This window comes from Diabrotica virgifera, chromosome 4 (genome assembly GCF_917563875.1).
Source record: "Diabrotica virgifera virgifera chromosome 4, PGI_DIABVI_V3a".
NCBI lineage: Eukaryota > Metazoa > Arthropoda > Insecta > Coleoptera > Chrysomelidae > Diabrotica > Diabrotica virgifera.
This window is the reverse complement of record NC_065446.1, coordinates 27,337,202-28,379,661: the sequence shown is the minus strand read 5'-3', so window position 1 is coordinate 28,379,661 and position 1,042,460 is coordinate 27,337,202. Positions and strand designations below refer to the sequence as shown.

The window sequence follows — 1,042,460 nt, the reverse complement described above, 5'->3', positions numbered from 1 at the left end:
TTCAACCGAACTATTTTTGACCCCAAAATGTGTGGTATAATTTATGACCATCTTTTCGGGTATATTCGAAATGTGTGTTGCATCAGGTGGACTTCAATTCGAACATCTAATATAAATAATATTAATAATTAGTTAATTGGTATTTTGATTTATTTTTTCATGTAATTTTTATTACGGCTATTTTTTTTTGTTTCTTGTAAGCTTTAAGGCTTTGTTGATCAATTTAATAAAAATAAAAAATAAACTGATATTTTCTTGATTACTTACGAACAAATTTTATTTTTAAAAAACTTGTTGAATAGACGATGGAAGACCACATCGAAAATTACAAAAAAATGTACAGGGTGGTGTTAAAAATTTCAATTTAGGGTTTGTAACTGAGGGATGAATATTCAGGATATGATTTTTTAGGCCATGTTAAAGTGTATTAGAAATGGAATAGATCAGTTTTTGTCCCATTAGAAAACCTTTATTCGTTTAAGAGATATAGCGTGGATAAATTAGTCTGGGACACCCTGTATAGACCGGCAGATGTTCGACGAAGTTCAAACACGATTTTATTTCTTATGCCTTTCAGAGTATTGAAAAATAAAATCAAGGAAAGTAAAATATGTGAGAAGTGTGGGGTTTCCTAGGAAAATTGAATTTTCTTTTGTAAAGAAAAACGCAAAAGTGTGCTGCGACGATTTGCATAAAGTCTACTGGTGCCCCAAAGGTGTTAATTATATCCATATAACGTTAATAGGGCTTTTCATGGATTGTCATGTGTTTCGAGCTTCTGTCATGTGTCGTCTTATAATAATATATCTACGTCATACGTTATTGGTATATTATAGCAATGATACAAACCAAAGACGTATGACGTAGATATATTAATATTAGACGACACATGACAGAAGCTCGAAACAAATTACTGTAAATGAAAAGTCCTATAGATCTGTGTCCGTGATTTTCTTGTTCATTTCACTTGAAAGTTTGTCAGTTTTCACGATACGGAACCTGCAAAAGAAAGACAAAACGACAGGTCGTGAAAACGAAAAATATTACAAAATAAAAATGATTTTATTTTTATTTTTATTTTTATTCAGTTGCAATGCGAAGGCAAAACAATCTTACTTTTCAGTTAGAATACGGAGCACAGTCCAGTCCTCTGAATCGCGATTTTCGGCTCTTATTGGAGCCTCATCGGAGAGAACGTAGGCACTGTTCTCCATATCCTAAATGACCAGCACCGAGAGTTTTTCCCACCCATTGCAACCGAAGTGAAGGTATTAGGTGACTAGCGTCATCTGGCAATTGAAAGATGAAGTAGTTTTCAATCCTAATAGCAAAATTAATAATATTGAAAATATTAAAAACATTACTAAAAGATTTTTAAATTGAAAACTTATTGGTACACTTTCCTGGTGACACCTCCAAGACTTCTACAATTTGCAAGCGCATTGATGCAGCAGTGAAGACAAAGGGAAGGATTTCTGCATTATGCAATTCACATCCTCCGTCTGCAGCTTGGTATAGTTCCAACGGAAAATGCACCTGGTTACTCTACGGAGTAATACGACTATAAAATAAAAATGTATACCATTTTTATTCAGTTGCAATGCGAAGGCAAAACAATCTTACTTTTCAATTAGAATACGGAGCGCAGTCCAGTCCTCTGAATCGCGATTTTCGGCTCTTATTGGAGCCTCCTCGGAGAGAACGTAGGCATTGTTCTCCATATCCTAAATTACCAGCACCGAGAGTTTTTCCCACCCATTGCGACCGAAGTGAAGGTATTAGGTGACTAGCGTCATCTGGCAATTGAAAGATGAAGTAGTTTTCAATCCTAATAGCAAAATTAATAATATTGAAAATATTAAAAACATTACTAAAGATTTTTAAATTGAAAACTTATTGGTACACTTTCCTGGTGACACCTCCAAGGCTTCTACAATTTGCAAGCACTGCAGCATCCATGTGCTTGCAAATTGTAGAAGCCTTGGAGGTGTCACCAGGAAAGTGTACCAATAAGTTTTCAATTTAAAAATCTTTTAGTAATGTTTTTAATATTTTCAATATTATTAATTTTGCTATTAGGATTGAAAACTACTTCATCTTCAAAAATATTACCTTGGAAACGTTTCGGAAAATAAGGAAGATTCGATTTCCAGGAATACACACATTGGTTCAACTCTAAATTTCCTTTTTTTGTTGGCATATGACATTTTCAGTACACAAAAAGGCATGGTTGAACTTCGTATTGACATCCGACGATCTAATAGTACCCAACGATTTGAAATGAAGACATTGGAATTGTGTCCAAAAAATATGGGATGGTGCAGTTGAAGTAGAATATATCTTTATTCTTCTTCATGCGCCCTCTCCTCTAAGAAAGTTAGCAACCATCGTGGCAATTCGCACTTTCGATGCAGCTGCTCTAAAAAATTCGGCAGAAGTGAAGTTAAAACAAGCTTCTTCCAAGACTCTTACCCTGTATTCTTCCTTGGATTACGTGAGGATAAATCTCTTTTCTTAAAGACAAAGCAACAGTTTACATGAGAGTAAATAAACAAGTATTTGTTATTGAAGATATGGTCATTGGGTACTGACAAATTAAGATTTATTGGGTACTGACAAATTACGTTTATTTTATATTCACATTTATCTTTTAAAAGGATTTGCCAGTGGCACTGTCTCTTAGCATCTCAGACAAGCTTGAATTAACCTTCACATTAAATATAATTGCGATATCCATTCGAATCGTCGCACTCGAATTAGAAATAGACAGTGCTTAAGACATTCACCGACAGCTGCTTCATGAACAAGTAATTTATAGATTGTTCCGATAATATATTTTTTTTAAGTGTGAAACTATAAACCGAGAGGCAGACTAGAAATTAGAAAAGAAGAAAACTTTAAATAGAGATTCTAATAACGAATGCATTTGAACAAAAATCTAATTTAAAAATGCGCTGAGTAATTTTGTTTTCTGTTATTTCTTTATTATCTCTTTTTCTTTTGGATTGCAATACATATATATTATCAAATTTATTCAATTCGATCCTAAATCTTATTTGTCTAGATCAGGGGTTCCCAAACTGTGGGGCGTGAGGATATGTCGGGAGAGGGGGGGGGTAGGGGGCGCGAGACAAGTTGAATATTAAATTAAATTTAGGTACCTAGTTTTTCTAAAATTCTAAATTAACTATGATGTTTAGAAAATTAAAACAAACCGTAACATCTGACTTGACTACATAAACTTGATATCGAAGTAGACCTTCAAGATGAAGCAATCACTTTCTTGGAACATCAAAAGCAAAATGAACTAAGCGTGGCCTTCAAAAAACATTATACCCAAGTAATATTCGATTATTTTTCAGACATCTTTGACTCGTTGAACAGCCTTAACCTAAAACTGCAGGGTGGAGACTCAAATATAGTTACCCCTCGTGATGCGATCAAGATGTATATTGAGAAATTACAACTTTGGAGGCGTAAAAGCAAACCCCTGCAATTATTCAAATTTCCCTAAAGTAGGTCCAATCTCAGAAGAAACACGCTTCAAGGACATTTATAAAGGATCCAAAAAATCCAAATATCAAACCATTTGGAAAGCCTAATTGAAGAGTTCCAGAAATACTTCCCAAACACTTGTGACGATAATATTTACAGAATGTCAACTGACCCATTCCATGTCAACATAGACTCCCTATCTGAATCACTTCAAGAAGATGCTTTGTAAATAAAACATTCATTTTGGTTAAAATAGTTCAAAGTATATCCTAGTGTATCACGGGAAGCTCTTCATTTATATTTGCCTTTTTCAAGCACCTTTGTGCGAAAAAGCATTTTCAACACTTGTTGCAATCAAAACAAAGTATCGGAATCACCAGCGCCCATACAAAAATTTTCAGGGGGGGGGGCAGACGTGAAGATGTTGCACATTATATTCTGTATACTTTGGATAACCATATATAGCTTACAGCACCCGAAAAGCTAGTGTGGGCCACGGCCCCCCCTGCCCATGGGTATGGGCGCCCATGATCGGAATAAACTTGACGTTGTTATAGCGACTTGCGTTGTGCACTTACTAAAACTAAATACTATTGACTGTAATACATACAACTCTTGACATTTCCCATTACAATTAAGGAAGCAAACAATATAGCGCCATCTAGTGGTGTGCGGTGATAACCAGAGCAATCTAACCTTACATTTATAAAATTGCTTTATTATTGTTTTTGTATAAGCGTTTGAACTATTTTTATTTTAATTTAATTTAGCAAAATTAACTCGTTATTCAAAAATTTATAAAATTAAATTCGAATGTTTACGTCAAATTTTACATTTTCAAAACGTAGTTTCACTTCAAGCTGACAGTGGCGCTAGCGCGCTAGTGGCAACGTGCTTCCAGATTTCTGTGGGAGTTGGATGTATTACAGTCAATAATATTTGCTAAAACTCAGCCACAAATAGGCATACTAGTAAAGAAAATGCAAGCCCATCCATTTTACTAACCAACCTAATCTATTTTTATTTTATTAATAATTTTTGTATTTTACGAAAACTGATATTTTTGTATCTTATGGCAGTATAAATAAGTGATACAAAAAAAGTTTGGGAATCTCTGGTGTAAATGGAGCTTTCAACTCCACTCACTGGAGTCATTTTCAGAGCTCTCAGGGTTCTTTTAGGATGAGAAATCCAGAATAAAGTAAATTTTAACATACTGAAGAAAAGTTGAGAAAACTACTTCTTGTTTAGAAGAAATACTCAGTGCAATATACTAATCTGAATTAAAATCTGCTTAACAAAATGTATTCGTTTAACCAGTTATCTCTAGACCTGCAACTGATAAAATCTGCCACTTCTGCTTTATTTTACATATAGCTTATTTATAGTTAACTTAAAAGAGTTAAGTTAGGAAGGTATATACAAAAAATAATATTTTTAGCGCAGTAAAATCCAGATAAGTCATGATATCAATGCCTTGTTATATTACGGATGTGTTGTTTCCTAAACAATGTACAGTAAAAATATTTAAAAATTATGTGTTTTTGATTTAAAATGATTCGTAGAGATTGACTGAACTATATAAAATGAAGTATAGTATATCTTGTACAAAACTATTTATTTTTAATTACAACGGCCTATAAGCTCAATTTTTTAGATAATTTCGAATGTTCAAAAATGGATTAGTAACAATACATTTATTTACTTCTTCTACACATCGTTCTATTGCTTGTAAGTATTACAGGAGAACGAATTGTCAGCCTTTGAGTTTTAAATTAGAAACAGAACCGCAGTATGGATTTCGAACTCATTAGTTCTCATGAGCTACGTATATCTGAATACAACCATTTTCGGAAAAGTACCCTGCACAAACCTTATGGAAATTAGGTCCCAGTGGATTTACTTTGTACTTTGGAAAATACTCTTTGAAGCATCCTGATGAAAAGTTCTCATGGGCAGATCTCAATCTGAAGGAGGGTTTTTAAGATATAGAGGCACAAACTCGGAAAATTATAAGTTTTACCGGGTATACCAATTCCCGGAGTTACTGGTTATCTGGCAACATGTAGAGGTTTGGACGCGATCACGCCTAGGTGGATGAAGTCACTAGTATGATATATATGTCAAAAAATCATAATTTAAAAATAAAAATCGACCTGTTTCGGGATCTTTCCTATAAATCAAATTTATTCCTTTCATTTGCACCATACTGTATAAAAAAATTGAAAATTCTGTTGAAAATTGGATGCTGTAATAATGATAATCTATTCTGCTGCATTTGCTTTCAAAAATTCAAGAATTTTTTCAAAAGAAAATGTGTTTCCAAGCAAAATATACCCAGAAATTATCTAAATAATTGTCGTTAAAAAACTATTTTAACTGTTTTCTACGTTCTTAACATAATATCGTACTTTATCAATAAATTCTGTTTGTTCTAACATGCTGCCAAGAACGAAAGTGCACAAATTTGTATTCAAATATTGAGTAGTTCTGTCAGCATTTTTCGAAATATGTTTTAATTGTTATACAGATGTTCAAGGTATACTATCATACACAGTATATTTTTGTTACTACCTTCCCAGACTACATTAACTGTATTGGTAAATTATTGAGTTATCCTTGATATTACCTATATAGATTCTTTTGACAGGTGGATACTTATTGATACTACATTGTTTGTGAACTTTGTGAAAAACATTATGTGTCATATCAGTAATTTTGACATTAACCCGTAACGGTTGAAGGATTTCAAAAGTATGTTGTTATACGGTTTCAAAATCTCGGTATCTATCGCTTTTTTTTTAACTATGTTGTATACTGTTCTGTATCTTGTCTTCTTCTTCCAACAGAGCTGCAGCTAAAGCTGAAATAGTAACAAGAGATTTTGTACCTCTTATATCGCTTCACGATGCCTCTTTTTCGTAGCCTACTTTTTAATCATTTTATACAGGATTTTATTACATCCTAGAGCTCTTCTTCGTTAACATAACAACAAAGATAATCAAATGAACAAAAAGTGGACAAACAAACAAAATACAAAATTAAGCAGGCGAAAGAACAATGGTTAAAAGAACAATGCGCAGAAATAGAAGAATACCAGAAAGGACATGATAGCTTTAACACACATAAAAAAATTAAATAATTAACGCACAACAATAGAAAAAGAAAACCGGGAATACTGAAAGATACAAATAGGAAACTTAACAAAGATAATAGAACAGAGCAGATGGAAGTAGAAGTAGATGGCATGGCTTTAAAGATATTAAAAGAGGAAATTAAAATGACATTAAAAAACAGCAACAAAGGTAAAGCTGTAGATCCAAACCAAATCCCGGTAGAAAGCTTAAAATGTATAAATGATGAAACCCTTGACATTATAGTAGACTTGTTTAACACAGTGTACAAAACAGGAAACATACTGAAACAATAGGGAACTTGCACATTTTTTTATTACATAATAATGTTCCGTTTCGTTTAAAAATAAGATTTCCAAAATTTCACGCCTTAAAACCTCATAATAACTTGAGAAGTAGGTACAAATTTAAAATGTTCTGTGTATTTAAATCATTTAAAAGGATCAAAAATACTTATGACGTCACATCATTGTATTTTCTACTGGCGTTTATAATGTCTCATTTAAAATTATATACAATTTTGTTTACTTTGTTGGTGCAGAATGTAAACATTAACCTTATGACGTCACGACGCGTTTTGGGCTGGCTGCTATAATTTGAATTTAGAATCATCTTCAGGGACCAAACGAAAGACAAAACCAACTTCATTTTCTTTGGATATATATTATTGTGTTTTCAATTTTATCAATCAAAGGCAAAATAAAAATTAAATTAAATTTTTTTTAAATAACGCGGGCACATAAATTTGATACACCCTGTATATTGATCTGTAAATATTTATTAGAATTTAGTGGATGTAAGTGGATTTCTTTTTTTATGAGCTTTCCGATGAACCATTAAAGACTTTTGTGAATAATTAAAGTGAAAAGAACGATGTATTTAGGTTTAAAATGGAAAAAGATTGTTTATTACGGGAACTATAGAATCCACAGGTAGAGGTAATTATCATTTTCTAGAAAAATGGTTTAAAAGAAAGTTTGGAATTTTAATATCTTTGTTTCACCCCGAGTAAATGTTGTACAGTTCTCCGAAAGTAATTAGGATGGTCGGAATAATTTTGAAAGAATGACTGTTTGTTTATCGAATGGAAAAGAGAAATGTTTCTGATTCTTGGCAATTTGGAAGGGGAAAAGTGGTTGGAATGTTTGAGTGAGTTTGAAAAAGAAGTCATTATGTTATTGGCATCGCTGAGGAGCAGTTCGACGTTTTCGTGGATAGATAGTTAGCAAGTACCAGTGGTTGTTTGATAGTGGAGAATAGTGCTGAAAAGTGAAACGAGAAACAGATCAAATTGAGACGAAATACCTCTTTGATTCTGTATTATTGTGAGAAGGAGAGCAGAGAATTGTTGGAGTTTTGTTTGAATCGAGTACTGGTCAAAAGAGGCCTGGCTTGTTGGAGAATTGGTGCTGGTATGCTGATAGTTTTGAAGCTGGAGAACGGAGAGGGCTTTGATGAGTAGCCTTTAACATAGTCAACGAGGGAGAGCTGTTTTGGGTCACGAGAAGACATCAGAGTAAGTGAAGCAAAAGGTCAGTCAACTTATGTGAAAGATATTTTTATGTTCGGAAACTAAAATTTTGAGTAAAAAGCGTAGGAATTAAAATTCCAATATTTCAGAAAGTAAATAGGGAGTATAGCTAATCTTGCGAATACATAATTTGGTTTTGTTTATTTTGTTGTACCAAAGTCATCGGGAACAAACCGATAAATTATTTTTTTTTAACTAGAATAAATTTAAATGGTAGAAATTTCATTCGGACATCTGTGTCCACAGGTTTTAGATTTGATAGATTTTTAGAGTATCGATTTTGATAAATAAAAGACAATTCTGTATGTTTATTTTATATTTTGCTTTATTTCTTTTCCCTATTTTATCCCGATTAGGATCAACTAAGAGATACTGAACCCACGAGAGAAGATAAGTATAACGTAAGATAATTTAGACATTTTCTTGATATTATAAAAAGGCACCCTGAGATTTTTTTTATTCATTTTTTATGTATGATTTGCGACAATTAAATAATTAATCAAATAAATAATAATTAATATAAAATTAATAAGAAGCAGATCATAACAATATTTTAAATTATGTTCTGTTGTGATTTATAACATTTTTTTCGAATTTAAAATTTTATGTAAGTTCCCTATAGTTACTATGTACCTTTTGTGCTATCCCTAAAAATACAAACGCTAAAGACTACAGTGAATACAGAACAATATAATTAGTAAATCATGTTCTCAAATTATTCTTGAAAATAATAGATGGTCGTATAAATAAAAAACTGGAAGAAGTAATAGATGATAGTCAATTTGGGTTCAGCAACGGATTAAGAACCAGAGAGGCGTTATTTGCTTTTAATGTGGTAGTTCAAAGATACATGGATATGAATGTGAACGTGCATGTTTGCTACGTTGATTTTGAAAAAGTTTTTGACAAAATAATACAAGAAATGTCCAAATCCTAAAGACAAAAAACATAGACAAAAGTGACTTACGAATAAAATCAAACCTTTACTGGAATCAAAGAGCATAAATTGTAAAAGTTAACGAACCAAATCCAGAAATTGAAATCAGGAGAGGAGTCAGGCAGGGATGTATTATGTCTCCATTACTCTTCAATATATGTAGTGATATACATTGAATGAATGAACGAGAAACATCAAACGAATTGCTGGTCATATTTGAACGCAAAAAAATAGAAATCAATGGATACCCCTAAGGCACATCAAAGAAACATGAAACGTAAATCACGTTTCATGGAAATAAAACACTGCTAAATAAATAAACGTCCGGCCATTTATGAAACTCTCCGAAAATAAAAATGTTTTATGAGCATGAATCACACTCGTTTCATTGGTAGGCGGACTTCAAGATTTGTTTAGCCGTGTTCTATTTTCATGAAACGTGTTTTACGTTTCATGTTTCGTTGGTGTGCGGCTTGCCTAAGGAAGGCTTACATACGACAATGGTTGGAATAGTAGCAATTGATAAATCCTAATGTCGAATATAAAGTCACTGAATATCTGTACTATTGGGACCGTGCAAGTACGGAAAAGCGACACCTGGTTTCTTCGCTCTGCACTTTTATTCGCACTTTTAATTATATTGGCCAATCATATGGTCCTGGTTGCTGGATAATTGTCAAGGCCATAGTCCAAAAAAATAATAAGAAGAAAAAATAAGCTTCAGGTTATGTTATTAAAACGTAAACAATTCTATGTAGTAAATAAAATTAGTTATTAAAATGCAGTAATGCAAGCAAAATACAATTAATTACATTTACCTTTATATAATAATTGCATATCATATCAATATTGTGGAGCAATATATAATTTTTCTTCTTCATTGGCAGTAGGTATGAAATATACGTCAATTTGACAATTTCAATTGACAATATGAATTATTTAAGAAAGTTGCAATATTTCTCCGCTATTCTCGCACGATCGTTTCTCGTATCGCCTCCAAGTACTTGCACACCGCGAATAGATGATGGTCCAAAAACTCCCTAAGGACACTTTAAACTTTCAATATTAGAATTCATTCATTATTATTCTAAATATGGCTGTCAATTTTGGGGCTCCAAAAAAGATAAAAAAAAGTTTATCACTCCTACCCCCGGGCTTCCCCCTAAAACCCCCGTAGGAGGGGGGATAGGAACGGAAAATATCGATTTACCAAGAAACTGTTCGCCGTACAAAAAAAATGTTTAAACAATAAATGTAGCTGAGATCATTTCGAACAAAAACGTTTATTAGCACTTTTTGTGTAGAATGGACCATTCTCCCATAAATAACGCTTGAAGCGAACGTTGATTTTGAATGTCAGTTACACGCGCGATATCAATTTTTTAAATAAAATTTATATTAACTCGGCGGTAACAATAAACAATTCGATATCTTCTTTTGGTCACAATTTTGCCACAAAGTAAGTCAGTTTCTACAAAGCTGTTAAACAAATAAACGTTGAGTTTTGATAACAAATATGAATCATTTGAAATATGCAGGCACGTAGCCAGGAAATGTGCTTGAGGGGGGTCCAAACACAACTCAAATTTTGGCGCTCTCTGAACTAACTAAATGCTCTCTGAAATGATTATTTATTATTTTTATTAGTTCTTCTCCTATTCTGAGTATTGGGAACTAATCTTTGTTTGAAATTTTGCCGTGCTGGACAGGCGGGTAGTGAGATGCAACTTATAGATCTCCCACTTTACTCCGGCGATTCGTTGGCTTGCAAATTTTAGAAACCACGAATGGTGTAACCAGAAGATTAGTTCTGATAAAGTTTTATTTTTAAACTTTCGTTTGTCTTTAGCAGATGCCACCACGGCATCCATATTATCATAATCTTTCGTGTGTGGGTAGAGGCTGACTGCCAGAATTTTAGTGGCTCAGAGAGAATCAAATATGTGTTCCCTGAAGAGACTCTAACAAGAGTCGAAACTAGTTAGAGCACTTTTGGCGCTCTCTGAACTAACTAAAATAAGACTGCTCTTGTTTCGATTCACAACGAAATGATTATTTATTACAACTCAAATTTTGTGTTAGATTAGACGGTAAAATTTTTCAAATTTCACCTAATTTCACCATTGTATCTTTAATATCATTTTAGCGTCTCTGATGATGTTAGTTATCACATATAACAGGGTTAAAGTGGAGATTTGCGGGTCACAATGCGAGACAGGAAGATAAAGGATCAAATGCTACAATACAAAACTGGAAGCCGTGATAAAAAGAAGAGGAAGACCTCAAATGCGATGAAAGGACGATATTGTATAAGCTACAGGAGCCCACTGGAAAAGCGCAGCCAAGGACAATTTATATGGAAAGATTTGGGGAAGACCTATGTCCAAAGCTGGATAGAAATGGGCTAAAGAAAAAGAAGATGATGATGTTAGAGACTACTATGTATAACGAAATATAGGATTCCATAGAAAAGAGTACATCTGGTCTTCTATTCAATTGTCGACCCAGTAATTCTTGGTTATTTGATAAAAAATGTACTTGGCTTTAACTCAACATTCCAATGAACTGACCAAAGAGCCAATAAAATGAGTCTTTCGCTTTCGTTTCCCATCTTGTTTCCGGGTGAAGTTTTTACTCGATTCTTTGTTGAGAACGAACGTTTTACACTGGCCGTTGTGACAGGGATAGTTGCCAAAATTGTAAGGAATTTGTAAATTTTTGGAAAAAAATCTTTACTACAATGTTCATTATGCGGAGACTTTCGGTATTTGGTTCCAAAGATGATATTGTGTTACAGTTATGCCATAACATATAATATTCAGCTTTTATTGCTGTAATAGAAATGTCCTGGGAGTAATAGGCAGACAAATTTTCTAGCAATTTTGCTTTTTCTGTAGAGGCAAATCCAGGTAAAAGAATTTAAAATGTTGATAGAATACTTTTCCTCGTGGTAAATCTGATTTTTAAACTGGGACTGGATATATGCTGAAACGTACACTGAAAAAAAAACAAATAATCCTAGTAAAAAATAATAATAATTTCGTTTACTTCTTCAAAAATAATAATAATAACTTGGGGATAAACTTACTGCTTTGGTACCAAAGCCGAGACAGTTTTGGGAGGGGTCCGGACCCCCCCCTTTGGCTACGTGCCTGGAAATATGGCTAAAAAACGCTGAATTTAAACTTTCGCATTAAAAACGATCTAAAACGTTAAAGCAGCTTATTTTCGACGGCAAGTATGTTTTTCAACTACAAAACTTCAGCTACAAAATTACATCTAATATCGTCTTCGTGAAAGCCATGACGTGAGATTGTTTGTAATGTGAAAGTTTAAATTCAGCGTTTTTATGCATATTTCAAATGCCTCATATTTGTTGCTAAAACTCAAAATCAAAATTTCATGTTAATAGGTTTAATTTTTGAAGAGATCGGTTTTTTTGGGGAAAGTCCGAGGGTAGGAGTGGCAAAGTTTTATTGTATCTTTGTTGGGGTCCCAAAATTGATATTCTCAACAAAATTACTTGTTCGTATGATTTTTAGAGATGAAATATCTGATGTCTGGACTATTTAAGAAGTGTACGAATTATGTCTAAAACTACGTGTCAGAGTTGCACTTTATGTTATTAAAATCATATTATATCTTCTTTGTTAAAATTACTGATATCGCTAAAAAACAATCAATATTCAAAATTTCGGCGGTACATATGAAAAAAATTAATTATTATTATTACTATTGCTCAAATACGAAAAGTATTAAATGTATAACCCCTTAAGGGGCTATCCTAGTGTAAAAGTACGAAATTCGTATACGTTTTTTTGGGAATTTCTAAAATAAAAAGTACTGTACCAATTATTTTGAAAAATTGCATGAGCATTTATTATAACAAGAAGTATATGTAAAACAATTTTCATAAAAAAATATTGAAAATTAAACGATTTATGCGCCATCTACTGGCACCGTGAAAATACAAACATAGTACTGCTTCAGTGATTCGGACTAATAAGAGATCATGAAACATAAATTTTCAAAGTAATTATTGAAATATAAGTTATTTCCTATGCCATCAACTAGAATTTTTGAAAAATATTAAAATTTGGAAAAAGGACGAAGTGTTGAATTTTTTAAAGTTATACTTCTTTAGGCGCGATTGAGAGTAAAATTTCACAATACTGCGCGCATGCGCACACAGACAGTATGGCATTTAGTTGCTGAATATTTCAAGTTATGTAGAAATATATCAGTGCAAGAAAAGATGAGAAAAGAATATATTAGTGTTTTTAGTAAATATATTTATTATAATTGAATCGATTATTTCAGAAAGTGGAAAGTGAAAGAACCGTTTTTGGTGGAGTTTTTTAATTTAAACGTAAATACAGCTTTTGTTGCAGAAAGGAATCAATTGCTGCCATTGGTGTTGCCTTGGCAGCGCAGAGAAATTAGCGTTTAGTGCAGAAAGGAGCCATGCAACAACGCAACGCATGACTCCTTGCTTAAAAATTTTGTAACCACCAACTTTATTTCAGAAAGATGCCAAGTGCAAAAAATTATTTATTTTTCTCTTAAACAAATTAACAAGATAAATTTTTGAAAAATATAATACTTTTTGACAAACATTAGAGGTTATTAGTGAGAATTTTTATTTTATACAGGGTGTTTCATTAATAATTGTCCATATAGTAACTGGAGAAACCTTAGCACAAAATACGAAGATTTAACCTAAAACACTTAAATAAAATGTGGTTCCTTACTGAGTTACAGGGTGTTTTATCTAAAAATTTTAAAACTATTTTTGCTCAGAATTTTAAAACTATTCGACGTATCTTTTTTATACTTGGCAGAAAGTGCGACTACTAGACACCCTACTAAATTATAATAAACAAACGTTTCTAGCTACTACCAGAGGCGTACGACAGGGGATGGTGAATGGTTGACCCTTCTCAAATTTTACGCCACTGGAGGAATTACTATTTTAGTGCCATTTTTAGATTCTCCAATATTTTCTACGTAAATAATATACTCTTCATTGGTAACGATAAAGTCATTAGTTTTCGAGATATTTGAAGTTAAATATGAAACGGCACAGTTATTTTGATTAATTTATATGATTCATATGATTAAAATTTAAAAATTATTTGTACCCAGTTCTTTAAAACTATTTGGCGTATCCTTGTCATACTTGGCAAAAAGTGTAGGTACTGTACACCCTACTAAATTAAGATAAATAAACGTTTCTAGCTACTACCAGAGGCGTACAACAGGGGATAGTGGCTGGTTGACCCTTTCCAAATTCTACGCCACTGACGAAATTGCCATTTTAGTGTAATTTTTTGATTTTGCAATACTTTTTATGAAAATAATATACTCTTCATTCGTAACGATAAAATGATTAGTTTTCGAGATATTTGAAATTAAAAATAAAGCGACACAATACATTAATCAAAATAACCGTGTCGTTTCATTTTTAACTTCAAAGATCTCGAAAACTAACCACTTTATCGTTACAAATGAAGAGTATATTATTTTCATAAAAAGTTTTGGAGAATCTAAAAATTGAACTAAAATAGTAATTTCGCCAGTGGCGTAGAATTTGGAAAGGGTCAACCATTCACTTTCCCCCGTCGTACGCCTCTGGTAATAGCCAGAAACGTTTGTTTAACATAATTTATTAGTTTGTACAGTACCTATACTTCCTGCCAAGTATGAAAAGGATACGTTGAATATTTTTAAAATGCTGAGCAAAAATAGTTTTTAAATTTTTAGATAAAACACCCTGTAACTCAGTAAGGAACCACATTTTATTTAAGTGTTTTAGGTTAAATCTTCGTATTTTGTGCTAAGGTTTCTCCAGTTACTATATGAACAATTATTAATGAAACACCCTGTATAATAAATAAAATTTTTGTTGAATGTAAACACCAACTTTGTTTCAGAAAGGGGTCAAGTGCAACAAATTATTTATTTTTTTCTTAAACAAATTAACAAGATAAATTTTTGAAAAATACGATACTTTTTGACAACCACTACAGGTTATTAGTGAGAATTTTTATTTTATATACTTAAATAAAAATTTTGTTGGATGTAAACACGTTTTTTTTTGTTTTTCTCAAAAGCAGGTTTTTGTCACTTGACCCCTTTCTGAAATAAACGATTCAATTTTTGTGTCTTTGGATTTGTCTTCCTCAGGAGTAAGATGAGTATTATTAAAACATTTTATTGTATATTTATTATACTTCACCTTGTCTGTTTGTTACCGTGAATTGTCATTAGGTACGTCCGAACCGATACAGACACAGTCCTCGTAGCGTATTTGGTATAGCATTCGGCCGGAGCAATCCTATACTTTTTTTTTATTTTTTTGAAAGCGGTAAGCACAAAATTAATTTGGTGTTTAAAAAAATTAAACTGTTTAGAGTATATTTATTTTTAAGAAATCATATAATAGAAGTATAACTTCTTACGTGCGTACAAAGTGCACACACATTCATTTTTTTTAAATCAGCTAAAACATTTTCAGTTTCAAAAACCGCCAAATTGACATTTTTTATCCGATCAAAAAACCCCTAGTTGATGGTATAGAACAGGAGTCACCTAGTCACCAAATGGCGGACCACGGTCCGCATTCGGACCGTGGGTTAGTTTTGTGCGGACCGCCATTAAATTCAGAATAATAGTGTTTGGCAATTTTGAGAATCCTTGTCAATGAAATTGTGTACTATATTTGGCTTCACTTACGTGTGCGACGCCGTTTTTTCAAGAATTAACTTTATAAAGATCGGTACAGATCTCAACTAACAGAAGAAAATTTATCAACTCCCCAATTAGTTGCACTAAACTCACTCCAAACTTCAGACAGGTTGTACAAAATAAAAAATGTCATTTTTATCACTGGTAATTAATTTTGTAAAAAGTTTTTGCCTTATTGTTATGTAAAATTTTTATATGCGTTTTTTATATTCACTTCCGCTCTACATGTTAAGTGGGGGGGGGGGGGGGTACTTTTCAGCTATAAATTTAAATTAAATAGTTTTCAGATTTTTAAAAATTTCCAACAACCATCTTATATTTATATAATAATAAAATTATTATTTTGTGATATGATTATTTATTTTAAATTTCTGTTTCAATAACTGCATTTAAAAAAAGTTAATAGCTATAGGTATACAAAAACTAAAGATGTCTAAAAATTTGAGAGAGACGTCATTGACATTCAAAATATAAATTCCTAACTTTTAAAATATTCTACGTAAATTTACAGTAACGCTGTGTTCAAAATATAGTGATAATATACTGATACTAAAAAAAACAGAAACAGATAAATATCATTAAATCCGGACCCCGCAAGTGTCGTAGGTTTTCGAAACGGACCCTCAGGGAATATAATTGGTGACCCCTGGTATAGGAAATAACATATTTCAATAATAACTTTAAAATTTTATGTTTCAGGATCTCTATTAGTCTCAATTACTGCAGCAGTGAAGCTATGTTTTTATTTTCACGGTGCCAGTAGATGGCGCATAAATCGTTTAATTTTCAATATTTTTTATGAAAATTGATCTACATGTACTTTTTTTTATAATTAATGCTCATGCAAATTTTCAAAACAATTGGTATAGTACTTTTTATTTTAGAAATTCGCAAAAAAAGTATATGAATTTCGTACTTTTACACTAGGATAGCCCCTTAACCACCTTTTAATTTTATTCGATAAACCTTATTCCTAATAATAAATGGGAATTGGTTCGATACATAAGTAAGTTGTCTTTGCTTTCTGGCTTCTGCCACATCACTAGAATTTTGTTTGTACGCACTTTCATTTTAGAGCAAAGGAGACTATCAAGGTATGTTTTAAATAAAAGGTGTTTCATATCCCATGTACAATACCTAATGTAGTTATACAGTATAGTTTACTTATACAGGGTGTTTCATTGGGAAACGGAAATACTTGAATGGTGAATAGGGGTCCATGAGGCGGTTCTAGATATACTACATTTATTGCCTCACCCATTTGTATAACAGAGTTACAGGGGGTTTTATCGAGTTTGCCCATTTCGTTCTGGACCCATAACTTTAGAACCACCGTGTATATTTTTTTGATATTTGATACATACATGTCTCACTTAGAACCCAAACCACCCGACTAAAAAGAATTATAATTTCAAAATCAAAGTCATTAAATTGTCTGGGCAAAAAATTGAAGAGAACTATTAAAATAAGTTTTTTTTGCTCTTTTCAAATATTCAAACGGATTTTGAAAATTTCAATATACAGGGTGTTGTTTCAAGGTCACGATGAATTTTTAATTTTTTTTAGTCCGGTAATGGATTTTTTTGTGATTAGTAGTTGGGTGGTTTGGGTTCTAAATGAGACATATATGTACCAAATATCAGAAAAATATACAAGGTGGTTCTAAAGTTATGGGTCCAGAAAAAATGGGCAAAATCGATAAAACACCCTGTAACTCGGTTATAAAAATCGGTGAAGCAATAAATGTAGTATATCTAGAACCGCCTCAGTGACCCCTAATCACCATTCAAGTATTTCCGTTTTCCAATAAAACACCCTGTATAAGATTTGTGTAAGTACAGATGACATTCATTGATTCAAGAGTGATTTTTGAACCGGAAATATGAAATACTATTATGATATTTTGAACAATTTATAGGCACAAGCCACAGAAATTAAGGCGAGAATAGAACGAGCTAGAGCAGCATTTAACATTATGAAAAAGCTCCTCATCTTACTATATGGTGTGGAGGCTTGGACGCTGACAGAGACGCTCATGAAAATACTAAAAGCATTCGAAATGTACGTGTACCGACGAATTCTTTGTACATCCTAGATCGAACGTGTCACCAACATAGAAGTAATCCACAGAACAGTGGCGGATCCAGGGAGGGGTGATCCCCCCTCTCAAACCAAGTGATTTAATTTTTTTTTAATTATATATAAAGATTACAAAAACATTCATTTATTTTTATAGAAATTTAGTCAATCGGCCCCCCTCTTAACGCTGCTGGGTCCGCCACTGTCACAGAATCGAAAAAGAGAAAGAAATCATGAGCACCATTAAACAAAGAAAACTTGAACATATATGCCACATATTGAGACACGATGAGTACCGTCTACTGCAATTGATTGTCCAAGGGAAAATAGGCAGTAAGCGATGGCCACGCTGGAAAAGACGGGTTATATTACCCGTATACACGTCAATGGCGAATATAAAATTCTTAAAACCTACCAAATTTCATTTGCATATCTCAACCGGTTTTAGAGCAATAAATAAATCATCAGTTTGTAAAAAAAATTGAACATCCCGTATCTCGGAAACGAAGCATTTGCGGACTTATGTTTATAAAGCAAACTGTCATTATTTTTTCATGCAGAATTGTCCCTTAAAGTTTGTCGCACTTTACGTCCCGTATTGATGAAGAACATAGCTAATTGTTAAAGTATCTAACTTTTTTATTATCCAACATAAGCGAATGAACCGAAGAACAGAATGTTAAGAAAACCTGAGGCTTTAGTTGGGTTTTAATTTCAATATTTTATAAATGCTAGAATATTCCACAAGGTACAAGGTGTGATGAACTTTGAGAAAAAAAAAACACAGTTTGATCGGTACATCCGGTATACAATGACAATTTACCTCTCTAGCAACAGTATTATTATTATTACAGCGATATTGTTAAAGCATAAAGAAATGAACAGATTGCTGCGATTTAATCGGTGCATCGACGAGACGATTTATCTCTCAATATAAGCGACAGCGTTTTTTCATGTCATAAGCACAATGGGTCTATTGAATAAAAAGAAGTATTTGCTTTTACTTACAAGTATTTAGGGGAAGACCGCTATGAAGTGGACAATTTATTACATATCGTTAAATTAATATATTATGGATAATAAAATGATGTAAAAACTACAATAATAGAAAGATCCGACTATCTACTTATAAAATAAACTGTTGAAGAAATTTTAAAAATTTTGTTATTTTAGTAATATTGTAATTAAAAAAAAAGTTACATGTGTCCATTTCATAACATCGATGCATTGAAAAGGACAGCGGGGGTTTTGGAGAGGACAGTAGTGGTTGTGAAGAAGACATTTAAATTAAAAGACAATGATTGCTTCAAAATAAACTTTATTTGGATTGGAACCGTTTAGGAACAGTTATTACAATAAAAGTTTCGAACACCCTTCAAGCCACAAGTTTCGTGTGCCCATAACGAGCATATAAAACACTTTAACCAATCTGTCTTGCTGCACTGATATGGCCTCTTGCAATAAACACAATCATTATTGTGTTTCACTTCTTTATCGTCGTCCCTGGTTTTAGCGTTCATTTCGTTGGTATTCTTTGATGCAATTGGCTTTTTTCCTTGTTGAGTTTTAATCTGAAATTGGTTAGAAGAAATATTGGTTTAGAGGAATGTCATCACTAGACAGCTCACTATCACTAGGATTCTTTCTGGGGCAGTATTCCTGTAATGGTAAATCGTCCTCACTTGAATCATGTAGGGATAATTCGTGTGACTCATCTGAACTTGGAAGATTCTTTAGTAAGGGGATGTATTCTCTTTTTTGTAGCCGCGGATCCTTTTGGCTTCTTCTTTCTTGCTGCTTCTTCCAAGAGTTTCTCTTTTTCGGGAGTATCAGTTATCACTGTCGATTTTCCCTTACGAGGTCCTCGCTGGATGCTTTTTTTGGGAGGTGCCTTAGGATACGGTCTCAGTTGTTAAGGAGTTATAGTAATTTTCGAGGTGGACGGCTTAAGAGATGAGGTGGATGGCTGCGGAGATGAGGTGGATGGCTTCGGAAATGAAGTCGATGAACATTCTAAAAATTGTTCGGTTGAACAAGTAGAATGAGCACTTGCTGGCTGAGCAGTAGTTTCGACTCCTTGTAAAATATTTGGATCCGGCCTATCTGACACATATGAAGAGAGGAAATCATCATCAGAAAAGATATTCCGATTGCATGGGTGAATGCCGGTTGCCGAAAATGCATTTGTTATGATTGCTGGTGAAAATGCATGAAGGAAAGCTTCGTTAGCAAATGAGGCTACCTCGTAAATTGTTACGGTTTTTCCTGGATTAGACAACATCCAAGAATTCATTGTCGATCTATATCTAGCTTTAAAAGGTTCTTGCACATAAACGTCTAATGGCTGTAGCCGATGACTACAGTGTGGCGGAAATGTTAGAATTATGATACGGTTTTCCTTCGCTAACATTACAACTTCAATTTTTGTATGCGATTTATGGTTATCCATTAAAATCAGGCATGGGTTTTCTGCAGTTGGCTTTACAAATTTTATAAAGTGCTTCATTGCCTCTAAGAACGCTACTTCTGTCATCCAACCACTAGGATTTGCAAGCCCTAATGCACCAGCGGGCCCGTTTTTCAACATTATTTCTTTAAAATGCACTCTGGGAAAAATAAACGTTGATGGAATCGTTCCACCAGAGGCATTAATAAATCCAAGCATAGTAACTAAATTTCTCCTTTCAGCCGAGGTCACTTGCCCGACTTGTTTTGAACCTCTTGTTGCTAGCACCTTTGGAGGATTTGTGACGGTTGGACAACCGGTTTCATGTAAATTCCATATCATGTGTGGCTTGAATTTATATTTTTCGAGAACTCTCTCCAAGTTGTCATTAAACTTATTAACATTTGTTGGATTGAAAGAAGTAGCTCTAGAAAGCGAGGTATTTTCTGGTTTTCTTAAACTCAATGTCGCATTTCTTTTCATAAAACCACGCAACCAGTCTTTTGATGCTATCTGTCTTTCATTCCAAGATGTCGGTACAATTCCATGTGCTCTAGCGTACTTATAGGCCAATTGCCTGACTTGCACGGTTGTAAGCCCGTAACACATCTTTGACGATGTTTTCAAATACTCAACCAGCAGTTTTTCCTGATCGAGGGAGAAAATACGTTTGTTGCCTATATCAGGTTGATGGCGATAACCTTCTTTCTGGCTTTTAGCTCTTTTACAAATAGAAGCTAGGTAAGACTTGGAAATATTATGTGCCGCCGCCACTGATCGAATCGATTGATTTCTATCACAAACTTCTCTTACGGCAGTTTCGATTGCTTCACTGGATGGACGTATCCTTTTTTTAGGTTTAGATAACATTTTGTTAATCTGAAAAGAGAGAAAATGTATTAAAATTCGATTTCACAATTTATTTTGAAACATCAAATATAGGTACGGAACGTCAAATTTAAACAAAGCCGTTTAAAAACTAATATTTATTGACGAATTTGTCATGGCGCTTTGAAACGGACAAGAAGTAGTAATGAAAAGGACGTCCTTTTCTACACACCTTGTTGTGTCCACTTCAACACCATAACCAGTTAACCTCAAAATATCAAGAAAAAATCCGAGTCAAACAGCATTTTAAAAGTTCTACCGCAATTATTATCTTCCTTAGTAAACTAGTTTTAAAACCCATAATCCCAAATGTATTAAATTTCAATAGCTTACCTGTGACATAGTTCGATATTCTCACAAATAATTTACTTTTGAAGTGAATAATAATAAAACGTTTGCCGCGGACAAACTAGTAACTACATTGAAGCGCAATTTCGGTGGTAGCGTGGGCTTAGCACAGTGTTGCCAGTTGCCAAATGTTACTGTAAATTTCTTTGTCGTTCAATCACTTAGGACATACGGAAACTGTCCGTTTCATAGCGGTTCTCCCCTACTTAATACTTTCAGTCTACTTAATACTTTAAAGTCATTTCTTTAATGCTTAGTTCAATTACTATTAAGTAAATACTTAAATACGAGGAAATAAAAGCAAAGACTTCTTTTTATTCAATAGACCCATTATTTATTTATTATTATTATTGCTGCGATAGTCGCTGTGACGACGACGTGTTTTGTCTAATTGATCACATTGAACCGACGACTAGGTACAGCAAATCTGAAATGGGTTCTTCAGAATCGGAGGAAGATTTGATCTTGTTAGTTGTTTTAGTGTAATAAATAATAATAAAATAATTCAAGTGAATAAAAATTATAAATTAAAATACTTGGTAAAATACGAGATTCTTTTATCTCTTGGCCTAAGTCATCCCAATTTATCATTCTTTCTGATGTTTTTATAATCCTGGTGTGCCAATTCATAAAGAATTGGATAATTTTTAACCAATTATATTAATTTCTTTGTTAGAAGCATTGTAAAGTCGCAACGACAACGACAGAAAACGCAGCCGGCTGCGTTAACAAAATAGCAGTAATACTAGGGATACGGCTCTACGGGCGACAAATTTACGCTAGCAGTAGCCGTAAAACGAACTTAAGGTTCCGCGGAACGGAATAGGAATAGCCGAACTGAACCGACTACAGGACTTGTGCGTAAGTGCGACTAAATTGGTCGCCCGTGGAGCCGTAGCCTAACGCTATAGCTGCGAGATATCGTCGCACCGATGTGTTGGTTCTCGTTAATCGCCGTGGCCGTTCTTCTCGCGAAAATTTCGTATTGCGATGTTATCGTCAACGCACCGATTAGTCGCAGCAATCTGTTCATTCCTTAGGCTATAACATTAAAAAAATCACTTAAAGTGGACAACAGGTTTAGGAAATTCTAGACATAAAAAATGATCCATTTTGTGGGTGGCCCGTTTTCTCTGGCGCGCAGTGTACTTATATAAAAAAAAAGAAAAGAGGCAACCATATGAAGAAAAAGAGAGCAAGATCATGTAGATGAGATGTGGCTTGTTAGATTGATAGGAGAAATACAAATAATTGAAAACCTTAAAAAAAAAAGAAAAGAAACATCAGTTATGCAACCTTTAGAGGAGTCTGTTTCTGTTAAACTGATTAAATTCTAGTCTTGGTAATAAATTTTATACTGATGTAAAGTAGTAGGTTACAGATTTTCTTTTCAAATAATGTTTTGGGCGTTCTATATTAACAGGGACCTATGTAATCAGAGATAAATCTTTGATTACATAACTTTCTCCGGATTTGCTCTAAATGAAACTTTTGTATTGATCAACTCCCATGTTTTCACTTATACCTAAGCTTTTTAAATATGGTTAAAAAACGTTGTATACCTACCTGCTAAGATTTATTGATAAACTGTATTGTTAGTTATGTTACCTATCAAAAAATGGATTTGTGAAGTCTTATAAAACATATCTGTCAAATAAAAAATTACGCATTTCTTTTAGTTTTATTTCTGCATAAAAGAGAGAAAACGATATTAAACCGTTCTCGTTGATGGCCATCAAAGTAGGTGGTACTTTTGTAGCTAACCACTTGAAGTTGGAAATAGCAGGAGACATTCGCTGACCGTTACGTGGTGAGTTTGTATCAGCCCGAGTAATCCGGTCAATTTAAGACATAAAATTAGTGGTCAAACAACAAAAATTACCGGAAAGCCAAACATTGGTGGAGGTTTACCATTAAAAATCCCCACAGATCGTATGTGTGCTATAAAAGTTATCCAGGGTCAAAGGTCAAAATTTGAGGTTTTTTGGATTTTTCTCGAAAACTCAATTAACACCGATACTTTTGTAAAAAATAACGCGAAACAAGAAACAACTATTGTCTTCCTCCAACATCGGCATCTGCTATTCAACACTTGTATCGAGTATAATATCAAGAACATGGCTAGGCAATCAACTGAATCCAGAAGACTGGGGTTGGAAATTGATAGATAATACTCTGGAACCGATTAAAACTTTACTCCCACATGCTCCAAAAAAACTCAAAACTATTTTTTTGCATAAATTGCAAAAAAGTTTTAGTGCCAAATGTAAAAAAGTCTGGTTGCTGTGTTCTCCAGCGTATACCAATTGCCAAGGTCATTCGTACTCAAATGTCCAGTTGAGTAGAATGGAGGAAGATTCCTGTGATTTTAATGAAGAGACCAATGACACATTTGAACAATTTATGAACATCCAGCAAGAGGAAGAAATCGAAGAAGACTTGAAAGTAGACTTTCAAGAGTATGAATATGATTAAAATATCTAAAGAAATCAAAATAACAGTTAACCCAATAATCAATAGCAATACCAATAAGGTAATATCTAGAACTTGACGGGTATTGTTCCATTAAATTTCCTAAAATTGTCATGACAGTTAGTGGAGTAGGCCTACAGGGAAAACCACGGTAAAAAAACCACGAGATTTGTCAAGAATAGATCTGGCTAGGGATATGCTAAACAATGCATTGGGGTGTAACGTAGATATCAAGTACGGTGGTCTAGCTATCTTTGTCTGTCGTGCGAGTGTATCTACCAAGAGGTGGGAGTAATGGAACGACAGTTACACAGAGGCGGCAGCCATCATATGCTAGAGAGAGAAAGCTAAGCGCCAGTAGAGAGAGATAGATAGACCACCGACCCGAACTGCTCCGCGTTACGCTATTTTTCGGAGTTGGCCAAATCTATGTGTATAACATCTTTGAAAAAAACACGCCGAGTACACTACTTCACAGGTGGCGTGGAAATGTGTGCATATCATGTATAATGTGACTTTTAGAATCGCGATATCTCAGGAAAAAATCATGAAGACCATGTTCGTACAGAATTTTAAGGTCTACAACTTTGGTTTAAGGTTTTCTTTATAAAACTTACCGTTTTCGAGAAAAATCCAAAAAAAACCTCAAATTTTGACCTTTGACCTCGAATAACTTTTGTAGCACACATACGATCGATGGGGATTTTTAAAACTTTATTTGTAATAGTAAACCCTAGCTCTCCAACAATATTTGACTTTCCGGAAATTTTTGTTATTTTAAATGTCTATATATTGACCGGAGCAGACTAGGTATCTGACGAAACGACACAGGGATGCAGAAATAACGTTATATACTGTACTGACGAATTGCGATCCATGTGCCATTTGGCTTTCAATACATAAATGCATGCATAAATTTGTAAATATGATAAATTCTTCAATATGTATCAAATGCATCAGTTAGTTTGTATCACAGAATAAATAACAATTGTATAATGTCGTAATGGCGAATGTGATAAATATCTTGACAGATTGAGCCAGTAGAATATGTATTGCATAGTTTTTTGAGTTACTGGTCAGAATGATAGTTTTTCTTTGAAAACTATGATACGAGAGGCTGCGAATAACAATATACCTATTTAAATAAGGGCCTGACATGTATTGTGAAGACCTCAGTAGAAATTTTATTATTAGAACTCATATTAGCTCTCTATCTCCATCTAAACGAAAGTTGTTTCACTACCAATAATAATTATCGGTCAAGATGAAAAAATGATATATATGAATCCATTCCAAACAAAAATGTTTCGCGGAGATTCTCTTCAATTCATCAGTTCTGCACGAATGACTACATAAGGCTCAAAAGGGGTAACTTTGTGTAGGACTGCGATTTGTTTTCTTCTTCTTTAGGTGACGCGTCGTGTCCGTATTAGGGATGGCGGTTTTTGACAAAACACCGGTTTTTTTTACTTACGGTTTAACCTGGCTGATATAACCGTCCAAAAAAACCAGTTGTTCCAAAAACCGGTTTTCGGTTTTTAAATCAATATACTCATTAGGTTAAAAATTTTCATTTTAGATTACGATACTCCATTCAAATCGATATATTAATCATATCGATACTATTGAAAGAATATATCGATATCAAGATAATCAATCGATATATAAACGGCGTTTGCGTTAGGATCGAACAAAATTGGGATGGAAAATAGAACCCAGTCATCAGTGTTGTCAAATCGATTTCGGTCAGCTTAAAATTTACTCATCGCCCGCTCGGGGGCGAAAAATTTCCCCATTTTTTCTCTGAATGAATTATTTTTTTCAGAGGTAGTAACTTATCCGGTTTTTCACCGGTTATTACTGTAAAAAAAAACCTGTTATAACTAGGACAAAAAAATAACCGGAAAAACAGACTATTGCAGAGAAAAAAACCGGTTTTCGGTTATAACCGGTAGGTTTTTCCCACCCCTAGTCCGTATTCAGACGTTGGCCGTTATCATGTTTACGAGTTGTTGAAACATTTCTCTTTCAGCTGCTGCGCGAAATAATTCTTCTACTGGGGAATCACACCATTGTCTAATATTACGCAACCATGAAAGTTTCTTTCCACTAATCCATCTCTTTCCCTCCACTTTTCCTTGTATTTTATGGTGAAGTAGATGGTATTTAGGTCCTCTAATTATATGGCCGAAGTATTCTGTTTTTCTCCTCTTTATGTTTATGAGCATACGTTCCGAATTTTTCATTTGAAGAACATCTTCATTGGAAGTGTGCGAAACCCATGATATCTTTTGGATACATCGATAGCAGCACAATTCGAATGCTTGTAATTTGTTTAGCATTGTGGTTTTTAACAGCAATGTCTCACCATACAATAATATAGACAACTTATAACATTTCAGGAACTTCTTGTGAATATTCATCGACAGATTTCTGTTACACAGAACTGGTTTCCAGGTCATAAAAGAAATTGATATTTCGATCCTGGTTATTGTTTCTTTCGCAGTCAGCATTTACATTTAACCAGCTGCCAAGGTGCATATTATTTAAAATGGTTTACCCGTTCTATCTCCTCTCCATTAAAAGAAAGTAGACCTTGATATATATCAATCTTTCCAACTGCCATCCACTTGTGTCTTTGAAATATTGATTTTAAGGCCTCTCCGATAACTTACTTCTTCTTCTTCTACAACACTACAGCCCAAGTTGAGGCTTGGCCTCCTCCCTTGCTTGTCTGTGGCTGCTCTTCTCCTCCATACACGGACTCCTAAAAGAGCTTGTGCGTAGCTGTTTACTGTGTCTTCCCAGCGCTTTCTTGGCTTTCCAACCGGTCTCTTTCCCTGCATTCTAGCATTCAGTGCTCTTTTTGGTAGCCTATCCTCTCCCATTCTTATCACATGTCCGGCCCAATGCAATCTTTGTATTCTAATTAAGTCTGACAGGGGTGTTTCCTTATAAAGTTGATAAAGTTCGTTGTTGTATCGACTTCTGAAGATTCCGTTTTCCCCTCACAGGTCCTAGTATTCTCCTCAGTACTTTCCTTTCGAATGTGTCGAGTTTGTTTTTGGAAGTTTCTTTCAGGACTCAGGCTTCACTTCCATAGCATATTATTGGTCGAATTAAAGTTTTATAGATTCTCATCTTTGTATTTCGGTGGACACTTTAAGACCGAAATATATGGGAAACGGCAAAATAAGCTCTCGTTTGCCTGCGTTATTCTCTTCCGTATTTCTCCATCTTCTGATCCGTCGGCATATATTTCTACTCCCAGGTATGTAAACTTTCCAACCGTTTCAATGTCATATTCATGTATAATGTTTTGTGGGACTATATTTCTTCTCGTCTGAGTCATTGTTTTTGTTTTTTCTGTGTTAATTTCCAGACCTAGCATTTTTGTTTGCGTTTTTAACTCTGCGTATGTTTCCTGTGCTCCTGTTGATGTTCTACTCATAATATTAATAAGCGGCCAGTTGAACTGTTCGGTTGGTCAGTCGGTTTCCTCGTTTGCATTTACCTAACAGCATACTCCAGTGCCAGGTTAAACAATGTTGGGGCCAGCCCATCTGCCTGCTTTAGTCCCTGCGAAATTTTGAAAGTCTGTCGTCCGGTGGTTTTGTATTCGTACACATGCCCGAATTCCATCCATTGTGGCTTTAATGAGTCTTATTAGCTTGTGTGGTATTGCCCATTCAGCCAATATATAGGACAGTTAGTTCCTTTTGACTGAGTCGTATGCCTGTTTGAAGTCGTACTGTACAAACACGTTGTGAACATCAATATCGTGTTCAACATGATTTGCTCAAGATCTGTTTGACTGTAAATATTTGATCCAGTGTCGATCTTCCCCGTTGGAAGCCCGTCTGATACTCTCCAATAATATTTTCTGCTAGTGGTTGGAGCCGCTGGTTTATAATATACGTGAGGACATTATATGCTGTACATAGTAGAGAGATTCCACGGTAGTTTTTGCACTGGAGTTTGTGGTAAATTGGAGGTACGTAGTTGAGTAACTGTTGAAGATTTGAATATTTAGCTTGCTTAATGAGCGGCCTTCTGTCAATCAGTACTGGCAAGAGATCTGGCAGAAGGGTAGAATTTTTGTCAGCTCGAGTGAGTTTCAGGATAGCTCACTAAACTCTTCTATGCTACCTCCAGCTGTTTTCTCGTAAAACAGGGTTAAAGGTTTGTCCTGCTGAAAATGTAACGATTGCATATTTTGTATTCCACTTACGCTCTTCTTGAAGTATGTCGCAAGTATTTGAAACTCTAAAAATCTTCATTTTCCATCTGCACTGTGAAGAACTTTCTACTTGTAGAAGTTACCAGCTCCATCCAATGTTAAAGTACAGTTACGATCATTGAATAGTTTACAGGCTTACGTATCTAGGAGCCGACTTTTTTAAATTTTACCTCGTTTAAACGCACCTTTTACGTCAAAGTGACGTTACCAGTGGTGTACCTAGAATAGGTTGATTAAAATTAAAAAATCAAAACAATATAAATATATTTTACAAAATTTAACAAAAATGTTAAGGGCCATTAGTTGCCGAGGCATTAAGCTAAATAAAAAAAATAACAAAATGGGAAGTATACAAAGAAGTTTTTTGGAGGAGTTTGATATCGTTTTATTTTTCAACACGCGAAATTTTTGACAAGTATTGACTTTTTGACTTTGACATTTATCAGATCCGTACGGCACTGCAATTTTACAGTATTAGAATATAAAAATTAAGGTGTAAACTATTCAGTGATCGTAACTGTACATACAGGTCCTTTTTGGTTCTTTCCTTTTCTAACTCCATCACACCAAAATCTTGGTCATACTCATTATGAGAGTGGCCACTTATAAAAAAGCGATGACCTACTGTTTGAATATTAGTGTTTCTAACAATGTAGAGCCAAAATTTGACTGTCAGATGACTCTTATAGTGGCCTCCACAATTGTCGCTAAATGCGACTTTGTGTCGCATTGATCGAGTTATGTGTTTCACAGATGGGGTAAGGCTTATGAGACAATGTGATATTTCCTGATATCCACTTGGCGCCTGACCTTCGTGCCATATAAAGAAAACGTAAAACACTGCAGTTTACAATAAAGTATTACTTTAACAACAAAGTAATATTGCTTTAGAGGAGCTATACCACTACCGGCACTATCCATCCAAAATGATAACAAACTCAACTAACAGTCTGACACAGTGGAACAGGTGAACAAGCGCACTTGTATTTCTTCTCTTCCAAGCTCTACTCATAGTTGGCTCGGAGGTTAAGTAACTTGGCGCTAGAAAGCAGCACCTGTTAAGACTTATAGCTTAGATCTCTTTACCACCAAATAGAATGAAATATTTCCAGTTCAGTGGTGCAGTTACCTCAATATTTACAAAAATGTCACTTATACCCCTTTACTTCTAGGGTTCTCAAATAATGTTCGTCGTTCCCGTGTTCTGCTTGTTATGTACATTTTGTGTGCTTCATTTCTTTCCTCTATTGCTTGTCTGCACTCGTCATCAAACCATGCTCCTCTTCTCTCCTTTTTATTGTTTCCCAGGGTGGACGCTGCTGCTGTCAGTACTGCTGTTTTGGTATTACTCCATTTGCCCTCTATGGAGTGCAGTTCTAGCGTCCTTAACTCATTTGTGACTTCCTGTCCGAACTTCGCTTTACATTCCTGGATCTTCAGTTTTTCCAGGTCCAGTTTGTTTGTTCTTTGTTGTCTTTCGTTTCTTTCCCTGTTAACTCTGCACCTAAATTTGGTTTGTAGTAAAAGATGGTCTGATCCACAGCATGTTCCTCGTCGTGTTCTCACATCGGAGATACTACTGGCTGCCCTTTTGTCTAACAGCACGTGGTCAATTTGATGGTTGTGGTTCCATCTGGTGAAATCTTATAACTTACTTCACTGACTGATAACTTACTTCACTGACTACGTTTACTAATGTCTAAAAATCTTATACATTTTCTGCTAGAATGGCTGTATCGTCAGTGTATCTGATATTGTTGATTACTTCTCCACCTAGTCTTACTCCCTCTTATCTGTCATGCAAAGCATCTCCAAAAGATATCTTGAAACTGATTTTTCAGCCACAACAAATAACACCAATTTTCCCAATAAAGTTAACTTTATTGACAAATACATGTACAATAAAAAAAGTCTTAATATTTTTTTATTAAATATAACCATCTAACAAAATAATCTATGTACAGACGTTAAATTATTAGCATACTATATAAAATTAGACATACATAGTTTAAATAAAGCTAATTTTCTATAACAAACTTGCAGATAGTGTTATAATTATTACCAATTTTGTTTAAATATAAATCGATGTGTACTTTTAAGTTAAGTTATCTAGTGATTCTACTTGTCTTGTATAATTTGCAAATTATATACATAAACACCATTTAATCACTACAGTTCCAAGTCAAAAGTAGTATTTTTTTGTTTTTTTTTTAATTTTGAAATCAGTGGCTATGTAACCAAGCGTAAGTGTAAATTTTATTTTTTAACTTCTTTGAAGTAAAAATTTCTTATATTTTTTATTTTAGACCCATTAAATTTTATTTTACATTGTAAACTCAAAAATAATATCCGAGTTTTTATAATTAGGCCAGGAATAAATATAATTAGTAGGTAAATATAATATATTATTTTTGTCTCTGCTAAACTTACCAGCTCTTGGACTGCAAATAATATCTAATAACTATTAATATGACCAAATAAGGTAAGTGTGATTATTCCTTGTTTGAACACTTTAGGAAGATATTTCATCTATTTGAAGGGTACAGGGGAAGAACGGCAATAGTCCATTTGGATTTTTCTCGAGCAAGTTTAAAGTTATTATAAAGTCAAATTTAAAGAATAATAATAAAATAATAATAACGATACAAAATATTATTGAACTTTAAAAAATTTTATAGTTGGACTTTCAATTTAATTAAATTTCTTGACTTGGTCCAAAATGCACAATCTTTTCCTTACTTGTTACCATTGACACAGACTTACTCAGGTACTATTTCTTTTTTTCAGCAACTCCAAGGCACAAAAATACTCAATTTATTATAAAATGACTTTATGTACTTTTACTGATTGGAAACAAGTGTCAACCAGGCAGTGATTATGATGATAAATTCAAATACTGCCCTGAAGGTAACAAGTCCACTTATTTCCTTTTGCACAAATTAAATTTTTCATATTTAACTTGTTACATTCTACACGTAAAAAATGTAGCCTTTCAGTGATAGTGGACTTGTTTCTTTTTGCACAGAGCTAGACATTGGTAAACCAATAATAAAAATATCACATGATAAAAAAAATCCGAAAAATGACTTGTTACCTTTTGCACTGAGGCCGTCCATTACTAAGGACAAAAAGAATGGTAGAAACAGCAGATATGAAAACCCTTCGAAAAATCGATGGTAAGACACTATTGGGACCGTGCAAGTTCGGCAAAGCGACCCCTATTTCTACGCTCTATACTAAAATTCGCACTTTTAATTATATTGGCCAATGTATTAGTCCTGGTTACTGGATAATTGTCAAGGCCATAGTCCAAAAAAATAATAAGAAGAAAAAATAAGATTCAGGTTATGTTATGAAAACGTCAACAATTGTATGTAGTAAATAAAATTAGTTATTAAAATGCAGTACTGCAAGCAAAATAAAATTAATTAAATTTACCTTTATATAATAATTGCATATCATATCAATATTGTGGAGCAATATATAATTTTTCTGCTTCATTGACAGAAGGTATGAAATATACGTCAATTTGACAATTTCAATTGACAATATGAATTATTTAAGATAGTTGCAATATTTCCCCGCGACTCGCGCAGGGTCGTTTCTCGTTTCCCCTTCCAAGTACTTGCACACCGCGATTAGGATAGAACTAGAACTACAGATATACGACGAAGATGCAAGGAAGACATTATTAACTGAGTAAAAAACAGAAAAGTAGAATAGAACGACCACATAAGCCGAATGACAACAAATAGAGTAGTAAGGACGGCGAAAGACGGTTCCCCAAAGGAAGACGATCAGTGGGAAGACCAAGAAACCGATAGAATGACAACTTACTGGAGGCACATTGAAAAACAGACAGTCATGTCTACACAAAAAAAAAAAGAAAAGATTATACATAGTTTTGGACATAACGTGTTGACTACCCCCTTATCCTTCATTGTAATTTCAATCGCATTAAACATTTTTGGGGAATATGCAAACTATGATAACTATATTGAACATAACGGTTACAGAGACAGGGCAGTTTTGGAAACATGGCAAGAGGCATTAATACTGCCACACTAATGAAAATACCGACGTTAGTGATTATGAGTATGGATCTAATTCTTGATTACACTGTAGGATAATATTTTTCATTTTCTCATTACTAAAAATTTGGAGTAAATACTTACCACTACAATTTAGACACAATAGTCATTTTCTTGTATTTTTGGACTAAGAATTATATTTCTCTAAATGAATGTAATGTAGAATACATTATTAGTTAAAATCATATTTTTGCTTATTCTCGACAGTGCTTCAAATATTGGGAGAATTTGCTATTAACTTTGTCAGCACAACGGACCGTTTAAGGGGATAGGCGCAAACTTTCGGCTCCAATGCTATTTTGAGAAAATTGAGTGATTTTTAATTTCAAAATAACTCATTCAAAAGAACCTTTTTATTTATTCTAAGGGACTTTCTACCCTCAGCAATGATGTAATCTTTCATTCTGCGTTTCAATTTTTCAAAAATATTTATTACTTTTTCCAGGATTCGAAAAAATGAACACCATGTCCGTGGTGATATGTTCCAAATCGAACATTCGCTATCTTTGTCATACAACGCACTGAGTCAAATAGAATGTGGCGATCAGACAGTGACAAACAAGGCTACTAAATATTTGACACGGCTTCAGGAATATTTTGAGTTGTTTATTAAATAATATTGATAGTGTATTTGATAAATAAAATTGATTTAAGACGTGAAATTAATAAAAAGTTATTTATTGTTTATTAGTTATGGAAGATCCGAGCAGAGAATACACCAAGATATATTCTGTGATCCAAGTATTTTGTTGTTAGAAATGTTCAAAATGTATCTAAGCGTTCCGTAGTAAAAATATATTATTAAAAAATCACTTTATCACTTTTCCTCTTTTCTCAATTAAGTATTAGTTTTTATTGTATAGTATACAAATTACTGCAATCACTGAATACATAGTTAGGGGAAAAAATCAGTAGTAATTACACGCGAGTTCTAAAATTATCGATTTGTATCCCGAGTGACACTTGTGACAGTTTTAATTTCACGACCCGAAGGGGAGTGAAATTATGCCAGTGTCACGAGGGCAAAACAAATCGATAATTTTTAAGAGCTCGAGAATAATTCGTTAAGATTATTTCATGAATAAAACTCTTTTTAAATCATTATCCTCAAATATTTGCTAAACCTGTTTATGGTAAATCTCTTTGACAAGTTATAAAACATTAATTGTCATTGGGCGCGTTCATCAGACCAGTGCGCTGTTTCAGCGCTTTGAAACTGCCAAATCCTGCACTGCAGTAACAGCACCAAAAATTATTTCTTGTTCATTATCAAACAAAAATAAAGGTAGTACATTATCCATTTTTTGATTAAATTTGTTTAAGACACGTCCAAGTTATCGTTGAACGATAGCACGATAGTTATAATTTGTTATAAACAAAAACAATGAATCTCGTTTTAGGTTAAGTTCATAGAACAGGTGAGAATACAAAATAAAACCAACTATCAAAGTGTCAAACGGAAAAGTACTATTCACTAGACTGAAACGTAGTTTTAAAGCGCTGAAACACAGCTGTTCAGTCGAAACGTAAACCGATTATTTCTGGTGAACGCGGCCATTAATGTCACTGAATGTTCACTTTTACGTATGATTTGTTTGTAATTGGTCCAACCGCAGGCAATTTTTTTTTATATATTTTATTCTGGCCTTGGTTCAGAACCTTTAGCCACGTAACTACATATACAATTATTATTCGTTCATAAGTATAAAATTGTCCAGTATACTCAGGCAAATTTACTCCACCGTTATAAAATTTTGACACTAATGACATTTATCAAATTTTGACACTTTTGGAATTTCATAGGTTAATTAAGTTATATGCTTTTTCTCATGAGCATCTTTCAGTGCGTCACAGTTTTTCTCATTCTAACGCATTAAATTGTATGTGGCAGAAAAAAACGCACGTCGGTGATTACATTTATAACATTTATTCTAGTTGTCAATAGATGGCGCTATAATCGAAAAAAAAAAATTATTTACGAATTACATAATATATACAGGGTGATTGATTAGTAGGGTAAAGCTCAATAGCTCCGCTATAGTAATAGATAGCAATAAAAGTTAATAACAAAAATTTTAGCCACCTTTGAGCTTCACATTACAAAATTAATTAGAATGTTACAGGGTGTTCGATAACACAGTGGCAGACCTAACATATGTTTTTTTAAATGGAACACCCTATATTTTATTTTATATTCGAAATCCTGTTAACTCCTCCATCACAAAAATATAAAGGTTTGTAATGTTATACAGGGTATTTACAAAGTTATAACCAATTTTGTATGAAAATCGTAACAAGGTCAACTCCCTGTATAAATAAAAATAAGCACAACAGCAATGGTTTATTAATGCCATATTTTTTTATTTATTGTCAAAATTTTTAAGAATTATTGATATTGCTAATTTTCTTTATGTCAAATACAGGGTGAGCCAAAACGCAAGTACATTATTTTCTCAGTAATGTTAAATGGAACACCTTGTATTTTATATCATTATTGAAAAGTAACATTAACGTACTTTAATTTTTATATAACATTCCCTATGCCCAAATTTATTAGTTTTCGAGATATTTTCATTTTTCAGATCAAATTATTTTAGGTGTTTAAATTTATCTAAATTTTAAGTAAGTCATGACTGAATTGGCAATTGAAGATTACCGATTATCAATCCGGTAATCAATGTAACACTGTAGCAAATAAAGAAATAAAAATAATTTATTAGTAATACATTTTACAAACAAAAACACAACCACTACATGTAACATTTTTGAAACAATTAAAAACTATCTTTTTATGTAAATGCAACAAATAAACAAAGAAAATTATAATAAATTTTACAAAAAAACACACAAACACAAAATACAATATTTTGTGAAGACAATTAAACACTACTTTTGTATGTAAATGTAACAATGTAACAAATAAAGAACGAAACATAATTTATCAGTAATACATTTTGCAAAAAAACATGTTTGAAAAAATTAGAAGCTACTTTTAATAAAATATTTTTAATATTTAATTACATAACAAAATTATCTCCTAACACATTTATGTACGCCTAAAAACGATCATTGAATGAGCTACTTACTCTACGGAGCATTTGTAAATTAACACATCGAAATACACTTTGTATTCTATTTTTCATCTCATCCCTTGTTGTTGGAGGTATTTTATAAACTTCATTATTAACGTAACCCCAAAAAAATCAGTCCAGTTTATTAAATTTTGGTGATTTGGGTGGTCACGCTACTGGTCCATTGAAAAATGAAAATATCTCGAAAACTAATAAATTTAGACATAGGGAATGTCATCTAAAAATTAAAGTACGGTAATGGTACTTTTCAACAGTGATATAAAATACAGGGTGTTCCATTTAAAATTACTGAGAAAATAATGTACTTGCGTTTTGACTCACCCTGTATTTGATATAAAGAAAATTAGCAATATCGACCATTCTTGAAAATGTTGACAATACGTTAAGAATATGGCATTAATGAACCATTGTTGTTTTGCTTATTTTTATTTATACAGGGAGTTGAACTTGTTATGATTTTCATATAAAATTGGTTATAACGTTGTAAATACCCTGTATAACATAACAAACCTTTATATTTTTGTGATGGAGAAGTTAACAGGATTTCGAATTTAAAATAAAATATAGGGTGTTCCATTTAAAAAAACATAAGTTTGGTCTGCCACTGTGTTATCGAACAACATTCTAACTAATTTTGTAATGTGAAGCTCAAAGGTGGCTAAAATTTTTGTTATTAACTTTTATTGCTATCTATTACTATAGCGGAACTATTGAGCTTTACCCTACTAATCAATCACCCTGTATACGAATATAACCTGTAAAATTTATAAGACTATACAAATCAAAGAAAATACCATTTTATAAATGCAATAAACACAATTGATTTGTTTTTATGCCAAATTTCAAATAAAATCTGACAACTGTCAGATTTAACTAAAATGTCACGTTACTAAAATGTATATTATCACGGACTTACCTTTTTTTCTATCATTTGTGACGCACTGAAAAATGCTCATGAAAAGAAGTCTATGTGCGATTTTTGTGTTATTCCCTTAATTTTTAGGTTTTTAGTCTGCTTTTATATAAAAAGCAGTTGTTTTTTGAACTCTTTAGCGACATATTAATATAATATAATATTTATAAATTACCGTTTAGGGCAGAAATATTAGCAACGAAGGGCATCTGACGTCATACTTGACGACGGGAAATTATCGAAAAAAATTACCGCTGTGATTTTTATTTTTATAGGTTTCTATTGGTCAGAATCTCTACGAATGAAACAATCATATTAATTAACTGAATTAATAATATAAGCGATTATACAAGTAACGGTTATCCAAGAACATTCCAAAGACATCTCTAAGTTGATGACAATGGCATTGTCAACTATATCAACCACATCTCCATACCAGTGAGACTTTTACTACACGTAATTTGCCGCGTAAAGAAAGAAAAAGTAGGGATAGCCGTAAAATATTTGCACCTACGCTCTGAAGTGAGATACTAAGAGTATAAAAATTCAAGTGATTATAGAGGATGGACAGAGATAGACAGTGTTTACGGAAGCCCTATGGGAATATAACATGGAACGATATTTGTGTTACTTTTAGTGTATAGCCTCTGAAATTATCAAAATTTAAAATAAAATAAAATAAAAAGTTGTCTTTTTTTAATTCTCGAAAATACACATTATGTATAGTATTTTAAAATAAAATTGTTCAGAAGTTTCTAAGTACCGTTATCTAATCAATTTACCATCAAAATAAATACTAAGCGTGAACATTATAAACAATTGAAAGACAAAAGTGAGATTTATAAGAACAAAATAAAATAACAGATACTGATCTAAGTAATTAGTACCTAATAGATTCTATTTTCTAATATATTACATAAAGAGTATGTGACGAGATTACCATCAATATTTCTATGTTAATAACAAAAATGTTATGTATCCTACTTAGGTGATCATATGGTATTTACAAAGGCAAGTGTATCTGAAACAAAAATTTTTGTATTAATATACAAAGTTAAAACGTTTATACATTAATCTCAACACAAAATACAACATAGTTGTCAGTGATATAATCACTTGAAAGAGTACTAGAGATTTAACATATCGAAAAAAAAAACGGGAACAATTGGGAAAAAACAGGTTTTTTCCGTTTTTTTCCAGACCATTAAAAAAATTGGAAAAAATGGGAAAATTTAAATATTTTTTCATTGAGGCTTGAAACGTGAAAAAATACCAATTTTAAACTCGTTTAAATATATTTTGTAAAAATAATACTATCTAAGATATAAGTACAAACATGTATATAGGGTCAAAAATTATAATTATTATCTAATATGTAATTCAAAGTATCAAAACCGAAACTTCAAACGTAGAAAGCACATTATTTAACCAAAGCGCTCAGTGATATATTTTCATATGAGTCTGAATCTTCAGACCAAGCATCTGATTCAGACTCGAACTCCGCCTCATTATCATGGACGGATAAAACAACATGATTTTTGTCCGTCTCTTCTAAAAGTGGATTTGGTCTAGCATCGTAAAGGAATATCTGTTTTTCCTTTATATCTAAATTTAAATGAATAGCAACAACTTCTGAATTTTATCCTGTGATAATATATTTCGTTTGCTTGTATGTATGAGGCCGTGTAAAGACCAGTTTCATTCTGAAGAGGCGGAAGATGGAGATCCATTTAAAATTCGGGAGGCAATTGGCATAAGTGGTTGCGATGTACACAAACCTTGCCACCATATAACGGGATGAGTACTATTCGCACTATCCCATAAAGAATTTCGACCCAAATATCTCATCGAGTATCCCATAAATTGGGCCAGATTTGCCACCACCTTCCCTACATCTAGATTTAGTGAATGAACCATTTCAGAAATAAAGGTATATAGCTTCCATTAGTTGGTCTTCATTCAACTGTTCTCCTTTAAAGCGAACACCATAAGAAGATTGGCTGCAAAGTGAATCTACTTAGAACAAAATTCGTAGCGTTCTTCAACATATTTTAGCAAGCTTTTGATAAGAGAACTAGTCTGGTCAACTTGTTGGGGAATATTTAATATTGTGCCTTTTATAATTAAAGACAAGAGGCACTTCTGATAATATAGATCTATCCAATTCTACTAAATTTATCGATTTTGATACGGGATGCAGAATTTGTTTAGTATATTGTAACAAATTTCAATTTTTCCGTATTTTTCCTGTTTTTTCCGAAAAAAGAACAGGTTTTTCCTGCACCCAATTTTTACCGAAATTTTAAATCTCTAAAGAATACCCCCGTTAATATAGGGAAAATGCTGTAGATGGCAACCTAATACAATTTGTAATTTTTAGCATGTTAAGTAACAAATGTGTGTCTGCATGTTTCATAGATTTCGAGAAGGCATTTGATAAAGTCACACATGAAAAACTAATCGATATCCTAAAAACATCAGGACTCGATGGTAAGGATGTAAGACTGGTCTCAAACTTATATCTCCAACAAAAAGCAATAGTTCGATTCGAAAATGAACTGTCTGAAATCTTCACAGTCGGAAAAGGAGTTAGACAGGGTTGCATACGGTTACCAGCATTAGTTAACATATACTCTGAAAACATCTTTAGAGAGGCCTTGGACGAATCAGAAAATGGTATTGCAGGCAGATAGTGCGCAGGGGCTCCAAAGGATGATGGATAATGTTGTAGAAGCATGTAACAAATACGGCCGAAAACTAAATTGTAAGAAGACAAAAATAATGATTGTTAGTAAGAACACCAACATAAACGCCCAAATTACCGTACGCAATACACCTCTAGAAAAGGTACAGAAAATATGCTATCTGGGCTGCAACATTAAGGATACTTGGGATCATAGCTACGAAATAAAAACGCGCATTGAAAAAGCCAGAAGCTCTTTTAACACTCTTAACAAGATTCTCTGCAACTCATCTTTAAGTATCATTATGCGCATAAGAATTCTTAGATGTTACATCTTTAGTGTCCTCCTCTATGGAGTAGAAAACTGGAGTCTTACAGAAGATGCCATAAAACGATTAGAGGCGTTTGAAATGTGGTGCTACCCACGTATGGTGATGGTCTCATATATACACCACACAACTAACATAACTATTTTCCAGAGGCTAAGAAAAGACAAACAAATAATTAACACCGCAAAGAACAGAAAGTTGGTTTACTTCGGCCACATCATGCGTAATATTAAATACTGACTTCTACAGTTGATTCTATTAGAAATAGAAGATAATAAAAGGTACAAATAAAAGTAAACAAACTATTTATTTTAACCAAACCGTATTATAACGATAATATACAAACAAGGAAATTAAGATGTTTCTTCTACAAAATATTCTTACAGACTAAAATACCAAACCGAACTAAAACACATTTCTCGCATTCACATCCCTTGTAACATGATACTTTTATGCAATCTTTACGTAAGAGGGTATCAAACTGACCTATATGCATTCAGAGAAATGGGCCACCCATGAAGGCTATTCTAACACTTAACAAAAATAATAAAGTTGAGTATTAAGTAAATTCCAACAGATTCTGCAAGGCAAGATTGAGAGCAAGAGAGGCCCTGGACGTGGTATTATATCCTGGCTGGCCATTCTTAGGAAGTGGACTGGTCTAACGTCAACTGATCTATTTCGAGGTGCTGTGAATATAATAAGATGGGTCAATGTGGTCGCCAACATCTCCAGAAGATAGACACCTTTAGAAGAAGAAGTTAAGTAACATTTCCGGAAACGTGAGGATGAACATCAAAGTTTATTGTTCGAAACCGATCATCCAAGGTTCAGTAAATATAATGTGAAAAATCTAACATTAATTTCTCTAACCTTGTTCTAATAGGAAAAATTTCATAATTATTTTAGTCTACTCACCTAGTACTGTACATCCTCTATTTTTTCTCTTGTTAAATGATGCAGCTGCGCAACGGCCAACTGCGCATGGAGGGCATTGGCATGGAGAGCATTGGCGTGTAGAGCATTTGCATGTAAAGCATTCGCATGTAAGGCGTTGAACATGACATTATCAGGAATTACTGGCTTCGGTAAAGGAATTGTTATAGGTGGAGGTTCATCGGGATTTTCTTGCTTGTGAACAGGTTGCAACCTTCGTATGTTACTAACAACATTCAAACCTAAAAAATTTATGGAATGTAATCTCAGATTAAAGGGTGTCAATTCGGAAAACAATTTATTATTAAAAATATTAAATTTTACTGTTTAAGCGCAATACAAAAGAGTTTTTACATCGTTTTATGACCGTTGACGAAACAATCCACTGGTATCCACCAGAGACTAAGGAACAGTCAAAACAGTGGACTTCATATGGTGAATGTGCTCCACAGAAGGTGAATGTGCTTCGAAGAAGGTAAAGAATGTCCTATTGGCCAGAAAAGTGATGGCTACCGTTTTCTGGGAATCACAAGATCTACATCGACTACCTGGAGAAGGACAAAACAGTCAACGAGCTCTATTATGCCGAATTGCAGAAAAACGGTACTATTTGGCGAACAAAGAATAATTATGGTTCTATAACAACACACCGACTCACATTTCCGCCGTCGCCACGGCTATTTCTCCGTTATTCGCGCACGATCGTTTCTCAATTCCCTTCCAAGTACTTGCACACCGCGAATACATATATTTTTATATTACTGTAACAAGTAGCTTGGAAATCTCAATATTTAATTTTGTTTTATAATCTCTTGGTACATATTCAAATTTTGGGTACCTGAATGTAGTAACCAATAAAAGAGCGGCTTATTATAATATGTACACAGTTTTGTCAGGTTTTGGTTACAAAGGTTCCAAAATCAGCCAGTTTATATCTCTAGGTAAAAAATTTTATTTTGACGGCCCATTTCGCTTTTGTTGTAAAATAAGCCGTGAATCCGTGTCTTCGTAATTGTGAATAATTACTGTGCTTTGAAAATACCGCAAATAGACAGTTCAGTGTCGTGGTGTCATTCATAAAATCAAACTATAGTTTTGTTCAGAAAACTATTACTCAATTAGAATCCTCCAAATAATTATCATTGTTAGACAGTACATTTTAAATAAAAGAATTTGAATCATTGTTTCAAAACGTTAAAAGTAATACATATTGGATAGGAAATTTTTCAAAAATTTAAAGCAACCATGAAAAAAAAACAGTGGTTATTACCAGATTCTACTGGGACATTTTTCGAAGCACTTAATTTAGAACCAACTATTATCGTAAATTTGAACAATGCCCCAATTACATCAGTTAATATCGAAAGAAGTTTTTCCTTGTAATCAGATAGAAGCCATAAGTATTTGTTAGAAAATTTTGAACAGCATTTGATAAATATTTATTGTTACCACAATTCGAAATAATATCAATTATTTATTTGTTAAAATACTTAAATATTTAATTAATTAGCTTAGTTAGTAAAATATATACATGTTAATTAATACACCATATGAAGATATTGTATATATGTTTGTAAATAAAAAAATACTGTAAATTTTTTTTTAATTACATGCATATTTTTTAGGTAAACGTGCATATTTTTCGGTAAAATACTGCATATTTATGCGCACATTTCATACCTTTTTATGTGCATATTTGCCTAAGTCTAGTTATCAGAATTGAAATAACTGAAAATAATGTTAGTTATCCATAATTTTTCAAAAAAAAAATTTTCAATTAGAAGGATTTAATTTTCATAATAGCAATTTCCAATATTGTGAAAAATAAAGATACTTTACTCTTGAGTGAAATTGAAACTTTTTGACATACCTCGTATAACATTCATAAAATTTGATATCTGATGGTTGAATCTTGGGTTTTGGACCATGCAGAACTTTTTATAAAGAATAAATTTTTTTCGTAAAATTAATAATAAAAAGTTTTCCATATGGATACAACTTACAGGGACATATTGTATATATACTTATTAAAACTTACCGTGAACAGTTCTCTTATGTTGTGTCAATAAATAGCCCATAAGGAAACTCTCCGTGCATAATTCGCATTGGAATCTTTCTCCTGTGTGACGTCTAACGTGGGCTTTAAGATCGTTACCTTGTGCAAAAGCAGCATCGCAATATGTGCACTGATATGGTTTTTCACCAGTATGCGTTCTCATGTGAACGGTGAGATTATAAGCCCTATAATGAAAAATAAGGCAATGTAACAAATGTTTTTTACTACGACAGTTTAATAACATGCTCATTATTCACTATTTTTGAATAGATAATAACACCCATTACTTTACCCGTGAATAATACGGGTGATTACTCACAGGCTAAAGTTAGGTTCAAGTGGCAAATGTCACTTTAAATATTAGTCTTATATAAACTGCAAATAAAATTACTTAAACCAGACCACTTTACTAACTCTGGTTTTTTGTTATTTGTAGCATTTAATTTTACCTTTACCGTGACCTGAAGATGCTGTGAATATTGTAGACAGCGAAACCGGTCGTCAGTTGTAAAATAAATTGTTTGTGAGAACGTCTCTCTTTTTTCTTTACTACAATAGTATGGACTCACACATGCAACCCATTCATTATTTAAAATTACTTAAATTTGTTTATTTAACACAATAAATATTGTAATTTATATCAATAATTAACTTCGAAATTTTTTTTAAGGATTTTTAACTGTAACAATGGGTCAGTATATTTTTTTTACTTTTATACCTTGTTTACTATTATGAATTTTGACATTTGCCATTTTCAATGACAGTGACATTAGCGTATTTGCTGTGTTTATTGGAATTTAAAACTTATATAATATATGTAGATGAGGACACACCATTAAACTTGATAAAAATAATAAACTTAAAATTAAAATTCATGGTGACGTTTCAATTATTACTTTAATCATAGTCAGAATAATAAGTTTCTTGAGCGGATGCTTTAAAATAATTTTAAAGGAACAAACAATAATTAATGAAAACGTAAAATGACATTGACAATCATTGGGTTAAGTCAATAATTTCAAACACGCCATGTCTTGTTGCGTGTTTAAGGGTGGCTTCAAAAGAAATATGGATAATGCCTCCTTGATGCTGAGTTCCGTTGGAGAACTTGCATGACCAATGATTGAGAAGTCCTTACGACTAATAGGGTGGTCAGAATCAGTCATATGTTGGAATATCGCTGAATTTGGAATTGTTCTTGATCGTCTTCCTAAGTGAGGAGTGACACCTAAGTGTTCGCAACATTAATTCCCTTCTTAGGAATCAACATCTTCAGATCACCTTCAGGTTTTTCCACTTCAATATATAGAAAACCAACCTTCACCGGCCTGTATATAAACGCAGATAGCTTCATTCCCAACAAATACAAAACAAGTTTAATCAATATACTTGTTCACCGCGCTTTCACTATCTGTTCAACCTGGCAATTCCTACATGAAGAGTTAGAAAACATAAAGGTGATCTTAAGTAAAAATGGTTTTTCGTTGAACTTCTTAGAAAGATACATCAGACGTTTTTTCAATAACAAATTCCAACCAAACAGCAAAGTAGAAGAAATCAAAGAAAAGATCTATATCAAACTTCCATATACTGGTTACCACAGCTTACAAATCCGACGCAACATCCGTAGAACAATTAAAAAAGCATTTCCCTCTATAGAATTAAGATTTGCTTTCACGACTTTGGAAAGAATAGGATCTCGTTTCCATGTGAAAGACATGATTCCTAGTGATCTCGCATCTAACATTATATACCAATTCAAATGTAGTAGCTGTGCAGCTACGTACGTCGGGAAGACTCGACGTCACTTTAATGTCAGATGTTGCGAACACTTAGGTGTCACTCCTCACTTAGGAAGACGATCAAGAACAATTCCAAATTCAGCGGTATTCCAACATATGACTGATTCTGACCACCCTATTAGTCGTAAGGACTTCTGAATCATTGGTCATGCAAGTTCTCCAACGGAACTCAGCATCAAGGAGGCATTATCCATATTTCTTTTGAAGCCACCCTTAAACACGCAACAAGACATGGCGTGTTTGAAATTATTGACTTAACCCAATGATTGTCAATGTCATTTTACGTTTTCATTAATTATTGTTTGTTTCTTTAAAATTATTTTAAAGCATCCGCTCAAGAAACTTATTATTCTGACGATGATTAAAGTAATAATTGAAACATCACCATGAATTTTAATTTAGTTATGGGTTTTATCTTTAAGTTTATTACTTATATAATAGCCATTTCCTATTTATTACAATGACTGTAGGTACAAATGTATACTTATAATTTTTCGGAAATGAATATAACTTGAATTGACTATTTCTTGTTGGGTTTTTCACAATGCATAATTAAGGCAGCACTGCTAATGGTACGCAACCAATTATTCAGCCGTGTACTATTGGTAAACAAAATTTATTTTTGTAAATTATAATTTTAATCTGAAGTAGTTGATAAATTATATTTTTTTACTCTAATTAAATAAAAAAAAGGTCGTAGAAAAAGTATAGTATTCTACTTGCATGTAATGGCTATTACTCACTCTGATTAATTACGACACTCGCCTACGGCTCGTAGGCCAAATTTTGAAAATTATTAAAATCATTAAACAAAATTTTTGAAGCAAAAAATTGAGATTTTTTAAATTTTAAAGAATTTAAATATGTGGTGTTATTATAGAAAAAATATTAACAATTTAGTAATAAGCAGACATAAGATTTCATTAAGCCACATATAGTAATAAAGCGCTACATTCTATAAAAAGTACCTATTCACTTCTGTCGATACTCCCCAAGTGCTACTTTTACCTATTAGTTTAAATAAAAAATGTATTTAATTAGTTGGCACTGACAAACCACTACTTTGTAATAATGTAAAGATATTTTGTTGTTTTCGGATCTTAATCATTGCATACCTTCCAAATCCTCTTCCACATATTGTACACAAATGAGTCTTCTCTCCAGTGTGATATCTCTCGTGCACTGTCAAATCTGTCGTTCTTGGAAAACCTAAGTAAAAACAAAAACGAACTAAATTAACAAGTTCAAAATACTTTGTAAAAATTATAATATGGACATTGTAAAATAGATGTAAGAATTTAAGTTTACTATACAGCTTGTTTTGGTAATCGAAAAATATCAGAATTAGAGTGTGAAATAAATATTAATAATAAAAGATTAGAAATAAGAAAATTGAAGAACCCTGGTAAAAGAGAGAATCTCCAAAAAAACATATAAACCCCCTCTTAGGCGTGGGGGGAAATGCCATCGATTTGCCAGGAATTTGTATTAGCACAATCAGAGAACAATCTGACCAAAAAAAAATAAAGGAAAGATGAAAATTTGAGAATAGGTAGTTGAAATTGTCTATTATTATATAAGAAAAAGTTTACAATTCTACATCCCCTCCATTTTACAAAAATTTGGAAATACTCCCTTCTCGGGGGTGAAAAAATATAAGTTCAAAATAAGTCCGGAATTGGATAAGATGACTAATTCTAAGCAAATTTTGTTCTATAGAGTTTCTTCACTAAGTCAATACTTTTCGAGTTATTTGCGAGTGAATATGTTCATTTTTAACAAAAAAGAAACATGTTTTTGGACGGTTTTTCGCAAATAATTCAAAAAGTATTTTATCGAAAAAAAAATCTTAGCAAAAATATAGCTTATAGTGAAAAAAGTAGCTCAAATTACAAATCGAATATTTCAACGTAAAATAAACAAAAAACGGAGCTCTTTTCGGGGAAAACTCATTACAACTTTTTTAAAGTGTTTAAAAAAAAGGTTTCTTTTTTTTTAAACTTAAACAACATTAAAAGTAAGCGAGTTACGCTCAAAATATTGTTGGTTCCTTTTATTTTTTTTGTAAAAAGATTCCCGACGCCTAATTAGCATCCCAAATAAAATTAATCGTTACCACTTTACAAGTTACTTTACTTATGTATTCTCTATATGATTTGTAAGTTTAATTGGTTCAATTGCCAATTAGTTGGCAGGAGTAGGGGGTAAGTCTTTATCCTCAAACTGCATTTTGTTTATACAAAATAAAGATTTATTTTATTACTTAATATTTTATTACAAATTGTGTAACCCAAAAATGTGACAACAACAAAAAAGAAACAAATAATCCATTTAATAGAAAATCTTGATTCAAACTTTACACAGTGCTAGTCAAAAGTCCGTACCCCCCTTCGTATCTTTTGAATGGTTATACCTATAATAATGAAATTTGGAGGGAGGAAATAAACGGACGTAAGCTTCTTAACTAGTCATGACAGGTGACGTAATAGTGACAGATGACGTTACAGAGCCACTGTGATCGATAATAATTTTAAATGGGACCTTATGGCAAGTGACACCTCATTTGAAAGGTATTCAAAATACCTATTCAGTCATAATAATTTTTTTGGGTTTTAGTTGATTTTGATTTTGGTGAATAAATTAAATAAATACACTAAGCACCAAAATTAACGCACCACCTTAAAAATGGGACATTTTTGATGTCTTGTATTTCCTAAACCTGTTGTCCGATTTTAGTGATTTTTTTAATATGTTATAGCTTTATTCTTCAAGAATATCGATGTAATAATATTGTTGCTAAGCGGATAAGTGTCATTGTATACCGGGTGTAACAATGATAGTGTGTTTTTTCCTCAAAGTTTGGAACACCCTGTGGAATATTCTGGCGTATCTAAAATATTGAAATTAAAACTCAACTGTAGCCTTATGCTTTCTTAACATTATGCTTTTTGATTCATTCAGCCCTATTCTGTAACTTTTTACAAATCGAATAGAAATGACCAAGTCGAATCGTAATTACCCAAAATCGGAATGTTTGATATCTATCGCGTCATTTTTGTGTTTGGATTGGTATTCTGTAACTCATATCGTAATCGAAACCTCTGACTTCTATTTCACGCGGTTCTGAGGTGGTGGCAACCCCGTATTAACCAGAGAAATTATTGTTCTGTGACTGGATCTAAATTTAAAATTTGACACCGTTGCCATATCCTCAATGTTTTCATACTTTCTTCATACTATCCTCAAGTTTTGAAAAGTAAATAAAGTATTAGTGTAAATACTGGATGCAAAAAGCTCAAAAGAGGATAAATGGTTTTAAATTAAAGTTAATTAAAATTGATATAAAAAAAAGATAAACTTATAAATAAAAAAGATAAGTGAAGATAAGAAGTATAAATGGTTTTAAATCAAAGATATTTAAATTGATGTTATTAATTCATTATTATTAATCTATAATTTAAAATCGATATTACTAATAATATGCAATATTTAAGATTCGATTAGAGCTGAAATAACTGCTAAACAACTTTTCCCAAAAATGGCATCTTTTCTATAATTTGTTCAGACTATGAGCGTTGACTGATAAATATACAAGTATACTGGCATTGTTTAAGAAAGGTGTCTAGTTATACAATGATACTGGTATAATATATTTATCCATCAACGCATCAGAAGTCTATCGTATGCTATTCTTGTACATTATACCGTTGATTGAAATTGTACAAGAAATAACTAACAAAATTATGGCAACACTGCGAGGGGCAAACGTTCATTCATGTGCCAAGCCAAATAGCAAATAAATAAGGTTAGGTCCAAGGTCCAATTCATACTCCTACAACATGTCTAAATTAAATATATAATTACAAATAACACAACAGACTAAAAATTAAGCAGCTAAAAAAGGTACAAACACTATAAATAATTATAAAATAAGTAGTAATCAATTATTTTTATATATAAAATATAAACGTCAAAACAAAACAAAATGCGCTTGCGTCAACCACAATTCCGATAATCGAAATCTCATTTCGACAGGGTAAATTCTGTCGAAGTGATTTCTATTCACTATTACGATTGTAGAGATTCCGAAGTAGTTATGGAATACGGATTTGGACTATTTCTATTCGACTTGGCCACTTCTATTCGATTTTACTGACTTCTATCATCGAAATGAGTTACAGAATAGGCGTGATTAGCTTGTGTTGGATAATAAAAAAGTTAGGTACTTTAACAACTAGCAACGTTCTTCATCAATACAGGGTGTTTTTAAATAAGTGCGACAAACTTTAAGGAGTAATTCTGCATGAAAAAATAATGACCGTTTGCTTTATAAACATATGTCCGCAAATGCTTCGTGAATATAAAATTATTAATTGTATGCCAAAAAATGCGCAATAACTACATACCTCTTAAAACCTACCAAATTTCATTTGCATATCTCATCCGGTTTTAGAGCAATAAATAAATCGTCAGTTTGTAAGAAAAAATTCAACATCCCGTATCTCGGAAACGAAGCATTTGTGGACATATGTTTATAAAGCTAACAATCATTATTTTTTCATGCAGAATTACCCCTTAAAGTTTGTCGCACTTATTTTAGAAACACCATGTATTGATGAATAATCTGGCTAGTTGTTAAAGTACCTAACTTTTTTATTATCCAACATAAGCTAATGAATCAAAAAGCATGATATTAAGAAAGCATAAGGCTACAGTTGAGTTTTAATTTCAATATTTTATATACGCCAGAATATTTCACAGGGTGTTCCAAACTTTGAGGAAAAAACACACTATCATTGTTTCACCCGGTATACAATGACACTTATCTGTTTAGCAACAATATTATTACATCGATATTCTTGAAGAATAAAGCTATTAGGTCTGGATCCCGCGTATGAAAAAAAAAAGTTGATTAATAGCAAGCTGAAAATTTGTTAATAGCTAAAGGGTGTCTAGTCGGATAAACTTTGATATATGGGAACACTGGAACAGGGGAAGTTTTAATTGTGGAACAGGTTAAAAATTTGGAACGGTCAGACTACGAAAACGGCACATTTATTTTGTCCGACAGAATAGACTTAAACTCTCCGAACAGAGATTAAACTTTCATGCAAAAATCAGACTGCTATTTATGACCTGCCATAATTTCTGTCATTTGACATATTCTACATGTTCCACTCATTAAAACGCCCATTTGGTGATAAATAGCAGTCTGATTTTTGCATGAGAGTTTAATTTCTGTTCGGAGAGTTTAAGTCTGTTCTGTCGGACAAAATACATGTGCTGTTTTCCTGGTCTGACCGTTCCAAATTTTTAACCTGTTCCACAATTAAAACTTCCCCTGTTCCAGTGTTCCCATATCTCAAAGTTTGTCCGACTAGACACTCTAAAGCTATTAACAAATTTTCAGCTTGCTATTAATCAATTTTTTTTTCATACGCGGGATCCAGATCTACATAACATATTAAAAAAATCACTAAAATCGGACAACAGGTTTAGGAAATACAAGACATCAAAAATGTCCCATTTTTAAGGTGGTGCGTTAATTTTGGTGTTTAGTGTATAATATTGTAGTTTCGCATTTAATTAATAAAAATTCAAATGTCCGCCTATGGTTTTTTTGTCAAAAAGGTGACGTTTTTCAATTCTCTAGTAGTACGTCAACTCAACCTTTTCGACAAGTGATCATATGCGGAATTTTGAATTTTTATTAATTAAATGCGAAACTACAATTTTATATTTATTTCGTTTATTCATCAAAATAATTAGCTTAAAGTCAAACAAAATTAGTATGACTGAATAGGTATTTTCAATACCTTTCAAACGAGGTATCACTTGCCATAAGGTCCCATTTCAAATTATCTGTCACAGTGGCGCTGTAAAGTCATCTGTCATAATTACGTCACCTGTCATGTTTAGTTAAGAATCTTACGTCCGTTTATTTCCTCCCTCCAAATTTCACTATTATAGGTATAACCGTTCAAAAGATACGAGGGGGGTTACGGGCTTTTGACTAGCACTGTATAAAACTACAACAAAATTATTGCTGTTAAAGTGGTAAAAATGAAAATTTGAATGACATGTAATAATCAAGTGATATTTTGGCGAACATAGGTATAAAAGAGTCCTCAAATGCGACGAAGAGAGAGTAAAAGAAGATTAATGACAATACCACTGGATGAATAACGAAACATGGATAGATACATGCGGTGATGGACCTTTTTAACTCACCTTTTCCGCAATATTTGCATTTGAATGGCTTCTCTCCTCTATGCCGCCTCATATGAATAACCAAATAGTCATTTCTAATAAAGCGCTGTCCGCACTCAGAACAAAGGAACTTCTTGGAATGTTCATTGTGGAATTTCATATGTTCTGTCAGGTGAGATTTAGATAAGAATGTCTTTTCACATACTCTACATGAGTATTCTTTAGTGCCGTTGTGACCTGCCACATGAACATCTCGGTATTTCTCTGTTGTGAAGAATTTGTGACATAGAGGACATTCAAATTTCTTCTCGCCCATTACCTAAAACAATAATTTACTAGTTTTAGGGGTAAATGTTAAGACTATTGAATTATAAACACTATAGATTGTTAAAATTAATAAGATTTATACTTATTAGCTTCTACAACTAAAAATGTTTTTTAAAGGATGATTTTGTTGTAGGCAGATCATATACACATAACGTGTTAGTATTGTAACCATTAGTAGAAAAATTCTAGCAGTAAGTTCTTGAATCTTTAACCTAGAAAAGGCGTACAGTAATATACCTGGAACTAAATTGTTTGCTTGGTATAAACATACACTCTCAATTATTCAATAACTATATCATGATAATAAAACATTTAAGATGGGCAAAGCGCCTCTAGAATCTACAGCATAACCCTCCACGTCCTTCTTCAATCTGCATATGCCGACTTTTTAAGAATTTGCTACATAAATAAGTTGTAGAAACAGATTAATACCGGTAGAACACTATACCATATTTCAGATATGAGATTCAGTGTACGAAGGATACCCCCAATACAAACTAAATGAGAATGTTCTTGACAACGTTGCCAATCTTCACTGCATCGGCCGTAAAAGGTAGTATTAGGCAGGTACTTGTAGAGGATTATCGCTGTTAACTGCTGTGGAATACTGAAGGAGGATTTATTTATGATAATTCACAGAATGGCAAACCCGCTTGCAATATACAACCGTACTGATTCTAATGTTTGAAACGAAGAATATTTTCAATTATTATTAGACAGAAGTTATATCAAATTTTACACAGCTTTAATGTCCCACAAAATATATCCGACTAGTAAAAGCAACAATGGACTCGTCAACAGCAACTGTCAGAATACAAAATGAGCTACCGAGAACTTTTCAATAGTCAAAGCATTAAAGCACGGAAACGGGCTGTCACCGACACTATTCAACCTGAATATAAGAGAGTTAAATATAGAAAGAGCTAATCTAACAAGTAAATCAATACATATTGCCACCTATGCCGACGACATCAGCCGTATGTCTAGCAGAACGGAAGAGACGGCAGAAATAAATTCGGAACTGAAAATGGTGGCAGAAGAGAACGGATTATAAATAAATATTCAAAAGACAAAAAACTAACACAAGCCAAAGCTTATGGAACAAGACGCACAGTTGAATTATAGGACGATATTGAAATTGTAGAAAGTTACTATAGGATAACATTCCATGGTGCTTAATGATGTAGTATTAGTAGGAAATAGTGAAAGAGACTTAGAACAAAAACTGGAACACTGGAGACAAGCTCTGGAGGAAAAAGGTTAAAAACTTCGTAGGACAAAAGCAGAGTAATTTTAATGTTCATTTAAAGATGGAGTTACTACAAATAAAATGGTATCTTTGGATGGTGAAATGATTGTGAAAAGCAATAGTTTTAAGTATAGGATCGGTATTACAGAGTAATGGAGAAATAGATGGAGATGCATGCAGTAGAATTAGGGCTGGATGGATGAAGTGGAAGGCAGCAAGTGGTTTGTTGTGTGACAGAAAAATTCCAGAGAAGCTGAAAAGAAAATTCTGTGAAACAGACATAAGACCGGCTATGATGTACGGAACTGAATGTTGGGCAGTGAAAAAGAAAGAGGAACAACGAATGCATGTGGCGGAAATGAGAATGGTTAGATGGATGAGTGGAGTTACAAAAAAGGATAAAATTAAAAATGAGTATATTAGGGGAAGTCTAGGTATGGCACCAATTGATACCAAAATGAGAGAGCATAGGTTAAGATGGTTTGGTCATGTTCAATGACCCAATACGAAGAATTGCTGAAGTGCAGATTCCTGGAAAGAGTAGGAGAGGAAGACCAAGAAGGACCTGGGGGGGAGACGATTAGGCAAGACGGGTTGGTAAAGGGGATTAATATTAATATGACCCATATGCAGTTGTGTAGAGAAATGCAATTAGGAAAGCCGATCCCGCATAGGGATAAAGCAAAGAGAATGATGAATGATGATTGACATTTGTAGAAAGTTTCACATATTTGGGAGTTGCATTAAACACGAATGGAATGGAAGAAACAAGTAGTAAAACAGCTCACAATACCTGGGTGTTCAGATAACTGAGGACAGCAGCGAGGAGGAGGAAATATGGAACCGGATAATGCTTGCTAACGAAGCATACTTCTCTCTGTCGCAGGTGTTGAATGTATGGATGTCCAAAGACATCCATAGGGAAGTAAAGTTTAGAATATATAAAACCAGCATACGGCCAATAGCAACATATGGCGTAGAAACATGGATCATGACAGAAAAGACAATAAACCTTATTAATACTTTTGAAAGAAAGATATTAAGGAGGATATTGGGACCCATTTGATACAATGGTATATGGAGGATAAGGTTCAACCACGAGTTATGCCAATATTACAAAGAACCCTCTATAGCAAATTAGGCAAAAATACAAAGATTGCGCTGGGCAAATGGACAATGACATAGCATCTAGTAGAACGTTTAGCGGAATATTGTTGGAACGTCGGCCATTAGGAAGACCAAGGAAGAGGTGGATATACGAAGTGAGACCCGATGCTAAAGAGATATTGAGGGTGGATAACTGGAGGAGAGCAGCCAGGGACAAAGATACTTGACGGCGGATGCTGGGGGAGGCCAGGGCAAATAGAAGGGTAGCGCCATAGGAAAGAGAGGGGGGACGGAAGAAATAGAAATTCAGTAAAGGGAAACAAAGCTTAGTTTTGTCTCAGGCATGTGATCTGCTCTAAAAAAACACTGGAGATCGAAAATCGGGGTCTACAAAACTATTATCAGACCAATAGTATGTTATTGGCGGTTTAACATGTGCACAGATAGCCAAGTAGCCATTGGGGCTCTTATAAACCCTAAGGTGAAGTCTAGGCTGGTGTGGGAATGTCGACAAGAACTTGACAGACTGGCACAACATAACAGTGTTATGTATACTGGTATGGGTTCCAGGTCATCGGGGCATATACGGCAATGAAAGATACAAAATACCTGGGTCCAGAGCCGGCCGTGGGAGTGCCAAAAAGCACTGTCCGCGAACGAAAAAAAGCCTGGATCCGAAGCCAACACAACTCACACTGGAAGAGTGTACCCGGTCAAACACATGGCAAGATGTATATTGGACGGACATGTGCTAGTAGGGCTGAGTTACTGCTGAAAACAAGCAGGAATCAGCTCAGAGTCATAACAGCTTTCCTCACTGGACATGCGCCACAGGGTCACCTGCATACAATGGGGCTGTTTCATGGAGACTTGAAACCTGCAACAGTCAACCATATTTTGCATGACTGAGGCATTGGATCGGATGCGGCAAACACTTTTCGGGGACATCGAAGTGACTCCAAATATATATGGCACCCACCCACTAGACTTGTACAAGCTGGTACAGGGTTCCAGAATTCTGGAATGGGTTTCATAAACGAATGGAAGATGTACAATAAGCCAAGTGGCCGCAGTACAACCGGTTCACAACAGACGGCTTCCAGGAAAACAAAAAAAAATAGTATGTTACGGATGCGAGACATGAGCGATGACAGAAAACACAAAAAGAAAGCTGAATGTCTTTGAAAGAAAAATCCTAAGGAAGATATTTGGACTTACTACAGCCCTTTATAGTAAAATGCAGGGCGAAAGATCAAAAGGAAAGTCACGGAAAAGGTGGTGGAAGATGAAGTGGCAGCAAACGAGCAAAATTTGCCAGACGTGAGACCTGGTAAAGCTCAGACCGGTATGCCTTTAAAGTATTGTGAAACCCTAAGCTTGAAAAGGAAGAAGGGATCGAAAAGAAGTATTATGAATGTAAAAAATGGAATATAGTGTATTATATTTTAATCGTCAATGCCTTGAAAGCAACTTAAACAATATTGATTTGATAATCTGAATAATAAATAATGTTTACTTACACATATTCTCTCTCCTATGCCATGTTTCGAAGCCTTGTGTTTAGCGAGGTGATCGGCCCTTGAAAATGGTTTTTGACATATTTCACATTCGTAATCATTAGTTCTCTCATGCAACTTTTGATGTTGATTGAGATGATCGCGTCTGTTAAAGCTTTTGGTACATACTGTACAACGGAAAGGTTTAATAGTCGAATGTGATGTAATATGTCTCTTCAAGTGATTTACGCGTGAGAAGGCTTTGCTGCACACATTACATTTGTGAATCTAAAAATATAAATTATTCAGAATGAGAAACTACTGACAATATAATATCTATACAAAAATATTCCATTTTATAACATATTTGGACAACGGAAAAGGTTCACCAAGGTTTAAAAACATTTATTATGTAAGGATACTGCATGTCCAACTTCAACAATAATCCGACACGAGTAGAACATGCTCGCAAATCAATGATAAAACTATGAATCCATCTTAGGTTTTGTCAACAGCAGTAACCAGAGCAAAAAGTATATGATACAGATAAAAAATGGAAATCAAATGACCAATTATATTTTACTAAAGTCTGTTTTTAAACCAAGAGGAGTAATTCAAATTTCCCGCGCCGTAAAGCTTGTTTGTAATTGGTCCAACCGCAGGTAAAGTTTACTCCACTGCTATCAAATTTTGACACTAATGACATTTATAAAATTTTGAACTTGCTGTCATTTTATAGGTTAATTAAGTTATATTACCGATTTTTTGTATTTTCTACGTTATTCCTTTAATTTTTAGATTTTTAATCTGTTTTTATATAAATCACAGTTGTTTTTAGAACTATTAGTATAATATAATATTTATGGATTACCGTAAAAGGCCGATATGATCAACCAAAAAAGAAGATGTATTTGGTGATATTTCTAGTGACTTTCTTGGGTGTAAATCTGTCTTTTTAGGTTACTCCTCTTGGTTTAAAAACAAAACTTAGATTCCTCAGACCGGCGAAACGACCGGAAGCGCAGCACTAACTCAGTGGCGTACCAAAAGTTTGGGCGACGAAAATTTATAATTTTCGCTTGCTATTTTAGTGCTGTTTCAAAATTGTTTCCTTGAGGCATTTTGTATGTGATTAACTTTATTGTTGGGAATTTGCCATAATTAAATTAAATAACTATCTTGTTTTGTAACTTGACTACCAAACAAATTAATTCTTTCACAGGTAACAACGGAGAACCAGAAAGATCTCCACCATAAACGGCTAATTCATGGAACATATACTGGAAAAACTTGAGTGGTTAAAAAAAGTGAAATCAAACAAGAAAATTCAACAACCCTACATGACAAATAAAAGAGTCCAAACAAAGAGACCAAGTCCGGATATTCCAGTTAAATGTCATGTCTGTTCTACTCTATGGATGTGAAACCTCGAAAGTGGTAAAAAACCTTACAGTCAAACTGTAGGTCTTTTTTAACAAATATCTACGAAGAATCTATCTATCATCAGAAACATCTACTACACCTGACCAAACAAAAGAAGGTAAAAAATGAAGTGAAGACCAGAAAGTGGGGTTGGATCGGTCGCACACTCCGAAATATAGTTCCAGTATTGCGAAGACTGCTCTAGAGTGGAATCCCCAAGGACAAAGAAAAAGAGGTCGCCCAGCACAAACTTGGAGAAGCTCCAAGAGAGACGAGATAAGAGGTCAATGAAAGTCTTGGTATAAGGTGAAGGCCTTAGGGCAAAATAGAACCCGATGGCGCGTTTTCACTGAATCTCTATGCTCCACTTTAGAGTTCAAGAACTTGATATATAAACAGAAAGACCAAAAAGCAGCACCTTATAAGAACAAGAAACGATACACCTCAAGACCCCTTCAAAACAAGAAGTAGGGATGAAGTAAAGCAACTAAAAAAAAACAAATAAAATAACAGCATACCTGCAGAAGTATTTAAACGTGGAGATTCACTGATAGTCTAAGATCCGAATAGGAGGTCAAAATGTACCCATCTGCGTGCCGGATGAAACATTTTTTTTTCAGAGCATCATTACAAGCAACAAACATCAGAGCTTCATTACAGTTGCTTTCCTGATGAGAACAAAAGAGTTCGAAATGGTCCATAGAAAGATGGTAATGATCTCTGAATCGAAATTAAATACAGTGCTAGTCAAAAGTCCGTACCCCCCCTCGTATCTTTTGAACGGTTATACCTATAATAGTGAAATTTGGAGGAAGGAAATAAACGGACGTAAGCTTCTTAACTAGTTATGACAGGTGACGTAATAGTGACAGATGACGTTACAGAGCCACTGTGACCGATAATTTTAAATAGGACCTTATGGTAAGTGATACATCGTTTGAAAGGTATTTAGAATACCTATTCAGTCATACTAATTTTTTTGACTTTAGGTTGATTTTGATTTTGGTGAATAAATATAATATGGTAGTTTCGAATTTAATTAATAAAAATTCAAATGTCCGCCTATGAATTTTTTGGCAAAAAAGTTGACGTTTTTTAATTCTCTAGTAGTTTTTACGTCAACGTCAACCTGTTTGACAAGTAATCATAGGCGGAATTTTGAATTTTTATTAATTAAATGCGAAACTACGATCTTATATTTATTTCATTTGTTCATCAAAATCAGCTTTAACTCAAACAAAATTAGTATGACTGAATAGGTATTTTCAATACCTTTCAAACGAGGTATCACTTGCCATAAGGTCCCATTTAAAATTATCGGTCACAGTGGCTCTGTAACGTCATCTGTCACTATTACGTCACCTGTCATGACTAGTTAAGAAGCTTACGTCCGTTTATTTTCTTCCTCCAAATTTCACTATTATAGGTATAACCGTTCAAAAGATACGAGGGGGGGTACGGACTTTTGACTAGCACTGTATAATGCCTTTTATCTACCTACGGTTTTACTCACGTATCGAGTACTAGGAAGCAGATTTGTTGATCTTTACCTCGGTGAATTGATATGTTGTGGAGTGCAACTATGTAGACTCCCCATGTCTAGACATTGAACAACCTTTATTCCTTGCAATTTTTAGAAGGATGGGAATAGGTATAAGAGAGAATCTGTTTCCGAATTAAGAAATCCAAAGATTTTATTATTTTTAAACATTCATTTGTTTGAAAATGGAGTCTTTTGGGATTCGACATTTTGTAAACATTTTTTTTATTAAATTTCATACATAGACAAACGCGATCAGCATGGGTTGCCTATCAAAATCGTGTCATAGCTATCCTTAAAGGGGGGCCGAAGGGGTTGAAATCAATATTCCAAACACATTTTTTTTAAGTATGGTAGAATTATTTTATTTTTAAATTAAATGGACATATTCAGTACAATTTATAGATTACTCAAGAAAAAATACTGAAAAATAAGCTAGCGGTGGCAAATTTTTAAAACACACCTCAAAATATAATGAATTTTGCGGTGGACATCACAACTTATCATTGAATCGTGGTAAGCAAAAAAATTCAAAAATATTTTATTAGCTTATGAGTTTCTCGAGGTAACACTGTCAAGTTTTTTAGTTTTATCCAATTTTGACTTTTTGATACCACTCAGAAGTCAAAACAATGAATTTTTTTGTAAAAAAGGGTGAACATTAACATATTTATTATTGTTAAACAAAAAATAAGCACACAACAAAAAATATCTCGATAGCTTTATCTCAAGGAATGTCTAAAGAAAATATATACAAAATTCCAGGTGCGTCGGTCAAGTAGTTTTTGAGTTACAACGTCTACAGCCTTTGAAAAAAGGAGTTTTGAAGAAAACGCGTTTAAAGTATTGTCAACTTTTATTTTCAATTTCTTTTTTGTCTTTCAAATCGTAAAATGATGCCCGCCGGAATATCTTTTTGAATCGCGGAGTAATTTACAAAAGAAAATAAAAACAGCTGTTGACCATTATTCACTACGTTCAAGCGTGCTGGCGCGAACCTGCTGCAGATCGAGTCGAAGCTAGGGCTATTTAACACATCTCCCTACCTACCTATCTTCGACTCGTTTTATAGCAAGTTCGTGCCAACGCGCTTGAGCGTAGTGAGAAACGGTCAACAGCTGTTCTTATTTCTTTTGTAAATTACTCCGCGATTTAAAAACATATTTCGGTGTGCATCACTTTACCATTTGACAGACAAAAAAAAAATGAAAAAAAAAGTTGACAATACTTTAAACGCGTTTTTCTCAAAACTGCTTTTTCCAGGCTGTAGACATTGTAACTCAAAAACTACTTGACCAACTCACCTGGAATTTTGGATATATTTTCTTTAGACATTCCTTGAGGTAATGCTGTCAAGATATTTTTGTTATATGCTTATTTTTTGTTTAACAATAACAAATATGTTGATTTTCACCCTTTTTTCCAAAAAAATACTCTTTCGTTTAGATTTATGAGTGGTATCAAAAAGTCAAAATTAGATAAAACTAAAAAACCTGACAGGGTTACCTCGAGAAACTCACAAGCTAATAAAATCTTTTTGAATTTTTTGTTTACTATGATTCAATGATAAGTTCTGATGTCCACCGCAAAATTTATATTTTGAGGTGTCTTTTAAAAATTTGCCACCGTTGGCTTATTTTTCAGTATTTTTCCTTGAGTAATCTATGAATTGTACTGAATATGCCTATTTAATTTAAAAATAAAATAATTCTACCATACTTTCGAAAAAAAAAAAAAATGTGTTTGGAATATTGATTTCAACCCCTTCGCCCCCCCCCCCTTAAGGATAGCTATGACACGATTTTGATAGGCCACCATGCTAGAAATATTTATCTGTGTATGAAATTTAATAAAAAACAATATTTCATCCGGCAAGCAGATGGGTACATTTTCACCTCATATTCGGATCTCGTACTATGAATGACCAAATATGGGTCATTCTCAAAAAATAACGAAAACTGAGTACATATTACATTGGAAAGTTTACAAATAAATTACTTTTATAATTTATTTTGGTGCAAATATACAAATTATATTAAAATTACATAGTTTAAAAAAATTATGTAGTACCCCTCATATTTAAAAAAAAAAATTAAAAAATGACACGGTAATGAGATTTGTCAAACACGGTAATGTCCAAAGATAATAAAATTTGGAAATGTGCGATTTTTTGCCCTTTAAGAACTGATTTTTGTTTCAATATTATTAGCAGTAAGTATTTTTTCACTAAGTCACAAAAACTACAAACATCAAAAAAAGTGTGCTGTTTATTTATACAAAAAACTAAAAATCATAGTTCAATCAAATACGGAACAACAAAGAGTCGGGTGGAGCGTTCTCAATATCAGGTTAACTTTCTTCTTTTTTCTCTGTATGTGTTACTATGATGTATCCATGTTTTTCGTTTTTTTCTTTTATCTCTGTCACTTAAATCGCAAATAAGTTTAATTTTGCCTTCGCTTTTCTTTTTTTGGTAACGCTCCTTTTGTTTCTGTCTTTGCTTTTCATATTCTTCCGGATTGTTCTTAATTTTCTGTCTTCTTGCACGTTCTCTTTCTTTTTTCTTACTCAACATATCTTTCCTAGATTGTTCTGCGGTTTGCTTGGCCATCTGAAATAAATAAAATGTCTATACCCACATTTCCATAAAGATGAGCTAATTACAGTATCGCAATCAGAAAGAAATATTTCATATTGTAGTAAAGAAATCTAAGTTAGTAAGTTACATATTCACTTAGATCTCTTCACTGCAATATGAAATCTTTCTTTTTGATTGCGATACTGCAGTTAGTTCATCTTTATGCAAATGTGGGTTAGCTCTCTTCACATCCACGACGATGATTTAGTCGTTATAATGACTACCTTAAACATTACCATGTCATTTAAAAGACATGGTAATGTCCACAGCACACCCCCACCTAGCAATGTAACAGGGATATTCAAGGTCAACGCACGTTTGCTAGTTTGCGCCCTTGCACGGGATGGCACTACTAGTCTCATTTCTGTAGGTTTCTGCACGCCGTTCGTTCTGTATTCTGTCACTTTCTTTGTCAGTTTTCATTTCCTTGAGAAAAATTCGCCATATTTATTTGTTTTATTTTTTCATAAATCGTTTAAATAGTGCATCCAGCAACAAAAAGTGTAAAGTGAATTACAGCAGTTGTGTTTTATTCCAAATGTATACAATTTTGGTGTGATTTAAACTCATGAATAAATAATAATATTGTGTAAATATATGTGTAATAAGGTAGTTGTGTTGTAAGTTTTTACACTGATAATTGATAACAAACATATTTTATGAACATACATATAAACATTTTTATAAATCAAGATTGTAATCTATGTTTATTCTTTAATTTTTTAATCACTTTGGCATTTTAATGTAATGGAAAATAAATATAACCTCAAAATAACACAAGAAAATCCAAATAGTATACGAATTATAAACGTTGATTGATAAATACATACAGATATATTTTTATCAATCAACGATATAATAAGTATTATCGTATAGGATAAGGATTTTGTTTTCTTTTGTTATTTTAAGGTTATATTGATTTTCCTTTACATTAAAATGAGTTCTCAATCCCAGTTAATTTTACAGGCCTTTTGAATTTACCGCCATATGGCATATAGTTACGCGCCCTACCACTGGCTAATGCGACAATCGTTTCACTCGTTAACAAGGAACTTGACAAGGATCTACCGACCGAGCTAGTCCTATAAATTCCACGGCTTCGCGCCATGCTTCACGCAACCGTACTTACTTACTTGTGTTTCGAGTTGTGTGGTCGTGGGCTGGTCGAGTGGAGTTTTTGTGGAGAATTTGTCAAATTTAAGTAAATAATCGTTTCTACTGATACATAGTAACTAGGTATCTAATATAATTATTAATAAAAAATATACGTTAAAAAACAATGTTTAAAACTTTAATAATTATATTATATTATATTATAATAATAATTATTATAATATAATATACAGCTTTTAATATTGTTAATACATATTATTAAAGTTTTTAACATTGTTTTTTATTATTTACATTAAGTATGTACATACAAAGTCACCTAGGGCTCGATAACATGGAAAGAGTCCCACCAGAGCTCAATCCTTTTAATACCTTAGGTAGCTGGGATGAGTCAATTTTCCCCTTAGAAGGAGTGTGAGTCGTATGGCTAAATCTGGATTAGCAATATTATAAACTTTAATATATTATACATATTATATTATATTATATTATAATTATTATATTATACCGCAGTTTTTTTTATATGAAAATGCAAAGGAAAATATATACAATTTGCAGAGTAAATTTGTTTTTTTTTTAATAAAATAATACAAATTGTATGTAGAGTACCTAAGCGTTGGGTAGTAGCAAAAGTAGCTACGCCACATGAGACACGAAAATGATGAAATTAATTCTATTTTTTTTCATGGAGATTTTTTTAAAATAGGTAATTACAAAATATTTTGTTATTAATACAAGTAATTGTTTGTTATTATTTACTGAGCCTTTATAATTTTGACTAAGCCATTTTATAAGCTATTTGGAAAATAGCATTTAAGAAAATACTGTATTTTTTATGTAAGTATAATACAAAATATTATTATTCATTTTCTACTTAGGTACAGCAAAAAAACTTTGAAAATAAAACAGGAGTTTAAATTATAAACACAAAACTAAATAAATAATTTCCCACAACGGTCAAAAACCACACTTAAAAGTTTTAAAAATTCACACCACAGAATCAAATTACAATATTCAAAATCAAATACCAATATTCAAACAGAATCAACAACCAAACACCTGACGCAGTCGCAAGTACGATTGCGCGAAGCCGTGGAATTTACAAAGCTTGCTCGGTCTGTAGATCTAAGTCGGAACTTACATTGCTAGGTGGGGGTGTGCTGTGGTAATGTCAAGCATTTCTGACATGGTAATGAGCAAAATACCAAATATTGATTAAGTATTGTACAATAATATAGAAGTCAAATTAATCCTACCTTGCAGTAAAATTGCTCCAAATAATCCAAGGTATTTACAAAACTTCGTTTGCAACAGCACAAAAATATCTGAGGGTCACGGTAATGTCGTCAAACCGGTTACACTTCATCAAATAGTCGAACGACTCACCTATTTCGCATCTAATTAGCAACTGCTTGGAGAATTTTGTTTTCTGGGTTCATAAGTCTTCGTGGGGGAATAGTTCCACCCGATGAAGGTTAACCAAAGAAAAAATGAATAACCATTTTCAATTTCGTTGTAAAACGAAAATACAGCCGCATCACATTCTAGTCCAATCAGAGAGTGCAGCAAGCACCTCTACCGGTTTCGAAACTTATTAGTCTCTCATCAGGAGGCACATATGCTGCTCTCTCTGCTCCAACCAAAACAAACACCGGCGTGCAGTCACGGATTCCAACGAACGAAATGGCATAGATGCCCTAGCGGCAACTGCTAGCAAAAGACTAAGTTTTCAATATAATGGCATATAAAACAACATAATGTTACTCTACATCCCACCAGACTGAAAGCAATGGAAACCTTCTCTGGTTACACCTCCGCGGCTTCTACAATTTGCAAGCCATAACGGATGCTGAGACTAAGGAAGATGAGAGAGCAGCATATGTGCCTCCTGATGAGAGACTAATAAGTTTCGAAACCGGTAGAGGTGCTTGCTGCACTCTCTGATCGGACTAGAATGTGATGCGAAATCGAAAATGGTTATTCATTTTTTATTTACATGTTTACTCTGATTGGAGTACGGAGGGAACCATTCTCGTTGGAACTTTACCGCGCTGAGCAGATGGGACGTGAATTATAAATTGTAAAATTCCCTCATCTTCCTTAGTCTCAGCATCCGTTATGGCTTGCAAATTGTAGAAGCCTCGGAGGTGTAACCGGAGAAGGTTCCCATTGTTTTCAGTCTGGTGGGATGTAGAGTAACATTATGTTGTTTTATATGCCATTAGATTGAAAACTTAGTCTTTTGTTAACCAAATACTTTTAGATATTGCCAGATTATAATAAAATGTTGGTGACACGGTAATGAGCATATCTCTTGGTTACAATTTAAAACTAAATATAAAATGAGAAGAACAAAAGTTTGAATGATGTTAAATGTCAAAAAAGGTTGTTCTATGTATAAAAACATTGAACTATACTAATTGTTTATTAAAATAAAACTTAATCATGCTGTATCAGCTGTTTACTACAAATCTATCACACGACCGGGACATGGTAATGTTTTTTCTCTTTATTTTTTCTAAAAATTTTATGATATTTATTTTGCAAATTGTAGTTTGTACATTTAGATTAATGATAAATACATAGTTTAAAAATAAATATAAACATAACATTAAAAAAAAACTAATTACAGGCATAAAATTGTAGGTTTTCATCTTTTTTTGAAATTGACCCATAAAAAATAACAGTCAGAGCTTGGAATGGCGAACAAATCCCGGAAGAGTGATGTACTAAGTAAAGGATTAGAATGTTAGAGGTGCATTTAACGAAAACAATGTATTAACATTGTGTTCTGTTCTTTGTTCTTAAGTTTACATATTCTAGCAAAAGCTTGCTGTCGCTTTGATGCATCTAAGGGAGTATATCGAGCACCACTACCAGTTTAGAGGTTTAGAGTTAAAGGGCGGTTGTGTATGTGACGATAATATGATTTTATCGTCTAGAGTATGCCAAAGTATTAAGCAAAATGTGTTTTCATACCGTCTCGGACAGTATAAAAGACGAAATTTGAAAACCATTTGGGTATTCTCGGTGTGTTTAACGAAGAATAATCAACAAGGGTATACTTAACTCACCTATTATACCTTGTTGATTATTCTCCGTTCAACACACCGAGAATACCCAAATTATTTGCTGTTTCGTCTTTTATACTGTCCGATATCCCAGAGAATGGCAGTTCTCCCAGTGGCCCACAAACCCCCTACACGCGACACTATATATACACACACACACACACACACGAAATTTTCGATTGTCTAAATCTGACTGAATTGAAAATTGGGCCAACTCCCATCTTAAAGTTCAGGAAAAGACTCACCCATCCATATGTCAACCATCCATTTTGGTCCAAGGGAGTGGATTTTACGGCACTTCCTATTTAGGGTCTGTTTTTCGTTCTCGTCCCCAAAACTCTCGAAAATTTAAGTCCGACCTTTGCGGCTTATGATAGTACTGAGCATTACCTTTCCAACGCATGTCTAATTTTGAAAATCGGTTATAACATTCAAAAGTTACCGAGCTCAGAAATATGACTCAATTTCTATTTCAAAAAGGGAAAATGTTCGTGGATATGTATGTATGTATGCGTGTGGAAAAGTTAAACCAATCTGAATGTTTTTTCTGTGTTTGAAGAGGGGGTCAGGGCCGATTCAGAAGCGGTGTAGTTTGTGACTTTTAACCACCCATAAGCCAGCTATAGGACTTAGTAGGTACAAAACGGCTTATATTTTGGGGGTATATATCTTCGGTTCAAGAAGAGACTGGAGAACCGTAAATACACCAAATCAATAGTTTTCAGTTAAGCTTTCAAATGGTGTGTAAGCCGTCAGGATCAGGCATACACACGGCTCAGTATAGCCGAAAAACTGAAAAACTAAACTTTAAAAATTTTGGTTTTTCGACAATTACTCAAAATTTCAACCTACGAATTGCGTCAATAACTGAGCGTTTGTGGAAGGACTCTAGACGAATCTAACGGTGTATACCTCATATCCGGGAAAATTCGAATTTTTAAGTTATAGGATTCATAAATATGATCAAATCTACTTCCTATGGGAAAAAACGGTTTTTCAAGCTCAATAATTGCTGTAATACCTTCAGTTATCATACTTGACCTTAGATGCATCAGATAATACTTGTCAATACGTTTCAAACTCATGTTTAGTGATCAACATCGGTTAAGCCGTTTAGAAGTTATTAAGCTACAAAAGTATAATCCAATTAACCATTATTCCCGAAATTGTTTATGTAGTTGTAGTGATTACGACGCTAAATTTGATCTGGCAACGGGCAATCCGAGTTCATTAACCGGCCATCCCCATATTTTTTTTCAATCTATTTCGAATAGAAAAAAAAACTAGTGTACATTCGATGGACACTACATCATTTGGGAGATAATGCGACAAAGGCGACCATTTATAAAGCTTAACGTGTAATCGAGAAAAATTGCATTCAACTTCATACATTTAATTTATAAATAACTTTGAAAAACTCCTGATACAAGAATAGAAAAACAGCTAAACGCCGTAAAAATGAGTGGCGCATACAATAGTCCAGCTTTAAAAGATCTGATATGAATATTACGTGGAGCGAAAATGTATTTTCATTTTGATGCAAAGTAAAATTCTAGTTTTTTTAAAAAGATTTTACCATAATATTTGATAAATTTGAAGTAAACGCGACACAAAAGAGCTTCAAAATTCAAACTGTATTACTCTTTTGTGACGCGTTTTACTTTTAAAAAATCTTTTAAAACAAAACTAGAATTTTGTTTTGCATCAAAATGAAAATAAATTTTCGCGCAACGTAATATTTATATCAGCTCTGGATATTGCATGCGCCACTCATTTTTACGGCGTTTGGATGTTTTTTATTCTTGTACGATATACGGTATAAAAACACGTTTTGCTTAATACATTGACGTACCCTAGACGATAAAAATCAATTAAATATGAAATATTTGTTATAATTATGATAATAAATAGGGAGCGGATTTATATGCCAGGAATTTTGGTGAAATATGCAGTAAAAAATTACGAAATATGCGCAAGATATGCACAATAATTTCAAAAAATACGCATTTTGAGAACCCACATATTTATCTACAATAAAATAAATGTAACGATTTTCCACTATCGTCTTGATTTTTTATGGTGTCGTAAATTTGCGTACGTAATTCTTGCTCAATATACACTTTTTTGGAATATATTTCCAAAAAAAATTTAAACATAGGATTTTCCAGTTTTTTCAATGGTATATTTGCACAAATCATCGCCTCGCATAAATCCGAATTAAATTTATATTATTCATTGAATGAATTCATTAAAGGCCTACTGCCAATGGGTAACTGATCAACTTTCGACTCGCTCATCTTCTTGCATTTTGATTTATGTAGGTCTGTCCCTACGTGTTGTGTAAGCGAAAATTTTCGTTGAGATGGTATCTACGACAATAACACATACTTCTTCAAACTGTTTAAACTTAAAATGTTAAAGAAAAAAGAGGAAGAAAGCAATCTTAAACTCACCATTTTACTACATGTTTTGCAGAATAATTTTCCATTGGTGTAAAGAAGTTGGGGATAGGTTCTGATCCGGGAATAAACCAGGCAAGAATATTTCGGCATATTGCACTATTCACAAACAGAAGTACTTTTTCACAATAACTAAACATTTGCATTTACCGACTAAAGGTGACTAATTTTACTAATTTAGGGGATCTAATTTAAATCATATTTAAATTTCCGTTAGAGAATCGTAAAACGATGTTGAGAGGTATAAATATTCTCTTAATAATAAGGTATTTAATATCCTTCAATCATTTTATGACGGCGTGTAGGTACTATATACGCACTTTGTGGGTAAAGATCGGGTGTTTTCTAAGAAAACCGAAAAGGTTTGCACCGACTTTATGAGCCGACTTACAAGTAGTTCTCGAAAATATATGACAGCATTTTGTGTCGAATTAAAAAATTTTGGAATTTTTTCGTTTGGACAAAAATGTTTTTAAATAGACACATAATATGCACGTTTTTTTTAAATATGCAAAATATAATAAAAATTCTTAAATATGCGAAATGTGCAAGCTATATGCATTTAGCATAAAATCCGCCTAATAATAAAAGAACAAATAGAAAATGATATAAAAACCTTAAAAATAAAAAACTGGAGAAAAAAAGCACGAAACAGATCAGAATGGAAAGAATCCTGGAACAGGCCAAGACCCAGAAAGGGCTGTCGAGCCAGTGATGATGATGATGATAATAAAAGTATATACATACAGAAAAATAAAAATTACCTTGGCTCCTTCATGTTTGTATTTCGCGTGTCTATCCAGTTTACTCATCGTATTAAACATCTCGTTGCAAACAGGACAAGGATAATCTCCATAATCATCATCCTTTTCTTTTTTGATCTCTCTATCAATTTTGTTTTTATTTTTAGAGCCCGGCTTACGGCCTCTCTTGCCGGTTCCCGGTTTCTTCGGTGGTTTGGGGGGCGCATCCGCATTTTTACGAGGTCTGCCTCGACCACGTTTCACTGGTGGTGATTTCTTTACTGGCATATAATCTGAGTCGTTACTTTCTTTATCTGAGTCATCGTCGTCTGAAACTGAAAAAAATAGTGGTGAGAACATCAATAACATGTTAAAGAAATGGAGTCAAAATTCACATTAAAGACAAATATCCTAATGTATACAGTCCCTGCTCAATTTATTAGACTCACCCCAGATATATCTGTTTTTTTAATTTGAAACACCTTAAGAGGAAACAGTAGCGATCAACAGGTAGCCAAAACGCGTTCCAAGATTGAGGCTATAATTTTGAATATTTTTTCGAGATATTTGGCACACGTATTCGTAATATAATAAAGAATGGCGCTACAGAGCCCAATTTGAAAAATATATTTATATGTGGAAATTACTCTGTAATTAAATACAATATTAAAAAAACAAGTCTGTACCGCCATTAAGAAGAACAAAAAAATACACTTTCTTCAAATAAACTTTTTTATCCGATGCCTAGATTTTGTGTCATTTTGGAACTACTAATGAAATAAAAAATTTTAGTAGTTCCAAAATGACACAAAATTTAGGCATCGGATAATAAAGTTTATTTGAAGGAAGTGTATTTTCTTGTTCTTCTTAATGGCGGTACAGGCTCGTTTTTTTAATATTGTATTTAATTAGAGAGTAATTTCCACATATTAATATATTTTTTAAATTGGGCTCTGTACCGCCATTCTTTATTATATTGCGAATACGTGTGCCAAATATCTCGAAAAAATATTCAAAATTATAGCCGCAAACTTGGAACGCGTTTTGGCTACCTGTTGATCGCTACTGTATCACCTTAAAAGTATGTTCAAAGTCATACAGAACTGGTGAATGGGTTAAATAACAATTACTTATTAAGTTAAAAATAGTGAAACTTTTGATTGAATTGTGAAAAATTGACAGATGGCAATAGAATGGGGTAAAAGTGTGCAACGACTCGACTTTTTCAACATTAGCTTTTTAGCTAAATTAGTTATTGGTGATCAATTTTTTGTAAAACTTGCAGTGGTGAGTATTAATATTGCTCTATTTTAATGTTAGTTTTTAATTTGTTTAATTTATTTTAAGATATTAATGGAAATATGTTAATTTCTAAAAGATGAATATCTTCGATTGAAATTTTTTCATATGGGTGATTATAAAGATTTTTCTTTTGAGCAAATCTCTTCTGTTGCTGCTCTATTAGAAAATATCCAATGTTGTCAAAGAGAAATACCAAAAAAATGTGATGGATCTTACTCGTCAGTTCAAAGGTTGGGTCAAAAACCTAAAGAAAAACAACCTGTTACATCAATTTGAAATGGTCGATATACCAGAAAGATTTTAGTCACCTCCAGAGGGCAATGAATTTTAAAGAATTCAGTTGTAAAATACAGAAGAGTCATCCATAGCGATGTAAGGAATACATTGGAAGAAGCTGAGTGTTCAGTATCGGAGTCCACTGTACGCCCAAATTGGTACAGTATCGGATTAAAATGGCATAGGCTAGTTAAGGAACCAAAACCAAAAGTGAATAGGGTTCGTGTGCTACCTCATTTAAAAGGTTATTCAATTCTCTATCCAGTAATATTAACATTGACATAATTATTTATACAGGGTGTCCAAGAAAAATTATTCTGAACTAAATTAAATGACACAAAAAGAAGAATGTATGCAATTTATTTAACTCAAAATACATTCTACTACTGGCAGAAAACAGAAAATGTTTATTTGACAAATAAATATTGTTTTTCGCTTAAATTCAATATACAACCTACAACTTTCAAGGCAGATGGTTGGCAGCTTGAACATTGAAATTAAGCGAAAAGCACTGTTTATTTATCAAAAAACATTTTTTTGTGTTTTGTGACAGCAGTATATTGTATTTTGAATTAAATAAATTACATACATTCTTCTTTTTGTGTCAATTAATTTAATTATAAAAATTTTCTTGGACACCCTATATACATAATTATGTGAATGTTTATATTACTGAATAGAGAATTGAATAACCTTTTAAAGGAGCTAGCACACGATCTCTAATCCCTATTTAAAAATAAGGGTGGGGAAGTGGAAGGGAGGGGGTTGACAAATGACAAATGTTTGTACCGCAAAAATGTGTCCCCCTTAAATCAAAAATCGACCTGTTTCGTAATTTCCTTAAAATCCAATAAATACTGCCAAATATCGAGGTGGAGTGTTTTCTTTGGCCCACTCTGTATACAAACATTCGTCTTCCTCATCAGCTTTAGCAAGCTCATCTGGCTCCGAAGTGTCTGATCTGTTTGATATATTCTTCCTGGTACCGATTTGGAATAACATTATTTTTAATTAAATTCTGTAGATTCTCGTATTTTTTAGATTATTATTATTGTTGTTCTGAAGCTATTTCTTTGTGGCATTTTTGTAATTAACTATTTTCAATGGGAAATAAGACACAATTTTACCAAAAAAATGATTTTATTAACGTTTCGAAGCCCAAATCGGGTTTCGTTGTCAAAATACAAAATACTACTAGATTTTGTATTTTGACATATATAGTAGTATTTTGTATTTTGACAAGGAAACCGGATTTGGGCTTCAAAACGTTAATAAAACCATTTTTTTTTTGGTAAAATTGTGGCTTATTTCCCATTGAAAATAGTTGATTATTATTATTATCCCGGTTATTTATAGCGTTCTTCGCTGTATTAATGCTTCGTTGTATAGCGGTGCCAGTGAAGGTGAAGTAATGGTTGATCGCCTTGTCTTGTGCCCTTTCACACAAATTCTTATTTCTTCACTTTCCAGATCTAATGATCAGGTGATGCCAAGGAAAAGTTAGGCTTACGCCAAATGTTGGGATGAAATTGTGAAACCGCCAAATGTACATAATGACATTATTCTGATATTCTATAGGTTTATAGTAATATGTGGGGTACCTTTTTCCGGGAGGTGTATTTATACGTTTATATCGATAATTTCTACCTCTACTAGTTTCATCTCTTTTTACCTCACAATGTATTATATTTTCCATCTTTTGCGTTATTTCGCCGGTTTTTTTTTTCTTTGGAGTTGTATGACTACGGGCCCTTCAAGGCTCATTCGCCGATCCTACTTATTCTACATACTTTATAAGGAATGACCACTGGTCAGTGGGAATACCACATCAGGCAAAAACACAGGTTTACTTATATATTATAATAGATTTTAATTTCGGTCTTTACGTTAGTTAGTTTATAATTTGATTTTTATATTTTTAATATGTTCTATAAATAATTGCATTAATTCTGTATTATTAATTTGTGATAATATATATGTTAAATTTATTGGGTGTGTTATATTTTTTACAACTGTATAATTTACTTATAAACATATTTATATTTATTTGTATTAGAGGGCAATTTAAAATCATATGTTCAGCATCACCTATTTCTCCACATTGACAATATGGATTGTCTCTTAAACGAATTTTATGTAGATATGTTGGAATCAATGCATTTCGCCGGTTATGATATTTCGCCGGTTATAAGCGCTCATCAATGTATAATATGGCCTACATAATAATTCAAAAATATGCTTTTTCTTTAAAAAGGGTACCCATTAAAGGTAAAATGCACTCACTCCCAGAACTCAAAATTTTTATTTTTTACGTTCTATGTGAATAAATAATAAGATTCGGCGCAATTTTAACCCTCCACCACCTTTCTCCCACCCCTACCACCAAAAACGTCATTTTTCCGTTTTAATTTTTTATTTGGGTGGGATGTAATCAATTAAATAATTTTAAAAGATTCACACGCATAGTTAAAGCTTCTACAAAACTTGTCAATTTTTTATAAACCCATAGATTGAGTGTACATACTCTCGTACTCAAAATACATTTTTTTTTCGAGAAAAATGTATAACTTTATTTTTGGAGCTTGCATTGTGACCTATATTTCTTAAGACATATGTTCTATTTTTTTAGAATATTTCAGTACGCTGCGCTACCAGAAAAACTGATTTTTTAGGGGTTTTTCCCCATGACTTTAAAATAGATAAAATTTATATAATTTGAAGTAACTGCGTCTTTAGTTCGACCTTTCCACTAAGTTACTTCAAATTATATAATATAACCTACAAAAAATCTTGATTTGATGTATTTTGAAGAAATTATTCCTCAATTAATGGCACGTTTACACGTATCCAGTAACAGCCAGCGCTGTCTCGAATAGAAAGGTGGTCTATTTTTCATGCCACTGACATTCCAGTGAAACTGGCGTCAGTTACTGGATACGTGTAAGTAAATGTTACTTAAACTTGCCATTATCCTATAAATTGAGGAGAATCTCCAAAAACCCTTAAAAACCAGTCTTTCTGGTTTTTGAAGGCGGCGCACCTAACAAAAAAAAACGTTACACGCTTTTTTCGAAAAGAAAAATTCATTTTGAGGTTATGTGCACTCAACCTACGGGTCTATAAAAAATAGAAGATATATTTTGTAAAAGCCTCAACAATGAGTGAATTTTTTGAAATTTTTAAATTGATTGCATCCCACATAAAATAAATAAAAACCCAAAAATTACGATTTTGATGGAAAGGAATTGCGCTTATTTTTAATCATATAGAACGTAAAAAAAAAATGAAAAAAATTTAATTCTGTGGGACGGAATTTTGTCTGTCTTAACGGGGAGTACCCTTAAAAGCAATTTTTAAGCAATATTTCTCAAAATACATACCACTTATTATATTGTGTATTTTGAGAACGATTTCCGAAGTGGAAATCGAACAAAAACCGCTATTTTTACACATTTAGGATATGATATCTCAGAAACCAGAGCCAATTTGGAGCTCAAATTCTGAGTCCGAATATTGGTCAAATTTTGTCAGCCTGTATAATTAAAAAAAGATTTGTAGTTTACCTGTTTACATTCACAACTAAATAAATATCCTATAAACAAATGAATGAATTACCTTCACCTTCCACTTCAGCAATAACATTTTTAAGCATCTGCTCATCTATATCAATTTCCGGTTTTTCATCTTCAAGTTTAACTGATTTCTGATCTTCGTTTTCTTCATCATCGATACCTGTTAAATCTTTTGGTCCTTTTTCCATACTAGTGTCAGCATCATTATCTTCTTTATCCTCGTCGAAGTCTTCCTCCTCATCGGACTCATTATCATTATCTATGTCAACGCCGATATCACCACCACCAATAGAACCATCACTGTGGATACTTTTATCATCCTGGTTTTCTTCTTCTTGTTGAGTTGAAATTTCTTCAGCAACCTTTTTAAAAGATGATATTATCTTAATTTTTATAATGTTTAAATTGAGTACAGTCGAAAAAATGAAAGAATATGTACCCATGAACGATCACATCAATCACTTATTTTGTATTTGCTGTCTTTTTCTATAGCAAACATTTGTTATTTATAGAAAAAGACATATATACAAAATAAGTGATTGATATGATCGTTCATGGGTATTCTTTCATTTTTCCGACTGTATATAATATAAAAATATTTGCGAAATATATTAATACACGTTCCATACATAATACTTAAGACACATTTATTGAGAAAATAACATGGAAAAATACTTCAATTTCTTTCCGCGGTGGACGTCACGTCAGCTATTATACGTTTCTATGCGTTATACCTGAATTTTAATGCTAATCGTCCTAGTAATCATATGCGACAGTATTCCCTTGACAAAGTACCCCGCAGAAACCTTATGGAAATTAGGTCCCAGTGGATTTCGTTCATACTTTGGGAAAATACTCTTTGAAGCATCCTGATAAAAAGTTCTCATGGGCACAACTCAATCGTATGAAGGATTTTCAAGGTATAGAGGCACAAACTCGGAAAATTGTAAGATTTACTGGGTGTTCCAATTCCCTGAGTTACTGGTTATCTGGCAACATGTAGAAGTTTGAATCAAGGAAAAGTACTAGTAGTCTAGGATTTTTTCCTGACTATCCAATGGCGACCTTTACTTTGTCTTGACCTTCAACGGATGTCATCTTCTAGAGTTTCGAGGGTTTTCGGCATTAAATTGATATAAACAGATTACTCATGGGTTTTTGGGATCGCTAAACACGAATATGCCATCAGAATTGAACTCCGTAGGACGTGGTGGCCAGGGCCACTGCAAGGGACGTCATCTTCTAGAGTTTCGATGGTTTTCGGAATTTAATTGATGCAAATGAATTACTGGAGGGTTTTTTGAGGTCGCCAAACACGAATATGCCACCAGAACCGACTCCCGGAGCACCTGATTTCCAAGGTCAATGAAAGGCGCTCCTGGAGTTTGGAGGGTCTTTGGTACTACAGTAATGCAAACGGATTAGTTATAGGTTTTTGGGGTTGCTGAACACGAATATGTGATCAGCACAGACACAGGAGCACCTGGTGCCTAGGATAGGTTAACTTCTGGAGTTAAAAACCTAAGAGTAATCCATTTGATTCCTCCGAAACTGTTGATTTTTTTGCTCGCAAGTGTAGTAGTTGTGAACTTGGCGAGTGGCAGTTATTTTCGGTACTTAATGAAATCACATGGCTGAAATGCTTGTAAAATTATCTTTTCCTTATTTAAATTGTATTGATGATAGTACTGGTGGAGCAGGAAGGAAGGTATGACAGTTAAGAGTATATCGGAACTGTCTTACATGCAGTAAAACTCATGACAGTTTTCTTATTTTTTTCACAAATAATGCGTCTTAAAGGTATTTGATATTTTTTTATTTTTGGCACATGCTGTATATTATATACTACTACTAGTTGGATTATACTAACCTTCAGTTTGTCATCATCTTCAATTGTTTCTGTCACTTCAACTTGAGGTTCAAAGTAATCATCAACATCAGAAAGATGTTCATGATCAGAAAAGTCCATAGATGGGTCTTGATCGATCTGGTAATAATGATCTTCAATATTATCCAAGTTTTCAATTGTCGGTAATTTCGGAGTAGTTGAGTCATGCATTTTTCTATGAACTTCGAGACTGTCTTCGCGGTTGAAGGCTTTATTGCAAATATCGCATGGGTAGACCGTATCACCTACATAAAAATAACAATTTAGAATGATACTCTTAATAGCTTTGGATCTGTTTTATTCAAAAAAGTCCATATGTTACTGCGATTATACAATCATCAAAAAAACTTATTAGAGTAGACCATTCTTTTTCTTTCAAATTGTAGCATAATTGGAGATAATTCCCATTCAAGTTAACAACACGCTCTGATCCATGCTTTGTCATTAAAATGGTTTTAAAATTGACTTTGCCATTGCTTTTTAAATGACATTTTCAGTTTAGGAAGCAAATAAATTGCACAGTATTACTAAAACCTATCTTAAAGATACAAACATAGAGTGGAAAAATCTATACGATAAGAGCTATAACTGTTTTGGAAGAACTGAACATAATATTTTTTCTTACCTTTACATCTAGGAGCATGATTATGTAAATGTTCAATTCTGTTGAATCCTCTGTTACACGTTTTGCAGGAAAATGGTTTTTCTCTTAAATGTGTCACCAAGTGTCTTTTCAGATGTTCCATTCTTGTCAAAGTTTTACTGCAAATTCTACAAACATGGACTTTTCTTCTATTGTGAGATTGTTCATGGCGTTGCAGGTGATTAAGTCTTGTATATTCTTTGTCGCATTGTTTGCATTTGTACATACCTCCAGTGTGTATGCGTTTGTGACAACGTAAACCCTATATTAAAGAAATAAGACAATTGAATAAAAGAACAAAAGTAGTATATGTTATACTTATGGCAATCAAACATTATTGGGGAATATCAGTCATAAATATTTACTAATACTTTACCTCTAATGTAGTGAACATTTTTGCACATTCACGACATGTGAGAAGCATTTGATTGTTGTCCATAAACTGTATGTAATCTGTTTCAAATTTCTGGGGAGGTAATGTTTCCCCAATAGTAGTAGTTGGGTCTTTAGCTGAGTCATTGAGAATACTGTCAAGTGTGTTAAGAGATTCTAAAATAAATAAAAATGTAAAAATTAATTAAGTTATGTATTTAACACAAGTCTTGAAATAAAAATGTAAAAAATCTTAACATTTACGTAAATATATCTACAGTGGATTCATTTTAGAATTAGATATTTTTGCTCATATCTTTTCTTGAATAAAATGTCTAAATATCTTAAAGAACCTCAGTTCATCTTGGCATAAGAAACAGCCCTGATGAATTTCAGGTCAACAAGTGTTGTTCTTCTCATATTCTGATGTCTTTTCTTTTTCTTGAATTAAAACTCTTAGGTCTCGCAACTTAGTACATATCGCCGCTTCGCAAGAACGTAGGCTTAAGTAAAAAAAGACGATTTTAGAGGAGAGGCATTTTAAAATTTTATATGAGCAGAATGATTATGAGCAGAACTCAGAATAAGTTGTTACTTTAAAGAAATTACCTATACAATTTTGTTAGAAATATATCTAAATACAAACTGTGATAACTAGATAAATTTATAAGGTGTTAAATTTTATCATTTTGTTACCCCTATTAGAGTTGAGTCTTTTTTCCTGAGAAATATTTACTTCAACTTTGTTAAAACGCTGACCTAACTACAAAAAGGGTCCTTATTTGAAGAGTACAGGGGAAAAACAAGAAATGTCACATTTTATACATATGTATTGAGATAAACACCAATAAAGGTTCAATTCTTATGATATCTAAAAACTACTTAGGAGATTCTTAGCAAAATTCTAGCAATTCTTATTCTATAATCTTAATATACCTAAACAAACGAGTAGAAAGCCGGAAGCACTCCTTTAGAGCTTCCACATAAATAATACAAATATGTAATTCCAAAAAAGTGAGATGGCGAATGGACATTGACTCCGAAGCCAATAATGCTCAAACACACACACAGACAAAGACACACACACATAATCTTAATATAATATGAATCTATATTAAGTTAGTAATTTATTAATGCACTAAAAAACTGCTAACATTCCTTATTTTTGTTCAGTGGCGTGCGGACAATCCTGGTCTTTCGCCTGGATACAAATTCTTAGAAAATTTATATAGGCTGATCTTTCTGTTTATTGTCCTGGATCGAAAGCCTAGTCGATAGTACTCAGTTTTTACTACCACATGATGAGAAAAATAAAAAATAATGAAAAAGTGACATTCCTTGTTTTTCCCCTGCACTCTTTATTTTAGAGAGAATTTTCACAAAAAATAATCGTAAGTATTGTCCTTTTCATGAGCATTTTTCAGTGCGTAACAAATGATAGGAAAAGGGTAAGTCCGTGATAATACACATTTATGACATTTATTCTAACATGACATTTTAGTTAAATCTGACAGTTGTCACATTTTATTTTCAATTTGGAATAAAAACAAATCAAATGTGTTTCTTGCATTTATAAAATGGTATTTTCTTTGATTTGTATAGTCTTATAAATTATACAGATTATATTTGTAATATTATTATCTAATTAAAAAAAAATATTTTTTTTATAATGGCGCCATCTATCGACAACTAGAATAACTAGAATAAATTTTGTAAATGTCTGTAATCACGGACGTGCCTTTTTTTCTGTCACATACAATTTAATGCGTTAGAAAGAAATCGAAAAACTGTGACGCACTGAAATATGATCATGAGAAAAAGAATATAAGAACAGTCGTCCTTGACGAGAAGTAAACACACAAATTACTCCATATTCCGCGGCGTAACTAACTTGGGTCTGTATTCATACGAAAATGTTAAGTATTTAACTACTTTCGCGCCAAACAAATATAGACACTTGGTGCCATCCCTTAACCCGGCATTGGTCGCTAGGTAGATTATTACGCGAGTGGTCGCGCGTGAGATTTTCTCTCACATATCCAAATTTTGCCATTTTTGCAAAATAAAATTTTTAAAACAGATTTTAAACTTTTTTTATTAACTAATAATAAGAATATAATAATATAACATAACATAATATAGATAATAATATGATAAAATACAAAAAATAATCGGAATTAAACCAATATTAATCAATCTCTGTATCTTCACAATTTACGGCACAGCACACAAGTATAACAAGAATCCTCTGGACAAATTGGTTGATGACAATAATTACATTTTTTTTTACTTTATTTATTTCAACTTTATTTAAACTTTATTTCAGGTTTTAAGTGAGAAAATAAAGTTAATTTTTATACACAGTTGGTGGCGCCGCTGGTCGCTCGATGAGAGAATCTTTCACATGAAGCGCATTGACTCAGCAATCTGGTGATACTACGTCAACTGAGTCACTGTCTGAGCGGACGAGTCTATTAGATTGTCGAGAAAGGATAGATGGGAGACAAGAAGGAACCTCAGCAAGTAGAATTTCCCAGAAAAAAAGTTGTGCGCAATTTTCTGAAACCGTGAGAGAAAATCTCATATAGCGACCACTGCCGGGTTAACGACTATTATTATTAACGTCATATGTCTTTATTCACGCGATAGATATTTTTATTTTTAGTAGATCTGCATTAAAAAGTCAATTTCGTCAAATTTTGATTTAAGCCTACGTTAGTTAATTAAGTTAATTTTTTACTTGACACAAATAAAAAGACAGGTTTGACGTTTGAAATGTACCTATAGTGTAAGACTCTCATCTAGGGATTCATCAATTTATCAGTGAAACTATTTTTAAATAAACAATCAAAACATTAAACTCATTATTTTGCTCATAACTTAAAAACTTGACTATTTAAAGATTTTATGTCAACATACCTGTTCAGAAAAAAGATACACAAAATGAGATATGCTAAATTAAAATCGGTTAATAAACAAAAAAGTTATTGCAAATTTAACAACAAAATCGCTGTTTTTGAATATTATTAATAACTTTTTTATTGTTTATTAAAATTTGTTTATATGTATATGATCGGGATCCGGACAAATAATCCCCGGACAAAAAATCCCCAAAAATTATCCCTGGACAAAAATCCCCGGACAAAAAATCCTCAGACAAATAATCTCCGGACAATTACTCCATAGAATGTAAAGTTCAAATTAAATGGAAATAAAATATTCAGAAACCTGGTTAATAAACATAACGTTAAAAAAAGATCATAAGATCCTTAGGAGCCAAAATAGCCCTTTTTTAAATCACTGTTATTTTATTGACAACATTTACAGCTGAAATTAACCAATCTTTTTAAGAAAAGTCAAAATTTTTAACAAAACTTTTAGCAAACAAAATGATTAAAATTTTTTTAAACATTAGTGTTGTAAACAAAGAGTACTTTACATACCGACTAGAGTAAAAGAAGTGGGGGTAGCTGACTGAAGGACCAGCCACACTGTTCAAAAAGTTGAGGAGATAGTTTCACAATAGAGCGCTCGGAAAAAATGACATATTTTGGGTTCTACTGGACCAAATTTGATCTTTTTTTTTTAACTGAGACTCAATGTTACAATAACAACATTTATCGTATTTTCACTGCAAAATTATTCAAAACAAAGCAGCTACTGACTATGGAATGTACAAACCTTTTCTTAAGTCACTATTTTATTGGTATTTTTTTATGTATTTAAAATATAATTATATTAAATAAATGTTATTTATAAACATTATTAAATTATTATTTATAAACAATTTTTCCGAATATTCTTATAGTCTATTGAAAATTTACATTTAGGATGGCATTTTTGAGAAGATGCAATTTTATTTTTTTGGTGTGTAGTGTGTAGGGGGGTTTAGCATAAACACAAGTTCAAGTTTGTGGGATCTTCGTCCTTGTCTCCAGGCAGCTATCTCGGAAAAAAGTGGTGCAAAGAGTGTTTGTTTGGTATTTCGTAAACTAGAAACCCTACAGAAAATTTTATACGACATTATTTGTAACAAATTATATTTTCTATAACTTCATTTCTATTAGTTTTTATTGTAAAATGGGAAATAAAAAACTTATAAACAATTAAAGTAAAAATTTTTGCACAAGTTTTCTTTTGGGCCTTATAACTTTTTTTCTGTTGACATTTTACAATTTTCAGTTATATCTGTTTACAACTTCTTTTATTTTCCTTTTTATGATAAAAAGTAGTAAGAATAAAATTGTAGACAGTTCAATTTGATACAAACAATGTCTTATAAATTTTTCTGTAGGGATGCCAGGTTACGACATACAGGCTGAAAAGCTTTTGCACCCCTTTTTTCAAGATGGTGGCCAGGGGACAAGGATGCCGACCCCACAAACTTATTGAACTTAAGTTTATGCTAAATCCCCCTACACACCTAAAAAATAAAATTGCATCCTCTCAAAAATGCGACCCTAAATGTAAATTTTCAATAGACTATAAGAATATATGAAAAAATTGTTTATAAATAACAATTTAATAATGATTATAAAATAAAATTTAATTAAAATAATTATATCTAAAATAAATAAGAAAAATAACAATAAAAATGATTTAAGAAAAGGTTTGTACAGGGTTATTCACTATATTTTGACCCCCCTGTAAACTCCCTTATTTACAGAATTAGAAAAAAATGTAAAATACAAAAGTTATTCTATTTTTAAAATATGATTTTTTGACATATATAACATACTAGTGACGTCATCCATCTGGGCGTGATGACGTAATCGACTATTTTTTTAAATGAGAATAGGGGTCGTGTGCTAGCTCATTTGAAAGGTAATTCAATAAATATTAAGATAATTATTTATACAGGGTGTCCAAAATTTTTTTTAAATTAATTGACACAAAAAGAAGAATGTATGTAATTTATTTAATTTAAAATACATTTTACTGCTGTTATAAAACAGAAATAAAAGTTTATTGCACAAATAAACATTGATTTTTGCTTAAATTCAATGTTCAAACTTCAATAGAATGTATTTTGAAGTAAATAAATTACATACGTTCTTCTTTTTGTGTCAATTAATTTAATTTAAAAAAATTTTTGGACACCCTGTATAATTAATCATGTTAATGTTTATATTACTGAATAGGAAATTGGATAACCTTTTAAATGAGCTAGCACTCGACCCCTATTCCCATTTAAAAAAATAGTTGATTACGTCATCACGCCCAAATGGATGACGTCACTAGTACAGTATATATGTCAAAAAATCATATTTACAAATCGAATAACTTTTGTATTTTACATTTTTTTTCTAATTCTGTAAATAAAGCAGTTTACAGGGGGGGTCTAAATATAGTGAATAACCCTGTACATCCCATAGTCACTAGTTGCTTTATTTTGGATAATTTTTTCCTTCTATTTTCCTTTATTGCCATTTAATTTGAACTAAATTCTATGGAGTCATTGTAAATGTTTATAAGCTTAAAAGGTGCTATTTATTTTTAAATAATTTTGTGTACATAAATGTAATTTTTTTAAACTTTTTTCCGGAAGTTATTGATATACATCTTGACGAAGAAAATAAGTCCCTGATTATTATATAAAAAATCTTATAAACAAATTAAATTTCACAAAAACTATTCAACTGATCTGGCCCATCTTTTGCACTGAATTCAAACACGATGAGACGATAATTTGTTGTTCTTTTTGCAATAACTTTTTTCTTATTTTTGCCCTAACATTTTGTATATCTTGTTTTTTTCCGAAAAAGTTGTCTCTTGACATCAAATCTCTAAATAGATAACTTTTAAGAAATGAGCTAAATAATGAGTTTGGTCTTTTGATTTTTTATTTAAAAATACTTACGTTCCACCAAAAAATTGATGAATTCCTAGATGAGTCTTTTTGAAACATCTCATACTGTCAAACCCCTCTATACAGTTGTGAAAAGGCTTATTTTTTACTAACTTTATTGGCCTAATAATACACAAGAATGATATGAATTTTATCTTCTGGATATAAAAACAGGTCACATTTGTAAAATAAGGGGCTAGAGTATGCATCTGATACACAGACCAAATTACTGAATGAAAGCATTGGAAATAATGGAAAATCTCCTCTACTCGACAGAGGAAAAGTACAAGTAATAGTATTATCCTGAAGATAAATTACTTAAATAAAGAGAAGAATAAGATTGGCCTGGACATCATTCGGAAAACTGTCTTATATTCTAAAGAACGGAAAATACCTCAATACCTAAAAACAGGAGTATTCAACCAATGTATACTCCCTGTCCTCATATATTGCTCTCAGGCATGGACGTTTGCAAAGGAAAATATGGAAAAAATAGCAAAGACAGAAAGATCCATGGAAAGACAAATGCTGAACATTAAACTATCAAACAGGAAAAGAAACGAATGGATCCGTAACAAAACATAAGTGAAATATGTCTCAACCCAAGTAGCAAAGCTTAAATGGAAATTCACTGGACATTCCCTAAGGCAGAACGATGACAGATAGACTAAGATACATTGGAGATTGTGGGACCAAAAACGAAAAAGAGGAAGGCCACAAATGCGATGGTCAGATATCCTAAAGAAACACGCCGGGTCAAAATGGATGCCAACTGCCCAAGATAGAGAGACATGGAAGAAGAGGTGGCTCATATCCAAGGATGGACGTTTAGGGCCGATTAGATAGAAATTAGAAATAGAAATATCTTTAAAAGATTAGAATGGGAAGAAAAAGGTATAAAAATTTGTGGACAACGCTTGAACCACCTAAGGTATGCTGATGACATCGTATTGATAACCGATAAAAAAGAAGAATTGTTTGAAATGATGAAAGAATTGGACATAAAAGCCGGAAAGATAGGCCTTAATATGAATTACAGCAAGACCAAAATCATAACAAATACAGATGAGGACATCACAATGAGGATCGGACAAGATGAAATAGAACAAGTGCACGATTATATACAGTATGTCCCTGTAAGTTGTATCCATATGGAAAACTTTTTTATTATTAATTTTACAAAAAAAAGTTATTCTTCATAAAAAGCTCTGCATAGTCCAAAACCTAAGATTTAACCATCAATTATCAAATTTTTTGAATATTATACAAGGTATGTCAAAAAGTTTGAATTTCACTCAAGAGTAAAGTATGTAGCTTTATTTTTCACAATATTGAAAATTGCTATTATGAAAAGTTGTTTGGAATTAAAAACTATATTCTAGTATGCAATTACATCCTTCTAATTGAATTTTTTTTTTTGAAAAATTATGGATAATTTAACATTATTTTCAGTTATTTCAATTCAGATAATTCTTTTATTATTAATTTTACGAAAAAAAAATGATTCTTAATAAAAAGTTCTGCATGGTCTAAAACCTTAAATACAACCATCCTGTGTCAAATTTTATCAATTTTATACGAGGTATGTCAAAAATATGAATTTCGCTCAAGAATAAAATATGTTTATTTTTCACAATATCGAAAATTGTTATTATGAAAAGTTTTTTAGAATTAAAACTATGTTTCAGTATGTAATTACATCCTTCTAATTGAAATATTCTGAACTATAAAGGTACTTCACTTTTGATCTAAATTTATCTTTTTTGACATACCTCGTATAAAATTGATAAAATTTTTGGTTTTAGACCATCCAGAACTTTTTATTAAGAATCACTTTTTTTCGTAAAATTAATAATAAAAGTTATCAGAATTTAAACACAGTAGAGCGTCGATAATCCAAACTAATTGGTACAGGAGTAGTTCGGATTATCAAAATGTTCGGATTATCGAACATATATGTTCAAAATATATACAAAGCTCATAAACATAGTACATATTATGTAATACATAATATTCTTTTAGTTACAAGGAATAAAACACCTGCATAACAAACAAATATATATTCTATATATTTCTGCCTAAACAAAATAAAAATCGCGGTCATATTTTGCCCATATTATCATATTAAATCCAAAAATTCGGTCCGTGATCATATTTTTTAATTTTATAATTTTTTTTGCGTTCGAATTAGCGATCGTTCGGATTACCAGGGTTCGGATTATCGACGTTCTACTGTAACTGAAAATGTTAGTTATCCATAATTTTTCAAAAAAAATTTTTTTCAATTAGAAGGGTGTAATTGCATATTAGAATATAGTTTTTAATTCCAAACAACTTTTCATAATAGCAATTTTCAATATTGTGAAAAATAAAGCTACTTTACTCTTGAGTGAAATTCAAACTTTTTGACATACCTTGTATAACATTCATAAAATTTCATATCTGATGGTTGAATCTTGGGTTTTGGACTATGCAGAGCTTTTTATGAAGAATAACTTTTTTTCGTAAAATTAATAATAAAAAAGTTTTCCATATGGATGCAACTTACAGGGACATACTGTATATATCTTCGCCTCAAAGCAACAGTAGGATATGTACATATCCTACTGTTGCACGAGTGTACCGATCAACCAGTTAAGTCATATTGGACCGATGCAATGTGTATGTATATACGTATATACAGTGCACTCATGCAACAGTAGGATATGTACATATCCTACTGGTGACGATATCTGGGTCAAATTATAAAATTTAACGAGGAAGACTAAACAGCAGAGATCAAAAGACGAGTTCGACTGGCATGGGCGGCATTTGGAAAACTAAGCTACATCCTTAAAAACAAAAGATATCCACAACATCTTAAGGCCAATGTATACAATCAATGCATACTCCCTGTTCTCACTTACGGTTCCCAAACAATGGACGTTTACAAAAGCAAACATGGACAAGATCATAAAAACACAAAGAGCAATGGAAAGGAAAATGTTGCACATAAGACTATTGGATAAAAAGGGAAACGAGTGGATAAGAGAGAAAACCAAAGTTAGGGATGTTAGACAAGAAGTTGCAAAGTTGAAATGGAAATTTGCCGGACACACTATAAGACAAAAAGAAGACTGATGGAACAAAATTCTCATAAATTGGAGACTGTGGGAATATAAACGAAGCAGAGGAAGGCCACAAATGAGATGGGCAGATGATGTCAAGAAGCATGTGAGCTCTAGGTGGATAACTGTAGCGGCAGACAAAGAAGAAGGCTAATTAGATAGAGATAGATACAGTATTATGCGAATTAATGTGAACAAACAGAATTAATTTGTAAATATGATTTATTTAGGCCAAAGGTAAATTTAGGTACGCTTACATGAGATTTTTTCATTAATTAAAGTCCATTTATCTTACATATTCCCAACTGTAAACAAATGCGCATGGATGCTAAACAGGGTCCTGAAGTGTATCTTAAAAATCAACACGCTACCTACAATTTGAATTTGCAGACTGACCAATTTGGACCTATAAAATGAGAATCTGCCTCGTTTAGGGCAATAAATTACTTTAACAGCCTCTTGACGAATGAGACAGCGAATAGTAACTCGTGCATTTGTTTATAGTTGGGAATTTGCTATTTGAACGTGGTTTAGTATTTAATATGTCCCCCTTTTACTTTTATGACTTCCTGGAGTCTTCTAGGCATGGAATCCACAAGTTTTTTGCAATTGTTTGTGATTGCTTCATCTCTGAACCACACCTTAATAACTGCTTCCACCAGTTTTGTTTTTGTCGTACAGTCAAATTTTTGCAGTTTAGCCTTACATATTGCCCACAAATTTTCAATAGGATTAAGGTCAGGTGAATTCCCAGGCGAATCAAGAAGGGTAATATTATCCTTGAAGTATTTCATCATAACCTTCGATACATGGCACGGAGCTGAATCTTGTTGAAAAATTACAGTCCCTTTGGCCTGTACTTTGTCAAGCTCTATAGCTAAGCGTTGCCCTAGCATGGCTTTGTACTTTTCACTGTTCATCATACCTTCAATAGGAATAAGAGTGCCAGTTCCTGAGTATGAAAAACAGTCCCAGAACATTTTTTTGGTGGGATGTTTAACTGTTTGGTTAATATGGCTAGCTTAAAGTGACTCATTGGCTGCCTTTCGTACGAATTTTGATCGCTGGCCCTGCACTAGGAAGTGGGTCTCATCAGAAAATAACACTTTTCTCCAATCTTCTGCACTCCAATGAGCATATTTTTTTGCCCAATTTAGTCTTTTTTCATCATAGGCGCTGTCAGTTGTTTCTTATGCGGTCTCACGGCTCTTCTCCCTCCTAAGAGACGTCTGCGTACCGTTGAGTTGTGAATTTTTATTCCAGTCTTTTCTAAATCTTGCTGAAGGTCATAACTTGTTTTTCTGGCATGAAGTTTGCTATCGCGCAAAAGAAAGGTTTCATCTCGAGGAGTAGTCTTCCGTTTTCTTGAAAAACTTAATTTCTCTGTTCACATTAGTTCGCACAATACTGTAGATAGATAGAAATTACTTTTCAACTGAAGGTAGCAGTCATTTATACATAAACTTTAAATGTAAATAAACGGTACAATGCTCTATACAACAACTTATACACAAGACATTTTAAATAATAAAATAAGTTTAAAATAATAATAAAAACAAAAGGATTATCTGTTATTATTTTAGCAATATAATATTTAATGGTATGTTTTAAAGTAGCTGATTTTTTATTAAAAACAATGGACACTCTTACCCATGAATTCCGAGTTTTGTAATTCTTGTTTGATTTCGTTTACTTTGAGGTTTTTTGCGTACTCTCGTAGACCAACATCTACTCTTTCTGCTTGTTTTTTGAATAGGAAAGCATTTTTCAATTGTTCCACACATACTTGGCAAATTAAAGTCGGCAAACCGTCTCCACATATTACCTAACAAGAACAAATCACCGAATTTTAATTTGTAAATATTTTCATTGTAGGCGTTTTATCATTTACCTGAACTGAAGCACAGGCCATTAGCATCTCGTCAATACGGGGATTCTGATGAGGATTTTCATAACCTTCGAACAGCGACCGCATCTGTGGACTAACACATTTGCAAGTCCTGCAAATCTGATTAAGATTCACGCTCTCCATTTCTATCACCGTTATCTGGAAAATTAGGATTATCCCATGAAAATCACTTCATTATATTTTCGACGAAACCCAAGCCAACTCAGTCGACAGCACTGGCAAAATTGACATATCCCGTTTCCTTTTTCTTTCTGTGAAATTAACACTAAATGACGCGCCAAATTCAAATTTCCGATTTTTATTTTTGATTTACTACAGTTTTTTATAAAATATTGCGTGTTTAATAAAATTCTAACTTAACAATTGTTTGTTTGCTCTATTTATTACCAAAACGTGTAAGCAATGCGGAATAGATATAAAAAATTTAAAATCAGTGTCGGCACCTGTAAACGGTGAGTGGGGGTTTTAGGGTCCCTAGACGGAATGTGTGCTTATTCAATTAGTTCAATATAAACACTAATTTACAATACATTTACTTTTAACAACTTTATAAAATTATTAATATATTTTAGAATATAAATTTAATTATAACATAACGGAATTTAATAATATCTTATTTATAATCTAATGGCAAGTTCGTTAAATCAATTTGATGGACGTTAATGCCATCTATTTTAAACAAGCAGTGACAGCGTGTACAGGGCCGGCGTAACGGAATATTAACTTTATTTTATCTTATGTATAAGGTGAAAATAAAAATCTAGGATTAAATCTAACGAATTCACTCATTTAAAACAGTTTCAATAAATCTGATAACATATTGCAAACTTTTTTAAAATAAAATAAAAATGTACCTATACTTACCATTTTTATTCAGTTTGCAATGCGAAGGCAAAACAATCTTATATTTTTCACTTAGAACAGGGAGCGCAGTCCAGCACTCTGAATCGACGATTTTCGACTCTTATTCTAAGTGAAAAATAAGATTGTCTTGACAACTGAATAAAAATGGTATACATTTTTATTTTATTGAAGTTATACTTCTTTAGGCGCGATTGAGAGTAACATTTCATAATTCTGCGCGCATGCGCACACAGACAGTATGGCGTTTATAGTTGCTAAAATTTTTCTAGTTATGTATAAATATATCAGTGCAAGAAAAGGTGTGAAAGAATATATTAGTGTTTTTAGTAAATATATTTATTATAATTTTTTTGTCTTTGGATTTGTCTTCCTCAGAAGTAAGATGAGTATTATTAAAACATTTTATTGTATATTTATTCACCTTGTCTGTTTGTTACCGTGAATATTAGGTACGTCCGAACCGATACAGACACAGTCCTCGTAGCGTATTTGGTATAGCATTTAGTCGAGGCATTGAAGGATTGAAGTGTCGATTTTTCGAATGTTTTGTATAAATGTACCTATTTACAAATGATTCTTCTAAAATTTAGGAATATATTAATTTTATAATACATTTAAGTATGTAGTAATTTTCTTTACAATTTTTACTTACCTATTTGTTATTGTTTATACCTAATATCGCCCGTGTCTGCGTAGACTAGCGGTATGTGTATCTAGTTACGGACGTGTTAGTACTTGGTTCGATTCCCCATAAGGAAAATTTTTTTGTTTATTATTAATGGTTATTGACATCTTAGACTATTATATGGACTTAAAAATGATTAAAAATAATTAAAATAATTAATCGGGATGTTGCCCAACTATTTACCGAGTTGTAAATTTATAATAATTGCCTATTTCAAAATGCACTTTTGAAATGCATTTTTCTTATGCACAAATGCAATTTCAGATTTCTTATTCATTACATTAGTTCACAAAATTTCCTGACATTCTCACGAATCCAACGCACCAAACTGCATTAAAATCCGTCTTACTGCGCCAAAAATCGACAGTAAAGCCTTTTTTTGTGCTTCAATGCCTCGACTAATTCGGCCAGAGATCGAAAGGTCTTGAGTTCGAATCCAGTTCCTATACTTTTTTTTATTTTTTTGAAAGCGTTAAGCACAAAATTAGTTTGGTGTTTAAAAAAATTAAAACAAACTGTTTAAAGTATATTTATTTTTAAGAAATCATATAATAGAAGTATAACTTCTTACGTGCGTACAAAGTACACACACATTCTTTTTTTATATTAGTATTACTCCTATAGAGTAACTAGGTCCATTTTCCGTTGGAACTTTACCAAGCGCTGCAGACAGGGGTTGTGAATTGCAACTTTTTAGAATTCCCTCTTTTTGTCTTCACTGCGGCATCCAACTGGCTTGCAAATTTTAGAAGCCTTGGGAGGTGTTACCAGGAAAATGGACCAATAAGTTTTCAATTTAAAAATCTTTTAGTAATATTTTTAATATTTTTCAATATTATTAATGTTGCTATTAGGATTGAAAACTTTACCTTTTTACCTTTTTTAAAATAAGTGACTTTTTTAAATACTGTAATCTATGTTCTGTTTCTCAAAATAATGTTTTAATAAATTAGGCGCTTAGACAAATAGGTATTATCTAATATATAGTTTTTGATAAAATAACGAAATTCGTATCTGAAATTGTTGCAATTCCTAAGAGTAATTGTAAGAATTCCTACGCTTTACGAGCCTTATTAATAATTCTTTCCTGGACATTACACTCTGTTATTCTACCCAGATATACAAGTTGGACTGCTCGCTTTCTCAATTCCCGGTTTGTTGATCACAGTAGGCTGGTCTGGTACCTACTCCAGTCGGTTAGACGAATAACAGGACTAACCTTGCATTTGCACTAACTGCCCCAAATTTTATTTTTCTAATCTTTAGAAGAAGGATATAATATACAGTAGAACCCCGTAAATCCGAACCCCGCGAATCCGAACTTTCGGCAAATCCGAACCAACGGAAAGTGAAAAAAATTTAAAAATTCAAGACAAAAACTTAAAAACATGTTTATTATACAGAGTAAAGCCAGAAAATTTAGGTTTTTTTATATATAGGTTTATAAGCCTTTAATATATAGGTTTATAAAGTGTTTATAAAGGTTAAACACAAACTTACTTTGGTTCTCTCGTAGTCAACTTGAGTCCAAAAATATTGTCCACACTCTTGCGAGAACGTTTGGCTACTCAAAATCACAATGAAAGCTTTGAACTACTATATAGTTAAGGCTAACTTTCGGATAATCCGAACTTTTCGGAATCCGAACAGGCTGTCCCCCCAATTAGTTCGGATTTGCGGGGTTCTACTGTAGTAGCGTAAATTTACAATTGCGACTGAATTATCCGCCTTTGCGTTAGACGCCAACTCGATTAAAGAAGAACTGTTTTTATTCAATATATCTGCCATTTTCAACTTTTCTACAAAAAGTGTTAGCACTGAAATTATTGAAAATGCGATTTTCTATTATTTCTTTTATTACAATTTTATTCGTGCGGTTGATATTTTCGAGCTAATGGGGTAAAATAGTGATAGTTTTGGCATAATTATTGAATTATCTCGTTTATTATTAGTTTATAACGGTCGAGGAATTGTTTCATATATAGTTGCCGACCGAGAAACATTTCATCAGCTTGTTAATACGACGATAGTCAACGCTTGAAAACAAGCACAGCACACAAAGACGAAGAAGCGCCAGGTCCTTCATCTCTTTTTATCAGTCTACATTATATTCGTTATAAGTTTTTTTTTTATTTTTAGGTTTTTTTTTATTTAGCGTATGGCTTAAGTACATCACAGTTTTTTTTATATTCGATTGACCCTTCGGTTGCCATTACAAGGTCTATAGGGTCGCCTGTGTATGCTCTGCGTGGGCAGTCCTGAACAATGCGACTGATCGTCTGTCTTGCAGCGCCGCAGTCACAAGAAGGCGAGGGAAGTTTACCCCATCTGTAGAGGGAGTCGGCGCATCTTCCACAGTTTGTTCTAATTCGATTAAGGGCTGCCCAAATCTTACGGGGACGTTCAAATTCGCTAGGTTTTCCTATGATGTCCGGTAGACTATGGTAATGCGGATCTGTCTTACTTTCCCAATCTTCTCTCCATCGGGTATTTATGTCAAAGTTGGATTGCTACAGCGCTTGAGCAGATTGTAGAGGAGGTAACCTGGATCGGAGACGGTTTCCAATAATATCGAGGATGTCGTTGTGGACTAGAAGCTGGCGACTGTCTATTATTTTGTTATATTCTTTAACCAATGCATGTTCGCGGCGTAGGTTGGGTGGTGCTATATTACTATAAGGGTAGGTAGCCACATTGTAGGAGTGGGCTTAATTGTGCCTGTTATCATACGCATAGCACGGTTTAGTTGGGTGTCGACCAGGTGGGTATTCCTGCTATTTAGCCACACTGGTGCACAGTATTCTGCCACCGGATATATCAGGCCAAGAGCAGAGGGTCTTAAAGTTGATGCTGTGGACCCCCATGTAGTGCCGCAGAGTTTCTGTATTATATTGTTGCGTGTTTTCAATTTTGCTGCTGTTTTCGTCAGGTGTTCTCTGAATGTGAGCGTTCTGTCTAGAGAAACCCCAAGGTATTTCGGGTATTTATTGTGTTTCAACAGCTTGTTATTAAAATACACTCGCAATTCTCTGTTTGCCAGCTTGTTGTTGAGATGAAAAGCTGATACTTCAGTTCTTGTAGTACTTGGTTGTAGTCTCCATTTCTTAAGGTATTCGCTGAGGATGAACAAGTCATTCGTGAGAGTGATTTCTGTAGTTTCTAAAGATTGGTGGCTTGTTGCAAGGGTCCAGTCGTCAGCATATCCAAATTTTTAGGTAATAGTCTGTCTTCCAATTGGTTACTGTTTCTATTCCCTTCGCCATCTATTATTAGTTTGTTAAACATTATTTAAACTTTGTTTACCTTTATTTCTTCTCTAGTTAATTGTTTTAAGTTTCCCTGTATATGCAATTCGACTTTTCTAGTCATTTATGGGTTGTATTATTGTTAGTGCTTCGTTGAATTCTCAGGTATGCCAAAGTTTATGTATTGGTTTAATTATAGATGTTATTACATAATAAAGATTGCTACTAAAAATATATGTTTATTTAAAAAATACTGTTACAAAAAATACATGCATCTAACATCATATAAAATATTAAATTGTGCGTTCGTAAAATCAGATCGATACTGGTATAACTCAATAAGGTATGAAAGTTAAAAATATAAATATTAAGATCTTATTTATCGATGGCTTAGTGTGAAAACCTCGTATCTCATTAAATTACAATTTTACACGAGAGGCAAAAAACTTATTTTCTGAATAATATAATCTAAAAACAAAAACTACTGTTACGTATTTTAATTTGAACACATTGAGACAAATATCTGATTTTGGCCCAGAGCTGAAAGTGTTAAATGTTGCTATTAAATTGAAAATACAAATATTAACTATGAAAAAAACGTAAATAGCCTTGCAGTATATAGAGCCTTTGCCCAAGTAAGTATGATAACCTCGTATATCTTGATATACGTGTTTTTCATCTAAAATGAGGTTGTGTTTATGATTATTTACGAGGTTTTCATTTTTCATATGCCGGACTACCTTTTGTTGTTCACAAAAAAACATTTCTCCAAGTCAAATTTCTTAAACAAACACTTCAAATTAAGTACCAAATTCTTTGTTATAAATATACGTGGTATTCACACTAAATGAAGAGAGCAATTGATATACGTGGTTTCTTTTTTCGGCTGTAGAAAATAGTCTGGTGTATTTGGATTTTTTCTAACAGTTGTAAATCGTGAGATACAAGGTTTTCAAACTAAAACCACCAAAATGTCATTTTCGAAAAAAAAAAAATGAGATACGAGGTTTTCACACTAAGCCATCGTTATATCATTTTTTTTATTCATTCTTCTTCTTTTCAGGCATGCAATAAAAAAAAAGTTAATAAGTATTATACTTTAGCTATCATACTTTATCATTATATCCCAAGGCTAAATCAATTTCTTAAATATTACGTTTAAAAAATAATACATTATCTAAATATGTAATAATAAAGTATTCAATTGTAATTAGATGTATCACTATTTTTAATATTAAGTTTCTATTTCATAAAATAATATCAATACGAGGTATACATATAAATAAAGTACGTGGTATACAGATCAAAATTAAAATAAATACTGAAGCATTAGTACCCTTTCAGATTAACCGGCTGGTGTCCCGACATTGGTGTCCGCCACTGGTGGTTCTTCAGCTGCGCAAACGAAACACCGGTGGGTGACACTGACACCGACCACATGTTAAAATAGCTCAGTAAAATAATATTAGCGACAAGTGTATTGTTTATACTTCGACGTAGACGCAGGATGAGAAGACCAGTTAGTCCAGAAAGCCACTGCGCATCCGCTAGGAAAAATATTCTAATTCGGATTTTTTGCAAAATCTTACTCAAAAAGGACTCCTTTTAACAAATTTGTATGTTGCCAGGACCAAAAGGTGGTCAAAAATTTTTTAAACGTTTTTTTTTTTGTTTTTTTCCTAAAATTATTTTTTTTTGCATGGAAAAAAGTTTTTTTAGGTTTTTTGGATCATTCCAAACAGAAAAGGTCTTTAGTGACTTTTCTTTAAAAATGATAGTTTTTGACATATAAGCGATTAAAAATTGAAAAATTGCAAAATGGGCCATTTTTAACCCTCAAAAACTATGTGAAAAACTGAAAATTCGAATGTTACCAAGGTAGGCAGATATTGTTTAAACATCGATTGATGAAATCCCAAAGAGTTTTTTGCAATACAATATTAAAAACTCCTTTGTTTTTTAATTGCTAATCAAGCGTGCGCGACACTATTTTCCACCGACAGTATGGTGCAAATGAAAGGAATAAATTCGTTATTTCCTAAACCGGCGATTTTAAGGAAAAATCCCGAAACAGGTCGATTTTTATTTTTAAGTTATGATATTGTGGCATATATGGTATACTAGTGACATCATCCATCTGGGCGTGATGACATAATCGATGATTTTTTTAAATGAGAATAGGGGTCGTGTGCTAGCTCATTTGAAAGGTTATTCAATTATCTATTAAGTAGTATAAACATTTACATAATTATTTATACAGGGTGTCCAAAAAATTTTTATTAAATTAAATTATTTGACAAAAAAAGAAGTAGAAGGACACCCTGTCTAAATAATTATGTAAATGTTTACATTAATGAATAGAAAATTGAAGAACCTTTCAAATGAGCTACCACACGACCCCTATTCTTATTTAAAAAAATCATAGATTACGTCATCACGCCCAGACGGATGACGTCACTAGTATACCATATATGCCACAATATCATAACTTAAAAATAAAAATCGACCTGTTTCGGGATTTTTCCTTAAAATCGCCGGTTTAGGAAATAACGAATTTATTCCTTTCATTTGCACCATACTGTCGGATGGAAAATAGTGCCGCGCACGCTTGATTAGCAATTAAAAAACAAAGGAGTTTTGAATATTGTATTGCAAAAAACCCTTCTGGATTTTATCAATCGATGTTTAAAGAATATGTACCAACCTTGGCAATATTCAAATTTTCAGTTTTTCACATAGTTTTTGAGGGTTAAAAATGGCCGATTTCGCAATTTTTCAATTTTTAATCGTTTATATGTCAAAAACTATCATTTTTAGAGAAAAGTCACTAAAGACCTTTTCTGTTTGGAATGATCCAAAATACCTAAAAAAACTTTTTTCCATGCAAAAAAAAAATAATTTTAGGAAAAAAACAAAAAAAAACGTTTAAAAAATTTTTGACCACCTTTTGGTCCTGGCAACATGCAAATTTGTTAAAAGGAGTCCTTTTTGAGTAAGATTTTGCAAAAAATCCGAATAAGAATATTTTTCCTAGCGGATGCGCAGTGGCTTTCTGGACTAAGTAATGAAAAGGTAGTATCAAAATTTGAAAAATCTTTTTCAAATTTTGTTAAACAATAGTTATTTATGAAACAGTTCGTAAAGTATGCTTTTTGCGAAAGCACGCGATTTTTAGAGTACGAGCGACAGCGGAGCGAGTGCTATACATCGCGTAAGTTCGCAAAAAGTAGTTCACGCACAGTTTCATACAATATTTTATCAACGATAAGCAAATAAAAAAACTGTTAATAAAAAATATTAAATTTTTTTATCTAAATTACTTAACATCGTATACTGCTTAAGTAATAATTTAAATTAACTTTTAGGTCTAATCCCACTTTTATTAAGCTGTCGTCTAAACTTTCAATTGTACGTATATTCATATTACAGATTCGTTAATTTTTTTTTGCTCAACTTATATAATTCAGTGTTTTATTGTAAGATGAATTAAATTTCCATTGAGTAATGGTCAAATCCACCAACAATTTATAATTTATTTCTAAAATTATGTAAAAAGTCAAAAATATATCTGGACCTCGGAGGTAAACTATGTCGATTTGTTATTTTGAATCAGTTCCTCTAATACACTTATTTTATTAGTTGGATTATACAAATTGGTTATATAATATGGTTATATTATCTTTCAACCAATTATGGGATATATTAGATTTTTATTAACATCCTAAGTGCTCTAAACTTTGTTGCAAAGACACGTTAAACACAGTTGCTCAAAATGACATAGTGTATCTAGTTTAACTTCGAGGTCCAGATATGTATATTCTACACAAAAGCACCACATTTTCGTCTGTTTAAGTTTAAAATAAAGAATAACGGTCGAGAAGTATAAAATATAATGGCTTAGAAGTGAACATGAGTAAGGTATAGGTATATAAGTGAATATGTGGATCATAGCAAATGATGAATTTAGAAAATTATGAAAAACACATGAATTAAAAAAAGAAAAAAAAATAGGAAAGTGTGATTTCCAGTTATTGAAGACAACAGCGACCCGGTACGGGTGCCAAACGGAAGACAACAATCAGAGAAGATAACATTTGCACTATTGTTAGATTGTAAGACCAGACACAAACCAGTGGCGGCTCGTGACCTCAGTATCCGGGTAGGCGACACATATAGTGTATAATAATATGTAAATACCTGTATAGGTACAGGGTGTTTGGTAAAGAATGGGCCATAGCTTAACCTTACATTCCTGAGCTTAAAATTGGTCGATTTAAGCTAACTTACCTTAGTACCAAAGTTGATAATAACCGAAATACAGGGTGTCAAAGTTAAACTTTTATTTTATTTATTCTTGAATATTTCCTGACAGACATGGGATAACAACACGAAATTTGGTAGGTAAGCGGGGTTTTTTGGGATTAGAAATCTAAATTTACCACCAAAAATGAGCTATTACCCAGAGAGCGCTACATACGTCTTTCAGCGCTCATTTAATAAGTTCAATTTTTTTTATCTCCCACTCCACGTAGTTTTTGAATCAACATTTTTAATCTCTTAATATTTTTACTTTAAAAAGGTATATCTACTACATTCATCTCGCTAAGCTCGACTGTTTTCGAGATAAACGCATTTTAAGTCTGCGATACAACATAATTTTTGCATATCATTGTAGTTAGACCTGAAAAATAAACTTGAAACCATAATAATTGTGCCAGTTCTCATATTTATGTCATTGCATTGCAAATTCCATTTGAAGAAATTTGAGATACATTTTTGTAAATTTTTATGATTTTAAGTTATTTTTCGGGTGTAACTGTAACTACAATGATATGCAAAAAATTATGTTGCCTTGCAGATTTAAAATGCGTTTCGTTGAGTTTAGCGAGATGAATGTAGTATCTATACCTTTTTTAGGTAAAAATATTAACAAAATAAAAATTTTTATTTAGAAAGTATATAGAGTGGGTAATAAAAAAATTGAACCTATTAAATGAGAGCTGAAAGGCGTATGTGGCGCCCTCTGGATAATACGTCATTTTTGGTGGCTAATTTAGATTTCTCGTCTCAAAAAATCCCCGCTTACCAAATTTTGTGTTATTATGCCATGTCTGTTAGGAAATATTCAAGAATAAATAAAATAAAAGTTTTAACTTTGACACCCTGTATTTCGGTTATTATCAACTTTCGTACTAAGGTAAGGTAGCTCAAATCGACATATTTTAACCTCAGGAATCTAGTGTTAAGCTATAGCCCATTCTTTACCAAACACCCTGTATACAGTGTGTCGCATTTAAGATGAAGACACCCCTATATTTCGGCTATCAAAATAAATACAGATTTGAAATTTTACAGTCATTCATTTTGATGGTTTACACTTTTTAAGATAGTCAACTGAAATTTAAATTTTAAACGCGGCCTACTGCGAATTCACAAATACGACGAATTTTCAATATTTTGTTTCGCGTTAGAGATATCGCAAAAAGTTATTTGGAAAAATTGTTAGAAATATTATTCTAACCCCACATACCAAATTTCATGACAAAATTCGAACTTTTCGTTTTTTTCAGAATTGGTAGTCAAGATGCAAAATCCTAAAACATGCAATTGGCAGTTCCGAGATGCAACTCCGCACAACCAATGTCAAAGGCTCAAAAAAATCTAGCCTACCTATAGCCCGAAAATACACGGCCAGGCAAGTGACAATACAGCCCCTGTGCTTAGCGTAAAGAGTGAGACAAATGCGAATTCTGTTCGGCTACTTTTTAGAGAGCCTGCCCTAGGGTAAAGCCGTCGTAGTAATGCTACGCTACGGGGACCGTACAATAATTATTACAACTTCAGAGATGAATTAAAAAGTAGTTTTGTTTTATTGTAGATTTTTAGATACTTAGGTACTGTATCAAAATTTATAAATTACAGTTTTGAAATAAGTAATTTATATTAATAAATAATTTATTATTGTACATTTGAAGAGGTTAGGCGGCGCCTACCTTGCCTACCCTGACGGGCCGCCCCTGACACAAACTGCTAGAATGCTCCAAAGTCATATTCAGCAAGCCCAAGGAACAGTAATCAACGTTTCTACTATTTAATGAAGGTTGAGAAGACAGAATTTGACATCTTGCAATCCAGCAATGGGGTCATTACTTATTGCTGCTCGCAAAAGATGGAAACTTGCATGTCAGGACAGTGAACATTGGACATAGATGATTGGAAAAAATATTGTTTATGGATGAGTGTAGAATATCAATTTGGTCAAAGACGGTCAAAATAAGGTCTGCAGAAGGAAGAAATTATGCTGTCTGCACTCAATCGCACTTTGGTGGTGGCACAGTAATGTTTTGGGCAGGGATTTCTGTGAGGCACACACGGAATTTCATCTTGTTTGAAACAGGCACATTAACAGCACATAAATACATAATGGATAGCCTACAACATCATGTGATGCCATATGCTGGGTGTATTGTCAATGGTTTTCTGATAATGCAAGATAAAGTGAGACCACACAAGGCAAGGGTTGTTTGAATTTGTTTGATTGTTTGAATATCGCACCCTCAGTGCAAGACTGCAGTAACTCAAAATTTTATGAAAATGAAGTAATTATGGAATTCGATTGTAAAACCCTTTAAAACTTTAGCAACTTTCAATGCTTAATGGGCTAAATATTACAACAACAACAGTTTAACTATTTTGCGTTTTTGAACATAAGTTCCGTGCAAAACTGTTGTAACTCTAATGTAACAGTTACAACAGTTTTGCACGGAACATTGCAACGGATTCGATAACAAGTAATAACAAGCAATGAAAAAAGTAAGATATTTGTTATTTTAATATCTCTATATATGTGGTGTTTAATTTTAATATACAGCGCGTCTACGTAATCCATTAACGGCTGAGACAATAAACAAAGATTTTCGAGACCAATCTATTCATGTAAATTGTATGTCCTTTGTGTGATATTATATTTATTTTCCATAAGATGTGTGCGATGTCGTTTGACCATTTATTTGTTAGAATGGATTAAAACCACATAAATTAAGACTAATTTAAGCGTTCGGACGAATAACGGTCTATGTTACAAGTTGACATTTTCGAGAAAAGATGAGTTTAAACATGTTGCTTATTTCTTAAAAGTTTGTGACCGAAAATGTAACATAGACCGTTATTCCACAAATAAAGTAAAAAATCGTTTTTGAAATAATTTTATTAACACAAATTATTACATTTATATGTATTAATATAACATGTGATATAAAATTAAATTGTATTATAATTATTATGTGATTCTATAAGTAGGTATTTTTGAAATAAACGAAAAAACAGAAAACTATTATGAAAAACAAACAGAAGTCAGTGTTCAGGTAGGGATCTATAAAAGTCTGCAAATTTATTATCCATATATGGAATCATTTTTATTAAATCTTTTTTTTTATTTTGCGTAATTGGTAGTAGTGTATTGTAGGCTGTTTGTAAATCTTCAGGCTCTGTTGTAGCTTCCCAATTTTCTTTGAAAATCTTGAATGACTCCCAGGGTTTTACGACGTTATGACTGGCTCGACCGTAAATAGTGTAGGGATCATCTAGGTCATATTTCATCCAGAGGTACTTTGTCACTTGTAATTTTGAAGAACTTCTATTTTTTGGCAGGTGTTTTTCAATAACAGTTAGGTCTTTAAAGTCATTTTGGCTCATTTCTATGACATCAAATGGTTCATTTACTTTAGCGTCAGCAATAACATATTTCCAGTCCGAGGGTACATGCACCTTTGCACTTTTCTTTGCTTTCTCGATTAATGCAAAATCTCGATCATAAGGCAAAAAACTGTGACCCGAGGAGAGAAACTTTTGGTTAATCTCAGTAAAATATCCACATTTTGCAAGATAACAGTAAGTGTTTAATATCCTCCAGTTGTTATTTTGCCCTACGCAACGATCGGACCAAACGATTAATTTGCGCTCTTCTCCATCTATTAATTTCTTATAGTTGATTGTGACGTACTTTATTATGCAAGATGCTATTTCTGTAGAGCCTCTTCCTGCGATGCATTCGTACCATAAGTTCATTACCGCTTTGTTAGTTCCCATATTATGTATAGCAAAGTTGTAGCAGCTAAGTTGCCGTTGGTAGAAGATATCTGAGTGGGATAATGACGGACAAAATAGAACCTGCTGCATATCAACACAAAGGACGACAGTAGATGAGTTATTTGCTTTAGATTTACCTATGTCCGCTTTAAGTTCTTGATATCCCAAAGAGGCTTTAGTTTGATGTAAGTCACTTTCCAGCTGTATTTTCTTCCTATCATCCTCTGATTTTGCAGAACTTAGTTGTATATAGAATTCATCGCATATTTTACACGTATCTGATCTAGGAGCACCAAAACGCAAATTCATTTGTTTGAAAACTGTATCATAAAAGGTTTTACTTACATCAACATTAGGATTTTCAGTTTGGAAACATCGATACATTTTTGACAAATTTAGATCAGGACTCAAGTATTCTTTCTGTGTTTTACCTCGAGAATAGTGTGACTCTTGCCTTGGAAATTTGTTGATATGTTCCATAACCAAGTTCCTACGCTCGTGCAGAATCGCCTTTGGCCTATTATGATGCTTACCTCTCTGATCTATAGGAATATGAACACCGAGTTTGAGTTTGTCTTGTATAGTTTGAATTCGTCTATGGGTGATTTTGAAAACGTCGAGTAACATAGTTTTGCATACTTTCTTCTTTCTTGTTATTAATGAAGTATGCGAAAGAACACAACTTTAACGAAGTCCCATCTGTTTTTCCAGCTCTTCTTCTTTTTGGTTCCTCCATTCTGATACATTTTGTTAAAAACGCTGACTGCTCATCGTACGAATGTGAATAGAAGAACTTGAAGAGATCCTTTCTCATAGGAAGGGTAAAATGTGAACACATTTGCTTACACGATTTGCGGCATACGTTTACCTTAAACAAATAACATAAAATTAATAAATCTATATAGAGACGAATGGAAAATAGTGTCTTTTTAATAATCATTTCGAAGTAAAACGAAAAAAACAGTAAAGTTTAATTTTTAATATTATTTTAATTTTATGAAAGTAAAACTTCCGCTTGTATTATTTTTTCTTATTTATACTTACATCGGTAGGAGCCTTCTTAGCAGGAACTAAGATTTTTGTCTTCCTTGTTGTGTATGCCAGACCCGAATCTCTGCGATTTTTTCTAGAGACATCCTTCCAAGTTTCTATATTTATCTGCCTGGTATGTCTTTTTGATTTATTTAGTCTACGAATATCAGTCGGTGAAAACCGAACATTCTTGGTTTGTTCTATATCGTTTTCGTTCATAATGTAATAAAACTGCACAAACTACAACCAAAACAATACTACAATGTAAACAAACGATAACTATTCGCACGGTACCACAAAACAGAATGATTTGGTTCGGTACAGTCGAAGCACGCTTGACGTCGATGTCACATAGACCGTTGTTCCAACTTAAAAATTTGTTTTCACACACTCCATATTGGTATACTCGCCCCATCTGTTGGTATATTAACAAACTATAATATTTAGTGGAATCTACACACTTCATAGACCGTTATTCATACCAAAATTCGATTTTTGATAATTTGTAACATAGACCGTTATTCCTCCGAACGCTTCAATTATTTACGACCAAAAAGTATTTTTTCTCGCGAAAGGAAAAACAGTTATCTTAAAACTTGTGTATTGACAATACTGAGAGGTCAAAAATATCTATTCTCAGAAAACTTGCCAAAGAACAGCCAAAAATTCAAATGGCCAAAAAGAAAGATTTGGTATACTTATGCCATTCGGGTATGATACCAGAAGCCCACCATAGTTTTTATAAAAATATTTTGGCACAAGATGATGTACGAGAAGAGGACAACAACTACGGTAAAACCTGTCAGCAACGGCCACTAAAAATGAAAGAACTATTGGCCGATATAGAAAGGTGGCCGGTATTGCCAGTTTTTGTAGTCTAGATATACATAATTGGTTTGGGGAATTTTTAAACTGGCCGTTAGTACAGGTGGCCGATGTTGGCAGGTGGCCGGTAACACAGGTTTTACTGTAAAAGTAAATGTGTCTACACTTTTTACAATTTTCTCCGTGCAAAACTGTTGTAACTTTGAAATTCTAATACTAAATGTGTAGTGATTAACAATTTTTTCCATGTAAAAGTGTTGTAACTTTGAAAATCCTAATTTTTTTTGCATTAATATTATTTTATTTAAATTTCTATTTTTGGTTAATGTAATATAGGCTGAAAAGCATGCAAAATTATAATTAAATGTTAATTTTTCTTAAAACTTGGGTCTTATTTCACCGATATTAGCACGAAAATAAACAAAATCGTCTTTATCTCGAAACTTACTTATTTTGATTTACTTCACTCTTGCACTGAGGGTGCGATATGTTTGTATTCAAAAATGGACTGGCCTGCTCAAAGTCCAGACCTTAACCTTATTGAGCACATATGAGGCCTTCTTAAAACGTGTGTAAGACATCATATCCTGCTTCAATGTCGTGTTACTTGCTCCAACAACATGTGAGGAGCTTCGAATGGCTAGTTTCATGAGCGTCATCTAGGACCATGGTGGCAACACACATTATACTGAAACGAATGAAACTTGCCTTTTCTTCTATAATTCAATTATAACTGCAACTATCAGGGTACATTGAAATCTTTCATAGATTTACTATTTTCTCAAATTTTTCATGTTTTTCCTCAAATTTAATTTGATATAAATTAAAAAAATTAAAAGATAATAAAGGTCACCACACACATTACGATAATTCCTGGTCATTATGATTGGTCTCAAAATTACGATAATTTCAGATCATTGCGCCAACTCTGAATTATTAGTATTAACGGCATAAATTGTAATTAAAGTGTAGCGAAATCACAAGTCCATAAAACTGTCATTCATAAATAATATTAGTCCGGTGGCTATTCACAAGGGTTTACTCTCCCGTGAGCTAGCGGATTAGAAGAACTATTAACTTTTGTACGCCTGATCAAATTATACCAACTTTATTGTCTATAAGCCTCTGCCTCAAATATTATTTATAAAGTGACAATTCCGAAAATTATTTTTCTTTCTTTGATTTATTTAAATTCCCATTTGATTTTAGATTTATGTATATCAATTTACACCATTATGAAATTATTGAAATTTCGAAACCAATCTATTCATGTAAATTATATTTCATTTGAGTGACATATTTTCCGTAACATGTGTGCAGTGTCCTTTACTGGTAGTACAGTTTAGTTAATTTACTATTAATTATTTGTTGTTTATGTCTTTTACTTTTATTCCAAGTAATTCATTTTGTTTTTTGTTCTATTGGAATTCCAAGGTACAAGAAATACTATTCACAAGATTTAGTGCAATTTATACAAAAATAAAGCAAGAAACTAATGAATAATTTGGTGAGCTACCTTGATTTTAACCTTAACATTTAAAAAATCAATCTAACCATCATCTAAACTTGTTTTAAGTACTTTCATCATTTCAATTTTTATTTGAATCTTTTTATCTACATCTTTAACCCGTTTTAAATACTTGGCAATCATTTTACCAAAAAATGTATCTTCATCTTCCTCATCCATCATAGTCGCTACAGGAACATGTATGTCTTCCTCACTATTGTTATCTTTCAAATAATCCATGCTATCACTAATAGATAAACTTGGGGTTGTTTCTATTTCTTCTGGAGGATCTTTAAAATTAAGTTCAAAATCTTCTGATTCTTCTTTTATTTCAGAATTGAAACTGTAATCTGATTCACTCTTCATCTGGGATTGAAAATTACTGGGTTTGTAACCACTGAGCAGCATAGTTCTTGTCCTAAAATAAAAATTAGTGTGTTTACAAAATAACAGAAATATTTTTTTAATCCCATCTTGATTGAGACGGGCACATTATGGGAGCATGTGATTGCCTATGGGACCGTTCAAGTATTACGTAACGCAGGTGGGAGGGGGGTCAAAAATCTTCAAAAATCGCCTTACGTAATACTTGAATGCTCCCTATGCTGGGAGTATTGGCAATGGTGCAAGACTACACACAGCAAGGATTGTAATACAGCATTCTGAAGATAATGATATTCCAAAAATGGACTGGCCTGCTCAAAGTCCAGACCTTAATCATATTGAGCATCTATGGAGTCTTCTCAAAAGGTGTGTCAGACGGCATATACAGTCAGAAAAATGAAAGAATACCCATGAACGATCACATCAATCACATATTTTGTATTTGCTGTTTTCTTTTTTCATAAATAACAAATGAGAGAGATAGATTATTAATAATCTGAATAATATGTGATCATGATACTATGACAGGAAGATATGCACACTTGCAATTCTAAATTCAATCGACTGGCGCATGACGTCACTGCGAGACTAAACCAGGGAACATTACGATAAATGAATAACTTGAAACTTGAACTGTTAACAGTGAGTGGCCCTTGATGCCATATGTTGCACTAAGAATTCATAACTAGTTACTTTATGTGAATATGTGGTTTGAAAATGCATAATTAATTTGTAAAATTAATCATAGTAATATATGAATCTACGATTTGATTGTGTACATACATTACAAACAATATAAATAAAGCTATAAGACATAAATTAAATATTATAAAAAGCCGCTAAAACGTAATTAATTTGAAAAATAAACAAAAAGCGTGTCATACTTCAGACTTTATGAGTATTATTTATTATTATTTATTTATTTATGATATTATTTGACAATTTTTATGATTTTTCTCTTGCGGATATTATAATTATCTTAAATATTTTTATTTAGCATCCTTATTTTAAAATACATTTTACGTCTAAAAAAAGTAATTTTACGTTGTCACTGAGATTTACTTGTTTTGCGGCTTCTAATAGGTTTTTCAGATAATGTTTACTAATTTTTAATGTACTGCGATTATAAGTACGAAAAATATGTTCCAGTTCACTACATTTAGTTACAAATTCCAGGGTTGGTTTTAGTAAACCACCCTCAGAAACGTGGTTTACCCAAGTAAACGATTTATCGTTAGCATCCAGAATCCAATCGTCTTAACGTTCCTACAGCTGGAAGGGGGTAGCCTCTTTTTCTTAATAAACGATCGGACCTTGCCCCTGCAGCGTGCAAAAAAATTATATATATATAGTTTAGCTCTCCAGGCCTAGAAGGCCCATGGCTTGGTTTACTATTCCTTTCCAATCTCTCCTATTTGCTGCTTTATTTTTCCAATTTGTGATTTTCAGTTCTTCTATGTCTTTTTCAACATCTTTCTTCCATCTGGTTTTCGGTCTACCTTTCTTCTTCTTTCCTCCTATTCCTCCCGTTAGTATTTTTTTGGGAAGTCTCGTGTTTGGCATCCTTTGGATATGTCCCAACCATCTCAGTCTTTGTGATTTTACGATCCCTACTATGTTTGGTTCACCATACATCCTCTCCAATTCCACATTTGGTCTTCTTATCCACATTCCATTCCATATCTTTCCGCCAAATATTTTTCTTAGGACTTTTCTTTCCCATACTTTAAGCATGACTTGCTCGGATTTGTTCATCGTCCATGTTTCACTGGCATACAAGACTATAGGTCTTATCACTGTCTTGTATATTCTTATCTTAGCCCCTCTAGATATGTTCTTATTTCTCAATAAGTTGTTTAGAGCAAAGATACAACGATTACCAGCCATAATTCTCGCTTGGATTTCTTCTTTTATATTTGGTCTCCTAGTGAATGTCGCTCCTAGATATTGGAATCTCTCTACTTCCTCGAATTTATATATTTTTGCCTCTGTGTTTATTGTCAGGTATTGTCCTTGTGTGTATTCTCGTTTTGTCCATTCCATATATTTAGTCTTTTCTTCGTTTATGTATATCCCTTTCTTTCTTCCTATCGCCTCTAGTCTTTTTAGTATTTCTTGTAATTCTTGTTTGCTTCTGGCTATCATTACTATGTCATCAGCGAATGCCAAGCATTGGTGTTTTCGTTGGTATACAAGTCCTGTCCTGTTAATTTCGGCTTCTCTGATGACTATTTCAAGAAGGATACTAAACAACAGTGATGACAGTGGGTCTCCTTGTCGTACCCCTTCACCGACCCTAAACTTATCTGTTTCCTTTCCATTTATTTTAACCCTGTTCTCTGTTTCTCTGAGTGTAACTTTTACCATCTTTATTAATTTTTTACTAATTCCAATTTCACATAGTGCTTTGTATATTTCTTTTCGCTTAACTCTGTCAAAAGCTTGTTTAAAGTCAATGAATAGGGCCATTGTAGATTTTCCGTATTCGTAGCTTTCCGCTTGTATCTCACGCAGCAGGAAAATTTGATCCACCGTGCTGCGTCCTCTTCTGAATCCACATTGATATTCTCCTATGTCATTATCTATCTTTTGTGTTATCTTGTCTTTTATATGTACTGCAAGTATTTTATATGCAACGTTTAGTAGGGCTACTCCCCTGTAATTATGGCATAAACTTTTGTCGCCTTTTTTGTGAATTGGACACAGTGTGGCTTCAGTCCATTCTTTTGGTATGTGTTCTTGTTCCCAAATTTCTTTTATCAGCTTTTCCAAATGCTTAATTAGTACTGGTCCTCCATATTTAAACATTTCAGCTGTTATTTCATCCTTACCTGGGCTCTTGTTTTTCTTTAGTTTTTCTATTATTTCTTTTATTTCTTTTTCATTAGGCGGTCTTTCCTGCATTTCTTCTTGATCAATATTTTCATTCGGTCCTTCTTCTTCTTCTTCTGCATATTCTGTTGTGGGAATTTCATTTAGAAGCTCTTCGAAGTATTCTCTCCATCTGCTCAGTATTTCTTCGTCGCTTACTAAATTCCTTCCATTTTTGCTTTTGTAGTGTACAGGTTTTCTTTGGAACCCCTTTTTCTCATTTTTTACTCCTTGATATAAGTTCCTGACTTCTCCATTTTTATAGTTTTCTTCTATGCATTTCAATTTATCTTCGTTGTACTTTCTTTTCTTTACTCTTATGATTCTTTTAGTTCGTTTTCTTTGTTCGTTGTATTGTATCTCCATCTCTGGTGTTTTCACTTGCATCATTTTGAGTCTTAACTTATTTCTTTCATCCAGTTCTATTTTACATTCTTCATCAAACCATTCTTTGAATCCATCTTTTATATTTCTATTACTGACTTGCGCTGCTTTGGTCATACATACTTTTATTTGCGTCCATTTTTGTTCGATGTTTTCATTTTCTGCAATATTTTCCAGTTCTCTAGTGACTAGTCTTTCATATTTACTTTGTTCTTCTTCTGACAGTAGTCTAATAGGTTTAGTTACTTTGTACCTTTTTTTCTGTTGATTTCTAAGAACTGGTATAACCTGTTTAAGTTGTATTCCGACTATAAAGTGATCTGTGTCTGCATCCGGTCCTCTATATGTTCTTATGTTCTTTATACATTTTTCCATGTCTTTTTCGATGAGCACATGATCTATTTGATTTATGGTTTTTCCATCTGGTGATCTCCATGTTCCTTGATATATTCTTTTGTGTTGAAAGTACGTGCTCATAACGATCATGTTTTTTTCTTTTGCAAAATCTATTAAGAGGTGACCATTTTCATTCGTTGTTTCATGCAGACTATATTTTCCTATGGTGGGTGTGTATATTTCTTCTTTTCCTATTTTGGCATTAGCATCACCTAGTACTATTTTTATATCGTATTTGGGAATATTTTCGAATACTGTATCTATTTGACTGTAGAAGTCTTCCTTTATCTCTATGTTTTTCTCTTCAGTCGGTGCATGTATGTTTATAAATGTTATTTTTTGGTATTTTCCTCTTATTCTTAGTATGCATATTCTCTCTGAAATTGGTTTAAAGTCAACGATTAGATCTTTCAGCTTTTTGTTTACTACAAATCCTGTGCCTAACATTCTATTTTCGCCTCCGCTATTGAAAAATAAATAGTCATTTATTTCCATTGAGTTTTGGCCTAGTTGTTTCGTTTCTTGTAGTGCTACTATTTCGAATTTATATTTTTTACATTCATCTACTAGGTGTTTCAGTTTTCCTTCTTCGTATGTTCCTCTTACATTCCATGTTCCTACTAATATATGTTCTTTTATGGGCTGCTTTTCATTAATAATCTGTACATTTTGTCTATTTCGTGTACCTGTACTTTGCCATGTCATCTCCGTTATTTCAGTCTGCTTTCGTTGTATTGCTAGTTTTTTGGTTGTATATTTTTCTCTTTTATGAGTTGTTGTTGGTTGTTATTCCATGTCCATATTTCACCATTAATGATTAGCTTCTGGTATCCTATTTTTACATTTTTTCCATTATGCCTCTCTACCATAGCCTTGCTTCTAATTTCTTTCTGAATAATTCTTTCTTCTTTTGACATATCATCATTAATATAGATTCTTTCGTCCTTTTTGGTTTTTAATTTACTTTTATTTTTCATTACTTCTATTTTGTTTTTCACGCTGTTGAGTTCCACTATGACAGTATTTTCTCCTATTTTCCTTGCTCCATTTACATCTACTGAAACTTGTAGTTCTTTTTCCATAAAATTCTCCATAGCCCCTCGTAAAACTTTCTGATCATTTGTATCAATTTTTATTCCTTGTATTATTACATTTTTTCTCTTTCTTTCTCTTTCCAATTTCTCTATTTTTTCATTTGCTATACTAATTTCTTTTTCTAATTGACCTATTTGTTTTATAGCTTTTTCGTTTGTTTCTCGCAGCTTTTTTATTTCATCTTTGTAGCCGCTTTGTTGATCTTTCAGTTCTTTAATTTCATTCTTTAGTTGTGTGATTTCGTCTCCAGATCTATATTGTTCTTTTTTTATGTCTTTTATATCCATTGCTAATTCCCTCATCATTTTCATCATTTGTTCCATTCCACTTATGTTATCTTCATCTGTTTTTTGTGATGTTCTAGCTGTTATTTTTGATTTTTTGCTGGGATGTTCCTCCTCTTCCCTTCTCCTTTTCATTTCATCATCTAATTCGCTATCTGAACTCATTGTTCTTAATTCCTAGTTATTTTTCGTGCTAGAGTTATTAGTCAATGCGTCACGGGTGAAGTTTCGTGGAGAACTCTACTCACAGTTCAAATTCCCACCCGCACCCGCGCTAGCCGTTACTAATTTTCCAGCACTTTTATTCCTAGGTAAAAATCAAAATCAAAATCCGGCCCTGGTTATCTGTTTATAATAAAATTAATTATATTATAATAAAGTTTTCTACTTACAGCTGATTCTGTTTATTAATATGCTTTATTTTCCTGTAGAAATACACCATTCACAATATTGTTTTGTTTCCACCTACTGCAAAAACCTGCTTTGTTTATATTCGATATCACACAAGTTTTTATCACTTTACACAAGAATTTAATTCCTTATCGTTGGAATTACTTTTTTCCGATTTTTTCACTGTATAATTAGTTAACTAATTAGGTTGTTTATTTATGTACCTACATATATTAGTTTATAGTTACACTGCACTTTTGTATAACACAATTGTTTTATTGCTATATCTGCCCGAGAATCGAGTTAAGATACGAGCTAAACACGTGTGTTCTATTCGCTGGTCAGCGACCGAATCCCCCAGCTGGAAGGGGGTAGCCTCTTTTTCTTAATAAACGATCGGACCTTGCCCCTGCAGCGTGCAAAAAAATTGCTGAAGCAAAATCTTCAATTGACCACTTAATTTGTTTTTTAGTTTTTAATTTTTTTAACTGCCCTTTAGTAAAAATTCTTTCAACTGTACTTTTTTCATCCTTCTCTCTACTAAAAAGTTCCTTCAATTTTTTACTTTCAGTTTGCAAATTCTTTATTTGTTCCATGTCGTTTTCACTGAAATTAAATAATTTTTAGGTAGATCATAACAAATATGTATTATGTAAATTTGTAGATTTTAAAAATAGGTTTTTTCTCTTAGATTACAGTTTGAGTAGCGATATCCTTAAATTTTGTGTCGCAAGTTTCTTCTACTGCTTGTTTTGCAATCTTATCTAACACATTTGACATTTCAGGTTGTAGTTCATTTGTCTTTTCTCTGTAATAAAAGTTAAATATATAAAGAACAGATTTCATTGCCATATTCGTAGTAAAAAATACATTCAAAATGAGTTATTTATAGAACTATCAAAAATAAAGTGTTACTTCGAATTCAGAGTTCTATTAAAATTGCCATTAGTATCTATAGAAACACTTTGTCATTAAATTGTGTATAAAATCAAAATACTTATACATGTTTTTAATACATTTCTTATCTCTATTCTTCTTTTGCGTGTATTTTCAATCGATGTTTTAGCACTTGGGGTCTTTATATTAAATGAAGAAAAGGTATTGCATCATTTCTTTACTTCCACTTGTTGTCAGGTAATCCCAATAGTTTTTCTTTTAAACAGTTAGCTTCTGTAAAATGTTTTGAGCATATTATTCTTGCAGAATCTACATTAAATTTGTCTCGCTGAAAACACTTGGAGACCCACACTTTACGTATGTGTTTGTCTCTAGGAAACACAAAAAACGACACTTCGAAAAAGTTTTACTTTTTTTATTGTTATTGTTTAAACAGCCCACCACTGCACAATGCATGGTAAACAAACATTAGTCTTCTTTATAAAGTAGGTACAGATAGCTGAAAGCAATTTGCGTTCGATAAACAAATTAGGTGATATTAACACAGTAAACTGAAAGTTTTCACCACAAAATTTATATAACTATATAATATAAAAGTTTTTACTGCATAAACGAATAAACAAAAATCTCATTCAATACATTTTGAAGCAACACGTGAGAGATAACTATTGTATTAACACGAATGAACATGAACACAAATAAAGAATTCAACTTGGCGCCAGAAAAGTTGTCTCTGGTTTACGTCACAGTGAGCGATAGGGATGCAAGACCATCATGCGCATTGATTTATCTTCTTGTCATAGTATCATATGTGATTGATGTGATCGTTCATGGGTATTCTTTCATTTTTCCGACTATACATGCTCCAACAATGTGTGAAGAGCTTCAAATGACTTTCACTAAGGAATGGGCAACTTTTCCCCAAAGGGACATCCAAAACGTGATCAGTTCTATGCCAAATCGTATGATGAGTGTCTTCCAGAACCATGAGTAGTGATACTTGCCTAGTCCTAGTAGTAGTAGATGCTGATAATAATTGTTATTTCAATAATTGAACTATAGAGTCAAGAAAAAGTCAATAATTGCAATAATGTGTGTTGCCATCACGGTTCTGGAAGATCATTCGATTTGGCATAGAACTGATCACTGTAATTGTAATGGTATATGGAATTATTCAATACACCTATAATTTTCTTAAATTTTTCCTTGTTTTCCATTGTATACTAATGATAATGTCGGGTTACATCCTTATATGCTACAAGAGTCACTGAATCAGTGCGCAATAGATTTAACTTTGACAAGAAGTTTATAATATTGTAAGCTCCGACTTTATTCGAATGAATCCTACACAAAGACAACTTTCTAAAAACTAAAGATATACATACTTTCTTGGATAAATAAATTTGGACAAAAATCTCATATGTTGGAAGAGAGGCCATGGACGTCTTGGTACAGCTGAAGGATCTGCAGTTCGTATATGCCTCAGTTCAAGACAAAATCTATTCCTTAACAGACACCACCTGGATTCACAAAGTTCAGCTAAAATAGAATGTTAGGAATATAATGTATATAGGTATTTTTGTATACAATGTCTAATAATAACTTACCTGAAGAATTAAGAGTGGCAGCTATTTGTTTGAAGGCTTCAAATTTGGCAAACTTATTTTTATGCTGGCCATGATTTTTGTCGTATATAACATTACACCTTTTCACTAGGTCTACGAGTTTATAATCATCTATGTCCATTTTAAATTAATGTTTTACCTTTTGTGCATTTTGTATAAATACTTTTAGCAGTATTAGGTTAAGTTCTCTTTCTTTTTTCTTTATAATAAATAAATAAAATTGTACCAACCTTAGCTACTTTCGAAATATTTGTAAAAGATCAACATTTGACATTTGATATGAAACGAAAGATGAATGTATCTATCCGACAAAAGTAAGATAAGGACAGAAAATCATGAGAAAAATTAATGAGCTCAGTTACGTTTTCTTCCGAGTTATTCCGATGAATGATATACCCCAAAAGTTTATTATTAGGGGATCCTATTTCGAGTAAATTTTTTAAATTATACATTTTTTATTATTATAATGATCTAATTTAGTGGCCAGTTTCCTATATGCAAATAAAACCGTAAAATCTATAGCTTATTTATTACAAATAACTTATCCTAATAGAATAATTACGTTTATATACCAATATTTTACTAAATATTTTCTTCCCTTAAAAAAAGTCACCCAAAAAATATATTAAATGATTATCCGCTTTTGTACTGCATTTTTGAATTCAATTTATCTAAAATTTAGATAAAACTAATGTTATAATTAACTTTTTGTAACAAATTTTAGCAGAAATAAAATTAAATACAGAAACCCTTCAGTTCAAGCACAGCGCCTATGATATTCTGTCGTGCATTAGGAAGAACTATTTTTAATTTTTATGTTGGTGCCACTTCTAATTTCTGTTCTAGTTCTAACTTCAAACCAAAATGGAATGTCAAAATTATTAAAATCAACATTGATGTCAAGTTTCCGACATATTTCTAATTTTACAGAAAAAACTAATTTTGTAAATTTATAAACACAATTATTTATATGAAAATATGGAAAATGAAGACGAAACTACCAGTGCAAATAAAAGTGATACATTTGAAGACCTCAATTTAATCCTTACGAATACATTTCGAACAGAGGATTTTGATGCCACTGAGGAATTTTTATCAAAATGTCGTTCGGTTCATGCTTGTAGAGTTTGTGATGAAGTTTTCAGATCCAGATATGATTTAAAGAAACATATGACTCAAAGTTATGACTGTAGAATTAAAAAAATTTTCAGATGCACAGAATGCCAACAAACTTTTCCTAATGTAGGAAAATTCCAACTTCATTTAGTATCTCATTCACAGGAAAATGAATCAGAAGGGGAGCAAGCAAGTGAAGATGTTCCTTCTGCTGTGTGTGAGTTGTGTGGTAAAGGTATAATATATTTTTATTTTTTATTAACCCCTAACTGCACTGACAGACTGTACCATAAACATATTCTAAAGATTATTGTGAAGAACTTCACCCATCGGCATCAGACTTCATAGCCATACACCAGTTCCAATTTCCAATGTTCCAAAGTGTAACGAGTCAAAAATCATTATGGTTTGTTTTTAAACCAAGAGGAGTAAACCATAAAGACAGATTCACACCCAAGAAAGTCACCAAATACACCCATACCTCGCTATACGGCCGCTCTGTATATGGCATTTTGCTATAACAGCCCTGTTCAATTACTGCACGGTTTCGATTTATGGCCTAAAATGTTTCGCTATAACGGCCCCATGTCGTCATTTTCGAGCAAACGCAATCTCGATGCCCACTCTTTTCTATTTCCACTTGTTTATGCATAATTTGAAAATAAAATGAGATGAGGCCGCATCCCAGGCAACCAAACGACGTTTTTATAACGTAGATAACACGTCATAAAAATGACCAATTGACGTGTTTCTATGACGTAGTACTGACGTTGAAAATCACGTGTATTTGTCTCATCGATTTGACGTCATATCTGTGACGATTTTAAAACGTAATCGTATCTACGTTTTTTTTCACGTCGGTAAAACCACGTCTTTAATACTTTCAAAAAGTGACCTCTTTCAGATGTTTCAAAATAGTATAAAAAATAGGTACATAACATAAAATTCCACAGAAAAAATTTAGAACATCCAGCTATCCCTCTTTCTTCTCTAGGGAATTAAGAGAATTGATATCACTAAAAAAGAGTAAACATAAAAAATATAAGCTGTCTTATAGTGAAAGGGACTATCATGAATTTAGTATGTTGAGAGCACAATGTAAACGATTGAGTCAAGAGTGTCACAAAAATTATCTGACATCTGTAAATAGGGATTTGATTAGTAATCCAAAGAATTTTTGGAAATTCATTAGTGGTAGGAGAACATCAAGTAATATTCCGAAAAACATGGTTCTAAATAATTCAGTTGCTACCAATGGTCAACAAATTGTTGACTTATTTGCTAATCACTTTTCTACAGTCTTCTCAAATGCAAAGGCAATGTCTCCTGAAAAATTTTATAGCCAAATTAACATAGATTGTCCTGTGATATGTGTATCTGAGGTTTTCGAAAAGTTAGGGACTCTTCCTAATAAGCTAATGATTGGGGCTGATGGCATTCCAAATCTTGTTTTAAAACAGTGCAAATATTCATTATCTCAGCCATTGTGTAAACTGTTTAATTTGTCTCTATCTACTGGAATTTTTCCCCATATCTGGAAAGAAAGTTATATCTCGCCTATATTTAAAACAGGCTCCAGAAATGATGTAAAAAACTATCGTAGTGTATCCATACAATCATCTATCCCAAAATTATTTGATAGTCTCATGTATAATTATTTGAACTGGCATTGCAAACACATCATTATTGATGAACAGCATGGTTTTAGAGGAGGTCATTCCACAATGACCAACTTGCTTCTATACCATGGTAGGTTGTTGGATGCCTTGGAGAGGGGGTATCAAGTTGATGCTGTGTATACTGACTTCTCCAAGGCATTTGATAAGGTCAATCACTTGTTATTGGTTGAGAAGCTGAGAAATATAGGTTTCTCTGATAGATTGGTGGAATGGTTGCGTAGTTTTTTGTGCGATAGAAGGCTAGTAGTTAAAATCGGTAACTTTATATCTAGAGTGATTGAGGTATGTTCAGGGGTTCCTCAGGGGGGACACTGCTCTCCTTTGTTATTTAACCTGTTTGTTAATGACCTCAAAAAGGTCTTGAAGTATTGTGACTTTCTCATGTTTGCTGATGATCTCAAATTATTTTTAACTATACGTAATGATCTTGACATTAGTTTACTACAAAAAGATTTGGATAGTCTTTCTCAGTGGTGTGAACATAATCTCTTAGACCTTAATATTGATAAATGCTTTCAGATTTCATTTCATAGGAAAAAAAATAGAATACCATCATTCTATTCTATAAATGGGCAAAATCTTAAAATAAATGAGGTAGCTAAAGACTTGGGTATACTATTTGACTCCAAACTGAATTTTAGTGATCATATAGATAAACTAGCAGTAAAAGCGAACAGGATGTTAGGTTTTACACTAAGAAATTGTAAAGGGTTATCTTTGGAGGCAGTGAAGACAGTATATGTTGGGTTGGTCAGATCACAGCTTGAATATGGGTCAATTATCTGGTCTCCTCAGTATAATGTCTATAAGTCGTTACTGGAGAGTGTGCAACATAAATTCCTACGATATTATAATTATATGTTCAATCTGAATATGATTCCTGACCACAACTATTCTCATATTTTAAGGTATCTTAAACTGGATACATTAGAGAAGAGAAGAACCATGTTTGATATTTGCTTTGTTTTCAAACTATTGAATGGAAATATATCATGTTCAGAAATTCTTTCACAAATCAAATTTGCTGTTCCACAGAGAATGCTTCGACAAAATAACTTATTTTTTATTGGCTTTCATGCAACAAATTATGGTAGACACTCATTCATGAATCGATCCCTAGAGTTTATGAATAGAGAAGATAGATTGGATGTGTTTAATAACTCTTTTCAGTCATTTAAGAGAACTCTTTTGGAAATATGTTAATGTTATATTGCTATTACATATGTGCCAGTTTATTAGTGATAACTTATGTACCTAATGGATTTATTATTTAAATAACTTTTTGTTCATTCTGTATGTGATATATTTGTACCTATATGTATCTTTTAAGCTTTTTTTAATAGGATGCTATTTAGATTAGTTTTGATATAGCCTTTAATCAAAAATGTACTATTTTTTTTTTGTAATGGGGGTTTCCCGTCTAATAATAAATAAATAAATAAAACCTATAGGCCTACGTCCCATGTGTCGAAGATATAAGTACTACCACTTGTTTAAGATCGCTTGTGCGCTAGGCTTGAAGCATCATTGATTCTGCCTGATTGTACCAGCCCTCACATTATAGAATTTTCACTAGTTATATACCTACTTACTGTGTCAAAACTGAAACAACATATATATGAAACTAATAAATAATTTATTAACAAATTATCTAGCATACTAATATCTTAATTTAACGCTGTCTTAATATCTTTATTTAACGCTTAATTATAAACAAATACACATAACCTCAAATAGTTGTCAAGAAGAATTACTGCATTAAACTAACTCACTGAGCAAAAACACATAAAAATCTCTTAATTTACACGTTTCTTCAACTAAATATCTAAATGAAAAGTCTTATTTTATCACACAAGACACAAACCACGTAAACAATAAATGAGAAATTTCTTATGAACATTTAGCGTTATCTATACCTAAACGAAATTGTTTAGAGTCAATACAAACAAGCAAGCTCCTCCCAATTTTGTGACGTCAGACTTAGGCTGTCTGAAATTAAAACGTTTTTTAAACGTAATTTTAACGTCATTAATCTTACGTATTCACACATACCTACAAAAGACGTCTATATCACGTAATGTTCAAACACGTGTTATATTTAACCAAAAACTGACGTTTCCTCAACGTTATATGACGTCACTTGGTTGCCTGGGATCTAAGCAATATCTTAACATTTTAAAGGGAATTATAGAAAAAGGTGGTTATAAACTTGAACAAGCGTTTAACATAGACAAATAGGACTTGTTGGAAGCAAATGCCTGATCGCACGTACATTTCAAAAACTGAAAAATCTGCGCCTGGTTATAAATCGTCGCCTTAATACTATAACTTGATAACTCAAAATTAGTAGTTTTGAGATTTTAAAGATATTTGTGCTGCTACCATGATGTTGATAAATACGGAATTCACTCTGCAGCTATAAAATACCTATATCACCACCTATAAAACACTACCATAATGTTAACATCTGGTAATGTCACATGTAGTGCCAAGTTGCATCTAAGTGAACTTTTTAACAAAACTAATATTTTAATCATTATTTTGGTGAAAATTAGCCCTCTGCCATAGAGGTTGCCAGAACTGCTCACAATTCTCGAATTTTTGACTTAACATGAACCGAATCAACAGATAGTAACTACTTGGTAGGCTCAATGGTTTCAGAAAAACATGTGCTACAACTAGATAACTAAAGTTAGCTAGTTGTAGCATTCAGTGTATGTCGCATTCACGATTATCTCGATTAAACAATACCTTGATAACTAATCTTGTCAAGTTTTAGCACTGAATATCAGGGGCATTTGAGTTTTATCAACTTTCGTCAATCATAGATAAATACTTAAACTATTTGGACCCAGTTATCAATTTTTTTCACAAAATGGAGGCAAACATCATACATCTTGTGAAATAGTTATCTCAAAAACGTCAATTTTGGAGTTATCAAGTTATAGTACTAAGGCGACGAAATGGTCTAAAGAACGATTAACTTTGCTACTTGGTGCAAATGCCACTGGTGATTTTAAGCTAAAACCACTTCTAATTTGTCCAAAAATCCAGATCTATTACAGGACTAAATAAAAATCATTTACCCGTTATATGGAGATACAACAAGAAAACTTGGAGTTTATAGATTATTTTTGGTTTGTGGAATCTATTATTATTTTATATACCAGTGTATGTGCTTTTTTTATCTATGTATTTTTGATTTAAATAAAATAAACAGATAAAACTCATTTTTAACGGCAAACCATGTAATTTAACATATTTGGAACCGATCCCATTAAATTTTTATGAATTTGTATTAGAATAATTGATTCCTTATACAGCATTTCGCTTTGCGGCCATGTTTCGTGGAACATATCTAGGCCGTAAAGCGAGGTATGGGTGTACATCTTTTTTGGTTGATCATATCACCTTCGGCGGTAATCCATACATATTATAATACGTTGTTAAAGAGTTCTAAAAACAACTGTTTTCTATACAGGGTGGTAAATTGGAAAACGAGCCATACGAAACTCAATGTAAAATTCTAAACTGTTCAATTCCTGCTTCCCTAATTATTCTACATCAAAAGACATGAGAAACTATTTGTAGAGGATTGAAATCTTTATTGAAAACAATTGTTAAAATTGTTCTACGAATTAAACACATTCCAAAATTTTGTAAAATATAATAAATTTTATCAAAGTATTTGCCAAATTTAGGCCACACACAGTGCAAGAATGTGTATAAGGTTGCCTTTGGTCACAATGAAATTATTATACTAACAATATTTTGAACTGTCAGTATGTATTTTTATTTTATCGTTTTTATTGTTTAAAAAACAATAAAGTCGAAAAGATGTCCTCTGTTGAGGAGAAAGTAGTAATAATAAAGATGTTTTATTCAGTCAATAGTTTGCGTACTGTCAGAAATAGTAACGTGTGGCCTTACTTTTACGCTCTTACTTAGGTATGGCAAATGTATTCTATTTTTCTATGCAGCAATTCGTTCATCCCTTGAAGCAATTAATTGGGATGGTGCACTTCAAGGAAAAGAGCTCTCTGACATGGTTTCTGTATTTTACGACATTTTTTATTCCATCATTGATCATTTTGTTCCGCTAAAAAAAATCTGTGATAAGAAATATCCATGCTGGTACTCCTCTGAGCTGAAGAAGTTGCTTCACGAGAAGAAATCAGCGCACAAGATATATAAGAGCACAAGGTGTCCAGAAAGTTATGCAGCATTTAGTAACTTAAGAACTAGATGTAAATTTTTATCAAGACAGTGTTATGCTGATTACATTCAACGTACCGAATATTCTATTGTTAATAACGTTAAATCCTTTTGGAAATTTGTAAGTAGTAAAAGGGAAAATAACGCTATACCTAATACAATGACTCTTGGAGATCGTACTGCCTTCAATGGAACTGATATTGCTAATCTTTTTGCTAACCAATTCTCTTCCGTCTATACTAACCAATCCTTACATCCGCATGTAACCCAGATTTCACCTTTGGTTAATGTGTCTAATTATCACATTGAAATTTCAAAAATCTACGAAAAACTGTCTGAACTCAATACCAACAAAGGTCCTGGTCCTGATGGAATTCCCCCCACTTTCCTTAAAACATTCAGCTTCATTCTATCGCGCCCACTTTTTTATATATTTAATAAGTCTATATCAACAGGGGAATTTCCAGACTACTGGAAAAACTCTTATGTCACTCCAATATATAAATCAGGTCGAAAATCGGATATAGGTAACTATCGTCCCATTTGTATTCTTAGTGATATTCCTAAAGTTTTTGAGAGCATTATTTCTGATTATTTAAGTTATGACTTCTCGCCAATTATAGGGGCCCAACAATTTGGATTTACATCCAAAAAATCAGCAGAATTGGGTCTCATAACATATGTTGATTTTTTGACAGATGCTCTTGAGAGGGGTTTACAAGTTGACTCTGTGTATACTGACTTTTCCAAAGCTTTCGACAAAGTTAATCATGAGCTCTTGATTCATAAACTTTATTTATACGGAGTTGATGGCCTTATATTGAAGTGGCTCAAGAGCTATCTTACGCAAAGATCGCAAATTGTCAGGGTTAATCATCACTATTCTCATACCATCTCTGTTACCTCAGGTGTACCACAAGGATCACACTTGGGACCTCTGTTGTTTAATATATTTATCAATGATCTAATACCCTGTTTCCAAGTAAGTGAAACTTTGTTATTCGCTGATGATTTAAAATGTTTTAAAATAATCACATGTGAGGCTGATTCACTTAGTCTACAAGGTGATATTGATCGCCTATCTAACTGGTGTGTGCAAAATGGTATGTGTTTGAATGCATCCAAATGCCATATTCTTCGTTTCCACCGAACTCATCATCCAATCATCTTCGAATATAGTATAAATAATCTGACCTTACATTCTGCCTCTGAAACTAGGGATCTAGGTGTGATCCTTGACTCCGCCCTTAGCTATAAATCACACATTTCCAGTACAATACAGAAGTCTATGAAGATGCTTGGCTTTATAAAAAGAACCACTAGAGACTTTACAAACATCTCAGCTATTAAATCTCTTTATTTCTCCCTGGTTAGATCTCATTTCGATTACTGTTCCACAATTTGGTCCCCCTATTACTTTACTCATAAACTGAAAATTGAGGCTATCCAACACAATTTTCTGAGATATACTGCCACTAAGATGCATGTATACTATGACTATTCTGTATTAGAGCGCATACTGAACTTACCTCCTCTTGAGGTACGCAGAAAACAAAGAGACTTAATTATTTTATTTAAAATTATCAACGGGCTGTGTAACTGCCCCGAACTTCTCTCCAAAATATCTCTATTTGTCCCCAGTCGTTCGACTAGGCAGGTGCAAACCTTTTATGTCTCTTTTCATAGATTCAATTATTCTTACAACACATTTATTCCTAGAACTCTTCGATTAGCTAACTCATTAAATAACCTCGAAATTTTTAATATATCAGTTTCCCGCTTTAAAAACCTAATTTCTTCCCTAACTTTTTAACTTTTTAATATTTTCGGCCAGAGCTTTTGTATTGTGATTAGTGTTACATGACCTGTATGTATTAGATAACTTAAAACCGTTATACCTTGAAACATTTCCGAATTGGTTTAGGTGATATCTTTTGTTTGTAATTGTACTGACCTAATGTTATCTTATTCTTTTTTGTAACTGTATTACTCATAGAATTATTTTTCCTCAAACCACTTTGTTATGTTATATTACGATAATTTATGTTATATAATTGGTTAACATTAATGTTATATAATTGTATAATTATGTTATATAATTTAGAACACTGTAAAATTTATATCTGAATAGGGCTTGCCCGTGAATAAATAAATAAATTTTTCAAAATTTTGGACTCTGTTTAAATCGTAGAACAATTTTAACTTTTGTTTTTAATACAGATTTTAATCCTCTACAAATAGTTTCTCATGACTTTTGATGTAAAATAATTAGGGAAGCAGGAATTCAACAATTTAGAATTTTACTCCTATTATATTGCTATATAAAAATTGCTGATTGCTGATATGTATAACTTAATTAACCTATGAAATGTTATTAGTGTCAAAATTTATAAATGTCATTAATGTCAAAATTTCATAACAGTGGAGTAAACTTGCCTGAGGTTGGACCCACGGTTATTAGACTTTATTACGGTTGCCTTGACCGACAGTGGTGGGGAGACTTATATTTTTGACTTTACATCACAAGAGTACACATTCCCATATTTTTAAATGATTTTCGATCATTGAATGTGTGTTATTGTGTATATATGTGTATTATTTGTGTTATTATGAAATAATAAGACAAATAGTACACATTTTATCTTATACCGGGTGGTGAATCGTAAAAAGGGCCATATGAAACTCAATGTAAAATTCTAAATTGTTGAATTCCTGCGTCCCTAATTATTTTACATCAAAAGTCATGAGAGAATACTTGTAGAGAATTAAAATCTGTATTAAAATCAAAAGTTAAAATTGTTCTACGATTTAAATGCATTCCACAATTTAAAAAAATATGATACATTTGCCACAATAGGTATGCGTGTAAAAGTTAGGCCACACGTTACTATTTAACTGACAGTGCTCACACCATTGACTGAATAAAAAATCTTTATTATTAATACTTTCTCCGCAACTGAGGGTATCTTATCAACTGTATTGTTTTTAAACAATATACTTCATCTAATTTACTAACCGTTGCACGTCATCCGCGTCATAACCTGTGACGTCACATGGTACCAACACGAAATATTTAGGCGGTAGGTGTGTTCTTTTTTAGAATCACGTTGCCGAATACACTGGAATTACAGCCACTAGACATATTTTATTATATACGCGTAGAAATAATATTTGAAGATTTCTATTAATGTTAACCTAAAGAAACACACAATAATATGTTTCATTTAATTTGTATAAATGGATTATAAAGCGTTTTTATGAACCACATTTACTCGAATCACACTGTAACTGTAATCGAACGAAGGTGACATTTTAGAATAAATTGGTAACATTTATTTGACAGTTGCGGTGATGACACTTCATATTTGTTTATATTCTTTACTATAGGTATCTGTTTTATTATATTTACTGTTTTTATTATTTACTTTACTATAAAAACATCCTCTACTATAAAAATATAAATTTCATCTAATTGTATCACGACTTGGAATAATCGAGGTATCTGACAACTTTTTAGTTGTTATTGTAATGGTTATTGTAGACACATACAAAGGAATTTACCGGCTTCATGCCAAGAGTTCGGAGCCGTTTTTTAATTATTAACAATGCAGTGCAAAAACGCTTGCACTGCAAATCTTAAAAGATTATAACTTAATTCTTGTTCTCCATTTCTTAAGTTTTTACTTATTTACATTGAATATTAATTTGTTTTGTTGTATAATCCACGTTTACAATAATTACGTCATCTATATGATATTTGATTTAAAATGGATTCAGGATTTTTTATACTTTGGCAACTATGTCAACTTAGATCTCTGGCGTAGATAATGACGTGCAACGGTAAGTAAATTAGACGGACTGTAGATGATAAAATAAAAATATTGACAGTTCAAAAATGTGAACATTATTGCATTGTGTGTGGCCTAAATTTGGGCTGAAAACTAAAATGTATTACATTTTTACAAAATTTTGGAATATGTTTAATTACGTAGACCAATTTTAACAGTTGTTTTCAATACAGATTTCAATCCTCTACAAATAGTTTCTAATGTCTTTTGATGTAAAATAATTAGGGAAGCTGGAATTCAACAGCTCAATTGAGTTAATGCAAAATTTTGATGCATGTCAAAATTCTCAATGTGTTTTAATTGTATTCATTTTTTTCGAATACTGAGAAAACTAATAAATATTTTTGAAAAATTTAAACTCAGAATGAAAGACTACATTATTACCGAGGGCCGAAAGTCCCTGAAAACTTCTATAATGTTTATTTTAATAAGTTACAGGGCTGAAAATAAAAGAGAAGTGTGATATTTAATTTCAAATATTTCATTCAATAGAAACTGCTTGTTTATTCTAAGGGGCTTTCCGCCCTCGGTAACAATGTAATCTTTCAACCTGCGTTTAAATTTTTCTAAAATACTTGGTTTTCTCAGGATTCGAAAAAAATCATATTACGATTCAAATGACAGTACACTCTCGTGACGTAATCGCACCCTTAATGTTCATTGGTTAGTCGATCTAGGTAACCGAAGTAATGTCTAAGAACGGTGGTTTGGACCAATTACAAATAAAGCAAACAAGCTGACATTTTTGACAGACTCAACATGTTGAAAATGGTTCTTCAGGGGGCACACACAACACCCATCAAAGCAAATGAGAAAATAAACTCCTTCAAGAAAAAGTTGGTTCTTTTTTGTTCTCAAAGGCAACGGAAAATGACTCTGCATTTTCTACGCTCTCCTCATTTTTTGAAGAAAATGAGATATCTCCAATACCAGCTGTGGTTGCTGATATAATTCTTCACTTATAATCTCTTCAAGAAAGTTTTAGTACATATTTTAGGACACCTAGTAAAATTTTAGTTGGATGCGTGCTATGATGGGCAGTATTCTTTTTTTTTTTCGGAAGATGGAAGACTGCAAATCAGTTCAGCTGGCTAAAGGCTTTTTATGAGATTTAAATGATTTTGAGTTTACATTTTTAGCAGTTTTTATCGGCATTTTTCATATTATAACATATTTTATATGACTTTCTTAAAAAAAAGTCCCTAGATATTCATTTTTGTTTAAACTAGATAAAAAGGACTCGTCAATTAATACGTGATAAAAGAAGCGAATAATTTTTTAATTCTGTTTTTGACAAAGCAAGCACAATGACCGTTATTATATATATTCATTTTTGTTTAAACTAGATAAAAAGGACTCGTCAATTAATACGTGATAAAAGAAGCGAATAATTTTTTAATTCTGTTTTTGACAAAGCAAACACAATGACCGTTATTAATACTTTGAAAAGATCTATAGGTGTGATGATGGTATGAGCACGAATGCAAATTCTACCCAATTTTTCTATTTAATATATATATTTTAATGGAAATGGATGTACATTTTCAGGATTGTGATGAATTAAAATTCTTTGTGAATTGTGATTGTGATGAATAAGCTTAGCAGATACAACAAAGTTTGGGTCATACAGTTTGATCATTCCTTCCGACGCTTTTCAAAATTTATTTTGAGTTTTTGGCAAATATTTACTAAAATTCAAAGACTCAAAAGAGAGCTCTGCCTTTTTTATGCTGACGGAAATTTAAAAAATGGTAATTTGCAAGAAATGGTTATAAAATTACAACCAATTAAATACATTGTTACAGAAGCCTATAATTTGTTTTGTTTAATTCAGACAATTCCATCGAATACCGTATCTGTAGAAAGAGAAGTTTTTCGTGCTTAAAAAGGCTAAAAACTTTTAGTTTGACTGTTATCGCACTCATAGAGAACTATTATATAAACTTTGCACAAGCATCCTTTCTACGAAGATATATCATTGATAGATTTGCTTCCATAAACGATCAAAGACTCGACTTGAAGTTAGTTTTATTAATCTATCTAATACATACTGCTTTTTTGTTTAAGTATCTCTTCATCCTCGTCTCTAATATAAGTGCCATAAAAAAATTTTCAAGTTGTTAGGGCCCTAAACTCTAAACATTTTTTAAAGCATTTTTAATGAGATTTGGGCGCGTCATAGGTATAAGTATACCGAAATTTCTTTTGGGTCCGGCAGACTTTCCTCATCTTCACCACTTTTTTAGGCCACGAGCCGCCGCTGGTTTTTGTACAGGTTTGAGTAATAAATTTATATCTGTATATATTGTTCATCCGACGCGACGCCCTGAAGGGCACTAAGGATTATCAGAAAGTAGAAGAAGTATATATTTTTAAATGAAAATTAGAAATCAAATTGATTCTGATAGTAAACATGTTTCTAAAAAAATTAGGATCGTGAGGTGGACTTCCTTTCATTCCATGCCCCCAGGTGTTTGGTGGTACGCCAAAATCTTCAAAATATTTCAAGTGGTACGCAGTTGCTAGAAAGTTGGGAACCCCTGGTCTAGATCAGTAGCTTTTTCATTTTTCTGAGCTATTATTGCATGAATAACTTTTTTGGTTATTTCTGGACCTTTCATTCCATTATCATTAGATATACTAATACTTACCCTTATAATTCCTCAAAATTCTTAGCAATTTGTGCTGAACTAATTTGTTTAAGATGACTGTTTGATTAAATGTCTATTTATTATAAACAATTATTTATTTTGGAAATGACTTATTTAAATGTATTTATATTTTTAGATTTTGAAAGCAATTCCCTAAGAAAGAAGCATATAGATTCCCACTTTGAACAACGTGGTTCAGTCCTCTGTCCACAGTGTGGGAAATGTATATCCTCTAAAGAAATGTATATGAGACATCGTTATGTGCATGGTAAAGCAAAGGAGAAGATTGAATGCAAAATATGTAACAGATATTTTACTTCAGCTATGGCATTAAAGAATCATCTCTATACACACACCAAGGAAAAAACTTTTGAGTGTTGCTTTTGTAAAAAACTTTTTGCATCTAAAAATTCCTTAAGATCGCACATAAAGCTTAAACATTTCAAACCTGACGATCGAGCTCTTCAGGTTAAGGAAGAAACAGTTACTTAGTTTTTATGAATAGGTAACAGTTTATAGCTATACTTTTTTTGTGGTACTAATTGGATTGGGTCGTTTTGTCTATATTTTGTTTAATTAATTACTTTCAACATTAGTTTTAGGTTCAACTTTTGACTGGACAAATAATTCTAGATCCTTGAACCATGTTGAACTATCTCATGATGAGCAATGGTTAATGAAATAGGAATATTTGACTGGTATACTTGATACTTAAAGTCACCAAATAGTCTAAGAGCTGGGAGCGGATTTTGTGCGTGATAAGTAATATGGAAAAACTATACGGGGATATGTTGAATTAGTTGTGTACATGACTTTCACCAACGGCCGGAAACCAGAGTGGGGGCCGAGGGTAGTTATAAGGGGTCAAAGTCGCGGTTTTTATTATTTTTTTTATGCCGCTCATGATCGAGATAGTGCACCAAAATTTGGGAATAAGTAGGTCATGACGTATCTAAGTAGAATCTCTAGAGGCGCAACGCTGCGTGGCCGACAAAGGGGTGGGGGTAGGGGTGAATACGAAAAATATAAAGGGTTTTTTGCGACGTTGGTGATTGAGATAGTGCACCAAAATTTGGGTATAAGTAGGCCATGACATAAATAAGTAAAATCCTCAAAGCCGGAAACCAGAGTGGGGAGGAAGGTAGTTATAAGGGATCAAAGTTCCGTTTTTTATAATTTTTTTTTTGTGACGCTAATGATCGAGATAGTGCACCAAAATTTGGGAATAAGTAGGTCATGACGTAACTAAGTAAAATTTCCAGGAGTGGAACACTGCGTGGCCGACAAAGGGGTGGGGCAGGGGTGAATATAAAAAAATGTTAGGGGTTTTTTGTGACGTTCTTGGTTGAGATAGTGCACCAAAATTTGGGAATAAGTAGACCATGACATAACTAAGTAATATCCCAAGAGGCGGAAACCAGAGTGGCGGACGAGGGTAGTTATAAGGGGTAAAAGTAGCGGTTTTTATTATTTTTTTTTGTGGCGCTCATGATGGAGATAGTGCACCAATATTTGGGAGTAAGTGAGTCATGAGATAACTAAGTAAAATCCCCAGGGGCGGAACGCTGCTTGGGGTATAAAGGAGTGGTAGGCAGGGATGAGTATAAAAATATATTGGGGTATTTTTGCCGTTCGTGATCGAGATAGTGCACCAAAATTTGGGAATAAGTAGATCATGACATTACTAAGTAAAATCCCCAGGGCGTAACGCTGCGTGGGGGACAAATGTTGTGCCGGGTCACAAAAAAAAATAATACACACTGCGACTTTGACCCCTTAAAACTTCCCTCATCCCCAACTCTGGTTTCCGGCTCTGAGGATTTTACTTAGCTAAGTCATGGTCTACTTATTCCCAAATTTTGGTGCACTATCTCAATCTAGCACGTCGCAAAAAACCCCTTATATTTTTTATAGTCACACCTACCCCCACCCCTTTATCGGCCACGCAGCGTTCCACCCCTGGAGATTGTACTTAGTTACCTCATGACCTACTTATTCCCAAATTTTGGTGCAGTATCTCTATCATGAGCGTCACAAAAAAAATAATAAAAACGGCGACTTTGACCCCTTATAACTACCCTCGTCCCCCACCTCGGGTTTCCGGCTCTGAGGATTTTACTTAGTTATGTTATGGTCTACTTTTTCCCAAATTTTGGTGCACTCTCTCAATCACGAACGTCGCAAAAAAACCCTTATATTTTTTGTATTCACCCCTGCCCCACCCCTTTGTCGGCCACGCAGCGTGCCACCCCTGGAGATTTTACTTAGTTATGTCATGACCTACTTATTCCCAAATTTTGGTGCACTATCTCGATCATGAGCGTCACAAAAAAAATAATAAAAACGGCGACTTTGACCCTTATAACTACCCTCGTCCCCCACTCTGGTTTCCGGCTCTGGGTATTTTACTTAGTAATGTCATGGTCTACTTATTCCCAAATTTTGGTCCACTATCTCAATCACGAACGTCGCAAAAAACCCTTTATATTTTTTATATTCACCCCTACCCCCACTCCTTTGTCGTCCACGCAGCGTTCCGCCCCTAGAGATTTTACTTAGGTACGTCATGACCTACTTATTCCCAATTTTTGGTGCAATATCTCGATCATGAGCGTCATAAAAAATAATAAAAACTGCGACTTTGACCCCTTATAACTACCCTCGGCCCCCACTCTGGTTTCCGGCCGTTTGTGAAAGTCATGTACACAACTAATTCAACATATCCCCGTATAGTTTTTCCATATTACCTATCACGCGCAAAATCCGCTTCTATCTCTCCTACTAAAATCCTTATAGGGAGAACCTATCTCATTCGGTCAATAGGCCTATACAAAATAATGCAAAATTTTTATCTTTATTGTGAAAAATTGATAAAAATTTGATTCCAATGAGTTACCAAATTTTGATATCATCCACATCCTTTAAATCTTTGTTGAAATAAAACAATCTTGATAAATTAATTTTATCGGGAACAGTTTGACCACAATGTTGATTCATAGGTAAAAATTGTAATTATCTATTTTTATATTTGCATGTAAGAATGACTTTTTAGTTATAAAATAAATAGTATTGTTCTTATGGTTTAATCATTTTGGAGTAGCCAACTAATTTTAATGTCCAAAAAGATTGTAAATTGTTATCATTTATTGTAATAATAATAATTTATTAATATTAGTAAACAAGTATTTACTTAAGAATAATATTTTGCTTTTTTTGTAACCTCGCATGTTAATCAAGTTAAATTGTTACAATTTGTGTCCAAAAGAATATCATTAAACCGCAAAAACCATAAAAAAACTAAACTAAAACAACTACAGTTGAACCCCCTTATTAGCATACCAGTTATAGGAATAACCTACTTTAAGGAATAAAAATTTGAGACACTGAAACGTTTCTACTAGCCACTAATAATCAGTTACATATTAGAATATTCCAGTCACAGGAATACTTTTGCTTGGCACAAAGGCTATTCCAATAAGCGGATTCTACTGTACTAAGAAGCTGAAAACCTATATAAACTCAGTGACAGCTTCATTCTCCACAAGGAAACGTAAAGAAATTGCTGTTACTTTGGTACCTTCAACAAAAAACAAGTCACTGGTGTACATAATGACCAAGATGGAGTAATAAGGAACCCTCTCCGTATAATTAATACTTGAAAAATGTACACAGCTATAGTTGATTTTTTAACCAAGAGGAGTAAACTAAGAAGACAGATCCACACCCAAGAAAGTTACTAGAAAAGTCACCAAATTCATCTTCTTTTTTCGTTGATCATATCATCTTTCGATGATAATCCATACATATACTAACACATCGCTAAAGAGTTCTAAAAACAAACGTTTTTATATAAAAGTAGACTAAAAATCTAAAAATTAAAGGAATAATACAGAAAACACAAAAAATCGCCGATATACTTAATTACCCTATAAAATGACAGAAGTGTAAAAATTTCATAAATGTCATTAGTGACAACTTTTAATAACAGTGGAGTAAACTTGCCTGCGGTTGGACCAATTAGAAACAAGCATTACGGCGCGGTAAATTTTTTGAATCACTCCTCTTGTTTAAAAAACAAACAATAGTTTGTTCAACCATCAAAGAACACAAAAGCCACCATCTGTGGTGATAACTGTCAAAGTATTTTGAAACCTGAGGTTGTAATAGTCTAAGAGCTAGTGAACCCTCCGACTAACGGTCTTCCTGTAAGGCTAGAAATTTGTATAGTGATAATTCATAGCACACCAAGGCTAAAAACCATGACCTGGCAGGCATCAGCCCTGCACGTGTATCTACCAGGTGAATCGAAAAGTGCATAGTTTAGGGGTCAAATAAACTTTCTCCTGTAAGGTTTAAATTTAAGTATGTGTTTGAGTAAGTTATTTAGAATTAGAAGAAATGTGTACAATGACGGGCGATTCTGAACAGTATGACAGCCCTGGGCACTAAGGCTATCTTCTCCCGGTGAGGGTGGTTATCCCTTATCCGAGGGGTGGAATAATTGATACGCTTACTTGTTGAGTTGGTTTATTTACACTCGCATTAGTATAAGCTGGTAGCACCGCACCCAAAGAACATCTCGTGTAGAAAGAGACACTATCTTTAATGTGGAAATATTACGTCTGATCACCAAAATAGAATGACGAATGTCTCATATAGTAATAAAGAATTCCCTTGTTATAGTTTAACTGTTTATATATTTAGAACTGCCTATTCAGCATCGACCATGAAAAGTGTTTATAATTGACTCTGCAATTATTAGTGAATCGTGATCTTGGCTAACAATATTTATATAATCGAATGAAGGTTGTAATGTTGTTTTGATGACATAAATAACTGAAAGTAATTATCGTAGATAATTACAGGGTGTTTTTAAGATATATCTACTGAGTACAAATGAATTCTTGTACACCTTCCCTTTTTAGGAATTTTCCGACTACGGGGAGGGAAATTTGCAAGTCGTACTACCAACCCATACTGTGTTGTAATCAATACAAAAAATTTATTTTATATACAAACTTCCTAAGCCTACGCAAATACATAAATAATATATAATGTTCGTTTAACAACATTGTTTCGTAACACTTGTCACTCACTGTGTTTTCGGATTGTAAGCATATAATCTATTCTTATGTATTTCCTTGATTTTATTGTTTTCTATTCTGATTTTACAATTAACGTTATTTACTTCTGTTATTGTGAAAGGACCTACATAAAGACTATCAAACTTACCATTCTCTTCCCTTTTTACAAGGACTAGGTCTCCTATTTTAAAGTGTTGTGGTGTCGCTTTGAGCCTATTCTTTTCTTGCCGCTCTTTTTTGTGTTTTAATAAGAAGGTTCTGGCTCTCTCGTGTGCGCTTTGTAGTTTGTATCGTAACTCATTGTAGTAGGCATCTATATTGTAACATGGTTGAATCTCCTGTGTAAGGTCTTCCGGTAGGTTAACCTTCCTGCCATATAACAGTTCGAACGGTGTGTATCCATGATACGCGTTAGGGGTTGTATTGTAGCAGTATGTGAACATTCTGCAACACACATCCCAATTTTCTCTGTCTTCGTCTATGAATGCTCTTACGTACTCGTTCAACGTTCTGTGTAGTTTTTCGCAACTTCCAATGGACTGTGGGTGGTATGCCGTTGAAAAGTTGTGTTCTATTTTTAATAGCTTTGTTAATTCCTGCATTACTTCGTTCTTATACTCTGTGCCTTGGTCTGTTCTTATTTGCTTCATGAGTCCGTATGTTGGTATGAAATGATCAAAGATTCCTCTTGCTATTGTCTCTGCTTCTTTATTGCACACTGGTATGCTGACCGCGTATTTTGTCAGTTCGCACAACATTGTGATACAGTATTTATTACCTTCATTACTTCTCGTGAATGGACCTATTGTATCTATGTATACTATGTCCCATGGTTTGGAAGATGTGTCCGATATCACGAACTCTTCGACATGTGTTCTTTTCGGTTTGTTAATTTGACATTTGTGGCATTGTTTTACGTATTTTCTTACGTCTTTTTCCAAATTTTTCCATCGGAATCTTGCCTTTAGCTTCTTAATTAGTCTGTTATTCCCTACGTGTCCTCCGAACATCGGGTGATTATGGTATTCTTCTATTAATCTGTGTTTTTCTTTGTCATCTTTTATTGTTTCTGGTACTTCACATATGTATATTTCTATATTCTTCAATTTTTTATTTCCTTCTTTAATAAATTCATCAATTGTGCACATTTTAAAAATAATATCATTTACGTATATTTTTACTTTACGTACTGCATTCTCTACCGCCAGCTTATCAAGCTGTACCAACGCTTGGTTTAAATCGAAACGATTCAATCCTGTGGCTATGCTTTTGCTGCATTTTATTTTGTTTTTGGCCCTAATGCTCAGTCTTGGTGAGATTAGTTCTGCTCCAAAGGACAAAATTGGTAGTCTATGCGCCTCTAAATTATTTAGTACCTTCCTTACTGTCTGTTTGGTGGCTTCTGGCTGTAGTGCGAGTTCACTTTCAGCCTTTGTTTGTCTTGCTTCTTTCTCCTTTTCTTTTGCTTGAGCTCTTGTTATGGCTAGTATATGGGCGTTGTCTATGTATAGGTTTTTTAGTTGATGCAATGTTATTCTTGAAAGGCTGTCTGCGTAGTTACTTTTCCCTGTTATATACTCTATTTCGAAGTCATATTCTTCTAGGTCTAATCTGATCCTCGTGAGTTTTGAGGTTGGTTCTTTCATTGCAAATAGGTGTGTCAAAGGTTTATGGTCTGTTTTTACTTTGAATGTTGGTGCTCCATATAGATAACATTTAAAATAATTAATTCCCCAATGAATCGCTAGTAATTCCTTAACGATTATAGGTTTATTACATTCTCCTTTACTAAAACTTCTTGATGCATATGCTATAGGTAGGTCAATTCCGTTGTAATCTTGACTTAGGATTGCTGAACAACTCTCATTGGATGCGTCTGTTGTTAAGATAAACTGTTTGTTGAAATCGGGATATTTTAAAATTGGTGGTTTCGTCAGAGATGCTTTAAGCTTTTTGAATGCTTTTTCACACTCCTCGGTCCACGAAAATTCTACTCCTTTCCTCGATAATTTGTTGAGTGGTCTGCATATTTCCGCAAAATTTTTAATAAAACGTCTGTAATAGTTGCAAAATGCTACAAATCTCTTTGTTTCTTCCGCTGTCTTAGGTGTCGGATATTGTTCAATTACTGCATACTTCGCTTTGTCTGGTGATACTCCCTCTTGAGAAAGATCATGTCCTAAATATGTTACTTCCCTTCTAAAGAATTGACATTTTCCTGGGTTAAGTTTCAAATTGAATTTCCGACATGTCTCGAATGTCTTTTTCAGGTTGTCTAAGTGATGCTTTTCGGATATTCCAATTACTACGATATCGTCCATGTAAAGAAATGCTTTGTCTGGTGTTAATCCTGAAAATGCTATTGACATCATTCTTGAAAAGCTATTTGGGCTTACATTTAATCCAAAAGGTAATCTGGTAAATTGAAATGCTCCATTTTCTGTGCTGAACGATGTGTATTTTCTCGATGATTTTTCTAATGGTATCTGGTGAAAGCCTGACATTAAGTCTATAACTGAAAACCATTTTGCTCTTCCTAGTTGATCTAATATCGAATCTATTCTTGGTAATGGAAATTTGTCTGTAACTATCTTCTTGTTCAGTTGTCTAAAATCTATGCATAATCTCCATGCTTTTCCTCCATCTATAGCTTTTTTCGGTACCAGTACTACTGGACTGTTGTACTCGGATGTAGATGGTTCTATGATTCCTTGGTCTCTTAGGTTTTGTACTTGTCGATTTAATTCCTCTGTTTGCGCATGAGGTGTCCTATAATTCTTGATATATACCGGAGTTTGGTCTTTAACTCTTAGTTTTTGTTCGTAGAAATTGTTACAGGTTAACATATCATGCCTTAGGGCGAATATGTCCGAATATTCCTCGCATAACGATACTAAGTTGTCTCGTATGTATTCTGGTATGTCTAATTTCAGTGATTCTCGTAATTCTTTTTTTCTGTCTTTGCTGTCGTTGACTAGCCTATATATATTGAATAGTTTAATATCCAACGTCCTGATTGTGCTTGCGTCTACATTTACTGTTTCGTACGTTGTGTTCAAAATTTTGATGTATGGATTATTACTTGAAATAATTGCTCTTGCTATGAATATTCCTGGTTGTATTTCTTGCTGTTCCACTATCCTGTCTTTCTTTAACGTTTGAAAAATTTTTACGATTCTGTAAATTTCACATCTAGGCGGTATTATTATGGTGTCATTGTCTATATTATCCAGAATTTTCGTACTAATGTAACAATCGTTGTCCTCTTTAATGTGCATTTTAAGGTTTGCGTAATCTAGTATACATTGAAAGTTAGAAATAAAGTCTCTCCCAATGATTCCGTCTGTTGGAATTGGAAAGTTAGGTTCTACCAATTGAAAGATGTGTTCGAATCGAGTTCCTTTTACTTCGAGTGTTGTCTCAACTTCTCCCATTGTTTGCAACTCTCCTTTAGTGACTCCTTTTATTTTCGCCTTTGTGTTTGGTTTCACCTGTTCCTTCATAAAATCTTGTGAACATTTTAGTATTGAAATGTCAGCTCCTGTGTCTATGATAAAAGTGCTTGTGTTTTCAAGAATTCCTGTTTTCATTCGTACAAAGTTCGTTAGGTTTAGGTCGAAGTTGTAAATGTTATATTTTATTTCTGCCTGTGTGCTTCCAACTTCTTGTTCATTCAAAACCCCAACTGCTGGTTTTCTTGCTCTTCTTGACTGTCCTCTATTTCTAGTAACCTTACGTTCCTGTTACGTCCGCCTCTCTGGTTTCCTCTGTATGTTTGATTGTTAAATTGTCTGTATCCTCTGTTCGAATAATTTCGTTGATTGTCCGTTGCTTCTCCTTCGTTCCGTTGTCCGAAGTTATTTCTTCTTCCTCTGTCATATTTGTTATGATATCCTCTTCTGTATTGCTGCTGTCCTCTCCTATTCTCGTAGTTTGTCCTATAATTTAAGACTCTTCCTTGTGCATTTTCTTCAGTCGTATCGATCGACAAAAATTTAGATACTACTTCCTGCGGTGATGTAAAGTTACCTGCTTCCAGTATTAGCTTAGCTTTCTCTGCATTAGCGTTTCGTTTCATTGTTGTTACTACAGCTTCGGTCGTATATTTCTTTGCTAAGTCAAGTGGCATTCCTTCCGCTATGTATGCTACTTTTAATTGTTCTGCTAACTCTTCCACTTCAGATGCGTACACTGCTGCATCTCTATGCCCTTGCCTTTTTTTGGCTAATTTGGCTATTAAATTCTTCGGATTATCACCCTTTAATTCTTTCTTTAGTACTTCAGCTATCCGTGGAATTGTATCTTCTGTGGTTATTAGGTTCCTAGCCTTATTGGTGAGTCGCGTTTTTATTAGCGTTACAGCTGTGTCTTCATGACCTTCTGCCAATTTTCCAAGTAGTTCTAATGCGTCTAAAAATGGTTGTAATTTCCCTGCGCTTCCATCGAACTCGTTGGGCAATATCTTGCTTGCGATATTCAAAAATTCATTGATTGTCAAAGCCATGTTTAATATTGTTATATCTTGTTTTATGTCACCTTTTTTCTCTTTTATTTCGTCGTTAATTATTTCTTTATGTCCTTAGATTTCGGAACTTTTTCCTTTAAGACTCTTCTGCTTTGCCTGTCTATTTCTTGTGCAATTTCCTCAACTATTTTAACAAAATCTTCCCAAGTAACTTTGTTGCTACTCATTTATACATAATTTTTTTTCAGCTCCTGCACTTCTTAGCGAAAATATAAATTCGATAGTCTTACGGTGTATATAGATATGTAGTATATAGATATATAGTAAAAAAAATATAGAGATAAAATAATACGTCAATATATGGTAAAAATATGTAAAAATTGCAGTAGTAATAAAAATTCAAAAATAAATAACGTTATATTAACCCTTGTAAATAAGTAGTTAGAATAATAATTTAAATGTATTATGCATATAGCGTATATTTGTTATATCGTATATTTATTTTGATAGGTATATTTACGATAGCAAATATTAAAATCATAAAAATTGCAAAAATGTACTAAAAATCAGTAGTCAAATAATAAATGAATAAAAGTCATCAAGGATAAGGTATACGTTGATAAATATGTAAAAAATCATATAAAATTGTATCATTGCGTCCTATAATAACTTAATATGAGGGTAAAAAAAAATCTTTGTATATTGATAAATATTGGTAATAGAATAGAATAATTAAGTAAAAATAGGTAAACTTGAAACATATATTAATGTAATTAAGGTAGCACATAATGTTTATACTTTATATTAATCAGGAAATACCATAAAAATAGCTAATATGGACTTACCACTTTTACGCGTCTTTGTTCGTATCACAAGTCCTCGCTGCACGTTCCATAGCATTGTCCATTTTCCATTGTCCCACGATGTTCCATCTCCATCCTATTCCATTTTCAGCTCCGCGTCGGCCTGATGTCTCCATCCATTTTACATATACCACACTGTTGTCTAAGGTGGTCTAGGTGCCTGAACATTGACGTGTTTCTTCATACCTGTCCTGTTCACCAGTCCTGAGTTCTTCCCTGGTTCTGGATCGCCATATGACAGCCCTGGGCACTAAGGCTATCTTCTCCCGGTGAGGGTGGTTATCCCTTATCCGAGGGGTGGAATAATTGATACGCTTACTTGTTGAGTTGGTTTATTTACACTCGCATTAGTATAAGCTGGTAGCACCGCACCCAAAGAACATCTCGTGTAGAAAGAGACACTATCTTTAATGTGGAAATATTACGTCTGATCACCAAAATAGAATGACGAATGTCTCATATAGTAATAAAGAATTCCCTTGTTATAGTTTAACTGTTTATATATTTAGAACTGCCTATTCAGCATCGACCATGAAAAGTGTTTATAATTGACTCTGCAATTATTAGTGAATCGTGATCTTGGCTAACAATATTTATATAATCGAATGAAGGTTGTAATGTTGTTTTGATGACATAAATAACTGAAAGTAATTATCGTAGATAATTACAGGGTGTTTTTAAGATATATCTACTGAGTACAAATGAATTCTTGTACAACAGCATAAGACCTTACTAGCCGAGGGGAGAAATTAGGGTTTTTCCTAAAATATTTTTTTTTGCATCGAATAAATTTTTTTTAGGTTTTTTGAATCATTCCAAACAGAAAAGGTCTTTAGTGACTTTTCTCTTAGGTTAATAGTTTTTGACATATAAGCGATTAAAAAATTTAAAAATTGCGAAATCAGCCATTTTTAACCCTGAATCGGACATTTAACTGAAAATTTCAATGTTGCCAAGGTAGGACGATATTCTTTAAACATCGATTGATGAAATCCCAAAGAGTTTTTTGCACTACAATATCGAAAGCCCCTTAGTTTTTTAATTGCTAATCAAGCGGCGCTTGAGATTACCCACTGGAAGAACAAAGCAAGGAACAGAACAGAATGGCGGAAAATCCTAGAACAAGCCAGGACTCAAAAAGGGTTGTCGAGCTACTGATGATGATGAATCAAGCGGGCGCGACACTGTAGTATAAGTGAGGAAGTTTGAGTTTGCATAAATTCATTCTCTCGAGAATGGGCGAATTCGAAGAAAAATCGTCAGACAGGTCGATTTTTATTTTTAAATTACTTTTTGGTATTATGTATGGTTTACGACTTTTTGGCATATATGTAATACTAGTGACGTCATCCATCTGGGCGTGATGACGTAATCGATGATTTTTTAAATGAGAGTAGGGGTTGTGTGATAGCTCATTTGAAAGGATATTTAATTCTCTACTCAGTAATATAAACATTAACATAAACTAGAGAAGAATACAGAGAATTGAGAAAAATCATGAAAAGAAAATGTAGAAGCAAAAAGAGAAAATACAACGAGAACAAACTGAAAGAAATAGAAGAAAAATTTCAAAAAAAAAAGAAATAAGATCATTCTACCAGGAAGCAAAAAAAATGGAAAGAGGATATCAAAAAAACAACCCATATATGAGAGATGATAAAGGGATGTTGCTAAATGAGCCTGAAAAAATAATGGAAAACTGGTGTTATGTTCTTCTTGTGGGCTTATTGTTAGAATTATAGAATTGACGACAGTTTCTTATTTAGTATTTATTGAATACAAACTCATTTATTACATTCGGATTATATCTGAGGAGCCCCCTCGACCTCTCTGTCTCCTGTCCCTCTCCGTTGCCATCTTCACTTCACACTTCACACCATGTCACTAATGTTAAGGCAGGTTTACAAATATAAAGGTCAGTTTACAACTTAACACTACATAACATGCCCCTTTTTTTTTAACAAAAAAACTAAACTATCCATTCAAATTAAATATACTTGCAATATTACATTGCCACATTACTATTCTGAAAATGAAAACCTTTTTGGTCTATTTACTATTCGACCACTCCTGGTACAAAATTGATTATTTACATTTTGTCTGTGTGTCCTATCTACGTTAACATTCGAATTGTTATAACTTTGAGTTGAAATTGTTGTATTGTTGTTCATATTTGGAATCTCATGCAAAGTGGAACTAGCTGCTGTACTATTTTCATGCTTAACTAACACTTCACTATCATGTCTACTAATTGTACTGGCAGGCTTTAATATGTGTTGTCTGTTCCTACGATAATGTACACCTTCAGGTGTTCTGACGACATATGATCTTGGAAAAGGACCTATTTCTATCACAGTAGCAGGTAACCACGGTGATGATGGAACCTTTTTATAAAATACATTTTCCCCAACAAACAGATTTGGTAGGTTTCTTGCTGACCGATCGTGATATTCTTTTACTTTCCTTTCTTTTTCCTTCATGAATTTGCTATATTCATCTCTATCTATTGTTTTTGGTATGAGTATACTTTCACTAACTGGTAATTTCATTCTTAAATTACGTGACATTAATAACTGAGCTGGAGAATAACCACATTCTAATGTCGTATTTCTGTATTGCAATATTCCCTGATAAGGATCAGAGCCTGACTCTATACACTTATTAAAAATATTCTTTACAGTCTGAACTGTTCTTTCTACCAAACCATTAAATATTGGATAATAAGGACTAGAACTTTGATATGAAATATCCCAATCTGCTAAAAATGACTGAAATTCTTTTGATGAGAATGGAGGACCATTATCAGACATTAAGATCAATGGTATTCCATGTCTCGCAAATATAGACTTCATTGTACTAATTACCTCTTTTGCTGAAGTATTATTTAAAGGTGCTATTTCAAAGTATTTGGAATAGTAATCTACTAATAATATATATGTGACTTTACTATAATAAAAAAAATCGACACCAATTTTCTGCCAAGGCAAAGTTGGTATTTCATGTAGTAATAGTTGTTCTGGACTATTTGATTTATGATATTTAATACATGCTGGACACTGTTCAACTTTATTCTTTATATCCATTGTCATGCCTGGCCAAAAAACCACTGTACGTGCTTGTCGAACACATTTTTCATATCCTAAATGACCTTCATGAATTATTTCTAATATGACTTGACGCAATGACTCAGGAATTACTATTTGGTTTCCTTTGAAGACTAGACCATCTACAACATGTATTTCATGACTAAAATTGTAATATGGTTTAATTTCTGTTTCCAGTTTATTTTTAGAACTTGGCCAACCTTCATTATAATATGTTATTAATGATTGTAAAACTCCATCAGTTTTGGTTGCTGCCTGTATTTCCATTAATTTCTTTGAAGACACAGCTAAATTGTTAACTAATAGACTTCCATGTATACGTAACTCTTCATCTCCACTATCAGTATTATCTGGACCTTCTACTGGTGCCCTACTTAATGTATCTGCGATGAAAAGAAATTTTCCTGGAGTATAACTAACTTCCAAATCATAAAGCTGTAAGTTTAGCATCATCCTTTGCAAACGTGCTGGAACCTCAGATAATGGTTTCTTAAAAAGACTGACTAATGGTTTGTGATCTGTTTCAACTTGTACTTTTCTACCATATATATATTGTTTAAATCTAGTACATCCGAACTGGATTGCATACAACTCTTTCTCTATTTGTGCGTAATTTGACTGAGACTGTGACAAAGATTTAGATGCATATGCTATAGGTTTTTTGTTTTGTAAAATTACTGCACCAACTGCAAACTTTGAACTATCAACTGATAATGTTAAAGGTAGATTGTTATCAAAATATGCTAGTACAGGCGTTTGACTAATAGTTTCTTTAAGCGACTCAAATTCTCTTCCATGCTCTTCTGTCCAATGAAAACTAATATTTTTTTTCAATAACAACCTTAAATTCTTTGTACGCTCTGCTAAATTATCTATGTACTCACCTAAATAATTAATCATTCCCAAAAATCTTCTAATATCAGCTACACAGTTAGGAATAGCCATTTGACAAATTGCACTCACCTTACTAGAATCTGGATATATGCCTTCTGCATTAAAAATGTGACCCAAATATTTAATATCTGACAATAGAAATTTACATTTATCCATATTGAATCTTAAATTGAATTGTTTTGCCCTCTCTAGTACTAGTTCTAGTATTTTATTGTGACCTTCCAAAGTTTCACTATAAATTAGAATATCATCTATATACAAACAGACTCCTTGTATGTCTCCGACTATTTCATTCATTACTTTATGAAAAATCTCAGGAGCGCAGCTTATACCATAAGGTAATCTTGTAAATCTAAACCTTCCAAAGGGTGTATTAAATGTGCATAGCTTAGAACTCTCTAAATCTAATTGTATCATCCAAAACCCTGATTGTGCATCTAACGTTGAAAAATATTTTGCTTTTGCTAATTTTGACCTAATCTCATTAAATGTTGGTATGGGATAATGACATCTTTTTAAAGCCTTGTTTAAATTACGAGGATCCAGACAAACTCTCAAACTTTTATTATTTTTTTCGACTAAGACTATTGAATTTACCCATTCACTCGCTTCATTGACTTTTTCTATAACCCTCGTAGACAACATTCTGTTTAATTCTTCTTTTAATTTATCATGTAAAGAAAAAGGTATTCTTCTTGGCGGTTCTATTATAGGTTTAATATTTTTATCAACTTCTAAGTGACATATATTAGGTAGACAACCTAGACCAGTAAAAACTTCTTTATTTTTCTCTATGATAGACTCATGACTTACTAGACTAACTCTTTTAATTAATTTTAACTTTTGACAAGTATCTAGACCCAAAATTGTTTGACACTCCAAATTCACAACAATGAACTCAATACTTTCTAACCTATTCTCAATTTCACATAACAAATTTACTTTTCCTGCTACAGGTATCACATCGTTTGAAAAAGACTTTAAATTTATACATGTAGGTACTAGTTCTAACTTTTCTACATTAACCTCATTAAAAATTTTTATTGACATAACATTAGCTTGTGCACCTGTATCTAAATAACATAATACATTTATTTTATTGATTCTGACTACAATTGACCAATTCTGATTAATACTGTTCTGACTAATTGTTTTAATAACAAAAGATGAATCATTTCCATTATTAGATGGTTGTTCTGTATTTTCTCTTAAATTTATATTATTTACTCTTTTAGTTAAACAACATCTTGCATAATGACCTTGTTTATTACAAAAATAACAAATAGCTACTAGTGCTGGACATTTATTTCTATGGTTTTCACCACATCTTTGACAAACCTTTCTTACCACTTGGTTATTTTCATTATTCCTATCCTGATTTGCATATAAATTATTTCTTGATCTAAAATTAAAGTTCTGACTCGTTACCTGACTTTGATTGTTTGTACCATCTACGTTATACTGTTGATTATCATTTCTCCAACTTGGACCTGGGACTTCATTCCTATACCTCGAACGATTTGAATTGTGACTCTTGTAACCGTTATTTTGGTAATCATTTGGACCTGGATCATCTTTATTCTTCTCGACTTTGTATACCACTGCTTCTGAATTTTTATTTAACTGCTGTACTTGCATTTGAGTTGTTATTATATTTTGAGCAATTTGTAATACCTTTTCTGTCTTCAGATCTGCTTCTTGCAATAGTTTTTGCTTAATTGAGTGGTGTTTAGGATTTAAACCAATAATGAACATGTCACATACCAAACTTTCTTTCAAATCTCCTAATTCACATGTTAAACTCAAATTTTTTAAACTTGTCATGAAATCTTCAATGGTTTCACCATCTTTCTGTACTCTAGTAAGAAAATAATGTCTTTCTACTGTTAAATTCTTCTTCGGGTTACAATATTTTTCAAATTTTTCTACTACTTCTTTAAATGTTACTGTATCCATGTTAACCTCAAATGACTTATAAATATTTCTTGCCTCTATACCAATGTAATGTAATAATAGAGCTACCTTTCTCGCATCATTTTCTTCCTCTAAACCTGTAGCCCTCAAAAATATTTTAAAATTCATGCACCATTGTTCCCAGTTGAAAGCTAAATTTCCATCCATCGACAAAGGTTGAATTTCATTGCCTACTATGTTACTTTTTATTTTTACAAGGACAGGTTGGTTCTGCTCTGCTGCATCTTGTTCTGCCATGGTTAATCTTTTTCTCTTTGACTGCTTTTTATTAAATTTCTTAACACTGGCCACGTGTTGTTAGGTTATGTTACGACTTTTTCTTTTGACTCTTGTAACGACTCTTCGATATTTTACTTAACTTTTTACTTCTGACACCATGTTATGTTCTTCTTGTGGGCTTATTGTTAGAATTATAGAATTGACGACAGTTTCTTATTTAGTATTTATTGAATACAAACTCATTTATTACATTCGGATTATATCTGAGGAGCCCCCTCGACCTCTCTGTCTCCTGTCCCTCTCCGTTGCCATCTTCACTTCACACTTCACACCATGTCACTAATGTTAAGGCAGGTTTACAAATATAAAGGTCAGTTTACAACTTAACACTACATAACAACTGGCAAAACTATTTCACAGAACTGCTAAATAAGAGCGAAGTACAAAAGGAAACAAACCATGAAATTGAAGATGATCAGATAGCAATAGAAATACCCACAGAACAAGAAATAAAGAACGAAATAAAGAGCTTGAAAAATAACAAAAGCCCAGGAATAACAGAAATATCGGCCGAAATGATAAAATCAGGAGGGAAAAGACTACAGAAAGAGATATATGATCTGATAAAAAGAATATGGGAAGTAGAAAAAATGCCAGAAGAGTGGACCATAGCAAGAATATGCCCTATACATAAAAAAGGTGATAGAATGCTATGCGAAAACTACAGAGGCATCGCACTATTAGAAATAGTTTACAAAATCTTGGCACAAAGTATAAGTAAAAGGCTAAGTCATTATTCGGAAAAAATACTGGGGGAATACCAGGCAGGTTTTAGAAACAACAGATCAACGACTGACCAAATATTTGCCTTAAAAGAAATACAGACTACCTGTTACGAACATAAAACAGTACTATATGCTTTGTTCATAGACTTCAAGCAGGCTTACGACACAGTAAATAGACAGCAGATGTACGAACTGATGAAAGAATTGGGGATACCAAGTAAAATTGTCAGGATGATAAGATGACGATGGAAAACACAACAAACGAAATAGCTTGGAAAGGGTATACATCCAAAAAGTTTGAAACCAAGGAAGGATTACGACAAGGAGACCCACTATCAACAATGGCATTCAATCTAACATTGGAAGGAATAATCAGGAAAAGCAGAATAAACATGCAAGAAACGATATTTAAAAACGGCCACCAATGCATAGCATTTGCAGATGATCTGACGCTATTAGCAACAAGCAAAAAAGAACTACAAAAGTTAATGAAAAACATAATAACAGAAGCCAAAAAATTCGGACTTAAAATAAATGAAGAAAAGACAAAGTATATGATAATGGGAGAGATCCAAAAAGAAAAAGAGAATAACATCATAGTACAAATAGATGGAGAAAAAACATACTCGTTTAAAAGAGCCAAAGAAATTATTTACCTGGGAGCCAAAATAGATGAAAATGGTCATGAAGAAGGGGAGATAAAGGCAAGAATAGCTAAAGGAAATAAAAAATATGGAGCATTACGCACATTATTGAAATCCAAATACGTATCAAGAAAAACAAAAATAAGAATTTACAAGACTGTTATCAGACCTACAGTAACATACGCAAGCGAAACATGGGTGCTCAAAAAGTCAGAAACAGACCTGTTAGAAAGATGGGAGAGAAAAATGCAAAGAGCAATATATGGAGGTGTGAAAATAGAAGGTCAGTGGAGAAGAAGAACCAATAAAGAATTGGAAGAACTATATCAAGAGCCAACGATTACGACGACGATCAAAGCACAGAGAATACGATACTTGGGGCACATAGAGAGAATGGGAAGTAAACGAATGCCAAAAATGGTACTTTCACGAAGACCAATACAAAAGAGGAGGAAAGGCAGGCCAAGGAAAAGATGGAAGGACAGTGTATATGAAGACTTGAAGAAAAGTAACATTGAGAGATGGAAAGAACTAGCATTGGACAGAAGGAGATGGAGAGAGGTTGTGAAGGAGTGTATAAAAAGACTGAAGTGTATTTAAATAAAATTTATAAGTTATGTAAGTTATATTAAGTTATTTACTATATTATTTATGTAATCAGAAATGTAAACATTTTAGCCCTAGGCCTACAAGGCCTGTTGCGCTTAATAAATAAATATGTGTTTGAGTAAGTTATTTAGAATTAGAAGAAATGTGTACAATGACGGGCGATTCTGAACAGCATAAGACCTTACTAGCCGAGGGGAAAAATTAGGGTTTTTCCTAAAATATTTTTTTTTGCATCGAATAAATTTTTTTTAGGTTTTTTGAATCATTCCAAACAGAAAAGGTCTTTAGTGACTTTTCTCTTAGGTTAATAGTTTTTGACATATAAGCGATTAAAAAATTTAAAAATTGCGAAATCAGCCATTTTAACCCTGAATCGGACATTTAACTGAAAATTTCAATGTTGCCAAGGTAGGAAGATATTCTTTAAACATCGATTGATGAAATCCCAAAGAGTTTTTTGCACTACAATATCGAAAGCCCCTTAGTTTTTTAATTGCTAATCAAGCGGCGCTTGAGATTACCCACTGGAAGAACAAAGCAAGGAACAGAACAGAATGGCGGAAAATCCTAGAACAAGCCAGCAGGACTCAAAAAGGGTTGTCGAGCTACTGATGATGATGAATCAAGCGGGCGCGACACTGTAGTATAAGTGAGGAAGTTTGAGTTTGCATAAATTCATTCTCTCGAGAATGGGCGAATTCGAAGAAAAATCGTCAGACAGGTCGATTTTTATTTTTAAATTACTTTTTGGTATATATGTTTGGTATTATGTATGGTTTACGACTTTTTGGCATATATGTAATACTAGTGACGTCATCCATCTGGGCGTGATGACGTAATCGATGATTTTTTAAATGAGAGTAGGGGTTGTGTGATAGCTCACTTGAAAGGATATTTAATTCTCTACTCAGTAATATAAACATTAACATAATTATTTATACAGTGTGTACAAAAAAAAATTTATTAAATTAATTTACACAAAAAAAAAGAAAAATTTTTTGCACATCCTGTATAAATAATTATGTTAACTGTTATATTACTGAATAGAGAATTAAATAACCTTGCAAATGAGCTATCACACGACCCCTACTCTCATTCAAAAAAATCATTGATTACGTCATCACGCCCAGATGGATGACGTCACTAGTATTATATACATAATATGCCAAAAAGTCCTAATTTAAGAATAAAAATCGACCTGTCTGAGGATTTCTCTTCAAACTTGCCCATTCTCGAGATAATGAATTTATGCAAACTCAAATGTCCTCACTTATACTACAGTGTCGTGCCCGCTTGATTAGCAATTAAAAAACAAAGGTGTTTTCGATATTGTATTGGAAAAAATTTTTCGGGATTTCATCAATCAATGTTTAAAGAATATCTACCTACCTTGGCAACATTGAAATTTTCATTTAAATGTCCGATTTAGGGTTAAAAATGGCTGATTTCGCAATTTTCAAAATTTTTAATCGCTTATATAACAAAAACTATTAACCTAAGAGAAAAATCACTAAAGACCTTTTATGTTTGGAATGATTCAAAAAACCTAAAAAAACTTTGTTCGATGCAAAAATAATAATTTTAGGAAAAACCCCCAATCTTTCCCCTCGCCTGGCAAGGTCTTATGCTCTTCAGAATCGCCTGTCATTGTACACATTTCTTCTAAATGACTTACTTAAACACATACTTAAATTTAAACTTTACAGAAGTAAGTTTATTTTTCCCCTAAACTATGCACTTTTCGATTCACCTGGTAGATACACGTGCAGGGCTGATGCCTGACAGGTCTTGGTTTTTAGCCGTGGTGTGCTATGAATTATCACTATACAAATTTCTAGCCTTACAGGAAGACCGTTAGTCGGAGGGTTCACTAGCTCTTAGACTATAAACACAATCAACTATTAAAAAGTAACAAAGTTCCAGGATCATTCCATGTATGCAGAAACAATCAAACCTCTTTAATGATATCTACGATACAGGCGAGATTCGAAAAGATTGGCTTCACTCTACATTTATCGCCCTACCAAAACCACCACATGTGAAATTCTGCATGGACCACTGGTTAACTTGGCACTAGAGATGCGATCTTTAGTATGTGAAATTATTACAGAATTGTTTAGATCCAAGAAAGAATGTTCTTTTTCTGTTACATCGATTGTGATAAAATAATGTAATAATAAAATAACTAAAGATACAATAACTATAAGAGTTGGGATTGGATGCCATGAAAATGAGTTATCGCCAATCTGTATTGGAACCAGACAGCAACAATACGTCTTCAAAATTTCAACAAAATGGAAGATTTATAAATAAAAAAGGAAGTAAGGCAAGGTTGTATACTTTCTCCAATGTAGTTTAACTTAGCTAGAAAAGCCTTCGAAGATGCTGTGGCAAACTTTAATAAGGGTATGCAGATAACATTGAATATCTTTAATGCTTTTTAAATAATAACTCTTGCAAGTGAAGCTTTAGGTTTGAAAATAAATATCAAGAAGGCAGACACAAACATTTTAAGTAAAAATAATTACCCAAACAAAGATATCTGTAGCTGGAAAAAATCCAACAAGTCAGTCAGTTTAAATGCTTGGGTTGTCTGCTAAACAAGAGGTATGACCCCGATACTGAAAAAAAAGGCAGAGTAGAATAAATGCTTTTTTGAAACTTGGTAAATAAATTTCTGACTGATTGCAACTGCAAGTTGGATTTCAATCTGAAATACAAGTATAATTTGCTATTAAAAGATGCCGTTAAAGGTGGTTTGTGTATGTGTATAACTAGTGAATAGTAAAAATAGAAAAACACCCTGGTTTACTTGTTTTACAAGAAGTAAACCAATGCATTTATTTTTTTTTCTTTCTTATTGGCTTTGGATTACTTGATCCATTCAGCCACGATAGATAATAAATTACTGTTTGCTACAATATTCCAAATATAATACATTGCATTACATAATACATTAGGTACATATGCGCACATATAATACTTATGCACGCACATACATACATACATATGTAGAAGTGGAAACATTTAATTGACCAGTAGGTATACTCCTCATTCATGGCCCTAACCAACTTAAATTAATTTACAAATAATTAAATCGACAAAAAAAACTACATGCTAATACTAAATACTAAATGCTAATAAATATATGTTTTTTTTACACAGCGATAAGGCTTCAACCCGGATCAACCCCGCGGAGGTTTACACCCTCTTTGTGTTTTTAATTTTTTTTTCTCTTTTTTATTTTTTTATAATTTATTATAGTTTTTTTTTTTATAATAAGATTTAATTTTTTTTTTGTATACATATTTTTTTGTATATTTTTTTTTTTTTTTTTATAATTTTTTCAATATAAACTTTTATACAATTCTATTCTTATTACCTCCCTGCAAAATCTACTTAATGAACTTTCACAGGGAGACAATATTACATAATAAGGATAAACATAAAAAACAATAATTATTGCTAAACACATTCAACCGGACTCATTCAGTGCAAGTTAAATTTTCCTCTTAGTCCTTTTTAAAAACTCCCAGATTTGTTTAATTTTAGAATTTCTACGAGACAAATATAAAAGAGAAGCATTATTTTGTGGGAAAGGTATTTCTTCTTGAACCAGATTGTGCATCAAAAACTTAATTAGTAAAATTAAAATTAAAAATTAATAAACAATTGCATTTATGTGTTTACATTTTTGTTCTTGTTGTTGACTAACTAAACTGTCACTGTCCATAAATACTGTGACTGTCATGTAGTCATGTCATAACAATACATTTAACATAACCTCAATTAATATTAGGCAATCCAAACCACGTGACCTCTGGTTGGCACACAAACTAACGAAGAGGTTATGTTTGTATCTATTTTTCAATGATTTTTCATTGTTTATCGTCGTATTTTGTCTATTTTCAATTCATTTGGATTTCGTTTCCTGTTTTTGTGAACTTTATAAACTTTACCACAATGCAAACTGATTATTTAAGGAAATTATTATTGGAAACTCCAGATGTTGCGAGAAAGGTAGGCGAAACAATGTTTATTTACTGTTCATTTTGCCCCGATATTTATCAATAATGATGAATTTTGCAAGCAATAACATTATTTCTTTTATTGTTTTAGATATTTATTGAAGCTGAAAATAATTGGGGATTTAGATCCATACGGAATTCAGTCAGAATTGGATTTTACAGTAAAGTGCAGTCCATCAAGTTACTATTATAGATATTTATACAGATCTGGTGGAGTCTCACAGTTGCTACTCTAAGCAGCAGATGAAAGCATACAAAAGCCTTCAGGCACATAAATATTTTACAGCTGGATTTGTTTTGAATGGAGTAAAAATTGTTAATGATTTCCTGATTTCCATATTATTGTTGGAAAGGTATGCCTTTATTTTATTTATTCACCATTAAGAAATATATGGATAACAGTATTAGTGTCTTTTGGATAAATTGGTTCTAAATATTAGATTTATTTACGTTTATATATCTGTATGAAACCAGACATATCGTTGTCCTAATATGTAAACTGCGAACTCCATAATTCTCTGAAAATGATTTATTACTGCCATCGATTTGAATTACTGTCATGATTGTTCTAAAATTATATTATATGAATGTCTGATTTTAAATAAAATATTCTCAATCATTGTAAAGAACGCAAATACTCTAATAAAAATAAATTTTTGTAGTTGAAGAATTTCCAAAAAAAATAAAATATTTTTTTTAGGTGAAGCATTTCCAAAAAGCTAATGCTAAACGACTAAATGCTTGGGTGGGGTGATAGCCAGTTCTGATGACATAGCAAATGCACATTGTATGCGTATGGCTGGTAATAGTGAAGTCTGCAGCAATCCTATTTTTAGCTGAGTATGCCCAGAGCAAGACAGACGAAGAAGAACCCAATGCATGTACATATGTTACAGCTACATGGTTTGGAGATAGCAACATATGCATTCTCTGATGAAAAACTAATGAGTTTTGAAACTGTTCGGTCAGAGTGCTTGTTGCGCTCACTAAACGAACTGAAATATAAGATGGCTTTGGCATTGTGTTGCAGCGATATGAAAATGGTTATTCATTTTTAATTATAATGTACTTCTTCATCATGAGTAATTATGTATTGGTCTTTTAGATGTGTATTTATTTTTGTAATTAGTATCAACTTGTAATGATAATATACATTTATTGTTTAAGGTACGACTATGTTTTGACTCTAAAATAAATGTTTTAAAAATCAAATCCTGCCTCTTTCTGTTAGTAACTACCCATGGATATCACAAATTGTGCTTACTGATAGGTTTGTTCGTAGAACGATCAGCAACTCTTGCCAACCATCAGACACATGCGCATTCGTAGTCTATGAATGCTAACTATTAACTGCACAACACTAACTGTTAACTGCTCATGCATCTGATGGTTGACAGCAGTTGCTAATCGTTTGTGTCGTACTACGAACAAACCTATTAGGTCTGGATCCTGTGTACCAAAAAAATTGATTAATAGCAAGCTGAAAATTTGTTAATAGCTTAACGGTGTCCAGTTGGACAAACTTTGATGTATTGTGACACTGGAACAGGGGTAGTTTTAATTGTGAAACAGTTGGGAAACTCAGATTTGGAACATCAGATTACAAAAACATCCCATATATTTTGTCGGACAGAACATCCAATTGATCTGTTACCCTTTCATTAAATTGTCATGCAAAAATCAGACTGCTATTACTAACCAACATGATTCCTGTAGTTTGACATGGTCTTCGTGTTCTACTCATTAAAATGCCCAGTTGATGATTTTTTCACCAATCTGGTTTTTGCATGAGGGTTTTATTGAATTGGTAGCAAATCAATTGGAAGTTTTATCTGACAAATTACATAAACATTTTCGTAGTTTGACGTTCCAAATTTTTAACCTGTTCCACAGTTAAAACTTCTAGTGTTCCCATACATCAAAGTTTGTCGGACTAGACACTGTTAAGCTATTAATAAATTTTCAGCTTGCTATTAATCAACTTTTTTTGGTACGCGGGATCCAGGTCTATATGGAATAAATAAATAACAAAACAAATTCCCTGTCAAAACTGCATTTATTTTGAATAGAATGAAAAACAAAATAATATTGTTTTAACAAAATAGGGGATAAATGTTAAAATTTAGTATTAATAAAGTTTGTCACATTAGCCTAATATTAATGTCACTAGTTACGTTAGTGTCACATATAAATAATTGTAATAATATTAATAAAAACCATAATTCCTAGCATGAGTGCGTCCTGTTTTTTGATAATTTAGTTAGGCGAGGAAACATAAATGAGTTTCTAATAGGGCTTTTCATCGATTGTCATTTGTTTCGAGCTTCTGTTAGATGTTGTATAATTCGTGTATAATATTACTTAACACGGATTATAGGACATATGACAGAAGCTCAAAACAAATGACTGTGAATGAAAAGCCCTATAGAGGGAAGACGAAAAAAATTAACATTATCCGATCAGCTCGACTTTCACAGTTCACTACTATACAAGTTACAGGCATGTTTTCAGCACTTAAAATCACCAAAAACGAAAAGTTTATAAAATAATCAATCTAATGAATGTCTTTAAATACTATATTAAGCTCAAAATCACGATAAAAAACAAATTAAAATTAACATTATTCTGATCAGTTGACTTCCACAGTTCACTACTATACAAGTCACAGGCATGTTGTCAGCACTCAAAATCACCAAAAACGTAAAGTTTATAAAATAATTAATCCAATGAATGTCTTTAAATACTATGTATATTAAGCTCAAAATCACGACAAAAAACAAATTGAAATTAACATTATTCTGATCAGTTGGACTTCCACAGTTCACTACTATACAGGTCACAGGCATGTTGTCAGCACTCAAAATCACCAAAAACGTAAAGTTTATAAAATAATTAATCCAATGAATGTCTTTAAATACTATATTAAGCTCAAAATCACGACAAAAAACAAATTAAAATTAACATTATCCCGATCAGTTGGACTTCCGCAGTTCACTACTATACAAGTCACAGGCATGTTGTCAGCACTCAAAATCACCAAAAACGTAAAGTTTATAAACTAATTAATCTAATGAATGTCTTTTAATACTAAATTAGCTAAAAAATCACGACGAAAAACAAATACGAAAAATCCAAAATTATATTGAGTTTAGGTTAAAAACGGTTTTGTGTGCCAACCAAAGATCACGTGATTTAACTTTGACAGGTCGATGGATTCCCTAATACACGTGCATTTTGAAATGTCGAGAAAGTTAGCTTAAAATAGAAAATTTAACTGCAAAAATGAATAACGGCAAGGATATAAACCACCACAATCTATGTGATAGTGAACTATTTGTTGAGTGTAATTGTTTAAGTGAAGTACAAGTAACCACTGACTATATATTTAATATTGATGCTACAAAGTATGTATTACCAGAATGTTCTCTGATATTCTATTACATTCAAATAATTATGTTGTCCCTTTAATTATTTAATATATTTTTTTAGAGACAACAATCCCAACATTGCTGTAACCACAGCAAATAAAAGTTGTTTGGTATACAGTCTAGACAATAACCAACTAGCGAATATTTGGGAAAGTAAAAAAGATAAAAGCAAATTAATTGGTTGCAAATACAGTAGTAGAGAGAAAGAAGTGTTGTATATTGGTAATAGTGACGGTGTTATAAAAACAATAGATTTAAGGACACCAGATAAAGTTGCAGTTCAATTTAAAGGTATGTTTTGATTATATGCACCTTTTAACTAACGTGATCATACTGATTGTTGTGAGCATTATTTTTGGCCTCTTTACTACTCTAAGGCCTGGTACTTTATGTCTCCGTTAACAGCCGGTTAGTTAACCGGGGTTTAATCGCGACAGAAATATATGCATAACATAGACATAAACGCAATTATACTTATTATTATATTCATAAATAATTATAATAATAATTATAATTGCTTTTATTACAACGCAAGAGGCCCTATGAGGTACTTTTCTGTCCCGATTAAACCCCAGTTAGCTAACCGAGGTTTAACCGGGACATAAAGTACCGGCCCTAAAACTGGTTACTTAAAGAGGTACCAAGAGAACAAGTGGAGGTCGCTGTAGATGCTACTATAGTTTATTTTTTAACCAGGAGGAGTAAACTTAAAAGGCAGATTCACACCTAAGAAAGTCACTAGAATAATAACCAAATAGATCTTCTTTTTTGGTTGATCATGGCTGCTCTCAACGGTAATCCATAAATATTATATTATAGGTTTGTCCTAGCATCAGTTTCAAACAGTTTGAAACCATCAGCGAATAGTCGACCAGTGCGAGTAAAGGGGATAGTACTAGTGACTGTATTATGTTCTCTCACTGACCAACTGTTTGCTGACGGTTTCTGACTAGTTTGACTGATTGCTAGAACAAACCTTATATTAATATGTCACTAAAGAGTTCTAAAAACGATTGCTTTTTATATAAAAGCATACTAACAATCTAAAAATTAAAGGAATAATACAGAAAACTCACAAAAACGCCGGTATAACTTAGTTAACCTACAGTCGGAAAAATGAAAGAATACCCATGAACGAACATATAAAACACGCTGTATTTTCCTGTCACTGTGTCACAAAGAAAATTGCCCAGCTCAAGTACATGTAACAATAATTATTACATGTACTTGCGCTGGCCAATTTTTTGTATGAAACGGTGACAGGAAAATACAGCGTGTTTTATATGTTCGGTCATGGGTATTCTTTCATTAATCCTACTATATGAAATGCCACTATTGTTAAAATTTGATAAATGTCATTAGTGTCAAAATTTTATAACAGTGGAGTAAACTTGCCTGCAGTTGGACCAATTACAGACAAGCATTACAGCGAGGTAAATTTGAATCACTCCTCTTGGTTTAAAAACAAACCATAGTTAAGTCATGGTAGATGTCAACAGCATATAGCAAAGAGGTTACCTGTGCTGCTCAGTTGAGTTAGGGCCACTGTAAAGTAAGTACTTGATGAAATTTGAATAACAAAAAGATTGTGCTTTTGCGATGTTGTGTGAGTCAAGTGATGAAAAATGTCAGCTGTTACCAAGTGGTGGCTGACAGGTAATATACCCAACAGACATTTTTTCAGTGCATCCAATTTTGAAAATAAGGCATTTAGGGGAATACCATCATATTTCCCTCGAACTGAAAAATGACACAGAATTATTTCATTTGTATATGAGAATGACGCTTGAGACATTTTCATATGTATTGGAAACAACTATCTTCTATTTGGTTTTCATCAAACTTCCCTCACAGGAAAGCATTCTTGTAGATTGTAGACTGTGAAGTAGGCATCCATGTAAAACAAACACATTTGATTTTCAAAAGCATTGATTTAAACCTCCTGAATAGCATCGCGCTAAACCTCCACTGCAGCTGCTCTGTTCTCTTCCGTTCAGTAGTGTGTTTGTTTTACATAGATGTCAATATTGACCACAACCTCCACATCCACCACCACAGTATTTGTTTTGATTTGAATTTTTTACTTTGTGCTAATTCTTGTTGTTGTTGTTTATTTTTGTTTATATGACTGCGGACACTAAATCCATTCGCCAATTTTACTATTTTTTATTTTATTAGTCTTTTTTTGTATCTTATGCTAAAACTAATACTAATATTAAGTAATCTCTAATAAACAATTTTACTAATAAATAATTATTTCTGTATTTTTTTTAATAATTTTTTATAATATATTTTTTTAAATGTTCTCAGAGTTCACAGCAAAAACAGCAACATTCTTCTTTAGCCCTCTACTTAATTCAAAAGCTTTTTACTATGGACTGTCCAAGTTCGTCATTTATTTTTATCTACATATTTTTTTTATCTACATATTTTTTTATATATTTTTTTAATTAATATTTTTGAAGTTATACGTCTTTAGGCGCGATTGAGGGTGAATTTATATTGATCTGCGCGCATGCGCACACCGACAGTTTGGTATTAGTCTTTATATGGGCTCTGATTGGGTGTTGAAATAATCTGTCAATAATTGTTCAATATGTAGGTTATGGGTAAACAAAAATGTTGTATAATATATTAGTTTTTATTGTTGTGAGGACAGAAATAAAATCAAATTTATAATTAATAGTGATTTTTTAAATAGTTTTGAAAAGCCACAGGTACGTAATACTAAATGTTTCAGTTGTATTCCAATAAAAAAATTATCTTCATACCTATTTGGAAAATGTAAAAAAATAATGTACTTACCTAGTACTTGCTATGCTATACCCCTAGCAGGCAATGCTTTAATTTACATAATCTGATTACCAACAAACTTTCTACAAATTTTCATCTAATGTATCGTTTTCTTACTCTATATTATATTGATGTATTTTAATTCGACAAAAATCAAACTACTAAAAATTCATATAAACAAAATGTCAAAAAGTTGTTCAGTTTGTGTATATTCCCACATGACGTACACGCGAAAGGTGGTGCAGTTTGAAATCGCTTCGACTCTCGTACGGCGGGATACACGGGAGGTAGGTTCAAGCCCAATGCAAGTTATATCATTTTTTTATTTTTTTTATAGATTTTATGATTGTAAGTATATTATTATATAATTTTTTTCAGAGAATACGTATTTAATTAAAATTTTTGGCAACAATTATTATTGTTCAGAAATCATTTGTGGCATTTTTCAATGTGTTTGTGTGTGTTTTATTCTTGTATTTTTTTAATTTTTGGTATTGTTTTAATAAAAATTTTTGGAAAGTAGTAGAGAAACTGTTTAAAGTATATTGATTTCGTTGAAATCATATAATAGAAGTTTAACTTCTTACGTGCGTACAAAGTACACACATTCTTTTTTTTTTCTATTATTTTTTTTAATATATTTTTTTATATTTTTTCCTTCTTTTTTTATAATTTTTTTTTATATTCTAGTTTTATTATATTTTTTTGCTAATTATTGCTTCTATAATGTAATTGTCTTCCTCGACCACTTTGCAACTTCAGTTTACTAAGTTTAACACAGAAAACATTGAATTGATTAACAGGAAGCAGTTTACTCTGACAAACAAAAAACAAGAATCATTATCTTGATTTTGTCTTTAATAACCCACTCCTAGACGTTTTTGTGAATTTTGGATGTATTATCTCTATTTACCAACTAATTCTCAAGTTTATTTGCTAAATCATTTGATCAATGACAAGTTTTTGGTACTAGCCTACCTTCTACCTCACAGAAAAAATGCCCCGTTTCTGTTTTGTTTTCTTTTACAATTATTGTCTTCATTAAAGAATTTCATTGTAATTCATAATATTGAAGATAGTAGGCAGTTTAAATTAATAGGCTTTAACACTGACCGAAATACATGTTTTGTCTTGGAATTTCTTGTAGTACAACTCAATGCACTGCATGATCAAACCATTTTTATACAATTAAATACACAAATCCAAATACTAACCAATTTATAAAAACTATGTCTTGTCTAATTATGATTTAGAAATACAGTGATGATTATGATATGGTTTGTTTTTTAACCAAGAGGAGTGATTCAAATTTACCGCGCGGTATTGCTTGTTTGTAATTGGTCCAACCGCAGGCAAGTTTACTCCACTGTTATAAAATTTTGATACTGACATTTATCAAATTTTGACACTAGTGACATTTCATAGGTTAATTAAGTTATATCGGCGATTTTTGTGTTTTCTGTGTTACTCATAGATATATAATACTCTAGATTGCGCCTTACGATCTTAAAATGGGTGACGGTTGCGACAGAGATAAATGAGCCTATTTGGTCGGTAGTCTCTTTCTAATTCAAGGGGAGTATCGACGACGTCACTATCCTACTCTGTCGTCGAGTATTTTAGATGGTTTGACAGTTCGAGCGGATGGCGACGAGAACTGGTCGTTTGTCTTCGGACGTGGATAATCCTGGTTCGAATCCCATACCAATCTTTACTTTTTTTATTTAATCAATATTGCGTTTATTAGATATTATTACATCTCTAAAGTAAATATATGCAAAGAAATATATAACAAATAAGAAAAACTGTGTAGGTACCTATAGATTTTTAAAAATATAAAAGCCAATGTTATTTTTTTAATAAGTTAATTGTAGAATAGTATAAAGTAATTGTTAAAAATATTCGTAAAAAATTACCAATAATTAATATCAACATAATGTACCATCGATTTATTAATTGAATCGGTCATTTCAAAAACAACATGAGTCACATATTCCTAATTTTACAGAAGAGCAAAGAAAACTAACTATATAGTCGAAAGATGGATGAAATGGATGACATCAAAATTCAGAGTTATATTGTAGTTTTGTTCCTAATGTTTTTACTGGACTGGTGTCGTTTTTGCACACAACGTTTATCTTAAAGGAGTCTATTCCTCTCAAAAAGTTAGTTTCTGAAAATTGTGGACTTTGCTGTTTTTGAAATGACCGATTCAATTATAAGTAAGTAGTGTAGGAAACAGAGGTTGAACCTTGCAAAATGGACACAAGTCCGGTTTTATTTTTTTTCTGGCATATCAAGGGGTGCTTATTATAAGACTAACTTTTTCTGAAAAAATTTCGCCCCGGAACCCCCCTTTTCACCCCTTTAAAGGGGGTAATTTGTGGTTTTTGCGGAACGTAGTGTTGGATATAGATAAATAAATTAAATATTTTTATAGCAGTGCCATCTACTGGCCGCTTTACTATTTACTGTATAGTGTGTTGCTTTCAACGTTTGTTTAACAAGTAGTCCTTAAAATACAGCCATTGGGTAAACAACGTTTTATTTGTTCCTTAAATCTCCCATTTTTGTTCCTCAACTCTACAATTTACGAACAGGTTATGGGCCCAGACGATTAAGTGGAAGATTTTCTGGTCGTTCAAATCAAAACAGTGTGTGTTCATTCGATAAAAAGTTAGTTAGTCGGTTTGTTGGTTAACAACGTGGTTATTAACAGTATCGAAAATGGCGGTGAATTATCTTACAAGTGTGCCGCGTTTAACCGGTAGAGATAACTACCAGGACTGGTCGTTCGCGGTTGAGAATGTCTTTGTTCTAGAAGGACTATCAAAGTGTATTCAGGGAACTGAACAAGACACAACGCTTGTTGCCAAAGCCAAAGCTAAGTTAATATTGACTTTGGATCCATCCATATATTTGCATGTGAAAGAAGCTGAAACGGCGAAAGATGTATGGGATAAGCTGAAAAAGTTATTCGAAGACTCAGGTTTTTCGAGGAAAATAGGATTGCTTCGAACACTCATATCACTAAGGTTGGAAAATTGCAGTTCCATGGAATCCTATGTGAATCAGGTGATCGAAACTGCACAGAAGTTGAATAGGACTGGTTTCCAAATTGATGACATGTGGTTGGGATCGCTTCTCCTAGCGGGACTTCCGGAACAGTATACTCCAATGTTACTGGCAATTGAACATTCGGGGATATCTATTACCACTGATGTAATCAAATCTAAATTGCTAGATATGCAGATAGACAGCACTAACAGTGAAAAGCAGACAGCTTTTATGTCAAAGTCGAGTGAAGTTAGCACTAAGCATGTCAAAAAAGTTAACAAGAAAAACATAACCTGCTTCCGGTGTAAACAAAAAGGTCATTATATGAATAAGTGCCCTAGTGCTAATAATAATGCGTTTAGTGCAACATTCTTAAGTGGAAACTTTAAATCTACAGATTTTTATGTCGATTCTGGATGCAGCACGCATCTTACAGCGAGAAAAGATTGGTTGACAAATATCCGAGATGCAAGTTCGTCCAATATAACTGTGGCTAACAGTGAAAGTTTGGAAGTGAAATGTGCTGGTGATATGATGGTAACCACAATTGTCGATAAAAAGAGATTAGAGGTAAGCATCAATAATATATTATATGTTCCTGATCTGACGACAAATCTTTTATCTGTTTCTCAATTGATTAAAAATGGAAATGAAGTTATATTTGAAAATGCAGGTTGCAAAATATACAATAAAAATGGAATTATTGCAACAGCTGAATTGATAGATGGTGTTTATAAATTGAATACTGAATGTATTTCAGATCGTAAAAATTGTTTATTTGTAACTGGGGATACCTGGCACAGACGTTTCGGTCATCTAAATAGCCTATATCTAAATAAAATGAAAGATGGAATAGTAGATGGACTGAATGTGACTGGGAAAATTGATATTAACAAGCAAAACTGTATAGTTTGTTGTGAGGGGAAACAAACGAGATTACCGTTTCCAGAAAAAGGTCACAGGGCCAGTAGTTTATTACAGCTTATTCACAGCGATGTATGCGGGCCCATGGAAAACAAATCATTAGGTGGCTCTAAATATTTTGTTACTTTCCAAGATGATTTTAGTAAAATGGTATTCATTTATTTTATTAAAACAAAAAGTGAAGTTTTTAATTGTTTTAAAAATTTTAAAAGTATGGCAGAAAACCAGAAGGGTGTCCATATAAAAACTTTGCGAAGTGACAATGGTGGAGAGTTTTGTTCAAAAGAATTTGAAGATTATTTAACTGTAAATGGTATTATACATCAAAAAACGAATCCCTACACTCCTGAACAAAATGGTGTAGCCGAACGTTTAAATCGGACAATCATAGAAAAGGCAAAATGTCTGTTGTTTGATGCTAATCTTGAAAAAATGTTTTGGGCTGAAGCTGTAAACACAGCTGTTTATCTAAAAAATAGATCGCTGGCTTCCGGCTTAAAGAAAACACCATTTGAAATGTGGACAGATAGCAAACCTGACGTTAGTGGTCTTAGAATATTTGGCAGCAAGGTGATGGTACATGTTCCAAAAGAAAAAAGATCAAAATGGGAGAAAAAGGCTATTCTGCACATTTTAGTAGGATACTCTGAGACTACGAAAGGATACAGGGTGTATAATCCGACCACTAAAGAAATAATAGTAAGTAGAGACGTACAAATTATGGAAGACACAAAAAGGTGTGATGTGATTCATGTTGATTTAGAAGGTGAACATGGGGCAAAAGAAATGTTAGATTCAGTGGGAGATAATAATACATCATGTCAGGATCAGAATCATCAGGTTGAAGAGAACACATCGACTGATGAAATTGTTGAGAACAATGATCCCGATTATGTATGTGACTTGCCGAATTTGCCAGTGGATGAAATCAGGAGATCAACAAGAATACCTAAGCCAAAAAGGTTTGATGAGTTTGTGACTTATTTGTGCTCGGATAGTGACTCTGATCCGGTTAGTGTCGAGGATGCCATGTCTAGACCAGATAGTAACTTATGGTTAGGGGCTATGACAGAAGAACTGCAGTCTTTCGAGGATAACTCAGCATGGGAAGTGGTTGATGTTCCTGAAGATGGTTGTGTAGTGAAGTGTAAGTGGGTATACAAGAAAAAGGTTGATAACTCAGGTAAAGTGAAATATCGTGCAAGACTGGTAGCAAAAGGTTACACTCAAAAATTTGGTGTTGATTATAATGAAACCTTTTCTCCAGTAATAAGGCATTCTACATTAAGACTTTTATTTGCTTTGTCAGCAAATTTGAATTTGGATATTTTTCATCTTGATGTTGCGACGGCTTTTTTAAATGGTGATTTAAAAGAAAAAGTTTTTATGACAGTACCTGAAGGTTTAGAAATTGAAAATAATAAAGTATTAAGGCTAAAGAAAGCCATATATGGTTTAAAACAGTCAGCTCGGTCTTGGTATGAAAAAGTTGATAATTTCTTAATTAATCTAGGTTATAAGAAATCTGATTATGAGCCATGTCTATACATAAAGATGAAAAATAATCTAAAAACCATTATCTCTGTTTATGTTGATGATTTTTTTATTTTTTCTAATGATTCAGATGAATCAGATAATTTAAAGTTGAAATTAAATGAATGTTTCAGAATTAAAGATTTGGGAGAAATTAAGAATTGTTTAGGTATGAGAGTAACTCATAATAAAGAGAATGGTGTTATAACTTTAGATCAAAAATCCTATATTGAACAGTTGTTAAAAAGGTTCAATATGGAGGATTCGAAAGAGGTTTCTACCCCAATGGAAATTAGTTTAAATTTGAATAGAGACGATAATGCATTTGCTCAAGTGCCTTATCAGAATTTAATAGGTGGTCTTATGTATTTGTCAGTTTTGACAAGACCAGACATTTCATATCCTGTAAGTTATCTCAGTCAATTTAATAATTATCATTCAGAAACGCATTGGAAGCATGTAAAACGAATATTAAAATATTTAAAGGCTACAAAAGACTATGGTTTAACTTTTTCAAAAAATGATAATTATTTGAAAGGCTATGTAGATGCCAGTTGGGGGAGTAATTCTCATGACAGAAAATCTTATACGGGCTTCTATTTTCAGTTTTCTGGTGGACCTATTGTCTGGGAAAGCAGAAAACAGAATAGTGTTTCTCTGTCAAGCACAGAAGCGGAATACATAGCAGTATCAGAAGCTGCTAAAGAGGCTATTTTTTTTAAAAAATTTGTTGTATGAGATGTTGGGTATTGATGAAATCGTTATACTATATAATGATAATATGGGAGCTCATAAATTAGCAATAAATCCTGTATTGAATAGAAGGACGAAACACATTGATATCCGATATCATTTTGTCAAAGAAGCTGTAAACAAAGGTTTGATAAAGCTGGAATATTTGGACACAGCTAACATGCCAGCTGATCTCTTGACAAAAAGCTTGAGTTCTGTGAAACATAATAAGTTTTTGAAAGAGATTGGTTTAGTTAAGATAGTGTAATAAACATTTGATAAATGTTATTTTCTTAATTTGTTTATCTAGTGGGAGTGTTGGATATAGATAAATAAATTAAATATTTTTATAGCAGTGCCATCTACTGGCCGCTTTACTATTTACTGTATAGTGTGTTGCTTTCAACGTTTGTTTAACAAGTAGTCCTTAAAATACAGCCATTGGGTAAACAACGTTTTATTTGTTCCTTAAATCTCCCATTTTTGTTCCTCAACTCTACAATTTACGAACACGTAGCCCTTCCTGTACCTTTTATAAAAAAATTGTTTTATATAAATATGAAGAGGACTATATTTTCTACGATTTATTTCCCGACAGCATCTGTCTATCATCCACCGTTTAGCAAGGGTGGCGCCCCAAAGTTGACAAGTTTTTAAAAAAGATGTTTTTAAAAAATATATATTTTTCCCTAACTGTAATGGAAATTAAAAAGAAATTCTGCGGAAATTATTCACAAATAGATTATTGATTTTTTTGGTATAGGTTTCACTTAAGGATAATTGCCCTTTTTTTAATTACAGGGTGTTACATTAAAAAAAAACCCTTTTTATACTATCTGAACCGTTTATGCTAGAGTAAAAAGACTTTCAGCGATTACCCATGTACTGGTGTTATTTACAAATTTGTATAATGCACCCCCATTTTTTCCCCGGAACCACCCCAAAAAAAAAGAAGAATTAATAAATAAAGTGATTTTCTTGGAATCCTTTACACACAATGCCCTTTATTAATATGCTTTATATATCATTTTGTGTACATTATTATTACCCATGCATGGACACCAAAAGCGATTTCCTAGTGCAACCCCTGTAGCCAAAAAAAAAAAAATAAAATGGGGGGTTGAAATTTTTTTTTGTCTTTTGCTTTTTGATCCATATGGGCATATGCTTCATCAATAGTGCTTTTCAAAAATATATATGGTTATTGCAACATCCCTGCGGAAACCACCCCTATCGTTGAAAATATACAGCCGAGCATGTTTTTACGATTTTCTCATTAACTATTCATTTTCTTTAAACAAAACTTATACAAGGTTAAAGACCACTATTTACTCTAAAAATTAGGTCCTATTAATTTTTTTCGTTTAAGCAACCGTTACGGCACAGTGGCGCCGTAAACCTCATATATGCTTTGGCGGGCTCCAGTTTTTGTTTTTTTTTTCGTCATCTGTTCGTTTTATTGATAAAGTACTTATGTAAAATAAAACAACACAGTGTAACCTACAAATTATGACCTATGTACATTTTACATTCTTTGCTCCCCAAAGCCACAGTGGTGGCCCAAAATAAATTTTTTCATATTTTCGCCACCTACACGCATTTTATTGTGTTAATGCTACCTTAATAGCACAATATTCACCCCTAAGTGGTCGCTAAACAGTGACGGATCCAAGGAGGGGTGATGGGGCGATCACCCCACCCGATCTCAAACCAAGTGATATTATATTTGAAGATTATAAAAATATTCATTTATTTTTATAGAAATACTTATATTATATTAATATTATTTTTATAAGAATGACTTTTTATGCTTTAGCGACAGTGGCGGATCCAGTATCGTTAAGAGGGGGGTGCCAATTGGTTAAATTTCTATAAAAATAAATGAATATTTTTATAATCTATGAATATAATATCACTTGGTTTGAAAGGGGGGAGGTGATAACCCCCATCACCCCTCCCTGGATCCGCCACTGCTTAGCGATTACCTAAGGGTAAATATTGTGCTATTAAAGTAGCATTAATGCAATAAAATGCGTGTAGGTGGCGAAAATATGCAAAAATTTATTTTGGGCCACCACTGTGGCTTTGGGGAGCAAAGAATGTAAAATGTTCATAAGTCATAATTTGTAGGTTACACTGTGTTGTTTTATTTTACATAAGTACTTTATTAATAAAACGAACAGATGACGAAAAAAAAAAAACAAAAACTGGAGCCCGCCAAAGCATATATTATGAGGTTTACTGCGCCACTGTGCCGTAACGGTTGCTTATACGAAAAAAATGAATAGGACCTAATTTTTAGAGTAAATAGTGGTATTTAACCTTGTATAAGTTTTGTTTAAAAAGAATGCATAGGTAATGAGAAAATCGTAAAAACATGCTCGCCAAGGGATAGGGGTAGTTTCTGCAGTATATTTTCAAGGATAGGGATGGTTTCCGCAGAGATATTGCAATAACCATATATATTTTTGAAAAGCACTATTGATGAAGCATATGCCCATATGGATCAAAAAACAAAAAACAAAAAAAAATTTCAACCCCCCATTTTATTTATTTTTTTGTGCTACAGGGGTTGCACTAGGAAATCGCTTTGGATGTCCATGCATGGGTAATAATAACGTGCACAAAATGATATATGAAGATCACCCCCATCACCCCTCCCTGGATCCGCCACTGCTTAGCGATTACCTAAGGGTAAATATTGTGCTATTAAAGTAGCATTAATGCAATAAAATGCGTGTAGGTGGCGAAAATATGCAAAAATTTATTTTGGGCCACCACTGTGGCTTTGGGGAGCAAAGAATGTAAAATGTTCATAAGTCATAATTTGTAGGTTACACTGTGTTGTTTTATTTTACATAAGTACTTTATTAATAAAACGAACAGATGACGAAAAAAAAAACAAAAACTGGAGCCCGCCAAAGCATATATTATGAGGTTTACTGCGCCACTGTGCCGTAACGGTTGCTTATACGAAAAAAATGAATAGGACCTAATTTTTAGAGTAAATAGTGGTATTTAACCTTGTATAAGTTTTGTTTAAAAAGAATGCATAGGTAATGAGAAAATCGTAAAAACATGCTCGCCAAGGGATAGGGGTAGTTTCTGCAGTTTATTTTCAAGGATAGGGATGGTTTCCGCAGAGATGTTGCAATAACCATATATATTTTTGAAAAGCACTATTGATGAAGCATATGCCCATATGGATCAAAAAGCAAAAAACAAAAAAAAATTTCAACCCACCATTTTATTTATTTTTTTGTGCTACAGGGGTTGCACTAGGAAATCGCTTTGGATGTCCATGCATGGGTAATAATAACGTGCACAAAATGATATATGAAGCATATTAATAACGGGCATTGTGTGTGAAGGATTCCAAGAAAATCACTTTATTTATTAATTCTTATTTTTTTTGGGGTAGTTCCGGGGAAAAAATGGGGGTAAACTATACAAATTCGTAAATAGCACCAGTACATGGGTAATCGCTGAAAGTCTTTTTACTCTAGCATAAACGGTTAAGATGGTATAAAAAGAGGTTTTTTAAAATGTATCACCCTGTAATTAAAAAAAGGGCAATTACCCTTAAGTGAAGCCTATACCAAAAAATCAGTCAATTATTTGTGAATAATTGACGCAGGATTTCTTCTTAATTTCCGCTACAGTTAGGGAAAAATTAATTTTTTTTTAAAACATCTTTTTTAAAAACTTGTCAACTTTAGGGCGCTACCCCCCTAAACAGTTTACGATAGAGAGATGCTGTTGAAAATAAATCGTAGAAAATATAGTCCTCTTCATATTTCTATAAAAGAAATTTTTTGTAAAAAGTACAGGAAGGGCTACGTTCCGCAAAAACCACAAATTACCCCCTTTAAAGGGGTGAAAAGGGAGGTTCCGGGGCGAAATTTTTTCAGAAAAAGTTAGTCTTATAATAAGCACCCCTTGATATACCAGCAAAAAAATAAAACCGGACTTGTGTCCATTTTGCAAGGTTCAACCTTTGTTTCCTACACTAAAGTAATTAGACATTATTTTTATTTATGAAACTATTGTTACAATTTTTTAAAAAAGTAGAAGCAAAACAAACATTCACATCATTCGAATAAGGACGAATTTATATTAATAACGAATGACTTTTATTTTACTATGCAGTTCACAAATTATGTATTCCAATATTAACTTACTATACATACATTTATTATCTGCTAGATTTACTTAGGTCCATTTTTCCGATGTAAAAATATCTAATAAACGCAATATTGATTAAATAAAAATAAAAAAAGTAAAGTTGGTATGGGATTCGAACCACGATTATCCACGTCCGAAGACCAAAGACCATTTCCCGTCACCACCCGCTCCAACTGTCAACACATATTACTCGATAAAGTGGGATATTCACGTCGTCGATATTCCCCTTAAATTAAAAAGAGACTACCGACCAAATAGGCTCATTTATCTCTGTCGCAACCGTCACCCATTTTAAGATCGCAGGGCGCAATCTAGAGTATTATATATCTATGGTGTTATTCCTTTAATTTTTAGATTGTTTCTTCTTTTTAGAGTCTTCAGGGCCGCCTGTGGTGTATCTTGAATTGAACTAAATCTGGCTGTCTCACTAAGCAAAATAATAAAGTATTATTTGCTGACGAACGCCTTAGCGACATCTATCATTCTTGGTAACAATATATTGCCTGAACTTTTTACTATTTATAAAGCATGTAGGCCGATAAATAGAGGACATGGGAGAATATACATCATGCATAAGGTAGATTCTCCCATGTCCGCTTTTTATCGGCTTCGAGCTTTATAAATAGTAAAAAGCTCAGGCAATAGATTGTTACCAAAGATTCTGCATTACGAGCTGAAAGATAATTTTCTCTTTGTTCATAACTATTTTGGTTTTTTTTTGTGTGAATTTGATGGCCTTGGCCGAGCCAATTAGCCAGACATTTTGTTATTTTAAAAACAAATTTGATTTTTCAATCAGAGGAATTATTTCTGTATTTCTAACTCTAAATGCATAACAAACTAACATATTACAATGATTATCTAAATAAAACACTGTTTTGGTTGTAAATATTTATTTTTTTATATTTTTTTATTATATTTTTAATTTCTTTTTTTTATTATTATTATTTTTTTAGTTTTTTTTATTACGCTAAGAGATAAACCCGATTCAACATCTCGGAGGTTTACATCTTCTTAGTTTTTTTTTCTCTTTTTTTGCTTTTTTTCTCTTTTTTTGCTTTTTTTTCTCTTTTCTTTTTCTTTTCTTTTTTGTTTTTTTCTTTTTTCAATTATAATATGTATACAGTAATTACTTAAATCTACAGGGTTTAAAAAATAACAACAAAACAAACATGTTTGTTTTGTTTTAACAAACATGCTTGCTTTGTTTTAACAAAATTACTTAAATACAGGGTAAATTTTATTGCTACAATTTATATTTACAGTTTTTGATATGTTCGTAGATTGTTTTTAATGTATTAATATCTTCAGAAAAAATCAAATTGTTCAGGTAGACGGGAAGTGGAATTTTTAATATATTAAGATTATCATAAAATTTGTTTATATTTACTGATTGATTCTTATTTACTGATTGATTTTATGGTTCTTGGTTGTGATTTATTTTTAAGTAAATACATAAAAGCAAACATCAAAATCTTAATTATTTTAACAAAGCTTTATAAACATGTAAAAATATTTTATAGATACAACAGCAGAAGTTAATAAGGAGAAAACCTTTAATTGTTTTGATGTATCATCCAATGACAGGCTTCTAGCTGCTGGCACAGATGTACTTGGGGGAGATGCTTTTGTATTATTTTGGGATATAAGAATTAACAAGCTGTTAGGAGGATATTGGCAATCACACACTGATGACATTACTCAGGTAAATTAACACACACACATTGTTTCCATTCTACATTTGAAGACCTGAAATGCTAATAGATCTAAGTGCCACTTTTTACAAATATCTTTTTATTGTTGCTAAGTGATCTACAGTCCGTCTAATTTACTTACCGTTGCACGTCATTATTTACATTAGAGATCTAAGTTGACATTGTTGCCCAATTACAAAAAATTCTTGAATTCATTTTAAATCAAATACATCACACAATTTTTGCGGAAGTGGATTATACAGCAAAACAAATTAAGATTCAATGTAAATAAATAAAAACTTTAGAAATAGAAAACAAGAATTAAGTTATAATCTTACGTTAAAGTACATAATAAAAACAGTAAATATAATGAAACAAATACTATAGTAAAGAATATAAACAAATATGAAGTGTCATCACCGCAACTGTCAAATAAATGTTACCAATTTATGCGAAAATATCACCTTCGTTCGATTAGAGTTACAGTGTATTCCGAACAAATCTGCTTCATAAAAACGCTTTATAATCAATTTATACAAATTAAATGAAACATGTTATTGTGTATTTCTTTAAGTTAACATTAATAGAAATCTTTAAATATTATTTCTACGCGTATATAATAAAATATGCCTAGTGGCTGTAACGCCAGTGTACCCGGCAAAGTGATTCTAAAAAAGAACACACCTACCCCTAAATATTTCGTGTTGGTATCATGTGACGTCTCGGGCTATGACGTGGATGACGTGCAACGGTAAGTAAATTAGATGGAGTATATGTCCCCATGCCAATGCACTGCTAACAGATATGTTGGAATTTTTTGTAGCCGTTTGAAGAGTGTTTATCACGTAGATTTTTTATCAGTTAATTGTCAATTGACTCTGAAGTTGCAAACAGGAAGTCTTCAGGGCTACCATTGTAGGATCTTGAGGGACACTCTTCAATAATGTGGTCAATGGTTTGGTGACAATGACAAACTTTAAATAGTTACAAACAAACATCAAGTGTATTAATATAATCAATTGACTCTGAAGTTGCAAACAGGAAGTCTTCAGGGCTACCTGTGTAGGATCTTGAGGGACACTCTTCAATAATGTTGTCAATGGTTTGGTTCTCCCCACAGTCACATTGAGGAGACGGGTTCTTTTCCCATTTATGTAGCATGTATGCACATCTGCCATGTCTGGTTCGGATCCTATTTAGAGTGGACCATGTTTTACGTGGAAGATCAAAACCTGGTGGCTTGTGGGTAATGCAGGGCATGTTATTTTGCCATGCGTTCCATTCTTGGGACCATGCATTCGTGATGTTGAACTCCTCATGTATCATTCTTGCCGTTTTTATTGGTGGTTTTCTAGAGCGGAGACGGGTATTTCGTGCATCCTCGGTATCTTGGTGGATCGGCAGATTTATATTGTTCATTTAAGTGCGTCAACTCGTCGTAAACGTGGAGGTGGGATGTGACTTAATACTGGAAGCCATTGGGTGGGAGTTGATTTAATTGTACCAGTTATCATCCTTATAGTGCTGTGCAGCTGAGTGTCGACCTTTTTTACGTGTGGGCTGTGTAGCCAAACTGGAGCACAATATTCAGCGGTCGAGAAAACAAGGGCTAAGGCAGTAGAGCGGAGAGTGGAAGCCGATGCTCCCCAGGTGGTACCGCAGAGCTTCTGTATGATGTTATTTCTTGTTTATATACGGTAATACTATTTCACTTATAACTAAAAAAATATATTGTGATGTATTTTATTTACATCACTTATTTATTTTAATAATTACAAATAACACCAACTAACACATCTAATTTATTTACAAACTCAAATTTATGATTTAATTAACTAAACATAATAATTCCGATAACTAATAAATACATTTTATATCTTCGATTCGAATACATTAAGTTACGCGACGCGCTTCGATAAATGAATGACTGGCCTGTGCTCGAATCTCGGTCCTATATATACTTCGGCAGCGGTCGTCTCGAATTCCATGGTCGAGGCTCGTAACGCCGAGAAGCTTCGGGAAGAAATAGGCCAATTCGTGAGCGGACTAAATAGTGTCACAATATATTAATTTATAGTCTCTTAACTTTTTCATACTGTTTACTGTTTTAAAATGTTGTCAAACTCATTAAAACAACTAAATAATTGTCCACACTGCATAGTTAATTTAAAAACAAACACTAAACAAATAAAAAATAAATCTCTTTACTAATCAATATTAAAATCGTGTTGTGTAAGTGTAAACACAACGCGATTAAACAAATTCCAACACTCTGACACTCTAACTTTTTTATTTGCGTACACGTTAGCGTGTACCTAGACACAGCGTTATATTTAGGTATATTCTTCTTCTCCTTCTTTAGTTTATTGACCTTCACCTACTTGGATATTTGGCCAGCTCGTCGTCGGGGAATACAGGAAAAATATTTATATTTTAATGACATTTATCGTATGTCGTTGTAATAATATATACCAGTTTGTTGAGATTGGAGTTTGATACAGTTTTTGAAGGAAAGGAAAGAAGGTTTACTATTGAAAATAAAACCATTTTGTAAAAGTACAAATTTTCCATGAATAGTTCAAACGATCAAAAACACTTTTAACGTCACACAACTGTATTTTTTACTGACGTTTATAATGTCTAATTTAAAATTATATAATATACAATAGGGAACTTGCACATTTTTTTATTACATAATAATGTTCAGTTTTGTATAAAAATGAGATTTCCAAAATTTCACGCTTCAAAAACTCATAATAACTTAGACTTAGAAGTACAAATTTAAAGTCTTCTTTATCTTAAAATAGTTCAAACGACCCGTGACGTCACAGAGTTTGATTATGTGGTTCAGTTTATGGTTATATTTACGTATATTCTTCTTCTTCTTTAGTTTATTGGCCTCCACCTACTTGGGTATTTAGCCAGATCGTCGTCGGGGAATAAAGGAAAAATATTTATATTCTAATGACATTTATCGTATGTCATTGTAATAAAATATACCAGTTTGTTGAGATTGCAGTTTGATACAGTTTTTGAAGGAAAGGAAAGAAGGTTTACTATTGAAAATAAAACCATTTTGTAAAAGTATATATTAGTAAAAAGTATATTATATAAAATTTTCTATGAATAGTTCAAACGATCAAAAACATTTGTAACGTCACATAACTGTGTTTTCTACTGACGTTTATAATGTCTAATTTAAAATTATATATATACAATTGGTGTAGAATGTAAACATACAACCCTGTGACGTCACGACGCGTTTTGGGGTGGCTGGTATAAATTGAATTTTTAGTCGTCTTTAGGGGCCAAACGAAAGACAAACAAAACTTTTTTATTTTTGATACAGGTTCTAAATTATGTTCTGTTGTGATCTATACCATTTTTTTCGAATTTAAAATTTTATGCAAGTTCCCTATTGGTGTAGAATGTAAACATACAACGGCGTGACGTCACGACGCGTTTTGGGGTGGCTGGTATAAGTTGAATTTTTAGTCGTTTTTAGGGGCCAAACGAAAGACAAACAAAACTTTTTTATCTTTGATACAGGTTCTAAATTATGTTCTGTTGTGATTTATAACATTTTTTTTCGAATTTAAAATTTTATGCAAGTTCCCTATTTCCTAAACCTCTTGTCTGATTCAAGTGATTTTTAAATATGTTATAGCCTTATTCTTTAACAATATCGCTGTAATAATATTGTTGCTAGACAGGTAAATTGTCATTGTATACCGGGTGTACCAATCAAACTGTTTTTTCTCAAAGTTCACCACACCCCGTGGAATATTCTAGCATTTATAAAATACTGAAATTAAAACCCAACCACAGCCTGAGGTTTTCTTAACATTCTGTTTTTTGCTTCGTTTATGTTGAATAATAAAATAGTTAGGTATTTTATCAACAAACTAGCCATGTTCTTCATCAATACAGGGTGTTTCTAAATAAAAATGAGTAACAACTATCTCGTAAAAGCATTTGCGGACATATTATTATAAAGCAAACGGTCATTAGTTTTTCATGCAGAAACACCCTGTATTGGTGAAGAACGTGGCTAGTTGTTAAAGTACCTAACATTTTTATTATCCCACATAAGCGAATTAATCAAAAAACAGAATATTAAGAAAACCTGAGGGTATAGTTGAATTTTGAGAAAAAAGCACATTTTGATTGGTACACCCTTTATACAATAACAATTTACCTGTCTGTAGCAACAATATTATTACAGCAATATTGTTAAAGAACAAGGCTATAACATATTAAAAAATCACTTAAATTTATTGGACAATAGGTTTAGGAAATTCGAGACATCAAAAATGACCTGTTTTGTGGGGTGCCTGTTTTCTTTGACGCGCAGTGTAGGTAGTTAATTAAACACGAAAGTTTGTTAAATCTTATAGAATTCGTTGGCTTGTCCACTTTTTCTGAGTGAGCAATGAAAAAAACACATTTGTTGTGGCCCAAGCATGGACCACAATGAGACACCTGGATTTTTTCAACTTTTCCTTAAAAAACTTACTTCTACATCACCATTTATGTCCTTTGTTGAGATTACTTTACCTATGTAATAAACATCTCTCATGTCTTTAGCCTCAAACTTAACAAGAACATAATTTTCAACATTTGGGTCTTCATAAGGGGCTTAAATTTTGAAGGATCAACTCTTTCTTGCTGGTCATTATCAGTGTCTGAAAACTTCTCTTAACTGTTACTAGAAGCAGTGATTTCAAATTCCTCGCTGCTCTGATTTGAAACGTAGTGTTCTATGTTGACTGCCTACAAAAATTCTGTCTCATTGTGGCCCAATGCACAGTGTTTTACTCCTTTGTTATTATAACCAATTTAAACATTTTTAATTTCGGGAAACGTTGAAGTAGAGGTCGCTCACCTACTCGATGGACGGATCAAGTACAGAAAGCCAGTGGAAAAACATTCTCTGAATCCATGAGGGAAGCTCAGGACAGAAGCCGATGGAAAGAGATAGTTGCTCGTATTATAGGGAATCACGACACTCAGCAATGAGGAAACGACTGAGGAGGAGGAAACATAGAAACTCAAAATGTAAATATCATGAAATTCAACTATATAAACATGTGTTATATGTTAGTTATACAAAGTAACAGAATGTCTGCTCAACTGGGTAATATTTTGTGATGAAATGGAGTGATGAAAAAACTTCTGGTGTCGAAAAAGTGCGAAAGTCAAACAATCTGTAATAGAGTGATAGCAGCCATTGGTAATGTAGGGTTATGGGTAAAGATGAAATTTATAGAACTGCTTATAGAATGCAGCACCTGTCAAGCCCCACTACACTTAAATACTTTAACTGTCTCATAGTGGCCCATGTCTAATTGTGGCCCACTATACCCTAGTTAATTAAACACGAAAGTTTGTTCAATCTTATAGAATTGTTGGCTTGTCCACTTTTTCTGAGTGAGCAATGAAAAAAGCACAAAAAATATCACTGAATGGAGACCAACCAAAAATAAACAAAGAATTTTTGGTTCATTCTGGCTCTAGAAACCGTAAGTTAGAAAGTGTTGAGAATGATATAAGGATTATGTTAGTTCAGAATTGGAGAATAGTCGCCAATTACGGAAGGGAATGAAATGCAATTTTTGAACAGGCCGAAACCCACAGAGGGTTATAGTGCTAAAGAAAGAATAAGAAGTGATATAAGTTCTATCATATGGTGATATACCCATGGTGATATTGGTAATAATAGATACTGTAAATAGTAGAGGATCCGATATAAGGTCGATTTGCACCGATCTGTTTAATGAATAAAAATGATTGGATATGTAATTTAGCATGTTAACAATTACAAAAAACAAGGGTTGCCCGATCTAATCTTGTTCTAACTATAACTAGTTAATAATTAAAAAATTACATTTTCTTATTAATTAAAAAAAATCGACCCGGGCAGATATTATATCAGATTTTTTGGTTCATTCTGAACAAAAAAGGTCTTTTGTAATTTTTCTCTAAAGTTGATCGTTTTTGAGTTATAACAATTTAAAACTGAAAAAAGAACGAAAGATGACAATTCTCAAGGCTCAAAAACACAAGTAAAAATATCATTTTTGTAATCATCAAGTACATAAATTCAAGTTCAAACTTTTTCTATCAGGTCTCGATAAGAATTTTAGCCATGTATTATTCTAAAAACATATTTTTTAATTGTTAATGAGGAAGGTTTCTTATGGGGAGACGGGCATTAACAACTAAAACATGTTTCAGAATGAAATGCGTCCAAAAGACTTATCAAGAACTGATAGAATAAGGTTTGAACCTGAATTTAGGTACTTCATAATTTCAAAAATGATATTTTATACTTATGTTTTTGAGCCTTGAAAATCGTCATCTTTCGTTCTTTTTTCAGTTTTAAATTGTTTATAACTAGAAAACGAACAACTTTAGAGAAAAATTACAAAAGACCTTTTTTGTTTAGAATGACCTAAAAAATCTGAAATATTATCTGCCCCGGTCGGAAATTTTTTTCAATTTATAAAAAAAATGTCATTTTTTAATTATTAATTAAAAAAAACAGTAAAATCCTGTATAACGGGTATATTTAAAATCCCTCAAAAGGGCTACATCAAAATCACAACATAACTAGTTTTCGACTGGTTTACCAGTCATCATCAGTGCTTACGTGCCATGTACAGCTGGTTCCTATAAAAACTAATACGACTCTTAAAGCGTATTTTGTAGAAAATTGAGCAGTGTATTTTGAAGGATAAATACTTATTATTTACATACTGTCACTGTCACTGCCAAATCTTAAAATTTGTCTCATAACTTATTCTGTTCAACCTCAAAAATGGCTCCACATGCTAGCAAAGAACTAAAAGCAAGAACTGTAACGAAATTAGAAGAGGTTGGTCACTATCTGCGTAGCGAACCATTTTAACGTAAGCAGAACAACAGTTTTTAATATCAATAAAAGATGGAAAGAACAAGAAACTCTCAAAAGAAAGCAAGAGTCTGCAAGACCAAAAATATCTACCGCTCATAAAGATCGTACGCTTTTGGAGAGATTAGAAGAGAATCCTTTTGAAGATGCGAAAACTGCAAGAATCATGTCACAGTTTCCGGGAAGAAAGACAACAACTTGGCGCAGAATTAAAGCATCGCATCTTAGGTACCGAACTGCAGCAAAAATTACTTTTTTATGAATAATTATTACAATTTTTTACTTTTTTTTACTTAATAATTATTACAATTTATGAATTAACATATGTAATCAGTTGTTTGTTGTTTGTTTGTTTATTTTATTATTTTTGTCTGTCATAATAAACATAATATAATGTCAGACCAATCAAATACACTGCTCAAAATGATCAAATCTTAATAAGAGTCGTATCAGTTTTTTTAGGAACCAGCTGTACATCAAAGTTGGTTTTACAACATTTTTGCAAATATTTGAAAGACTAATTGATTTTTATTAATAACTATTCATATCGTTCATAAACTGTGGGGTTTAGATAACCTCATAATCCTTAAGCGAAAATTAAAAAACTATCTACAGTTGAATCCTTGAATCTTTACCCGTGCGTCATCATTTAAAGCATATGAAATAAGTCGATGATAAGTCGGAAATTGAAATTTACTAAACGCAACAGCAAGTGACAGTAAGTGACTTGCTATTGCGTTTACTAAATTTCAATTTGCGACTTATCATCGACTTATTTCATATGCTTTAAATGATGACGCACGGGTAAAAATTCAGGGACTCAACTGTAGTTGCTTTACAAAAGTGGCGATATTTAAATAATATATGGAATAAGATAATTATTCTTGCTGTACTTCAAATTCAGTAATTCTCCAAAATTAACAATGAAATTAGAATATTTTTAAAGAAAATCAAATCACATCTTGATTTGATATCTCACTAAACCAAACTTTTTTATATTCTGCAATGTATTAAATTTAAAATGCATTTCAGGTTCGTTTTCATCCAGACGATATGAATAAATTAATATCTGGATCAACCGATGGTCTCATAAATTTATATGATTTGTCCCAGGAGTCAGAAGATGATGCCTTAATAGACACCCTTAATACCGAATCTTCTGTAAACGAATTACAGTGGTTCACCAAAAATAACAAAGACTGTATTAGCTGTGTGACCCATACATCTGACCTGCAGTTATGGGATTTGGACAAAGGTGAACCATATCAATCATTTAGTAGAGAATACTTAACCAAGATGATGGTAAGACACAAATTATGAACTACATTTTTTAATGCAGTAACATAGTCCAGACTATCGTCGCCCCCGTTAGGTAAATTATTCCGATTCGATTTTTTTGCACAAACTTACTCAAAAGAGGTCCTTATAACAAATCCACAGGGTGCCAGGCGGTACCGTAGTCGAGAAATTGTTTAAACAAATTCACAAAAATAATTTTTTTTGAAAATTTGAGTCATTCGGAGCAAAAAAAGTCTCTTGTGATTTCTCTCTAAAATTGATTGTTGTCGAGTTGTACGCGATTTAAAATTTGAAAAATGTAAAAATAGCCATTTTCAAGGTTTAATAACTCGGTTAAAAATAATTATTATCAAAGTCATAAAATGACCACATCAAAGTTTAAAGCCCCCTCTACAAGATCCTGAAGAAATTTTTGTAATTATTTTATTACCAAGCTGTTATTTTTAATTTTTAACAATGAGCGCTAAGAGCGTATTCTCTTTCGCACTCACCATTGACGGCCGCCTAATACGCTCTTAGCGCTCATTGTTAATAATTAAAAATAACAGCTTAGTAATAAAATAATAACAAAAATTTCTTCGGGATCTTGTAGAGGGAGCTTTAAACTTTGATTTGGTCATTTTATTACTTTTGTAATTTGTTTAAAAAAAATTGTTTAAACAATTTTTCGACCACGGTACCGCTTGGTACCCTGTGGATTTGTTACAAGGACTTATTTTTGAATAAGTTTTGTGCAAAAAAATCGAATCAGAATAATTTACCTAACGAGGGCGGCGATACAGCCTGGACTAACAGTTTAAATCTGTTACACACATTTACAACTTTAATTAGGTTACATTAATCATAATTAGTAATAAAGGTTATGTTTATAATATTTTGTTAATAAGGTTCTTGTGGCATGTTTATACAGGGAGTCCCAAAAGTAGTGGAACGGTCGAATATTTCGCGAACTAAACATCGGATCGAAAAACTGAAAAATATGTATTCAATCATTTTCAAAAATCTATCCAATGACACCAAACACCAACCCCCACTACACCCCCTGGAGGTAGGGTGAGGGGTAACTTTAAAATCTCAAATGGAAACCCCCAGTTTTTCTTGCAAATTTTAATTTGTTACATAAAAGTAAGCAACTTTTATTCAACACATTTTTTCGAACTGTGGATAGATGGCGCTATAATTGGGAAAAACGATTTATCCTGATACCATAGGCAAATTATAGAAACGGTCTAATATCTCACGAAATACACTTCAAAATGAGAAATTAAAAAACAGATTTTAAATATTTTTCGAAAACCTATCGAATAACACCAAACATGACCCTCCAACCCACCCCCTGAATGTGGGGTGGGGGTAACTTTAAAATCTTAAATAGCAACTTCCACTTTTTATTACAGATTCAAATCCGTCATGAAAAATTAAGTAACATTTATTCGAAACATTTTTTAGAATTGTTAATAGATGGCGCCTTAATTGGAAAAATTCGATTTATTAGCGCCATCTATCAGAAATTTTAAAAAATGTTTCGAATAAATATTGCTTAATTTTTTATGACGAATCCGAATCTGCAATAAAAAGTGGGGGTTGCTATTTAAGATTTTAAAGTTACCCCCACCCCACATCCAGGGGGTGGGTTGGAGGGTCATGTTTGGTGTTATTCGATAGGTTTTCAAAAAAGATTAAAAATCTGTTTTTTGGTCTCTCATTTGAAAGTGTATTTCGTGAGATATTAGACCGCTTCTATAATTTACCTATGGTATCAGGATAAATGGTTTTTCCCAATTATAGCGCCATCTACCCACAGTTCGAAAAAACGTCTTGAATAAAAGTTGCCTACTTTTACGTAACGAATCCAAATTTGCAAGAAAAACTGGGGGTTTCCATTTAAGATTTTAAAATTACCCCCCACCCCACCTCCAGGGGGTGTAGTGGGGATTGGTGTTTGGTGTCATTGGATAGATTTTTGAAAATTATTGAAAACGTATTTTTCAGTTTTTCGATCCGATGTTTAGTTCGCGAAATATTCGACCGTTCCGCTACTTTTGGGACACTCTATATAAGATTAGCCACAGTTGATTGTAATGATAATTGAGGGGATTAGATGCTAAGGGGTACAAGTGATAAATGGTTTAATTGAGAAAAACGAAGTCAAAGTTAAATTTACATAGTAAATTCTACAGCGAATTAATGACTTATGGACTTATTTTGAATTAATTTTACACCTTTTCTTTATCTGATTGTAAAAAGCTTTTGTAAAGTTAGTACTTATTTTCATTCAAAATATTTGAAATTTTGAAAAAACATTCGCACTTGTACCCTTCTGCTTCAAATTTTGCACTTGTTTTTCTTTGTCACTTAATACCTTACGAATTTCTTCAATTCTTAATCTTAAGAATTTGTATCCAGGCGAAGGACCAGGATTGTCCGCACGCCACTGGGCAAAAATAAGGAATGTTAGAAGTTTTTTGGTGCATTATTAAATTAATAACTTAATATAGATTAATATTATATTAAGACTATAATAGACCAATAATTTTTAGAATTCTGCTAAGAATCTCCTAAGTAGTTTTTAGATATCATAAAGGCGCATTTAAATCAAAGCGAACACGAACGAATTCGTTCGTTAACTTCATTGTATTTGTACAGCGAATCGAGCACGACCGAACGAATTCGTTCGCATTCGCACATGTTCCAACCGATGTCGGTAAGTGAGCGAATCATCAAAGGAAATCGTTGTTCAATGTGGACAGTGGATAGACGGTAGCGAACGAATTCGTTTAGAAGTACTGATTTAATTTATTTACAAACATTAGTTTGAGAGGGTTGTTTATTGTGTAGTTGTGAAAACATAATTTTGCAATATGGAATATGCCTATGAAACCCAAAATCGAAGCTATATAAAATAATAAACAGAAAAACTGATGCTTGTTTTCTATAGGAATGGGTTGTGATGTCTCTGAACCAAAAAAATGAATTAGCTTCTGGCATCATTTAGACGAGAAAGACAAAAAGAGGGTTCGAAGTGGTTTGCTTTTAAAAGCCTAATGTTTTTATTGGATAAATTTCAACCCAGAAACACTATATTCCTGTCGCCAGGGGGGTACAACGGCCTCCTTAATTCAGATGGACTTTCCCAAGTTTTTTTTATATATTTTGACCCGCAGAATACGAATTTTTTGGGTAACAGTTGATCCGGATGTCGATAACATTGTTATAGACAAAGAACTTGAGGAATTACATAACAGTGATTTCTTGCAAAACAAAACATCTTTTTGTATTTTTTGGGTCATTCTAGGCAAAAAATGCTCTGACAAGTTTTTTCGTAGGATGCATAGTTTTCGAGATAACCGCGGTTGAACTTTCAAAAAATCGAAAATGTGCAATTTTTGAACTCGAATAACTTTTGATTAAAAAATAAAGTAGCAATTCTGCTTACCGCATTTGAAAGTTTAAGTCAAATTATATCGGTATTGATTATTTGCATTGCTAAAAATTTATTATTTTATTGTTAAACAAAGCTATAAAAACCTAGTGCGCGAGTGATGTTTTCAATGATTTCTCATTTAAAATCGAATGAGTTAGGTAGAGTAGCTACAAGTGCAAAGTGCAAGCGAGGCAATTTCTACGTAGCATGCGTTAAAACGCATGTATTGGGCACGGGAAACACTATGTGTTTATAGCTTTGTTAAACAATAAAAAAATTAATTTTTAGCAATGCAAATAATCAAAACCGATATAATTTGACTTAGACTTTCAACTGCGGTAAGCAGAATTGCTACTTTATTTTTTAATCAAAAGTTATTCGGGTTCAAAAATTGCAATTTTTAGATTTTTTGAAAGTTCAACCGCGGTTATCTCGAAAACTATGCATTCTACGAAAAAACTTGTAGAAATATTTTTTGCTTAAAATGACCCAAAAAATACAAAAAGATGTTTTGTTTTGCGAGAAATCGCTGTTATGTAATTCCTCAAGTTCTTTGTCTATAACAATCTTATCGACATCCGGATCAACTGATACCCAAAAAATTCGTATTCTACGGGTCAAAATATATAAAAAAAACTTGGGTAAGTCCATCTGAATTAAGGAGGCTGTTGTACCCCCCCTGGCGACAGGACTACTAATGAATTAACCAAATCAAATTAATTGCTAAAATTAATTAAAAGCAAATTTATTTTGATACACCAATTTTACAATTTATTATTTGAACATAATATAGTCATAATATCAAGAGCAAGTAACTTTTTCGAGGAAGAATTTTAAGAAAGCTGGTTCTTTATTATGTTATTTTCTAAGCTCCCTCAAACAGCGTATAATACCTGCTATTTTTGTAAGCTATTATTGTATTAAAATTTACCCAGCAAGAAACACGAAAATAAACTTAAACACAATGTGTGACTGGCACTGGCCCATCTTAAAAACATCTGCGGGCAATATGCACTCCCGATGATCAACGAATGCGAACGTTCGCTTCAATGTAAATGGCCCTACTTTGTAGCGAACGAATGACCAAGCGAACACCTACGAATTCGTTCCTTCGTTCGTGTTCGCTTTGATTTAAATGCGCCTTTAAACCTTTATTGGTGTTTATCTCAATATGTATAAAATGTGGCATTCCTTGTTTTCCCCCTGTACTCTTCAATTATAAAATGTAATCCTCATTGCAATCAATTGTGACATAACCCCATATAAACATACAATTTATCTTAGACATGCCACAAGGAAAAAGCATCAGAAATTATGGAATTACTGTATTTTTGGAAACTTAAGCTTTCTCAAAATAGGGAACTTGCATAAAATTTTAAATTAAAAATGCTATAAATCACAACAGAATATAATTTAAAACATGTATCAAAGATAAAAAAAGTTGTTTTTGTGTTCCATTTTGGTCCGTAAAGACGATTCTAATATTGCAGCTAGCCCAAAACGCGTCGTGACGTCATATGGTTGTGTGTTTACATTCTGCATCAACAAAGTAAACAAAATTGTATATAATTTCAAATTAGACATTAGAAACGTCAGTAGAAAATACGTTTGATCGTTTGAACTATTTTAAATACATAGAAAACTTGTACTTTTACAAAATGGCACTAAACAACACTTATAGTGTTTTCTTTTATTTTCCATAGTATTATTTCCTTTCCTTCAAAAACTGTATCAAACTCCAATCTCAACAAACTGGTATTCGCCGTGTGCAAGTACTTGCGAGGGGATACGAGAAACGATCGTGCGCGAATAGCGGAGAGATCTTGCAACTTTCTTAAATAATTCATTGTCAATTGAAATTGTCAAATTGACGTATATTTCATATCTACTGTCAATGAAAATGAAAAATTATATGTTGCTCCACAGTATTGATATGATATGCAAATATTATATAAAAGTACATTTAATTAATTGTATTCGTATATAAAATATAACTTCGGGAAATAGTATCATAAACTTTGGCAACAGTGGTAATCTTTGACATTATCTAAGATTAATATTTTGACAATATCATAGTCACGCTAAATGGAAGTAATAGAAAATGATTTTATTATTAATAAATAGATATTTATAAAAATAAACCAAAATGGGTGAAAATTGTATGTTAAGATAGGTATTTGCATGAAATATCTAATAAAAAAACAATAATAAATAATCATTTTTTGTTGTGAAGCGAAACAAATTTCGATTTTCGCATAATTTTGGCACGGTTTTTAATGGACTTTTTCTTGGAAGGTTTCACTTTATTTTTCGTTTAATTTACTTTTTCCATTTTGTTAAACTATTGATAATATTTTTAGAATAAAAAATCCTCCTAAAACTTTATATACTCGCATTAGAATTCGAAATATTTTTACGTAAAATATACTTACCTACCTACATATAACAAAAACTCACAATTAACAACAATCTATTCTTTCAAAGAGGCCAACAACTTATACAACAACAACAAATATATAATAAATTAACTATCAATAAACACTATTTTCGTATGAAACAACAAAAACGAATTCTTAAATTAACACACTACTGCACTGAACAGATATCGATAAAGATGACAGAACAGATTAGAGAAAATCTGACGCAGGTTTGTCAAAATGATAGTGATAATTTCTCTATGTTACCTAATTAGTTATTTAGTTATATGTTCGATTTTTTGTTAGAAATAAAAAATTTTAGTAGTTCCAAGATTACACAAAATCTAGGCATGGGATAAAAAAGTTTATTTGAAGAAAGTTTTTTTTTTCTTCTTAATGGCGGTACACGCTCCTTTTTTCAATATTTTATTTAGTTATAGAATAATTTCCACGTACTAACATATTTCTGAAATTAGGTTCTTTATTATATTACGAATATGTGTGCCAAATATCTCGACAAAATATTCAAAATTAGAGCCGCAATCTTGGAACGCGTTTGTTGCTACCTGTTGATCGCTACTGTAGCCTCTTAATATCACTTTTTCTTCTTATAATTTTTTTGGGCTATGGCCTTGACAATTTTCCAGTAACCAGGACCAATATGATTGGCCAATATAATTAAAAGTGCGAAAGATGTTGCCGAGCTATGAAACCAGGTGTCGCTTTTCCGAACTTGCACGGTTCCAATATATTATTACAATGACATACGATAAGTGTCATTAGAATATAAATATTTTCCCTTATTCCGCGACGATGAGCTGGCCAAATACCCAAGTAGGTGGAGGCCAATAAACTAAAGAATAAGAAGAAGAATATACCTATACTAAATTTACAATCAAGATGCAGTAGAAATAAACAAACCAAGACACGTTAAATGCTACTAGGAGCACTCCCAAATCATAATTTACAATGTAGAAACTTTGGAAATCATGATTTGCTCCTAGTAGCATTTAACGTTTCTTGGTTTGTTTATTTCTACTGCATCTTGATTGTAAATTTAGTACAAATATAACCATAAAATAAAGTTCAACTATGTGACGTCACGGGTCTTTTGAACTACTTTAAAACACAGAAGATTTTAAATTTGTGTTTTTAAGTTAGGAGTTTTTGAAGCGTGAAATTTTGGAAATCTCGTTTTTGAACAAAACTGAACATTATTATGTAATAAAAAAAATGTGCAAGTTCCCTAGAATCCGAAAGGCGGTGGTCTCCAATAGACGCTGTAGGCTGCGTGCAGCGTGTATTGGAGACCATCGACTAAGCGATGTTTGCTATTCTTTACGCTGCTCTTTTTTTTTAATGTAACTAACATAAACTATTCTTGCAGAGTCAGCATGATGATGACTTTTATTTAGCCAAATTTCACCAATTAAAAAATAGTCAATTTATTTTGGGAGGCTCCCAATATGAAACAAAGGAATATCTAAGGGCATTATCATTGCAGAAAAAAGGATTGGAACCCTACGTAGAATTTAAGAATAATCAACAGAAGGTTAGGGATAGTGCATTCAATGAAAACGTAAGTATTATTTCACTACAAATTTTTGAAGTTATACTTCTTTAGGCGCGATTGAGAGTAAAATTTTTCATAAATCTGCGCGCATGCGCACAGAGACAGTATGACGTTTAGTTGCTAATCTTTCAAATTACGTATCAGCGCAAATAAGCCATTAAAATAATATATTAGTGTTTTTTAGTAAATGTATTATTTATTATAATTTTGTGTCTTTGGATTTGTGTTCCTTGGGCGTAAAATAATAAAACATCTATTTTTATATTTCACTTGTCACCGTGCTGTGTAATTATGTATATCTGAAAAGTCAGTAACATGCGCCTTGATGGCCTGGTTGGCAGAGCATGCGACCAGAGATCGAGAAATCGCGAGATTGCGGGTTCAAATCCCGGATACTTTTTTCTTTTTTTTCTTCTAATATTTGGCATTGTTAAGTTTTGGTTAATTTTTGGTAATTATTGTTAATTTTTTGTATTGTAACTGTTAAGTATATTTATTTCGTTGAAATTATATAATAGAAGTACACAAGAACTTCTTACGTGCGTACAAAGTACACACACATTCTTTTTTTTTAAGTACACACACACACACACACACACACACACACACACACACACACACACACACACACACACACACACACACACACACACACACACACACACACACACACACACACACACACACACACACACACACACACACACACACACACACACACACACACACACACACACACACACACACACACACACACACACACACACACACACACACACACACACACACACACACACACACACACACACACACACACACACACACACACACACACACACACACACACACACACACACACACACACACACACACACACACACACACACACACACACACACACACACACACACACACACACACACACACACACACACACACACACACACACACACACACACACACACACACACACACACACACACACACACACACACACACACACACACACACACACACACACACACACACACACACACACACACACACACACACACACACACACACACACACACACACACACACACACACACACACACACACACACACACACACACACACACACACACACACACACACACACACACACACACACACACACACACACACACACACACACACACACACACACACACACACACACACACACACACACACACACACACACACACACACACACACACACACACACACACACACACACACACACACACACACACACACACACACACACACACACACACACACACACACACACACACACACACACACACACACACACACACACACACACACACACACACACACACACACACACACACACACACACACACACACACACACACACACACACACACACACACACACACACACACACACACACACACACACACACACACACACACACACACACACACACACACACACACACACACACACACACACACACACACACACACACACACACACACACACACACACACACACACACACACACACACACACACACACACACACACACACACACACACACACACACACACACACACACACACACACACACACACACACACACACACACACACACACACACACACACACACACACACACACACACACACACACACACACACACACACACACACACACACACACACACACACACACACACACACACACACACACACACACACACACACACACACACACACACACACACACACACACACACACACACACACACACACACACACACACACACACACACACACACACACACACACACACACACACACACACACACACACACACACACACACACACACACACACACACACACACACACACACACACACACACACACACACACACACACACACACACACACACACACACACACACACACACACACACACACACACACACACACACACACACACAAGTTATACTTTAGGCGCGATTAGGAGTGAATGTAAATGTGCGCGAATTCATCAAAAATTGTTGGTGCTACGCGCAGACATGTTATTGATATACCTTTGTCTGATTGGGTATTTCAATGACATATCAAAAATTATCCAATATGGCGGCTGTGGTTAAAGAATGTATTGTTGTCATTTTTGTTATTATGGTTATGGTTGCTAAGATGTGTTTCAAAAGTTGTGAGAACAGAGACAAAAGTGAGTTTGTTGTACTGAATTTTTAAATAGTTTTTTTCTACAACCGTGTTAAAATAGTATATTGTGCAACAAGTGCAGAAAGATACTAATTTCTCACGAGTTTGAAAAGTTGCGGTACGAGCGCAAGCGAGTGCCGCAATTCAAACGAGTGAGAAATTATCTTTCTGCACGTGTTTCACACTATACTTTTTCTACAAGCACAGTTTGTCCTAAAAATAAAAATCACAATTTCCAAACGACGATTAATTATAATAGGTACCTATGTGATAAATTTTAAACTGTATTTAATTAATACCTACTAATCAATTTAAATTCCTTATACCTAAATAAATTACACAGAAATCAGTTAAAAAATTAATGCACTGCCTTAATTTGTTTAAATTTAAACAATTATTACACATTATTGACATTATATTTATGCAGTCACGGATTTACACAAAACCTACTTCATTCGACGTCTCTTGCACAGGTTGCTAAATCCTTATTGGTTATTTGATAATTATAAAATGTTTAATAAGAATAAAATTGTAAAATAAAACAGTTGTAACATCCATAATTTAGTTTCTATGCTATAGTTAAATATAATAATTGTCTTATAGGTTATATATTTGTCTAAAGTTTAACCACGGATGTAAACAGAATATAACGTTACTCAGAATGCGGTAGTCCACGGATGTAAACAGAATATAACGTTACTCAAAATGAGGTAGTCAACTGTGCAGAAAAGAACTTTGCGGCACAGAAACGTCACTTTGCGGCACAGAAACGTCACTTTTCTGCACACTAATGTCAAATATCTTATACTGTGAGAAAATATCAAGTTTGCTAACATAAAACCGTGCAGAAAAGTGCACTTTGAATAGTGGTTGTAGAAAAATTAAATTTTTAGCACTCCATACGAGCGTTAAAAATGCTACGTTAAAGCACTAGTGCTTTAAAATATTTTTAAGGCACTGCAGTTCGTATTGACCGTATAGACAATTTTGATGTAATGTCAAAAAAATTAAAAATGGAATGTCAGTCACGTTCAAGTAAAAGTTTTTTGTAGATATTGTCCTGTAATTACGTTTGTAGAAAAAATATTGTATGATATGCGTGTTAAAAAGTACATTTTTAAGGCACTCATGTGAATTGCAGAACTCGCTATCGCTCATTCTTCAAACTTTCACATTCGTGCCTTAAACGTGTACTTTTAACACTTATATCATAAATAACTACTCTTTTTCTCATGAGGATCTTTCAGTGCGTCAGTTTTTCCATTTCTTTCTAACGCATTAAATTGTATGTGACAGAAAAAAACGCACGTCGGTGATTACATTTCGTCGGTGACATTTATAACATTTTATTCTAGTTGTCAATAGATGGCGCTATAATCGAAAAAAAAATTATTTACTAATTATATAATATATATCTATGAATATAATCTGTACAATTTATAAGACTATACAAATCAAAGAAAATACCATTTTATAAATGCAATAAACAATGGATTTGTTTTTATGCCAAATTGCAAATAAAATGTGACAACTGTCAAGATTTAACTAAAATGTCATGTTAGAATAAATGTCATAAATGTGTGTTATCACGGACTTACCTTTTTTTCTATCATTTGTGACGCACTGAAAAATTCTCATGAAAAGAAGCATATTATATATATTTTGGACTTATTAATATAGAAAAAAAGAATGTGTGTGTACTTTGTACGCAGCCTAGAAGTTATCATTCAACTTTACTATTAAAATTATGTAGAATTCTGACGTTTTTTAGATTTTCTACGATTCCTCAAGGAAAAAGCAATTGCTGGGACGCTCCAGTTCGTCAAAAAATGACGGATTAACATTATTTTTCGAGAATTTACTATTATTAATGATTTTAAAATTTTACGAAAATACAGCAGAAAATCGAAAGGCTTTAGCTTATGAAAAAGTTATAGTATAGATTTTTTGTTGAAAAACGACGTTTTATAGAGTTTATACGATACCTCATGAGAAAAGCAATTATTGTGGGGAGGCTTCAGTTCATAAAAATAACGTATTAACGTTATTTTCAATTTTTGGTATTATTTTAAGGTACTAGTACACTTTAGAAGACCAAAAATTAGCATTTTTTTTCAAGATTTCTTTTCTCAGAACCCCTATTAAAAATGAACAACAAACTTTTTACATATTAATATCTAACTCTTAGAGAATACAAAAAATATATCTTTTTTCATTTATGCACGTACACTAATATTGTAGAGGGTGCCAAAGTCGAGTTCTCGAAAAAAAAAGTAGTTCCGATGGCGGACAGTTAATCTCATTATTGGGATCTCTGAAAAAAAAAAATCGTACGGCATTTGAAAAAGGAAGGTCTCTTACGTGACAATTTACCACCGTTAGTGAAAAATTCCGCAAAAGTAAGATTTTAGAGAAATTTAAAAAAATTTTGTGAAAAAATCGTTTGTTTTTCTTCAGTTTTTCATGGTTAAAAATATTCATTTTTTATTTTTTGGTCAAATTGTGGTAAATTGTCACGTAAGAAACCTTCCTTTTTCAAATGCAGTACGATTTTTTTGTTTCAGATATCCCAATGCTGAGACTAACTGTCCGCCATCATTTTTCGAGGCATCGACTTTTGCGCCCTCTACAATATTAGAGCACGTGCATTAATGAAAAAATATATATTTTTTGTACTCTCTAAGAATCTTTCTTTCAAAAGTATTTATAAGGTTTATAGTTTTTTCTGTCATGATCAACAGAGGTAGTTTCTTTTAGTAAAAAGAAAAATGCCGTTATAAAAGAGTAAATTAGACGTTGCTTCTCAGGCTCATTGCGCCCTACCGTGCAGGACCAAAATTGCGGTTGACAGAGTAAAGTATTTTTTTTTCATTTTTGATCACCATAAAGCTACTTTTTAAGCTGTAACTTCGGAAATGTTTAGCCAAAATGTACACATGTAAAAAGATTTTCTAAATATAAATTTAATCTAAATATTATATAACATTTGAGTATAGTAAATCCAATATCTTTTTTTTTTTTCATGTTTTAAAATAAGTATAATATCGTTTATTTATTTTTTACAGACGAACATTTTGGTAACAGGAGGAGAACAAGGAGTATTAAATATCTGGAAAATAACTGATCCATCGACGTAAATAAAAGACTAGATAACATTTTGAAGGTTTTATTTCTATCCCAACCCTTATAATTTAGATTCGTTTCGCAACTTAAAAATAACATTCTACATAGTAATTACATAAAAAAACTAAAAATACATTTGGTGATGTTGGCTTATAAATGGCTTAAAATCACTAGCTTTTGAACCTAAATTTGCGAACGCTAAATTGAGCTTATGCCATAATTATTATTTTTCAGTTAGAGGGTGCCAAATTATTTATGTGACAGTTAATAAGGTTTGCCAACAGTAATAAATTAATTTTAAAATAAATATTTGTTTAGTTGACATGTTGACTGTATTTGCATTTTATTAAATGACTTAAAACCATAGGATGGGAAGTACAGGTATAAAGGGGCTTAAAAATGAAACAGTCTACTTAGTGCAAGTTCTTCTACACAACTAACGTGTTTTACATATTCTACATATTTTCAATGATATATAAATGTGTTATTTATTGACTAAACTTAAAAACTCTGTGTGAATATGTACTACAGGTTGTCTGTGTTCTTATCCACATCGTATTTACACTTTTTAATCATTTTATATGATTAAAAATGAATTTACGAATGCTTTAGTTTATTGCAAACCTGCACAGCAGGAATTAAGCTTGTGATTCCACGGACTATTGCTAGAGCACTTGTATTGGTGTTGTTGAAAAAACTAAGCAAACTTACAACCACTTAGTTTTTTGTTAAAGTCTTATTAAAATTATAAATATTTTTCCATAATTAATTACGTAGTATTTTTTTGTTGGATAAAAATTATGAAAAAAAGTTCAGTATATGGACCTTATATGCCACAGATACGTATAAGAATTAAATTAGTACACACAATAAATTTATTTTAAAGTTAAGACAAATGATCTTATCATGAAAATTAATATATCGGTCGAGGTCTACGATTCAACAACCAAAATTTACATTTTTCTCCGTTGCGGTTTTAAATGAAATTTCTATGCCATCAAAATGCAATCACATGCTTAAAATTCCCCTAACTAAACTAATATGCCAAAATATACACGAACACGTACTAGAATTCATATAAGAACGTGCCAATCTTCCCTAAATTCAGTGCGTATAGATCCGCACGTATCTTATACCAAATTTATGAGAGTTCACTGCCAGAATTCAGACAAGTCACATTGTCACTTTGTGACAACACCATTTCATTGTGCAGTAAATAAAAACTACTTCATAGCGTACAGCTAAATTGATCCATAGGTCGCCGGTTCAATCCGGCTCGAAGGACCAATATGGTTAGCTGTACGCTATGAAGTACTTTGTATATATCGACATTTATTTAATAATTCCATTGATAAACTAGTTGTCCCATAATTTTAATGAATATTTATTATTAAATTTATTATAAACTTGAGAATTTTACAACGGTAAGAATCACGGAGTATTGAGTTCCTGGAAACAGTGGGAGAGGCTGGCAAAAAATACATGATGACACATTAATATTGGGATGTCAAGATAGACACGTATGGCAAATATAATTAGGGTTGTGGGATCTCGAATAGGAATAGAGTCAAAGATGATTATTATCATACCTTAAACGTGTTAGGTAGCGACCAATCATAGTGCTTTTGACTTAAAATGAATAATACTTACATAAACATTGGGATTGAGGCAGAGTATGATGTTGATTCCTGCGATATCGATAACTCATTATATAATGATCAATCATTGTCTTTTTGAGTAACCATTTTAACTTATATTTTATCAAAAATACATAAACATTGCCAACATGTCACTAAGTTATAAAAATAAAATAATATGAGTTTATAGTATATTAATAATGGCATTTAAATTAAATTCTAAGGTAACAATTAGACATATATAGCATATAAATCTTAATATTCTGGATAAATAGAATCTTACCATCTTCTACAAGAACAAAGAAACAAAATATCATAAGTCATGGATATAAAAATAATCTACACTTAATGTAACTAAGAGATCCACAAATAACACAAAATAGAAATTACTGAAAAATCCCTAGGATTTATATAGCACAAAAATTTATTATTAATATTTAAAACAACGTGTAAAAATATCTTACACAATTTTGGTGCAGGTAAACGTTTACTTTGAAAACATTATCAACCTAAAAAAGAATAAACTTTATTAATAGATCACCTAGTAGTTAATAAAACTAAAGTAATGTTAATTAACACGTTTTGGGTTTGTTTTTAAGACATGAATCTTCTTTAAAGATAACAGCCTGTCTTACACCGATTGGTGTATTACACAGAGTTGGGCGTCCATGATATGAACATAGAGCAGATGCAACGCTGCAAATTCTATCACATCATATTCGCTGTGTGCAAGTACTTGGAGGGGATACGAGAAACGATCGTGCGCGAATAGCGGACAAATCTTGCAACTTTCTTAACATATATTTCTTAAATAATTCATATTGTTAATTGAAATTGTCAAATTGACGTATATTTCATACCTACTGTCATTGAACAAAATGGGATTTAGCAAATGATGTGTTATAAATTGTAAAAATTATATGTTGCTCCACAATATTGATATGATATGCAATTATTAAAGTGAATTTAATTAATGGTATTTTGCTTGTAGAACAATGTTTACCTTTTAATAACGTAACCTCAATTTTACTTTTTCTTCTTATTCTTTTTTGGGCTATGGCCTTGACAATTATCCAGTAACCAGGACTAATATAATTGGTCAATATAATTAAAAGTGCTAAAAATGTTGCCGAGTTATGAAACCAGATGTCGGTCGCTCTTCTGAGAAAAATTTTGTGAAACATTTTTGTAAGAATTTAGTTTTGAAAAAATTCAGTTGGGTAAGTAAGATTTGAGCTGAGTTTAAATAAAAAATATGAGTGTATTGCTAAAAGTAGGTTGAAATGTCCGAGAGAACATATATGTCAGAAGTTTGAGTTGAAGCGTACTTACTGTGTTTCATAAGACAGCACCGTAAAACAGGTGTGCAAATGTAATTTTTTTTAAATAATTATAACATGTATTGAAACACACGTTGCGATACACGCGTTATGGCGAAAAGCAAAAGTACTGATAATTACAAGGGTCGTCCAGAAAGTAAAGAAGGACTGCACATCACGCTCGGCGCTGATCCCCACCGACACGAATTCGTGCGAGCTTGTTCCCTCTGTCTGTCTGAGGTTTCAGTTCAGTGTGAGCTAAGTGACTGTGTTGTTACGCGTCTTTATTCTAGATTTCAAAATGACGGCGCCCATTGAAAATCTCGCCACTGAAGCGCAAAATGTCCTATGTAATGAACGAATCTTCTGTGAGACAATGGTGAATGATGTTCAACCAAAGAAGAACCAGTGTGCACGATGAAGAATGTATGGGGGCCATCTCTTGTGACGAAGGGTTTGAAGGGGAAAGTTGATGAGAAAATTCGTGACTCATTTCAACCACATTACATGGCTCTTTTCCAAAAATTTCTCGATCACGAAGTGGTGACTGAGCGCTATGGCTATAAAAAATGTGAGCTAGAGCTAGGTGGATACTAAAGGTTCTGACAGAAGTCCAGAAAACAATATGAATGGGGGTAGTCCTTGATTTGTTGAGCCGGTGTGACAAATTTCTCGATCGCATTGTAGCGGGAGACTAAACGTGAGTTTCTTACAAAACTCTGGTTTGTTACATTCCATGGAGTGGCAATCATGTAAACTCGCCCTCGACACCCACAAAGAAAAATTGAATCTAAATACAAGAGAACTGATGGCAACTATTCTTTGGGACCGTAAGGGTTTAATCCACGTAGAGTTTATGCCTAGAATTCAGGAGCCTATTGTGAAACCCGTCAAGTACTAAAAAAAATGCAATACAGACAGGGTTGGCATAGAATTTCCCCATCTTATAAAACCCAGTGGGTTTTTCGGGTTTTTTCAATTGATAAAACCCACTATTATTGGGTTTTTTGGGGTTTTTTCAAAAATAGCAAATTTTCAGTTGAATGAACGTCATTGATAAATCATATACATATATTTATTTCTGAATAAAAACAAAAACTAGCATAAATACCATGAAGTAAGTAGTAGGTGAATACAAAACGAGAGAAACTGAAACTAAACTAATAAAACACTTATTTTAAACATGGTATATAGACAAATAAAAAAATAAACAAGTTTCTTGTTAAACAAAGCATCAGCAAAGCATATTAGTTATCAGGAAAATCAGAATCTGTATTTTTGTCACATTCACAATTCCCATTCGTTATTCGTTAGACTCGGTCGACGACGAGGACTCGGTTATTAAATGATTATATATTTTTACCAAGTTTGCAGCTCTATCGGCACCTAATCTGTTGCGAAGCTTAGTCCATATTAATCCATATGAAGAAAAAATCCGCTCAATAGATGCAGATGAAGCTGGACATGAGAACAAAGATAACATAAATACAAAATTCATCTGGTATTTTATTTGTTTTTTTATTTTTTATTGATATCAGCTTCCACCATTTCTTTGTTGAGAATTTTTTGACAAGTTCTTCTTTGAAAAGTGTTGCGGGGAACATATATGTATCCTTAATCTTGAATGATAACATCACTGCCAAAAACTCATCAGAGAGATTCGATGCAACCCATTGTTCGACTGTTTCCTCTTCTTCCCCTGTAAATCGTCTTCCCATGTATTTGGGATCCATAGTATTTGCAAAAAGGTGAAATGGTTGAATAAATAATATAAATAAATCCCCGAAGAAATATCAGTGATTCCCCATTATCCGGCTCTTGGCGTGGAGGCAAATGACGTAGTGCAGGTGCTGATGCACTGATGGCCAGTGATGCCAAATGTATTTATTTATGTCAAGTTGCTTTATTTTGTAAGCATATTTTGTTATTTTATTATTTTTGCAATAAAATTCATAATTTTTGTAAAACTTGATAGAGCAGAAACTATATATCAAATCTAAATAAAAAACTGTAAATCCCCCAAAAATTCCGAAAAAACCCTAAAAACCCGTCGGGTTGTGCTTTAAAAAAAACCCGGGTTTTTTGCAACCCTGATACAGAATAAATCACGGAATATATTTAACACATTCGCTGCCTATCGAAGAGGATGGAACTCGGCGAGGAGAAATTTTATTAAACGGCACCTGTAGTTCAGGAAGCGAAGCTTTTCACCTCACAATCTTTTCAGAACTGATTGATTTGCTTGAAAATTTGAGAATCAGTAGTGGATAGTCCAAGGATCAAAATCTTTATGATGCCGAAAGGCGCTTTTACCATGGGGGTGGCTGCCACCCCATCTCGGGGGTGGAAATATTTTATTATAATTTGACCGCAAAAGTTGGTAAAAACATTCATTCTAAGCAAAAAACGGTCTATACATTTTTTTGATAAAATTAATAGTTTTCGATTTATTCGCTATCGAAAGTGTTAGTTTTATATAAAAAAAAAAAATCAATGTTTTTAATAAGTTTTCTGCTAATAACTCAAAAAGTTTTCGTTTTATCAAAACAACTTTACTTAACAAAAATGTATGTGTGTTTTTTTAATTTTCTTTAAGACCAATAGTAATCGAGCTATACTTTAGCTCTTCTTCGTGAAATGCTAAATATTGTAGTTTCAAAGTCAAAAGACGGGAAAACTATGCATTTTTCGAAGATAACTTCAAACTAATTTAAAGTATTTAAAAATATCTATCTCCAGAAATAAAAAAAGTCTCTAGCTCAAAAATTAAGTAACTTATAATGAAAAGAATGTCAGTCCCTATTTTTTTCAGCGAAAAAGTGATCGGAAGCAACCTTCTAATCACCACCATAATTAAAATTAGTTATTGACCTTAATTGGTCTTCTTTATTTATGTATTATTAATAGGTTCTAGAAGTTTGACCGGCTTAGAATGATTAGTTTAAAAAAATGGAGTTAAAAGCGAATAACGAATTTTTGTAGTTTGGAAAAATGGCCTTTTCTTCAGAATAGAAAGATTAGCATCAGAGATACGAAAAAAATGTTTAAATATGAAATTGTAGCTTATTTAATTCCCAAGAAAATGGTTTGCAAAAATTTTTTTTATGGCAAAAATTGAGTGAGCTATTGACAATTAAAACTTGTAATAACATGCAAAAACTACCTTTACCAACCCTTTCAAAGTCACCTCTTTTTGCGACTGAGGATTTTAAAAATATTTAATATTAATATGCTTATAGATCTTGTAAAAACCTACAAAATTCTTTTTTACCAAACTTTCTACGATAAAAAATAAAAAAGTTACATTTAAAAAATCAATATATTTATAAAAAAAGGAGAAATCCAATAGGGAACTTGCACATTTTTTTATTACATAATAATGTTCATTGTTCAATTTTGTATAAAAATGATATTTCCAAAATTTCACGCTTCAAAAACTCATAATAACTTATCAAGTACAAATTGAAAGTCTTCTTTATCTTAAAATAGTTCAAACGATCCGTGACGTCACAGAGTTTGACTATGTGGTTCAGTTTACGGTTACATTTACGTATATTCTTCTTCTTCTTTAGTTTATTGGCCTCCACCTACTTGGGTATTTAGCCAGATCGTCGTCGGGGAATAAAGGAAAAATATTTATATTCTAATGACATTTATCGTATGTCATTGTAATAAAATATACCAGTTTGTTGAAATTGCAGTTTGATACAGTTTTTGAAGGAAAGGATAGAAGGTTTACTATTGAAAATAAAACCATTTTGTAAAAGTACAAATTTTCTATGAATAGTTCAAACGATCAAAAACATTTGTAACGTCACATAACTGTATTTTCTACTGACGTTTATAATGTCTAATTTAAAACTATATATACAATTGGTGTAGAATGTAAACATACAACCCTGTGACGTCACGACGCATTTTGGGGTGGCTGGTATAAGTTGAATTTTTAGTCGTCTTTAGGGGCCAAACGAAAGACAAACAAAACTTTTTTTATTTTTGACACAGGTTCTAAATTATGTTCTGTTGTGATTTATACCATTTTTTTCGAATTTAAAATTTTATGCAAGTTCCCTATTATTGGAAGCATAATAATGTAAGTTAGCGGTGTTTTTAGTCATTGGCCTTATTCATTCTTCTTTATTTATGTATTATTAATAGAGTCTAAAAGTTTGGCTGGCTTAGAATAATTAGTTAAAAAAAAACTGGAGTTAAAAGCGAATAATGAATTTTTGTAGTTCGATAAAAATGCCATTTTCTTCAGAATAGAAAGATTAGCATCAGAGATACGAAAAAATGTTTAAATATGAAATTGTAGGTTATTTACTTCCCAAGAACTTGTGTTCGAAAAAAGTTAAAAATTGAGGGAATCGTAAATGAGTATATCGAAAAACATTGATTTTTTTTTCGATATAAAACTAATACTTTCGATAGCGAATAAATCGAAAACTATTAATTTTATCAAAAAAATGTATTGAACGTTTTTTGCTTAGAATGAACGTTTTTACCAACTTTTGCGGTCAAAATATAATAAAAAATTTCCACCCCGAGATGGGGTGGCAACCACCCCCATGGTAAAAGCTCCTTTCGGCATCATATAGATTTTGATCCTTTCGACTATCCACTTAGACCGGGCAGTATCGTCGCCCCCGCTAGCGAAATTATTCCGATTCGATTTTTTTGCACAAACTTAAAAAAAGGTCCTTATAACATATCCACAGGGTGCCGGGCGGTGCCGTGGTCGAAAAATTGTTTAAACAATTTTTTTTTAAACAAATTCACAAAAATAATTTTTTCATTTCGAACAATTTTTTTTAGATAAATTGGCTTATTCTGAGCAAAAAAGGTCTCTTGTCATTTTTTTCTAAAATTGATAGTTGTCGAGTTATATGCGATTAAAAATTTGAAAAATGCGAAAATTGCCATTTTCAAGGCTTAATAATCGAATAAACATTATCATTATGAAATTCAAAAAGTCACCAAATCCCTTCTTCAAGGTCCCGAAGAGATTTTTGTCATTATTTTATTAGAAAGCTGTTATTTTTAATTATTAACAATTAGCGCTATAGTCCTAGATGTATCGTCGCCCCCGTTAGTGAAATTTTTCCGATTCCATTGTTTTGCGGAAACTTACTCAAAACGAGGTCCTTATAACATATTCACAGGGTGCCAGGCGGTGACGTGGTCGAAAAATTGTTGAAACAATTTTTTTTAAACAAATTCACAAAAATAATTTTTTCACTTCGATCAATTTTTTTTTTAGATAATTTGGGACATTCTGAGAAAAAAAGTATCTTGTGATTTTTTTTTAAAATTGATTTTGTCGAATTATACACGATTTATAATTTGAAAAATGCGAAAATGGCCATATAAATCGACAACAATCAATTTTAGAGAAAAATCACAAGAAACCTTTTTTTCTCAGAATAATAAAAAAAATCGTTCGCAATAAAAAAATATTTTTGTGAATTTGTTTAAAAAAAAAATTGTTTAAACAATTTTTCGACCACGGCACCGCCCGGCACCCTGTGGATATGTTATAAGGACCTCGTTTTGAGTAAGTTTCTGTAAAAAAATGGAATCGGAATAATTTCACTAACGGGGGCGACGCGACGGATACATCCTGGACTACAGCGCTAATTGTTAATAATTAAAAATAACATCTTTGTAATAAAATAATGTCAAAGATCTCTTCACGACCTTGAAGAAGGGGTTTGAAACTTGATTTGGTCACTTTTTGAATTTCATAATAATAATGTTTACTCGAGTTATTAAGCCTTGAAAATGGCCATTTTCGCATTTTTCAAATTTTTAATCGCATATAACTCGACAACAATAAATTTTAGAAAAAAATTACAAGAGACCTTTTTTGCTCAGAATAAGCCAATTTATCTAAAAAAATTTTGTTCAAAATGAAAAAATTATTTTTGTGAATTTGTTTAAAAAAATTGTTTAAACAATTTTTCGACCACGGCACCGCCCGGCACCCTGTGGATATGTTATAAGGACCTCTTTTTGAGTAAGTTTGTGCAAAAAAATCGAATCGGAATAATTTGGCTAGCGGGGGCGACGATACTGCCCGGTCTAACTACTTATTCTCAAATTTTCAAGCAAATCGATCCATACTGACTGAAGTAACCATACCACGCGCTGGCTCGTGATTAGCAGCGAATGAGTTAATGTAGTTTACTTACCTAAAATTTATGGTAGTCGCTGCCAATAATCGATTACATTCAGGTGTATCTGGCAAGGGTAGTTTCACAAAAGGGGTCTCGTTATTCTGTTCTGTGAATTCAAATTCATGTATTCTTGCTTTCACATTTATGTCACCGACAGGTCCCCTTAGTACTATGTAACTCAAACTTATTGGTTTGCTTGATTTCGATTTTAAAATCAACTAAAATAATGAATAAATAGGTTTAATGTAATTTGTTATTAAAACAAATTTAGATTTAATATATTAAATACGCGTTTATCTTACCAGATACATAGAAATACAACCAAGATATATAATATTTATAATCATGAGGCGTTTTGAGTCCACTACTGAACATAAGCCTCCCGTAAATAATTATATTGCATCTGATCTTGAGCACCTTGAATCCAATAATAATTGTTCTGGATGCTCTTGATGTCGTCCAACCATCTTGTAGGAGTACCTTCTCGATTACAATATATCGCACCTTTGGGGAAACACTGACGTAAATGCAAATTTTTTAATTAATTGTTGAGAAAACGTATTTCAAGTTTTAAAAGTTAGATGCGGCCAAAAATGAGATGCAAGAGAAATTAGAAGAGAAATTACAAGAGAAAGTAGAAATTTATTGTCCCCGGTTTTAGTTATTACCATAATATACTATTCCCCTCTTAAAACCTCCTGAAAGGGGAGAAAATTAGCAAATATGTCATTGTTTCTCCAAAAATTGGCCAATATGTCATTGATTCTCAAAAAATTTCATAATTTGATCATTGTGTAGGTACTAGTTAGTTAGTTTTTATAGTTTGCTATGAAAACTATACCGCACAAATCATGCACAATGGGAAACTCACAGAACCAATCAACATAGACAGTGGAGTCAGACAGGTGTGGATTCTATCTCCAACCATATTTTTGATCTTAATAGACTGGGTCATGAAGAAGGAAAGAAAAATAAAACAGGAATTAGATGGAATGCTTTCGGTCAGCTTGAAGATCTAGACTTTGCGGATGATATATGTCTGGTGTCCGAAAAAATACAACATATACAGAAAAAAAACCAGAAAAGGTGACAAAAGAAGCAAGAAAAATAGGATTAGAGATTAACACAAGAAAAACCAAACTTATGAAGATAAATACGGAAAGAGAAATGGGTATATTCATTGAAGGAGAAGAAGTAGAAAATGTTCAGAAGTTTTGCTATCTGGGAAGCATAATTGACCCTAGCGGTGGAATAGAAGAGGAAATTAATGGAATGATAACTAAAGCCCAAAATGCGTTCTATATGCTGAAAACATGGAAGTCCAACCAGTAAATTAACAACCAAAACCAAAATCAGGATATTTAATACAAATGTAAAGAGCATTTTGCTATATGCAGCGAAACTTGGAAAATAGAGAAAAAGATTATACAAAAGGTTCAAACATTTGTAAGTAAATAGATGCCTTAGAAGAATATTGCAAATATATTGGCCAAATCGGATAAGTAACAAGGAACTTTGGAGAAAAACTAATCAAGAGCCGATAGCCAAAACGATAAATAGACGCAAATGGAAGTTTATTGGACACACATTAAGGAAAAATGAAGATGATATAACCAAACAAGCCCTGGATTACCAACCAACTGGAAAAAAGAAAACAAGGCAGACCAATGACATCCTGGAAAAGAAATATTACCAGAGAGCAAGAAGACAATGGGTTAACATGGAAAGACGTGAACGCCCTGGCCAGAAACTGAGATAAATAAGGGAGACTGTAGAGGCCCTATGTTTCAAATGGAATCAAGAGGAGTAAAGTAAAAAGTAAGTATAGGTACTAATGTTGTATCACGCACAACTGACAATTTGTACCAAGAGAGCAGGTAAAAACAGAAATTCAACAACGACATACACGTCATCTAGCGCAATAGGGAAGAGTTACAATGTATACTTTGTTTCTCCAGACAAATACGAGTATTGGCTGTGAGTTTCGACGGTAGCGCTATCTCGCGGTTTGAAACTTATACTTTTCTGATAAAATTTATGTGTGTGAAATATGCAAAACGAGAAAAATAGATACTTATCTAGAAAGACACAAATTATGAACTGAAATATTATTGTAACCTGATTACTAAACGAATACACAGAATTAATAGTAAAATTAATTATGTTTTTTGATTTTATTCATTATAATTTTAATATTTAATATATAAGTTTTTTGAAAAATCCATATTATCCGCCATTTCAGTTTGTGAAGTTTATCAAATGCACAAAACAAAACTGCCAAGGCCAACTGCCACTAACACAGCGTTGCCACATTTTATTTAGAAAATCTACTGTAAGTTTAGCTTACTAAAATTTACTTATCAAAAACTAAACTATACTATAAAACTTTATTAATATATTTGTATATAATTTAGGACTTTTTATAATAAAAATAACAGCTGACTAACTAGAAATTTGTTTTATTTAGCTAATGCCTCGACAACTAATGGGCATTGGCATGGTGATGGTACAGTGGATTTTACCAATTAGGTAACTAGTGTTATGTGTAGTGTGTGTGTTGAGTAAGTGTCTTGTTACTTTGCAAAGTCGATGTCATTGTCTCTGCAGAGACGCTAATTGTATCCGAACGTCTGCGGTCCCTCCGGTGGGTACCGATCCCACAAGGATAGAAACTATTTTCATTTATTAATTTATAATAAACGAAAAATTCTACCCTGGTGAGATTCGAACTCACGACCATTCGGACCTTTCGATCCAAAGGTAGGCGCTCTTACCACTGAGCCACAGAGGGAGTTTAACTAGAAATTAATATGACTGTTTGTAAACAAAAACCAAACTTTTTTATATTTTAACTGGGGAACAAAATGACCAACTATAATTAATTTTTATCAGTTTCATATTTAATATTTGTATATAATATTTTGTCATCAACTGATTTTAACATTTGCATGTCTGGATCACATTCTTCAAACAATTATTTCGCATTTTACATTAGAAACACGCAAACACAACATTTGTTGTTTTGCAATTATAATATATATTATATAATATATATTATAATGGGTCATTCCATTTCAAATCACTCAATTTTGGAGCAAAAAAAAATTTGGACCTCCGATTTGTATGAAAATTGTATATAGCTTCTTCGTTACGTAAAAATAAGATATTTAAGGTCAAAAAATCTTCTTCTTCGTTTGTTTCTCAAAATGTTATTTTATGCGATTTTACAGTGATTTGGTGTTTATTTAGACAAATTTGCATTTTCTATTGTAAAGTATCAATGGAAAAAAAATATTTTAATAGAAGGGACTCAAAAATGTCATTATAACAAGTTACTTTGATTCAAAACAAGCTTTTGATCAAATTTTATAGTGTAGAAAACGTTAAAATACCGTTTTTTACATTTTTCTCGATTCCCAAAATACATCAAAATCGATTTGGCTGAAAATGTGCCCACAGATAGACAAAACATAGGACTTTAATGCCCGGTTGCACCAACAGATCTTAAGCTTAAGTCGAGAATATCATTGGAATTAATATAATATAATTATAATATATTACAATAAGAATACCATAATATAATAATAGATATAATAGATAATAAAGTAAGAATCTAAAATTATGGTGCAACGTAAGTGATGCTCAAGGAGGACCTATTTATAAGTAGAGCTTAGCTAAGCTGGAGCTTAAGATCTGTTGGTGCAACCAGGCATTAGTGGTGAAAAGGATTTGAATTATATATTACAATACCAAAAAAGTTACATGCAATATTATAGTCAAAAATATAGGCATCTACTGTAAGTACAATTAACTCAAAAATATCGACTTCACGACAAAAATTGTTAGAAAGAAATTGTAATAATTGTAAATACGATTTATTTGGAACAATTTCAGTTCCTACCATTTTTGTCGAAAAGTTCAAAATGGCGGAGATATTGAGCAAAACAGGTTCTCCTTTAAAATCAAGATGGCGGCAAACGTAACGGAGGAATTAATTCGTGATTTTAAATTTAGGCTACTATTAACTCCCCTAAAGATCAGAAAAATAAAATTTTGGGCAGCTCGGCATTCAAGGTCAAATGCTATCCCGACTGGGCTAATATATACTGTTGAGTCTGATATTACTGCATGTAACTTTTTTGGTATTGGAATATAATTCAAATCCTTCTAACCACGTAGGGCCGGTTGTTCGAACGCTAATCAACATTGATCACTATCAAATATTTAATTACTGTCACAACTGCCAATGTCAACTTTGGTTGGGTTGCTGAAAACATAGTTAATTATAATTATGAGATTAGTTAGTCAATTAACATAATAATTATTAACATAATTGATTAACTAATTTCATAATGGTCATCAATAATTATGTTTTCGGCAACCCAACCAAAGTTGACATTGACAGTTGTGACAGTAATTAAGTATTTGATAGTGATCAATGTTGATTAGCGTTCGAACAACCGGCCCTTAGAGTCCTATCTTTTGGCTATCGGTGGGCAAATTTTCAGACAAATCAATGATGATGTATTTTGGGAATGGAGGAAAATGTAAAAAACGGTATTTTAACATTTTTTACACTATAAAATTTGATCAAAAACTTGTTTTGATTCAAAATAACTTGTTATAATGCCATATGATGACATTTTTGAGTCCTTTCTGTTAAAATATTATGTTTTTCATTGATACTTTACGACAGAAAATGCAAATTTGTTTAAATAAACACCAAATCACTGTGAAATCGCATAAAATACCATTTTGAGAAAAAAAGAAGAAGATTTTTTGACCTTAATTATCTTATTTTTACGTCCCGCAGAAGCTATATACCAATTTTCAGACAAATCGGAGATCCAAAATTTTTTGCCTGAGTGATTTGACATGGAATGTACCTAATATATATTATATTTTAGTTTTTCATCGTTAGCTTCTAACAGGCTCACCGAATACCAGAACTCTTCAATAACACCTGAAATAGGTACTGATTGCACTGCTACTTGAAATCTGCAAGTTTGTTACACCAGAATCCAGTTTCATTTCTGTTTAATATTCATCTTCTACGTCCTGGGGCTAGATTCCGTGCACTGTAGATATCTGCACTTCGCTTTCTATCGATGTCAATTGTCGTGAAAATATTTGAATTTTTAGCTTTAATTGAATTATTTTCTAGTTTTGCTAGTTGATGCTGAAGTGACACTTAGTAAAACAAGAAAATATTTGAATTAAAACTAAAAATTCAAATATATTGACATTGATAGAAAGCGGTCGGCGGTGTTAGCAATTGTACACAGAATCCCACCACTGAATCTTATTTTCGGTAATGACATTGGGAAATTGTAACAAAATGTCTAAAAATTAATTTAGAAATGGGGTAAATACTATTAAAAAGCAAATTTTATTTTATTCATAAGAAAATGTTGAAATATACCAAAAATCTACTAATAAATATTGCCTACTAGAATTTTTTAAAATATATCAAAAATCTACCAAAAAAGTAGAAATCTACTAAATTTGGCAACGCCGCACTAACAGCGCTGGTGAAAACCGTCAAATCCCCTCTCCTCTACCCATGGCGCGCCATTTGAATTTATCAGATAAATGCACAAAACTGCCACTAACAGCGCTGGCGAAAGCTGTCAAATCCCCTCTACCCATCGGCTCATGGCGAATTAGGAATATCGTAGTGTTTATAATTCAATTTGTGAAAAATTTGCACTTGTATCAGTATTTCCCCAACGGTGCGATGTATTGTATAAAATATAATAAGCAAGACCAATTAAAATTAAGGAAATCTATGCTGCGATATATCCCAATAAAAAGGTAACACATAATTTGAAGGAGTGCAAGAAAAAAACTGAAACTATTCAAAACGAAGGAAAAACTAGGTGGATCTTAAAACAAATGCAAAACTGCTGGAGATCACTACCTCAAGAATGAATATTATTCAATGAATAGAAAACTAAAATTTCACAAGCGTTTTGAGGTGGAATGGTGAGAGGTGGCATTCGGATATTTGCAGATAAAATTAGGTGACAACTTCAGTAATTATAATTTACTTATGCTCCTTCTCAAATATGCCCGGAACATTAATAAAAAAATTAAAATATTTAAAAGTTTCAAAAAACATCGATTTTTTTCTACTTTCATTGCTTATAACTTTAAAACGATTCATTTTGGAACAAAGTCGTACAGAAATAAAATATCTAAAGATAATTGAATTTTGTATGATATACGACTGGTTTAAAATGTCTTAAATTATTACCCTTTCTGCAAAATAGCAATAAATGCAAAATAAGGGGCAAAATAAGCCTGTTTTTATTCAACGTTTTTCAGCCACTTTGGTTGCACTTGGAACCTTCATAATTCGCTTAGAAAATTCTTACAGCCTACTTAATCCGTCCACCAAATTTCATTAAAATCGACATAATAGATTTTGCATAATAATTTTAAAATCTAAATTTTTTTAAAAAAGTTAAATTTTTTTAAAAACTTTCTGAACAAAAAGTAGATCATTTAGAAGTTTGCTAATTTTTTTTACGTATCAAGAGGCACTCTACCTATCTAATACACTTTACGGAATTAAAATCGGATTATTTAAGCGGCCTCAGCACTGTTTTAAAGTTATAGACAATTTTTTGGCTTATAAACAAATATAGTGAGGACGTTTAGTTGGAATAAATTCATTTTCTCGAGAATGGGCGACTCTGGAGATAAATCCTGAAACAGGTCGATTTTTTATATTTAAATTATAATTTTTTGGCATATATATTATACTAGTGACGTCATCCATCTGGGTATGATGACGTAATCGATGATTTTTTAATGAGAATAGGGGTCGTGTTATTTAATTTTCTATTCACTAATATAGACATTAACATAATTATTTATACAGAGTGCCAAAAAAAATTAATTAATTGAGACAAAAAGAAGAAAAAATGTTTATTTGATAAATAACTGAAAAATGAATTTATTCCAACTCAAACGTCCTCACTGTATTTGTTTATAAACCAAAAAATTGTTTGTAACTTTAAAACAGTGCTGAGGGCGCTTAAATAATCCAATTTTAGTTCTGTAAAGTGTATTAGATAGGTAGAGCGCCTCTTTATATGTAAAAAAAATTAGCAAACTTCTAAATGGTCTACTTTTTGTTCAAAAAGTTTTTAAAAAAATTTACCTTTTTTTAAAAAAAATAGATTGCAAAATTATTATGCAAAATCTATTAAGTCGATTTTAATGAAATTTGGAGGACGATTTAAGTATGTTATAAAAATTTTCTAAGCTAATTACCAAGGTTCTAAGTGCAACCAAAGTGGCTAAAAAACATTGAATAAAAACAGGCTTATTTTGCCCCCTTATTTTGTATTTATTGCTATTTTGCAGAAAGCGTAATAATTTAAGACATTTTAAACCACTCGTATATCATACAAAATTCAATTATCTTTTTTTTTTGTTTCCATACGACTTTGTTAAAAAATGAATCGTTTTAAAGTTATAAGCAATGAAAGTAGAAAAAAATCAATGTTTTTCGAATTTTTTTTTAATGTTTCGGGCATATTTGAGAAGGAGCATAAGTCAATTATAATTACTGAAGTTGTCACCTAACTTTATCTGCAAAAATCTGAATGCCACCTCGCACATCCAAAAATAGACGTTTTTTCACAGATCCGCCCTAGTCTATAAAAAGTATAAAAAGAATTTGAAATCAAAGGTAACAAGTGGTGAAAAATGGAATACGTCTCACGCAAATATTTACATACCTGGTATGACATATCCCGTTCTGAACTCTGAGTTGGATCCTTTTGGTTATTATTTATCCTCGCTTTGACTACCCACTGGTAATTAAAAGCCGAAAATCTTGATGATTCGTAAAATAATCTGTGTACAAACTCATCTGTACGATAAGGTTTCAACTGTACATCTAAACAAAAAAGATTTATTTTAATCATTATAGGTAACTATAATCACGTAAAATAAATTACATATATAAAAGTTTTTTACGATTATTAGTGCAGGCCCTGGAAGGATTTGAATATGCAAAACCTGAGGACCGGCAACTATGTTGGGATTCTTTTACCTGAGACCTTGAACAATGAAAAACTGAATCTTGCCGGAAGGTGCGATGGTATGCGATAAAACTCTCAAACACTATGTTTTTGTTTATAGCTTTGTTTACATATAAAAAATATATAATTTTTAGCAATGTAAATAATCAAAACTAGTATAATTTGACTTTAACTTTCAAATGCTGCTATTTTTATGCTACAGAATTGCTATTTTATTTTTTAATCAAAAGTTATTCCGGCTCAAAAATTGCAATTTTTCGATTTTTTTAAAGTTTATCTCGAAAACTATGCATTTTACGAAAAAACTTTGCTGCCCGCAAACCCAATAATATATAACAGCATGTCCAATAATAGGTATATAACTAAGTAATAGTAATGAAGATTACTCAAAATAATCATCTAATGCTAAGTATTCGGAAAGCGAGGAGTTGGGAGAAGTAGAGTAACATAGTTAAAAACCTGAGGAAACTTGAGAAATCTCCACTTACAACAACGAATCTATTTGAACTGCTAACTGCAAAAAGGGGACTTCCAACAAATATTCATAAATTCACTTTTTGTTATTATTGCGTTTTTTACACGTAAACAGATCGTTTTCAACAAAAAGGGGACTTCTGGGTCTATTCTAAGTATATTAAGAATGGCGGCTAAAATTTCTTTAACTGCAAAAAGGGAAGGGGACTTTTACAGCAGTACTGTATATAGAGGTATATTGAACAAGTACACCGATTCTAAGTGATTTGATTACATAAGTATTTAGTTTTTACCATGGACGTATAAACACAGATGGACTCAGCAATACCATACCTTGAATACACACTGTTTTGAAGCTTCGGTACTCCTGGGCCAGAGGGTAAAGGGGAGTAAAACGGGTATCGATAGAATGTGACGCTTCCTCAATGAGCATAAGCGTGCTTGAATTATTACTCGTGGGGATAATAATTCAGGCGTTAATAATAATTGGAAGTAGTAATAATTTATAAAAACACGTTCAAAGAATTTAATTAAAAAAAACAGAGTATAAATATTAACAATCACGTTTTTATAGAAAAAATAAAAACAATTTTATTTGTTATTAAAATTAATATAATGTCAATATAGTTAAGCTCAAGTTAATTTTTTAATACGTATCAAATAATACTATGATAAAACAAATCAATTAAAAAACATACATTGGTCAAATTAAAGTACCTACCTACATTTATTGTAGTCCAGTCGGGTTAGACGAATAACAAGCCTAACCTTGCATTAGGAACTGCCTCAAATTTTATTTTTCTAATCTTTAGGGGGGTCAACAGTAGTGTAAATTTTAAATCTCGACTAAATTCCGCCGTTGCGTTAGCCGCCATCTTGATTTTAAACGAGAACCGTTTTGGCTCAATATCTCCGTCATTTTCAAATTTTCGATAAAAAGTATGAGAACCAAAATTGTTAAAAATGTGATTTTCTATCATTTCTATTATCTCGAATTATCTCGTTTATTATTAGTTTTACGACAAAAATGTACCTATACAAAAATGGAGAGAATTAAATTCTAAACAATTTTGATTTCTTTCATTTTTTTTGCTAAAATTAATATTTAAGGTAGTACGTATGCGGTAATCTCGCGAGCGTAAGACCTGATTGATTTAAAAGCAATTGTTTTTGTTCAATATCTACGCCATTTTCAACTAAAATTTTCCAAATATGATTTCCTACAATTTCTCTTTAACATTTTTTTATGCGGTTGATATTTTCCGAGTTAAGTGGGAAAATAGTAAAAAGTGGTGGGGGGAGCATAATTACTGAATTGAATCTTGCTTCCGAGATGCACCAAATTTTATAATTCTCTCCTTTAGGGGAGATTAATATTAGTGTAAATTTAAAATCTCGACTGAATTCCGCGGTTGCATTAGCCGCCATATTGATTTTAAAGGAGAACCGTTGTTGCTGAATATCTCCGCCATTTTCAACTTTGCGACAAAAAGGTAGGAACTAAAATTGTTGGAAAATGCAATTTCCTACAATTTCTTTTTCACAATTTTTTTATGCGATCAATATTTTCCGAGTTAAAGGGAAAAATAGTGGAAGCGGAGGGGAAGTATAATTATTGAATTGTCTCATTTATTATGAACTTTACGACATCACTGTATATAAACAAAAATAAAGAGAATTATATTTTATAAAGTTTTTGAAATTCCCAATGAAACACCAACCAAAGTAAGTACATAAGAGACATACATAATAACAATAACTTATATGCATTAATGTCACTTAATTTTATTAACTAGCCGGTTTTATGGGTTGAAGTTGCCTGTCGATATTTTAAGTTTCATGTCAGCTAATATACAGTAGAACCCCGCAAATCCGAACTAATTGGGGGGACAGCCTGTTCGGATTCCGAAAAGTTCGGATTATCCGAAAGTTAGCCTTAACTAGTAGTTCAAAGCGTTCATTGTGATTTTGAGTAGCCAAACGTTCTCGCAAGAGTGTGGACAATATTTTTGGACTAAAGTTGACTACGAGAGAACCAAAGTAAGTTTGTGTTTAAAACACTTTATAAACCTATATATTAAAGTATAATATTTATTTTTAAGAAATTTTAAATGTCAAAGTCCTAGTAATCCTACATTGTCCAATATTCTGGCTTTACTCTGTATAATAAACATGTTTTTAAGTTTTTGTCTTGAATTTTTAAATTTTTTCACTTTCCGTTGGTTCGGATTTGCCGAAAGTTCGGATTCGCGGGGTTCGGATTTACGGGGTTCTACTGTATTTTTATATTTCAACATTTTTTTTTAAATTTTGGGCTCTGTTGGGGGAATTTCCTCATTTCCCCCCACGTAGACCCGCCACTGGTTCTCTCGAAAAGTTGTAGTAAATCGTACTTGCAACAATTTCAGCCCTTACACTTTTTGTCGAAATGTTGAAAATGGCGGAGATATTGAACAAAAACAATTGCTATAAAATCAATCAGGTCTTACGCTCGCACCTTTACCGGATACGTACTACCTTAAATATTGATTTTATCAAAAAAATAAAAGAGATTAAAATCGTACAAAATATAATTCTCCTCATTTTTGTATAGGTACTTATTTGTTGTAAAACGATAATAAACGAGATAATCCAATAATCCATTAATTATGCTCAAACTGTCACTATTTTCCCCCCATAACTCGGAAAATATCGACCGCACGAAAAAAATTATAATAAACGAAATTATAGAAAATCGCATTTTCGACAATTTCAGTTTCTACACTTTTTGTCGAAAAGTTGAAAATGGCGGAGATATTGAGCAAAAGCGGTTCTCGTTTAAAATCAAGATGGCGGCGAACGCAACGGCGGAATTTAGTCGAGATTTTAAATTTACACTACTATTGACACCCACTAACAATTAGAGAATTAAAATTTGGGGCAGCTCGTAATGCAAGGTCAAATGCTATCCGGACTGGGCTATTTGATAATGTATTAAAACATACTTTTCAAATTTTTCACCAAATAAGTATCATATAGACCTTTCAGACTCTCTTTACAGACAACAAATCCTAGAAATCCAGTTTTTCTTCTGGTTTCTAAAATATTAACTAACCTATAGGATAGATTGATTATATATTCTTTAAGAACATCTAAATAACTGAAAAACTGTTCTTTTGTTTTAGGGGATAATGGTTTTTTGTATAAATATTTAGGAAATATTTTGAAATCTTTATGTTTTCTCCTAAATTTGCTACCCAAATAGTTCGATCGTCAATATTATTTGGAAACCTACATAGAAAAATAAATAATTTTTTATTCATTTCACTAATTGATTTGAATGCATGAGAAATATCAAATTAAAAAGCTACTAAACAGATCTTTTTAAATCAGATGATGTCTACTTACAATTTAAAAATATATAATTTAATGAACTAATATCTTGTTCAATACATTAATATTAAAGACCCAATGGTACGCCTATGAAAGACATATTTCAAAATGTAAACAGACTTCCTCATCCTTCTATAATGTAAATAAACAGTACTTACAAATGAAATGAAAGATCGGGATATAAATGTTTAGTTTTTTTTTTGCAAATGCAACACTGTAGCACCATTATTATGTATGTTTATTTCACTTTTCACAAAATATCACTCAGAATATAGCCAAAATAGCGAAAAACAACTTTTTCCACCTACCTCTAGCGAAAGTATACTTTTCCGGACCTGATTGTAGGGAGCAAAGTTGTACTTTTCCTCCCTAGGGAGGAAAATATTTTTCCTCCCTAGGGAGGAAAAGTAAAAGTGACGTCATGGTATTTCATTCATGAAATATAACTTATTGACGCCCTGTACAATATCTATTTTCTATTACGTAAGTATCTATACATTTTAACGTTTATTTATAATACACCCTGTATTTTGCAGAACGGTAAAAACAGTAAATTGTTATTTTGATTTAACAATGTTTACATTAATAATTTGACTTATATTTGACAGTTGACAGTTATATTGTACTTACTTGTTATTATTAGTTCTAATAAATTTTGTTGGTTAGTTACATAAATAAATTAAGTAAAAATGAAAAAATGACTTGTTATTTGAGGAAGGTGGAAAAATCATATGTATAACATGGGAGTAAAGTGCCTTTTCCTCCCTTGAATGATTACTGCCCTCCGCTACGCGTCGGGCAGTAAACTTCATTCTCGGGAGGAAAAGTAGCACTTTCCTCCCTTGTTATACAAATAGCTATTCCTCAATTACCTTAAAAAGTAAACAAACATGGAATATTTGACATGGACGTTTGTAGACAGAAATGCAAACACCGTTGCCATTTATTTATAGTTTCAATGCTTCTACATATACAATAATTGGTTGATATCTATTATTCAATGATATGAACACTTGATATTTTAATTACCATTCAATATGTAAATTAATATAACTGAACAATTATTATTTTAGTTTGATAGCATCTGTAGACACGACATAAAAGAGTAACATTTTCAGCAATACGCGAATAAGAAATTTTAATAAAAATACGTGACAACATGTGAAGGTACTTAGATTGTGACCTATTCAAATAATTTTGGCTTCACAATTTTATGTAAATAGCTGAGTCCATCTGTGTTTATAGGTCCATGGTTTTTACCTTCTCCTGTAAAATTTACTTTTATGCAGTCCCCTTTTTGCAGCTAGCAGTTCATTTAACGCCTTAGTCAATAAAATAATTATAGCCAGAATGATGGCCAATATTCGAAATGAATAGGCACCAAAAGAAGAAGATAAATAGTGGCAACTTAATACAAATGACATAGGAAAAACTTTCTAAACTTTATTTACAAGCGTGAAATAACCTTTTTTTTTTAGTAAAATGGTAAGTTTTAAAAACAATAAAATATATCATAATGTCAATATTTTTACGTTAATGAGGTCATATTTTGATATTGCGTGTTTATACATTTTATAGCAATAATTTCTGAGATAACTAAGTATTTACAAACACTAATGATTAAGCTTTAAATGAAACGATATGAATAATTGCTCTGCTATCTAATTTTTATCGAGGTTGAGATAAGTACATGTTAGAAATACGCGTTTGTCTAGACATCCGTATTAGAAACCCAAACATCAAACCTTTCATTTGATTCAGCTCATTGGAATTCTACTGACCCACTATAGATATCAAGGCAAAACTGTTTTTAGAGAGAAGGTCAATGAGATTTGCGTTTTATATTATTGTTAAACATAAACAATCTCCGTGTTGCGCATTTTTACAGTTGTTTACTAGATTTACAGCGGATTTCTTGGAGTTATGTTTATTGCAAAATAAAATAAACAAAAAAGAATAAGAAAAGATAAATCTGACTCTAAATAGTCTTACTACAAACAGAAAATTTGCTATTTTTAAAGTACAGGGCTTTTCTTCATCTGTCTTTTCTTCGATTTTTCGACACACGAAGCACACACAATTGTAATTTTAAAGTAAACGCCCTGAGAAGAGAATATCAATGTGGGTTCAGAAAAGGCAGAAGTACTGTGGATCAGGTCTTCACACTACGAGAAATACAGGCTGAAAGTTACGAATATAATAAAGACACCATGGTTCTTTTTATTGACTTTAAACAGGCTTTCGATCGAGTCAAAAGAAGCGAATTATTCACAGCATTGCAAGACATGGACGTTTGTCAAAAGCTTATTAGAATTATAAAATTAACTCTCCAAAGAACAATAAATAAAGTCAAGATAAACAATACTATAACAGAAAGTTTGAGGTCAAACAAGGAGTGCGGCAGGGTGATCCATTATCGTCTATAATGTTTAGCCTATTACTAGAAAAGGTTATACAGGAAGCAAACATTAACAGAACAGGTCTAATCTACCACAAAAAACATCAGTGCTTGGCATTCACGGACGATTTGGTAATCTTGGTTAGGAGCAAAATAGAACTTTTAGAAACAGTCATGAAACTCGAGGGGAGGGCAGCAACCAAAGGATTGTATATAAATGAAGCAAAAACAAAGATGGAATGGACAGATAAACAATTCGTTCGGGGGCAATACATAACAATGACAACAGCGAAGGGAACACAGTATACATTCGAAGAAGTTGAAAGATTTGAGTAATTAGGAACTGTCTTCACAAGAGATCATCACTGTGAAGAAGAAATACAAAAAAGAATTATGTCGGGCAACCGCGCTATATTTGCTTTTAATGGGTTGTTAAGAAGTAAAAATATATCACGAAGAGCAAAACTAAGAACTTACAAGACCGTAATAAGACCGACAGTAACGTATGGTTCTGAAATATGGGTCACAACAAAAAAACACCAAGAGTTGTTGTTAGTTTGGGAGAGGAAAATACCGCGCAAAATCTTCGGTGGGAAAAACTTAAATGGACAATGGATAAGAAGAACAAATAAGGAACTAACTGAGCTCTATCAAGATCCTAACATATTAGCAGTAATTAAGGCGCAAAGACTTAGATGATTCCATCTAGAATTCCCAGAATGGTACTATCTAGTGCATTGGCAGGGAAAATGCGAAGAGGAAGACCGAGGTCACGATGGAGTAATGGAGTTAGGGAAGATATGAGAAGACTTAACATAAGGAACTGGGAAAGAAAAGCGACTGACAAACTACAGCTACAGTTATCCACCTAGAGTCCACGTGCTTCTGGATACACATCTGCCCTTCTGACCATCTCATTTGTGGCCTTCCTCTGCTTAGTTTATATTCCCACAGTCTCCAATTTATAAGAATTTTGTTCCATCGGCCTTCTTTTTGTCTTATAGCCTGTCCGGCAAATCTCCATTTCAATTTTGCATCTTCTTGTCTAACATCACTAACTTTGGTTTTCTCTTTTATCCACTCGTTTCTCTTTTTATCCATTAGTCTTATGTGCAACATTTGCCTTTCCATTGCTCTTTGCGTTTTTATGATTTTGTCCATGTTTGCTTTTGTAAACGTCCACGTTTGGGAACCATAAGTGAGAATTGATTGTATACCTTGGTCTTAACATGTTACGGATATCTTTTGTTTTTAAGGATGTAACTTATGTTTGCCAAATGCCGTCCATGCCAGTCTAACTCGTCTTTTGATCTCTGTTGTTTGGTTTTCCTTGTTAAGTTTTATAATTTGACCCAGATATATTTATATAATCCATTACATAGCTCAACAAAATGAAAAAAATGGTGATGGAGTATAATGACTTTTTGATCGAGTGGACGTCCTAAAAGATGGTGCTCCCGAACCTTAGAGATTGGGTGGACTGTGGTCACAGGCGACTGGATTATTTCCTAACGTAGTTGCTCACAGGACACGAGTGTTTTCGGGACTACCTCTCTAGAGTCGGAGAGACTGACATGGATAAAAGCCTATAATGCTGACAATGTGAACTGTGACACATACGATGTTAGAGTGCAACAGAGTAGTAGAAAGGAACAGAATGGAGAGACAGGTGTGAATTTTGTGACGGTGGGAGAAATGATTCGAGAGAATGATTGAAAATAAAGCAGGTTGGACTAGTATACACAACTATATCCGTGCAGTGATCAAGAAGAAAGATAGTTGTACCAACGACAAAGGTAAGAGTGAAATATATTGTAACTGAACTGTAGAGGGAATACGTTCTCAAAAGAGGCGAACAAGTGAGTCAGATTATGTGCCAAATTGAGGAGAAGGAGGAAATGCTGGGAGTGATGCCATTCTGGGAGCGATGAGTGCCTTCCACGCGCTATCTGGAACGGAGTTCCGATCAAAAATTAAAAAAACTATATAAAAACCCCAATTTCTGGGACAAAAAAGGGGAAAACAGGTAGGCGTTCGGCGTAGCCTCGGCGACGAGAGGGCATTTTAAAGTAGCTCGGGAGCTATCGCCGGGACTACGAAGAATGAATCCTACACAAAGGTCAGTCAAAAAAAGGTGGAATGGACGGGTGGTTAAGCGCTGAAACATATTGTTAATGATAATAACAAAGACTCTTTCCCTTTCTCAAAGTTTATAGTCTTCTTCTCTTCCGTCTATGATTCCATGGGCGTAACTGTATATTTTATTCCAGCCGTGTCGTGAACAGGTCTCTGGATATGACTTCCAATTTAGATTACAAAGCCAGCTAAAATCTACTGGGTTCAGCTGACACATTAATGCCTGGTTGCACCAACAAATCTTAAGCTTAAGACGTGCTTTAAGTTCAGCTTACGAAACATAGGCGTTACACTATTGAGTCTTAGATCAATTTTCAGTTTGCCACAATACATTGCCATGTAGATTGGATTGATAAGAATAGAAAATTATGGTGCAAAGTAAGTTAAACTTAAAGCGGCCGAATCTATAAGCTGACCTGGGCTAAGCTGGAGCTTCAGATTTGTTGGTGCAACCAGGCATTAGTTTAGGATTGAGATCTTTTTCGGTGTGCTAATGAATATTTACTTAATTGTACTAAATAGCATATTGGAAAACGAAGTATTGGAAAAAGACGCATCTCCTGGCTCAACAATCTGAGAAAGTGATATAATTGCACCGTCTTGTTCCGAGCTGCAATCTCAAAAGTGAGAATAGCTGTGATGATTACTAACCTCCTTAGAGGATACGGTACCTAAAGAACTAAATAGCTCTTGTGATCTGTCGTTCCCCGGTTTATCATAAAACATTTACAAAAAAGACAATACAGTACATCCCTGCCCGACCTCGCCATTACTATTTTCTAAGAGCACCCTCATTTCAACCTAACCTCTATTTCCCACTTTTCCATGACTTTTTAAAAATAAGTCTTGTTTAGGTTTTCGAGAAATAATGTAATTTACATAGACGTAGAGAAACTTAAAAATTATATGATTTCTTAAAAATAAATATACTTTAAACAGTTTGTTTTAATTTTTTTTTAAACATCAAACTAATTTTGTGCTTACCGCTTTCAAAAAAATAAAAAAAAGTATAGGATATCTCCGGATTCGAACTTAAGACCTCTCGATCTCTGGCCGAATGCTATACCAAATACGCTATGAGGACTGTGTCTGTATCGGTTCGGACGTACCTAATGAACATACGTAACAAACACGGTAACAAACAGACAAGTATAATAAATATACAATAAAATGTTTTAATAATACTCATCTTACTCCCGAGGAAGACAAAACCAAAGACACAAAAATTATAATAAATATATTTACTAAAAACACTAATATATTCTTTTCTCATCTTTTCTTGCACTGATATATTTATATACTTCGTCTAATTTACTAACCGTTGCACGTCATCCGCGTCATTGCCTGTGACGTCGCATGATACCAACACGAAATATTTGGCGGTAGGTGTGTTCTTTTTTAGAATCTTTTGCCGAGTACACTGGAATTACAGCCACTAGACATATTTTATTATATACGCGTAGAAATAATATTTGAAGATTTCTATTAATGTTAACCTAAAGAAATACACAATAATATGTTTCATTTAATTTGTATAAATGGATTATAAAGCGTTTTTATGAAGCACATTTGTTCGGAACACATTGTAACTGTAATCGAACGAAGGTGACATTTTAGAATAAATTGGTAACATTTATTTGACAGTTGCGGTGATGACACTTCATATTTGTTTATATTCTTTACTATAAGTATCTGTTCTATTATATTTACTGTTTTTATTATTTACTTTACTATAAAAAGATCCTCTACTATAAAAATATAAATTTCACCTAATTTTATCACGACTTGGAATAGTCGAGGTATCTGACAACTTTTTTAGTTGTTATTGTAGACATATACAAAGAAACCTATCGGGTTCTCCCAAGAGTTCGGAGCCGTTTTTTAATAATTAAACAATGCAGTGCAAAAACGCTTGCACTGCAAATCTTAAATGATTATAACTTAATTCTTGTTCTCTATTTCTTAAGTTTTTATTTATTTACATTGAATATTAATTTGTTTTGTTGTATAATCCACGTTTACAATAATTATGTGACCTATTGGATTTAAAATGGATTCAGGATTTTTTTATACTTTGGCAACTATGTCAACTTAGATCTCTGGCGTAGATAATGACGTGTAACGGTAAGTAAATTAGACGGACTGTACATAACTTGAAAGATTTAGCAACTAAATGCCATACTGTCTGTGTGCGCATGCGCGCAGTATTATGAAATTTTACTCTCAATCGCGCCTAAAGAAGTATAACTTCAAAAATTGAAAGGTCAGTTAAAACTCGAAAAATGAAAGAATTCTACAGGACGAAAACATGAAAAACTAAGTTACCAACAATTATTGTGATTTGTGATACAAATTTATAAATAGGAAATTAAAAATAAATTAAAGCCAGTAGAACGGCCGGATGCCTAAACAACACAATTTGGAAAAACAAAACACCTAAGAGTGGAAATAAAGGCCCAATATACACACACCGGCAAAATTAGCCGAACACATTAAAAATGGGACATGTTTGATGTCTCGTATTTCATAAACCAGTGGTCCGATTTGAGTGATTCTTTTAGTATGTTATAGCCTTATTATTTAAGAATATCGGTGTAATAATATTGTTGCTAGACAGGTAAATGTCATTTTATACCGGGTGTAACAAGCATACTGTGTTTTTTCTTAAAGTTCGGAACACCCTGTGGAATATTCCAGCATATACAAAATATTAAAATTAAAACTCGATTGTAGAATTATGCTTTCTTAACATTTTCTTTTTTGATTCATTTGCTTATGTTGGAAAATAAAAAAGTTATGTGCTTTAACAACTAACCATGTTTTTTATCAATAAATCCTCATAGTAGGGGAGAAAAGTATGCTAAATTTGCAATTACTCGAGCGTTCTTGGTACCTGGAGTGGAACCAAAAAAAGTTAAGTTAGGTTTTCCATAAAGTGTGGGACTTTCCATTTTTCAATTTAATTTTCCATTTCCACCAATCGTTTTTTCCGATTATAGCGCCATTTATCCATAATAGGAAAACATGTTGCGAATAAAAGTTGCTTATTTTTACGTCAAGGATCCAAATCTGCAATAAAAATTGGGGCTCCTATTTAATATTTTAATGTAACCCCCACCCCACCTCCGTGGGGGGTCGTGTTTGGTGCCATTCAGTAGATTTTTGAAAAATATTGAATAGGTGTATTTTGCAGTTTTACGATCTGATGTTCATTTCGCAAAATATCGCAGGGTTCGTATTTATAATTTTTAATTTACCCCCCCCCCTCTCCGTGGGGTGTCACGAGCCCCCACGGATGTGGGGTGGGGGATTTAATTTAAAATCTTAAATAAGAGCCCCCAATTTTTATTGCAGATTTGGATTCTTTACGTAAAAATAAGCAACTGTTATTCGACATATTTTTTCGAATTATGGATAGATAGCGCTATAATTGGAGAAAAATGAGTGTTTCAAATAAAAAATTAATTTAAAAAATAAAAAGTCCCCCACTTTATGGAAAACTTAACTTAACCTTTTTCTGATTTTAGCACATAATCTTCACAATCCAATAGGTCCCCATAACGCTCGAGTAACTGCAAATTTAGTATACTTTCCTCCCCTACTATGATGATTTATTGATGAAAAACATGGATAGTTGTTAACGCACATAACTTTTTTATCATCTCACATAAGTAAATGAATCGAAAAGGAAAATGTTAAGCAAGCCTAAGTCTACAATCGAGTATTAATTCTAATATTTTACATATGCTAGAATATTCCACAGGGTGTTCCAAACTTTAAGAAAAAAACACAGTATGATTTGTACACCCGGTATAAAATGGTATTTACCTGTCTAGCAACAATATTATTACGACGATATTCTTAAATAATAAGGCTATAACATACTAAAAGAATCACTCAAATCGGACCACTGGTTTATGAAATACGAGACATCAAACATGTCCCATTTTTAACGTGTTCGGCTAATTTTGCCGGTGTGTGTATAAGTCAGTTATTAGGCCAGTTATGACTTACAAGGCCGAAACAAGACCAGATACAAGCAAAACACGAAGACATCTGGAAACCAACGAAATGAAGATCTTAAGAAGGATTGCTGGAAAAGGACTACATGATAGGGTAAGAAGTGAGGAAATCAGACGCGTATGTGTGGTAGACAATATAAATACCTGGGTAAAGAACAGAAAAGAAGAGTGGAATCAACACATAAGCAGGATGTCTGAATCAAGGATAGTAAGAATAGCCAGGGACAAGTCACCGTTGGGCAGAAGAAGTATAGGACGCCCAAGGAAAAGATGGAATGACAATTTAGGGACAGAATGAAAGGCACCGTTGAAGAAAAACAGACAGTACTGTCTATATAAAAGAAAAAGAAGAAGAACCAATAAATATATCCTTCCACCAATAAATATTCTCTTGTTTATATTACTTTTTAAGATTTTTTTTCACAGCTCATTCTCAATTAATTTGATTGTGAGTCACACGTAAGTAATTTAATCTCTGGTATGTCTGAATGCAAGATTATTTTAATAATGGCCTGTTTCAAAAGTCAAAAGCTATCGACAAAAAAATAATTAATTATTAATTTATCGTTCAATGCACGCGAAATATTTCCTGTAATTTTTATGTGCAAAATATGAGTTAATTTGTTTACTAGTGGGTCAAAAACCAACTAAAACCGAGGATTTCAAGAGATAACAACGTCTTAACAGAACTTATAAATGAAAATAATAGGATGCGAAGAAGAGCAAACAGAACTAGAAATCCGGAAGTAAGAAGAGAAGCAAACCAACAAAACAGCAATTATGTTTATAGCTTATATCTATATCTATAAGCTATAATGATATAGATTGTAGCTATATCATTACTCAAAATTCGTAAAATGTGGCCTGTCAAAATTTTTAATGTGTTTTAAATGTATTTTTATTAAAATAAGTCACAATAAAATAAATCAAATTTGTTTGTTTTTAAAATAACAAAATGTCTGGCTAATTGGCTCGGCCAAGGCCATCAAATTCACTCAAAAAAAAAAGTCACAATAACGACCTCTCGTGGATTTCAGCGGAACTAAAATTGAGGCTTCTTTCTTTTTATTGGCCTGCTATAATGGGTGTTTTTAAGGTCAAATCGTTGTTAAAATCGTTGTCAGTATTTTCGAAAATCAATATAATTAATAAATTTTAATACAAAAGATTTAATTAAAAGCTTACAAACCTTTTATCAAAAGTGTTCTTATTTGTATGTTGTGTTGCAGAATATCTAGTGAATTTAGAACGAACGCGTTCTTTTTTATTCATTCTACTGATGCTGGTAGATAATCGATGGGACTACTAAATTTTTCACTTTATTGCTTTTCGAAAATACTGACAACGATTTGACATTAAAAGCCACCATTATAGCAGGGCAATAAAAAGAAAAAAGGCCTCAATTTTAGTTCCGCCGAAATCCACGAGAGGTCGTCATTGTGACTTAACATCTCCAATAAATATTTTTGAAAAAATTAAACGCAGAATGAAAGATTAGGTACCTACATTATTATTGAGGGCCGAAAGTCCCTGAAAACTTCTATAATGGTGATTTTAATAAGTTACAGGGTGAAAATAAAAGAGAAAATTTAGTGTGATTTTTAATTGAAAATATTTCAAAAAGACTAAGTTTTCACTCTAATGGCATATAAAACAACATAATGCTATTTTACATCCCACCAGAATGAAAACAATGGGAACCTTCTCTGGTTACACCTCCGAGGCTTCTACAATTTGCAAGCCATACGGATGCTGACACTAAGGAAGATGAGGGAATTCTACAATTTACAATTCACGTCCCATCTGCTCAGCGCGGTGAAGTTCCAACGAGAATGGTTCCCTTCGTACTCCAATCAGAGTAAATGTAAATCAAAAATGAATAACCATTTTCAATTTCATTGTAAAACGAAAATACAGCCGAACCACATTCTAGTCCAATCAGAGAGTGCAGCAAGCACCTCTACCGGTTTCGAAACTTATTAGTCTCTCATCAAGTGGCACATATGCTGCTCTCTCTGATCCAACCAAAACAAACCCCAGCGTGCAGCAGTCTCGGATTGTAACGAACGAAATGGCATAGATGCCCTAGCGGCAACTGCTAGCAAAAAGACTAAGTTTTCACTCTAATGGCATATAAAACAACATACTGCTATTCTACATCCCACCAGAATGAAAACAATGGGAACCTTCTCTGGTTACACCTCCGAGGCTTCTACAATTTGCAAGCCATACGGATGCTGAGACTAAGGAAGATGAGGGATATCTATATTTCATTCAAAATAAACTTTTTATTTGTTCTAAGGGACTTTCGCCCCTCGGTAATAACGTAATCTTTCATTCTGCGTTTAAATTTTTCAAAAATACTTATTAGTTTTCTCAGGATTCGTAAAAAATTAATACATTTAAAACACATTGAAAATTTTGACAAGCGACATTTTGCGCCTTTCCCCTTGAAGGAGAAACTATTTTTTACACTTTTCTCCCAATAATTGCTATTTTTCAAAAAATAAACATTAAATTTTCAATTTATAGCCAGTCAAATAATATTAGGTCTGGATCCCGCGTATGAAAAAAAAGTTGATTAATAGCAAGCTGAAAATTTGTTAATAGCTTAAGGGTGTCTAGTCGGACAAACTTTGATATATGGGAACACTGGAACAGGGGTAGTTTTAATTGTGGAACAGGTTAAAAATTTGGAACGGTCAGACCACGAAAACGGCACATTTATTTTGTCCGACAGAATAACTCTCCGAACAGAGATTAAACTCTCATGCAAAAATCAGACTGCTATTTATCACCAAATGGGTGTTTTAATGAGTGGAACATGTAGAATATGTCAAATGACAGGGATTATGACAGGTGATAAATAGCAGTCTGATTTTTGCATGAGAGGTTAATCTCTGTTCGGAGAGTTTAAGTCTATTCTGTCGGACAAAATAAATGTGCCGTTTTCGTGGTCTGACCGTTCCAAATTTTTAATCTGTTCCACAATTAAAACTACCCCTGTTCCAGTGTTCCCATATATCAAAGTTTATCCGACTAGACACCCTTAAACTATTAACAAATTTTCAGCTTGCTATTAATCAACTTTTTTTTCATACGCGGGATCCAGTCCTATATGTAATAAGTATTGAAAAACGAACCTTTTACCTTTTATCCTTTTTTTTGTTTGTTAACCGTCTTTAACCTAATGTATCTTACAAGATACATGACTTTATATTGCGGGCTTTTTCATTAGTTCAAAACTTGGCTGTCACATTCAGACAGTTGTCAAGCTCTATTTGATTTAAAAGGTGTCAAAGTATTAGGTTTTGTTGATTTATTTTCTTGTTCTGTAAGTACGCGCCATTTTTAAGCCATCTACACAAGAGGTAAGTTCAGTTTATTGATACTATTCTATTATATTATGTTCTTTATGAAAACTAATTCAAGTCGCTTATTATTTTGTTACGTAAGTTTGATTATTCACAAGTTTTAAGCACTAATACTGTATGGTTCATTTGCAATATACTTTTATAAATTGTATCTTACAGTACACATTGGGCGCATGATCCTATTTGTGACATTGTCAATTCGTATATTTGGTTTCATGCAAAGAATAGAATATTATTTTTTATAATTCGCATATTTTTAAACTTGCCTATATTATTTTGGCTGTTTATTTTTGAAGTTTGTTTTCGTTTTGAAATTGTAATTTTTTAGATTTTTACTCTTGGCTCTCAATTATGTTCAAAAATAAATTTAATTGGTGGAATATAACGGCTAAGTTCAATTTAAAATATTTTACTAATTTCAAAAGTTCTGTTGATGATGTTTATGAGTATGTATCTTATCTCTTTTCTGCAAACAAAATCGAAATTTGAACCACCAAATTTTTGCTACATTATTCACTGTGGTCCACAAAATGAACCAATTAATACTAATCTATTTTTATCAAGTTACACCTACACAAGAGGCTTGTATTACCAATTCCCTATATCCATATCAAGTGTTATCTTTAATTGGTAAAATTCTCACGGTTTATATAGGTTTATTTATCCGCCAATTGCGAATGGTTATCAGTTGTTTCTTGAAAAGTGAAGTCATTTGTCAGATGCAAGAAATCCATAAAATCTCGTGCAGCAAAGAGTTTATAATTATACATGTATTTTGATGGTTCACCTTATAACAGTGGTTTGGCGTGCACAATGTATCTCTTAGGGTACCGCTTCCAAGACCTATCTGCCCAATGCATCTCACAAGATACATATTTTTTAAACGCCTTTTTTGGGGGGTCGGAGGGGGCGGAAAAATTTTTAAATGTGATTTTTGCTTAATAGGACCCCAAAACAATACAATACTAAAAGGAAATTATCATGGTTGAGGATTTCTTAGCTTGGGTTAAAGCAATAGCTCTCGAGTTATAGGCGAAAATATGAGAGCACAAACCAAAAATTTTCTATTGTTTCAGATTACGCTAAATAAGAAAAAGCAAAAGGTTTACGACTGGCACATATATCGTGATTATTGATACAAAGGTATAAGGTCAATCCTGAAGCGATTCCAGCAAAAAATAGACCCCTATGGAAATTATTCAATTCAAAACAGTAGTCCAATCAACAACCATTTTCTCGTGGAATTTTGAGAACCAAGGCCGATTTCCTTGAAAATTTGAATTTAGGTAGTAATTATAACCTTTGTCAAAATCTACCCTATGCCGAACTGCGCTTTTGCCCTGGGGGTGAAAACAACCCCATCGAGGGGATGAAATTTTTTTAATCAAAATAACGGAAATCTATAGGGTGACCAATTCTGAGTAAATTTTGTTCTATAAAATTTTTTTGCAAAATTTACACTTTCCATGTTATTTGCGATTGAAACTATGCATTTTTCATTGAAAAAATTCACGTTTTATAACAGTTTTTCATGAATAACTTAAAAAAATTTAATTTTATAAAAAAAAATCATTAAGAACAAAATTGTAGCTAATAAAAAATAAAGAGATTCACGTCTGAAAGACCTATGTAAACCCAATAACGACTGAGTTATTGCTCTTTAAAGGATGGTTATTTTCGAAGAACATCGAAATGGAAAACCTTTAATCTCAAATAACTCGAATGTGGTGCAATTTTTTGGGAAAACTTAATAGTGTAGGCGCCAAATAGAGGTCACCGTGTCCTTTTCAATTCTGATGGACAAACTCAACGGTTTCTTATGGATTTTTGGCTGCCGATTATGAATTTCGAGAGTGGATTTCGATCCGAGTGGTCAAAAGATTGTTATAAACAATTTAATTGTTTATAAGGCTCTTGCTCATAAACTAAAAGAGATAAAAAAATGTTTCAAATAAAATTTGTTCCTTAATAAAAAACGAAGAAAAAAACGTTTACTAAATTTTTTTTTGTTCTGATTCTGGCCTTGGTTACTAAAGTTTACTAAATTTAAATCCAACAATTATAACTCAAGATATTGTAAAATTAGTGCACAATACAAATTGCAAAATAAGTATTTTTCGAAGCTTTATCGATCGTAACTCGGCTTCTACGAATGAAAATGAGCCTTAGAAGACCTCATTTTAAAGCTTAATTAATAGGCTTCCAAATAAAGTCGGTTAAATTACTTTATCTTCATTTGTTTTAAAGTTATACCCGTTTGAAGTTATAATTTTCTTAAAAAAATTATACATTAATTTGTTTATAAGAGTTTCAAGCAAATTTGAGCTTTAACAACAACTCAAAAAGGAACAATTTGAGCTTATGAAAATGTTCTAAGTTTATTTTTGGCCAAGATATCGATATTTTGGCTACGAATTTCGTCACTTACTTGACTGTGCGCCGATTTGCGCCTCATAGCGCGCCATTAAAACATCGATATCTTGGCCAAAAATACACCTACGAACATTTTCATAAGCTCAAATTGTTCCTTTTGAGTTCTTCTATCATTATCGTTAATTAAATTATCGTTAATTAAATTATTGGTTATAACTCAAATTTGTTTGAAAGGCTTATAAGCAAATTAATGTTTAAATTTTTTAAGAAAATTATAACTTTAAACGGGTATAACTTTAAAACACATAAAGATAGAGTAATTTAACAAACTTTGTTTGGAAGCCTGTTAATTAAGCTTTAAAATGAGATCTTCCAAGGCTCATTTGAATTCGTAGAATCCGAGTTAAGATCGATAAAGCTAAACAAATTTCGTCACTTACTTGACTGTGAGCCGGTCTTGAGCCTCATAGCGCGCCATTAAAATATCGATATCTTGTCCAAAAATACACTTACGAACATTTTCATAAGCTCAAATTGTTCCTTTTGAATTCTTCTATCATTATTGTTAATTAAAGTATAATTGGTTATAGCTCAAATTTGTCTGAAACCCTTATAAACAAATTAATCTACAATTTTTTAAAGAAAATTATAACTTCAAACGCGTATAACTTTAAAACAAATAAAGATAAAGTAAGTTAACGAGCTTTGGAAGCCTATTACTTAAGCTTTAAAATGAGATTCTAAGGCCCATTTGAATTCGTAGAATTGCAATTTGTATTGTGCACTAATTTTACTATATCTTGAGTTCTAATTGTTGGATTTAAGTTTAGTCAACGTTTTTTTCTTCGTTTTTTATTAAGGAACAAATTTTATTTGAAACATTTTTTTTATCTCTTTTAGTTTATGAGCCAGATCCTTATAAACAATTAAATTGTTTATAACAATTTTTTGACCACTCGTATCGAAATCCACCCTCGAAATTCCTTATCAGCAGCCAAAAATCTATAAGAAACCGTCGAGTTTGTCCATCAGAATTGAAAAGGACACGGTAACCCCTGTGGCGCCTACACTATAAGCCAAGCCGCACACCAAAGAAACATGAAACGAAAAACATGTTTCATGAAACTAAAACACTGCTAAACAAATCTCAAAGTCCGCCTACCAATAAAACGAGTGTGATTCATGCTCATGACACATTTTTATTTTCGGAGAGTTTCATAAATGGCCGGACGTATATTTGTTTAGCACTGTTTTATTTCCATGAAACGTAATTTACGTTTCATGTTTCTTTGATGTCTAAGCCAAGCCGCACACCAAAGAAACATGAAACGAAAAACATGAAACATGAAACGAAAAACATGAAACATGAAACGAAAAACATGTTTCATGAAAAGAAAACACTGCTAAAAAAATCTCAAAGTCCGCCTACTAATGAAACGAGTGTGATTCATGCTCATGACACATTTTTATTTTCGGAGAGTCTCATAAATGGCCGGATATATATTTGTTTAGCAGTGGTTTATTTCCATGAAACGTAATTTACGTTTCATGTTTCTTTGATGTGCGGCCGGGCTTAGAGGCATCTTTTGAAGTCCATTAAAATACCTTTCAAATAAGCTCTGACAAAAGTTTTTTGCATAAGAACTGACTGACTTATGACGAAAATAAAGTCACTGTCTCCTTTTTTCTTTTTGAAATGTAAAAATTGAACCCTCGTCTTTACAATCCTAATGAAATGAATAGCTTCTTGAAATTAATTTTGTTTAGGTATAATTATTGATACAATCCATGTGATTTGACCGGTTTGGAATGCTTAGTTTAGAAAAAATAGTTGATTAAATCAAAAATGATATTTTTAAAATTAAAAAAAAGTGCATTTTTCTTAAATAAATCTAAAAGTATTCATAATATGAAAAAATGTTTCAAATATTAATTCTAGAATTTCTTTCACTGAAAATTTTGATTTTTTTTTGTTTTTGTATCATGAATACTTTTAGGTTTAGTTAAGAAAAATGCACTTTTTTTTATTATAATAATGTCATTTTCGATTTAATCAACTATTTTTTCTAAACTAAGCATTCCAAACCAGTCGAATCACATGGATCGTATCAATCATACATAAATAAAGTTAATTTCAAGTGGGAAACTATTCATTTCTATTAGGATTGTAACGAAGAGGGTTTAATTGTTACATTTCTAAAAAAAAGCAGAGAGCGACTTTATTTTTGTCATAAGTCAGTCAATTCTTATGTAAAAAATTTTTGTCAGAGCTTATTTGAAAGATTTTTTAATGAACTTTATAAGATCTCTCTTAAGCGTCGTTTTCACGCTACGTCTTATTGTACGTTTTGTGTGTCATGCAAAACGTACGACAAAACGTCCGTTTTGTCCAGTGTACATTGGATTTCATTTCGATTTGAAGGTCATATCGAAGATATCGGGATTTCGAGGTCAAATCGAAGATATGATGGAAAAAGCATTAAGCGCCGGACTCCACTTGCGATTTGTAGTCGAGCGATTGTTTTGTCGCGAAGATTGAATACACTGTTTCAAATACAAGTCAATCCACGATTATTTAGTCGCAAATGGATTGACTTTTACTTGAAACAATGTGTTAAATCTTCGCGACAAAACAATCGCGCGACTACAAATCGCAGGTGGAGTCCGGTGCTAATTTTGCGAGAACTGATAGAATAAAACGTTACGTGAAAATACATGTTCAGACAAGTCGTCCGATTTTAACCCTCTAGTGCCCCAGTCCGCGTCAAGGCGGACCGTAATAAAAGTTGCTAGGCTTACTATTTAAATTTTTTATAGCTGCAATACCCAAACCACCCTCTGGACTAGATCGGATAAGCATCAAACTGTTAAAAATTTGACCCTTTTATTACACTGTAATTTTCAGTTTAGTATGAAATTTGGTAATGGTACTAAAAAAATTCGTGCACTAGAGGGTTATCATTTGACGAATAGCTCTACAAAAGTTCGCTTCATTTGTTCTAAAAAAGCTTAATAATAATGTCAGACTTGTGGCAATGCTCCCAAGATTTTCTCGAGGAATTTATTGAAGTGTATAAAAGTTTTCCGTGTCTGTGGCAAGTGAAAAATAAAGACTATAGTAACCGTAATAAAAAAAAGTCGCGCATGAGGAACTTATACAGAAATACCAAGAAATAGACACGATGGCAAATAAAGAGACAGTTACGAGGAAAATAAACTCGTTGAGAACTGTTTACAGAAAAGAGTTAAAAAAACTGAAAGCGTCAGCTACCTCTGGAACTGGAGAAGAAGACATATACAAACCATATTTGTGGTACTTTGACCTATTGGAATTTTTAAGTGATCAAAATATACCAAGGATGCCACGAGAAACTATAAACGATGAAGAGGAGTCTCCTTTTGATGGACCAAGGCAACAAGTAAGTAAACAAACTTTTTTTAAACACAATATAAAGCAGCCGTGTTTTCTCCATAATAAAAAAAAATTCACTAACACTAACAAACTTCATACAACTCAAGACTCTGGATTGGAACTGAGAACTGAGGTAAAAAAGGAAAAACGTTAATGTGTATCTATCTATACACTTGACAAAACGTACGTCTTGTCGTACGTTTTGCATGACACACAAAACGTACAATAAGACGTAGCGTGAAAACGACCCTTTAGGTTCTCCCAAAAAATTACACCACATTCGATTTGAAATTGAAGGTTCTCCATTTCGAGGTTCTTCGAAAATACTCAATCTTTTAACGAGCAATAAATAACTCAGCCGTTATTGGGTTTACCTAGGTCTTTCCGACGCGGTTCTCTTTGTTTTTTATTAGCCACAATTTGGTTCTTAATGATTTTTTCTATAAAATTAAATTGTTATTCATGAAAAACGGTTATAAAACGTGAGTTTTTTCAATGAAACATGCATAGTTTCAATCGCAAATAACTTGAAAGTGTCAATTTTGCAAAAAAAATGTATAGAACAAAATTTACTCAGAATTGGTCACTCTATCGATTTCCATGGTTATTTTGATTTAAAAATATTTCATCCCCTAGATGGGGTTGTTTTCACCCCTAGGGCAAAAGCGCATTTCGGCATAGGGTAGATTTTGAAGAAGAGTGTCAACAGAGCTTAAACCCAAATTTTCATTAAAATCGGTGTTGATTCTCAAAATTCCAAGGTTTTACAGTTTTTTACCGCGAATAAGTGGTCTACAGATCCCATCTGGACTATAAAACAAAAATAGACAAAGTATGTCAAACATCCGAATAGTATTCTTTTAAACTCGTAAATCGTCTGAGCTAATAATAATAGAGAACGCGACGTCCCATTTCTTTTTGTCTTCCTATTTATAGATACGGATGAATTCTTACCGTTAAATGTGATTTTTTCATATCCCAGTAAGTCAAATATACTATCGTAAAGTACACGTTCCTCGTTCATCTGTTGATCCAAAACTTTCAACGCTTCCATTACATCCGCTCCAGAGCGATTTGGGTGAACGCATTCCTTCTCGTGTTCAGATCTTTCATGTAACGGACCTCTCCATGGACAACCTATACGACTGTATTTACAACCAGAAATTCTGAAATAGCAAACAATAAATTATATTTAACATTTGCAAGTTTTACTAACATTCATGAAAGTGCAAACGCATAAAATTAAATACTCGATTATAGAACTAATAAAACAGTGAATGGCGTTTATAGCTTTAGGCAAGAACTTCATCGCTTAAGATGCAAAAGCTCGCAACCCACAAATAAGTTTTTCCACATGAGAACAAAAAAACATCTGCATGCGAAAATCGCCAAACCTAAATAGAGAATTATTGATTCAATAACAAGGTATTATAGGGGAGTGCAATTAGAACGAAAACATGCATTGTTTCGGAATAATTCAAACAAGCTTATATTTAACAATAAAACACGAAAACGTTTGTTTTCTATACTTCCACAAAATTTATTATAACTAAGTGACTACAGCTGTTTCGGCGGAGTGCCTTTCTCAAGTGATATAGTTTACTCCGGCACTCCGGCCTAGAAAGGCACTCCGCCGAAACAGCTGTAGTCACTTAGTTATAATAAATTTTGTGGAAGTATAGAAAACAAACGTTTTCGTGTTTTATTGTTAGATAAAATGAACTTCCATCAAGTAACGGTCGAATCCATCAAGCTTATATTTTTCTAAAACTTTTTTTGTTAGTTGATATACATGTTAAAGTAAAAAGTTCTACTCGCAGATTTGGCCGCTAATTGTTTATTAATTGTTTAAACAATAACAATTGTTTTGTACGAATAATTTTAAAAATATCATTGAAATTCATCATTTTACTTTGATCAAATATGTTTCTATTTTGTTTTTGGTTATGTTTAATCCGAATATGGCATTACAATTTGAAAATTCTTATACAGAAACTCTTATACAGTATGTCTGCATAGCTAGGAACCACATGGAAAATTTTTTTATTATCAATTTTACGAAAAAAAATTATGCTTCATAAAATACTCTGGACACTCAAAAATCTAAAACTCAACCATCAGATATCAAATTTTATCAATTTTATACGAGTTATGTCAAAAATATAAATTTCTTTAAAGAGTAAAGTCACAGATTAACCCAACACAGATGCGAAACCCTGGCGATAACTCTGGTATGAGTAAACTCCGAGTTTTGGTAAACTCCTCCTACTTTGAGTTACCAAAAGGGTAGTCGCTTAGTATCTCGCTTAGTATGTAGGCTTAAGCTTATTGTCAGTTCCTGAATAACCTCGACAGTACATGCGCTTATTGTAGTGTTAAATTGACGGGCTGATTATTGGGAATTTTTTCTATTTATCAAGTGTGTTTAAATAGTTTTGTTATATTTTTAAAAATGGTTGGATATACGTGTATTTATGAAGGGTGTTCATCTAAGACGGGTCAAGGAATATCATTTTTTAGATTGCCAAAGGATAAAATAAGGTATGTAGTGTCATTAATAAATTGATTTACTTTCTAAATACTGATTAAGCGGCATATTACTTATATCATATTAATTATATTAATCTCGAAACACACATAAAATGGTTACTCAAGCTATGTGTGTTAGAAATAGTTCCAATAGTATTTTTTCAAGAAATATTTTGATAAGTCTGAAAAAAATCCTGTCTTGACAACAGTAAATTTTAGTTACTAGTAAGAATGAATAACGCCCTGTTATTGAAGATAGTCAAAATAATCTTAAAAAATAAAAGAGATATTAACAAGACATTAAATTTTTATTAAAAAACATCTTATGTTATAGGAGTGAGCTATGGTTAAAAGCTACTAAAAGACAAGATTTGTTAGAGGAGGATTTAACTAGATACAGAATTTGCGAAAAGTATTTTGAAAATAAATTTTTATGCACATCTTCACGACGAAATCTCTTGTACGACAATACTTTGCCGTCAATTTTTACCGAATCTAAAGATATCTGCGCGAATACGTCTGAGGAGCCGCCGAAAAAAGTTCAAACATTGTCAGGTAAAAATTAGGTAAATATCAATAATTTCAATAATAAAAAGATATGATTTTTCAGATAATAGAATAACGCCTGCGGCGGAAAATTTACAGTTAATATCCTCTAAACAAGTTTCTACCAGCCCCAATAAAAAAAAAGATAAACACATTACTACAAGAATTACAAAAGATGTTTCCCAGTTGTCATCTTCAGTATTATTACAAACACTAGCATCTTTTATGTATAACTTGCCACGTGAATCTAAACTGAAATATAAAATCAGGTTTTTAAAAAGAAAACTTTTGAATAGAAAAATATGTAAAAAACAAAACGGTACAAAACAAGAGAGAGCAGTTTAAAAAATTATGTGACAAATTTTTTAATAAATCATTGGCCGAAATTGTAAAAACTCAGGCACTGTTGCAGAAAAAAGTCCCAAAGGCCAGAAGATATTCTCAGGAATACAAACAATTCGCTCATTATACTTTTTTGGACCCAAAACTTATCACTTTTTGAAAAAAAATCTTTATTTACCAACTAAACGTTGTTTATATAAGTAAATTTGATTATATAATTAAATAACCTGGAACTTGAAAATTATTATATTAACAACACTTTATCTGGTTTTTTTCTGGAAGGTCATACCTGGAATTCACAAATTACTGTCACCAAACGACTGTCACTTTTCTAATACCTAGTTTACTTTCTCTTGTTTTATTAAGGAAAAACTTTGTTTCGTTTTGTTTTGTAGCTAGTTTACTTTCTCTTGTTTTGTACCTACCTAGAATTCCCAAATTACCCTATTATATTTATATCGTGTTCAATTCCAAGCAACTTTATAAAATTTCACAGAAATTTAATAAATGACCATTTATATATAAATCTTTAACGATTGTCATTTTTCTAACAGTTAGTTAACTTTCTCTTGTTTTGTTAAGGACATATGTACCTAGAATTTTCAAATTACCTATTGTATTTTTATTTCCTTTTTCGTTTAACACATAAATTTATTAAATGACCAATGTTTTGTTAAGTTTTGTTTGTCCTAATTTTTAGTGTAAATATAGTAAACATCAAATCAGATGTAAAAGTAAGTATTATAGACCAAATGAACTATTTTGTAAGTTATTAATCGTATTGGTGCAAACACCAGCACAACAACTGTGCTCCTTAGTTTCAAGGTTACCAATTTTTGTACCGGCATCATAGCATAGCTTTCGCATCTGTGTTGGGTTAATCTGTGGTAAAGTACCTTTATATTCCAGAATATCAAAAAATGCTATTATGAAAAGTTGTTTGAAATTAAAAACTATGTTTTAGTATACAATTACATCATTCTAATCGAAAAAAAATTATTTTTTCTCAAATTACATATTATACTAATCATCATTTTATTACAATTATTATTGTAACTATTTTATTATAAATTTCACGAAAAAAAGTTATTTTTCATAAAATGCTCTACCTGGTCTAAAATCTAAGATACAACCATCAGATATCAAACTTTTTCAATTTTATACGAGATATGTAAAAAATATGATGTTTTCTTAAGAGTTAAGTGCCTTTATTATTCACAACATTTTAATTAGAAGGATGTAATTGAACACTGAAACATATTTTTTAATTCCAAACAACTTTTCTTAATAACAATTTTCGATATTGTGAAATATAAAGGTACTTTACTCTTGAGTGAAATTCATATTTTGACATACCTCGTATAAAATTAATAAAATTTGACATTTGATGGTTGAATCTTAGATTATATATGATGCAGAGTATTTTATGAAGAATAACTTTTTTTCGTAACACTGATAATAAAAAAGTTATCAATATTCCAAGTAACGCAGACATACTGTATAAGAGCTAAAAAAAAAATTTTTTGTTGAAAACATTTATTATTGTTGAAGCTTATTATTAAATGTATTTTAGGTAAGTATTACAGAAAAAAGTTTTGATCACTTTTGTATAAACATTTTTTTAGCTGGTAATTTTCGGTTTTTGTATTACATTTTTGTTATCTTTATTAATTTTCTCAAAAAGAAATAGTTTATTTCATTTCTAAAGTAAAATAATTTAGTGTATTTTAAAGACTACATCCTAAGCTTTAAAAAACACCTATAAAACTGTAATAGATCTGTTTAAACTTGGGTAATACCGTCTTAAATTGGTGTTAATTCTGTAAAACTATGAAGTTTTCAAAAATTACATTTTTTGAGACGTGTATCATTTGAATTAAATTTTTGAGACTTTTTTTTTAATGAAACATCGTTTAGTAAGATGTTTTAAAGGTAAGTTATGCAAAATTGAGAGTTTTATAAGAAAAATTGTATTAGTTACACATTCTTAAATCATTTTTAAACAAAATTCATGTAAGTCTCACTTTCAGCCCACACCGTACCTATGCCCATACATTTTATTTCTTTTTATTATAACCATAAGATAGCTTAATCATTCTTCTTTCAAGTCTAATTTGTAAAATTTCATTTGATCGATTAGTTAAAGAATTACATTAAAATAACTCAACCGTGCACTTCGCCGTGCCGTACGCTAGTTTACAGTGCGCCAATGTTTGTGAGAAGGGTGACTTTAGCGTTATAAATAAAAAATTATAGAAGCTACAGATTTAATTTTAGAAAATTCTTTATATAAGGTTTTTTTTTTAATTTTCTGAATTTTTCAATGGTCAAGTCAGTTTTTTTCCAAAATTTATATTTTCGGAGTTATTTAAAAAACATCTAATTTCGCAGTTCATTTTGTTTAATAAAAAATGAAGCACCCACTTCTCGAGTAGAACTTTTTGATATGTTGTTTATTAAACATTTCTTAATGAAATAACAAAAAGTTCTATCTTGTTTGATTTTTTCCGAAGTGAAAATCTATATGCACTCCCCTATTAATAATATCTTGATATTAAATCAACAATGAAAATACTTTTGGCTTTATACAAGGTCGATCAACAAGAAATTGAACAACAATGGGGATAATAATTAAAGAATAAAATACAACGGTCAAAGAGACATGCACTTGAAGAGACTGATTACTGAACTGACACTAAAAAACAGTCAGTGAATGGAAGGTATAGTATTTTTACTACAAAAACGTTATTACGTAGGTCAAAATTTTTGACGTAAGAGAACTGTCAAAACATTAGAATGTGACTTTTCATTATTGCTATGTTTATTATAAACACGGCAATAATGAAAAGTCACATTCTAATGTTTTGACAGTTCTCTTACGTCAAAAATTTTGACCTACGTAATAACGTTTTTGTAGTAAAAATACTATAGCGAAGAACTTCCTGTACACTCCATTTTTCTAAGGATATGAAAACAAAATAACTATGGAAATTAGATATGTAAATGAGAGGAAACAAATTAGTTGAATCATTGTTTATTCTTTTACAACACAATTCGATTCTGCTTATAAATAAATTATGGTTAAGGGTGTGTTTTTTTTTATTTAGCTAATGCCTCGACAACTAATGGCCATTGGCATGGTTGGTACGGTGAATTTTTGCAGTTAGGTACCTAGTGTCATGTGTAGTGTGTGTGTTGAGAAGTGTCTTGTTACTTTGCAAAGTCGACATCATTGTCTTTGCAAAGAGACGCTAATTTTATCCGAACGTCTGCGGTCCCTCCGGTGAGTACCGATCCCACAAGGACAGAAACTATCTTCATCTACTAATTTATAATAAAAGAAAAATTTCTGACCCTGGTGAGATTCGAACTCACGACCATTCGGACCTATCGATCCAAAGCTAGGCGCTCTTACCACTGAGCCACAGAGGGGGTTGGGTGTGTTTTAAATGCATCCATTTTTTTTCGAATCCTGAGAAAACTAGTAAGTATTTTTGAAAAATTCAAACGCAGAATGAAAGATTGCATTATTACCGAGGGCCGAAATTTCCTGAAAACTTCTATAGCGATACGCTTTAATTACTATTTTCGCTAATTTTAATTTTAATTTAACTTAGTCATTCGAAATTCACATTAAATTAAATACAAAAATGTTAAGAGTGACATGGCTTTACTCTGTCAACATCTGTTTTCTCACCCACATAAATTAGTTATCATATCAGACCATTATGTCAACAACTCACTTAATGCATCGAAATTGTTTTCTTAAAACTGCAAAAGTGTACGCCAGACGTAGTGATTTATTGACAGCTGGTCAAAGTAAAAGAAACACAAACATATTATCGTTTGTGGTTTTTTTCTTCAGTCACAGCTCGACAGGCATACGTATCGGGTCACACCCCTTGGCCGTCGCTAACATCGACCTTTCCTTCCGAGTGTCTTAAGCGAAACACATTTTTGTTACAACAATAAATAAAATATTTATCGTTCTTTTTATTACATTCATTTCAATTAAATTCCGGCAACTCCCCCACCGGAATACTTCTATGTTTATTTTAATAAGTTACAGGGGTGAAAAAAAGAGAAAATTTAATGTGATTTTTAATTTCAAATATCTCATTCAAAAGAAACTTTTTGGTGATTCTAAGAGACTTTCGGCCCTCGGTGATAATGTAATCTTTCATTCTGTGTTTAAATTTTTCAAAAATACTTATTAGTTTTCTCAGGATTCGAAAAACATGAATTCATCTAAAACATATTGGCGCGAAATTTTGCGCATACGTAAATAAGCAAAATGAAAAAGTAATCAAAATCGTGACAACCTGAAAGAAGATCCGTCAAACTGTGCAGTGCTTTTGAATTATAATTTGGGTTATGAAGGGACTGTTGAAGAGTGGTCAAATCAAAAAATAATTGGCGAATTGGCAAGAGTATTCAAAATGATATTGTAGATAGCACGCTACTATGATCTGTTTTTAAACCAAGAGGAGTAATTCAAATTTACCGCGCCGTAATGCTTGTTTGTATTTAATTGGTCCAACCTCAGGCAAGTTTACTCCATTGTTATGAAATTTTGACACTAATGAAATTTATGAAATTTTGACACAACTGGCATTTCATAGGTTAATTAAGTTATATCGGCGATTTTTGTGTTTTCTGCGTTATTCCTTTAATTTTTAGATTTTTAGTCTACTTTTATACAGTGTGACCCATTTAGATTGGAAACACCTCTATAAAATTTGAAGTTGTTAACCGATTTTAGCCAATTTTTTTTAATGTCATGTAATAAAAGGTCTATTGCGGGACAAAATATGAAATATTTAGTTAAATTTTCAGGGCATTCTACGATACTTTTTCTTCGTCGAAAATGTAGAATTTGTATTAGCGATTTTTTTATTAAAAAATTTTCTACGCCACTGGATTTAGAGTGGCTTCAAATAGCTATGACAAAAATTTCATTAACATATATTTATTAATAACGAAGTTATGACAACTTAATATTTTAAAACTCACTAAGCTACGCAAAAAAGAACACCCTGTATCAACAGATAACCATAAAACTAATTATTTTTCAAATAATTTTAATATTAATAATTAACAAGATACTTTTTCTTCGTCGAAAATGGAGAATTTGTATTAGTGATTTTTTTATTAAAAAAATTTCTACGCCACTGGATTTAGAGTGGCTTCAAATAGATATGACAAAAATTTCATTTTAAATTTATTTTAAACATTTTTTTGTCTAGTAGTGGTTTATTATTAAAATTATTTGAAAAATAATTAGTTTTATGGTTATCTGTTGATACAGGGTGTTCTTTTTTGACTCGTAGCTTAGTGAGTTTTAAAATTTTAAGTTGTCATAACTTCGTTATTAATAAATATATTTTAATGAAATTTTTGTCATAGCTATTTGAAGCCACTCTAAATCCAGTGGCGTAGAAATTTTTTTAATAAAAAAATCGCTAATACAAATTCTCCATTTTCGACGAAGAAAAAGTATCGTAGAATGCCCTGAAAATTTAACTAAATATTTCATATTTTGCCCCGCAATAGACCTTTTATTACATGACATTAAAAAAAAAATTTGGTTAAAATCGGTTAACAACTTCAAATTTTATAGAGGTGTTTCCAATCTAAATGGGTCACACTGTACAAAAAACAGTTGTTTTTAGAACTCTTTAGCGACGTATTAGTATAATATGTATGGATTACCGTCGAAGGCCGAGATATGATCCACTAAAAAAGAAGATGTATTTGGTGATTTTTCTAGTGAATTTCTTAGGTGTGAATCTGTCTTTTTAGTTTACTCCTCCTGGTTTAAAAACAAACCATAGTTTGGAAAGAAGAAATTGTGCTGCAGATTAAAAATAAAAACTTCTTGTCAGGTCAATGTGATGAAAAAAAAAACGATTTTTAGATTAATTTTTGCGCCTCACAAACTTCAAAATCCCTAGCCGCCACTGGAAAACAGCAAATGATTCCGGACCAGATATGTATAAAGATATAATGATAATAAACTAATTAACCTCTATATGTTAATAAAATATCTATTAGAACATAATAATTATTCGAGTTATTATTAAATAATTAAAATTCCTTTCATTCCATTGATACAGATTGGTATCATAAATTAATATACACTAGATTAAATACAACAATATCTATTCATAATTACAAGCAATAAAATTATGACTAGAAATATCATTATCAAGTTCGATTATCGACATTAGGTATATTATTATATTATACTAATACGTCGCTAAAGAGTTCTAAAAACAACTGCTTTTTATATAAAAGCAGACTAAAAATCTAAAAATTAAAGGAATAACGCAAAAAACATAAAAAATCGCCGATATAACTTAATTAACCTATGAAATGCCAATAGTGTCAAAATTTCATAACAGTGGAGTAAACTTGCCCGAGGTTGGACCAGTTACAAACAAACATTACGGCGCGGTAAATTTGAATTACTTCTCCTGGTTTCAAAAAAATACCTAAACAACTATAAAATTTCAAAACATTTAAACTTTGTTTTAATTGTGTGCTTTGTTGTATAGTAATTTCAAGCCGATCAAAATTTCACCAATATTGCAAAAAAATAATTACTAAATTTACTAGACAGTTGGCACTGAGCGAATCGTGTAACATATATTATGTATAAATTAAAAAAAAGTATTTTTTAAAAGAGAATATTTGTACAGGGTGTCCCATAATGAATTGGACATTAGCTAATGGGTGATAGAAGACACCAAAATATTAAGATTTAACCAAAAAAGCTTAAATAAAATATGGCTCCTTAAGGAGTTACAGGGTGTTTTATTTAAAAAATATTTTTGCTCAGTATTTTAAAACTATTCGACGTATCCTTTTCATACTTGGCAGACAGTGTAGGTATTTATTATACACCCTATGAAATTATGATAAATAAACGTTTCTGGCTACTATCAGTGGCGTACGACAGGGGACAGCGAATGGTTGATCCTTCCCAAATTCTACGCCACTGGCGGAATTGCCATTTTAGCGCAATTTTTTGATTCTCCAATACTCTTTGTGTAAATAAAGTACTTTTTTCACTTGTAACCATAAAGTCATTAGTTTTCGAGATATTTGAAGTTAAACGTGTAACGGCACAGTTATTTTAATTAATGTATTGTGCCTGTGCCGTTTAATTTTAAACTTAAAATATCTCGAAAGCTAATGATTTTATCGTTAAAACTGAAGAGTATATTATTATTTGTTCCTAACCATAAAATCATTAGTTCTCGAAATATTTGATTATTAAATTAAAAATTAAGCGGCACAATAGGTACATTAATTAAAATAACTGTGCCGTTACATGTTTAACTTCAAATGTCTCGAAAACTAATGACTTTATCGTTACAAGTGAAGAGTACGTTATTTACATAGAGGGTATTGAAGAATCGAAAAATTGCGCTAAAACGGCAATTCCGCCAGTGACGTAGAATTTGCGAATGGTCAACCATCGCCTGTCGTACGCTACTGATAGTAGCCAGAAACGTTTATTTATCATAATTTCATAAGGTGTATAATACCTACACTTTCTGCCAAGTTTGAAAAGGATACGTCGAATAGTTTTAAAATACCAAGCAAAATTTAATTCAAGGCCATGGGTACATAATTAGCAAATATTTTACGGCTATCCCTACTTTTTCTGTCTTTACACGGCAAATTATGTGTAGTAAAATTCACACTGGTATGGATATGTAAACATTACTAGAATGTCATTCTACTTGACAATGTCATCATTACATTAACTTTAAAGAGATGGCTTTTGAATGTTCTTGGATATCTGTTATTTGTATAATTGCAAATTATTAATTCAGTTAATACATACATGTGATAATTTTTTCACTAACTATGTATCCAGTGATTGTAATAATTTATATGTACAACAAAAACTAATACTCAATCGAGAAAAGAGGAAAAGTATTAAAGTGATTTTTTAATAATATACTGTTACTATGGAACGCTTACAATTATTTTGAACATCTTTAACAACAAAATACTTGGATCACAGAATATAATCCTGATGTATTATCTGCTTGGATCTTCCATAAATAACAAACAATAAATAACTTTTTATTAAGTTCTCGTCTTAAATCAATTATTTATCAAATACATTATCAATATTATTTAACCAACAACTCAAAATATTCCCGGTGCCATGTCAAATATTTAAAATATTTAAAACTGTCACTGTCTTGTCATCATAAATATTCTATTTGACTCAGTGCGTTGTATGACAAAAGATATAGTCCAGAAAGCCACTGCGCATCCGCTAGGAAAAATATTCTAATTCGGATTTTTTGCACAATCTTACTCAAAAAAAACCCCTTTTAACAAATTTGCATGTTGCCAGGACCAAAAGTTGGTCAAAAATTTTTTAAACCTTTTTTTTTTTGTTTTTTTCCTAAAATTATTTTTTTTGCATGGAACAAAATTTTTTTAGGTTTTTTGGATCATTCCAAACAGAAAAGGTCTTTAGTGACTTTTTTCTAAAGTTGATAGTTTTTGACATATAAGCGATTAAAAATTGAAAAATTGCGAAATCGGCCATTTTTAACCCTCAAAAACTATGTGAAAAACTAAAAATTTGAATGTTGCCAAGGTAGGTAGATATTCTTTAAACATCGATTGATGAAATCCCGAAGAGTTTTTTTCCAATACAATATTCAAAACTCCTTTGTTTTTTAATTGCTAATCAAGCGTGCGCGGCACTATTTTCCACCGTTGCATGTGTATACAGTATGGTGCAAATGAAAGAATAAATTCGTTATTTCGTAAACCGGCGACTTTAAGGAAAAATCCCTAAACAGGTCGATTTTTATTTTTAAGTTATGATATCGTGACATATATGGTATACTAGTGACGTCATCCATCTGGGCGTGATGACGTAATCGATGATTTTTTTAAATGAGAATAGGGGTCGTGTGCTAGCTCATTTGAAAGGTTCTTCAATTCTCTATTCAGTAATATAAACATTTACATAATTCTTTATACAGGGTGTCAAATAATTTAATTTTTTTGTCAATTTGCAAAATGATTTAATTTAATAAAAATTTTTTGGACACCGTGCATAAATTATGTACACCTGGTTCCAAAAAAAACTGATACGACTCTTGAAGCGTATTTTGTAGAAAATTGAGCAGTGTATTTTGAAGGATAAATACTTAATATTTACATACTGTCAATGTCACTGCCAAATCTTAAAATTTGTCAGATAGCTTATTCTGTTCCACGGTTATTAGACTTTATTATTAATCTTTATTATTAATACTTTCTCCGCAACTGAGAGTATCTTATCAACTGTATTGTTTTTAAACAATAGATGATAAAATAAAAATATTGACAGTTCAAAAATGTGAACATTATTGCATTGTGTGTGGCCTAAGTTTGGGCTGAAAACTGAAATGTATTACATTTTTACAAAATTTTGGAATATGTTTAATTACGTAGACCAATTTTAACAGTTGTTTTCAATACAGATTTCAATCCTATACAAATAGTTTCTAATGTCTTTTGATGTCAAATAATTAGGGAAGCTGGAATTTAACAGTTTAGAATTTTACATTGAGTTAATGCAAAATTGTGACGCATGTCAAAATTCTCAATGTATTTTAATTGTATTCATTTTCTTCGAATCCTGAGAAAACTAATAAATATTTTTGAAAAATTTAAACTCAGAATGAAAGACTACATTATTACCGAGGGCTGAAAGTCCCTGAAAACTTCTATAATATTTATTTTAATAAGTTACAGGGCTGAATTGAATATTAATTTGTTTTGTTGTATAATCCACGTTTACAATAATTATGTGATCTATTTGATGTAAAAACTATCATTTAGATAGTTAATATAAAAGTTTAGATAGATTTAAAATAATATAAACATTTAGACCTTAATAATTAGTACAATTTATGAATTAACATAATATGCAATCAGTTGTTTGTTGTTTGTTTATATTATTATTTGTATGTCATACTAAATATAATGTCAGATCAATCAAATACACTGCTCAACATGATCAAATCTTACTAAGAGTCGTATCAGTTTTTTTAGGAACCGGCTGTACATATTTAGATTACTGAATAGAGAATTGAAGAACCTTTCAAGTGAGCCAGTACACGACCCGTATTCTCATTTAAATAAATCATTTATTACGTCATCACGCCCAGATGGATGACGTCACTAGTATACTATATATGCCACAATATCATAACTTAAAAATAAGAACCAACCTGTTTTGAGATTTTTTCTTAAAGTCACCGGTTTACGAAATAACGAATTTGTTCCTTTCATTTGCACCATACTGTATACACATGCAACGGTGGAAAATAGTGTCGCGCACGCTTGATTGGCAATTAAAAAACAAAGGGGTTTTTGATATTGTATTGCAAAAAACTCTTCGGGATTTCATCAATCGATGTTTAAAGAATATCTACCTACCTTGGCAACATTCAAATTTTCAGTTTTTCACATAGTTTTTGAGGGTTAAAAATGGCCGATTTCGCAATTTTTCAATTTTAAATCGCTTATATGTCAAAAACTATCAACTTTAGAGAAAAGTCACTAAAGACCTTTTCTGTTTGGAATGATCCAAAAAATCTAAAAAAAATTGTTCCATTTAAAAAAAATAATTTTAGAAAAAAACAAAAAAAAAACGTTTAAAAAATTTTTGACCAACTTTTGGTCCTGGCAACATGCAAATTTGTAAAAAGGGGTCCTTTTTGAGTAAGATTGTGCAAAAAATCCGAATTAGAATATTTTTCCTAGCGGATGCGCAGTGGCTTTCTGGACTAATAGCGAATGTTCGATTTGGAAAATATCACCACGGAAATGGTGTCCATTTTTTTCGAATCCTGACAAAACTAATAAACGTTTTTAAAAAATTTAAACGCAGATTGAAAGACTAAATAATTATCGAGGGCCGAAAGTCCCTTAGAATAAATAAAAAGTTTCTTTTGAATGAGATATTTGAAATTAAAAATCACACTACATTTTCTCTTAGTTTTTCATCCCTGTAACTTATTAAAATACACATTATAGAAGGTTTGAGGGACTTTCTGCCCTCGGCAATAACGAAGTCTTTCATTCTGCGTTTAAATTTTTTTCAAAAATACTTATTAGTTTTCTCAGGATTCGAAAAAAATGAATCCCCATTTGAATAGCATTGCAGCCGAAAATACGTACTATCCCCTTAAGCGATTTTGGTTAAATCGTAATATTTTGATGTCTTATATTACCCATTAGCTAATGTCCAATTAATTATGGTATACTGATGTAATAATTTCTACTCACCTTTCTTCGCATTCAGATTCCTCGTGTCTGACCAAAGAATTTCTCGGAAATTGCTTGTTACAAAATTGGCATTCGGCCGGAAGCTCCGATACGGCATTTTCAACTGCCAAATTTCTAGTGGCTGTAGTTTTACTTATTTCGACTCTACAGCTTGGACAAGTAGCTGTTTCGTCTCGGAGCCTGGCATCGGCCAAGACATGAGTAAAGCATCCGGCACACATTAAGTGACCATTGCTGCACTATAATTCGCGCGAGCACCAAAAAAGAAAAAAAAAACAATTTAGTAAAATGATCATATGCTGTTCTTATTAAAGAATTTCAGTTAAAATATCAACTGGCAATGATAATCCTGGAAGTGGAACTAGGAAGGTTAAACAAGACATCAAACAGTGCATCAAATTGTTACCTTTAGAGGATCTCATCAGCTCCAAATAACCTAAAAATACGGACTGCAAATTTGCTGTTTAATACATAAATAAAACATAATTTCTATGAACACCATTATCGTCACCAATACAGATTACTGAATTTGTCAAACTTCAATTTAGGTTTCAATACCTTATCAAATGTTTCCTTGAATAAATTTTACCAGATGTCTTCAAATGTATGATAAACATTTATAGCAAAATTAACATAATTTCAGTAACTAGTAAAATTAAGACACCTGACAAAATCATTTGCAATCTACAGTTACAGCTATTATCTATCTAGCTGTATTCATTGTTAGTTTCATCTTCCACTTCCCCTCTATTACCAACCATCAGTATAAATTTTGATAAAAGAGACTATTATTTTTAATGAAATTAATATTTTGATTCATGATAAACCTCACAATGTATTGTAATTTTTACAATAATGAGATGATACATAGAGCTACACAGTACTATCAGTAAAATATGAATAGAATTAATTGGCCAAATGGGCACCTATTACTGATTATTTGACTTTTATGGCATGTATACTTAATCCATGCTTTTATTACTATATGCACTTTCCAACTTAGCGAAATAACAGACAAACCACTCTGTGCTACTCTGTGGATCCACAAAGTGGCTTAAACAGGCGATTTTGTAGCCCCAATGATTTTGTAATGGACGCCACAGTGGCGATGATCGGCGACAGAGGCTGACGGCTGTGACTGGCCACTGTCGCTCGTCTGGAAGGGTACATTAGTTTACATAAGAATTTATGGCTAATCATCGGAAGCTGCTTTGTGGATCCACAGAGTAGCGCTACAGAGAAATTCGTCTGTTTTTGCCCTTAGGAAAACATAATAATGTAAACAATACAGTTAAAGCCTATATATTTTGAAAGTTTTTGCAATTGGCAACATTGCAAAAATTTCCAAAGTGCTAAAAATTGTCGCAGTGGAAACTTGTGTTTTAATTAGACGTTAAACACTTACCAATCCTGTCCATATCCTGGAATTAACAAAAACGATCAATATACAGTACAGAAAAATTCAGTTAAAAATTGAATTTTCTACTTTACCTCTTGTTTTGTTTATTTTTATGTGACTACTGAAGATACTATTGAGTTAAAATTTGTGTAGGAACAAAATGACTAATTTTTTTCAAAACTGTATATGAGAAGCAAAAATACTTTTGAATTACGAAAATAAAAACAGTAGGTCATCAAAGAATCTCTTATGACTTTATATGTAAGATTCATACTATTATATTACATGCCTTCAAAAGTACTTCATTTGAATTATTAGTTAATATATATGTAGGTACTGGTCTGATTACACCACTGTTACCCATGTTTTATTAAAATACCTACCCATCTGTGTAAAATATCTGTAATTGATGGTATTTAGATGTGATATTTGTAAATGAAGTCAAAGCAGGTAGGTATTCTTTGCCTTTGCTGAAAAGTAGTGTGGGTGCACCTACCTCATGAAAATTTGCAGGAAAACAACCATTACTAGCATCAATGTTTTAAAGGAATTGGGTATTGGGAAATGAAATACTAAAGCTAATAGTAAAGTAAGGACTACGCAAAATAAATCAAATCAATTTATTGAAATTCAGATATTACTTATAAAACAGCAAAGCTTAATAATACAAATGTATTGTCTAATTACATAGTTATGAAAATGATACTTGGTGCACAACAAGAACAAAAGTTTTTTATACCAAAATCAGATATTTTGTGATATTAAATTAAAAAATTAAATAAAGCAAATTAAGAAACTATGTCTGCCCATTAATACACTAGATTTCCTGATCTATTTTGGATTCAAAACTTTTGCAACAAAAAGATGCAAACCAAACATCATTTTGATAATTTTTGACCGCCTTAAATACATTGTAACATAGATTAGGGTAATTACATTTATTTTAAGAAGATAATAGTAAACAACTAAATAAATAAAAATTATATCTGAGACATTTTAAGTCTTATTATGATGATCAAAATTTATTAAATTTTAATAGCAATGTAAACATGTATCTTTTTCAACAAGGCATTGTTTTGAGCTTGAAAATTGAAGAAATTATTCCTAGCTAAATGTTTTTAGAATTATCGATATAGCTACTCGACTCCTAACTGCAATACCTTAGAATATTATATTTTTAAAATTGTTCTGAAGCCATTTCTTTGTGGCATTTATGTAATTTACTATTCTAATTGGGAAATAAGCCACAATTTAACTTGAAAAATGATTTTATTGACGTTTCGACTTCCACTTCAAAGGTCGTTATCCAAGTAGGAATTTATGGATTCGCAGTAGGCCGGGTTTAAAATTTAAATTTCAGTTGACCATCTTAAAAAACGTGAACCATCAATCTGTATGACTGTGCAAAATTTCAAATCTGTATTTATTTTGATAACCGAAATATACAAGTGTCTTCATCTTAAATGCAACACACTGTATGACTGCAAACAATTTTACTTCTATTAATTTTTCTTGTAGATATTATCAAAACTTACCCACCAATGCACTTAGTCCAGTCTTTTAATATAGTCCTGTCGCCAGTGGGGGTACAACGGCCTCCTTAATTCAGATGGACTGACCCAAGTTTTTTTGTGTATTTTGACCCGCAGAACACGAATTTTTTGGGTAACAGTCGATCCTGATGTCGATAAGATTGTTATAAACAAAGAACTTGAGGAATCACATAACAGCGATTTTTCGCAAAACAAAACATTTTTTTGTATTTTTTGGGTCATTCTAAGCAAAAAATGGTTGTACAAGTTTTTTGGTAGGATGCATAGTTTTCGACATAAACGCGGTTGAACTTTCAAAAAATCCCGAATCCTTTGAACCCGAATAACTTTTGATTGAAAAATAAAATAGCAATTCTGCTTACTACATTTGAAAGTTCAAGTCAAATTCTATCGGTTGTGATTATTTTCATTGCTAAAAATTAATGTTTTTATTGTTAAACAAAGCTATAAACACATAGTGATTGAATGTTTTCAATGCATTTCTCATTTGAAATCGAACGAGTAGGCGCGCATACAAGATTACGTACATTAAAACGCATGCATTGGGCACGGGAAACACTATATTATGTGTTTATAGCTTTGTTTAACAAATAAAAACTGAATTTTTAGCAATGCAAATAATCAAAACCGATAGAATTTAACTTGCACTTTCAAATGCTGTAAGCAGAATTTCTATTTTATTTTTTAATCAAAAGTTATTCGGGTTCAAAAATTGCACTTTTTCGATTTTTTGAAAGTTCAACCGCGTTTATCTCGAAAACTATGTATCCTACGAAAAAACTTGTAAGACCAGTTTTTTGCTGAGAATCACCCAAAAAATACAAAAAAATGTTCCGTTTTGCGAAAAATCGCTGTTATGTAATTCCTCAAATTCTTTGTTTATAACAATCTTATCGACATCCGGGTCAACTGTTACCCAAATAATTCGTGTTCTACCGGTCAAAATACATAAAAAAAACTTGGGTAAGTCCATCTGAATTAAGGAGGCCGTTGTACCCCCCCCCCCTGGTGAAAGGACTAATATAGGTATATGCTTCCTATCATGAGCATTTTTCAGTGCGTCACAAATGATAGAAAAAAAGGTAAGTCCGTAATAATATACATTTCAGTGACATGACATTTTAGTTAAATCTGACAGTTGTCACATTTTATTTGCAATTTGGCATAAAATCAAATCAATTGTGTTTATTGCATTTATAAAATGATATTTCCTTTGATTTGTATAGTCTTATAAATTGTACAGATTATATTCGTAGATATATTATATAATTCATAAAGATTTTTTTTCTATTATAGAGGCATATATTGACAACTAGAATAAATGTTATAAATGTCACCGACGAAATGTAATCACCGACGTGCGGTTTTTTCTGTCACATGCAATTTAATGCGTTAGAAAGTAATCAAAAAACTGTGACGCACTGAAAGATCCTCATGAGAAAAAGCATACACATTAAACGTTGAGAATCGCTTGATTCTTGGTGTGACAAAAAATCTATCACTGATGTTGTCGAACGCATAGGCAAGCTGAAATGGAATTTAGCAGGTCACATAGTGAGTCTAAAATACTCAAGATGTACCAGAAAACTATTTAACTGGCGCCCAAGAGAAGATAAACGCAGCAGAGGCTGACCACCAACACACTGGATGGACAGCATTAAACGGATGTCCAAGAAATGGCAAGAAGACACATCGAACCGTGGAAAAAGGCGAAAAATAGGAGACCTGTGTCCAGCAGTGGACAGAAGAGGTTGCACGATAATGACACATTAAACAGCTAATAAAATCCACAATAAATCACAGAAAAACAACAACAAAGATGTGTAAAAATAAAGGAAAGATGACACAATCTTACAAAATCAAGAATTACAGTTAACAAAAGCAAAACTAAATGTTGACAAAGAAAAAGTGAAGGCAAATTACCTTCTGGATAAAACTTTAAAACTTTGCATTAGCTATGTAAGGGAAACCATTAAGAACATCTGTTAAAAACATTGATCAAGGGCAAGCAAAAGAAGTAGAAGCAGACCTCAAACAAGATGGACAGATGACATCAAGCGAATGGCTGGCCACAAATGGATGCAAAAAAAACAGCAAACAGATATGAATGGACCCATCCGAGGATGGATGGGATAGCTGTTGACAGAGGTGTAACCAGGATGATCATAAGGAGGGGGGTTACAACCACTGGATGGTCTCTGGGGGTATGGAATAGTAATGGTGTTAAGCGTATAGAGCTCAAAGTATATCCAAATGGGGAGGGAGTCATAACCCCCCCTGGTTACACCTATGGCTGTTGATGATAATGATTAAAAACATCTAGAGTTACAAGATATCATTTGGGAAAAATGGGAATTGACAGAAACAAATGAGAATGATAAAAATTCCTTTCATAGTTATCTTCTTCCCAGTTATGATATAATGAGTTAATAATAAAGCTGATAAATGAAGATGACTTTTGAAAATATCAATAATAACACATTCACGGTCACGACTGCACATGAAGTCACTTACTCCATAAGAATACGTGTATACATGTGAAGCGTATCCGTGAATGTATTAATATTGCAATATACAGTGTGTTCCAACGAAAAGTTGACCCCGCCCCCAGAAACTCAAAAACCAAGAGTTTCTTCACAATTTAAAAAAGCATGTCAATTTGTATTGAAAGGGGGACGAATTTTCATGCAAAATTCATGCCCTAAAATGTAACCCCCCACTGCCCCTCATCAATCCCCAGTGTTTTTAAATAGCAAGTGTAGTCGAGTGGCACATCATTTGAAAGGTAATTTTTTTCTCTACACGACCCTCTATTTTTTTTTAATTTGCGGAATAACTTTAAAGATAATTTTGGATTTAACTAATTTATAATAAATTTGTAAAGTCCAAAATTATCTTCAAACTTATTACGTAAATTAAAAAAATAGAGTGTTGTGTAGAGAAAAAAAATTACCTTTCAAATGATGTGCCACTCGACCACACTTCTTGCTATTTAAAAAAAAACTGGGGGTTGATGTGGGGTAGTAGGGGGTTGCATTCGAGGGCATGAATTTTGCATGAAAATTCGTGCCCCTCCCAATAAAAATTGATGTTTTTTTTTTTATTTTGAAGAAGCTCTTGGTTTCTGAGTTTTTGGGGGGTCAAATTTTCACTGGAACAGTAACTTAACACTTAAATAATCAATAATATTTTTTAAGCCTTTTTTTTCTGAAATATGGCTTTCAAAATTATAAATGTGAATTTGCAAATACATCCATACTAAAACTCATTTTCATCAACTAATCCTAGATGTAAAAAAAGAGTACAAGGTCATTCATAATATTTGAATAAGCTCTTGACCTCAAAATCAAAATAACACTAGGTATTTTTATGTAAACATAATTTAGAAATAATATAATCATAGCAAATACTAATTTGAAGAAAGAATACTTTTACTCTTTACCAGAAGTCAAATAGGTAAACCTGTTAGGAATTTATTTTCTTTAGCTATTTTTATTTAATTTTTTACTAGGTAATGTTTTATAAATTAGACTTAAAATGTCCCTAATATAATTTTTGTCCAAATTTCAAATTATTTAGAAAATATCTAGGTATCTTTTCTGTTCTAAAATTTCTATATTTACAATTAAACCGTAGTACAAATAATTATGAACTATATTTTTTCTAACATGAAATTTTTATAACTACGCAAAATCATAAAATAGAAAATCACTGGTACAGTACAGAACAAAGACCTCTGTCATGCAATGCTAGGAAATACATAACAAAAGGACTCTGCTCTGAGTCAATTTTTCCACAGGCGAGTTTAATCAATACCTCTACTCGCCTGCAGAAATCTGCTGCAACGTAAAAGAGAACAAAGAAAAACGTAAATGTTTAGCATATTATGTAACGCTTGTTAACAAAATGGGTTCATTTCTATTTGGATAATGATAAAAATATAAACTTACCTGATAAACAGCAGCTCTTGGCAAATCTAAACAAACTGCGCAGCATAAAATTCCGCCCAGCCTTTCTTCTAACTTGTATTTTTTGTCATCTGGTAGTTTACTACTAATTTTACGTTTTTTTATGTCTGGTTCTAGGAATTCTTCCTGTTTTACATCCTCAACAATTTGCGAAGTAGTCTCGCTACTCGATGATGTTGGCTGAGTTTCAGACATGTCGATAGGATTAATATCCTCGTTGATAGCTAATTCAATCATTACCCAAACACAAAACAGCTGAGAGGAACACTCTACTTCCACACAAAACCAGAAAACAGCTGACGTGACGTTTCTTATTTGACACGAACCCTAGCGTGTTTCCCTCGCCCCACCTGAACCAAGTATCCGTCAAGGCCACGCCTTCATCCATCCTTTGTTTTTATAAATAGGGATGTTGCCAAATGCAGATATTTCTTGAATTCAAAGAAATTATTTTTATTCAGTGGCGTTCATTTTAACAATTAAAACAAAGTTGCTGATATAATGGATCAAATTAGTAGTCTTAAGTGAAAATGTATTTTTACCTTCTATTATTGATTTTAGTATTTTAGTATATTAATACAAAACTGGTCGCGATATATATGTCAAAGGTAAGCTGTTTTTTTTATATTAATAGGTATTCTTCTAAACATTCACATTTCGAATGGCCCAAGCACTTATGTTCTTTTCTTGCTAGCTAATTTACAGTCCAGATTTCAACACTAGATAACAGATGTACTGGCCATTATTTTTGTATTTCCATGTTAATTTGTATTCCAAATTGATGTTCTGTTTTTAAAATTGTATTAATAAGCGTTGAATCACGTGTAGCGTGAACCAAGCAACAAAGGATATTGAGAAACATGGGATAACAAAAATAGAGGAAATGAAAAACCTAACAATAAGGTTCAAAGATAAGAAGGATATATAAAGAAGAAATAAACGTTCTTATCATGCCATTGAATATTTTATAAAAATATTCTGCAAAAGAATATTTTTAAAGCATCATTTTATAAATTAAATAGAAGGAAAATTTCTCCCCTAATAAGGTCCAAAATTAAAGAAAAACATTGTTGAAACATAAAAATATATTAGCTGACATGAAACTTAAACCACAGATAGTTAGTTAGGAATATTAAGGGCACTTAATGAATATATTGAACGCCATGCGAGTTGTATTTAACTCGCGCCTTGTTTGGCCCAGGCGCTCAGGCTCAGCGAGTTAAATATAATTTACATTAACATTGGAGCCTTCACGTGGAGCCTGACGACACAAAAAAAAATTTAGTGTGGCGGTTAATGTGTTAATTAAGTTATATCGGCGATTTTTTGTGTTCTGTGCGTTATTCCTTTAATTTTTAGATTTTTAGTCTGCGTTTATATAAAAAAAGGAATGTGTGTGTACTTTGTACGCACGTAAGAAGTTATACTTCTATTATATGATTTCAACGAAATTAATATACTTTAAACAGTTTATTTATATTTTATTTAAATATTAAACTAATTTTAATACTTACTACTTCTCAAAATTTTTTATTAAAACAGTGCCAAAAATTAAAATAAAAGAATAAAACACACACAAACAAACACATTGAAAAATGCCACAAATGATTTCTGAACAATGTAGGAAAAAATTTTAACTAAATACGTATTTTCTGAAAAAAAAAATATATAATAAACTTACAATCATAAAATGTATAAAAAAAAAATAAAAGTTTCCATTGGGGTTCGAACCCGCTTATCAGCGCAGTTAGTATTGAAATTCATTCACCTTAAACTTTTACCCACGGAGACCATGTGTCATCATGTGCGAAGATCAACTAACTAAACGGATTAAACTTTTGACGGTTCTGAATTTAACCAAATTAAATAATAAATTAATAAATTATGGTTTTGCTGGTTTTCGATTCAGAGGGTTGCACACGCGCTAGACAGGCTGTTTCTACCATTTCAGGCGTCCTCAGTAGCTTTTGTTAGCGTGCACACCTCTGAATCGTAAAATAGCTCCACCATAATTTTAAAGGGAATCTGAAAAATAATTCAAATGTCCCATTAGACGCGATACAGCGACATCTCATAACAAATTGAAGAGTCTCAGATGCAGAATCCACCAATTTAATAAAAATTAAAATGGTAAATAGTGATTTAAACCTGAGACTTTTCGCGTTAAAAGTTCTTACTGGTACATCCTTAATCTGCGACTTTTTCATTTAATAAGACAGCAGACGACGAATATAGAAAACGAAAGGGAAACGATCACATTCCGCCTTCATCCGTCTAGGAAAAGGACGGAATGAAGGCGGAATGTGATCGTTTCCCTTTCGTTTTCTATATTCGTCGTCTGCTGTCTTATTAAATGAAAAAAGTCGCAGATTAAGGATGTACCAGTAAGAACTTTCAACGCGAAAAGTCTCAGGTTTAAATCACTATTTACCATTTTAATTTTTATTAAATTGGTGGATTCTGCATCTGAGACTCTTCAATTTGTTATGAGATGTCGCTGTATCGCGTCTAATGGGAAATTTGAATTATTTTTCAGATTTTCTTTAAAATGATGGTGGAGCTATTTTACGATTCAGAGGTGTGCACGCTAACAAAAGCTACTGAGGACGCCTGAAATTGTAGAAACAGCCTGTCTAGCGGGTGTGCAACCCTCTGAATCGAAAACAAGCAAAACCATCATTTATTATTTTATTTCCTTTACTCGGTTTGAGTACTGAAAGTTCCTCTGCTGTCCTTTTCCTAGACGGATGAAGGCGGAATGTGATCGTTTCCCTTTCGTTTTCTATATTCGTCGTCTGCTGTCTTATTAAATGAAAAAGTCACAGATTAAGGATGTACCAGTAAGAACTTTCAACGCGAAAAGTCTCAGGTTTAAATCACTACTTACCATTTTAATTTTTATTAAATTGGTGGATTCTGCATCTGAGACTCTTCAATTTGTTAACCAAATTATTTTGAATTGAAAGAAATATTAGAATACAACAAAACATAGAGTAAGAAAACAATATATTAGGTGAATATTGATAGAAATTTTGATGGTAATCAAATTATGTAAATCAAAGCATTACATACTATTTTAGTAGGTTCTTTTTAAATTTTCCAAATAGGTAGGTCCTACCTATGAAATTTTTTATTAGGATACTGAAACATTTACAGTTATTACGTACCTGTCTCTTTTAAAACTATTTATCACTACAATATTATAAACTTGCATTTTTCTCTGCCAACACAACAATAAAAACTAATATATTGAACAATTCACCCAATCAGATCCCGTATAACGTTTATACCATACTGTCTGTGTGCGCATGCGCGCAGAATTATGAAATTTTACTCTAAATCGCGCCTAAAGAAGTATAACTTCAAAAACAGTTGATTGTAGAACTCTTTAGCGACGTATTATGGCCTGTTTTTAAACCAAGAGGAGTAATTCAAATTTACCGCGCCGTAAATACTTGTTTGTAATTGGTCCAACCTCAGGCAAGTTTACTCCCATATATATATAATATCACATGGATTAGGCCAGGTCCGAAAAATAGCGTAACGCGGAGCAGTTCGGGTCGGTGGTCTATCTATCTCTCTCTACCGGCGCTTATAGCTTTCTCTCTCTAGCATATGATGGCCGCCGCCTCTGTGTCTGCGTCGTTCTATTACTCCCATCTCTTGGTAGATACGCTCACACTCGCACGACAGACAAAGATAGCTAGACCACTGTACTTGATATTGGCGTTACACCCCGATGCATTGAGTGGGATATACCTAACCTGGTCTATGGTTAACATGTCTCTGTTTACTCCACTATTATCAAATTTTGACACTAATGACATTTATGAAATTTTGACACTACTGGCATTGCATAGGCTAATTAAGTTATATTGGTGTATTTTTGTATTTTCTGCGTTATTCTATGCGTGACCTATAATCATAGTTAGCTTCCAGCGGATATTAGGCTGTTTTATTATAATTTACAAAATTTTGTAGGTACCTAGTATGGCACCTAGGTAGGTACCTAGTATGTAGGTAGGCACCTGTATGGATTGAAGCGTTGAGATTCAAAAAATATGAGGAAATATTAACGAGAACCCAAAGAAAACCCCTCCTGAATAGTCCTGAAGGTAGTAAGTGCATACCGGACTACATCGACGATAGCCCTACAGGTGATTGCGGGTACGCTCCCCATTCACCTCCTAGCAAAAGAACGTAAGATCATATACGAAAATGATACCGGCCATCTAATAGGGGTGAAAGCCGAGGTAAGGGAACAAATGCTAAACGAGTGGCAACAAGAAAGGGAGGAACAGATAGAAAAAGCACAATGGACGAAAACACTAATCCCAAATGTGAAAGAGTGGTACCAATGTAGGTTTAAAAGAACAAAGTACTTCTTTACTCAATTCCTGACCGGGCATGGCTCATTCAGGTCTTACACATATCGCATAAGGAAAACTGAAGATGACTTGAAGATGTATAGAATGTGGAGTGCGTGACGACGCAGATCATTGTGTATTCCATTGCAACGTTTTCCACGATAAACAACAAGACATGAGAACAAAACTAGGTGAGACAACACCAGAGACTATAATGAATGTAGCCATGCAAAGCAAAGAAAATTTCAACGTGATAGTAGACATAATAACAGAGATAATAAAAAAAGGAAACGAGAGAGAGAACGAGACAAGATGGGAGATGAGAGAGTGACAGAAAACATTATTAAGGATATTTCATCCCTTATTTTACCTATACATATTTTATCTATACAATTTTATCTATACACTGTTTTATGAATACTTATTTTATATTATTTAGTTGTGTACACTTATGATTCCTTTTATTTCAACTTTTTTCATATACTTTCCTTCTGTACACAGTAGGTACTCAATGTTTTATTTCTAGAAGAAATAAAAGAATAACTATTCCTCACAGTCGGCTCCACCGACATGGAGTAGAGATATATACACCTCCAGAATTTAAACTGACATATATTTGCAGAATAGGTACTTATAAAAAATATATCAGTTTTTATATTTATTATGTACCCTGGATGCCTAGATGCATGAATAGCACTGACTCTGGTCCAGAAAAAAAACAAAATATTTGTTCAACTTCTGGCAACATGGCAAGTGCTTTCCTCCCTTTCTCTTCTATTTATGACAACATTTCTGTTCCCAGATGATCAAATTAAACGAATATGCGTCGTAGTCGTCGGCTCTAGTCGTATTTTAGATTTTGAGTTGGAGTTTATGATAAGAATCCCAGGGCTACACCTACAGGGTCATGCTGCTGCTGCTCTAGAGTTTGATGTAATATTTTGTTTAGCCACAATTATTACCACAGATTTGTGATTAAAAATAAGGAGCAAAACACCCAAACAAATTCGTGTGTTTGAGTGGGTGTTGACCTAGATAGATATACCTACTTTAAATTAGAAAAGATTAGATTAGCATTAATAAGTGAATGAATTGAAAAAAAGAAAAGTATTTTTTACAAAGCCATATGTTCAAAATTAATAAATATCACTACGAAAAAAAAGATCCCGTTGTTCAAAAAAATTTTTGCTTTTTGCAAAAATTTTTTTTTGTAGGGGAGCAAAGTATGCTAAATGTGCAGTCACTCGAGCGCGTTGGTGACCTATTGGGTTGTTTTGTGATTATTAGGTCCTAAAACTAAAAAAAAAAATTAAGTAAAATTTTCCATTTTAGTGAGGACTTCCCATTTTTTAATTTAATTTTCCATTTCCAACAATCGTTTTTTCCGATTATAGCGCCATCTATCCATAATTCGAAAAAATGTTTCGAATAAAAGTTGCTTATTTTTATGCAAAGAATCTAAATCTGTAATAAAAAAGGGGGCTCCCATTTAAGATTTTAAAGTAACCCCCCACCCCACCTCCTTAGGGGATCGTGTTTGGTACCATTCGATAGATTTTTCAAAAAATATTGAATTTTTGAAGTGTATTTTGCAGTTTTTCGACCAGATGTTTATTTTGTGAAATATCGCGGGATTTGTATTTAAAATTTTAAATTTACCCCCACCTCTATCCGTAGGGCGTCATGTTTGGTATCTTTCGATAGATTTTTGAAAAATATTGAACACGAAGTTTTTAGTTCTTCGATCTGACGTTCATTTCGCCAAATATTTGCTTTTTCTTTGTGAAATTTTTTGACTCCTCCATTCCCCATTTCCGTACGCCCCGCTCAAATCGTCAGATTTTTTAAATATACACTCTTTTTCATGTACTTAACTTACCTTGTCTTAATCTGACAATTTCGAGTATTTTTAAGGATAGATTTTTTTTCGGGCCCCCCTGAACAAACTCCCCTGTGTTAAGAGCCAATATATGGTAGAGGTATACATCTGCAGGGCACCACGTTTCTCCCCATATGATAATCTGACGCGCTCGAGTAACTGCAAAAATCCCCGCTTGGGCTCCCCTACAATTAGAATTAATAAGTGATTAGAAAATTATATAATATGTAATAATTTATAATACCTATGTACCTATATTATACATTTTTTATAATATATAAAAGAAATTAAATATACAGAAATTACATTGAAAACTAATAAAATATTATGTTGAAAGCAGTGGCGGTAGACATTTGCCTTGCGGGGGGACTTGCCTTGGGGGAGGAACTTCCAATGAAACACCAACCAAAAGACATCTTCCATCCACTGCTGGACATAGGTCTCTCCCATTTTTCGTCACTCTCCATCCATGGTTCTGTGCGTCTTGTTGCCATTTCTTGGAGATTCGTTTAATGTCATCCATCCAGCGTGTTGGTGGTCGTCCTCTGCTGCTTCTTATTCGACAAATTCCAAATCAAATATTTCAACGTACCTAACCTAAATAACCAAAAAAATGAAGCACTTTTCGGTGAAAAATCATCACAACTTTTTTAAAGTGTTAAAAAAGTTTTATTTTTGTTTTTTTTTTAAATAAGTTTCAAGTATCAAAATTAAGCAAGTAAAGCTTAAAATATTGTTGAATCTTTTTTTTTGGCAAAATAATCTTGAAAGTTTATGAAAATCTTGAAAAAACTTGTAAGTACCTACATATATTATTTATATGATCTGTAAGTTTCATCGGTTCACAGTGCTTTTATATTTCAAAACATTGGCATTTAAAGTAAAACAAATTTTTTGAAATTTTGAAAAAAAAAGTCTTTTTTCAAAATAACTTAAAAATTATTAGTGGTACCAAAAATCTTAGAGAGTAAAAAAATGTAGGTTTTGCTTTTTTGAATATTTCAGATTTTCGCTTTTTTTTGGAAGATAAAAATTGGTTAAGATATGACTGTTCAAAATTTGCATACCCTGGGTGGAGAATTTTTTCATTTATTAAAAATTAATAAATGAAAATAGTTTCTATCCTTGTGCGATTGGTACTCACCGGAGTACGACTTAGCTAAGTAACAAGACATTTACTCAACACACACACACACTACCCATTACACTAGGTACCTGATTGGAAAAATCCACTGAACCATGCCAATGGCCATTAGTTGTTGTTGAGGCATTAAGCCAAATAAAAAAATTGCATACACTCGTGATTAGTTGATTACAAAAAACGTGATTAGTTGAAAAACAACAAAAATAATGCTTTTTTAAACATTAAAACAATCTATGATGAGTTTTCCATGAAAAGTGCTTCATTTTTTGATTATTTCACGTTGAAATATTCGATTTCGAATTTGACGAATAAGAACCTACTTTTCATTAGCTACAACTGTGCTTCTACTGGGTCTACAGACTGCACACATACACCATTTTTTCAATTTATTAAAAGCTATATTTTTGATAAGAATATATTTCCGATAAAATACTTTTTGAGTTATTTGCGAAAAACCGTCTAAAAACGTGTTATTTTTTGTTGAAAAATAAAGATATGCACTTGCAAATAACTCGAAATGTATTGACTTGATGAAAAAACTCTATTGAACAAAAGTTGCTTAGAATTAGTCAGTTTATCCACTTCCGAACGTATTTTGACGGTATATTTTTTCACCCCCGAGAAGGGGTGGACTCAACCGTAGAGAAAAAACACACAATGGCACAATATCACTTTTTTCTTTGATATGTTAGCTATGCTTATACCAAATATCATGTCAAATGGCTCTTGTTTTAAATCCAAAGGTTCTTTAAAATCCGGACGTTTTGCAATATTTTACCGTGAGTGAATCGACTATACGGCTCATCGGTGGGTAGAAATCAGTGGCGGCTCGTGATTTTTACAATAGGGGAGGCTATACCTAACTGTAAAATATCTAGACAAATTTGCATTAGCAATAAAATGCGCCAAAAAATGTAATTCAAGGCCCCATTTTTTGACCATTTTTTATTTACATTTCATAATATCATCCTAATTCATAATTTCATGATATCATATCATTTTAAAAATAGTTAGCCTAATTGTAAAAGTTTAATACCAAAGTTTGTGTCGTTTAGTTGTTAACAATTCCATCTATTTGTAAATAGATACATATGCATATCAAAATAAATACAGATTTGAAGTTTTGCAATCCATACATAATGAAGCTTCAATTTTTTTAAGATACTCAACTGAATTTTTTTAAAAAATGAATAACCATTTTCAATCTGGTGGGATATGTTATATGCCATTAGAGTGAAAACTTAGTCTTTTGAATTTTTTTAATTCTAAACGCGGCCTACTGCGAATTCAAAAACACGATAAATTACCGATATTTTGCTTTGAGTTAGAGATATCGGTAAAAGTTATTTGAGCAAGTTGTTCCAAATATTATTATAACCCCACATACCAAATTTCATAACAAAATTGGCACTTTTAGATTTTTCATTATTTTTAGTCAGGACCCTAAAATTCGTTGTCCCGAGACGCACGCCACCACGCAACGGAGCCGAGAAGGTACTCTGCCTCCCTTGGTATATCTCCGGGCAGCGTGTGATGATGGCACCGTAGATGCCACCTGTTAGAAACGCCTGCTGCGCTGCACGGAACATTAGCAACGGAGACTGCTGGGCTTCTCGGCTCCGTGCTTGCATCTCGGGATAACCCAGGGTCCTGCCTACAATAATATGTAATAAAACTGAGACGCGATCATGCGTTCTAATGCTAATGCTCCGTACGTATGGATAATTAGTGATAATATGGAATTTACACGTTGTATAATAGTGAGAGTAATTGTTGTTTTCGCGATTCATGATAAACAAAACAGTGTAGAGTGTATAACAAATTTATGGGGAGGCTGAGCCTCCCTTGCCTCCTCTGACGAGCCGCCACTGGTAGAAATTAAAAAAAAAAACGTACCATACCAAAATAATTACCAGCTTCTAAGCCAAATTTGCTTGCAAAATTGATTACCAAATTGAGGGAATGATTAGAACAGGGAATATAAAAATGCCTTTGAAGATAACTGCTGAATTTGTCTTGAAGTCGGTTGTATTTTCCTGATATTTGACAGAAGTCAAAGCAAAAAACTGAGTTTGATTGGAAATAATAAATTAACCATTCATTTTTTTTGTCTCAATTAGCCCTATTTGATTTTTTAACATTTTTTTTAATTACTGCTTAAATAATTCAATATTCCCATATAGCACACAACGTCCAATGTACGTCCATATAACGTACATTTAAAGTCCAAACGTCCATGGACCAAAACTGGACGTACTATGTACGTACATTACGGGACGTCCATTGGACGTTGGATTTCAACGTACATTGGACATCCATTTGTGGTCCATGGATATTTTACACAAAACGCGACTATTATATTAAGTCCCAATACAAACTAAATGAGAATCTTCTTGACAACGTTGTCGCTCTTCGCGCTATCGGTCGTGAAAGTTAGTATTAGGCAGGTACTTTTAGGGAATTATCGCTGTTAATTGTTGTGGAATACTGAAGAATAGTTTATTTATGATAATTCACAGAATGGCAAACGCGCTTGTAATATACAACAACGGTACTGACTCTAAAAATAGTTTGGAACAGAAACAGAACAGAGATTAAACCTCTTTTAATGTGCATGCTTCCTAGGGCGTCATTATCTGAATCTCGTTTTTATGAAAATACATCCTGTGATATATTTGTGTTTTCTGTTTATCGTGCAAGTGCAGTCGTGCATTAATGAAGTTCCTATAATAAAGTATATATTATAATGAAGTTATAGTAAAGAGAAATAAAAAGGTCTTTTGTGTAATATTTTTAAGTATAAGTTTAGTATTATAAGGAACTATTTCCTATAAAGGCTTTTTGCTATGTATTCACAAAATTATAGATACTAGATTTCTTTCTGAAAAGTGCCCTACAAATGTCCATAAGACGTACATTGAATGTACATAAGGTGTACACTGAAAGCTTCAATACAACGTACAATGTACGTTTGTAGCAGACGTTCTATGGACGTCCAATTTTGTGAACTCTGGACATTCGTTGGACGTCCATCGGATGTCCATTGTACCTTAGCGGGACGTCCATTGGACGTTCCAATGTACACAGATGTACGTCCATTGGATGTCCATAAAACGTACTTGTGCTATCTGGGTTAATGAATGCATTTGTGTGGGATGCGGGCCCTATCAAGTGCCCGGGCCCTAGGCAGCCGCCTAGTCCGCCTAATGGTTAATTCGGCACTGTAAACACCTTTGTCTATCTCGGGTCTAGTATACAGTACCTACACCTAACTGACTATATGATAACTGTGGAGCTGAAGTTTGGAGACGTATTGGTATGGCAAAAAATGCGATGAGTCGCCTAACTAAAGTTTGGAAAGACAGATCTATCTCTCAAAATATCAAGATGAGACTGGTGAATGGCCTTGTATTCTCAATATTTCTATACAGGTCAGAGATTTAAACTCTTTGAGTCCAAGTGTGGTGCTTTTGAGAGTGGATACCTTTGAAATGTGGTGCTGGAGAAGAATGCTGCTCATACCTTGGACAGCTCATAAGACAAACGTTTCCATTCTAAACCAAGTCGAAATTAAAAAAAAAAAGGCTGTCCACAATATGTCTGCAACGAATTCTGCAATTCTTCGGTCACGTGGTTCGCAGAGGTTACGATAGTTTGGAGAGATTAATTGATTCTGGAAACGTTCCGGGAGAAGATCAAGAGGACGATCACCAACTAGATGGTCCGACCAAATGAAGAATTCAGCTGGAAACTCATTCTGCGAAGCTCTTAGAGCAGCTGAAGATAGATACCAATGGAATAAAATTGTTAGGAAGAATATTTGAAGAAATCACGATCCTCAGTGATGGGGAAACGACAAGAGAGAGATACGTTGTAAATCATCTTCACTTTGAGACATGAGACATTAGTATTAGTACATAGTCTGTTTGCATTGTTTATTGTTTTAAGTTGATTTTCCATTTATAGAAAATATTTTAAAATCTATATTAATATACATCGCTTATCCGGAAGAAAAGTGACATAACTCAAAAAATGCATAAATCGAGTTATCTTGTTAAATTCACTCCAAATATCCTATATTTTTATCAGGAAAAATGTCACATATATGTTTACTTCCAACTTCGAAAGATGGCGGTATAGTGTCATTATTCTTTTGATGGTAAAATGAATACTTTTATTCCGGAACAATGACACTTTTCAGTTATGCTCTGACATTCGATGTGAACTTCTCGTTATTTAACACAAAAACCGTTGTATTTCGAGAAGTGTCCTAGGTATTTTTCTATAAGTTTAAAAAAAGTGGCTAATATTTTAAAAGAAAAGTGGCATAACTCAAAATTCTTACTTTTTTTCTTTGTTAAATCAGATATCATAGTTTTTTTTTGGTTTTTCCTCTTACACAATTAGAAACATTCACTTATCCACATTCTTCGTTTTTAATTTATAAATTTTAACAGTTACCGTTTAAAACTTATAGTTAAATTAAGGTCTAAAAAATCTATTTTTGTCTCCCCTGAAAAACGTGGTTTTTTGAGTTAAGACACTGTTCTTCCGGATGAGCGACATATTCAAGATAACCGCGATACATAGCCCGGTTCTGTCCACTCAGCAAAATCGAAAACATCCAAAAATACTTAACGAACTTTTCCTCAGAAACACATATCTAAACAAAATATAATATATAAATTGCTGGGTCATATTTTGTGTAAAAGTCTGTTTTTATATTATCAGCAGAATAATGACTCAATTGAACGTCTTAATTTTAACCGTTTTGAAATACAGGGTGTGTATAAAACATACAACTGGAATTAATGCAATATTATTCAAATGGCTCGAACACTACGTATGGAAATAAAATATGAAATGTTTTGTTAATATCATTCGATTAGAGATTAAAAAATAAATTTGTTAGGTACCTACATCTAAAATTTTTTGTGAAAAAAACTTATTTGACCTGCCTCAATAAGACGCCGCGGTCTCTCGGTGATTGTACCGATTCATTTATATGGCCAGCACGCCACTGTGTTAGGGGGATTTCCCCTATTCTCTCCCCTCCTATATATTTCGATGCCTTGTGTATAGGATGGACTTTTTGGACGTCTTTTGTTCTCCACATAAGACGAGAACAAACTTCTAAGTGGTTGATTATAATATTGATTAATAAATCGTTGTCTTTGTATTAGGAAGGAACTATGATTTTGGCAATTACAGAGTTGTAACACCTGTCACCTTGTACATTACTTTAGTTTCTTCTGATATCTTCACCTAATTCATCTCGTATTATGAACTCCGCTTTTCTAATAGCTTTTGAGTTATGGCTGTGCTGAGTTTTGTTTCTGATGTATACTTCATTGTATGTATGGAGGTTTCGCCATATAATACAGGGTGAGTCATGAGAAACTGTACAGGGTTATTCACTATACTTTGACCCCCCTCCCCGTAAACTGCTTTATTTACAGAATTAGAAAAAAAAATACAAAAGGTATTCAATTTTTAAAATATGATTTTTTGACATATATATCGTACTAGTGACATCATATCCATTTGAGCGTGATGACGTACTCGACTATTTTTTTAAATGGGAATTAAGAGGGGTCGAGTGCTAGCTCATTTGAAAGGTTATTCAATTTCCTATTCAGTAATATTAGTCCTGTCGCCAGGGGGGGTACAACGGCCTCCTTAATTCAGATGGACTTACCCAAGTTTTTTTATGTATTTTGACCCGTAGAACACGAATTTTTTGGGTAACAGTTGATCCGGATGTCGATAAGTTTGTTATAAACAAAGAGCTTGAGGAATTACATAACAGCGATTCGTCGCAAAATAAAACATTTTTTTGCATTTTTTGGATGATTCTCAGCAAAAAATGGTCTTACAAGTTTTTTCGTAGGATGCATAGTTTTAGAGATAAACGCGGATGAACTTTCAAAAAATCGAAAAAGTGCAATTTTTGAACCCAAATAACTTTTGAATAAAAAATAAAATAGCAATTCTGCTTACTGCAATTGAAAGTTCAAGTCAAATTCTATCGGTTTTGATTATTTGCATTGCTAAAAATTAAGTTTTTATTTGTGAAACAAAGCCATAAACACATAGTGTTTCCCGTGCCCAATGCATGCGTTTTAATGTACGTAATCTACGTAGAAATTGTAGTATGCGCGCCTACTCGTTCGATTTCAAATGGGAAATGCATTGAAAACATCATTCAATCACTATGTGTTTATAGCTTTGTTTAACAATAAAAAAATTAATTTTTAGCAATGAAAGTAATTAAAACCGATAGAATTTGACTTGAACTTTCAAATGCGGTAAGCATAATTGCTATTTTATTTTTCAAGCAAAAGTTATTCGGGTTCAAAAATTGCAATTTTTCGATTTTTTGAAAGTTCAAGCGCGTTTATGTCGAAAACTATGCATCCTACGAAAAAACTTGTAAAAACATTTTTTGCTTAGAATGAACCAAAAAATACAAAACAATGTTTTGTTTTGCGAAAAATCGCTGTTATGTGATTCCTCAAGTTCTTTGTTTATAACAATCTTATCGACATCCGGATCGACTGTTACCCAAAAAATTCGTGTTCTACGGGTCAAAATACATAAAAAAAACTTGGGTAAGTCCATCTGAATTAAGGAGGCCGTTGTACCCCTACTGGCGACAGGACTATATACTTAAACATTAAAATGATTAATTATACAGGGTGTCCAATTTTTTTTTAAATTAATTTAATTGACACAAAAACAAGAATGTATGTAATTTATTTAATTCAAAATACATTCTACTGCTGTCAGAAAACAGAAATAAATGTTTATTGAGCAAATAAATATTACTTTTCACTTAAACTCAATGTTCAAAGCTGCCATCCATCCAGTACCGCGCCAGCACGTCTTAGCGCCTGTGTGCAAAACATTTAATGACGCCCAAAATGAACAATTATTTATTGTAACCAAAAAAAAATAACTAAAAATTCTTACACATGCAACAGGAAAATAAAGCAAGTTAAAATAATTAAGTAAAAATAAATCTTTGGCGTAATAGCATAAAAAACTAAAGATATAGGTAGGAAAACATGAAATACTTAGCTATTTTATAAAAAATTAACTTTTCGCGTCTTCAGTTTGAAAAATCTTTTATGGTGAATATCAATTTGATTTAATACTGTCGACTCTATAGAGATGGTAGATAAATTTATCAACGGCTCTTGCCTGATGGTCGATCTCAAATAATTTTTTAAGTTTCAGTTTATAAAAAGATCACTCAGCAGTGGCATCAGATATGGGCAGAGTGAGCAGAATGCGAAGAGCTATTGCTAAATTTGGGCAAACTGCAGTAAATTCGTTTAAAAATATAAATTTTAAAATTTTACAAACATTATTTAATTCTTTTAACAAAGGCTGATGCTGTATAATTTCTTCAATTAAATCGTCTCCCCCTATATCTAAATAATCATTAAATCTCATTTTTTTGACAAATTTCTACACAAAAGTTTTAATTGTGAGTGTTTTGTACTGTCGTTTAAATTAGGTATATAAAAATTTGAAAGAGTCAACATGATTTTCCAATATATCTTTCATTTATTGAAATTAATGCTTGGTCGAGACGAGAACACAATAAAGTAAATGAACTTTGTATGACATTTTGGGATCCAAAATCAGTTTGTCTTTATGTTCGTAATCGAACTGTTTGCTTTTATTCCGACGCCGAACTGTGTGTCTGATTGAAAACTGCATCCAGTTTCTCTGAAGTTTCATTTGCTGTAGTATGTGTTTTAAATGAATTCATTTTTTCGAATCCTGAGAAAATTAATAATTATTTTTGAAAAATTTAAAACGCAGAATGAAATATTACATTATTACCGAGGGCAGAAAGTCCTTAGAATTACCAAAAAATTTCATTTGAATGAGATCTTTGAAATTAAAAATCACACTAATTTTTTTTTCACCCCTGTAACTTATTAAAATAAATATTATAGAAGTTTTTAAGGACTTTCGGCCCTCGGTAATAATGCAATCTTTCATTCTAGGTTTAAATTTTTGAAAAATAGTTTCAAAATTTGTTTTCTAAGAATTTGAAAAAAAAAAGAATGAATTTAAAACACATTGCCGCATCCTTAACTCTTGTAAAGCATTTAAAGCATATTCATTGTTTTTGATTGTAAAATTTTGCTAACGAAGTTAACTTTCACCAGAACTTCACACCATAATGTGGACTGAGCATATGAATGTAAATGCTGTTATTTTAACTTCTAAGTAAAGTAAATAAATAATTAAAATGCAACAAGAAAATAGTTCCAGAACACTATTTTATTACAGAAACGTCAATTTAAAAAGTAATAATTTTAAATGATTTTGAAATAAGGAAATTGGTTGATTTTGAAATTCTATACAGTCCGTCTAATTTACTTACCGTTGGACGTCATTATCTTCGTTAGAGATATAAGTTGACATTGTTGCCCAATTACAAAAAATTCTTGAATTCATTTTAAATCAAACACATCACATAATTTTTGCGGCAGTGGATTAGGTAGCAAAACAAATTAATATTCAATGTAAATAAATAAAAACTTTAGAAATAGAAAACAAGAATTAAGTTATAGTTTTACGTTGTTAAGTACATCATAAAAACAGTAAATATACTGAAACAAATACTAAAGAATAAAAACAAATATGAAGTGTCATCACCGCAACTGTCAAATAAATGTTACCAATTTATGCCAAAATATCACCTTCGTTCGATTACAGTTACAGTGTGTTCCGAACAAGTTTGCTCTATAAAAACGCTTTATAATCCATTTATACAAATTAAATGAAATATATTATTGTGTATTTCTTTAAGTTAACATTAACAGAAATCTTTAAATATTATTTCTACGCGTACATAATAAAATTATATCTAGTGGCTGTAATGTCTGTGTACTCGGCAAAATAATTCTAAAAAGAACACACCTACCGCCTAAATATTTCGTGTTGGTATCATGGGACGTCACGGGCTATGACGCGGATAACGTGCAACGGTCAGAGTGCGTCCAGGGGCCTGATTCTAATTCATTTCGACAGTCGCAATTTCATTTCGACACCGCGCGATTCTTGGGGATATTAACCTTATTATGTTGAGACTGCTCAGAATTTGGGTTGGCGCTTCGGTTTCTTGGATTTTGTTGATAGTCTGGGAAAATTATCGAAAAAATACCATTTTTGGGAAAAATTATTTACCAGCTATTTTATTGCTAAAATCGAATCTTAAGATTGCATATATTAGTAATATGGGGTATGACAAGTCCGCAGAAAGTGTGTTATTTTATTTATAAACAAATTAGCACTCCTAAATCTTCTTTTTTTTTCAATTAGTGGTCTGTAACTCCTATATTTTTTCCTTTGAGCCAAAAACACTCAAATAAAAATTCACCGTAATTTAGTTCTGCACAAAGTTATTTTTTTTCCGATTTCCTTCAACAAAAATTTTACTCAGAAAATCCGAGTTTTCCCAAAAAATCTGCCATTTTCAATTAAAATTTTAGGGAAGTACCTAATTATTTATCAATAATTAAATAATTGAAGACATGAAAGATTTATTATAGTAGATTATACAGAGGGGCTAAATTATGGAATAAATTCATTTCTTTAAAACGGACGATTTTGGAGCAAAATCCCGAAAGAGGTCGATTTTTATTTTTAAATTACAATTTTTTGGCATATATTTCATACTAGTGACGTCATCCATCTGAGCGTGATGACGTAATCGATAATTTTGTTAATGGGAATAGGGGTCGTGTGGTAGGTCATTTGAAAGGGCGTTTAATTCTCTATTCAGTAATATAAACATTAATATCATTAGGTATTTATACATGGTTGCCAAAAAAAAATTTTGAATTAAATTAATTGGCGCAAAAAGAAGAATGTATGTAATTTATTTAACTCAAAATACATTGTACTGCTGTCAGAAAATAGAAAAAAAGGTTTATTTCACAAATAAACATTTCTTTTCGCTTAAATTAAATCACAAACAGACTCCCTCCTACCTATTGGCAGTTTGAACTTTTAATTTAAGCTAAAAGCAATGTTTATTTGCAAAATAAACATTTTTTTCTATTTTCTGACAGCAATACAATGTATTTTGAGTTAAATAAATTACATGCATTCTTCTTCTTGCGTCAATTAATTTAATTCAAAATTTTTCTTGGCCTCCCTGTATAAATAATGAAACTAATGTTTATAATACTGAATAGAGAATTGAACGCCTTTGTAAATGAGCTACAACACGAACCCATATTCCTATTTAAAAAAATAATTACGTCATCACGCTCGGATGGATGACGTCACTAGTTTGAAATATATGCCAAGAAATTTAATTTAAAAATAAAAATCGACCTGTTTCGGGATTTTTCTCTAAAATCGTCCATTTTAGAGAAAATGAATTTATTCCATAATTTAGCCCCTCTCTGTATATCAGGAGACCGGCGACAATCTAACCAATAGTTTAGCAATAATTAAAATGTTAATTAAAAAATTTCGGTCGAAATAATAACCAGAAAGATTATGATACACCAGAATAACTATGATTTTCATATAAAAAAGCACTATACCTATTCAACGTACCTTACAGGATTGAAATTGGACCATTTGAGCGGTCTCGGGAATGTTATAAAGAAACAATTTTTTGGCTTATAAGCAAATAGAACCCCTCAGAAAATATTAGATTAAATTAAATTAAGTTAACGCTGTTGAAAAGAGCACGGCTTCTGTGTCCTTTTCGAAGAAAAACAAATTGAATTGCGAGGAGTGATTCCAGGTATAACCGGTCAAATTTGACCGGCATTTGCGACAGAGTTATAAACAACAGGATTTTAATCTTTGAACCATTAGATACCTTTTAATTCCGGTCTTCTTTGTACATACAAATTTTCATATCTTCAAGACACTCATAACAAAAAAGATTTATGTCACTGTCACCAAATTATTTAATTATTGATAAATAATTACTTCCCTCAAATTTTAGTTGAAAATTAAAGATTTTGTTTGGAAAACCCGAATTTTCCGAAGAAAATTTCCGTCGAAGGAAATTGGAATAAATTATTAATGTGCAGAATTAAATTACTGTCAATTTTTATGTGAGTGTTTTGGTTTAAAGTTAAAATTTTCGGAGTTTTAGAGCAATAATAAAAAAAAAGATTTCGGAGCGCTAATTTGTTTATAAACAAAATAGCACACTTTCTGTGGACTTTGCACAGCTATATTACTAATATAGGAAATCTTGAAGATTTTATTTCAGCATGTCCAGCAATAAAATAGCTGGTAATTAATTTTCCTTGTTTTTTACTAATTTTCCCAGATTATTACCTCACATCTTTCATTGAGTTGATGATTCATGTTGTGGACATTCTCAATTATTATATTTCTAATTTAATACTATTCTATCTAATTCCTCAAAACAAGCAAATTTCAATTAAACCCAGCTATATTATAATACCTTTTGATTTAGTTTTCCTTGCAAGAAATAAACAAAACACATCTAAACTAAACCTAACCTCGCTTTTGGCCATTCATTCATCTCCGTGTCAAATAATTTCGACAGTCGCCATCGCCATATTGAAAGCGACTTGTTTAGTGTCGAAATTTGATTTAGAATCAGGGCCCAGGGAGAGTGTAGCCAAGCCCGGAAACCAGAGCAAAATATGGCCGCCCTCAGTGATCACTGGTTGCCCTAGTCGCACACAAAAATATAAATTTTACATAACTGTCAGTTGTAAAAAGAAGATTGAGGTTATATAGAAACATTGCAAAAAATGAAAAAATGCAAAATTATATTTTGATTAAATTAATGTTGTTCTTTTATTAGAACTGCTTGTTTTGAGAAAGTCTGAAGTGCCTATAGATAGTGCAATATTGATTCGGAGAAAAAAGACGTTAATTCATAACAGAACAGAAACTAAATGAATCTGAACCAAATCATTGTAAACAAAATTCTGGTCTCATTATGGATGGGCTGCAGTGGGGCTTGCAATAATTGGTTTCACACTGATTGTGTAAAAATATCATTTGCTTCTTAAAAAGCTAAAACGGTATTGTGATAATTCTATAGAAAAGGTGAGAGTAGGAGTTTAAGTCATTTAGGTTCGGATGTGTGGAAGATACTGGGAATAAGAAGCTGGTCAAAATAGTAAAGCAGAACACATAGCGTGGAAGGAGTTAGTATGGTTATTGTTAATGAAAAGTATAAGCATTTATCAGTTATTCTGCAGGTGGATTCTCCCAGGCATAAACTGTTGCTAGAAAAGGGGGAAGATCAGATGAGGATGCTGGAGCTAAACTGGTCTGTTACTTACAAGATTAGTTTTTGTGATAATTTGCAAAATGTGTTTAGGTGCCTCTTTTAATACTAGTGACATAACCAGTGTTTAAACATGGATTAAAAAATAGTGTGTGTACTTTTATGTATGTAAGTTATACTTACAGTAGACGCCCTCTTAACTGACCGACCCTACACCTTTTTGGATGATACTATTTTTAGATTAGAGGTCATACAAGTTTCATAATTTGTCTTGTGAGTGATATTGTTAATTACATATGTATATACACATCGACATTCGTTTCACTTTATATTTTGACTTAATTTGTTTGAAAATGAATCGTGACCCATGGGAAAAGTTATAGAGGACGGACTATATGTACATACTACTTTTTTGTTTATAGATCATAAAATATATATATTTTTAATAGAGTTACATATGTAATGTCTTTCTGAGGGTGGTTTTAAAGATTTTCGGTTTAACCAACTTTTTGATTATCTGACCTATGGGCAGCTCCCGTCATGGTCGGTTAAGAGAGCGTCTACTGTATATATGATTTCAACTATTTCAAGGAAATAAATAGATTCAAAACAAACAGTTTATTTGTAATTTATTTAAATATTAAATTAAATTTTAATACTTACTACTTTCCAAAAAATTTCATTAAAAGAATAGCACAAATTAAAAAATTATAAAACATATATTTACTAAAAACACCAATATATTTTGTTCACACTTTATTTCCACTGATACATAACTTGAAAGATTTAGCAACTAACTTTATATTGTCTGTGTGCACAATAGTGCATACTGTTAGTTTTATAAAAAACTCACAACATTTTTCCCAATCGCACCTAATAACTTCAAAAATAGAATCAAGCTAGAAACATAAAGCATAAACGAACTTATAGGTGTTTAATTCAAAATGACAAAAAACATATAAACGTTTTTTGGACAGAAAAGTAATAGACCACTTGTGCGTTTAGATTTGTCAATTTTAATCAAAAGCTAAGTAATGACTGCTAGGTCTGTATGAATTTTTAAGTCTGTATTACTCATTATTCATCACGAATAGCTGGTAATGTATCCACTGGAAATGTATCAGAAATTTCAACACCTCTTCTTGGTTAATGTGGAAGAGACAGATAAAATTTTTGTAGGTTTAGCATTGCTGGAATAAAGCTTATGTTAAGCGATAGTCCATATTCTCCACTTACTGCGGTCACTTTATTAAGTAAGCAGTATCTGTAGGTTTTCATGTGATTCGGCTAAAAGAACTGTATCATCAGCGTATCTCAGGTTATTTATGATCATGCCATTAATTCTAATGCCTATGTTTATTTCATCCATTGTCTTACTTAATATGTCTTCCGAGTACCTATATATTAAATAATATTGGTGAAAGTATACACCCTTGTCGAACACCTTTTTTTTTCATTTCTGTTTCTTCTGATGTTATGTCTTCTTTTCTCACTACCGCTTTTTGGCCATAGTAAAGTATATAGCGAGCCTATAAGGGTCCGTTTTTCCTTTAGAAGTATGGAAACCTAAAAACTGTTAATTGTAATAAAATGAATTATTCTATACCTATACAATATTGTGACAATCAATTGATATCGGCCCTGGACAGATAACGAAGTACAGGCATATTTGTGCTCTTCACAATTTGTTAGTTCTTGAGTGGTGAATCAATATCTATGAAAGATTTTTTAATTTTTGCATACTGGTAAACAAAAGTATGTTACATCTCTCCTACTGTAAGTAAAACTGTAAACAATTTAAAATGATTGATTTAACATGTAGTGTTACCACTTTAAATTCTTAACCTGTCCAAATCAACCGGAAACAAAAAGCTGACAAGTTTCTTTGCTAGTGACATGTGAGCGACTTTACTAATTTGATTTTTAGGCATTAATATTTATTTTGAATTGACTTTATTTATTTTTAAATAAGAACACTTATATTAATTTAAATACACAGACTTACTTCATATTATTTATTTACCACACTAACTTACAAGAACAATAAACACTTAATAGTATTTAATTTATTAGGAAATACTACACATTATCAAATCTAATTTATATTGTACTTTACAAAATGTATCTAATCAAAAATACCTCCAAATCGTACGCTCTAATACAGTATCTCGTCGTGGCTTTATTAGACTTCTCACTCATTCACAATCGTTGCCTTAAATACTATTTACAGTTTTTCTAGAACAAAAAGAATGATAGCGTCATTTACCTGTTAAAAGTCTCCCTTTGATTCTAGAATGAAAATAATATTTACATAAAATAAAGTAACGTTTACATGTATCCAGAAACTGGTGCCAGTCTCACTGGAATGCCAGTGGCATGAAAAATAGACCACCTTTCTATTCAAGACAGCGCTGGCAGACAGCTCTGGACTGGCGCAAAAAAGTGTTTACACTTGAACAAAACCCTATACAAGATAACTCTGCCACATCCTTGGTAGAGGAAGAAATTAGAATAATCACAAGAAACTTCCTTGATGGACAACGGATCATCCAAGTAACGAATCAAGACTGCTAAATACCCCTCCTGGATTTGAAAGGTGACTGAAGAAACCATGGCCAACAGACTTAATAAATTAACTATTTATGTGAACTAATATAAAATATATTATACAGGAGAGTTGCCACATGGCAGCTTCTCCCTCATGTGTTCAACATTCACACCATTTATTTATAGCTTCATGATCAGATGGTAAATTAAATTGTGTATTAAATAAAAAAAATGTCAAAATATTTTTTATACCTAAAGGTGGAGCAGAATCTATTTCCTGAATTTCAGTTATACAATTTTGATCGCTTATGGAAGATGTTTGTTGTCCTTTATATACTTTCTTATTTTGTACACCAATCCTTTTTCTCGGCGATTCCAAATTCAATTCTTGTTCTGCATTACTTCCAATCATTGCAGGAAGTATTTGTATTGTACGATGACCTGATACTAAAGATATAGGAAAAGTCAAACAATGAGGAATGCACATAACTTTCCCCTTGTTGCCATATTCTAAATTTGAAAAAATATATAGAGAATAGTCAGATTTTTTTGATATGCCATTCCTATTACAGCAAGCATTTCATTGGCTAGAATTAGTGACGAGTATAATATATGATGTCATGGTAACTGACGTCTGTCATAATATTGGAGGTTACATTTATAATGTCAAATTATTGTTTTCAATTTATATTTTATTTATTTAGTTTATATTTTAACAACGGTTTATTTTTTAAATAACTTTACTTTCCCTTCCGTATCCTTGATTGGTCGTTTAGGTTCGTAATGGTTTTCTTGTATGGTAGGTGTTTAGTTAGGCATTAATTTTAAAAAATGTTGCTGGCTAAATGGGCACAGCTTCCAAAGGCCACAAAAGAAGAAGAAAAAATAAACAAACAAAAATCTTACATAACCTTCTATCTAAGCCTTCTATACTATAGGAAAACATGACTGACACTGGGTGCGTTCGGATGACCACAGCCGCTGGACAGCTGAGCCAGCAGTAGCTGTCAGACGTCACCGCTGGAAGTCAGCCGCTGAGAGATTTACTAAGCTTTCCCTATCACAGCTGGATACAACCACTCAGCCGATTTCTGCTGACAGTCAGCCGCTATGGTCGTCCAAACACACCCACTTATACGCTCTGAGCTTCGCTGGTGTCGCTCCTAGCGGATTACTAATTCAACTTTCACCAGTAATTTTTAAATTTATTATTTAATTTTATCGCTTAATATTTACAACGCAAAAAAGTAATTAAATTGTAATCGATTTTTTAAAAATGTTGCTAACTGTTTTAACGTTCTCTTAATGAAATATTAATTTCTTACTTCAGATACATTCACAATTATCGTGTAGATGGCGCTTAGATGATTTATATCTAATTATAATTAGATATTACATAATATTAAAAAAACAATTCAGTATTTAAACCGTAAGTATACTTAAGATAAAAATATATACCACAGCTTTGACCAACTAATATTTTTTCTAATTAATGTTTTTAATTTCAATTTTAAATTATTCACTTTGACATTTATGTCAAATTTCCAGTAAAGGTTTACAGACTTGTCACTACTGGCTCTCGCGATTTTTTAATTATCCCCTCTACCTACGAGCTCAGCGTATATTACAGATACAGTTGGAAAAATGAAAGAATACCCATGAACGATCACATCAATCACTTAATTTATGTTTGTTGTCTTTTTCTATAAATAATAAACGTTTGTTATAGAAAAAGATAGGAAACACAAAATAAGTGATCGATGTGATCGTTCATGGGTATTCTTTATTTTTCCCACTGTAGTTATCTTTGTTTCACACTCTTAAAGACAAAGAGAAACAGTGTCACCTGTAGTTGCTGTGGTAAATACATACCGTCAAAAAAATGAAAGAATACCCATGAACGATCACATCAATCACATATTATTCAGATTATCAGATTATTAATAATCTATCTCTCTCATTTATTATTTATGAAAAAAATGGTATTCTTTCATTTTTCCGACTGTATATGTTTTTATTTGGCAACAGCGCTTGTTTCCAAACTTAACGGTAGTGAAAAACTAATAAATGAGGAAAAATTTGTTGAATTTGCTTGCCGTCAAGTTTGTATGAGTACCAGTGGGTTATATTTCATTAAATATAATATGAAGTGCATGCCTAATTGTTTAACTTTTAGTTTATCATACTTTAACAATGAATTGGGTGGCTCTCTGATCTGATCCAATATAAGTACTGTTATTATTTCCACTAAAAATGGTTACAGGAACAATTTTTTAAATTTTTTGATTTGATTGATATGACACATTTTTAAAATTCTGATCAGTCTGACGTAGAGGACATTTTGTTTGAATAATAGGTTTGTTCTAGCAAACAGTCGAACTAGTCAGCAAACAGTTGGTCAGTGAGAGAACATAATACAGTTACGAGTGCTATCCCCTCTACTCGCGCTGGTCCACTATTCGCTAATGGTTTCAGACCGTTTGAAACTCGTGCTAGAACAAACCGATTGTCTAAGAAACAAATCACAATAACTGAATAAAATAGATTTTCCCACCTACCTCTATCCAAAGTATACATTTCCTGGCCTCATTGTAGGGAGCATAGTCATATTTTTTCTCCCTAGGGAAACAAAGTACTTTTAATCCCTAGGGAGTAAAAGTAAAAGTGATGTTGACGTCATACTATGTCATAGCATAGATGAAATAACTTATTGACACCCTATACTATTATCTCTATTTTCTATTAGGTAAGTATCCATACATTTTAAATTTTATTTATAGATGTTGCAAAATGGTAAAAACAGTAAATTGTTATTTTGATTTAAAAATATTTCATTAATAATTTGATAGTTATACTGTACCTACTTGTTAGTTTTAGTTCTCTAATAAATTTTGTTAGTTCTATTGTTGATTGAATACACAAATTCCTGTATTCAATTATGATTCATGTATTCAATCAACAGTTATATAAATATTTTAAAAATGGAAAAATGACTTATTTGAGGGAGGTGGAAAAATGTATAACATGGGAGAAGTGCCTTTTCCTCCCTTGAATGATTACTGTAGTAAACTAGTAAGCTTTATTCTTGGGAGGAAAAGGTGCACTTCGCTCTCTTGTTATACAAATATCTATAGGTGTTAAATTGGTGAATAAACAAAAAACCAATATAAATAATTAAATACTTTCGCTTTCTTCTCTAAATATTGTTGGTACAGCATTGCATTTTAATTTTCTGCTGCCATCTTGTCTAACTTTTTTCCACATTTCAGAAGTAGTGTTCCTAAACCTTCAAATATTGAATACAATATTTTTTAATGATATAAATATTATAAAGAGAATGCATCAAATGCAAATACTCAATTAATTTTACTTGAAGAACTTACTTCACAAACAACAGCATATTTGTTTGGATCTTGTTTTAACCCTATATTTTTAATCCACACTTTCCGTCGTTCAGATTCTTTTGGGAAAGAATTCATTTTCACATTATTTTTCCCCAATCGACTTCGCAACCTTTTACCTTAGAAGAAGGCATTTTTCAACCTGAATAATGGTAATCATAGATTTATAATACTCTAGATTGCGCCTTACGATCTTAAAATGGGTGACGGTTGCGACAGAGATAAATGAGCCTATTTGGTCGGTAGTCTCTTTCTAATTCAAGGGGAGTATTGACGACGTCACTATCCTACTCGGTCGTCGAGTATTTTAGATGGTTTGACAGTTCGAGCGGATGGCGACGAGAACTGGTCGTTTGTCTTCGGACGTGGATAATCCTGGTTCGAATCCCATACCAATCTTTACTTTTTTTATTTTTAATTTAATCAATATTGCGTTGATTAGATATTATTACATCTCTAAAATAAATCTATGCAAAGAAATATATAACAAATAAGAAAAACTGTGTAGGTACCTATAGATTTTTAAAAATATAAAAGCCAATGTTATTTTTTTAATAAGTTAATGGTAGAATAGTATAAAGTAATTAAGAATATTCGTAAAAAATTACCAATAATTAATATCAACATAATGTACCATCGATTTATTAATTGAATCGGTCATTTCAAAAACAACACGAGTCGCATATTCCTAATTTTAGAGAAGAGCAAAGAAAACTTAATTATATAGTCGAAAGATGGATGAAATGGATGACATCAAAATTCAGAGTTATATTGTAGTTTTGTTCCTAATGTTTTTACTGGACTGGTGTCGTTTTTGCACACAACGTTTATCTTAAAGGAGTCTATTCCTCTCAAAAAGTTAGTTTCTCAAAATTGTGGACTTTGCTGTTTTTGAAATGACCGATTCAATTATAAGTAATTAGACATTATTTTTATTTACGAAACTATTGTTACAATTTTTTAAAAAAGTAGAAGCAAAACAAATATTATTCACATCATTCGAATAAGGACGAATTTATATTAATAACGAATGACTTTTATTTTACTATGCAGTTCACAAATATGTATTCCAATATTAACTTAATATACATAGGTACATTTATTATCTGCTAGATTTACTTAGGTCCATTTTTCAGATGTAAAAATATCTAATAAACGCAATATTGAGTAAATAAAAATAAAAAAGGTAAAGTTGGTATGGGATTCGAACCACGATTACTCACGTTCGAAGACCAAAGACCATTTCTCGTCTCCACCCGCTCCAACTGTCAACAAATATTACTCGATAAAGTGGGATAGTCACGTCGTCGATATTCCCCTTAAATTAGAAAGAGACTACCGACCAAATAGGCTCATTTATCTCTGTCGCAACCGTCACCCATTTTAAGATCGGAGGACGCAATCTAGAGTATTATATATCTATGATGGTAATAGTAATTTAATATTTCTCGATATATCTAGTTAAGTGAGGTTAAACCAGAGTAAACGAAAAATAAACAACTGATCATCTGTTTACCCCTTCCAAATTAATCCGGAAATCTGAGCAAAAGATGGCGGAGCCAATCAGCTTTTAGCGTATACGATGGCAACACTCTTCCAAGACGCACACTGGCAACGGTAAGTAAATTAGACGAAGTATAGATATAAAAAATTGACTTACTTAATTAAAAATTGACATATGACATATTTGACATATTTATATTTTTCAAATGTTGTTTTGAAAATATTTTAAGATTTATTATTTAAGTTTTGTGTTTAGCACTTTTAGCAGTTAACAATTTACAGTAAAATGAGCGATAATGAAAGTTGTAATAAAGATGAATCTGAAGAGAATTCGGATGATAATCTTCACATTGCAATTGAAAGTCCAAGTCGTAAGAGAAAGCCTTCTCCAGTTCCCACAGAGTCTGAAAGAAAAATTATAGAATATATAGAAGATGAATTGGAACACAAACTTGAAGAAAAAGCTGCAAAAAGCAATTTAAATGTGATAAACGTTAAAAATATCATTAAACATGTACTTACAAGTGAAGATGTATTAAACCTAATTAAAGATGCAGAAGGTTCAAAAAGTGGTGAGAACATTTCTCCTCTTTTTGAACTCAAATGGACACGATCAAAAGTGAAGTAAGTTAACTCTAATAAATAAATAAACATCCTGTGATACCACTATTTTATAACTACCGATTATCCATGCTCCACGGACCAACCATGGCATGGATAATCGAAAAGCACAAATAATCCGAACATTTATTTCTTATACATGATACATAGGTACACATTCATGCGTATCTACTATAAAAAGATAACAGAAAAATAAATCTCCTAAGTTTTATATACCTACCTCATATTTAAACCTTCTGACATATTTTGGGCAAGTTCAAAATATCGACAAGGTCCAAAGGTTTTCATTGCTCAAGTTTAGTAGAATATTGGCAGTTTCCTCAACCACCTGACTAATAATTATTATTTTGGTTGATGCTGTTCCATCATTTTCTTCTTCTTAATTCTCGTTTTTGGATGAATCAATTTGAAAAGTTCTTTTATTTTCAAGTGTTCATGAAAAATCTTCGCTTTTATAGCACACATTGGTCCAGAGATTGTTATGCCCTCCAATATTTTCTGAAGAAACCAATTGATTGGAAAGTGCTTTATAGAGTTGTTGAAAAGTCAATCCTATCAATGATTTCTTTACAGATATATTTTTAAAAGAGTCAGACTGAAATATGATTTCATTGACATTTTGCTTCATAGATTCGGGATAATGATGCGACAATTTCAACTTTCTACTTCAGTTTAAAATTTCTTCTTCTTCTTATAATAGGCCACTTGGAATGTTCCTTACCGATTTTGAGCTTGTATTCGTAGCTGTGATGTTGACTGCCAGCTATCTTGCCACCTTTTAAAGGGTCTTCCTATTGGTCTCTTGCCTGTTGGCTTCGAATCCCTGGCTATACGGGCTATTCCAGGGGTGGGCAACCGGCCCTTTTGCTTACTTTATCCGGCCCGTTGAAAAATTCTTCTCCATCAAATTTCTTTGTCTAAATACTTTAAAATGATACTTATAGCTAGTGTGACCAACTAGTCTGAAAAATCCGGGACATGGCCCGAAATAAAAAGTTGTGTCACGGCGTCCCGGACAAGTCTTCCTGGCCATCCGAATTTTCAACGTTTTGGGAAAATTCTATTTTGAAATTTTGAATACGTTATTCTTCAAATAATTCACAGCAAATTGAAGGTGGGACGAAAAAAATTGACAATTTCTAGAGAGTAATACTAACACCACATCCAAAATGCATGCATTTTATATCGTGGTATTATAGTTCTACGAAATCTATAACAGTGGACTTTTTTTCGTTTATGTATTTTAATTTAATTTTAATTTTTATCGAACGACGGAAATCTAGACTTAGAAATTGCAAATGGGATAAAGAAATCTACGAGAATATATTATACAATTAATAATACAATACTGGGAAAAAGGGAAATCAGCCAGGAAACAAAAATACATGTATTTATACAATCAAAGTACCAACTATTCTATATGCAAGCGAGACATGAGTTACCTACAAATAAAAGACATGAAAGTACCATAAATGCGGCAGAAATAAAGCAACTGAGAAAAATAGCTGGAAAGATGAAGCTGGAAAGGGAAAGGAACGAAAACATCAAAAACGTGCCAAGACAGGAAGCAATAGAGAAAAAAATTGAAAAAAGAAAACTGAATTGATTTGGACATATAACTAGAATGAACGAGAACAGACTAGTTAAGGAGGTGACAGATGCGAAAAACAGGGGAATAGATGAAGGGGCAGACCTAGAAAGGAGTGGATGGAACAAATCCAGGAAATCGGGAACAAGAGAGGGAAAACAGTGCAACAGATGAAGGAAATGGCAGGAGACCGGAAGGTGAGGAATAAATGGGTAACAGATAGATAGGTGATAGCAAAGTCTGACGCTCTTATTGGGCATAAGGACAACGAAAAGAAGAAGTATTATAATTATCGTCTGCTGAAAAAAACAATGGCCCGATTTTCATTGAAAAGTACCGGATTTCAGGTATGTTTTTCAGCCTTTACCCGGATTCGACTGAATTGGAGTTAGTCACACTACTTATAGCATTTGTGTCAAAAAAATTTTTGGCAGGTACACAGCATTCATTCACAGTATAGTCTTCTGGCCCGGGAGACATTTTGAAAATGTCATTTTGGCCCGCGCTTAAAAGTATTTGCCCACCCCTGGGCTATTCTCTCGCTGTCCATTCTCGTCACATGCTGACTTCACTCTCGTCGGCTCTGTCTTCTCCACCGTACTATATCTTGTATGTTACAGATATCTCTTATTCTGTTGTTCGGTATTCTGTCTCTCAGTGTTTTCCCAGTTATTGACCTCAACGTTCTCATTTCTGATGTTTATTTATTTATTTATTTATTTTCAACGGGACACTGCCCAATAAGATTACAAGTTTATAAGTCCAATATACATAATACATGTGTCAATAATAATAAAACTACAATAAAATAGTAATAATAAAACAATAATACAATAAAATATAAATATCACAAACTTAATCACATAAATCAGATTCATATATCACAATAATGAATATCCAACAACTACTCAAACAAACAAACGTCTGAGGCCAGAGATGAATTCAGACTTCGGTGCAAAGAAATTTAGATCAGGTTGAGTGTTTGCCCATCTTAGTGCTCGAGATAAAAAGTTGTTATATGCATAGTTGGTTCTATGGATAGGAACATAGAATGTTTGATTTAATCTAGTTCTGCGGAGAGGTACATGGAGACCACCTGCTCAAGTAGCTGAGGACACAAAACTGTTGAATTAATATTGCCACAGAGCATCCTTGCATCCTTAATTACTCGTCGGTCACGCAATGAGAGAATACCCAATTGGGTTTCAATTTGATAATAATTTAACTGATTTAACTTAAAAGGTATACCCAGTTTATATGCTATGTACCTTAAGAACTTGTGTTGGACTGTCTCGATTTTTGTTATGTAAATATTGTAAGATGGAGACCAAACACAAGAACAATACTCTAGATGAGGTCTAACTAAAGAACAATATAGTAATTTAATTGCATCAATATTCTGAAAGTCTCTAGTGCATCTTTTTATAAAACCAAGCATTTGTAAAGATTTGGAAATTTTTGATGTATAATGTGATTCAAATAAAAGTTTACAGTCTAAATTAATTCCCAAATCACGAATTTCAGTAACCCAGTCAACAGGAATATTCTGTATATTATAATTATATTCTATTGGGTCTCTCGATCGTCCAAAAGAAATAGCATGACACTTAGATTCATTCAGGGCCATGGCATTCAACATACACCACTCACTCAACCGATCAAGATCATGTTGAAGATTAATACAGTCTTCTGTATTGTTGATAATTGTATAGAACTTTAGATCATCTGCAAAAAGCAGAGGTGAACTGTGTCAGAAGCAGTGGTGTATATCATTGATGAATATGTTAAATAACAGGGGCCCCAAATGTGAACCCTGAGGTACTCCTGAATGAACCTTAATCTCACTGGAAACAAAATCCCTGATACGCACCATCTGAACTCGGTCAATCAAGTATGTTCTCAGCCACTCAAGAAGTGGACCATTAACACCCATTTGTTTAAGTTTAAATATTAAAATATTATGGTTGACCCGATCAAAGGCCTTGGAGAAATCGGTGTATAGTGCATGTACCCTACAACCCCTCTCCAATGCCTTCCTCAGGAAGTCCACAAATACTAGTGTGTTACATTCGGTTGATCTGTTATTCTGAAATCCAAATTGTTGGTCTACTAGTTGTTTTTCAAGTGAAGCTTTAAGATAGTCACATACAAAACATTCAAATATCTTTGGTATTACACTAATTATACTAATGGGCCTGTAATTATTCACCAATGAATTATCTCCCGCTTTATAAATGGGTGTTAAAAAACTATTTTTCCAACATTCTGGAAATTCACCCGTATTTAAGGATAGATTAAAGATGTGAAAAAGAGGTCTGGATAATATAAAACAACAGTTCTTGAGAAAGCTAGGAGGCAATCCATCAGGACCAGGACCCTTATTCGCATCCAGTTCTGATAATTTTAGATAAATATCAGATATAGTTATGTTGAAACCAGTCAGATTAGTAAGACCAAATGTAGGTGAGTCACTGGGTATGACACATATTTGAGTGGAATATACTGTAGAAAAATATTCTGCAAAAAGATTTACAATATCTGGTCCATGACCGGATTCAACACCACCATACCTCAACACAGCGGGCATAGAGGGCTTTCCTCTCCGTGAATTCACAAATGACCAAAATCCCTTCAAATTATTTCTTATTGATAATTCTGTTAAGTAAATATGATTTCTGTAGCTTTCAGCTTTTAACAATTTACAATTAGCCCTCAGCTGTGAAAAAGTCTGATAATCCAGAACTGATTTAGATAAAAGATATTTTTTGTGAGCTTTCTTTTTCTCAACTATCCGGTTCTTTAACTCTAAAGAGAACCAAGAAGGGAATCTACGTTTTGAATACCTTTTTAGGGGGATGAATAATTCTATAGCTAAGTAAACTATATCATAGAAAATATTTACAATTTGATTCAGTGTTTTTCCTAAAAATAAATTATCCCAACAGAACTGTGACAAAAAATCAGTTATTTTCACATAGTCACCCGACTTGAAGTCCCTATAAAAACCGTCACTAACCAAACCACCATCATTGGGGCGCCTTTTGGTCATCTTTATCTCAAATTCCAGGGGTGGGTGATGCATACCCTCCCTCAAAAGAGCTTCATTAGCTCTGGACACAGTTACATCAGCATCATCGACCAACACCAAGTCCAGAATATTACCAGTTGCATTCACAATAGTATTGGACTGAAACAAATTGTGGTATGCACACATACCAGTCACAACCTGCAGGGCTTCAACTTCAGAAGCTGTGGCACCTGGCAGAGGAATTGTTGAAGAGCATATATCATTTGAAAACCATTCGCAGTTTGGTAAATTGAAGTCAGCAGCCAGATAATAGTGTGCAGATGGATAATCTTCGGCTATTTTTTCCAGGGTTTCACAAAATATGGAATATTTGTCCAATGAAGACTTAGGTGGAAAATATGCTGTTCCTATAATAAACTGATTTGCACCTTCGGTCACCAAGACAAAAAGCTGTTCGATTGTCCCGTTAACTTTTAAAGATCTACTGCTTAAGCCCTTATGAACTGCAGTAAGGACTCCACCACCTCTTGAGAATGAACTTGTTTCACTGGAGCGATCAGTTCTATATACGTTGAGGTCAAACAACTGCAGCTCTTCATCAGCATAGTTACATGTCAACCAGGTCTCGTTAAATATGATGATACTGTAGTGAGAATAGGAAACATTCATAAACAAATGGTCAAACTTAGTTCTGAGACCTCCTACATTTTGGAAATAAACCCACAGTCCAGAGGAAGACTGTGTTAGTTTTTTGACATTATTCTAGGAGTGCCATTTACGTACTTGATAAATAAGTTTTGTTCGCCCTTTCTCTCTCTTTCCTTAAGTTCACTCTTGACAGTGTTTAAGAGGAAACAGTAGCGATCAACAGGTAGCGAAAACGCGTTCCAAGATTGCGGCTGTAATTTTGAATATTTTTTCAAAATATTTGGCACACGTATTCGTAATATAATAAAGAATGGCGGTACAGAGCCCAATTTGAAAAATATATTAATATGTGGAAATTACTCTGTAATTAAATACAATATTAAAAAAACGAGCCTGTACCGCCATTAAGAAGAACAAAAAAATACAGTTTCTTCAAATAAACTTTTTTATCCGATGCCTAGGTTTGGTGTCATTTTGGAACTACTAAAATTTTTTATTTCATTAGTAGTTCCAAAATGACACAAAATCTAGGCATCGGATAAAAAGGTTTATTTGAAGAAAGTGTATTTTTTTGTTCTTCTTAATGGCGGTACAGGCTCGTTTTTTTTTTTAATATTGTATTTAATTACAGATTAATTTCCACATATTAATATATTTTTCAAATTGGGCTCTGTACCGCCATTCTTTATTATATTACGAATACGTGTGCCAAATATCTCGAAAAAATATTCAAAATTACAGCCGCAATCTTGGAACGCGTTTTGGCTACCTGTTGATCGCTACTGTATCACCTTAATGCTGTTCTCTGGTGTGGGGTGAGATCTGAATCGATAAAAATCTTTAGTGACCTATCAATATTTCTTCTGTTTCTGAGTATTGCCAGATAGTCTTTATGATTACGAAGGACAATTCTGTATGAACGGTATCCATTTTTGTTCTTTTTTCCAATTCGTACGGCCTCAGCAATATCAATGGCCGAGTTCATTAATCCAGACAAGAGGTATGTGGCTTTGTTTAAATCGTCATCCTCACCATACTCAGGCATATTAAAAATCATAATGTTGGATCTTTTCTGTCTCTCGATTATTTCACTTAACACTGATTGGTCTGTTGTGATTTGTTCAGTAGGTTCAGTTGTTTGAGTAACTCTTATATCTTTCAAACTGGATATTTCAGATCGAATTTCAGATTTAAGTTCATTAAAGCTTACCTGAAAAGAGCCATTCAAAGAGTCCAACTCACTTCTAAAAGACTTTATTTGTTCAATCATGTCCATGGCCTGATTATTAATAAGTTGTTCCACCTTTTGTTCAAGAGAACTTATTTGTTTCTTCATCATAGGAATCATTTTGATTCCATCCTCACAGGATTCGCAAAAAAGTTTAAGGACTCTTCTACCCTTCAACTCCAACACCCTGATTTCTGATGCTATCAGATTGGCACATTGATGATGAATATTTTGATCGCAACCATCACAAACCCAACATTCACCACCACTGACATCCAACAAACATTTTGTGCATGACATATTTAAAAGTTTAGATCAAGCACTGGCCTATCTTCAAAATATATTATTTGTAGAAGTACTGATAACTTTTTATGAAGAGTACTTAAGTTTTTGTTGAACTCAATTAGGAGTTCTCAGTATCCTCTTGGTTTCTGCTGTGTCACATCTTGTTTCTATCGCTTACGTCATGATCGGTCTTACACATGATTTGTATATGCGTACTTTCCCTTCCAGCCTCATATCTTTGTTTCTCCAGATGACATCCCTCAGACATCCTGATACGTAATTAGCTTTATTTGCTTGCTTTCGGACGCTCTCTTTAACATCTCCATAACTACATATTTCGATTCCCAGATATTGGAATCTCGAGACTTGTTCAATTAGTTCATTGTTAATTACTAATTTGCATCTTATGGGTTTCCTTGACACTACCAGGGATTTTGTCTTGGCTGTTGATACTTTCATGTTGTAGTTCTTCGCCACTGTATTGAAAGTTTGTGCCATTCGCTGTAGGTTATCCTCGTTATCAGAGATTAAGATTGCGTCGTCAGCATAACAGAGGATTTTTGTTTGTTTTTCCGCCATCTTATATCCTTTTCCAGTACCTTTAATGTTTTCTATGATTTTGTCCATGACTAAATTAAAAAGCAATGGGCTCAAGCTATCTCCTTGTCTGATTCGTGAGTTGATTTCTACTTCCGATGTTAGTTCATTCTCGACTTTTATTCTGGTTTTGTTCTTCGTATTAATGTCTTTAATTATCTTTATCATCTTGTTGGGCTAATTTTTCTCCTTTAGAAATCTTAGCACATCTTCCAATCTTACACAATCAAAGGCCTTAGTCAGATCTATAAAGCACATAAATGCAGGTTTATTATATTCCAGTGCTTTCTCAGCAATTTGTCTGGCTATGAATATGGCGTCTATTGTGGACCTATTTTCCGAAAACCTTGTTTAAAATCTCTAATGTTTGTTTAATCGTTACAGCATTTCTTTTGCCTTTACCACTGGTTATTGCAATTTTGAAAACGAAGACACATGTTAAAAGTATAGCAGAGTAGCGACTCTTCTCTAACGTACAGCTAAGTCTCACACGATTTCTGTAACACAGTGGCAGATCACAAACCAATGATTTCCAGGGATTCCCCAAGCACTGTTGCTACTCGTATCAATATTGTATTATGCTTCTTCCTCACAGTGTATAGAGTTTCCACGGAATGATTTACGGTGATGCTATTTCGATAAAACCTCAAAAATGTAATTAGAGTAATAGAAAACCATAGCACCGATAATCCGCAGCCCATATAATTAGTGCACAGATAATCGGGGTTCTCCTGTATACCAACTTAAGATAACAACTACTAATGTAATTGATGATTAATATGAGCATGATTTTAGTTTCATCAGTTTTCAATTCAATTGATATTGAAATCTACCGAGTATTTATCTAAGCTTATATGGTTTTTGTATTACTAAACAATTCAAATTAACTGCAGAGCAAAAAATTAAGGTCACTTCATAATGCCATAGCTTGAATACATATATTTTAGAAATTATTATTCTTTTTTAGCCATATTCAGTTGTAACGTAGTTTACTTATTGAATTCTTGAAAAAATGGTTGTTGTTGCTGTTTCAATAAGCAGTAGAGATAAAAAGGGCACCTTACCCAAATTCCTAGAAACGATTATCAACATAGTTTTTTATGTGGTTTTAATGTAAATTGTTTGTGTAGTGTTGTCACTGTTAGTTTATTGCAGTGAGCATATGTTCTGATGTGCGGCAAGCATTGTGGCGGCATTAGAAGATGGTTAATGCGAAATTGTGAGACACGTTGGTGTAAGTGTACAACGAGTATGGCAACAATACGAGATCAATGTGCTTACTTGAAGACCCGGTTTAAGTCGAGGCAGAATTAACAACAGCCAGATGGCCGTTTTGTCGTTTCTAGTGCTTTGAGAACACTGAATTGCCAGATTTAATTTTTCACAAGAACACTTAGCTTAGACAATACAGACCAAAGCATATCTCATCACTTTCAATCTTTTATCACTGTCAGAGAAGGAAACACTTGCTACTGAAGTTTTTACAATGTCTTTTGTTTCAACAAAAGACCATCAAATTAAAATTGTCTCTTTTCTATATTTAGTATATTAAAGGGAAATTGTTCATTTTCATTAGTTTGTATAAACTTTGAAGAACGAAAATGTTGTTTTCTATAAGCAATCCGTTAGTAAACTATGTTACAACCAGAAATAGTTAAAAAAAGATAATAATTGCTAAAATAAATTCAAATTACGGGGTGACCCTAATTTTATGCTTGGCAGTGTATCAGCTCTCTAATATTTTTATTTCTAATTGTCTGTTGTTCGTTTGTGAACTTAATGCTCTTGGTATTAGAAACTTTGGTTTATGTGAAGTCAACACCCTCTCAGATTTATCATTTTTGTTATAGAGCTGAAATCTTTTGATACCCTAGGTATCTACAATGAGTGAATTTTCCTCTTAGGTAGAGTGAAAGCTTCATGTCTTAAATCTGATAATAAATTAATCTTATTGTATATTAGCAAAATAAAAAAATAAAGATGGATAGTGCAGTTAAGAACTTTTTAATGTCCACCACGATGAGATGTCAAACTTATCCCAGTTTTTTACCACCACCAAATAAATTCCTCATATAGCATGTAAAAGAACCATTATAAAGTCCATATTTTGTGCAGATAAAACATTGTAAATGTAACAAAGGTAGAGAATTAAAGAATCCTTCAAAAATTCAGGTTGATGTCCTGATGAGTAAAATTTATGTTTTTGAAACAATTAATTATTTGTATCTCCTTCTTTTTGCGTACAGAATGTAGTTCAAATATTATAGGTACCTATAAATTTTTAGATAGTTAAGCAACTTGCTGTAGACTTGAATATTCCATGTCCATGACAAATTTTTATTAATAGACCAGGGCGCATCTGTAAAAATATTAGTACATTTGGATGTTGAGAGGTGACTCAAATTTTTTTGCAGAAATTGCTTGAAAATAAATCAAATAATAATATTTGAGTTATCCTCCCTCTCAAAAAGGTCCGGAACATTGTTTAATGTCAAAAAATTAAGGAAAAATTCGATTTTTTTCTTGGTTTTTTTGATTATAACTTTAAAAGTATTCATTTTCGAGAAAAGTTGTACTAACATAAAAGTTGCGTAATTAAATTTCCTACAATATAGAATTGGTTAAAAATTTAAAAAATAGTCACCCTTGTTGCAAAATAGCAATAATTGTGAAAAAAACATACAAAAACAAGTATTCGCATTATACGTTTTTCAACCATTTATGCTACACTTAGGACCTTCATATTTCACTCTGAAAAACTATATGATACAGCAAAACAATACTGTATATTTCATTAAGATCGGTTCAATAGATTTTGCAAAATAAATTTTGCAATCCAGCTATCGCAAAAAAAATCATTTTTTCAAAATGTTACAGGACTGAAAATAAAGCAGATAGCAAGTTGAAAATTTTTTTGCATATAGAAGTGTACTGTACCTTTCATTTGCAATTTTGCAAAATTAAAATCGATTAACACCACGGCGTCAGGAATAAACTTTAATTATTGGTGCTACGCGCAGGACAGCGGATAGTTTGTTTTGATTGGGCATTCCAATGACCTTTGATAATGATTGATACATTTTAAATTTTATTACATTTCGATATAAATAAATAAATTGTTTATTGCAAAATAAAAACACATACTCTATCTTTGAATTAACACTTTTATTAGGAAAAACTTTCTTTGTTAATATATTTTAACTTAAATAATAAAAGTTTATTATTTTTAAACATATGCAATTGTTTAAACAATATTTCACAAACAATAATAAAATTAGTTTGATTTTTGTGGAATTAAAATATTAATATACAACAAAATATAGAGTAAGAAAATAATATATTAGATAAAGATTGGAAGAAATTTTGGTGGAAATCAACTTGTGTGAATCGAACACCTCTGTCCTGCGCGTAGCACCAAAAATTATTGTTTATTTCAAAAATTTTCTGACGCCGTGGTAATTAATCGATTTTAATTTTGAAAATTGCAAATGAAAGGTACAGTACACTTCTATAAGCAAAAAAAATTCAACTTGCTATCTGCTTTATTTTCAGTCCTGTAACATTTTGAAAAAATGAATTTTTTTTTGCGAAAGCTGGATTGCAAAATTTATTTTGCAAAATCTATTAAACTGATCTTAATGAAATTTACAGTATTGTTTTACTGTATCATAAAGTTTTTCTGGGTGAAATATGAAGGTCCTAAGTGTAGCATAAATGGTTGAAAAACGTAAAATGCGAATACTTGTTTTTGTATGTTTTTTTCGCAATTATTGGTATTTTGCAACTAGGGTGACTATTTTTTAAATTTTTAACCAATTCTATATTGTAGGATATTTAATTACGCAACTTTTATGTCAGTACAACTTTTCTCGGAAATGAATACTTTTAAAGTTATAATCAAAAAACGAAGAAAAAAATCGAATTTTTCCTTCAATTTTTGACATTTTGATTATTTAAACAATGTTCCGGATCTTTTTGAGAGGGAGGATAACTCAAATATTATTATTTGATTTATTTTCAAGCAATTTCTGCAAAAACATTTGAGTCACCTCTCAACGTCCATCTCAAAACAGATGCGCCCTGGACTATAAATGGGCACAACAATTACACATTTAACAGAAATCGTTTGCCAGAAATCCTTTGTCAAACATTATTTTTCTGGCAGACGTCAGTAGACCAAGATGGTCGTTTGATTTTGTTCGGGTAGGGATTCTTCATATTCCCGGAAGGTATCCATTAATATCGGCTTAAGCCTGTAAATTTAATTTTAAATATAACCACTGTTTGGTTCTGGGGCTATTAAGCAAGTATAAGAGTTCACTGATGATGGACTGATAGGTCCGAAAACGTTTTGAACACATTTATGTAATCCATTTGAACTTTTAAGGTTTTTAATGAAATTATACCTACCACTAAGGAGTTTTTACTTTGATGTTAGAATTTTTAATATAATTTAATTTTTAAGGGAATTATCTTCAGCATCCGGATTACCGTTACCTCCTGTAAACTTGACAGCACCAAAACCAGCATCTGAAGTTCAGGTTTTATTTACTGAAGAGTTACAGGAAGATTCTTCTGGAGATGAATATATTCCTGGCATGGGTGATGAAGATAAAGATGATATGGAAGAGGTAGAAAATTTTTTTATATTATTATAGTAATAGGGAACTTGCACACTTTTTTTATTACCTACATAATAATGTTCAGTTTTGTTTAAAAATGAGATTTCCAAAATTTCACGCTTCAAAAACTTATAATAACTTAGAAGTACAAATAACAGTAAAGTCTTCTGTGTTTTAAAATACATAGTTCAAACGACCTGTGACGTCACATAGTTTAACTTTATGGTTATATTTATATTTATGGTTATATTTAGGTATATTCTTCTTGTTATTCTTTAGTTTATTGGCCTCCACCTACTTGGGTATTTGGCCAGCTCATCGTCTGGGAATAAGGGAAAATATTTATATTCTAATGACATTTATCGTATGTCATTGTAATAATAACAAATAAAATAAAACACTGACTTCTCCAAGGCGTTCGACAGGGTGCCACACAATATTTTGTTGCATAAGTTAAAACTGATTGGGATTGATGAGCCTTTATTGTCATGGTTCCAAAGCTACTTATCTGATCGTAGACTGATTTTTAAAATTGGCACTTTTCTTTCTAAAATTATCCAAGTTCCATCAGGAGTGCCTCAAGGCTCTCACCTTGGGCAACTCTTGTTTAATATTTTCATAAACGACATAAATGAATGCTTTCGCAATCAGTTTATTTTTGCTCTTTGCTGATGATCTAAAATTAAGCTGTGTGATTAAATCCCCAGAGGATTATGAAAAACTACAGTACGATTTAAATAACTTGCTAGAGTGGTGTAAAAGAAATGGCATGGAACTTACCTAATCCAACTAAATGTAAAACTATGACTTTTTCCCGTTCCAGAAATGCTATTGTTTTTGACTACAATATTGGTCACTACACTCTCGAAAGAACTTCCCTTTTTAAAGACTTTAGGGCCACCCTTGATACAAGCTTACAGCTTTCTTATCATCTGGAGAATGTTGTTAATAAGGCTTTCCAGATGCTTGGTTTTATTAGAAGATGCACCAGGACTTCACAAATATTACAGCTTTAAAATCCCTCTACTGTGCCTTGGTCCGTCCCCATCTTGAGTAGTATGCCTCCTGTGTATGGTCTCCTTTTTATGGAGTGCATACTAATGCTCTTCAGTTAGTTGAACATAAATTTTTAAAGCAAATTGCATATAGACTTAATATCTTGGACAACTACAATGATACAGATATTCTTAATATCCTAAATATGGCACCAATCACTGCTCTTCATGAGAGAAGGGATCTCATCACTTTCCACAACATCCTACATGGAAAAACTGGAACTCCAGAGCTTCTTCAAAAAATTAATGTTCATGTCCCACTAAGAACAACCAGGGCTACAGTTAGTTTCCATTACCCAATCCACCATACTAACTATGGTCTTAACAACTTCCTCACTAGAACTGCCAGACTAGCAAACCAGCACCTTAACATTGACCTTTTTCAAACTTAGAGCAAGTTCCTGAGTCAGGTTTTAGTAAACATTAACTAAGACTTATTGTGCTGTAAAAATAATAATAATAATAATAAACTCAAAAGTGATTTGTCTGCTTATATCCGCCGACCACACTAATTAATGTCCTTAGGTATGATTATTTGTGTAATTTGTATTGGTAACATATTTATATTGATAATTTGTATTTTTTGTTCTCTTTATTGTATGTAATTTATATTTTAATCTATTGTTTTTTTCTGTAAATGGTTATAACCGTATACAGGGTGTTAGTAAATAAGTATGAAAATTTTTAAGGGCTAACTCTACATGAAAAATTAATACCAGTTTGCTCTATAAACATATGTCCGCAAATGCTTAGTTTCGGAGATACGGGGTGTTGAAATTTTTATTTTAAACTGCCAATTTATTTATTGCTCTAAGACCAGTTGAGCTATGAAAATGAAATTTCTTGAGTTTTAGCAGGTAGTTATTACGAATTTTTTGACATACAATCTAGAATTTTGTATTCATCATTGGCGCGCCTACGGGCAATGGTCTGAATTTTTTCAAAGAAAAAAATAGTACGCCACTGAGATATTTCGAACTAAAAATTATTTTTGAGTTCCACGTCTAATTTATGATAAAAAACCTTTCTTGCCTTTTTTTCATATGATGCACCGTTTTTATGCAGAAAAATAAAACATCTTGGCGCGTATTTTTTATTTCTTAATACATCATCAAGAACTATCCAATATAAGAATACTAAACTAGAACAATAACAGAAAATATTACTAATAAGATTTCAACTAGGTGCAAAGTGCACGAAATGCTTAAAATGATCTCCTTTACAGATAACAGAAGAATTTTATGTTCATCATTGTCGCGCGTACGGGTAATGGTCTGAATTTTTTGAAGAAAAAAATAGTACGCCACTGAGATATGTCAAACTAAAAATCATTTTTGAATTCCTCGTTCAATTTACGCCAAAAAGCTTTGTTTCCTTTTTTTCATACGAGGCGCCGTTTTTATACAAAAAAATAAAACATCTTAACGCTTACCAAGTATTTGAGGTAGTTTCCATATGCATAGAAACTTAGTTCAAATGCTTTGTAAACGTTAAGATGTTTAATTTTTTTGCATAAAAACGGCGCCGCATATGAAAAAAAGGCAAGAAAGATTTTTTGTCGTCAATTGAACGAGGAATTCAAAAATTATTTTTAGTTTGATATATCTCAGCGGCGTACTATTTTTTTCTTCAAAAAAATTCAGACCATTACCCGTACGCGCGCCAATGATGAATATAAAATTCTTCTGTTACCTGTAAAGGAGATCATTTTAAACATTTCTTGCAGCTTTGCACCTAGTTGAAATGGTATTAGTAATATTTTCTATTATTGTTCTAGTTTAGTATTATTATATTGGATAGTTAGTTATTGATGATGTATTAAGAAATGAAAAATATGCGCCAAGATGTTTTATTTTTCTGCATAAAAACGGTGCATCATATGAAAAAAAGGCAAGAGAGGTTTTTTATCATAAATTAGACGTGGAATTTAAGAATAATTTCTAATTCGAAATATCTCTAAAATAATTCAGACCATTGCCCGTAGGCGCGCCAATGATGAATACAAAATTCTTAATTGTATGTCATAAACATCGTAATAACTACCTCCTAAAACTCACCAAATTTCATTTTCATAGCTCAACTGGTCTTAGAGAAATAAATAAATTGGCAGTTTGAAATAAAAATTTCAACACCCCGTATCTCCGAAACGAAGCATTTGCGGACATATGTTTATAGAGCAAACTGGAATTAATTTTCATGTAGAATTAGCCCTTAAAATGTTTCATACTTATTTACTAACACCCTGTATAAATAAAATAAATAAATAAATAAAACACTATAAGTGTTGTTTAGTGCCATTTTGTAAAAGTACAAGTTTTCTATGAATTCAAAATAGTTCAAACGATCAAACGTATTTTCTACTGACGTTTATAATGTCTAATTTAAAATTATATACAATTTTGTTTATTTTATTGGTGCAGAATGTAAACATATAACCCTATGACGTCACGACGCGTTTTGGGCTGGCTGGTATAATTTGAATTTTTAATCGTCTTTAGAGACCAAACCAAAGACAAACAAAACTTTTTTTATCTTTGATACATGTTTTAAATTATGTTCTGTTGTGATTTATAACATTTTTTTTTTAAATTTAATATTTTATGCAAGTTCCCTATTCCTTTTATTATTCTATAACGTTTCATTGTGGTTTTATAAATGATATAAAAGTTTGTGTGCAATGAGTTCCTCGTCTTCTGTCAAAGGACCAAAAAAGCTTGCGAATGGGGTTATCTTTGCAACATCTCACATTTCTTGCTACATTTCTTTCGCCAATTATTGCTGGTGACAATCGTGGTGTCATTATATTGAACCATTGCTTCAATAAGCTTCCATTGATGCAATGCAACTCGCAACTTCTATACCATCAAAGAAGTGTAAAGTTCAACTTTCTAGAGGTAAGGCTGTGTTAACATTTTTTAGGAACATGAAGACCCTTGCTCATCATTTACAAAACCTAGAGTGCATCTCAACGTAAACTTGCATAATGAAATTGTGAACAAGATCCATCAAGCAATACAATGAAAACATCCAGTAAAACTCTCACGTGGTGTAATTTTTATGCACGACAATGCTCAGCTCTTGTTGCCAAAGTAGTAAAAGAAAATCTACGATAAAAGAAATGGAGGATAGTTCCGATTTATTGCCTTGTGGTTTTCACATCTTTTCGCATTCACAATTTTTCAGTTGAAATGAGAAATTGGAAACACCCTGCATTTCCTTCTTGCCTATGAGTGACGTTAGTTCGAATGACTGCCTTCTATCTTGATTGAATTAGTTAGTATTTCTTATTGAGCATCATATGCCTTAATTATAATGTCTATCCTATCTCATTTTCTCGGCATTCATAATCTTTTTTTATACATTGGATCACAGTGTTGTTATGAAGGCTTCGATTCCATATAAATGGACGAAAATACACAGCATATTAAGATGCTGTGTATTTTTGTTGTGCGACATCTGTTTATGTATCATTGTTCAGGTGCATCATATATAAGCAGTGGGGTTCCTACGGTCTCCTTCGCATCCCACATTTTGCTCGCCATTATTTTCTATCCATCCACTTGTTCTCTTCTATAGCTCTATCTTCCATAGACTGTTCTATGCCTTTCTTCCATGTTTCTGTAGGCCTTCCTTTTCTTGTTCTATTTATAGGCGTGTAATTTATTGCTCGTTTTGGCCATCTTCCCTCTGGCATTCTCTTAACATAACCATACCATAGCAATTTCTTTGTTTCTATTCGGTCAACCGTGGAATATACACTCTTTGTCAGTCGTCTTATTTCCTCATTTGGTACGTGTTCTAATCTAGATACCCTGCATGCTCTACGTAAGTAATCCATTTCCGCTACCTCTATATATTTTCTTTCCTTTCCTGTGACTTGCTAACACTCTGCCCCATAAGTTAGAATAGGTTCCACAATTGTTCTATAGATTGTTAATTTTGTATTCAGCTTCACCTTGATAGACCACAGTAGACCATTTAAAACACGAGTTGCTTTCCTTCCTTGCTGTATTCTATGTTCCTAAATATATATCCTATAATCTTCCTAAATATATATCCTATAATCTTCCTAAATTTATATCCTATAATCCTAAATATCTATATTCCTTACATTTTCTTATACTTCTTAACTAATTCCGGATTTTCGGTTTCCTCTCCTATTCTCAAATATTCCGTTTTCTCCATGTTCATACATCCCAGCAACTGTTTTAGTCAATTGCTCCAGAGCTTTCTGGATGTATATTTTAAATAGTGTTGGCGATAAGCAGCACCCTTGCCTCCGACCTTTTGTAACAGGGAATGGTTTCGACATAGATTTTCCCTGCCTAATGCTTTTCGGGTTTTGATACATATTTTTAATTGCTCGCACATATGCTTCACTTACGCCTATCGCCGTCAAAATTTCAACGAGTTTCTTTAAAGGTATCGTGTCGTAGGCTTTTTCCAGATCAATAAATGTTAGGTGAGTAGACAGATTCCTGGTTTTTCTTTTCTCTATTACTTGTTGTATCACGAATATGTTATCTGCGCACGATCTACCCTCGCGAAAACCACTTTGTCCTTCCATGTCCTTAATTTCCAATGTCACCCTTTTCTTTAATACTCGGCCATACAACCTCCCCATTGCACTGGTTATACTTATACCTTTGTAGTTTTTGCACAACGTTTTGTCTCCTTTTTTGTAAATCGAACTAATGTATGCACAATTCCAGTGCAAATCAGGTGCATTATACATAAGATATTTCTGAAGCAGTTGAAGATGGTCATCACCTTTTCAGTGCTAGATCTAATCTCCTTGTAGCAAGGATCAAATAACAAGTAATATATTTTTTTAGAGTGAGGATGATCCAGATAATTCATTATTCAGTGATCCACCTTCCATTGAACCTGAAACTCCTCCGGAACAGCATGTTGCTTCACCTCCACCACCACCCCAACCTAACACAGATGCAGATACTCATTGGACCGAAGATGGGGTCTTTAAAATTCCATCTGCGCCTAAGGATAAGGAGGAGCCAACAGATGAAACAACAATTGCTAAGAGAACCAGGTAGGGAGTTATTTCAACTTATGTAATATGACAGGTAGTTCTTTCAGGACAACAGAGAGTAAAACACAGGTTAAAATAAAATAAATATATTGAGAATATTTATATACATACAGTTCAAAATTAAAAATAACAAGAATAAAATATAATTCTATCTTCTCCCTGTTTCGGAGAAAGCTCTCTAGGCGGCCGCCTGCAAAGGAAAAATAAAATTGTATTTATTACTATCATCAAAACCATAATAACAATATTAAGATAATACAATACACAACACAGTATATACAATAGCAATTACGCTACACGGAATCAATCTATCTACATAATTACACACTCAGACTCGTAGCCCATCACACTTCAATCCAGTGTGATCACAAATCACAATCATGCATCGACGCACCGGCCAGCTCCGGGTCGGAGGTGGCAGCTACCGCTCACTGCGGTTACAGTTCCGGTGGAACGCCTCTTCACTACAGAGCGCGTCCACCTCGGCAGAGTTCCAATTCATTTCATTGCATATCTACTGTTTGAGTTCTTCCCGGTTCAGTACAATGAGAAGAACTGATTTCATGATTCTCCTTTCTCTTCTTAAGTACCCTCTCGGCTGCCCTACTTGGATGCCTCGGAGTAGAAGTCGAAATGAGTGGAGTTACGCCGGTAATGAAACGCGTACGGTTGTCTAACAAATAATCGTCGACCAAAAAAATCTGGTGTTTTGCAAAGGTTGATAATCCATATACACTGCGCGACAGAGAAAACGAACACCGCACAAAATGGGTCATTTTTAGTATGTTATAGCCTTATTCTGTAACAATATCGCTGTAATAATATTGTTGCTAGACAGTAATTGTACACCGAGTGTACCAATCAAACTGTTTTTTCTCAAAGTTCACCACACCCTGCGGAATATTCTAGCATTTATAAAATACCGAAATTAAAACCCAACTATAGCGTCAGGTTTTCTTAACATTCTGTTTTTTTTATTCATTCGCTTATGTGGGATAATAAAAAAGTTAGGTAGTAGTCATTCATAATGTCGTGGACCTGACGCAATCATCATAGTGACGTCGATATACGAACGAAACAATGATATCAGGCATTGCTAAAAACATGTAGTTCTCTTCAGTGCGTTGTCGTAGAGAGATAGAGACGAACTAGTTTTTACGTTAGTGAAATAGCTTTAATATATTTTTTTTTGTGATTATTAATTGATAACTTTGTATTCAACTTTTTTCTCTTACATAATACCAGCAGAAGTAGTTCTAATTTATTTAAACAATAATTGTTTTTAAGCAAATTGTATAAATCAATAAATTTCATCTACCCGGACAAATTATTTTTTCGGTTTTCTGATCATTTTAAATCAAAAAAGTTTATTGTAATTTTTCTCTAAAGTTGATCGTTTTCAACTTATAAACAATTTAAAACAAAAAAAAAAAACGAAAAATCATGATTTTTAAGGCTCAAAAACACGCAATTATTTTTGAATTACCAAACCTTGTTCTATCAGTTTCTGATACTTTACTTTGGGCTTATTTGCCCAAATACAAAATTATATAAAATTTATAAAATAAATTGAATAAAATCCTGTCGTTTATTTAACTTCTTTAAAATCTCATTATAACACTACACAATTTTTTAAATTTGATTATCTTCATTATTTCATAAAATTAATCATTAGTTTTAATAATCCCTGAATGAAAAACTGGATAATGAAGTACTGAAAGCTTGACAGCTTGGATAATGCCAAAATATATTTTATATACAATTTCACTTTCTACAATAATTTGATATTGGTTTTAACACTTACTTAAAATTTACAATTTAAGAACTTTTTAAAATTTAGACGTCATAATAATTGATTGACAGTGATGACAGATAACTTTTGCAATATGGCCGCTTTCGATTTTTAGTCGATAGTTATCAATATTGAATAATTACTAAATCGCTAAAGTTTTAATTTATTTTATATTAATATATTTACAAAATACTACAGAATTTCACTTTTTGGCATAAATTTAATTGTTAATAACGCAAATTGTGTACAATATTTTTAATAATTAAAGTAAATAAATTTTAAGTTCACTCAAATTCTCGCCATTCGATTACTGCCATCGACCACTTACATACAATCTGGGTTAATTTGATTAATCGCGGCAGGTAAAGTAAAATTCTTCTTTCAGTACAATAAAATGTTACTTTACTGCCGCAAATGAGGGCGAATGAGTACAAAAATGGATTTATACAAAACTTTTTAATAAATAAGGACCACTTTTTGTATGGGCGACCTCTTGAACATTATTCTGCGGTATTTTATGAAAGTGATTATGCAAAAAATCACATGGGAATATTTTTCCCAAGGAATTCGAGGTTTTTGTCTCATATAAACATATTTTGCTGAATTTATAACCAAAATCCTATTATTTTTCTATCATACATTGATGTGTTATTTATTTATTTGCCCTCTAGATTTTTTTTCAGTTCTTAAAAGGTTTATTTCTAAGCCAAATTAGTGCAATGTAAATATTTTACATTTTTACACAGCAATTTTTATCGGCAGTGAAGACAGAAAGTCGTACATTTTTATTACATCTTTCAATTTGAGATAAAATAAAAATTCGATGACTAACTGGAATGTTTAAGATTAGAGAAACATATGTTATGTTTATTGGAAATACTCGACATCATTAGCACGTGCAAATCCTACCCTGCCGCCTAATTTCCTTTGAAATTAAAATGGTGCATGTTTTTAGGGTCCGTTTATTTTTTCGGGTATGCGTATTTACGAGGTTCACGAGGTTTTGAAACAACTATACTTTAACAACTAGCCATGTTCTTCATCAATACAGGGTGTTTCTAAATAAGTGCGACAAACTTTAAGGGGTAATTCTGCATGAAAAATAATGACCGTTTGCAGTCCCGGATTAAGAATCTTGAGGCCCCTAGGCAACCCAAGCTATGAGGCCCCTTACGGCCTCCGCCTTCTCCCTCCAAAACCACCTCGGTTAACCCCTCCATCTAAACCCTACATCTGCAGTTTTAAGTTCAATATCTTCTCTCTGTAATGATTTACTGAGTTGATGCGTTCTAAAATGTTACCCAAAACTCATTCATTACGAATGTTTCTTTTTTTGACATTTATTTCAACAAACACTTAGCCCCTTGAACTATTTCATCCATTTGATTAGTGTTTTCAGCAAGAGAATGCACAGCAGATTTAAAGACATTGTAACCTTTAGACAAAGCTCTTGTTGCGTCAGCCCTTGCACTCCATCTAATGCTGCTTGTTCTTTTAATGACTAGATCGTGGCGAATGGGATCTCTTAGTGGAGTTTAATTTAAGCATTTGATTATAACTTTCCAACGGTGCGTAGAGGCTAAAAAAAAGACGCAACTTTCAGCAGCACTTGCTCCAACTAAATTAAGCGAGTGTGCCGCAAAAGGAATGTAAATTGCAAGTTTGTTAATCTTAGATAAATGAGCCTGGATACCATTACATTTGCCTGCCATGTTTGCTGAATGATTGTCCGTTCATGTCGTTTACATCAATTCCACAGTCTTTTTAAACGATTAAAACAGCAAAAGAAAGATTTTCTCCAGTATGGCTACTTATGGGTATGAATGTGAGAAAACGCTCATACACTTTACCATCAGCTGAATTTGTATATCTTAATAAATAGTAAACTGGTCAATATGAGACAAATCTGGTACTGAATCGACACTTAAGGAGTAGTATTTGGCTTCCTTAATTTCTTTAACAATTGTATTCAAAACGTGTTTCTTCCCAGATCTTTGAAGATAAGTAAGAACCCTTTCCAATACCGTTATTGCCATACTTAGCTAAATGAGAGCTTAAAGAGGATCGTACTCTGCAAGTAGCTCTAAAATGCTTAAGTAGTTCCCATTATTTTGTGAACGAAGGATATCTGTATCACTTCTAAACGCTAATCCGCGAGAAGATAGAAACTTAACCACAGAGACTACTATTTTCCGAACGTGAATCCAGTAATCTCGTTCTTGATTAAATTAAATTTCCAAAGAGCTGTCAATTCGACCATGAAGGCACTGCCTGTCGATGAGTGTTCGCCAAGTGTTCGTCAAATGTTCGCTATGTTCGCCAAAAAGTATTCATGGACAGCAGTAAACATTTCCATTTGAGTACGTTAGCCAAACTCTTTTAATTTTTGTTACACTGATATATTTTCGAAAAATCATAGATTGTGTAAAAAATCTCTGTTTGATGCTGAAAAACTTCCATCAAGATTTGTACATTCTGAAGAACTGAAGCTATTTTCTTGTGGCATTTTTATAATTTTAACTATTTATAATGGGAAATAAGCCACAATATTATTAAAAAATGATTTTTATTAACGTTTCGACGCCCAAATCGGGTGCCGTTGTCAAAATACAAAATACTACTATCATAAACAAAAATGTTGTTGCTTAGTAAAAAAATTCTTCTAATAATTTATTTAATTTGGCTCATTTATATCGGCAATTCAGATACATATGATACATTTTAAAGTAGAAGACTTTAAAATGATATTGCCAATATTTATGAGTTGCGTTCCTGGGACGACTTTACTGAAAGATAGTTCATTCGATTACATGAAATCAACCCCAACTCAAGAATATCCGTCACAAAAAAATCATAGCATGTGATCTCTCTTTAAAAAGATAACCACATGCAACAGTGACATTAAAATTCTCGCGTTAGAGATCTCATAGTAAATCACGAGGGAAAACCAGGAAAAACCTCGTGATACTATCCCGACATCGTAAGTATTTGGTCTTACATTTCATTTACTCTCAAAATTAATACCAAATTCTGACTTTACTATAATTTTATAAATAATATCAATACAATAATACATGGATATATAAGTAATACTAAAATATAAAATATGTACTAACTCGACTATTGACGTACTAATTGTGGTATTTTCTTTCTATTGACTTCCTCTTTCAGTGTGGGTATCCACATCCTACTGCATTCCACCGAGGAATTTGCGACACAATTGGTTTCGTTTAGCATAATTAGAGCCGCTTCTTTGATTTTTCTCTTTTTACTATCTGTTTCTTTCAGAACTGTACTTGAATCTCTCCACTGAACTCTATGTTCATTATCCCATGCGTGTTGACATATTTGAGATCTATCAAATTCTCTATTTTTAATATAAGATTGATGATAACGTTTAATGGTCTTGATGTTTCACCTATATAAAATTGTTCGCATTCACAAGGTATTTTATAAATACAATTCTTTGTCCTTTCTTGTTCATTGTTAGGTTTAGTTTTAGATAGAATAGATCTCAATGTGTTGGTTGTTTTGAATCAAGAAGAGACAATTAAATTTACAATGGAAAAGGAATATAATAACACCCTGCCTTTCCTCGATGTTTTAGTCTCAAAGAAGGATACTGGATATGAGACTCAAGTGTATAGAAAACCAACACATACCAACATATATCTCAATTACAAATCAAATCACAACATCAACGTTAAAAAGGGAATCATAAAATCCTTATATGATAGAGCCAAAATTACTTGTTCTAATGAAAATTCATTTTTAGAAGAAAAACAATTCTTAACATCTGTTTTATTAAAAAATGATTATCCTTTATCGTTTATAAATAAGGAATTGTCAAGATTGGATCGAATGGAACAGAACAACATAGAACGGGATCCTACAACATTCACAAGAAATAATACGAGGAAAATATCAATACCATACATAAAAGGACTATCCGAGAAACTTAAAACAATAGGAAATAAATTCAACATTTCAACAACATTCAAAACAACCAACACATTGAGATCTATTATGTCTAAAACTAAACCTAACAATGAACAAAAAGGACAAAGAATTGTATTTATAAAATACCTTGTGAATGCGAACAATTTTATATAGGTGAAACATCAAGACCATTAAACGTTAGAATAAGTGAACATCAATCTTATATTAAAAATAGAGAATTTGATAGATCTCAAATATGTCAACACGCATGGGATAATGAACATAGAGTTCAGTGGAGAGATTCGAGTATAGTCCTGAAAGAAACAGATAGTAAAAAGAGAAAAATCAAAGAAGCGGCTCTAATTATGCTAAACGAAACCAATTGTGTCGCAAATTCCTCGGTGGAATGCAGTAGGATGTGGATACCCATACTGAAAGAGGAAGTCAATAGAAAGAAAATACCACAATTAGTACGTCAATAGTCGAGTTAGTACATATTTTATATTTTAGTATTACTTATATATCCATGTATTATTGATATTATTTATAAAATTATAGTAAAGTCAGAATTTGGTATTAATTTTGAGAGTAAATTAAATGTAAGACCAAATACTTACGATGTCAGGATAGTATCACGAGGTTTTTCCTGGTTTTCTCTCGTGATTTACTATGAGATCTCTAACGCGAGAATTTTAATGTCACTGTTGCATGTGGTTGTCTTTTTAAAGACAGATCACATGCTATGATTTTTTTGTGACGGATATTCTTGAGTTGGGGTTGATTTCATGTAATCGAATGAACTATCTTTCAGTAAAGTCGTCCCAGGAACGCAACTCATAAATATTGGCAATATCATTTTAAAGTCTTCTACTTTAAAATGTATCATGTGTATCTGAATTGCCGATATAAATGAGCCAAATTAAATAAATTATTAGAAGAATTTTTTTACTAAGCAACAACATTTTTGTTTATAATAGTAGTATTTTGTATTTTGACAACGGCACCCGATTTGGGCGTCGAAACGTTAATAAAAATCATTTTTTAATAATATTGTGGCTTATTTCCCATTATAAATAGTTAAAATTCTGAAGAACCTTTCCCAATCCAAAATTTCCATATTTCTTCAGTTATGGTATTCCATAATCCTATGTTTTTCCGAATTCTGGGACCAATTTACCTTTAACTTCAATTTCTAACTTAGTTTCGATTTCTGATTCTTTTCTTGAACTGGTATATCTGTCATTGTACGTTTTTTCATCTTCTTCAGTAACGGAAGCTATGTTTCCCCCAGCTATTTCTATTTCACCACGTGCATTTTCATTGGGGCAGCTTTCACTAGCTGTGGATTTATATTGTATTGTATTTGTATTGTTCGATATTTGAATTTTCCAACTTATGTGATTTATAGTTTTTATTTAATTCTAATTATTATTTTTTCATTTTGGGCCCTACGAGGCCACCTTTGGGACCGAGGCCCCTAGGCAACTGCCTACTTTGCCTAATGGTTAACCCGGCACTGACCGTTTGCTTCATAAAGATATGTCCGCAAATGCTTCGTTTCTGAGATACGGGATGTTGAATTTTTTCTTACAAACTGACGATTTATTTATTGCTCTAAAAGCGATTGAGATATGCAAATGAAATTTGGTAGGTTTTAAGAGGTAGTTATTGCGCATTTTTTGACATATAATTAAGAACTTTATATTCACCATTGGCGTGCATACGGGTTACATTACCCGATCATAATAAATAAGTTAATATGGGGCGGGGTAACATTTATTCCAGCGCACTGTATAAATAATCTTCTTCTTCTTAAAGTACCGTGCCCAAATTCAGACGTGGATGCTTCCATGCAGGGTTGCCAGACCGATTTATACAATTCCCCCAACCTGAACTACAAATTCCCCCAAAAATGACATTTAAAAAAAAATCCCCCAAAATTCATCTGCCATTTCTTCTTTTTTTTTCTGAGCTGTCATCTGTCATTTCTTCTTCTTTTTGGGCTGTCATGTCATTTTTTCTTCTTTTTTGGCTGTCAAGTGTCATTTTACCAGCGTAGAATTTTAGTATATTTTATACAATATATTATAAATCTGCCATTTACATATCTTACAAAATTATTTTGTGTCATCTTCTGATACAGGACCAATCCATCATACATAGAATAATAATTAATTATTAATGACCCACACCATTAAAATTCTATTAAACAGATTACCTTTCTTTAAGTTCAGCATCCCATTCCCAAGCAAGTCGGTATTTTCGGGTATACTCCTTTTCTTTAGGCATATTTTTAGATTAACACGTCTACAAACACTAATTTAAATAAATTATGCGTATTATTGAACACACCAGAAATATAACCTTCTTCAAAGTCAATTCTAGAAAAGTAAATAAAGTTAAACAATAGGAGATACGATTTTCTGTGTTTCACATAGGTACCATTATGAATATGTATTTAAATACACCATCAAGCGCACAAAAACCAAATTTTGTTGTGTCGATGTCGCTATTGAAGAAAACTGTAATGCTTTACAAAATAAGTTAAGTAGTTTGTACTAGATGGCAGAATTGACTGTAAATGAATTTATATTCAAAGATTTTTGTGAATCACAGTTTAACTTAAAATTCAAAATCGGCCAAGCAATGGAATGTGTTCTTAAAATTATACCCCAAAAAACCCCAATGCGAAAAAATTTTCCTCCAAAAAATCCCCCATTCAGTGTATACCCCCAAAAAATCTCCCAAACAAGAAAAAATACCCCAAATTTGGGGTAAATTTCCATAATCTGGCAACCCTGCTTCCATGAAAATTTGCCGATATCGTTCTCGATCTTGCGCGGCATGCAACTTATCATGTGTATGATAAATAATAATAAACATGTAAATATTCATTCCAGTACTGTTTATTTTGCCGCATACTGTACTATTATTTTGGTTTTAGATCAAAGTTAAGCTTGAGTTCAACACCATTAGAAGTTATAGAAGAAGCATTTATACCGCCCGATATTCCGCCAGATTTGTATGAAATGCACTGTGATAATGAAGACTGGAGGGATTTTCTTAAAACATTCACTCGACCTTTGGAAGAAGTTGAAAAAGTTCCTGAAGAGGAAGAATTAGATCCGGAATATAATGTTTTGTCTGATGAAGAAATCGATAAACCAGACAAAGAGGAATTAAGAGAGGAATTGAGAGTTGACCGAGCAGTTAAAGTGAGCAAAAAAGAGTTGAATGCATTGATAGCAGAACTGTATGAATTTTGTTCAAACGAGCAAGCACATCTTGATGGTATTGAAGAAGACGACTTCGATCCGACTTCTTTCTTAGAAACTCAGCTGGTAGAGGATAATTCAAAGAAAACAGATACATTGGTGAGCAATGCTGATGAATCAGCGGTAGGTGAAACTTATATTTATTGGAAGCATACCTTTTTTATTGTGGGCTAGGAAAATAATAATGAATTAATAGGTGCAACGGATCGCGCAGAGGTGTGAAAAAATGAAAGTAAAAGAAAGAAGATGAAACGCAATGTAATGGACAATCGCGCGACAACACACTAAGTGATGTAGTAAACGCAATCCTATGCGTGTTTCTTAAGAAAATAAAATAAATTAGAATTTAAATAAAATAAAAGAAATAAAATAAAAATAAATTAAATTAAATTAGTTAAGATAAATTAAATTAAAAACCATCGTTCCATGCGTAGACGATAAGAAAGCTATGCTTCCTCCTCATCGGAAAAAGCTTTCTATCTGCATAATCTTAGTTTTATAATTTTCGTTGGGATGATATCTCAAGTTCTCTTTTCAAATGTTTTGAATTTAATCCCCCAGTATTTGCGTAGCACATTGTTACACAAATGCTCGCGTGCGATACAACTGTATTTCTTGTATTTGTACTTTATGGTTGTCTTATTTGGGTGATACGTGATACCCAATTTTTATAGAAGAAAAACTTAATTATTTTCACAACAAAGTCATTTATTTCAAATAACAAAAGGAATAAATAAATAAAATAAACTCTGCACAAAGGAAAACAAAACCTCTAAGAAAAATATAAAGATCATTCATTCTTATTCTCATTTACTTTGGTTTTACATGGTGGTGTTGCACCTTGAGATTGATGACCTCAATAGTTGCAGCGCAAAATGATTTGCTGATTGAGTATGGTATAGATGTCCACATGTATATTTGTATATTGTGTTTATGTGTGGGTGTATTTCATTTTCAGTCAACAAATATATGGTTAATAACACAGCTGCTACCTTAGGGCATGTCCTCAGTTGATCCGTGGGTGTTCATTTGGTGATATCTTATTCACACCTGTACTACGGTCCTATACAGGGTGTTTCACTTGGAAACGGAAATACTTTAATTGTGAATAGAGGTCACCGAGGCGGTTCTAGGTATACTACATTTTTTGCCCTACCGACTTTTATAACCGAGTTACAGGGTGTTTTATCGATTTTGCCAATTTCTTTCCTAAGCCATAACTTTAGAACCACCCTGTATATTTTTTTGATATTTGGTGTACATGTGTTTTATCCAAAACCCAAACGACCGACATACTAATCACAATAAAAATCCAGGTCCGAATTAACAAAAAATTATAAAGTAATTGTGACCTTAAAAAACCACCCTGTATATTAAAATTCTGAAAATCTGTTTGCATATTTGAAAAGAGCACAAAAAACTAAGTCTAATCGTTCGCTTCAATTTTTCGGCCAGACAATTTTATGACTTTAATTTTGAAATTATATAGAATTTTTTAAGAACTCTGACATTTAAAAGCAGGTATTATTAACTTTTAATTATAAATTATTAAAGCTATTAAATAAATACTCATTTTAAAATTAATCAATACTTATTTACCACATTGGAACGACCCAATTATTGATCACAAGAAAAATCCAGGTCCGGATTAACAAAAAAACATAAAATAATTGATCTTGAAACAACACCCTGTATATTGAAATTTTCAAAATTTGTTTGCACATTTGAAAACACCAAAATGACTTTAATTTTGAAATTAAATATTATATTGATACTTTTAAGAACACTGAAATTAAAAAGCAGATTTTTAATGCACTTTTAACAATAAATTATTAAAGTTATTAAATAAATACCCATTTTAAAAATAATCAATAGTTATTTACGACATTCGAACGACCCACTTACAAATCACAACAAAACTCCAGGTCCGGATTAACAAAACAATATAAAGTAATTGTAACCTTGAAACAACACCCTCTATATTGAAATTTTCAAAATCCGTTTGCACATAGGTATGAAAAAAGCACAAAAAACTAAGTTTAATCGTTCGCTTCAATTTTTTGGCCAGACAATTTAATGAATTTAATTTTGAAATTATGTCGAAATTTTTAAGAACTCTGGGAACTCATAATAAAAATTTCGATATAATTTCAAAAGTAATGTCATTAAATTGTCTGCACAAAAAATTAAAGCGGGACATTAAACTTAGTTTTTCGTGCTCTCTTCAGGTGTGCAAACATATTTTAAAAATTTCAGTATACACTGTGTTTTTTTCAAGGTAACAATTACTTTGTATTTTGTTGTTAATACGGACCTGGATTTTTCTTGTGGTTAGTAATTGAGTCCTTCTAACGCAGTAAAAAATAACTGATTATTTTTAAAATTAGTATTTATTCATTAACTTGAATGATTTATTATTAAAAGTACTTTAAAAACATGCTTATTAATTTCAGGGTTCTTAAAAATTTGAATATATTTAATTTCGAAATTAAAGTCAATACATTTTTGCACAAAAAGTCAAAGTGAACCGATAAACTCGGATTTTTGTGGTCTTTTCAAATGTGCAAACAAATTCTGAAAACGTCAATATACAGGGTGTTGTTTCAAGGTTACAATTACTTTATGTTTTTTTTGTTAATCCGGACCTGGATTTTTCTTGTGATTAATAATTGGGTCTTTCCAATGTGGTAAATGAGTACAGATTCATTTTAAAATGAGTATTTATTCAATAACTTTAATAATTTATAATTAAAAGTTAATAATACCTGCTTTTTAATGTTGAGTTCTTAAAAAATTCAATATAATTTCAAAATTAAAGTCAAAAATTGTCTGGCCGAAAAATTCAAGCGAACCATTAGACTTAGTTTTTTGTGCCCTTTTCAAATATGCAAACAGATTTTCAAAATTTTAATATACAGGGTGTTGTTTTAAGGTCACAATTGCTTTATAATTTTTTGTTAATCCGGACCTGGATTTTTCTTGTAATTAGTATGTCGGTCGTTTAGATTTTGAATGAGACATATGCGTACCAAATTTTAAAAAAATATACAGGGTAGTTCTAAAGTTATGGCTTAGGAAAGAAATGAGCAAAATCGATAAAACACCCTGTAACTCGGATATAAAAGTCGGTATGGCAAAAAATTTAGTATACCTAGAACGGCCTAGGTGACCTCTATTCACCATTAAAGTATTTCCGTTTCCCAATGAAACACCTTGTATACCAATAGGCTATAGAAATTATGTACTTTAGAAAGGAACTACGACGTTTAAGGGGTTTTATTGTTTCATATGGTCAATGGACCTCTAAATATGAAAAAACCGCGGAGGACTGCCATTTAAAGGAGTGCGTTTTTGAGAAAGGGGTGAATTAACCCCTATGCACTATAGGGTGCATATTTTACAAAAATATATTCAAAAATAAAAGCAAAAAAAACACGAAAGAGCAATTTTGTTTTTTTCCCCATAACTTTTTTCCACGGGGATATAGGTATAGGCATTGCTTCACAGAAAAAATACTTCTCTTCTTCCTCTTTAAAATGACGTTTGGTAGAAGTCTTCAGGATTTATAGTTTCCGAAATATGATTTTTTAAAGTTCGCACTAACAGTATTTTTGCGCCATTTTCGTTATTATTTCGCAAACATTGTTCTGTAACTTTTTTCTACGCATTTCTATGTAGGTATATGCAATGGTACATTTAGTAGGAAGAGAAGTCAATTAATACGACTAAAATGGTCTATGGTATAAGGTTGTACGACTATTTTTAAGCAGGTTATGGGTTTTCAAAGTTTTATACTTTTAACGATTTTTGATATTTTTTACAATTATTTTTTAAATTTCTCATTATAACTTTTTTTCTTGTAGATTTAGATATATACATTGTCGAATAAAAAAGAAAGCATATTTTCTTTACTTTAAAATCGTGTATTGTAAAAAATTCTAGCACTATTTTTAAACAATAGAACCATTGTATATACCTATAACAGCGTTATAAAAAAGTTAGAAAAAAGAATGTGTGTGTACTTTGTACGCACGTAATAAGTTAAACTTCTATGATATGATTTCAACGAAATAAATATACTTTCAACAGGTTATTTGTATTTTATTTAAAGATTAAACTAATTTTTACTTACTACTTTCCAAAAATTTTTGTTAAAACAATACCAAAAATAAAAAAAAAAAATAGAAAACACACGGATTCGAACCGGGGACCTCTCGATCTCCGGTCACACGCTCTACCACTGAGCTATATTCCCTTTGCTTTGACAGGTTACAAAATTTCTCATACATACTGACAAATTTAATAGACCAAGTGAAGTATACAAAAATACTTTAAATATACTTACTAATATTATAAAATATCTTATTCCCGAGGAAGACAAATCCAAAGACACAAAAATTATAATAAATATATTTACTAAAAACACTAATAATATATTCTTTTCACGCACACCTTATTTGCGCTACATAAAGATGTAGCGACTAATACCATACTGTCGGTGTGCGCATGCGCCAGGGAATGCGCATGCTCCAGAAAGAGCTTTTCTGAAAATTATTTCGGAGTAAACGTTGAAAGGCAGTGGTGACAAGAGGCATCCCTGCCGTACTCCTTTTTTTAATATTAAGAGCCGGTGATTCCACACCATCTACTAAAACTGATGTTGTTTGATTCCAATATAAATTTGCAATTATTCGAACATCTCTGCCGTCCAAGCCTATGTCTTTTAGAGCTTCGATCAATATAGAGTGCTTAACACGATCAAACGCCTTTTGTTATCTACCACATACGGAAATATTGTTGTAAGGAAAAAGTTGGGCGTCTCGTCAAAATGAAGCTACTCACGAAAAATTAGCTTGTTAGTAGTAAATGGTGAAAAAAGCCATGGGATCCTTGACTACTATTATCCCTATTGGGTAATGTATTACTAGTATGATCCAAAAGATGGCATGGCATAACCCAGACATCCAAAGTGAAAGTTATCCTCCAACACCAAGATATTCTACATGGTCCACATAATGTTCAGAAAAAAGTCACACCATTTTAATTGTCGGGATTGCGGCGGAGAGGGGGGAGAAATCGGTAAATTCGTAGTATTTTACGTTTTTCGTCAATATTTCTAAAACTATGCGGTTTAGCATGAACAACCTTCTACACAAAATTTGTTCTACATTAAATTTGAAATAAAAAAGGTCCTATGCATAATCCTTCTAAAATGAACGGTTCCAAAGTTACGGAGGTATTATTGTATAACTGGTTCAAAAAAAGGCCTAATCCAGACATCCAAAGTAAAAGTTCTCCAACACCAAATTGTTCTATATGGTCCACATATTGTTCAGTAAAAAGTTACACCATTTTGAGCGTCCGGTTTGGGGGGAGATGGGGGAGAAGTCGGTAAATTAGTAGTTTTTTTACGTTTTTCGTCATTATTTCTAAAACTGTGCTTTAGCGTAAACAATGTTCTATACAAAAATGTTCTACATAAAATTTAAAACAAAAAAGGTCCAATACATAATTGTTATAAAATCAACGGTTCCAGAGTTACGGAGGGTGAAAAGTGGAGGTTTTCGATACTTTTTATATTTTTTGGGCAATTGATGATGATTTTGGGTGGTGAGGTTGACGTTTCTTCAAAGGCTTATCACTAACATACCATCGGCCACTGAAATAGCCAATTTTTATTTACAAAACACAATCCTGTTAAAGAAAATTTCTTTCATCAGTAATAATATTATAAATTGCCCGAAAAATAAAAAAAGTATCGAAAACCTCCACTTTTCACCCTCCGTAACTCTGGAACCGTTGATTTTATAATAAATATGTATAGGACCTTTTTTGTTTTAAATTTCATGTAGAACATTTTTGTATAGAAAATTGTTTAAGCTAAAGCATAGTTTTAGAAATATTTACGAAAAACTTAAAAAAAACTACTAATTTACCCACTTCTCCCCCATCCTCCCACCAAACTGGATGCTCAAAATGGTGTAACTTTTTTACTGAACAATATGTGGACCATATAGAACAATTTGGTGTTGGAGGAAAACTTTTACTGTGGATGCTTGGGTTAGGCCTTTTTTGGACCAATTACTACCTCCGTAACTTTGGAACCGTTCATTTTAGAAGGATCATGCATAGGGCCTTTTTTATTTAAAATGTAATGTAGAACATTTTTGTATAGAAGGTTGTTCATGCCAAATATTGCCAAACCGCATAGTTTTAAAAATATTGACGAAAAGCGTAAAAAAACTACGAATTTGCCGATTTCTCCCCCTCTCCCCCCCAAACCCGACGCTCAAAATGGTGTGACTTTTTTCTGAACATTGTGTGGACCATGTAGAATAATTTGGTGTTGGAGGATAACTTTCACTTTGGATGTCTGGGTTTGGGTCTAGTTATATCATACTATACGAGAATTAAACCTGTATATACCTACTCTGTGCGATAATCTTATACTATATTAAATAAAACTGTCTCATACATAAGTTAATTTACGTATATGTAATTGTAGTTTCAGACTAAAACGGACGATGCACGTTTGTATACCGATATGCAGATAAACTTATTGGAGCAACAAATGCGACAACATGTGCAATTACTGACACAAAACTTTATACTTACATACGAGCATCCAGAGATTCACCAGCATGCTAAACAGATGAAGGAATATTTGGTAAATATAAATATACACTGGCGGGCAAAAAAGTTAGGTCACTAGATGAGTTATACACGTTTGATGCCTTGAATTTCCTAAACCTGTTGTCCGATTTGAGTGATTTTTTTAGTATGTTATAGCTTTATTATTTAAGAATCTCAATGTGCAATATTGTTGCTAGACAAGTAAGTGTCATTTTATACCGGGTGTAACAATCATGCTGTGTTTTTCCCATAAAGTTCGGAACACTCTGTGGAATATTATAGCATAGATAAAATATTGAAATTAAAACTCAATTGTAGCCTTAGGCTTTTAGCCTTAGGCTTTAGAAAACGTTAATTAATTTATTTTAACAAATATTTTTTTGGATACCCTGTACAAATAATTATGTTAGTATTTATATTACTGAATACAGAATTGAATTTCCTTTCAAATGAGACATCACTCGACCCCTAGTCTCATTAAAAAAAAAAACATCTATTACGTCAGCACGCCCATATGGATGGAAAAATAAAAATTGACCTATTTCGGGATTTTTCCTTAAAGTCGCCGGTTGACGAAATAACTAATTTATTCCAAACATTTGCACCATACTGTATAAATATTTACACTAGGAGTTAACAATTTGATTACTGGCTTGTTTCACCTAATAAATACAGCTTCAATAAATAAATACAGCTTGAAATATCAATATTGTATGCAACAAATCGCGAGGGCGACCGACACGCAGCACTTCGAAAGATATATCAGTTGCGATATGTTGTGCAATCGCGCGGAAGTGAACCTTTTTTATCGTATCTAGGGGAGTGCAATTAGAACGAAAACATGCAACATGTATTGTTTCGGAAAAATTCAAACAAGCTTATATTTTTCTAAAACTTTTTTGTTAGTTTATATACATGTTAAAGTAAAAAGTTCTACTCGCAGATTTGGCCGCTAATTGTTTATTAATAGGGAACTTGCATAAAATTTTAAACTCGAAAAAAATGTTATAAATCACAACAGAACATAATTTAAAACATGTATCAAAGATTAAAAAGTTTTGTTTGGCTTTCGTTTGGCCCCTAAAGATAATTAAAAATTCAAATTAAAACAGGTGGCCCAAAACGCGTCGTGACGTCATTCGTTTAAATTATGTTTACATTCTTCCAAAAAAGTAAACAGAATTTAAAATTAGACATTATAAACGTCAGTAGAAAATACAGTTATGTAACCTCACAAGTGTTTTTGATCGGACCTATTTTAAATTGACTAAAGGTTCTCTAAACCAAGGCCAGAAAAAAAAATATATAGATTTTAAATTTGTACTTCTGTTATTATGAGGTTTTAAGGCGTGAAATTTTGGAAATCTTATTTTTAAAGGAAACTGAATATTATTATGCAATAAAAAAATGTGCAAGTTCCCTATTAGGTTTGGCATTCGTTTTGACACTGACACTATTAAATGACATTTAAAATAGTTCAAACGATCAAAAACACTTGTGAGATTACATAACTGTATTTTTTACTGACGTTTATAATGTCTAATTTTAAATTCTGTTTACTTTTTTGGAAGAATGTAAACATAATTTAAACGAATGACGTCACGACGCGTTTTGGGCCACCTGTTTTAATTTGAATTTTTAATCATTTTAGGGGCCAAACGAAAGCCAAACAAAAATTTTTAATATTTGAAACATATTTTAAATTATGTTGTGTCGTGATTTATAACATTTTTTCGAATTTAAAATTTTATGCAAGTTCCCTATTGTTTAAACAATAACAATTGTTTTGTATAAATAATTTTAAAAATATCATTAAATTGATCATTTTACTTTGATCAACTATGTTTCTATTTTGTTTTTGATTATGCTGAATCCGAATATGGCATTGCAAGTTAAAATTTCTTATACATAAGCTCGTATACAGTGTGTCTGCGTAGCTAGGAACCACATGGAAAACTTTTTTATTATCAATTTTACGAAAAAAAGTTATTCTTAATTAAATTGCTCTGGATAGTCAAAAATCTAAAACTCAACCATCAGATATCAAATTTTATCAATTTTATACGAGTTATGTCAAAAATATGAATTTCGTTAAAGAGTAAAGTACCTTTATATTCCAGAATATTAAAAAATGCTATTAGGAAAAGTTGTTTGAAATTAGAAACTATGTCTAAATATAGAATTATATCATTCTAATCGAAAAAAAAAATCAATTTTTTCTCAAATTACTGATAGTCATCATATTTTTATTACAATTATCATAACTATTTTATTATCCCTTTTACAAAAAAAAGTTATTCTTCATAAAATGCTATCCCTGGTCTAAAATCTAAGATACAACCATCATATATCAAACTTTTTTAATTTTATACGAGGTATGTAAAAATATGAATTTTTCTTAAGAGTTAAGTGCCTTTATTATTCACAATATTTTAATTAGAAGGATGTAATTGAACATTAAAACCAATTTTTTAATTCCAAACAACTTTTCTTAATAACAATTTTCGATATTGTGAAATGTAAAGGTACTTTACTCTTGAGTGAAATTCATATTTTTTGACATACCTCTTATAACATTAATTAAATTTGATATTTGATGATTGCATCTTAGATTATATACGATGCAGAGTATTTTATAAAGAATAACTTTTTTTCGTAAAACTGATAATAAAAAAGTTATCAATAGGTTCCAAGTTACGCAGACATACTGTATAAGAGCTAAAAAAATTTTTTTGCTGAACATTTATTATTGGTGAAGCTTATTATTAAATGTATTTTAGGTAAGTTTTACAGAAAAAAGTTTTGATCACTTTGTATAAACATTTTTTTAGCTGGTAATTTTCTGTTTTCGTGTTACATTTTTGTTATCTTTCTTAATGTTCTTAAAAAGAGATAATTTATTTCATTTCTAAAGTAAAATAATTTAGTGCATTTTAAAGATTATATCCTAACCTTTAAAAAAGCACTTATAAAACTGTAATAGATTTGTTCAAACTTGAGTAATACCGTCTTAAAGTGGTGGTAATTCTATAAAACTACGAAGATTTCAAAAATTACATTTTTTGAGACTTCATATCATTTGAATTAAATTTTTGAGATTTTTTTTGAATGAAACATCATTTAGCAAGATGCTTGAAAGGTAAGTTGTGCAAAATTGAGAGTTTTATAAGAAAAATTGTATTAGTTACACATTTTTAAATCATTTTTAAACAAAATTCATGTAAAGCTCACTTTTTGCCCACACCGTACTTATGCCCATACATTTTATTTCTTTCTATTATAACCATAAGATAGCTTAATTATTCTTATTTCATGTTCAATTTGTAAAATTTCATTTGATCCATTAATTAAAGAATTACATTAAAATAACTGAACCGTGCACTTCGTCGTACGTTAGTTTACAGTGCGCCAATGTTTGTGAGAAGGGTGACTTTAGCGTTAAAAATAAAAAATTATAGAAGATACAGATTTAATTTTAGAAAATTCTTTATATAAGGTTTTTTTTTGTAAAATTTTCCGAATTTTTCAATGGCCAAGTCAGTTTTTTTCTAAAATTTATATTTTCGGAGTTATTTAAAAAAACATCTAATTTCGTAGTTCATTTGTTTAATAAAAAATGAAGCACCCACTTCTCGAGTAGAACTTTTTGATATGTTTATTAAACATTTCTTATTAATGAAATTACAAAAAGTTCTATCTTGTTTGATTTTTTCCGAAGTGAAAATCTAAATGCACTCCCCTAATCTACTTAGATTTTAAGTATTTGTTTGTGCGTATCGCCTATCGTTTACGATATGTCGTTTATCTTTTATCGCCCGAGTATGAACGCAGCCTAACGCGAAGTAAAATATTAAAAAATTCACCCTGTTTGTGGATTCGCAGTAGGCCGCGTTTAAAATTTAAATTTCAGTTGACTATCTTAAAAAATGTGAACCATCAACCTGTATATTATTCCCCATTATAAATAGTTAAAATCAACCTGTATGACTGCAAAATTTCAAATCTGTATTTATTTTGATAGCCGAACTATAGGGGTGTCTTCATCTTAAATGCGACACTCTGTATAATATATAAATACCATATTTCTACATAAAAATATCATATTTCTACTTCCTATTAATAACAATTTGTATTTAAATTTGTAGTTAAATTTGAAATATCTAGCTGGAGATAACGAAGAGTCAAAATTTTGCGCTGTTAACTTAGAAGAAGCTCTTGACTTAGTATCATCTTGGGAAGAGCTAGTCGCTTCTAATACTGATGATGTAAAGAGAATGAAAAGGTAAAATGACAATCAAATGATAATGATTTCTGTGTATTAATTTTTGTCTTTTTCAGCCACGTCGAGAGCACCATGAATAAATCGTAAGTATTAATTTTGTGTAAATACATGTGCCACGTACAGTAAATTTTCTTCTTCTCAGTGGCGGATCCAAGGGGGGTGTCGCGGGGGTCAGGACGAAAATAAATTTCAATTAAATAATCCAAAAAAAAACAGCAAGCTCTCAAACAAAAAAAAAAAAAAGAAATTTTAAGCCCATCCAAAAAAATAATTGTAAACCCACTTATCCTAGGGGTGGTAAGACTAAGAAAAGGCAAAAGACTTTTGCTTGTTGCAAAAGAAACTTGGTCTATAATAAACGATCTTCGAAATAAAACTCGCGCAGCTCAATCATTTTCCCTTCCAAATCCTGAAAGTCTAAACGACTACTTCGTTAATGTGAGTAAAAATACAGGGTGTAACGAAAATAAAGGTCATAAATTTAATCACATATTCTGGAACCAAAAATAGTTTGATTGAACCTAACTTACCTTAGTACAAATGTGCATATAAAAAAAGTTGCAACCCTTTGAAGTTACAAAATGAAAATCAATTTTTTCCAATATATCGAAAACTATTAAAGATGTTTATTGAAAATGGACATATGGCATTCTTATGACAGTAGCATCTTAAGAAAAAATTATAGTGAAATTTGGACACCCTATAAAAATTTTATGGGGGTTTAGTTCCTTTAAACCCCCCCAAACTTTTGTGTACGTTCCAATTAAATTATTATTGTAGTACCATTACTTAAACACAATGTTTTTAAAACTTTTTGGCTCTTAGTACTTTTTCGAAAAGTCAGTTTTTATCGAGATATTTTTAATATTTGTCAAATCCACCACATATTTGTATATGGTTAAGTACGATTATGGAGACTTGGTAATAATATGAAAATTTATGTATGATTCACATATTTAGGTATATTTTGAACCGTATTAAAAAAGAAGCCATATCTCGATAAAAGGTGCCTTCTCGAAAAAATACAAAGAGGCAAAAAAGTTTTAAAAACACTGTGTTTAACTAATGGTACCGCAGCAATATTTTAATTGGAACGTACATAAACATTTGGGGGGTTTAAAAGAACAAAACCTCCATAAAATTTTTATGTAAACATATTAAAAAATAAGCCTCAACTCGATAAAAACTGCCTTATCAAAAAAATACTAAAAGGCAAAAAAGTTTTAAGAATATTAAATTTAACTAATGGTACCACAATAATAATTTATTACAAGCTTACAGCTTTAATTTTGAATATTTTGTCGGCTTATTTGGCACACATATACGTAATATAGTAAAGAATGGCGGTACAGAGCCCAATTTGAGAAATATGTTAGTATGTGGAATTTACTGTACAATTAAATAAAATATTACAAAAACGAGTCTACACCACCATTAAGAAGAACAAAAAAATGCACTTTCTTCAAATAAACTTTTTTATCCCTTGCCTAGATTTTGTGTCACATTGGAACTACTAAAATCGATTATCTATAACAAGAAATCGAACTTAACTGACTGATTTGGCAGCGCGCCTATGAGTATTTATTATCACAATATTGTGCCTTCGTCTTTGATAGTGTCATGTACTTCAGAAGCACTGTTGCCAAAGATTCGCAGAACGTTCTAAAAACAGTGCGACTACTATCTCTCGAATTAATATTGATAACGCGCTGATGTCGCCTCTTAATCCCTAATAACACCAAACATTCCATGTATGTTCCTAGAATGTACACACAGGACATTGAAAACATTCCTGGAATGTCCTCAAAAGCACAAGAAAGTCCCCTGAATGTCCCAGGAAAGTCCTCTGTCAGCATTTTAAACATTCCCTGAATGTCTTATTGGAGCATTCCATGAATGTCTACGAATGTTCTTTGGAACTTCACAGTATATTTTTTAGACATTCCCTGGATATAGTCGGTGATGTGACGTAATACCTCCGATTTGTTTTTTCATGAGTTTTGTAAGAGAGACTAAAAACTTTTTTTATAGTCACCTCCTGTTTTCATATATTTTTTGACATGTTTTGTAGTAAATTCAACTATCTATTTACTACAAAACATGTCAAAATTTACATGTGAAAACAGGAGATGACCCTAAAAATGGTTTTTCGTCTCCTACAAAATTCATGAAAAAGCAGATAGGAGGTATTGTCACATCACCGACGATATACCAGAAGTATATGTGGCCATACCAAATAATACATCCTTGATAAAAAACATTTTTATTGCACAAAATCTTGTCATATATTTTTTTCCATAATCATCACTACGATGATGATTCATTGTATTGAATTGTACATTACAATTACAATCTGGTCATAACTGACCAATGAGCAATTTTAATTTAACCTAAGTTACTACTGTTCCTTAAAGTGAAGAGCTTACCCCATAGCGTCTCTTATCTAATCTAACAGGATCGTGCACTATTCTAACATACACAGGTACACAAGCACTTTGCTCTGCTTTTCACTATCGCCTATCACTCAAACTAGTTCAGAAAGCTTTGTCCTCTTCAATCTTCTAGTTTGCCCAGTAGTATCGAGGAGCTGGATTTCCTCAATATTCTCGTACTTATGAAGTTGTTGCTCATGACTTCCTGCCATCTTCTTGATGATTATGTCTAGGTTCCATTCCTCACTGTTTGTCACATACCAAGAAGCATCTACAATATTTCTCAGTATCTTGTTCTGGAATCTTTGTATAATTTTTATATTACTTGTTCTAGTACCTACACCCCCATAGTGGGCATCCATACAGGTCTTAATATTTATTTATAAAGTAATAACTTATTATGCATCGACAATGTGGAGTTTCTTCCAACTAGCCAATACACTTTTTATATCTTTCTTTTGCCTTTCATAGCCACAAGGCTATACGTTTCCTTCCTGGTTTTTTTGTAGACCACTTTCAGCTGATTCTAAAAAAAATTAAAATGAATGGTAATTTTTCTATTCTTTACAATTAAAAATCAAAAGAAATGGGTACTATTTACAGGTAATAATATGCATAAATAATTCGTTTCATAAAGAATAAAAAAAATTGAAAACGGATTTTATAATACTTACATAATTGTTTAAACAAAAGAGATCCAGCCATAGCAAAACTAACAGACAGAACAGCAAAAAAGCCACTAATTTCCATTTTCCCAATATTCTTTATCTATGCATTTTCCAATAAAAAAATTTTAGGTTATCATGAAATGTGATGACCACGCGACCCTAACATAGATACACGCGCGGCAAATTTGAAAATGAACGCAAATTGAATAGTAAATGACCTCTCTTAAAATATAGGACATTGGTAATATGTTCATAGAATGTCTTGTGGTAACATTCCAAAAAAATAATTTAATCAGATGTTCACCGAATGTTCCTTGAATGTCCAGGACTTTCAAACATTAATAGAACTTTGATAGTACATTCCTGGAATGTTTTGTGTTGTTAGGGATAATCTCTTCTAAACTTAATTTCAAATCTGCAACCTCAGATCCAACACAAGTATACGGATCCAGTAAACCTGGATGGATAAAAGGAGGCCCCTGAAGTAGAAGGAAGCCCAGAATAATTTAGCGAATGTTACCGTATATTTAGCATTATTTAATATGTGAAATTTATTGCATTTTTTTTTTCAGATTAGCCTGTACACAAAAAGGAATCGAATATATAGTAACATTCCCTTCATTAATATTGGAAACCATTTCTAGCAGTTGTGTATTTTTATATCCATCTCTTCTTCCGAAAATTCCTTTCAAATCACCAAGATGTTTTCATTCAAAAGTATTTACAAATCCTGAATTGCAGTAAGTATTAACATTAGTTTTTTTACGTTTATTATAATTTCTTCTTCTTCATGTACCATGTCCTTTCAGAACGTTGGTTACCATCATAGCTATCTTAATTTTATTCACTGCCACCCTAAATAGCATGCTTGTATCAACACAATACCAATCTCGCAGGTTCTTCAACTATGAGGTTCTTCTTCGTCCTGGACTGCGTTTGTCTGCTATTTTTCCTTGCATAATATTTTGCAGCAACCTATATTTGGGACCTCTCATTACATGTCCGAAATATTCCAGCTTTGTCTGCTTGATGCTTAATATATTCTCAGTAGACTTGCTGAGTTGTTCTAGTATTGTGGAGTTTCGAATCTTCTTCACCCAGGAAACTTTTAAAATTCTTCTATAGCACCACATTTCGAAAGCCTCAAGGCGATTTAGATCGGTTTTATTTAGTCCAGATAGCCACTGCGCATCCGCTAGGAAAAATATTCTGATTCGTATTTTTTGCACAATCTTACTCAAAAAGGACTTCTTTTAACAAATTTGCATGTTGCCAGGACCAAAAGGTGGTCAAACATTTTTTAAACGTTTTTTTTTGTTTTTTCCTAAAATTATTTTTTTTGCATGGAAAAAAGTTTTTTTTTAGGTTTTTTGGATCATTCCAAACAGAAAAGATCTTTAGTGACTTTTCTCTAAAAATGATAGTTTTTGACATATAAGCGATTAAAATTTGAAAAATTGCGAAATCGGCCATTTTTAACCTTCAAAAACTATGTGAAAAACTTGAATGTTGCCAAGGTAGGTAGATATTCTTTAAACATTGGTTGATAAAATCTCGAAAAGTTTTTTGCAAAACAGTATTCAAAACTACTTTTTTTTTTAATTTCTAATCACGCGTGCGCGACATCGTTGCATGTGTATACAGTATGGTGCAAATGAAAGGAATAAATTCGTCATTTCGTAAACCGGCGACTTTAAGCAAAAAACCCGAAACAAGTCGATTTTGATTTTTAAGTTATGATATTGTGGCATATATGGTATACTAGTGACGTCATCCGTCTGGGCGTGATGACGTAATCGATGATTTTTTTAAATGAGAATAGGGGTCGTGTGGTAGCTCATTTGAAAGGTTCTTCAATTCTCTATTCAGTAATGTAAACATTTACATAATTAAAAATGAATAACCATTTTCAATTCATCCTTAGTCTCAGCATCCGTATGGCTTGCAAATTGTAGAAGCCTCGGAGGTGTAACCAGAGAAGGTTCCCATTGTTTTCATTCTGGTGGGATGTAGAATAGCATTATGTTGTTTTATATGCCATTAGAGTGAAAACTTAGTCTTTCTATTTACATAATTATTTATACAGGGTGTCCAAAATGTTTTTTATTAAATTAAATTATTTGACAAAAAAGAAGTAGAATGACCCCCTGTATAAATAATTATATAAATGTTTATATTACTGAATAGAAAATTGAAGACCCTTTCAAATGAGCTAGCACACGACCCCTATTCTCACTTAAAAAAATCATCGATTACGTCATCACGCCCAGATGGATGACGTCACTAGTATACCATATATGCCACAATATCATAACTTAAAAATAAAAAATCGACCTGTTTGGGGATTTTTCCTTAAAGTCGCCGGTTTACGAAATAACGAATTTATTCCTTTCATTTGCACCATACCGTCGCATAGTGGGGCAAGAGACAACAAAAGTTGGCATTAAATCATTGTCGATATATTATGGCCAATTTTTTTTTCAAATATTATAAGTTGTGTGTACATAAACAAAAACGATGTTTTTTCAATGTTTTCTTCTTCTTCTCAATGTGCCTATCCGTGACGAATGTTGGCGATCATCATGGCAATCTTTATTTTATCTGTAGCAGCGCGGAAAAGCTGCACAGATGTTGTGTTAAAGCAGGTTCTGAAGTTCTTTAACCAGGATGTTCTTCTTCTTCCTGGGCCTCGCTTTACAAATATTTTTCCTTGAAAGATGGCTTGTTCAAAAAATGTTTTGCTCAAAATTTTCAAAGCTGCAGGTCCGTAGTTACTACCAATATTGATTTAAATGATATTTGAAGTTTAGTCATTTTAATTTAAAATAAATCTACAGTCTAATTTACTTGTTTTTATGTAGATTTATTATCTAATATTATTTATATCTCAAAACAATTGTGTTAACATTATTTTTGAAAAATTGCTTAACCAAATTGTTCTTTAAAACCATTTACCGCATATTTATAAGAATAACATAAAATTTTGTAGGTAAAATATTGAAAAACTTAAACTGCAGATCATCATCAGAATCACCAGATGTGACGTCAACATCTTGCACATTCGGAGATTTGAACATAATATATTATGCACTAATATGCTTCCACTGGCAGGTCTTCTAATTTCTTTCTATTTATGTTTCTTGTGCTTGTGATCAGTGGATCACTACGAATCAACAAAAAGTGGAATACATCTTAATTTGTTTTGGATCTACTACACTTTCTTGAATTATTATGCTTGAATTGTGCAAATAACGAAAAATTAGAAGAGAGTGTCATTCAATTTAATTAGGTCAACATAACCTCACAAAAAATAAAATTATGAAAAAAGGAGCAAATATGAGCAAAAAGTTAAAATGACTTTTTAAAGAATGATACTCAAGCTTTCAAAATAAAACAAAATTAATGTTGGATCAGTCTGGGAACACTAACAAATCACTTGCTATTTTTGAAAAATGCATATTTTGATATTTTTTACAGGTAATTTTAAACAACATATTATAAGAGGCTATATTTACTTAATTATTATATCACATCTGTAATAATATTGTCACGTTCCTGAAGATCAAATATCCGTAGCCAATTTTCTAGTAAATTAACTTTTGACTTGAAATAAGTGGATCAAACGTAAGTCAAATCACGTTATCGCGGCCTATGCATTGTTAACACGGGACCATGTGCCCTTTGCGACGCGTCGCAACTGGTGGAGGGGGATTTAATGGGAAAAAAATGATGCCAAATCATACGCAGGATTGTGTACTATTTAATTGAAATGAATGCGACAGAAAATACTGCATTTAGTATTTTCATTTTATGCCAACTTTTTAGCTCTCCTGCCCCACTGTGCGTCGGTGGAAAATAGTGTCGCGCACGCTTGATTAGCAATTAAAAAACAAAGGAGTTTTGAATATTGTATTGCAAAAAACTCTTCGGGATTTCATCAATCGATGTTTAAATAGTATCTACCTACTTTGCAACATTTAAATTTTCAGTTTTTCACATAGTTCTTGAGGGTCAAAAATGGTCGATTTCGCAATTTTTCAATTGTTAATCGCTTATATGTCAAAAACTATCATTTTTAGAGAAAAGTCACTAAAGACCTTTTCTGTTTGGAATGATCCAAAAAGCCTAAAAAAACTTTTTCCATGAAAAAAAATAATTTTAGGAAAAAAACAAAAAAAAAAACGTTTAAAAAATTTTTGACCATCTTTTGGTTCTGGCAACATGCAAATTTGTTAAAAGGTAATTTGAGTAAGATTGTGCAAAAAATCCGAATTAGAATATTTTTCCTAGCGGATGCGCAGTGGCTTTCTGGACTAATTCACAATCCAGTACTCGAGACTATAAAGTAAGACCGAGAACACGTAGCAGCGAAGTAGGCGGATCGTCAATGCCAATTTTAGGTTTCTGTTGCATAACACCTTGAACATCCTTCTAAAAGCGGCTCTTGCCTGCTCTATCCTAGATCTAATTTCGCCATGACTTTCTGCGTTACAATTTAATTGCTGTCCAAGCTAAACGATTTTATCATCCTCCTTAGTCTCAGCATCCGTTATGGCTTGCAAATTGTAGAAGCTTCGGAGGTGTTACCAGAGAAGGTTCCCATTGTTTTCAGCCCGGTAAGATGTGGAACAACATTTTTTGGTGTTGTTTTATGTGCTATTAGATTGAAAACTTAGTCTAATGATGTTAATGTTTATATTACTGTCAAATCATCGATGACGTCATCACGCCTAAATCGATGACGTCACTATTATGGGATGTACGTCAAAAAATCATAATTTAAAAATTAAAATCGACCTGTCAGAGCTCTAACTCTGAAAATAATTAAGTCATGAGATAATCGACCGTTTTCACACTTTATGAATGCACTGTATATTATTAATTACTTTTAAAATTTTTTTCCAGATTAGTTTCTATAGGTCTGGAACAGTTTCTTCCATTCGCTACTCAAGAATTAGGATCGGGAAAAGTTGCAAAGAAAAAACTACATGAGTATTTGTCATATTTTATACATGAATATGTATTGCCAATAAAAAGTCCGAGGCAAATAGAACGGCTTATAAGTAGGTGCGAGTATACCCGATGTGGTGCTAATCCTATCAAATATTTCTTTACATTTAAGAAAGCTCCATCTTATGTTCAATTTTATATTCCATTAGAAGCGCTAAAAATATTACCCCCCTGTCAAAGAAAACCAGAAGAGTTGCCTTATCAATGGAAGAAGTTCTGTTTTCCTTCTCATGTAAGTATTACAAAAAAAGTCATTTACAACAAACACTGCTAAACTATAATACAGTGAAACTTCTCCATAACGGACACCAACATGTGTCGAGTTGTTTTTTTAAAAAACGGCACCTAATGAAACACTTGTCAATGATTTGGTTAAAACGTCTCTCCATGCTGCCAAAATCCAAATTAAGGCGTTAGCAATCGTTATGGACTTCTCCAGTTCAGCTATTGATAAAGAACATTCATAGATGATAACATTCTTCTCATCAAAAATTTTCTATACAGGGATTTAAAGTTTTTAATTATTCCTTGGTCTAACGGTTGACAGTGTGTTGTAGTATTAGGTGGCAAAAATATTATTGATATGTTAGATAACTTAATATCCGAATGTTTCTTTTTTGAACGTTGCATGTTTCTGTCAAATTTGTGCAGCCAATCTGTCATGATATCTCTGGTCGTCCAGGTCTTCTTATTGTAGTACCAGTCGACTTGGAGTTTATCAACATGAAAATTTTTAAAACATTGAGGATTTTTACTTTTACCATTCACAGAAGGTTTTTCTTTTTCCCCATTTAAATTTGTACACAATAATACGGTCAGCCTTCCCTTAGCAGATTTACCCCCAGTACACTTTTCATTACGAAATGTAAAAGTTTTACTGGTAAGGCTCGATAATACAGACCAGTCCCGTCAGCTTTATAATATCTTCAGGTAAACATGATACAGTACGTAAATCGTTCAGCTGGACATAGGGAATATACATTGAGAGAATTGTGGCAACTGCGCTAACCTGTGTTAGTTGAAGCTTCTGTTCGAGTACGAGTATTTGGTGCAATAGAGCTGTTAGAACGAATATAGAATGAGTGAGTTTTGAAACAAGGCTGTTCATAAATAAATCAAAAACAAAGTTTATGATTAACGAATTAATAATTTTACTTTAATTTTTAAAATATTTTTTATTTAAAAACTGATTTCAAAACTAAACAGTTTTCCCATTCCCTTAGGCCAAAAATATTAAGCTACTACATTGTCATATTTTGACGTTTATTTGTGGCAGTCGAAATGAGTTGTCAATTTTGAGGTTAATGCTCCTTAATGCTAACAACCATAATATTGTCATCGAGAGAGCTCAGTTGCCACAATTATCTCAATATAATACAATGTATGTATTTATGTATCTAAATATATACAATGTTTGTTCCCTATGTCCAGCTGAACGATTTACGTACTGTATAAGGAAACATACTTATTTTATTTATTATTGTATCATGTCAGGTAATACTTAAATTTGTCAGTTTTCTTTGCCACTCTGAAACGTCGTCAAGGTTAACATTTGCAGCTTCTCCAGAAATTGCTTTAAATTTAATGTTATGTCTTAACCAAAACTCGTCAAGCCAATCATTGGAAGCTTTAAAATTCAAATTGAGTTCTTTCGCCGCCTCTAAAGCTTTTTCTTTTACTATCGGTCTCTCTCTCTCTCTCTCCTCCTGTCCAACGCTCTTCCTCTCTAATATTTCCTCCTTTCCGACAATTTGACTTACTGTCTCCAGTTGTGTGCGTTTACCCTACCTACTTTCCTGTGTACTTCGTTTCTGTCCTGATCGAACACTATGCACTCGAATGCACAGTTCTCGACCGAGTCAGCAACTCCACAGTCTGTGCAGTTTCCATCCGCTACCTTCCCAATTCTTTCTACGTAGGCCCTGAAGGAGCCGTGCCCTGTTAGGAACTAGATGAAGAAGTAGTTAATGTCTCTGTTGCCGCACTGCATTTATTTTGCGATATTTGGAATTAATACCCTCGTCCAGGCCGCCCTATGCTTGTTTGTCCATTATTCCTGTCACTTCGGTATGCTGCTATTCCTAGCTACTATTCTCGATCACTTGTATGACCATCGTTGATGCTCTATATGCGCGTGCTCCCATAGTAGTGCTTTTTTTTGGCTTTCTCTAGCATTCCCCTATATTTCTCGACGTTAAGCATTTGTTTCCATACCGGTGACGCCTAGAGTACCGTAAAGTGGACTACTTCCATTAAAATTCTTCTTTTGACAGTCCCTGGTCCTCCCACGTTGGGTATAATCCTTGTCAGAGCTGAAATTCTCTTCTCTGCCTTGCGGACGACGTATTTCACATGCTCACCAAAGGTTCGCCTTGTATCTAGTACTACTCCCAAGTACTTCACTTTTTTGGCAGGTAAGTTTAAGATCCTTTCCTCATCCAGGGCAAAAATTGTATGGTCTACACAGATGGCTGCCATTAGATAATAGATGTTTCCGGTATGAGGTCGTTCTTTCATACCACCAGACCGTTTATTCGGTCTTTGCAAAAAGTAGTTCAACAAACAAGAAATTATCGAAAATTCAGATGTCTACTAGGTTGTTCAATAAGTTTTGCGGTTCGATAAGAAAAACACAATTTTATGACTTGAAATTCACTTTATTATTCAGTATAGTCTTCCTGAACATCAATACACTTGTTTTAATGATATTTCAATTTATAAATTAGATCCCTCAGGAAGAATTAGGAAGGGCTGCAAAATATACTTGCACAGCTGTTATATACTCATCATTTGATGAAAAACGCTTTCCACGCGTAATATTTTTTAAGTATTGAAGCAAATGGAAGTCGCTAGGAACCAAATCTGATTAATACAATACTGTGGATGCTTCAACAATTCGAACTTTACTTCATGGATTTTAGCCATTGATAAAATGCTCATATGACACGATGCATTGTTCTGATGAAAAAGGATTTTTTTCTTTTGGAAACCGGGTTTTTTTTTCAAGATTGTTTTCCTTCGGCCGGTCTAAAAGGTTACAATAATATCCAGAATTTATTGTTTTATCAGTTTGCAAGGGGAGAGCATTATCGCCCAGGTCCGACGAGGGTGTCCGCAGGGAGGTGTTCTGTCCCCGCTAATATGGAACCTTGTCATGGACGATTTGCTTGAGTCCCTGGAATTGAACGGCCATGAAACCCTGGGCTATGCAGACGACTTGGTAGTCCTTGTTCAGGGAAAATTCCAAAACATAGTAAGGGAACGCATGCAGCAGGCCCTTAATATTGTCACCAAATGGACTGAGGAAGAAGGGCTGAGAGTCAGTCCTTCCAAAACAGTCACAATTGCGTTCACCAGAAGAAAGAAGCTGGAGGACTTAAGGCCTCTGATCCTTAATGGTGAAAATTGGAGCTGTCTAAAGAGGTAAAGTATCTAGGGGTTATACTGGACCCAGAACTTACCTGGAACCGACAGCTTGAAAGAGTAATTAAAAGAGCGGAGGCGACATTAATGCTGACCAGACGCACACATGGAAAAACATGGGGACTCTGTCCGAAAATGGCGTACTGGACATATTATACAACGATAGTGAGACCCATGATAACATATGCATCCTTGGTATGGTGGACAAAGATGCAGCAAAGAACCGCTATAAACAAGATAAGCAGGATACAAAGACTTGCATGCTTGGGAATAACGGGAGCAATAAAAACAACACCGACGGCGGTACTGGAAACCCTGTTAGACCTACCCCCTCTTGATATATTTATCAAAGGGGAAGCGAGGATGGGAGCATACAGGTTGCAAGGAAAACCAAGGGATAAATACGAGAACCTTGGGCATAATCAGATTTGGAACCAAGGTGGGGTAAGTATATCTGATACATACACTGACCACATGGTACCAAAATACACATTTAATAGGAACTTCGGAATAGAAATCAATGACCGAAGGGAGTGGAACAGCATCAGTAGCAAAATCAGGGGAACGATCTGGTATACGGACGGATCAAAAACCGATGAAGGCACTGGAGCCGGTATTTTTAGTGAAACAGAGAATGTAGGACTCAGTTTCTCACTAGGAACATACACAACTGTGTTTCAAGCGGAAATGTACGCAATTCTGCAGTGTGTCACAATGAACAACTTGAGGGCCTATGAAAATAGACGGATCAATATACTCACAGACAGCCAAGCATCACTGAAGGCACTAATGAGCCCGAAAGTGACGTCAAGGCTGGCATGGGAATGCCGGCAAGAACTGGAAGAACTGACCGAAAGAAATAGTGTAACTCTATTCTGGGTGCCAGGACACACCGGGATACGGTAATGAGAAAGCAGATGAGCTGGCAAGGAACGGTTCATGAACTTAATATTTTGGCCCAGAACCTGCTCTGGGAGTACCTAAAACAATAATTAGGGGACAAGTCAGGGAGTGGGTCAAAAACAAACACAAAGAATACTGGGGGAATGTACCTGGTCAGAGTGGTCAGCGACACGGGAGGCCCTTAATAAGGGAACCCTCAAAACGGGGAGCTGAGGAACTAATAAAATTACATAGGAGTCAGCTCCGCATAATTACAGGTCTTCTCACGGGTCACTGTGCCCTGAAAGGACACCTGAATAGAATTGGGCTGTACGAAGGGAACCTTAACTGCAGACTGTGCAATAGGGGAACTGAAACAGCATATCATGTACTGTACGAGTGTGAGGCTTTGGATCACAAGAGGCAGGCTATTTATGGACAACCAAAATTAAGTCCAGCAGAATATGCCACCCAACCCATGCTCGGGATGTACAATTTGGTACGTGGAACCAAGCTTGTGGATTGGGTGACATAAAAGGTAGGATTGTTGGCACAATAAGCCCATGAGGCTGCAGTGCCATCGGAGACGATGTCAAACGACATAAAAAAAAAATCAGTTTGCAAGTAATCAACAAAAAAAATTCCTCTAACATCCCAAAAACTGTTGCTAAAATCTTTTTAGTCGATTTCTGGACATAAACTAGTTTTGGAGCCGAAAACCCAGATTCTACCACTCTTTAACCTCTTGTTCTGATTTAGGATCATGCTGATAGACCAAGTCTCATCCATTGTGATGAGTCAACACACAAAATCTACTTTATCCTTTCGAAAACGCCCTAAAGATTGTTGAGAAAGTCGCATTCGAATCTGTTTGTGTTCCGTTGCCACCAAATGCGGCACCCATTGTGACCACAGCTTTTTGAAACCCAATACTTCGGCCAAGATATTGCTTATACTGCCCAATGTAATGCTTAGGAATTTTACTAAATCAGTTTCAAACCTGTGGTTTGTTCCAACATAAACTTTTGGACGGTCCAGAAACCGTCACGAAACTACTTGTACCGTTTCTTGTGCGCATGTTCGTAATTGTATCGCCCAGTTATCGTCCCATGACGGTAATTTGGAAACCGATGTTGGAACGGTTATCTGACTGATAACTGATTTATCTATCATTATCATATTTTTGTCATTTTTGTTGGTGACAGCTTGTGTGCTTTTAGTCGATCAAAGGCTCAAAAGATTTAAAGAATTAAATCCTAGTGCGCAAGTCAGTCCAACCAGCACATAAATGCATTTGCCCGATTACTGAAATGATCATCACGAAACCGTCGACAGATCACAATTCTTGTTAGAACAGTGGGAAGGACGATCCGATGACGGATCATATTTTTGTTGGAACGGATTTTGTTTACTGCGCAGGAGCGTTACCGTTTCGTGACGGTTCTCGGTCGTGTTGGAACAAACCCGTAGTGAACGCACCCGTTCACTAAAAATTGCCTGAATTTTAATATTTAATGACAGTATGAAGAATGACAGTTTTTAGAATTTTAGGTTAGTTTTTTCGTTTTTTGAGTGATCACATTGTGACTTGTGACATTGTAATGTAGTTTGTTTACATTTATAATAATATACAAAATTTGGTTGCAGGATAAGGATAATAGAACTCCGAATCCACTCCCAACACAAATAAATTCAATTGGATTGCAGAATATAACTAAGAATCCACTTTCAACACAGATAAATTCATTTTGGTTACAACCAGTATCACAACCAATTAGCAATACCCAACAACTAATATTACCCAAGGGTGCAATATCGCTAGGCAATAGTAATAGTCAATTGATATTGTCCAATAATACCCAACAACAACTAATATTACCCAAGGGTGTAACAACTTCAACCCCATTGTCTGTAGTACAGAGAAAAAAACCTCTAAGAAAACGCAGCAGAAGGCAAAGTTTGTTTCAGTCAAGATTGGATAAAGTCAAACAAGATCCAATATCAAAATTTGTGAGAATTTTATGCGAACCATCACCAATTAACAAAATCCTGAGGTTATTTTCTTCTGTATCAAGAAGTCATACAAGTGAGGATACAACTACAGATGAAGAAATTAGTCCTCCGCCTAAAAAGAGTAATTTATTAAGTCCAGGAGTTAGTCCTAATACCAGTTTTAAAGAGAATATTAGCCTGCCTGTAACAGATACTCATAATATGTTACCAAATATGCCAAGCTTAAGCTCTGTTATAAAAATTAATTCCCTGAATGAAGATACTGGTAATGAAGGAAAAAATACAAATTCTTCGAAACATAATATTAGCTTAGAAATTTCAGAAGAAGGAGTTTCAGATTTCCAATCGATAAGTGAGCATAGTGAAGAAAATAAAATGGATAAGGTAAGTTTATAAATGTATATCGAGGGGTTCGAGCAAAAACCCGATAACTAACAAAACCATTTTTTAGAGATAATCGCGATTAAAGATTTTAGGAAGTTTGAAGAAGATTTAAAATCGTCATAGAAAGTTTTATCAAATATTTGTTATAGCCAAATGGCAGAGAATTTAACCTTTAACTACCCGCGCATCAAGTTATAACATAACTACACGCGTGGCGTACTTTGTACGCCACAAGAAAATACACTTAAAAACAGCGGATTTGTTTAATTTTTTTTGAAAAAATACACTTAGTTGTTTGTTATAAACCTTATTCGGCATCAGTGAATACTTGGAGTTCCTTTTCAGTAAGCCAATTGGGATTTATAACTGGAATCATGGAATAACTGGATTCCATGATAAATAAAATTACTAATAAAAAATTTTTTTAAATGTGATTTTTTACAGGAGAAAAAATATTGTTTACAAAGAAAAATATATTTTTTGCCATAATGACTAAAAAACAATTAAAATATGTACTTATATTACGACTTATAGTAATATAATCCTGGGGTATATTGTCCACCACCGGAAACAACAAATAATAAAATGTAAATTATGATCTTTCCAGAACGCCGATTATAACGAAACTAAAACCAAATTGTAAAGCACATTCCAGTGATAGGTTAGAAAAATAAGCAAGGTCAAAAATTAAATTTTTAAATATATTTCCAGTAGAATTCTTATATCTGGCATACAAAGTACGCCAGCGCGTGTAGTTAAAGGTTAATATTTAATTAGAGTAATTTAATTTAAGCTTAATTTATAAAAACATATTTACAAAAAAAATAAAACGTGATATTTATCGGGTTTTACCTTGTTGAATGAGTATAACATTTTTAATTTTATTGGTTTTTATTTTTAATTTTTTTTTAATATAAAATAAAAGTTAACTGTAATTAAAAAAAACTCTAACAAGAAGTAAAACCACTTCTATGTAAATTGGTATATTTATTAAAACTTAAAAATCCCAATGGATTGAATAAAATATGTCCAATTCAGAACGTTTTCAGACCTATCGGTCCATCATCAGTGAATGTGCATACTTGCTAAATAGCCCCAGAACCAAACAATGGTTGAATTTAAAATTCGATTTACATTATTTAAAAATAATATTCAACAGGCTAAACGCCGATGTTACAGGATATTGCCTATGGGAACATGGTGAAACCCTACCAAAACCTCAATCAACCATCTTAGGCCAACTTTGACTATAAAGTCTTTATAGTCAAAGACTTTAAAGACTATAAAGTTTGACTATAAAGTCTTTGACTTTATAGACAAACAACTTTGACTATAAAGTCTTTAAAGACTTTATAGTCAAAGTTGGCCTAAGATGGTTGATTGAGGTTTTGGTAGGGTTTCACCATGTTCCCATAGGCAATATCCTGTAACATCGGCGTTTAGCCTGTTGAATATTATTTTTAAATAATGTAAATCGAATTTTAAATTCAACCATTGTTTGGTTCTGGGGCTATTTAGCAAGTATGCACATTCACTGATGATGGACCGATAGGTCTGAAAACGTTCTGAATTGGACATATTTTATTCAATCCATTGGGATTTTTAAGTTTTAATAAATATACCAATTTACATAGAAGTGGTTTTACTTCTTGTTAGAGTTTTTTAACTATATGGTATACAGCCAACCTAGGGAACTTCCCTTTTAGTTTAACTGTAATTCTTCTGCATTCTTTTTAGAAAATTAAAAGGTAAAATGTGTCTTCGGTCGATTCTTCTCCCATCATTACGTCTGGAATTCGATCTACGATATAATTACTGATTATTAAAATTTTAAATTTTTTATTCAAGCATGCATCTTTTCTGGAAAAATATTTTCTTGGCACATCTTTATCAAATACCTTTTCTTTGCTTCATCTTATTGGAAGAGTACTTTTATATAACTTTGATAAATTGCCCGGAGTTGGTAAGTCTATGGTTGCTTTTTGGGATGAAATTTGTTTTTGCCTTTTAGGGCGTAGAGTAGGAGTTTTTTTTAATTCAAACCAATATCTTCTGATATTTTTATTAACTGGTTACCTCTTTCCGCTATTGTCTTCTTAAGAATATCATCCAGTAGAATCACTGTTAGCTATAGCATTCATTATATCATCTGAGAATATACACAGCGTTTTTGTAAAAAATTTTTGACACACTGGAATTCATTCGTGGTATGCTAGTGGAAAGAAACATTTCTTACTAAATGTTCGTTCCTTTCTTTGGGAAGTTTTAAGGACAAGTCTAGTCCTAATTAGTTTAACAGTTATATTGTATAAAATAAAATTTTTTCTAGAATATACTACTACTACTACTAGACTCCAGTAATTTCTAGAGTTTCAATAGTCTTCAGACAACTTTTCAGTACACTTAAATTTAAATTTACTACAATTGATTTGCTGTGGTACCTTGGAAGCTTTGAGTTTGTTTTTCATTATAAATATGGGTCCCATTCCAACCAACTTTTTTTTGTTTTCGTAATATTCAAGTGTCAATTTATGCCATCTTTTACTGTGTTTTCGCAGGAAAAAGTGTGCTGAAATTTAACATGGTGATGGACAGTGTGTCAAATGTATAAGCTACATTATTGGAAATTAGACGTCTATAGGTGTTCTGTCCGTCAACGTGTTAATAAACTATCCTAGTCTAAAATTCTTTATTGGATTTTTGCATGAATATATTTTGTCAAAATGAACAATTTTGTAATCTTCATCTCCGATAAAATTAATTATCAGTTTTAACTTAAAAATATTTCTAATAAAATTAGTAACATTACACAGGAAAAGGAAGATAAATGATTCTACCGGGTTCTCATATAAATATGTTTACAACAAGGTATTTTTATCAGTAAAGGTATATATCGGGTTGGTGTTATTTAAAAATAGGAGTTAAAGGTTTTTATCATGTTTGGTTTTTATTAGGTAGTTATTGTGCTTAAAAATGTTAATATCAAATAATAACATGTACCAGTGATAGGAGACTTGTTTTTACTACAGCAGAAATAAAAATACTGAATTTCATAATTTTGGTATTTATCAGGTTTTCGCTCGAACCCCTCGATATATTTATTTATTTATTTTACGGACAAGCCCAATTCTGTAAAAATACAGAAATTACAAATAATTATAAATAATATTATATAAGTATATTATACTATACAGATGAAAACAATAACATAAAAACAAATTAATAAATTACAGATGTTTCACTCAAATATTTAACCCTTGTAAATTGCTTTTAAAATGACTGATGGAGTTGTCAAATAGTTGTAAATTGTAAAGGGAGTTAGCTAGATTCAAGACTCTGGTTATGAATGAAAAAAGTGAATAATTGAGTAAATCTATGAAAGGGTACATAAAATGTTCACACTTGTCTAGTGGAGCGAGGTGGTACAAACAGCCCAATCTTATTAAGAAGTTGAGAACAACTGCATATACCATTTAAGATATTGAATGGTAGTAAAAGGTCTCTTTGTTTTCTCCGGCTCTCAAGAGAAGGAAGCTGCAGTTGATGTTGCCATGCAGTGTAATCCTGATACGTATGAAGCTTAAAAGCAATATAACGGAAGAAATTATTTTGAACTTGTTCAAGTTTCCTAATGTAGACCAAGTAGTGTGGGGACCACACTGAAGAGCAATACTTGAGGTAAGAGCTGACCAAGGAGAAGTAAAGAACTAGAATACTGCATAAGTTTGTAATTTTTATCTCTCGACAATAACCGGTATTAAATTTAATTGAATTAAAGTATCTTGCGATTCTAGAATGTTTCTTTCAGTCGCGATTCAAAAATGTTAGTAAAAAAATCCCTCCTATTTTAAAATTATCCACAAAAAGAAGTATTACATACACTATGTCGAGTGTCACTCGATAGTGGGGCTGGTGGAACAAAATTATTGTCGAGTGACACTCTATATTGGAGTGGAAAGGGTTAAGACCTTAATAAGATTTATTAGGTTGAATTAAAATATTACAATAATTTATAGAAAATATCTGTACTAGTGATGTAACGAATATTCGTATTCGCATTCGCGAATATTCGCATCTTTTTGCATATTCGCATTCGTATTCGCATTCAAGAAATTTGTGCGAATGTTTTGCGAATATAAATATCAGAAAAAAAATAATTTGAAGATAATATTAGGTTGATAAAATCAAAATCTGTTAATTTCTTATCTTTTTTATATGTATTAAGAAATGGTAACTTTACCTTGAATAATCACATTTTCAGCCTTCACTTTATTTTATTATTTTTGATATTATGTAGTAAAGCTTAAGATTCAGATTGATTTACACTAAATATCAATTAACTTTTCATTATAAATTCAGAAAACATGTCAAAAATAGACACAAATTAAAAAAACCAGAATATTCGCATTCGCATCCACATTCACGAATGTTGGTAGCAGATATTCGCATTCGTATTCACGAATGTTAAAAAAATGACATTCGTTACATCACTAATCTGTACCTTCTGTTTTATTTTTATTTTAAAATTAAGGTTGATATGAACCCTTAATTAATTTGTTTCTGATCCTAGAGATGGCTGTACTGTAGCATGTTACTGTGGTAACATTTTCAACTTAATTGTAGATTTCTACATGATGACTCTGTAATAATGTAGAAACCTGAACACTATTCTGTCCTTACACCCATTGGCTCAATTGGCCCTGTTGCCAAATTGTTTAGACAGTAATTTTATCAAGGCCTAATAACAATGTAATGTTAGCATGAAACATTTAGTCCATGATGTGATGCCGCTCCCGTCTAAAAAAAATTATGGTTCGGTTTCTCTGCGGATTCCTATTCAGAAATGTTCTCTTTAAGGAAATATGAAGTGAGCAGGGCGAAATTTTTGGCCAGAAATTGTTTAAAAATTTTTTTAAGAAATTCAAAAGATCACCTTTTTTGCTCCGGAAAATATTTTTTTAGGTTTTTTTGGGCCATTCTAACAAGAAAGGTATGTTGTCGTTTTTCTCAAAAGTTGATAGATTTCGAGTTAAGGGCGATTTAAAATCTGAAAAATGCGATAATACGCATTTTCGAAGTTTAAAAACTTATATTTATGTATATTAATATATCTGAAATAGCCAAGTGCTTGAATTAAAGTTTAAACATTTTTTTTTCAAAATTATGAAGAGTAGTCGGTTCTATCTTAAATTTAGACCGTTCTTTTTAAAATGTATCAAAGAATATAATATAGTGAGTAGAAGTTTACGGCCCTGTAACGTTTTAGCATAGGATTTTGCGTTCCAACTGAGTAGGTGCTATGGAGGTGCATAGATCTGACAACGTCCGTAGTCACCGTCATCTCATCACCGCCTGCTCTGCGGCCGTAACATCCCTCGTCAACAAGCCTCCTTATAAACGTGACCATCTGTTTCATATAAAAGCTTCTTCTATGAGCTATATTATATTCGTTCAATTCGTTGATGTTATTATGCGTCCATCCAATTTTAATGCCGATGCGGCAGGTTCTATTTCAACAATCTTCTATTTTGCACGGGAAAATATTTTTTCAGGTTTTTCGGGTAATACTAAATAAAAAAGTTTGTTTTCATTTTTCTGACAAGTTTACAGTTTTTGAGTTATAAGCGATTTAAAATTTGAAAAATGCGAACATACGCATATTCGAGTTAGAGGCTTGAAAACTGATAATTATTATTATTTTTGTAGTTGATAAGTGCCTAAAATCGAAGCATTTAATTTTAAGATTTTGCTGGGTAATCGGGGCTTATTTCAAAAATATATCGTTGTTTTTTACTTGTTAATTATGCGTGTTAAAAATAAAATTTAATAGTTATTTATGATATAAGTGTTAAAAGTTTAAAAGTACACGTTTAAGGTAGGCATGTGAAAGTTTGCAGAATCAGTTAAGCGAATTCTGCAATTCACATGAGTGCCTTAAAAATGTACTTTTTAACACGTATATCATACAATATTTTTTCTACAAACGTCTTATATATCAACAATTATACAGTTGAGTCCGCGAGTCTTTACCCGTGCGTCATCATTTAAAGCATACGGAATAAGTCGGAAATCTATTTCACGCAACAACAACTGACAGAAAGTGGCTACTGTTCCGATTACGGGTTTTATTATAAAATTTGATCTTATCAAATATATAGAATGTCAAATGTAAGTTTTGCTTCAAAATTTTTGTGCAGAATTACAGCTACATTTGAAGTAGCTTAATAAATTATTTTATTATTATTGATTAATAAATAAATAAACAATTTATAAAAAAATTCAATAACATATTTTATTTTTGTTATTTTATTCACTTTGACGGAAATCTAAACACAGTCATTTCTTTACCGTGTGAATGACGTTAGCTTTGTATGTTTTAAATATTAATTGCCAAAATATTAATTATTTACCTTAAAATTTCAAAGCCCAATATAAAATTAGTTGTGAAAACAACTGTTTGTGTAATATAATGAAACTTCAAAACGCAAAAATTCGACAAAAACCGCAAAAAATTCAACTGACTGACAGCCACAAAATTAAACAAAGCAGAAACGTCAAACAAATTGTGCTTAAAATATGAAAACATACCGAATCGTCTTTTTTGTACCTATCTCTTTTCAATGCACTGACTCTGGATGGTTCATAAAAATAACATGTGGTTTTAGTTAATAACAAACGTCAGCACGTCATATCATGAGTTTCATGCGTGGAAGAGAATGATGCTAGCTAAAAAGTATATGTTTTATCTCGCCAGGTATTAATGACGCACGGGTAAAGACTCGCGGACTCAACTGTAATTTATTCATTCTCATTTACAGGACAATGACAATACCTACAAAAACTTTTACTTGAACTTGACTGACATTCCATTTTTATATTTTTCTTGACATTACATCAAAACCGTCTATACTGTCAATACGTAAATCATAACATAACAACTATAGAATAACATCTACTTTTATTGTTGTAAGTATATTCTAACAAATTTTAATAGTTTTGTCTACAAACGTGTTAAAAATGCAATAATACAGTTTAAATTAAATTTTAAAAAACCTTTTAAACTACCTTTTTCAAATTGAGCAAGTTGTACTATTAATATTAATGTTAATAAATGAAATATGAAATATAAATATTTTGACGTAACACAATTTGACAATTCACTTTTAACTGCAGTGCCTTAAAAATTTTAAAGCACTAGTGCCTTAAAGTAGCATTTTTAACGCTCGTATGGAGTGCTAAAAATTGCATTTTTAACACGGTTGTAGAAAAAAGTTATTTAAACAGTTTCTGCCCAAAAATGCCGTCCGGCACTCTTCTAATAATGTTTAAAGGAGACATTTTTGAGCAGGAATTCCAGAGAAACTGAATGGGAAGCATTTTTCATGCGGGAGCTACCACACAACCGGGACTACTTCTCTTTAAATTTTGTATATTATTATTACTTTAGTTTTTTAAACAATTTATTTATTTATTTATTTAATTATTTACAGTTTACAGGACTTAAGCAGTCACCATATGTAAATGGGGGAAACTCCTGGAGTTGGCCGAAGAAATCAATATTCACCTTATTCATAGTCTAAAAGATACAACTACTTTCTTTTATAGGAGATGGCGCAAAGGCGCAACCTCGATCTATGCTGGGCTTCGAGTAACTCACAGTTGCAACTACTCCCAAGCTTCCGAACCGTACTCCATAGTTTCCCCCCGCAGCCAACATCGACCAGTCATAATCGAAATAGATTCAGATTGAGTTACACTAAATACCAATTACCAATCTTGTGAATTTGTTTAGAAACATTGTTTAGTTAGACAATTTCTGCCCAAAAATTTCGCCGGCACCCTTCTGATTTATTTAAAGGGGACATTTTTTAATAGGAATCCGCAAAGAAACCAAATCAGAATTTTTTTCAGACGAGAGCGGCCTCACATTATAGACTAATTGCATATTATGTTTCTCGGTAACTAAATATTCCAGTTGTTAGTCATCTCTTATCTCACACTAAAAAATGGTAATAAAATTTTATGACCGCTTGCAATCTTGTAAAAATGTATTAGCACAAATTTTGTTTATACATAAACTTTTTAACACGTTGACGGACACTGCGTCAAATGTATAAGCAAGTGTTGTGACACTATATGAATTTTGCAAAGTAGAATATACACTGGCGCGCAAAAAATTTAGGTCACTAGATGAATTATTTGATGCCTCGGATTTCCTAAACCTGTTGTCCGATTTGAATGATTTTTTTAGTATGTTATAGCTTTTTTATTTAAGAATCTTAATGTGTTAATATTGTTGCTAGACAGGTAAATGTCATTTTATACCGGGTGTAACAATCATACTGTGTTTTTCCTTAAAGTTCGGAACACTTGTGGAATATTATAGCATAGATAAAATGACGCGCTCAGAGCAACAGTGGCCTAACCCACATCCCACAATTTTACCAAAACGATATTATTACCAGGGCCGGATTTAAGGGAGGGCAGGATGGGCAGCCCCCACATTCCGGGGGCCCCCACAAAATCCCAAACAAAAAAGTCAGCACATTATTCACATAAGATAATTTTTGTTTTATGCAAACATAATTATGTATATCAAAAATAATTTCTTATTTATCGTTATCTTGAGTTGGCACTACGCCACTGAGTATAATAACATTGATCAAAACATTGCTTACTCCACATTTACAAAGTTTGAACTTAAATTTGAGCCAAACTTGCCTCCTACGCCTACAATAATTTATTTGTCTTCTAAATCATATTCTACATCACGCATATTTTTTAAATACCCTTTTTGCTTCTTCTTCTTCATGTACCATCTCCTCTAAGAAGGTTGGCAACCATCACGGCAATTCGCACTTTCGATACCGCTGCTCTAAAGAGATCAGCAGAAGTGCAATTAAACCAAGCTCTCAAATTGTTTAACCAGGAGAATGCGTCTTCTTCCGCGACTCCTACCCTGTATTCTTCCTTGCATTATTAATTGTAACAAGTTATAACGCTCGCCCCTCATAACATGTCCCAGATATTGTAGTTTCCTGACTTTTAACTGTATTTAAAACCTCTTTATCTTTTCCCATTCTTCTCAACACCTCAATGTTCGTGACTCTATCCACCCAACTTATTCTTAATATTCTTCTGTAGGCCCATAACTCGAAGGCTTCTAATCTGTCCGAAACATCCTTCTTTAATGTCCAAGCCTCCAACCCATAGAATAATACGGAGAACACGTAGCATCTCAGAAGTCTTATCTTTAAATAAATTGTAATGTCCCTGCTACAGAGTACTTTTTGCATGGATTGCAAAATAGTCAGAACACAATCAAGTGAAATTCAGTCTTTTTTGTTGAGTCATAATTTGGTTACGAGTTTGACCTTATGAATAAGTGAAAAAAATAGTGTATGTATGAATTCTAGAGAGCAAGTCCAGCCTTGCTGTCTCTAACTACAGTGGAGAGTGATAATTCTCAAAACTAAAGTTAATTAAAAATCGCCTTCGGTCTATGATGGGCCAAGAGCGTTTCATCTCTCTATAATGAGCATCAAACACGATGTCTTAAAGGAACTAAATAGATATGTCAGACATAATTAAGGAATTTTCAATTCAAAAATCTAAATAATACCCAGCCTTTAACCATACATTTTACAATATTTGTTTTTAATATTTTATGGTAACAATTTACACCTCTTGTATTTTTTATTATTTAAAAATATATTTATAAATGTAGATCAACATTTTTTTTTAATTTTTAAAAGGGAAAACTCTATACTTGGCTGTATACCATAGTTATAACAACAATTTTTTAATGGTAGGAGGTAGGGTCCCACACCAATTCTGCCCAGGGGCCCCCACTGCCTTAAATCCGGCTCTGATTATTACATTAAAGTTATTCTTTATTTAAGTGTTTTCAGATGCAGACTAGTTCAAGCAATGGTTGCTTCAGCCACTCTGCATCTGAAAATACTGAAGTAATGCATAACTTTAATGTATTAAAAGCATTTTGGTAAAATTGTGGGATGTGGGTTAGGCCACTGTTGCTCTGGACGCCTCAAATATTGAAATTAGAACTCAATTGTAGCCTTAGGCTTTCTTAACAGTTTCTTTTTTATTCATTTGCTTATGTTGGATAATAAAAAAAGTTAGGTACTTTAACAACTAGCCATGTTCTTCATCAATACAGGGTGTTTCTAAATAAGGGCGACAAACTTTAAGGGGTAATTCTACATGAAAAAATAATGACCGTTTGCTTTATAAACATTGTCCACAAATGCTTAATTTCCGTGATACGGGATGTTGAATTTTTTCTTACCAACTGACGGTTTATTTGTTGCTCTAAAACCGATTGAGATATGCAACTGAAATTTGGTAGGTTTTAAGAGGTAGTTATTGCGCATTGTTTGGCATACAATTAATAATTTTATATTCGCCATTGGCGTGCATACGGGATGTATCTAAAATATTCATGTAGAATTACCCCTTAAAGTTTGTCGCCCTTATTTAGAAACACCCTGTATTGATGAAGAACATGGCTAGTTGTTAAAGTACCTAACTTTTTTATTATCCAGCATAAGCAAATGAATTAAAAAAGAAAATGTTAAGAAAGCCTAAGGCTACAATTGAGTTCTAATCTTAATATTTTATCTATACTATAATATTCCACAGAGTGTTCCGAACTTTAAGGAAAAACACAGTATGATTGTTACACCCGGTATAAAATGACATTTACCTGTCTAGCAACAATACTAACACATTAAGATTCTTAAATAATAAAGCTATAACATACTAAAAAAATCATTTAAATCGGACAACAGGTTTAGGAAATCCAAGGCATCAAATAATTCATCTAGTGACCTAAATTTTTTGTCCGCCAGTGTAATAGCGAAATTGCTAAATTTGTTTTATGGAAACAATATGTTTTTTGTAAACATGTGGACGACGACCATGGATGTCGTATTATATTTCGTATGCATCTGTAGACGACTGTAGATGTAATGTGACAAAAAATCTACAAAAATCTACCGATTTTTTGTCATAACTCGTTATTTTAAAAATGTCGTCTATAGACGTTCTGTTCATCAACGTGTTAAGAACTAAAAATATCTGAGAGAATAAAGTCAATGTATGATAGAAAAAGAATAGAAGAAAAGAATAGGATTTTGATTTTAAATTCGGCAAAATATGTTTAAGCAAGGCGAAAACATCGTGTTTCTTGGGAAAAATATTCCCATGAGATCTTTTTGCGTAGGTAATCAGTTTCATGAGATACCGCAGAATAAGGCCCAAAAAGGTTATAATAAAGATATTAAAAATGATTGTTAACAGAAAAAAATACTCAAAACTATTTCACTAACACCAAAACTAGTTCTTCTCTGTCTTGCTCGTCGATTTATTGCATTTCGATTTAATGTCCATGATTCAGCTCCTTAGTAAAGCACACTGTGTATGGTTTGTTCAACAGTAAATGGTTTGAGTTCAATTAGTGCGGTCGTAAATATTATTAAATTTATCTGACCTGGCCCATTGTTAAGACCCACCCGGAGCGATAAGCCACCGAGGTAGACAGAGTTGGTCTTTTGCAATTAACACCGAGTAGACGGTACTCCCATAATAAAGCCTAAAATAAATTTTACCTGAAACCGGGCCTTTTATACTATTATCGGTTAATCCGGGCTGTTTATAGTGGTAACTAATTGAACTTAACCATTTACTGTTTAACATACCATATACATAACATATAATTAGACTTATTCTGAGGGCCAATATCAGATCTTTGCTGCATAAAATCTTTTTCATTTTCACGAAGTTGGCACGTGCTTTTTCAATTCTCTCTCTTATTTCTGGAGTATAATCGTTATTTTCTGTGATTATCGTTCCCAGTAAATATATTTTTTACTCTCTCAGACTGCTGGCCGCCTACCGTTAATATTTCATTTGTATTGTTGTTTTTGCTGTACAATGGGGCATTCGATTCCATAGAACTCTGGACCGTATTAAACGGAATGAATAACGCAAGGAAGTCATCTAAGATTTGCCGATGACATAGTGCTCATAAGCAACAATACAGAAGAACCAATCTACATACTAAAGATGCTTAAACATGAATCTGAGGAAGGCGGTTTAAAAATGAATTTAAATAAAACAAAAGTGATGACAAATCAAAATATCAGAATCGACTTAGTTGGAAGTGAGATCGAAAGTGTCGAAGAGTCACATGATCAAACTAGGCAAACAGAATCAAACGGACGAGATAGCTATAAGAATCTGAATTACTTGGGCAGCAGTTGCAAGACTCAGTGATGTGTTGAAAAACAAAAAGATACCAATAAATCTAGAAAAAAGGGTACTCAACAGTTGTATTCTACCAGTTATGACTTATGGAGTGGAGACCGTGACACTTACAGGGTTATCAGCCAATATATTAAGAACAACACAGAGGGCCATCGAACGAGCTATCTTAGGAGTATCTCTGAGAGAACATATTCGAAATGGGACGTACGAAACAGGACGAAGGTGGAATATGTTATTGGAAGAATTGCGCAAATGAAATGGAGCTGGATAGGACAGGACACGTGCCACGGCAAAACAACGAAAGGTGGACGAGAAACATTTTACATTGGAGATCATGCGAGCATAGTCGTAGCAGAGGAAGACCACAAAGACGATGGCTAGATGAATTCAAAGCAAAAGTGGGGAGAAACTGGTACCAAATAGCACAAAACAGAGAAGAGTGGAGAACTCATGGGAGGCCTTTGTATAGGAGTGGATGCAACCAGGCTAAAGAAGAAGTTATTGTTTTCTTTAGGGACATTCACTTAACAAGCTACATGTTTTTATGGATTCGGCTGCCTCTAGAGATGTATATTCTCGGGATGAATACAGTCACTTAATTTCCACAATATTATTGTCACTTACTGACCCGTCCGGACAAGCTCGTAAAAACCCATAACCTTTTTCAAACACAGAAACAATCCACACTACTTTACTATATTTTTTATTTTGATAGCAATTTCTGGCTGTTCTTCGTTTCTTATCAGATAAAACAATTGTTCCAGATATCGTTATCGCGTTTCCTCTTTTTACTTCTTTATCGATGATTATTCTGCCGCGCCGTTTTCATTTTCTAATATTCCATAATCTTTCTATTCCTGCTCTTAAAGAAACTGTTTATTAGATTTTTTTCTTTCTCATTTAATTTATACCGATCCAGATTAGCTCCATATAACAGTTTTAAGTTCTACTTCCATCAGACTAATCAATACGTTTATTTAACATACATATTATTAAGTGACAACACATTTTTCTTTTGTCTTATTTATTTCTGTTGTTTTCGTACAGAGAAGAAATCAATATAGATGTAAGATTTTTAAAATTGATTGTTACCTATTATTCCTTGTATATTGATCCTTTTTTATTTTTAATGTGAAGGTGAAAATATTTTTAACCTCTCCTCAATTAATTTTAGAAGTGGTTATTTACTGCTCTTACTCCATATCTATTTACATATCGTCCAATTGTTTTCCCTTAAATTTAGCTCACCACAAATGCAAAAAGTAATGGACAATGAAAATTTTAAAGATAAAGTAATAATTTCAATTAAAATCTTTAATAAACATAAAAGTGCGACAAAAGAGAAATACCATGGATGGTATTATTAGAAACACTATTTGACAAATGAAGACTATGCTCCAATTCCAATTCAAAATATAGTCAAATACAAAGCTTCAGAGATACATGAAAAAATGCAAATAAAAAAAGACAACTTTATGGTACTTAAAAACATTAAAATGCCAATTGCCAACTAGGGTTTAATCGAAACAGAAAGTACCGGCCCTAAATATATCAAAATCTAATACGGCCAAGGGGACTGAAAATATTTCAACAAAAGTAGTTAAATTAATTTCAGAAGGTCACGTTGATGCGTTATAAATAGACGTTATAGCAAGGGCGGTCATATATCTTAATTCAGGGGGGGGGGCATTTTGTACAATTAGATATTAGCTCTCAATTTCAATACAGACACAAAACGCAGAATGGGATGTTTTATATATTGAAAAGAGAAAATAACAATAACTCGAATGAAATGAAATTATAAACAAAAAACTAATACTCTACATGACGAACTCTATGTTTCGGCTCACTCCACTTTTAGCGAAACGTTCTATTATATTGTCTTCGTTAATAACAATGTCCTTGTGGACATGCATTAGTGCAAGGCCAGTTAACCGTTCTTCACCCATATTGGCCCTCAGCCAACTCTTAAGTCTTCTCAGTCCTGAAAAACTCCTCTCTGCAGATGCAACACTTACTGGAAGAGTACACAATATTTTTAAAATTTTATTAATGATTGGATACATCATTTCATCACATTGTATGAGAGCATTTAGATCATCGCTCGGAATTTCCGATTCTTTGCTGTGTTTCCATCTCATTTTCCATAAATGTAGCTCTGCAATAAAAGTTGACTTCAGCACGTCTCTAACTGTCTCAAACAAACTTCCATATTTTGCAATCAAAATTTCTACGGCGGAATGGATGTCATCTTCATTTGAATGAATTAATATAGCAGGAACACATATTTGCAGATTAAATACATCCATGGTTTATTGCTGGAAACGACACTCAATGTCGGAAATGATACTTTCAAGTAAAGGAATATATATCGTTATTCGAAAGTATTCTGTGGAGGAATGAATATCTGGATTAGGTCGATTTTTCATGAATTTATTCACTCTTGGAATACATAAATCTATATTCAAATTTTCTAGACATGGCATTATTTCTTTAAGCAAAGCATTGAAATTTGTTTCTGCATTGTTGCGTTTGTCTTTCAAAACAAGCAGCGTATTTAGAACAGCATTCTGTGTAGAGCTTATAGCCAAATTTTTTGTTTGCAATAATTTGCTCAGAGGTAACGTTATTGCCAATTCCTACGTTTAGACAAAACAAAGTGATAATAAAGCTGCAATTTGATGAGATCGCAAGTATATGCGTCCTAGCTTTACTGGAAGATTCTGTTTCGTTCCATTCGGAAATCAAATTCAAAGCTTGCAAAATTTTTTCAATCGATGCTTTAAACTGCAGAACGGAGTCGTGCCGTTCTACCCATCGCGTTTCACACAATCCAGAGAGCTGATCACCCAATGTTTGTTTGAGGACATAATTGCGTTTAGAAGAGGCTTTGAAAAAAGATATTATTTCCTTCATTACCCCTACACACATTGAACGTTTGATGATTTCGACAAACTCAAATTTAAAGCATGATTGAAACATGGACATCGTACAGCTATATTCATTTCTTTTTGAATTTCTTGGACGGCTCCTTGTTGTTTTGATGTCATTACGCTGCATCCGTCTGTACAAATTCCTACACAATTTTCCAATGGTAAACGAAATTTTTGAACTTGTTTTATCACTGATTTTCCTAAAATAGTACCATTCAAAACCGGTTCCAACGTATCGGGACTGAGCTCATAGTTCTCAGAATGACAATCTATGAATGACACAAAATCCTCCCGCACGTTGTTACCTTCTAAGTATCTAATAACAATCGACATTTGGGAAACATGTGCTATGTCAGTAGTTTCGTCAAACATAATGCTGTAATATTTAGCATCACTAATTTTTTTCACGATAACAGACAAAATTTCGTCTTTACAACATTCAATCAACTCATTTTGCGTTCTTTTGCTAATATATGTGGCACGTGACGACGTGTTTCTTAAATGCTCTTCTAAAGTTTTGTCTCCTGCTTCGATTCTGAATCGAAGAAGCTCTCGGAAGTTTCCCTCATTATTTGTCACATTGCTTTCTTCTAACAATGGCCCGTCATCTCTATGGCCACGGAAAGGTATACATTGTTTGGCTAAAAAAATTATAGATCGAATGATTGGTTTGAGCCGATTTCGATTATCCTCTATCTGCCTGGCTCGAGCACTATCTATCAAATTTCTTATATCTAAAGATCGGTTTTCGTAACATTTTATAAAATTATCGCTCGATAAAACCGCTTCAATGTGATATCGATTTGTATTATGTTTATCTAGCACACCATCCATTCCAAATAATTTTGCAAATTTTGTAACTGGTGTGGTAACCAAACTTTGCAAACTTGTTGCTTTATTTTTACCACCTGAATTTGCGAAGATAGCACAGTGCTTACAAAAAAGTCCTTTCTTCAAGTCCGAAAACGCAATCCAGTTATTTTTTTGGAGATGATCGTATCTCAAGTACCGCTTAACTAACTTGTTATTTTTGTTATGTTCAGAAAATGGAAATGAGTAGTTTTTTTCCGGAACCCACGTATTTTTCAAATAATTATATTTTTGAAAGTCTCCCAAACCACTCAAACCATCAATAACTCGACCAATGTCGTAGTTACTAACTTCATTGGACTTTTCTACAGCGACTTGCTTTAGAGTATTTTCATTATTAACTGATGTTTGTAATGATACTGTTGTAAGTCGTTCTGGCACTACGAGATTCTGTTGAGAAGACGATGAGGAAGATGACCGGGATGACCCATTATCACCCACATTTTTAATTACTTTCTTCGGAACAACAGAAAAATACGAATTCAACGTATTCGTATTGTTTGCCCTCTTCATTTTCTAAAAAAAAAGAACATTTGTGATTCCGGCCAAATGAGAGATGGATATGCCCAGGTTTTTTAATTTGAGCCTAATAATAATTTGCAGTCACTTTTCGTTCAAATCGGAATCTATTAACTTTTGTATTTCGAAATAGCATCCTATATAGCGAACATCTGCGCTGGACGAGAGAAAACTGCAGAGTATTATTTACTCATTGCTGATGTATTCGTTCCGTTAGCAAACAGAAAATTATTCCTAACCTATCTATGGATTTTTACTCACCTGTCACCCTGGAATAAAATGATGATTACAATCCGGCAATATATATAGTGCACTGCACCTATGTCACCTCTATAACTACGATACGATAGTGTATATCGGGTAGACGATAGATACTTCAGAACGTTCAAATTTCTACACAATACACAACGATATAACTTCCATAAAAAAATATGTACATAGGCATTCTTATGTTTCTGTTTCTACACTGGACGTCGCCGGTGTCGAAATTCGCGCGGGAGGCGATGCACTTGCATTGGCGTAACCAGAGTTGAAGAGACAGGCATTATGATTAATTATCATTATTACAGATTGCAGTATCTAGGTATTTCAAAATCCGTATGTGAATCCATTCAAAATAATTAATTTGCAGAGTAAATAATTTAAAATAATTAACATAACATTATCCTGTGTTACTAGACAAGTTTATTTAAGATGCATTGTCACCTTTGGGGGGGCCATGGCCCCCATGGCCCCCCCCTTATGACCGCCCTTGCGTTATAGTAGTAGGCTTATATTACCTACTAACATTAAAACATTTTGTTGTACAAAGTAATTGATATGGCAACGCTGTTAGGATAAAGTTCTGTTTGACGCGATTGAAGCAGAAGGCACTGCTATCTATCGAACATAAATATTACCGATGGTGTAGATGGCGCAATGTCATGGCGGCACAAATTCTTAGCGGCAATTCAAGATATAATTCTTGTTTAACGAGATTTTTCATATGTTTAGGAAAAAATATTCAACATTTTATTGGAAATATTTTCCATTGTTACAGTTTTATATATGTTGTTATTGAAATTTTATCCAATTTCTTACCGGTAGCTTTATTATAAGCCGAAACATATTATTTTCTCCTACTGTGGCAAAACTGTACATTCAAAAATTTAAAAAAAATTCATAAGTATTTCCTAGGATTATATCTTTATGCTGTAAGAAAATTAACAAAATTGTATGTTTAGTTTTCCCGCTTTATACTTGAAAAAAATGAGTTTTTTTGAGTTTTTTCGAAAACGAAAACATGAAGTTTGCTCAAAATTTGTCAAAATACTTCTAGTGATCACATATATCTTCTCAATTTTTTTCAAATTTTTTGAATGTGTAGTTTATTTTTGGGGGGGTTCAGATCAACCTTAATAACAAAATTAATGTCGAGTGACACTCTACATTAGAGTGGAAAGGGTTAAGATCTTAATAAGAGTTATTAGGTTGAATTAAAATATTAAAATAATTTATAGAAAATATCTGTACCTTCTGTTTTATTATTATTTTTAGGATAATTCAGATGGGAGCAATATTTTAACTGCTACACCTTCTACCACCAAGACTTCAATAACTAAAAAAGAACTCTCTGGTGCAGAAAAGAAAAGAGCTAAGATGAAAAGAGAATTTTTAGCCAATCTAGCAATTTCGACTCCTGAAGATTATGAAGTTGAACAAGAGAAACATAAAAGTAAGTATTAAGAAAGATAACCTTGAATAACCTTTCAGTGCGCTCATATTTTGTACATCAAAGTGCTCGTGACATATTTTTCATGTATTTTGGATAAATGTGAGATAAACTAGAAGTCAAACAATAAGAAATGCACATAATTTTTCCCTTGTTGCCATATTCTAAATTTGAAAAAAAATATAGGGAATAATCAGATTTTTTGACATGCCATTCCTGTTACAGCGAGCATTTTATTGGTTAGAAGTAGTGACAATTGGTCAGATGGTAAATGGTAACTGACGTCTGTCATAATATTGGAGGATAAATATAATGTCAAATTATTGTTTTTAAATTGTATTTTATTTATTTAGTTTATATTTTAACAACAGTTTACTTTTTTACCAACTTCACTTTCCCTGCTCTATGCTTGATTGGTCTTTATTTATTTATTTATTATTTATTTACGGACCGAAGTCCATTAGTACATGATACAATTAAATTAAAATGTCACACAAATTAGAAAAATAAGATCTAGTAGGTACAAAATTGGTAAATACATAACAAACAATAATAAAGAATAAAATTACTTGCTCTCATTTAACAATTGAGAGCTAGAACATTTTGAAATTGACAAATACAACTTATCCTAGAACAAAGACAATAACAGTAACAGTAGTTGACAAATCAGTCTTGAAATTAGAACATTAAGTTAAGTATAAATGTAATTGTGTGGAAAACGCAGTAAAGTCGTTCACAAAGAAATCAATTTGCGGAGATAATGTGTTTGCTAATTTAATAGTTTTAGAGAGATAGGAACTTGAACCATAATTTGTGCGGTTAATGACCTCGTGGAAGGTGGTCACAGAACGGGTGGTTCTTGAAGGTACATGTAGACCAATTTTATTTAAAAGCGGGATACAGAATTTATGACCATGAATTAAGTTATATAAGAAGCAAAGATCTTTATGTTGACGACGACTCTGTAATGAGTCAAGTCGAATAATTTGCAGTAAAGACTCATAACTTTGACCAGTGAGATGCATCTTATAAGCATAATAACGTAAGAATTTACGCTGAACTTGTTCGATTTTATTAATATGACAGTTATATTGAGGTGACCAAACACATGATGCATAATCTAAATGTGGTCTAACCAAAGAACAAAGAAATTTTAAAGAACGACCAGTTGTAAAGTCATAGCTGCATCTTTTAACAAAGCCAAGCATCTTTAATGACTTAGAAACCATGCTATTAATGTGTAGGTTGAAATTCAAGTTAGTATCAAGAATAACACCCAGATCTATAACTGAGTCAACTAATTGTAACCTAGTGTCCCGTATAAAGTAAGAATTATTCTCAAAGTGTCTTAGTCGAGTAAAAGTTATAGCATGGCATTTGTTTGCATTTAAGTCCATACCATTAAGTGAGCACCATTCCACAAGACCATTAAGATCTGATTGCAAATTGTAGTGATCTAAATCAGAGGTAATTATGTGAAATAATTTAAGGTCATCAGCAAATAGAAGAAATTGAGCAAAATTGAAGCTTTTATTTATGTCATTTATAAATAAATTAAAAAGGATAGGTCCTAAGTGGGAGCCTTGAGGTACACCCGATGTAACTATAATTTCATTAGAGAAATAATTCTTAATACGAACTATCTGCCTTCTATCTAATAGATAATTTCGAATCCAACTAAGCAGAGGATCAGAGAAACCCAACTGTTCGATCTTATGTAACAATAACGTATGGTTGACTCTATCGAATGCCTTGGAAAAATCTGTATAAATCGCATCTACCTGTTGTTTACTTTCCAATGCTTCATTTAAGAAGGAGGTATAATTTAACAAGTTCATTTCAGTTGATCTCCCCATAACAAAACCATACTGTTGTTCAATGATTACATTTTGTATAGTAGGCTTAATTTTGTCACATATTAAACTCTCGAATAGTTTAGGTATAGTATTAGGATACTAATAGGTCTGTAGCTCTGTACTCTGCTTCTATCTCCATTCTTGAATATCGGTGATATAAAACTAACTTTCCAAACGGGAGGGAATTCACTCGTTTGTAATGATTTTTGAAAAATAAAGAATAAGGGACGAGCAAGATTAAAACTACAGTATTTCAGTAACTTGGGTGGGATTCCATCAGGCCCTGGACCCTTATGTATGTTAAGCTGGGATAATTTGGTATATACCTCTGAAATAGATAAGTCACAACCAGTAATGTTGAAACTAGTGTTAGCCCTTGCACTATTTGGAATAGGACATTCGTCCTCACTATATACTGCAGCAAAGTACTGAGCAAACATCTTGGCTATGGTAGCACCATCGGAACTGGTTTGGCCATTATGGTTTAAAGTGTTCGGAATGCTATTATTGTTCCTTTTAGAATTTACGAACCTCCAGAAGCTTTTAATGTTACTAGGAAGTGTATGTTCAACGTTTGCTACAAACTGATTGTATGCTTGACCTGATAAGGACTTGCATATCGACCTCAATCTAGAAAATTCATTATAGTCTTGAGGTAACCTGGTCACTTTAAATTTCTTATGAGCTTTCTTTTTAGCAATGATGCAGTTTCTTAACTCTCGGGTATACCATTTAGGAAAATTGCCGGTATAAAACTTTTTCATTGGTACATAAACATCGATAGCGCCATATAAGACGTCTTGTTGTATGGTAGGTTTAATTAGGCGTTAACTTTAAGAAATGTTGCTGGCTAAATGGGCACAGCTCACAAAGGTCATAAAAGAAGAAGAAAAAAAATAAACATCTTACATAACCTTATATCAGACAATAGGGAGTTTTTGTGCAGCCAAATACGTATACGTAACGTATCTGTTTGACATATAAGCATGCGCAATTGATACGTACGTTCAGACGCATCCCTATCGAGACGAAAGTTACCGAATGCACAAGAGGATCTTACCCGATTACGGCGATTACCTACCAAATCAAAGAATACAGCACCCAACGGGTGGCGAAAATGATGGTAGCGAAAAAACTAATATATGAGGAAAAATTTGTTAAATTTGTTACCGGTGGGTTATGATGTCATTAAATCTATGATCTATGACATATATCCTAATTGTTTGACTTCTAAGTTTATCTCATATTTTTGAAGGTAAATAATTATAAAACATATGAATAATTTACAAATAATATTTTTAATACATTTAATTTTTACTTATTTAATATACAGTGATGAGCGCGCTAATAACCGGCAAAATAACGCAAAAGATGGAAAACATAATACACTGTGAAATAAAGAGAGATGAAATTAGTCGAGGTGGAAATTATCGATTTAAACGTATAAATTAACATTACATTACATAGTGTTCCACCTTTAGACGTTTGTGACAGGAGAATTTTATAAAATGCTCCTGTCACAGTGACCGTTGTCATACTCTGCCTATACGTCTAAAGGTGGGAAACTATGTAATATAATGTAAATTTATAGGTTCCTATCGATAATTTTACACCTTTACTAGTTTGATATCTTTTTCATAATGTAGGGATTATGTTTTCCACATTTTGCATTATTTTGCTGGTTATTAGCACACTCATCACTGTATACTCAGTTCTTTGGCAACTGAAACTTGACATTCTGGGGAAGTGACTTTATTTATGGATTTATTACTACAATACAAGTGTATAGCACCCGCGGTATGATAGAAATGCCACGCAACAAAATACATTGGAACAGCATGTAGCATAACTGCTGTGCCGCAGAACTTAAACTAATTTTTTAGCGCGGCACACCGTGAATACCGCGTGGCGATTAACGTGTTAAACAACAATACAGTGTATAAACAACATGTATATTTATTTATAAACAACATATATTTATATTTTTATTTTTAGTGTTTGCATTGGCATACTACGACAAATTGAGAGAAACATTGGATCTACAAACTTATCACAAAATGACTCAAATCCTCTGCGACTATGAAAAAGACGATGCTCTAGAACTCTACTATAAAGTTGAAGCTGTTTTAAGTGTAAAATACAAAGAATTGGCGGATGAATTTCTTCTGTTTCTTCAAGAAAAGGAAGCTGCTGCAGCTGGGCGCCTAATTCCATGGATTCAAATGAATAATCGTTCAAAATTTTTAAGGAAAGTGGAAACTTTTTTTAAGGATCAACCGGCTCAGTTGCGGAAGATATATCAAAGCCTTACGGAGTTGTCACACACTGTAGGAGTTACCAAGGAAAAGATGAAAAGTAGTCTAGTGCCAATGTTTAAAGGAAACACATTCTTGACCGATTTGTTTTTACAAAACTTCATGGACGAGCCGCCCCCACCCAGGTAATTTCTTTAATTATTATTAGTGCAGTCACTGACGGTTTTCACTTCCGATTTCGTTGAACCTCCATCGATTTACATGAAAATTGGTCAGTATTTAGAAGATACCTCAAGAAACAAAGGTGACATGGTGCCAACTTGCGCTTTTACCCTGGGGGTGGATGCCACCCCTTCTCGGGGGTTTAAATTAATTTATTAAAAATATCCCCAGAAATCGATAAAGGGACAAATTCTAAGTAAAATTTGTTATATAAAGTTATTCCAATAAATCAATAGTTTTTGAGTTATGCTTCTTTTCATGAGCATTTTTCAGTGCGTCACAAATGATAGAAAAAAAGGTAAGTCCGTGATAATACACATTTATGACATTTATTCTAACATGACATTTTAGTTAAATCTGACAGTTTCGTTGATTTGTATAGTCTTATAAATTGTACAGATTATATTCGTAGATATGCGGGTTAAGTGGAAGAACATTTTCTGTAAATGGCGACATTTCAGAAAATGAACTTCGCCCTTTATTTCTGAAAATAATATATTATGTTTTATATAAAAATGTACATTTCTATATTTTATCGTCTAAAGACGATATTATTATTATTATTATTATTATATATTATATAATTAGTAAATAATTATTTTGCGATTATAGCGCCATCTATTGACAACTAGAATAAATGTTATAAATGTCACCGACGAAATGTAATCACCGACGTGCGTTTTTTTCTGCCACATACAATTTAATGCGTTAGAAAGAAATCGAAAAACTGTGACGCACTGAAAGATACTCATGAGAAAAAGCATATTACACATCAACGATTTTGATTTTTCGTGAAAAAAATGCATGTTTTCAAGCCGTTTGGATGGAATTTAAATTTTTGGAACAACTAGATTGGGGCTCCGTTGTATTGGTTCTCATTTGTTGAATGATTTTTGTTGAATTTCAGTTTTATTAATAGTTTCTTTAATTGACTCTACAGATTCAGTGCCAAAACGAGACATTTTTATAGAAAAAAATAAAAACCTTATTTTGTAAAAGGTATATGTATTTAAAATCCCTAAAAAGGGCTGTATTACAAAACGTTTTCGGAATCAATATTCCATCATCAGTGTTATCACAGGTTTACATGCTTTAAGCCACCAAAATGTACGGGTAAAAACCCTTAATTGATTTTAAACAGTTGGGGTTACATTATATTATTTGATTTTGAAAGATGTTTAAAATATTTCCAGATTAACCCCTGGCATCACATGACATCAACTTTAACGTCACATAACTGCATTTTCTACTGACGGTTATAATGTCTAATTTAAAATTATATACAATTTTGTTTACTTTGTTGGTTCAGAATGTAAACATATAGCCCTATGACGTCACGACGCGTTTTGGGCTGGCTGGTATAATTTGAATTTTTAATGGTCTTTAGGGGCCAAACGAAAAACAAACAAAACTTTTTTATCTTTGATACATGTTTTAAATTATGTTCTGTTGTGATTTATAACATTTTTTTCCGAATTTATAATTGTATGCAAGTTCCCTATTGAGCGACTTATGATCAAAATAAGGTCTACATGGTAGACCTTATAGACCTTATACATACATGATACAATTTACAGGACAATTTACAGGACAATGTAATGGTTACTTCAAGACAATATTGATCTTGCTGAACAAAAAAGATGCACAGACAAACATTGCTTGAGATACTCATTTTATTTAAAAAGTAGCCTAGAAACTTGGGGTCACCATATCCTAAAAGATAATGTTGACTACTTATACGTTTTAGTTTAATGGAAGGACCTTATGAGGTAATCGATGTCAATAAAGAATTAGCTACAAATGATGATGAGGAACCCTTTGAAACGATAACAGTACCAGATGTAGAAGACAAATATGGCGGCATTACATGTATCTGTAGTTGTCATGAAATTGAAGATGTAGAGTTTAAATCCAGGATCAGACACTGCAGTAGATGTGGAACAAAGGTAAGAGCCTGAGACGTTTAAGTATTTTCTTCGTTGGGGACAATATTGTCCCCAACAATCAGCCCTATTCTGTAACTTTTAACAAATCGAATAGAAATGACGAGACGAATAGATAGATAGATAGATAGATAGAAAGTCGAATCGTAATTACCCGAAATCGGAATGTTGGATATCTATCGCGTCGTTTTCGTGTTTGGATTGGCATTCCGTAACTCACATCGTAATCAGTGTAAATCGAAAACGACAACTTTTATTTGACTCGCTCAGGAGGAGGTGGCAACACCGCACTGCAAAGTGAAATACAGTTTATCCCAAACCCTTCTTTCAGTGCGTCATAGTTTGTCGAATTCGCTCTAACGCATTAAGCTGGAAGTGACAGAAAAAACGTACATCCGTGAATATTATACATAGAACTTCGTGAGAAATTATGTATTTGTTGAAGGGTATTTCCATATTAAAGCGACTTATACTTATAGATGTATAATTGGTTGACAATTACATTACTCTAAATAGATAAGCAATCCATGATGCGACTAAAGATAATTTGAAACAAAATTAATCTATCGTGACAGTATTTTCACAATGTTAACGGATAAAATGACAATTGTAATTCTAGGTTAGAAATCTGTCAACGCCGTAAGTATAAATATGTTATGTTATTGGTATATTCGGACATTGTATAGTGAAATTGTATTCTATATTTACTTATTGTTTCCTTAAAATATTTTAAATATTAATATTCTGGCCAATATTTATATAAATATTGATATTTATGTAAACATAAATTTAATATTCTGACAACTGTCAGATTTAACTAAAATGTCATGCAGCGATTCGCGACCATAGATATATAAGAATAGACAAGCCATACTGAGCAAAATAGCGTAACGCGCGGGCAGTCGATCGGTGGTCTATCTATCTCATTTTACTAAGCGATCCTGCGCATGTGACAGACAAAGATGGCTAGACCACCCAAAGTAAATATTGACCATTGATATAAAAATACCCAGGATAGAACCTTTGAGCAAAATTCTGGCGTCCAAAGTAGCTAAATAGTAAAAAGTAGCTGATAACTTGACATAACAATGCCGACGCTTGGTTTCCGGAATAATTTCTTGATTTACCAACAGGAATGCATTAAATTATTGACTTAATACTTGCTTAATACATAATGTTACCTGTTTTACAATGTGTTTTACATTAAAATATGTCACCAAATAAAATATTTATTATTTATTAACCCCATAAACACCTGTCAACGCCAACATCATGTCAGAAATTCTAAACAGTATGTGACGTCAGTTCCGTCCCAGATCAGATGCATGTAAAAGTATATGTAGTTAGACCGCTTGATATTGACCAATGACGTCAGAGCGGCCCATACCTTACCTGGTCTATTCTTAATATGTCTATGGTCGCGACATTCTTAAAATCTTGTATGACGTCAAAATTAATGACGCACTGAAAAAAGGGTTTAGGATAAACTGTAAGTATTGTGTGCGAAGAATTCATAAAGAAGAAGAAATTTTGGTTTGTTTTGGATGGTTTTGGTTGTTTGACAAATTCAACACAACAAGAATGAAAATGGCAAGCGGAACATCGATTGGGAACACGAACACCAAAGAAAAAACATCTGATGAGCATTTAAATTACATAGTAGACTTTGCACGGCAAAAGTAAGTTTTTTCCCTAAGAAAATTTTGGTTTTTACACTAGATACGTTCAAATCTACACATTCTACCAGTAAATTAATTAGAGTAGGAATTCTTAAAATGTTTAATGATTTCTATTAACCTTAATGCTGTATAATTATTGCTATATAAAATTAAATATACAATTATCTAAATAAATAACACAGACTAAAATCGCTAATTAACTTAATGTCCGACTGGTATATTATTTGACAAATAACGACATGATCTCGAAGTCAGTTAAATATGACATAATGCCCTATAAAATAACGCCCTTGGGCATTAATTTAAATAACTAGTTAAATACTGTCAAGTTGACAAATAAAAACCTAAGTAAAACTATGGTTGCCACAATTACGTTACGACTATTGCTGCTAAATGTACTTATTTAAAAACTAATTAATTAAAAATTCATTCAAATTTTTTGCATTTAAAGAAGAATTTAGTCAGGACATTAAATGTTGAAGGCACCACGGGCATTATAGATAATAACGCTTTCGGTCAACATATTCGGTATATACACCATTGACCTCAAGCGTTATTATCCTTATAATACCCTTGGTACCTTAATAACTATAACAAATAAACGTCAAAACAACAATAATAATGCCAAATGCGCAAGCGTTAAGACCGATTACGATGTCGAAATGTGATCTCGACAAGGCTTGTCTATCAATTTCTACTTGTTCCGATAGTAGAGGTCGAGATGAGTTACAGAATACCAATTCCTACAAATTCCGATGCGATTTGCTGACCTCTATTCGATTTGACTCATTTCTATTTGATTTGTAGTTACAGAATAGGCCTGATTATACTTAAATATTATTTTTCTCATAGGCATCTTTCAGTGCGTCACAGTTTTTCGATTTCTTTCTAACGCAAGTTGTAAGTGACAGAAAAAAGATTACGGACATTTATAACATTTATTCTAGTTGTCGATAGATGGCGCTATAATCGAAAAAAAATTATTTACTAATTATATAAAATATCTACGAATATAATCTGTACAATTTATAAGACTATACAAATCAAAGAAAACACCATTTTATAAAAATGCAATAAACACAATAATTGATTTGTTTTTATGCCAAATTGCAAATAAAATCTGACAACTGTCAGATTTAACTAAAATGTCATGTTAGAATAAATGTTATTGGGACCGTGCAAGTTGCGCAAAGCGACACCTATTTCGACGCTCTGCACTTTTATTCGCACTTTTAATTGTATTGACCAATTACGTTAGTCCTGGTTGCTGGATAATTGTCAAGGCCATAGCCCAAAAAAATAATAAGAAGAAAAAATAAGATTCAGGTTATGTGATGAAAACGTAAACAATTGTATGTAGTAAATAAAATTAGTTATTAAAATGCACTACTGCAAGCAAAATACAATTAATTACATTTACCTTTATATAATAATTGCATATCATATCAATATTGTGGAGCAACATATAATTTTTCTCCTTCAATGACAGTGGATATGAAATGTACGTCAATTTGATAATTTCAATTGACAATATGAATTATTTAAGAAAGTTGCAGTATTTCTCCGCTATTCGCGCACGATCGTTTCACGTATCCCTTCCAAGTACTTGCACACCGCGAATAAATGTGTATTATCACGGACTTACCTTTTTTCTGTTATTTGTGACGCACTGAAAAATGCCTATGAGAAGGACTTTACCTTAGTTTTAACTTAACATTCGAATCTCTTTATAGTTTTTGAACGGCAGAGTATATATCCAAACAGGAAGAGGACTGCGACCAGCTGCAGTATCGTTTTTAAATAGTTCAAATACAGATCACAGTTCAAGATTATCAGAAAAATCTTCACATAGTTTTATTCGTCGAAAAAAGCGATCCGATACTAGTCCTTCGAAGCAAGTGAGCCAATCTTCTGTGAAAGATAATCCTGACGAAGTAAGTACCTAGAATTTAACTTATTTACTTTTGAGAGTATTTTTTATTTTTATATGTCATTGTAAAAGTAAGGGTACTTTTTTCTGAACTGCGTAATATTAAGGTACTAGTACATTTTAGAAGACCAAAAATAATAATTTTTTTCAAGAATTTTTTTCTCAGAACGTTTATTAAAAATGAACATAAAACTTTTTACATATTAATACCTTACTCTTATAGAGTACAAAAACTATATCTTTTTTCATTTATGCACGTACACTAATATTGTAGAGGGCGCAAAAGTCGAGGCCTCAAAAAATAATGGCGGACAGTTAATCTCAGGATTGGGATATCTGAAACAAAAAAATCGTACTGCATATGATAAATGAAGGTTTCTTACGTGACAATTTACCACAATTTGACCAAAAAATAAAAACTAAATATTTTTTAACAATGAAAAACTGAAGAAAAGCGGGCAATTTTTTCACAAAATTTTTTCAAATTTCCGTAAAATCTTTTTTTTGCGGAATTTTTCACTAACGGTGGTAAATTGTTACGTAAGAAACCTTCCTCGTGCGGGTTTTTTGTTTCAGAGATCTCAATCCCGAGATTAACTGTCCGCCATCGGAACTACTTTTACATCGAGGCCCCGACTTTGGCGCCCTCTACAATATTAGTGTACGTGCATATATGAAAAAAGATATATTTTTTGTATTTTCTAAGAGTTAGAAAATGAAAGGTTGAGATATGCAAATGAAATTTGGTAGGTTTTAAGAGGTAGTTATTGCGCATTTTTTGACATATAATTAAGAATTTAATATTCACCATTGGCGTGTATACGGGATGTATCTAAAATGGTTATACCCGTATGCACGCCAATAGTGAATATAAAATTCTTAATTGTACGTCAAAAAATGGGCAATAACTACCCCTTAAAACCTGCCAAATTTCATTTGCATATCTCAACCGGTTTTAGAGCAATAAATAGTTAGTTTGCAAGAAAAAATTCAACGTCCCGTATCTCGGAAACGAAGCATTTGCGGATATATGTTTATAAAGCAAACGGTCATTATTTTTTCATGCAGAATTGCCCCTTAAAGTTTGTCGCACTTATTTAGAAACACCCTGTATTGATGAAGAACATCGCTAGTTGTTAACGTACCTAACTTTTTTATTGTCCAACATAAGCAAATGAATCAAAAAAGAAAATGTTAAGAAAGCCTAAGGTTACAATCGAGTTTTAATTTCAATTACTCGGAACACAGAGTGTTCCGAGCTTTAAGGAAAAAACACAGTCTGATTGTTACACCCGGTATAAAATGACATTTACCTGTTTAGCGACAATATTATTACATTGATATTCTTAAATAATAAGGCTATAGTATACTAAAAAATCACTCAAATCAGACAGCAGGTTTCGGAAATTCGAGACATCTAACATGTCCTATTTTTAAGGTGTTCCGTTAATTTGAAGGTGTTTGTATTTTTTCAACTTCATCAAGAACGTGCTACAAAATTACTTACAATTAGATACAAGCATATCATTCACAATATTATTACTTACGAAAGATCGTATTTTATTTTATTATGCAAATTATATCAGATAAGCGCATGTTGTTCAACGAACATCCGAGACGGCACTGATTTCTGTCCTTATTTCACATGTGTTAAAGGGCTAACGAGTTTTATTATCGAGCCAGTAATTAGATATTTTTATAATAAATAATCATTTCGTTGTGAACCGAAACGAGAGCCGCCTTACTTTAGTTAGTTAAGAGAGCGCCAATAGAACTAGTTTCCACCCTTATTATAGTCTATCTTTATGACCGAGAGAGTAATAGTATATTATGCAACGAGCATTTAAACGAGCCGTATGCGGCGAGTTTCGTATAGAGTACGAGCTTCATAATGATAATTAAATGCAAGTTGTATACACTATCTTTTCTATGATTATTCACAACAATAGTACATTGTTTACCGGGTAGGAAAAGCTTAACATTCCTGGACGACTGTGAAGATTGCTAAGTCGAGGCGCAAGCCGAGACTTAGCAACACAGAGTCCAGGAATGTGGCTTTTCCTACGAGGTAAACATACTATTTTTCCGCAAATCGTTTAAAATTCGACAGATATTGATTGATTTAAAAAAAAACGCGATAATTTTATTCCCAAATAAATGGTGCTTTGAAATTCCTAATAAAATTACTTGGGTTACTATGGAAACGTATTGAGGTTTTTTGTAGTTTTTTCTATCATTTATGTAGAACACTAACAACTGTACGGAAATATCATTTCCTTACAGTAAGGAAATGACATTTCCTTACAGTAAGGAAGTCCTGACTTTTTCTTCAAGAAATTTTGACAGGAATGTCAAAATTTCCTGGCGATTTGCGGAAAAAAATATATTTAAATTTATTAATTTTGTAACGCAAATAAATCAAGTAGTTTGTTTATATATTGAGAACTGTCAAAGGGTATGTATTTGACTCGCCATTGGTCACTGCGCGTGTGCTACCTTCATCGCAAATGCTATATCGCAATTCTATTGGTTAAAAAATCTGTATCATAATGAAAATCTGTATCATAATGAAGTTCATTATGATACAGGTAGTGAAATCATAATAATTGATATATTATTATAGTATGAGAATAGAAAAATTACGTTATAAAGTTATAGTTTCTTATGCTATAATACTCTCTTGGTCATAAGATTATAGGGTTTCCTCAGAGAGCGCATACCTATTCGATTTAGAGAGAATCAAATATTCGCACTCTGAGCGCATATCAATTATATTGCATATGCATGTGAAATGAAATTTTTTCTGCTGCTATCTTTAGCCCACCAGTATCATAGCAATAGGATTTCTTTTCCGAATGCGATGTTTTAAAGTGTCATAAAATATAAATGCTATAATCGGATTTAAATCTAATGTGGACTATATTCTGGCCAATATAATTTTTAAATTGAATCTCATCAAGGTAGGTATTCACTGTTCTAGCAGACATGAAGACATGCATTCGCACCAATATGATGGCTTCAATCCAATAAGGCTTGCAAATGGCAAAACATGATCTAAAATGTTTTCAATGTACATGTCAATTGGTATTCTCCTAATCACCTCCACGTGTTCGGTATGTCCTTTCAAAGCAATACCGCTCCGTAGCACTATGCCGCCACCACCAAAACTAACGCTCTGTATGAGGTTACAACTGACATACTGTTCACCAACTCCTCTGTAGACGAAGTTTTGTCAGTCCTGCTTCCATATTATGAACGGTATGCCAGATGTAACCTCATACAGAGTGTTAATTTTGGTGGTGGCGGCATAGTGCTATGGAGTGGTATTTCTTGGACAAGAGATACCGAACTTGTGGAGGTGATTGGATGAATGACAGCTGATAATATGTACAGGGTTATTCACTATATTTTGACCCCCCTGTAAACTGCTTTATTTACAGAATTAGAAAAAAAATATAAAATACAAAAGTTATTCGATTTTTAAATTATGATTTTTTGACATATATATCATACTAGTGACGTCATCCATTTGGGCGTGATGACGTAATCGACTATTTTTTTTAAATGGGAATAGAGGTCGAGTGCTAGCTCATTTGAAAGGTTATTCAATGTCCTATTCAGTAATATAAACATTAACGTGATTAATTATACAGGGTGTCCAAAAATATTTTTTTTGAATTAAATTAATTGACACAAAAAGAAGAATGTATGTAATTTATTTAATTTAAAATACATTTCGTTGCTGTTAGAAAACAGAAATAAAATTTATTGGACAAATAAACATTGATTTTTGCTTAAATTCAATGTTCAAATTGCCAAGAGGCAGATGGGTGGCAGCTTGAACATTGAATTTAAGTGAAAAGTAGTGTTTATTTGTTCAATAAACATTTATTTCTGTTTTCTGACAGCAGTAGAATGTATTTTAAATTAAATAAATTACATATATTCTTCTTTTTGTGTCAATTAATTTAATTTAAAAAAAAAATTTGACACCCTGTATAGTTAATAATGTTAATGTTTATATAACTGAATAGGGAATTGAATAACCTTTCAAATGAGCTAGCACTCGACCCCTATTCCCATTTAAAGAAATAGTCGATTACGTCATCACGCCCAAATGGATGACGTCACTAGTACGATATATATGTCAAAAAATCATAATTTAAGAATCGAATAACTTTTGTATTTTACATTTTTTTCTAATTCTGTAAATAAAGCAGTTTACAGGGGGGTCAAAATATAGTGAATAACCCTGTACATTAAAAACATTTTAGATCATATTTTGCCATTTGCCAGCCAAATCGGATAACAAATTCGTGTTAATGTACCTAGTACCTACTATAACGGAGGTCTTCATGTCGGTAAAATACTGAATATTTACCTTGATGAGATTCAATTTAAAAATTATATTGGCCACCATATAGCCCATATCAAATTTAAATCCAATTATAGCATTTATATGATACTTTAAAACATCGCATTCGGAAAAGAAATCCTATTTCTATGACACTGGGGGCACAAAAAATTTCATTTCAGACGTTAATTTCAAAATATGCAATATTTTTGTCCGTGTAATAAAAAGTGTATAAAAAGTGTCCGAGTGTATAAAAAAGTATACTATGAATCAACCAATGAAGTAGAATTCAGAACAAACTGCTGACGAGTTGTAATGCTGCTCACGCATTACCACCTACCACAATTTTTAACGTAGGGCGAGAAGTAATATCTGTATTTTGTTGAGGGAAGATGTTGAATTACAGCCCTGTCGAGATCTAGTGTGAAGGCGAACACTACAGCTTATACATGTGGTGGTGTATTTTCACCACCACAACATTATAGGAGGAAGTTGCAGCACTGGTCTTTTTTGTAATTTTCTCGTAGGGAATACTTGTAGTAGATACAGCCTGTGTGGCATTAGTTATCTTTCAAGAAGTAATCGTAGGTTTCCGTGGTATGATCACCTTGCTAGTGTCAATACTCCACCGCCTCATGTTCCTAAGCCCCTTCATTGGACAGTTAGACTTGGTGTTTTTAATATTCAAAAAACATTAATTGTATTTATTTTAGGAAACAGATGAAGACGGCGAGAAAAAGAAAAAACCTAAACGGAAACCCCGAAGTAAGAAACCAAAGTTAAGCGATGATAATAAAGATGTAACGAAAAAAGCAACACCAAGTAAAGTTAGAAATTTAAGTAAAGAATTTAAATCTACACCTCGAAAACGAACGTATTTAAAAAAAATGAATACAACTCTTAAAGTGGAACCCATGAAAATTGGAATTGAAGAACAAGAACACATAGAAACCGAATTAGACGAGCATGTGGAAACGGAACAAGAAGAGCAGGTTAGTTTTCATTTTTCACAATACCAATCATATTTATCACACTATTGTGTTAATTAATTATATCATTTATTATTTAATTTAACGTGCTTGTGACAGCTTTGGCCATTAGCACGAGCTACAGTGTACAATGAATACATTTATACAGGGTGTCCAGAAACTCTACCGACAAACGAAGACAGGAGATTCCTCAGATAATTTTAAGACAATTTAACCCAATTCACCTAGTCCGAAAATGCTTCTTACGGGAGCTAGAGCTCTTTGAAGATGGCGTCATGAAATTAGTTTTTCTTAAATACCTCCAGAACGCTTCTATTGGTCTATAACGAAAATTGGTATGCATATTTACTTTTCAGAGATAAATCGATTCCATCCATTGCAAATTTCTAGTACCGGTCATAGGCGTCCGTTTTGGGTAGAGCAATGGGTATTTTATTGCATAACTTTTTTGTCCTTAACTTTTGTCCTTAGGACACACCGTTTTCTAGAAAAATCGATTTGAAAGTTTTTCGTTTTTGGAATTTGAAAAAAAATTGAAAGAACTTTTCAACAAAAAACGAAGTATTTTACCAACATAAAGTAAGAGTAACTTTTAGTACTCGAATACCTCATAATTTAATAATCTAGTGTCAAAAATGCTCAAAAATTCAAGACAAAAAAGTTATGCTATAAAATAACTGTTGACCTGCCCAAAACGGACGCCTATGACCAGTACTAGAAATTCGCAATTAATGAAATCGATTTATCTCTGGAATATAAATAAATGTACCAGTTTTCGTCTTTCTAAACAGTTTTTTTTTTGAATTTTTTTTTAATTTAAAAAGCGAAAAATTTTCAAATTGATTTTTCTAGAAAACGGTCTGTCCTACCGATTTAAAACAAGAGTACCTTTAAGTACTAGAATACTTCACAATTTCATAATCCAGTGTCAGAAATGCATAAAAGTTAAAGATAAAAAAGTTATGCGATAAAATAACCGTTGCCCTACCCAAAACGGACGCCTATGATCGGTACTAGAAATTTGCAATGGATGGATTAGATTTATATCTTATAGATAAATACCCGTACCAATTTTTGTTTTTCTAAATAGAAGCGTTCTGGAGGAATTTAAGAAACACTAATTACAAGACGCCATCTTTAAAGAGCTCTAGCTCCCTTAGGAAGCATTTTCGGACTAAGTGAATTGGGTTAAATTATCTTAAAATTATCTGAAGAATCTCCTGCCTTCGTTTGTCGGTAGAGTTTCTAGAATTCTCTATTCAGTAATATAAACGTTAACATAATTATTTATACAGGGTGTCCAAAAATTGTTTTTAAATTAAATTAATTGAGACAAAAAGAAGAAAGTATGTAATTCATTTATTTCAAAATACATTTGAGTGCTGTCAGAAAACAGAAACAAATGTTTATTTGACAAATAAATATTGTTTTTCGCTTAAATTCAATGTTAAAACTGCCACCCACCTGTCTCAGTTTGAACATTGAATTTAAGCGGAAAGTAATGTTTATTTGTGAAATAAACATTATTACCTGTTGTTCTGACAGCAGTAAAATGTATTTTGAATTAAATAAATTGCTTACATTCTTCTTTTTGTGTAAATTAATTTAATAAAAAATTTTTTTTGTATAAATAATTATGTTAATGTTTATATTACTGAATAGAGACTTTAATAACATTTCATATGAGCTATCACACAACTCTCATTTAAAAAAAATTATCGATTACGTCATCACGCTTAGATGGATGACGTCACTAGTATGATATATATGCCAAAAAGTCCTAATTTAAAAATAAAAATCGACCTGTCTCAGGATTTCTCTCCAAATTTGCCCATTCTCGAGATAATGAATTTATTCCAACTCAAACGTCCTCACTGTATATGTCGGCATCCAAAACACCCTTACAACCCTTAATTCAGTACACAGTACTGCTATCCGACTCTGTTTAGGAGCTTTCCGTAGCAGTCCAGTTGAGAGCCTCTACCGCGAAGCCAATGAACCCCCTCTTTGGCTCAAGCGCTAATATCTACTCCTTTCTTATGTTGCCTCTACTTCATATAACCTTTCTAATCGAGTACACACACTGCTGACATTACCTAACTATACAAGTACTCATCCTCCTACCCCACGCATGCATACCATCCCTCTCATACTTCCAACTTTAATGGATTATAAATCGAAATCTTCTTTCCTATCTATTAAATAGTAGCTCATATGTTCCCGAGATATGTCTGTTTGGAGCTGTTACTACATATTATAGTTTTGTTAACTTCGTTGTTTTTCAAATTTTCAACTTTCGTTGTTCAAATTTTCACTAACGTACACATTTTGTTGGTCAAATTACCAAACTATGCACTTTTCTCATCTAAAAATACAAATGTTTCTTTTTTATACAGGTTGAAACTGAATTGGAAGAACAAGTAGACACATATACAGACGACAAGACTTATATTAAACCTGGTACTAGCAATGGGCAGCAAAAAAGGTTGCATGATGAATCATGTGAAGAAGGAGATCAAAGTGCTGCTGGTGAATCTTCGGGTGAAGTGAAACTTGGCAGTCCAGAACAACAAACTGCGGATTCAGAGAGTGGTTAGTGGCACATTTTTTTTAAATATCAATTAATCCCGATCCCTCAGTTATTTGCACGTCAGTATATAAATATATTCTAGGCCAGTGTTTTTCAATGTTTTTGATTTTGCGACCCCTTTACATGTTGAAATATTCTGTCGACCCCCTGGTGTCATAGAAAGCCAAAGAAATAATTTAATTAAAATTTACATATGTTAGAACCTAAGTTAAGAACCTTCAAGGAAGAGAAGAGAATATTTTAACAGCTAAAGATAAAGTAAAAGCATTTCACACAAAACTTCGTTTGTGGTCAACCTCTCTGCAAAACAAAATGTTCGAGTCTTTTCCATGTGTTCAGAAGATTGATGAAGATAATGCAACGGACCAAAGTTTTGCAGTTTCAGCTCACATTCTTTGCATTATACAGAGCTTGCATAATTTACAAGAGCAACTTTTGACATACTTTCCAGAGTTGCACTCTGAAGCTGACAATAGGCGCAGATGGATTCTAAACCCTTTGTTGGACACATCAATAGATCTGACTGATGTCAACAAAAAAATGAGAAAATGTCTTCTAGATTTAGCTGCTGATGGCATGTTTAAAATGGAGTTTTATTCGCAAAGTGTGGACGTATTTTGGATACAAATAAAACACCAATACCCAGAGCTGGCAAGAGAAGCTCTTAAATTATTAGTGCAATTCGCCACTTCATACTTGTGTGAATGTTGTTCTTCAATGGTAGACATTAAAACTAAAAAGAGAAATAGACTGCAATTAGAAAATGATTTGATTAGTAACCTTTCAAAAATAGTACCACAATTTGATAAAATTTTGAAAAACAAACAAGCACATCCTTCCCACTGAAATAGGGAACTTGCACATTTTTGTTATTACATAGTAATGTTCAGTTTTGTATAAAAATGAGATTTCCAAAATTTCACGATTCAAAAACTCATAATAACTTCTCATAATAGTTCAAACGACCCGTGACGTCACAGAGTTTAACTATATGGTTCCGTTTATGGTTATATTTAGGAATATTCTTCTTCTTCTTCTTCTTTAGTTTATTGGCCTCCACCTACTTGGGTATTTGGCCAGCTCGTCGACGGGAAATAAAGGAAAATATATACCAGTTTGTTAAAATTGGAGTTTGATACAGTTTTTGAAGGAAAGGAAAGAAGGTTTACTATTGAAAATAAAACCATTTTGTAAAAGTACAAGTTTTCTATGAATAGTTCAAACGATCAAAGACACTTGTAACGTCAAATAACTGTATTTTCTACTGACGTTTATAATGTCTAATTTAAAATTATATATACAATTGGTGTAGAATGTAAACATATAACCCCGTGACGTCACGACGCGTTTTTGGCTGGCTGGTATAAGTTGAATTTTTAGTCGTTTTAGGGGCCAAACGAAAGACAAACAAGACTTTTTTATCTTTGATACATGTTCTAAATTATGTTCTGTTGTGATTTATACCATTTTTTTCGAATTTAAAATTTTATGCAAGTTCCCTATTGTGTTTTAAGAACCTCAACATTTTCTTTCATTCGACGACCCCCCGAATAAGTATAGGACGCCCAAGGAAAAGATAGAATGACAATTTAGGGACAAAATGAAAGGCACTATTGAAGAGAAACAGGCAGTACTGCCTATATAATAGAAAAAGAAGAAGAAGAAGGGATCTTGTTGAAACAAGTGCATTGACGTTTAGGGAGACTATACTGAATGATAAAGTATATTTCAAACCATAACATTGTGCTTTTCGTGTCGAACCGCAAAACTTATTGAACAGCCTAGAACAGTGTTTTTCAATCTGTGGGTCGCGGTCGCGGCCCACAGGCGCGACCCCCTGGGGGCCGCGACCGCGACCCACAGATTGAAAAACACTGTTCTAGGCTGTTCAATAAGTTTTGCGGTTCGACACGAAAAGCACAATGTTATGGTTTGAAATATACTTTATCATTCAGTATAGTCTCCCTAAACGTCAATTCACTTGTTTCAACAAGATTCCTTCTTCTTCTTTTTCTATTATATAGGCAGTACTGCCTGTTTCTCTTCAATGGTGCCTTTCATTTTGTCCCTAAATTGTCATTCTATCTTTTCCTTGGGCGTCCTATACTTCTTCTGCCTAACGGTGACTTGTCCCTGGCTATTCTTACTATCCTTGATTCAGACATCCTGCTTATGTGTTGATTCCACTCTTCTTTTCTGTTTTTACCCAGGTATTTATATTGTCTACCCCACATATGAGTCTGATTTCCTCACTTCTTACCCTGTCCTGTAGTCTTTTTCCAGCAATCATTCTTAAGATCTTCATTTCGTTGGTTTCCAGATGTCTTCGTGTTTTGTTTGTATCTGGTCTTGTTTCGGCCATGTAAGTCATAACTGCTATGGCCTAATAACTGACTTATATATGCGGGCCTTTGTTTCCACTCTTAAGTGTTTGTTTTTCCAAATTTTGTCGTTTAGGCATCCGGCCGTTCTACTGGCTTTAATTATTTGGTATTCTTCTTCGATATTGTTGTCGGCTGATAGATTAATTCCCAGGTATGTCGCTACGGCATCCAAATCGAGTTATTTTTTCGTGATTCGATACAAGCGGACTCGGTTTGTTTAGAGATAACCATTTATACGTTCAGAGATAACCATATGTTTTTCTAAATTGTATATTGTAAGCGTTGCATTAAATTTGTCTGTGCAGTATATTAATTTTTCCAATTATTTATTGGTAATATTCAAGCTATTTTGTCATTGTATCGTGTCTTTTCCCAAATTCCTGTCCAATATTCTTAGTTCCTCCAAAATTTGTTGAAATTTTTTTCGAACATAAATAAAATATTTCCCGATGGTCTTTTTAATCGGTCAACTAATACATAAATATTTCCGTGTATGTCATCAAAGTAAATAAAATAAAACCTATAAATAGATGTAGCATCTAACGAAAATGTAGAAATTATGCAATATGGTTAATGTATTCAGTTCAAGTTCACTATGCAATAGGAAGTATTAATAAATATTCGTTTAGCTTACTAATCAAAAAAAAAAAAAAAAATTCATGACTTGCCTTATGTTTTGATGCATTTAGCGTATCTATTTAAAACACTGAAATACTTTTATTTTTAATTTTAGAGATTGTAATTTTTATTTAAACTAACGAAATGAAAAGTTGTTTAATGTTGTTCTGAAGCTATTTTTTTGTGGCATTTTTACAATTTTAACTATTTATAATGGGAAATAAGCCACAATATTGTTAAAAAATGATTTTTATTAATAAAAATCATTTTTTATTAATATTGTGGCTTATTTCCCATTATAAATAGTTAAAATTAGAAAAGTTGTTTAATAATAATAAAATTAAAAAAAGAATGTGTGTGTACTTTGTACGCACGTAAGAAGTTATACTTCTATTATAAAATTTCAACGAAATAAATATACTTAACAGTTACAATACCAAAAATTAACAATAATTACCAAAAATTAACCAAAACAATACCAAAAATTAAAAAAAAAAATGAATAATAATCGTCCGGGATTTGAACCCGCGATCTCTCGATCTCTGGTCCAATGCTCTACCAACCGAGCTATCAAGCTCCGTGCTATTGACGTGTCGGATATAATTACACATCACGGTGACAAATAGATCAAAGTGAAGTATAAAAATAGATATTTTATTATCTTACGCCCGAGGAAGACAAATCCAAAGACACAAAAATTATAATAAATAATACATTTACTAAGAACACTAATATATTCTTTTAATGACTTATTTGCGCTGAGACATACATAATTTGAAAGATCAGCAACGAACTGCATACTGTCTGTCTGTGCACGCGCCAGGGAATTATAAAATTTCACCCTTGATCGTAAAGAAGTATAACTTCAAAACATTAAATCTATATAGCCAGCTGTATAATGATTAAATATACACATATAACAAGGTAAACCAATGTACTCACTTTTGTCTTTTCACTCCTATGTCCGTGGGCTGGATCCAACGATGCGTCAGTGGCTGCGAGGTCTGGTCCAGTCGTTTCTTCCATCGTGAGGCAGCTCCATTTAGGGCAAGTTCCATAAATCAGCTAACTAAAGGGGGAGATGGATAATTTACCCCAATTTTCCATTTAAATTTCCAGCTGTTGTTTTCCATAACTATTTCTTCATCTTAGCGTCCTGTCGTCTCAGCTGTCCAGGTTCAAAGGGCTTGGGTCGCCATGTTAAGTTGGTAGATTGCCATGATACGTTGCAGGGTTGGTATGTCGAGTTGAAACACTGACTCTAACTTATAACTTTATTTATGATTTACAACATCCATCAACATAAGGTTACTAAGATGTTGTTTCGCGGGGTAGTCCTTCAGGACACCCTTCTCGCATGACTGCTAACTAGCATAGTAAACTAGATCTTAATCTTAATATGAATAATAACAATACTATAATGCCATTATTAATCCCTCTGTGGGCAATTTATATCTTCTTATAATTCGGACTTTGCAAAGTAAATGATACGTGAGTCTCTGCGAGGTTACACAAAACAACTCCGTCAATCAACCTTCGTTTTGTTTGCGTATGTAGAAACAACATTTTTGTAACAACCTAATTACTTAAATTATATACATTTTTTAGATACATATTATATTATACAGTAAGGGTTTTTTTCCCTTACTGTACAATTCTCTGATGATTTATAATGAGAATTAAACTAGTAAGGGTGTTCATGGCGCTCTCTGAAAAAACTATATATAATCTTTAGACCTTCTACCCTCTCGGGTGTAGGTAAAGCTCTCTGAACAAACTGAAATATAATACGTCTCGTGATTTCGTTTCACGGCGAATTCTTTTTTCATTACTACTTTATTTGTTTTAGAGTTTTGTGAAGAATCCTCTCAGGATAACTGTGAATCGGATAGCAATTCCAGTACATCGTCTATTATTAACACACCTCAGAGTTATGCCGATGTGTTAAGTCATAATTCATCCTGGAAACGGGAAGAGGACAAGATAATTTTGGAAGGATTCCAAACCGAAAATGATAAAGATCGTGCGTTCAAAGCAATAGCAAACCAACTTAGGAATAGAACAGTGGACGAAATTAAAGCCAGATTTGATACCTTGATGGACTTATTGATGAAAACTGTTGAAGATCATAGAGATTAATTAAATTTTATTTTTTCCTTGTTTTATAAGTGTTCAAAATATTTTATTTATTTTTCTGTGTATATAAATAATTTATTATTGTTTTATTCTGTTCAAGTGAGAATTAAATAAATATTTTTTTGTACCATTTATTGATAAAAGTTGATAATTGGCTAATTGTTCCCAAGCGGTCACCCAGCCAAGTATTAACTGCGCCTGATACTGCTTGACTTCAGTGATCGGACGAGAACCGGTATATTCAGTGTAGTATTACCGTTGTCGGTTATAAATGAAACACTACGACACTACAGCCCAAATTGAGTCTTGGCCTCCTTTATTTTTTGCCTCCACTCTCGTTTGTCTGTGGCTGCTCTTCTCAATACACGGACTCCTAAAAGTGCTTGTGTGTTGCTGCTTACTGTGTCTTTCCAGCGCTTTCTTGGCTTTCCAACCGGTCTCTTTCCAGCAGTCCAGCGTTCTTTTTGGTAGCCTATTCTCTGCCATTCTTATCACATGTCCGGTCCATTGCAATCTTTGTATTCTAAGGAAGTCTGACAGCGGTGTTTCCTTGTAAAGTTGATAAATCTCGTTGTTTCGAATTCTGAAGATTCCGTTTTTCCTCACAGGTCCTAGTATTCTCTTCAGTACTTTCCTTTCGATGTGTCGAGGATGTTTCTTTCAGGACCCATACTTCACTGCCATAGCATGCTATTGGTCAAATTAAGGTTTTATAGATTCTCATCTTTGTATTTCGATGAACACTTTTAGACCGAAATATATGGAAGAGGGCAAACTAAGCTCGGTTTGCCTCTTCCGCATTTCTCCATCTTAGATATCCTTCGGCATATATTTTTACTCCCAGGTATGTAAACGTTCCAAACGTTTCAATGTCATCTTTATGTATGTCTTGTGGGACTGTAATTTCTTCTCATCTGTATCATTATTTTTGTTTTTTCTGTGTTAATTTCCAGATCTAGCCTTTTTGTTTGCGTGTTTAACTCTGCGTATGTTTCCTGTGCTCGTGTTGATGTTCTACTCATAATATTAATATCATCGGCATACGCGGCCAGCTGGTTTCCTCGTGCAGTTTGCATTTGCCTAACCTGTAACATCAGTGTTCCGGGCGCCATTTTATATATAGCTCCACGAATGGAAGCCATTTTTGTAGCACCAGTGTGGATAACAAAGGCAAAAAAAATATGTAACTCGACAAATTAAACAAACATAAAAATATACTTGGTGCTACGTAACTTTACGAGTGCCTCGGTAGCTCTAAGTCTTCAGAGATCTAGGGGTGTGGATTCTTAAGAGATTTTAAATATAATAGAAACTCAATTGCTCGGGGGCGCCATAATTAAAAAAAAATGAAAGACGAAGCTTGCTTAAAACTTCAAAATAAAATAATTATAGTAACAAGTTAATAAAAATATATAGTTATCATAAGATACAAACACATTTACATAAATATAAATATAACGTGACTTACCATAGTGTTCTCAGTTGAATATCATTTAGGAACAAGAGAAAAGGGATCAGATAATAATTAATAGTCAAAAGCATTATTACAAAATGAATCAAATTTTTATTAAAATTAAAATAAAAAGAAAATGATGGATCTTTTGTACATGTACTATATTAAAGATCCTGTTTACAAAAACTATATAAAAGTTTACAAACAATACCTTGCCATATAGTCATGTCCTTATTCTTCACGTTGTGAATGTCCAAAGCACTACTTTTCACGTAATTTACATAAAAATTACAAAAAAGATTGTTTCCATGAAAAGTTTCAGCAAAACTAAATAAAATTCCAAATGACTGCTCATATTGACTTTTAAATATCTTTTGAGGTATTTAGGATTATCTTTAGCACTTAAGCCATAACTATTTACAAAAAGAAACTTAGGTAGTGTAGTATACACTAAAATAAACTGGCTCTTTGCCTAACAGCGGCATTTGGTTTGTGACTAGGAAATCACGAAAAGAGAACAGTTTCCAACACTACATAGGTACTGCTTCTAATACTCTATATTTTCAGGAACTAAAAATACTTGATTAAGAACTACGTCAGACCTTAATCTTCGAACTTAACTTTCTCAGAAAACCGCCAAAGCGGCTTCTGCCGAGGCTTCAACAAACCTCTCTCTTTGAAAGCTCAAACTTGAACCCACAATCTCACAACTTGAATACCTCTCCTCAAACCAAAACGCTTCCTTCCAAAAACCCCCTTCATCTCCCTCATTCTACCCTACTCATCCAATCAACCAATAAGAAAAAAATTTAATCCTTCCGTCTTTCATCAATGACTAATAAAAAATTACCAAGCTTCCTACACTTATTTATTAATCAATAGAGAAAATTAAAACACATTCTAAATCCAACCTCTTTGGTAGGAAATTATACTCTTTAACCAATAGGGTCATTTAGCCGTGTCAGCAAACCTTACTTAGAACATTTTAAAGAAAGGTATTGCCGAGTCCACAATTAACACCCGCGCTTTCTAATATTGATATTAGCACGTATGTGTATCTAACTCCCAGGATACGTGGAGCCAAACCGATCATTAGCTACATTGTAACTATTTTTTACATCACAAACTGAACACAGGAAATCGAATATAGATATCTACCTATGACCGTAAAATATAATAACGCCTTTCTTTAACAAGACGGATAAACTTCAAATTCTCACGTTTTATTTTTTGTGGGACAGAAGTAAATTCCTTACGTTCGCTTGGCATAAAAGAAGCGATATTTTTATGTCTGCAGGATGGGACAAAAATATGTTACCATAAATTTACAATTTTTGGTTTCTGCATAAGGCAAAATAATTGCATTATTTTGAACCGTAAACCATATTTTCTTAAACTTCCGTAAATATTTACTAATGTAAAGTATTATCAGTTAATATCTATCACCGTCCCGTATATAATTGAATTAACAAAAACACCAATATTTTTTTCACACTGTTTATTTGCACTGATAAGTAACTTGAAAGATTTTGCAATTAACTTCAGACTGATATGTGTATCTTGTCGGTGTGCACGTACTTCAGACTCTCGTTTTTATAAAAATTTACTCTCAACATTTTTCCCAATCGCGCCTAAAGAAGTATAACTTCAAAAAGTGTGTCTTCTGCATCAACTGACAGTGTAGGGGTTATTTCTTTCAGTACCCTGTCTGATTATCGAATGTTAGCAATCATATTGGCAATACTAACTTTGTTTATGGCAGCTCGAAACGGATTAGCGGATGTCCCTGGATACCACCCTCCTAGATTTCGGAGCCAGGATGTTTTTCTTCGGTTTGGGCCTCGTCTTCCGGCGGACGTGCATCTGTCGCTATTTAATACATCACTGCTGCCATCTACTAAATGACACGTGAACTCAGTTTCTCATCTATTAAGTGATAGCCGAACTAATTTATCACTAGAACAATGCCAACTTGTTACGGTTATATCAACAAAATCCCTAGATTGCAGCTTTTAACTATAATTTTTATCTTTAGGTACAGTTAATTTAAAAATTATGGCAGTATGAATAATGAAAGTTTGCTTAAAATAAAGCTTATTGCATAATTAATCATTTATGGTAGTTATTTTGTACGAAGTTCAAAAATTATTACATAAATCAAATTTTTAGTGCAGGATACCAAGTAAGTTATGACATGGGTTCCTATAAGTAGTTATAAAAAAATTACAGTTCACGTACATACCCACAAGTTGAAAATTGGTTTTGAAATAGTGACGGTAATTGTACCTAAAAATTATATAAATTTTAACATTGTGTCATACCACCTTAACGAAAATAAACATTAAACAAATCAGGAATTGATGAATTTAAAACAGTATTTATTTTTAAATCAACTAAAAGTTCTCAATCCTTGAAAGTATTCAATTCTGCCCATCACTATTTTTTTTTCACACCAATCAAGCATTCAAACAGTTATAAATCCCTAAAACATCATTAAAGAATAATTTAAATTTATTGTATTAAATTTTTATTATACCACATTTAGGAGCAGGCCAACTGAAAGTATATAATATAATAATACAAACTATATCTAAGAATAAGGAGTTTATTCAGACAATTTAGACTAATTTCTGCATAATAGCAGAATTAAGTAATCCAGCAGCTGCAATTGTCTGAGTGTCATCCAAAACTTTCGAAGGATAACTTGACATGAGATTAAAAGATTGGTTCTGGTACTGAGGTCGTGCGGTCTGTATAAAATTCCTAATTTCTCCAATTGTGTGTTCATGATTGAACTGCCCAACTAATCTTGAACCATCTGCAAGTCGAATCTGCAAACTAAAAATACAATTATTAATTTTTACAGTCACAATTTTTATACATATTGTGAAAATTTGAAATATGTATTCATAAAATAAGTATGCAATATGTTTTAAGTGAACCCTTGCAAAATACCAACTTCAAGCATGATCAATTCATACAACTCCGCGATTTTATCAATAGGCCAGGGCGGATCTGTTTTGAGGTGGATGTGAGAGGTGGCATTCGGATTTTTGCAGATAAAGTTAGGTGACAACTTCAATAATTATAATTGATTTATGCTCCTTCTCAAATATGCCCGGAACATTAATAAAAAAATTAAAATATTTAAAAATTTCGAAAATCATCGAATTTTTTCTACTTTCATTGCTTATAACTTTAAAACGATTCATTTTGGAACAAAGTCGTAGGACAAGAAAATAAAGATAATTGATGTTGTTCTGAAGCTATTTCCTTGTGGCATTTTTATGATTAATTACTTATATGGGAAATAAGCCACAATTAAAATGAAAAAAATAATTTTATTAACGTTTCGACGCCCAAATCGGGTGCCGTTGTCAAAATACAAAATATTACTAAATAAACAAAAATGTTGTTGCTAAGCAAAAAAATTCTTCTAATAATTTATTTAATCTGACTCATTTATATTGGCAATTTAGACATATATTATACATTTTAAAGTAGAAGACTTTAAAATGATATTGCCAATATTTATGAGTTGCGTTCCTGGGACGACTTACTGAAAGATAGTTCATTCGATTACATGAAATCAACCCCAACTCAAAAATATATCAAATATAACAAGACATCGTAAGTATTGAAGATTTACTTTTCGGAATGATATCAAATTCTGATTTTGATCGGATTATTTTTAGTTTACACATAATTTATGAAAATCCATATCAGAAACAAAGAAATATACATTTAAATAAATTTAATAATCTTTTAGAACAAAATAGTTTACATACTTTTGATAACCTAAATAGAAATAATGACATATTAGCGACAGTTGTCAATCTATCAAATAGACATTTAAATGCAACGGAAAATTTGGTATTGTCAAAAGGTTTAAACTATGCTGTTACTCATCCATCTATTCCAAAATTAGACATAATCAGCTCAGTGGAGAAAATATCCCAGTGTCTACCAACTCATGAAAAAGAACAATATAGGGTACTATGTAAACTTGAATTGGAAAAGTCTAATCAAATTAAACAGAACATCAGCAAAGAGGAAATGAAAGCTTTAAAAACTTTAAGAAATGATGACTCCATAACAATCCTACCAGCGGATAAAGGCAATTCAACTGTAATAATGAATAAAATACAATATGAGGACAAAATTACAGATCTAATTACAAATGGACCTTATAGCAAATTAACGAAGGATCCAACGAAGACACTGGAAAACAAAATATATAGAACTTTATTCAAATTTAAAAATGATCTAACATACTATCAAAGAAAATTAATGACACCTCACTACAGTAAGACACCACATTTTTATGGAGTGCCGAAAATTCATAAAGCGAACATACCACTTAGACCCATTTGTAGTACCATCAATTCTCCTTGTAGTGAACTATCAAAATTCTTATTAAACATTCTAAAACCATTTGCTAATAATGATGACACTTTTATAAAAAATACAAAACATTTTTTAAACAAATTATCAACTATTGAATTTAATCCAAATAATATTTTAGTAAGTTTTGACATAAACAGTTTATTTACAAATGTACCATTAGATAAAACTTTAAACATAATCAAAACGAAATTAGAGAATGATAATACATTGGCAACTAGAACAAGACTAAATGTATCAGCTATAATGGAGTTATTGACATTATGTACCAATAATACCTATTTTCAACTAAACAATGAATTCTATAAACAAAATTTTGGTCTAGCAATGGGCTCTTCTTTATCTCCATTATTGGCTAATATATTTATGGAGGATTTCGAAACTAATATTATTTCTAAACAAAATTTAAAACCCACAGTATGGTGGAGATATGTAGATGATGTGTTTTCAATATGGCCTCGTAAATCAGAATTGTTGGATACGTTCCTGAATATTATAAACGATCAAGAAGAGACAATAAAATTTACAATGGAAAAGGAATACAATAACAGCCTACCTTTCCTCGATGTGTTGATCTCAAAAAAAGGATATTGGATATGAAACTCAAGTGTATAGAAAATCAACACACACCAACAGATACCTCAATTACAAATCAAATCACAACATCAACGTTAAAAAGGGAATCATTAAATCCTTATATGATAGAGCCAAAATTACTTGTTCTAACGAAAATTCCTTTTTAGCAGAAAAACAGTTGTTAACATCTGTTTTATTAAAAAATGATTATCCTTTATCGTTTATAAATAAGGAATTGTCAAGATTGGATCGAATGGAACAGAACAACTTAGAACGGGATCCTACAACATTCACAAGAAATAATACGAGGAAAATATCAATACCATATATAAAAGGACTATCCGAGAAACTTAAAACAATAGGAAATAAATTCAACATTTCAACAACATTTAAAACAACAAACACATTGAGATCTATTCTATCTAAAACTAAACCTAACAATGATCAAGAAAGAACAAAGAATTGCATTTATAAAATACCTTGTGAATGCGAACAATTTTATTTAGGTGAGACATCAAGACCATTAGACGTTAGAATAAGTGAACATCAATCTTATATTAAAAATAGAGAATTTGATAGATCTCAAATATGTCAACACGCATGGAATAATGAACATAGAGTTCAGTGGAGAGATTCAAGTATAGTCCTGAAAGAATCAGATAGTAAAAAGAGGAAAATCAAAGAAGCGGCTCTAATTCTACTAAATGAAACCAATTGTGTCGCAAATTCCTCGGTAGAATGCAGTAGGATGTGGTTGCCCATACTGAAAGAGGAAGTCAACAGAAAGAAAATACCAAGATTAGTAAGTCAATAACATCGAGCTGGTACATATTTTATATTTTAGTATTACTTATATATCTAGTATTATTAATATTATTTATAATTTAAACATGTTACAAGTCAGAATTTGGTATTATTTTTTGAGAGTAAATTAAATGTAAGACCAAATACTTACGATGTCGGGATAGTATCACAGGGTTTTTTTCCTGGTTTTCCCTTGTGATTTACTATGAAGTCTCTAACGCGAGAATTTTACTGTCGTTGCATTTGATTGTCTTTTTAAAGACAGATCACATGCTATAATTTTTTTGTGACGGATATTCTTGAGTTGGGGTTGATTTCATGTAATCGAATGAACTATCTTTCAGTAAGTCGTCCCAGGAACGCAACTCATAAATATTGGCAATATCATTTTAAAGTATTCTACTTTAAAATGTATAATATATGTCTAAATTGCCAATATAAATGAGTCAGATTAAATAAATTATTAGAAGAATTTTTTTGCTTAGCAACAACATTTTTGTTTACTTAGTAATATTTTGTATTTTGACAACGGCACCCGATTTGGGCGTCGAAACGTTAATAAAATTATTTTTTTCATTTTAATTGTGGCTTATTTCCCATATAAGTAATTAATCTTAAAGATAATTGAATGTTGTATATTATACGGTGTAAAATGCCTTAAATTATTACTTTTTCTGCAAAATAGCAATAAATAGAAAATAAGGGGACAAAACAGACTGTTTTTATTCAATGTTTTTCAACCTTTGGGTGCACTTAGAACCTTCATAATTCGCTTAGAAAATTCTTACAACATACTTAAACCGTCCACCAAATTTCATTAAAATCGACGTAATAGATTTTGCATAATAATTTTGCAATCTAAATTTTTTTAAAAAAGTTCAAATTTTTTAAAAACTTTCTGAACAAAAAGTAGACCATTTAGAAGTTTGCTAATTTTTGTACATGTAAAGAAGTTCTCTACCTATCTAATACACTTTACAGAAATAAAATCGGATTATTTAAGTGGCCTAAGCACCGACTTAAAGCACAAGTCTCAGCACAAGTTATAAACAATGTTTTTGCTTATAAACAAATACAGCGAGGACGTTTGAGTTGGAATAAATTCATTTTCTTGAGAATGGGCGACTCTGGAGATCAATCCCGAAACAGGAATTTTTTGGCATAAATATCATACTAGTGACGTCACCCATCTGGGTGTGATGACGTAATCTGAATATTGGAATTAATTTAATTCAATTTTTTTTTAATTCAAACCCTGTATAAATAATTATGTTAATGTTTATATTAGTGAATACAAAATTGAATAGCCTTTCGATTGAGCTATCACACGGCACCTATACTCATTTAAAAAAATCATCGATTACGTCATTACGTCCAGATGGATGACGTCACTAGTATGATACATATACCAAAAAATTACAATTTAAAAATAAAAATCGACGTGTTTCGGGATTTATCTCCATAGACGCCTATTCTCGAGAAAATGAATTTATGCCAACTCAAACGTCCTCACTGTATTATGTTTATAAGCCAAAAAATTGTTTATAACTTTAAAACAGTGCTAAGGCCGATTAAATAATCCGATTTTAATTATGTAAAGTGTATTAGATAGGTAGAGACCCTGTTTATATATAAAAAAAATTAGCAAACTTCTAAATGGTCTACTTTTTCTTCGGAAAGTTTTTAAAAAATTTGAACTTTTTTGAAGTATTCTGAACGATTTAAGTATGTTGTAAGAATTTTCTAAGCGAATTACGAAAGTTCTAAGTGCAACCAAAGTGGTTGAAAACATTGAATAGAAACAGGCTTATTCTGCCTAGACCAGGGCGCATCTGTAAAAATATTGGTACATTTGGACGTTGAGAGGTGACTCAAATTTTTTTGCAGAAATTGCTTGAAAATAAATCAAATAATAATATTTGAGTTATCCTCCCTCTCAAAAAGGTCCGGAACATGGTTTAAATAATCAAAATGTCAAAAAATTAAGGAAAAATTCGATTTTTTTCTTCGTTTTTTGATTATAACTTTAAAAATATTCATTTCCGAGAAAAGTTGTACTGACATAAAAGTTGCGTAAATAAATTTCCTACAATATAGAATTGGTTAAAAATTTTAAAAATAGTCACCCTTGTTGCAAAATAGCAATAATTGCGAAAAAACCATACAAAAACAAGTATTTGCATTTTACGTTTTTCAACCATTTATGCTAAACTTAGAACCTTCATATTTCACTCAGAAAAATTTTATGATACAGTAAAACAACACTGTAAATTTCATTAAGATCGGTTCAATAGATTTTGCAAAATAAATTTTGCAATCCAGCTTTCGCAAAAAAAATTCATTTTTTCAAAATGTTACAGGACTGAAAATAAAGCAGATAGCAAGTTGAAAATTTTTTTGCGTATAGAAGTGTACTGTACCTTTCATTTGCAATTTTGCAAAATTAAAATCGATTAACACAACGGCGTCAGGAATTTTTTCAATAAACATTAATTATTGGTGCTACGCGCAGGACAGCGGATAGTTTGCTCTGACTGGGCATTCCAATGACCTTTGATAATGATTGATACATTTTAATTTTTATTACATTTCGATATAAATAAATAAATTTGTTTATTGCAAAATAAAAACACATACTCTATCCTTTGAAATAACACTTTTATTAGCAAAAAATTTCTTTGTTCATATATTTTAACTTAGAGAATAAAAGTTTATTATTTTTAAACATATGCAATTGTTTAAACAATATTTCACAAACAATAATAAAATTAGTTTGTTTTTTGTGGAATTAAAATATTAAAATACAACAAACTATAGAGTAAGAAAATAATATATTAGATAAAGATTGAAAGAAATTTTGGTGGAAGTCAACTTGTGTGAATCGAACACCGCTGTCCTGCGCGTAGCACCAAATATTAATGTTTATTTAAAAAATTTCCTGACGCCTTGGTAATTAATCGATTTTAATTTTGCAAACTGAAAATGAAAGGTACAGTACATTTCTATAAGCAAAAAAAATTTCAACTTGCTATCTGTTTTAGTTTCAGTTTTGTAACATTTTGAAAAAATGAATTTTTTTTGCGAAAGCTGGATTTCAAAATTTATTTTGCAAAATCTATTGAACCGATCTTAATGAAATTTACAGTATTGTTTTACTGTATCATAAAATTTTTCTGGGTTAAATATGAAAGTCCTAAGTGTAGGATAAATGGTTGAAAAACGTAAAATGCGAATACTTGTTTTTGTATGGTTTTTTCGCAATTATTGCTATTTTGCAACTAGGGTGACTATTTTTTAAATTTTTAACCAATTCTATATTGTAATAAATTTAATTATGCAACTTTTATGTCAGTACAACTTTTCTCAGAAATGAATACTTTTAAAGTTATAATCAAAAAACGAAGAAAAAAACCGAATTTTTCCTTAATTTTTTGACATTTTGAATATTTAAACAATGTTCCGGACCTTTTTGAGAGGGAGGATAACTCAAATATTATTATTTGATTTATTTTCAAGCAATTTCTGCTAAAAAATTTGAGTCACCTCTCAACGTCCATCTCAAAACAGATGCGCCCTGGACTAGCCCCCTTATTTTGTATTTATTGCTATTTTACAGAAAGGGTGATAACTTAAGACATTTTTAACCAGTCGTTTATCATACAAAATTCAATTATCTTTATTTTATTTCCCTACGACTTTGTTCCAAAATGGATCGTTTTAAAGCAAAAAAAGTAGAAAAAAATCGATGTTTTTCGAAATTTTTATATATTTTAATTCTTTTATTAATGTTCCGGGCATATTTGAGAAGGAGCATAAGTCACTTATTATTGCTGAAGTTGTCACCTAACTGTATCTGCAAAAATCCGAATGCACCTCGCACATCCAAAAATAGACGCCCACAGATCCGCCCTGGTCTACAAAACTACGAGCTACATATGCAATGCAATTCTCTTCAATCTAGAGATAAGTAAACTTTTGGTTTTGTGGTTTTGAAAATATCGAAAATTGTTGATCAAAACTAGGAACCATGTTTAAATCTGCAATTAGATCCACTTACTTTGGAAAAAATATCTTTTCCTTTCGAATTATTTCCTCCTTATTCACCTGAATAAATCCCCTCCTATCATTTTGAGTTCAAAATAACTTCTAACTTCCAATACATCCTCCCTCACTGGTCAGTAGATCCTTTGAACTATGTTTCTTCCAAAAATTAGAAGAGATGATGCCTCTCTTTCTCGAAGGTTACAAAGTGTCTTATTAAGTAAGCTCTTGCTTGAATAGCTTTACATTAAGGGGAGGGTATGGTTTAAAATCAACATTTCAAGCACATTTTGTGATTTTTTTTACAATTCAAAGAATATTAAAAAAAATTCAAGAAAAAATATTGAAAAATAAGCCAATGGTGGCAAATTTTTACAGACACCTAAAAAAAATGGATTTTGCAGTGGACATCAGAACTCGTCACTGGATTAGTGAAACCAAAAATCTTTGGTCTTCTTATTTGTCTGTTAAATCGTAAAGTGATGCATATCGGAATATGTTTCTGGATCGCGGAGTAATCTTCAAAAGAGAAGGTGAACAGTTGTTGAATGTTTCTCACTACGCTCGAGCGTGCTCACGCGAAACCGCGGCAAAGTGAGTTGAAGGAAGGGATGTTCAACATGCTGTATCTCTGGTAATTTTACTCTGAAATTTTCAGAGAGTATTTTTGAAAATCCACAAGGAAGAACTTCCTGTAGTTGGCTGCATACCATTAATTACAAATGAAATTTAATAAAAAATTTTCCTCTTGGTAAAAGGTATATTATCGGAATATGTTTCTGGATCGCGGAGTAATCTTCAAAAGAGAAGGTGAACAGTTGTTGAATGTTTCTCACTACGCTCGAGCGTGCTCACGCGAAACCGCGGCAAAGTGAGTTGAAGGAAGGGATGTTCAACATGCTGTATCTCTGGTAATTTTACTCTGAAATTTTCAGAGAGTATTTTTGAAAATCCACAAGGAAGAACTTCCTGTAGTTGGCTGCATACCATTAATTACAAATGAAATTTAATAAAAAATTTTCCTCTTGGTAAAAGGTATATTAGAGGTCTAATATACCTTTTACCAAGAGGAAATTTTTTATTAAATTTCACTTAGTATTCTTGAAGTTATGCACTTTCATTTAAAATAATAAAAAACATTTAAATTTCAACCCCCCCATTCAATTTAAAATGGACAATAAACTCATTTGATCTATATAAATCACTGGATCCTTCGACAGATCCTTTCAAAACATATTATTCTTAAACCTGTCAAAATTAGGAAACAGCTGAGGTCGATAAATCTGATGTCATTTGTACCGAAGACTCTACAAAAATTGCTTTACAGGCACATACAAATTGAGATAACTCTTGTGTATGGTTATTCGCGACATAAATAATGCAAAAATTATTTTTGATAAGGGTGTCTATTTTTCTTTAGATCAATTTTATTATCAGGCTAAAACGACTCTATACTTGATATGAGTGACTAGTTTAGGTCACTATCAAGAAACTGAAAAGTAATCAGTGAATTTTCCATTAATACACTAAAACTCGTTTACTTACTAAAAAGTTGGGGATTCCAAAAAGTTAACTTACTTAGTAGTTGGTTGGGAACTATCTAATTTCAGTTGTTCTTTAGCTTTCGCTTCATTATTTGGTTTATCTTCTTCTTTGCATGTGCCAACAACTACGGGAGCTGGGCTTCCTAAAGTATACCCTTGTCCTTGGAAAGCTTTTAGTTTATGTTTACTTTGTTTAAAAGCATCCATTCGATGATCTTCCATGGCTAAATGAACCTAAAAGTAATGTACTTTGTAAAGTTTTTCATAATCAAAATGTGGATAAACCTACTTCCGATGCACCTCTTCGCAGTTCTTGGGGTATTTCCCCTTGACGAATAGAATCGAGAAATTCTTTATTGGCCGGATCTGTGTAAGGCCTTAACTCACTGTCATTTACAGTAAAACCATTTTGCCACAGTCTTAATGTTACCTCAGAAGAAGTCATTGGTTCAGGAACACCCGGGACTGCTACAGAGTCATTGTCATCTTGGCCCAACTTATATCCTGTCCCTCTAAATGCTCTAGAACTAGACGTAGAAGCACTTGGTTCCAGTATTTCAACCCCATGTCTAAAAATATAAAAGATAGAGTAAAAAGAATTATTATAATTGAATACATATAAAGTATGTAATATAATTACACAGATAAATAAATTAATCACATTAAAAATGATTTCATAACCATGATTTTGAAATCAGAAATTCGATCTAGAATGGAGCAATCAAGAGCAGCCTTTTTGAAGATGAGGACATTTCTGAGTAAGCAAAGACCCAATCTGCAAATCTGATATCGGATGATGTTATTGGGACCGTGCAAGTTCGGAAAAGCGACACCTGGTTTCATAGCTCGGTAACATTTTTCGCACTTTTAATTATACTGGCCAATCATATTGGTCCTGGTTGCTGGATAATTGTCAAGGCCGTAGCCCAAAAAAAATTATAAGAAGAAAAAGTAAGATTTAGGTTGTTATTAAAAGGTAAACAATTGTTTACCTTTTAATAACCTGATGATGACGTAAAGCGGGGTTACTTTGCACCATTTATTATTATTTTTTTTCTTAAAGTGGATATAAAGTTACTTGAAAGAAGATCTGAACTTTTTATTATATACATCTATTGAACAGGTCGTAATATAGCTTTTATTTTAGCTATTTTTTAGGTATATTGCATAATAAAAAGAAAAACCTAGTTTTATTAGTGGTGCAAAGTATACCCTAGAAGAGTCATACTTTGCACCACTCGATATTTTAATAATATTTGGCTACAAGATGCTTGCTGGTGCATAGTAATCCTACAGGATTTTAAACTTTGCACCAATTAAATGCAAAAAAATGTTCATTGGCCAATTTTTTTAATTTAAACCTACCTACATTTATGAAAGAAGCATAAAAGGAAAAAACATCGCTACATTTTAAATGAATAAACTTTATTATAACGACAATAGTGAAAATACAAAGTTTGAAACTAATCCCACCACAATTTGTCGCATTCTGGAACAATGTACAATCCTCGTCTGGAAATTTTTTTGGGAGGTTCTATGGCACCAATGACATTGTCCCACGAATACCATATTTCGTCGCGTCTTTCTGGCCATTTCCAAGATTTTAACGATTTTGCCATGGCATTGATCATCGCTCCATCATTTTCAATTGCTGTTATTACGCCGCGGTATACATGATCTTCATAGAAAAATAAAACGTACTCACCAATATTTTTTTTAACAACATCTAATTCAGAGTTTTTAACTTTTTCAGCAATATTTCTTCTAACAGAACCGAAGGCGAGTTTTTCATTAAATTCGCTTTCTTCTTCCATCTCTTGCACCTCATTTATTTCATCGTCTGATGAATCCCTGCCTACTGGAAAGTGGTCTTCCAAAACATTGTTCTCCTCTGAATCATCTACGATTTCTGGCTCAACAGCATTATGAGGTGTGGAAGTAGATGCTTCAGTTAGATCTTTTAAACTAATTTCAGAATGGGCAATACTTTGTCCTGCCGGAACAGTTATTTTCTTTTTCTTCCCACGTGTCTTAAACTTTGTGGCTTCCTTTCTTTTATCTTCTAAATACTGAATGAAAGTGTTTTCGATATCCGACGAACTTGATTTATTATTTGTTGAATCACTATCAGTTATCACATTAGATCGCTTAGTTGTTTTTAACCGCTCCAAGAGCGGTGTTACATCACAAGGAACGATACCGCATTTCTTAAATCCGAACTTTAATATCTGATCGCCATTCTTTTGTATTTTTTCGATTAATGACCGTAAAAGCGTTGGAAAATGCTGTTTCTTAAGTACATTTTTGATCTACTGCCTACATGAGTTTCCTTATATTGAGATAAAATTTCCCTCCAGGCCTTTTTCATTGGAGCAAAGAATGCAACATCTAACGGTTGTGTAACGGGGGTGCTATTCGGAGGCAAACATATAAAATGAATGTCGTGTTTTCGACACAAATCCAGGACTTCAACATTAATATGAGAAGACAAATTGTCTCCTAAAACGACCTTCTTTCCCTGAATTTTTTTAAGCCTGGGCCATAGAATAGTGTTAAACCAATTTGCAAATGTCTGTGATTCGAACCAACCAGAGGCAGTATTTGCATAACGTGTACCAGGGGGGCCATTTTCAGTCCAGGTGTCCCACAAATGCTTGGATGTGTACACCACATAAGGAGGTAGTAGCTCACCAGCTGCATTTCCAAACATCATAAGAGAAATGCTACTTTTTGAAGAGTTACAAATTCGTTCAGGATATTTAACCCCACGTTTAGTTAATACCTTTTTTTCCGGGATCATCTGTTAAGTTAGTCTCATCATAATTAAAAATAGCATGTGGCTCCACACCAGTTATAGTTTGTCTTAAATTTTCAATGTATTCAGTCATTTGGTCTGCATTGAGTGCTGCTCTGCTTCGTTTAATGATTGAGGCTATCCTTGCAGTAAGGTCCTTATGACGACTTAAAAATGATTTGACCCAATCGATACCTGGAGTATTATCCTTAAAGCGAGTAATATTTTTTCCTTGGCGATTTAAATAGCTCTTTATTATTTGCCGCAATTCCACCCCAGTAACAGGAAAACCAGAATCACTAACGCTCTGAATACATTGTACGAAGCGCCTTTCCTCTTCATACGAGAATATTGTTGGGTATCCTGGTTTTCCAGCGTGTACTCCTTTTAATTTATAAAATATAGTTCTCCTTGGGATTTTAAAGGTTTCAGCTGCAACTCTTGTGCTCATGCCATCTTTTATGGCTGACAAACATGCCTTCAGATCTTCTTCTGTGTAGTCTGCATATTTGCGAGATCCCAGTTTCCTTTTATAATGTCTGGGCATTTCCTAAAACAATTTTTCTATTTAACTTTTACTCCTGGGGATACTTTGCACCACTTGCAAGTTGGCGGTGCAAAGTATACCCAATTTCACGTCTTAAGTGCACATGTTAACAATGTTTTTTTTTTTGTTATTGCTATCCTCGTTTAAAACAGTTATTTTAACAACTAAAAATCGCAATCGGTTATGGTATATATCATTAGATGTGTACTTACCAATTTTTGACCGCTGTGACTGTCTGTACTGTATGATTTTACAAAGCCAGAAAATAATAAATTTTTAAGGTTGATATTCGAATCGTTGCTGATGAATAACTGGCGACCGCAGGGACAATCGCGCGCGTCTTACTGATGTATTGCGATGTTGCCTATGTGTTCTAAAGGTAGTACAAATATCTAAAGAAAATTGAGCGTAGATTTACACAAAATATACTTTTACACGTTCGGTGCAAAATTACCCTGCTCAGTGCAAAGTAACCCCGTTTTACTGAGTAAATAAAATTAATTATTAAAATGCAGTACTGCAAGCAAAATACAATTTTTTAAATCTACTTTTATACAATAATAGCTTATCATATCAATATTGTGGAGTAACATATAATTTTTCTTCTTCAATGACAGTAGGTATGAAATATACGTCAATTTGACAGTTTCAATTGACAATATGATTTATTTAGGAAAGTTGCAAGATTTATCCGCTATTCGCGCACGATCGTTTCTCGTATCCCCTCCAAGTACCTGCACACCGCGAATATCCACTCTATTCTTCTTTATGGTGCCGAAACTTGGACTGTTAATGTGAACGCTGGAAGCTTTTGGGATGTGGATTTTTAGAATTTTAAAAATACCATGGACAGATCATATTACGAATGAAATTAGTTATGATAGTTATGAAATGAGTTGATGAAATGAGTTAGTTATATTCTGTACTTAAGTTTCTCCTTCATTGGTGTTTATTAAAAAAACCAAGTTCTCCAATTCAGTTAGTGATAGCGCTTAACTTTTGTTTAAATTTGTTAATACAGTAGAGCGTCGATAATCCGAACTAATTGGTACAGGGGTAGTTCGGATTATCAAATTGTTCGGATTATCGAACATATGTTCAAAATACATACAAAGCTCATAAACATAGTACCTACATATGTACAAACATTTTAGTTACAAGGAATAAAACACCTGCATAATAAACAAATATATTGTATGTATTTCTGCATAAACAAAACAAAAATCCGCGGTCATATTTTGCCCATATTGTCATATTAAATCCAAAAATTCGGTCCGCGATCATATTTTTTAATTTTATAATTTTTTTTGCGTTCGGATTAGCGAACGTTCGGATTACCAGGGTTCGGATTATCGACGCTCTGCTGTAGTTACTTATGTTCTAGACTAGTTGTCAGTTATATTCTGTACTTACTAAATAGCCCAGTAAATGAACGGGAAATTCGGCGATACCATGTAATTTTCAGGGGCAACTCCGAATTGCATGAAAATTTGGATTTAGGTTCTACTTACCCTCCACTTCAAAGTTGAAATTGTGCCGTTGGTTGCTTTTACTTGGGGGGTGACAGTCACCCCTTCTCGGGGGTGAAAAAACATACGTTCTAGATAAGACCGGAAATGGATAAATTGACTGATTTTGAGCAACTTTTGTTCTATAGAGTTTTTTACGTAAGTCAAAACTTTTCGAGTTATTTGCCATTGGAAATGTTGATTTTTCGACACAAAAACTACGTTTTCAGACGGTTTTTCGGAAATAACTCTAAAAGTAAATATTTTATCGAAAAAAATATTCTCAGCAAAAGTGTAGCTTATAAAAAACCTAAAAAAATGGTGTATAAGTAAAGTCTATCAATCAAATAAAAACAAAGTTGTAGCTAATGAAAAATACGTTTTTATTCGTCTAATTCCAAATCGAATATTTCAAGGTGAAATCACCGAAAAATTAAGCACTTTTCGGGAAAAACCCATTTAAACTTTTTTAGTGTTTATAAAAAGCTTTGTTTTAATTGTTAACAAAAGTTTTAGCATTAAAAATAAGCGAGTTACGCTCAAAATAAAGTTGGCCCTCTTTTTTTTTGTAAAAAATCATGAAAATCTCGCCGTGTTTAGCTCCCCAAATGAGATTAATCACTACCGCTGTACAAACAATTTACTTACCTATCTATTTTTTATATGATCTGTCAGTCTCACCGGTTTAAAGTGTTTATTTTTGAAAGGGTTATAATTGAGAAAACTTCACTAATCACGAATGTATGCAAATTTTGAACAGCCATATCTTAACCAATTTTTGTCTTACGGAGAAACAAAATAAACTAGCATATTTATAATAGCAAAACCTACATTTTTTTACTCTCTAAGATTTTTCTTATCACTAATACTTTTTAAATTATTTTGAAAAAAATGAAATTTTTCAAAAATTTTTAGAAATTTTTGTTTATATTAAAACCAATTGTTTCCAAAATTAAGCACTTCAAACCAATCAAACCTACAGATCATATAAACAATACACACAGTTAAAATAGATGGTAAAGCCAAACGATTAATTTCATTTAGGGTGCTAAATAGAGGGAGGTTTTCACGATTTTTTTTACCAAAAAAAGGGGCTTGCTTTTTTTTCAGTGTAACTCATTTATTTTTGATGCTGTAAACTTTTGTAAAAAACAAATAATAAGCTTTTTTTCGATACTTAAAAATGCTAATAAGGTTTTCCCGAAAAACGCTTCTTTCTTCGGTGATTTCGCGTTGAATTATTCGATTTGTTTGAATTATGCGTTGAATTAGACGAATAAGAACGTATTTTTCATGAGCTACAACGTTGCTTCTACTCAATTTGTAGACTTTACTGGTACACCATTTTTTCGTTTTTTTATAGGCTACACTTTTGCTAAAAATATTTTTTTCGATAAAATATTTACTTTTTGAGTTATTTGGGAAAAACGGTCTGAAAACGTACTTTTTTTGTCGAAAAATCAACATTTTAAATCGCGAATAACTCGAAAAGTATTGACTTACGTAAAAAACTTTATAGAACAAAAGGTGCTTAAAATAAGTCAATTTATCCATTTCCGGCCTTATTTTAAACACGCCTTTTTCACCCCACGAGAAGGGGTAAATGTCACCCCCCAAGTAAAAGCAACACCAACGGCACACATTCAACTTTGAAGTGGAGGGTAAGTAGAACCTAAAACCAAATTTTCATACAATTCGAAGTTGCCCCTGGAAATTACACTCCAAAACGGTCATTTATTGGGCTAAAACTCATTGTTATAAAACTGTAGTTTTTAAAAACAATAAATGTCTATCTATCTATCTATATATCTATTACGAATGAAATGGTGTTGCACAGAATGGGAAGAGACAAAGAACTTTTGACCACCATTAAAAGGAGAAAGACAACATATTTGGGGCACATACTTAGAAATAGTTTGAATATTTAAATAGGCTTAATAAATGGATCATTCAAAAATGAAACTTACTCTTGCACTGACTTAAACATGTCTGCAACAAAGTCCTTCTTTTTTGGAGGTCCTAAAACTTGTTGGCCACTAGTCTCAGAGCCTCCGGCATAATAGGCTTGGCCCTCTTCCTCTTCATCTTCACTAGAGCTATTAATAGTGTTAATAGTAGCAAAATTGGATGGTTTGCCCTTGGGTTTAGGTTTTTTGACTGATGCTGGAGATCTGGGAGAGTCTGCCATTGATGGAACTTCTTCTACAGTATCAGACTCTTCACCATCATTTTCATAATATCTTGCAATAGCAACCTACAAATAAGGATTATTTTAAACTATGTTAACTATATGTAATTAGATAAATGTGAGATCTGCTACAACTATAAAAAAAAGTGTAGGAAACTATATGAAAGGATTTATTTCATTTAATACGAATTTTTCTATACAATCCAATAATCCCAACATTTCAATGATCCGGCACCCTCTCTAGTATTTAACTTTCCAACGGGTGTGCCTGTTAATTTCTCTTGAGCAGGCGTTTGTTAACACAAATAAAATGGACCAGTATCAACAAATAAAATGGACAGTTATCAGCCAGTTGAACAAGCAGGTTTCAGAAAAGGGTTTAGTACCATAGATCATCTACTCACCATGAAAATATTGATAGAGAAGGCAAACGAATACAACCTAGATTTATGTTTAGCCTTTGCAGACTATGAAAAAGAATTCGATAGTCGAGATATGGGCGATAGAAAAAGCTCTAAATAACAGCAAAATAGACTCAAGGTACAGGCAACTCTTACATAACGTTTATAAAACAGCAACTATGACAGTCGTATGGGAAAATAAAACAAACAAAACTAATCCCATGGCAATCTGTAGAGGCGTAAGACAAGGAGATGTGATATCCCCAAAACTCTTCAACTTAGCTCTAGAAGACGTCTTTAAAGAACTGGAATGGGAAGACATGGGTATCAACATAAACGGAAAGAAAGTCAATCACCTCAGATATTGCGATGATATTGTTCCTATTACAACCAACCAAGAAGAATGAGACACAATGCTGACTCAACTAACACAAGCATTGGAGAAGATGGATTAAAAATGAACACGAGTAAAACAAAAATCATGACAAATACAAATGACAGAATAAATATAAATAACGTAAAAATTGAGGTTGTTGATGAATATAATATACCTGGGTCAAAGAATCAAAGCTAATAAAGAGAACCAAACAATTGAAGTACAAACAAGAACCAGATTGGCGTGGGTAGCATTTGAAGAGTTAAGATGGATACTAAAAATCACAAAGATACCTGTATATTTTATCAGTGCAGCCCTCCTGTTTTGACGTATGGCTCAGAATCATGGACATTGACAAAGGCCAACATAAACAAAATAGAAATAACTCAAAGAAAAATGGAAAGATCCATGTTGGGAATTTATTTATTTATTTAGTGTATGGTTACATGACAGTTTTTGTGTATAAATAAAGAGGACAATACATTGTAAATAATAATAATTATTTGTCATTTGACTGCCATTTGATTGTACGATCTGATCGGGTACTCCTCCAAGATGATGTGTTTAGCTCTGTTCATATCATCTATATTAAATTGGCGAACTATAGTATTTTTACTACAAAAGCGATATTACGTAGGTCAAAATTTTTGACGTAAGAGAACTGTCAAAACATTAGAATGTGACTTTTCATTATTGCCATGTTTATAATAAACATGTTTGTGACATGAAAAGTCACAATCTAATGTTTTGACAGTTCTCTTACGTCAAAAATTTTGACCTACGTAATATCGCTTTTGTAGTGAAAATACTATAGTACATTGGGTTCGATATCTATTGTCAGTTGTCCCTTAGAAAGTCCATTTATTAGTTGTGTCATCTTTAATTACTTTAAAAAACTGTGATTTCTTTCAGCCAGGAGATCTTGGGAAAGATTGTCTGACACCTCTTGTGCTAGTTCCTATGTAGTGTTGGAAAATTCTCGAAAATAAAAAATCGGAGAATATTCTCGATATGGAGAATTTTCTGAGAATGAACCCTATATACAGGATATTAAAAATCATGAAATTATATACAAAATTATGAGACGAAGCAACAGTGTTCTTATATAGTGTGTCCCAAAAGTAGCGGAACGGTCGAATATTTCGCGAAATGAACTGATCCAAAAACTGAAAAATACTTATTCAATATTTTTTAAAAATCTATCGAATGACACTATACACGACCCCCCTCTCCGCCCCCTGGAGGTGGGGTGGGGGTAACTGTAAAATCTTAAATGGAAACTCCCATTTTTTATTGCAGATTTGGATTCCTTATGTAAAAATAATTAACTTTTATTCGAGACATGTTTTCGAATTGTGGATAGATGGCGCTATAATCGGGGAAAACGATTTATCGTGATACCATAGGTAAATTATAGAACCGGTCTAATATCACGATAAATACACTTTCAAGTGAAAAACCAAAACATGCGTTTAATATTTTTCAAAAACCTATCGAAAAACACCAAACACGACTCCCCACTCCACACCCTGGAGGTGGGGTGGGGGTAACTTTAAAATCTTAAATAGAAACCCCCATTTTTTATTGCAATTTTGTATTCCTCATGAAAGAATAAGTAACATTTATTCAAAACATTTTTTAGAATTGTTGATAGATGGCGCTAATAAATCACATTTTTCCAATTATGGCGCCATCTATCAACAATTCTAAAAAATGTTTCGAATAAATGTTACTTATTTTTTTATGAGAAATCCATTTATGAGAAAAAAATGCGGGTTCCTATTTAAGATTTTAAAGTTACCCCCACCCCACCTCCAGGGTGTGGAGTGGGGGGGTCGTGTTTGAGGTCGTTCGATAGGTTTTTGAAAAATATTAAAAACTTGTTTTCTTGATTTTTCATTTAGAAGTGTATTTCTCGAAATATTAGACCATTTCTGTAATTTACCTATGGTATGATGATAAATCTTTTTTACCGATTATAGCGCCATCTGTCCATAATTCGAAAAAACGTCTTGAATAAAAGATGCTTACTTTTACATAAGGAATCCAAATCTGCAATAAAAAATGGGGGTTTCCATTTAAGATTTTAAAGTTACCTCCCACCCCACCTCCAGGGGGTGGAGTGGGGGATCGTGTTTTGTGTCATTCGATAGATTTTTGAAAAATATTCAATACGTATTTATCAGTTTTTCGATCCGATGTTCATTTCACGAAATATTCGACTGTTCCTCTACTTTCGGGACACCTTGTATAAAAAATACAAAAACAACAGAAAACACCAAATTTATTTAATAAAAAAATTCAATTTTCATCTTAACAGCAAATAATGGATGTGGTGATCTAATCTGAAAAAGATGAGGCCCCAAATTCAGAATTTATTTTTATCATTAGCTCATCCTGGTCATCTACATTCTGCATTTCAATGTACTGATGAGAAGTTGTAGATTTTGTTTTTCACGAGTCGCCAGCTCAGTCATGGATTGGTCTACGTCTAACAATTTTAAATTGTGAGCAATAAATTACCTTACCAGCCCGTTCAGCATTAAGCCGGCTTCTTTTAGAGAAGTGGATAAGAAAACCATAAGTACTGAAACTTCTTTCAGTCGCTGCATTGGATGAAGGCATTTTTAATATAACTGCTATTTTAGTTAGTTTTGTTCCGAAATATGTACCTTTCCACCATATGATTAGGTCTAGGTGTTCAATTGACTTTACAATATATGGTTTTCCAAAAAAATTCCTCCTTAGACCGATAAAATGCCAAATCTGCCATTATTTCACCCAAGTCATATTTTCAACTGAGTCTTATTTCAACCATATTTTAAAGTTACTAAATTAGTAAATAAACTTAGTTCCCTTAACTTGTTATTCTCTGCCTAAATGAACACTATTCCAAATATTTGCACTATTGCACCAAATACTAATATAGCACCAAAACAATAAATACTGACACTGTAAACACCCTAGCTAGTGGATCATGAGATTTCCTAGCCCCGGCTACTTCGATTTTCAGGGATTTTATCTAAAATTATGTGATTCCCTGGCCACCCAAAGCGAAAAAGGAGCAGAGCGGCAAATAGGTGTTTGGGCTTCAAGAATAATAATGTTTGGGATGCAAAAAATATACTAGGTGAATTGACAAAAACAATATACCTATTTTTTAAATTATAATACTTTAACCCATAACTAGTTTTTATTTTTATTTCGGTTTTTGTAAATATAGAAAATTCTCGCCGAGAATATTCTCTTCTTACATCACTAGGCCTATGTCCAAAGTTGGATAGAAATGGGCTAAAGAAGAAGGTGTTTGTTTGTAAACTTTACATTTTTATTTTGTAAGTAACACATTCTTTAAATAACTGTTGGTACATTGCTATAAGGCTATACAAAATTATATTTTAGAGTATTTTAAACTAATATTTTTTAATAACTTTGTTAACCTTCAGCCGGGCACACCACAGTAATTTGCTGTGTAAACTCAATGTTTCCATTTAAAGTGTTAACAGGATATGCTATGTACGTGATTTTTTTAAAATTCCCTAATCGGATAATCTAAATATGTGAAATAAAATATTATATTCACCCTGTCTCTTACTTGTTTTTATGTATTTATTAATCAATTAAACCTCTGGAATTGTATTGTAATTTACTTACAATCTGGATATTTTACACAATTATTTTAGTTTCACTGAATAATTTCTTGTTCAATACTTAAACAAAAAAATAGTATAAAATTTTATGATGTTTTTAAAAGTCAACATATATGTAATGTCACATAATTGAATTATAAAGAAATTTGATTAATATCAACTTTGTTTTAATGATCATTATTCAAGAAATAATTTGAGCAATTAAGTCAAAACAGCATTAGAATGTATTTAGTAAGTATATATTTATCTGATTGCTATTTTAAATGATTTTAGATACTTTCAAAATAATAGGGAACTTGCACATTTTTTTATTACATAGTAATGTTCAGTTTTGTATAAAAATGAGATTTCCAAAATTTCACGTTTCAAAAACTCATAACTTAGAAGTACAAATTTAAAGTCTTCTGTATTTTAAAATAGTTCAAATGACCCGTGACGTCACATAGTTTAACTATATGGTTCCATTTATGGTTACATTTAGGTAAATTGTTCTTCTTTAGTTTATTGGCCTCCACCAACTTGGGTATTTGGCCACCTCGTCGTGGCAGAATAAAGGAAAAATAAATATATTCTAATGACATTTATCGTATGTCACTGTAATAATTTATATAGTCGGTTCGCTAAACTCAAACACAACTGGCTAATTATTTTAGTAGTTAATTTTTTTGTTTTTTGACAATTTTGCCAAAATTCTCAAAATTACTAACTATTGAGTAATTATTAACTATTTTGTAATTATTTTATTTACAATTTTACCAAATTGGCAGAATTACTTGCTAAAATCACTAGCCAGTTGTGTCCGAGTTTAGCGAACCGACTATACCAGTTTGTTGAGATTCTAGTTTGATATAGTTATTGAAGGAAAGGAAAGAAGGTTTATTATAGAAAATAAAACCATTTTGTAAAAGTACAAAACACTTGTAACATCACATAACTGTATTTTCTACTGACGTTTATAATGTCTAATTTAAAATTATATACAATTTTGTTTACTTTGTTGGTATGGTGGAAGCGAAGATCGGTGGGATATGTGCATTTTATCAATGAAATTCGATATTTTTAAGATATTCCAGAAGCTGCTACAGATAAAATGTTTTAACAACCTATTAATCATTCAGAATTACTTGACGGATATTAGTACAGTTAAAATAATTAAGATGATAACCGGACAATAATGATTTAATGAGTGAACTTAAGTTTTTTTTTTACTTTAATGACAACAAAAAGCAAGCCCATTAGCAGAACCCAATTAAAAATTATTTTGCACATCATATTTGAAACAATATTTGGTTGAAAAATCTCATTTTTGTTGGCAAAAAAAATATATTAATTTGTTTGGACTAAATTACAGTTCTGCTTATCTTAAAAAGGATATGTTACTATCAACTTTCACACAGTGTTGCCAAAGTGAATTTTGTTATTTTGGGTGTAAATTTTTTCCACGGATCTCCGAGGGTACAATACAGAATGTAAACATATAACCGGATGATGTCACGATGCGTTTTGGGCGGGCTGGTATAATTTGAATTTTTAATCGTCTTTAGAGACCAAACCAAAGACAAACAAAACTTTTTTTTTATCTTTGATACATGTTTTAAATTATGTTCTGTTGTGATTTATAACATTTTTTTTTTCGAATTTAAAATTTTATGTAAGTTCCCTATTAATTATAGACTTTAAAATTTAATCTACATTTTCTCTTTTTTTATTGTCTAGCTAAGGAATGTTTTTTATTTTTTGTAATAAATTTCTTAACAATCAGAACATACTATTCTAAAGACAATTTGGGTACTACATAGTTTTAAGACTCTATGATAGTATGAAGAAGTCCTGATTAGGTACAGGTCCTATTTGTTCCTTAGAAGGTCTGCTGGAAAGGTCTCCTGAGTATTTATTATATTTATTTTGATGTAAGGTGTAAGAAGTGAATACACTAGGACTAGATTATTATTATTTTCTAGTCTTTCACAACATTTGATGCTTCGTTGGCATTTAAATATATAAATTTAATGCTGATATAGAACAAAAGAGAATAGTGATTTTTATTAACGTTGTCATCGGGTGCCGTTGTCAAAATACAAAATACTACTAACATAAACAAAAATGTTGTTGCTTAGTAAAAAAATTCTTCTAATAATTTATTTAATTTGACTCATTTATATCGGCAATTCAGATACATATGATACATTTTAAAGTAGAAGACTTTAAAATGATATTGCCAATATTTAATATTAAAATATTTAATATTAATATTAAAATGTATCATATGTATCTGAATTGCCGATATAAATGAGTCAAATTAAATAAATTATTAGAAGAATTTTTTTACTAAGCAACAACATTTTTGTTTATGTTAGTAGTATTTTGTATTTTGACAACGGCACCCGATTTGGGCGTCGAAACGTTAATAAAAATCATTTTTTAATAATATTGTGGCTTATTTCCCATTATAAATAGTTAAAATTGTAAAAATGCCACAAGATTAGCTTTAGAACAACAAAAAGAGAATAGCAAAATGAGCCCATCTCCCAAATGCAAAATAAATCAGCATAAGTATACAATGGTCAATTATTTTATAATAAAACAATACTAAAAATCTAAGACAAAACAAAGTTTGATAATATTATAAGGAAACTAGAGAAAACTGCACAAAATCTAGAATTTTCATTCTTTCCCAAAATTTGTAAACTAACCTCTAGTTGCCAAGCAGCAGAATCCAAATAGAAGCGAGCCCTAGGTTCGTCGGCTCCTGTTATTGAACTAAATTGAGTAATTTTCTCTTCTTGATCAGACATCTTTATTACTAATATCACTAATATTAATAAATACAAATTTTCAGTTTCACATCAAAAACAGAAAAACGTCTATCATCATCATCCTAAATCAGCTGTCACTGTCACTGTCATCAAAAGCAAAATCTTCACAGTGCTGTTAGCAGCCAGCCACACGTGGTCACACTGTTGTTTCAAAAACGCTGTGTCTAGGTACACGCTAACGTGTACGCAAATAAAAAAGTTAGATACACGCTTAAACGTCATCAAGTAAATTACGTCATTATTTAGCGTGTACAATGACTGGGTTTTTTGGTACACGCTAATTTAAGCCGCGTGTATGGTGTAGTATTAAGTATCTGTAAGTATCGCGAGTGTCAGAGTGTGGTTAGAATTTGTCTAATCACGTTATGTTTACACTTTAATATTGATTCGTAAAGAGTTTTTAAATTAACTATAAAGTGTGGACAATTATTTAGTTATTTTAATGGTTTTAACAACATTCTAAAACAGTATGAAAAAGATAAGGGACAAAAATTCAGAAGTAGCAGAAGTAATAAGATAAAATATATAGGACAATTGATTAGTGTGATAAAGCTCAGTAGATCCGCTACAGTAATTGATAGCAATAAAAGTTAGTAACAAAAATTGTAGCAAACTTTGAGCTTCATATTATAAAATTAGTTAGAATGTTACAGGGCGTTCGATAACATAGTGGCAGACCAAACTTATGTTTTTTAAATGGAACACACTATATTTTATTTTTTGTTCGAAATCTTCTTAACTTCTCCATCACAAAAATATAAAAGTTTATTTATGTTATACAGGGTATTCACAAAGTTATAACCAATTTTCTATGAAAATCGTAACAAGATCAACTCCCTGTATAAGGAAAAATAAACACAACAGCATTGGTTTATAAATTGGTACCTATAATTAACTTATGTATAAAAATTATTTTAACAGTGTTTTGTACATGTCATGTCAACTAAATATTTATTTTGGCTACCTGTATTTATACATACTTTTATATACACATTGATTTAATATTACAATAATTAAGTTTGAACATCTGAATAGTTCTGCTTCCCTTCCCCTAATAACAAATATTGTTCTATTAAACAAACACAAAACACATCAAAATAGCGTGTACCAAAATATACAGTCACTGCGCACGCTAAATAATGACGTCACTTGCTTGATTCGCGTGTACCTAACTTTTTTATTTGCGTACACGTTAACGTGTACCTAGACACAGCGTTTCAAAAATGTAGACAAGCATAAATATTTCATTTTAATATCAATTATACTAAATTATTAATAATATATCTTATATAGTCAAGAAACATGAAACAATATTGGTAAAAATTTGGAGAAAACAAACTGAAATAAACAGAATTTTTAACCAGAATATGGCTTATAGAAAAAAGATGCCAGTAGACAAAACATATATAGCCCAAAAAAAGAAGAAATCAAAACATTTATAACCTATAACTAAGACATTAGATAACCTTAAAAAATTTAAATTTTTTTAAGTTTAATTTTCATGGCTTGTTTATTATTACAAAACCTTTTATGTAGCAGTGTAAGAAATTCCAATCAAATGAATGTGACATGCAGATGGTATGTATTTTAATGAGAAACAAATTCCTTTAAAACTGCATTTTTATATTATTTACTTTTTAATACTAATATCTTCATAACAACAAGATATACATCATAATTGTAAATACTATCTGCACGTATTTTCTAACAAGCGTCTAAAAAAAATACATTCATATAAAGCTTGATCCCTGTTTTCAAATTGTGATGGCAGGTATCTGACAGTGCCTTGCAGGTATCACATTTAAGTTAAAACTTTATGGAAAAACTTATAAAAGAGACAAGAAAGATATAACCAAAAATAAGGACGGAAATCAAAGGAAGGGCAATGTATATAAAGACTTACAAAAAAGTAATGGTACATTTACACATATCCAGTAACTGGGGCCAGTCTTACTGACATGCCAGTGCTTGACTAGGACAGCTCTGGACAGGTACATTTACATGTATCCAGTAGCTGGCGCCAGTCTCACTGACACTCTTATTAAAAGTCTAAACACTGCCTCTCAAACTTCACAGGTATGCCAGTGACTAGAATGCTGTGTTTAAATGTGTTTACAACCACTGGCGCGGTGTTAGGGGACACAGAAGAGGGCCACTGGTATGAAAAATAGACCAACTTTCTATTCGAGAAACGTGCTGGCAGACAGAGCTGGACTGGTGCAAAAAAGTATTTACATCATGCCACTACCATGCCAGCGCTGTCGTGTCAGTGCGATCGGCGCCAGTTACTGGATACATGTAAACCTGCCTTAAGATTGAGAATTGGAACAATGGAAGGAAGTGGTTAAGAAATGAATGGAAAGAATCAAAGAAATATTAAGTGTATTTTATATATAAATGTCAATAGTAATAATAATGAAAAATTAAACTTTTCAGCGCTAGGCCTTCAAGGCCTGTTGAGCTTTCTAAGTAAATAAATGTCTGTTAACATGTTGATGGACAGTGCGTCAAATGTATAAACAAGTGTTGTGACACTATATGTATTTTGCAAAGTAGAATAGAGAAAAATGCAACATCTATAGCCGTTGTGTCACATTACATCAATGGAAATTAGATGTTCTGTTCATCAACGTGTTAAACAAACAAATTTCTTGTATCCACTTTTCATTTACTTTTTTAATTACATCCTCATATAATTACTAAAGTGATACACTGATACAGTGATGTCCCATTTGAATGGATATACAATTTACAATATTAAATACTCCAGAATTAATTACCTTAATATAATTCTAGGATATCATCAGTCATATATAGAAAAACTAGACATAAAGCGAGATTGGTTCAATGCATCTATCCAAGCAGTATTCATACTTCATTTGTTAACTCTAAAAGACGAAAAACTGCAGAAGAACGTGTAAGTATAAGATTTATTTATTTATTTATTAACAGAATAACCCCAATAATAGTAAAATGCAATAACGAAAAAGTTGGGTTTCATAAATCTAGGCAGAAATAGTAAACTTTTGAATTTACAACTAAATATAAAACAGTAAACCTAAAAACATAACAGGTATTTAAGTAAACTACAAATATACATTATCCACTACAAACTTCACAACTAGATAAATCTATTACATGATACATATTTCACCTTGCAAAAGACCTCTTAAGTTGATTCAAACTGATGTTAAATAAGTCTACATCAGAGTTATTTAAAAATCTCATGTCTCTGTAACATAGATTCCTACCATATGATTTTCAATTGATTTTCACAAATTGTATTTTTTTCTCCAGCATTTTTTTTCGCCAGTGAACCAGATAAGTCAACTGGCTCTTTGAATAACTATTGGGAGTTTTCTAGGGTTAGACACTTGTGCAAGGATCTGACTCAGGAATGCTATTCACACTATATTCAGTCTACTGAAACAGCTATATCTGCAAATATCAAGAAATTCTGGTCTTTTGTTAACAATAAAAGAAAAAATAGTGATTTTCCTAATGGACTTAAATATCTTGACAAATCTTGTAGCTCAGGCAAAGATATTGCAAATTTGTTTGCTGATTATTTTTCCACAGTTTATTCTCAGAGTAATCTCAATGTGTCCATACTCATATCCCTAAACATAAAATTGTAATATCAGAAATATACACCAAGCTCTCTTCTCTTGATATCAATAAGGGCCCAGACATTGACAGTATACCTCCTTTGTTTTTAAAGAAATGCAGTTTTAACCTTTCCACTTTCCAGGCCATTGTATCACATATTTAAGTGTTCCCTTCAAACTGGTGTTTTTCCAGATTACTGGAAAGAAAGTTTTCTTAAGCCTATATTTAAAGATGGGGATATATCTCTTGTAAATAATTATCGTCCTATTAGCGTCCTATGTGTGATACCAAAAGTGTTTGAGAGTCTGGTTTGTGACTTTTTAACTCCTTTACTCGACTAAACTTATTGATCAACACTTTGGGTTTAGACCCCATAAATCTACTGAGCTGAACCTATTAACCTATGTAGATTTTTTGTTTGACTCCCTGGAGAAGGGGTATCAAGTTGATACAATTTACATTGATTTCTCCAGGGCGTTCGACAGGGTGTCTCCATGTTGGTCCATAAGTTCAGAATGATTGGTGTTGATGAACCAATGATTTCTTGGTTTAGCAGCTACTTGTCTAATCATAGACAGACAGTAAAAATTGGTACTTTTCTTTCCAAAACAATTCTTGTTCCTTCAGGAGTTCCTCTAGGCTCACATGTTGGGCCTCTTCTGTTTAACGTTTTTATAAACGATATTCACGGATGTTTCTCCTCTTTCCTTTTTTTGCTGTTTGCTGATGACTTAAAGTTGAGCAGTCTGATTAAATCTATCAATGACTGTGATAAACTTCAATATGAGCTAATCAACTTGTTGGATTGGTATACAAGAAATAGGATGAGTCTAAATTCATCTAAATGTAAAGCTATCGCGTTATCTCAGTCCAGATACCCAATCAAATTTGAATACAAGATCGGCCAGCATTGCCTTGATAATGTACCTTTCATCAAGGATCTAGGTGTCACTTTGGATGCAACTCTACAACTTTTGGATGCAACTCTATAGGATTTTACTGGGATAACTGCTTTAAAAACTCTTTATTGCTCTCTTGTCCGTCCCCATCTTGAGCATGCGTCCTGTGTATGGTCACATTTGGTGTGCATATTGAGACCTTGTGTCATGTTGAACATAAATTTCTAAAACAGATGGCTTTCAAAATTGAACATTTTGAACAACTACAATGATGCCGATTTACTTGCTATAGTAAATATGCCACCCATTTCTATACGTCATAAGAAGAGAGATCTTATTACTTTTTACAATATTCTACATGGTAGAGCTGCTGCTTCTTTGCTCAATAAAATTAATATACATGTTCCATCTAGACCTACCAGATCTATAGCTAGTTTTCATTACCCTATACACACCAACTATGGACTTAACAACTTCATATCAAGAACTGCCAGACTAGAAAATCAATATGATAACATAGATTTCTTTGCAACCTTCGACTCATTCCTGCATCAGGTTTTGTGTACTCTTGGCTTGAGTAATGGATATAGATAACTTTTTTTATTGTATTGTATAATAATACAGATTTACTTTTTGTATTGTAACCATAGATATAGTTTTTTTTTGAATTTATAGTTTAAAAGGGGTGACACACACGCAAACTTTAAGTACGCGGGTTTAAAGATCGCGGACTTACTCGGCTCGCCGTCGGTGACACACGGCAGACTTAGGTATATTGTCGGTATTTTCAGTACCTACGTTTCATTAAAATGAACACTTACATTTTACATTATATTTTACAAAAAATATCGTTTTATTTAAAAAAAAAATTGTCCTAATAGACCACTGTCATTCATTTATTCATTCATTTTTTGTAAGTGTCAAATATATGCTGTCAAAATTATGATGTGAAATATATCACTTGTTTTTGATCTATTATAATTTAAAACAAGGTAGGCCTATAAATAGGTAGGCCTATAAATAAGTAGGTTTACTCAAAAACAAATAATCTAAAATAATTTAGTATAATAGCTTAAAATAGTTTTTTTACGGTTTTCTAAAAACTTATAAAATGTAACTTGTCTCCTTTCAACAATAAACGATTCAATTATTTATAGGCAATTTGCTTAATTAGTGAAAATATAGGTGTAACTTAAACGCAATAAAATATTGGCTCGCGCCTCGACGCAGTGATACACGTACAGGCTACGAGTAAGATTTCAAACTTGTTGGATCGACGACGTACTTACTCGGCGGACTTAAAGTACGCGTCCTTGCGGTGACACACGCGCGAAAAAGGTCGTCGAGACATAAGTTCGCGTACTTACTCGCGTGTGTGTCACCCCTTTTTACATTAATTGTAACTGGGCTTGCCCGTTGCTAAATAAAATAAATAAATAAAACATTTCCAGTAGACATAAACTATATCAAAAACGATTGTTTTAATTCAATTTAGAAATTACTTGTTTCATATTTTCATTACTATTGTTTGTTTTTTTTGACATTTATGAAATTTTGGCACTTCTATCATTTTATAGGTTAATTAAGTATATCGGCGCTTTTTTGTGTTTTCTGCATTATTCCTTTAATTTTTAGATTTTTAGTCTACATTTATATAAAAACAGATGTTTTTAGAACTCTTTAGCGATGTGTTAGTATAATATAATATGTATGGATTATCATCGCATTGGTGACTTTTCTAGTAACTTTCTTGGGTGTGAATCTGTCTTTTTAGTTTACTCCTCTTGGTTAAAAAATCAACTATAGAGCAATTTACTTTCGTACTTTTTATGCTATGCAGTAAAGTGGACTATTGGCTGTAGAATGTCTAGCTGTAATAATCTAAAACAGCCACTTTGTGAAATATACTTCAAAAAAACTTAAGAACAATATGAATCTAAAAACTTCAAGAGAAACATACAGAAGGCCTTTTTGTTTTTAGCATGTATGTATATATTTTTAGAAATCTACAAGAATAATAGAGTATTCTCCAAAAGCAAAAGGTGAAGTTATTGATGTATGGAGGAACATTACACTGGAAGAATTAGCAAAGGTTATGAATCAAGACATAAGATATGTATATGACATATTTCTTAACCAATTTAATAATCCAAAAATATCCATAACTGATATAAAATTGCTCCAACAAGGTATCACTAGAAGTGGAAGGAGGATGAGGATCATTGGTAAGTTTTAAGGTTTTTTTGCTATTAGTAATAGTGTGTCTTGTTTACTATTAGTTCTAACATATTAAATTTTGAAAAGTCTGTCTTTAGTATTTGTTGTGTTAGTGTATCTGTCGAGTCAATAAACATATTTCTACATGTGGCAGTGTCCGTGTTTAAAAAACTCTGATTTAACATATACCTACGGCGTGCCATATGTTTTTCGTCGCTCTGTGGTGACAAGAGGGATGGTGAGCTTGCCTAGCCCACTTGAAATTAAAACCTTTTAGGATAATAATGTAGGGAACATATTAGGTATATTAATTACAGTTTTAAGGATTGTGTAGATATATGTGATAGATGATCACGTCCATCGGATAAGATTGAAACACACACTTTTTTTATTTATTGAACAGCATTTATTGAACAATTAATACATGGTTACTTAAACCTAATACATAGTATTTTTGATTATTACATATTATATTATGTTCACAGTTAAGTAACAATATCATAATTTACAAGTTAGAAATGGGATCTACAAAATGTTAACAATGGTTACAGGTTGTTTAAATCATTAATGTTTTTCAAATAATTTGTAAGCTTACAGTGTGGTCTTAAGACTGCTTTTATACTGTTAGGTATTGAGAGTTTTCCTATTTGTGTATCACTTTTCTTTTGAACGATTTATTGTCGAAAACAGACACTAAGTTCACTAACACTGAAAATGCACTGTGTATGGCTTCTCTGGTATGAAAGACTGCTTTTTCGTTTCCTTGAAGTCCAATGTGTGATGGAACCCATATAAAGTCTATTTGCTGCCTCGTGTTCTTTAGGAAATGTAATTGTTCTTTTATTAATGCCTACAGGAATACTTAGATATAACTGTTCTATCGTATGTAATGCCCTGAGAGAATCGGTAATTATGACAGATTTTGGAAATTTTTGAGTACGAATATGAATGCGGGCTTGCATAATTCAATATAGTTCTCCAGAGTAAATACTGCAAGTGGAAGACAATTTAAATTGTAATATAGTGTACGAATCTATAACTGCTGATCCCACACCATCAATAATTTTGGATGAATCTGTATAAATATGACAATGATCTGGGAAATAAGCAAGTATGTTGAGAAACGATTGAATAATTGTTGCATGTGTCGTATCAAGCTTATTGTATTCAGAAAAAGTTAGATCACATATTGTACGACGAAAGGTCCAGGGAGAAGTAGCTGTGTTTGTCTTATCAAAATATTTTGGGAATTAAATATTAAGGAGAGAGATATCTTCCTAAAGGGAGTTAGAAACCGTTAACATTCCATTGAAGAATCGGATCGAAGATTTTAGTTTATTTCGTGAGTTGAATTTGTTGTACCATCACTTTCTTGATTATCGGCATCGACTAAAATTTTGTGGATTTTGTTATAATTTAGTGCATTTGGTTTTCATGCTTTTTTCTGTAAGATATGGCTTAATTGTTGTTATCATGCCAGTAAAGTTGCCTATATCCGTTGTGTATGTTTGTAGTAAACTCAAGGGATCAGTCGACTTAGTACCTACAATTTTCAAAAAAGTCAACAGTTTCTTCATATGTTTAGTTAAAATTATTTGACATGTCGTGAAATATTGTTTTTGTTGGCATCATCATTTCTTGAATTGATGTGGTAGCTTCAGTTTGCTTTTTTTGTTTCTTTTTGGTTTGTGTTGGTATTTTAAATTCTTTATTTAATTCTTCAGTGGGAGATGGAGTAGTATTAATTTCCGAAATTGTTCTCTTATTGGTCGTTGACTGATCCTTAGATATACAATTAGTTTCCATAAATAATACGGGAGGTATTAAATTAGGTATTAAATACAAACTTTGTTTTAAACAACACTTGCGTATGTTTAATAGGGGTAATTTTCTGTAATCGAAAGTTATTTTCTATAATTTATTTGCGAACCTAGGGATCTTTGCGTAAAGTAACTCACGGACATCCCAACGTAACAGTATCTATGGTTGCCAACCATAGAGGGGCTGTTGGATATTAGAAGGGCAGCCAAACCGGAGAACTAATAATGTTACATGTGTGTTAAAACTAGAATAAATATATCATAATAAACAATAACTTTACTTATTCAAGAATCCAAACTAAACAGTATTCAACCAGTCAACTAGTAGGCTATTGATGATGTATTTTAGAAAGGAACTACAACGTTAACAGGGTTTTATTGTTTCATATAGTCAAGGGACCTCTATATTTGAAAAAACCGCGGAGTGCTACCATTTAAATTTGTGCGTTTTTGAGAAAGGGGTGAATTGTCCCTAGGCACAAGGCGAATTAGGGTGAGTTCTATGCACATTTGATGCAAACACGTCTATAGGAAAATTATTCCAGGTTAAATTTACTATCGAAATATCACATTTTAAAGTCAAAAACTTGTTTTTTTTACAAAAATATATCCAAAAGAACAGCAAAAAAAAACATGAAAGATAGAAATTTTGTTTTTTGCCCCATAACTTTTTTCCACGGGGATATAGGTATAGGCATTTCTTCACAGAAAAAAACTTCCATCCTTCCTCTTTAAAATGGCGTTTAGTAGAAGTCACTGTGAGTTACAATTTCCAAAATATGATTTTTCAAATTTCGCCACTCACAGCGATTTTGGGATATTTTCCTTGTTACTTCGCATTGTTCTGTAACTTCTTTTTCTACGCATTTCTAGGTATACGCAATGGTACATTTAGTAGAAAGAGAAGTCAATTACCTTTAAAATATTCTATCGAAGAAGGCCGTATGGCTATATTTAAGCAAAATATGGTTTTTCAAAATCTTATCCTTTTAATGATTTTTGATATATTTTGTATGTTTGGGTACATGCATTGTTTAATAAAAAGGAAAGCTCATTTTCTTTACTTTAAAATTGTGTACTGTAAAAAATTCTAGGACTATTTTTAAACAAGATATGCTGCAACAATAGTTGGAACCATATGGAAAACTTTTTTAGTATTAATTTTATGAAAAAAAGTTTTTCTTTATAAAATGCCCTGCCTAGTCTGAAACCTAAAATACGATGATCAGATATAAAATTTTATTAATAGTGTACGAGGTATTAAAAATATGAATTTGCTCAGGAGTAAAGTACCTTTATATTTCACAATATCGAAAAGTGTTATTAAGAAAAATTATTTGCTTGCAATTATATTCTTCTAATTAAAAAAAAAACTAAAAAATTTTAAATTTTTTTCAAATTACGGATACTCTTGGATATCCTACGGATATCTTGTTTAAAAATAGTCCTAGATTTTTTTGGAATACACCATTTTAAAGTCAAGAAAATATGCTGTTTTCTATTATACAATGTATATCCCTAAATGTACAAGAAAAAAAGTCAAAATGAGACATTTAAAAAATAATCATAAAAAATATCAAAAATCATTAAAAGTATGAGACCTTGAAAAAGCAGAACTTGCTTCAAAATAGTCAAGCAACCTTATACAATAGACCATTTTAAAGGTAATTGACACCTCTTTCTAATAGATGTACCATTGCATATACCTAGAGATGCGTAAAAAAAGTTACAGAACAATGTTTGCGAAATAATGGGGAAAATGGTCCAAAAATGCTGTGAGCGGGACATTTTGAAAAAACCTATTTCGGAAAATATAAATCCTAGAGACTTCTACTAAACGTCATTTTAAAGAGAAAGAATGTAAGTTAATTTCTGCCGAATCAATGTCTATACCTATATCCCTGTGGAAAAAAGTTATGGGGCAAAAAACAAAATTGCTTTCTTTCGTGTTGTTTTTTTGCTTTTCTTTTGAATATATTTTTGTAAATAAAAATATTTTTGACTTTAAAATGTAATATTTCGATAATAAATTTAACCTGGAACAATTTTCCTGTAGACGTCTTTGTACCAAAAGTGCATAGCACTCACCCTAATTCACCCTGTGCCTAGGGACTAATTCACACATTTCTCAAAAACGCACCCATTTAAATGGTAGCACTCCTCGGTTTTTTCAAATTTAGAGGTCCATTGACTATATGAGACAATAAAATCCCGTTAACGTTGTAGTTCCTTTTAGCTCTCTTATTTTGAACATAATCAATAGCCTATAGTCATCTTCATAATTTCGATCTTATCTTTTTTTTATGACTTGTCAATCTCAACAATTTTATGTAAGTACTGTCTTTAGAATCAGGGTAGACAGTAGGTCACAGTAACTGAAGTACTCAAGCTAACCACAAGCAAAAACCAATAGCCATAGGAAGGATTCGCAAACAGAAACTTATCATGATTAGATGTAAAATGTAAATTCATAGAAACCATAGATAGATAGATAGATATTTATTCATTTAAATAGGTTACCCTAATATACAATCAATGTAGAGAATAGATATTACAAATCATTTACAAAATCGAATATAATTAAGCAACATCAAATGAAATTGAAACAAACTTTAAATAAATTTTACAACATACCATACAATACCCACCCATAAAATTAACATAATAAAGTATTACATCACTTGTTTCTAATATACAGCTTAAGTTTGGCTTTAAAAGATTTTAGTGACATCGTATTTTTTAATTCACCTGGTAGAGCGTTAAACTCATTAAAACCCCTGAATACTAATGAATTCCTCGTCATTCTATAATTTGTTTTTGCTATGTAAATATTCCCCATATTTCTTGTAGAATAATCATGCACATTTTTATTGTACACTATAAACTGCTTAAAGTAATCTGGAGCTACATTATTAAGTATTTTATAAACCAAAATCATTGTATAATAATACAGTTTCTCTTCAATTGTGAACCAACTTAAAACCTGTAGCATATATGATAAAGGTGTAAGTCGATTTGTTTTCAGTAGTAATAACCCAAGGACATTGATAATTGTTCGAAAAAATTTTATAACAGATTTCGAAAGCTTGTTGCCTGTAAGCAACAAGCTTGAGAAAGTTGTTAAAAAATTTTTGAGCATTTATCAATGTTCGAGGGTTATTCGGATAGAAAATTTTTTGCTGGTTATGAAAAAAAAAAAATACAGAGCAGAAACAATTTATTTAAATGTGCAATTAACAAAGGAACAATTAGAAAAATTTAATGAAGATCCAGACATGTTAGTTTCTATAACTGATGAAGATGTATTTCCACTACGCATGCTGTTAATAATTTTATTATGTTGTTTTTTCTTCTTTTTTCAATTCTTCCACCGTCCGATTTCCATCTAATTCATATTTTCTATCATTGCAAAAGCCCATAAACGCTTTCCATACAAATTTTTTACTGTAAACAGTATTCTTTGGTATATTTGATTCGATAATTTCATTAATATTCTCATCAGTATTACAACCAAATCGTGACATTTTGAAATATTGAATATTTGAAATGTCAAAATCGAAATGAAACGAAATGTAGGTATCCATAGCTACATGATTGAGTGAAAACAGCCCATGGGATCTGTTTTCAGTATAATGTTGGTTTTATTGGTTGTATTCAATCAAATGACCACAAATTAATTGATTTCATTGGATTTCTAATTGAGCAAAAAATTTTCAATATAATTCTCATGCCACGATTTTGTAGTTTTTGTATTTAGTTGATTGAGTTTATTTAAATTAAACATATACAATATAGTTGCGCAGTACTCAAAATGTGGCTTAATAATTGAATTAAAAACTGTAATTTTAGCTTGAGTCGATATATTTTGTGATATTCGGCTAAAAAAATATAGTTTTTTCGTTATTTTACGGACAATATAATCAAAATGATGATCAAAATTCAAACAACTATCAATTTGAAACCCCAAATCTTACAATATCAATCTTTTCATTTTTTACTTGTAGCAGAATGTTATCGGTATTTAATTGGCTATATTTGTGTTTTGTTGTAAAGATCATTGCTTTAGTTTTGGAAATATTTAATTTTAATTTATTTGATGCCAAGTATTTAGCCATTTTTTCTAATGTATTATTCATTTTTTGAATCGCTACTTCAAGGTTAGTATCACTACAAGCTACAAAAGTATCATCCGCAAAAAGATTAATAAATTCACTTTCTACATATAGGTCTATGTCATTTAGATACAATATAAATAAGAGAGGCCCCAATACGCTGCCTTGTGGTACCCCAACATTGATATAATGTTTAGAGGATAATGCCCCATCAAAACGTACTATCTGCTTCCTATCACTAAGATAATCACTTATCCATTTGTGTACTTTACCTACAAACCCATAATTTTGTAGTTTTGTTAGGAGTATTTGGCGATCAATGGTTTCAAAGGCTCTTTTAAAATCAAGAAAAACACCTACTACGTATCGGTTTTTATCAATATCGTTTTTAAGTTTACAGAGAGTCAATTGTAAAGCTGACTCACATGAATGTTTCTGTCGAAAACCGGACTGATTATTTATTAAAATTGAATTTTTTCCCACGTGTTCTAGTAGTTGGTCATAAACTACTATCAGTGCTATCTCTAATATTTTTTCAATTGGGGGTAATGTGTTAATGGGCCTAAATTCACTAGCTTTATTTGTATTCAAAATCTTCTGAATATGAACAATTGTACTCACTTTCAAAAGTGTAGGAATTCTACCTGTCATTAGAGAAGTGTTTATAAAATTCAGTATAACGTGACCAATCGATTCAAAAATTCTGCAACAGCCCGTTCTAAAGAGTCATCAAAAACCCCCACATTCGTTTTATGAATATGTCATACTAACCAACGTCATTTTTTTATTATTACAACCTTTGTACATTGATTGCAGTGTTCTGTGTTGTGAAGGTATAGAAGGAATAGTCCATTTAGTATTAAGATTGTTCAAATCGCTGAGTCAAGTTCAACTTTAATCCATACTTCTTCCTTTTTATGTGTTGAGAATTTTTATATACCGGGTGGACCAAAAGTCAGTTAACATTATCAAAAAAAGTCACGCGCAAGTTTGCGGCGTCTCTAAGAAAATATATCATGCTTTGTGAAGGGCCTTGGAAATAATCCACAGTTGCAAGGTATTAAATATTTTCAGCAAGACGGTGCACCGCCTTATTACGGATTGCAAGTTCGTGAGTTTCTAAATGACCAGTTTAGTGATTGGATAGGGAGAAGAGACACAATTGAATGGCCCGCGCGTTCGCCACATTTGACGCTCTGTGATTTTGCTTTGTGGGGAGTACTTAAAGATAAAGTTTTTGCCAATTTGAAGTTCTCCATGCCAATTTGGAAGTCTGTAGAAAGACTTGTTTCACTGTGTATAAGCGTTGCCAAAAATGTATTGATGAAGGTGGTTTACATTTTGAACATAAAATGTAGAGCATGCACTTCTTTGTACCTACTTATTTACAATAAACGTTTTTTTACTTCAGTTAGTTTGGCTTTTATTAATATACTAAACGGTTAACTGACTTTTGGTCCAACCGGTATGTATACTTTAATAACTTAATATTTGATGTTTTATCTTAAAGGCAAACCGGAAGACACGATAGAAGAAGTAATTAAGAGGGATGCTTTTCCCAGACCTCCACCTAACAAATCTGAGCTCAGACCTCGGCCTCCAGTTGTTACTGTGATGGGTCACATAGATCACGGGAAAACGACTTTACTCGATGCTCTCAGAAATGCAAGAGTTGTAGATGAAGAATTTGGAGGTATCACTCAACATATTGGTGCTTTCTCTGTGGTTCTGGATTCTGGGGCAAGAATCACTTTTTTAGATACTCCAGGCCATGCGGCTTTTACAGCGATGAGATCGAGAGGAGCTAATTTGACAGATTTGGTAGTATTAGTTGTGGCGGCAGATGACGGGGTAATGGAACAAACTTTGGAATCCATTAAAATGGCGAGGCAAGCGAGAGGTAAGTTATGCAGTTGATTTAATTTAAACTAAAAACTGTTAAAAAAAAAAAAGAATTTGTGTGTACTTTGTACGCACGTAAGAAGTTATACTTCTATTATATGATTATATGATTATAAACGAAATTAATATACTTTTTATTTATATTTTATTTAAATATTAAACTAATTTATACTTACTACTTCTCAAACATTTTTATTAAAACAGTGCCAAAAATTAAAATAATAAAAGAATAAAACACACACAAACACATTAAAAATGCCACAAATGATTTTTGAACATTAATTGTCGGAAATTTTTTTAACTAAATATGTATTTTCTGAAAATAAAATGATATAATAAATATACTTACAATCATAAAATGTATAAAAAAAAATAAAAAAATAAAAGTTTCTATTGGGATTCGAACCAACTTACCAGCGCGGATGGTATTGGCGTTGTATTGGGGTTCACTCGCATTAAACGCTTCGCCACGGAGACAGTGTGTCATTATGTGCGAAGATCGACTAACTAAACGGATTACTTTTGACATTTTTGAATTATGTAAATCAAATTATTTTGATTTTGAATTGAAATGATTTAGAATTGAAAAAATACAATAAAACATAGAGTAAGAAAACAATATATTAGGTGAATATTGATAGAAATTTTGATGGTAATCAAATTATGTAAATAAAAGTATTACATACCATGTATTTTGGTAGGTTCAAATAGGTACCTATGATACATTTACAATTATTATGTACCTGTTGCTTTAAAAACTATTTAAAAATCACTACAATTATAAACTTTTTTGTTTCTGTCCTCACAACAATAAAACTAATATATTATACATTTGTTTACCTTCATATTGAACAATTATTTATTATTGACAGATCATTTCAACACCCAATCAGAGCCCGTATAACGACTAATAAATTTCGCAATCACTTGCATCGTGCAAAGTGGCTATGTTCAAATATCATAACAAAATTTGATTAACTATTTTTAAAACACTTACCAGTGTAAGATTCTTTAGCTTTGAATAAGCGAGATCGTAGATCGTCCCGGTTGATTGTTGTTATCCACAATTCTCTACGCCTGCGAGCTAATAGGTTTTTTATCAGTAATTTTGCGGCACTCATACTAGTCACAGTTTGATGGGCTTTCACATTGTCATGCAACAATCATCTCTTCTATGTTAATAAGTCCAAAAATATAATATGAAAACTATTTAAAAAGGCAGTATAACCATTAACTAACTTTTTGTTTGTTGTTTCTCTTCCTACAAATTTTAAAACGCAACAACCATACATAACCAAACCACAGTCCCACAGCTGCCATATTGGATAATTTTTGTCATGTCATTTGAACATCCAATCAGAACAAAGTTGTAATGCGACTGCGCCGGGATCAAAGGTTTTAATCCTATTAAAATTCACCCTCATATCGCGCGTAAAGAAGTATAACTTCAATAAACTAAATTATTGTTAAGTATGTTGTCTTTTTAGTGCCAATCCTTGTTGCAATTAATAAGATAGATGCTCCAAAAGCTGATATAGCTCGAACACAAAAAATGCTGGTGGAAGCAGGTATCCAAGTAGAACAACTAGGAGGTGATGTTCAATCAATCCCTATATCAGCTTTAAAAAAACAAAACTTAGAACAACTAACAGAAGCGTTAGTTCTGCAGGCAGAATTACTAGAAATCGGAGCAGATCCTACAGGACCTGTTGAAGCTGTTGTTGTAGAAAGTAAACTTCATCAGCACAGGGGAAAATTGTGTACCGTTATTGTTCAAAGAGGTAAGACGAGAAAATTATTTTTAAGTCAGATTTGTATTGCTAATTCCATATTATTTTAGGTACCTTAAAAAAAGGTGATATATTGGTAGCAGGTACTTCGATGGCGAAAGTTCGATCTCTTAAAGATGATAAAGGTAAATCGTTGCAAGAAGTACCACCAGGATATCCTGTAGAAATAGAAGGTTGGAGGCAACTTCCACCTGCTGGTGAGCAAGTACTTCAAGTTGAATCTGAGAAAAGGGCGCGAGAAGTTCAGAAATTTAGAGAAGCAGAAGAGGAAGCTGAAAAGGCTAAAGAGAGCAGCAAAGTAATACAATTAAAAGAAGAACAACATAATAAGGAGTACAAAGAAAAGCTGGAATTGAAGAGAAAAATGGGGAGATTTAAGTTAAAACCAGATGGTCCCCGAAAACCAGAAATTCAAGGTATTGCATTTTTTTTATATACTTTATACTTTTACAGTCGAGCCAGCTTATTGGAATAGCCTTCGGGCCAAGCAAAAGTATTCCTCTAACCGGGATATTCTAGTAACCGATCATTCGGGGCTACTAGAACGTTACAGGACCTCAAATTTCTATTCCTTAAAGCGGGATATTCCTATAACCGGTATTCTAATAAGCGGGTTCAACTGTACTGTGTTTTTACATTACACTATTAAACTTCCAGTCTGATTTGGAAAAATCTGTGAATAAATATTGTATATGTATAGGTGTAGGAGAAGCTGTCCACTGATTAAATACTTTTATATTTATAATCTTCTTCTTTAAGTGGCATCTCCGCGGCGGAGGTCGGCAATCATCATAGCTATTCGTATTTTAGAGACGGCTGCTCTAAAAAGTTCATTTGATGTACACCTGGTTCCAAAAAAAACTGATACGACTCTTGACGCGTATTTTGTAGAAAATTGAGCAGTGTATTTTGAAGGATAAATACTTAATATTTACATACTGTCAATGTCACTACCAAATGTTAAAATTTGTCAGATAGCTTATTCTGTTCCACGGTTATTAGACTTTATTATTAATCTTTATTATTAATACTTTCTCCGCATCTGAGGGTATCTTATCAACTGTATTGTTTTTAAACAATAGATGATAAAATAAAAATATTGACAGTTCAAAAATGTGAACATTATTGCATTGTGTGTGGCCTAAGTTTGGGCTGAAAACTGAAATGTATTACATTTTTACAAAATTTTGGAATATGTTTAGTTACGTAGACCAATTTTAACAGTTGTTTTCAATACAGATTTCAATCATCTACAAATAGTTTCTAATGTCTTTTGATGTCAAATAATTAGGGAAGCTGGAATTCAACAGTTTAGAATTTTACATTGAGTTAATGCAAAATTGTGACGCATGTCAAAATTCTCAATGTATTTTAATTGTATTAATTTTTTTTTCGAATCCTGAGAAAACTAATAAATATTTTTGAAAAATTTAAACTCAGAATGAAAGACTACATTATTACCGAGGGCTGAAAGTCCCTGAAAACTTCTATAATATTTATTTTAATAAGTTACAGGGCTGAAAATAAAAAAAAGTGTGATATTTAATTTCAAATATTTCATTCAATAGAAACTGCTTGTTTATTCTAAGGGGCTTTCCGCCCTCGGTAATAATGTAATCTTTCATCCTGCGTTTAAATTTTTCTAAAATACTTATTAGTTTTTTCATGGATCAGTGGTTTGTTTATTTTGTTATTTGTCTGTCATAATCAATATAATGTCAGATCAATCAAATACACTGCTCAACATGATCAAATCTTACTAAGAGTCGTATCAGTTTTTTTAGGAACCGGCTGTACATCCGTACCACTCTCTCAGGTTGCGCAGCCACGATATTCTGCGTCTCCCTATGCTTCTCTTTCCTTGAATCTTTCCCTGCATAATCAATTGGAGCAAGCTGTATCTCTCTCCACATGTAATATGTCCGAGATATTCCAATTTTTGTTTTGATGGTATTTAGGATTTCCATTTCTTTATTCATTTTCTCAGAACCACTTTGTTTTTGACGTGTTCTGTCCACGATATTTTCAAAATTCTTCTGTACACCCTTAGCTCGAATGATTTTAGTTTTTTCATTGATGCAGCATTCAAGGTCCAAGCTTCCATTCCATAAAACAAAGTCGAGAAAACGTAGCACCTAGCCAACCTAACTCTTAGCTCCAACTTCAAATCTCTTGTGCGGAGCGCTTTTCTCATTTTGTTAAAATTTGCTCTAGCCTTTTCTATTCTGATTTTGATTTCCTGTAAGTAATCTCTTGTGGAGTTGATCATTGTTCCAAGATATGCATATTGGTCGACTCGTTAGATATTGGATCCGTTTATGAAGAGGTTTTCGTTATTTCTTTGAGTTTTCGATATTCTCATAAACTTTGTCTTCTTGACATTCATTGTTAGCCCGTATTCTTGTCCAAACTCTGCTATTCTGGTCACCAGTCTCTGAAGATCCCCAATATTTTCAGCTAAGATGACAGTGTCATCCGCATATCTAATGTTGTTAATGGGAACTCCATTTACTTTATTCCAGCTGTTTCACCCTCAAGAGCTTTTTTCAAGATCTCTTCCGAGTAGGCATTAAAAAGAATTGGTGACAACACGCATCCCTGTCTCACTCCACGTCTGATTTCAATTTCCTCTGACAGCTGGTCGGTAACACGTACTTTTGCTCGTTGCTTACAGTATAAATTCGATATAATCCTGAGGTCATTGTAGTCCAACTTCTTTGATTCCAGGACATGCATTAATTGTTCAAGTCGTACTTTGTCGAAAGCTTTATTATAGTCAATAAAACACGCATATATCTTGATTGACGTCCAGGCACCTTTGTATAAGTGTGTTAAGTGAAAAAAGAGCTTCACGACTTGCCAGGCCTTTGCGAAACCCAAATTGCATATCATTAATGTCTATGTCCAGTTTATGATATATTCGGTTATGGATGACTTTCAGTAGCAACTTTAGCACATGGGACATCAAACTAATGGTGCGGTAGTCGCCGCATTCTCTTGCGTTTTTATTTTTAGGGAGGCAAATAAAGATCGACGTCAACCATTCTTTGGGTAATGTGCCTGAGCTATAAATGTTGTTCAAGAGTACCACTAAAACATCAATATGCTGCTCATCTATAATTTTTACAAGGTCGATAGGAAGCATGTCAGGTCCTGGGCTTTTCCTGTTCTTCATTGTTTTTAACGCATGTATTATTTCTTCCTTTGTAATATCTGGACCTATTTCTCCTGAAGTAAGTTCTATGAGTTCTTTCATCATCGAACAGTTCATCGATGTATTCTGCCCAACGTTGTACTTTCTCATCGGTCTGTTATAGCAACCCCGTGTCTATCCAGAAGTGCACCAGTGGGATTTTGTTTTCTTAGTCCAGCCATTTCTTTGACTTTCTTATGTAGGTTAAATAGATCGTATCTTTTTTGGAGGTCCTCGATCTCTTTGCATTTCTCTTCAAAGTGTTTTTCTTTTGTCTGCTTTATCATCTTCCTTATCTCGTGGTTAATCTCCCTGTATTTATTGTCATCTTTGTTCTTATATTGTCTCCGTTGTTCCATCATATTCAGTATCTCATCGTTCATCAATTCCTCTTTTCTCCTTGTGGAAGTCTTTAGTATATCTTTACTAGGTTCTAGTATGCAATGTTTTAATTGCTCCCAGTGCTCGTCAATGTCATTGGTGTCTAAGTTCAGCTCTCTACAGTTCGTAAGCAGTTCGTGTTGAAGACATTCTTTTACGTTGGGTTCTTTAAGCTTGCTTATGAAGCAGTTCTCTGATGTCTTTTAATATTTTTAAGTGTGAGTGTAATTATAATAGTGAGTGAGTGTAATTATAATATTTATAATAGTTCATACAAACGTAACTGTCTTATAACATACTTTATTTAGCACGTGAATACTATCGAGAATTCAGACATAAAAAACCTATATCAAGCTGTCTTGTTTTGCAAATGGATTAAACATAAACTATTTAATTTTTCTACTAGTTTTTATTACATAGCAAAGTCATGATGCAGTCTTTTATTTATGTGTAGGTTCTAGGAAGCGTAAAGTGATTATTAAGTTTATGGTTTTAACATGATGTTACTCTCCTTCATTATGCTGTAGCTCTTCATAGATATTTCGAGAATATTTTTCCTAACAAATGGATTGGTAGACATGGATACATTCAATGGCCAGCGAGATCACCAGACCTAAATCATATGGAATATTTTTTTTGCATTCTAATGAATGTTATTTACAAAACGAAACCAGAAATTATTTAAGAATTTAAAGAAAAATTAAGAACTGAAATAAACAATATTTCTTGAGGGGGCACAAAAGGAGACAAGGATAAACAAAAAAATATCAGCACGAGTAGAAAATTACTGTAGTTCTCTCTACTGGTATATTTTTAGATTAATGAGTATGCTTGTGTGTAATTTCAACTACTTATTATTTCAATTTTACTTTTCAGATGATGACGGGACACCTTCTTTAAATATCATACTTCGCGCCGATGTCGATGGTACTTTAGAAGCCATTTTGAATGTATTAGATACATACGATTCCGAAAGTTGCAAAATGGATTTAGTGCATTATGGAGTTGGTCAAATAACCGAAACAGATATTGAGCTGGCTGAGACATTTCAAGGTAAATCATTGAAAAGATAAGTGTATGAAGGGGTTATGTGACAAAAAGTTAGTTCTGAGATAACTGAAATTATTTATAAAAGTCTAAAAAAATTTTAGCTATGCATTATTCTTTTCCATAATTATTAATGTACTACTAAATGGGGTGATAAACTACAATAATTGAAATTAAAAAAATATAGTATTTATGCATAATTCCTTTATCCACAATTTTTTTTATTGATTTTTAACCCGCCATTACACGCGCTATGAGGGAATCCCTCACCATATTTGTTTATAACCAATGAAATTGTGTAAACTAATACGATAACCTTAAGCACCCAGGAATGCCTTTAGCATGGTTCATGAGAGGGTATGAAAAAGTTATAGAATATTTCAGGCGGTCAGTGTGCTGTGTGATAGTTGAAAGAAGAGACATCCCTCTTCAAGTGAGGGAATTCCTCACTGCGCGTGCAATTACAGTGAAATCGCGTTTCTGTTATCTCAAAGAAACTTTTAGGTTTTTATTTAATATTTAGGTAGGTTTAATTAAAATATTATTGTTTGGATTAGGTTAGGAACAGTGGCACACCGAGCGGGGGGTTTGGGGGTTAAAATCCCACCCAGAGCATATAGAAATATATATAAAAGAAAGTAGGAAAATGTAACTTGTCTTTCACAAATAATACAAAAAACTTTCGGTGCCCAAGCAAACCCCCCCCCTCCCCCAGAGGAAAATTCTAGGTGCGCCACTGGTGAAGAACCCACTTTTAAATTTACCTATTCTAATTGGGAAATAAGCCACAATTTAACTTGAAAAATTGATTTTATTGACGTTTCGAATTCCACCTCGGACGTCGTTATCAAAATACAAAATATTAATAGTTAATTACATAAATGTCACAAAGAAATAGCTTCAGAACAGTTGTTAATTTTAATTTGTAGTTTTAGTAAAATGAATTCGCGTAAAGAACGTTAATTTCTTTAGTGGCTTGCTGAAATTGAAAATTAAGAAAACTTGCTTTTGATCTATATTATTTTTACTTTTGTTTTGTTAAATTAATAAAAAAAAATTGGTTTACGAGACTTTATATAATATGTGAGTACAACCCATTTTGTATTTTTACATGTTGACATTCATTCTTCCTCGAAATAAGTCGAATTTATGTAGGTGAGGGCGACGCTCATACGCGTGCAAACCACGTCACAATAGAAGACGCGTGTAACGGCGGGTTAATAATTGTTTATATGCCCTGTAGAGATAAAAATATCACGAGTAGTTTTTACAAAATCTTAGTTTACAAATCCTTTAAAATACCATATAATTAATTACGGTATTATTTATTGAATGTCAAATAACAAAACAGATGAACAGTTGTTTACTTGCGAATGTAGGGCACACACAACGAGGTGTATTTTGAAGACATGGTGGTTTCTGCTAAGTAAGCAATAACATATTATATCTTACATAAACTTGACACAGTAACGAAAGTAAAATGTATACAAAGATATCGATCTAATAAATAAGAGGCGCGAATATATTGGGAAGAGTTAGTCAGAGCTGGGGTTGCCTGAGAGTGCCATTTGGGAGAAAAGACAGTACCTGCATCAACTAAGTATCATATGTATTCGATAAGTGTATTGGAAGAAACTTTTCTAATATTAATATTTATAATTTTCTTATAGGTGTAATATACGCTTTCAACGTTAGTTTACCTCCAAATCTATCAAAGCTTTCCGAAAAAGTTCGAGTAAAAAATCACAACGTTATATATAAACTGATAGATGACGTTAAAGAAGAACTTAATTCCCGAATACCACCCAAAGAAGAGGAAGAGATTTTAGGCGAAGCGGTTGTTCTACAGGTATTCGAAATCACTCAGGATCGTAAAAAGGTTCTTGTAGCTGGCTGTAGATGTGAAAAAGGATTGTTGAAACGAATTGGAATGTATAAAATTATTAGACAGGGGGAAGTTATCCACACAGGTTTGTAAATATTTCAGCGCTTATTACAAAAATATTGAATATAATTTGTTGCATTTTACTCTGGGTTAATTAGAAAAATACAAGGAAAAGTTATTTACCAGCAATTTTATTGCTGGAATCGAATCTTATGATTGTATATATTAACAAGAATAAAAAACCGCTAAACGCCGTAAAAATGAGTGGCGCATAAAATATTCCAGCTACAAAAGATCTGATATGAATATTACGTGGCGCGAAAATGGATTTTCATTTGATGCAAAACAAAATTCTAGTTTTATTTTAAAAGATTTTTCCATAATATTTGCTAAATTTGAAGTAAACGCGCCACAAAAGAGTAACTTTGATACAGTTTGAATTTTGAAACTCTTTTGTGGCGCGTTTACTTCAAATTTAGCAAATATTATGGAAAAATCTTTTAAAATAAAACTAGAATTTTGTTTTGCATCAAATGAAAATCCATTTTCGCGCCACGTAATATTCATATCAGATCTTTTGTAGCTGGAATATTTTATGCGCCACTCATTTTTACGGCGTTTAGCGGTTTTTTATTCTTGTATTAGGAGTTTTTCAAAGTTATTTATAAATTAAATATATGAAGTTGAATGCAATGTTCCTCTATTACACGTCAAGCTTTATAAATGGTCACCTTTGTTGCATTATCTCCCAAATGATCTAGTGTCCATCGAATGTACACTAGATTTTTTTTTATTCGAAATAGATTGAAAAAAAATTGAGATGGCCGGTAAATGAAGTCGGATTGCCCGTTGCCAGATCAAATTTAGCGTCGTAACCACTACAACTACATAAACCATTTCGGGAATAATCGTTAATTGGATTATACTTTTGTAGCTTAAAAACTTCTATTGACCAGTAGTATCTGATGGATCTAAGGTCAAGTATGAAAATTGAAGCTATTACAGGAATTATTGAGCTTGAGAAACCGTTTTTTCCCACAGGAAATAGATTTTATCATACTTATGAAGCCTATAACCTAAAAAATTCAAATTTTCCGGGATATGAGGTATACACCGTTAAATTCGTCTGGAGTACTTCTATAAACGCTAAGTTACTGGCGCAATTTGTAGGTTGAAATGTTGAGTAATTGTCGAAAAACCAAAATTTTCAAAGTTTAGTTTTTCAGTTTTTCGGCTATACTGAGCCGTGTGTATGTCTGATTCTGACGGCTTAGACACCATTTGAAAGCTTAAGTCAACACTATTAATTTGATGTATTTGCGGTTCTCCTGGCTCTTCTTGATCCGAATATATATACCCCCAAAACATATGCCGTTTTGTACCTACCAAGTCCTATAGCTGGCTTATGGGTGGTCAAAAGTCACAAACTACACCGGTTCTAAATCGGCCCTGACCCCCTCTTCAAACACAGAGGAAAAATATCAAATCGGTTTAACTTTCAAACACACATACATATATATCCACAAACATTTTCCCTTTTTTAAATAAAAATTAAGTCACATTTCTAAGCTCTATAACTTTTGAATGGTATAACCGATTTTCAAAATTAGACATGCGCTGGAAAGGTAATGATCAGTACTGGTAGAAGCCGCAAAGGTCGGACTTAAATTTTTGAAGTTTTTGGGAGTTTTGGGGGCCAGAACGAAAAACAGACCTAAATAGGAAGGGCCGTAAAATCGACACCCTTGGACCAAAATGGATGGTTGACATATGAATGGGTGAGTCTTTTTCTGAACTTGAAGATGGGAGTTGGCACAATTTTCAATTCAGTCAGATTTAGAAAATTGAAAATTTCGTGGATATAATAGTGTCGCGTGTAGGGGGGTGTATTTCTGCGCCACTGGCGAGAAATGCCGTTCTCTGCTAATTTTTTCGATATAAAACTAACAGCTTCGATAACCAATAAATCGAAAACTATTAATTTTATCAAAAAAATGTATAATGAACATTTTTTGCTTATAATTAATATTTTTACCAGCATTTGCGGTCAAAATATAATAAAAAATTTCCACCCTCGAGATGAGGTGGCAACCACCCCATGGTAAAAGCGTCTTTCGGCATCATATAGATTTTGATCCTTGGACTATCCACTACTTATTGTCAAATTTTCAAGCAAATCTATCCATTCTGTAAAAATTGCGAAGTGAAAAATTTCAGTTCCTGGACTAATTATACTTTTGGAGCTCTATAACTTCTGAACGGTTTACCTGATGTTGATCACTAAACATGAATTTGAAACGTATTGACAAGTAGTATCTGACCAGCATCCAAGATCGAGTATGATAACTGAACGTATTACAGGAATTATTGAGCTTGAAAAACCGTTTTTCCCATAAGAAATAGATTTGATTATACTTATGAAGCCTATAACTTAAAAATTCGAATTTTCCCAGATATGAGGTATACACCATTAGACGCGTCCTGAGTCCTTCTACAAACGCTCAGTTATTGGCGCAATTCGTAGGTTGAAATTTTGAGTAATTGTCGAAAAACCAAAATTTTCAAAGTTTAATTTTTCAGTTTTTTGGCTATGGCGAGCAGTGTGTATGTCTCAGCTTGATCTCTTAGGCGCCACTTGAAAGCTTAACTCAACCCTATTGATTTGGTGGATTTGCGGTTTTCCTGTCTTTCCTTGAACCTAAGATATATACGCCCAAAAAATATGCTATTTTGTATCTACCTAGTCCTCTAGCTGGCTTACGGGTAGTCAGAAGTCAAAAATTAGACCGGTTATGAATCGGCCCTCACAACTTCTTGAAACACAGAAAAAAAAATTCTGATCGGTGTAACTTTTCCACACACATACATACATACATACATACATACATACATACATACATATCCACAAACATTTTCCATTTTTTAAATAAAAATTGAGTCATATTTCTGAGCTCGATAACTTTTGAATGGTATAACCGATTTTCAAAATTAAACATGCGTTGGAAAGGTAATGATCTGTGCTATCAGAAGCCGCAAAGGTCGGGCTTAAATTTTTGAAATTTTTGGGAGTTTTGGGGACGAGAACGAAAAACAGGCTTTAAATGGGAAGGGCCGTAAAATCCACACCCTTGGACCAAAATGGAGAGGTAACATATGGATGGATGAGTCTTTTCCTAAACTTTAAGATGGGATTTGGCCCAATTTTCAATTCAGTCAGGTTTAGAAAATCGAAAATTTCGTGTATATATAGTGTCGCTTGTAGGGGTGTTGTGCGCCACTGGTGAGAACTGTCGTTCTCTGTGGATAATATAGGTATGCAAAGTCCGCAGATAGTGGGCTACTTTTTTTATAAACAAAATGGCGCCCGAAAATCGTATTTTTTCAATTTTTGCTCTATAACTCCAAAGTTTTTGAATTTACACCAAAAACACCCAAATAAAAATTCACCGTAATTAAATTCTGCATAGAGACGTGTTTTTCCCGATTTATTTCAACGAAAATTTTCCCCGGAAAATGCGGGTTTTTCCAACAAAATCTTTAATTTTCAACTAAAATTTTAGGTAAGTAATTGTTTATCAATAATTAAATAACTTGGTAATATAAAAGCTCTTTTCGTATAGATTATAATTCCAGAAACTTAATGAACAGTTTAGCAACACTTCAATTGTTAATTAAAAATTTACGGTCGCTATAATAGCCACAATAATTATGATATATAAGAATAACTATGATTTTTGTATAAAAAGACACTATACCTAACTAATTGTACTTTACAGAATTGAAATTGGACTATTTAAGCGGCTTCAGGAATATTTTAAAATTATAAACAATTTTTTGGCTTATAAACAAATAGAATATCTCGAGAAATTTTAAATTAAATTAAATTATGAAAACGGTATTGGAAAAAAGCGGCAGGACGCTTCTTTTAAAAGAAAAAAACGTTTAATTGTGATGAGTGGTTCCTGAGATACAACCGGTCAAAGTTGACTGGCATTTACGGCAAAGATATAAACAATAGGATCATAATTTTCGAACCATCACCTTTTTATTTTTGTCCTCTTTCTCCACACCAATTTTCATATCTTTAAAATACTCATAACATATATTATTATAATAAAAACTATCTATATTACGAGTGAAAATTGCCAAAAATAGATTAATTTTATTTATTTGTCAAAAATGATTTATTTGAAATGTTACTTATAAGTGTTTAAATTGTGAAAATTATTGTAAAAATGGATAAAATACATTCAAAAAGTCATGATAATTCCCATAGAAAACGAAGTCCCGCCAGAAGAGTCCCATAGGAAATGTTTCGCTATCCTTTCTTGAATTTTATGAGATTTTCGTAGGTCCGATAAACAACATTTAACAGTAACTGAATTAGTAAGAAGATGAGCACAAATTTGGAGACAGATGAGCGAAAAGGAGTATATTTGATTCCTTTTTGTAAATTTTAAAATCAATTAAGTAGTGCTGTTTAATATAATCAAAATCTAACACTCACGTACAAGTTGTACGTACAACTTCTGTGAAAAACTAAGTTTATTTCTATTATGTACAATTATTTGCTACAAATAAACTCGCATTATTATTATATTATAAGACAAGAAAACTACATATTTTTTCCAGTTGTAGACTTTTTTTAGATAAACTTACTACAAGTGTACCTTTTAACGTTAAAAACACAAATATTCTCATTTGAAAGCTGTATAATTATTTAAACAATCTTTATTTAAACAAATTAAAAATGTTTGTTATAATAAACAAATTAATTTATTATAACAAAACAAAAGCAACTTTGACATTTAATGATGCGTTAGTTAGATGGCTCTACTCGAGTTACTTGGGATCAAAAAAAAAATGAAGAAAGTTGCTCCACGGGAAGCCGAGATTTTTTTTATTTTTTTAACGTATATCGATTTTGAACTTTGAGATTACATTTTCTCCAACCTAATTTTTGATTGGAATTTTGCTATTTTTGGCAATTTTCACTCGTAATATCGATAGTATTTATTATAATAATATATGTTATGAGTATTTTAAAGATATGAAAATAGGCCACAATATTCAAGCTTCACCGCTTCAAACGATGAAATCACTCTCCCAAATTGTGGAATTATAGCATAAAATAGTAAATTTTTATAATTAAGTTGCCACAAGAAAATAGCTTTAGAAAAATATAATTTATAACTTAAACCTGTATGTATTAAAGACTACTTATTATTTCAGGTAACTTATCTTCCATGCGGCATTTAAAGAATGAAGTTGATGTGATTAAAACTAATACAGAGTGTGGGCTGCAGTTTGCTTCTAAAATTATATTTGAACCAAATGATGTAATAGTCTGCTTTGAAAAGAAATTAGTACCACAAAAAACTGATTGGGATCCAGGATTTTAATAAAAATGTTTTAGTTAGGTAGTAAATTATGATTTTTGTAAATAAAATGTTACCAAAAATAACAGTAAGTTTCTTCACAATAAATAAATAAATAATTAATAAAATAAAAGAGGTCAAGACAAAAAATGATAGTATACAAGCCAAATATTTTGTGAAATTAAGCTTAGTTTATCTTGTCCGGACATGACATTCGTATAATTTAATTTAATATAATTTAATTTTTCTAGTCAGGCTAAGGAGGTGGCAAGTACGCGCGGTCCCGGCGAAAAAAGTGCTATGTTATGTTGTACACATAGGCTGATGTCATCGCTGTAATTCCAGCAAATTTAGTAAATAAACGAGTTTTCGTCAGTGCATAAATGGACGGGATTCTGCAGAAAGGATCCAAACCACACTTTTTTAAAACTGAGATATTAGCCAAAAACTTTACGATAAAATTTAAAATTCTCTATTAAAAATAATCATGATTTAACATTAAAATCGTCAATATATGCATTAGATTTGATTTAACCCATACTGTTTGATTCAAGAAAACAGTTGTTTTAAAAAAATCCACTTTTGTGGCTTGGTCCCCTTCTGCAAAACAACTTAAGTGAATTCAAAGTTAACAAACATTTATTTTCCATTACTGAGTTACATAATCAGGCGTATAATCTAAAAAAATGTTAATATGAAATTACTGGGATTTAATAATTTGTTCGATTTCAAAATCTGGAAGTCCCGTGAATTCAAGAAAACAGTTGCTTTAAAAAAAGAATGTGTGTGTACCTTGTACGCACGTAAGAAGTTATACTTCTATTATAATATAATTTCAACGAAATAAATATACCTACTTAACAGTTACAATACAAAAAATTAACAATAATTACCAAAAATGAACCAAAACTTAACAATGCCGAATATTAAAAAAAAAGAAAAAAATATGAATCGTCCGGGATTTGAACCCGCAATCTCGCGATTTTTTGATCTCTGGTCCAATGCTCTACCAACAAGGCCATCAAGCCGCATGCTAATTACCTTTCAGATATACATAATTATACATCACGGTGACAAGTGAAATATAAAAATAGATGTTTTATTATTTTACGCCCAAGGAAGAAAAATCCAAAGACATAAAATTATAATAAAAAACCTTTTAAACCACCTTTTTCAAATTGCGCAAGTTGTATTATTAATATTAATATTAATAAATTAAATATAAATATTTTGACGTTTCACAATTCACTTTTAACTGCAGTGCCTTAAAAATTTTAAAGCACTAGTGCCTTAAAGTAGCATTTTTAACGCTCCTGTGGAGTCCTAACAATTGCATTTTTAACACGTTTGTAGAAAAATATATTTAAAAACACTAATATATTCTTTCCACACCTTTTCTGGACTGATACATACATAAATTAAAACATTTTGAAGTATAACTTCAAAAATATAATATGAAAACTATTTAAAAAGGCAGTATAACTATTAACTAACCTTTGTTGTTTCTCTTCCCACAAATTTTAAAACGCAACAACCATACATAACCAAACCGTCAACCGTCCAAACCACAGCTGCGCTACAGCTGCCATATTGGATAATTTTTGACATGTCATTTGAACATCCAATTAGAACAAAGTTATAATGCGCATGCACCGGGATCGTAGGTTTTACATATAAAAATGTACCCTCATATCGCGCGTAAAGAAGTATAACTTCAAAAAAATCCACTTTTGTGGCTTGGTTCCCTTCTGCAAAACAACTTAAGTGAATTCAAAGTTAACAAACATTTATTTTTCATTATTGAGTTACATAATCAGGCGTATAATGTAAAAAAATGTTAATATGAAATTACTGGGATTTAATAATTTGTTCCGGAAGTCCCGTGAATTCAAGAAAACAGTTGTTTAACAAAATCCACTTTTGTGGCTTGGTTCCCTTCTGCAAAATAACTTAAGTGAATTTGCATAAAGGAACCAACCCACATGGATCTGTTCTGCAGAACGCTGTCATGCTGCAACGATAATGTTGGTTGGTTCTTTCGCTCATAGAGGACGGTATATATCGTATGTGGCTTGGTTCTTTTCTGCACAAGTAACTACGGGGTATTTTACAATCTATGAGACTGTTAATAGGAAAAATACATATTTGTGGTTTGGTTCCTTTCTGCAGAATTCCGTCCAAATAATAAACAAACACCAGAGAGTCTTAACCTTCAAAACCATTTTTCTCAAAACTTATTATTTTGACATAAAAAAATACATGTATCCTTCTTTGCTTGTACCCTTCAATTGGTAAAATTAAGCTGTCATGTATGTTCTCTCAATGTTAGCACATTTTGGGTTCAGATTACTTATCTGTCTTTCCCAAAAGTGTAATTCTCTAGGGAACTAGACTATCACAGAATTATTTGTTTCCTTTTGCTGCTTGAAAATACTTGTTATGTCGCATCGCATTATCAATACAAACTACCATACATTTTGTTTGCTTTTGGCACCTGCTTTGGAACTCGACGTTTCTGACCAATATTTTCTTTTATTCAACTGTTTCTTTCAAGCTTATATCTGATTGAGTCTTTAGATAGACCCATTCACTTTCTTATGTTCCCATACCCATTCATGTTCCGTTTATTTACCGCATAAACCTTATAGGTTATTAGCGGAATACAATAAGCCGTTTACAATATAATAAATATACAATCTTTAAACAATAAAAAGTTTATTGAAAAATATAATTACAAAAAATCACAAAATATTCTGTACAATAGTAAAAATATAATGAAATTATAATTTGTATGCATGATGTGTTCCCTATTATCAATAAATGAAAAGAATATCTCCTAAAATTATACCTATGATCATCGCTTCATGGCTTTTTTCATTCTAATATTCTTTTTCTTTCTACTTCCACCCAATTTTTTCTTGAACGGTTTATTTTTCCTCTGATTATTCCTTACTTTCGCTTTTACAATACCCTTTAGATCCCGCCTTAATTTAGTAAACTCAGAATTTTCATCTAATTTCATTTTTTCAACAAAATCGAGTCCCTCTGAAAACGAAAAAGAAATAACGTATGAATTTTAAGAAACCCAAGAGAAATTATACAGACTGTTTATTTTTATATTATACAGGGTGTCCCGGAAAATAGTGCGTTCCTTTAAGGTATGGAGAGAATACACAATTTGGAACAAAAAAGTCCTATACCATTTTTTTCTAAAGTTAAGCGTTTCCAAAAAAAAGTTAACATTGTTTTCCATATACCTGTATTTTAATGTTTGGAAATTTTAATAAACTGGCAACATCGTACGCACTACGGCATAATAACATAATAAGAACTCGTTTGTGATTGTGATTAACAGTATTTAAAATAATCCAACCTAATAGTAGGTAATACTTATGTATTTACTATTTGTTTACTAAAATTATTTTCTTTTGAAATGTATTGAAATACCTATTGCATAATTTTAAACGAATTACACATATTTTAACATAAAAACACATCTTTTAACTAAACTAGTATTATGTATTTAGTAAGGTTTAAATGGGTTGAATGCCGAGTATTGCTGAGGGCTTTAACTGAATTACATAGTTTTAATAGTTTACAGTGGAACTTAAATACACCAGATAATGTCTCAGTAATTTGTTTACTTGTGAACTGAAATAACTAAGTTGTACTTACTTGAAAATAATTAATATACCGAATAGATGTTTCAAGTAACCTTTCACAAACACCATTCATAGGTAATAACATAATAGGTAATACACTCACTATTCGAAAACATTTTCGGCATTGACACTAAACAGGATTCTTTAAAACTATCTGTTTACTATCATCTTCTATCTATTTACATGGGACTGTCTATGCTTAAATTTGCGTACCGCACATAGTTGTCAGATTTAAATTTGGATACCAAAATACATTTTAATTTTTTGGTCAAACGGTTGCATTTAGAAAAAAATGTTATAAGAGTTTTTTGTTCTACATGGTGCCTTCTACCTATACCTTTAAGGAACGCACTATTTTCCGGGACACCCTGTATATACATACACGCTATGAATGGCAACATCGTAAAGTACGAATCGACCGTCGTACAACCGTCGCGTTCGAACAGGATGGTCCCCGCTTCCCACCAAGACGATAACAGTGTATGTTTTTAATTCGCGCGATTCATTCAGTCATTCCACAATGACGGCAATGTTGCCGATTTTAGCGCTTCCTTCAATTGGGTATATCCATATCCAATCCAAAAACTAAATAGTCTGTATAATATATTATGTATGTATATATGTAATATAATTTTAATCGTCTTCCCCCTCCTCTAATGGGGATACAGCTCAAATCAGGCTTAGCCTCCTGTAATTTCTATTGTATCCTTTAATTAAACATTGCGGCTACTTCCAAGTTCCGACGCTGATCAGATTTGTCGTGTCCGTGACATTTCACTCTACAACTTTTCCGTAGCTTCTCTTGTCTATCAGCCAAGTCATCCATCCTCACTATATTACCAGCCTTTTAAAGTCTCCGGAGTTGAGAAAATTCTAAGGTAGGTGTTCATTTGAACAGTTAGCAACGTTCATGGGTGTATGGATCTCCAAATCTCATGTTGGTTGAATCCCAAACATCATTTTTCTTTCAATCTTACCTTTTTTCATGTTTTTTGTCATTCAAACACAGACTGACAAATCGTGCTCCTTCGACTATACTGTCAATACATAAAAGGGATAGCAAGCTTTTGCTAGATGTAAACTCGTACAGATTTCTGTGTAGTGTAAAGGACAGAAAACAATACATATTATTAAATTGTTTTCGTTCATGACCGTCAAAGTATATGACGCCTTTATACGCTTACCACTTGAGTGGGAAACATGTTTAACGTCATGTTAGCACATGCTTAACGTCGAAATCAGCCAATAAGAAAAATTGCTGAGTTAAAATTACTGAAAGCAGAGGTAGACCAAATAAGACTTTTTTAGTTGACGCTGACACCAAATATCAAACAATTTACTCTGGCGTTGGAAAACATTTTTAAATCTATAGACTGGGACAATAAAGGGATTTGTATCAACGGGAAATATTTAAATCATCTAAGATTCGCCGATGATGTACTCCTGGTAGCAACAACTACAAATAATGATTTCAGACCTAGATAAAACATCTCTTGAAAAAGGACTGAAAATGAATCTAAAGAAAACTAAAATAATGACTAATACAGAAGACACATCAGTAATTACCATAGGTGGAACATAGAACGTGCCAATAATATATTTACTTAGGACAAGCTATCAGAGCAGACAAAAGTAACCAGACTAAAGAAATAAACAGAATAATAAGAATGGGGTGGGCGGCATTCGGAAAACTCATATACTATCAAAAACCAAAAAATACCTTTAGAATTAAGAACGAAGGTATTTAATGCATACGTCCTACCTGTTTTGACATATGGGACCCAGACGTGGACGTGTACCAAGAGCAACTTAAGATAGAATAAAGAAAACTCAAAGAGCTATGAAAAGACAAATGTTGGGAATATTGCTGAGAGATACAAAGAGGAACGAGTGGATAAGAGGCAAAACCGGAACAATGGATGCTGTCGAACATGCATTGAAATTAAAAGGGAAATGGGCTGGGCACAACGAAAGATATCATGATGGAAGATGGAATAAAGAAATTGGCCGCTGGAGACCATATACTGCAAAAAGGTCAACCGCAAATGAGATGGGAAAATGACATTGAGCAAAGCGCAGGTCCAATGTGGAAAGGGCAAACAGAAGACAGAGACAAATGGGACAGACCTTTATTCAGCATATGAATAGATTTTGGGCTATAGATAGATCGATAGATAGATAGATAGTTGACGCTGACATGGTACAGGTCAGTAAATGGTATTGAAAAATCCAAATTAAGGAGGCCGACACAGTATAGGGATAAAGAAAAAGACAATAATGATGATATAAACGAGTTTTGAATCTTATTGATTAATAGATTAGGTGTTGTGGCTAATTTACCTTGTAACCTATAGTCGTCCTCTTTGAAAAAGAAAGAATCAGTCCAAGTCGTCGTTCTCCTTAAACCCCCTTGTGTTTTAATATTATCGAATTGTTTAGTTTCAGTCGCGGTTATCGTATTCTGGGAAGGAATATCTTCAGTTTGGTCTTCATCATCAGATGAATCGTATTTAAATGGATTTTTCTCTTGTTGGAATTTATTATTTACACTAACGGGCTGCTCTTTTGGTTTGTCGTCAATTTCTTCATCTGAAATAAGAAACATGTTTATAATATTAAAGATGGGTAGATGACCCAGTATATGAAAAGAGATAGATATACAGGGTGTTTCAAAAATAGGTAACACCATCTCTAGGATAAGTAAAAAACTGAAAAATAATTGAAATTTGCTTAGTAAAACATTTTTGTAACGTCATCCGCTTTCAGAAAAAAAATTACACTATTTTTTAAGATTTTGCCGACACTATTTGCAACATTGTAATGCAATTTTGTGGGTTTTAAGAGGAAGTTATTGTGCATTTTTGACATACAATTAAGAATTTTATATGCATCATTGGCGCGCATACGGGTAATGGTCTGAATTTGTTAAAGAAAAAAAATAGTACGCCACTGAGATATTTCAAATTAGAAATCATTTTTGAATTCCTCGTTCAATTTGTGACAAAAATCCACCTTCCTCTCTTTCATACGACGCGGCGCGCCGTTTTCTAGCAAAAAATAAAATATCTTAACGCTTACAAAGTATTCCAGTCCGTCTAATATACTTACCGTTGCACGTCATTATTTACGTCAGAGATCGAAGTTGACATAGTTGCCAAAGTATAAAAAAATCCTGAATCCATTTTAAATCAAATAGATCACATAATTATTGCAAACTTGGATTATACAACAAAACAAATTAATTTTCAATGGAAATAAATAAAAACTTTAGAAATAGAAAAGAAGAATTAAGTTATAATCTTACGTTAAAGTAAATAATAAAAACAATAAATATAATAAAACAAATACTTATAGTAAAGAATAAAAACAAATATGAAGGTCATCACCGCAACTGTCAAATAAATGTTACCAATTTATGCCAAAATATCGCCTTCGTTCGATTACAGTTACAGTGTTCCGAACAAATGTGCTTCACAAAAACGCTTTATAATCCATTTATACAAATCAAATGAAATATACTATTGTGTATTTCTTTAAGTTAACATAAATAGACATCTTCAAATATTATTTCTACGCGTATATAATAAAATATGTCTAGTGGCTGTCATTCCAGTGTACTCGGCAAAATGATTCTAAAAAAGAACACACCTAATGCCTAAATATTTCGTGTTGGTATCATGTGACGTCACGGGTTATGACGCGGATGACGTGCAACGGTAAGTATATTAGACGGAGTATAATTTAGTTTCTATATGAATGTATGTATACTTATTCGTAAAATCTTAAAAAATGTAAAATCGTAAATTCGTAAAATCTTAAGGTACTAGTACACTTTAGAAGATCAAAAATAAGCTTTTTTTCAAGATTTTTTTTCTCAGAACCTTTATTAAAAATGAACATAAAACTTTTTACATGTTAATATTTAACTCTTAGAGAATACAAAAAATATATCTTTTTTCATTTAGGCACGTACACTAATACTGTAGAGGGCTCCAAAGTCGAGGCCTCGAAAAAAAGTAGTTCCGATGGCGGACAGTTAATCTCAGGATTGGGGTCTCTGAAACAAAAATATCGTATGACATTTTAAAAAGGAAGGTTTCTTACGTGACAATTTACCACTGTTAGTGAAAAATTCCACAAAAAAAAAAGATTTTACGAAAATTTAAAAAATTTTTGTGAAAAAATCGCCAGTTTTTCTTCAGTTTTTCATGGTTAAAAAATATTAATTTTTTATTTTTGAAGTTATACTTCTTTAGACGCGATTGAGAGTAAAATTTCATAATACTGCGCGCATGCGCACACAGACAGTATGTCGTTTCGTTGCTGAATCTTTCAAGTTATGTATAAATATATCAGTGCAAGAAAAGGTGTGAAAAGAATATATTAGTGTTTTTAGTAATGTATTTTATTATAATTTTTGTGTCTTTCGATTTGTCTTCCTCAGGAATAAAATATTTTATAATAATAGTAAGTATATTTAAAGTATTTTTGTATTAAATTTGTCAGTATGTATGAGAAATCTTGTAACCTGTCAAAGCAAAAGGGATATAGCTCAGTGGTAGAGCATGTGACCGGAGATCAAGAGGTCCCGGGTTCAAATCCCGGACGATTCATATCTTTTTTTTATATATTTTTGGTATCGTTTTAATAAAATTTTTTAAAAAGTGGTAGGTAAAGAAAGTTAGTTTAATATTTAAATAAAATACAAATAACCTGTTAAGTATATTAATTTCGTTGAAATCATAATAATAGAAGTATAACTTCTTACGTGCGTACAAAGTACACACACATTCTTTTTTTTTTTTTGTTTAAACTGTGGTAAATTGTCACGTAAGAAACCTTCCTTTTTCAAATGCCGTACGATTTTTTTGTTTCAGATATCCCAATCCTGAAATTAACTGTGCCATCATTTTTCGAATCCTCGAGTTTTGCGCCCTCTACAATATTAATGTGCGTGCATAAATGAAAAAAGATATATTTTTTGTACTCTCTAAGAGTTATATATTAATATATAAAAAGCTTTATGTTCATTTTTAATAAAGGTTCTGAAAGAAAAATTCTTGAAAAAAAATGATTATTTTTGGTCTTCTAAAGTGTACTAGTACCTTAAAACAGTTGGCGTTACACACAGTTTTTACTTATTTTTAAGTAAACCCCAATTATTTTTCAGTTTATACTTATCCCATAGATGGTGTTACCTTTTTTTAAACACACTGTAGAATAGAAAATGTAAACGTAAAAAATAAATAGAAGCGAAGATAGCTGCAGTTTTTAGTGACATCAATCTTAAGGAGTTTATTATAACCAAAGAATATCTTATAACTGTATATGAAAATAACATTGTTGTTTTTAGTATTTTTCAACGAAAACTTTTCGTTTATAAGTTCGCAAAGTCTGTATGTTATTGCATCGCCGCTCCTGTAATACCTAGAGCCGATTTACCGATGGACTCTTATGTAGTTTTGTCTTCTGAATTCAAATCTGAAAACGGCATTTCGATATTTCTAACCATCTTCGAGATAACCGACCTCAAAGTCTAAAATGTGACGTCACAATCCTTTTATTTTCTTCCGACACACTAAACATCATCTGAAATTGTTGCTATTAGTAAGTAGGCTTGTTTTAATCTGAATTTGTTAAGCAAAGCATAGGATATTTTTGATATTTACATTTAAGTTTGACACTTCGTGAACGTCAAACTAAATTTTAAATTAGCTATTAATAAAATATAAATGACATTTTATAGTGAATTTAATTATTATATAAAATAAATAAGATGTTTAAAAATACAATTTGAGTATATTTTGAAAGCAATAATGTATTAACAACAAAGGTTTGTACGAGTATACGGCCTCCCCTTTAATGATAAATAGACTGTTCCATTTTTAGGCGAGCGGTAGCAACTCCTAAAATTACGTTATACCGACGACGAAAATCAACTTTAAGATGAATGACCAATTTTGGTGATTCTTTATATTTTCGATACCGCTGAATCTGAATATGAAGTGTATTTTTATATAGACTTGGTGGTACATGTTAAAAAATAAAATTTTATGCAAAAAATGCGAAAAATCAATTTTAATGATTTTTCGACTTTACCTCGCTGAATCTTTGGTCGCTGTAAATGTTTCCTTTTGAAAATTTTACTGTGTCATCTTTGAAGTATTTAAATAACAATGTGCTTTATTCAAACTGTTTAAACAAATTAAAAGAGGAGTTGTTAATTTTTAAACATTTTGTCGTCAGATTTCGTTAGTTTCATGTTTACTTAAAAAAGTTGAGTGGCAAACTTTTTAGTTTATAATTTTCACCAACACAGGAATAAAATATAATTCATGAAGAAGTTTTTTGGAAAATTTCAAGTCAAAGTATGCAATAAGAAAAAAGTTATGTGACTTTATAGACGAGTGGCACTCTTAAAATAACGCTTTAGGGGAGAAATTAAGGAAGATTGTGCCACTAATTCCCTCTTAGAGCGTCAAACCCTCGTGACGACCTGACGAATTTGAGTATGTATAAGTATTGTACGTACTTACAGTTTACAGGATTTTGCGTTGTGTAGGCGACTGGTTCAGTTTCCTATTTTTTATGGAGGTGAAATTATACACTGCACTGATTTTAATTTTGAAGTACTGATTTCTCACAATAAAACACTGAAAAACGTTTGTTTTCTATACTTCCACAAAATTTATTACAACTATGTTATTACTACAGCTGTTTCGGCAAAGTGCCTTTCTCAAGTGATATATTTTACAATGTGTTTGCCTTTTTAAGTCTTTAACTGAAGACGTTGAGGAGTGGGGAGCTGTTTGTCTCGAGTTGGTCATTCAGAATTATATCTGTATTTTTCAATTTATTAATTTCCATTGATTCTAAAAGTGATAGCTTAAAGCCTTTATTTTGAATATGTAGAATTTGAAACTCTTCATTGAAAGAATGATTATGATCTAGAAGGTGAAGTGCGTATGTAGAAGTGTCTGTTTTTCTATTGTTGAAAGCCCTTTTGTGTTCTGCTATCCGTTTGTCAAAAGTTCTGCCAGTTTGACCGATGTAAGTTTTCGGACAGTCACCACAAGTTAGTTTGTACACACCACTCTGTAGCTGCTTTCTCTTTCGGCTTTTATTGTTTTTAATATGTTTGCTTAAGTTATTGTTAGTTCTGAAAGCTGGTGTTATTCCTTTCTTTTTTATGTATCTGGCTATTTTTGTTGTTATTTTGCCAGTTTATGTGAGAGAGCAGAAGGTACTGGGTTCTTTCTGTGGTGGTGGATACACTAATTTCAAGGCTTTCTTATGGAGTTTTTGGTTTAAAATGTTGTTAACTGTTTGTTCGTTATAGCCATTGTTTACTGCTATTTGTCTAATGATATTTAGTTCTGTCTCGAAGTTATTTTTTGTCATAGGAATTTCTGTCAGTCTATGTATCATGCTATGGTAGGCTGCTAATTTGTGTTGTGTAGGATGGGATGATGAATTGTGTATAGTTGTGTCAGTATGGGTAGGTTTATGATATACGGAGAACTCATGTTTGTTGTGTAGTCTGGTAATCGTTACATCTAGAAAGTTTATGGAATTATTCTGTTCTGTTTCTATTGTGAACTCAATATTACTATGAAGTGAATTAATGTATGATAGAAATTGGTCAAGTTGTCTGTTAGTTCCTGTAAAGCAGACTAGTATGTCATCCACGTATCTCCGCCAATATAAGAACTGTTTAAATACGGGGTGTTTAGAAATTGTTGTTTCAAGTTGGTTCATAAATATATCTGATAGTAATGGGCTTAGAGGATTACCCATAATAAGTCCTGCACTGTTGTTTGTGTAAATTTGATTATTGAATTCAAAATAGTCTTGATTTATGCAAATTTCAAGAAGGTGTAAAATTTCAGATGCAATGATCGGATTTGTACTATTATGTTCTAAAAGGTTTTTAACTAAAACAAAAGTTTCTGTAGGAGGAACACTAGGAAAAAGATTTATTACGTCAAATGAAATTAGTCTGGAGGACTATAAAAAAGTCTGGAAAATAAAAAAGAAAGGAATAACACCAGCTTTCAGAACTAACAATAACTTAAGCAAACATATTAAAAACAATAAAAGCCGAAAGAGAAAGCAGCTACAGAGTGGTGTGTACAAACTAACTTGTGGTGACTGTCCGAAAACTTACATCGGTCAAACTGGCAGAACTTTTGACAAACGGATAGCAGAACACAAAAGGGCTTTCAACAATAGAAAAACAGACACTTCTACATACGCACTTCACCTTCTAGATCATAATCATTCTTTCAATGAAGAGTTTCAAATTCTACATATTCAAAATAAAGGCTTTAAGCTATCACTTTTAGAATCAATGGAAATTAATAAATTGAAAAATACAGATATAATTCTGAATGACCAACTCGAGACAAACAGCTCCCCACTCCTCAACCTCTTCAGTTAAAGACTTAAAAAGGCAAACACATTGTAAAATATATCACTTGAGAAAGGCACTTTGCCGAAACAGCTGTAGTAATAACATAGTTGTAATACATTTTGTGGAAGTATAGAAAACAAACGTTTTTCAGTGTTTTATTGTGAGATAAAATGAACTTCCATCAAGTAACGGTCGAATCCATCCATTAAGTACTGATTTATTATTTTAAAACATGAAAACTATGAAAAACACTTATAAACCTGATAACTATTTTGCTCTTGTACATATTTAAATGAGAGAAAATGAAAAATTAACTTTTAGACGAGAACTTAACTTACAAAACGGTGAAAATGCTGAGAGTGAGAGAGTGGCGTGACGTTACTTGCTTCCAACTTTTTTGGAGAGGCTGGAAGTGGAAGTAAGTAGAAATGCGATTTTTTGAGGAACCGGAAGTTTTGGAAGTGTGGCCTTTGACAACATAAATATTTAGACATTTATAATTCTATGGTTGGTTTTCCAACACGCTTATTTCTCAAGATACTGATCACGATGTGGTGAATGGCTAATTTTCGTCTAACCTAAGGTTTTGATGGTGCTGAAAATAGGGATGGGAAAAACCTACCGGTTATAACCTAAAACCGGTTTTTTCCTCAGCAACAATCGGTTTACCCGGTTATTTTTTTGTCCTGGTTATAACCGGTTTTTTTTTTTAAAGTAATAACCGGTGAAGAACCAGATAAGTGAAAAAAATACTGAATTCAGAGAAAAAATCGGAAAATTTTTCGTTCCCGTGCGTAAATGAGAAATTTTAAGCTGACTGAAACCGATTTCACAACACTGATGACTGATTGTTATACTGATATGGACTGATATCCATTCGAATGGAGTATCGCAAACTAAAGCGCAATGTAAATGTAACCTATTGGGTATTGGCCATGACTAAAAAAAACCGAACACCGGTTTTTGGAACAACCGGTTATAACCGGCAGGTTAAACCGTAGGTAAAAAAAACCGGTATAACCGAAAACCGGTGTTTTGTCAAAAACCGCCATCCCTAGCTGAAAAAGCTCTTCACGGTCTAAGATTTATGATGCAACCATCACATATAAAATTGTATTAATTTTATACGAGGTATATAAAAAATATGGATTTTGAGTAAAGTATCTTTATAGTTCACAACATTTAAATTAGAATGATATAAAACAACGAAAAGCCCTAGATACGAAGTTTACTACTTTTTAAACAATTAGAATAATTGAAATAAAAATATAATAAACAATATTTTAAATCCAAGACTTTTCGTTAATAAACTGCTTTCTGGCTGCATCCTGTATCTCTGGCTTTTACAATATATAAGCACAAGAGACGACGAACATAGGACCGAAAGACAGTTTCTAAATACTCAAATCTGAGTTAAGATGAAAAATAATAAAGACAGTTTTTGTTTTTATTCGACTCAGAGTTGGACCACCATCTCCATATAGCTATTTCAGCATCCCATGCATCTTCAGTGAAGCTATGCAGTCACAACTCTGAAGCGAATATTAACAACCCTGCCTATTTAAGCGAAACCATGCGTGGCCAAAGTGTCCTCTATTTGCTTTCTCCTATTTTCGTCGTCTCTTTTGCTTATATATTGTAAACGCCAAAGATACAGGATGCAGCCAGAAAGCAATTTATTAACGAAAAGTCTTGGATTTAAAATATTGTTATTATATTTTTATTTCAATTATTCTAATTGTTTAAAAAGTAGTAAACTTTGTATCTAGGGCTTTTCGTTGTTTTCCTCGTATTGCGAGAGATGTCGCTAGATTGCGTCTCAAAAGGTGGAATCATTGTATCGCGATGGTTTCCCTTAAATAGGCAGGGTTGTTAATATTCGCTTCAGAGTTGTGACTGCATAGCTTCACTGAAGATGCATGGGATGCTGAAATAGCTATATGGAGATGGTGGTCCAACTCTGAGTCGAATAAAAACAAAAACTGCCTTTATTATTTATTATTAGAATGATATAATTGCAAATTGAAACATAATTTTTAATTCTAAACAACTTTTCGTAATAGTAATTTTCCATATTATGAATTTAAATACGTAAATAAACAAAGTTTTCGTTATGATAAGGCTCGAATTTTCAGCTTATTTCTTTATAAATTCATCACATTTTCTCTCCTTTTAAACCATCCTTGGATTCCTTCAAAAATGTTTCAAAATCGAAATTAGTTAAATCGGTTCAGTTATTCTGAAGCTGTTATAAAAAAATTAATAAAACAACGTTTATTAAACGTCATTTAATGTTAACATATCAACAAATGTCCCGGACATACTGCGTGACTTGTCGCTTTAGGATTTTATAAGATAAGATACTGCTATAGTCTGGATTGAGATGAAAAGAAATCAATATTAGTGTAGGAAACAGCCTTGCAAAATGGACACAAGTCGGGTTTTATTTTTTTTCTGGTAGATCAAGAGGTGCTTATTATAAGACTAACTTTTTCTGAAAAAATTTCGCCCCGGAACCCCCTTTTTCACCCCTTTAAAGGGGGTAATTTGTGGTTTTTGCGAAACGTAGCCCTTCCTGTACCTTTTACAAAAATTTTTTTTTATAGAAATATGAAGAGGACTATATTTTCTATGACTTATTTCCCGACAGCATATGTCTATCATCCACCGTTTAGCGGGGGTGGCGCCCCAAAGTTGACAAGTTTTTAAAAAAGATGTTTTTAAAAAAAATATATTTTTCCCTAACTTCAACGGAAATTAAGAAAAAGTCCTGCGACAATTTTTCACAAATAAGTGACTGATTTTTTGGTATAGGTTTCACTTAAGGGTAATTGCCCTATTTTTAATTACAGGGTGTTACATTTAAAAAAACCCCTTTTTATACCATCTTAACCGTTTATGCTAGAATAAAAAGACTTTCAGCGATTACCCATGTACTGGTGGTATTTACAAATTTATATAATACACCCTCATTTTTTCCCCGGAACCACCCCAAAAAAAAGAAGAATTTATAAATAAAGTGATTCTCTTGGAATCCTTCACACACAATGCCCTTTATTAATATGCTTCATATATCATTTTGTGCACGTTATTATTACCCATGCATGGACACCAAAAGCGATTTCCTAGTGCAACCCCTGTAGCCAAAAATAAATAAATAAAATGGGGGTTGAAATTTTTTTTTGTTTTTTGCTTTTTGATCCATATGAACATATGCTTCATCAATTCTGCTATTCAAAAATATATATGGTTATTGCAACATTCCTGCGGAAACCACCCCTATCCTTGAAAATATACTGCAGAAACTACCCCTATCCCTTGGCGAGCATGTTTTTACGATTTTCTCATTACCTATGCATTATTTTTAAACAAAACTTATACAAGGTTAAAGACCACTATTAACTCTAAAAATTAGGTCCTATTCATTTTTTTCGTATAAGCAACCGTTACGGCACAGTGGCGCCGTAAACTTCGTGATATGCTTTGGCGGGCTCCAGTTTTTGTTTTTTATTTCGTCACTTGTTTGTTTTATTGATAAAGTACTTATGTAAAATAAAACAACACAGTGTAAGCTACAAATTATGACCTATACACATTTTATATTCTTTGCCCCCCAAAGCCACAGTGGTGGCCCAAAATCAATTTTTGCATATTTTCGCCACCTACACGCATTTTATTTCATTAATGCTACCTTAATAGGACAATATTCACCCTTAAGTGGTCGCTAAGCAGTGGCGGATCCAGGGAGGGGTGATGGGGGCGATCACCCCCCTCTCACACCAAAAGTGATATTATATTTAAAGATTATAAAAATATTCATTTATTTTTATAGAAATTTAGCCAATTGGCACGCCCCTTAACGATGCTGGATCCGCCACTGTCGCTAAAACATAAAAAGGACGCCATCATTATAAAAATAATAATACAAGTATTTCTATAAAAATAAATGAATATTTTTATAATCTTTAAATATAATATCACTTTTGGTTTGAGGGGGGGGGGGGTGATCGCCCCCATCACCCCTCCCTGGATTCGCCACTGCTTAGCGACCACTTAAGGGTGAATATTGTGCTATTAAGGTAGCATTAATGAAATAAAATGCGTGTATGTGGCGAAAATATGCAAAAATTGATTTTGGGCCACCACTGTGGCTTTGGGGGGCAAAGAATGTAAAATGTGTATAGGTCATAATTTGTAGCTTACACTGTGTTGTTTTATTTTACATAAGTACTTTATCAATAAAACAAACAAGTGACGAAATAAAAAACAAAAACTGGAGCCCGCCAAGCATATCACGAAGTTTACGGCGCCACTGTGCCGTAACGGTTGCTTATACGAAAAAAATGAATAGAACCTAATTTTTAGAGTAAATAGTGGTCTTTAACCTTGTATAAGTTTTGTTTAAAAATAATGCATAAGTAATGAGGAAATCGTAAAAACATGCTCGCCAAGGGATAGGGGTAGTTTCTGCAGTATATTTTCAAGGATAGGGGTGGTTTCCGCAGGAATGTTGCAATAACCATATATATTTTTGAAAAGCACTATTGATGAAGCATATGCCCGTATGGATCAAAAAGCAAAAAACAAAAAATAAGTTTCAACCCCCATTTTATTTATTTATTTTTGGCTACAGGGGTTGCACTAGGAAATCGCTTTTGGTGTCCATGCATGGGTAATAATAACGTGCACAAAATGATATATGAAGCATATTAATAAAGGGCATTGTGTGTGAAGGATTTCAAGAAAATCACTTTATTTATTAATTCTTCTTTTTTTTGGGTGGTTCCGAGGAAAAAATGGGGGTAAATTATACAAATTTGTAAATAGCACCAGTACGTGGGTAATTACTGAAAGTCTTTTTACTCTAGCATAAACGGTTCAGATGGTATAAAAAGGGGTTTTTTAAAATGTAACACCCTGTAATTAAAAATAGGCCAATTACCCTTAAGTAAAACCTATACCAAAAAATCAGTCACTTAGTTATGAATAATTGTCGCAGGATTTATTCCTAATTTCCGTTACAGTTAGGGAAAAATATATATTTTTTAAAAACATCTTTTTTAAAAACTTGTCAACTTTGGGGCGTCACCCCCGCTAAACAGTGGGTGATAGACATATGCTGTCGCGAAATACATAGCAGGAAATATAGTCCTCGTCATATTTCTATTAAGAAAAATTTTTTGCAAAACGTACAGGAAGGGCTATGTTTCGCAAAAACCACCAATTACCCACTTTAAAGGGATGAAAAAGGGGGTTCCGGGGCGAAATTTTTTCAGAAAAAGTTAGTCTTATAATAAGCACCCCTTGATCTACCAGAAAAAAAATAAAACCGGACTTGTGTCCATTTTGCAAGGTTCAACCTCTGTTTCCTACACTATATTGTTTACCTTTGTCTTCATGTCGACCAAACATGCTCAGAAGGCTAAATTCTTTCTTTTCTTCAAAGGTTTCTTTTAAATCATCAGAAATCTTGAAAAACACTTCTTTGGATACTTCTGGAGCCTCTTTTTCTTCAACTTTCTTTTCTTCCATCATTTCGGTCTCAGAGTCTTTCCTTTTTCGTTTCTTCTCTTTTTTATCCATCATTGATTTCGGTAGTTCATATTTTGAATGTTCCGGTTGTGATGGATCGAACCGTAACATTGATTTTTTTGTACTAAAAATAATGTATTATTTAAAAATAATAAAACACATATAAAAATAACACTAAGGCCTTTCGCACACACAGCTACTAAAAAGAAACTAAACTAGTTGGTAATCAGAGTTATCAACGGGTTATCAACTATGGCTCGCACATTACGCTACCGAAAATTAATAAAACGAGTCACTTCTTGACTGTACTTTGTACTGAGTAGCTTTGTTAGGCGGTGTTTAAGTTTATATATTATGTTGTCCTGAATCTATTTTCTTGTGAAATTTTTGTAATTAACTAGTTTTTGATGGGAAAGAAGCCACAATTTTACTAAAAAATAATTTTATTAATATTGCGACGTCCAAATCGGATGCCGTTGTCAAAGTACAAAAAATATTAATGAATTAAACAATAATTTTTACATACAACATTATTATTATTTTTAACATTAAACATTTATTTAATCTGACTCATTTATATCGGAAATTTAGACATATAATGTACATTTTAACGTAGAAGACTTTAAAATCATATTGTTGTTATTATTTATTGTCACCGTTGCATGTAGTTGTATTTTTAAAAACAGATCACATGTCATGATTTTTTGTGACGGATATTCTTGAGTTGGGGTTGATTTCATGTAATCGAATAAACTATCTTTCAGTAGAGTCGTCCCAGAAACGCAATTCATAAATATTAGCAATATCATTTTAAAGTATTCTACTTTAAAATGTATAATATATGTCTGAATTGTCGATATAAATGAGTCAGATTAAAAAAAATACATATTAGAAGAATTTTTTACTAAGCAACAACATTTTTGTTTAATTCATTAATATTTTTTGTATTTTGACAACGGCATCCGATTTGGACTACGAAACGTTAATAAAATCATTTTTTTTTTAGTAAAATTGTGGATTATTTCCCATCAATAGGTACTAGTAAATTAAGTTTATATAGGCACGGATGTTTTCCACTTCTTGCACTAATTTTATATTAAACGATTCCGCTGATTTTGCGTGTTAAACTTTAACAAAATATGACACTTTTTTCTCTGAGATAGGTAATAAGGTTTACTGCAAATAAGAAATTATATCGTTAAGAGCCTTTATAATTTTACTGTATAAGAGCAATAATTCACACAAAATAATTTGGCTTAGCTTAATTTACTGCAAAATACTAGCTTTGAAATATCTACGAATAAAAAAATTTTACACGCATAATCCAAACAAACCATGTTCATATCTTAAGGTTATTTAAAATATCAAAAATAACCATCTTTTATTTTTAATGTAAACAACAATAGAACATGTAAACCAATTCCCACTATGTCTTTACCTATATCAGTAATAAATACCTACCTCTCGCTGAGCACCAAAGTTCGACCCCTTCAATCCTTTATTCATTTTCCAAATGTTTACAAACTAGTCCCCCAGCGACCTGCATGTCCAGTCCGCTGTCGACTGATCATTCCCGCATTATAGACCGGCTGCTAACTAGTAGTGCTGTGTGCGGACGCTCATTAAAATACATGGACAGTGACTACTAAGTAACTGATTGGTAACTAAAATTACCAACTGGTTTCTTTTTAGCAGCTGTGTGTGCGAATGGCCTAACACTAAATCTGTGGTGCTAAGGCAAAACCCGATATGTCAAAAAAGGTGATTTTGCAGCAGATGAGTTTAAAAGTTCGCGGTGTTGCACAGGGGTGAATTTTGCCGAAAACCTGGCCAAAATTCAAAAATTTAAGTTTATATATTCCTAGAAATTTTATACGAATCTTGCTCTGTAGGTTTCGGAGGATCATAAATGGCCGTTGAGGGTAGAACAATACAAGCAGATCATGCATGGGCGCCCATCTAAAATTTTTTTAGGGGAGGGGCCAGACGTGAAGATGTTGCACATTACATTTTGTATACTTTGGATGATAATATATTATAGTTTAAAGCAACAGAAAAGCTAGGGGGGCAGTGGCCATGCCCATGGGCATAGGCGCCTATGAGATCATATATTTATATTATTAGTGTAAAGTTGTGATTGAACGACAGCGGACCGAATAAAATTAAAGTGTGTTATACAATTGAGGCATTGTTAGATTTTCGTTTAAAACTATAGACGTGTATTATTTTGTTATTTTATTTTTTTATAGCCTTTTTTCTATTCGAAATGTCGAATAAAGGCCTCTCCCATTTCTCGCCATTCATCTCTGTTGTGTGTGAGGCGTTTCCACATTGGTCCTGCGACTCTTCTGATGTCATCGCTCCAGCGCATTTGAGGTCTTCCTCTTGGTCTCTTCGCTTCGTACGGTCGCCAGTTTCCAACTTCCTTGCTCCATCTACCATTTTCGAGACGTTCGTTGTGTCCAGCCCATTTCCATTTTAATTTAGCCGCTTGTTCCACGGCATCCCTTACTTTTGTTTTGTTTCGGGTTACTTCGTTTGTTTGCCGATCTATTAGTGAGATACCAAGCATCTGTCGTTCCATGGCTCTTTGAGTTTTTCTAATCTTGTCCATGTTCATTTTTGTGAATGTCCAGGTTTGAGCTCCGTAAGTGAGAACGGGAAGGATACAAGAATCGAACACTTTGGTTCGAAGGTATTGTGGTATCTTTTTGTCTTTTAGTATATATGAGAGTTTTCCGAATGCAGCCCATCCCATTCTTACTCGTCTGCTTATTTCGGTAGTTTGATTTTCTTTGTTTACCTTGATATTCTGACCTAGATATATATATTCTTTTACATGTTCCACTTTTGTTCCTTGGATGGTTATCGTTGGTTGATCATCTTTGTTCGACATTAGCTTAGTTTTGCTCAAGTTCATTTTTAGTCCTTTTTTTAAGGATTCTCTATGAAGCTCATCGATCATCACCTTCAGTTCTTTCCAGCTGTCGGCTATTAGTACCACGTCATCTGCATATCTTAGGTGGTTTAAATACTTTCCATTTATCGAGAGTCCCTTTGTTTCCCAATTTAATGATTTAAAGATGTCTTCAAGTGCGGCAGTAAATAGTTTTGGAGATATGGTGTCTCCCTGTCTTACTCCTCGGTTGATTTTGATTGGCCTAGTTTTCATGTCGTTATCCATCGTGACTACCATTTCAGCATGTTTGTATATATTATGTATTAATATCCTATATCTAGAATCGATTCTGCTATTGACCAGTGCTTCCTCAATAGCCCATAATTCTATGCTGTCAAAAGCTTTTTCGTAATCTATAAATGCTAAGCAGATTGGTAAGTTGTACTCGTTAACTTTTCCATTAGGATCTTTAGTGTGTGAAGATGGTCGCATGTACTGAAGCCTTTTCTAAAACCGGCTTGTTCTGCTGGTTGATATACATCGAACTTTGTTGTCAATCTATTTGTAATTATTTTTGTGAATGTTTTATAAAGTTGTGATAGTAGTGATATTGGACGATAATTTTTCAGATCTGCATTGTCACCTTTTTTGTGTATTAAGATTGTGTTAGCAGTATTCCATTCCTTTGGTATGTTTCCTTCAAATAGGCATTTATTGAAAAGTATTTTTAGGTATCTGATAACTTCTTCCGCCGTCTTTCAGCATTTCTGCCAGAATTCCATCGTTACCCGGTGCTTTATTTCTTTTCATTTCTTTAAGTGCATTTTCTATTTCTGATTCGCTTATTTCGGGCATTAATTCAGAGTTTACGTTTGTTATTTGCCTTTTCAGATTTTGCTTTGAACAGTCGGGGGCATCGTTTTTTGAATGGTATTTTATGTTATTTGTTATAAATGTTATTTTATAGTGGATGCTATTTCTTGAGGTAAGTGGAGTATTTCAATATACTTTTTAGATTCTTTTCCCTAACATAAATTTTATTTACAACATATTTACAAAATGATGGCAAGAATCTTCCATCGTTTTCTGTTTACCAAGTTTTAAAATGGGAAAACTAAAAAAGTCAGCTTTGGTCAGCAAAGATTTTTTGCTTAATAAATAATTCAATATGTATATAAATATTCCTCAAGAAATCATCTGCAAAAAGTTGCAAACTTAGCGGAATTCTTCATTTTAAAAAACTGTAGCATGCTGGAGAATTTCTACATTAAGAGACTTTAATGTTATGGTCAGTTAATAAAGTAACTGGTTAAGAACAAAATATGAAGCAGCTGATCCAGTAAATTTACAGTTTTTTTTACACAAGAACCGCAGTTTTTTTGTTATTTTTTTGCTTTCTTCTTCTTGTTTTTTTAATCTTTAAGTCATTTTACCTTTATGTATAGGTCTATCTTTTTGCTTTCTTATTTTTATATTTTTTAATAATTTTGGTCGTGCGAGTCCAAAAATTTTGCCTTTTTTTAAAATAAAATGCATAAACGATACTTTATATTAAGAAGCCAAAAATAGGTAGGTCAACTTAATACATCTTAATTGTTTTGTAAATGAATCCGATTAATTATAATTATTACCTACCAATGTGTGGCTTCTTAACACAAAGTTTCGTTTATGCATTTCATTTTTAAAAAATTAAAATTTTTGGCTCACACGACCAAAATATAAACGTAAGGAAGGAAAAACAGGATTATACATAAGAGTAAAAGGACTTAAAGATTAAGGAAAAAAAGAAGAAAGCAAAAAAATAACAAAAAACGGCGGCTCTTGTGTAAAAAAACTGTAAATTTACTGGATCAGATCATTGTCTGCTTCATATTTTGTTCTTACTCTATTAACTGACCATATAACATTAAAGTCTTTTCATGTACAAATTCTCCAGCATTTTATATTTTTTTAAACTGAAAAATTCCGCTAAGGATGCATTTGGCTGCAGATGATTTTTTGAGGAATATTTATATACATTTTGAACTATTTATTAAACAAAATATCTTTGCTGAGCAAAGTAGACTTTTTTATGTTGTTCTGAAGCTATTTTCTTGTGGCATTTTTACAATTTTAACTATTTATAATGAGAAATAAGCCACAATATTATTAAAAAATGATTTTTATTAACGTTTCGACGCCCAAATCGGGTGCCGTTGTCAAAATACAAAATACTATTAACATAAACAAAAATGTTGTTGCTTAGTAAAAAAATTCTTCTAATAATTTATTTAATTTGACTCATTTATATCGGCAATTCAGATACATATGATACATTTTAAAGTAGAAGACTTTAAAATGATATTGCCAATATTTATGGGTTGCGTTCCTGGGACGACTTTACTGAAAGATAGTTCATTCGATTACATGAAATCAACCCCAACTCAAGAATATCCGTCACAAAAAAATCATAGCATGTGATCTGTCTTTAAAAAGACAACCACATGCAACGGTGACATTAAAATTCTCGCGTTAGAGATCTCATAGTAAATCACGAGGGAAAACCAGGAAAAACCTCGTGATACTATCCCGACATCGTAAGTATTTGGTCTTACATTTAATTTACTCTCAAAATTAATACCAAATTCTGACTTTACTATATTTTGTTTAAATTATAAATAATATCAATAATACATGGATATATAAGTAATACTAAAATATAAAGTATGTACTAACTCGACTATTGACTTACTAATTGTGGTATTTTCTTTCTATTGACTTCCTCTTTCAGTATGGGTATCCACATCCTACTGCATTCCACCGAGGAATTTGCGACACAGTTGGTTTCGTTTAGCATAATTAGAGCCGCTTCTTTGATTTTTCTCTTTTTACTATCTGTTTCTTTCAGGACTATACTTGAATCTCTCCACTGAACTCTATGTTCATTATCCCATGCGTGTTGACATATTTGAGATCTATCAAATTCTCTATTTTTAATATAAGATTGATGTTCACTTATTCTAACGTTTAATGGTCTTGATGTTTCACCTATATAAAACTGTTCGCATTCACAAGGTATTTTATAAATACAATTCTTTGTCCTTTCTTGTTCATTGTTAGGTTTAGTTTTAGATAGAATAGATCTCAATGTGTTGGTTGTTTTGAATGTTGTTGAAATGTTGAATTTATTTCCCATTGTTTTAAGTTTCTCGGATAGTCCTTTTATGTATGGTATTGATATTTTCCTCGTATTATTTCTTGTGAATGTTGTAGGATCCCGTTCTATGTTGTTCTGTTCCATTCGATCCAATCTTGACAATTCCTTATTTATAAACGATAAAGGATAATCATTTTTTAATAAAACAGATGTTAAGAATTGTTTTTCTTCTAAAAATGAATTTTCGTTAGAACAAGTAATTTTGGCTCTATCATATAAGGATTTTATGATTCCCTTTTTAACGTTGATGTTGTGATTTGATTTGTAATTGAGATATCTGGTTGTCTTTTTAAAGACAAGCTATGATTTTTTTGTGACGGATATTCTTGAGTTGGGGTTGATTTCATGTAATCGAATGAACTATCTTTCAGTAAAGACGTCCCAGGAACGCAACTCATAAATATTGGCAATATCATTTTAAAGTCTTCTACTTTAAAATGTATCATATGTATCTGAATTGCCGATATAAATAAGTCAAATTAAATAAATTATTAGAAGAATTTTTTTACTAAGCAACAACATTTTTGTTTATGTTAATAGTATTTTGTATTTTGACAACGGCACCCGATTTGGGCGTCGAAACGTTAATAAAAATCATTTTTTAATAATATTGTGGCTTATTTCCCATTATAAATAGTTAAAATTAAGACTTTTTTATTTTTCCCTTTTTAAAACTTGGAAAACTTAAAACGATTGAAACTTCTTGCCAGACATGTTGTGTCTGGCACAACATGTCTGACAAACATGTTGTAAATAAAGTCTATTTTACAAAGAAAAAAATACTCCACTTACCTGCAGACATAGCATCCACTATAAACTAACAAAATAATACACGTCTATAGTTGTTGTAAATGAAAACCAAACAATGCCCCAATATTATTGTATAACACACTTAATTTTTATTTGGTCCGCTGTCGTTCAATCACAACTTTACACCAATATAAATATATGACAATGAACAAGTTGCTGATATGAGCACATTGTGTAAATGTAACATTTATAAATATATGATCTCATAGTCTCTCATGCCCATGGGCATGGCCACGGCTTTTCTGTTGCTTAAAACTATAATATATTGTCATCCAAAGTATACAAAATGTAATGTGCAACATTTTCACATCTGGCCTCTCCCCTAAAAATTTTTTAGATGAGCGCCCATGCATGATCTGCTTGTATTGTTCTACCCTTAACGGCCATTTATGTTCTCAAAAACCTACAGAGCAAGGTTCATATAAAATTTCTCAGGATATACCTATAAATTTAGATTATTACATTTTGGCCAGGTTTTCGGCGAAATTCACCACTGCGTCGTTGTAATAGTGGACATATCGGAAACTAATTTTATCATACTGGTTACATGGTTGCGTTTAGCCATGTAGGGTTTTGTGATCATATTCTTTATCGCTCAATGTACATAGAAGATACAATGTATTCATCCACAAAGTTTACACAATTCTTACAAAAAAAAATGTATAAATCTTATCGGACTAGTCAAAATTTTAGTACAATAGAGCACAATATATAGTAAAAGTACACATGATTAAAATAAAATAAATAAGAAATAAATAAAAGTTACAAATAAAATTTTTAGAACTATTGTTGCAAAAATGTTAAGAATTTAAAAATCCATCAATACTGTAGAATGTGTTGTCCATTAAAAATGAATACACAGTTTGGCGAAAACCTTTATGGGAAGAATTACTGAGAGTTAATATTTATATTGACTATTTTATTGTAACATTTTATTCCAATATATTCAGGTGCATGTTGGGATACACCTAATATAGAGAAAGGTTGTCGAAAATTTGATTTACCTCTAGTATCATGTGAATGAATGTCCCCATTTCTGTCAAACTTGAGCTTGTTTTCCTCGATGTGCAATATTAATTGGAAAATTGAAAGGCTAGGTAGTGTTAAAATATTAGACTTCTTAAATAGTGGCTTGCAACTATACATACTTCTTAAAACTTTCTTTTGAGCTATAAATGCCCGTTCAAAATGAGATGAGCAACCCCAAAATATTAAGCCATACTGAATAAACTAAAGTAAATCATTTGCAATATATCAAATGAGACAGTTTCTCTTAAATTGCGCATTATATAGCTACATGTACAGGGTTATTCACTATATTTTGACCCCCCTGTAAATTGCTTTATTTACAGAATTAAAAAAATATATTAAATGCAAAAGTTATTCGATTTTTAAATTATGATTTTTTGACATATATATCATACTAGTGACGTCATCCATCTGGGCGTGATGACGTAATCGACTATTTTTTTTAATCAGAATAGGGGTCGTGTGATAGCTCATTTGAAAGGGTATTCAATTCTCTATTCAGTAATATAAACATTAAGATAATTATTTATACAGGGTGTCAAGAAATTTTTTTTAATTAAATTAATTGACACAAAAAGAAGAATGTATGTAATTTATTTATTTCAAAATATCTTCTACTGCTGTTAGAAAACAGAAATAAAAGTTTATTGCACAAATAAACATTGCTTTTTGCTTAAATTCAATGTTTAAACTGCCAAGAGGCAGATGGGCGGCAGCTTGAACATTGAATTTAAGTGAAAAGTAATGTTTATTTGTTCAATTAACATTTATGTCTGTTTTCTGACAGCAGTAGAATGTATTTTGAATTAAATAAATTACATACATTCTTCTTTTTGTGTCAATTAATTTAATTCAATAAAAAATTTTGGTATAAATAATTATCTTAATGTTTATATTACTGAATAGAGAATTGAATTACCTTTCAAATGAGCTAGCACACGACCCCTATTCTCATTTAAAAAAATAGTCGATTACGTCATCACGCTCAGATGGATGACGTCACTAGTATGATATATATGTCAAAAAATCGAATAACTTTTGTATTTAACATTTTTTTCTAATTCTGTAAATGAAGCAGTTTACAGGGGGGTCAAAATATAGTGAATAACCCTGTACTTAACTTTGCTGATACATGATTTACGTGAGTTTCCCATGTAAGTTTATGATCTAGGGTTACCCCCAAAAATTTCGTGGTAGTATAACTTTCTACTGATTTGCCATCCACTTGTAAATAAAAGTCAGAATTTGGAGTTGAGTTTTTTGGTAAGAAACGCATAAAATGTGTTTTTGTTACGTTGAGCTTGAGTCCATTATTTTTACAATATGTGCTAAATTCAACAGACGCAACATTGGTATTTTCCACCAGTTGTATGGGTTCACTGTGAGACATGAGAATATTGGTAGCATCAGCATACTGAACAATTTTATCTGGCATTGAACAAAATGTGTTTAGGTCACTTACAAATATAATGAAAAATAAAGGCCCCAGTATTGAGCCTTGAGGTACACCCATCAAACATTGAAGTGGCATCGATGTTACATTATCCACTGTGACTACTTGAGTTCTATTACTTAGATAAGATAGGGCCCAATACGGTATACCACATACTCCAATACCCTGGCATATTGGCATTAAAAACGAAAAATCGATAATTTTTGATATATCGGGTTTTTCCTTAGTACCACAGAAATATAAGGGCAAAAAAAGGATATATGCCGCAATTGCAGGTTGGAGTTATATTGGGAAATTTGCAATAAAACTTCTAGATATGGCTAAAAAACGTACTAAAGGGTACTCTTCATTTTCATTTAAGTCGGTAGGATTTCTAGATTTTAATTTCTAGAAAAATTAATTTGGTTATTTCATTTATAGGAGATTCTGACCAATAGAAAGCTACAGAAATAAAAATTAAAGAGAAAATTTTTGATAATATATAACTCGGACAATTGTTTTTGAGAAAATACCACTTTACCTAGGAACATGTTTTTCATTTCTTGAAAGCACCTTTTTCCCTAAAACTTTTTCGAGTATGGCATACTCCTGTCTCTTTTCTTCCTCCAGAGAGATATCTTCATTTTCATTCGTTGTATTCTCCACGTTTTGTTCTTCTGTTTTATCTTCATTTAAAAACCTAGCATCTAATGCAAACCTTTTGTCATTCTTATATTTTGATTGTAGCTCCAATAACTGAAATCATAATCTTTTTTAACAAGTGAGTTTTAAAATTTAAATAACATTTATATTATATTATAATAAATACTATGTATTTGACTAAATTAATATACCTCCAAGAAATTAACGCACCACCTTAAAAATGGGTAATTATTGATGTCTCGAATTTCCTAAACCTGTTGCCCGATTTATGTGATTTTTTAATATGTTATAGCCTCATTCTTTAACAATATCGCCGTAATAATACTGTTGCTAGATAGGTAAATTTTCATTGTACACCGGCTTTACCAATAAAACTGTGTTTTTTCTCAAAGTTCACCACACCATGTAGAATATTTTCGCATTTATAAAATACAGAAATTAAAACCCAACTATAGCCTCAGCTTTTCTTAACATTCTGATTTTTGATTCAATCGATTATGTCGGATAATAAAAAAGTTAGGTACTTTAACAACTAGCCATGTTCTTCACCAATACAGGGTGTTTCTAAATAAGTGCGACAAACTTTAAGGGGTAATTCTGCATGAAAAAATAATGACATAAAAAATATGATATAAAAAATAATAAAATAATAAATAAATTGACAGTTTGTAAGAAAAATTTCAACATCCCGTATCTCGGAAACGAAGCATTTGCAGACATACATTTATACAGCAACTGTCATTTCTTTTTCATACAGAATCACCCCGTAAAGTTTGTCGCACCCTGTATTGATGAAAAACATGGCTAGTGGTTAAAGTACCTAACTTTTTATTATTGTTCAACATAAGCGATTGAATCAAAAAACAGCATGTTACGAAAACCTAAGGCTATAGTTAGGTTTTAATTTAAGTATTTTATAAATGCTAGAATATGCCACAGGATGTGGTGAACTTTGAGACAAAAACACAGTTTGATTAATGCACCCGATACAATGACAATTTACCTGTCTAGCAACAATATTATTACGGCGATATTGTTAAAGAATAAGGCTATAACATATTAAAAAATCACTTAAATCGGACAACAGGAAATTCAAGACATCAAAAATGACCCATTTTTATTATTTACACAATTGTCACCGATACTTCTACATAAGGAAACGGAGGATTTAAAAATCGAAAAATTACTGCCCTTTTTTTTGAACTGGAATATTTGGGGAAGTCAATAGGGCTTTTCATTCACAGTCATTTGCTTCGAGCTTCTGTCATATGTTACATAATCCATTAATATACACGGATTATACAACATATGACAGAAGCTCGAAACAAATGACAATCGATGAAAAGCCCTATAGAAAACATGTAGAATCTCGTGGGTATCGAAATTTTTACTGCGCCATGGTTTTTGATTAACATTTAAGCAAAATTCATTTCATTCATTTTAATATCGTGAAAGCATTCGAACGACTTTCTTTAAAATGAGATTTTCTAAATTAAAAAATGTTTATAAACAAAAAAGTTATTGCAAATTAAGCCCGAAAATAAGTATTTTGAAGTGAATACTTCTTATAGCTCAGTATGGAATTTTGACGAGACTAAAATCATATTTGGCGTCATTCAAAAATGGTAATGCAAGCGAGAACCTTACAGTATACCATAATATACAGTAGGAAAAATGAAAGAATACCCATGCGTCATCGATAATATGCATATGAGCGAGATCAAAAATTTCTAGTCAAAACAACGTCTAAACTAAGTTAATACTGTAAAAAAACGGATGTGACTACTACCCCACCGTACGATTTTTCGCTAGGTAAATGTCTCAAAAATGTTTTGTGATGTTATTCTTTTTCTGATAATATCTATATATTTATTGGTCATAAATGTTACTTTTACTACCGTAATTAATATAGAATAATAATACAAAAATAATGAGTAAGCAAATATAGTATTATGAATTTCTCCATGTTAAAGTTGTCGGATGTAAATAGTAACAGGAATTTAAAAAATGTCGTTTATGTCAGCTGCATTAAGGGGTTACATAGGTCTTGCGGGTAAAAAAAAGTGACTTTTTAAAAAAATTATATCTCGAAAACTAAAAACTATTTTTATTTATAATTGGAACATGTAAAAGTATAGTACTTAAGGTACTCACAAAAAAATTTTCAGCCAAAAATATTCATTTTTGTAGAGTTGACTGTAATTTTTCGATAACAGCTTTTTTTGCGGTGGGCAGCATAACTATGTCCAGTCTCATCTGAAATCAAAAAGTTTCTTGTAGTTTATAACTCTGGCTAGTGAATGAACGAAGGAATATTTATTAGGTGAAGTAGTTTTTGTTTTATAAAAAAAAACTACTTTAAAAATGGTCATTTTTGAAAAAATGAGAAAAATTGGGGTCAAAAATGTGTAAACTTATGTAAATTACTTATGTAAAATCTTCAAATTTTATATTTTTTAATTCCTTCGTTCATTCACAAGCCAGAGGTATAAACTACAAGAAATTTTTTGATTTTTTGATTTCAGATGAGACTGGACTTAGTTATGCTGCCCACCGCAAAAAAGGGCTGTTGTCGAAAAATTGTATTCAACTCTACAAAAATGAATATTTTTGGCTGACAATTTTTTGAGAGTACCTTAAGTATTATGCTTTTACATGTTCCAATTATAAATAAAAATAATTTTTAGTTTTCGAAATATATTTTTTTAAAGTCACTTTTTTTTTACCCGCAAGACCTATGTAACCCCTTAAGTGACTTAAATGAAAGTAAACTTTTAGATTATTTTCCATTATCTGCAAATAAATGTACATTTGTAAAAATATACTAATCTGTAATTTTATACACTATGACTGAAAAATGAGAGTAATATGTACACATTTGGCAAACTCATAGACAGAAGTTAACCATATTGACAGATGATTACTTACAAATTTTATTGACTTTTAATTAAATAAATACTTACCAAACCAAAAATATAATATAATATCAAAATAGCTTTTAAAAGAACTAAGTTTATTCAAGTAAATACGACTGATTATTAAAATTTATTAACTCTACCGAACCTAACCCAGCTTCACTGTCAAAGTGACAGAAATTTAATCTGTTAGATTATAGCTGACCAGCACCATTACTCGAACAGTAGTTTATACAATCATCTCTACTGATGTTGAATGTTTTTCTAAGAATGACATTAGAAGTACAGAAATAGTCAAGTGTGAGTTTAAATTTTCTACTAAATTAATATGATTAAGTTGAACAATTGTATCGCCGTGTCACTCTGTCAATTATAAATATGTAACTGCGTATGTCTTGGATAACGTTTTTGCTTAGTAGACAACACTAACAGCCGGTTTCCGAAACGGTATTCAAATCTCCGATCATCTAATCGGCTGTCAGATTTGATCAACTGTTAACCTGTGATGGGTTTCTCAAACGCCAATTATTGTAAAATTGCATGATCATAGATCATGTAATCGATGATCTGACATACGATTTGGTAGCGATACTGTCACAATTGGCTGTTATCCTTCAAAATTTCAATTATATTAACCTCTAAATCCAAACTTGTATCTTTAGATTCTAAAGGTGCATTCTCTCTTACGTACTGTCACTTTTGTTTGGAGCAAGAATTGAACGAGAGCATTTTAAAAATGAGGCTAGATATTGTGACGAAAGTTAGAGATATAAAACAGTTTATTTATGATCTATAATATTTTATAACCTTATTTTTATTTTTGGTCTATATATTTACTTTTTATATTTATTTTTAATTTATTTACCGGCTGTGTTATTGTCTTCAAAGTTAGCTGATATAATTTCTCACACGTTTTCCCTCTTATTTACATCGCTATAATCATTATGTTCTGCTTTTTAGAGCTCTGGCCTCTCAAAAAATAGCTCCATGAGTCTAGCATCCTTGTCCTTACATTGTTAAAAGAAAAAAAAATATAAATTATATAATCAAATATAAAAAATGTCCGAGATATCCATGTTCTGCAAGTTAAATAAATATTTTAAATTATTTCTTCCATAAAAAAATCTTATTTTTATTGAATAATATGATTTATATCATTTACATATGTGTTATTTGACAATTTTTTCCCGGAATTTGTTAATTACAGTAATTAAAAAACTAAAAAAACTCTTAACAGCCCGTTAATCGACGGATAGTCGCAGATTAGGTAACAGTCCATTTTTACCGCCGTTTGACAAGCGAAACTGGTTAATCGACCTTTAGCAGACTCAAAACACTCATGATCGGCTGTTAACTAACGATTAATCTTTTGTCAGGTGATCGACTGTTGTTAAAACTAGTTTGTTTGACGTTTCTGACGCATTTAATCTATTGTTAATCGTCGATTACATAATTTTTGAGATGATCATCCTTTCGGAAACCGGGCGTTAATAATCTATCTCTCTCGTTTGTTATTTATAGAAAAAGGCAGCAAATCCAAAATATGTACGTGATATGATCATTCATGGGTATTCTTTCATTTTTCCGACTGTACATATCTATACACTTATTTTAACTGTCTTACTAAATGGAGTACATATCCCGAATTATCTATTATTTGGCTGGTTTCAGGGTGATTTCAAGTATAAATCCCGAATTTTACATTATTGGCTGGCTTTGTGGTGGTTTTAACACTATAGGGGTGAGTTGTTCCATTTTCTCACAAAAAAAAAATAGTGTGATACACACAAGTTTTTGTGGTAAAACTAAGTATGGATCCCGAATTTGATGTTATTGACTGGGTTCGGTATGGTTTCAACCCTATAGGGGTAGATTTGTTCAGTTTTTCGAAAAAAAAAATAGAGCAGCACATGTTTTTACATTAAAACTAAATAAATATAGATTCCGAATTTTCAATTCTTGTGACTGGCTTCGGCACTGTTTTAACCATGTAGGGATTGAATTGTTCAGTTTTTCTGAAAAATATAGTGTGACACATTTTTCTATGGTAAAATTAGACATAGATTTAGAATTTTCTACTATTGACTGGGTTCAGGGTCGTTTCAACCCTATAGGTGTTGATTAAATAAAATAACATTAACTGTACCTACCTTTTGACCCTCTTTTCCTTGAAAATGTTCCTTAACTGAAAAACTAGGCTCAAACTCTTCTTCAGAGTCACTACCATTGAATAAAGACCTTTTATCCTCTGTAACTTTATTTTGCTTTTTATTTGAGTGACTTGTGGTTTTATTATTAGAGATATCTTCAGTGTCATCAAATATAATCTTATTTCTTGACCTAGAATCCACATTTGACAAAGCAGCTTGAATTAATGACTTTTGATTCTGGTATCCTTGCTTAAGATTTTTTAATGATTCCAATCTTTTAATGTTGGCCTCTGAAGTATTTATAGGGGCCTTTTTATTCTGCTTTTCTATTTTGATAATAGGTTCTTTGCCTACAGATTCTATTTTAAGACTTTTTGCATTTATTAAAGTTTTTCCTCTATTGTTTTTAATCTTAAAATCCGGATCATGATATTGAGTTTCATTTACTATGTCTACAGACTTTTGATTGTTGTTTACTAGTTTCGGCTTTTCTTCTTCATCTTCCGAATCTGAAGAACTTGTAGAACTGCTATCAGAATCTGATGACACATGCTTCTTAGGTGTAAATTTAGGTAGACCATTAACTTTCTTCTCAGGCAAGATAGGTTTCTCCTCAGATGTTGTTTCAGTTTTAGGTATATTTAAAGGTTGATTTTGCCGTTCTCGTTTCAATCTATCAAGGAAACTCTCTTTTGCGATCTGAAGCATTACTCGTTGGCCAAACCATTTTCCTTTTGAGAAGTCATTAAAACCTAAAATGTAACAGGTTACAGGTTTTAAAAATGTAGGTGTTTCATTGAAATCTGCACTAGATGTGGATAGACAAAACCTATATGGTTTAATAAAACTATTCACCTATTACCTTGATTCTAAAGAATCTGAGCCTATAAATTTGTGATAACTTTTACTCTCCAAAGAATTGTCTATCTTTAGCGGTGGTGTTAATTCAATGAAACACATTATAAAAAAACTAAATAAACATGCAACTACTTACAATTATCTAAGCTTTTCGCATCTATGTTAGTCGTAACATAGGCGAAAAATAAAGAAGTATTTTTCTGACCCAGTTCCTTTCGTTCTTTGATTTCAATAGATGAGACTTCTCCGTAGTTACCAAATATATTTTGAAGCTCATCTTTGCTTGCTGTTTCGGGTAAATCACTTATAAAAATCCTTTTTGTTTCTAGTTTCATTTTTTATTTTTCATTTCATGTGCTGAAATTTTTGGTTATGTTTACTTCTGACAACTATAACCTTAAAAATTCTTCTTTTTGTGTATTATTGAAGTTGGCTTCTAAGCAATAAGTAAGTCATCCACATAAATGCTATTTAGATATTAAAATAATATACAAGCGCATATACAAAATAATATATTCTCCTTTTCATGAACATTTTTCAGTGCGTCACAAATTATAGAAAAAAAGGTAAGTCCGTGATAATACACATTTATGACATTTATTCTAACGTGACATTTTAGTTAAATCTGACAGTTGTCAAATTTTATTTTCAATTTGGAATAAAACCAAATCAATTGTGTCTATTGCATTTATAAAATGGTATTTTCTTTCATTTGTATAGTCTTATAAATTGTACAGATTATATTGATAATATTATTATTTTATTTAATAAATAATTCTTTTTTGATTATGGCGCCATCTATCGACAACTAGAATAATCACCGAACTAGAATAATTACCGAAGTATTCCCAGACGTGCCTTTTTTTCTGTCACATACAATTTAATGCGTTAGAGAGAAATCGAAAAACTGTGACGCACTGAAAGATGATCATGAGAAAAAGAATATAATCGTATTTTTAATTTAAGCGCATATTTATTTCAGCCATGATACTATAAATAACATGTAATTATTTATAGTATCATGATTTCAGCTTCAGCCCCGATGCACAACTTTCACATGAAATTTTTGTCTCTCTCATAGCTGTCCCAATAATAATCAATTTATATAAATATATCTCTCTCTTACAATCTACCTATATTCACCGAATATTCCTTTCTTATTGAGCACCCCCCAGGGGACACTACTATATGCTTTCTTAATATCTTCTATATACACACACCCGAACTTATATGGAAGCACCACGAATCACCATGTATTTCAAAGCAAAGTACTTAAGAGGAAACAGTAGCGATCAACAGGTAGCAAAAACGCGTTCCAAGATTGCGGTTGTAATTTTGAATATTTTTTCGAGATATTTGGCACACGTATTCGTAATATAATAAAGAATGGCGGTACAGAGCATAATTTGAAAAATATATTAATATGTGGAAATTACTCTGTAATTAAATACAATATTAAGAAAACGAGCCTGTACCGCCATTAAGAAGAACAAAAAAATACACTTTTTTCAAATAAACTTTTTTATCCGATGCCTAGATTTTGTGTCATTTTGGAACTATACTAATGAAATAAAAAATTTTAGTAGTTCCAAAATGACACAAAATCTAGGCATCGGATAAAAAAGTTTATTTAAAGAAAGTGTATTTTTTTGTTCTTCCTAATGGCGGTACAGGCTCGTTTTTTTAATATTGTATTTAATTACAGAGTAATTTCCACATATTAATATATTTTTCAAATTGGGCTCTGTACCACCATTCTTTATTATATTACGAATACGTGTGCCAAATATCTCGAAAAAATATTCAAAATTACAGCCGCAATCTTGGAACGCGTTTTCGCTACCTGTTGATCGCTACTATGTTTCACCTTAATATTTATTTCTTTTGAAAAAACTTGTTATTGTTGCGAAGAATAAAGATTTGTATTGAAAATAAACAAATACATAAGACAATCGGATAGTACAGCTAGGTAGTGTACGGTTATTTGCTTGAGTTGTAAATTGAACGAAAATAAATAGGTAAACTAACTTTTGCGCCCAAAAACGAAAATATGGCCTGATGTGGGGTTATAGAATTTATAACGAGGAAAGATTATTGGTTTTGTGGAGAAAATATTGTTTTCAGAGGGACATAGCTATAGAGCTAGGCGTAATACAGGGCGTTCTGTCCAAAACCTATGCTAGGTAACAGGAACTAGGAGAGCTCAAAAATAAAGCAAGGGAAAGTCGCCAAAAGTAATAACGGCTCTCCAAGATCGTTTAATTTGTCCAATCAGCTGGAAGACACCCAACCATTTCTCACCTGCAGCTCCAAAGTCAGCTTTTGGAAGCTGCAGGTGTAACTGTTTCAGTTGAAACGATGAGAAAAAGAGTTCGTACCAAGAAGTATACAGCAGGAGACAGTTTATGGGTTTCCGAGTTATCCAGGCAGCACAAGATTGATCGCCTAAATTGGTGTCTTCACCACCAAAACTGGAACATATTGGGAATTGACAAAATGTGCTATTTTCAAAAAAAGTCAGGAGTTGTGTAAAATCAGATGACCCATGAAATCGTGTACTTAGAGGTCGAGGAAGACAAGCAAGAACGAAAACTGTCAGATCTGTTCACAACTATAAAAGGGGAAGTGTAACGTTCTGGAGAGGAATTGTGATCCATAAAAAAACTCATTTAATTTTCATCTAATCAACTTTAACTGCTCACAGGTATGTTGATAACCTGTAGTCAGGCTCTGGAGAGGTGCAACAGGAGAAAATTTAATTTTATACCTCTACATACCATTAGAGTGACTATAGACATAATTGAAGCAGAAGGTGTCCCTTGTTTGGAGTGGCCTGCTTGCTCACCCGAGCTTAATCCTATCGAGTATTTGTGGGATATGCTTAAAAGAAAAATTAGAGCTCGCCGGGATAATCCACAAAACACCGCACGGCTAGTACAAGCTGCTCTTAAAGGATGGAGCAACCTACCATAACAACATGTTGATAATTTGATTAGGAGCGTGCCCACGCAAACTGAAGCTTGCATAAGGACTAGAGGTGATAACACTGACTACCACAAAATACAAAAAAAAAAACAATTTAAACATTATTCGTTTTACATTGAAATTTTGTATGCTATTGACTTTAAAACAACTACCTACTTTCAATTTGTTTGTTAAATGCTTTATTGTTTTATTTAATTGTTATGTATTTGTTATTAAATTGCTTTAAAATAAATATTGTTTGACTTCGTGTGTTTGTTTTTTTAATTCACACGAAATAGTAAGAAATATCAGATGATTCCATATAATTTTGGATGTGTGTATAACATCATACTTACCATATGAGTATTTTTTTTCTTTATCAAGCAGCTATATTATGTATGAGAGAATTGTCCCTCTTATAAGTAGGCTTCCTCGCCATATAATGAAAATTGTAATAATAATCCTGTATCCTGTAATAATATTGTAATAATACAATAAATTGTAATTTATTGCTAATCTATATTGCATCTACCTTTGCTCAACTCCAGATAAGCACAACTGTGAGATTATTTCAGAGCAGTGTTTGGCGCTATTTAAGCTCAACCCGAAGGAGTTTCTGCGTCGTTTTGTGACTGTCGATGAAACATGGATTCACTGGTACACATCACATACCAAGGAACAGTCGAAACAGTGGACTTCATCCGACGAACGTGATCCGAAGAAGGCGAACACCATTCAGTGGCCGTAGCAGGTGTTGGCTACTTTTTTTTGGGATTCACAATATGTGAACTGCACAATGGCGTGCGGTGACTTTTTCGAAAGGGGAAGCGATTCAATAAGGATATAAAAATATTTTCTTAAGGGTCGAGCAACTTTCCACCTGATAACACTCTGATGCGCAGGGGCTCTCTATCAGCAAAGTACTTAATTATGTGAGACGTCCTGCGTACAAGGACTCACACACTAAATCCGTGACGCGTGAGGCACTCTATTCCCGCTATTTCTAGTGACTAGTGACCTATCATTGATCTGTATTGCTAGCTCGGGCCTTGAGTCCTCGCGCCGGGCTTGGTTTTCTAAAGAAGAATCCTATTTAAAAAAAATTATACTCCGAGGCATTTTCCACAACACACAACTTTCACTAAAATGACCTCACTAAAATGAGGTCTATTCTCCTATCAACTTCTGATAATTGTTGAATGCAGTCTTTTTCAATGGATAATACTTTCAAAGTCGCTTGTTGAATTTCTTTTAAACTCTTAATTTGAAACTTTTAATGCATCTTAATACTGCAAAACTTCGTTCAACTGATGCACTTGTAGATGGGATAGTTTGTAGTACTAATTCACACAACTTGACCACTTCACACAGCGACTTGTTTAGACCAGTAGTTATAAAGAAATCCCAGATTTCTGGGTATTTCTTTATATATATATATATATATATATATATATATATACTATATATATCATTAATGTCAGTTGTTTCATAAATGATACTTAACTGAGAATGGGATATCAAAAAATTTTCATTATTTAATCGTAATGAAATAAATTCCTCTGTGGGAAATTTTGATGAATTATAATTAGAAATATTAAGATTATATATAATTCTACAAATTTTAAATCGTTAAAAGTTTTTAGAATTCTTTAGAAAGCTAGAATTCATTTGTTGTAAAATATTATCAAAAGGTCTCTTTGTTTCGTCTGTCTCTCTGTCTCCGAAATTATCAATCTTCATTATTTTTCTTTCATGTTCAAACCCCATATGTTCAGTTTTATCCCAAATATTTTTAAACTGCTCCCGTTTTTTTAATTATCGTATTAATAAAGTCATCAATTTGTCTTATACAAAATGCAATACCATTGGATTTCTGTAAAATGTCAAATAAAAGATAAGTAAAAGGAAAAATCTCTGCAAAAAAATTTAAATCGAAATTTTCTGTAAGCGAATGTATGTAATACCTAAGCACCTCTTAGCAGCAGTAACAGTCGGAGCATCTCACTTTCGGGAAGGCGATAGGACGAGCGCTTCCATGGCATACCAAAATTCGCGCGACTAGTGGGTGCGGTCATTGAACCCTAACGAATTTTTAAACGGGACAACTGCATGTCAAGCGGCGATTTTGAGATGCGCTTCTGTCAGGTCACGAGTGGACCAAATAGTTGAATTGTGTGCATATTGAGTTCGTGCGTACGCGATTAATTTTTAATATTTTTCAATGCCTATTGGCTAGGTAATTTGTAGATTATTTGGATTAGGGAAAAAATTTTTTTTATTAAATATTAAATAATAATGTATTTTCTTATATCGACGAATAAATAGGGAAGCGGCGCTTCCCCCGCTTCCATGGACCGCACGCCTCTGGAACTGCATCAACTACCTGAAGGACAAAACGGTTACAGGTCTATACGATACAGAATTATTGGGTAGATTCGACACCGAATTGCAGAAAAAACGGCCCCAATTGGAGAAGAAAAAGGTAACTTTCCTCCATGGCTAAATTTATCGAATTGAGCTACGAACTGAACTGCTGCCATATCCCCCGTATTTTCCAGATTTGGCACAATGTAATTGTTTTTGTTTTCAAATTTGAAGAAGTCAAAAAGTGAGGTAATAGCATATTCTCTGTACTGCCTACCGACTAAAACCACACCATTTCGTTGCCACATGCACTGGGGATTATCTTATCGATTTAACCTTTTTTTCCTCTTTGGGGGAATGTTCGAAACATACCTTGATCATTGAGGGTAGACAGAACGCCTTCTAGCTTTAGTTGTGCAGGATTTCTCCAACGTGACACAACGTCGACACGGATTCAACCGACCTCTTAATGACACACGATTCTCACACTTTTTCGCTGCTTAATCGTTTTGGACCTCTCTATTCATGTTCAATCTCCCCACCTCTCACTTTCCTGCTTGTTTCTCGTTCCTCGACACCCTGTCTCCCTTTATTCCTGTTTCTTTCTCTCTTTCTCCATGTCAATGAAAGCTGCCAATGTTGAATTTTAACCTGAAAATTGTGTTGGAATATTGAAATTCATGTCATCTTTGGGAATGTAGCAGATGTACGTAGTGATAACAGATATTTGTTTATTGATTTACCTTGTGTTGGCGTTCTTCTTGCCCCTACCGTCATTCGTTGACGATATTATTCAGGATCTGAGGATTGGAAATTTAAAGTCGAAAATTTCTAAGAAACAAAGTAAGTTATCAATCGAAGTAGCACAGAAAACGACAATAAATATCGTTCCCATACCACCAGATTGACAAAAGATGGAATACTTTCTTTGGTTACAACCTCCCGAGATTTTCAAAAATTATAAATCATACAGGATGCCGAGGAAATTAAGATGAGAGAATTTTAAATAATTCACAACCCATCTGCTCAGTCTGGTGGTATGGGAACGATATTTATTGTCGTTTTCTGGCCTACTTCGATTGATAACTTTTTCGGTAGTAGCTGTTTTTCGGTAGATGGCTCTAGTAGATCCGTGACTTTTCTTTCTTTGCAATTCGGAAAGGCCCAAAGTGTGATGTCTGGAGAAGTCGGAGAGAAAAGGATATGGGACTACTGATGAGGAGGAAAACACCTCCGAAACCGGTATAAACTCTTCCTGCACTCTCCGATTTAACCAGAATATTATGCGGCTGCTGCATTTTCGTGTTGCAAAGAAATTGAAAATGTTTATACATTTTACATTTAGTTCCGTTTGGTTGTGCTTTTCAATATAATCTCTTATGTTAGCAGCATACAGTAATAGTCTGGGCTGATTATCGGAGAATAGGCCATTTTTGGGAAAACTTATTTACCAGCAATTGTATTGCTGGAATCGAATTATAAGATCCTATATATTAATAATATAGGTATGCAAAGTGCTCAGATAGTGTGCTACTTTTTTTATAAACAAAATGGCGCACGAAAATCGTGTTTTTTAATTATTGCTCTATAACTCCGAAGATTTTAACTTTACAACAAAAACACCCAAATAAAAATTCACCGTGATTAAATTCTGCATAGAGACGCGTTTTTTTCCGATCTGCTCCGACGAAAATTTTCCTCGAAAAATGAGGGTTTTCACAACAAAATCTTTAATTTTAAAATAAAGTTTTAGATAAGTAATTATCTACCAATAATTAAATCATTTGGTGACTTAAAAGCCTTTTTGGTTTAGATTATAGTTCCAGAAGCTGATGAAAATTAAACGAATATTTTAGCAACAATTCAATTGTTAATTAATAATTTACGGTCGCAATAATAACCAAAATAATTATGATACACTGATCAAGCTTTGAAATCTTATAAAGATGAGATGCCTATTTAACATTTTGTCGACAAAATATGAATTTTTTATTTTTTGCATAATCTTTAAATGTTTAAAAAAAATAGTTATAAACAAATTAACGTTTCTCAGAAAGTTTTTATTACATTAAAATTTTAAAAAATAGCTAAAATGCGCATTTAAAATATCTTGAAAATGAATGCTTTAAAACTTTTTTGCAACCATTTGTAAAAAAGTTATGAAACAGCAAAGTAAACATACGATTACTACTGTGTTTATATATTTTTTAATTCTTTCAAAGCGTAGAAGTGAGTTTAAAGTACAAGCTAATTATTTACAAAAAATATCGATTATCAGTTTAATGGTTATATTTTAATTAAAGATTATAAATATATTTTTTTGTAATTTATACGCGCGAAAGTAGAGTAACACAGTACTGTAGCTAAAATTTTCACTCGGAGCGACGACCGGCCGCGTGATGTGTACACTTTTAATAAATAATGTATGCTGCGTGTCAGTCGCTTCGAGTGAACATTTTAGCTCCGACTCTGTATCAGGCCTACGTTTGCGCTAAAAATTACAAAAAAGGTATTTTTAATCTTTGATTAAAATATAACCATTTCACTAATTTTTGGCATTCTTTGTGAGTAATTAGGTTGTACCATAGACTCACTTTTAAGCTTTGAAACAATTAAAACAAATTATAAACAACGGAGAATTCGTATATTTACTTTGCTGTTTCATAACTTTTTTGCAAATGGTTGGAAAAATTTTTTAAAGCATTCATTTTCAAGACCTATGAAATACGCATTTTAAGTATTTTTTAAAATTAGAATATAATAAACAATTTCTGAGAAATGTTAATTTGTTCATAACAATTTTTTTTAAACATTTAAAGATTATGCAAAAAAATGAAAAATTTATATTTTGTCGACAAAATATTAAATAGGCATCACACCTTTATAATCTTTCTAAGTTTGATCAATGTCTCATAATTATTTTGGTTGTTATTGCGACTGTAAATTGTTAAGTAACAATTGAATTGTTGCTAAAATATTCGTTTCATTTTCACCGGCTTCTGAATTTATAATCTATAACAAGAAAGCTTTTATTTCACCAAGCTATATAATTATTGATAAATAATTACTGGCCCAAAAAATGTATTTGAAAATTCGAGATTTTGTTGGGAAAACCCACATTTACGAAGAAAATTTTCGTCGGAGCAAATCGGGAAAAACATGCCTCTATGCAGAATCAAATTGGGGTGAATTTTTATTTAAGCGTTTTTGGTATAAAGTTAAAATCTTCGGAGTTATAGAGCAATAATTGAAAAAAATACGATTTGTCGGAGCCATTTTGTTTATAAAAAAAGTAGCACACTATATGCGGACTTTGCATACCTATATTAATAATATATAGGATCTTATAATTCGATTCCAGCTATAAAATTGCTGGTAAATAACCTTTCTTTGTACTTTACTAATTAGACCAGCGTATTATAACTATTTTTTTTCAAAATTTAAAGATTATGCAAAAAAAAGAAAAATTTATATTTTGTCAATAAAATATTAAATAAGCATCTCATCTTTATAATCTTTATAAGTTTGATCAATGTATCATGATTATTTTGGTCATTATTGCGATCGTAATTTGTTAATTAACAATTGAATTGTTGCTAAAATATTCGTTTAATTTTCACCGGCTTCTGGAATTACAATCTATACCAAGAAAGCTTTGATGTCACTAAGTTATTTAATTATTGATTAATAATTACTTACCTAAAACTTTATTTGAAAATTAGAGTTTTTGTTAGGAAAACCCGCATTTTCCGAGGAAAATTTTCGTCGGAGCAAATCGGGAAAAACATGCCTCTATGCATAATCAAATTGGGGTGAATTTTTATTTGAGTGTTTTTGTTGTAAAGTTAAAATCTTCGGAGTTATAGAGCAATAATTGAAAAAAATACGATTTGTCGGCGCCATTTTGTTTATAAAAAAAGTAGCACACTATCTGCGGACTTTGCATACCTATATTATTAATATATAGGATCTTATAATTCGATTCCAGCAATAAAATTGCTGGTAAATAACTTTTCCATGAATTTTGCTAATTACCCCAGAGTATAATGGACTTTATTACATTCAGCAAGACTCTTTTCCTAGAATAATTTGAACTTCTTGTGTTCGCCATAAGTTTGTTTAGATTTTGGATTCTTATCACATATGTATCCTTAATCGTACAAGAAAAATGAGGTTTGAATATAAATTTTTAGTCCAGTATTACTCCCAGATACATTTTCTGGGCAGGGATGATTTTGAGATCTACTAGATGGAATGTGATGTAGAATATCAGGCGTAAAGGCGCCTTATAAATTGTATCCATTACTGTGTAATCATACATGCTACAAGTGTTGTACTGATATTTAAAAATACCGAGAGAAAACACACGCCAACAGCAAAATCAAAATTATATTAAAATAAATAAAAGAGGCAGTAGGCACAATTGTAAAATAAAATAGTGTTAACATACAAAAAATTTTCCATTATATTTTTAAAATATGGTCACACATAAATTCATAACTACATTATATAAATTATATTAAACTATAAATGAGTAGGTCTTGTCATGGCTCTAATATATAACAATGTTAAAATTCAAGTTAATTAAAACTGGGCAGTTGAATGATTATCTAAAATATAAAATAATATCAACACTTATATCACTTAATTTTCTATTATAGTAAGTTTTCAAACTGCCGTGAGAATATAAAAAGTATAAACTGGAGTTTCTTTAGAAATCAGATCACTATGTAAAAATAATATTCAACTAATCTAGCATGTACTTTAATATTAGGCAAATTTTAATTCTGGGTGATGAGTAAGTAAATCGACAAAATTGCAGAACAAATAACAGTATTTTTTATATAACAGCTACATTACATCACTTTTGACCGTTAAAACATACCATGGTTTCTTAATTGGTATTGAATATCATTCAATATGTAATAAAGGTGCGTAGCAGATGAGGGGCTAATACAGACTCAAACCACTAACTGGGGTAAAATACAATAAGAGCCAGAACCTCTAACATCGAAATAAAAGACTAAGAAACGTGTAAAAACATTATAGTAGGGGAGGAAAGTATGCTAAATGTGCAGTCACTCGACCGCTTTGGGGATCTATTGGGTTGTGAAGAGTCGGTTTTAAAACCAAAAAAGTTAAGTACAGTTTTCCATTTTTAATTTAATTTTCCATTTCCAACAATCTTTTTTCCAATTATAGCGCCATCTATCCATAATTCGAAAAAATGCTTCAAGTAAAAGTTACTTATTTTTACGTAAGGAATCCGAATCTGCAATAAAAATGGGGGCTCCTATTTAAAATTTTAAAGTAACCCCCCACTCCACTTCCGTGGGAGGTCGTGTTTGGTGCCATTCGATAGATTTTTAAAACATACTGAATAAGTGTATTTTTCAGTTTTTCGATCTAATGTTCATTTCGCGAAATATCGCGGGATTCGTATTTAAAATTTTAAATTTACCCCCCACCTCTCTCCGTGGACAGTCGTGTCTGGTATCATTCGATAGATTTTTGACAAATATTGAGCACGTATTTTTTAGTTTTTAGATATATCGTTCATTTCGCGAAATATTCGCTTTTTTCTTGTGAAACTTTGTGACTCACCCATTTCCTTACGCCCCGGCCAAATCGTCAGATTTTTGAAATATACACTGTTTTGCATGTACTTAACTTACCTTATCTTAATCTGACGATTTCGAGTTTTTCTAAGGATATTTTTTTTCGCCCCCCCCCCTTAACGAAATCCCCTGTGTTTAGAGCCAATATATGATAGAGGTACATCTACAGGGTACCAGGGTTCTCCCCATATGATAATCTGACGCGCTTGAGTTACTGCAAAAATTCCCGCTTGGGCTCTCCTACTATTATATAAGAAATTGCAAAAGAGATCCTGTGCATACAGAAAAAGGTAAACAAAACTAAAGAACAACGACTTGATGAAGAATGTCGATACATAGCAGAAAGGAAAAATAGTGCATACCGATGAAAACGGTAGACGATACAAGTATTCGCGGTGTGCAAGTAGTTGGAGGGGATACGAGAAACGATCGTGCGCGAATAGCGGAGAAATATTGTAACTTTTTTAAATAATTCATATTGTCAATTGAAATTGTCAAATTGACGTATATTTCATACCTACCGTCATTGAAGAAGAAAAATTATATATTGCTCCACAATATTGATATGATATGCAATTATTATATAAAGGTAAATTTAATTAATTGTAGTTTGCTTGCAGTACTGCATTTTAATAACTAATTTTATTTACTACATACAATTGTTTACGTTTTAATAACATAACCTGAATCTTATTTTTTCTTCTATTATTATTATTATTATTTTTTTGGACTATGGCCTTGACAATTATCCAGTAACCAGGACTAATATAATTGGCCAATATAATTAAAAGTGCGAAGAAAGTTGCTGAGCGTAGAAACCAGGTGTCGCTTTGTCGAACTTGCACGGCCCCAATAAGAAGAATATAGGCTGCTAAGGACAGAAGAAAAGAGAATACAAAAACTTGACAAAAGTAGAACAGAATTTAAACCAAGAACAATGATGAGCAGGGAAAGGAGACATAGTAACATCCCAAAGTAAAATATGGAAAATGTGGACAGAATTCTTTCAAGAAAAGTACGAAGTAAGCAGGGAGTAGATGCACTATGATGGAATGGCACTGAAACAAAATGATATCAGGGAAAAACAGCTCTCATTAGCTGAAATTAGCAAAGTCTCCCGGATCAGAAAATATTACCACAATTAATAAAAAAAAATGATGAAACTGATTATAAAATTCCATTACCTTGAATATACCATACGTTTAGATTTCGACTAGATATAGGGACTGAAGGAAACGTTAAAATCGGCAACATTGCTTATGAGAATGAGTTGAATTGCCACTGTAGAATACACGAATGCCTAAATAAACCCGCGCGACTCAGGTATGGAAAGCGAGGACGCAACGTTGTCATGTATTGAATGTCCTATATCTAATTTCTTCTTCTTCGGAGGTTGGATATCATAATGGCTATGGTCACTTTGTTGGCTGCTGCTCTGAACAGTTGTAATGAACTACAGTTAAACCATTCTTTAAGGTTCCTCAGCCAGGAGATGCGTCTTCTTCTTATGCTTCTTCTTCCTTGGATCCTTCCTGGCATAATAATTCTCAGCAACTCATATTTTTCTCCTCTGGTAATGTGACCCAAATATTCCAGTTTTCTTGTTTTTATACTGTTCATAATTTCTAATTCCTTATTTAAACGTCGTAGCACTTCAACATTGGTAATCCTTTGAACACACTGTATTTTCAATATTCACCTGTAACACCACATTTCGAACGCTTCTATTTTTATTATGTGTTGTCTCTTCAATGTCCAAGCTTCCATTCCGTATAGTAATATAGAAAATATGTAGCATCTTAGAGTCCTCAAACTGAGAGGCAACTGAAGGTCTTCGTTTGTAAGCAGTGTCTTCATTTTTATAAATGCTTGCCTTGCAATTTCAATTCAGACTTTAATTTCTTTGCTTTGGTCATTTTTGTCATCAACCCAGGTTCCCAGATATTTGTATGTCTTTACTTTTTCTATTTGGGTTTGCTCTATCATTAACCTTTCATTTCCATGTTGTGTTTTTGAGACAATCATAAATTTAGTTTTTTTCTTGTTTATTTTCTTTTTAATATAATTCTATAATTCTTGTAGCGATTCCAGGGTGTCTGCCATTATAACGGTGTCATCAGCAAATCTTATGTCTTCCGTTTATGTATTCTTCCGTTTATAGAGATTCCATCAGTTAGTTCCGCTATCGTTTCCTGAAATATGGCTTCACTGTACACGTTAAACAATAGCGGCGACAGAACACTACCCTGTCTTACTCCTCTCTTTATATCAATATTCTCGGACTCTTGTTCTTCTATCTTTATATTGGCCTTTTGATTCCAATACAAATTGATGATAATTCGTAAATCTCGTCTGTCTACATCTGTTTTTCAATAATTCTATTAGTTCTTCATGTCGGACCCTGTCGAACGCTTTTTCGAAGTCGATGAAACAGGAATAAATATCCAAGTTCATATCTAATTTAAAACTAAACAATCTGTACATTGACCTTGAATTAACGAATAATAAGCATTAAAAATGCCGTAAAAAAGTTGATTCCGGCCCTGTTATTTGAATGTGTGAATGAAATTTAAAATAAATATAATATTAAAGTTCATCTCAGATTAACAATATGTCATATATAAATAAATAAAATAAAAGTAGGACATAAATAATTTAGTTCAATTGGTATTTAATATAGTACAGAACTTGTTAAATTAAATAGAAATAGAGAGATTTTAAGCCATTTGAAATTGAAAAAACGCTAAAAGTTATGCCAAACATGGGCAATGCATAATACTTAAACATGTGCAGTTTTTACATAATATGGGGAATATCGTCCCCCTTCTGTTCTGGCCGCAGATTTGAGAAAAAAATTGTTTGCCCAGTAAACAATTCTGTTCGAAAAAGCAAATTATGTTAAAACATACAAAAAAACGGGCATTTTCTTACTTAGGTTAAATTAAGAGGATACATAAGCGCGTCATCAAAACGGAAAACGCGTTCCAAGATTGCGGCTTTAATTTTGAATATTTTGTTGAGATATTTAGCACACATATTCGTAATACAGTAAAGAATGACGGTACAGAGCTCAATTTGAGAAATATGTTAGAATGTGGAAATTACTCTATATATAAATAAAATATTACAAAAACGAGCATGTACCGCCTTTAAGAAGAACAAAATAATACACTTTCTTCAAATAAACTTTTTATCCCGTGCCTAGATTTTGTGTCTCCTTGGAACTACTAAAATTGATTATCTGTAACAAGAAATTGAAAATATTATAACCAATAACTGATTAGGCAACAAAGAGAAATAGTCACTGTCATTTTGACAAACCTGCGTCGGTTTTCTAAGTGTAATAGCACGATTCTCTTATCTGTTCTGTTATCTGTATCGATATCCATTCAGTGCAGTAGTGTATTATTTTCTAAGATATTGGAATTCGTTAGTGTTCATCCATAGGGAAGTAGTGTTTGTTTATAATTAATTTATTATATTTTTGTGTAAAAGAACTAAGTTGTCGGACTATTTGAAAAAATAGATTATTATTAATTGTCAGTTTATAGGTAAGTATATTTTACGTAAAAATATTTCGAATTCTAATGCGAGTATATAAAGTTTAAGTATAAGTTTATAAAGAGGATTTTTTATTCTAGAAATATCATCAATAGTTTAAAAAAATAGGAAAAGTTTATCAAATGAAAATAAAGTGAGGACTTCTAAGAAAAGTCCAGTAAAAACCGTGCTAAAATTATGCGAAAATCGAAATTAGAGCATCCACAAATTTTAATAATGACTGTTGTAAATAAAAAGTTGTGAAAAAATGTTTCCCATGAAAATGAAATTCGTAATAAATCTATATTTAGGTACAGAAATTCTGACTACAGTACAAATGCCAATTTTTTCAGGTAGGTATATATTCATTGGCGACAATATTTTCGAACTTGCTTCAATCTGTTGTTCATTTCTTACGACTAAACTATTTAATATATACGTTTATAGTAAAACTTATAAGAAGAGCTCGGTTTATTTTATTTTGGTTTATTTTTATAAATATTTATTTACTAATAATAATCTTGTTTTCTATGACTTCCATTTAGCGCCTATGAGTACTATCGAACAAGCGAGACGTGGCGCGTGACCTTGTCGTATTATGCATTTATCGCTGTGTATTTTCGGGCAAGGTCAACCGCCAGGACTCGTTTGTCAGATAGTATATTGTCACAATTCGCGGTGTGCAAGTACTTGGAAAGGGAAACGAGAAACGACCGTGCGCGAGTCGCGGAGAAATATTGCATCTATCTTAAATAATTCATATTGTCAATTGAAATTGTCAAATTGACGTATATTTCATACCTTCTGTCATTGACGCAGAAAAATTATATATTGCTCCACAATATTGATATGATATGCAATTATTATATAAAGGTAAATTTAATTAATTGTATTTTGCTTGCAGTACTGCATTTTAATAACTGATTTTATTTACTACATACAATTGTTTACGTTTACTAAACATAACCTGCATCTTATTTTTTCTTCTTATTATTTTTTTAGACTATGGTCTTGACAATTATCCAGCAACCAGGACTAATATAATTGGCCAATATAATTAAAAGTGCGAATAAAAGTACAGAGCGTAGAAATAGAGGTCGCTTTGCCGAACTTGCACGGTCCCAATATTGAGCCTTCATCTTAGATAGTGTCAAACTGGACTCTTATATTACAAGATGTAAATCCCTACATTATAGTGATATCATTTAATAGAATAATAGCTAATTCAAGAATTAACGCGCATGTTGAGATTAGCATATAACGTAGCTCATATCAGTGGCTTAAATCTCTCATAATCTCTTTTTAATATAAACATAAATGCACTGTCACCTCCACCGTATATTTTCCTTAACTTAATGTACATGTGAACAATAAAAAGACTAGAAAATGGCAAAATATTGCTAAAATAATATCAATCGCATAATATCATTCATTTACTTTTAATAAAAAAAGTAAAAATCTTACTAAATACATTTATTAAGTAAGTGCCTTAAAATAATTACTCACTATGAGCATGTTGTTTATATTGAAATGCATTAAGGTATGCCCAATGATCTTTTCATCAACGCTATTAAGTCCTATTTATTAAGTATCACTTGCCAATCCCCTCTCTATTTTACTGACCGATAAAAAAGAACATTTTATTTTAGGTTAGGTTCAACGCCAACTATAGTGAAGTGCGTGAAATGATACAAATTTTGCGTCGACTCGCTTCTTTACGTGCCTTGTTCAGCCTTCCTAAGGTTGGCTATCATTCTAGTGATTTTTTCTCTATCCTGCGCAAGTTTACATGATTGGGCGATACTGCGAATACCGGTCCAGTCACCAATGTTCTTCAGCGATCATGCCTGTTTTCTACCAACTCAACTTCATCATTCTATCTTGCAGTGGCGGCTTTTCTTTATGTGCTGCTGAGCTGCAGAACTACCAAACAACCATAGCAAATCTTAATTATTAAAGAATAATTAATATAGTTTTATTTCAAATCTGCCATATTATCATATTAAACATCAACTGTTAATAATAATTCACCAACAACGATGATTAATATTATTTTTTTTACGTATTTACTCCTCTAGTGAAACCGTATAATTTTTTTACGTATTTGGTGCTCCAGTGAAGCAATCTTTTTACGTATTTGCTGCTCCAGTGAAGCCGCGTCGATAATAACCGAAACACTGGCAGCGGTAAAATGCATTTATTAGGCAAACGGCGATCTTAGCCGATGTGCTTCGGCAATCGGCTGATTAACGGCCTCGGAAATGTGTTTGCGAGCTGCAATTCACGACAGTTATTCGTGACCGTTGCATCTGTGCCGTGTTTAGAAATTCTTAGGTTACAATTTTGACTGTAGAGAAATTCCATGACTGAAGACCGACTTGTAGCATTAACCATGTTGTCAGTAGAAAAAACACTTATAAAAGAAATACCAAACTTTAATGAAAAAGTTATAGACAAGTTTGCTTTAAAAAAATCGACGAATCGAGCTTATTTATAAAAAAAATAATATATTTGGCTCTGTGTGTAGTTAGTTCGTAAGACCCTATAATGCAATTATTGTTGTGGCGATTTTGTTTGTAGTGTTTTTTCGTTTGCATTCCTTAGTTTCGCGTATTTATCGATAAAATTCTACTAAAAACATAAACTATAAAACAATTACTAGTGTGCCATAATGTACCATTGCTATTTTTGATATAATTGGATTTATCTTCAATTTGAAAAGAAGAAAATCGGTAAGTTCTTTATTATTTTTTAATAGATATATAATGAATAAATATATGGTGTAAAATATCAAACTAAAAGCCTCGTTGTAAAATACAACGATTAAAAGATATTGAATTAAAAAAAACCAAAAAATACTGCAGAACTACCAAATTTTTGAGTCACCAGCCGCCACTGCTATCTTGATCTTTATTAATAGTTGTAACATACGATACTGATTACTTCGAAAAATGTGACCTTGATAGGAAATTTTTCGACACTTATGGATTCGAGTTTCCGAATATTATTAGCCCTTTTTAAGGGGCTATCCTAATGTAAAAGTATGAAATTCATATACTTTTTTGGGAATTTCTAAAATAAAAAATACTGTACCAATTGCTTTGAAAATTTGCATAAGCATTTAATATAAAAGGAAGTATGTATCTGTAACACAATTTTCATAAAAAAATGTTGAAAATTAAACGATTTATGCGACATCTACTGGCACCGTGAAAATAAAAACATGGTCCCACTCTGCAGTGATTGGGACTAATAGAGATCCTGAAACATAAAATTTCCAAAGTGATTATTGAAATATAAGTTATTTCCTATACCACCAACTAGAATTTTTGAAAAATATTAAAATTTGTAAAAATGGCGAAGTATTGAAAAGAAATTTTAAAATTAGTTAAAACATTTTCAGTTTCAAAAACCGCCAAATTAACATTTTTTATCCGATCAAAAACCCTAGTTGATGGTATAGAAAATAACTTATCATTCAATAATAACTTTGAAATTTTATGTTTTAGGATCTCTATTAGTCCCAATCACTGCAGCAGTGGACCTATGTTTTTATTTTCATGGTGCCAGTAGATAGCGCATAAATCGTCTTATTTTCAATTTTTTTTATAAAAATTGTTTTACATGTACTTCTTTTTATAATAAATGCTGATGCAAATTTTCAAAACAATTGGTACAGTACTTTTTATTTTACAAATTTCCAAAAAAGTATATGAATTTCGAACTTTTACACTAGGATAGCCCCTTAAGACTTCGTCTGACGAATTTCAGACATCACGAAGAACTTTGGATTGGAATCTTTGTCGTCTTTGCATATTTGTATTACTGGCAGTTCCCCAGATTTGAATCCCGTACATCCAGACCGGTCGTAGTATTGTCTTATAGAGAAGAAGTTTCTTCTCGATAGTTAAATCTAACTTCCGATTCATAAACCAGTACATTTTTTTGAAGCATGTCCAGTTGTAGTTGTTTGGGTATATGTTTTCCCCAATTTAGGAGATTATCTATGTGAATACCCAGATATTTGACATCGTTCCTAGCAGGCAGTAATTTTCGGCTTATAATCAGAATCATGAAGTAGTATCATGATATAAGAAGCTTTATACAGAAGCCAAAATATTGAATTTTTAAATAGATTCTGTATTTTCACTTCTATTTCTTGATGTGCTTATCCGTGACGACTGTTGGCGATTATCATGGCAATCTTTATATTATTTGCAGCAGCGCGGAACAGCTGCACAGATGTTGTGTTGAACCAGGTTCAGAGGTTCTTTAACCTTCCGATGACCAACCGTTTTTGTTACACGGATGACCAATGGGAGTAAAAAATGACCCCAGATCAAAAATGACCTGGAATGAATGTTTTCAGCATTTAAATCTTCATCTAACAATACATCCTTGTTTTGTGATACTATTTCATCTTCTATATCATCATAAAAATCGCTAGCAGTAACAATTTCCTGTAACTCAGCCTCGGTAAGATATTTGCGGGCCATATCTTATATGTACACAAAATACTAAGAAACTATAATAATATACGCCAGGAAATAATAATAATGACTAACTGTAGCAGACAGAAATGTCATGATTCGTACATAACAGGCACCACAGTCTAAAAATAGATTTTGATAACGCGCAGTGTAAAACTACTTGGAATTCCACACAATAGACGGTATTTTACTAAACATCAACTTCAGAATATATTTTTTATTCGTAAAATATAGGGAATGTTTTTTATTTCAAAATATGAGGATATCTAGAATGATATTAAAGTCAAATAAAAAAATAATGAGTTAAAAATTAAAAATACTTTTGAATTTATTAAAGAAAAACATAAGCTGGGGTCCAAATTTACCCCCTTGGTCATCCGAAGGTTAACCAGGATATTCTTCTCCTTCCTGGACCTCGCTTTCCAAATATTATTACTTGCAGGATGTCTTGTAGAAGTTCATATCTGGATTCATTTCGCATAATGTCTTCCAAGTATTGTAACTTTGGAGATTTGATGGTGGTCAGTACCCCTCGGTTCTTCTTCATTCGTTTGAGGACCTTCTCATTTGTGACCCGGTCAGCTTACATCCTGTTACACCACATGATATATTATTGATACCGAGATCCAAGTGTTTATCAAGATTAAAAAAATCTTACGTACCAAGTTTTTTGGTATAAATTCGGCGACTGAATAATTTCGTAGGATCGTCCAATATTATAAATTTCAGAATGAATGGTTTACAAGAATGGGCAAATGTACTGAACCTATAGGCGAGCGGCAGCAACCCCTAAAATTACGTTATACCGACCATGAAAATCAACTTTAAGGTGAATGATCAATTTTGGTCATTATTTATGTTTTCGAGGTCGCTGAATCAGAATATGTAGTTTATTTTTATCTAGAATTGGTGGAACATGTTCAAACATCAAATTTTATGCAAAAATGCGAAAAATCAATTTTGAGGATTTTGTAACTTTACCTCGCTGTATCTTTGGTCGATGTAAATATTTCCTCTTGAAAATTTTACAGTGTCATCTTTGAAGTATTTAGATAACAACGAGCTTTGTACAAAATGTTTATACAAATAAAAAGAGGAGTTGTTATTTTTAAACATTTTGTCGTCAGATTTCGTTAGTTTCATGTTTACTTAAAAAAGCTGAGTGAGAAACTTTTTAGCTTATAATTTTAACCAACACAGCAATAAAATATAATTCACAAAGAAGTTTTCTGGAAAATTTTAAGTCACGTTTATTTCTCGATATACTGTGCGGTGTGATGACCACGGTGTGGTCAATGGCTAATTTTGGTCATACTTTATGTTTTTGATGGTTCTGAAAACGAAAATTAGGTTTATTTTGAATTTTAAGCAGGGGACATTGGCAAAATCGCAATTTTACCCTAAAAATAAAAAAAATGAGAAATCACATATTTTGCGGTTAATAACTCTGTTTCATTTTAATATTTCTGTCTGAAATTTTTATAGTATATATTTCTTACCTTTCTGAAGATAATGGTACTTGTATCAATCTTTCTGTCTCATTATAATAAAAGTTATGAATAGTTTAAAGTTAAAGGTGCAGATTCCTGAATTTCAAAGTTTAATCGCAAAAGTTGAGTGACAAAATTTGAAATTTAGCTTTTTAATCAAGTTTATGTTAAAATATAGGGTACAAAGAATAAAATGTTTTATAGAAAAAAAAAAAAATAATGCAACTTTTAAATTTTAAGAAAAAGGTGATTTCATTTTTTTTATTATTTTTAGGGTAAAACTGCGATTTTGACACTGTTCCTCCATCTAAAATTCAAAATAAACCTTATTTTCGTTTCAGCACCATCAAAAACACTGTAAACAAGTAAGACCAAAATTAGCCATTCACCACACCGTGGTCATTATTTCGAGAAATAATCGTTTTTTTGGAAGAGTGCCACTCGTCTATAAAGTCACATAACTTTTTTCTTATTGCATATTTTGACTTAAAATTTTCCAGAAAACTTCTTTATGAATTATATTTTATTGCTGTGTTTTGTCAAAAAGTTTGTCACTCAACTTTGTAACGTTACAAACGTCACATCTTTGTTATTTTATTTTTAAATAATTATTTTACTTTATTTTCTTTATTATTTCATTAGTAATAATTTTCTTCTATTTGTTTTACCAGTTTTCTTCGTTAAAAACTCGTTGGCGCCCTCTTTTATTATCCTCTTTTATTATCTTCTATTTAATATATCTCTTTTCATCTAAAATCTAAATCATCATACTGAACGTACCCCGTATATTCTTACTCTGTAAGTATCTGTCTTTCAATACGGAACATGCCTGCTACTTCATAGTACTTGGTCGTCATTTCAAATGTCGTTTTCAATGACAGTGACACTTCATCCCTACCCGCTGACAAACTGAAAATGGAAGGGAAGAATTATTCCTTAAAAAGGCATGGAATTTGAAAATTGGATTTATTTTCCATCAATACTTAATATTCTCTTGGGGTGAGTTCTTATTCTTATCATATTAATTACAATCATATCATTTTTACGTATCCAACCTAACCTTCCATGTCTGCGAGCACATCGTCAATTTTAAATACCTATTTATTTCTAATTTTCATATATGCACGTTTAGTAATTAAATTCTAACTAGTAGTATCAATCTTAATTCCATTTAATTATTCCTTTGCCAATAACTGCTTTTTACGATTGTTTGGCAAAGACTCGTTTTTGGTTTTTCTTCTTGATGTTTGATATGTGTTTTTATCTTATAGTTTTTGGGAACAAATCAACCTTTTCTCCCGTCGGGAGCCACCTGCCTTCATCACCGGTGATGCTACTCATAAGGCGAAGACTTCATGGATGCATCGCAACTAGACTGCAGCGATCAACACCACCAGTAAATTAGAGCTGGACTGACCTAGGGCCACAACATCTGTCCAGGTCAAGAGAAGTCAACAACTGTACCATTCGACATCAAAAAGTTACCATCAGCTACCAAAAGCCATAAGTATAATCCAGAATTGTTAGTTTTTGGCAACAATTTGAATATATGTGTTAATGCATATACAGTCGAACCCGCTTATTGGAATAGCCTTCGTGCCAAGCAAAAGTATTCCTATAACTGGGATATTCTAATAACCGATCATATGTGCCAAGTTAAAACGTTTTGTGACCTCAAATTGCTATTCCTTAAACCGGGATATTCCTTTAACAGGTATTCTAATAAGCGGGTTCGACTGTAATAAGTCATATTTTTATTATATCTTTATGAACAATAAACATGATTAGTTAAAAATACTGCTTTGTTTGCTTCCATTCCGAATTTTCATAGTTCATTTCTAAGATTAGGACAAGACGAACACACACCTGAGAGACTGAGCTAGGTAAAGGTGTAGCGATGGCTATCTTGGATGATTGAGGTAATATTTTCGAATATTATTTCAATTAGCTATGGTAGTCCATCGCCTTTTTTTATTTCGTTGCACTGGTGCCCAACGTGGGGCCCGTTTTTTAAGTAAACATGGAACTAACGAAATCTGACGACAAAATGTCTAAAAATTAACAACCCCTCTTTTAATTTGTTTAAACATTTTGGACAAATCTCGTTGTCATCTAAATACTCGAAAGGTGATACAGTAAAATTTTCAAAAGGAAATATTTACAGCGACCAAAGATACAGTGAGGTAAATATGAAAAATCATCAAAATTAATTTTTCGAATTTTTGCATAAAATTTGATTTTTGAACATGTACCACCAATTCTAGATAAAAATAAACTTCATATTCGGATTCACCGACCTCGAAAATATAAAGAATGACCAAAATTTGCCATTCACCTATCATGGTCGCTTTTTCGATTTCTAAGCCTCAAATTAGGGGAGCCGCTCGGCTACTAAGGAAACGTTATTTGAAAAGTATTAAAGTCGTTTTAAAAACACTGGGTTTTCTAACAAAAATTTTAAATAAATATATGCTTAAAAATTACTCAAAACAAAAACATCAGAATGCCCTTTGGAGTTCATCTCCGGAATTAAATTTTCTGTATTAACACTACCGTGTTCATAAATATTATATTATAAACGTGTTATTTAAATAAAACAGTTCTTACAACATTCAAAAACCCAATCAATTACCTAATGGTGAAATCTTTCTAGCAAAAAACAACATAGTGACCTGAAATCACATTAGTCATCTTAAAAATATCTAATTTTCAAAGTCATCAGTCCATCGTAGCTCTGTACTCCTAGGCGAAGTCTTCTGTTCCCTCCCTTCATCTTCCCCACAAAAGAAATCATCGTCAAACGGATCATCTTCTCTGGCGAAAATATTTACCGATTCAGATTTCTTAATGTTGATATCTGTTCTCAAACCTGAAAATCTATTTTTTGAAAGAATCTTCTTTCGTCCATTCGTAGCGTTTTCAAAATTACTGGTACTAAATTCATCTTCGTCCTCACGATCTGCCTCTTCTTTAATACTTGAAATGTTGTCGTCAGGTTCCTGTTTCTCGGTAGGGGAAAAGTCGTCCTCGAAGTGAGATTTTGACTTCGTCTGGTACCGAGGGGATAATTTGGTCGTTGGTCGAGGTCTATCACGAACGCTGTAAAAAATTTGAATTTTAGAAATTATATTGAAACTACTAAGTTTTCTGTTTCTTTCAGGACTATACTTGAATCTTTCCAGTGAACCCTATGTTCATTTTCCCATGCGTGTTTACATATTTGAGATCTATCAAATTCTTTAATTTTAGTATAATATTGATGTTCAATAATTCTAACGTTTAATGATCTTGATGTTTCAAACTAAATAAAAATGTTCGCATTCACAAGGTATTTTATAAATAAAATTCTTTGTTCTTTCTTGTTCATTGTTAGGTTTAGTTTTAGATCAAATAGATCTAATGCGTTTGTTGTTTTGAATGTTGTTGTAATGTTGAATTTGTTTCCTATTGTTTTAAGTTTCTCGGATAGTCCTTTTATACAGGGTGTTAGTAAATAAGTATGAAAAACTTTAAGGGATAATTCTACATGAAAAAATAATGGCAGTTTGCTCGATAAACGTATGTCCGCAAATGCTTTGTTTCCGAGATACAGGGTGTTGACATTTTTATTTCAAACTGCCAATTTTTTATTGCTCTAAGACCAGCTGAGATATGAAAATTACATTTGGTGGGTTTCAAGACGTAGTTATTGCGCATTTTTTGGCAAACAAATAAAAATTTTATATTTATAATTGGCGCGCCTACGGGTAATGGTCTGAATTTTTTTAAAGAAAAAATGGTACGCCACTGAGATATTTCAAATTAAAAATTATTTTTGTATTCCACGTTTAATTTATGAAAAAGAACCTTTCTTGTATTTTTTTGGTGCACCGTTTTTATGCAAAGAAATAAAACATCTTCGAACGTATTTTTCATTTCTTAATACATTATCAAGAACTCCCCAATCTAATAATACCAAAGTAGAACAATAACAGAAAATGTTACTAAAAAGATTTTAACTAGGTGCAAAGCTACAACAAATGTTTAAAATTACCTCCTTTAAAGGTGACAGAATAATTTTATATTCACCATTGGCGCCCGTACAGGTAATGGTCTGAATTTTTTAAAGAAAAAAAGTAGTACGCCACCGAGAAACGTCAAATTAAAAATCATTTTGGAATTCCTCGTTCAATTTATAACAAAAAATCATTCTTGTCTTTTTTTCATATGCGGCGCCGTTTTTATACAAAAAAATAAAACATCTTAACGCTTACAAATTATTCGAGGTAGATTCCATATGCACAGAAAATTTCAAATACTTTGTAAACGTTAAGATATTTTATTTTTTTGCATAAAAACGGTGCCTCATATGAAAAAAAGACAAAAACGATTTTTTGTCGTAAATTGAACGAGGAATTCAAAAATGATTTTTAATTTGACATATCTCAGTGGCGTACCATTTTTTTCTTTAAAAAATTCGGGCCTTTACCCGTACGCGCGCCAATGGTGAATATAAAATTACTCTGTAAAATAGTTCTTGATAATGTATTACGAAATGAAAAATACGCGCGAAGATGTTTTATTTTTTTTTGCATAAAAACGGTGCACCATATGAAAAAAAGACAAGAAAGGTTCTTTATCATAAATTAAACGTGAAATACAAAAATAATTTTTAATTTGAAATATCTCAGTGGCGTACTATTTTTTTCTTTAAAAAATTCAGACCATTACCCGTAGGCGCGCCAATGATGAATATAAAATTGTTATTTGTTTGCCAAAAAATGCGCAATAACTATCTCTTGAAACCCACCAAATTTAATTTTCATAGCTCAAGCGGTCTTAGAGCAATAAAGAAATTCGCAGTTTGAAAAAAAAATTCCAACAACCCGTATCTTGGAAACGAAGCATTTGCGGACATACATTTATAGAGCAAACTGTCATTATTTTTTCATGTAGAATTACCCCTTAAAGTTTTTCATACTTATTTACTAACACTCCTGACAATTTCTTATTTATAAACAACAGAGGATAATCGTTTTTTAATAAAACAGATGTTAACAATTGATTCTCTTCTCAGAATGAATTTTCGTTAGAACAAGTAATTTTGGCTCTATCGTATTAGGATTTAATGATTCCTTTTTAACATTGATGTAGTGATTAGATTTGTAATTTAGATATCTGTTGGTATGTGCTGGTTTTCTATATAGTTACAAATAATATTTAATACTAACCTTTCAACTGGCAGCGATTTCTCAAAATCATTCTCAAAGTTGATTTTCGATGTCAATCTACTCGGTATTACAGGACTAGGTTCTGGAGAAACAAAGTCATTCTCAAAAACTAATTTTCCACGACTACTTGACTTCCTAGGGAAAGTACTGGCCATATTTTCCTCAGACTTGGGACTGTCTTTGGTTTTCTTTCGCGTAAGAGTTGAAGGTTTTTTATTACATTCTATTTTAAAGTCAGAGGGAATTTTCTTACTGATTACTGGTTCTTCTGGAAATTTGTAACGATGTGCACTTTTTATTGGTGGACCCAAATCGGATTTATGCCTATGAGTTGGTTCTGAATATTGAGAATCTCGACTACGGGATCTTCTACCAGGTTTGTATCTTCTATCTCTTTCACCATCACTTCCACCTTAAAAAAATTTAAAGCACAAACTTTAAAAAACTAATCCAAAAAATAATAGAACAAAACAGAATACCACAAGAATGGAGATCCAGCATCCTAACACCTCTCTTCAAAAAGGGAAACACATCGGACCCGGAGAATTGCCGTGGAATTAATTACTAGAGAACGGCAGTTATCGCCAGTGGCGCACAACCCCCCTACACGCGACACTATATATACAGGAAATTTTCGATTTTCTAAATCTGACTGAATTGAAAATTGGGCCAACTCCCATCTTAAAGTTCAGGAAAAGACTCACCCATTCATATGTCAACCATCCATTTTGGTCCAAGAGTGTGGATTTTACGGCCCTTCCTAATTAATGTCTGTTTTTCGTTCTCGTCCCCAAAACTCCCAAAAACTTCGAAAATTTAAGTCCGACCTTTGCGGCTTCTAATAGTACTGGTTTGTACCTTTCCAACGCATGTCTAATTTTGAAAATCGGTTATACCATTCAAAAGTTACCGAGCTCAGAAATATGATTCAATTTCTATTTAAAAAAGGGCAAATGTTTGTGGATATATATGTATGTATGTGTGTGGAAAAGTTAAACCAATCTGAATTTTTTTCTGTGTTTGAAGAGGGGGTCAAGGCCGATTCAGAACCGGTGTAGTTTGTGACTTTTGACCACCCATAAGCCAGCTACAGGACTTGGTAGGTACAAAACGGCATATTTTTTGGAGGTATATATCTTCGGTTCAAAAAGCGACAGGAGAACCGCAGATACACCAAATAAATAGTGTTGAGTTAAGCTTTCAAATGGTGTCTAAGCTGTCACGATCAGAAATACACACGGCTCAGTATAGCCGAAAAACTGAAAAACTAAACTTTGAAAATTTTGGTTTTTCGATAATTACTCAAAATTTCAACCTACGAATTGCGCCAATAACTGAGCGTTTGTAGAAGGACTCTAGACGAATCTAACGGTGTATACCTCATATCCAGGAAAATTCGAATTTTTAAGTAATAGGCTTCATAAGTATGACCAAATCAATAATGCCTGTAATAGCTCCAATTATCATACTTGACCTTAGATGCATCAGATACTACTTGACAATACGTTTCAAACTCATGTTTAGTGATCAAAATCGGTTAAGCCGTTTAGAAGTTATTAAGCTACAAAAGTATAATCCAATTAACGATTATTCCCGAAATGGTTTATGTAGTTGTAGTGGTTACAACGCTAAATTTGATCTGGCAAGGCAACGGGCAATCCGAGTTCAATTACCGGCCACCCCAATACTTTTTTTTAATCTATTTCGAAGAGAAAAAAAATCTAGTGTACATTCGATGAACACTAGATCATTTGGGAGGTAATGCGACAAGGGCGACCATTTATAAAGCTTAACGTGTAATCAGAGCCGGCATGGGAACGAGAGAAGCCCTCTTCAATTTACTAGTTCTCGCGCAAAAATGCTACGACCAAAAGAAAGATATATTTATATGCTTTATAGACTTAGAAAAAGCATTTGATAGAGTAAGGCACGACCTACTATTATAACGTTTGCAAGAAGTCGGTTTAGATGGAAAAGACATCAATTTACTAAAGAACTTGTACTGGAACCAAAACGCCAGAGTTAGGATCGAGGGTTCCACATCCGCAGAAGTAGAAATTAGGAGGGGAGTTAGACCGGGATGTGTTCTGTTGCCTCTGCTGTTTAATCTTTACTCCGAGTTTCTATTTAAAGAGGCACTGGAGGACTCCAAGGATGGAGTCAAGGTGAATGGCGTAAATATCAACAGCATCAGATACGCCGATGATACGGTGTTGATTGCGGATTCTGACTTGGGTCTATAACGACTCATCGACAAGACCAACTCGACCTGTGAGCAGTTTGGTATGAAAATAAACATTAAAAAAACCAAAGTGATTTCAATCCGAAAAAACCAAAACGTGCCTCAACCTTGCACAATAAATGGGCACATTTTAGAACAAGTCAATAGATTTAAGTACTTGGGATGTTGGATCGATAGCAGCCTAAATCCTGATCTAGAAATAAGATCGAGAATAGAACAGGCCAGAAAATCTTTCGAAAAAATCAAAAAACTGCTTTGTGATTCTCGAATAAATCTCGAAATTCGACTACGTTTATCCAAATGCTACGTCTGGTCGACTCTTCTCTATGCAGTTGAGACTTGGACCCTTAAAACATCAACCATAAATAAGTTGGAGGCCTTTGAAATGTGGATATACCGGAGAATTCTCAAAATTTCGTGGACATCGCATACCTCAAACGAAGAAGTGCTACATAGAATAGGCAAGACAAAGACAAGAAAACTTTTCAACGCAGTGAAAGTTAGAAAAACATCATACCTGGGCCACATACTGAGAAATAATAAGTACCAATATGCTCAACTTATAGTGAAAGGAAAGATCGAGGGAAGGGGGGAACTAGGAAGGAAAAGACTATCGTTGCTCAGAAATATCCGACAATGGACAGGGCTAAATTTTGAACAGCTAATAAGAACAGCTGAAGACAGAGAAGAGTTTGCAATTGTAGTAGCCAACCTCCATTGAGGAGACGGCACTTTAAGAGGAAGAAACGTGTAATCGAGAAATATTGCATTCAACTCCATACATTTAATTTATAAATAACTTTCAAAAACTCCTGATACAAGAATAAAAAACCGCTAAACGCCGTAAAAATGAGTGGCGCATACAATATTCCAGCTACAAAAAAGCTGATATAAATGTTACGTGGCGCGAAAATGTATTTTCATTTTGATGCAAAACATAGTTTTATATTAAACGATTTTTCCATAATATTTGCTAAATTTGAAGTAAACTCGCCACAAAAGAGTTTAAAATTCAAACTGTATCAAAGTTACTATTTTGTGGCGCGTTTTACTTCAAATTGAGCAAATATTATGGAAAAATAATTTAAAATAAAACTAGAATTTTGTTTTGCATCAAAATGAAAATACCTTTTCGCGCCACGTAATATTCATATCAGCTTTTTTGTAGCTGGAATATTGTAATGAATGAAATTATAATATTAGCAGAAGAACAAGGTTATAAAATTAAAAGACTTTATCCATTTATTGTACGCAAGGGATGTACAGCTGGTTCCAAAAAAAAACTGATACGACTCTTAAAGCGTGTTTTGTAGAAAATTGAGCAGTGTATTTTGAAGGATAAATACTAATTATTTACATACTGTCACTGTCCCTGCCAAATCTTAAAATTTGTCAGATAAATTATTCTGTTCAACCTCAAAAAATGGCTCCACATGCTGGCAAAGAACTAAAATCAAGAATTGTAATGAAATTAGAAGATGGTTGGTCACTATCTGTCGTAGCGAACCATTTTAACGTAAGCAGAACAACCGTTTTTAATATTAATAAAAGATGGAGAGAACAAGAAACTCTCGAAAGAAAGCAAGGTTTGGGAAGAGCTCTCTGAAGAAGACAATTTCATAGTTCCTTTCACGCTGATGTACCAAAGACTACAAGCTGTTATCACTGCTGATGGAGATATTACAAAATATTAATTTTATTTTTACATACCTAAATTTAGTATAGTTTTGGTCTTCCAGACCCTTGCTCTCTTTCGAGAGTTTCTTCTCCCCTCCATTTTTTATTAATAGAAAAACTGTAGTTCAGCTTATGTTAAAATGTTTTGCTGCCTCTGATAGTGCCCAGTTATCTTTTAATTTGGTTTTCAATTCTTGCTTTAATATACATATTGTTGAGTTAAGTCGTTTGTTTTATTCCTTAATAATAATAAAAATGATAACAACAACCCCATTTTATGTCAAAACTATCATTTATATTTTATATACTCTTTATAAAAGGCAAAGGCAGAAATTCAAAATAATATAAAAATTTAGACCTTAAAATTATTACAATTTATGAATAAACATACACACACCGGCAAAATTAGCCGAACACGTTAAAAATGGGACATGTTTGATGTCTCGTATTTCATAAACCAGTGGTCCGATTTGAGTGATTCTTTTAGTATGTTATAGCCTTATTATTTAAGAATATCGGTGTAATAATATTGTTGCTAGACAGGTAAATGTCATTTTATACCGGGTGTAACAAGCATACTGTGTTTTTTTCTTAAAGTTCGGAACACCCTGTGGAATATTCCAGCGTATATAAAATATTAAAATTAAAATTTGATTGTAGAATTATGCTTTCTTAACATTTTCTTTTTTGATTTATTTGCTTATGTTGGAAAATAAAAAAGTTATGTGCTTTAACAACTAACCATGTTTTTTATCAATAAATCCTCATAGTAGGGGAGAAAAGTATGGTAAATTTGCAATTACTCGAGCGTTCTTGGGACCTGGAGTGGATTGTGAAGAGTGGGTGCTACAACCAAAAAAAGTTAAGTTAAGTTTTCCATAAAGTGTGGGACTCTCCATTTTTCAATTTAATTTTCCATTTCCACCAATCGTTTTTTCCGATTATAGCGCCATTTATCCATAATAGGAAAAAACGTTGCGAATAAAACTTGCTTATTTTTACGTCAAGGATCCAAATCTGCAATAAAAATTGGGGGCTCCTATTTAATATTTTAATGTAACCCCCCACCCCACCTCCGTGGGGGGTTGTGTTTGGTGCCATTCGGTAGATTTTTGAAAAATATTGAATAGGTATATTTTGCAGTTTTACGATCTGATGTTCATTTCGCAAAATATCGCGGGGTCGTATTTATAATTTTTAATTTACCCCCCACCCCTCTCCGTGGGGTGTCACGAGCCCCCACGGAGGTGGGGTGGGGGATTTAATTTAAAATATTAAATAGGAGCCCCCAATTTTTATTGCAGATTTAGATTCTTTACGTAAAAATAAGCAACTTTTATTCGACATATTTTTTCGAATTATGGATAGACAGCGCTATAATCGGAGAAAAATGATTGTTTCAAATGGAACATTAAACTAAAAAATGAAAAGTCCCCCACTTTATGAAAAACTTAACTTAACCTTTTTCTGATTTTAGCACATACTCTTCACAATCCAATAGGTCCCCATAACGCTCGAGTAACTGCAAATTTAGTATACTTTCCTCCCCTACTATGAGGATTTATTGATGAAAAACATGGATAGCTGTTAACGTACATAACTTTTTTATTATCTCACATAAGTAAATGAATCGAAAAGGAAAATGATAAGCAAGCCTAAGTCTACAACAGAGTATTAATTCTAATATTTTACATATGCTAGAATATTCCACAGGGTGTTCCAAACTTTACGAAAAAAACACAGTATGATTGGTACACCCAGTATAAAATGGTATTTACCTGTCTAGTAACAATATTATTACAACGATATTCTTAAATAATAAGGCTATAAGATACTGAAAGAATCACTCAAATCGGACCACTGGTTTATGAAATACGAGACATCAAACATGTCCCATTTTTAACGTGTTCGGCTAATTTTGCCGGTGTGTGTATGTAATCAGTTGTTTGTTTGTTTATTTTAACTGACTGACAGTCTGTCATAATAAATATAATATAATGTCAGACCAATCAAATACACTGCTCAAAATAATCAAATCTTACTAAGAGTCGTATCAGTTTTTTTAGGAACCAGCTGTACCTCTAGGAATAATTAAAACGATCGAAAATAGCTACCAGAACAACACTATAAAAGTAAAAGTAGAAGAAGAACTAACAGATCCAATTCAAGCTGGCAATGGGATAAGACAGGGGTATTCCCCGAGTGTTCTACTATCCAACCTGATCATGGATGAAATAATCAAAAAGTAAGAAAAAAAAAGGATACCAAATGGTAGAAAATCAATTTAAAATAATCTGCTATGCAGGTGATACAATACTAATCTTTCTAAGTGAAGATGATTTGCAACGTATGCTGCACTAATATGGTCCTTTTCATGAGCATTTTTCAGTGCGTCACAAATGATAGAAAAAGGTAAGTCCGTGATAATACACATTTATTCTAACATGACATTTTAGTTAAATATGACAGTTGTGACATTTTATTTGCAATTTGGCATAAAAACAAATCAATTGGGTTTATTGCATTTATAAAATGGTATTTTCTTTGATTTGTATAATCTTATAAATTGTACAGATTATATTCGTAGATATATTATATAATTCGTAAATAATTTTTTTTCGATTATAGCGCCATCTATCGACAACTAGAATAAATGTTATAAATGTTATGTTCTTTCTTTAGAAAGAAATCGAAAAACTGTGACGCACTGAAAGATGCTCATGAGAAAAAGAATATAATATAACCACCAGAAAATTTAACCTGTTAATTTCCCCAAAAAATACAAAATGCACTTCCCCAAAAAAGACAAATGGAGCTGCAGGGTCAGATAATAGAATAAGTGAAGGAGTTTAAATCTCTAGGCATCACACTATCTACCTACGGAAAGCTCGAAACAGAAGTGGAACATCAAGTAAATAGAGCAAACAAAGCTGCAGGTTGCTTGAATGAAACAATATGAAGACATAAAAATATTGGAAAAGAAATGAAAGGCAGAATGTACAGAACGACAACTTACTGGAGGCATATTGAAAAAAACAGACAGTGTCATGTCTATACAAAGAGAAGAAGAAGTAGAACTTTAACAACTTGCAACGCATGCAATTGTGACTTTTCGACTCATTTTATCCTTTCCATATTTTTATCGTTTATATCCGCGATAAATATCAAACTTGAAATAAATATCTTACCTGCACCTAGATGATGTCTTGATTTAATTTCTCCCGTTTTTCTATCCATTTCTGAAGCACTACTGGGTCGTTGTTTCCAATTTCTCTTAGAACTAGTAACGAAATGGGGCGAATCTTCAGGATCATTTGAATATTCGTCTTCCCAAGGAGATTCTTGAGATTCTCTACTATAATATCTTTCTTCAGTCTTATGGTCCCGCCATCTACCACTACCATACCTAGTTTTATCTATAAAAAATAGTATTTCGGAAATATTAGCACGTTTCTTTATTAAAAAAACCTCGTTTTTAAAATAGGAGGAGTAATTTAAATTTACCGCGCCGTAATGCTTATTTGTAAGTCGTCCAACTGTAGGCAAGTTTACTCCACTAAATTATGAAATTTTGACATTATTGACATTTATGAAATTTTGTCACTAATGGCATTTAAAATTCGTAGGTTAATTAAGTTAAATCGGTGATTTTTTTGTGTTTTATGAGATATTCATTTAATTTTTAGATTTTTAGTCTGCGTTTATATAAAAAACCGTTGTTTTTAGAATTCGTTAGCGATGTATTAGAATAAAAATATAACATTTATGGATTACCGTCGAAGGCTGATATGATCAACCAAAAGAGAAGATGAATCTGGTTATTTTTCTAGTGACATTATTAGGTGTGAATGTGTCTTTTGAGTTTACTCCTCCTATTTAAAAAATGAACCATAGTAATAGGTAAACTAGCACAACCTATCGCAATTTAAAATATTCAGTAGATAATATAGCATTGCATTTACGAACAAAGTAAATATATACATACTATATTTATTATATACCTGTGACATCCCTGTTACAGAAAATATTAAACTGGCCACATTGGCAGACGACACTGCAATACCAGCAGTGGGTGAAACGTTCGAAGGGACAACTAGACACCTCTGAAATGCAGTGAACAAAATGAACACTTGGAATAATAAATGGCGCATAAAAATTAATCAAGGGAAATCTGCCTTATCGATTTCACTTATAAAAAAATTAATAATCGCCCAGTTAGAATAAACAATAAAATCGTTCCGTACAAGAAAACAGTTAAATACCCACTGCTATATTTGGATAGCAAATTAAAGTGGCAGGAACATATCAGAAAGAAAACTGAAGAACTAAAACTTAAATACACTGGGGTGCAAAATTAACCGGACTCCTTAAAAATGGGTCATTTTTGATGTCTCGAATTTCCTAAACCTCTTGTCCGATAGCCTTATTCTTTAACAATATCGCTGTAATAATATTGTTGCTAAACAGGTAAATTTTCATTGTATACCGGGTGTACCAATGAAACTGTGTTTTTTTCTCAAACTTCGAATCACCCTGTGGAATATTCTAGCATTTATAAAATACTGAAATTAAAACCCAACTATAGCGTCATGTTTTCTCAACATTCTGTTTTCTGATTCATTCGCTTATGTTGGACCACAAAAAAGTTAGATACTTTAACAATTAGCCACGTTTTTCATCAATACAGGGTGTTTTTAAATAAGTATGGCAAACTTCAAGGAGTAATTCTACATGAAAAAATAATGACAGTTTTCTTTATAAACATATGTCCGCAAATGCTTCTTTTCTGAGATAGAGGGTGTTGACATTTTAACTGACGATTTATTTATTGCACCACAGAATGCAGTAGGATGTGGTTACCCATACTGAAAGAGGAAGTCAATAGAAAGAAAATACCACGATTAGTAAGTCAATAACATATCGAGTTAGTACAAATTTTATATTTTAGTATTACTTATTGTATATCTATGTATTATTAATATTATTTATAATTTAAACACATTAAAGTCAGAATTTGGTATTAGTTTTTTGAAGGTAAATTAAATGTAAGACCAAATACTTACGATGTCGGGATAGTATCACGAGGTTTTTTCCTGGTTTTCCCTCGTGATTTACTATGGAATCTCTAACGCGAGAATTTTACTGTCATCGTTGCATTTGGTTGTCTTTTTAAGGACAGATCACATGCTATGATTTTTTTGCGACGGATATTCTTGAGTTGGGATTGATTTCATGTAATCGAATGAACTATCTTTTAGTAAAGTCGTCCCAGGAACGCAACTCATAAATATTGGCGATATCATTTTAAAGTCTTCTACTTTAAAATGTACATATTATATACGTCTGAATTGCCAATATAAATGAGTCAGATTAAATAAATTATTAGAAGAATTTTTTTACTTAGCAACAACATTTTTGTTTATTTTAATAGTATTTTGTATTTTGACAACGAAACCCGATTTGGGCTTCGAAACGTTAATAAATTAATTTTTTAGTAAAATTGTGGCTTATTTCCCATAGAAAATACTTAATTATAAGACTAAGTTTTCACTCTAATGGCATATAGCATATCCCACCAGAGTTTCGAAACCGGTAGAGGTGCTTGCAGCACTCTCTGATTGGACTGGAATATGGTTCGGCTGTATTTTCGTTTTGCAACGAAATTGAAAATGGTTATTCATTTTTTACTTAATTATAACTTTTTTATGGTCTAATGTAAGCGAGTGAATCAAAAAACAAAATGTTGAGAAAGCATGAGGCTATAGTTGGATTTTAATTTCAGTATTTTATAAATACTAGAATATTCCACAGCGTGATGCGAACTTTGAGAAAAAAACACAGTTTAATTGGTATACCCGGTATACAATGAAAATTCAACTGATTAGCAACAATACTATTACAGCGATATTGTTAAAGAATAAGGCTATAATATATTAAAAAAATTACTTAAACCGGACAACAGGTTTAGGAAATTCGAGACACCAAAAATGACCCATTTTTAAGGTGTCCGGTTAATTTTGCACACCACTGTATGGTTATTAGGTAGAAGCTCACAACTTACAACCAAGAACAAGGTATTAGTTTATAAACAAATTCTGCAACCAGTGTGGTCTTATGGCTTGCAGTTATGAGGCTGTACTAGTGAGAATAACTATGCTTGCCTTCAAAGAGTTAAAAACCGAATATGTACTAAGAAACATAGTCAACGCTCCATGGTATATCCGCAACAAAGACCTTCATCGGGAACTTCGTATAAGAACAATTAAAGAAGAAATAAAGATTGCCAAGGATCACGAAAACCGACTCCACAATCATACAAACAGAGAAGTGTTAGAACTTTTAAATAACGAAGACCTAGTCCGCAGGCTCAAACGCACCAAACCTTTTTAACTTGTGTGATAGTGATAATAGCCCAGTCGGGTTAGACGAATAACAGGTCTAACCTTGCATTAGGAGCTGCCCCAAATTTTATTTTTCTAATCTTTATTTTCGCCGTTGCGTTAGCCGCCATCTTGATTTTAAACGAGAACCGTTTTTGCTCAATATCTCCGCCATTTTCAACTTTTCGACAAAAAGTATAACAACCAAAATTGTTGAAAATGAAATTTTCTATCATTGTTATTGTTACAGTTTTTTCGTGCCATCGCTATTTTCCGAGTTATGGCGGAAAATAGTGACAGTTAGAGCATAATGATGGAATTATCTCGTTTATTGTTAGTTTTACGACAAAAATAGAGAGAATTAAATTCTAAACCATTTTAGTCTCTTTAATTTTTTTGCTAAAGTTAGTATTTAAGGTAGTACGTATGCGATAATGGCGCAAGCGTAAAACCTGATTGATTTTGTAGCAATTGTTCTTGTTCAATATCTACGTCATTTTCAACTAAAATTGTTCCAAATATGATTTCCTACAATTTCTTTTTAACAATTTTTTTCATGCGGTTGATATTTTCCGAGTAGTGGGAAAATAGTAAAAAGTGGTGGGGGAGCATAATTACTGAATTGAATCTTTTTTCCGAGCTGACCCAAATTTTATAATTCTATCCTTTATGGGAGATCAATAGTAGTGTAAATTTGAAATCTCAACTGAATTCCGCGGTTGCATTAGCCGCCATATTGATTTTAAAGGAGAACAGTTGTTGCTTAATATCGACGCCATTTTCAACTTTTCGACAAAAACGGTAAGAACTAAAATTGTTGGAAACGCAATTTCCTACAATTTCTTTTCCACAATTTTTTTATGCGATCAATATTCTCCGAATTAAGGAGGAAAATAATGGAAGCGTAGGGGAAACATAACTATTGAATTGTCTCATTTATTATTGAATTTACGACATAATTGTACATAAACAAAAATAAAGAGAATTTTATTTTTTACAATTTTTAAAACTTCCAATGAAACACCAACCAAACTAAGTACATAAAGACATAAATAATAACTTATATGCATTAAGTTCACTTAATTTTATTAACTAGCGGGTTTTATTAGTTGAATTTGCCTGTCGATAATTAAGTTTCGTGTCAGCTGACGTATTTTAATATTTCAACATTTTTTTTTTAATTTTGGACCCTCTTGAGGGGAATTTTCCCATTCCCCCCTTTTAGACCCGCCACTGATTCTGTCAAAAAATTGTAGTAAATCGTAATTGCAACAATTTCAGTCCTTACACTTTTTGTCGAAAAGTTGAAAATGACGAAGATATGGAACAAAAACAATTGCTTTAAAATCAATCGGCTCTTACGCTCGCGCCTTTACCGCATACGTACTACATTAAATATTGATTTTATCAAAAAAATTAAGGAGATCAAAATTGTACAAAGTTTAATTATCTTCATTTTTGTATAGTTTAAAATTTGTTGTCAAACTAATAATAAACGGGATAATCCAATAAATCAATAATTATGCTCTAACTGTCATTATTTTTCCCCATAACTCGGAAAATAAGGACCGCACGAAAAAAATTATAATAAACGAAATTATAGAAAATCGCATTTCCAACAATTTCAGTTTATACATTTTTTGTCGAAAAGTTGAAAATGGCGGAGATATTGAGCAAAAACGGTTCTCGTTTAAAATCAAGATGGCGGCTAACCCAACGGTCAAATTCAGTCGAGATTTTAAATTTATACTACTATTGACCCCCCCCCTAAAGATTAGACAAATAAAATTTGGGGCAGCTCCAAATGCAAGGTCAAATGGTATCCCGACTGGGCTATGAATCTATAAATGTCAGTGTCAGTTTAAATTCGGGCAATGAACCTAGCCACAACAATGAAGTGTGCAACAATAATAATTATTAGATTCTAAGGTGAACCGTTGGGAATACCTATGACAGCAAGTAGTAGTTTAAGTTAAATGTAAAATGCTGGTTAGTTTTAGGACTAGGTGCATTGTTGATTTATTAAATAATAAAAAAATCTTCAAACGAGATCTTACATCCGTAACAAAAATTTAATTACAGATATCAATGACGAGAAATATTTTACATTGTACGTGATTACATACTTACATAGATTGCTTCAAACTAATTTATTAGAGAATAAGAGTTTGAATATGAGTAGGAAAATTTACCTTGTCCTGGCTGATCCCAGTCAGGACAGCACCATCTATCTCTTGGGTCCCTTCTTCTCCTATGCCTTCTATCATCACTTCTATCATCACACCATCTATCACTGTCGTGATCTCTACTTCCTCCACTATGCCTGCTTTCTCGATCAGTCTCTCTCGAACTATGCCTATCCCAATGACGTGTCGAATGTTCATCCTCGTACCTTAAAATATCAAGCCGTTTAATTATAAATTATATTTATAAACAAGCTGAGGATGCGAGCATTATCATAACGAAAACTTTTTTTATCATTTCTATATTACTTTGTATTTGTATAACAAAATCAATATTTAGCGTATATAAATGGGAATTAACAATTTATAATGCAATATACAGGGTGTCCCGAAAATATTGGTCATAAATTATACCACAGATTCTGGGGTCAAAAATAGGTTGATTGAACCTCACTTACCTATATACAATAGTGCACACAAAAAAAGTTACAGCCCTTTGAAATTACAAAATGAAAATCGATTTTTTTTCATATATCGAAAACTCTCAGAGATTTTTTATTGAAAATTGACATGTGGCATTTTTACGACAGCAATATCTTAAAAAAAAAATTAAGTAAAATTTGTGCACCCCATACAAATTTTATGGGGGTTTTGTTCCCTTAAACCCCCCCAAACTTTTGTGTACGTTCCAATTAAATTATTATTGTGGCACTATTAGTTAAACACATTATTTTTAAAACTTTTTTGCCTCTTTGTACTTTTTCGATAAGCCAGTGTTTATCGAGATATTTTGAATATTTGTCGAATCCACCACATATTTGTATATGGTTAAGTACGGTTATAGAGACCTGTTAATAATCTGAAAATTTATTTATAATTTACATTTTTAGGTATATTTTGAAAAAGAAGCTACATCTCGATAAAAGGTGACTTATGAACAAAAGACTAAGAGACAAAAGTTTTAAAAACACTGTGTTTAACTAATGGTACCACAATAATAGTTTAATTGGAACGTACACAAACATTAGGGGGGTTTAAAGGAACAAAACCCCCATAAAATTTTTACGTAAATATATTGAAAAAGAAGCCGCATCTCAATAAAAACTGGCTTATCGAAAAAATACTAAGAGGCAAAAAAGTTTTAAAAACGTTGTGTTTAACTAATGGTACCACAATTATGAATTAATTGGAACGTACACAAAAGTTTGGGGGGGTTTAAGGGAACAAAATCCCCATACATTTTTTATGGGGTGGACAAATTTCACTATAATTTTGTTTTAAGAGGCTCCTGACATAAGAATTCTACATGTCCATTTTCAATACAAAATCTCTAATAGTTTTCGATATATTGAAAAAAATCGATTTTCATTTTGTAACTTCAAAGGGCTGTAACTTTTTTTGTGAGCACATTTGTACTAAGGTAAGTTAGGTTCAATCGAACTATTTTTGACCCCAGAATGTGTGGTATAATTTATGACCATTCTTTTCGGGACACCCTGTATAACTTGAATTTACATGGTATATGCCTAAGTCGAAAATTCGATTTTTCGACTTTGAGGTCGGTTATCTCGAAGATGGTTCGAGATATCGAAATGTCGTTTTCAGATGTGAATTCAGGAGACAAAACTACATGGGGATCCATCGGTAGATCGGCTCCAAGTATTGCAGGAGCGGCGAATTTATAAATTAAAAGAAAGTTTTCGTTGAAAATACGTTAAACATAAATTCGTAATACTAAATTTAACGACAACGCAGTCATAAAAAAATTTAACAAAATAAAACTTACAATAAAACAATAACCGGATTGATATACAATTTTCGATGTAGATTGCCTGTTTTTTGCATCATTCATGTATTTCTTATGTCACATACTATTAATAATTGTAGCAACAGAAAAATGAAGCTTTCGAGTAGAAAGAAGTCTCAATTATCTTAAGCCTACTTTCTCACAGCTAGGATTCAGCTTGGTGTGTAATGGTAGTAGACATCTGTCATTTGTCAACCCCCTCTCTTCCAGTACCATCAGTCAAGCCTTAATTTTAATGGAAAACACTATGTGGTCTCTTTAACAGAATTTGTGACATTGCGATATTTCAAACTGATTGGCTAATGTCGACATTTGTCACAATACCAAAGAACCATCGTGCAAAGCCAATACATACCATAATATACACAATTAGAGGAGAGCATTAGCAATACTCTTAGCCTTGTCCAGTATCCAAGTACTGAACACAGAGATGCAGAGATATATAGTCCGTCCGCTATAACTTTTCCCATGCGGTACGATTCATTTTCAATAAAATTAAGTCAAAATAGAAAGTGAAACGTACGCCGATGTGTGTAGTATATAGTATACAGTATACAAAATGTATATACACATCGACGTTCGTTTCAATTTATGTTTTGACTTAATTTGATTGAAAATGAATCGTACCGCATCGGAAAAGTTATAGCGGACGGACTATAAATCAAAATGTATACAATCGACTTTGAAAATGCTTTTGACGGACAAAATGCTAGAACTATTGAGAAAAGATGAATTGGACGATAAACATTTACGAATAATTACTAATCTAGACTGACATTAAATGGCAAGAATAAAAGTTAAACAAGAACTGTCGGATGAAATAAAGATAAAAAGAGGAGTGAGACAAGGCTGTATACTATCGCCTTTACTCTTTAACTTGTATTCAGAGTAAATATTAAAGGAAGCCTTAATGGAGACAGTAGAAGGAATTATTGTGAATGGAGGAACCGTGAACAATATTAGATATGCCCACTTTACTTTAGTGCACCCTAATTGCAGAAAAGACCTTTCAAAGTCTAATGATCAGTGTGGATTAATACTTAATGTTAAGGAAACTAAATATATGATGTTGTTCTGAAGCTATTTCCTTGTGGCATTTTTTATGATTAATTATTTATATGGGAAATAAGCCACAATTAAATTGAAAAAATAATTTTATTACCGTTTCGACGCCCAAATCGGGTGCCGTTTTCAAGATACAAAATATTACTAAAATAAACAAAAATGTTGTTGCTAAGTAAAAAATTCTTCTAATAATTTATTTAATCTGACTCATTTATATTGGCAATTCAGACATATATTATACATTTTTAAGTAGAAGACTTTAAAATGATATTGCCAATATTTATGAGTTGCGTTCCTGGGACGACTTACTGAAAGATAGTTCATTCGATTACATGAAATCATCCCCAACTCAAGAATATCCGTCACAAAAAAATTATAGCATGTGATCTTTGGTCTTACATTTAATTTACTCTCAAAAAATAATACCAAATTCTGACTTGTAACATGTTTAAATTATAAATAATATTAATAATACTAGATATATAAGTAATACTAAAATATAATCAAGTATATTCAAATGGGAAATAAGCCACAATTTTACCTAAAAATGATTTTATTAACGTTTCGACGCCCAAGTCGGGTGTCGTTGTCAAAATATAAAATAATACTAATTAAACAAAAATGTTGTTGCTTAGTAAAAAATTCTTCTAATAATTTATTTAATCTGACTCATTTATATCGGCAATTCAGACACGTATTATACATTTCAAAGTAGACGACTTTAAAATGATATTGCCAATATTGATGAGTTGCGTTCCTGGGACGACTTTACTAAAAGATAGTTCATTCGATTACATGAAATCAATCCCAACTCAAGAATATCCGCCACAAAAAATCATAGCATGTGATCTGTCTTTAAAAAGACAACCAAATGCAACGGTGGTACTGAAATTCTCGCGTTAGAGATTTCATAGTAAATCACGACGGAAAACCAGGAAAAACCTCGTGATACTATCCCGACATCGTAAGTATTTGGGTTTACATTTAGTTTACTCTCAAAAAATCATTTTTAGGTAAAATTGTGGCTTATTTCCCATTTGAATATACTTGATTATAAAAATGCCACAAGAAAATAGCTTCAGAACAACACTAAAATATAAAATATGTACTAGCTCGATATTATTGACTTACTAATCTTGGTATTTTCTTTCTATTGACTTCCTCTTTCAGTATGGGTAACCACATCCTACTGCATTCTACCGAGGAATTTGCGACACAATTGGTTTCATTTAGCATAATTAGAGCCGCTTCTTTGATTTTTCTCTTTTTACTATCTGATTCTTTCAGGACTATACTTGAATCTCTCCACTGAACTCTATGTTCATTATCCCATGCGTGTTGACATATTTGAGATAGAGTTGAACATAGAGTTCAGTGGAGAGATTCAAGTATAGTCCTGAAAGAATCAGATAGTAAAAAGAGAAAAATCAAAGAAGCGGCTCTAATTATGCTAAATGAAACCAATTGTGTCGCAAATTCCTCGGTAGAATGCAGTAGGATGTGGTTACCCATACTGAAAGAGGAAGTCAATAGAAAGAAAATACCAAGATTAGTAAGTCAATAATATCGAGCTAGTACATATTTTATATTTTAGTGTTACTTATATATCTAGTATTATTAATATTATTTATAATTTAAACATGTTACAAGTCAGAATTTGGTATTATTTTTTGAGAGTAAATTAAATGTAAGACCAAATACTTACGATGTCGGGATAGTATCACAGGGTTTTTCCTGGTTTTCACTTGTGATTTACTATGAAGTCTCTAACGCGAGAATTTTACTGTCGTTGCATTTGGTTGTCTTTTTAAAGACAGATCACATGCTATAATTTTTTTGTGACGGATATTCTTGAGTTCGGGATGATTTCATGTAATCTTTCAGTAAGTCGTCCCAGGAACGCAACTCATAAATATTGGCAATATCATTTTAAAGTCTTCTACTTTAAAATGTATAATATATGTCTGAATTGCCAATATAAATGAGTCAGATTAAATAAATTATTAGAAGAATTTTTTACTTAGCAACAACATTTTTGTTTATTTTAGTAATATTTTGTGCACCCGATTTGGGCGTCGAAACGTTAATAAAATTATTTTTTCATTTTAATTGTGGCTTATTTCCCATATAAATAATTAATCATAAATATATGATAGCAAACAAAATTATATATAGGATGACGGTACAGAAGTCGCAGATGCCCTACTGGATAGAGTAGAGAAACTCGTGTATCTCGGCAGTAATATCAATGAGTGCTAGGATCCAACCAAGGTTCATAGATAGGGGGTAGGTTGTCTCGTAACTATGTGGGCGGAAGCGAAGGGGGGATGCCTACATCACTCGTACGACAAAGTCAAATTTGACAGTTGTTTGTGGTTGTATTTCCGTATATTTTAGTGGAATTTTCTTATAATATCGTTTATTTGTTTAATATTTGTCGAGTTTTTAAGTATATAAGGACAATATTACTATAAATACTATTTGGGTACAATACAAAGACAATAATGACTTGTGAAGTGTGTTTTCGTAGCCGTGATATAAAGGTTAGTTTAACAATAATAATTATAATATGTAGTTTTGTATGTTATAATAATGAAATATTTTTTAGATGAGTGGCGGTAACATTTGTAGCATAGCTATATGTAAAAGCAACTCCAAAATTCCTGAACCAGATGGAAACAAAATAATGTTTTTTACATTTCCCAAATACGTGCGCCAAATAGGATCCTAGAGGCTGACCTAGAGCATAGCAGGGCAGCTTCGGTATACCTTACTGCTGATGTTAGTCCATGTCGCCCTGATATAAGAGTCCTGGGTAAGCCGGGGATAAATTAAAGGTTGCGCGTTGGCGGAGAGATTATAAAGCAAATCTACAAAAGTCCCGAAGACTTGTATAATTGTTGATGGAAGATATCCATAAACCAATTGAAACACTATAAATAGAAATAAAAGATTCACATCACCAGCCAGTTTTAACGGTAAGTAGGTAATGTTTGTAGTCTGTAATGTCCAAGGCGAAGGATAGGAAGGAATGGAAGCTGATTCTGGTACAGGCCGAGACCCACCATGGGTTGTAGAGCCAATGATGATGATGATGAGGTAATGTCTATTTAATAACAGCATTATGAAATTAGGTTCAGACCAGCATGCTTTTTCAACAAAATATTCTTTGCAGACTGGACCCTTATTGTGTATGTTGATGATTAATTGCAATTAATCCTCAATTAATCAGCGTCCCTCTGCGTTTTTTTGGTAACATCATTCTACCAATTATTATATTCTAAGAAAAAACAAAACACATACACAACATAAACAAACTTACTCATAATCGTCATCTTCATCCCAACTATCAGTCAGTCTTCTATCTCGTCTTCTTTCGAATGAGTGTGTTCGAGGATGTCTGTAAACTGTTCTCGGATCCCTCATTTCCCGAAGATCCCGTCTTTGAGGTTCTTCCTCCCAAGGACTGACATCTCTTGAACTGGATGAGTGCCCACCTGCAGCTTGATTTCCATGTTGCCAATTACTCTGCTGGCGACGCCTTCTTGGTCGATCGTAACACTCATAGTATTCTTCATCATAACTATCCGTCGAACGACGATTTGCAGGATAATAGTGAGCTAGACAGGTAATATAGTTCAGCAACCGAAGGTTTTCACCTCGCAATTTTTACAGAATGGATCGATTGGCTTGAAAATTTAAGAATAAGTAGTGGATAGTCCAAGGATCAAAATCTATATGATGCCGAAAGGCGCTTTTACCATGGGGGTGGAAATTTTTTATTATATTTTGACCACATAAATCGGTAAACAGAATGATTCTAAGCACAAAATGTTCTATACATTTTTTTGATAAAATTAATAGTTTTCGATTTATTCGGTATCGAAACTGTCAGTTTTATATCGAAAAAATCAATGTTTTTTATCAGTTTTCTGCTAATAACTCCAAAATGATTCGTTTTATCAAAACAACTTTTATTAACAAAAATGTACCTTTAAAAAAAATAAACGAAATGGTTTTTTTATTTTCTTTAATAGTAACCGAGCTATACTTTATTATAGATCAGCTAGGGTTACCATACGTCCGGATTTCGTCTGGACAGTTTGCGACTTTGACTGTTTTTCCCTTGTACCGTTCAAATGGAAAACACTTGGCCTAACGGTGGAAAATTTCATTCTTCTTTTTCATGAATGTTTTTAAGTTGTTTGTTTTTAATTAAGTAAAAGTGTATTAAACATAACGTCATTATGTATTTGCAATTTATTATTTTAACTACCTTTTCTATTTTAAAAATCTTTTTTTATATCGTTCTGTAATATTATTTTCTAGGTCTAAAGTAAGTTAAAACATAGGTGTATATGTATTTTAAACTGGCAGAAATTTTCAATGTTAGTTGCATATTGTAGCGAAACAGCCGTACTTTTAATTGTGCGATATGCATTTCGCATATTTATATGCACAATGTAGAGGTAGCAACACAGTCAAATTCACATTTTACATTTTCTACAACCCCTTGGACTACCCCTGTCCGGATTTGGCCTTAATAAATTATGCTAACCCTAAGGTTAGCTCTTCTTCGTCAAATGCTAAATTTTGTAGTTTCCAAGTCAAAAGACGGGAAAACTATGCATTTTTCGAGGATAACTTGTTGAAACTATTTTAAAGTATTTAAAGAGATCTATCTTTAAAAATAAAAAAAATCTCTATCTTAAAAATGGAGTGAGTTATAATGAAAAGAAAGTCAGTCCCTATTTTTTCAGCGAGAAAGTGAGCGAAAACAACCCCATAATTACCATCTAATTAAAATTAGTCATTGGTCTTATGCAGTCTTCTTTATTTATGTATTATTAATAGATTGTAGAAGTTAGACTGGCTTAGAATGATTAGTTTAAAAAAAAATGGTGTTAGAAGCGAATAACGAATTTGTGTGGTTTGGTAAAAAATGCCTTTTTCTTCAGAATAGAAAGTTTAGCATCAGAGATACGAAAAAATGTTTATATATGAAATTGTTGCTTTTTTAATTCCCAAGAAGTTGGTTTGCGAAAATTTTTTGGTGAGATATTGGGGTGTATTCTGTAACACTTCCGTTAAATTTTAGTGGCCTCTAAAATTTTAGCGCCCGCTAAAAATATTTTGGTATTCTGTAAATCATACATCCGTTAAAATCATAACCTAAACCGTTAAAACTCCCTCTAAATAAAAATATTTTAGAGGATGTCAAAACGTACCCGCTAAATTTTTAGCAGTCCGTTAAATGTGGTTTGATTATTTTTGTTGGGTTATGTTTGTATGAATAGTAGTTTGTTATTCTTGTATTTATACTGAAGATAAATATTTAAAAATGGAAAATGGCTTTTTATAATGTATTTGGTGAAGAAGTACTTAATAAATAATAATGAAAGGTAAGTCTCATTTTTACTTTACAATTGACACACTACACCTATAAGTAACAAAATTCAAATGTTTGTTTCTTTTTGTAGAGCTGATTTCAGATTACAACATAAACACAAAGTAAATAATTGACCTGCAAGTAAATAACTACAATCACCATTTCAAAGCAAGTAGGTATTACCTACCTACTAGTAAGGTACCTAGAAATGTTATTGAAAAAGTGTTGGAAGTCAAAGATGTTTGTCAAAGCAATTAAATCCTATTAATGCAGGTAAAATTATTTAAAGTTATTGTGGAACATTACAAAACGTACCAAATGATTACAAAGGTAAAGTTTCAGAACCAGATGCAGATTAATAAGATGACCTTAATGTTATTGAAAATAGACCATTTGACCAAAATTAGTGTCGAAGGGGAGAAGAAAAAATAAGATATGCATTTTTTCAGCAATATTTTAATGTATAACTTTATAAATAAAAATGTTTAATTGGAAAATATGAGTTTTACTAAAAAATAATTAAATATTATAATAAATATTATTTTCTAGGAAACTGTCATTTTCTTCTTCTTCTTAAGGTTTTTGGCCTCTAACAGTCAGTTTTCGGTCAATTTCTAGGTTAAAAGTAGTTCAAAACGATCAACGTGCGACGTTGCCGTATTTGTTCCAAAACCTTTTAGAGGATTCCTCTAAAATAATATTATTTTAGCGGTCCTCTATAATATGTGTTTACAGAATGACAATCTAACCGAAAAGTTTTAGAGGACCGTTAAAAGTTAAATTTTAGAGGCCTCTTAAATTTAACGGAAATGTTACAGAATACACCCCATTGGCAGTTAAAGCTTGTACTAACATGCAAAAACTACCTTTACCAACTCTTTCAAAGTCACCCCTTTTTGAGACTAACGGTTTTAAAAGGATTTAATATTAATAGCCTTATAGACCTTAAAGTATACAAAATGCTTTTTTACTAAACTTTCTAAGGTAAAAAATGAAGAATTTATGGTTAAAAACCAAGTTTTTTTGGAAAAAAATGGAGAAATTAAATTAGAAGCATAATAATGTAAGTTAGCGGTGTTTTTTGTATTGTGTACGTTAGCAATTTATATACACGCATACATTAATTCATACTCGACTCATGGAACCATACAACACATACGAATACGTATATATACATGTTTGTGTATGCGTGTATCCGTACATTTTGGGCGGGACGAATCTGCGCTCGCAGCACCACGTGAAAGTTGAAACATCTTTGATGTGTTTATTTGTGTAAGTGGGTATCTTTTTCATATTGGAGGTGCTCGCCAGTATTTTTCAAATATCTTTCAACAAAACAAAAAATTACTATTAGAATTTATACCATGCCAATCGATTACTGACAATAAATATACACTCCAGAGTATGCAAGGGTCTGGAACTGTTTATTTTTTGTGCAAACTATTGTTTGACGTTTCGATTTCCATTCCGGACATCGACCTCAGTCCTCATTTTCCCAGATCGGAATGAGGGGTAGTTTTCATCCTTAAATAATTTTTAAGGGTTGAAATACTCAGAAATTATATTAGAAATATCAAACCATTATTGCCTAAACCGTTCGATCCAAATTTTATCTTCCTTAGATTTTTTGAACAAATTTGAACAATTAGGGGTCGTTTTCAGCCTTAAAAATGTTATTTTAAAGGGTTGAAACAGTCAATAATTATAGTTAGAGTGTTAGAAAACCATTATTTAATGCATCTGAATAAATTTCACTCTTTTTAAGCTTTTTTATACATTTTGGCAATAAGTTGTCATCCTTGAAAAATAAAAAGCGCCTGTCGGCACAATATAGATTTTGAAGTAGAGAATAAGGTGAACATAATTCCAAATTTTCATGCAAATCGGCCCATTCTGTAAAAATTGCGAGGTTTTGTCTTTGTATTTTAAGCTTCAATTAGTCCAAATTCTAAAGACAAAAAACATAGACACAGGGACTTACGAATAATAACAAACCTTTACTGGAATCAAAAAGCACAAATTGTAATATATAACGAACCCTGTCCAGAAATTGAAATCAGGAGAGGAGTTAGGCAGGGATGTATTGTGTCTCCATTTCTCTTTAATGCATATTAGTGAAGCCATTTTTGAAGAAGCATTACTATCTCAAAGTGAAGGAATAATAATTAAAGGAAGATATATTAACAACATAAGATATGCAGATAACATAGTCAATGCAGCATTATAAGAGTTTACAGCGATGTGATGCCGATTTTATCAAAAATAATTCGTAATCGAACATTAAAGAGATTAAATTAAAACTGTTTTAGAAAGACAATCTACAATTTTATGATTCGTATGCGTTTAAGTTTATTTAATATACGTTATTACGCATATGAATCCCAAAATTGTAGAGTGCCTTTCTAAAACAGTTTTAATGTAATCTCTCTAATGTTCGATTACAAATTATTTTTTATCAAATCGGCATCACCGCGCTAAAAACTCTCATAAGGACTGCATTGCCTATGTTCCCTAAACTGTAAAGTCAAGGTGGGACGGACATTAGGAACATGGATTTCACAGAACAACGATCAAACAACAGAAATAAGGACCAGGATAGAAATAGAAAGAATGCGTTTGTAAAAATGAAAACAATTCTCTGCAACAAATACCTTAGATTAGAACTGAGAGTAAGAGATTTGAGATGCCACGTGTTCTCGATACTGCAATATGGACTTGAAAGCTGGACATTGAAGAAGAACACATAAATAAGCAAGTCATTTGAAATGTGGTGTTACAGAAGGATGCTTAGAATAGCATGGACATAGAAGAAAACGAACACGGAAGTATTGCGAGAAATGGGCAAAGAATACGAAATAATAAACGCAATAAAAATAAGAAAGTTACAATATCTGGGACACGTAATGAGAGGACAGAGATATGAAATGCTAAGACTGATAATACAGGGAAAGATAAGAGGCTGAGGAGTGTAGGAATAAGAGTGTCATGGTTGAAGAATTTAAGGGACTGGTTTGAATGCAGTTCTATAGAACTCTTCAGAGCAGCAGTAGATAGAGTAAAGATAGTGATGATGATATCCAACCTCCGATTAGCAGACGGCACTTAAAGAAGAAAAAGCTTCATTTCTTGGACTAATATAACATGTAGAAATTTTAATTCAAATTTCTATTAGAATATTATTTATTACCTTCAGGTTCAGCAGCAGTATCCCACCAACCATCTTGGTCCCTTCTTTTTCTTGGAAATGGTTCTGTACCACTACCCGAATCCTTACTTCTCCAGCCTGGTGGAGATCCACCTCCAAACTCCTTAGAATCACTTGACCATGGCGAAACTCCCTCTTCACTTTGCACAGCTTGTTTCTCTTTAACGGATTCCAAGTGTGCTGTTTCTTGGTCGAAAATTGCCCACGATTCACCTGAAAGGATTTTTTATTAATTTTTTAATATGGGAATTATGTTTCCTCCGAGGTATGACCACAATAATAATTTTAACGCTCAAAAAGTGCTTTAGTTTTCGATAGACCCATATCTCACTGGCAACCGGGCAAATTTGGTACCAAAATGGTCGTAACAAAAATCTGCACAACTTTTCTAAATTAGTATATTTAAGTATAAGTGGATGTTGAGATCTTTAAAACATGCGCGATTTCTGCAGCCAGATTGCTCGAAACAGAGCAAGTGTTTAAAGACCAGTTATCCACGAATATTCCTAATTATCCCTAAATATTCATCGATTGGTTACAACCCCTAACTTTAATTTTTTTTTAAAGCACCCTGTAACTAAGGGATGAATATTTAGGAGATGAATTTTTTCCACCCCATATTAAAGTGTATTACAAATGGAATAGAAAAGTTTTTGTCCCATTCGAAAATCTCTATTCGTTTAAGAAATATAGCCTGGATAAATTAGTCTGGGACACATAATTAACAAAAATAAACTGATATTTTCTAGATTACTTACGAGCCGATTTTATTTTTAAAAAATCTGTTGAATAGACGATAGAAGACCACATCCAAAACTATAAAAATATGTACAGGGTGCTATTAAAAAAATTTATGTTGGGGGTTGTAACTAAGGGATGAATATTTAGGGAATGATTTTCTCTACGACATATTAAAGTGTATTACAAATGGAATAGATTAGCTTCTGTGCCATTCGAAAATCTCTATTCGTTTAAGAGATATAACCTGGATAAATTAGTCTGGGACACCCTGTATAGTTTCATCTCTTATTTCTTCTGATTCTTCACTCAAAAAGTTATTTAAAAGCCGCTCAACATTTTCTTTATTAAATCGATATAATATTGTCCTTTTCATGATCATTTTTCAGTGCGTAACAAATGATAGGAAAAAGGGTAAGTCCGTGATAATACACATTTACGACATTTATTCTAACATGACATTTTAGTTAAATCTGGCAGTTGTCACATTTTATTTTCAATTTGAAATAAAAACAAATCAAATGTGTTTCTTGCATTTATAAAATGGTATTCTCTTTGATTTGTATAGTCTTATAAATTATACAGATTATATATGTAATATTATTATCTAATTAAAAAAAATATTTTTTTATTATGGCGCCATCTATTGACAACTAGAATAACTAGAATAAATGTTATAAAAATGTCACCGACGAAATGTAATCACCGACGTGCCTTTTTTTCTGTCACATACAATTTAATGCGTTAGAAAGAAATCGAAAAACTGTGATGCACTGAAAGATGATCATGAGAAATACTGTACTTTAAAGTCACGATCATACGTTCTTCTTCTTGGTTTATAATATTTTTTTGAATGCAAATTAAACATGAACTCAGCCATAGCTTTGACACCATCAAACTGAAGTCTGGTAACTATTAGACTCCTAATTTACGGAGGAGATTCTCATCCTAAAGAGCATAAAAATATTTTTATTCGTATCAAAAATGAGAATATTTTCACAACAAACTGTGGGTAAGAGTACCTACTCAAGTCGAGTATCCGCTTCTGTTTTTTATTCATATCACGTGAAGTATTTACTTCAATATTTGGAGTATAAACTATTCTCATTTTTATTCATACGATTGAATCACTCGGCGAAACCATATAAAGATAGCGGCCAAGATATCAGTGGCGGCTGGTCAGGGTCGGCAGTGCCGACCCACACATTTATGGATACATTATAGATTTTTTTAAATATTTAATTTAATCAGAGTTGATGATATTCGTTTCTGTGAAATAAAAAAAAATATCTGTGAGATAATACAGACTAAATTTTATTCATTGTTTTTAAAAGAATTCGATCGATCCCATACGTTAAGTGATCCCCGGGCGCTGTGCGTAAGAGACTTTTCAAAAATGATCCTATAGCCATGCACCCGATTGCGATTGTGTGTTTTCGGCAAGCCGTCCCGATTGAAGATTTGCTTGTAATAAGAAGCTATGGAATATTAGCCGATAGGCAATCTGCCGTGCGGTGATCTGCAAACGGTAGCAAGGCACGTACCTAAGCGCGCCCGGGATAAAATTATGAAATAGGTAAGTAGGTAGTCTTACGTCGTTTAATGATTGATATTGTAATTTTTTTAAGTTGTTAGGAATTACCATTTAGGGGACAGGATGAATCGGAGGATTCGTTACATCAAGTTAATTATAGAGAACAAATAAAATTGTTTAACAAATTTTCTAATTTACTTTCTGACTAGAAGACATTTAGCGGCGTACCTAAAACAGCACAGAATGAAAGAATCAATTAGTAGTTACATTTTGATGCTTTTCGGTAGAAGTAGACGAAACTACTGATAGAGGTAACATGTCATTCACAAGTATCAATTGTTCTTCGATAAGCGTTACGTCTAATATTTTTATGAGAGGTTTTTAGATTTTCAGACGTGAGTAGAAACCATAAGACAGAATATATTTTTGGTGTTTTAAAGGACATATTAAAATTTTTTGATATCAAAAATAAATTGGTAAGGCAAATTTATGACGGCGTTGCCTTGATGTCCGGTGGTATGGTATTCAGGCAAAAGTTAAAACTATTGCACCAGGCAAAACTATTATTTACTCACTGTTATAAGTGAGTAACCTCTTTGACGATTCAAAATTTAAAAGTTACGCCAAAAAATTTTCAAAATATCTATTAGACAAGTTCATTAAAAATGATCCATCATTCTTTAATCACATAAAATAAGAAAATGGATTAACAGGTTTATATGCTGATCCAAATATTTTCGGAAGGTGGGATAAGTTACAAAATATGTATAATTTTATATACTGCAATTCATTAGGTACAACAAACTGTTCCCGAAATTGATAAATTATTCTGCTCAAATGCGGGCAAATTCTGCCTCAAATGAACGGGATTTCTCTTGTCTCAAAAGAGTCAAAACGTATTGTCGAAACACCATGAAACAAGGGAGAATGTCAAACTTGTCTCAAATTTCAAATGTCAATAGAAAAAAACTTTTAAAATTTCTCCAAAGCAATAATAAATTTTACAATGACGTTATAACCCATTTTGCTACTTCGAAACAACATAGACTAAATAGACTTAATTTATAAACAGGTTTAGGTTCTAAATTTATAGGAAAAAACAAAAAAAAAAACAAAAAAAAACTAAAAAAATAAAAAAAAACAAAAACCAAAAATCTCCTATGAAATTGAAGCCTTTTAATTAGGATGGCATACCTCTGAGGAGACAAAACCTTGCAGACCCTGTCCCTAATGCCACGAGCCGCCACTACAAGATATAATAATGACACAATATAAAAGAAATATGGAAACTAGTGGCTGGAATATTGGAATACTCTACACTTCGAATGTTAAAACAAATAATCTGTGCCAATAGAAACAATTTAAAAAAATTAACACTTACCTGTTGCATCTGTCATCTTCTTCACGATATCAGAGTTACTAGCTGTGTTGTCAACTTCTGGTGAACTTCCGCTGATGACATCCGACAACGATCCTGAAGTGAGGCGAGTATTATTTTGAACTATCTCAGTTATAGCACTGGGTATTGGGCTTTTAACAATAACACTAGTTTTAGTTGGAGACTTTAAAGTATTCTTTAATTGTATTTCCTCACTTTGAACTTCAGGAGCTGTTATATATTCTATTATACTGGTTTTCACCGGAGAAACCGGTTCCTTATCTTTTATTTCCATTTGTAATTTATTTTCTTGGTTAATTATATTTATATTTTCATTCTCTTCATTAAAGTTTTCATTATTCAATATTTTTCTATCTTCCTCATTTTCCTCATCCTCCTCTTCTTCTCCTTTATATTCACTATCCGACTGGTTTTTATTCAATTCATCTTTCAGTATTTCACTATGTTTTAATTCGCTTTCTACTATCTCTCTAAGTGCTGCATATCTATCCGTACTGGTTTTAGAAGGTTCTTCGTTGAGAGGTTTCAAGTCTAAACTAACATTACTGTTCATTGAGTTTTCTAACTTTTCTTTCTCTTCTAATATTTCCTCAGGTTCCGAATCTATCTTAGTTTGTTTGATCTCCTCTTGCATTAATTCTCTAAACACAGCATATCGATCATAGGTTGGATCTGTATTGGAATTGTTAAAATTGGCTGCGAAATCTGCTTGAAAAGTGGAAAAATCTGCAAAGTTATTGGAATTACCAACCTCGCCTTCTACTTTAGTACTTGGTGCGGTAGCAGATACTACATTATTTTTGTTTTTAATAAAATTTGATAAAAAATTTGTTAATTGCACTAAGGTCATATTGCTTAACTGTGTAGCTGGTATATTTAATTTCTGAGCTAATTCGTTTAAACCGCTTAAGGTAAGTTGACTAAGTGTAATATCCAGTCCTTCTAATGATGGATTTTCTGTTTTTGATTCGAAGAATGAAGATATATTTACCTGTTGAAAATAACATTTTAAGTAACAAAGAATTGAAAAACTAACAAAGGTAAAATTTTAAATTGATATTTAAATCCTTTTTTCTACAACCGTGTTAAAAATGCAATTTTTAGCACTCCATACGAGCGTTAAAAATGCTACTTTAGGGCACTAGTGCTTTAAAAATTTTATGGCACTGCAGTTCGTATTGACCGTATAGGCAATTTTGATGTAATGTCAAAAAAATATAAAAATGGAATGTCAGTTCAAGTAAAAGTTTTTGTAGATATTGTCCTGTAATTACGTTTGTAGAAAAAATATTGTATGATATGCGTGTTAAAAAGTACATTTTTAAGGCACTCATGTGAATTGCAGAACTCGCTTCGCTCATTCTGCAAACTTTCACATGCGTGCCTTAAACGTGTACTTTTAACACTTATATCATAAATAACTATTTGTATCATATTATACGACGGTATATCACTTTGGAAAATGTTTGACTTTAAAGACTTTACATATCTTTATAAAAAATATATACAGGGTGGGCCAAAGAAAACAGTCCATCTCGATATTTGCCAGTCGTTATTAGATTTTAAGGAATTGCCGAAACAGGTCGATTTTTGTTCTAAGGGGGACACATTTTTACGATACATACATCTGTCATTTGTCAAACCCCTCCCCTCGACGTCCCCAACACATTATTTTTAAATAGGAAATAGGGGTCGTGTGGTAGCTCATTTGAAAGGGTATTAAATTCTCTATTCAGTAATGTAAACATTATCATAATTCATTTTTACTCAGTTTTTAGAAACTGTCTTTCGGTCCTTTTCCTTGACGAGTGGAAGGTAAATGCGTGGCCTAAGCGTCCTCTATTTGCTTTCTCCTACTTTCGTCGTCTCTTGTGATTATATATTGTAAAATCCGGAGATATGGGATGCAGCCAGAAAGCAGTTTATTAACGAAAAGTCTTGGATTTAAAATATTGTTTATTATATTTTTATTTCAATTATTCTAATTGTTTAAAATGTAGTAAACTTTGCATCTGGGGCTTTTCGTTGTTTTCCTCGTAATACGAGAGATGTCGCTGAATTGCGTCTCAGAGGTGGGTTGATTGCATTGCGATGGTTTGCCTTAAATTGGCAGAATTGTTTGTATTTCCTTCAGAGTTGAGACTTCTGAGCTTCACCGATGAGGCGTAAGGATGCTGAAATAGCTATATGGAGATGGTGGTCCAACTCTGAATCAAATATAAACAAAACCTGCCTTGATCTTTTTTATCATTATCATAATTATTTATACAGGGTGTCAAATGTATAGTGATAAGTAAAGAGCCGCGTAGATGCAAGTTAGAAATAGACGGCAAAATTGTAGAACAAGTAATGAAATTCAGTTACCTAGGAGTAGATATCACTAGTGACAGGAATATAAGAACAGAGACCACAACACAAGCAACAAAAGCGGCAAGAGTAAGTGGTTGTGTCCGAGAAACCATATGGAGAAACAAATATCTGACCACGGAAAGCAAAATAAAAGTATACAAGAAAGACGAAACAACAAATCAACAATATCGAAATGAAAGTATTAAGATCAATAGCGGGCATATCATTAAGAGACAGACAAAGCAACAGAAGTATACGAGAACGATGCAAAATTCAAAATATTAACAGGTGGATAAAAACAAGAAAGAAAACCTGGAACGAACATGTAAACCGAATGGAACTAGATAGATTAGCGAACATCTGTAAAAACCAGCCGTATAGCAGAAGACCCGTTGGAAGGCCGCCGAAAAGGTGGAAAGACAATGTACAGTCAACAACAACTTAAACAGAATAAGAGGCAGACAAACAGGAGTAATCCTAGTTGCTCGAAGAAGAAGAAGAAAAGTGTCAAAATTTTTTTTGAAGTTATAGGTACTTCTTTACGATCGAGAGTGAAATTTTATAATACCGGGCGCATGCGCACACAGACAGTAGTTCGTTGCTAATCTTTCAAGGTATGTATGTATCAGCGCTGTCAGCGCAAATAAGTCATTAAAAGGATATATTTTAGTGTTTTTAGTAAATGTATTATTTATTATAATTTTTGTGTTTTGGATTTGTCTTCCTCGGGAATAAGATATTTAATAATAATAGTAAGTATATTTAAAGAATTTTTGTATACTTCACTTGGTCTATTAAATTTGTCAGTATGTATGAGAAATTTTGTAACCTGTCAAAGCGAAGGGAATATAGCTCAGTGGGAGAGCGTGTGACCGGAAATCGAGAGGTCCCGGGTTCAAATCCCGGACGATTCATATTTTTTTTTTAATTTTTGGTATCGTTTTAATAATTTTTTTTTAAAAGTGGTAGGTAAGAAAGTTAATGTTGTTCTGAAGCTATTTTCTTCGTGATTTACTATGGAATCTCTAACGCGACAATTTTACTGTCATCGTTGCATTTGGTTGTCTTTTTAAAGACAGATCACATGCTATGATTTTTATGACGGATATTCTTGAGTTGGAATTGATTTCATGTAATCAAATGAACTATATTTTAGTAAAGTCGTCTCAGGAACGCAACTCATAAATGTTGGCAATATCATTTTAAAGTCTTCTACTTTAAAATGTATAATATACGTCTGAATTGCCAATATAAATGAGTCAGATTAAATAAATTATTAGAAGAATTTTTTTACTTAGCAACAACATTTTTGTTTATTTTAGTAGTATTTTGTATTTTGACAACGAAACCCGATTTGGGCTTCGAAACGTTAATAAAATCATTTTTTTGGTAAAATTGTGGCTTATTTCCCATTAAAAGTAATTTATTGTAAGAAAGTTAGTTTAATATTTAAATAAAATACAAATAACCTGTTAAGTATATTTATTTCTTTGAAATTACATAATAGAAGTATAACTTCCTACGTGCGTACAACGTACACACACATTCTTTTTTTTTTTAAATTAAATTAATTGACAAAAAAAAAGTGTATGTAATTTATTTTATTTAAAATACATTTTACTGTTGTCAGAAAACAAAAATAAATGTTTGTTTCACAAATAAACATTGCTTTTCGCTTAAATTCAATGTTCGAGCCAGCTCCCGCCATCCACCTGCCGCTTGGAAGTTTGAACATTTAATTTAAGCGAAAACCAATGTTTATTTGTGAAATAAACATTTTTTCTGTTTTCTGACAACAGTAAAATGTATTTTAAATAAAATAAATTACATACATTCTTCTTTTCCCTGTATAAATAATTATGATAATGTTTATATTACTGAATAGAGAATTGAATACCCATTCAAATGAGCTACCACACGACCCCTATTCCCTATTTAAAAATAATGTGTTGGGGACGTGGAAGGGAGGGGGTTGACAAATGACAGATGTATGTATCGTAAAAATGTGTCCCCCTTAGAACAAAAATCGACCTGTTTCGGCATTTCCTTTAAAATCTAATAACTACTGCCAAATATCGAGGTGGACTCTTTTCTTTGGCCCATCCTGTATACAAGAAACTCGGTGTATCAGAAGAACAACAGGGTTTCCGTCCAAACAGATCTACAATAGACGTTATCTTCATCATGCAACAATGAGTTGAGAAATCAATAGAATTCGACAAGCCACTGTTCACATTCGACAGGGTACGATTGAACGACGTGCTCACTCTCCTTGGAAAGAATCACAAGTCATAAATATAGAAACGTAATCAAAGAGCTCGATAGATCCAACAAAACAAGAATAAGAACCACACATGGGCTCACGGAAGAAATGAAAATCAATGTCGGCATTAGACAAGGTGACAGCCTCAGCCCATGCCTATTTAATTTAATAATGGTTGAAGTTATAGCTAGTGTTAACAAAATGAATTCGGGATACAGAATGGAAAAACATTGTACATTGGAGACCACGGGAGCACAGTCGTAGTAGAGGAAGACCACAAAAACGATGGCTACACGACATCAAAGCAAAAATGGAAAGACACTGGCACCAAATAGCACAAAACAGAGAAGATCGGAGAACTCATGGGGAGTGGATGCAAACAGGTTGAAGAAGAAGAAGTTAATCCTTTTGGAAAATTTAAATGTTATAATACATATAATATTATGTATTATACCATTATACAGTTGAGTCCGCGAGTCTTTACCCGTGCGTCATCATTTAAAGCATACGAAATAAGTCGGAAATCTATTTCACGCAACAACAACTGACAGAAAGTGGCTACTGTTCCGATTACGGGTTTCATTATAAAATTTGACGTTATCAAATATATAGAATGTCAAATGTAAGTTTTGCTTCAAAATTTTTGTGCAGAATTACAGCTACATTTGAAGTAGCTTAATAAATTATTTTATTATTATTGATTAATAAATAAATAAACAATTTATAAAAAAATCCAACAACATATTTTATTTTTGGTATTTTATTCACTTTGACGGAAATTTAAACACAGTCATTTCTTTAATGTGTGAATGACGTTAGCTTTGTATGTTTTAAATATTAATTGCCAAAATAGAATTATTTACCTTAAAATTTCAAAGCCCAATATAAAATTAGTTGTGAAAACAACTGTTTGTGTAATTTAAAGAAACTTCAAAACGCAAAAATTCGACAAAAACCGCAAAAAGTTCAACTGACTGACAGCCACAAAATTAAACAAAGCAGAAACGTCAAACAAATTGTGCTTAAAATATGAAAACATATCGAATCGTCTTTTTTTGTACCTATCTCTTTTCAATGCACTGAGTCTAGATGGTTCATAAAAATAACATATAGTGTAGGAAACAGAGGTTGAACCTTGCAAAATGGACACAAGTCCGGTTTTATTTTTTTTCTCGCATATCAAGGGGTGCTTATTATAAGACTAACTTTTTCTGAAAAAATTTCGCCCCGGAACCCCCCTTTTCACCCCTTTAAAGGGGGTAATTTATGGTTTTTGCAGAACGTAGCCCTTCTTGTACCTTTTACAAAAAATTTCTTTTATAGAAATATGAAGAGGACTATATTTTCTACGATTTATTTCCGACAGCATGTCTCTATCATCCACCGTTTAGCAAGGGTGGCGCCCCAAAGTTGACAAGTTTTTAAAACATATGTTTTAAAAAAAATATATTTTTCCCTAACTGTAACGGAAATTAAAAAGAAATGCTGCGGAAATTATTCACAAATAGATGATTGATTTTTTGGTATAGGTTTCACTTTAGGGTAATTGCCCTTTTTTTAATTACAGGGTGTTACATTTTAAAAAACCCCTTTTTATACCATCTGAACCATTTATGCTAGAGTAAAAAGACTTTCAGCGATTACCCATGTACTGGTGATATTTACAAATTTGTATAATGCACCCCCATTTTTTCCCCGGAACCACCCAAAAAAAAGAAGAATTAATAAATGAAGTGATTTTCTTGGAATCCTTCACACACAATGCCCTTCATTAATATGCTTCATATATTATTTTGTGCAAGTTATTATTACCCATGCATGGACACTAAAAGCGATTTCCTAGTACAACCCCTGTAGCCAAAAACAATAAATAAAATGGGGGGTTGAAATTTTTTTTTTGTTTTTTGCTTTTTGATCTATATGGGCATATGCTTCATCAATAGTGCTTTTCAAAAATATATATATGGTTATTGCAACATCCCTGCGCAAACCACCCCTATCCTTGAAAATATACTGCAGAAACTACCCCTATACCTTATCCAGCATATTTTTACGATTTTCTCATTACCTATTCATTTTTTTTAAACAAAACTTACACAAGGTTAAAGACCACTATTTACTCTAAAAATTAGGTCCTATTCATTTTTTTCGTTTAAGCAACCGTTACGGCACAGTGGCGCCGTAAACCTCATATATGCTTTGACGGGCTCCAGTTTTTGTTTATTTTTTCGTCATCTGTTTGTTTTATTGATAAAGTACTTATGTAAAATAAAACAACATAGTGTAACCTACAAATCATGACCTATGCACATTTTACATTCTTTGCTCCCCAAAGCTACAGTGGTGGCCCAAAATAAATTTTTTCATATTTTGCCACCTACACACATTTTATTGCGTTAATGCTACCTTAATAGCACAATATTCACCCCTAAGTGGTCGCTAAGCAGTGGCGGATCCAGGGAGGGGCGATGGGGGCGATCACCCCCACCCCTCTCAAACCAAGTGATATTATATTTGAAGATTATAAAAATATTAATTTATTTTTATAGAAATACTTATATTATATTAATATTATTTTTATAAGAATGACTTGTTATGCTTTAGCGACAGTGGCGGATCCAGAATCGTTAAGAGGGGAGTGCCAATTGGTTAAATCTCTATAAAAATAAATGAATATTTTTATAATCTTTGAATATAATATTACTTGGTTTGAGAGGGGGGGAGGTGATCACCCCCATCACCCCTCCCTGGATCCGCCACTGCGTAGCGACCACCTAAGGGTAAATATTGTGCTGTTAAGGTAGCATTAATGCAATAAAATGCATGTAGGTGTCGAAAATATGCAAAAATTTATTTTGGGCCACCACTGTGGCTTTGGGGAGCAAAGAATGTAAAATGTGCATAAGTCATAATTTGTAGGTTACACTGTGTTGTTTTATTTTGCATAAGTACTTTATCAATAAAACGAACAGATGACGAAAAAAAAAAAAACAAAAACTGGAGCCCGTCAAAGCATATATGAGGTTTACGGCGCCACTGTGCCGTAACGGTTGCTTATACGAAAAAATGAATAGAACATAATTTTTAGAGTAAATAGTGGTCTTTAACCTTGTATAAGTTTTGTTTAAAAAGAATACATAGGTAATGAGAAAATCGTAAAAACATGCTCGCCAAGGGATAGGGGTAGTTTCTGCAGTATATTTTCAAGGATAGGGGTGGTTTTCGCAGAGATGTTGCAATAACCATATATATTTTTGAAAAGCACTATTGATGAAGCATATGCCCATATGGATCAAAAAGCAAAAAACAAAAAAAAATTTTCAACCCCCCATTTTATTTATTTTTTTTGCTACAAAGGTTGCACTAGGAAATTGCTTTTGGTGTCCATGCATGGGTAATAATATTGTGCACAAAATGATATATGAAGCATATTAATAAAGGGCATTGTGTGTGAAGGATTCCAAGAAAATCAATTTATTTATTAATTCTTCTTTTTTTTGGGGTGGTTCCGGGGAAAAAATGGGGGTGCATTATACAAATTTGTAAATAGCACCAGTACATGGGTAATCGCTGAAAGTCTTTTTACTCTAGCATAAACGGTTCAGATGGTATAAAAAGAGGTTTTTTAAAATGTAACACCCCGTAATTAAAAAAAGGGCAATTACCCTTAAGTGAAACCTATACCAAAAAATCAGTCAATTATTTGTGAATAATTACCGCAGGATTTCTTCTTAATTTCCGTTACAGTTAGGGAAAAACATATATTTTTTAAAAACATCTTTTTTAAAAACTTGTCAACTTTAGGGCGCCACCCCCGCTAAACGGTGGATGATAGAGAGATGGTGTCGGAAATAAATCGTAGAAAATATAGTCCTCTTCATATTTCTATAAAAGAAATTTTTTGTAAAAGTTACAGGAAGGGCTACGTTCCGCAAAAACCACAAATTACACCCTTTAAAGGGGTGAAAAGGGAGGTTCCGGGGCGAAATTTTTTCAGAAAAAGTTAGTCTTATAATAAGCACCCCTTGATATACCAGAAAAAAAAAATAAAACCGGACTTGTGTCCATTTTGCAAGGTTCAGCCTTTGTTTCCTACACTAATATGTTGTTACTTAATGACAAACGGCAGCTGGTTTGTCATGAGTTTCATGCGTGGAAGAGAATGATGCTAGATAAAAAGTATGTGTTTTATCTCGCCAGGTATTAATGACGCACGGGTAAAGACTCGCGGACTCAACTGTACATCAGAAGTATTTACTTCATTGTAAGTTTTTTTTAAATATGGTATACAGCCAACCACTGGAATTTCCCTTTGAATTATTTATATTAAATATACAGTAGACTCTCCCTATAACGAACACATTTATTACGAGGTTTCGCTTATAACGAGGTACACTAGATGTCCCATGAAATTTCTATTGAACTGTAACACCTCTATAACGAGACATATTTGGTTATAACGAGGAAAAATGAAATCATAAAATATGTATCTTTATCTGTTTTTAGCGCTGTAATGGCTATAAATAAATACCCCAACTACCTGTATACAAAAATCCCCAACGTCTGTGCGGTTATCGAGAATAGTGCTGTAATAAAATCCACCGGCTATAATAAACTTCTTCCTGTTCTGTTTATGTATCGACCGATATTGAATACGTATTGTAAGAAAATTTACAATTTGTGATGGCCAAACCTTATTGTCGAGGAAACAATATTTAGCAGCTTATATTGCTCCGAATGGCTTCACTATAGGAAGTCAATGTTTTAGAAAACTATATGTTCATATGTATGCACAATATTATTGTTGTCTGTTGTATAGAAGAAGTCTACTGTGTTACCATTGAATAACTTACCTGAGTATTAGTTTTTGTACTTTTTTGGGGTGGCGGTAATAATACGCCAGAAGTCTTTTCCGGTAATGAAATGGGAGTTAAGTAATCATCCTCGCCACTAATAGAAACATTGAACTGCTTTCTCGGTCGTTCTGGTGCTTCCATTTCGAACTTCGCTTTACGAGCAGGTACGGGTAAAGGAGGACTTTTTTCTAAACCTAAAGTGTATTTAAAATGGTTATTGCAAAAGATAATTTTATATTGAATGTACGTAAGTGGTTCGATAAGTACTTAGCCTCACTGTCCGATGGCGCTACTATCGCAAGAGAGATCTACTATCGTGTAAAACATTCTCGTAGACGGCCTATGTCAAAATTTCAGTCAAATCGGATTCGTAGTTTTGTTTTGACCGCTGGTGGATGAGGCGTGTCTGGCGTTTTTAGAAAAATGGAAAAAGAGCACTGTCGGTCGGTAATTAAGTTCTTAGTTTTGGTAGGGAAATCGCACAGCGGAATCAAAGAGTGCTTCAGTGGTGCTCACACTTATACTGCGTGGGATCTACCACATAAACTGCGAGCGTCCAGCGATCGACTGTTAGTATAAGAAACAATTTTGAATTTTCTATTTGATAAAAAGTTGTAACTATAGAGAGTTGTAATGAAAGTCATGTTTTTCTTCTCAATTTTATTTGGATGTTGATGCATGGTACTGCATATATTATCATCCACAAGTTTTTCGTATGATGGTAAAGTTTGTTTAGCAGTAAATGGTTGACTTCAATTAGTACCGACTATAAACATCCTGGGTTAACCGATAATAGTATAAAAGGCCCGGTTTCAGGTAAAATTATTATTAATGTTTGAATGTTTGTTTTTCTATAATTTTAGCAATTAAAATAGATTTAATTTATTTTAAAACTCATTTGAAAACATTAATTTCGGGTATACAGGGTGTCTGCGTAACTTGGAACCATATGGGAAACTTTTTTAATATCAATTTTACGAAAAAAAGTCATTCTTTATAAAGTGCTCTGCATAGTCTAAAACCTAAGATGCAATCATCATATATCAAATTTTGTCAACAGTATACGAGGTATGTCAAAAAATATGAATTTCGCTCAAGAGCAAACTACCTTTATATTTCAAAATATCAAAAAATTTTATTATGAAAAGTTATTTGTAATTAAAAACCATATTCAAATATGCAATAACAGCCTTCTACTTGAAAAAAAATTCTGAAATTTTCCTAAATTACCGATTCCGAACATCATTTTTATTTATTAGACATGTAATAACTCTTTTATTAATAATTTTAGGAAAAAAGTTATTCTTCATAAAAATCTGTGCATGGTCTAAACCTCAAGATGCAACCATCAATTATCCAAGTTTGTTAATTTTATACGAATTTTATAATTTTATACGAATTTTATAATTTTATACGAACAAATAATATGAATTTAGAAAGAATTCTTTCTAAATTCTTTCTAAATTCATATTATTTGACACACCTCGTATAAAATTAACAAACTTGAATAACTGATGGCTGCATCTTGAGGTTTAGACCATGCACAGATTTTTATGAAGAATAACTTTTTTAACTAAAATTCGGAATCGGTAATTTAGGAAAATTTCAGAATTTTTTTTTCAAGTAGAAGGCTGTTATTGCATATTTAAATATGGTTTTATAATTACACATAACTTTTCATAATAAAATTTTTTGATATTTTGAAATATAAAGGTAGTTTGCTCTTGAGCGAAATTCATATTTTTTGACATACCTCGTATACTGTTGACAAAATTTGATATCTGATGATTGCATCTTAGGTTTTAGACTATGCAGAACACTTTATAAAGAATGACTTTTTTTACGTAAAATTGATATTAAAAAAATTTCCCATATGGTTCCAAGTTACGCAGACACCCTGTATCAGGCAAAGCAATATATATTTTACATCCGTTTTTTGTTTTTGTCGTCGCAATTATTGTAAATTTTGTGAATCCTTTGCTTTATTATAGGAGTACCGTCTAGTCAGTGTTAATTGTCAAAAGACCAACTCTGTCTACCTCGTTTGCTTATCGCTCCGGACCGGTCTTAACAATGGGCCAAGTCAGATAAATTTAATAATATTTACAACCGCATTAATTGAAGTCAACCATTTTCTGCTAAACAAACTATACGTAATTACCGAGGGCTAAACGCAAGCATGATGAGATATGTTCGTCAGTTAGCCGATTACTATACTTTGATTTCACTACCATCATAATTGGGAAAATGCAGACTCACACAAGTACATTGGTCCAAAGAATGCTGTGAGCTGCAGAGCTACTTGCCTCAAAGACGGATATTTTCTATTATTATTTATTATTTTCAGTAGGTACCTCATTTTGGACGGAAATGATCGCCATATTGAAACTAATGGATATTTCAGTGGCATTTTTTTCCACGTCTTCACAAAGGAAAATGGATTAGACACGGATGTTACAATATCTGTCAGTTTTTTAAAATCAACGAAGTGAAACAAACTCGCTATGAACTGCTTCCAGCTCCGTCTCGTAATAAACATAATTCAAATGAGCGGTTACGTTTTTTTCAACGATGGATATACATATATATTAAGAATTTCCACAGTTTTCACTGTATTCCTTCACTCAACCGTTCTCTCCAGTTTTTTCTGTTTTGCCAGACCCCTTCCTGCAGATTTCCTCGGGGTCCGCCTCTCTTCCTTCTTCCTATCGGGCTCCACTCTGTTATTCTATTTATTCAACGATTTTCGTCTGATTTTGTGACATGTCCGTACCAAGTTAATCTCTTCTGTTCTATGTATAACTTTTCATGTTTCAACGATGGAAAGTTGTTAAATCCTTTCTTTTCATTTGATTAATCAATAATTTCAATTTGTTGACAAAAAAATGTACTGCGCTCTTCATATCGATAATTCATTTATTTTTAGCCTGTAGTTCCAAATTAAGGAGGTTCAAATGATTTGCTAAATCTGATACGAAAGCCAGATCACTGAGCCATTTTTCGTTTTGAAGTAGATGAGTGTCGTCCTCTCGTTCTTCTAGGAAAGAAATTATTTCAGGAAGTAACTCCTGGAACCCATCTGAAAATTTTGCACGGCACAACCAGCTCACATCTGTATGCAGAAGTAAATTAGTGTGTTCCGCAGAGTCGCAAGCTTCCAATTGCGCTTTAAAAAGACGCCGTTGCAAGCTTCGTTGTACTTTTCAGGTGAATCGCGATTGACTTAAAAAACTTTGGCGATCGTTCGGTCGATCGCGATCGACTCTTTGAGCACCGCTGGCTTAGATGCTGTATACGGCGAGTTTTCTTCTTCGATGACGACCGCCAAAATTCAACGTGGTCTCACGACGGTTTTTGATAAGTAACGCTCAGGTGCCCCGACAACGGCTACCACGGAGGATAACGTGAAAAAAATCCACGATCACGTATTGGCAAACCGCCGACTGAAGGTGCGCGAGATAGTCGCAAAGAGACTCAAAGACATCTCAAAAGACTGCGTGAGTCATATCCTGCATTAAATTTTGAGCATGAGAAAGCTGTCGGTACGATGGGTGCCGTGTTTACTCACTTCGGACAAGTGCAACAGTAAGACCACTCAGAGCAGTGTTTGAGGCTGTTTAAACGTAATTTGAATGAGTTTCTACGTTGTTTTATAACCGCCGACGAAACATAGATCCATTGGTACACATTAGAGTCCAAGGAATAGTCGAAATACTGGACATCAACCCGCGAACGTGTTCCGAAGAAGGTGAAGACTGTCCTCATCATTCTCTTTGCCCTATCCCTATGCGGGGTCGGCTTCCCTAATTGCATTTCTCCACACAATTCTATCCTTGGCCATATCAATATTAATCCCCTTTACCAACATGTCCTGCCTAATCGTCTCCTCCCACGTCTTCTTTGGTCTTCCTCTCCTACTCCTTCCAGGAATCTGCACTTCAGCTACTCTTCGTATTGGATGATTAACGTCTCGACGTTGAACATGACCAACCCATATCAACCTATGCTCTCTCATTTTGGTATCAACTGGTGCCACACCTAGACTTCCCCTAATATACTCATTTTTAATTTTATCCTTTCTTGTCACTCCACTCATCCATCTAAGCATTCTCATCTCCGCCACATGCATTCGTTGTTCCTCTTTCTTTTTCACTACCCAACATTCAGTTCCGTACATCATAGCCGGTCTTATGGCTGTTTTATAGAATTTTCCTTTCAGCTTCATTGGAACTTTTCTGTCACACAACACACCACTCGCTTCCTTCCACTTCATCCATCCAGCCCTAATTCTACTGCATGCATCTCCATCTATTTCTCCATTACGCTGTAATACCGATCCTAGGTACTTAAAACTATTGCTTTTACAATCAGTTTACCATCCAAAGATACCATTTTATTTGTAGTAACTCCATTTTTAAATGAACATTCCAAATACTCTGTCTTTTTTCTACTAAGTTTTAAACCTTTTTCCTCCAGAGCTCGTGTCCACTGTTCCAGTTTTTGTTCTAAGTCTCTTTCACTATTTCCTACTAACACGACATCATCAGCATACATTAAGCACCATGGAATGTTACCCTATAGTTTCGCTGTTATCTGGTCCAAAACTAATGAGAATAAATACGGAATAAGCACCGAGCCTTGGTGCAATCCTACTTTCACATGAAATTTATCAGTCTCTCCCACACCTGTCCTAACACTAGTCGTTACTCCCTCATACATATCCCTCACAATCTTTACATATGCACCAGGGACTCCTTTCTTATTGAGTGCCCACCACAGAATCTCTCGAGGATCTCTCATATGCTTTCTCAAGATCAATGAATACCATATGAGCGTTTGTTTATTTACTCCTGTATTTTTCCATCAACTGCCTTATAATGAAAATTGCGTCTGTTGTTGATCTGCCCTGCATAAAGCCAAATTGATTCTCGGATATGTCGGTCTTTTCACGTATCCGTCTATCAATTACTCTCTCCCATATTTTCATGGTGTGGCTAAGCAGTTTTATAGCCCTGTAGTTTGTACACTGCTGTATATATCCCTTGTTTTTGTATACAGGTACTAGTATACTGCTTCTCCATTCGTCTGGCATTTGTCCAACTTCCATAATTCTATTGCTAGCCACCTTGTTCCTGTCTCTCCCAATGCTTTCCATACTTCCCCAGGAATATCATCCGGTCCTACCGCTTTTCCTTTCTTTATTTTTTGAAGCGCTTGAGCCACTTCCTCGTTTGTTATTTTGGTGACTGTTTACGATTTAAATTAATTTGTTATATTTTATTTAATATTTATTTAAATCCCGCTGCGACGGGCCTGGACTGTTTTTGTCACAACATATAGATCCAAAATCTAGTGCCGAACCAGCCGGTTTTCATATATTCATATTTTTATGTATAATGACTTGGCCTCGAGACTGTGGAGAATAAACACGTTCTTTGTCACGCATTTTTGTAAAATTGTACAGTAGTCAGTTCTTAAATAAATTCGTAAAACTGTTAACTACGTTATTGTCACTCTACTGAAGTGAAAGAGATGTATTCTCATCAACCAATGGTCCTTTGTTCGCCGTATAGTGCATAAGATTATTGAAATCCAGCGTCAATAATAAATTACCAGTTTAAATTTTATTATTACCAGTAAATCCAATATAATATCATCACGGTAAAAAGTTAGTGAAATTTTCGATCGTCAACAACAAGCAGGTTTTAGAAGAAGTTTGTTTGCCGCTGTACAAATGTGAGTTTTTCCTTTTTATTGATTTATTCCTATTCTAACCAATATTTTTAAATATTTCGTTATCTTTCGCTTTGTGTGAGCCAGTTTTTATTCAAATTTATATTTAATGATATTTGAACTTTATATTTTTAAATGAGATTGACAATTTTATTTGTAATAAACTGAAACCTGAATTATTTTAAAATTAGAATCGGTTTTTTGGTATAAATTGCTTTCATTTAATTAATAGTATTTGAATTATTTCGGAATAGGATTGATATTAAGCATAAATTTCATTCATTTAATTAAAATAAAATGCCGGAATCAAAAGAAACGAAAGAATCCGAAAAGTTGCGTAAAAGTAGGGAATCTGTTAGAAATCGTCTCGATACCTTCGCAAAATACATTGATAAAATAGCTATACCGGGGTCGTCGGATAATTTGCCGGTCACCGAACTTTCAGTCAGATTAGATCGGGCTGAAACAATAATAGAGGAATTTGAAGTTGTTCAGGGTAAAATAGACGCGTTAGTAGATGATGTATCAGTTGAAATAAAATATCGTGAAGATTTTGAAAATGTTTATTTTTCTACTATAGCAAAGGCAAAAGAGCTTCTGCAGCCTAAGCCTATTATATCTAGCAACGAAAATGCAAATCAAAGTTCAGTTTCTGATCGTAATAGCTCATTCAATTCAGGGATAAAGCTCCCAACCCTTCATTTGCGTCAATTTAGCGGGAACTATTCAACCTGGTTAGATTATCATGATTGCTTCGATACAATAATCGTTAAAAATAATGATATAAGTGACATTCAGAAATTTCATTATTTAAAATCATCCCTATCGGGGGCAGCTGAAAAGATAATAAATTCTATTAAGGTTTCTGCAGCTAATTTTACAGTAGCGTGGAAGCTTCTTTGTGACAGGTATTCTAATGAGCCTTTACTAATCCATAATCACATCAAGTCCATTTTTAATCTAAAGGTAGTTAATCGTGACAGTTCTAAGTGTCTCCAACATCTAATTGATGGATTACCTAGTAATCTGCGATCTTTAGAATCCTTAGGGGAGCCAGTAAGCACTTGGGACTCAATAATAATTTTTATAATTCTAGAAAAACTTGATCCTGAAACTGTCAAAGATTGGGACAAGGAGAGTCGAGGTAATGCCCCTACGTCGGTAAAGCCTACTCTCGACGATCTTCTAAAATTCTTGCAGCATCGAGCTGATACTTTAGAAAAGTTCGAAGCAAGATCTATCAAGGGAGGTTCTAGTTCCAAAGATCATTCTCATTCTTCATCTCATAGGTCCAAAACTCATACAAGTCAATCATTCATCAATAATGGAGCTTCTTCAGATCTGTGTCCACATTGTAATGGTCCTCATAAAATGTCAACTTGTACTTCTTTTCAAAATTTAGATGTGCATGCGCGCATGCGTGAGGTCAAAAGGGTACGAGTGTGTTTTAATTGTTTATTTATAGGACATCAAAATACCAGTTGCAAGTATGGTAAGTGCAAGAAATGTGGGAAGAAGCATCATACGCTTCTCCATGTTAATGCAGAAAATAGCAATTCTCCAAATGATACTCAATCCGTTTCTTCGGATAATCAAACTCCACAAACATTGTCATGTCATGCAGTTCAGAATTCGTTTGCACTGCTGTCAACTGTCACAGTCCAAATTCCAGATCGGTCTGGAGTTAAGCATAATTGTAGAGCCCTTCTAGACAGTGGTTCTCAGTCACATTTTGTCACGTATAGTCTGGTTTCCAAATTGGGTCTCTCCAAGGAACCTGCCGACATTTCAGTGGTCGGTGTCACTCAAATATCTTCAAGGATAAAGCACACGAGTAAGTTGTCAGTATATTCGTTATATTCTTCTTTTTCGACAACCTTAAACTGTCTTGTTACTTCTTCAATTTGTGGTCATGTTCCAAGTATTCCGATCGACGTAGACTCTGTCTCTATTCCATCGAATATTCGCTTGTCTGATCCAAATTTCAATATTCCTTCCGGCATAGATCTTCTTATAGGTGTAGAGCTTTTCTGGGATCTTCTGTGCGTTGGACAAATCAAATTGGGTCCTCAGAAACCCATTTTACAAAAAACCAAATTTGGCTGGGTAATTTCTGGCCCACTGCCCAAAAGGTATGATCATCAAATCGTCACTTGCAATTTCGCACAGCAGAATGAATGTCATCATCTATCAAGATTCTGGGAAATAGAAGAGTGTCCACTTCTCCCACCTCTTTCAAATGAGGAAATAGAGTGCGAGGAACACTTTAAATCGACTCATAAAAGAAATTCGGATGGTCGTTTTGTAGTCAGTCTTCCATTAAAGAATTCGACTGATACTCTGGGTGAATCTAGGAGCAGAGCTGGAAAAAGATTCTTTAATCTAGAACGAAAACTTCCGAATAATTCTATCATGAAAGATATGTATGTTTCATTTATGGACGAATATATTTCAATAGGTCATATGTCTAAGGTTGAGGAGCCTACAGACCAAGCTCACTTCTATCTTCCACACCATGGAGTCCTTAAGGAGAATAGTCTCACTACTCAGCTGCGTGTAGTGTTCGATGGTTCTTGCCCTACCACTTCAGGTGTTTCAGTTAACGATCTTCAAATGGTCGGACCAGTCGTCCAAAATGATCTTATATCAATTCTATTTCGATTTAGGCAACACACTTATGTGGCTTCTGCTGACATCGCCAAAATGTATCGGCAAATTCTCGTTTGTCCTTCTGAACGAAACCTCCAGCTAATTCTATGGAGACGGGATCCTCAGGAGCCTTTGCAAACTTATTCTCTGAACACGGTAACTTACGGCACTGCCTCTGCCAGCTTTCTTGCTACAAGATGCCTGCTTCAATTATCTTATGAAAATTCTGAGCAGTATCCTCAAGCTGCAAAGATTATTAAAAATGATTTCTACGTGGATGACCTCCTGACGGGGTCTGATTCAGCCTCAGAGCTTCTTCAACATTGTCAAGAAATTAATCATATATTATCAAAAGGTTGTTTCCCTCTTCGAAAGTGGGTTTCGAACGACCCTTCACTTCTTACAGATATTCAGGATTCTTTGGTCCCTTCAGATCTTCCTTTCTCGCTAGGTTCTTTTGAAATTACGAGAACTCTGGGACTGCAGTGGTGTCCAAAATCCGACCTTCTTCAGTATCATATATCCTCTGACGTTCTTCCTAGAACGGCTACTAAAAGGTCTATACTTTCTGGGATAGCCCATATATTGGGTCTAGGACATTTCGGCGTCGCCGTTTCGGCGTGGCCATTTCGGCGTGGCCGTTTGGGCGTAGAGCCGTTTCGGCGTAGGCCGTTTCGGCGTCGGCCATTTCGGCGTCAGAGATTTTATTTTAGTTGACTAAATACCTACATTGGAGTCTATTAGTAAGACATTAGATTATACCTACGTTACTTTTTTAGAAATTTAAGAGGCTCTTGATTTATATCTATACCACACTAAAAAAATATATTAAATGTTATTTTTTCCAACTTTTGTAAATGTAAGCTATTTAATTGCACATAATTAATTAAAAAATTAATATATTATATATATTATATATTATACAGTACAATTTTCAAAGGAGGAAGACCTAACCCTTCGGTCCAAACCTAACTTTCGGGTATTATTTTACATCTTCTAAAATTAAAATGTCGAAAATTGTTCTCCTGACTCTACATTTTTTGTTAAAGAAAATTTCAGACTATCATACATTAACAACTATTTTTTTTCTCTCTCACTTTGCCAAAGTATCTGTCGCCGAATCAGCCGGCGCCGAATCGGCGGGCGCCGAATCGGCGGGCGCCGAACCGGCAGGCGCCGAAATGGCCGACGCCGAAACGGCCTACGCCGAAACGGCCTACGCCGAAACGGCTCTACGCCCAAACGGCCACGCCGAAATGGCCACGCCGAAACGGCGACGCCGAAACGTCCCATTCCGCATATATTCGATCCTCTTGGTCTTCTTAGCGCCACAATTATCATTGTAAAAATTTTAATGCAGCGGCTGTGGTTGGAAGGCTTGGAGTGGGATCAAGCTGTACCTCTAGACATTCAAACCAAGTGGCTTTCATTTCGGGATCAGCTCTGCCAGTTAAACAATGTAAGAATTCCTAGACATGCTATCATTGCAAATGCTTCAACTATTGAACTGCATGGCTTCTCTGACGCTAGCGAAGCTGCATATGGTGGCGTTATGTATATTCGAAGTATTGATCACCAAGGTAATACATCGGTGCGTCTCTTTTGTGCCAAGACAAGATTATCTCCTTTAAAAAAGATTAGCCTTCCTCGATTGGAACTTTGTGGAGCCTTGATATTGTCACGGCTCGTGAAGAAAGTCACAGAATCGCTCAGTCTTCAATTTCATGATATTGTTCTTTGGACAGATTCCACTATCGTCTTAGGGTGGATCAGAACCTCGCCACATATTCTTAAAACATTCGTGGCTAATAGAGTGTCTGAAATTCAATCCAGCACTTCGTCTAGCGCTTGGAGACATGTCGGTACCAAGGATAATCCTGCGGATTTATTGTCCCGAGGTGTGGAACCCAGTCGACTTGTGTCATCAAAAATTTGGTGGCACGGTCCTCCCTTTCTCATGGAATCTCCTAGTAGTTGGCCGGTCCTAATCATTCAGCCTGAGCAAGATCTTCCGGAGACTAAGAAAGTTACTCATTCTTTGGTCACAAGCTTCGTGCAATCCTTTCCATTCCAGAATTACAGCAATTTCTCGTTTCTCACAAGAGTCATTGCTCGTTGTTTGCGTCTCTTCCGAAATAGTTCAGGGTCAAGATGCAGAGTTTCCGATCCTCTCACCACCATACAGCTTCAACCCTCTGTCATATGTATTGCAAAGATGGTTCAAGCAGAGATATTTCCAAAGGAACTTCATAACCTTTCCAAGGGAAAATCGCTGTCTTCTAAAAGTAAAATTCTTTCTTTAAATCCATTTCTGGATAGTGATGGAGTAATCAGAGTTGGTGGTAGATTACGCAACTCTAAATATGATTTTAATAAAAGACATCCAATACTTCTTCCTGCAAATCATCCTGTTACGACTATGATCTTTCGGTCGGAGCATCTAAGGTTGTTGCATGCCGGTCCTCAGCACTTATTGTCCGTCGTTCGTGAACGTTTTTGGCCTATTTCAGGTAGATCTATTGCGAAACAGGTTGTTCGTCAATGTATACGCTGTTTTCGTGCCAATCCTCCTCAATGTACACCCATGATGGGAGATCTTCCTGCATCTAGAGTAAATCCATCGTTTCCGTTTGCAATCACGGGAGTGGACTATGCAGGCCCGTTCACTCTCAAAACAAGACAAGGCAGAAACCCAGGTACTTACAAGGCTTATGTTAGTCTTTTTATTTGTCTAGCTACTAAAGCGATACACTTGGAACTGGTCACAGACTTAACTACGTCTTGCTTCCTCGCTGCTTTAAGACGATTTATAGCTAGAAGAGGCAAGCCAGTTCAAATTATGTCCGATAATGGCACGAACTTCGTAGGTTGTCGTAACGAGCTTAAGCATCTCGGTAAGTTTATCAAATCTAATGAAAAACAAATCGCGGAATCATGCTGCAATGATGAAATCAATTGGCAATTTATTCCTTCGCATTCCCCTCATTTCGGCGGAATATGGGAGGCGGGAGTAAAATCTATGAAATCGCATTTAAAAAGAATCGTTACGGGATCTCATTTAACTTATGAAGACTTTTCAACTGTGCTCACTCAGGTGGAAGGTATACTAAATTCACGCCCTTTAAGTCCTATGTCCTCCGATCCTTCAGACCTTTTACCTATAACCCCGGCTCACTTTCTGATTGGGAGGTCCATGAATTCCATACCAGAAGTAGACGTTTCTAATGTCAACCCTCTTCGGCTATCAAGATTTGAACATCTTCAGCAACTCCGTCAACATTTTTGGCGAAGATGGTCTTTGGAGTACGTTTCGGAGATGCAGCAGAGACAAAAGTGGAAGGTGAATCAATTCCAAATTAAGGTTGGTGCTCTTGTCCTAATTAAAAGTAAGGACGCCCCTCCTCTCCAGTGGTCCCTGGGACGTGTGGAACAGTTGCATCCAGGGGCTGACAACATTTCAAGGGTTGTCACACTTAAAACAGCTAAAGGACTCGTTCGTGTAGCAGTTGTGAACATTTGCCCACTTCCAAGTGAATAAAAGTCGCCAGGTGACAGTGATTATTTATTGACTGTAATATATTGCGTTTAATTTCATTTTTAATTTATTGAAAGCTTTCCCTTTCAAGGTGGGGGGCATGTTTACGATTTAAATTAATTTGTTATATTTTATTTAATATTTATTTAAATCCCGCTGCGACGGGCCTGGACTGTTTTTGTCACAACATATAGATCCAAAATCTAGTGCCGAACCAGCCGGTTTTCATATATTCATATTTTTATGTATAATGACTTGGCCTCGAGACTGTGGAGAATAAACACGTTCTTTGTCACGCATTTTTGTAAAATTGTACAGTAGTCAGTTCTTAAATAAATTCGTAAAACTGTTATCTACGTTATTGTCACTCTACTGAAGTGAAAGAGATGTATTCTCATCAACCAGTGACCATTGCTGCTACTGTCTCCGTTGACTCCACAGGCTGTCTGTCAAATTCTTCATTTAATAAGCTGTCAAAGTACTTTCTCCATCTCTTTTTGACATCCCTTTCGTGAACTACTATTTTATTATTTTCATCTCGGATACATCTAATCTGATTAAAATCTTTTGCTTTCTTTGCTCTCTGTTTGGCTATTTTATATATCTTCGTTTCGCCTTCCCTGGTATCAAGTTGATCGTATAGGTTTGAATACGCTTCTGCTTTAGCTTTTGCTACTGCTACTTTCGCTTCCTTTTTCGCGACCATATAGTTTTGAAGATCTGTGTTGGATCTGGTTTCTTGCCACTTTTTATATAATTTTCCCTTCTCTTTTATTTTTCCTTGAACTTCGTTTGACCACCACCAAGTCTCTTTATCCTCAAACTTTTTTCCTGACGTTTTCCCCAGTATTTCAATAGCAGTCTCTCTAATACTACTGGCCATTTTTCTCCAAATTGTAGTAGGGCTTCCTTTCATGTTCCAACATATTTTCTCTACAATTCTTTCCCTGAATAGACCTTCTTTCTCATCTTTTAGCATCCACCACTTGATTTTTTGTGGTCCTCTCCGATAATTTGGTTTAGTTGAAGTTTAGGTGAAGACTGTCCTATCGGCCGGAAAGGCGTTGGTCACTGTTTTCTGGGATTCATAAGGTGTGATCTACATCGACTTCCTGGAAACGGGCAAAACGGTCACAGGGCTCTACGATACCGAATTATTGTGCTGATTCAACGCCGAATTGCAGAAAAAACGGTCCCATTTGTCGAAGAAAAAAGTGCTCTTCCACGATGACAACACACCGACTCATAACTCCGCCGTTACTATGGCCAAATTGGGTTACGAACTGCTGTCCCATCCACTGTATTTTCCAGATTTGGCCCTATGCGACTTATAGTTGTTTCCAAACTTGAAAAAGTCACTCGTTCATCGCCGCCACGGAAGCCTACTTGGCACACCTCGAGAAAACGTATTTTTCAGAAAGGTTAAAGAAGTTCGAGCATCGCTGGGTAAGTGTATTGAGCTAAAAGGAGACTATGTTCAGAAATAAATCACCACTTTTTACAAAATTTTTGATTTTTTTTTGTAGGCTAAGTACTGATCGGACCACCCTAGTAGCTAGAAACTAATATGGATATCCAAGTTGATCCAACACAAATATAACAGTGGTAAAATTAACGTGTATTAATGAGAAAATACAACAGGCAGGAAAGAAACGGGGAATATATAATAACGGATAGTTTGATGAATAAAAAAAGAAATTAAAGAGATAATTGAAGAAACATATCGAACAAGCAGCAAATTATACAATAATAATAATTGAAATGAAAGGGCAGTACGCCGTATTTGACGTACGTCTAGCGGTTTTTTAAGGTTAGGTGCATATCTTATTTATAAACAAAAATTCTAAACAAAATGAATTCTAGTCCAGCTGAAGTTACCAGCCAACTCAACTGGCTTGGCCCACAATTTTCGAGTAAGGGCTCAGTATATTCCCTTTTAGTTACAAATCCATAATTCTTAGATTAACATTTTGAATGCAAAACTAAAAGTTTTTAAACCGTTTTGTAAGTGGCTATTTGCAAACGTTTAAGTATCACTGATACGGTATCGTATCAGTGATAGTTGAACCTGGCCAACACCAATATAACAACAATGGACTGGCCTTCATTGATTTTTTTGTGCATGCTCGTATCGGTGTATTCAACTTGAAATAACACAGAAATGGTCGATTTTAGGGGTATAAAGCTACGAATACCTTTTGTAGTGCTTGAAAAGACCTCTAAAATGAGCATTGTTAGATGTACATAGACTACATTCAAACTAAGCGAGCTGTGGCGCAAAAAATATTGATGACTAATGTATTTTAAGAAAAAATGAGAAGTATATTTAACCCCTCATCCACCAGAATTTAAATGCATCGTTTTCCTTTTACAATACCTTTTATTATAGTGTTATTTCTATGTTCAAAAAGTTGGACTGTTTTAAAATGCATGGCTTTTGAAAAAAATAAGATCAAATTATAGAGAGCGAATTTTAAAATTTTCTTTAAAATCTGCCTTTTTCTCCATGTAACTCGAAATTTATAAGAGATACGAAAAAATGTTACAGTACAAAAATGGTTTTTTGACAAAAATTTTGTTTTATTTTTCATTACTTTAGCATAAAAATTGTCAGAGATACTACTTTAAGTTAGGTTGGTAGCGCGAGTATCACCTTTATTACGCCCTTTAACCCTTTACCTATTAAAAACTAAAATGTTTGAATAGATGTGATCAATATGGTTTTATAGTCCTTGAAATTTCCTATAATATGGTTTTGGAATGGATCTTTTAATGAATGGAGTTATTGTAAAATAACAAAACAACTTTTTTTTCAATTTGGAAGCATATACGAATTTTGGAGAAAATGTAAATGGGATCTCGGTATACCGACTACTCACTTGTCACAGCTGCTGGTGAAAAGCACTACTGTAAAATTAGCATCACTTGTATGTACAGGAGGTGCTTTGGATGAGAACATTAAGAGAGTGTATTACCAAATTCAAATTTAAGCTCTCAATCCAATTGATTGGAGATGGGATAATAGACGAAGAGGCAGCGCTGAAAAATCTATTTGAATTTACTAAAGCTAGATTTTTCACAGTTGATTACTGTGAGTGTATAGAGAAACATACTGCGGTCGGTCAAGCGAAACGTAGAACAGGGGTTACTGAGAGGATATCAAAGTTGCTTTCCTACGAAGGTAATTAAATCCATTTACTAAGGCTGAAAATCAGTACACACATTCTAAATTAAATATAAATAAAAATTATTATAGTCGATCAGCTGTATGACGGGACAGAGCCGGTCGGTCGGCCCCAATAGTCGATTGAGGAAATGAAGCATTTTGACTCGCAATTTTTTCGTCCAGCATGGATTTACTTGAAATTTTCACAGAAGGTAGGGAATAGTCCAAGGATCATTTTCTATATCATGCCGCTATCATACGCTAAAACCTTGGGGGTGTTGCCACCCCATCTCGGGGTGGGAATTTTTTATTACATATAAACCATGTAATTCGATGGAAAAAGTGATTCTAAGAAAAAAATGTTTTTTTACGGATATCGAAAAACTGTTATTTTCAAGCGCTAATAACTCGAAAAATATTAGTTTTACGAAGAAAAAATCGACTTTTTTAGAGGGTTTTTTGAGAATACCTCGAAAAATATGCATTTAATCAAAAAAAACTGTAGATATCAAAATTGTATCTTTTAGTAACACAAACCAAATTCTTTTCCAATAATATCTTTAAGACCAATACAAATCGAGATACGGCATGTTAAAGGTTAGATTTTTTCGTCAAATGCATAATTTGAAATATTCAAAGCCAAATAATGGGAAAAATTTGCATTTTTCGAGGAAAACTTAAATAATCTTTTTTCAAGTAGACAGGGTGATTGATTAGTAGGGTAAAGCTCAATAGCTCCGCTATAGTAATAAATAGCAATAAAAGTTAATAACAAAAATTTTAGCCACCTTTGAGCTTCACATTACAAAATTAGTTAGAATGTTACAGGGTGTTCGATAACACAGTGGCAGACCTAACTTATGTTTTTTTAAATGGAACACCCTATATTTTATTTTATATTCGAAATCCTGTTAACTTCTCCATTACAAAAATATAAAAGTTTGTAATGTTATACAGGGTATTTACAAAGTTATAACCAATTTTGTATGAAAATCGTAACAAGTTTAACTCCCTGTATAAATAAAAATAAGCACAACAGCAATGGTTTATTAATGCCATATTTTTTTATTTATTGTCAAAATTTTTAAGAATTATTCATATTACTAATTTTCTTTATATCAAATACAGGGTGAGTCAAAACGCAAGTTTAAATGGAACACCCTTTATTTTATATCATTATTGAAAAGTAACATTAACGTACTTTAATTTTTATATACATTCCCTATGCCCAAATTTATTAGTTTTCGAGATATTTTCATTTTTCAGAACAAATTATTTTAGGTGTTTAAATTTATCTAAATTTTAAGTAAGCCATGACTGAATTGACAATTGAAGATTACCGATTATCAATCCGGTAATCAATGTAACACTGCAGCAAATAAAGAAATAAAAATAATTTATTAGTAATCCATTTTACAAACAAAAACACAACCACTACATGCAACATTTTTGAAACAATTAAAAACTATCTTTTTATGTAAATGCAACCAATAAACAAAGAAAATTAGTAATAAATTTTACAAAAAAACACACAAACACAAAATACAATATTTTGTAAAAACAATTAAACACTACTTTTGTATGTAAATGTAACAATGTAACAAATAAAGAACGAAACATAATTTATCAGTAATACATTTTGCAAAAAAACATGTTTGAAAAAATTAGAAGCTACTTTTAATAAAATATTTTTAATATTTAATTACAAAGGTATTCAAAATTATCTCCTAACACATTTATGTACGCCTAAAAACGATCATTGAATGAGCTACTTACTCTACGGAGCATTTGTAAATTAACACATCGAAATACACTTTGTATTCTATTTTTCATCTCATCCGTGGTTGTTGGAGGTATTTTATAAATTTCATTATTAACGTAACCCCAAAAAAATCAGTCCAGTTTATTAAATTCTGGTGATTTGGGTGGCCACGCTACTGGTCCATTGAAAAATGAAAATATCTCGAAAACTAATAAATTTAGACATAGGGAATGTTATCTAAAAATTAAAGTACGGTAATGGTACTTTTCAATAGTGATATAAAATACAGGGTGTTCCATTTAAAATTACTGAGAAAATAATGTACTTGCGTTTTGACTCACCCCTGTATTTGATATAAAGAAAATTAGCAATATCGACCATTCTTGAAAATTTTGATAATACTTTAAAAAATATGGCAATAATAAACCATTGTTGTTTTGCTTATTTATATTTATACAGGGAGTTGAACTTGTTATGATTTTCATATAAAATTGGTTATAACTTTGTAAATACCCTGTATAACATAACAAACCTTTATATTTTTGTGATGGAGAAGTTAACAGGATTTCGAATTTAAAATAAAATATAGGGCGTTCCATTTAAAAAAACATAAGTTTGGTCTGCCACTGTGTTATCGAACACCCTGTAACATTCTAACTAATTTTGTAATGTGAAGCTCAAAGGTGGCTAAAATTTCTGTCATTAACTTTTATTGCTATCTATTACTATAGCGGAGCTATTGAGCTTTACCCTACTAATCAATCACCCTGTACAATTAGACCTTTCAAAAAAAATAATAAAAAGTTTCTAGCATGAAAATTAAGCGACTTATAATAAAAAAAAATGTCGGTACCTGCTTTTCTCTACGAGAAAATCAGTGAAAACAACCTCCTAACTACCTTCCTAATTCAAGATTGGTCTTCACCTTTCTGTAGTTCCTTTTATATTTATATTATCAATACAAACACTCAAGGAGTTTGACCTATTTAAAATGCCTAATTTTGGAAAAATTGGAGTTTAAAGAAAAATTGATTTTTTGCAATTTGGTATTTTTCAACTTTTACTTAAAAATATCTCCGAAAATACTGAAGATACGAAAAAATTATAAACTACTAAATTGTAGCTTTTTTAATGACTAAAATTACCCTGTGCATAGATTTTCATTACAGTGAATAGTTAGCCAGATATAGCTATTTAAAACCTCTATTTACCAACAAACACCCCCTTATTCGAGCCCTTTAAACCCGCCCCAATTAAAAACTAAGGGATCTTACGGAATTTAATTTACAGTCTTATAGCACTTTAAAAATCCTACAAAATCATTTTTGAAAAAACTTTTTATCGCCAAAAATATATAGAATATTTTTCGAGGTATTCTCAAAAAACCCTCTAATAAAAGTCGATTTTTTCGTCGAAAATCTGTTATTTTCAAGTGCGAATAACTCGAAAAATATTATATTTACGAAGAAAATGTAAAAAACATTTTTTCTTAGAATCACTTTTTCCATCGAATTACATGGTTAAAATGTAATAAAAAATTCCCACCCCCGAGATGAGGTGGCAACCACCCCCAAGGTTTTAGCGTATGATAGCGGCATGATATAGAAAATGATCCTTGGATTATTCCCTACCTTCTCTGAACATTTCAAGTAAATCCATGCTGGACGAAAAAATTGCGAGCCAAAATGCTTCATTTCCTCAATCGACTATTGGGGCCGACCGACCGGCTCTATCCCGTCATACAGCTGACCGACTATAATAACTTTTATTTATATTTAATTTAGAATGTGTGTACTGATTTTCAGCCTTAGTAAATGGAAATAATTACCTTCGTAGGAAAGCAACTTTGATACCCTCTTAGTAACCCCCGTTCTACGTTTCGCTTGACCGACCGCAGTATGTTTCTCTACACACTCACAGTAATCAACTGTGAAAAATCTAGCTTTAATAAATTCAAAGAGATTTTCAGCGCTGTCTCTTTGTCTATAATGTTAATGGATATTTGTAGCCCACAAAAATGCATAAATCACCTGCGGCGCAGGAATTATTAAAGATAATTTTTTGCAAGTGCAAAAAATGTTATTTTACGATGTGCAGGTGTTAACTGCCAAAACAGTGCTCCATGTTATGACAAAGACGAGGAAGGAACGAGCACAGTGATGTAGATTAGAATAAGTTAGTGACATGACTGTTTTCTTTAAATGTCTAAATTTTTTACATAGTTTTCTTAAGGTATATTTTATTTTTGCTCTCATTGACTGGCGTATTGACAAATTTCATTCAAATAAAAAAAAAACAAAGAACTTACCTATGATATTATTTGGTGCTGTCTCATACTTGTCTATAAAATCGTAAGGCGATTCATCGCTGTGGTAAGGTGGTCTAGGCGGTGGTTTACTAGCTAAGTCATTTTGTTTTTTAGGGGGCAAAGGTGGAGGTTTGATAGACATAAGTTGATTCGTCGGTCTCGGAGGAGGTTCAGGAGCAGATTCACTCTCCGAAGAAATCTCCAAACTAGCGTTTTCATGCAACTGAGATAGTTTTTCATGTTGTACGTCGAATGTATTTATAGACTTTGTATTGGGAGAACTACTTAATAACGACAATCCGCTATTCTTTGGAGATTTTGATAGGGAAGATTGAAATAAATGAAGATTATCTTTTTTGAAATTACTAAATTCCGTTTCGAAAGGATCCTGTTTAGAAAAATCTGAATCAGCGAAGGGATCTTCTTTAACAAAAGGATCTTCTCCAAATGGATCTACAGAGTAAATTGTCTGCGAAGATAGACCTGAAGTGGTTGTAGTTGTTGTAGATTTCGCCGTCGATTGACTGAACGTTGTGCTGAATAAGGGCTGCTCTTGTGACGTATTGTTAACCATGTCATTGAGTGCTTTTTTAGGTGGATTTTTGAGTTCTTGAAAGAAATGTTTTCGGTCAATATATGGTTTACTTCTACCCGTACCTACGGTAAAATAAAATAGCTTTTTTTCCAATTATCAAAATATAAGTTAAATGAACTAAAACGGGTAGCTAAAATAAAAGGAAAAATTGAAAAAAATTAAATATTTTATTTTACCATCGATAAAAATAAACGGGAAATCAAAAGAGGGAAATAGTTCTAATAAATACAGGATGAAATGATAAATTAAGTTTTAAATAATAAACTACATGAGACTTTATTTTTTTATAAGAAGTTTTTTCTACTTATAATGTTTAAACTCTAATTGATACGATTATCTGCGTCCAATTAGAATGAATTAAATTAATGTAATTTTTCATCTTTAATCTCCACCTTTTTTAAATAATGGAGTCAATGGAGTTTTTACTTTTACGGAAAAAATCAAACAAGATAGAACTTTTTATAATTCCATTAGGAACTTAACAACAATATCAACATATCAAAAAGTTCTACTCTAAAAGTGGGTGAATAATTTTTTATTAAACAAATGAACTGCGAAATTAGTTGTTTTTGAAATACCTGCAAAAATATAAATTTTAGAAAAAAACTGACTCGGCCATTGAAAAATTCAGAAAATTTTACACAAAAAACCTTGTATAAAGATTTTTCTAAAATTAAATCTGCAGCTTCTATAATTTGTTATTTATAACGCTCGAGTCACCCCTCTCACAAACATTGGCGCACTGTATAGCAATTTTCGGCGGAGCGCGCGATTGTTTTAATTGAACATAACTTTTTTAACTAATTGATCCAATTAAAGTTTGCAAATTGGAGATGAAAGAAGTTCATTAAACCTATCTTACAGTTATATTACAAAGAAAAACAAATATGTGCATAAGTACAGTGTGCAGAAAGTGGGACTTCATGAATTTTGTTTAAAAATTAATTAAAAATGTGTTACTAATACAATTTTACCTACAAAAATCTGAAATTTACACAAATTACTTTTCAAACATCGTTCTAAACGATGTTTTCATTAAAAAAATCTCAAAAATTCAAATGATACGACCGGCGTCTCAAAAAATGTAATTTTTGAAAACTTCGTAGTTTTAAAGAATTACAACCACTTTAAGATGATATTATTCAAGTTTAAACAGATATATTACAATTTTGTAGGTGTTTTTTAAAGCTTAAGAAGTAGTATTTAGAATGCACTAGATTATTTTATTTTAAGAATGAAATAAACAAGTTATTTTTGAGAAAATTAAGAAAGATAAAAATATGTAATAAAAAAATCGAAAAATATCACTTAAAAAAATGTTTATACAAAGTCTTCAAAACTTTTTTCTGTACAACTTAAACTAAAACACATTTAATAACAAGCTTAAAAAAAATAAATGCTAAAAAAATGTTTGCACTCATATACAGTATGCCTGCGTAACTGTGGAACCTATTGTAAACTTTCTTATTATCAATTTTACGAAAAAAATTATACTATATAAAAGCTTTGCATGGTATACAATTTAAGATACAAGTGTCATCAATTTTATACGAGGTATGTCAAAAAATATTAATTTTGCTCAGGAGTAAAGTAGGTACCTTTATATTTCACAATATTCGAAAATGATATTTTAAAAAGTTGTTCGGAATTAAAAACTATGTTTCAAAATGCAATTACATCTTTCTAATTGCAATATTGCGTACTATAAAGGCACTTTACTCTTGAGCGAAATTAACATTTTTTGGCATAACTCGTATAAAATTGATAAAACGTTATATATTATGATTGTATCTTAGTTTTTAGGCCATGCAGAGCTTTATATAAAGAATAACGTTTTTCGTAAAACTAATAATAAAATAGTTATCATAAAAGTGTAATACAATGATGTTGGGTATAAGTAGTTTGAGAAAAAATTGCATTTTTGAAGATATTCTTCTTTAGGCGCGATTCGATTGAGGGTAAAATTGTACATAAATCTGCGCGCCTGCGCAGACAGTATGTACACAGACAGTATGTAGTTCATTGCTAATCTTTCAAGATAGTTATGTATGTATCTGTAACCGTGCAAATAAGTCATTAAAAGAATATATTAGTGTTTTTAGGAAATGTATTATTTATTATAATTCTTGTGTTTTTTGATTTGTGTTTCTCTGTAGTAAAATAATAAAATATTATGTAAGCATAACATTTTTACACTATATGTCGCCGTGTTGTTTAATTATATCCGAAACTTACATGTCAATTACAAGGACCTCGCTGGAGTAGTTGGTAATGCGTTAGCTCTGAGATTGGAATGACGCGGGTTCAAATCCTGGGCGATTCATAGTTTTTTTTATTTTTGGTTGTTTTAATAAAATTTTTTGAAAGTGGTAGATAAGAAAGTTAGTTTGATTTTTAAATAAAATACAAATAACCTGTTAAGTATATTTACTTCGTTTAAATTACCTATTATATAATAGAAGAATATCTTCTTACGTGCGTACAAAGTACACACACATTCTTTTTTTTTTTATTAGAAGGACGTAATTGCATATTAAAACATAGTTTTTAATTCCAAACAACTTTTCATAATAGCAATTTCCGATATTGTGAAATATAAACGTACTTTACACTTGAGCGAAATTTTATTCATTTATTTTTTGACATACTTCGTACAAAATTGATAAAAACTGATATATGATTGTGTCTTAGATTTTAGACCAAGCAGAGCATTTTATGAAGAATAACTTTTTTTCGTAAAATTGATAATAAAAAAGTTCCGTTCCAAGTTACGCAAACATACTGTATAAGTGCTCAAATTTTTTTTTGAATTTTCAAATTGTAATGACAGGTTCGGATTCAGTATAATCAAAAAGATGATTTATAAAATGATTTATACAAAACAATTGTTATTGTTTAAACAATTAATAAACAATTAGCGGCGAAATCTGTGAGTAGAACTTTTTATATAACATATTTATAAACTAACAAAAAAAGTTTTAGAAAAATATAAGTTTGTTTGATTTTTTTCGAAACAATGCAAGTTTTCGATCTACATTGACTCTTGACTCCCCTACTAATGATAGATTGTGTTTCTCTTTCGTTTTAGTTACCAATTTTTTCATTATACCGAGTTTATTGTTATTATTTTTCTGTCTAATATTTTTATGTCTTTGTGTGGTCAGATGTATTGTAGTAGGTATATATTTTTTGAAAAAATTGAATAATAAGAGTTCATGAATTGAAACGGTGGCAACAGCTTTTAACGATAAGGACGTACCATAAAAATCAGTCCAACTCTGGGGGTAAACATTCGATTCCGGTATTGAAAAGATCTCTATTGTGGATCTCAAATGAGCGTTTATTCTTAAAAAATAAACTGAGTCAGTCCAAATTTACTAATACTATGTGCAAATTGTAAAATGTGTTTGTGAGAACTTAAAAAAATAAGCAATAGATGATTTTTGGCGATGGCGAACTTTCTTTGTATGTAGGTATTAGAAAAGATGTGGATGTCACTTATTTGATATCGACATCATGCAAAAGTTGGCTGCGAACAAAAACCAACTTTTGCATGCGTGGTAAGTATAAGCTATAAGCTTCTTTATAAATTTTATTATATTTTTTGATAGTGTTTTTCGTCAGTAATATTTATTTCTTGAAATTGGAATAAAATTGTTTGTGTCCTTATTTTCGAAAAGTGTGTGGAAACACTGGGACCTGTCACCTTTTAAATTCAAATGTGCGCTTTTTAAACCTAATTTTAAAAGTTCCTTAAGAACCAGATCTTAAGGGAGTAGGCGCAAAATCTTGGTCCAATGGTATTTTAATGTGTAAAACATTTTTTTCGAACCCTGTGAAAACTAATAAGTATTTTCGAAAAATTTAAATGCGGAATGAAAGATTACATTATTACCGAGGGCCGAAATTCTCTGAAAACTTCTATAATGTTTATCTTAATAAGTTTCAGAGGTGAAAAAAAAGAGAAAATTTAGTGTGATTTTTAATTTCAATATTTCATTCAAAAGAAACTTTTTGCTTATTCTAGGGACTTTTAGGCGAGCGGCAGCAACCCCTAAAATGACGATATACCGACCACGAAAATAAACTTGCAGGTGAATGACCAATTTTGGTCATTCTTTATGTTTTCGAGGTCGCTGAATCCGAATATGAAGTTTATTTTTATCTAAAATTGGTGGAACATGTTCAAAAATCAAATTTTATGCAAAAATGCGAAAAATCAATTTTGATGATTTTTCAAATTTAACACGCCGTATCTTTGGCCGTTGTAAATATTTCCTTTTGATTTTAAATTTTACTGTGTCATCTTTGAAGTCTTTAGATAACAATGAGATTTGTATAAAGTCATATACGCTATGAGCTCGTAGGTAGAGGGGATAATTAAAAATTCGCGAGTGACAGTAGTGACAAGTCTGTAAGTTTTTACTGGAAATTTGACATAAATGTCAAAGATTAATTTAAAACATTGAAACTAAAAACATTAATAGGAAATAATATTAGTTGGTCAAAGCTGTGGTGTATAATTTTACCTTAAATATACTTACGTTTCAAATACTGAATTAAGGTTTTTTTAATATTTCGTAATATTATTATGTAATTATAAATTAATCTAAGCGCCATCTACACGATAATTGTGAAAGTATCCAAAGTAAGAAATTCATATTTCATTAATAGAACTTTAAAATGATTTTTAACGCAAAATCTTTAAAAAATCGATTACAATTTAATTACTTTTTTGCGTTGTAAATATTATGCGATAACAATTAAATAATAAATTTAAAAATTACCGGTGAAAGTTGCATTAGTAATCCGCTAGGAGCGACACCAGCGAAGCTCAGAGCGTATAGTAACTTTTTTCCTATTACACGTTTTGACTTGAAATTTTCCAGAAAACTTCTTCATGACATATGTTTTAACGCTGTGTTGGCTTAAATTATAAACTGAAAAGTTAGTCACTAAACTTTTTTAAGTAAACATAAAACTAACGAAATCCGACGACAAAATGTTTAAAAATTAACAACTCCTCTTTTAATTTTTTTAAACATTTTAGAAAAATCTCATTGTTATCTAAAGACTTCCAAAGATGACACAGTAAAATTTTCTAAAGGAAATATTTACAGCGACCAAAGATACAGCGAGTTAAAGGGCCTAGCCGGGTAAGATGGTGAAAAGTGCCCCCAACTCAAATTAAATTCCATATAGGCCACCTTTTAGCACATATAGGGGAACTCACGTTCTGAAATTTTTAGCCCCCTAGGTGGTCACGTGACCCCCCTAGAGCCTAATTAGGCTTTTTAGGTTTTTATTTTTTATCTCAGCCGCATCAAGAGCTAGCCAAAAACTTTATTTAAAAAAGTTGTAAGTTTCGAAAAGATCTAAATGAAAAAAAAATTTCTAAATTTTTTGGCGGGAAATTCGAATTTTTAGAACAATTTTAAACTTTTAAATAACTCTGAAAAAAAACTAAGACACTCGTTTTTACGAAAATCAGTTATAATGTGTATTTTTGCACAATATTTCACCCTGATTTTTTTTAGATTTTTAAAATTGGTGAAACGTACCTTTAAAAATAAAAAAACCGCATTTTTTCAGTTTTTTTTCGTTTTTTGATACAATTTTATACATATTTTTCAAAAAAGGTAACACCGTCACTAGAATAGGTAAAAAACACTAAAAAATAATTGGGGTTTGCTTTATAAAAATTTTTTGTAACGCCATCCATTTTCAAGATACAGGGCGTTGAAGAAAACAAAATTTTACACATTTTTTACGATTTTGCTGAAACTACTGGCAACATTGTAATAAAACTTGGCAAGTTTTAAGAGGTAGTTATTGTGCATGTTTTGACATACAATTAAGGATTTGATATTCATCATAGGCGCGCATAGGGGTAATGGTCTGAACTTTTTAAAGAATAAAGATAGTACGCCACTGACATATTTCAAATTAACAATCGTTTTTGAATTCCTCTATCTTCTTATTTTTTTATACGACGCGCCATTTTTATTCCAAAAATAAAAGATCTTAACCCTTACAAAGTATTCGAACTTCTAGTGTAGTTTCTACATCTACATAAACTCGTACATCCATTATAAAAATTAATTCGAATACTTTGGAAGTGTTAAGATATTTTATTTTTTGCAACAAAACGGCTCGTCGTATGAAAAAATGAGAACATGATTTTTTATTGCAAATTAAACGAGGAATTCAAAAATGATTGTTAATTTGAAATATGTCAGTGGCGTACTATCTTTTTTTCTTTAAAAAGTTCAGACCATTACCCCTATGCGCGCCAATGATGAATATCAAATCCTTAATTGTATGTCAAAACATGCACAATAACTACCTCTTAAAACCCGTCAAGTTTTATTACAATGTTGCCAGTAGTTTCGGCAAAATCATAAAAATGTGTAAAATTTTGTTTTCTTCGACGCCCTGTATCTTGAAAATGGATGGCGTTACAAAAAATTTTTATTACGCAAACCCCTATTATTTTTCAGTTTTTTACCTATTCTAGTGACGGTGTTACCTTTTTTGAAAAATATGTATAAAATTGTATCAAAAAATGAAAAAAAAAACGAAAGCGATTTTTTATTTTTAAAGGTACGTTTCACCAATTTTAAAAATCTGAAAAAATTCAGGGTGAAAGATTGTGCAAAAATACACATTTTAATGGATTTTCGTAAAAACGAGGGTTTTAGTTTTTTTTTCAGAGTTATTTAAAAGTTTAAAATTGTTCTAAAAATTCGAATTTCCCGCCAAAAAATTAAAAAAAAATTCATATAGATCTTTTTGATATTTACAACTTTTTTACAAAAAGTTTTTGGCTAGCTCTTGATGCGGCTGAGATAAAAAATAAAAACATAAAAAGCCTATTTAGGCTCTAGGGGGGTCACGTGACCACCTAGGGGGCTAAAAATTTCAGAAAGTGAGTTCCTCTATATGTGCTAAAAAGTGACCTATATGGAATTTAAATTGAGTTGGGGGCACTTTTCACCATCTTACCCGGCTAGGCCCTTCGAAAAATCATCAAAATTGATTTTTCGCATTTTTGCTTAAAATTTGATTTTTGAATATGTTACCACCAATTCTAGATAAGAATAAACTTCATATTCGGATTCAGCGACCCCGAAAACATAAAAAGTGGCCAAAATTTGCCATTCACCTATCATGGTCGCTTTTTCGATTTCTAAGCCTCAAATTAGGGGTGTGCCACTCGTCTATTTCGGCCCTCGGTGATAATGTAATCTTTCATTCTGCGTTTAAATTTTTCAAAAATATTTATTAGTTTTCTCAGGATTCGAAACAAATGAATGCAATTCAATAGCATCGGACCAAGATTTTGACCATATCCCCTTACGAACTATATCATGTAGGTCTGTTATGAACAATACAATGCAATAACAATAGGTGAAATTTTGAAATTAATAATTTATGACAATTTAAACAATGTTATTTTTTAAATTAGCTAAGTATACATTCACCGCCACAAAATTCCGCCACCCAAAATATTTGATTAAGTTTGACAATTTATAACTTTATTATTTGTGCTCCGATTTTCAAGATTCCTGCACCGTTTTGTAGGTACATGTATTGATATCGTTTGGTATAATTTGGGTAACAAAAAATTTTTTGCTTTGATGGCATTATACGGGGGTGAATAGAAGCTTTGTATTTTCTCCAAACTTAAAAAAATTCTGTGGAAAAATTGGAGCGCTGATTTTGTTTCATACTCCTTTCGTATTATCCTGGAGGTATCCCTAAAATTTTGTTTTTTGAATTAACCGAATATCTCTGTTCTTGTAAAAGATGTAAATAAAAACACTGCTTTGAAGGTTTTTTAATTATGTCTATTTTTAAACCAAGAGGAGTAATTCAAATTTCCCGCGCCGTAAAGTTTGTTTGTAATTGGTCCAACCGCAGGCAAGTTTACTCCACTGTTATCAAATTTTGACACTAATGACATTTATAAAATTTTGACACTAGTGGCATTTCATAGGTTAATTAAGTTATATCAGCGATTTTTTGTATTTTCTGCGCTATTCCTTTAATTTTTAGATTCTTAGTCTGTTTTTACATAAAAACCAGTTTTTTTTAGAACTCTTTAGCGACGTATTAGCACAATATAATATTTATGGATTACCGTCAAAGGCCGATATGATCAACCAAAAAAGATGTATTTTGTGATATTTCTACTGATTTTCTTGGGTGTGAATATGTCTTCTTAGTTTACTCCTCTTGGTTTAAAAACAAAGCTTAGAAATATCAAACGCACTAAAATTAACAACACAAACAAAATTAACAACAAAACAATTCAATAGCAGGTATGTCCACCTCGTGCAGCAACGATTGCTCGCAATCTGTTTGGCATATAATAAAGATGTGTTATTCTTGCCTGGGGAATAGCCTGATATTTCTCTACCAGGGCCATAACTGTACCAAATTTTCTGGAGGCCTGAGATTACAACGAATAGCTATTTTTAATTCATCTCACAAAATTCTCAATAGGATTGAGATCTGGGCTGCATGCGGGCCATTCTAATCTTATCAATCCAACCTTTATTTAAGATATTTATGTTTATGAGTTAATCAGTGTTTTTATTTACAAACAATTGTACAGCTCTTACAAGAAAAGAGATATTCGGATAATTCAAAAAACAAAATTTTAGTGATGTCGCCGGGATAGTATGACAGGACTATGAAACAAAATAAGCTATTCAATATTTCCACAGATTTTTTTAAACTTAGGAGAAAATACAACGCTTTCATTCAACCCCGTATAATGCCATGTAAGCCAATTTTTTTTGTTACCGGAATATTAACAAACAATATCAATACATGTACCTACAAACTGATGCAAGAATCTTGAAAATCGGAGTACAAATAATAAAGTTATAGATTGTCAAAGTTAATCAAAAATTTTGGGTGGAGGAATTTTGTGTCGGTGAGTGTAGATATCAAATTTCTAAACTAAGTATCAATATACTGATGTATACATCTACAGCTTCCGGAGCGAACCATGGCCGATGACAAACGCTGTCGTCGGTCATACACCCACGTACAGTGGTGTTAAAAAGTCCTGCATCACCTTACCAAATACGCGGTTTGTCGTCGATTTTTCCTTGTTCAGCATACTTCTTAATGACTCTAATTACTGTAGATTGATTACACTTTACTGCGGATGCTATTTCGCGACTAGATTTGTCGTTTTTATGGTGAAAAATAATTTCAAAACGCTTTTCGTTCGATAATTTAGTTTGTTTGGTCTGGGATGACATTTTGACCTTTTTATCAAAAATCAAAGAGCGAATAAATGTGTTAGGGTAACTACAGTGTTTATATAGTCAAAATATGTGGCAAATTTGTCATTAAGATTCAATTTAATAGTACTTTAACGACTTAATAATCACCTCATAATTTTCTCGGATTATGGGAAATCCCTTCAATCAGATTATTTTAATCTTTTCTGTAGAATTTTGAGCTAGTAATTAAAAAAACATTAGCAAGTATGTATACCGATAATGCTAATTACAAGCACAAACTTAAAATGAATTAGCGAAAATATACAAAAAACTTGTGTTAAACCTCAAAAACTATAAGGCGCTTAGGTGATGCAGGACTTCTTAACACGACTGTAAGCTTTAAGCAAACAGGATTTCTTTCACCGGCCATGGTTCGGTCCGGGAGGTGTATTAATTAAAAACAAAGAATCTCGGCTCAATTCAATGCCGGATCCAACACTACCATATAAATGGTTGAATAGAATATTTAAAATCCTTAACAATTTTTGTAATTATGTAGTTTATTAATAAAACAGATATAAAGCGACATGAAGCGAAAAAAGGAAGAAAACTACTAAATTTAAACATTTACCTAATGGGTCTAACTCAGTAAAGACATCGAACTGCGACATAATTTCCTGCTTAGCCTGTTCGTGCTTTTCATCTTTGGACGGCTCTGGAAGTGAGGTTGAATCTTCGAATATGCTGTTTCCTGCTGAGGGAGTAAACCAATCGCCACTACTTGGTTCGTCGTGAGAGCTACCGAGATCGTGTGAAAATGAAAAGTCTTTCTTCTTCTCGGAATCTAGTGTAGTGCCGGTGTGGGGTGTTTTTGGACTAAATATACTGCTGGTTTCTGATAGACGATTCGAACGTTCTCGACCAGAAGAAGGAGGTGGAGGTAATATCGGTTTCTGAAAAATAATAGTAATAATTTAAGCCTTTATTCAGGACTATACGGATACCAAACATAATTTCAATAAAAAGTGTATATACCAGAGTCATTTATCTTTTTTTTTCAATTAAATACAAGAGCGTAGTGGTCGACGTGATGTCGTGTATTGTCCGTCTCCAAAGATATCTCTCTGGTCATTTCTTTTAACTCATGCATAGGTCTTTTGCATATTCCTATAATTTGATCGATCCATCTTGTTGGGGATCTTCCACGTGATCTTCGGTCTTCCACCTTTCATTGTATAAAAAGTCTTTCCATGTTTTCTGTGTTAGTTCTCAAAACATGTCCAAAGTATTTTAATTGTTGGAGATGGACTTTACTGGAGAGTCGTTGGCTAACTTTTAGTTCTCTTAAAATTGAATTATTTGTCCCATGGCCGGCCCAAGGAATTCGTAGCATTCGTCTCCAACAGAACATTCCAGTGGCGTCTATCTTTCTTCTTTCCGATTTTCTCAGGGTCCAAGATTCACATCCGTAGGTCAGTATTGGGAATATTAAGCAGTTGATTAACCTCATCTTTAACGCTCTTGAAATTTTACAGTCCCTCCATATTGGGGTCATTTTTGCTTTGGCAACTTTTGCTAGATCACATCTACGTTTTATTTCTTCCTGTAGTAAACCCATATTTATGATTAATGATCCCAGATATAAGTATGAGCTCACAACCTCAAACCGGTCAATTGTGGTTCATCATCCAGCCTCAAAAGTCCACTGCTGAACATAGGCCTCCTCCCCTCGTTTCCAACCCCATCTATCCTGCGCCGCCCTCATCCAGTTTTTATTTACCTTTCTTAAGTCGTCAGTCCATCTTGTAGGCGGTCGACCGACGCTTCTCTTGTCTTCTCTTGGCCTCCATTCCAATAACCTCTTCGTCCATCGCCCATCTGTCATTCTGGCTACGTGTCCTGCCCATCTCCACTTCAACCTGGCTATCCTCTCGATGACGTCAGTCACCTTTGTTCTTCTCCTGATTTCTTCGTTTCTGATTTTGTCTCGCAGAGTTATTCCTAACATTGACCGCTCCATTCTTCTCTGCGTGACTCTTAGTTTGGTAGCCGAGGCTTTAGTTAAGGTAAGTGTTTCTGATCCGTACGTCAAGACTGGGAGGACGCACTGATCGAATACCTTTCTCTTTAGACATGTGGGTAACTCACTTTTAAAAGTTTCTCTCAGTTTTCCAAATGCTGCCCACCCAAGACCGATTCTTCTCTTCAGCTCATGAGTCTGGTTATCCCTGCCAATCGTAATTTCATGTCCCAGGTATTTATATCTATCTACGAGTTCTATTTCCTTCCCACCAATACTGATGTTCTGGTTGGGTACCAAATTTGTCATTATTTTTGTTTTTGAGATGTTTATATTTAAACCAACATTTTCTGTAGCTACAACGAGTTCTTGTACCATCTCTCTTGCCATACCTAGATCCTCAGCTACTATGACTATATCATCGGCGAAACGTAAGTTGTTTAGGTATTCTCCATCTATTTTTATTCCCTTTGTCATCCAATCCAAACTCTTGAAAGCATGTTCTAAGACCGTATTAAAAAGTTTAGGTGACATTGGGTCTCCTTGTCTAAATTGTGGTTACGTGTGGATGATTGTTATGTAGTCTATCCACTATCATGATTTTTGTCTTTGATATGTTTAATTGCAGACCAAACATTTGACTTTCGTTTTCAACCAGTCGTATAATATCAATCAGCTCTGCTTGACTATTTGCAAGAAGGGCTGTGTCATCTGCGAAACGTAGGTTGTTTATTTTATGGCCATTTATAGAGATTCCTTTTTCCCATCCTTCAAGTGCTCTTCTCATAATATGCTCCCCATATATATTGAATAATTGTGGAGATAGTATACATCCCCGTCTGACACCTCGTTCTGGATGAAATTCGTTTGAAAGTGTGTCAAGTACTTTAACCGATCCAGTAGTGTGTTCGTATAGTTCAGTTATAAGCGAAATAAGGTGTTGTGGTACGCCTACTTCTTTTAGTATTTGCCATAAGTGTCTCCATTTGACCCTGTCGAACGCCTTACGATAATCTATAAAGCATATGTACAGTGGAATATTGAATTCCCTAGATTTTTCGATTATCTGTCTTATATTCAACAGGTGTTCTCGAGTACCTCTACCTTTGGCAAATCTAGTTTGCTATTGTGGAATTTCTCTTTGAAGGAATGTTTTTAGTCTCTCATTGATTATATGTAGCATTATTTTACTGGAATGTGATATAAGAGAAATAGTTCTATAATTGTCGCATTTATGGAAGCTACCTTTTTTATGTACTGTCGTTATTGTAGATTTTGTCCAGTCTTCAGGCCATTGTTTAGAATGCCATATTTGGTTACAGAGTAGATGAAGTAATTTTACGCCAGTTTCTTCTGTGGCTTTGAGCATTTCTGCTGTTATCATATCTGGGCCTGGTGCTTTATTATATTTGAGCTTACTGATCGCGTCTTACTTTATTTTCAGGTAAATCAGGTTCTTCTTCTACGTCGTCAGGGATTTGGTGAACAAGTTCTTGGCGTTGATCATCTTTATATAAGTCCCTGCAATACGATATCCATGTCTCTGCTATATCTTCTCTGTTTGTTCTCAGAGTTCCAGTGTTGTCTTCAATGGCTTAAGTTCTGGCATTGAAGTCTCTTGTTAGGTAGCGTATTTTTCTAAATAGATCTCTCAATTTCTTTGCATATACTTTGATAGTACTGTGTTTTGTCTGTCTTGCATCTTCGTTTTATTTCTTTATTAAGGTTTCTTAAACTAGCTTTTTCCCTTTCACTATTCACACCACTTTGACAAAGATTTCTTTTATTCTCAATGATTTGAAAGGTTTCATCTGTTATCCAGTGTTTCCGTTTCACAGGATTATTTATCTTTGGATGATCAATTGGTGTTGTTACACAATGTTTAACAGTCTCCCATATTTCTTGTGATGTTCCGTTACGAATAGAGGGCATTATTTTATATACTTCCTGGAGAAGAAATCCAAGATACCAACTTAAAATTATACAGGCTTACGCACCAACTACGAGCCACCCAGATGAGAAAGTGGATCAATTTTATGAACATATCAGAGCAACTATATAAACTTCAAAAACCGATTATAAAATGATAATTGAAGATTTAAACGTCAAATTTGGATTCAAAGAAGATGAGGCAAAATCCGCTATGGGAAACTTTGATTTGGAGAGAGAAATGAAGAGGTAACAGGCTTCTTGACTACTTACATAAGGAACATTTCTTTGTGATGAACTCATTCTTCAGAAAGAAACCCCATCGTAAGTGGACATGGAAGAGTCCGAACGAAAGAACAAAAAATGAGATTGATTTCATAATATCAAAACAGATAGATATTGTTCAAGATGTAACAGTATTGAAAAAATTTTCAACAGAGAGTGACCATAGATTATTTAGAGCAAAAGCTACTTTTAACACTGAAATCGAAAGAACAAAAATGATACTCAAAAAGAAGAGTAGAAGACGGATGATCCCAGAAGATGTAACACTTCATGAAGAAATCATTAAGACTAGTTTGGATACACATGATTTAGAGAATATTAGTATAAGTGAAATGAACAATAATATTATTCAAACATTGAAAGAAACTGAAAAGAAATACTGTCCTCGTGCTGACAACAAAAACTTAAGCCACAGCACAAAATATCTTCTAGAGGAAAGAAGAACATTTAGAGAAAGTCAGGATCATATTAAAAATGAACTAAGAATCTTGAATAAGAAAATTAAAAATGAGGTTAGAAAGGATCTAAGACCATACAATACGATGGAAATAACTAGAGTAATCGAAGAAAACAAAATCTTGAAAGTACTCAGACAGAACATGTCCGTTGGAAGAAAAAAGAGGAGGAGGACAAACAATTTATAATACACAGGAGGTACTCGATCTAGTTTTGTTCTGACTATAATTAATTATGTAATAATTAAAAACTGACATTTTTTATAAATTTTAAAAATTTAGTTGATCGTTTTCGAGTTATGCATAATTTAAAACTGAAAAAAGAACGAAAGATGACGATTATCAAGGTTCAAAAAACAAGTAAAAAATATTATTTTTGTAATTATCAAGTATCTAAATTCAAGTTCAAACCCTATCAGGCCCCAATAAGAATTTTTGCCATGTTTTATTCTAAAATGTATTTTTTAAATTGTTAATGAGGAAGGTTCCTTGTGGCAAAACGGTCGATCATTAACAACTAAAAAACAATGTTTTAACATGAAATGAAAGAAATAAGTTCAAAATACTTATCAAAACTGATAGAATAATGTTTGAACTTGAATTTAGGTACTTCGTAATTTCGAAAATGATATTTTTTACTTGTTTTCAAGCCTTGAAAATCGTCATCTGTCTTTCTTTCTTTTTTCAGTTTAAATTGTCTATAATTCGAAAACGATCAACTTAAGAGAAAAATTACAAGAGACTTTTTTTTGTTTCGAATGATCCATAAAATCTAAAATATCTGACGGGGCCGAATTTTTTTAATTAAAAAAAAAGCAATTTTCTAATGATTAATTAATTGTAGTCAGAACAAAATTATATCGGGCACCCCATGTTTTTTAAAATTGTTAACAGATTAAATTACATATTCAATAATTTTTATCCATTAAACAGATCAGTGCAGTTCGACAGTATATGTTTATATCGTATCTTACACTTTACACTACTATGGCAGAGGCACAGCAGAGGCTTGCCTCTAAGGATAGTTAAATTCGCGTTTGAAAATTAAATCTCAGTTATAATTTTGTTGTTGGTTGCCTACTTCCGTCTGGTCCCGTTGACGAACCGGTAGTACGCTAGACAAGGAAACGAGAGGCAAGCCTCAACGGTAATAATTTGAGAGTGAGAATGAGATGCAAAATACTCGCACGTAGAGGACAGAGATCAGGGCCGTACTCATTTTTATTTTTTATCATAAAAATAAAGTTATTTAGCAAATTTCAAAAAGTTAAATTGTATTTAAAGAATTGATGATGAAATATCGAAATAACGTGAATAATCGATTGATATACTGGTGAGGCACTGCCTCACCTGCCTCATATGACCAGCCGCCACTGATACAATGTATTAGAATTAACTTAAAAAAACTGAAATAGCGATCAAGTTTAATAATGAACATACTTACAGGAGGATAATTTATAAAACTATCTCCAAACGGATCATCTTTCGAACCGAACGGATCTGAGGGTGTAATTTTTTCCATTTGATTCAATCCTTGCTGTAAGCTATTCAGTTCCAATTCAAGATCAACGAGATCCGCAACTGCCGTTCCAGAAGGTTTTGATTCAGTCGCACTACTACTGGCCTTCGCTTCCGACGTCGATTTGATGGTTACGTTAGGTACACTCTGCAACTAATTTGATACCAATAGTCATTTTATAAAAACTGTGTCAAAAATATGAATAGTAATCATTTTATAACAACTGCATAATAAGAAAGTTATAATAATAGGCCTGGATACCGTATACCAAAAAAAAGTTGATTAATAGCAAGCTGAACATTTGTTAATACAGTATGCGGCAAAATAAACAATACTGAAATGAATATTGAAATTTATATATCTAGCATACATGATATAGCCTTGCACACTTATTCACGACGACGCTCGTTTCCAATAAAACAGATGTTAAAGATGCCCTCTGGACAGTGGCGGATCTACGGGGAGGGAAAATAAGGAAATTTCCTCCCTAATAAGGTGCAAAATTAAAGAAAAAAAATTGTTAAAACATGAAAGTATATTAGCTGACATGAAACCTAAACTACAGAAAGACAAATTCAACCCAATAAACACGGAAGTTAGGAATATTAAGGGAATTTAATGCATATAAGTTATTATTTATGTCTTTTATGTAACCTGAGTTTATCTTTTTTATGACTTTTGGTTGGATTTTCATTGGAAGTTCCCCCCTAAAGCAAATTTCTCCTCCCAGGACAAATTTCTAGATTCACCACTGCCTCTGGCACGAAAAAATCTTTAACTCTAGTCCGCAATTCCGAAATGGCAGACGGTGGATCTGTTTCACTCCTTCAGCATTCCCCATGTGTAGGTACGCATCTGGTGGCATTAGTTCTGATGAGTGGCAACTAACAAAATTATCGCGCAGTATTCGAAGAGACTCCCTGTCAGTGTGACAGGATGTCCCGTCCTGCTGAAATCATTGTTGATTTTAAGCTGGGACCGCTTTCGTAACATTTTCCGTATGAGCGAAAATAGTACTCCAACATAAAAAAAATTTCTGCAATCTGAGAACCATTCTGAAGCAGCTAACTTTATCACGACATTCACATACGTTGTAACGACGTTCGGAAACCACTCAGTACGTTTCGGCGCCTGACATACAAATTTGAGGCATATGAATTTCAGTACTGTTTATTTTGCCGCATACCGTAGCTTAACGGTGCACATACGTTGATTTTAAATAATTAGCCGGCCAAAAGTCAAATTTCAAAAGTGACGTAAAAAATTCAAAACACCTCCTAGAGGTACATTATGGTTTGTCTTAACAAAAACTTACTATCCCCGATCCAGACCTATTCACCGCGCACGTGTGCACGTGCGAATGCGCGTGCATGTAGCAGTTAGTGAATTTTTGTTCTCTTAGCTTAGTAGCAACTTTTTAAAAATTGTAAGATTTTGTAATATTCACCTTATTTTTCAAAGTGATTGTGATGGAATCGAATAATTCAGGTAAGAATGAATATTTCTTGAAATATTTATAGAAAGTTTACTGTTATTTTATATTATTTTTAGAAAGTCAGAAACAAGCCATTTTATAGTGACATTGCTGTTTAATTTTTATGTTTATAAGACATTTAGTCATATTATCGCCTCCGATCGAGCAATACTATTTACTTTATACCATACTGCATATATTCGGCTAATTAATGGCGTACAATTTAGCTGCGGATAGCTGCGGATGCCCGAAATACAGGGGTTTTTAATTTTGATATATAGGATGACGTCACAACAGTTTTAATTACATATAATAAGTTACGATTTTTTTTATTTTAGCTACATCTGGTGACTGTTCTGGCATAGTGCTCCGTAAATATCTTTGCGACCAAATGGAGCTACAAGATTTTCCTAATCTAGAGGACAAATTAAAATATTTGGAAATTCACTTATTGAACTGTTATATCTGATAATTTAATCATTTTAAAACAAAGATTTCGAGATTTTAAAACGGCGATGATAGAGAAATGGTTAAAGACTCAAGCAAATAAATATTGGTTAGATGGAACATTTAAAACTGGTAGAAAACAAATAAATGGAACCAAGTCGGCTTTCTAAATTATTTGAGAACTCCAGTGAAAGGACAAAAAGAAGAAAAACAGAAGAAATACGATCTTTGCTTGATGGTGAAGTTATCGTTCTTGCAGCACAGCCATTACAGGCTCGTGGAAAAAGGAATGCTTCAAAAATACCAAAAGAGATCTCAAAGATCCCAGCTAGTGCAAGGAACTACCGAGATGCGTACAGGAAATTAAACTTCTTTTAACTTCTGACCCACTATTAACAATTTTAAGCAGCAAAAAACGTGTACAGAGAAGGATCAAACCAGGCTCATTTTGTTCTGAAACATTTCGAACGCTGTTACCTACCGGGTGACCCCAAATACTAAGTCCGATATCAGATACCGACTGAGGTATAAAAAAACCTGCATATTTTGTATTAATTTTAAATATTGTTTGTTTTCTATGGAAAATACCAGTAAATTTTTTAAAAACAATATTTTTCTTTGATTTGTACCCGTTTTAGTAGAAATATGCTGTAAAATAATTTTGGTCGCGTAAATCCATTAAATCGACGTATGTATGTGCGGTGTCTCGTTGGACAAACCTTGATGTATGGGAACACTGGAACAGGGGAAGTTTTAATTGTGGAATGTGATTTTAATTGTGGAACGTGTCATTCTGACAAGTTTATGATTGTGAAAACTAGCAGGTTGTTTTTAAGTTTATTCAATAGCCAACTTTATATAATATATGAAAAAATGCTTGTCTGACAAATATGTTGGGCATTTTAATAAGTCCGACACGTAGAACATGTTAAATGACATGAATTATATTGGTGGTAAATAGCAGCCTGACTTTTGCATGAGAGTTTAATGAAAGGGTAACAAATCAATTGGAAGTTCTGTCTGAAAAAATACATGAGACGTTTTCGTAGTCTGACGTTCGAAACCTGTTACATGTTCCACAATTAAAACTTCCCCTGTTCCAGTGTTCCCGTACATCAAAGTGTGTCTGACTAAGCTTTGTTTTTAAACCAAGAGGAGTAAACTAAAAAGACAGATTCACACCCAAGAAAGTCACTAGAAATATCACCAAATACATCTTCTTTTTTGGTTGATAATATCGGCCTTTGACGGTAATCCATAAATATTATATTATACTAATACGTCGCTAAATAGTTTGAAATGAATTAAAGGCGTGTGGACTTGTACCACTCTTTTACTTGGAAAATCATAGTTCTAGGGCCGGTTGTTCGAACGCTAATCAACATTGATCACTATCAAATATTTAATTACTATCACAACTGTCAATGTCAACTTTGGTTGGGTTGCTGAAAACATAGTTAATTATAATTATGAGAATAGTTAGTCAATTAACATAACAATTATTAACATAATTGATTAACTAATTTAATAATTGTCATCAATAATTATGTTTCCGGCAACCCAACCAAAGTTGACATTGACAGTTGTGACAGTAATTAAGTATTTGATAGTGATCAATGTTGATTAGCGTTCGAGCAACCGGCCCTAAGTGTATACATATTAAAAACAACTATAAGTTATCTATAGAGCAATTCACGTTAAGAGCGGGACGTTGCGTAGATAGGGCTAAGTATTTCTTATGGACGATAGAAGCGCGCCGATGCCGCTTCTATCGTATCGAGAATGAATCGCATATCGGCAGTGTAATAGCAAGACGTGTCTGAAAGTTTTGGCAACACTGATCTGCATAAGCGAAACGTTCTGTTCTTAACGTGAAGTAAAGTAAAGGGTGATTCATTTAGAGTAGTGATGTTAGAAGAGAATATTCTCGAGAAAGAGAATATTCTCGGCCAGAAAATTCTCCCGAGAATATTCTCGGCAAAATTTTTCTATATTTTCAAAAACCGAAACAAAAATAAAAACTAGATACGGGTCAAATTATTATAATTTAAAAAATATGTAGGTATATTGTTTTTGCCAATCCCATGAACCACTAGTAAGGGTGTTGACAGTGTCAATATTTATTGTTTTGGTGCAATATTAACGTGCAAATTAGAATGGTGTTCATTTAAGCAGAGAAGAACAAGTTGAGGAAACTGAGTTTGTAGATAATTTAGCAACTTTAAAATATGGTGATGAGTTGGCTGAAATAATGGCAGATTTGGCACTTTATCGGTCTAAGGTAGTGTTGGAAAATTCTCGAGAATGAAAAATCGGAGAATATTCTCGATATGGAATTTTCTGAGAATGAACCTTATGACCCGCTTATGGATATTTTTAAAGATGAAATAGGGTATTAAAAATCATTAAATTATATACAAAATTATGAGACAAAACAACAGCGTTCTTTATATATATAAGAAAATACAAAAACAACAGAAAACAAAATTTATTTGACAAAAAAAATGAAATTTTCTTAACAGCAAAAAATACTGGAGTGGTGAGCTAATCTGAAAAAGATGAGGCCTCAGATTCAGAATCTATTTCTATCATTAGCTCATCCTGGTCATCTACATTCTGCATTTCAATGTACTGATGAGAAGTTGTGGGATTTTGTTATTCACTAGTCGCCAGCTCAGTCATGGATTGGTCTACGGTCTACGTTTAACTATTTTAAATTGTGAGCAATAAAAGTTACCTTATCAGCCCGTTCACCAGTAAGCCGGTTTCTTTTAGAGGAGTGAATAAAATCATAAGTACTGAAACTTTTTTCAGTCGATGCACTGGATGAAAGCATGCTTACCGTCATTGGACGAACCTAACAACTGTGTTGGCTGAAAAGCAGTTGATGAATGTTTCTGTTGATCCTTTTCAAATAATTGTCTCGCTCCCACTGGACATTTAACACATTTTACTAAATGTTTTGTCATTCTTGTTGCATTTTTCAAGAACTTATTGACTATCACAGAATTTGCAAAAGTACTTGTTTTACCTTGTACACTTTTAATTTTACAAATTCCATATATTCCTTTTAAAGCGAGCACCACACTCTCGCGAAGTTACTTCGGGAAAGTTCACCGAAGTTCGAAGTATCCATCACTACACACTCATTCTACTTCGCGAGGAACACATTCACGCCGATCGATAAGGACTTCGGTTCCTTTGACTTAGTCTCAAAAACCGCCACAGAATGCAAGTAGGCCGAGGCCCAGCAAAGTCGCATGAACAACCTGTCTACACTCTCGTACTCGCTGAACTTCGATCGACTTCGCGAGCGGTATAGTGAGCGTTTTAGGTTTTTTAGTAAATTATGCTTTACTTCGATCCGTTCTAAATATTTGCACGTTAATATAGCACCAAAACAATAAATACTGACACTAGGTTTGTTCCAACACGACCGAGAACCGTCACGAAACGGTAACGCTCCTGCGCAGTAAACAAAATCCGTTCCAACAAAAATATGATCGTCCTCGGATCGTCCTTCCCACTGTTCCAACAAGAATTGTGATCTTTTAGTGACGGTTTCGTGATGACCATTTCAGTAATTGGGCAATAGGGTTTTTCATTTATTGTCATTTGTTTCGAGCTTCTGTCATGTATCACATAATATTAATATATCTACGGCATACGTCTTTGGTTTTTATCATTGGATTACCGTCATCGGACGATAACTGGGCGATACGGTTACGAACATGCGCACAACAAGCGGTACAAGTAGTTCCGTGACGGTTTCTGGATCGTCCAAAAGTTCATGTTGGAACAAACCTACTGTAAACACCCTAGCTAGTGGTTCATGGGATTCCCCAGCCCCGGCTACTCAGATTTTCGGCGATTTGATTTAAAATCGCGTGAAAGCAAAAAAGCATTTCATGAGCGGAGTGGCAAGTAGGTGTTTGAGCTTCAAGAATAACAATGTCTGGGATGCAAAAAATATACTAGGTGAATTGGCAAAAACAATATGCCCGAGAATATTCTCGCTGAGAATTTTCTGGCCGAGAATATTCTCTTCTTACATCACTAGTCTAAGGAGGGATTTTTTGGAAAACCATACGTTGTAAAATCAATTGAAAAACTAGACTTAATCATATGGTGAAAAGGTACATGTTTCGGAACAAAATTAACTAAAATAGTAGTTGATATATTATTAAGCATGCTTTCATCCAGTGCAGCGACTGAAAGAAGTTTCAGTACTTATGTTTTTTTTTATCCACTCCTCTAAAAGAAACCGGCTCACTGCTGAACGGGCTCGTAAGGTAACTTTTATTGCTCAAAATTTAAAATTGTTAGACGTAGACCAATCCATGACTGAGCTGGCCACTCGTGAAAAACAAAATCCCACAACACATCAGTACATCGAAATGCAGGTTGTAGATGACTAGGATGAGCTAATGATAGAAATATATTCTGAATCTGAGGTCTCATCTTTTATCATACCACATCGATTATTTGCTGTTAAGAAGAAAATTTCATTTTTTTACCAAAGAAATTTTGTGTTTTTTGTATTTTTTTATATACAAAGAACACTGTTGTTTCGTCTCATAATTTTGTATATAAGATGATGATTTTTAAAATCCTATTTTTCATCTTCAACAATATTCTTAAGTGCGCCATGTGGTTCATTCTCAGAAAATTCTCCATATCGAGAATATTCTCGAGAATATTCTCCGATTTTTAATTCTCGAGAATTTTCCAACACTAATTTAGAGGTACTTTTTTTGGTGAGGATTTGTTGGGAGATCGTGCATGAATGGTATCACCTAAAGTTGGTTTCTTACTAGAAAGACTTAACTCGGTACAACTTCTAGAAATTATTTAGCTGTATTACGAAAATAGGCGTTCAATAAGGAATGAGTTTCGTGCGCTTAGAGCAAAAAAAAATGTTTTCCGATGAGGCCCGTTTTTGGCTTAATGAGGACATGAATTAACAAATGCCCGTATTTGGGTTGATGAGCAACCCAAAGAGGTTCAAGAGTTGCCAATACATTCAGAAAAAAACCACTGTTTGGTGTGGTTTATATGCCGGTGTCATCGTCAGTCCATGTCTTGGACCGGCCAGAATGTTATTGTGAATGGAGACCATTATCGCGTCATGATAACGGACTATTTGGTATCAGAAATTGAAGTTCGTAGTTTAAGTGATATTTGGTTCCAAAAATATGGCGCCAACTGCCATACATCCCGTGAAAGCATGGCTTTACAGAGAAAACGGTTCGGTGAGCAATTTATTTCACGCTTCGGACCAGTGACTTGGTCGCCTATATCCTGTGACATCACACGTCTAGTCGTTTTCTTCTGGGGCTACTTCAAGTCCAAAGTCTACATGAATAAACCAGCTACGATCGAGGTATTGGAGGCCAGTATTACTCGAGTCAATGGTCAAATACCAATCGAAAAGCTCGAACGCGTCATCGAGAATTTGAAAGAAATTATCTTTAAGAAGTAATTGTAAAGAATGGTTCTTTTTTATGACAATAAAGATTTTCAAATAAAATTCATTTTTTTCATTGTTTTTTCTTTTTTTAAAAAGTACCTCTAAATGAATCACCCTTTATAACAGTCTTAATACAAACTAGACGTAAATTACTTCATTAACTGATAGTTAGGAACCTAATAAAGTGATAAAATGGTACAAGTCAAAGTTTATTTTTTTACTTACACCACTATGGCTCTCACTATAAAATTATAAAAAATTCTAATTCTGAAGACCTTTAAAGTCAAATTATAATTGAGGTCATGAGAGCCAGAGTGACCTAACTGATAAGAACATTACTTTACATAATCAAAGAAAATGATCAGAAGCTAACAACGTCCGATTGTTTTAGTAATTGTATGTGGACCAAGAATCATTATTGGTCAACATACAATTACTAAAACAATCGGACATTGTTACCTTCTGATCATTTTCTTTGATTATGTATTTTCTTATCAGTTAGGCCACTCTGGCTCTCATGGCCTGAATTGTGAGTGAATAAAAATAGGTCACTTTGTTCTTACTTAACTAATAAAACAATTTACTCACTTTTGAACTAGAACTGGAGCTGTCTGAAAATAACGGAGACGTAGGATAATAGGATTTTTCTAAATGCTGTTTGGCAAGTTCTATTTCTTTCTTCTTAAGAGCAAAAACAACTTGAAACAAATCTCTCATAGCGATAACAACTTGACTTGCAGCCTTATCAGTCTTAATACCAAAGAAGCGATGGCCCGTATCAGGAGATCCAAAAATGTAACCAAACGCCCTAGAATCCGTCATATCTTGAGCGATGAAGGATATTTTATGAACTGGATGGTGGTATAGGGAATCCTAAAATAAAAATTGATCATAAAAAAGTAAAAATGAATTAACATTTTCATTTCGTTGCAAAACGAAACCAAAGCTTTCTTATATTTCAGTTCGTTCAGAGAGCACTAAAAGCACCCTAACCGGATTCAAAACTTGTTAGTTTATCATCGGAGAATGCATAAATATATCTGTATGTTTACTAATAACAGGTATTGAATGAAACAATTAATAAAATCAAAAACAAGCATAAACACTAATTACAACACCTGCTAATCAACTATACCTCCGATAGCCTATTGTTGCGAGAAAATGGTAGTTCTCCACAAGCGCAATATGATTCACACAAATTCAAATTAATTGGTTGGTAAATAATTCAAAACGAAAACAAAGGAAATATATAGGTAATAACATATAAAAGGTAAAAACTTACAATCAAAACATCAACGGCGAAATCAACACTATTTCGCGTGTGTATACACTCGAGGTCTGAAGGCATCTGTTTTTCTTATATCATAGGGGAAGAATTTCGGGTTCAAGTGGAACCCGCTCGACCGATCTCACATTCCTTAACCGCGATATCGATAAGAGGAACACATGGGTAGCGGAAAAGGGATGCTTTTCGAACTATTTTACACAACCAAATTAATTAATTTATGGGATTTCAAACAATATCTCTGAACAAACTAAAATAATTCAGGCTTACTAGCCTTGAATTGCAACTAACGAAATGGCCTGGGTGTCTTAGCGACATCTGCTAGAAACATGTCAAAGTTTTCAATTTAATAAAATATAAAATAATATTAAATTAAAAACCTTATTGGGATCATTTTTCTAGTTACACCTCCGTGGCTTCTAAAAATGCAAGCCAAACAGATGCCGAAGCAAGAGGATAAAAAAATTGATCAATTCTTCATACATAAATGATGTCAACCACATTTTACAACATACAATTACATATACCCAATACAAATATGTATTGACCATTCCAGGTCACGTGACTTTCGACACCGTTGCTGAGGGGCAAAAATTGTGTTTTTGGTGTTATTTTTGCTATTTTCTCGCTTTATTATAAAAAATCTGTGGTTTTAACTACAAAAATTTCAAATATTGGATATAGGACACCCTCGTAGGGGATGCAAAAACGCGGTATAATCAGAAAATCAGTTTTCTTGGCCCATATCGTCGTTCTGTTTACAGTGTATTGTGATTATAGTGATTTAAAACATTTTGGTCTTTAAATGCGGCTGGTATTATAAAAAAACTTACTTTATATCTTTTACCTTTACTGGAACACTTTCAAACTGAACAAAACGCTGGTATTTTAATCATATTCTTAAATTAAACAATGGTTTTCTACACTTAACCTAGTTTGTTTACAATATTTTGCCCATCAGTCGCTGTCAAATGACGTCACCCTGGAATGGTCTAGAACAGTACCCAATTTCTTTCACAAAAGGTTCATGTAGGTACACTTCGCGTCATAAAAAACTGGTACAACTCTTATAACCGAAAATCGCGTTTTTCAAGTTGTGTAAGTTGATCTTGTCACATCTGTCATTCTAATTTCTAGGGCAACGTTGTCAGTTCAACGAAAATATTATATCGAACCAACTAAAAGCATAAATATTCATCAGCTAAAAAGTGATAAATTTTCATCTTCGGCCAAGCTTTCCCAGGTTTCTTCCATGATGGGCAATTGTTAATAATAAAAATAATACCTATCTAAAAACTATACATTTTTAAACGTTATTTTTTTGTATTTAAGTTTAGTGCAATTCCGTTATCTGTGATAGCAACAACGAAGTGACTCACGAACCATTATTGTGTCCAGTCTGAACACAGGTTTACATTAGGAAAAAAAAGTCTAACAGTTTTATATGACGCGAAGTGTACAGTGAGCACATAAAGGTTAGAATAAGTTCATTTTTTCATGAAAGGGCAATTTTGGCATATATATCATAGTAGTGATGTCATCCATCAGAGAGTGATGACGTATCAATGATTTTTTAATGAAAATAGGGGTCGTGTGCTAGCTCATTTGAAAGGTAATTCAATTCTCTATATAGTGATATAAACATTAACATGATTATTTATATAGGGTGCCTGAAAAAAATTTTTTAAATTAAATTAATTGACACAAAAAGAAGAATGTATGTATTTTATGTAATTTAAAATGCATTTTATTGCTGTCAGAAAACAGAAAAAATGTTTTTTTTCGCAAATAAACATTGCTTTTCGCTTAAATTAAATGTTCAAACTGACAAGAGGCAGGTGGGTGGCAGCTGTAACATTGCATTTAAGCAAAAAACAATATTTATTTGTAAAATGAAACATTTTTCCTGTTTTCTGACAGCAGTAAAATCTATTCTGAATTAAATAAATAATCACATACATTCTTTTTTTTTGTCTCAATTAATTTCATTAAAATAATTTTTGAACACCCTCTATAAATCATGTTAATGCTTATATTAATTAATAGATAATTAAATAACCTTTCAAATGAGCTAGCACAAGACCCCTATTCTCATTTAAAAAATCCTTGATTACGTCATTACGCCCAAATGGATGATGTCACTAGTATGATGTATAGGCCAAAAAGTCATAATTTAAAAATAAAAATCGACCTATTTCGGGATTTATTTCCAAAATCTTCATGAAAAAATTAATTTATTACAATCTTTACGTGCTCACTGTATGTCAATTATAAAATTATAAACCAACTTGCAGCATATTGGCGATATTCAAACGAAAATTAATAAAACATTTAATCAACATTTAAAACACATTTTTTATTTAACACGTATTATTATCATGCAGGCAGTTAATGAATTCGTATACCTGGGAGTATTACTTGTCAACATAGTACCTACTTTAAAATCTTCAAAATAATTCGTAAGACATTTATAAAAATTGTGCATAAAGGCGGTAAAACTTACACCAGTTTTTTCATCTCTCAGGCGCAATCCATCTATTGCAATATTAATAGTGATCCTTTGTTTGTGTTCTCCAGCTGCTCTTATAGCCATTTTTAAATCAGACAAGGCCTCCTGACACATCCGATCTCCTCTTGCCTCAGACACTTCTAAAATTCCTATAAGCTTTGCTTTGAAACTCACCCCATCTCCCAAAAACCGAGTTGTCTCATTCTTATCTAAAAAATAATAATATGCTCAAATCAAACATTTCAATACAGAAAATCACCTGAACGGTTATACTAGTTTTAGTCAAAAATAAATAAAAAAACATGCAAATTGTAAAAATGATATTAGGTGAATCCCGATTTATATATTTTAGGTATGGAGTGCTGTGTGTACTACACATTTTTCATTTAATTGTTGTGACAATAGGTCATTTGTGTTTTTGATTTTTCGTAGCTTTGTTTTTATTAAATCTGCAAATAAATGCAAAGTAAAGTTAATCGTGATAGTTATTTAACATGTCAATTCTTGAAAATATCTGAGTGAGAGCAAAAACGACACAGAAGTCTGGAGACAAAAATAAAAAGTTAAGTACATAAAATTAGTCAGTACTTTAAAAATGATGAGTCATTGATGAAAAAACAAGTTAACCATGCTCTGCATGTGAATAATTAGTTCCTTAACTAAACGTAACAGTATAGCAGATGCAGCACCCAACGCTAGTGTATATCCAGAACAAGATAATTAATAGTAAAAATAAAACTTAATAATATTTTAGTTGAACAATGTTGTATCTTCACCCTATATTAATGATATATAGATATATTAAGGCTCTCACTATTTCATCCAGATTTAAACCCATAGAGCTTATCTACGCAGCACTAAAAAATTATGCTATGGAACACAAAATGTAGATTTCACTTTTAATTCTATTCAAAACTTGTTGGATGAGTTCTTTGAAATATTTTCCGTAGGAGAGTGGAAAAAATTGACAAAGAGAAAATTATTGAGGATGATTTCATTTCAAAGGAACCAATATGACCTCAGAATCATTTCAAAGGAACCTCAGACACAGATGACACTGATGAGGATTTCATTTGATTATATTATTTTGATTTGAATATTGAATATTTTTTATATTTTGACAACAGAATCCGATTTGGATATTGAAATGTTAGTAAAATCATTTTTTTTTGTAAAATTGTGGCTTAGTTCCCATCAAAACTAGGTAATTAGATTTCTGATATTGTAATTAACAATTTGTGATGGGTCTTAGGATTAACCCTTAACTACAGAGATCTGGTATTTCTTACTGATGGGCAGTCCCAAAACACAGATTTTGTGGTAACCCCACCACTTACAATTTCATGTGTCACTGTACCTCTCAGGCAGTTTGTTAAACAGTGCTAGTCAAAGCAGGTAGTGTATATTGTGAATATTTTCTTTTGTAGCACACATCAAAAATCTTAACCAGTAAAAATTTAATATTTTAATTAATTTTTAATTTAATTACATAATTATGTTTTTAGTACTAAAAAATTTATACTTGTAAATGTGAAGCGTTTATATTTTTTTGTTTTTAGGGAAATAAATGGACTGTGGAAGCGAAATACTGAGCAGTGAGTCTCACCTTGTAAAGTTTGCAGATGATGCAAACTTATTAACATTAGCATCAACGTTTGAGGATCTTCCTGAGTATTTCTTCCGATCACTTAAAAACAGCTCAGAATTGGTTCTTAAAAAATAAATTGGATTTAAATACCGAGAAAACTGTGTTTGTTTTCACACAAAGCAAAATAATCAGATAATTCCAGAGGAGATTGAGTTGGATGATCAAACTGTTGTATTATCAACAAATACAAAATTCTTGGGTATTTACATAGATCAACATCTGAATGGGTCAGATCATTTGGGTGTTGTTCGCAAAATAATCAACACGGTATGTTATTCATTACAAGTAGTGTCTATTTGAATTTACAACACCTTAAGACAGTTTATTTTGCAAACATCTACTCAGTGCTCAGATATGGTATTATTTTCTGGGGCGGAGAAACTGATGTTGATAGAGTATTCATTGCTCAGAAGAGAGCAATAAGAACAATGCTCAAGATAAAAGCTCGAAGGACCTGTAGGGGAAAATTTAAGGAGTTAGGATTATTAACGGTGGCAGGGCTTTATATATATGAGTGTTTACTTTTCCTGTTCAAGAATAGGGATAGGTTTACACATTCTGAGCCAAAACACAGCATACCCACTAGGTATGTATGGCTCAATTTCCCTATACATAGGCTAGTCGCAACAGAGAGAGGACCTACATGTTCATGTATAAAATTTTTTAACAAATTACCTGTTGGAATTAAATTGCAACAGAATTTTAATATATTTAGAACTGAAATAAAAATCATTTTATTGGATTTAGAACTGTATTCTGTGTATAAGTTTTAAATCACACATTTTAACTTTTAACTCATAGTAGTTGTAATTCTAATTTTGTATGTATATTAGACACTTATTCAATTGTGGCAATTTGCTATAAGTGTGTTGTTTATAATTTTTTTAATAAAAGATATTTTGAATTTGAATTGAAGTCAGCCTGGACCTTCAAAGAGGATTAAATTTGGAGGTTTTAAAGGAAAGAAAAGGGAGAAAAATTTAATGGAAACTTTGCAAAACTGGTATAAGGAAATTGATTCAGGCATAAGGTGATGTGACTCAGATGCAGAGTATTTACCAAAAAAGAAAGAAAAACCAATCATATTTGCATAATGTGCAAGACTCCGATATGTTTACAATGCACGGAAAGAGTTTGCAAGGAATGTGTGTGTCTTCACAAAAAGGGGATTGCATTAGATAAACTTTAGAACATAGGCGTAACCAGGGGGTGGTTTTGGGGGTTATAACCCCCCATTTGGATGTACTTTGAGCTCTATACGCTTAACACCATTATTATTCCATACCCCCAGAGTTCTTCAAGTAGACGTAACACTCCCCCCCCCTTAGAATCATCCTGGTTACACCTCTGCTTTACAAGGAAGGTGCCACTTAATTTTTTTGACAATTTTACCTCTTGAAGATTTTTCTGATGGATGTATTGATTTTTGTAAATGCTATTTAATGTTTCTTTTGTGATTCTATGTTACGATTTTGTCAAATTTTTGTTCATAGATTATTCATTTAAAATTATCGTTTATAGATTATTCTTTATAAACCTTGTATTATATTATTTAAATCACTCATTTCACCAGTTTTCACATATCTAGAGACTCCAAAAAAATATGTAATGCATAATTTTTTTATAACTTTATATTTGGCTCTATTTTATAATGACTAATAAAGACAATGTAATATTTACATAATTGACATTAGTAATATAAGATGATCTCGAATAGGAGAATGTCGAGTATTTTATTAAAGCAGAGCAGATAAAAAAGTGAATATGCAGTAGGTGTGATGGAGAACAATATTATATTTAAGAGGCATTTGCAAAATAGTTGAAGTTGTATGTATTCAACAATTTCATGCAGAAATATCCACTCAATGGTCAGTCTGTGAGTGTCACTTTTTCAGATGAAATGTACTTACATTTTAAAGGACTTGTCTTTTTTCTTAAAGTTTGCATTTTTTAACAAAAAACGAGCTACTTATAATAAATTAAAAAACTGATTTGACCAGCTGGTATCCACAAATCACAAGTTATCACATCTAATTGACTTTCCATAGTGTTCATCCTCTTTTACTTGCTTTCTTCAACTTGTTTTAATTTCCACTATTGTAAATTATTTTTAGTTTATATCGCATAGTACTAAATTGCACAATCTTCATATTGATTGAAATAATCCATTGATCTACCCACACTCAGGGGTGTAGCATAGGGATGTTAAGTTTGCAAACCCTGGAGCATGCTCAGAGGACAGTTAACTTTATCGATTCAAAATTAAATACAATTTCGCCTGTAATTTATACAAATAAGAGTATTTACTGAAATATATCAGAACTTTTTTAATTAAACTATTGTGTAAACTACAATCTAAGAAGCTTTTGATTGGCTTCTTAATAAATAAATAGGAAAAATGTTGTGTACAATACCGTTTTCTGAATCAATCATTTCTCCATTCATACTTAAACAATTGTTACTTTAGTATTTTTAGAAATGTTCAAAATTATTTTTAGGTTTTCGGAAATAATGACATTTCAAAATGTAAATAAATAAATAACAGTACTACCAACAATTTGGAAAATATACATTTAAATATTCTATAAAAAATATGAATTCTAAATAATTAAACATATAATCATATTTTATATATTTTCATCTATTTAAATCCATTAAAGTATATAATTTTGAATCAAATTTTATTGTATTATGCACTTTAAAAAACTAGATCAAATATTACCTCTGGAGAGGCCTAGAAAAAAAGAAGACCCGTGTTCCTTCAGTTTTTAGCATAGACATAATAAAGATAGACTAGGTAAGATATGGGTCACCCTGTGCATCGATAACGCCGAGATCAAGGACGTCATTGGTCAATATTCAATTTGAGTGGTCTAGCCATCTTTGTCTGTCATGTGCACGGGATCGCTTGGTTAAAAGAGATCGATGATCACCAATCGACTGCTCACGCGTTACGCTATTTTGCTGAGTATGCCCTGTCTATCCTTATTATGTCTATGGTTATTGACGTTCATTAAGATAGGTTAGATCTGATGTGTTGTTTTTGTTTTGTTTTTTGTCGTTTTTTGTTACTATTGTTATAATGTTAAATAGTAGTTAAATAATAGTAAATAAACATTTTTTGTAAAGCATAAAAATAAAAGTACTGAAATTTAACTTTAATTATTAATTATAAACATATAGCTCATAAAATATTGAAATATGACCGAACCCATACATTTGAATACTAGAGCTAGCACCAAAAAAGAACTATTTTTTTATCATAACTATTTAACAGGCCTCATTAAAGCTTTAGAAGGTGAATATACAGTAATAGATTTAAGAAACGAGAGCAGTATTGCAGGAAGAATCTCAAGAGTTGATGGATTTATGAATATTGATATGGATGATGTAATATTTCGGGATGCCCTAGGTAAAGTTCTGTTTATCGTTTGTATGTACATATTTATATAAAATGGTCGATTTTCAGTTAAATTCCATTATACCCACAGCGATATAATATACTATGTCGCTACACGGTATATTTCGGGGTGCCCTATGTAACATTCTGTTTATCGTTTGTGTGTATATAAAATAGTTGATTTTCAGTTAAATTCTATTGTACCCACAGGGATATAATATACTATGTCGGTACACTAGAATTTAAGCCTGTAACAAGTGTAACGCATGGGGAGCTTTACTATAATATTATATCATATCTCATATTATATTGCAGAAATATCGCTCACTATAGTAATGAGTGGGCCTGCATACATGGAACCATAATGTATATTTTTATGTGTTCGATATATTACAGTACAGTAGAACCTCGATTATCCGTCAGGGCACCGGACCAAGGGTATGATGGATAATTGAAAAGACGGTTAACAGAACATTAAAAAATTAAAAATTCATAGTACAACTCTGAAATTTCATTTGTATGTTTTGTTTGACAATATAAGAGGGATTTGTGTTCGTACAATCGAATAAATTTAAAATATTCTGAAATCTTTGTTTTCTTGTTGCTTCACATTTTGCGACGGCTGAATTTCTTAATCGGCATGAGATCATGCAATCTACTTTATTGGCTTCTTCTTGTTGAGAATACCACTCGATGAATTATTGCATGTGCGATGCAGCTTCTCTAGATTATTTACGCAAATCTTTGTCAGTTATAAAAAGGTTCATCAACATATCTACAGTCAAATTCCAAGCCTCTGTCAGCTTCTGAATCTGTTTGGTCTGCCTTTGTTGCCATTTCAACGATTTCTTTATCTGTCAGCAATGGCCATTTGTGTCCTCATCACAAATCAAATTAACTTTTTTTTTATTTTTTTTACATTAAAATTTTTGCTTATTTAGTCAATACAACTCCTGTATGTACCCTGACGGTTAACAGAGGTGACGGTTAATGGAGAGACGGATAATCGAGGTTCCACTGTATATCTCAAATACATATGCTTCGTTGAGCGATATTCTATATTAGGACGTATTTCATTCCTTGCTATACTTCTCACTTTTCATTCTACGAACACGAAATGCGATTTGTTTGTAATTTATATCCTATTTTATGCCGGCTATTTAAGTTCTAGATTCTAGACAAACACCAAGAACGCAGAGCTAGGGAATCTTTTAAGCAACTAGTTTTTTACTGATTTCTTTTTACCTGAGGTAATATGACCGTATGCGCGCCAATGGAGAATATAAAATTCTTAATTGCATGTCAAAAAATGCGCAATAACTATCTCTTAGAACCTGCCAAATTTCATTTGCATATCTCGACCAGTTTTAGAGCAATAAATACATCATGACTTTGTAAGAAAAAATTCAACATCCCATATCTTGGAAACGAAGCATTTGCGGACATATGTTTATAAAGCAAACAGTCATTATTTTTTCATGCAGAATTACCCCTTAAAGTTTGTCGCATTTATTTAGAAACAGCCTGTACTGATGAAGAACATGGCTAGTTGTTAAACTACCTAACTTTTTTATTATCCAACATAAGCGAATGAATCAAAAAACAGAATGTTAAGAAAACCTGAGGCTATAGTTAAGTTTTAACTTCAGTATTTTATAAATGCTAAAATATTCCACAGGGTGTTGCGAACTTTGAGAAAAAAACAGTTTGATTGGTCCACCCAGTACTGCCGTGCTTAGCGAAAAGGCTGTATCTGCAAAAATCTGAAAAAATTAAATTTTTACTTCTTTCTAACCCAAATGTGCATATCTATCTTATTTGCTTACTAAAAATGACGTAAGTTAAGCCAAAACACATTAAAACATTTTCTTATGCCGTATCCTGTATAAATGTATACAAATTCTTAAACTAAAATCGATTTTACTCGAATGTGATGTCTCTGCAGATACGGCGTTTTGGCTAAGCACGGCAGAGTATATAATGAAAATTTACCCGTTAAGTAACAATATTATTACAGCGATATTTATTTATTTATTTATTTATATACGGGATTACCCCCATTACAAAACATACAGTATAAAATCAATCTCTGACTAGAGTAAAATAAATCTTAATTACACATTAAACAAAAACGAAATATTAATAGTTATCCATTACACATATTACATCTATTACACAAATCAGTTAAAATAAACAAAAAAGTACCTGTCAAGCTCTTTTAATCCGATTCTTAAAAGCAGCCAAGGAGACACCAAACATTTCCAAGTTATTCTCGTGTATAATTTTTAGTGTTCGCTTAATGGGCGAATGCATACCATAGTTTGTTCGATGAAAAGGTATATAAAACAAATCGACATGTCTGAGACTTCTGGAGGGAACATAGAAATTAATAGACTGGAGAAGTTCAGAACAACAAATTAAACCATTTATTAATTTAAACACAAATACCAAATCAGAGTTATCTCGTCGAGTTTTTAATAAATTCATGTTGAGTGTTTTTAAAATATAGGTATAATCATGATTAGTAATGCGTATGTTTAATTTGTATGCAAAATATCTCAAACATTTATTCTGCAATCTCTCCAACGTAGTAGAATGAGCTTGGTATTGTGGAGACCATACAATAGATGCATATTCCACTTTAGATACAACCAAAGCATAATATACCGTTCTTAAAGCCCATACAGATAGTCTCAGACAGTTGCGAATGATAAAGCCAAAAGATTTTAATGCATTTACTGTTACATTATTTATATGTTGCACAAAACGCAACTGCTCATCAAATGTGACTCCTAAGTCTTTTATTGTTTTAACATAAGACAATTCATTTTCATTAATTGTGTAAGAAGTATCATATTTTTTATTACTTCTAAAAAAGCTTATATAACAGCATTTAGCAAAATTTAAATGCAAAATATTATTCTCACACCAAATACTCAACCGGTCTAAATCTTCTTAAATTGTTAAAGAATAAAGCTATAACATATTAAAAAATCACTTAAATCGACCAACAGGTTTAAGTTTATGGCTCTGACACGCAGTGTGGTTGTTTTTAAAATTTTTTTTAAGCATTTCTAAATTTAATTTTTTTTTTGTTTGTTTTCTCGCTTTTGTTTAGAACCTTTAGCCACGTAAATACATATAAAATTAGTATTCATTCATACAAAATTGTACAGTATACACTTATAAATAAAGAATAATAACAAATAAAACTTACAAATAACAATTATTTGTACTTACTATGTTAATAAATAAAACTATACTAATTATTTTTTTTTCTTCTTTTTATTATTATTTTTGAAGTGAAAACTTCTTTAGGGACGTTGTGCGATTTTTGGATAGGGGAAAAAGCATTGAATTGGCGAACGTTATCGCGACCGTCATCGCGACCGTCATTGCGACCGTCATCCATTATGCTATATATTATTTGTATGTATATATAAATTGTATAGAAGTATGTAAATTTAAAATAAATGTAAAACCTATTTTACAATGGGAAAAAAGGATTTATTACGCGACCGTCATCGCGACCGTCATCTCTTCAGCGAAATAAATTTTGTACGTATCTATATTATGTATATGTATACAAAAATGGTATAGAAGTATTTATATATAAAATAAATGTAAAACCTATTTTTGGATGGGGAAAACGGATTTATTTCGCGACCGTCATCTCTTCGATGAAATAAATTTTGTACGTATATTTCTTGAAGTGAAAACTTCTTTAGGTACATTGTGCACTTTTTGGATGGGAAAATGTATTAAATTTGCGGCCGCCATCGCGACCGTTATCGCTTCGAAGAAATAAATTTTTGAAATGAGAACTTCTTGAGGGACGTTGTGCACTTTTTGGATGGGGAAAAAATATTAAATTAGCGACCGTCATCGCTTCGACGAAATACATTTTTGAAGTGAAAATTTCTTTAGGGACGTTGTGCACTTTTTAGATGGGAAAAAAGTATTGAATTAGCGACAGTCATTGCGACCGTCATCGCTTCGAACAAATAATTTTTTTAAGTAAAAACTTCTTGAGTGACGTTGTGCACTTTTTGGATGGGGTAAAATTATTAAATTAGCGACCGTCATCACGACCGTCATCGCTTCGACGAAATAAATTTTTGAAGTGAAAACTTCTTTTGGGGACGTTGTGCACTTTTTAGATGGGGAAACAGTATTGAATTAGAGACGGTCATCGCTTCGGCAAAATAAATTTTTGAAGTGAAAACTTCTTTAGGGACGTTGTGTACTTCTTGGACCGGAAAAAGTAATAAATTAGCGACCGTCATCTCTTCGACGAAATAAATATTTGAATTACAAACTTCTTTAGGGACGTTGTGCACTTTTTGGATGAAAAAAAATATTAAATTTGCGACCGTCATCGCTTCGACGAAATACATTTTTGAAATCAAACAAATGAAATAGAGAATGTGGAAAAATTCCCTTACGAATAACTCACACTGGATGTGTGAGTTATTCGTAAGGGAATTTTTCCACATTCTCTATTTCATTTGTTTGATTTCGTACGAGTGGTTGTTAAACCAGTACCTGTGGATCTTTTGATCACTGAGTGTGTTTCAAAGATCTACATCTTTTGTTTTTTCATCAACATTTTTGAAGTAAAAACTTCTTTAGGGGACGTTGTGCACTGTTTGGATGGCGTAAAATTATTAAATTAGCGATCGTCATCGCTTCGACGAAATACATTTTTGAATTGAAAATTTCTTTAGGGACGTTGTGCACTTTTTGGATGGGAAAAAGTATTAAATTAGCGACCGTCATCACAACCATCATAGCTTTGACGAAATAAATATTTGAAGTGAAAACTTCTTGAGGGACGTTGTGCACTTCTTGGATGGGAAAAGTATTAACTTAGCGACCGTCATCGCGACCATCATCGCTTCGACGAAATAATTATTTGAAGTGAAAACTTCTTGAGGGACATTGTGCACATTTTGGATGGGGAAAATATTAAATTAGCGACCGTCATCGCGACCATCATCGCTTGGACGAAATTAATATTTGAAGTGAAAACTTCTTGAAGGACGTTGTGCACTTTTTGGATAGGGAAAAGTATTAAATTAGCGACCGTCATCGCTTCGAAGAAATAAATTTTTGAATTGAAAATTTCTTTAGGGACGTTATGCACATTTTGGATGGGGAAAGAGTTAAATTAGCGACCGTCATCGCTTAGACGAAATAAATTTTTGAACTGAAAATTTCTTTAGGGACGTTGTGCACATTTTGGATGGGGAAAAAGAGTTAAATTAGCGACCGTCATCGCTTAGACGAAATAAATTTTTGAATTGAAAATTTCTTTAGGGACGTTGTGCACTTTTTGGATGGGAAAAAGTATTAAATTAGCGACCGTCATCGCGACCATCATCGCTTTGAGGAAATAAATATTTGAAGTGAAAACTTCTTGAGGGACGTTGTGCACTTTTTGGATGGGGAAAATATTAAATTAGCGACCATCATCGCTTGGACGAAATAAATATTTGAAGTGAAAACTTCTTGAGGGACGTTGTGCACTTTTTGGATAGGGAAAAAGTATTAAATTAGCGACCGTCATCGCTTCGAAGAAATAAATTTTTGAATTGAAAATTTCTTTAGGGACATTGTGCACATTTTGGATGAGGAAAAAGAGTTAAATTAGCGACCGTCATCGCTTAGACGAAAATAAATTTTTGAATTGAAAATTTATTTAGGGACGTTGTGCACTTTTTGGATGGGAAAAATTATTAAATTAGCGACCATCATCGCTTCGACGAAATAAATATTTGAAGTGAAAACTTCTTGAGGGACATTGTGCACTTTTTGGATAGGGAAAAAGTATTAAATTAGCGACCGTCATCGCTTCGACGAAATAAATTTTTGAATAGAAAATTTCTTTAGGGACGTTGTGCACGTTTTGGATGGGAAAAAAGTATTAAATTAGCGACCGTCATCGCGACCATCATCACTTTAATGAAATAAATATTTGAAGTGAAAACTTCTTGAGGGACGTTGTACACTTTTTGGATGGGAAAAGTATTAAATAAGCGACCGTCATCGCGACCATCATCGCTTCGACGAAATAAATAATATTTGAAGTGAAAACTTCTTGAGGGATGTTGTTCACATTTTGGATGGGGAAAAAGAGTTAAATTAGCGACCGTCATCGCTTAGACGAAATAAATTTTTAAATTGAAAATTTCTTTAGAGACGTTGTGCACTTTTGGGATGGGAAAAAGTATTAAATTAGCGACCGTCATCGCGACCATCATCGCTTCGACGAAATAAATATTTGAAGTGAACACTTCTTGTGGGACGTTGTGCACTTTTTGGATAGGGAGAAAGTATTAAATTAGCGACCGCCATCGCTTCGACGAAATAAGTTTTTGAATTGAAAATTTCTTAAGGGACGTTGTGCACTTTTTCGATGAGAAAAAGTATTAAATTAGCGACCATCATCGCTTCGATGAAATAAATATTTGAAGTGAAAACTCCTTGAGGGATGTTGTCCACTTTTTGGATGGGGAAAATATTAAATTAGGGAACTTCATCGTTTTGACGAAATAATTTTTTGAATTTAAAATTTCTTTAGGGACGTTGTGCACTTCTTGGATGGGGAAAAGTATTGAATTTGCGACCGTCATCACTTCGCTGAAATACATTTTGTACGTATATAAATTATGTGTTTGTATACATAAATGGCATAGGGCATACGCATCGCGTGTATGATATAGGCACAGCACTTCTTTTTGGATGGGGAAAAAGCATTGAGCTCGTAAGCATTTACTATAAGAAGTTTTCATTTCTTTTGGCACTCCCACGAGTGCGTTCAATTTTTTTAAATTTGTAATTTCTTTTTTTAATCTTTTTTTATATAATTATTTTTTTCTGCTACAAAATTAAATTTGAAATTAATTTATACACAATATCGCGTAGACAATGAATTTGACAGATCATTTTTTTTTAGGTAACGAATATTGCTTTGAACAATTTTTTGTCCGACATCGGAATATCAGGTATGTACATATTCCGAAAGAACTGAATTGTATGGAGTTGATTCAAGAAAATATTAGTGGAATGAGAAGGGTTAAGCCGGATAAAAGAAAAATAACTTTCAAACAATTTAGAGCATTAAAATACCAACAAGAAACTGTGAGGTCTCTTGGTAAAACTAAGTAATAAAGCCTTATCAATTATTATTGTTGTGCCTTTTTATTGTCACCCAAAGGTAAAATTATTGAATCACTAATCAATGAATATGATTTATACTTAATTAATAATGTTAAAAATCATCTGAATTCTACGTTAGATTTAATTTTAACAAATTTAACTGAAACAAATGTTATCGAGTCAGAATATTGTGAATATTGATCGTTATCATCCTCCTTTAGAAATTGACATTAGTTTCAAAACGCCAAATCAAACTATTGTAAATGACACAAACTTTGCACCACCAACATATAATTTCAAAAAAGGTAACTACAGTGGATGATCATATTATTAGAGCCACCTCAGAAAATTTTACTTTTGTTTAATAATGGTATGTACGTTTTTTTCTTTATATGGTCCACATTGCCTTTGAAACATTAGAAATGGATGCTATGTTTCTGTTGGAGTGATTAGTATTGAATATTAAAGTTTTTATTTCTGCTTGTTTTTATGTCTTTGGATTTCCCATGATGTTCTGGTACAACTACTGTAACGAACGCACAATTTTTACTAAATTCACAAAATATAGCATAGGACTGTCAGAATATCACTAGAGAGCAATGGAAACTCACAAAGTTTATTATAACTCTAAACACCAAGAATACAAAATAATAGGCACACGAGTTGCAAGCTAGGCTGGGCAGCACTGACAAGCAATGGCATCTGAGTCACGCATTGCTACACATGCATGTTGCCACTATTGTCAGACTATTTATTGCACTTTCATAAAGTGTAACAAGACAGCCAAATGGAAACAAATTAATTAATATATGATACAGCTCAATTATACAGGATGAGTCATGAGGAACTGTACATACTCGTACCTCTTATAGACCCAAACGAACTAATTTTTTAAAGACGGACCTGATTTTTTTCTAGTTTGAATAAATCAGTTGATTAGGTGGTAATAGTGTAACGATTGACCAAAATAAGAGACACATCAATCTGACCATTCAAAAATGATGACGAATACAAATTTTCTTTCAAAATGCGAAACTCGCCCTGCATATTAAAAAACAATGGGAGTAGACACTTTTTAATGGTCATTTGTTATTCCCATAGGAGCCTCTATACAAGGTAGGAGTATCTACAGTTCCTCATGACTCACCCTGTATACCATTCCTCTAAAACATTGAAGTTTTTAGGTGGCTCTAATAATATGATTACCCACTGTATATTCAACTGCATTATCTGATATACAACACTAATTGGCAAGAATGCGTCAATTCAAATTCAAATAATCCAGAAATATGTGTCAATCAACTTTATAGTACTCTTTATCATATACTAGATCAATGTATTCCACATAAGAAGGTAAGCCAATCAACGAAATATCCTTTTTGGTATTCAAAAGAATTGATTAAAAAAATTAAATTAAAAAATAAATTTTTTAAGAAAACAAAAAGATGACACATATTTACAAAATTTTTATGAAGTTAGGAAAGGGAAAGATGTTAAAAAACTTATTAAAAAATGTTATAGGGATATATTCAAAATATTGAAGGTAATATAAATAATAGTCCTAAAAAGTTTTGGCAGTACCTGAAAGGGAAAAGATCGAATTCAACACTTGCATATATAAATATAAACATGAAGATGAATGTTACGAATCTGAAAGTAATATAGCAAATGCTTTTGCACGTTATTTTAAATCTATATATTCTAACACTAATCCAATAATAGACTCCTACAAGGAATATGGAGTTAAACAATTATGTGTTGATTGTATAACTCTAGAAGAAATCAATATTGCAAATAAGTCTTTAAAAGGTAGTGCAGCTATAGGTGTGGATGGGATTCCTTCTTACCTGTTTAAGGCGTATTCAGAAGTCCTGTTACATCCCCTACAAATGATATTTATGTTTAGAGACAAGCACGTTTCCGGATGCGCTTAAGGCAAGTAGAATAACTCCTATCCACAAATCTGGAAATACGAGTTTAATATCAAATCATCGTCCTCTAACAGTATTGCCTTCTCTTTCAAAAATCTTGGAAAAAAATATGTACAATAGACTGTATACTCATGTTTCAAAAACTTTAATGGAAGAACAACATGGTTTCATAAACAAAAAATCAACTCAAACAAATCTGTGCATTTTCAGTGACTATATTGCTTCATCCATATATAATTCTCAAGTTGATGTTATATTTACTGATTTAGCAAAAGCCTTTGATAGAGTAAATCATTCAGTACTATTAAAAAAACTGAGGTCATATGCACTTTCTGACAAACTTATAAAATTCTTTGAATCTTACCTTACCAACCGTACTAATGTAGTCAAATTTGGGAACTACTACTCAGACAGTTTTATAACCGGGTCAGGTGTACCGCAAGGTTCCATCCTTGGGCCTTTACTTTTTGTTATGTTCATAAATGACATCACCGATTATATAAAATTTGCCAAGTTTCTTCTATTTGCAGACGATTTGAAATTATTTCTTACAATAAAAAACGAACATGACTGTATTAATTTACAAGATATTCAAGGTATATCCACATTCTGTAAAAATAATGATTTGAACTTAAATGAATCAAAATGTAAACTATTGACTTTTTCTAGAAAGCGGGAAATGATAAGAACAGATTATTTTATTAACGAAGTAAAACTTGAAAGGTTAACAAAAATCAGAGATCTATCTAGGGGTGATATTCACTAGCACATTATCAAACTAACTAATGATTGTTATAGACAGTTAGGCTTTATCCTAAGATCCAGTAAAGAATTTTATTGTGACACTACAGTTAAGCTTTTTAATGCACATATGTGAGGTCAAAACTCGAATATTGTTGTACCATATGGTCATATGGAGTCCATCCACCATATCACATAGTGATATGATAGAGAGGATTCAGAAGAAATTTTTAAGGTCTTTATATCTAAAGAAATTTGGGATTTATCCTTTTAAGGTTTCCTATAACTTGCAGAGAATGCTTTTTGTTTGACACTGTGTTATTGAGCGAAAGACGTAGAAATGCCCAAATCATTTTCATATTTAATATAATTTATCAAATCATAGATTCTCCTACGATTCTTTCATTTATAAATTTTAATGTACCAGACCAAAGACTTAGATGTAGACACACTTTATTTAAAATAAGACCTTGACCTATACAGGGTGTTTCATTGGTAAAGTAACATACGTTAACTGTAGAAAGAGGATACTTAGGCGGTCTCAAAAATACCATACTTAATGGGTCTTACTCCATTAATAACAAAGATACTGGGTGTTTTATCGATTTTGCCATTTTCTTAATTGGTTTATAACTTTTTGACCACACTGTATATTTATTTTATATTTGGCACGCAAATATCATTTAAGGCGTACAATAGCATTACTAAGCATACAATAGCATATACCTCGCATTGCTAAGGCGCGTCGAGTAATATATCACTACTATTTCGGCGACTTTAGAACAGTACCTCCGATTACAACTCTGAAACCGGAAGTCGGAGGTCAAATTTCTCACCTCTATTAACATCTTTGGGTTATATGCTATGAGCTCGTAGGTAGAGGGGATAATTAAAAATTCGCGAGCGCCAGTAGTGACAAGTCTGTAAGCTTTTACTGGAAATTTGACATAAATGTCAAAGTGATTAATTTAAAACATTGAAATTAAAAACATTAATAGGAAATAATATTAGTTGGTCAAAGCTGTGGTGTATATTTTTTCCTTAAATATACTTACGTTTTAAATGCTGAATTTAAGTTTTTTAATATTTCGTAATATGTAATTATAAATTAATCTAAGCGCCATGTACACGATAATTATTGTGAAAGTATCCGAAGTAAGAAATTAATATTTTATTAATAGAACGTTAAAATGATTAGCAAAATCTTTAAAAAATCAGTGAAGCTCAGAGCGTATGGTTCTTATTATGAGCATTTTTCAGTGCGTCACAAATGATAGAAAAAAAGGTTAGTCCGTGATAAATACACACTTATGACATTTATTCTAACATGACATTTTAGTTAAATCTGACAGTTCTCACATTTTATTTGCAATTTGGTATAAAAACAAATCAATTTTGTTTATTGCATTTATAAAATGGTATTTTCTTTGATTTGTATAGTCTTATAAATTGTACAGATTAAATTTTTTTATATAGAATAAGATAATATTATTTAACATTATATTATTAGCGCCATCTATTGACAACTAGATTAAATGTTATAAATGTCACCCACGAAATGTAATCAGCGACGTGCGTTTTTTCTGTCACATACAATTTAATGCGTTAGAGAGAAATCGAAAAACTGTGACGCACTGAAAAATGCTCATGAAAAGAACCATATAATCACTCATTCGTAACCTCATTTGTCATTCTATCTGAATGGAGTAAGTACCTATATATTTGTTGTCGTCTTGCTAAGGATGAAAGAGTAAACTAATAGAGTAAAATAATAGAGTAGAATAATAGAATAGAATAGAATAATAGAATAGAAGTCGCGTCAAATAATATATCGCGTGTACTATTTCGGCGACTTTAAAACAGTGCTTTGGTGTTGCAACATTAAAACTGGAAATTCGAAATCAAATTTCTCACCTTTAATACCACCTTTGGGTTATAAGCTTTCATCCGACACCTTTTTTGTCATTCTATCTGGTATAATGACAGATGAGTTGTGTTTAGCAACTTTACCTTATATCATTATTTCCGCTTCATATACTGTCCTCCTTTTTCACACATCTTTAGTGCAATAATTGAATCTCTCTTCAGTTTTGTTGAGAATGGCACATTTGTCATGCAGGGCCGTAACTACGTTGTTAGGGGCCCCGGGGCAAAGGTGATCTGGGGGCCCCCTGCCTGGTTTACCCCCCAGCGGAAGGCGGGGTCCGGAAAAATGTTTGATATTTAACACCTTGAAAAAGCATTTTAATGGATTCTATGACTGAAGTTTCTTGAACCTACATATTGCTGTTTTAGTTGACCAACACAAAAACATTTTGAAATCACCTTATTTTTATTCGCTTTAAAAAAATTAAAAGAAAAACAACAAAATGAACAGATAGTAAAACAAAATGAGATAAATACAATAAAAAGAAAATTTCTTGAAACTTCAAAACCGAATAGAAAAATATAAAGATATGAAGGTTTATTTAGAGAAAATGCAGGAAGAGGTGAATCAGATTGCTGAGAAGATACAACAAATTGAAAAGGTGGAAGAAAAATTCAAGAACGCGGTAAGATTCGATATGGAAAAAGTGGAAGAAAAATTGACATAGATAGGAAAATGTCAAAAATAAGGAGACCGTCGGGAAGTAATTGTATACATCTCTAATTAAAGTAGAATCCTATATGACGAGGATATTAGAAAACGATATCCGGTACCTTCAGCAGTGACACTCTTGAAGCCGAATACCGTCACTGCTGTTAGATTTATTATGCTGTGGTACTGGTAGGGCTGATTCAAATGTGTTCATTCCATCTTACCCTTACCTTTCTGTTCAATATGTGGTACCATGTGGTTCCGTTCACGTACCAAGATGTGGTCTGGGCTAAATTGGTTAAGACAAAGTAGCTGGGACCGGGGGCCGCTAATCCGGTTGCATTTTAGTTTTTATTTCACCAAAATAACTAATTTCCTCACTAACAATTTATATCTTTACGAAAGGTCTAGGGGGCTTCAGCTTAGCCCGAACCCCTCTTCCAATGGCATGTTAGCTTTTATTACGCCGAAATAACTAATTTCCTAAGTATAAATTTAAATTTTTATGTTAAAGTCTCGGGAGCCCCGGCTCAGCTCAGGCCTCAGGGGCCCCTTTTAAGGGTTCTGTTCCAATTGCATTGTAGTCGAAAATACTAATTCCTCCAGTGAAAAATTAAAATTTTATTTTCAGATGTAGGCCCTGTAAGGTCTTTTTAAAATTGTGTCATTTGAAAATATTTCGTTGGGATCGGCTTTTAAAATACATATTTTTATTTTTCTCGTTTAACTCGTTAAAAAAGGGGTACATGCGGGGCCCCCTTGGCCGGGGGCCCCGGGGCACGGGGTGTTTAAAATTGTGTCATTTGAAAATATTTCGTTGGGATCGGCTTTTAAAATACATATTTTTATTTTTCTCGTTTAACTCGTTAAAAAAGGGGTACATGCGGGGCCCCCTTGGCCGGGGGCCCCGGGGCACCGCCCCGGTTGCCCCAATGGTAGTTACGGCCCTGTTGTCATGTAACCATACCTACATAATATCAGTCAGTACATTATTAAGGCTATGGGTACATAATTCGCAAATATTTTACGTGTATCCTTACTTTTTCTGTCTTTACACGGCAAATTACGTGTAGTAAAATTCAGACTGGTATGGATATGTAAACATTACTAGAATGTCATTCTACTTGAAAATGTCATCATTAATTTAAAGAGATGGCTTTTGAATGCTCTTGGATAACTGTTATTTTTATAATTGCAAATTATTAATTCAGTTAATAAATGTGATAATTTTTTCACTAACTATGTATTCAGTGATTGTAATAATTTATTGTACAACAAAAACTAATACTCAATCGAGAAAAGAGGAAAAGTGTTAAAGTGATTTTTTAATAATATATTGTTCTTATGGAACGCTTACAATTTTGAACATCTTTAACAACAAAATACTTGGATCACAGAATATATTATCCTGATGTATTCTCTGCTTGGATCTTCCACAAATAATACACAATAAATAACTTTTTATTAAGTTCACGTCTTAAATCAATTATTTATCAAATACACTATATATCAATAATATTTAATCAATAACTCAAAATATTCCCGATGCAATGTCAAATATTTAAAATTGTCACTGATTGTCAGTGTCTGACTGACAATATATGCTGACAATATTATATTCGGCTGAGTGCGTTGTAAGACAAAGATAGATTTGGAAAATATTACCACGGCATTGTGTTCATTTTTTTCGAATCCTGAAAAAAACAATAAATATTTTTGAAAAATTTAAACGCAGAATGAAAGACTAAATTATTACCGAGGGCCGAAAGTCCCTTAGAATAAATAAAAAGTTTATTTTGAATGAGATATTTGAAATTAAAAATCACACTAAATTTTCTCTTAGTTTTTCACCCTTGTAACTTATTAAAATAAACATTATAGAAGTTCTCAGGGACTTTCGGCCCTCGCTAATAACGTAATCTTTCATTCTGCGTTTAAATTTTTCAACAATACTTATTAGTTTTCTCAGGATTCGAAAAAAATGAATCCCCATTTGAATAACATTGCAGCCGAAAATACGTACCGATCCTCTTAAGACATTTTATTAAATAAACACAACAAGTAGGGTAACGCAAAATAAGTATATTTAACACTTTTGCATAGAAATGTTACAGTATAAACAATTGAAAAAGGATAATTTTGTACGTAAGATATGCATCTTAGTTAGCGGCTATCGTAAAGCAGCTTAATGTAAAAATATATCAATATAACGTACTTAATGGCAACAAAATTTGTAATATTTTAATTACATTTAACTCTTTAGTGAGCAAACATATTCGCTACTTTTACTCTGGTATTGCTTGGAGTTTTTGATAACTATCTGAAGCAATTTTTCTTAGCTGTTCAGCTGTTGTTTTACCGGTTTCAGCAACCATACTGTAAAAAATTCCGTTTTTCTTTTGAAGAAGTAAATGAGGATGATCAAATTCGGATATTTGTCCAGCGTCCATAACTAATACTTTGTCAGAGTCCATGATTGTGTTAAGTCTATGTGCGACGGTTATCACAGTGCAATCTGAAAACTTTCTTCTGATGGTTTTTTGGATTATAGCATCGGTCCTGTAACAAAATAAGACTTTAATAATTTATTGTAATGAAATGATATTTTATGGTACTTTTTTATTTCTTAAGCATTCCCTATACCTAACTGATTTAATTTGTTAGTTATTCGTGATTCTGTAAGCCAAACGTTCCAGTTGCTTTGTTACCATTACTAATATGAATTTTTCTAATGAGTAACTGATTAATATGGATTTTGTGCTAGAACTGTATAACAAAAAATTTATTTTCAGCAATTTCCTGAGAGACGACAACCAAGAAGATAAACTTTTGAAAGTTTACGAGAACGATTTCAACGGACTAGACACTTAGATTAGGAGAAATCTAATCGAACAAAAGCTATTGTAAATGAATAAAATGAATTAAATGTAATCCTTAATGTCACTGAGAATCTGAATATTAGTATAGGTACGACCGCTCTCGTAATCTAAATGTCTAGTCTGGCGAAACCTTTCTAGTAAACTTTGAAGTTTCTCTTCTTGGTTGTCGTCTATCAGGGAATTGCTATTTGGACCATGCAGAGCTTTTTATGAAGAATCACTTTTTTTCGTAAAATTAATAATAAAAAAGTTTTCCATATGGATACAACTTACAGGGACATACTGTATAACACTATAATAAAAAGTATCGCAACATATGGTTGCGAAGTTTGGCCCCTAAAAGACAGAACAGAGAAAATGCTTAGAGCAACAGAAATGGACTTCTGGCGCCATTCGGCGGGAATATCTAGACGCGACAGAATAACAAAAGAGAGTCCGAGAAATCATGGGGGTTACACATACTATGGTTGACGACATCAGGACGAAATAACTCAGCTGGTACGGACACGTAAGGAGAATGCCGGAGAATAGAATACCAAGACAGATCCTCGAATGGCAACCAAAAGGTAGGCTCAGACCAGGAAGGTCTAGAAGAAGTTGGAGAGGAGTTGATAGAGAAATCGGGGACAGAGAACTGGAGGACGATTTATGGAATGACAGAAAGAGATGCAGATTGGAAATCGGAAGACGTCGAAGAACGTTGTGAACCGATATTATATATACCTTGTATAGGCGACCATGGGAATACAAGAGAGGATGGAGATAAACAATTTTAGCGGAATCTATACTTACTGTGGATCTACATTAGCCGTAGCTTCATCCAAAATGAGAACTTTGTTATTTTTGAGAATAGCTCTTGTCAAACAAATCAACTGTCTCTGTCCAACGCTGTAATTGGAACCTCTATCCATGACTCTATTATCCAATCGATTGATAACATTAGCAGGATCTTTTAGTTCTACATCTCGTATAGCTTTATACAAAACTTCGTCTGAATATTCGTCGAATGGGTCCAAGTTGTATTTTAAAGTTCCTGAAAATAGCACTGGGTCTTGGGGAATAATCGAGATTTTTAAACGGAGATCATTGAGGCTAATGTCTTTGGTGTCGATATCGTCGATTTTAATCGAACCTTCAATCGGGGCTAGTCTGAATAGTGCTTGAATTAAGGACGATTTTCCTGCTCCGGTTCTACCAACAACTCCAACCTAAAACAAACCAAATAAATTGCTGTGATGGATTAATGTTGAAATTATTCTTATGGATTTTTCTTCTTAAAGTGCCATCTCCTCAATGGAGGTTGGCTACTACAATTGCAAACCATTGTCTGTCTTCAGCTGTTCAATATTTAGCCCTGTCCGTTGTGGGATATTTCTTAGCTACGATAGCCTTTTCCTTCCTAGTCCTTTCCCTCGATATTTCCTTTCACTATAGGCGAGCGGCAGCAACCCCTAAAATCACGTTATATACCTACCGACCACGAAAATCAACTTTCAGGTAAATGACTAATGACTTTATGTTTTCGAGGTCGCTGAATCCGAATATGAAGTTTATTTTTATCTAATACTAGCTGACCCGGCAGACTTCGTACTGCCTCAATAGATAAAAACAAACTTTTGTATACAATAAACAAAAATGCTCGATGTGAATGAGTTTTTATTATTATTTTTAATGAATTACACATTATGTTTGAAGTAATAAAGTTTAGTTAGAAGTAACAAAATAAAGTTTGTAGTGCAACAGTTACAATCTTAAATTTGTTTATCTTATAATGAATATAACAGCTTTATTTTATTTACATTCAAAACAACCCTGTATTTATAATATTATAATTGGGTTCGGGGTTGTCCAACTATATATGTAGGTGTTGATTAATCAAAATTAAATTAAATTAAAATTAAATATGATTAAATAAAATGAAATAAAACTTCCTAAAATTGAATAAAAGTAAATAAAAATAAATAAATCTGGATAAACTTAAATAAAAAAAATAAATAAATTTAAAAAAATAAAAGTAAATACAATCTAATAAAAATAATTAAACTTTAATAAAATGAAATAAAATTAAAAAATAAATGGAATTAAAAAATGAAATAAAATACAATAAACGAAAATAAATACAATACTTAAATTAAATAAAATTAAATAAATTTAAACAAAATTAATTAAAATTAAATAAAATTTTATACTTTGCTGCTTGTTCTTTTCGTGCGTTCAGAACTTTTCTCCTGCTTGCCGTTTGTCAGAAAAGTTCGGTGTAGAGATATCTTTTGAAAATTCCGAAATATTAAAAAAATCATATTTTGCCCAATTTAAGTGCAAAAGTTAAACAGTTGAACTTTTCTTTGATGAAATTTGTTGGTCGTTCTTCTTCTGTCCTCAGAATATTTCTATGGCTTCAGATATTGTATTTCGGACACCGATTGCGCTAGAGAAAAAATTTTAGTACGGTTCTGCTCGGAATTCAGCAAGGAGTACACCTACTTAATTTCGTATTTTTCACGTCGAATTTCTAATTCTGCTTGATCGTATTCACGAGGTAGGAGAGAAAATGATCATTAAAATAAACTCAAACAAAACCAAATTTTTAGTGTTTAGTCGTGACCCACATCCCGATGCAAAGCTTCAATTAAACGGAGTCCAAGTTGAGAAAGTTCACAAAATGACATATTTGGGAACTGTGATAACGGACCAACTAGATCCAGACATAGAAATAAAACGTAGAATATCAACGACTAAAACTACTTTTATGAAAATGAAGTCATTCTTTGCAGTTTAGAACCAAGACAAAGAATGGTTAAGTGCTATGTTTGGTCCGTATTTTTGTATAGTGCAGAAGTGTGGACGCTAAAAGTATCGATCATGAACAGAATTGAAGCATTGGAAATGTGGATTCATAGACGGATGCTGAAGATACCCTGGACAGCAAGAAATACTAATGAAGAAGTACTAAGGAAGGTCAACAAAGATAGAGAACTGCTAAAGACTGTTAAACATCGAAAAATGTCTTATCAGGGACATATAGTGAGGGGAAGTCGATATAAAATATTACAACTGAACCTTAAAGGCAAAATAAAGGGCCGTAGAGGTGTAGGAAGAAAACAAGTTTCTTGGTTAAAAAACATTCGTGAATGGACTCAGATATCAAATGCAGGGCAACTATTCCATATTGCAGAAGATCGAGAAGCCTTCGCAATGGTGATCGCCAATGTCGGATAATTCTGATATGGCACGTGAAGAAGAAGAAGACTAATTTCGAGTTTTATTCGAGAATCATATAGCAGTCTTTTGATTGTTTCGAACGATTTTCTGGCCTGTTCTATTCTCGATCTTATTTCTAAATCAGGATTTAGGCTGCTATCGATCCCATGCCCCAGATACTTAAATTTATTGACCTGTTCTAAAATGTGCCTGTTTATTGTACAAGGTTGAGGTACATTGTGGTTTTTTCGGATTGACATCCCTTCAGTTTTATTACTGTTTATTTTCATATCGAATTGTACACTCCATCCTTGCAATCCTGCAGCGCTTCTTTAAATAGAAACTCGGAACAAAGATTAAATAGTAGGGGTGACAAAACACATCCGTGTCTAACTCTTCGAAAAATGCTTTTTCAAAGTCTATGAAGCACAAAAATATATCTTTCTGTTGGTCGTAGCATTTTTGGGCCAGAACTAGTAAACTGAACAGGGCTTCTCTCGTTCTCATGTAGGCTCTGAATCCAAACTGATCGTCTCAGGTGATTTTTATAGTAAACGAGGGCATTTAGCACAAAATAAATAAAATTTTAAATACAGCACATAGAGACTTGCATTTTTTTGCATTATGTTCAGGATGATGTCAGGAAAAAGTCTACTATTCAAAAATGGGTGGAAATGCATAATTGCACTGTAAAGTGCATAAAATTCATCCAAAATTGCATCAATATAAAAATAAAGTCAAATTCAGTATATTAAGGAACAAAATTTATGATTTGGGGGGTTTTTGGGGTCACTGAATACGATTACGCAATCAGAACTGACACCCGAATCACCTGGTGCCCAAGGTCAGTGCAAGAGACGTCATCTTCTGGAGTTTCGATGGTTTTCGGCATTAAATCGATGCAAACGGATTACTCACGGGTTTTAGGTGTCACTAAGTTCTAATATGGTGCTAATATGCCATCAAAATTGACCTCCGGAGTACCTGGTGCACAGGGTCGCTACTAAGACACGTCATCTGGAGTTTCGAGGGATTTCAGCACTAAATTGATGCAACTTGACTATTCGGGGGGTTTTGAGGTGGTTAAACACGAATATGCCATCAGAACAGACCTCTGGATCACCTAGTGCCCAAGATCACTGCAAGGGACGTCACCTTCTGGACTTCGAGGGCTTTCGGTATTAAACTGGTGCAAACGGATTACTCGGGGGTTTTTGAGGTCGCCAAACACGAATATGCCATCAGAATATACCACCGGATTACCTGGTGCCCAAGGTCACAGCAAGAGACGTCATCTTCTGGAGTTTTGAGTGCTTTCGGTATTAAATTGATGCAAACGGTTTGCTTACGGGTTTCTGGGGTAGCTAAACACGAATATGCCATCAGAATTAAATTTTGGATTACCTGGTGCCCAGGATCGCTACTAAGGCACGTAATCTTCTGGAGTTTCGAGTGTTTTTGGCATTAAATTGATGTAAACGGATTACTCACGGGTTTTTTGGGGTCGGTAAACACAAATATGATATCAGAACTGAACTCAGGAGTACCTGGTGCCCTAGGGTCACTACTAGGGCTCGTCATTTTCTGAGGCTTTGCACTAATGTAGTACCGAAAACTATCGAAACTACAGAAGATAAATTGCCTTAGGCACCAGGTACTCCGGTGTCTGTTCTGACGGCGTATTTATGTTCAGAAACCCCAAAAACCCATGAGTAATCTATTTGCATCAATTAAGTACCGAAAACCCTCGAAACTCCAGAAGATGACGTGCCCTAGTTACCAGGTGCTCTGGTGTTTGTTTTGATGACGCAATCGCGTTCAACAACGCCAAAATCCGATTAGTAAGTAATCCGTTTGCATCAATTGAATGCCGAAAATCCTCGGAACTACAGAAGATGACCTGCATTAGGCACCAGGTGCTCCAAGGGTGAGATCTGATGGCGTATTCGCATTCAGCAAACCCAAAAACCTATGAGTAATCCGTTTGCATCAATTGAGTACCGAAGACTCTCGAAGCTCTAGAAGATGACGCCCCTAGCAATAACCTTGGGCACCAGGTTCTCTGGGATTCGGTTCTGATGACATATTCGTATTTAGCGACCTCAAGAACCCCTCAGTAATCCAATTACATCAATTTAATGCCGAAATTTTTCGAAACTCCAGAAGATGAAGTCCCTTGCAGTGACACTGGGCACCAGGTGCTCGGTGGGTCTGTTATAATGGCATATTCGTGTTTAGCGACCTCAAACACTCCCCGAGTAATCCATTTGCATCCGTTTTATGCCGAAAACCATCGAAACTTTAGAAGATGACGTGCTCTAGTAGCGATTCTGGTCACCAGATACTCCGGAGTTCAATTGTGATATCATATTCGTGTTTAGCAACCCAAAAACACGTAAGTAATCCGTTTGCATCAAATTAATACCGAAAGCACTCGAGACTCCAGAAGGTGACGTCTCTCGCAGTGACCTTGAGCACCAGGTGATCGAGAGGTCTGTTCTGATGGCATATTCGTGTTTAACGACTGAAAAACCCCCCGAGTAATCCATTTTAATTAATTTAATACCGAAATCTCTCAAACTCCAGAAGGAGGACGCCCCTTGCAGTGAGCTAAGGCGCCAGGTGCACAATGAGTCGGTGTTGATGGCATATTCGTATTTAGCGACCTCAAAAACCCGTAAGTAATCCGTTTGCATTAATTTGATACCGAAAGCCCTCGAAACTCCAGAAGATGACGTCCCTTACAGTGGCCTTGGGCACCAGGTGATCCTAAGGTCTATTCTGATGGCATCTTCGCGTTTAACCACCTCAAAAACCCCCCGAGTATTCCAGTTACATCAATTTAGTGCCGAAATCCCTCGAAACTCCAGGAGACGACGTGCCTTAGTAGCCACCCTGGGCACCAGGTACTCAGGAGGTCAATTTTGATATCATATTCGTATTTAGCAACCCCTAAAATCGCCGACTAATCCATTTGCATCTATTTTGAGCCGAAAACCATCGAATCTCCAGAAGATGACGTCTCTTGCCGTGACCTTGGGCATCAGGTGATCCGGGGATCAGTTCTGATGGCTTAATCGTATGCAGTGACCCCAAAAACCCTCCAAATAATAAATTTTGTTTCTTAGTATATTGATTTTGACTTTATTTTTATATTTATGCAATTTTGGATGCAATTTATGCACTTTACAGTGCAATTATGCATTTCCACCCATTTTTGAATAGTAGACTTTTTTCCTGACGTCATCCTGAACATAATGCAAAAAACTGCAGGTCTCTAGGTGCTGTATTTAAAAATTTATTTATTCGGATGTTTTTAGTGCTAAATGCCCTGGTCTAAGATTCAGTTATGTACGACTTTTAATAGCACTTTTACTGCGTGGCTTATGAGGTTTATCTCAGACGCAACAATCGTGGCAGTGTTGTGGGTTTGGCTCTTTCGGTAGTGGGATGAATATTGATTCTATCCACTCTTGGGGCATGTTTCCTGTATCATAAATTCGATTGAATTAAATGACAAATATTTCGTTATTTTCTTCCCACTGATTTATGGATTAAAATGGTTATTATAAATTTAAAACGATTATTATTACAAATCTACGAGAAGAGCAGTTTATTAGCTATCTAATATTATACACACAGGATTGGCCACTCAAAAGAGTCCTCCCTGATATTTGGCCTCCCTGATATAAGAGCCCTCCCTGATATAAGAGCCCTCCCTGATATATCGAGAGAAATCAGAAAACAGTGCCGCAAAGATAAAGCTGATTACATCTCTCAAATATGCAGAGAGATAGAGGAACATGGCTGTCGAAATGAACCGAGGGACTTATTCCAGAAGATCAAACTCCTTACCAGAGAATTTAAACCTCAAACGTGGTCTGTAATAGATAAGGAAGGTAATTTAAAGACCGATACTGATGAAATATTGGAAACATGGCGAAACTACTGTGGCGAGCTATATAAAAATAATAAAAAATTTTTGACAACGGCACCCGATTTGGGCGTCGAAACGTTAATAAAATTATTTTTTTCATTTTAATTGTGGTTTATTTCCCATATAAATAATTAATCATAAAAAATGCCACAAGGAAATAGCTTCAGAACAATATTAAAAATAACGAGGTATCAGCAGAAAATCAGTGGCCTTCTGACTACCCTAGAGAACCTACTGACTTACTCGCTGAAGTCAAAGATGCAATTAAATCACTAAAGAGAAATAAATCCCCAGGCATTGATTCAATACCATGTGAAATACTACAGTTACTAGGTGACAAAGGATTACATATCATCCATTCTATCTATGTCGCTGTTTGGAATTCAGGTAAATGGCCATCTGATTGGTGTACCTCAATTTATATCCCACTACACAAAAAAGGAACTACTACCAGATGTGAAAACTACCGCACACTTTCACTAATAACACATGCTAGTAAAATATTATTGCATATCATCAAAAACAGATTAAAAACCTATCTACATTACCAAATACCTCAGGAACAAGGGGGTTTGTAAAGGGTAAAGGTACAAGGGAACAAATCCTGAACCTCAGACAACTCATTGAAAAGTCTAGAGAATTTCAAGTAGCTATGATTATATGCTTCGTTGACTACCAAAAGGCATTTGATTGTGTAAGCTGGATAAATCTGTGGTCAATTTTAATAGAAATGGGCGCACCAATGCACCTGGTGACACTTATTAAAAATCTGTACCAGTCTAATATAGCGACAGTACGACTAGATCAGAAGTTCTCAAACCAATTCAAGAAAGAGAGAGGTGTTAGACAAGAATGCGTGTTGTCACCTGACTTATTTAACATTTATGGTGAACATGTCATGAGGATGGTTTTAGAAGGATGGGCCGGTGGAGTAACAGTAGCTGGTAGAAAAATCTCCAATTTAAGATTTGCTGATGACACTACACTTATATTGTCCTTTTCATGATCATTTTTCAGTGCGTAACAAATGATAGGAAAAAGGGTAAGTCCGTGATAATACACATTTATGACATTTATTCTAACATGACATTTTAGTTAAATCTGACAGTTGTCACATTTTATTTTCAATTTGGAATAAAAACAAATCAAATGTGTTTCTTGCATTTATTAAATGGTATTTTCTTTGATTTGTATAGTCTTATAAATTATACAGATTATATTTGTAATATTATTATCTAATTAAAAAAAAATATTTTTTTATTATGGCGCCATCTATCGACAACTAGAATAACTAGAATAAAAATGTCACCGACGAAATGTAATCACCGACGTGCCTTTTTTTCTGTCACATACAATTTAATGCGTTAGAAAGAAATCGAAAAACTGTGACGCACTGAAAGATGATCATGAGAAATACTGTAGCAGCAAATGAGCAAGAAATGTTTGATCTTCTGCGAAAAGTTGAGTACGAAAGCAATAAAGTTGGTCTGAAAATCAATAAAGCTAAGACAAAAATAATGGTGGTCGACAGATTTGACACTATTCAACTGACTAACATATTACAAGAATACCAGATAGTAAACACCTTTGTCTATGTCGGGTCTAGTATAACTAACGATGGTAACTGTGAAGCAGAAGTTCGGAGACGTATTGGTATGGCAAAAAATGCGATAAGTCGCCTAACTAAACTTTGGAAAGACAGATCTCTCTCTCAAAATATCAAGATGAGACTGGTTAATGCCCTTGTATTCTCAATATTTCTATACGGAGCAGAGACTTTGGACTATTCGCGCATGCGAGCGCCAAAAAATTGATGCCTTTGAGATGTGGTACTGGAGAAGAATGCTGCGCATACCTTGGACAGCTCATAGGACAAACGTTTCCATTCTAAACTAACTCAATATTAAAAAAAGGCTGTCCACAATATGTCTGCAACCAATTCTGCAATTCTTTGGTCACGTGGTTCTCAGAGGTGACGACAGTTTGGAGAGATTAATTGTTTCTGGAAACGTTCCGGGAAGAAGATCAAGAGGACGATCACCAACTAGATGGTCTGACCAAATAAAGCATTCAGCTGGAAACTCATTCTGCGAAGCTCTTAGAGCAGCTGAAGATAGAGACCAATGGAGAAACATTGTTAGGAATATTGGAATAAATCACGATCCTCAGTAATGGGGAAACGACAGGAGAGAGAGAGATTGGATTTTGTGAAAATTCTGAAAGAAATAATAATTTTTATTTACCTTCTCCTTTGGTTGAATTTTTAGATCAAGATGCTTTAAAACCAATGGTCCACCTTCAAAGTATTTTAAACAAGTATCTTTAAAAGTGATTTGTCCCTTCTGGGGCCAGTCTTTGGCTGGTTTCTGAGGTACGAACGGTTGTGGTTCTTTTTCCAAATTTTTGTATTCCAGTACTCTTTCTACGCTCGTAAGTTGATTAGATACCTCGGCAGATTGGCGCATACCAAATTGTAGATACTTTGTTAGTGCTGTTGCTTGAGTAATGGCTAGACCTACTTGACCTCCCTTCAGATTAAAGGCTGCAAAGATGGTAAACATTAAAAATATATTTCATAAAAAAATTTCTAATCCTTATATATCTTATGTCACTTGCGATATGTTGTGAACTCACATTTGACATTATAGTCTAAGAGCTGGGAGCGGATTTTGTGCGTGATAAGTAATATGGAAAAACTATATGGGGATATGTTGAATTAGTTGTGTACATGACTTTCACCAACGGCCGGAAATCAGAGTGGGGGCCGAGGGTAGTTATAAGGGGTCAAAATCGCGGTTTTTATAATTTTTTTTATGACGCTCATGATCGAGATGCACCAAAATTTGTTAATAAGTAGGTCATGACATACCTAAGTAAAATCTCTATAGGCGCAACGCTGCGTGGCCGACAAAGGGGTGGGGGTAGGGGTGAATATAAAAAATACAAGGGGCTTTTTGCGACGTTCGTGATTGAGATAGTGCACCAAAATTTGGGTATAAGTAGACCATGACATAAGTAAGTAAAATCCCCAGAGCCGGAAACCAGAGTGGGGGAGGAAGGTAGTTATAAGGGGTCAAAGTCCCGTTTTTTATTATTTTTTTTTGTGACGCTCATGATCGAGATGAGTGCACCAAAATTTGGGAATAAGTAGGTCATGACGTAACTAAGTAAAATCTCCAGGAGTAGAACGCTGCGTGGCCGACAAAGGGGTGGGACAGGGGTGAATATAAAAAAAATGTAAGGGGTAAAGTTGTACTTAAATGCATTAAATTAATTATTTGGCGACTACATATCATTTAATAATTTATACGCTTCCAAATTACGAGCATTTAGATCAGTAAATTGCAATTTATTTTGTATAGTGCAGTCACTGAAGGTAAAAATCAACGATTACCTTCAATTTCGGTGAACCTTCATCGATTTTCACGAAAATTGGTCAGTGGTTAGAGGATATCTCAAGAAACAAAAGTGACATGGAACCACCTTGCGCCTTTACCCTGAGGGTGGATACCGCCCCTTCTCGGGGGTGAAAATTATTTTATAAAAAATAACTGCACAAATCAATAAAAGAACAAATTAAAAACAAAATTTATTATATAAAGTTATTAAAATAATCAAGTATATTCAAATGGGAAATAAGCCACAATTTTACCTAAAAATGATTTTATTAACGTTTCGACGCCCAAGTCGGGTGTCGTTGTCAAAATACAAAATAATACTAAATAAATAAAAATGTTGTTGCTTAGTAAAAAATTCTTCTAATAATTTATTTAATCTGACTCATTTATATCGGCAATTCAGACACGTATTATACATTTTAAAGTAGACGACTTTAAAATGATATTGCCAATATTGATGAGTTGCGTTCCTGGGACGACTTTACTAAAAGATAGTTCATTCGATTACATGAAATCAATCCCAACTCAAGAATATCTGCCACAAAAAATCATAGCATGTAATCTGTCTTTAAAAAGACAACCAAATGCAACGGTGGCACTGAAATTCTCGCGTTAGAGATTCCATAGTAAAGCACGAGGGAAAACCAGGAAAAACCTCGTGATACTATCCCGACATCGTAAGTATTTGGGTTTACATTTAGTTTACTCTCAAAACTAATACCAAATTCTGACTTGATATTTTAAATTTTAAATAATACTAAAATACTAAATATGTACTAACTCGATATGTTACTGATTTACTAATTGTGGTATTTTCTTTCTATTGACTTCCTCCTTTAATATGAGTAACCACATCCTACTGCATTCTACCGAGGAATTTGCGACACAATTGGTTTCATTTAGCATAATTAGAGCCGCTTCTTTGATTTTTCTCTTTTTACTATCTGCTTCTTTTAGGACTATACTTGAATCTCTAAAAAGAGAAAAAATCATAATTATGCTAAATGAAACCAATTGTGTCGCAAATTCCTCGGTAGAATGCAGTAGGATGTGGTTACCCATATCAAAGGAGGAAGTCAATAGAAAGAAAATACCACAATTAGTAAATCAGTAACATATCCAGTTAGTACATATTTAGTATTTTAGTATTATTTAAAATTTAAAATATCAAGTCAGAATTTGGTATTAGTTTTGAGAGTAAACTAAATGTAAACCCAAATACTTACGATGCCGGGATAGTATCACGAGGTTTTTCCTGGTTTTCCCTCGTGCTTTACTATGGAATCTCTAACGCGAGAATTTCAGTGCCACCGTTGCATTTGGTTGTCTTTTTAAAGACAGATTACATGCTATGATTTTTTGTGGCAGATATTCTTGAGTTGGGATTGATTTCATGTAATCGAATGAACTACCTTTTAGTAAAGTCGTCCCAGGAACGCAACTCATCAATATTGGCAATATCATTTTAAAGTCGTCTACTTTAAAATGTATAATACGTGTCTGAATTGCCGATATAAATGAGTCAGATTAAATAAATTATTAGAAGAATTTTTTACTAAGCAACAACATTTTTATTTATTTAGTATTATTTTGTATTTTGACAACGACACCCGACTTGGGCGTCGAAACGTTAATAAAATCATTTTTAGGTAAAATTGTGGCTTATTTCCCATTTGAATATACTTGATTATAAAAATGCCACAAGAAAATAGCTTCAGAACAACATTATTAAAATAAGTCAATACATTTTAAGTTATTAAAGATCAAAGATTTTAATTATTCGTGAAAAAAAAATGCATGTTTTGAAGCGGTTTTTCGTAAATCACTGAAAAACTAAGTTTTTACAAAAAATTTAATAGTAGTTTAATTCGTATAGCTTATATTCTAAGAATAAACTCTTAAATCCTTTCGATTATAGAGCTACAATCCCTTCGCAAGAAAACCATCCCATATTCCCGGCTTAAGAGAGAGTTGTACTTAAAATAATTTAAATTAATTATTTGGCGACTACATTTTCTTTCTATAGTGCAGTCACTGAAGGTAAAAATCAACTATGACCTTTGATTTCGGTAAATCTCCATTCATTTTCACGAATTGACAATAACAACTTGCGGTTTTAGCCTGGGGTATATATCACCCCTTCTCGGGGGTGAAAATTACTTTATTAAAAATAACCCCACAAATCGAGCGAGGGACAAATTGTAAGCAAAATTTGTTATATAATATTATTAATAAATCAATACTTTTTGAGTTATTAAAGATCAAATATTTTAATTTTTGTGAAAGAAAATGCATGCTTTAAAGCGATTTTTTATAAATAACGCAAAAACTGTAAGTTTTTACATCACTAAAATTGAAGCTAATAAAAATATATAATAAATTGCTTACTTGAAAAACCCTTTAATGTTAATTTAAAGTAAGTTATTGGTAATTAAATGTATATTTTTTTCTGCGACTGTTCAAATCTAAGGATTCAAGCTTAAATAACGGGAAAGAGAAGCATTTTATAACACATAGGTACTAAATACTTGTCAAAGTACTTAGAAATACCTATCCAAAATGAGCTCCAGAAAAAGTTGATAGCATCAAAATCCGCTCACCAATTTTCGTGAAAATGAATGGAGATTTACCGAAATTGAAGGTCATAGTTGATTTTTACTTCAGTGACTGCACTATAGAAAGAAACTGGCAATTCAATAATTGAGATGCGTATATTTTGCGAGCTCATAAATTATTAAACGATATCTAGTCGCCAAATAATTAATTTAAATTATTTTAAGTACAACTCTCTCTTAAGCCGGGAATATGGGATGGTTTTCTTGCGAAGGGGTTGTAGATCAATAATCAAAAGCAGCGTGATTTAAGAGTTTATTCTTAGAATATAAGCTATACGAATTAAACTACTATTAACTTTTTTGTAAAAACTTACAGAGTTTTTTAGTGATTTACGAAAAACCGCTTCAAAACATGCATTTTTTTTTCACGAATAATTAAAATTTTTGATCTTTAATAACTTAAAAAGTATTGACTTATTTTAATAACTTTATATAATAAATTTTGCTTATAATTTGTTCTTTTATAGATTTGTGCAGTTATTTTTTATAAAATAATTTTCACCCCCGAGAAGGGGCGGTATCCACCCTCAGGGTAAAGGCGCAAGGTGGTTCCATGTCACCTTTGTTTCTTGAGGTATCCTCTAACCACTGACCAATTTTCGTGAAAATCGATGAAGGTTCACCGAAATTGAAGGTAATCGTTGATTTTTACCTTCAGTGACTGCACTATACAAAATAAATTGCAATTTACTGATCTAAATGCTCGTAATTTGGAAGCGTGTAAATTATTAAATGATATGTAGTCGCTAAATAATTAATTTAATGCATTTAAGTACAACTTTCTCTTAAGCCGGGAAGATAGGGTGGTTTTCTTGCGAAGGGGTTGTAGCTCAATAATCGAAATTCACGTGATTTAATAGTTTATCCTTAGAGTATATAAGCTATAGGAATTATATCCGCAATACGATATATTTTAAGTTTTCTCAGCATTTTTCTCTTAAGTTAAATCAATTAAAGGGTTGTTTGGGGGTGAAGGGGATGAGCCCAAAAATCGAAACTATATAATTTCAAGAGCTCATAAATAGCTCGTAATTCTGCCGCAAAAACCGATTCAATATTCCTATTTTTAAGTAGTGAGTCAGCCCCCCCCCACTATAGTATTAAATTCCTGCTCAGTGGAACGAGCTCAAAATTTTTAGTTTGCGGAATATGAAAGCTCATAAATCAGGGCTATTTGTTTTTTAATTTTTGCAAGTGGGGGGGGGGGCAGCTCAACACGGGTCGTTGGACCTTTTTTTTATTGCTTTGTAAATAATGTTTACCTTTTCGATGTTTCTGGAAATCAGTAGAAATTGTACGTAACTAATAAACAGACATTTTTAGAATTTTTAGTTTAGTCATAAAGGGTACCCCCCGTTAAGATAGGCAAAATGCCCTCACTCCCAGAATTCAATATATTTATTTTTTTTACGTTCTATGCAATTAAAAAATGAGATAACGCGGATTTTTAGGTCGCCACCCCCTTACCCCTCCCCCCACAGCCAAAAAGGTAGATTTTTAGATTTAATTTTTTTTAGTTGGGTTGCAATTGATTTCAAAATTTCAAAAAATTCACACATGTATCTGAGACTTTTACAAAACATGTCCATTTTTTATGGACCCGTAGATCGAGTTTACATAACCTCAAAAAATTTTTTTAACTTTTTTAAAGCTTATAACTTTTTCTTGGAGGGGGCTGCAGGTCCAGTTTTTTTTTGAATTTTGTGTATTTTATCAAAAGCTATCTCTCCGATTTTTTTCAGATTTTTCCGTTACCTGCGCCATCTTGAAAAATCCGGAAACTGTTTTTTTAGGGGGTTTTTGGGTATTTTCTCCATTTTATAGACTGCAACATAGATCAACTCAAGGTTTTGTTAATAGATTATGTAGAATTTGAAATAACTGAGTATTTTACGACTATCAAAAATTGGGCAAAATACCCCAAGCCCCCCAAAACAATGTTTTTTTTTAAGTTATATAAGGGTTTTTGTGGCTTAATGATATTTTTTGAGATCGATACAGCCTAAAAATTTTGAATTTTTTTCATTTTTTTACTTTATGTGATTAAAAAATAAGACTCATCGCATTTTTAACCCACCAACCCCTCCCCCTGCCCCCACAAAAACGTCATTTCTTTTATTTTTTTATTTAGTTAAAGTTTTGTAAGGGTTTTGTGGGTCTAATCATATTTTTTGAGGTCGATACAGCCTGAATATTTTTTTTATTTTTTTACGTTCGATGTGATTAAAAAATTATGACTCACCGCAATTTTAGCCCACTTCCCCTATTACCCCTCCCCACAGCCAAAAACGTAAATTTTTCGATTTTATTTTTTTAAGTTGGCTTGCAATTAAATCGAAAATGTTGTTCTAAAGCTATTTCTTTGTGGCATTTTTGTAATTAACTATTCTAAATGTAATGGGAAATAAGCCACAATTTAACTAAAAAATGATTTTATTTTCCATCTGTAATGCGTTAGAGAGAATTCGTTAATCTGTGACGCACTGAAAAAAGGGTTCGGGGCGATCTATATAAATAAGTCAGATTAAATTAAATTATTAGATATTTTTAAGATAAGATTTTTTACCAAGCTACATTTTTCTTTAATTTATTAATATTTTGTATTTTTGCAACGTGGTGGACGTCGAAACCTTAATAAAATCATTTTTTAGTTAAACTGTGGCTTATTTCCCATTTAGAATAGTTAATAATTATTAAATTATAAATTACAAAAAGTACATTTTAATATATCATACTTCTTGTAGTTTTGTGAATCAAAACATTTTGTCCTTTGTTCATTAGTTTGTATTTAGTAGGTACCCTAATATTACCTTACATTATACATAGATACTCTAATTGAATGAGGAAAGTATTACCAAAGAATATATAGCTCCGTATAGGTATATTCATAGAGTATTCGGAGAGTTATAATCGTTGGTATTACACTTAACAGTTCTAAATAAAGTCTTCATCGCTGTCTTCGTCTATTACAGGTATAACATCTGTATTGTCAAACAGTTTTGCAAGATATTCTGCTGGCATGATGATTTTTGTAGAATATCTTCCATGCCATAAATATTATACTATGGCAGCTACATGCGAACAACAGAACAGCCTATGGTTATGTTGCCGATTGCGCAACTCGCATCTACAAGATATATACAAGACATAGATATCTATCGTTTAATGTTTTCCAAACCATCTACATTTGGCTTATAATGCAAATAGTCCACGACGTATGCTTGTCCCCGTTAGGTAAATTATTCCGATTCGTTTTTTTGCACAAACTTACTCAAAAACAAGTCCTTTAAACAAATTCACCTGTACCGCGGTCGGAAAATTGTTTAAACAATTTTTTAAACGAATTCAAAAAATCAATTTTTTCACTTCGGACAAATCTGTTTTAGATTATCTGGATCAACCTGAACAAAAAAGGTCTCTTGTGATCTTGCTCCCAAGCTTGTGACCAAATCAAAGTTTAAAGCCCCCCCTACAAGAGCCTGAAGAAATTTTTGTCATTATTTTATTACTAACTATTAATTTTAATAATTAAAAATGAGCGCTAAGCACGTATTGAGGCGGTCGTCCGCGAGAGAGATGTACAATTCATTGGACGTTCTAAAAAATATCGATAAAACAACAGAAGGCCGCTACTATTGCAGATGTGCTAATCAAAGACTGTATCAGACGATTTGGAGTGCCTCTGGAGAATTGGAGATCCATAGTGATCAAGGAAGGAACTTTGAGAGCGATCTATTTCAGGGAATCTGTGATAGACTAGGCATGAAGAAGACAAGAACCACGGCCTATCACCCGCAATCAGATGGAATGGTGGAGCGTATGAATAAGACAGTCGGCAAGTATTTGACAAAGATGGTGTCCAATCATCAGCGAGACTGGGATTAATACCTTCCGTTCTTCGCAATGGCCTATAGATCTGCTGTTAATAAATCAATGGGACAAACACCAGAAAAAGTCCTATTTGGACGCGAGATGCGTCTACCCTGTGATTTAGAGTTTGGATGTTGACCTGGAGAAGATGTGGCTGGTGAGGATTATGTGAATGAATTGCGAAGAAGAATGGACGATATACACGAGTTGGTCCGTTCCCATCTTCAGATCGCTAGCGACCGAATGAAGAAACGATACGATACCCAAGCCGAGAAGAGATGTTTCAAGGAGAACGACAAAGTCTGGCTTTATAATCCAAAGAAGCGAACAGGTTGTTCTCCCAAGTTGCAGCAGTTCTGGGAAGGCCCGTACCTCATTGTCAAGAAAATTAATGACGTTATCTACCGAATAAGCAAGATTCCTAGGGGAAATCCGATGATAGTCCACCATAACCGGTTGGCGCCGTACGAGGGAGACCACGACGTAGATAAAGAAGTGGAAATAAACCAAGTTCGAGAAATACCTGACCTCAAGTTTGAGGAGTTCATGGGCGCCTACGGAGGTACCGGTAAAGCGAGACATGGTGTTACCACTGAAGAAAAGGGAGATCTACTCGCACTTCCCGATGACTATTCACTGGCCCATACCATCCCGGCCAGTATCAAAGACGCACGAGGGTTGGCATCCGCCTTTCGAAGGAAGTTTGGTCGAGTTGCAAAACTTCAATGCCAACTGCCAGCTCCTGACAAAGCATTGAAACTCCAAGATGCATCACGTTACCTATTCTATCTGGTAACAAAAGACACTGTCCATGACCAACCTACCTACCAAGATTGTATGGGATGCATTAATTCAATTGAGAGAGCACGTGTTGGAGCCCGACGTGCAAAAGTTAGCCATGCCAACGTTAGAATGCCGCCAATTAGACTGGAAAGCTATCCGAAATATGGTAGAAGAAATTTTCCAAGACAGCGAGGTCCAGGTATTCGTCTGTTGCAATCCTCATAGTTACTGGTGCGGAGCGAAGACCGTCCCTTGTCACTTTTATACAACTGGGAGTTGTAAAAGGGGGTCTAGTTGCAGATACCATCATCCAGTTCTAGTCCCGACAAGGTTCCAGGAGGAACCATCTTTTAAGGAGGGGGCAATGTGACGAATTTCTAACTGAGTTTGGCCCCACCCCTAGCAGTAAACAAACAACGGCGCCACGTCATTGACGAATAATTTCTCCGTTGAGCCAAAATATTCCAGATGATGGACGGAGACCTGTCTCAGACGTTCGAAATGTTCGATGGGGTATTCTCGAAGCAGAGCCGTATCTATATAAGCGGATGATTTTTAAGCAGAAGTTTGTTGTGAATTTGAATACGTCGGTCTACGTTGATATGTATTGTATTGGGCGCGGTATTTTTGAATTTGTAATTATATAGATAAATTAGTAGCTTTGGTGTAATAAATAAATTAGATATCATAGTTTGTAAAATAAAAGATATAAATTCAGGGTTTTTCATTTGTTTAGTTGTAAGTTATTAAAAATAAATAAAGTCAACTAAAATTAAACATTAGTGTCTAAAAGATCATAGAAAAGTCAAGTCAGTTTTGTAACAATAACTTACCCTCTCCAAATAGCAATAAACTAAAAGTCATTGCTGCAAAAAAGACAGAATAGAAACACTCCAAGTAAAATCCGAAAGCAGCACCGGAAACAAGAAACATGTACCATGCACCTGATTGATAATCTTGGTGATGATCAAACTCGTCCATAAGAGTACTTTGGGCTCCAAAAGCTCTTATGGTTGTCAAACCTTCAATGGTAGCTCTCAAATGTGTAAACACGGGGCTTCTCACTAAAATGCAATATAGATCAATTTTAGTATTTAGTATAGGTATCTAACAAAATGCTAAATATTTTTGGAATGCCAGATAGCACTTTAGTAGTCTGGAGAGATTATCGAAAAAAGGCCATTATTGGAAAAAGTTATTTACCAGATTTTCTATTGCTGGAATGGAATATTAATTTTAAGATTGTATATATTAATCATCATCATTCAACCCGGATCTATCCACTGCTGGATATAGGTCTCCCTCAGTCTTGTCCATGCATTTCTGTCCTGTGCTGTCTGCATCCAGTTTCTGTCGATCCGTTTGATGTCATCAGACCATCTGGTTGGCGGACGACTTCTACTTCGATATGCTTCTTGTCTTGGTCTCCAGTGTATTATTCGCTGTGTCCATCTGTTATCCGACATTCTAGCGATGTGTCCAGCCCAGTTCCACTTTAGGGTCATAATTCTTTCTATGGCATCCGTCACTCCTGTTCTCCGTCTTATCTCCCTGTTCGTAATTCGATCCCGACGAGAAATGCCTAACATTGAGCGTTCCATGGCTCTTTGGGTAACACAAATTTTATTTCTTACTTTCTTGGTTATTGTTAAAGTTTCTGCACCATAGGTAAGTACTGGCAACACACACTGATCAAAGATTTTGAGACACATAGGTAGTTCTGACTTAAGGACATAGCTCAGCTTTCCGAATGCCACCCAAGTGAGTCCTATGCGGCGGCTTAGTTCGCACGTTTGATTATCTCTTCCTATGCGTATCTCATGCCCTAAGTACTTATAAGAGGTGGTTTCTTCAATAGGCATGCCATTTACTGAAATCTTTTCGCTTAACACAAGATTTGTCATGATTTGAGTATTTGTATGGTTGATTTTTAATCCAACTTGTAAGGAGGCTAGGTATAGTTTCTCCAGTTGCGATACTGCATCATCGATGCTGTCAGCAAAAAGAACAATATCGTCAGCGAATCTCAAATGACTAAGTATTTCTCCGTTAATATTAATTCCTTTTTCACTCAGATTTAAACTCAGATTAAAAAACGATTGTTGGAAATGGAAAATTAAATTAAAAATGGAAAGCCTCCACTAAAATGGAAAACTTTACTTAACTTTTTTTGGTTTTAGGACCTACTCTTCACAACCCAATAGGTCCCCATAACGCTCGAGTGACTGAACAGTTAGCATATTTTGTTCCCCTACCATAGGTAGGTATAGTACCTTTAATACGAAAATCATAGTTTTTATGGTGTAAGTATCGTAATTACTCTGTTTATTATTGCTGCCGTAAATTTTTAATTAATAATTTAATTGTTGCTAAACTATTTGTTAGATTATTGCCGGCTTCCGGAAATATAATCTAATACAAAAAAGCTTTTATGTCACCAAGCTATTTAATTATTGATAAATTAATAATTAGTTCCCTAAAACTTTATTTGAAAATTAAAGATTTTGTTGAGAAAACCCGAAGTAAAATTCCGAGTAAAATTTTCATCGAAGGAAATCGGAAAAAATAGATACCTGTGTGCTGTGTGCAGAATTAAATTACGGTGAATTTTTATTTAGGTGTATTTGGTTAAGTTAAGATCTTCGGAGTTACAGAGCAATAATTAAAAAAAAAGACGATTTAGGAGCGCCAATTTTTTTATAAACAAAATAGACTTTATCTGGACTTTTCATACCGATATTTTTAATATATTATACATATTCTGGCCTGATTATCGGATAATAGGCCATTTTTGGGAAAAGTTATTTACCAGCAATTTTATTGCTGGAATCGAAGCTTATGTTTATGTATATTAATAATATAGGTATGCAAAGTCCGCAGATAGTGTGCTACTTTTTTTATAAACAAAATGGCGCCCGAAAATCGTGTTTTTTTCAATTATTGCTCTATAACTCCGAAGATTTTAAGTTTACAACAAAAACACTCAAATAAAAATTCACCGCAATTAAATTCTGCATAGAGATATGTTTTTCCCGATCTGCTTAAACGAAAATTTTCCTCGGAAAATGCGGGTTTTCTCAAAAAAAATTTTAATTTTCAAATAAAGTTTTAAATAAGTAATTATCTACCCATAATTAAATAATTTGGTGATTTAAAAGCCTTTTTGGTTTATATTATAGTTCCAGAAGCTGGTGAAAATTGAACGAATATTTTAGCAACAATTCAATTGTTAATTAATAATTTACGGGCGCAATAATAACCAAAATAATTATGATACACTGATCAAACTTTGAAATCTTATAAAGATGAGATGCCTATTTAACATTTTGTCGACAAAATATAAATTTTTATTTTTTTGCATAATCTTTAAATGTTAAAAAAATAGTTATAAACAAATTAACGTTTCTCAGAAAGTTTTTATTATATTCTAATTTTAAAAAATAGTTAAAATGCATATTTCAAATATCTTGAAAATGAATGCTTTAAAACTTTTTTGCAACCATTTGCAAAAAAGTTATGAAACTGCAAAGTAAACATACGATTACTACGTTGTTTATAATTTTTTTAAATTATTTCAAAGCGTAAAAGTGAGTTTAAAGTACAAGCTAATTATTTACAAAAAATATCGATTATTAGTTTAATGGTTATATTTTAATTAAAGATTATAAATATATTTTTTTTGTAATTTACACGCGCGAAAGTAGACTAATACAGTACTGTAGCTAAAATTTTCACTCGAAGCGACGGACGACCGCCGCGCGACGTACACTTAATAAATAAAATTATAGTATTATGTATGCTGCGTGTCAGTCGATTCGAGTGAACATTTTAGCTCCGGCTCTGTATCAAGCCTACTTTCGCGCTAAAAATTACAAAAAAGTATTTTTAATCTTTGGTTAAAATATAACCATTGAACTAATATTTGATATTCTTTGTGAGTAATTAGATTGTACCACAGACTCACTTTTAAGCTTTGAAACAATTAAAACAAATTATAAACAACGGAACAATCGTATATTTACTTTGCTGTTTCATAACTTTTTTACAAATGGCTGAAAATTTTTTTTAAAGCATTCATTTTCAAAACCTTTGAAATACGCATTTTAAATATTTTTTAAAATTAGAATATAATAAACAATTTCTGAGAAATGTTAATTTGTTTTTAACTATTCTTTTTAACATTTAAAGATTATGCAAAAAAATGAAAAATTTATATTTTGTCGACAAAATATTAAATAGGCATCACATCTCTATAATCTTTCTAAGTTTGATCAATGTCTCATGAGTATTTTGGTTGTTATTGCGACTATAAATTGTTAATTAACAATTGAATTGTTACTAAAATATTTGTTTAATTTTCACCGGCTTCTGCAGTTATAATCTATACCAAGAAAGCTTTTATTTTACCAAGTTATTTATTTATTGATAAATAATTACTTGCCCAAAAAATTTATTTGAAAATTCGAGATTTTGTTGGGAAAACCCACATTTTCCGAGAAAAATTTTCGTCGGAGCAAATCGGGAAAAACATGTCTCTATGTAAAATTAATTTGGGGTGAATTTTTATTTGAGTGTTTTTGGTGTAAAGTTAAAATCTTCTAAGTTATAGACCAATAATTGAAAAAAACACGATTTGGGGGCGCCATTTTGTTAATAAAAAAGGTAGCACACTATTTGCGGACTTTGCATACCTATATTATTAATATATAGGATCATAATATTCGATTCCAGCAATAGAATTGCTGGCAAATAACCTTTCTTTGTGCTTTACTAATTAGACCAGCGAATTATAAATATTTTTTTTTCAAATGTTAAAGATTATGCAAACAAACGAAAAATTTATATTTTGTCAATAAAATATTAAATAAGCATCTCATCTTTTTAATCTTTATAAGTTTGATCAATGTATCATGATTATTTTGGTTATTATTGCGATCGTAAATTGTTAATTAACAGAAAACAATTAAAATATAACAGAAAATAACGACTACACTGCAGAAATAAAAGTCAGAATCGAAAAAGCACGTTCTAATTTTATAAAAATGAAAAAGGTCCTATGTAGCAAAGATTTAACATTAGCTCTTAAAGTACGCCTAACAAAATGTTACGTCTACAGTGTTCTATACTATGGAGTGGAATCATGGACGTTAAATGTAGAGACAATGAGACGACTTAACGCCTTTGAAATGTGGACCTATAGAAAAATTATGAGGGTTTCCTGGGTAGATAGAGTTACAAACAATGAAGTACTGAGAAGAATAGGTAAAGAAAAGGAAGTTGAACTTACAATTAAAGAAAAGAAGCTACAGTATCTCGGACATGTGATGCGGGGCGAGAAGTATGGCATCCTACGACTCATAATGCAGGGAAAGATAGATGGCAGAAGAAGCATCGGAAGAAGACGAATTTCATGGTTGAAGAACCTGAGAGAGTGGTTTGGATGCAGCTCGAAACAACTATTTAGAGCTACTGCCTCAAAAATTAAAATAGCTATGATGATTGCCAACCTCCATAGCGGAGATGGCACCTGAAGAAGAAGAATTGAATTGTTGCTAAAATATTCGTTTAATTTTCACCGGCTTCTGAAATTACAATCTATACCAAGAAAGCTTTGATGTCACTAAGTTATTTAATTATTGATTAATAATTACTTACCTAAAACTTTATTTGAAAATTAGAGTTTTTGTTGGGAAAACCCGCATTTTCCGAGGAAAATTTTCGTCGGAGCAAATCGGGAAAAACATATCTCTATGCACAATTTAATTGCGGTGAATTTTTATTTGGGTGTTTTTGTTGTAAAGCTAAAATCGTCGGAGTTATAGAGCAATAATTGAAAAAAATACGATTTGTCGGCGCCATTTTGTTTATAAAAAAAGTAGCACACTATCTGCTGCGGACTTTGCATACCTATATTATTAATATATAGGATCTTATAACTCGATTCCAGCAATAAAATTGCTGGTAAATAACTTTTCCATGAATTTTGAGCCCAGAGTAACAATCTTAAGATTTGATTCCAGCAATAAAATAGCTGGTAAATAGCTTTTCATCGTTTTTTCCTAATTTGCCCAGAGTAGGCATAGTTAGGTACCTACTTCAGCACGTTAAGGCAAATGTGGAACTTGCACATGATTAACGAACAAACAAAAACGAATCATACTTACTTATTCCTTCTAACCTCTTAATGTTCTTCGAAGATTTTAGGTAGATCTGCCTCATAAAACCGAAAACTATACTCAAGGCGCCAATCAGAATTAAGAAGTCAGGGTTAACTATGATAATCAGTAAGAGAGATCCAAACATAAATAGAATAATCTGAAATTAATATTTTAAAATGGTATATACTAATATACTACATCTGATCAAGGCATAATAAAGCCTGCTGCTGCTAAAGCATTGACCAACGTTTCAGATTTAAATAATTATTTACTATTTTAATTTTTATTTTAATGGTGAATTTTGTATCTGTGACTTTCCTCTTTTCTTTAAGAGATGTCGCTGCAACATCCTAATAGTGGATTTTAAACTATTTTTGAAATTTCACAAATTTGGCAGTTTGGTTTCGTTTTGATTCAGAGGTGTGTACGCAGCTCCAGTGAGGACGCCGTAAGGCAGAAACAGCTGTCGGGAGATTGCGCATCGCCTCTAAATCGAAAGGAACCATAAACTGTCTTTTCACATTCTGAATAACTTTATTACTCAAAAAAGATTACCAAAGCTAGGAGCGAACTAAACTATCTGCCGATATGATATACAATCGTCGTGTGTGCGCAAGTCGTAAATAGCCAACACCAATATTGATAATTGATAGTGTGACGTCAAAACGTCAAAATTTTTCCAAACACGCTGTGTCTAGGGTATACGCTAACGTGTACGCAAATAAAAAAGTTAGGTAGAATGGGTAGAATTAAAGGTCATAACAAATATTTTTCTATCAAACAAACACTAAGGGCCGGTTGTTCAAACGCTAATCAAAACTGATCATTATCAAATATTTAATTACAATTATATTTGATTAAGCGTACTTCTGACAGATGTCGCATTTTGAGGTTATGTTGACTGATTTATTTTATTATTTTGGTTTTAATTTAAAATAAAACATAATTAAACTCTTTCTGATGTTAATTTCTTGTTTTTACTTACAAATCAATAATAATAATAAGCAATTTTTAATAATTTAAGAGCTGCGGCTATATTTTAATTACTGTTTTACCTACAATCAATAACTGATTAGTGTTTTACATGTATTTTTCATGTCGCGATTTGATTCCCATCAAGAAAATTGATTACAATAAATGATTGATTATAATCAACTTCTTGATTAGCGTTCGAACAACCGGCCCTTAACATATCAAAATAGCGTGTATCAAAATATACAGTCACTGCCCACGCTAAATAGTCACTAGCTTGATGAAGTTTAACTTCTTTATTTGCGTACATTTTAGCGTGTACCTAGACACAACGTGTTTGGAAAACTTTTTTTGACGTTTTGACGTCACGACTATCGCGGTCTATAGACGCAAACAGACACGCCCGTCTATATTCGTTGCACACATTACACCGATTAAGTATCGGCCGATAAAAAAGTTTGATGTGCTTCCCGATCGCCTTCAAACTAATTTGACGGCCAACTATCGGCCGACAGTTTAATCGATGTTGGCTGACTAGGACTTCCGCACACACGACGATTGTTTATCGGCCGATAGTTCAATTCTCTCCTAGTTTTGGTGTCCAATACTTGTGCCGTGCGAATCATTTTTAAATATTTTGCAAAAAATGGCATCGTCTAATTCACAATCGTTAATTGTAGACAACTGTATGGTCCAATAATTAGCATGACTAGTTCATTGAAGCTGACTAAGATCATCCGATGAAAGGCGAAAATTTTTTTTGGGTAATCAAGTAATTTAGAATACATTGTGTAGACTTTTTCACTAAATAATCTATCACTGAGAATTCATCATCAGCATAATCAACAGCTATTCCATCCATCGCCAGAAGGAAGCCTGCCTTAGGTGTATCCATTAAATTCTGATTGTTGTTTTTTTGTATCCATTCGTGACCAGCCATTCACTTGATGTCATCAGTTCATCTTGTTTGATGTCTGCCTCTAATTATTTTGCTTGTCCTTGGTCGCCTCAATTTGCTTCGTTCAACGGTTGTCTTCCATTCTTCCTATGTCTCCTGCTCAGTTCCATTTTAACATGGCAATCTTCTGGATCACATCTGTTACTTTTGACCGTCGTCGTATTTCTTCCACTGTGAATTGGATGCACTCAATACTCTCGAAATCTCTTCTTGTTTTTCCTCCTCCGTTGTATGAGAGCGATAATAACATTTCTGGATAATTTTTGCATTGTGCGACTACTCACTTCAACAGTCAAATAAGAACTTTAGTACTAAATCGTTCGAGAATAGTCGGTCGGTTCTGTTGCTAGTATGCGCCCTCTTCACCAACCCGACTGTTTAGTTGGCTCGGTATACTTGAGTACTAACAGCCCAACCCGACCAAACTATCGGCCGATAAAAAGTCTGCAGTCTGCGGGGGCTCTAAGAAGCCGACCAAATTATCGGCCGATAAAAAGTCTGTAGTCTGCGGGGCCCTTACCTGTGAAGAATCCAATATTGCTAGCGGTAGTAGTTCATCAACACATCCCATATCTTTAGAAAACCTGTTGAGAATTCTTCCTCCTGGATTGGTATCGAAGAATCTCATTCTAGCAGTAATAATATTATCAAACATTGACGCATGCAGTTTTTTGGAGCTGCACATGGCGAGTTTATAAAAGAAGAAAGCTCTTGTCATAGCCAAAACAAAAAGAGCTCCTAAAAGGACCCCATAGATGTAAAGGCAATTATATGTTGTGAGTTCAATGGACGGAATAATGAACGTGGGTGGAGTAGTATTAAGAGACTCAGTGGAGTTTCGGAATTCCTCTACATTGACCCAAAAGCTTAGCCAGTAATCCACTCCAATAACCGCTAATTGAGTTCCTGTAAATTAATTTTAATTAAAATTATTAGTTATTAGGTTAAATTTATTTTTTAATTTTATTTAGCGTATGTCTTACATCACAGAGTAGATAATTGAATTGAATTTAGATTTATAGTATGGGATAACTATTGGGACCGTGCAAGTTCGGCAAAGCGACACCTATTTCTACGCTCTGCAAATTTATTCGCACTTTAATTATATTGGCCAATTATATTGGTCCTGGTTACTGGATAATTGTCAAGGCCATAGCCCAAAAAAATAATAAGAAGAAAAAATAAGATTCAGGTTATGTTATTAAAACGTAAACAATTGTATGTAGTAAATAAAATTAGTTATTAAACTGCAGTACTGCAAGCAAAATACAATTAATTAAATTTAACTTTATATAATAATTGCATATCATATCAATATTGTGGAGCAACATATAATTTTTCTTTTTCAATGACAGTAGATATGAAATGTACGTCAATTTGACAATTTCAATTGACAATATGAATTATTTAAGAAATTTGCAATATTTCTCCGCTATTCGCGCACGATCGTTTAACGTATCCCTCCCAAGTACTTGCACACCACGAATACCCAAACCCAGACATCCAAAGTGAAAGTTATCCTTCAACACCAAATTGTTCTATATGGTCCACATACCCATTGTTCAGTAGAAAGTTACACCATTTTGAGCGTCGGGTTTGGGGGGAAGGTGGGGAGAAACCGGTAAATTAGGAGTTGTTTAAGTTTTCTTCAATATTTCTAAAACTATGCGGTTTACCGTGAACAATGTTCTATACAAAAATGTTCTACATTAAATTTTAAACAAAAAAGGTCCTATGCATAATCCTTCTAAAACGAAAGGTTCCAAAGTCACGGAGGTAGCATATTATAATTCACCCGTGTTGAGCTGCCCCCCACTTACAAAAATTAAAAAACAAATAGCCCTGATTTATGAGCTATTTATGAGCTTTCATATTCGGCAAACTAAAAATTTTGAGCTCGTTCCACTGAGCAGGAATTTAATATTTTAGTGGGAGGGCTGACTCAGCCCCCCCCACTACTTAAAAATAGGAATATTGAATCGACTTTTGCTGCAGAATTACGAGCTATTTATGAGCTCTTGAAATTATATAGTTTCGATTTTTGAGCTCATCCCCTTCACCCCCAAACAACCATTTAATTGATTTAACTTAAGAGAAAAATGCTGAGAAAACTTAAAATATATCGTATTGCGGATATAATTCCTATAGCTTATATACTCTAAGAATAAACTATTAAATCACGTGCATTTCGATTATTGAGCTACAACCCCTTCGCAAGAAAACCACCCTATCTTCCCGGCTTAAGAGAAAGTTGTACTTAAAATGCATTAAATTAATTATTTGGCGACTACATATCATTTAATAATTTATAAGCTCCCAAATTAGGCGCATTTAGATCAGTAAATTGCAATTTATTTTGTATAGTGCAGTCACTGAAGGTAAAAATCAACGATTACCTTCAATTTCGGTGAATCTTCATCGATTTTTACGAAAATTGGTAAGTGGTTAGAGGATACCTCAAGAAACAAAGGTGACATGGTACCACCTTGCGCCTTTACCCTGAGGATGGATACCGCCCCCTCTCGGGGGTGAAAATTATTTTATAAAAATAACTGCACAAATTAATAAAAGAACAAATTATAAGCAAAATTTATTATATAAAGTTATTAAAATAAGTCAATACTTTTTAAGTTATTACAGATCAAAGATTTTAATTATTCGTGAAGAAATGCATGTTTTGAAGCGGTTTTTCGTAATTCACTGAAAAACTAAGTTTTTACAAAAAGTTGATAGTAGTTTAATTCGTATAGCTTATATTCTAAGAAAAAACTCTTAAATCACGCGCCTTTCGATTATTGAGCTACAACCCCTTCGCAAGAAAACCATCCCATATTCCCGGCTTAAGAGAGAGTTGTACTTAAAATAATTTAAATTAATTATTTTGGCGACTACATATCGTTTAATAATTTATGAGCTCGCAAAATATACGCATCTCAATTATTGAATTGCTATTTTCTTTCTACAGTGCAGCCACTGAAGGTAAAAATCAACTATGACCTTCGATTTCGGTAAATCTCCATTCATTTTCAGGATTGAAATTGGTGAGCGGATAGAGGATATTTCAAGAAACAAAATTAACAATAACAACTTACACGGGGGTGTATGTCATCCCTTCTCGGGGGTGAAAATTACTTTATTAAAAATAACCCCACAAATCAAGAGAGGGACAAATTCTAAGCAAAATGTGTTATATAATGTTATTAAAATAAATCAATACTTTTTGAGTTATTAAAGATCAAATATTTTAATTATTGTGAAAGAAAATGCATGCTTTAAAGCGATTTTTCATAAATAACTTAAAAACTGTAAGTTTTTACAAACAAGTTTTCATCACTAAAATTGAAGCTAATAAAAAATATAATAAATTGCTGACTTGAAAAACCCTTTAATGTAAATTTAAAGTAAGTTATAGGTAATTAAATGTAAATAAGCAAAATCATTGGCTAATACTCGTAAAGTGAATGTGAATTTAGTTGGAAATATATAAAATGATGAAGGGCCATCATTCCATACATTTCTGTGCAACTATATACACCGGTGTTTCGGCCTATTTGGGCTTCGTCAGTATAGTGTAGCAAGTTAAAAAAGTTGTTTGTTAACTTGTAAAAGGATTACTACAGGAGCAAGGTTACCATTTTTGGTCAGATTGTTAGAAGACCTGCAGTCGCAAGGCTACAACTAACATTGCCAAGGAGGAGGAGGTAAGGCTACCTGAGGAAATGAAAAGCCTTTTTACATATTTCCAGTTTATATATTTCCAACTAAATTCACATTCACTTTACGAGTATTAGCCAATGATTTTACTTATTTATTTTTATATTTGTACTCGATTATCCAACATCATTTTATTTAATAATGTTATGGCTTTTCATTTCCTCAGGTAGCCTTACCTCCTTGGCAATGTTAGTTGTAGCCTTGCGACTGCAGGTCTTCTAACAATCTGACCAAAAATGGTAACCTTGCTCCTGTAGTAATCCTTTTACAAGTTAACAAACAACTTTTTTAACTTGCTACACTATACTTACGAAGCCCAAATAGGCCGAAACACCCGTGTATATAGTTGTACAGAAATGTATGGAATGATGACCCTTCATCATTTTATATATTTCCAACTAAATTCACATTCACTTTACGAGTATTAGCCAATGATTTTGCTTATTTATTTTTATATTTGTACTCGATTATCCAACATCATTTTATTTAATAATGTTATGGCTTTTCATTTCCTCAGGTAGCCTTACCTCCTTGGCAATGTTAGTTGTAGCCTTGCGACTGCAGGTCTTCTAACAATCTGACCAAAAATGGTAACCTTGCTCCTGTAGTAATCCTTTTACAAGTTAACAAACAACTTTTTTTAACTTGCTACACTATACTGACGAAGCCCAAATAGGCCGAAACACCGGTGTATATAGTTGTACAGAAATGTATGGAATGATGACCCTTCATCATTTTATATATTTCCAACTAAATTCACATTCACTTTACGAGTATTAGCCAATGATTTTGCTTATTTATTTTTATATTTGTACTCGATTATCCAACATCATTTTATTTAATAATGTTATGGCTTTTCATTTCCTCAGGTAGCCTTACCTCCTTGGCAATGTTAGTTGTAGCCTTGCGACTGCAGGTCTTCTAACAATCTGACCAAAAATGGTAACCTTGCTCCTGTAGTAATCCTTTTACAAGTTAACAAACAACTTTTTTGACTTGCTACACTATACTGACGAAGCCCAAATAGGCCGAAACACCGGTGTATATAGTTGCACAGAAATGTATGGAATGATTACCCTTCATCATTTTATATATTTCCAACTAAATTCACATTCACTTTACGAGTATTAGCCAATGATTTTGCTTATTTATTTTTATATTTGTACTCGATTATCCAACATCATTTTAGGTAATTAAATGTATAGTTTTTTCTGCGACTATTCAAATCTAAGGATTCAAGCTTAATTAACGGAAAAGAGATGCATTTTATAACACTTACTAAATACTTGTCAAAGTACCTAGAAATACCTATCAAATGAGCTCCAGAAAAAGTTGATAGCATCAAAATTTATACTCCAAAAATTTTTACAAAAAAAAATGATTTTTCTTTAATCACTCTGTTAATTTTTATATCAGGCACATCCAACTATTTGAAAGGCAATTTCAAGAGCTATAAAACTGTATTACATTTAGGCCCGATACTTTATGTCTCGATTAACAGCTTAGTTCACCGGGGTTTAATCGTGACCTCTTTAGCGTCTCTTGCGTTGTAATAAATGCAATTATAATTATTATTATTATTCTTATTTATAATCATAATAATACTTGTAATTGCATTTATTACAACGCAAGAGACCCTAAAGAGGTCCCGATTAAACTCCGGTTAACTAACCGGCTGTCAACCGAGACATAAAGTACCGGCTTAATCTTTCAAATACTTTATTTTTTAGTATAATAGGTTAAAGGGCTCCAGTTACATTGTTCTCGTAGTAAAATTTAGGCTTAAACGTTTCTATCTTCGTTATTTTGATTCATACGTAAATCAAAAGACAAGTAAAATCTTTGCTAATAAAAAAAACTCAAATTTCGTTATCTATCATTTTTTACGCCAATCGAGTATTGTTGGAGTTATTATCTTAAATATGATCTAAAAAAATAAAGTATTTGAAAGATTAATGCCCGGTTGCACCAACAGCTCTTAAGCTTGTCGAGAATATCATAAGAATTAATATAATATAATTATAATATATTACAATAAGAATACCATAATAGAATAATAGATATAATTGATAATAAGGTAAGAACCTAAAATTACGGTGCAACGATAGGAGGCCCTATCTATAAGTAGAGCTTAGCTAAGCTGGAGCTTAAGATCTGTTGGTGCAACCAGGCATAAATGTAATACAGTTTTATAGCTGTATACTTTATAAGTATAAATTTTGATGCTATCAACTTTTTCTGGAGCTCATTTTTGATAGGTATTTCTAAGTACTTTGACAAGTATTTAGTACCTAAGTGTTATAAAATGCATCTCTTTCCCGTTATTTAAGCTTGAATCCTTAGATTTGAACAGTCGCAGAAAAAAATATACATTTAATTACCAATAACTTACTTTAAATTAACACTAAAGGGTTTTTCAAGTAAGCAATTTATTATATTTTTTATGAGCTTCAATTTTAGTTATAAAAACTTTTTTGTAAAAACTTACAGTTTTTGAGTTATTTATGAAGAATCGCTTTAAAGCATGCATTTTCTTTCACAAAAATTAAAATACCTATTTTATATTTATTTTGTGATAATGATTTGTCTCAGTGGCGGTCTCAGAGTCAGATTTTGGGAGGGGCGATGGTCTGTTGCAGGGGGGTCTGGGGGTGCAGCCCCCCAGCCGGAAAGGGGGTCCGGAAATTTTTTAAAAATATGGCAAGATTTTGAGAGTTTTAAAGGCATTTTATTCATTTGAACAGTTGATGGACCGAATATGGACTGACTGTCACTTAGTGGTTGTGACGAACGAAGAAAAAGGAAAATCACTTATTATTATTACAATTAGTATGAGTGGAAACAGTTTTACACTATGATAAAAAATAAAAAAGCTAGCCTCTAGCAAACTGACACTTATAGCCCTTCGACTTTGCCAGGCATTGATACACGGCCAATATGTAGCAACTAGCAAGGCTAGCAAGCAACGTCTGACTGAAGAAGATTTGTTCTATTCTCTGTGATTTATACAGTGTTGCCACTGCCACTGTGACTTCAACGATAACATTACAGAAACGTCACTGTACCGTATTTGATGTTGTTACGTTATATCAAAACTAACCGTAGGCTATTAAAATAATCTGTCTACGGATGTTTTCACACTGTTAGATTATTTTGTCCAATAATAGCAATGCATTAGTTCGATCTCACACTTCGGATTAATATGTATATTAACTTCTCAATTTTTCAGAAAACTAAGCTTTCTGGGGGGGGGGGGCGATCGCCCCCCCTTGAGACCGCCACTAATTTGTCTACGAGTATACTTAAATTTCACTTGATTTGCTTATATAAGCACAAAATAATCTGGGGAATTCCATCCGAATTATCTTGTAACGGATAGTAAAATGTAAATGTAAAGTTACAAAGGCAAGTTATTTTTACTTACCTATATATAACATAACGCATATTAAAACAGCAAATGTATTAGAACCTGCCAACATATATTTAAATAACAGAGAGCCATTCACTGCATCTTTTGATGATTTTTCCTGAAGGTCTTTGACTTGAAACTCTTGTTCTTTTTCGGCTTCTTCTTTTTTAAAGTCGATATTATTTGATAGGAGACTATCCGCAATACTTAAATTACTAACTACACTTGCCATTGAATCCTTTTGACTCTAAAAGCAAAGTTTTGTAAAAGTATCTAATTATTAACGAATTTAATAAGGAAAACATTGAAAATAAAAATTGTCAATGGTTTTTTTATATGTAACATCAAAAAGCACTGTAGACACTAAATTTATAAATTTCGTAGCGTAAAATAGTATATTAAGTATGGAGAACGGTAAGGGTTTTATACCGATCGAAGACAATAATTATTTGGAGGAGAAGCGGAGCGACGACTCCAATTATTGTCTGAGATCGGTTACCAAGGAAGAAACCCGTTATGAACGGCCAGCACGGCACAGCCCGGCACGGCACAGCACAGGCCGGCCCGTCCAAAAACCCATTTGTAACGGCCAGCGCGGCACGGCACCGGAAAAATGATCATTTGCCATAAATGATAATGTATTTTTATTAATAAAATATGTACAGAGAGGGGCTAAATTATCGAATAAATTCATTTTCTCTAAAATGGACGGCTTTGGAAGAAAATACCAAAACAGGTCGATTTTTACTTTTAAATTACAATTTTTTGGCATATACAGTGGAACCTCGATTATCCGTCACCTCTGTTAACCGTCAGGGTCCATTAAGTTATATTGTATACACAAGTAAAAATTGATTCATCAATTCATTTTGTTTGAGCATTGCGATAAGCCAAACGAAATTCATTGAAATGTACACGTGCAGTTATGCCATCACCGCATTTTTTTATGTAAATAATTTTTGTTCTTATTCAGGGCTCTGGATTAAATTTCAATTTAAATAGGTAATGATAAATGATACCATACTTTTAGAGTTCTATTTTTAGAATCGCAAGCCGAAAATAAAAATGTACATCACACAAATTATTAGTTAATATCTGTGTGTCACCATAACAGTATGATTTTTATTTTTTTAATGTTCCTGTTAACCGTCTTCTCGATTATCCGTCATACCCTTGGTCCGGTGCCCTGACGGATAATCGAGGTTCCACTGTATTTCATACTAGAGACGTCATTCGTCTGAGCTTAATGATGTAATCGATGATTTTTTTAATGTGAATAGGGGTTGTGTGGCATCTCATTTATACATCATCATCATATGGCATCAATATAAACAATAATATCATTATTTATACAGGGTGGCCAAAACAATAATTTTTAAATTACATTAATTGACGCAAAAAGAAGAATGTATGTAATTTATTTAACTCAAAATACATTGTACTGCTGTCAGTAAATAGAAAAAAATGTTTATTTCACAAATAAACATTTCGTTTCACTTAAATTAAATCACAAACAGCCTCCCACCTACCTCTTGACAGTTTGAACATTTAATTTAAGCGAAAAGCAATGTTTTTTGCCAAATAAACATTTTTTCTATTTTCTGACATGATTAGAAAGTATTTTGAGTTAAATAAATTGCATACATTCTTCTTTTTTCGTCAATTAATTTAATTAAAAAAGTATTTTTTGGCCACAAATGAGATGCCACACGACCCATATTCCCATTTAAAATAATCATAGATTACGTCATCACGCTCAGATGGATAACGTCACTAGTATGAAATATATGCCAAAAAATTGTAATTTAAAAATAAAAATCGACGTGTTTCGGGATTTTTCTCCAAAGCCGTCCATTTTAGAGAAAATGAATTTATTCCATAATTTAGCCCATCTCTATATAGGAGAAAAATGTTATGTATTGTTTTAATTTTATTTTAGAAACGCATCATGTCATCTATGATATATTTTAAAAACTATCGTAAAATAAAAGTTTTTAAAGACATAAACTACACAATTTTAATGAATATGCATCATGTTAAAAAAACGAATTCATGGTTAAAAGATAATGTACGTACTTGTCCATTGATCAACATGTTCGGATATTTTTGTACCCATGCATTGTCCTTTTTCTTGCTATCGTGATAACCTGGGTCCGATGCATCATACAAAAATGGGTATTCTCTGACACTCTCAATTAAAAGTTCGTCCATATTATTTCAAAAGAAACAACGCGCTTTCAATTAAAAAATCAACAATATAATATTGTATAACAATTATGACACACTGGCGCCGACTGGCCGTTCGACTCCAACGGATTTTATTCTACTCGGAGAATTTCGGCCGTTCCGTTTGCGTGCTGGCCTGTGCCGGGCCGGGCTGGCTGCTCATAATGGGTTACGTTGCATTTAAAACTATACAAATGAATTTGGACTGTCCTGTGCCGTGCCGGGCTGTGCCGTGCTGGCTGTTCATAATGGGTTTCTTGCTTTATAATGTTTTTTGCACGATTGATACCATTATAAATTATAAAATTAAACATTTTCGTCATATTGACTAGTTTCATTCATTTTATCAAGATAGATATTTTGGTTGTTAGGTAGTAACTAGGGTGCATAACAACAATGGAGAATTGAGTTTTTATTTAGTTGTCAATAATTTTAAGTACAATTTTGATTATTATAAATTAAAATATGAGCGAAAGTGAATTTGAAGAAATTGAACGGGCTTGGGAAGAAGGGTGTTCCGCAATTATTCCCGAAAAATCCAAAATCCGTTATCAAAATACCTACCAAAGTTTTAAAAAATGGTGCGAAGGCAAGAATTTAAGAATCGAAGAAAATACTCTATTGGCATATTTCGTTCAAAGACATATGCAGTTGAAAGCTCCTGGAAGCCTCTGGGCAGAATATTCAATGATTAAATCCACCGTTTTTCTTTATGATGGCATTGATATTTCCAAGTTTTCAACTTTGATCGCGTATTTGAAGAGAAAAAATGTTGGCTATAGGCCTAAGAAAGCGAGCATTTTTACACGGGAGCAATTTGAAAAATTTCTGATGGAAGCACCGGATGAAGAATTTCTAGTTCACAAGGTAATATAAGCTAGTTTAGGTAAAAGAAATACTCTAATGAAGATTTTTTCCTAATTTGTAGGTCGCAATGATATTGGGAATATCTGGTGCCTGTAGAAGAGAAGAGTTATATAATATTACTATGAATGACATCTAACAAACCGATGGTTTAATGATTGTAAAAGTACCCAATACAAAAACGAACATCCAGCGTACTTTTACAGTCGTTAATAAACCAGACGATAAAATTCCATATTTAGAAATTCTGCAAAATAAATTAAAATTAAGAGATTTTTTAACTCGACGGTAAGTGAATTACTTACCGTCGAGTTGGAGTACTTACCGTCGAGTTGGATTACTTACCGTCGAGTTGCTAGTAAATGTCACCTACTGACGTAAAATCTGTCATGGTAAACAGTCAAAAATGATCAATCGTGCAAAAAGTAATTTTTTACGTGTACCTACTAATATTTTTATATTACTTAATATTTTTATTAATTAAAAAAAAAACTGTGCGTATAAATTCATTACTCTTTTAATTTAAGTAAATTCAGTGATACACTTACTCTTATTGATAGTTGCCTAGTATATTTAAATCTGTCTTGTTTCTTTTCTTCTACATTTTCTGGCTCAGCAGTTAGAAGCTTTGCATAAACATTGTCACTTTTTGCTACAAAATTAAAGGTTCCTTCATCTTCTATACGCCCCTAAAATAATTATAAACTAGTAATTATTGGTACATGTTAACTACAAATGTAACTTAATAGTAAAGAATGTATAAAAATCAACATAACCTTTTGATTTGGAATTGCAGTATCCTTTTCTGTGTCCAGTTCAATTTAAAATAAAAAAAAACAATCGGTGCAATAATTTATTGTAAAAGGAGTTTCGTAGTTCTCTGTATTTGGTTCTTGGGAAATTTAGTTGACAATGTTTACCATGTAAGTAAAGACCTTTTTAATACCAGAGTTACATGTTACAACCGGTTTCCAGTGCCCTGAACAAACGCACCTGAACGATTACTATTAAAAATTGGCACCCGGGTATGATAAATGATTCATTGCCATAGCAACCTGCCACACATTTAATAGGGAACTTGCATAAAATTTTAAATTCGAAAAAATGGTATAAATCACAACAGAACATAATTTAGAACCTGTATCAAAAATAAAAAAGGTTTGTTTGTCTTTCGTTTGGCCCATAAAGACGACTAAAAATTCAACTTATACCAGCCACCCCAAAACGCGTCGTGACGTCACGGGGTTGTATGTTTACATTCTACAAAATCATGTAGTCCAATCGGGTTAGCATCTGATCTTGCATGCCGAGCTACCCAAGCAAGATTCTATTTTTTTAAGCTTTATAGGGGATCAATAGTAGTTTAAATTTAAAATCGCGAATTAATTCTGCCGTTGCGTTAGCCGCCATCTTGATTTTAAAGGAGAACCGTTTTTGCTCAATATCTCCGCCATTTTTAACTTTCCGACAAAAAGTGTAAGCACTGAAATTGTTGAAAATATGATTTACTATAAGTAATTTCTTTTATTATAAATTTTTTGTGCCGTCGATATTTTCCGAGTTATCGGGAGAAATAGTGACAATTAGAGCATAATTATTGAATTATCTCGTTTATTATTAGTTCTATAACAAAAATGTACCTATACAAAACAATTTTAATATCTTTCATTTTTTTGCTAAAATCAATATTTCAGGTAGTACGTATGCGGTAAAGGCGCGAGCATAAGACCTGATTGGTTTGATAGCAGTGGTTTTTGTTCAATAGCTCCGCCATTTTCAACTGTTCGATAAAAATTTTAGGAACTGAAATTGTTTCAAATAAATCGTGTTTACAATAATTATTACAATTTTTTTAACCATTTTTTTCGTACGGTCGATATTTTCCGAGTTAATTGTACTTAAAGTAGACGCCTATATTTTTGACTCTGACATTATTTCACGAGTTTTTTTATATTGTAAAATTTAAAAAAAATTTTAACTACAAGTCCTGTGTTTTGGCTATCTGTGGGCAAATTTTTAGTCAAATCGAACTACATGTTTTTTGGAAATGGAGCAAAACCTAAAAAACGGTATTTTAACGTTTTCTACACAAAAATAAAAATTTTTAATCTAAATAATTTATTATAATGCATTATAATGACATTTTTGTGTCCCTACTATTAAAACATTATTTTTTCCATTGATTTCCATTGATATATTACGAAAAAAAATGGAAATTTGTTTAAATAAATACCAAATCACTATTAAATTTTCGTGGACACCCACTTACAACTTGTGAACTCCCATTTTTATTTCACGCCAACGTAGACCCCCGTTAAGTCCCTCGTGGCCTCAAAGTGGCTGGACCACTTTGGGAATCACTGCTCTAAACCTAAGCGGTTTAGCGTGAACAGTATTCTATACAAAAATGTTCTACACTAAATTTGAACGGAACATTTTACTGTTGGAAAGATATTCATGCGACATTGTCCATAAAAAGTTCAGATTGGGTTTCTCCGTACCAGATATTTATATGGCCTAGGCCTGTAGAAGCCTCTTGGTGAGGTTGACGTTCCTTCAAGGGCTTATCAGTAACATACCACCGGCCAATGAAATAGCAAATTATATTTAGAAAACACAATCCTCTTAAAAACATTAGTTTCTTCAGTAAAAATATTATAATTTTTCCAAACAATATAAAGAATATTGAAAACCTCCATTTTACCCCCTCCGTAACTCCGGAACAGTTGAATTTAGAAGTTTCAAATTTAATGTAAAACATTTTTATATTGAAAATATTGTTCACGCTAAACCGCTTAGGTTTATAAATATTGACGAAAAACGTGAAAAACTACTAATTTACCAACTTTTCTTCTCCCCTCTCCCCCTAACCCGACGCTCAAAATGGTGTAACTTTTTACTGAACAATATGTGGACCATATAGAACAATTTGGTGTTGGAGGAAAACTTTAATTTGGGATGACGGGGTTAGGCCTTTTTTGGACCAATTATACTATATCTACTACCTCTGTAACTTTGGAACCGTTCATTTTAGAAGGATTATGCATAGGACCTTTTTTTAATGCGGAACATTTTTATATAAAGTATTGTTCATGCTCAATCGCATAGTTTTAGAAATATTGACGAAAAACATAAAAAAACTTTAGTTTCTTCAGTAAAAATATTATAATTTTTCCAAACAATATAAAGAATATTGAAAACCTCCATTTTACACTCTCCATAACTCCGGAACCGTTGAATTTAGAACAATAGGGAACTTGCATAAAATTTTAAATTCGAAAAAAATGGTATAAATCACAACAGAACATAATTTAGAAGCTGTATCAAAAATAAAAAAGTTTTGTTTGTCTTTCATTTGGCCCCTAAAGACGACTAAAAATTCAACTTATACCAGCCACCCCAAAACGCGTCGTGACGTCACTGGGTTGTATGTTTACATTCTACACAAATTAGGGATTCCAATGAACTGTCAGTGGTGGCCGGTGGATGGCTAAACTGACATGGCCATAGACATAGTTAAGGGGGGTGGTCATGGCGTATCTAATGTTTACCTTGAATATTGACAAATTTGTAAAGAATATCCTGTTTGGTTTTGTTTTTTTGTTAATTGTGTAGCGAAATTTTTGAAATTGTGATAGCAAATTAAATATGAAGTGGTTTAAACATTGGATACGCCTATGGATGACAGTTTCGCCATCCAGCAGCCATATTATATCACGTGATTTGGAATGCCTAATTGTATAATATATAATTTTGGATTAGACATTATAAACGTCAGTAGAAAATACAGTTATGTGACGTTACAAATGTTTATGATCGTTTAGAAAATTTGTACTTTTACAAAATGGTTTTATGTTCAATAGTAAACCTTCTTTCCTTTCCTTCAAAAACTGTATCAAACTGCAATCTCAACAAACTGGTATATTTTATTTCAGTGACATACGATAAATGTCATTAGAATATAAATATTTTTGATGGATTCGACCGTTACTTGATGGAAGTTCATTTTATCTAACAATAAAACACTGAAAACATTTATTCTCTATACTTCCACAAAATTTATTACAACTAAGTGACTACAGCTGTTTCGGCAGAGTGCCTTTCTCAAGTGATATAGTTTACAATGTGTTTGCCTTTTTAAGTCTTTAACTGAAGAGGTTGAGTTTGAGTTAAGGTATTTGTTTAATGATGTTTAGTTCTATCTCGAAGTTATTTTTGTCATGGGAATTTCTGTCTATCACCGATGTATGTAGTGAAACTAATAATTCCTGTTACAAAGAAAACCAAATAGCCGTTTCAATTTAAAAATAAATCAATAAAACATGACATAATATTTACAAAAGCAGACAAAGGTAACACTACTATTGCTATCGATAAAAGAGACTATAATAACAAAACAATAGAATTTTTAAATAACCAAAATAGTATAACACTAAACAAAGACCCCACAGAAAAATACCGAAAACAAATTAAACTAGTCATTGAAAATTCAAAATCAATACTAAATCCATCAGAACAGAAATACCTTAATATTATGAACCCACAACCTCCTAAATTATACTCTTTTATTAAACTACACATACCTGACCACCCAATAAGGCCTGTAGTTTCTTTTTATACAGCTCCGTCATATAAACTTTCAAAAAAACTGACAGATTTTATTACAGAATACACTAAATTTTCACCTAAATTCACCGTAAAAAATACACTAGAATTAGTTAATAAAATACAACATTTTCAATTACCCAACAACTCCAGACTAATTTCATTTGACGTAAAAAATCTTTTTCCTAATGTTCCTCCTACAGAAACTTTTGTTTTAGTTAAAAATCTTTTAGACCATAATAGTACAAATCCGATCATTGCATCTGAAATTTTACACCTTCTTGAAATTTGCATAAATCAAGACTATTTTGAATTCAATAATCAAATATACACAAACAACAGTGCAGGACTTATTATGGGTAATCCTTTAAGCCCTATCATACATTAATTCACTTCATAGTAATATTGAGTTTACAATAGAAACAGAACAGAATAATTCCATAAACTTTCTAGATGTAACGATTACCAGATTACACAACAAACATGAGTTCTCCGTATATCATAAACCTACCCATACTGACACAACCATACACAATTATTTATCATCCCATCCTACACAACACAAATTAGCAGCCTACCATAGCATGATACATAGACTGACAGAAAGTCCCATCACAAAAAATAACTTCGAGATAGAACTAAACATCATTACACAAATAGCAGTAAATAATGGCTATAACGAAAAAATAGTTAACAAAATTTTAAACCAAAAACTCCATAAGAAAGCCCTGAAATTAGTGTATCCACCACCACAGAAAGAACCCAGTACCTTCTGCTCTCTCACATATTATACTGGCAAGATAACAACAAAAATAGCCAGATACATAAAAAAGAAAGGAATGACACCAGCTTTCAGAACTAACAACAACTTAAGCAAATATATTAAGAACAATAAAAGCCGAGAGAGAAAGCAACTACAGAGTGGTGTGTACAAACTAACTTGTCGTGACTGTCCGAAAACTTACATCGGTCAAACTGACAGAACCTTTGACAAACGGATAGCAGAACACAAAACGGCTTTCAACAATAGAAAAACGGACACTTCTACATAAGCACTTCACCTTCTAGATCACAATCATTCTTTCAATGAAGAGTTTCAAATTCTGCACATTCAAAATAAAGGCATTAAGCTATCTTTTTTAGAATCTATGGAAATTAATAAATTGAAAAATACAGATATAACTCTGAATGACCAACTCGTGACAAACAGCTCCCCACTCCTCAAACTCTTCAGTTAAAGACCTAAAAAGTCAAACACATTGTAAACTATATCACTTGAGAAAGGCACTCTGCCGAAACAGCTGCAGTCACTTAGTTGTAATAAATTTTGTGGAAGTATAGAGAACAAACGTTTTCAGTGTTTTATTGTTAGATAAATATTTTTCCTTTATTCCCCGACGACGATCTGGCTAAATACCCAAGTAGGTGGAGGCCAATAAACTAAAGAAGAAGAAGAAGAATATACGTAAATATGACCATAAACAGGCCCTGGATTCCGTGCACTGTAGATATCTACAGTCGCCTTCTATCGATGTCACGTGTCATGAAAATATTTGAATTTTTAGCTTTAATTTAATTATTTTCTAGTTTTGCTAGGTTATATTCTAATTGATGCTGAAGTGATACTTAGTAAAACAAGAAAATATTTGAATTAAAACTAAAAATTCAAATATTTTCATGACAATTGCCATCGACAGAAAGCGACTGTAGATATCTACAGTGCACGGAATCTAGGCCCTGAACCACATAGTCAAACTCTGCGACGTCACGGTTGGTTTAAACTATTTTAAGATAAAGAAGGCTTTAAATTTGTACTTCTAAGTTATTATGAGTTTTTGAAGCGTGAAATTTTGGAAATCTCATTTTTATACAAAACTGAACATTATTATGTAATAAAAAAAATGTGCAAGTTCCCTATTGTATATATAATTTTATATTAGACATTATAAACGTCAGTAGAAAATACAGTTATGTGACGTTACAAATGTTTTTGATCGTTTGAACTATTTATAGAAAATTTGTACTTTTACAAAATGGTTTTATTTTCAATAGTAAACCTTCTTTCCTTTCCTTCAAAAACTGTATTAAACTGCGATCTCAACAAACTGGTATATTTTATTACAATGACATACGATAAATGTCATTAGAATATAAATATTTTTCCTTTATTCCCCGACGACGATCTGGCTAAATACCCAAGTAGGTGGAGGCCAATAAACTAAAGAAGAAGAAGAATATACGTAAATATAACCATAAACTGAACCACATAGTTAAACTCTGTGACGTCACTGGTCGTTTGAACTATTTTAAGATAAAGAAGACTTTAAATTTGTAATTTTAAGTTATTATGAGTTTTTGAAGCGTGAAATTTTGGAAATCTCATTTTTATACAAAACTGAACATTTTTATGTAATAAAAAAAAAGTGCAAGTTCCCTATTCCTCGTGTGTTACAAGTTGATATCAGATGTAATTAATAATTTTACATAAGCCACCTTTTATTAATCCACAGTTTATACATATAATTCATCGTGTTTCTAAAATACCTACTGCTTTCAAATAAGTTTTATTTTTCAACAAAATCTCTCATATCAACACATTTTATGGAACGGTGTTTTAATAAAATAATGAAGGAAAGTAGAAAGCACAGAGAAGCGAACAATGGGTGGCAAAGATATGCTGTGCAGGGGAACAGCTACAGCACAGCAAAAACACGACTTATAGGTACACGTACATAAAAAAATCAAGGAAACAACAACAAAATCAACGAATAGTCTAAGAGCCAGTGAACCCTCCGACTAACGGTCGTCCTGTAAGGCTAGAAATTTTTCTAGTGATAATTCATAGCACATCACGGCTAAAAACCATGACCTGGCAGGCATCAGCCCTGCACGTGTATCTACCGGGTGAATCGAAAAGTGCAAATTTAGGGGGTAAAATAAACTTTCTCCTGTAAGGTTTAAATTCAAGTATGTGTTTGAGTAAGTCATTTAGAAGAAATGTGTACAATGACAGGCGATTCTGAAGAGCATAAGACCTTGCCAGGCGAGGGGAAAGATTAGGGGTTTTTCCTAAAATTATTCTTTTTGCATCGAACAATTTTTTTTAGGTTTTTTGAATAATTCCAAACAGAAAAGGTCTTTAGTGAGTTTTCTCTTAAGGTAATAGGTTTTGTTATATAAGCGATTGAAAATTTTGAAAATTGCAAAATCGGCCATTTTTAACCCTAAATCGGACATTTCTCTAAAAATTTCAAAGTTGCCAAGGTAGGTAGATATTCTTTAAACATTGATTGATGAAATCCCAAAGAGTTTTTTTTTAATACAGTATCGGAAACGCTTTTTTTTTTTAATTGCTAATCAAGCGGGCGCGACACTGTGGTATAAGTGAGGACGTTTGAGTTGGCATAAATTCATTATCTCGAAAATAGGCAAATTTCAAGGGAAATCCTCAGACAAGTCGATTTTTATTTTTAAATTAAGACTTTTTGGCATATATGTAATGCTAGTGACGTCATCCATCTGAGCGTGATGACGTAATCGATGATTTTTTTAAATGAGAGTAGGGGTTGTGTGATAGCTCATTTGAAAGATTATTTAATTCTCTATTCACTAATATAAACATTAACATAATTATTTATACAGGGTGTACAACATTTTTTTTATTAAATTAACTTTGATTAAATTTGACAAATAGAAGAAAACATTTTTTTGTACACCCTGTATAAATAATTATGTTAATGTTTATATTACTGAATAGAGAATTAAATAACTTTTCAAATGAGCTATCACACAACCCCTACTCTTATTTAAAAAAATCATCGTTTACGTCATCACGCCCAGATGGATGACGTCACTAGTATTATATATATGCCAAAAAGTCCTAATTCAAAAATAAAAATCGACCTATCTGAGGATTTCTCTTGAAATTTGCCCATTCTCGAGATTATGAATTTAGGCAAACTCAAACGTCCTCACTTATACTACAGTGACGCGCCCGCTTGATTAGCAATTAAAAAAACAAAGGGGTTTTCGATATTTTATTGCAAATAACTCTTCGGAATTTCATCAATCAATGTTTAAAGAATATCTACGTACCTTGGCAACATAGAAATTTTTAGATAAATGTCCGATTTAGGGTTAAAAATGGCCGATTTCGCAATTTTCAAAATTTTCAATCGCTTATATAACAAAAACTATTAACTTAAGAGAAAAATCACTAAAGACGTTTTCTGTTTGGAATGTATCAAAAAACCTAAAAAAAAATTGTTCGATGCAAAAAGAACAATTTTAGGAAACACCCCTAATCTTTCCCCTCGCCTGGCAAGGTCTTATGCTCTTCAGAATCGCCTGTCATTGTACACATTTCTTCTAAATGACTTACTCAAACACATACTTAAATTTAAACCTTACAGGAGAAAGTTTATTTTACCCCCTAAATTTGCACTTTTCGATTCACCTGGTAGATACACGTGCACCGCTGAGGCCTGCCAGGTCATGGTTTTTAGCCTTGGTGTGCTATGAATTATCACTAGAAAAATTTCTAGCCTTACAGGACGACCGTTAGTCGGAGGGTTCACTAGCTCTTAGACTAGAAGTTACAAAAAAAGAAACTGACGAAAAATTTAAGTGCTGGAAAGAATACATTATAAACATGTTTCACGACAAACGACCACAGCGACCCCCATATCTTCTTCTTTATGTACCATGTTCTTTTGGAACGTTACAACGTACATAAAAAAATCAAGGAAACAACAAAACGAAGAAAGAAACTGAAGAAAAATTTAAGTGCTGGAAAGAATACATTATCAACATGTTTCATGACAAACGACCACAGCGACTCCCAGATTTTCTTCTTCTTCATGTACCATGTCCTTTTAGAACGTTGGATACCATCATAGCTATCTTAATTTTATTCACTGCCACCCTAAATGCCATGCTTGTATCAACACCATACCAATCTCGTAAGTTCTTCAACCATGAAGTTCTTCTTCGTCCTGAAGTGCGTTTGCCTGCTATTTTCCCTTGTATACTATTTTGCAGCAACCTATATTTTAAGACCTCTCATTATATGTCCGAAATACTCCAGCTTTTTCTTCTTGATGCTATTTATAATCTTAGTAGTCTTGCCGACACGTTCTAGTATTGTGCAGTTTTGAATTTTCTCCACTCAAGAAACTTCTTCGTAAAATTCTTCTATATAGCACCACATAAAGTAAGACCAGGGGCGTGCGGTGAAATTTGAAACAGGGGAAGCAATTTATAAAAAAAATTGTAAAAACACCTATTTATAATGTAATTCAGTTCTTCTACCATTTTTCGAAAACTTGTCTATAACTTCCTTGTACAAACGTGGATATTCCCACATAACAATGATGTTCGTATCATGTTCTAAGCATATACTACCAACATTCGTCAGAGTATATTCTTTTTAGTATATGCGTAGTACAAGCATAGCATGTACCTTAAAAAACATTCTAAATTTCATGTTCTTTGCACATACTTTAAAGTATATTCTCGTACCGAATATACTGAGTACATTCGTGTACGTAGTAACTCGGAATATTCGTAAAAGTTTATTCTTAGAATGTACCTTTACCGAATATTCTTAGCACATACTTATAAGTACATTCTTAACACATACTTATAAGTAGATACTATTCTCAGAATATACTTTTACCGAATATTCTTAGCACATACTTATAAGTACATACTTAACACATACTTATAAGTAGATACTTTTAAAATATCTTAAAAATAATATATATGTATGTATAGGAAGAATAATGTTAGCCTATAGATTATCAACTTCGTTAAGAATAATTAATGAAATTTAAAAATTTATGTATGTAGGTACTATTAATTAAACTACCGAATTCATTATTTAAAATTGTTTTAATTGTATGGTAAAAATGTTTAAGAATTAATTGTATTAACGAAAAAGGAGAAATTGTCGTTTCGCTTTCATAACTGAAATGCATTTACTATTTTGATTAAGTTTATTGAGTATTCTTATGAAGAATTTTATTTTTACATGGAATTGACATTCAGGTAAGCTGTGTGGCTGAGCCAAAACCCACAACCGGCACAAACAAAGCGGAAACGACCGCTGCATACCTGCATAGGGGTTAGCGGGTAGGGGGTTGGGAACAAAGGAAAAATACAAAATATGAAAATAGTTACTGAATAGGCATTTGGCATTTGTGTCTACACTTAACACTAACAATGTCTATGCTGTGTTGTGAGGAAGACCAAGTATTTCAACCAGGAATAGGAACATGCATAATTAAACGTTTTATTTTGTTTGCTGTCAACTTACAAATAAAAAATTCATTTTGGTACTTCAATATTACTTAAATAGTAAGTATGTATATAGGTACATATAAGCAACATATAAATTTTAGTTATTTACATACATATGTTACATAATATTTATTTGGGTACGATAGGTATATGAAAATGAATATATAAATTTATATATTCAGCATTTTTATTTTTATATGCACATAATAACTAAATATATATACCTACTTACCTATATAATATTGATATAACTAACTAAAATTTATATAATATTTTATATTTACTTTTTAAGTAATATTGTAGAATGTACTAACTACATTCTCATATGTAATATGTAAATTTAGTAGAAAGTAGAACCTAGGATGAGATTCGGTGATGCTGAAAACATGCTTCTGAGCAATATAGCACTTCCTTGTAATATTCTTCCCATATACTAAAAAGTACATTCTTCCTATATACTAAAAGATGTGAGGTAGTACATTCTAAGTATATAAATAGAAGGTTTATAGCACCTTCTTAGAATATCCTAAAAAGTATATTCTTGGTATATACTGAGAAGAAGTGCGGTAGTACATTCTAAGTATATACATAGAACGTTTAAGTACTGTAATGTAGTATATACTCAGTATGTGCTCTGCACATTCGCAATGGTAATTACGCATATTCTTAGTATATACTTTTTCTGAAAAGTATGTTCTATGAATCTACTAAGAACATGAAATTGTTATGTGGGTTGTGACATTTCTTTAATCAGATTATATTCAATTGGAAAAGAAAACAAGTAAAATCCTTTATAAAACGTATACATACTACTAGGTATACTCCCTAGGGAGTAAAAGTACCTTGTCTCCCTAGGGACGAAAAGTAGGTACGCGTTTCCTCCCTACAATCAGGTCAGGAAATGTATAGTTTCGGTAGAGGTAGGTGGAAAAAATATTAGTAACTCACTGGCAATATTTTTTGTGTCAATACTCAATATCCTCAGTCTCATATAAAGCTGTTAGTTCTGAACTTAATGAAATCAAGTCAAAATATTGCCCATAAAGACGCATCAAAGATTTTGTTTGTTTTTCAGGAAAATGTGTTTTTTTAATGTATTAAAATTGCACAGCTAAAAAAGTCTCGGTCATCAAAATTCTTAAAACCTATTTTCCATTCGTTGACATATTTGATCGAAAATCTGGTAAATTGTATAGTTGGCGGTAGCACGATTCGACATCTCCAACATTATCAGTGCGTACCTACTCGTTTCCTTTTAGGCTTAACTTAACTTCTTGTCATCATATTATTCGAGCATTTTTCAAAGTCATCTTTCTCTTTTTGTTAATAATATCTTTAAATACGCTAATTTTTTTACACAGAAACCAATCTCGTTTATCTTGCAATGCAATACATTAAATAAATTATCTGAGAATGGAAATATTTCTGAAAAAAGCTAAGTTATAAAGTAAAATTCAAATAATCTTTTAAACTATCCAAAAATCCTCTCGAGCTATTTATGGTTTCTGTATCCCACATTTCACATTTTCACCATTTTCCAAAACACTAATACATATTTTATAATATATTTATATAAATAATATTTATATTTAGTATTTATAATATAAATAATTCTATGTACTTATTAATATAAATAATTCAATAAAATCCATCTTCATACTTTCAAAAAATCAGTCAACGAAGCCCGTCATTGTCAAATGCTGGTAAATCCCATTTAAATTTACCAAAAACATCTTCGTATGCAATTGACAAAACTGCTTATAAGCTAAAGATATGCCCCAAATTTGAACTCGCCGCTCACCATCTAACCCCGATGATTTTTACATAGGCTTGAGGCTTGAGTCGCTGGAGAGAAGCAACTTAAAAATCAGAATATTATGCCGATATAACTCCGACTACCACCGTAGAAATACGATCATGGTCCGAGTACGGAAGGATGCAGCATACAGCGCTGCTTATACTAGTATGGGTACCTATTTCATTGCTTAGTTATTTACTGTATGACAAAAATAGAGTAAAATACGTTTGTCTTTTCTTATTAGATAGGTACTTGCTGCTTGTACTACATAATTAAATATTCTCGTACGCAACTTAAAATCCTGCTTATTATGTGTTTGTTCAATTTTTTTAAAATTATCTGTTACTCAGATGGTACGGCATTACTACGGAAACCAAGGGAAGCAATGCTTCCCTTGCTTCCATGGACTGCACGCCCCTGAGTAAGACCAAGAACACGTAAGCAGCGAAGTGGACGGGTTCTAGGCTATTGCTTATATTCAAAATAATTTAGCTAAAAGGAACTACAACGTTAACGGGGTTTTATTATATCATATGGTCAATGGGCATCTATATTAAAAAAACCGCGGAGTGCTACCATTTAAAGGGGTGCGTTTTTGAGAAATGGGTGAATTAGTCCCTGGGCACAGGTTACATTAGGGTGAGTTCTATGCACTTTTGGTACAAACATATCTACATAAAAATTGTTCCTGGTTAAATTTCCTATCTAAATATCACTTTTTAAAGTCAATGATACTTTTTTTTACAAAAATATATTCAAAACAAAAAGCACAAAGAAACCCAAAAGAAAGAAATTTTGTTTTTTGTCCCATAACTTTTGTCCACGAGGATATAGGTATAGACATTGCTTTACAGAAAAAAAACCTACATATTTCTTCTTTAAAATGTCGTTTAGTAGAGGTAATTAGGATTTATAGTTTTCGAAATATGATTTTTCAAAATTCGCCACTCACAGCAATTTTGGGCAAATTTCCTTGTTATTTCGCAAATATTGTTCTGTACCTTTTTTCTACGTTAGATATATGCAATGGTACACGTAATAGGAATAGAAATCAATTACTTTTTTAATGGTGTACTGTATAACGTTGTACTACTTTTTTTAAATAGACTATGGTTTTTCAAGGTTTTATACTTTTAACGATTTTTTATAATATAATATAAAAATAAAATAATATTATTATACAATATCATATATATTATATAATATTATATTATATATTATATATTACATAATACCTAATATAAAAAAATATTATTTTTTACATTTTTTACGATTATTTTTGAAATTTCTCATTATAACTTTTTTTTCTTGTACATGAATATACTATATATTGCTCAATAAAGAGGACTTACTTTCTGTTCTTTAAAATGGTGTATCATCTATATTTAAATATGTAATGGAAACCGAGTGATTCTTTGATATTTTTTTACCTGTATTATTTAAAATTATTTCTTTTACAAAAATTCCATAAACATTAGTCTTAGAAAACAACACTTTAGTTAAAATTATTTAAACGTTGACATTTAAAAAATGTTCAAAATCAAAGTCCATCTCTTCGTTAGCATTAGCTACAATATCTTCCTCTGACACCTCAGTTATCTTAGAGTTCCCACAATTAGTACCCATGCACATGCACCCTTTGCAGAATATTGAACAACTAATTCCTATCTTCCTACAACCGCAGTTTTTTGTACATCCTTTGGTACATTTACATGCTATTTTTTTCAAGCAAAGCTTGTGGTACAGGAGCTTTGACAGTAAATATTGGAATTAATCCATATTTTGAAGTTTGCCCGGCCGAGTCAAGTGGATCCAAAGTACATATTACCTATAAAGAATAAGATTCAATCATAACACGCAATCACATAAAAAAGTTTTAATGAGGAATTTAAAAAATAATCCTAAAATCAAAAATAGTTGCAAGTACTTATTACATTTTGAAAAAGCATATCTTATCCAAAAAAATACCTAGAATTTTTTGTAATACACCATTTTAAAGTAAACAGAATAAGTTTTCTTTTTTATTATATAATATATACCTAAATATAGAAAAAAAAGTTATAATGGGAAATTTAAAAAATAATCGTAAAAAATATAAAAACTCGTTAAAAGTATAAAGTCTTGAACAAGATAACCTCTTTAAAAGAAGTCGTACGGCATTATACAGTAGAACATTTTAAATGTAATTGATTTCTATTATTCTATTCCTCTTACATGTACCATTGCATATGCCTAAAGTTACGTAAAAAAAGTTACAGAACAATATTTGCGAAATATCAAGGAAAATTGCTCAAAATTTCTGTGAGTGGCAAACTTTGAAAAATCGTATTTCGAAAACTGTCATTCTTAATGACCTCTACCAAACATCATTTTAAAGACAAAATATGTAAGTTTTTTTTCTGTGAAGCAATGTCTATACCTATATCCTCGTGGACAAAAGTTATGGGACAAAAAACAACATTTATTTCTTTTGGATTTCTTTATGCTTTTTCTATTGAATATATTTTTGTAAAAAAAGTATCTTTGACTTTAAAAAGTTATATTTAGATAGAAAATTTAACCAGGAACAATTTTTATGTAGACGTGTTTGTACCAAAAGTGCATAGAACTCACCCTAATGTAACCTGTGCCCAGGGACTAATTCACCCATTTCTCACAAACGCACCCCTTTAAATGGTTAACGTTGTAGTTCCTTTCTATACTACATAATCAATAGCCTATTCCTCAATTCCAATATTAAGTCTAGCCTGCTCTATCCTAGATATAATTTCGCAGTGACTCTCTGCGTTACAATTTAACTGATATCCAAGGTAAACAATTTAATTAACTTGCTCAAGTTTGGTATTATGTCCACTTTACATCAACAATAAATTGAACAAGAAATTGACAAAGTTATTCAAGGCAAATTTGATGTGTACAAAATGTATGGTTTGTAAAAGAAAATGAAGGAATTTGATGAAATAGAACAACTGGATATGTTTTATTTTGTCAAATTTCTTTATTTTCTTTTTATTCACGGCAAAATTGGATGTAGAATTGTGTTTTGTATAAGTCAAATTTGACCTTGAATAAGTTGGTCAATTTCTTGTTCAATTTATTGTTGATGTAAAGTGCACTTTATATACATATCAGAAGGGTAAAGTGAAATAGTGGGATAAAGCGAAATAGCTCGTTTTCAAATTGTTCCGCATACAGAGCCTTCACTGTTTACAATCCAATCAATGTTTAGAAGTAGTAAGTAAGTGCTTATCGACCATTTTGTAACGGTCGCCTGACCAGTGGCGTAACAAACTCCGTCGGGCCCCCCCCCCGCAGAATTGGAAATGGGCCCCCTTTAAAAAATTGTCCAATGCGACATGTGTGACAAATACCTATATGTGTTACAGCCCAGTAAATCAACGTAAAATATGGCGATACCGTGTAATTTTCAGTGTCAACACCGAAGTGGTCAACTCAAGATTTTTCGAGTTATTTATGAGTAAAAATGTTTATTGTTCAACAAAAAAACCACGATTTTAGGCGATTTTTGGCAAATAGTTTAAAGAGTAAATATTCGATCGAAAAGAATATTGTTAGCAAAAATGTATCTAGCTTATAAAAAAAGTGAAACAGAAATTAAGTTCATCGACTCAGTAAAAGAAAACATGTAGCTCATGAAAAGTTTTTCTTATTCGTCAAATTCCAAATCAAATATTTCAACGTGAAATAACCAAAAAATGAAATACTGTTCGGGGAAACTCATTAGAACTTTCTTAAAGTGTTTAAAAGAAGCTTTATTTTTTACAAAAGTTTCTAGCATCAAAACTAAACCAGTTACGCTCAAAATGCAGTTAATCCCATTTTTTGGTAAAAAATTGTGAAAATATCCCCCTATTTAGCACCCCAAATGAAACTAATCGTTATCGCCTTACAAATTACCTAACTGTTTTATACGACCTCTAAGTTTCACCGGTTCAAAGTGTTTATTTTTAAAAGGGTTCTAGGTTAAGGGCCAAACGAGTCACTAATCACGACTATATGCAAATTTTAAACAGCCGTGTCTTAAAAAATTTTTGTCTTACAGAAAAACAAAATAAAGCCAAAATATTTATAAAAGCAAGACCTACCTACATTTCTTTACTCTTTGAGATTTTTCGTATCACTAATACTTTTTAAGTTATTTTGAATAAAAAAGGCATTTTTCCAAAATAAAAAAACTTTTAATAAATTTTTTCACAAAAAAGAACTTCGAACCGGTCAAACTTACAAATCATATAAACAATAAATATTTAAAGTAAATGGTGAAGCGCTACTGATAAATTTTATTTGGGGTACGAAATAGGGGCAGATCTTCACGATTTTTTATACCAAAAAAGGGGCCAACTTTATTTTGAGCGAACTCGTATAGTTTTTGTGCTAGAAAGTTTTATAAAACAAATAAAAACAAAGCTTTTTGGAAACATTTAAAAACAGTTTTAAGACTTTTTCCCGAAAATTGCTTCATTTTTGATTATTTCAGGTTGAAATGTTCGATTTGGAATTGGACAAATAAGAATAATTTTTCATGAGCTTCAACTATGCTTTCACTGTGTCGATAGACTTCATGAATAAGTACACCATTTTCTGAATCTTTTAAACAACATTTTTGCTACAAATATTTTTTCGATATCTAATATTTAATACGATAAATACGTACTTATTTTTGAGTTATTTGTGAAAAACCCGTCTGAGAACGTTGTTTTTTTAATAAATATTTTCAATCGCAAATGACTTGGAAAGTATTAGCATAGATAAAGAAACTCTATAGAAGAACAAAAGTTGCTTATAATTAGTCAATTTATACATTTCCGGACTTATTTTAAACGTATGTTTTTCACCCCAAGGAGGGGTGTCACCCCCCGAAGTAAAAGCAACCAACGGCATAAATCCAACTTTGAAGTGGAGTGTAACTAGAACCTAAATCCAAATTGTCAAGCAAATACGTACATCGTGACGCTGATAATTTCACTCCAAAACTGTCATTTACTGAGCTATTGGTGTATTCATGCATTGTTTATGACGACTTATATTTTTCATCTTTATTGGTATAGAATAAAATAGAACAAAAATTACTAAATGATTACATTAGTATTATTCTATGAGATTAGCAACTTTCTTCGTGCACTATCTACTATCAGCGAATATATCAACAATTTTATTAATTCGGATGGACAACTTCATTTTCAATACTGCACTGCTTAAAAAACGTATGTATGCAAATAATATAGAAACACATTTTTACATATATTAGACAACAAGATGGGGCCCTTGACATATTGGGGCTTCATGTTGCGGGGCCTCTGTTACGACTCTGGATAATTGTATCGAAATACTAAACGTAGGTAAAGATTAAAGAGAAAACCCATTTCGGCAAATTGCAATTCTCAAATCTTTCAATAGTACACCACATAATTTATTGCCGTTACCATAAAATTTCGGTAGGCCGGAAGGGATTAAGTTTCTAGATATTATGAGATGATTAACTTGGCAAATACATCTATTTAGAAATTTAAGTTTTTAATTTTAAACACACACCGTAAAATAATATAACAATAACAGATTTTTACATAATATCAGATGACAAGATGGGGCCCCTAAACGATTGGGGCCCCCCGCAAGCATCACGCTGCGGGGGCCTCTGTTACGCCCCTGCGCCTGACGATGTTATTGAAAATATCACTGTTTTTAAATTTATTGGCGACTATTTGTAAAATCTGCAGGTGAGTATAATTGCTAATTATTCTATTTTATTTAACTAAACATATCTTTGAAAGCAACACACAAAAGTAATCATACTTAACCATCTTTGATATAAAATATAGATTGTTAAGTTAGGGTTACACATTTTTACTGGACAAGTTTACTTTTAAATCTATTTGGGGCAATGTGAAATGTTAATAGATGGGGTAAAGTAAAATATCGTTACACTTTGCCACACATGTAATTATACTTGATTGCCAACATTAAAAAAGGATATCTGTATTTCCAGGTGCAATATGCGAAATTATAAACGAAAAACGACCCAACAACAATAGTCTGTGGAGCCAATGACACCTGGAATCAGATCTTTGCGAACGGGCATCCTTTGAAAAAATCAAGCTGCTATGCAACACGGAATTTCTGTTGCTACGTTAAATCTGAGAATTAAATCCGGAAAAAATGAGGAAGAAGCGCCAAGTAAGAAGCTAGGCCGATTTCAAACCGTATAGACTATTAGTCTAAGAGCTAGTGAACCCTCCGACTAACGGTCGTCCTGTAAGGCTAGAAATTTTTCTAGTGATAATTCATAAATAGCACACCAAGGCTAAAAACCATGACCTGGCAGGCCTCAGCGGTGCACGTGTATCTACCAGGTGAATCGAAAAGTGCAAATTTAGGGGGTAAAATAAACTTTCTCCTGTAAGGTTTAAATTTAAGTATATGTTTAAAGGCTGTATGACACTATACATTTTCTTGTATCATTTCTAATATCGTTTCTGATATGTCAAAAAAATGCATAGTGTCATACACAGATACAAGAAACGATACAAGAATTTGAGTCAGACACAGAATCTTGTACAAGAATTGCGCCAATTTCTGCGCAAAGAGCAAAAACGTAAAACTTGCTGGTAAAACATCTAAAATGTCATAATTACTTACTCATAATGGCGGCTGAAATGAAAATGGGATCATGTATTGATGAATTTATTTGTGTTTTTGTAGGTATTATTTATAAATCTTATATTGATACTTAATATACCGTTTGGTATGGACTACTGTTCTACTAACAACCAAATAACCATATATTTAGCTCCTAGTAAAGTTCAAACTATAAATTTAGGTTTCATGGCGCATAATTTTTTACAAAATACAATAGCTCCTAATTTGAATCAAATTGAAGATAATTCTAGTGCAAATATTTTGCACAAATATCAAAACACAAATAATCAACCTCAAACAGTCAATGTAAAATTCTGGTTAACATTAAAATGTTAATTAAAAGTTTATAAATTTTATAAAATCCTTAAAATCAGCTGTAGATGTAGATGCAGTACTACCATAACGTGACACGGGGTGACAAACAAAATATCGACCAATCACGTGCCGAATTTCATACAATTTTCGATACAAGAACTTCCATAGTGTCATACAGGGCACAAATGTACGTACAAGAAATGATACAAGAAAATGTATACAAGAAACGATATCAGAAACGGTATTAGAAATGATACTTAAGTAAGTCATTTAGAAGAAATGTGTACAATGACAGGCGATTCTGAAGAGCATAATACCTTGCCAGGCGAGGGGAAAGATTAGGGGTTTTTCCTAAAATTATTGTTTTTGCATCTAACAAATTTTTTTTAGGTTTTTTGAATCATTCCAAACAGAAAAGATCTTTAGTGATTTTTCTCTAAGTTAATAGTTTTTCTTATATAAGCGATTGAAAATTTTGAAAATTGCGAAATCGGCCATTTTTAACCTTAAATCGGACATTTATCTAAAAATTTCAATGTTGCCAAGGTACGTAGATATTCGTTAAACATTGATTGATGAAATCCCGAAGAGTTTTTTGCAATAAAATATCGAAAACCCCTTTGTTTTTTTAATTGCTAATCAAGCAGGTGCGACACTGTAGTATAAGTGAGGACGTTTGAGTTTGCATAAATTCATTATCTCGAGAATGGGCAAATTTCAAAAGAAATCCTCAGATAGGTCGATTTTTATTTTTAAATTAGGACTTTTTGGCATATATGTAATACTAGTGACGTCATCCATCTGAGCGTGATGACGTAATCGATGATTTTTTTAAATGAGAGTAGGTGTTGTGTGATAGCTCATTTGAAAGGTTATTTAATTCTCTATTCAGTAATATAAACATTAACATAATTATTTATACAGGATGTACAAAAAAATTTTTTCTTCTATTTGTCAAATTTAATCAAAGTTAATTTAATTAAAAAAATTTTTTTGTACACCCTGTATAAATAATTATGTTAATGTTTATATTAGTGAATAGAGAATTAAATAACCTTTCAAATGAGCTATCACACAACCCCTACTCTCATTTAAAAAAATCATCGATTACGTCATCACTCTCAGATGGATGACGTCACTAGTATTATATATATGCCAAAAAGTCCTAATTTAAAAATAAAAATCGACCTGTCTGATAATTTCTCTTGAAATTTGCCCATTCTCGAGATAATGAATTTATGCCAACTCAAACGTCCTCACTTATACTGCAGTGTCGCGCCCGCTTGATTAGCAATTAAAAAACAAAGGGGTTTCCGATATTGTATTGCAAAAAACTCTTTGGGATTTCATCAATCATGTTTAAAGAATATCTACCTACCTTGGCAACTTTGAAATTTTTAGATAAATGTCCGATAAATGTTTTTTTAGAATAAACTTAAGAGAAAAATCACTAAAGACCTTTTCTCTTTGGAATGATTCAAAAAACCTAAAAAAAATTGTTCGATGCAAAAAGAATAATTTTAGGAAAAACCCCTAATCTTTCCCCTCGCCTGGCAAGGTCTTATGCTCTTCAGAATCGCCTGTCATTGTACACATTTCTTCTAAATGACTTATTTAAATACATACTTAAAGGACATCGCACACATCTTATGGAAAATATAATGTCACTCAAATTCAATAAAATTTATACCAATAGATTCGTTTTAAATTAACGATCAAATCTTACCATTGCGCCAACTCTCTATTTTCAAAAATAAGAGCAGAAATTGATATAAATAAATCTGAAACCAAATGGGTAGGTACATAAGTTAGAGAGAGAAAAAATATTTTAAAATACCCAGATTTTCGGTACTCCATAAATCAGCGGATTAGTTTCACTAATCCGCTTAGGCCCAGCGGGATTTAAGCTGTTATGAATAGCACTCAGAGCAATAATGATTGTAAACTAACATTTTATGGACTCCAAAAATGTGATTTCGATAAACTTTAATTGCAATTTGCGCCGTAATTAATCATAATTAAGAGTTGGCGCAATGATAAGAATTGATCGTTATATTAAAACGAATCTAATCGTATAAATTTTATTGAATTTAAGTGACATTATATTTTCCATAAGATGTGTGCGATGTCCTTTAAACCTTACAGGAGAAAGTTTATTTTACCCCCTAAATTTGCACTTTTCGATTCACCTGGTAGATAGACGTGCACCGCTGATGCCTGCCAGGTCATGGTTTTTAGCCTTGGTGTGCTATGAATTATCACTAGAAAAATTTCTAGCCTTACAGGACGACCGTTAGTCGGAGGGTTCACTAGCTCTTAGACTATATAGACTATTTCACTTTACCCAACCACAGTGGCGTGCTGGCCATATAAATGAATCGGTGCAATCACCGAGAGGCCGCGGCCTCTTGAGGCCGGTCAAATAAGATTTTTCAAAAAAAATTTTAGATATAACAAAATATTTTTTTAATTTCTAATCGAATGTTGATTTTGTTAATAATATTAATAAAACATTTCAAAAAAATTAAATTTTTTTAATTGTAAAATACAGTTAAGTAAATGAATAAGGCTCTATATACATAAATAGAGTGCTACAGATAATATTTATTTTCATACATACAAGCATATTTATGGTTTTCCAATTTCCTTCAAACATGTATGCACTCTGCAGAATAAAAAATGGAAAAACGTCTTGCACATATTTTGACCGAATTATTGGAAGTATTGAAAAACGATTTGATCAAGACAAATCCTTTTATGATATAAGCACTCTACATACTAGAAATTTTGATACAATAAAAAATGGTATACATTTAACGGCATTTAACTCGTGGATTTTGCGGATAAATGGATTGCATTAAAAAATAGGATTTTTCAAATTAATGAAATTATAGAATATCTAGTTAATGATAAATATGTTAAGTCTACAGAAAATATGAAGGATGATATTATTAATCTACGTGATAATGAACATGAAGTAACAAATGACAATGTTGATATCGTGAAAACTTCATCTCCGTGTAGTACTAAAAAGTGTAAAGATTGTATAGCTTGCTGTTACATTGTTTTGCATAAATACAACTTATATCAGTGTGCTTATCCAAATTTAAATAGTATATAAGCATTTATTAACGCTTTCAGTGACACAAGTATCTAGAGAAAGAAGTTTTTTAACGTTAAAATACATAAAAAATCGGTTAAGAAGTATTATAACACAAGATCACTTAAAACATTATTATGCTAATGTATATAGAAAAAGAAGCTTTGCAAGAGCTTAAAAATGATGAAATAATCGACAAATTTGCTCAAATATCTACTTTAATGCGGAAATTATTGATCGAGAGTTAAAGTAATTATTTTATGAAATAATTGCAAAATAATGTTTAGATTATTGCCTTATATTAACATTTTAAATGTTGTTAAATTAAAGTATTTGCTCTGTAATTGTATTCGTACTCTCTTGTATAATTGATGTACTAAAATTGAACTTAATACATAATTGAAAAATTCTCAATTTTATTTTATCTAATTCTATCAAATTCATATTATATTAATTTATTCAGGAAATTATAGTTTCTGCCTCAATTGTCATACATGTAATTTATTATTTCTAAGATTATTCTTAAATAAAACTATATAGCAAATTTAAAAAAATCATTGAATTCAAAGTTTTATGTTTGATTTAAAAACAATTTATATTTTTGTTTTTTTTTTTGATTTTATAAATAACGAATAAAACATCCTGATAATCGAAGGTAAAATGAGGATAAGAGGCCGCTTTTCTATAAAATTACCGGGCCGCTTGAAAAGTTCCAGCACGCCACTGCCCAACCATGCGGGGCAAAGTGAAAAAAAGACAATGCCTGACAAACCCATGCATAACAAAAAATATACTGACTTAATTTAATTTATATTTCGACATAATGATTTTAAACGTTACTGTAATAAGATATGTTTTTACAAAATTTCATTTCGATAATTGTAAAATTTATTTGATTTCAAAATTTATCTATTCCACTTTACCCTACTCTCCCGTATACACGGTTTTATATTCTGTTGTTTACTTATTACGAGTATTTTGGTTTTCCGTATGTTCAGATCCAGACCAGGCTTCCTTACAACTCTCAACGACACTATCAAGTATTGTTTGCAGATCTTCTTGAGTAGAAGCTAGGAGTACTGTGTCGTTCGTATATCGCAAATTATTGATAACTCACATACTTTATCGCATGTTTTTTGTCTTTAACTTTTAGGCATTTTGACACTGGATTAATAAATTGTGAGGTATTCTAGTACTAAAAGGTACTCTTACATTAAGACGGTATGATACACCGTCTTCTAGAAAAATCGGCTTAAAAATTTTTCGTTTTTCGAATTTGAAAATTAAATTAAATTTTTTTCAAAAAGAAATTGTGTATTTTACCCACTTAAAGTAAGAGTAACTTTTAGTACTAGAATACCTCATAATGTAATAACATAGTGTCAGAAATGCTTAAAAATTAAAGACAAGGTACCTATAGGTACAATAAAATAACCGTTGACCTATCCAAAACGGACGCATATGACCAGGGCCCCCGTAAGGGTAACTGGCGTCTGTGTGCAAAAAAGGATTTTGGCGCCCCTTAAGGCATTTTGGATCATGTTTTTTCGTGGAACTTTAGAAGTCATATTTATAGTCCATTCACTCACGGTAAAATATTGTACGAATTTTAAAGGAATTTGGCATACACATACCTAACATTTCAAATAAAAAAAGTGATATTGTGCGGATGTGTGCTTTTGCCCTGGATGTGAGTTTCACCCCTTCTCGGGGGTAAAAAAAAAACATAGAAATATTCAAAAAAGGAATTGGATAAAATGACTAATTTTAAGTAACTTGTGTTCTATAAATTTTTTTCAGTAAGTTCAGTAAGTATTTTAACTTTTTTAAGCTTATAAAAAAGTGAAAGTGAAACATTTTTTTTATTTTTTAAATTTCAAAAACTTCAAAAGTAAGTAAGTTAGGCTAAAAATAATGATGGCTCCTTTTTTGATAAAAAGAAAATCGTGAAAATCACCCCCTAATTAGCGTAACAAATGAAATTAATCGTTACCGCTTTACTACAAGTTACTTACAGTAGGAAAAATAAAAGAATACCCATGAACGAAGATATAAAACACGCTGTATTTTCCTGTCACCGTGTCACACAAAAAATTTGCCAGCGCCAGTGCATGTAATAATTATTATTACATGTACTTGCGCTAGGCAATTTTCTTTGTGATACGGTGACAGGAAAATACAGAGTGTTTTATATGTTCGTTAATGTATTCTTTCATTTTTCCGACTGTATGTATTGTTTATATGATCTGAAGTTTCATCGGTTCAAAGTGCTGTTTTTGAAAAAGCTGTTCTAGTTAAAAGGGCTTAAATGAGTCGTTAATCACGGGTGTATCCAAATTTTGAACAGCCATATCTTAACAAATTTTTATTTTACAGGAAAACAAAGTCCAAAATATTCAGAATAGAAAAACCTACATTTTTTACTGCTTGAGATTTTTGGTATCACCAATAATTTTTAAGCTATTAAAAAAAGCAATTTTTTTCAAAAGTTTGTCCAAAAGATTTCTTTTACCAAAAAAGGACCAACTTTATTTTGAGCATAACTTGCTAACTTTTGATGCTAGAAACTTTTTTAAAGAACAAATATAAAGCTTGTTTTAAATACTTTAAAAAGTTTTAATGAGTTTTCCCCGAAAAGTGCTTCATTTTTTGGTTATTTCACGTTGAATTATTCGATTTGGAATTTGAAGAATAAGAATCTACTTTTCATTAGCTACAACTGTGCTTCTACTGGGTTTACAGATTTCATATGCCAGCTATTTTTTAAACTTTTTGTAAGCTATTTTTTTGATAGGAGCATTTTTTAGATAAAATACTTACTTTTTGAGTTATTTTGGAAAAACCGTCTAACAGGGTTTTTATTAAAAAATGAACATATTCACCCGCAAATAACTCGGAAAATATTAACTTAGCGAAAAAATTCTATAGAAATAAAGTTCCTTAGAATTACTCAGTTTATCCAATTCCAGGCTTATTTTGAAAGTATGTTTTTCACCCCCGAGAAAGGGTGGAACCCACACCCAGTGCAAAAGCACACATCGGCACAATATCACTTTTTTTTCTTTGACTTGTTAGCTATGTGTATTATGTGTAGGTACCTATGCCAGTGTGTATTTCATAATCTCATTGCAAGCGGTTTTTTAAAATTCACAGCAAAAACCGTGAGTAATGGATTATTATTTGTAGACTAAAATATCAAAATGAAACAAACATAATAAAATCATAACAAAATAAATGAAAAATGCCTGACTTCCGACATGGTATAGCCTAGCATATAGGAATCGGCAGTAACTGGATAATATACCTACTAATAAAATTTTGTGTGTATTTATTATACCTTCCTCTTCTTTATCTAACATTTCACAACCATGAAAGTTATTTTCGACCAATCCTCCACTTTTTCTTGTATTATAAGGCGAAGTAGATGGAATTTAGGTCCTCTAATTATTATATGGCCGAAGTATTCTGTTTTTCTCATGTTTTTCTTCTATTTATACGTAATCCTATTTAATTTCTCAACTTTTATTTTAAAATTAATTTTTTTTTTTGTTTGTTTTTTTTTTCAAATATTTTGCAATTTTTTACCCTGGGTTGGTGCCCCTAAAGGATGGCGCCCGTGTGCATTGCACACTTTGCACATATGGTAGCGGGGGCCCTGCATATGACCGGTACCAGAAATTCACAATTAGCGAAAACGAATAATCTCTGTAAGATAAATAAACGCAGGGGAGAGTTGGACAAAACGGGATACCATTCTTGTTTATTTTACCACGGAAAATATGTTAAAGAAATGATCATATTATTATTTTTTATAGGTATAACATTCATTGCAGCACATAAAACACATATCTTTAGCTATTTTTAATAACTGGAAAATAGTAAAAAAAATATTTATTAAAGTTCTACACATCCCGTTTTATCCAACCACGGTTGGATAAAACGGGATAGGTTTATAATATTTAATTTTTTGTATAAAATTATCTAAAACTTAATTTATGTCTAAATTAAGTAGACATTAAACTGTATAGTAAAATTTACTATTGAAAGAATAATATCTTCAGTAGTCAGAAACTTAAAAATAGGCGTTTTTGATGTTTTATGGCAAAATGGGAAATAAGACCTTTTATTTAGGACTAGGTACGTATATCAGAACAAAAGTCACATAAAAATATGTTGTTCTTCTCTGCGGTACGATAAAACGCTTCATATCTCTATTTAAAAAAATAATATGCCAACAAATAAATAGGTAGATAAAACCGGACATAAGAAACTGTATCCCATTTTATCCAACTTATAAGTGTCCCGTTTTGTCCAACTCAGACATTTTTCAAAACAAAAGTGGCTGCTGCCTAAATGTGAAAGTAAAATTAGGTAGACTACACATGAGAATATTCGTTAATGACTGCTTAATTAAATGTAATAGTCACCGGAATTATATTTTTATATATGTAGGCAGTATAATGTAGAAAACAACGCACTTAAAAGTACAAAGTATCAAAAAAAATAGAGTCATACAATTCTAAACACAACAACTTTTCATCAAATAGTGGCATCGAGGTAAAACGAACTGAGAATGTTAAAATGACGACTGATAACAAGTTTCCGTCGTTGTCCGATTGATAGCACCACTAGTTGGGTCTCTATAGTCCAGAGAAATAAGGTTTTTCTCGTGACACTTCCCCCTCCAGGCCGAAACCAAATTTTTTGAGTAGTATGGACATGTATATTATTAACCCATATGTTTCCTGCAGCCGATTTTGATGATATACATAGTTATAAACAAATGAACATCGAAAAACGGTAAATTATCGCTTTTTTCGTCTATTACCAAAAAGTTAAGCACTTTAAACAAGTTTGAGAGTAAGAAACTCATAAATCGTATAAAAAACTTCAATATGGCATTCGCTGAATATGTCCATCCTTATTGGTTGCTTAGAAAATTGCAAAATAAATCATAAATATTGAGTTTTTATAAATATTCATAACTTAGGTAAAAATTAACTTAGAATCTTCTTATTACACGGAATGCCGAGACTTCTTGTACTTAAATTATATTTTAAATTTCAAAGCAATTGGTCAAATAGTTTAAAAGTTATTTAATTTGTTTTTCAAAAATTAATTTTTTTTGCAACACTCTAAGTCAGAAAATTATGAGGTTACAATAATACTTTGGACAGTTTATGAAAGAAGAACATTTATACTATTACCTTAATTAAAAATAAATGACAAAAAATAATTTTAAACAGTGTAAAATTATTTTGCAAAAACATGTCGATTTTTTGCTTACTTATAAACAATTAGAATAACTTTTTAACCGTTACCCGTAGAAAAATTATTTTTTCATATTTAGAAAGACTGAATTTTTATACACATTTAGAAAGAAAAACAACTGTTCTAGGAGATTTAGGGACAAAGTTAGCCCCCCCATTTTTTTAATTCACATGTTTTTGCAAAATTATTTTGCAATATTTATAATTATTTTTTGTCATTTTTTTTAAATTAAATTAATACTGTAAATTTTCTTCTTTTATAAACTATCCAAAATATTACTGTAACTTCATCATTTTCTGACTTACAGTGTTGCAAAAAAAATTAATTTTGGATAAACAAATTAAATAACTTTTAAACTATTTCACCAATTACTTTGAAATTTAGGGTACAATTTAAGCACCATAAGTCTCAGCATTCCGTGCAATAAGAAGGTTCTAAGTTAATTTTTACATAAGTTATGAATATTTATAAAAACTCAAAATTTATGATTTATTTGGCAATTTTCTAAGTAACCAATAAGGATAGACATATTCAGCGAACGCCATATTGAAGTTTTTTATACGGTTTATGAGTTTATTACTCTCAAATTTGTTTAAAATGCCCAATTTTTTAGTAATAGACGAAAAAAGCGAAAATTTACCGTTTTTTGATCTTCATTTGTTTATAATTATGTATATCATCAAAATCGGCTGCAGGAAACATATAGGTTATTATTATAGATAACCATATTACTCGAAAAATTTGGTTTCAGCCTGGAGGGGGATGTGTCACCAACACGATATTTTTTTTCCTTATTTCTCTGAACTACTAGGCTAGGTATCCCGTTTTATTCGACTATCCCGTTTTATCCAACTCTCCCCTACCAGTCTTTGTTTGTCTAAATAGTTTTTTTTTGAAAATATTCAAATTCAAAAAACGAAAAATATTCAAATTGATTTTTCTAGAAAACGGTGTATTTTACCGACTTAAAGCAGGACCTTTTAGTACTACTAGAATACATACCTCACAATTTAATAATCCAGTGTCAGAAATACTTAAAAGTCAAGGACAAAAAATTTATGGGATACAATATCCGTTGCCCTACCCAAAACGGACGCCTCTGACAGGTACTAGAAATTCGCAATTGTCGGAATAGATTTATCGCTGGAAGATAAATAGGTGTATGGTATGTTAAACAGTAAATGGTTAAGTTCAATTAGTTACCACTATAAACAGCCCGGATTAACCGATAATAGTATAAAAGGCCCGGTTTCAGGTAAAATTTATTTTAGGCTTTATTATGGGAGTACCGTCTAGTCAGTGTTAATTGCAAAAGACCAACTCTGTCTACCTCGGTGGCTTATCGCTCCGGGTGGGTCTTAACAATGGGCCAGGTCAGATAAATTTAATAATATTTACGACCACACTAATTGAATTCAAACCATTTATTGTTGAACAAACCATACCAGTTTTCGTTTTTCTTAAATAGTAGCGTTCTGGAGGTATTTAAAAAAAACTAATTACAATACACCATCTTTAAAGAGCTCTAGCTCCCTTAGAAATCATTTCCGGACTAGGTGAATTGGGTTAAATTGTCTTAAAATTAACTGAGGAATCTCCTGTCTTCGTTTGTCGGGAGAGTTTCTGGACACCCTATTTAATAATAGATAATATTGAATTATATAGGTACAGTGTGGAAGGCACTTATGGAATAAAATTATTTCTGTCTTTGTTTCAAAAATTTTTTAAAAACGCTGAGACCCGTCGATTTTAAATAAAAATGTGCACTTTTTAAACACAAATCTAAATGTACTGGGTGATTCCTGCAAGTCTAGCAGAGTGCATAAGCTTTATTTTTAATGGAACACCCTATATATTTCTATATTTTTAAAATCGGCTTAACAACCTCATTTCAACGAACTATATCATGTAGGGTGTATTATGAATAATACAGGGTGAAATTTTGAAATAATATAGTATGGAAACCACTTATGGAATAAAATTGTTTGTGTCCTTATTTTAGAAAATTGTAAAAAATACAGGGATACGTCAACTTTTAAATTCAAATAGGTACTTTACAAACATAAATTTAAATGTACAGGGTGGTTCACGCAAGTACAGCATAGTTCATGATGTTTAGTTTTAATGGACCACCCTGTATATTTTTATGTTCCTAGAACCTACTTCACAAGCTCATCTCAAAAAAGTGTATTATGTGTAGGGTTTGTTATGAATAATAAAAGGAGAAATTTTGAAATTATTTATAAATTTCGTGAAGACATTAAATACAAAGCCCAATATATTTATACTTAATGTTGTTCTGAAGCTATTAGGGATCCTACAACATTCACAAGAAATAATACGAGGAAAATATCAATACCATACATAAAAGGACTATCCGAGAAACTTAAAACAATAGGAAATAAATTCAACATTTCAACAACATTCAAATCAACCAACACATTGAGATCTATTCTATCTAAAACTAAACCTAACAATGAACAAAAAAGGACAAAGAATTGTATTTATAAAATATCTTGTGAATGCAAACAGTTTTATATAGGTGAAACATCAAGACCCTTAAACGTTAGAATAAGTGAACATCAATCTTATATTAAAAATAGAGAATTTGATAGATCTCAAATATGTCAACACGCATGGGATAATGAACATAGAGTTCAGTGGAGAGATTCAAGTATAGTCCTGAAAGAAACAGATAGTAAAAAGAGAAAAATCAAAGAAGCGGCTCTAATTATGCTAAACGAAACCAATTGTGTCCCGAATTCCTCGGTGGAATGCAGTAGGATGTGGATACCCATACTGAAAGAGGAAGTCAATAGAAAGAAAATACCACAATTAGTAAGTCAATAGTCGAGTTAGTACATATTTTATATTTTAGTATTACTTATATATCCATGTATTATTGATTTGATTTATAATTTAAACAAAATTATAGTAAAGTCAGAATTTGGTATTAGTTTTGAGAGTAAATTAAATGTAAGACCAAATACTTACGATGTCGGGATAGTATCACGAGGTTTTTCCTGGTTTTCCCTCGTGATTTACTATGAGATCTCTAACACGAGAATTTTAATGTCACCGTTGCATGTGGTTGTCTTTTTAAAGACAGATCACATGCTATGATTTTTTTTGTGACGGATATTCTTGAGTTGGGGTTGATTTCATGTAATCGAATGAACTATCTTTCAGTAAAGTCGTCCCAGGAACGCAACTAATAAATATTGGCAATATCATTTTAAAGTCTTCTACTTTAAAATGTATCATATGTATCTGAATTGCCGATATAAATGAGTCAAATTAAATAAATTATTAGAAGAATTTTTTTACTAGGCAACAACATTTTTGTTTATGTTACTAGTATTTTGTATTTTGACAACGGCACCCGATTTGGGCGTCGAAACGTTAATAAAAATCATTTTTTAATAATATTGTGGCTTATTTCCCATTATAAATAGTTAATATTTATACTTAGTTTAGAAAATGTATGTCTTTATTTAACTAATTGAAAAAAATAATACCATTATTTAAAGTATGATAAATTATTAATTGCAAAATTTAATGTAGGTACTTAATATCTTGACGAAAATTATACATAATTTTAAAATTTCACCTTGTATTATTCATAATAGGCCCTACATAATACACTTTTTTGATATGAGGTTGTTTAGCATATTCTAAAAACATATAAATATACAGGGCGTTTTATTAAAATTAAAGATCATGGACTATGCTACACTTGAGTGAATCATCCTGTATGTCTAAATTTATGTTTAAACAGTGCATATTTGAATTTAAAAGTTGACGTATCTCAACGCTTTTTAAAATTTTCTAAACTAAGGACACAATCAATTTTATTCTATAAATGGTTTACACACAATATAATTTCAAAATTTCGCCCTGTATTATTGATAAAAAAAAACATACATGTTGATGTTGTTCGTTGAAATTATGCTGTCAAAGCAGCTTTTAAAAATATAAAAATATGTAGGGTGTTCCATTAAAAATAAAGCTTATAATCTATGCTAGGCTTGCGTGAATCACCCTGTACATTTAAATTTATGTTTAAAAAGTGCACATTCTTATTTAAAAATCGACGGGTCTCAGCGTTTTTAAAAAATTTTAAAACAAGGACAGAAATAATTTTATTCCATAAGTGCCTTCCACCCTATATAATAATAGATATTATTGAAAATTACATACTTACATTATTTAAAATAATAATGTTATCCGCATCCTTCAAATAGTGTACTTGATGGGTAACTAAAACCCTCGTTCTCTTTGCCAAATATCCATTAATACATTTTTCATATAGATGTTTGGAAACGTGTATGTCCACAGCTGATAACGGATCGTCCAAAAGATAAACAGCAGCTTTTCTATAAACAGCTCTTGCTAAATTTATTCTAGCCTTCTGACCACCACTCAAAGATGATCCCCTATCACCTATAGCGAATTTAATCGTATTGAATAAAAAATATCCTAAATACTCTAGAAATGGAAGAATATGGAGGAGACCTATATCCAACAGTGGATGCAACAGGTTTTTTATTGTATTTATTTATCATACGGGAAAACCCCATTAAAAGTGTAATTATAAAGTAAATAATAATTATAACTAATACTCTGGGCTAATTAGCAAAATACAAGGAAAAGTTATTTACCAGCAATTTTATTGCTGGAATCGAATCTTATTATTGTATGTATTAATAATATAGATATGCAAAGTCTGCAGATAGTGTGCTACTTTTTTTATAAACAAAATGGCGCCCGAAAATCGTTTTTTTTTCAATTTTTGCTCTATAACTCCAAAGATTTTAACTTTAGACCAAAAACACCCAAATAAAAATTCACCGCAATTAAATTCTGCATAGAGACGTGTTTTTTCCGATTTACTTCGACGAAAACTTTCCCCGGAAAAAGCGGGGTTTTCCAACAAAATCTTTAATTTTCAACTAAACTTTTAGATAAGTAGTTGTTAATCAATAATTAAATAACTTGGTAACGTAAAAGCACTTTCTGCATATATTATAATTCCAGAAGTCTATGGAAATTAAATGAACAGTTTAGCAACAATTAAAATGTTAATTAAAACTTTACGGTCGCTATAATAACGACAATAATTATGATGCATAAGAATAACTATGATTTTTTCATAAAAAGACACTCTACCTATCTAATGTACTTTACAGAATTCAAATTGGACTATTTAAGCGGCCTCAGGAATATTTTAAAATTATAAACAATTTTTTGGTTTATAAACAAATAGAATATCTCGGGAAATATTAAACTAAATTAAATTGTGAAAACGGTATTCGAAAGACTACGGCAGTATGCTTCTTTTAAAAGAAAAAAGTTTAATTATGACGAGTGGTTCCTGAGATACAACCGGTCAAAGTTGACCGGAATTTACGCATAGGATCATAATTTTCAAACCGTCACCTTTTTATTTTTGTCCTCTTTCTCCACACCAATTTTCATATCTTTAAAATCCTCATAACATATATTATTATAATAAAAACTATCGATAATACGTGTGAAAATTGCCAAAAATAGCAAAATTCCAATCAAAAATTAGGTTGGAGAAAATGTAACCCTCAAAGTTGAAAATCGGTATACGTTAACAAAATGCATTTTCTCGGCTTCCCATGGAGCAATTTCCTTCATTCTTTTTTTGTTCCCTAATAACTCGAGTAGAGCCATCGAACTAACGCATTACTAAATGTCAAACTTGCTTTTGTTTTGTTATAATAGATTAATTTATTTATAAGAACAGAAAATTACATATTTTTTCCAGTTGTAGGCTTTTTTTTAGATAAACTTGCTACAAGTGTACCTTTTAAAGTTAAAAACATAAATATTCTCATTTGAAAGCTTTATAATTATTTAAACAATTTTTATTTAAACAAATTAAAATATTGTGTTATAATAAATAAATAAATTTATTTTAAAAAAACAAAAGCAAGTTTGACATTTAATAATGCGTTAGTTCGATGGCTCTACTCGAGTTACTTGGAAACAAAAAAAGAATGAAGGAAATTGCTCCATGGGAAGCCGAGAAAATGCATTTTTTTAACGTATACCGATTTTGAACTTTGAGGGTTACATTTTCTCCAACCTAATTTTTGATTGGAATTTTGCTATTTTTGGCAATTTTCACACGTATTATCGATAGTTTTTATTATAATAATATATGTTATGAGGATTTTAAAGATATGAAAATTGGTGTGGAGAAAGAGGACAAAAATAAAAAGGTGATGGTTTGAAAATTATGATCTTATTGTTTATATCTTTGCCGTAAATTTCGGTCAACTTTGACCGGTTGTATCTCAGGAACCACTCATCATAATTAAACTTTTTTTCTTTTAGAAGAAGCGTCCTGTCACTGTCTTTCGAATACCGTTTTCACAATTTAATTTAGTTTAATATTTTCCGAGATATTCTATTTGTTTATAAGCCAAAAAATTGTTTATAATTTTAAAATATTCCTGAGGCCGCTTAAATAGTCCAATTTCAATTCTGTAAAGTACATTAGACAGGTATAGTGTCTTTTTATGAAAAAATCGTAGTTATTCTTATTCATCATAATTATTGTCGTTATTATAGCGACCGTAAATTTTTAATTAACATTTCATTTGTTACTAAACTGTTCATTCAATTTCCATCGGCTTCTGGAATAATAATATATACGGAAAGGGCTTTTACGTTACCAAGTTATTTATTTATTGATTAACAACTACTTATCTAAAAGTTTAGTTGAAAATTAAAGATTTTGTTGGAAAAACCCGCTTTTTCCGGGAAAAGTTTTCGTCGAAGTAAATCGGAAAAAACACGTCTCTATGCAGAATTTAATTGCGGTGAATTTTTATTTGAGTGTTTTTGGTCTAAAGTTAAAATCTTTGGAGTTATAGAGCAAAAATTGAAAAAAACACGATTTTCGGGCGCCATTTTGTTTATAAAAAAAGTAGCACACTATCTGCGGACTTTGCATATCTATATTATTAATATATACAATCATAGGATTCGATTCCAGCAATAAAATTGCTGGTAAATAACTTTTCCCAAAAATGGCCTATTCTCCGATAATCAGCCCAGACTATAATAGCATCAACACAAAAAAGTAGTACACATAAGAAGATACAATGTAATAATACAAACAATCACAATATACCTACCTAAAATATAATATGTAACAAATATACCTAACATATAACACTAAATTTAACAAGACGTATTAACAATAATGAAACAGACATTTTTACAACAATGAACATCATAAAGCCAGAGATCTCTTCAGTTCATCCAATGAAATGAAAACATCAACATTACTAATATTCAATAATCCCATACCTATACCTACCGACTGGGCTATGAAAACCATAGGATGTTCTGTGGTAAGAGACATTGAATGTTTTATGATAGCGAAGGGCTCGATAGGGAACATTAAAATCAATTTGGCGCAAGAGACTTGGACAATCAATTTGTGCGTTAATCAACTTATGCAGAAAGACCGCATCAGAGATGTCACGACGTAATCTGAGAGGAAGTAGAGAGAGATGGGACCCTACAGTTGAATAATCGTGGTTAACGATTCCGTACTTGTCCAGGACAACTTCGCATGCGCACTTTAAAAAAGAGCGTTCTCTTTTTTAAAGTGCGCATGCGATTTTTAAAGTGCGCATGCGAAGTTGTCCTGGACAAGTACGGAATCGTTACCGCGAACGATACTAATGTTAGATAAGATTTGAATGCGCAGTAACGTAAAAATTTATGTTGGATCCTCTCGACCGTATCAATATGGTTTTGATAGTAAGGAGACCAAACTACCGAACAGTACTCCAACAAGGATCTAACAATTGAGCAATAATCCAATCTCGTTGCTACCACAGAAAAACACCTTTTCTCAATAATCCTCAATAATTATCCTTATTAATCCTTTTCTAATAATAGTCTCAAAAACACAATTTCTCATAACAAAACCTAGAAGTCTAGATGCCTTAACAGAAGTAGTATTAATGTGTTCTACAAAAGTTTTTCATCCATAATGACACCTAAGTATTTAATGGAGGAAACGCGATTGAGTGGTTGGTTACATATAGTATAACTCGTTTCAACCCTCCCAACCTTATGTGTAAAACTTATGAAAGAGCACTTATTGGTATTTAAATTAAGTCTATTTTGAACACACCAGGCATGTAGACAATCTAAATCCTCCTGTAGCAAATCTTGGTATCTAATCGTTTCTATAACTCTCCAGAATTTTAAATCATCAGCAAACATTAGACACTTACTATTACGAAAGCAGTCAATTATATCATTAACAAGGATGTTAAAAAGGAGAGGTGAAGTATAACCACCCTGAGGAACTCCAGAGCTTACTTTTATTTCATCGGAGAGATGACTACCAATCTTCACCCTTTGACTGTAACCCGTTAAGTAATTTTTTATCCACTCCACAAATCCAGCATGAAAACCAAACAAGACCAACTTACACAAAAGAACTTGATGATCCACACGATCAAAGGCCTTAGAGAAATCCGTATATATTGCATTGATTTGCTTACGATCCTTGATCTGAGTAAGAAGGTCAGACTGATAACATACCAAATTTGTCGCAGTGGACTTATTTTTGCAAAAACCATGTTCTGACTCAGATAGTAAATTTCGACAAGACCAAGAAAGCTGCTTAGCTACAAGGCAGTCAAACAGCTTAGGAATAGCAGATTGGATGCAGATACCACGGTAATTTTCAACATTATCGTTCAGACCACTCTTAAATACAGGTACAATATAACTTTCCTTTCAGGCCATCGGAAACGTCGAAGTTTCCAAGGATTTATTAAATAATAAAAATAATGGCACAACAATCGTACAAACACACTTTTTCAGCAGGAAATTTGGGACGCCATCTGGACCAGTAGTGAGCTTATTGGGAATCGAGCTAATACAATTAAAAATATCGGTATCCCGTCAAAATAGCCCCGTCAAAAAAGCCCCGTCAAAATAGCCCCGACATAATATCTCGCACACAAAATAGCTCCGACAAAATAGCCTGCAGATAAAATAGCCGCAGAATAATAGCCCGCCGATAAAATACCCCCATCAAAAAAGCTCCCTTCAGAATTCATCATGAAATAATTCCTTAAAAATACATTTTTTCGCAAATGGTAATTATCCTCTATTCAAATGTTTATCTTAACCACATTAAATAAAAATGGTCTTTTCAGAGAACTCGAGTCCTGTTCAGACAGCAATAATTATTTCTCTATCAACTATAAAATAAAAATTACTTAGGTAGATTGCGTTTCTCACGTTTCTTATCTCTTGAAACACGTCATTCACTCAATCTCGACGCGACGACAACAGACAATATCGCTGCGTACGCGGTTCAAATTGGACTGCGAAATTTCTTTGTGTTCGTCCCAATAATCGACAGGCCGTGGTTTGTGACGAATGAACAGCTCGTAAGCGGTTCGTCCTGCCGTACAAATTATACGAATATAGCGTTCGCATACAGTTCGGCTCGCATATGAATAGTACAGGAGAAAACAAGGAATGTAAATTTTCATGAATTTTAGCTTTATTCGCCATGTGGTAGCAAAAACTGAGGACTATCGACTATCCACTAGCCTATCGATTCAGGACAATCACCAGATAAACCGGGAGATATTAACAGAAGTTCAACCACGATTTTCTAAGTCCTGCCCTTTGCAATACTGGAAGGTTAGAGAAGGTACTTACAATTTGTGGAAAAATCCACGGGTTTCCTGTGACATTTTCCTGTGAAAATTAGATTTTCCATGAAAAAAAATTGGGAGTTGCGATGAATTTTTAAGTCCTGCCATATCCATAGAATAACAGGATACTATCTATTTTATGAAGAAAATTTTTTGGGCAGGACGGTTGCAAAAGGACTAAGGGAGTATACAAATATACAAACATGTAATGAAATTTTCATAATTTTCTAAGTCCTGCCAACTTAATAAATTAATCATATTTATTTCAAAATGACCAAAAAAATGTTGGCATGACGTCACCTAATGTTTAACTGCACTTGTTTCTTGGAAAATTCTGTATAAAATTTTCACTCTGGTTCCGTGATTTTCTAAGTCATAAAATAAATTTTGTTATAAAATAAATAATTTCAGTAGACATTCAAAATGGCAGGATGTTTAGTTACACCTTTTTTACTATATATAGTTAAAAAATTTGTAAGACAATTCGTGGAAAATTACACGATTTTCTAAGTCATGCCATTTCGCACATATCTCAAGAAGGTTAATATAAATCTATTTTCAAAGAGGCAGGATGGTTGTATAATTATTTCGTATAAAAAAATTAAATTGTGTGTCTGTAAAATTATTTCAGGGTGTTATACAAACATATTCATATCACCACAATTTTCTGAGTCATACCATGTCGAGTATGCTTAAAAAACACTAATCTAAAACCGTTTACAACTTGGCAGGATAACCGCAAAGATGAATAATACAAAAAATTAATTTGTATATCATTAAAACAATCGTATCCTATTAAATATTATTTTCCTGAATAATGTCTCGGAATTTTTACACACTTTTCAAATCTAATAGCAAACTGTAACATCTTTATTTTAAGTGATTAGATAATATTTTTATCTAAGTAAACGCCATAAAAGTAAATAAACAATTTTTACAATTTATTGGTTATAGTAGGGAATTTACCTACCCATTATATTATACCAGAAGCTCTCATAACAAACGAAAACCGGAGATTCCTCAGATAATTTTAAGAAAATTTAACTCAATTCACCTAGTTCAAAAATGCTTCCGTGGAAAGCTAGAGCTCTTTAAAGATGGCGTCTTGTAATTCATCATCGTCATAATTCAACCCGGATCTATCCAATGCTGGATATAGGTCTCCCTCAGTATTCTCCATGCATTTCTGTCCTGTGCTGTCTGCATCAAGTTTCTGTCGATCCGTTTGATGTCATCAGACCATCTGGTTGGCGGACGACCTCTACTTCGATATGCTTCGTCTAGAAGAAGCATATCGAAGTCTTGTAATTAGTTTCTTTAAAATAGCTGCAGAACGCTTTTATTTGGAAAAACGAAAACTGGTACACTTATTTATCTTGTCAAGTTAAATGTCAATTATCAATTGTCAATTTTTAGTACCGGTCATAGGGGTCCGTTTTGGGTACGGAAACGGATATTTTATCGAATAACTTTTCTGTCTAACTTTTAAGCATTTCTGACACTGGATTATTAAATTCTGGGATAGTTTTGTACTAAAAGGTACTTTTGCTTTAACTCAGAAGAATACGCAGTGTTCTAGAAAAATCGATTTGAAAAATTTTTCGTTTTTTGGTTTTTTGAGTTTAAAAGAATTTAGAAAAATTCTATTTAGGAAAACGAAAACTGCTACGTTTATTTCTCTTCCAGAGATGAATCGATTTTATCAATTTTGAATTTCTAGTACTGGTCATAGGCATTAGTCTTGGGTAGATCAACAAATATTTTATCTCATAACTTATTGGTCTTTAAATTTTTAGACATTTTTGAGAGTAGAGTATTAATTTATGAGGTATTCTAGTACTAAAAGTTACTCTTGCTTTAAGTCGGCAAATACACCGTTTTTGTTTTTAATTTTTTTAAATTTTTTTTCAAATTCAACAAACGAAAAATTTTAAAATGGATTTTTCCAGAAAACCGTGCATCCTACTGACTTAAAGCAGGAGTACCTTTTAGTACTAGAATACCTCACAATTTAATAATCTAGTGTCAAAAATACCTAAAAGGGAAAGACAAAAAAGATTCCTATGACCGGTTCTAGAGATTCGCAATTGATGGAATCGATTTATCTCTGCAAGAAAAAAAGGCGGACCAGTTTTTGTCTTTCGAATTGGAAGCGTCCTGGAGATATAAAAAACTAATTACAACGCACCATCTGTAAAGAGCTTTAACTCCCTTAGGCAGGCCGCACTTCAAAGAAACATGAAACGTAAATCACGTTTCATGGAAATAAAACACTGTTAAACAAATAGACGTCGGGCCATTTATGCGACTCTCCGAAAATAAAAATGTTTTATTTTATTTAATGTCCTGATATTGTTTCCTATATTTGATAGCAAAATGTACTAACACTAACAACACCAGAATAAATCGATTTTTAAATACAGCATCTATCTACTTGCAACTTTTTGCATTGTGTTCAGGATAACATCAGGAAAAGGTGTACAATATACAAATGGGTGGAAATTGCATTTTTGCATAACATGCATCCAAAAGTGCATAAACCTGTCAAAATCAGTGTATTAAGGGCAAAATTTTGTTATTTGGGAGGTTTATGGAGTTACGAATACGCAAGCAGAACCGACCTCCGAATCACCTAGTGCCCAGAGTTGCTGCTAAGGCACGTCATCTGGAGTTTCGTGGGATATCGGCAATAAATTAAAGAAAACAGATTATTCGAGGGTTTTTGGAATGGCCGAACACGAATATAACATTACAACCGACCCTCGGAGCACCTGGTGCCCAGGGTAACTGATCTCGAATTTAGAGAGTTTTTGGAGGTCGATTTTGATGGCGTATTCCTGTTCAGCAAACCACAAAACTTCTCGAGTAATCTACTTGCATCACTTTAGTGTCTGAAAGCCTCGAAATTTAAGAATATGGCGTGTATATTAGTCATCCCGAGCACTAGGTAAAGATCTGTTCTAATGTGACATTCTTGTTCAGAAACCCCAAAAACCACCTGAGTAATCTGTCTGTATCAATTTACTGCCGAAATTAATATATAAATATTGTATAGAAAATGCTTAACAAAGAAAAAGGTACCATAAAATATCATTTTATTATAATACTAAAATACAGGGTGTCCCATTTAAGAAAACTCAGAAAATACTCATTCCGAGTTTCAACCAACCCCGTATACTAAAATTAAACATTTTTGTATACTAATAATAACTGACAATAGTAGACTATATTAAAAATCGTTTAAACATAAATTAATAGAAGTTTGGATATCAAATCACTAACAATATGTATAGGGTGTGAATGTTCCTACAAAATTAACAAAAAAACGTAATTATATTTTAAACTACCTCGTATAATATTTCAAAACACTATATTTTGTTAAAAAACACATCGAGTAGAATCCAAAAATGTAAAAATATACAGGGTATTCCATTTAAAAAAAACATAAATTTGTGTCACCCTGTGAAAACGGGTAGCCCTGTATATTAGAAAATACTGTTAAATCATAGTCCTATCTGTGGCCCATGTTTTACCTAAATAACTTTTTTCGTATATCTTACGACAAACGAGTAATTGGACTTTGTCACACTAATGCCCCACCCTGTATACAAAATAACCATAAAACCATCCTGCCTCTTTGTAAATAGACTTATATTAAGATTCTTGAAACATGTGCAAAATGGCATGACTCAGAAAATCGTTGACTTTTTCACGAATTTTCTTACAAATCTAGGACTCCTGCCGTCTTACAAGAACCGTTTAACCTTCCTGCCGAGTACCGAAAAGGTATTGATTGTATTTGAGTATTATAACTTTTTAAAGGCAGGACTAAGAAAATCATGGAATCAGGGTGAGAATTTTCCGCAGAATTTTCCAAGGGACAAGTATACTTAAACATTAGGAGACGTCATGCCAATATTTTTTTTATCATTTTGAAATAAATATGTTTAGTTTATTTAGTTGGCAGGCTAATAAATCATGAAAATTTCATTATTTTCCTTACATGTTTGTATACATATACAGGGTGTCCCAGACTAAATTACCCATGCTATATCTCTTAAACGAATAGATATTTTCGAATGGGACAAAAAGTAATATATTCTACTGGTAATACACTTTAATATGGCGTACAAAAAATCATCCCCTAAATATTCATCCCTTAGTTACAACCCCTAACTTTAATTTTTTTAATAGCATCCTGTATATTTTTTTATAATTTTGGATGTGGTCTTTTATCGTCTATTCAACACATTTTTTGAAAATAAAATCGGTTCGTAAATAACGAAGAAACTATCAGTTTATTTTTGTTAATTGTGTGTCCCAGACTAATTTATCCAGGCTATAATTCTTAAACGAATAGAGATTTTCGAATGAGACAAAAACTGATCTATTCCATTTGTAATACACTTTCATATGGCGTAGAAAAAATTCATCCCCTAAATATTCATCCCTAACTTACAGGGTGTTATGTAAAAAAAATAAAGTTAGGGGTTGTAAGTAAGGGATGAATATTTGGGGGATAATTTTTTTTTCTACGCCATATTAAAGTGTATTACAAATGTAATAGATCAGTTTTCGTCCCATTCGAAAATCTCTATTCGTTTAAGAAATATAGCCTGGAAAAATCAGTCTGGGACACATAATTAACAAAACTAAACTGATATTTTCTTGGTTATTTACGAACCGATTTTATTTTCAAAAAATGTGTTGAATAGACGATAGAAGACCACATCCAAAACTATAAAAAAATATACAGAGTGCTATTAAAAAAATTAAAGTTAGGGGTTGTAACTAAGGGATGAATATTTAGGGGATGATTTTTTTCTACGCCATATTAAAGTGTATTACAAGTAGAATAGATCACTTTTTGTCCCATTCGAAAATCTCTATTCGTTTAAGAGATATAGCGTGGGTAAATTAGTCTGGGACACCCTGTATACTCCGTTACCCCGTTTGCAACCCTCCTGCCCAAAAAATTTTCTTCATAAAATCGATAGTATCCTGTCTATCTACGGATATGGCAGGACTTAGAAAGTCATCGCAAAACCCTATTTTTATTTTTTGGGAAAATCTAATTTTTACAGGAAAATATCACATGAAATTTGTTGATGTTTCCACAGATTGTAAGTACATCGTCTATTCTTCCAGTATTGCAAAAGGCAGGACTTAGAAAATCGTGGCTGAACTTCTGTATAATATCTCCCGGTCTAAGAAAGGTCAGTCTATATAAAAAGACGTAAACGTTTACGTGCAGAAAGAAATTTTTGAGATAGGGATAGCCACCTGAAATTTACCATAATGTTTTTAAAGGATTGGCCTTAAGTGTTAAGACTGAATATCAATCATTCTGGTCTATTATTCTACCTTGTAGCAGTTTTATTAACTCTATGTTTGACGCAGTCGAAAGCTTTCTAGTAATAAATGATACATAGGAAAACGTCTTTGCTCTGGTTTCAGAATTTTTACAGTAATATAGTCAAACTGAAGAGTGCTTCACGTGTGCCGATGTTTTATGGTATACTGTCATTATACACGGTTTAAAAGTTGTTTGCCAACCAATTTCTTACCTACAAGAGTTAAATCTCCTTTTGGAAACTGTTCAAAATCTTTCTCTAAAGAGCAAGCTTGTATAACTTCTTGGTATCTTTTTTTGTCGTATTCTTCACAAAAAATAATGTTTTGACGAACAGTGGCTGCAAAAACCCAAGGCTCCTGGGAAGAGTAGGATATTTGACCTCGAACTCTCATACTACCTTCAGTTATGTCAAGTTCACCTTAAACAAATTATATATAATAATAATCAGAAAGTCCTGGACCTGTTTCAAGGAAACTCGTTGAGTCCATTGTGGTTCTGTTTAGCTATGAAACCCCTATCCCAAGTATTAAACTCAACTGACTCAGATTTTAGCATTAAAAAACAACAATACTGTAGTAGCGAAGCTTAATCATCTCATCTATATGGATGATTTGAACATATTAGTAGTGAGCCCATCGTATCGTAGCCTATCGCATCGTATCTTAGCCTAGAGCTTAGTATCCTACTCTTCATTTTGGTGAACGCTCGCATTTAAAATAATGCATCTGGCGATCGATAATATGGTACGAGCAATACGAGGGATACCAGGGATACCGAGGGTCGGCGCCTCGTTGTGAGCACAACTTACGGAGACCATCGCATCATATCCTAGCCTAGAGCTTAGTATCCTACTCTTCATTTTAATGAACGCTCGCATTTAAAATAATGCATCTGGCGATCGATAATATGGTACGAGCAGTACGAGGGATACCAGGGAGCGAGGGTCGGCGCCTCGTTGTGAGCACAACTTAAGGGACCTAGAGCTTTTTGAAGATGGCGTCTTGTAATTAGTTTTTCTTAAATAACTCCAGAACGCTTCTATTGAGAAAAACTAAAATTGGTACACATATTTATCTTCCAGAAATAAATTCCAGAGGCAAAGTTCAAACGAGAATGGTTCCCTTCGTACTCCAATCAGAGTAAACATGTAAATAAAAAATGAATAACCATTTTCAATTTCGTTGCAAAACGAAAAATACAACCGCATCATATTCTAGTCCAATCAGAGAGTGCAGCAAGCACCCCTACCGGTTTCGAAACTCTCATCAGGAGGCACATATGCTGCTCTGTCTAATCCAACCAAAACAAACCCCGGCGTGCAGTCACGGATTGCAACGAACGAAATGGCATAGATGCCCTAGCGACTAATACTAATTGTTGTGGAAATACGTAACAACAATAATTTATGTACTAAATTTATTGAAAAGATCGTCAAGTACAGAGATCTGGAAATTCAAATACGAAGACCATGGAGAATGCAAAGTACAAAGACGATACCTATTATTATGTCTACTACTGGCGTCATTCCGAAGAAACTTCTCGAAAACAAAAAAGCTGGGTCTAAATGAACATCTTTATAAGATCATGCAGAAAGATATGCTACTCTCGACGGGCAGATGTGTACGAAAATTTTTGGGAGATACTCCACCATACCAAGTCACCTAGGGCTCGATAACACGGAAAGAGTCCCACCAGAGATCAATCCTTTTGATACTGTGTAGGTATCTGGGATGTGTCAGAATTTTCCCCTTAGAGGGAGTTAGAGCCGTATGGCTAAATCTGGATATCAGAAAATAAAACATATATTTGGGGTTTGATTAAACTTTCTTGGATAGTGATAATATTACTTTCAAATATTTAAGTTGACAGTTGTCTCAAATCTAATAGTTAGATTTAAATTGAAGATTCCGGGATGAGAAACATTGGAAGAACTTGAAGTATCCAAACTTCAAATAATATACTAGTAGTAGTAAACATGGATGAAACTTACTCAATATGGAAGAAAAAAAAGGAGGAGGAATAGCTAAAGATGACTGTTATGGATGACTATAATGGAAATTAATGAATGTTCTGAAATCAAAGAAGATAGACTATAGTGACCTCAGGATCATCATCTAGTAAAAGTACCTAACGTATTAACGAACATCTGTCAGAAGAAATTGAATCCTATCGAAATCGTCTAAAAGCGGTGTTTGCAACTAATCATTTAAAAATTATGTGATACATACCCAGTATTGTTTGCAACAAACAACTCTTTCCACTACCAACAGGTCCAATAATTCCTATTAACTGTCCATCAGAAATATTTAAATTTATATTTTCAAGAGCATTGTAGCTGAAACTTAAATTCCATTTTACAGTCAAATTTTGCAAACTAACAATTTCTTTAAAATCGTCTACACTGTTTGCATTGCCATTCATAGCGAAATTTGTTCTATTAGGGTCGTATTCTTCGTTTAAGAGGAAATCTCTAATTCTTCGAATAGCTACCATAACTTCTGCCATTTCAGATACTCCTCTGCTAAACATTCTACCCATAGTGAAGGAGAGAACGTTGAAGTAAGAAAATACAACGAAAACCTAAAAGAGTTATCGCAACTTAATACAAAATCTTTAAAAGATCTACCAGAATATAAATACAGGGTGTAACAAAAAGATAGGTCATAAATTAAATCGCATATTTTGGAACCAAAAATACTTAGTCCCATTGAACCTAACTTACCTCAGTACAAATGTGCACATATAAAAATTCCAGCCTTTTTTGAAGTTACAAAATGAAAATCGATTTTTTCCAATTTATCTAAAACTGTTAGAGATTTTATATTTGAAATGGATATGTGGCTTTCTTATGGCAGGAACACATCACAAAAATAACAGATATGTGATTTAATTTATTACCTACCTTTCAGGCGCGGTTCCAAGGGAGGGGCAATGGAGTCAATTGCCCCCTCCTTGAGACCTCGTCTGTTCTCTACTGACACTTTTTTCAAGAAAGAGATAATTTTAAGATTGAAGATTTAAGATTTGAATATCATGCACCATGTTTCCGGCACTGCACATGTTTCCGGGACCAAGGGCGGTCATAAGGGGGGGGCCATGGGGGCCATGGCCCCCCCAAAGGTGGCAATGCACCTTAAATAAACTTGTCTAGTAACACAGGATAATGTTATGTTAATATATTTTAAATTATTTACTCTGTAAATTAATTATTTTGAATGGATTCACATACGGATTTTGAAATACCTAGATACTGCAATCTGTAATAATGATAATTAATCATAATGCCTGTCTCTTCAACTCTGGTTACGCCAATGCAAGTGCATCGCCTCCCGCGCGAATCCCGACACCGGCGACGTCCAGTGTAGAAACAGAAACATAAGAATGCCTATGTACATATTTTTTATGGAAGTTATATCGTTGTGTATTGTGTAGAAATTTGAACGTTCTGAAGTATCTATCGTCTACCCGATATACACTATCGTATCGTAGTTATAGAGGTGACATAGGTGCAGTGCACTATATATATTGCCGGATTGTAATCATCATTTTATTCCAGGGTGACAGGTGAGTAAAAATCCATAGATAGGTTAGGAATAATTTTCTGTTTGCTAACGGAACGAATACATCAGCAATGAGTACATAATACTCTGCAGTTTTCTCTCGTCCAGCGCAGATGTTCGCTATATAGGATGCTATTTCGAAATACAAAAGTTAATAGATTCCGATTTGAACGAAAAGTGACTGCAAATTATTATTAGGCTCAAATTAAAAAACCTGGGCATATCCATCTCTCGTTTGGCCGGAATCACAAATGTTCTTTTTTTCAGAAAATGAAGAGGGCAAACAATACGAATACGTTGAATTCGTATTTTTCTGTTGTTCCGAAGAAAGTAATTAAAGATGTGGGTGATAATGGGTCATCCCGGTCATCTTCCTCATCGTCTTCTCAACAGAATCTCGTAGTGCCAGAACGACTTACAACAGTTTCAACATTACAAACATCAGTTAATGATGAAAATACTCTAAAGCAAGTCGCTGTAGAAAAGTCCAATGAAGTTAGTAACTACGACATTGGTCGAGTTGTTGATGGTTTGAGTGGTTTGGGAGACTTTCAAAAATATAATTATTTGAAAAATACGTGGGTTCCGGAAAAAAACTACTCATTTCCATTTTCTGAACATAACAAAAATAACAAGTTAGTTAAGCGGTACTTGAGATACGATCATCTCCAAAAATATAACTGGATTGCGTTTTCGGACTTGAAGAAAGGACTTTTTTGTAAGCACTGTGCTATCTTCGCAAATTCAGGTGGTAAAAATAAAGCAACAAGTTTGCAAAGTTTGGTTACCACACCAGTTACAAAATTTTCAAAATTATTTGGAATGGATGGTGTGCTAGATAAACATAATACAAATCGATATCACATTGAAGCGGTTTTATCGAGCGATAATTTTATAAAATGTTACGAAAACCGATCTTTAGATATAAGAAATTTGATAGATAGTGCTCGAGCCAGGCAGATAGAGGATAATCGAAATCGGCTCAAACCAATCATTCGATCTATAATTTTTTTAGCCAAACAATGTATACCTTTCCGTGGCCATAGAGATGACGGGCCATTGTTAGAAGAAAGCAATGTGACAAATAATGAGGGAAACTTCCGAGAGCTTCTTCGATTCAGAATCGAAGCAGGAGACAAAACTTTAGAAGAGCATTTAAGAAACACGTCGTCACGTGCCACATATATTAGCAAAAGAACGCAAAATGAGTTGATTGAATGTTGTAAAGACGAAATTTTGTCTGTTATCGTGAAAAAAATTAGTGATGCTAAATATTACAGCATTATGTTTGACGAAACTACTGACATAGCACATGTTTCCCAAATGTCGATTGTTATTAGATACTTAGAAGGTAACAACGTGCGGGAGGATTTTGTGTCATTCATAGATTGTCATTCTGAGAACTATGAGCTCAGTCCCGATACGTTGGAACCGGTTTTGAATGGTACTATTTTAGGAAAATCAGTGATAAAACAAGTTCAAAAATTTCGTTTACCATTGGAAAATTGTGTAGGAATTTGTACAGACGGATGCAGCGTAATGACATCAAAACAACAAGGAGCCGTCCAAGAAATTAAAAAAGAAATGAATATAGCTGTACGATGTCCATGTTTCAATCATGCTTTAAATTTGAGTTTGTTGAAATCATCAAACGTTCAATGTGTGAGAAATGCTGTAGGGGTAATGAAGGAAATAATATCTTTTTTCAAAGCCTCTTCTAAACGCAATTATGTCCTCAAACAAACATTGGGTGATCAGCTCTCTGGATTGTGTGAAACGCGATGGGTAGAACGGCACGACTCCGTTCTGCAGTTTAAAGCATCGATTGAAAAAATTTTGCAAGCTTTGAATTTGATTTCCGAATGGAACGAAAGAGAATCTTCCAGTAAAGCTAGGACGCATATACTTGCGATCTCATCAAATTGCAGCTTTATTATCACTTTGTTTTGTCTAAATGAAGTACTCGCAATAACGTTACCTCTGAGCAAATTATTGCAACAAAAAATTTGGCTATAAGCTCTACACAGAATGCTGTTCTAAATACGCTGCTTGTTTTGAAAGACAAACGCAACAATGCAGAAACAAATTTCAATGCTTTGCTTAAAGAAATAATGCCATGTCTAGAAAATTTGAATATAGATTTATGTATTCCAAGAGTGAATAAATTCATGAAAAATCGACCTAATCCAGATATTCATTCCTCCACAGAATACTTTCGAATAACGATATATATTCCTTTACTTGAAAGTATCATGTCTGATACGATACGTTCTAAACAGTGTGAATTGTTCATATTTAAAACCATTAAAATCAATATTTTTCGGAAACTAAACGCTACGTGCTGGAAACGATGAGTGCATGATAATATGTAGAAACCTTAAATAGTAAGTTTTGTGTCCTGTTGATAACTGAATAACTGAAACAAAAATATGTCAGAATTCCTTGGAATCGAAAATTATTAACCCTCAACTGGTACGGTGGGTCAATATTGACCAAAAAAAAATTTAGCTTGACAATTTAACCAATATTGCAATTGACGCACGGTACTGGCCAGCTATGAATTCTCCTATTTTCTACACGCTGTGTCTAGGTACACGCTAACGTGTACGCAAATAAAAAAGTTAGGTACACGCGAATTAAACTTCATCAAGCCAGTGACGTCATTATTTAGCGTGCGCAGTGACTGTATATTTTGGTACACGCTATTTTGATATGTTTAGTGTTTGTTTGATAGAAAAATATTTGTTATTAATATTAGGGGAAGGGAAGCAGAACTATTCAGATGTTTCAAATTTTCAAACTTAGTAATAATAAATCGATGTGTATATAAAAGTATATATTCAGACAGGCAAAATAAATATTTAGTTGACACGACATGTACAAAACACTGTTGAAATAATTTTTATACGTAAGTTAATTATACATACCAGTTTATAAACCAATAAACCAGTGTTTATTTTTATTTATACAGGGAGTTGAACTTGTTACGATTTTCATAGAAAATTGGTTATAACTTTGTAAATGCCCTATATAACATAATAAACTTTAAATTTTTGGGATGGGGAAGTTAAGAAGATTTCGAACATAAAATAAAATATAGGTTGTTCAATTTAAAAACATAAGTTTGGTCTGCCACTATTCTATCGAACGCGCCCTGTAATATTCTAACAAATTTTGTAATATGAAGCTCAAAGTTTGCTACAATTTTTGTTACCAACTTTTATTGCTATCTATTACTATATAGCGGAGCTACTGAGCTTTATCACATTAATCAATCGCCTTGTATATTTTATCTTAATACTTCTGCTACCCTTAATAACGAATTTTTGTCTCTTATTTTTACATAGGGGAAGTATGCCTGAGACGGCATACTGGCTGAGATGGCATATCACGCGTTTTTCGTAAACTATTCCAAATTTGGTGCCTAGTTTGACAGTTTTCAGTTCCTCAAGTTAAAATTTGTCAACATTGTTGAACTTATGCATGTTAGTTTTATTTTGACAGCAGTAGCCTTTGGAATGTTAATTAAGTAGGACAAAATATTTATTGACTTTTTTTGTATCACATTATAATTCGCGAGTCTTTACACCTGAGTTAAGTTTTTAAATTTTGTGATGTTCCTTTACCTTATGCCTATCACGCCTGTATCGATGTATATCTTAAAAATGTGCTTAAGAAAAATTAAGTTAAAAAAACGGTATGATTGCAATGTTGCCTGAGATGGCATAGTAAGCAGGTGGATAAGATGGCATAGGTATGCCATCTCACCCTTATGCGTTTTTACACTGCATTAATTTTGTTATATGATTGAAATTTGTCGTTACAGTTATGGATCGTTTTAAGAGGAATTCGAACCTACAAAATCGATTCCGTCGATATTGAGACAAGTGACGAGGAAGATGGTGCTTGCATTTTTTGTAATGGCCTCTTTTCATTATCTCGTTCTCGAAAAACCTGACTAAGATGTGCCAAATGACTAATCTTGCCAAATTTGTGGCAAGTGGTCATATTCCGACTGTGCCGGTGTACCCAAGACTACAAAAAAAAAAACTATTTGTGACTTATGAGTCGAGATTAGTGACTTTATTTCAAGGGTATGCCATCTTACCCACATGAATGTGGGTGAGATGGCACATGTAATACTTTACAATTTATTTTCTCAGAAAAAAACTATAATATGTACCTTGTTAAAAAATAATGTTATATTTATGTAAATGTTCCTAGCACTGACTTTGATATTTATTACATGTCTAACTCTATCGATTATCGATTACAAAACATTTAAAAAAAAAGTATGCCGTCTCAGGCATATCTCCCCTACTGTTTTAGAATGTTGTTAAACTCATTAAAAGAACTAAATAATTATCCACATTCCATAGTTCATTAAAAAAACACTAAACAAATAAAAGTAAGAAAACTCTTTACTAATCAATATTAAAGTGTTAAACAATTAGACAAATTCTAAGTACACTCTGACACTCGCGATACTTAAAGATACTTACCACAGCATACACGCGGCTCAAATTAGCGTGTACCAAAAAACCCAGTCAGAGTGCACGCTAAATAGTGACGTCACTGACTTGATGACGTTTAAGCGTGTACCTAACTTTTTTATTTGCGTACACGTTAGCGTGTACCTAGACACAGCGTTTTCTACACTACATCACCACTACATCACGCTACATTAAGTACCACCACTACTGCACTACTCACTACTCTCAGTTCACAGTTCACTTGTTCACTCAGTTGACCTACGACCATCGTGCGTGCGGGCGAGTGTTTTTTTGAAAACATAAGTTTTCAAATGATTTCAAGGTAAAAAACACCCTAGACTTTTTGACAGTTTGACTAAAATCCTTAATTTTTCAATTTCATTTCTTTTTTACAGGTCGAACATAAATAAGTCGGAAAAAAAGTATTCAGATTGGCGTTTTTTAAATATTTCTATTATTATTTTGTAACTTTTTCTATCAACCTGCAAAAAATGCAATGTTTATGTTTGATTCATAATAATAATGTATATTATGATCTGTATCCATTTATTTTCTTGTATATTTTTCCTAAACGTTTAATTAATAAAATAAACTAATTATAACATAACATATTTCGCATATAGGGGAGAACCGCTATGAAACGGACGGTTCTTGAAGCGGACAGTTCCCGTATGTCCTAAGTCCTAAGTGATTGAACGACAAAGAAATTTACAGTAACATTTGGCAACACTGTGCTAAACCACCGAAATTGCGCTTCAAAGTAGTTACTAGTTTGTCCGCGGCAAACGTTTTATTATTATTCACTTCAAAAGTAAATTATTTGTGAGAATATCGAACTATGTCACAGGTAAGCTATTGAAATTTAATACATTTGGGATTATGGGTTTTAAAACTAGTTTACTAAGTAAGATAATAATTGCGGTAGAACTTTTAAAATGCTGTTTACTCGTATTTTTTCTTGATATCTTGAGGTTAACTGGCTATGGTGTTGAAGTGGACACAACAAGGTGTGTAGAAAAGGACGTCGTTTTCATTACTACTTCTTGTCCGTTTCAAAGCGCCATGACAAGTTCGTCAATAAATATTAGTTTTTAAACGGCTTTGTTTAAATTTGACGTTCCGTACCTATATTTGTTGTTTCAAAATCAATTGTGAAATCGAATTTTAATCCATTTTCTCTCTTTTCAGATTAACAAGATGTCATCTAAACCTAAAAAAGGATACGACCATCCAGTGAAGCAATCGAAACTGCCGTACAGAAATTTGTGATAGAAATCAATCGATTCGATCAGTGGCGGCGGCACATAATATTTCCAAGTCTTACCTAGCTTCTATTTGTAAAAGAGCTAAAAGCCAGGAAGAAGGTTATCGCCATCAACCTGATATAGGCAACAAACGTATTTTCTCCCTTGATCAGGAAAAACTGCTGGTTAAGTATTTGAAAACATCGTCAAAGATGTGTTACGGGCTTACAACCGTGCAAGTCTGGCAATTGTCCTATCAGTACGCTAGAGCACATGAAATTATACCGACATATTGGAATGAAAGACAGATAGCATCAAAAGACTGGTTGCGTGGTTTTATGAAAAGAAATGCGACATTGAGTTTAAGAAAACCAGAAAATACCTCGCTTTCTAGAGCTACTTCTTTCAATCCAACAAATGTCAATAATTTTTATGACAACTTGGAGAGAGTTCTCGAAAAATATAAATTCAAGCCACACATGATATGGAATTTAGATGAAACCGGTTGTCCAACCGTCACAAATCCTCCAAAGGTGCTAGCAACAAGAGGTTCAAAACAAGTCGGGCAAGTGACCTCGGCTGAAAGGGGAAATTTAGTTACTATGCTTGGATTTATTAATGCCTCTGGTGGAACGATTCCATCATCTTTTATTTTTTCCAGAGTGCATTTTAAAGAAATAATGTTGAAAGACGGGCCCGCTGGTGCATTAGGGCTTGCAAATCCTAGCCGTTGGATGACAGAAGGAGCGTTCTTAGAGGCAATGAAGCACTTTATAAAATTTGTAAAGCCAACTGCAGAAAACCCTTGCCTGATTTTAATGGATCACCATAAATCGCATACAACAATTGAAGTTGTAATGTTAGCGAAGGAAAACCATATCATAATTCTAACATTTCCGCCACGCTGTAGTCATCGGCTGCAGCCATTAGACGTTTGTGTGCATGGACCTTTTAAAGCTAGATATAGATCGACAATGAATTCTTGGATGTTGTCTAACCCAGAAAAAACCGTAACAATTTACGAGGTAGCCTCATGTGCTAACGAAGCTTTCCTTCATGCATTTTCACCAGCAATCATAACAAAGGCATTTTCGGCAATCCATACAATCGGAACATCTTTTCTGATGACGATTTCCTCTCTTCATATGTGTCAGATAGGCCGGATCCAAATATTTTACAAGGAGTCGAAACTACTGCTCAGCCAGCAAGTGCTCATTCTACGTGTTCAACCGAACAATTTTTAGAAGGTTCATCGACTTCATTTCCGAAGCCGTCCACCTCATCTCCGAAACCGTCTACCTCATCTCCGCAGCCGTCTACCTTATCTCCGCAGCCATCCACCTCATCTCTGAAGCCGTCCACCTCGAAAATTACTATAAGTCCTGAACAACTGAGACCGTATCCTAAGGCACCTCCCAAAAAAAGCATCCAGCGAGGACCTCGTAAGGGAAAAACGACAGTGATAACTGATACTCCCGAAAAGGAGAAACTCTTGGAAGAAGCAGCAAGAAAGAAGAAGCCAAAAGTATCCGCGGCTACAAAAAAAGAGAATAGAGACCCTCACTAAAGAATCTTCAAGTTCAGATGAGTCACACGAATTATCCCTACATGATTCAAGTGACGACGATTTACCATTACATGAATACGGCCCCAGAAAGAATCCTAGTGATAGTGAGCTTCTAGTGATGACATTCCTCTAAACCAATATTTCACAATTTTCAGATTAAAACTCAACAAGGAAAAAAAGCCAATTGCATCAAAGAATACCAACGAAATGAACGCTAAAACCAGGGACGACGATAAAGAAGTGAAACACAATAATGATTGTGTTTATTGCAAGAGACCACATCAGTGCAGCAAGACAGATTGGTTAAAGTGTTTCATATGCTCCTTATGGACACACGAAACTTGTGGCTTGAAGGGTGTTCGAATCATTTATTGTAATAACTGTTCCTAAACGGTTCCAATCCAAATAAAGTTTATTTTGAAGCAATTATTTTCTTTTAATTTAAATATCTTCTTCACAACCACTACTGTCCTCTAAAAAACCCCCGCTGTCCTTTTCAATGCATCGATGTTATGAAATGGACACATGAAACTTTTTTTTAAATTTCAATATTACTAAAATAACAAATTTTTTAAAATTTCTTCAACAGTTTATTTTATAAGTAGATAGCTGGATCTTTCTATTATTGTAGTTTTTACATCATTTTATTATCCATAATATATTAATTTAACGATTTGTAATAAATTGTCCACTTCATAGCGGTCTTCCCCTATATGTAAAATCGTGCAGGATTTATACTCGCGGGTTACCATTGACCCAACATAACTTGGATGGTTAAGGGTTAAAAGACTTTGGAACATAATAAATGAAGAATTCCCACAATATATCTGTCTATTACCATCTAGTGCCAGAGAACAGATAACAATAGTAATTGCCGTTGCTATATTATGATAATTTGTTTTCTATTCTCCGTTTCAAACGTTAGAATCAGTATATGGTTGTATATTGCAAGCGAGACTGCCATTCTGTGAATTTTCATAAATAAATCCTCCTTTAGTATTTCACAGCAGTTAACAGGGATAATCCTCTACAAGTACCTGCCTAATACTACATTTCACAACCGCTGTCGTTAAGAGCGGCAACGTTGTCAACAAAATTCTCATTTAGTCTGCAGTAGCCCTATTCTCCATACACCGAATCGCATGCCTGACATGCGGTATAGAAAGGTTTGTATTGTTGACTTCAATAAAGTAAGGGATTTAAAAATTGGTTGGTCGACAGAATCCGATGTGGATAGACCTAAAAATAGGAAAAACCCAACTAATAAAAAACTTGCAATCCTACAGAAAATTTAATTACACATAAAATGTAGCAAATCAAATTTTCTAAAATTTTATATATATTTCTTTTTATCGTCAAGTGACCAACAAAAAAGTTATAAATAAAAATATGAGAAAATTTTGTAAGAAGTTTCCTTTTGGAGGTTATAACTTTTTTCCGTTCATTTCACAATAAAATAACATCATAGCGATTTTGTAGAGGATTTTTCAATGAACAATTTTGGCTATAAAGTTGTTTAATTTTATTTATTGTCTAGGTTTTACAGCGCTCCAATCTTGACCAGATTCTCGAATTCTCATAGGAATACAATAAAAAAAATACATACTTTTCTTTAGTCAAGCGGCAGCAATCTTTATGCCGACCACGAAAATCAAATTTAAGGTGAATGACCAATTTTGGTCTATTTTTATGTTTTCGAGGTCGCTGAATCCGAATATGAAGTTTATTTTTATGTAGATTTGGTGAAACATGTTCAAAAATCAAATTTTATCCAAAAATGCCGAAAATCAATTTTGATGATTTTTCAAATTTACCTCGCTGTATCTTTGGTCGCTGTAAATATTTCCTTTTGAAAATTTTACTGTTTGATCTCTGAAGTATGTAGATAACAATGAAATTTGTCCTAAACATTTAAACACATTAAAAAAGGAGCTGTTAATTTTTAAACATTTTGCCATCATATTTCGTTAGTTTCATGTTTACTTAAAAAAGTTGAGTGACAAACTTTTTAGTTTATCATTTTAACCAACACAACAATAAAATATAATTCATGAAGAAGTTTTTTGGAAAATTTGAAGTCAAAATATATAATAGGAAAAAAGTTATGTTACTTCATAAACAAGCGGCACACCCCAAAAAACGCTTATATCTCGAGATCCTGACCACGGTGTGGTGAATGGCTAATTTTGATCATACTTTATGATTTTGATAACAAAAATTCGTTTTTTGCTCTTCTTAAGAATTTTGCAATATGCGGTTGCGTCATTCTTCTTCTGAACCTGCGAATTTGTCCGCAAACAACTTCTTGGGCCGTTTCTATATATTCTTCGGGTTATAAGTTTTATAGTGGGGAGAAAGGTCAAAAACAGATTAATAATAGCATAGGAATGTTAAAATCATAATAAATTGTATGAATAAAAAATATATATAGACTACACAAAACCCGCACCCCTTCAAAAATACGAAAGTACGCCCCTAACAGGATCGAAATCGGCAAAAACAAATTGCAAAAAATTCAAAAAGCTTAAATCCAAAAGCCCAATCCGCATTTTGTGTTTTTTTTTTAATTTTAGCCCTATGCAAAACTCGCACCCTTAAAAAATCCGAAACCACGCCACTGTAAGTTTAAAATCGACACAAAAAATTTAAAAAGCTTAAGGCCAAGAGCACATACCTCATATTGCCATCCCCACACCTATTCAAAACTCTCACCCCTTCAAAAATACAAAAGTACGCCCATGACAGGGTTAAAATCGGCACAAAAATTTCTGAGAAATTTTTAAAAGCGTAAGTCCAAAAGCACAAACCTCATATTGCTACTTACACACCTATACAAAACTCGCACCCCTTAAAAAAGTCTGAAACGACGCCACTGACAGTGTTAAAACCGGCACGAAAAATTCGCAAAAAATCAAAAAGCTTGTACAAAAACACAAAACTCATTTTTTATTTTTGTTTTTTAATTTCACGCCTATGCAAAACTCGCACCCCTAAAAAATCCGTAACCACGCCACTGACAGAGTTAAAATTAACACGAAAAATTCGCAAAAAAATTCAAAAATCTTGTCCAAAAGCAGAAACCTCATTTTATGTTTTTTTTTTAATTTCACGCCTATGCAAAACTGTCACCCCTAAAAAATCCGTAACCACGCCACTGACCGAGTTAAAATTGACACGAAAAATTCGCAAAAAATTCGAAAAGCCTAAAAGTTCAAAAGCACATACCTCATTTTCTGGTTTTGTTGGAAATATCCTTATTTTTGCCCCCTTTTTCTTCCCCATTGATACGCCTCTGATTCAAACTTAGTTTTTCGAATCCGCCGAATCAAAACATTAACAACGATAAAAGTTTGGCCAAAATCGAAGCTATAGGAGTGGAGCTATTTCATTTTTTCTGTTTTTTTTTTATTTTTTTAATTTTCAATTTTTTTTTGACATTTCCCATCAAAAATTGAAAATTTCAAAAAAGTTTTATTTTTCGCCTCGTCAATGCGCAAATTTTGATGCCTCGTGCGATTCGTTAAGTTTCGCCATAAAGGCGCTACTGGGCCGTGAAGTCAAATAGTTGACCCCTTTTTGGTACCCACCCCCACCCTTACCGTAGGGGTTGGAACGCGGTTTATAGTTGCTTTGCACATAAAAACTGTGAAATATTTTGTCCATAGTAGAAATTTTACAAAAATTTCAAAGCTCCGGGTACTTCGAGGGGTGAGTTCGTCATTTTTGGCCATTTCTTCAAATTCCCCCTTTGCGAAGTTTTTGTGCCGCCCCTGTTTGAGCTAGCACCCTCAATCTAAAAAGACACTTTTTCCTAACGCTTAGCGTCAAAACGGGATAAAATTTTATTGCTTTCGGCCAATCCACCCCTCACCCCTGTGAAAAACTCGCACCCCTTAAGAAAAAAGAAAGTACGCTCTTGGGATGGATAAACTTTACACGAAAAAATCGCAATGAGCTTAGAAAGCTTAAGTCCAAAAGCACAAACCTCCCCGGTCAAATGCACCCGATTTATGTCCATCTGAAAATTGTTTTCAATTTTTTTCTTCAATCCCTTAGTTGGCGATTTTTTTGTGACGCCCCTGTTTGAGGTAAAGCACCCAGATAAAAAGTGGTTCTTATTCCTAACCCTTAGCTTCCAAACGAGTCTAAGTTTTATCGCTTTCAACCAACCCACCTCCTACCCCTATTACAAACTCGTTCCCCTTAAAAAAAAAAGTACGCCCCTGGGAGGGATTGTCTTTCCACAAAAAAATCGCAAAAAATTTAGAAAGCTTAAGTCCAAAAGCGCAGACCTCCCCGGTCAAACGCACCCGATTTATGTCCATCTGAAATTTTTTGGCCATTTTTTTCAATTTTTTCCTTCAACCCGCAAGTTTGCGAATTTTTTGTGACGCCCCTGTTCGTGCTAGCGTCACCGGGTCAAAAGTGACACTTATTCCCAACCCTTGGCTTTAAAACAAAATGAAATTTTTTCGCCTTAGACAATCTCACCCCCAACCCCTAAGCAAAACTCGTACCCCTTAAAAAATCCGAAAGCACGCCCCTGACCGAATCGAAATCCCCACCTCGTACTTCCGGAGCTACAAAAACGCCCCAATTTGAATTATGTATATAGAGATAGAGAAGATAAAAAGTACTCCCCTGACAGGATTGAAATCGGCACGAAAAAATCGCTAAGAATTCAAAAAGCTTAAGTATAAAAGCACAATGCTCATAATGTGTTTGTTTGTTAAATTTAAACCCTATGCAAAACTCGCACCCCTTAAAAAAATCCGAAACCACGCCACTGATAAGGTTAAAATCGACAAAAAAATCGCAAGAAATTCCAGAAGCTTAAGTATAAAAGCACAAACTTCATATTGCCATCCCCACCCCTATTCAAAACTCGCACCCTTAAAAAATACGAAAGTACGCCCATGGCAGGGTTGAAATCGGTACAAAAATTCTCCAAAAATGTTTAAAAGCTTAAGTCTGGAAGCCCAATCTTTATACTGCTACCTACACACCTATACAAAACTCTAACCCCTTAAAAAATCCGAAACGACGCCACTGACAGGGTTAAAACCGGCACGAAAAATTCGCAAAAAATTCAAAAAGCTTGTCCAAAAGCACATACATCATTTTGTGTTTTGTTTTTAAATATCACGCCTATGCAAAACTCGCACCCCTAAAAAAATCCGTAACCACGCCACTGACAGAGTTAAAATTGACACGAAAAATTCGCAAAAAATTCAAAAAGCTTAAAGCACAAACCTCATATTACCATCCCCATATCTATTCAAAATTCGCACCCCTTAAAAAAAACGAAAGTACGCCCATAACAAGGTTGAAATCGGCACAAAAAATTCTCAAAAATTTTTAAAAGCTTAATTCTAGTAGCACGTACCTCATATCGCTAGTTACACACCTATACAAAAGACACTCCTCTTAAAAAATCCGAAACGACGCCACTGACAGGGTTAAAACCGGCACGAAAAATTCGCAAAAAATTCAAAAAGCTTGTCCAAAAGCACAAATCTCATTTTGTGTTTTTTTTTTAATTTCACGCCTATGCAAAATTTGCACCCCTAAAAAAATCCGCAATCACGCCACTGACAGAATTAAAGTTGGCACGAAAAATTCGCAAAAAATTCAGAAATCGAAGTCCAAAAGCATCCATCTCATTTTTGAAGTTTTGTTGAAAATATCGCCATTTCCCCCCCCCCCCCTTTTTTCCCCATGGATGCGCCACTGATTGAAACTTGTTTTTTCGAATCCGCCACATCAAACCATTTACAACAATAAAAGTTTGACCAAAATCGCAGCTATGGGGGCGGAGCTATGTCACTTTTTTGGTTTTTTTTATTTTTTTTTATTTTTAATTTTTTTTTGACATTTCCCATTAAAAATTGAAAATTTCAAAAAACGTATATTTTTCGTCTCGTCGATGCGCAAATTTTGATGTCTCGCGAGATTTGATACGTTTCGCCGTAAGGGTGCTACTGTGGCCTGAACTCAAAAAGTTGACCTCATTTTAGTAGCCACCCCCACCCTTACCGTAGGGGTTGGAAAAAAAGTCGAAGTTTTGTGGAGTATGGGAACTGTGGGATATTTGGGCTATGGCGGAAATTTTACAAAAATTTGAAAAGTCTGGGTACACGAGGGACGACATCGTCATTTTTGGCCATTTCATCAAAATTTCCCCTTTGCAAATTTTTTGTGCCGCCCCTGTTTGATCTATCGGCTCCAGTCAAAAATCACACTTATTCCTAACGCTTATCATCAAAACGCGCTAAAATTTTATCGCGTTCGACCAACCCACCCCCAACCGCTATGAAAAACTCGCTCCCCTTAAAAAAAAGGAAAGTACGCTCCTGGGAGGGATAAACATTCAACTAAAAAATCGCAAAAAATTAAGAATGGTTAAATCCAAAAGCACAACATTCTTCTCTGAAAAGCACCCGATTTACGTCCATCTGAAATTTTTTTTCAACTTTTTAGCCCTTTTTTTCAATTGTTTCCTTCAACCCGCAAGTTTGCGATTTTTTTGTGACGCCCCTGTTCGAGGTAGTATCCCCGGGTCAAAAGTGACATTTATTCCCAACCCTTAGCTTTAAAACCCAACGAAATTTTTTCGCCTTTGACAATCGCACCCCCCTCCCCTAAGTAAAACTCGTACCCCTTAAAAAATCTGAAAGCACGCCTCTGACCGAATCGAAATCCGCACCAAAAATCATCAAAAAATTCAAAAAGCTTAACCCGAAAAGCACAAATCTCACCACCTCGTACTTCCGGATCTACAAAAACACCCACTTGTGAATTATGTATATAGACAAGGTTGAAATCGCCACCAAAAATTCTCAAAAATTTTTAAAAGCTTAATTCCAGAAGCACATACCTCATAATATTGCTACTTGCACACCTGTACAAAAGTCGCTCCCCTTAAAAAATCCGAAACGACGCCACTGGTAGGGTTTAAAGCGGGCACGAAAAATTCGCAAAAAATTCAAAAAGCTTGTCCAAAAGCACAAATCTCATTTTGTGTTTTATTCTAATTTCACGCCTATGCAAAACTCGCACCCCTAAAAAAATCTGTAACCACGTCACTGACAGAGTTAAAATCGACACAAAAAATTCAAAAATCCTAAGTCCAAAAGCAACAATCTAATTTTGAGGTTTTGTTGAAAATATCGCCATTTCCCCCCCCTTTTTTTCTCCCCATGGATGCGCCACTGATCGAAACTTGGCCGCCACATCAAACCATTTACAACTGTAAAAGCTTGATCAAAATCGTAGCCATATGGGCGGAGCTATGTCTTTTTTTCTGCTTTTTTATTTTTAATTTATTTTTGACATTTCCCATTAAAAATTGAAAATTTCAAAAAACGTATGTTTTTCGTCTCGTCGATGCGCAAATTTTGATGCCTCGCGCGATTCGATACGTTTCGCCATAAGGGTACTACTGGGGCGTGAAGTCAAAAAGTTGACCCCATTTTGACTCCACCCTTACCGTAGGGTTTGGGAAAAAATCGAAGTTTTTGTAAGTATGGGAACTGCGAAATATTTGGGCTATGGCGGAAATTTTACAAAAGTTTGAAAACTCTGACATCTCATCAAAATTTCCCATTTGCGAATTTTTGTGTCCCCCTATTCGATCTAGCGGCTCCAGTCGAAAATCACACTTATTCCTAAAGCTTAGAGTCAAAACGCGCTAAAATTTTATCGGGTTCGACCAACCCACCCCCCACCCCTATGAAAACTCGCATCCCTTAAAAAAAAGGAAAGTACGCTCCCGAGCGGGATAAACATTCCACTAAAAAATCTCAAAAAATTAAAAATGGTTCAGTCCAAAACCACAACATTCCCCGGTCAAAAGCACCTAATTTACGTCCATCTGAAAATTTTCATCATCTTTTTCGCCATTTATTAACATTTTTCCCTTCAACCCGAAAGTTGGCAAGGCTTTTGTGACGCCCCTGTTCGAGCTAGTGCACCCCGGTCAAAAGTGACACTTATCCCCAACCCTCGGCTTTAAAACAGACTCAAATTTTTTCGCCTTCGACAATCGAACCCCTCTCCACTAAGCAAAACCCGTACCCTTTAAAAAATCCGAAAGTACGCCCCTGACCGAATCGAAATCCACACCAAAAAATCATCAAAAAATTCAAAAAGCTTAACTCGAAAAGCACAAACCTCTCTGCCTCTTACATCCGAAGCTACAAAAACGCCCCAATTTGTATTATGTATAAAGAGATAGAGATTAGGCCGTTTTAAACGCATGAAATATACTCTACTATACCAAAATATTGCACTTTTGGTTAGAACTTTTTAACCGGAAATGATTTAAAAACCAACAGTATATATTTGTCCCCATCTTTATAAAGAACGTCGAATAATATATCGCTTATACTATTTCTGTGACTTTAAAACTTTCGTTTTAGGCGCGTTGAATAATATGTCGCCTGTACTATTTTGGCGACTTTAAACAGTACTTCCGGTTGTATTTCTAAATCCGTTAATCCGAGTTAAAATTACATTTTTATAAAAACCGAAATAAATCAAAACACCCTGTATTTAGGTATAGGGAAACAAATCGCAAAAAATTCAAAAACTTAGGTCCAAAAGCTCAAACCTCATATTGCCCTCCCACACCTATACAAAACTCGAACCCCTTTAAAAATACGAATTTGCGCCCCTGACACGGTTAAAATCGGCACAAAATAATAGCAATAAATTTAAAAATCTTATTCCAAAAATACAAACCTCATAATAATATTGCCACCCCCACACTTATACAAAACTCGCACCCCTTAAAAAATCCAAAACCACGCCCATGACAGGTGTCGAAATTGGCACAAACAAATCGCAAAAAATTCAAAAAGCTAAGTCCAAAAGCTTAACCTCATATTGCCCTCCCACACCTATACAAAATTCGCACCCCTTAAAAAATACAAAAGTACGTCCCTGACAGGGTTGAAATCGGCACAAAGAATTCTCAAAAAATTTAAAAAGCTTATATCCAAAAGCACAAACCTCATATTGCTCAACACACCTATACAAAACTCGCACCCCTTAAAAAATACGAAAGTACGTCACTGACAGAGTTAAAATCGGCACACAAAAATCGCAAAAAATTTAAAAAGCTAACACCAAAAGTACAAACCTTATATTGCCACCCTCACACCTATACAAAACCCGCACCCCTTAAAAAATACGAAAGTACGCCCATGACAGGGATCAAATCGGCATAAGCAATTCTCAAAAAATTCAAAAAGATTAAGTCCAGAAGCACAAACCTCATATTGCCCCTTACACACCTATACAAAACTCGCACCCCTTTGAAAATACGAAAGTACGCCCCTGATAGGATTCAAATTGGCACGAAAAATCGCAAAAAATTCAAAAAGCTTAAGTCTGAAAGCAAAATCCTCATTTTGTGTGTTTTTTTTAAGATTTCAGCCCTATGCAAAATTTGCACCCCTTAAAAAATTCGAAACCACGCCACTGACAGGGTCAAAATTGACACGAAAAATTCGCAAAAAATTCAAAAAGTTCAAGTCCAAAAGGACAAACTTCATTTTCTGGTTTTGTTGGAAATATCCCTATTTTTGCCCCCTTTTTCCTCCCCATTGAGAAGCCTCTGATTTAATCTTATTTTTTCGAATCCGCCATATCAAACCATTTACCACGGTAAAAGTTTGGTCAAAATCGAAGCCATAGGGGCTGAGCTATGTCAGTTTTTTGTTTTTTTCATTTTTTTTTTCATTTTTAATTTTTTTTCGAAATTTTTTATCTAAAATTGAAAATTTCGAAAAACCTATGTTTTTCGTCTCATCGATGCGCAAATTTTGATACCTCGTGCGACTCAATATGTTACGGCTTAAGTACGCTACTGGGCCGCAAAGTTAACAACTTGACCCCTTTTTGGTTGCCCCCCCTACCCTTATTGTACGGGTTGGAACACGGTTTACGGTTGCTTTGCATGTAAAAACTGTGAAATATTTTCGCCATTTCGGAAATTTTGCAAACATATAAAAACTCCGGGTACTTCGAGGGGTGAGTTTGTCATTTTTGACCATTTCTTCAAATTTCCCCTTTGCGAAATTTTTGTGCCGCCCCTGTTCGAGTTAGCGGTTCCAGTCGAAAATAACAATTATTCCTAACGCTTAGCGTCAAAACGCGCTAAAACTTTATCGCTTTCGACCAACCCACTCCTTACCCCTATGATAAACTCGCTCCCCTTAAAAAAAAGGAAAGTACTCCCCTGGAAGGGATAAACTTTGCACAAGAAAATTGCAAGAAATTTAGAAAGCTTAAGTTCAAAAGCACAACATTCTTCTTTTAAAACCACCCGATTTACGTCCATCTGAAATTTTTTTTCAACTTTTTTGCCCTCTTTTTCAATTTTTCCCTTCAACCCGCAAGTTTGCGATTTTTTTGTGACGCCCCTGTTTGAGGTAGTATCCCCGGGTCAAAAGTGACATTTATTCCTAACCCTTAGCTTTAAAACCCAATGAAATTTTTTCGCCTTTGACAATCGCACCCCCCTCCCCTAAGTAAAACTCGTACCCCTTAAAAAATCTGAAAGCACGCCTCTGACCGAATCAAAATCCTCACCAAAAATCATCAAAAAATTCAAAAAGCTTAACCCAAAAAGCACAAACATCTCTGTCTCGTACTTCCGGAGCTACAAAAACGCCCCAATTGAAATTATGATATATAGATAGAAAAGTAAGCCTAACTTTTGTTTTTATTATATCCCTATAAGCATTCGAGAATCTGGTCAAGTTTGGAGCGCTGTAACACCTATATAAATAAATAAAATTAAACAAATTTATAGTGGAAATTGTTCGCTAAAATACCCTCTACAAAATTGCTATGTTATTTATTTTAAAATGAAATGAAAAAAAGTTATAACCTCCAAAAGAATCTTGTTAAAATTTTTTTACATATTTTTGTTTATATCTTTTTTGTTGGTCACTTGACGATAAAAATTAATAAAAATAAAATTGTAGAAAATTTAATTTCCTACATTTTATGTTTAATTAGATTTTCCGTAGGGTTGGTAGTTTACGAGATATAGCGTGAAACCCCTTTGCACCCCATTCCCAAGATGACGACCGGGGGACAAAGGTGACGACCCCAAAAACTTGAACTTAAGCTTCTACTGATCCCCCTACACATTAAAGAAATAAAATTGACTCTAACAAATGCAAGGTACGGCTTAAAAAATGTAACATTTTAATGGAGTAAATTCTCAATAACTAACGGTTTTGCATACAGGGTGCACACAAAACAAGCAACACTTAATATGATATTTAAAATGGCTCGAACAATTATAATATTTATTATTTATTATAATATATGTCTGAATTGCCAATATAAATGAGTCAGATTAAATAAATTACTAGAAGAATTTTTTACTTAGCAACAACATTTTTGTTTAATTTAGTAGTATTTTGTATTTTGACAACGACACCCGATTTGGGCGTCGAAACGTTAATAATTTTTTTTTCAATTTAACTGTGGCTTATTTCCCATCTAAATAGTTAATCATAAAAATGCCACAAGGAAATAGCTTCAGAACAACATTAAAAAGGAATTTCAAGGAAAATTTGATTTTATTTTACTTGTTTGTATGGAATTAGTGTAGGACATGGTTGTGTTTGGAGACTTTTCGGCGATTGCACAAATTACAAATACCCACAACCTGACGAGGGTAAAATAGATTACCCACGTCGGGTTATGGGTATTATGGTTTGCTCAATCTTCGGTGAACGTGTTTATTTCGGCAATTGATTACTTTCGTTTACCCACAACGCGTTCTGGGAATTTCGCTTCGGTCAATGTCCGAATAAAATGCTCACTCCGCGACGTGGGTAATTCACGTTGTCCACATCGCGAAGTGAGTAAAGATTTCGGACATTGTCCGAATTCGGAGTTTGAGTGTAACATACATAAACTTACCTTCGACGCTGTAATTTCTTCGTTCGACAAACTAACAGTGAACAAAGTACAAAACAATGCCAATCTAGTCGTGAAAAGGTCCAGTACCACCAAGGTAGCTCTTACATATGCAGATTTTGTAATGATTTTTATTTCATTTCGTCGGGCAATTCGGATTATGTTTCTAAACGGTATTTCCCACGCGTACATTTTGATTACTTGAATTCCTGAGATGATTTCGTCCAATAGTCTGACTCTCTGGTCTGTTTTGAAAGCAGTCTGTTTTCTGTATATTGCAGATAATGTTCCGGTGTAGCCTAAAATAATATTAGAATGTTGACAAATGTGTAAGGAGTATTAAACTTAGTAAACAAAGTAGTTGTAGTTCATATCTGCTCCGAAGAACAACGTCTAATCAGTGTAAGGAGCCATGCTTAATTAGTAGGTATATTATTCAACGAGCATGTAATGATGGCTATTACTCACGATGATGAAGTTTGCGACACGAGCCATAGGCGAGTATTCACAGAGTAAGTAACATCCATTACATGCAAGTAAAATACTATACTTTTTCTACGACCTTTTTTTATTTTAATTAGTAAAAAATATAATTATCAACTATTCGAGATTTAAATTATAATAATTTACAAAAATTCCTAAATGCTGTTTACCGCTACCCTAATACGTGGCTGAATAATTGGTTGCCTACTATTACCAAAGTCCATTGATATACCCCCAAATTCTTATGTATAGGGCTTTTCATCGATTGTCATTTGTTTCGAGCTTCTGTCATGTGTCAAATAATATCAATGTATCTACGTCATACGTCTTTGGTTTGTATCATTGGTAGATACCAGTGTGCGTCCTTTGTCCTTTTTAAATTTACCATTTTTATTATATTTTTTTTTTATTTACAGAATTAGAAAAAAGAAGAAATTTTAAAAATTATTCAATTCTCTATTCAGTACTATAAACATTAACATGATTGTTTATACAGGGTGTCCAAAATTGTTTAAATTAAATTAATTGTTTAATTAATAATTCAAAAATTTTTTTGGGCATCCTGTAAAAATAATGATCTTATTGTTTATATTACTGCATAGAGAATTGAATAACCTTTCAAATAAGCTACCACACTACCCCTATTCTCATTTAAAAAAATAGTCGATTACGTCATCACTCCCAGATGGATGACGTCACTAGTACGATATATATGTTAAAAAATCATAATTAAAAAATCGAATAACTTTTGTATTTTACATTTTTTTTCTAATTCTGTAAATAAAGCAGTTTACAAGGGGGCCAAAATATAGTGAATAACCCTGTACATTCATTGGTGCCGACCGACCGGCTCTGTCCCGTCATACAGCTGACCGACTATAATAACTTTTATTTATATTCAATTTAGAATGTGTGTACTGATTTTCAGCGTTAGTAAATGGATTTAATTACCTCCGCAGGTAAGCATGTTTCTCTACACAATCACGGTAATCAACTGTGAAAAAACTAGCTTTAGTAAATTCAGAGAGTTTTTCGGCGCTGCCTCTCCGTCTAAATAATCTAACTATAAATAAAATAATTATAAATCAAACCTACTTTGAATAGGAACTGTCACCAATATTGCCACAACTCCCACTACTCCTGCATATCCGGTTTTCTGGTACAGTATACCCATTACTATAAGTGACGATAGAGGTGCCAACCATAATTGGTGAATGAATAAACTGACAAGATCAAATCGACTGACATCGTTGGACAAAAGGTTCACCAGTTTCCCAGAAGCTGTTTCTCCCAAAGCTGTTTTGCTGTTTTAATGACTAAAAATAATTAATTTTTGAAGTTATACTTCTTTTGGTGCGATTGGGAAGAATGTTTGAGAGTGAATTTTTACGACACGCGCGCACACCGACAGATAAAAGCAACAGTCTGATAACGCCTCAACTTACAGCCTCTTTGATAACGGGTAGACCCAGAAACACGGTGTCAGAGAATGGCAAGAGACTCGATTTGAATCCAAACGAAACCGTTTATTTTGAACTTTATTGACTGTGTTGACTATTATAATAAATGTCTTTATGGCTTGTATGCTTTTTCTCATGAGCATTTTTCAGTGCGTCACAGTTTTTCGATTTCTTTCTAACGCATTAAATTATATATGACAGAAAAAAAGGCACGTCGGTGATTACTTTGGTAATTATTCTAGTTCGGTGATTATTCTAGTTGTCGATAGATGACGCTATAATAGAAAAAAATTTATTTACTAATTATATAATAAATCTAGGAATATAATCTGTACAATTTATAAGACTATACAAATCACAGAAAATACCATTTTATAAATGCGATAAAGACAATTGATTTGTTTTTATGCCCAATTGCAAATAAAATTTTAGACTACAGGCCCATGTCAAAAATGGATGGGTCATATGAACCACCAGGTGACGTAGGCATATAGGACGATATAAAAGCATAAAATTATAAGATTCAGCACTATACCGTCACTTGTAAGCAGTCCAACTGAGTGCTGGTGAGAATTCAAAAGTGCAGGTAGAGTGGGTACATTTTGGTCATATATATTTTTGTACGGCATTTTTACCATCGATAGATCCATGAAAAATATTAAGAAAGCGCCCAGTGCCGTAAAAAAATGGTGAGCCAAAAAGTTGGTAAATATTTTTGATTTTCTGACAATTTCCGGGGTAAATTTGGTCATTTCATTCTGTACGGCATCAGTTTCATACTGTTTCAATACAACTTCTAATCCATTATTCCGCAATGCCGCGCCGTACAAAAATCATGCGACAAGGGGAAAAATCGAGGGTTGCAATCCCCTCTCTTTCCGTGGTCAGGGGGTGATATGAAACAACATAAAATTAATTTATTTTTAAAGTATTTTATGCATAGATAACATTGTTTTACATGCCGTACATTTTCGTTGGTCCAAAGGTTTGTAGGGATAAAAAGGTCAAGGAAAAATCCACAGAATGAAATGTAAGAAAAATCCATATAACGAAATATAAGGTGAAATTTATGACGATTTTTTTATACGGCATTTAGATAGTGCATTTGTACTTAATGCAATAATTTATAAAAAGTTAACGCTGTACAAATCTGAAAATTCATATTGATAAAAAGTAATAAAAATATTAAATAAATATAATTTACATTATATATCGCTTAACGAGCAACGTTCTGTTACGACGTTTAGCATTTGTAGGCATATATCTACACCTGCCTATAATACTGTACTGTGTGCTAAGTAGTCGTTTTCTAGTAGTAATTTTTCTAAAAAATAGTTGTTTATTTATTCACATCATTACAATGAAACAAATCAATTATATACATGTATCAATAATGTTTGAAGTATATATTAAACCAAAAAGTATACAAAACTGTTGATACTGGGATTTACAGTTTCAATTCTTGGATATTATATACCTACACACCCTTTAACTTCAGTTAGACGTCATAATGATTTTATCATATTATCAATAATTGTTCTCTTCAAAAATATGTTAATACCGTCAAATGACCCTAAAGTACTACACCTTTAAAATCGTAGCGTCATTTTCATCAGCCTAAAAGATTATGGTCTGCATTAAAATGTACGGCATCATTTTTTTTAATTTATTTATCTTAATACTATTTAAAACAAAGGATAAATGTAGAAAATTTCTATGTTTTATTAATCTATGAATATTTAAACTTTTGCAATAATTTAAAAAATGTCTGTTTTTGTATTTCTCTATAAATTTTTTTAGAACAGTTTCTTTTAAACGGCAATACTATATACCAATTTTATTTTACATCATGTTAAAAAAAAAGTTGCCGTACAGAGTCAAATGATTTTTTTAGCTTTATAAATCAAGTATACCATGAAATTAACATAATTATTAATATACATTCAAATGAACAATACTTTTTTGACGGCATTATTTTTAATAGTACTTTTGAGTGCTAGATAATGTTTTGGAACCGAAGCCGTACTTTTTCAAATCACCCCCCGGACCACGAAAAGAGAGGGGATTGCAACCCTCGATTTTTTCCCCTTGTCGCATGATTTTTGTACGGCGTTGCGGAATAATGGATTAGAAGTTGTATTGAAACAGTATGAAATTGATGCCGTACAGAATGAAATGACCAAATTTACCCTGGAAATTGTCAGAAAATCAAAAAAATTTACCAACTTTGTGGCTCACCATTTTTTTACGGCACTGGGCGCTTTCTTAATATTTTTCATGGATCTATCGATGGTAAAAATGCCGTACAAAAATATATATGACCAAAATGTAGCCACTCTACATCTACATGCACTATTGAATTCTCACCAGCACTCAGTTGGACTGCTTACAAGTGACGGCATAGTGCTGAATCTTATTATTTTATGCTCTTATATCGTCCTATATACGTCACCTGGTGGTTCATATGACCCATCCATTTTTGACAAGGGCCTGTAGTCTATTTGACAACTGTCAGATTTAACTAAAATGTCATGTTAGAATAAATGTTATAAATGTATATTATCACGGACTTACCTTTTTTTTCTATCATTTGTGACGCACTGAAAAATCCTCATGAAAAGAACCATATGTCTGAGGTTAGTTAATTCATGCCAAACGTGTGCCAGGCGCCAGGTCAAAAAACATTAGCTGACCAGCAAGGCTGTATAATATCCAAACATTACACATTTGTTTTTATACTTTATACTCTACCTACACGCAAAAAAAGATTGAATTGATTTAATCATGAAATTTCTGATAAGGTTACTGTGTGTGTGTGTGTGTTTATGTTTTATTGGCACTGGTTTAAGCAACCAACTGGCCAGTCAATGTGTTTTGAATTCTCTCTTTTACAAAATATATGCTTAGTATCTAAATTTAAAACCATTACTACTACTAAGTTTTTTTTACCCTGTTTTTTTATTTTTTTTAATATATTTTTTAACAATTTTTTTTTACTATATTTTTTTTACTATATTTTTTATTATATTTTTTATTTTTTTTTATTTAGTTTTTTTTTCTTTTGTTTTTTATGTATTTTTTGTATAGTTTTTTTCAGAGCTTTAATTTTAAACAATTAACATGGTTGTATAAAATTTTATAAACATCTAGATTGTTTGATTGTAAAAGGTATATTAGATTAAAAGGAAATTGTACATTAACTTGAACTAGATTGGTATAGAAATTTGATATTTCAATAAAATGTAAAGGACACTCTAACAGCGTATGTTGTAGATCAGCTAGCTCTCCACATAAACATTCATCATTATCTACAAGTCCTATTTCTCTTTTGTAGACTGGAGTCAGACAGTGATTACTTCTTATTCGACAAATAGTTTTGATAAAGCCTCTGTTGTAAACTTGATTAAACCATGTCTTGATGGGAAGTGTAAGCTGGATTTTTTTGTAAAAATTTCCTTTGTCTGAATTATTGTATTGTTCCTGCCATTTCGTCCGTTTGATAGATCTGATAATAGAAATTATGTCTCCCATAGGAAGTTGATAGGTTTGCCGAGCGGATTCCTTCGTTGTTGCTTTTTTAGCCAGATCATCTACTATTTCGTTGTTTTTTATTTCAATGTGTGCTTTTATCCAGCACAATATTATATTTTTGCCCGATTTCAAAGCTTCACTGTTCATTGCTATGATGTCACTGATGATATAATTTTCTGCAAAATTATGTACATTATATTTCAATTTCTTTACAATGCTTTGGCAGTCTGTAAATATAACATAATTGAGTTCTTTTTGATTAATACATATTTTGTATGCTTCTTTGATTGCAATGAGTTCAGCTGTGAAAATTGTCATGTTATCAGGTAATCTGTTGTTTATTTTTATACTTTTTTTGTGGGTAATATATAGCATATTCAACTTTTCCTTCCATTTTTGAACCATCCGTATATAATTTCTGATAACTCCCCCAGTTGTTTTGTACACACTGAAGGTGGTCTATTTTAGTAAGGAAGTCTGTCGCACGAATATTACTTAAATGACAGTTAACTGGAGATAAATAATTTTCATAATTTAGTTTTCGAGACGAGCTTTGTTCTATTTAGTGTATGTCGCCAATGGAATTGGAAACGTTGAGAAAGCTTTCCACAACTAAAAGCAGTTTCATTTTTTTCCAGTAATAATGAGTTAGGTATGAGGTGATTAGATGAACAATTTTATTTAATAGCAGTTTATCGTTAACCGCTACTTTAACTATAAATTTCTCACTTAGGTATTCCCTGCGTAATGAAAGTGGTGGTTCGTTAAGCTCACATTCCATGACCAATATAGGTGTGCTACGAAGATAACCAGTGCATAACCTAAGTGCTTTATTTTTGACCTTCTCGATTTTTTGAAGTACAGAGTTTGATGCTGAGCCATAAAAAATAGATCCATAGTCTAAGATCGATCTTATCAAATTTCTGTATAGTAATATTGATATGTTTGGATCAGCTCCCCAGTTACTGACACTTACATAGTCTTCATGATATTCATTGCATTTTCCATTCTTCGTAATATGTAATTTGTATGTTCTTTCCAATTTAATTTGGAGTCTAAAAATACGCCAAGAAATGTTATTGAAGTTTTATAAGGAATACTATAATTATCAAATTGTAGAGGGCTTTGAGGAAAATATCGTTTTTTAGTAAAGGTAACAATGGTTGATTTACTCTCTGATACTGTTAAGTTATTATCGGTCGCTCATTTTTTTATAATATTCAATGTCGATTTAAGGTAGTCATTACATCTATCTATTGACTTATTTTCTACATATATAGCAACATCATCAGCGTACTGTAGGATTTTTATGTGTTGAGGAAGTTTAGTTTCTAAGTCAGCAGTATACAGTATATATAATATAGGACTTAAGATGCTACCCTGTGGTAGTCCCAAAGATGTTTAGCGTGAGTTAGATTGATCTCCATTTAATCTAACGTGAACAGCTCGATTAATGTATAAGTTAATGATGGTCCATGTTACTATCTCGGGTAATCCTATTTCCAACATTTTCGCGTATAGTATATGAAGATTAACGTTGTCCTAAGCCCCTTTTATATCTAAGAACAAAGCACTAACTGCTTTCTTATAAGTAAAGGAACTATACATGTCTATTAAACAGTGGCAGAGGCTATCTTGTGTGGATTTACCTTTTCTAAAACCAAACTGACTTTTTGGTAATAGGTCGTTCTTTTCTAATCAAAATTCCAGACGGTTTTTAATAAGTCTCTCATATGTTTTCAGTATACAGGAAACCAGACCGATTGGACGGTAAGAATCCCAATTTTTTAATGATTTTCCTGGTTTTAAAACCGGGATAATAGTGTAAACGTGCCAATCGTCAGGAATCTTTATGCGGCGCATCCAAATTTCATTTAAGGTTACTAAATAATTATCTAATAGGGCTTTTCATTCACAGTCATTTGTTTCGAGTTTCTGTCATATGTCGTATACTCCGTGTATATTAATATTATACACAGATTATACAACATATGACAGAAGCTCGAAGCAAATGACAATCGATGAAAAGCCCTATTGAAATAACGCCACACTATCCTTTTCCAGTCCTTTTATAGGCCAGAAAATGAAGCTGAAAAAAATGGCAAAACCTCGCAATTTTTTCGTCCAGCGTCGATTTGTACAAACGTTTGGGATTAGGCTGACTTTACCCTCTAGTTAATTTTCTATATTGAGCCGTTGTACGCTTTTGGTTTTTTTAAGGGTGAAAACTACCCCTAATTGTAAAAAATTGTAAAATAACATTCTAAACTTTAATATGGTCAACATTTAGCTTTTATTAGTTAAATAATGATTGTTCTATGCTTTAGGATATAATATCATAATATTTCAATACTTAAAACCACCCTTGTTAGAGCTATATATAAATAATTTATTTATCCTAAAAGAATGATTGGATAGGATAGGATCATCTCACCCTATAATTCATATTCTATAGATGGCTTCTATCATGCTCAAAGACGTTGATTATTTTTAGGAGTGTAAACTACCCTTTATTGTCAAAAATTATATAAAAACATTGCAAACCTTAATATGGGTAAAATTTGGTTTTGATTGGTTAAATAATGATTGTCTTATTGCTTTAGGATATAATATAACATTTCAACCCTTAAAAACCACCCTTCATCACATTGCAATTTTTTAAGTAATTTAATAGATATATACAAAAAAAGTAGAATTACGTACAAAAACATTTATTTACACAAAAATACGAATTTACAAATACAAATGCAAATACAAATAGTTTTTTAGTCATCTTCATCGAGATCGATATCATTTTCGTCTTCTTTCGGACTCTCGGGCTATTCGAATTTTTTGAAAAAAAAATCGTTTTATAAACATCTATAGCTCCTTCATTTTTGGTGATAAAAAGTTTTCTCAAAAATGATTTTGTAGGGTTTTTTGAAGATCTATAAGAATATAAATTAAATTCCGTAAGATCCCTTAGTTTTTAAGTGGGGTGAGTTTAAAGGGGTCAAATAAGGGGGTGTTTTCTCTAAAATAGAGGTTTTAAAAGAGCTACACCTCGCTAAATGTTCACTACAGAGAAAATCTATGCACAGAAAAATTTTAGTTAATAAAAGCGCTACAATTTAGTGTTGTATAATTTTTTTCGTATCTCCAGTATTTTCGGAGATATTTTGAAGAAAAGGGTAAAAAAATACGAAATTGCAAAAAATCAATTTATTTTTACACTCCAATTTTTCTAAAATTAGGCCTTTTAATTTGGTCAAACTTCTTGATTGTATTGATAATATATATTGTTATGATCTGCTTCTATTACTTTTATATTACTTAGTATTTATTTAATTAATTATTGAATTGACGCAAATCATACAAAAAAAAAATAAGATAAAAATCTCAGGGTGCCTTTTTGTCATAAAAAATTAACTAAATTATCTTAGGTTATACTTATCCTCACCTTACACCATTAGGTAGAAAGGTTTAGATTATATATATATATATATATATATATATATATATATATATATATATATATATATATATATATATACTTATCCTTTCTCGTGGCTTCAGTATCTCTTAGTTGATCCTTATCGGGATAAAATAGGAGAAGGAAATAAATAGAAAAACCATAAATAAGCTCATACAAATACCTTTATTATCAAAAGCAATGCTTTGAAAATCTATCAATTAAATCCTGTGGGCATAATTGTCCAAATGAAACTTTTACCATATAATTAATCTAATTCAAACAAATATTTATCGCTTTGTTCCTGATACCATTAATAAAATAAGCTAAACAAACAAATTTAGGTAAGTATTTGCAAAACTACTTATACTTACTTCCTATTAAGTTTTTGGAATGTTGGAATCTTAATTCATATGCTTTTACGCAAAAATTTTAACTTCTGATTATAAAGAACATCTATCACATAAGTTATTGACTGACCTTTTTGATTCACACACAATGATGTCTCCTCTTGACCCAAACAGCTCTTCCTTGTTGATTATGTTAGGCTACCAATCAAAGCCCTCTCCGTTCTCAGCATCAATCCAGCAGCATACCAGCAACTGTTTCTCCAAAACACAAGCCAGGCCTCTTTTGACCAGTACTCGTTCAATAAACTCCAAAACTCTCTCCTCTCTTTCTCTCAATAATAACCTCCGAGACCCAAGTATCTTGTTTACTTGGTGTCACAAATAATTTTAATAACTATAGTTCTTGTAACTTACTCTCTTGGACTTTACAGAATTAAAGAGGTTTTCATCTCAATTTGATTTGTCTCTCGTTCCACTTTTCAGCTACTCTCCACTATCAAACAACCACTAGTACTTGCTTCTGAACTATCCGCGAAAACTTTCGACTGCCCTTCTCGGATGCCGGCCACACAATAATATTTGTTTTCCAAACTGTCTCAACATTCCAACCTCCCTTTCCCCATTCCAAATTGCCAAGCCAATCGCCAATCAGAAACATTTCTCTTTCCACCTTCCTCTTTTTCATTCGAAAAACCCAGGCATTCTTTCAAACAATACTTCTACTCAAACTAATCACTTTTCGGAAATTATACAAATATTCTTGTGGTTAAACAAAAAGGCTTAAAATTCCAAATCTCTCTACCTTTATTTTTCTAAAAACTAATAATTACAGCTACCTGTGGATTTTACCATCCCGTAACAAACAATCTTTTTAAATTATAATCCGAAATAAATTGTATTTTCACTTCACTTTATTTACAAATGTCTTTAAGTCTTCAGGGAAAAACTCATTAAGGACTGCGTAAAAGCTACCTTCTACTAAATAGTTACAAATCAATATACAGGGTGTATCAAATTTATGTGCCCGCGTTATAATTAAAAAAATAAAATTTTTACTCTATCTTTGATTGATAAAATGATACATAATAATATATAAAAATAATTACAGAAGGGTGAAGATTAATTTTAATTACTAGGATAGTTAGGGGGTTGTTCTCACTGATTTTTTCGTAGAATAAAGTAGGTACCGACGTTATTTTGATCATAAGTCGCTTAATTTTTATGTTAGAAACTTTCTTTTTGAAACATCTAATTGTATACTTGAAAATAGATTCTGTAAGTTTTCCTCGAAAAATGCAAAGTTTTCCCGTTATTTGGCTTTGAATATTTTAAATTATGCATTGGACGAAAAAAGCTAACTTTTAACATGCCGTATCTCAGTTTGTGTTAGTCTTAGAAAAATTAGAAAAGAAGGATTTGATATGTACAGTTTTTTTATTAAATGCATATTTTTCGATTTATTCTCAAAAAACCCTCTATAAAAGTCGATTTTTTCGTCGAAAAACTGTTAATTTCAACCGCGAATAACTAAAAATATTAGATTTACGAAGAAAACGTAATAGTACATTGTTTACCGGGTAGGAAAAGCTTAACATTCCTGGACGACTGTGAAGATTGCTAAGTCGAGGCGCAAGCCGAGACTTAGCAACACAGAGTCCAGGAATGTGGCTTTTCCTACGAGGTAAACATACTATTTTTCCGCAAATCGTTTAAAATTCGACAGATATTGATTGATTTAAAAAAAAACGCGATAATTTTATTCCCAAATAAATGGTGCTTTGAAATTCCTAATAAAATTACTTGGGTTACTATGGAAACGTATTGAGGTTGAATTGTCAAACTTGACGCTTATAAATTTAATTGCTGGTGTTCTCGAAAGTAAAATGATAAGTGATGATGAAATTTCCATTCCTGGGACTCCTCCAGAGCTGGTTGAGGCAGTGAATACTGCTTCATTAGAATTATAGCCAAAGAAATCAAGAGAAAAGTACGAAAATGCATACAGACGTTTTATGGATTTATGTAGAACACTAACAACTGTACGGAAATATCATTTCCTTACAGTAAGGAAATGACATTTCCTTACAGTAAGGAAGTCCTGACTTTTTCTTCAAGAAATTTTGACAGGAATGTCAAAATTTCCTGGCGATTTGCGGAAAAGAATATTTTTTTCTTAGAATCATATTTTTCATAGACTTCCCTTGTTAAAATGTAACGAAAAATATTCCCACCCCCGAGATGGGGTGGCAACCACCCCCAAGGTTTTAGCGTACAGCGGCATGATATAGAAAATTATCCTTGGGCTATTCCCTACCTTCTTTGAAAATTTCAAGTAAATCCATGCTGGACGAAAAAATTGCGAGCCAAAATGCTTCATTTCTTGGCCTATTATTATTTTATAGTACAGTAAAACCTCTTTACAACGGACCTCTATTTAACGGACTTCAGATATAAAGGATAAAAAATCAGATCAGATGTAAAAAAAATGAATGCAAAAAAACATAAAAAATCGAATTCTAGAAGGAAAAAGATATTTTAGATATTTTCAAAAATTGGTTTTTAAAGGATTCATACCTGCAGTGAGAAAATTTCAAGAGAAGAAACTAGTAATACCGCCTAAAAAGGTGAAATGTTTATTGATTTTGGACAAAGCTCCTGCTAATCCCCCTGAAAGTATTCTAAATTCAGAAGATGGAAACTTTAATTGTATGTTTTGCCAAAAAATACATCGCTTATTCAACCCATGAATCAATGAATAATTTTGTCAACCAAATGAGTATATGGCAGAAAGTTTTTAGATGAAGTAGAAAAGTAAAAAAATAGCGAACAAAACTTTATTCCTTTTTTAACTTACAGATTTGTGCACTGTATCTAAATATAGTACCTACATAATTTCAAAAAAACATTTTTTGATAAATTTTAAACCTATTTTTATACAACGGACTTTCGGCTTTAACGCCCAAGTAGCACAATAAAAACATTTTAGTTTTATTTAAGATTTATAAAGGTTTTATGAGAAAGGTAAATGAGAAAAATAATGGTTTTAAAGTTACCTTGTAGATACTCTGCCAGAACTTTAAAACTGTTAAGCATTTGTTACTAGTTTTAAAGTATATAATAAGAGTATAAAATAAGACTAATTAACCTTAATAGATAATTTGTCTTATTGCAGTTTTAAAATGGTTTATTCTCAGTCCACTTTAAAACTAATCAGTTTTATGAAGAACTTTCGGGCTATTTGGTTTTATTAGATTCTACTTTGTGACCTTTTAGTTTTATTGAAGTTTTAAAGGTTCTCCTAATATGACTAATAAAACTACTTGATCTCAAGACTATTATGTCAGTAAATCATAGGCCTTAAAACTATTTTGTTAGTTTTCTTTAAAGTTGTTTTATTAAAAGCAATTATTAGGCTATATTAAAACCAAACGCTCTTAACTGAATCAATTTGGTTGTCGTGAAGACTAAACTATGCTACGTGTGTACATAAGTACACACACTCTTTTTTTATTTATTTAATTGATAAATCAAGTTTATTAATCAAATAATATTGTTGTATGTACTTATGTTATGAAATAAGAAATTTATGACTATGAATCTGCAATCAATCACAGACAAGTCTGGCTAATTGGCTCTGCCAAAGCCATTTTTCAAAAAAAAATCAAGTTTAAAGATTATAGCAAGGTAGTCTGCTATTTCTTGTCCCTACGGTATACAAGGGAGGTGACAGAGATAGGGCTGCGCTTCAACCGCCTATTATTATTATCCCTAGTTTTACACAAGTAGGCGACGCAACGAAGCATTAAAAAGCCGAAAACTTAGGAATTTTGTGCAGTAAGATGAATCGTCATGCAACTTTTTACATTCGATTCAGGAGAGTGTCAGGAAAGTTTGTAAACTAAATTAATCTCCAGCAGTTGAAAATTTCCATAAGAAAAATGCATTTAAAGTGCATCTCGAAGAGATGGAAAATGAAAAATTTTTAACTCAGGGGATTTTCTCATCTCGGGGGTTTTGGAGGTCGTTGAACACGAATTTCATCTCGGCGATGGACTCCAAGGTACCTGGTGCCCAGGGTGAAACTCATCGCCTTGAGTTTTATGTTATAATCATTCAAAATCAGTCGATAACCATTACTCGGGGGATTTGGGGGTCACTGAGCATGAACTTCACGAGGGCGATGGTCTCCGAGGTACCTGGTGCCCAGGGTGGAACTCGTCGCCTGGAGTTTCAGGTTATAATCATTCAAAACCAGTCAATAACTATTAGTCAGGGGTTTTGGAGGTCCCTGAGGATGAATTTCATGTCGGCGATGATCTCGGAGATATCTGGTGCTTATGGTGGAACTCGTCGCCTGGAGTTTTATGTTATAATCAAAATCAGTCAAAAACCATTACTCGGGGGGTTTTGGTGGTCGCTGAGCACGAATTACATGACGGCGATGATCTTCGAGGTACCTGGTGCTCATGGTGGAACTGGACGCCTGGAGTTTTATGTTATAATCATTCAAAATCAGTCAATAACCATTACTCGGGGGTTTTTGTGGTCGCTGCGCACGAATTTCATGACGACGATGGTCTTTGAGGTAAAACTCTTCTTTCATTTCGGCACTCTTTTCCTCTGATGGTGTGTGTATGTTCACAAGAATTAACTCCTTTAATTTTTTGTTGATTAGAAAGCCTGTTCTCAACATTCAATTTGTACCTCCACTATTAAAGCAAAAAATATAGTTTTCGATTTCAAGTCCAATTTGCCCTAGCTGCTTAGCTTCCTGTAAGGCTATAATATAAAATTTGTAATTATTTACTTCTGCAACCAAGTGTTTTAGTTTTCCTTCTTCAAACGACCCTCTGATATTTCACGTTCCTATATGTATCCTTTGCTAAACTGTTTTTATTTTTTTCTACCCTGTGTTCTTCTCGTTTCCTTTTCCATGCGTGGTCATTAGCGTTGCTCTGTCACTTTCTATTCTATTTGCTAGTTTTTTGGTCTATCTTTGCTTATATTATCCAGTCTGCCTTTTTCTCGATTCCAATTCCATATTTCATTGTCGATAAATATCTTTTAAAATCCAATCTTAACACGCTCTATCCAATCTTAATTCTAATCTACCAGATACACTATAATATAAATATTGACTATAAGTTCTGTTAGTTTTTAGTTTCTGGTTCAGTTGTTTGAGGTATATTAGCTACTCATCTTTGATAATATGGTTTACATTATGCTTTCGTCTTTGTTACTAGTGCGTGTGCCTCATTACAACCTCGATTATATTTCGTACTATTTTCGATTATCCTCTAGTACTTTATGTATCAATGCATGTTATGTTTTAGATTAACCGACATATGCATCAAAGATATTCCCATTTTCTCTCCACTTTCACTTATATACGCTAGGAATTTCCAAGGTTTTCACTGTATTCCTTCAATCTACCGTTCTTTCCTGTTCTGTCTGTATTGCCAGTCGCCTTCCTGCAGATTTCTTCTTTCCTCAAAAGAAGATCTTCAGGGTCTACCTCTCTTTCTTCTTCCTATCGGGCTCCACTCTGTTATTTTATTTATCCAACGATTTTGGTCTGCTTTTCTGACATGTCCTTCTTCTTCTTGTAGTTCCTTCTCCTATCGGAGGTTGGCTATCATCACAGCTATCCGTACCTCATTTGCGGAGGCTCTGAAAAGATCTACTGAGCTGCAACTATACCACTCTCTTAAATTTCTCAGCCAGGAAACTCTTCTTCTACCTATGGATCTTTTCCCCTTAATTTTGCCCTGAATTATGAGCCTTAATATCTCATATTTCACACCTGTAGTAATGTGGCCCAAATATTCCAGCTTTCTTGTTTTGATGTTCTTTATCTCCTCGCAACCCTTTTGTAGCCTTCTTAGCACCTCTGCATTCGTAACTCGTTATATCTATGGTATTTTCAAAATCCGTCTATAGCACCACATCTCAAATGCTTCTAACTTCTTTATGTTGTCTAATTTCAGTGTACAGCTTTCCATTCCATACAACAAAGTCGTGAACACATGTAGCATCTTAAGGCTCTTATTCTCAGCTCCAGAGGAAGGTCTCGATTAACAAACATTTTTTTCATTTTTATGAATGCCTTTCTTGCAATTTCGATGCGTGTCCTGATTTCTCTATCTTGGTCGTTGTTTTCTGTTACTCAGGTTCCCAGATATTTGTAGGTATTTACTCTTTCTACTTGTTTTCCCTCGATATCTAGCCTTCCTACTATGTGTTGCTTAGAAATAATCATGAACTTGGTTTTCTTAACGTTCATTTGTAGTCCATATTTTATACTGACTAGATGTAATCTATTTACTAATCGTTGTAGTGCTTCTAGACTGTCTGCAAAAATAGCGGTGTCGTCTGCGAATCTTATGTTGTTCAAGATTTTTCCGTTTATTGATATACCCTGTTCTTCCTCTGATATTTCTTCCTTAAAAATAGCTTCGCTGTACAGATTGAATAACAATGGAGACAACACGCAACCCTGTCTAACACCTCTTTTAATTTGTATGGTTTCCATTTCGACAATTTCGATTTTAACCTTTGCTTTTGGATCCAGTACAGATTGACAATAACCCGTATATATCGACTGTCCACATCCTTTTCTTTTAAAAGTTCTGCGAGTTTCTGATGTCGTACTCGATCAAAAGCTTTTTGATAATCTATAAAGCAGACATAGAGATCCTGGTTCATATAGTTAGAGAACGTTAAAAACGAATAGATCCTCTTTCACTCCTAGTCCTCCTCTGAATACAAACTGGGTGTCATCTATATATTCTTCTATTTTTTTGTACAGTATTCCGTGTATTATTTGGAGGAATATCTTAAGTGTGTCTCTTATTAAGGAAATTGTTCTATACTGGGAGCATTCTGTGGCATGTAGTGACTTGGGTAGTGTTACAAACGTGGACAGCAACCAATCATGGGGTATTACTCCTGTTGTGTATAACTTGTTGAATAGATCTAAAAGTATATGCAGTGTTTCTTCGTCAATGCATTTAATTAGCTCAGTGGGTATCTGATTTGGGCCTACTGCTTTTGCGGTCTTTGCATTTCTAATTGCCTGTTCTAATTCGGACATTATTATTTTCGGACCTGTTTGTTTCTGTGGTTCTTCTTGTATCATTCTATCATCGTCGAATAGTTTCATTATGTACTCTTGCCAAAGCATTAGTTTATCTTTGATTTCTGCGATGAGTCTACCATTATCATATTTTAATTATCCCATAGTGTGCTCGCTTTTTGGTACTTGTTAGTTCTTTTATTTTTTTATGCATATTAAAGCTGTCGTATTTTCTGCCATGCTCTTCTATTTCTATGCATTGATTTTCCTTGGCCTTTTTATCTCTACTTTAATTCTACTTTGTAGTTCTTTGTATTTTGGTCCATTACTCCCTTTGGCTTTTCTCCTCTCTTCCATTAATGCTAGAATTTCCGAAGTCATGAATGTCGAAGAATGTTTATATTGTCGATTCGGCTTTGGCCGTGACTTACGAAAATATTGATTAGCTGACGACGCATTATTGCCGACTGGTGTTTCTAACAATCTAGGTGACCTACTTAATTGTAAACAAATGTGTATGTTTTGGTTTTGTTTCTAGGACATTTAAGAATTAAATGAATATGTCTTGATCTTAATTTTGGATGTTGATAAACCCTTACATCCATCCCCTTCGGGAAAATTTTCTGACTACATGCAAGGAAGAAAATTTTTGTAGATAGCGCCACCAACTGGTTACTGTGTTTTAATCGATACAAAATTAAATATTTATTTCCTATAACTAATTAGTAAATAAACTAAGGTACAAAAAAAAAATGTTCGACATCAACACTGTTCCCGTTTCACTGCCACTCACTGTGTCCTCGAACAGTAAGCATATAATCTATTCTTATGTATTTCCTTGATTTTATTGTTTTCTGTTTTGATCTTACAATTAACGTTATTTACCTCTGTTATTGTGAAGGGGCCTACATAAAGACTATTACACTTACCTTTCTCTTCCCTTTTTACCAGGACTAGGTCTCCTATTTCGAAGTGTTGTGGCTTATTCTTTTCTTGCCGCTCTTTTTTGTCTTCATTGTTTTCATTACTTCCAGTGAATTGACCTATCGTATCTATGTCCCATGGTTTCGAAGAAGTGTCCGATATCACGACTTCTTTGACATGTGTTCTTTTCGGTTTGTTAATTTGACATTTATGACATTGTTTAACGTATTTTCTTACATCTTTTTCCAAATTTTTCCATCTGAATCATGTTTTTAGCTTCTTTATTATTCTATTATTTCCTACGTGTCCTCCAAACATCGGGTGATTATGATATTCCTCTGTGTTTTTCTTTGTCATCTTCTATGGTTTCAGGTACTTCACATATGTATATTTCTACATTCTTCAATATTTTGTTTCCTTCTTTAATAAATTCATTAATTGTGCACAATTTAAAAATAATATCGTTTACGTATATTTTTACTTTACGTACTGCATTCTTTACCGCCAGCTTATCAAGCTGTGCCAACATTTGGTTTAAATCGAAATGATTGAATCCTGTGGCTATGCTCTTGCTGCATTTTATTTTGTTTTTGACCCTAATGCTCAGTCTTGGTGAGATTAGTTCTGCTCCAAAAGACAAAATTGGTAGTCTATGTGCCTCTAAATTATTTAGTACCTTCCTTACTGTCTGGTTGGGGGCTTCTGGCTGTAGTGCGAGTTCACTTTCTGCCTTCGTTTGCCTTGATTCTTTCTCCTTTTCTCTTGCTTGAGCTCGTGTTATAGCCAGTATATGATTGTTGTCTATGTATAAGTTCTTTAGTTGATGCAATGTTATTCTTGAAAGACTGTCTGCGTAGTTATTTTTCCCTGTTATATACTCTATTTCGAAATCGTATTCCTCTAAATCTAATCTGATCCTTGTAAGTTTTGAGGTTGGTTCCTTCATTGAAAATAAGTGCGTTAGTGGTTTATGATCCGTTTTTACTAAAAATGTTGATGCTCCATATAAATAACATTTGAAATGATTAATTCCCCAATGAATCGCTAGTAATTCCTTAACGATTATAGGTTTATTACATTCTCTTTTATTGAAACTTCTTGATGCGTATGCTATGTAGCATATATGTAGGTCTATTCCGTTATAATCTTGACTTAAAATTGCTGAACAACTCTCGTTGGATGCATCTGTTGTTAGGATGAATTTTTTATTGAAATCCGGATATTTTAGGATTGGTGGTTTCATCAATGATGATTTAAGCTTATTGAATGCTTCCTCACATTCTTCTGACCAAAAAAATTCTAGTCCTTTTCTCGATAATCTGCTTGGTGGTCTGCATATTTCAGCAAAATTTTGAATAAAACGTCGATAATAGTTACAAAATGCTACGAATCTTTTTGTCTCTTCTGCTGTCTTAGGCGTCGGGTATTGTTCAATCGTTGCATATTTTGCTTTATCGGGTGATATTCCTTCCTGAGAAAGATCATGTCCTAAATATGTGATTTCTCTTCTAAAAAATTGACATTTTCCTGGGTTAAGTTTCAAATTGAATTTTCGACATGTCTCGAATGTCTTTTTCAGGTTGTCTAGGTGATGTTTTTCAGATATTCCTATTACTACTATATCGTCCATGTAAAGAAATTCTTTGTCTGGTGTTAATCCTGAAAACGCTATTGACATCATCCTTGAAAAGCTATTCGGGCTTACGTTTAATCCAAAAGGTAATCTGGTAAATTGAAATGCTTCATTTTCCGTGCTAAACGATGTGTATTTTCTCGATGATTTTTCTAATGGTATTTGGTAAAAACATGACATTAAGTCTATAACTGAAAACCATTTTGCTCTTCCTAGTTGATCTAATATCGAATCTATTCTTGGTAATGGGAATTTATCTGTGACTATTTTCTTGTTCAGTTGTCTAAAATCTATGCATAACCTCCATGCTTTATTTCCATCTATAGCTGTTTTCGGTACCAGCAATACCGGGCTTTTGTATTCTGATGTAGACGGTTCTATGATTCCTTGGTCTCTTAGTTTTTGTACTTGTCGGTTTAAGTCCTCTGTCTGTGCATGCGGTGTCCTATAGTTCTTAATGTATACCGGAGTTTGGTCTTTAACTCTCAGTTTCTGTTCGTAGAAGTTGTTACATGTCAGCATGTCATGCCTTAGGGCGAATATATCTGAATATTCTTCGCATAAAGATACTAATTTATCGCGTATGTATTCTGGAATGTCTAACTTCAGTGATTCCCGTAATTCCTTTTTCCTATCCTTGCTGTCGTTGATCAGTCTATAAATATGTTGAATAATTTAATGTCTAATGTTTTGATTGTGTTTGTCTCTACTTTTACTGTTTCGTAGGTTGTGTTCAAAATTTTGATGTATGGATTATTACTTGAAAAAATTGCTCTCGCTATGAATATTCCTGGGTGTATGTCCTGTTGTTCCACTATCCTGTCGTTCTTCAGCGTTTGAAAAATTTTTACGACTCTGTAAATTTCGCATCTAGGCGGTATTATTATTGTGTCATTATCTATATTATCCAAAATGTTCGTACTAATGTAACAATCGCTGTCCTCTTTAATGTGCATTTTAAGGTTAGCGTAATCCAATATGCATTGAAAATTTGAAATAAAGTCTCTTCCAATGATTCCGTCTGTTGGAATGGGAAAGTTAGGTTCAACTAATTGAAAGATATGCTCAAATCGAGATGCTTTTACTTCTAGTGTTGTTTCAACTTCTCCCATTGTTTGTAATTCTCCTTTAGTTACTCCTTTTATTTTCGCCTTTGTGTTTGATTTCACATGTTCCTTATAAAATCTTGTGAACATTTTAGTATTGAAATATCAGCTCCTGTCTATGATAAAGACATTCGTGTGTTCTAGGATTCCTCTTTTCATTCGTACAAAATTCGTTAAGTCAAAGTTGTAAATAATATATTCCACTTCTGACTTTGTATTTCCATTGTCTCGTTCATTCAAAACCCCAACTGTGGGTCTTCTGGTTCCTCTTGGCTGTCCTCTAACTCCATTAGCCTTACGTTTCTGTTACGTCCTCCTCTCTGGTTTCCTCTACATGTTTGGCTGTCAAATTGTCTATATCCTCTGTTCGAATAGTTCCGTTGGTTTTCCGTTGCCTCTGCTTCGTTCCGTTGTCCGAAGGTATTTCTTCTGCCTCTATCGTATTTGTTATGGTATCCTCTTCTGTATTGATGCTGTTCTCTCGTACTTTCATAATTCGTCCTATAATTGAACACTCTTCCCCGTGTGTTCTCTTCTGTCGTATCAATCGATAAAAATTTGGATACTACTTCCTACGGTGTTGTGAAATTGCCTGCCTCCAGTATTAACTTAGCTTTATCTGTATTAACGTTTCGTTTCATTGTTGCTACAACTGTCTCCGTCGTGTATTTTTTCGCTAATTCCAATGGCATTCCTTCCGCTATGTATACTACCTTTAACTGTTCTGCTAGTTCCTCTACTTCAGATGCGTACACTGCTGCATCTTTGTTTCCCTGCCTTTTCTTTGCTAACTTGTCTATTACCGTTTTTGGATTGTCGCCTCTTAATTCTTTCTTCAGTGCCGCGGCTATAAGCGGGATCATATCTTCGGTAGTTATCAGGTTTCTAGCCTTATTAGTCAATCTTGTCTTTATTAATGTTATCGTTGTTTCTTCATGTCCTTCTGCTATTTTTCCAAGTAGTTCTAATGCGTCTAAAAATGGTTGTAGCTTACCTGCGCTCCCATCGAACTCGTTGGGCAATACTTTGCTTGCGATATTCAAAAATTCGTTGATCGTCAGTGCCATGGTTATATCTCGCTTTATGTCGCTTTTTTCCTCTTCTTTTTCCTCGTCAATTTTTTCCACTTCTATCTCCTCGTCACTTTTTTCCTCTTCTACTTCCTCGTCGCTTTGTTCTTCTTCTATTTCCTTGTCGATTGACTGATGTATTGAACTTGGAACTACCGATCTTAAGTTTACAGCTTGAAATGAGCGTATAACTTTGTCTCTGATTTTTTCAAAATATTTGTTGCACGCTTCTCTTTGTTTGTCTGTTAGCGCTTCCCAATTTTTCTTCGTTAAGTGTGTGAACTTGTTATACGATTTAATTAACTGTGTCATTACTTCATCTTGTATATCCTTAGATTTAGGTACTTTTTCCTTCAAGACCCTTCTGCTTTGTCTTATTACTTCTTGCGTAATCTCCTCAACTATTTTGACGAAGTCTTCCCAAGTAACTTTGTTGCTACTCATTTATTCATAATTTTTCCTATCCTTTATTCCTGTACTTCGTAACGAAAGCATAAATTCGATAGTCTTACGAGGTATAATAAATATATATAAAATAGTATTACAAAAAAATAGTAAAAAATATAGTAAATTGCAATAAAAATCATTATATCAATCATTATAAATTATCATAAAAATCAGTAGGCAAATGGAAAGCTCATAAAAATCAGTAGGTAAAATAATAATTGAATAAAAAGTCGGTAAAGGTAAAAATATATGCTAGTAAATATATAAAAATCATATAAAAATGTAAAAATTTATCATTACGTCTTATAGATAACCATAATACTTGAAAAAAAATTCTCTATAATACCAATAAGGTAATTAAAATAGAATAGGTAGATAAAAATAGGTAAAACTTAGATTATGTGTATCTTACATTACGGTTATATTACTTTACTATATGATTATACGAATTAGGACTAATATCGTGGAAATACCATAAGAATAAATAACATGGACTTACTACTTTAAACGTCTAAGTTCGTATCACCAAAAGTCCTCGCTGCACGTCCCATACCATGTTCCATTTTCACACGATGTTCATCTCCATACCATCTTCACCTCCGTGTCGGGCCTGATGTCTCCATTCTTTTTCTATATAGGTACCACACTGTTGTCTAGGGTGGTCGAGGTGCAAGAAACCTCATCCATAGACGTTTTTTTTCCCATACTCGTCCCGTTTACCAGTCCTGTGTTCTTACCTGGTCGATCGCCATATGCGGGTTCTCCACCCTCGGGAACATCTTAGGGTAGTTTGAAGGTAGTTACCCCCTACCAATAGGGGTTGATGAATTAAACACTATTGATAACTACTTGTTTATTACCAATTATAAAGACCACAGTAAATAGTTGATGTGCTCACGGTAAAACCATCGACGGGTGCATCTGAATTAAGAATGATAATTGCATTAATTAGAATGAATCACGATGCTTCGCTGTATGTATAAACAAACTTGTAACATGTAGTATGTTTATATTGTCGATTTAGCTTTGGCCATGACTTACGAAAATATTGATTAGCTGACGACGCATCATTTCCGACTGGTGTTTGTAACAATCTAGGTGACCTACTTAATTGTAAACAAATGTGTATGTTTTGGTTTTGTTTCTAGGACATTTAAGAATTAAATGAATATGTCTTGATCTTAATTTTGGATGTTGATAAACCCTTACAATATCAAATTTGGATTGAAAGACAAAATTAAACATTACCAACAAAAGGCGAGAGTCTACATGTAAAAACTTATAAAGAAATTGAATCGGAATTATTTTCTTAAAATTACCTTTCTGTATATAACAGTACAACAAGATGCCCTTATCCTCATGCCACTGTGAAGAACCTCTAGGTAATATTGATTTGCAATCAAAACGCCCAAGATGTTCATAGCGACTAAGATACCTGCATACATAAGAGCATAATTTTTTGAAACTTGTGATTCTGGTTTAAAATAATCCAATAGGTTTTCAAGTATTAGAGGTTCAATTAGTCTTAGCACTAAATCTGTTGTGATAGCATATATTCCTAGCCATGCGTACTCCAACCAAAATGTCATAACTATGGATTTCAACAAACTTGGTTTGGAATTTGTTTTCTTAGCTTCTTCTAGTTGCTTGTCCCAATTTCTGAAAAATATAAATTAGTTCAGCGAGAAATAAGCAAATCAGAAATATTGAACGAAATAATGAAAAACAACAAATCGACTGGAAAAGTCTAAATAACTGCAGAGATGCTGAAATATGCTAGAAAAGTGGTAATTATTACTCTCCATTCCCTTTTTAACAAAATATTAAAAGACAAAAGATTCCCAAACAACTGGAAGGAATCCGTAACCATTAACCAACACAAGAAAGGGGAAAAAGCAGATATAAAAAACTACCGTCTTATAACACTCCTCAATGTAATGTATAAACTCCTAACAAAAATTTTAACCAATAGACTGACGACAAAATTCGACGGATACCAGTCGAAAGAACAAGCTGGTTTTAGAAAGGGATTCAGCACAGGTAGCCATTTATTAAGTATGAAAACCTTATAAAACGAGCAAATGAATACCACATTCCTCTAATATAGCGTTCATAGATTTTGAAAAGGCTTTCGACAGTGTCGAACATTGGGCAGTGAAAAGTTCTTTGATTAACAGCAGAATTGACCACATATATACATACCTAATAACCAATATATATATATATATATATGAAAGAATGGCGATTGCATTTTATTACACTTCGACCACCACCGGTATTCTACACGACGTGTTTCGCAGGTTATGTTACGAATTTAGCTATACTAATAATTTTTAATAATAGTAGACTATATTAAAAATCATTTTAACATAAATAAAGTGTTTAATATCCAACTACTACAATTCTACAGGGTGTGAAAGTTGCTACGAAATTAATAAAAAAACGTAATTAGCTTTTAAACTACCCTGTATAACATTACAAAACCGCATATTTTAAGAAAGAAGACATCGAGTAGAATCTAAAAATGTAAAAATATACAGGGTGTCCCATTTAAAAAAACGAAATTTTAAGCAACTTCCGGTATAACCGGAAGTGGCAAATTGATGAAAATATTTTCATTAAATAGATCACCCTTCAAAACCCCTTCATTCCAATTTTCATGATTCTGTTGCCTTTAGTTCTCTAAATATTTCTAATAGGCCAGTTATCTGCCTCACCCTATATATGTATCATTTTTGTAATATTATTTCTTCCGAAATGAAATTTCACACATAAAAGATTATCAAGAAAAACAAATACAGTGGTAAATAGACTGTATATTATAATGGTAATATTATTAAATTGTTTTCTGACAAAATTTAATACAAGTTACGTAAAAATTTTCCGAGCGCGCGGATTTGAAGCGAGCCGGGCGGTTTGCAAAATTCGGCCGCTCGCAAAAGCACCGATTTTAAAAATAATTTTTAATAATTAAATGTAATTATATTTTATAATAATTTTTATTTTAAGATAATATAAGTCTTTCTTTAGTAAATTACTGTAAAATAATTTCTTAGTTGTTATAAATAACGGCACTACGATTTAAGAAAAAAAAAACAATTATCTCGGCTTCAGTGGGTTGTAGAAAATTTTTATTTTTTTATAAATCTTCGTTTTGTCTTCAGCAACAATAATCTGTAAGTTAGAAACTCATAGGATGTACAGGGCCGCTTCAGCTCTAAATGTTTATAACGAAAATTGCCCCCTTATTTTCAAACACAAAAATTATCTCGGCTTCAGTTGGTCTTAGAATTTTTTATTTTTTTATAAATCTTCGTTTCATCTTCAGCAACAATAATCTGAAGTTAGAAACTCATAAGATGTACAGGGCCGCTTCAGCTCTAAATGTTTATAACGAAATTTGCCCCCTTATTTTCAAACCCAAAAATTAGAGGTTTAAAAATGTTTTACGCATTTATTTACATCAGAATATGAAAATATAGATGTTTCACCAACTCTCTACGATTTTTTTTCAAAAAGTTATAGCCTTCGACATTTGACCTCTTGGGATAAACAATTTATAATATCTAAGCAAGAAATTCGTTAATCTGGCTTTACAATTTTTTTTATGTTTGGAATTCAAAGATCTTCATTTTAAAGCTTTAAAAAATAAAAAAAAATTATTTGTACAATAAATAATGCAATTGTAAAAAACGGCCATTTTGGACATTTCGCAGGCTGTTTTGCAATAACCAATTAACAAAATTAAACATACCATACCTCAAATTGTAGGTTTTTTAATTTACTACAACTTTGTATTAAAAAGTTTTTTTTGTAAAATCAATATCCTAAGCTGCAAAATTAAAAATCATTAAAAATTGCAAATTTAACAAATGAAAATCGCAATAAAACAAAAAGCGCACAATATTTTTGGTTACATTTTAGTAGAAGTTATTCCTGGCATCGTCCTTTACAACACCTGATAGGTTTCAAGAATTCCTGAATTATATCCTGAAATCGACCTATTTTTTACCCACAGCCTGGGGTAAATTGAATAGTTAATTGAATTAAGAATATGCCAAGCAATCTAAATAAATAGTTAAAGAAGAGCATAACAAAATTGTGTCCCAACTGATGGTGCATTAGAGAGTATTTCTGGTTGCAACTTTGAAAGGGAAGACAGAGGAAAAGCAGGTGTTTGAAAATCTATATTTTCTTTAGGTACAATTTCTAATAATTTATTTTATTTGTTCGATATTTGCGTTTGATGATTTTTTGAAATATTTGACAATTATTACATTGGGTAAGGGAAAATTTTTCGTGTCTGCAACAGATAGGGTGTTTTAAAGTTTCCTATTTGGCGGGGATAGTATTCCTTGAAAAGAAATGCCAGAGAGAAGAAACAAAAGCAAAGAAAACAATAATCAAGGAGAACATTCAGAAAAAGAAGAACATTTGGAACAAGGAGAACATTCAGATCAAGAAGACAGTTTAGACATAACAATCATGGAAACAGAAAAAAAGGAATTGTCAGATTTAGAAAAATTATTACAACTGATGCAAATACAATCACAAAAATGGATGAAGCAAAAAGGACAATGGATAAAAATCAGGAAGAATAAAAACAAGCCATGAAAGAAACATCGGAAAAAATGGATAAAATGTGTAAAAATCAGGAAGAAACATCAAAGAAGATGGATAAAATGGATAAAAATCAGGAAGAAGCAAAACGAATCATGGAAGAAACACAAGAAAAAATAGAAGAGAACAACAAGAAAATACAGCAACGCATAGAAAAATATGAAAAGGAAATAAAAGGATGTTTGACAATGATGAAGAACGAAATGAAAGAACAAGAGATGAAAATGCAAAATAAAATGAAGGAGTTAAAGGATTGCCAGAAAAAAGAACTAGAGAATTTGGAAACCAAATTTGAAAACGCGTTGCAAGAAGACAAGCGAGAGATAGAAGAAAAAGTTAAGCAAAATGAAAAACAAATTGCTGAAATCAATACTCAACAAAATTTCGGAGAAAGAAGAGAAATGGTTATACATAGTACAGATGACGTGAAAAAATTGTTTGGCGGGGATGTAAGAAGATTATACCCAGTGCCCTTCATAAATAGCCTGAAAAAGAAAGTACAACACATCGGAAATTTTGAAACAGCCAAAGAAACGATCAGAAAACATCTTAAGTATGAGGCAGGTCTATGGTTTGACAGCAAGGAGGAAGAATTTGACAGTTGGCAACAGTTTGAACCAAAATTTTTAAACTATTTCTGGAGAAAAGTCCAACAAATGGAAATCAACAAAGAATTACAAAATGGGAAATATAATGATCGGATGGGTATCTCAGAAAAAACATACGCATTACAAATATACAATAATGCAAAACATTTACAATATAATTATTCGTCAGAACAATTGGTCGAACTGATTGCAAGACATTTCGAAGATACGCTAGAAGATCATATCACTTTGCAAAATTACACAGACATAGACAGTGTGTGCCAATTCCTACAAATAAGAGAATCACGTCTAAGAGAAAGAAAATCAAGAAGATCGCAAAGATTACAGACTCCGAGAAACACAGGATTACAGGGATAGAAGACAAAACAATAGGAGGGACTATACAAGACGAGATTTTAATCCCAGGAGGAAAAACGAATGGAATGAGGACAGAAATCGAGAATACCAGAATAGAAACAACACACGCACAAATCAAGAAAACAGAAATAATGGTAGACAAAATGAACAGGGATATCGAGAAAACCGAAACAGATCCGACAGACCAAGAGAAAATAGAAGAGAGGTAAATAATACCCAGACAGAAGAATATGACAAAGAGAGACATTACGACGAAAATATAAACAACGAAAAGGAACCGGCGTCTTTTTCACGAAGGCGCTCTCTCGAAACAAAAACCCAAACAGGAATTTTTTGTCACCCGAAGGAATTTATAAAACTGGCAGGAAACAATGAAAAAAGAAATGGAATAAATTTAAAATTTGTGAATGGTTTTATCAACGAGAAACTAATTAAAATGTTGATAGATACTGGCTCGGAAATAACACTGGTCAACAGAAAATTAATAGAAGAAATCAATTTAACAAATTTAATTTACAAAATACCTAGGGTAAATTTAGTGGGTCCAAATAAACGGACATTGGCAACAATAAATGAAGGCATACGAATAAAGATACGAGTGGGTAAGAGATTTTATGCACTACAATGTGTGATGATGCCAAATCTGTCACATGACATGATTGTAGGAGTCGACGATTTGACAGAAAAATACGTAGCAAGTGATCTCAAAAATGACAAGGAACATGAGAAACAGAACATAGACGAATCAGATAAAGAACAAACAGTGGAGATGAATTTGGCAACGAAACAAGGACAAAGCGAAAAGCAGAGAAGGCGGAAAATTAGGACAAAAGAAAATGAAACCTGGGATTTCTCAAAAGAAGAGTTGAGCCCCGAAGAAAAGGAAAAATTGACAGTTACAAAAGAAAATGAGACCGGTGATTCCTCAAAGGAAGAGTTGAGCCCAGAATAAGAAGAAAAAAGGATAGTGACAAAGGAAAATGAAACATGGATTTCCTCAAAAGAAGAGATGAACCAGGGGAAAGAAGAAGAAATGATATTAAAAAAAGAAAACGAGCAGAGGACAATTGAAACAGAGTTAGGAGAAGAAAAAGTATGTGAAAACGCGGATGCAGAATACACGATAAACATGGGTAAGGAGTTAGAAGGAAAAGAAAATATGCGCTGGAATTTAAGATACTATAAAAATTTCATAAATGAAGAACATAGAACGCCCCAAAAATTTGAAAATGCGTTTGAGGAAAAAAACCTAGGAAACGGACGATCGAAAACTTATCCGATTCCGTATGAATATCGACAACAGGTGAAAAGGGAGACTAGTAAAATATTGAAAGATCAAATCGTAGAGAGATGTGACTCACAGTGTATCAATATAATCGTAATAGTGGAAACTAGCTATGTTTTGAGACATGTTGATTCGGAAAAGATCAGAGGAATTTACAATATTCACGATGTGTACAAATATCATGAGTAAAGGAAGGAAGTACACATAGGAAATAGTTAAGGTAGGAAATAGGAAATAAATTAGGATAATGAAATAGGTATACCGGAAAATTGTTTTGCCTCGAGAAAATCGGTTGCAGATGCAAAGAATTTTATCGAATTCAAAGGCGGGGATTTGTTGTAGAATTGTTTTTTTTTAATTCAAAAAAAATTATAGTTCATCATTTAAAAATAAAATTAAATTTATATCAAAGTCCATTAGATCATAGATTCTCATCCCAATCTAATTTAGCTATTAGACAGTGTTTCGGGAAAGTGAAAACGATTAGTGATAATGATTCGACGAAGTGAATTGGTACACTAACAAACAATTCGGGTTTAGAAAGTGGACATGTCGTTTGGCGAGAACAATAATGTTTTTAAAATGTTTCCGGGAAGTTTAATGGTGGTAAACGCTTTGTTTTAGTTTTTAGAAGTAAAAGTAGTCTGTAGGAAAAAACTAATTATGATATTTCTTAAAATTTGACATATTGGAAAGTTATATAGAAAAATATTTGGTTCTTAAGAAATGGGTAGGAAAGGTTTTGAGAGAGGCTTGTTTTTGATTGGGTGGAAAAGATCGGTAGAAGGGATAAGAAAGTTGGAGTCTGAATTTGCGAGAGAAGAGAGGGTCACTGTATAATTGATATCTGATGAGAGCAGTCCAATTTTCAAAAGTGAGAAATCAGTGTATAGTGTTGTGATCGGCCTTTGCGAGCAGAATCAAGTTGAAACCAAATCGTCGACCGGTTGAAAAGTTAATATTACTGGTCCGAGGGAGATTCTTTTGTTTTGTCTAGAACGAGTAGCTGATTGATATCTATTTGCACAAGATATCGAGCAAGGAGAAAATTGAGTAAGAGAATTTGAGCAAGTTCCTGTGTGTTGTTGTGGAAGCAGTTTGGACGAGAGGGACCTTTTCGCAACATCCAGAGAGTACGGTAGGAGCATCGAGGATCACGCAATCCGGAAAAAAAGGAAGTGAAGACACAAAAAGGTTAGTCAAATCATTTTTCAGAAGGGAGAGAATTTGTTTATATCAGAACCATATTTGCTTATTTGTTTATTGAACATTACTATAACGCAGTTAGTCATTTCAATTTTTTTTTGTTTATTAGGCAATCTGTTATAATATATAACAATAGGCACATTTTATCTGAGAAATAATGACATGAAGAGATTGTGACCAGCGCCACACATCTCTATAGAGATAATATTAAATTACTGTATTACATATATTAACTTAGCTACTGTAACAATATTAATGTCTGTGCGGTAAATCTAATGGTGTCTGTCTCTTTAACCGTTTTGTTTCCTGACTGTTGTCTAACAAATTAATTGCAAGCACATTCGCGTGGCTTTCAAGACGTACGATGTATTTTGCACCTAACTCCACTATCACTTCACTGACGGTTTTCGTTTCCAGATCATTGTAAATATCCCTGTTAGTAACAAACCACGGAGCATCGATTATTGAACGTAACACCTTGGACTGGAATCTCTCAATTATGGATACATTCGACTTGGATGCTGCTCCCCAGAGCTGCAGACCATATGCCCAGACTGATTTGAATATTGTGTTGTGGACTAGCAGTTTATTTCTTGTCGTGAGCTTAGACTTACGCCCTAGAAGCCAATAATGCTTACTAAATTTTATGCCCAGTTGTTTCCGTTTGTTCCATATATGGGTTCTCCAGGTTAATCCTCTGTCCAAGTGCATGCCCAGATATTTTACAGATGTAACTGAGGGAATTACCTTATTATTTATTGTTACTGTAGGTGATTCACCGTGACATTTTGTAAAAACAATATGGTTTGATTTTTGTTCATTCAATTTAATTCTCCAATTTTGTGCCCATGTATTTATTTGATTTAATACTCTCTGGAGTTCTGCAGCAGCTTCGACTGGATTTTTGTGTATTGCTAGGAATGCAGTATTGTCTGCAAAGGTGGTGGTCGTTGTATCACGATTTGTGGGTAAGTCTGCTGTGTAAATCAGATACAGTTGTGGTCCCAGAATGCTTCCTTGCAGTACCCCTGATCTGATGGGATATAGTTTTGTAAAGGCTGACTCAAACTTCACTCGAAAGTATATTTCTGATAAATACGACTTAAGGAGTGTATATAGTTCCTCTGGTAAGTTCTTTTTCAGTTTATACAACAGTCCATGAAGCCAAACTTTATCAAAAGCCTGGCTAACATCGAGGAATGCTGCTGAACAGTAACTTTTTTCTTCAAATGTTTTATTTATAACGTTGACCACTCTGTGAACTTGTTCGACGGTACCACGCTCTTTCCTAAAGACAAATTGGTGGTCGGGTATCATATTTCTGTCTGTTAGTATTTGTAGAAGTCTTTTTTCTATTATTTTTTCCATGATCTTAGACATTACTGGCATTAAACTAATTGGTCGATATGAAGTGGGCTCATTTGGAGGTTTTCCTAATTTTTGTATAAGGATAATTTCCGCAATTTTCCATTGGATTGGGAAGTGTTTTAACCTTAGTACCGCATTACACAATTGAGTTAGCATTTTAATTGCTTTGGTAGGTAGATTTTTAATTACCTCACCTGTGATTAAGTCATAGCCCGGTGCTTTCTTTTTTATTAGATTATTGTTGATTATGTTTTGAACTTCTTTGGGTGAAACGTGTAGTGTGTTTTCTCCTGTCGGGGTTTGGCTCTGTAGGAAATTGTAAATTTCTTGATCGTTATTTGTTGCAGCAGCTGGTATAGGTTTGAAAACTTCTTCTAGGTATTCGCCGAAAGTTTCTGCCTTTTCATTGTTTGTTCTGGCCCATGTTCCGTTGGATTTTCTAATTGGTGGGATATGACGATGTTGCTGTTTTAATTTTTTTGTAGCCTTCCATAGCGCATAATCGCTGGCATCTGACGGCGTTAAATTTTCTAGATATTCTTGAACGCTGTTTTTTTTAGTTGTTTTAGTAGTTCCTTCAATTGTCGTGCTGCTCTATTGAGCCTTAACTTGTCATCTGGATGTCTAGTTTGCTTCCAAGTTCTACTCAGATACCTTTTTTAATTATTTTTTCTCTGACATTTATTGGACAATTAATTTTTTGTTTTGCTTTTGTTTGTGGAGGTGTTAATTTCCATGCAGCTTCCTGAATCGTTGTTGTGTAATTTTGGATTTCTTTTTCTAGTTCTTCTGGTGACTTAAGTGACACGTTTAGTTCAATATTTGCTTCAACCCTTTCTCTGAAAGCTTGCCAGTTGGTTTTGTAATTGTGCAACTTGGGCAGAGGCTCTTTTTCTTTAATTCCTGAATGTACAGTTGCTACTACAGGAGTATGATCAGACTCTATATCAAGATTTGATTCGATACTTAGATATCTCCTTGAGAAGTCTTTTGTAACAAAGAAATCTAAACAGTCGGGATTTTTCTGCGGGTCGGATGGCCAGTATGTGGGCTGATACGTAGACAAATGGTCAAGTGTTGTTCTGATATGATTTGATGTAGTACCCTGCCTCTTCCAGTAGTGCACAGTCTTGAACCCCAACTAGTATGTTTGGCGTTATAGTCTCCACCTGCCACGAAATGGTTACCAAGTTGGTTAAAGTGATTACTTAAAGAATTTTTGTTAGCTATATAATTTGGTGGGCAGTATACAGCAGCTATCGAGATTGGTCCGATCCAATCTTCTATTTCAATGGAGACTGCTTGTAGATCTGGTTGTTCAATCTTTTGTGAAATATGGTGTTTTATATCCTTTCTAATGATTATAGCTGCTCCAGCACTGGCTCTTCTTGCTGCGTCTGGATGGGCAGCATTGTACCTTAAATAGTTGGATATTCTAAAACTATTTTCTGATGTTAAGTGAGATTCAGATATTAGAATTATATCTAGGTTGTGAAATTTTAAAAATGCCTCAATTTCATTCTTCCGATTCATGACCCCATTGGCGTTCCATAAAGCTATTTTAAATATTTGAGCCATTAATTATTGGATTTAGTGTTTTGCTGTACTAGATCTCTCAAATGTCTTATTTCCTTGGTTAGTTCAAGGATTGCTTGCTGTTGCTTTTCTATTTGTTGTTGAAGTTGAACGTTTTGTTGCAGGAGAGAATTATTTTGCTGTTGAAGGAACGTGGTGAATTGATTGTTTGTTGACTGCGGTAATAACTCTATCCTGTTTGTATTTTGAACTTGATTTTGATTTGAAGCTGCTTGTGCATATGTTTTCACCTCTACTGGAACGTGTGAGCTGCTTATAGAGTTTTGTGATTCTTTTTCTTGTACTTTTGGTCTTGTCACTTGATTTTGTACAGCCACACCATTACTAGAGAGATATCTTCTATTTTAAAATTTCAAGGTATACCTGATAACCTTTATAATTTGCAGGATGTGATCCTCCACATAATGCACATTTTGCTGGATTGCCATCCTCTTTTTTCTTTTTGCAGGTACGGTAGTCGCGATACTCAGCACATTTCACGCAGCGAAATTGTTGAGTGCATTGATTTCTTGTATGTCCATAACTTTGGCATCGTTTACATTGCACTATAGTTTGCTTTTTGTGGGGTGTTTCGAATCTAACAACTGCATTTAACAGTTTTGAGATTTTAAAGATATCACTGTTATTTCGATTTCTCTCAATGTCAATAAAGAACAAGTTTTTGGGTGATTTTGTTTGTTTGTCATGGACATTCATTATTTGTTTTACCTTATGACCTTCTTCTGCTAATGCTGCTGTTATGTCTTTTGTGTCTGTGCTATGGTGTATGTTTCGTAAAACTACTCTGTACGATTTTTCTTCTGGTAGTTTATAGGTATGCCTGACGATTTTATTGTCGTCCAGCAGCTTTTTGATTGTTTTGTAATTGTCGATAGTAGTTGTCCGGATTTTTATTTTGTTTTCTGATAACAATTTGTAAGCAAAATCTGACGTAGATGAGCAAATTAATGTTAGAAGACCTGGTAAATTTGAGACTCCATATAGTATAAAAGGAGGAACTTTATCTATTTCCTTTTTGTTATTATTTATTTGCTCTGTATCATTTTCATTTGATAGTGAAGAAAAACGATTTTGTGTGCTAATAGAATTTTCAACTTCACTTACCTTTAAGGATTTCTTTTTCATTTGTGGGCTGTTGCTATTTCTTCTCCGCTTCTTATATTCAATTTTTTGGAACTCATTTGGTTGAAATACTTCATTATCTGAATTTTCTTGCTCCATTTTTTCGTTTTCTGACAGTGAGACATTTCTTATTTGGTTTTGATTTCTTGTAGTGGGATTTACTGCATCATAATAATAATTTATCTTCTGCTGAACTTTATTTTGGTCGCTTTGATCGGGAATGGCCTGTGTTGACATCGTGAATGGTGTACATTGCATTTGTTGTTGAGTGAGAAACATCCCCTGTGCGTAGTTGTTATGAGCCGCATAATTTTGTGGTACCATTGGGATGGATTGATTTGCATCAAATGCAGTTGGATACTGAACATTTTGCGTACTGTAAATGTTTGGGATGGGTTGCATTTGTATATATGGTGTAATTTCCCCTATATTCGTATTTTGATACATTTTTGGTTTAATAATTTATTCACCTAATTTATTTAAGTTACGCCACTGATTAAAATAGTCATACCGATTATTGTGTTTAACTTTTTCACAGAATTAGGTATTAATTGTTGTTTGTTTTGTTTCTTAATGATGGGTAAATAATAAATAAATAAATACCTTTATACGATCACTGATAACAGCTATCACAAAGCGATAAGACACCTGCACCGGTTTTCGCCGTCAGATGCAGGTAACTTCTTTTTATGTAGCGTAAGTTGTTGTTAAGTTTTATTTTTAAAACACAGCACAGTTTAAAACAGATTAAAAACAGTTTAAAAACGTTGTTTCGAATATTTGTATTTACATCGATTGGCCATTCGACCTTATCGGTCGACGTCTGAAACGGAATGATTTCAAATTTAAGAATTCAATTTAGTGCGGCAGATTGATGCAAATATTTATAAGAATTGCACATTTAACGATACAAGCATATAAATTGGGCCACATATACTGCACATATAAAGGTTCAAATTTAGATATGAGGTCATCTCAGATTTTGCCTTTTACAAAAATGGCGGACATTCAAAATGGGCAACTATACATATGTGACTAATAGCACGATATCTTTTGAATGAAAAGTCCGATTTCAACCAAATTTGATACATAGGTTCTTTTTGTGATTTACAAGGTCTATGTCGTAAACTGGAAGAATCGGTTTACCAGAAGTTGTGTTTTTCCTGGTTTTTCATGTAAAACTATTTTATATTATGTAAATAATTTATTTTCAATTTTTTTACCCTGTATACAGGGTGTAACAAAAATACAGGTCATAAATTTAACCACATATTTTGGGACCAAAAATAGTTTGATTGAACCTAACTTACCTTAGTACACATGTGCATATAAAAAAAGTTACAACCCTTTGAAGTTACAAAATGAAAATCGATTTTTTTCAATATATCGAAAACTATTAAAGTTTTTTTATTGAAAATGGACATATAACATTCTTATGACAGTAGCATCTTAAGAAAAAATTATAGGGAAATTTGGACACCCTATAAAAATTTTATGGGGGTTTAGTTCCTTTAAACCCTCCCCCCCCCAAACTTTTGTGTACGTTCCAATTAAATTATTATTGTAGTACCATTACTTAAACACAATATTTCTAAAACTTTTTTGGCTCTTAGTACTTTTTCGAAAAGTCAGTTTTTATCGAGATATTTTTGAATATTTGTCAAATCCACCACATATTTGTGTATGGAGAGGAGACTTGGTAATAATATGAAAATTTATGTATGATTTACATTTTTAGGTATATTTTGAACCGTATTAAAAAAGAAGCCATATCTCGATAAAAGGTGCCTTCTCGAAAAAATACAAAGAGGCAAAAAAGTTTTAAAAACATTTTGTTTAACTAATGGTATCGCAGTAATAGTTTAATTGGAGCGTACACAAACATTTGGGGGGTTTAAAGGAACAAAACCCCCATAAATTTTTTATGTAAACATATTAAAAAAGAAGCTGCAACTCGATAAAAACTGCCTTATCGAAAAAATACTAAGAGCCAAAAAAGTTTTAAAAATATTGAATTTGACTAATGGTATCACAATAATAATTTAATTGGAACGTACAGAAAAGTTTGGGGGGGTTTAAGGGAACAAAACCCCCATAAAATTTTTATGGGGAGCACAAATTGTACTATAATTTTTCTTTAAGATGCTCCTGTCATAAGAATGCCACATATCCATTTTCGATAAAAAATCTCTAATAGTTTTCGATATATTCGAAAAAATCGATTTTTATTTTGTAACTTCATAGGGCTATAACTTTTTTTCTGTGCATATTTATACTAAGGTAAGTTAGGTTCATTCGAACTATTGTTGGTCCCAGAATATGTGATTTAATTTATGACCTGTATTTTTGTTACACCCTGTATATTAGTTTTTCATAATGGTAATACCACCATTGAAAAGAGCGTAAGAATATGTTTTAGAAAATATTTTGAACTTTTTAGCTATGTTAATTACCATTTAATAAATGCATAACGTATCTTCACATGTATCTTTGTGTGGCAGATTCGTGCAAATATTATAAGAATTATTGTGAATTTAACGGTAGAAGCATATAATTTGGACCACATATACTACACATACAAAAGTTCAAATTCAGATATGAGGCCATCTCTGATTTTGCCTCTTACAAAAATGGCGAGTATTCAAAATGGCGGCTATACATATGTGAGTAATAGCACGATAGCTTTTGAACGAAAAGTCTGATTTCAGCCAAATTTGGCATCAAGGTTGTTTTTTGGATGAATAAGATCGAGGTTTTGAACCGAAAGAATCGGTTCACCAGAAGTTGTGTTTTTACTGTTTTTTTTTTATGTAAAAATCTGTTGTTTTTTTTCAATTCTTTCACCCTGTATATATTAATTTTTCAAAAAGGTAATACCGCCATTGAAAAGAGTGTAAACATAATTTTTACGAGAGATTTTGAACTTTTTAGTTATTTTAATTACAATTTAATAAATGCATAACGTATCTTCAGATGTACCTGTGTGCGTCAGATTCATTTTGAATGCCCGCCATCTTTGTAAAAGATAAAATCTGAGATGGCCTCATATCTAAATTTGAATCTTTGTATGTGTAGTGTGTGTGGTCCAAATTATATGATTATATGATATAACCATTAAATGTACAATAATTCTTATATTATTTGCACGAATCTGCCGCACATAGGTTTATAGGCACATGTGAAGATACATTATGCATTTATTAATTGGTAATTAACGTAACTAAAGAGTTCAAAATATTGCCTAAAAATATTTTTACGCCCTTTTCAACGCCGGTATTAACTTTTTGAAAAATTAATATATACAGGGTGAAAGAATTATTAGAAAAACAACATGTTTTTACATAAAAATCAGGAAAAACACAACTTCTGGTAAATCGATTCTTCCGGTTCAAGACTTTGGTCTTGCACATCAAAAGAAGAACCTATATACCAAATTTGGTTGAAATCGGACTTTTCGTTCAAAAGTTATCGTGCTATTAGTCACATATGTATAGTCGCCATTTTGAATGCCCGCCATTTTTGTAAAAAGTAAAATCTGAGATGGCCTTTTATCTAAATTTGAACCTTGATGTGTGTAGTATATGTGGTCCAAATTATATGCTTCTACGATTAAATTCACAATAATTCTTATAATATTTGTACGAATCTGTCACACATAGGTACATGTGAAGATACATTATGCATTTATTAAATGGTAATTAACATAACTAAAACTTTCAAAATATTTTCTACAAAATAATTTTATGCTCTATTCAATTGCGGTATTACCTTTTTGAAAAATTAATATATACAGAGGGAAAAAATTGAAAAAAAACATATTTTTTAGATAAACAACCAGTAAAAACACAACTTCTGGTAAACCGATTCTTCTGGTTCACCACGTCCATCTTGTAAATTAAAAAAAGAACCTATATACCAAATTTGGTTGAAATCTGAAGTCTCTTTCAAAAGTTATCGTGCTATTAGTCACATATGTATAGTCGCCATTTTGAATCCCCGCCATTTTTGTAAAAGGTAAAATCTGAGATGGCCTCATATCTAAATTTGAACCTTTATATGTGTAGTATATGTGGTCCAAATTATATGCTTGTATCATTAAATGTGCAATTGTATCACATATCGGCCGCACTAATTCAAATGAATAAAAGTTAAATTTATCAAATTTAGTATGAGAAAATAAAAAATTTATTTAAATAATTTTTTTTGTTAAAACAAAGAGATATCACAATTAAAGTTTGATTTATTAAATAAGAAATTGTTGCAACAAAGTTAAATTTAGTATTTTTAAAATCATATGTACACGGCTTATTTGGTAAATGAATAATATATTACATTTATATGATATTGAATGTTTTTAATTTCCCTGTTCCATCCTGGAAGAAGTAAGCAACTAGAAATACTAGAAGCCACAAATCATAGGTATTGTATCAAATACAGAATTAGCCCTGAGAATAAAATTTATTGGAATATTTAATTTGAATTTAGTTTTTGTTTTACATAGGCAGTGATTAAATTAAGAATTTGCCAAGCAATCTAAATAAATAGTTAAAGTAGAGCATAACAATATATATATATATATATATATATATATATATATATATATATATATATATATATAAAGTAGTTTGGTATTATTGACTGACAATATGTAGATACAAGTTTTTATTGAGGTTGCAGTCAGTGTAAGGGGCAGGATGAGAGAAATAAAAAACTTGTATCTATATATATATATATATATATATATATATATATATATATATATATATATATATATAAAGATTATGGTATTCTTGACTGTATATTCAAATATCAAGCAGTGATTCTTGAGGATGCAGTCTATTTTGGCCCACAAGACAAAGAAAACTCTTTGACTTACTATCAAGCTTTCGAATTTATTTTAATTCTTTTTCAAGACATCTGTTGACAAAAATATACAAATATAAAAATTATGTAGGTACTTACAATTTTCTTAATTACTTACTAGTCATGAGATTACATTGAAAATTTTTTTTTTTTAAATAAAATAAAATAAACAACATAACTGAAGTTTTTAAAATAATTTTTCATACCTATGTGCATAATTGTCCTTTTGGTAAAGTTTCAAATTTTTTCAATGTAATCTCATGACTAGTAAGTAATTAAGAAAATTGTAAGTACCTACATAATTTTTATATTTGTATATTTTTGTCAACAGATGTCTTGAAAAAGAATTAAAATAAATTCGAAAGCTTGACCTTAAGTCAAAGAGTTTTCTTTGTCTTGTGGGCCAAAATAGACTGCATCCTCAAGAATCACTGCTTGATATATATATATATATATATATATATATATATATATATATATATATATATATATATATATATATATAGATATATAATAATTAAAAGAACTGCTCTGTATTATTTTTAAAAATAAAAAATTATAAAAATTAATACTTCTTCTTCTTCTCTCTTCTTTCTCGAACCTCCTTATACCCCTCAGGGGCGTCGGAGAAAAATTAATACTATATAATATAATATAATCTAAACCTTTCTACCTAAAGGTGTAAAAATTAATACTAACCTTTGTAAATTATCTCCCAAGACTTGGCTTCTATCAATTTTTAATGGATTATATAAATCGTCAACTTCCAATGTCTTCGATAAGCCCTTTTTAAATAAATCATATGTATATCTAAAAATGCAAACAAACAAGATTATTCTGGCATTTAAATTATAATGAAATAGGAAACACCCTATATGTTGATAATTAATTTGTAACAAAGGGTCTCGTTTAAATATCTCTTTTTAAATAAATCATATGTACCTATATCCAAAAAGTTGGGTTTTCGCCCCAACTACGGTACAAATGACCACCTACAGTGCATCAAAGTCTTGATTGAAAAATCAATTGAATACAAAATAGACCTCTAGTTCTAACGTTTATTATAGACTTCCATAAAGCGTTTGATACTATCGAACTACCCGCATTACTTAAGGCATTGGAAGAGTGTCGAATTGATCATAGGTATACCAATATTATAGAAAATATATGTATACAGAAATGCTACAACTATAAATCTGCACGGTCCTATCAATAAGATATATGTATATCAGGAGAGGTATTCGACAGAGAGATACTACGTCGCCTAAGTTGTTCATTACTGTACTTGAACATGCTTTGAAATCACTGGAATGGGAAAATAAAGGAATAAATATCGATGGTGAGATGCTTAGTCATCTACGATTCGCAGATGATATTGTTCTGATTTCAGATGACCTAAAAACTGCCAATGATATATTGAATGAACTCAGCGATGCAGCACGTAAAGTAGGTCTAAATATTAATTACCAAAAGACAAAAATAATGACGAATTTAGTTCCGAGCCATCCTAAAGGTAGAAGACGTCGAAATTGAAGTTGTTGACAGCTACATATACCTTGAACATACGGTAAAAATTAGCAGAGACAATCAAACTGCTGAGTTGCTAAGAAGAATAACTCTGGGATGGGCAGCATATGGAAGACTACACGTGATATTTTTAAAGGTGATATACCTATCAGCTTAAAAAGACGAGCCTTTAATGAATGTGTCCTGCCTGTTCTTACATATGGCGCAGAGATACTTACTCTAACAAGGAAATCTGCACGAAAACTTCAAGTGACGCAACGTTGAATGTAAAGATCAAAAGATCATAAGATCAAAATTTAATGGAAGTGGGCAGGACACGTCGCTAGAATGAGAGATGATCTCTCTCCTGTCGTTTCCCCATTACTGAGGATCGTGATTTCTTCCAATATTCTAACAATGTTTCTCCATTGGTCTCTATCTTCAGCTGCTCTAAGAGCTTCGCAGAATGAGTTTCCAGCTGAATGCTTTATTTGGTCAGACCATCTAGTTGGTGATCGTCCTCTTTATCTTCTCCCCGGAACGTTTCCAGAAACAAATAATCTCTCCAAACTGTCGTCACCTCTACGAACCACGTGACCAAAGAATTGTAGAATTCGTTGCAGACATATTGTGGACAGCCTTTTTTTAATATTGAGTTGGTTTAGAATGGAAACGTTTGTCCTATGAGCTGTCCAAGGTATGCGCAGCATTCTTCTCCAGCACCATATCTCAAAGGCATAAATTTTTTGGCGCTCGCATGCGCGAAGAGTCCAAGTCTCTGCTCCGTATAGAAATATTGAGAATACAAGGGCATTCACCAGTCTCATCTTGATATTTTGAGAGAGAGATCTGTCTTTCCAAAGTTTAGTTAGGCGACTCATCGCATTTTTTGCCATACCAATACGTCTTCGAACTTCTGCTTCACAGTTACCATCGTTAGCTATACTAGACCCGAGATAGACAAAGGTGTTTACTATCTGGTATTCCTGTAATATGTTAGTCAGTTGAATAGTGTCAAATCTGTCGACCACCATTATTTTTGTCTTAGCTTTATTGATTTTCAGACCAACTTTATTGCTTTCGTACTCAACTTTTCGCAGAAGATCAAACATTTCTTGCTCATTTGCTGCGATAAGTGTAGTGTCATCAGCAAATCTTAAATTGGAGATTTTTCTACCAGCTACTGTTACTCCACCGGCCCATCCTTCTAAAACCATCCTCATGACATGTTCACCATAAATGTTAAATAAGTCAGGTGACAACACGCATCCTTGTCTAACACCTCTCTCGGTCTTGAATTGGTTTGAGAACTTCTGATCTAGTCGTATTGTCGCTATATTAGACTGGTACAGATTTTTAATAAGTGTCACCAGGTGCATTGGTGCGCCCATTTCTATTAAAATTGACCACAGATTTATCCAGCTTACACAATCAAATGCCTTTTGGTAGTCAACGAAGCATATAATCATAGGTACTTGAAATTCTCTAGACCAGCGGTTCTCAATCTGTGGTACATGTACCACTGGTGGTACATATCATTATTTGCGGTAATTGATGGATTCGACCGTTACTTGATGGAAGTTCATTTTATCTCACAATAAAACACTGAAAAACGTTTGTTTTTCTATACTTACACAAAATTTATTACAACTATGTTATTACTACAGCTGTTTCGGCAAAGTGCCTTTCTCAAGTGATATATTTTACAATGTGTTTGCCTTTTTAAGTCTTTAACTGAAGAGGTTGAGGAGTGGGGAGCTGTTTGTCTCGAGTTGGTCATTCAGAATTATATCTGTATTTTTCAATTTATTAATTTCCATTGATTCTAAAAGTGATAGCTTAAGGCCTTTATTTTGAATATGTAGAATTTGAAACTCTTCATTGAAAGAATGATTATGATCTAGAAGGTGAAGTGCGTATGTAGAAGTGTCTGTTTTTCTATTGTTGAAAGCCCTTTTGTGTTCTGCTATCCGTTTGTCAAAAGTTCTGCCAGTTTGACCGATGTAAGTTTTCGGACAGTCACCACAAGTTAGTTTGTACACACCACTCTGTAGTTGCTTTCTCTTTCGGCTTTTATTGTTTTTAATATGTTTGCTTAAGTTGTTGTTAGTTCTGAAAGCTGGTGTTATTCCTTTCTTTTTTATGTATCTGGCTATTTTTGTTGTTATTTTGCCAGTATATGTGAGAGAGCAGAAGGTACTGGGTTCTTTCTGTGGTGGTGGATACACTAATTTCAAGGCTTTCTTATGGAGTTTTTGGTTTAAAATGTTGTTAACTGTTTGTTCGTTATAGCCATTGTTTACAGCTATTTGTCTAATGATATTTAGTTCTGTCTCGAAGCTTTTTTTTTGTCATAGGAATTTCTGTCAGTCTACGTATCATGCTATGGTAGGCTGCTAATTTGTGTTGTGTAGGATGGGATGATGAATTGTGTATAGTTGTGTCAGCTCCCCACTCCTCAACCTCTTCAGTTAAAGACTTAAAAAGGCAAACACATTGTAAAATATATCACTTGAGAAAGGCACTTTGCCGAAACAGCTGTAGTAATAACACAGTTGTAATAAATTTTGTGGAAGTATAGAAAAACAAACGTTTTTCAGTGTTTTATTGTGAGATTATTTGCGGTGGTACACAAAACACAAAAAAAAAATAAAATTGTAGTACTTAGTAGGTCTTGATAATATATGTAATACAAAAATATAGGTGGTACCAAAAATAATAAAAAGAACTGTAGGTGGTACACGACTCAAAAAGTTTGAGAACCGCTGCTCTAGACTTTTCAATGAGTTGTCTCAGGTTCAGGATTTGTTCCCTTGTACCTTTACCTTTTACAAACCCCGCTTGTTCCTGACGCATTTGGTAATGTAGATAGGTTTTTATTCTGTTTTTGATGATATGCAACAAGATTTTACTAGCATGTTTTATTAGTGACAGTGTGCGGTAGTTTTCACATCTGGTAGTAGTTCCTTTTTTGTGTAGTGGGATATAAATTGAGGTACACCAATCAGATGGCCATTTACCTGAATTCCAAACAGCGACACAGATATAATGGATGATAAGTAATCCTTTGTCACCTAGTAACTGTAGTATTTCACATGGTATTGAATCAATGCCTGGGGATTTATTTCTCTTTAGTGATTTAATTGCATCTTTGACTTCAGCGAGTAAGACAGTAGGTTCTCTAGGGTAGTCATAAGGCCACTGATTTTCTGCTGATACCTCGTTATTTTTATATAGCTCGCCACAGTAGTTTCGCCATGTTTCCAATATTTCATCAGTATCGGTCTTTAAATTACCTTCCTTATCTATTACAGACCACGTTTGAGGCTTAAATTCTCTGGTAAGGAGTTTGATCTTCTGGAATAAGTCCCTCGGTTCATTTCGGCAGCCATGTTCCTCTATCTCTCTGCATATTTGAGAGATGTAATCAGCTTTATCTTTACGGCACTGTTTTCTGATTTCTCTCGATAACGCTCTGTATTCATCGTCTGTTCCGTATCTAGTTTTATGTTCTTTTCTGCGTTGAATCACAGTCCACGTATTATCGGATATCCATGGCTTACGGCCAGTGGAAACCGCTGCCTCACAGTCTTTTGCAGCCTCGATTACCTTATCTTTGAGATAGATCCAAGTGCTCTCAGGCTCACTATCTACTTGGTCTAAAGAAAGAGCATCTTCTAGGTTTTGTTGGAAGTCATTGATTTTTGATGGACTTAGAGACATGACTTTTCTCTGGGGTGTTCTTTTGGGGACTTTGAAACGAAGTCGAACGTTCAATACCAGGAGTTGATGATCGCTTCCACATTCTGCGCCAGGATATGTTTTACAGTTGATGGACGACGACTTCCATCTTGATCTTATTAGGATGTAGTCTATTTGATTCCTTGTTCGTCCATCTGGGCTGCGCCATGTATATAATCTCCGTGGATGATGTTGATATAACGTGTTTGTAATTGTAATATGTTGTTCTACACAGAACTCCACTAGACGGTCGCCATTCTCATTTCTGTGTCCCAGTCCATTTTTGCCCAGCACTCCTTCAATATTTTCATTAGATGACCCCACTTTGGCGTTAAAATCTCCTAAAATTATGACGAGTTCACGATTCGGAATAGCGCGAACAGTTTCTTCTAGACGACCATAGAACCTGTTGATGTCTTCTTCTTGTGCAGCTGTTGTAGGAGCGTATACCTGGACAAGGTGTAGGGTATTGGTGGATATTCTCATTTTAAGGGATATTATCCTGTCATCAATAGTATTATATCCAATTACGCAGTAGTTAAGTTTAGAGGGTACAATTATTGCGACTCCATTTGTACTTTTGTTATCTGGGCCTGAAAAATAGACGACGTTGTCAGCAGTTGTTTTAAAATGCCCTTTTCCTCTCCAGTGAGTTTCTGAGAGTCCCAGTACCGAAAGATCGTGGTCTGCCATTTCTTTTTCAATGATGTGTAACTTTCCAGGGTTTTGGATCAGTCCCTGGACGTTCCATGTACCAATTCGCTGACATTTTCTTAAATTAAATGAAAATTTGGATTCAGTCGCACAATTTCTGCCAGGTGCCTGGTCCCTCACACCTTGGCAGCCGGTAGCAAATTTCACACCATCCGACCCGGAACCGAGATGGCGCCGAGCGTGAGTCGGGTCGCTACACATTCCATCTTCACTTACCAAAATTGTCATCGTTATGGGAAGAAATTCTCTTGGGAAAATAGTGCAGTGGTTTCCCTTTGCCTTCTGCACCGCTGTATATGTGCCGTTTCTGTGGCTATCATTCTCGCCGCATGGTCAGTTTTGTAACAGCCAGCTGCCACTGTCTAACCTATCACCATGTCTGGCTACCCTCACTTAGTTTAGCCTGCAGACCAATGCAGTTGCCCGGGATGTGGCACGTGGAGCCATAAGTGAGAGTTGAGTGCCTTATGAGGACCAGTTATCAAAAACAATCTCCCGTCTATGACGTTTGATGTGGTCGTTCCAATAAAAGGTGCTACCTCTATAACACACTCGTACACCCCTAATGAGAGATGATAGGTGGACCAAAAAAATCTTGTGAGTGGAGAACGAGAGCGGATAGACGAAACCCGGGAAGACCACCCACAAGATGGACTGACAACACCCTATATATAACACAAACCCTCTCAAAAAGACGTCCTTATAATAAATTCCAAAGGTGCCAGGGGGTACCGCGGTCGGAAAATTATTTAAACATTTTTTTTAACATTAATAAATCAATGTTTTCGCTTTGGACATTTTTTTAGATTCGTTGGGTCATTCTGAGAAAAAAAGGTCTTTTGTGATTTTTCTTTAAAATTGATTGTTGTTGAGTAATACGCGATTTAAAATTTGAAAACCGGGAAAATGGCAATTTTCAAGGCTTAGTAACTCCTAACTCGATTAAAAATTATGAAAGTCAGAAAGTGACCAATCAAAGTTTAAAGCCCCCCCCCCCTCTACAAGTTTCTAACATCAACTAGAGTTGTCATCTAAAGTCTGCCGTGTGAGATCCTACCTTTAAATATTACAACCAGTATGGTTGATGTCATTGTGATGCCGGGAGTTAATCTGGGAATATTTTTAACATCCCTTAAAATTTTATAATATAATGTAAACTCCACAATCTTAAAACAACTTAAGGATATTTACCCGTATATCTTGGTGGCTTAAAACATGTAATGTGACCTGTGATAACACTGATGATGGAATATTGATTCCGAAAACGTTCTGTTGTGATATAACTCTTCTAAGGGATCTTAAATATACCTTTTACAAGATAAGGTTTTTATTTTTTGTGATTTATGGTATACAGCCAGTTACAGGAATTTTTTCCTTGTGATATTTTTAAACAACAAATGTTATATAGACTTTTTTGGTAAGTTTATATTTATAGCTTTATTCACGATTGAAATTTATGATTTCATCCATAAAAATGTATGTTTTTGAGTGGATTTTCAAAAATAATTCTAAAACAAATTTACGAAAAATTCGTTAAAATCAAAAAATAACCTTTTAAAACAACGAATCGAATGTTTTTTATTAGTTATGTAGAACCTCGATTATCCGTCAGGGCACCGGACCAAGGGTATGACGGATAATCGAAAAGACGGTTAACAGAACATTAAAAAAGTTAAAAATTGATAATACAACTCTCAAATTTTATTTGTTTGTTTTGTTTGATAATACAACAAGAGAAATTTGTGGTCGTGTTAATATTGTCGAATTTGGTTTACAATATTCTGAAAATAAATCTTTGTGTGTTTTACTGATGCTTCACATTTTGCAAGGGCTGAATTTCTTAATCGGCGTAAAATCATACAATCTACTTTATTGGATTACTGTCGAGAATACCACTCGATGAATGGTTGCATGTGCGATGCAGCTTCTCTAGCTTTTTAGGCAAATCTTTTTCAGTTGCAAAAGCATCATCGACATCGCCACTGTCAAATTCCAAGTTTGTGTCAGCTTCTGAAGCTGTTTTGTCAGCCGCTGTTTTGCCATTTCAACGATTCCATCATCTGTCAGCAATCGATAGCCGTTTGCGTCCTCATCATAAATTAACCATTCCTTTAAGTCATCTTTACGCAACGAAAACAAAACAGTTGATTCAGCCATAACTTCATTTGTTACCGCATTGTACATTTCAGCGAATTTCGTTTGGCTTATTGCAATGCTAAAAAAAAATGAATTGATGACTCAAATTTTTTCTTATGTACTCAATACAACTTATGTACTCAATACAACTTATGTACGGACCCTGACGGTTAACAGAGGTGACGGTTAGTGGAGAGACGGATAATCGAGGTTCCACTGTATCGCAACAATACAACCCAAGTTACAAGCTGTAATCGTTTGCAAATGCAAGACAGTGTTTTTTCGAATTAACCTTGAATTCAACTTTTTATCAACAAATAAAGCAAGAAGGAGAGGTTTTTCGAAAAAAAAATATAGAAATATTTTTTTTGCACGATTTTTGTCGAGTTAAAAAATCTCTTAATTTTAATTTATTTTTTGAAAGAATAAAGAAAACTAACGAATTATTTATTAATATTGAAACTTATGGTACAATTTGTTAAATTATTTAATGTAATCCCACTTGTTTGGGCTGTGGTTTCACTTCTAACAGAAACTCCTGCAGAATCGCATACATTAGTAGTACCCAACATTTTTTCTCGTCAAATACGCGATCAAAGTTGAAAACTTGGAAATATCAATGCCATCATAAAGAAAAACGGTGGATTTAATCATTGAATATTCTGCCCAGAGGCTTCCAGGAGCTTTCAACTGCATATGTCTTTGAACGAAATAAGCCAATAGTCTTTTCTTCGATTCTTAAATTCTTGCCTTCGCACCATTTTTTAAAACTTTGGTAGATATTTTGATAACGGATTTTGGATTTTTCGGGAATAATTGCGGAACACCCTTCTTCCCAAGCCCGTTCAATTTCTTTAAATTTACTTTCGCTCATATTTTAATTTATAATAATCAAAATTGTACTTCAAATTATTGACAACTAAATAAAAACTCAATTCTCCATTGTTGTTATGCACCCTAGTTAGGGGAATACGGGGCGGAATGGACCGGCGGGGCAGAATGAGATTTGTATTTTTTGAAGTGTGTATTATGCTGCCATCTACGATATTTGGTAGTAAACTACGCTCCGATGAGTAGTTCTGTATCTGGTAGTCGCCATTGTTCACTGCGAAGCGAAGGTGGTATTTATAACGTATTTGTGAATTTCAGTTGTTTTGTTGCATATTTTGTCCATTTAAGATTTGAAGGTAGGTGGTTAAATTTTTCTTATTGCTTATTCAGCATTATGTACTATTGAAATAGACATTTTAGCTTGCTGTAAACCCCCATAGTTCTTTAAAATATTGCTATATAACCTCACAAAACTTTGAAATTCAAAATAACGAACTTCGGGGCAGAACGGTACGGGGCAGAATGAGACATGTCTCATTCCGCCCCGCTTTATCTTTTGTTGCTTAAGAAAAAACTACCTTCAAATTTTCTTGTTACAGATGGTGCGAAATTATGTTAGAAAAACAGAGAGACAAAGTTGGCCTGTAGATTCTATGGAACAGGCAATATCCGCAGTAATTGACGGTAATACAAGTTTAGACAAAGCCTCGTCCCAATATGGTGTACCAAAATCAACATTGGCTCGATATGTGAAGAAAAAGCGGGATAGTCCGGAATTTCGCATTAACAAACAGTCAGGAAAATTTACGTGTATTTTCAATGAACAGCAGGAGTAGAACTTGCTAATTACGTTAAAAACATGGAAAAAAGATTGTTTGGATTATCCATGAAAGATTTACGCAGGCTAGCGTATCAGTTGGCACACCGCAATGGAATCATTCATAATTTTAACCAAATTAATCAAACAGCAGGACAAGACTGGATTAATGGCTTTTTGAAGAGACATCCCGATTTAAGTATAAGAGAACCTGAGGCAACCTCTGGAGCTCGTGCGATGGGCTTTAATCGGGTAGCTGTAGCACAATTCCAATCTCTTCTAAAAGAATGCATTGATAAATATAAACTGAATTCTGATCGTATCTTTAATTGTGATGAGACCGGCATTAGCGTGAATCCAAAAGGACATTCTAAAATCATAGCAACGAAAGGGAAACGGCAGGTAGGCACGCTAACATCATCTGAGAGAGGTGAAACTGTGACTGTGGAGTTGTGTTTTTCTGCCAGTGGATCTTACATGGCCCCGATGTTAATTTTCCCCAGGAAACGGAAGCAGCAAGAGTTCGAGTTGGGTTTGCCACCTGGAGGTTGGGCAGAAGTCTCCGACTCGGGATGGATTACAACCGAAACGTTTGTCAGTTGGTTTAAAAAATTTATATATTTTTCTAAGGCCACAAAAGATGCTCCTGTTTTGCTTCTGTTCGACGATTATTCGACACATACGAAGAACATTGAACTCATTGATCTTGCTCGAGATAACGGAGTTATATTGCTCTGCTTTCCTCCCCACTGTTCGCACCGTCTTCAGCCTTTAGATGTTTCACTGATGAGGCCTATTAGTATTTATTATGAAGAGGAAGTGCGAAGATGGTTAAGATCAAACCCTGGAAAAGTAGTGACTTTATTTCAGATTGCATCGTTGTTTGGAACTGCATTTATTAATGCAGCTACAATGAAAACAGCACTGAACGGCTTCAAGAAAACAGCAATTTGGCCTCTAGATATTAATGCATTTACTGAAGACGATTTCCTTCTATCTGCACCAACAGATATTCAAATAGAAATAGATGATAATTTGGAGCCCAGAAATGCCAATGATTTGTCAACGACAAATGAAGTAGCCGATGAGGAACAAATTAGTCAAAATGATGCCACCACTGAACTCATCGGAACAAACTCTAAAACACCAGCATCTAACGGTGAACACCTACCCGTTCTTCCTCAGTGTTCATGGATGCCAGATCCTGTTCAAATTCCTTCAGGTAAAAGTAACCTAACGTCATTTCCGACTGCTTCTCCTCAACATGTTCTACCGATACCGAAAGTGGAACAGAATAAGAAAAGAACTTCTCGAAAAAAAGGAAAAACAGCAATTCTGACTTTATCGCCATATTTCGAAGAGTTGAAAAAGGCCAAGGAAGAAACAAAAACTAAGGCGGCTAAAAAAGTAGAGCGAGTAAAAAGAAAAGTCAGCTTCAGTAAAGACGGAAGTAAAGCCACTAAAGAGAAAGTGGTTAAAAAGAAGAGGGTGTTGTTAAATAAAGATCTGAAAGACAAGACAAGAGACTCTGATTCCAGTGACACTGAAGATGATGCCGAGTGTTTATACTGCCAAGACTTCTATTCAACTTCCAATGAAGGATGGGTAGCATGCTCATCGTGCTACAGTTGGGGACATAATTCTTGTGCAGACGTAGATAGTGAGGATGATGAATCAGTTTTCATCTGTGAATTATGTGTAAATTAAAAATTGTGTTAGGCGTAATATTAATAAAAGTTATTTCCCACTAATTATACTTTTTTCCATGCTTTCCTTATGACTGTATTCATTAAAACCTATTAAAAAAATTAAATCCCGTTTTGCCCCGCATACGGGGCGGAACGGGAAAAGTGAACTACTTTTCGTATCAAGTAAAATTGTCAACTATCTTTATTTTTTCTAAAGTTTTATTCTATTTATTATCTTTAAGAATAATTGATTAATTCATTTCTGCAGTTTGTTTTCATTTTCAATAAAAACTTGTTGACTAGCCAAGGCATCAACATTAGACGTGCCATTCCGCCCCGTGTTCCCCTACTACCTAACAACCAAAGTATCTATCTTGATAAAATGAACGAAACTAGTCAATATGACGAAAATGTTTAATTTTATAATTTATAATGGTATCAATCGTGCAAGAAACGTTATAAGCATGTCGAACGTTAAGGGTAACCGATCTCAGACAATAATTGGAGTCGTCGCTCCGCTCCTCCTCCAAACAATTGTCTTCGATCGGTATAAAACCCTTACCGTTCTCCATACTTAATATACTATTAAAGATATCGATGAAAAACGGTAATGTTATTAAAAAATCAAACGACCATGTCGTTAAAAAAAATTACTTAAATCGGTGAATTTTTTTCAAAAATAAAAATTAAAAATTATTCCATGTAAGTAAAGGTGCATTTATTATAAACTTTTCGTTGACGCTGCCGTAGCAGGGTCCAATTAGCTTTATTTATACAGGGTGTAACAAAAATACAGGTCATAAATTAAATCACACATTCTGGGACCAAAAATAGTTCGAATGAACCTAACTTACCTTAGTACAAATATGCACATAAAAAAAGTTACAGCCCTTTGAAGTTACAAAATGAAAATCGACTTTTTCGAATATATCGAAAACTATTGGATATTTTTTATTGAAAATGGACATGTGGCATTCTTATGGCAGGAACATCTTAAAAAAGAATTATAGTGAAATTTGTGCACCCCATAAACATTTTATGGGGTTTTGTTCCCTTAAACCCCCCCCCCCCCAACTTTTTTGTACGTTTCAATTAAATTATCAGTAGTAATTGCACAAGAGCTCTGAAATTATTGAATTTTTGCCGAGTGACACTTTGACAGTTTTAATTTCACGAGCTGAAGGCGAGTGAAATTATGTCAAAGTGTCACGAGAGCAAAAATTCTAAACTAATTTCAGAGGTCGAGTGCAATTTGTTGCGATTATTTCATGAATAAAACTGTTCAAAACCAAAATTTTATTGTAATTTATTTATGTAAGTACCATTAAACACACAGTTTTTATAAATATTTGACGATTGAAAGTCATCACTTTTATAATTTTTAAAACATTAATTGTCATTAATGTCACTGAATGTATTTTTTCGTAGCAACGAAGGGCATCTGACGTAATATACTTAACGACGGGAGATTATCAAAAATTATCGATTTAATTCAGATTTATGTAGCTTTCTATTGGTCAGAATCTCCTATGAATGAAATAATCATTGTGGTACCATTGGTTAAATTCAATAATCTTAAAACTTTTTGCCTCTTAGTATTTTTTCGATAAGGCAGTTTTTATCGAGTTGAGGCTTATTTTTTAATATGTTTACATAAAAATTGTATGGGGGTTTTGTTCTTTTAAAACCCCCAAATGTTTGTGTACGTTCCAATTAAAATATTACTGCGGCACCATTAGTTAAACACAGAGTTTTTAAAACTTTTTTGCCTCTTTGTATTTTTTCGAGAAGGCACCTTTTATCGAGATGTGGATTCTTTTTTAATATGGTTTAAAATATACCGAAAAATGTAAATCATAAATAAATTTTCATATTATTACCAAGTCTCCATAATCGTACTTAACCATATACAAATATGTGGTGGATTTTACAAATATTCAAAATATCTCGATAAAAACTGACTTTTCGAAAAAGTACTAAGAAGCAAAAAGTCTTAAAAACAATGCGTATAAGTAATGTGACTACAATAATAATTTAATTGGAACGTACACAAAAGTTTGGGGGGTTTAAAGGCACAAAACCCCCATAAAATTTTTATGGGGTGTCCAAATTTCACTATAATTTTTTCTTAAGATGCTACTGCCATAAGAATGCGACATGCCCATTTTCAATAAAAAATATCTAATAGTTTTCGATATATTGGAAAAAATCAATTTTCATTTAGTAACTTCAAAGGGCTGTAACTTTTTTTATGTGCACATTTTTAGGAAGGTAAGTTAGGTTCAATCGAACTATTTTTGTTCCTGAGTATGTGATTAAATTTATGACCTGTATTTTTGTTACACCTGTTTTTTTTTACTGAAAATGTTCGATTCCTTTTTCAATTCAATTCAATATTTTTTTACAAATTATCACCTAAAGAGTAGTTTTTAAGGATTGAAAAATAATTATTAACTATGAACTACATTCCTATATGGAATACAAATCTTTATTTAACATACTTACACATAATTTAGATTTAAATAACGCTTATATCTGCTCTTTCTAATTTTTGGTAAAAAGGGTAATTTTCACCCCATAAAAAGAAAGATCACCTACATATTCCTATATCATTTTTGAAACAAAAGACAAGATAAGCTTACTTGCAAAATTTCATCTAAATTGGAGCGAGTCTTTAGAATTCGAAGGTTTTGCAATATTTTACCGTGAGTGAATGGACTATGTATATATTTTAGTCTATTTGAATGTCGCCGTCGACCGAAAGCCAGTGTATTTAAACCTCCTTTGCTAATGGTCCGAGAGCTGATATGGTAGGTATTGGAAGGTAACTCTTCAATAATAGCCTATACAAAAATGCAGGCTTGGCTGAAAGGTATCGGTCATTTACCCCAAAAATTCCCCCCTAAGTTAAAGAGCGTGTAAAAATTTTTATTACAAAAAATATCTTTGAAGCAACTTGTATTTTTTTTAAAGTAAATTTAAATATTCAAAAATAAAGAAAGTAAACAAGCCAGACGATTTGCAAGGAATTTTATCTATGGAAAATGCTTGCATGGAAGCCCCAGGATTATTTTCAGGGGGGTGCAACTGAACTCCAGGGGATTGCATCTGAATCTATAAGTACTATTAACCAAAATAAAATACAAAAGTATACATCTATAGCCATGTACTTTTTTCTTTCATCCATAAGCTTCTTCGTTTTTTTTTATATATAGTTGTCCTTTTTTACGTGCTTTTTTACTTTCTTTTCCTGATGTAACCATCGTTGCTGTATGTTGACTATTCGTCTATTAGTTCAGAGAAATAAGGAAAAACAAGCTGAAAATGCGAGCATTATCATAACGAAAACTTTGTTTATTTACGTATTTAAATTCATAATATGGAAAATTGCTATTATGAAAAGTTATTTAGAATTAATAATTATGTTTTAACCTTCCGATGACCAACCTTTTTTTGTTACACGGAGGGGGGGGAATGACCCCAGGTCAAAAATGTCAAATGACAATTAACAAAAAAAATGAAGTTTTTTTATGGCATGGATTTTATGTCATTCAGCCAGTCACAACATGAGTATTAGTGTCATGTGTAGTGTGAGTAAGTGTCTTGTTACTTTGCAAAGTCGACGTCATTAGCGTAAAACTACTTGGAATTACACATAATAGACAGTATTTTACTAAACATCAACTTCAGAATATATTTTTTATTCGTAAAATATAGGGAATTTTTTTTTATTTCAAAATATGAGGATATCTAGAATGATATTAAAGTCAAATAAAAAAATAATGAGTTAAAAATTGAAAATACTTTTGAATTTATTAAAGAAAAACATACGCTGATCCGAAGGTTAATATGCAATTATATCATTCTAATTTAAATGTTATGAACTATAAAGGCACTTTACTCTTGATCGAAATTCATATTTTTTATATACCTCGTATAAAGTTATAAAAGAGTTATAAATGAAAATGTTGTTGGTATCCATAATTTGAGAAAAATCTTCAAATATTTTTTTCCATTAGAAGGATGTAATTGCACATATCAGACCATAATTTTTTATTCCAAACAATATTATTTCATGTAGTCGGTTCGCTAAAGACACAACTGGCTAGTGATTTTAGTCAATAATTTTTCCAATTTGACAAAAAAAATAATTACCTACTAAATAGTTAATAAGTACTAAATAATTAGTAATTTTGCCAATTTTGGCAAAATTCGCAAAAAACAAAAAAATTACCTACTAAAATCACTAGCCAGTTGTGTCGAGTTTAGCGAACCGACTATAATAACAATTTTCATTTCATAACGAATGGAACAGTCCATTTATCATTAAAGGGGAGAGCGTATACTCGTATAAACCTTTTTAAAGCGGTTAATAAATTATTGCTTTTAAAATATACTCAAATTGTATTTTTGTACATCTTATCATTAATATTTTATTAATACTTAATTTAAAATTTAGTTTGACATTCACAAAGTGTCAAACTCAAATAATGTAAATAAACTATGCTTTGCTTAACAAATCGAGATTCAAAAGCTAGCCTACTTACTATCAACGATTTCAGCTGGGGTGTAGTGTGTCGGAAGAAAATAAATGGATTGTGACGTCACATTTTAGACTTTGAGGGCGATTATCTCGAAGACGGTTAGAGATATCCAAATGTCGTTTTCAGATTTGGATTCAGAAGAAAAAACTACATAAGAATCCATCAATAAATCTGATCTGAGTATTGCAGGAGCGGCAACGCAATAACACACACACTTTTGCGAATTTATAAACGAAAAGTTTTCGTTGAAAATATCCTGTTGGTAACACAACCCCCTCCAAGCCGAAACCAAATTTTTTGAGTAGTATGGACATCTATAATGACCTATAAGTTTCCTGCAACCGATTTTGATGATATACATAGTTATAAACAAATGAAGATCAAAAAACGGTAAATTTTCGATTTTTTCGTCTAGTACCAAAAAGTCAAGCATTTTAAACAAATTTGGGAGTAAGAAATTCTAAGTAAACTATCCGTATTGGTTGCTTAGAAAATTGCAAAATAAATCATAAATTTTGAATTTTTATATTCATAACTTACCTTATAACCTATAACACTAAAGTGAGAAAATGATGAAGTTACAGTAATACTTTTGGATAGTTTATGAAAGAATAAGATTTACACTATTAATTTAATTTAAAAAAAATGACAAAAAATAATTTTAAATATTGCAAAATTATTTTGCAAAAACATGTGAATTAAAAAAAGGGGGGCTAACTTCCCCTAATTGTCCTAGGACAATTGTTTTTCTTTCTAAATGTGTATAAAAATTCAGTCTTTCTAAATATGAAAAAATAACTTTTCTACGAGGAACGGTTAAAAAATGATTCTAATTGTAGTACTCATATAAGTAAGAAAAAAATCGACATGTTTTTGCAAAATAATTTTACACTGTTTAAAATTACTTTTTATCATTTTTTTTTATTAAGTCAATAGTATAAATGTTCTTCTTTCATAAACTGTCCGAAGTATTACTGTAACCTCATAATTTTTTGACTTATAGTGTGGTACAAAGAAATGAATTTGGGATAAATACATTAAATAACTTTCAAACTATTTGACCAATTGCTTTTAAATTTAAAATATAATTTAAGCACAAGAAGTCTCAGCATTCCCTGTAATAAGAAGGTTCTAACTTAATTTTTACATAAGTTATGAACATTTATTTATTTATAGGGCCGGCAAATTTATGGGGCCGGCGTAGCCGAGTGGTAGTGTGCTAGGCTAGCGTGCCGGTGGTCCGGAGTTCAAATCCTACCGCCGGCAAGAACAGCTAGACATTTTTAAAATGTTTATAGGCCCCAGATCGACTCAGCCTGAATAAAATGAGTACCTTGGGTAAAACCAGGGGTAATAATAGGCGGTTGAAGCGTAGCACTGGCCCTGTTACCTTCCTTGTATACCGTAGGCCCTAGATATAGCAGACTACCCTGCTATACTCCCAAAGCCACGTGAGCGGTATAAAAACGGGAGACTATTATTATATTATGAACATTTATAAAATCTCAAAATTTATTACTTATTTTGCAATTTTCTAAGGAACAAATAAGGATAGACATATTCAGCGAACGCCATATTGAAGTTTTTTTATACGATTTATGAGTTTCTTATTGTCAAATTTGTTTAGAGTGCTTCAGTTTTTAGAAGCGAAAATTTACCGTTTTTGATCTTCATTTGTTCATAACTATGTATATCATCAAAATCGGCTGCAGGAATCAAATAGGTTATTAATATAGATGTCCATACTACTCAAAAAACTTGGTTTCGGCCTGGAGGGGTATGTGTCATAAGAAAAATCTTATTTCTCTGGACTATATATTATAACATTCCGTTAACTTCTACTTCTATCCCTTTTAATATCCCCTTCTCTTTACTTCTGCCTCTACATCCTTCCACTTTCCTCCACCAATACTACTTGAAAGTAGTATTTTTCCTACTGCGGTTTCTCCACGTAGAAGCCACTTCACTCTCTTCTTTACATCCCATCTATTTTCATTTTTGTCCCACTAGTTACTTCCTTTTTCCTTACTTCTGTTGGAGTATATCTTTCTCTTTACTTTCACTCCAACAGAAGTTCTTCTTTTATTTGTTACAATATCTTTATCAACACTGTCTAATTTTTGGGTAAGTTGTTCTTTTAACAGGTCTTTGTATTTCTCTTGGCTCTCGTGCTATAAACAATAATTGCAGTTATATAATTATTATCAATAAAACGTAATTATTCCGTAATGAGTGTTTTCAGTGCGACCAACTAAAATATAATGATATACGAAACGATAATTTATGATAACAGAAATATCAAATTAAAAACTTTATAACCACAAATTAACTATTATTACCACCAAAAAAATCCTCCAGATAATTTAAAGTGCAACAAAGCAACAAAAATGAACATCGTTTCATAAGTTCATAATTGATTTTTTCATGAACAGATGAACGGATTCTTCTATTTTTTTATTATTATTTTAGAGTTTGCTTTGGTATTTACACACTTGTACAAATGTTTACTCAAACTTCTTTTTTGTACTTATACCGGGTGGAAGAAAAGAAATCTTTTTCTTATGTTAAGTTTGAGACCCCCTGTAGGGAGGACAAGGTACAAGTGTGAATACACATCCAAATCATATTTTAGTCTTATGTTTTATGAACAATTTGTTTTTTGATGTCCCTGATATCTTTAGAAACAAAGAAAATATACGGTTTTATTCTTTATAACATGTGTTTTAACTGAAACAAAAGTTTGAGACACCCTCTAGGGAGGAAATGGTACAAAGGTGAAAGGTTTTGTGAACATTTTATTTTTTTTTTAGTTTCTCTGATATCTTTAATAACAAAGAAACTAGACGGTTTTACTCTATAATATGTGTTTTAACTGACGACATGCGATACGTGAGGAGGCCATGTCTAATCATTCACTAAGATGAAATTATTTCAATATTATAGAGCGAAAGGAACAAAGAAAGAAAATATGTGCAATGTACTCTCAAAGAAATTCCACCTCAAAACATCACAGAGCCTCCATTAAACAATCTCGTTTCTATTATGTTGCGCTGTGCATACCACTCACTTGGTCGACAAATAACTCTTAAGGTGTCGACCAGAGTTGTTAACGTTATATGCCTTTCTGTTTTTAAAGAATTGTTAACTGTTTTTTTTTTATTGTTAATTTATTTTTGTCTCAGATAAAACACGTCATGTTAAAGAATAAAAGCGTATATTTTCATTGCTTCTAAAGATATCAGGGATATTCAACAAACAAAATGTTTACAGAATATAAGACTACAATAGGTACTATTTCGATGTATACCCATACTTATATCTCGTCCTCCCTACAGGATGTCTCAAACTTGACATAAGAAAAACATTTTTTTTCTTCTACACGGTATAAGTTGAAAAGAGAAATTTGAGTAAACCTTTGCTTAACTGTGTAAATAGAAAAGAAAAATCTAAAATAATAAAAAAACTGAGCGGAATGCGTTAATCTGTTCACGAAAAAATCAACTATGAAAATGACCATACTTTTTAGGTGATGCTGATGCGTAACTTTTGAAACTATGTATTGTTATAGTATATTAGGTATGGAGAACGGTAAGGGTTTTATACCGATCGAAGACAATTGTTTGGAGGAGGAGCGGCGCGACGACTCCAATTATTGTCTGAGATCGGTTACCCTTAACGTTCGACATGCTTATAACGTTTTTTGCACGATTGATACCATTATAAATTATAAAATTAAACATTTTCCTCACATTGACTAGTTTCATTAATTTTATCAAGATAGATACTTTGGTTGTTAGGTAGTAACTAGGGTGCATAACAACAATGGAGAATTGAGTTTTTATTTAGTTGTCAATAATTTTAAGTACAATTTTGATTATTATAAATTAAAATATGAGCAAAAGTGAATTTGAAGAAATTGAACGGGCTTGGGAAGAAGGGTGTTCCGCAATTATTCCCGAAAAATCCAAAATCCGTTATCAAAATACCTACCAAAGTTTTAAAAAATGGTGCGAAGGCAAGAATTTAAGAATCGAAGAAAAGACTCTATTGGCATATTTCGTTCAAAGACATATGCAGTTGAAAGCTCCTGGAAGCCTCTGGGCAGAATCTTCAATGATTAAATCCACCGTTTTTCTTTATGATGGCATTGATATTTCCAAGTTTTCAACTTTGATCGCGTATTTGAAGAGAAAAATTAACAAATTGTACCATAAGTTTCAATATTAATAAATAATTCGTTAGTTTTCTTTATTCTTTCAAAAAATAAATTAAAATTAGGAGATTTTTTAACTCGACGGTAAGTGAATTACTTACCGTCGAGTTGGAGTACTTACCGTCGAGTTGCTAGTAAATGTCACCTACTGACGTAAAATCTGTCACGGTAAACAGTCAAAAATGATCAATCACTGTACATCCTACTAAATTATGTTAAATAATCGTTTCTGGCTACTACCACAGACGTACGACAGGGGAAAGTGAATGGTTGACCCTTCCCAAATTCTACGCCACTGGTGAAACTGCTATTTTAGCATAATTTTTAGAATATACAATACTTTCTATGCAAATAATATACTCTTCATTCGTAACGATAAAGTCATTAGTTTTCGAGATATTTGAAGTTAAAAATAAAGACACACTTATTTTGATTCAAGTATTATGCTCCTTCGTTTTTAGCTTCAAATATCTCAAAAACTAATGGCTTTATCGTTACAAATGAAGAGTATGATATTTACATAGAAAGTATTGAAGAATCAAAAAATTGCACTAAAATAGCAATTCCGCCAGTGGCGTAGAATTTGGGAAGGGTCAACCATTCACTTTCCCCCGTCGTACGCCTCTGGTAGTAGCCAGAAACGTTTGTTTAACATAATTTAGTAGGGTATACAGTACCAGCACCACTTACCAAATTTCGTGTTGTTGTCAAATGCCTGTCAGGAAATATTCAAAAATGAATAAAATAAAAGTTTAACTTTGACACCCTGTATTTCGGTTATTATCAACTTTTGTACTAAGGTAAGTTAGCTTAAATCTACCTATTTTAACCTCAGGAATCTAAGGTTAAGCTTTGGCCCATTTTTTACCAAAACACCCTGTATATTAAAAAATAGTAAGCAACTAATAAAGATTAGCAAAGTATTAAAATGTTTTTAGATCTAGCAATATGGTAAATAATCCTGCTATATCAGGACACATGGAGTATCGACAAATCAAAAGCTTTGGGATTATCCAAATTTTTATAAAACGAAAACAATAGCTGATAACCTAAACATCCTGTAATCCTATATCATAAATTTAGAGGAATAGGTCAATCAACACCACTTCGCATGTGTGGTCAAGCTTGACTTAAACCAGTTCATAAACATTTTTTAGATTAAAATATTGTTTTATTTATGTTAGTCAGAATTTTTTGAAAAACAATAATTACAAACTATATTTTTATTAATTGGCAATTAGTAGGATGTGTATTAAATTATGTAACTCCGCCTCTGCTAGTTGCTGAGTTGATCTCAGTAACTATTAGTGCCGCTCGCAAGCCCGAATAAAGGAGGAGGGTTTGCGTCATGAAGGGCATCCGGCAATAAAACCTTGCTAAAACCATGGAAGAAAGAAATATAAGGAAAAGAGTTTATATAGACTAGGGCGTTCCTCATCATAAGTAATAAGCGACTAGCAGCGGCGGATCCAGCATCGTTAAGAGGGGGGCCGATTGGCTAAATTTCTATATAAATAAATAATAATAGTCGCCCGTTTTATACCGCTATCGTGGCTTTGGGATTATAGCAGGGTAGTCTGCTATATCTAGGGCCTACGGTATACAAGGAAGGTAACAGGGCCAGTGCTACGCTTCAACCGCCTATTATTACCCCTGGTTTTACCTAAGGTACTCATTTTATTCAGGCTGAGTCGACCTGGGGCCTATAGACATTTTTTTTAAATGTCTAGTTGTTCTTGCTGGCGCTAGGATTTGAACCCCGACCTATACCAGCACTCGAGTCAAGCACACTACCGCCTGAGCTACGCCGGCCCCATGTTTTTATAACCTTTATAAATAATTTAAAAATTTAAATTATTTGGGGGACAAGGGGGGCGATCGGCCCCTCCCGATCTGCGAAAAGTGGTCTAGGACTATTCCTAACTGACAGAAGATATAATTATTAAAAGTACAATAGATTAAAATTAATTAATTTCTACCTGATCGGAAACTCGTTGGAAAGGTAATAATTATATTAATATTAATTAATAGCAAAAAGTAAATCGGCTCGGAGACCGGAGGGGCCTTTCTTTATATCCAAAAAAGAGATTGTTTATGTACTTTGTACGCACGTAATATAAGTAAGAAGTTATACTTCTATTATATGATTTCAACAAAATAAATATATTTTAAACAGTTAATATTTGTATTTTGTTTAAATATTAAACTAATTTTACTACTTACTATTTTCCAAAAAATTTTATTACCTAATACAATACCAAAAATTAAAAAAAGTAAGGCAAGGCAACAACTATAGTCCATTATTTCACGGTTTTTGCTCTAAATTTTAAAGAACCGCTTGGATTGACATGAAATTTGGCATACGTATAGCTTACATGTCAAAGAAAAAAGTGATATTGTGCCGATGTGTGCTTTTGCCCTGGGGGTGACTTTCACCCCCTCTTGGGGGTGAAAAAATATATGTCCAAAATAAGTCCGGAAATGGGTAAACTGACTAATTTTAAGTAACTTTTGTTCTATAGAGCTTTTTCGCCAAGTCAACACTTTTCGAGTTATTTGCGAGTGAATATGTTCATTTTTCAACAAAATAACCACATTTTTAGACGGTTTTTCGCAAATAACTCAAAAAGTAAGTATTTTGTCGAAAAAAACGTTCTTAGCAAAAATATAGCATATAAAAAAGTAAAAAAAAAATGATGTACGCGTTAGGTCTCTGGATCTCGTAGAACCAGAGTTATAGCCAATGAAAAATAGATTCATATTCACCAAATTTCAAATAGAATATTTTGACGTGAAATATCCAAAAAATTAAGCACTTTTTGGGGAAAACCCATTATAACTTTTTTAAAGTGTTTAAAAAAGCTTTATTTCTGTTTTTACAAAAAGTTTCTAGCATTAAATTTAAGCAAGTTACGCTTAAAATAAAGTTGGTCCCTTTTGTTTTTACAAAAAAAAATCGGGAAGACCACCCCCTAATTAGCAACTTAAATGAAATTAATCGTTACCGCTCCACAAATGATTTTACTTATGTTGTGTTTATATGATCTGTAAATTTCATCGATTCAAAATGCTTATTTTTGAAAAAATTTGGTTTCAAAGTAAAATTTTTAAAAATTTAAATTTTGAAAAATATGCTTTTTTTCAAAATAACTTAAAAATTGCTAGAAATACCAAAAATCTCGAAAAACAAAAAAAGTCAAATTTGCTTTTCTGAATATCATGTATTTTTTTGTTTTTCTGTTAGACAAAAATTGATTAAGATTTGGTGTTTCTAAATTTGCATACATTCGTGATCAGTGACTCGTTCAACCCCTTTTAACTACAGCCCTTTCAATAATAAGGACTTTGAACCGATCAAACTTACAGATCATATAAACAATATAACACGAGTCAAGAAACTTGTGAAGTCGTAACGATTAAGTTCATTTAAGATACTAATTAGGGGGTGATTTTCTCGATTTTTTTACCAAAACCAAAGGGGACTAACATTATTTTGAGCGTAACTTGTTTAATTTTGATGCTAGAATTTTTTTTTATAAAACAAAAATGAAGCTTTTTTTAAACACTTTAAATAAGTTGTAATGAGTTTTCCCAGAAATGTGCTTAATTTTTGGTTATTTCACGTTAAAGTATTCCATTTGGAATTTGACGAATATGAACCTATTTTTCATTAGCTATAACTCTGCTTCTACTAGGTGTAGAGACGTGATATATACACCATTTTTTTAAATTTTTTACAGGCTATATTTTTACTAGGAATTTTTTTTCGACAAAATACTTACAATTTGAGTTATTTGCGAAAAGCCGTCTAAAAGCGTGGTTATTTTGTTGAAAAAATGAACATATTCACTGCCAAATAACTCGAAAAGTATTGACTTAGTGAAAAAATTCTATAGAACAAAAGTTACTTAAAATTAGCCAGTTTATCCATTTCCTGACTTTCTTTGGACGAATATTTTTTCACCCCCAAGAGGGGGTGAAAACCACCCCCAGGGCAAAAGCACATATCGGCACAATATCACTTTTTTTCTTTGACTTGATAGCCATGTGTATGCCAAATATCATGTCAATCCAAGCGGTTCTTTAAAATTTAGAGGCTTTGCAATATTTTGCCATTAAAGAACGGACTACTAACAGAAGCTGTTCCTATAAGCGGTCACCCATCCAAAATTTAAAAATTTAACCGCGGTCAACATTGCTTGACTATTAGACCAAGCTGTATCGTCGCCCCCGTTAGGTAAATTATTCCGATTCGTTTTTTTGCACAAACTTACTCAAAAAGAGTTGGAAAATAATTGTTTAAACATTTTTTTAAACAAATCAATTTTTCACTTCATACAATTTTTTTTAGATTATTTGGGTCATTATGAGCAAAAAAGGTCTCTTGTGATTTTTCTCTAAAATTAATTGTTGTTATACGCGATTTAAAATTTTGAAAAACGCGAAAACGGCTATTTTCAAGGCTTAATAACTCTGTTAAAAATTATTTTTATGACAGTAATAAAGTGACTAAATCAAAGTTTAAAGCCCCTTACATGATCCTGAAAAAATTTGTATAATTAATTTATTACTACGCTGTTATTTCTAATTATTAACAATGAGCGCTAACAGCGTACTGCGACGGCCGTCAATGTGAGTGGGAAAGAGATGCACCATTCCGGCAGTCCAATGGTGCATCTTACTTTACTTATTAATTATTTCTTCGTTTTGGGGATAATGCGTATATAGGAGTCGGTTACTAATTCAGCGAGTTAAATTATTCATTTTTATCTTTTCGGGAAAAACCTTTTCAGTTTTTTGTTTTGTATCTGCTTACCTACTCGTAATATTGAGACAATCAACAGCCTCCTTATAGGCTATTGATTATATACAAAATAATATAGCTAAAAGGAACTACAACGTTAACGGGGTTTTATTATTTCATATGGTCAATGGACATCTATATATGAAAAAACCGCGGAGTGCTACCATTTAAAGGGGTGCGTTTTTGAGAAATGGGTGAATTAGTCCCTGGGCACAGGTTACATTAGGGTGAGTTCTATGCACTTTTGGTACAAATATATCTGCATAAAAATTGTTCCTGGTTAAATTTCCTATCTAAATATCACTTTTTAAAGTCAATGATACTTTTTTTACAAAAATATATTCAAAAGAAAAAGCACAAAGAAACCCAAAAGAAAGAAATTTTGTTTTTTGTCCTATAACTTTTGTCCACGAGGATATTGGTAGACATTGCTTTACAGAAAAAATCCTACATATTTCTTTTTTAAAATATTGTTTAGTCGAGGTAATTAGGATATATAGTTTTCGAAATATGATTTTTCAAATTTCTCCACTCATAGCAATTTTGGGCAATTTTCCTTGTTATTTCGCAAATATTGTTCTGTAGCTTTTTTCTACGTAACTTTAGGTATATGCAATGGTACACGTAATATGAATAGAAATCCTAGATCTTTAAAATGGTCTACTGTATAACGTTGTACGATTTTTTTATAAGGAGATTATGGTTTTTCAAAGTTTTATACTTTTAACGATTTTTATAGTATATATAATATATTATTATATTCTATATTATATATTTTATTATATATAATAAAAAAAGCTTATTTTGTTTACTTTTAAATGGTGTATTACAAAAAATTCTAGGATTGTTTTTAAATAAGATATTATTTTTCAAAATGTAACAAGTACTTGCAACGATTTTTGATTTTAGGATTATTTTTTATATTTCTCATTATAACTTTTTTTTCTTGTACATTAATATACTATATATTGCTCAATAAAGAGGGCTTACTTTCTGTTCTTTAAAATGGTGTTTAATCTATATTTAAATAATGGAAACCGATTGATTCTTTGATATTTTTATACCTGTATTATTTAAAAATATTTCTTTTACAAAAATTGCATAAACATTAGTCTTAGAAAACATCACTTTAGTTAAAATTATTTAAACTTTGACATTAAAAAAATTTTCAAAATCAAAAGTCCATCTCTTCGTTAGCATTAGCTTCAATATCTTCCTCTGACACCTCAGTTATCTTAGAGTTCCCGCAATTAGTACCCATGCACATGTACCCTTTGCAGAATATTGAACAACTACTTCCTATCTTCCTACAACCGCAGTTTTTTGTACATCCTTTGGTACATTTACATGCTATTTTTTCAAGCAGCAAAACTTGTGGTACAGGAGCTTGGACAGTAAATATTGGAATTAATCCATATTTTGAAGTTTGCCCGGCCGAGTCAAGTGAATCCAAAGTATTACCTATAAAAAATAAGATTCAATCATAACACACAATTACATAAAAAAGGTCTAATGAGAAATTTAAAAAATAATCCTAAAATCAAAAATCGTTGCAAGTACCTACTTATTACATTATGAAAAAGCATATCTTATTCAAAAATAATCCTAGAACTTTTCATAATACACCATTTTAAAGTAAACAGAATAAGCTTTCTTTTTTATTATATAATATATACCTAAATGTAGAAAAAAAAGTTATAATGGGAAATTTAAAAATAAATCGTAAGAGATATATAAACTCGTTAAAAGTATAAAATCTTGAAAAAGATAACCTCTTTAAAAGAAGTCGTACAACATTATACAGTAGAACATTTTAAAGGTAACTGATTTATATTCCTCCTACATGTACCATTGCATATGCCTAACGTTACGTAGAAATAATTTACAGAACAATATTTGCGAAATAACAAGGAAATTTGCCCAAAATTGCTGTGAGTGGCGAACTTTGAAAAATCATATTTCGAAAACTGTAAATCCTAATGACATCTACTAAACATCATTTTAAACAGAAAATATGTAAGTTTTTTTTCTGTGAAGCAATGTCTATACCTATATCCCCGTGGACAAAGGTTATGGGACAAAAAACAATATTTCTTTCTTTTGGGTTTCTTTGTGCTTTTTCTTTTGAATATATTTTTGTAAAAAAAAATATCTTTGACTTTAAAAAGTTATATTTAGATAGGTAATTTAACCAAGAACAATTTTTATGTAGACGTGTTTGTACCAAAAGTGGATAGAACTCACCCTAATGTAACCTGTGCCCAGGGACTAATTCACCCATTTCTCAAAAACGCACCCCTTTAAATGGTAGCACTCCGCGGTTTTTTCATATTTAAATCATATGAAATAATAAAACCCCGTTAACGTTGTAGTTCCTTTCTATAGTACATAATCAATAGCCTATTACAACTCTCTTAGAAAAGTGTAATTAGTAGATACTGTTCCTCGCGAGTTAATTCTACATCCTATTAGAAATAGCAGTACGAGGAAGAGGCAGACCTGTTAAAGATTCTGTAATGAGAACTTACGAGGTAGAAAAATTTTTCATACAAATTACTTACAACAAAGTCCGTTTTTTACTGTTATTTATTTTTTTTTTTTTTTCAATTTCCCTATTGTAACACAGTCCATTTGTAAAGCTCACTGAGTTAGGAATTTCGAATTTCATCACACCGATTTTGATGATTTTTCATGAATAGGTTTTTTTGAAAACAATAGGTTTTGAAATACACTGCGGTGCAAAAAAATCGATACACTAAAAATTTGGTCATTTTTGATGTTTCGAATTTCCTAAATCTGTTGTCCGATTTAAGTGATTTTTTACCACGTTATAGCCTTATTCATTGACAATATGTCTGTAATAATATTGTTGCTAGACAGTCAAACTATCATTGTATACCGGGTGTACGAATCAAACTGTGTTTTTTTCTCAAAGTTCGCATCACCCTGTGGACTATTCTGATATTTATAAAATACTGAAATTAAAACCCAACTATAGCCTCAATTGTTTTCTTAACATCTTGTCTTTCGATTCATTCGCTTATGTTGGATAATAAAAAAGTTAGGTACTTTAAAAACTGGCCATGTTCGTCATCAGTACAGGGTGTTTCTAAAATATTTGCACAGAACTTTAAGGGGTTATTGTACATGAGAAAATAATGAGAATTTTCTTTATAATCATAATATGTCCGCAAACGCTTCGGTTCCGAGATACGGGATGTTCAATTTTTTTTACAAACTGATGATTTACTTGTTGCTTTAAAACTAGTTGAGATGTGCAAATCAAATTTGGTGGGTTTTAAGACGTAGTTTTTGCACATTTTTTGACATACAATTAAGAATTTAATATTCACCAGTTGGGCGCAAACGGGTATTATGACCGATAATATTACCCGTACGCACGCCACTGGTGAATATTAAATTCTTAATTGTATGTCAAAAAATGTGCAAAAACTACGTCTTAAAACCCACCAAATGTGATCTGCATATCTCAACTGGTTTTAAAGCAATAAATAAATCGTCAGTTTGTAAAAAAAATTGACATCCTGTATCTCGGAAACGAAGCGTTTGCGGACATATGATTATAAAACAAATTGTCATTATTTTCTCATCTAAAATTACCCCTTAAAGTTTGTCGCATTTATTTAGAAACACCCTGTACTGATGACGAACATGGCCAGTTGTTAAAGTACCTAACTTTTTTATTATTCAACATAAGCGAATGAATCGAAAGACAAAATGTTAAGAAAATCTGAGGCTATAGTTGGGTTTTAATTTCATTATTTTATAAATGCTAGAATAGTCCACAGGGTGATGCGAACTTTAAGAAAAAACACAGTTTGATTCGTACACCCGGTATACAATGACAGTTTAACTGTCTAGCAACAATATTATTACATCGATATTGTCAATGGATAAGGCTATAACGTGGTAAAAAATCACTTAAATCGGACAACAGGTTTAGGAGATTCGAAACATCAAAAATTACCAAATTTTTAGTGGATCGATTTTTTTTGCACCGCAGTGTATTTCTAATAAATACTTAATAATTTGTACAAGTGATAAGATGTTTGAAATAAAAATACTCCGATAGATTATAATTTATTTATTGAAAATATAAAAATATATTTAATTTCAACAAGATTATTTTCCTCCTCTTAAACGAAGAACTAAATGCAGGGTGGACTCTTTCTGAATATTGTAGTCTGAGAGGCTACGGTTATCTTCCAGCTGCTTTCCAGCAAAGATTAACCTTTGTTGATCTGGTGGTATACCTTCTTTGTCTTGAATTTTACCTTTGACGTTTTCAATAGTATCTGAAGGTTCTACTTCAAGGGTGGTGGTCTTTCCAGTTAAAGTTTTAACAAAGATTTGCATACCACCTCTAAGACGAAGTACCAAATGGAGAGTAGATTCTTTTTGAATGTTGTAGTCTGAGAGAGTACGGCTATCTTCCAACTGCTTTCCAGCAAAGATTAATCTTTGTTGATCTGGTGGTATACCTTCCTTGTCTTGAATTTTACCTTTGACGTTTTCAATAGTATCTGAAGGTTCTACTTCAAGGGTGGTGGTCTTTCCAGTTAAAGTTTTAACAAAGATTTGCATACCACCTCTAAGACGAAGTACCAAATGGAGAGTAGATTCTTTTTGAATGTTGTAGTCTGAGAGAGTACGGCTATCTTCCAACTGCTTTCCAGCAAAGATTAATCTTTGTTGATCTGGTGGTATACCTTCCTTGTCTTGAATTTTACCTTTGACGTTTTCAATAGTATCTGAAGGTTCTACTTCAAGGGTGGTGGTCTTTCCAGTTAAAGTTTTAACAAAGATTTGCATACCACCTCTAAGACGAAGTACCAAATGGAGAGTAGATTCTTTTTGAATGTTGTAGTCTGAGAGAGTACGGCTATCTTCCAACTGCTTTCCAGCAAAGATTAACCTTTGTTGATCTGGTGGTATACCTTCTTTGTCTTGAATTTTACCTTTGACGTTTTCAATAGTATCTGAAGGTTCTACTTCAAGGGTGGTGGTCTTTCCAGTTAAAGTTTTAACAAAGATTTGCATACCACCTCTAAGACGAAGTACCAAATGGAGAGTAGATTCTTTTTGAATGTTGTAGTCTGAGAGAGTACTGCTACCTTCCAACTGCTTTCCAGCAAAGATTAATCTTTGTTGATCTGGTGGTATACCTTCCTTGTCTTGAATTTTACCTTTGACATTTTCAATAGTATCTGAAGGTTCTACTTCAAGGGTGATGGTCTTTCCAGTTAAAGTTTTAACAAAGATTTGCATACCACCTCTAAGACGAAGAACCAAATGGAGAGTAGATTCTTTTTGAATATTGTAATCTGAGAGAGTACGAAGATCTTCCAACTGCTTTCCAGCAAAGATTAACCTTTGTTGATCTGGTGGTATACCTTCTTTGTCTTGAATTTTAGCTTTGACGTTTTCAACAGTATCTGAAGGTTCTACTTCAAGGGTGATGGTCTTTCCAGTTAAAGTTTTAACAAAGATTTGCATACCACCTCTAAGACGAAGTACCAAATGGAGAGTAGATTCTTTTTGAATGTTGTAGTCCGAGAGAGTACGGAGATCTTCCAACTGCTTTCCAGCAAAGATTAACCTCTGTTGATCTGGTGGTATACCTTCTTTGTCTTGAATTTTACCTTTAACGTTTTCAATAGTATCTGAAGGTTCTACTTCAAGGGTGATGGTCTTTCCAGTTAAAGTTTTAACAAAGATTTGCATACCACCTCTAAGACGAAGAACCAAATGGAGAGTAGATTCTTTTTGAATATTGTAATCTGAGAGAGTACGAAGATCTTCCAACTGCTTTCCAGCAAAGATTAACCTTTGTTGATCTGGTGGTATACCTTCTTTGTCTTGAATTTTAGCTTTGACGTTTTCAACAGTATCTGAAGGTTCTACTTCAAGGGTGATGGTCTTTCCAGTTAAAGTTTTAACAAAGATTTGCATACCACCTCTAAGACGAAGTACCAAATGGAGTGTAGATTCTTTTTGAATGTTGTAGTCTGAGAGAGTACGACTATCTTCCAACTGCTTTCCAACAAAGATTAATCTTTGTTGATCTGGTGGAATCCCTTCCTTGTCTTGAACTTTTCCTTTGACATTCTCGATGGTATCTGATGGTTCAACCTCGAGTGTGATGGTTTTACCGGTGAGTGTTTTTACAAAGATCTGCATTCTGTAACAAAGAACAATTTAGTTAGATAAGGTTAATTAATAAATTCATTTAATGACCCAATTTTAACTAACAAGTAAAATTGTTGGATAATCTTTTAAAATCTCATCTAGTATTAATAATACCTAGTTATTTATGATATAAGTGTTAAAAGTACACGTTTAAGGCACGCATGTGAAAGTTTGCAGAATGAGCGAAGCAATTCTGCAATTGAGGTTCTGCAATTCACATAAGTGCCTTAAAAATGTACTTTTTAACACGCATATCATGCAGTATTTTTTCTACAAACGTAATTACAGGACAATATCTACAAAAACTTTTACTTGAACTTGACTGACATTCCATTTTTACATTTTTTCGACATTACATCAAAATTGCCTATACGGTCAATAGGAACTGCAGTGCCTTAAAAATTTTAAAGCAATAGGGCCTTAAAGTAGCATTTTTAACGCTCGTATGGAGTGCTAAAAATTGCATTTTTAACACGGTTGTAGAAAAAATCAAATAAACATATAAGTAGTTTGGTATTTCGGTGTATTAAATTCATTACATATCTAGTGACATACATATAATATATAAAATAATTTTGGAATCAAGTTTTGACTTTCATGATTAAACAAAATACAGATTTTGATGTAGGAATCACAATTTTTTTATTTACTTAAAACAAAAGATTTCTATTTTGGACAAAAAAATACTCATGATATTTATAAAAATTACTTACATTTTATTTTTCGCTTTCAATAGCAAAAAATGTAATCTGTATTTCTAGAGCACTATAGTTCTTGACCTATTTATTAAACGCTTTCAAAAGTTGAAATTGAAATAAATATGAAAATTGTCATGAATGAAGACACATTGTTTTATCAATTATTTTAAAATAAATTTCAGTTTTTATACTTCAAGTGACATCACAAAATACTCCACTAATCAGTTTCTAGAATTTACTAGATGTTTAAGGTTTTTTTCATTTTTCTATTGATTGATAATATATATTTTTTTTGAAACGTTTATTCAGCAATCTGTTAGTTATAAAAATTCTAACAATAAGCGTCTTTGGGGTTTGAAATAAAAAAGAATTGACGTTAGAGAGGTCAGTCCAATGACTGGACCTCTAGTATGGAACAAACATGACATTCCGATAATATCCCAGCAAACAGGTTTGAGCCCAGTTACGTGATAATTACGTTAAATTTACGGCAAATTTCAACGAATACGTAACTCGGAGATTTATGACGGGAAAAAAACGTATTTCAGTGCCAAATCATTCACCAATATATTTTTGATTCCTTTATACATGTTTGACATTAGAATAATATAAAATCATAATGACGAATATTGTACATGTTTTTTATCATAGGTGTGAATGTCGGTTACATCGCAAAGGTACGTTTATTTCACGTAATAATCACGAAACAGAAATAACTTCCTTTGGTTAAATTTTGAGAAATATTTTTGAAAACAAAATTTTACAACGGTGTTGGTTAAATACGTATAGCTTGAATTTTACTCCCTGTATTTTATGGACGTCGAAAAATTAGATGTATTCCACGTAAAGTAATGTAAATAATACAATATTTAAACAAAAAGTTTATGATTTCGCTTTTAAAATCATTTAGCATAACTATTTCAATCCAACCTTGATTTGAAGCTATTTTTGCTATTTTTTTTTTCTTTAAAAATATCACAGCTAAAATGATGTCGAGTCTAATTTTCAAATCGCGCGCGGTGATGACGTACTACCAAGCCTTTCTCCTCCTTTAAATACTATCACGTGACCACGATACGTGATTAACATAGTTGGTTCGAAAACTAAATTAATCGATTTATCGAATAATAGATACGTTTCGATAGGATTATTTTTTTATATTATTCTGGTATTGAAATAGATTTTTAGTAAGACCAATTAGGTAATAGCAGAAGAAATTTAAAAACAAAAAGAAAATATGTAATACTAATTTAAAGTAAGTAGAATAGTTTAACTGTAATTTAAAAATAATCGATTTTTATAATCGATGAGCATAACCTCTAATTCTCTAATATCAGCTTCTCACATTTCTCCTCACAACAAAAAGTGAAAGTGAAACGTGAAGAGCTTTATTTCCCTCGTTTTATTTTAGGCGGGTTTATTTATAATAATGCCTTTCGTATTAACGTTTACCTCACTGCTCGAGGGTTGAAGTGTCGTCAAAATAAAAAGTGACCTGTGTTGTGTTTTGTGTTGGCAAATTTTTTAATGCGTCTTTAGGTCGGTAGCATTTTTGGTTCATTATCTTGTATAATAATTATACAAGACAAATGTTTTAAAGTCTCTAAATTCTACTAAATAAATACATTGTTAATACTTTATAGGCTTGTTTTATTTATGTCATATGAGGATAATAATTACATGATTAGTAAGTTAATTAAGGTCGAATTATTTACGTGAACCGAAAGATATGTTGATCAACACGTATTTGCAACGTGAATTTCCCGAAACATTTTATTGGTATTTAAGGTGAATAACACGTCTATTGAAGACGAGTTATTCACGTAATTTAAAGACGTATTTTCAATGTGACATTCCAACCAAATTTTCACGTGAAATTCACGTAAGCAATTTACGTATATTGGTGACAAATGTACCACAAATTCACGTAATTAACACGTCGGTCTGTTTGCTGGGATGCTACATACAAAAATACATTTTACATTTACAAACAATACATATATCTAAAATATAAACACAATTACGGTGAGGTGTAAAACTTATTTATAAATAAGGTCCAGTGGATTTTTACGTTTTAGTCTGTGAGTTTGTTGACTATTATCAAGCAAATTTATTGCCAGGGAATTTGAATGGATTTCTAGGCGTTTTATGTACCGAACACTGCACTGAACTATCACTTCACTGATCGTATGTACTTCTAGATCACAATAAATGTCTTTGTTTGACAGGAACCATGGGGCGTCTGTTATAGAGCGTAACACTTTGGATTGTAATCTTTCCATTATGGATATGTTGGATTTTACTGCTGTACCCCATATATAGCTGGATCCCATAGGTCCAGACCGGTTTGAGTATTGTATTGTATACCAACAGTTTGTTACGTATAGACAACTTCGATGTTCTGCCCAGTATCCAATAATGTTTACGAAATTTTAAATTTAACTGTTGGCGCTTTTTCCATATATGTGTTCTCCGTGTCAAAGTTTTGTCCAGGTGCATACCAAGGTATTTAACGCTTTCGGCTTGTGGAATTGCTTTGTTATTTATTTCTATATTAGGCGATATTTTACGACATTTTGTAAATAATATGATATGTTGTGATTTTGATTCATTGATCTTTATTCGCCATTTCTTTGTCCACTTTTCAATGTTCCTAATATGCCTTTGAAGAGATTCGGTGGCCGTTGCGGGATTTTCATCTGTGACTAACATAGCTGTGTCATCTGCGAATGTTGTAGTCGTTACATTTTCGTTTGTTGGTATGTCGTGTGTAAATATTAAATATATTATAGGACCCAGAACACTACCTTGAGGGACTCCAGATCGTATAGGGTAGATTTTTGATGTATCTGCTTCATGCTTGACACGGTAGTACCTTTCTTCTAAATATGATTTTAGTATAGTAAACATATTGAATCAGGAACGTTCATTTTTATTTTGAAGAGCAACCCTTCATGCCAGACTTTATCAAAAGCCTGACTGACGTCAAGAAAAAGTGCAGAACAGTACTTTTTTTCTTCAAAAGTTTTATTTACTATATCAACGACTCTATGAACTTGTTCTATTGTTGAATGCTTCTCTCTGAAACCAAACTGGTGATCCGGAAAAAGATTATTATCAGTTATTATCTTCATTAGCCTGGTCGCTAATAGCTTCTCAAATAGTTTAGCTAGTACCGGTAAGAGACTAATAGGACGATAAGAGGTATGTTCGTGAGGTGGTTTACCATGTTTATGGATCATTATTATATCAGCAATTTTCCATTGCGTTGGTACAATTTTCAGCCTTATTGCGGCGTTGAATAGTTGTGTTATTATAACTACACCTTTATCTGGTAACACTTTTAAGATAGTTCCTGTTATAAGGTCATAGCCAGGAGCTTTTTTGGTTTTTAATCTATATTGAATAGTATTTTTTACATATCTTTTTGTTACTGGTTTAATTTGCTCACTTGGCTGTTGGATTGTTGCTAGACTTTCATAGATAGCCTCATCTTCTTCAGCACTGACAGAGGGCAGAGGTTGAAAAACTTCTTCAAGATATTTTCCAAATGCCTCTGCTTTTTCTTGATCTGTTCTCGACCATGAGCCATCTGGATTTCTTAATGCTGCATGTGTTTACTGGGTTGTTTTAATTTCCTGGTTGCCTTCCAAAGTGAATAATCGGTATCTGCTGTTGGTGTTAAATTTTAAAGATAATTTTCGATGTAGGAGTTTTTGTGCTGTAGTATTGTATTTTTCAGCTGTCTTGCGGCTCTATTGTAGTTCATTTTGTCTTGATGCTGCCTTGTGTTTTGCCATATCTTTCTTAGTCTCCTCTTCTCTTTAATTTGATTTCTTATATTAATAGGATTGTTTCTTTTATTCTGTGTATCTTTACATTTTGGAGTGGCATTCCAAGCAGCTTCTTGGAGAAGGATAATATATTTTGACTTATGTAAATACTTTGTATATTGACATCAATAAACTGAATTGAATTGAATTGAATATGGTAGGTAATTTTACCACCAAATTGAGTACTAGGAATCAAAATTCGTTTAATCTCTACCTTAGATAAATTGACATGTGATGGAATTTATATCGTAAATTCCCAATGTCTATCCATTTATCGTCCGTTTTCATTGTAACTTATAGAAGGATCGGATACAGGTAAAAATCAGAATTTGTTGTTTAGATTTGTCATGATTTTTAAAGTCAAATTACTTACAGTAATATGAAAATTACGATTAATTATTTATATGGGAAATAAGCCACAATTAAAATGAAAAAAATAATTTTATTAACGTTTCGACGCCCAAATCGGGTGCCGTTGTCAAAATACAAAATATTACTAAAATAAACTAAAGTGTTGTTGCTAAGCAAAAAAAATTCTTCTAATAATTTATTTAATCTCACTCATTTATATTGGCAATTCAGACATATATTATACATTTTAAAGTAGAAGACTTTAAAATGATATTGCCAATATTTATGAGTTGCGTTCCTGGGACGACTTACTGAAAGATAGTTCATTCGATTACATGAAATTAACCCCAACTCAAGAATATCCGTCATAAAAAATTATAGCATGTGATATGTATTTAAAAAGACAACCAAATGCAACGACAGTAAAATTCTCGTGTTAGAGACTTCATAGTAAATCACAAGGGAAAACCAGGAAAAACCCTGTGATACTATCCCGACATCGTAAATATTTGGTCTTACATTAATTTACTCTCAAAAAATAATACCAAATTCTGACTTGTAACATGTTTAAATTATAAATATTATTAATAATACTAGATATATAAGTAATACTAAAATATAAAATATGTACTAGCTCGATATTATTGACTTACTAATCTTGGTATTTTCTTTCTATTGACTTCCTCTTTCAGTATGGGTAACCACATCCTACTGCATTCTACCGAGGAATTTGCGACACAATTGGTTTCATTTAGCATAATTAGAGCCGCTTCTTTGATTTTTCTCTTTTTACTATCTGATTCTTTCAGGACTATACTTGAATCTCTCCACTGAACTCTATGTTCATTATCCCATGCGTGTTGACATATTTGAGATCTCTCAAATTCTCTATTTTTAATATAAGATTGATGTTCACTTATTCTAACGTCTAATGGTCTTGATGTCTCACCTAAATAAAATTGTTCGCATTCACAAGGTATTTTATAAATGCAATTTTTTGTTCTTTCTTGATCATTGTTAGGTTTAGTTTTAGATAGAATAGATCTCAATGTGTTTGTTGTTTTGAATGTTGTTGAAATGTTGAATTTATTTCCTATTGTTTTAAGTTTCTCGGATAGTCCTTTTATATATGGTATTGATATTTTCCTCGTATTATTTCTGGTGAATGTTGTAGGATCCCGTTCTAAGTTGTTCTGTTCCATTCGATCCAATCTTGACAATTCCTTATTTATAAACGATAAAGGATAATCATTTTTTAATAAAACAGATGTTAACAATTGTTTTTCTGTTAAAAAGGAATTTTCGTTAGAACAAGTAATTTTGGCTCTATCATATAAGGATTTAATGATTCCCTTTTTAACGTTGATGTTGTGATTTGACTTGTAATTGAGATATCTGTTGGTGTGTGTTGGTTTTCTATACACTTGAGTCTCATATCCAATATCCTTCTTTGAGATCAAAACATCGAGGAAAGGTAGGCTGTTATTGTATTCCTTTTCCATTGTAAATTTTATTGTCTCTTCTTGATCGTTTATAATATTCAGGAATGTATCCAACAATTCTGATCCATGAGGCCATATTGAAAACACATCATCTACATATCTCCACCATACTGTGGGTTTTAAATTTTGTTTAGAAATAATATTAGTTTCGAAATCCTCCATAAATATATTAGCCAATAATGGAGATAAAGAAGAGCCCATTGCTAGACCAAAATTTTGTTTATAGAATTCATTGTTTAGTTGAAAATAGGTATTATGGGTACATAATGTCAATAACTCCATTATAGCTGATACATTTAGTCTTGTCCTAGTTGCCAATGTATTATCATTCTCTAATTTCGTTTTGATTATGTTTAAAGTTTTATCTAATGGTACATTTGTAAATAAACTGTTTATGTCAAAACTTACTAAAATATTATTTGGATTAAATTCAATAGTTGATAATTTGTTTAAAAAATGTTTTGTATTTTTTATAAAAGTGTCATCATTATTAGCAAATGGTTTTAGAATGTTTAATAAGAATTTTGATAGTTCACTACAAGGAGAATTGATGGTACTACAAATGGGTCTAAGTGGTATGTTCGCTTTATGAATTTTCGGCACTCCATAAAAATGTGGTGTCTTACTGTAGTGAGGTGTCATTAATTTTCTTTGATAGTATGTTAGATCATTTTTAAATTTGAATAAAGCTCTATATATTTTGTTTTCCAGTGTCTTCGTTGGATCCTTCGTTAATTTGCTATAAGGTCCATTTGTAATTAGATCTGTAATTTTGTCCTCATATTGTATTTTATTAGTCGAAACGTTAATAAAATTATTTTTTTCATTTTAATTGTGGCTTATTTCCCATATAAATAATTAATCATAAAAATGCCACAAGGAAATAGCTTCAGAACAACATTATGAAAATTACATTACATACAAAAACAAAAACTCAATTAAGATATAGATAATATCTATATTTTAATTGATCATTACGATTGATGTTATATCAACATTTACTTGGGATTCTATCAACAGTCTGTTGAGGACTATACAGTGATGAGCGCGCTAATAATCGGCAAAATAGCGCAAAAGACGGAAAACATAATATTATATTGTGAAACAAAAAGAGATGAAACTAATGGAGGTGGAAATGATCGTTATAAACATATAACTTAACATTACATTACATAGTTTCCCACCTTTAGACGTCTGTGACACGAGTATTTTATAAAATTTTACTGTCACAGTGACACTTGTCATACTCCTCTGATATGTTTAAAGGTAGGAAATTATGTAATGTTAATTTATACGTTTATAACGATAATTTCCATCTCCACTCTCTTTTTGTTTCGCAATGTATTATGTTTTCCATTTTTTGCCCTATTTTGCCGGTTATTAGCGCGCTCATCACTGTAGAATTAAATTTTATGTTTCTTAATGACTAGTAAGCACAAAATTAACCCTTAGAAAAATTTTATTTTACATTCATTTTATTTACATTCAGCGATAATATATAATATGTTGGACATCTACATAACTAACTTACAAACTTCACATGCAAAGAGTACTTAACAATTTCACTATCCAATGAACCATATACAGTAGACTCCCTCTATAACAAGAACTGAAATGGTGGACTAATTACCTCGTTATAAGCGGATCTCGTTATACCAGACCACAATAATAATGAAATGTTTTGAGCCTCTTACGTCATTTATTTGGTGTCGATGGTCGACATGAACAATGAGACTTAGCCATCGTAAGTTGTAAATTACAATAGCCTACAATATTCAATATCAGTCGATAGATAAACAGAAAGAAGTTTATTACAGGCGGTGGAATTTATTACAGCACTGGCCTCGATAATAACACACATGTTGGGCATTTCTATATATAGGGTGAGGCAGATAAAGGGCCTATTAGAAATATCTCAAGAACTAAAGGTAAGAGAATCATGAAAATTGAAATACAGGGGTTTTGAGGTATGAACTATTTAATGAAAATATTTTGGTCTCTTTACTACTTCCGGTTATACCAGAAGTTGATTGTAACTTCGTTTTTTTAAATGGGACATCCTGTATATTTTTACATTTTTGGATTCTGCTCGATGTCTTCTTTCTTAAAATATGAGGTTTTGTAATATTATACAGCGTAATTTAAAAGATAATTACGGTTTTTTATAAATTTTGTAGCAAACTTTACACCCTGTAGAATTGTACTGATTTGATATCAAAAACTTCCTTTATGTTTAAGTGATTTTGAATATAGTCTACTATTATCAAAAATTAATAATATAGCGAAATATTTAATTTTAGTATACAGGGTTGGTCGAAACTCAGAATGAGTATTTTCTGAGTTTTCTTAAATGGAACACCCTGTATTTTTGTACTGTAATGAAATATTTTATAGTACTTTTTTATTTTTTAAGCATTCCCTATACCTAACTGCTTTAATTTGTAAGTTATTCGTAGTTCTTTAAGACAAACATTAATTGCAACAAAAATTACGTGAAATTGTATTAGGTTTACCGTGAAAATATTAAATCATGAAAATTTTTTTGAAAATAAATACATGTCAATCTAGAATTATCCTTAATTTATTAATATTGGATGAGATACCAAAAATGCACGTTGTTAAGATTGTTGGTGCATAAAATATTAATAAAAACAAACAATATTCTACCTAGTTGGCTATGGCTTTGACACTAAACTTGATTAAACATTAGACATTACATTATTTTTATAGTTCCAGTTGCTTTGTTACCATTACTAATATAAATTTTGTAATGGGGAACTGATTAGTAAAGTTTTTGTTCTAGGAGAGTATAACAAAAATGTACTACTACCAATAAGAATTTATCATCTGCAACTCCCTGATCGACGACAACCAGGAAGAGAAACTTTTTAAAGTTTACTAGAATAGTTTCGACGTACTAGACACTTAGATTACGAGAACGTTCATACTAATATGCAGATTCTCAGTGCCACTAAGATTTAATTCATTTTAATCATTTACAACAGTTTTTGTTCGATCAAATTTTTCGTAATCTATATGTCCAGTTCGTCGAAACCGCTCTAGTAAATTTTGAGAAGTTTCTCTTTTTGGTTATCATCTATCATGGAATTGCTGAGGATAAATTCTTATTGCTAATAACACATTTTTATTTGTTTTACTCTCCTAGAACAAAAAACATCTGAATCAGTTTCTCATTAGATAAATTCATATTAAGTAGTAATGGCAGCAAAGCAACTGGAACTTCAAAAATAGTAGAATGTTTAAGCAAAGCAAATGTCTAAGCATATTTAGTGTCCAAGTCATAGCCAACTAGATAGAATATTGTATGTTTTTATTAATATTAAACACACCAACAATCTTAAATACGTAGGTATTTTGATATATCAACCAGTATGAATAAATTAAGGGTCAGTTGAGATCAATATGTGTTTATTTTCGAAAAATTATTTATGATTGAATATTTTCACGGCAAACCTAATAAAATTTCACGTACTTTTGTTGCAATTAATGTCTTAAAGAAATACGAATAACTTAAAAATCAAAGCAGTTAGGTATAGGGAACGGTTAAGAAATAAAAAAGTACTATAAAATCTTATTTCATTACAATACAAAAATACAGGGTGTTCCATTTAAGAAAACTCAGAAAATATTCATTCTGAGTTTCGACCAACCCTGTATACTAAAATGAAACATTTTGCTATATTATTAATTTTTGATAATAATACACTATATTAAAAATCACTTGAACATAAATGGAGTTTTTAATATCAAATCAGTACAATTCTACAGGGTGTGAAGTTTGCTACACAATTTATAAAAAACCGTAATTATCTTTTAAACTACCCTGTATAATATTACAAAACCTCATATTTTAAGAAAGAAGACATCGAGCAGAATCCAAAATTGTAAAAATATACAGGGTGTCCCATTTAAAAAAACGAAGTTACAATCAACTTCTGGTATAACCGGAAGTAGCAGAGACCAAAATATTTTCATTAAATAGTTCATACCTCAAAACCCCTGTATTCCAATTTTCATGATTCTCTTAGCTTTAGTTCTCGAGATATTTCTAATAGGCCCTTTATCTGCCTCACCCTGTATAGGCAGTTGGGGTATTTATTTATAGCCATTACTGCTCTAAAAACAGGTAAAGAAACATATCAATGGCTTAGTATGAAAACCTCATATCTCATTAAATGACAATTTTACAGGAGAGGCAAAAAACTGATTTTCAGCATAATATAACATAAAAACAAAAATTACGTTACATATTTTTAAGTCGAGCACATTGAGACAAATATCTGATATTGGCCCAGAGCTAAAAGTGTCAAATATCGCTATTAAATTGGAAATACAAATATTAACTATGAAAAACACGTAAATATCCTTGCAGTATATAGAGCCTTTGCCCAAGTAACTATGATAACCTCGTAGGTATATCTTGATATACGTGTTTTTCATCTCAAATGAGGTTGTGTTTATTATTATTTACGAGGTTTTCATTTTTCATAGCTTATTGCACACCTCCAAATACTAGGTCGATACAATACAAATCTTTTGATTTAAGGTTCATAAAATGTTTCTACATGCCGGACTACATTTTGTTGTTCACAAAAAACACTTCTCCAAGTAGAATCTCTCAAACAAACACTTCAAAGTAAGTACCAAATTCTTGGTTTTATATACGTGGTATTCACACTAAATCAAGAGAGCAATTGATATACGTGGTTTCTTTTTTCGGCTGTAGAAAATAGTCTACTGTATTTGGATTTTTTCTAACAGTTGTAAATGGTGAGATACAAGGTTTTCAAACAAAAATCACCAAAATGTCATTTTCGAAAAAAATTGAGATACGAGGTTTTCACACTAAGCCATCGATATCCAATAAAAATTTCATGGGACATCTAGTGTACCTCGTTATATAATATTCATGTTTCTTATAGGGTGAGTCCACTGTATGTATGATTCAAAGAACTAAATCTGTCCCTAATACAAACATCCATGAATCAAATATGATTCAAAGGTAGTTGAAATAATAGAAAAAGCTTTGGATGAGGTAGACTCCTGTTATTCAATGTTTCCATTGGGACAGTGAAGTTGTTAACAGGTTGGCTGCGTCAGGAGACAAATAGACCTAGTATTACATTAACGGTTGGTTGTGTCAAGTGTGTTGTAACACTCTGTGGCAAAGGTTCACTATGGGACGTACATGCCTTGTAAAAAACTCAAATGTAAGTTTACAATTATCTCTAAACGCAGCCAAGGTGTTAATATACAAGCAAATTCTAAGCTTTAAGAATCACGTTTTTCATTAGATGATTTAATAACAAGTCTTTTTGAAGAATCATTATCTAGCTCCAATTCCATTCTTGTAACATCCCATTTGTCAACATTTTTCAAAGCCCAAAAATACAGATGCCCATTTTGTTTGCTTCCTTTCAGGGGTACCTTATATTGTGCGGTGTTGTCTTTTACAAAATTTGTTGCCATATCTGATACATCTACATCTCTGTCTCTAATCGGTTCGCCCAACAAACTAACAGCTCCCTTGTGGCTTCTTAATGTTTTTAGTGCGTCTTTATAGAATTCAGTTTGTGATACATTGTAACTCAATCTATTTTTGTACAAAATTGCCATAGTGACAGTTGCAAAACCACCTAAAGCGGCGATTTTAACTAGGGTCATATTACTTACAGGAGGCATTTTTAATAAAATTCAATAAAGTTATTATTGTTTTATCAACATTTAGTTCGGAATCAACTATGTACTTTTAATCGTAATTTAATTACTCTTGTAATTAAGAATCTACACTGTAAACAATGAAATTTTTAGGTTATGTTCTACTTCTACTTCTGTTATTTCTTGGCTATAAAAAAAGAACTATTTATTTTTATTTCTCTATCCGTCTACGTAAGTGAACTACTTGTAATGCAACTACTACTTTCGCGCCAATGTGGTTTAAACGCATTAAATTTTTTTCAAGTATTTTTGAAAAAATTAAACGCAGAATGAAAGATATTATTACGTGTTATAGGGCTTTTCATTCACAGTCATATGTCGTATAATCCGTATAATCCGACATATGACAGAAGCTTGAAACAAATGACAATCGGTGAAAAACCCTATAGGGCTTTTCATCGACTGTCATTTGTTTCGAGCTTCTGTCATGTGTCACATAATATTAATTTAGCTACGTCATACGTCTTTGGTTTGTATCATTGGGAATACCAATAACGTATGACGTGGATATATTAATATTAGATGACACATGACAGAAGCTCGAAACAAATGACTGTGAATGAAAAGCCCTATTACCGAGGAGCGAAAATCCCTTAGAATAAACAAAATAGTTATTTATGAAACAGTTCGTGAAGTATGCTTTTTGCGAACGCACACGATTTTTAGAGCACGAGCGACAACGGAGCGAGTGCTATTGGCTCCGTGCGTCTCCCCTCTACGTACAGTCACGTGATACGCTGTCAGATTTTGTAAGGACGTTTTAACATTGAGTCTTATGGGATTATTTTGTTAAACTTGAATATTTTATTTTGTAGTGATAATTGGCTCCGTGCGTCTCCCCTCTACGTACAGTCACGTGATACGCTGTCAGATTTTGTAAGGACGTTTTAACATTGAGTCTTATGGGATTATTTTGTTAAACTTGAATATTTTATTTTGTAGTGATAATAACCGAATACAATTGTTAGAATTCATTAGTTATTAATTTATACTGTAATTTATAGTGCAACAAAATATTTTCTTTTTCGTTAATAAATATTTATTGACATAAACTGCGATAGTGAGGTTACGCATACAAAATCAAACTGATAATCAATATTGGAAAGTGAAGAATTTATAGTGCGTTTTTATTTTCTGTTTATATTAATACATAAATATCACTAGCGTGACACGACATTTTTTAAATGTCTCATTTAAAACATACACAAAGCGTCCTTATAAAATTTCAAAAAACCGCCACCATGAGCAGGTCGGTCGATTTTGCTTTGACACTTTGTTAACGCTCGGAGCGAATAACCGAATACAATTGTTAGAATTCATTAGTTATTAATTTATACTGTAATTTATAGTGCAACAAAATATTTTCTTTTTCGTTAATAAATATTTATTGACATAAACTGCGATAGTGAGGTTATGCATATAAAATCAAATTGATAATCAATATTGGAAAGTGAAGAATTTATAGTGCGTTTTTATTTTCTGTTTATATTAATACATAATATCACTAGCGTGACACGAAATTTTTTTAAATGTCTCATTTAAACATACACAAAGCGTCCTTATAAAATTTCAAAAAACCGCCACCATGAGCAGGTCGGTCGATTTTGCTTTGACACTTTGTTAACGCTCGGAGCGAATACATCGCGTAAGTTCGCAAAAAGTACTTTACGCAGTTTCATACAATATTTTATCTACGATAAACAAATAAAAAAACTGTAAAGACCGCGTCCCACCATCAAATAATTTGATCAAACAGTTTGAGCAAACTCCGGAAGTACGTCAAAGTGACGTCACAATTGCAGTTTTTTGAAATTCTAAAAATCTGTGCTCTCACTATCAGTCTAGTTTGGGTGTGCGTGTGTGTGTGAGAGAAAAATGGCTTGGATGCGGGTCTAGTTTGATCAGTCTAGTTTGATCAAATTTTTTGTATTGAGTTGTCTAACTTGTTTGTACTTTATTTAAAATTAAAATTTTTCATTATTATCCACAATAAACACTCAGGATGTGATGTCACTAACAGTTTGCTCAAACCAGTTTGATCAAATTATTTGATGGTGAGACGCGGCCTTAACTCTTCGTAGTCTTCGTCACTGGAATTCATTTCTATTCTACAATTTTTAGAACTTTGACATTTAAAAATCCTAACTACTTTCAAACAGTGGCGGCTCGTCAGAGGAGGCAAGGGAGGCTCAGCCTCCCCATAAATTTTTTACACACTCTACACTGTTTTGTTTATCATGAATCGCGAAAACAACAATCACTCTCACTATTATACAACGTGTAAATTCCATATTATCACTAATTATCCATACGTACGGAGCATTAGCATTAGAACGCATGATCGCGTCTCAGTTTTATTACATATTATTGTAGGCAGGACCCTGGGTTATCTCGAGATGCAAGCACGGAGCCGAGAAGCCCAGCAGTCTTCGTTGCTAATGCTCCGTGCAGCGCAGCACGCGTTTAAGGAGACCCGGTCTCCTAACAGTGGCATCTACGGTGCCATCACCCGCTGCCCGGAGATATACCAAGGGAGGCAGAGTAGCTTCTCGGCTCCGTTGCGTGGTTGCGTGCGTCTCGGGACAACGAATTTTAGGGTCCTGACTAAAAATAATGAAAAATCTAAAAGTGCGAATTTTGTTATGAAATTGGGTATGTGGGGTTATAATAATATATGGAACAACTTGCTCAAACAACTTTTTCCGATATCTCTAACTCAAAGCAAAATATCGGTAATTTATCGTGTTTTTGAATTCGCAGTAGGCCGCGTTTAGAATTTAAAAAATTCAGTTGAGTATCTTAAAAAATTTGAAGCTTCATTATGTATGGACTGCAAAACTTCAAATCTGTATTTATTTTGATATGCATAGGTATCTATTTACAAATAGATGGAATTGTTAACAACTAAACGACACAAACTTTGGTATTAAACTTTTACAATTAGGCTAACTATTTTTAAAATGATATGATATCATGAAATTATGAATTAGGATGATATTATGAAATGTAAATAACAAATTTTATAGGTATAGCCTCCCCTATTGTAAAAATCACGAGCCGCCACTGCTTTCAAACCACAAAACTGTCAAAAATTTTGTTGTAAATAGGATGCGTTCGGACGACCACAGCGGCTGGACAGCTGAGCCAGCAGTAGCTGTCAGACGTCACCGCTGGAAGCCAGCCGCTGAGAGATTTACTAAGCTTTCCCTATCACGGCTGGATACAACCACTCAACCGATTTCTGCTGACCGCCAGCCGCTATGGTCGTCCGAACGCACCCATTGCTCACGGTTATTAGACTTTATTACGGTTGTTTTGTCCGACGGTGGTGGGGAGACTTATATTTTTGACTTTACGTCACAAGAGTTTACATTCCCATATTTTTAAATGATTTTCGATCATTGAATGTGTGTTATTGTGTATATATGTGTATTATTTGTGTTATTATGAAATAATTAGACAAATAGTACACATTTTATCTTATACCGGGTGGTGAATCGTAAAAAGGGCCATAGGAAACTCAATGTAAAATTCTGAATTGTTGAATTCCTGCTTCCCTAATTATTTTACATCAAAAGTCATGAGAGAATACTTGTAGAGAATTAAAATCTCTATTAAAATCAAAAGTTAAAATTGTTCTACGATTTAAATGCATTCCAAAATTTTGAAAAATATGATACATTTGTCACAATAGGTATGCGTGTAAAAGTAAGGCCACACGTTACTATTTAACTGACAGTGCTCACACCATTGACTGAATAAAAAAATCTTTATTATTAATCCTTTCTCCGCAACTGAGGGTATCTTATCAACTGTATTGTTTTTAAACAATAGATGATAAAATAAAAATATTGATAGTTCAAAAATGTGAACATTATTGCATTGTGTGTGGCCTAAGTTTGGGCTGAAAACTAAAATGTATTACATTTTTACAAAATTTTGGAATATGTTTATTTACGTGTAGACCAATTTTAACAGTTATTTCCAATACAGATTTCAATCCTCTACAAATAGTTTCTAATGTCTTTTAATCTACAATAATTATTAGGGAAGCTGGAATTCAACAGTTCAGAATTTTACATTGAGTTAATGCAAAATTTTGACGCATGTCAAAATTCTCAATGTGTTTTAATAGGGCTTTTCATCGATTGTCATTTGTTTCGAGCTTCTGTCATGTGTCACATAATATTAATTTAGCTACGTCATACGTCTTTGGTTTGTAACATTGGGAATACCAATAACGTATGACGTAGATATATTAATATTAGATGACACATGACAGAAGCTCGAAACAAATGACTGTGAATGAAAAGCCCTATTGTATTCATTTTTTTCGAATCCTGAGAAAACTAATAAATATTTTTGAAAAATTTAAACTTAGAATGAAAGACTACATTATTACCGACGGCTGAAAGTCCCTGAAAACTTCTATAATGTTTATTTTAATAAGTTACAGGGCTGAAAATAAAAGAGAAGTGTGATATTTAATTTCAAATATTTCATTCAATCGAATCTGCTTGTTTATTCTAAGGGGCTTTCCGCCCTCGGTAATAATGTAATCTTGCATCCTGCGTTTAAATTTTTCTAAAATACTTGGTTTTCTCAGGATTCGAAAAAAATCATATTACGATTCAAATGACAGTAAACTCTCGTGACGTAATCTCACCCTTAATGTTCATTGGTTAGTCGATTTAGGCAACCGTAGTAATGGGTGCGTTCGGACGACCACAGCGGCTGGACAGCTGAGCCAGCAGTAGCTGTCAGACGTCACCGCTGGAAGCCAGCCGCTGAGAGATTTACTAAGCTTTCCCTATCACGGCTGGATACCACTCAGCCGATTTCTGCTGACAGCCAGCCGCTATGGTCGTCCGAACGCACTCTGTCTAAGAACCGTGAGTCATTGCTCATATTGTCATCACCATGATAACGCGAAAATTAAGGATATTTGATTATATGAAAAGCGTGCCAAAAAACCCATTGTAAGTGTGCGAAAAAGTAAAATCCCATTTAAAATACATTGATACTTCACGAACACTTTAAACCCTTCACGCACTGCTATCTATAATGAGTTTTCACAAACTAAAAACTTATACATAATATGACAGAGTAGATAAAATTTCTTTTGAATGAGATATTTGAAATTAAAAATCACACTAAATTTTCTCTGTTTTTTTTTACCCTGAAACTTATTAAATTAAGCATTATAGAAGTTTTCAGGGGCTTTAAGCCCTCGGCAATAATGGTATCTTTCATTTCTGCGTTTAAATATTTCAAAAAGGTTTATTAGTTTTCTCAGAATTCGAAAAAAATGAATACATTCAAAACAAATTGAAAAATTTGATGCAGCAAAATTTTGCATTTTGCTCCGTTTCCCTTAAAACTAATGGACAATAATTATTGGTACCTAATACAAACAATCATATTATAAAAAATAATCCGTGATTTTTTTTGTAAAAGCAATAATTATACTTCAATTATAAAACTTATGATTTATTTTTTCATGGAGTTCTTTATAGTGACACTTAGAATTGCGGAGTATCATTGCCTTCTTGCACTTGCATATGTTTGTAAATCAGTTTTTGTTGCAGCTGCAGCTGCATTTAACAAAACCTTGTCCGGATCCAACAGAATCTCTCGAAGCTGCAAACCCTTAACGATATTTTAGAGCCCTAGTGTACAGTTGAGTCCGCGAGTCTTTACCCGTGCGTCATCATTTTTAAAGCATACGAAATAAGTCGGAAATATATTTCACGCAACAACAACTGACAGAAAGTGGCTACTGTTCCGATTACGGGTTTTATTATAAAATTTGACGTTATCAAATATATAGAATGTCAAATGTAAGTTTTGCTTCAAAATTTTTGTACAGAATTACAGCTACATTTGAAGTAGCTTAATAAATTCTTTTATTATTATTGATTAATAAATAAATAAACAATTTATAAAAAAATTCAATAACATATTTTATTTTTGTTATTTTATTCACTTTGAAGGAAATCTTAACACAATCATTTCTTTACTGTGTGAATGACGTTAGCTTTGTATGTTTTAAATATTAATTGCCTAAATATAATTATTTACCTTAAAATTTCAAAGCCCAATATAAAATTAGTTGTTAAAACAACTGTTTGTGTAATATAAAGAAACTTCAAAACGCAAAAATACGACAAAAACCGCAAAAAATTCAACTGACTGACAGCCACAAAAGTAAACAAAGCAGAAACGTCAAACAAATTGTGGTTAAAATATGAAAACATACCGAATCGTCTTTTTTTGTACCTATCTCTTTTCAATGCACTGAGTCTAGATGGTTCATAAAAATAACATGTGTTTTTACTTAATAACAAACAGCAGCTTGTTTGTCATGAGTTTCATGAGTGGAAGAGAATGATGCTAGATAAAAAGTATGTGTTTTATCTCGCCAGGTATTAATGACGCACGGGTAAAGACTCGCGGACTCTATATCTGCTATCTCTCAAAAATTATGATGACAAATGCCGAATTCTGATCTGAAAAAAAGATGTTCCAAAAACAGATGCAAGTGCAAGAACGCAATAATACTTCGCAATTATTCTACGTGTGACCAAAGCACTCCATGGAAAAATAAATAATAATTTTTATAACTGAGGTATAATAATTATTGCTTTTATGAAGAAACACTGATTATTTTTTATAATATGATTGTTTATATTACCAATTGTCCATTCGTTTTAACGACAAATTATTATCATTTTAACAAAAATGAATATTTCCAGTTACATTATGTAGAGTAGAGTATTTTATTCAAGTTAAATATGTTTATTTTGGCTTTGTTTGTATACTATAATGTTTAATACTAAGCCGTACTAGTTTATCCTGCAGTGTTCTCCATATTAATATCAAAATAAAATAGTAAAGCCTAGGTTAAACTAGTTTATCCTATCGCGTTTAGAACAAACTAGTTTGGCCTAGGCCAAACCAGTTTATCCTATCGCGTTCAGGACAAACTGGTTTGGCCTGGGAGAAACTAGTTTATCCTAACGCGTTCAGGACAAACTAGTTTATCCTAGGCCAAACTAGTTTATTCTGAAATCGGGTCTAGCCGCTGAAAAGATGGACTGATTTCGTGAGCGGCACGCACTCTTAAGGCCGCGTCCCACCATCAAATAATTTGAGCAAACTGTAAGTGACAGTTAGTGACGTCACATCCTGAGTGTTCATTGTGGATAATAATGAAAAATTTTAATTTTAAATAAAGTACAAACAAGTTAGACAACTCAATACAAAAAATTTGATCCAACTAGACTGATAGTGAGAGCACATATTTTTAGAATTTCAAAAAAACTGCAATTGTGACGTCACTTTGACGTACTTCCGGAGTTTGCTCAAACTGTTTGATCAAATTCTTTGATGGTGAGACGCGGCCTTTAAACGTTCCTCTCCCGATGTCACCACTTTTCCCACGTTTACAGCGCTCAACAAAACCGAATTTAAGTACTGCCTAACGAAATTCAGCGGAAGTGCGAAACACAAATAATGACGGTGTAAACAGTTCTTAGAAGGTCTGGCTTCAAACGACCCGTCGATGCTTGCATTTGCGTTAACGATGAGTGATCACGCGACCTTGGATTCCATCTTTTAAGCGATTTAAGTATCTATGTATTCAGTGATTATAATGATTTATATACTATACAATAAAATCTAATAATCTAGAAAAGAGGAAAGTGATGTTAATAATATACTGTTACTATGTAACGAGTAGATACATTTTAAACACCTTTAACAACTATAATCGTTGTTTACATGCACTATGTCTTATTTAAATTTAGTATAGATTCTACAATGCGGTTAGGTACTTACCCATAATTGTTTGCTTGAATAGCAACTATGGCACAAAAAAGGGCTCCCAATAAAAGGAGAAACTTGGAGACACCCATAGTTTCTGACTTTTTGTACTCTATTATAATTTCTAAAACAAATACATACATTCAAAATAAATCTTATAGATATAATTTCTGGAATTTAGATTTGTGTATAGAAAGTTTTTAAACCTCTCGCCTATTATCTAATAGTTAAGAGGTGAATAAACAATAAATTCAAGCATCTGGAAATATATAAACTAAACAGATAAACTGCTCGTCAAAAGTTAGGGATATAGAAAATTCTGCTGAATTTTTATAGTAGATTTTTTCGTGGACAGATTAACGGATTCCGCTATTTTTTTTATTATTTTAGACTTTTCTTTAGTATTTACACAGTTATGCAAAGGTTTACTCAAACTTTTCCACTTATACCAGGTGGAAGAAAAGAAATGTTTTTCTTATGTTAAGTTTGAGACACCCTGTAGGGAGGACGAGGTACAAATGGGAGTATATATCGAAATCGTATTGTAGTCTTATGGTTTGTGAACATTTTGTTTTTTGAATGTCCCTGATATCTTTAGAAATAAAAAAAATAGACGGTTTTGTAATTTAACATGTGTTTTAACCGAAACAAAAGTTTGAGACACCTTGTAGGGAGAAAAAGGCACAAAGGTGAGTATACCTCGATATTTTGTTGTAGTCTCATATTTTGTGAATATTTTAATTTTTTAATTTCTCTGATATAGCTTTAATAACAAAGAAAGTAGACGATATTACTCTTTAATATGTGTTTTAACTGACGACATGCGTCACATCACACATGTGAAACATAGAAAAACACATTAAAGAGTAATACCGTCTAGTTTCTTTGCTATTAAAAATATCAGAGAAATTAAAAAAATAAAACATTCAAAAAATATGAGACTACAACATAATATCGGGGTATACTCACCTTTGTGCCTTTTTCTCCCTACAAGGTGTCTCAAACTTTTGTTTCGGTTAAAACACATGTTAAATTACAAAACCGTCTATTTTTTTTTGTTTCTAAAGATATCAGGGACATTCAAACAACAGCATGTTCACAAAACATAAGACTACAATATTATTCAGATGTATACTCACATTTGTACCTCGTTCTCCCTACAGGGTGTCTCAAACTTAACACAAGAAAAACATATTTTTTTTCTTCCACCCGGTATAAGTACAAAAAATAAGTTTGAGTAAACCTTTGCACAACTGTGTAAATACTAAAGAAAAGGCTAAAATAAAAAAAATAGAGGAATCCGTCTGTTTGCGAAAAAATCAACTATGAAAATCAGCAGAATTTTCTATATCCCTAACTTTTGACGAGCAACGAGCAGTTTATATTGAAGAATTACAGCACAATAAAAAATCGCCAGTGATTGAGTACTACAAAATGTAAAATAGTGCGTAAACGACTTATTATAATTGAATCGTTTATTTTAGAACGGGGTCAAGTGACAAATCTTGACAAAATGAGTGCAAAAAATTATTTTTTTTTCTTCAACAAATTAACAAGATACATTTTTAAAAAATACAACACTTTTTGACAAATACTCCAGGTTGTTACGTAGAATTTTTATTTTATATAAAGTGATTGTTTGTTGAATGTAAACAGTGTGTAAACTTGATTTTCTCAAAAGTAGATACTTGTGACTTGACCCCTTTCTGAAATAAACGATTCAATTATGATTCACTTGGAAAACGAATCCACTTTATAGCACTTACTTTAATATCTGTGACAATTCAGAGAGACAAAAACAAAGCAATTTTTAATAAAGTAGATTTTCTCTGCGTCAGAATGTTTAGTAAGTAGGTACAGTCACAATCACTGAATAGTTTACACCTTTATTTTTATATTGTAATATTATAAAATCGCAGTGTCGATGTCGTACGGATTTAGTAAATATCAAATTGCTTGTCAAAAATTTTAGTGCGTATTGAAAAATAAAATAGGAAGTTATTAAAAGCATCCAAAATGCCGTTTATATTACGCGCAAAACAGAAATAATTGCCAAACTCAATAATTTTAACTCAATTTTATTTAAAAAAAAATGCCTTTCTATACTTTCCGTTTTGTTAAATTTTGTAAAATAGATTTATTTTATTTTGATTTTTTAATTTTAATCAACCTATTCTGGGTCCGCCACTGGTAACGTCACTTTGACGTAAAAGGTGCGTTTAAACGAGGTAAAAATTCAAAAAATTAGCCACTGGATATTAAATGGTGTAAACTATTCAGTGATTGTGACTGTACATAGGTATACCCTATTCCACGAACATACGCCTGTTTTGGATTACTTCGACAACGAATATTTTACTGTGCAAAATAAGAAGAACGAAAGTAAATTGCAAATTACATTGTTGTTTATTGGAATAATTATTAGCGCCATTTACTTTCGTACTTCTTAGGTTGCCCAGTAAAATATTCGTTGTCGAAGTAATCCAAAACAGGCGTATGTTCGTGGAATGGCCCATTACCTACTTCATGATAATAGGTTTATTTAAAAATGTACGTAAATTTCATTTAGGCTTATTTATCAATATACTAACAAAAATACAGGTCATAAATTAAAGTACATATTCTAGGACCAAAAATAGTTCGAATGAACCTAACTTACCTTAGTACAAATATGCACATAAAAAAGTTACAGCCCTTTGAAGTTACAAAATGAAAATCGATTTTCTCGAATATATCGAAAACTGTTAGAGAATTTTTATTGAAAATTTACAAGTGGCATTCTTTTGGCAGAAACATCTTAAAGAAAAATTATAGTAAAATTTGTGCACCCCCTAAAAATTTTATGGGGTTTTGTTCCCTTAAACCACTCAAACTTTTGTGTACGTGCCAATTAAGTTATTATTGTGGTACCATTAGTTAAATTCAATATTTTCAAAACTTTTTTGCCTCTTAGTATTTTTTCGATAAGGCAGTTTTTATCGAGATTCGGCTTCTTTTTTAATATGTTTACATAAAAAATTTATTAGGGTGTTGTGCCTTTAAACCCCCCACATGTTTGTGTACGTTCCAATTAAACTATTACTGCGGTACCATTAGTTAAACACAGTGTTTTTAATACTTTTTTGGCTCTTTATATTTTTTCGATAAGGCACCTTTTATCGAGATGTGGCTCCTTTATTTAGGTATATTTAGAATATGGTTCTAAATGTACCTAAAAATGTAAATCATAAATAAATTTTCATATTATTACCAAGTCTCCATAATCGTACTTAACCATATACAAATAATATGTGATAGACACATATTCAAAATATCTCGATAAAAACTGACTTTTCGAAAACGCACTAAGAGGCAAAAAAGTTTTTAAAACATTGTGTTTAACTAATGGTATTACAATAATAATTAAATTGGAACGTACACAAAAGTTTGGTGGGGGAGGGGGGGTTTAAAGGAACAAAACCCCCATACAATTTTTAAGGGGTGTCCAAATTTCACTATAATTTTTTCTTAAGATACTACTGCCATAAGATTGCCACATGTCCATTTTCAATAAAAAATCTCTAATATTTTTCGGATATATTGGAAAAAATCGATTTTCATTTTGTAACTTCAAAGGGCTGTATTTTTTATGTGCACATTTGTACTAAGGTAAGTTAGGTTCAATCGAATTATTTTTGGTCCCAGAATATGTGATTATATTTATGACCTGTATTTTTGTTACACCCTGTATATCTCGATGCACTGCCTACAACTGGTGCTGAAATTACTAAAGAATCGGGATGTCCACCTACTTTCGGTCAACAACAATAGTTACATTGGCAAATTGTTTAAATTAAATACTATTTTCAGTATACGAGGACTACTCTAAAAATTAGTAGGGGAACGAAAATTATAAAGTTTATGATAGTTTTTGTTGGTTTTTAAATTGTATTATTTATGTTTCTAATTTTTTGCGAATATCGAATCAAAAGGGCCGTAATCTTTGCAATAAAAAATCTTTGCTGATAATGGCTCGTTTTGTGATTTAATAAATTTTGTGATTAATTTTAGAGAGATTTAGGGGAGGGAAGGGTAAAGCGAAATAGCTCGTTTTCAAATTCTTCCGCAAACGAAGTCATCACTGTTTACAATCCAATCGAGGTTTAGAAGTAGTAGGTACGCGCTTATCGACCATTTTGTACCGGTCGTTTGTCGATATTAGGTGCGTTCGTGGGTACAGTTGACAAATTGTCGCCGACAATTTCTAACCTCACTTAATATAAATAATGAGGTTAATAGATAAATATACAAGGTATATTTACTTTTAATTAATATTAATAACTAATTATTAAATTATAATATTAAAATATACCTTGTATATTTATCTATTAACAATATTAATTATATCATTTTAAAGTGCGCATGCGTTTTGCTGCTAATTTGTCGCCGACTAGTCGTCGACAGGCTCCCGCGAACGCACCTAATAGGTGCGTTCGCGGGTACAGTTGACAAATTGTCGCCGACAATTTCTAACCTCACTTAATATAAATAATGAGGTTAATAGATAAATATACAAGGTATATTTACTTTTAATTAATATTAATAACTAATTATTAAGTTATACTAGGTAAATATATCTTGTATATTTATCTATTAATGATATAAATAATATCGTTAATAGATAAATATACAAGGTATATTTACCTAGTATAATTTAATAATTAGTTATTAATATTAATTAAAAGTAAATATACCTTGTATATTTATCTATTAACGGTATTATTTATATTAAGTGAGGTTAGAAATTGTCGGCGACAATTTGTCAACTGTACCCGCGAACGCACCTATTAGGTGCGTTCGCGGGAGCCTGTCGACGACTAGTCGGCGACAAATTAGCAGCAAAACGCATGCGCACTTTAAAATGATATAATTAATATTGTTAATAGATAAATATACAAGGTATATTTTAATATTATAATTTAATAATTAGTTATTAATATTAATTAAAAGTAAATAAACCTTGTTTATTTATCTATTAACGATATTATTTATATTAAATGAGGTTATAAATTGTCGGCGACAATTTGTCAACTGTACCCGCGAACGCACCTATTATTGAAAATTCCACACCTGTAATTTTGAACCAATCAAAATACGTTATTTTGACAGATCACCATGGCAACGGAGGTATTTCCCACATAACAATGATGTTCGCATCATGTTCTAAGCATATACTACCAACATTCGTCGGAGTATATTCTTTTTAGTATATGTGTAGTACAAGCATAGCATCTACCTTAAAAAACATTCTAAATTTCATGTTCTTTGTATATACTTCAGAGTATATTCTCGTACCGAATATACTAAGTATATTCGTGTACGTAGGATCTCGGAATATTCGTAAAAGTTTATTCTTAGAATATACCTTTATCGAATATTCTTAACACATACTTATAAGTACATTCTTAACACATACTTATAAGTAGATACTTTTAAAACATCTTAAAAATAATTTGTATGTATAGGAAGTATAATATTAGCCTTATAGATTATCAACTTCGTTATTTTTTAGAATACATAATTAATAAAATTTATGTATGTAGGTAGTATTGGACGAATTTCATTTCAAAATTGTTGTAGGGTAAAAAAGTTTAAACATTAATTGTATTAACGTTTACATAGATACTATTAAAAATTCGTTTTCATAATTGAAATGACTTTACCATTTCGAGTTTATCATGAATCATTAGTATTTTTACATCCTTGGAATTTGAATTTAGGTACATTCAATTCAATAGGCCATTTCGCAGAACCAAAACGTGCCAAACTGCACAACCAAAGGCTTTGGCGTTGCCAACCGTCGAGTAAGCTTTTTCCGTCAACTTACCTTAAAAATTCCCACTTTTATAAAAAAAAACTTCCCTCCTGTTTACAAAATCTGAGAAGATATGTTGAATTATTTTCAAATATTTTGATTTTTTCTTAATATTTTACAATTTGGACTGGAAGAATAATTCCCTTTTGAGTTAACTTTTTCCGTTTATCACCTTTTATGTTGAAAATTCCCGCAAAAAGGGAAATTTCTCTCCGTTTGGCAACACCGATTTTGTTATTCCACAATACATTCTTAACCCCCCCCCTCCCCCCATCATATTCTGACCATTTCTATTCAATGGATCAGGGATAGGAAAAAACCGTAAATATGAAAAATAAAACAGGCATTATTTCATTATTTGTATCATCTACTATGGATCTATGCAGTATGCAGTGTTGAGGATGAAGGCGAATGATGTAGTAGTAGGACTAGGACTAATTATAATATATAATCTGTTTATTTTGTTTGCGGTGCTTCAAAATACATATACAGTTGGTAAAATGAAAGAATACCCATGAACGAACATATAAAACACGCTGTATTTTTCTGTCACCGTGTCACAAAGAAAATTGTCCAGTGCAAGTACATGTCACAATAATTATTACATGTACTTGCGCTGGCCAATTTTTTGTGTGACACGGTGACAGGAAAATACAGCGTGTTTTATATGTTCGTTCATGGGTATTCTTTCATTTTTCCTACTGTAATCTATTTTGATAACTCAATATTACTTAAATAGGTAAGTACATATAAGTATTATATAAATTTTAGTTACTTATTATGCATAGTTTAGTTTAGCTAAATATTATATAATAATTTATATAAATAACTAAAATTTATAAATATGTACTTACTTTTTAAGTAAAATTTGTAGAATGTAGGTACTAACTACATTCTCATTTGCAATTAAAATATGTAAATAGATATTTGGTAGAACCAGTAGAACCTAAGATGAGATTAGGTGATGCTGAAAACATACTTCTAAGCAATATAGCACTTGATAGCACTTTCTTAGAATATTCTTAAAAATATAATATTCTTCCCATACAAAGATGTGCGGTAGTACGTTCTTAGTATATAAATAGAAGGTTTATAGCACTTCCTTGGAATATTCTAAAAAGTACCTTCTTGGTATAAACTAAAAAGATGTGCGGTAGTATGTTCTAAGTATACACATAGAAGGTTTATAGCACGTCCTTGGAATGTTCTAAAAAGAACATTCTTGGTATATACTGAAACGAAGTGCGGTAGTACATTCTAAGTATATACATAGAACGTTTAAGTACTGTAATGTAGTATATACTCAGTATCTGCTCTGCACATTCGCAATGGTAATTACGCACATTCTCAGTATATACTTTTTCTGAAAAGTATGTTCTATGAATCTACTAAGAACATGAAATTGTTATGTGGGTTTATCGGAAATTTTTTGCTCGTGGGGTACCCAACAGCGAATTATAGTGGAAATTTTTTGACGTTTACAATAACAGAACATTTTTGACAGACTGGTTTTTATTTGTTTACATAATTTAGTTTTGATTCATTTTCTATCACTTGTAGTTACGCAAAACTTATGTAAAATTGAAGAATATACTATTTTCTATCTTGAAATGGTATTCCCATGCAACTACAATGAGTAGAAATTACGAATTTGAAAGCCTAAATAATTGCTGACAAAGCTATGGCGCGCTATTATTCTGTTCATGCAGCTTTGGATTTTCAAATGCAAATTTGGTGTGGAATTTTCTTACCGAATACCACGCGAAGTCAAATTAACATCCGGAAATTTTTTTTTGATCATGAATATTTTTAGAAAATTTCCCTCGTCTGCGACTCGGGAAATTTTCAAAATATTCATGATCTCAAAAAAATTTCCGGAAATAATTTGACCTCTAGTGGTATTACTAGTGAAAATATCACTGTTTATACATTCTTGGGCGACTGTTTGTAAAATCTGTAGGTGTGTGTAATTGATAATTCTTTTACCTTATTTTTGAAAAAACATATTTTTGAAAGCAACACACAAAAGCAATCATACTTAACATTCTTTTATATAAAATATAGATTGTTAGGATAGGGTTAAAAATTTTTACTGGACAAGTTTGCTTTTAAATCCATTTGGGGCAATGTGAAATGTTAATAGGTGGGGCAAAGTGAAATATCGTTTCACTTTGTCCCACATGTAATTATACTTGATTGCCACCATTAAAAAGGAATATCTGTATAATTCCAGGTGAAAAATGCGAAATTATAAACGAAAAACGACCTAACAACAATAGTCTGTGAAGTCAATGACATCTGGAATCAGATATTTGCGAACGAGCTTCTTTTGTCAAAATCAAGCTGCTATGCAACACGGAATATCTGTTGCTATGTTAAATCGGAGGATTAAATCCGAAAAAAAATTTAGGAAGAAGCGCCAAGTAAGAAGCTAGGCCGATTTCAAATCGTACTCTAGACTAGACTATTTCACTTTACCCGACCATGCGGGGCAAAGTGAAAAAAGACAATGCCTGACAAACCCTCGCATTACAAAAATTTACTGTTTCCATTTAATTTATATTTCGACATAATGATCTTAAACATTACTGTAATAAGATATGTTTTTTACAAAATTCCATTTCCAAAATTGTAAAATTTATTTAATTTCAAAGTTTAGCTATTCCACTTTACCCTACTCTCCCCTACTTCATTGGCTCTAGACCATATTTGTGAAAAAATGGATACGTACTTCATTTCATAGAATTAAAAATTAGTTGAAAATTGAAAAAACGTCCAAGATTAGTGTAGAATTATAATATTATAATAATATAATAATAATAGTCTAGAATCATTAATAAACAAGGGAAAATATATACCAGATTAGTGTATAATTCGTAGTTAAAAGCTTTGAGTATTTAGGGAAAAAATTATACACAGAGAAAACAGAACAAGCCAGAATTTAAAAAAATAATAAAGACGAGCTTTTTGGTTCTCGCTAACTCAGATTGCTTTCAAAAATCGTACACCAGAAATCTAAGACAAAAATTTATAAAACCATCATGAAACCAATAGTTATCGATGTGAGACATGAACGGTGACAGGAAAAAAAAAGATAATTCGATACGTCAAAAAATGGGAAACTATCATAATAATGTAAGTTTATAGGTTTCTATTGGTAATTTCCCACCTCTACTAGTTTCACCTATTTTTATTTCACAACGTATTATGTTTTCCGTCTTTTCCATTATGTTGCCGGTTATTATAGCGACCTCATCACTGTATACTGTATACATAATGTAATGTAGGTACTTGATAATAATTATATCTGACATTACAAACAATGTAACTGATTATTTCAAAAACCATAGGTATACAAAGAAGAGTGAGGCGTGTATATATACAGTGAGGACGTTTGAGTTGGAATAAATTCATTATCTCGAGAATGGGCGAATTTGGAGAAAAATCCTGGGACAGGTAGATTTTTATTTTTAAATTACGACTTTTTGGGCGTACATATCATAGTAGTGACGTTATCCATCTTAGCGTGATGACGTAATCTATGATTTTTTTAAATGAGTGTAGGGGTCATGTGATAGCTCATTTGAAAGGTTATTTAATTCTCTATTCAGTAATATAAACACTAGCATAATTAGTAAATAGATGGTTTTGCTTGTTTTCGACTCAGAGGGTTGCATAATCGCTGGACAGCTGTTTCCACCATTTCATGCTAGCGCTGTTGAGGAAGCCTAAAATGGTGGAAACAGCTGCCCAGCGATTATGCAACCCTCTGAATCGAAAACAAGCAAAACCATCTATTTACTTTTCTATCTTTCTCAGATTTGAGTACTAGAAAGTTCCTCTTCTGTCCTTTTCCTAGACGAATGAAAACGGAATGTGATTGCAAGGAGTCCTTTTTGTTTTCTATATTCGTTGTCTGCGGTCTTATAAATTGTAAAAGTCGCAGATTAAGGATGTACCAGAAAGAACTTTCAACACGAAGAGTCTCAGATTTAAATAACTATTTACCATTCTTATGGCGAATTCTGCATTTGAGACTCTTCAATTTGTGACTCTTCAATGTGTTTCTAGCATAATTATTTATACAGGGTGTACAATTTTTTTTTTATTAAATTAATTTATGCAAAAAGAAGAATGTAAGCAATTTATTTAATTCAAAATACATTTTACTTCTGTCAAAAAAAAACAGATACCTAATAATGTTTATTTCAGAAATAAACATTGCTTTTCGCTCAAATTTTATGTTCAAACTACTAAGAGACAGGTGGTTGGCAGGTTTAACATTGAATTTAAGCGAAAAACAATATTTATTTGTCAAATAATCATTTCTTTCTGTTTTCTGACAGCACTAAAATGTATTTTGAAATAAATGAATTACATATATTCTTCTTTTCGTCTCCATTAATTTAATTAAAAAAAATTTTGGACACACTGTATAAATAATTACATTAACGTTTATATTACTGGATAGAGAATTACATAACCTTTTAAATGAGGTATCACACGACCCCTACTCTCATTTAAAAAAATCATCGATTACTTCATCACGCCCCGGTGGATAACGTCACTAGTATGATATATACGCTAAAAAGTCATAATTCAAAAATAAAAATCGACCTGTCTCAGGATTTTTCTCCAAATTCGCCCATTCTCGAGATAATGAATTTATTCCAACTCAAACGTCCTCACTGTATATTATAAAATGAAATCAATTAAACCGAGAGTAACAGAACACATCAAGAATAAAAACAAATCATCCTATGCAGATTGTATCATATCACTGAAACTAATACAAACAGCAAAACGGGTCTAAAAATAAATCCACAGAAACTAAATAAAAATTTAAAATAAGTCTATACAAAATCGAAGTTTACAACGCAAAAAAAATAAAATTGGTGATATGATATAGAGATGAGACAGTTCCCATCAAATACAATAAAGAAGGATAACAGAAGTAATATACTATAAGAGAATTAAGAATAAGCATATAGGATAGATATAGTATTAGATTTTACTTAGTTTGGGACAGTTTGGGGTAGATACGAAAAGCACGAGTCGCAAAAATAACCAAATATTAATCAACCAAGTGCGACTAAGTTTACCTACTTACACTTTTATATATAAAGCTTAAGTGTACGTTAACAAAATAATGATAAAATACTAATAAATATTTGAATAATACTTACGTTCCACTAAAAGGCGAATTACAATAATCACTTTTTTGCGTAGAATTCAAAGTATTTAAGTGTTTTTAGGGTTACCTATATGGTAAACAAGAAGAATCGACAAATCACAAGCTTAGGGATTATCCAATTGTTTTATAAAACTACAATAACAGCTGATAACCTAAACGTCCTAAATTTAGAAGAACAGGTCTAAAGTTGGGGTCAAATAGAACGATTTTGCATTTTGGGGTCAAGCAGACATGCTTTTGATTAAATAATTATTGTCTTGTTTATGTTAGTCAGAATTTTACTTACAAGCAATTATAAACTATATTTTTATTAATTGGCAATTATTTAGTAAGATATCTATATGTAATTCTGCACATACATTCTGCGGATTATCACTGGCACCATTAAGTCTACCGCTACTTACTAGCTATCTATCTTAAGATATATCCTTCTTCCTTCCAACAGATCTTCGAAGCTAACATGCCCTTGGGAGGGAATATAAAAAAATTAGGTGAGCGGGAGATAGCCCTAAAATGACCAGGTACTGACCACGGAGGGCCGAATAAGGGCTAATTTTATTCATACTTTATATTTTCGAGGGTGCTGAAAACGAAAATGAGGTTTATTTTGAATTTTATGTGGGGGAACATTGTCAGAATCGCAATTTTAACCTAAAAATTAAAAAAATAAAAATCACGTTTTTTGCGTTTACCTCGCTACAACTCTGTTCAATTTTAATATTTTTTTCTGAAATTTTTACAGTATATAGCTCTAACATTTCTGAAGACAACGGTACTTGTTTTAAGCTTTAATTCTTATTCTGATAAAGGTTATGAATTTTTCAAATGGAAAGGTACGGATTTGTGCATTGCAAAGTTGAGTGACGAAATTTAAAATTTAGCCTTTTAATCACGTTTATGTTAAAGTAGAGAGTACAAAGAAATTTTCTGGAAAATTTTTGATCAAAATGTTTTATAGAAAAAAAAAGTGAAATCACGTTTTTGCGTTTAACTCGCTACAACTCTGGTCGATTTTAATATTTTTATCTAAGGTTTGTACACTATATGTTGCTCACTTTTTTGAAGACAACGGTATCTGCTTTAAGATTTTAGTCTTATTCTAGTAAAAGTTATGAACTTTTTAAAGTACAAGGTACAGATTCTTGAATTGCAAAGTTTAATCGCAAAAGTTAAGAGGCAAAATTTAAAATTTATCTTATTAATTACGTTTATGTTAAAACATAGAGTACAAAGAAGTTTTCTGTAAAGTTTTAGTTACAAATGTTTAATAGAACAAAAATTGCGCCACTTTTAATATAGACGTTATACGTCCCCAAAATAGCGCTTATTTTTCGACATACTGACCAAGGGAGGTGAATGGCTAATTTTGGTCTTATTTTATGTTTTCGATGGTGCTGACAATGAAAAAGAGATTTATTTTGAATTTTTGTGACGGAACATTGTCAAAATCGCAATTTTAACCTAAAAATGAAAAAAAAAAGTGAAAAGTGAAAACACGGTAAAAAACATAATCTAAGACCAAAATTAGCCATTCTCCACCCATGGTCAGTACCTCAAAAAATAAGCGTTATATTGAGCATTTCTAATGTCGACATTAAAAGTTGCACCATTTTTTTTCTATAAAACATTTTGATCTAAAACTTTCCAGAAAACTTCTTTGTACTCTTTATTTTAACATAAACGTAATTAAAAAGCTAAATTTTAAACTTCGTCACACAACTTTTGAAATTAAACTTTGCAAGGCACAAATTCGCACCTTTTCCTTTGAAAAATTCATAACCTTTATTAGGATAAGAATAACAGCTTGAAACAGGTACCGTTATCTTCAGAAATATTAGAGCTATATACTGTAAAAATTTCAGAAAAAAATATTAAAACGGAACAGAGTTGTAGCGACGTAAACGCAAAAAAACGTGATTTCATTTTTTTTATTTTTAGGTTAAAATTGCGATTTTGACAATGTTCCCCCACATAAAATTCAAAATAAACCTCATTTTCGTTTTCAGCACCCTCGAAAATATAAAGTATGAATAAACTTAGCCCTTCGGCCCTCCGTGGTCAGTATCTCGAAAACTAAGCGCTTTTTTGAGGGTGTCCCGCTCGTGTAAATCACCTGTACTCCTAATACGCCAGTCAGTTTGAGCAAGAATAGGATATTACCTCAGAATTATATCCTACTGCACGGATTTTAATGAAATTTTGGGCCTGGCCGCTACTTATCTCCTAATTCAAAGCCTACCCTATGCCGATGTGTGCTTTTATCTTGGGTGTGGTTCCCACCCCTTCTTAGGGGTGGAAAAATTTTTGGTTAAAATTACCAGGGAATTCGCTAGAGGACCTAATTCTAAGCAAAAACTGTTCAATAATTTTTTTTTTAAAACTCAATACTTTTTGAGATATTCGTGATTGAAAATTGCCCATTTTCATTGAAACAAAATACCTTTTCGAACGGTTTTTTGCGAATACCTTAAAAACTATGGATCTAACTAAAAAAGCTATATTAAACATTTTTGTAGGCTATAAAAAAACAAAGAGACACTTGCCTTCATAAATCTTCTAGTTGTAATACAAAAAGAGATATGGTAGGCGAAAATAGTTTGTTTTTGGTACATTCTCAAATTGGTGTATTCAACTTGAAATTACAGAGGAACGGTCGATGCTACCAATACCTTTTGTAGTGCTTGAAAAGACCTTTAAATGAGTTATACTAAAGGTCCAATACATTAAAACTAAGCGAGATATGCTGCAAACAAAATTGATAACTAATGTATTTTAAGAAAAAATGAAAAGTAATTTTAACCCCCATCCACCAAAATGTAAATGTAAAAATCCACCATTTTCCTTCCACAATACCTTTTATTATAGTGTTGTTTCTATGTTCAAAAAGTTGGACGGGTTCAAAATGAATGGTTTTTGAAAAAAAGATCAAATTCTAGAGAGCATTTTTAAATTGTTCTTAAAAATCTTCCTTTTTATCCATGTAACTTGAAAATGATAAGAGATACAGTAATGAAAAATAAAAAGAAAATTTTTATGTGAAAAAGCCCTACATTTTTGTGTGGTATTTTTTTTTTCGTATCTCTTATCTTTTTCGAGTTACATGGAGGAAAAGAAGATTTTTAAGAAAATTTAAAAATGCGCTCTATAAATTAATCTTATTTTTTTCAAAAACCATTCATTTTAATCCAGTCCATCTTTTTGAACATAGAAATAACACTATAATAAAAGGTATTGTAGAAGGAAAACGATGTATTTAAATTCGGATGGATGAGGGGTTAAATATACTTCTCTTTTATTCTTAAAATACATTAGTCATCAACTTTTTTGCAGGATATCTCGCTTAATTTGAATGTAATCGCCATTTATTATTGCTCATTTTAAAAGTCTTTTCAAGCACTACAAAATAAATTAGTATCATTATACACCTAAAATCGACAGTGTCTCTGTTATTTCAAGTTGAATACACCGATTTGAGCATGTAGCAAAAAAACAAACTCTTCTTACCTACCATATCCCTCTTTGTATTTTAACTAGAAGATTTATGAAGGAACGAATCTCTTTGTTTTTTATAACCTACAGAAATATTTTGTATAGTTTTTTTGTTAGATGCATAGTTTTTAAGATATTCGCAAAAATCCGTCAGAAAAGGTGTCATTATTCATTGAAAATGGCCAATTTTCAACCACGAATAACTCAAAAAGTATTGAGTTTTCAAAAAATAATTATAGAACAGTTTTTGCTTAAAATTAGGTTCTCTATATAAATTATAACCAAAACATTTTTCACCCTCGAGAAGGGGTGGGAACCACCCCCAAGATAAAAGCACACATCGGCATAGGGTAGACTTTGTTTCCTAAGCTATTCCCTACTTACTGTGAAAATATCAAGTAAATCGATGTAGTAGGATGGAATTCTGAGCCAAATACCCTCATTGACTGCCCTATAACTTCCAGTGCAAACAACTATCTGGCACAAAGTTAGATGTTATCACTACCTGACAGACGGAATAGTCTCGGAAATCATCTCCACAAGCGCAACCTACCATATATCACCCATAGACCACCTGGCTTACAAGTTATTAAGAAAAACATGGGCATATACAAATAGAGACCGTAAACTACTAAACTACACACCATGGCAAATCTGTGGATTTCCTGTTGGTTATTGTAGGATTGTAGCATTGTAGGATCTGATCGGGCATTCCTCCACTAGATGTTTAACCGTTTGTCTTTCAGCATCGCAATTTAGAGAGGGTATTTCTCTTCATCTGAAAAATGAGTCGGAGCACCTACCAGTTAGTCCATTCTTTCACGGTTTTTGCTCTAAATTTTAAAGAACCGCTTGGATTGACATGAAATTTGGCATACGCATAGCTTACATGTCAAAGAAAAAAAGTGATATTGTGCCGACGTGTGCTTTTGCCCTGGGGGTGACTTTCACCCCCTCTTGGGGGTGAAAAAATATATGTCCAAAACAACTCCGGAAATGGGTAAACTGACTAATTTTAAGTAACTTTTGTTCTATATTCTATAGAGCTTTTTCGCCAAGTCAACACTTTTCGAGTTATTTGCGAGTGAATATGTTCATTTTTCAACAAAATAACCACATTTTTAGACGGTTTTTCGCAAATAACTCAAAAAGTAAGTATTTTGTCGAAAAAACCGTTCTTAGCAAAAATATAGCCTATAAAAAAGTAAAAAAAATGGTGTACGCGTTAGGTCTCTGGATCTCGTAGAACCAGAGTTATAGCCAATGAAATATAGATTCATATTTACCAAATTTCAAATAGAATATTTCGACGTGAAATATTCAAAAAATTAAGCACTTTTTGGGGAAAACCCATTTTAACTTTTTTAAAGTGTTTAAAAAAAGCTTTATTTCTCTTTTTACGAAAAGTTTCTAGCATTAAATTTAAGACCAATTTAAGTTTTTGCAAAAAAAAATCGGGAAGACCACCCCCTAATTAGCAACTTAAATTAAATTAGTCGTTGCCGCTCCATAAATTATTTTACTTATATTGTGTTTATATGATCTGTAAGTTTCATCGATTCAAAGTGTTTATTTTTGAAAAAATTTGGTTTCAAAGTAAAATTTTTAAAAATTTAAATTTTGAAAAATATGCTTTTTTTCAAAATAACTTAAAAATTGTTAGAGATACCAAAAGTCTCGACATACAAAAAAAGTCAGATTTGCTTTTCTGAATATCATGTATTTTTTTGTTTTTCTGTTAGACAAAAATTGATCAAGATTTGGTGTTTCTAAATTTGCATACATTCGTGATCAGTGACTCGTGCAACCCCTTTTAACTACAGCCGTTTCAATAATAAGGACTTTGAACCGATGAAACTTACAGATCATATAAACAATATATACACGAGTCAAGAAACTTGTGAAGTCGTTACGATTAAGTTCATTTAAGATACCAAACCAAGATACAAAACCAAAAGGGACTAACTTTATTTTGAGCGTAACATGTTTAATTTTGATGCTAGAAATTTTTTTTATAAAACAAAAATGAAGCTTTTTTTAAACACTTTAAATAAGTTTAAATGAGTTTTCCCCGAAATGTGCTTCATTTTTGGTTATTTCACGTTAAAGTATTTCACTTGGAATTTGACGAATATGAACCTATATTTCATTAGCTATAACTCTGCTTCTACTAAATAAAAAAAAACGTGATATATTCACTATTTTTTTTAAATTTTTTATAGGCTATATTTTTGCTAAGAATGCTTTTTTGACAAAATACTTACAATTTGAGTTATTTGCGAAAAACCGTCTAAAAGCGTGGTTATTTTGTTGAAAAAATGAACATATTCACTGCCAAATAACTCGAAAAGTATTGACTTAATGAAAAAACTCTATAGAACAAAAGTTACTTTAAATTAGCCAGTTTACCCATTTCCTGACTTTGTTTGGACGAATATTTTTTAACCCCCAAGAGGGGGTGAAAACCACCCCCAGGGCAAAAGCACATATCGGCACAATATCACTTTTTTCTTTGACTTTTTAGCTGTGTGTATGCCAAATTTCATGTCAATCCAAGCGGTTCTTTAAAATTTAAAAGTTTTGCAATATTTTACCGTTAATGAATGGACTAAGTTTGTTCTTATTCTATTTAGTGTCGCCCAGATTCGTTTTGGTTGGTTGAAACCATCTGGCTTGATTGTAATACATGGCATATTCCGGGTGTCATGCGGTGCACTATTCTTCCAGTATTTTTGCAGGATTTAGAGGTCGCTATGTGGCTTAGAGCTTTTTAGCCAGCACGTTAAGGTGGTCTTGATGGTACATAAATAAATACTTACTTACTCCGTTGCGTTACAACCCTTCGTGGGTTTTAGCCGACTCGACAACATGCCTCCACTGTTCTCCTGTGATAAAACCTATAAATAAATACCTATGATAAAATTATTAACGAAGCTCGGATACTTTTAGTAGTATGGTATAACTAGACCCAAACCCAGACATCCAAAGTGAAAGTTTTCCTCTAAATTGTTCTATATGGTCCACATAATGTTCAGAAAAAAGTCACACCATTTTGAGCGTCGGGTTTGGAGGGAGAGGGGGAGAAATTGGTAAATTCGTAATTTTTTACGTTTTTCGTCAATATTTCTAAAACTATGCAGTTTAGCATGAACAAAGTTCTATACAAAAATGTTCTAGATTAAATTTGAAATAAAAAAGGCCCTATGCAAAATCCTTCTAAAATAAACGGTTCCAAAGTTACGGAGGTAGTATAGTATAATTGGTCCAAAAAAAGGCCTACCCCAAACATCCAAAGTAAAAGTTTTCCTCCAACACCAAATTGTTCTATATGGTCCACATATTGGTCAGTAAAAAGTTACACTATTTTGAGCGTCCGGTTTGAGGGGAGGGGGAGATGGGGAAGAAGTCGGTAAATTAGTAGTTTTTTTTACGTTTTTCGTCAATATTTCTAAAACTATGCTTTAGCGTAAACAATGTTCTATACAAAAATGTTCTACATAAAATTTAAAACAAAAAAGGTCCTATACGTAATTGTTATAAAATCAACGGTTCCAGAGTTACGGAGGGTCAAAAGTGGAGGTTTTCGATACTTTTTATATTATTTAAGCAATTTATAATATTATTACTGATGAAAGAAATTTTCTTTAGCAGGATTGTGTTTTGCCAATAAAATTTGCTATTTTAGTGGCCGATGGTATGTTAGTGATAAGCCCTTGAAGAAACGTCAACCTCACCACTCAAAATCATCATCAATTGCCGAAAAAATATAAAAAGTGTCGAAAACCTCCACTTTTCACCCTCCGTAACTCTGGAACCGTTGATTTTATAACAATCATGTATAGGATCTTTTTTGTTTTAAATTTTATGTAGAACATTTTTGTATAGAACATTGTTTATGCTAAAGCATAGTTTTAGAAATATTGACGAAAAACGTAAAAAAAATACTAATTTACCGATTTCTCCCCCCCAAACCGGACGCTCAAAATGGTGTAACTTTTTACTGAACAATATGTGGACCATATAGAACAATTTGGTGTTGGAGGAAAACTTTTACTTTGGATGTTTGGGTTAGGCCTTTTTGTGGACCAATTATACTATACTACCTCCGTAAGTTTGGAACCGTTCATTTTAGAAGGATTATGCATGGGGCCTTTTTTATTTCAAATTTAATGTAGGACCACTGGCGAAGCGTCCATGTAACCATTGTTACCATTGGTAACAGTTAAAATTTGCAAATAAATATTTTATGACAACTATGAAATAATTCCATTTATATTTTAAAAAAATAGAAATATTTGTTAATAGTATCTACCTAATTCAGTAAAATAGCCAACTAGAAGCACGAAAATATCAGCGAGTTTAGTAAAATCGGTTGCACGTTATTATAATACGCCCTTACCAACTATTGTAGATAAAATACATCAAAAAAACTAACTTTGCAACCTAATATACTTCTAAACTCTGACATCATTTACGTTAACGCTCAAAGCATCCTATATAACTTTGATCAAATTTATCAAAATTTAATATGTTTTAATCCTAAAATTTTATTATTGAGTGAAACTCGGACAACACGTGATATTGAAGATAACGAAATAATGATTGAAAATTATAAATGCATAAGATGTGATTCTCAAAGCCGTCATACTGGAGGTGTTGTTCTATATATTAAAAATTGTTACACTTGCGTAAATATTAAGTCATATGTCCTTGAAAGGAATTACTGGTGCAAACTGGTAAAAATACATTTTCCATCTTCAGTCTGGATAGTGGGGTGTCTTTACCATTCTCCCTCTAGTTCAAATGCTCAGTTTTTGGAAGATTTTGAAGATATTTGTGATGACATTGTTTGTAAAGTTGATAAATTTGTGTTGGTTGGTGATTTTAATTTAAACTTTATGTCTAACGATTTTTATGTTAATAAAATGAGAGATCTGTTATCAAATTATGGCATTCAACAAAAAGTTATTACACCAACGCGAATAACTAATAATAGTAAGTCTTTAGTTGATTTAGTCTTAACAAATGAAGATAATTGTATTGCAGAAGTCCATGATATTCCTAAAATAGGTGACCATTCAGTAGTTTCAGTTAATTTTAGCAATTTAAATAACACATCTAATATAATTAGTAAAAAATATAGGAATTTCAGTACTAATACCCTTAATACTGTTAAAACTAATCTAATTTTATATAACTGGGATCTTAATTGTATTGATGTTGACAAAATTTATCATGAGTTATCTATAAACTGTGAGACAGAGATCAATAACTTATGTCCTATTCAAACACACAAATATAATCCTAGGTTGCCATGGTTTGATAATGAGGTTTACTCTAAAATTAAAGTAAGAGATACAGCTTACAAATCTTTTAAATCATGCACAGAACTTCAAAAGCAAGAAATGTATGATGAGTTTAAAACATATAGAAATGATGTAGTCAACACGTTAAAATCAAAGAAATCTGAATATTATTATAATAAAATTGATTGTTTCAAAAATTATCCTAAGGAAATGTGGAAAACTCTAAAAAAATTAATTAACATAAAATCGGTCGATGTGCCCGATCGTGTCCAATTTGAAAGTCAGAATGGTCAGGTTATTTTTCAAAATAAAAATGAAATAGCAAACAAATTTAATTCATATTTTATTGAAAGTATTGTCGATATAGTTGGTAACATCAATAACTTATCCTTACCTTGGCAAAATTTAAACAGCAATATATATTTACCCTTTCACACATTTAAATTGCTTTCTTTACACGAATTAGGGAAAATAGTAAATTCGCTTGATAACAAATGTTCCATACACAATGTCTTGAATGCAAAAGTTTTAAAAGAAGTATTTCAAACGATTGGCCACGTTATTTTACATTTAATTAATACGTCACTCGATACTGGTAAAGTTCCATCGGAACTTAAAACTAGCACAATTATACCTATTCAAAAAATTCACAGTACAATAAAAGCTAACGAATTTAGACCAATCAATACTTTACCTCCAATTGAAAAACTTTTAGAATTGATTGTATACGAGCAACTACTTGAACACGTTACGAACAATGCTATTCTACTTAGTAATCAGTCTGGTTTCAGAAAAAAATACTCATGTGAGACAGCTATTCAATTAACAATAAGTAAATTTAAAAATGATATTGATAATAATAAATATGTTGTAAGTGTATTCTTAGATCTTAAAAGAGCTCTCGAAACTATAGACAGGAATCTTTTATTACAAAAGCTTCAGCAGTATGGTATTGGCGGAAAGGTATATGATTGGTTAAGTGACTATCTTCGAGGTCGTAAACAAAAAGTACGTTACAATAATGAAGTATCATCAGAGATTGAAATTAACACAGGAGTGCCTCAGGGAAGTGTCTTAGGACCTTTACTTTTTATTCTTTATTTAAATGACATAGAACTCTTTATTGATTGTGAATTTATTAATCTTTTTGCCGATGACACTGTGTTAGCTTTAGCTGACACAGATTTAAATTCAGCAGTTGCAAAAATGAATAAGGTATTGCAAAAAGTGGATATTTTTCTTAAAAGCAATAAACTAAAGTTAAATGTCAATAAAACAAAAGCAATTATTTTTACAACCAAATATAAATTTAATCTGTTGAATTTGAATAACGTCAGTATAGATATTGATGGTGAGCAGATTGAAGTAGTATCAACTATTAAATATTTGGGTTTTCAATTAGATAACTTTCTCAATTTTGATGAACATTTTAATTACATTAATAAAAAAATTACTAAAAAATTATACTTTTTTACAAGAATTGCAAAAAACTTGTCAACTTTCGCTAAACTAACGGTGTACAACACCATCATCCAACCTCACTTCGATTATTGTGCTTCTGTTCTACATCTATTTAATCTAAATAAAATGAACCAACTTCAGAAACTCCAAAATCGTGGTATGCGTATTATATTAAAAACCAATCGTTATACTTCTACAGTAACTATGTTAAAGACGCTTCACTGGTTTTCAGTAAAGCAGAGACTGTACTATTTTACAATGTTGTTAATTTATAAAATAATTAACTGCTTAGCTCCACCTTATTTTCACCAGTTTATTTGTTTTCATAGTGACATACATAACCATGACACAAGAAATAAAAACAACATTTATGTAAACAGAGTTAATCTAACCAACTCAATGTCATCTTTATTATTTAGGAGTTTTCAAGAATATAATCAACTACCCATGCATTTGAAGGATTGTAAGTCATTTTTATTATTTAAAAGTGAATTAAAGAAATATATAAAAGATTTGTGAAAATATAACTGTAAATTTTAGAGTTATCTTTTTTCAATGTATGTGTCTTTGTTATATGATGTACTTACCTTTTGTTGGCTTTATGTTTTATATATATTTTTTATTTTATAACGTATTATATTACCTATGATTTTATGTCAGATATATTTCAACATTGTGATTACCTGTAACAAATAACTTTTTATGTATAGCATAAGTTCATATTGTAATTTTTGTCTTAATTTATGTATATTAGGTTTTTCCTACTTCAAAATAAAGATCTATAGATCTTACCACAGTATATAGAGGTTCCCTCTTTATACACCACAGTACAGAGGTTCCCTCTTTATACACTACAGTATATAGAGGTTCCCTCTTTATACTGTGCCCTTACCGTGCGCCGCGCCGTTATTTACCACTTCTGTGAGTGGCAACGATGGCAGGATCTTTGTATCGGCCAGGACTGGTTCGTCTCTGAAAATTTTGCGGGCACGATGGCTCTTAAGCCGCTGTGGATTAGTATTCTTGTTACCAAATTTTAATTTGGTGACACGGCTAGGTAAGGGCCGGTAGGTACTTTATGTCCCGGTTAGCTAATCGGGACAGAAAATACCGACCGTAAGAATATCAGACTTAATAAATGCAATTTTAATTATTATTATAATTATAGGTAATAATTATAATTCCATTTATGAAGTCTGTTATTCTTAGGACCGGTATTTTCTCGATTAAACTCCGGTTAGTTAACCGTACCGGCCCTTTGGATTCGATTATTGCATAATATGCATTATTTATTATTAGGTTATAACTTGTAACTGTACTTGTTTACTATACAGATAACATATCTATACCTTTTTATCATATATAAATCATATTAATCGATTTTAATTACTTGTCGAAATATATTAATTAACAACGACAACAATATTATTATATGACATATAATAATATTGATTATACAGTACATTGTAGTGTATAATCAATAAAATAAAAATTATTTAATATTTTAGGCTAAAAATGACAAATGAATGTACTGATTAGTATACTAATTATACAATTTAGATTTTTTAATAAAGTATAAAGGTGATATAATAATACATATTTTACCTAAAAACAACAAATATGTTTTTAGTTTGTAGATACTTTATATAATTTCTTAAATTTTTCATTTTTTAATTTTATTTCTGTATTTCATCTATTTTTATAATAGACCTGGATCGCGCGTACCAAAAAAAAGTTGATTAATAGCAAGCTGAAAATTCACGGTGTCTAGTCGGACAAACTTTGATGTATGGGAACATTGTATATATAAAAATATTTATAAAATACTTCTGGTTTTGGTAACACTTTAAAAAAAGTCACGCGTCGCCACTGTGTAGGACATTTTTGTATAGAAGGTTATTCATGCTAAACCGCATAGTTTTAGAAATATTGACGAAAAACGTAAAAAACTACGAATTTACCGATATCTCCCTATCTCCCACCTCTCCCCACCCCTAAATCCGACGCTCAAAATGGTGAGACTTTTTTCTGAACATTGTGTGGACCATATAGAACAATTTGGTGTTGGAAGATAACTTTCACTTTGGATGTCTGGGTTATGCCATCTTTTGGATCAATTGTATCATACTATAGGGCAGACCTAACTAGACCAAATCATACCCACCTCTTTCTGTTTTCATCCATTTTGAAAAAAATATGACAACCTTGAGTAATCTGTCTGTCTGTCCCAGAGACTTTGTAAACACAACTCCTTGGTCATTAGACCAGATACAATGACAAATGAGATATCAAATGAAAGCGTATAACCCAAGGATGGTATTAGAGGTGAGAAATTTCGGGTGCAATCGGAAGTATTGCTTTAAAGTCGCCGAACTAGTACAAGCGATATATTACTCGACGCACCTTAAGAAAGACGAGCACAAATATTTACTTCCGGTTTCATGCTTGTCTGTCCGCAAATATAACTCCTCAAGCGATATACTACTCGACGCGCCTTAGCAAGAGGAGAATAAATATATCCTTCCGGGATTTATATCACTTCCGGTTAAAAAGGTGTAACCGGAAGTGCCACATTATAGTCGCAGAAATAGTACATGTGATACAACAATCATCGCGTATTGAAAAGTCGAGCTCGAATGTTTAGTTCCGGTTTTGATGTCATTTCGGGTTAAAAAGTTATGACCAGACCGGAAGTTTGGCAACAATGACTCAAAATTAGTGAAATCGTATATCATCATCATCATCAGGGCTTTTCATTCCGGGTGGAATGTTTGCCGCTCTTACTTAGAGCTCTCTGATTCGCTTATTGCGGTGAATCACTCCGCATTCCACTTGTATGTTGTCAAAGTTTGTTGTATGACTTGGCTTTCGTTACAATTTTCTTCCACTCATTTCGATATGTGCATAGTTCCCTCCAGTTTCTCACTTCCAGAATTTTGATATCTCTCATGACCTGGTCCTCCCACCTCTCTCTGGGTCTTCCAGTTTCTGGTTTCCATCTGGTGATCTTCTTAATCAGTAGGTCGTTTTTCCTTCTCTCTATGTGTCCCAGCCATCTCAGCATATGTGCTTTAATAAATCTAACTATATCTTCTCCCTTCATTATGTCTCTTAGTTCTTGGTTCAATCTTCTTCTCATTTCTCCGTTGTCTATTCTTATCGGGTCCATAATCCGTCTGAGGATTTTCCTTTCTAATATTCTCAATTTTTCTTCATCTTTATCCGTGAGGCACATTGTCTGTACGTAACTACTGGTCTGATTGCAACTCTGTATATTTTCAGTTCTGTATTTCTGGATAAGTTCTTGTCCTTCATAAGCCTATGATATCTCCAGTATGTTTTGTTGCCTGATAGTATTCGTTCCGTTACTTCTTCACTTCTCTTGTTTTGGCCATTCACTATTACTCCCAAATATTTAAATTGTTGGACTCTTTCAAAAGTGTAGTTTTCTATTTTGATTTCTCTCGTCCTGTTATCTTCTCTTCTAGAGCAGAATAGATATTTTGTTTTTCCTTCGTTAATTTCTAGACCTCTTTTCCGTGCTTCTTTTGCCAGGATTGTTACTGCTTGTTTTAATCTTTCCTTGCCTTTGAGGCGTGGGCTATAGTTCCTTTAATTTTGCTTTACTTGACTGTTCCTTCTACTGCTATGTTGAATGATGTGGTTGACAGGGAATCGCCTTGTCGCACTCCTGTTTCTATGGCAATTGATTTTGTGCTACCTTCTTCTGTTGTTACTTTAGCTCGAGATCCATCCATGGTCATTTTTGTTAATCTGATTAATTTTGCTGGTATATCTTGATTTTTCATTTCAATAAATAATTTATTTCTTCGAATACAGTCAAAGGCTTGTCTGAAGTCTACGAAGAGGATGTGGAATTCTATGTTGTGTTGGTGGCATTTTTCGATTGTTTGTGTAACTATGTGGATCGCATCTGTAGTGGATCTGCCTTCTCTGAATCCTTGCTGGTAGTCCCTAACTATTTTCTCTGTGAATTGAGTGAGTTTTTGTTTGATGAGGGTTGTTAGAATTTTATATGTTGTACCCAGTAGAGACATTCCTCTATAGTTGTTACACTTTGTTACTTCTCCTTTCTTATCGTAGAAAGAAAGCGTATATCAATCGACGGAAAATTACACGAAGAGTTCAAATATCGACTTCCAGTTCTACTTCCGGCCACGTTGGGTAAAAACGTAGGACTTATACGAAGTCCAATTGGTTGGTTATGACAAACTAATTAAAAAAACCAAGATATGATTATTCAACAGCAAGAAGACTGTGCTACTATACGGAGCAGAAGCTTGAAAAGTGTCAAGAAAATATATCGGACAGAGGCAGATTTTTATAAATAAATGCCTAAGGAAGATTCTTAACATTTACTGGCCAAACCTCATACCAAACCAAGAGTTACGGACAAGAACTAATCAGGACCTATATCTAAGATAATATTCAAAAGGAAATGGAGTTGAATGGGGCACACACTAAGGAGACCTGACACAGACATAACGAGGCAAGCCCTAGAACACACACCACATGGAAATATAAGACCAGGTAGCAGGTAGACCCGTAGAAACGTGGAAAAGAAGTGTTACGAAAGAAATTAATGCTATTGGAAAAACCTGGGCAGAAATAAAGATCAGTGCAAAGGATAGGACAGAATGGAGGCAGACAGTTGACGCCCTATACTTCGCATGGAGTGAATAGGAATAAGGAAGTAAGTAAGTAATTAAATACAATTTTGCACAAAATATTTTTATTTAAAATCTTCCATATTTTGTTCTTTAGAAAAATATTAAAACTATTTTATGATAACATCGTTTTTATTAAAAACTAAATTTCATTGCGTAAGATACTAGACTCAGTTATTATTACCAAGTAAGATCTTGATTTACCCAAGCGACTTAACCTAAGGCAAGTTTTTGAGGAACAGTACAGCAAGAATATAGTGTCTTTCTATTAAAATTGGTTCACATTTTAGTGCTCACAAATAGGTGCGCACTATAAAAATTGGTATTATAACAAATGAACGAAATATAACAATTAATGTTGATTTAGACGAGAGCGGAGAAAATAACATTTAAAGCGCATTAAAAATAATAGAGCAAAACTACCTCTCACTATTATTGGCTCAACTTAGCCTACTCTCGTCCTTAAAATGATGAATTTAGAACGTCTGCCCATAAACATCATAAAGATGAGAAAATCAGAATACTTTGGCCATATAATTAGAGAACCTAAATACCATTTACTTAGCCTTACAATACAAGAAAAATGGCTGGAAAAACGCTTAATATTACACTGGTATGTAAATAGGCGTACCAGTTTTCGTTTTTCTTAATAGAAGCGTTCTAGAGTTATTTAGAAGAAACTAATTACAAGACGCCATCATCTAAGAGCTTTGGCTCCCTTAGGAAGCATTTTCGGGCTAGATGACTTGAGTTCAATTGTCTTAAAATTATCTGAGGACTCTCCGGTCTTCGTTTGTCGGGATATTTTCTGAACGCAATGTATATGCTATATCTGTTTATCGGTTGTAGTTCCTACCCTGCATATCAAACGCGAGCAGTGCTGAAGACAGATATTTTTTTGTGGTGTTATGCAATTTTTAATTTGATCATCTTAACATGAAATCATTTAGTCCCGGCGCAAATTGATCCTAAGCGAACACAACCTGGCACCTGCGAGTTGCGTAGAGAGTTCTGCGCATCATAATATCAGTCAATACGGTGCCAGGTCTAGCCATGCGAACGTTTGTCATCGGCGTACAGTTTTCTGGTGTCGTGGGATGACTCAATTCTAAGTTGCGGTTTTGTTTTCGAGATGGACGTAGAAAAGCTAATAGAACTCGTTCGGAATTACTATTATTATAAACAACACTGATTGTGATTGGATTGTCGTTGCAAAAACTGCTTACCTATTACATATATTTATATCTTGTCTACATATTTTATTTTTAAGCATGAACAAGCCCGGTATGATGACACATTTTATTTGAGGGTTATGCGATATTCACAGATATGCTTAACGGTTTTTAGTAATGGATCATTTTTAATGATAATGTTGTGTAGATTTAAGAAATGAATGATATTTACAAAATTTTTATACCTATAGAAAAGGGATTACGCCATCATTTGTGACATAGTATTTCTAGGCCTGGATCCCGCGTACCAACAAAAAGTTGATTAATAGCAAGCTGAAAATTTGTTAATAGCTTAACGGTGTCTCGTCAGACAAACTTTGATGTACGGGAACACTGAAACAGGGGAAGTTTTAATTGTGGAACAGGTTAAAAATTTGGAACGTCAGACTACAAAAACGTTCCATATATTTTCTCGGACAGAACTTCCAATTGATTTGTTACCATTTCATTAAACTCTCATGGAAAAATTAGACTGGTGTTTATCACTAACTGGGAATTTTAATGAGTGAAACAGGAAGAACATGTCAAATAACAGGAATCATGTTTGTTAGTAATAGCAGTCTGATTTTTGCATGAGAGTTTAATGAAAGGGTAACAAATCGATGTTTTGTTCTGTCCGACAAAATACATGGGACGTTTTCGTAATGTGACGTTCCAAATTTTTAAACTGTTCCACTATTAAACCTTCCCCTGTTCCAGTGTTCCTGTACATAAAAGTTTGTCCGAATAGACACCGTTAAGCTACTAACAAATTTTCAGTTTGCCGGATCCAGGTCTATAAAGTATGTTTTGCTTTTAAAATAAAAGATGTCCTTCATTTTGTGTATGTTCATTTAATAAAAATAAAAGTTAAGTTTCTGTAATACGCAAGAGGCGGCATTTCGAAGACTTGCATCATATTAAAAAGATGTACCGCACGGCTCTGTAGTTAGTGTGGCTTTAGCCAATAAATCAAAGTTATGCGTTTACAAGAGCATATTATTTGAAAAATAAGGAGTACCATAATGTGTCATAATTATAATCTCCTTTATACAGATCAAAAAATTGTTTAGTATGTATTTCTAAATCCACACAATCATTGGAAAATGATTCATGGTAAAAAATATCTATTAATGACACTGTTATCGACAAAGTCGATCAATTTTAAACTTGGCATCATATATTTATTAGACTTTTGTTTATCGTTAAAAATTAAATGATGGTTGTGAATTGTATTTTTTGTGTTATATAATATTTTAGCAAAAACATAATCGGCAAAAATCTTATTTAAAACATGCGAACCGTTTTTGCAATCACAATCAATGCAGTGTTTAACTTATGCTTGTTATTATAAAGGTATGTAGAAATAGAATACTCAGTGTAAGATATCTTTTTCTGCAGTCACTTATGATCAAATTCGATGTTTTCGAAAGTCATACCGCTACGACTACTAGGGACGTGTAAGATATTTTTAAAACGTTACTAGTTACATGTACGGAACTACCGTTTTTTAGTTGCCTACTCAATTCAGTACAAGGATCAGATACATCAGTATTTTGTAATCAGTATTTGTACTCAGTACCACTGAGAACCGGTATCAATAGTAACCGTTACACGTTTGCACTTATTTTGCCCGTCTCTACTCGTTACGGCGACAGTCGACGGTCGGGTTGGCTTGTGATCAATATGCGCCACGCTAGAAAAATAACTGCACAGGTCACCGGTCCCACCAGCGCAGGTTGTGACTCGCTTAGGTTCAATATGCGCCAGACCTTACGGTTTGATGGTCGTCCTCTGCTGCGTTTGTCTTCTCTTGGGCGCCAGTCAAATTAGTTTTCTGGTCCATCTTGAGTCTTTTAGTCTCGCTACGTGACCTACCCAATTCAGTTTCAGCTTGGCTATACGTTCGACGACATCAGTGACACCTGTTCTTTTCCTTAGGTCTTGGTTCCTTATTTTGTCTTTTTTGTCTCGCCGAGAATCAATCTTTCCATGCGCCTTTGTGCCACTCGCATTTTTAGTGCTGTTGTTTTTGTCAGTATGAGAGTTTCTGCTCCGTATGTCATAATAGGAAGAATGCATTGGTCAAATAATGGCTTACCTAAGATACCTATGAAACCCGATAACTGATCACTTAGACGAGGCAACGAAGCATTAAACCTAGGAATTTTGTGCAGTAAGATGAATCGTCATGCAACTTTTTGCATTCGATTCGTGAGAGTGTCAGACAATTTTGTGAACTAAATTGATCTCCGGCAAAAATTTTTGTGCATGAGAAAAACCATCTTTAAGGTGCATCTCGAAGAGATGGAAAATAAAAAATTTAGGACTCAAAAAATATTGACGGAAATGAGTTCAATTTGTATACTTGGGGGTTTTGGAGGTAACTGAACACGAATTTCATGACGGCGATGGTCTCCAAGGTACCTGGTGCCCAGGGAGAAACTCGTCGCCTGGGACAACCGAATAATTCGCGGGACGATCGAATAATTCGCGAAATGAAGATTGGATCGAAAAATTGAAAAATAAGTGTTCAATATTTTTCAAAAATCTATCGAATGACACTAAACACGAGCACCCCACTCCACTTACTGGAGGTGGGGTGGGGGTAACTTTAAAATCTTAAATAGAAACCCCATTTGTTATTGCAAATTTTGATTGCTTACGTAAAAGTAAGCAACTCTTGTTCGAGACATTTTTAGAATTGTGGATAGATGGCGCTATAGGTAAATTATAGAAACGGTCTAATATCTCGAGAAATACACTTTCAAATAAAAAACCAAAAAATACGTCTTATATATTTTTTAAGAACCTATCGAATAACATAAAACACGACCCTCCACTCCACCCCTTGGAGGTGGGGTGGGGTGTAACTTTAAAATCTTAAATAGGAGCCCCCATTTTTTATTGCAGATTTGGATTCCTTACGTAAAAATAAGTAACTTTTATTCGAGACATTTTTTCGAATTATAGATAGATGGCGCTATAATCGGAAAAACACTATTTATTAGCGCCATCTATTAACGATTCTAAAAAATGTTTCGAATAAATATTACTTATTTTTTCATGAGAAATCCAAATCTGCAATAAAACATGAAGATTCCTATTTAAGATTTTAAAGTTAACCCCCACCCCACCTCCAGGGGATGGAGTGGAGAGTCGTGTTTCATGTTATTCGATAGGTTCTAGAAAAATATTAAATACGTATTTTTTGGTCTTTTATTTGGAAGTGTATTTTTCGAGATATTAGACCGTTTCTATAATTTACCTATCGTATCCATCATATCTATCCACAATTCGAAAAAATTTCTCGAATAAAAGTTGCTTATTTTTAGGTAAGCAATCCAAATCTGTAATAACAAATGAGCGTTTCCGTTTAAGATTTTAAAGTTACTCTTACCCCACCTCCAGGGGATGGAGTGGGGGGTCGTCTTTAGTGTCATTCGATAGATTTTTGAAAAATATTAAACGCGTATTTTTCAGTTTTTCGATCCAATCTTCATTTCGCGAATTATTTGATCGTTCCAGGCGACGAGCTCCACCTTGGGTACCAGGTACCTCGAAGACCATCGCCGTCATGAAATTTGTGTTCACTGACTTCCAAAACCCCCCAAATATAAAAATTGAACTCATTTCCGTCAATATTTCCTGAGTTCTAAATTTTTCATTTTCCATCTCTTCGAGATGCACTTTGAAAATGCATTTTCTCGTGCACAAATTTTTTTGCCGGAGATCAATTTAGTTCACAAAATTGCCTGACACTCTCTCGAACTGAATGCAAAAAGTTGCATGACGATTCATCTTACTGCACAAAATTCCTAGGTTTTGGGCTTTTTAGTGCTTCGTTGCTTCGTCTAACTGTAATCATCATTAATTGCTATATTTTGTCTTTAAACGTATTTAAATAGCTTTTATGACAATACATTTTTTGAGCCCAATTGCTTTTAAATATTAATTTATAATTTTAAAATGCACATGTAACGTAATACCTTAAAATATATCTAGGTTGACATTTACATAAAAGCATGAAGGAAAAACGCACGTTTTACATAATTAAAAATCTTAAAGCAGCTTTTACATAAAGTTGCAGTCAATCAAAAGGAACAATATATTTTTTTATTAACCCATTTGCTGCCGATGTTGCATATGGTTACTTCAGTCAGGTGCCGTTCAACAGAATGACTTCTAGTCGAGTTCCATTCTCTTTGATAGGCAGCGAATGGGTTAACTGCAATTGTGTTCATAGATTGTATCTAGACTCTCATAAAAATTCAACAGTTTCAAATTCCTAGTATGTACGATATGTTTTTCTATATTAAACTTCGAGCGGACGCGCTGTCGTAAATTTTACGACAAAAACACGTGATCGGACCCCCTCCCCTTCATATCACAGAGTCTATCGTGTCGAGGTTCTGAATTTGTGAGGTTCAGTATGTTCCTAAATTCACAATTTATTGGATGTACGTACAGACGTTTGATATCGACATCCTGAAAAATGGATCCCGGCACTAAAAAGCCTCAAGTGATACTAAATTACAATGAAACGAAAGGTGGAGTAAAGACTGTACACAAAATGTGAGCCGCTTACTCGGCCTCTAGGATAACAAAGATATGACCGTGTGTAACTTTCTACAATCTGATAAATAGTGGAAGGTAAAAATGCTCAAATCTTATACAAATTGGCCTGTCCTGCCGAGGCTCCTAAATATCGGAGAGTTTTCCTGAAAAATGTGGTATTAAGCCTAACAAAAGAGATCTTCAGATCAAACCTTAAGACATTTAGCTCAATATTTAAGTGCTTTCCTCACTTAAGGTCACATGCGGGCGCGGATACAGGGGGGTCAACGGGTCCATGGACCCTCCTATTGTATTTAGTCTATAAGTATATAAGTTGCAATGCGAGGCCAAAAATGTCTTAATTTTTACTTAGATTAGAGAGCGCAACCAGCACTCTTATCGACGATTTCACCTCTTGTTAGAGGCTCTTCAGAGAATGCATAGGTTGCTTTCTCTAATCCAGTAAATTTTTCGACACATATTAGTCCCACACTGCAACTGACGTGAATGGATTAGGTGACTAGCGTCATCTGGCAATTGAAAGATAAAGTTTTTCAATCCTAATAGCAACATCAATAATATTGAAAAATATTAAAAATATTACTAAAAGATTTTTAAATTGAAAACTTATTGGTACATTTCCCTGGTGACACCTCCAAGGATTCTACAATTTACAAGCCAAATGGATTTTGGAAGACGTCGGAAGACGGGGGTTGTGAATTGCATAGTGTAGAATTCCTTCCCTTTTGTCTTCAATGCAGCATCCATTTGGCTTGTAAATTGTAGAAGCCTTGGAGGTGTCACCAGGGAAATGTACCAATAAGTTTTCAATTTAAAAATCTTTTAGTAATATTTTTAATATTTTTCAATATTATTGATGTTGCTATTAGGATTGAAAAACTTTATCTTTCAATTGCCAGATGACGCTGACAGGTATTCGGTAGCTGTGGCATCGCTGTATTTGAGGTAAGTCTGCCCCCCCCCCCCTATTATGAATTTCTAGATCCGCGCCTGGTCACATGGTCGGAAGGTTGAATCTACCGAAGAAGAACCAAATAGAAATCCTCTAAAGCGCGGTATATGCCGGCAATGGGTAATGGAGAAGAAAAAATCCTCAGCCTCAATGAAGTGTTGCCGTTCTCAGTCATTTACATGCAAGAAACATTCTGCCATTAAGGTGGTTTGCAGTTATTGTAGGGATGAGAATGTTGATTCTGACTCATAGTCTCCTCATGGAGTATTAGGCGCTCTTACGTTTCTTAGCCAAAAGTGAAAGATGACTGATTGGCTGGATCTGCGCATCCTCTTCTGTTTAATTCTTTCGAGATTTCCTCTGCAAGTCTTTTCCATTCCTCTGTATTTCTCTCTCTCTCTCTCTCTCTCTCTCTCTCTCTCTCTCTCTCTCTCTCTCTCTCTCTGTGTGTTTGACTTCTCTACATCTCAGATCAATTCTTTCATGATCTCTTGTTACAGTTCTTCTTCAGCTATTATCGGGCCTTCCTCTTCATCTTCTTCCGTCTGTTTGGTATTCGAGTGCTTGTCTGGTTATATTATTTCGGTCCTTCCTTAGAGTATGTCCAATCCATTTCCATTTCCTTCTTCGTGACTGTTATTTTCTCTTGTTTTGTTCTTCTCCGTAGATCTATGTTTGTTATTTTATTCGGCCAGTATATTTTCAGGATTTTTCTCAACGATTTATTTATAAAGGTTTGTAATTTTTTAGTAGTTGTCTCTTCCTGTCTCCAAGATTCTGCGCTCTACAATAATATACTCTTAATACAGCTGTTAAATATTTTGATTTTGGTTAATTCTAATATATCGCGTGTGTTCCAGATTTTCTTTAATGAGTTATATGCATGTTGTGCCTTTACTATTCTTTTTCCTACATCTGATCTACTATTTTAGTAGATCTCGAAGTTATTTTTTGACAGAACAGATATAACTGAACATCATTAAACAAATAGCAGTAAACAATGGCTATAACGAACAAACAATTAACAACATTTTAAACCAAAAACTCCATAAGAAAGCCCTGAAATTAGTCTATCCACCACCACAGAAAGAACCCAGTACCTTCTGCTCTATCACATATACTGGCAAGATAACAACAAAGATAGCCAGATACATAAAAAAGAAAGGAATAACACCAGCTAACAGAACTAACAACAACTTAAGCAAATATATTAAGAACAATAAGGGCCGAAAGAGAAAACAACTGCAGAGTGGTGTTTACAAACTAACTTGTGGTGACTGTCCGAAAATTTATATCGGTCAAACTGGCAGAACCTTTGACAAACGGATAGCAGAACACAAAAGGGCTTTCAACAATAGAAAAACAGACACTTCTACATACGCACTTCACCTTCTAGATCATAATCATTCTTTTAATGAACAGTTTCAAATTCTGCATATTCAAAATAAAGGCCTTAAGCTATCTTTATTAGAATCTATGAAAATTAATAAATTGAAAAATAAAGATATAATTCTGAATGACCAACTCGAGAAAAACAGCTCCCCACCCCTCAACCTCTTCAGTTATAGACTTTAAAAAGGCAAACCCATAGTAATCTAAATCACTTGACAAAGGCACTCTGCCGAAACAGCTGTAGTCACATAGTTGTAATAAATTTTGTGAAAGTATAGAAAACAAACGTTTTCAGTGTTTTATTGTTAGATAAAATGAACTTCCATCAAGTAACGGTCGAATCCATCAATTATAAAAAATATTAGTTTAAAATATCGTAAAATATAATTTTTTATATCCTGGTAACAATTTCCCAACGTTATTTAAAGAACACATTATTTACAAAATGACGTAAATTTACGACACGCGTCTTCTCATGTAAAACTAAAGGGCGCGCCCGCTGGAAGGTTAATTTCAGGTTCCTTAAAACTTTATCAGTTTATAAGATACATATTTGGTCTGCCGATCCTAGATATATAAGCAAGCAACACTGTGTAAAAAATACACATAAAATTGCACAAAAAATACAATATTACTATCTAATATATAATAAAAATATATCTCTGTATAAATATATCCTTAAAATAGCAAGAAAAATATATAATGGCAACAATTCATTTTATCAACATTAACAACTAGTCAGCCTTATTCCAGTCAAATTTTATAGTACACATTTATGAAAATTTGGTTGTACGTTTTGTTGACGAGCTGAAATACATAAAATTTATGTTATTAATCTTTAAAATAATGATTTGCTTTTTAAGTTTATAAAGCAGATTAATCAAAAATTCTGTAGAATTACCACATTTTTAACTCCGATTACAACCATGCAATACTATCAATTTATTTATTTATTTATAGGACTCAACAAGCCTTGAAAGCCTAGGTCTAAAAATACAATTAATTGTTACGAGATTACTTATTTATATTTTTAGACACTTATATTTATTTAAATAAAAACACATATTTTATTTATTTTACAAACGTATTCTTTAATTTGTTTAATATTTAAAGTAATTTATATTAAGAACACTACAACATATTCAAAAACTAAAACATAATAATTTATCTAATTACAAATTATTTTACTATTCAAAAATACCATGATATAGTTACGTGCATACTATTTTTGAAAAATTTAAACGCATAATGAAAGATTACATTATTACCGAGGGCCGAAAGTGCCTGAAAACTTCTATAATGTTTATTGTAATAAGTTACAGGGGTGAAAAAAGAGAAAATTTATTGTGATGTTTAATTTAAAATATTTCATTCAAAAGAAACTTTTTGTTTATTCTAAGGGACTTTCGGCCCTCGGTAATAATGCAATCTTTCATTCTGCGTTTAAATTTTTAAAAAATATTTATTAGTTTTCTCAGGATATGAAAAAAAGAATGCATTTAAATAGCATTGAACCAAGATTTTGCGCCTACCCTCTTAAATGCAAAAAGGCTTGTATTGATTTGAATATGTTGAATATATTGTAATACCGAATTATATCTGGATAAACTACACACATAAAAAAATATTCACTGTGTATATTATTTCGTAATGTTCACTTTGATTGCCATCAGATGCTAAAAACGAGCAGATTATTCTGTTTACAGTTTACCAAACCATTTAAAAATAGGTTTAAAATGTGGAGATTAAGTGTATCTTTAAATGTAGATAAATATTTTATGTTAGTTTTTTAAGCTGTAGACCAAAAAGATTCCTGATGTTCATGGAGAACAGTTCTCCTATCGAAAAGAAACAGGTTGTTGTCAACGTTTTAAATCGTTTGTAAGGTGAAAGTTTAAATTCAGCGTTTTTTAGGCATATTTTCAATGCTTCGTATTTGTTGTCAAAACTCAAAATCGAAATATCATGTTATAGTAAGGTTCTGAAACTGATTTCTTGTGGCCTGTCTAAATTAAGTATTGTGTTTATACGGGATTAGCCACAGTTGATTGTATTGACAATTACATTTTATCTACAGAGATATTACGTTTCGACTTCCACTCCGGAAATCGTTTTCAAAAAAGGTTAAGAAATTGTGTTGAAAGAATGACTCTAAAAATTTTAAATATTTAAAATCTTGAATGGTTTGTTAAAATGCTGTAAACAGAACCTGAAGGCATGTTTCCACTATGTTCGCGCTCCTGCCACTGCTACACATAGTGGATACGTTCGCGCTCCCGGACCGTGCAACGGTGCGCGCTCCGCCACAGCGCTCCAATCGGTAGCGGTTTATATGTAGAGGAGCGCTTGCCGTATCCATTGGAGCAGTTGCACGGAGCGCAAGAGGTTCGCGAACATAGTGGATACGTGCCTTAACGCATAAGCGCACATATATTATGTCTATTATGGCAACTTACTTGCAAAAATGTCATTCCAATAAAAGTAACTTTGAAATAGGGCTGAATATAAAATTTTCAGCACAACATAAATAAGGTTTATATTGGCTTTCGTTGAGACAGTTACGATAGGCCAAACAATTTCATCGAATTAAATGAAGTCGCTAGAGCAACCTCTTCGGGCTTCTTTTTCATAAAAGCTGCTATCATTTCGACAATTGCAGGTAGTGAACAAGGTTCGTTTCGTTGGAAAGTGCAGTAGCGATGGAGGAACATCATCGATCTGTAACAGATAACATGTTAGTTCAACTATATTTTCGAAAAACAGTAAGTCAACTTAACGAAAAAAGATAAAGGCAGTTTTGTTTTTATTTGATTCAGAGTTGGACCACCATCTCCATATAGCTATTTCAGCATCTATGCCTTCAAACCTCTGAAACAAATATCAACAATCCTGCCTATTTAAGGGAAAACATCGCGATGCAATGTTTCCACCTTTTGAGGCGCAAAACAGCGACATCTCTCGTAATACGAGAAAGACGAAAAACCCTAGATACAAAGTTTACTACTTTTATACAATTAGAATAATTGAAATAAAAATAATAAACAATATTTTAAATCCAACAAATTAGAATCATACATACAATTTGAATAATTGAAATAAAAATAATAAACAATATTTTTTTAACGAAAAAAGTTAGTCGGTGTATAAAAAAGACAATTTGCCAAAATAACCAAAATGACAATTTGCTTTATAATCATATGTCCGCAAACGCTTAGTTTCCGAGATACGGGATGGTCAATTTTCTTTGCAAACTGACGATTTATTTATTGTTTTAAAACCAGTTAAGATATTTTTTTTTTATTATTATTAAACACAGGCTGTGTTTAGATTACTGAAATCTGGTCATCAGTTGACCAATTATCAGTTCTTCTTTAACTTATATTACTAAATGATACATAATCTAAGATCTTAACCCTATGGTGTCCTCTTATTTTTTTAACAAGAATGAAAATTTAAAAACTAAAACTAACACACAATACAACACTATGCTCTGCTTTTACACTAACACTTTACACTAACTCAAATGGTTTTCTTCGTTTGAGTCTTCTTTCTAGCCCAGTATTATCGAGGAGCTGGATGGCCTCGATGTTTACATGACTATGGAGCCGTTGTTCGTGACTACCTGCCATCTTCTTGATAACTTTGTCTACATCTTCCATCTCAAGATCCTTGTGGAGGTCGACATTTCGGATATACCAAGGAGCATCAACGATGTTCCGTAATACTTTATTCTGGAATCTCTGGATAATCTGAATATTACTTGAATTGGCACAGCCCCAGAGTTGGCAACCATACATCCATACTGGTCTAAGTATTTGTTTGTATAAAAGTATTTTGTTATATGTGGACAATGCAGAGTTTCTTCCCATCAGCCAATACATTTTTTTGTAACGGATACCTAATTCTTCCCTTTTCTTTTTAATGTGGACTTTCCAGCGAAGCCTTGCATCAAGTGTGATACCTAAATATTTTGCAGAAGATGCATATGGTATTTGGGCATCATGTATTCTAATTGGAATGTTTTCGATTTTTTTATTTGTAAAATTGACATGAATAGATTTAGATTCATTTAATTTGATTTTCCATTTTTTAGTCCAGTTGTGTATTTTATTGATTGCCAACTGTAATTTTTCTGCTGCTTCTTCGCTGGTATCACCTACTGCTAAGATAGCAGTGTCATCTGCAAATGTGGCTATAGTATCATTTTCCATTTCAGGTATATCGTATGTGTATAACAGGTAGAGAACAGGACCTAATACGCTCCCTTGAGGGACTCCTGCTCTGATTTCTTTTAGATCAGTGTACACGTCTTCTTGCTTAATTCTGAAATACCTGTCAGATATATATGATTGTAAAATTTCTGAATATTGTTTAGGCATAAGAATTTTGAGTTTGTAGACTAAACCTTCATGCCAAACTTTGTCGAAGGCCTTAGCTACGTCTAAAAAGATTGTAGAACCAGTTAAGATATGCAAATCAAATTTGGTGGGTTTCAAGTCGTAGTTATTGCACATTTTTTGACATACAATTAAGCATTTAATATTCACCATTGACGCGCAAACGGGTAATATGAGCGATAATATTACCCGTACGCACGCCAATGGTGAATATACAATTTGTAATTGTATGTAAAAAATGTGCAATAACTACATCTTAACACCCACCAAATTTCATTTGCATATCTTAATTGGTTTTAAAGCAATAAATAAATCGCCAGTTTGTAAAAAAAATTGAACATCCCGTATCTCGGAAACGAAGCGTTTGCGGACATATGATTATAAAGCAAATTGTCATTATTTTCTCATGTAAAATTACCCCTTAAAGTTTGTCGCACTTATTTAGAAAACACCCTGTACTGATGACGAACATGGCCAGTTGTTAAAGTACCTAACTTTTTTATTATCCAACATAAGCGAATGAATCGAAAGATAAAATGTTAAGAAAACCTGAGGCTATAGTTGGGTTTTAATTTCAGTATTTTATAAATGATAGAATAATCCACAGGGTGATGCGAAGTTTGACAAAAAAGCACAGTTAGATTCGTACACCCGGTATACAATGACAGTTTGACTGTCTAGCAATAATATTATTACAGCGATATTATCAATGTATAAGGTATAACGTGGTAAAAAATCGCTTAAATCGGACAACAGGTTTAGGAAATTCGAAACATCAAAAATGACCAAATTTTTAGTGGTTCGATTTTTTTGCACCGCAGTGTATATAAATAATACAAAAATAAAAACAAACTTTGTTATGATATGAAATACATAACAGTGAAGGTCAGGTTCATTTTATATAGAGCAAATGCCTTAATATCTAAAAATAAATATGAATGTGTATACTTGTATACTTATACTTGAAACGTACGTGAATATATTATCATGGTTAATAATAAACTTTCCGAATTCTGAAGTGATTTATAATAATGAAATTCGGTGGACATAACGTCTTGGGAAGATACTTTTTTAATAAAAATAAGTAAATGTGCCTGAAATTATGACTAAAAGTTGTAGAATTCTTTTTGTTACCGTTGGTTTAAATAATCCCACCCTTCATCACCACCTTGAGTTGTTTGTGGCCCTAAATTATTTCAAGAATCTGTATTTGAGCTTGACGCATCCATCATTTTACCATAAATTTAACCAACCCGATTACATAACCTTCCTTTCTAGCGCCTTTTTGTAAACTTCTCGATATAGGCTTACTTTCTAAATTTTTCGAGTTTGGATAAGACTACAACATTTTTGCACAATATCTGGTTACATAAATATACTGCCTTTGTAGTCGGGTGCCATATATCATTGAGGGTGCACTGTGATGGACAAAGTCCGCATATTCTCAGGTGTTCCACATTCTGTATTTCTCCACATTCACGCCATTCCTAGTATGGATATAAGGAGAAGTATCACCGATACCGTACGGCTCTCTAAGTCTATCTAAGGCACATATTGGACATCTTGGGTTAAGGCACATATTGGAATCAAAGACAATGAATATGTAGACTATTTAGCTAAGACCAGTGTAACATCAGGTTCTTTATTGTCTTATGATTTATGTGTACCAGATGCCATTACAATTTTTAAAAGAAACCAGCTATCGATATGGCAAGATCAATGGAATCTTTACTGCTTCACAAACAATTCTAGATACACCACTATACAACCATTTATTCCACAAACTACTTGGTTTAAGTTTTTTAAGGCTCCACGTAAATATATTACCACCATAAATGAACCGCGTTATGTAATAGCGGATTAAGCGCCAAAATGTAGTTTTGAGATAAATCGGTTTAAAGATTTTAAATTTGTTTTTGGTACTATTTCTAAAATATAGTACTGACATGTTTCATATTTAATATATTAATGCAAATGTAAATAGACTTTTACATGTGTTTAAAATTTTTTAAAAATAATTTATATTTTAAAAGTTATTCGATCAAATGTCGCTTAATTCGTTAATGATTTTTTAAGATATGCATGAGTTAAGATCCGAATACCGGATTAAGAGACATATTTGGCGCTTAATCTGATGTTACCTTACAAAGGATGTCTTTTAATTCGATATCTTTAACGTTAGTAAATATGTTATGTTTTGTAATAAAGAATTAACCGACTATTCGTGGCGCTTGATTCGTTATTACACTTACAAAGATGCGGATTTTTGTTTATGACAATGGATTATGTACCATTATTGGCGTTTAGTTCGATATTACAAATCCTAGTGTGGGATTTTTTTTTAAGAAAATAAAAAATGTCGTGTAATACAGGCATTTAAAAACAGCTTTTTTAAATTTTTTTACAAAAAACATATTTTTATACATAGATTTGCACCCTAGCTGCAAGATGGCACTATTATCTCGATTTTGGACTTTTGGCGGTTAATCCGTTATTACATAACGCGGTCCAAATCGACTACGCTTTGGACATGCGTGCTATCCAAGTCATTTATTTAAAATAAACGTGATTGAAGACGATAATTGCAAACATTGCGGAAAACTGGGTGATCTTGATCATATCTTTTTTGAATGTACTAAGTTTCAACAGCATTCAAACTCCCTCTATCAAAATTAAATCAAAGGTTAGAGCGGGATAAGATGGTCAAAAATGCCCCCGCACCGATCAGCCCCGCTACTTATGTTTTCTATAAAGGATATAAAATTATGCCCCCATACAAATTTTTAGCTTCCCAGAGGTCCTCGAACGTCTTAAATCGAGAAAAAAAGAATTTTTAGGTTTTATTTTTTTTATGGGCGCAATTATACTTTAAAAAATCTGAAAAAATTCAAGAGGTTGTATCTTTTGAATACAAAACAACCTGATTTTTTTCAGATTTTTGTAATAAAAAATGAGCTCAGGAAAATTTTTTGAAATTTTCAAAAAACTTTTAGGTTATGGTAATATGATTTGGCCAACTTTTAAATAGTATTTTTTTGTCTACTTTTTGCCGTTCTTTTGAATGGCAGAAGCAGAATTTTTAATATCTGAGCGGAAAGAACGAAAAAACCGTTTTTGGCTGTCTTGAGATGCATCTCGGGACAGCCAAATTTAGGATTTAGGATCCTGACTACAACAGCTGAAAAAAACACTAAAAGTGTGAATTTTGTCATAAAACTTGGTATGTGGGGTTATTAATAATATTTTGACAACTGTTAACAACAAATAACTTTGATATCTCTAACGCGAAGCAAATCGAATCACATATCGAAAATTCACCCTGTTTGTGGATTCGCAGTAGGCCGCGTCTAAAATTTAAATTTCAGTTGACTATTTTAAAAATTGTGAACCATCACCCTGTATGACATTATGACTGTCTACATAGGGGTCTTAAATGCGACACACTGTATCTTATCAATTTTATAATTTATTGCAACTAATATAGTCGTATTTTTTATAGATTCAAAATATACAATCAAAATACTGACTAATTCACTAATTTTATCATAAAAAGTTCAATTTGATTGCATTGAAGTGTGTGTGTGTGTGTTCACAAAGAGGGGATGGCATTAGATGAACTTTTTGCCACAGATATTTGGAAGTTGAAGATTGAAGATGTCATATTAAATTTTCATTTTAGAATATTTAAGAAATTGTATGATAATATCATTAATAGTTTTGGTGTTGAAGCTTAGTAGGTGTGAAATATTCAGCGGTAAACTTACATTCTGCTCCGGAAGTATTGAACCAATTAATGTGTAATAATATAATATAATATAGAGTGAATTTTATGTATGGAAACCCTTAATTATCTCGGAAACGGCTTGCACGATTTTTATAAATTGTGGTGGGTAGGTGTTCTCTAATGTGGCCGATATTATAGTAATAACTACATTGTTGTCAGATCTTCCGTTTTTCGGAAAATCTAATTAACTTTCTTATTTGAAATGGCACACCCTCTATATTTTTTGTGTTTTGAAGTCCTTAAGAAATACTGATTATTTTCCATGTTATATTCCCTATATCTAAAGGCCATAATTTCGGAGTTATTGCTACATTTATTTAAAAAAACTTTTTAAACAAATTATAAAAATCAATTTTTTCGGCCCAATTAGACATTATTTTACGTTCTTTGGACCATTGGGAACAAAATTTATGTTGTAATTTTTCTCTAAAGTTAATCGTTTTCGAGTTTCGTAAATAATTTAAAACTGAAAAAAAATCGAATAATGACGATTTTCAAGGTTGAAAAACACAAAAAATATTATTTTTGAAACTGCGAAGTACAAAAATTCAAGCTAAAGCCTTATTTTATCAGTTAACAATAAGTAATTTGAGCTGGTTTCATTCTAAAATATTGTTTTTTAGTTGTTAATGCAGCCCGATCGCCCGTCCTCTCATATGCGCTTCATTAACATTTATTAAAAAGCAATGTTTTAGAATAAAACGTGCCAAAAAAATTTATAGCGAGCCCCTGGAAGAAGGGTGTAGCTTGAATTTGAGTACTCCGCAGTTTCAAAAATAATATTTCTTATTTGTGTTTTTGTACCTTGAAAATCGTCATTATTAGAATTTTTTCAGTTTTAAATTGTTTCTCTAAAACTCGAAAACGATTAACTTTAGAGAAGAATTACAAAAGACCTTTTTTGTTCTCAATGATCCAAATAACGTAAAAATGTCTACATGGGCCAAAAAAACTGATTTTTATAATTTGTTTAATTTTTATTTTATTAAATGTAGCAATAACTCCGAAACTATGGCATTTAGGTATAGGGAATATAACATGAAAAATAATCAGTATATCTTAAGGACTTCGAAACGCAAAAAAATATACAGGGTGTTCCATTTGAAATAAGAAAGCTCATTAGATTTCCAGAAAAATGGAAAATCTGATAACAATGTAATTATCACTGTAATATCGGCTGCATTAGAAAACCCCTACCCTCACTCTATTATATTATATTATATTAATACGCATTAATTGGTTCAATTAGACCTGGATCCCGCGTAAGAAAGAAGAGCTGATTAATAGCAAGCTGAAAATTTGTTAATAGCTTAACGGTGTCTAGTCGGACAAACTTTGATGCACGGGAACACTGGAACAGGGGAAGTTTTAACTGTGGATCATGATAAACGTGTCGTCCTGACAAGTTTATGATTGTGAAAAATAGCAAGTTGTTTTTAAGTTTATTCGATAGCCAACGTTATGTAATATATGAGAAAATGTTTGTCCGACAAAAATGTTGGGCATTTTAACGAGTCCGACACGTAGAACATGTCACATCACAGGAATTATGTTGGTGATGAATAGCAGTCTGATTTTTGCATGAGAGTTTAATGAAAGGTTAAAAAAGCAATTGGAAGTTCTGTCCGACAAAATTAATGGGAATTTTTCGTAGTCAGACATTCTAAACAGGTAAGATATAGACAAAAATGCTGGTGATAAATAGCTTTCCGACAAAGACGAAATTTAATTAAGTAAATTATTCCTTACCAAGAATGACTGTTGTCGGAAAAAAATAAGGGGTAGATTTTGTAGTTGGACAATTTAAAAAAATAATTTTTGAAATTTCAATAAGGGGTGATTATTCTATGTCAAAAGTACCTGCAATCAATTACAATCGATATCTTTCGATTTATCTCAACATCATTTAGATACCTCACTGTAATACATTTATAGTAGATCAGGCAAATTATATTATGGATTGAGTGGTGTAGCTATCTTTGTCTGCCACATGCGCGGCATCGCTTGGTTAAAAGAGATAGATAGACCACCTATCGACTTTTTGTACTGTATTCCCTGTCTACCCTTATGTATATGAATACATTTCCATTTAAGAAAAACTGTCACTTTTGACAATAATTCATAATAAATTGCAATCGTAACTTAAAATTTAAACTAATCGATTTATTTTGGCAGCAAATTATTTCTAACCATGTGACATATTAATTACATTATTATTTCATTTGTAGAAAGTTGAGAAAAATTACGTTATACAATTTTAGTAATAATTTATTTAGGTACCCTTTTTCAATCAAGCAAAGCATTATAGCACGAAGAATGATATTCAATAGAATTTTCACAATTATCTGGCAACTGAATATCATTGAATTGATGACCAAGTATTTTACTAACTTTGTAAAATGTTCGAAAATTACTCAAAAATGTTCCGTTGAATGGTTTCACTTTTGATTTGGCGACTTAAAATTTAAACTGTTGACACTCAAAAATAGACACAAAAATACTCCATAGTTAATATAAATTTTAATTTACAACACACGTGGCAAACAGAAACTCAGAGACCATGTACTTTCAAATACTACTTTGTATAGCACAAAATGTCACACTGACAAATGCAGCCTTCTAATACATACTTCTAAGCATAATGTGTCATATTTACGTCTATTCTTATAAGCACCAACGTTTTAAACTCTTCACATTTTTCAATGTCGTTTACAGGGTTAAGATTTGAGTATGGAAAAAAATGTACACAACGTTTTTTGTAGGAAATTTTCCGTACTTTCTGATGCGCCTAATTAGAAAACCCTAAGAGATTGCTTTCACATGTTCTTTGACATTTTTTATTGTCATTTTGAGAATATCTAGAACAAACTCCACCCAAAAAAATAATTGTTTTGCAATATATACATGCATTGATACTTACCTCACTGTTTTTGGAGTGTGCATGTATATATATGCACATGCAAATATGTGAATATAAATAATAACATACAACTAAAATAGCTTTATCAATATGTGACTAATGCCCGATTTCACCAACGATACCTAAACAGTTGCCTTATTAAGTAATTCTTATCGATAGACACTTCCTAAGTCTATACAATAGCGTTTCACAACTAAAAGAACTGCTTATCTAGGAAATTCTTTGCTAGGTATTAATTCGGGTACGTTTGAACTATTTTTGATAAATAAAAAGAAGAATCAGATGACATTACATTACTTTTTGGATTATTTGTCATTATTGTTTGTTTTCCAAGTTGGTTTTATTCAGTTTTGTACTGTTTAGTTATTTTATTTAGTAGTTAGTTATTTGTGAATTAAGTTTGTTAAATTTTGTATGTTATTTGTACAGGGAAATGGAGGAAAAGAAAAGAGTTGTAAATTTCACATAGGTATGACGAAAAATTAAAGTTAGTTGAATTGTCATTAATGGAATCATTTTAAAATAAATAATATGTTGAACATTGCTTCTTTTATTATTAAATTTTAATGACACACTTTTAGTGATATCATGAATGTGTTTTTGAAACACAACACTAGTTTGTTAGGTAGTAGGTAGACTACATAATTTTGTCAATAGACCTGTAAAAAACTTTTTTTTTCTATATATGATTTTCTATATTTTCCAACACATAATATATTATTAATATAAAAGAAAATACACAATTACAACTAATATACCTAATATTACAGAATAACAGAAAAATTAAGGTAAAAAGCAAATTATTGACAAACGTCACAAGTACATTAGTCAAAATTGTAAAAAAATAACCTGACTGTCAACGATAAGTAATACCTAAAGTTTAGGGAGATCGAAAAACGTATCCTACCGTAAGGTAATGCTTAAGCAATTTAGGCAATTCTTATCGTATGGTGAAATCCGTTTTAGAGTTAGGAAGTACCTAAACCCACTTAGGTAATTCTTAAATATTTAGGTATCGTTGGTGAAATCGGGCATAAGTCATTCTGAAAAAATGTTTTTTATTTATTTCCTTCGATTTGCCCAAACTTTTTGTCCGACATATAACTTTTTGGGTTACAAAATATAATTTGTACATAAACAAATCAAAATTAGCTTGCTATTTATCACCAACATTTTTGTCTATATCTTACATGTTTAGAATGTCCGACTAGGAAAATTTCCCATTCATTTTGTCCGACAGAACTTCCAATTGCTTTTTTAACGTTTCATTAAACTCTCATGCAAAAATCAGACTGCTATTCAGCACCAACATAGTTCCTGTGATGTGACATGTTCTACGTGTCGGACTCGTTAAAATGCCCAACCTTTTTGTCGGACAAACATTTTTTCATATATTATATAACGTTGGCTATTGAATAAACTTAAAAACAACTTGCTATTTTTCACCATCATAAACTTGTCAGGACGACACGTTTATCATGTTCCGCCGTTAAAACTTCCCCTGTTCCAGTGTTCCCGTGCATCAATGTTTGTCCGACTAGACACCATTAAGCTATTAACAAATTTTCAGCTTGCTATTAATCAACTTTTTTTTCTTACGCGGGATCCAGGTCTATACTTCAATGCAATCAATTTGAAATTTTTATGACAAAATTGGTGAATTAGTCAGTAATTTGATTGTATATTTTGAATCTACAAAAAATACGACTGACTATATTAGTTGTAATAAATTATCAAATTGATAAGATACAGTGTGTCGCATTTAAGATGAAGACACCCCTATGTTTCGGCTATCAAAATATATACAGATTTGAAATTTTGCAGTCATACAGGTCGATGGTTCAAAATTTTTAAAATAGTCAACTGAACTTTCAATTTTAAACGCGGCCTACTGCGGATCCACAAACAGGGTAAATTTTGGATATGCGATTCGATTTGCTTCGCGGTAGAGATATCGGAAAAAGTTATTTGGAAAAGTTGTTCCAAATATTATTATAACCCCACATACCAAATTTTATGACAAAATTCACACTTTTAGCTTATTTTTCAGTTGTTGTAGTCAGGATCCTAAATCCTAAAATTGGCTGTCCCGAGATGCATCTCAAGACAGCCAAAAACTGTTTTTTCGATTTTTTCGTTCTTTCCGCTCAGATATTAAAAATTCTGCCTCTGCCATTCAAAAGAACGGCAAAAAGTACACAAAAAATACTATTTAAAAGTTCATAATCATATTATCATAACCTAAAATTTTTTTGAAAATTTCAAAAATTTTTCCTGGGCTCATTTTCCATTACAAAAATCTGAAAAAAATCAGGTTGTTTTGTATTCAAAAGATACAACCTCTTGAATTTTTTCAGATTTTTCAGAAGTAAAATTGCGCTCACAAAAAAAACCTAAAAATTCTTATTTTCTCTATTTAAGACGTTCTAGGACAGCGGTTCCCAAACTGGGGGGCGTGAGAACATATCAGGGGGGCGCGAGACAAGTTGAACATTAAATTAAATTTAGTTATATTTTTCTAAAATTCAATATTAACCGCTTGTTAAACTGTGTCTGGTAGCGCAGAGTAAGCAAAAGTTATCTCAAATACCTCTTTTTGACAACACTGTGCATGAAACGCCGCATTAATGATATGACCGAAGACGTACAAAACCAGGTAGTTGATGCAGTAAAATAATCGCCATTTTTTGCTATTCAGCTAGACGAGAGTACTGACATAGCACAATGTTATCAGTTAATTGTTTATGTTCGGTATATTCAAAACGAAAGAATGAAAGACAAGCTACTCTTTTCTACAGAGTTGGAGACTGGAGACCACGACAAAAGCTATTAATGTTATGAAAGCAGTGTGAGAGTTTTTTGACAAACATGAACTTTCTTGACAAAAACTGATCAGTTTATGTACAGATGGCGCACCTTCAATGCTAGGTTTTCGCTCAGGCTATTTGCAATTAGTAATCGAGAAAAATGCTGGTGTGATTGGGATACATTGTTTTATACATCGACAAGCCTTGGCAGCAAAACCCCTTCCAAATGAACGTATGGCTGTCTTAAAGTTGTGTATTAAAGTAGTGAAGTACATAAAAAAAGAGTTCGTTGAATACTCGACTGTTTAAAACGCTTTGTGAAGATTTAGAAAGTGATCACAAAACACTGCTACTTCATACAGAAGTACGATGGCTCTCAAAAGGAAACATGGTGGCAAGATTATTTGACCTTTGAGATGAAGTAATCACCTTGAAACATCAAAAGCAAAATGAGCTAAACATGGCCTTCAAAAAACATTGTAACCAAGTCATATTGGCTTATTTGTCAGACATCTTTGACTCGTTGAACATCCTCAACCTAAAACTGCAGGGTGGAGACTCAAATATAGTAGTTACTCATTGTGATGGAGGCTTTCCACTTTGGAGGCGTAAAATATCAGCAAACCCCTGAAATTATTCAAATTTCTCTAAAGTAGAGCCAATCTCAGAAGAAACACGCAGAGGAAAGGACATTTATGAAGGATCAAGTTTGAAAATACAAATATCAAACCATTTGGAGAGCCTAATTGAAGAGTTCCAGAAATACTTCCCAAACACCTGTGACAATTTTATTTACAGAATGTCAACTGATCCATTCCATGTCAACATAGACTTCCTGCATGAATCACTTCAAGAAGATGCTTTGCAAATAAATCCAAATGATTTTTTGCACGATTCCTCTGCCAAATACTTTGTTATAATGGCCAAACCTTCATTTTGGTTAAAATATTTCAAAGTGTATCTTAGTGTATCACGGGAAGCTCTTCATTTATATTTGCCTTTTTCAAGTAACTATTTGTGCGATTTTCAACACTTGTGGCAATTAAAACAAAGTATCGGAATAAACTTGATGTTGCTAGTGACTTGTGCTGTGTACTTACTAAAACTCAGCCTAGGAATACTAGTAAATAAAATGCAAGCACATTCATCTCACTAAGCAACATAATCTATTTTTCTTTTATTAATAATTTTTGTATTTTATGGAAACTGATATTGTTGTATCTTATGGCAGAATAAATAAATGTTTTGTTTTCAAGCTAATACTTATTTGTTTTTGTTTTGTTCCTATTTAGGAGCATACAATTTATTGTAAGGGGGGGGGGCGCGAGAAACTTTCATTTCAACAAAAGGGGGCGTGGTACAAAAAAGTTTGGGAACCCCTGTTCTAGGACATCTGGGAAGCTAAAAATTTGCAAGAGGGTATAATTTTATATCCTTTATCGAAAACATAAGTAGTGGGGCTGATCGGTGCGGGGGAATTTTTGACCATCTTATCCCGCTATAGCCTTTAATATGTATCCACCATTCAATATCCAATCTCTGCTGGCTACAGGCTCGCAACAAATATATAACATCATCATAAATTTCTTGTCAGACACATGCACGGTTCTATAAGATTTGTACGCGGGTGTGGAATTTTTCATACTCCTGTAGTTTAGATTTGCATTCTTTGTTTATCCTAAATGTTATAACACTTTATCCGTGGTCCAGTATGGTTTGTCTACTAAAAATATCTTGATGGGCCCCTAGACGAGAAGCAAGTGACCCTGTATTTTCCTAATCGTATTTTCTTCTATTAATTATCCGTTAATTTAAGGTCGTCATTCGTGTAGAAGTTAAATAGGGACGGTACCAGAACGCTTCCTTGGGGTAAGTCATTTTTCTGAGTTCGCCATCTGCTCTTCATTCTATTTAGCACAACGTAGAAGCGTCCATTATGTTGGTGCTCCGTGCTCCTGCAACTTCTTCACATAGTGAATACATTGGCGCTCCCCCTCGGTGCAACAGTCCGCGATCCGCCTCGGTGCTCCAATCGGTGGCGGTTTATACGTAGAGGAGCGCATGCCCTATCTATGGGAGCAGTCGCACGGAGCGCGGAGCACCAATATAATGGATACGTTCCTTTATAAGACCAATAATTGGTTTATACAGTTTCTATAGTAAAACGAGCATAAGAAGCATTTTTATTCGATTGGTAAATAATTTGTCTGATTAAAAATAGCAAAAAATTAAGATAGTGATTAATTAAAAAAAAAACTCTCACCTCTCCGTTAAGCTGTCTTTAACATGATCTGGCAATTTCGAAGCACGTGTATTAGGATACATAAAAGGTGAATCTGTTTCAACTACTAGTCGATCTAAAGGCAAAGAACCGGATTCTAAGAGCTTTCGTACCCCAACATCTGATTTGTCTTTACATAGGTAGCCTAGAACAAAAACAATTTTTATTTGACAGATATGAACTGATTAGTGATTTCTATAAACAAGTTCGAAACTTTCAGTGGACAATGACAGTTTGTGTTTTGCAAAGTATATTTATGGTGTTCTACTACAGCAATTTATTTTATTTGCTTCGATACAAGAGATAGATTGGTCAAAAGAAACTTTCATCGCTGCGTAATATTACACAATGGTGTGCTTCCAAGGTAGAATTATTTCGCGCAGCAGCCGATGGAAAGAGGTTTCAGTAAATTGTAAAGATGACCTAGCACCTAAAGAAGAAGAAGATAACACTCACCTGTTAATCCTATGTAAAACCCTTTATCTAGATACGCTAGGGCTTGCTCTAAAGTACCGGTAAAGCAATGTATCACAACTGGAGGTAGTTTGGCGCTAAATTCGTCTAAAACTTTCAATAAGTCATCGTGAGCATCTCGTTCGTGAACAAATACAGGTTTGTTTATTTCGATAGCTAATTCAATCTGAAAAAAACAACATATATAAAATTCCGTATATATTTAGTCAAATAAATTTTTATTTATTTGATTTCACTAAAAATTAAATGCCAAGGAAACGGCGTGTATATGGTACCCATATGTGGAGTAATTCTTGGTTGAAGCATGTCCCGTACATTCTCGATGGGATTCAGGTCGGGGAACTGGCTGGCTAAGGCACCACATCAGTACCTTCGTTGGTAAGCCAGTATGTCATTGGATGTGCGACATGTGAACAAGCATTATCATGCATGAGGTGGAAGTCTTGACCAACCGCATCAGCAAACGGATGAACCATAGGTTTTACAATGGTGTCGAGGTCCGTTCTGCTGCCGACTATTATTCCACTCCATACGATTACTGTTCCTCCTCTATGTGTGTAAACGTCTTGAACATGTTCTAAGCGTTCTACATTTTCAGACACTCTTACTTGACGAGAATCTGGATGGATCTGACCCAATCATTTGCATCCCAGTTTTGATATTCTTGTCACCACTCTAATCTTGTAGCCTGATTGCCTCTGGTGGACATCTCAACGGCTTTAAATTGTGGAGATTGGCTCCATGGAGACGATTTTCTATAGTATCACAGCCTATAGTTACTTGGTGGGCCCTCTGCAAGTCGCTAACTAATTCAGGTGTGGTTGTCTTCTAGCTGTTAACACTAAAAATCGGTCTTGAGCTGCAGTTGTAGCGCGCTTACGTCCTTGATGATGTTAGGCTGGACTTACCAGTGTTACAAAAATGCTGTCACAATTGACTTGTAACACTTTGGGAGATTCCCATGCGCTCAACTACTAGACTAAGAGCCGCTATAGGTGAAATTTCTTAATCATTTTAGGCACGATCGGACCCTATAACTTAAATAGTAGAACCTAAAAGAAAACATTTGAGCACTGTGTCGTCACTTTTCAGTGGCACATGCGTCTACAGTGGCGCATCAAACTTTCCACTTATGGACGGTATACATAAATTAAAAAATACCCTCCCTCATTACCAGAATTTAATTTTTTTAAGTTCTATATGATTAAGACATAAGATTCATCGTAGTTTTAACCCACCACCCCCTTCTCCCTGCCCCCACCATCAAAAACTTTATTTTTCGATTTTATTTTTTTTGGTGGGATGCAATCAATTTTAAAATTTCAAAAAATTCACACGCGTAGTTGAGGCTTTTATAAAACACGTCTATTTTTTATACATCTGTAGGTTGAGTGTACCCAAAAAAATTTAAAAAATTTTTTTTTGGAAAAAAGTATATAAGTTTTTTTTTGGGGATAGCTGCAGATCTAATTTTTTCTTAGTCTTGTGTATTTTATCAAACACTATATCTCTGATTTTTTTCAGATTTTTCTGTAACGCTGGTCACCTTTAAAAATCCAAGAAACTGTTTTTTAAGGGGGTTTTGGGGCGTCTGAACGTGTTTTTCTAATTTTTAAATATTCTAAAGGACTCAGTTACTTCAAGTTACATATAACCTATAAAAACAAAATCGATTTGATATATTATGAAGTCTATAAAATAGGAAAAATCCCCCAAAACCCCCCAAAAAACAGTTTTTCGGATTTTTGAAGGTGGGGAGCCTTACGGAAAAATCTGAAAAAAATTAAAAATATAGTGTTTCATAAAACACATAAGATTAAGAAAAAATTAGACCTGCAGCTATTCCTCAAAAAAAGTTATACGCTTTTTTGAAAAAAAAAAATTTCTTTTAATTTTTTGAGGTTATGTACACTTTACCTATGTGTCTATAAAAAATAGGCATGTTTTATAAAAGCCTCAGCTATGCGTGTGAATTTTTTGAAATTGTAAAATTGATTGCATCCCACCAAAAAAAAAAATAAAAACGAAAAATGAAGTTTTTGACGGTGGGGGCAGGAGAAAGGGGGTGGTGGGTTAAAATTACTCTGAATCTTATGTGTTAATCACATAGAACTTAAAAAAAATAATTCTGTTAGTAAGGGAGGGTAACTTTTAATTTATTTATCCCGTCCATAAGTGGAAAGTTTGATGCGCCACTGTCGACGCATGTGCCACTGAAAAGTGACGGCACAGTGTTCAAACGTTTTCTTTTAGGTTCTACTATTTAAGTTATAGGGTCCCATCGTGCCTAAAATGATTAAGAAATTTCACCTATAGCGGCTCTTAGTCTATACATTAGTTTGCCGCATGTCACATTGAAGAAGGTATACAACTCTATCTCATCCAAAGTTAAATGACGTCGTTCCATGATAAAACAACAATATTTTCAATGCAGTAAGTAAACAAGAACTTTATAGCACGAACAAAATCGAAACTAGCAGAATATTTACTGCAATGAACCTATAGTTTGTTCATCTCCAGTAAAAAGATTTGTCAAATATTCGTTATAACGTTTGTCGTTATGTTTTAGTCAGAAAAATCTACAGGATGATCCACTGTATAAACTCAATTGAAATTAAATGATAAAGTGTATTTGTTTTTATGAATTTTATTATTTTATAAAAATATCCCTAGACTTTTCTGATGTGTGTGTATACACACATACTAACAAATACTAAAACAGACAAAAAGTTGTATAGTGTTTCCATCAGGAATTTGCCAACTGTGGGCTCTTTAGTCTCTTTGATGACAGTGCCGACCATTGGCGTGGAAATGAAGAAAAAAGGTCGGTCAGTTCACCAAGCGCATATTTCGAGAAAAATCATATTTAATTTCGGTTTTAACTTTAAAAAGAAACACACACGGTTTTTGTATCTGTATATTTTTTTATATCAATTAAATAATTTTTTTAAACAAATTCAAAAGATTATCTTTTGTGTTCCGGAAAATATGTTTTAGGTTTTTTGGGTCATTCTAAACAAGAAAGTTATTTTGTCATTTTTCTCAAAAGTTGATAGTTTTTGAGTTATAGGCGATTTAAAATCGGAAAAATGCGAAAATCGCTGTTTTATAAGGTTAAAAACTCATATTTAAATTATTATTTTTAAGGTTGCCAAGTGCTTAAATTAAAGTTTTAACATTCATTTTCAAGATTCTGAAGAGTAGTCTGGTCTAACTTCAATTTAGACCTTTGTTTTTTAATTGCTAATAATGCGCGTCCATCCGATTTTTACGCCGGTGCGGTGGCGCTCTATTTCAACAATCTCCTATGTTGCCCCTGAAAACATTTTTTTGTTTTTTTTTTTTGGGTGATTCTAAACAAACAAGGTATCTTGTCATTTTTCTGAGAAGTTAATAGTTTTGAATTATAAGCGATTTAAAATATGAAAAAGGCGAACATACACATTTTCGAGACTTAAAAACTCATATTTAAATTATTAACTTTAGGTTCCAAAGTGCGTAAATTGAAGCTTAGGCATTCATTTTCACAATTCTGAAGGGTAATCGGGTCTAACTTCCATTTAGACCGTTATTCTTTAATTGTTAATTATACGGGTCCATCCGATTTTTACGCCGCATACTATTTCAAAAATCTTATATTTTGCTCTGAAAAACATTTTTTAAATTTTCTGGTTCATTCTAAACAAAAAAGGTTTCGTGTCATTTTTCTGAGAAATTAATAGTTTTCGAGTTATAAGCGATTTAAAATATGAAAAATGCAAAAATACGCATTTTTGGGACTTAAAAACTCATATTTAAATTATTATTTTTGAGGTTTCCATGAGCTTAAATCGAAGCTTAAGCATTCATCTTTAGGATTCTGAAGAGTAATCGGGTCTAACTTCCATTTAGTCTGTAATTCTTTAATTGTTAATTACACAAGTCCATCCTATTTTTATGCCGTATGTATTAGTCCTGTCGCCAGGGGGGGTACAACGGCCTCGTTAATTCAGATGGACTTACCCAAGTTTTTTTTATGTATTTTGACCCGTAGAACACGAATTTTTTGGGTAACAGTTGATCCGGATGTCGATAAGATTGTTATAGACCAAGAACTTGAGGAATCAAATAACAGCGATTTTTGGCAAAACAAAACAATATTTTGTATTTTTTGGGTCATTTTAAGCAAAAAATATTTCTACAAGTTTTTTAGTAGGATGCACAGTTTTCGAGATAAACGCGGTTGAACTTTCAAAAAATCGAAAAACTGCAATTTTTAAACCCGAATAACTTTTGATTAAAAAATAAAATAGCAATTCTGCTTAGCGCCTTTGAAAGTTCAAGTCAAATTATGTCGGTTTTGATTATTTGCATTGCTAAAAATTTATTGTGTTATTGTTAAACAAAGCTACAAACAACTAGTGCGTGAGTGATGTTTCTATGATTTCTCATTTAAAATCGAACGAGTAGGTAGAATAGGTACTAGTGCAATCAAGACTATTTCTACGTTACATGCGTTAAAACACATGTAAAAGCACGGGAAACCCTACGTGTTTATAGCTTTGTTAAACAATAAAAAAATAAATTTTTACCAATGGAAATAATCAAAACCGATATAATTTGACTTAAACTTTTAAATGCGGTAAGCAGACTTGCTATTTTATTTTTTAATCAAAAGTTATTCGGGTTCAAAAATTGCAATTTTTTGATTTTTTTAAAGTTCAACCGCGTTTATCTCGAAAACTGTGCATCCTACGAAAAAACTTGTAGAAATATTTTTTACTTAAAATGGCCCAAAAAATACAAAATAGTGTTTTGTTTTGCCAAAAATCGCTGTTATTTGATTCCTCAAGTTCTTGGTCTATAACAATCTTATCGACATCCGGATCAACTGTTACCCAAAAAATTCGTGTTCTACGGGTCAAAATACATAAAAAAAACTTGAGTAAGTCCATCTGAATTAACGAGGCCGTTGTACCCCCCCTGGCGACAGGACTATATACTATTTCAGAAAAATCTTCTTTTGCTCCGAAAAACATTTTTTTTAGATTTTCTCGCTCATTCTAAACAAAAACGGTTTCTTGTCATTTTTCTGAGAGGGTAATAGTTTTCGAGTTAAATATGCAAAATGTGAAAATACGTATAGCGTATTTTCGCATTTTTCAGATTTTAAATCGCTTATAACTCGAAAACTATTATCTTCTTAGAAAAATGATAAAACCATTTTTGTTTATAATTGCCCAAAAAACATAAAAAAATATTTTTCGGGGCAAAATAGGAGATTTTGAAATAGCCTACGGCATAAAAATCAGATGGACGCGCATAATTAACAATTAAAAAACAAGGGTATAAATTGAAGTTAGACCCGATTACTCTTCAGAATCCTAAAGATGAATGCTTAGGCTTCAATTTAAGCTCTTGGAAACCTTAAAAATAACAATTTAAATATGAGTTTTTAAGCCTCGAAAATGCGTATTTTCGCATTTTTCATATATTAAATCGCCTATAACTCGAAGACTATCAACTTTTGAGAAAAATTACAAGATACCTTTCATGTCAAGAATGATCCAAAAAACCTAAAAATATATATTTTGGTGCAAAAAAGGGATGTTTTGAATTTGTTTAAAAAAATTGTTTCAACAATTTTTGACAAAAAAAATAGCTCTTCACTCTTCAGATTTGTTTAAGGGGGATATTTTTGAATAGGAATCTGCAAAGAAAGCGAATCATAATTTTTTTCAGACTAGAGCGTCCTCACAATATGGACTATCTATTTTCTTTGTAATAAACTAATAAGATATAAACTGTTTATTGATAAACGTCCTTTGCAACAGTGTCAATCCTCCTACCCAATTTTTTATTTCTTCGCTTCCGTTTAAGGAATGATTATGTAACAGTACCTAATTAAACAATAATTGTACCTATATTATATCGTCTTATACCCGATTTTTGTTAATTCATGAATTCTCGAAACAATTGCATTATCAGTCATTCAAGTATATTCATTTTTGAAACAACGCGTTCATATTGAACATGCAAATCTTTGTTTTTTAATTCGATTAATTATTTGGTAGCAAAAATATATATATAACTCTCCAGTGACTCCGCCACTGTTCAAATAAACGAATCAGAAAGAATTTTGTTTGGTGACACGCAGGTGTATACAATTATGAACGCGGTGTTGCCGCGTTCATGAAATACGATGCCAATTTAACGTTAAGCAGAGAGGGAAGAACTAACTAATAGTGTTCTTTTGTTGTTGAATTGAAACGAACTAGAAGTACTGGATGTGCCCACAATGATGTACTGCAGCGTTTCCCAAATAGTGGGTCGCGACCCGGTACCGGGCCACGAAAGCAAAATGCCGGGTCGCCTCACCTCTCCGTTTCACATCTTGCTTTTTAAGAACTGACTGACAAAACTACAAAAAACCTCACCTTAATTTATTGCTGCATTAAATTTCAGAAGCTTTCAAGGAACATCTGCTAGGACTGGAGGCAAACCTGAAGGAATATTTTCCCTCATCCACAGCAACAAAGCATGGATAAGGAATCCATTTACAATAAACGTAGAATCCGAGACAGGACTTGCGGATTCAGATATTGGCACTCAAAGACATATTTGACAAAATAACAGCAATAGATCTTTGGCAGTCTTGCCGCCAGGAGTAAGTACCCAATTTCAGCCAAAAAAGCGATAAAGTTTCTAATTCCTTTTGTTGCAACTTATAAGTGTGAGGCAGAGTTTTCAACACTAGCTTTCCTCAAAAATAGATATAGTGACCGTTTGGAAGTCGAACCGGACCTGAGAATAAAATTAACATCTTTTCCTCCAAACGCGAAGTTTTTAGTTAACCAGAAACAACTGCATACTTCTCATTAATAAACTTTAGCTAATTTTTAGTTAATTTAGTTTGAGCTAATGATTCTTTATTAAAATATCTAAAACTATATGTTTTCTTGTACACACACACAGACACCAGGGTATGAAAAAAAATTAGTGGGTCACGAAGGATAAGCACAAAAATAACCGGGCCACAGAAAAATAAGTTTGGGAAACGCTGATGTACTGGATGTGCCCCTTGGATCACAATTTGTTTTTTTATTACTTAAAATTTGATACTTTAAATGTTTAAACTTGTTTTAACATTAAAACAAAATTCTTAATATCGTGTTAAAATCATCAATATGGCAACGTCAATTTAAAACCCGCTACTTAATTCTGCCCAGACTACAGTGTTGCCGATACTCCAAAATTTCCTTTAAGTGTAATATATACAAAGTTGCTTCAATTTATTAGTGAAGGCCCATTGAAATTTTAAGTACCTAGTTAATTAATTTATATATTTTTTAAGAATAGTTTCATATTATCTTTCTAACAGTGTCATTGACTAACAATTGAATACTAAAATAGAGAAAACATTTTCAGAATATATAAACTTGGGAATTTTAGGAAATATATCTGACAATCTTGATTCGAAAGCCGGTCTCTTTGACATCAATATGAGTGCTGATTATGTTGGAAAATTATTGGTGGATAAACTATAATATAGGTCTTCCATTCTACTGACGTCACGTTTTTATCCCATATTAACCTACAAAAACGTTGGGGAGGGGGGGGGGTTAAAAATTATGTTTTATTTTGTAACTTTTTCTAGGTGCACTTTTGTATATAGGCAAGTGTTAGGCCAACTCAATATATTTTCATTAATAATAAATATGGTACAATTTATGACCATGAACCATCTTTTTGCGACAGTTTTCCTTCTTATAATGATTGGTTGTTCCCTGTGCTTAATACTCAAACTATACTTTTATATTAAATAGATCGTAAAAATAGAAAATTAATTAATTTAATATAAAGTAGATTTTAATTATTAAATTTAATATTTATGAAGGTATTATGTATATTTGTGAAGGTATTATGTTTGCAATGTGATCTCATTAGTAAATATTGATGAAATATCATGAGTCATGCTATGTTTCTATGATAAATAGGTAATTTATACTCATACTTAATGGATATCATAAAATATTAATTACAATGAAAGTATAATTAATTTTGATAAAAGAAATACACATAGATAATGATTTTGTAAGTTTTTAACTATAAATATAAAATAAAATCTAGCTCAATAAAAGGCTTATATAATGAAAATTAATAAAAACGTAGGGAAAGAAAAAAATAGAATAAATAACAGTCAGAAAAGATCAAAAAACCAATAATAAAAATACGATCCCACTATAAATAGAAAAGGAATGAGTAATAAAAATAGTATTATATATTACCAAAAAGCACTACGTGAAAGATAAACATAGATATGAGAAAAAATAAATAAGGTAAGTACTTAGGATGAAGAGAAATAAAACAAAAGGAAGAAGGTTACCAAATGATAATAATGCAAAATATCTGAAAAATATAAATCCTGTATTTAAATGTACACTTGAGAGCAAAATAATCGACTCACTTGCTGAATTGTACACGTTAGAAGTCTAGAATTTCCTAAACCTGTTGTCCGATTCGTGATTTTTTTAGTATGTTACGACCTTATTATTTAAGAAAATCGATGTAATATTATTATTGCTAGACAGGTAAAGGTCATTTTATACCGGGTGTAACAATCATAGAGTGTGTTTTTTTCTTAAACGTACCAACTTTTTTATTATCCAACATAAGCAAATGAGTCAAAAAAGAAAATGTTAATAAAGCCTAAGCCTACAATTGAATTTTAATTTAAATATTTTTTATATGCTAGAATACTCCACAGGGTGTTCCGAACTTTAAAGAAAAACACAGTATGATTGTTACACCCGGTATAAAATGACCTTTACCTGTATAGCAACAATAATATTACATCGATTTACTTAAATAATAAGATTATAACATACTAAAAAAATCACTCAAAATCGGACAACAGGTTTAGGAAATTCCACGTGTACAATTATTTAGCAAGTGAATCGATTATTTTGCTCTCAAGTGTAGTTAAAAAACTTGAATTACAATAACAAAGAGGAAATAAAGACTTTAAAGAGTAATCAAATATGATGAGGACTTTAAAGGAAAACTGAAAAATAAAGAGAAAATAAGAAACTAAAACATAAATAACATCTGTGAATATTAAATAAAACAGTATTTTAGCAATGAACGGGCGGAGGTAAATTCCTCACCAACGAGTAAAAACATATAATCCGACAGGTATTTTCCTCACCAAATTTAAAGGTTCCTATTAATCCGGTAGGTATTTTCCTCACCAACTCACTCAGGTAATAAAATAAAAATATTGGGACCGTGCAAGTTCGGCAAAGCGACCCCTATTTCTACGCTCTGTACTTTTATTCGCACTTTTAAATATATTGGCCAATTATATTAGTCCTGGTTACTGGATAATTGTCAAGGCCATAGTCCAAAAAAATAAGAAGAAAAAATAAGATGCAGGTTATGTTATGCAAACGTAAATAATTGTATGTAGTAAATAAAATTAGTTATTAAAATGCAGTACTGCAAGCAAAATACAATTAATTAAATTTACCTTTATATAATAATTGCATATCATATCGATATTGTGGAGCAATATATAATTTTTCTGCTTCAATGACAGAAGGTATGAAATATACGTCAATTTGACAATTTCAATTGACAATATGAATTATTTAAGATAGTTGCAATATTTCTCCGCGACTCGCGCACTGTCGTTTCTCGTTTCCCTTCCAAGTACTTGCACACCGCGAATAGGTTTAATGTCTATTATGAAAGCATCCGAATACAAGACATTAATTTCCTTACATTATAATAATAGTTTATAATATAGGTAATATTATTATGCAAGACGTATAAATTATTATTTAATATTTAGTATAATAAGACAGACACTTTACAAAATCCATTCTAGTCATTTGATTAGACTAATATCTTATTAATAAATTTACTACATTTTTCAATTTCAGTTTAACTTGTTTATCTTTGATAGGTTTTGCAATAATGCAAACTTTAAATTTTAACATACGAACTACCTGAAATTCTTTAATTTTTTCAAAGAAAATATATATGGATGGATGCGTATTACAAAACGATAAATTAAAATGCGAATGAAAAGATTCGCAAGCATTCGTAATACGAATAACAGAAGAATTTGCCTCTGTCCACAAATATGGGGAGAATATGGCATTTTCGTCTATAGTATTTTTACTACAAAAACGTTATTACGTAGGTCAAAATTTTTGACGTAAGAGAACTGTCAAAACATTAGAATATGACTTTTCATTAATGCTATGTTTATTATAAACACGGCAATAATGAAAAGTCACATTCTAATGTTTTGACAGTTCTCTTACGTCAAAAATTTTGACCTACGTAATAACGTTTTTGTAGTAAAAATACTATATATAAGTTTCAACTAAATAATCAACAAATCAACATATCTATCTTAAATTTCATTTCCTGGTTTGCATGACATTTTTGTAATCATTTGCAAATTCATTTTTGCAAAATCATTTTGCAATCATTTTTATATTCTGATATTAAATCAAGAGACCAAGATATTTCTATACCAAGCTTAGTGTAGGTGAAATTTACAACCATGTATTTTAGTGTTCGGACACATTTCAATGATTGCATTCCTTTTCAAAATCTTCAAAAATTTTACTAACATTAAACTCAATTTTGAGAGCTTTAAAAATTTCTGATTTTAACAAATAAAAAATATTGTTTTAAATTTCTGTTTTTTTGTTTGGCAGTAAACAGTAGGTATAATAAAGAAATATAATGCCCATTAATTAGCCCATGAATAATGAATAATTGCAATGTGCCATCCATATAATAAAATTCAATGTGGCTAAAAGTCTTATATTTGTTTCACAACTAAATACAATTATCCTACTTTTGACACAGTTTATAAAGAGAAAATTTTCCCTCTTGGTTGTTTTTTGAGCACACCGCGTCACAAATTCTTGAATCTCACATCAATATTGGAAGGAAGTCGACCAGGCATCATTTTTCGTCGATAAATATATATTTTTTCTTATGTAATTGACAACAATCGTAGTAATTGTTTCAGACAAATTAGCTGCAAGTGCTTGGCGTATAATTTTTGCTGGTTTTCAATTCTCTTCTGCTTTACGTTTACAATAGTTAGAAACAATTTTTGATCTAACTTCTGACAATCTGGTTCATGATTATGTTGTCGGCTACTTCTAGATATTGTAAAAGTTGCACCATTAGTAAAAAATTTCGCACTATAAGCTGTTTTATCCTCCAGAACACTTCTTCACTTTTTAAAACTTTCACTTTATAAAAAATAAAATTTTCAAATACCAATTAGTAAGGTTTACCGCGATCACTTTCTATTAAACATGCCATTTTTTATATAATTTTATGCCATAATTAATTAATTAATTATTATAATTATAGGTACCTACTGTAATTTAATAGTAGATAAATAATTCAATTGAATGCCTTTTAGTAAAAGCTACCTGAAATAACTGAAATAACCATTTTGGTTTTGGTGAGGAAAATACCTGTGGGATTGGCATACCCTTATAAACGCAGGCAAAAGATTATTTTGGTGAGGAAATTACACCCGCCGCAATGAGCACAATAGGGGTATACAGTATATACTTTAGAAAGGTTGAATGATAAAATAAAAAGGAAATATGTAACTAAATCAAATGAAACACTGTGATACATTTAAACTGAGTAAAAAACAAAAAACACATTAACATAAGTAGCAATTTAGAATATGTAAACAATTAGAAGACAACATAAATTGAACCTTGCAAAATATTGGAGCATACACAACTGACTCCATATTATAATGTGTTCGAACAAAATAATGAATGAGATATTAGGGACATGCAAAGTAGTTGAACTTGAAAACTTTTAAAAATATTAACAAAACCATAATATACATACATGTTTTCTGAATACTAGTTTTTGATCTTCTGGATCTGAGAAATTCCTGTTGTAGTCCAATCCACATTCTCCTACAGCTACACATTCTGCATTGCTAGCTATTAGCCTTAATTCATCCCAAGATTCATCTGTATACGATTTGGCATCATGTGGATGTATCCCTTAAAATCATCGTTTTTAATGGACAAAAATAATCATCAATAATTAGAGTAATATGCTTCTTTCCATGAGCATTTTTCAGTGTGTCACAAATAATAGAAAAAAAGGTAAGTCCGTGATATATACATTTTAGTGATATGGCATTTTAGTTAAATCTGACAGTTGTCACATTTTATTTGCAATTTGGCATAAAAACAAATCAATTTTGTTTATTGCATTTATAAAATGGTATTTTCTTTGATTTGTATAGTCTTATAAATTGTACAGATTATATTCGTTGATATATTATATAATTCGTAAATATTTTTTTTTTCAATTATATAGCGCCATTTATTGACAACTAGAATAAATGTTATAAATGTCACCGATGAAGTGTAATCACCGACGTGCGTTTTTTTGTGTCACATACAATTTAATGTGTTAGAAAGAAATCGAAAAACTGTGACGCACTGAAAGATGCTCATGAGAAAAAGCATATAAACTATAAACAACAGTGTGTCAATTTGAAAAGGTACCACCCTGCATAATTTGGTTACTATAGAAAATCTAAAAATACCTACGCAAAAACACGTCAAATTTATTTGTGAGTGGGATATTTTGAAGACCCGTTTTCAACTAAATTACGTCAACCAACTTCTAGTGAGAGTGGTCAAAACCACCAAAATCTTTAATGGAAAGGGGGGTTGAGTGATACCTCATTTTAAAGGTTGTTCAACTACCTTTTCAAAATACCACATTATATTTTTCTTTTCAGTAGGTACTTTTGGAAAAATCAAGTGAAAACTCGAAGATTTTTCCCAAAGTTCTGAAAAGAACTACAATGTATGTGCTATTTTTGAAAAGGTAGTTGAAATACCTTTAAAATGAGGTGTAACACAACACCCTTTCCATTAAAGATCTTGGGGGTTGTGTAATTTAGTTGAAGCCTACAAAACGTCAAATAAATTTGACATGTTTTTGCACACTTTTAGATTTTCTATAGGGACCAAATTATAGAGGGTGTTACCTTTTCAAATTGACACTAATATCATTAGACAGATCTAATATTATTGCTACGCTTATCCAGTGTGGGCCAAAGAAAACAGTCCACCTCAATATTTGGCAGTATTTATTAGAATTTAAGGAAATAAAGAAACAGGTCGATTTTTGTTTTAAGGGGGACACATTTTTACGGTACATACATCTGTCATTTGTCAACCCCCTCCCTTCCACTTCCCCTTATTTTTAAATAGGGAATAGGGGTTGTGTGCTAGCTCATTTGAAAGGTTATTCAATTCTCTATTCAGTAATAGTAACATTGACTTAATTATTTATTATTGTCCAAGAAAAATTATTTTGAATTAAATTAATTGACACAAAAAGAAGAATTTATGTAATTTATTTAACTCAAAATACATTCTACTACTGACAAAAAAAAAGATATAAATTTAATAAACTATCAAATAGAAATACCTGCTGTAGAGTATAGAGTATCTGGATATATTCTAGTTAACCTTAAGGCTTCCTTGCTGGCTTTTACTGATGTCCCTGTTACCATAATTTTTCTAACTCCTGAAATACACAAAAGTTTAAAAGAAATATATTCTACCTACATTATTTTATATTAAAGTTAACTCTTTCCACTCCAAGCCATTTTTAGTTTCTATTCCATTAACTCCAGGCTAAAATTGCATTTTTTAATTTATAACTTTCTAACTTATAGGGAAGACAGAGTGCAAGAGGTTTGTGAACATAGTGTATATGTGCCTTAACATCGATACCTACGCCAAAATAAATCCATCTCTCGACAATAACCATATTAAATTTAATTGAATTAAAGTATCTTGTGATTTTAGAATGTTTCTTTCAATAGTCACTCAAAAATTTTAGTAAAAAAAATTCCTTCTATTTTAAAATTGTCTGCAAAAAGAAGTATTACACTATGTCAAGTGTCACTCGACAGTGTAGCTGGTGGAACAAAATATGGTGGAGTGGAAAGGGTTAAATTAAGTTGAAGCCAATACATTGTTATAATCTCTATAAGTAATTACAATATGTAGACTGCAGTTTCATACAAATATAAAGGATCTTAGACTGTAGCATCACATAAATAAAGGTTTTTGATTGTTACTAAGAGGCAAAAAGACTGATAATGAAATAGTACTAAAGATAGGAATATACAATGACAATAATTGTTTGAAATAACTTAATTACAATTAATTTACAAAGATTAAAGATTAATATTTTTTAAGACTTAACAATAAAAATTGTTATAGAGTAGAACCCCGATTCTCAGTGCTCCATGGGACCAGACATGGCACAGATAATTGAAAAGCACAGAAAATCCGAATATGTACTTCTTCTATATAATACTGATGTACAGACATACATTTGTACCTACCACAGAAAAAATAAATTAAAGGTGCAAATTAACTTACATAAGTGTGAGAAATTAGGTATGTACATAAAATACACATAACACAAAAAACAGTATTTTTAAGTTTAAAAAAAAAGTCAGTCACTTTGGCCTGTATTAAAGGTCTTCTATTTTTATTCTCCTGACCAATTCTTCACCAGTTCAAAATATCAAGAAAATCCCAAGGTTCTTGTTGCTTAAAATAGTCTAGTATAATATTGGCAGCTTCCTCATCCCCCTGATTAGTTACTCTTTTGATTGATACTATCCCATCATTTTCTTTGTCTTGACTCTCATTTTCGGATGAATTAGTTTGAAAGGCTCTTTGATTTTCAAGTGCTAGTGAAAATTCACTTGCTTAACACACATTGGGCTAGAGATTGTTACGCTCTCCAATCTTTTCTGTAGAAATTACATAGTTGGAAGGTGACTAATCGAGTTGTTGAAAAATCGATAGTTTTTTTTAAATTATGTAGATTCAGCTTGTATTTATTGATATGCCGTATTGTTTGCTTGAGAACTTCATAGATTAGTAATAATGATGCAACATGTTCTTCTTTTTCATTTCTACTTAAAATCCCTAATTTTTGTTTAATAGTTAAGTTAATATGACATTATATGAGTGTATTACACTAGATATTATGGCAGATGGCAAGTGAAAGATTTCCTTAAAAAATACTCTATTGAGTAACTACTATACCTATTAGTCCAGGAACCAAAGCTTTTCACCTCGCAATTTTTACTGAATGGATCAATTTGCTTGAAAATTTGAGAATAAGTAGTGGATAGTCCAAGGATCAAAATCTATATGATGCCGACAGGCACTTTTACCATGGGGGTGGTTGCTACCCCATCTCGGGGTGGAAATTTTTTATTATATTTTGACCGCAAAAGTTAATAAAAACATTCATTCTAAGCAAAAAATGTTCTATACATTTTTTTGATAAAATTAATAGTTTGTCATTTATTCGCTATCGAAATTGTTAGTTTTATATCTAAAAAATCAATGTTTTCGATGGTATACTCATTTACGATTCACTCAATTTTTGCCGTAGAACAAATTTTATCAAACCAAGTTCTTGGTAATTAAATTAGCTACAATTTCATATTGAAACATTTTTTCATATCTCTGATTCCAATCTTTCTATTCTGAAGAAAATAGCATTTTTTACCAAATTTCAAACATTCGTTATTCGCTTTAAACTTCAGTTTTTTAAAAACTGATCATTCTAAGCCAGTAAAACTTCTAGAATTTATTAATAATACATAAATAAAGAAAAATAAATAAGACCAATGACACTAAAAACACCGCCAACTTACATTATTATGCTTACAATTGGATTTCTCCCTTTTTTTTTCAAAAAAATATATTGATTTTTTAACCGTAACTTTTCCATTTTTTATTTTAGAAAGTTCGCTAAAAAAGAATTTTGTAGGTTTTTTCAAGGTCTATAAGGTTATTAATATTAAATCCTTTTAAAATTCTCAGTCACAAAAAGAGGTGGCGTTGAAAGGGTTGGTAAAGGTGGTTTTGCATGATATTACAAGTTTTAATTGTCAATAGCCCACTCAATTTTTGCCGTAAGAAAAATTTTTGCAAACCAAGTTCTTGGGAATTAAATATGCTACAATTTCATATTTAAATATTTTTTCTTATCTCTGATGCTAATGTTTCTATTCTGAAGAAAAGGGCATTTTTTACCAAACTACAAAAACTCGTTATTCGCTTTTGACTCCATTTTTTTAAACTAATCATTCAAGCCGACCAAACTTCTAGAACCTATTAAAAATACATAAGTCAAGAAAACCAAATCGGGTCAATGACAAATTTTAATTAACGTGGTGATTAGGGGGTTGTTTACGATAAATTTTTTGCTTAAAAAAATAAGGACTGACATTCTTTTCATTATAAGTCACTTAATTTTTTTAGCTAGAGATTTTGTTTTTATTTCTGGAGATACATATTTTTAAATACTTTAAATTAGTTTTAACAAGTTATCCTCGAAAAATGCATAGTTTTCCCGTCTTTTGACTTTGAATCTACAATATTTAGCATTTGACGAAGAAGAGCCAACATATAATAAAGTATAGCTCGATTACTATTGGTCTTAAAGAAAATAAAAAAACGGTTTTGTTTATTTTTTCAAAAGGTACATTTTTGTTAGATAAAGTTGTTTTGATAAAACGAAAACTTTTTGAGTTATTAGCAGAAAACTGATTAAAAACAAATGATTTTCTCGATATAAAACTAACACATAAAATATCAATTTTATAAAAAAAATATATAGAACGTTTTTTGTTTATAATGAATGTTTTTATCAACTCTTGCGGTCAAAATATAATAAAAATTTTCACCCCCGAGATAGGGTGGCAACCACCGCCATGGTAAAAGCGCCTTTTGGCATGATATAGATTTTGATCCTTGAACTATTCACTACTTATTCTCAAATTTTCAAACAAATCGATCCATTCTGTAAAAATTGCGAGGTTTTGTCCTATTTTAAACTTCATTACTTGGACTATATACCTTTTACTCAGATTATATCTATCCAATAGAAGCTTCTACGTTACACATGGTAGGGCAGAATCCACCATTTGTACCATCGAATCGGGGGTCTCACAAGGCAGCGTTTTGGGTCCACTACTTTTCCTGATTTTCACAGCGGATGTACGAATAACACACAATACTACAATAATTGAATCATTTGCAAATGACGTAGCTGTATTATCAACTAGTGAGAATCCAGTAGATGCCTCTTCTCCTCTCCAAACCCACCTAAACCTACTCGCAGAATGGTACAATCAATGGAGAATTAAAATCAATGAAAGAAAGTCAGTACAAGTAACACTTATCACCCGCCGGGAAATCTGTCCTCCACTCACACTTATCAATACACACATCCCCGTTAGCACAGAAGTGAAATACCTTTGATGCATTCGACCAAAGGCTAACATGGAATAAACACATCCAAATGAAACGCAGACAGTTGCATCTTAAGTTCAGAAAAATGTACTGGCTCCTTGGTAGGACATCTAAATTGTCATTAAATAGAAAATTACTCCTATACAAAATCATATTAAAACCAATTTGGATGTACGGTATCCATCTCTGAGGATGCGCGAAAGTAACAGAGATCACAACCATACAGCGATATCAATCGAAAGTCACACAATTCACAATGATCTGAGCACCTGAGTATTCCCTTTGTAAGAGATGAAATAGAGCTGGCAGCGACCAAACATGAAAGTCGAACAAGAAACCATGACAACGAACTGATTGAACATCTCTACCAGAATGGACCAATAATAAGAAGACTCCAGCGAACGTGGCCACAAGATTTAAAACAACAGTGAAATAAACCTATAAGACGGAGCATCATTGGATGCTCCCCATTCCGTGCTTAAAAATTTCATTCAAAGGGTACCCCCCGTTAAGATAGGCCAAATGCCATCACTTCCAGAATTCAATTATATTAATTTTTTTACGTTCTATGCAACTAAAAACTGAGATAACGCGGATTTTTAGCTCGCCACCCCCCTTACCCTTCCCCCACAGCCAAAAACGTAGATTTTTAGATTTATTTTTTTTTAGTTGGGTTGCAATTGATTTAAAAATTTCAAAAAATTCACACTTGTAGCTGAGGCTTTTACAAAACATGTCCATTTTTTATGGACCCATAGGTCGAGTGTACATAACCTCAAATTTTTTTTTAACTTTTTTAAAACCTATAACTTTTTTTCGGAGGGGGCTGCAGGTCCAATTTTTTGTATCCTACCCAGAAGATATCACAATGACATCTTTACTTTATATAAAAATATTTACTTTATATAAAAATCTTTACTTTATATAAAAATATTGCAAAAATTTGAATTTATTTTGTTAAAATGTAGTTTACTTGAGGACAAACTGAGCAACAGATATACTGAGAAAAAAAATTAAAACGAAAAAATGATGATTTATTGGACAGGTTGGGAGGAGGGCTAAAATTGGTCTAAGGCTTATTTTTTAAACACATCAAACGTAAAAAAATGAAAAAAAATATTCAGGCTGTATTGATCTCAAAAAATATTAGGCCTGGATCCCGCGTACCAAAAAAAGTTTATTAATAGCAAGCTGTAAATATGTGAATAGTTTAACGGTGTCTAGTCGGACAAAATTTGATGTAGGTATGGAAACAGGGGAAGTTTTAATTGTGAAACGTAATTTTAATTGTGGAACGTATCATCCTGATAAGTTTATGATTGTGAAAACTAGCAGGTCGTTTTTAAGTTTATTCAATAGCAAATTATATAAAATACCTATCCCTAAAAACCTATCCCTACCTAAGTACCAATAGCACTGTTGCTATTGATATTGAATTATGAGTCTCCTTCACAACATATAGAGTCTCCGTTGAATAATTTATGGTAACGCTATTTAGATAAAGATTTAAAAATGCAATTTGAGAAATGGAAAGTCACAGCACGGATAATCCACAGCCCAGATAATCCACACTCAGATAATCGGTGTTCTACTGTATTCCCAAAAACTAGTTCAAGAGGATTCGAAGTTTGCCATCAGGCAGGGTTTTTAAGGGCACAGTATCATAAAAAACAAATTAATAAATCTCCCAAGTCAAGTAGTTAAATTAAAAGTTTCTCTTTGTTGCTAAGAGATCCTGATAATATACTAATGATAAGAACATACAACGAATTGTTAATTCAAGAAACTGTCTGTTTTAATTGGGTTGATTGATTAATTTAGTTCAATTGGTAGATTCTGAAAAATTGGTCATAAATGATTGTAATTTTTGTAATTTATAAAACAATATTAAGCTTTTATGTGTAAACTGATGTTAACACTTACCCGAATCTTTAGCCCTTTGTACAACAGAATCTAAATCTCTACCATACTTTTTATTAGTTAAATTAGCACCAATATCAATAAGTATATAATTTTCATAGTATTTCTCCATATCCAATAATTCTGAATCTTGGTTTTCTACTTGAGCTGCCATCTTATATAATTATTTTTAAGAATGATTAATTGATTTAAAATTTGTAAACACAATAAATAAATATGTTCTAATTATAAAAATTAAGCAGTAAAAACATTTGGACCCAATCCCACTTCCAGTGTTCGTGTCAAAATTGTCAAAAATCAAATTCATGATAACAACAAAACGTTCTGAAGTTAGTAACGTTTGATCTACATACCATAGGCGTAGGCAGAAAATAAAAGGGACAAATGGAATTTATTCTGGAAGTTTTTTTTGTAACCTGTCAATTCTTTCAAATATCTTTTTGGAAATAAACTATAAATTATTATATAAAAGTGTCCACGCTTCGACTTCTAGGTTGGACACTATTTTCAAAATATCTAAAGTATTTTAAAATATTTTAAACAATGAAATGATAGTTTATATCAAAATAAATCAATTGTCTATTTGTTTAAACTTTTTTGTTAATTTTGGTTTTAAAGTATAAAACCACAGGAAAGACCTATAATACATACATCTGGCTATGAATGCAAGTCTCATGCTATGCAAGTCTGTCTTGCATGGCATATCTCTTGCCTAGCCTGATCCAGGCCTGATCTGTTTACATCAGAGCCATTTCTGTACAAGTTTAGATATCACTTTAATTGTTGCCAAAAGGAGAATTATATCAAAACATTAATTTTAGATATTTCAATTGGAGTTTCAGTCCAGTATTAAATATAAGTATTCAAATATAAATGACGAATTATTACATCCAATATAATATTTAAACTTACACAATAAGGTTTAAACTACACAATATAGTTTTATTCTAATAAACTATATTTTTTTTATATTGACAACGTGAATTTTGACAACACTTGCATCAAAATAGCACGAAAAATAGAACACGTAATTTTTCGTCTAGCACAGAAATTGCATGAAAATAGCGCGTGGGCACTGGGCATTAGTTGAATAATCTGTCTTGCCTAGCATGAAAATTGCATAATGTAATACCGTCTTAAACAACAGTACCTGCCATGATACTATAAATAACAAGATAATATATGGCGCATCTCGAAGAGAAGGGAGTCGTGACGTAGCTGAAGACCCAAGTTCGTAATGTCCGAATGATTTCCGATTAGTTTGAATTGCTCGCGGTTGTATAGACCAGGTTGTATGGTCGCCCCCGTTAGGCAAATTATTCCGATTCGATTTTTTTGCACAAACTTACTAAAAAAGAGTTCCTTATAACAAATCCACAGAGTGCCGGGAGGTGCCGCGGTCAGAAAATTGTTTAAACAATTTTTTTAAACAGATTCAAAAAAATTAATTTTTTCAATTCGTTCAATTTTCTTGGATTTTTTGGGTCATTATAAGCAAAGAAGGTCTCTTTGTTTCTCTAGATTCTAGATTTTTCTCTAAAATTTATTTTTGTCGAGTTATACGCGATTTAATATTTGAAAAACGCGAAAATCACCATTTTCAAGGCTTAATAACTCAGTTAAAAATTATTACTATGAAAGTTAGAAAGTGACCAAATTAAAGTTTAAAGTCCACCCTACAAGATCCCGAAGAAATTTTTTGTCATTATTTTATTACTAAGCTGTTATTTTTAATTATTAACAATGAGCGCTAACTGCATACAGGCGGCCGTCAATACTTAGTGCGAAATTCCGGCCATCTAATGGTGCATCTCACTTGCACTTATATTGACGGCCGCCTCACTTAGCGCTCAGTACAGCTCAGTAATAAAATAATGACAAAATTTCTTCAGGATCCTGTAGGGGGGCTTTCAACTTTGATTCAATCACTTTTGACTTTCCTAATAATAATTTGTAACCGAGTTCTTAAGCCATGAAAATGACTATTTTCGCGTTTTTCAAATTTTAAATCGAGTATAACTCAACAACAGTCAATTTTAGAGAAAAATTACAGGAGACCTTTTGGCTTATAATGACCCAAAGAATCTAAAAAAATTATACGAAGTGGAAAATAGATTTTTTGAATTTGTTTAAAAAAATTGTATTAACAATTTTCCGACAGCGGCACCTCACGAATTCAAATTCCGGTCTCCAGTTACGTGATGCGATGCGCGAACTTGGACGTATTTGCGCTACGGGAAGATACTATCTTGTTATTTATAGTATCATGGTACCTGCTACTTATATGTTCTACTTCTACTCGCAGTACTACTTAAGAGGATCGGTACGTATTTTCGGCTGCAATGCTATTCAAATGGGGATTCATTTTTTTCGAATCCTGAGAAAACTAATAAATATTTTTGAAAAATTTAAACGCAGAATAAACTATTACGTTATTAGCGAGGGCCGAAAGTCCCTGAGAACTTCTATAATGTTTATTTTAATAAGTTACAGGGGTGAAAAACTAAGCGAAAGTTTAGTGTGATTTTTATTTCAAATATCTCATTCAAAATAAACTTTTTATTTATTTTAAGGGACTTTCGGCCCTTGAGAATAATTTAGTCTTTCATTCTGCGTTTAAATTTTTCAAAAATATTTATTGGTTTTTTCAGGATTTGAAAAAAATGAACTAAATTTTTTTTTTCTCTGATTCTGGCTTTGGTTTAGAACTAGAACCTTTAGCCACGTAATTGTATAACTTATCACTAAGTCAGGGGAGTAATAGGCCATTTCAAGACTTTGACGTTTATGACACTAATTGAAAGCTGGAAGGCAAACATTGAAATTATTTATATTTGTACCGCATTGAGTTTCTTAAGTTTTTTACGTTTAATAGTTTTTTTATAAAATAGTTATTGTTGTCATAAAATAGTGGTTTATATAATTGTTTTTATATAATAGTTTAATCGTTGTATAATAGTTTTTTATAGTTGTATTTTCCGAACATTTTGCTGTTGACTTCTGTAGCTTCTAGCTGTAGAAGTACTTTAACGACTGTATTTAGTTGTAAGCAGTGAATAAATAAACATAAGTAAATATTTTCAAAAGCTTTTGGTATATAGATCCATTTTCCCTCAAGGGGTATGAGTTAACCTACAGTAGAAAAAGTTTTTCAAGGGTGACAACATCGACAAATATAGTTACTTACATGGACATAGTTTTTTTTGTATTTGGAGCTTAGTAATAGTTTTTACACAGGTCAACAAATGAAGGCATTCAAGAGTTTAAATTCTTACAAATATTTTGAGGTAGGATTTGTATATAATTGTGGAGCTATAAAAATAAATAATTTCATCATAGTGGTTCACCCCAGATATCTTAAAAAATTGACCTTTTAAAGAATTTGTACAGTCGGAAAAATGAAAGAATACCCATGAACGGTCACGTCAAACAGGTACAATCACATATTTTGTATTTGCTGTTCTTTTTCTATAAATAACAAACGATAGAGATAGATTAATTATGTTAATAATATGTGATCGTTCATGGGTACTCTTTCATTTCTCCGACTGTACCTGCAGTGAAAAAATTTCAAGAGAAGAAACTGAGAATCTGCCGGAAGAGGTGAAATGTTTTTTGATTTTAGACAACGCTCCTGCTCATCCCTCTGAAAATATTCTATGATCAAAACATGGCAACTTTAGTTGTATGTTTTTGCCAAAAAATACATCGCTTATTCAACCCATGGATCAGGAAATAATTTTAGCAACAAAATGAATATATCGCAGAAAGTTTTTAGATGAAGTAATTGTATGATGAAGATAACACAGAAGATACAAGAGGGCAGCATACTTTGCAAAACTTAACTGTTACAATTTGAAATCAACAATTTGTTAAGTTTGCTACAGCATGGAAAGGCAGTTATTAAGGGGTTACATAGGTCATGCGGGTAAAAAAGTGACTTTTTAAAAAAATTATATCTTGGAAACTAAAAATTATTTTTATTTATAATTGGAACATGTAAAAGTATAGTACACTCAAAAAAATTTCAGCCAAATATATTCATTTTTGTAGAGTTGACTGCAATTTTTCGACAACAGCCCTTTTTTGCGGTGAGTAGCATAACAAGTCCAGTCTCATCTGAAATTTCTTGTAGTTTATACCTCTGGTTAGTGAATGAACAAAGATTTTTTTATTAGATGAGGTCATTTTTGTTTTATCAAAAAAAACTACTTTAAAAATGAGAAAAATTGGGGTCAAAAATGTGTTTAAACTTATGTAAAATCTTCAAATTTAATTTTTTTTAATTCCTTCGTTCATTTACTAGCCAGAGGTATAAACTACAAGAAACTTTTTGATTTCAAATGAGACTGGACTTAGTTATGCTGCCCACCGCAAAAAAACTTAAACTCTACAAAAATGAATATTTTTGGCTGAAACTTTTTTTGAGACTACCTTAAGTACTATACTTTTACATGTTCCAATTATAAATAAAAATAAATTTTAGTTTTCGAGATATAATTTTTTTAAAAAGTCACTTTTTTTACCCATAAGACCTATATAACCCCTTAAAAAAGTGTTTGATGGCCAAGATGCATACATATATTTAGAAGGAAAGTTCCTAATTTCTGTAGTATAATACATAATACCGAAGAGGAAGTAGCTCTAAGCGCCGGACTCCACTTGCGATTTGTAGTCGTGAAGATTGAACACATTCTTTCAAATAGAAGTCAATCCATGATTATTTAGTTACAAATGGATTGACTTGTATTTGAAACAATGTGTTCAATCTTCCTGATTACAAATCGCAAGTGGAGTGCGGTGCTAATAACACCAAAATATTCCATATATGTGAGACCAGAAATACAGTGATGAGCACTCTAATAACCTGCAAAATAGCACAAAAGATGGAAAACGTATTAAGTAGTGAGATAAAAAGAAATGAAACTAGTCGAGCTGGGAAATTTAGCGATATTAACTTATACATTTAGATTGTATTGATTGTGTACCACCTTCAGACGTATCAGACGAGTTTGGAAACTACCACTGTCACAGTGACAGTTTTAGTTGACATACTCCTCTGATATGTGTAAAGGTGGGAAACAATTAATATAAAATAAAATTTAAAGGTTAATTTCGCTAAATTTCCCAGCTCGTTTCATTTCTTTTTATCTCACAACTAAATATGTTGCCCGTCTTTTGTGCTATTTTGCCGGTTATTAGGGCACTCATCACTGTACATCCTTGCTGATGTGACAATACCTCCTATCTGTTTTTTCATGAGTTTTGTAGGAGAGATGGAAAAACATGTTTTAAGGTCACCTCCTGTGTTCATATGTAAGTTTTGACTTGTTTTGTAGTTCATAGATAGTTTAATTTACTACAAAACAAGTCAAAAAATATCATATGAAAACAGGAGGTGACCCTAAGACAAGTTTTTAGTCTCTCTTACGAAACTCATGAAAAAACAGATAGGATGTATTATTACATCACTGACGATATCTGGCCATACCAATTAATACATCCTTGATAAATATAAACATTTTTATTGAACAAAATCTTTTCATACATTTTTTTAATGCAATTTACTGATATTCCTAAATATTTCAAAAAAATGTGTCACATTTGCTTTGTAAACCTTTCTTTTGCCTTTCGTAGCCACATATTCCGTTTCCTTCCTGGGTTTTTGTAGACCACTTCTCTCAGCTGATTCTAAAAAAAATAAAATAAATGGTAATTTTTCTATCCTTTACAATTAACAATCAGAAGAAATATTTACAATAATAATATGCATAAATAATAATATTTTGTATTTTGACAATGACGTCTGATTTGGAAGTCGAAAGATTAATAAAATTATTTTTTAAGTTAAATTGTGGCTTATTTCCCAATTAGAATAGTTAATTACAAAAATGCCTCAAATAACTAGCTTCAGAACAATAAATAATTCGTTTCATACCAACATTCGTCCAAAGTCAATTATACCTGTAGTATTTCCATGAAAAGATTCTTTAAGTGAATTTTGCATAGTTTTCTTTAAAATATCTCTATCAGGCCAGAACACAAATTTTTTTAACCTAAGACACATTATATACAAAGTATTTTTGAAATAAGTTGATACCGGGTAGGGTGAAATACTAAACCTATATCCCAAATCTTTATAATCTAAGTTTAAGCTTAGTTTAGCTAAAGTAAGCAATACTTGATCACTTGGTGACAAAACAGTATTTTGATGGTATTTGATAAATGGTGTAATATACTTTAAAGCTATTTTAAAAACATTGTAATTTGCTAAACCAGTATAATTTTTAGTTTTGGCATCATCATTTCCTATACTTTCACAAGATAAAGCTAATTTCTTAAGCTGATATTTAAAATGCTGTGTTAATGTTAATGACATAAAATGTATTTGTTAATTTTTCCATTGTAATATATGTTTGACTATTTGGCAAAATCTTGTCTTCTACTAAACTAGCTTTTATACCAAATAACTGCTATCTACCACTAACTATCCACTGTTTCTAAATCTACTAAAGTAACAGTAATGTATCATTAATGAAAAATGTGTAAAATCATAGACCTACCTAGTATTTGTAGAATATAAGACAGTCCAGTGTCTTATAAACAATTTCAAGAGGAATAAAAAAGCAATTTTTTCTTGTAGGTACCCTTTTCTTTTAATTCTCCTTTGGTACCTTAATTCCCATTTTAGATTTTGGGGAACTCATTTCATTGTGTTTATATACCCCATATTTATTGAAGGAACCCAATCTGGATTGTTATTATCAGTTAAGTCGGCTGGTTTTCCTACAAGATTAGACTGTCAACATCTTCAAAAATGGTTAATGTTCAAATGTTGTAACTTACCAGATATAAGATGATTACAGGGGAATTTCCATTTTGCTAGTAAAATCTTAATATTTTATTGCATTTTACCATTGTTGTTGCCTCTCAGATGATAACTATAACTTATTTAGTTAAATTGGTTCAGTTTTGTGCTTAGAATGTAGCACTGATGGTAAGTGGTAAAAGCTAACTTTATCACGATTACTTTGCATTTCACACTTCAAAACACAACATCAATGAGGCATATTATCTTTCTAAATTAATACTTCCAGAGCAAATGTTAAATTAATCTTTGTACAACAACTAAAATGATCTAAAACCATAAGAACCTGATAGAATAATATTCAATGTTTGCCTTCCGGTAGCCATATTGTTTTAATTTTGACAGCATCTTGGAACGGCCTATGTGTAGTGTGTGTGTTGAGTAAGTGTCTTGTTACTTTGCAAAGTCGACGTCATTGTCTTTGCAAAGAGACGCTAATTGTTTCCGAACGTCTGCGGTCCCTCCGGTGAGTACCGATCCCACAAGGACAGAAACAATTTTTCATTCACTAATTTATAATAAATGAAAAATTTCTGACCCTGGTAGGATTCGAAAAATGAACTAAATGCCGTGGTAATATTTTCCAAATCTATCTTTGTCTTACAACGCACTCAGCCGAATATAATATTGTCAGCATATATTGTCAGTCAGACACTGACAATCAGTGACAATTTTAAATATTTGACATTGCATCGGGAATATTTTAAGTTATTGATTAAATATTATTGATATATAGTGTATTTGATAAATAATTGATTTAAGACGTGAACTTAATAAAAAGGTATTTATTGTGTATTATTTGTGGAAGATCCAAGCAGAGAATACATGAGGATAATATATTCTGTGATCCAAGTATTTTGTTGTTAAAGATGTTCAAAATTGTAAGCGTTCCATAACAATATATTATTGAAAAATCACTTTAACACTTTTCCTCTTTTCTCGATTGAGTATTAGTTTTTGTTGTACAAATAAATTATTACAATCACTGAATACATAGTTAGTGAAAAAATTATCACATTTATTATTAACTGAATTAATAATTTGCAATTATAAAAATAACAGTTATCCAAGAACATTCAAAAGCCATCTCTTTAAATTAATGATGACATTTTCAAGTAGAATGACATTCTAGTAATGTTTACATATCCATACCAGTGTGAATTTTACTACACGTAATTTGCCGTGTAAAGACAGAAAAAGTAGGGATACATGTAAAATATTTGCGAATTATGTACCCATAGCCTTAATAGTTGCATACTTCTCACAAAGATCTGACGCCACAAATTTCTATTAAATTTTCAACAATACGCTAATAACCGGCAAAATAACGCAAAAGACGGAAAACATACACACGTTGTGAAATAAAGAGAGGTGAAACTAATATGGGTGAAGAATTATAAAAAATAAAAGAAAAAATATAAATTTATTGGTTTCTACTGATGATAATTTTCCATCTCTACTAGTTTCATCTCTATTTAGTTCACAACGTAGTATGTTTTCCATCTATTTCTTTATTTTGTCGGTTATTAACGAGCTCATCACTGCATGATAAATTTATGACCTTGGTTTGTTTGTAGGTACTAATGACATATAAATAAATGATAAATCACAGAGTTTTATTAACACTTTGACGAACAGTGCGTCAAATGTATAATCAAGTGTTGTAGTTTGCAAAGTAGAATAGGGAAAAATGCAACGTCTATCGACGTTGTGTCACATCCAATTACATCAATGGAAATTAAGACGTCTATAGACGTTCTGTCCGTCAACGTGTTAAATGACTTTAATTATTATTATTATATCTACGGTGTAGTAAACTATTTATTATTATCGTAAACTTTTTCGCTGTTTCCTGTTTTAAACATCTGTTTTTTAAACTCAGATTTTAAATTCTAAAGATTTTAGCTTACCCATGGCCGTCTTTTTCATCCTACGACCATGGCTTGCCATAAACCCCAAAGTTTACCCAATTATTGCTAGCTTCACATCAAAAGTTAAATGAAATTTGACAATGACAAAATTGACTTGACACTTGACAGCACTCTTTCCCGCGCTTTTAGTTTACGTTTTACAGAAATTTTGATTATAATTTATAATATAAATTCTAATTTTATTTTCTATTACTTCGTTTAACATTCTTGTTAAGAAGGTAATACAATTTAATTTTTGTACCTACTAATAAGTGCGTGCATTGAATATTTATAGAATAATAGTTATTCAGAATGCCTTCCCCTGCACCTTCTCAAGATGGTTCAAGAACACCAAGACGTTCAGCTAGAAACCCAGGAGGATCTCAAACTCCGACAAGAAACGGGGAATCTAATACTCCATCCCGTAGAGGTAACGCTACACCCAGAAGGGAAGAATCACGAACCACCGATGGATCCCAGACACCATCACGTAGAGGCAACGCTACACCCAGAAGGGAGGAACCTTCCCCTGCTAAAAGTACTACATCATCAGTTAGAACACCAAGGAGAGGACGTAACACTCCAGCTAAAAGTATTTCAACTGTCGATACACCAATGCGTTTTGGAGCCCCTAGAAATGACATTGATGCTCAAAGCGAGATTCCGTCATCTCCTGCACATAGTTTAGCGCCCACAAGTCCTGGTACAGGTATAGTATTTATATTTAACCTCGTATAACTACTATTTAAATTCCTCACCATTTAGGAGCCTTAGATTTAATCTAATGATCACATAGAATTTCTAGTCTATATATTAGGGGTGGCCAAGCTCCTTGATAGTCCGAGCCATTTTTCAAAATTATAATTTTTCGCGAGCCGCAATTAAACAATAAAAAGTGTAAAAATGGTATTAAATTTTTATCTCAGTGATGGGATTTCACGAATTTTAAGGTGAAATAAAAGGGTTTACATCGTTGTTTCAAATATGGAAATAATTCTGCAAGCAGAATTACTACTTACTATTTTAGGATTATATTTTAGGAAAAACTATTTTAGGATGCTTCGATTCTTCATCATCCTTCCATCTTTGTCTGGGACGGTCTACTGATCTACTGTTTGGTTTATCAAAAAACACTGTTCTTCCTTTCCTCTGATTTTACCACATGACCTGCACATGTTATCCGGTTGGCTTTTATATGTCTGACGATGTTTTCAGTACCATACACAGTTACCAATTCAACTGTGCACTACCACTCTCCTGTCAATTCATTTTTTTGAAGGCCAATTATCATTCTGATAACTCTTCTTTCAAAAACCAGCAACATATTTATTTCTCGCTGATGTAGAGGCCATGTTTCACTTCCATATTTATGTAATAAATGAGCGAATAATTGACATGCACAATCTGAATTTAGATTGTCATTTCAGCAGCTTAGATCTTAATAATGATGATAGGGAGTATAATTCTCGATTCCACGTAGCTATCCTTGCTGAGACCTCTATTTATATGTGGTTGTCATGTGTGATTACCGCCCCTAGATATTTAAAATCGTTTTCTACTTCGAAGTTGTGGTCATTAATAGTTATGTCCTGCAGTCCTGTCTAACTCTTGGTCTTGGATTTTGGGTTACTAGCATGTATTTCGTTTTCTCTTTATTTATTCTTAGTCCCAGACTACCTGCTTCTTCCTTGATTTGTAAAATCACCTCTCTCGCATCTCTTGTAGAATGAGCGACTGCACCTAGATTATCTGCAAAGGCCAACAATAGATTTGGTCCTCGATTCGCGAAGCCTCCTGTCAGCTTAGATGACATTTTACTTATTACATATTCTAAGGCCGAATTGAATAGCAACGTTGATTCCTGAGTCCTGATTCCAACAAAAATTAAAAGTAATTCAGGGACATTTATTGAGAGCCACAAATAATCCTTCAAAGAGCCACATGTGGCTCGCGAGCCACAGTTTGGCCACCCCTGCGTATATATTATGCACAGCTATGGCGCGATATTCCTAATTTGACTGAAATAAAAACCGATTTTGAACATCTTCCATAATAGTAGAAATATACATTTTAACACGTTAATCGCCATGACACCTGACAGTTAGGTTTCAGATCCTGTAATCTATAATCGTACATGCTCTGAAACCCATACAGCAACCTTCACTAGTAGCATGAACATTCAAGTCTCTCTAAGTTGGGTCTGGAGGTAGGATATTTTTCGCTTCATTTTGGCGATTTACATGTTCTGTAAAAATCTAAAACTATATGAAAAATGTAAAAAATAATACTCCTTTTATTTTGTGACTCTTTTCCCATTAGTGATTATATTAACACATTCTGTGTGAATGACATACATGTGAGCCACATGATGTATTCAACAATGTGCGGATAGCCTGCATGTATGTCATTGATCATGCACATTTTTAGTATGGGTTTTTTTATGTCCGTTCAGAGTATTGTCTAGGATCAGACATCCACACACAATGTGTTAATACAAACTAGTATATCACATTAATATACACTATACACTCTATAGGATTTAAATGTGAATGTTATGGTGAGAGCCTTAATATGTCACATCTGTTATTTCTAATAATGGAACCAACAGCTAGTTTAACATATTTTGGTTTATATAATTTTATAAAGGCATACAGACACAAAATTCATATCATCATAGTAATTACCTGATTTTGTTTGGGACTTCCATCTCACATAATATATACTGACAAAAGCTGCTTTGTTTCCTACACCCTCCATGATTAAATGGCCCTCAGAGAGGGGTTTTTAAGCCCCTCTTATGGCTTGAAAGTAAATATGTTTCATCAGTAAGGGAGCGTTCAAAAATCTTCAAAAATTGCGTTACGCAATAGTTAAACGCCCATTACAGTGCCTTATGTAGGGGGAGGGGGTCAGAAATCGTGTTCAACGCTCCCTAAACACAATAAATCTTTTTTCGTTTCTAAATTTATATCGGAATAGGGCTTGCCCGTGAATAAATAAATAAATTATTTAATCTATCTTAATTACTGTAAACTACAAAATTACGTAAATTACAAAATTGTCAATTAATTTCTGTTTTTTTCCAACAAAACACCAGATTCCCAGTTTCCAAACACATAAAATTTCTTTGCCTCCTTTATGTTCAAATTCTTTTTGTTCTCCTTTGTTTTTCAGTTATTTGAAAATTAATAATTTGCTGACGTAACAGACCTTGTTCAACTGTCTGTAATTTTATTTTTGAAGATTTTGTGTGCATCTTATCCTTCTTTTTCTTTTTCTTCTCATAGCACTACAACCCAGGGTGGGTTATTAAGAATTGAGATTTTACACCAAACTTGTCAACGTCACAAATCGACCTTATAGTAAAACTATCTACATAAACAATGTTGTGGTTGTCAATTGTCAATCAACTGAGCTCTCTCTATGCTAATTTAAAATTTGCTAGCATGCACAGTATGTTCATGTCTATTCCTATATCGGTTCTACATTATCTTGGAATAAATTTAAATAAAGTATTTTTAAAACCAATAATACTACTATATTACATTTAAATAGGGCTGGCAATGAGTGAAATAGATCTAAGCTCCCCACTCAACTATGGAACTCCAAGTTCTTTGGGATCAATTAGGACACCAAGATCAGGTATTAGAGGCACCCCAATTCGTATGAGACCTGATGTTCGTTCTGATAAGAGAATTAGACAAGTCAATGTAGGAGGAGATGCAGCTGTAAGTATCAAAACATTTAAAAATTAGCATTTATTATTAATTTGTAATGTATCTACTATTTTATGAAGTACTCACTTTAAAAATATCACTTTAACACATTCCGTACTAAGTGACTCATATATGAGTCACATTGATTTTTCGCATAGACCAGTATCTCGCTTGTGAACCGAGGATTGCACTGCGGATACCAGCAATTTAAATAGCTAATAGCTATGGTCTATGAGGACGACACTTAAGTACCCCTTTGGTAGTGAACATGTTAAGACATGTTCTTCACTTTGAGGTACATATTTTTTTATTCACTTTGTTGCTTATTATGTGATATGTTTCATATATTTATTTATGATTCAAGACAAATAAATAGTAATTTATAGGTTAATATTTATTTCATTCTCTGCACTATAATAAAAATTATAATAATATATAAGAATATCTTCCTATGTTTAATTAATCCGTTATACTGTGTTTTCAGATATTAGTTTTAGTTTTCTTTTCACCATTTCCTTTGTCAAATCTGAATATTTATTATCTTCATTCTAAAAATTAATCATTTTTAATAACCAATGTGTGTATTATTAATAAATTTTAAATTATATAGGTAAGTAATTTATAAAAATCTGATAAAATGCACTATTTATATTTTATTATAATATGACATTTACAATACAGTGTGGGCCAAAGAAAACAGTCCACCTCGCTTTTTGGCAGTATTTATTAGATTTTAAGGAAATTCAGAAACAGGTTGATTTTTTGATCTAAGGGGGACACATTTTTACAGTACATACATCCGTCATTTGTCAACCCCCTCCCTTCCACTTCCCCCACCCCTCATTTTTAAATAGTACATACACCTGTCATTTGTCAACCCCCTCCCTTCCACCTCCCCCCCCTCATTTTATATGGGAATAGGCATTGATATAAAAACACCCAGGATAGAACCTATGAACAAAGACACACAAGAAGACTCTCATTCACACTTACAAGACCTTTATTCGACCCGTCATGGAGTAGAAATCATGCCTCTACTCTCTTTGCGCTAGAGCAAAACAAGAGAGGTTGCTGGGGGCAGAACGTAGAATCTTGCGTAGATGCAACTATGAGCACTGGCGATACCCCTCAAACGAAATCCATAACATCTCAAACATCCCCAAAATCACTGAGAGAATAAATTCTCTGAACAGGAACTTCACAATCAAAGTAATCAACGGCCCCCCCTCCGACACACAAGAATCTCTCAAATGTTCCTGTTCATCTTCCGGCCACGTACTCTGCTGAACGCCCAAACACAAAAAGATTCATTTACCGTCTGCTCTAATGCAAACATGCATTGACGAACTCCCGGCAGAGTACGAAAACATCCTCGAGGCTACTCCGTTAGCCTTCCGTACCCACCTATAACATATCCTCTTCCCTACCCCGAACAAGGAGAACTTGGTTTTTTGCGGTTTCCCAACTTCATTGCACAATTATACCTGTTCGTCCCAAGAAAATAGCCGCAACTATTTTCTCCACTCGAACGCTCACTGTCCACGCTTCGCTCAAAAGCCACCTCCTGACTGCCCACGAGGGACGCAGGACCGCCTGTCGTTGTACAATGGTTTCTAGGGAGACTGGTCGAGAGCAAAGCACGGACAGTACACGTAAATGTCTATGGAACCAACAACAATCCATCAAAACTTTCTTCTCTGTTGACTTTTGGCCTTCTGGACACACCGCAAAGTAGCTGATAAAAAGTATCTAATAACTTGACATAACAATGGCCGACTATTGGTTTCCGGAATAATTTCTTGATTTACCAACAGGAATGCATTAAATTATTGACTTAATATTTCCTTAATACATAATGTTACCTGTTTTACAATGTATTTTACATTAAAATATGTCACCAAATAAAATATTTATTATTTATTAACCACAAAAACACCTGTCAACACCAACTTCACGTCAGAAATTGTAAACAGTATGTGACGTCAGTTCCGTCGCAGATCAGATGCATGTAAAATTATACACAGTTAGACCCCTTGGGAATAGGGGTCGTGTGCTAGCTGATTTGAAAGGTTATTCAATTTTCTATTCAGTAATATTAACACTGACATAATTATTTATACAGGATGTCCAAGAAAAATTATTTTGAATTAAATTAATTGACACAAAAAGAAGAATGTATGTAATTTATTTAACTCAAAATACATTCTACTGCTGACACAAAACAGAAAAGAATGTTTATTTGATAAATAAACATTGTTTGTTGCTTAAATTCAATATTCAACCTACCAAGAGGCATATGGGTGGCATCTTGAACATTGAAATTAAGTGAAAAGCAATGTTTATTTACCAAAAACCATTTTTTCTGTTTTGTAACAGCAGTAGAATGTATTTTAAATCAAATAAATTACATACATTCTTCTTTTTGTGTCAATTAATTTAATTACAATATTTTTTTCTTGGACACCCTGTATAAATAATTATGTTAATGTTTATATTACTGAATAGAGAATTGACTAACCTTTCAAATGAGCTAGCTCACGACCCCTATTCCCAATTTAAAAATGAGGGGTGGGGGAAGTGGAAGGGAGGGGGTTGACAAATGACAGATGTATGTACCATAAAAATGTGTCCCCCTTAGATCAAAAAATCAACCTGTTTCTGAATTTCCTTAAAATCTAATAAATACTGCCAAATATCGAGGTGGACTGTTTTCTTTGGCCCACACTGTATATTTAAATATGATTGACCACAAGTCCACAAGAGTAATGCAAATTAGTACTTTATATAAGACCAGCACATGTATATGATCAGCACATGGAAATAATATTGCTGTAGGTAAATATTAGCCATAGTGACAAGGTTAAAAACCCATTGATTAGAGCATGGAGCCATAGGCTCAAGATTGCTAAAACTGGATCACCTGACATTTTCGATTATCAGTCATTAATTTGTTACTAACACACCTGTTCCCATAACAGTATAATGATTTCTATCTGTAACAGAATAACTATCAAAATAGTGTCGAATAATACCAAAATAATTTTATGTCATCTGCATATGCTGAGACTTCACAGTCAGTCAGGATCTGATAGCATCATCAACAAAAACTGCAAAGAGAAGTATCTCAAATGGGTACCTTGGGGCACTCCAGAGCTAGGAAAGTATTCATTTGAAGTAAAGCTCTTCAGTTTGGCACACAAAGATTGGTTTTGTAGCCAGTAAAGAAATTTGCCAGACACTCCAAATAATTCCAGTTTATGCAATAAAAGGCAATGATCTACCATCTACCATGTGAAATGCTTTACACAAGTCAGTATAAGTGGAATCCACCTGAAAAGTGTTTTCCAGCGCATTTATAATGTAATCAATGTAAACTAATAGATTAGTAGAAATTGAATAACCAGGCGGGAAACCATGGCGATACCTAACAACAATAACCTGCGTTCTAAATACACTGAAAAGATTGCTAAGTACAGAGATCTGGAAATTCAAATACGAAGACAATGGAGAATACTAAGTACCCAGACAATACCTAGTATAGTCTCTACTACTGCAGTAATTCTAAAGAACCTCCTAGAAAACATAAAAAAGCTGGGTCTGAATGAACATCTCTATAAGACCATGCAGAAAGCTAGAGAAAATTTTTGGGAGACACTCCATCATACCAAGTCACCTAGGGCTCAATAACACGGAAAGAAAGAGTCCCACCAAAACTCAATCCTTTTGATACTGTAGTTATCTGGACCACGAAAAAAATGGAATGACAACATACTGGAGGCACATTGAAAAACAGACAGAGTTATGTCTACACAAAAAGAAGAAGAGGTATCTGGAATCAGGGAATTATATGGCTAAATCTGGATACTAATTTTAAAATAGTGATAATTTCAAACCCAGTATAACAAGTAACCTGAAGGAGAAAAATACTTTTTGTTACAAACCTCAATAAGCTGTAATTTTTTTAAAGGCGCTCTGCAGTAAGGGCAGCTATAATTCCAACTATTTTTATTTCGAAAAGTGTAAAGGCAATCTAGGCAGTATGCATGACCACATTTTGACCTAATCGGCATTGTCAGTAGATTAAAGCAAATTGGACAGTCTTTATTGTATATTTTCATATCTGAAACAAAATTACGAAATTAAAGGTTCTCTTATAATAATTTTGTACTCGTGTAAATAACAAAGTAGAGTGGGGATGGTTGTTTACCCCATTTGTCATGTAACCACATCTGTCGTGTTGGGTTCTGATTTGGTTCAGCATAGTTCATGTGTTGCGTGGGAACTCAAAACCTGGTGGTTTTTGTGTGATGCAGGATACGCTGCCATTTTGTTGTTCCATCCATTCTCAAGTCCATGTTGTCATTACATTGAACATTACATTGATCATTTTCCACCAATCTTTGCTGTTTTTATTGGGGTCTATATCTTGATAGATTGGCAGGCTCTCCATCAATTATTCTGTACTCACTGGTGAGTGAGTGTATGCATCATAGTTTGGGCGAAATGTCGCTCAGTACTCGGAGCCATTGTGGGGAGGGGGTGGATTTGATAACGCCTGCAATCATTCTCATTGTATTGTTCAATTGGGCATCTACTTTGTGTATATGTGGGGCTGTTAAACCAGACTGAAGAGCAGTATTTAGCGGTTGAGAAGACAAGGCCCAGGGCAGATGATAGCAAGGTGGAAGCCAATGCTCCTCATGTTGTGCCACACAGCTTCTGGATGATGTTGTTTCTGGATTTAAGTTTTTGTCAGATTTACCTTGAAGGATAGAGTTCTGTCAAGAGGCACCCAAGGTACTGTGGTGTTTTATTGTAGGCGAGTGTGGTGTATACAGTATTATAAAATGTAATAAATATATGTGTAGCAAAATATGGTATTACCTCGAAATACCCAACTATTAAGGAGGTAGGCGCAAAATATTGGTCCAATGCTATTTAAATGCATTAATTTTTTTCGAAACCTGAGAAAACTAAAAGGTATTTTTGAAAAATTTAAATGCAGAATGAAAGATTACATCGAGGGTAGAAAGTCCCTGAAAACTTCTATAATGTTTATTTTAATAAGTTACAGGAGTGAAAAAGAAGAGAAAACTGAGTGTGATTTTTAATTTCAAAGATCTCATTCACAAGAAACTTTTTGTTTATTCTAAAGGACTTTCGGCACTCGGTAATAATGTTATCTTTCATTCTGCGTTTAAATTTTCCAAAAATAATTATTAGTTTTCTCAGGAATCGAAAAAAATGAATGCATTTAAATAGCATTGGACCAAGATTTTGCTCCCAGCCCCTTAATGGAAAGATTTTTACGTTTCCTGAAAAATTTATATGTTGTAACATGTGTTGTTTTCAAAATGACTGATTCAATTTAAAAAAAAATATTTAAATTTATTACCTTCAGGTTTTACAACTCTTATTTTTCTACATGTATTGAAGATATAGAACGAACATAAAAAGCTGGTTAAAATTATAAAAGAAGTAATTGCGTAGTTACTTATTATTTGTTCTTTGAGTTCTTTAACTGTATCCATTTTAATTTCATTTAAAAATTAATATTAGTCCTCTATTTCTTTTAAAAATATGTATAGGCATCTATTAAAAAAATATATTTTGACGAAAGTTTCTTCTTATTGATGTAAAATGTCATATATGACATATTTAAACATTCAGAAAGTTAAGTTTTTACTAAGTAAATGATTATACGTATGAAGCAAGTACACTATCTTACAAGTTACATGGGTATAGTATTATAATAAAAGTGATTTTCTTGCGAGATTTCTTTATACTATTTATAGTGCAGTCACTGAAGGTTTTTACCTCCGATTTCGTTGAACCTTCATCGATTTTCATGAAAACTGTTAAGTAGTTAGAGGATACCACAAGGAACAAAGGTGACATGATGCCAACTTGCGCTTTTAACCTGGGGGGTGGATGCCGCCCCTTCTCGGGGGTGAAAATTATTTTATTAAAAGATAATACCATAAGTCGATAGAGGGACAAATTCTAAGCAAAATTTGTTATATAAAGTTATTAATATAAGTCAATACTTTTTGAGTGATTAAAGATCAAAAGTTGTATTTTTTCGTAAAAAAATGCATGTTTTAAAGCTGTTTTTCACGTATAACTCAAAAACTATAAGCTTTTAGAAAAAAGTTATTATTACCAAAATTGAAGATAGTAAAAAACTGAATACACTTCTCACTCAAAGAACTAAACTAATGTTAATTCAAAGCGAGTTATGGGTAATTGAATGTATTTTTTTTCGACGAGTACTCAAATCTAAGTATTCAAGCTAAAATAACGGGAAAACGATGCATTTTATAACTAAGTACTTGTCAAAGTACTTCGGAATATCTATAAAATGAGCTCCAGAAGTAGTTAATAGTATTAAAATTAAGCAAGTTATGATGAAAATAAGAGAACCCTTTTGAATTTTTTAGGAAAAAGTGAAAAATAAAACATTGCTATTTCCACAAAAATTAAAATTTATAGTAATCCTTACAAGAATTTTTTACATTAGCATAAGTAATTATTTCAACAATTTTGACCGGTTTAGAATGCATATTTAAAAAAAAAACAGATATTATTTTAAAAATCAGAGTTATTTGTAAAATTATCGTAATTTTCATATTTTCTTGATAATAACTCCAAAAATACATAATATACGTAAAAAATGATACATAACCTTTTAGTTTTTACTCTATCACATATTTTACCTGTTTTACTATTTCTGTAGGGTAAATAATAATCGAGATAGAAACGTTTAAAGCTTAAATTTTGCTGCAAGAACCATGTAATCGGGGCCATTTAACCTTTTATTTTTAAAAAGGTAAGGGGTTTAAAAGATTAAGTTCAACGTGGTTTAATAGCCCTTGGAATTAGCTTTCAAATAGTTTTTAGGTGAACCTGATATCATAAAAATTAACGGAGTTATTAAAAAAACAATCATTTTTTGGAAAAAATTTTAAAACATAAATTTTGAAAAAAAATTTGGAGCATAAATTTGAATGCTATCGAATCTCTGTTTTCCTATTAAATCATATCTGAAAACGTTGAATTTTGGTTATTATTTATTTTTTAATTATTCTGCTATTACAATCTAATTATCTTTCTGTTCTTTTAATGATACACTATCAAAATCTGGTTTACTATTTTTCGTTCCTTAGAGAGTTTGGATTTGATTTGACATAAGCAAACTCAACATTTGATATTTAATTAAGTCCTATTGTTTTTAGTTGGAAGCCATACCAGAAACACAGGAATCTGATTCCACTGCTCCACATTTGGTCATTTGGGGAACCAATGTATCTGTGGCGGAATGCAAGGAAAAATTCAAACAGTTCATTCTTCGTTTCATTGATCCCAATGCAGAAGAAGATGAGATAACTGATGATATGAATGTCAATGAACCTCTGTATATTCAAAAACTAGAAGAGGTTAGTATATGTTTAAATTCATAAAAGTTTTTGGAGTGAAAACTTCTTTAGCGACGTTGTGCACTTTTTGGATGGGGAAAAAGCATTGAATTCGCGACCGTCATCGCTTCGCCGAAATAAATTCTGTACATATACTACATATTATTATGTGTATGTACATATAAATAGTATGGGACGCACGCAACGCGTATATAATATAGGTATTCGCTCCGTGCGTGACCATGGTGGGGATACACGAAACTATGCCAGGGTATGTAGCTGCGAAATATGACAATTTTGGCGAATTTTTGTAATTTCAGTTTCATTATGTTCGTTCGCGGACCCTGTCGGTGACTTTTAGTCCATGACAACGCATGCGCACTTTAATTCCATATTATATTTTATTTAAGAGCGTAGTAGGCAGTACTACCTACAGCGCGTCACCTGTACTACTACCTGACAGCGCGTCATCAATATAACTTCGGGAGACAGTATCATACCCTTTTTCAAAAGTTCTGCGAAACTTTGGCAACAGTGGCAATATTTGACATTATCTAAGATCAATATTTTGACATTATACTCATAGCATTTTATAGCTAAATGGAAGTAGTAGAAAACAATTTTATTATTAGTAAATAAATATTTATAAAAATAAACCAAAACGGGTGAAAATTTTATGTTAACGTAAGTATTTGCACGAAATAATAATAAATAATCATTTCGTTGTGAAGCGAAACAAAAGCCGTCTTTTTTTTTAGTTCATAGAACGCCAAAAGCACTCTCAACCCTTTTTTAAATAGAACTTTAAATGAACTTTTCCCATTTTTTAAAACTATTGGTAATATTTTTACAATAAAAAATCCTCCTAAAACTTTATATACTCACATTAGAATTCGAAATATTTTTACGTAAATATACTTACCTATAAGTAAAACTCACAATTAACAATAATCTATTTTTTCAAATATTCCAACAACTTAGTTCTATTACACAAAAATATAATAAATTAATTATAAAATAAACACTATTATACTTTCCTATGGATCAACACTAACAAATTCTTAAAATAATACACTACTGCACTGAACAGATATCAGAACAGATAACAGAACAGATAAGAGAATCGTGCTACATATTACACGTAGAAATCTGACGCAGGTTTGTCAAAATGACAGTGACTATTTCTCGATGTTGGCTAATCAGTTATTTAGTTATAATATGTTCGATTTCTTGTTAGAGATAAAAAATTTTTGTAGTTCCATTATGACACAAAGTCTAGGCATGGGATAAAAAAGTTTATATTTGAAGAAAGTGTATTTTTTTTGCTAATACTAATGTATGCTGATAATGTAGTGTTAATAGGAAATAGTGAAAGAGACTTGGAACAAAAACTGGAACAGTGGAGACAAGCTCTGAAGGAAAAAGGTTTAAAACTTAGTAGGACAAAAACAGAGTACAGTGGAACCCCGATAAGTCGGCCCCGATGACCCGGAAGTCCGGCTAACCCGGACCGATTTTCATCAGATAAACATTTTGATTTTCAATATTTTGTATTTTTCAATTTAATTGTGGCTTATTTCCAATCAAAATAGTTAATTATCAGACAAACCTTTCAACAATAAAAATGTATGTAATATAATATTTGAGAGATAATGTGTACTTATGTGTGTAATTTGAACTATACGATATTAAAAATGACTCATAGCACACGCCGCAGAAACAACAGCCACCTGTCTGTAGTATCTATTCCTTTTTATTTCAAACTGTCAGCATTGTTTAGGAAAGACTATTTAAAAAATTCTTTTATAAACAATGGTCTTTAGTATTGTGTGTCTTGTATTGTTGGCTTCCATTTGCTTACGTTTGGGTTTGGTGTTTTTTTAGTAATTTTAATGAGTAGGTAATACTGTGCATATTTATAAATATATTTCATGTTATTTCAATTCTAACGGAGTTTATCTGTAAGTATACCGTATTTTATTAATTTTTACCATATCCGGCTATCTCGGATTTCCGATAACCCGGATCGGTCGCGGTCCCGATTAATCCGAGTTATCGAGGTTCCACTGTATTTGGAATGTTCATTTAAAGATGGAGTTACTACAAATAAAATGGTATCTTTGGATGGTGAAATGATTGTGAAAAGCAATAGTTTTAAGTACCTAGGATCGGTATTACAGAGTAATGGAGAAATAGATGGAGATGCATGCAGTAGAATTAGGGCTGGATGGATGAAGTGGAAAGAAGCGAGTGGTGTGTTGTGTGACAGAAAAATTCCAATGAAGCTGAAGGGAAAATTCTATAAAACAGCCATAAGACCAGCTATGATGTACGGAACTGAATGTTGGGCAGTGAAAAAGAAAGAGGAACAACGAATGCATGTGGCGGAAATGAGAATGCTTAGATGGATGAGTGGAGTGACAAAGAAGGATAAAATTAGAAATGAGTATATTAGGGGAAGTCTAGGTGTGGCACCAATTGATGCCAAAATGAGAGAGCATAGGTTAAGATCGTTTGGTCATATTTAACGTCAAGGCGTTAATCACCCAATATGAAGAATAGCCGAAGTGCAGATTCCTGGAAGGAGTATTAGAGGAAGACCAAAGAAGACCTGGGGGAGACGATAAGGCAGGACATGTTGGTAAAGGGGATTAACATTGATATGACCCAAGATAGAATTGTGTGGAGAAATGCAATTAGGGAAGCCGACCCCGCATAGGGATAAGGCAAAGAGAATGATGATGAAAGTGTATTTTTTTTGTTCTTCTTAGTGGCGGTGTACAGGCTTGTTTTTTAATATTGTATTCAGTTATGGAGTAATTTCCACATACTAACATATTTCTCAAATTTGGCTTTGTACCGCCATTCTTTACTATATTACGAATATGTGTGCCAAATATCTCTATAAAATATTCAAAATTAAAGCCGCAATCTTGGAACGCGTTTTCCGTTTTGATCACTCGCTACTGTAGCCTCTTAATGTATTATCGTTTATTCTATTGATAAAATATACCAGTATATTAGTAGTTCGTAATTAATTAATAATATTAATTAATAGTAAATATACCGTGTATATTTATCTATGAACGGTATTATTTATATTATTTTAAAGTGCGCATGCTCCACTTGTCGTGGACTAGTCCCTGACTGTCTCCGCGAACACATTTAATGTTTGTTTAATAAATTTGATCAAAAATGGTAAATAAATATTACATATTAACGTCAAATATGTCATAGGTGTATCATATGCTTAACGTCAAATTGTGGTCGTCAAAAATGTCAAGCGACAACGCTAGGTATCGTGTCAGCCATGCACGGAGCGAATAGCACTTCTTTTTGGATGGGAAAAAAGCATTGAACTCGCGACTGTCATCGATACGGCGAGATATTAGTAATTTATATACAGTAGACTCCCTCTATAACAAGAACTGAAATGGCGGACTAATTACCTCGTTATAAGCGGATCTCGTTATATCAGACAACAATAATATTGTGCATACATATGAATATGTAGTTTTCTAAAACATTAACTTCTTATAGTGAAACAATAAGGCTTCGCCATCATAAATTGTAAATTTCCTACAATATTCAATATCGGTCGATAGATAAACAGAACAGGAAGAAGTTTATTAAAGGCGGTGGATTTTATTACAGCACTGGCCTCGATAACCACACAGATGTTGGGGATTTCTGTATACAGACGGTTGGGATATTTATTTATACCCATTACGGCTCTAAAAACAGGTAAAGAAACATATTCTTCGATTTCATTTTTTCCTCGTTATAACTAAATATCCCTCGTTGTAGAGGTGTTACAGTTCAATAGGAATTTCATGAGACATCTAGTGCAGTGATTCCCAACCGGGGGGCGATCGCCCCCCGGTGGGCGATTTAAGATTTTCAGGGGGGCGACAGAGCGAAGGGGGCGATATGGGGGCGTTAGGGAAAAGGGGGCGATAAGGGGGCGTTTAGAATCCGGGAAACGAGAAATGGGTAGTTTAGAAAAAAAAAGACTTCCGATCGGATATCCATAGGATAATAAAAAGTGAATATGTATACCCGTGCAGGTAATATGGTAATAACACAAGTATCTCGTCTAGTAACAGAGGGCTATGAATCATGACACAATTTAATTCGATAGGTATAGTCGCCTCGCAAATGGACTAGAAAATTTAAACCGATTATAACAAAATTCAGTTTAGCGACATTGTGTAAATACCAAGTCTTCTCAGATATCGACAGAACCATAATTGAATCCAGACAAATTAAAATATATATTTACCAAAAAACTGAGATGTTTTAACCAAATAATGTTTCAAATGGTAGGAGAGGCCAAGCGGGGATTTTTGCAGTTACTCGAGCACGTCAGAAAATCACAGGGGGAAAAACCCTGTGCCCTGTAAATGTACCTCTACCATAAATATATTGGCTCTTCATACAGGGGAGTTCGTTCAGGAAAAAGGTTCGAAAAAGGTCCGGGTCGAAGGGTCTAAAAAAAATCTATCCTTAGAAAAACTCGAAATCTTCAGATTAAGATAAGGTAAGTTAGGTACATGCAAAACAGTGTATATTTCAAAAATCTAACGATTTGAGCGGGGTGTAACCAAATGGGCGAGTCACAAAGTTTCACAAAGAAAAAGCGAATATTTCGCGAAATTAACGTCAGATCGGAAAACTAAAAAATACGTGTTCAATATTTTTCAATAATCTATCGAATCATACCAAACACGACCCCCTACGGAGAGGCGTGGGTCTAAATTTAAGATTTTAAATACGAACCCCTCAATATTTCGCGAAATGAACATCAGATCGAAAAGCTGAAAAATGCAGGTATTCAATATTTTTGAAAAATCTATCGAATAACACCAAACACGACACCCATGGAGGTGGAGTGGGAAGTTACTTTAAAATCTTAAATTAGAGCCCTCATATTTTTATTGCAGATTTGGATTTCTTACGTAAAAATAAGTAACTTTTTTTCGAGACATTTTTTCGAATTATGGATAGATGGCGCTATAATCGGAAAAACGATTGTTGGAAATGAAAAATTAAATTAAAAAATGGAAAGTACCCCACTTACGGAAAACTCAACTTTTTTGGTTTTAGGATCTACCCTTCACAACCAAATACTTTTCCATAACGCTCGATTAACTGCAAATTTAGCATACTTTCATCCCCTACTAAAATTTGATGTGAAAAATAATTTTTAATTCGATTCGTTAATTAATTTGCTTTTTTGTCTTTAAAAGTAGAAAAAACGTTCAATTTCTCTTGCGTAATAGTGTAATATTTAGCGTAATATAGCGTAATATTTGCGTACTAGTGTAATTATTTTAACTTTACTATGCGAATAATTAAATGAAATGAACCTGCAACTACAAGGGAAGAACATAAATGTGGCCAAAGCGAAGGGAGTAGTCGGAGTATTCAGTGACAAACTATCTATTTTTGTACAAAATATGCAGAGAAGAGATCTGACCAAATTCCCCAACAAGAAATCCTCTTGTGGTTGTGGTGATTCTGAGGATCTTCAAACATATTGCCTCCACCTTCAAATATTGAAAGGAATCTGCAGCCCCGAATCCAAGATCTGACTAGTCTGAAAGTGCCAACTTGGTTTATCAATCCTTTTAGAGTGGAAGTTTCAACGGCATGTCCTTATCTTCAAGAAAGCTTGATTGATTTTAAACATGATGTTGAAATTGAAAGTCTGTTTCAGGAGTGTGGCTATGAAAGATTTTGACCGCAGATAAAAGAAGTGTATCCAATCTTGTGGAATGCAATCAAATTACGATTATCCGCATTCCCCACAATATATCTAGTGGAGAAAGGTTTTAGTTCTGTATGCATATTGAAAAACAAACAAAGAAATAGGCTGGACATAATTTAAAGAGGGGATTTGAGGTTGCTATTAACCAACATTAAGCCAGACGTAAAGAAATTATGTGAGAGACACCAGGCCCAAAGAAGCCATTACATATAATCATTTATCATTTTACGAAATGTAAAAATAAATAAATACGGATACGTACCTTTTTAGACAAGGCGAAAACGGCGGGTTCGTTGAAAAAAATATTTCCATGAGGTTTTTTTACATAATCACATTCGTGAGACATCCCAGAATAAGGTTCAAGAAGTCGCCCACGTGAAAAGTGGTCCAAATTTTTTTTAACAATTTTTTTTAATCAAATTGTAAAAAATCGATATTTTTGGCCCGGACAATTTTTTTTAATTTTTTTGGACTATTATGGACAAAAAAGAAATCTTATAATTTTTCTCTAAAGTTGATTGTTTTCGAGTTATAAGCAATTTAGAATTGAAAAAAAAAACGAAAAATGGCGATTTTTAAGGTTTAACAACTAGGTTAAAAGTTATTATTCTGAAAGTCAAAAAGTGACTAAATCAAAGTTTAAAGCCCTCCCTACAGGACCCTGAAGAAATTTTTGTCATTATTTTATTACTAAGTTGTTATTTTTAAATAGTAATAATGAGCACGTGTTAGGCGGCCGTCAAAGCTGAGTGCGAGAAAGATGCCATTCCGGCAGTTCAATTGTGCATCTTACTCGCACTCACATTTACAGCCACGTCAATACGATCTAACCGCTCATTGTTATTAATTAAAAATAACAGCTTAGTAATAAATTAATGACACAGATTTCTTCAGGATCCTGTAGTGGGGGCTTTAAACTTTGTTTTAGTCACTTTCTGACTTTCATAATATTAATTTTTAACCGAGTTATTAGGAAAATGGCAATTTTCGCGTTTTTCACATTTTAAATTGCTTATAACTCGAAAAAGATCACCTTTAAAGAAAAAGTATAAGATCTACAATGGTCCAAAAAACCTAAAAAAAAATTGTCCGGGCCAAAAATATTGATTTTTGCAATTTGATTAAAAAAATTGTTAAAAAAAATTTGGACCACTTTTCACGTGGGCGACTTTTTGAACCTTATTCTGGGGTGTCTCACGAATATGATTATGCAAAATAATCTCATGGGAATATTTTTCCCAACGAACCCGCCGTTTTCGCTCTGTCTATTTGTACTGATCAATTATTTCTTTCAATTTAATTTAAAGGGGGGGGGGGGCGATTGTAGTATTCATAACTGACGAAACATGTCTAAAGGGGTGATCATCGGAAAAAGGTTGGGAACCACTGATCTAGTGCACCTCGTAATAACCGTGTTTGTTTTAGAGAGAGTCTACTGTACTATAAGTTAAATTGCGTATAAGTTCGACAGAAGTTACATATAATTAAGGACAATAAACGACAAAACCCAAAAGACTTCATTTTCAAACAAATAAATATTTAAAAATAAAATCTTTGGATTTCTTAATTCGGAAACAGATTATCTCTTATACCTATTACCCATCCTTCTAAAATTTGCAAGGAATAAAGGGTGATTAATGCAGAGACATGGGGAGTCTATATAGTTGCACTCCACAACACATCAATTCAACGAGGCAAAGATCAACAAATCTGTTTCCTAGTACTCAATACGTGAGTAAAAACGCAGGTAGATAAAGGCATTTTATATTTAATTTCGATTGAGAGATCATTACCATCTCTCTATGGACCATTTCGAACTTTTGTTCTCCTCAGGAGAGCTTGTAATGATGGTCTGAATCGAAATTAGACATATTCGCCAAGTATGCCAATTACAAAGAAATAATCAACATTTAGACGCACTCACGACCTCTATTAAAGAAACGACGTAGATAATTGGCATACTTGGCGAATATGTCTAATTTCGATTCAGAGCATCATTACAAGCTCTCCTGAGGATAACAAAAGTTCGAAATGGTCCATAGAGAGATGGTAATGATCTCTGAATCGAAATTAAATATAAAATACCTTTATCTACCTGCGTTTTTACTCACGTATTGACTACTAGGAAACAGATTTGTTGATCTTTGCCTCGTTAAAATTGATGTGTTGTGGAGTGCAACTATATAGAAGCTAGGACAAATAATCCCCGGACAAATAATCCCGGACAAAAAATCCCCACAAATTATCCCCGGACAAAAAATCCCCGGACAAAAAATCCCCACAAAAAATCCCCACAAATAATCCCCACAAATAATCCCCGGACAAATAATCCCCGGACAAAAAATCCCCACAAAAAATCCCGGACAAAAAATCCCCACAAATTTTTTTGGACAAAATATCCCCACAAATAATCCCGGACAAAAAATCCCCAAGAAACTTTTTTGCTACCGAATAGTTCTCTAAAAGTTTTCCCGTGAATGCAATAGACGCAAATGTATTTCAGCTTCAGTGCATGAGAGTTATAGCAATCGCCATGAAACCAGTCTTCGGCACGAAAATAATGATTAGCGATTAAAATTAAGCATACATTGTAATTTCGATTACCAAATGTCGAATTCGAAATCGTGGAAGATATGGGGAATAAGCTAGGGCTTTGGGAATCATGTTGTACTTATTGTCTATTCGTGATGATAACTGCTGGTCCAGAAAACGATAATCTTGATAGTAATGCAAAAAATTCTGTTCTTTTTGTAAGTTTAACGTCAAAAATATTTAGTCATCATCATCATCAATGGCGTTATACCTTTTCAACCTTTTTCTAGGCCGCCAGACTGCATCTTTCCACCTTTTTCTAGGCCGCCAGACTGCATCTCTCTATCTTTTTCTAGGCCGCCCTACAGACCTTCTCCCATCTGGCCTCTCCCCCATGCAGCCATGACTGGTTTGATTTATGGATAAATTTTTAAAGTTTTTTTTATGGATGCACACAGATCCTCAATGACGTTTTCTAAAAACCTGATATCGAATAGTAATGAACATAAATGTATTCCCAAAACCAACAAAAAAGTCAAAATAATCGAAATGGTTTGTATAACTTTCATGGCGATGCGATGCGTGGAACGGATTTTTTACATTAGTATAATCAAGATTATTGTTTTCAGTATAGTTATCAGTTATTATCATGAATAGACAATGTTTTGAACAGAGTTACTCAAAGCAGAGTGATCAAAAGATTTAAGCCAATTACAACATGATTCCCACAGCCTTAGCTTATTTCCCATATCTTCCACCATTCACGGGAAAACTTTTAGAGAACTATTCGACAGCAAACATTTCTTGGGGATTTTCTGTCCGGGATTTTTTGTGGGGATATTTTGTTCAAAAAAATTTGTGGGGATTTTTTGTCCGGGATTTTTTGTGGGGATTTTTTGTCCGGGGATTATTTGTCCGGGGATTATTTGTGGGGATTATTTGTGGTGATTTTTTGTGGGGATTTTTTGTCCGGGGATTTTTTGTCCCGGGATAATTTGTGGGGATTTTTTGTCCGGGATTATTTGTCCGGGGATTATTTGTCCGGTCCCCACTATATAGGGTGAGGCAGATAACTGGCCTATTAGAAATATCTCGAGAACTAAAGGCAACAGAATCATGAAAATTGGACCAAAGGGGTTTTGAAGAATGATCTATTAAATGAAAATATTTTCATCTCTTTGCAACTTCTGGTTATACCGGAAGTTGCTTATAACTTCGTTTTTTTAAATGGGACACCCTGTATATTTTTACATTTTTGGATTCTCTTCGATGTCTTCTTTCTTAAAATATAAGGTTTTGTAATATTATACAGGGTATTTTAAAAGATAATTACGTTTTTTTATTAATTTCGTAGCAACATTCACACCCTGTAGAATTGTAGTAGTTTGACATCTAAAACTACTTACGTTCAAATGATTTTTAATATACTCTACTATTGTTAAGAATCATTACTATAGCTAAATTTTTAATTTTAGTATACTGGGTTGGTCGAAACTCGGAATGAGTATTTTCTGAGTTTTCTTAAATGGAACACCCTGTATTTTTGTATTGTAGTGAAATGATATTTTATAGTACTTTTTTATTTCTTAAGCATTCCCTATACCTAACTGCTTTAATTTGTGAGTTATTGGTGATTCAAGCTAAACATTAATTGCAACAAAAAATACGTAAAATTTTATTAGGTTGGCCGTGAAAATACTCAATCCCAAATAATTTTTCAGAAATAAATACATATTAATCCAGACTGGTCCTTAAAATTACCAATAATGGTTTAGCTATCGAAATACCTACTTAGTTAAGATTGTTGGTGCGATTAACAATTAAGCACAAATTAAAGCAGTTAGGTATAGGGAATGCTTAAGAAATAAAAAAGTACCATAAAATATAATTTCATTACAATACTAAAATACAGGGTGTTCCATTTAAGAAAACTCAGAAAATACTCATTCCGAGTTTCGAACAACCCTGTATACTAAAATTAAAAATTTAGCTATACTAATGATTCTTAATAATAGTAGAGTATATTAAAAAGCATTTGAACGTAAGTAGAGTTTTAGATGTCAAACTACTACAGTTCTACAGGGTGTTAATTTTGCTACGAAATTAATAAAAGAACGTAATTATCTTTTAAAATACCCTGTATAATATTACAAAACCTCATATTTTAAGAAAGAAGACATCGAAGAGAATCCAAAAATATAAAAATATACAGGGTGTCTCATTTAAAAAAACGAAGTTATAAGCAACTTCCGGTATAACCGGAAGTTGCAAAGAGATGAAAATATTTTCATTTAATAGATCATCCTTCAGAACCCCTTTATTCCAATATTCATGATTATGTTGCCTTTAGTTCTCGAGATATTTCTAATAGGCCCTTTATTTGCCTCACCCTGTATAGACTCCCCATGTCTCTGCATTCATCACCCTTTATTCCTTGCAAATTTTAGAAGGATGGGTAATAGGTATAAGAGAGAATCTGTTTCCGAATTTAGAAATCCAAAGATTTTATTTTTAAATATTTATTTGTTTGAAAATGAAGTCTTTTGGGTTTCATCGTTTCTTTAATAGAGGTCGCGAGTGCGTCTAAATGTTGATTATTTCTTTGTAATTGGCATACTTGGTGAATATGTCTAATTTCGATTCAGAGCATCATTACAAGCTCTCCTGAGGAGAACAAAAGTTCGAAATGGTCCATAGAGAGATGGTAATGATCTCTGAATCGAAATTAAATGTAAAATGCCTTTATTTACATATAATTGTTAAAGGAGGGATGGAGTGTGCACCCGAAGGCGCCTGAGGTACACTTTGAATCATACTTTCATGAGCACACTTTCAATTTCAGAAGTTTTCACTTCTGTTGGCACTCCCCCGAGTGCCAGATTTTTTTTATTTTCTTCTTACTTCTAACTTAACTTTTTTTTTATAGATTCATACATTAGACGAGCCGTTCTTAAGTGTTAACTGTGCGCATTTAGAAACATTCGATGCTAACTTGTATAGACAGTTGGTATGTTATCCACAAGAAGTGATACCAACCTTCGACATGTGCGTTAACGAAATGTTTTATGAAAGATATCCAGCTGCCGTTTTAGAACATCAGATTCAAGTTAGACCCTTTAATGCAGAAAAAACAAAGAACATGAGAGCTTTAAATCCCGAAGGTATATTGATTTTAAATAATTACAACAATAACAGCATGTGACATTTTATAAAAATTTTGTACTATTCCTTAATAGCACATATTTATTGGCTAAAAATTGTACCTACTTACATCTTTAGTATCACCCAAAAATATTTGTTTCTTTTTTGAAATTAGTTTTCTTTCTATTAAGAGACAACAGTAGCGCGTCATCAATATTTTTGTTTTTCGAAAGTTCTGTGAACTTTCAACGTCAAAAACAATGATTATTATACTTAAAGGCGCGCTAAATGTTGCCAAGTTAATCAAGTTCGATTTCTTGTTATTATAGATAATCGATTTTTAGTAGTTCCAATGTGACAAAAGTTTATTTGAAGAATGTGTATTTTTTTTTTGTTCTTTTAATGGCGGTACAGGCTCGTTTTTGCAATATTTTATTTAGTTATAGAGTAATTTTCACATCATAACATTTTTTTATTTATTTATTTATTGCTAATTTACAATCTACTTCAATACAGTAATAAGTAAATATGATGTATGTTCTTGCCTTGTGGCAGGTGTCGTCCATTGACGACTCTCTGGAATTTACCTAGCAGCTAGGTCTTCTGGCCAAAGTCTTTTCAGACGTCTGTCAACCAGTGGGGGGTTGAATAATTCGTCTATGAGATGGTTTGGGTGGTCTGCGCTGCGATTCATGTATCTTCTGGAGTGGTCAGCAATCACATAATTGATGAAGGGGATGTTGAGGTCTGCATGAAGGGTTTGGTTTGATACATACCATGGGGCTTTAGCTAACATACGAATAGTTTTTGACTGGAATATCTGTAGTATTTTGGTGTTGGATGGTTTTCTACAGCCCCACAGCTCGATTCCGTATGTCCACACTGGTTTGAGTATTGTTTTATAGATGGTCAGTTTGTTTTCTAATGAAAGTTGCGATCTTCTGTTGATTAGCCAGCTCATATTTTTAACTTTTAGGTCGAGGTGTCGTCGTTTGGCTGCAATATGTGATTTCCAAGTAAGTTTTTCGTCTAGATGAAGGCCCAGGTACTTTACTTCTGTTTTTATTGGTATAGGTGAATTATTTAGGTGTAGTTGTGGACATCTAATTCTTCGATTTGTGAAATTTACTTGACAAGACTTGTTTGTGTTGACGTTTATTTTCCAGCATTTAAGCCAGTCTTCTAGTTCATTGAGATGATTTTGCAATTTGTTAAATGTTAATATTTCGTCGATGTCTGATGCTAGTATACCAGTGTCATCCGCAAATGTTGCCATTAGTGTATTTTCGCTAATAGGAATATCAGCAGTAAAGATTTGGGCCAACTACACTGCCTTGAGGTACTCCGGATTTTATTTGGTGGTAGTTGGATAGAGTACCTTCGTATTTAACTTGGAAGTATCTGTCGGACGAGTATGATTTAAGGAGGAGGTATATTTGGTCAGTTAGCTGAGTTTTTATTTTAAAGAGAAGACCCTCGTGCCACACTCTATCAAATGCTTGCTGTATATCGAGGAATGCTGATAGACAGATTTGTTTGCCTTCTAGGCTCTCTTTTATTTTGTTGACTAATCTATGGCACTGTTGTATGGTTGAGTGATTTGAGCGAAAACCAAACTGATGATCTAGGATAAGGTTTTCTATAGGTATTATTGTTTCTATTCCGTTAAGGATTAACCTTTCGAAGACTTTTGATAAAGTCGGAAGGAGACTTATTGGTCTGTACGAACTGGCTTCAGTTAGAGGTTTACCAGGTTTAGGTATTATTATAATTTGTGCATACTTCCATTGCACTGGAAAATAGCATAGTCTCAGGAGGCTATTAAAAATAATGGTTATTAAGACGACACCTTTTCTTGGGAGTTTTTTTTAAGATTTCGCTAGTTATAAGGTCAAATCCTGGAGCTTTATGAGGGTTAAACAGGTTGATTTCGTTACGGACTTCGTTTAGTGACAAGTATTTTAGTGGTAATGATAGCTGACAGGGTGCATTGAGGAAGTCTCTAATTTTCTCGTCGTTAATATCGTTGGCCTGTGGGGTGGAGAAGACAGTTGATAGATGGTCTGCAAATCTGTTGGATTTTTCTATATCTGATCGAGCCCAGGTTTCATCATTTTTCCTAATTGGTGATTTCATTACTACCGGCTTTTTGAATTTCTTTGTGGCTTTCCAAAGAGAGTTGTCGTCAAGAGAAAGGTTTGTGACATATCTTTCAAAGGATTCGTTTTTGGCTGTTTGGATAGCGGAATGAAGTCTGTGTGTGAGCCTGTTTAGATTTGTTTTATCTATCGCGTTTCTTGTTCTTTGCCATTTGCGACGGGCTCTTCTTCTCTCTTCTACTAGTGTTCTAATGTGTAGGGGTATACTATACCTTCCATCAATGGTTTTTTCCTTAACAGGAAATTTCCTTCGTTTTATCATTATTTAGTTATAGAGTAATTTTCACATCATAACATATTTCTCAAATTGAGCTCTGTACCGCCATTCTTTACTATATTACGAATATGTGTGCCAAATATCTCGACAAAATATTCAAAATTAAAGCTGCAATCTTGGAACGCGCGCTAATGTTGCCTCTTAATCTTTTATGAGGATGTTGTCAGCTATCCCAGATAGTCCAGAGAAATAAGGTTTTTGTCGGGACAGTTGACCAGCCAGGTTGCAAATGAGTTTTTTGGGTACTATAAACCTAATACATTATAAATACAAAAATGCCCGTCACAGTTCGGACGAGAATTTTAGTTATTAACAAATAAGTGTCAAAAATTGCAGTTTTTTCGTTTAAATCGCTACAGGTAAAAGTAGGGTAATTAAATATCTTATTTAGAGTATTCATATTTTAGTAGATTTTTTTATTCACAGTTACTTCTATATACATAAAATTCCCATATAACAGTATTAGTTACCATACTCCTCCGAAACGGCTTGATCGATTTTTATGAAATTTTACATGTATATCCTATAGGACTGAGAATAGGTTTTAATCTATTTTTCATACCCATAAATTATAATAGGGTTGTCCCCCTGACTTTTTTTTTTAATTTTTTTGGACAAAATTATTTATTTTTATTTTGTATTGTGTGGAATTAAAAAATACATACAACCCTTAATTTTCACTCTTCTATCAGCAACCCCGATTTTTTAATAGTCATCTATATATTTACATCTATAAAATTCTCCTGTCACAGTGTTAGTTGCAGTACTCCTCCGAGACCGCTGGACCGATTTTTATGAAATTATATATGTATATTCGGTAGGCCTTAGAATCGGTCCTATTTTTCATATCCCTGAGTGATAAGGGGGGTTCCCCCTAAAATTTTGTAATGTTAGGGGGGGATATGTGTACATAACGTACTCTACAAGACTACGAGTACATACAAATTAAAAAATTATGATCAAAATCCATTAACAAGCTCCGGAGATATTAATCGCAGCATATGTTTGAAGAATCAATTTCATTTTTTGAGTACACGGATTTTAATAATTCCCCTCCACCGACCACGAATCGATTCCGTTAGGACGTCATTTTTAAAGCTTTATTAACCACTTTTATAAACTATATACCTTGAACTTCAAAGTTGCGCTAGTAAGGTTGCTTAATTGTTATAAACAAAGTAGCTGTGAATTAAATAAAAAAAAGTGGCTAACTTTGACTGTAATTAAATTAACCTAGGCAAAAAGTTTTTTTTGAGAATTGGTGTAAAAATACCAGCTTTTCAAATCCCAAAGTAGTTTTAGTCTAGAGTCAATATTAATAAAGTTATTCAAATTGTTTATAAGCCAAAAATAACTCTACTTTAGTAAAATGTTTTCGGAATGATAAGAATGACTTTTTAATGATTTTTTTATATACTTTGAAAACATAACTATTCTTCTTTCACGCGGTTTCAACAGAATTGCTATATCATTATTATTTTCTGTACCATTTTTGACACTTATTTGTTAATAACTAAAATTCTCGTCCAAACTGTGACGGGCATTTTTTATTTATAATGTATTAAGAATATAGTATCCAAAAAACCCATTTGCAACCTGGCTGCTCAAGTGTCCCGAACATGGTATATTTTTACCTTATTTCCCTGGCGTAAGAGGATGTTTTTCTATTAACTTAATTTTTTTCTTGTTTTTAGATATCGATCAGTTAATTACAATTAGTGGCATGGTCATTAGGTCGTCAAACATAATGCCAGAGATGAGAGAAGCTTTCTTCAAATGCATCGTTTGTCAATTTACATCAACTGTAGAAATTGATCGAGGCCGCATAACCGAACCAACTTTATGTTCCAGCTGTAACACCAATCACACCTTTACTCTTGTACATAACAGATCACAGTTTACGGATAAGCAGATGATCAAATTACAAGAATCTCCAGGCGAGTAGTTAGAATTCAAAACTAATTTTAAACTGCTTAGAACCTGTTTATTTGCTCTTTTATTATTATACTTGTAATAATACTAGCTAGATATTGTACATAACCATCTCGCGTCAGGACTTCAAATCAATTTGTCTCTTTTTATAATAATCCTTTTTATTTTCATTTAAAATTAAACAAAGTACTCGACTCTAAGAATGTACCACAAGGTTAAACCTTAAGTCGAGTACTTTGTTACCTCTAGACCACATTTGTGAACTATGAATACTTCCTTTTATGATTTAAATTTATAGACCGGGCCATTTAGCACAAAATAAATCGATTTTTAACTAAAGCACCTAGAAACTTACACCTCTTTCATTATGTTTAGGATGATGTTTAGGATGACGTGCTTTCCGTTGAAATTTAGCACCTTAACACGAGCAAGACTTACACTCCCTTCAACTATCGGCCGTGGCCCCAATTTGTATTTGGTTTCATCATCTTTAATGTCTGTTAAGATGGGTTCCAACCCTTTGTCTACTTTTTCCGTTTCCTCCATTTTCTTTTCCATTTCTTTGATCTTTTCTTCAAAAGTAGATTTTAGGGATGATATCTTGTCGTCAAAATCAGAAGTGACTTTAGAGATGCTAGCAGAGATCTCGTTAGTCATCTTGCTTTCAAGGGATGAAATATCACCCGAAACTTTCTAAATCTCGTTCTCTAACGATGTAATGTCTGTCGAAACTTTCGAAACATTGGAGGAAACTTTCGAAAACTCGCCAGAAACTTGGGAGATTTCACCAGAAGCTTTGTTCTCTAACGATATAATGTCTGTCAAAACTTTGTTCTCTAACGATGTAATGTCCGTCGAAACTTGGGAGATTTCACCAGAAACTTTGTTTTCTAACGATGTAATGTCTGTCGAAACTTGAGAAATCTCTTTAGAAATTAACGAAATCAAAGCAGCATGCTTGTCCTCAAACACGTAGGTTTCTGGATCTTGACCCTCTTCTTGCAAAGCATTCTTTAGATGTTCGATTAGATCAGCCTTTTTCCCAGTAGTGTCCATGTCTCTCTCTTCTAATTCGTTTCGTAGCTCCTTAATGAGCAGGTCAGTAATTTTCTGCTTATGCTGTGAAGACATGGTCGCACACTTTAGTTATTACGATTTATATTTATTTATTATTAAAGATTCCACACTGTATTTAAACCGAGTTTATATTCGTTATTATTATCCACTTCTGATCACCACTGTTACAAAACATGTCTTTTCTATGATCTTTTAGGCACTAATGTTTAGTTTTAGTTGACTTTATTTATTTGTAATAACTTACTTCTAAACAAATGAAAAACACTGAATTTATATCTTTTATTTTACAAACTACGATATCTAATTTATTTATTACACTAAATCTAATAATTTATCTAATTACAAATTCAAAAATATACCGCGCCCGATACATATCAAAGTACACCGACGTATTCAAATTCACAACTAAACTCTAATTCCAAAAAGGTCTATATAGTTATAGTCTACTGATTTCCATAAACATCGAAAGGTAAATATTATTTACAGAGCAATAAAAAAAGGTTTATCGATGGCTTTCTAGATACGCCGATTGTAAACAAGTTTCTCTCGCCCACAGAGAGGGTCTCAGACAGTCCCCCGCCAGAAGCTTCCGGTATTGAGAGGGCCGGCCTGGGACCGTGACAGTATTTAGGGCCAGATTTTGTTAGGTTGTTAGAGATTTTTGGAGTCGCTGAAGACGAATACGCCATCAGAACCGACCACTGGAGCACTTCGTACCCAGGTTCACTGCTAAGGCATGTCATCTGGAGTTTCGAGGGTTTTTGGCACTAAATTGATGCAATCAGATTACTCGGGGGGTTTTGAGATTGCTGAACAAAAATACACTCTCAGAGCCAACCCTCGGTGCACCAGGTGCCCAAAAACCTTCCAAACTTCAGAAGATAGCATGTCCTAGCAATTGGGACCGTGCAAGTTCGGCAAAGCGACACCTGGTTTCTACGCTCAGCAACATTATTCGCACTTTTAATTATATTGGCCAATTATATTAGTCCTGGTTACTGGATAATTGTCAAGGCCATAGTCCAAAAAAATAAGAAGAAAAAATAAGATTCAGGTTATGTTATTAAAACGTAAACAATTGAATGTAGTAAATAAAATTAGTTATTAAAATGCAGTACTGCAAGCAAAATACAATTAATTAAATTTACCTTTATATAATAATTGCATATCATATCAATATTGTGGAGCAATATATAATTTTTCTTCTTCATTGACAGTAGATATGAAATATACGTCAATTTGACAATTTCAATTGACAATGAATTATTTAAGAAAGTTACAATATTTCTCCGCTATTCTCGCACGATCGTTTCTCGTATCCCCTCCATGTACTTGCACACCGCGAATAACTAGTAATCTACCTCAATTTAATGTCAAAATCAATCGAAACTCCAGAAGATGAAGTGACACTAGACACCAGGTGCTCCGGGTGTCATTCTGATGGCATATTCGTTTTCACCAACCCCAAAAAACCCCTAGAAATCTGTTTGCATCAATTTAATGCCGAAAACCCTCGAATCTTCAGAAGATGACGTGCTTTAGCAGTGACACTGGACACCAAATACTCCGGGGATAGGTTCTGATGGCATATTCGTATTCAGCGACTCCAAAAACCTCCATGTAATCTGTTTGCATCAATTTCGTGCCGATAACCTCGAACTTCCAGATGACGTGCCTTAGAAGTGACCATGGGCACCAGGTGCTCCGGGGGTCGGTTCTGATGGCGTAGTCAGGTTCAGGGACCCCAAAAACCCCCCAAGTAATAAAATCTGGCCCTTAATGTGCCCGTTTTGACATGTTTATGCACGTTTGGATGCATGGTATGCACTTTAAAATGCAATTATTATTCATTTCCACCCATTTTTCTATAGTAGACTTAGACATCATCGTGAACACAATTCAAAAAGTTGCAGGTCTCTATGTGCTGTGTTTAAAAATCGGTTTATTCCGGTGTTTTTAGTGCTAAATGCCCTGTATAGTAAAAAATAAACTGTGAAAGAGCATTTTTGATAGATTATTATCTACTTAAAAAAAATGTTTCTAAATATTATATAATTTACTTCAGGTACTAAAAATAATTAAGATTCATTAAATAGCTCTATTGTGGGCTAATTTTTTATTTCGATCCATAGACTTTATTAATCCACGACCCTAAAATTATTGTTTTTTATTTTAGATGATATGCCTGCTGGTCAAACTCCGCATACTGTGGTTCTCTTTGCTCACAACGATTTAGTAGATGCTGTCCAACCAGGTGACAGAGTCACTGTTACTGGAATATACAGGGCACAACCCTTGCAAATAAATCCCAGACAAAGAAACATACGCTCAGTATATAAAACACACATAGACGTGTTACATTTCCGTAAAATTGATCAAAGAAGAATATATGAGGAAGAAGATGGGTAAGTGGTTATTATATTAATATTGTATTGCCACATTCACTACATTTTACCACATTTATTTCATTTACAATCTTAAAATGATGACACTCGTTATTTTAACTTCATAAAACATCGATAAGTATTGATTCCTATTCTAAAACTAATTCAATCAAAAATAATTGCCAACTTGTTTATATCTAGCTGGCATTTCTGATATCTAGCGCGAAACATTTATAGACTCATCAAGGCCATTGTTTATTCGAAATTCGTTCTGAGAACAAAAGTTAATAAGTAGTTCCTAAAGAATTTACAATAAATTATTCAGAAATGATTAACTTCTTGGGAATAAAACTGGATAGTCGTCTATCTTGAGTTGGGATTGATTTCATGTAATCGAATGAACTATCTTTTAGTAAAGTCGTCCCAGGAACGCAACTCATAAATATTGGCGATATCATTTTAAAGTCTTCTACTTTAAAATGTATAATATACGTCTGAATTGCCAATATAAATGAGTCAGATTAAATAAATTATTAGAAGAATTTTTTTACTTAGCAACAACATGTTTGTTTATTTTAATAGTATTTTGACAACGAAACCCGATTTGGGCTTCGAAACGTTAATAAATTCATTTTTTAATAAAATTGTGGCTTATTTCCCATAAAAAATACGTAGTCGTCTATCTTGGTAAGACAATATACACTCACTCCGACTGTCAGCTCAAACGGCCTCAACTTAATGAAAAATATCTCTCGTAAACAATGGGATGTCGACTTCCAAACTATTATGACTGTTCACTGAAAGTTGGGTTTCAACCTGAGATACAATACGCTAAAGTGTTACGTTTGGCTCGTTCTCTTGTATGGAATGAAAGCATGGATAATAAAGGCCAGCTCTATTAACAAAATTGAAGTCTTTGAAATGAGGTGCGTGCACTGAATGCTTAAAATATCATGGACATACTTAGGGACATATTGCGAGGAGAACGATATACTTGTCGGCAACTGGTACTCAAAGGAAACATAGAGGGTAAGAGAGGTCTAGGAAAAGATGTCATGGCTGCGTAATATTCGCCAAATGATATTAATGAAATTACTCTTAATAGAATAATGTAATTCTGGCTATCTAATATCTCACCTGACAATACAATGCACGGTGGACGCCTATGCAGAAATACACGGCACCTTTAACTGTAAGAAGTAAAGTTAATAATAAATAATTCAATAATTATTCCCCCTAACTCGGAAAATATCGACCGCACGAAAAAACTTGGAAGAAATTGTAGGAAATCGCGATTGCAACAATTTAAGTCCTTACCATTTTTCTCTCGAAGAGTTTAAAGTGGCCGAGCGGGTTACTTAGTCAATTTCATTTAAGTAAATACGGTTGCAATATCTCCAAACAAAATATACAATCATCAGAAGAGACTGTAATTAACGAAAATAACTACCTAATTTTTTATCGAGATTATGAGGCAAATAAGAAATGTACAATATCTAAAATCACCCAGTGAGTATTTTTCTCGTTAAATAATTTTTTTATTAAATAAATTATATTATTTAATACATATAAAATTATTAAATAAATTTTAGAATAGTATGATTTGTTTCAAGAATTCAAATTAAAAGACAATTCTTGCTAATTTAAAAACGAGTTTAGAAAGTAATACATAGGTACACTCCAATAATTATTTTAAAGATTGCCACTGTTATCGTTGAATGATCACTCAAATTGAAATGCATCAAAAGAAATAAATAATTTTTATTATAATCCAGTCAACCCGACCGGCCCCAAATTCCGATAACCAAAGCTACCTGAATACGTCTCATCGTTGTCTCAGGTAAATTCAATCTCGTACCTAGAAAGCTGCTAACGCCATCTATTTCTAAAACCACTGGTGTCGTACATAAACGCTCGTTCAGTTTCGTATCTTCCAGTATATTTATCAGTCAACGGTCAAACACTGCTCTGAAGTGGTCTCACGGTTGCGCATATTGTCTGAAGTGAGCAAATGCGGCACCCATCGCGCCGACAGCTTTCTCATGCCCAAAATTTCATGCAGGATATGACCTGCGTGGTCTTTTGAGATGCCTACTGTGTCAGCTATCTCGCGCACCTTCAGTCGGCGGTATGCCAATACAAGATCGTGGATTTTTGTCACGTTACTCTCCGTGGTAGCCATTTTCGGGGCACCTACGCATGGCTCATCAAAAACCGACGTTCGTCCATGTTGAAACTCATTAAACCAATTTTTGACAGTTTCCATCGAAGGAGAAGAGTCACCGTACACAGCATCCAAGCACTCTTTGATTTCGCTGCGTGATTTCCCTTCCAAAAACAAGAATCGAATCACCGACCAATATTGCTCTTTTTCCATTTTATTAAAATCCGCGGACACGCTGAATTCACACGAAATCACAACAATACGATAATTTCGATTTGGCTGAAATTTTGACAGCCCTTTATCGGACTGCCCTAGTATAGGGCTTTTCATTCACAGTCATTTGTTTCGAGCTTGTGTCTTGTGTCACATAATATGAATATATCTATGTCATACGTTATTGGTATCTACCAATGATACAAACCAAAGACGTATGCCGTAGCTATATTAATATTATGTGACACATGACAAAAGCTCGAAACAAATGACAATCGATGAAAAGCCCTATAATCACAGAATAAATAACCATACAGAAGCGAAACTCCTGCCGAAAACGGTAACATAATTTTCATGCTCATGCGTCACGTAACTGGTGCAACCTCACTTTTGCGACTGACGTGACAGTTGTTTATAGTTAAATTTTATATTTATATATGTTTTATTTTATATTGTATTGGCTCCGTGCGTCTCCCCTCTACTTACAGTCACGTGAAACGCTGTCAGATTTTGTCAGGACGTTTTAACATTGAGTCTTATGGCATTATTTTGTTAAACTTGAATATTTTATTTTGTAGTGATAATAACCGCATACAATTGTTAGAATTCATTAGTTATTAATTTATACTGTAATTTATAGTGCAACAAAAATATTTTCTTTTTCGTTAATAAAGATTTATTGACATAAACTGCGATAGTGAGGTTATGTATACAAAATCAAACTGATAATCAATATTGGAAATAGAAGAATTTATATCAGATTAAGTGCGTTTTTATTTTCTGTTTATATTAATACATAATATCACTAGCGTGAGACGGCATTTTTTTAAATGTCTCATTTAAACATACACAAAGCGTCCTGATAAAATTTCAAAAAACCGCCACCATGAGCAGGTCGGTCGATTTTGCTTTGATACTTTGTTAACGCTCAGAGCGAATAGTTAAATTTTATATTTCATATTTAATTAATAACTACTTGTCAAAAATATTGCCTAATTTGGAATGCTCTATTCCTTAGAACATCAAGTTCTATTCTGTAAGTGGTGCACAAGATCAAATAATTCGGTTCCAACAAAATCAATGGAAACGACAGTCAGATTCGCTTCTGTATGGTTATTTATTCTGTGGTATAATGTTAAAATCTTTTTTTTTGTGCGCATATCACTACTATTAACAATTTTTATTTCAGGAAAGATCGCCGTTTTACACCGGAAAGAGTTGAACTTTTAAATCTTTTGTCGCAAAAAGCTGATATATATGAAAGACTTTCAAGAGCTATTGCTCCTTCTATTTACGAAAACCAAGATGTAAAGAAGGGCATTCTTCTGCAATTATTTGGAGGTACAAAGAAAACCTTTGTTACATCAGGCAGAACCAATTTCAGAGCTGAGATTAATATTTTACTATGTGGTGATCCAGGTGAGTTTTTTTAAGTTCCTTGTTATACACTAAGAGCCTGTATAGGTGAAATTTGTTAATCATTTTAGGCACGATAAGAGCCATAACTTAAATAGTAGAACCTAAAAGTTTTCCTTTTTATTTTTTTTTTTTTAGGTGGGAGCAATCAATTTTGAAATATCAAAAAATTATTACGCATTCTTGAGGCTTTTGTAAAACATGTCTATTTTTTATAGACCCTTAGGTTGGATGTACATAACCTCAAAAAAAAAAATTTTTTTTTTGAAAAAAGCGTATAATTTTTTTTTGGGATGGCTGCAGGTCCAATATTTTTTTAATCTTGTGTATTTTATCAAAGACTGTATTTCTAATTCTTTTCAGATTTTTCCGTAAGGTTCGCCACCTTCAAAAATCCAAAAAACTGTTTTTTATGGGGTTTTGGGTGTTTGAACTTGTTTCTCCAGTTTTTAAATGTTCTAAAGGACCCAGTTACTCCAATTTACGTATAACCTATGAAAAAGAAATTGATTTGATCTATTATGGAGTCTATAAAATAGGGAAAATCCCCAAAACTCCCTAAAAAACAGTTTTTTGGATTTTTGAAGGCGGCAAACCTTATGGAAAAATCTGAAGAGAATTAGAAATATAGTCTTTGATAAAATACACAAGATTAAAAAAATATTAGACCTGCAGCCATCCCAAAAAAAGTTATACACTTTAAAAAAAAAATTGAGGTTATGTACACTGTACACTCAACCTATGGGTCTATAAAAAATAAACATGTTTTGTAAAAGCTTCAACTACGCGTATGAATTTTTTGAAATTTAAAAATTGATTGCATCCCACCTAAAAAAAAAATAAAATCGAAAAATGAAGTTTTTAATGGCACGGGAAATGGGGTGGTAGGTTAAAATTACGCTGAGTCTTAGTTGTTAATCACATAGAACTTAAAAAAAAATAATGTGTGTGTACTTTGTACGCACGTAAGAAGTTATACTTCTATTATATAATTTCAACGCAATAAATATACGTAACAGTTTATTTGTATTTTATTTAAATATTAAACTAACTTTCTTACCTACCACTTTCAAATTTTTTTTATTAAAACAATACCAAAAATTAAAAAAAAAAGAATATGAATCGTCCGGGATTAGAACCCGGGACCTCTCGATCTCTGGTCCAATGCTCTACCAACCAAGCTATCAAGCCCCATCTACGTGACGTCTCGGATATAATTACACATCACGGTGACAAATAGATCAAGTGAAGTATAAAAATGTTATAATAGATATTTTATTATCTTACTCCCGAGGAAGACAAATCCAAAGTCACAAGAATTATAATAAATATATTTACTAAAAACACTAATATATTCTTTTAATGACTTATTTGCGCTGATACATACATAACTTGAAAGATTAGAAACGAACTACATGTTAAGGCACGTGGTGGATTTATTTTGTGGACTGTAATTTAGGTCTGCTATTGGTACTTCCATGCACTAACATCCAAATTTGATATCGATAGATAAAAAGATAAAATGATGTTCATCCAAACACACAACTGATATAAAAAAATTGGGTACTAACCTTTAGTGTCGTTGTTTTCTTCTAATGTGGGGCCCCAGAGCTGCACTCTTAAATGCACCAAACCAGCAACTTTAGATTCGTGTATCACGCCGATTATTGATTTTAGACGAGAGCTTTTGTTACACGCGGACGGTGCTTAGATGTTGATTCTTCGCCGGTTTTCGAATGTCTCTCTGGTCAGCTGTGTGTTTTTTGAAGCTTTTAAATTTAAATATTTAGCGGCAAAGTGTTGCGCTAACACTACATACTGTCTGTGTGCGCATGCGCCCAGAATTATAAAATTTCACTCTCAATTGTAAAGAAGTATAACTTCAAAAATGAAAAAAATTGAATTCTGGGAGTAAGGAGGGTACATTTTAATTTATTCATCCCGTCCATAAGTGGAAAGTTTGATGCGCCACTGTCAACGCATGTTCCACTAAAAAGTGGCGGCACAGTGTTCATATATTTTCTTTTAGGTTCTACTATTTAAGTTATAGGCTTTTATCGTGCCTAAAATGATTAAGAAATTTAACCTATAGGTGCCGGCTCTTAGTATATTAATATATTATTTCTTTGTCTTTATTATTTTTTATTATTAAATAAAATTGTTCGAGAAGGTCTTGTGTTGGAGGACAAAGACAACATAATATCAGATCAAAATATACATACTGCCGAGTAATTAGTGATTTGATCATGTATATTTTTAGGTACATCAAAATCTCAACTCCTTCAATATGTCTATAATTTGGTACCAAGAAGCCAGTATACTTCGGGCAAGGGCTCTTCAGCTGTAGGTTTAACAGCTTATGTCACCAAAGATACAGAGACAAAACAACTTGTACTACAAACTGGTGCGCTAGTATTGGCCGATAATGGAATTTGTTGCATAGACGAATTTGACAAGATGAGTGACTCAGCCAGAAGTGTACTTCATGAAGTAAGTTGGTAATACATAGTTAAATAATGGTCCATTATAATATAGCAGTTTTGAAAAAAATTTATTTTTAGGTAATGGAACAACAAACTCTTAGTATTGCAAAAGCAGGTATTATTTGCCAGTTGAATGCAAGAACTTCAATTTTAGCTGGTGCCAATCCAAGTGAATCTCAATGGAACAAACATAAGACAATAATTGAAAATGTTCAATTGCCACATACTCTCTTATCTAGGTAAGTTATATTTTAATGATATGAAGCAATAAAAAAAACAACATGAATTAACTAATTGTAAAAGTAGTGGTTCCCAAGACGCATTGGAAATTTGGATTCATAGGCGGATGCTGAAGATCCTCAAATATAGATATACAAACCTCAAAAGTTGATTTTAGCAAAAAAATTAAACATATCCAAATTGTATAAAATAAAGTTGCATGTATACATTAATTGTAATACATTGTAGAAATGTAACGAATTTTCGTTATTTGCATTCGCATATTTTTGCATTACAAATGCAGATACGAATGTATGAATGTTTTACGAATATGAATATCAAAAAAAAATAATTTGAAGATAATGTTACGTTAATAAAATCAAAATATATTCACTTCTCATTTTTTTTTATTAAGAAAAGTTAACTTAACCTTGTATAATCACATTATCAGCCTTCACTTTCTTTTATTATTTTTGTTATTATTTATTAGAGTTTCTGATTCAGATTGATTTGCACTAAATATCAATTAATTTCTCATTATACATTTAGAAAACATTACAAAAAATTTAAAAAAACTTAATATTCGCATTCGCATCCCCATTCGCGAATGTCGGTAGCATCTATTCTCATTAGTAGTCGCGAATGTTCGAAAACTGACAATCGTTACATCGTTAATACATTGTAATACATCCATTTTGTAAATTTAATAATAAACGAGATAATTCCACTATTTTCCTCCTTAACTCGGAAAATATCGACTGCAAAATAAATTGTAGGAAATCACAATTGCAACAACTTTAGGCATTACCATTTATTTTTTTTAAGTTAAAAATGGCGAAGGTATTGAACAAAAACGGTTCTCCTTAAGCGATTTTAAATTTACACTACTATTGATCCCCTCTAAAAGTTATAATAAAATTTGGGATAGCTCTCCATGCAAGGTTGGACCTTTTTTCGTTAATCTAACCCGACTGGACTAATATAATTCTTCCACTCTATCTCTACCCATTCATGAATTACTTTTTATACTAGATCTCTTTTTTACTCACAGAAACTAGTATCGCAATATTAACCTTCCGATGACCAACCTTTTTTTGTTACACGGATGACCAACGTGGGTCAAAAATGACCCCCAGTCAAAAATGACCCCCAGCCAAAAATGACAATTGACAAAAAAATTAAGTTGTTTTAAGAAATAAAATAATGTATTCGTTATTTTAATGTTAGTGTTGTATCAATAAATGATAAATAAACATTAGTAAAACATATTTTAATTACAACTGAACAAAAACAAGAATCATCATTCTGAACATAGAATGATGACTATTAAAGCTTTTATTTTTTTTATACATTTTATGATTGTAAGTTTATTATATAATTTTTTTTTCAGAAAATACGTATTTAGTTAAAAAAATTTCCTACATTGTTCAGAAATCATTTGTGGCATTTTTCAATGTGTTTGTTTGTGTGTGTTTTATTCTTTTTTTATTTTAATTTTTGGCACTGTTTTAATAAAAATTTTTGAGAAGTAGTAAGTATTAAAATTAGTTTAATATTTAAATAAAATATAAAACTGTTCAAAGTATATTAATTTCGTTGAAATCATATAATAGAAGTATAACTTATTACATGCGTACAAAGTACACACACATTCTTTTTTTTTTCGTAAAATATAGGAAATTTTTTTTATTACAAAATATGAGGGTATCTAGAATGATAGTAAAGTCAAATAAAAAAATAATGAGCTCAAAATTGAAAATATTTCTGAATTTATTAAAGAAAAACATACATTGGTGTCAAAATTTACCCCCTTGGTCATCCGAAGGTTAAGACGTTTGTCCGTAGAAACCACAATAAGTTAAATAAGGATAAACAATATGGCATGTATAGGTGGGAATATAACAAAACTAATAAATTGAGGTAAAAATAAAATAAAAATCTGTGGCTGACGGACCAGCATCCAAGCCATTTTCACACACACAAACACACACACACACACACACACACACACACACACACACACACACACACACACACACACACACACACACACACACACACACACACACACACACACACACACACACACACACACACACACACACACACACACACACACACACACACACACACACACACACACACACACACACACACACACACACACACACACACACACACACACACACACATACACGGCGCCGCATTCGTTGTGGCATCTGTGCTTCAGACTGCAAAGTGGCATCATCAAGTCTACGTACGTTAGGTTGATTCTAATTAGGTGTGGATCAGTAATATATTTCTAATTTTGTTATACCCTCCTTCTAAACAAAACTACAGGGAAATCTATGATAACATTACTTGTGGCATCAGACGCCACATGTACCTTGAGATGTCATAAATACCACACTTGACACACCATGACTTAATACTTCAATTATGCCCGACATTTTTGGGATAATAAAAAACTAATAAATTACAGAACAAATTAATGTTTTTTTAACTCCGTCTGTTATTTGCAAACAATTTGCATAAAATCTATGTTATTAATTTATTGTCATTATTATTTATTAGTCGCTTATTGCGGCTCTAATAGTTTTTCAAATAAAACTTTATATCCGTAAATTTTCTCATTTCTAATACTGGGTATTTTGATTTGCACTATTCACATTTTTGTTTTCCTGGTAGTACTTCCTTCTTCAAATCAAATTTAAAGAAAGCAATTACGGATTTTATTTGTTCGGGCATCCATGGGGTTTTTGAGGTGTTTTAAGAGTTTTTACTGACTGCGTTTCTTTTTTTCTTTTTTTCTTTTTTTCTTTTTTTCTTTTTTTTTAACTTGTGTTTCTTTTTTGCAGATATTTATTTCTACAATTTTGTTTAATCTATTATTATTTTTTTTAATTCATATCACTCACACCTCTTCTATTGCCGATGATTTTCTCTTTTCTTGATTCTTGGACACCTGCTCTTTAATGTTTGACAATTGAACTAAAAGGTGATGTGAAAAAACTTATTTCTTTACTTACTTAATCAGTAGACTCATTGATACCTTTCGGTGTTGAGCCATTCATTCAATCTTAATCAGTGTCTTAATCTTCTGAGGTGTCGGGAGTTTCGTCTAACTCTCAATGAACTTCCTACATTCTTTCCTATTGGTGGCCATTTGTGTTGCTTCTTGCCAAGTTTTTCTCTTACTTTCTAGTATCTGCGAGATGTGACTATTCCATTCTTTAATGCTTCGTCGTCTTCTGTTCTTCGCTATTGGTTTTGCTTGCCACACTCAAAGGGTACTCATGAACGATCACATCAATCACTTTCCTTGTATTTGCTGTCCTTGTCTATAACAAACGTTTGTTATTTATAGAAAAAGACAGCAAATACAAAATAAGTGCTTGATGTGATCGTTCATGGGTATTCTTTCATTTTTCCGACTGTATGTATTATACATAAGAAATACATGTTCGGATTATCCGTGCTTCTCAATTATCCGTGCTTTTCAATTATCCGTGCCACCTCTGGTCCCAAGGAGCACGGATAATCGGGATTCTACTGTAGTTACTGCATTTGTCCATTGTCTGGGTATTACTTTTATTTTCCATATTAGGTTCTATATGCATAGTAATTTTTTTATGAAAACAAATTAAACAAATTATGAAAATTAATTTTTTTTTACTTCTATATATTTCATCATTTCTGGTGCTACTCTAATCATTATCTTTCTTATTGCTTCTTCCAGTTCTTCTTTTTCTAAAGTTTCTTGATTTTCCGTGTTTCTCATGGACCCTCTATTGATCTGGCTTTCTTTTTCCAATGTATTCCCTTGCTTTCCATTCAGTATCAGCTCGAAGTGTTCCCTCCATCTTTCCATTATTTTCTTATCGTTTATTATTGTTCCTTCCTTGTTCATTATTTGTTTCACCTTTGTTTCTTTGTTGCTTTTTAGGTTCTTCAGTGTTCTATAAAATAACTTTACAGTTTCTGTGCTGTTTTCTTCCATTTTTTTTCCGAATTTTTCCCAACTTTTCTTTTCCTCTTCCTTCACTATCTCTTTCATTTTTGTTCTTTGTCTCTTATAATTTTCATATTTTTTGTGTTTTGTCTTGTACGTATTGTTTTTTATAATTTCTTCTTTTCTTTTATTTATCTTTTCACTTCATCATTCCACCAAGATGTTCGTTTCTCTCTGTTATTGTTTCTTGTAGTCCCACATATTGCATTAGCTGATTTTATCATCGCATTTTTAAATCTTTCCCATTCTTCTTCTATTATTTCTGTTGTTTCGTGTTCATTTTCCATCTCTTTCTCTAGCTCCTCTGTGTATATTATTTTCGTTGATTCGTTGATTCTTCCCTTAGTTTATAATTTTTTTATTATTTCTTTGTGTTTTCTGTTTATGCTCTCATTCCTTTTTATTTCTTTTCTTTTGCTTTTGAATGTGGTTTCCAGTATATAGTGGTCACTGCCAATTTCATAACACCTTTTCACCCTTACGTCTCTTATCCAGTTCTTCTGCTTTTTGCACTATAGTATAGTCCATAATTGATTGTTCTTCTCTTGATTTGACTTCTCTTGTGATCTTGTGTATACTTTTATGCCGGAAGTGTGTGTTCATAATCACCAGGTTATTGTCTAGACCTAGACAGAATTTGAGTGGTAATTTCCAGTTTTGTTTATTTTTTCCTCCCCATAATGTCCAATGACATTGTTCCCTTTTTCTGCTTCTTTTCCCACTCTACTGTTCATGTCTCCTGTGATCATAATTTTCTCTGTAGGTACAAATATTTATCACTTCTGGGAACTTATCCCAGAACTCATTATTTTCGTTTTTTGTTGCGTCTTCATCTGGTCCATAGCATATGATTAGTTTTGTATTGGTTTCCTCTGTATCCATATCTACGTCTACTCTTAGTATATGTTCGTTGTAATATATCCAATTTTTTACTTTGTTGATAATATTCATCTTTATTATGCACGCTACTCTTGCCTGAGCTCTCTTCGTTTCTACCACTTTACTGTATATTAGTAACATTCCTTTTTCTAATATTATTGATCCTCTTCCTTCCTTCTTTGTCTCTGTTAAAGCTACTGTTTCAATGTTCTTATTTCTAGTTTCTTCCCGCAGTTCTATTGCCTTTCCATTTATACCTCTTACTTTCCATGATGCCATTTTCAGAATTGTTTTGTTTTTTTCTGTGCTTAACTTGCACTTTGTTTTACCTTCCGTTTGTGTTATTATCTTTAGATCTGTTCATGTCCCTGTACTGTGCCTGTTTTGTTTCTCGTTCCGTCTTTGTGTTTTCTTCGGTTCCATGACAACTCGTAACGCGACAGTTCGTAACCGGACAAATGGTAACGGACAATTCGTAATAGCGACAGTTCGTATCGGCGACACTTCATAACGACGACAGTTCGTAATTATACAAATTTGTAACGTCCAAATTGAATTATTCTGCTTATTTTTGTTAACGTTGAAACTAACTGTTAAACAGTTATAAATGAAATTATGTTTATCAAAGGTAATACCACGAGTCCTCTAAATTTATCAAGCAAAATTTAGAGGACGAGTGGTATTTGAAAAGATTATTTTGTGAACCAATATGTATTATTAGTAAATACGGGCATCTGTGAAATATTTTTAAGACAACTAGAATCAATGTCTTAAGTAGGTTATAGATAAATTATTTTATGATTTAAAAATGAACCAATTTATTTATTATATTGTTAATACATAAAAAACTGTTTAAATCGAAAATGAACAATTATTAAAAACATAATTTTTATAACTAATATAAGATTTTCCAATGTCGCTCGTAATTAAGGTATGTACGTATTATGTGAAATTTAGGGTACCTTAAGTTTTATCAGGGACGAGACTGTTTTATCAAGGAAGAGGCTGTTTTATCAGTATTACACTTAATGATTGGCTAGAAAGACGCGTGGTGATTGGCTGAAAAAGCAAAAACGTCAGAATTTGACGGGTGAAAAAAATAATCAGTTTAATAAATCAGTATCAGAATAAACATTTTTAAAATTAAAGCGTTTATTTGAAAAACAATAAATGTCCATTTTAAGAAAATTCGATTTTATGTATTCTTCTCATAGAATAGTAGTTTCTTTATCCATCTGACACATTTAGTTTTGTAAAAATCTATGATGTCCGGAGTAAACTACATAGAACATTTGGATGTTTCTATAGAAAACAACAGATGTCTGGGAACTTTTTCTTGATTTGCCAAAATTTTAATTTTTGGACAATTGTTGTTTTTCACAGTATCTTAATGGACAGGGTACAAAGAACGAGTGAAGAAAGAGGACTTAACCTCAACAAAAATAAAACAAAATGGATGCTGGTCAGCCAAATTCTAAAACCTGTCGTATATACCTTGGAACAGTCGTCAACTCCAAATGGGATCAAACAACCGAAATACGATCTAGAATTGAAATGCCAGAGCAACATTTAACAACATTAATAATACATTCACCCGATCCGACATATCTCTCCTACTAAAAATATGGCTGCAAAAGTGCTATTTATTTCCAGTCTTGCTGTATGGCGCAGAGGCATGGACACTGGCGGAAACATTAATGAGAAAGCTGGAGGCATTGGAAATGTGGGTGTATCGACGTATCCTCAAAATATCCTGGACGACTCATACCACAAACGTAGAGGTACTGCACCGAATGGGAAAACAAAAAGAAATCTCTTTCACAATTAAGAAACAGAAACTTGAATACCTCGGTCATATTGTGAGACATGATAAATCTTATATACTCCAACTAATAATACAGGGTAAAATAGAAAGCAAACGCGGACCCGGAAGAAGAAGACACTCATGACTTCAAAACTTACACCAATGGTTTGGACTAACATCGAGTTATTCAGAAACGCCGCAAACAAAATTAAAATTGCATGATGATAGCCAACGTCCGCAACGGACAAGGCAAGTGAAGAAGAAGAAAAGTTGTTTTCCTTTACAAAATGTTTACTTAAAAAGTTGGGAATGTCTAAAGACGGTTGCCGGCTTAAAGAGTTCATTAATTACTTCATTAGTCCTTTGTCTAGGTATATGTAAATTTAAGGAACAATGAGAGGAACTTTTAAAAATATTGTTAAAAGTTTGTATGTATTTAAATATTTGTTTGTTATTAAGGACTTTTAATATATTATTTTGAGACACGAAATATAAAATGTATTAAACATGTTCATCCCGGTACTGATTCGTTAAATTGATAAACATTCAATTATAACTGTAATAACAGTTAGTTTTCACGTTAACAAACATAAACAGAATAATTCAATTTGGACGTTTACGAATTGTCCGTTACGAACTTGTATAGTTACGAACTGTTGCTGTTATGAAGTTTCGCTGTTACGAACTGTCGCCGTTACGAGTTGTCCGTTACCACTTGTCCGGTTACGAATTGTCGCGTTACGAGATGTCTGGTCACGGTTTTCTTCAGCTAGTTTTATGAACTAGCTGGTTCTGCATTGTTTGTTACTTTTTCTATTCTGCTTGTTTTTTGGTTCCATTTCCATTTAATGCCTTCAATAACTATGAAACCATAGCCAATTTTTGTCCTTTTTCCATTAGTCTTTCATTTGTTGCTATCTTCCTAAGGTTTCTTTGTACTTAGGTATTTCTATATTTTTTACTGTTAGGTCACATTCTAAAATTATATACTCTATGTTGCGTGTAGTTCATTAGTTTACCCTTGGCTTTCAGTATTTTCATTTTATATTTCATTTATTTCAAAGTTATCAAAAATAAGATATTAAAAATAATACAATAAAGGTTAGGATATCTCGAAAACTTGACGTGACACAACAATTTTGACCCCAGATTCACATTCAGTGCACCAACCACCAAAAACCTTCGAGAATATAATATATTAGAGCTTCAGTTGCCCCTGGTTGACCTGTGATATTTTTGAAGTTTACGTACATTGTCATGATAACATCACACACACTACATTATCTTTATAACGGCCACAACAACAACAACAAAAAACTAACAAAGTATAAATCGATATAATTCCGCAAATTAGGTACACACCACTCGCTTCTGATAGCTCGTACCTAATGGCATCATGTTCCAAAGGAGTGTAAATTATTTCATGCACATATTATTTTAATCGTAGGGGGCAGCACTATATACGCAGCGAGAATGATGCCATAACAAATACATGTGTGTGAATGTACAACGATATCATCTTATGGCATCATACACACCAAAATATTACAAAATATTAAAATGACGCCATCTGTGACAATATAATGCCGTAGATGCTAAAAATCGACTTAAAATTTTATGGCATCGCGTGTATGATGCCACAAAGCTCGCAGATGCCATAACGTAGCAAAATGCACACACATGATGCCATAATAAATGTAATACACACACACACACACACACACACACACACACACACACACACACACACACACACACACACACACACACACACACACACACACACACACACACACACACACACACACACACACACACACACACACACACACACACACACACACACACACACACACACACACACACACACACACACACACACACACACACACACACACACACACACACACACACACACACACACACACACACACACACACACACACACACACACACACACACACACACACACACACACACACACACACACACACACACACACACACACACACACACACACACACACACACACACACACACACACACACACACACACACACACACACACACACACACACACACACACACACACACACACACACACACACACACACACACACACACACACACACACACACACACACACACACACACACACACACACACACACACACACACACACACACACACACACACACACACACACACACACACACACACACACACACACACACACACACACACACACACACACACACACACACACACACACACACACACACACACACACACACACACACACACACACACACACACACACACACACACACACACACACACACACACACACACACACACACACACACACACACACACACACACACACACACACACACACACACACACACACACACACACACACACACACACACACACACACACACACACACACACACACACACACACACACACACACACACACACACACACACACACACACACACACACACACACACACACACACACACACACACACACACACACACACACACACACACACACACACACACACACACACACACACACACACACACACACACACACACACACACACACACACACACACACACACACACACACACACACACACACACACACACACACACACACACACACACACACACACACACACACACACACACACACACACACACACACACACACACACACACACACACACACACACACACACACACACACACACACACACACACACACACACACACACACACACACACACACACACACACACACACACACACACACACACACACACACACACACACACACACACACACACACACACACACACACACACACACACACACACACACACACACACACACACACACACACACACACACACACACACACACACACACACACACACACACACACACACACACACACACACACACACACACACACACACACACACACACACACACACACACACACACACACACACACACACACACACACACACACACACACACACACACACACACACACACACACACACACACACACACACACACACACACACACACACACACACACACACACACACACACACACACACACACACACACACACACACACACACACACACACACACACACACACACACACACACACACACACACACACACACACACACACACACACACACACACACACACACACACACACACACACACACACACACACACACACACACACACACACACACACACACACACACACACACACACACACACACACACACACACACACACACACACACACACACACACACACACACACACACACACACACACACACACACACACACACACACACACACACACACACACACACACACACACACACACACACACACACACACACACACACACACACACACACACACACACACACACACACACACACACACACACACACACACACACACACACACACACACACACACACACACACACACACACACACACACACACACACACACACACACACACACACACACACACACACACACACACACACACACACACACACACACACACACACACACACACACACCACACACACACACACACAATATGGCATGTCTTTGATAACTTGTTTACTATGAATTTTGACGTTTATTATTTTCAGTGACAGTAACATTAGCGCATTTGTTTATTTATAAACCTATTGTGTTTGTTTTATAAAGCTATAGTGTGGTAAATATATTATAAGATAGTTATACCTCGTCCAATTTACTTACCGTTGCACGTCATCCGCGCCATAGCCTGTGACACGATACCAACACGAAATATCTAGGCGGTAGGTATGTTCCCCTTTAGAATTATTTTGATTCTAAAAAAGAACACACCCACCGCCTAAATATTTCGTGTTGGTATCGTGTCACAGGCTATGGCGCGGATGACGTGCAACGGTAAGTAAATTGGACGAGGTATAAGTATAAATGTACCATTGTAATATAGTTGGGACAACCTAAATAAATTAAGTTGTAAATATCTTTATCAAAATATAATGTAGTGTATTAGCCATGCTCGAAGACAATGACTCCTGACCGTGAATTAATACGTGAGGTTTACATATTATGTCGTGTATAAAAATGCAGTGTAGGTAAATTCAAGAGTTGTTATAATTACTTACTTGATATGTACAAATGTGTGGTATAGGTAATGATTTGTATTTGTAAACAATTATGGTTGAATCACCGTTTATACGATGTAAATATAAAGTTATCCAAACAATAGAGTTTTAATTAATTGAGACCAAAAAGACATTAACATCACACTATTAAATTACACCATATAACTTTATAAAATATGTACACCGATAATAGTCATTTCCTAATTATTACATTGACAGTATTATATATCAATGATATTACACATCGACGTACGTTTAAGTTAATGGTTTGATTTAACTTGTTTGAAAATGAATCATGACATTTGGGCAAAGATAAAATGTGACAACTATAGAACTGTTTATTTTATTTTATATGAGGAATTAACTTTGTCTTAAGGTTTGCTTCTAAAATGGAGGTCATCCTTATGATTCCAAAATATATAGGTGACTGTATTCATATGTAACATTTTTTTTAGATTCGATTTAATATTTTTGATTCTGGATCCACAAAATGAGATTTTCGATAGACGATTGGCTCGGCATTTAGTTTCACTTTACTACAAAACCAGAGATCAGGAGGACGATGAAATTTTGGTAAGATTTTTGAATATATTGTAATGCGGAACCTACTCTCCCCATATCTACCTGTAAACCTTCCATTTCTTTCTGGAAGGTTTGTACCAGCCCCAGTGTTCGATATTGTTGGGTATAATTTGTAAACAAATTACATTAGCCCAGTAAATGGACGGGAAATACGGCGATACCGTGTAATTTTCAGGGGCAACTCCGAATTGCATGCAAATTTGGATTTAGGTTCTACTTACCCTCCACTTCAAAGTTGAATTTGTGCCGTTGGTTGCTTTTACTTGGGAGGTGACAGTCACCCCTTTTCGAGGGTGAAACAACATACGTTCAAGCTCAGCCCGGAAATGGATAAATTGACTGATTATAAGCAACTGTCTTTCTATACTTTTTTATGTAAGTCAATACTTTTCGAGTTATTTGCGATTGAAAATGTATATTTTTCCGAGTTTCGAGTTATTTGCGATTGAAAAAAATATTTTTACCAAAAATGTAACTTAGAAAAAAACGAAAAGATCTGTGTATTCATAAAGTCTATAGATCCAGCAAAAGCAAATTTGTAGCTCATGAAAAATACATTTTTTTCGTCCAATTCCAAATCGAATATTTCATCGTGAAGTAACTAAAAAATGAAGCATTTTTCGGGAAAAATCCGTTGAAACTTTTTTAAAGTGTTTAACAAAAACTTTATTTCAATAGTTTACAAAAGTTTCTATCATTAACAATCAGCGAGTTACGCTCAAAATAAAGTTGGTCCCCTTCTTTTTGGGTAAAAAAAATCAAATCTCCCCGTGTTTAGTTCCCCAAATGAAATTAATCGTTACCGCTTTACAAACAATTTTTCTTTACTTATCTATTTTTTATTATGATCTGTCAGTTTCACCCGTTTAAAGTGCTTATTTTTGTAAGGGTTATAGTTGAAAGGGCTTGAACGAGTCACTAAATACGAGTGTATGCAAACTTTGAACAGTCATAGCTTAACCATATTTTGTCTTACAGAAAAACAAAATGAAACTAGCATATGTATACCTACATTTTTTTACGCTTTGAGATTTTTCGTATCGCTAATACTTTTTAAGTTATTTTGAAAAAAGATAATTTTTCCGAAATTTTTAGAAAACATTTCTTTACTATAAATCCAATTTTTTTCAAAAATAAGCACTTTAAACCGGTCAAACTTACAGATCATATAAACAATATGCATACATTTAAAGTAAATGGTAAAGCGGTAACGATTAATTTTATAGAGTGCTAAATAGAGGAAGATTTTCACGATTTTTTTTTACCAAAAAATCTTTTTTTCAGCGTGACTCGTTTATTTTTGATGTTAGAAACTTTTGTAAAAAAATAAAAATAAAGCTTTTTTTAAACACTAAAATGTTAATAAGTTTTTCCCGAAAATTGCTTAATTTTTCGGTGATTTCACGGTGAAATATTCGATTTGGATTTAGACGAATAAGAACTTATTTTTCATGAGCTAGAACTTTGCTTTTACTCGTTTTATAGGCTTTACTGATATATCAGTTTTTTAGTTTTTTTATCGGATCTACGAAAAAAGGTCGCCAACAATTGGTCGAGCGAAAAAATGTCGCGCACATTTGAGCGCGTATCAAAAGGTCGCCGGCGAAAAAACAGCGCCGACGAAATAAGGTCGCGTGCAATTGATCGCGCGAAAAAAGATCGCGTCAGAAAATATGTTTTCATTTGCATACTTTAACTTTCCTTCACACTTAATCCAGGCTTAGGTCAGATTTAGATGATGCAATAGAACTAAAGGATTGCTGTTAAATAATGACCCAAACAGTTAAATATTTTCTTATTAGTCATTTTAACCTATTGGTAAAAAATATTTCGTCAACCCAATATTGACTTCTAAATGACTTTAGTTTTATTTTCCACTTTAAATAATAGGAAAATAATTGGAAGTAAATAATCCTATTTGAAATTGATCATGTAAAATGTTCGACCAATTTAATGGTCGAATTAAGGTAATTTTAACTGTAAATGTTGTAGGGAAAGTACCTAGAGGTATTATTTCACGACTTGGCAGTGTCGCAAAATTTACCCTTGGTTATTTAAGAGTAAGTTTTAATATAAGCTTAATATATTTTACAGGGTATATACTACATATAGATAGGGTAGGTTAAGGGCTACCATCTTTATTAAAATAAAATTTCCCAAATAAAATAATGATATTGTGGTTAAAAATTATATAACAGGCACAATTTCATTAATACATTGTCACTGGTGAGTACTTATTGAAGATATCATAGTTAAAGAATACATTTATATTAATAACAGATTTGCATACTTTAACTTTCCTTCACACTTTATCCAGGCTTAGGACTGGCAGTTAGTAACTGGCGTGTTTAAAAGTTTTTTTAATTTTAATTTTTTTATTTTTTTCTAATTTTTTTTTTTTATTTTTTTTTTTTTGTGTTTTTTTAATTTTTATTTTTTTTTTATTTTTTTTAAATTTTTTTTTTATTTGTTTTTTAGTTTTTTATACTTGCAGTTGAAAATTTTGGGCAATTCCTCTTAAATATTCTAGATTTGGCCGGTTCCCGTATTGCAAACAAATCGTTTTTATTCGCCGCGCTGTATCTTTATAAATTTTTTTTTGAGGTTGTTGGTTTCCAGCTATGTATTGCTCCACTTTTAATCGATTTAAACTCTCTTCTTTCTTTAGCCCCGTAATAAACTTCCATAGATTTGGGTGTGCTGCATTTAATATCGAGGAGAAGCTGTTGTGCCAACCTTCGACAGCATTATTAGTACGCGGTAGATCTTCCTCTATAAATTCGAAGCAATTCCAAAGATTCCTTGGAAACATTGGCGGTCTTCTTTGTTGTCGTCGATCCAATCTGCCTATCCATACATCCTCAAAGTAGTTTATTAAAGGTGTTAGTAAATTTTCATTTTGAGTGTAAAACTCGCTGTCCAGTAGCTCTCCGAATGTTGCAACAACATCTACTCCAGGTACGAAGGCTAGGGCTGCCAATTGTCGCAGATGTAGAGCAAAATTCGCGTCTTCTGTATAAACTTGTTGCAGTCCTGTACCTTGCATGTTTCTCCACAAACATTGTGTGAAATGAAAGAAACATCCACGGATTCTGACTTCAGGAAACTCTTGTTGTAAAGCATTAATTGCTGCTTTTTCATAATCCACCATTATTGTTGTAGGACGTAAACCTGGTCGTAACGTTTTTAATTCATGGAAGAGTCGAGTGTATGTTGCCTGAGTTTTATTAGGAAGTAGAGCAAAAACAGTTGGAATAACGTTGCTATACTGTACGCCATGTATTGTATACAGCTGACCAAACAATAGAGGAGTACATGTGAATGTTCCATCGGCATACCAGTGTTCACAGCTCGCCATCAAAGTTAAATTTCATTCTGTATCGAGCATCGAAACAAAACGGACGTGTTGGCTCTCCGTGTTTACAAAGAGTTTTTCAGTGCTGCAAATAAATTTATTAATAAACAATTGAAATAGATAAGACACATCATTATCGAAAGCGATAAAATACCAATTAGTGATAAAGTGATCAGTCAATGAAATGAAAAAAATTACCAGATTGTCGATAGTCTGAGTAAGTAGTTAATTTTTATTTGCTAATTGTTTTTGTTAAATCATTTAAAATTTCTGAATAGAGATTCCATATAAAACTGTGCTCGTGACTCAGTGTAAAATGGAAATTCAAGTAGAAACACAATAAAATGTTTCCACAACCAGATTTATACCAATCGCAAAATGAAGCGATATCATTACAGCAGGATAATGTGCTGTTTCAAGAAAACTATCAACGTTCACAAAATGAACAAATGCTATTTAGCAGTTGGAAATTATCTGAGGCCGAGAAGAACAAGGCCTTGGAAGCAACTCGTCAACTACAAAACCAGCTAATTAACATGCAAAAAATGTTTGATGAATTAAATGAAAAATATACACTTCTCGAGAAAAAACTGTCTAACAATATCGATAAACAGACGGTTGAGTATCATACAGACGAAGATGATCTTGCACAGGAAACAGAGTGGATTCGTGCGAAAAACAGGAAAAAGAGGAAAATGGACACTTCCCTAACACCACCACGAGAAGAATATAACAACACAAAAAGTCCTGAAAAACCTAAAATAATTGAGAAACCCCCACCGATTATAGTAGAAGGGGAGAACAACTTTAACGATCTTCATGCTATGGTACTTAGCTACCAAAATTCTCAAATAAAAGTCATCAACGACAAAACTATAAAAATTAATGTACAAAAAGAGGAAGATTTTAAACTGCTTACCGCAGCATTAAATGATAAGAAATATTCATGGCATTCCTATGAAAACAAGCAAAATAGGCCCATTAAAGTAATGGCCACTGGATTACATCATTCTGTAAAGCCTAATAATATTGTCCAAGAAATGAGGAGACGTGGCTATAAGCTCATCGAAGCTACACCCAAGCTAAAGTATAATACTAAACAACCTCTTAATATGTTCATGTTATCATTCAGACACGATGAAAATATCGATAAAATATTCGGAATTTCTGATATATTACAAGTTAGAGTTCAGATTTTGCCGTTAAGAAAATCCAGACTCGTGCCTCAATGCAAAAAATGCCAAGCTTTTGGTCATACGCAAAAATATTGCGCAAAGCAACCACGATGTGTTAGATGTACCGGAAAGCACCTGACTATCGATTGTGATAAACCTAAAAATGCCCAACCAAAATGTGTCCACTGTGGAGAAAGTCATCCTGCAAACTACAGAGGATGCATGGTAGCAAAAGAAATGCAGAAGTTAAAAGACAATCGAAATAAGAGAACTACAATACCTAAACAACCACAAAGGGTGCAGCAGCAGAATCCGATATACAAAACCAACGAAAACAAAAAAACCTACAGCCAAGCTGCTAGAGGTAATATAGAAATTGAAAGTACTAACCCAAAACACAGCTCTAACATTGAGAGCACTCTCCAACAAATACTGGAAACACTGACCAAAATGGATGAGCGTATTACTAGATTAGAATATAGCACCAAAGGAGCTATTCCTAAGAATTTTAATGCCAGATAGTCTGAGGATAATGGAATGGAATGCAAATGGACTACTGCAGCATCAACAAGAACTGCAGACTGTCCTAGACATTGAAAAAATAGACATTTGTCTCATTTCTGAAACACACTTTACAAATGAAACCTACATTCATTTTAAAGGATTTAAAGTATACCATACCTTACATCCGGATAATACAGCCAGAGGTGGTAGTGCTATCATAATAAAAGAAACAATTAGACATCATCAAGAAATATGCTACAAAACAGAAATGTTCCAAGCTACTTCAGTATGTGTTAAAACAAAATCTTTTGAGCTTATCGTTACCGCTGTCTACTCTCCACCAAAACATAACCTCAAAAAAGATCAATATCTAGAATTTTTGAATAGACATGGCAAAAGATTTATAATTGGTGGTGATTTTAATGCCAAGCACACCCATTGGGGTTCTAGGATAATTACAACAAAGGGGAAGGAACTCTTGCAGGCAGTTAAGCAATTAAAATGTGAAACACTTTCAACAGGTAAACCGACTTATTGGCCTACTGATTCCAACAAAATTCCAGACCTGATTGATTTTTTTATAACTAGAAATATTTCTGTTAATTATTTACATATTGAAGAAGCTTGGGACATGAACTCCGATCATTCACCCATCCTTCTCACAGTTAGCGATACTGTTATTCAAAGCCAGCCACCTCCTAAACTGACTAATAGACTAACAGATTGGCGGAGTTTTCAGCTTCACTTAGAAGAAACAATCAATCTCAAAGTTTCACTAAAAACTAGATATGAACTTGATGAAGAAACGGAATGTTTTGTTAAACAAGTTCAACAAGCCGCTTGGAATAACTCACCTGAACTGATTCATAGAGTTAAAGGTAATAATTACCCTAAAGAAATTAGAAAGCTAATCGAAGAAAAAAGAAAACTCAGAAGGATCTGGCAACGCTCTAGAGCTCCATCTGATAAAACAAAACTAAATAATGCTACACAACAGCTTAAAAGAGAAATTAAAAAAAATAAAAACGAATCAATTAGTAACTATCTAAGAGAATTGACAAATGATAGCACAACTGATTATTCCCTCTGGAGAGCCACTAAGAAATTAAAACGACCGATAATGCAAAATTCCCCACTAAGAAATACAGATGGAAGCTGGGCAAAAAGCAATTTAGAGAAGGCTAATAAATTTGCTGAATATCTCGAGGAAACATTCCAGCCAAATGAAGGTGATAACACACTGCAATGGGAAAATGCCACACAGGAAGAAGGTGAAATTAAACTAGTCACCCCAAAAGAAGTGGCCGACGAAATTAAATCAAACATCAATCCCAGGAAAGCACCTGGGTTTGACTTAATTACTGGGGAAATCTTAAAACAACTTCCTAGAAAAGCCATAGTAAAACTGACATATCTCATAAATGCCTCGTTCAGATTAAGATATATTCCCAAGATATGGAAAGTGGCTGAGGTCATAATGATCCTTAAACCTGGAAAACAACCAAATACAGTATCATCGTACAGACCGATTTCATTGCTACCCGTAATTTCAAAGCTGTACGAGAAGCTTTTGCTGAAAAGGTTGAAACCTCTCATAGATGCTAAGGCTCTAATTCCATCACACCAGTTTGGGTTTCGAGAAAGTCATTCAACTATCGACCAAGTCCATAGAATAACGGATATAATAGAGAGGTCGCTAGAAGGAAAGAAAGTTTGCTCAGCTGTCTTCCTCGACGTAGCGCAAGCTTTTGATAAGGTATGGCACGAAGGACTTAAGTACAAATTAAGCAGGATTTTGCCAAGACAATACAGAGAATTATTGGAATCTTATATATCAGAGAGAGTTTTTAGGGTTAAGCAAGAAGAAGCCTACTCGGAACTAAAGGAAATCAATGCAGGAGTACCACAAGGTAGTGTGATAGGACCGGTCCTATACCTATTATACACTAGTGATATCCCTGAAGTACAACATAATACAATAGCTACCTTTGCTGATGACACTGCCGTCTTAGCCGTAGGTGAAGACCATGAAGAAGCAGCAAGAAAATTACAAATATCTCTTAACAGACTTAACGAGTGGACTAAACGCTGGCGAATTAAATTAAACGAAATGAAGTCAGTGCATATAAATTTTACAAACAAGAAAAATCAATACATTCCTGTTAACTTAAATAATACTCAGATACCATATGCCGACACCGCAAAGTATTTGGGTATTACACTAGACGCTAGGCTACGCTGGAAGGCCCATGTTAAAAAGAAACGAGAACAGCTTAACATGAAGTATAAAAAAATGTATTGGCTATTGGGAAGACAATCCACTCTCTCAATCTACAATAAAATACTTTTGTATAAACAGATTATAAAACCTATATGGACATATGGCATCCAACTATGGGGCTGCGCTAGTAATACAAATTTAATTATCATTCAACGATTCCAAAACAAAGTGCTAAGGAGCATTGTCAACGCTCCATGGTACTATAGGAACAGTGATCTCCATAGGGACCTAGACATGGATACTGTTAACAAGACCATAGAAAAATTTGCCAAGAGTCACGAACAACGACTTCTTCAACACGTCAATGTTGAGGCCATCCAGCTCCTCGACAACACGGATCTAGCTAGAAGACTCAAGAGGAAGAAACCCTTCGAGTTAGTTAAGTGAAAAATAGTGCACGGTGCAAGTGATGGTACAAGTTAAAATTTGTGCAATATATTAACAGAACCTAGGGGGTACTATCGAGTTTGTCCTTAGTCTGAAGTTTTTTAGTAGTAATTTAGGTTAGAAATAAGTTGCTCATTGATCACATTATTTGATCAGATTGTAATGTTCTTAAGCATCTTATTGGTGTTTAATAAATAAAAAAAAAAAAAAAAAAAAAAAAAAGTTAAATTTCTTTCAGTGGAAAATATTAAAATTCTCTGTTCGTTTGGACCACTGTCAAATAAAAGAAACGGTTCGCCGTTATTGTTTCTGGTGTATTCTTCCGGAATAATAAGCTCTGTTAAGCTTCTTGGATTTGCCGGAATAGCTTCCACTCTTTGGCGTGTGTTCTGAATAGTTCGCTTTAGGGATGAAATAGAAGGTAGCTGCCCAGTTGCACCCACAGACACTTCTTGTGAAACGGTAGCTATGATTCCTTATGTTGTTAGTTCAACTTGATGAGCCAGTTCTTTCATTCTGTTACAAGCCTTTTTTGCTTCTAATATTGACGCATCGGCAACGTGGTTGTGACTTATACTTTTCACTACTTATCTCCCACTGTGTGAACTCTCCCGGTACATTTATGCTTATTGTACTGAGCGCACTTCCAAATTGTCTTTTGATCAATCGTTTTTTCCTTTCTATGGATATATCCATTATACACCAACATATTGGCACCTTTTTGACTCTTTACGTAAGTTAAGACCATCTTGACAAATCGACAAGCTAATGAATAATGAGATATACGATATTTTTCCCATCTTCTTATACATCCAAAATACATTAAAAAGTAATAAAAGTACGTTTCACGAATATGGAATAATAATTACCACATTAGTGAATAACGCACAATTAGACAAAGAACTTTTGTACAATATTTATTTTAGCATTTCCAATAATGTCTTATCGTAATGACTTCATGGAATTCCTAATAAATACCTACACAATAAGGTGCCCTTATCTAAACTACTTATTCTTCACTAATCTGCATAACGACTTTCTACTAAGAACCAATTATGCTAATTACCGGTCTCTGAAAATACCAAAAATAGGTAAACTGGTACCTGGTATTCGTTTGTATGTAATATATACTGTAAATAGAACTATTATTACTGTACATTTTTAACGATATCCGATTAGGAAGAGCAAACACTTTTAAACACGCCAGTTTTTTGCTGACAGTCCTAAGCCTGTAAAAAGTGTGAAGGAAAGTACCTTTCTGAATTTAGATCCATATATTAAAATTATTCACGTAGAACAAAAAAAATACTTTCTTCATGTTAAAAATTGTTCAATTTTCAAGTATATTCACTTGAATAACCTGAAAATACCATATGAAATAATTTCCCATTCTCCTATATTTCCCATCTTCCTACACATCCAAAATACATTAAAAAGTATTTAGATATACGTTATTTTTCCCATCTTCTTATACATCCACAATACATTAAAAAGTAATTAGATGGAATTCCAAGACTAATCGGCTCATAATGCATAAAGTTAAAGTATGCAAATAGAATTTCTTTAGAACCTTTTTGAAAACCAATTGAATGGTTTTAATAATGTAAAACATGACGCGATCTTTTTTCGCGCGATCAATTGCACGCGACCTTATTTCGTCGGCGCTGTTTTTTCGCCGGCGACCTTTTGATACGCGCTCAAATGTGCGCGACATTTTTTCGCTCGACCAATTGTTGGCGACCTTTTTTCGCGACACCTTTTTTATCAGCTACACTTTTGATAAGAATATTTTTTTCGATAAAATATTATACTTTTTATACTTTTTAATAATATACTTTTTAAGTTATTTGCGAAAAACCGCCTGAGAACGTAGTTTTTTTGTCGAAAAATAAACATTTTCAATCGCAAATAACTCGAAAAGTGCTGACTTACATAAAAAACTCTATAGAACGAAAGTTGCTTATAATCAGTCAATTTATCCAATTCCGGGCTTATTTTAAACACGCGTTTTTTCACCCCCGAGAAGGGATTACTGTCACCCGCAAGTAAAAGCAACCAACGGCACAAATTCAACTTTGAAGTGGAGGGTAAGTAGAACCTAAATCCAAATTTTCATGCAATTCGGAGTTGCCCCTGAAAATTACACCCCAAAACGGTCATTTATTGGGCTATATGTTTTGATATAAATTGTGAATGTAATAAATTAAAATAAAGACTAATAATTTAACACGTTCGCTGCGTATATTTTTTAAGTACTTATCCCAGAACCTGAAATAATTTTTGTAATGTAATGTAAGTGAGCTCATGTCGCTCATCGCCGACATCCGCACTGGAAAGGGAAACCGAATGTCGCCCATGAGCGACATACGCATCGAACGTGTTAAGAAAAACCTTTTTAAAACACTATTTTAAAGGGTGTATCATAATCAATTACGTTTCTAACTACTAGTAATCAACGTTTTAATCTATGTTTCATTTTAGGACATGTCAATTTTAAGAGATTACATATCTTATGCTAAAGAACATATAAATCCCAAATTAAGCGATGAAGCCTCCCAGAAGTTGATTCAGTGCTACGTAGACATGAGGAAAATTGGTTCTGGAAGAGGCCAGATATCGGCATATCCCAGACAATTGGAATCGTTGATCCGCCTTTCAGAAGCTCACGCCAAGGTCAGATTTTCTGAAAAAGTAGAAGTGGAAGATGTTGAAGAAGCTGACAGGTAAATTTTTTCGCTCTCTTTATTTACTGATTGCAACATGATTGTTTGTTGTTCAACTTTGCCAGGCCTCAACATTAAAAGGATATAAGAATGGTCATTCAAAATAGCATAATTTGATTTCCGTTGCTTAATTATTCTACTTCTTCTGCTTCATGTGTCTTGTCCATTGCAGACGTTGGTTATCATCATAGCAATTCTAATTTTGTTTGCTACGTTTCTAAATAACTTGATCGTGTTAGTCCAAATCATTGGCGTAAGTTTTGAAGCCATGAGTGTCTTCTTCTTCCGAGTCCTAGTTTGCTCTCTATTTTACCCTGCATATCAGTTGCAGTATACGATATTTATCATGTCTCGTAATATGACCGAGGTATTAAAGTTTCCGTTTCTTAATTGTGAAAGAGATTTTTTTTTGTTTTCCCATTGGACGCAATACGTCGGTACGCCAACATTTCGAATACCTACAGCTTTTTTAATAATGTTTCCGTTATTGTCCAGGCCTCTGCGCCATACAGTAAAACTGGAAATATGTACATAACATTTTAGCAGCTGTATTTTAAGTGGGAGAGATATATCGCAATGGGTGAATATATTTCTCATGTTGTCAAATGCTGCTCTGTACTTTTTTACTCTAGATATTTCGGTTGTTTGATCCCATTTCGAGTTAACGACTGTTCCAAGGTATACATTATGAGTCTTCGTGTTGAATTAATTGGTTTTTTATTTTCAATTGTCTGGCACGTTTTTGAGTTTTGCTCACCAGCATCCATTTTGTTTTATTACCAATAGCTCTTCTTCGGCAAATGATAAATATTGTAGTTTCAAAGTCAAAAGACGGGAAAACTATGCATTTTTCGAGGATAACTTGTTGAAACTAATTTAAAGTATTTAAAAATATCTATCTTCAGAAATAAAAAAAGTCTATAGCTTAAAAATTAAGTGACTTATAATGAAAAGAATGTCAGTCCCTATTTTTTTAGCGAAAAAGTGATCGGAAGCAACCTCCTAATCACCACCCCAATTAAAATTAGTCATTGACCTTATTTGATCTTTTTATTTATGTAGTATTAATAGGTTCTAAAAGTTTGATAGACTTCGAATGATTAGTTTAAAAAAAAAATGGAGTTAAAAGCGAATAACGAATTTTTGTAGTTTGGAAAAAAATGGCTTTATCTTCAAAATAGAAAGATTATCATCAGATATACGAAAAAATGTTTAAATATGAAATTGTAGCTTATTTAATTCCCAAGAACTTGGTTTGCAAAAATTTTTTCTACGGCAAAAATTGAGTGAGCTATTGACAATTAAAACTTGTAATAGCATGCAAAAACCACCTTTACCAACCCTTTCAAAGTCACCTCTTTTCGCGACTGAGGATTTTAAAAATATTTAATATTAATAGGATTATAGATCTTGTAAAAATCTACAAAATTCTTTTTACCAAACTTTCTAAGATAAAAAATAAAAAAGTTACGGTTAAAAAATCAATATATTTTTTTGAGAAAAAAAAAGGAGAAATCCAACTGGAAGCATAACAATGTAAGTTAACGGTGTTTTTAGTCATTGGCCTTATTCATTTTAATTTATTTATGTATTATTAATAGATTCTAGAAGTTTGACTGGCTTAGAATTATTAGTTTTTAAAAAACAGGAGTTAAATTGAATAACGAATTTTTGTAGTTTTGTAAAAAATGCCATTTTCTTCAGAATAGAAAGATTAGCATCAGAAATACGAAAAAATGTTTAAATATGAAATTGTAGGTTATTTAATTCCCAAGAAGTTGGTTTAAAAAATTTTTTCTACGGCAAAAATTGAGTGAATCGTAAATATTATCGAAAAACATTGATTTTTTCGATCTAAAACTAACACTTTCGATAGCGAATAAATCGAAAACTATTCATTTTATCAAAAAATGTATAGAGCGTTTTTTGCTTAGAATAAATGTTTTTACCAACTTTTGCGGTCAAATTATAATAAAAAATTTCCACCCCGGGATGGGGTGGCAACACCCCCATGGTAAAAGCACCTTTCGGCATCATATAGATTTTGATACTTGGACTATCCACTACTTATTTTCAAATTTTCAAGCAAATCGTTCCATTCTGTAAAAATTGCGAGGTGAAAAGCTTCGGTTCCTGGACTAAAGAACATGATGCCGGACTTACATGCGGCTCCAACTTTGGGCTTCGTTTGCAACTACTAGAATGAAGTTAGCATGTAGACCTCATAGGGGAATATTGACACAGAAACATGATCATATTGATTGAAAAAAAAAACAAAATTTATTTTGGCGCTTATATCACTTGCTCGACCATTCTTCGCATGTCAATTCTCCATTGATTTGTATACCTTCGTTTGCTTCTTCTTCTTCTTAGCATTCTATCGTCCACTTTTGGACATAGGCCTCTTCCAACTCCTCCCATCGGTCTCTATCCTGAGCAACATATTTCCAATTTGTTCCGGCTAAATCATCAACCCACTTCATCTGTGGTCTTCTCAGTCGATTACTTTCGCAATGTCTCCAGTGTTGTATTGTTGCATTCTAATGTTGGTCTTTTTGTCTAGCAGTGTGCCTACGAAGTTCCATTTAAGTTTGGCAACTTCTATTGTTATGCCCTCGACTTTTGTTTTTGATCTTACCCAGTTGTTCCTCTTTTTATGTCAGTCATATACCTAACATTGCTCTTTCTGTTGTGGCTAGTTTATTCATATTTGCCTTGGTTAGGGTCCAGGTTTGATATGGTTCTTTTCATGAGCATTTTTCAGTGCGTCACAAATGATAGAAAAAAAGGTTAGTCCGTGATAAATACACATTTATGACATTTATTCTAACATGACATTTTAGTTAAATCTGACAGTTGTCACATTTTATTTGCAATTTGGTATAAAGACAAATCAATTTTGTTTATTGCATTTATAAAATGGTATTTTCTTTGATTTGTATAGTCTTATAAATTGTACAGATTAAATTTTTTTTATATAGAATAATATAATATTATTTAATATTATATTATTAGCGCCATCTATTGACAACTAGATTAAATGTTATAAATGTCACCGACGAATCAGCGACGTGCGTTTTTTTCTGTCACATACAATTTAATGCGTTAGAGAGAAATCGAAAAACTGTGACGCACTGAAAAATGCTCATGAAAAGAACCATATCCATATTATGTCATGATAGTAAGGATGCACTGGTTGAACACTTTGCTCCTCAAGTATTGGGGTATTTTGCAGTTCTTAAGTATCTAACTAAGTTTTCCAAATCCAAATTCGTTTGTTTCATCCAGTGCTTATCATTATTTATTCTACTATGAAAATAGATTAAACATATAGAAATTATTTTGTATATACCAATTTATTTTACAGGTTACATCGTGAAGCTCTTAAACAATCCGCAACAGATCCTCTCTCAGGTAAAATCGATGTTGGTATTCTTACAACTGGTTTAAGCAGTGCTGCTAGAAAACGCAGACTTGAATTAGCACAGACGGTTAAGGAACTCATTGAAAGTAAAGGGCAGGTACCTACATACAGTTATCCTAAGCTGTTTTCAGAATTAAAAGAGAATTCTACTTTGGTAAGTATGATTCTTATTATATCATCCAAATAATATCCAAAATTTTAAATATTTTCTTGGTATGTACATATCGTCGGCTTAGGGACACACAAACCTAACTACATTTCAGGTAAGGGCGAACTTCCTATGATAATATCATAGTCCGCCCTTACCTGAAATGTAGTTAGGTTTGTGTGTTCCTAAGCCGACGATATGTCTGTTTTGATATCAGTTCTAGTGACCATCCTCTTCTTCATGTACCATGTCCTTTCAGAACGTTGGTTACCATCATAGCTATCCCAATTTTATTCACTGCCACCCTAAATAGCATGCTTGTATCAACACAATACCAATCTCACAAATTCTTTAACCTTCCGATTACCAACCTTTTTTGTTACACGGATGACCAAGGGAGGGAAAAATGACCCCAGGTCAAAAATGGCAATTAACAAAAAAATTAAGGTTTTTTTTATTTTTTTAAAAATTTTTTTATGGCATGGACTTTAGCCAGTCACAACATGAGTATTAGTGTCATGTGTAGTGTGTATGTTGAAAGTGTTTTGTTACTTTGCAAAGTCGACGTCATTAGCGTAAAACTACTTGGAATTACACATAATAGACGGTATTTTACTAAACATCAACTTCAATATATATTTTTTATTCATAAAATATAGGGATTTTTTTTTACTTCAAAATATGAGGATATCCAGAATGATATTAAAGTCAAATAAAAAAATAATGAGTTAAAAATTGAAAATACTTTTGAATTTATTAAAGAAAAACATACTCTGGGGTCACAATTTCCCCTGCTTGGTCATCCGAAGGTTAACCATGAGGTTCTTCTTCGTCTGGACTGCGTTTGCTTGCTATTTTTCCTTGCATAATATTTTGCAGCAACCCATATTTCGGACCTCTCATTACATGTCCGAAATACTCTAGCTTTCTCTTTGATGCTTTTTATAATCTCAGTCTTGCTGAGACGTTCTACCATTGTGGAGTTTCGAATCTTCTCCACCCAGGAAACTTTTAGAATTCTTCTATAGCACTACATTTCGAAAGCCTCAAGGCAATTTAGATCGATTTTATTCACAGTCCAGGACTCGACACCGTAAAGTAAGACCGAGAATACCTAGCAGCGAAGTAGGCAGATCCTCAATGCCAATTTTAGGTTTCTGTTACCAGTGGCGTAGCGTAATGGGGGCGGCTCGCCCCGGGCGGCACTTTTTAGGGGGCGGCAAAATTTAACAATAAATAATAAAAATATTTTGTAAATATTTGAACTATTTTATATTTTTATCGCAACTACAAATTCGAACCGATTGAAAGGAGCACGGAATTTTTCATTACTTATTTTGTGACGAATTCGGGGCAATTCCTTTTCTTTGAATGATATTTTGTAGCGATTGGCAACAACGTCTATTCTGACTTGTGGGAATTCCACGTTTATGACTATCAATCAGCACAACTTTTTTCGGCAATTTAGAACGTTGCTATTCTTATTTTTTTCTCATCGACACATCGTTGGGCAGTTCTGATAGCAGCTGCAGGCAAAAGAAGGATTCAAAACACGCGGTGGAGTGCAAGAGGCGATGCCGTAAATGTGACATGGGATCATTACAAAGACATTCTCGTCACTTTGGAAAAACTTACAGAGGCAGGTGAAAGCTTAAACACTAGGACAAATGCAGGTGCTTTACTAGTTTCGATGCAATCATTTTCCTTTCTTTGTTTTTTGGGCCTATGGCAACCGGTGCTACATGAAGTGAATGATGCACAAAAATATTTACAAACAAGGGCACTTGACATAATATTGTGCGCTCAGAAAGTAAATGCTTTGCAGATGATATTGACAGAGAAAAGAGAGGAATGGGCAAATGGCGCTGTAGGATATGCAAAAATATGTGTGAAGAACTTGGAATTTCCGTAATACCTCGGAGGCGCATAACAAGAAAGCATATTTTTGATGACGGAACTAGAGGTGCTAACTTGTCTTGTGAAAATGAGTTGAGACGAAATCTGTTTTCTTCGTTAGATAGAGTTATTGTAGAAATTCGTGAGCGTTTTCAACAGCTACATAATTTAACGAATAAGTTTGTTTATCTAACGCTGGCTATATTATTAGATCCAGACAACACTGAATGTATAAATGTAGACTACGCATCTGACGAAATTGATGAGCAGAATTTCAAGCTATAAAAACTTCGACTGCGGACTTTCGTTGCTGCTACAGGCAACGAAATTGATTAATGCAGACTCACTTGAATTATTTAAATTTATTGTTAAATCCAAGCTGGAAGATACTCTGCCCAATATTTTAATAATATTCCGAATATTTTTCACAGTTGCTATAAGCAATGCCAGCTGTGAGAGGAGATTTTCAAAATTGAAATTGATTAAAAATTATAAGATCGACAATGAGTACTCTAAGACTAACTAATTTGGCTATTTTGTCTATTGAGCAAAAGGTGTGTGATGCGATAGACATTGACGGTGCAATAAAAGACTGCTCTTAAAAAAGTAGACGTATAAATTTTTAATTGAAGACGGAAGTTTTGTTTTTAATTTTAACAAACACTCGTATTACTTTTCAATAAAGATACATAAAAATATAACATTATAGTATCGTTCTAGTCTAGTTCTAATTAAAAATTGATTTTATTTAATTTTGTCTATCATTAAGGTGTACCTAACCTTAACCCGCCGTTACACGCGTCTTCTATTGTGACGTGGTTGCACGCGTATGAGCGTCGCCCTCACCTACATAAGTTCGACTTATTTCGAGGAAGAATGAATGTCAACATGTATAAATATAAAATGGGTTGTACTCACATATTATAGAAAGTATCGTAAACCAATTTTTTTATTAATTTAACAAAACAAAAGTAAAAATAATATACATAGATCAAAAGCAAGTTTTCTTAATTTTCAATTTCAGCAAGCCACTGAAGAAATTAACGTTCTTTACGCGAATTCATTTTACTAAAAATACAAATTAAAATTAACAACTGTTCTGAAGCTATTTCTTTGTGGTATTTATGTAATTAACTATTAATATTTTGTATTTTGATAACGACGTCCGAGGTGGAATGCGAAACGTCAATAAAATCAATTTTTCAAGTTAAATTGTGGCTTATTTCCCAATTAGAATAGGTAAATTTAAAAATGGGTTCTTAACCAGTGGCGTACCTAGAATTTTCCTCTGGGGGGAGGGGGGTTAGCTTGGGCACCGAAAGTTTTTTGTATTTTTTGTGATAGAAAAGTTACATTTTCCTACTTTCTTTTATATGTGATAGAAAAGTTACATTTTCCTACTTTCTTTTATATATATATTTCTATATGCTCTTGGTGGGAGTTTAACCCCCAAACCGCCCGCTCGGTGTGCCACTGTTCCTAACCTAATCCAAACAATAATATTTTAATTAAACCTACCTAAATATTAAATAAAAACCTAAAAGTTTCTTTAAGATAACAGAAACGTGATTTCACCGTGATTGCACGCGCAGTGAGGAATTCCCTCACTTGAAGAGGGATGTCTCTTCTTTCAACTATCACACAGCACACTGACCGCCTGAAATATTCTATAACTTTTTCATACCCTCTCATGAACCATGCTAAAGGCATTCCTGGGTGCTTAAGGTTATCGTATTAGTTTACACAATTTCATTGGTTATAAACAAATATGGTGAGGGATTCCCTCATAGCGCGTGTAATGGCGGGTTAAGTGATAGGTACCTAAGTTATATAAATGTATCTAATTGGTTAAAGTAAAAGAATTTTTGTATTAATAAACGTGATTGTAAAACTTATGTAAACTTTTTTATTTAAAATCCAACCTGTATAATGCAAAATAATGATGACTGTTCTCGCCGAAAAGTTCTCTATAATTAATGTATGTAATGTATAGTACACAATAAATTAAAATACATAAATAAGAGGGCGTCAAAATTGTCTTCCGCCCCGGGCGGCCGACACTCACGCTACGCCACTGTCTGTTACGTAACACCTTGGACATCCTTCTTGGACCTGCACTAGCCTAGATCTAATTTCACACCTAGGGTAGTAGGATTTAGCGATCATGCCGACAAAAAATGGATATTTTATTGCTGAAATATATTGTTCATTTTCATCATTACTTTCATTTTTGTAGATGATAACCAGAGAACAGTATGAAGATGCCCTTAGAGACCTTCAAGATGATGGATTGATTGTTGTCATGGGAAGAACATTAATACGAATTGTCCGAAATAGAGACTAAGAAGTAAATCTAAAAACAAGTTTTATAATTTTTTTATTTAATATACTTTAGCTGTAGATTTTTTATAATATTAATAATGTATAAGTTATAATAAATATTTTTTTCTACGCTTTTTTTTCTATCTTTAAAGTTCCTCATTACTGATTTCCTGCACTCAAAACGACAGTTAGGATGACAAAAAGTAATAAAAAAATATGAAACAAAATTTTTAAGTAACGCTTTTCTTTAGTTACGAGTGACTAAAATTAAAAACATTATAAAAAACATCAACTAAAAGGCACAAAATAAAAAAAAATCAAACTCGAAGGATTATTCGAAAAAAACTGTAAGACACATTAAATATACAAAAATCTCACACATTCGTTAAAAAATTGAAAAAATCTAACACACAATCGAATAAACGGTTTGAGGATAGATACTTTTCGCGCTTCATGCTTTTCTTTAACGAATGTATTCAATTTTTTAACGAATGTGTGAGATTTTTGTATATTTAATCTGTCATAACAGTTTTTTTCGAATAATCCTTCGAATTTGAATTTTTCTTATTTTTTGCATTTTAGTTGATTTTTTTATATTTTTAATTTTAGTCACTCGTAACTAAAGAGAAGTGTTTCTTAAAAAAAATTTTTCATATTTTTTTATTTTTTACTTTTTAGTCTTACACTTTTTAAACATTAAAATATATTGTCATGTTTAACAAAAGTATGTATATGATAGACACATTTTTTGCATTTATTTCAACATTTGATACATTGTACATTTTCTGTAATTTGTTCATACATTTCTTAAATCAAAATCATGTGTTCGGACGACCACAGCGGCTGACTGTCAGCACAAATCGGCTGAGTGGTCGTATCGAGCGCTGAAGGGAAAGCTTAGTAAATCTCTCAGCGGCTGACTTCCAGCGGTGACGTTTGACAGCTACTGCTGGCTCAGCTGTCCAGCCGCTGTGGTCGTCCGAACGCACCCATTATTTACACCTATTACAGCTTTCCTAGTCTTTCCGCCTCTTCTAATGCTTTACTATTGCACGGTGTAGACCCTGTTAATTTCTCGCAATGCAGTTCTTCGATGCGCAAGCCGTCTAAGGATCGCACTCGGCTCAATGCAACGTAAGCCTGTCCTTCCGCAAACACTTTCACGACAGCGTAGTCAACAGTCGAAATAATTTCAAGTATTAGTTAAAAAATCTTATTATCGCAGGTAATATTTATGCGTCAAATAGTTAGTAATGCGTCAAATAGGTAAATTTAAAAATGGGTTCTTAACCAGTGGCGTACCTAGAATTTTCCTCTGGGGGGAGGGGGGTTAGCTTGGGCACCGAAAGTTTTTTGTATTTTTTGTGATAGAAAAGTTACATTTTCCTACTTTCTTTTATATGTGATAGAAAAGTTACATTTTCCTACTTTCTTTTATATATATATTTCTATATGCTCTTGGTGGGAGTTTAACCCCCAAACCGCCCGCTCGGTGTGCCACTGTTCCTAACCTAATCCAAACAATAATATTTTAATTAAACCTACCTAAATATTAAATAAAAACCTAAAAGTTTCTTTAAGATAACAGAAACGTGATTTCACCGTGATTGCACGCGCAGTGAGGAATTCCCTCACTTGAAGAGGGATGTCTCTTCTTTCAACTATCACACAGCACACTGACCGCCTGAAATATTCTATAACTTTTTCATACCCTCTCATGAACCATGCTAAAGGCATTCCTGGGTGCTTAAGGTTATCGTATTAGTTTACACAATTTCATTGGTTATAAACAAATATGGTGAGGGATTCCCTCATAGCGCGTGTAATGGCGGGTTAAGTGATAGGTACCTAAGTTATATAAATGTATCTAATTGGTTAAAGTAAAAGAATTTTTGTATTAATAAACGTGATTGTAAAACTTATGTAAACTTTTTTATTTAAAATCCAACCTGTATAATGCAAAATAATGATGACTGTTCTCGCCGAAAAGTTCTCTATAATTAATGTATGTAATGTATAGTACACAATAAATTAAAATACATAAATAAGAGGGCGTCAAAATTGTCTTCCGCCCCGGGCGGCCGACACTCACGCTACGCCACTGTCTGTTACGTAACACCTTGGACATCCTTCTTGGACCTGCACTAGCCTAGATCTAATTTCACACCTAGGGTAGTAGGATTTAGCGATCATGCCGACAAAAAATGGATATTTTATTGCTGAAATATATTGTTCATTTTCATCATTACTTTCATTTTTGTAGATGATAACCAGAGAACAGTATGAAGATGCCCTTAGAGACCTTCAAGATGATGGATTGATTGTTGTCATGGGAAGAACATTAATACGAATTGTCCGAAATAGAGACTAAGAAGTAAATCTAAAAACAAGTTTTATAATTTTTTTATTTAATATACTTTAGCTGTAGATTTTTTATAATATTAATAATGTATAAGTTATAATAAATATTTTTTTCTACGCTTTTTTTTCTATCTTTAAAGTTCCTCATTACTGATTTCCTGCACTCAAAACGACAGTTAGGATGACAAAAAGTAATAAAAAAATATGAAACAAAATTTTTAAGTAACGCTTTTCTTTAGTTACGAGTGACTAAAATTAAAAACATTATAAAAAACATCAACTAAAAGGCACAAAATAAAAAAAAATCAAACTCGAAGGATTATTCGAAAAAAACTGTAAGACACATTAAATATACAAAAATCTCACACATTCGTTAAAAAATTGAAAAAATCTAACACACAATCGAATAAACGGTTTGAGGATAGATACTTTTCGCGCTTCATGCTTTTCTTTAACGAATGTATTCAATTTTTTAACGAATGTGTGAGATTTTTGTATATTTAATCTGTCATAACAGTTTTTTTCGAATAATCCTTCGAATTTGAATTTTTCTTATTTTTTGCATTTTAGTTGATTTTTTTATATTTTTAATTTTAGTCACTCGTAACTAAAGAGAAGTGTTTCTTAAAAAAAATTTTTCATATTTTTTTATTTTTTACTTTTTAGTCTTACACTTTTTAAACATTAAAATATATTGTCATGTTTAACAAAAGTATGTATATGATAGACACATTTTTTGCATTTATTTCAACATTTGATACATTGTACATTTTCTGTAATTTGTTCATACATTTCTTAAATCAAAATCATGTGTTCGGACGACCACAGCGGCTGACTGTCAGCACAAATCGGCTGAGTGGTCGTATCGAGCGCTGAAGGGAAAGCTTAGTAAATCTCTCAGCGGCTGACTTCCAGCGGTGACGTTTGACAGCTACTGCTGGCTCAGCTGTCCAGCCGCTGTGGTCGTCCGAACGCACCCATTATTTACACCTATTACAGCTTTCCTAGTCTTTCCGCCTCTTCTAATGCTTTACTATTGCACGGTGTAGACCCTGTTAATTTCTCGCAATGCAGTTCTTCGATGCGCAAGCCGTCTAAGGATCGCACTCGGCTCAATGCAACGTAAGCCTGTCCTTCCGCAAACACTTTCACGACAGCGTAGTCAACAGTCGAAATAATTTCAAGTATTAGTTAAAAAATCTTATTATCGCAGGTAATATTTATGCGTCAAATAGTTAGTAATGCGTCAAATAGGTAAATTTAAAAATGGGTTCTTAACCAGTGGCGTACCTAGAATTTTCCTCTGGGGGGAGGGGGGTTAGCTTGGGCACCGAAAGTTTTTTGTATTTTTTGTGATAGAAAAGTTACATTTTCCTACTTTCTTTTATATGTGATAGAAAAGTTACATTTTCCTACTTTCTTTTATATATATATTTCTATATGCTCTTGGTGGGAGTTTAACCCCCAAACCGCCCGCTCGGTGTGCCACTGTTCCTAACCTAATCCAAACAATAATATTTTAATTAAACCTACCTAAATATTAAATAAAAACCTAAAAGTTTCTTTAAGATAACAGAAACGTGATTTCACCGTGATTGCACGCGCAGTGAGGAATTCCCTCACTTGAAGAGGGATGTCTCTTCTTTCAACTATCACACAGCACACTGACCGCCTGAAATATTCTATAACTTTTTCATACCCTCTCATGAACCATGCTAAAGGCATTCCTGGGTGCTTAAGGTTATCGTATTAGTTTACACAATTTCATTGGTTATAAACAAATATGGTGAGGGATTCCCTCATAGCGCGTGTAATGGCGGGTTAAGTGATAGGTACCTAAGTTATATAAATGTATCTAATTGGTTAAAGTAAAAGAATTTTTGTATTAATAAACGTGATTGTAAAACTTATGTAAACTTTTTTATTTAAAATCCAACCTGTATAATGCAAAATAATGATGACTGTTCTCGCCGAAAAGTTCTCTATAATTAATGTATGTAATGTATAGTACACAATAAATTAAAATACATAAATAAGAGGGCGTCAAAATTGTCTTCCGCCCCGGGCGGCCGACACTCACGCTACGCCACTGTCTGTTACGTAACACCTTGGACATCCTTCTTGGACCTGCACTAGCCTAGATCTAATTTCACACCTAGGGTAGTAGGATTTAGCGATCATGCCGACAAAAAATGGATATTTTATTGCTGAAATATATTGTTCATTTTCATCATTACTTTCATTTTTGTAGATGATAACCAGAGAACAGTATGAAGATGCCCTTAGAGACCTTCAAGATGATGGATTGATTGTTGTCATGGGAAGAACATTAATACGAATTGTCCGAAATAGAGACTAAGAAGTAAATCTAAAAACAAGTTTTATAATTTTTTTATTTAATATACTTTAGCTGTAGATTTTTTATAATATTAATAATGTATAAGTTATAATAAATATTTTTTTCTACGCTTTTTTTTCTATCTTTAAAGTTCCTCATTACTGATTTCCTGCACCCTGCACTGATTTCCTGCACTGGACCCTTAATTGCACGATGTCACATGATAACATTCACAGCACATAGGTCACAGAAACACAGTTGTTTATAAATGACCGTTGAATATGTTAAAGGGTTCGTAACAAACTTTGAATTAATACGCCAAAACGAATTCTAATGTTAATTGTAGCACGAAACGTCTCTACCGGTGGTTTTTCTAAGACTGGGTTGAAAACACGAATTTTTTTAATTCGAGTTTTGGTTGAAGTTTTGGTTCGTATCGTATTGTATAAAAAATTACATTTTTTTTTCAAAATAACTTAAAAATTATTAGTAATACCAAAAATCTCAAACAGTAATAAAATGTACATTTTGCTTCTGAATATTTTGGATTTTTTTGTTTTCCTGGTAGACCAAATTTGGTTATGCTATGACTGTTCAAAATTTGGATAAACTCGTGATTAGTGACTCGTTCAAGCCATTTTAACTACAGCCTTTTCAAAAACAAGCACTTTGAACCGATGAAACTTACAGATCATATAAAGAATACATAAGCAAAGTAACTTGTGACGCGGTAATGATTAATTTTATTTGGGATGCTAATTAGGGGGTGATTTTCGCGGTTTTTTTACCAAAAAATAAAAGCGACCAACAATATTTTGAGCGTAACTCACTTTTAATGTTGGAAGTTTAAAAAAAAACAAAAATAAACCTTTTTTTAAACGCTTAAAAAAAAGAATGTGTGTGTACTTTGTACGCACGTAAGAAGTTATACTTCCATTATATGATTTCAACGAAATAAATATACTTTAAACAGTTTATTTCTATTTTATTTAAATATTAAACTAATTTTGATACTTTCAAAAAATTTTTATTAAAACAATACCAAAAATTAAAAAAAAAAACGCGGGACTTTTCGATCTCTAGTCGAATGCTCTACCAATGACCTACCACGGCTCTGTATACATTGCTTCTCGGACATAATTACAATCACTGTGACAAATAGATCAAGTGAAGTATAAAATAAAAATGTTTTAATAGGTAATACACCCTCTTACTCCCAAAGAAGACAAATCCAAAGACACTAAAATTATAATAAATATATTTACTAAAAACACTAATATATTCGTTTTGCACCTTATTTGAGTTGATACATATCTACATAAATTGATAGATTTAGCAACTAAGTCCATACTGTCTGTGTGCGCAGAATAATAATTCACTCTGAATCGCGCCTAAAGAAGTATAACTTCAAAAATTTGTAATGAGTTTTCCATGAAAAGTGCTCCGTTTTTTGGTTATTTCACGTTGAAATATTCGATTTGAAATTTGACACGAAGAAGAACCTACTTTCGATTAGCTACAACTCTGCTTCTACTGGGTCAACAGACTTCATGCATACAATACACCCTTTGTTTTTTCAATTTTTTTTAAGCTATATTTTCTGGGATATAAAATTGTAACCTTTCTCTTATAACAATAGACAATTTCAACTACCTATTCCCAAATTTTCATCCTTCCTTTATTTTTTTGGAGGTTTTCGTAAAGTTTTGTGTTCCTTGATCGGATGGGGCTATTAGTCATATTCTTCATCCTTTTCAATAAGTACATGGTCGATCAGGTTGATTACTTTTCCATTTGGAGATTCCCATGTGCCCTTATTGTGCTCTTATATAGGTAAAAATCAGAAGTAAAGAAGACAAATTCCGTGTTTGATTATTTATTTACAGATTGTTATAAAAACGGATATGATATTTAATACTTAAAAATCACAGTTTGTTTAGTCAACTAGAATAAAATAAATATTTTGGTTCACTTATAATATCTTAAAACATGTTAATACCATGCATTTCTTTTCTCAAGCTAAGCCAATCCATGGTTTTCTGAGTAACACTTTTTTTCTGATTTAAAGCTTTAGCAGCATCGTGAAATTTATCTTCGTTGCGTCTGAGGTACATCAGAGCGTCTCTCTTTAACTGTTCTAACTTGTTTGGATCGATTTCGGCAATGTCCAGCATCTCTGTCAGATATGGGTTAAACCGGTAATAAACATTGGTAGGTAGAAGGTCTGATAGCATTGTGTGCACTCCTGTAACAAAGTAATATTTTATAAAACAAAAATAAATGAGTAAAAATGCTATTGCTGATATAAGGCTAGATAGTCCAGAGAAATAAGGATTTTCTCAGGACACTCAAATATCCAGGCAGCTGACTACATTTTTAGTTATTGTAGACCCATAGGAAGAAAACCTACCTGTTTCCTGCCTAGAGTTCGCGTCCGTTTTTTAAATAATTAACAATTTAGAGCAAAAACGCGATTTTTTAAATTTTTTGCACCTTATTAAAAAGCTAAATAGTTTACATAAAATTACAACATTTGATTTTTTAGAACATTGAAAAAGCTTTAAAATGGTGATTTTTAAATGTTACAAAGTCAATTTGTTGCTTCGCAAATTGCAAAATAAATGAAAATCGATATTTGTTAATAACTTTTACTAAATTTAACTTAGGGGGGTTTCACCCAAAGTTGGGTATTGGGGTACTTAACAAACCCTCAAAATTTGAGACCGATCCATTAATTAGTTTAAAAGTTATTCTATTTTTTTATCTCAGAGACCTTTGTTTTGCAATAACATAAGACAGAAAATAATGAAAATAAGGCAATTATGCGTATGCCAAATGGAAGTAGCAGAGTGATACTATCAACATGTATTAAGTAAAATTTTTGAAATTGTGTAGTTTATAAACATTTAGAATAACTTAAAAAATATTGTCCGTAGAAAAAATCCTTTTATACACTCGAAAAGCTAGTATTTTAACACGAATTTTTAAATAAAAAAATTTAGCCTAGGTTCACTTGGGCCAAAGTTAGCCATGTGTTTTTTTAATTCGCAGCTAATTTGTCTATAATAATTAAGGAATCTCATTTATGCCATTTGTGTTTTCTGTTAAAAAATTTGCACAAACATTGTACCTTCACAGGACCCTCTACGAATTTTCAAAAATTTAGTTCAAATAGTTACTAGGGGAAACCTACAAATCCACCGAGTTCAAATACCGAAAAAGCAATTTAAAACTTAATACAATTTTCTGTATCTCCGGATCTACTCAATGGATTTTGTCCTTTCTTTTTTTAACTTGTATGTAATTTCTACGTACATTACAAATATGCAATTTGTTTATAAATTTATTAATTAATAAAAAGTCTAATTTGTTTAAACAATTCTTGAAAAAATAATTGATTTCCAAAAATCTATTCTTTTAATCATAGTATCATTAATGATCGTAAAAAAAAGTTAAGTACATTTTAATAAATAAATTATTTTTATTAAATAATTTATTATTGAAGATAATTTATTTATTAAAGTATACTTTAACTTTTTCTATGATTAATAATCATAGTAGGTATGATTAAAAAATAGATTTTTGGAAAAAAAATATTTTTTCAAAAATTGTTTAAACAAATTAGACTGTTTATTAATTAAAAAATGTCGAGACAAATTGCAGATTTGTAATGTACACAAAAAGTACATACAAATTAAAAAAAGACAGATCACAATCCATTGAGTAGGTCCCGAGATATAGAAAATGATAGTAGTTTTAAGTTGCTTTTTTAGTTTTTGGACTCGTAGATTTGTCGGTTCCCCCTCACTTACCACGAGTAGTCACCATTTGAACTACATTTTTAAAAATTCGTGTAAAATACCAGCTTTTCGAATATGTAAAATGATTTTTTCTACGGACAATATTTTTAAAGTTATGCTAAATGTTTAGACTACCAAATTTCAAAAATTTGGCATTAGGATTTTTGACTAATTTAGATATTTTTTTTATCATTTTTTAAGAGGCTACAGTAGCGATCAACAGGTAGCAACAAACGCGTTCCAAGATTGCGGCTCTAATTTTGAATATTTTGTCGAGATATTTGGCACACATATGCGTAATATAATAAAGAATGGCGGTACAGAGCCCAATTTCAGAAATATGTTAGTGCGTGGAAATTACTCTATAACTAAATAAAATATTGAAAAAAGGAGCCTGTACCGTCATTAAGAAGAAAAAAAAAACTTTCTTCAAATAAACTTTTTTATCCCATGCCTAGATTTTGTGTAATCTTGGAACTACTAAAATTTTTTATTTCTAACAAGAAATCGAACATATTATAACTAAATAACTAATTAGGCAACATAGAGAAATTATCACTGTCATTTTGACAAACCTGCGTCAGATTTTCTCTAATCCGTTCTGTCATCTTTATCGATATCTGTTCAGTGTGTTAATTTAAGAATTCGTTTTTGTTGTTTCATAGGAAAGTAGTGTTTATTGATAATTAATTTATTATATATTTGTTGTTGTTGTATAAGTTGTTGGCCTCTTTGAAAGAATAGATTGTTGTTAATTGTGAGTTTTAGTTATATGTAGGTATTGGCCTCTTTGAAAGAATAGATTGTTGTTAATTGTGAGTTTTAGTTATATGTAGGTAGGTAAGTATATTTTAAGTAAAAATATTTCGAATTCTAATGCGAGTATATAAAGTTTTAGGAGGATTTTTTATTCTAAAAATATTATCAATAGTTTAACAAAATGGAAAAAGTAAATCAAACCAAAAATAAAGTGAAACCTTCCAAGAAAAAGTCCATTAAAAACCGTGCCAAAATTATGTGAAAATTGAAATTTGTTTCGCTTCACAACAAAAAATGATTATTTATTATTGTTTTAATATTAGATATTTTATACAAATGCCTATATTAACATAAAATTTTCACTCATTTTGGTTTATTTTTATAAATATCTATTTATTAATAATAAAATCGTTTTCTATTACTTCCATTTAACGCGACTATGATATTGTCAAAATATTAATCTTAGATAATGCCAAAGATCACCACTGTTGCCAAAGTTTATGATACTATCTCCCGAAGTTATATTTTGTTGCTACCTGTTGATCGCTACTGTTTACTCTTAATATATTTTGATAGTACCACTTTTATTTGGCATACGCAGAATTGCCCTATCTTCATTATTTTCTGTCTTATATTATTGCAAAATAAAGGTATCTGGGATAAACAATTAGAATAACTTTCAAACTAATTAATGGACCGGTCTCAAATATTGAGGGTTTGTTAATTACCCCAATGCCCAACTTTGGGTAAAACACTAAAGTTCTAATTTAGTTTTAGTACAAGTTATTAACAAATAACGATTTTCACTTATTTTGCAGTTTGCGAAGCAACAAATTAACTTTTTGACCTTCAAAAATTTTAAAGGTTTTTCAATGTTCTAAAAAATTAAATTTTGTAATTTTATGTCAACTATTTAGTTTTTTAATAGAGTGCAATAAATCGAAAAAATCGCGTTTTTTGCACTAAATTGTTAATAATTAAAAAACGGACGCGATTTCTAGGCAGGAAACAGGTAGGTTTTCTTCCTATAGGTCTACAATAACTAAAAAAGTTTTCAGCTACCTGGATATTTCAGTGTCCCGAACAAGGTCTATTTCTTGCTTATTTCCCTGGAGTAAGCTGACCAAAACATCATAACAGATTTGCAGGCTATTGCAGACCAAGACATATGTAATTGCTATTTCGAGTAGGGACACATAATGTTCCCGGATAGTTATACCCATTTTCATGGACTTTATGTCGTTTAATTTTATACTTTTAAGTATGTAGTCCTCAATTTAAACCCAACCACTGTTTGGTTTTGCGGTTATTAGCGCAAGTATTTCCAAGTTCACTGAAGTGGACTGATAAATCCGAAAACTTTAGTTCTGAACAACTATTGTAATCCATTTGAATTTTTAATCAAATTTTTAATTAAATACTTATACCAATTAGGTACAGTCACAATCACTGAATATTTTACACCCTTTAATATCCAGTGGCCAATTTTTTGAATTTTTTACCTCGTTTAAACGCACCTTGTCAAAGTGACGTTACCAGTGGCGGACCCAGAATAGGTTGATTAAAATTAAAAAATCAAAATAAAATAAATCTATTTTACAAAATTTAACAAAACGGAAAGTATAGAAAAGCATATTTTTAAATAAAATTGAGTTAAAATTGTTGAGTTTGGCAATTACTTTTGGTTTTGCGCGTGACATAAACGGCATTTTGGACGCTTTTAATAACTTCTAATTTTATTTTTCAATAGGTACTAAAATTTTTGACAAACAATTTGACATTTAGTAAATCCGCACGACACTGAGATTTTACAGTATTACAATATAAAAATAAAGGTGTAAACTATTCAGTGATTGTGACTGTACAACAGAAGTTTTTTACTTCGACGATAAAGTTTTTTTTTATTTTTACTCTCAATAAACTTCATTGAGATATATGTAAATATAAGTTTAAAACTAAATATACAATATTCAAGCTTACCTTCTGTATCTGTTGCACTATCAATGATGGCGAAAAATTTCTTTTTCCAAGATGAATTGGTAATTGTGGCATCTTTGTCCTGATAACAGCTTAAAACTGGATTTGGGACAGTTCTACCTGTGCCAAAAGATAGAACGCATTGGATGGGAGTGTTAGGCCATAAAAGCTTGGCCTCATGTATAGCCACAGCTGTTGGGTTATTGACTAGAATACCACCATCCTTAAAACAGAAAATAAAATGAATCAATATTTGCACTTTCCCACATTATTGAAAGAACAGGAAATTACTACACTGCGCGTCATAGAAAACGGGCACCCTAAAAAATGGGCATTTTTTTATGTCGCGTATCTCCTAAACCTGTTGTCCGATTTAAGTGATTTTTTGAATATGTTATAGCCCTATTCTTTGTCAATATCCCTGTAATAATATTTTTGCAAAACAGGTAAATTTTCATTGTATACCGGGTGTACGAATTACAGTTTGATTCGTACACCCGGTATACAATGAAAATTTACCTGTTTAGCAAAAATATTATTAGAGGGATATTGACAAAGAATAGGGCTATAACATATTCAAAAAATCATTTAAATCGGACAACAGGTTTAGGAGATACGCGACATCAAAAATGACCCATTTTTTAGGGTGCCCGTTTTCTATGACGCGCAGTTTATATAACTGATATATTTTGCAAGGCATCCATACAAATCGGAGCAACACAGCGGCTTTAGGGCAGGTAGATCTATAGTGGGCAACATTTTCTGTATTGTATAACCCAAGTAATAGAAAAAAGGCTGTCAAGAGTTGCATTTACTAGTACATACCTAGATCTAACTTAGTAAATGCAACTCTTGACAGCCTTTTTCAGATAGATCATGACAGATCATCTAACAAAGGCATATGGCACGGTACCCATTAATAGACTGGAAAGTACTAGAAAAAACAGCATAAATGTATCTATTATACAAGTACTCGGAGAATTCTTAAAATCCCATGGACTGATCGGGTCACAAATGAGGAGATCCTTAGAAGAATGGGGAAGAACCGAGAGGTACTAACCACCATCAAATCTCGAAAGTTGGAATACTTTGAACACATTATGCGAAATGAATCCAGATATGCCCTCCTACCAGCCATCCTGCAAGGAAAAATATTTGGAAAGCGGCCTCCAGGAAGAAGAAGAACATCCTGGTTATAGAACCTCAGAACCTGAGGTACCAGAACTTCCAGATAAAGTGATGATTGCCATGATGATCGCCAACATTCGTCACGGATAAAGTGAAGATTGCCATGATGATCGCCAACATTCGTCACGGATAGCACATCAAGAAGAAGATACAAGTACCGAAAGAACTATATATAAACTCGATATCCAAAATTAAAACTGGAAATAAAATATCAAAAGGTTACCTGGTCACTAAAGGACTAAAGCAACGATGCTGTATATAGCCAATATTATTCAATATACATAATTATATATACTGACGAAGCCCCGAGACAGTGGAAGAAGAAGTGCAATGGTATGGGACTATCGATAGTAGATATGTCTCTACGTCTAAGATCTTGAATATATGGCAAGGAAACTAATAGAGGAATATAGAAAACAGTGGCGACGCGTGACTTTTTCTAAAGTGTTACAAAAACCAGATGCAAAAAATCTTATTAAAAAAAATTAAGATATGGCTAAATGTATAATAGCTTCAATAATATAATTTTGTACAGATATCACTTGAAACTCTCGAAAAAACAGTTGATGTTTCTAGATGTTGGCAAAATGTTTGATCTTTTTTGGCAATTAATGTTAACAATTCCCTGTAATTGCCTCGAATGTCAGAGCCGTCGCTCTCAAAATGACCAGGAAACGCTAATTCTTGTTTGGCCAAAAAACATACGGTATCTATTGTAAGTGAGCTAAGGATATACCTATCTAATTTTTTTGACAAACTCATTATGTTTAGCAATATTTGCTTTAAAAGCTTGTTTAAAAGTTAAGAGAACTTTCGATTCTTGTTTTGCCAAACTGAATTAAATTGGGTATACACCTTACATGTAGGTAACGGAGAAATTTCACGTCTCTTTTTTAAAACTCTAAAACTATTTAAGTCGTGAACCTGGTCCACCCATTTTTCTGTAGAAACCAGAAGACATGGCCAACAATACAGTCTATTTTTCTTGCAACCACATAACCAAGGATTTTCACTGTACCAACTAAATTTAAAATATCGAACTAGTTTTTTTATTCCTTTTTTAAATTGTTTAAAATAGGTCTTTCATTTTCAATAATCTCATTTTTTTTCAATCAGAATTACTTTTCAAGTAGTTGATCGATTACGCAGCGACACTCATCCATGGTGAACTACACATACACTTTTTATAGGTACTGTAACCAAATTTAAATCTGGTAACAGCCCTACTGATATACACAGCGCGCTTACGCCCGCCAGCCGCTCCTTCAAAATTTTCAGACACTAGCCGGTCCCGAGCGAGCGACAACGAGATAACCATTCATTGTAACCACAAATGAGACTGGTAACAGAATATAATAAAGTGCAACTGAGTCACATAAACTGGCCAATATGTTCGTGTGTCTACGAGTAGTTGGCTATTTACTGAATTAGGTACTATTAACACATAATATAATAATATATTTCTATTGGTAAAAATATAGATAAATGGAATTATTCATCATCATAAAATATTTATTTGCAAGATTTTTAACTGTTACTAATGGTACGCTTCGCCAGTGATAGAAAAGGGGGTCTGGAGGTAAATACCAAAAAACACAATATCCCTGCGTAGGAAGGGAAGAAACGGAGAACCTGAAAATGGAACAGGAGACAATTGCAAGCTGTATATGAATATGTATGTATATCTGGGAATAAAACTAACTAGTAGGTAGGTACAACATAAAACGAAGAAAATCAAAATTTTGAAATGTGTTTCGATTCACTACCGCTGTATAAAATCACATTCAACAGGCAAAGCTTCTGTGATTATAATAATAAAACTATGTTTAAACAATTACCTGATGTAGCATATTTCCAATTTTAAATTCTTCGAAATAAGTGGGAGCAGCTGCGGATGCACGAACCGCTTCCCATACTTGATGATTGTAACCTCCTTTGTACTGAGACTGAACCTTACATGGCAAAGAATAGTTTCTGAATATGTAAGCTGATAACCTGGATTGATTGACCACGGCAGATACAGCACAAAACTGGAAAGTTGATATTAACAATTATTTATACAATTAAAACTTTAATACTAAAGGTCGCTGCATATTATCATGCACGTAGCGTCTCCAGCACGTAGCGTTTAGATTCGGAAAAATATCATTAAATGGTTTTAAATATGAACAATTCACACGGTCTGGAATGTATCGTATCAGACACCTTTCAGTAAAATCAGGGTTTTCGGAGACTACGCTACGTGCTGGAAACGCTACGTGCTTGATAATATGAAATGTGTAAAATAACTAACTAGACATTAATTATGACAAGGGTTACAAAAATAAAAGTTGAGTTAAGTATTGTATTTATACAGGATTAAACAACAATAATTGATCGTGATAAAAATTACATTTTATATTTGTTTTTGACAGCAATTAATTAAATATAGTACTTCCACACTAACTTTTCCCATGCATGAAATTATTCACGAATTACTTTTTATACTACCTAGGTCTCTTTTTTACTTCAGAAAATAGTATCGCAAAATTAAGCCGCTTGTCCAAAGAAACCACAATAAGTTAAACAAAGATAAGAAACAATATGGCATGTCGTTGATACCTTGTTTACTATAGATTTTAAATGACAGTGACTATATAGAGATATATCGATGCCTCAGAAGCCAAACGGTTTAAGTCAATAAGTGTTTAAAATGAGACACTAAGATGTTTCTGAATGTAGTTGCAGAAAGATAAGTAATTATTAAAAACCAATAAACCGTCTTTATTTATGATAATATGGGTAACATATTCAGGAAAATACACACATAAGGAAATAATATTATTATATACAAGGTGTCCCAAAAGTAGTGGAACGGTCGAATATTTCGCGAACTAAACATCGGATCGAAAAACTGAAAAATACGTTTCAATCTTTTTCAAAAATCTATCCAATGACACCAAACACCAACCCCCACTACACCCCCTGGAGGTGGGTTGGGGGGTAACTTTAAAATCTTAAATGAAAACCCCCAGTTTTTCTTGCAGATTTTAATTCGATACGTAAAAGTAAGCAACTTTTATTCAAGACATTTTTTCGAACTGTGGATAGATGGCGCTATAATTGGGAAAAACGATTTATCCTGATACCATAGGTAAATTATAGAAACGGTCTAGTATCTCACGAAATGCACTTCCAAATAAGAAACTAAAAACAGATCTTTAATCTTTTTCGAAAACCTTTCAAATAACACCAAACGTGACCCTCCAACCCACCCCCTGGAGGTGGGGTGGGGGTTAACTTTAAAATCTTAAATAGCAACGCCCACTTTTTATTACAAATTCGGATCCGTCATGAAAAATTAAGCAACATTTATTCGAAACATTTTTTAGAATTGTTAATAGATGGCGCTTTAATTGGAAAAATACGATTTATTAGCGCCATCTATCAAAAATTAAAAAAAATGTTTCGAATAAATGTTGCTTAATTTTTTACGACAAATCTGAATCTGCAATAAAAAGTGGGGGTTGCTATTTAAGATTTTAAAGTTATCCCCCACCCCACCTCCAGGGGGTGGGTTAGAGGGCCATGTTTGGTGTTATTCGATAGGTTTTCGAAAAAGATTAAAAATCTGTTTTTTGGTTTCTCATTTGGAAGTGTATTTCGTGAGATATTAGACCGTTTCTATAATTTACCTATGGTATCAGGATAAATCGTTTTTCCCAATTATAGCGCCATCTATCCACAGTTCGAAAAAATGTCTTGAATAAAAGTTGCCTACTTTTACGTAAAGAATCCAAATTAGCAAGAAAAACTGGGGGTTTCTATTTGAGATTTTAAAGTTACCCTCCACCCCACCTCCAGGGGGTTATTATATTATAATAATGCGAGTTAAACTTCAATTTTCAAGTCATTTTTAGGGAGAATTGACTTACACCGTTTGACTTCTGAGGCATCCATATATTAACATAGAGTGAGCCTACACTCCGCGCTTCCTGACGACAAGATCTCTTCGACTGGTTTGCGGTATCTCTTTCTAGCACATTGTATCTAGAATCTATGATGAAATTCAGTGTGAGTATAGGCACGAAAGGGGAGGACTCCTGTCGCAGCTTTACTATGCATAAGAGTGAGACAGCACTGATCCAAAGAAAAAAGATGGTGTCGCCACTTCGCTCTGAATGACACTCCATCTATCATTATTTAAGTCTATGGCAGTGACATTAGCGCCTTTGTTGGTTATAATTTGAATTTATTGTTTATTTGATTTTTCAAATTATTTAACTTTTAGTCGTTATATACATGATATTGTAATTTTTATTTTCAAACAATTATTGTTTTAATGTAATTTCAACATCGATATGTTTTCAAAACAAATTAACAGCAAATAAAAATTGTCGACATATATAGACTGTTGCCAGTTATAAAAAAAATAACATAATAAATAAATGTAGATATATTTAGGGAGTTCTCGAATTTCTTTGTCATTATGTTTACAAGCACATAACCTTGATAACCCGGCATTATCACAATAAGTTATGGATACAAGATACAATTACTAAAAATAAAACGACCTAGCCTTTCTCATTCAATTATGCAACACTTTTTTTAGTGACGGTATGATTCGAAAAAAACTTGGCAAAATATAAGAACTATTTTTGTCTATGATTACAATTTAAAAAATAGACATTTCTAGACACTTACGACAATAATCTAGACACTAAGTACAATTTTAAACAGTATAATTATATTTTATTATTTACAACTACATGAAGAACACAAAAAATGATATAAATTTTTATGGGATGTTTCATGTTTCTTTATTTTATACAGAGATATATCTGTTATATCAACGGATTTTCAGGTATAAAAAAATTCAAAAAAATGAAATCTTCAAAATGAAGTACAGTCGGAAAAATGAAAAAAATACCCATGAACGATCACATCAATCACTTATTTTGTATTTGCTGTCTTTTTCTATATCAAACGTTTGTTATTTATAGAAAAAGACAGCAAATACAAAATAAGTGATTGATGTGATCGTTCAGGGGTATTCTTTCATTTTTTTCCGACTGTATGTCTGCGAAAAAAAAATGAGCAAACTCAATCGCATTTTAAAGAGGAAGTCTTATTATTTAAGATGGTATACCTATTATTTTAGGAACCACACTTCTTCAAGAAATTAACGCACCACCTTAAAAATGGGTCATGTTTTTGTTGTCTCGAATTTCTAAACCTGTTGTCGGATTTGAGTGATTTTTTAATATGTGATGGCCTTGTTCTTTAACAATATTGCTGTAATAATATTGTTGCTAGACAGGTAAATTGTCGTTGTATACCGGGTGTACCAATAAAACTGTGATTTTTTCTCAAAGAAAGTTTTTTTCTATTTTTATTCTATTTTATTTTTATTTTTTTATTTTTTATTTTTATTTGTGACGCGTGACCCTGTGAAATGTTCTAGAACGGCGGTTCTCAATCTGTGGTACATGTACCACTGGTGGTACATATCATTATATGTGGTGGTACACCAAACGCAAAAGCAGCCAAAATCAGCACCACTATTATAGTTAATTAGATCACCAGCTACATAGATAGTTCAGTTAGGTGGTACCTAAAAAGATTGAGAACCACTGTTCTAGCATTTATAAAATGCTGAAACCCAATTATAGCCTCATGTTTTCTTAACATTCTGTTTTTTATTCATTCGCTTATGTTGAGGTGTTAATTAATTATGTTATTCGCGTTAATACAGGGTGTTTTTAAATAAGTGCGACAAACTTTAAAGGGTAATTCTGCATGAAAAAATAATGACAGTTTGCTTTATAAACGTATGTCCGCAAATGCTTCATTTTCGAGATAGAGGGTGTCGAAATTTTTCTTACAAATTTATTGATCGAATGATGATTTATTTATTGTTCTAAAACCGGTTAAGATATGCAAATGAAATTTGGTGGGTTTTAAGAGGTAGTTATTGCGCATTTCTTGATATACAATTAGGAATTTATTATTCATCATTGGCGCACATACGGGTAATATGACTCTTAGAGAGAAAATAAAAGTTTTACTTGCGTTTCACACCAGTTCGAGGTAGGTTACACTAAATAATAATGTCCACCAACCAACTGTTGTTAGAGTGCTAAAAAAGAAGAAGTAGCATCCGTACAAAGTACATCTGGTCGAGCAGTTGTTAAATATGACTTTCATACAAAAACTGATTTGACGGTTTTACAAATGTGACACATTCATTTACCTTTAAAGAAAATATCTGATTTTTTGAAGGTAAAAATAAAGATTGTTATATTTTATCAAGCCTACTTTTTTAATGTCAAGCTGAGAACGCTTGCGGCCACATTTGATCAATTAATAAAATAAAATAAAATAAATACCTTTGGAACTTTCAAGTTGCGTCTGGTCTCAATCAGTAACATATCTTGCCATTGTTCCTGCAATAACTTTTCCCATAGTGGTGTATCATAATATGAGTGACTCCAAACTAAATTACTGGTACCAAAGAAAGCAGACTGGTTAAAAATTTGAGTGCTAATGCTTTTGTAAATTTCTGATATTTCATCTAAACTTTTTTGCTTCAGTCCTGACAAGGTAGCTATGATGGCCCCTGTACTGACGCCACAAATAAAATCAAACATTTCATAGATCGGCTTCCCAGATAGTTCTTCGAGTTTTCTGAGCATTTCTATTACTAGTATGCCTCTAACACCTCCTCCATCTATAGAGAGGATCCTTATACCAACACCAGGTACTGGATCTGTGTAACCTAAGAGTGTAATTGCTACATTCAAACTACTTAAAAGCTGAGGATTTTTTGTAGTATCCCTTATCTTCAAAAGGGAACGGATTCCACCTTCCTGTTGAAAAACAAAATGTTTTAGGCTTACTTTTGTTAAGTTAAAATCAACTACTTTATTTGTTTTATCATAACTATTAGGCTATTGATTATGTTCAAAATAAGAGAGCTAAAAAGAAACTACAACGTTAACGGGATTTTATTGTCTCATGTGGTCAATGCGTTTTTGAGAAAGGGGTGAAATAGTCCCTAGGCACAGGGTGAATTAGGGTGAGTTCTATGCACTTTTGGTACAAACACTTCTACAGAAAAATTGTTACAGGTTAAATTTACTGTCCAAATATCACATTTTAAAGTCAAACATATTTTTTTTACAAAAATATATTCAAAAGAAAAGCAAGAAAAAAACACGAAAGAAAGCAATGTTGTTTTTTGCCCCATAACTTTTTTCCACAGGAATAGAGGTATAGGCAGTGCTTCAGCGAAAGATAACCTACATCTTTCCTCTTTAAAATGAAGTTTAGTAAAAGTCTCTAGGATTTATAGTTTCTGAAATAGGGTTTTTCAAAGTTCGCCGCTCACAGCATTTTTGGGCCATTTTCAGCATTATTTCGCAAACGTTGTTCTGTAACTTTTTTCTACGCATTTCTAGGTACGCAATGGTACATTTTGTAGAAAGAGAAGACAATCACCTTTAAAATGGTCTATTGTATAAGATTATACGGTTCTTTTTAAGCAAGTTACGCTTTTGCAAGGTTTGAATCTTTTAATGATTTTTGATATTTTTAATGATTATTTTCTTAATAACTTTTAATTAAACTTTTAATTTATTATTTTCTTGATAACTTTTCTTAATAAAACTTTTCAATATTGTGAAATATAAAGGTAATTTACTCTTGAGCGAATTGCATATTTTTTAACATACCTCGTACATTATTGGTAAAATTTTATATCTGATGATTGCATCTTCGGTTTTGGACTATGCAGAGCATTGCATAAAGATTTTTTTTTCATAAAGTTAATAATAAAAATTTTTCCATATTGTTCCAACTTAGTGGGACCTATTGCATGTGTATATGTCACATTTTGAAAAAGCACAAATATCTTATTTAAAAATAGTCCTAGAACTTTTTACAATACACCACTTTAAAGTAAAGAAAATAAGCTTTCTTTTTTATTCTACAATGTATATACCTAAATATACAATAAAAAAGTTATAATGAGAAGTTTAAAAATAATAGTAAAATATATCAAAAATCATTAAAAGTATAAAATTTTGAACAACCATGTCTTGCTTAAAAATAGGCATACAGCCTTCTGCAATATACTACTTTAAAGGTAATTGACTTTTCTTCCTATTAAATGTAACATTGCATATAGTTAAAGCTACGTAGAAAAAAGTTATAGAACAATGTTTGAGAAGTAACAAGGAAAATAAGCCAAAATCGCTGTGAGTGGCGAAATTTGAAAAATCATATTTTCGAAACTGTAAATCATAAAGACTTCTACCAAACGTCATTTTAAAGAAAAAGGGGGGACGTTTTTTTCTGTGAAACAATGCCTATACCTATATCCCCGTGGAAAAAAGTTATGGGGCAAAAAACAAAATTGCTATCTTTCGTGTTTTTTCTTGCTTTTATTTTGAATATATTTTTGTAAAACAAAATATTTTTGACTTTAAAATGTGATGTTTCGATAGTAAATTTAACCTGGAACAATTTTCCTGTAGACGTGTTTGTACCAAAAGTGCATAGAACTCACCCTAATTTGCCCTGTGCCTAGGGACTAATTCACCCCTTTCTCAAAAACGCCCCCTTCTAAATGGTAGCACTCCGCGGGTTTTCCATATTTAGAGGTCCATTGACTATATGAAACAATAAAACCCAGTTAACGTTGTAGTTCCTTTCTAAAATACATAATCAATAGCCTATAAGTAATCTATTAATGTTCAAAAAAGGTGACCAAAAGAATTTGTTAAGAAAACTACAGACCAATAACTAGAAGTGTTGTACTACTAACGAAAATCATGACAAATAGACTCACAAGTAAGCTTGACAGTTACCAAGCAAGAGAACAAGTGGGATTCAGATAGGGTTTTAGCACTAGCGACCATCTGTTAACAGTAAAAATACTGATTGAAAACTCGAACAAATATCGAATCCCATTACACACAGCATTCATAGACTTCCGAAAGGTGTTTGGCAGCATAGAATATTGGACCATCAAAAACTCACTACAGAACAGAATTGATTACTGGTACACATACTTAATAACAAACATATACAGAAACGCGAGTACCACAATAAAATTGACGGAAAAACACGCTACAGAACCAATAAAATTGGAAAGAGAAGTCAGTAAAGGAGATACAATATCGCCAAAATTGTTCAATCAGGTTATGGAAGACATATTTAAAAAATTAGAATGGGAAACATAATGGAATAAGAATAAATGGAGAGCTCTTGAACCACTCGAGATATGCAGACGATATAGTCCTGATAACAGATAAGAAGGAAGAGTTACAGAAGATAGTTGAGGACATGATACTATAAATAACATTATTTATGTTATTAATGTTATTTATAGTATCATGGTTGAGGACTAGATAGAAAAGTGACAGAGGTAGGTATAGAGATGACCTATAGTAAAGCCAAGACTATGACAAACCAAGAAGACAAATTAGAAATAGTAATCAAACAGAATAAATTAGAGCAGGTGGCAGAATACATATTATAGATTAGCATGGGCATCATTTGGTAAACTATCATATATAGGGCTTTCCATTCACAGTCATTTGTTCCGAGCTTCTGTCATGTGTCACATAATATTAATATATCAACGTCGTATGTTATTGGTATATACCAATGATACAAACCAAAGACGTATGTCTTAGATATATGTATTAATATTATGTGACACATGACAGAAGCTCGAAACAAATGACAATCGATGAAAAGCCCTATTCTAAAAAATAAAAAGTACCCTCAATATATGCAAACGAAAGTATTCAACTAGTGCATATTACCAGTTGTTATCACATATGGCTCACAAACATGGACTTTCATAAAGGGGGTCTAGGACGTTTCATCGCCGCCGTTTCGATGCCGCCAGTTCGATGCCGATGCCGACCGATTCATCGCCAGTCAATTAATCGCTATCTGATATATTTCCGAATTTTCTACAGTTACAATTATTAGTTATTTTTAGTATTAATAAGGAATTCTAGGAAATGCGAGATATGACGGCGATGAAATGGACTGGCGATGAACCGGCGGCATCGAAACGGCCGGCGATGAACCGGCGGCATCGAAACGTCCCATTCCGTCATAAAGGAGAACATCGACAGGATAACTAAAAACTCAAAGAGCAATGGAAAGACAGATGCTGGGTATTGGTCAGGAAAGACAGGAAAAGAAACTCATGGATCAGGGAAAAAACAAAGGTGAACGATGTATCAAAACAGGTTGCAAAACTTAAATGGAACTTCGCCAGTCGCACTCTACAGCAAAAAGATGAAAGATGGAATAATCGAATTCTACACTGACGACCATGGGAACAGAAAAAAAGAGGAACACCACAGATGAGATGGACGGACGACCTTAAGGATGACCTTAAGAGAACGGCAGAAAAGGACATGTATTTAAAAAAGACTGATGGCTGGTTTCACGAACGACAAATAGTAGTTTATTCTATGAATAAAGTTATTCGACTAATAAACTGACATTTCTCTATTTTACTAACGTCAAATAAGACTTATTTTATTTATTTATCAAATAAATATTTACTCTTCGAGTAAATTGGCAAGTTAATCTCGCTGTAAATATCTATAAGAAAGTAAATTCGTCAGTTTATTTATTTTTTTTTTTTGAAAAATGGCTTTGGCAGAGCCAATTAGCCAGACTTGTTTCTGATTGATGGCAGATTCATAGTCATAAATTTCTTATAACATAAGTACATTCTACAATTTTATTTTTATAGATACATTGGTACATTGTGCAGCTTTTTTTTATTTTGTTTTTTTTTTAATTATTTTACTGTGTTTTTTTAATATATATTTTATTTTGTGCGAAACACTTTTTTTACTTCTTTTTTTTTCTATTCTTTTTTATTTTTGTTCTTTTTTTTTGTTTATTATTTTTTTTGTTATTATTTTATTTTGTGTTTTTTTTAGTATTATTTTTTTTTTATTTTTTCAAACCACATTAACAAATTATGCCTATTTATTACATATTATTACGTTTACAACTTGTATTTACATAATTTAACATGTTTATAAATGAGATGAAGAATTTCCATATCATTTGTAAATATTAAAGTATTTAGGTTTATTGGGAAAAACATTTTAAATCTTTTAATTCCTTATAAAGGTCGTTTATGTTATTTATGTTTAAATGACATTCTAATATGACATGTGTTAGATCTACGATTTTGCCACAAGTACAATTGGGAGTATCTGCCAAGCCGATTCTATGCATTTAAGATGGCGTAAGAGCATGATTGGCTCTCAACCGATTAATGGTCTTTATAAAATGTCTGTGTAAAACCATCTTTTTGAGAATATCCTAGGGTTACAATGAGCAAAATTTGAGCGAGTATTACATTCTCTGTAATGCAATTGCCAATTATTTTTAAGTTTTTGTCTGCTAAAAGTATCAATATCTGAAGCTGGAATTAAATTTTTGTTTATTTTTTCTCCGATCACAGTTTAACTTTAAATTATCAAAATTATATTGAAACAAAATAAAAATATAAACGTCTAATAAATTTTATTCGACGAATAACTATTCATTGATTAATTTGTTGTTGGTGAAACCGGACCTTAGTTGGATAAATTATACATTCAACAACACGACACATTTTTGGCAAAGTAACGTAAGTGACATTTTTGGCGAACATCATGTTTTTCCATTAAACTAACGCAATTATTGCTTAGAAGGTACTGCCAAAGTGTAGTAAGCATAGAATTACTTTAAACATAATATTAGGCTTACTACACTTTGACAGTACCTTCTAAACAATAATTGCGTTAGTTTAATGGAAAAACATTATGTTCGACAAAAATGTCACTTACGTTACTTAGCCAAAAATATAGGATCAATTGTTTAACACATTTTATTAACAAAAATATTACCTTTACAGCGTTATGCTTGGCTTCTGGATATTGTTCTAAATGAGATATTAAATCTTCAATTCTTCGAATTTTCATAGTTTCATTATCAGCTAAACTGATCGATACTAAAATTTGACTAGTTCTGGCTCCTATTGCTTCCTACAATGTTTAATACTGTTTTAATAAATGTAACTAACTATCTATAAAAATATATTTGGATACTTATATGATAAAAAAGGATACTTATATGATAAAAAAGGAAGAAAAATCCAAACAGCTATAGTAAAATGTGTCCAGAAACACAAAGAACAAATCTCAAAGAAAACTAAACGCTGAGGCTACAGTTCCAGCAATTCAAGATGCAAACAGCATATTTGAAGTATCTAGAGCAGGGGTGGCCAAACTGTGGCTCGCGAGCCACATGTGGCTCTTTGAAGGATTATTTGTGGCTCTCAATAAATGTACTTGAATTACTTTTAATTCTTGTGTTTCAAAATGTCTTAAATTACTGACAACAAATTTAAAAGAATAACACCAGAACTTAGACAAGGAGACTCTTTATCACCGTCGCTATTCAATTTGACCTTAGAATATGTAATAAGTAAAATATCATCTGAGTTGATAGGGCGATTTGCAAATCGAGGATCAAAACTATTGTTGGCATTTGCTGATGATCTAGGTGCAGCCGCTCATTCTACAAGAGACGGGAGAGAGGCGTTTTAACAACTTGAGGAAGAAACAAGTAGTTTGGGCATTCGACTAAATGAAAAGAAAGCGAAATAGATGCTAGTAACCAAAAGTCCAAGACCAAGAGTTAGGCCGAACATAACTATGAATGACCACAACTTCGAAGTAGTAAAAGAGTTTAAATATCTAAGGGTGGTAATCACAGATGGCAACCACATAGAAAAACAGGTCATATCATCATTATTAAAATCTTATCTGCTAAAACGACAATCTAAATTGAGACTGTACATTAGGGTGGAGCGAAATTTTTTTTTTCATAATTCCCTAAAGCCTATGTGTGGAAAAGTTGCCTTTTACTACCAGTATTCACCAAAAAAAATCTCATGTCAATCAACTTAAAACTTCTACTGCCCAAACCGCTTTGAAAATTGGAATTTTCCCTATATTTAAAAATATATATAGAATATCTTATTATTGTCACTAATATCTTATGAATAATTATTACTGGATAATTACGTCAAGAAGGTATTACAAAACATTCCTAGAACCAAATAGCAACTCAATATAATGACCTTGAAGCAATACTACATGCTCTTTGACACCGCATTGCGCCGGGTTAGCGCCAACGAGGCTAACAGGATTTCACGAACTCCGTCGCAATAAATCGGTTTTGGTCGTAGACCTACGTATCGCCTGCCCCCGCTGATTTATGCTGTTGAAATATTTTAGTTGTTTGGCAGCATTAGAGCAGTTAACGTATGTAAAAAATGTCTTTTACGCGACGTGATTCATTGTGCCCTGTGTTTGGTGTACAAAAACCATTTAAGAACAATGTGTTGCCGACCTACGCGGATATTATTAAATGTTACTTATATCGTCGACAAGAAATTGTTGTACAACAAAGTAAACAAAGACCTAGTTTCGCTGATGACGTCTGTTCCCGTTTAATAAAAGACTTGAAAAACTTGTGGCAGAAAAGTTCCATTTGTGTTGTATCAGACCAACAAATATTACATAAAATTCGAGAATACCACGGTAAATATCGTAACATAATGAAACGGCTAAAAAAGGACGGTAAACTTAATAATTCAAAACAGGTTGTTTTATTTAGAGAATTGGCCGAAAAGAAACTCTTTGATATACCTTTATGCAAGTATAAAGACTTTTTAAGCTGTTCTTGTACATTAAAAGTACCTGTACTTGAACGTGAATTTCTAACCGACCAAAGAACTTCGGGTAAAATGGTAATCGGTAGAGTTGATCAAAAAACTACAAAAGTACTCGAAAAGAGATGGAAGCGTAAGAGTAAAACCGAGGAAAGGAGAATCAGGCATGATGAATATGATGATCAATACAAAAAATCTTTAATTGGCAGAGCATACCAGTCAGTGTCATCTAATCTAGAAGAAGAGACTTCAAACAACAGTTCATCAGAAGAAAATGTCATTAAATTAGAAGACAGGGTCGATACTCCTTCAACTTCTCAGATGAGAATAAAACTACCAAGTGTAGCACAGGCATGTGACAGAACGGGTGTTTCTGATAGGACGGCAGCAATTATTCTTCTTAGTGCAGCGTTAAAAGATATAGGAATATTTACTACAGAAGATTCATCAAAAATTGTCGAGCGCAGCAAAATTCGTAGAGAAAGGGCAAAAGCTCGATTTGAGCTTAAGAGAAAAGATAAAGAAGACGGTTCTGAATTGGTATATGGAATATATTTTGATGGAAGAAAAGACCAAACGTTAGTTCAAACTAGTGAAGAAGGAAGTTTGTCCAAGAAAACGAAGATTGAGGAGCTTCAGAACCAGGATCCAAATATATTGGTCATTTGACTCCTGCACCTGGCAATTCGCAAAGTATAAAGAAGAGCATTCTAGAATTTTTGGAGCATAATTTTGACGTTTCAAATTTGCAGGCTATAGGTTCTGATGGTGCAGCAGTAAATACTGGTAATAAGAATGGAATTATTAGACAGCTTGAGCTTTCGCTGAACGGTGAACATCCGTTCGCTGTTCAGCCGAAAACAGTGAGAGAATTAGGCCTTAGAAGATTATTGAAGTGCAGGAAAACAGCAAACCAACAAGAAATACGGGAATTCAAATTGCCATCTTTAAATTTTTATGCTGAAGACTACATCGATATGATTGACTGGCAGTCGACAACAATAACAGAACCTCCCCTGACAAAATGTATTTCCAATGAAGAACTAGAAGAAATGATTTTAGATGTTCCAGCTAAAATTAAAATTCTAAAATATCCATGCCACACGCAAGCAGTGGAAAGGTGCATCAAATTAGTAACAGAAGCGTCAGTTGCTCTATGTGGAAATACAGCAAGGGATGGATTTTAAGGGCACGAATTGCTTCTAGAGCTAGTTTGCCAGTATTCGAGACAAAAAGTCAATATCTTCAAGTTTTTAATGAAAATTAATCACAAAAGTACAAATAAGGGGTGGGAGGGCGGTGGAACTCGATATGCAGCTACCTCCACGCAGTGAGTTCTGCGTTATTTTCATCAAAAATTACGAATTTTTTATGGAAATAAGCGGAAGAGCTGCATCACGGCTTTAAAAAATATTTATCTTTAATTTTTTACATTTCACGGTCAAATGGGCAGTAGAAGATAGCAATATTTTAAGCCACTTTTTTTTTTCTAGAATAGACCATTATATTAGGCAACTTTTCCACATATAGGTCAATTGATTTAAGGATATTTTTTTTTCGAGCCAGTTTTCACTCCACCCTACTGTACATGGCAATTATTCGCCCAATTCTTACATATGGAAGTGAAACATGGATTATACACCAGTGAGAAAGCGTCGCAATTGACGGAGAGTTGAGAAGGCGTCGCAAAGCTGAGTTGGTGACTGTGTATGATACTGAAACCCTTATCAGACATATAAAACCTAGGATAAGATGGGCAGGTCATGTGGTGAAATCAGAGGAAGAGAGAGTGTAGAGATAATATTAGAGACAATATTTTTTGAAAGACGATAAATCAATAAGCCGTCCCAGAAAAAGATGGAAGGATGATGAAGAATCCTGAAAAAAATCCAAATGAAAAGTATCCTGAACTTGTAAAGGCTGCTTGTAGAAATATTTGCATATTTGAAATAACGATGTGAACCATTTTATTTCACTTTAAAATTAGTGAAATCCAAGCACTGAGAGAAAAATTTGATACATTTTTTACACTTTTTAAATAATAGTTTAATGCGGCTCGCGAGAAATTTAAAATTTTGAAAAATGGCTCGGACTATCAAGGAGTTTGGCCACCCCTGATCTAGAGTATCAAAATATTAAAATTTTATAGGAGTGAAAACAAAGTATTTGTTTTTGCTAGTATACATTTAATTTTTGTATCAATATTCTATCTGTTACAACTGGGCTAGAATAAGATAGGAAAAGTATTTTTTAAAAGAAACTATCAAAAAAAAAATAACATTTTGATTCAAAATAACCCAGTTTTTCTTCAAAAATTTGCGTTATGACACTTTCCTGAGAGATATAAAATATATTAGAACCTTAGAACACACTGGTATTATATGGTCGCTTTTTGAATTAATACTTTTTCTAATACTTTCACTGGAAACTAGCATGCCTTCTTGTACCACTGTGTTTCTTCAAATACTACTAACTTTACTAGATCATGAGCTTTAATTTTTAATTGTGATATATCGGTTTGCACAATTTACTGAAATATTTTTAAGGTTGCAGGTTGGATGAAATATTAGTTTTTTTAGGAAAAATGATCCCATTTTGTTGGAGAGACAAAAATAAAAATTTTTAGTTACAGTAGAACCTCGATTATCCGTCAGGGCACCGGACCAAGGGTATGACGGATAATCGAAAAGACGGTTAACAGAACATTAAAAAAGTTAAAAATTTATAATACAACTCTCAAATTTTATTTGTTTGTTTTGTTTGATAATATAATAAGAGGAATTTGTGTTCGTGTTAATATTGTCGAATTTGGTTTAAAATATTCTGAAATCTTTGTTTGTTATACTGATGCTTCACATTTTGCAAGGACTGAATTTCTTAATCGGCGTAAAATCATGCAATCTACTTTATTTGATTCTTCTTGTCGAGAATACCACTTCTTGTCGTGAATGGTTGCATGTACGATGCAGCTTCTCTAGCTTTTTAGGCACATCTTTTTCAGTTGCAAAAGCATCATCTACATCGCCACTGTCAAATTCCAAGTTTGTGTCAGCTTTTGAAGCTGTTTCGTCAGCCTCTGTTTTGCCATTTCAACGATTCCATCATCTGTCAGCAATCGATAGCCGTTTACGTCCTCATCACAAATTAAACATTCCTTTAAGTCATCTTTAGGCAACGAAAACAAAACAGTTGATTCAGCCATAACTTCATTTGTTACCGCATTGTACATTTCAGCGAATTTCGTTTGGCTTATCGCAATGCTAAAAAAAATGAATTGATGACTCAAATTTTTTCTTATGTACTCAATACAACTTATGTGCGGACCCTGACGGTTAACAGAGGTGACGGTTAATGGAGAGACGGATAATCGAGGTTTAATACACTTTATGGGATGAATATCACGACACCCAATTTAGAACAAAAATAGAGGCATTCATGATAAAGGAAATTGTATTGTCATTAACCACATAGGCGTAACCAGGGGGGGTGGGGGTTATAACTCCTATCCATTTGGATGTAGTTTGAGTTCTATACGCTTAACACCATTACTATTACATATCCCACAGATACCATAAAGTAGTTGTAACCCCCCCTTAGGATCATCCTGGTTACACCTCTGATTAACCATAACAGTGGCGGATCTACGGGGAAAATAGGGGAATCCCCCAAGAAGGCTTAAACTATAGACAGAAAAATTCAGCCCAATAAACCCATTAGTTAGGAAACTTAAAGGAACTTGATATATATTAGTTATTATTTATATGTTTTAGATAGTTTGGGTTTATATTTTTTATTTGCCCTCCAAGGCAAATGTTTAGATCTGCCCCTGAACCATAATAAGTTAACATATTCGTGGACAATTCTTTATATACAGATAGTAATTTCCCTTGTGTAAGTGTCTGCATATGAAGACTTGACAAGAAATGGGTTAAGCAATACTGAAGAATTCTGAAAATATCGTGGACATAACACATCACAAACAAAGAGGTTCTGAGATGAATAAAGAAATGGAAATCTTAAATATCATCAAAACAAGAAAATTGAAATATCTCAGACATATTACACGTGGAAACAGATATAACTTGCTCCCATTGATAATGCAGGGAAAGCTTCAAGAAAAAAGAAGCATAGGGAGCCGCAGAATATCGTGGCTGCGCAACCTGAGAGAGTGGTACGGATATACAGGTTTATTCACTATATTTTGACCCCCCTGTAAACTGCTTTATTTACAGAATTAGAAAAAAATGTAAAACATAAAAGTTATTCGATTTTTAAATTATGATTTTTTGACATATATATCGTACTAGTGACGTCATCCATTTGGGCGTTAAATACATAATCAACTATTTTTTTTAAATGTGAATAGGGGTCGAGTGCTAGCTCATTCGAAAGGTTATTCAGTTCCCTATTCAGTAATATAAACATTAACATGATTAATTATACAGGGTTTCCAAAAAACAACTTTTAATTAAATTAATTGACACAAAAAGAAGAATGTATGTGATTTATCTAATTCAAAATGCATTCTACTGCTGTCAGAAAACAGAAATAAATGTTTATTGAACAAATAAACATTACTTTTCACTTAAATTCAATGTTCAAGCTGCCACCCATCTGCCTCTTGGTAGTTTAAACATTGAATTTAAGCAAAAATCAATGTTTATTTGTGCAATAAACTTTTATTTCTGTTTTCTAACAGCAGTAAAATGTATTTTAAATTAAATAAATTACATACATTCTTCTTTCTGTGTCAATTAATTTAATTAAAAAAAAATTTTTTGGACACCCTGTATAATTAATCATGTTAACCGCTTAACGCACACATTTATTTGCAAAAATACGTCAAAAAATTACCTATTTAGTTTATTACAGTAAAATAAACTACGAACAAGACTATTGTCACTAGATATAATCTAAAGTAAAAAAATGCATATTTTTTTAGAAAAATATAAAATATCAAATACCCTCATGCGCTCACCCGAGTTAACTCGGTCGTAACTTTTTACATACAAAATACTACAAGTAAGAGAAGAAAATCGCAATTATTCAAGTATAATAATGTTAAATATTGCTAACAGTGTGATACACTCTAAAACAAGGTGTTACACACAGAGGTACATCACAGTCAGGGCAGAATGTGATGTCAGCAAAATAGCATTCTACTCATCGTGATCCCACCTCAGTAGGCAGTCGATCGTAGAAAGTTTAAAATTAGAAACGAAAAAACAAGTGGGCAAGGGCGCCCATATAAAAATTTTTAGGGGGGGGGGGGGGGCAGACGTGAAGATGGTGCAGATTACATTTCGTATACTTTGGATAACCATATATAGTTTAAAGCACCCGAAAAGCTAGGAGGCCCAAGCCCCCCCCCCCCATCCCATAGGTATGGCCAACCATGCAAGTGGGGATACCTTTATTTAGAGCTAGAGGAGTTAAAACACGTAGGCGCCTTATATATCGTACAAATATTTTAAACACGAGTTAACTCGGTTAAGTGAAAATAGAAACGTAGTTTAAAACCGAGTTAACTTGGGTAAGCACGTTAAGCGGTTAATGTTTATATTACTGAATAGGGAATTGAATAACCTTTCAAATGAGCTAGCACTTGACCCCTATTCCCATTTAAAAAAATAGTTGATTACATCATCACGCCCAAATGGATCACGTCACTAGTACAATATATATGTCAAAAAATCATAATTTAAAAATCGAATACCTTTTGTATTTTACATTTTTTTCTAATTCTGTAAATAAAGCAGTTTACAGGGGGGTCAAAATATAGTGAATAACCCTGTACATCAAATGAATTTTTCAAAGCAGCTGTCTCTAAAATCCGAATAGCTATGATCATTGGCGACTTCCATCACAGAGATGGAATTTAAAGAAGAAGAAGGGTTAAGCAAATAAGTAGTGACTGCAATCAAAACAAAGATAGGTATAAGTTAATTTAACAGTATTCAATATAAAGGAGTTGATATTCGCGGTGTGCAAGTACTTGGAAGGGAAACGAGAAACAACTGTGCGCGAGTCGCGGAGGAATATTGCAACTATCTTAAATAATTCATATTGTCAATTGAAATTGTCAAATTGACGTATATTTCATACCTTCTGTCATTGAAGCAGAAAAATTATATATTGCTCCACAATATTGATATGATATGCAATTATTATATAAAGGTAAATTTAATTAATTGTATTTTGCTTGCAGTACTGCATTTTAATAACTAATTTTATTTACTACATACAATTGTTTACATTTGCATAACATAACCTGCATCTTATTTTTTCTTCTTATTATTTTTTTTGGACTATGGCCTTGACAATTATCCAGCAACCAGGACTAATATAATTGGCCAATATAATTAAAAGTGCGAATAAAAGTACAGAGCGTAGAAATAGAGGTCGCTTTGCCGAACTTGCACGGTCCCAATACCGATTGAGAAATTTCTCATGGTTGGTATGGGCCTTTAATGAGAGCGACAAAGAGACATGTATTTATTATACATTTAAAACGGGCTAGAGCTAGAATATATACGCCGGCAAAGCGAGGTAGTGCCAACAACCCACTTCGTGTCGTAGGTAGGGATTTCTCAGCACAGCATTGCCAAAGTAGATTTAAAAAAGAAAATAAAAAAGTAGAAAAATTTTTTTGTAAACGAATATCATAAACAAATTATTTATAGTATTTTTACTACAAAAACGTTATTACGTAGGTCAAAATTTTTGACGTAAGAGAACTGTCAAAACATTAGAATGTGACTTTTCATTATTGCCGTGTTTATAATAAACATAGCAATAATGAAAAGTCACATTCTAATGTTTTGACAGTTCTCTTACGTCAAAAATTTTGACCTACGTAATAACGTTTTTGTAGTAAAAATACTATAAAAGAAAAAAATTTAAGTAAAAAAATATTGTTTTCACCCATTTAAAAAAAAAGTGGGTGAAAAAGGTTGAATTATATTTCAACGTTTTCACATTTTTTTTAAATGGATGAAAACAATATTTTTTTATTTAAGTTTTTTTCTTTTTAATAATTAAAAAAAGTTAAATATGTATTATAATTTTTCTACTTTGTTATTTTCTTTTTTAAATCTACTTTAACAACGCTGTGCTGAGAAAGCCCTACCTACGACACGAAGTGGATTTTTGGCGCTACCTTGTTTGCCGGCGTATATCTTCTAGCCTGTTTTAAATGTATAATAAATACATGTCTCTTTGTCACTCTTATTAAAGGCCCACACCAACCATGAGAAATTTCTCAATCAGTATATTATTAACATGTTAAGCACTAGAAATGCGCCCGGGCCAAGTAGAAGTTTTGTCAATACGCAGCAGTCTCTAGGGACCGCCATGGCGCTTAACGTGTTAAAGATAATAGGACTACATATTATATTCTACGTAAAGATGCATTACCTGTGATACAATGGGTTTTGTTACAGTTTTCCATCTGGGTATAATTTCTTTCTTTTCATCTTCCTTACTCTTAATATTTATACTTAAGCCACTTAGAACATTTTGTATAGGTAAAGATAGACGACTTGGTATACTTTGCTCCTGTTTTACATCTTTTTCTACTTTAGTTTCATGCATTGGTGTATTTTTTACTATGTCTGTTGACTGTGATGTAAAATATTTCACAAGACCCTTCCCATACGTTTTAGAATCAATTTTTTGCAGAAACTGTGCAAATTCTTTGTTTAGTGCAGTCTCAAATGTTTTATCATTGGTAAATTTTGAAAAATACTTTTTTAATTCATTGATGAGTCTCCATTGATTTAGAACAATATTTTTGGCTTGCATCTTGACGGATTCTATATTCGAGGAACCAGAACTGTATTTCCTAAAATTGTAATAAAACTATGAACCACTAACGTTACACAACTCTTAAAATTTTAAGAAATTTGCAAAATGAACAAGGATTATTAATAAACAGATGATTTTGACGTCTGACGTCATTTTCCTGTCAGCGAGTGGCCTGATGCGTGATGCAAACGCCAAACTCTAATAGTCCGAGAGCTAACAATAGGAGTATTACAAAAAATTGCCAATAGAAAAGTGTCATATTAGTTTTTTTACCCACTAATAGGAACGTTAACTATGTTTATAGGTCACGTGGTACACTCTGTCGACGCGGGAGACGATCTTATGTATTGTCCTTTTCATGATCATTTTTCAGTGCGTAACAAATGATAGGAAAAAGGGTAAGTCCGTGATAATGATAATACACATTTATAAAATTTATTCTATAATAACATGACATTTTAGTTAAATCTGACAGTTGTCACATTTTATTTTCAGTTTGGAATAAAAACAAATCAAATGTGTTTCTTGCATTTATAAAATTGTATTTTCTTTGATTTGTATAGTCTTATAAATTATACAGATTATATTTGTAATATTATTATCTAACTAAAAAAAAATAATTTTTTTATTATGGCGCCATCTATCGACAACTATAATAACTAGAATAAATGTTATAAATGTCACCGAAGAAATGTAATCACCGACGTGCCTTTTTTTCTGTCACATACAATTTAATGCGTTAGAAAGAAATCGAAAAACTGTGACGCACTGAAAGATGATCATGAGAAAAAGAATATATGCTTTATATGTGATTAACAGAAACAAGAGATTATTTAAAATTTTACTATTCATTTTGTGCTACTGCATCAATACATTAATAGAAATTTGCCAAAACTCTATACGGTAGAAAATGTCTGTTATAATACATAAATCTCGTTTAAATATAGAAAAATACGAAGTGAGTTTAAGGCTGACAGACAAAGTGTGACGTCACGACTGTCATATTGTTATTTTCTTTTTGTAAACAAAGGTTGAAAGTTGAAAGCCAGAGTTTGTCCAATCTCAAGCGTTTTTACTGAATTTATCGCCAGTTGGAGACCGCTTACAAATTATACCATCATGAGAAGTATTGTCGACATGTCATATCGCCTCCATGTTGATTCTCCCAGCGGATAGAAACATTCCAATAGTAAGCATGCCACAAATAAGTTGATATAATACTCTCATGAGGTGCAAAATCCAGATATACAAAACCATAATACGACCAGCTGTTTGGGAGCAAAACATGGACGCTAACAAAAAAAGAGATAAATAAATTGCTGGTGTGCGAACGTAAAATCCTTTGAGTAATAATATTGCCCCTAGTGGAGATAAGCCTTGATAGCGTGGCAAACGAATGGAGGCGCAGACACAATAACGAGTTAGTCTCTGTTTCGAAAGGAAAATCTAGTCAGATATATTAAGGCCACCAGTGGCGGCTCGTGATTTTTACCATAGGGGAGGCTATACCTAACTGTAAAATATCTACACAAATTTGCACTAGCAAAAAAATCAGCCAAAAAAATCTAATTTAAGGCATCATTTTTTTGACCATTTTTTATTTACATTTTATATCATCATAATTCATAATTTCATAATATCATATCATTTTAAAAATAGTTAGTCAAATTGTAAAAGTGTATTACCAAAGTTTGTGTCGTTTATTTGTTAACAATTCTATCTCTATAAGTAGATGTGCATATCAAAATAAATACAGATTTGAACTTTGCAGTCCATACAGGTTGAAGGTTCACATTTTTTAAGATACTCAACTGAATTTTTTTTATTCTAAAAGCGGCCTACTGCGAATCCAAAAACACGGTAAATTACCGATTTAATTGCTTTGCATTACAGATATAGGAAAGTTATTTGAACAAGTTGTTCCAAATATTATTCTAACCCCACATACCAAATTTCATCACAAAATTCGCACTTTTAGTTTTTTCATTATTTGTAGTCAGGATCCTAAAATTGCAGAGGAGGCTGCTGGCCGATCAGCCGCCCTTGCCCAATCTCCGGGCAGCGTGTGTGTTAAACTATAATGCAGCTCTAAGGAGACTTAAACGCTGCTGGGCTGCGCGGAGCATTAGCATGTGAGATTTTCCGGCGCTCCAGTTTTAGGATCCTGACTACAAATAATGAAAAAACTAAAAGTGAGAATTTTGTGATGAAATTTGGTATGTGAGTTTAGAACATTATTTGGAACAACTTGTTCAAATAACTTTTTCCGATATCTCTAAGGGTGTGCTCACTACGGAGACCAAAGGATGGTATCCTAGCCTAGAGCATAGTATCCTACTCTTCATATTCGTGAATTCTGGCATTCAAAATAATGCATTTATTTTACATAGCGACCGATAATATAGTTTCGATCGCCAAGTAAAATAAATACATTATTTTAAATGCGAGAATTCACGAATATGAAGAGTAGGATACTATGCTCTAGGCTAGGATACCATCCTTTGGTCTCCGTAGTGAGCACACGCTAACGCGAAGCAAAATAGCTAAGTAAACAAAACAGTGTAGCATGTGTAAAAAATTTATGGAGAGGCTAAAGTTGTGCTCACGACGAGGCGCCGACCCTCGCTCCCTGGTATCCCTCGTACTGTTCGTACGATCGCCAGATGCATTATGTTAAATGCGAGCGTTCACGAAAATGAAGAGTAGGATACTCTGTTCTAGTTCTAGGCGAGGATACCATCCTTTGGTCTCCGTAGTGAGCGCACCCAGTGAACAAACCCTGCCTCCCTTGCCTCCTCTGACCAGCCGCCACTGAAGGCCACTAGACTAAGATGGGCAGGCAGGGCAGGACATGTTATACGCAGTAACGACAATCACCTTATAAATTTAAATACACATGTTTTTGACACAGCCAAGTTGCTATAGAAGGTCTGTAGGAGTCTCAAAAATATAGTGAAGCATTGCACCTCGCCACGACCATCGCATACTGAAAAACAAATAGCGGGATATGCCTGGTGAAGTGCTATACTCCACTATGTTCACTGTTATTTAAATGCATACGATGTGCCTGGCAAGGTGCGATGCTTCACTATATTTCTACACTAATACTTAAATGGTGAAAGAGAAAGAACATATAACAAAATAACCAAACTAGTATAACTGGTGCTCTTTTGAAAATATTGCTGGCGCTTGTACTATATGTACTATATCCCATCATTGAAGATTTTACTCTGAATTCTGAATAACGAATGTTATGTTATCTTTAAAGTATAATCATGTTGAATTTATATAATGAATGGTTTTTCTCACCTACCTTTTTGAAACAATATTTCTATGTGGTACTCTATTTACAACACATTTGCCACAAGTCGATAAGTTCTTTGTTAAGGACATGATTAAGACACTAAAATAATCAATTCAATAAAGCTCCTGGAGTCAAAGGTCTAGATAGCTTTACGTGACCAATATCAGCTACACTGTCCTAATTAATTAATATCGCACTCACTAATTATATTTACTTGGTGATGTTTGCGCTCATACGTGTTTAATTGTACTGGTAAGCGAGAGAGCATAAAGTGAATTTATATCATTTCAACATGTAAACAAATCGCATCAACTATGATTTCCGCACATACCCACATACGTAATGTGTTGTCACACATTATTTTGTTGATTCTGAGATGAGTATGTTTACTCATTCAAAAATTTAATCAGAATATTTTTCACTTAAAACCCGTGCCAAATAAGAAAGTCAACAACAATGCAACTATTTTTATGATACACGTGTGTGTGTTGATACTCGCCACCAATAGATCGTACGATGATAAGCCACACCTCCAAAATCAGACCACTGCGTATTTTGGAAACTTCCACTTTGCAGAATACGTTATTACTAGGTCATGGGCGTAGGACTTGCGTGACGTTTCTATTTAATTAAAATAATAAAATATAAATAAGTAAAGCCAGTATAAAGAAATCGATCATTTTTAAATAGGTCCTCATCAATACTCAGTGGCGTAACAAACTCCGTCGGGGCCTCCCCGCAGAATTAGAAATGGGGCCCCCTTGAATGAATTACCCAATGCGACATGTGTAACAAATACCTATATGTGTTACAGCCCAGTAAATCAACGTTAAATATGGCGATACCGTGTAATTTTCAGTGTCACCACCGAAGTGGTCAACTCAAGATTTTTCGAGTTATTTATGAGTAAAAATGTTTATTGTTCAAGAAAAAAACCACGTTTTTAGGCGATTTTTCGCAAATAGTTCAAAGAGTAGGTATTCGATCGAAAAGAATATTGTTAGCAAAAATTTATCTAGCTTATAAAAAAAGTGAAACAAAAATGAAGTCTATCGACTCAGTAAAAGAAAACTTGTAGCTCATGAAAAGTTTTTGTTGTTAGCAAATATTGTTAGCAAAAATTTATCTAGCTTATAAAAAAAGTGAAACAAAAATGAAGTCTATCGACTCAGTAAAAGAAAACTTGTAGCTCATGAAAAGTTTTTCTTATTCGTCAAATTCCAAGTGAAGTAACCAAAAAATGAAATACTGTTCGGGGAAACTCATTAGAACTTTTTTAAATTGTTTAAAAGAAGCTTTATTTTTTACAAAAGTTTCTAGCATCAAAACTAAGCCAGTTACGCTCAAAATACAGTTAATCCCATTTTTTGGTAAAAAATTGTGAAATCCTCCTCCTATTTAGCACCCCAAATGAAACTAATCATTATCGCCTTACAAATTACCTAACTGTTTTATACGACCTGTAAGTTTCACAGGTTCAAAGTGCTTATTTTTAAAAAGGTTCTAGTTTAAGGGCTTAAACGAGTCACTAATCACGACTATATGCAAATTTTAAACAGCTATGTCTTAACCAATTTTTGTCTTACAGAAAAACAAAATAAAGTCAAAATATTTATAAAAGCAAGACCTACCTACATTTCTTTACTCTTTGAGATTTTTCGTATCACTAATACTTTTTAAGTTATTTTGAAAAAAAAGGCATTTTTCCAAAATAAAAAAACTTTTTTAAAATTTTTCAAAAATAAGAACTTTGAACCGGTCAAACTTACAGATCATATAAACAATAAATATTTAAAGTAAATGGTAAAGCGCTACTGATAAATTTTATTTAGGGTGCGAAATAGGGGCAGATTTTCACGATTTTTTTTTTTACCAAAAAAGGGGCCAACTTTATTTTGAGCGAACTAGTATAGTGTTGGTGCTAGAAACTTTTATAAAAAAATAAAAACAAAGCTTTTTTTGAAACATTTTAAAGAAGTTTTAAGAGTTTTTCCCGAAAATTGATTCATTTTCTGGTTATTTCAGGTTGAAATATTCGATTTGGAATTGGACAAATAAAAATAATTTTTCATGAGCTTTAACTGTGCTTTTACTGTGTCGACATACTTCATGAATAAGTACACCGTTTTCTGAATCTTATAAGCTACATTTTTACTACAAATATTTTTTCGATATCTAATATTTACTACGATAAATAGGTACTTATTTTTGAGTTATTTGCGAAAAACCCGTCTGAAAACGTTGTTTTTTTTTTAATAAATATTTTCACTCGCAAATGACTTGAAAAGTATTAGCTAGATAAAGAAACTCTATAGAAGAACAAAAGTTGCTTATAATTAGTCAATTTATACATTTCCGGACATATTTTAAACGTATGTTTTTTCACCCCAAGGAGGGGTGTCATCCCCGAAGTAAAAGCAACCAACGGCATAAATCCAACTTTGAAGTGGAGTGTAACTGGAACCTAAATCCAAATTGTCAAGCAAATACGTTCGTCGTGACGCTGATAATTTCACTCCAAAACTGTCAGTTACTGAGCTCTTGGTGTATTCATGCATTGTTTATGACGACTTATATTTTTCATGTTTATTGTATAGAATAAAATAAAACAAACATTACTAAATTATTACATTAGTATTATTCTATGAGATAAACAACTTTCTTCGTGCACTATCTACTATCAGCGAATATATCTACAATTTTATTAATTCGGATGGATAACTTCATTTTCAATACTGCACTGTTTAAAAAACGTATGTATGCAAATAATATAAAAACACATTTTTACATAAATATATTAGACAACAAATTGGTGCCCTTGACATATTGGGGCTTCATACTGCGGGGGCCTCTGTTACGCCTCTGGATAATTGTATCGAAATACTAAACGTAGGTAAAGATTAAAGAGAAAACCCATTTCGGCAAATTGCAATTCTCAAATCTTTTAATATAGTCACGTACACCACGTAGTTTATTGCCGTTACCATAAAATTTCGGTAGGCCGGAAGGGATTAAGTTTCTTATGAGATGATTCACTTGGCAAATACGTCTTTTTAGAAATTTACGTTTTTAATTTTAAACACACAACGTAAAATAATATAACAATAACAGATTTTTACATAATATCAGATGACAAGATGGGGCCCCTAAACGATTGGGGCCCCCCGCAAGCTTCACGCTGCGGGGGCCTCTGTTACGCCCCTGTCAATACTGCAAATTAAAAAAGTAAATTGGTGGATCCAAAAGCCTACAAGTGAAAAATCATAAAATTAAAAAATTAAAAAATCATAACTTTTTAACCATTAAAGATACTCTTTTGCCCTCACGGAAATACTTTCCGACACATACTGCAATACTGGCGATAAAGGCTAAATTAAAACAATATATAGACACCTACTGTTACGACTATCAGATAAAAGAGGAACAACTGGGTAAGATCAAAAACAGAAGTCGAGGATATCACAACAAAAATTGCCAATCTCAAATGAAGCTTCGCAGGCCACACCGCTAGACAAAAAGACCAACGTTGGAATACCACAAATACAATATTGAAGACCCTACAAAGCTAGACGACCAAGAGAAAGACCACATATGAGATGGGAGGACGACATAAAAACAATAGCCCGAACAAATTGGAAGTTATGTTGCTCAGGATAAAAATTGATGGAAGGAGTTGGAAGATGCCTATATCCATAAATGGACGATAGAAGGCTAAGCTAAGAAGAAGACACCTATTGTTTTTGGACTCAGTATCTTCCTCCTCAGCTCTGATCCCCCTGAGCAGTACCGGATTAAGAATCTTGAGGCCCCTAGTCAACCCAAGCTAGGAGGCCCCTTAAAAAACTTTTGTCTTTTCCTTCCAAAACCTCGGATAACCCCTCCATCACCGAGCGGTATTCCTTTGATATATTGGTGGACATTTTGTAGATTTATACTTAAATTTTTGTTCCATTTTGTAAAACGTTTTGCAAACGTTTGTAAATTTTGCAATAAAAAATTATTTTACTTTTTCTTGTTATAGTTATCAATAAACGAACGATTCATTTTAAAGTATAATATAATATGTAATATACTATGATAATTTTTCTAATAATGAAAAAATAAGGTCGTAGAAAGAGTATAGTATTCTACTCACACGTAATGGCTATTACTCACTCTGATGAATAACGACACTCGTCTTCGGCTCGTGTCGCAAACTTCATCATCGTGACTAATACATGCTCGTTGTTATTACATAATTATTTAAGGAAAAGTGGGAAAATGGTGCGCACTTAAGCAGAAATCGATTCTGTTGGAAATTCTTTAAATCTATCATAACGGCTAGTATGTTACAGTAAGCTCTTTATTCTACTTTGAATATTTAAAGTAGGTGTTAGAGAAACACAAAGTACCTACTAAAGCAGAATATTAAAAAACGAAAAGAAGTGCCTTTGCGCACGATTCCCCATCCATGAGGGTAATCATGCGCACGTATTAGTAAATGGTGCGCACTGAATAATGTTTTTATAAAATTCTTTAAATATTGTTCTTTTCTGTTTTCCAGCAAATACATGTCCCTAGGTGCAGCTGATTTTCTGGTGGTGGAATGAAACTTAATTTTATATCGTATAATTTGTCTTCATCGATAATATCTGACAAATCAGTATCTGTTATATCAGACTACTCAGGTGTTAGCTTCTTTTGCACTCTCTTCTTGTTTTGTTTGCCTTCAAGTTTTTTTCTGTCTGGCGAGATATCTAGCGATTTTTTAACAAATAATTTTTGAACAGTTGCCTTTCTTGCTGCTTTCGGTTCCTCCTTTCTCTTGAGATTCACGTCCCTTAATCATCTTTTTTCCTTGGCGTTCTCCAATTTTATCTTCATTGGTGAGCTTGTAAGATTTTTCGATTGTTCGAGATTTTCTTTTAATTTCTGGTTTAACTCGTGATAGATCAACATGAGTGGAATATAATTTTCTCCAGCACTCATGCAATAAAAGGCCATGATAGTTCTTCCACCATCAACAAACAGAGCCTACATTTGTAGCTCCTTTAGGCACATAAACCCGTTCATCTTTTTCTTGAAGTCGACCTTGAATGTCGAGAGTTTTTATCGTTTCCCTTATTTTTTTGCAGATATTTCTGATTGCATACAGAGGATTTTGTAAATCTTCATTAGTATATATGTAAGAATCATAGATTTTCTAGTGTAGTTTTGTGGCCTCTGGAAAGGAAAATGTTAACTTTATTATTTAACACTTCATTGTTTGTGGGGAAATCATGCGCACTCTTGCGCACTATTGCCCCCTTTACGCCTTAAATAGCAAACGTCGTCACAAACAAAAACCTACTAGGTAAACCATATAAACCAACAGATGTACCAAAATGTACGGAAAACAACATGATTTAAATCAATAGCAAGCTCAAAGCAACTTAATAAAACCTACAAACTTAGCGTCTTAATTTTTGAAGCAGAAAAAATAAAAGAATTCTTGCAATTTTCAATAATCGGATCTCACTTAGTCCACGTGCAACATTCGACTGAAGATAATGGCGTCAACCGTTCACGAGATCATCCAAAAGGTGTATGACTTGTTGAGTTCTTAAAATCATCCACGAAATTTGAAATACAATGCAGCGCATGATTACCCGCTGCGCACCATTCCCCCACTTTCCCTTAATAATAAATAATTATGAATTAAATTTACTTTGAGTTTTCAAAGCCTTAAAAATTAATTAAATTATTATAAAGTCACCTTTCTGAGTTTCATAAAAACAAAACTACTTAAAATATCTTCAACTTCCAAATTTTCGAACGCATAAATCTCAATAGTCATAGGTAATTGAGGGAAATGCGCCAATGCGAGTCTATTTTGTGCCACTGTCGAACGGTGAGTTTTTAATAATTTTCATTTTTGAAAATGGCCGTTCGCCTGTTGCATTTGTAATCATTAGCGTAAGATAAATCTTACAAGCTACTGACAAATTTCGAAACTTCGATTTGAATTTGTTCTCATAAATAACCCAAAAAGACTATGAAGCAGGAATAAATTGTTTTCGCTACAAGTCCTGGAGATGGACTATAAAATATTTGAACTGCAGTAGTTCATCTTAAAGTTCAGGTCCAATATCATCAGTATAGTTTTCATGTAGTTTTGAAGCACACTCCTTTATTTGAGTATCCCTCAGTTTTGGAAAAACACACAAAACACCAAATACTAAGTTACTGACTCGTACGCTGTCAACTGACGACTCAGCTCAATAATTAGCTTATCCAAAATTGTTAGATTCGTTTCAATCTTCAACTTTTCTCCACCCTGTAAAAAAACTTCATTTTGAAATAAGCATCATCAAAATGTCGTTTTCTTGCTTGCGTTTGTTTATTCTCGTCGGTTAATTGAGAGTATTGTAGATCGCAGACCTTCTGCTTGTAGTAAACAAAATTATCTCTTTGGGATTTTAAGAACTCCAAAAGTCATTTTAGAAGCTGAACTACAGTTTCAAGTTCAATATCTTCTCTCTGTAATGATTTACTGTCAGCGTTGATGAATTCTAAAATTTTTAACCAAAACTCATTCATTATGAGTGTGTCTGTTTTGACATTTCTTTCAACCAATACTTAGCCTCATTAACTGTTTCAGTTTTCTGATTAGGGTCTTCAGCAAGAGTATGCAGAGCAGATTTGCAGGCATTGTAACCTTTAGACAAAGCTCTTGTTGCATCAGCCCTTGCAGTCCATCTAGTGCTGCTTGTTCTTTTAAGGACAAAGTTTTGATCGTGACGAATAGGATCGCCATTTGATCGTAGCTTCCCAACGGTGGATAGAGGCTGAAAAAAATTTGTACACGGACTGAACAAATCCAAAATACGATATTGGTCCAACGCAACTTTAGCAGCATTTACTCCAACTAAAGCGAGTGTGCGGCACAAAAAATGTAAATTTCAAGTTTGTTAGTCTTCGAAAATGAGCCTGGAGACCATTGTATTTGCCTGACATGTAACGAAAGACATGAGTAATGAAGGAGAGGGTAGCGAGGGGGCGCTGACTCATTTGTTGCTCTAACTTGCTCTTACTATTTTTCTAAGAAACTGTGCAGACTGATAGGCAGTACTGTTCTTTGTAATGTAGGTTTATACGTCCATCGCCACTTTTATGGTATTCCGCGATATTTGAATCTTTCAATACAATTTTTATTTAAATCTAATTATTATTTTTTCATTTTGGGCCCTGCGAGGCCCCCTATGGGGCCTAGGCCCCTAGGCAACTGCCTACTTTGCCTATTGGTTAATCCGGCACTGCCCCTGAGGGTATGTAGTGGTCATGGTGATGTCGTGTATTGTTCGCCTCCAAAAATCTTCTCTGGTCATTTATTTTAACTTAGGCATAGATCTTTTGCATATTACTGTAATTTACAGTAAATTCATTTGTATTACAACAAATGAAATAGCATGGAAAAGGTATACATCCAAAAAGTTTGAAACTAAGGAAGGATTACGACAAGGAGACCCACTATCAACAACTGCATTCAATCTTACATTGAAAGGAATAATTAGGAAAAGCAGAATAAACATGCAAGAAACGATATTTAAAAACGACCACCAATGCATAGCATTTGCAGATGATCTGACACTATTAGCAACAAGCAAGAAAGAACTACAAAAGTTAATGAAAAACAAAATAACAGAAGCGAAAAAATTGGGACTTAAAATAGATGAAAAGACAAAGTATATGATATAAAACAGCGGTTCTCAAACTTTTTGAGTCATGTACCAACTACAGTTCTTTTATTATTTTTGGTACCACCTATATGTTTAGATTGTATTACCAAGACTTACTAAGTACTACTATTTTAATGTTTTGTGTGTTTTGTGTACCACCTCAAATAGTGATATGTACCACCAGTGGTACATGTACCACAGATTGAGAACCGCTGATATAAAAGACAAAGTATATGATAACGGGATAGATCCAAAAAGAAAAAGAAAATAGTGGGAGCCAAAATAGATGAAAATGGTCATGAGGAAGGGGAGATAAAAGCAAGAATAGCTAAAGGAAATAAAAAATATGGAGCATTACGCACATTAATGAAATCCAAATACGTATCAAGAAAAACAAAAATAAGAATTTATAAGAGTGTTATCAGACCTACAGTAACATACGCATGCGAAACATGGGTGCCCAAAAAGTCAGAAACAAACCTTTTAGAAAGATGGGAGAGAAAAATGCAAAGAGCAATATATGGAGGTGTGAAAATAGAAGGTCAGTGGAGAAGAAGAACCAATAAAGAATTGGAAGAACCATATAAAGAGCCAACGATCACGACTACGATCAAAGAACAGCAAATACGATATTTGGGGCACATGGAGAGAATGGGAAATAAAATATAATACCAAAAATGGTACTCTCACGAAAACCAATACAAAAGAGAAGGAAAGGCAGGCTAAGGAAAATATGGAAGGACAGTGTGTACGAAGACCTGAAGAAAGGTTACACTGAGAGATGGAAAGAACTAGCATTGGACAGAAGGAGATGGAAGGAGGTGGTGAAGGAGTGTATAAAAAGACTGAAGTGTAATTAAATAAAATTTATAAGTTATCTAAGTTATATTAAGTTATTTATTATTTATGTAATCAGAAATGTAAACATTTTAGCCCTAGGCCTACAAGGCATGTTGCGTTTAATAAATAAAATAAAAATATAAATTAATTTAATCAAAAATCCATACTATACATACATATGCGTGCTGCCGCCACAATTATTTAATGTGTACTCCCAACTAATATTTCAGGAGGCACTATGGGAAATAACTGAAGGTGTAAGGATTGGAGGGAGCATCATTAATAACATAAAATTTGCAGACGATACCACAATCATGGCAGAGAATGTAGGCGATTTACAAATTCTCCTAGATATCATTAACAGAGAAAGCAAAAAGATGGGACTAAACAATGAATATAAATAAAACCAAATTCATGGTGATCTCAAAAATCCCTGTTGACAACGTACATCTGACATTGGAGGGTAAACCGATACAGGGTCGAACAGTATAAATACCTCGGAGCAATTATAAACTCACAATTAGATCAAGATGAGATAAAGATCAGATTAGAAATAGCTCGAAAAGGATTTATAAAATACAAGTCAGTGTTTACAAATAAGAAATTGAGTACCTATGAACATTAGATTGAGGTTCGTCGAATGTTATGTTAAGTTGCAACAACTATATGGGGTAGAAGCTTGGACTCTAAAAGCCCAATCCGTAAAAAATTGGAAGCATTCAAAATGTGGCTATATATAGGCGTGTTCTGAAAATTCCTTGGACTGTAAAAGTCTCAAACGAAGAAGTGTTAAAGAAGAATTATGAAAGATTATGAACACAATTAAAATAAGAAAAACATCGTATCTGGACCACATACTTCGTAACGATAAACAGTCTCTGCTATACGTCATTATGCAAGGAGGGTGCGGGGGTCTGATTTCTGAATCTCAGCACGGTTTTTGCAGACAAAAATCTACAGTAACGAATCTAGTTTGCTACCAATCTGATCTCTTAAAGCATATGGAAGATCGTAAGCAGATTGATGCTATTTATACGGATTTCAGTAAGGCATTTGATCGTGTTGCTCACCAAATTCTCCTTAATAAATTGGCATCCATAGGTTTTCATGTCCATTATGTTGCGAGTGGGTTAAAAACTTTTTATCTGGTCGTACCCAACGAGTTAAAGTGGGTGGTCTTTTTTCTGATGTTATTACTGTAAGTTCTGGTGTTCCACAGGGTGGGCATACGTCTCCCCTGTTTTTTGACTTATTTGTTAATGATATCGTTAATTGCTTCTTATATAGTAAATGTTTAATGTTGGCTGACGATGTAAAATTTTGGCGAGTTGTGAATGATATTGAGGATCAGAAACTTTTACAGGCTGATATGGATCGCTTATTTGATTGGTGCATTTGCAATAATCTTCAGTTAAGTGTTGAGAAGTGTTGTTATATTAGTTTTTCCCGTAAGTTAAACAGAATTGATACTGCTTATCACATAGACAGTAAACCTCGTAGACATGTCTCGTCTGTTAGAGATCTAGGTGTTATCATGGATGAAAAGCTCTAATTTGTCGAACATATCAATTCATTATCCGTAAAAGCTTCTAAATTACTTGGATTTGTTAAAAGATACTCTAAATACTTCTCTATTGATGCTGTTAGGTTGATCTATTGTTGTCTAGTCAGATCTATATTAGAATATTGTTCGGTAGTTTGGTCTTCGTACCATCAAATTGATATTGACACTATTGAAAAAGTCTAACATAAGTTCCTAAAATACTGTGCTTATAAAACTCAGACTTATATTGAGAACCATGATTACACTGGGATTGAGCAACGTTTATCATTAGCTCCCCTTAGTGTTAGGCGTGATATTTCTGGAGGTGTCTTTGTTTTCAAAATCATTAATGGGCTTATTGATTGTCCCAGTTTGTTGGATAGTATAAGATTTAATGTTCCATTTTCAGGTTTACGCTACATTGTTACCTTTAACACGGCCTTTCACAGAACATCCTACGTTAGTAACATGCCTTTAGATAGATATATGTGCTTCCTTAACGGTTTTGATATGGATCTGTTTAATATAAGCCTGGGCCAACTGAGGAGATCTCTTGCCATGTGATAATTAGGTTTCATCTTGCAATGTTGTTGTATTTTATTATTGTATTTGTGTTTTGTATAATTTTATTGATTTGTTTCAGTTACATGTGTACATTTTATATTTTATTTTTCTAACTGTTATGTTTTGAATATCTTGCCTGGTGATTTTTCAAGCCTTTGCTTTTCTTATTTTTACTTTATATATTTTAATGAATGATTGTACCTCATTTTTTTATTGTGTTTATTGTATTTTTACTGTTAATGGGGTTTTCCCGTGGGTAAATAAATAAATAAATAAAAATAAATAAATAGAGGGGAAAAAGGCTTGGGAAGAAAGAAGAAATCTTGGCTGAGGAATATCTGAGATTGAACTAATCTCAGTGATAGTGATGAACATATATTTGACGTTGCAAAAGACAGAAAAGCGTTGAAAAAAGTGATCGCCAACCTTCATCGTTAGAAGACGGCACAGGAAGAAGAAAAAGAATCAAGATATTCCAAATTTTTGAATTTATTTATACCTACTACATAATATTAAAATTTACAGTTGGGTCTATTGTATCACTTCTAAAAATGTAACAATCTGTGTGTTTGTTTCATTTTAGGGTGTAAAAATATGAAAGTATCCTGTTTTCTGTTTATTTTCAGTACGACCTAAACCTCCTCTACTGTTTATTTGTTTAAATTAGCCTTCATACCTCCATACCTTCAAGTTCTAAATTAAACTAAATTCTATATTGTCAAGTTCGAGGTTACTGGCACATATACCTTCTGTTTGTTTCAAGTACATGTTTTTCTACTACTACAATGATCTACGCAATATGTTTTTTAGTAGATAAAAACATCAGACTACATACGAAAACATACAAGATAGATTTATATTTGCGAAAATTATATTTTGCGTAGAAAATATAATCTACGTTTTATTATTTCAAAAATTTGCATATTATATACGTAATTGGTTTTTTATTTGTTTATTCAAGATTAAATACATAGTTATTTGCTATTGGATAAAATATATATAAGCAGTGGGGTTCCTATACGGTCTCCTTCGCATCCCATATTTCGCTCGCCATCGTTTTCTATCCATCCACTCATTCTCTTCTATAGCTCTATCTTCCATAGACTGTTCTATGCCTTTCTTCCATGTTCATGTAGGCCTTCCTCTTCTTCTTCTATTTATAGGAGTGTAATTTTAAATTTAATGCTCTTTTTGGCCATCTTCCCTCTGGCATTCTCATAAGATGACCATACCATAGCAAATTTCTTTGTTTCTATTTGGTCAACCGTGGAATATATACTCTTTATGTCTCTTGTCTTATTTCCTTATTTGTTACGTGTTCTAATCTACACCTGCATGCTCTACGTAGACAAGTAATCCATTTCCGCTACTTCCATATTTTTTCTTTCCTTTCCTGTGAGTTGCCATGCAACACTGTGCCCCATAAGTTAGATTAGGTTCCTGTTCCACAATTGTTCTGCGATAAAATACTTAACAAACAATAAATGATTATCCAATAATGGGTGCCTATAATTGTCTAATTTTCCGTCGTTCATCCAATATTAGATATGCACCCTCCACCCTGTATAATATTTTTTCCCATTATTTATAGAGTTTATATTAAACCAGCGTAAATATGTAAGTCTAAGTAATCGCAACATTTAAAAAGCTTTATTAGTTGGCGTTCTGTAGCTCGTACATAACTAGTGTGCAGTAGAAGTCTGTTATTGACCATACGTCTAAAAGTTTTGAGGTGCTACGTTTGGTCCGTTTTGTGCTATGGATGTGAAACCTGGACAACAGAAATAAAAAACTTAACAAATTAGAAGCGTTCGAGTTGTAGTGTTACCGTCGCATGCTCAGAATCCTGTGGACAGTACTTACACATATCTACATAACGAACATGTTCTAGATCTAGAGTGCTAGATACCATGCACAAAGAGCGATATTTATAATTAACATCATAAAAATGAGAAAGGTTCAATACTTTGGTCATACAATGATAATGAGAGAACCTAAATATCACTTACTCCGGTTATCATTCAGGACAAAATCAAACGAAACCGTTGGGTTTGAAGAAAACAACTGTCCTGGCTGCGTAACATTAGACAATGGACAGGTCGAACGGTCGAGGAATTGTTTCATATAGCTGCCCACCGAGAAACATTTCATCAGCTTGCCACCGAGAAAACAAGCACGGCAGACAAAGAAGAATCTCAACATTTTCCCGTAGGAAATGGTAAGGCAATATTTCTGACTAGTGAATAACGTTTAAAATATTTACTTGCTATGTTCGTAGCATCGATATATTCAGCTAACTACGTAGCCACACACTGTCTTATTTTTTGGTTTCTTACACCACACGAGACACTATTTAGATAACTCTTGCACTTGGTGCGAGACTTTTGTACAAAATTCTTATATTAAACTCCACCCGCAGAAGCTACAGATAAAGATACAGGTTTCAGTTTTAGTATTTTGTATCCTAGCTATAATTAACTCCCATTCTCTAAAATTTAGTCTTCATATATTGAATGTTCGGTTTATTATCACTGTGGCATTTCTTGCGTCTGCATATATTTCTCTTCAGTCCAGTGCTAGGAAGTGATTTTCGCAGGCTTGGTCAGTATTCCCATAGCTTGCTTATATTTCTTTTTATTGAACTGCATAATAGCACAATGAACTTACATTGTAGCCTATTCAATTCTAACTCGGACTCCTCTTCAAGCGGGAGACACACATGTAGTTCTCCATCGACGCCCGATGTGGAGTCCAGGATTGCCCAACGGTAGATATGTCACCTTCAGATCTTCACTTTTGGTCTCCATAGGCAATATCCGTATACGTTTGTATTTAGGTAATTGTTCAGCCTTAACAACTCCAAGACGCTCCGTTTTTTCTTCAAGAAAGTTCTTTGTGATATTAAAGGACTCCTCTGTAGCATATAGGTATTATTCCAAAATACTCTTCCTTGATTCTACCTCTTTCATATGGAAAAGCACATGTATATTCATCCACAATATATTACAAGATAGTTCTAGGCTCATTTTTCATTCTCCATTTGTATGTGTTCTTTACTTCTGTTTGTTCTGAGATTATTAAATCACACACCCAAACTTATATGGAATCATCTGATATTTCTTACTATTTCGTGCGAATTTAGAAAAACGAACACATGAAGTCAAACAATATTTATTTTAAAGCAATTTAATAACAAATGCATAACAATTAAGTAAACAATAAAGTATTTAACAAACAAATTGAAAATAGTTGTTTTAAAGTCAATAGCATACAAAATTTCAATGTAAAACGAAGAATGTTTAAATTGTTTTTGTATTTTTTGTTAGTCAGTATTATGACCTCTAGTCCTTATGCAAGCTTCAGTTTGCGTGGGCATGCTCCTAATCAAATTATCAACATTTTGTTGTACTAAAGAGCAGCTTGTACTAGCCCAGTGGCGGCCCGTGAGGTAGTGCCATGGCACTACCTTGCTAACTATGCAGAAACATATTTTTTATCTTAAAAACATTTTAATGCCTGTTTATTTTTTTTGTGAATATTTCTCTTTATTTTTATAAATTATATCAAATCTGGCAACTGTGTAGCGCAATACAAATCTACCGACTCTGGCCACCCACAGCTGACCGGATAAAGGATGAAAATCATAAAAATCCCAGTGCCGAACGGTATAGTGGCTCGTGAGAAAAGAGAAAGATTGTATGAGCATCCTGTGTAAGTGACAGAGAGAGAGCGGTATTGCACTTTTAACATACGTTTAAATTGGAGTCTCCGTGCCAGGCTCGAAATCTCGAAAAGGAAGTTAGTGGATCTTAAGATACAATGTTTTAGATCTACATATTTCTAGTTTCTTTACGCGTTCGCTTGACGCTATTGTGTTTATTGTCTACTACTGTATTGTATATTTGTGTTTATACTCTACTATATTTTTTAATTTGTAATTATTAGTTAGTGCGTTGTGATCGTGGGTGTCGTAGGTATAAAAATAATATTTTGATTATTTTCTACGTTTAATTTATTTATTGACAATGAATCAAATTAGTATATTAAAAAACTCTTTTGGTGGTTTTTCGTTAGAAAAAAAAACTACAAATTAAAGAACTCGGTCGGCCTTTACCCGATTTAAAAATTGAAAAACAAAGTGGAAATGGACAAAAACTTCGCTGTCGTAAGTTTAATAAAATTATTTATGATAAAAATAGCTGGTTGTGTGGTTGCGAACAAACTAATAAACTCTTCTGTTTTGTATGCGTTTTGTTGGGAGGTGACGAGACTTGGTCAAACAAAGGCACCGATGATCTTGTACATATATGGGAGAAATTGAAATCCCATGAAAAATCTAAAGTGCACATGAATAACGTTTTTAGCTTTTCAATGCTTGGTAAGTTAAATATAAAAACCCAATTAAATTCAGCTTATCGTGATACTCTATTTATATTTTATATCCTTTTTGACCATATCGTAAAACCGCCACAAAAAATTTAGGCAGCTGCCCGGATTCTGGCACTACCTTCCTAAAGTTATACGAGCCGCCACTGTACTAGCCGTGCGGTTAAAGGAGTTTTATTACGGATTACAATTCCTCTCCAGAACATTACACTTCCCCTTGTATATTTGTGAACAGATCTGACAGTTTTCGTTCTTGCTTGTCTTCCTCGACCTCTAAGTACACGATTTCGTGGGTCATCTGATTTTACACAAATCCTGACTTTTTCTGAAAATAGCACATTTTGTTAATCCCAATGTTCCAGTTTTGGTGGTGAAGACACCAATTTAGGCGATCAATCTTGTGCTGCCTATGGATAACTCGGGAACCCATAAGTGTCTCCTGCTGTATTATACAGTGGCGGCCCGTGAGGTAGTGCCATAGAGCCATGGCAGCTATGCAGAAACATATTTTTTATCGTCAAAACTTTTTAATTCCTGTTAATTTTTTGTGTGTATTTCTTTTGATCTTCATAAATTATATAAAATATGGCAACTATGGACGTCATACAATCCCTGCCGATAGCGGAGAGTATTCCACAGGAGAATCTCCTTGTCGTGCCAGGGCCTGGATTCCGTGCACTGTAGATATCTACAGTCTGTCACGTGTCATGAAAATATTTGAGTTTTTAGCTTTAATTGAATTATTTTCTAGTTTTGCTAGGTTATACTCTAATTGATGCTGAAGTGACACTTAGTTAAACAAGAAAATATTTGAATTAAAACTAAAAATTCAAATATTTTCATGACAATTGCCATCGACAGAAAGCGACTGTAGATATCTACAGTGCACGGAATCTAGGCCCAGTACTGAGTTCGGCACGACCAAAGAGAGAAAGATTTTACGAGCATTCTATGTAAGTGACAGAGAAAGAGCTATATTGGACTATTAGTATACCTTAAAATTAGAATCTTTGTCCCAGGCACGAGGGTATGATACCAGGTCTATTTATTTTGAGTTTCTTTACGTGCTGGTTTGTCGCTTTTATTATGTATATTTTCTGTTAAAAAGTTTTTGTATTTATAATTAAACTTTTAGTGCATCATGATCGTGGGTATTTTTATAATATTTTGATTATTTCTTAAGTTTAATTTATTAATTGACAATGAAGGTAAAGTATCATAAAAAATTTTTTTGGTGGTTTTTGCTAGAAAAAAAACTACAAATGTTATAAGGTGTTGTGGAGCTTTCGAGTTAGCTTTAAGAGGTCACGACGAAAAAGAAAATTCAGAAAATAGAGGCATATTTAAGGAGCTGGTCAATTTTAGCGCCGAATTAGACAACGACTTAAAGGTTCATATTATTCAAAGTACTAGATCTTTCAAAGGTCTACCTTGTCCGGACATTTAGTTGCTTCTAATTTATTTATGTCGGAAAAGTTTTCTGCTTATAAGCATCAGTTCTTAATGAAACATATGGAGACAATTTTAATTTTTAAGCAAAACTCGGTTTAAAACTGAATTAGAAGTAGGTACTGTATTAGCGAGACGAATTAAGTACTACCTCTGGGGATGTTTCGGTATCGGTTTAATTGTAGAGGAAGGTTTAAAAAGCACATTTGAAGAAACTGTTAAACTTTTAAGTATTTTAGTTACCATTCCTATATCAACATCTGAAGCAGGACGCTGTTTTTCGATGTTAAAACATAGTGCTTTAGGTATACTATCTGCAGAAAAGCATTTTGTAAATTGTATTGATAATTTTAATTATATAGTCATTGAAAACTTTGCAACCAAAAATTAGAAGAATGAACTTCATATATCATAAACTTTAAAAGTGATATTACAAAAATGTGTGTGAATAATGAAATAGTATTATTTTTATAAATTGGTAAATAGAGACTAAATCGTAATAACAATTTTCAAGCACTATCAGCAGTAAATGCTGGTGGTAGGTTAAGAGGTTTTTATTATCAATTAATTTACGGAACTGTTTTGATCAATGTTGGACAATTATGCTTGGCACCTCATATCAATAAACTTAAGATACATAGGATAAAAAACCAATACAGAAGTAAAAACTTCGAGATGTATTCTGGTATAAAATCGTTTATTTAAAACTATAAAATGTCATCGATTGCAGAACGTTTTCGTTCTAAACAGAACATCTTCAGTGCCTAGAATGAAGTATTTCCACGTTAGTTTAAAGCAAAAGGTTAAAAATGTGACTGTTAAAATGAAAAATGTGGGAATACTTACATCCTGCCGTGTATTTTGAAACTAGCACACTGTAAATAGTGTTAACATCATCATATATGGTTTACATAATGTAATATGTTAAAATGTTGTGACTACAAGTCGATGTTAATGGATAAAGTGGAACACATGCTAAAAGGGTGCCATGGTTCCCTGCTCGAAGATACTAGGTACTTGCCAATTCAATGGGCACAGACCAACTGAGAAATTATGAAGTGGATATACAATTTGACAAGGGTGACATGACATGACAAGATAAAGCCAATTTTTGGTTAAAGTTTCATTTGATTTTGGATTTTTTAATAAAATGCGAAGGTTTGTCTGCAAAAATAATTTAAATTATTTGAATAATAAAATCTACTGTAAAGTTTAAATTAGCAACTCTTTATTCCAGAATAACTTATAGATTCATTAAAATTCAGGATAAAAGTACCCGCACATATTTTTTTAGGTTTTGTTGTCAGTATACCTTTTTTGACAATATCGTGAATCCGTCACTAAAAATTTTGGCGGCTGCCCGAGTTCTGGCACTATCTTCTTAAAGTGGTACGAGCCGCCACTGGCTGTATACGTCTTGGTACGAACTCTTCTTGTCGTTTCAACTGAAACAGTTACACCTGTAGCTTCCAAAAGCTGCAGGTGAGAAATGGTTGGGTGTCTTCCAGCTGATTGGGCAATTAAACGATCGTGGAGAGCCGTTATTACTTTTGGCGACTTTCCTTTGCTTTATTTTTGAGCTTTCCTAGTTCCTGTTACCTAGCATAGGTTTTGGACAGGACGCCCTGTATTAAGCCTAGCTCTACAGCTATGTCCCTAGTCCCTCTGAGAACATTACTTTCTCCACAAGACCAATAATCTTTCCTCGTTGTAAGTTCTATAACCCCACATGAGGCATATTTTCGTTTTTGGACGCAAAAGTTAGTTTATTTATTTTCGTTCAATTTGCAACTCAAGCAAATAATCTATACCTACCGTACCGAGCTGTACTATCCGATTGTCTTATGTATTTGTTTATTTTCAATAAAAACCTTTATTCTTCGCAACAATAACGCAAGTTTTTTCAAAAGAAATAAATATTACTTTGAAATACATGGTGATTCCATATAAAATTGGATGTGTGTAGAAGAGCCATAGTAATTTTCTCTTCCAGATTTTAACGGAAGGCAACTGAGACTGGAGTTGACTTTCACTGCTTTCAATGTGCAACTTAATTCCTTAATTCTAGGTAATTATAACCTAGCAACCCACGCACCTCGTGGGAGTCATATAGTGCCTTATCCATAGGGATTATATCCATCCTTTGGATTTCATAATTTAAGTATGTAAGACATTTAGTCAACAGTTAAAGGATCTTAACCTTTGTATTTTTGGGTGGCTTAGCATGTTGAGCTTGTAACACTGATGATGTTCTTTTTAGAGAGCGAAAACGTTATGTGATATTTGTGGCTCTTTTAAGGGTTTATAAATAAATACACCTTTAGTATGGTATAGTTAGACCCAAACCCAGACATCCAAACTGAAAGTTATCCTCCAACACCAAATTGTTCTATATGGTCCACATATTGTTCAGTAAAAAGTTACACCATTTTGATCGTCCGGTTTGGGGGAAAGATGGGGGAGAAGTCGGTAAATTAGTAGTTTTTTTTACGTTTTTCGTCAATATTTCTAAAACTACATAACTACTAAAATTTTCTACATAAAATTTAAAACAAAAAAGGTTCTATACATAATTGTTATAAAATCAACGGTTTCAGAGTCACGGAGGGTGAAAAGTGGAGGTTTTCGATACTTTTATATTTACCGATTTCTCCCTCCCTCTCCCCCCTAAAACCGACGCTCAAAATGGTGTGACTTTTTTCTGAACATTATGTGGACCATATAGAACAATTTGGTGTTGGAGGATAACTTTCACTTTGGATGTCTGGGTTTTTGGTACAGTTATATCATAAATATTGCCCGAAAAATATAAAAAGTATCGAAAACCTCGACTTTTCACCCTCCGTAACTCTGGAACCGTTGATTTTATAACAATTATGTATAGAACATTTTTTGTTTTAAATTTCATGTAGAATAATCTTGTATATAACGTTGTTTACGCTAAAGCATAGTTTTAGAAATATTGACGAAAAACGTAAAAAACTACTAATTTACCGGCTTCTCTCCCATCTCCCTCCCAAACCAGACGCTCAAAATGGTGTAACTTTTTACTGAACAATATGTGGACCATATAGAACAATTTGGTGTTGAAGGAAAACTTTTACTTTGGATGTCTGGGTTAGGCCTTTTTTGGACCAATTATACTATACTACCTCCGTAACTTTGGAACCGTTCATTTAAGGCCTTTTTTATTTCAAATTTAATGTAGAACAATTTTGTATAAAGGGTTGTTCATGCTAAACCGCATAGTTTTAGAAATATTGGCGAAAAACTTAAAAAACTACGAATTTGCCAATTTCTCCCCTCTCTCCCCCCCAAACCCGACGCTCAAAATGGTGTGACTTTTTTCTGTACATTGTGTGGACCATATAGAACAATTTGGTGTTGAAGGATAACTTTCACTTTGGATGTCTGGGTTATGCCATCTTTTGGATCAACTATACTATACTAATTTTATTAACAGACATTTTTTATATCATTTAGATTATTAGATCATTTTAGATTACGGTTAATCAGTAAAATTATTTTTATTTTGTATGCACGAAATGTTAAATAATGAATGATGAAAAATAAAACAATCTTTAAACAATGTTAGCGACACACGTGCCATTAAAAATACAGATTTAGATAAAATGTATTAAAAATATATTGATAAACAATTTATGACAATGATGCATACTATAGTTCGTTATCTTTATCTTTTATGAAGAAAATTGCGTATCGATTGTTTTCATTCTTGATTGTAAGAATCGCGTCATTTTTTGCGCTCGGTGCTCGGTCATTTCTCAGTTTATTTTTGCTTGAATCAGTGGCGGATCCATGGGGAGGAAAACAGGGAAATGTCCCACAAGGTCCAAAATTAAAGAAAACACTGGTTGAAATATAAAAATATATTAGCTGAAATGAAACTTGAACCACAAACAGACAAATTAAATCCAATAAACACACTAGTTAGGAAAATTAAAGCATATACACGTTACGTTTTGTCTTTACGTTTATTTTTATGTCTTTTGGTTGGTATTTCATTGGAAATCGGCTTGCTTTATATATAATGAGACTAGGTATGTATGATTTGTCTATCTATAAGTATATTAATCATGGACGTATAAATAAAGATATTAATGGTATAGGTCATTTTAATCTTATTATGAAATATTTCATTACATCAAATACTACTGTACATTATTCTTTAACTGACTCCAGGTTGATGTAAAAGGTAGCTAAAACATACAAAACTTATGTAACCACTTAAAGGTGCAGATTATTCCCATAATAAATAGAAATTAATATAAAAATGTAACAAATATTTTCACAATTTTATTCAGACGAGATGAATAAGAATTGAGAAGAAAACAAGGAAATAAAGATATCGATATAGAAAACAAAAGTACATCTATAGGGCAGTGGTGTCATGGAAAAATTAGCAGTGCCGGAACGCTCTGCTAATTTTTGTTTACAAAACCTAAATTCTCTATTTATTTTTTTTTCTTTTCTTAACCAGTGTGTCCCACACCATGACACCACTGCTATAGGGACTACATTAACGGAAATAAACACTGATTTTAATTAAAATAGAAGATTCAAAAGATGCTAGGCTATATTTAAAAAAATATGGCTAAATTTGAACAAAGAGATCAACTGATCAAGAAAAAAAGTATGGTTTACATAATCTTTCTTAAGGTTCTCTTTTTATATCAGGAGAATTTAGTTAATACTTTAAACTATGACTTTACTTAGTAACAATTCAACATACATAATGTATGTTATTCAGTACGACCAGTTTAACATAATATGCATACATGTAATCGGTTATTCTGAAAAGGCATTCTGTTGTGGCGAATGCTAAATTATCTTAACGTAATGACAAGAGTTTTATCAAGGAATGTAGGTTTTTTTTATAAATATTATCAAACACAAATCTTTTTATAACTTTATTAAATTTTCACAATTACATCAACATATTATAAATATAAAAACCTTTGAAAACCTAAAATATGTAAGAAACGTGCTATGGTCCTTTTCATAGGCATTTTTCAGTGCGTCACAGATGATAGAAAAACAGGTAGGTCCGTGATAATACACATTTATTCTAACATGACATTTTAGTTAAATCTCCCAGTTTTCACATTTTATTTACAATTTGGCATAAAAACAAATCAATTGTGTTTATTGCATTTATAAAATGGTATTTTCTTTGATTTGTATAGTCTTATAAATTGTACAGACTATATTCGTAGATATATTATATAATTCGTAAATAATTTTATTTCGATTATAGCGCCATCTATCAACAATTAGAATAAATGTTATAAATGTCTGTAATCACGGACGTGCCTTTTTTTCTGTCACATACAATTTAATGCGTTAGAAAGAAATCGAAAAACTGTGACGTACTGAAAGATGCCTATGAGAAAAAGATTACAGACCTAAATAATGTTTACATAAATTAGAACATGCTGAAGGTGCGTTGTGCTGCAAACTAATCTAAAGTTCGTATTTAGCTATTAATTTGTCAACGTCGTCTTTTTCTCGTTCCTGGCATTCTTTAATGTGATCCAATAATTTCCATACATCTAAAAAAAATAATTATTAAAATACAATGTAATGCAAAGTCTTTTATAGAGGCGGATGAACCATAAATGGTCAAAGGCATGGAGATATATAAGAAAACAGGAAACCAATGCACTAACGGCTCAAAGAGCATTCCAATGACTAACAAAAACATAACCAAACATTTTACGATCATGAAACTCGAAAAAGAAGACTGCAAGGCCTCCTCAGTTGTCTTCTTCTTATATTAGCCCTCTTGGCCTGTTCTTAACCGATTTTGAGCTTGTATTCGTAGCTGTGATGTTGACTGCCAGCTATCTCCCACCTTTTAAAGGGCCTTCCTATTGGTCTCTTGTCTGTTGGCTTCGACTCCCTGGCTATACGGGCTATTCTCTCGCTGTCCATTCTCGTCACATGCTGATTCCACTCTCGTCGTCTCTGTCTTCCCCACCGTACTATATCTTGTATGTTACAGAGATCTCTTATTCTGTCTCTCAGTGTTTTCCCAGTTATTGACCTCAACGTTCTCATTTCTGATCTCCTCAGTATCCTCTTGGTTTCTGCTGTCACATCTTGTTTCTATCGCGTACGGCGTCCGTCATGATCGGTCTTACACATGATTTGTATATGCGTACTTACCCTTCCAGGCTCATATCTTTGTTTCTCCAGATGACATCCCTCAGACATCCTGACACGTAATTGGCTTTATTTGCTTGCTTTCGGACGCTCTCTTTAACATCTCCATAACTACATATTTCGATTCCCAGATATTGGAATCTCGAGACTTGTTCAATTTGTTCATTGTTAATTACTAATTTGCATCTTATGGGTTCCCTTGACACTACCAGGGATTTTGTATTGGCTGTTGATATTTTCATGTTGTAGTTCTTCGGTTGTCAACATATGAAAATCTTACAAAATAGCGACTTGGAATGTTTAGACGTCTACATCAAGCTTGAAAGATACATAATGCCGATAAAGAAATGGAAAGACTGAATGTATGTAGATATTTAGGAATCAGCTATATCCACTGACCTCACCCAGGAAAGATGAAGATTAACAATAAGAAAATATATTATTCAGGAAGTGAAGACGGTTCACACAGATATGGTGTCGGAATAATACTTAACAAAACATTGATGAAGCAGTAGTAAAATTCATCCATACTTCAACAGAATAACGATTAAACTTAGAACTCTTACGATTAAACCAGAACAAACCCAAAATAAATACCATACAAGTTTATGCTCGAACTGCGGACAAATCAGACTTCTTCTTCATCTACGGCACTACAGCCCAAATTGAGCCTTGGCCTCCTTTATTTTTTGCCTCCACCCTTGCCTGTCTATGGCTGCTCTTCTCCATACATACACGGCCTCCTAAAAGGGCTTGTGCGTCGCTGTATACTGTGTCTCCCCAGCGCTTTTCGTGGCTTCCCAACCGGTCTCTTTCCCTGCAGACAAATCAGACAGCGATATTGAAACTTTCTGCGAAGACTTTGACAATTTTTAAAAGCCATTAAAACGCAGGATGTTAGAATTATAATACGACTTTTAAACGAAAAGGTTCGGAAACAAAAAGTAGAAGAATGTACAGGAGGATACGGTTTGCGCAACAGAAACGAAAGGGGTGACAGGCTTATTTAGACAAGACGAAAACGGCGGGTTCGTTAGAAAAAATATTCCCATGAGATTTTTTTGCATAATCACCTTCGTGAGACATCCCAGAATAAGGTTCAAGAAGTCGCCCACGTGAAAAGTGGTCCAAATTTTTTTTAACAATTTTTTTTAATCAAATTGCAAAAATCAATATTTTTGGCCCGTACAAATTTTTGTTAGGTTTTTTTTCCATTCTGGACAAAATTGCAAAAATCAATATTTTTGGCCCGTACAAATTTTTGTTAGGTTTTTTTTCCATTCTGGACAAAAAAGGTCTCTTGTAATTTTTCTCTAAGTTGATCGTTTTCGAGTTATAAACAATTTAAAATTGAAAAAAAACGAAAAATGTCGATTTTCAAGGCTTAATAAACTGGTTAAAAGTTATTATTATGAAAGTCAGAAAGTGACATCAAAGTTTAAAGCCCCCCTACAAGATCCTGAAGAAATGTCTATGGTGAGTGCGAGAGATATGCCATTCCGGCAGTCCAATGGGGCATCTCACTCGCACTCACATTTACAGCCGCGTCAATACGATCTTACGGCTTATTGTTAATAATTAAAAATAACAGCTTAGTAATAAATTAATGACACAAATTTCTTCAGGATCAAGTAGGCGGGGGGAGTGTGGGATTTCAAACTTTGATTTAGTCACTTTCTGACTTTCATAATAATAATTTTTAACCGAGTTATCAAGTCTTAAAAATGGCCACTTTCGCGTTTTTCAAATTTGAAATTGCTTATAACTCGAAAACCATCAACTTTAGAGACAAATTACACAGACCTTTTTTGTCCAAAATGGTCTAAAAAACTGGTAGACACACATCGCGACCGTCATCGCTTATGCTATATATTATTTGTATGTATATATAAATTGTATAGAAGTATTTAAATTTAAAATAAATGTAAAACCTATTTTTGGATGGGGAAAAAGGATTTATTTCGCGACCGTCTTCTCTTCGGCGAAATAAATTTTGTACGTCTATTTATTGAAGTGAAAACTTCTTTAGGGACGTTGTGCACTTTTTGGATGGGAAAAAGTATTAAATTAGCGACCGTCATCGCTTCGACGAAATAAATTTTTGAAATGAAAGTTTCTTTAGGGACGTTGTGCACTTTTTAGATGGGGAAAAAGTATTGAATTAGCGACCGTCATCATCGCTTCGGCGAAATAAATTTTTGAAGTGAAAACTTTTTTTGGGGACGTTGTGCACTTTTGGGATGGGGAAAAGTATTGAATTAGTGACCGTCATCGCTTCGACGAAATAAATTTTTGAAATGAAAACTTCTTTAGGGACGTTGTGCAGTTTTTGAATGGGAAAAAGTATTAATTAGCCACCGTCATCGCTTCGATGAAATACATTTTTTAAGTGAAAACTTCTTGAGGGACGTTGTGCACTTTTTGGATGGGGAAAAAGTATTAAATTAGCGACTAGCGACCGTCATCACTTCGCTGAAATAAATTTTGTACTATATAAATTATGTGTATGTATACATAAATAGCATGGGGCATACGCATCGCGTAATATGATATAGGTATAGCACTTCTTTTTGGATGGGGAAAAAGCATTGAGCTCGTAATTTATATACTATAAGAAGTTTTCACTTCTGTCGGCACTCCCACGAGTGCCTTCATTTTTTTTAGTTCTCGGGAGGGGCCATGGCCCCCTCTCTGGATCCGCCCTTGATCATTAATAAGTCATGTTCTCAAATGATTCTTGAAAATAATACATCCTCGTATAAATAAAAAAAAAATGGAAGAATGATTAGAAACAGACTAGAAATCAGAGAAGCGTTATTTGCTCGTAATTTGATAGCTCAAAAGATGCAAGGATATGAATGTGGATGTGCATGTTTGTTAAATTGATTTTGAAATTCATTTGATAAAGAAAGACATTGCAGAAGCATTACTATCTAAAAGTGAAGGAATAATAATTAACGAAAGAACTATTAACAACATAAGATATGCGTATGCCACCGTGATTATGGCAAGTTCTGCTGAACAACTCTAACCACTACTAAACAAAAAGTTTCTGTGAAGAATATGGACTAAAACTGAAAATAAAAAAGACTAAATATTTGATAATAACTAAGTAAACAAATATACAAACATACATTTGGGAAATGTACCGATAGAAGGGTAAATACAGCTGAAAAATCTCTTTGAATTTACTAAAGCTAAATTTTTCACAGTTGATTACTGTGATTGTGTAGAGAAACATACTGCGGTCGGTCAAGCGAAACGTAGAACAGGGGTTACTGAGAGGGTATCAAATTTGCTTTCCTACGAAGGTAATTAAATCCATTTACTAAGGCTGAAAATTAGTACACACATTCTAAATTGAATATAAATAAAAGATATTATAGTCGGTCAGCTGTATGACGGGACAGAGCCGGTCGGTCGGCCCCAATGAATGTACAGGGTTATTCACTATATTTTGACCCCCTTGTAAATGTATACCGTACTAGTGACGTCAACCATTTAGGCGTGATGACGTAATCGACTATTTTTTTAAATGAGAATAGGGGTCGTGTGCTAGCTCATTTGAAAGGTTATTACATTCTCTATACAGTACTATAAACATTAAGATCATTATTTATACAGGGCGTCCAAATTTTTTTTTGAATTATTGATTAAACAATTTAATTAAACAAATTTTTTTTGGACACCCTGTATAATTAATCATGTTAATGTCTATATTACTGAATAGGGAATTGAATAAGCTTTCAAATGAGCTAGCACTTGACCCCTATTCCCATTTAAAAAAATAGTCGATTACGTCATCCCGCCCAAATGGATGACGTCACTAGTACGATATATGTCAAAAAATCATAATTTAAAAATCAAATAACTTTTGTATTTTACATTTTTTTCTAATTCTGTAAATAAAGCAGTTTACAAGGTGGTCAAAATATAGTGAATAACCCTGTACATTCACTGGGGCCGACCGGCTCTGTCCCGTCATACAGCTGACCGACTATAATAACTTTTATTTATATTTAATTTAGAATGTGTGTACTGATTTTCAGCCTTAGTAAATTGATTGAATTACCTTCGTAGGAAAGCAACTTTGATACCCTCTCAGTAACCCCTGTTATACGTTTCGCTTGACTGACCGCAGTAGGTTTCTCTACACAATCACAGTAATTAACTATGAAAAATCTAGCTTTAGTAAATTCAAAGAGATTTTTCAGCGCTGCCTCTTGGACTATACCTGGAAACTTGGATTTCAGAAAACGATCAAATAATAAACGATATTATAATCGAGTACAAGAGGAAGCAGAAGCACCATTACACCAATATACAGCTTTTAGCAGGTTAAATTTAACATTCACAAAACAAAGCAGCAAAACATTGAAACTTTAGCACCAAGCCACAGATAATCTTAAAAAACACCTTAAAAGCAATTCAATGAATAAAATCTATAAATTTATTCATTTTCAAAAACCATCCCAATTTATGTCTAATCTTCGGGCTCAGTGGAGGATGATCGTCTGTTATTGAAACACCAATAGCACTTAATTGATAGCGACTGACACTAGGGTAGTAGAACCAACCCCGGGAGAACGAAATTGTACTGATATGTGGCTCGTACGCGAATTAGATTTAGTCTGTTATGATGCTAGATATTGACTCGTTGAAGTTACTCGAAGAAATGAAGTTAAAGGCACATCTGGCCTGGTTGAGTTGATTCTAATGAATTAATTTAAATGTATATTCTCTCTTGTTGGCAACATGAATTGGGTCATAGCCCACATGACCAAAAGAACAAAGGTTTTTACTTAGTCAGCTAAATTAATGTCCATTGCCAAAATATTGTTTATGAATTGCAACAATTAAACAAATGAAATATCCCGCACATGGTTAAATATAATAACAAATTGGTTCATGTGATATACGGGGTGATAAATGTATACTGTTCAATATCGGATATGAATTATGAATATTTGATATTTAACAATTTACTTACTGCTTTTATCCTCTCCACTCAAGAACATGGTTATGGCACTAAACCTCTTTACTTCCGTAAACGAATATAAAATGTCATACAATTTGTCGTTGTTTCCTATAAAATGTTTGACTAAAACTTCTAATATATTACTAAATACAGCACTATCTAAAGAATTTAAAAATATTTTGGGAATATCCTGACAATCAATCAACTTGAGGTATGTATATTTCTCTTCGGTAGTTCTGAAGTTTTTCCAACTCGTATAAAATTGTACAGCGTTTTTTGGACACTTGAAGCTCGTGTTTAGTTCATTGTTTTCTATAAGTTTTTTAGTGTCATTAACCGAATTTTTAACATCTTTAGCTGTACTTATAATAGGATTGATCTTTTCGATTACATTCAGATCTTCTATCTTGAGGTGATGCAAATTAGGTTCAGGCTTCGTTATTGATTCAGAATTAACATTTTTTACTACTTTAGTAGAATGCAATGTTTGGTTGTGAGATTCTTGAGATTCGTTCAAAGAATTATCGACCTCTTGGACGAATTTTACTTTTCTATCTTTTTTAAAAGCTGATATTGATCTTGTGGTAACAGATTCTTGTTTGTTATTATTTTCTTTCTTCTCTAACACATGCTCTTTAACAGCTTCTTTATTTACTGGTTTAGACACATCAAGGATTGTGTTAGTATTATCAATTTCAGTTATCTTTATCCGTTTAAGAGGTTTTTTTGATCTCAAATGAGGAGGTTTTTTAACTGGTTTCACTTCAATTATTTCTGGATCTGAGACCCAATGTGGAATAGGTGTACTATCATCAATTATTTGTTGTGGTAACTCGTTGCTAACCTCTTTATCCTTTGGAGGCTTATAAATTGGCATAAAGGGTTTTAAGTTTGAGCTATTTGATTTGTTCCTGGATGCAGTAAATTTTGAGATAGGTCTTTGATCAGCTACCTAAAATTAAGGAAGTATGTATTAGTGTATGAGAAAAAAACATAAAATATAACCTATCTATTATAAAAATGTGATCTAATATTAAATAAAATGTGCGAACAAAACACAATCATAATGTTGTAAAGGTAATGGATTTTAGGAAGAGCTATGGCCTTGAAAATGTCACAAAGAATAGGTATACAGTGGAACCTTGATTTTCCGTCTCTCCATTAACCGTCACCTCTGTTAACCGTCAGGGTCCGTAACTGTATTGACTACATAAGCAAAAAATTGAGTCATCAATTCATTTTGTTTGAGCATTGCGATAAGCCATAGACCAAACGAAATTCGCTGAAATGTGTAGTAGTGTTATGCTACCACCACATTTGTTTATGTAAACTATTTTTTCCACCAAAAACGATTTCATTTTGGGTAATACGCCCTAGATCTTGATCCCGAGTACCAAAAAAAGTTGATTCATAGCTAGCTAAAAATTTATTAATAGCTTAATGGTGTCTAGTGGAACAAACATGTATGGGAACACTGGAAGAGAGGAAGTTTTAATTGTGGAACAGGTTAAAAATTTGGAACGTCAGACTACAAAAACGTCCCATTTATTTTGTCGGACAGAACTTCCAATTTATTTGTTACTCTTTCATTAAACTCTCATGATACAAAAATCAGACTGGTATTTATCACCTTATATGACTTATATTATTATAATAATATATATTTCGCAAAATGGCCATCGGATTCAAAAACTGAAAAATATGTGTTCAATATTTTTCAAAACTCTATAAAATTACACCAAACACTACTCCGCACTCCACCCCTTGGAGGTGGGTGGATGGGCTGGGTGGTAACTTTAAAATCTTAAATTGGACCCCCATTCTTTATTGCCCATTTGGATTCCTTATGTAAAAATAAGTAAGGGTCTAATATCTCGAGAAATACACTTTAAAGGAAAAATTTAAAAACATGTCTTTCAAAAACCTATCGAATGGCACAAAAAATGACCCCGCACCCTACCCCCTGAGGGTCGCATGGGGGATAACTTGGAAATCTTTAATAGGAACCCCTATTTTTTTATTGCACATTCTGATTCTACAAAACACTTAAGAATTGTATTACATACCATCAAAATTATTAGTTTGCAGACATTTTATTAAATAAGTTTTCTGTGATTACAGCGCCATCTATCGCGAATTGAAAAAAAATTCAGATAAAACTTGTATACTTTTTTACGTAGAATCCTAATAATCCAAATCTCCAATAAAAAATGTGGTTATCCATTTAATATTTCAAAATTGTCCCCTGCCCCATTCCCAAAAGAAGGGAGTGCGAGATCGTGTTTGATGCCATTTGACAGATTTTTCAAAAAATATTGAATACATATTGTTTGGGTTTTCATTTTGAAAGTGTATTTCTCTAGATATTAGGTTGTTAATATAATTTACCTACTACCTACGGTATAAAAATAAACAGTTCTTTTCCGATTATAGCACCAGGTTCGAAAAAATGTCTCGAACAAAAGTTACCTACTTATTTTTGCATAAGGAATCCAAAGCTGCAATTAAAAGTCACGTTTTTCGATCTAATGTTCGTTTTGTGAAATATTCAACCATTCCACTAATTTTGACACACCTTGTACCTGTATAATAGTTATGTAATTATTTGAAATAACTTTTGATTCATAGTTACTTACATCTACATTTCTTTTCAAAAGTATAGACAGTTTGTCTAATTCAGCTTTTGCCTCCTTGTTTTTCGGTTCTAATATCAGTACTTTCTTTAAATCCACTTCAGCATGTTCGAATTTACTAAGTTTTATTCTAGAAGCTGCCCTTCTTTGGTACGCCTTTACGTAAGTGTCATCCAATTTTATTGAGAGGTCGCAGTCTTTCTCACATTCTTCAAACCTACAAATTATATTATTAAGTACATTAATGAAATAATTATAATTAAAACAGAGATGAAACAGTGATAATCCCCAGAAACTTGTAGACAACATGAAGAGAAAATTAGGTGAATTACCCATGTGATCGTTTCAACCCTGACTTATGTCAATCCAATAGTAAGAACAATGCCGGACACGATTGATGTAGTTAAGGCACATGGTGATGTGACCCCATATTGAAATAGTAATTTATTGAATTGTTCAAACACAATTACACTTATTGAATTGTCCAAACATTAGTTGCCACGATATTATGCAATAGTTTCATTTACCACTGCAATTCAAAGTTTGTAGAAAAAAAGCCATTTCAATATTTTTGTATTATTAACACATTGATGGACAAAACGCCTATAGACCTTTAATTTCCATTGATGTAATGTGACATGTCTACTGATGACATTTTTAAAATAGCGAGTTGTGACAAAAAATCATTGCCAAAAAATTTCACAATAGATCTACAGATGTATATGAAATGTGACAGACTTCCATGGTCGTCACCCACATGTTTACAAAAAATGTTAAAAAATTCATTGTTTCTATAAACTTAGGTGCTGAAATAATTTTTATTGGTGACATTATGTTCTAATAATATTGAGCATTACTTATATTTACTTATTTAAAATACTTACTTATTGAGTTTTAAATAACAAAGAGCCCTGTTTGCATAAAATATAGGATCATATGAGTAACATTTAATAGCCTTTGTGTAACATTTTATAGCTTCTTCCCACTTTTGACTTTTAACAAATTGGTTGCCCTAAAATATTGGAGAAAAATAAAAAAAAACTGTAATGTAACAACTATTATGTGTACTACAATGAGTGATATTAGATTCAAGTAAAATAAAATATACCTTTTCCTTCGCTACAATAGATTCATCTATCATATTATCATTGCATTCATCTGTTAAATCCGAGTCATCAGGAATGTCTTCTTCTAATCTCTCAAGCTCAGCATCAGCATCAAATTTATCCCATGCTGCATAATCTGTGGCTCCAAGCCTTGTAGCTGGTTTTTTCAATTTTTCATTAACTTTCAACTTTTTAGTGCTTTTAGGATCTTTGTTTACAGTTTTTGAATTAAGAGATGCCTAAAATAATAAATTTAATACAGCTATTTGAAGACCACACGGAAGAAAGGCGAAATGTCAATTTTTTATTATTTTTGGTCCAGAGCAGCAATATGTAGGTTTTTAGTAGTAGTTTTATGTGAGTCATTCAAACATGGGAAAAAGACGAATCCTCATAGCTTAAAACATGTTATAAAATTCTTCGTACAGGAAAGAAAGGCGAATGGTTTCAATTTTAAATTCAATTTTCTCGAATTAACCTCTTTGTGACATTTCGCCTTTCTTCCGTGTGGTCTTCATTTGTAACCACTAAATTCTAAATTCTACTAACTATGTATCTCTGACAAGTTTTAATCAACAGGAGAATTAGAATTTATTTATACAATATAATGGTTTTAATGCTAGAGAAATATTGTTTTTTGAATTTGAATATATATTTTTTGTCTTATTTCTTGAGGATTTGCTGTGAGCATTAACTATGATTATAGGTCACGTGGTACGGTACACTCTGACGTCACGGGGACGATCTTTATACAAAAACAAAAGATTATTTAAAATTTTAATATTCATTTTGTGCTAATGTATCAATACATTTAATATAAATTTGCTATAAATACTCCATATAGTAGAAAATTTCTGATATAATACATAAATGAAGGGTGTCGGGAGAAAATCATGGATGTCACCAAGAAATGATTTTGAGAAAAACGAATTTTAAAGTTTTAAGACTATTTACGACAAAAAAAAATGTGTTGGGAGGTATTAAAGATAAACGTAATGATAGAAAAATGTATTGATAATATAAACTAATGTAAACAAAGCATAAGAGTTGAATTGTTTTTAAGAAAATAAAAAATTAGTTACGTAATGTCCACTTTTTAAAGAAGAAAACGATGGATGTCACCAAGTACAGGCGTTTAGTCACAGGATTATAGTCACAAATAAAACATTTTAGTTAAAAAATCGTATTTTTTAATTATTTTCTTCATAACCTCGGACATCCTTCCCATTTTTTTCTTTTTTCCATCACTCTTTTCACTATTATCCATTATGAGATAATATTATATTGAACTCACACTAAACAATACTGTATAGTTTTCGTAGTTATAAAACAATCTGCTGCTCTGTTGTTATAATTTGTAAACAAACTAACGACTAACCTATCTAAACACGTGTGTATTACAAATCAACCGAAAAATATACATTTTACCACGCAGCGTGCCGACGTGGCAAGTGATATTGCTTTGGTGACAATCATTGTTTTCACCCAATTACGCGTGGACAAATATCGTTTTCTCCCGACATGGTTAATTTAAAAGGCTTAAAATCTCTGAACATTCGACGTTTTCTACCTATTTGAAGGAATGATGTGATAGTATTCGTTAAAATCTAGAGAATGACGCATTTACCTACATATCACCCAATTGGTGACATCCATGATTTTCTCCCGACACCCTTCAAATATAGTTTAAATATAGAACAATACAAAGAGGTTTTAAGGCTGACAGCCAAAGTGTGACCAAAGAATATAGACCTTATAGAAGGGTACAGCCGTGTAACATTTCAGAATAGGACTTTGTGCACCAACTAAGTAGGTACATGTGGTCTGACAATGACTAACAGCATTTTCAAAGGGCAAATAAACGTGACCATCAAATCAGTTCCATTCAAACCGTTCTTCTAGGAGAGTATATATTCTTTGGTGTGACGTCACAACTCACAACTGTCATCACTTTGTAAACAAAGGTTGAAAAGCAAGGATTTGTCCAATCTCAAGCCTTTTTAATTTCTATAAAGTTGAAATTTTGCTTCCTCTGCTGCTTTTTCTGCTTAAGTATAGTGTTTTTAAGATAATACCATCATAATTCGGACTTCAATTTATATGAAATACAGTTTTTTAGTGATATTCACCAAGCAAAGGTTAGGAACTTTTGTGAACCCTTTTGAATGAATAGTTTTGTGTATTTTGTATAATAAAAATGGTAATGTGCTTTGCTCCAGATTGTAAACACTATAGTGAAAGAGGGATATAAGTAGATTCTTTGTGTTTCCAAAGAGTAGATTCTTTGTGTTTATAAAAAAGATCTTGTTGAAAAGAAGAGGTGGATCTCATTACTAAGGTAAGAAAATATAGTGAAGAAACGAACTGAATTCATCACCTGTGGAGGAAGGCTTACAAATTGTGCCACTATGAAAAGCAGTGTTGACATGCCATATCCCCTCCATGTCAACTCTCCCAGCGGATGTTAGAAAAGTGTTTGCTTAATCTTTTGACTGCCACCCACAATAAGAGGTCCATATCCCAGCGAAATATTAGACCCATAAGATAAATCATATGAAGAACACGAGAGTTGCGTTGCTGTCACATAAATTACAAAGTTTGTCAAAATGCAAGAGGCACACTGCTGGCAGTCAATAGGTTAAATTATGTGTTATGAATATTTTGAGAATGGTTTCTTCTCAGTAAGGCAAAAACATTAACAAAAACGTATGTGGAATTATTTCTATACTACATTGTAAACCACTAATTGAATAAAATCATTTTTGTAAGTTGTATTAGTAACGTGAGAGGAAAATCAGACATTTTAAGGAACAGTAAATGTTAGGTATCTTGGTATCTAAAAGCAATACACAGTAATAGTCTAGCGTCTATCTATAGTTAAAAAACATTTTTTAAATTTTGTATTCAGTTATAAAATAAACTATTTTCAATGCAAACATGATTCACTTTTTGTCACCTCATGCATTTATCACATAGGAATATACTTATTATAATAACATATAACATTTGGAGATGATTAAAACATTATATTTACAGAGGTTACCTATGATATTACAATATTACCTTATCATTTTTCATGGCTTCTTCCTTGCGTTTCATTTCTTCACCCCAACTTTTTAGATCTTTTGAAAAATCATGCAGGTCGGCTGCATTATCTCTTATAGATTTTTGCAAAAGAATTGGATTGATACTCATTTTTAAACCTTCAAACCTTGCAAAATGCAAAATCAAAATATTTATTTATTTTTTGACATTAATAGTTTGACAGAAAGTCATCAGTCATCGATCCATTGGTGTGAAGTTAGATGCATAGACCTTGAGGCAATTTCTTACGATTTAAGTTTCTTTAAGAGACCGTGATAGTGTGACGTCAAAACGTCAAAAAGGTTTCCAAACAAAGGAACTGTCAATTGATTATACACGTGATTTGTGTAATCATTTTTAATTTTATTTTGTTTAACAATCATCTGCACATTTTTTCTAAAGACACAATCCTTGTTAGTCATATCGATCATATTGCTTTTAATTTTATAAATGTCCTTACACAAAATCAAGGATTTACACACTATACATAGTACTTACTGCGTTTCTTCAGGTTTTTAACCAGTCCTATTTGTAAATATGGTGGGAAATATACTATATGAGTATTGGTTACAATCCCGGGTACCCAACACATTACCATTTTGTAAACGCTGTGTCTAGGTACACGCTAACGTGTACGCAAATAAAAAAGTTAGGTACACGCGAATTAAAATTCATCAAGCCAGTGACGTCATTATTTAGCGTGCCCAATGACTTTATATTTTGGTACACGCTATTTTGATATGTTTAGTGTTTGTTGTTTGTTTGATAGAAAATATTTTTATTAAGGGAAGTGGAAGGGAAGCAAAATTATATTCAGATGTTTTTAACTTAATTGTAATAAAACAATATGTATACCTATATGTATACCTATATGTATATAAAAGTATATATTCAGGTTAGCAAAATAAATATTAGTTAACATGATATATAAAAAATACTGCTAAAATAATTTTTATACGTAAGTTAACTATACCAGTTTATATTGTTGTTTATTTTTCCTGTGGTGTTTATTTTTATTTATACAGAGAGTTCAACTTGTTACGATTTTAATAGAAAATTGGTTATAACTTTGTAAATACCCTGTATAACATAATAAACCTTTATATTTTGGTGATATGGATATGAAAGTTAAGAAGATTTCGAACATAAAATAAAATATAGGGTGTTCCATTTAAAAAACATAAGTTTGGTCTGTCACTATATTATCGAACGCCCTGTAACATTCTAACTAATTTTAGTAATTTTGTAATATGAAGCTTAAAGTTTGCTAAAATTTTTGTTACTAACTTTTATTGCTATGTATTACTCTAGCGGATCTACTGAGTTTTATCACACTAATCAATCGCCCCGTATATTTTATCTTATTACTTATGCTACCGTTAATCACGCATTTTTGTCTTTTATCTTTTTCATACTGTTTTAGAATGTTGTTAAACTCATTTAAAAAGAACTAAATAATTGTTCACACTCCATAGTTAATTAAAAAACACTAAACAAGTAAAAAATAAGGAAACTCTTTATAAATCAATATTAAAGTGTAAACATAAACGCGATTAGACAAATTCTAACCACACTCTGAGACTCGCGATACTAACAGATACTTAAATACCACAGCATACACGCGGCTCAAATTAGCGTGTACCAAAAAGCCCAGTCATAAGTACACGCTAAATAATGACGTCACTGACTTAATGACGTTTAAGCGTGTACCTAACTTTTTTATTTGCGTACACTTTAGCGTGTACCTAGACACAGCGATTATAAAAACGAAAACAAACACCATGCGTGAATTTTTGCTTTGTTTGGAAACCATTTCAGAGTCGCCAACATTGATTTGACGTCACGACTATCACGGTCCATCATTCATTTTCAATTTATTATAAAATTATCATATTATGCTCCACTTTTCCTCTCTATAGTGTGTATACGTAGTTGAATTATTAATTTTACAGCTTAAGGCCGCGTCTCACCATCAAATAATTTGATCAAACAGTTTGAGCAAACTTGACGTACTTGAGGAAGTACGTCAAAGTGACGTCACAATTGCAGTTTTTTTGAAATTCTACAAATCTGTGCTCTCACTATCAGTCTAGTTTGATCAAATTTTTTATATTGAGTTGTCTAACTTGTTTGTACTTTATTTAAAATTAAAATTTTTCATTATTATCCACAATGAACACTCAGGATGTGACGTCGCTAACTGTCACTTTCTTGTCACTTTCAGTTTGCTCAAACCAGTTTGATCAAATTATTTGATGGTGGGACGCGGCCTTTAGTTTCAGCTCCCTTCCAAGGCTGTGGCTGTGGCAAGACTTGGACGTGGTGGAAGGACAGAGTAATTGGTCTTGGTAGCTAATAATGTGAGGGGAGCACGACCGATGATGGGTATATAGTTGGACCTATGAGACAGTCCTACTAGTGTCCAGCTCTAGCACACCGGGTACGCGTCGGATACCGCCGTGGGACACTGAAACGCGCAGCAATCATTTCTAATTGCTGCGTCTTTCTTTAAAAAACTCCCATCTTGGTTTATCAACCCTTGGCGAAAATTTGAGGGCTTTAGGCCCTCAGTGCCACCTTCCAAGTCTGCGGCACAATTCACAGCCACCAATATTTCAGTCACCAGGACACCCTGGACAGGGTAAGCAGCTACACTCAGAAATACCAGGCGGTATACGAGCGTTGCTGCTACTGCATCCGGAGATAACCGCGACAAATCAAGAGGAGTAAACCTCGATAAAAAATTCGTGATCACAGGATGAATGGCTAAACGGAAGTAATCTTGAGCGGTATCCCCGTGAACTATCCGAAATAAAGGGGAAGAAATAACCTTAGCTGGATAAAGGAGCACTGTCAAGCCAGACTATAAAACTACCCAACTCGTGGGAATATGGATGAAGAAGAAATTACAATAAATATATATGAGTCAGAAGAAGAAAGTGAATTAATGAACAGGGGAACAAAAGATGATTTGGCGAAGAATAACCTCAGCGGTGACATCAATAAGGGAGACAGTAGCAAAAGTATGGCGTTGAACCTACTCTAGCATAGCAAGTACGACCCACATACAAATGTAGAGATCAAGAAAATGATTCGGAGATTGAACACAGCTACTGAGTGCTTGCATGGGAAAATGTAAAGGTACACAGAGAGACACAAACCTTGTTAATCATCTTCACTTTGAGAGATTAGTATTGTGCCGTCTACACAGCAGATTATTTAAGTTTTTTTTCTCCCATTTGGTTTCCTTTTTTAGTTCTTACTTTTTTATTATTTCATAAGATTTTATCCATGATCAGCTTGAACAATAAAGGAGTCGGGGAATTCCCCTGTCTTCTTCTTCTTCTTAACTCAGGCGAGACTCGTTCGTCTCTGGCACTTGGTCATAAGACCTTTGTACCAAACTCTGTTCTTCTCCTTAAACTTTAATAAGTCCTGTGGCCTCAACGAAGGCCAACAGTTTTCTTATTGGTAGTTTTAAGATCTCTTCTGATTTAAACCTCATTTGGCCAGTGAAGTTCTGCCTTACATCACCTTTTTTTCATCTTTAAAGAGGGGGGTCTGGAATCTTCAAAAGACCAGATCTCAGTCCAGAACGCCGCCTGACTGACCTTAGTGCAGGATTCATTCTTCGTAGCCCCAGCGATAGTTCTCGAGGTACTTTAAAAACGCTCTCTCGTCGCCGAGGCGACGCCGAATGCCTACCTGCTAAACCAGACCCTCCTCTGTCATCCAGAGCTCCGAAAGCGGAATGGCTACTGCAAGGTCGACATCGCTTCCGACGCACTTCACCTTCATTTATCCAAAGACTGTAAGCAAGGATACCAGTGGTGTCATGGTGCGGGAACGCGCGGGAACTCCGTTCCTGCACTGGTTAAGAAAAGAAAAAAAATAAATAGAGAATTTAGGTTTTGTAAACAAAAATTAGCAGTGCGTTCCGACACTGCTAATTTTGCCATGACACCACTGAAGGATACCCTTCCTTTTCCCCCCCTTTTTTTTTTAGAGCTTCTTTACCACAGTCTGTCTTATACAATCTAACTCACCTATTCGCCTCTCATCAAAACTTATTCTTCCTTCTACCTTCTACTTACAATATATTTCATCACCTAGCACACTGCAATGGCAGTATGTGTATGGCAGTCTCTTCTTCCATTTCGCACTTTTTGCACCATGTTCATTCACCTTACCTAGTTTGTGATTTCTTAAATGGCAATGTCCAGTCACCATTTCCACAGCAGAACCCCACATAGCAATGTAACAGGGATATTCAAGGTCAACGCACGTTTGCTAGTTCGCTCCCTGGCACGGGATGGCGATACTAGTCTAATTTCTGCAGATTTCTGCACGTTGTTCGTTCGCTCGTTCTGTCACCACTCACCAGAGTTGCCAGATTGGGGTATTTCCCCCCATTTTTGGGGTAATTTGAAAGCGTCTGGGGGAATTTTTATAAGCAGAAATGGTTGGGGGATTTTTTGGGGGAAGAATTAATGGTTGGGGGATTTTTGGGGGAAGAATTATGGATAATTTTAACGCTCATGGTAAATTAAATTTGTGAATGTACATAGAAAGAACTGTATATTGTACTCTCATATAATCGAAGATGATAGAACATATGAATTATTTCAGCGCCCTCTGTTGATAAGTAGTATAATTTTGGTTTACTGTTCTCTACATTTGAGTACTACCGTGTATTACTCGTACTACTACCCACATAACAATTTCATGTTCTTAGTAGATTCATAGAACATACTTTTCAGAAAAAGTATATACTGAGAATGTGCGTAATTACCATTGCGAATGTGCAGAGCAGATACTGAGTATATACTACATTACAGTACTTAAACGTTCTATGTATATACTTAGAATGTACTACCGCACTTCTTTTCAGTATATACCAAGAATGTTCTTTTTAGAACATTCCAAGGACATGCTATAAACCTTCTATGTGTATACTTAGAACATACTACCGCACATCTTTTTAGTTTATACCAAGAAGGTACTTTTTAGAATATTCCAAGGAAGTGCTATAAACCTTCTATTTATATACTAAGAACGTACTACCGCACATCTTTGTATGGGAAGAATATTATATTTTTAAGAATATTCTAAGAAAGTGCTATCAAGTGCTATATTGCTTAGAAGTATGTTTTCAGCATCACCTAAACTCATCTTAGGTTCTACTGGTTCTACCAAATATCTATTTACATATTTTAATTGCAAATGAGAATGTAGTTAGTACCTACATTCTACAATACCTATTACTTAAAAAGTAAGTACATACCTATTTATAAATTTTAGTTATTTATATAAATCATTATATAATATTTAGCTAAACTAAACTATGCATAATAAGTAACTAAAATTTATATAATACTTATATGTACTTACCTATTTAAGTAATATTGAGTTATCAAAATAGATTATATATGTATTTTGAAGCACCGCAAACAAAATAAACAGATTATGTATGTTCTTTAGTCCTAGTACTACATCATTCGCCTTCATCCTTAACACTGCATAGTATAGATCCATAGATGATACAAATAATGAAATAATGCCTGTTTTCTTTTTCATATTTTTCGGTTTTTTCCTATCCCTGATCCATTCAGGTAAGAATAGAAATGGTCAGAATATGGGGGGGGGGGGGGGGGGTTATGAATGTATTAGGTGTTTTCGTGGAGCACGTCCTGAACGTGTTCAGAGGAAGAACGCTTGCGCATTAGAATTTTGGCTGTTCGCGGTGTTGAAAAATCCTCCTCTGAATAAAAAGTTCTCTGTTCGCGGAGCGCAACAACTTGTCCTGAACGTATTCGGAATGCGTTCAACAAGTTCTGGGATTAAAGAGAGGATTTATTGTCCGCACATGTGCAGAAGTTGATTTGACGAATTTATTTATTTTCGAGATTCGAGATTGTATTTCTAACCTAACAAGTTTAAAATTTTGAATTGTTGTGTTATCATACAAATGTTGTAAAAGGTAAGGTTTTTTAAATTGTATTATGTATTTCAGTTTCTTATTTTTAAAAACTTTTTAGATGATGAACCTCAGTTCAAGTGATGAAGATTTGGAAGAGATTGTAGGACTTTTAAATGTTCCAAAAAATGCAAATTTTTTTGAGGAAACTGTGCAACAATTTAATAACCAACAATTTATACAGAATTTTAGATTAAGTAGAGACTTAGCTGTAGATTTGGCAAATAAGTATGAAAGATCTCATTTCCACAATATTATGTAAAATTACTTTTCCTGTTTTGGAGTGTTGTTTGTATGGAGACGTTTGTCCTAGCGTAGATAAAGATAAAAGAATAAGGTTAGGCAATTGGCATAGGCAACCCAAAAAACATCCGGAAATTGTTCGTGCAGAAACAAATTCAGAATATATTCCGAGACACGCTTGCGCATATATTTGTATCCGGGTTAAGTTCAGAATACATTCAGGATGTGCTCCACGAAAACACCTATTTGTGGAATAACAAAATCGGTGGTCAGTGTTGCCAAACGGAGAGAAATTTCCCTTTTTGCGGGAATTTTCAACATAAACGGTGATAAAGGGAAAAAGTTAACTCAAAAGGGAATTATTGTTCCAGTCCAAATTGTAAAATATTAAGAAAAAATCAAAATATTTGAAAATAATTCAACATATCTTCTCAGATTTTGTAAACAGGAGGGAAGTTTTTTTTATAAAAGTGGGAATTTTTAAGGTAAGTTGACGGAAAAAGCTTACTCGACGGTTGGCAACGCCAAATCCTTTGGTTGCTTTGGTTGTGCAGTTTGGCACGTTTTGGTTCTGCGAAATGGTCTATTGAATTGAATGTACCTAAATTCAAATTCCAAGGATGTAAAAATACTAATGATTCATGATAAACTCGAAATGGTAAAGTCATTTTAATTATGAAAACGAATTTTTAATAGTATCTATGTAAACGTTAATACAATTAATGTTTAAACTTTTTTACCCTACAAAAATTTTGAAATGAAATTCGTCCAATACTACCTACATACATAAATTTTATTAATTATGTATTCTAAAAAATAACGAAGTTGATAATATGTAAGGCTAATATTATACTTCCTACACATACAAATTATTTTTAAGATATTTTAAAAGTATCTACTTATAAGTATGTGTTAAGAATGTACTTATAAGTATGTGTTAAGAATATTCGATAAAGGTATATTCTAAGAATAAACTTTTACGAATATTCCGAGATCCTACGTACACGAATATACTTAGTATATTCGGTACGAGAATATACCTTGAAGTATATACAAAGAACATGAAATTTAGAATGTTTTTTAAGGTAGATGCTATGCTTGTACTACACATATACTAAAAAGAATATACTCCGACGAATGTTGGTAGGATATGCTTAGAACATGATGCGAACATCATTGTTATGTGGGTACTGCTATTAATTCATTAGCTTTGTTTGCGGAGACAGTCCATGACTGGTTTCTGACTGATTCGCATGCGTAGTTCCGTTTTTAAGGGCTTGAAAACGGAACTGCGCATGCGTATGAGTCAGAAACTAGTCATGGACTGTCTCCGCGAACAAAGCTATTAAAATGCGGCAAAAATTTAAATTTGGGGGATTTGAGCTTCAATTTGGGGGAATTTTAGTTTAAAAGTGGGGGATTTAGAAAATCGCATCTGGCAACTCTGCCACTCACTGTCACTTTCGTTTCGTTGTGTTTTCATTTCCTTGAGAAAAATACGACGCCATATTTATTTGTTTTATTTTTTAATAAATAGCGTTTAAATAGTGCATCCAACAACAAAAAGTGTAAAGTGAATTACAGCAGTTGTGTTTTATTCCAAATGTATACAATTTTGGTGTGGTTTAAACTGATGAATAAATAATATTGTGTAAATATACAGGGTGTCCCGAAAAGATTGGTCATAAATTATACCACAGATTCTGGGGTCAAAAATAGGTTGATTGAACCTCACTTAGTTATATACAATAGTGCACACAAAAAAAGTTACAGCCTTTTGAAGTTACAAAATGAAAATGGATTTTTTTCATATATCGAAAACTCTCAGAGATTTTTTATTGAAAATGGGTGCATTCAGCAGACACAATCGCTAACTAATCGATTAGTGATTTTCTGCTGAATGCCACATAAATTGTGACATGCAGCATGTAAATCACAAATCGATTACTAATCGATTACTTAGCGATTGCGTCTGCTGAATGCACCCAATGAACATGTGGCATTTTTATCGCAGCAACATCTTAAAAAAAAATGTAAGTAAAATTTGCACACCCCATAAAAATTTTATGGGGGTTTTGTTCCCTTAAACCCCCCCAAACTTTTGTGTACGTTCCAATTAAATTATTATTGTGGCACCATTAGTTAAAAACATTATTTTAAAAACTTTCTTTCCCCTTAGTACGTTTTCGATAAGCCAGTGTTTATCGAGATATTTTGAATATTTGTCGAATCCACCACATATTTGTATATGGTTAAGTACGATTATTGAGACCTGTTAATAATCTGAAAATTTATTTATAATTTACATTTTTAGGTATATTTTGAAAAAGAAGCTACATGTCGATAAAAGGTGACTTATGAAAAAAAGACTAAGAGGCAAAAGTTTTAAAAACACTGTGTTTAACTAATGGTACCACAATAATAGTTTAATTGGAACGTACACAAACATTTGGGGGGTTTAAAGGAACAAAACCCCCATAAAATGTTTACGTAAATATATTGAAAAAGAAGCAGCATCTCAATAAAAACTGGCTTATCGAAAAAATACTAGGAGGCAAAAAAGTTTTAAAAACGTTGTGTTTAACTAATGGTACCACAATAATGAATTAATTGGAACGTACACAAAAGTTTGGGGGGGGGGGGGGGGGTTTAAGGGAACAAAATTCCCATAAATTTTTTATGGGGTGGACAAATTTCACTACAATTTTGTTTTAAGATGTTTCTACCATAAGAATAATATATGTCCATTTTCAATAAAAAATCTTTAATAGTTTTCGATATATTGAAAAAAATCGATTTTCATTTTGTAACTTCAAATGGCTGTAACTTTTTTTATGAGCACATTTGTACTAAGGTAAGTTAGGTCACTGGCGGATCCAGGGGGGTGTCACGGGGGTCATGACCCCCCCATAATTGTAAACCCACGTATCCTAAGGTTGTTAAGACTAAGTGACCTTGCATCAGAGATAGGTAATTAAATCACCCTCAAGACCCATGACCCCCCCCCCCATTCAAAATTTCTGGATCCGCCACTGAGTTAGGTTCAATCGAACTATTTTTGATCCCGTAATGTGTGGTATAATTTATTACCAATCTTTTCGGGACACCCTGTATATTATGTGTAATAAGGTAGTTGTGTTTTAAGTTTTTACATTGATAATTGATAACAAACATATTTTATGAACATACATACATATAAACATTTTTATAAATAAAGATTGTATTCTATGTTTTATTCTTTAATTTTTTAACCACTTTGGCATTTTAATGTAATGGAAAATAAATGTAACCTCAAAATAACACAAGAAAATCCAAATAGTATACGAATTAAATATAAACGTTGATTGATAAATACATACAGGTATATTTTTATCAATCAACGATATAAATATTATCGTATAGGATAAGGATTTTGTTTTCTTTTGTTATTTTAAGATTATATTGATTATCCTTTACATTAAAATGAGTTCTCAATCCCAGTTAATTTTACAGGTCTTTTGAATTTACCGCCATATGGCATATAGTTACGCTCCCGACCACTGGCTGATGCCAATCGTCGTTTCACTCGTTAACACGGAACTTGCATTGCTAACCATTTCAGTGACCGTTTTGATCTCTAGTTTGTTGAGGTTCATCAAACTGTTTGAGAGTTTTTTATCAATACATATTCTCGATTATTTTTTTAGTCTGGATTTGCTCTTGAGTGGTTCTCCATTTATTTTGATGATTCTTTATGTCATTTCTGAACCTCGTTTTTCATAGCATCTTTAGTGATGCTTCCCCTCTCTTATCCCATTGCCAACTTCAATTGGGTCAGTTGGTTCTTCACCTACTTTACTTTTATTGTGTTGTTCTGGTAGATATTTTCGACCGTTTTAATTATAATTAAGGTATTTCTAGTCTAGGAGGTGTTAGTAGACGGTCAAAAGGGGAGGAGTGCAAAAATATGCAAAAGGATTAAAGCGAGGAACGGTGTTTTGGAAATATCACCAACTACTTAAAGACAAAATCTGAACAAAAAAAAAAACAAAGACAAAAATATATAAATTAGCAATTAGACCGGTAATAGCATATTATGGCGCGGAAGTAATATCTTGCGAAGAAAAACTAAGAAAATTAAGAATAATTGAAAGAAAAATTATGAGGTAGAATTCACAGCCCAATAAAGATAGGAACCGAAGGGGAAGATATAGTAAAATGTATTAAAGCACATTGACTGAGATGGTTTGGACACATACAAAGAAGAGAAGAGACCAAAAGGAAGATCAAAAATAAAGAAAAGGCCAATTGCCAAATTGGAAAAATGAAGAGAAAAGATTCAGGACCAGAAAGAGTGAATTAAAAGAGCAGACGGAATATTGAGCGACCTATATTCTACCTAGAGTCATCGGTCTCTATAACATATACAGTCGGAAAAATGAAAGAATACCCATGAACGATCACATCAGTCACTTATTTTGTCTTTGCTATCTTTTTCTATGACAAACGTTTGTTATTTATAGAAAAACACAGCAAATACAAAATAAGTGATTAGTCCAGAAAGCCACTGCGCATCCGCTAAGAAAAATATTCTAATTCGGATTTTTTGCACAATCTTACTTAAAAAGGACTCCTTTTAACAAATTTGCATGTTGCCAGGACCAAAAGGTGGTCAAAAGTTTTTTAAACGTTTTTTTTTGTTTTTTTCCTAAAATTATTTTTTTTGCATGGAAAAAGTTTTTTTAGGTTTTTTGAATCATTCCAAACAGAAAAGGTCTTTAGTAACTTTTTTCTAAAATGATAGTTTTTGACATATAAGCGATTAAAAATTGAAAAATTGCGAAATCGGCCATTTTTAACCCTCAAAAACTATGTGAAAAACTAAAAATTTGAATGTTGCCAAGGTAGGTACATATTATTTAAACATCGATTGATGAAATCCCGAAGAGTTTTTTGCAATACAATATTCAAAACTCCTTTGTTTTTTAATTGCTAATCAAGCGTGTGCGACACTATTTTCCACCGACAGTATGGTGCAAATGAAAGGAATAAATTCATTATTTCGTAAACCGGCGACTTTTAGGAAAAATCCCGAAACAGGTCGATTTTTATTTTTAAATTATGATATTGTGGCATATATGGTATACTAGTGACGTCATCCGTCTGGGCGTGATGACGTAATCGATGATTTTTTTAAATGAGAATAGGGGTCGTGAGGTAGCTCATTTGAAAGGTTCTTCAATTCTCTATTCAGTAATGTAATTATTTACATAATCATTTATACAGTCCTTCTACTTCTTTTTTTGTCAAATAATTTAATTTAATAAAAATTTTTTGGACACCCTGTATAAATAATTATGTAAATGATTATATTACTGAATAGAGAATTGAAGAACCTTTCAAATGAGCTAGCACACGACCCCTATTCTCATTTAAAAAAAAATCATCGATTATGCCATCACGTCCAGATGGATGACGTCACTAGTATACCATATATGCCACAATATCATAACTTAAAAATAAAAATAGACCTGTTTCGGGATTTTTCCTTAAAGTCGCCGGTTTACGAAATAACGAATTTATTCCTTTCATTTGCACCATACTGTCGGTGGAAAATAGTGTCGCGCACGCTTGATTAGCAATTAAAAAACAAAGGAGTTCTGAATATTGTATTGCAAAAAACTCTTCTGGATTTCATCAATCGATGCTTAAAGAATATCTACCTACCTTGACAACATTCAAATTTTCAGTTTTTCACATAGTTTTTCAGGGTTAAAAATGGCCGATTTCGCAATTTTTCAATTTTTAATCGCTTATATGTCAAAAACTATCAATTTTAGAGAAAAGTCACTAAAGACCTTTTCTGTTTGGAATGATCCAAAAAACCTAAAATAACTTTTTTCCATGCAAAAAAAATAATTTTAGGAAAAAACAAAAAAAAAACGTTTAAAAAATTATTGACCACCTTTTGGTCCTGGCAACATGCAAATTTGTTAAAAGGAGTTCTTTTTAAGTAAGATTGTGCAAAAAATCTGAATTAGAATATTTTCCCTAGCGGATGCGCAGTTGCTTTCTGGACTAGATTGATGTGATCGTTCATGGGTATTCTCTCACTTTTCCGACTGTAGATATACTAAATAATAATAATTCTTGTAGGTAAACATATGATCTCTTATTATTTTTATGATAAAAAATAAGTTTATCTTGAATTCTTAACAATTTTCTGATTAATTTTAAACTTTTCTTCTATAAGTGTCTCAAATTTCTAATATGTAGCCCTGTTAATCTAGCTAAGAACCTTTCATCGACAATCAGAGTCGTCCAGTCCGACAGCAGAAAATTCATTAATATTAATATTTACTCCGCATAGCTGTGCTCAGACATTGTTTAATAAATCAAATCTGTTGTAATGAAGAGAAATATTGGCTTCTCAACAACTAAAAAGCAATTAAGAAGATTAATATTGCAGATCCAGGATCGGGTAAACATGACATTAATCTAGTAGAAGTATCATGTTTGGCAGACAACAGTCCACGTCCTTTTGAAAACATACATTATCTTTATCTAATGTTATTTAATGATAGCCACATTAGTGTAATATAGGTTCATAAAAAGGAAATAATGCAATGTAATTGAACTTTTAATGTATGAAAAGTACCTACATAATACAAGAATTCAGTGGCCTAACAAAATCTGTCGCCCCCCCCGCAGAATTGGAAATGGGCCCCTTGAAAAATTACTAAATGCAACGTGTGTCACAAAACTAGACCAATTGTGTAAATAAACAATGCTTATATTATGTGTTATAGCCCAGTAAATGAACGTGAAATGCGGCGATATCCTGTAATTTTCAATGCAACAACAAACTCAATGCAGTATTTTTTGAGGGACTTAAGATATGTTTGGGGTGCATGAAGTCTACACCAAATTTGGCAATCTTGGCAGAGTCTGCCCAAATAGACCTAGAACATAGAAGATTATTGTTAGCCTCTAAATTTTTAAGTAAAATCATCATTATTGAGAATCATCCCATAATATTACTCCTAATTGAAATACGTAAAAGACTTATAAACAAACCTAATTTTTATACAAGGCATAATGTACCATACTTGGTTTCGGCATTAGAATATTTTTTTCCATATTTTAAAAAAATATACAAAAGCCCAAATTTTCCATGCTATGAATTAGACTATGATACACTAATGAATCCACTTCCAATTCTAAATTGTAATATCAAAAAATATGACCCGATGATTAAAGAAAAATTCCTTATGACTACTGAACAATATGGGAAAGACCATACCTTTATATATACTGATGCCTCAAAAAACAAAGAAAGGGTAGGTTTTGGGATATGCATCCCGAGCATTGAATATAATTTCTCCTCAAGACTTCCTGGAGCTCTAAGCATAAGCAAAGCAGAGAGTATAGCAATACATCAAGCGGTGGAAGTCGCAACTACAAAACATCTAAAGAAAGCTATAATATTTTCTGATTCGCTCAATGCAATAACCAATATTAAAACATGTAACATATCTGCTTCAGCAGATATAAGGGCCCTAAAAACAAAGAAACTTATATCTTCAGCCAATGAGAATGGTACCAAAATTCTCCTTTCCTGGATACCTGGACACTCTAATATATTTGGTAACACCCAGGCTGACATACTGGCAAAAATAGGAAGAGACCTGAATGTACCCATGGAAGTACAACTGAATTCCCAGGATGCCCTATCAATCATCAGAGGAAAAATTACAAAAGAGTACCAAGAAAAATGGAAATCTTTAGTCCAGAAGAAGACTTCGCAATACAAAACAATTCAAGACTTCTTTCCTACAAAACCTTGGTATTCAAATTTTCCATATAGAAATAGAAGACACACTATATACCACCATCATTAGAATGCGCACAGGCCATTGTTTAACAAAACAACATCTGTATAAAATGAATATAAAAGATAATCCTTTTTGTGAATGTGGTCGTCTCGAGGATCTAAACCACATCTTTTTTGAATGCCCGATTAATGTGATTCCTAATTTTGATATATACACAAAATTTATTTCCATGAACTTCAAAACACCGCTCTCTATATACAATATTCTAAGTTCCTTAACGGAAGAATCAGTCAATGTAATTATGCGTTTTCTTGCAATTAACCAAATAAGCTTATAAACTGCAATGCGTTTTCTAGCAATTAACAAAATAAGCTTACAAATTGCAAGGCTCAACTGTTTATATGTATCCGTGTTATATTATGTTGCTGTTTGTCATTTAATTTATGTTTTAATTTTTAATCATACTTAACCTGACCCAATTAATCTCATTTAATTATAATCATCACACCTCATCAAAAGCTTCCTTACAAGAACATAGTCAGCGATTTTGGTATGGCTTAGAGCCAGACTACGTCAAGATCGCTTATAAATCGTGCTGGTAATCGCCTTGCAGCGAAACCAAAAACAAAAAAGAAGAAAAATGTCACCACCGAAGTGGTCCAGTCAATACTACTTTTTGAGTTATTTACGAGTGAAAATATTCAACATTGTTCAACAAAAAAACACGTTTTCAGGCGGGTTTTCGCATATAACTCAAAAAGTAAGTACCTATTCGTAAGTAAGTAGCAAAAATGTAGCTTATACAAAAATGAAGTCTATCGACCAAGTAAATGCAAATTTGTAGCTCATGAAGAATTGTTCTTATTTGTCAAATTCCAAATCGAATATTTCAACATGAAATAACCAAAAAATGGAGCACTTTTTGGGGAAAACTCATTAAAATTTTTTAGTATTTAAAATAAGTTTTAGGTATTTTTACCTTTTATAAAAATTTCTATCATCAAAACTAATCGAGTAAGGTACTTTCAAAATACAGGTAAAGTCTTTTTTGGTAAACAAAAATTGTTAAAATCTCCCCCTATTTAGCACCTCAAATGAAACTAATCATTACCGCTTTAAAAATTACTTAACTTTTTTTTTAAATGACCTGTAAGTTTCACCGGTTTAAAGTGCTTATTTTAGAATGGGTTTTATTTGAAAGGGCTCTAACGAATCACTAATTACGAGTGTATGCAAATTGTGAACAGCCATATCTTAAACAATTTTTGTTTTCCAGAAAAACAAAATAAAACTAAAATATTTATAAAAGAGCAAAACCTACATTTATTTACTCTTTGAGATTTTTCGTATCACTGATACAGGGCGAATCCAAGACCGATTTTCGGGGGGGGGGGGGAGACATGAACTTTTTTTATGATATATGCATAGCTTACTTAGGTTACCTCACACTTTACCTCGTTCAGCACAACCTTCACTACCGTTCAGCACAAAGATAAAACATTTTCCTCGTAGGAAGCGAGATACGTGTTTAAAACAAAAGCATTTGAACTGCAAATTTTAAATTTATATTATTGTAAATTCTCGAGGGGACGGCTCTCTGAGCCCCCTCGAACTTTGAGCGTAACTCGCTTAGTTTTGATGCTAGAAGCTTGCTATAAAATGCGATAAAAATGCTATAAAAAATAGAAATAAAGCTCTTTTTAGACATTAAGAAAAGTTTCAATGAGTTTTCCCCGAAAAGTGATTCGTTTGTATGCTATTTCACGTTGAAATATTCGATTTAAAATTGAACGAATATTTTCATGAGCTACAATCTTTTTTTACTGTGTCGATAGACTTTGTTTTTTATAAGCTACATTTTTGCTAAAAATATTTTTTCGATAATTTTTCGATAATATTATTTTGACTCATTTTTTGAGTTATTTGCGAAAAACCGCCTGAATATGTGGTTTTTTGTTGAAAAATAAACATTTGCACTCGCAAGTCACTTGAAAAGAATTGACTTAGATAAAGAAGCTCTACAGAACCAAAGCTGCTCATAATTAGTCAATTTATCCATTTTCGGACTTATTTTAAATGTATATGTTTCACCCCCGAGAAGTGGTGACTTTCACCCCCCAAGTAAAAGCAACCAACGGCACAACTCCAACTTTGAAGTGGAGGATAAGTAGAATCTAAATCCAAATTGCCTGGCAAATACGTCGTGACTCTGATAATTACACTACAAAAGTCCAAAACAGTCGTTTACTGGGCTATTAGTGTATTCATGCACTGTTTAGCACCACATACAGTTTTCATCTTTATTGGTATAGAATAAAATAGAAAGAACATTAATAAACGACTACATTATTACATAGTATTATTCTATGAGATGAACAATTTTCTTCGTGCACTACTATCAGCGAATATATTTATCTACAATTTTATTAATATATACAATACATACATACGATACATTGTATCTATCTGATGGGCAACTTCATTTTCAATACTGTAATTGATTCATTATACATTTTCAATAATATAACAATAACACATTTTTACATATATTTATTAGACGACAATATGGGGCCCCTGACATATTGGGACCCCCGCAAGCTTCATGCTGCGGGGGCCTCTGTTACACCCCTGCAAGAATTTTAAGTACCTAATCATGTTCTGTGTTTACGTGATTTATTTAAGAGTACCTACTTACTTAATTTTACAATATACACTGCGCCCCAAAATGAACGCATGTTTCTTTTCACACATTTTACAAAAATATGAACACCTTGAACTATCCATGTCTGTCTGTTCGTCTGTAAACACAACTCCTTCGTCATTAGACCATAAAGAATGACAAATGAGGCGTCGGCGTCGAATTAAAGCTTATAACTCAAGGGTCGTATTAAAGGTGAGAAATTTGACCTCGGAGTTTTGGTTTTAGAGTTACAACAGGAAGTACTGCTTTAAAGTCACCAAAATAGTACAAGCGATATATTATTCGACGCGCCTTAGCAAGACAAATACAAATATATACTTCTGGTTTCATGCCTGTCTGTCCGTTCCTCTGTCTGTCCGTGAACACAACTCCTCCGTCATTGGAACAGAAAGAATGACAAATGAAGTGTCGAATGAGAGCTTATAACTCAAATATGGTATTAAGGTGAGAAACTTGACCTCAGACTTCCGATTCCAGAGTTGCAACCGGAAGCGCTGCTTTAAAGTCGTCGAAATGGTATAAGCGATATATTATTCGACGCGCTTTAGCAAGATGAGAACGAATACATACTTCCGGTTTTTATATCACTTCCGGTTAAAAGTTTTACCGAAAGTCTACCAATAATGAATTAAATGACTTCAAATTAAAAAAATCGACGTTGAAATAGTGAAATGAATTTTGTGCAGTAAGATGAATCGTCATGCAACTTTTTTCATTCGATTCGGGAGCGTGTCAGGAAATTTTTATGAACTAAATTGATCTCCGGAAGATGAAAATTGCATTTTGGGAATACGAAAAATGCATTTTTAAAGTGCATCTCGACGAGATGGAAAATGAAAAATTTAGAACTCGGGAAATATTGACGAAAATGAGTTCAATTGTTATACTCGGGGGTTTTGGGGTCGCTGAACACGAATTTTATGTCTTCGATGGTCTTCAAGGTACCTAGTTCCCAGGGTTCAACTCGTCGCCTGGAGTTTTATGTTATACTCATTCAAAATCAGTCAATAACCATTACTTGGGGATTTTGGGGGTCGTTGAGCACGAATTTCATGACGGCGATGGCCTCCAAGGTATCTGGTACATTAAGTACATAACTGAATATTTGCTGGTTTAAATTCATTAGGTATATTTTGCTTTCTGAATGTAATTGAATCACCATACATTACATGGCTAAATGTAGTTAACAGCCATGTTCAAGTAACATATTATCGGTCGAATTGACTTTCAGGATTTTGAAAGTCAAGATAATTTTGAAAATTTTTATTTTTCCTTGATAGAAGTTAGCAGAAACAGTATCGGATCCTGTGAACGAGTGCATTTTTTTTGGATAATGATGAATAACTTTTGGATAATTTTTCTTTGATATACATACTACAAAAGTATTCTGAGAAAGTTTGCTAATGAAAAATTCGTATTCAGCGACCCCCAAAACCCCCTAGTAATGGTTATTGGCTGATTTTGAATGATTATAACACAAAACCAGGTGACGGGTTCGACCCTGGGCACCAGGTACCTCGGAGACCATCGTCGTCATAAAATTCGTGCTCAGCGACCCCCAAAACCCACCGAGTAATGGTTATTGACTGATTTTGAATGATTACAACATAAACCTCCAGCCGACAAGTACCACTCTGGGCACCAGGTACCTCGGAGACCATCGCTGTCATGAAAATCGTTCTCAGCGACCCCCAAAACCCCCCGAGTAATGGTTATTGACTGATTTTGAATGATTATAACATAAAACTCCAGGCGACGAGTTCCACCCTGGGCACCAGGTACCTCGGAGACCATCGCATTTCCCCAGTTCCAAATTTTTCATTTTCCATCTCTTCGAGATTCACTTTGAAAATGCATTTTTCTTATGCACAAAATGCAATTTTCATCTCCCGGAGATCCATTTAGTTAACAAAATTTCCTGACACTCTCTCGAATTGAATGCAAAAAGTTGCATGACGATTCATCTTACTGCACAAAATTTCTAGGTTTTGGGCTTTTTAGTGCTTCGTTGCTTCGCCTAAAAAACTCACATTTAAAACAATAAACACTTTATTGGATCGATATATTTACAAAAAAATTTACAATCATCAATTCACATTCTACTTACAAATAATTTTTTTTACCCATTTTGCAACATTAAAATGTGAAAACCTTGAATTATCCACGTCTGGTCTGTCTGTCCGTCCGGAAACACAACTCCTCCGTTATTAGAACAGATAGAATGACAAATGATGTGTCGAATACGAGTTTATAACCTAAATCGTAAATATGGTACTGACGGTAAGAATTTTGACCTCTTCCGGAGTTGCAACCGGAAATACCGTTTTATGGTCGCCGAAATAGTACAAGCGATACACTATTCTACGCACCCTAGCATAACGAGAACAAATATATCACTTCCGGTTAAAGAGTTGTAACTGGAAGTGCCACAGAAATATCTAGTACTAGGTTGTTCAATAAGTTTTGCGGTTCGATAAGAGTGAGCTTTGCTATCAGCATAATATTTTTAGGTTATGTTGGTAGACTCTTCATATGAACTTGTGTGAAGTCACATGCCAATCTGTCAAGTAATTATTTGTTTTGTTTAGAAGCCATTTATTATTGACGTGTCACACTATTTATCAAAATGGAAACAATCAAGTATCGTGCAGTGATTGAATTTTTATTTTTGGAAGGTTTAAAAGCCAAGAAAATTTATGAACGAATGTTGAAAGTGTATAAGGACTCTTCCCCTTCAATTAGTACAGTACAAATAGGTCTTGATCCCGCGTATGAAAAAAAAGTTGATTAATAGCAAGCTGAAAATTTGTTAATAGCTTAAGGGTGTCTAGTCGGATGAACTTTGATATATGAGAACACTGGAACAGGGGCAGTTTTAATTGTGGAACAGGTTAAAAATTTGGAACGGTCAGACCACGAAAACGGCACATTTATTTTGTCCGACAGAATAGACTTAAACTCTTCGAACAGAGATTAAACTCTCATTCAAAAATCAGACTGCTATTTATCACCAAATGGGGGTTTTAATGAGTGGAACATGTAGAATATTTCAAATGACAGGAATTATGACAGGTGATAAATAGCAGTCTGATTTTTGCATGAGAGTTTAATCTCTGGTCGGAGAGTTTAAGTCTATTCTGTCGGACAAAATAAATGTGCCGTTTTCGTGGTCTGACCGTTCCAAATTTTTAATGTGTTCCACAATTAAAACTGCCCCTGTTCCAGTGTTCCCATATATCAAAGTTGATCCGACTAGACACCCTTAAGCTATTAACAAATTTTCAGCTTGCTATTAATCAACTTTTTTTTCACTTGGAATCCGGGGTACTGGGTTGTCAAAACGTCAACTGATATTTTAATTGACATTAGGTAGGCAACTTATTTTTATCGCTTAATAGCAACTTTATTTTTAACGATTAATTGCTCTTGTGTTTTTGTGTATTCCTTTAGCTTTGTTCTTTTTTACTAAAAAATAAAGTTTATTAAATAGTGGGTGTTTTACTTAAAATACTGAACTACAACAGTTTATAGGTAATAATTTTTAAGAGTAGTAGCTAATTATTAAACTGAAATGGCCAACTATTCCATAACTGAGTACCTCATTAAAAAGATCTTTCAAATAAGGTATTTTTTTTTTTTTTTTTTTTTGGAGGTCGTCTGACATATGTCTCCGATGGCACTGCAGCCTCATGGGCTTATTGTGCCAACCATCCTACCTTTTATGTCACCCAATCCACAAGCTTGGTTCCACGTACCAAATTGTACATCCCTAGCATGGGTTGGGTGGCATATTCTGCTGGACTTAATTTTGGTTGTCCATAAATAGCCTGCCTTTTGTGATCCAAAGCCTCACACTCGTACAGTACATGATGTGCTGTTTCAGTTCCCCTATTGCACAGTCTGCAGTTAAGGTTCCCTTCGTACAGCCCAATTCTATTCAGGTGTCCTTTTAGGGCACAGTGACCCGTGAGAAGACCTGTAATTATGCGGAGCTGACTCCTATGTAATTTTATTAGTTCCTCAGCTCTCCGTTTTGAGGGTTCCCTTATTAAGGGCCTCCCGTGTCGCTGACCAGGTACGTTCCCCCAGTATTCTTTGTGTTTGTTTTTGACCCATTCCCTGACTTGTCCCCTAATTATTGTTTTAGGTACTCCTAGAGCAGGTTCTGGGCCAAAATATAAAGTTGATGAACCGTTCCTTGCCAGCTCATCTGCTTTCTCATTACCGTCTATCCCGGTGTGTCCTGGCACCCAGAATAGAGTTACACTATTTCTTTCGGCCAGTTCTTCCAGTTCTTGCCGGCATTCCCATACCAGCCTTGACGTCACTTTCGGGCTCATTAGTGCCTTCAGTGATGCTTGGCTGTCTGTGAGTATATTGATCCGTCTATTTTCATAGGCCCTCAAGTTGTTCATTGCGACACACTGCAGAATTGCGTACATTTCCGCTTGAAACACAGTTGTGTATGTTCCTAGTGAGAAACTGAGTCCTACATTCTCTGTTTCACTAAAAATACCGGCTCCAGTGCCTTCATCGGTTTTTGATCCGTCTGTATACCAGATCGATCCTCTGATTTTGCTACTGATGCTGTTCCATTCCCTTCGGTCATTGATTTCTATTCCGAAGTTCCTATTAAATGTGTATTTTGGTACCATGTGGTCAGTGTATGTATCAGATATACTTACCCCACCATAGTTCCAAATCTGATTATGGCCAAGGTTCTCGTATTTATCCCTTGGTTTTCCTTGCAGCCTGTATGCTCCCATCCTCGCTTCCCCTTTGATAAATATATCAAGAGGGGGTAGGTCTAACAGGGTTTCCAGTGCCGCCGTCGGTGTTGTTTTTATTGCTCCCGTTATTCCCAAGCATGCAAGTCTTTGTATCCTGCTTATCTTGTTTATAGCGGTTCTTTGCTGCATCTTTGTCCACCATACCAAGGATGCATATGTTATCATGGGTCTCACTATCGTTGTATATGTCCAGTACGCCATTTTCGGACAGAGTCCCCATGTTTTTCCATGTGTGCGTCTGGTCAGCATTAATGTCGCCTCCGCTCTTTTAATTACTCTTTCAAGCTGTCGGTTCCAGGTAAGTTCTGGGTCCAGTATAACCCCTAGATACTTTACCTCTTTAGACAGCTCCAATTGTTCACCATTAAGGATCAGAGGCCCTAAGTCCTCCAGCTTCCTTCTTCTGGTGAACGCAATTGTGACTGTTTTGGAAGGACTGACTCTCAGCCCTTCTTCCTCAGTCCATTTGGTGACAATATTAAGGGCCTGTTGCATGCGTTCCCTTACTATGTTTTGGAATTTTCCCTGAACAAGGACTACCAAGTCGTCTGCATAGCCCAGGGTTTCATGGCCGTTCAATTCCAGGGACTCAAGCAAATCGTCCATGACAAGGTTCCATATTAGCGGGGACAGAACACCTCCCTGCGGACACCCTCGTCGGACCTGGGCGATAATGCTCTCCCCTAGAATGGACGTATATACGAGTCTCTGTTGTAGCATGTGGTCTATCCACTTGCAACAAATTTCATCGATCCCTTTTCTCCTCGATGCTCTTGAGATTGTTTCTAAGGATATGTTATTGAACGCTCCTTCTATGTCCAAAAAGGTCGCTAATAGTACCTCTTTGTGCTTGAGAGCATATTCAGCTTTTTCTACAAGCTGATGTAATGCTGTCTCTGTTGACATTCCTGCTCTATATGCATACTGGTTCTTATGTATCGGTCTGTTTTCCAATACGCCATCCCGTATATGCCTATCTAGCAGTTTTTCTAGCGTCTTAAGCAGAAAAGACATAAGACTTATTGGTCTCAGAGACTTTGCCCCATCCTGTCCAGTTTTTCCAGGTTTTGGTATAAAAGTTACTCTGATCATTCTCCATGCCTTTGGAATATATCCTAGAGCCAAACTGCTCCGAAGCACTGTACATATTCTATTTGCCAGAAGGTCGGATCCCTTCTGCAACAGTACTGGATAAATCCCATCTAATCCTGGCGATTTATAAGGTTCGAATGAGTGTAGTGCCCATTTTACTTTTTCCCCAGTTACTACTTTCTTTGCTGCCTGCCATTTCTCCTTGGATGCCCACAGAGGGGTATCTAGTTCTGATTTCTGGCAGTTCTCCAAAGTTAAGTCTGTAACTTGGGAACCGGGGAAGTGGACTTTCAGCAGTTCTCTAATAGTTCCTTCCCCTGTTTCTGTGTACTCTCCGTTTTCTGTTTGGAGAGTATATATCGGGCTCTGAGGTCCTTTTGAGAGAATCTTATGGAGTCTGGCGTATTCTGGAGTTCTTTCTATATCCTCACAGTACCTTCTCCATGATTCTCTTTTCTGCTTCCTCAGAGTTTTATTGTACTCAGTTAGGGCCTTTCTGTATTCATCCCAACTGATATTCTTGTTCATTGCGTTGTTGAATTTTTTACGAACTTTCCTTCTTAATTCTTTAAGTCCCTCATTCCACCAGGGCACTTTCCTGTTGGATTCCTTATTGATTGAAGGACAGTTGTCATTATACGCCGAGATGATTGTGTCTTGCAGCTGCTCCACAACCATTTCGAGGTCTGTTGTATTTCTTATCGTATCCTTAGTCTGTTTTAAACTATATTCCAGGTCTGCTTTATAAGCCTCCCAGTTAGTTTTCCTAGGGTTACGATAGGTTTCTAGGGTACATGTTTTTTCCCCTACTTCAAATTGTATGTGTCTGTGATCCGAGCAACTCGCATCATCAGACACACGCCAATTTGTAATTTTATTGCTAACGTAGTTGGTGGCTATCGTTATGTCTATGACCTCCTTTCGAGCCCTAGTCACAAAAGTCGGTTTATTACCTGAATTTATTATGTTCAGCTCGTTTTCCATGACAAATTCGAGTATAGATTCACCTCTTACATTCGTGTTCGTACTTCCCCACGTTGTATGATGTGCATTAGCATCACAGCCGATGATCAGCTGGGTTCTGGATCCCCTGCAGTCTCTTACCAGCTGCTCCACTTCCTTAGTTGGAGGAGAACCAGGTGCATCATATGGAAGGTACGCCGATGCGAGCGTAATCGCTCTTGACACCCTTCCCTTCCCCGGCCTTATCTTGACTGCCGTCAAGTCTCTAAAACAAAAATTTGTTAACGGCAGTATGTTAAATTTCTTTTTGATAATAATGCAGGTTCGAGGGACCTCGGAGGTTCTGTCATATATGAGTTCCCCTCCAACTCCCCCTAACCCCATAATATTTCCCCTGTTCACCCAGGGTTCCTGAATAAGGGCCACATCGAATTCCCTTTTTGCAGCCGTAAGGGCAGCTGAAGCAGCCTTACTGTGCTGCAAGTTAATTTGAAGGATTCTGATTCTCCCCTCCATCTTTTGCTCCAAGGACTCTAAAGATGACCATTCCGAGTCTGTAATAAGCTCGGAAACGGTTCCTCTCGAGGGCCCTGAAGGACACTTCGTCTATAGAGAAGGCCAGGAGTACTCCTTCCTTCTCTACTTTTTTGTTTAGAAGGAGCCACCCTCCCACTCTTAATTCTGGGTTCTGTTGCCCCAGTCGTGTTCGGATAACTCCCTCTTCTTGTGTCTGGCCTGGTATAAACACAAGAACTTTGGGTCTTTTGGGAAGATCTTTGGATTCGACAGCCGTCAAATCCGCGTTCTCCCACAAACGGCCCAGCCGTTCCACTGCACCTACCAGCCAGTTTTTGGTGTGTTCATTAGCGGGGGTAATCCATAAGACGCCTCCGCTAAAGGTAGTTCTGGCGAACTGCAGTGGATTACTGCTCCCCGAAGGAGCTTCATCCATTGCATCCGCAATCCTACTCTGGATCAGGTCAGCTTGAGCCTGATCCAGTGTTACCTCAGGATGTCGTCGATCTATGATCGCCATCCTGAGTCTTTGTGCGGCCTCTGTATAAGAGTCAGCAGGTCTGGGAGCCTGCTTCGTCTTTTTGGAGACCTGGGGTGGTGTAGCAGAGTACTCTCGGGGTCTCTTCTTACTTTCTTTATCGGGTCCTTTGTCTGTCCCGATAGCAGGTTTAGAAGAGCCCTCTTTCCTCTGCATCCTTTTCCGTGGTCGTTGTTCCCACGTTCCTTCTGCCATTTTTCTTTCCTTTGTCTGTTTCCTCTTCTGAGCCCCAGACAAACGTTTTTTGTCTGACAGGTCCATTCTTTCAGCCCCTGTCGTGATTGTATCAGCGGTTCCTTGAGTTCCCGCTGATGCTTCACTGTCGTGTTCTATTGTGTCCACGACAGTGCTTGAGCTGGAGGACTCGTCCGAGTCCGAGATCACTCCAGCCTCTTTTTTTTTTATTTTGTTTTTGTTGGTCCATGTTTTATCCCACGAGTAGCTAGGGAAGTTTTGGTCACCTGTGCCAGAGCCCCGCATTAACACAGGAAGGCTAATAAAACCAGGGATTCGCCCATTACCAAATAAGGTATTACAAGACACATTTCAATTTTAAAAACGCTGGACGGAAGGGTCGCCCGAGAACTTTATCGTACCGATCTATTATCGTTATGGTACTAGATACTGGCATTCTATAAAAATAACAAAGTTACTCGTTATTTTGATATTTTAGAAACACCTTCTGTACTTGAAAGTATTTTATGGTTCTACGCTTCATTAATTCCTGCATTTGAGAAAATGTTCGATGCCATATTTCGGGAACACACTATAGATGTATAGATTATTGCATAAATTAATAGAATATTATAGTCATACTTTCATTTCAAATTAGTTCATTTTTCTGAGAAATTAATAGTTTACAATATTTGCATTTCATTTCGATTACGCCAGTCAATGCGCGAGATTAAGAACAAGATATTATCTCCGAATTTTATCCTACTGCATGGATTTTAATGAAATTTTGGGAGTAGCCCAATCTCATAATTCAAAGTCTATCCTATATACTATGGCGCTTTTATCATGGGGGCGGTTCCCACCACTTCTCAGGGGTGAAATATTTTTATTTTCGAATTACATGGAGAAAAAGAAAGATTTTTAAGAAAATTTAAAAATTCATTCTATAATTTGATCACATTTTTTACAAAAACCATTCATTTTAAACTCGTTCAACTTTTTGAAAGTAGAAATAACACTATATTAAAAGGTATTGCAAAAGAAAAACAATGCATTTAAATTATGGTGGATGGAGAGTTAAATGTATATACTTTTCATTTTTCCTTAAAGTACATTAGTCATATATTTTTTGCACCATATCTCGCTTAATTTGTATGTAACCGACATTTAACGGTGCTCGTTTTAAAGGCCTTTTCAAACACTACAAAAGGTGTTGGTAGTATTATACACCTAAAACCTACCGTTTATCTGTTATTTCAAGTTGAATACACCAATTTCAGCATGCACCAAAAAACAAACTATTTTCACCTACCATATCTCTTTTTGTATTATAAATAGAACATTTACGAAGGAACGAATCTCTTTATTATTTATAATCTAAAAAATGTTTTATATAGTGTTTTTAGTTCGATGCATAGTTTTTAAGGTATTCACAAAAAATCCGTCCGAAAAGGTGTCATTTTTCAATGAAAATGGCCAATTTTCAACTACGAATAACTCAAAAAGTATTGAGTTCTCAAAAAAAAGTATAAACCAGTTTTTGCTTAGAAATAGGTTCTTTAGCCACTTCCGTGCTTATTTTGACCAACAAATTTTCCACCCCCTTGAAGAAGTGGGAACCGCCCCAAGATAAAAGCGCCATAGTATATAGGGTACATTTTGTTTCTTGAGCTATTCCCTACTTACTGTGAAAATATCAAGTATATCAATGTAGTAGGATGGAATTCGGAGCCAAATACCCTCATTGACTGCCCTACAATAATGCTCTGCTATGATCGCGTGAGAGAGGACACACATAAGATTATAGCAAAATTTCTATTTACCGTAACTTTTCGAGTTTTTGAGCTACAGCAATAAATTTTATGTTATTGGAAAGGTAATTTTGCATTCTTTTAAAATATGTAAAAATATATAGAGCATATCTGAAAAAAAATTAGATTTTTTATTCATTTCCGGTTCAACCGGAAGCGATATTTTTATTTAAATTTATTCTGATAATAGATAATAAAGTACCATATATGTCTGCAAAATTTTAAATTTTAGTTTCTATTAAGATGGAAGTTACGGGCACTCGAATATTTTTTTATAAAAAACTCATAACTCCCCTCCTATGGGGAGTTAAGAAATCTGACTAATGTCACTCAATTTACCGATAGGATATAAAAAATATGTCAAAAAATAAAAAAATTCCTTGGAGCCATTTTTGAGAAAATCTAGTTTAAATTTATGTCAAATTTTGACCCCTTAAATATAGGCAACCCGTAACTTTTTCTGAAAAACGATAACATCCTTCTTATAGCCCCATCTTTAGGCTATATAACGACTTTTTCAAATAAAACTTATCTTAAACAAATTTTTAGATAGGTAGTTAAATGTGTCGGGTGGACGGTCGGCCATGTTGGCCGCCATTTTGAATTTGGAAATGTCAAATTCCGTATTTTTATTTACCTATCGATGAGCTTACTTTGAGTTGAATTTAATTCATTTCGGTCAAAATTTGCAAAAATGGGCCCTAAATAACCCCCCTATTTCGGCTCCCCTTTGAGAGGTTTTTTTAAAAGCTTAGTTTCTCGACAAAATTCTCTTAAACTTACTTATACCGAATTTCATCAAAATCAGTCCGGTAGTTTTTGCTGGGCGGTGGCGACATACGTACGTACATACGTACGTACGTACGTACATACTTCCGACATGTTTTTTTTATTTGCTTTTTAGACTCAGGGGGACTCAAAACGTCGAAAAAAAGTGAAATCTAAAAAATTTTTTTTTGCACGATCCTATAACTTTATCTATTATACTATACTACGTATATAGTACGATAAAGTAAAAATACGTCACTACGTCAAAATTAGTGACGTCATGACGTCACCATGTTCGCATATTATTTAAAAATCCGGCATTTAAAATTAAAAATCTACTCATTTCAGGATTTTTGTAAAAATCGATTGCAAAAAAATGAATTTGTTCCATAATTTAGCCGCACTCTGTATTATAGTTTCATCTAATGATTATTTTAAGAGAATTTGTACTTTTCCATCCTACTGTATAAGGCTCCAATCTAATTTAAATCTCATAAGCTCATAAATTTACAACTCTGTAAACTACCGAAATCCTATTTCGTCTATAACGATAACGATAACGAATTATGTCTTCTGCCGAATCTTTGAGATTCTCTCAAGTGGATGCAATGTTGAGAATGCCAAACCAAGTAACTAACAGTTATTAAGGGATGAGTCATATCCAAAGGGCGGACGAATGCAGAAGGGTTCATAGTAAAGAGGTGGAAAATTGAATTCAGAATTAATAAAATTAAAATTTTCGAAAAATTTATTTACACTATTAAAAATACGAGTATATGATTTACGAAGTAAATTGAAATTGTGGTTATTTCCCACTAAAGATACCTAGTAAATAATAAGTCAAAGTTTTCAACTTAATAAAATATAAAATAATATTAAATTAAAAACCTTATTGGGACCATTTCCTGGTTACACCTCCGTGGCTTCTAAAAATGCAAGCCAAGTGGATGCTGGAGCTAGAAGAATGAGGGAATTCTATAATTTGCAATTCACATCCCATCTACCCAGTGCGGAAAAATTCCAATGAAAATGGAACCGTACATACTCAGATAGGAGTAATACTAATATAAATAAGAATAAATAACCATTTTCATCTCGTTGCAACGAGAAGCCAAAGCCGTCTTATATTTCAGTTCGTTTAGAGACCCAACAAGCACCCTTACCCAAAGGTTTCAAAACTCGTTAGTCTTTCATCAGAGAATGTATAGAATGCATTAGAGATAGCAATATATGCATTCTCTGATGAAGAACTAACGGGTTTTGAAACCGTTCGGTAAGGGTGCTTGTTGCGCTCTTTAAACGAACTGAAATATAAGACGGCTTTGGATTCGTATTGCAACGAGAAGAAAATGATTATTCATTTTTTATGTTTTTATAGTAAATAATAAGTATTAAAATACCACAAGAGAAAAGTCTTGGTTTCATCGGTACATATAGCAATGCATGTAGCACATACTATATGGTACCATTGATTATAAATCACCACATAGATACCTCACTCTAAGGTAAAAACGAATTCAGTGTTAAACTCCGCCCAGTTACACCTCTTTGCCCCTCAAGCCTAAGTACTACCTGACTGTATGGTGGCGACATTAATTGAAATCTTTGCCAAGATTGAAAATTAAATTTTTGAGTTGCCTGCTCCGGCGATTGTATAGTGCAATAGACGACAATATAAGGGTGGCATTCAGCATTTTCACAAATAATTTTAACGTGCTTGTAATCTATATTATGGAATTCCGATTTTACTTCAGAAAAAACGCTAAAAATTGATTAATGAAAACAGCAGAGGATTTCTAAAAATTATTTATTTATTAATACACTACAAAAGAATAACAAAATATAAAATACATAATAAAATTAGCAGTGATAAATTACATGTCATGTAAATTACTTTATTGTAACTTTTCAAACAAATTAATTTCCAGAATTGGAAATTTCACTCATTCACTCACGGTAAAATATTGCAAAACCTCCTAATTTTAAAGAATCGCTTGGATTACCATGAAATTTGGCTTACGCCTAGCTAAGATGTCAAAGAAAAAAAAAAGATGTACCCATGTGTGCTTTGACCCTATGGTTCAGTATCACCCCTTCTCGGGAGTGAAAAAATATATGTTGAAGATAAGTTCAGAAGTGCCTAAAATCACTAATTCTAAGCAACTTTTGTTCTATAGAGTTTTTTCACTAAGTCAATACTTTTCGAGTTATTGAAAAATAAGTTCTTATTCGTCAAATTCCATGTTGAATATTTCAACGTAATATAATAAAAAAATGAAGCACTTTTCGACAAAAACTCATTACTAAAGTGTTTAAAAAAGGTTTATTTATATTATTTTTGTTAAGTTTCTAGCATCAAAAGTAAGCAAGTTATGATCAAAATATATTTGGTCCCTATTTTTTTTGTTAAAAAATCGTGAAAAAGGAGAACCTTTTTTGTTCTGATAGTAACATTGTACTACAAAAATCGACAATTTATCTAGAAAAGGCAATATAGAAGTCAATTATATTCTGTGCAAAATAAGAAATTGTACAGAGGTGCACTAAAATCAATATGATCTACTGTTCGATCGCATACTTTTTACATTTAAAAATTTTCTGAGGACTTTCTGGAATTACGTCATCGAGGTTTTAAAAGAATGTAGTGGTGAGTACCAAATACAATCCATTATTATCTTTCTTTGACAAAATACCACAAATTCCCAACGTTCAAAATGAATAATGTAAGTACATATTATCTCGATAAAATGACAGAGAATTTCCAACATATAAATAGTTGAGGGCCATCTGCCTAGGAACAATAGGTAAAAGCTGGATTAAATAGACAGGATTAGAAAGTTTAAAACATCACTAATTAGATCATATTTCAAAACAAAGTAAATACGTATATTTGAATGTTAATTCTTTTCAAACTAAGATTGTAAAATTAAAATATTGGGAAAAAAGATATGTATTTAATATTTCTTTTTCTCAAGAAGTACTTTCATTGTTGACAATATCGAAACATTTTATTATTATTAAAAGTCGAGAACAATTAAAAACCACGTTCATATTTATATGAAAGTGCTTTAAAAATGAAGGTATATGACTCTTGAGAAGAATTAATATTTTTTTACAAACTTGGTATACGACTCATAATATTTGACATCTGATTCTTTTATTTTGAGTTTTAGGACATGCAAGTTTTTATCAATATTACATTTTTCCGTAAACTTAATAAAAAAGTTTTCCATACGATTCCAACGTTTTAAGACATACTGATATTGTTTTCCTGATATTATAAAATACTTGTTAATATCTACTGTATATAGAAACTAAAGCTAATAGTGTAGTTTAAGATACAGTTGAGACTTTTTAATAAGTGGGGTGTATCAAACACAGTGAAAATCCTCTGATTTCGTATTTCTATTGCAGGCTGATCCTTGCATGCGCCTAACAGCTTAAATAAAGCTCTATTATTAGATGCTTGATTACACACTAAGACTTTTGGTATATACCCAATATTTTGTAATTTTGAAACAACTTCAACTACAATGTTTTTTAAGTTGTCGCTATGTATTGGACCATCTGTAACAAAATAGTAAATCGGAATCTTCCAGTTATGAGCAAGCCGCGCATCATGAAAACCAGACCTGTGTTTGCAAGTTTGTTTGTTCTTCCTAAAGCACCTAAATCTTGAAACCCTTCTATAATGTCATCCAATTTATTGTACTCCAATTTTTTTTCAAAGAAATTTCATCAAACAACCCACAAATTTTTTCCATCTCATCCATTGTCTCTGCTTTTTTCTTCAACTTGTCAATTAAGGAAGTGTTTAAACCAGTTCTTAATTTTATGACACACAACCAAGTTTGAATTGTTTTTACTGAAGGTAATATAAAGTTAAGAGATCTAATTAAAAATTTGTAACAACTAGAAGACTTATGATAAATTGCCAGAGCTAAATCCTTTTCATTGTGACTCCATTGTAAACGAGTTTTGTGTGAAAACTGCATATTAACAGTTGAATTTGGTTGCCGATTTTTTGTTTTTTGTTGTTCTTCTACAACGCTGACTGTTCTTCTGACGGCACTTCTTCTTTAAAGCATTTACTTGATACTCCAATTTTTTTACCTTCTCCGTCAATTAAGTTTCAAGTTTTGTGGGCAAATTAATTTCAAAACTGGAAATATCACTGAGACTACTACTTGATCTCTTAGGCGATGGAGTTGACCTAACCATACAATTGTCACTTGTAGATCTTTTACGTTTCGTACCGCAATAAACGTATGTAGAGCATACTGGTGGGGTATCACCTAAAATATGTAATCATTGGAATGTATGTGTAATTTTAATTCAAGCAAAACAAGCAAATCATCATTATGTCTGGAGTGACACTAACAACGCATTTGTATTTTAAAAAAATCTCTTTTGATTTAATTAAGCGAAAGAAAGAATAATAACATTGTTGACAGGAAAAATATTTAAGCTTTTAAAGGACGTTATAGAAGATCTGAACTAAATTTTCAAAGATAATACAGCGCTGGTCATCGACAAAAATAAAATTCGGAGAGGAGTTAAGGTAAACAGACGGCAACTCCAGCATGAGAATAAAAATTTAAACAAGTCAATTGAAGGGCTATACTTTGATGAAAGAAAAGATCAAACCATGGGTTTCGGAAACACGAGACGAATTATGAAAACTGAAGATCCTCCTCTAATACAGCATTTGGCCGACGAGGAATGGTGGGACATGGTGAAACAAGTTCCAAAGTTTGACAATTTTCCTTGCCATACTTAACCGGTGGAGAGGTGTGTGAAGATAATTACTGATGCGTCAATAAAATTGTGTGGTGAAGAATATAGAGATGGTTACATCCGAGCTAAACTTGATGCCAGAAGGAATATTTGAAAGTAAATGTCGATACTATGCTTCAAGAAATGAGTAAGCAAAAATGTTGAGCAAAGGAGGGTGGGCGGGTGGTACTCGCCGTGCAGCTACCTCATCGTGGTGAGTTCTGGGTTAAATGAATATACGAAGTAATGTTAAATATGTGGGTAATGGTTCAATGTAAAAACCTTTCGTGCCAAATATTGATTCATGCAAACAGCTACACAGTTCACATCGCAAAAATAGTAAATAAGTATGCATTGTTTACTCCTCTTTTATATTATTAGTCCTGGGGGCCGGTTAAATTTTTTTATCATCATGAAAATTTTTTAACGAGATAGTAGCATCGATATTAATATTTTAACCACTAGCCTGCCCCAAAAATAAAGCAAAAAAAAATAATTTTTTTAGGCCCCCGGGGGCCCGGTCAAAAATAATTTAATTCGGCCTATGTTTGGTACAGAGTATTAGGACTACCATACACAACTTTTTTTTACTAGCCCGTTTAAAATTTCCCAAAAAATTTTTTTTTGCCCTTTTTGGGCCCGGCCTATTGTAGAGCCAATGATGATGATGCATTTAAAAATAAATAATTTACTTTTATATATATATATGCACATATTTTTATTTATTATTCTTCTATATTTTTTTGAGTGTTAGTAGAAAATATTAAATTTTACTTAAAGCATTGCATATTTTAGGATCTCTTTTTTATACTAGGCGGGACACTGTGCCGCCACAGTTTCCGTAAGAGGGTGGTTAAAGGGCCATATCCCTGAGATATAAGATGAAGCGCGTCCCTTTGCCATCCTGAATCTAACTGTTTAAGGGGGTTTAGATACACTCCTCGATGCAGTAGGGGTAGATAAGATTTTGGTATATACGATGATTAGGGAGAATATGGCATGGATAAAGGACAGCGCTCGAGTGATTATATTTATAGTATTTATACTATAAACGATTTGGAATTTTTCAAAGAGTACTATTGCTTATATTTAAAGGGGTAGTTATGAATTTAAGTCAAAAAATAATTAATAAGCGCGATAAAGCTATTTATTAAAAAAAAATACGCGAGAAGATAAATATATGACAAGAGAATAGTTCGTGTGGACATTGTATTCTATCCCCAGTCTATCTATGAAAAACTCATCGATTTCATGTAAAAATATTATAAAGGTATTTGAAGGTTCTAAAGCAGCGATCCGCAACCTTTTGATATTGCGACCCCAAAATAAAAAAAAGAGTTATGAGCGACCCCAGAAAAAAAATCACTAAATTAACAAGTGCAAAGGTTGGTTCAGGACGAAATTAAGGTAAACTTCAATTATCCTACATGTTGTATTTAGTTGTTTTTATTTCGTAAATTATGTTGAAGAGTTTATTTATTTTGGAAAGTAATATTAGAGCAAACTATGCATTTAACATAATATTTATGATGGTATTAAATGAGACAAGCAATTCTTTTAACATTTTATTAAAAAAAGGTACATATACGTAAACTTACAAACTAATGTGAACCTTGTGCTTGCACACTTGCAGTCAGTATATTAATTCTTGGTGGTATATTATCAGAAAGAGACACCCTCAAATCAGATTCTACGTTAAGTCTGGAGCGATATTTTTTTTTATAGCAGTCAATGTGGACAAAGCTGTCTCGCACAGGTATGTAGATGCGAATGGCACCAATTTCAGCAGATATGTTTTCTGGGTTAATTATCCATTGGTCGCCGTGTGACGTATCTGGGATTCGTATTACCAAGTCTTGCTTAAGGCTTGTAAGATGCATGATGATTTTGGTTTTAATTTCTTGTTCAAACTTTATATTGTTTTATTCAGAAAATTTCTCCAAACATGCAAACATCTCGCAGTTTTCAGCATTGATTTCGTCTATCCACAAACTTATTTTCTCCGTTTTAAGGACATTGTGTAATTGTGTAAGTAAAGAGAGGTTATATTTTATGCATAAACCTTAATAAAATTCGATAAGTTCAGGACCTTGTTGACTTTTTTACTTTTTTGACGACCCCATAAAGATCTTTCGCGATCCCCCATGGGGTCGCGACCCCAGGGTTGCACACCGCTGTTCTAAAGAACCTTAGGAGAAGAACTTTAGAATGGACAAAAAAGGAGTGACGATAGGCGGCGAAAACCTAAACTATCTGAGATTTGCCGATGATGTTAAGCTAATAGCAAAATACAGAGAAGAATTGCAGGAAATGCTATTGGACCTAAATACCAAATCAAAAGAAATAGGATTAAAAATAAATCAAGCAAAAACTAAATATCTAACCAACGAATCTCTAGATATAAATGGAAATAAAACTCTGGACAATAATAATCATAGAAAAAGTTGAGTCGTATATATACTTGGGACAAACAATAGAACTGTAAAAGCTTAACCTAAAGGCTGATTTATAAATCTATATTATACGAGGTATGTCAAAAAATATAAAGTTTGATCAAGATTAAAGTATCTATATTTTTCACAATATTGAAAAGTGTTATTATAAAAAGTTGTTTGGAGTTAAAAACTATGTTCTGATACATGCAATAACATACTTGTAAGTCCTTCTAACGAAAAAAAAAATATTTGAAAATTTTTCTCAAATTACGGCTATCAATATCATTTTCATTTATAACTCTTTTATTATTAATTTTACGAAGAAAAGATATTCTTCATAAAAAGATTTGCATGGTCTAAAATCTAAAATGCAATCATCACATATCAAATTTTATCAATTTTATTCGAAGTATGTCAAAAAATATAAATTTCGCTCGAGAGTAGAGTACCTTTATAGTTCACAATATGTTCACAATATAAGTGTTAAGATGATTATTTAACAACGGAGATAACAATCAGATAAATGGAGAAAATAATAGTCGTCTGACTATATAAAGGCTTAAAGGTTGAAATGACTAAAGGAAAAAACTAGGGCTCACATAGTTTTGTAAAGCAGCCAGAATGATGATAATGACGATAATATTCTTGGTGACTGTGGCGTATTGCCCGTGTTAGATGTTATAAGACTAACTTCGAGATCACAGGTCATTCTTACGACTGTCTACAAATCTCTCTTCTTCTCAATATGATATAATTATATAATACTCCAAAACTCTAAATTTATATTAAAGATGGGGTTTTGCATTCGATTGTAAAGCTTCGAGTATAAACATGTAATCTGGTATTCTGGTGGCATTATTTCATATATTTCAGCCTGAAAAATAAAAAAATATATATAAATAAGAAGTCATCATTGGCATAATATCGCACCTCCGCTCCACTCAAATAGTGTCACAACTCAAAAAAAATATTTTTTAAAAATATTTTTAGCAGAATTAATACACTATTTTGTAGAGATTCAAAAACCTTTGTAACTGACGAAAATAGTTATTATACTAATTTTAACAGTTTTTGAATTAAATCCGGAAAAATTCTGTACACATGTCCAAAAGTTTGGAATACGTACAAATAATATATCTACGCTTATGGTGGTTTCAAAACTGTTGTTGATATTCATTTTAGAGCGTTTTTACATGAAAATGATAAAAACTTTGAATTGTTTTTTTTATCATTTTGCCCATTTTGGTCACATTCAACTGACTAGCGTATTTACACATTATTTCAGTCTGTGTTTGAATTTGAATTGAGCCGTTTAAAAATGCCTAGAAACGTGATATCCCACTTTGACAGATCTAGAGTAATTGCTTTGTTACAACAGGGCTTTAGCCAAAGTGATACGCGAATATTGTTGATGTTACTCAGAGTGCTGTATCTAAAATTTAAAAAAAATTCCAAGAGGCAAATGACGTCAAGGATCGTCCCAGAAGTCGATGTACAACAGCAGCACAAGATCGGCAGATAACATTGATAGCTCGAAGAAATCGTCTGGAATCCACAAGTGGTATATCCAGAGAAATTTCTAGGCTGCAAGGACTGAATATTTCACGGCAAGCTATAACACGCCGATTAAATGCGGTAAATATGTATCATAGAAGGCCCTTACATGTTCCTAAACTAACCTACCAACACAAAATAGTAAGGTTGCAATGGGCTACAGAAATGATGCAACATGGTCCTAACTGGAATAACGTAATGTTCTCTGATGAGTCAAAAATAAGCTTGGTATCTGATTCGCGAAGAACACTGGTTTGGAGGGCCCCAGGACGACAAGCCCGACTAGAAACAGCCCAAACGCCTGTCCCGTTTGAAGGTGGCAGTATTATGGTTTGGTACCACATGGTTTGGTATTATGAGTGGTACACGGACGCCACTGCTGGTTCTGGAGAGAAGTGTCACTGGTGATGTGTACATCGAGGAAGTTTTAAATCCTGTCATACGTCTATTCCGAGAGGCAGTAGGTGATGAATTTGTGTTTATGCATGACAATGCACCTCCTCATCGAACAGCAGCAGTACAAAATTTTCTGGAAGGAGAAGGAATGTCTACATTACAGTGGCCCTCGAATTCTCCCGATATAAACGTTATTAAACATGCTTGGGACATTCTCAAGACACGCATCAAAAAGCGAAAAATCCCCCTATTACACTTCGCGAACTAAAATATGCTGCTCGTGAAGAATGGGAGAGAATTCCGCAAGCCCAGCTCGACCAGTTAATCAGCAGCATGCCAAATCGCCTACAGGCATGCATACAGGCCAATGGAGGAAATACTAATTATTAGTTTTATTAAAAATTATTTTTTCCTTTACTAATTTATTTTTAAATGTAACTTGTACTTTCTAAGTTGTTCACTCCAAGAGAATAAATAATTTTTTTGCATATCGTTTATCTGGTTTTGAGATTTATTTAGTATTGTTAAGAATTGAAGCAAAATGATGTTTAACTATTCAGAAAAGTTTATATATAAAAATATTCCAATATTCCAAACTTTTGGACATATGTGTAGATTTTAAACCCGGACAAATTTTAAACGTCGTTTTGACTTATGACACTGTTTGAGCGGAGGTGCAATATAAAAAATCATTCTAACTACACATACCTACACTGTAAAAAGAAACTTAGGCATCAAATATTTTTAATTAAAACACATGTTATACAGTCGGAAAAATGGAAGAATACCCATGAACGATCACATTAATCACATATTTTGTATTTGCTGTTTTTTTTTTCATAAATAACAAACGAGACAGATAGATTATTAATAATCTGAATAATAAATGATTGATGTGATCGTTCATGGGTATTCTTTCATTTTGCCAACTGTACATAATATTATATTATACAACGAACGAATTTAATTGACCATTATTATTACAGTTTTGCATAGATACAGATTTTAAACCGTTGTGTGTAGAAAAATGTGACAATTATTTCGAGACTTTCTCTTACACATTTTGGCGAACGCTCCTCTGCATCCGCCAAAAAGTGTTTTTCAAAAAAGATAATGACCCTACGTACTCAACAAAGAGGTTAAAAATAACCGATAGCCTACAAGTAGCTCGTATAATTTTAAACGGCTTATTGCCAAGAAGTGAAGGAATCTGAATTTAAGCATCTTAGCGAAGCTACAGCTGCGAAAAGTATAAATAATATAAAGTAAAATGAAAAATTGTCACGACAAGTGAAATAGATGAAAGAGTCAATTTACTCATCTAGGGGAGTCCGTTATACGAATGTAACGTACATTTTCTCAATGTAAACATACAAATTTAATTTTGTTAATTTTTGGATAACTTGGTGAATTGTGTTTGTATTTTTACACAAAATGTCTTATAAAATAAGTTAGGTAAAATTGATTCTCAGTAAATACAGGATGGCAACAAAATTAACTAAAACATGTATTACTTTGCCCACATTCATCCCGATGAGAGTGTGTTTAGTTTTTACAAGAAGGCTAACCCAAGACTGTATAGAAAATTTATTTTCTATTATAGGGCTAAAGGTTTTAATAATAATAATACACCTGCTAAATAGTGTGAAATTTAAGTGTAATTTATAAAGGGAGCTTCATATAAAATTAATGATATATTTAAAAGGTATTTTCAAAATTATATACAATAGAGTGTTGAAAATGTTAAATATAAATTAAAATTAAAATGTTACTTACAAGAATCTCTCCAAATTGTATGTACAAATTGTCACAAAACTTTTATAGATAAATATTCTAATTTTTTAATAAAAGCCTACCTAGTAGGTACCTACGTAAATAAAATTAACGATTGTAAGAAGGAAAAATTATGTAAATTAAGTGTGGCAATATAAAATTAAAGAAAATAACACAACTAAATTTGTATTTTGATTTAATGGTATAAAAATAACTTTCTTTTAAATTCATAGTTTGTCGTTATTAACTCATACCGCTAGATGGCGCTATTTTGTTTGCTGTCACAAAATTAATGGGAAATGTCAAGAGTTGTACGTTTTATAGTCTATAGTAGGTTTAGTGGAGGGTCTTGTGATGGGACCGATATTATGGCCGTATTTATATTGGCCGATATTATGTCGGTATTGTTTTCATTTCAAATGGAACACCCAGTGTATTTTTGGCTTTTTGAAGTCCTTAAGAAATACCGAATATTTCTTATATAATGTTCCTTGTACCTAAATGGCATAATTTAGGAGTTATTGCTACATTTATTTAAGCAGTTTTTAAACAAAGTATAAAAATCATTTCTTCAGCCCAGGCAGATATTATTTTAGTTTTTTTGATCATTCGAAACACTCGGTTTTTTGTAATTTTTGGCTAAAGTAGATCGTTTTTGAGTTATAAATAAATTAAAATTGAAAAAACGAAAAGACGATTTTTAAGGCTCTAAACCCCAAGTAAAAAATATAATTTTTGAAATTATGTGGTGCCTTATTCATCAGTTCCCATAAGTATTTTGGGCTTATTTCATTTTAAAACATTGTTTTTATTTGTTAATGAAGCCTGATCACCCTTTCTCTCATAAGCGCATTATTCAAAATTAAAAGAAAATATTTTAGAATAAAACATGCCAAAAATTCTTACTGGTACCCGATACAAGAACATTTGAGCTTGAATTTAGGTGCTTCGGAATTTCAAAAATAATATTCTTTACTTTTGTTTTTGAGCCTTGAATATCTTAGTTGCCGTTTTTTTTCAGTTCTAATTTGTTTATAGCTTGAAAATGATTAACTTTAGAGAAAATTTACACTATTTTTTTTTGTTCCGAATGATCCAAAAATCCTGAAATATGGGTGCAAAAAGCAAATTTTTTTCGGATTTTGTTAAATAAGAAATTAAGCACAATGTTCAACAACAGTTCTTTTCATAAAGAATAAAGAAGTACTAAGAAAGCCATTGTTAACAAATCTAATTGTTATGTATAAGTTGTGATGATGTCTGAGTGACATACAAAATTGAAATCACTCTCCAAACATATATTTGTTAAAAAGTGTGACGCAACAAAAAATGTGAAAAATAGTGTAGGTGTAGGTATGTAGTATTGTGTTAAAATATTAAATTTTTTCATTACAGTTTCCGAACCATAATCGAAATATGTATTCATAGATATGCTTGCGTCTTCAAATTCCATATTCGTAAGTGCAACCAAATTCCTTACAAATTATAATGATAAAGCCCTTGTAGAAGGGTATATAATACCAGACATCCCGAAAGGGCAAAGGAACACCCTTAAAGGGGTGCACTGTTTTATAAGTCTCTACGTCTCCATCTTTTTCCTATTCCGTAGCTTGCCAGAAATAGGGGTTGGCAAATAGAAATATTACACACAGGGTCATACTCGGATATTTTTAAATAAAATAAAAGAAATATTATTTTATCAATAATTAATTTTTATATATGTGAAGTGTTTGTGTATTAACAATATAAAGAAAGATAAACGAAAAACCGGAAGAAACATATAACGTCGAAGGCCACTGAAATCAGATTAAAACCATCATGCAAAAAATACGCAAAAAATTTAAAATTGACGACTGATCAAATCTTGAGACTAATGGAAACCAGACGAAAACAGAAAAATAAAAGACGAATCATTAAATTTTCGCTTGTCCCCAATAAGAAGACGACAGTGGAAAGACCACGAAAAAGACGGAATGAAAATTAACTGGAGACACATTGAAAAACAGACAGAGTTATGTCTATACAAAAAAAGAAGAAGAAGAAGAAGAAGGTGCAAAAAATAACTGGATCATATAGGTCAACTGCAAGTCCACTGCAAGTCAACTGCAGTATGTATATAGTCAACGAACAAGACAAAATGAAGAGGCTGAACTATTTGAATACGAAAGAACAGAAATTGAAATAGAAAATATATCGACTGGTCTAAGCATAACCTTCGATGAAATGGAAAGATAATACTATCAAACAATAGGAACGCATCCGAGCCAAATGAAATTACCAGCGAAATAAACAGCGACGATAAAGGTAAATATTCTCTTCTAAACCTTCTTCAAGGAAATGGTACAAAGGTGAGCATACATCGAAATTATGTTCTTCTTCTTCTTCTTTTTGTAAAGACATGACTCTGTCTGTTTTTTCAATGTGACTCTAGTAAGTTGTCGTTTTATCGTTTTCGTGGTCTTCCCACTGATCGTCTTCCTATTGGGGAACCGTCTCTCGCTGTCCTGACTACTCTATTTGTTGTCATTCGACTTATGTGGTCATTCCATTCTATTCTTCTGTTTCTTACCCAGTTATTAATGTTATCCACCTTGCATCTCCGTCATATATCTGCACTTCTAGCTCTGTCCCATAGAGTCTTACCATCGATTTTTCGAAGGGTTTTCATCTCCGCTGTTTCGAGCAATCTTTTTGTCCTCCCTGTGTCGGGGTGTGTTTCTGCCACGTATGTCATTATTGGTCTGATGACTGTTTTGTAAATTCCGCCTTTCATTTCTTTTCCGATATTTTTATTTCTCCATATTGTGTCATTCAGGCAACCTGTGGCTCTGTTGGCTCTATTCACTTGATCTTCCACTTCTGTTTCGAGCCTTCCTTAGCTAGATAGTGTGATGCCTAGGTATTTAAACTCCATCACTTGTTCTATTATCTGACCTTCCAGCTCCAATTTATATCTTATTGGATCTGCTGTTATAACCATGCATTTAGTCTTTTTTGGGGAAATTAATATGTTAAATTTTCTGGAGGTTATGTTAAATTTAGGCAGCATACGTTGTAAATCATCTTCACTTTGAGAGATTAGTATTGCATCGTCTGCATAGCAGATTATTTTAAGTTGTTTGTCTCCCATTTGGTATCCTTTTTAGTTCTTACTTTTTTTATTATTTCGTCCTCTTCTAAACCTCTTCAATAAAATACAACAAACAGGGCATATATCAATATCGAAAAAAATAAACGCTAAGCAATGTAGATCGTATCATCAGTCTGATGAGCCATGTCGGTACCTACTGAAAACTTACTGCACTCGAGAGTTTACAACAAAATAAAAGTACAACTAGCGAAACACAGTTTGATTTCAGAATAAGCTTCGAACCAGCTTGAAAGCATTTTTCAGTTTGTAGGTCTTAGTTCAAAGATGCAGACATACTACATGTGTTCTATCGAATTCAAGAAGGCTTATGACTGGGTCTTCCACGACAAACTGATAAGTGTCTTGCAATAGGTAAGAATTGATGAACAAGACCTCCGTATTATCCAAAATGTGTATTAGCATCAATTTGCAAACATATGAATTGGTTAGATACGACGGAAGCAGTTGAGATACAGTATGGAGTGAGGCAAGGATGTATTTTATCGCCTCTACTTTTTAATATCTCCTCTGAAATTGGAAAAAATCCGGAAAAAAGGGACCAACTTTATTTTGAGCGTAACTTACTTACTTTTGACGCTAGAAACTTTTTTTAAGAAACATAAATAGAGTTTTTTTAAAACACTTTAAAAAAGTTGTGATGAATTTTCCCCAAAAAGTGCTTCATTTTTTGGTTATTTCACGTTAAAATATTCGATTTGGAATTTGACGAATAAGAACCTAGTTTTCATTAACTACAACTCTGCGTCCTCTAGGTCTACAGACTAGACTAAACATTAATATATACACCATATTTTTCACTTTTTTATAAGCTACATTTTTGTTAAGAATATTGTTTCGATACTTACTTTTTGAGTTATTTTCGAAAAATCATCTAAAAACGTGGTATTTTTGTTGAAAAATGAATATATTTACTCGCAAATATCTCGAAAAGTATTGACGTGATGAAAAAACTCTATAGAACAAAAGTTGCTTAGAATTAGTCCGTTTATGCAATTCCGGACTTATTTTGAACGTTTATTTTTTCACCCTCGAGAAGGGGTGAAAATCACTCCCAGGACAAAAGTAAACATGGGCACAATATCAATTTTTTCTTTGACATGTTAGCTATGTGTGTATGCCACATTTCATGTCAATCTAAGCGGTTCTTTAAAATTTCAGCAAAAACGGTCAGTAAGTGAACTATGTATAAGTTTGTTTCTTTATAACGATACTAGATTATGATCATTATTCACGAATGTTAAAATTATTTTAACTGTATGTTTTGGTATTTAGCACACGCATGGGTAATCGTACACTTAAAAAATTAATCTTGCACTTAGCCAACATTACAACGTAGATACGGATCTGATTCTCAAGAGGAAAACACAATAAAATAAAGTGGGGTTTCTGGCAAGGAATATTAAGGACTCTTTTAGTTCGAGATTGATGGCGAAATGGCTGAAGTTTTGCAAAATATTGCACATTCAGGACTTTTATTATGGGCACTTAAAAACATACTTGGTCGAGTTTATCTCTGTTACAATGTTTCGTCGTTTTATGGCAAAGTTTTCTGGCTTCTTTCGGGTATATTTCACGATGTTGTCCATTTTGTTGCAAATAATGTTGTAGATTTTGGTTGAAAGATATTTATTTGCGACATATTTATTATTTTCTTCGGATGCTAACAAAAACCTAATTTAATATTGTAAGAAAATTAAAAGCATTTTTATACCTATTTATGAAAAACATAATAGAGGCCTATAGAATCAAAACCTGCTAGATCCATTTTTTGAAATTTTTCAGGAGACTAAAAAAACATTAAAAATGTAAATTTCTCAAAAAGGATCCGGCATTTCTTAATCAAAGTGGCATCTTGTGGCAAGTTGTAGATTTTGGTTGAAAGATATTTATTTGCGACATTAAATTTATTATTTTCTTCGGAAGCTAAAAAAAACCTAATTTAATATTGTAAGAAAATTAAAAGCATTTTTATACATATTTATGAAAAACATAATAGAGACCTATAGAATGAAAACCTAATTTCCATCCATTTTTTGAAATTTTTAGGAGACTAAAAAACATTAAAAATGTAAATTTCTCAAAAAGGATCCGGCATTTCTTAATCAAAGTGGCATCAATAAATGTCATAAAATGGCACACTGATTTGGTATAGAGTCATATTTCTGCATGTCCCATACTTCTTCAGAAATTTGTACTTTTAGTTTGGATTTAGCAAATTTTGATTCTATGCCCACATTTTCAACTGCTTTTAGGCGCAATTAATGCACTAAAAATAGGTATTGAACCATTATGATCGGAAAACATACAAAATATACAAGAAAAAGAAGTATTTTATTGTTAATAAAACTATGGACATAGCAGGATTTGATTATACATTAACATTTCAGTGGTATTTTGAAGAGGATTTAGGTTTTGAGTCAAAACCTTATGCCTGTAGATTAATAGATACTTGAAGTTTGAAATTGTCTAAAAAAGGGAAAACGAAAAATTTAGGATTTAGCAGATTCTGATGGACTCGATGTAAGTAACATTCTCAACTCCTGTTAAGAAAAGACATATAGCTAATATTCTAAATATAGTTCAAATATTAAAACAAACAATTTGCATCATCTGCATATTTTAAACATTATTTGCATATTTTAAGCATAATCTTGCATTTTTTTTTACAAAAATATGTGCATTAAAATGCGAATTTTTAAAGATTTTCTTTGCATTGTATCCGCTCTTTAATGATAAATACAGGGTGTTTGGTAAAGATTGGGCCATAGCTTAACCTTAACCTTAGATGCCTTAGCTTAACATAAATCGATTTAAGCTAACTTACAATACGAAAGTTGATAATAACTGAAATACAGGGTGTCAAAGTTAAACTTTTATTTTATTTATTCTTGAATGTTTCCTGATAGGCATGGAATAAGAACACGAAAATTGGAAAGCGGGGGTTTTTTGGGACCAGAAATCCAAATTCGCCACCAAAAATTATGTATTATCTAGAAGGTACATACGTCTTTCAGCGATCATTTAATCCGTTCAATTTTTTTTATCCCCTACTCTACATACTTTTTGAATCAAAACTTTTATTCTAGATATATTGACTATTATATAATATAGAGTATAGAGTATTATATATTATATCTATATAATATCTAGTCTACTCTTTCTAAATTCTGTGCTGTTAGAATATTGACTTCAAATATCTCGAAAACTAATAGTACCTAATGACTTTATCGTTACGAGTAAAGAGTACATTATTTACACAGAGGGTCTTGGAGAATCAAAAATTGTGCTAAAATGGCAATTCTGCCAGTGGCGTAGAATTTGGGAAGGATCAACCATTGACTGTCCCCTGTCGTGCGCCACTGGTAGTAGCCAGAAACGTTTATTTAACATAATTTCATAGGGTTTATAACACCCACACTTTCTGCCAAGTATGAAAAGGATTCGCCGAATAGTTTTAAAATACTGAGCAAAAATAGTTTTTAAATTTTTAACTAAAACACCCTGTAACTCAGTAAGGAGCCATATTTTATTTAAGCGATTTTGGTTATGGTAATAAAACACCCGTTAGCTAATGTCCAATTAATTATGGGCCACCCTGTATAAACTAACAAAAAGGGTTTTAGAAAAATATAAGCTTGTTTGATTTTTTCCGAAACAATGCAAGTTTTAGAATTTTTCAATTTATATTGACTCCCCTATTACATGATGTATTATACAAGGTGTCCCAAAAGTAGCGGAACGGTCGAATATGTCGCAAAATGAACATCCGATCAAAAAACTGAAAAATACGTTTGCAATAATTTTCAAAAATCTATCGAATAACACCAAACATGACCCCCGCTCCACCCCTGGAGGTGGGGTGGGGGTAACTTTAAAATCTTAAATGGAAACCCCAAGTTTTTATCGCAGATTTAGATTTCTCACGTAAAAGTAAGTAACTTTTATTCGAGACATTTTTTCGAATTTGGACAGATGGCGCTATAATCGAAAATAACGATATATCGTAATACCATAGGTATATTATAGAAATGGTCTAATATCTCGAGAACTACAATACCAAATGAAAAATCAACAAACGCGTGTATATTATTTTTCATAAAGCTATCGAATAACACCAAAAACGACTTTCCAATCCACTCCCTGGAGGTGAGGTGGGGGTAACTTTAAAATCTTAAACAGGGACCCTAGTTTATTATTGCAGATGTGCATTCCTCATGAAAAAATAAGTAACATTTATCCGAAACATTTTTTAGAATTGTTGATAGATGGCGCTATAATCGGAAAAATACGATTTATCAGTGCCATCTATCAACAATTCTAAACAATGTTTTGAATAAATGTTACCTATTCTTTTATGAGGAATCCAAAACTGCAATATAAAACGGGGGTTCCTATTTAAGATTTTAGAGTTACCCCCACCCCACCTCCAGGGGGTGGGGTGGAAAGTCATTTTTGGTGTCATTCAATATCTTTTTAAAAAATAATAAACACATATTTTTTGGTTTTTCATTTGGAAGTGTATTTCTCGAGATATTAGACCGTTTCTATAATATACCTATGCTGTCACGATATATCGTTATTTCCGATTATAGCGCCATTTATCCATAATTCGAAAACATGTCTCGAATAAAAGTTATTTACTTTTACGTGAGGAATCCAAATCTGCAATAAAAACTGGGGGGTTTCTATTTAAGGTTTATGCAGGGTTTAGGCAGGGCCCCCCTGCGGGGGTGGATTGGTAGGTCGTGTTTGGTGTCATTCGATAGATTTTTGAAAAATATTGAACACGTATTTTTCATTTTTCCGATCCGATGTTC

The 1,042,460-nt window shown here is 32.8% G+C and overlaps 20 protein-coding genes and 2 long non-coding RNA genes across 61 annotated transcripts; 9 read left to right on the top strand and 13 right to left on the bottom strand.

Annotated features, from left to right (window-relative positions):
* Nucleotides 1-37,094: 37,094 nt before the first annotated feature.
* On the bottom strand, nucleotides 37,095-86,763 carry LOC114349338 (zinc finger protein 16). 2 transcript variants are annotated; one of them, XM_050648094.1, is made up of 13 exons: nucleotides 86,491-86,763; nucleotides 86,250-86,424; nucleotides 75,649-75,821; nucleotides 75,255-75,534; nucleotides 74,612-74,874; nucleotides 72,785-73,103; nucleotides 67,613-67,926; nucleotides 54,633-54,896; nucleotides 50,451-50,748; nucleotides 45,335-45,428; nucleotides 42,400-42,602; nucleotides 40,344-40,603; nucleotides 37,095-37,434 (listed from the first exon to the last, which is right to left on the bottom strand). In XM_050648094.1, the coding sequence occupies exons 1-12, from the start codon at nucleotides 86,629-86,631 to the stop codon at nucleotides 40,344-40,346; spliced, it is 2,784 nt and encodes a 927-aa protein (XP_050504051.1). In that variant the 5' UTR covers nucleotides 86,632-86,763; the 3' UTR covers nucleotides 37,095-37,434. The 2 variants fall into 2 exon arrangements, with proteins under 2 accessions (XP_050504051.1, XP_050504052.1); XM_050648095.1 differs by lacking the exon at nucleotides 54,633-54,896.
* A 4,758-nt stretch (nucleotides 86,764-91,521) lies between these two features.
* Nucleotides 91,522-111,433, bottom strand: LOC114349337 (transcription factor Adf-1-like). The gene is made up of 3 exons (XM_028299677.2): nucleotides 111,063-111,433; nucleotides 110,841-110,994; nucleotides 91,522-103,172 (listed from the first exon to the last, which is right to left on the bottom strand). Exons 1-3 carry the CDS (start codon nucleotides 111,199-111,201, stop codon nucleotides 102,797-102,799), a joined length of 669 nt encoding a protein of 222 aa, XP_028155478.2. The 5' UTR covers nucleotides 111,202-111,433; the 3' UTR covers nucleotides 91,522-102,796.
* Nucleotides 111,434-111,930: 497 nt separating this feature from the next.
* LOC114349336 (gastrula zinc finger protein XlCGF29.1) lies at nucleotides 111,931-127,789 on the top strand. The gene is made up of 2 exons (XM_028299676.2): nucleotides 111,931-112,431; nucleotides 124,726-127,789. Exons 1-2 carry the CDS (start codon nucleotides 112,059-112,061, stop codon nucleotides 125,079-125,081), a joined length of 729 nt encoding a protein of 242 aa, XP_028155477.1. The 5' UTR covers nucleotides 111,931-112,058; the 3' UTR covers nucleotides 125,082-127,789.
* Nucleotides 127,790-147,018: 19,229 nt separating this feature from the next.
* Nucleotides 147,019-148,470, top strand: LOC126882969 (uncharacterized). The gene is made up of 3 exons (XR_007697437.1): nucleotides 147,019-147,250; nucleotides 147,350-147,611; nucleotides 147,959-148,470. It is a non-coding gene; the product is annotated as an uncharacterized LOC126882969 (long non-coding RNA).
* Nucleotides 148,471-149,844: 1,374 nt separating this feature from the next.
* Nucleotides 149,845-186,615, top strand: LOC114349334 (WD repeat-containing protein 89). 3 transcript variants are annotated; one of them, XM_050648092.1, is made up of 6 exons: nucleotides 149,845-150,662; nucleotides 150,748-150,977; nucleotides 165,434-165,615; nucleotides 173,550-173,819; nucleotides 181,045-181,236; nucleotides 186,526-186,615. In XM_050648092.1, the coding sequence occupies exons 1-6, from the start codon at nucleotides 150,541-150,543 to the stop codon at nucleotides 186,595-186,597; spliced, it is 1,068 nt and encodes a 355-aa protein (XP_050504049.1). In that variant the 5' UTR covers nucleotides 149,845-150,540; the 3' UTR covers nucleotides 186,598-186,615. The 3 variants fall into 3 exon arrangements, 1 of the variants encoding a protein (XP_050504049.1); XR_007697436.1 differs by lacking the exons at nucleotides 149,845-150,662; nucleotides 150,748-150,977; nucleotides 173,550-173,819; nucleotides 186,526-186,615 and adding an exon at nucleotides 155,871-157,106; XR_007697435.1 differs by lacking the exons at nucleotides 149,845-150,662; nucleotides 150,748-150,977; nucleotides 181,045-181,236; nucleotides 186,526-186,615 and adding an exon at nucleotides 155,872-157,106 and having other exon boundaries at nucleotides 173,550-173,805.
* LOC114349333 (cysteine and histidine-rich protein 1 homolog) lies at nucleotides 186,611-247,320 on the bottom strand. The gene is made up of 6 exons (XM_028299673.1): nucleotides 246,972-247,320; nucleotides 240,070-240,308; nucleotides 226,288-226,499; nucleotides 203,467-203,627; nucleotides 195,731-195,933; nucleotides 186,611-188,729 (listed from the first exon to the last, which is right to left on the bottom strand). The coding sequence occupies exons 1-6, from the start codon at nucleotides 247,224-247,226 to the stop codon at nucleotides 188,708-188,710; spliced, it is 1,092 nt and encodes a 363-aa protein (XP_028155474.1). The 5' UTR covers nucleotides 247,227-247,320; the 3' UTR covers nucleotides 186,611-188,707.
* A 26,691-nt stretch (nucleotides 247,321-274,011) lies between these two features.
* LOC114349332 (uncharacterized) lies at nucleotides 274,012-368,959 on the top strand. Of its 3 annotated transcripts, XM_028299671.2 has the most exons (18): nucleotides 274,012-274,209; nucleotides 274,352-274,719; nucleotides 286,556-286,721; nucleotides 292,603-292,817; nucleotides 301,493-301,946; nucleotides 308,329-308,490; nucleotides 312,602-312,738; nucleotides 312,795-312,821; nucleotides 316,411-316,578; nucleotides 320,744-321,080; nucleotides 326,801-327,550; nucleotides 345,697-345,874; nucleotides 349,723-350,167; nucleotides 351,952-352,150; nucleotides 355,560-355,760; nucleotides 360,824-361,102; nucleotides 363,496-363,691; nucleotides 368,541-368,959. In XM_028299671.2, exons 2-18 carry the CDS (start codon nucleotides 274,382-274,384, stop codon nucleotides 368,828-368,830), a joined length of 4,542 nt encoding a protein of 1,513 aa, XP_028155472.1. In that variant the 5' UTR covers nucleotides 274,012-274,209; nucleotides 274,352-274,381; the 3' UTR covers nucleotides 368,831-368,959. The 3 variants fall into 3 exon arrangements, with proteins under 3 accessions (XP_028155472.1, XP_028155473.1, XP_050504045.1); XM_028299672.2 differs by lacking the exon at nucleotides 274,012-274,209 and having other exon boundaries at nucleotides 274,298-274,719; nucleotides 301,493-301,922; XM_050648088.1 differs by lacking the exon at nucleotides 274,012-274,209 and having other exon boundaries at nucleotides 274,299-274,719.
* A 3,831-nt stretch (nucleotides 368,960-372,790) lies between these two features.
* LOC114349378 (NSFL1 cofactor p47-like) lies at nucleotides 372,791-396,038 on the bottom strand. 2 transcript variants are annotated; one of them, XM_050648089.1, is made up of 5 exons: nucleotides 395,807-396,038; nucleotides 388,466-388,752; nucleotides 381,939-382,218; nucleotides 381,684-381,883; nucleotides 372,791-373,118 (listed from the first exon to the last, which is right to left on the bottom strand). In XM_050648089.1, the coding sequence occupies exons 1-5, from the start codon at nucleotides 395,906-395,908 to the stop codon at nucleotides 372,899-372,901; spliced, it is 1,089 nt and encodes a 362-aa protein (XP_050504046.1). In that variant the 5' UTR covers nucleotides 395,909-396,038; the 3' UTR covers nucleotides 372,791-372,898. The 2 variants fall into 2 exon arrangements, with proteins under 2 accessions (XP_050504046.1, XP_050504048.1); XM_050648091.1 differs by lacking the exon at nucleotides 395,807-396,038 and adding an exon at nucleotides 393,059-393,079.
* Nucleotides 396,039-397,213: 1,175 nt separating this feature from the next.
* LOC114349330 (translation initiation factor IF-2, mitochondrial) lies at nucleotides 397,214-424,248 on the top strand. The gene is made up of 9 exons (XM_028299669.2): nucleotides 397,214-397,507; nucleotides 398,726-398,846; nucleotides 402,440-402,662; nucleotides 410,097-410,486; nucleotides 411,976-412,269; nucleotides 412,329-412,694; nucleotides 416,729-416,905; nucleotides 418,570-418,869; nucleotides 424,017-424,248. The coding sequence occupies exons 1-9, from the start codon at nucleotides 397,431-397,433 to the stop codon at nucleotides 424,184-424,186; spliced, it is 2,118 nt and encodes a 705-aa protein (XP_028155470.1). The 5' UTR covers nucleotides 397,214-397,430; the 3' UTR covers nucleotides 424,187-424,248.
* A 2,612-nt stretch (nucleotides 424,249-426,860) lies between these two features.
* LOC114349328 (nucleolar protein 8) lies at nucleotides 426,861-458,177 on the bottom strand. Its single transcript, XM_028299666.2, has 6 exons — nucleotides 457,858-458,177; nucleotides 456,864-457,615; nucleotides 451,677-451,891; nucleotides 441,625-441,893; nucleotides 430,165-430,413; nucleotides 426,861-427,207 (listed from the first exon to the last, which is right to left on the bottom strand). Exons 1-6 carry the CDS (start codon nucleotides 458,054-458,056, stop codon nucleotides 427,017-427,019), a joined length of 1,875 nt encoding a protein of 624 aa, XP_028155467.2. The 5' UTR covers nucleotides 458,057-458,177; the 3' UTR covers nucleotides 426,861-427,016.
* A 9,243-nt stretch (nucleotides 458,178-467,420) lies between these two features.
* On the bottom strand, nucleotides 467,421-571,017 carry LOC114349376 (protein disabled). Of its 3 annotated transcripts, none has more exons than XM_028299726.2 (14): nucleotides 570,930-571,017; nucleotides 566,862-567,076; nucleotides 563,662-563,946; nucleotides 555,608-555,835; nucleotides 550,106-550,427; nucleotides 539,638-540,294; nucleotides 520,482-520,678; nucleotides 510,999-512,007; nucleotides 507,328-507,558; nucleotides 502,074-502,371; nucleotides 495,889-496,088; nucleotides 490,505-490,732; nucleotides 483,398-483,809; nucleotides 467,421-481,286 (listed from the first exon to the last, which is right to left on the bottom strand). In XM_028299726.2, exons 1-14 carry the CDS (start codon nucleotides 570,958-570,960, stop codon nucleotides 480,890-480,892), a joined length of 4,710 nt encoding a protein of 1,569 aa, XP_028155527.2. In that variant the 5' UTR covers nucleotides 570,961-571,017; the 3' UTR covers nucleotides 467,421-480,889. The 3 variants fall into 3 exon arrangements, with proteins under 3 accessions (XP_028155527.2, XP_050504042.1, XP_050504044.1); XM_050648085.1 differs by lacking the exon at nucleotides 570,930-571,017 and adding an exon at nucleotides 570,426-570,896; XM_050648087.1 differs by lacking the exon at nucleotides 570,930-571,017 and adding an exon at nucleotides 570,426-570,895 and having other exon boundaries at nucleotides 539,638-540,246.
* Nucleotides 571,018-571,537: 520 nt separating this feature from the next.
* LOC114349327 (U7 snRNA-associated Sm-like protein LSm10) lies at nucleotides 571,538-579,105 on the top strand. The gene is made up of 2 exons (XM_028299665.2): nucleotides 571,538-571,927; nucleotides 578,874-579,105. The coding sequence occupies exons 1-2, from the start codon at nucleotides 571,717-571,719 to the stop codon at nucleotides 579,083-579,085; spliced, it is 423 nt and encodes a 140-aa protein (XP_028155466.1). The 5' UTR covers nucleotides 571,538-571,716; the 3' UTR covers nucleotides 579,086-579,105.
* A 7,283-nt stretch (nucleotides 579,106-586,388) lies between these two features.
* Nucleotides 586,389-734,860, bottom strand: LOC114349326 (ATP-binding cassette sub-family C member 4-like). Its single transcript, XM_050648982.1, has 17 exons — nucleotides 734,827-734,860; nucleotides 728,508-728,679; nucleotides 712,103-712,442; nucleotides 696,264-696,277; nucleotides 690,832-691,040; nucleotides 689,257-689,552; nucleotides 668,675-669,026; nucleotides 666,658-666,864; nucleotides 655,561-655,799; nucleotides 623,859-623,999; nucleotides 620,236-620,467; nucleotides 613,618-614,003; nucleotides 611,174-611,324; nucleotides 605,843-606,073; nucleotides 596,587-596,885; nucleotides 587,998-588,413; nucleotides 586,389-586,885 (listed from the first exon to the last, which is right to left on the bottom strand). The coding sequence occupies exons 1-17, from the start codon at nucleotides 734,858-734,860 to the stop codon at nucleotides 586,612-586,614; spliced, it is 3,993 nt and encodes a 1,330-aa protein (XP_050504939.1). The 3' UTR covers nucleotides 586,389-586,611.
* Nucleotides 734,861-738,747: 3,887 nt separating this feature from the next.
* On the top strand, nucleotides 738,748-739,260 carry LOC126883435 (uncharacterized). The gene has a single exon (XM_050648981.1). It carries the CDS (start codon nucleotides 738,748-738,750, stop codon nucleotides 739,258-739,260), a length of 513 nt encoding a protein of 170 aa, XP_050504938.1.
* Nucleotides 739,261-756,892: 17,632 nt separating this feature from the next.
* Nucleotides 756,893-790,152, bottom strand: LOC126882967 (polyubiquitin-C). 27 transcript variants are annotated; one of them, XM_050648062.1, is made up of 5 exons: nucleotides 790,000-790,144; nucleotides 778,975-779,083; nucleotides 758,651-759,004; nucleotides 758,325-758,422; nucleotides 756,893-758,096 (listed from the first exon to the last, which is right to left on the bottom strand). In XM_050648062.1, the coding sequence occupies exons 2-5, from the start codon at nucleotides 779,049-779,051 to the stop codon at nucleotides 756,946-756,948; spliced, it is 1,680 nt and encodes a 559-aa protein (XP_050504019.1). In that variant the 5' UTR covers nucleotides 779,052-779,083; nucleotides 790,000-790,144; the 3' UTR covers nucleotides 756,893-756,945. The 27 variants fall into 27 exon arrangements, with proteins under 27 accessions (XP_050504019.1, XP_050504026.1, XP_050504039.1 ...); XM_050648069.1 differs by lacking the exon at nucleotides 758,325-758,422 and having other exon boundaries at nucleotides 756,893-757,709; nucleotides 757,938-758,096; nucleotides 758,781-759,004; nucleotides 790,000-790,141; XM_050648082.1 differs by lacking the exon at nucleotides 758,325-758,422 and having other exon boundaries at nucleotides 756,893-757,124; nucleotides 758,721-759,004; nucleotides 790,000-790,152.
* Nucleotides 766,838-771,407, bottom strand: LOC126882968 (uncharacterized). Its single transcript, XM_050648084.1, has one exon. It carries the CDS (start codon nucleotides 771,097-771,099, stop codon nucleotides 770,689-770,691), a length of 411 nt encoding a protein of 136 aa, XP_050504041.1. The 5' UTR covers nucleotides 771,100-771,407; the 3' UTR covers nucleotides 766,838-770,688.
* On the bottom strand, nucleotides 778,975-849,311 carry LOC114327929 (3'-5' ssDNA/RNA exonuclease TatD). Of its 2 annotated transcripts, XM_050648083.1 has the most exons (8): nucleotides 849,034-849,311; nucleotides 843,245-843,343; nucleotides 841,634-841,794; nucleotides 829,730-829,913; nucleotides 829,256-829,418; nucleotides 815,541-815,802; nucleotides 796,316-796,393; nucleotides 778,975-779,083 (listed from the first exon to the last, which is right to left on the bottom strand). In XM_050648083.1, exons 1-6 carry the CDS (start codon nucleotides 849,182-849,184, stop codon nucleotides 815,643-815,645), a joined length of 918 nt encoding a protein of 305 aa, XP_050504040.1. In that variant the 5' UTR covers nucleotides 849,185-849,311; the 3' UTR covers nucleotides 778,975-779,083; nucleotides 796,316-796,393; nucleotides 815,541-815,642. The 2 variants fall into 2 exon arrangements, with proteins under 2 accessions (XP_050504040.1, XP_028132445.1); XM_028276644.2 differs by lacking the exons at nucleotides 778,975-779,083; nucleotides 796,316-796,393 and adding an exon at nucleotides 805,000-813,891.
* Nucleotides 849,312-857,930: 8,619 nt separating this feature from the next.
* LOC114327930 (DNA replication licensing factor MCM4) lies at nucleotides 857,931-929,249 on the top strand. 4 transcript variants are annotated; one of them, XM_050648053.1, is made up of 14 exons: nucleotides 857,947-858,047; nucleotides 858,112-858,517; nucleotides 861,364-861,536; nucleotides 868,760-868,960; nucleotides 880,168-880,402; nucleotides 884,513-884,755; nucleotides 888,004-888,232; nucleotides 891,778-892,007; nucleotides 894,265-894,494; nucleotides 894,566-894,726; nucleotides 906,081-906,198; nucleotides 916,391-916,632; nucleotides 920,000-920,210; nucleotides 924,337-924,551. In XM_050648053.1, the coding sequence occupies exons 2-14, from the start codon at nucleotides 858,121-858,123 to the stop codon at nucleotides 924,442-924,444; spliced, it is 2,778 nt and encodes a 925-aa protein (XP_050504010.1). In that variant the 5' UTR covers nucleotides 857,947-858,047; nucleotides 858,112-858,120; the 3' UTR covers nucleotides 924,445-924,551. The 4 variants fall into 4 exon arrangements, with proteins under 4 accessions (XP_050504009.1, XP_050504008.1, XP_050504007.1 ...); XM_050648052.1 differs by lacking the exon at nucleotides 924,337-924,551 and adding an exon at nucleotides 929,035-929,249 and having other exon boundaries at nucleotides 857,931-858,517; XM_050648051.1 differs by lacking the exon at nucleotides 924,337-924,551 and adding an exon at nucleotides 926,686-926,900 and having other exon boundaries at nucleotides 857,931-858,517.
* LOC114327931 (E3 ubiquitin-protein ligase RNF125-like) lies at nucleotides 861,901-867,166 on the bottom strand. Of its 2 annotated transcripts, none has more exons than XM_028276649.2 (3): nucleotides 867,019-867,166; nucleotides 865,466-865,644; nucleotides 861,901-862,072 (listed from the first exon to the last, which is right to left on the bottom strand). In XM_028276649.2, exons 1-3 carry the CDS (start codon nucleotides 867,053-867,055, stop codon nucleotides 861,992-861,994), a joined length of 297 nt encoding a protein of 98 aa, XP_028132450.1. In that variant the 5' UTR covers nucleotides 867,056-867,166; the 3' UTR covers nucleotides 861,901-861,991. The 2 variants fall into 2 exon arrangements, with proteins under 2 accessions (XP_028132450.1, XP_028132449.1); XM_028276648.2 differs by having other exon boundaries at nucleotides 866,920-867,151.
* A 1,732-nt stretch (nucleotides 929,250-930,981) lies between the features above and the next one.
* Nucleotides 930,982-962,169, bottom strand: LOC114327932 (calcium-independent phospholipase A2-gamma). The gene is made up of 7 exons (XM_028276650.2): nucleotides 961,715-962,169; nucleotides 958,012-958,438; nucleotides 948,764-948,901; nucleotides 943,214-943,693; nucleotides 938,684-938,875; nucleotides 935,661-935,880; nucleotides 930,982-931,366 (listed from the first exon to the last, which is right to left on the bottom strand). The coding sequence occupies exons 1-7, from the start codon at nucleotides 961,792-961,794 to the stop codon at nucleotides 931,104-931,106; spliced, it is 1,800 nt and encodes a 599-aa protein (XP_028132451.1). The 5' UTR covers nucleotides 961,795-962,169; the 3' UTR covers nucleotides 930,982-931,103.
* Nucleotides 962,170-983,102: 20,933 nt separating this feature from the next.
* LOC114327934 (RNA polymerase II-associated protein 3) lies at nucleotides 983,103-996,364 on the bottom strand. The gene is made up of 6 exons (XM_050648049.1): nucleotides 996,151-996,364; nucleotides 993,090-993,326; nucleotides 992,866-992,993; nucleotides 991,985-992,198; nucleotides 989,361-990,300; nucleotides 983,103-983,757 (listed from the first exon to the last, which is right to left on the bottom strand). The coding sequence occupies exons 1-6, from the start codon at nucleotides 996,280-996,282 to the stop codon at nucleotides 983,669-983,671; spliced, it is 1,740 nt and encodes a 579-aa protein (XP_050504006.1). The 5' UTR covers nucleotides 996,283-996,364; the 3' UTR covers nucleotides 983,103-983,668.
* A 5,485-nt stretch (nucleotides 996,365-1,001,849) lies between these two features.
* Nucleotides 1,001,850-1,002,426, top strand: LOC126882966 (uncharacterized). The gene is made up of 2 exons (XR_007697434.1): nucleotides 1,001,850-1,002,151; nucleotides 1,002,210-1,002,426. It is a non-coding gene; the product is annotated as an uncharacterized LOC126882966 (long non-coding RNA).
* The last annotated feature ends 40,034 nt before the right edge of the window (nucleotides 1,002,427-1,042,460 follow it).

What these genes read in the sequence shown, in the direction of transcription:
- LOC114349338 (XM_050648094.1), bottom strand. Translation starts at nt 86,631, where the DNA reads ATGGAGAGCGTGAATCTTAATCAGATTTGCAGGACTTGCAAATGTGTT. An exon ending in AAATGTTCACTACATTAGAG is followed by an intron (nt 75,535 to 75,648) that starts GTAAAGTATTAG and finishes TCTTTAATATAG; the next exon opens with GGTTTACGTTGTCACAAACG. An exon ending in TGCTGAAGTGGAAGGTGAAG is followed by an intron (nt 67,927 to 72,784) that starts GTAATTCATTCA and finishes TATTTTTTTCAG; the next exon opens with TTTCAGACGACGATGACTCA.
- LOC114349337 (XM_028299677.2), bottom strand. Translation starts at nt 111,201, where the DNA reads ATGGACATAGATGATTATAAACTCGTAGACCTAGTGAAAAGGTGTAAT. An exon ending in TGCCACTCTTAATTCTTCAG is followed by an intron (nt 110,995 to 111,062) that starts GTAAGTTATTAT and finishes ATTCTATTTTAG; the next exon opens with CTGAACTTTGTGAATCCAGG. An exon ending in AAATTTATTTATCCAAGAAA is followed by an intron (nt 103,173 to 110,840) that starts GTATGTATATCT and finishes TTTTTATTTTAG; the next exon opens with GACAAGAACTATGCTGCTCA.
- LOC114349336 (XM_028299676.2), top strand. Translation starts at nt 112,059, where the DNA reads ATGGAAAATGAAGACGAAACTACCAGTGCAAATAAAAGTGATACATTT. An exon ending in GTGTGAGTTGTGTGGTAAAG is followed by an intron (nt 112,432 to 124,725) that starts GTATAATATATT and finishes TTATATTTTTAG; the next exon opens with ATTTTGAAAGCAATTCCCTA.
- LOC114349334 (XM_050648092.1), top strand. Translation starts at nt 150,541, where the DNA reads ATGAATAACGGCAAGGATATAAACCACCACAATCTATGTGATAGTGAA. An exon ending in ACACTGATGACATTACTCAG is followed by an intron (nt 165,616 to 173,549) that starts GTAAATTAACAC and finishes AATGCATTTCAG; the next exon opens with GTTCGTTTTCATCCAGACGA. An exon ending in ATAGTGCATTCAATGAAAAC is followed by an intron (nt 181,237 to 186,525) that starts GTAAGTATTATT and finishes TATTTTTTACAG; the next exon opens with ACGAACATTTTGGTAACAGG.
- LOC114349333 (XM_028299673.1), bottom strand. Translation starts at nt 247,226, where the DNA reads ATGATTGAATTAGCTATCAACGAGGATATTAATCCTATCGACATGTCT. An exon ending in GAATCTGAATGCGAAGAAAG is followed by an intron (nt 226,500 to 240,069) that starts GTGAGTAGAAAT and finishes TTGCTATTTCAG; the next exon opens with AATTTCTGGTTGTAAATACA. An exon ending in TGAAAAAATCACATTTAACG is followed by an intron (nt 203,628 to 226,287) that starts GTAAGAATTCAT and finishes TTTTTTGTTTAG; the next exon opens with ATGTACAGTTGAAACCTTAT.
- LOC114349332 (XM_028299671.2), top strand. Translation starts at nt 274,382, where the DNA reads ATGAGCGATAATGAAAGTTGTAATAAAGATGAATCTGAAGAGAATTCG. An exon ending in TGAACAAGAGAAACATAAAA is followed by an intron (nt 345,875 to 349,722) that starts GTAAGTATTAAG and finishes TTTTATTTTTAG; the next exon opens with TGTTTGCATTGGCATACTAC. An exon ending in AACTGCGGATTCAGAGAGTG is followed by an intron (nt 363,692 to 368,540) that starts GTTAGTGGCACA and finishes TATTTGTTTTAG; the next exon opens with AGTTTTGTGAAGAATCCTCT.
- LOC114349378 (XM_050648089.1), bottom strand. Translation starts at nt 395,908, where the DNA reads ATGTCTGATCAAGAAGAGAAAATTACTCAATTTAGTTCAATAACAGGA. An exon ending in ATGTTTAAGTCAGTGCAAGA is followed by an intron (nt 382,219 to 388,465) that starts GTAAGTTTCATT and finishes TTATATTTTTAG; the next exon opens with ACATGGGGTTGAAATACTGG. An exon ending in AGTTCCCAACCAACTACTAA is followed by an intron (nt 373,119 to 381,683) that starts GTAAGTTAACTT and finishes TTGTATTTTTAG; the next exon opens with TTTGCAGATTCGACTTGCAG.
- LOC114349330 (XM_028299669.2), top strand. Translation starts at nt 397,431, where the DNA reads ATGGCTTGTTTATTATTACAAAACCTTTTATGTAGCAGTGTAAGAAAT. An exon ending in TACCGTTATTGTTCAAAGAG is followed by an intron (nt 412,270 to 412,328) that starts GTAAGACGAGAA and finishes ATATTATTTTAG; the next exon opens with GTACCTTAAAAAAAGGTGAT. An exon ending in GGGGGAAGTTATCCACACAG is followed by an intron (nt 418,870 to 424,016) that starts GTTTGTAAATAT and finishes TTATTATTTCAG; the next exon opens with GTAACTTATCTTCCATGCGG.
- LOC114349328 (XM_028299666.2), bottom strand. Translation starts at nt 458,056, where the DNA reads ATGAAACTAGAAACAAAAAGGATTTTTATAAGTGATTTACCCGAAACA. An exon ending in TGCGAAAAGCTTAGATAATT is followed by an intron (nt 457,616 to 457,857) that starts GTAAGTAGTTGC and finishes GTTACATTTTAG; the next exon opens with GTTTTAATGACTTCTCAAAA. An exon ending in TGGTCGACATGAAGACAAAG is followed by an intron (nt 430,414 to 441,624) that starts GTAAACAATATA and finishes TTCTTATTTCAG; the next exon opens with ATGAAGAAATTGACGACAAA.
- LOC114349376 (XM_050648085.1), bottom strand. Translation starts at nt 570,462, where the DNA reads ATGCAAACTTTAAGAAAAAAGACAAGTCCTTTAAAAT. An exon ending in AAAGACAAGTCCTTTAAAAT is followed by an intron (nt 567,077 to 570,425) that starts GTAAGTACATTT and finishes ATTATTTTTTAG; the next exon opens with ATAAGAATGAGACAACTCGG. An exon ending in CTGGGATCAGCCAGGACAAG is followed by an intron (nt 490,733 to 495,888) that starts GTAAATTTTCCT and finishes TATTTTTTATAG; the next exon opens with ATAAAACTAGGTATGGTAGT.
- LOC114349327 (XM_028299665.2), top strand. Translation starts at nt 571,717, where the DNA reads ATGACCGAACCCATACATTTGAATACTAGAGCTAGCACCAAAAAAGAA. An exon ending in AATATTTCGGGATGCCCTAG is followed by an intron (nt 571,928 to 578,873) that starts GTAAAGTTCTGT and finishes ATTTTTTTTTAG; the next exon opens with GTAACGAATATTGCTTTGAA.
- LOC114349326 (XM_050648982.1), bottom strand. Translation starts at nt 734,860, where the DNA reads ATGACATCAACCATACTGGTTGTAATATTTAAAG. An exon ending in ACATTATTATTTTAAATAAT is followed by an intron (nt 624,000 to 655,560) that starts GTAAGTATGTAA and finishes TAATTATTTTAG; the next exon opens with GGGCGTATAGAAGATGAAGG. An exon ending in TTTATTGCTATTTGGAGAGG is followed by an intron (nt 596,886 to 605,842) that starts GTAAGTTATTGT and finishes CCATCTTTGCAG; the next exon opens with CCTTTAATCTGAAGGGAGGT.
- LOC126883435 (XM_050648981.1), top strand. Translation starts at nt 738,748, where the DNA reads ATGCCAGATCCTGTTCAAATTCCTTCAGGTAAAAGTAACCTAACGTCA.
- LOC126882968 (XM_050648084.1), bottom strand. Translation starts at nt 771,099, where the DNA reads ATGCCTCCTGTAAGTAATATGACCCTAGTTAAAATCGCCGCTTTAGGT.
- LOC126882967 (XM_050648054.1), bottom strand. Translation starts at nt 779,051, where the DNA reads ATGGGTGTCTCCAAGTTTCTCCTTTTATTGGGAGCCCTTTTTTGTGCC. An exon ending in ATTCAAGCAAACAATTATGG is followed by an intron (nt 759,005 to 778,974) that starts GTAAGTACCTAA and finishes TCTTTGTTACAG; the next exon opens with AATGCAGATCTTTGTAAAAA.
- LOC114327929 (XM_050648083.1), bottom strand. Translation starts at nt 849,184, where the DNA reads ATGGCAGCTCAAGTAGAAAACCAAGATTCAGAATTATTGGATATGGAG. An exon ending in TACTCTATACTCTACAGCAG is followed by an intron (nt 841,795 to 843,244) that starts GTATTTCTATTT and finishes GATGATTTTAAG; the next exon opens with GGATACATCCACATGATGCC. An exon ending in AACTAGTATTCAGAAAACAT is followed by an intron (nt 829,914 to 841,633) that starts GTATGTATATTA and finishes TGTTTTTTTCAG; the next exon opens with ATTGAATTAGCTATCGAAAT.
- LOC114327930 (XM_050648052.1), top strand. Translation starts at nt 858,121, where the DNA reads ATGCCTTCCCCTGCACCTTCTCAAGATGGTTCAAGAACACCAAGACGT. An exon ending in ATGTAGGAGGAGATGCAGCT is followed by an intron (nt 861,537 to 868,759) that starts GTAAGTATCAAA and finishes TATTGTTTTTAG; the next exon opens with TTGGAAGCCATACCAGAAAC. An exon ending in ATATATGAGGAAGAAGATGG is followed by an intron (nt 888,233 to 891,777) that starts GTAAGTGGTTAT and finishes TTTTTATTTCAG; the next exon opens with GAAAGATCGCCGTTTTACAC.
- LOC114327931 (XM_028276648.2), bottom strand. Translation starts at nt 867,055, where the DNA reads ATGGATACAGTTAAAGAACTCAAAGAACAAATAATAAGTAACTACGCA. An exon ending in AAGAGTTGTAAAACCTGAAG is followed by an intron (nt 865,645 to 866,919) that starts GTAATAAATTTA and finishes ATTTTGTTTCAG; the next exon opens with ATATGAAAATATACAATAAA. An exon ending in AAAAATTACAGCTTATTGAG is followed by an intron (nt 862,073 to 865,465) that starts GTTTGTAACAAA and finishes ATTAATTTTTAG; the next exon opens with AATGAAGATAATAAATATTC.
- LOC114327932 (XM_028276650.2), bottom strand. Translation starts at nt 961,794, where the DNA reads ATGTCCTTAACAAAGAACTTATCGACTTGTGGCAAATGTGTTGTAAAT. An exon ending in CAAAACCCATTGTATCACAG is followed by an intron (nt 948,902 to 958,011) that starts GTAATGCATCTT and finishes TAAACATTGTAG; the next exon opens with GAAGCAATAGGAGCCAGAAC. An exon ending in TAGTGCAACAGATACAGAAG is followed by an intron (nt 931,367 to 935,660) that starts GTAAGCTTGAAT and finishes ACTTTGTTACAG; the next exon opens with GAGTGCACACAATGCTATCA.
- LOC114327934 (XM_050648049.1), bottom strand. Translation starts at nt 996,282, where the DNA reads ATGAGTATCAATCCAATTCTTTTGCAAAAATCTATAAGAGATAATGCA. An exon ending in AAGCCATGAAAAATGATAAG is followed by an intron (nt 993,327 to 996,150) that starts GTAATATTGTAA and finishes TTATTATTTTAG; the next exon opens with GCATCTCTTAATTCAAAAAC. An exon ending in CTATTGTAGCGAAGGAAAAG is followed by an intron (nt 992,994 to 993,089) that starts GTATATTTTATT and finishes CCAATATTTTAG; the next exon opens with GGCAACCAATTTGTTAAAAG.